The sequence below is a fragment of the Bubalus kerabau genome, chromosome 6 (assembly GCF_029407905.1).
Source record: "Bubalus kerabau isolate K-KA32 ecotype Philippines breed swamp buffalo chromosome 6, PCC_UOA_SB_1v2, whole genome shotgun sequence".
Taxonomy (NCBI): domain Eukaryota; kingdom Metazoa; phylum Chordata; class Mammalia; order Artiodactyla; family Bovidae; genus Bubalus; species Bubalus kerabau.
Window position 1 is genome coordinate 81,506,053 of NC_073629.1, and position 1,153,433 is coordinate 82,659,485.

A 1,153,433-nucleotide genomic window follows, 5' to 3' on the forward strand; every position below is an offset into this window, starting at 1 on the left:
AGAATACTGGAGTGGGTTGCCATGCCCTCCTCCAAGGTATCTTTCCAACTCAGGGACTGAACCCAAGTCTCCTGTGTCTTCTGCATTGCAGAGGGATTCTTTACTGCTGAGCCCATATGTATATGGGCTTCCCTGGTGGCTCTGATGGTAAAGAATCTGCCTGCAATGTAGGAGACCCAGGTTCAACCCCCTGGGTCAGGAAAGATCCCCTGGAAAAGGGAATAGCTACCCACTCTAGTATTCTTAAGACAGAGGAACCTGGAGGGCTACAGTCCACGGGGTCGCAAAAAGATGCACACGACTGAGTAGCTAACACTCACTCAGTGCTTACATATAGTATATAGTATGTATATACTTTTAAAAATCCTTCATGGTCCCACCATGAGGGACAAAGTTACAAGGTCTTGAAAAATGGAAGTTCAGAAAGAAAGGGAGTAAATTGTAGGAAGAATTTAAATGAGTTACCAGAAATTAGATTGAAAGTTTTAATTTGCTTTGATTACTAGAAGTCCAATCTGAGTTGCAGGGTGTTGTTTAGTTCTCACTCGTGGTACAATTTTAAAGTGAACCCAGAAGAATTGTGAAAAGAAATTGGTTTAGAATGCTGGAGCTGCAGCTACTAAGTCATTTTTCACTTGGATCACCTCTCTTTCTTTTAAATGTACTTCCTATGGTGTTGGAGGACTTTCCAGCTTTTCCTTCTAATGCACCAGTTCCTTTGAACTCAGGTACTAGGATTTCCAAATATACATATCTCACTCAAAACCTGATATAGTATTTGGCACATGGATTGTAGTAAGAGAACATTCAGGAAAAGTAGTAGTACACTGCTTCCTTATAAAAGTTTCCAAAATCTGTTTATAAATTCTTTGTAAAATATATATTTTTAATCTGATAATAGCATTTTCATATTACTTATGTTATTTCACCTTTTTTTCTCAAGTCTCTCTTTTCACATGTTGAGGTTTGCATTTGTTCCTTACATAGTAATTGATACGTCAGATAGTTATTTGTAACACTTTTATGTAATCTCTTTAAAAATTATTCTTTTGCTTTTTCCACAAATACTGGTTGACGATCTATGTTGTGCTTGGTCCTGTACCAGAGCCTGATAACAGTGAAAAAAATACAAGATAGGCTCCAGCCATCTAAGAAAAGAGAGACTATTGTTTAAAAAGTCATACAAGTAATGTACAACTATGACTTGTGCTTAGAGAGTTTTAAGTGAGAATTGAAGGGAGTTCCTCTTGTATGTCCCAGGTTTGGAATTCTAGATCTACTATTTCTAGCTTAGAAAATTATATTTTCAAAAAGCATGTACACAGACTGGCTTTTAAAAATAAAGGCATAACAGTGTTCTAGGAGGTCACAGATACTGGTATCCACATAGTTTTTAAAAATCTTTTCTATATTAATTCTTCTATTTATAGCCACTCAGTATGTAAAATGCAGCTGCCTGTGTATTCCTCCTAGTTGTAAATGACACAACAAAGTCTTAGCTTAATTAAAAGACTATAAAGAGAGGGAAAATCCCAGGTCCTTTCCCTTTTCTTCTGCTATCAATAGGATTAGGATATTTCTCCATCCAACTTTGCTTTCAGATGCCTATCACAGACATTCTCAGAACCACTAGTTAATGAGAGGTATTACCAAGTCAGAGGGAGGGAGAAAAAGGCTTATTTTCCAATTATGAATGTACTGATTCATTAACACTGACTTGAGCATTCATTTTAGATTGAGGTTGTCATGGACTTGCAATTTAACAATAGTGGAATGTGGATCTCTGTCATCTTTCATCAATCTTACATGAGATGCCATTTAAGAAGCAGAGTAAAGGGGGTTGAAAAGGAGTAAAATGTTCCTTGCCAAAGTCAAAATTATATAAACTTGCTGAAGAACCCTAAGTTGTTTTACTCATCTTTGGCCAATCTTAAAATGTATTACAATAATGGCTTATTATACAGACTTTAAAGTAGACACTAAGAAATCCAAAATAGAAACATCATTACTCATCCAAAACTTACTTAAAGTCCATGGAAAAGTTAATGGTAATGTTAGTAAAAACATTAAGTATAAGAGGTTAAATATTTACTCATTTATTTTTAATATTTATGAATGTACCAATATTTCTACAAGATACACCTCCTTAGAGATGCAGTACCAACCAAAAGTATAATCAATTTTAATAGAAAGCATCATATTACTTTAACTAATAGTATTGTTCAACTCACCATCTCAAACTACTTTTCTTAACCTAAATGTGCTGTGGTTTTAGGAGAATATTTTATACCTTTATTTGTCACATGAGCTGGAATTAAGAACTCTGAGAGAAATACCAACAACCCCAGATATGCAGATGATGCCACTTTAATGGCAGAAAGAGAAGATGATTTAAAGAGCCTCTTGATGAAGATGAAAGAGGAGACTGAAAAAGCTGGCTTAAAACTCAACATTCAAAAAATAAAGATCATGGCATCTAGTCCTGGTGGGGAAAATGTGGAAACAGCGTCAGATTTCATTTTATTGGGCTCCAAAATCACTGTGGACAGTGACGGCAGCCACAAAATTAAGACTCTTGCTCTTTGGAAGAATAGCTATGACAAACCTAGACAGTGTATTAAAAAGTAGAGACATCACTTTGCCAACAAAGGTCCATCTAATCAAAGCTATGGTTTCTCCAGTGGGTCATGTATGGATGTGAGAATTGGGCTATAAAGAAAACCGAACTCCAAAGAATTGATGCTTTTGAACAGTGGTGTTGGATAGGCTCTTGGACTTAAAGGAGATCAAACCAGTCATTCCTAAAGAAAACAAACCCTGAATATTCATTGGAAGGACTGGAGCTGAAGCTGAACTTCCAATACTTTGACCACCCAATGCGAAGAGCTGACTCATTGGAAAAGACCCTAATGCTGAGAAAGATTGAAGGCAAGAGGAGAATGGGGTGACAGAAGATGAGACAGTTGGATGGCATCACTGACTCAATGGACATGAGTTTGAGCAAACTCTGGGATATGGTGATGGACAGGGAAGCCTGGCATGCTGTAGTTCATGGGGTCGCAAAGAGTCAAACATGATGAAGTGACTGAACAACAAAATTTGTCACATATTAGTGGCTCAGATAACACTTTCAAAATTTTTTTCCATATCCAGGCAATGGTTTCACTCTAATTTCTTCATATTTTTGTTTAAATTGATGAATTTTAACTTAGCCTATCCTGAGTGATGAAGTACATAATTTCATATTAGTAATTGTGTCAGTCAGTTCATTTCAGTCACTCAGTCATGTCCAACTCTTTGCAACCCCATGAACTGCAGCATGCCAGGCCTCCCTGTCCATCACCAACTCCTGGAATTCACCCAAACTCATGTGCATTGAGTTGGTGATGCCATTCAGCCATCTCATCCTCTGTCATCCCCTTCTCCTCCTGCCCCCAATCCCTCCCAGCATCAGAGTCTTTTCCAATGAGTCAACTCTTCGCATGAGGTGGCCAAAGTATTGGAGTTTCAGCCTCAGCATCAGACCTTCCAATGAACACCCAGGACTGGTCTCCTTTAGGATGGACTGGTTGGATCTCCTTGCAGTCCAAGGGACTCTCAAGAGTCTTCTCCAACACCACAGTTCAAAAGCATCAATTCTTTGGCCCTCAGCTTTCTTCACAGTCCAACTCTCACATCCATACATGACCACTGGAAAAACCATAGCCTTGACTAGATGGACCTTTGTTGGCAAAGTAATGTCTCTGCTTTTGAATATGCTATCTAGGTTGGTCATAAGTTTCCTTCCAAAGAGTAAGCGTCTTTTAATTTCATGGCTGCAATCACCATCTACAGTGATTTTGGAGCCCCCCAAAATGAAGTCTGACACTGTTTCCACTGTTTCCCCAACTATTTCCCATGAAGTGATGGGACCAGATGCCACGATCTAAGTTTTCTGAATGTTGAGCTTTAAGCCAACTTTATCACTCTCCTCTTCTACTTTCATCAAGAGGCTTTTTAGTTCCTCTTCACTTTCTGCCATAAAGGTGGTGAACAGTATGAAAAGGCAAAATTATAGGATACTGAAAGGGGAACTCCCCAGGTTGGTAGGTGCCCAATATGCTACAGGATATCAGTGGAGAAATAACTCAGGAAAGAGTGAAGGGATGGAGCCAAAGCAAAAACAATACCCAGTTGTGGATGTGATTGGTGATAGAAGTAAGGTCTGATGCTGTAAAGAGCAATATTGCATAGGAACCTGGAATGTTAGGTCCATGAATCAAGGCAAATTGGAAGTGGTCAAACAGGAGATGGAAAGAGTGAACATTGACATTCTAGAAATCAGAGAACTAAAATGGACTGGAATGGATGAATTTAACTCAGATGACCATTATATCTACTACTGTGGGCAGGAATTCCTTAGAAGAAATGGAGTAGCCATCATGGTCAACAAAAGTCTCTGAAATGCAGTACTTGGATGCAATCTCAAAAACGACAGAATGATCTCTGTTCGTTTCCAAGGCAAACCATTCAATATCACGGTGATCCAAGCCTATGCCCCAACCAGTAACACTGAAGAAGCTGAAGTTGAATGGTACTATGAAGACCTTTTAGAACTAACACCCAAAGAAGATGTCCTTTTCATTATAGGGGACTGGAATGCAAAAGTAGGAAGTCAAGAAACACCTGGAGTAACAGGTAAATTTGGCCTTGGAATACAGAATGAAGCAGGGCAAAGGATATAGAGTTTTGCCAAGAGAATGCACTGGTCATAGCAAACACCCTCTTCCAAAAACACAAGAGAAGACTCACACATGGACATCACCAGATGGTCAACACCAAAATCAGATTGATTATATCCTTTGCAGCCAAAGATGGAGAAGCTCTATACAGTCAACAAAAACAAGACCGGGAGCTGACTGTGGCTCAGATCATGAACTCCTTATTGCCAAATTCAGACTTAAATTGAAGAAAATAGGGAAAACCACTAGACCATTCAGGTATGACCTAAATCAAATCCCTTATGATTATACAGTGGAAGTGAGAAATAGATTTAAGGGACTAGATCTGATAGACAGGGTGCCTGATGAACTATGGACGGAGGTTTGTGACATTGTACAGGAGACAGGGATCAAGACCATCCCCATGGAAAAGAAATGCAAAAAAGCAAAATGGCTGTCTGAGGAGGCCTTACAAATAGCTATGAAAAGAAGAGAGATGAAAGGCAAAAGAGAAAAGGAAAGCTATATCCATTTGAATTCAGAGTTCTGAAGAATAGCAAGGAGATATAAGAAAGCCTTCCTCAGTGATCAATGCAAAGAAATAGAGGAAACCAACAGAATGGGAAAGACCAGAGATCTCTTCAAGAAAATTAGAGATACCAAGGGAACATTTCATGCAAAGATGGGCTCAGTAAAGGACAGAAATGGTATGGACCTAACAGAAGCAGAAGATTAAGAAGAGGTGGCAAGAATACACAGAAGAACTGTACAAAAAAGATCTTCATGACCCAGATAATCACGATGGTGTGATCACTGACCTAGAGCCAGACATCCTGGAATGTGAAGTCAAGTGGGCCTTAGAAAGCATCACTAGAACAAAGCTAGTGGAGGTAATGGAATTCCAGTTGAGCTATTCCAAATCCTGAAAGATGATGCTGTGAAAGTGCTGCACTCAATATGCCAGCAAATTTGAAAAACTCAGCAGTAGCCACAGGACTGGAAAAGGTCAGTTTTCATTCCAATCCAAAAGAAAGGCAATGCTAAAGAATGTTTAAACTACTGCACAATTGCACTCATCTCACATGCTAGTAAAATAATGCTCAAAATTCTCCAGGCCAGGCTTCAACAATACGTGAACCATGAACTTTCAGATGTTCAATCTGGATTTAGAAAGGGCAGAGGAACCAGAGATCACATTGCCAACATCTGCTGGATCATCAAAAAAGCAAGAGAGTTCCAGAAAAACATCTATTTCTGCTTTATTGACTACGCCAAAGCCTTTGACTGTGTGGATCACAAGAAACTGTGGAAAATTCTGAAAGAGATGGGAATATCAGACCACCTGACCTGCCTCTTGAGAAACCTATACGCAGGTCAGGAAGCAACAGTTAGAACTGGACATGGAACAACAGACTGGTTCCAAATAGGAAAAGGAGTACATCAAGGCTGTATATTGTCACCCTGCTTATTTAACTTATATGCAGAGTACATCATGAGAAACACTGGGCTGGAAGAAGCACAAGCTGGAATCAAGATTGCTGGGAGAATATCAATAACCTGAGTAATTGTGTACCAGCTCTCAAATTTTGCATTTGAATTTCCCAAAATCCTTTAGTGATTGCAAAAGTACAAATACACAAAGTGAGAACCCCCAAAAAAGTGGCTAGGAGGAAGAGATTTTAGTAGCTGCATGGAGCTGGGGAGAAAGAGTTTAAAGTTCAAATTCTGCCAAGTTAGAAAGATTTATTAAACATCTTAGACTTTTCACGAATACCTCAGAAAAGCCATGTCTTATAAGTAAGCCCAGGACTAAGGACTCTACCTAGAACTGAATTCAAAATGAAAATAAATCCACTGTAACAAAACTTGAAACAAGTTTTCACTTATGATTAATACGATTCATATGCATGGTTACCAGAGGCAGAGTGGAGGGAAGAGGTATTGGAGCAAGGTGGTCAAAAGGTACAAATTTCTGGTAATAAGATAGACAAGTACAAGAGGTGTAATGTAGAACCAGATGATTATATTTAATACTGCTGTATGATATACAAGAAAGTTGTTAAGAGAGTAAATCATAAGAGTTCTCTTTCAAGAATAATTTTCCCCCCTTTCTTTATATTATATCTATATGAGATGATATTAACCTATTGTATTAATCATTTCACAATACATGTAAAGCAAACTATCATGATGTATGCCAACTTATCCAGTGATGTATGCCAATTTTTTCTCAATAAAACTGAAAAAAAAAAAGGTTAATGTGATGTACCAATATCTTAACTGTATGTTAGTACAAATTCAGCTGTCTTTCAAAAATACAGTATCTCTGTAATGTATCACCCACACTGTCCAGGGTAAAATAAATTATTAGACACTTGAAGAAACAGGAACATATAAACAATCAATCAAAGAGAAAATGTACTCAAGGCTTTTACATTAGCATTGAGACTGGGATTTTAAAACAACTTTTATAAATATATTAATGGATAAAAAAGAAAAGATGAGAAAAACTGGTGAGCAGACAGGGAATCCCCAAAAAGAAATGGAAACTATAAAATGACAAACTTGAAATTCTACAGCTGAAAATACAATATCAGAGAAGAAAAAATTACTGGATAGTATTTAAAAGATCAGATAATGCAGAAAAAGAACCAGCCAATTTAAAGACAAGTGAACAGGAATTTTCAAACTGAAAAAGAGAGGAAAAAAATAATTGAAAAAATTAGCCAAACTGCAGTGACTTGTGGGACAACAAGCTGACTGGATAATTGGAGTATCAGAAAAAAGGAGACAGTGTGGGGCAGAATTTTTTTCTTAAGCAGTGTGTTAAACATTTCCTTAACTTAGTGGAAATATTTCAATCCACAATTTCAAGTAGCTCAGAGAACTCTTAAAAGGAAAAACATGAAGAACACCACATCTATGCAAATGATAGTCCAATTGCTAAGACCAAAAGATAAAAAGAAAAATGTTTAAACAGAGAAAATATATAAGAATGATATCTTATTTTTATCAGAAAATAATGAAACTAAAATAAAACAGAATAACATCATTAAAGTGTTGAAATGAAAAGCTATCAACTTAGCATTCTATATCCAGTAAAAATATCCTTCGACAATGAAGAATAATAGAGATTTTTCAGATAAAAGAATGGTGAAAGGATTTATTTTATGCAGAAATTCTTGAAAAGACATATTAAAAGAAATTCTTGAGTCTGAAAGGAAATCGTGCCAGCTGGAAATATGAATCTATAGGAAGGACTTTGGAATAAATGGTAAATATGTAGATACATATAGTTTACTATTTTTCCTCTCTTAGTTTCTCTAAGGATGATTAAACTTTTAAAGCAAAGATAATAATGGTGTATTATGAAAGTTTATAATATATAAAAGCAAAATATATAACAATAAGTACACAAGCAATAATTGCACAGGAGGGGAAGTGAATGAGTTCATATTGTTGTAAGGTACATTATACAGGAAAAAATTTTATATGAATAGTTATAGTTAAAAAACTAATAAAGTAAAATAAAGATATTCAACCCAAAAAAAAAATGGAAAGGAGGAATAATTGAAACAGAAAGAATGAATAAAAAACAAATAGCAAGACTGAAGTCCAACAATATCATTAATTTCATTAAATGCAAATAGATTAACATTTGAGTTATAGAGATTGTCAGTTCAGATAAAAACTCAAAACTCAGTAATGTTTATAAGAGATGAAGTTTAAATATAAAGACATGGATAATCTGAAAGTAAAATGATGAAAAAAGATATATCATGAAAAGGTTAAGCCCAAGAAAGCTAGTGTGGCTATGTTAATAAACGAAAAAGCAGACTTCTAACTAAAAACTACTGGCAGAGATAAATAGAAATATTTTGTAATAATATAAAGGTAAATTCAGTTCTAAATATCTATATACTTTGCAATGGAGAGTGAAGCTATACAAAGCAAAATATGTCAGAATATAAGGAAAATAGATAAAAAGTCATAATCATAGCTGAAGCTGTTAATACCCTCACCCCTCTCAGTTCAGTTTAGTTCAGTTCAGTCGCTCAGTCGTGTCCGACTCTTTGCGACCCCATGAATTGCAGCACGCCAGGCCTCCCTGTCCATCACCAACTCCCGGAGTTTACCCAAACTCATGTCCATCAAGTTGGTGATGCTATCCAGCCATCTCATCCTCTGTCATCCCCTTCTCCTCCTGCCCCCAATCCCTCCCAGCATCAGGGTCTTTTCCAATGAGTCAACTCTTCTCACGAGGTGGCCAAAGTACTGGAGTTTCAGCTTTAGCATCATTCCTTCCAAAGAACACCCAGGGCTGATCTCCCTTAGGATGGACTGGTTGGACCTCCTTGCAGTCCAAGGGACTCTCAAGAGTTTTCTCCAACACCATAGTTCATCCCTCTCAATAACTGATAAAACAGGTAGTAGGAAAAAAATCAATAAGGGCTATGGTTAGACAACTAACATGACTTAACTGACTACTATAAATAAATAAATACTATAAATACTACTACTATAAATTTGCAGTGTACACATTTTTTTCAAGTACACATGAAACATTTATCAAGACAGACCATATTTTCACCTATTTTTTAAAAACTCAGTAGATTTCAAGAATTAGATATCCTACAGAGTATATAGTTTAACCACAATAGAATTAAATTAGAAATTAATAATGAAAAATATTGAGAACATTGTATATATTTAGAAATTGTGTAAAACATTTCTAAATAAATCATGGGTCAAGAAAAAGTCACAAAGAAAACAGAAAATCTTTGTAACTAAATGATAATCAAAACACAAGTTAAAAATTTTGTGGGATATAGCTAAAGATGTGATTAGAGGAAATTTTATAGTCCTACATGAACATCTTGAAAAAGAAGACAGATTTAAAAGCAATCATCTAAGATTTTTACATAAATGTTAGAAAAAGCTCAGCAGAGTAAACACAAAGTACATAGAGGAAGGAAATAGAAATGAGTGGAAATAAATGAGACAAGCAATAAAAAAGTAAAAAAGTTAATAGAGTCAATAGTTGATATTTTGAAGGATTAACAAAATGAATAAATCCTACTACCAATACTGGTGTATTAATATCTAGAGTGGAAAAGGAATCATAGCTTTAAAAATGAGGTGTCAGGCCCAAGGTGATGATAACAGGAAGACTGGAGCAGAAAGGTTGTCCCCTCCCAACTGCACAGTGACATGTCTGAAGGTCAGTGGCAGTGGATGACAGCTTTGTCCTGGTTCATATAGTTCTCCACTACCCCTTGCAACCCTGCTCGACCCACACCTGCAAAGGCAGTTGCCACACTGAGGGAACCAGCTCAGAACATCTGCTTCCCTTCTTGTCCTCCACAAAGAAATTTTGCATCAGCTCATGGCCAACTGCTATAACAGAGTATGCATCATACTGAAACGGAGCAGGACCCTAAGGTCCTTGCCTCCACCTCCACCCCCCATATCCTCAGTCTGCCTTCTGTCTGAGAAAAAAATTTAGCCCAAGAATAAGTTTAACCAGAGAAGTGAGGAAATGCAGAAATAAAGGAAAACAGTCAAAGGAGACCAAATAATAATAATGTACTCATTAAGCATAGTCAAGGACCTTTAGTTTTCTCTCAAGGGCTATAGATAATATCCTGAGCTATATCTTGTAATATATCTCATAGATACTGAAACCCCTACGAGGAGGAAGAAGTTAAGTACATGATGACCAGATGGCCCATGATGACCATACCCATGATATAAGCTGTCACAATTCTAAGAACTGGCTTCAAAGAAATGGAAACAAATTGACTCTGGAAATGAACATTAACTGTACCTAAAACAACCAAGAAGACACTGGGCAGATCACTGATGACACATTTGAAGATGACTGTCAGAGTTGACTATGCTGTTTCTGCATGTAGCCCTCTCCCTCTGTCTAGAAAGGCTCTTACTGATTGTCAGTGAGGAAGCAGGAAATCAGCCTCTGGACAAACATTGACCTTTTCCCGCCCCTGCCGCCCCCTCCATTGTTGGCATCTGAAATAACGCAAACTTCCCTTTCTACCAAAAAAAGAATGAAAAAGAAGGAATAATTTCAGATCTTAAAAACATTAAAAGGAAATAATAAGAGAATACTGCAGCCATGAAATAAAAAGATGCCTGCTCCTTGGAAGAAAATCTATGACAAACCTAGACAGTGAATTAAAAAGCAGAGACATTGCTTTGCCAACTAAAGTCTATACACTCTAATCTATGGTTTTTCCAGTAGTCATGTATGGATGTGAGAGTTGGAATAAAGGAAGCTGAGCACCAAAGAATTGATGCTTTCGAATTGAGCTGGAGAAGACTCTTGAGAGTCCCTTGGACAGAAAGGCTATCAAACCAATCAATCCTAAAGGAAATCAACCCTGAATATTCATTGGAAGGACTGCTGCTTAAGTTGAAACTCCAATACTATGGCCACCCGATGTGAATAACTAACTCACTGGGAAAAAACCCTGATGCTGGGAAAACTTGAGGGCGGGAAGAGAAAGGAGCAATAGAAGGTGAGATGGTGGGAAGGCATCACCAACTCAATGGACATGAGTTTGAGCAAGCTCTGGGATACGGTGATGGACAGGAAGGCCTGGTGTGCTGCAGTCCGTGGGGTCACAAAGAGTTGGACATGACTTAGCAACTGAACAACAACAACAACAACGTAGTAAATAATTAAAGCAATATGATATTGATGCAATGATAGATAACTGACCAGTAGAACAGAACAGAGTCCATCAGCAGAGCCACAATATGTGGTACCTACTTTATATAACAAATGAAACGCTACAGTGGAAAGGTATTTTTCTGCAAAAACCAGAATTGAGTGAATTGGAGATGTATATGAAAAAATTTTTACCTGGAAATGTTCCCAACACTACATTGGGCTATGTTAAAATTAATAGCATCTGTTCATCAAAATATCTTGAGTGAAAAAATAACCCAGATTAAGAGCAGATATTCACAATACATGTATTTGACAAAGGACTCCTATCAAACCTATGTAATAAACTCCTACAAAGTAATAAAGAGAAATAATTTATTTAGAAAAAAAAGGCAAAAACCTGAACAGTCACCTCATAAAGGAATGTATAAAACTGGTCAATAAACATGAAAAAGTTCTCAACTTCATTAGTCTTTAGGAAAAAGCAAATTAAAACCACCATGAGATACCACTGCTCCCATCTGAATAGCTACAATTAAAAGGTTAGGAGAATTCCAAGTGTTGATGTGATTGTGGAATAACAGAACCCATCTACTTATGTGAGTGAAAATTGATACAACTGTTTTTGCAATATCTCACCAAGCTGAATGCATGTATAGTCTATGGACCAGCAATTCTACTTCTGGGTATGTAACCAAAAATAAAGACATACTAGAACACATATAACATGTGTGCTTAGTCATGTCCTACTTCGTGACCCCATGGACTGTAGCCCACCAAGCTCCTCTGTCCATGGAACTTTCGAGGTGAGAACACTGGAGGGGATTGCCATTTTCTACTCTAGGGGCTCTTCCTGACCCAAGGAATGTACCTGTGTCTTTTGCATCTCCTGCATTTGCACTGAATTCTTTACTACTGTGCTACCTGGGAAGCCAAGAACATTTATAACAACACTATTTAAATGCCTATCTACAGAAGTAGGGGTAAATAAAGTGTGGTATAGCCACACAAAAGGATGCCACATATAGAAAAGAGAATAAAAACTCTGTGACAATACAGAACAGTACGGAGGAATCCCACACACAGAATGTTGACCAAAAGAAGTCACAAAAGGGCACACATTGTCTTTACAATGCTTGATTTTATTTACCTGCAGTACAAAAAGACCAAAAGTCATCTAGGCTGTTAGAAATCAGGACAGTGGTTACCCTGGGGGAGGAGTAGTGATTCAAAGGAAGCCCAGAGGGGTTTTCTGGCACTTTAGAGATTGATGTGTTCTGGGTACATGAATACACTCAACTTGTGAAGGTGTGTCAAGCTACACACTTATGAGAGATACGCTTTCCGTAAGTATATTATATTTTAATAACAAGCTTAAAAATAATCTTTTCCTTCTCTTCTCTCATGTCCTCAACTGGAAGAACTATAACTGCTTTTATTGAATGAACTGTCACCAGATAGATGCAAATAGACAGCAGCATTTTTCTCTCTCTCCTGTTGCTTGGTTTACACCCTCCCTGGATGACATAAATATTGGGCAGTTCCCATGGCTTTTCCAGTCATGCTTAGATAATGAATAAATAGTCCCTTTGTTTTGGCATTAAAAAAGTCCACTCTTGCCTCATAATCCCATAAGACTTCAGCCTGGTCCAGGATAACCATCGAAACTTCAAACTTTTATCCAATATAAAGTTTCTCCCTTCCTGCAGCAGAGTCCTGACCGGGGCCTGGAAGCCCACAGAGGAGGCAGGACATTCCTGTTTGGCTTCTTCATGGGTTCCCAGCCCCTCCTTCAGCTCACTCACTGCCGGCTTGCCTAAACCCTTAGAGTTGGGCCAAGGCAGAGGGGATTAGGGGAAATGGCACTGGTTTGTGGGGCCAGAGCAGCTGTGGTGACCTATCAGATCCCCCTGGATGCTGGCTCTCATGAAGTGCTTTTGTGGGTTCTCCAGAGAGTGTCCCAGTGAGACCTCAGATGGCAGTCTCGCCAGCATACACAATGCTTGTCCTCTGGAAGCTGCCGATGAGCTGATTCCTGTGATCAGCCCTGTGATTTCAAACACCCTACACAGACCCTCTCTGTTGGGACCCTTTCCCCAACTAGGGAATCTTCTTGAGTATGTCCTGTTTTGAGAAGACTCCATATCAGTTCCTTCTCAGGGAAACTACATCTTTCCTTCCAGGAAAACATGAACCTCTGTCCTGCTGTTTGTGGAACTGCAGCTTGCTCCCACCACATTCTCCTCTCTTCTGTCTGCTGATGGTAGTTGTTCACCAGTAAATGACCAGATTAGGTTAAGGCACACGTCCTCACATTCACCAAACTGCTTATTTATTTTATTTTTTGGTTGAAATGGGTCTTCATTCTGGTGTGTGGGCTTTCTCTAGTTGCAGCCAGAGGGGCTATTCTGGTTGCGGTGCGTAGGCTCCTTATTGTGGTGGCTTCTCTTGTTGTGGAGCTCGGGCTCTAGGGTGCAGGCTTCAGTATTTATGGAGCACAGGCTTAGCTGCTCCTCAGCTTGTGGAATCCTCCTGGACCAGGGATCGAACTCATGTTCCTTGCATTGGCAGGCAGATTCCCAACCACTGGATCACCAGGCAAGGTCCCCCCACAAACTTCTGATGTGCTGTTAGAACCCCTCCACTTGGCTTGAGGTGAAGGACAGCAACTCCTTTGTTCCCCAACGCCTTTTTTTTCTACCTGGAGGACCAGTGAGAGGGTAATACATAGGACACTGATCATTCTCTCCAAAGAAATACCCCAGCCTGCCCCTAGGCACATCATTCCCTCTATACCTTGACATGGGTCTCCTCCCAGCATGCCCTGTGTCAGTGGTCCTGCACCTTGCTCTAGGGCAGTGGCGTCACGGTGAGGAATTTGGCACCTATTGGGCTCTCAAAGTGAGACAGCAAAGTCTCATGTAACATCGTCTTACATAATTAATCTCCTTCCTCTTCTCATCTATCATAGTTCTTCCTCTGTTGGCTTTTGTCATTTTCAACCTTGTATTCCAGTTATTGATGTGCATATCAAATTCCCCCTTCCTGACTATAGGTTTTTGGAGAATAGGGGTCAAGTCTGACTTGACTTTGTATCTCCCACAAAACCTTGTGGAGTGTTGGTACATAGATGGGGCTTAATACAAATCCAGGGAATGAATGGTAAATAATTAGAGCTGCCCTCTACAGGACTGGTCACTCGGGGCAGGCATCAACCTGACCTTTTGTTAAATATCCTGGTATTTCCTGATTCTGTGCTGTGTGTTCAGTCATGTTTGACTCTTTGTTACCCCATGGACCATAGCCCACCAGGCTCCTCTGTCCATGGAGCTCTCCAGGCAAGAATACTGCAGTGGGTTGCCATTTCCTTCTCCAATTTCCTTCTCCTGATTCTGTAGCCAATGTTTAAAACTCAATCATTTGCTATTTACTCAAAAAATATTTTTTGAGAATTCATTATATGCCAGACACTGGGTAAATGATTAGAAAGAAAACAGACATAGCCTCTACCCTTTTGGAGTTTAGAATTGAACTGGTGTGAGTTTGACATTGAGAGATGAGTAATCTTTGGCTAAGTGGATAGGAAGAAGAAGAGCCAATCCCTGCAGGGAAATGACTGCCAAGTACTCTTGACTCAGAAGTGAGAATGTGTGGATGTATCCAGAGAGAGGGGGTAGATGTGCCAAGTTGTAACAGAGCAGCCTGGAGCAAGCACATGGTCCAGGCTAAAAGATCAGTGTTTTTGTGAAGGGTAAAGTGATTCTGAGGAACAGACAGGCTTGAGTGGACAAGAACAAGTGTCCTTGAGGGTGGCTCTGGAATCTGGTTTACTTTGGAAGTCATATTCCTTAAAAATATGATTTACAACCTCCTGTAAATCTTTTGTAAATGTACTCATCCCAATGAGTATGAAAATGCAAATAAACACCGTGGTATCTTTCTGAAGTTTGTGATGGTACCTGTCTCTCAATTGATAAAGAGCCTTGCCAATTTTCTAAGATATTTAAATGTTTTTGCCTCATGATGTCACTGAAAGAGGGGCTTGTAATCTCCTCTCAACTCCCCACCCCTCTCCACTCATGTACATGCTCATATATACTTCCTCCAAGAAACTGACACTATTTGGCTACTCTGAGGTCAGGTGCTTATTTATCTTTCATTAAACTGATTGACAAGGAATTTGAAAAGTGACCTTGGGGAAAGAATATGGGTTGTCCCAACTGAAACTTTAGCAAAACCATGCCAAGTTTGCCTGAGGGAACAAAAGAGTTCTGCAAAACAAGCTGAGTTGGGCACATTTTCTCACCATGAGAATATCATGCACAGTCATCTCAGCAGCAAAACTCAAAGCCACATGAACCAAGTGTGTGGTCGGGAATATTAACAATGCATTTTAATTTGAAGGCACTTCTGCCTGTAGGGCTTTGGGCACTTAAACAGAAAAAATAACTAAAAACAAAAGAAAATCAAGTAAAATGACAGGGCGATCATAATCTCTGGTCTATAAGCAGAAAACTGCCATGACTCCTAATAACATGTGAATTAGCAAGGTTTATGGAGTGTAACAGATAAAAGATACTAAGAATATAGAAGGAGAAAGTATGTATAACGCCATTGTTTATTGGTATAAAATGACTCTAAGATACCCACAGACTGAACCTATATAACTTGCAAACCACAGGGAACTCAAAACTGCCCAAACACTAACACTGAATCTTAGCTCTCAAGGTGTACTCCATCTGTGGCTTGATTGATCTTTTATCTGGCAAGAGAAAGCCTTCCAATATTTTATGATCCTGGCAAGCATCAGTAGTCAGGGTTACTATAGCTGAGGGTCAAGGACAGGGCTAGAATAAACTTCTACAGGGAAGCTGGAAAGGATGCATAGGGAAACAGAAGCAAGAGGCCACTAGTCGCTCAGTGTAAGTGGCTAGGAATGGGGGCATATTATTAGGACAAGAAGTGGAGTTCTCCCAAAATACAGTGCAGGATCTAAGTCTAACAGCCAGAAAGAGAATGGATTTTTGGAATTAACAGCAATCACCAGAGGCCAAGGCACAGAGTCCAGTGGAGATATCAAGTCATAAAGGTTGAAAGCCAAAGGAGGCAAGTGAGCACATAAGGGGTAGAGGCCAGGAACAAGGTTGGGTTGCAGTTGTCTTGGGAGACCAAGTGGGGAAGCCAGCAGGGAGGTCTGTGATTGCTCAGAGTGGTCAGATAAAAAAAACTCTGTGGCAAGGAACATCTCTTTCAGAGGACTGTGACAGAGCTATTCCAGCTGACTGATGAAAAATCAACACCAGATGGCTCAAAAAGAGATGCTTCTCTTGGATTTGCTGTTTTTTCTACCTTAGGAGGAAGAAAGTTGAGCGATAAAGCAATGTTTCCTCTTTAACAAGGTTTCAAGTCTATTTCATGGAACACATCTCGTAAGATGCTTAGCAACAAAGTACTCCGTGGTCAAATACATTTGGAAAAATGCCAGATATTATCTTCTTTATGATTTACAATGTACATTAATATATTAAAAGTTCTGAAAAGTCCTGTAGTAAAGAGACTTGTTTAACTTTGTTATCCTTGTTTAATGCAGTATTTCTCAAAATTGCTTGATTATGGAACCCTTTCCTTACATAACACATCTTAATTTCCCAAGGTACACTTATTATGAGCAGTGTGCTTTGAGAAATACTTTTCTAGAACTTTTGTTACATTTGTCCTGTGGACTCAATTATGACGACAAAATCCACCTTGATTCAATGCCAAGAAGATCATAGAAAACACTTGCCTTCATAGTACAAACGAATTAACGCCAGGTGTGGACACAATGCTTTCCAGAGAAGGTCTTTTTATTTATTTATTTTAAGTATCTATTTCCAAAAACGACTTGAAATGGTGCGTGTGTTGTGTATTGTCCTCTGAGCCTTGAGAGAGATGGCCAGGATAATTATTCAGTCACACTGACTTCTATTTCTGAAGTGTGAATGACATGAACAGTCATGATAAACCAGGCAACAGGTACAAAGTACTCTAAAGGTAACTATGTCATTCTTCAAGTCTGGCCATTAGGGGTTAGGGTAATGAGGCAACATAATGGTGGCTCATATAAAAGTAGATAGAATTTCTACCAGCAAATCCATCAGATTCAGCATCTGAGAAAGGAAATCATACTTGTGGTGTTATTGAAAACAACTGGTGAAGAGCTTGATTGTTTTGGCAGGGCTAGGTATGAAACAGTCCTTAAAGCCTTTTGCAGATGGAACTGACCTCAACACACAATGCTTAAGTCAATCAAAGGGGTCAGCATGGGATCTTGGCTAGGCTTTATGTAGGTTGGCATGTATTACATTCTTCCACAACTTTTCAATAATAGCATTTTCTGCTCAAAGCAGATAACTTACACTGATACAGAGGGCCACAGGACCCTTCCTTCTCCTGCTTCTGCAGAGAGAAGATCTACTTGGTGAACAAAGACCAGGAGCAATATTTCCTGACCTACCTCTTCCTCAAGATCAAGGTCATAGCCTTAGTGTGCATGCTAAGTATCTTCAGTCATGTCTGACTCTTTGTGACCCCGGGAACTGTAGCCTGCCAGGCTTCTCTGTCCATGAGATTTCCCAGGGAAGAATACTGGAATGGATTGCCATTTCCTCCTCCAGGAGATCTTCCCAACCCAGGGAAGGAACCCGCATCTCTCGTGTCTCTTGCACCGGCAGGTGGGTTCTTTACCACTAGCACCACCTGGGAAGCCCAACCTTAGCGTGAGTGTGCCTTTTCCAGTGAGGTACCAGGGTAGCCCTGAGAGCAAGATAGCTAATGACCTTGCTCAAGTCTGACTGAAGATTGAGCTTTTGCATTGTGATAGAACAAGATTTGGTTACTTCCAATTCCCTTTCTGGAGCTTTATAATTCCAATTATATTTAACTACAAGTGGATTTTTTTGTAACGCTACTGCAGGTTGTAAAGGATTTACTCTTTAGTATAGAAATAAAGGTAGAAAGGGATTAAGAGACGTGGAGGAGAGAAAAGTTCTAACTTCTCTAATTGGAGTTTCAGGAGGATAGAATAAAGAGAATGTGGAAGAAGCAATCGTTTAGGAGATAATGGTCAAAAGTTTCCAGAACTTAAAATTTAAAAAAAAAACAACTGATTTTCAGATTTGGAAATCCAAAAAGATCCTGCTGCTGCTGCTGCTGCTGCTGCTGCTAAGTCGTTTTAGTCGTGTCCGACTCTGTGCGACCCCAGAGATGGCAGCCCACCAGGCTTCCCCGTCCCTGGGATTCTCCAGGCAAGAACACTGGAGTGGGTTGCCATTTCCTTCTCCAATGCATGAAACTGAAAAGTGAAAGTGAAGTCGCTCAGTCGTGTCCGACTCTTAGCGACCCCATGGACTGCAGCCTACCAGGTTCCTCCGTCCATGGGATTTTCTAGGCAAAAGTACTGGAGTGGGGTGCCATTGCCTTCTCTGCCAAAAAGATCCTAGGCAAAAATTAAAAGAAATTCTCTTATAGATGTAAATCTTAGTGAAACTACAAAGCATCAAAGGCAAGGGAAAGACTTGCAAAACAAGTAGAGAGTCAAGACTTTCTACAAGACATCTCAAATAACCTAATGGAGTAATTTTTGTACAACAATGAAAACTAGAAGACAATGAACGGTATCTTTAAAGTGCTGAGTGAAAATAATTGTCAACCAACAATGAAATACATGGTGAAATGATCTTTCAAGGGAAGAGGGAAAGAATAACAAATGCATGCTACAAAAAAACAAGATAACAGAATTTACCACCAACAGATTCAGGTAAAAGTAATGCAAAGTGGAAAGTCTCACATGCAGAAAGGAATTACCCAGAAAGATTTCCATAGAAATATAGGTAAATCTAAACAAATATTGACTGTATAAAACAATAGCATTTATTTTGTCAAGTTAAAAAATACAAACCAAATACTGGACAACAATAACATATAATTCGAGAAGTTTGATTAGATCTGAAGCACTAGGGTCTTTGTTTTGGGGAACAAATAGAAAGATACTGATCAACATTTAATTTTTTAAAGCATGCATGTTAAAATACCTGGGGTAACTACTAAAAAAATGGATATGGAAAATATAACTTTAAAACTAATAGAAGACAAAAGAAAAAACGGTGGTGGGGATAAGCTAACAAGAGGTTAATCACAGTATAAGAGGCATTTACATTTTTTTAAAAGATATTTCAAATAAAATCCAGATCATTATGAGGAATTCTCTGCCATCATTTCTTCCAGATTTCCTCTGGTTCCTATTTTCATCATCCTGCATTCATCAGCAGCATCCCAAAGAGAAGATGACTCAGAGGCAGAACGTTAAAAGGACCATGGAAGTATGGAAGGTCTAAGGATGGGAGGCTGAGGGAAGGGATGCAGGGAGAAAGTCTATTCTGATGGAAGGGTTGGTCACATGCTATGATCTAAGAAAACACCTGTGTAATCACAGGTTCAAAGACATGGGACAGAGATTTCCTAAGACTGAAATGGCCTGAGAAAGTGTTTCAATGAAACGGGGATCTGTAGTGGTGAGAAAAATCAAGTTAATGCTGAAAATAGCTACCTGACCCATTGACAAAATAAACTCGAGCACCAGCACTGCAGGGAGGTGGCATGGATTAAGTCGATTTCCCCTTTATGTTTCCATTTAACTTTTCATTTTTTGCCAAGAAAGAGCCTATTCTATGTATAAAACCTCACTAGGCACAACATCGGAGAAGGCAATGGCACCCACTCTAGTCCTCTTGCCTGGAAAATCCCATGGACCGAGGAGCCTGGTGGCTGCAGTCCATGGGGTCGCTAAGAGTGGGACACGACTGAGCGTCTTCACTTCACTTTTCACTTTCATGCATTGGAGAAGGAAATGGCAACCCACTCCAGTGCTCTTGCCTGGAGAATCCCTGGGACGAGGGAGCCTCGTGGGCTGCTGTCTATGGGGTCACACAGAGTCGGACACGACTGAACGACTAAGCAGCAGCAGCAGGCACAACATTCCCATGATCATTTGACATAGCCTCTGCTCTCTTGAGGTGAGAAGATTCACATACATAGAGGAAGATAAGAGAGTGAAGGAAAGGGTATTAATAGAAAAGAAACGAGGTAGTTGGGATGGGCACAAATATTGAGTACAAGTTGCAGGTGGACCTGATCAGCTGCAAGTATACAAAGCTGACCACTGATGTTGACATTTTTAAAAATTGTGGTCTAGCAAGTTTAGAGTCAAAGATTGTAAAGATGCATCAATCACACACACACACACACACACACACAGACACACACACACATACATTACAGAGATCTCTGTGGGGTAACAGAACTTGTAGCTTCTGCGATAACCATGCAGTGGTCATTTGTCATTCTTTTTGGCCTCCTATTGTCTGAACCTCCTTCCTATGTTTTTGAATTTCTCACACTATAAGGCATAGCCCATATGCTCCAAATCACTCTTTGAACCTGTGATTACATCTATGTGTTCTTAGATCATAGCATGTGACCAATCCTTCAGTCAGAAGAGACTTTCTCCCTGGATACCTTCCCTCAGCCTCCCTCCCTTAGACCTTTCTTAGTTCCTTGGTCATTTTAATGCCTGCTCCTTTGCACCAGAATCCTGCCTCCTCCGGTGTCCTGCCTCTGAGTCATCTTCTCTTTGGGATACTGCTGATGAATACAGGAAGATGATGAAACCCCATATGCGATACACATTAGGATTGCAAACATTTTTCCCCAGCCTCCACTGTAGTTAGAGCCTTGGTCACTAACTGGGCTCTGCCAAACAGATTATTGAGTTGAAGGCTGGCGATGTGAAGATGTGGTGTCTGTCCAGAATCCATTCAGACAGCAGCAGTGGCCACGGGGCAGTGGGCATGGCCAAGGCAGTGAGAATGGGGTCCAGGGTGGTAACTGAGCAGTGGAGGCTCTGCAGGGAGCAGCGATGACGTGGCAGAGGCTGTCATGCAGCAGGTGCAGCTTTCCAGAGGCAGTGGGCGCAGTGGTTCTAGTGGTCCTAGTGTTGAGTGTCTAGTGGTGCTGGCAGCGCCAGCTGTGGCATTGAGTGCCCAGAGGTAGCGGCAGTTTTGCATTGTGATTTGGGCATTATAGCCTCCAAACTGGGTTCTCTAACTTTCTGGAAGACACTGCAAGCTATTCAATATCCTTTTCTGCTTAAATTAGCTTAGGTATGTTTCTGTTATTTAATGATCCTGCTTGATGCATAAAGCAAGGTCTGTGTCTTTAAAAAAAGGTGAGTAAAGAAAAAAAATGAAAAAAGGTGAGTATAATTCCACAAGATACCACTCCTGTGCACCAAGCCAGTAACACCTCGAAGTTAATTTTTTACTTATTCAGTAAATATTAATCGGTCTCTACTTTGTGCCAGACATTGGGGTAGACACTCTGGATACAGCAGGGACCAACACAGATACGGTCGTTGTCACTGTGGAACTTACAGCTTAGCGGAAAATACAGATATCACATCAATGATGAAACAGGTAGCGACAGAGTTCTATAAAATTGTAACGTACAGTTATGTGCTATGGGAAGCCTGACAGATTGGAAAGCTTAACCTAGTTTCAGGCCCCAGAAAGAGCAGACAGTGAGACATAAATGATTCGTAGGAGTTAGCAAGGTAAAGGAAAATAGAATGAGAGAAGGCATTTCAGATCTGGGAACGTGTTTCAAGACCCAGAGGTGAGGGACACAGTGGGAATTCTGAGAATCCAAAAGAACTCTTATATAAGTAGAGCAGAGAAAGTGAATAGGAGGAAAACTGAAAGAAGATGTCGAAGAAATTAGTGAAAGTTTATGAAGGGCTTTGTAAACCATGAGAATTAGATTTCTGAGACCCTCCATTCACTGCATAACTGCCATAATTTGTATTCATTTGCCCCAGAGAAAAGAGGGCATAAAGGAGTCCAAAGAAAATTTAGAAGACAACTAAGTTTCTAAATATGGGCTCCCCAGGTGGCTCAGTGGTAAAGAATTCTCCTGATAATGCAAGAAGCATAAGAGATGTGGGTTTGATCCCTGGATTGAAAGATCTCCTGGAGAAAGAAATGGCAATCTACTCCAGTAGTCTTGCCTGGGAAATCCCATGGACAGAAGAGACTGGTGGGCTACAGTCCATGGGGTCCCAAAGAGTCAGACACAACTGAACACACACACATGTTTCTAAATAGATTATTTTGTTTTGTGGGTTGAACTGTGTTCCCCTTCTGCACCATCCTCCCTGACACCTGCCAGATTCTTATATTAACATCCTAACCTCCAGTACATCAGAATGTAACTGTATTTGGAGATAGCACCTTGAAAAAGAATTAGGGTAAAATGAGATCGTTTGGGCGGGCCCTAATCCAATATGACTGGAATATTTATTTATAAGGAGAGGGAATTGAGACACAGATAACACCCAGACAAGAGAAGGCCACGTGAGGACACAGCAAGAGAGTGGCCGTCTGCCAATAAAGGAGAGAGGCCTCAGTAGGAGCCAACCCTGGTGACACCTTGATCTTGGACGTCTAGCATCCAGAACTGTCAGAAAATAAACTTTTGTTGTCTAGAAAATACCCAGTCTGTGGTATTTTCTTAGAGTAGTCCTAACTAAAATTAACACATTTTGCAACCCTAATGGAGGTACTAGTTTTGAAAATCAGAGGTTTTGAAGTGTAAGATCTGGGATTTTTGAAAGAGAAAAGATTTCCACATGCTCCGAGCCTGGTTTTGAAAATCCAGAGAAAAATTGTGTAAGAGTTAGAACATAAATTTAATACCATAAAGGAAGATGCTGGATTTTTCAAGATAATAACTATATCCCTGAGACAAAACAAATGTGTAGGAGGCAGCATTACAAGCCAGAATCAAGATTACCAGGAGGAAAACAACAACCTCAGATAATGCAGATGATGATAGTCTAGTGGCAGAAAGCAAAAAGGAGCTAAAGAGCCTCTCGGTGAAGGTGAAAGAGGAGAGTGAAAAAGTTGGCTTAACATGTAGAACTCAACATTCAAAAAACTAAGATTGTGACATCTGGTCCTATCACTTCATGGCAAATAGAAGGCGGAAAGGTAGAAGCAGTAACCGATTTTCTCTTTTGGGGCTCCAAAATCACTGTGGATGGTGACTGCCGCCATGCAAGTACAAATGCTTGCTTCTTGGAAGGAAAGTTATGACAAGCCCAGACAGCAAATGAAAAAGCAAAGACAACTTTGCCAACAAAAGTCTGCATAGTCAAAGCAATCGTTTTTCCAGTAGTCACGTACGGATGTGAAAGTTGGACCATAAAGAAGGCTGAACACCGAAGAACTGATGCTTTTGAATTGTGGTGCTAGAGAAGACTCTTGAGAGTCTGTTGGATAGCAAGGTGATCAAATCAGTCAATCCTAATGGAAATCAACCTGAATACATATTGGAAGGACTGATGCTGAAGCTGAAGCTTCAATACTTTGGCCTCTGATGCAAAGAACTGACTCATTGGAAAAGACGCTGATGCTGGGAAAGATTGAAGGCAATAGGAAAAGAAGGTGGCAGAAGATGAGATGGTTGGATGGCACCACCAATTCAATGGACATGAACTTGGGAGAAGTCTGGAAGATGGTAAGGGACAGGGAGGCTAGTGTGCTGCAGTCCTTGGGGTAGCAAAGAGTCAGACATGACTTGGCAACTGAACAACGATGACAACAGGAGGCAGTATAGATTAAACAGGAGACAGATGTCACAAACTGTCTCAGAGAACAGTTCTTGTGCTCCTATTCTGCTCTGGGCCACTGGAAACCCCAGAGATATTAGAGAGTAGTTCAGTAAACAGGGAAACTAATCTTCACCTCCTAGCATGTTGTTTGAAAAAGCCAGCTAAGCACTAGAGCAGCAGGGGCTGAGTGAAGCAGCTCTGCAGATGGGTCTAAGGGCAGTTTCATAGCACACAATGTGAAATGTGGATCAGCTCTATGCTGATGAAAGGGGTGTGGATCTTTCTAAAAGGGGCCAATAGACACAAAGGACCCTTGAGAGTGGGATAAAGAGTACAAGGACCTGCCAGTTGGAGGCCATGGTAACACAAAGATAATCTTATCAGATGCAGGTAGAAATAAGGACCAAAAAATGCTAGGGAAGAGATGCACCTTACCTGATACCAGCAGAAGACAAAGGGTGCCTAAGGACTAGCTACCTCCCCATATTAGAGCAACCAGACAAATGTAAGGCCTTCCAAACAGGCAGAAAAAAAGGGATAAAACAGAAAAGCAACACTGAATTTGAAGAAAGAAATAGTTTGACTCAAAGTCAACATTACACATTGAAATATATAAAATAAAGGAGATTTGCACAGATTGCAGAAGACTACAATCACTTATTTTAAGGATGTGATTTAATGGGAATGACTTCAATCCCATTTAGTTCTTTCACAGAGCCAATTAAATGATCAGCACTAGCTCTTTTCCATGCAGGAAGAACATGATATATATGGAGTAGCCATAGAAAGTTTTGAGAAACTGATTTGGTTGGATTAAACTATTACTTGTTACAAATATCTTGTATTTAGAAAGACAAATGTAAAAAATATTGATGCAATAACCTTGAAAGTTCTCAGTAGCCCTGAATTTACATTTCAAGTTTTTTCGACATGGATGTCTTTTTAAAAAGTATGATTTCTGTTCATCTTAAAAATATATATATATGTATGTATGTATGTATGGTTGTGCTGGGTCTTCATTGCTGTACGCATGCTTTCTCTAATTGTGGACAGTGGGGGCTGCTTTCTAGTTACAGTGCGTGGGCTTCTCATTGTGGAGGCTTCTCTTGTCGTGGAGCACAGGCTCTAGGGTGCATGGGCTTCAGTAGTTTCTCAGTAGTTACGGCTGACTGGCTCCAGAGTACAGGCTCAGTAGTTGTGCTGCATGGGCCTAGCTGCCCTGTCCCATGTGGGATCTTCCCAGACCAAGGACTGAATCAGTGTCCCTTGCACCTCAAGGTGGATTCTCAACCACTAGAATACCAGGGGAGTCCCGACATGGATATATGACTGCAAAACAATGTAGGAAGTTTTTCTGTGAGTTTATCTATTATTGATTCCTAGAACACAATATCCTAGAAACATAGAACTACACTGGGGAGTCTGGAAACAAAAATCTCCTCAATGCATTGTAAAAGTCCAGTATGATAACAGCTAAGAACTAAAAGGTAAAGAAGTTGGAACTCCCTTGGCACTTCAGTGGTTAAAATTCCACTACAGGGTGGGTGGGTTCCATGCCTGGCAGGGGAACTGATACCCTCCCTGCATGCTGCACTGCATGGCCAAAAAGTAGGAAAATAAAAAAGAGGCGAGGTGGTAATTTAAACATTGTGATGAATTGATAAGTTTGGACTTGGTCAAATTTTACAAAGCAATTTCAGTTAAGTTGCTGACTTGTAGCAAATACTGGAAGTAAGTTTCTTATTAATAGTTCTTCAGTGATTGCTCAAAAGTCTCTTCTCATTTCAGGATTACAGAATTGGCATGATTTTGTTTAAAATATTATGAACACTTAGGCTCTCCTTTGGAGAAGGCAATGGCAACTCACTCCAGTACTCTTGCCTGGAAAAATCCCAAGGACAAAGGAGCCTGGTAGGCTGCTGTGCATGGGATCACTAAGAGTTGGGCACGGCTGAGCGACTTCACTTTCACTTTTCACTTTCATGCATTGGAGAAGGAAATGGCAACCCACTCCAGTGTTCTTGCCTGGAGAATCCCAGGGACAGGGGAGCCTGGTGGGCTGCCGTCTATGGGGTCGCACAGAGTCGGACACGACTGAAGCGACTTAGCAGCAGCAGCAGCAGCAGCAGGCTCTCTGTTTTCTTTGGCCACAAAGGTAGATCTCAGTCTTTCAAGTATATTTGTGTCCAGAAAAGGACACTTGTTTCTTGGGAGAGACACAGACTACTATTAGGGTTTTGGGCTCAGATCTCTCTACTGGGTTTACTGGTATAGTCAACACCCTGTACAGCTTTCCATGGTGACTCTGTTTTGGGGGAATTTTGTTGATACTTTTAGTGATTTGGCAAACTAATGAGACGAAGACCTCACAGATTCCTAATGGTGTGGGTCACTTTCATCCTAGAGGCTTGTGATGGACAGTCCCCAATAATCCCCAATTCTTGATATTCATAAATTTATGTAGACTCTCCTTGCACTGAATAGGGCTGACTTTGTAACTAAGAAACTATTACAGGAATAACAGACTTCTAAGCCTAGGCCATGAAAGACATTGTAACTTCTTTCTTGCTCTCCTGGACCACAGGCTCACACTGGGGGAAGTAACTTGTCATGTCTTGGGGCCTCTTATGAAGCTCTGAAAAGGACTCCTACCAACAGTCGTGTGAGTGAGTCATCAGACAGAAGAACTTTTAGCCCCAGTCAAGCCTTCAGATGATTTCAGCTGTGACCTACATTTTGATTCACCCTCAGGAGATTTCTGAAGCCAGAAATACCGTTAAGCCACTTACCAAAGGCCTGACCCACAGAAACTATATAACTGATATACGCTTATTGTAAGCTGCTAAGTTTTGGGGTATTGCACAGTAATAGATAAATAATACAGTGCTTTTAGTATCTTATCTTTTACCTTTAGTAAAAGTCTGAGACCTACACGAGCTTGTGTTTGTGGTACTTTGGGGCGACTGAGGAATTACAGTCGTTTACAGTGTGGGTTTAAGTGGGCTTATGAGAGAATGACAAAAGCAGTAATGGAGAATGTCAGAAGTAGTCAACAGTGGACAGAGGGCTGCAGAGCATATTGGCAGGGGAACGTGAGCACCTTCGAAAAATTCAGGTTAAGGAGAACTTCCCCTATTATATAGAATGGAGACTTTCACATCTTATTTGGGTTTTTAAGAGTATTGAAATTATTCTTTTTGTAAAAGAGAGCAGTTATCTTTGGTATATAAGAATTAACTCCAAAACTTAGTAGCTTAAAGCAAAAACAATTTATTGTGTCTCAAAAGTCTGTGATTGACTAGAATCTTCTACTGTTTTTGCCTGGGCTCACTCACGCAACTGCACTCATCTGACAATTCAGCTGGGGTGAATTGGTCTAACATGGCCTCATGCACATGCCTAGGGCCTCATCTAGGATGGTTGAAATAACTAGGATTTCTGGGACTGTATCTTCATATGTTCTTACATCTTGGATTTCTTTTAAAAAAAAAATAATTTTATTCGAAGGGTAATTGCTTTACAATATTGTGTTGGCTTCTGCCATACATCAACATGACTCAGCCATAGAAACCTTCCTCCCACTTCGCATCACAGCATGCTTGTCTCAGGGTTCCAAGAGAATAAGCATGGAAATCTCAATATATGGTTTCTGTTGCGTCCCATTGGTCAATGCCAGCCAGAAGTCAGGCTCAAATAGCAAGGATGGGAGACAGACTCCATTTCCTGATGAGAAGTTTGGCAAAGAATTTGTGGTCAATTTAAACCCATTCCAGTGATGATGATCACTTCTTAAAAATTCAAGCACAACAGAGGAGTAAAAGAAAGCCTGAAAAATTTCACCATCCATAAATAAATAATGTTAACATTTGATGAACACCATTAGGAGTATGTCTATATGTAAGATAATGAACAGATGGAATGACGGACGGATGAACAGTGGATAGCCAGAAAGTAATAACCCCAAAGAGGTGAGAATCTCTTGTTTTTATACCTACACATTAACTTTAAACAAGATAGATTCACTACTTGTTAAGAAAGATGAGGAAATAAGCATTTTTAGAATTCTTCCCATCTCTCTTTCTTCACTTATAGAATTATTCTGATTTGGTCAGTCTATATATTTACTTTAGAATCCCTTGAACTGCAAGGAGATCCAACCAGTCCATTCTAAAGGAAATCAGTCCTGGGTGTTCATTGGAAGGACTGATGCTAAAGCTGAAACTCCAATTCTTTGGCCACGTCATGAGAGGAGTTGACTCATTGAAAAAGACTCTGATGCGAGGAGGGATTGGGGGCAGGAGGAGAAGGGGACAACAGAGGATGAGATGGCTGGATGGCATCACCGACTCGATGGACATGAGTTTGAGTGAACTCCGGGAGTTGGTGATGAACAGGGAGGCCTGGCGTGCTGCAATTCAAGGGGTCGCAAAGAGTCGGACACAACTGAGCGACTGAACTGAACTGATATATTTATTTATTTTGTAGTCATCATCCTTTTGGTTGTTTAAATGTAGTTCTACATTTAAAAGGATGAAGTGATCACAGGTGCTCCTTTTCCTGTGGCTCCTTCATTTTGGCAGATTGTTGAATAGTGTGAGATCTTCCCTGAGGACTTTCATGTTTTGGAATGTCTGTCACTTGCCTTTATCTTTGAATCATCATTTGAATGGATATAACATTTCTTCTTTCTCTCAGAAGATTAGAGACATTGTTCTGTTGTCTTCTGGCATTCAGCATTTTTAACAATGAGTGAAGAAGGAAAGTTATGACCAACCTAGATAACATATTCAAAAGCAGAGACATTACTTTGCCAACAAAGGTCCATCTAGTCAAGGCTATGGTTTTTCCAGTGGTCATGTATGGATGTGAGAGTTGGACTGTGAAGAAAGCTGAGCACTGAAGAATTGATGCTTTTGAACTGTGGTGTTGGAGAAGACTCTTGAGAGTCCCTTGGACTGCAAGGAGGTCCAACCAGTCCATCCTAAAAGAGATCAGTCCTGGGTGTTCATTGGAAGGACTGATGTTGAGGCTGAAAATACTTTGGCCACCTCATGTGAAGAGTTGCTTCACTGGAAAAGACCTTGATTCTGGGAGGGATTGGGGGCAGGAGGAGAAGGGGACGACAGAGGATGAGATGGCTGGATGGCATCACCGACTCGATGGACAGGAGTTTGGGTAAACTCTGGGAGTTGGTGATGGACAGGGAGGCCTGGTGTGCTGTGATTCACGGGGTCGCAAAGAGTCAGACACAACTGAACGACTGAACTGAACTGAAGATAATAATATCCTGATTTTTTTTCTCACTTTTTTTTTCTCTAGAATCTCAGGGAATTCTAGAATTTTAATGATTTCACCAGAAAATGTTTTTAATATAACTTGATTGTATCAGTTTCTTGGAATTCATTCTGTAAATGTAGTTATTCCTTTAGTTTAAGAAACATTTTTTGCATTATATCCCTGCATATTTTAATGCTTTATTTGATTGGTTCTATCATTATGATCCCAATTATTCTTATGTTGGATCTTCTTTATCTTTCACATCTATCATCTTGTTACCTTAATCTCTTTGCCTTTTTCTTCTGCATTCATGTTGATTATCTGAAGCTTTTTACTATTACATTGATTTTCTTTTTACTGTTTCTATTTTGAGTCTGAAATGGTTACTTTGGTTTCCTAATCTTGTTTACGTAGGTTTGCGTCTCATTTATTTTTTCTTATTGTGTGTTATATTGCCAATGAGCTCTTTCTTTATTGAACTGAGAACTTTATTTAATACTTTTCTGGCATAAAGCACTCATAAGACATATACTTATGTTGTTTATGTTATTTTTTAATGAATGCTACATTATTTTTTCTTTTTCTTGATATATCTTTTTCTTCTTAATTTAATCTTTTTTTTTTTTTTTTGGTAACATTACATATTTACATATTTACCACACCCTTTCTTTCCATTTGTTCTGTCACCTTTTCCGTCTTCTCTGATGTCACTTTGCCTTCATTTCTCTGAGCTGTAGTTTAAGGACGAGGTGTTGCTTTCTATCCTCTTTGCTAGGGCCAAAGGACTGAGGAGAATAGGGTACTGGATTTTAGTGAAGACTAAAGCCTCTCTGTGGTATCTCAGCATTCCTTTTCTTCGGGAATTCCCTTAATTATCCTGTAGTAGGGCCCCTCTTCTCTGCCGGAGATGTATCTATTTTTGGTGCCCTTTGGCTCAATTCCTCAAAGTTAGCATAGTCTCTGAAAGATAAAATCCCGATGGACTTGCCCAACCTATTAAGGACCCAATGTAATATTAAGATAGTGAAAGGAGAATAATATAAACCTCTATTTTGGAAGGATAATATGAAATCAAAAATAAAATGTCCCTCTTCAAGAATAAAATCAGCCTTAACTAAAGGAAAGCTCTGTAGCAAATCACATGAAAAATATTTGTAAAGGCACTATAATAAAATACCTTTGCTGCACTGATAAGAAAGCTCAAGAATATAGACTATTTAATATCCAAGTTGCTAAACAACTCAAATGCTGACTAGTCAGATCAAGGTAAAACTCTAAAGTAAGATTAAAATTGACTGTGCTTTTACTTTTATCACAAGTAAAAAAGACTCTCCATTGATTTTCTTGATATTCAATATAAAGTGATAAGGGCTTTTGTTGACAAGTTATTTTTCCATTGATCTCATTACTCAAATGACATGTAATCCTTTAGTCTCAATGTTTGAGTAGACTTCAATATTTTGAAATGTTTTAATAATTGCATGAAATCATAAAATATGGCTGGTGAAAAGGTAATGATGGTTCACAATATATATATAATTACTAATTTCAGACATAAATAAACTTGTAATGAATTCACCATACTTTGCTCTGCTTACTCTTTTTTCTGTAATTCTCTGAGTCTTTTGTTTTCAAACTCTATAATAATCATAGAGCATCTCCTTGTGTTGAGACACAATTCTCAGTTATAATTCTCACCTCAGCTGATTTTCTTGGATAGTGGTTTATAACAAGTTTGTTAAAAGTGTTTTGACAATTTCTTAACCTAACCCCAAAGTTAAGCCTAGATGGATCAAAACAGATGTAATATTTGAAGAGAGAGAGAATGTCACAAAAAAGATAACTTTGATTCTTCTACAATTAACTGATGCTGTGTGTGGTGTTAAACACACACTATCCTACCACAGGTTAAACTCTAGGCTGAAACTAAACTGATCTCTTGTGCTGCAAAATGAGTCAGAATCTATTATTTGAGAAAAAAGAAATACATAGCTGATATCAGTCACGGAATAATTTTGTGTCAACAAATAAACTCACCTGTTCGTGAGATAATTGAGTCATGTGAAATTTGTTCTCTCATAAAATATATGCGTATTCTCATAGAAATGGATTTTTAATCAAATTGAATTGTGTCTGAATAAGTACAGTCAGTGTGTGAATTCCCCACCTCATCCTTTTTCTGTGAAGTGAAGACAGTGAAGATTAGGTGTCAGTTACCGGGGGTTGTGTTCCTGCTAGGCAGTTATGAGTAGTATTATATCTTAGACAAGCTACTAACCTCTTTTGAGTGTTAGTGTTCTCTATTTTAAGATGGGATGTAGTGTGAAATAAAAAGGGAATATGTATAATTAAAATGCCTGAAACAATTTGTAATAGTGATTACTAATATACTAAGTTTTTAATTTCTAACACATTTTGAAGATTCAGGTAATGATTAGAATTTGACTAGACTCGGAGGGCTTCCCTGGGGGTTCAGTTGGTAAAGACTCTGCCTGCAATGCAGGAGACCCAGGTTTAACCCCTGAGTCAGGAAGATCTCCTGGAGGAGGAAATAGCAACCCACTCCAATATTCTTGCCTGGAGAACTCCATGGATAGAGGAGCCTGGGGAGCTGCAGTCCATGGGGTCACAAAGACTCAGAAATGACTAACACTTTCACTTTCATCCTAATGGATGTGGGGTGTATCTCTATCTCATTATAGACTACACATATAAAAATATAAGTATATACACACACACATATAAATATATACACATATAAATAGTCTACACATATAAATAAGTCACGGACTCTGCCTCAGTGAGTATACTATCTGAGAGGTAAGGAAAGGAATCCCCTGGAGGTCCAGTTGTTAGGACTCTACACTTCCACTGCAGGTGGTCAGATTTGATCCCTTGTTGGGGAACTAAGATCTTGCAAGGCACATGGTGCAGCCAAAACAAAACAAAAAAGCGAAAAAAAGAAAAAAAAAGCCAAGGGAACAGTGATGACTAACAGGCAGGAGAGCATGTGACTCTCAGTTAAAAATATATCAAACTTGTCTACCTGAATCAGTGGCCTCTACCTTTGACTAAAAATTCTGCCTAAAGTAATAAGGATTCCCTTTTCTATGAACGATTCACATAATGATAAAAGATTGCTAGAGATGACAGAATAGTAATACAGGAAGGTGAGCACGAAGAACAAATATGGATGGCCTTGTGTGTGGTAGAAAATGCCTAAATTTTGACATCCACTGAGTGAATCTCGACTTCACTCTTTACAGAATACATTTGTGAGACTTGGGGCAAATGGAATTCTCTTTAGAATGCAGCTTTCTAAAATAAAAACCACTCAAGTTTTATTAATGCTTATTATGTGCCAAGAACAGTGATGAGAATTTTCCATACATTAAAAAAAAAAAAAAAAGAACAGCTGCTCTATTTGGAAAGTACTATGATTTTCTTTATAACTGAGAAAACTGAGGTGCAGGAAGGTTAAGTAACTTGCCTAAGATCACACAGCCAGTAAATACTTTCACTGTTATTTTCATGGTAACGGCATGACTCTGGAATCTGTGCTCCTAATCCAAATAATAAAAACTTAAACATTTCTTTCCCTCTAAACTTCTTTTTTCTGAATAAAGTTAAAATGCAATTGACTCAAGGATTTTAATAGCAAAACTATTTGGAGAATTTTATTGACTAAGTTTGGGTCAACAACCATTCAGTCTAAACAGTGGAATATTCAAATAGAGCTCCTTCTCCTGACTTTTGTCCTCTTTAAACTTGAAACCACATTGTCAGGTTGGGATCTCAGCATAGGAAACTTTGCCCTCAGGTACTTTAAACAATGATATGTTGTAGTTATGCTCATCTGTATTCTCCTAGGCACTAAATTAGTCCCATAGGAAAAACTTACTTTCTCTTTAAGGTTATTGAATTACTCACTAGCTCCATGGCACAAAAAAGGCCTGATAACCCAGGTGACTTTCCAGTCATTTATTATTATTTTGCTCACCATTAATAAAATGTTTCCTCATAGACAGTATTTCAATAATCTTCAGAAAAGTCTCATTGATGTGGTAATGTTAATATCGTCCTTATTTTCAAATGAGGAAACTGAGGACCATGGGAGGTGCGTTGCAGAGATGACTAAAAACAGTCCCTCCCCAAGGAAATTTACATTTCATGAAAATATCTGTGTTGTCACTAGACTTTGAGTCAAGCTCTCTGCTTGCTCTTGCCATGACCCCTCACCACTGATGGTCGTATTCAGTGATAATGGAAGTACAGTTACATCTGTGATACCTTATTTGATAGCTTTTCCTTAAATGGGCAGGGAGTGTGTGCTGGTGATATTTAGTCACTAAGTCGTGTCTGACTCTCTGTGACGACTCTCTGTGACCCCATGGACTGTGTACCCTGCCAGGCTCCTCTCTCTGTCCATGGGATTTTCCAGGCAAAAATACTGGAGTGGGTTGCCATTTCCTTCTCCAGGGGATCTTCCCAGGGATTGAATCTGAAGGGAATGGGTTAAGTGATGCAGACTCCCACATGTGTCTACAACCAAAACAACAACAAAAAGGACATTTAGATGAGAAAGTAGGGAAAGTGAGTTAAGAAATTAATGAGGAAAAATAATTCAAACTATTCAACTCCCTGTAGGCCAAGTAGAAAAGGCAGTGGGTCAAACTATTTTCATCTTCAATTGGTTGCTCAGGACTTTTTATAGACAAGTAAAGTCTCATGAAAACATAAAATGAGTTTATTACACTTTTTTCAGTCTATCAGACTTCCTTCAGGCTCTAGGCACATGCTAATGATTGGGATAAAACCGAGTTTGAATGGAGTTCCTGCTAAACAAATGAATGGTGGAGACTGGAAAGTTACATGAAAGACAGCCAACTCTTCTGCAAAACCACACCACAATACACAAAGCCACAATGGTAACAATTGCATGCATCTGGGAAGAAGGTATAAACTAGCATGTTATGGGGAAATCAAGGGGGCTGGAGAAAGGGAGGAGGGTCACAGATGAAAAGAACTCAAAGGATGGAAGCAGAACCCTAAAGGAAACCAAAGAAAAAATAAAAGCAAATTCTAAACAGCTCCCCTTACAAATGACTTTCATATGCATGGTAAGACGTGAACTGAAAGAAAACAAATACCAAGAGATATAATAGACACATTATGTAACAAGGATTACTAAGGAGAGGCTAAAACCAGAAACAGATTTGGAATAATTTGGAGATGGAAAGTTTATATAAGAAAGAGACACAACAGGCTAGGGGGAATTATGCCAACATGGGTCAAGGAGGATATTGTGTCTGAAGGGAGAAAGAATGTCACATAATAAATAAGTTGGCAGTGGGACAAAATATATTTGGATGGAAATAAAAGATAAAAGGAATATAGAACTAATCATAGGAAATTACGATAGACCATCTGGGTCAGATAAAAAAAGGCAGCTCAGAATGTTTATGTAGATAAGGATGCCCAAGAAAAACAGGGTATGGTCTGGGATGGCTGATCTGGGATTGTAATACGACAGAGTGATGTGCTGGTTACATTCCTGAAGAAGACCATGGATTTGATTACAGGCCAGTTTTTGCATATTATTTGGAAGCCAAAAACCTATAAAACAGTGAATAGACAAGGATCCAGAATGATTTGGGACAGCCTATCACTCAACAGTTATCTATCCCTTCATTTGTAATATTTTGTAGTGTCCGTGAAGACTTGATGACCTTACCTTTCTTGTCACCCCACCACTCTGGAGATCTGCTATAATGTGACATTGTCTTTATGACCACCTTTCTTTGGGAAAGCATCCTTTGCTTTGGGAAAGCAATGCCAAAGAATGCTCAAACTACCGCACAATTGCACTCATCTCACATGCTAATAAAGTAATGCTCAAAATTCTCCAAGTCAGGCTTCAGCAATACGTGAACCATGAACTTCCAGATGTTCAAGCTGGTTTTAGAAAAGGCAGAGGAACCAGAGATCAAATTGTCAACATCCACTGGATCATGGAAAAAGCAAGAGAGTTCCAGAAAAACATCTATTTCTGATTTATTGACTATGCCAAAGCCTTTGACTGTGTGGATCACAAGAAACTGTGGAAAATCCTGAAAGAGATGGGAATACCAGACCACCTGACCTGCCTCTTGAGAAACCTGTATGCAGGTCAGGAAGCAACAGTTAGAACTGGACATGGAACAACAGACTGGTTCCAAATAGGAAAAGGAGTACATCAAGGCTGTATATTGTCATCTGCTTATTTAACTTATATGCAGAGTACATCATGAGAAACACTGGGCTGGAAGAAGCACAAGCTGGAATCCAGATTGCTGGGAGAAATATCAATAACCTTAGATATGCAGATGACACCACCCTTATGGCAGAAAGTGAAGAGGAACTAAAAAGTCTCTTGATGAAAGTGAAAGAGGAGAGTGAAAAAGTTCGTTTAAAGCTCAACATTCAGAAAATGAAGATCATGGCATCTGGTCCCATCACTTCATGGGAAATAGATAGGGAAACAGTGGAAACAGTGTCAGACTTTGTTTTTTTGGGCTCCAAAATCACTGCAGATGGTGACTGCAGCCATGAAATTAAAAGACACTTACTCCTTGGAAGGGAAGTTATGACCAACCTAGATAGCATATTCAAAAGCAGAGACATTACTTTGCCAACAAAGGTCCATCTAGTCAAGGCTATGGTTTTTCCTGTGGTCATGTATGGATGTGAGAGTTGGACTGTGAAGAAGGCTGAGTGCCGAAGAATTGATGCTTTTGAAATGTGGTGTTGGAGAAGACTCTTGAGAGTCCCTTGGACTGCAAGGAGATCCAACCAGTCCATCTTAAAGGAGATCAGTCCTGGGTATTCTTTGGAAGGACTGATGCTGAGGCTGAAACTCCAATACTTTGGCCACCTCATGGGAACAGCTGACTCATTGGAAAAGACCCTGATGCTGGGAGGGATTGGGGGCAGGAGGAGAGGGGACGACAGAAGATGAGATGGCTGGATGGCATCACCGACTCAATGCACATTCAGTTCAGTTCAGTCGCTCAGTCGTGTTTGACTCTTCTCGACCCCATGAATAGCAGCATGCCAGGCCTCCCTGTCCATCAACAACTCCCGGCGTTCACTCAGACTCACGTCCATCGAGTCAGTGATGTCATCCAGCCATCTCATCCTCTTTTGTCCCCTTCTCGTCCTACCCCCAATCGCTCCCAGCATCAGAGTCTTTTCCAATGAGTCAACTCTTTGCATGAGGTGGCCAAAGTACTGGAGTTTCAGCTTCAGCATCATTCGCTCCAAAGAAATCCCAGGGCTGATCTCCTTCAGAATGGACTGGTTGGATCTCCTTGCATTGCAAGGGACTCTCAAGAGTTTTCTCCAATACCACACTTCAAAAGCATCAATTCTTCAGCACTCAGCCTTCACAGTCCAAATCTCACATCCACACATGAGTACAGGAAAAACCATAGCCTTCACTAGACAGACCTTTGTTGGCAAATTAATGTCTCTGCTTTTCAATATGCTATCTAGGTTGGACATAACTTTCCTTCCAAGGAGTAAGCGTCTTTTAATTTCATGGTTGCAGTCACCATCTGCAGTAATTTTGGAGCCCAAAAAAATAAAGTCTGACACTGTTTCCACTGTTTCCCCATCTATTTCCCATGAAGTGATGGGACCAGATGCCATGATCTTTGTTTTCTGAATGTTGAGCTTTAAGCCAACTTTTTCACTCTCCACTTTCACTTTCATCAAGAGGCTTTTGAGTTCACATAAATTTGGGTAAACTGCAGGAGTTGGTGATGGACAGGGAGGCCTGGAAAGCTGCAATTCATGGGGTCCCAAAGAGTCAGACACGGCTGAGCGACTGAACTGAACTGAACTTTTGAATACCCTGCCCAGATCAGTCTCCTCTCAAACTTCCTGCTGTGGCTACACTTGTCCCAAGCCATTCAGGTGTCCAGTTCCTAAATTCATGCAGCTGAGTACCCTCATAAAAACGTAACTAGCCTATCCAAGTAGACTCTGACCATTTGTTCAGTCAGAGGGCTTTGGCCTGGGCATTGTAACCAGGCATCCCTGGAGAATAGAAACACAAAAAAGAGCCAACAGCTGGAATTCCAGCCCACTCACCCTCGAACCCTCTAACTGAAGTAACAACAGCACCCAGGAAATTGCGTTGCTTTGTGTGCTGTGATGACCCTGTTGACTTCCTGATGATATGGCCAAAATTTTAAGGACTTTAACAGCAAGGCTGAGAGATATATTTCACTTCATTCTGGGCTCCAAAGCCTATTCTCTGACAGCACATATTATGCTGTGTTATAGGTGAATATGGCTGCTTCCCACAATGTACTTGAAATTCCTGAGGTCAGAGACTGAATCTCTCATGTTCCACTTGCAGAGATTAGCATTCTGTCTAGTAATTCTGAGTGCTCACTTATCATGTAAAATGAATGAAATGATAAGAAGCGACTCAAAGGAATTAATCTGTAAGTAAAAGATTTTAGGCAGTTGTACTGGCCATAAGGAGGTAATTTGCCAAAGCGTTGGCTGGGTAGATAAGGATAAGAAAGGATGGTACCTACCTGGTGTCTTTAAGTTTGTTTCTCAATCTGGAATTCTCTGCTCACATGAAGACCAACCTTGGACATCCCTTTCTGATCTAAGAATTAAAAGTTCAGTTTATAAAGACTGGAAAGCTCAGTGATCTCAACATAGATGCTTCTTATGTATTTTTCTCATCACTTAGTTAAAAATGTCAACTTACTTATAAATCTACTCCTTTGGGTCCCTAGCAATACCTAATCATCTTGCCTAGAACTCTATAGAAAATTTACCTCTTGTAGAAAGTTAGTGTATATTTACAATATCTCATCTTTGTTAACAACATGTTGTAGCCTAGTAGCTCCCAAAAGTTTCATCAGGAGCACCAGAGGAATGTAAAAAATAGAAAAGGGACTTCCCTGATGGTCCAGTGGCTAAGACTCCTCTCTCCCACTGCAGGGGGTCTGGGTTCGATCCTGGTAATGGCACTAGATCCCACATGCTGCCAACCTTAGAGTCTACATGCTGCAACTAATACCTGGCACAGTCAAATCAATCAATCAATATTTTTTTAAAAAAGAAGAAAAAAAAAAAATCCCCAGATTCCTGGTTCCAGGCCTGGCCTCAAACTCCCTGTATGAGGTTATAAAAGAATCTGCATTTTCAACCCCCAAATGTTTATAAAACATAACTTGATTTGGGAATTACATCTTTGACCAAATGCATTTATTAAACAAATAAAAAGTCAATTAGTTGGTTTAAAAATATCCCTGGTTATTAATAACTTCTATACCATTTTTAGAGACACCAAAAAAAATCACTGGTGATAGGTAGAGTTTTAGTTTAGAGCAAGATACAATAACCTCTGTTCACTGAAACCTTCACCCCTGAAGGAGTAGTGAGACTAATTAGTAGCTATAGTTCTTTTAAATGATAATTTTGTCTCTTATGTGGGCAATTATCAAATGAAATTCATTAATATTTAGCTGTATCTTCATTCATCCTGAATAATGATAATGACCTATTAGCTCATTTTTCATTAGCGCCTATGGGTAGGGAGGGTGTGCATAGGACAGTACATAGAACAAATCACACTCAATAGTAACTGTCAATTTTTTATGCTGTCTGCTTATAGGATCTCTGAATGTGACTAGGCTGTGAATGAGCAAAGAGAGAAATGGAGGAAACAGAAGCACTGCATCAAGTTTCAGGGATGTTCAGAAAGGAGAAGATTATGGCCAACTTTGGAGTAGTTCTGACTGAGACCAATTGCCTACCATTGAGAAACCTTCACTGTATTTTATGAGTAAATAGCTGTGGTACAGAAAGGGAGGGGGCATTAAAAAAAAGGATTTAAAAATCTACAACTTTAAGGAGCTTTCTGTTTCTTCAGAAGGATAGTTATTAGCCATAATTTAAGGTAAAATACAGTTGGTGGTATAGTAGAGGTTGGGATTGACATATACACACTTCATACTATGTATAAAAGCGATAACTAATGAGAACCTATTGTAGTACAGGGAACTCCACTTTGGTGGAGTGGTGAACTAGGTGAGAAGGAAATACAAAAAAAGAGGGGATATATGTATACACATAGCTGATTCACTTTGTTGTACAGTAGAGATTAACACAACATTTTAAAGTAACTATACTTCAATTAAATTTTAAAAATCCAACCAACCAACCAACCAAAAAAAGACAAAACAGCAGCAACAACAAAAAGCAAAAGTATCCCCAAAAGATGAAATTAGCTTAAAACCATACAAAAAAGAATAATGACATAGACTTGATCCAGCAGATATTAAAACATATTATGAAATTATAGCAATTCACTATGTGTGATACAGGTGCAAAAATTAGACAGATAGAACAGAAAGAGAAAGCCCGGAAAAAGACTCTATCTGATATAATCATTTAACAGTAAAGGAGAGAAAGTAAATCAGTGGTGAAGAGACAGTGTACTCAACAAATAGTTCATAAAACATTGCCAAGAAAATTTGGATCAAAAGAAATTAGATCCTTCTCTCATCTCACCACTAAGATCAAGTTATTAAAAATGCTGTAAGACTATGGTGAGATGGATATGGTTTTATACAGCTATTAGGGCAATAAACTAGACCAATGTTTTTTGGAAAACATTTTGCAAATGAATTAAAGTTATTAAAATGTTCATTACATTCTGAATCAGTAATTTCACTTCTAAAAATGTAAGTGAAAGTGTTGGTCGCTCAGATCGTGTTCAACTCTTTGTGACCCCATGGACTGTAGCCTGCCAGATTCCTCTGTCCATGGCATTCTCCAGGCAAGAATACTGGAGTGAGTTGCCATTTCCTCTCAAAGGGATCTTCCAAACTGATGGATTGAACCTAAGTCTCCTGCATTTCAGGCAGATTCTTTACTATTTGAGCTACAAGGGATAATGACACATTTACTTTCACATACGCATACACACATACACATAGATATGTATATACACACACACATGTTTTTTCCCTACACACTTATGTTTAAGAATACAATTTGTTGTAAAATGTTTATTACAGTGTCATTTTTTAAAATAAGGGAACTGGAAAAATAGTGGTTAATTGGAAGATTATTAAGTAAACTATATCACAAATTATGTTACTTTTTTTTAACTTGACCTAATTGACATTTTTTGATAGAGCACTTTACCAAAGAACAGCAGAGTAAACATTTTCAAACATGCCACATCCATCAAAATAAATCATACATTTGAGCTGCAAAATGAGTCAATAAATTTTAAAAGATTCAAATATGTAGTATATTCTCTGACAACAGTAGAACTAACATAGAAATTAACAAGAGAGAGCTATCTGGGAAATCCCCAAATATTTGCACATTAAACAATGCACTTCTACTAAATAAGCATGTTGAAGAACGAATCACCAAAGAACTACAATTGAAAGAAAATGAAACCATCAAAATATCAAGATTTGTAAGATTTAGCCCAAACTGAACTTAGATAACAAATTATGTTACTTTAATGTAATGGAATAGAATGCATTTGTTAAAATATATTTGTTGGAAGTTTTTATTTTTAGGTAGTTTCTTCGTCTTTCATATGTTAGAGCAAAAAGTAGAGAGCTATTCATTTCAACTATATTAATACACAGAAAAAGGATTGGAAATATATATTCCAAAATGTTACTTTTGTTATTTTAGGATAATAATAGTATGGATATGTTCCTCCCTTTTAGTGTATTTTCTTTCCAAGTTTTCCACAATTGGTGCATTTTAGAGTAGATTCTTGACATGCATGGAGGACATATCCTAAAACAATAGCTAACCTTTAAAATGCAAAGAACTTCTCTTTCTTAGACTTCTTTAGTTTCTCTTTATTGCTATCATTAGCACTATCAGTTAGCTTTCTTCTCTCAAAGAATGTTTCTGTTGTGTCCCCAGAGTTACTATATACTTGATAATGAGAAGAGAACACAAAAGCTACATTGAGCTCTGGATTCTGGGTGGTCTGCTAGCAGTAATAGCAGTAAGAAGTAAACTCGCCTCTTTGTTTTCTAAAAATCCCATTCTAAGACACCCAATTAATAAAAGTAATAAAAATAATAGAGTTCTTTGATATGGACAACTATTTAACTTATATGCAGAGTACATCAAGAGAAACGCTGGACTGGAAGAAACACAAACTGGAATCAAGATTGCCGGGAGAAATCTCAATAACCTCAGATGTGCAGATGACACCACCCTTATGGCAGAAAGTGAAGAGGAACTCAAAAGCCTCTTGATGAAAGTGAAAGAGGAGAGTGAAAAAGTTGGCTTAAAGCTCAACATTCAGAAAACGAAGATCATGGCATCCGGTCCCACCACTTCATGGGAAATAGATGGGGAAACAGTGGAAACAGTGTCAGACTTTGTTTTTTTGGGCTCCAAAATCACTGCAGATGGTGACTGCAGCCATGAAATTAAAAGACACTTACTCCTTGGAAGGAAAGTTATGACCAACCTAGATAGCATATTCAAAAGCAGAGACATTACTTTGCCAACAAAGATTCGTCTAGTCAAGGCTGTGGTTTTTCCTGTGGTCATGTATGGATGTGACAGTTGGACTGTGAAGAAGGCTGAGCGCCGAAGAATTGATGCTTTTGAAGTGTGGTGTTGGAGAAGACTCTTGAGAGTCCCTTCGACTGCAAGGAGATCCAACCAGTCCATCTTAAAGGAGATCAGTCCTGGGTATTCTTTGGAAGGACTGATGCTGAGGCTGAAACTCCAGTACTTTGGCCACCTCATGCGAAGAGTTGACTCATTGGAAAAGACTCTGATGCTGGGAGGGATTGGGGGCAAGAGGAGAAGGGGATGACAGAGGATGAAATGGCTAGATGGCATCACTGACTCGATGGACGTGAGTCTGAGTGAACTCCGGGAGTTGGTGATGGACAGGGAGGCCTGGCGTGCTGCGATTCATGGGGTCGCAAAGAGTCGGACACAACTGAGCGACTGATCTGATCTGATGTTCTCTGATTCTCATAAAAAGAGTGAGAAAATGCATCTTTAGAAAGTGTTGCTATTTTCCTTGATCAAAGTTGAGGTCAAGTTGGCCAAGCAAACCCTTCAAGTAAATTGCAGACCCTAAGCACCTCTGAGAGTAAAATTTGGGATTTTGCTAGGCTTACTCACTAAGCCATTTTGGTCTCACACCATCTTCAAATCACTCATGATTAAAATTCACATCAGAGCAAAATGACCAACTACCAGGTCACAGAACCTGGATATTTTTCTTAAATGAATAAGCCCAGGAACAATGAAGTATCAAATGCCAAGACTATGTTTAAAATGGAGAGTGAGGGCAAGCTGTAGAAACAAAGAGATTGATTTGATGTAGAATGGAGGAAGTGTGATTTCCATTAAGTATTCACAGGTACCAAAGGCCATTGTCTTTATCGCTCTATGAAAGTAACAATATCCTCAGTCTCCCTCACCTCGTGCCCTACAAATTCCTTCATCTGACGGTAAAACTTTCAATATTATCAACTCAAGGTGTATATTTTCTATTGTTATGTAAAAAATCACCACGAATTTAGCAGGTTAAATCATCACACCTTTATTATCTCACAGTGTATGTGGGTCAGAAGTCTGGACATGGCTTAGCTGAGTCCTTAGCAGGCTATAGTCCAGGTTAGCCACAGCTTGGTTCTCATCTGGAGACTCAATTGGTGATGTATCTACTTAGGTTGGCAGCAGAATTAATTTTCTTGCAGTTGTAAGGCTGAGAATTTAAGTTGTAAACCATGACTTTAACTCTTTGTTCTTATTCAGACAATAAATTTAGTCTAGAGGTTTAATAATGGAATTCTGGAAGATAAAGAATTACTAAGAGGACAAAAACATGAGTCAATATATAAACATATCATCTCAATTTATAGTGGTTGACAATGACTTACTGAAGAGTTACTAATTCCGTAGGTGTTAAAGAGATGGGTATGATTTCAATACCTTATTTGAAACCCATCACAGTCACATTTTCTCTGCTTACTTTAACTTATTTTTCTTCATAGGACTTATTACTGCTTGATAAACTTGTATTATCTCTATTGTTTCTCTCTCCTAGTAAGGTGTAATGTATTATAGGCTCCATCCTCCAGTGTCTATAATAATGCCTGCCGTGTAAGTTCTCAATAAATGGATATTTAATAAATGAATAGATGTGCAATGAAAGATAAAATACATTCAAAGGGCAAGAAATATTATAAATAAAGACAGATAAAACCACAAGAAGACTGGTTTACTAAGAACGGAAATCAATGTAATTTCTCTCTGTGTTAAACAAAGCATGAACCACGTATACTTCCTAGCTCCTATGCTAGACAATACTGCTGTTGCTGCTGCTGCTAAGTTGCTTCAGTAGTGTCCGACTCTGTGCGACCCCATAGACGGCAGCCCAACAGGCTCCCCCGTCCCTGGGATTCTCCAGGCAAGAACACTGGAGTGGGTTGCCATTTCCTTCTCCAGTGCATGAAAGTGAAAAGTGAAAGGGGAAGTCGCTCAGTCGTGTCCGACTCTTAGCGACCCCATGGACTACAGCCTATCAGGCTCCTTCGTCCATGGGATTTTCCAGGCAAGAGTACTGGAGTGGGGTGCCATCGCCTTCTCCGTAGACAATGCTAGGATCAAGAAAATAAGTTGGCTACCTGTTCTGGAAAGTACTTGCTTCTGCAGTATAAAACTGTGAACTAACTAACGTCATTACTTTAAGTCCCTCCTCTCACTGTGGATTGAAATTTAAAGCTGTTACATTAAAAAGCCTGCCCAATCCCAACTAGCTTCCTATCTTAAAAGACTTTTTAAAATCACCTCATCCAGCTCTGAAAGCTTATAATGCTCTTCTATAACTTCCTCTCTGACATGTTACCAGGACCCTAGCAAGTGTTCACTCTTCTCGTAGTAAGTCTAATAAACTTAGTTTTGCTTCATCAAAGTCATCCACTGATGGTCTTTTTCAAGAGGTAGCATGCGACTCTGGAATTAGTAACTTTCAAGAGGCAGCAAGTGAGGAGGAAGCAGAATGTAACTGGAGCACACCTCAGGGTGGGAGGTAGTGTCTGATTCTAGTGGTAAGAAGCAGATAACTGGAAAAAATTTGTTGGGGTCTATATTAATAAAAGTCAAGAAAACAGAAACCTCTGTAGCTATTTCAAATAGAAGAAATTTTACATGGGGAATTGGTTACATGAGAAATGGTACAGCAGAGGAAGACACACACAGAGAGAATGCAAAGGGAATGGCTAGTAACCTACAGTTTAAGTAAATACATGAAGCAACTATGATCACTATGGCTGGTGACAAAAAGATGAAGATGATGTTACCAGAACCCAGATGTGTAGAGTAGAAGGGCTCTGTGGCTATGCTGGAACCACAGAGAAGAGGCTTTCTGGCCGATGTTGAGACTATGGAGAATGGAGGATTGCCTGAGGGATACAGCCACTTCCAGAGAAGGTTTTAGAAGCAGAGGAGGAGGGAAAATAACTTTTCCATTTTCTTGCTTTCTATATCCGGTCAGTGACGCCTTCTAGAAGAAAAATAACAAGAAGCCAGCTGTCAAAGAATCCTGGGAAAAGTAGTATGCAGACCCTCAGGTTCAAAAATTATACAGCTGAGTAGAGAAAAACAGATGTGGGCTGAAAGATGACAGGTAAACTAGGCACAGGACCAAACAGAAATGTAGATGAGGAACGTGGATTTTTAGAGAGGTTATAAGGATCTGTAATAAGTGTGATTATATGAACAAAGTATTGGGAAATAAGTAGGCTAGCTTTCTTAGTTCTACATGAAACTACTCCACCCCGTTCCACTCAACCCACCAAGCCATGAGCTTTCCTCTTTCTCTACACACCTGTATTGGAGAGAAGGTAGCTTTCTCCTACCTACCCCTATAACTCTCTCTGTGGTTAGAGGAGAAACCACAGGACTAGGAATAAGAAATTTTATCACACTACTATACATTGTCAGTGAATGTTAGAGAGATGTTAGAAAGATTTGTAATGGAATTTAGGACAGAGGTGGGAGTGGGGGTGGGGGGAAATACATCATTTTTAGCATACTAATGGCCAGAATTATTCTTTCACAGGATATAAGACCAGATATAAGATATAATATTGGGATGGTCCTCTTAATTCTGCCTTGAGTGTTATTACCAAAATTCTGGGATTAAGTGACTCTCTTTCCCTTTGTTCCTGGAAGGGCAGGAAGTTATTATGATGAATCACCTTGTTGACCTTTCTGGTCTCCACCTGTGGTTTTTTTTTCCCCAGAGAAGTTATTTACTGTTTTTTAAAATATGTATATACATTCCAGGAGTATAGCATTATAACTTGACATCTATATACACTATACAGCGATCATCACCACTAGTCTTGTTACCACCCATTACCGTACAGTTGAGCCCTTTCATCCATTTAGCTCACCTTTTGTTAGATATATGATTTACAAATACCTTCTCCTACTCAGTAGGCTGCCTTTTATTCTGATAATGGTTTCCTGCACTGTGAAAAAGCATTTTGGTTTGATGTTGTTCCATTTATTTTTGGTTTCATGTCCCTGTGTTTTGATTCAAATCCAAAAAATATGACTAAGACTGATACAAATGAGAATACTGCCTAGGTTTTCTTTTAGGAATTCAGTGGTTTCAGGTCTTACATTCAACTCGAATCCATTTTGAGTTACTTTTTTGTATGGTATAAGATAATAGTCTAGTTTCATTCTTTTGTATGAGGCTGTCCAGTTTTCCCAACACTGTCTATTGAAGACACTATCCTTTCTCATAAACAAGATTGCCAAACCTCTGTCCAGGCTCACCAATAAGAAAAGAGAAAACTCAAATAAATAAATAAGAAATGAAGTGGAGACATACCAACTGATACTGCAAAAATACAAAAAAAGCATAAAGAAATACTATGATCCATTATATGCCAGCAAATTCAACAACCTAGAAGAAATGGACAAGTTTCTAGAAACATACAGCCCACTAAGACTGAAACAAGAAGAAATAGATAATTTCAATAGACAAATTACTAGAAGTGAAATAGAATGTATAATTTACAAATTCTCTATAAACAAAAGTTCAGGACCAGATGGCTTCAAAGGTGAAGTCTACCAAACATACAAAGAAGAACTTCTACCAATTCTCCTCAAACTCTTCCAAAAATTTGAAGAGGAGGGAATACTCCTCAAAACATTCTATGAAGCCACCATCACCCTAATACAAAACCAGACAAAGAGGCCACCCAAAAAACATTATAGGCCAAGGTCATTGATGAATATAGATGTAAAAATTCTCAACAAAATATTAACAAACTGAATCCAACAACACATAATAAAGATCATACACCATGACTATGTGGGATTTCATCCCAAGTTCACAAGGATAGTGGATCTAAAATATGAACCTATCTACGAAACAGCATCATGAACACAGAGAACAAACTGGTGGTTGCCAAGGGGGAAGGCCTTAGGGGAGGGATGTAGTGGGAAGTTAGGTTTAGCAGATGTAAGCTTTCATATATAGAATGAATAAACAATAAAATCTTACTGTATAACCCAGAGAACTATATTCCATATCCTATGATAAACAATAGTGGAAAAGAACGTATTAAAAAAGAATGTACATATATACAGAGTCTTAACTACTCAGTTTAGTTCAGTTCAGTTGCTCAGTCTCATAACCTATTTTGCAGCTCTACTCAGTTTGGTATAGATTCTGAACTTTCTTGGTGCTCTTAAATTCCCCAATACACTGATGAAATGAGTTCTCAGAATGAAAACAACTAGAATGTGGATAACATGTGACTGATCTTCTATTTGGGCTCACTGAACATTGTTGTTGCTGTTGTTTAGTTGGCTCAGTTGTGTCTGACACTTTATGACCCCATGGACTGTATAGCCCACCAGGTTCCTCTGTCAATAGGATTTCCCAGGCAAGAATCCTCAAGTAGCTTATAATTTTCCTCTCCAGCAGATCTTCCAGGCCCAGGATCAAACCTGTGTCTCCTGTATCAGCAGGCAGATTCTTTACCAATGAGCCACCTGGGAAGCCCTCCTTGAACATTAAGGTATAGTGATCAGAGCCAACCCTTGAGACAAAACACAATATATGGCAGCATTGTGGGTGGAAGCCCAGCTCTGCACTCACTAGTTGTGTGTTCTCAGGCAAGTCAGGATCAATTCTCTCCTCTGCAAAACACACCTAATAATATTTGTCTCCAGAGGTCATTTTGAGGAATAAAGGAGTGAACATGGGCAATGGACAGTCCAAAAATACTAACCCCTTGCATTGCCCTGACCAATTAAATATTGTACTTTTGTTACTAAAAATTGTATTTGGTGGTTTACGTGTATTTCTCTCTTGGACAAAGTGCCTGATGGGTTCTGAAAGCAGCTGTCATCAAGCCTCAACCTGTTTGACATGAATGTTTAAAGATGCCTTATTTGGCTCCTGCTAACCTCCTCCAGTACATTTCCAGTGGGTGGCAAAGATGGCAAATAATACACTTTAATCCCTCTTATTTGAGGGGCAACGCCTTGTTATGGCACATTGGACTTGACATGTGGGTACATGGAAGGAGATTAGGGTGACTTGAACTCTCTCTAAAACTGTAACATCACTTAACTCTCTAAGGAATAGAATGTTATTTGAATGGTGTTGAATTCTGTTTTGTTCACCTGCATTGGGAGAACAGAATGATACACATTCCTCAGTTTCTCAGACTCAGGCTGCCTAAAGATTAAAATGGAACTTTTCTCAATGATATCGACTTGCCTGCAATTTTTAAAAAAACTTTTCTACAGGCCCAGATCTGCAATTTCTTACCTTTTTTTTTTCCTTCTCGCAAGCAATGATCAAGCTTAAAATGAACAGTAACTGAACTGTTCATTTGTCCTAAATCTACCTTCCTCTGACAGTCTCATTGAATTGTAATTTCAGACTCAGAGAGGACTCAGCCTGAGACCCAGAGGCTTTTGCCTCTTATCGTTCCACTACCCTGGTCCCCACCCCCCCACCCTCTGTCTAGTGCTCTTTGCACCTCACCCACTACAAACAGAAAGTATTTAGACAGAGCTCTACTGATGAAGACCCACTCCAGTGTTCTTGCCTGGAGAATCCCAGAGGCGGGGGAGCCTGGTGGGCTGCCATCTATAGGGTCGCAGAGAGTCGAACACGACTGAAGCGGCTTAGCAGCAGCAGCAGCAGCAGCTACTGATGAAGAGACTGATGCACCAGAGTTTTGCTTCTGAAAATCAAAGTAAGAGGTGACTTCTCATTACCACCATTGGCAACCACACCACCCTCAACCCCATCATTTCTCTCTTTTTTAAACGGAAAGTTTAAAAACATTTTCTTTTTGGCTGTGCCATGTGGCATGTGACTGCAGCCATTAAATGAAAAGATGCTTGCTCCTTGGAAGAAAAACTATGACAAACCTAGACAGTGTATTAAAAAAGCAAGACTCCACTTTTCTGACAAAGGCCCGTATAGTCAAAGCTATGCTTTTTCTAGTACGAATGTGAAAATTGGACCATAAAGAATGCTGAACACCAAAGAATTGATGCTTTCAAATTTTCATACAGAAGCCAGAGGAACATTAAAATGTCAGTTAAATCATGGCACTGCTGAGTTTAAAACCCTGTAATGACTCTCTATTTCATTCAGAGTAAAAGCCCAAATTTCTGCAGTGACTGATGGATCCTACATGTTCTCCTTGCCTTCCTTCACATACATTTTGTTCCAGATATGATGGTGTCTTTGCTGTTCCTTGAACAGTATGCTCCCAGTGCACTGAAACTCTTTCCTGTATTTGTTGGTTTATTCCTGTTGATCCTATAAGATTTACACAGCTATTACCTCCCTGAGACCTGCACTGACCACCAATTTTAAAGTTGCAAACCTATCCCCAGCACTGCCCCACTTTCTTTCTCTCCATGGCACTTGTCGCCACTGTTTCTGTTTCTAGTGAATTCTCTCTTCCTGGATGTAGATAGCTGCCTCTCCCTCTGTCCTCCCATGGGCTTTCCTGGGAGTTTGGACGTGGTGTGGGTGGGAGGACAGAGCATGTAAGATGACTAATCCTATTGGATCAGGTCTTACCCTTTTAACCTTTTTACTTCTTAGAGGCCCCATCTCCAAATTCAGCCACACTGGTAGTTGGGGCTTCAATATATTAATTTGGAGGGTGGGGGGCAGTACACCAGAATCAGGGCATGGATTTTTGTCTGTTCTGTTCACTGTCTACAAAAGTTCTTGGCATATAGTAGGTACTCAAAAATAATTGTTCAATGAAGGAATAAAATACCTAGCCCATAAGTGGTAGACAGCCTCTAAAATGGCTCCTGGTATCCACACCCTGGTGTAATCCCCTCCCCTTGGGTTATACCTAGAAACCCCCTTTTAGTGCATAACAATAGTACAGAAAAAGTTACAGAACTTCACTTCCTAGATTATGAAAGGACTCTGGCTTCTAGCTCTGTCCTCTCTTTCTCTCTCATTTGCTGATTCTGATAGAAACTAGTTGCCATGTGTGTGCCATGGACAGGCCCACATGTCAAGGAACTGAGGGAAGCCTGCAAAAAACTTAATCTTGCCGACAACCACAAAATTGGAAGAGCATGGAAGATCTTCCCTCAGTCAACTTGATTCAAACCCAAAGAAACTATGAAATAATGTTTGCTATTTTAAGCTGTAAGTTATGGGGTAAATTTTTAATGCAGCAAAGCATAACTTATATACCTAATAATACAGGAATGATGACCATGTCTAAAAAACCTGAACACCTTATCTGGGAATTATCATTTGAAAATCGGGCTGTCCTTATAGTTTGGTACCATTCAATTGCTACAGGCCTGTTGTTGTTCAGTTGCCAAGCCATGTTTGACTCTTTATGACCCCTTGGACTGCAGCACACCAGGCTTCCCTGTCCCTCACTATTTCCCAGAGTTTGCCCAAATTCATGTCCACTGAATCATTGATGCCATCCAACCATCTCATCCTCTGCCACCCTCTTCTCCTCCTGCCCTCAATCTTTCCCAGCATCAGGGTCTTTGCCAATGAGTTGGCTGTTTGCATCAGGTGGCCAAAGAATTGGAGCTTCAACTTCAGCATCAGTCCTTCTAATGAGTATTCAGGGTTGATTTCCATTAAGACTGACTAGTTTGATGCCCTTGCTGTTCAAGGGACTCTCAAGGATCTTCTCCAAGCACCACAATTCAAAAACATCAATTCTTTGGCACACTGCTTTCTTTACTGTCCAGCTCTCACATCCGTACATGACTAACAGAAAGACCATAGCCTTAACTATATGGACCTTGTCAGCAAAGCGATGTCTTTGCTTTTTAACACGCTGTCTAGGTTTGTCATAGCGTTCCTGCTGAGAAGCAATCGTCTTCCCATTTCACAGCTGCAGTCACTATCCACAGTGATTTTAGAGCCTAAGAAGAGGAAATCTGTCACTGCTTACACCTTTCCCCCTTCTATTTGTCATGAAGTGATGGGACTGAATGCCATGATCTTAGTTTTTTTAAATATTGAATTTTAAGCCGGTTTTTTCACTATCCTCCTTCACCCTCATCAAAAGGCTGTTTAGTTCCTCTTTGCTTTCTGCCATTAGAGTGGTATCATCCCCATATCTGAGGTTGTTCATATTTCACCCAGCAATCTTGATTCCAGCTTATAACTCACCCAGCCAGGCACTTTTCATGACATGCTCTGCATTTAAGTTAAATAAACAGAGTGACAATAAACAGCCTTGTCATACTCCTTTCTCAATCCCGAACCAGTCTGTTGTTACATACAAGATTATAACTGTCACTTCTTAACCCATACACAGATTTCTCAGGAGACATGTAAGATGGTCTGCTATTCCCATCTCTTTAAGTGTTTTCCACAGTTTGTTATGGTCCACACAGTCAAAGGCTTTAGTGTAGTCAATGAAAGAGAGGGAGATGTTGTTCTGGAATTCCCTTGCTTTCTCTATGGTCCAGCGAATGTTGGCAATTTGATCTCTGGTTCCTCTGCCTTTTCTGAACCCAACTTGAACATTTGGAAATTCTTGGTTCATGTATTGCTGAAGCCTGGCTTAGAGGATTTTGAGCATAACCTCATTAGCATGGGAGATGAGTGCAATTGTCCAGTAATTTGAAAATTCCTGAGTACTGGTCTTCTTCAGAATTAGGGTGAAGATTGACCTTTTCCAGTCTTGTGACCACTGCTGGGTTTTCCAAATTTGTTGGCATATTGAGTGCAGCACATAAATAGTATCATCTTTTAGGATTTTGAATAGCCCTGGCAATACAGGTGCTTTTTTCTTCCCATAGCACCCAGCTTGTAGGATCTCAGGTCCCCGACCAGGGATTGAATCTGGGGCCCTGCAGTGAAAACACTGAGTCCTAACCACTGGACCCATGGGGAATTCTCTTCGGGAACTTCCTGTCTATATTCAAGGCTCTAAAGTAGGAGTTAGCAAACTGTGGCCCACAGGCCAGCTGTCTGCTTTTGTAAATAAAATTTTATGGATCACAGACATACTCATTTACTTCATAGATTGTCTACTCCTACATTTGCAGAACTGAGTAGTGGCCACAGGGATCATCTGGCCAGCAAGCCTCAAATTTTTACTATCTAGCCCTTTAAGAAAAAGTTTGTGTACTCAGAGACAAAGACTAATAAAGAGATCTTGATATCTCTGTCTTTAATGCTTTCTAAGAAGTATACCTTTTGCTCTCTTTTCCCCAATCTTTAAAAGCCCAGTAAGAGGGTCAAATACCTCCCACCTACACATGGAGGCAGGACTACTGAGTGGTTTAGAGCAGCAATCTTTACATTTTTTGGTGATAATCCACAGTAAGAAGTCAATTTTATATCACTACCAAGGATACCAGGTACATATACATGTGTGTGTATATATACACACACATAAACATATACATATAATTTTAAAAATGTATCATAAACCAATACTTATCCTTCATATAAGATATCTTCTGTTATTTTCTATTTTATTTCATGTTACTGCAAGGTGCTGGATTCTCCCACTAAATTGATCTTCCTAATGGGACTGCTGAATGGATGTGACTTCCTGGATGACCATCCTTGGTCAGGGTTTGGTGTGATGTCAGGACAACCTGCCTTCTAATCTCAGCTCTGACTCTCACTAGCTGTGGAATCTTGGAGGCAGGGGCCCTGATGCTCTGAGCCTCACTCTTCTCACTGGCAAATGGGAGAGTTACTATCTTGGGGATCGCTGTGAGGGTAAACATGAGAAAGTCCATGTAAAGTGCTATGCCCTTGGCACATGGTAATACTTTCATAAAAATAACAACAAATCAATAAATGCCCTTGTCTCAGTTGCGTATTACATTATTTTCGTGTCCTTCCAACTTTGCTGAGCAATAGAGAAAACCTCCAAAGGGACTTCTAACAGAGGACTGACAAAGTCTATGGAATCATTGTTCCTTTTCTGAGACTCAGAAATGAGTTATGTTGGCAAACCAAAAGACTCTGTATCAACTGGCGTGAAATGCCTGCAGCCCTATAAACAGTGATCCTTTGCCAACTGGATTTAAGGAAACTCCCTTTTATTCAATCCCACAGCCATTATATTTGCTAAGCATTGAATTCCGCAGTAAGGTAAGTGTGCAACTCAAAAAGCAAACCACATGTAGATTATCCCAGGTAGAAAAAAAACAGTATTTCTCCTTACCCATCCTCTTTTAGGAAGGAAGATCTGGTCTTACTGTTCAAAGTCTTTCACATCTTTTTCCCAAGTTGCTTCTTATTCTCTCTCAGTGCCTCAGACTGCTGCTTTGTTTACATCTTAAAGGCTACTTCTCTCAAGAGAAGATTATAGGCACATTTTAGGAGGCAGGTGAGCCTGAATAAGGGCTTCCCTGCTAGATAAGTGGTAAAGAACCTGCCTGCCAATTCAGGAGACATGAGTTTGATTCCCAGGTCAGGAAGATCCCCTGGAGAAGGAAATGGCAACCAACTCCAGTATCCTTGTCTGGGAAATCCCATGGATAGAGGAGCCTGGCAGGCTACAGTCCATGGGGTCACAAAAGAGTTGGACATGACTTGGCAACTAAACAACAGCAACAAGCCTGAATAAAACAGAATTACGTTCAGAGTCTACTTTGCCCTGTTGTTGTCTCTCCCCCCATGACCTTCAACCCCGGTCCTTTAAATGAAGCTATGGCCTTGGTTTCAAATCCCCAAGGGTACCCTGAGAAAGCTTTATTAGGTTAGGGTTAAGCCTAATGTTAATTGTTGCACTAATTTTCATTCTGAATTACAGGGACCATAAACGCCAAATGGAGTTCAAAGGGAAAGGCTGGAGAAACAATCAGCTATAGCTCATTTGCTGCCAAACTGACTTTACTCCCTTACTTCACCATCAGTCCTCCCACTTTAGACTCTCTGGGGCTGGTGCAACAACAGCCTGGCACCTCTGCTTTCTCAGGAGCAACCTCACAGCCAGCCAGACCCCTCTCCTTCGTGACGTCTTATCCAATTCCCCGAGTCGATCCAAGTCCCATCCCAACAAATCATTTCGTTACCACACCCTCAGGCTCACCCTCTAGAGAGGGAGAAGGTTTTTGAGAAAGTGAATTGTTTCTGAAGAACTTTCTAGCCGTGAAAATTCCTAGCTGTGGACTAGAATGTGTAGGGAGGGAGATGGGTGCCCCTCTAGGGACTGCTGCTCTTATTGTGAAACCTTCGTTCTTTCCTCACTACCTAGTGGGACAGTTTCAAGAATCCCACAGTTTGAAGGTTTGTGGAAGGATCTTAGTTTTCCTCTTCTTTATCTCCTGCCCTCTCCCTGGAATAGGAGGAGGAACAGTAATATTCTGCTGTCTGTCCCTAGCTGTTCCCTTGTGAGCCTGTTTTCCCAGGCATAAGTGATCCACTCTAGAGATTCTTCTGTGTCTTTGCTGGGTTCCAGGACATTGTTAAATTCATGCAAAGCTTACATGATACAGAAGAAGACTTATCTGTCAGCCACTAAGTGACCTTGGGCTGGTCACCTTACCTTCGTGGGCCTCATAATGTAAGATGACAGATTAATTAGCTTAGGTAGGGAATCACTAGCAACTCCAGTTACTTGGTAGTGGCTGCTGGGAGACTAGTGTAGAAAACATCGGTGGGGCCACATTTAGGCTCTATAATTGATTAGTGATGCCTGCCACAGATGGGAGGTGAGGGAGAATTGCCTCTCCAATCATAGCAACCATCTTTAAGCTAAATGCTCTACTAATTATTCTCCATTTTTGATTCCTTTGATTCTAGATTCTGTTACTGAGATCTATCTCAGTTTAAGCTACATGTTTTAAGTGTTTGCCTCTGTGCCAATGAAATGAGGAGAAGGTACAGAAAAAATTTATCTTCTCGCCCTTTAAGTAATAAAGACCCAGAAATCTGATCTGCTTCTCTTTGAACCACAACACTTTAATTAGCTGCAGAAACTGGAGAAGATGGATTCTTTTGTTAGACACAGCCATTGTTTTCCTTGTCCTAAAATGGAGAAAATAACACTTAGATCCTTTTCATGCACCAGGCCATTATGGACAAAATTCTGACTTAATGAGTGAACTTCGAATATTAATTTAGTAAGAATGAAATTAGAGAACAATTTAAAAATTCTCATTTTGAACTGAGTACAAAGGAAAAATTAAAATTAAAGCAAGTAATATATTTCTGTACCTTTTTGAAATCGTGAAAAATAATAGTAAGACAGACCATGGAAACTTTTCAGCTTCAATGACATGTGTGCCTGAGGAGAGTGGCTGAGAGGGCTGAACACCTAAATAGAAATAAAATAAACACCCACCTACAAAAAGCAATAGAAAAAAGGGTAAACATCTGTTTGATAGTTAATATACATGTTATTCATGAATGACTAATGTTCAAAAATGTGGAATATGAGAGCATAATTGCCATAAAACTATTCAGAACAAGAGTTAATCTTGAGTTAATTTTGGTCTGGTGGTTTGAAGACACTCCAAAATTTTACAGTGCTGTGGATCCATCAAGTCATACACCAGTGATCCCCTGTAACAGAAGTATTGGTGTTTGCCCTGAATCTTCCCTGACTTCATATCTTGATATACTTTGGAAAAATAAGGGGCATTTTGCTTGTCATTTTTCAAAAAAGTATCAAGCAGAAAGAGGAAAAATTTTTACTGATTTGAAGTTATGTAGAAGCAAACTGTGGAAAATTCTTAAAGAGATGGGAATACCAGTCCACCTGACCTGCCTCCTGAGAAATCTGTATGCAGGTCAAGAAGCAACAGTTGGAACTGGACATGGAACAACAGACTGGTTCCAAATCGGGAAAGGAATACATCAAGGCTGTATATTGTCACCCTGCTTATTCAACTTATATGCAGAGTACATCATGAGAAATGTTGGACTGAATGAAGTGCAAGCTGGAATTACGATTTCTGGGAGAAATATCAATAACCTCAGATATGCAGATGACACCACACTTATGGCAGAAAGCGAAGAACTAAAGAGCCTCTTGATGAAAGTGAAAGAGGAGAGTGAAAATGTTGGTTTAAAACTCAACATTCAGGAAACTAAGGTCATGGCATCTCCCATCACTTCATGGGAAATAGATGGGGAAACAGTGGAAACAGTGAGAGACTTTATTTTTTGGGGCTCCAAAATCACTAGAGATGGTGACTGCAGCCATGAAATTAAAAGATGTTTGCTCCTTGGAAGAAAAGTTATGACCGATCTAAACAGCATATTAAAAAACAGAGACATTACTTTGCCAACAAAGGTCCATCTAGTCAAAGCTATTGTTTTTCCAGTAGTCATGTATGGATGTGAGAGTTGGACTGTAAAGAAAGCTGAGTGCGGAAGAATTGATGCTTTTGAACTGTGGTGTTGGAGAAGACTCTTGAGAGTCCTTTGGACAGCAAGGAGAGCCAACCAGTCCATCTTAAGGAAAATCAGATCTGAATATTCATTGGAAGGACAGATGCTGAAGCTGAAACTCCGATGCTTTGGCCACCTTATGCGAGGAACTGACTCACTGGAAAAGACCCTGATGCTGGGAAAGATTGAAGGCAGGAAGAAAAGGGGATGACAGAGGATGAGATGGTTGGATGGCATCATTAACCCAATGGACATGAGTCTGAGTAAGCTCCCGTAGTTGGGGATGGACATGGAAGCCTGGTGAGCTGCAGTCCATGGAGTTGCAAAGAGTCAGACACGACTAAACAACTGAACTGAACTGATTCCTTATAACAGGTTTACTGTAACTTTTATTAATAGAATATCCACATTTTCAATTTAATTTTTTCAGGAGTGTCCTTTATAAAAATCTATCATTGTGATGTAGAGGTGCATCACATCCAAACAATGAATGCATATTACATTGCCATGATGTGAACAAGATGTTTGCCCCATATCCCCTCACTAAAAAATGACCCACAAAGGCATAAATGTTCTCTAGGTGTGTACTGTAGGTTCAGAGAATGGAGCAGAATTAGCTTTACAGGGCCTGGAAGATGGGATCTTTCCCTGATGGGCTCTTTGTCACATAACTCATGGTCTACTTGCATTGACATCTTTAGCCTGAACCATTCTCTGAGTTCTAGAATTTCTTATCTACTCCATGATGATTTAACATAATTTTATATTATTGGTATTGTTTGGGCCAGAAAGTTTGTTTGGGTTTTTCCATAAGCTGTTATAGAAAAACCCAAACTTTCTAGCCAACCCAATATTTTGGAGCCTAGCACATGTCATCCCAGGGACGGGGGAGCCTGGTGAGCTGTCTATGGGGTCGCACAGAGTCAGACATGACTAAAGTGACTTAGCAGCAGCACATGTCAAGAATTAGGGGTGCCAAAATAAATAAGATAATGGATGAGATGGACATATAATTAGACAAGGAAACAAGTTGGTAAGAGGGAGGTAAACACACAGTATGGTAGGCAGCACAGAGGAGGGGTGGCCAATCTGTGTAGACTCCGCGTAATGTAACTATGTCTCAACTTGAATTCATTAATTCTGTCCCTATGGGGTTGCTAAGAGAGCGACTTCACTTTCACTTTTCACTTTCAGGCATTGGAGAAGGAAATGGCAACCCACTCCAGTGTTCTTGCCTGGAGAATCCCAGGAGCGTGGGAGTCTGGTGGGCTGATGTCTATGGAGTCGCACAGAGTCGGACATGACTGAAGTGACTTAGCAGCAGCAGCAGCAGCCAGTCATACTTTAAGAAACTAAAAGCCATTGACATGCAAACTATGGGGACCTGATAAGATCTGTGAGAACCCAAGTTCCTTCAAAGCAACCCATTATTATAAAGTCCCTGCAGGTGCCTCAGAAGGCCAGATGAAGAGGGAAAACTATGGAATAAGTTCAGAAAAACTGTAACTTTAGTTCTGACTCTGCCTGTAATCGTATAACCTAGGGCAAGTTACTTCACCTGTTTTTCTGTAAAATTACAACTTGGAAGGGAAAAAACGGGGCTTGGTCACCTAGGAAATAAAAGTATCTGAGGCAGACATTGGCAGTACTCAACCACTGTTTAGGAGAGGGCCTTCACCAAAGGGCATCTGGGAGATAGTCTCTAGACTTGTGATATATCAGCTTCCACTACCTCGGTGGTTCACAGCCTTGGCTGTACTTTAAAATCGCCCAGACAGTTTTTGAAGCTATACCTATGTTCAGGGTGAAACCAGAACAGTTAAACTCTCCAGGGCTTACAGCAGTGAGCGCTGAATACTTGACTTGTGACATCATGTTCACCAAGCAATCTTTTCTGATTAATATTTGGCTACCTACAAATATTTAACAGGGAGGAAAATGTGCTGGTCAAAATGGCTTTGGATATTTTTGGTCGTGTGGCATTTATAAATCTCACTGTGAATTCATGAACTGGCCTTTTTTTTTCCCTCTATTTCCATCCTGTGAATGGAGTTAATGTCAACTTCTGAGAACAGGCCTGCTGTCATTGTGGGAACACTTCACATGTCTAAGCTGGCAAGTCTGTGGCCAGAGACTGGCTCTTCCTGGAGATCATAGGAAGCTGATGAATGCCAAACAGTCCCCTCGGGAGGTGGGGGCTGCTACCTGTTCCCATGAGAAAAGTGTGTGTGTCTGTGAATTGCTTCATGTGTGGGCAAAGCTAGTGAATATGTGCTGCCCTTCCCATACCTTCAGGCACGGTTTCCCTTTTTATTCTTCTCTCTTATATAAATAACTAATCTTTTCTTTTAAAAAGAGAAGACTTGGACTATTTAATCTGTAAGATTGCCCCCCAGCAATCATCACCTGTGATTGGCTTTAGTATTTCTAAAGAGTATTCTCAACCACTCCTTTAAAGAATCTGATTTTCTGCAGAAGTTCCCAGTCACTTTATGATCCTCTTTGATAAACACTATATTTTTTAAAAAAGGGCTTCCCTGGCAGCTCAGCTGGTAAAGCATCCACCTGCAATGCAGGAGACCCTGCTTTGATTCCTGGGTTGGGAAGATCTGCTGGAGAAGGGATAGGCTTCTCTATCACTCTAACACTCCAGTATTCTTGTGCTTCCCTGGTGGCTCAGCTGGTAAAGAATCCGCCTGCAATGAGGGAGACCTGAATTCGACCCCTGGGTTGGGAAAATCCCATGGAGAAGGGAAAGGTTACCCACTCCAGTATTCTTGCCTGGAGAATTCCATGGACTGAACAGTCCATCGCTTTACAAACAGTTGATCATGACTGAGTGACTTTCACTTTTCATCTTTTTAAAAAGGAATACACTACCTTGTTCTCAACCTGGGCACTCATCATCCCGCCTGGTCAAAACAGAACTCATTAAATGCAGTTAAATTAATTTTGCAAAGGCATAATTCACATAATTGCCAAGGATAGATATATATGTGGAAATTGTTTCCCAAGATAAAATTCAAACATCACACTATTATCAGAATTTGTCCTTGTCCTAAAGTGATGATAGCCTGAGCAGGTTTTCCCTTCTAGATGATAAAGCTATCTTTTTAGAAAAAACTATGGTAAAACAGACACGCCACAGCTTTTAAGTCATTTTCAAGGATCCTGTTCAATGGCAGTAAGCACATTCACACTGTTTTGCAGTCATCACCAACAAAGCTCTTCACATTTTTCACCTTCCTGAACGGAAACTTTACACCCAATAACTTCCTTTTCCCGTGTTTCCACAGCCCCTGGCAATCGTCATTCTACTTTCTGTCTTTATGAATTTTACTAATTTAGGTCCTCATATAAGAGGAATCATACACTATTTGCCCTTTTGTGACTGGCTTATTTCACTTCACATCATGTCCTTAAGTTTCATCCATGTTGCAGCATTTGTCAGAATTTCCTTCCTGTTTAGAGCCAAGTAATAAATATTCTTGTATGTGTGTGTGTACATATCACATACTGTTTATTCATTCACCCATCAAAGGACATTTCAGTTGTTTCTACCCAATTTGGTTACTGAGAATAATGCTATATGGACATGGGTGTAAAAATTTTTTGCCTTCATTCCTTTTGGATGCATACTCAGAAGTAGAATTGCTGATCATATGGCAATTATATATTTAATTTTTCCAGAAACTACTGTATGGTTTTCCACAGTGGCTGCATCATTTTACATCCCCACCAGCAAAGCACAGAGTTCCAATCTCTCCACTTGCTTGCCAACAATTGTTATTTCCTGTTTTCTGGTCATAGCCATTTAAATAGGTGTGAAGCACTATCTTCTATTGGTTTGATTTGTGTTTTCCCTCCTGGTTAATGATGTAGAGCATCTTTTCATATGCTTGTTAGCCATTTGGATATCTTCTTTGGAGAAATGTCTATTCAAGTCCTTTGCCCATTTTTAAATCAAGCTATTTGGTTTTTTGCTGTTAAGTTGTAGTTCTTTGTATAGTCTGGATATCAATCCCTTATCAGACATGATTTGTAAATGTGTTTTCCCATTCTTGTGAGCAAGTTTTTCATTCTGTTGATAGTGTTCTTTGAGGCACAGTTTTTAATTTTGATGAAATACAATTTATCTATTTTTTTGTTGTTGTTACCTGTGCTTGGTGTCATATTTAAGTAATCATTGTCAAATCCAATATTATGAAGATTTTTCCTTACATTTTCTTCTTAGAAGATAGATAATTGATCTTGGCCAGGTTTCTAGATAGTTCTTTAAGCACAAGCTTTTATTTGATATTCATAACAATTGGTATCCGTGACTGTTAGGTGGGGCTCATCCTGGACTCCAGACTTTACTCCTACCAGACACAAGATTACACAAGTTTTTCATGTCTGGATACCTTAGTGGTTTTGGTTCTCAGTTTTGGATGTTTTTGCTGTTAAGATGGCAAGCCTTTCAAAGATCCCTGATTAGTTTTGCAGAGGGAAGTATGCACTATTACTACCTTTTCATGTCCTGTATTTCAAATACTCCCTTTAGCACAAGCTTGCCTGCCACACATCACAAAACATAATGTGAGTTACGAGTCCCCAGCTGAAAACTGGAGTGTGTAACTGCATCACGGTCCATTTCCAACCTGTAGATCCAATCTCCAAAGAGGCAACTGAAAAATGTCCCTATGGATTTCAATATAATATAGTGTTGATATTTTTTCCTCTTAGAGCTTACAGCAACTAAAGATTACATTGAAACTTTAAAGGAAGAGAGCAGTAAGAAATGGGCAGACAGTTCCCCAGCAGGTTTCTGACAGGACTTGGACTTAATTATTTCACAGTGACGGTAATGTAACCGAAGGAGGGGAGAGGGAAATTATTAAGTACAGATTTGAAGACCTTGGGGATGATACTACATGTAGGTAGTTTTAAAACTGACTTATGTCTATCACTCCGTTCCTTGGCAACATTGTTACCTAGATTATAAGTAATACCAATGAAATGTTAATAAATACTGGAGTGCCAGCTCATCTGGCAAAAAGGTGTCAGTTTAGTTTGGGCTTATCTGCATAACAAAAACTACAAAATGATTAACTCATATGACATCTTTTCTGTTCCTTCTGATTAAAAAAATTGTTTTATTATAGCACTAACTATATTTTAAGGAGTAAAAAATGATGGTTGGATTGATTAATTCTGAATACTGGATTTGTGACATAGTGTTACAAAATGACAGCTACTTGTGTATGTATATGTGTGAGTTTCTTGAGTTGTGAACCCTTTTTTTCATTCATCTTTATATGGCAGGACCTGGCATACAGTAAACACAAAATTAACTTATTTATTCAACAGGCTTTTTTTTTTTTTTTTTTTTGAGGCCCACTATATACCAGATGCTAATATGGAGATATTTATCCTGGAAAAGCTATGGTTAGTAGGAGTGACAAGCATCTATTATCAATCAACAATAAAAATAGTTTCAGTCATAAATGTTAAAATAATGAGCTGGTGTTGATGAATATAAGCATTAGAATGTGCAGTGGCTAGTGCAGGTTAGTTTACAATTCTTTGTGTTTGGAGATATGAGTGCCAGGCAGAAGTCAGATCTGTGTCTTCCCACTGGCAAACCAAGTTAGAAAGCTCACTGCGTCCTGTCCCTGAAAGAATTCCAGGAGAAAAGGCCCATGAACAGTTGGGCTTTGCAGTTTATGTGAAAGCCTTGCAGGCTGTGGGAAACGCTCAGGCAAGTCTCATCCTGACCTCTCGGATCTCCCCACAGTGGCTGAGGGACTGTGATGAGGTCTCCAGCTCCAGGAGTTTGCTTTGAAAAGTTTTGCTCTCTGCTCTCCTGCCAGCTTGCAAGCTGGAGATGTCTCCTGCTGAAAATAGAAGCAGGAGAAAGAGATGGGAAAGCAGAAGGTAGAAAGGGGCTGAAGGGGAGTTACTCCTAAGGGAGCCAAGATAGAGAGAGAGGGAGGAACTGAGAGCAGGAAGGAGGCACTCCCTTTGATTTGTGGTGTCCTTTCTCTGCTAGGAATTCCCATGCGCTGCTATTGATACCTCCTTTAATCATCCCCACGACGTTGTGAAGGTATCCACCATTATTTCCAATTTCACACAGACAATCATTCATTCATTAAATATTCATCCTCCTCTCTGTGAGATAGTGAAGGACAGGAGAGCCTGGTCTGCCGCAGTCCATGGAGTTGCAAACGACTCAGTGATAGAGCAACAACAATTTCTCTGTGAGGCCCTGTGGGCGGGAGGCCAGGAGACACTGTGCAGGTTCTGTTAGGGGAAACCGAGGCCCGGGGAGGCAGGTATGGAGCTCAGAGCTGCTGCTTCTTAGCGGGTTTTTCACATCGGGCCAGGTTGGCACTGGAGTAGTCCACTGGTGTGACTGGACAGCCTCCTCAACCGGTTCAGGCTAGGGGGTCACCAGGATGGCGGAAGTGGCAGGGTACTGACTTCACTCGCATCTACCAGGCTGGGCTGCTGGCTAGGGGCAGGCCCAGGCGCCCTGCAGGGAAGAATTTCTCTCCTACTTGTGAAATTACTCTGATTGAAGCCAGGGAGATTTACAACCTACTGAGATCTGGAGCTTGAATATCCAAGGAGGGGCATATGAAAAAGAACGGAAGTCCAACAGATTCTGTGAAATTTTATGATTTCATTTTCATTTCAAAGCTTTGAGAAGGGTTGGGTGGGGGAGAGGGCAGCAGTTCTCGGGAAGGCCCCTCCCCCGCTATCCAGCAGCAGGAAGTGAGCCCCGGGGGCGGGGGAGGGGGCTGGACCCAGAGAGAGGGGTGGGGGAGGTGTGACCCCCCGGGTTTTCTTTTGGAAACTGAATTGAAAAGACAAAACAAAATTGAACCCAACAGTTCTCGCCACTGTTGTTCCTAGAGTATTTGGCCATTGCTCTCCAGCTGGGATCAAATACTGTACTTTTGAGTATTATACACTTAAGCATTTTTTTTTAATAGTCGCTATATCCTGTCTGACTCTTTGCAACCCCGTGAACTGCAGCACGCCAGGCTTCCCTGTCCTTCACTATCTTCTGGAGTTTGCTCAAACTTCTGTCCATTGAGTCAGTGATGCCATTCAACCATCTCATCCTCTATCGTCCCTTGCTCCTCTTGCCCTCAATCTTTCCCAGCGTCAGGGTCTTTACAGTGAGTTGGCGCTGTACTGGTATTAAAAATGAGTAGGTATAGGCATAGGTAGAGAGGGTGGTAAAAAGGAATTAATAAAGAGCTGTTGGTGAATATGATAGGGGTTGAGTCTGGACTCAAAGATGAGATAGATACAATTCTGATACTTCTATAAAAGTTAGAACCTGTTTCCCATTGTAATGGGAATAATAATTCCCACCACAGAGGGTGTTTCATATATTTAAATGTCACTCTTTTGTTTGCCATTCTCTAAAACAAATTAGACCATGCCACTCATGCTTAAAGCTCTCAAACATTCCCTCATTATACTTGGGATTAAAAAAAAATGTTAATAAAGCTTAACAAGCCCTGACACCAATACAAATCACATGGATTCTCAGTAGTCTACCCACCACATGCTGCTTTTCTTTTCATAAAATTATCATTACTTGCGATTATACAGGTGTTCTCTTAGTTATTGTCTGCCTCTCCTATGGAAGTACAGTCTCTCGGAGAGTAGGGATTGCTGCTAATTTTGTTCTTTAATCCACCATATAATCACATAATACCTAGAACTTAAGTTCAAGAAATATGTTTTGAACAACTTAATGAATGGATGAATGAAATGTGTCTGGTACACAGTAAGCTGTCAATAAATGGCAGCATTTTCTATTCCTATTGTAGTGGTAATGAGAAGTGGGGAAGGTGAACTTCCTATACATGAAACAGCTGGAGTGTTAAGCAGCTTTACTGTCCAAAAGTGCTTTTGCAAGCAGTGTCTCATCGTCATCCTCACACCAATCTCAACAGGGAGGCAGGCCAGGTGTCCTAATCCACATTTACCAACAAGGAAACTGAACTAGAGAAAAAAATGTTCAGCTTCCAAGTCCCATAGCCAGCTAAGCAAGATCAAAGTGCAGATGCTTGAATGTTCCTGTTTATGTGGCCAGAAGGAACCCCAGAGCCACCTTCAGCACAATGCCAGGCAGAGCAATCACCCATCTCTGGGCCTTCCTTCTGATCTGGGGGAGAAGAGAGGTATGCCTTCAAGGTGACAGGGGATATTTAAGACTTAAGGAAGTATCCTTCTAGCCACCTTCTCTGTAAAAATGTTTAAAAAAAAAAATTCAAACACACTAAAGCAGGAATGCCAAATGCTGCCTGACAGTGTTCAAACTCCAGAGCCTCTGCCTAGAGACAGCTCAGAAGGACGCACAGACATGTTGTCAACAGAGGCAGCAGGTGAGCAGAGGTGGATGAAGACTTCCTGAAGTGGGATTGGAGTTGTGAAGCAAAGCCCTCTGTCCTGAGCCCCCAGATCCTCCCAGTCCATCGTCTGGGACCCTTTACAGTCCCCCTCCTCTTGAAGGCACCATCATTTGGTGGTATTGTTACTGTTCTATGGCTGCTATAGCAAATCACCACAAACTTGGAGACCTAAAATAACACATTTGTTCCTGCTCAGTTCTGGAGGGAAGAGGTCCATAATCAGTTGAGATCAAAGTGTTGGCAGGGCTGTGCTCCCTCTTGGAGGCTCTAAGAGAAAAATCTCTTCCTTGCCTCTTCTGGGTTCTGGTGGCTACATTCCTTGGGCTATAGCCACATCATCCCAATTTCTGCCTCTGTGATCACAGTAACTTATTTTCTGCAATCAAATCTCCCTCTGACTCTCTCTTATAAAGACACTTGACTCTGTTTAGAACCCACCTAGATAATCCAGTGTAATCTTCTCCTCTCAATCTCCTTAATTTAATCACAGCTACAAAGTTCCTTTTTCCATATAAGGTCATATTCACAGGTTCTAGAAGTTAGGATTTTTTGATCTTTGGGGAGAATTTTAGGTTAAAACAATACATTGGAAATCACTTTCTTAGCTAGGTTCCTCATTTGACAGGTGAAAAAACTGATACCCAGAGAGGAGAAAGTCCAAAGTCACAGGACAGGTCCAGAAAATGCTGTATTTAAGAAGCTGGGCCTTGGTATCTATCTATCTAATGGAATATTACTCAGCCATAAAAAGAATAAAATACTGCCATTTGCAGCAACATGGATGGAACTAGGTAAGATCATACTAAATGAAGTCAGAGAAAGACCAATTTTCTATGATATTACTTATATGTGGAATCTAAAAAAACAATACAATGAATCTCTACACAAAACAAACTCACAGACATAGAAAGCAAACTTATGGTTACCAAAGGGGAAAGAGGGTAGGGGGAAGGCTGAATTAGAAGTATAGGATTAACAGATACAAACTACTGTACATAAAATAAATACGCAATAAGGATTTTCTGTATAACACAGAAAACAACATTCAATATTTTATAATAACATAATGGAAAATATTGGAAAATAATATATATACACACACACATAACTGAATCATTTTGGTGTACACCTGAAACTAAGTATTATAAATCAGCTATACTTTAACTTTTTAATTAAATAAAAAGAAGGTGGGCTTTTCTCTATATCATACAATTGTGATTCTAGAAAAGCCATTTTAAAAGGAGGATTGGGAATAGCCTGATGTATATATCATATTATCCATTCATTTTGAAATTCTGTTTTATTTTTGAAGAGAGGTTGGACATTCCACTACTTACCCAGCATGCTCTCTGAAAATTTCCAAAGACAGGAAGATGTGTTAACCTATTTTTTCCCTGTGGTGGGTAATTAGTCTGGGCTCTTGAAATCCTATACAATGGCCTACTTTGGAGAAGCAGCTAAAAGCAGCTCTACCTCAAACCTACTCCCTGATTTTCAGTGTGAGTACATGTGTGCGGGCACCCGCGCAAATATGGAAGAAATGACGAGTCACAGAGAAAGTCACTGCTGTGTGTGCAGACAGAGCCCACCAGGTGGGAGGCAGCCAAGACGGAGGGAACGCAGAGCACCTGCACAGGCACCCCTCCCAGTGTAATCGCAGCTACATGTATATGCACAGCTCACAGGCCACACCAGAAACCCACTCCCTACACGCAGGCTTGGCGGGAACTCCCAGTTCTGTGGAAGAAAAGGCACTGAAATGTCTGTCCTGGCTCTATCATAGTCCATGTCGCCACAGCCCTCCCTGTCCTAGATCTCATCCCCAGCTGCACCCTCCCCATAAGAGCCGTAAAACCAACCAGACAGGAAGCCCTGCCTCTCCTCTCTCCTCAGGCATTTTGCCCAAGACCTCCTCCTCCTCTTTTATTTACTAGCCTGTCATCCTCATTTTTCTTGATTTTATATCCAGCCTCTTGATACCTGATTTTGGTCCTTTCTTGGCTTATGTCTTAGTTTGAGATTTTCCAGAAGGAGAGTTAAGCCTGTAGTTTAGGTGAGAGATGCAGGTGTCTTTGGTAGGAAGGGAAGACAGACAGCAAAGTGTGCCTGCTGAAGTTACACAATAAGGTAACTGGATCATTGTCCTGCAGGGTTGCTCTGGGAAAGAGTGCAGACCACACACCTCCCCAAGGAGAGAGGGAGCTGCAGTATTTATACACCAGTTCCAGATAGTCTTTGGTGAGGGCTATTTCTGGCGGCTGAGAATTTCCCAGAGCTCTTGTCTGCCTTTCACAGGCACAGAGCAGCTTTACGTGATGCTGGGAAACGAAGCCCTCAGGCACAGGGATGCAGATGCTGGCAGTTGGAAGGTGCAGGGTTTGGGAGATCTGGATGGGCACTGATAGTGTCTGCCACAGGTTGCCAGGTTTGGCTCCTTCCTCAGCTTTCTATTCCTGACTCAAGACAGTCCCATCACACAGCTTCTTTGATATTTTAGAACTTGGAAATGAAGAGGCAGAGTGAGTGTTAGTTCTCTGCTTCTGAGGAACACTATCTCCCACTGTTTGAATAAACCCAGGCTGCTATGGGAAAAAGGAGGCCAGCACACTAAGAGAAATAAACCCGAGTGGAGGAGAGCCTTCTGTTGAGTTCTAAACCACGATTCCAGTTGCCTTGAGATCCAGCTAAGTGCCCCTCTCTGAGCCTTTCAGGAATTCGCCTCTTCTGCTTAAGCTATTAGAGTTGGGTTTTTTCAAACTCAGATGAATTCTGACTAATGTACTCCTGAACGGTTTTGAATTGCTCTCCCCTGCCACTATCCACAAATAATAATAAAATGGTGATAATAATAAATATTGTACTGCTACTATGTGTCAGATATTTTCTAGACACTTGGGTATAAACGGGGAAGTGATTATTTTTTTCTTATGAACAAAATTTGCCTGCCCATGATCCTAGATATTCTTTCTTGGTTTTCTTTATCTTCTCTAATAGCCCTTCTTTGAGCACCCATACTTGCTGGACTATGTGTTTCATATGCCCAGTTCCTACCCAGCCCTTGATAGGGGCTCTCTCTTTAAGATATATTTCTTTTCTCAGCCAGTGTGAAATAACTGGTGCCCTCCCACTACATTTCTCTATTAAAAAAATAATTTCCATAGTACTTCTGAAATTTAATTTCTTTTAGCAAAGAGAATAGACATCCATTTAAAAAAAAAGTTGAAAAAATGTCATATATGGTAGTCAGGAGCCTTTCAGTTTCAAAAGGAGGATTTATTGACTCCTATAGGAAAAATATTAAGAGCAGTCAGCTTCAGGTATAGCTAGATCTAGGATTTCAAACAATGCCATTATTACTTAGTGCTGGCGTGTCTCTCTGTTTTCCTTGGTGCTAGCCTCATTCTTCAAGTGAGCATTAGCCACAGGGTAACCTCTTTCTTCATGCCCAGCAGTTTTAGGATGACATCCTATAGGCAAAATCCTAATGCTAATGTTTATTAGCTTTCATTGGCCAGGTCTTGTACCAGCTCCCTGACTTATCACTGTGGCCAAAAGCATGTGGTCCTCTTATTGGTCATGCCTGGGTAATGTGACCATATTTGAATTCACAGGGAAGAGTTAGGTTTCCCTGACCCATGTGGCCTGGCTTTGAGAAGGGAGTCTTTAATGGAAAACAGGAAAACTCTTTCCAGAGAAGTGGAATGGATGCAGGGCCCACAGAAATATTATACTGTGCAAATACCTAGCTGAGAGAACACTTTCATACGTGTGATTCTCAGGCACATTTTCTGCCAGTCAATAACGAACTGTAACGTTTAACCACAAATCCATAAGTTCTTCTCTGTTTTTCTGGAGAAAGAGGATGAAGAGAGCAAAAAGATAGAAGGACCTGAAGTGTGGTGAGAGTTTCCTGGTGTCAAGGAGAAAGAAGCATTTATAAAAGGGCGGCAAAGGATGCTCAGATGTGCTTCAAAGACAGAAGGATTCTGTCTTAGCTGGTTCTATTTTCCTTCAACTTGGTGGGTGATATGAGTGGTACTCAAAATATCTTGCATGTGTATGTGTGTCTTCTGGCTTTGTATAAAGGAGCTTTTCCTCTTGGGCCTTTTAATTGGAAGACTGCTCTCAAACACATTTGGCAAGATTCCATGGGAAGAACAAGTTAAGTAAGGGAGAGAGGGGGAACTTGGAGAGGCACTCTGCTCTTACCATCAGGAGACTTGAGTAGCATTGGATAGCCATTATCATTCTGCATTTTCCAGAGTTTGAAATTTTCATTATAGATTCTTGTTACTTTCCCAGAAGCACTATTGTATTAACTTTCTGTTTAATAATTCAGTTTGATCAAAGTATGGATTGTTTGTGGGAGGGAGACTAGCTGAGACTTCAAGCAACTCAAGATTCATTAAATCCTGGAGCAGGTCACTATGCAGATGTCAGGAGAAATTGTCTGCCTGAGATCAGAAGACTTACCATCCACAAAATAATGGCTAGCATTTACTGAGGCCTTACTAAGAGCTTACTAAATGAATATTAACTCATGTAATCCTCACGACAATTCTGCATGCTGGGTTCTATTAGCACCACTATTTTACAAATAACAAAACTAAGAATCCACAAATAAACAACTTTCCTAGGCTTGCAGAATGAGTAAAGTGGCAGAGTCGGGATTAGAACTCAACCTGTCTGCCTCCAAAGTCCACGTTCTAATTGTTAATCTGTCCTCCAGAATCAGCCTTGGCAGACTTTACCTTTGGAAGTCATATGCAGCATATCTAGTTCTACCTCTCATGAGCACAGGTACTTCTGATGGAGAAACTGCCATCCAACCTTACTTCTTGAATCCCTCCAGTGATGGGGTGCTCATTACTTGTCAAGGGGGCCATTTAGATTGTTGGTTAGCTATAATGATTTTTAAAAATTTATTTATTTTTAATTGAAGGATAATTACTTTACAACATTGTGTTGGCTTCTGCCATACATCATGAATCAGCTTTAGAGATGCATATGTCCCCTCCCTCTTGATCCTCCTTCCCACCTCCCACCCCATCCCACCCCTCTAGGTTGTCACAGAGCACTGAGTTTGGGTTCTCTGCATCATACAGCAAATTCCCACTGGCTATCTATTTTACACATGGTAATTATATATTTCAATGCTGCTGTCTCAATTCGTCCCACCATCTCCTTTCTCTACTGTGTCCACAAGTCTGTTCTGTCTGTGTTTCCTATGCTGTGCTATAATGATTAAGTTGCTTTTTCTTTCCCCTAAACTAAACTCCAACTACCCTCACTGTAGCTCTCATTCTTGATATGAGTGATGATGGCCCTGTAACAAACAAGTATTATGGGCCTGGTTCTGAGCTAAGCATTCTCTTATTACCTTCATTTTCAAACTCTCAACTACAAGTACAGGAGAAGAGACTCAGAGAAATTGGGTAACTTGCCCAGCATCACACAGATTAGAATCCTAGTCTGACTCCAAAATTATCCCCAAGGAAACAAATGTCTCCCAGGAGCAGAATCTTTGCCTTTGAAGTATTTTATTTGGTTACAATTCAGCTTTACTTACTGAGCCATAGTCTTGGTTTGGGGGCTTGGGGTGGGGGATACCAGGCTTTGAGGACTCATGCACAGATGTATGTGAGACAGAATGAGTAATTCCCAGGAATTCCCCATCTAAAAAATCACATAGATGAATATGTCTGTGGTCTGAGGCCCAGCTAGGATCTAACTTCACAGAGAGGATGCCTTCAGCTGGGGTCAGATGGAGCAGCTGAGAGAACCCTGTCTACTGACCGTCTCCTCTATGGGTATATCGTGGGCTGACCACAGGTATCTCCAAAGTGTTTTCTTGTTTCCGCCAAAGCCTTTTTTATCAGGATGCTTGTGCTCTGGGAGGAGGAGTGCTCCGTGAAGACCTGCTTCTGGCCTCAGTGCTGAAGGGTGGGAAAAGACCTGAATGAACAAGCTGAAGCAAGCACTGGGAGGGGCCAGTGCTAACGGCCTAGGGCACTGCGGAAAGCTGCCAGCAGCTAACATTTGAAGATAGTTATCTCTACTTTTCTATAATCCAGTACTGTGTTCTCCAAACCAAAAGCCACTGCAAGCTTCCCTGATGCCCTTAAGCAGGGTTAGTCACTTAGCATTCTGTACACACCCTGCTCTCTGGCTCACTTCAGCACATTGTATTATAATTGTGCTTACATTCCGTTCTCCTTCACTAGAATGACAGCTCCCAAGACTAGTCCTACCTTAAAATCTCTGCCCCATGTTGGAACATCACCTGGAAAGTGCTTTGCCAGGTACTTAGCACACCACACATTTCACTTATTTTTTTATCCATTGTCTTTCTCTCCTCCAACTGAAATACAAGATCTTTGAGTACAGGCACTTTATCTGTTTCACACAGAAATGTGACCTCAGCACCTAGGACAGTACCCAGTAAAGTGTCAGTTCTTGGTATTTGATAGGTAAATGACCTTCCCTGACTGAGAGTGGAGGGGAACAGGGTGGGGGTGGGGGCAAGAATCAGAAAAGGGCTTGGTTCACCCAGGTACCAGATGCTGGTTAGGTTCTGCTGCTGCTACTGCTGCTAAGTCGCTTCAGTCGTGTCCGACTCTGTGCGACCCCATAGATGGCAGCCCACCAGGCTCCACCATCCCTGGGATTCTCCAGGCAAGAACACTGGAGTGGGTGTTCTTCTCTAGTGCATGAAAGTGAAAAGTGAAAGTGAAGTCACTCAGTCGTGTCCGACTCCTAGGGACCCCACGGACTGCAGTCTACCAGGCTCCTCCGTCCATGGGATTCTTCAGGCAAGAGTACTGGAGTGGGTTGTCATTGCCTTCTCCAGGTTAGGTTCTAGTATCCTTTATTACTAGTAACCTTTATTGGGTTAGAATGTGAGTCATCTTCCTTCTTACTGTTGTTTTAAAGGTATCTGTTTAACAGTGTTTGAAACAATAACCTACTAGTTTGATGAAGCAATGAATTAGAAAATAGACCATAAGTACAATGCTGAAAAATTTTAAATACTACCCATTAAGAAAACCCACATCACTGTATATGTTAACAGGACGTTAAATGAGACTGCTTCTGTTTTCTTGTGAGTTGGAAAACCAGAAGGCAAAGAACACCTATACATCCTAAAGAAGCACTAGAAAGTTGTGCCTGACATGCTAAAGAGGTTTCTCCTAGCACTAGTTTATACCCCAGGCTGTAGGAAGGGTGATTTTGGAGAAAACTGTGGACATGCTAATTTTCTTCTTTCCCTTTATTTTGAGCCATGTGAAGAGAGGTTTGTGAGAATCATTCGGACAGGTTGACATGTGTTCCCTGGAATTTTGAGGACCCAGTGACTCTCAAGGGAGAAATCTAAAGGCTACTGCATGTGATCGAGTAAAATGCAGAAAGGGCTGTCCTTATTGCCTATGGTCAGTCAAGTGGACCAGATAAAGGCCTCATGGAAGGCCAGCTGGGGATCATCTTAAATGGGATCTTTCCCAAAGAAACTACCTGAAGTGATGACATGACTGGACAGGGAGGTGGACTACCCTATGACCAGCTGGAAGAGGCGATGCCTGTCCCAGGAGAAATTTAGGAAGGAGGTCCACTTGCAATCCCACTCCTGGGCATATATCCGGAGAAAAACATGATCTGAAAGGATACATGCACCCCAATGTTCATTGAGCACTGTTTACAACAGCCAAGACGTGGAAGCAACCTAAATGTCCATCAACAGAGGAATGGATAAAGAAGATGTGGTGCATATATACAGTGGAATATTATTCAGCCACTAAAAGAATGAAATAATGCCATTTGCAGCAAGATGACTGGACCTAGACAGTGTCATACTGAGTGAAATAAGTCAGACAGAGAAGGGGAAATATTGTATGGCATTCCTTATACGTGGAATCTAAAAAGAAATAATATAAATGAACTTACTTGCAAAACAGAAATAGACTCACAGTCTTAGAAAATGAACTTGTGGTTGCTGGGGGGAGGCATAGTTAGGGACTTTGGGAAGGTCATGTACTATTGCTATACGTAAAATGGATAACCAACAAGGGCCTATTGTATGGCACATGGAACTCTGTTCAATGTTATGTGCCAGCCAGGGTGAGAGCAGGGTTTAGGGGAGAATTGGATACATGTGTATGTACGGCTGATTCCCTTCACTCTCCACCTGAAACTACCACAACATTGTTAATTGGTTGTATCCCAAGACAAAATAAAAAGTTTAAAGTTTTGAAATAGAAAAGAAAGAAAAGGAGGTTTAGCAAGGAATCTCCAAGGGACCCATTAAAGTGCCCACAGGAGAAGAAGCCAGCGATTGTGCCTCTGGTGGATAAAGAGAGTCCAAAGCCAGGGCACAACTGTATTAGTAAAGTAAGACTCTTCTTATCCTTAACTTCTTTCTTCCTTCTTTCTGAGCCTTGAGGAGCCCAAAGCAGCCACCAACTGGAGGGGGAGGAAGTAGAGTGAGGGGAGAAGGAAGCAGCAGCCTTGCTCCTATCTCCTGAGCCAATACTTTAAAGTTCTGTGCCAATTATTCTGCTGTGACTTCCCTTAGTGGCCAGAATTCAGAGCCGGAAGGGACCTTCCACCTATGTGAATGCTTGTTAAGCACTACTCAACCTAGGAGGTCTTCAGTTGCAAGCAAGATGAAATCTAACTCAAGCCAATTTAACATTACATGGTACTTACAGGCCCACACAATTGAAAAACTTGTATGGAGGACCACTCAGCTGGCACTAGTGGTAAAAAACCCACCTGCCAATGTAGGAGACATAAGAACCAAGGGTTCCATCCCTGGGTCAGGAAGATTCCCTGGAGAAGGAAATGGCAACCCACTCCAGTATTCTTACCTGGAGAAACCCCATGGACAGAGGAACCTAGAGGGCTATGGTCTATAGGGTCACAAAGAGTAGGACATGACTGAAGTGACTTAGCACACGAAGGCTATTAGGTATGGTTTGTTCAGAGCTTTGGTTTCATTTCACTGTATCTTCCTCAACTCTGGGCTGGTCTTCATCCTCAAGCTTCCCTCATGGTATGAGGATGGCTTCAGGCATCTCCTGGAGCAATGTGGCTCCTTATCCACAGCCTGGGGAGAGAGATATTTTTACAAATAATCAAAGAAAAACCCAAGCTTCTCTCTGTTTGGAACAAGTTAGGCCCCATGTCTATTCCTGAACAAGAGTAGCTCCAAGGACCATGAGATGACTCTGGTGGCTTGGACCACTGGAGCTGGATGGGGTTAAATCCTTCCAAATAGCATGGCTGCAACACCTTGGGGGTATGTGTGGAATGGATGCTGTGGAGGCAAACACCTGTTCAGTATAGTAAGGTATTGAACCCAATCCTTCCCAGTGGCAGGTCCCTTCTGAACTAGCAGTAAGAAGGAAAAATCCTCAGGATCATGTTGTGAAATCCCTTGTCAAGCTGGAGGTACCTACTGAGAAATACCAAGTGTACTTCCCAATGGTTTGCTCTTAAGAACATATAAACCTCATGGATTCATAAGAAAAGACAACCTCCTCCTAGACTATGCAAGGAGTCAGGCAGTTTTTCCCCTAAAGCTTGCAGGGTTACAAAAGAAGAGTCTCACTGAAGTCTAAAGGGTCTCATACAGTTACCACATCATCTAAAGGGTTTCTTATGGCTAACGCTAGCCTGGAATTGCTGACCACAGGGTGTGTGTCCTTGGGTCCTGGGACTCGGTCACCCTAATGCTGAGGTGGCAGCAGGGAAAATTCCAGCTTGAACTCATTTCCTGAAATTTCCTTCAGCACACAATAAAGAAAAAGAGAGTCATCTTTTCAACTTGGGGCAATAATCCATCTCATATAATTACAATAAGATGGCTCCTCAAATGCTCTGTTCCCACCATCTCTTTGAAATGCATTATAGATATAAGACTAGAAGAAAGCTGAGTGCTGTCTGCAAAAAGCTTGTAAAAAGTTTCCGTTGTTATAAATGCAGAAAGGAAATATGCTAGACATTAGCTTTATGTCACAATGCAGCTCTTCTAAGAATTGTCTCCTTATAAAGAACTCTCACTCATCACGGACCACACTTTTATACTCTTTCATTCTCTGAGAAATTGCTGCTGAAGTCAATAATCGTATCTTAGGTTGATAACTTTCCCTAGAAACCTTTCCTGCTCAGGATTCATTCTTAATGTTACTAAAGTGGCCATGCATCTAAGTTTCTCTAGGACAGGTTATCCACGTTCTAGTTTAGCATTTATCTCAGACAAAAACATCCTGATTTTGACAACAAATTTTGTGGTCATTCTAGTGGTTATCCACTTGGTTTATGCTGCAAAGCATACTGGGAGATGGAGAAAAAGATGGAAACAGATGGGGCCAACCATAATATATCACTGCAATTTCTAGTATTTACTATGTGTCAGGTCCTGTATTAAGTGCTTCATGAGTTTATATCCCATTTAATCCTCATAACGATCCTTCAAAGGCAGTGGTACTACTGTGCTTATATGAAAAAACAGAAGTAAAATTAAACAAATGGCTCAAGCAACTTGGCCTGATTATTAAACGGAAGAGATGGAATTCAAACTCAGACTCCAGAACTAGAGAATTTAATTACTATATAATATTGATGCTGAGGTTAACAACCAGAAAGCATAGCAGTCCTTCTGCTAGACACAGTCTAGGGTCCAAATGACAGTGCACACCAATGCTGGGATCAGTTATCTCTATCACTGAAGACGCTTTTATCTTTGAGCAGCAGAAAAATCCAACTCAAAATGGTTTAAGCTGTATTAGCTCACAAAGGAGAAGCCTTGAGGCAGGGAGGCTTCAAGTTGGGTGGGTAAGAGTTTCAGTGGCCTTGGTGAGGACCCAGTGTACGCTCTTATGTCCACAGTGTTTGGCTTCACCACAGGCTGGGGTCCCTCTTCCTTGTACGGTTGGTGCACTAGCAGTCAAGGGTACATGCTTCCTTGTTTTCACCCAGTAGGAAAAAGAGGGTGGCTTCCTGTGATTTTTAAGATGGAAAAAATATTTTTCCCAAAACACCCAGTTAATATCTCATTGCTCAAAATGGCTTAGACCTGCACCTCCTTAGACCAGTCACTGGCAAGGAGGTTACTCTTACATGCTTAGAATGGAGTGGAATGGCCTTGGGGGCCTCAACTGCAGTGTCTATTCACACAACCAACGCAGAACTGGGAACCCAGAGACCCGAAATTCTGGCCAGTATTAACCTTTGGAGCCCTGGTTCTGGAGTTAGTGATATGGACTTAACACCCCATTTTTTCACTTTCCAGCAAAAACTTGAGCAATTTTCTTCATCTGTCTAAACTTTGATTTTCTCCACTGTAAAAAGAGGATCAATAATAGTATCTGCTACATTGGATTGCTCTGAGGATTACTTTAAACTATTTAAAATAGGTAAGAGCAGGGAGCTCAATGCTTGATCCATAGTAGGCTTTTATGAAACATAAATTCCATCCCCCTTTATGGCAGACTAGTAAAAAAGACCATCTCAACCCCCTACCACACCCCAGACTCTATAGTGTATATGTATATAGTACAACTTTTATATAACACTGATATTTCTGCCTTTTATTTAGATCTGTTTTTTTCTGTTGAGGATCTTGGTAACACCACTTCCTGTGGGTATATGAGGAGACATATTGTATATTAGTCTTAAGAGCTGGCTTAAGACTAAATATTAAAAAAAACAAAGATCATGGCATCCAGACCCATTACTGCATGGCAAATAGAAGGGGAAAAGATGGAAGTAGTGACAGATTTCCTCTTCTTGGGCTCCAAAATCACTGCAGACAGTGACCGCAGTCATGAAATCAGATGATTGCTTCTTGGCAAGAAAACAATGACAAACTAGATAGGGTGTTGAAAAGCAGAGACATTACTCTGCCAACAAAGATCCATATATTCAAGCCTATGGCCTTCCCAGTGGTCACGTATGGTTGTAAGAGCTGAACCATAAAGAAGACAGAATGTCAAAGAATTGATGCCTTTGAACTATGGTGCTGGAGAAGACTCCTGAAAGTCCCTTGGACAGCAAGGAGATCAAGCCAGTCAATCTTAAAGGAGATCAACCTTGAATATTCACTGGAAGAACTGATGCTGAAGCTGAAGCTCCAGTAATTTGGTCATCTGATGTGAACAGACAACTCATTGGAAAAGTCCCTGATACTGGGAAAGATTGAGGGCAGAAAGAGAAGAGGGGATCAGAGGATGACCTGGCTGGATGGCATCACTGATGCAATGAGTATGAACCTGGGCAGACTCTGGGAGATGGTGAGGGACAGGGAGGCCTGACATGCTACAGTCCATGGGGTCACAAAGAGTTGGACATGACTGAGTGATTGAAAAACAATAGCATCAATATCCTATATAATCTCAGGGTACAGACAGAGTGTGTCCAACTCTTTGCAACCCGATGGACTGTAGCCTGCTAGGCTTCTCTGTCCATGGAATTTTCCAGGCAAGAATCCTGGAGAGAGGATCCAGGATCCTCCAGGGCATTTTCTGCATCCAGGGCTCAAACTTACATCTCTTGCATTTCCTGCATTGGCAGGCAGATTCTTTACCACTAGCGCCACCTGGAAAGTCCCAAGAGACAAAACATGGCACAAGAAATCAGAACAAAGAAGGCAGAGCTTAAAGTAATTAGGAAGATAAGAAATGAGAGTAGTTGATTCTCTTTGGTTCTTATTCTCCAGGATCTGGATGTCAAAGAGTTTAGAAGTGGTGAGGGAGACAGGTGGTTTCTGCTCCAAGGAGCATTCTGAGAGCTGAGCAGCTGTGTTGTAGGGGACCTTAAGTGTGATGACTGGACCATGTGTTTTAAGCCAGGCTATAAGGCTGGCTATATGCCAGTCTCTGTTTTGATTTCTCTTTTATTCTTACCAGTCACAAGGAAAAGCGGGCTTGAATGTGCCAGTCTTTGCTAGTGAGACTTATGGGACAACTCCTACCTGGGCCCACATTTGAGCTGCAGTATCAAAGGAGCAACAGTACCCAATGTAGTCAACGTGGTGATGGCAGTGGTATTTAATAGAAAAATCTCAGAAGGAAAGAAGATTTTCCAACAGTGGTTAGTCTCCTCTACCTTTATGGAGAGCCTTCTTACATAACCAATCTTGGAGACACCAAGATATCATTAGGAATCAGAAGTGAAGTGAAAGTTGCTCAGTTGTGTCCAACTCCTTGCAACCCCATGGACTATACAGTTCATGGAATTCTCTAGACCAGAATACTGGAGTGGGTATTTTTCCCTTCTCCAGGGGATCTTCCCAACCCAGGGATTGAACACCCAGGTGTCCCACATTGCAGGCAGATTCTTTACCAGCTGAGCCACAAGGGAAGCCCAAGAACACTGGAGTGGGTTACCTAATCCCTTGTCCAGCAGATCTTCCTGACCCAGGGATCAAATTGGAGTCTCCTGCACTACAGGCGGATTCTTTACCAACTGAGCTATCAGAGAAGCACAGTGAAAGTTGCTCAATCATGTCTGACTCTTTGTGACACCATGGACTGTATAGTCCATGGAATTCTCCAGGCCAGAACTAGAGTGGGTAACCTTTCCCTTCTCCAGGGGATCTTCCCAACCAGGGATCAAACCCAGGTCTCCCACATTGCAGGCAGATTCTTTACCAGCTGAGCCACAAGGGAAGTCTATAAGAATCAGAGGGGTCTCTTATTTGTGATTAACAGTCTCTTTGTTAGAGCAGGCCCATGGCTGGAGAGCTCAGTATCCAGCAGGACACAAGCCAGAGAGCAGAGCTTGAGCAAATGGGCTAACGGTCAGTTTAGGACTCTAGTTCTAGGGGGCAGATGGTACACAAGCCACAAACCAGAGGGGAGAGGCACAGATCATTGGAAGTGGCAGATAGGATGGGGGGAAGGCTTCAATGCAACAGCTTCATTCAGAACATTCTAGAAAACCATTTGCCAATTCCAGACTCTACCTTCTAGTGAAAACAGGCTGATGGCTCCCCTCCACAGTCAGTGAAAGCTGCATGAGTTTCCTCCCTCCAACTCCTCCTTCTTAGTGTACTGAGAAGCTACATTTCAAAGGTGATATGGGGCAGTAGTTTTCTGAGACATGGAGCCTCTGAGAACTATGAACATATCTCTGGGATCGAGAATAGATGGGGATAAAGCTGGGAAGACAAACAAATAGGCAGATTTCAGGGATTCATCACCTTGACTCCAGGAAGTTCCACTTTCCACTGTTTTGATCAGTGCCTTGAAGATATTCTGGCATAAAATAGGTACTCAGTAAATCAGTGAATTCATGTTTCAGATATTGCAGCTCTCTGTAGATTTTCATTTGATGAAAGGATTCCACCAACAAAACTGTAAGCATGAAAGTTACTGCTTTAGAATATTTTTAGAAGATGCCTGTCCCATATAAGAAGGAATAAAGACTTGTTTGCAGGGATGGCTCTCCACTTAGGCTCAAAAGCCAACTTGGTTTTGAGTTTTAAAAGAAGTCATCAGATATACAGATGGTCAATAGGTGCATGAAAAAATGCTCAACATCACTAATTATTAGAGAAATGTAAATCAGAGCTACAATGAGGTACCACCTCACATCAGTCAGATGGCTATCATCTACAAATAACAAATGTTTGAGAGGGTGTGGAGAAAGGGAACCTTCCTATACTGTTGGTGGGAATGTAAATTGATGGAATCACTATGGAAAACAGTATGGTGTTTCCACAAGAAACTGAAAATAGAGTTGCCATATGATCCAGCAATCCTACTCCTGGGCATATTTACAGAGAAATCTCTAATATGAAAAGATACATGCATCCCAATATTCGTAGCTTTACTAGTTACAATAGCCAAGACATGGAAGCAACCTAAATGTCCATCAACAGATGAATGGATAAAGAAGATGTGGTATATATATACAAGGGAATACTACTGAACCATCCAAAGAACAAAATAATGCCATCTGCAACAATGTGAATGGATATAAAGCTTATAATACTAAGTGAAGCAAGTTAGAGAGAGAAAGACAAATACTATTAATATGAAAAAAATTAAAAAGTGAAACTGTTAGTTGCTCAGTTGTGTCCAACTGTTTGCAACCCCATGGACTAGCCTACCAGGCTCCTCTGTCCATGGAATTCTCCAGGCAAGAATACTAGCATGGGGAGCCATTCCCTTCTCCAGGGGATCTTCCTGACCCTGGTCTCCTGCATTACAGGCAGACTCTTTACCATCTGAGTCACCAGGGAAGCCCTACTATTAATTTATGATATCACATATGTGGAGTCTAACACATGACACAAATGAACTTATCTATGAAACAGAGACAGATGCACAGGCCCAGAAAACACATTTGTGCTTGCCAAAGGGGAAGTAGGGTGGAGGAGGGATGGATTGAGTATTTGGGATTAGCAGATGCAAGCTATTACATATAGAATGGATAAACAACACAGTCCTACTGTATAGCACTGGGAATGATATTTGATATCCTATAATAATCCATAATGGAAAAGAATTGCCCTTTCTAGACTGTGATGACAGCTGGATAAGAGCATGTTACCAGAGGGAGTGATTGGCATTCTTGGTATATTTTTTTTATTTTTTGGAGAAACTCAAGCTCTCTGATTCTTCCATAACAGTGTTCTTTATTTCCACAAAGGACAAGAATAAAAATACATTTGAAGTGGCTGCTGTGAGCAAGGTACCTTCACACCTTATATGCCATGTAATCACACAAGAACCTTCAGAGGTGGCTATTATTATTCTCCTCATTTTTAAAATGAGGCAGAAGAAGATAAAGTACCTTACCAGTGATCACACAAGGAGGCAAACCCAGGACTGCACTCACAGTTGCCTGACTCTAGTAGGCATACTCTTTTATATTGGTTTTCATGGTAGGAAGAGTGATTTTCAATATCTATGAGAGTAAATCATTTTTGAAGGGCTGCAGAGAACTGAGATCCATTAATAAAGCAGGTTACATAGTCCTCTCCTCTAATAATATTTCATTAAATAAATTGGATACTTACTTAACTGCTTATAGTGCTTAAAGGTGAAGCTGTCCTGGAGGTACAGGTGGAAATTGCTCATCTTTCTCCCCACTTATTCATTGGTAATTTTGTGGCAATGCACCTGGGGCCACACCCATGAGAAAATGTCAGGAGTGGGGAGACAGACAATATTCCAGTGGCATTTTTGAAGAAGTTAAAAAAACACTTCTAAAATTTATATGGAACTGCGAATGACCCTGAATAGATGAAGAAATCCTGAGAAAGGGGGACAAGGCAGGAGGCATCACACTTTCTAATTTCAAACTATACTATAAAGCTGTAGCCGTCAACACAGTATGGTACTGATATAAAAGCAAATACACCAGTGGAACAGAATCAAGAGCCCAGAAATAAATTCAAGCACAGAGAGTCAATTAATATTTGATAGAGGAGTCAAGAAAACTCACTGAAGAAATAACAGTCTCTTCAATAAATTGTGCTGGGATGATTGGGGATATTCATTTTAAATAATGAAATTAAACCTCTATCTCAAGGTTTACAAAAATTGAAATTGATGAAAATTTAAATGTAAGATCTAAAACCATGTAACTCCTAGAAAATAGCATAGGAATAAAGTTATTTGATGTGGGTCTTTGCAATGAATTTTTTGAAAATCTCACCTAAATCTCAAGCAACAAAAAAATAAACACGTGGAACGTCAAACTTAACAGCTTTTGTACAGCAAAAGAAACCATTAACCAAGTGAAGATATTTGCAAGCCATATAACTGATAAAAAGTAAGTCTTTGTTGCTCAGTTATGTCTGACTCTTTGTGACCCCCATGGATTATAACCCACCAGGCTCCTCTATCCATGGGATTTTCCAGGCAAGAATACTGGAGTGGGTTGCCATTTCCTTTTCCAGGGGATCTTCCCAACCCAGGGATCGAACCTGGGTCTCCCAAATTGCAGGCAGATTCTTAACTGTCTGAGCCACCAGGGAAGCCCTAACTCTTTGATAAAGGGTTAATATCCAAAATGTATAAAGAATTCATACAACTCAGTAGCAAAAAGCCAAATGACCCAATTAAAAATGGCATGGAACAGAACAGACATTTTTCCAAAAAAAGATATTCAAAAGTTTAACAGGTATATGAAAAGATTCTCAACATCACTAATCATTAGGAAAACACAGATTAAATCCATAATAAGATACCATTTCATGTCTATCAGGATGGCCATCATCAAAAAGACAAGAGATAATAAATGCTAGCCTAGATGTAGAGAAAAAGGAAACTTGTGCACTGTTGGTGAGATTCTAAGTTGGTATGCTGCTGCTGCTGCTGCTGCTGCTGCTGCTAAGTCGCTTCAGTCGTGTCCGACTCTGTGCGACCCCATAGACGGCGGCCCACCAGGCTCCCCCGTCCCTGGGATTCTCCAGGCAAGAACACTGGAGTGGGTTGCCATTTCCTTCTCCAAGTTGGTATTGCCACTATGAAAAACAGTACAGAGATTTCTCAGAAAATAAAAAAAGAACTATCATATGATCCAATATATGAAGGAAATGAAAACACTGTGTTGAAATGATAGTGAACCCTCATGTTCATAGCAGCATTATTTACAATAGCCAACACATGGAACCAACTTAAGTGCCCATGAACGGAAGAATGGATAAATATTATATAATACGCACACACACATACTACACACACACACACACACACACACACACTGGAATATTATTCAGCCCTAAAAAGGTGAGGAAATCCTACCATTTTCACCAACATGGCTACACCTTGAAGACATTATGCTAAGTAAAATAAATTAGACAGAGAAAGACAAATATTGTATGAGTTCACATATATGTAGAAACTGAAAAACAAAAACAAAAACAAAAACAAAAATACCCCAAACTCATAAAGAGATCAGATACGTGGTCATCAGAGGTGGAGGGTAGGGGAGAAGTAATTGGAGAAAGTTGGTCAAAAGGTATAAATTTCCGGTTACAGGATAAACGAGTACTAGGAATGTAATGTGCACTGAGCTGACTATAACACTGCTATATGGTACAGTACAGGAAAGTTAAGAGAGTAAATTCTAAGAGTTCTCATCACAAGGAGAAATTTTTCTTTTCCTTTTATTATATCTACATAAGATGATGGATATTAGCTGAACCTATCTTGATAATCATTTCACAATATATGTAAATCAAACCACTATGCTGTATACCTTTAACTTATACAGTAATGTATGCCAACTATTTCTCAATAAAACCGGAATAAAAAATTACCCAGTTAGAGGAAACAGGATATTCTTGGATACTCTGTTAAAAACAGTTTTCAATGAGAATTCCAGAGCAGCCATAATGTTAAACAGATGTATAATTGTCCAGACTTAATGTAAGAAAGAACAGTCATTGTATATAATACAGAATACTTTGTCTTTATATTATTTTCCCCAGCAACATGGATGAACCTAGAGATTGTCATACTGAGTAAAGTCAGTCAGTCAGAGAAAGACAAATGTCATACAATATCACTTACCTGTGAAATCTAAAAAGAATGCTACAAATGAACTTATATACAAAACAGCAATAGAGTCACAGATGTATAAAACAAACTAATGGTTACTGGGGAGAAGGAGGAGAGGGATAAATTGGGAGGTTGAGATTAACATATACACACTACTATATATAAAATAGATAACTAGTAAGGATCTATTGGGAGAAGGCAATGGCAACCCACTCCAGTACTCTTGCCTGGAAAATCCCATGGACAGAGGAGCCTGGTGGGCTGCAGTCCATGGGGTTGCTAGGAGTAGGACACGACTGAGTGACTTCACTTTATTTTTTCACTTTCATGCATTGGAGAAGGAAATGGCAACCCACTCCAGTGTTCTTGCCTGGAGAATCCCTGGGAGTGGGGAGCCTGGTGGGCTGCTGTCTATGGGGTCGCACAGAGTTGGACACGACTGAAGTGACTTAGCAGCAGCAGCAGCAGCAGCAAGGATCTATTGTATAGTACAAGGAAATCTATTCAATACTCTGTAATGACCTATCTGGGAAAAGAATCTAAAAAAGAATAAATATATGTATGTGTATATCTGATTCACTTTGCTACACACCTGAAGCTAACACAACATTGTAAATCAATCATACTGAAATAAAAAATCTTAATAAAAGAATGTATCACAAAATATTTGCTCATTCTTTTTTAGTAATTGACATTTGGGTTAGTTCAAGTGTGGGGTATTCTGAACAAAAACTTTTGAATATTTAAAAATATTGCTTTCCCAATAAAAATATAGAGATTTTTAAAAAAGAGTAGGGAGATAGGGAAACACATGGAACAGAAGAGCAAAAGCCAAGAAAATGGGCCACTGCCTCTGTTCCTTTGTCAAACATGAATGGCTGGCTCGGGAAATGCTGGATTTGAGGGCATAGAGAGGGTTTTCTGCCTTCCGAGACTCTTGATTTCCCACTGTTGAGTCAAATCCAGGGTGGACAGAGGAGATGACAGAGTTGAAATCCTAGCTCCCTTCAACCACGGACATCCTTACACAAATTACTTAATTTGTCCAAACATCAGTTTTATCTTCTACAAAATAGCAACAATTCCTCTTACAGTTATTATTGTATTATAGATATTATGATGATTGCGAAGCTTACAGAATATAATAAATTAACATAAGGGCATAAAATAAGTATTCTGCCAGTAGTTTTCTTTCTCTTTCCTTCCTTACTTTGTCCCTCTGAGTACCCCTCCCTACCACAATATCCACTTGAAATACTGATTATAAGGCTGCATCTAGCTCTATAATTTCAAGGTTTTAATTTCTAGAAAGCTGTCTGCAAGGGACCTTTCTGCATGCCCTCAGGAATGTTCACCTCTATACACAGGAAGCAGTGATCAAAATTTGAGTCAGCGCAAACCCAGGAAAAGTGGCAGAGAATCAAACCTAGAACTCCTTTAGATCAAAAAAAGGCATTGTGAAAGGGCCCGGGGGAGGGCTTTCGTAAATGACTGGTGGAAGAACTGATCAAATGACAACAAGAACAGAGATTTATCTGGATCTCAATCAAATGCTGTCAGGACTCTTGCCTTCCATATTTCATTTCTGTTTTTTGGAATACTGAATTACCTTCCCCTACACATGGGTTTCCTTTGCTTGGTGGAAATCCTGGCTATAGTTTCCAAATTTCATAACTTGTGGCTTCTTCTTACCATGTGGGAAAGACTGATTCACTCTCTCTCATTCATGTCAACAATAAAAATAGGGACTTCCCTGGTGGTCCAGTAGCTAAGACTCTATGTTCCCAAATGCAGGGGGCCTGAGTTCAATCCCTGGTCAGAGAACTAGATCCCACCTGCCACAGCTAATAATTCTCATCCTGCAACTAACCCCACATTCCAGCAACTAAAACTCAGCACAGCCAAACAAACAAATATTTTAAAAAACCCATGGGGCTCAGCATGAATGATTTGCTTACCCTTGGTCTATTCAATTGTGACTTGAAATGGCATTTCCAAGAATGTGGTGACACCCACTCAAGATAAATGGATGGAATTCAGATAAGAGGATTTCCCGGAAAAAAAGGGAATTTTGTTTCTAGACTAAAACAGAAGGGTGTCAGATAGGTAAAGCAATAGATGTCTTCTATAGGAAGTATAAATTCCACCAACAGTGTGCTTGACTGATTACAGTCAAGCTAGAATATCTCAAACCAGGAAATGACTACACTCTGCAGGTTAGATGTTCTACCATAATATTCCTGGGCTATCCCATGTGCATGCATGATAAGTTATTTCAGCCGTGTCTGACTCTTTGTGACCCCACGGACGGTACCACGCCAGGCTCCTCTGTCCATGGGATTCTTTAGACTAGACAAGAATACTGGAGTGGATTGCCATACCCTCCTCCAGAGGATCTTCCTGATCCAGAGATTGAACTCCTGTCTCCTGTGGCTCCTGCATTGGCAGGTGGATTCTTTACCACTAGCACCACCTTGGGCTATCCTATAGGCAAATCTAAATTCCTGGGGTGCAATGTTCTAGGAATGTGTGTTATTTCCATGGAGAGTGTTAGTCTAATTGAAGTGATGACTAAACTAGGCATCACTGAGACCGCCTACCCTGTGAAACACATGGTTTTCCCTCACCAAAGTTGAGGACCAAGGATGGTGAGCTGACCTGAGGCAGGGCAACCTGTTAGCTCATCAGTGGTCTGTGAATTCATTCATTCATCTATCCATCAGTTCAGCTCCCAGGAGACCCTCTGGATGTCCACCAGAATCGGCACTGGCTGATGCTGGCCCATGAGAGCTCCCAGGTGCGTCTCTTCCCAACTGACACTGTAGCTTGGAATTTGCCACAGTGGGAGTGTTGACAACATGGAAATTGGCAAACGCTACACAAGTTACCTTCATTGCTGCACTCGCATTACCCAACACAGAGTCTGGCACATAACAGCCTTGGCAAGTATTCGTACTTAGAATGTTTATATTTAATTATTGAATGATTTAATTGTTATCTGTAGATTACTCAGAGCTAATACCACAGGCTGTATGCTTATGTGCCAGGTATTATGTGAGGCACAATGGATACTCATCTTCTCATTTAATTCTGTAACAACCCTGTGAGGTACAACTACGATCCTCATTATACAGATAAGGATGCAGAGGCATAGAGAGGGCAAAGAAGATTTTGAAGGCCATGAGCTAGTCAGTGGCAAGACAGGGATGAATGAGTACAGTGAACCGTACGTATCTTGTAGGCAACCAACAAGCCAGACCAGTGGTGAATGATGAAGAAAGGGGTCACAGGACAGTGCATGGCTCTGGTTCTGTGTGTGTGTGATTCTAGCTGGGTCTGAGATTTCCTAAATTGGCAGCTCCAGGTAAGCCTGTCTGCCAGCACCTTGGGCAGGACCTTGGGCTGCCAGTTTTCTGAAGGGTCCGGATCCTCCCACCCTGGGGCTCTGTTACATTAGGATGCTGCTCATCAAAGAGTTGTTTTATTTTGGATGCAGCTGCAAAGGCATTTGCCAGGGCTGGCCTGAGGCCTGGCAAGGGATTGTATGTGGCCAGACTTGAAAGCTGAGAAAACCTCAAAAACCCAGTGGTTGGTAACCTCCTGAAACTGGCAGCTGTCAAGGACTTGGCAGCCAGGAAACCATCAGGTTGGGTCTGATGTGGGGCCCTAGCCCAGCAGAAGTCAGGAAAGGAGGCTTTCACCTCTGTTTCAGTAAATTCTCTCCCAGCAACCTGAGGCGCCACGGTCCTGACAATGCCCACATACCTGCCTTGTTTCCTAGCCCAGCAAGAAGGCAGCTGAGCCTGACAAGATGGGCAGTGTCCTCACGGGCCCAGACAGCTATGTGTAGACCCAGACCACACCGGGCAATATGGGGGTGGGGTGCAGACAGGATGGCACTGTTCTGAGCCAGGGCAAAGGCGATGGCACCTCTCAGTGTGCTGTGCTGGGCTTAGTTGCTCTGTCGTGTCTGACTCTGTGACCCCATGGACTGTAGCCTGCCAGGCTCCTCTGTCCATGGGGATTCTCCAGGCAAGAATACTGGAGTGGGTTGCCATGCCCTCTTCCAGGGGATCTTTCCAACCCAGGTATCGAACCCAGGTCTCCTGCGTTGCAGGCAAATTCTTTACCAGCTGAGTTAACAGGGAAGCCCTGCACAGGTTAAGCCTGAGTACAGATCTTACTAGCTGTGGGGTGACAGGCCCAGAACATAAGTCTCCAAGTCTCAGTCTCCCTTCCCCATGCCCCCACACTTATCTCCCAGTGTGACTGTGAAGGTACATGAGATGATACATCAGAACCATACAAGCTTTATTATTGTAAGAGATCAGTTTCCATCACAGATTAAGGTGTGGACTCTAATTTAGGAGGTCACAGACTCCTAGAGAGTAAGCATATTGTGGCATCTTGAAAGTAGTTCAGTCCAGCTTTCACATCTTACAGGAAAGGAAATTGAGGCCCAGAAAGGTTACACAACTTGTTAGATCAGCACTGCAGCTGGAATCTGGCAACCTGGGTTTTCTCACTGATCCAGGTATCATTCTCAATTGGTGGTAAGGCCTTAGCCGGGTCTGAGCATTTGTAGGCTGTGTAGAGGGTGCTAGTTTTTTATTGGGGTTGGGTAGGGAGTCTAGCGACCATCACCAAGATGCAGCTCCCCATCCATCCACATTCCTGGTGACAGAAGGGGCTCAGTATACAGTATATTGGTTTAATTGAATCAATAACTGTACATGCCCCTCAGAGGATGCACAGGTTTCAGCACAAAACACAGCAATGCTTCCAACCCAAAGTTCCTGCTTTCTTTTTCTTGGGCATGGCCCACAACTGAAGAAGGCAGCATGGAGAAATAGAAATGACACTAAACTGGGCCCAGATGATCCAGGTTCAAACAGTGGCTCTGTTACTTTCTAGCTGGTTGAAGTTAACTAAGTCATTGACTTCCTCTGAGCATCAATCTGCAAAGTGAACAATAATCCCTGCCTTGCCTACTCTGTAGGGAAGATTCCATGAGATTCCCTTATTCATAACCAGCATGATTGGCAACTAGTTTGTAGTGGGGACGAACCTAGACTAGGGCCAGACTCCCTGGCTTCAAATCTAGTCAAATGCTTACCAACTAGCTGTGAGACCTTGGGCGTTACTTGGTCTCTCTTGCCTCATTTTCCTCATCTGTAAAATGGGAATATTATTACCCTGTAAGATGATGACTGAAGACTACAAGAACTCATGTGATATGTTTAGAAAAGTACTCAAGAGTAAGTTTTTCATCAAATGCCAGTATTTTATGATTAGCTTAGAGGGTAAGTTTTTTCCAAACTAAATTCTCCTGTGCCCTTATTTGCAGGAGTCTGTTGTTTCCCTCATGGGTCCTTCCTAACTTATGCTCTCCCACCTGATTCTCAGTCCATTGCCCAGTGAGTTCAGAATGTCCCCAGACCAACTGCTTCCAAATGCCCAGCAGAGACAAGAAACAAGAGAATCCCATCAGGCCTCAGTGGCTCGTGCTTCTCACCCTCACCTTGCTGCCTAGTAGTACATTATCACCCAGATGCTCGCTCGCCCTGGTGACATCTTTGCCACTGGGACCCTTGACAAATACCAGCAGCACCCCTTCTTTTGGCACTCTCTCTATACCCTCTGATATCATACTTGCAACACTTCTTAAATCAGGACCTCTTGCTGGGAGGCTGGGTCCAAAGTTCTCCAACCTCAAGTCCACCTGGTGCCAGCTTGAGCTTTCCTGGTGAGAACACTCACTGCACCCTCCTACTGTGCTAACCTCCATCAGGCTCTCACTTCCATCCTCCACACTCTGTGATACTCAGGGATATAGGTTTGGGTTCATAGCAGCTTCCTTCCCCTCAACCCAGGAGCCAAAATCAGGCAGGGAGGGATGGCCTTGCTGTGCACTTCCCTGTGGCAAGAAGTGCCTTCTCCCCTTACTTCTGCTAGGCCAAGAAGCCCCAGTGGCTCCTGTCAGAGCAAAGGTGACCTGCCCTGAGGTCATACCTGGCGTGGTGGGTGAAATGGTAACCCATCCAACAAATACGCCCACCCAACATATATGTCTACCTGGCGCCTGTGAATATGTCCTTATTTGGAAAGGGATCCTTATAACCATAATTAAGACTTATTTTGAAAAGACATCACCCTATGTGGAGAAAAGGGAACCCTCTTACACTGTTGGTGGGAATGTAAACTAGTACAGCCACTATGGAGAACAGTGTGGAGATTCCTTAAAAAACTGGAAATAGAACTGCCTTATGATCCAGCAATCCCACTGCTGGGCATACTCACTGAGGAAACCAGAAAGGAAAGAGACACGTGTACCCCAATGTTCATCGCAGCAATGTTTATAATAGCCAGGACATGGAAGCAACCTAGATGTCCATCAGCAGACGAATGGATAAGAAAGCGGTTGTACATATACACAATGGAGTATTACTCAGCCATTAAAAAGAATTCATTTGAATCAGTTCTAATGAGATGGATGAAACTGGAGCCTATTATACAGAGTGAGGTAAGCCAGAAAGAAAAACACCAATACAGTATACTAACGTATATATATGGAATTTAGAAAGATGGTAACAATAACCCTGTATACGAGACAGCAGAAGAGACACTGATGTATAGAACAGTCTTATGGACTCTGTGGGAGAGGGAGAGGGTGGGAAGATTTGGGAGAATGGCATTGAAACATGTATACTATCATGTATGAAACGAGTTGCCAGTCCAGGTTCGATGCACGATACTGAATGCTTGGGGCTGGTGCACTGGGACGACCCAGAGGGATGGTATGGGGAGGGAGGAGGGAGGAGGGTTCTGGATGGGGAACACATGTATACCTGTGGCGGATTCATTTCGATATTTGGCAAAACCAATACAATATTGTAAAGTTTAAAAAAAAATTAAATTAAAAATAAATAAATAAAATGGCTTAAAAAAAAAAATAAAAAGCAGAAAAAAAACAAGAAAAGACATCACCCAAGATTACCCAAGTGGACCCTAAATCCAATGACAAGTGTTTTATAGGAGACAGACCAGAGGAATACGCAGACACTTGGAGGTGGTGGTCACGTGAAGATGGAGGCAGAGACTGGAGCATTGCTGCTGTAAGCCGAGAAACACCTGGAAGCCCCAGAAGGTGGGAGAGGTGAGGATGATTCTCCTCTAGAGCCTCTGGAGAAATGCTGGTCATGTGGGCACCTTGATTTCAGACTTCTGGCCTCCAGAACTGTGAGAGAATAATTTCTGTTGCTTTAAGCCACCTAGTTTGCAATAATTTATTGCACTCACCCTAGGACAGTAACACCTGGGGTCCACTCATGCTGAGAAAAGGCCGCAGCTTCCTACATCCTGTTCTGAGGACATTTATTAAAAGTCTGCTCCTCATGTGCTGGGGCTGGGCTGGGGACACTGGGAAAGGGCAAAGCATGCCTTGTGAAGCACAGGGTGCCCTACATACAAATGTACAGCGTTAGCTGCTCGGATGATTGATTTTATCGGATCTGACTCTTAAAGTTGGGTTGGGATTTTAAAAGTTGTCAGAGCTTAACCTTGAACTTCCCAAGTTCAGAGAGTGATAATACCTAGCTTTAAATTAAGCCTTTTGTGCCAGGCACTGGTCTCTTTGGTTTCCATGTGTTATTTCACGTAACTCTCATAACAATCAGAGGTGCCTACCACTAAGATCCCTATGTAGAGATGAGAAATTCAAGTGCTGGGAAATCAGATATCTTGATGCAGATTCCAAAGTAAGTGCAGGAACCAGGCATCAAAGCTGGGCCTGCTTGCCTAACCTTTGGCCCTCTGATCACGATGCCTCACCAGTCACTTAGCAAGAGCTTAGATATCAATATAGGAGTTAGGTGCTGGGGCCACAAAGATGAGTATAATGTATAGAATATAGTAGGAGAGATTAAAATGTTAACAAAGTATAGTAATAGGATTGTCCAAGTTCTGCTTGGAATAAAATTAAGAGATGAGTCTAGAAACTGGGAGAGACTGATGTGGGCAAGCATTAAGGAGTTTATTCTGTAGGCAGGGCTGGGCTACAGAAGGCTTTAGGCAGGGCTCTATAGGGTGCCCAGGGAAGGGGCCTTCAAGGAGAGGTGGGAGGAGAGAGCACAGAGGGAGACTTTTTGGACTTTACCTGATTTGGTTCATCAAGATGGTCAGGGGTTAATAACTCTTCTCTTCCTCCCTGACCTGTTTGCTCATACTCCTTCACTCTGAGCCTACAGAACACATTGGACTTTCTAGGGTCCTTCTGGTCTCCTAGCAAGTCCGTAACTGATCAGCTTTACTTTGAGCCAGCTCCTGAATTCGAGTCTTTTCTAACTGACCTGGTCTCTCAAATAACATTTTCTTTTATGACTCCCTTTACAATTTCTTCAACCTGGACCAAATTAGCATTCTTTCCAGTCTCCCATTTCCTATTCTCTTCTAATTCCTTGTAACTGATTCTCAGCTGCTCTGCAGCTGCACATAAGAAGTCATGAAATAGTTCATTGATTTTTATTGCCCACCATTGATGTGCAGGGCTCTGAACTACACACCACAGAGGATAAACAGATGTGGCTGTCTCCACCTGACTAGGACCTTATCTTCTTCTTGTGTTAGCGCAGCACCTGACTTTTGGAAGATGCTCCATATTTGTCAAATGAATGAAGAAATAGTTTCTGCCTTTTATAAGCTTGTAGTGTAGTTAGGCAGAGAGGTATAGTGATATCTTTCTCAGCTGACATCACTGGGGAATGAAAAACTCAAGATAAATGAATTTTCCAGGCAAATGAAGCATATTCCTTTGAATATCAAATTGTATTTATCTTAAACATTTTCGATGAGAAAATTTAACTTCCTTTCTTTTCTTCTTGTAGCATGTAGGATTCTTTATGTTGCCAGGATTATAATTAAAATTGGCTTCAACAACAAAGAAAGTGTTTTCTTATCTGAAAACCAGGGGTTACACTTTTAGGTGTGGCTTGATTCAGGGTGCAGACAACGTGATCAGTGTGCAGTTTTTTTTTCCCCCTCTCTCCATTTCTGGCCTCTGTCTCCTAAATGTTTGTTTCACTTTCAGATAGATTTTCTCTTTGAAGTACATGCGGGTGCCAGCAGCGCCCAGGGCTACACACTTCCTTATTCATTCATTCCTTGTTCTGTATTCATATCAATCAGGAAGAGAAAAGTACCTCTTATAGAAGGAGGTTCGTCTCTCTCTAAAGACTCAGAAAATGTCTGTGACTCAGCTATATACTCATCTCTGAACCCATTTGTAGCCAGGAAATTGGAATATTGTGATTTCTTTGGGTCAATGAGGCCTACTCTTTGGGGTGGGGTCAATCACATCCTGACACTGGGGTTGAGCAAGGGGAAGGCAATTCCCTCAAAGGACATCAGAGAAGTGGGAAATGGATGCTCTGAAGCAACCAGTCAATGTCTGCTATCTCCTACCCTTCTTTTCCTTCTCTTTCTTTCTCACCTTCTTTCCTTCTCTCTCCTACAGCAAATTTTGTGTCAAAGGCTACAAACATGAGAACATATTCCCTGTCCTTGAGGCCCTTCAGGGCAGGGAATGACAAATGAGATCAATAATTATAGCAACAGATAAATGTTAATAAGAGAGAGATGGGCACAGAGAGGAAGAAAGTGGGCAGTGTGGTTGGCCTGGGAAGGGCACAGCAGAGTCTCTAGACCAGTTGCAATTTGAGCTGATTTCATAGAGGTCACCAAAGAGTAAAGAAGAGACAGGGCATTCCTATCAGAGGAAACAGAAAATGCTAATGCAAACAGATGAAGGACTGAGGTGAACACAAAGTGGATCTGTGTGGCTTGAAGAGAAAAGAGGGAACTAAGATAGCCTGGGTGGTCTTTTGTCAATGTCATCCACTGAACCGGGCTTTATTTTTTGGGGCTCCAAAATCACTGCAGATGGTGATTGCAGCCATGAAATTAAAAGACATTTACTCCCTGGAAGGAAAGTTATGACCAATCTAGACAGCATTAAAAAGCAGAGACATTACTTTGTCAGCAAAGGTCCATGTAGTCAAGACTATGGTTTTTCCAGTAGTCATGTATGGATGTGAGAGTTGGACTATAAAGAAAGCTGAGCACTGAAGAATTGATGCTTTTGAACTGTGGTGTTGGAGAAGACTCTTGAGAGTCCCTTGGACTACAAGGAGATCCAACCAGTCCATCCTAAAGGAGATCAGTCTTGGGTGTTCATTGGAAGGACTGATGTTGAAGCTGTTACTCCAATACTTTGGCCACCTCATATGAAGAGTTGACTCATTTGAGAAGACCCTGATGCTGGGAAAGATTGAGGGCAGGAGGAGAAGGGGATGACAGAGGATGAGATGGTTGGATGGCATCACCAACACAATGGACATGGGTTTGGGTGGACTCTGGGAGTTGGTGATGGACAGGGAGGCCTGGTGTGCTGTGGTTCATGGGGTCACAAAGAGTTGGACATGACTGAGCGACTGAACTGAACCGAACTGGGCATAGCCCAATGCATTATGTGATGGGATAAACTTATTGACAGCCATCCCTTCTCTTTAGCCTGCTCACCATCCTTCTCCATTCCCTCTTCTCCTCATATCAGGATAGAAAAGATAAACATGGCAGAGACAGATTTTTTTAGGAGAAAAGCAATGAGAATAGGAGGAAGATTACTCCTGAGGGACTGTTCTCTGTAGGAGACAGGACATGTCAGGACCATGTTATACGGGGGTGGCTGTGATGAGGAGAAGTGGGAGGTAGGTATAACTTGATTGAACAGAGAAAGACAGTGAGAAGTTTCTGTTAAAGTAGAGGGTAAGAGACCCCCAGGAGTCTGGACCGCTAGAGGAGAGGAGAAGGCAAGGGGTTTAATGCATTTTGTGGGTGAATTTCTGGGCCCTGTATTAGTTATTGACTACTGTGTACCTTAACAAATAACCTCAAAACTTAGTGCTTAGGGACTTCCCTGGTGGCCCAGTGGTTACAAATCCACCTTCTAATGCAGGCGACATGAGTTCAATCCCTGGTTGGGGAACTAAGATCGCACATGCTGTGTGGCAACTAAGATCACATTCTGCAGATACTGAGCCTGCATGCTCTGGGGCTTTGAGCACCACAGCTAGAGAGAAGCCTCCGCTTGGCACCAAAAAGATCGCATGAGTTACAACTAAGACCTGATGCAGCAAATAAATGAGTATTTTTAAAAAAGAATATCCTTTTTATATGCTGAAGCTGCAACTCCAATACTTTGGCCACCTGATGTGAAGAACTGACCCATTTGAAAAGACCCTGATGCTGGGAAAGATTGAAGGCAGGAGGAGAAGGGGATGACAGAGGATGAGATGGTTGGATGGCATCACCGACTCAATGGACATGCATTGAGTAGACTCCGGGAGTTGGTGATGGATGGGAGGCCTGGTGTGCTGCAGTCCGTGGGGTCGCAAAGAGTCAGACAAGACTGAAAGACTAAACTGAACTGATTGATGAACTTTTAGGTTGCTTCTGTGCCTTGGCTATTGTAAACAGCACTACAATGAATATTGGGATTCTTGTGTCCCTTTAAACCATATATTCTCCAAATATATACCCAGGAGTGCATGATTATATGGTAGCTCTATTTTTAGTTTTTTAAGGACTCCATACTGTTCTCCCCTACTGGCTGCACCAATTTATGTTCCCACCAATAGTTTAAGAGAGTTTCCAAGAGCAACCAATTCTTGATGGCTATTGAACTAGGGTAATATTTTCCATTGGAAGGACTGATGCTCAAACTGAAGCTCCAATACTTTGGTCACCTGATGCAAACAGCCGACTCATTGGAAACGACACCGATGCTGGGAAAAACTGAAGGCAGAAGGAGAAGAGGGCAACAGAGGATGAGATAGTTAGGCATCATCAATTCAATGGACATGAACTTGGGCAAACTCCAGGAGAGAGTGAGGGACAGGGAGGCCTGGAGTGCTGCAGTCCGATGGGTTGTGAAAAGTCAGACATGACTGGGTGACTGAGCAACAACAAAACAGAAACAGGCTCAGAAACTTAAGAGAATGAACTTACAGTTACCAGCAGGAAAGAGTGGGCAGGAAGGGATAGATTTGGAGTTTGGGATTGACATGTTCACACTGCTATATTTAAAATAGATAACCAATAAAGGCTTACTGTATAGTACAGGGAACACAGCTTAATGTTCTATAATAACCTAAATGGGAAAATGATTTGAAAAAAATAGATACATTCATAAGTAATATTGAATCACTTTGCTGTATGCTGAAACTAACAACATTGTTAATCAACAATACTCCAATATAAAATGAAAATTATTTAAATTAAAAAAAAAGGGTTGGCTGCTCTATTCAAATCCCAAACCCATATTGCTTCTATGGGGTGAAACTAAAATGAGGAAAAGGTCCTAAGAGGCTCTGCACTGACAGTTAACAATTAAATAGTAAGTGGACTGCAGACCTAAGTGTACCTTACCCTCTAGTTCAAACCCATTCTATATCTATACTATTGTTTGTGTTTATTTTTCTTATTGTTTGTATTCATTTATTCAATGAATATTTACAAATATAAGAGCATAAATTCTTCAAGGGAAGTAACTATTTCTTATTAATGCTGTACCAACATCAAAAAACAATGATGAACATAGTAGGTAATCAATATATATTTATCGTTGCTTTACTAGTAACAATTCATTACCTATTAATGGTTATGAACAGGTAGGTGATGGCTGGTGGGAAGTATATTCTCAGGGTCTGTCAGGTAAACAGAAACTACTCTAGGTATTTCAGGTTGGAAAAGAATTTAATCTAGGGAGATAGAGGCCTACACAGCTATTGGAAGGGCTGGGGCAAGGATAGGGAAGGCTAGTGCTCACTGTCAAGGCATCTGTAAGAAAGTGTAGGAATTTGCACTTTCATGATCATGGCTGATCTTCAGGGGAACTTGCATTTGCTTACTATCATGCAATATTCTTTGAAGGGCTAAAAACTCAAGTGATGAGATAGATAAAGTTTGAAAAAGAATTACTAGTCTTACCTTCAATAACATTAACTCTTAGCAGTCATTGTTATCCATAGGGCTTCCCTGGTGGCTCAGAGGTTAAAGCATCTGCCTGGAATGCAGGAGACCTGGGTTTGATCCCTGGGTTGGGAAGATGGCAGAGTCATTCTGATTATAGGTTTCAGAATTCTAAAAACCTAGGTGTGAGAAGGAAATGGCAATCCACTGCAGTGTTCTTGCCTGGAGAATCCCAGGGACAGGGGAGCCTGGTGGGCTGCCGTCTATGGGGTCGCACAGAGTAGGACATGACTGAAGCGACTTAGCAGCAGCAGCAGGTGTGACTATCTGGTCTGTGACCTTGAGGAAGCTATTTAACTTTTCTACTTCTTAATTTCTCATCTGTAGGATGGGAATCATAGATTCTCTCTCATAGGCTGCTTGTGAAGATTAAATGAAGCTAAACATATAAAATACTCAGAAAAAGGCTGGGAATACTTAAGAAGTGGAAACTATTTGTATTCACTATTGTGTGTGTGTGTGTGCGTGTGAAGTTGCATATTTATCACCTGGGCAATTTAAAATTGCCATTTCCCTAACTACCCCTACTGTTTATTTCAGAGTGACATAAAAACTGGTGATTGGCCTAAACTGTATTATCTCTTAACTGCACATTATAGACCACAGTTGCCAAATAGAAAACACCAAACCATCTGTTGAGGAAAATGGAGGTCACCGATTTAAAGCCTTTTGGATCACTTCTTCACCAGGTAGTTGGTTCATTGCTGTCATCGTGGCAGGGGAGCCATCCAGCAGGTGATTAAGTCATCCCATTTTAGACTCTCTTCTCAGGAATGCTCTCAGTCGGTACAGTCTGCATTTTGATGGGCACTTCTTCAGGTCGGACACGACTGAAGCGACTTAGCAGCAGCAGCAGCAGCAGCAGATCCTCACGCCATTACCAGTTGTCAGATACTTTGAATATCAACCTCTAATTTCTACAAGCCCTGGCAGCACCAACCCAGTGCTCATAACAATACAGTCCCCTCTGGTTATGGTTCATGCAATCACTTCTTTAAAAATTGTTCTTCTAGAGACAGTTACCTTCAACAACGGTGTTCCCAAATGTACAGCACTTTTGCACGGCAAGGTTGTAATCAATGTCCTTCCCATCCTTATAGATGATGGCCAACTATCCTCAACCAGCTTCACTTGCCCCATGGTTCACCCCAGGAATTCCAGACAGTCCAGTTCTCAATCTTATTGCTGAACCCCACCCAGCCATGAAAATAATGTGGTTTACGTAGGCCTTGTCATAATATTGCCATTTTACCGAACAACTCAGGACACTGACTTCACAGGACACACCTGGTTACAAAGAGACATGGGATAAAGAGAAGAGAGAAGAGTGGGAGATGTGAGTTTGAGATAGGGTCCAGAAGGCAATAGGGATGCCCCAGAGGCAGGAACTAGAATCAAAGACCAGAGCGGGAGGGGGCTGGCTGGCTCCAGGGGGAGCACCCAACCGGAGCTGGCACACCCTGCATCTTGTCAATGGTCTCTCTTTGGTGATGGTTTAAACCAGAGGAGAGGAAATATAAGCAAGCACTAAGCATCTATAAAGGCTCTGAATGCTGACATCTGAATGACAACTATGGATTTAAGTACTTTTTGTGCCAAATATTAAAAAGAGAAAATGTAAACAGTAAAACTTTTCTTCTGCCCCACCTCCAGCTGCAGAGGGTTCTATGGCTCCACTTATAACTAATAGATGAAGGGCAGAAACTGCAGGCTTTTTTGGGCCCTTTGAAGTGAAGTGAAGTCGCTCAGTTGTGTCCGACTCTTTGTGACCCCATAGACTGTAGCCTACCAGGCTCCTCCTTCCATGGGATTCCCCAGGCAAGAGTACTGGAGTGGGTTGCCATTTCCTTCTCCAGGGGCCTTTAAGTTACTCTAATTATTTGGGGAATTAAAAAAAATATTCTCAGCTATTAATCACAGATTAACTATTTCAACTGATTTTATGATGTTTCCCTTTATTCCACAGGAAACAGGCTCAGCCATTCGCTGTTCCTGCCTTTTCCTTTGGAGACAGGAGCTGCATCTGGCACTTGTCAGGTGGGCTTGGAACATTGTGCTGCCCCAAGGAGAGCAGGGCTTCCCAGGTGGCGCTAGTGGTGAAGAATCTGCCTGCCAATGTGGAAGACATGAGATGCAGGTTCGAGGATCCCTGGGTCGGGAAGATCCCCTGGAGGAGGGCACGGCAACCAACTCCAGTATTCTTGCCTGGGGAATCCCACGGCCAGAGGAGCCTGGCAGGCTACAGTCCATGGAGTCGCAAAGTCGGACACAGCTGAAGCCACAGTACACACCCAAGGAGAGCAGGGATTCCTGGCCACGCTTCTGATGGAGCTATATCTGGGTCATCAGCACCCCAAAGCCACCACTGTGTGTGTCCTTAGTTTTGGATATGGGTATTTTATCTTTTCTCAGTCTTCTATAAAAATGACTCAGCATTTGTAGATTTTCTGTTTCCTATTTCTATTAACAGATAAAACATCTATTTTAAAGAAATGTGTTTGGTATATAAACTTACATTTAAATCAAGTTCACAAACTCTCTTTCATAGTTAGGCTACAACCCCTGACCCTAAATGAAAGTTGCAGAGCTTGGTGCTGTTAATCACAGCTCTGCTGCTTGTTAACTGTGTACTTCAGTTCTCTTGATTACTTCTGTCAAGCTCAGTTTCTTCTTCTGTCAGCATAGAATGTGCTGTGATATGCCATGTTTAGTTGCTCAGTCATGTCTCTTTGCAACCCCATGGACTGTAGCCCGCCAGGCTCCTTTGTCCATGGGGATTCTCCAGGCAAGAATACTGGAGTGGGCTGCCTTGCCTTCCTCCAGGGGATCTTCCCAACCCATGGATTGAACCCAGGTCTCCTGCATTGCAGGTGGATTCTTTATTGACTGAGCCACCAGGGAAACCCAAAAATATTGGAGTGGGTAGCCTATCCCTTCTCCAGAGTATCTTCCTGACACAGGAATTGAACAGGGGTCTCCTGAATTGCAGGCGGATTCTTTACAAGCATAGAATAACCACCCTTATTTCCTGGAGCTATTGTGAATATTAAATAGATCACATATAATGCACACAACATGGTATTGGGTACATTGTGAATGCTCAGTACATAATTTTTGTCATCATTAACGAGTATCAGTCCCAAGGGCATATTGTCAGTGAAAGGCAGAGTCAAGATTTGACCCGGAATAAGGTTAAAAAGTCCTCTGCCCTTTCCACTCTAGAACTCTGCCTCTCAGCTGAATACGAGTCAAGACGTGGTTATTCCATGACAGGACAAATAGGGAGATAGATAAACCATCAAAGAGAAAGGAGAAAAAAGTATGTGCTAAGTGGCCAAATAAGAACAGAAGATTCCCTGGTGGTCCAGTGGCTAAGACTCCATGTTTCCAATGAAGGGGGCCCAGGTTTGATCCCTAGTTGGGGAGTTAGATCCCACATACTGCAATCTGAGTTCTTATGCTGCAATCTGAGTTCTTATGCTGCAACAAAAAGATCCCTCATGCTGCAACAAAGAATGAAGATCCTGCATGCCAAACTAAGACCCAGAACAGCCAAATAAATAAATATTAAAAAAAAAAAAAGTAGAAGAAAGGAAGTACTGGAGGTGCAGAGATGAGGGAAGGCATTGGCTGAGTTTAAATTGAGATTTGACAAGCAGAGGAGGTTCATGAGGTCGCAAAGAGTCGGACAGGACTGAGCGACTGAACTGAACTGAAGCAGAGGAGGGAGAAGGGACTCTTGATTACATTTATTCTCTTGGTTGAATAACAGCCTGGAGTCAGATCTTCCTCTCAAATGACAAGTTCAGATTAATTTAAAATCCTGGCTTTACACCTATGTGAACTTGGGGACATCACCATGATCTTGGTCTTGGTCTCCCATTGTGTCAATTAAAGTCCTTAGACTGTAAAGCTCCTCTCAGTACCACTCAGTCCTGGGAGAATGCTCTGTTCTCAGGCGCCCAGGGCATTATGCATAGTGACCTTGTTTTATCTGGGCTTGTTGATTTTAAGTAAGAGAAACTCATTCAAAATCAATTTAGAGGGAAGATGGGAAGGTGGTGGTGGGTGTAAACAAGAATATTGTATTTTGCCCAAGAGGACTTCACTTTTACCCCAAAGGGGGAATGCATTCAGGCTTCATATCTGGAGATACTCAAAAGGAATGATCTCAGTCTCTCTCTCTTTCACCTTCTTTTTTGTCTCTTTTTCTTGTGACACATCTGCTCTTGTCTCTTCTCTTTGCAGACAAATTCTCTGCTTGCTCTTCAGCATATAAAGCCCCCCCAATATGCAGCCGCACCAAAATGCAAACCTTGGCTCCCCAGATAAGAGATTACGTAGGTGCAGCTCCTACAGCCCAGTTTGTGCCCAATTCCAAAATCTTGGGGCAGAAATCTGATTGGCTCAGCTATGGTCACATGTCCTCCTTGGTCTTACCAGCTGTAAGTAATGATTCTACAATGAAGGACAGTCCCTTTCCTAGGCAGGGGCATGATAAGGGCAGGATGGGAAAGCCACTCTGGTTGTCATCCTTTCTCATTGTAGTTTTTCCCACATGTGATCTCATTCAACCCTCTGGACAACTGTGAGCAATAAGTATTACTGTTATGCCCATTTTATGGCTGAGGAAAATGAGGCTAGCCCAAGGCCACATTGCTATTACTTGGTGGAATCAGGATTCAGATTTAAATAATCTGGCTTGAAATTTTAGCATCTAACTAAAGATTGCCAAGGATCCTTCTGGTCCTAATATTAACCAGTCCAAAGAGATTAATATATCTATGTTTTCAAACACTCTGCTTCTTGGTAATTATTTCCATCTCCTTCCTAGTTTTTGCTTTGTATCATGATATGGCAAATAAGACGCTGCACTTTCAAAGACCCACAATACGTAGGGTTTCATTCTATTCAGGGAAAATATATTTCAAGTGAAAGCAGGAAGAGTACAGAGAAACTGGGAATTTCACAATAAAAAGGGGAAGGCTATAAAATGCTGTCTGGCTGTGTTTTTAATGAGAAGCACTGGACCTTACTCTTTAGGCCATTTGAGAATCTAGCTGAGGTTTCCAGCATAATTTTAGTCACAGGCTGCTGCTGGCACCTGCATGAGTGGTCTTCTGTTGTTGAAATGTCAGGAATGCCTTTTATTTCTTTTACTGGCATAGGACATGCTTTTGGTGGACTTGCAAGTATTTGTGTACATCCTGACCTAAGCATTTAGCTTTCATCCCTGTGGAGCCATCCCCTAGGGAACTGACATCTTACAGGAGGCCTTCTTGGAAGAACAGTAATAAACACACTATCACTTACTGATTACCATACAGTGCAATAGGCAGGTAGTAAACAATTTACATAATAAGACCCATTTAATTCTCCCAACCATTGTATGAAATAGGTTATATGATCTTCATTTTATAGACAGGGCCACTGAGGCTCAGAAAAATAAAGCAAGATCCCACAGCAGAACTGGCATTGACCCCGGGGCTGGGGGTGCTGCAAAGTGCCTACTCTTAACCATTGGATTCAGGGTCTTCTAAGCCTGGGTTGGATGCTTAGTGGCAGATGCTCTATATGAATCCAATTTTGCCTTATTTCAAAGCCTGTGCTTCAAAGAGAATGCTCTGCTTCTATATATTTGGGCTCTAAGTAATACATTAATTTTTAAATCTCCAATACCAAAAATATAATAATAATCATGATAACTCTGATACTCTCTCACCTCCATTGTCATTCAGTGTGTGTGTGTGTGAGTCGCTCAGCCATGTCTGACTCTTTGTGACCCCATAGCCTGTAGGTCACCAGGCTCCTCTGTCCATGGGATTCTTCAGGCAAGAATATTGGAGTGGGTTGCCATTCCCTTTTCTGGAGGATCTTGCCAACCCAGGGATCAAACCCAGGTCTCCTGCATTACAGGCAGATTCTTTACCCTTTGAGCTGCCAAGGAAGCCCTCTGTTGTTCAAAACTTCCTTCAATTGCCTCTCACCCCCACACCCACCATTTCCCCAGCTCCTGGGCATCCAGCTAATCCACCTTCCCATACCATGTTTGTGTGGCCACGTCACTGAATTCTGGCCAACATACATATTTTCTATTATTTCACACTTAGACTCACCTTAAATTAAGTGTTTTGGAAGTCTTAAGAAAGACTCTTACAGCCATATTCTCAATTTGTTCTTTGCTTTGAGCCATTTCTTACTTTGAAACTCTTTAGCCCTCTAGAGAGACTAAAAATGTGAAACTTTTATTTTCTCATCCAGCAAGCCCTGGTTTCTCTAAATTTGTTTCAAATTCTTTCTTGGAGAATTCCATGGACAGAAGAGCCTGGTGGGCTAGTCTGTGGGGTCACAAAGAGTTGGACACAGCTAGTGACTAATACTTACTGCAGCTGAAAGCACCCAGCTTACACTTTCAATATCTATGTGGAGATCTCTTTAGTCAGATCTATTGATTAGTAATTTTCTATCTTTCAGGTAACTACAGGCAACACTTTGTCAATGGTTTTGCTGTGATGTAATGTGGGTTCATCCTTTTTCCAGCCTGCTATGCTAGTTCTTTCAATGGTTTTTCAGTCTCCACTAATGACGGGCTCATCATTTCCCCAGTTTTTGCTAACAGCCTCCTCCCCACATTTCCAGCTTCTCACTAGTCCGTTCCACTACCTATGCCTGACCTTGTTTTAGGTTTTTGTTATAGCTACATCCCTCCTCCAGTACCTGTTAGGCATCAGTTATCTATGGTAGTGTAACAAACCCAGAAAACCTACTGGCTTTAAAAAAATAATGCTTTAAAAAAGTTCTTAAGATTCTGTTGCTGGGCAGAGTGATTTTTCTGACCTGGGCTGAAACTGGACTGGGGCTGGGGAATCAGAAGCCCAATCACAAATTTGATGATGAGCTGGAACAACAGGGCATGAGCATCATCCAGCATGCTAGCCCAGGCTTCTCCACGTGGAGGCTGGGTTCCAAAAGCAGCAACATCATACTAATTATCAGAGACATGCAAATCAAGCTACAATAAGGTATCACCTCACACCAGTCAGATGGCAATCATCAAAAAGTCTATAAAGAATAAATGCTAGAGAGGATGTAGAGAAAAGGGAACGCTCCTACACTGTTGGTGGGAATGTAAATTGGTACAACCACTATGGAGAACAGTATGGAGGTTCCTTAAAAAACTAAAAATAGAACCACCATGTGGTCTAGCAATCCCACTCTTGGACATATATACAGAGAAAACCATAATTAGAAAACGTACATGCACCCTAGTGTTATTGAAGCACTATTTACAATAGCCAAGACATAGAAGCAACCTAAATGTCCATCGACAGAGGAATGGATAAAGAAGATACGATATATATCCATATATAGACTGGAATATTACTTGGCCATAAAAAAGAACAAAATAATGCCATTTGCAGCAACATGGATGAACCTGGAGATTATCATACTAAGTGAAGTAAGACAAAGACAAATTTCATATGATATCACTCATATGTGGAATCAATTTTTTAAAAGTGATACAAATGAACTTATTTACAAAGTAGAAACAGACTTACAGATATTGAAAATATCTGTAACATAGTTACCAAAGAGGAAATGTGGTGGGGAGGGATAAATCAGGATTTGGGATTAACATATATACACAGGACTATCTATAAGATAGATAACCAACAAGGACCTACTGTATGGCACAGGGAACTATAGTCAATATTCTGTAATAACCTTTATGAGAAAAGAATTGAGAAAAGTGCCCTAGTCCAGCTCCATCAGCCAGGGATTCAACCTGAAGGGATGAGTGGTGTCCGCGAGAAACTGAAGCAGCCTCTCATTTTTCCTGGACTGCCTGTTTATTTCAAGTTTATGATTCTCTTTTATACTTTTACAAAAGCATTAGGTCAGAGGTTTGATATTTTTAGTTTCCACAGACCCAGATTTATTTTTCTCCAAAAACCATTACTGCTGCTGCTAAGTCGCTTCAGTCATGTCCGACTCTGTGCAACCCCATAGACGGCAGCCCACCAGGCTCCCCCATCCCTGGGATTCTCCAGGCAAGAACACTGGAGTGGATTGCCATTTCCTTCTCCAATGCATGAAAGTGAAAAGTGAAAGTGAAGTCGCTCAGTCATGTCCGACCCTCAGCGACCCCATGGACTGCAGGCTTCCAGGCTCCTCCATCCATGGGATTTTCCAGGCAAGAGCACTGGGGCGGGGTGCCATTGCCTTCTCCAAAAATCACTGTTGCCCCTCAAAAGGAGTTCCTTCCTCAGTGATTCTCTTATCTACTTTTTCTCATGTGTCCTTGTGAATACACTGTAACTCATACTAATGTCTGGGCTGCATACCGCATTCCTCAGTTTATTTCTTATCTTTCTAAGTCCTGTTTGCCCCTAGTATTCTAAGCTCACTATTTCTTAGAAAGGGCTTCTAGCTAATAATATCTCTAAAGTCCCTAATTTCTATAAGCTATAGTAGAATATGCTAACATTACAGCAATCCTTAAATCTTTAGCTTTTAACTATTTTAATTATTCCTAAACCCTAAATTCAGCAAACTCCTTTGCCATAAACACTTTTCTCACAAATGGGCTTCAGATAGCAATCCCTCCCATGGTCTCAAGCTGCGGCCTGTGTACTCACCCTGGAACACTTTTTTGTAAAATCCTTGAATAAATGTCAGTGATTAACTTTATGAATTATTCTTTGAGCACAGCTGCAGAAGGCATAAAGCCTTCTCATGCTCCTCTCAAAAACAATAAGCACCTTAATATTCTCTTCAGTCAACTCAGCCGAGGAAAGGAAAAAACAAGTCAGAATCACAAAGCCTAACTCCTTCATCCCGGGTCCATGCCTACGGAACAAAGGGAGGGGGTTTAGGGCCATGCTTCCATTTTGTCAGTAATGCCTAACGTGGCTCCCGACAAGAAAGAATCTGAAAAAGAATGAATATGTGTATGTGTATAACTGAATCACTTTTCTGCACACCCAAAACTAACACAACATTGTAAATCAACTACACTCAAAAATAAAAAATAAAAAAAAAAAAGGCAGCAGAGGGCAAGCACTTTCCATTATCTGCAGTTCGTTTGTTAATTCCCAAATGGCCAAAACCAGTCATATAGCCAAACCCAGATTCAAGAAGTTCAGAAATGAAATTGATGGTAAGGTCTGCAAAATATGTGGCCATTCTAAAAGTGTATAATATAAGCATTGTTTTGTGGAACTTTTATTTCTTCCATGTTTGAAGGGATGCTGGTTGGCTAGTATGACAGATAATTTTATGTGTCAGCTTTACTGGGCCACAGAGTGGCCAGATATTTTGTTGAACAGTATTCTGGGTATGTCTGTGAGGTAGTTTCTGGATGAGATTAACATTTGAATGGCAAACTGAGTAAAGCAGATTCCCTTTCCCATTGTGGGTGGGTCTCATCCAATCAGTTGAAGATTTGAATAGAAAAAGAGGCTAAAAGGCCACCTGCCCTCATTATGGAACTTACATCATTGACTCTCCTGGGTCTCAGGCCTTCAGATTCAAACAGGAATTGCATTACCAGCTCTCAAGTACAGCCTCTGCAGATTTCCCCAAATCAGCCTTCATAAATGCGTGAACCAATTTTTAATAATTAATAAATATCCTTATAAATATGAATGTATCCCATTGGTTCTGTTTCTCTGGAGGACATAGACTAATGCATCTAGTATTCCTGGAGTAGTGGCCTGGGTATAGGGAATCATTGCAACACCGATCAGGTAATTGTTATGCCCTAGTTACTATTCTAAGTGCTTTACTTCTATTAACTCATTTAATTATCAACCCTATAAAGTAGGCATTTTTAATTTATCCATTTATGTAAAAAATGAACTGGAGATACAGATAAGGTAAGTAATTTACCCAAGGACACACAGCCACCAGCTCGTGTTTACCTACTAGATGCTGGTAGCATCCCCCTCAGTTGTGACAACCAAAAACTCTTCCAGATATTACCAGATGCTTCTGGAGGCAAAATTGTCCCAAACTGAGAGCCAGCAGTGCAGAGGTTAAAAGGGTGAACACTGCAGCCTGACCAACCTGGATTCAAGTACTGACACTGACCCTCACTTAATTAGGTAGCCACATGAAAGTTGTTTTTAACATATTTGGTGCTCAGTATTCTCATTTTTAGAATGCAGGAGGCTTTAATATTCTTTTAGTGGGAGAGCCTCTGTGAGGAGACAGCTAGCTTTCTAGACTGAGGCAGGAGCCAGGACTTTCTTGTCTCAATAAACAACATTTCTTCCCCCCTACCCCTGACTGGCCGGCCTGTTCCTTAAGCATGTTAGTGAGCTTGTCCTCAGGCATGACCCCTCAGAGGCAACTAAGACTCTGAAAACTTGATGACTGGCTTTTGCTGCTCCACATAACTTTATTTGCATCTTATTCCTCTCCTTGCTTCCCCTCCAGGAACTGGTGTTTGAGGTTCTGAAAATAGTAATTACTTATTAGTAAAGAAATCCAGAAAGCCTAAAGAACATAGAAATTCTTCACAATCCTAACACTCAGAAATAACCCCCACTCACTTTTTGGGTGAAAGTCTCTGAAACCTCTTCCTCTCTGTCTCTCACACACGCATGCTATAATTTAATGATCTCACCCTTGGAGCTGTTCTGTAAGCTGCTTTTTCATTTAATCACCTCTCCTGGACATGTTTTCACGTTGATCAACATGGACAGACCTGACTAGGCCCCCTCTTCTCCCTTCCTGATGGTTTTCCTGCTTCATTGGATCATGTCTGCCATCCTAGCCCAGCCAGCCCACAGGCTTCCTTCCCCAGACATCAATAATTGAACAAAAGCCTCTGCAGAGTTGGGGCTGGGTACCATGGTGGCTGCCCATGGCCCAGAGCCTCTCTGCCCTCCTCAGCCACAGTCTTCCTGCTGAGGCTTTGGAAGGAGCAGCTGCTGGAGAAACCACACTGAAGGAAAAGTGACAACACATTTCTTTTGGTTCCTGGCTGGATTGATTGTCTCTTTCCTTTTTTACAGAGTTCTTGGTTTTGCCTCTAATTATCTAGCACCTTAGAGCTTCAGAGCAAGGATGCAGCTGAGAGGAGGCCAAACTTCACACAATTTGTCAAGGGAGTTTAGGATCTTTGGCACCAAAGACACTATACAAAAAGGAATTAATTCAGCTTTGAAACACATAGACTTTTGCAAAATGAGAGTTATGGCTTCTCAGGCAACAGGAATAGTGCCTATAGGTGGGCCTGCCGTCAGCGTGCCCACAGGCATGTTTCTCCTGATGCAGCCCTGACCCCCCTCCTCCGCGGAAGTGAAAGTCGCTTAGTCGTGTCTGACTCTTTGCGAACCCATGGGCTATACAGTCCATGGAATTCTCCAGGGCAGAAGACTGGAGTGGGTAGACTTTCCTTTCTCCAGGGAATCTTCCCAACCCAGGGATTGAACCCATATCTCCCACATTGCATGAAGATTCGTTACTAGCTCGCGCCAAAAGGAAAGCCCAAGAATATTGGAGTGGGTAGCCTCTCTGTTTTCCTGACCCAGGAATCAAACTGGGGTCTCTTGCATTGCAGGCGGATTCTTTACCAAGTGGTCTATTAGGGAAAAAACAACAATCAAACCTTCTAAACATTCGCTTCATTTGGGAAGCTTTGTCTTTCCTCAATTGGTCAGTAGTGTGTATGCTTATTTGCGTTTGACTCCTTGCGACCCCATGGACTGTAGCTCACCAGACTCCTCTGTCCGTGGGATTTTCCAGGCAAGAGTACTGGAGTGGGTTGCCATTTCCTACTCCAAGAGATCTTCCCAACCCAGGGATTGAACCCAGTTCTCTTGCTTCTCCTGCTCTGGTAGGCAGATTCTTTACCACTGCGCCACCTGGGAGGCCCGTCTTCTCTCAAGTTGGAGACAGCAAATATAAAACATGGCTTCTCAACCTCTGCACTATAGACATTTGGGCTGGATAATGCTTTGTTATGAGGGACAGTTGCATGCAGGGTAGGACACTGAGACGCATCCCAGGTGTCTACCCACTAGATGCCGGCAGCATCCCCTTCAGTTGTGACAACGAAAAGCAGTTCCTGATATTACCAGGTGTTCCTGGAGGCAAAATTGCCCCAGATTGAGAATCACTGGTGCAGAGGTGAAAGGGTGAGTATTGTAGCCTGGCCAACCTGGCTTCAAATCCTGGCATTGACCCTCACTTAACTAGATAACCTCATGAAAATTATTTTTAGCATATCTGGTGCTTGGTCTTATCCTTAGGGTGTGAAAAACAACAGTACCTCCACTAGGAGTTAGTGAGATGATCACAGAATATGAAGGAAATATACTGGTTAATGAAGGGCTCAGTGAATTGTTTTTTCACAGTTATTCTTTAAGGTAGTTAATAGCAACAAACCCATTCTTCAGAAAAAAATTGAGACTAAGAGACATTGGGAAACTTCCTTGATTAATAAGTGACCTAGGCTGTTAATTCCTAGAGCAAAAGGACATCTCAGGCATGCCTGGAATAGTCTACTAATATGCTGAGATTCTAGTTCCCTTAAACCAGGGGCAGCAAGCAGTCTGGGCAGCCCAAACTCATGAACTAGTTGACTTTGTTTACCCCAATGTGCTTCACAGATGCCATCATTTTCTCTGTGTGCCAAGCTTTACATGAAAGCACTTTTGTAATTTCAAGCCGTTATACAAATGAAAGCTGTTATTATACAGAATGTATCCCTGTGAGGATATAAAGGCCTAAGGGAGAAGGTTATTTACTCTGTAGGAGTTGGACATCATTGACCTTTAAAATGTCTTTCACTGCTAAGATTTTATGGAGCACATACCTTATGAATGAAGATGCTGAGAACCAGTGTTAATGGTGAGAAAAATAGGAAAGAAAGTCTGAGAGTAGCTAGTGCTGAGGAGCTAGGGAGGGGATAAGACCCTAGGGGGGGAAAAAATGAACTTGTTAGTCACTCAGTCATGTCCAACTCTTTGGGACCCCATGGATGGTAGCCAGCCAGGCTCTACTGTCCATGGAATTCTCCAGGCAAGAATACTGGAGTGAGTAGCCATTCCCTTCTCCAGGGAATCTTCCTGACCCCTGGGATTGAACCTGGGTCTTCTGCATTGCAGGTGGATTCTTTACCATCTGAGCCACCAGGGAAGACCCTAGACATACAAGTAATCCAGGCAGATTGCATTGCATGGTTGAACTAGAAATTGCTTCCTCTCTGAGGGTAGCCTTCTCCTCTGCTCCATCCTGAACTTTCAGAATCAAGACTTAATCATGAGTGAATAGAAGGGTGAATAGATAACTGATAAGCAAGTAGAGGGCTTCCCATGTGGCACGAGTGATAAAGAATCTGCCTGCCAATGCAGGAGACACAAGAGATGTGGGTTTGATTCCTGGGTTGGGAAGATACCCTGGAGAAGGGCATGGTAACCCATTCCAGTATTCTTTCCTGGAGAATTCCACGGACAGAGGAGCCTGGCAGGCCAGCGTCCATAGGGTCACAAAGAATCAGACACACGGAAACAACTTTTTACAGCACACAAACAAGTAGAGCAAAATGTTAATGGTAGAATCTAGGGGTGGATGTTTGGGTGTTCATTGTAACATTATTTCGCTTTGCAGCAGGTTTCAAATTTTTCATGCACTTCTGTGTATGTGTGTGTTCAGTCAGTTCGGTTGTGTCTGACTCTTTGCGACTCTTTGGACTGTAGCCCACCAGGCCCCTCTGTCCAAGGAATTTTCCAGACAAGAATACTGGAGTGGGTTGCCATACCCTCATCCAAGGGATATTCCTGACTCAGGGATCAAATCTCTGTCTCCTGAGCTGCAGGCGGATTCTTTACCACTGCGCCACCTGGGAAGTAGCATTTATTCTCTGAAAGAATAAATGGAGTAAACAAGAGACACATCCTAAGGTCAGAGTTGCTGGCTGCAGATACAGCCGGGTTCAAGGCTTCCTCTTCTCATTCTGACCCATTGGAAGTCTCAGTTGAGAAAATGATATTGATTGTGGCCACCCCCATTTCAGCACAGTGTCTGCAGTCCTGTGGCTTGGGGATGTCTAGGTAGGGATATGAGAAGGCATAGACAGTGGCAAGACTCTGCGTCCACTCCCAAGGCTGCAGTTTGATTTCTGTGTCCCCTCATTTCTTCTTCCCCTGTCTGTCTCATACATGCAGAAGACGCTGGAAGAAGCAGCTGCCCTTGCCATGGTCCCCAGCTCTGGGGATCCTTCTTCACCTTTATCTGGGCTTTTCTTCACCTCTCACTTTATCTGTGGGCTCAAGACCCTCAGAGGCCCCACGGTGGCTTCTGACACGGACAGTGAGAACAGTGAGGTCTATTAGCAGTCCCCAGTTCCTGCTGGGGGTACCTATTACTCACTTCCCAAATACATTTACAGTTTTACCATGAGCCTAGTAGAGCAGATTTCTTTCCTTTGAACTTTAAACATTAAAATATCTTAAAAAGTTTTTTACTTAAAAAAAATGTTTTTAAAGCAAATGTTTTTAACATTTGAGTGGCACAGTGGTAAAGAACGTTTACCACAAAACATTTCCCATAACTCCTTTTTCTGTCCCCTTATTTTCCCATCAGACATAGTTATTGGTTGAGATCACAGCCTTAGAATAGGTACAGGATTAGATTCTAGCTCTGCCAGCTACATGACCATGGCCAATCTCACAGCCTCCATTAGCCTTATTTACCTCGCCTAACAGGTAACAGTTCTGCTTAATGTTGTTGTGAAAATGAGAATATGATATGTGTAAAGGTTTCTTTGTATGATGCCTGACACAGGTATGTTCTCAATTAATGGAAGCTATCAAATCCTGAAAGAGGATGGTGTGAAAGTGCTGCATTCAGTATGCCAGCAAATTTGGAAAACTCAGCAGCGGCCACAGGACTGGAAAAGGTCAGTTTTCACTCCAATCCCAAAGAAAGGCAATGCCAAAGAATGCTCAAACTACCGCACAATTGCACTCATCTCACACGCTAGTAAAGTAATGCTCAAAATTCTCCAAGCCAGGCTTCAGCAATACGTGAACTGTGAACTTCCAGATGTTCAAGCTGGTTTTAGAAAAGGCAGAGGAACCAGAGACCAAATTGCCAACATCCACTGGATCATCGAAAAAGCAAGAGAATTCCAGAAAAACATCTATTTCTGCTTTATTGACTATGCCAAAGCCTTTGACTGTCTGAATCACAATAAACTGTGGACAATTCTGAGAGATGGGAATACCAGACCACCTGACCTGCCTCTTGAGAAACCTGTATGCAGGTCAGGAAGCAACAGTTAGAACTGGACATGGAACAACAGATTGGTTCCAAAAAGGAAAAGGAGTATGTCAAGGCTATATATTGTCACCCTGCTTATTTAACTTATATGCAGAGTACATCATGAGAAATTCTGGGCTGGAAGAAGTACAAGCTGGAATCAAGATTGCTGAGAGAAATATCAATAACCTCAGATATGCAGATGACACCACCCTTATGGCAAAAAGTGAAGAGGAACTAAAAAGCCTCTTGATGAAAGTGAAAGAGGAGAGTGAAAAAGTTGGCTTAAAGCTCAACATTCAGAAAACAAAGATCATGGCATCTGGTCCCATCATTTCATGGGAAATAGACGGGGAAACAGTGTCAGACTTTATTTTTGGGGGGCTCTAAAATCACTGCAGATAGTGATTGCAACCATGAAATTAAAAGATGCTTACTCCTTGAAGGAAAATTATGACCAACCTAGATGGAATATTAAAAGCAGAGACATTACTTTGCCAACAAAGGTCCGTCTAGTCAAGGCTATGATTTTTCCAGTGGTCATGTATGGATGTGAGAGTTGGACTGTGAAGAAAGCTGAGCGCCAAAGAATTGATGCTTTTGAACTGTGGTGTTGGAGAAGACTCTTGAGAGTCCCCTGGACTACAAGGAGATCCAACCAGTCCATCCTAAAGGAGAGCAGTCCTTGGTGTTCATTGGAAGGACTGATGCTGAAACTCTAATACTTTGGTCACCTCATGCGAAGAGTTGACTCATTGGAGAAGACCCTGATGCTGGGAGGGATTGGGGGCAGGAGGAGAAGGGGACGACAGAGGATGAGATGGCTGGATGGCATCACTGACTTGATGGACATGAGTTTGAGTGAACTCTGGGAGTTGGTAATGCTGCGCCAGGGAGGCCTGGTGTGCTGCGATTCATGGAGTTGCAAAGAGTCAGACATGACTGTGCAACTGAACTGAACTGATTAGTACTCTTGTCATTATTATATTTCCCTGTTATCTTTTAGCTCTTGTTTGTGTGCCAAGTCACTTCAGTTGTGTTTGACTCTTTGAGAATCTATGGACTGTAGCCTGCCAGGCTCCTCTGTCCATGGGATTCTCCAGGCAAGAATACTGGAGTGGGTTGCCACGCCCTCCTCCGGGGAATCTTCCTGACCCAGAAATCAAAACTGTGTCTCCTATGTCTTCTTTATTAGCAGGCAGATTCTTTACCACTAGTGCTCCCTGGGAAGCCCTAGCTCTTATTTAAATAAGTGAGTGAGTGTTAGTTGCTCAGTCATGCTTGACTCTTTGCAACCTCATGGACTGCAGCCCACCAGGAGCCTGGTCCATGAGATTTTCCAGGCAAGGATACTGGAGTGGGTTGCCATTTCCTTCTCCCGGGGATCTTCCAGACCCAGGGATTGAACCTGGGTCTCCTGCACTGCAGCCAGATTCTTTACTGACTGAGCTACAAGGGAAGCCCATATTTACAGACATCCAAATGTTTATATTGTTGAAAAAGTAGTTTACTTACATATAGAATTTCTGACCAAATTTTTGACACCAAGAGGCACTGGTTACCTGGCTGCCAAGTACAAGGTTGGCATTATCAATCTCTCAGGAGCTGATTTATATTAATCAAATTCATAGACAGCTGAAATAATCCAAGTGTCAATGTCTTCATTTATTGAGAGAAATGTAACTGCCTTAATTTTTTTAAAGGAGAAATGAAGGGTTTAAGGTCTTTGCTAATAAATAAATATAAGACCTTACTTGACTTACGTAGTGATGGGTTGGTTTAGGGGCTTCCCAGGTACCGCTAGTGGTAAGGAACCTGCCTGCCTATGCAGTAGGCATCAGAGATGTGCGTTTGATCCCTGGGTCAGGAACGTCCCCTGGAGGAGGTCATGGCAACCCACTCCAGTATTCTTGCCTGGAGAATCTCATTTTGCCCACCAGGACAGAGGAGCCTGGTAGGCTACAGTTGATAGCAGAGTTGGACACGACTAAAGCGGCTTAGCACGCATGCATACATAGGCTGGTTGAACACGAAGTTGGATGGTAGATTTGCAGTTTAAGAAAACAAATTCTCTTTTCTACAACAAACATACTGGGGGTTAAATGAACAATAAGATATTTATAAGCTTTTGCAGTCAATCCATGTTTTACTGTTGGAGGTTACATTTCTGTGAGATTAAATAGAAACTCTGAATTGAATAGTCCCAGAAGAATTTCTAAAAATCTTAAATATCACAAGAACTTCTTGCTACTTCTCAATAACATAAAAAGACTTAAAAAAATCTGTATCTAAATGTATTATTTTTATCTATTATTTATTATGTAGATAGCAGAGGCATATGATTAAAAACTCAAAAAGCATAACGGTGTAATAGTGAAGAGCTTCCCCATCCACATCCCACAGTCTCCTACTTCCCCTCCTTAGGGAAAAGCACTATTGTTAGTTTCTTATCCTGTTCTTTCAGAGGTATTTTATGCATATGTGAGCAAATAGGATATGTTACAGTTAAATTGCCCTTTTTCCCACCTGTCTACACTCTTTGGTCCTTGTGCTTCTGAGGGAACAGAAATGTAAATGTTTTCAGCTTCCTTTCCTTATCTCATGAGGAAGGTAATGACTAGTCCAGTGCTTTGAAATGTCAAAGTCCTTATCAACAAGATTATTTCCTCTCAAAGACTTCAGATTAAATGCCATTGTGCTTTATGGTTTACATTTTAATTCTAATGAAGGCTGAAACAAAGATTTTTAAGTTTATAATTTCTGTTTCCATACACTGAACAGTAACAATGAAAGCATAACAGTATTGTGCTAACCATCGGAAATAAAACACTGCAGAGTATGGATCAGAATGCTTCCAATGGGCATGATGAGGCAATTTTTCTCTGTAGATAGACCACTTAGGAATATAGACATATTCTAAAGTTTCGCAGTAAGAAAGCACAAGGAACTAATAAATAACTATGACTAGAGAAAGAGAAAAATTTCCCTGTAAAAAACAAAAACACAAAACAAAAAATGAGTAAGATCAATAGGGAAAAGACAAACATAGGAAGGAGCTCCTTGGTGGTCCAGTGGCTAAGACTCTGCACTCCCAATGCAGGGGGCTCCAGTGCAATCACTGGCCAGGGAATTAGGTCCCATATGCCACCACTAAAGAAATCCCACGTGCCACAGCTGAAAGATTCTGTGTGCCAAAATGAAGATTGAAGGTCCCACAAGCCACAGTTAAGACCCAGCACAGCCAAACAAACAAACAAACAAATACATATGTATATATAATTTTAAATGAAAACACAGGAAAAGTTCTTGAAAAATAAATGGTAGAAAAATGATTAAGATTCTAATACTACACAATGAACATTTGCATTCACACTCATGACTGCCCAACATATTATTGTGAATAACTTTTTTACAATTGGGAAATTCTTAAGTTATGAGTCTAGCCTCCCCAGTGTTGAAGTCAAAGCTCAAATTCCCAGATTTCCTTGTAGCTAGATGTCAGATAGAGCAACATGACACTCTGATCTTGAAGAGAGCAAAGAAAAAAATCTTTCACAGAGCTTCCATTTTACTGATGCTAGGTCAAATTCCTAATAGAGAAGGAACAGTGATTGAGGACGTGCTGTCCTTAGAGTCTAATTATTAGGGGGTATAATTCTTTTTTAAAAAACAGTATGGCTTAGTTAATTCCAAATACTTCCTATATTATTTTTTTATTATTAACACACACTATAAATATTTTACTTAAATACAGTTTTAATGATGGAATGTCATGAACTCCGGTGGATTGTTGGGGAAAGCACTGGAGACAAGATGGAGGTAGCAGATTTCTGAAGATGGCCACAATATCGCCCATCCTTCATGCTATTGTACAAAGTGACCTTGCCATCGAGAGATTTCTCACTTTGAATCAGAGCTGGCCTTATGAGGCACTGACAGCCCCTAGAATGCAGCAGACATAAGTCTGTATAATTTCTGAGGCTAAGTCAGAAAATGTTCCACACCTTCTACCTGATTTTCTTAGATCTCTCCTTCAAAGGGAAGCCAGCCACCTTGAAAAGAGCCAGACTACTGTATGATTTCTGTGCTGGAAAGATAACATGTAAACACTCAATTAATAGACTCAGACAAGCCTACTCCTCCAGCTCTCCCCACTAAGACCCAGACATGTTAATGGAACAGTCGCAGACTCTCCAGTCTAGCCCATGTGCCAGCTGAGTACCACAAAGAGCAGAAGAGTCATCTGACCAAGTTCAACTGAAATTCTTTGCCCACAGAATCCATACATACATATATAAAATGGTTAGTGTTTTAATCCTCTGAGTTTTGAAATAACTTATTCCACAGCAATAGTAACTTGGACAAAGAGTTTTGGGGAACATTACAATTTAACAAAATAGTTAACTTGTGTCTTCCATGGGGAGGCACTGTATAAAGTTCTGGGGATTATAGCAAACAAGATTCCTATTTCAAGAAGCTTATAAATCACTTGATGGAAGTCAACTTGCAAATAAATATAAACACAATCAAGTGCTTTAGGTGCTATGATAGCACTAGGTGTGGAATAATATTGGGGCCATAACATAGGAATGGAAAATGGTTATGTCACTCATGATTCTAGAGGTGTTGCTATCTGCTCTCTCTTCTGAGCCTTTGCTTTTGACCTGATATTGTTGACTAGAAATAGGAATAGCAGATATCCACGATTCATTCTTAATCTCAGAGTAAAAACCTTAAATATTATAGAGGGTAGTTTTTGCTGTATTTTGCAAATACTACATCAGATTAAGCTGAGACATCACTCTGCTGACAGAGGGCCATATAGTCAAGGCTATGGTCTTCCGAGTGGTCATGCATGGTTTCGAGAGTTGGACTGTAAAGTAGGCGGAGTGCCAAAGAATTGATGCCTTCAAACTGTGGAGCTAGAGAAGACTTGTGAGACTCCCTTTGTCAGCAAGGAGATCAAACCAGTTAATCTTAAAGAAAATCAACCCTGAATACTCATTGGAAGGAGTGATACTGAAGCTGAAGCTCCAGTATTTTGGTCACCTGATGCAAACAGTCAATTTATTGAAAAAGTCCCTGATGCTGGGAAAGATTGAGGGTAGAAGGATAAGAGGGAGTTAGAGGATGAGATGGCTAGATGGCATCACCGATGCAATGGACATGAATTTGGGCAAACTCTGGCAGATAGTGAGGGGCAGGGAGGCCTGGTGTGCTGCAATCCATGGGGTCACAAAAAGTCGGACACCACTGGGCAGGTGAACAACAACAACATATCAGATTAAGGCTATTCCCTTCTATTCCCCTATATATATATATACATACTTAATCTTTAATGGATATGAAATTTTATCGAGTGCTTTTTAAAATTTATGGATACAATAGATTTCTTTACTCTGTTAATATAGTGAATTACATTGAATGATTCTCCATATTAAACTACCTTTGCAATCCTGGAATAAATAAAATTTGGTAATGATTTATAAATTTTTAAATATATTGCTAGATTTGATTTGCTAATACTTAAGATTTTTTTTTTTTGTATTTATGTTCATGGGAGAGATTAGCCTGAATTTTCATCTTATAGTGTAATATTCTTGTCAGTCTGTCTCAAGGCTATGCTAGCATTAAAGATATCTATCTATCTATGAGGGCTTGTGCAAGATTGATCTATTTCTTCTTAAATGATGAGAGAATTTACCAATGAAATCATGTAAGCCTGGAGATTTCCTTGTGGGAAAGTTCCTAGTTACAAAATTAATTGCATTTTAAAGAAAAAGACTATTTGGGTTTTTTATTTGCTCTTCCATCAGTGTGCTAAGTTGTGTGTTCAAACTTCTGTTCACTTTATTCATTTAAAAAAATTATTTGAAATCTATAGATGGCTTATTTTATTTTGCTTTTTGGCCACACTATGCAGCATGTGGGATCTTAGTTCCCTAGCCAGGCATCAAACCCATGCCACCTGCATTGTGAGTGCAGAGTCCCAACCCTTGGTTCACCAGGGAAGTCTCAGGTCACTTTATTTAAAATTTCAAATTTATTGGCATCACATTACTTATAAAATTCTATTAGCTTTTTAAAGTCTGTTCCTCAAGTCCTTGTGTCTGAGTAGGGCCTGTCTTTCTTTTTGGTAAAGCTTTTACCATGTGCCATATGTCTTCTAAGATCTTTTCTACATTTCCCACATTTTTTGCTATCTATGCTTCAGTCTGAATATTTTCTGTCGACCTATATATTCCAAGTCACTTGACTTTCTTTAACTCTGTCTCATCTGCTCTTAAACCCATCCATTCCGAACTCGGAGCTTGAACCCAGGTCTCCGGAATTGTAGGCAGGATTCTCTACAGCTGAGCCACCGGGGAAGTCCCATTGAGTTTTTAAATTTCACTTAATATATTTATCTGAAGTAGAAAAGCCATTTTATTTTTAAGATGGAACATATTTTGAAAATGAAAATTTATATCTTGTCATCAATTTCTCAGATCAAAATAATTAGCAATTTAAAAGTTTGTGCCTGTGAAGAAATTATGGCTGAAAACTTCCCAAATGTAAATAAGGAAACAGATATCCAGGGACAGGAAGCGTAGAGGGTTCCAAACAAGATGAACTCAAACAGACCTACACCATGATATATTTTAATTAAAATGGCAAATTTAAAGATAAAGAGAGGAATCTAATGCAGCTAGAGAAAAGCAAAGAGTTAATTGCAAGGGAATCCTCATAAGGCTAACAGCTGATTTCTCTACAGAAATATTGCAGGCCAGAAGTGAAGACAAGATACATTCGAAGTCCTGAAAGGGAAAAGCCTGCAATCTAGGATACTCTACCCAGCAAGATCATTATTTAGAATAGAAGACAAGAAAAAGAATTTCCCAGACAAGGAAAAACTAAAAGAATACAGCAATACTGAGCATATTCTAAAGGAAATATATATGAAAGGTCTTCTCTAAAAGGAGCAAGAATGTATAGGAAAGAGAAAATCACAGTTGGAAAGTAAATCACTTAAATAAGTCTCTGCAGGTTAAAAAAAATTAAAAAAAATTTTTGTGATAGTGATAACTACAATGAATAGCAAAAGGATAAACATGAAGCTATAAAAGAAGACATGAAAATCATAAAATGTTGGGGAGGAGAGTAAGAAAATACAAGAGTTTTTTCATAATGTGTTTAAGCCTATATGACTACCAGGCTAAAATAAATAGATATATTAATGGGTTAACATACTTGAAAAACAGTTCAGTTCAGTTCAGTCGCTCAGTCATGTCCGACTCTTTGCGACCCCATGAATTGCAGCACGCCATCACCAACTCCCGGAGTTCACTCAGGCTCATGTCCATCGAGTCAGTGATGGCCATCCAGCCATCTCATCCTCTGTCGTCCCCTTCTCCTCCTGCCCCCAATCCCTCCCAGCATCAGAGTCTTTTCCAATGAGTCAACTCTTCGCATGAGGTGGCCAAAGTACTGGAGTTTCAGCTTTAGCATCATTCCTTCCAAAGAACACCCAGGGCTGATCTCCTTCAGAATGGACTGGTTGGATCTCCTTGCAGTCCAAGGGACTCTCAAGAGTCTTCTCCAACACCACACTTCAAAAGCATCAATTCTTCGGCACTCAGCCTTCTTCACAGTCCAACTCTCACATTCATACATGACCACGGGAAAAACCATAGCCTTGACTAGACGAACCTTTGTTGGCAAAGTAATATCTCTGCTTTTGAATATGCTATCTAGGTTGGTCATAACTTTCCTTCCAAGGAGTAAGCGTCTTTTAATTTCATGGCTGCAGTCACCATCTGCAGTGATTTTGGAGCCCCAAAAAATAAAGTCTGACACTGTTTCCACTGTTTCCCCATCTGTTTCCCAAGAAGTGATGGGACCGGATGCCATGATCTTCTGGCATCTGGTTTTCTGAATGTTGAGCTTTAAGCCAACTTTTTCACTCTCCTCTTTCACTTTCATCAAGAGGCTGTTTAGTTTCTCTTCACTTTCTGCCATAAGGGTGGTGTCATCTGCATATCTGAGGTTATTGATATTTCTCCCAGCAATCTTGATTCCAGCTTGTGCTTCTTCCAGCCCAGCGTTTCTCATGATGTACTCTGCATAGAAGTTAAATAAGCAGGGTGACAATATACAGCCTTGACGTACTCCTTTTCCTATTTGGAACCAGTCTGTTGTTCCATGTCCAGTTCTAACTGTTGCTTCCTGACCTGCATACGAATTTCTCAAGAGGCAGATCAGGTGGTCTGGAATTCCTATCTCTTTCAGAATTTTCCACAGTTTCTTGTGATCCAGACAGTCAAAGGCTTTGGCATATTCAATAAAGCAGAAATAGATGTTTTTCTGGAACTCTCTTGCTTTTTCCATGATCCAGCGGATGTTGGCAATTTGATCTCTGGTTCCTCTGCCTTTTCTAAAACCAGCTTGAAGGAAGTTCACAGTTCACATATTGCTGAAACCTGGCTTGGAGAATTTTAAGCATGACTTTACTAGCGTGTGAGATGAGTGCAATTGTGCAGTAGTTTGAGCATTCTTTGGCATTGCCTTTCTTTGGGATTGGAATGAAAACTGACCATTTCCAGTCCTGTGGCCACTGCGGAGTTTTCCAAATTAGCTGGCATATTGAGTGCAGCACTTTCACAACATCATCCTTCAGGATTTGAAATAGCTCAACTGGAATTCCATCACCTCCACTAGCTTTGTTCGTAGTGATGATTTCTAAGGCCCACTTGACTTCACATTCCAGGATGTCTGGCTCTAGGTCAGTGATCACACCATCGTGATTATCTGGGTCATGATGATCTTTTTTGTACAGTTCTTCTGTGTATTCTTGCCACCTCTTCTTAATATCTTCTGCTTCTGTTAGGTCCATATCATTTCTGTCCTTTACCGAGCCCATTTTTGCATGAAATGTTCCCTTGGTATCTCTAATTTTCTTGAAAAGATCTCTAGTCTTTCCCATTCTGTTGTTTTCCTCTATTTGTTTGCATTGATCACTGAAGATGGCTTTCTTACCTCTTCTTGCTATTCTTTGGAACTCTGCATTCAGATGCTTATATCTTTCCTTTTCTCCTTTGCTTTTCCCTTCTCTGCTTTTCACAGCTATTTGTAAGGCCTCCCCAGACAGCCATTTTACTTTTTTGCATTTCTTTTCCATGGGGATGGTCTTGATCCCTGTCTCCTGTACAATGTCATGAACCTCATTCCATAGTTCATCAGGCACTCTATCTATCAGATCTAGGCCCTTAAATCTATTTCTCACTTCCACTGTATAATCATAAGAGATTTGATTTAGGTCATACCTGAATGGTCTAGTGGTTTTCCCTACTTCTTCAATTTAAGTCTGAATTTGGCAATAAGGAGTTCATGATCTGAGCCACAGTCAGCTCCTGGTCTTGTTTTTGTTGACAGTATAGAGCTTCTCCATCTTTGGCTGCAAAGAATATAATCAATCTGATTTCGGTGTTGACCATCTGGTGATGTCCATGTGTAGAGTCTTCTCTTGTGTTGTTGGAAGAGGTGTTTGTTATGACCAGTGCATTTTCTTGGCAAAACTCTATTAGTCTTTGCCTTGCTTCATTCTGTACTCCAAGGCCAAATTTGCCTGTTACTCCAGGTGTTTCTTGACTTCCTACTTTTGCATTCCAGTCCCCTATAATGAAAAGGACATCTTTTTTGGGTGTTAGTTCTAAAACGTCTTGTAGGTCTTCATAGAACCATTTAACTTCAGCTTCTTCAGCATTACTGGTTGGGGCATAGACTTGGATTACTGTGATATTGAATGGTTTGCCTTGGAAATGAACAGAGATCATTCTGTCATTTTTGAGGTTGCATCCAAGTACTGCATTTCGGACTCTTTTGTTGACCATGATGGCTACTCCACTTCTTCTGAGGGATTCCTGCCCGCAGTAGTAGATATAATGGTCATCTGAGTTAAATTCACCCATTCCAGTCCATTTCAGTTCGCTGATTCCTAGAATGTCGACATTCACTCTTGCCATCCCTTGTTTGATCACTTCCAATTTGCCTTGATTCATGGACCTGACATTCCAGGTTCCTATGCAATATTGCTCTTTACAGCATTGGACCTTGCTTCTATCACCAGTCACATCCACAGCTGGGTATTTTTTTTGCTTTGGCTCCATCCCTTCATTCTTTCTGGAGTTATTTCTCCACTGATCTCCAGTAGCATATTGGGCACCTACTGACCTGGGGAGTTCCTCTTTCAGTATCCTATCATTGTGCCTTTTCATACTGTTCATGGGTTTCTCAAGGCAAGAATACTTAAGTGGTTTGCCATTCCCTTCTCCAGTGGACCACATCATACAATAGATTCACAAAAACCAAAAAGTATACATAAAGCATAATATGAAAGAAAATCATCAAACCACAAAAGGAAAAACAGAAAGAAATAAAAAAAAGAAGAAATACAAAATCAGTTGGAAAACAGGTTTAAAATGGCAATAAAAACTCATGTCAATAATTTTGTTAAATGTCAATGGGATAAAAGCCCCAATAAAAAGACATAGAGTGGCAGATTGAACAACAACAAAAAAAGCCTACTATATGCTGTCTATGAGAGACTCATTTTAGGGTGAAGGACACTCATAGATTGGAAGTAGCGGATGAAAAGGGGTATTTCATGTCAAAGGAAATGACAAGAAAGTGGGGATTACAATACTCATATCAGACAAAATAGACTTTAAAACAAAGGCCACAAAGAAAGATAAAAAGGGAAAATGAATAATGATAAAAATGAGCAATACAAGAAGATATTATACTCTTTAACATGTATGTACCCAATATCAGATCAGATCAGATCAGTCGTTCAGTCGTGTCCTACTCTTTGTGACCCCATGAATCGCAGCACGCCAGACCTCCCTGTCCATCACCAACTCCTGGAGTTCACTCAGACTCACGTCCATCGAGTCAGCGATGCCATCCAGCCATCTCATCCTCTGTCGTCCCCTTCTCCTCCTGCCCTCAATCCCTCTCAGCATAAGAGGCTTTTCCAATGAGTCAACTCTTCGCACGAGGTGGCCAAAGTACTGGAGTTTCAGCTTTAGCATCATTCCTTCCAAAGAAATCCCAGGGCTGATCTCCTTCAGAATGGACTGGTTGGATCTTCTTGCAGTCCAAGGGACTCTCAAGAGTCTTCTCCAACACCACACTTCAAAAGCATCAATTCTTCGGCACTCAGCCTTCTTCACAGTCCAACTCTCACATCCATACATGACCACGGGAAAAACCATAGCCTTGACTAGACGAACCTTTATTGGCAAAGTAATGTCTCTGCTTTTGAATATGCTATCTAGGAGCATCTAAATATATAAAACAAATACTAAGAGACATAAAGGAGGAAACTCATGAGAATAGAACAATAGTAGAAGAATTTAACACCTCATTCACATCAATGAACAGATCTTCCAGATGGAAAATCAATAAAGCAACAGAGATCTTAAATGATACAATAGAACAATTAGAACCAATAGATTTTTTTTCAGGGCACTACATCCAAAAAGCCCAGAATACACTTTCTTTTCAAGCACATAGAACATTTTCTAGGGTTGACCACATACCAGAACACAAAATAAGCCTCAACGAATTCAAGAGGATAGATAGAAATCATTTTAAGCATCTTTTCTGATCACAATGGCTTGAAATTATAAATCAACCAAAGGAAGAGAAATGAGAAAAAATAATTATGTAGAGGTTAAGCAACAGGCTATTAAAAAAAAAAAAAACAATGGGCCAACAGTGAAATCAAAGAGGAAATTTAAAAATTTGAGAAAAATGACAATGAAAATACAACCACACAAAATCTATGAAATATAGCAAAAGCAGTTCTTAGAGGGAAGTTCTTAGTGATATATGCCTTCCTTAAAAACTAAGAAATGTCTCAAATAAACAACCTAACCCACCACCTAAAAGAATTAGAGAAAGAAAAATGAACAAAGCCTAAAGTGAGAAGGAGGAAGAAAATAATAAAGTTCAGAGAGGAAATAAATAAAATTGACATTAATAAGCAATAGGGGAGAGAAATCAATAAAACAAGAGCTGGCTCTTTGAAAGGATAAACAAAATCAACAAATCTTTAGCCAGGTTCATCAAGAAGAAAAGAGAAAGGACCCAAATACAATAAAAATGAAAGAGGAGAAATCATAGCCAATACAGTAGAAATACAAAAAGCCATTAGAGAACATTACGAACAATTATGTGCCCCAAAATTGGACAACGGCCATCCAAAAGGAATGGCCAAGTGTCTACAGAAATTGGTTGCTTTTCTTTACACTAACAATAAAATGGGGCTTCCCTGGTGACTGAGATCGTAAAGAATATGCCTGCAATGCAGGAGACCTGGGTTTGACCCCTGGGTTGGGAAGATCCCCCGGAGGTGGGAATGGCTACGCACTCCAGTATTATTAAGTTAAAAGAAAAATCCCTTTTGAAATCACATACAAAAAATACTCAAGAATAAACTTGAGCAAGGAGGTGAAAGACCTATATGTTGAGAACTAGAAAACATTGATAAAGGAAACTGAAGATGATTCAAAGAAATGGAAAGACCCACCGTGCTCTTAAATTAGAAGAGTTAATATTATTAAATGGCCATACTAGCCAAAGCAATCTATAGATTTAATATGACCACTATCAAATTACCCATGTCATTTTTTCACAGAACTGGAACAAGTAACTCCTAAATTTATATAGAACCATTAAAGACCCAGAATTTCCAAAGTAATCTTGAACAACAAGAACAAAGTTGGACATATAAGTTTCTCAGACATCAGGCAATACTACAAAGCTACAGTAATCAAAACAGTGAGGTACTGGCAAATAAACAGACATCTGGATCAACAGAATTGAACAGAGAGCCCCAAAATAAATCTATACACCTAGTCAATTATTCTTTAACAATGGAGGCAAGAATATAAAGTGGAGAAAAGACAATCTCTTCAGCAAGTGGTGGTGGGAAAGCTTATAACTGCATGTAAATCAATGAGGTTATAATACACTCTCATGCCATACACAAAAATAAACTCAAAATGGCTTAAAACTTTTAAATAAGATGTGACACCATAAAACTCCTACAAGAGCATAGTCAAAATATTCTCTGACATAAATCATACCAATGTTTTCTAGGGTCAGTCTCCTAAGGCAATAGATACAAAAGCAAAAAATTAAAAATGGGACTTAATTAAGCATAAACTTTTACACAGCAAAGGGAATCATAAACAAAAATGAACAGACAAATTCCAGACTGGGAGAAAATATTTGCAAGCAATATGATTGACAAGTGATTAATTTCCAAAACATACAAACAGCTCATATAACTCAATACAAACAGCTCATACAACTCATTAATAAAAAGCCAAACATCCCAACCAAAAAATGGGCAGAAGACCTAAATAGGCATTTCTCCAAAGAAGACATACAGGTCAACAGGACATGAGAAGATGCTCAACATCGCTAATTACTAGATAAATCAAATCAAAATTACAAGGTACCACTTCATACTGGAGAATGGTCATCATTAAAAAGTCTGTAACAAATACTAGAGGTGTGGAAAGAAGGGAATCCTCCTACACTGTTGGTGGTTATATACATTGCTACAGCCATTATGGAAAATAATAAGGAGGTTCCTTAAAAAACTTAAAATAGAGTTGCCATATGATCCAGTTATCCCATTCCTGGGCAAATATTCAGAGAAAACTCTTATTTGAAAAGAGTTCAATGTTCATACGTGTGTGCTTAGTCACTCAGTTGTGTCCAGACTCTTTGTGACTCCATTAACTGTAGCTGGTCAGGCTCCTCTGTCCATGGGATTATCCAGGCAAGAATACTGGAGTGGGCTGCCATTTCCTTCTTGATCAATGCTCATAGAAGCACTATTTATAACAACAAAGACATGGAAGCAACCTAAATGTCCATTGACAGATGAATGGATAAAGATATATGTGATATATATATATACACACACACACATATATATTTCTCAAAGTCAAATATATATATCAGTTCAGTTCAGGCAATCAGTTGTGTCCGACTCTTTGTGACACCATGAACTGCAGCACACCAGGCCTCCCTGTCCATCACCAACTCCAGGAGTTCACTAACCCATGTCCATTGAGTCGGTGATGCCATCCAACCATCTCATCCTCTGTTTTCCCCTTCTCCTCCTGCCCTCAATCTTTCCCAGCATCAGAGTCTTTTCAAATGAGTAAGCTCTTCTCATCAGGTGGCCAAAGTATTGGCGTTTCAGCTTCAAAATCACTCCTTCCAATGAACACCCAGGACTGATATCCTTTACGATGGACTGGCTGGATGTCCTTGCAGTCCAGGGGGCTCTCAAGAGTCTTCTCCAACACCACAGTTCAAAAGCATCAATTCTTCAGTGTGCAGCTTTCTTTATAGTCCAACTCTCACATCTATACGTGACCACTGGAAAAACCATAGCCTTTACTAGACGGACCTTTGTTGGCAAAGTAATGTCTTTGCTTTTTAATATGCTGTCTAGGTTGGTCAAAACTTTCCTTCCGAGGAGTAAGCATCTTTTAATTTCATGGCTGCAATCACCTTCTGTAGTGATTTTGGAGCCCCCCAAAATAAAGTCAACCACTGTTTCCCTATCTATTTGCCATGAAGTGATGGGACCAGATGCCATGTTCTTAGTTTTCTGAATGTTGAGCTTTAAGCCAACTTTTTCACTCTCCTCTTTCACTTTCATCAAGAGGCTCTTTAGTTCTTTTTCACTTTCTGCCATAAGGGTGGTGTCATCTGCATATCTGAGGTTATTGATATTTCTCCTGGCAATCTTGATTCCAGCTTGTGCTTCTTCCAGCCCAGAGTTTCTCATGATGTACTCTGCATAGAAGTTAAATAAACAGGGTGACAATATACAGCCTTGACATACTCCTTTTCCTATTTGTAACCAGTATGTTGTTCCACAGCCAGTTCTAACTGTTCCTTCCTGACCTGCATACAGGTTTCTCAAGAGGCAGGTCAGGTGGTCTGGTATTCCCATCTCTTTCAGAATTTTCCACAGTTTATTGTGATCCACACAGTCAAAGGCATTGGCGTAGTCAATAAAGCAGAAATAGATGTTTTTCTGGAACTCTCTTGCTTTTTCCATGATCCAGCAGATGTTGGCAATTTGATCTCTGGTTCCTCTGCCTTTTCTAAAACCAGCTTGAACATCTGGAAGTTCTTGATTCATATATTGCTGAAGCCTGGCTTGGAGGATTTTGAGCATTACTTTACTAGCGTGTGAGATGAGTGCAATTATGCGGTAGTTTGAGCATCCTTTGGCATTGCCTTTCTTTGGGATTGGAATGAAAACTGACCATTTCCAGTCCTGTGGCCACTGCGGAGTTTTCCAAATTAGCTGGCATATTGAGTGCAGCACTTTCACAGCATCATCTTTCAGGATTTGAAAGAGCTCAACTGGAATCCTATCACCTCCACTAGCTTTGTTCGTAGTGATGTTTTCTAAAGCCCACTTGATTTCACATTCCAGGATGTCTGGCTCTAGGTGAGTGATCACTCCATCATGATTATCTGGGTCATGAAGATCTTTTTTGTACAGTTCTTCTGTGTATTCTTACCACCTCTTCTTAATATCTTCTGCTTTTGTTAGGTCCATACCATTTCTGTCCTTTATTGAGCCCATCTTTGCATGAAATGTTCCCTTGGTATCTCATTTTCTTGAAGAGATCTCTCGTCTTTCCCATTGTATTGTTTTCCTCTATTTCTTTGCATTGATCACTGAGGAAGGCTTTCTTATCTCTCCTTGCCATTCTTTGGAACTCTGCATTCAGATGTTTATATCTTTCCTTTTCTCCTTTGCTTTTCACTTCTCTTTTCACAGCTATTTATAAGGCCTCCTCAGACAGCCATTTTGCCTTTTTGCATTACTTTTTCTAGGGGATGGTCTTGATCTCTGTCTCCTGTACAATGTCATGAACCACCATCCATAGTTCATCAGGCACTCTGTCTATCAGATTTAGTCCCTTTAATCTATTTCTCACTTTCACTGTATAGGGGATTTGATTTAGGTCATACCTGAATGGTCTAGTGGTTTTTCCTACTTTCTTCAATTTAAATCTGAATTTGGCAATAAGGAGTTCATGATCTGAGCCACAGTCAGCTCCCAGTCTTGTTTTTGCTGACTGTATAGAGCTTCTCCATCTTTGGCTGCAAAGAATATAATCTGATTTCTCCATCTTTGGCTGCAAGAAATATAATCTGATTTCAGTGTTGGCCATCTGGTGATGTCCATGTGTAGAGTCTTCTCTTGTGTTGTTGGAAGAGGGTGTTTGCTATGACCAGTGCATTCTCTTGGCAAAACTCTATTAGCCTTTGCCCTGCTTCATTTTGTACTCCAAGGCCAAATTTGCCTGTTCTGTTTTTGCCTGTTCTGTTCAAATTTTCCCAGTCTTTCTTGACTTCCTACTTTTGCATTTCAGTCCCCTATAATGAAAAGGACATCTTTTTGGGGTGTTACTTCTAGAAGGTCTTGTAGGTCTTCATAGAACCGTTCAATTTCATATATATACGTATATATATATATATGTGTGTGTGTATATATATATATATATATATATATATATACACACACACACACACACACAATGGAATACTACTCTAACATAAGAAATAATGAATTAATGTCATTTGCAGCAACTTGGACAGACATAGAGATTATCATACTAAATGAAGTCAGAAACAGAAAGACAAGTAATATATGATGTCATATATTTGGAACCTAAAGTATGACACAAATGAACTGATTTAGAAACAGTAACATTTCCTTCTCTCTAGTATCTTGATCCCTCACTTTCTAGCTGTCTCTCAATGGCTTCCTGCAGATTTTTTTTTTTTTTTTGCTTATTTTTGTTTTTCTTTTTAATCTAGATTTGTTACTTATCTGGTTGTTCTTTTGCTTTTTAATCTAAATTTTCTGCTTATTTGTTTGTTCTGATATTACTTTCTCCATCACAGCCACAGGTAATTTAATTTTAAATGTAGAAAGATCCCAAATATAGGTATCATACATTTTCTCATGAAGTCATGTATTAGTTCTGTTTTATAATAAACCCCCAATTATATACGTAAAAAATTGCACATTCTCAGGTTACTACAATAAACTTGGACATAACTACAGAAGCTCAGAAAACTAAGCCCCATAAATGGAAACTAAGATGGGAAGTCTATTGATGCTATAGCCTTAGAAATGACTGTTTTAATACATGTCTTTTAAAAATTCACAAGGAATAAAATTTTGAAAGAAAGAAAGAGTTAGTCACCCAGTCATGTCTGATTCTTTGTGACCCCATGGAACCTGCTAGGCTCCTCTGTCCATGGAATTTGCCAGGCAAAAATACTGGAGTGGGTTGCCATTTCCTTCTAGGGGATCTTCTTAACCCAGGGATAGAACTTGCATCTCCTGCATTGCAGGCAGATTCTTTACCATCTGAGCCACCAGGGAAGCCCACCTAAATTAAATTTCTCACTTTCCAGAGCAATAAGTGATAGAAAGAAAATTAACTCACTGCCTGACATGTGCGACTGATAATATTTATAAAATAAAGGAAAATGGGCTGAAACTGACAAGGTTGTAATGGGGATTCTGATACTAAAAAGTATCATGCTTGAATTCTGCTAAAATACAAAATAATAAGTTGATAAAAACTATGAAGATGTGGATTCTTTTGACTGAAGGGAGAAGCTACTTTGATCTTTCATGCAATGAATAATTGTATAGAAAGATGATCATATTACTTTATTTAGAAGGTCATGCAACTGAAACTATTTCTCTCCACATTCATGAGGAAAAAGAAAAATGTCTAGATAGCAACCAGATGGTAAGGAAAATAGATTTAACAAGTTTCAGGTTTGCACTTAACTTAGAATATAGGTTCAGTTGTTCTGACAGACCTAAAAGAGTATGCTTTCAATTATATAAATCAAGAGTCAGAAAACCATGGCCTTGGGGCCAAATCTGGCCCATTACCTGTCTTTATAAATAAAGTTTTATTAGAACATACGCACACTCATTTACTTACGAATCATCTGTGGCTGCTTTTGTGCTATGACAGCAGCATTAGTAGTCATGACACCAATCATGTGGCTTGCAAAGCCAAAATATTTACTGCATGATTCTTTACAAAAAAACTTTACCAGCACTGGGTATAGTCATTTTTTTTTTTTCTTTTTTGGTGTGTACGCGTATAAACAGTTTGTTGGCCTTTCTCTGTGAAGTTTTCTGGGGCTCAGAATCTTTCTATCTTGTCACTTGAGCTTCACTAAGTTGTTGATCCTGCCCAGAACAGAACAAAATGACTGACCATGGGGTCTATCTCACAGCCATGGGGAGGCAGTCATGTGAGTTCTAGTCAACCTATACCTACGCATAAGTGAACTGGTCCTTCATTTATATAATAATCTTTTACTTTTTAAAAAAGTTAATCTCCCTTCAGCATGTCCTGATTTTTAAGGTAGAAAAGCAATGTATTCTAGAATTATTTCCATTTAAGATTTTCTGTGCCTAAAGGGAAAACTTCAGTTATCTTGACACCTCTTTTCCCAAGCATGAGGGATAAATGAGCTATTTCAGTGTAGAAGCTGTATGGTGAAGTGGATGTTCTTTGAAGTCAGATAGATCAGACAGACTCTGTCCCTAACTAACTTGGGTGAGTTCTCTATCCCTCAGAGTCTCAGTTTCTTCACTGCAAAAATAGTTTGCTGAGCAAGCAGTTGTGAAGAATAAATAGATATATATATATATATACTATGCTGACAACTAGTAGGTGCTCTATAGCTGTTGGCTTGTTCTTCTTTCTGTGGATTTTTCCAGCTGTGTCAATAAAAGCTTGATAAGGAGACTGGAAGCTCATCGGTTCCCTTCCACAGAAATGTACCAGGCCCTACACACATTATTTATCTAACAACTTTGTGAAGTTAAGTCCCATTTATGTTGAAATAATTTGTGAAGAGCCTAGTAGAAACCACATATTCTTTCTCCAGATACTGATATTCAAGAGTCCTATGATCATTCTTGGGTAGTGGGGCATTTGAAGAACATCCCTTATATATTCTGCTTCTGAAGCCTACAGTTGAAGCCTTAAACTACAGTTCATAATTTAGCATGACAGAATTCCTTTGTGTTAATAAGTTACTCAATAATTTATTTCCTAGTTTTCTCACTGTAAATCATGATAAACGAATGCAGTTTTAATGAGGCTGTAATATGTTTTTCCAAGAGAATCCTGCAATGTTTTAACCATGTACAAGGCTTTTAAGGCACCATTGTCTCAAAAGTACAGCTCAATAACCAAAAAACGCCACTTTCAAGGTCCAGTGACAGGAAGTTCACCAAAACACTTTCTATACAGTTGCAGTAGAATCTGGAGATTAAATTGATCAACACTTGAAACAAAACAAATCTGAGGTTCTGGCATGAGATGAAATAATAGATTGTTTCCCTTCCCTGAAAACTACTGTCCACTATGGAAAAATTAAACAAATAAAAAAGAATCACTGATGCTTTCAGCACTAATGGTCTTAAACGCAGAAACTAACCCATTCCAGGTGCTTGATAATATTCATCTACTTTTTGAATTCCTTTGTTCATTTTAATGGGATTGATTTTGTTTTGATGTTCATGGTCCTTTAACATTTTGTTTAATCATGCGAGATGCTTCATACATTTTTAGAAGGAGGGAGAGCATTAATTCTAAACAGAAAGCCAAATAAACAAATGCATAAGACTTGTTTTCTCTAGAAACATCTGAGAACTGTTGTATATACTACTTAGACTTACCTTCCGATGCTCTAGGTGTTACATTATAACATTTAGCAACAAGGAAGATAAGTGACCACCACACTGATTCAATTAAATAATCATTATTTATGCATCTACATAGTCAATATAAAATAAGATGCAACACATTATGAGGGCATAAAGATGTATAAATGCTTCTAGGATCTCAAGGTAAAGACAAATGTATACACAAATAACACTGATATATAGAATTGCATGAAAAGTGTTATTAGGACTCCAGGAGTTGGTGATGGACAGGGAGGCCTGGCGTGCTGCAGTTCATGGGGTCGCAAAGAGTCGGACATGACTGAGCGACTGAAATGAACTGATAACAACTTTAATTTGAATTATAATATTACCACTTATAAAAGGCCTTTATGAACATTTTTGTTCATTTGGATCTCACAAAAATTCCATGAAGTACATGAAGATTATTATCCCAGTTTTACAGATGAGGAAACTGTGTTTCAGAGTTGTTAACTAGTGCAAGTTCATGTGGAAAATAGAAGAGGAATGAGGCTTCAAGTCCTTCACCTGATTTACAGTATTATTCTGCTTTTCTGATATAATACGAAAGGGCAGGACATCTTTAAATAATGTTAAGTCCAATAATATGTCAATTTGTCCTGTAGGTGAAGGCTGCCCACATTACAGGTAAATCCTTCCCTGGAATCCTAAGCCCTGGATGAAGTTCAAGCTCTTGGATCTAGTACAGGAGGCCTCCATCACTGTTGGTTCTTGCTGGAGTCCTTAGCCCATGGCTTGCCATTTTTGGCCTTGAACTCCAGCAACATCATCGCATGTATATTTCTGCATGTACTCTCTGTCGTTTCTTACCTCTACCCTAATTATCTCCTCTACCAGCAACGGACTTTCTTCCCATTTACCCGGACAATCTCCTCTCATCTTTATGACTTGGCTATTTCACTTCCATTGGAAGCGTTCCAAACTCTATCAGAATCGATTAGGTTTTCATTCTCTGTGTTTCTATAATATTTTAAATTGCATTTTCCTCATTTTATTATATTATGTTTTTAAGCTTGTCTCCTTTATTGAACTAGGACAGGGAACTAGGTCTTATTTTCCTCTGGTTCCTGACATATAAGAATGTGCTTAATAAAGGAGGGATGTGTGAAGATGGATTCATCTAAAATGTAACTGTCCCTGACATAAGGTTCAGGACAATATATGGCACGACTATAAGCACCTTCTCTCATAGTTTTTACAGGATGAAATTGGTTGATTAGTGGAGAAGCCAGTCCCTGGTCAGCATCAGCCTATCCCCTGTGCTTTTCAGCCTAGATTAGAAGCTGTATCAAAAGCAGAGTATAGTAAATTTTTCCTAGTAAAGAGGAGAAAATAAGTATAGACAATCCCCAAATAGTCATATTATAAAAAGTTTAATTCAAAGATGTCTAATTCTCATATACACAATACTATGTATAAAAGAGATAATTAATGAGAACCTACTGAAGAGCACAGGGAACTCTACTCAATTCTCTGTGGTGACAGAAACAGGAAGGAAATCCAAAAATGAGGGGATGCTTGTACATATATAGCTGATTCACTTTGCTGTACAGCAGAAACTAACACAACACTGTAAAGCAACTATACTCCAATAAAAATTAGGAAACAAACAAAAAAGATGTCTTATTCCTAGACGCAGAGGTACATGGAACCCAAGAATATCTAGGCCAGTCTTAATGTGTGATGGACGCGCACACACACACACGCAGCTGAACTTAGCTACTAAACAAACAATGCATGTGACCAAGAGCATTCTTACTACTACATCTCTCTTCTCCTGTTGCTCTTCCACTCTCCCAGATGGCAGTCGTACTGACAGTATCTGGAGCCCTGAGCTTCTTCAAGGGGCACTGGGAACCACCCATCCCAGCTAGCTCATCACCAGGCAACTCAGAGGGACCTTCTGGGGGTCATCTGCCTGGCCGGCTTGTTAGTCTCTTCATAGACTTACCATGACCAAAACTAAACTCTCAATTTCCCACCAACCCCAAACCTGTTCCTCTGGCAATTGACCCTATCTTAGGAAATGGCAATGATATTCTGTTGTTCAGCCCCCTAATCCTGGGGGCATTCTTGATATACCTGGTTTTCTCATATCCTATATTCAAAGCATCAGCAAATGCTGGAAGCTCAACATTCAAAATTATCTGATCCTTCTGCTTGCCTCCCCTGTTACCACCCTGGGCTAAGCTACCACCTCACTTCCCTTAGATTTTTGCATTGTCTCCTCACTCATCTCTTAGCTACCGCCCACCTTTGCCCCACCTTGCCTGGACGGTCTATTCACCACCCAGGAACAAGGGCAATCCTTTAAAATATGCCTTGCCTTGGCTTGAAACACTCTAAAGATTTTCTTTTCATTTGGAGTTAAAACCAAAGGCTTTTACATGACACCTCTCCACCCCTCCCCGACCTGCTCACTTGAGTACAGCCATAGCTCCTTTTCACTGCTCTCAAAGAGACCAGGTGGGTTCCTGTCCTGGGGCTTTTGGTAGCACTTTCTGTGCTCTGGACCAGGAAGATTCTTCCCTTAGCAAAGGCTTGAGTCAGTCCCTTATTTCATTCAGATGTCTGCTCAAGTATGAACAGGGCTTCTCTGTGCACACTCTACTAAATTCTAACCCTCCTTCCCTCACTCCTTATTACCATTATACAGTTATTTTTCTCCACAACACTTATTGCCACCTGACCTATCATATATCCAGTATATATTTGTTATTACATATATTACCCTTTCTATCTCTAAAACAGTTAATCTTTGTATGGATAGAGACTTTGTGTTTTACACTGAAGTATCTCCAGGAGCTAAAATTGTTTCTGTCACATGGTAGGCATTTGTGTTGATTGAATGAACGAAGAGTCAATGAATGAACACTTCACTTATCACACTAGAAAAATTTAAAAGATTAGTAATACTTAGTGGTGCTGAGATTATGGGATAATCACATTGTATTCTGTTGGTGTAATAATAAATTGAGACAAACACTTTAGAGAGCTATTCAGCACTTGGAAATATCCATACAAATAAAAGACAAATATTCCTTTTGATCCAGCAACTCAATTTCTAGGAATCTCCCCCATAATAGTACTAGTTCAAAAAGATACATGGCCAACAATAGTTAAAGAAATACTTTTTCACAGAATAAAATAAATCACAATGCACAGTACTAACTGCAAATCTAAAAAGAAAAGATACAAATGAACTTATTTACAAAACAGAAACAGACTCACAGACATAGCAAACAAACATAGTTATTCAAGGGCTGCTGCTAAGTCATGTCAGTCGTGTCCGACTCTGTGCGACCCCATACACGGCAGCCCACCAGGCTCCCCCGTCCCTGGGATTCTCCAGGCAAGAACACTGGAGTGGGTTGCCATTTCCTTCTCCAATGCATGCAAGTGAAAAGTGAAAGTGAAGTTGCTCAGTCTTCCTCGACTCTTAGCGACCCCATGAACTGCCGCCCACCAGGCTCCTCTGTCCATGGGATTTTCCAGGCAAGAGTGCTGGAGTGGGGTGCCATTGCAAGGGGATAAATCAGGAGTTTGGGATTAATATATACACTACTATTTATAAAGTATATAATCAACAAGGATCTACTATATGGCTCAGAGGACTAAATATTTTATAATAGCCTATAAGGGAAAAGAATTTTAAAAAAGAGTATATATCCATGTGTGTTTGCATAACTGAATCACCGTGCTACACATGAAACTAATATGATGTTGTAAATCAACTATATTTTAATAAAAAAAAGAATAAGATAAATCAAAACAACTTAAATGCTCATTAATAAGGAATTGGTTAAATACGTTTCTGTGCCTTGGAAAATAAATTTGAAGGTCAGCAGGCTGATCTATATGTAAAACTCCCTGGGATGCATTGTTTAGGGGAAATACAATAGGTTACGAATTGTATGACTAGAAGCAGACTTCTTACTTTTTCAAAGAAGACATGATGCAGATTCACATGTGCACATGCTTACCGGCACCAGACGGTGCCTAACAGGATGTTATCAAACTGGAGCAGTGATTTTCTCTGAGAGGAAGTAGGGAGGTAACTTTGCTTCCTGATTCAAGCACTTCTGTGCTATTTGAGTGTTTCCATCAATACCTACTTTATTTAAAAATTACTTTCAAATGCCATATTTCCCAGAAAGCTTAAAAGGGCAATGAAGATAGATATGAAGACCGGTTTGAATACTGACTCTGCAACTTACTAGCTTTGTGACCTTCAGCCACCAATGCGACCTCTCCAGAAATCAAACCTATTTCTTGGCAAGGAAGCAGGGCTCGTATGACTCCCACCTGGTTGTGGGATGGGGGACCTTCTTGGACACTGAACCACAGTAAGAAGCAGTAGATAATGCAGTAGACGGGATTCGGGGAGAGTGTTAGCGTAATGCTGCCGCATGTCATTGAATATGGCATTCACAGGCTCCATAAAGCTCTTCCCCTTTTACCCAGAAGGCTTTAAGTTTGCAGCAGTTAATTTTATCCATCCGGGCTTCCAATCAATGCTTTTACTTGGAAGATATTTATGTTTAGGATGCTGAAAAGCTTCCCTGACCCTCAGTCAGATCCCCAAGGCATTCTAATACCACTTTCTCGAGTTAAGTGCTGAGACCTTGGACCCTTGATGTGAGAAACAATAAATAATAAGGACTGCAGCACTTGGCAAATATAAAGCTTTGTGCAAAGTTTTAGAAAGAACACTCAAGCACTCAGAATAAACACATGAAACAGAATGTAATGCCCCTAGCTTTTGATCCTAGCAATTAGAAGTGAAAATAGCCACTATAATTTTTGAATGTTGGACTGTCCCCTTCCAAGCATTTTGTGCATCAACTCTCATTGCTTAAGAGGATGTGTCTGCTTTTCTTTTCAGCCCGTTTCCCTAATCTTCCGCTCCTCACCAAACTCATAGTGCTTACGGTTCTGTTTATCCTCCAAATACTGTAGTTAGCTCTCTCTCCCTAGACCCTCAGTGATGTTCATTTTCCATCTAATCCAGAATATTCAACTTTTCACAATGTAATTTTAACATGTCCATCTTCTGCTTGAATTCTTCCTATTATGGGCAGAATTAAGTCTTTCTTTTTTAAAATTAATTTTTATTGGAGTATAATTGATTTACAGTGTTGTGTTAGTTTCTGCTATAGAGCAAAGTAAATCAGTTATACCCACTCTTTTTTAGGTCCTATTTCCATGCAGGCCATTACACAGTATTGAGTAGAGTTCCCTGTACTATAGAGTAGGTTCTTATTAATTACCTATTGTATAAATAGTAGTTTGTATACATCAGTCTCAATCTCCCAGTATATCCCTCCCCTCCTTTCTCCTTTGGTAACGGTAAGTTTGTCTCTATATCTGTGACTCTATTTCTCTTTGTAAATGGGTTCATTTGTACCATGTTTTTAGATTCCACATATAAGTGATATCATACAATATCTGTCTTTCTCTGTAAGTCTAACTTTCTTAAATTAGCACTCAAGAACTGCTCTATAATCTGAATACCTCACTTTGGCCTAAGAGAAAGAATAGATTATGTGATAGTAAGAGACTTGGGTTCAAGTTAAAGCCAAGTAGCTTGTTTGGATTTCCTGACCTCTTTTAGCTTCAATTTTCTCATTTGTAAAAAGGGATTAATAATAACATCTACCTCTCAAGATCGTTGTGAGGAGCAAATGAATTCGTGCCGGCGAACGCGCTCCGTAAGCAGTAAACATTGTAAAATATAATGACATCTATGGAGTACTTGTATGAAATGCTAGGTAACATGGTGCTTCTCCCTATAGTTGCGTGCTATATACCTATGCTATAGTTGCTCAGTCATGTCTGATCTTTTGTGACCCCCCCATGGACTATAGCCCACCAAGCTCTTCTGTCCTTGAGATTTCCCAGACAAGAATACTGGAGTGGGTTGCCATTTCCTCCTCCAGGGGACCTTCCTGACTCAGGGACTGAACCTGCATCTCCTGCATTGGCAGGCAGATTCTTTACCGCTGAGCTGGTAGGTAGTATGCTGCTTCTGCTGCTAAGTCGCTTCAGTCATGTCCGACTCTGTGCGACCTCACAGACAGCAGCCCACCAGGCTCCCCCATCCCTGGGATTCTCCAGGCAAGAATATTGGAGTGGGTTGCATTTCCTTCTCCAATGCGTGAAAGTGAAAAGTGAAAGTGAAGTTGCTCAGTTGTGTCTGACTCTGCAACCTCATGGACTGCAGCCTACGAGGCTCCTCTGTCCATGGGATTCTCCAGGCAAGAGTACTGGAGTGGGGTGCCACTGCCTTTGCCTTCTCTGGGTAGGTAGCATACTTGCTCACTAAATGTCACTAATAGGTTGCCTATTGCTATTTCCATTTTACAGTAAGATAACCAGGTACCTGTGGGTTTTAGTATCTTAGCGACACAGCAGACAGTCCAACACAGGCTCTAATCCTCGAGCCCATACTTTGACCATCCTGCGGTTCTCCTATTAAATATGATGACTGCCCGTTCCTCACAAAGAGGCAGCCATGCCAGTGCTCACTTCTCCAAGTTTCAGAACAAGCCACACTCACCAGACCTTTGTCCATCTGACATCTTCCTTCTTTTCTGTAGAACCAAAAACTTCACAGTCCAGTTCAACTCTCATCCTTTTCAACAAATCTCCTTTGACCATAGTCCTTATAAAACCTCTGTTCACTCCTCACCCAGCCCTTCATAGCACCTCCCTTGTATTTGCCTTCTCTGTGGGCTTTGGCAGGCCGGAAGGATAGAATCCCTCTGTTTTCCTAGCATTCAGTGCAATAGAAGGTGCTCAATGAGTAGTTCTTGAAGAAGGAAGTATTAGCTAACTTGGTATTCTTCAAATTTACCTGTTTGTATAAATTACTTGGAGTAGTTGTTAGAAACAGGTATTTCTGTGCCCTGCGCCAGGGCTTCTGAATTAGCAGCTCCGGAGGTGGGTGGAACCAGGGAATCCAAACTCAAGAAGCAATTCAGGTGATTCTCATGATCAGGTAAGATTAGAAAGGGCTGCTCTAATTCAGCGGCTCATAACCAGGGTACACACCTGAACATCCTTGGGAAGATTTTCACCCCAGGGAAGCCCATTTTCATCTCAACCCATCTCAGAGATTCTGAGTCATGAGGTCTAGAATATGTTTTGTAAAAGTTTCTCACCTGATTCCTATGTTTTCGTTTCCCACTCGTGCCTCAGTTAACAATCCATTTCTCCTTGGGTTATGCACTGGATTGTGCAACCTTTACCCTCCCACCCCAAAAGAGACTAAAATATTGATGGTAAGTTTCAAGACCTATAATTTTGAATCTAATACAATGCCAAGGACATAATAGTGTTCAATGGGAAATTGGTTAGTAGAATTAAAATTTCTATTCCATTTCCTTACCCCTACTCCACTTCCCACCTAACTAGCTTTTGACCCTACCATGTATCCAAACCTATTCCTGGTTTAATTTACTTGTGTTTTTTTCACTTGCCTGCCTAGCTATCTCTCGACACTGGAATCCATAATAAGTAAGTGACTTAAAAATCTACCCTCGTTAGAATTCTACATCCTTTCAGTGAGTACATTCTGATTTTTTCAGACCGTTGTCATAAACCCTGCATCACATTCAAAGCATGCCCTGGCTGCCAGTAAGCCTCTGCCTTGCCCTTAGTAATGACACATACACAACAAGATCGATTCTACTGTAAATGAATCCTAGGTCTCCCTGTGATAGGCCTGATTGGACACAGCTAACTTCTCCCCAGCAGAACTGCCTGGGTGCCTAGAATTCCAATAGAACAACTATACACTTTCTTCCCTTCAGAACAATGCAAACACAACCTGGGGCATATTAACACCTATAAACACTCCCTAGTTTCTCTGGTTATTTTGGATGCAGGCTTTGAGGACAGAGCATGGAGCTAGTGAGTGTGAGAAATGGGAGAAGAGGAGGGTTAGTCTGTCTAGCACTTGAGGGCAGGGACTAGAACAGGATGCCCTGAAACGCTTGTCTTTGCGACCACCTGCGACAGGTCTAGAAAAGCGTAGAGATATTTAATAAAACTGGGAAAGGGAGGCCGAAAACATAGCTCACAGGTAGCACTTTTTCTGAGCACATAGGAATGAAGTAGGACACTTTCTAACCATTCAATTCACATCATGTCTAATTTCATGTTCTCCCTCAACCCAATAATTTTATTGTGCTGATACTTGTTACTCATTTGGTTTTTTCATCCTCTCCTTGGCCCTCTCAGACCCACTCTCATTTCTCTTCCTTGTCTCTAATATGCTTTAAACATGCTATTTTCCTTCAGGATTTGATTTATCACTCTTTCAGAAGACTCTTAAGAGTTCCTTGGACAACAAGGAGATCAAACCAGTAGGATATCAACCCTGAATATTCATTGGAAGGACTGGTGCTGAAGCTGAAGCTTCAATACTTTAGTCACTTGAGACAAAGGGTCAACTCATTGGAAAAGACCCTGATACTGGGAAAGATTGAAGTCAAGGGGGAGAGGGGATGACAAAGGATGAGATGGTTGGATGGCATCACTGACTCAATAGACAAGAGTTTGAACAAACTCTGGGAGATGGTAAAGGACAGGGAAGACTGACTTCCTGCAGACTGAAGTGCTGCAGTCCATAGGGTCACAAAGAGTTGGACATGAGTTAATGACAGAACAACAACTCTCCTTGGATATGAAATGTGTTGCAAAGAAGAAAAGGGAAAAGGCATCAACTTAGAATTCATCATTTGTCCCTTTCATAGTTGATATGTGTGTGAGAGAGACTAATTGATTCTATATTTTCCTTAAAGAGAATTGTGACTTCACTGTATTATGTAATTATATATGAGATTTGGACTTTTTTTTTTCTTTTACTTCTTTGCTTTCCTTCCCTCCCTTTGCCTTCAGTTGCTCTGGATCATAATAAATGCTAAACAATCTGCCATTGTATACAATTTGCACACAAGCTGCCAAGCTGACTGCCAGTTTTAAGTCCTGATGTGATCAAGAATGGTTGAGTTAAAAAGGCACTGAAAAACCGGTTTGCTACAAGAAACAGGAATTTATTAAAATCAGGCCTCCTCAAATGCCCTGGCTGTTAGGCTGGCGGCCTTCCAGATCAGCCCAGCTGAGAGAGGAGGAGGAGGCTGGCGGATTCGATCCGCCTGCCAGGCTGGGGGCACTGCAGGGGCAGGAGAGGCAGCTGTCATTGTGCAGATGAGAGAATCTCCCTGCAGCTTCTCCCAGGACAGCAGAACGATGGTTTCCTACTCTCTTTAATTCCCAGGTTTTCTAGGGAGTGCTGTTTGTGGATTCTAGCCATCTGTGGGCTCGCAACTGATATTTTAACTTATCTCTGATGTACCAATATTTTTTCCCCAATAGACTAAAAATGTTACTAAGAACCTCATGAAGTCTTGGGTTCTAATCCCAACAGTGTTCTTTAACTTCAAATACCTGCCCCATGAATTGTGAGCTGAAATGAAATAACACCCAGAAACCGACAAGTATTGCTGTGTCTATCATCCCAGTAGGGGGCACCCAGGACAACTGTTCTCTCTTATTACCCCTTGATTTGGACACCACTTCTGTTCAGGTGGCTCAGATGGTAAAGCGTCTGCCTGCAATGCGGGAAACCCGGGTTTGATCCGTGAGTCAGGAAGATCCCCTGGAGAAGGAAATGGCAACGCACTCTAGTACTCTTGCCTGGAAAATTCCATGGACAGAGGAGCCTGGTGAGCTACAGTCCATGGGGTCGCAAAGAGTTGGACACAACTGAGCGACTTCAATTCACTTCATTTCATTTCACTTTCCGTTCAGGACCTAAGGGCTTGAGAAGGCACCATCCTGGCTCGCTAGTCTTTCTGCTGCTGCTGTAATAATGGCTAACATTTTCTAAAGGTGTACTTGGACCAGCAATTGTTCTACTGGTTTTAAAAATATTGACTCGTTGACCCCCTCTGAAACTGAGGTCACAACAGGATTAAGTCACTTGACTTAACCAGTGGTCAGATGGGAATCTGGGAGGTTTGGTTTCAGAGCAGGCACCTAAGGGCAGTGCCATAGGACCTGAGCTCTTTCTTGTTGAAGGAAGGAAGTTGTTAATATATATATTTTCAGAATGCAGTGCTGGGAATTTGAGAAACAGATGAAAAGACAAATACTGAGGAACAAGTAGGGGCAGAGAGAAGCAGGTCAGAATGTGTTTCTGGGGCAGGGAGCAAATGCATCTCTGGTCAGCCTCTCACTGGGAAGAAGCATCTCAGGAGAGATGGGACAATGGTCTAGGGGCCCTAGTCTACTACATTTCCTCAGACCCTGTGTCTTCTCTTCCTCCCTAAGCTCCTGTCTAGTTTTAACTCCTGAATTTTCTGAACGGCATCTGGGTCTAATGTTCTTCCTTTCTCTTTCCACCACTTTGAACGCAGTAATTGTAGTTAGCATTTACTGAATGCAGCACTGTGAGAAGCACTTTATATATAGTTTAGTATTTGACTCCAACAGCAACACTGAAATATGATGAGGGAGACGAGGCTCAAAGAGGTTAAGTGATTTTCCCAAGGTCATATCTCATAGCCTGTAGGTGGTGGAGCAGTTTTGAGTCAAGTCTGTCTACCTCCAGAACCCAGATTAATTCATTTGCAATCAGGTTAAAATGGATATGAAGTCTGCCACTAAAAAGTGAGACAAACTGTGGGGATTAGTAGCAATATCCCATCCCAAATTTCTTACCCCTCACCTCAGTAAATGCCTCCGTATCCCTCAGGCCATCCAGACCCCTGACCCCTCTCTCCTAAAGTGTAATTCATCATCTACTCACATCAATTCAGCTTCCTATGTAACCCTTGAATCCATCCAGTTTTGCCTTCTCTGCTTTGCTATCTGGTTGCTATCACTTCTCACCTAGCCTGCAATTGTGTGCATGGTCCAACCCCTGTCTCTTTCTCTTGCCTCACTTTTGTTGCCTCTTGCCCATCTACTCTAAGAAACAGTTATAATTAAGTACTTTGAAGTCTTCTCAGGTGTTGTGTGCTGTTACCTGTCTCATGCAGATTACTAGACAAACTGTTCTGTCTGCCCATGCCATTTCCTACAATTCTCCTCATTGCCTAGTTAACTCTACTAATTCTTCAGGGCTCAGCTTAGATGTTACTTCCTCTGAGAAGTTTTAGCTTGTTCCTCAAGTCTCAGTTAAGGGTCCTTGTAACACCAACCCAGATTGAACTTCACTCATCATACCATGTCCATTTATTCATTTATACTCTCAATTATAAGCTCAGTGAGGGCAGGGTTCATAATTATCCCCAGCACTTAACTCGATAGATATATGCTGGATGAATGAATATGCATGAGTTTGAATATTTACATGTATTAGGGTTCTCTAGAGAAATAACCAATAGGATATACATAGAGAGAAATGCATTTATTATGAGCAATTGACTCACGTGATTATGGAGGCTGTCATGTCCCAAGATCTACAGGGTGAGTGAGCAAGCAGAAAATCCAAGAGAGCTTATGGTTTTATTCCAGTTGAAGGCCAACAGGCTCAAGATCCAGGAAGAGCTGATATCTCAATTCAAGTCCATGTATGTGGGAGAGCTCAGTTGCTTCAGTTGTGTCCAACTCTTTGCAGCCCCATGGACTATAGTCTGCCAGGGTCCTCTGTCCATGGAATTTTCCAGGCAAGAGTACTGGAGTGGGTTGCCATTTCCTTCTCCAGGAGATCTTCCCAACCCAGGGATCATACCTGACTCTGTTGCATCTCCTGCATTGGCAAGTGGATTCTTAACCATTAGCACCCCCTGGGAAGTCCATAAGATAGGAATAATTTTCTTACTCATGGAGTGGTCAGCCTTTTTGAGCTATTCAGGTCTTCAACTGATTGGATAAGGCCCACCACACTGGGGACCAAATGAATAATCAGACAGACCTCAACTAAGCTGGATGCTGTTGCAGGTACACATAACTGAGCCCCAAAGCTACCAGAAGAAATGAAAAGCTAAGTTCAACCCAAACTGCTAAAATAAAAAATTGTGAAATAAAAAAAATGGCTGCTGGTTTGAACCACAGAGTTTTAAGGTAGTTTCTTATATAGTACAAGCTAACTAATACACTATTTGATTCCTTCCTTTTGTGAGCAGCAAATCAACTATCACACCCTTGCAGATGTCAGGATAGAAATAATGGGGATACCATCTGTGTGCAAAAATAGATAACTCTGATCCTTAGAAAGATTGTACTAATGACTCGATTTTAGGACAAATGGAATTAATTTTGGCAAAATTACGAGCTGCTGTTTTAAAGTGCAGAAATTTTTTTCTCTAAATTCACTTCTCTCTTTTTAAATTGGAATTGGGAGACAAATTGAATTTGGAAGACTGTATCTATTTTGATCTAAATTTCCTAAGCTTTTTGATGAAATTCAGGCTTTTTTCCCATTCTCAAATCCTTTATTTTAAAAGTTGTTATGTTTATTTACTTATTTATTTTTACCAGTGATAGGATATCTTTTAGATGCTCTGATCAAAACAAGACAGTACATCCCGAGTTTCCTTCTGTGTAAGTAAAAGTTCACATCCATTTAGCTGTCTTGAGAATCTGAACATTCTTTAGATTTTCTATGATAAGATTCTCTTTTAATTTTTGGCCAAATTATATTCAATTCAAATTAAAGATAAAGAAGAATTCCTGAGCTCTTCTGGTTCTCCCTTGTACAAATCAGATTTTTAAAAATACAGAACAATTTCTCAGGACTTACTTGATCGCTGAAGGAATCAACTGAAGGCCTAAAGGCTGGAGAGGTTGAATACCTAAGTCTCAGAATGCTTTTATTTATAGAATGAAATCAGTTCTGCCTGTCAAAGTCTTAAATGCTGAATCCTACCCTCCCCTACACCTCCATCAATTCCCCATCTCCAGGACACTGTAGTTTATACTGTTATTAGACAATTATCTAAGTTTCGCTTGATCTCGAGTACATTGTTCTCCCTGGGAGCATCAGAGTCTCTTTGACTCTAGACTGCAGTTTACACTGGATGCTGACATGAAGCCATCTCTTTCTGGGGCCACCCTGGGTCTGACCATCCCTGACCGCTGCTGTGTATGTCGTAGTGCGCCAAGTTCTAAGCATACCCTAGTTTATGAGACTTTGGTGGACTGTCGACATCACTGAAGCCTACAAATTCTGAAATACAGAATGGGCCTAATCATCCTATGATCCCTTCTTTCCAAGCTATTTTATGACTGAGAAGAAATTACTTCAAGGAAGATCTGATATCAGGACTCTTTATATCCTTGCTTTTATATGAAATGTTAAAAGTCTTTGTCCTAGGCCACCCAGGATATTTGGTTACCTAACCAAGATATAAATGCCTAGAATTTCTGCAGTCTCAATTGCCTCTTATTTGCTTCAAAGGGAGTCAACGTTTTTGTAAGAACAAAAATATAAAAATAAAAAATACAACTTGAAATATAGAACCAACCATTTCCTTCCTTATCAATTCAAGCACTTTAAAATGTGGCAAAGGGTATTATAAACTAAGAACTGAATCAACCATGAATGAAAAAGTGAAGGTATGGATAAATTGTATTACTAACAGAACATATGTTAAATTTGCCAGCAGTTTTATTTTCTAGCATTGAAGACACTAAGTCATCTTGAGGTAGCCCTTTGCTCTGGAACAGAGGTAGCAACCAGCATCACTCCTCGTTCTTTTCCCCCTCCCTTCTTTCTCTGTTAAAGACAGAGGAGAAGTCTGAGCTGCAGCAGCCACCTTGTAATCATGAAACAGAAAGTATGAAGACAAATTCCAAAACTGTAAAAATGGCACAGTGGAAATATAGAAAAAGCTGGGTCTTAGATGGTATCATTGCACAACTAGCTGGACCACTGGCTTCAACTTTGAACCTTAGAATTCCTTGTTCTGTGAGAAAAGTGAACTCTATTTCTTTAATCCTCTGTTAGGTTTTCTGTTATTTGCATCTGAACAAAGGGAAACTTACTTCTGGTGGTAAAACAGTGTGAGAAATCAGTTATAATTTGAACATTTTTGGACATTAGAGTGGTACTGTCTTATTAATACCACTCGAGGGGCTTCCCTGGCAACTCAGACAGTAAAGCATCTGCCTGTAATGCAGGAGACTTGGTTTCAATCCCTGGGATGGGTAGATCCCCTGGAGGAGGAAATGGCAACCCACCCTAGTATTCTCTCCTGGAGAATTCCAGGGGCAGAGGAGCCTGGCAGGCCACAGTCTATGGGGTCGCAAAAGAGTCGGACATGACTGAGTGACTCACACACACACACACACACATCTTATTAATAGCTCTCAATGATGACATAGACTAAGGTTTTAGACATTAATTATACATACATTTAAGCAGAACAATACCTTAATTATGTAGTTTGACCTCAACATGTATAACAACTTGTGAACACATCTATTATATATGATTTTCTTCTCTACAGGAAACATTTTTCTCTATCAATAATGCATTGTTACTGAAGTGACTTAGCACCGCAGTGCATTGTTAACATGAGCTAGTTGCTGAGACATGCAAAAAAGTCTCAGGAGATCAGATTGGATGTTGTCATTATATTTGCTGAAACAGAATTCAACTCATAAATATAATTATCCTTGGTCATTAGAGCGAACACTTTTCATTTGAATTCTGGTCTGCTCTCTAGAACTTAAGAGGGAAATGAGGGGTCTGAGGCAGGATTTGGACATTCAGGTTATGACAAAAACCAAAAGGGGCTGGAGTTGGTTAGTAGATGACTACAGAGTATGGAACACTTAAAATTAGCCTTCACATCTATTAAGAAATATTGTTCAGAAAATGAGAGCCAGCTGTTCTCCAATTTTATGATGAAAACCCACTATGGAGTGGGCTTATATTTTTGCATCTGGAATTCAGAGAAGCCAAAAGAACTTCCTCCTGAAAGGTAAATATTGACTATTCCTCCTGGAACTGAATATTTAGGTAAGATTTAGATCTTATTCTCTGGAGATAGTGGGTTAAATTTAATTGAGTCTCAAACAAGCAAACAAACAACTAAACGCTGAGTCTCCTTGTCCTTTTTGTTAAGAAACAAAAAACGGATATGCATAAGGTAGGGTCTCCCATGACACCTCCACAGGCAGAGCTGCTGAGCATTTATTCTTTGGGGACACCCAGGGTCTACAAGTAAGAAACAAGGACACAGAGGCCATCTAGGTGGGACATAGGCCCTGAAGCCTTGTGGCTCTCTGCCAGCCATTAGAGAACTCCTCCTTCCCTCAGGTAGGAAGTAAAGCAGCTCTCAGTGAATGCACTGGTGTCTGGAAGTCATTACACAAAACCCTGAGCTTTTCTAGTTCTCTTTGTACTCATTCTCATCTGTGTGGTACTGCCTGAAGGCATTGGTCAGAACTGATGATTTCTCCAGGATGGTTCTATGATTTTATCAGTGTACATGATTTGTAAGCTCTGGATTTCTTTCTTCTTAGTAAACCCTTTCTAGTACTGAGTAAACATCTTTCTAGGGAAGAAAAGCAAAATATTCTCACTCTTAAATTATGTTTGCCTGCTTTGCATACCTTTGAAGTGGAAGAAGATTGTATACCTGGCTTCCGGGAGAAATGTCAGTGCACTTGACTCCAGTACATAAACTAGCAGCTGACTGGCGCCATCTGGAGGGCAAGAGGAGTCTGAACACTAAAGTAAATTTCAAAAATTTAATATGACATATAGGCATATTTCAGAGATATGGCAGGTTCCAGATCACCGCTATAAAGCAAATAATGCAATGCAGTGAGTCATATGAATTTTTTGGTTTCTCAGTGCATATAAAAGTTATGTTTATACTGTGGTCTCTTAAGTGTGCAATGTTTTAAAACATTATTATGTTTAAAAAATCATTATCCATAACTTATTTAAAAATATATTACCATGGTAACTAAACTTATGATAATTATTTTGAAATGTATAGAAATACTGAATCACTATATTGGGTACCAGGAACTAATATAGTGGTATAAATCAGTTATAGTAAACAAACACTCTCAGAAGAGACCAGATTTGTGGCCACCAGAGAAAGGGTGTGAGGGGAGGAGGAACTGGATGAAGATAGCCAAAAGGTACAGATTTCCAGTTATAAATAAGTACTGAGGATGAAATGTACAACATGATAAAGATAACACTGTATGTTATGTATGAAAGTTGTTAAGAGAGTAAATCCTAAGAGTTCTCATCACAGGGAAAAGTTTTTACCTATTTCTTTAACTTTGTATCTGTATGATATGATGGATGTTCATTAAACTTATTATGTTAATCATTTCATGACCTATGTAAGTCAAGTCACTATGCTATACACCTTAAACAGTATGACAATTATAATAAAACTAGAAGAAGAAAAATTTTTTATAAGAAAGAGAACCCAGAGATTAAAAAAAAAAATTGGTTCTAAAATATACTAATCATCATCTGACAAAGCAGGGTTGCCAAAAACCATCAATTTGTTTAAAAAAAATTGCAAAGTGTAATAAAGCAAAGTAGAATAAAATGAGGTATGCTTATGAATCCAAAAATTATAGAATTAATAGAATTTCCTGCTCCTTTTCTCCTCCCTTTCCTGACTGTGCCTGGGCCATTCACAAGGGACGCTGGGGGAATCCATTCAGTTCAGTTCAGTTGCTCAGTTGTGTCCGACTCCGTGACCCCATGGACCGCAGCACGCCAGACCTCCCTGCCCATCACCAACTCTCAGAGTTTACTCAAACTCATGTCCATTGAGTTGGTGATGCCATCCAACCATCTCATCCTCTGTCGTCCCCTTCTCTTCCTGCCTTCAATCTTTCCCAGCATCAGGGTCTTTTCAAATGAGTCAGCTCTTCGCATCAGGTGGCCAAAGTAGTGGAGTTTCAGCTTTAACATCAGTCCTTCCAATGAACACCCAGGACTGATCTCCTTTAGGATGGACTGGTTGGATTTCCTTACAGTCCAAGGGACTCTCAAGAGTCTTCTCCAACACCACAGTTCAAAACTATCAATTCTTCGGCTCTCAGCTTTCTTTATAGTCCAACTCTCACATTCACACATGACTACTGGAAAAACCATAGCCTTGACTAGATGGACCTTTGTTGGCAAAGTAATGTCTCTGCTTTTGAATATGCTGTCTAGGTTGGTCATAACTTTCCTTCCAAGGAGTAAGCGTCTTTTAATTTCATGACTGCAATCACCATCTGCAGTGATTCTGGAGCCCCTAAAATAAAGTCTGACACTGTTTCCACTGTTTCCCCATCTATTTCCCATGAAGTGATGGGACTGGATGCCATGATCTTAGTTTTCTGAATGTTGAGCTTTAAGCCAACTTTTTCACTCTCCTCAAGAGGACACCAGATTTCTCTCTCCAAATCAGGTTCTACACTCAGTTGTGGGGCTTTATCACATACTGTGACACTCCCATTACCAGCTGATACCACTTGTCATGCCCTGTACTCATGTTTGAAATGAATCGTGGAATTATATGGTCTCAAAGTGTCATCCTGTGATCACTTCCATCAGAATCACCTGGAATATTTAATATAACTATAGATTTATGAGCTTCAGTTTAGGCTTTCTGGATTTGATTTCTTTCATACCTTATTAGAACAATCAGTGGAAGCAAGTAAAGTTTATGTTTTCTTATTTATATGGTGGTTTAGTCACTAAGTTGTGTTCAACTCTTTGTAACCCCAGCTACAGCCCACCAGGCTCCTCTGTGGGAGGAGATTTTCCAGGCAAGAATACTGCAGTGGTTGCCAGAGCACTTATTATAGGTTGGCACTGTTCTGAGCACTTTACAAATATTAATGTATCAATGCATGAGGACTTCTCAATAACTGTAGGAACCTAGATGCCATTATTATTCATCCCTAACTGTTGAGAAAACCAAGATACTTGCCCAAGGTCCCACGGCTAGCTAGCACAGGATGATCCACCAGGCATTCTGGCTCCAGAGTCTGAGCTCCTAACTACTATCCCATGCTACACTGCTTAGGTTAAATAATAGGAAATATTCTCCTTCGGATTTTTTTTAAGCATTTCTACTTTGGCCTTGATATATTTTTAGTGTATTTTTCTATTTGTATCTAAAAGTAGAAAATATAAATAGAATTGTAGCCAAGTAATGAAAACATTCTGATATGTTAAGGAATGTTCTCACTGCCTTGAATATAGTGATAAGAAAGGCGGGGGTCGGGGGAGAGTGGGGTTGGGATAATCTGGGCAATTAGGATTGACATATACACTATAGATACTATGTATAAAATAGGTAACTAATGAGAACGTACTGTATAGCACAGGGAACTCTAGTCAGTGCTCTGTGGTGACCTAAAGTGAAAGTGAAAGTGAAGCCGCTCAGTCCTGTCCTCGACTCTTTGCAACCCCATGGACTGTAGCCTACCAGGCTTCTCCGTCCATTGGATTTTCAGGGGCAAGAATGCTGGAGTAGGGTGCCATTTCCTTAAGGGAAGGAAATTCAAAAACGATGGGACAGGTGTAAACATGTAACTGATTCACTCTGCTGAATAGCAGAAACTAACATAACATTGTAGAGAAACTACACTCCAATAAAAATTAATTTTTAAAAAGAATTACCTTATGAGCCAAAAAAAGTTAGAAAATAGTATGTACCATAATACCCTCTTACTAGAACCACTGTAAAATAAACAGTTATTTATTATTGTGGATTATTATGAGATAATACATGTAGCAAACTACCTAGCACAGTTAAAAAAGAGAGAAGATATAAGGCATGCAACCACAGAATTTACAGATATTAAAAGGACAATAAGGAAATATTATTAATTACTTCATACTAAAAAATTAGACCCCTTTGATGGAATGGATAAGCTACATGAAAGATGCAAACAAAAGTCACTCAAAAAGAAATGGATAAATAGCCATAAAGCTATTTTTAAAAAATTAATTGTAATTAAATGACATCCCAGAAAGAAAACTCCAAGCCAAAATGGCTACACTGGTGAATTATACGAAACATAAAGAAGAAATAACATGAATTCTGCAAAAACTCTTCCAGAAAATTAAAAAGAAGGGAATTCCTCCCAATTCATTCTATGAGACTAGCACTACTCTGATATCAAACCTAGACAAAGACATTTGAGGAAAACTATTGTTGATTTTCCTCATGAACATAGATATAAAAATTCTAAATAATACAATAGCAAATCAAATTAACAACATATAAAAGGATAACATACCATGATCAAGTGCAGTTCACCCTGGGAATGCAAAGTTGGTTTAATATTTTAAACAATAAATCAATGTAATTTACCATGTTAATAATCTAAAAATATCATATTTTTATCTCAGTGCTACTGCTAAGTCACTCTTTGCGATGCTACAGACTATAGCCTGCCACACTCCTCTGTCCATGGTATTCTCCAGGCTGGAATACTGGAGTGGGTTGCCATGCTCTCCTCCAGGGGATCTTCCCAACCCAGGGATCGAGCCCACATCTCTTTACATCTCCTACATTGGCAAATGGGTTCTTTACCACTAGTGCCACCTGGGAAGCCCAATAGACATAAGAATATCATCAGACAAAATCTAACTTCCATATTCTACACATGGACAATTGAAAATTAGAATTTTAAGAGATATTACAGAAGATCCAAATAAAGGAGAATTCATAAGTGAGATGACTCAGTATAGTTAATATGTCAATTCTTTCCAAATTGACCCATAGATACATTGCAATCCCAATAAAAATCTTCACATGACTTTTTTTTTGTAGAAATTGATAGGCTTCTCCTAAGATAATATAGAAATTATTTCTATACTTCTCATAGAGATGTAAAGAATCTAGAATAGCCAAAACAATTTTGAAATAAACTAACAAAACTAGAGGGCTAATATTAACTTATTTTAAAACAAGAAATTAAAACAATAGTATAATCAAGGCAATATGATATTGATGTAAAGACACACAGGTCAGTGGATCACAGAGTCTAGAAATAGACCCATACATATATGGATAACTGCTTTCTGACAAAAATCCTACAATAATACAGCCTAGAAAGGATAGTGTTTTGAACAAATGGAGAAAGAAAGAAAGGGAGGAATGAAGGAAAGGAGGTAGGGAGGGAAAGGAAGGAACACACACATAATTTTGATCCATTCCTTGTACCATATACAACTCAAAATGCCTCATAGAACCTAAATGTAAAACCTAAAGCTGTAAAATTTCTACAGAAAATAATAAGAGAAAATCTTGTTACCTTGGTTTAGGCAAGAGTTTTTCAGACACAATACACAATGTATAAAAGAAACAAAACATATGTAGGACTTTATCAGAATTAAAAACTTCTGCTCCTTGAAGATTCTGTTAAGATAATGAAAAATCAAGTGGCAGACTAGTTACTTGTTTGTAAATTATAAATCTGTAAGTCATTTATCTGATAAAGCACTTGTATCCAGAAAAAATAAAGAACCCTCAAAACTTAATAACAGGGAAAAAAACAATAAAAAATGGATAAAAGATTAGAACAGATGCTTCATCAGAGAAGACAAAAGGATGGCAAATAAGCACATGATGCTTATCATCACAGTCTTCAGGGAAACATAAATATAAACAATGATATACCAATACACACCTTTTGGAATGACTGACATTTGAAAGACTGAACATACCAAGTGTTGGCCAGGAAGTAGAGGAACTAGAACTCTCATGCACAGCTGGTGGGAAAGTGAAATAGCAAAATCCTTTTGAAAAATAGTTGGCCATTTCTTAAAAATATAAATACCATATGATCCAGCCATTTCAATTCTAGGTATTTACCCAAGAGAAAATAAAGCATGTGTCCATTCAAGAATGTTTACATAAGTGTTTCTATCAGCTGTTTCGATCTTCTATTTCTGCTTGACAAATTTCCCCAAATTTTAGCAGCTGAAAAAACACATACATTCATTGTCTCACAGTTTCCATGGGTCAGGAGTTCAGTCATGGCTTAGTAGGATGCTTAGGATCTCTAAACTGCATCCAAGGTATTGGCCACGCTACACTCCTTTCTGGAATTCAGGTTTTTTCCAGCTCACATGGTGACAGATTCAATTCCTTGTGGTTGTAGGGCCAAGGTCACGATTTTATTGCTGGATGTCACCCAGGGACTATTCTTAACTCCTAGAAGCCACAAGCAGTTCCTGGCCATGTGAGCTTCTTATACCATGACAGCTTACTTCCTGAAAACCAGCAGGACAATCTCTCTCCAATCTGCTAAGATGGAGTCTTATATAACAAAACATAATTGGCAGAAGTGAGTATCCAATCACCTTTGTCATATTCTATTGGCTAGAAAAAGTCACAGGTTCTGTTTATGCTCAAGGAGAAGGGATTCTACAAGAGCATGACTCACTGTGTCATCTTAGGGTGAATCCACCACAGCAACTTTTATAACAGTTATAACAGTTTTATAACAGTTTTTATAACTGTTACTTTTGTAACAGTTTCCAGTTTAAAACAACTCAAATACCCGTCAACAGGTGAATGGATAAACAAGCTGCAGTATTACTATACAGTGGAATACTACTTAGCACTAAAGATGAATGATATACACAAAACATGACTCAATCTCAAAACAATTGTGCTGAGTGAAAGAAGCTAGATAAAAACAAGTACTTACAGTATGATTCCATTTACATAAAACTCTGGAAAATTCACACTAATCTATAAGGACAGAAAGCAGATCAGGGATGGTCTGGGAATGAGAGTAAAGGGCAGGAAGTGCCGAGTCAGGAGAGAGACATTACAAAGAGGTAGGAGTAAAGTTTTGGGAGTGACAGATATGTTTACAATCTTAATGGTAGTGATGATTACATGGCTGTATCATAAACGTTTCAAGCTGCATACATTAAATAGTTCAATTAGTTGTATGTCAATCATACCTCACTGAAGCTGTTTTTGTTTTTTTAAACACAACATCTATTTTCAGAATCAACTTTGTTTAGATATTCCTGCTTGTTGAGGTCCTTTAATGGACCGGAACTTGGTGGTCCCAAGTCGACGATAAGAAAATAAAGGAGAGAAAGAGGCTGATATTCCTTGGTTTACACAGAAAGCCAATAAAGCCCCTGCTCGGGGCTTGCTCTGTTCACGAAGGCCTCAGGCACCCTCTCAATGGGGTGAAGGCGCAGAGCACCTTCTTGAGAGGGTCTTAGAAGCCTGAGCAGGAAAGTGAACTCAGAGTGCCTCTGTGCTCCAGGGGATCAAGCCTGAAAAAGAGAGGGAGACAGACAGACAGACAGACACGGGGACCAGAGCTCTGATGGAGCAAAGGTGTTTTAATCAACATGGTGTGTGCATATATACTGTCTTATAAAGTAGTTATTCTCAGCAAAGATAAAGATTAACATTCCAGACTTACAAAACATAGACGATCCATATTAAAGAGAGAGAGTTGTAAACAATCACTTTTACTGTATGGTTCACAAGAAGGAAGAGGGTACTATCACCATATAGAAACGCTAATGAAGGAAATGCCTGGATTCCTCAGTCCCGGGAGAGGCTTGCCTCTCCCCTTAATTCCTGAATATTCAGGAATTAATAAGGAGCAGAGAATTCCTATCAGATCCAAAACAGCACACAGGAAGTCTCCTGTTAAATGCTTCCTGACACTGCTTGTTAACGAAAGCTTCCCTTTTCATCACTTGAGTTTTTCAAATTTACTTTTTAGCAGATTCTAAGACAATGCATTGCAGGTAGATTCTTTACCACCTGAGCTATCAGGGAAGCCCCCAATGAAATAGTAGTTTTTTTTTTTTTTTTTTTTAAAGCCCCATTTACATATTTAGCTATTTGTTTTATATCCACTTTTTAAGAGTCTGTTCCAGTATAGATCATTACAGAGTACTGAGTAGAGTTCCCTGTGCTAAACAGTAGGCCCTATCAGTTATCTATTTTATATATAGGGGTGTGTATATGTCAGTCCCAATCTCCCAAATTATCACTCTCCTTGCTTTACCCCTTTGGTAACCTTGTTTTCTATGTCTGTGACTCTATTTCTGTTTTGTAAATAGGTTAATTTGTACCTTTTTTTTTTTAAGATTTCACCTATAAGTGCTATCATATGATATTTTTCTTTCTCCGAAACAGCAGCTTTTGTTTGAGGTGGAAAGAATTGTGGCAGCTGTTGGACTGTGGGTCCTACATGATGAGATCTCCTAAAGTGGATTTCTGTCTGGTTAGCTTATACTTTGAAGATTTAGTGGGAGAGTCAGATGGGCAAACATACAACAATATAACTGCACACACCTACACACACTCTATGGAGAGTCTGGGCTGGGTATGCGGTGTGCAGAGAAGATTTTGTGGAGATGATACGTGAATGAGTTTCAGGGGATGAAGAGGAGTTGATCAAGTGAGGATGGGAAAAGGCATTATGGGAAGAGAAAATAGCATAAGCAGAGGCAGGGAAACAGGAAAGAGTATGTTACACGTGGGAAAGCAGGAGTTCAGGCACAAGGTGGGGAATTGTGGTGGATGAGGATGAAGAGAGTGGGTGAGGGCTGACGTGATGCACATGGTGATATGGACCTTATCTTTCAGGCAGAGATTCTCAGAAGAATTTTATGTAGGTGAATGATGTTATCAAAAAAAACTATAATCTCATCTATTGATGAAAAGGCATTCAAAATATACAGTGACGGTGAGGACAGGAATGAGTAGATGGATTTAAGACATTGAATGGACAATATGCTAAATCTTGGGGATCAACAAGCCATAAATGAAAGAGTGAAGTCCATAGTAATTCCCAAGTTTTTATTTTGTGGTTATTCCTTAACTGAAAAAAGAAGCATAAGAGGCAGGAGGTAGTCTGCTGGGGGTGGGATGAAGAGGAGGAAATGAGTTTAAGTTGGGCTTGTTGAGTTGAGTTTTAGGTACACTGGAAAGTTAAAGCAAAGGTCTTTTAAGGCACGTAGAAAAAAGTCAGAGAATAAGAATACACATGGGTGGTGCAACTCTCATAGTGGCAAGATGTTCAAGAAAAATGTGTAGAGAGCAGCACTGGGTTACAGCCCAAAAGAACCTTCCACCAAGAGCTAGGAGTACAAGGAAAATGCATATTGAAGACCCAGAATGAATGGTCAGTGAAGGTAACTAAATTAACTATCCTGTTCTACTAACTAAAGTATCTATTACAAAAACTTGTTCTCTCCCCACTTCCCCCCACCACCCATTTTCACCCCCAGGTCTTCTGGTTGCAAGAAAGGAAAGTACCAAATGCAACTACTTTGCCCTAAAGAAAAGATTAGAAATAGACAGGATAAAATACACTATGAGACAGCTGATATCACAGAAACATTTTTGATTGACTGCCCTGTCCAGGACTTCTTGCTAACTGCTGTTTATCTGTTGACAATTCACATGTTTGTCCTCCTAGAGAACTACCAGAGAAGAGTCAGAGGCCCAGCCTCTGTTGTTGTGACCATCAGCAAAATGCACCTTTGAGCTACATTCTGTAGTTTCACTGAGGTATCGGGTAGGCCATGCAATATGGCTCTTTTACTAGATGTAGAAAGAACTGTAATTGCTATGGAGCTGGATGGGGGTTGTGAATTTGACTCTGACTGTACTTTAGCACTGATAAAATAAGGAGAGATCTGAGACAGCTGCTGGAATTGTTTGGTTCTGGTTGGGGAGGATAACAAGATCCAGCACTACAATGTTGAGAACTTATTTTATGAACTACCACAGGTAGACTTGGAAATATCTACTAGCCAGGGAAGTGCCCAGACATCAAAGTACGTAGACAGAGCTTTTGTCTGTTTTCATAGCAACTAAAATCAGTTTCTCTAGAAATAAGGGAGAGACCTATTTAATACCTAGACCCAAGGTAGGATAGATGGATGGATAGACAGACAGATAGGTGGGTAGATAGGAAGACACACAATTTGTGGTGTTTGAGGGAGAACTGTGTTGTGTAGGTAGGTAACCTACAAACTAAGTCTCTTTTTAAAGCAAGGCTGAAACAAGGGTTTCACAGGTGGCGCTAGTGGTAAAGAACCTGCTTTCTAATGCAGGAGACATAAGAGACATGGGTTCATTTCCAGGGTCAGGAAGATCCCCTGGAGGAGGAAATGGCAACCTACTCCAATATTTTTGCCTGGAAAATCCCATGGACAGAGGAGCCTGGTGGGCTACAGTCCACAGGATTGCAAAGAGTTGGACATGACTAAAGTGACTTTGCACTTAGCACATAAACATTAAAAAACACACAGAGAGAAAAGTGATCAATAATATCCAATATAGCCTAGAGGCCAGGTAAGATAAGGCATCTGTTGAATTTGGGAAATATGGAAGTTTTTGGTGATCATAGTGAATTTTAACCTAGCATAAGACAGATTTTATTGTGCATTGCATGCAAACATGAACTAAAGAAATACAGAGAGTCTGTGACGGATTACTATCAGGAAGTCTGAGAAAATATGAATGATATAGTATTGAGGGAAGTGAAAATGCAGGGTCAGAGGTGGAGATGTAGTTTAGGAGAGATTTCAGTGTATTTTCAGGTTGGGGTAACACAGCAAAAATAAAAAAAAAGAAGATAAAGAATAAAGATGAGAATATAAGGGGATGGTTAGTTAAGGTCAAAGAGAAAAGAGAGCATGTCCTCTAGGAGGAAACAGAACAGGAACACTGGTGAACTGGACAGATGACATCCTGTCCCTTGAATATGGAGGAAATAAGATGCTAAACCAGGCAGATGGAGATAAATGTATAGATCGTGTGTGTGTGTGTGTGTGTGTGTGTGTTAGTCACTCAGTCATGTCAGGCTCCTTGCAACCCCATGGACTCCTCTGTAGCTCACCAGGCTTCTCTGTCCATGGAATTCCCCAGGCAAGAATACTGAAGTGGGTAGCCATTCCCTTCTCCAGGGGATCTTCCCAACCCAGGGATTGGACCTAGGTCTCCAACACTGCAGGCAAATTCTTTACCATCTGAGCCCATGGATCCTCTACTTGGGTTAATGTCCAGCCTCTGAAGCTCCTGAGTACTCCTCTCCAATACTAGCCTCTTCCCGATCCAAATCCTGCCAGCAAAAATGTGTGTCTGGTCGTCTAACAACTCTGGATGTAATACCACTAATTGGAAAACCATAATGAATACTGCTGCTTGGCTAACTTGGGGTCAAACAATGAAAGAGAGCTCAAAAAAATCCAAAACAACATATTCACTGATTCACACTTATATTTCTAATTTGTTCTTGCAGTGAGAGGATGAGACAAATTTGAAAAAAAAAAAAAAAAAAGGGAAGCCAAGCTGTGAGAGTCTTCCAGAGTTGCTCCATGAAGCTGAGCTGTGGTTGAGGCTGTTCATTTTTTAAATCCTGCAGCTTAATCTTCCAAAGCATCTGTATCAAGGGAGTTGGTCCAGGCAACCAGATCATCCACTTCGTTTTCCCATGGCTCATTTATGCTAACTTCAACCGGCTTTCTCTTCCACCACTCCTTTTCTTTGTCCTTCTTTGTGACAGTATCTGTTTTAGTTTGTGAATCAGGAGAAGTTTGAACTAGAATGAGAAACACAAAAAACAGAAATTTAATAGACATGGCAGGAAAAACAGTAAAAGAAAGTGTCCCTGCATTTGTACCATAATGCCTAAGATCATCTAAGTGAATGCAAGTAAGCTTTTTAAAGTTTCTAAATTTTACAATTGCAATGAACTTATTTTTCATAAATCATTCTTTTCATTTTGGTTGATCTTCTTATGCTCATATATTTACTGAGCCCCTGCTAAGTGCCAGTAGGTGTACAAGGGAAAGGTGTCTGTGAGTGCTTCACATAGATGTGTGCACACGGATGGAATCACAGGATCTAGGGGAAAAGAGATGTGGGCTCTGAAACACAAGAAGTTTGCTGAAGAGAGGGGGGCAAAGGAGGGAGACAGGACTGCTTTAGATGGAGGACACAGCACAGACCACAGCACATAGGTATGAGAGAGAGAACTTGATGGGTTTGGAGGTAAACAGAGTTGATGCTTCAGTATTTATGCTCTGCCAGGTGCTATGCTAAGCATGGGCTACATGCAAAATATAATTTAACTTATACACAATGCTTATGATGGACAGGTATTATTATCTTTACTTTAAGGATGAGACAATTCAGACTAAGTACCGTGCAGTAACTTGTCCAAGGACATTCAGCTTATAATAGTTAATCATTGGTCCACTGGATCCCAAATCACGGTGTAACCGTGTGTAGACAGTTGAGTGGAGCTGGCTAGTTAGGCTGAGGCCAGGTTAGGAACACCTCATATATCAGGCAAAGAAGTCTCATCTTTCTTGTATCAGTCTCATAAACAGGGAAACAAATTGATTACATTTTAAAAGAATATAGATACAGTATCTTTATTTCTCAATATTTCTACTCAGTGAGGGGAACTTGCTTTCCAGGGATGAACCTAAGTTGGTGCTATTTATGTTCCGCTACCCCTACAATCCCACTGTATTTTCCTCTCTCTGTGTAACTGTTGCCACCTAATTCATTGCCCAGCACGTGAACCAGGACAAATTCTGTCTCATAATAGTTCTGTGTTTATCTCCCCAGTAACAAATCGAATGAACCTTGTCATATTCACTGTCTTCTTCTTGTGCTATAGTCAAGGATTATGAATGAATTGTTCTCTTGATTTCTTTGGTTATTGCAAAGATTTGCAGAGGATTTGAGTTTAGATAGCTACCATTATTCTATAAGAAGCCTGATGTCACCAATGATTGAGTTTTTATTTTTATATTTTAACATTAATCTCTAGATTTCATTAATTTAGAACTAAATTATCTTTTCCTTGAGAAAATCTTTAGGAACATATCATTGGTGGATTAACTATACTTTCTAGCCATGTTTGAGCTGTTCTGAGTTCATATGCTTTTGGTCACAAGAAATACTGTTCAAACCACTTTAAACAACAGAGAAGTGTCTCATCTCATAGAAGAGGAAGATCAGAGGAAGGGCAGGACTGAATGATACACTGGCTCAACGGTGTCATTTAGGACATTCTTTCCACAGCTTTGCTCTACCATGTCTGGTGTTGTCTTCATCTTCAGAGTCACAGTGAAGAGAGGTGTGGTCACTCTAGTACTCATATCAGACACAGCGATATCCAGAGGAAAAATGGAGGCTTTTCTCCAGGGTCTCATTTTTAAAAGTAGGAAAACTACCCCTGCAAGCTCCTAGTGTATTTCCTCTCAGGCTGGTTTGTGAACCTTGCTCCTAAGTGAGTCACTGGCAAGGAAAATGAGATTACTGTGATTGGCTAACAACAGTTGTTAAAGTGGAATGAATATTGGGAGTCAATGACCTTGATTATTTGCCCTCTTAGTTCCTACTCTGTTCTTTTTTTAAAATTAAAAAAAAAAACAAAAACACACTCCCAGGAAGCATAAAAAGAAATTCTGGCTAGATAGCAGAGCCTAATGCAAAACAAACATAAAAATGTTTCCTTGTGACACAGAAAAGGTAAATATTATTTTGAACTTTTTTCCTCCAGAAAATCTTAAGCATTATAAACCCCTCTGAGAAACCTTGGATTTACTGGTTGGAATGAACCAATAACTTTGTTACCACATTAAAATAAGTTACAGAAGCACAAATTCTCATTACCTTATGGTTTGTATGCCTTTCTTGGGATGGATCTTGAAAACTCTGCTTCTTAAAATTTTTTCTAGTCTTAAAATAATTTTGTCCGTGAAGAGACTAAATTTTGTTCTGATTGGTGGGCTCTGGTTTATTGCCCGATGGTTAATTTCCATTCACTTCTGTATCAGCCTCAGTTTAGTTAGAAAAGCAGAGCCCTTATAAGTAATACAAGAATGAAAGGTTTAAGATATAGAAACAGGGATTACACATGTGTGGAAAGACCTGGAACAGTGAAGTCTGGAAGGCCATAGCTGGAAGAACATCACTGCTTTATGTCAGTCTGATTCATTGACATGAGTGGAAAACACCAGGAGTGCAAGGGGAGCACAAGATGCTGCACACAGCTGACCACTCTACATGGGACAGACATTGTGAGCTCATGGAGGTTTCTATGAAGCCCTCACATCTGTAAAGTGAGAGTGTGTGAAGAGTTGCATGAAATTGCTGTCTGAGAAAACTTCCATGTATGATACACACAGCTCCTCAAGAATTATGGCCTCCTCTTTACTCCCACCTCCAAAATTTGAGATAAATTTTTTTCACATTAGCAAATCATGATATGCTAACCCTTCTCTGCAAAAGGGAAGCACAGAGTTCATTTCTTTTCTAGCTGAGTCATATTTCCCTTTGGTATCCTGGATAAGCTCACTCTTGCTACATTATAAACAATCACAGGATCCTAGTGGCATATGACAGCAAGCATTTGTTTAGGTTACACAACTACAGGTCAGCTGACTGTTGGCCTCTCTGAGTTGGGAATGGTTGGGAAGCTTGATTGGGAAGCTTGGTGACCAGAAGGCTAGTCCAGGCATGCTCTTGGGATGATGGCAGAGGTGAAAAAGAGCAAACCAAATTGCACAAACCCTTCCCAAACTCTGAGCACATCAGTTCAGTTGCTCAGTCATGTCCAACTCTTTGTGACCCCATGAATTGCAGCATGCCAGGCCTCCCTGTCCATCATCAATTCCCGGAGTTTACCTACACTCATGTCCATCAAGTCGGTGATGCCATCCAGCCATCTCATCCTCTGTCGTTCCCTTCTCCTCCTGCCCCCAATCCCTCCCAGCATCAGAGTCTTTTCCAATGAGTCAACTCTTCGCATGAGGTGGCCAAAGTATTGGAGTTTCAGCTTCAGCATCAGTCCTTCCAATGAACACCCAGGACTGATCTCTTTTAGGATGGACTGGTTGGATCATCTTGCAGTCCAAGGGACTCTCAAGAGTTTTCTCCAACACCACACTTCAAAAGAGTCAATTCTTCAGTGCTCAGCTTTCTTCACAGTCCAACTCTCACATCCATACATGACCACTGGAAAAACCATAGCCTTGACTAGACAGACCTTTGTTGGCAAAGTAACATCTCTGCTTTTGAATATGCTATCTAGGTTGGTCATAACTTTCATTCCAAGGAGTAAGTGTCTTTTAATTTCATGGCTGCAGTCACCATCTGCAGTGATTCTGGAGCCCAGAAAAATAAAGTCTGACACTGTTTCCACTGTTTCCCCATCTATTTGCCATGAAGTGATGGGACCAGATGCCATGATCTTAGTTTTCTGAATGTTGCGCTTTAAGCCAACTTTTTCACTCTCCTCTTTCACTTTCATCAGGAGGCTTTTTAGTTCCTCTTCACTTTCTGCCATAAGGGTGGTGTCATCTGCATATCTGAGGTTATTGATATTTCTCCCAGCAATCTTGATTCCAGCTTGTGCTTCTTCCAGCCCAGTGTTTTTCTGAGCACATCACACCCCAGTAAAATGCCATTGGTTAAAGCAAGTAGTATGGCAAAGCTCAAAGTCAAGGGTCAAGGGAGTATATTTTGCCCGTGGTGGTAGAACAAGATAGGGAGTGAAAATTCCTGAACAATAATCTAATTGGTCACAACCTCTTAGGTTTAGTATCTTAGCAATAAGATTAGACACAAAAGAGAGTCTACCTCAGTGTCAAAGTGGACATGGCTCAGCACTAAATTAAATGAAATTAAGTGAGTTTCTGGACATTCTTTAAAACATTCTCTCTCCCAGCTCACATTTCTTACTTTTTCTCATTCACCATGAGTTTATCCCCCCTTTCTCCAAAATCACAGGGCTGCTGAAACCATGACAACTCTACCCCATTCGATCATTCATTTGCTCATTTGTTTATGAGCTCTGAATGACTACTCCCTATCACTGCACAGAGAGGTCAGCAGCCCCTTCCCTCAAGGAAGTCATCTTCTATTGAATGAGACTGGCCATAAAGAGACCATTAAAACATGGCATGTATGGTGGACAGACTCTAAAGTGACTTGTTATGGTCTCCACATTCAGCTGTTAACACCTTTGTGTAATCCCCTCCCTTCTGAGTGTGGGTAGGATTTGCTACTTGCTTCTAATCAATGAAATATGCCAAAGGTAATGAAATCTCATTTCCATGATCATGTCACATTACATAAGATTCTACCTTGCTATGTGACTCTTTCTAGAGACTCTCCTTGCTGGGTGGATGAAGCAGGAGGCTGTGTTAGGAAAGCCCACATGGCAATGAACTGCAGGCAGCCTTAAAAACATAGGAAGGCCTCCAGCATACAGCCAGCAAGAAAATCCTCAGTAGTAAAGACAAAAGGGAGTGAATTCTGTCAACAGTTCTGTGTATTCACCTCAGTGAGCTTACAACAAGCAGATTCCCCACTCGAGCCTCCAGATGAGAATGCAGCCCAGCTGACACCTGGATCACAGTCTAATGAGATCCCAACCAGAGGTTCCTGCTACACTGTGCCTTATCTTTGAGCACACAGAAATTGAAATAAAAATATGTGTTGTTTTAAGCCATTAACTGTGGTAATTTGTTACATAGCAATAGAAAACTAACAGAGCATGATAAGGCATGATAGAAATGCTATGAGAGCCCACAGGGAAAGTTTCTTAGAGAAACCTGAGTTGAATCTCAAAGGATTAGGTACTAGAAAGGAAGGAAAAGGAAGCAATGGTCTTTGGGGGGGTATAAGAAAACGGTGCACCTCTCAAATTTTTTTGAAATGAAGACAGGAATAAACAACTATGACCTATTAAGTCAGTGTGGTGTTTATGGTATTAGTAAAACATCAATAAATGATATCACTGGAAAGGCCAACAGATATTAGAGTATTAAGGACTTTGCCTTATCAAAGGGTAGAAATTTTCTCCTGAAGGAAATGATAAACAAGAGGTTTTAGATATACTAAAAACATAAGCATATTTGAGCTATAGAAAGCAGTCTGAGAAAGCATGAACAGAAATTATTGTAATCATCAACTTAACTAGATAGATATGGAGCCTGGGAACAGAAAGTTAGAGACAGGGGAGTAGGACCTTGAAGAATCACTGATTGAAGGTTACTGCCTATGCCTGGGAATTAGATGCGGTTGTGTTTCAAGGACAGGCAACAGCAAAAGCAGTAACTAATAGTTTATAAGACTTCCCAGTTCACAAAGAATTTTTACCTATGTGGAGTCATTTACTCACAAGAATCCTGTGAGGCAGGGAAGGATTTTGGAAACAAATACATATTGGACATTTTCCATGTACCCAGCACTAGCTGAGGATGAAGAAACTGAAGCTCAGAGGTTAAGAGGCTGTCCTAAATTACACAGACCTGCTGGCTCCACCCAAATTCTCTGACCCCAAACATTTTGCTTTCCCTTCTATAGTAGCTGATTTCCGTGATAAATTACGAGCTCCCTCTTCTTGCTTAAGACCTGCCTCCAATCTGCTCCAAATGTTTCTTTGAAAAAACATTAATTCTTAAAAAAAAAAAATACCCAAAACATCTCAACTAACTTATTCCTTTCTTTTTAGCCATATTGCAGTTATCTCTAAATCTAAAATGAGCTCTAGGAGTCAGTTTAGTGTTTTGCTTATTTTTGCTACTTTTATACATTTTGAAATTTAGCCTTAGATTTTCAGTGTATTCACCTATTAAAGGCTACAAAAGCTTGAGAGTAAAACTAATCCTTTTTTTTTTTCAAAGCTCCAATTCTTATGTAAGTAGTTTACTGAATTTATTTTGTTAGTCAGAAAGAGTTAATAAAGCAACTTCAAAAGGAGAACAAAAGATTAGACCTCACATATTTCAACTTATTTGAACTAAACAAAAATTTAAATGCATTAATGCAACTAGTATCTTAGTTCTAAAAACAAAGGAAAACAAATAGATTGAACTCAGTTTACTTGGAGGTATGCAGACATAACTTCTTCCAGTTTGATAATTGGCTTTCTGAGGCTTTATATTTTCTCTAGTAATCCGAGATATGGCAGCAATATACCTAGAATAACAAAAAGAAGAAGCTGTCACTTATGAATATAAATGGAAAGGCCAAACACAATTTCTAGAAAAATAATATTTAAAAAATAACTGTTAACTTTTGATGTCAATGTGTTGAATAAGTTGGTGAGTTTTTTCCCCACTCTGTTTTCTGGAAGACTATGTATAAGGTTTGAGTGACCTATTCTTGAAACTTAAATTAAAAAAACCTATTAAAAACATCTGTACTTAGTTAAAAGAAGAAGAAAAAATTGTCTAATTTCTATGAATTTTGGGAAGTGTACATTACTTTTGAAAAAAATAAGGCCAACAAATCCGATGAACCCAAGGAGCAGAGCAATGAGTTTTGACTATGGTGCCATTCTGAGTATTGACTAATGCAGTGGTAAACTGAAATTACTCTGTATGCGTTTTACCGTCGAAGAGTATCTAGAAAAGTAAACAAATATGGTGTTAGAGTAATATTTTAAGAGTAATAAAGACATCATTTGGTATACCAAGGTATGTTAATTTCTTAGAGCAGCCATAACAAACTACTACAAACACGGTGACCTAAAATAACAGACATTTAATTTCTCATGGTTTTGGAGACTAAAGTCTACAAACAAGGTGTTGGCAGGACCAGGCTTCCCCCAAAGGCTTCAGGGAAGAATCCTTCTTTGCCTCTTCTTAGCTTCCGCTGGTTCCCAGCAATCCTTGAAAGAGCTGACTCATTTGAAAAGACCTGATGCTGGGAAAGATTGAAGGCGGGAGGACAAGGGGACGACAGAGGATGAGATGGTTGGATGGCATCACCGACTCAATGGACATGAGTTTGAGTAAACTCTGGGAGCTGGTGATGGACAGGGAGGCCTGGCGTGCTGCAGTCCATGGGGTCAGAAAGAGTCAGTCATGAGAAACTGAACTGAATTGAGCAACTGAACTGAACTATGAAACTCTAGGTTAATGGACAGTGATGGAGCTGGTGATGGACAGGGAGGCCTGGCGTGCTGCAGTCCATGGGGTCAGAAAGAGTAAGACATGAGAGACTGAACTGAATTGAGCAACTGAACTGAACTGATGAAACTCTAGGTTAATGGACAGTGATGGAGCTGGTGATGGACCGGGAGGCCGGGCGTGCTACAGTCCATGGGATCGGAAAGAGTCAGACATGACTTGAACAACTGAACTGAACTGATGAAACTCTAGGTTAACAATTTCTTTCTAACACTTTAAAACTGGCATCCATTATCTTTTGGCTTGGAAGTTTTCTGACAAGAAGTTATTGGTTGTTCTTATCTTTGTTCCTCTATATGCAGTGTGTATGTGTGTTTAACCTTCATTGCTTTTAAGATTTTCTCCTATCACTGAGTAATAGCAATCTGATTTTTATATGTCTTGGAATGGTTTCTTTATTCTTCTGCTTCTTGGGATTTGTTGAGCTTCTTCATCTCTGAGTTTGTATCTTTCATCAAATTTGGAAAATTTTCCGCTATAATTATTTCTTTGCATATTTTTTCTGTCAGTTTTTTTGGGGTACACCAACTACATGTATCTTACACCACTTAATAATATCCCATAGTGCATTGGGACTTTAAATCTTTTTTTCTCACTATGCTTACTTTCAAGAGTGTTTATTGCTACATTATCATCAATCATTTCTTCTTCAGTATCTAATTTGCTTCTTTCCATATAGTTTCTATTTAAAGTATTTTGCATTTATTTTATCTCTGGATGTTCCCTTAGTCTTTTGTATATCTTCCATTACTTTTCATTATATTCATGATTTTCTTCAGATCCTTGAGTATATTTTATAAGATGTATAAAAGCTGCATTAAGGTTCACACTTACTAATTCTATTATCTCTATCAGTTATGGATCTATCTATACTGATAGATTTTCTTTTGGCTATGAATTATATTTTCCTTCTTTTTTGTACAACTGATCATTTTTGATGGGATGATGGACGATGTAAATTTTATGTTGCCGGGTGCTGAATTTTGTTATTTTCCTTTATATATAGTTGTCCATTGCTGCGGCATGAAGTTCAGTATCTTACAAATCAGTTTAGTACTTCAAGGTTTGTGTTTAGGCGTCCACAGGGGTCCAGAATAGCCTTTACTTGGAGACAAGCTCAGTCCGTAAAGCATCTGTCTGCAGTGTGGGAGACCTGGGTTCAATTTCTGGATCAGGAAGTTCCCCTGGAGAAGGAAATGGCAACCCACTCCAGTATTTTTGCCTGGAGAATCCCATGGACAGAGGAGCCTGGCAGGCTACAGTTCATGGGATCTCAAGAGTCGGACATGACTTAGCCCTATCTTTTTTTATCTTTATAGCCCCATTCCTAATGTATGACCCTTCCGAAGCTTCCATCCAATGTCCTTTGAATTAAGAGTTCTAGCCACTCTAGCAAGAATGCACACCATTTCTAGCTCTGTAAGTCTTGTATGAATTCCAAAACAAAATCATTATAATCTTATTTTCCTCAAAGCAAACATGACTTCAGTTAGAAAACAGTATAACTTGATTTATACCTTTTCTCTCCCAGTGGTAAATCTTTGTCCTCAAAAACTATATAATATTTCCTCTTTCATTTAAACATTTGCCTTTATCTAACTGAAAATATAAATTATAAAAAATCTTGATTGTCACAATTTTAAAATTAAAAATGCAATTAAAGTGAATATAAGGGAAGGTATAATAATTATTAAGTTAAAAATAACAAAAACCCCTAATGCTTGTTCTTATTAAATTCTTCTATCATTTTGGTGGCTCTGTAAACTGTTACACATTCTTGAGAAGTTGCTCTACGTACATAACAAGTGTCATAAAACTTATTACATCCTTCCATCTAGTAACCTGACTTTCAGTAACAAGCTCTAAGAAACTTCTTGGCCTCCTTTTTATCCTTCCCTTCAGGTAAAATGTACACTAATAAGCCTTTGGGGAACCACAGCTGTCTTCAGTCTTACCTTGCTTAGACCAAGGCATAAGCAAATAAACTCTTGCAACATATTTCTGTGGCCTTGGGGAGTGGGGTAGGTTGTTGTAGGGGTAGGCAATGGGGAGAGGGAGAGAGAGAAAAAGAGAAAGAGAGACCACTCTCTCAGAAGTGTTATATGTGGGAGCAGAACCAAAGAAATGATTCCCTTTTTGGCAGGAGGCAGCCTAGTATGTTTCTGAATTGAAACCCCTCTTTCTGAAGAGAGATGGAAGAGGAAGCAGCCTTAAGCCACACTGTCTATAATACAGGAAGATCCATCAGATTCTGTGCTACAGCCAAAGATCCACGGTAAAATCTGGGGGCAACCTTCTGAGAGAAAAACTAATGAATCATATCCATAAGAGATAAACAATAAAGAGTAAAAAAATTCATAAAAAAAAAAACAGCTGAGAGAACTGGGTGTGTTTATTGTGAAAAAGAGAAAACTTAAGAGGAGGAAAGAGAAAGACATTATGACTCTTTCTGAGACTTAAAGGGCAAGTCCACAAAACAGAGGAGCCTTACCTGTGTTGCTTCAAAGGACAGCAGCAGTACTTTCTCATCTGTCACAACGTGCGTGCCTGCTAAATCTCTTCAGTCATGTCTGACTCTTTGCGATCCCATGGACTGTAGCCTGCCAGGCTCCTCTGTCCATGGGATTCTCCAGGCAAGAATACTGGAGTGGGTTGCCACGCCCTCCTCCAGGGCATCTTTCTGACCCAGGGATCGAACCCATCTCTTACGTTTCCTGACGTGGCAGGCAGGTTCTTTACCACTAGTACCACCTGGGAAGCCCCTTCTGCCACAGCAGTCTCCCCTGAATCATGCTTTCTACCCACATCCAAAGCCAAGATGCTTAGTGTCTGAGCTGATGCTCAATCTGATCAAATAAGGCATGCCTTGTAGCATCTGGTAGGTAGGCCTGGATTTGAATTCGGCTCTGTCGTTCACTGAGTGTCTAACCTTAGCAAATTCGTTTTTTGTTTTTTTTTTCTTTTTTTTCTGTTAAAATCTTCTTTATAAGATGGAAGCAATTTCTCATTTTCTGGATGGCTTTGCAGACACATATGTAAAAGTGCATAATAGGTGTTCAAGGAAAGTCTGTTAAATGAATGAAAGAAATTTGGAATAGCTGAATATCACAAGATGTTAGATTTAAGCTTGAAATAAGGAAGATTAGAGCTAATTGAATGTTCCTGAAGTACTGAGCTTCAAGTCTCTAAAAATATCTAAGCAGACACTAAGTAAAATTATTTTTTAAAAGAATTTTTCTCCTCTAATTTTTTCCATGTCTTTATTTTAAAAAGGACATTTGAAATACTCATTCTCTCTTTAACCACAAGATGGCACTCAAGGTTTAATCTTTGGGGAATAAAAAAGTATTTAATTCCTGCTTAAAAATGCATTAAATATATAATTATGTAAACCTACAAAAACAATGTTTAACTTCAATAATTCTGAAAGGATAACACAAGCATACATTAAGTTAACATACCCAGAATAGATACTTTCTATATAACTGGAGAAACTGGAATCAAACATGTTAAAGGATGATCACATATTTTTGTGAGTTAAAACTCACAGTCAAAAAATCAGACACTAAAGGAAATTAGAAACAATGAATATTAACTCCTTTATTTAAAATACAGTACAATTAAGAGTATATTTTACAAATATAAGAAAGTTTTATATTGGTATTTTGATATAACACATGACAATCCATTTTAAAATATGCTTCCTCCTTGGAAGAAAAGCTATGGCAAACCTAGAGAGCATATTAAAAAGCAGAGACATTATTTTGCCAACATAGGTCTGTATAGTCAAACCTATGGTTTTCCCAATAGTTGTATATGCATGTGAAAGCTGGACCATAAAGAAGGCTGAGTGTCAAAGAATTGATGTCTGAATTGTGGTGCTAGAGAAAACTCTTGAGAGTCTCTTGGACTGCAAGGAGATCAAACCAATCAATCCTAAAGGAAATCAACTCTGAATATTCATTGGAAGGATTGATGCTGAAGCTGAAACTCCAGTACTTTGGCCATCTGATGCAAAGAGCTGACTCATTTGAAAAGACCCTGATGCTGGGAAAGACTGAAGCCGGATGAGAAGGAAGTGACAGAGGATGAGGTGGTTCGATGGCATCACTGACAATGGACATGAGTTTGAGCAAACTCAAGAGTCGGTGAACAGCTGGGAAGCCTGGTGTGCTGCAGTCCACTGGGTTGCAAGGAGTTGGATATGACTCAGCAACTGAACAACAGAACCAACAATCCATTTTTATTAAAGGGCTTCCCTGGTGGCTCAGAGGTAAAGAATCCGCCTGCAATGCAGGGGATGCAGGTTCGATCCCTAGGTCGGAAAGATCCCCTGGAGCAGGAAATGGCAACCCACTCCAGTATTCTTGCTTGGAAAACTTCATGGATAGAGGAGCCTGGTGGACTACAGTCCAGGGGGTCACAAAGAGTCAGACATGACTGAGCACGCATGCACAACCCATTTTATACAGAAGAAAAAAGGAACTAATATTGTTTAATAATAGAATTAAAATCGATCCAAAACCACAAAACTTTTCCACAATAGCAGACTTGACTTATGTTAGTAATTGGGTAGGTAGTATTTTTACATGTACCTTAAAAATTTAAGCTTTTAATAAGCACATCTTCATAGGCAAATGGGAAATAAAGTTTCAGTATTCAAAAACAGTATGTGTTTATCAATAACTTTGGGCAAGTTGGTTAATCTCTTTGTGCCTCATTTTTTCATTCAGTTCAGTTCAGTCGCTCTGACTCAGTCAGAGCTCTGACTCAGTCGTGTCTGACTCTTTGCGACCCCATGAATCGCAGCATGCCAGGCCTCCCTGTCCATCACCAACTCCCGGAGTTCACCCAAACTCATGTCCATAGAGTCGGTGATGCCATCCAGCCATCTCATCCTCTGTCATCCCCTTCTCCTCCTGCCCCCAATCCCTCCCAGCATCAGAGTCTTTTCCAATGAGTCAACTCTTCGCATGAGGTGGCCAAAGTACTGGAGTTTCAGCTTTAGCATCCGTCCTTCCAATGAACACCCAGGACTGATCTCCTTTAGGATGGACTGGTTGGATCTCCTTGCAGTCCAAGGGACTCTCAAGAGTCTTATCCAACACCACAGTTTAAAAGCATCACTTCGGCGCTCTGCTTTCTTCACAGTCCAACTTTCACATCCATACATGACCACTGGAAAAACCACAGCCTTGACTGGACGGACCTTTGTTGGCAAAGTAATGTCTCTGCTTTTGAATATGCTATCTAGGTTGGTCACAACTTTCCTTCCAAGGGGTAAGTGTCTTTTAATTTCACAGCTACCTCTACATTTCCTCCACACTCCTGTCCAGAAACCCAGGAGTGACAATCCAGTTGAAGAGGGAAGCTAGGAACCTTGTCATGAGGCTGTGTCTGTATGACAAGTGAAGTGGTCTGACTTGGAGTGTAGGTTGATTTACTGTGGCTTTGAAGGTGGCTGATGGATATTCTTGTGGGTTACATCTACAGGCGTGTGCTTATGCTTGGAGGTGTAACTGTCCACCCCATAGTGTGGCCAGTGTTACATCAGGAAATGAAGAGAGAATGCATGGCATACAGTAGGTGTATCATGTTAGCTCCGGTTTCCTTTGTACTTCAAAGTATGGACAAGGGCAATATTCTTTTCCAAAGTCACACCGAATGTAAAACTTCTCCAGAATTGATAACTTTTATTTAGATAACTGGCTGGCTGACAAGGCTTAGATGACTGCCATAGTTCCTTCCATGACCAGATAAGCAATCACTAGGTATAGGGTATGATGTAAAAGTCATGTTACATGTGCTTAAGTAAGGATAGTCAAAAGAAAAGCTTGCACTGCTTTCCTAGTTTGTAGCTTTCCTTTTCTCTGGAGAAAATAAATATGAACTACTGATTAGATTCTAGGTTCATATTCTTTCCCATGTCTTGGTAGATATAAAGCCTTTTCATGAATAGCCAAAAGTCCGGCAAGAAAGAAAAAAGACCTTAGAAATGAACACCAAACCAAATGATTGGTTCATGAATATTTATGAGCTGTTTATAATGACAGTGAGTTCCTATTAATACTAACTAAAAGCATGTGTAAAACTTAAGAATTTGCATAAAATATTCATGAGAGTCATTTATATTTCCAGTTTTCAATCACTGCTCTATGACTATACCCTTAGAATACCCCAAATATAACCATAATCAGTACATTAGAATGGGCCCCAACATTTTACTTTTCCTAAAATTAACTGCCTTCACATTTAATCCTTTTATTAAGTGGGAAAACAGGGTACGTATGTATCATTCAACTTACACGAATCAAGTGCCTACTAGTTGCCAGGTACCAGGCTAAGTGCAGAGAATACAAAGCTACATGAACAGTCCTGCCCCGATCATTCTGCATGAACAGATGAATTTCCCTACTACAGGCACCGAAAGAGACAGGGACAGAGCGCTGCAGAAGGACAGGATGGGGGGACATGGGAGCCTGAAGCAGGGACCGTTCCACAAAACACACTTGAGTTGGATCTTCATGCCATCCTTGTGGGGCACTTTGCCAGGCTGAAGAGATAACAGGACAGAGAAGGGAAAAGAACCATGAGTAGAGTAGGATTGAAATACATGTGGCCTTGAAAGGTGTTGATTTTTGGTTTCTAGACTAAGAAAATTTCAACAATTTTACATGTTTCTATTTTTATTCTCTAAAAAGTTGGGGAACATGGGCTTTTGTCAGCCCCTCTCCTTGGGAACTAATATTTACTGAAGGTCCATATGCTAACACTATGTGGTTTTTATATGTACGATCTCATTCAAGAGATCAAATGCAAAACCACTTTGCAAAGTAGGTAATATCTCATATAACAGATAAGGAGATAAGCTCAGAGAGGGTAAGAATTTGCCCAAGATCCGTCTGACAATATAGCCCACCCCCTTACCTCATGCTGCCCAGAAAGGAAGAGTTTCCATGTGACAATTGATCTAGGGCCACAGTAAGGAAAAGATGAATAATAGTGAACCTCAAGTGGGGCGTACTTTACATGTACCAGATACTGTTTGAAGCGTTTTACATGCACGTATCAGTATATTTAATCCTCACAATCTCCTTGGGAGGTGGGTAGAGTTATTACTGCCATTTAATAGATAAGGAAACTGAGGGACAAAGCAGTCAGATAACATGCCCGAGGTCACAGAGTTGGTAACTGGCAGAGCCAGGATTCAGATGCAAAAAGTCTGGCTCCCACGTCCCTGCATTTAAATGCCTCACTTCCCACTTTTTAACTCAAACCAAATCCTAACTTGAGACTCTGCTGGGAAAGATAACCCAGGCAGAAAGCACAAAGTGGTGAAAAGATCCTATGTTCCCAAACAATAGGGAAGAAAAAAAAAAATTTAGGGTAGCTTACGAATCAGTCTTGATTGATGGGGGGATGGGAAGACAGTAGGGAGAGGGCCACGAGGCAGAAGGGATAAGTCTTTTTCCTGAACTTTGTAGATGAAAGACTCTCAATCTGCATTTTCTGGGTTTTTTCAAAGGGAAAATTTCCTTGTGAGGAAAGCAGTTTAAATATTAAAATATTAAATATTAAAAACATAGAGATGCATAAGGTATTATATTCCATGTACACATAGACCAACTACTCACTTGCATAAATTCCCAAAAATTTTACTTGAATTTCGTGAATTGACCACTTTATTATACCTTATATATTTTGATAAACAAGATTTTTATTAATTATTTTTAAAAATGGATTCCACCATACTTTATATTTTTGCATGCAATAAAATTATGTAGATAAATATATCTTTTAAACACTTTAAATATTGTTTAAATCAATGTTTTGTTATCATCTGATCTAAATATATTCTCATCAACCACCAGATGGCATAAGGTGTGAGAGTTTTATTCTGACAGGGTTAACCATGCACATGATAATCTGACCTATAATTTCAAAATAATGTATTTTGGAAAATGTTCTAGCACTCCAACAGCTCACAATTATTTCAGCCATATGGGAGAAGTGGGTGGATAAGGTGAAAATGACATTGTCCTACTCCTTCTACATTTTGAGTTCTCTGGGACTGGCCTTACATAATGAATCAATAATCAAACAAATACAACAAAGTAGTTCTGTCAGAGGAAATCGAAAAGGAAGTCATGTCAAAGCAAAATTAACCTTATATTCTACGTAGGTTTCTTTAAGCGAAACTTGAAACATGCCTTCCAGAAAAAAGCACAAAAACCATGCTCATACTTCTTCAACTTCTGCTCCGTAAAAACTTTTCTAATGCTTGCAATTTACCCTGAAAGCAGAAAAGTATCTATCTAATGTAAAAGCTTTTCTCCATTTTGTCTCGAAGGAAGGCTGATGCAGAAACTGAAAAAAGGTCTCCAACCGAAAAACTTGATCTGAACTATGATATCAAAGGACAGGAAAGTCTATTTTAAGAGCCTTGGTTTCTACACAAATTCATAATAAGCACACTATTTTTATTAATCCTGTATTTTCACCTAGTAAAGAGGTCACAATGCTAACAAGGAGCTAAAAAATGAAATAAATACAAAAAATAGGAACTGTAATTCCCCTAGCTTTGTGGTAGCACATTCACTGCATGCTTTGAAATGAACACATCAGAATAAATGATCACTACAACACAGCCAGTACCACAGAACGGAGATGGAATCTGTGCTCTAACATGATGAAGCAAAAAACCTGCCTTTGGAAGTCACAAGACCAAAGCTGAGATTAAGGTCCCTTCCTTGATGTGGTCTAAAAGTAATTCCAAAAGATACTGTCACAATTTAACATTGTATTTAATTACATACTTCCTCATTAATTTAATATACTTGGCTCCTGAGTGAATAATCCTTTTGTGAAAGAGGAAAAGGTATTTGAAACTATGAGAAAGATGAAATGCTAACTGGTGATCTATACAGATGTGAGAGTTGGACCATAAGGAAGGCTGAGCACTAAAGAATTGTTGTTTTTGAATTGTGATATTGGAGAAGTCTTCAGAGTCCCTTGGACTGCAAGGAGATCAAACCAATCAATTCTAAAGGAAATCAACCCTGAATATTCATTGGAAGGACTGATGCTGAAGCTGAAACTTCAATACTTTGGCCACTTGATGAGAAGAACTGACTCACTGGAAAAGATCCTGATGCTGGGAAAGATTGAAGGCAAAAGGAGAAGCAGGTGGCACAGGATGAGATGGTTAGATGGCATCACTGATTCAGTGGACATGAATTTGTGTAAACTCTGGGAGATAGTGGTGGACAAAGGAGCATGGTGTGCTGCAGTCCATGGAGTCACAAAGAGTTGGACACGACTTGGTGACTGAACAACAATGAGGATGGAAACAAGAAAATTAACAGGAAAAGTATTGTGAGATCCCTTCACGGTGGCTCAGGTCCTGTCTCCATCTTTGGAAGCCAGTAGATAGCAAAGATATTTCCCACCTGGGTTCATATGAAAGGACAAAATGATACTTAGTTTTGTTCAGGTTTTAAAGAAATTCAATGGGCTTCTTCTAATAGTTCAGTTAGCAGAAAGTGAATAATAGATATTTCAGGTGCACAGTAAAATATTCTAGGCACTTAAAATTACTTACCTTAAACTCCATTCTTTAGTATGTCTTAGATCATCTTTCCTCCAATTATAATACTGTTTAATGAAATTCGGATCTTTTAGAACTGAAATTGGAACAATTTAAAAAGGAGCTATGCATACATTCTTTAACAACAGTTCAAAGTTTAAAATAATTCATGTCTTAAGTTGGTATGAGGCAATAACACATACTATCATAGTTCAAGTCACATTACAATCCTCAGACACTTTCCAAATTCTTTTTACTTAAATTTCGTGATATTGGATGTTGTTTGAACAATCAGATTGTAACTTTGTAACTTATACAAACTCTTATACAAACACCATGTGGATCACAACAAACTGTGGAAAATTCTTAAAGAGATGGGAATACCAGATCACCTTACCTGTCTCCTGCGAAACCTGTATGCAGGTCAAGAAGCAACAGTTAGAACTGGACATGGAACAGCAGATTGGTTCCAAATTGGAAAAGGAGTATGTCAAGGGTGTATACTGTCATTCTGCTTATTTAACTTATATGCAGAGTACATCATGCGAAATGCCAGGCTGGATGAAGCACAAGCTGGAGTCAAGATTACCAGGAGAAATATCAATAACCTCAGATATGCAGATGACACCACCCTTATGGCAGAAAGTGAAGAGGAACTAAAGAACCTCTTGATTAAAATGAAAGAGGAGAGTGAAAACTCAACATTCAAAAACTAAGATCATGGCATCCGGTCCCATCACTTCATGGCAAAAAGATGGGGAAACAATGGGAACCAGTGACAGAATTTATTCTGGGGGGCTCCAAAATCACTGGAGATGGTGACTGCAGCCATGAAATTAAAAGACGCTTGCTTCTTGGAAAGAAGCTATGACCAAATAGACAGCATATTAAAAAGCAGACATTACTTTGCCAACAAAGGTCCATCTAGTCAAGGCTATGGTTTTTCCAGTAGTTATGTATGGATGTGAGAGCTGGACCATAAAGAAGGCTAAGTACCAAAGAATTGATGCTTTTGAATTGTGGTGTTGGAGAAGATGCTTGAGAGTCCCTTGGACTGCAAGGAGATCAAACCAGTCAATCCTAAGGGAAATCAGTCCTGAATATTCATTGGAAGGACTAAATCTGAAGCTGAAGCTCCGATACTTTGGCTACCTGATGCTAAGAACTGACTCACTGGAAGAGACCCTGATGCTGGGAAAGATTGAAGACAGAAGGAGAAGAGGAGGCCAGAGGATGAGATGGTTGGATGGCATCACCCACTCGATGGACATGAGTTTGAGCAACCTCCAGGAGCTGGTGATGGACAAGGAAGCCCGGTGTGCTGTAGTCCATGGGGTCGCAAAGAATTGGACATGACTGAGCAACTGAACTGAACTGACTGAACTTATCATTATACTGACAATTATTTATATATCACTTACAGAAATGAAGACAGTGTTAAAATAGCTCATATAGAAACTGACATCATTGTTTAATAAAATTCTAATTCAGCACTTGAAGTGAAAAAAATAAAACCTTGGAGGCTGATGTGACATTACAGATCATGATTTTCCATGAAGCAAGAATCTACAACAAATGATCATCCAGCCTCTAAATCCCTTGCCAATGACAGAAAATTCTCCTCTGTATTTTGAGACTGCCCATTCCATTGACAGTTATTTAGGTCACACGGTCCTTCCTTAATCTGAGGGCTTAATCTGAGTTTCCTCTGTTCATCCTTCTGACCTCCTCAGCAATACTGAATAAATATATCCCTCTCCCATGGGCAGGATCCCTCCAATATTTGAAGATAGCTCTCAAGGCAGGCTCAGTTCCTTCAACTTTTTCTTAAGTCATGATTTTCTAGAGACCTAACCATTCTCAGCCCGGCGGTGAACTTTGTTGATACTCCTATTAGAATTTTTATCCAGAACTGGCTCAGAATCTTGACTTCATACCAATAGCAAGATGCAGGTGGGATTGCTGTCTCCCTCAAAACAGACAGACCAATTTAGTTCAGATCTGCCTCGGCATTCTGGAAATCACATTACACCACTGGCTTATATGTCTGTGGTTAATTATAAGCCTTATGCCTTCAATCAGTTTCACATAAAGTTATTGAAAACCTACTAAGCTTAAGCACTGGTAGTTTTTACATGAAATACTATTAAGCCAGATCATTCACACACACACATATATATCCTTCCTTATCTCCCTTGTCCTCCCCCTGGCTTTCTGCCTCTTCCTCCTCTCCTCCCCTTCCCTTCTCCCGTATCCCCCACCTCTTTTTCTCTCTCTTTCTTCTAATTGTCCTGGGTTTACAGCCCTGAACTCTTTAACCAACCTGATGCTCCCTACCAGTCTTGTCCTTATCTGGAGCTTCCTTCTTAACAGTCATTAATTAATGCCTTTCAGCTTGATGAAATTTGTCATTGACACAAAAAACATTTAAACTTAGTCATTCTCCTTTTCTTCTATTAATGTTACATGATTTTCACTAGCAATGTTCCTATCTATACTTTAATGTATTTAATTCAAACACATACATACATATTCTTATAGACTTTGTTGATATTCTTTTTATTGTTATTTGGAATATATTCCTTCCTTCCTTCAAGGAAGCAAACCTGCACTCCCCAGAGTCCTTAGCAGGATTCATTATTACTTTTAGATGATTATAATAATTAACATTAATAGAATTCTTACTATGTATGGGGGTACTTGTAGATATGCAGCCTTACCATTATAATACCCACTTCACAGACAGACAGACACGGAAAAGTTGAGAAATGTCTTCTCAAATGTACTATTCATTACTCATTCGTTACTATTTGAATGATGTACTCTGCATATAGGTTAAATAAACAGGGTGACAATATACAGCCTTGACGTACTCCTTTCCCAATTTGGAACCAGTCTATTGTTCCATGTCTGGTTCTAACTGTTGCTTCTTGACCTGCATACAGGTTTCGCAGGAGGCAGGTAAGGTGACCTGGTATTCCCATCTCTTTAAGAATTTTTCACAGTTTCTTATGATCCACACAGTCAAAGACTTGAAACACACAAAAATTTTTTTTTGCCACACTAGCAGCTTGTGGCATCTCAGTTCCCTGACCAGGGATTGAACCTGGACCTTAGCAGTGAAGCAGCAGATATTAAGAGAACAGAAGCAGAAGATATTAAGAAGAGGTAACAAGAATAAACAGAAGAACTACCCAAAAAAGATCTTAATGACGTGGATAATCATGATGGTGTGATTACTCACCTAGAGCCAGACATTCTGAATTATGAAGTCAAATGGGCGTTAAGAAGCATCACTATGAACAAAGCTAGTAGAGGTGATGGAATTCTAGCTGAGCTAATTCAAATCTTAAAAGATGATGCTATTAAAGTGCTGCATTCATTATGCCAGCATATTTGAAAAACTCAGCAATGGCCACAGGACTGGAAAAGATTAATTTTCATTCCAATCCCAAAGAAAGGCAATGCCAAAAAATGTTCAAATTACCTCACAATTGCACTCATTTCACATGCTAGCAAGGTCATGCTCAAAATCCTCCAAGCTAGGCGTCAACGGTACATGAACCGTGAACTTCCAGATGTACAAGCTGGATTTAGAAAAGGCAGAGGGACCAGAGCTCAAATTGCCAACATCCACTAGGTTATAGAAAAAGCAAGAGAATTCCAGAAAAAACATCTACTTCTGCTTCACTGACTACTCCAAAGCCTTTGACTGTGTGTATCACAATAAACTGTGGAAAATTGTTAAAGAGATGGGAATACCAGATCACCTTATCTGCTTCCTGTGAAACTTTTATGCAGGTCAAGAAGCAACAGTTAGAACCGGACATGGAAGATCATGTGAAATGCCAGGCTGGATGAAGCACAAGTTGGAATCAAGATCACTGGGGGAGATATCAATAACCTCAGATATGCAGATGACACCACCCTTATGGCAGAAAGCAAAGAGGAACTAAAGAGCCTCTTGATGAAAGTGAAAAAACTGGCTTAAAATTCAACATTCAAAAAAATAAGATCATGGCATCTGGTCCCATCACTTCATGGCAAATAGATGGGGAAACAATGGAAACAGTGACAGACTATTTTCTTGGGCTCCAAAATCACTTCAGATGGTGACTGCAGCCATGAAATTAAAAGACGCTTGCTCATTGGAAGGAAAGTTATGACCAACTTAGACAGCGTATTAAAAAGCACAGACATTAATTTTCTGACAAGAGTCTGTCTAGTCAAAGCTATGATTTTTCCAGTAGTCATGTGTGGATGTAAGAGTTGGACTATAAAGAAAACTAAGTGCCAAAGAATTGATGCTTTTGAACTGTGGTGTTGGAGAAGATGCTTGAGAGTCCCTTGGACTGCAAGGAGATCAAACCAGTCCTGAATATTCATTGGAAGGACTAAAGCTGAAGCTCCAATATTTTGGCTACCTGATGTGAAGAGCTGACTCACTGGAAAAGACCCTGATGCTGGGAAAGATTGAAGGCAGGAGGAGAAGGGGACAACAGAAGATGACATGGTTGAATGGCATCACCCATTTGAAGGAAACGAGTTTGAGCAATCTCTGGGAGTTGGTGATAGACAGGGAATCCTGGTGTGCTGCAGTCCACGGGGTTGCAAAGGGTTGCACACGAATGAGCAACTGAACTGAACTGAACCACTGGGCCACCAGGGAACTCCCAAAATTTGATGTTTCCATTGAAGGATAATTCATCTTTCCTTAATTATTTGGAATTGCCTTTCCTACGTTTTCTACTTGAGTACGTATGGCACTCTCTTCCTTATATATTATGAAATCCAAAATGGCATGGTCACCTTTTCTGAATATGCCCATTATTCTTATATTATAGACTCATTTTCTCCACTGCTTTGTCTACTATCTGAGAGAGGACAGATGCCACCATATGTGTACAAACTTTTAACACAACATTGAAAAAACCAAGATCATGATATCCAGTCCCATCAATTCATGGCAATAAATGGGGAAAAAATGGAAACAGTGACAGATTTTATTTTCTTGGGACCTGGAATGTCAGGTCCATGAATCAAGGCAAAATGGAAGTGGTCAAACAAGAGATGGCAAGAGTGAATGTCGACATTCTAGGTATCAGCGAACTGAAATGGACTGGAATGGGTGAATTTAACTCAGATGACCATTATATCTACTACTGCGGGCAGGAATCCCTTAGAAGGAATGGAGTAGCCATCATGGTCAACAAGAGAGTTCGAAATGCAGTACTTGGATGCAATCTCAAAAACGACAGAATGATCTCTGTTCATTTCCAAGGCAAACCATTCAATATCACAGTAATCCAAGTCTATGCCCCAACCAGTAACACTGAAGAAGCTGAAGTTGAACGGTTCTATGAAGACCTACAAGACCTTTTAGAACTAACACCCAAAAAAGATGTCCGTTTCATTATAGTGGACTGGAGTGCAAAAGTAGGAAGTCAAGAAACACCTGGAGTAACAGGTAAATTTGGCCTTGGAATACGGAATGAAGCAGGATAAAGACTAATAGAGTTTTGCCAAGAAAATGCACTGGTCAGAGCAAACACTCTCTTCCAACAACACAAGAGAAGACTCTATACATGGACAGCACCAGAAATCAACACCGAAATCAGATTGATTATATTCTTTGCAGCCAAAGATGGAGAAGCTCTCTACAGTCAGCAAAAACAAGACTGGGAGCTGACTGTGGCTCAGACCATGAACTTCTTATTGCCAAATTCAGACTTAAATTGAAGAAAGGAGGGAAAACCACTAGACCATTCAGGTATGACCTAAATCAAATCTCTTATGATTATACAGTGGAAGTGAGAAATAGATTTAAAGGCCTAGATCTGATGGATAGAGTGCCTGATGAACTATGGAATGAGGTTCATGACATTGTACAGGAGACAGGGATCAAGACCATCCCCATGGAAAAGAAATGCAAAAAAGCAAAATGGCTGTCTGGGGAGGCCTTACAAATAGCTGTGAAAAGAAGAGAAGCGAAAAGCAGAGGAGAAAAGGAAAGATATAAGCATCTGAATGCAGAGTTCCAAAGAATAGCAAGAAGAGATAAGAAAGCCATCTTCAGTGATCAATGCAAACAAATAGAGGAAAACAAGAGAATGGGAAAGACTAGAGATCTCTTCAAGAAAATCAGAGACAGCAAAGGAACATTTCATGCAAAGATGGGCTCGATAAAGGACAGAAATGGTATGGACCTAACAGAAGCAGACGATATCAAGAAGAGGTGGCAAGAATACACAGAAGAACTGTACAAAAAAGATCTTCATGACCCAGATAATCACGATGGTGTGATCACTGACCTAGAGCCAGACATCCTGGAATGTGAAGTCAAGTGGGCCTTAGAAAGCATCACTACGAACAAAGCTAGTGGAGGTGATAGAATTCCAGTTGAGCTATTCCAAATCCTGAAAGATGACGCTGTGAAAGTGCTGCACTCAATATGCCAGCAAATTTGGAAAACTCCGCAGTGGCTACAGGACTGGAAAAGGTCAGTTTTCATTCCAATCCCAAAGAAAGGCAATGCCAAAGAATGCTCAAACTACCACACAATTGCACTCATCTCACACGCTAGTAAAGTCATGCTCAAAATTCTCCAAGCCAGGCTTCAGCAATATGTGAACTGTGAACTTCCTGATGTTCAAGCTGGTTTTAGAAAAGGCAGAGGAACCAGAGATCAAATTGCCAACATCCGCTGGATCATGGAAAAAGCAAGAGAGTTCCAGAAAAACATCTATTTCTGCTTTATTGACTATGCCAAAGCCTTTGACTGTGTGGATCACAATAAACTGTAGAAAATTCTGAGAGATGGGAATACCAGACCACCTGATCTGCCTCTTGAGAAATTTGTATGCAGGTCAGGAAGCAACAGTTAGAACTGGACATGGAACAACAGACTGGTTCCAAATAGGAAAAGGAGTACATCAAGGCGGTATATTGTCACCCTGTTTATTTAACTTATATGCAGAAACGCTGGACTGGAAGAAACAGAAGCTGGAATCAAGATTGCCGGGAGAAATATCAATAACCTCAGATATGCAGATGACACCACCCTTATGGCAGAAAGTGAAGAGGAACTCAAAAGCCTCTTGATGAAAGTGAAAGTGGAGAGTGAAAAAGTTGGCTTAAAGCTCAACATTCAGAAAACAAAGATCATGGCATCGGGTCCCATCACTTCATGGGAAATAGAAGGGGAAACAGTGGAAACAGTGTCAGACTTTATTTTTTGGGCTCCAAAATCACTGCAGATGCTGACTGCAGCCATGAAATTAAAAGACGCTTACTCCTTGGAAGGAAAGTTATGACCAACCTAGATAGCATATTCAAAAGCAGAGACATTACTTTGCCAACAAAGGTTCGTCTAGTCAGGGCTATGGTTTTTGCTGTGGTCATGTATGGATGTGAGAGTTGGACTGTGAAGAAGGCTGAGCGCCGAAGAATTGATGCTTTTGAACTGTGGTGTTGGAGAAGACTCTTGAGAGTCCCTTGGACTGCAGGGAGATCCAACCAGTCCATTCTGAAGGAGATCAGCCCTGGGATTTCTTTGGAAGGAATGATGCTAAAGCTGAAACTCCAGTACTTTGGCCACCTCATGTGAAGAGTTAACTCATTGGAAAAGACTCTGATGCTGGGAGGGATTGGGGGCAAGAGGAGAAGGGGATGACAGGGTATGAGATGGCTGGATGGCATCACTGACTTGATGGACATGAGTCTCAGTGAACTCCGGGAGTTGGTGATGGACAGGGAGGCCTGGCGTGCTGCGATTCATGGGGTCGCAAAGAGTCAGACATGCCTGAGTGACTGATCTGATCTGTGGTGCTAAAAAAGACTCTTGAGAGTCTCTTGGACAGCAAGGTGATCAACCCAGTCAATCCTAAATGAAATCCGCCCTGAACATTCATTGGAAGAACTGTTGCTAAAGCTGAAGCTCCAATACTTTGGCTACCTGATATGAAGAGCCGACTCATTGGAAAAGACCCTGATGCTGGGAAAGATTGAAGTCAGGGGGAGAAATGGGTGAGAGAGGATGAGATGGTTGAATGGAATCACTGACTTGATGACATGAGTTTGAGCAAACTCCAGGAGATAGTGAAGGACAGGGAAGCCTGGCATGCTTGCAGTCCATGGGGTTGCAAAGAGTCACACATGACTGAGTGACTTAAAAAATTTTATTCTCATAGTTTTTTCACTCATCTATCTCCTACCATCTAATGTTGCTGTTGCTGCTGCTAAGTCGATTCAGTTGTGTCCGACTCTGTGCGACCCCATAGACAGCAGCCCACCAGGCTCCCCATCCCTGGGACTCTCCAGGCAAGAATACTGGAGTGGGTTGCCATTTCCTTCTCCAATGCGTGAAAGTGAAAAGTGAAAGTGAAGTCGCTCAGTTGAGTCCGACTCTGTGCGACCCCATGGACTGCAGCCCACCAGGATCCCCCGTCCATGGGATTCTCCAGGCAAGAGTACTGGAGTGGGGTGCCATTGCCATCTAATGTTAAATGCCTCAAAAAGCTTATCATAATGCTTATCTTTTTGTCTTCAATACAACCTGCTGTCTAGACAGAGAATATGGTCAGCGGATGATGTTCAGAGGGGAATAATGAAGAAATGAGAACCGGTGAGATTTTGTCAGAAATTCTTCATTAATATCTCCCATTGCTACCAGAACTTGACACTGTGGCAATTTTGTAATCTTTGGTAGAAAGCATCCTCTATTGCCTCCATAGTATAGTTCTACCTGCCTTTACTTCTGAGGATTACTGGACATCACTTCTACTGTTTTCTTCCATGATACACCTATTGTCTAATATCTGTATAGGCTGATCTGAAAAATTTTTTTTCCACTCTGGGACTGTCATGTCCAAAGAAATATACAAGCACTAACTTACCTTAGTAAGTTCTATTTTCACACATACTACCTTATGCTAACCACAGAGGAACAACTTAGGATAGAATATTTTTGTCAATGAATAGAAATGAAAAATGAGATACAAAGAGTTAAATGACTAACCTAAATTCACTTAACTAGGAGTCTCTAATTTCTGACATCAGGCTTTTCCCATAAGGGCCTTTCCATTGATTGAATATTGTAACCACCTGGGGAGCTGTAGAAACTACTCCCCCCGGGTCCTGCACCCGAGACCCTACTATAATTGGTCTGGGGGTGCACCTTTAACATGGGAATTTTCACAAGCTCCTCTGGGGATTCTAATGAGTGGTCAAGACTGAGACCACTGCACTGGAATTTGATGATACTGCCTCTTGCATCTAAATGTATTTTTTGAGATACCTGCCCTCATCGCTAGTTCAAAGGCTCAAGGAATGAAAGTATCCCAAGGTGAAAGCAAGCGTTCCCACGATGCTTCAGGCTGTTTGGTCTGTCTTGTTGACAGCAAACAAATGCCAGGAAGCCTCCGCTCACTACCGCAGGGTACACTGGTCTGAAGGAATTCTTTCCCTGTAACATAAACATTTCCTTATGGGGATCGGATTTTGTCATTAAGGTGCTGTTGCCCACAACCAGATGTATTGGTTTGTTCTCTGCCAAACTTTTTATTTGCCATTCTATAGTGATGGACAGAGAACAGTGGATCATCAGTACATTTTCCCATGATTGTCTATGATTATGAATAAATAATTGTAATTATTGAAAATGTACCACACATACTTCAGAGTTTGAATTTAAATCTCAAGTTATAGAGAAAGAACAACTTTATATCATATTATGGAGGCAATGTAATATAAACAAAGAACAATGAATGTGGAATCCGAGGATTTGGTTCAGGTCTTTGGGCCCCAGCCTGACTGTACTATAAAGAGTAGCCACACTTACTGAGCACGCACTGCGCACTAGGCACTTTTAGGGAGTCTCAGTGTTATGAGGTGTGTTCTGTGATTATTCTCATCTCACAGAGGAGAGAACAGGGACACAAAGAGGTTAAGAAACTTACCCAAGGTCACACTACTAGTAAATTGCAGGGTCTTAGCAATATACATCCAGAATTTACACTGTTACCAATATCTCACATTCCATGTGTGATTTTAGGTAAATTACTTAGCTTCCCTTGGTCTTGGTTTTCTCATGTATAAAACAGAGTAATAACAACACCCAGCTCATTGGGTTCATATACAACTATGGATGACAAATTTGGTGTTCAGTAAATATTGGTTGATAAGTGAAAAAAGAACAATAATATTGAAATGATTAAAAAATACAGATTAAGAGGTACAAACAACTAAGCAGAAAATAAACAAACTACAAAAATATATTATACAACACAGGGAATTTAGCCAATAATTTATAATAACTATAAATGGAATATAACCTTTAAAAATTGTGACTATCATTGCATGCTTGAAACTTACGTAATATTGTACATCAACTATATCTCAATAAAAAATTAACAAAAAAACACCAATAGGGCATATACTTTGTAAACTATATTATACAGTTATTCTGTATCACACAAGAATAAACTTACTGTTTGTGGCACAAAGATATGCAATAGAGTTAAAACTTAAAATCATAATATAACCACTCATCACTACTCATAAAACAAAAAGCTCTTTAAAATATGCACAAGAGTTTAATAATCCTTCCAGTGATAAAAATATAACTGTAGAAATGAAGTTAATAGAAGTTTCTCTTTTATTTCTGAGTGGTTGAAGGAGCATTCTATAATCTGAAAGCTTCATCTTTATTATTGCCAGGAAATTAAGCCATTAAAAAGATAGTATTGGATCTGAGCCAGCTGAACTATCCAAAGACAAAATGGCCAGCAGAACATGTAAGGTTTACATTTAATTTTTTTTAATTAAGTGCTGGTTATTATTGAAGGAAAGCTTTTGAAACATTCTTATACAAATCTCTGTAGGAAAAAGAGACAGAGTGATTGTGAAATCTTGCACCAAGGGCTAGAATCAAAGTCTCAGAAATTCTTCTGGGCTAGAGGTAACCATTACCAGCTATTGCCTTCACAAAAAGGAATGAATTACATACTAGCTTAGTGACAGATGCAGAAACAAGAACCAAATTAAATATTTTGGTGTCAAACTCTTTTGAAGAAGAAATTTCATCCAGTGACACTGCATTATTTCTTCCATTTTAAAATTACTCTTTATTCTAAGAAATCATTTCCAATTTTAATTGGGCATGTGCTTCCATTATTTCCTTAGCAGCTTGGAGTTTTCTAGAGCCTCTATATATTTACACGTTATTCCATACAGCACCATCCTATAACAATCTGTTTGTTTTCTGGTTGAAGGAATCGGACACTGAATTGTTCCCTGAAGCATGGCAACTGCCTCTCGACACGTCTGTTAAGGGTTATCACCTCCTGGAACCCATCTGAGCTCCTCAGGGCCTCTTACATAACAAATACTCAAGATGCATTGCTGAATTAACTAAGAAGCAGTCAATCAAAATCTTAGAAATGAAGTCAATGCTCATGTATTTTGGTACCAAAATCAATAAAACTCTTTTATACTGATAGTGTTGCTAAAGACTATTTCTTAAAGTACCTTAAACAAATTATTTTTCTTAACCACTAATCCATGAATCAGTGAGGAAGATAATGTGTAATTACAAAATAACTAATAACCAACATCCTGAAAGAGCAAGTAATTTCTTAGAAATAATTTGATCTCACATTTTTATATTTATTATGTTTAGTACTTCTTTTTGCTCTTGTGTGCTAAGTTGCTTCAGTCATGTCCAATTCTTTGCGACCCCATGGACTGTAGCCTGCCAGGCTCCTCTGTCCATAGGATTCTCCAGGCAAGAATATTGGAGTGAGTTGCCATTTTCTCCTCCAGGGGATTTTCCCAACCCAGGGATCGAACCCACACCTCTTATGTCTCCTGCATTGGCAGGCGGGTTCTTTACCACTAGCGCCACCTGGGAAGTTCTTTTTGCTCTTATTTGTGCCTTAAAACTAGATATGATTTTTTGAGGGGTGATATTTTGTTCTCTTAAAACCAGACTATCACAAGGATGAGATGAAATATGATGAGATCACAAATTAAGGCAGTGGTCATAGAGGTGGAGTAGAGGGAAAACATTTGTAATGCTGCAGGAGATAAAATCAATAAGGCTTAATGAGGGAGATAAAGAGGACTAGGAAATGTACATGATTCTGGCTCGGCAAGTAAATGCAAGAATGGTGATCTACTACTGATCAAGAGAAATAATAAGGGAGGGAGAAGAGGTTTGGGGGCAACATAATGAGTTCATTTTGGTACATCTTAGATATGAGGTACCTCAGTGTCAGACTTTATTTTTTGGGGCTCCAAAATCACTGCAGATGGTGATTGCAGCCATGAAATTAAAAGACACTTACTCCTTGGAAGGAAAGTTATGACCAACCTAGATAGCATATTCAAAAGCAGAGACATTACTTTGCCAACAAAGGTCCATCTAGTCAAGGCTATGGTTTTTCCAGTGGTCATGTATGGATGTGAGAGTTGGACTGAAGAAAGCTGAGCACCGAAGAATTGATGCTTTTGAACTGTGGTGTTGGAGAATACTCTTGAGAGTCCCTTGGACTGCAAGGAGATCCAACCAGTCCATCCTAAAGGAGACCAGTCCTGGGTGTTCATTGGAAGGACTGATGCTAAAGCTGAAACTCCAATACTTTGGCCACCTCATGCGAAGAGTTGACTCATTGGAAAAGACTCTGATGCTGGGAGGGATTGGGGGCAGGAGGGAAAGGGGATGACAGAGGATGAGATGGCTGGATGGTATCATCGACTCAATGGACATGAGTTTGGGTAAGCTCTGGGAGTTGGTGATGGACAGGGAGGCCTGGCGTGCTGCGATTCATGGGGTCACAAAGAGTCAGACACGACTGAGCGACTGAACTGAACTGAACCTTATTACACAGCTGGAAATGTGCATTCAGAATTCAGAAGACAGTCTGGTTAGAGATGAGGCTTTAGGAATTATTGGCATGTGGGCTAATGAAAACCATAGTAATGGATGATGTCTACCAGAGAGAGCTGGGCAGCGAATACTGAATGAAGAAGTTATTGCTAAGGAAAGAGGCAGAGGAGCACTTGGAAAGGTAAGAGGAAAACCATGGAGTCATAAGGAGAGCATAGCCAATATGAGTTCAAGTAAGGTAAGGACTGAAAAAAGTAATCACTGAATCTGAGAATTCGGAAGTCATTGATAACTTTAGAATGTACCATTTCAGTTGGATAGCTTGAAAGTCACATGTGCAGACTGGATAACCTACTTTGATACAAATCAGAAAATAGCACTCTAAAGATTAGATTAAAAGGGACCAGAAAGTTGTCCAGCTCTCTCATTGCATCTTTTCAGCTCTTACTATATGATGGTAACAGATGATCTTTCACTAGACTGATATAATTGAGCAGCCCCAGGTTTTCTTGCTGTTCCTCTACTTAATATCTCTGGCTTTGAGAATAATTGTGTTTAGAATTAAAAAGTTTCCTCCTGCTCTGAAGGCTTCTTTCTGGGGTGAGGGAGTAAAGTAAATCTCAAAGAACTGAGAACTTTATCTTTTATTATTCCAACTGTCTATCCTTCCTTCTGGCTTTTCATCAGACTTTAGTCCAGAACTCTATATAAAAGAAGGACTAAATGAACAGTTATTGAATGATTAGTATATGGAGCCAACAAAGAAGCTTATCACCCTCAAATTCCAAATATGTGTCAATTAGTCTTTGAAGGCAAGACAAGCTAAGAATGTTCTGAGATTAATATACCACCCCACTCCCCACAAAATAAGACAAGGCTAGATCACCTTACATGGAGTTCTGTAATATTCTGTGGCTTTTGATGTGGCTATTCCAGACCATGTCTTGTAGTAATCACTAAATGAGACTGATTCAATTGATCTGAAAATACAAAATAAAATCGGGCAGTGAGTAGCATGCAAACTTGCTTTTTAAAATTATTTTTATCAGAGTGGACTCATTCAGTATTTTGTTATAAGCCATTAGTGTGTGTGTGTGTGTGTGTGTGTGCGTGCTCTAAGTCACTTCGATTGTGTCCGACTCTTTGCAACGCTATGGACTGTGGCACCCCACTTCAGTACTCTTGTCTGGAAAATCCCATAGATGGAGGAGCCTGGTAGGCTGCAGTCCATGGGGTCATGAAGAGTCGGACACGACTACGCAACTTCACTTTCACTTTTTACTTTCATGCATTGGAGAAGAAAATGGCAACCCACTCCAGTGTTCTTGCCTGGAGAATCCCAGAAACGGGGAAGCCTGGTGGGCTGCCATCTCTGGGGTCGCACAGAGTCAGACACGACTGAAGGGACTTAGCAGCAGCAGCAGCAGCAGTGTGTGTGCGCTAAGTCACTTCAATTGTGTCCGACTCTCTGCAAGTCTATGGACTGTAACCTGCCAGGCTCCTCTGCCCATGGGATTCTCCAGGCAAGAATATTGGAGTGGGCCGTCACGCCCTCCTCCATGGAATCTTCCCTACCCAGGAATTGAACCCACGCCTCTTTATGGGCACCACATGCCTGTACTGGCAGGTGGGTTCTTCACCACTAGTGCCACCTGGGAACCCCCCCAAACCATTAGGCTGATCTGCAAATTCTAGCATGGTTATTTCTAACAAATGAATCTAACATAATTTTCCACTAATACATGCAAATCACAAAAAAGAGCTGCCCAAACCAGTTTTCAAGAATAAGTATAAACGTGCATCCATGTGTATATTATAAAAAGAAAAAAATGTAGGTTTAAGATAACTGCCTTTCATGACTAACAGTAAAAAGAACTTAAAATAAAGCATCACAGCTGTATATTTTATCTTTCTACAATAAGCAACTTTCTTACATTTCTATGCTGAATTTTAATAAAATCACCTTTATTTCTTTTTTCTTACGAGGAGAAAAGAAACACCAGAATTGAGATTAGTTTAATTTTTATACAGAAATCTGACTACTTCCAAAGAGGGAAAATAAACAACTCTTGTCTAATATTACTGCCAGCACATTTCCTTCCTCTGTGCTAATGTTACCAAAGCCTAATGGAAGAGCAAAGACTGCTACAAAGTATTAAACAGGAATTATGCAACAGTCTCTTACTCTTAGACAACTGCATTTCTGATTTTGTTCCTACAAACATTTTGAATGCAGGGATTCTCAATACTCTATAAACAAAACACTACTTTCAGATAATTTTTAGATGTGTGAAATCATCAATTAACTGGCTTAAATGGATGCTTAAACATCAAATGTAAAAGACCTTATGTCTGTTTTAAATTCCTAGCTCTGGAGGAAGAAGCAAATTTTCCGTTACAATAGGTTATTAACATTAATTTTTATAGGTAAATCATAGGTGCTTAAGTATTTGACTCAATTTTGAAAGTAATAGGGCAATACCTGAATGTGTTAAATCATTCATTTATTTAAATAATAATTATGGACATCTAAAATTTGAGGCTAACATTTTTCAAGTGTGCTACTGCATCTGTAATCACACTTAAGTAGAAACCTGAAACTTGGTGAAGATAAATTAATCACTACTATTATTGCTTCCAGAGCTACACTCAGTGCTTTATACTACTAAATGATATACTAAACTAACATTAATTTGCCAACAAAATGTTTCGGCATTTGGCAACGGAGGTAACAAAATGAAAGACTGCATTATATCTCCTGCATGAGAAAGCTTGTGATCAATCTGCTGTCACAGATCATTTAGCAGACAACAATGACCCAAGAGGAAGGAAACTGTCAACATACTGTCTAGTGAAAAAAAATACACCATCTTCAGGCACAATCGTCTCCATTGTTTTCTGTCTGTTTGACGACGACCCATGACCCTCTCCCTTCCCAATGGTGTCCTGTTCAATTTCAAGCTGTTAGCCTTCAGGGGCTTTCTCTTCTTCCCCTAGAATAATTAAAAATATTACCCTAAAAGGTATAACTTTAGTATAGTGTGAATATACAAAACAGAATGCCTTGAACACTTGGGAATATCTGCACCTTCAACTCTATAAAGGAAATAACCCCTTAAAATAAGAGAACAATAATTATTTACTATTATTATTCAGATAAACTACTAATGGATAGATACAGCATAAAAATACCTGTGTTTATAGTTTCAACCAGTAATAGGAATTTATTGAGTATTATTTTTGGCACTAAGAATATGAAAAAGTAGAAGACATTATTTTAAAGTGAACACCAGGGTTTATTATCCTGTTGGGAAAATAAGATATATACCTGAACTATTAAGTAGAATAGCTTTATAGATTAACATAATAAATGTCACATCATTTAACAGACATTTGGAGACTATAGTGAAAAACGTGTCTTTGGCAGTGGCAATAAGGAAGCAAGTTGGAGGAGGGAGCTGTAACTATTTTGGAGCCACTTGGGAAAGAGTCACTTGGATATAGACCTGGGACAAAGGAAGGAGGCATTTTAGGCCAGGGAAACAGTATTAACAATAGCTTAGATGGCAAGGAGTGTGGTGTGTTCATGCCTACATAGAGAGGATGCTGGGGGAAGAGGTGATAGTAACAAGATAACTGGCCAGAGGGAAAAGTTCCAATTTCAGAGGAATTGGCATTTAATTAAGATAGGTGAAATGAGGCAATGATAGGTCTTCAAATTTAGGCAGAGAATGGATTAGAGTTGATTCAGTGATCTTGATTTATTAGGTGATAGAGAGTAATCAGAAGTTCTCAAATAAGGCAAGTAAACTAAGAAATCAGTGTTTGAGCAAGAGTTTTCTCTAGCACTAGCATGCAGAGTAGATTATATGAGAGATTAAATGCAAGGGGACCAGTTAGGAAATAAATTCAGTAACTGAGGCAAGAGATCCTGAGAGCCAATACTAGGGTGGGAGCAAAGATTATGAAGGGGAGGAGATGAATTTACGAGAATGCTAAAGAACTGACTGAATCAGCTGCCTGATAGAGTGTGAAAAGTAAAGGAATTTGAGGGTCACATATTCTCCTAAAACCCAGAAGGCCAGTTATTTTTGCTATTAATAGAAAGTGTCTAGAGAAACTGAAGTAAAATATGGGTTTAATTTTAAACATGGGTTGTAGGTGATGACCTCTAGGAGTGTGATTGAGAAATTGGGACTGGAAATAAGAGATTTAGGTCAAATCAACATAAAAGTTGATAGATGACACCATTAGGGAAAACAAACTCCAAAAGAATAAGTGTTTAGAAAAGAAAGGGCAGAAACTAATTCACAGTTAAGGGCCGGGGGGCGGGGAGTGAAGGAAACCAAAAGGATCATTAAAGGAAGAGAATCATGGTAGCCCTATTTCATGCAAGCAACACCCCAGCCATTGCCAAAGCCTAATGACTAGATCCTTAAATATCTCTGGATAGGGAATGGAAAAGGGTACAGCTTCTTTGTAAGATAGCATGGTGGTTTCTTACAAAACTAAACACACTCTTACCACACAATGCAGCAATAACAGGCCTTGGTATTTACCCAAAGGAGCTCTAAACTTATGTGCACACAGAATCTTATACACAGATGTTTAGAGCAGCTTTATTCATAATTGCCAAAATGCAGAAGCAACCAAGATGCCATCAATGGGTGAATGGATAAGTTAAGTGGTGTATATTCAGACAATGGAATATTCTTCAGCACTAAAAAGAAATTAGCTAATAAGCCATGAGGACTTCTCTGATGGCTCACTGATCAAGAACCTGCTTGCCAGTGTAAAAGATACCGGTTTGATCCCCGGGTCAGAAAGATCTCCTGGAGAAGGAAGTGGCAATCCACTCCAGTATTCCTGTCTGGGAAATCCCATGGACAGAGGAGCCTGGCAGGCTACAGTCCATGGGGTCGAAAAAGAGTCAGACACAACTAGCAACTACAACAACAACAACAACAACTACATCATGAAGACTCATGTAGTATCATGACTAAGAGCACAGGCTCCGGAATTAGCTGGCTTGGGTTAAAACACGATAGCACCATTATTGATTAGCTGTGTGACTCTGAACAAGCTACCTAACCTCTTCACGTCTTCAGAGACAGAATTTTCTCCAGTGGTGGTTGTGAGCATTCAATGCAAGCACGCATGAAAAGAGTCAAGGAGGGGTTTAGCACCCCTCAGTGCTCAGTGTCAGCTGGGCTTCTCATTGCCTTGGATAAGTGCCTCATCATTTTTCTCCTGCAAACTCCAGATAGCCTCCTAATTGTCATTCTGCCTTGTGCTCCAGTCATATCTGATTGCTCTACCTTGGTCTCTCCCTATTCCAGGGTATTATGTCTCTGCTTGAGAGCCACAGTAGGTTATCTACTTCCATAGGATGACATCTAACGACTTTTACATAGAATTCGAGGCGGTTCATCATCTGGCCATTTCCAACTTTTCTCCCATCATTCATCCTCACATGCAGAGGCTCCATCACATAGAACTGTTTCCTGACAATCCTAAGTGTACCACAATCTTACACATCCATGTCTGTACAAGCAGTTCTATTAGAAACTCTTTTGCCCCCTGTGCAAAGTCATACTCATTAAGATTCAGGTCCAGTTAAAAATAATACATACATGAAGGTTGTCACAGTGGATATTGTGGTTGTCTCTTCAATAGCTGTTCCACTCTTCTCCCATTCCATACATGCCCTGTGGTCTGCTGTGGGGACTGGATCTTACCCCAGCTCTAAATCAGGACCTCACTGATAACTGGTATAGGGACAGGAATCTGACCTAAATAGCTCCAATAATAGTACAATTGATTCTAGCTTACTAGTACGTCCTCGTCTCTGAGACTGTTGATCCTCTTTGTTCTTCTTCAAGACTGCTTTGTTATTTTAAACCTTTTGCATTTCTAGATCCATTTTAGACCACCTTATCAATTGCCAGAAAAAAAAATAAGGCTGCTGAGATTTTGACTGGGAATGAACTGAATCTACAATTTGGGAAGATTTGATACTGTAATAATATTGAGTCTTTCCTAAGTGGTAAACATTATATATCTCTATTTCTTTAGGTCTTGAAAAAAATCCTCCCATATATATTTTGTGATTTTCAGCATAAATGTCTTACTCATCTTTTGTTACATTTTGATGCTGTGGTAATGGTATTTTTAAAGTTTCATTTTTATGTTAATTGCTTATATATAAAAATAGTTAATTTGTGAATATTCATCTTCGAGCTAAGATTCTTGCTAGATTTACTTACTAATTTTCAAACTTTCAAATTTGTATATTCTTTTGGATTTAAATATATATATATATAATTGTGTTATCTGTGAATACCAATGGTTTACTGTCTTCTTTCCAAATTTTATAACTTTTTTCTTCCCTCATTGCACTGGCTAAGACTCCAGTACAATGTCAGATAGAAACGGTGATAATGTGGATACTTGCCTTGCTCCTAAACTCAGGAGAAAAGGATTAAACATTTCACATTTAAGTGTGAGGTTAGCTGTTAGATTTCTGTTCAATTCAGTTCAGTCACTCAGTCATGTCCGACACTTTGTGAAACCAGGCTTCCCTGTCCATCACCAACTCCTGGAGCTTACTCAAACTCACGTCCATCGAGTTGGTGATGCCATCCAACCACCTCGCCCTCTGTCGTCCCCTTCTCCTCCTGCCTTCAATCTTCAAAGCATCAGGGTCTTTTCCAATGAGTCAGTTCTTCACATCAGGTGGCCAAAGTATTGAAGCTTCAGCTTCGGCATCAGTCCTTCCAATGAATATTCAGGACTGATTTCCTTTAAGATTAGCTGGTTTGATTTCTGTAGATTCCCTTTATTGAAATAAGGAAATTCTCTTCTATTCCTAGTTTGGTGAAAATTTTTATCATGAACGAGTATTAATGATTTCTTCTAGATTAACAGAGATAATTCTATGTTTTTATTTTTCCTTTATTTGGTTAACTGAGTTACATGTATTGATTTTCAAATTTTAAACCAATCTGGCTTTCCTGAAACAAAGCTCACTTAGTCATCATGTACTATCCCTTCTTTATATATCAGTGGGGTTAATTTGCTAATATCTTGGTTAGGATTTATACATTTCAGGTTTATGAGAATACTGACCTATAATTTTCCTTTCTTGTAATGAATCAGAGTTTGGAAGTTTGGTGACATATTCACTGTCTCTATTTACTGGAAGAGTTTGAATGCCTTTTTAAAAAAGATTTTATTTGAAGTAACTTTAGATTTAGAAGAGTTGTAAAGTTAGTTGAATACCTTTAAAATTAGCTTTGTTAAAGTATAATTTACATTCAATAAAATGTACAAGTGTTAAGAGCACAGATTGATGAGTTTTGATAAAAGCATTCCCCTGCATAACCATAAGCCCAAACAAGTTACAGAATGTTTTCACTAGTCCTGAAAGTTCCCTACTTCCCCTTCCCAGTTAAGCTCCCTTGACACTTTGGGTTATCACTGATTCCGTTCTCTATCACCATAGATGAGTTTTGCCTGTCCTAGACTTCATACAAATTGAACTCTACAGCATGTACTCTTTCATTACTGAGTTTTTTTTTTCCCCTCAACATAATGCCTGTATTATTCCATGTTGTTGCATGTATCAACAATTTTATTGCTAAGAGTATTCAGTTTATAAATACAACACAATTTATTTATATATTCAACTGCTGAATATATAATATTGACTGTTGATGGAAATTTTAGTTGTTTTCAGTTTGGGATATTACAAATAATCTGCTATCAACATTTGTGTACAAGTCTTTTGTGAATATATACTTTTATTTCTTTTAGGTAAATACTTAGGAGTGGGTTAGAGGGCAGGTGAACCTTTGACATGACAAGAAACTGCTACACTGTGTTCTGAACTGGCTGTGGGCAGTCAATAGGCATAGCGACATAGGAGCGCTACAGTACAATCACATCCTCGTCAATAACTGGGATTGTTAGTTTAAGCCAGTAGTGTGATCTTCCAATCTCCCCCATTTTGGTAAGTCACTGGGGTATCCATCAGTTCAAACCACAATCTATTACTAATCCTTGATTCCACTTTCTCTCTTGCCCCAAAGAAGTCAAGCTAAAGCCTTGAATCCAACCATTTCATCCATTTATCTCCCACTCCACATTTATGCCCTTAGCCCTAGCCCAAACCACGCATCTTTCCCCTGGTCTACTAAAGTAACCAAATAATTCTTTTTGTTTCCAACTTAGATCCTTCACAGTTGATCCCCCAGGAGGCAGTTAAAGTGGTCCTTTTAAAATGTAAATCTGATTACATCTTTCTCTTCTTAAAAGCTGTCCAGTTGTGTCCCAATTCCTACTGCAAGATTAATAAAATGCCTATTCCTTACCTAGTTTATAAAGCCCTATCTACATCTCTTACTCCACCCCTACCTACCTGCCGGGAGCCAGCGTGAGGAATTCCGCCCGTGGCAAAGGTCATGAGGAAGGAGGCTCAGCATACGAAAAGGCGGGATCGAGCCTCAGGAGTCCCCCTGGAAATTCTCGAGCATCTACCCCAAAAACCAGAGTCTGCCTACTTTCTGCTTTGTGCTCTCACCTACACCTCTGACTTTAGGGGGGGCTGTCCCCCACCACCTCTCTCTGAAAAAAGAGTTAACTTACAGCTCTAGTTAATAAAGTTCCTGGGCATGACAAGAGTGTTTCAACCTACAAACTCCTTTGGAAGTCCTCTAGCCTGCCTGAATAGGTTCTTCCGGCCACATGTGATTGTTCACAGCCTCCCAACCGTGAGAGGCATGAGATGTTCTAAACTGTCTAAATACAGATTCCTTTGAGCAGTTAAAAGATTGATTAGAAATTGTATTGGTGAAGGGTTTTTCACTGGTTGGGCCAATGTTTGCTGCTAAATTTCCATATCCCTTACCTGCTGTGTCCCTTTAATGTTTGTAACCTTGGACCCTTGAGTTAATTCTTTTCTTGTTATAGCCCACCACACCTTTGCCCTACAGGAATGCAACTTTATCTAATGCTTTGGAGGGTGGCACCTGACTTTAGAATAATCACCTTTAGAGAAAAATAAGTTTTCTGAAGAAAGGATCTTAAAATGTTAACAGGCCTCTTGGCCAGAAGATGATGTAAATCACCTAAACTTTTGCATATGATAAGTTTGCAGGAAGAAAGCCTGGCTTACTGCTGACTCTACCCCTTCCCCCATTATCCTCTATGCACAACTTAAGGTATAAAACCTACTTTGGAAAATAAAGTGCGGGCCTTGTTCACCAAAACTTGGTCTCCCCATGTCGTTCTTTCTCTCACCTTCTGGCTGAATTTCCATCTGGGGCGTGGAGGCTTGTCAAGCCCACTAATTTTGCCTGGGCTTCTAAGATCTGACCGGGGAGGCCTTAGTGTCTCCTCTCCTTCGGGAGAACGGCAGGATGCCTGCGGCCTACGTAGGTGATGCAAATTCCTTATTTTGGAATTTTATTAGCTTTCCACGTAAACCAAGTTATTCTGCCTCTTTTCTCCACTGAATTTCCTCACTGAGCTATCCTTATTTAACCACTCTTTATATCCTTAATTAACGTTTAATTAAGCAGTTGTTTCCTGATCTTCGCCGACGCCGTCCCCGCTTCAAATTCAAATTCCCTGGATCCACCGGGGCTGGACCCTAGCACCTACCCATCTCTTCTTCCCTCTTGCTGTGTTCCAGCTGCAGTGGCCTTCTTTCCGATCCTATAACACATTTGTGCGCGTGCTCAGTCCCGACCAACTCTTGGCAACCCCATGGACTGTAGCAGGCCAGGCTCCTCTGTCCACAGGATTCTTTAGGCAAGAATACTCAAATGGGTTGCCATTTCCTCCTCAGGGGATCTTCCTGACCCAGAGATTGAACTGGTGTCTGCACCTCCTGCATTGTCAGTGGATCCTTTACCACTTGAGACACCTAAGAAGCCCTCCAACACACCTTGCTCACATCCAATACTCAATTAGTCAATACTCTAGCTATTCCCTCTGCCTAGAATCTCACAGTACTATAAGACATTATTCTCTCCCAACTTTTCACTTCTTTTTTTCCCTTTCAATGTCATATGAGTCTTGATTTTCCAAGAAAATACCAACTACAAGTTGATCTCACCATGGTTCTTGAGTCATTTCTGAATACAGTTCTAGTGAACTCTTTCTTCCAGGCTCCAGATTTTATAGTCCTGTGATCAGTGCTGGATCCTCATGGTGCTGTCTGGTTACCCTGCTGCCTGTCTGATGAGGGACTCAGTGCCCCAAAGAACCAAAGGGCCAAAGTTTCCTCCCTGTAACAGGGTCTCCCCTTCTTCCTGCTCCTGCCTGAGACAAATGCCACCATTGCTACTGGCTGGGCTTCATCTCAGTGCTGGGGGACAGACAAGGTCAATGTTCCTGCTGTCATGTTCCAGTTAACCATTTCATCAGTTGTTCTGGGTCTTCTTGTTCTGAGCTTCTAACACTTCCAGGCACAGAGCCCCTTGGTATAACACTGTCTCACATTCTGGGGGAGAAGGCAGTAGCAACCCACTCCAGTACTCTTGCCTGGACAATCCCATGGACAGAGGAGCCTGGTGGGCTGTGGTCCATGGGGTCACTATGAGTCGGGCACAACTGAGCGATTTCACTTTCACTTTTCACTTTCATACACTGGAGAAGGAAATGGCAACCCACTCCAGTGTTCTTGCCTGGAGAATCCCAGGGACAGGGGAGCCTGGTGGGCTGCCATCTATGGGGTCTCACAGAGTCAGACACGACTGAAGCGAGTTAGCAGCAGCAGCAGCACATTCTGGTACAAAGTCCGGATCTGAGCGTTCCTTTTGATTTCAGGCTTTTGGGAACATTTTACTATTATTAATCCACTAAGAGGATCCTTGTTTTGGAGATGTACAGTATAAAACCAAGATAGAATAAGTATTATTTCAGCACTAGTAGGTTGGCTATTTTCTACATCTGATTGACTACTGAAATTAGGCTGATGCAAATGTTAGAGAACCTAAAAGCTACAGAACCTACACCTGTCCAAGTGTTCAAGGTCACACTGTCAGGTGGTCTCCCAAGGGTACAATGGCTTCAACACTAACTCTCACCATTTTGCTCCAAGACTCATTCTTTTCCTAAACTGCTTGGAGATTTGTGATCTATAATGGTCGGGCTATAATGTAGACAAGGGTCTTTTTTTCCCTTTTCAGAAATAAAAAATAAAGGACTAGGCAACTAATATAGTTACATTTAATTTTAATTAAATAGTCTAGAAAGAACTCAAGATTTTGACATTCTTCCTGAAAAAGAATCATTTTTAAAAGGTATTGGAAGGGAAGATATATTTAAATGAAATAATTTTTCTAAGTCAAAAGATGAAAATACAATTATGATAGAAAATACAGTTTAAGTAAATAGTTCTTTTAGTGTATAAATTGGCATAGAACTGTATAAAGGAAAACTTACCTGTTAAGTTTATCTGGCTCTTTTGGTGACTCAGAACCATCATCTTTTGCTATAAGGAAAAATATGAAAAGATTCTGGTTTACTTAAGGAAGACTGAATATATGTCCCTATGTGCATTCTTTCCAAAGCCCCAATAAGATGGTAAGAAAGGAATAAAAATAAGGTGTATGGAGAAGGAAATGGCAACCCACTCCAGTATTCTTGCCTGGCGTATACCCTGGACAGAGGAGCGTGGCAGGCTAAAGTCCATGGGGTTGGGGAAAAAAAAAAGGTGTAAAACCTCAAGAAGAGCAAAAGAAAGATGGCAAGAAAAATGTTCAAGATAGAAAGCAGATGTCAAGTGGTAACCATCTTAACAAGTCATAGAAATGTGAAACCTAATGACATGATGAGAGAAGGCCAATAAAAAACACACAGATTTACACTTCAGAACTTGAGAAACAACTTAGGAATTGGAGGTACCAGATATCCCTGACAGGTGAAATGTATAGTGTGGATACCAAAGACATAGCCTTCATCCTATGCAACCAGACAACCACCACTGCCTAGGCAGGAGGGAAGATACCTTATTCTGGAGAGACTGAGCCAGAGAGATTCAGGGGACAGCAGAACAAGAGTATGGTAAGGGACTGATGACAGAGAATAAATCAAATAGATCATACTGAATAAGCAATATTCCTTACTCTCTCTCCTTATCCAGCTCCTAGAGTATAGGTAGTTAACCTTTCTCTCTTCAGACATATGACTGGAGGATTTATCTCAGAATAAACAGTTAAGCCTAGCTAATGGTAAGGTCAGATCCTCAGTGAATAATCCTATAATGAAACAAAACCATCAGCAAGTCTAGCCTGTATCCAAAATTTCCAGTCTTTTCAATGAATGATTGTCATTCATTATTTTCATTCATCATTCCATGATTTTCACATATCATACAGATGCACAGTTAAAGATGGGTAGATAATTGAGTAAAGTCCTTATTATGAATTATAACAATGAGAACAAATAAACAGGAAGAAAAAAGAAATGAGAAACATACTTTTCTGGATGTTTTCCAGAATAGAACAAAAAAACAGAGAGAAGGATAATTGGAGAAAATAGATTTTTAAAAATGTTTGCATAACAGATCAGTAGATCCTACATCCAAATCTTTGGAGATTTAGAAGAGAGAACAGGGAAACTGGAGGGGAAGGGAATGATAAAAGAAATCAAATGAGAAAAAAGCCCAAAACTAAAGAATTAGAGCTCGAGATTCAAACAGCCTATGAAATGCCCTACATGATGAATGAGGAGGAAAAAAAATGAAATTATATCAAGAAATATTATCAAGAAATTTCAGACCACTGGGAATAAAGAGAAGATTTTAAAAGTTTCCACTGAAAATAAATCACATGTGGAGAAGCAGACATCTGAATGAAAGCAGACTTCTTAAGGGTAATACTGGGAACTAGTCTTTACAATTCTGAAAGAAAACTATTTTCAAACTAAAGTGTAACCAAATTATGAACATATGAGAGTGGAGTGAATACATTTTTAGGCATGTGAAGTAATGAAAGATTTAGCTTTCCTGTCCTAGGAAGCTCCTGGCAGAAGTGTTTCAACAAAATGAAGGAGCAAACCAACCAGGAAGAAAAGGAGAGATCATGTAAGAGCTCCCATTCAGTAGGTGGGCAGAAAGGTCTTCCCAGGATTCCTGTGAGAGAACTGCCAGTTCAGAACTAGAAGAGGAGGATGAATGAGCGCCTAGCAAAGGAGTTTCCCAGGGGGAAAACCAAACAATACCAAAACTGTTCTTCACAGTTTTGTCAGAAAGTTTGGGAGAAGAATAAATGGTAGATATTCTTCCAAAACACAAACCAAAATAAATCCAAAAAACAAAACCAGGGGAATAAAAATACAGGCCATTTGTCCAAGAAAAGAAAAGTCAGTCAGGACTCATCTGTGAAGAATATTTACAAAGTCATATTAATGTAAATGAATGATACTAGGAGAATAGGGGAGAGAAAATGTGAGTGGAGATGGCATCATAAGATTTCAATCTTTATCTTTCAGAAGAAGCCCATGAGTCATATCTAAACTGAAAATCCTAGAATTTTAGTATGGAATACACTTAGAAATAGAGTGTTAATTCCAAAAGAAACAGCTAAATGTGCTGAAAGCTGTTGGTACCTTGTGGGGGGTGGGGGCAGCTTTTAGTTATGGATGGTGGGGGTTATAAATCTGCTGTATTTCCTTAAAAACTGATTTGGATTATTTGTCCTTTAAAGCTATGAATAAATACTTCTTTGATAGAAAATAAATACTTAAGATTTTTAGTAAAACTGCTTTAAAACTTAGCTTAAAAGCTATTAGACTCTCTGGTGCAATGAAGTACAAACAGAAAAAACGAGGTTTGTAACCCCAGCAAACAGATCCACACACACTATCCCTGTTAAAGTCACAATTTTTACATTGCCTGACACCTGTAGATATCAGATCTATCTGTGATAATACTGTAATCATCAACAACAAAATTATGGTTGAATGATGGTGCTAAAGCTCATGTTCCTTAATTAGTAAGTTATACTACTGGACTAAGTTCCTTTCTGCTGATATTCAGAAAGAATATTTTTCCAGAGGAAATGGAATTCTTATAGGAATACTCAACAACCAATACTCCCTTTGAAGAAAAAAAAACCTGAAATTCTGAGACATCATCTGCTTCAGCTGTAGAAACAAGTTTCTTTAAAACTTGTTTTATTGTAATGAGGACTTTAAAAAGAACAGTGAACAAATTGAGAACTTAAACTGAAGAAGAATCAAATGCTTATCACATCTTCCTCATTGTAAGCAGAATGGGATGTATTTGCGCAATCATTTTTTTTTAAGTACTACATAATGTGAATTAGTAGTATAATCTCCCTAATATTTCTATAATTCTTCTGTATTCTTGTATTTTGACTGTCAGTAATTAAATTATAGTTTATTTAGATAAGAATCTGAAACTTAGTAGAATGACTCTCCTTTAACAAAAGCTAAAGGAATATGCCTAGCTAAGAGAAAAATTATTACCTTAGGTTTGGCTACTATTATTTATTTTTATATTCTTATACATTTTGTTTCAACCAAAGATTTTTTTTTAATTATATGAACTCTATGCTTTGAATAGGGCTTCCCAGGTGGCTCAGTGGTAAAGAATGCACCTGCCAATGCAGGAGACACAGGAGATGCTGGTTTGATTCCTGCGTTGGGAAGATCCCCTCCCCTGGAGGAGCAAATAGCTACCCACTTCAGTATTCTTGCCTGGGAAATCCCATGAACAGAGAAGTCTGGTGGGTTATAGTCCACGGGGTTGTAAAGAATCAGACACAACTGAGTGACTGAGTATGCACGTGTGCATCCTTTAAATATCAAAATAAACATGATAACAAAAAACAATTTGACCATATTACCACACAGAAGTAAAAATTCACTTGGACAAACTGAAAATAAAAGATAAGATGTATGAGCTTACAGTAGTTTCTCATTATTGGCAGGAGATACCCTCCAAATCCCCCAGTTCAGTTCAGTTCAGTCGCTCAGTTGTGTCCGACTCTTTGCGACCCCATGAATCGCAGCATGCCAGGCCTCCCTGTCCATTACCAACTCCCGTAGTTCACTCAGACTCACGTCCATCGAGTCAGTGATGCCATCCAGCCATCTCATCCTCTGTCGTCCCCTTCTCCTCCTGCCCCCAATCCCTCCCAGCATCAGAGTCTTTTCCAATGAGTCAACTCTTCGCATGAGGTGGCCAAAGTACTGGAGTTTCAGCTTTAGCATCATTCCTTCCAAAGAAATCCCAGGGCTGATCTCCTTCAGAATGGACTGGTTGGATCTCCTTGCAGTCAAGTCCCCCAGTGGTGCTTAAAAACATGGACAGTATGAAACCCTATACACATTATGTTTTGTTCCCTATACAAACATACTTATTATGAAGTTTAATTTGTAACTTAGGCACAGTAAGAGGTTAACAAGAATAACTAATAATAAGACAGAACAATTGTAACAACATATTGCAAGAAAAGTTATGTGAATGTGGTCTCTTTCTCTCTCAAAATATCTTGGACAAGCTTAATATCTTATTTCCATCTTAACTAAGCACTTATACTTTGTGGCCATATCTTTTGCAGTTTGAGGTATGACAGCAAAATTAGCATGGATTTCTTTCTCCTTCACAATTTCATGGATAGAAGATTTGTTCTTACTGTAAATTGTAGCAACCTCAGATATGAGATTTTTTCTTACTAAGTCAAGAACTTTCACTTAAAGGAAGCCCTTTATGGCTTCTCTTGACATGTGTGAATGGCCAGCAGCACTACTCTTGTGTTTTGGGGTCATGATTAAGGGTCACTTGATCAGAAGCACTAAGATACCTCAGATTATCAGACAGTTCCTTTGATAACACAGATGGCTACTAAGTGACTAACAGGTGAGAGATGCTGAACAAAGAGATGATTCACATGCTGGGCAGGATGAAGCCGGATGGCAAGAGATTTCATCATGCTACTCAGAATGATGCACAATTGAAAACTCATGAATCATTTATTTCTGGAATTTTCCATTTAATACTTTTAGACCGCAATTGACTACAGATAGCTAAAAATGTAAAGTGAAATGGTAGATAAGTGGGGACCACTATATATGAAATCCCTTTGTAACAGAAAGTCTCTAATTTACTCAGAATCTAGGAGGCAACACAGTTATTTTATACATTGTGTCTTCCAGACCTCCAAGTTTTCATAAACAAATTGAAATATAACTAACTTGGGAGGTACTTGAAAAATCCCCTTGTCCAACTCCTGACACTGGGCAAAATATTCTTTGACAACATCCCTGAAAATCAAGTCATTAAGCTCTGCCAAATGAACAAAAGCTATGAAAGCATACGTTTGGTGATGGGGAGATTACCACCTGTCAACACTGTCTTGCCCGTTCGTAAGTGACTTGAATAGTTAGAAAATCTTTCCTTGTGTTTGGTCGGCTGGGACCTGCTGGATGGACTTTCCCCTGAGGGATGCTGCAAATGCAACATCTAGGAAGATCAGCTAACCCAATGACTGTAACTGACTGCCCAAACTGGAATGAAGGGAGTGAAGGGGGAGTGAAGGGGGAACTCAACATGATTACCCCAGGACTGCTCCAGGCAGTTTGGTATGTGTGAGCACCCAAACTATAAGTAAGGGGGTCAGAGCCCAGGTCACAAGGAGAAGAGGCTGCCGAGACATGGGAACGTCATTGGGATCTCCAAAAGTTGGGTTTGAGCTCACAGCTTCTGCATTCTTGTCAATCCAGCAAGGCAAAGACCTAGCTCTTCAGGCACACAGCAGATGGTAGGCAAACTTGGGGGAATGAGAGGCACTGGCATGTCTACATACCAAATGGGAGTCTTGGGCTTAGGATAACAAAATTAATTCCAGACCACTGATTATCAGAGAAAAAAAAAAAGTCCCTGGTGTATTCAAGTATGTTCTGACACAAAATAGGGTGAAACCTGTATATCATGGACATCAGTGGCTATAACCTCCCAGTTCTGGGGAAGATATGACTGACTTGTAGCTTTAATATTAGTCTGATGTTAGTATCCTGGAACGATGGAGAAGAAATTTCCCTTTTCTATAGGAAATCCCTTCAGATATTTGAAAACGGATTTTACAACTGCCTTTTAGCTTTCCTTCCATTAGCTAAGTGTACAGTTTCTTCAGCACAGGAAATGTGAGACTCCAAGTTGAGCATGCTTACATGAGGGCACAACAAACCAGAGTCAGGAAAGCTATCATCTTATACATGCTTGGTAAATTATTACTATTATTTATTAATTATTATTCACATTAGGCTTCTGTTCAAAGAGTTTTCTGATGGTTTTTCATAGACCAACGTTCTGCCATGAAGCCAGGTCTCTTCTGTACTTGGAAATTTAATTCTTTGATTCCAAATGGATGACTTTATGTTCATTGCATTAAATTGGAGGTTTTCATTGCATTACCCCATTGGAGGGGCAATGGGAATATCCAGGTTGGCTCTCTGGCCTTGTAGCTTAGCTCTGTGTGGCCTTGGGCTAATCCTTTCATCTTGATCCTCAGCTTCCTCACTGAGGAAGAGGCTGAGGATCAGGTGGATAAATGCACGTGAAAGCACTTTGTAAACTATGAAGTAAAATCAGGACCCAAGTTTATGTGTTTTTTATTCATTCAATCTACAAATGTTTATTCAATACCTATAGCCAGACACTGCTACTAGGCATTGACAACATTGTTGTAGCCTAAAATTAATGCCTACAGAGATGATACAGTTAGCTACCTCTTGAGTTTCTCATGTATGTAATTAATTATCTACTCCAGTTCTGTGTTATTTGAGAATGGGATGATAATTTCTTCTATGTACTTTCTGCTGCTGCTACTGCTACTGCTAAGTCGCTTCAGTCGTGTCCGACTCTGTGAGACCCCATAGATGGCAGCCCACCAGGCTCCCCCGTCCCTGGGATTCTCCAGGCAAGAACACTGGAGTGGGCTGCCATTTCCTTCTCCAATGCATGAAAGTGAAAAGTGAAAGTCAAGTCGTTCAGTCGTGTCCAACTCTTAGTGACCCCATGGACTGCAGCCCACCAGGCTCCTCCGTCCATGGGATTTTCCAGGCAAGAGTACTGGAGTGGGGTGCCATCGCCTTCTCTGATGTACTTTCTAGACCTCTTTATTAGTATATTAAATGAATATGAGATCTGATTCTTGCAGTAATGTAGCAGAGACCTTTTTTCCAAGTCATTAAAGTGAAAGTGGCTCAGTCATGTCTGAATCTTTGCGACCCCATGGTCTATACAGTTCATGGAATTCTCCAGGCCAGAATACTGGAGTGGGTAGCTGTTCCCTCCTCCAGGGGATCTTCCCAACCCAGGGATCAAACCGAGGTCTCCTACACTGCAGGCAGATTCTTTACCAGTTGAGCCATCAGGGAAGTCCAAGAATGCTAGAGTGGGGTAGACTATCCCTTCTCCAGTGGATCTTCCTGACCCAGGAACTGAACCAGGGTCTCCTGCATTGCAGGCAGATTTTTACCAGCTGAGCTACCAGGGAAGCCCAAGTCATTATAGGTAATTAATTCTCACTGGATGTTGTTTTTCTCAGAAATCCACATGGTACTATACAACCATCTAATTTAGAGTGAACATGGTTTTTTGCACTTTATTTTCCAGCATAGCAGCCGCTTCTGCTTCATTACAGCAGTCTTTCCCTATGAAGCTGCAGAAAATCATTTTCTTCCTGGCACTAAAGGTACTCCTCCAGTCCTGCTGTGAGGGCAGGCAAGCTGAAAACTATTCACTGTCTTGGATTTCCACATATTTCACCAACACACATAAAGCAAACAGTGAAAACCTGCCAAAGCACTATTTGCTTTGTCGCTCATTTGTTCGGTGATTTGGCAACCTGGACAGCTTTCCTGTCTGGGTTGATGGCAAAGCTGGAGGACTAAAAGGAATGAAGGGTGATACTGGCCTGAGAGAGAAGAAGAAAAGAAAAGGCCACCTTGTCCTCCAGTTTCTTCTCATCCTTCTCTTTCAGGCTAAAACCAAAATCTAATGCACAGAATCATTTATCATGAAAATTCTTTACAACCGGTTAAATTACCATTCACCAGAATATGAGGAATATAGCTTTGTATAGAATATTCTTGTGCAAGGATAGTACTGTAGGGCTTGATGAATGATTAAGAGATACGTATCATTCATTTGCTCATTCCACAAACATTTCCTGAGTGGAGAGGATACAGCAAGGGAATCCTACAGATTCTGGTTGGTCAGAAATATGATCATCTTCAAGAAGTACCATTCCTCTGTGGACACACCAGCCTTAAAATTGTCAAGAGAATTCTGAAGAACTCCGTGACAATCATGACATATTTGAAGATACTGAAAAAGATGCCTGATCAATACTGCATCAGATTCAGATGCTCTGTGGAAAAGCACTTGAACTTCATTGCAAATTGTATGCATTTAATGGACTGGCAGGTCCCAGAAAGGGAAAGAAGAAGAGACCATAGACATCTAGTGAAGAGAAAAAGCACAAGAGAGATCATTTTGGAAGAGTGAGCCTGAGCAGCAAGGCCTGCTGATTGGGGAGGTAACAATGCCAGTTACTGTGTGATGCTGTTGGGTACCGCTGAAAGGAAGGGCAGATTGTAAAGGAAAACGCTATGTCACCAGGAAACCCAACCCTCACCTGTGGCTAACCCCTCCGGGCAAGAGGAGCCAATAGCTTTGCTCTTCTCATTGTAGAGAAAGCAAAGGAGCGATGGAGATGATGGAGTTAAGAGTTAGGAAAGGGTTGTGGGTAAGAAGAGAGTGAAATGACCATGGGTATCAGAAAAACATTGGTCAACAGAACAGAAAGACTGCAAAGCCTCGGTCATTTCCACATAGATTCTTTGAAGGAAAACCTAGAAGGGGACCTCTCTAGAAAAAAAAAAAGTGCTGATGGTTTTCCTAGCCAAGGGGAAAGGAGTCTCAGATTAGTAAGATCTGGTGGTTACTGAGGGTGAAGTCTGAGAAATAGCTACTATAGATCAGAGAGTTAAAAATTGATGTCATATCCTTATGGCACCATTTGTCCATATGACCATGACATTTAAAGATACTAAGCTTACAATTTTTGATAATTAAAAAAAAAAGGATCACACTAAACCAAATGGAGAGAGACGAATATGATACTGCTTATATGTGGACTTTAAAAAAAGACAGAAATGAACCTATATACAATATAGCAATAGACCTACAGACATAGAAAACAAACTTGTGGTTACCAAAGGGGAAAGTGGGGGTAAATTAGGAGTTTGGGATTACCATATATACTCTACTATACATAAAATATATAATCAATAAGGACCTACTGTACAGCACAGGGAATTAAACTCAATATTTTATAATAACCTATAAAAGAAAAGAATCTGAAAAAACACATGTATAAAATGATAAATATGTATGTATAATTGAATCATTTTGCTGTACACCTGAAACCAACACAACGTTGTGTCAATTATACTTCAATTAGAAAAAGAAAGGACTACCCAGACGGATTTGACACAGGTACAACAGGAGAGATCTTAGTATGATTTCATCACTGAAAATGGATACAGAAAATATTGTTGTATGCAAGTTACTTGCTAGATCATTTACTTGCTATGAATAATTAATAACTGGCAAATAACAATAAGTAGTCACTTCTTACATGGCAACGGCCGGTGGAAAAGTCGTAGAATTATTAGTCTGTACAGAGTTTCATCTTTCATCAGTATATGGGCTGCTTCCAAATTCACTGGATTTTCTAGCACTGGATTAGAAAGCATAACCTATAGGAAAACATATAAAACACAGAATTTTTAAAGCGGCTTTTTCTTAGGGCAAAAAGACAAACCAGGACATACAACATTCAAGAAGCATTTATAAATGCCTACAATGTGTCCAGCTGGAGACAAAGACAAATGAGACATGGTCCTTATTATCAAGACACTCATGATCTATCTTGGTTTTATACTGTACATTCATAAGCCAAACATTAGGATCAAAGCAAGTTACAAGTTCCTCCCTGTAAATTATTCCTTCCTATCACATAACTTTAAATTGATTTATGTGTAAAGGGAACTAAACATTAGGAAACACTGAAACATTTCATTAAAAAATAATTACATTTTAACATGAGATATTTAGATCATGAATAAACAAACACATGTATTAAAAGCTTGCATGCAATTCAATAGCCCCACAGATTACCGAACGCTTAATTTGATATCACTAGTAGTTTTCTCTGATGGGAAACATTGAAGGGAGTTGGATGGCATCACCGACTCAATGGACATGAATTTAGGCAAACTCCAGGAGATAGTGAGAGACAGGGAGGCCTGGTGTGGTATAGTCCATTGGGTTGGAAAGTGTCAGACATGACTTAGAGGCTGAACAACAAAAACAAGTAGTTTTCTCAACATTCAAAAAATTAAGATCATGGCATGTACAGAGTTTCATCTTTCATCAGTATATGGGCTGCTTTCAAATTCACTGGATTTTCTAGCACTGGATTAGAAAGCATAGCTATAGGAAAACATATAGAACATAGAATTTTTAAAGCAGCTTTTTTCTTAGGGCAAAAAGACAAACCAGTACATACAACATTCAAGAAGCATTTATTAAATGCCTACAATGTGTCCACCTGGAGACAAAGACAAATGAGACATTGTCCTTTCTCTCAAGACACTCATGGTCCCATCCTTCATGGCAAATAAAAGGGGAAAAAGTAGAAGCAGTAACGAATTTTATTTTCCTGGACTCCAAAATCACTGCAGAGACTGCAGCCATGAAATTAAAAGATGCTTGCTCCTTGGAAGAAAAGCTATGACCAACCTAGATAGCATATTAAAAAGCAGAGACTTTACTTTGCCAACTAAGGTCCACATAGTCAAAGCTACGGTTTTTTCAGTAGTCATGTACAGATATGAGAGTTGGACCATAAAAAAGGCTGAGCACTGAAGAATTGATGTTTTTGAATTGTGGTGCTAGAGAAGACTCTTGAGAGTCCTTTGGGCTACAAGGAGATCAAACCAGTCAATCCTAAAGGAAATCAACCCTAAATATTCATTAGAAGGACTGATGCTGAAACTGAAGCTCTAATACTTTGGCCACCTGATGTGAAGAGCCGACTCATTGGAAAAGACCCTGATGCTGAGAAAGACTGAAGGCAAAAGGAGAAGAGGGTAGCAGAGGATGAGATGGTTGGATGACATCACTGACTCAATGGACATGAGTTTGAGCAAACTCTTGGAGATAGTGAAGGTCACGCAAGTGTGAATGCTGCAGTCCATGGGGCCACAAAGGGACATGACTTAGCAACTGAACAACCATAGTTTTCTACCACTGCTATAACAAATTACCACAAATTTAGCATCTAAATCAACACAAATTTATTCTCTCGTATTTCTACAGGTAGGAAACTGGGGTTGGTTGTACTGGCTTCTCAAGATTGCACAAGACTGAAATTAAGGTATCTGCTGGCTGGGCTCTTATTAGAGGTTCTGGGAAGAATGTGTCTCGCAGTTCATTCAAGTTTCTGTTCCTGAATGCAAAACTCCTTCTGCAAAATTTAGTTCGGTTACTCAGTTGTATCCAACTCTTTGCGGCCCCATGGACTGCAGCATGCCAGGTTTCCCTGTCCATCACCAACTCCCAGAGCTTGCTCAAACTCATATCCATTGAGTCGGTGATGCCATCTAACCATCTCATCCTCTGTCGTCCTCTTCTCCTCCTGCCTTCAATCTTTCCCAGCATCAGGGTCTTTTCAAATAAGTCAGTTCTTCACATCACGTGGCCAAAGTATTGGAGATTCAGCTTCAGCATGTCTTTCCAGTGAATATTCAGGACTGATCTCCTTTAGGATGGACTGGTTGGATCTTCTTGCAGTCCAAGGGACTCTCAAGAGTCTTCTCCAACACCACAGTTCAAAAGCATCAATTCTTCAGCACTCAGCTTTCTTTATAGTCCAACTCTCACATACATACATGGCTACTGGAAAAACCGTAGATTTGACTACTTTGTTGGCAAAGTAAAGTCTCTGCTTTTTAATATGCTATCTAGGTTGGTCATAGCTTTTCTTCCAAGGAGCAAGCATCTTTTAATTTCATGGTTGCAGTCACCATCTTCAGTGATTTTGGAGTCCCCAGAAATAAAGTCTGTCACTGTTTCCATTGTTTCCCCATCTGTTTGCCCTGAAATGATGGGACTGGATGCCATAATCTTAGCTTTCTGAATGTTGAGTTTTAAACCAGCTTTTTCATTCTCCCCTTTCACTTTTATCAAGAGGCTCTTTAGTTTCTCTTTGTTTTTTGCCATAAGGGTGGTGTCATCTGTGTGTATGAGCTTATTGATCTTTCTCCCTGCAATCTTGATTGCAGCTTGTGCTTCATCCATCCATTCATTCATTCATTTGCTTCATTCATTCAGCATTTCACATGATATACTCTATATATTTAAATAAGCAGGGTGACAATATACAACCCTGTCATACTCATTTCCCTATTTCCCAGTCTGTTGTTCCATGTCCGGTTCTAACTGTTGCTTCCTGACCTGAATACAGATTTCTCAGGAAGCAGGTAAGGTGGTCTGGTATTCCCATCTCTTTAAGAATTTTCCACAGTTTGTTGTAATCCACACAGTCAAAGGTTTTGGCATAGTCAATAAAGCAAAAGTAAAGGTTTTTCTGGAACTCTCCTGCTTTTTCGATAATCCAATGGATGTTGGCAATTTGATCTCTGGTTCCTCTGCCTTTTCTAATTCCAGCTTGAACATCTGGTAGTTCTCGGTTCATGTACTGTTGAAGCCTGGCTTGGAGAATTTGGAGCATTACTTTGCTAGCGTTTGAGATGAGTGCAATTGTGCGATAGTTTGAGCATTCTTTGGCATTGCCTTTCTTTGGGATTGGAATGAAAACTGACCTTTTCCACTCCTATGGTTGTCTGTTAGATAAATTCAGTTCCTGAATTCACCGTTTGTAGAACTGTTTCCTGTTTCTTTGCTGATGGTTAACTGGGGGCTGCCCTCAACCCTGAGACATCTCTTGCTGGTACTTACACTTGGACCTCTATGTCTCAGAGGCAAAAGTGTGGGGAAAAAAAACCTTCTTTTGCTTGGACCTCTCCTACCATTTCCTTTCCACCATCTTTACTCCATTTCTCTGAGAAACTCTTGTCTACCTCTTCTATTGGTGAGGGCTCATGTGATTATTTTGGTCATTACTCTACATAATTCAGGAAACCTTTCTATTTAAGGTAAGCTGATTAGTAATGGTAATTCCTTCTGCAAAATTCCTTCACACCTAGATTAGAGTTTGACTGAGTAACCAGACAGTGGGAGTCTTGGGGACATCTTCAAAATTCTGCCTATAATACTATCTGCACATCTGGATAACATAGTTGACCAGTAGGAACCAAAACATGGTAGTTCTGTTAGGCTATGATCTTATTTATCTGGAATCTCAAAATTAACACAAATTTGAAATATTTATTCAATAATTCAGTATGCTGAATGTTAGATTACAACAAACAAACTAGATAATAAAATACAGCCAAAATAATTCCAACCAGAATCTAGATAATAAAATATAGCCAGAATAATTACAACCAGAATGTCTAAGTGTAGATACAGTTCAGAGTAGATTATTGTGGCATAAGAGTCATGGAAATGATAGCAATCTTTCACTAATAAGACCAGTAATCTGACAGCTGATATTTCAAAAGCAACAAGAATATTCTTTTTTTTTTCATATTTGGAAAACACACTGGGCTATATTTTCAAGAATATTGCAACTGCTTAAACCAGGATTTGATGTGGATTGCACTGTATCTTTCAAAGTGGGTGGGAAGCAGATGAAACTTTTCTTCAAGAGTAAGCTTTTGCTCTTTGGTTAGAGAGAGAGGCTTACTCAGAGAGACACATTTGGTAGAGTTTATTCAATGGTCTTTGCATTCAGCACTATGCTTAAGAACTTGAATATACACACAAGCTACATTAAATGATTTTTTTTAAGAATTGGAATGAAAGGAATAATTAACATATACAAATCGGATACCCTGCAGAAATAGTATAAGTCCAGCTTCCAAAGTAGCCTTATGAAATAAGATAAAAAGCTATCCAGAGGATAAATAAATTTGAAGCATCAATAAACAACTATACCAGTTCAGTTTAGTCGCTTGGTGGTGTCAAACTCTTTGCAACCCCATGAAGTGCAGCACGCCAGGCCTCCCTATCCATCATCAACTCCCGGAGTCCACCTAAACCCATGTCCATTGTGTCAGTTATGCCATCAAACCATCTCATCTTCTGTCATCCCCTTCTCCTCCTGCCCTCAATCTTTCCCAGCATCAGGGTCTTTTCCAATGAGTCAGCTCTCCGCATCAGGTGGCCAAAGTATTGGAGTGTCAGATTCAACATCAGTCCCTCCAGTGAACACCCAGGACCGATCTCCTTTAGGTTGGATCTCCTTGCAGTCCAAGGGACTCTCAAGAATCTTCTCCAACATCACAGTTCAAAAGCATCAATTCTTCGGTGCTCAGCTTTCTTTATAGTCCAACTCTCACATCCATACATGACCACAGGAAAAACCGTAGCTTTGACTAGACGGACCTTTGTTGGCAAAGTAATGTCTCTGCTTTTGAATATGCTGTCTAGGTTGGTCATAACTTTCCTTCCAAGGAGCAAGTGTCTTTTAATTTCATGGCTGCAATCACCATCTGCAGTGATTTTGGAGCCCAGAAAAATAAAGTCCAGCCACTGTTTCCCCATCTATTTGCCATGAAGTGATGGGACCAGATGCCATGATCTTAGTTTTCTAAATGTTGAGCTTTAAGCCAACTTTTTCCACTCTCCCTCTTTCACTTTCATCAAGAGGCTCTTTAGTTCCTCTTCACTTTCTGCCATAAGGGTGGTGTCATCTGCATATCTAAAGTTATTGGTATTTCTCCCGGCAATCTTGATTCCAGCTTGTGCTTCTTCCAGCCCAGCATTTCTCACAATGTACTCTGCATGTAAGTTAAATAAGCAGGGACAATATACATCCTTGACAGACTCCTTTTCCTATTTGGAACCAGTCTGTTGTTCCATGTCCAGTTCTAACTGTTGCTTCCTGACCTGCATACAGGTTTCTCTGAAGGCAGATCAGGTGGTCTGGTATTCCCATCTCTTTCAGAAATGTCCACAGTTTATTGTGATCCACACAGTCAAAGGCTTTGGTATAGTCAATAAAACAGAAACAGATGTTGTTTTGGAACTCTCTTGCTTTTCTGATGATCCAACAGATGTTGACAATTTGATCTCTGGTTCCTCCGACTTTTCTAAAACCAGCTTGAACATCAGGAAGTTCATGGTTTACGTATTGCTGAAGCTTGGCTTGGAGAATTTTGAGCATTATTTTACTAGTGTGTGAGATGAGTGCAATTATGTGGTAGTTTGAGCATTCTTTGGCATTGCCTTTCTTTGGGATTGGAATGAAAACTGACCTTTTCCAGTCCTGTGGCGACTGCTGAGTTTTCCAAATTTGTTGGCATATTAAGTGCAACACTTTCAGAGCATTATCTTTTAGGATTTGAAATAGCTCAACTGGAATTCCATCACCTCCATTAGCTTTGTTTGTAGTGACGCTTCCTAAGGCCCACCTGACTTCACATTCCAGGATGTCCAGCTCTAGGTGAGTGTGAATGATCACACCTTCGTGATTATCTGGGTTGTGAAGATCTTTTTTGTATAGTTCTGTGTATTCTTGCCACCTCTTCTTAGTATCTTCTGCTTCTGTTAGGTCCATACCATTTCTGTCCTTTATTGAGCCCATCTTTGCATGAAATGTTCCCTTGGTATCTCTCATTTTCTTGAAGAGATCTCTAGTCTTTCCCATTCTATTGTTTTCCTCTATTTCTTTGAGCTGATTGCTGAGAAAGGCTTTCTTATCTCTCCTTGCTATTCTTCGGAACTCTGAATTCAAATGGGTATAGCCTTCCTTTTCTCCTTTGCCTTTCACCTCTCTTCTTTCCACAGCAATTTGTAAGGCCTCCTCAGACTGCCATTTTGCCTTTTTCCATTTCTTTTTCTTGGAGATGGTCTTGCTCCCTGTCTCCTGTACAATGTCATGAACCTCTGTCCATAGTTCTTCAGGCACTCTATCATATCTAGTCCCTTAAATCTAGTTCTCACTTCTACTGCATAAGGGATTTGATTTAGGTCATACCTGAATGATCTAGTGGTTTTCCCCACTTTCCTCAATTTAAGTCTGAATTTGGCAATAAGGAGTTCACGATCTGAGCCACAATCAGCTCCTCGTATTGTTTTTGCTGACTGTATAGAGCTTCTCCATCTTTGGCTGCAAAGGATATTATCAATCTGATTTTGGTGTTGACCATCTGGTGATGTCCAAGTATAGAGTCTTCTCTTGTGTTGTTGGACGAGGGTGTTTGCTATGACCAGTGCATTCTCTTGGATGCTGCATCTAAGTCGCTTCAGTCGTGTCCAACTCTGCATGACCCCATAGACAGCAGCCCACCAGGCTCCCCTGTCCCTGGGATTCTCCAGGCAAGAACACTGGAGTGGGTTGCCATTTCCTTCTCCAATGCAGGAAAGTGAAAAGTGAAAGTGAAGATCTCTTGGCAGAACTTTGTTAACCTTTGCCCTGTTTCATTCTGTACTCCAAGGTCAAACTTGCCTGTTACTCCGGGTGTCTCTCGACTTCCTACTTTTGCATTCCAGTCCCCTATCATGATACGGACATCTTTTTTGGGTGTTAGTTCTAGAAGATCTTGTAGGTCTTCATAGAACCGTTCAACTTCAGCTTCTTCAGCGTTACTGGTCGGGGCATAGACTTGGATTAGTGTGATACTGAATGGTTTGCCTTGGAAATGAACAGAGATCATTCTGTCATTTTTGAGATTATATCCTAGTACTGCATTTCAGACCTTTTTATTGACTATAATGGCTACTCCATTTCTTCTAAGGGACTTCTGCCCACAGTAGTAGATATAATTAATGGCCATCTGAGTTAAATTCACCCATTCCAGCCCATTTTAGTTTGGTGATTCCTAGAATGTCAATGTTCACTCTTGCCATCTCCTGGTGACCACTTCCAATTTGCCTTGATTCATGGACCTAACATTCCAGGTTCCTATGCAATATTACTCTTTACAGCATCGAATCTTGCTTCTATCACCAGTCCCATCCACAACTGTGTGTTGTTTTTGCTTTGGCTCCATCCCTTCATTCTTTCTGGAGTTATTTCTCCACTGATCTCCAGTAGCATATTGGGCACCTACTGACCTGGGGAGTTTATCTTTTAGTGTCCTATCTTTTTGCCTTGTCATACTGTTCACTGTACCAGTGAGTATATTTTATACTATCCAATTAGTTGAAGCCCATGAATTTGGAATTCCTTCTGTGGATGAGTGTTGATATTTACTTTTGCTTATATATGAAAGGACAAGTTTTCAAAGAAATCAAGATCGTAGAAATTTAGGAGCATATGATTAGCATATTTAGACTTGAAAATATTTTAAAAACCATTTCAAGTATCAACCCCATGGAAAACAGTGTGATAATTATAAATATGTATCACCTGTTATTCAAAAGGTTGTAATCAGAAAGTAATCTAAATTTAAATTATTAGTACTTAAATAAAATGAAAAACTCAGTCCCTCAGTTATAGGAGCCATATTCCAAGTGCTCAGTAGAACTAGAGACTATGGATTATATATTGAACAGCACAGATACTGAAAATTTCCATAAGTGCTTAAAGTTCTAGTGGACAGCACTGAACTCCAAAAAGCTATTAAATAAGCCATTAAAATATTAATTGTAGCAACCTGGAAATTATTTGAGTGAAATGTTAAGTGATAAAGTAATAAGCTATATAATTTGAACACATATACTATCATTGCAACTATGTAAAAACAGATTTGTTGCTTCAGTCATATTACTTAGAATCTACCACAGGAATTGGACTTGTTTCCTGACCTTCAGGGGCTTATAGTCTAATAGGGGAAGACAGATAAGGAAACAGTATTTGCATTATAGCATTATAGTTCTCTCACACACATTTACTTAGGCAACACTTCACAAAGAAAGCCCCCCTCCCCAAACCAAAGCCATTAATTTCACCTAGGAAAGGAAATCAGGAAAGGCATTTCACAGGAGGCATCTTTTGACCTGACTCTTAAAATGTGAGCAGCTGCTTGCCAAAAGGATGGAGAAAGAGGGAATAAAATGGGATGCTAGTCAGATGCAGAACTGGACTGAGCACTTCTTAAGGTCCAAGATTGACTTGGTTTGTAACTTTAGAGTTTAGAACTCTATAAATGCTTTTTGGCCTGAATTGAACCAAGCACTGTGAGTAAAAAAAAAAAAAAATAATAAAGATATAAATAAGAGCGGGATGCCACGGTGTGTTTCGGAGGGTTAAGGCCAAGGTGTGAGAAGTAGATCATTTGTCAGGCAACAGAATTTGGCCTTGACCTTGTAGGGAATATGGAACTGAAGATTTAAAACCAAAACACAAGAGAAAAGATCAGAAGAAAATGTTAATAACAACAGGGAAGGAATTTCTTTATGATTACCAGTGATTTTCTTTTCCTTTCTACTATCTTAAAAATGTTTTCTAATGTGGGCATATCTGTTTTATAAAACTGTTTGAAAAATAAAAGCAACTGTGTAATCTACTGGCTTTTCATGATATATTTGGGAACACTTTGTTGTCACTTTTTATTAGTGGTTAAAATTGAGAACAATAAAATATTAACCAGATTTTATTGAATTCTTTTCTTATACCACTCATGGTTCTAAGTACTTTACGTGTATTTAGTCCATACATTTAGTCCTCACAAGTTCTATGAGTTAGCTACTAACAGCCCCACTTTACTGATGAAGAAATGGAGGGAGTGATAAGTGGAGAAACTTGTTGCAAAAGTGCAAAGGTATTAAGTGGCAGAACCAAGAAGTGAAGCCAAGCAATCTAAACTCACAGTCCCCAATTTACCTTGATTAAATTATTCTGCAACTCAAGATGTTCACCATTTCAATCTGGTTTGCCCTCATGAGAACATTCACTTTTACTGTTTTTAAGGCTGTTTCTACTTAGGTGGAAGAGATAGGATGACTCAGTTTGAAAGAATCTGAAAGATCAACCACAAATCTCTGCACATCACGCTCGCTTACTTCCTCAAAGTTTTTGCTCCAATCTCTCTTCCAGAGCATGGCCTGGCACCAGTACATACACTCAACACACAGTTGTAGAATGAATGAATGATTAAATTCAACACTGAATTTTTAAAAATATTAAATTTTACTCAGCATACTAAGATGACTAGAAAGTTAACGATAGTTTTATTTTTGAAAACAAGACATAGGAGAGATGGAATTTTTATTATAATTCTATGTTACTGAGAAAATTCAATTAAGCCAGAACACTTTATTCTCCAGGTATTTTAGATAATCAAAATTTAATACTTTATCTCCAAATATTATTAATGATGAGTAGATAGAATTTTACCATGGATAAAATCTGGTGGATAGAATCTCACTGGGCCAGATGTAAGTGGTCAAAGCAAGTGACGCTCAAATCATTCAACATCTCAGGATGAGAAAGGAGGCTCTTTGAGGGTCAGGAATAACATAAAACACACAACAGAGAAGCATGCTTCTAAATACCATAGATTTCGGATGCAAAGGATACATTCCATAAACAGGGTTCTACTGAGCAGAGGAGGAAATTCCTGGTTTAATTGTTCACTGGGTTTGATATGAAAGCTTATCAAAGCAGTTCTCTAGTGCTGTCATAAATAAAGGGCAAAGCTGACTATTTTACATTGTAGTCACTTGTTCACCTCTCTGAGGAAGGCAAGGTTCATGAATGAAGAAAGATCTAAAAGGCCTGTTCAACACCACAAAGTGACGTTAGGAGCCAAAAGCAAGCCTAAGAGTATATTTCCAGAATTGAAACCATCCAAACAATTCTTTTCTTCTTTTATAAAATACATATTGTTTGGTTGGAAAGGGCATAAGCTATCAATTTCACTTTAAAAATAATAGTTTTTATCATTCAAGTTCCATTTTACAATTTTGATGTAGAAATATTATTGAGTCATATAAGCTTACTCAAATCCTTTAAATATTTAAATATACATTGTATATTTTATTCCTTATACTTTGAATAATTGGGTAATTAAATGTATTAAAGACATCATCGGGCTTCCCTGGTGGCTCAGAGGTAAAGAATCCACCTGCCAAACGCAGGAGACACAGGTTTGATCCCTGGGTCGGGAATATCCCCTGGAGAAGGAAATGGCAACCCACTCCAGTATTCTTGCCTGCGATATCTCATGGACAGAGGAGCCTGACGGGCAACAATCCATGGGTCCATGGGGGCACAAAAGAGTCTGATACAGCTGGGCAACTAAACAAAAACAACAAAGACAGCATTTTATTATTAATCTGTTCTTACCTGGAGGGTAAGTAAGATGCTGCTCAATGTATAGCTTCTATTCCATTTACGAGGGCTGTCCAAAAAATCTATACAGGGCTTGCCAGAATGTGGGTCTACTGTATTAAAATAACACATTAATATTTATACATAAAATTATCATTTAAAACTTATGAAGATCAACATATCATAGGCTAAGTTAGAAAACAAGTGACAAACTTTGCAATTAATGTGACGGTTAGTATAGACCGGTTGTTAGAGCATGGACTTTGGTGTCAGATACACATAAATTTGACGGTTAACTCCTCCACTTATTAGCAATGGACACTGAGCAATGAACTACCTCTCCAGGTCTCATTTGCCTAGTATGTGAAATGGGGAATATGATTGAAGTACCTACTTTCACTGAAGAGAGTCTAAAAAACAAAGTCCTTAATAAAGTACCTGGCATAGAGTAGATCCTCAAAAAATGATAGTTATCATTATTAAAAATACTTTTGTTAATGTATAAACAATTTTTATAAGAAAATAACAAAAATATTTATATCCAATGGAAAGATCTTGCAATCTTTAGGAAAGATCGGGGAAGAAAATGTTGAAAAGGTGAAAAGAGGGGTCTTTGGTTTGGGACATTGTATTTTTTTTTTTTCCACGTATCCTTTATTCCATGACCAACCACTGTGTTGCAAACACCACACAAATAGGCAGTCAACCGCAACCCAGCTGTACAACAATCGGAGGCTTACAGTACATTTAAGGCTTTTAAATTTGGAAAAAAAAAAAAAAGGTTTTTAAATAAAACCAAAGAACTCTCAAACCCAAATCCCCAACCAACAGAAGTAGTGTAATAATTTTAAGCATCTTACATTTCTGTTGGTGCAACCCCAGTGTCAAAACCCAAATAACTCCTAAATTAAAAAGATCAGTTTTGTGAAATTTTAATTACATAAATTTTCAAAGCATAAACTTGTCATTTTTTTGTCTTGGAAATGTTATAAAAAATTTAATAGCAAAACATAGGAATAAAAACATATTAACAAAATGTATTCAATCACTTACATTACAAACCTGCAGTCATTGCTGTGTCCTGACAGAAGAAAATTACGCAATAGGAATCTATGCACAATGTGATTGCAAATATGTACAGTACTTTAAAAAGCCTACAAAGAGGAAAGTTGGCTAGGTTCTTTGTTAGACCAACCAGACAATCCAAATATTAAAACTCTGTGGACTAATGTAATAAATTTACACTTTAAAAAAGTTTCATTTTGTTTAAGAATATTCCAGTTATATTTATATGGTTCCAGTTGATGAAGCCAATCACCATAGTTCCAGTAAATTACCCTTTAATTGATTTGTTCGGGGGAAAAGATTGGCATGGCAATAAAAATGAAGGAATTTTCATCACAATGGTTTCCAGTTAAACTAATCACAGCTTCACAAATAGACTGAACCCATGAATCCAGTGGCTGAAAGAGAGCTGCAGGTCAAATACTGAGAACAGGGGAGGAGAGAGGTTGAAAGTGAAAAAGTGAAGTCGCTCAGTCGTGTCCGACTCTTCGCGACCCTGTGGACTGTAGCCCTCCAGGCTCCTCTGTCCATGGGATTCTCCAGGCAAGAATACTAGAGTGGGGTGCCATGTCCTTCTCCAGGGACATTGTATTTTGAAACTACAATAATAGGTAACAGTGCAATGGACAAAAGATGTGAGTGAACAACGTGATAAAAAAAAGTATTTAGAAAAAAATTCTAGTTGGTATTAAAACTGTGGTAAGTGAAAACTGAAATTATGACTCAATGGTACAAAAGATGATCAAGAAACAACATGAAAAGTTTCAAGATCGTTACTCATGGTCCTCCAGTGTTTGTTCTTCCCTTCCTCCATTTCTTCTCTCAAGCCTGATGCCTGCCTCCCCCCGACCCCCCGTGTGGTTTTAGATGAATACATAGTCGCCCACATTTTCCCAGCCTTTCCTCTAACAAGATGTGGCCGTGTGACCAGTGTGACCAAGTCTTAACAGTGGGACATCAGCAGAAGTAAAGTGTGCACCTTTTGGATCCTATTTTCTTAAGGAAGCTGTTCTGCCCTCTTCTCTTTTTCTCTCCCCTTCCCACTGGCTGGAAATAGTGACAGAATAAATGTCTTAGGTCCAGAAATGGAACCCACAAGTTGAGGATGGTAAAACCTTCCTGCCAGCTTTGTTCTGTTATATGTACATTGGAAAGTCATTTGAAAAGGTTAGCCTATGTCCTAATACAGTCAATTAACTAAATTATTAATAGTATTTGGGAAAAAATACACACACACACTTTTGTGTATGTACTTATTGTGTTTTTAAAATTAATTGCATTTTATTCTTCAAAGTATTTTTCATTTAATATATTGTCAACACATTCTTGGACAAGTTTTTTCAAAAAATATTTGAACACCAACTCTATGCCAGGGAGTGAAGATTCTAGGGACATAACAATGACCAACGAGTAAAGTCTTCATATATCTTTCTTGTTATGTTTAAAAGCAATGTATATAGCTATAATACATTTTACTTAAAAATTCCTATATTTATGGACATTGTAGCTATTTATGGACATTTCCCTTTTCTGTATATCCAATACTGTTACTGGAAACAAATCTTTATTAATTATATATGAATAAGAATATTAAACATATTCTTTATATAGAACCTTAAAGTTTCCATCCCAAAGCTATTAGAATAAATGAATTCAGCAAAGCTGAAGGAAAAAAAATTAATATACAAAAATCTATTGTATTTCTATACACTAATGATGAAACAGTCAATCCTAAAGGAAATCAACCCTGAATAGTCAATGGAAGGACTAATGCTGAAGCTGAAGCTCCAACATTTTGGTAACCTGATACAAAGAGCCAACTCACTGAAAAAGGTCTTGATGCTGGGAAAGACTGAGGGCAGGAGAAGTGGGTGGCAGAGTTTGAGATGGTTAGATGGCATCATCAACTCAGTGAATATGAGTTTGAGCAAACTCCAGGAGATAGTGAAAAACAGGGAAGCCTGGTGTGCTGAAGTCCAAGGGGTTGCAAAGAGTCAGACACAACTTAGTGATTGAACAACAATGATGAAATATCATAAAGAGAAAGTAAAAAAAAAAATTCCCATTTAAAACAGCATAAAAAACCCTAGAAGTAAATTTAGCCGAGGAGGTGAAAGATCAATGCCCTGAAAACTATAAAACACTGATGAAGGACACTGAAGATGATTCAAAGAAATGGAACAATATCCCATATTCTTGGATTGGAAGAATTAATATTGTTAAAATGGCCATACTATTCAAAGCAATCAACAGATTTGATGCAACCCCTATCAAAATATCCTGAATATTTTTCACAGAACTAGAACAAATAATTCTAAAATTCATATGGAGGCACAGAGAAATCTTGAGAAAAAGGAATGAAGCTAGAGGTATAACCCTCTGAGAGTTTAGACTATGCTACAAAACTGCAGTTATCAAAACAACATGGTATTGCCATAAAAACAGGCACATATATCAATGGAACAGAACAGAGAGCCCAGAAATAAGTCCATGCGCTTGTGGTCAATTCAACTATAACAGAGGTGGCAAGAATATACCATGGAGAAAAGACAGTTTCTTCAACAAGTGGTGATGGGAAAACTGGATAGCTATATCAATAAGCCAAAACAATGAGAATAGAGCATTCCCTCAACCATATACAAATTAAATTCAAAACAGTTTAGAGACCTAAATGTAAGACCAGAAACCATAAAACTCCTAGAAGAAAACATACATGGAATACTCTTTGACATAAATTATAGCAATATTTTCCTGGCTCAAGTCTCCCAAGGCAAGCAAAAATAAACAAATGGGACCCAATTAAACTTAAAAGCTTTGCATAGCAAAGCAATTTCATTGACAAAATGAAAAGACAACCTATAGAATTGGAGAAAATATTTGCAAATGATGTTACCAACAAGGGGTTAATATCTAAAATATACAAACAGTTTACACAATTAATATTAAACCCTCAAATCAACCAAAAGTGGGCAGAATACCTGAAAAGACACCTTTCCAAAGAAGACATACAAATATCATTCATGTTCAAAATTATATTTTGAAGAATGTTTAACACTGCAGAAATAAATGTATTATGTCATTTTAAATAAAAATATATACATCTTTGTGTAATAACTCAACTATGGAGATAAAATACATACATAGAAGAAAGGAAATAAATCTCATTAAATGTTGAGAATAGTATCTGAGTTAGGATTCAGATGATAATTTTTTCCTGCTTTTTAATATTTTCCCCAATAAGTATGCTTACTTTATAATGTTAAAAATAAACATTATTGAACACTAATGAAGAATAACATTAATATGGACAGAATTTATGATAATAATTTTATTTGTTCCTTACCATTTGGATGAAAAGGAATTGTTCTGAATTTCACAACTGGAGGGACAAAATTATACTCTAATGTAAAATTTATTCTCAGTTGGAAGACTGCTCCTGTGATACAGAAATAAACATTTTTACTAAAGTGTCACATTAATGATTAACTGTAACCTAATATTGATGTTTATGCCTACAGTTTATCTTCCCCAAAGTCCCTAGAGTTTTACTATAATAAGTAAATTGGATTAGAGGATGCCCAGACACCTCTAGATGGTATAATAGACTCCTCACAATCTAACCCAGTGTTTTCAGCCACATTCTCACCAATCCTTTTCATCCACTAACTCTGTCCTTCTAATACCAGCCTATTCACTGGGTTTCTCATATTTACTCTCTGCTCCAGAATCCTCTCTCTTCAGGTCTCGCTAAGCTGTTTAGTCTACCTGCCCTTCCTTCTGATTCTAAACCTGGTGAATCCTCAGACATTCTTCAGTACCCAACTCAAGTGTCACTTCCTTGGGAAGCTGTTCCTGACTCTCCAAGGTAAAATTAACTAATCACTGCCTCCTCAGTATTCCATTCAAAATTCATAACAGGACATGTTATATTTTATTGTAATTATCCACTTACATGCTTTTCTCCCCTATCTCACTAAGCAAATGTATCTTGTTAATCTGCAACTCTAAAAGGGCATGGTCATTAAAGTTTATGGTTGCCTAGTCTTCTTGAGAACTTGACTTATGGACATCTGTGGGAAAATCATAGAGGAAAAAAAAAAAAGAGACATAATTGTGGGATTTTTCTGTCAGTAAGCATTTTGTTAGTTATTCTCTGAATTCATGAAAGACTATTAGATGATATTCTCAGTTGATATGTTTTCCTATGTCTGCTTCTTAAAAACATGATAACATTAAGACTGGGCATAAAGAAAAATTCAAACCTGAAATTTTCATCCATGTTGACAAATGGCAAAAAATTAAGCCATACAATGAAAAAATTAACATGTGAAAACTTTAGGGATTCTAGAAAATTTATACAGTGCAACCTTAAAGAAATTAGGCTAATAATATAAAGGCTTTAAAAAAAAATAAATTGGTTTTCAAAGCACAAACCATGCCAAATTGTACTCTGTAGACCTTCAATGTCAACATCCCATTGCATCATATCTTCACTTATAGGAAAGGCAGTAATACCCTAAACATCAAGAAAAATTAAAGCAGAAAAAAAGATTAAATATTTATTGCAGCTTGGGAAATCAGATATTAGGTTACAATGAATTCCAAAAGCTCTAAATTTTCTTTTATTGATAAAAATTTTTGATTTGAGAATGTGTTATATATTGTCTTATTACACACAGACGTTAAGGTAGATTCCAGAAAATACATGCAATAGTAAATTTTAAATAAATCATTAGTATGAAAATCACAAATGGGACAGGAAGGTCAAGAACGGAATATGTGACTTATGTAATTCTATAGGCAATTTAAGATTCAAATTCAAAAAGAAAGGAATAGTTGGAAAACATGTATTTCTTCATAGCTTTAAAAAAACCCCTACAGATGCTATATTAGGCATGAAGTAAGAAATTTTCATTAAGAAAAACTCAACTCTAAAATTATGCTCATATATAAAAATAAAATTTTCCTACACTTGAGGCATTATTCCAATGGAGGGACAAGAATGTATTACTGTGCAAAACAATGAAGACCCAGCACAAACCAAAAATAATAAAATTAAAAAAATAAAATTATAAGGGAAAGACATTTATGTGTTATATGTCACAGCAATTGGCAAAAAGTGCACTAGACAGGAAGAAACAGAACTCAAGACTTAAGAGCAAGAGATTTTGGAGTCAAAAAACCCTGTGATGGAATCTCGAGCCCAAATATTTACTGAAAGCTTTCTGAGGCTTAGGTTTCTGGTAGGTTAAAACAAAACACTACCTACTTATTTTACAATATTGTATTGATAATTGAGGGGCTTCCCAGGTGGTACAGAGGTAAAGAATCCACCTGCCAATGCAAGAGACCTCGGGTTACATCCCTGGGTGGGAAAGACCCCCTGGTGAAGGAAATGGCAACCCACTCCAGTATTCTTGCCTGGAAAAATCTCATGGACAGAGAAGCCCAGTGGGCTGCAGTGCGTGGGGTTGCAAAGAGTCCGACACAACTCAGCCACTGAACATGCATGCACAATTGATAATTAGTGAATGCAACCCTGCACCTACTAGTTATTTTCTACCTGATAGACTGTTACATTCAGGGATTAAAGTCCATAAATACTCAGCATAGTGTGCTCAATACTGTTAACTATTATTATGAAATACTAACAATTATTATGAAACATTATTATACTGAAATAGTTTCATTAAACAAGTCTGTAGAGCAAATTAGGTTTAACTAAATTATGCCCTGTGGAATAAACACAGATTAAACTGCTTTTAAAAACTCGTACCCCAAAGAAACACACCCTTCACGTCTCCAATACTCACCTCATAATTGTTGTTCTTCAACTCTTGGAATTCTCTTTTTAGCAAGATGTAAGCTCTGCTGTACATGATAAGGCAAAAAAGCCTCTGATCCTGTCCCCTCACTACTAGGGTTCCCTCTGAGGCAAGTGTCTGAGGTTATGGGTCACTCTCCTATACCTAGTTAGCTGACATAAATACTTGCTTTCTCGAGCTTCAGAATGCTGTATACTCCCAAGAGAGGTGGACCTATGTTGGGCACGTAGCAGCGACTTTCTTTTCTCCTTTGACTCTTCTAAAGGCGGACTTCAGAAGGAAGACTTGAGCACTTTCTCTACTGCGGTGTGTCCTTGCGGCGCCAGCCCACAGCCCAGCCTGAAGGTAAACGTGGATGAAACCCTGAGACCACTCGTGCTGCTTGTGCATGAAGTGGGCGTAAGAGGCGTTAAGTTTAGGGTGTTCTTAACCAGTCACCGTCTCCGCTTCACAGGTGTAACTAACTGTGTGCGGGTTGGGCAAGAGGATGCAAATCGGTTGCCAAGCAACAAGACTAAACGGAACTGTAGAGGAGGTGGGCACTTGGCCGCTCCTCATCCAATCAGCGATGTGGGGTGGCCTCTGGAAACCTCCACAGCCAATCGTCCAAAAGGTTCAGTTTGAAAGGCCAATGAGAAGCGTTGTTAAGGCCTCCTTGCCCACTCTATCTCCGCGCCCGGTGCGACTGCTACGTCCATCCATTTTGTTGGCGTAGGGGGAAAAGTCAGAGGGTCTGGCGTCTAAGTCTAAGTCAGAGAGGACTTCACTAGAAGTCCTCCGAAATCATCTTTTCTTTTTCTTTGAATATGAGAAACTATCAGGTAATATATGACCGACAGTACTGGTCTGCGGTTGTTTATAATTACTTACATGGCACTTCCCTTGTGGCTTAGCTGGTAAAGAATCCGCCTGCAATTAGGAAGACCTGGGTTAGATCCTTGGGTTGGGAAGATACCCTGGAGAAGGGAGAGACTACCTACTCCAGTATTGTGGCCTGGAGAATTCAATGGACTGTATAGTCCATGGGGTCACAAAGAGTTGGACACGACTCTGCGACTTTCACTTTCATATGGCACTTCAGCGGTCATGATATGTTCGCGTACATTATTATATCATCGAATCCTTCAGTTACTTTGGAAGAATGCTCTGCAACAGGACATTGCATCTCATCAAAAATTCTCATCTCTTGCTGACTTTTGCCACTTTCTGTTCGTTCTGTCTAGATACTTAACACGTTCATTTCATCCTTCTACCCCTCCATTTTTCCTTCACTCATCATTCAGATTTACCTTTGCCTACGAGTCCTTATGAAATCACCCAAGACAAGATTAGGCTCCTTTCTTGTGATCCTAGAGGACCATGTATTTACCTCCTTGTTAGCGTTTATTGGGCTTCCTCGGTGGCTCAACGGTTAAAAAAGAAAAATCCATTTGTAATGCAGGGGCCGCAGGAGACATGGGTTTGATTGTTGTGTTGGGAAGATGCCCTGGAGGAGGGCACGGAAATCCACTGGAGTATTCTTGCCTGGAAAATCCCATGGACAGAGGAGTCTAGCGGGCTACAGTCCATAGGGTCACAGAGTCGGACAAGACTGAAGAGACTTTAGCAGGCAGGTATAGCATTTATCAGGCTGTATCACAATTGCCCATTGCTTTCTTCAGCCAACTGTGAGCCTCTTAAAGGTGCTAATTTGCCCATGTCAACTACAGAAGCTGGCATCTTTTCTCAGAGTACTTTTTCTTACTGTTTACTAATTTTGTGGAAAACAGGACATCAGTTTAATTAGTTCATTCATTTCACAGATACTTATTTTGCACTTCTCATGTGCTGTACAATTCAGATGAAGTGACTACCTTTTTGGCACCAGTATTCAATAAATAAATATACAAAACAAAAACAAGTTTACAAAGCAAAAATCATAATTTCAGATCACACATAATATAGACAATAAAACAGTAATGTAATAAAAAGTAGCTAAGGGTTAGAAATGGTCAGGGAAGTCCTCTGTCAGGAGTGGGCAGTGAGATGATACATGATAGTTTGGACGAGAAGGAGCCCGTTATTTGAAATGTTGAGGGCAAAGAGTTCCAGGAAGAGGAAAAGACAATAGTTCTCAGTCAGGAAAAAGCTTGGCTTCAAATGGGAACTGGCAGGGCCTGAGAGAATATGGTGGAGATGTGATTAGGTTGGAGCTCTACGTGTAGGGAAGTTTGGGTTTTATTTGAATAGCAGTGGGAATCATTGGGAGAAGGAAATGGCAACCCAGTCCAGTGTTCTTGCCTGGAGAATCCCAGGGACGGGGGAGCCTCGTGGGCTGCTGTCTATGGGGTCTCACAGAGTCGGACACGACTGAAGTGACTTAGCAGTAGCAGCAGCAGGAAATCATTGAATGGCTTTAGGGATGAGAGTGTTATTCTCTACATTTACAAAATTACTCCAACTTCTTTGTGGAGAATGGATTGTAGGGGAGACCACTTAGCAGACTCCCATCGTCATTTTCATGTCCAGGTAGGGTAGTTGAGAAATTTCCAACAATATCTTCACTTTACTAACATTTGATACAATAGAATGATTTGATTTTGTTTTATAAAACTGAATATTAAGGAATTTTTCTTATGAAAACATCAACTAGGACCTGAAATTGAATTTTGGTGGGACTCTCCTTCAAAGCCTGACAGATTTTTCCCTTGCATTTATGGAACACTGGCAACATATGGTGGGAGCGAATAAAGAGCTGCTTCCATGAGAAAGGAGTGGGAACCAATTAGGGAATTTTAACCAGGTTTCTTTGATGATACTATGGTCTTTCATTCTGCTTTAACAGGAGAAATCTGTGATAGTAAATGCAGACTCTCTGCATAAAATTTTGTTCTAGGAGAAATTCAGTCCAGTTCAGTGGCTCAGTCCTGTCTGTCTCTTTGCAGCCCCATGGACTGCAGCACACCAGGCCTCCCTGTCCATCACCAGCTCCTGGAGTTTACTCAGACTCACGTCCATTGAGTAAGTGATGCCGTCCAACCATCTCATCCTCTATCGTCCCCTTCTCCTCTCACCTTCAATCTTTCCCAGCATCAGGGTCTTTTCAGATAAGTCAGTTCTTCGTATCCAGTGGCCAAAATATTGGAGTTTCAGCTTCAGCATCAGTCCTTCCAATGAATATTCAGGACTGATTTCCTTTAGGATGGACTGGTTGGATCTCCTTGCTGTCCAAAAGACTCTCAAGAGTCTTCTCCAACACCACAGTTCAAAAGCATCAATTCTTCAGCTCTCAGCTTTCTTTACAGTCCAACTCTCACATCCATCAGTTCAGTTCAGTTCAGTCGCTCAGTTGTGTCCGACTGTTTGCGAGCCCATGAATCGCAGCATGCCAGGCCTCCCTGTCCATCACCAACTCCCAGAGTTCACCCAAACTCATGTGCGTCGAGGTGGATCACATCCATACATGACTACTAAAAACCATAGCTTTGACTAGATGAACCTTTGTTGGCAAAGTAACGTCTCTGCTTTTTAATATGCTGTCTAGGTTGGCCATACTTTTCTTCCAAAGAGCAAGCGTCCTTTAATTTCATGGGTGCAGTCACCATCTGCAGTGATTTTGGAGCCCCCCAAAATAAACTCTGTCACTGTTTCCCCATCTATTTGCCATGAAGTGATGGGACCAGATGCCTCGATCTTAGTTTTCTGAATGTTGAGTTTTAAGCCAACTTTTTCACTCTTCTCTTTCACTTTCATCAAGAGGCTCTTTAGTTCTTCTTCACTTTCTGCCATAAGGGTGGTGTCATCTGCACATCTGAGGTTATTGATATTTCTCCCTGCAATCTTGATTTCAGCTTGTGTTTCATCCAGTCCAGCATTTCTCATGATGTACTCTGCATAGAAGTTAAATAACCATGGTGGCAATACACAACCTTGTGGTACTCCTTTCCCTATTTGGAACCAGACTGTTGTTCCGTGTCCAATTCTAACTGCTGCTTCTTGATCTGCATACAGATTTCTCAGAAGGCAGGTTAGGTGGTCTGGTATTCTCATCTCTTGAAGAGTTTTCCAGTTTGTTGTTATCCACACAAAGGCTTTGGTGTAGTCAACAAAGCAGAAATAGATGTTTTTCTGGAACTCTCTTGCTTTTTCAATGATCAATGATTGAACATCTGGATTGAATATCCAGATTCAATGTTCAACATCCAGCTTGAACATCTGGAAGTTCATGGTTCATGAACTGTTGAAGCCTGGCTTGGAGAATTTTGAGAATTACTTTGTTAGCGTGTGAGATGGGTGCAATTGTGCAGTAGCTTGAGTATTCTTTGGCATTGCTTTTCTTTGGGATTGGAATGAAAACTGATGTTTTCCAGTCCTGTGGCCACTAGTGAGTTTTCCAAATTAGCTGGCATACTGAGTGCAGCACTTTCACAGCATCATCTTTCAGGATTTGAAATAGCTCAACTGGAATTCCATCACCTCCACTAGTTTTGTTCAAAGTGATGCTTCGTAAGACCCCCTTGACTTCTCATTCCAAGATGTCTGGCTCTAGGTGAGTGATCATACCATCGTGATTATTTGGTTCATGAAGATCCTTTTTGTATAGTTCTTCTGTGTATTCCTGCCATCTCTTCTTAATATCTTCTGCTTCTGTTAGGTCCATACCATTTCTGTCCTTTATTAGGCCCATATTTGCATGAAATGTTCCCTTGGTATCTCTAATTTTCTTGAAGTGATCTCTAGTCTTTCCCATTCTATTGTTTTCCTCTGTTTCTTTGCACTGATCACTGAGGAAGGCTTTCTTATCTCCCCTTGCTATTTTTTGGAACTCTGCACTCAAATGGGTATATCTTTCCTTTTCTCCTTTGCCTTTCACTTCTCGTCTTTTCATAGCTATTTATAAGGCATCCTCAGACAACCATTTTTCATTTTTGCATTTCTTTTTCTTGGGGATGGTCTTGATCACTGCCTCATATACAATGTCATGAAACTCTGCCCATAGTTCTTCAGGCACTCTGTCTATCAGATCCAATCCTTTGAATCTATTTCTCACTTCCACTGTAGAATCATAAGGGATTTGATTTAGGTCATACATGAATGGTATAATGGTTTTTCCTACTTTATTCGATTTAAGTCTGAATTTGGCAATAAGGAGTTCATGATCTGAGCCCCGTCACCTCCTGGTCTTATTTTTGCTGATTGTATAGAGCTTCTCCATCTTTGGCTGCAAAGAATGTAGTCAATCTGATTTCAGTATTGACCATCCGGTGATGTCCATGTGTAGAGTCTTCTCTGGTGTTGTTGAAAGAGGGTAATTGCTATGACCAGTGCATTCTCTTAGCAAAACTCTATTAGCTTTTGCCCTGCTTCATTCTGTACTCCAAGGCTAAATTTGCCTGTTACTCCAGGTATTTCTTCTACTTTGCATTCCAGTCCCCTGTCATGAAAAGGACAACTATTTGGGGTGTTAGTTCTAGAAGGTCTTGTAGGTCTTCATAGCACTGTTCAACTTAAGCTTCTTCAGGGTTACTGGTCGGGGCATAGACTTGGATTACTGCAATATTGAATGGTTTGCCTTGGAAACCAACAGAGATCATTGTCATTTTTGAGATTGCGTCCAAGTACTGCATTTCAGACTCTTTTGCTGACTATGATGGCTACTCCATTTCTTCTAAGGGATTCTTGCTCACAGTAGTAGATATAATGATCCTCTGTGTTAAATTCACCCATTCCAGTCTATTTTAGTTCGCTGATTCCTAAAATGTTGATGTTCACTCTTACCATCTCCTGTGTGACCACTTCCAATCTGCCTTGATTCATGGACCTAACATTCTAGGTTCCTATGCAATATTGCTCTTTACAACATTGGACTTTACTTCTGTCACCAGTCACATCCACAACTGGGTGGTGTTTTTGCTTTGGCTGTGTCTCTTCATTCTTTCTGGAGTGATTTCTCTACTGATATTCAGTAGCATATTAGGCACCTACTGACCTGGGGAGTTCATCTTTCAGTGTCCTATCTTTTCACCTTTTCATACTGTTCATGAAAGTTCTCAAGGCAAGAATACTGAAGTGGTTTGCCATTCCCTTCTCCAGTGGACAATATTTTGCCCACTAGGAGAAATTATGATAAAGTAGAAGATAAAATTAAAGCATTCTCTGTTTTGAATTTTTAGAAATTGATATTTATATGGTACTTTAGTCTTGTGAGAATCAAATTTAGTATATTCTCATGTGCTAAGTTGCTTCAGTTGTGTCATTCTTTGAGACCCTATGGACTGTCGCCTTCCAGACTCCTCTGTCCATGGGGATTCTCCAGGCAAGAATACTGGAGTGAGTTGCATGCCTTCCTCCATGGGATCTTACGACCCAGTGATCAAACCCAAGTCTCCTGCATTGCAGAAGGATTCTTTACCATTGAACCTCCGGGAAGCCCCCATATATTCTCACACCTCAAATCTATTGCTAACCTTACCCTCTCCTTGGGACATGAGACTAGTGTCCCCAGCTGCCTAGTTCTCACCAAGCTGTCCCAAAGACATTTCAAACTCAAAATGTCCAAAAATAAATTCGATACTTTCCATTCTCTCAACCAGCCTTTTGTTCCATTTGTTTTACCCAGTTTCTCTAGCTGGAAACTTGAAGTTTGCTCTGACTCCACTTCCTCTTCATGACTCTAATTCAATCACTTACTAAAACCAGCTGCTTTTCTAGCTTCTCAAACATATCACCAGTTCCTGAGCTCACAGCCTTGCCATCGGTTGCCAAAGCACAGAACGTCTTTATACTGCATTCTTTGTCTCCAGACCTGCCTTTTATAAAACTTAACAGTAATTTAAGCTAACATGTCATTATGTAATTCTTTGCTTAAAATACTTCAAGGAATCCCCTTCATCACTCTAGCTTATTCTGCCTCCATCTACAGAGTTTTTATGTAGATCAACTTCTTGGGGTGTGGGTAGGGTGGCTGAAATTGTGGACAGTATGTTTGTGTATCTATGTGTATAAATCTGTGCATATAGACTTTTGTTAGAACAGGGACAATGGAATTCATTAATTTAATAATAGCCTCCTGTGATGTAAAAAGCATAAGAAACCATACACTATAGTACAAAGAATTGAAAAAAGAAATGTTGCACTGCATTTCTTATGGTAGGCAGAATTCTAAGATAACTGCCATATCTCCACCCCCTGCATAATCCTCAGGACTGTGAATATGATGCGTTTTTCTTCTGTGGTTAAGTCGACTTTTGATGCATAGTTGACTTTAAGAAAGGCAGATTATCCTCGGAGAGCCTGACCTAATTTGGTGAACCCTCAAATGGGACTGGGCTCTTCCCAAAGTCATTGAAAGCCTGAGAGGGACTCCATGTGAGAGAGATCCTCAGCTGACTCTTTTGAAAATGGAAGGTGACATATGGCCAGAAATGTGGGCAGCTTCTAGGACCTGAGAGTGGCTGCTACCTGACAGCTAGTAAGAGAATCAGGGCCTCAGTCCTACAACCATAAGCAACTCAATTGTGGGAAAAACACACAAGCTTGGAAGAGGACCTGAACTTCAAATCAGAACACAATCAATACTCATTAGACCCTGAGCAGACAATTTAGTCATGCTGTACCCAGATTTGACCAAAAGGGCTATGGGCTAATAAATGAGGATTGTTTTAAGATATTGAGTCTGTGGGCTTCCCAGGAGGCACTAGTGGTAAAGAACTCACCTGCCAGTGCATGAGATGCATAAGACATGGATTTAATCGCTGGGTCAAGAAGATCCTCTGGAATTGGAAAAGGCAACCCACTCAAGTATTCTTGCCTGGAAAATTCCATGGACAGAGGAGCCTGGCAGGCTACAGTCCATGGGGCTGCAAAGAGTTGGACACGACTGAGCAACTGAACATACATTAAGTCTGTAGTCTTTGTTTTGGAGCAACAGCTAACTTGTACAGCTTATTACCCAACATGCATCGCTATTGACCAAAATGAGTTATATGGCAAAAGATCAGTCACTTATTGAACTAAGTTTATCTGATTTAGTGTGAAAAAAACCAACTGATAGACATTAACATATGGCTTTAGACAGTGTTAGGGGATAACATGGGTATGGCACCCTGAAAAATGAAGTGAACCATGCCTCATGCACAAGTTTTCATAATCCTAGGTGACCAAGGCAACTGAGAGTCTATTTTATTAAACATTTGCAGAGTTACTGAGGCCATCTCCAGCTTTAACAACGAAGAATTCCTTCCCTCCCTTTTAAAAAACAATTCTTTCCCTAAGGAGTGGAACAGATGTTTTCATTTTACTTAAACTAAAAGACTGTTTTCCTCATCCACCAGGAATATGTACCAGTACAAAGTGTTAACCTCATTTGGATTTGAACCCCCATCCTCAAGAGCAAAAGAAGGCTGAGGATCGCCAAATGTCAGCTCAGCTGTGAGAAGTGTTTTAAATCATATTTTGACGTACGTTACGCTGTTAACTAGAAAATGAAGTGCAGCACACATGCTTCTAGTAACTCTGGTTTCAAATCATATGATCCCTTCTTTGTCTTGAAGACCTTTTGATGTGCGTTCCCAATATTGAGTTTCTCTGCTTTTAATAATCTTATATTCCTTCCTCAATATAAATGTCATGAAAAATACTGAATGCTAATCTTCAAAGATCAAACAGGAAGAAAGAGGTAGGCAGCATAGCTCAGTGACTTGAATTCCTGAAATTTCTCATTTAAATATTTTTATTTTAGCTTATAAAAGCCTAGGCTCAAAGAAATGCTTGGTTTTCCTTCGTAAAGTTGAAGTTGCAGGCACTCCCAAATTTCAGAGTTCTGTTAACTGTAAAATAATTAGGTCTCTCCTTGTCAAGGACCTGAGATGCAGGGATCTATTGATCTCTATATCTGTGTCTACCTAACAGAAGGGGACTCAGAATCAATATATGCTGACCCTTATGTCATCTTCTTTGCTTTGGCCTGGGTGACTCAAGGTCCAGCTTTGCCTGGGTCTGGGGGAATTCCTGGAGAAAAGGACTTTCAAAGAGCTAAAACTGTCATAATCACTGGTAAGCTGGCACCATTGGTCATCCTAGCTTGGGCATCAAGAACTTTTGCAGGGTGGGAGTTGTATGAAAAGAAAGTGAAGTCGCTAAATCGTGTCTGACTCTTTGCAACCCCATGGGCTGGGGCCTATCAGGCTCCTCCATTCATGGGATTTTCCAGGCAAGAATACTGGAGTGCATTGCCATTTCTTTCTCCAGGGGATCTTCCCGACCCAGGAATTGAACCTGGGTCTCCTGCATTGCAGGTAGACGCTTTACCGTCTGAGCCACCAGGGGAGTTGTATACACTGTTCTTTTTTGGAGGTTGGTGTTTAAAGATTGGTGTCAGTTTGTTTTTCATGCAGGCTGGTGCCCAAACCTTGTAATCAAAGTTCCGAAACATTTTAACCGACCACGACCTTAAAGAGCCTTTCCTGGACAGGCCTCCCTCCATATCCTCTGTTTTGGTGGTAGTTTAGACACTACGTTGTGTCTGACTCTTTGTGAACCCATGGACTGTAGCCTGCCAACCTCCTCTGTCCATGGGATTCTCCAGGCAAGAATACTGGAGTGGGTTGCCATTTCCTTCTCCAATATCCTCTGTTTTAGCTCCTCTCAGAAGTACCTAGATGATAGTATTTGATGCAAATTTCCTGAGTTGTTTTGCAGATGTGAACACCCCACCCCCACCCCAAAGGAGAAACTACTTGATGCCTATAAGCTCATAGCCCCAGGCCTCCTGGAGCCTCAAGTCTGATAAAGTTAACCCCCATGACCCCACCCTGTTGCCTCACCATCAGCCAATCAGAGAACTCTGCACACACTGATCACTATCCTGCGACCCCCCCCCACCCCCCACCTGCCCTTTAAAAATGCTTTGCTGAAACCCTTTGGGGAGCTTGAGGCTTCTCAGGGCATGAGCCAGTTTGTCTCTTTTCATGACCTTACAATAAACCTTTCTCTGCTCCAAACACATATGTTTCACTTTGGTCTCTGTGTGTGTAGTCGGATGCAGGAACTTGCATTAACAGCATAATCCCCAGAATCACATCAGGAGAGGATTTTAGGGTTGCCTATGATGGGGCGTCCCTGGTGGTTTACCAGTAAAGAATCTGCCTGCCAGTGCAGGAGACACAGGAGATGCCGGTTTGACCCCTGGGTTTGGAAGATCCTCTGGGGAACAAAATGGCAACCCATTCCAGTCTTCTTGCCTGGGAAATCCCATGGACAGAGGAGCCTGGTGGGTACAATCCATGGGATTGCAAAAAGCCAGACACAATTTAGTAACTGAACAACAACAATGATGATGAAGGAATGCAGTGTCTGCCTGGGTACTTTACTTGCACTGAAGTGTTTTAAGAAAATTTTGTCTCCTTTGTTCCCAACATGGGAACACCAATCACTGAGAGATAATGCAGTTTATAATATCTAAGTATGACTATGAATGACTATTATGTGTGTGTGTGTGTGTGTGTGTGTGTGTGTAAGGGGAGGGTACTGGTTAAAGGATATAATTATTCTAGGTTTCTTTCACATATGTATCTACAAAGAGGGATGAAGCATTTCATATACCTTCCCATAGTCTCTCAGTTGCCCCCAGGGGAGTTCCAGAATTTCAACATGGGAGGACCTTTGAGGTGGCAATTGGCTTGAAGGGGGTGTAAGGGGTGACATATGGTTTAGGGATGGCTTAGGGATGTGTCCTGAAGCTGTTTTTACTTAGTGTGTGTTTTATTAGGGGTGGTTTGAAGGGAGATGATGAAACTTATTGACAGGTTAAACCTACCCCCACTTCATTGGCACAGAACAGAGTGTTCTACATTATGGCATATGCATGAATAATTAAGTAGGATATTTGTGCTCTAAATATTTTGCCACATTAGAAAATAATGTATTCCTTTATGAAAATTGTTTAACACACATTGGAGAGTGACAGCAACGTTATCACTTTCTGAGCACCTCCTACGTGCCAGATACTTCTCATGTATGTGTATATGTTCTCATTAAATGCTTATATCAACTCAAAGACAGATATTAGAGAAAAAATATAAAATTGTATGCTGTGTGTGCTTAGCCGCTCAGTTGTGTCCGACCCCTTGTGACCCTGTGGACTATAGCCTGCCAGATTCCTCTGTCCATGGGGATTCTTCAGGCAAAAATACTGGATTGGGTTGCCATGCCCACCTCCAGCGGATTTTTCCAAACCAGGGATCAAACCCAGGTCTCCCACAGCTGATTCTTTACCATCAGAGCCACCAGGGAAGCCCAAGAATACTGGAGTGGGTAGCCTATCCCTTCTCCAGAGGATCTTCCTGACCCAGGAATCAAACCAGGGTCTGCTGCATTGCAGATGGATTCTTTACCATCTGAGTCACCAGGGAAGCCATAGACTATGTTTTTGAGAACTCTTGTGTCAGGCGCTCTTCTCTGCAACTCATGTTCCTCACCTTCAATTCTGTGAAGTGAATACTTTCTCGGGTGAAGAAACGGCAGTTCAGTAACTTGTGTAAACTCATATGATTACCAAAGGGTGAAGGGGAGGTTTAAGCCCAGGCAGTCTGACATCAGAACCTTTAATCTTAACCTCTATGCTACAGTTACACCATTTTGTGGATAAGGAAGTAGAGAGTGCCTTACTTATTCAAGGTCTTTCGGCTCATATGTGGGAGTAGTTGAAACGTACATGTGTCTGCTCCCTTCTCTTCATCCAGGGTCCATGAAGCGGGGGTGGGTGGACATACAGGGTTGGATTCTATGTCTGAGGAATGAATTTATAGATTGTAAGGTCACTTTTATGGCACATTCGGGGGTGGTCTTGAGAATTTAGGATTTTTAGAATCTCCCCAGACAATTGTCATAATGACAGGGTTTGGCAGCTATTACTCTATTGTGCAGCTTGCTAATGTTTCATTCCTGGTGCTATCTTTGGCTGATGAGTAGGTTATTTAGGGCAGTATGTCAAACCTAAGGCTAACTCTGAGCTCAGCTGGGAAGAGCACCAATTAGTGATTAGCTGCAAACACAGGAGACTAGTGCCCTGGGTTTGCTATACTGACTCTGTGCCCTCAGGGCTTCCACGGGCTGGGCTGCTATTGGTGTTCCTAACTAGGATTCACCCACTTCCCTGGAAGAAGATTCTCCATCCCTGCCCCTGACTGTGATGATGTGGCTAGTTGTGACTCTCAGTAGGTCAGGATTCATCATCCATGTCCTCTGATCAGGTTTGGGCTCAGAGTTGGTGTTGACCAAGAGGATGTGAGATGGGCACATAATATACAGCATGTCTGAGCGCAAGTTTTCTGAGTGATTGTGTTTCAGTTCTGCCCCTTGCTCTTTTCCCTTTGCCATGACCACAGCACATAGTACACTGTTCTAACCCTACATCACAGGACACAGCCTAACTCTACATCATACATCACAGGACACAACCTTTACAGTACCCTGTTCTAAATCTACATCACAGGACACAGACTAAATCTTAACCATTCGGCCACCATAGCCAACAATGTGTGCCCTAGGACTGGGAAACTGCTCCGCTTTGCCATAAACAAGGCTGCATTCAGCACTGGTGTCAACCAGGGCCATTACTCTGTACATTAGCCAGTGATCAGTGAACTGCAAGTTCTACATGGGACCTCCAGTTTCTGCTTGGGCTCTTTGGGCAGGCACCTTGGCCTGAGCTCTATTCAAAGCTGGAAAAGGGCATCTGAAGGAACATCCTTGGGTGCCATAAAATCTAACTGAACTGCCCGTATCTCTTGCTGTGGACACTTCTCACACTTGACTAACCGCTGCTCCTGTCTCAATTGCCTCCATAGCTCTAGGAGCAGAGCATTGGGCTATTTATCAATTTTATTTCTGGCAATTCCTGCTGCCAGAAAATTGGGCCACATTTGCATTCATGCCATCTGGATAGAGTCTTTCCCAGCTTGGCCTCCCTTCAGGGTCTTCACACTCCTAACACCTTTGCCCTGCCACTGCCCCTCTATTTCTCCCAGGCTAGCCACCATTGAGGTTATAGATGGGGTGCCCCAATCGGGTGCAAGAGTGGCAGTCAAGGATCCAAAAGTGGTGGATGAGGCATTGTTCAAAATGGCATCTTTCATGCCGCCAGTAAAATGCTTGTCATCTGGGTCTCAGGTATTTGGGTTAAACATTGATTATTTCACACCCAGTTCTCTCACAACTTGGGTCAACGCGGCATAGGTATACCATTTACTCACAGCATCCGGGAGCTCTCCCACGTTCACCCAAAGGGTGCAGATGGTGGCATTAATCCATTCCATCCAGGTGTGTGTTTGGTTAAGGACCCCCTGAATGAGTTGCCTAGTGTTCTGCAAACTTTGTCTTAAGGAGGGGTGAGGGGTTAAAGATGCCAACCATGCTCTGTTGTCCCCGAACAAATGATACCCTCCACCCCGTGTCCCAGAGTCTCAAAAGCCATGCTGCCATGGGTTCTCCTTGCTTTTGCTAAAATTGCTTACCCAACTCGACCAACTCCGCCTGAGTATACGGTCGATATATCATGAACTTAGTCACTTTGGGGGCCCCTTGAGGATGTCCCCGGGGGCCATGGACTGCTCATGTTCCACTTTCTGCTGTACAATGGGCCTGCTAACAAGCGAGGACCCATGGTCTCATGATGTTCATTGTCACTGACCCTCATTACCTCATAGTTCAAGGCGCTGGGTTCCTCAAGGCCAGGCATCTCTTGCTTCAGCATGTGCAGACGCTGCTCTAGCTCTTCCTTTGTCTCTGAAACTCGTGCACTTGTGCAGCATGATGGAGAGCACGATCCATATTAGCCTTCAAGGTAATCAAGGAAACCCACTCCACAGTGCCGGCAGCAGTACACGCCGCTTTGTTTGGCAAACAGGAACTCAGCACCTGGAATGCCTCTTTAATAGTATCCGGTGACCCATCCACCACCTCCCAGTCTTCCACTGGGACCCATGCCCGGATGACCGTGGCCACCGGCTAACACATGCTGCGTGGTGGCCCCCTGGCCTCCTCCTTCCATTGAAGCCTCAGGCTCCCCTACCTACTGGGTATCCTGCCTACGACACCAATTGTCTCGCTTCTCACACTGGCTTGCTGAACCCAGGGTGGCCAAGGCGTGAGTGGGGAAGCTGGGAGAAAACTCCAGGAGCCCTCAGAACGCCAGATATATTTATTCTCTAATGGCGGTGGAGCGGCAAAAGGGGTTTCTCAGGTGGGGCTTATATACAGTTTACAGAACAAAAGAGGCACGTGGCCAAGTGGGTACATCACGACGCGCATGCACAGTGCTATAAGTCATCTCAGCTGTTACATAATGATGTATTTGCAAAACATGGGGCGAGAGAGCCTGCCCATCGCCACCCTGGCTAATTTGCTCTTTCCCTACAGGGAGTTTCAGTTTCGGCTCCTTTCAAGTGATTTTAATGGACAGTGACCCAAAAGAAACCTTTCAGGTAATTGTGTTAGAATGGACCCCATCCTAATACCCAAGGACTATAGTGGCTTAGGAGGACTTGTCATCAAATGGAGCCTGATCTCCACTTATTTCTGATACAAGTGTCTCTAGGGCCAGGGAGAGCTTGAGCATTAATCTATGGCTTTGTGCTGTCAGTTCTGGTGTTTCACGTGTGTATTTGAATTTACATTTAATAACACAGGTCCATGAAGATTGTTTAGAACCACTTTGCTTCAAATTTAATATCCCCTCAATTATCTTTATTTCAGCATGTTGACCTCTTAAAATATTGACCTTCTAAAAAGTATAAGTACATAATATGCATGCATACTAAGTCACTTCAGTCTTGTCAACTCTTTGTGACCCCATGGACTGTAGTCTGCCAGGCTCCTCTGTCCATGGGGTTCTCCAGGCATGAATACTGGAGTGGGTTGCCATTTCCTCCTCCAGGGGATCTTCCTGAGCCTGGGATCGAACCCACATCTCTTATGTCTCCTGCATTGGCAGGTGGATTCTTTACCACTAGCACCACCTGGGAAGGCCTGTAAGTACACAATGCCCTATCCATTCTTAACGAGGGGCCTTTCTCCTAATTGAACCATTCTTGGATAAGAATAGCAAATAACCTGGTCACTTGGGTAAGGATCGGCATGATGTCAGGCCTGGTTAGTGAATGTCACAGTCCTTGTGTGAATAAGCAATTCATGGTGCCTAAGATTCAACTAGTCATAAATGTGTCAAATGACCTTCTTGTATGTCTCTATGTTTTTAAGCCTTCCCAGTCTAATTTCCCAGAGGATTACATTGATCTTGGGTGCTTTGATGGTTTGTAAGGCTTTTCTTCCTCTGCATTAACAGGGTCCTAATACTCTTGACATTTATGGTAACAAATTTTGGGAGCAGTCATCTTTTGACTGCAAAATTTTCCTCTTATCTGTGTGCTCCTTTGCTCCTTCTGCTCCTCTTATATAGCATTTCTGCTTTGGTGTTTGAACTATTGGTTGAAAAAGATGCTGTATAAATTAAGAAGAGTCTGAAAGTCACCTCTTGAACCTCCCTTGGCTCCTCTTTTCGGTCCTCCCCCAGAGTTCTTGGGCTCTAAAGGCAGTGGGGAGCACAGTGACACAGAAAAGTCCACAGGCCAGCCAGTGGGGACTGATAGACTGTAGATGGCAAAGGAACACAGCATAACCAGGCTCAGATGACTGCATCCAGCCAACTGGGTCAGGTTGTCATTGGAAGCTCAGGGGTGGCAGGGAGCCTCTGTAGTTGCTTTTGCTTGATGCTTACTTGAAGCTGGGCCTTCCATCCTTGCAAGAAAGACCAGCCTAACCTTGACCTCAAGTTGCAAAACAAAGGACAGTTACTTTAGTTGTGTTAATCATCAGTACAAGGAGCCAAAAAAGGGTACATTAAGAAACCAACTCTTTTGAGCCTGTTCATATGAAAGAAAAAGCTTTCAGTCACCATCCAACATTGTGGGCTTGCGTGAACTAGACAAGGAGTATATTTTTGGAAAAATCTAGGTACTGTTACTTCTCCATTCAAGTGAACAACTACAGAAAAATATAATCAATTGTCAAATGCTTAATCCAAACATTTTTAGCTTTGAATTTTATGTTGATGCCTTTTTAAAAATTAGAGTATAGTTGCTTTACAATGTGTTAGTTTCTGCTGTATATCAAAGTGAATCTGTTACATGTATACATATATCTGTTCTTTTTGGGATTTCCTTCCCATTTAGGTCAGCACAGAACATTGAGTAGAGTTCCCTGTGCTATACAGTAGGTTCTCATTAGTTATCTATTTTATACATAGTGTATATATATCAATCCCAATCTCCCAGTTTTTCCCATCCCTCTTTTCTCCCTTTGCTTTGCAAATAATAAGTTCATCTATACGATTTTTCTAGATTCCCACATGTAGGCATTAATATACAACATTTTGGTTTTCTCTCTTGAATTTTTGCTGAAGCAAAACTTGACTACCTTTAAGGGGACTAAAGTGTTTGAAATGCTATTAAATGTTTATATGCACATTACTGAGGATGTAATGAGCATCCTCGCACCTTCCACCTCTAGACTTCTAGGCTGGTTCTCTAATTCTCAATCTTTAGACAATAGAAGGGCTTGTTAAAGCACAATTTTGTGGAACATGCCCCAGAATTTCTGATTCATTACTTTGAAGTGGGGCCTGTCAATGTGCATTTCTAACAAGTTCCAAATCTGCTGGTCTGAGGACACTTTGAGAACCTTTGTGTTAAGTAACCATCTTTGTGTAGATAACAGAGCCCATCTTTAATTAGTATTGAGAGGTTTGTAGGAGGCATTATCTGAGGTAGTGCTGTGAGCCTGCAGATGTTGATAATTAGAGATTTAAGGGTAAGTCCCCCCATCCCAGAGTTGAAGGAATTGGGAATGGTGGGAGGGGAAGAGCCTGGAGACATAAGAAGGAAATGGGAGTGAAGGGCAGACTGAGGAATTCAACTGAGAGGGAAAAACCCAACCTGACACAGATCTCACTGCCATGTGAAGTGATTGCTTTATTGAGTTTGATCGCTGAGGTGGTGACAAGAGCTATACCTAAAACATATGGATAAGGCCCTGAAGGTTTTATTGTATCCCCTTCTGTATTAAATAGCAGAAATGGACAAGTTCTTTGAACTTTCATAATGATACTCATTTTCTTTGACAGTGTGTATTAATCGCCAGATGGGGAGTTCTTTCTTTTGGGCAAATAAGGTCATAAAGATAAGCTGTGACAATGAAATGGCCACATTTCTTTTATTTTATCAATATGGTTGGAATCTAAGTTGAACACGATAAGATGTACACAGCTTTTTCAGAGTTCTAAGATGAGTTTTGATGTCTCAGTTCATACGGAAACATCAAGGCAGAAAAAGATTCAACTTTAAAATCCAATTTTGACAATCCATTTAATTGTCAAGTAATTACTCAATATATTATTTTGATTTTAAAAATTTAAATCTTGCCATCTATAGGTGGGTGATATATGGTCATAAAAATCACTGGAATTCTTCCTTCCACTTGTGGTCACTAGCAGAAGAATGTTCAAGTCTATTATAACAGCTTACTTGAAAAAAAAAGCATTTCAATGAAATAGCAGTAAATAGAAATTATGACTCCTCTTTCTATGAAATGTCAAACATTAGGAGAAATAATATTAAAATTCCCAAATACCTCCATGATAGCAATATTCAGGAAATAGTTTATGGTAAACATTTTTAATAAACAGCAGCATAAAATAATCAGTGTTTAATATCTCTGGTGTGTGAAATACAAATGCATATATCCTCAATATAAAATAGGCTTCTTGTCATTACAATTTCATGCTTGTCTATTTGAAATGCCCATAATAACAAATCAAACATTAAGTAATACAGTGATTAAATGCATGCAGTGAAAATAAGGAAAGATAGGGCAAGATATCTGAGTAGTGCCATTATATATTCGGAAAAAAAAAAATCTATATCGAGTTAAAAACAAAGGAAACAAGGAAACAGACCAGATATAAAAATGCAGAGATATATTTCATTTCTGTGATACAAACCATAAACATAGTTTTGTGCAAAAAAAGGGAAAAGATCTGAAAATAAAGTCATCTTACAAAATGTTGTCCACAAAGCAAAAGATATTTTTCAGTCTATGAAAAAATACTATTTTAATACAAAAGGGACTGTGTTATGCAGTATCACAGTGCTTTATAAAATACATTATTACAAGTGGTTTTGAAATTTAGTTTGTTCACCTTAATGACTTCAGTAATTATAAAATGTTTAAAATAAATGTTATAGTTCTTTATAAAAAACTAACTTGAATTTATTTTTTACCCATAGTAATGTTTTTCCAGAGTAGATATTTTACTGGCTCATGGAATGCTAATTTCCCTTTAAGGGACTCCTAGAAAAACTCAGATTCACTGAAATTGTGTTTCCTTAAAATAATAAATATTCTTGGAAAACAATTGATTGTCATATGATATACAAAACTGTGGTTGAATCTTCATCATTAAACAGTTGCATAGCAACAAAAGGATACAAATATTCGCCTTTACCTAAAGTTAAAAAATGTAACTGCTGAGTCAGCTTATTTATGCCGTAAAATTGTATTAATTTATTTCCAAATAAATCTGAATATAGCCAATTTTTTATGTTCACAATACCTATAGGTCCATATTTGTTGTCTGAAGATTCATTGTTTGGGAAAATTGCCACACATTTTTGTAAACATATTTCTTTGATTTCTCATCTAAACTGAATTTGTTGTTTTACAAAATTGAAATGTCAATGTGCTTCTAATTATCCTACATTCTCTTTATCAAATATTATTGCCAGGAATTATTTTATATCCTGTAAGTCTCTTTGCAAGTCTCTTCAGCTGTAAAATTAAAAAAAAAAAAAAAGAGAGACTTTGAGACATTGTTCTTAGAATAAAGGAGTTTTTTGTTTGTTTGTTTAACAAGAGAAACATCAATCATAATATTCCTTTTTATACAAAACTTGAAACCCATAAGAACTCTAAGTTTGGCAAAAGATGTCTAGCAGGTAAGGCATGAGATGCACATTTGATACCTTCTTCTAACTAAGGCAAAAATGATCATTTTGCTTCTACTTACCAGCTTAAAAAATTCAGTTCATGGTAAATGTTTGCTGAGAACTCAGTACTTGGTTTTCAAAGATATGTAATATTTTGCAAATAGAATTTATAGTCTTTGGATTCCAACTAACTCTATGGATAAATTGTCATATAACTGTTGGTGCTGGAATAAAATCTGTGAACATTTCCAGATAAGAAAATAAAGTGTGAGAAACTTTAAATTAACTAGATATTGATAACAAAGAGTTCCTCCTGCCCCAGAGTCCACTGATGGTGTGCACTCCCATACCTCGGACAACTCATATGCAGGAGGAGGCAAGCACAGATGGTCTGGTCTGTAGCCACACCTCTATTCTTCAATGTTATTGGTCCAGGGAAGCTTCTGTGAGGCTGTCCCCACGGGAACCCTGTTCCCTTCCCACGGATGCTGATCTAGGCCAAGAGGCCACTTTTCTGGCTATGCTGCCTTTGGTGCCTCATTTCTAATGCAACACAGAGAACTATCAACCCACAATCAACTTCAGCATCCACATGTAGCCTTCTTACGATCTGATGCCCTAGTTATTTCAAGGGCTGGTGTAAACACACTGTGGAAAAGGCCTTCCTGATCAACAGAGGAGATTCACAGAGAAGCGTACTCTGCACCCTCCAAGAAGCCCCACTGTATAGAAGGCTTCGGAAACTTAACACTTGTCTTAGAAACTTACACTTGTCTTAGAAACTTACACTTGTCTTATGGCTCATTTCCATTTGGGATTTTAAGTTTGGCCTAAAGTTTCCTCATTGATTCTGAACATCACTTCCACACAAACATGCACAGAATCTAAATTGAATCAATGTAATTCCTGAACATCTGTCCTGAAGAAAAGACAGCAGGTAGACAAATTCTACGGTATATACATTTTGGAGAGAGAACAGTCATGGTGACCAAAGGTGAATACATAAAGCACCATTTGACTTTCCTTTTTGGTTTGATACTTAATCATAAGGTCCTTTTCCTCTTCACTGGCTTACAGTGTTCAGTACTTGAAACCAGATGTCCCAGTCCCAACGCCAGGGCGTACACCCTGATGGAGTGTTGATCCCACAAAGTTTCTTTTCTGGCTGGTGTCTGCCCTGGTTGGTAAGACACAGTTAAACTTCACAGAAGATACTTGTTGCAGTGTCTGCTAAATGAGAACCGTACTTTAATAAAAATATTTGAATATAAATCTTTTCTACGACTTTCTAGTTTCTCCTGTATACCACATTTACAAAAGTCGCACATTTTACAGTTCTGCAGAAATCATAGATTCGGTGTGTCCATGAATGTTGGAGTCTCCTAGCAAAGACGGTTGCTTTGAGTCTATTTTGTAGGGTTTTTGAGATTTGTTGCCAAAAACGGTGATACCCATCCCACTGGGATGATTTGGAATCGACATGTGTGGTAGTAAGGGAATATTTGCTTCCTGATTGGATCCTGATGAAGGCAAGCTGGTCACGTGACCAGTACTAGTTGACCCACTGGCACTGCTGGGGGACCGACTCTTGGGAGGTGGGCAGTGCTGAATCACTCTGGGAGGGCCTGTTGGCTGATAGTGGGCAGCTGGAAATGCAGCATATCCAGGAGGTATTGGGTATCCATTGATGGGGATGAATCGCTGGTTCTGAGGTATTGGTGGGCTGATGAAACCAGCAATCTGGCCCTGTGGTGTAATACCCTGGCTCGGGAACATATAATTGGGATATCTGGGATTACTGAGATTACTCACTGGGCTGGCACTAAGGGAGGTTGTCTGAGTGGTGGCATTTCCGCCGGAAGGAGTAGTAGAGCTGGTATGACTTGAGAGTCCCTCCCAGGACCGAAGTCGGACATGAATATCTTTAAATCTTGGTCTCCTGGAAGGAATCTCATTCCAACACTCTGTCATGAGGCTGTACATCCTGGGTGGGCAGTCTTCAGAGCATGGCAACAGCTGTCGTTTTCTCACCATTTCGATCACTTCCTGATTACTAAATCCATAATATGGCTGGAGTCCAAAACTGAAAATCTCCCATAAGACAACTCCAAAAGACCAGATATCTGAATCAGAAGAGAATTTGCCATACATGATGGCTTCAGGGGGCATCCAGCGAATGGGCAGCAAAGACTTACTCTGCACCCTGTAGTAATCAGCAGAATATATTTCTCTGGAAAGCCCAAGGTCTGAAATCTTCACGTGAAGTTGCTCTCCAATTAAAATATTGCGAGCTGCAAGATCCTTATGAACAAAGAAGTGACTAGACAGGTATTCCATGCCAGCTGCAATCTGAATTGCAATGTGTAGAAAATCTCCGTGATCCAGGCTGGATTTTACAGTCCCATCTTCATCACTGCTGCAGCCAACATCCGAATGTGGGGACCGCATGATGAGGAACTCATGGAGATCTCCCTGATTCATGTACTCAAAAAGCATACACACAGGTTGTTCCTGAGTGACAGCCCCTAGAAGGCAGACAATATTGGGATGGTGTAGTTCAGCCATCAGGGAGGCTTCCTGTTGAAATTCTGTCCATTGCTGGGGGTTGTTATAGTCTTTCAAGGTCTTTATAGCAACTAACTGAGCATGGTCCATGCCTGGGAGATAGAGATGGCCCTTATAGATCTTTCCAAAAGCACATTCACCCAATTCTTCCATAAAACGTACAGCGGAAAGAGGCAGCTCTTTAGCCTTGCTCTGTATGGAAAAGAAAAGAAAAAAATGTTGTTTAAAGCATTTCCTAAGGCAAGATATGCTGGCATCTGAAAGGAGGGATGGGTTATGTCGAGAAAAATTCTACATATCAAATTAAATACAACGTTGTACATCTAGAAGTCTTTAAAATTGTTGGCTGCAACTTAGCCATAGGCAAATTTCTGTCCATCACTCACCTATCCCTCCATCCACACCCCCTGCTCCTACAGTGCTTTATTGCTATTGCCTAGAATCTTCCTACTCAAAGGGTGGTCTTGGGAAGAACAATATCAGCACTACTTGAAACTCATGATAAATGCAGATTCTTGGGCCCACCTTAGACCTACAGAATTAGGATGTGCATTTAACAAGACCCCAGGTGATTTTGGTGAACACTGGAGTATGAGAAGCAGTGCTGCAGAGGATACAGCCTTCATCCTTAGCCTGGCACTTCAGAGTATCTGTGATTTGCTCTTACCCTTGCTACCCCTCTCCATGATGGCATCATTTAGCTGAATAGTTTCCTTATCATCCACATGCAAACACCATGCGTGTTCTTGCCTTACACTGTTGTTCTTCCAATGCTGTCCTATTTTTAAGGTGTATAGTGAGCTAAAAGCCAGAGAAACCAAAATAAAAGGCTGTTCTGAGGTGCCCATAGTAGAGATGGGGAGGTTTGGAAGGGGCTCCTCTCTACTTTTCGAATCCTTGCTCTGAATTCCCCCGACCACTCTGGTCTTTGCCTCTTCTACAATCCCTCTAGCTTTACAGTCCGAATGTTGCTACGTGCAGGATGCAGTGAGGTAACTGGTTACTTGCATGACCTCTGCAGACTTATAGTTCAAGTTGAAATTCTGCCCTCTCTACTCACCAGCTGTGTGACCCTGGGTACAATATTGCACCACTCTGTGCTTCAATTCTCTCATCTATAAAATGGGATGATAATCATTGTACTTATCTTGTAGGGTTTTTGCAAATTTGCATGATGTCTGGCACATGGTAAAGGCTGTTTAACTTTTAAATTATTATCTCGCTGTTGCTATTCTTTTAATGAAAGAAAAAGCAACATTTGTCCATTTTATATTTGTCCTTTCAATCAGATTTCAATGTTTTGAAGGGAGCCATTGCCTTCAAACCAACTGATTATCTCTACAGCTTTGCAAGTTAATTATTTACTGATTGACCTTAAAACAGGAGAAAGCAACTAACACACAATGAAAATAAGTATTAAGTTGTGACATTTAATCTTGAAAGTAAATGTCTATTATGTCATGTGTTTTTACTATTTTTGAAATTCACCTCCAATCTATCCTGAAGTTTAACCTAATTTGTTATGGGAAAAGTTTAAAAGCAATGTATTTGTACATAAACTGGTTTTTTAAAATAATCCCTTTAAATGGACTTTAATCCTTATTTTTTAGAAAAATACTGCTGAGAGTATCCCAATTGAAGTTGACAATTCTGCAAATACATATGGAATTCAGAGCTCTGTGCACAGTTTAACAGTTTGGAAAATTAAGTATAAAATTTCTCCAATTCAAACTCTGCTAATCTAGAATTCATGATGATTAGCTCCGTTCTAGGCTGATATTTTCCAGGGCAAAATGCCCATTAACCTAATGATAAGTGTAAATAAACCTGCAGCAAGATACCCACATAATTGAACAAAACAGAACTGAGGGTTTCCCTCAGAACTTTTCTTAATGATTTAAATGAATCCAATTTATGGAAAAGTCCCTTGAATGGCACGGAAGGTATTACTTTTGATCTAAACAGGATCCCCATGCTTTTGGTATTAGAGAAAGGTAACAGTGGGGTAATAAAGTACTTCTGAGGGAAACTGGGATGAGGAACTAAACCCAAGGAATATAAACTGATTAAGCTTCCCAGGTGGTGCTAGTGGTAAAAACCTTCCTGCAGCGCAGGAGACACAGATGCAGGTTCAGTCCTTGGGTTGGGAAGATCCCCTGCAGGAGGGCAGAGCAACCCACTCCAGTATTCTTGACTGGAGAACCCCATGGACAGAGGAGCCTGATGATCACAAAGAGTCAGACATGTCTGAAGCGACCTAGGATGCACATGCTCAATGAGGATTCAGGACTCCCCCACTGAAGCAAACCCATAGGCAGTGTGGGATAATTCAAACCATGGGACCTTTGGACTCATATCAACACGAATCTGAATTTGCACTTTGGATCTGCTGCTTTTCATTAATGATAGTTAATATTTATATAGCATTTACTATGCGCCAGACACTGTTCTGAGCACTTGACAAATATCCTGGTGGCTCAGATGGAAAAGAATCCACCTGTCATGCAGGAGATGTGCAGGGTTCCTTCCCTGGCTGGGGAAGATCCCCTGGAGAAGGGAATGGCTACCCACTCCAATATTCTTGCCTGGAGTATCCCATGGACAGAGGAGCCTGGTGGTCTATGGTCCATGGAGCTGCAAAGAGTTGGACACAACTGAGCAACTAACATGACTACAACAATCCTGTGGGATAAGTCCTATATTATACGTGACTGAACTTGGGTGACTTAACTTCTCTAAAACTCTATTTCCATATCTATAAGGTAATATAATATCTAGCCTCCATAATTACAGTAGGGATTAAATCCAACAATGTACAAAAGTAATTTCCACCTAATAAGTGGTCTTTAAATCAATTTTATTATCCATATTAGGGAAGTAATCCAAAAAGTTGAGTCATGCAAATGATTTAGATCCATTTACAGCCTTAAATAGGGCTTCCCTGGTAGCTCAGTTGGTAAAGAATCTGCCGGCATGCAAGAGACCCTGGTTCGATTCCTGGGTCGGCAAGATCCCCTGGAGAAGGGATAGGCTATCCACTCTATTATTGTTGGGCTTTCCTGGTGGTTCAGATGGTAAAGAATCTGCCTGCAATGTGAAAGACAAGGGTTCAGTCCCTGGTTTGGGAAGATCCCCTGGAGGAGGGCATGGCAAGCCACTCCAGTATTCTTGCCTGGAGAAACTCCATGGATAGAGGAGCCTGGTGGGCCACAGTCCATTAGGTTGCAAAGAGTCGGACATAACTGAGCAACTAAGCACAGCACAGCCCAGCCTCAAATAGCTCTAGATAGCCATATATGTTTAAAAAAAAAAAAGGAATGTTTAAGTTTCTTGTTAATCTTTCTTTGTTCTCCTGTAGTTTTTTTTTTTTTAATTCTTTAAAAATGACAGAGAGTCTGTCTTGGAACCTGCGGGTGGGTAAGAATTTGAGTGTCCTGTAGCTTTTTCCTCTGAGGATTCTGGAAGATGCAGATGGAGGCGGAGGGAGCAAAAAAACCCATGGGGAAGAGTAGATGGTGGCAGATGGGAAAGGAAGCAAGCAGGCCAAACTTATGTGGACGGGAAGAGAAGAGGAGGTGGACAGGACTTTGGCGCTGGCCTGACACATGGCCCCTGGGGCTTCATGGCTAAGGAGGCCAGCTGCATTCCCCTACACTGAGGTAAGCAAATTAGTTCTCTGGTATTCATCTATGGAAGAAGAACTCTTGCCATTTTATAGACAGAGAAAGAGGCTTAGAAAATTATCAAGAATTTTTAAGAGAGCCAAAACTGCTGTCCTTGTGTGTATAAGGCCTTCTGTTTGAAACCAGAGAAGCCCGCCGGCCAACAATCCCAGTTGGACACAGCATGTCTCTGTCAGCTCAGCCTGGGGCCTGACACCTCGTAGGGCTGTGAGGTCAGCTTTCGGTGTGTGGTCACTCTGTGGAATGATAATTGTTCTTCTTTCTCCCTGTTCAGACACATGAAAAAAGTTCGTTTTGACTCCAAGTGTGCCTTGTCATAATACCCAGTGGGCCAGAAGGCATATAGTCCATACCCTTCTCTAGCCGATAGAAGGAAGGAATACTTCACAAGAGATAGTCATAACCAAATTTGGGGATTTGCTTTGGAAAGAAACATGGAAAGTAAAACGACCAATTTCACAAAACCTTTTCTTGGAACACCTGTGCAGCAGCCGGCATAGAAATACCCAGGAAAAAAAATAAAAAACAAAACCAAAAAGCTGCTCAGAGCTTGGTTTCAGGGGAACAATTTACACAGTGATTTGCATTTTTTAAATGCTCAAGTTATTTGGTACAAATGAGTTTTAACTATAGACTCATTTTCAAATTTTACATAAATCCTGAACTAGTTAAAAAATCATAAAAATCCTTAAAGAAGCAGTCAGTAGACTGTATGGTGACGGCAGGAAATTAGCTGTATTGTTGAGGAACAGATGGTTTACATTATACAAACCCTTTAGGCTAAACTTGTTTAGGTCTGGCATATTGTAAATTATATTTTAGTAATGAAAGTGAAATGACCTCTGCTTGACCTCAAGTGGGGTTTGTCTGTTTGAACCAATGTAGTGGAAAACTATGAAAGAAAATGAAGTCATAAAGTTTTGGCAGTTCAATTTTGGCTCATTTCAAGTTAAAGGGTTATAAATCTGTTTAGTTTTTGTTTGACAAGTATTTGTCATACAGGGATGTACAAAATGTAAAGAAGTGTAAAATACACATGAGGCACGATGCCAAAGTAAACCAAGTACAAAGGAAAGCTGGAATGAATAGGGTCCTGGGCTCCTATCTCTTTATCACTCCCTCCATTAGTTGAATGACAAGATGGGCTCCGTTTATTATATGCTGTAAGGCAATTAAGTACCTTAAAACTGAAACAGGCTTTCAGTTTAAATGTTAACATTTTTACTTCTCAAAGTAAACACACATCTGCCTCAGTGTGGTTTAAAAAATTATATAATTTTGGCGGGGGAGAAAAATCAGAGTTGATGTAGAAGTTGATACATTATTCTAAAATCTGATTGTATTTCTTCCCCTTGAAATTTCTGAAGAGCAACTGTATTCAGGCTTCAGTGAGCTCTGACCAGAAAAAAAATGAAGAGAGAACATTTTTAGATGGTGAGTTGTTAGGTGTGAGTCCATATGAGTATTGTAGTCCTGTCTAAACAGCTGCTACAGAGGCCAGGCTTCTCTCACCTGAGTGAGAGAAGAAGTAAGTGAGGACATGTGCCCCTTTTACATCCATTAACTTGAAGTATGAAAGAAATGAACCATGGGTAGAGTTTTTTAAAAAACTGCAATTATGTAGATGGAAGATGGATAAGAGCGACAGACTCAGCAACTTTATCTCTCTCCACCTTTGGGAAGTTACACCTTAGGTGATAATACACCTCTGGGTGACACAGCTTGCGACTAACCTGCTATTTCCTGCTCACTTTTCCTAAATGATTACCGCAGGAAATGAGGTGAGGATTTTGTGATGGCCATCAACCTTGGCGTGCAGCACTGATTCCGCTGTGACCTTTCACCTCTAACCTGAACGGGGCATGATTGATGGCTTTACTTTGAGTCCAGAGTGACGTAGACACACAGATAGAAAGCAGAGCCCCAGGAAGGTGGTGTGAACTAGAAGCCGGGGTGGTGCTCCCGGACAGGAAGGTAGCTTCAGCAGCAGGTGCTGGGAAAGGACTGACGTCCATGTTCTTGCAATGGACAAACCTCCTCCTATAGTCCTTGAACCCCTTACACTGGTTCCTTTCCCATCCCTCATGCCCTACCACTGCTGCCCTTTCACAAATATCTTTCACTACTCACACACGCCGATTCTAGCTGGATCAAGTATCTGCAGGAGAGGTAGGTCCCACAAGCGGCATTTGTCCTCAGCTCTATTAGAGGAATAATGAAGCAGATCGTGGCCCTATTGAAATTGCAGGGGGAAGGGGGTGGTATTTGGGATAACAGGAGGATACGACCAGGTTTGCTTCTCTTTGGAGGCTTCTCTGAGAACTATATTCCTTGCAGACTTACTCTCTGAATCTCAAGTACTGACCAGCAGAGTCTACACCAGAGTAGGCACTGGAATCCCCCAGAGGGCTTGTTATAACACAGATTGCTAGGCCTCACTCCTAGAGTTTCTAATTCCGTAAGTCAGATTCTGCAGTTCTGACAGGTTCCCAGGTGATGAGGATGCTCTGGGACTGGAATAAATGAGAGAACCACTGGAATAAATGGAATATGACTTTCAAAAAGAAAGGAAAGAAAAGAATATGCCTTCCTGGATCAGACAGTTCACGAGTGTCTGGTCCCTGCTCCTGGCATGATGAATGACTACAGTCTCTCTGCAGAACCAATTTGAGCAATTTTGACTAATAGAGACAGAGACTGTAACACTCTGCTTTAGGAAGATGCTTTGGAAATGCCAGCAGAGAAAAATGTAAGAGCCATCAACTAGTGTTTTACTGGGTTATATTCTGCATGGCTCCTGTCTTAAGAGATTCAGGTTTTGAAATAGACATCACTTTATAGCTTGGGCCATGTCATCAGTTTATTCTATTTTCATGTGCAACCAATTGTATAGGATGTATTTTCATAGCTGGTTACCTCAGTCAACTGATACTATATATACTATATACCAAAGAGTATACACAGGGAATAGCATATGAGAAACCATTTAAGAATCACGAGGAGAGGGGACACAGCTCCCATTCTAGATGTTTGTAATCTGAGCTACCATGTACTGAATACTTGCCATGTGCCAGATGCTGAGATCATAATAATGGCTGCAAGTTGGGGCTGCGGGTGGAGTGTTTATGTGTCAGGCTATAAGTACTTTATACATATGAATTCCTTTCCTATCACAATAACCCTATGAAATTGGTCACTATGACTATTATCCCCGTTTCACAGATGCAGAACCTGAGGAACGGCAGATAAGTGACCGCACAACTAGTATTTAGGTTGTAAGTTCAGACTCCAGGGTCTGTCTTCCTCATGACTACACTATACTCCCTCATGGGCTCTCTCATTGTTTAATGCATCAATTTATTTAACCCTCATCACAAACCCATGAGATACATACTATGATTTCTCCACTTTATGGATCAAGAAATTAAGGCCTTTGGGGCTAGGTAGCTTGCCTGTGGAAGCACAACTATTAAGTAGTAATGCCAAGATTCAGCTCCACCTATGTCTGGCTTCAAAGATGGAGCACTTTTCTGGGAAAAAGAGGGTAGTTTTCATTTGATCCTCAGAGGGCTCCACAATTTTAGAAGCATGAGTCCCACTGGTGTAAAAGTGGAATGTCAAGGTGTAATTAATTACTCTCTGGTCTCTGATGACCTAGACTTTCTGGCTGATCCTTTGTTGCTAACATTAGTTGACTGGGACAAGTGAATAAAACCATTCAACAGCAGCCTTTACCTGAGTTGGGCATAAGAGCCCTGGATAGCATACAAGATTGAGAGTTTTTAGTATCTGAGAGGAATTCATTTGACTCTAAAGCTGGTTTTCCTTTCCTGTGCATTTTACTGGTTCTTAGGTAAACAGTGGTAGAACTGTGAAACAACTGACCCCACTCATAAATGGAAATGATTACATTCTAAAGCTTAAAGGCCACAACCATTTGATTTGGAGAGGTTATGGACATTTTCAAAGACTACAGCCAAACGAAGTGCCTTCCGGCTTAAGCAATCAAATCCTGGAGGGCATTCCAACCAATAGCTGGCCACATTTGCTCAGAGTTCAGCTACGCTTCTCTGGAAGTGATTTAACCTCAGAAACAGTTCTTTTCTCTATATGTAACTTTCTGATAGTTTGAATGTTTGGTGGTGACCAGGGTTGATTCTGTGGTGGGGTTACTTTATAGTGTCAGTGGGAGAGGGTCGATTCTGCCTGTAAAGAGGTAGAACAGAACGTCAGTAATTTGAATGTCTGCGTGAGCCACCGTGGGCTTGTAACTTGGGCTTGTGTATTTCAGCAGCCAGAAAATTAAGGACCACTGGGCTCCAGACCTGCTCACACCTGGGTTCGAGTTTTGGCTCTGCCACTCACCAGCTGAGTGACTTTGGGTAAAATCTTAATCTCAAGCCTCAGTTTTCTTACCTCCCAAAATCAGGCTCAAAATTAGTACCACCTTCAGAAGATTATTGTAAAGATTATATTGAGATAATGCATGTAAAGTACTTTAGCTTTTTCATAATATCCATTTATAATACTCATTCTTCCTAGAAGTAAAGCTTCTTCAGACATAGTCTAAAGCTAAGCTCTGAACTGGATGGCCCCCAGTCCTCACACCACCACAGGGTAGAGACTGTCCTCTCCATCCTGAGGGGTTTTATCCAGGGTGTGAACAGGAAGTGTGGCAGAAGATTTATGCTCACTGGATGGGCACAGGAATACCAGAGCTACCCAAAGAGTTACCACTATAATCTTGGCTCTGATCCCGTTGTCCCCACCCCAGTTAATGCTGTGGGCTGCTGAATCCTGTATCTTCCTCCCCCGCCCACAGAATCCTGTACACAGCATTTGATAGTTGACTAAAAGGTTTGTGACTGTTCATATTATTGCTGTAGCAAACAATAGTAAATTGTAAACTGTTGAGTACCTGTGAGGTGCCAGACACACTATCTTGAAGTGTCAGAAATATCTCTTTTAGAGAAGATTGGTGGCTACTAGTGGTGGGTGGGGGGAGGGCGGCTTTTTGGGTGGGAGGGACAAAACAGGTATAGAGAGTCAAATGGTACAAACTTTCAGTTATAAAATGTCATAGGCATGTAGAGCATAGTGAATATACTTCATAATACTGTACTGCACATTTGAAAATTGCTAAGGGAGTAAATTTTAGAAGTTCTCATCACAAGAAAAAAGCTGTTATAACTATGACAGATGTTAGCTAGGCCTGTTGTGGTGATCATTTTGCACTACTTAAAAATATCGAATCATTATGTTATATACCTGAAACTAATATCACAAGTGTCAATTATACCTCAATAAAAATAAATTTAAAAATCTCTTCTAAGCACTATTTGTATCCTTGTTTTACAAATGAGAAAACAGTGATCTCATGGCCAGTAAATAATGAAGCCAAGATATAGAATCATATCTCTCTGTCTCTAAATCCTTGATCTTTGAAGCATATCATACTACTTCCCAGAAATAAACCAAGAACAAATGTGGCTGGAAAGGTAAGTTAGGCCCAGAGAGACTCCTGGGTGCTGGGAGAAAGAACTCGATAACTTGAGATTAGGTCCTTCCAGATTGCTGAATCATGATGTCAACTGGGAGCTAAAGCAATGCCAGAGGATGAAATTAGCAGAGAGAAAGAAAGAGGAAAGAGAACTGACAAACGTCAGAGGAGGCGCTCCTTTAGGGAGTCAAAAGAACTGGTGAAGGAAACAGGAGGAGATAGGAGGAGAGCCAAGAGAAAAAGTATTTCAAGATGGTGGCTAAGAAGAATGCTCCAGAGAAATTAAGGAGGAAGAAGACTTAGGAAAGGTCACTGGATTAAATTACATCACTAGTGTTTCCCCAGAGGCCATGTGAAGAGCATGATGAGCTCAGAAGCCTTGGAGACAATGGCTTTAAAGAATGAGTGGAAAAGTTACTGAGGATGTTTTAGCAATAAGTGTAGTGACATTGGATAAGGACAGGGGTTCCCAAGGGTTCCCCCAACCACAGCAGGGCTTTTTAGATGGAAGCATGTTGCTAGCAAAAGGGACTGGTCCAGGGAATATAATCAAGTGTCAGTACATTCAGTAAAGCCTGAATACTTTGGCTGGAAAAGAAAAGGAGAGAGAAGTAGTCTGGAAGTGAAGAAACAGAAATGAGGGTTAGGTCAGAAATAAAATACATGCACTGCAATGTTCACTGCAGCACTGTTGACAATAGCCAAGATACAGAAACAACAGAAATGTCCACTGACAGAGGGATGCAGAAAGAGGATCCCTTTGTGTATACACACACACACACACACACACACACACTGGAATACTACTCAGCCATTAAAAAGAATGAAACAATGCCACTTGCGTCAACATGGATGGACCTAGAGATTGTCATACTAAATGAAGTAAGTCAGATAGAGAAGAAGAAATATTGTATGACATCCCTTCTATGTGGAATCTAAAAGGAAATGATGCAAATGAATTTATAAAACAGAAAGAGACTCACAGACTTAGAGAATGAATTGTGGTTGCTAGTGGGTGGGTGCGGGGAGAGGGGTAGTTAGGGAGTTTGGGATGTGTACACTGCTATATTTAAAATGGATAACCAACAAGGACCTACTGCACAGCACAGGGAACTCTGCTTAATGTTATGTGGCAGCGCGGATGAGAGGGGAGTTTGAGGAGAATGGATACATGTATATGCATGGCTGAGTCCCTTTGCTGTTCACCTGAAACTGTCCCAATATTATTAATTGGCTATATCCCAATATAAAATAAAAGTTTAAAAAATAAATAAAATAAAATACAGCCACCAGTTTTAGAAAGCTATAGGCAAACTTTGCTTTTCCCCAAATCTTCCTTATAATCAGCCAAGAGCTGCAGGAGTTTGACCCTGTAGCCCTCCCCCTAGTCTTCCTGCTCCTCATTTTCAAACTCCTCCACCCCTTAACCTCTCTGTGGATCTAAATCCCACGTAAGTGGGTCACATAGGGAAAGACAGAACTGGGTTAACCCTGAGCTTGAGGGGGAGGCTCTGCCCTTTTTCTAACTCCCCAGGAGGTGAGCTCCACACCGTTCCTCCCCCAGGAGACTACTCTGTGTTTCAGACATGACAGTTGGGGCAGGGTGGCAGGAGCTGGGGGGAGGCAAAGGGAAAGAAGCAGAGAGATGGGAAGTTAGGGTTTCCAGAATTCTTGGAGAAGTTTCATTTTCTGTAGCACTTAAAAAAAAAAAAAATCCTGCTCAGATTGTAAAATGTGTAATTCAAGATAGAATAACCCTCCTTAGTTTCTGCATCACCAGAGTACTGTCAGAGGATTTTTAAAGATGGAAAAGATAGGAGATGAACTTATCCAACAGAAAGGATTGAAATCTTGAGCTGAACAAAATAAAAGGAAAATAAACAAACGGTCCTTTGCATGAACACAGTTGACCTCTTTCTCTGAACAGCTGAGAAAATTGAGACACAGAGAGGCAAACTGGCTTCTCAGGGTCACAGGGCAGTTAGTGATGGGGCTGGGGGAGCACCTCTATTTCCTGACTCTTCAAGGCTCCGAGTTAAGATGCCTCTCTGGTCCACTGGCTTCCTTTCCCCACATATCTGAAGGAGACTCATGCCTCATCAAATTTTTAACTTCCAACTTTCCCGGCCACCTCTCTGGGGACTCAAGCCAGGTCCTATCGCCAGTCTGTCTGGGCTGCCTATTGTCTCCTCTGTGGGTATGGATTTCTAATCTCCCAGAGAAGCCTCTTCTTAATACAAACACTCAGTGTGGGGGAGTGGGGGCAGGGGTGGGTAAAATCAGCTCAGCAAGTGGAGAGAGTGGAAAGAGATAGTTTAAAACCTGAAGGGCACATTCATGTGGATAAATAAGTATGAGGCCAGGGCCGACCAGCTTCCATCCTTCATTCTTTTCTCGTCCCAGCCTTCAAATATCCTTTTGATTTTATTCTGGTAGGGTGTTTGTTTTCAGGACTCTTTTCCCCCCCTCTTTCTTTCTTATGCGTGTCCCTTCTTTTTAGATTTTATAGGTACATGTAATATTTATGTGTCGATGACCTTTCAAACCAGTTTTAGAGATCAACTGTTTACATTTAGGAATTTTCTTTAAGGTCGACAAAGTCCTTTGTGCTTTTTCCAGGAAAGGCACTCAGTAAGAACCAAAACAAACAGCTGAATAAGTCAAATTTGATTGGAGCCAAATCTCTTAGGAGAGAAAGAAAGAAAAAAAAAAACCTTAGCATTTGTTTTTGTTGTTCCCTCTCCCTCCTCAACCCAGTCACATATGCTCGAGCCATTCCTCCTTCCAGTCTGATTCAGAATTGCTGGTGAGCTGTTTAAGGCGAAACTCTACGCCTTGTGTTGGAAAAAATCTTGACACTGGGAGATTTTGCAAGGCATGCTGAGGAAATGGTCCAGAAATGATGAAAACAATGTTCTGCTTTACCAAGTCTCAGGAAAAAATGTATCCCAGTGTATGTTACATTTGTCTCCATGACCATGGAGGATGGAGGACTGTTATTTCTTTGGCCAAATTTCACATGTCTCTGGCAGGACTGGGGCTGTATAACTCAGGCTTACAACTGTTACCCAGGCCTCCTCGGGAGGTCATTCACAAGCCAGGTGATCCCTGTGGTTAGCGTTCAGCGCAAACTGACAAATGGAGTTGCATTTAGTTGTTCGTCTGGCCGCCTACTTCCCCTTCACAGCACGATTTCTTCAGTTAAAAAGAAGAAATCACTGTGTCAGGCAAGTTCAAGGGCTTTACCTAAAGCTGAAAAATCCTCTGCTGCTGCTGCTGCTAAGTTGCGTCAGTCGTGTCCGACTCTGTGTGACCCCATAGACGGCAGCCCACCAGGCTCCACCGTCCTGGGATTCTCCAGGCAAGAACACTGGAGTGGGTTGCCATTTCCTTCTCCAATGAGAAAAATCCTCTAGTCACATTTTATCTCTTCCAGTTACTAGCTCTTTGACCGTCCGTAAGTTACTTACCTCATCTGCAGTCTCAGTTACCCTGGTTGTACAATAGTGATTATAATACCCCCCTTATGTGATGGGTGTGAGGATTAAATGAGATAATGAACATAAAAGTTCCTAGAATAGTTTCTGAAAATTTGTATCACTGAACGTCTATTTGCTTTCTCTGCGACACCACAAGCTCTCTGAGATCTTTATCCGAAAGATGATATAAATCCCAAACATCATGCACGTTGGACATGTTGTGCTGCAAAAGAAACCTCCGATAACCATGGAATTAAGCTGCAGACTGAGGCTGACCTACAAAACTGATGATTTCTCCAAATGGAAATGACTCTTTCTATGACTCCTACCATAGCAACGAGGAGCCCACCTCCCCAGGATGGTGGTTGCTGCTCAGTGACTACTGGAACCAAACTGATCTGGGCCTCATTTTCACCCAGAGTTCTGGTGTTTGTAAGGATTCTCAGCATTTCATAACAGAAATGACAGGGAAAGATTCTTATAGAACAAAGACTATTGCATTACAAGTTTGAAGTCATGGGATATGTAAAAGGTCAACTAGGTATGCCTACATGAATGTGCACTAATATTAACCCTTCTATTTTCTTCTATTAATTGTAAGGATTAAGGGTGCTATGATGTAACACATTACAATATATGTAAATTGGCCAAAAGCAGCTAGGATATCAAGAGTTAAACCTCCCCCCACCCCCGACCCATTCCCCAGCCCACTGAGTGAACTCTGTGGTCTCCAGGGTCTGTGGGTTTTTTTCTGGTAAAAATTCACACTTAAGAGAACAGTGGTTTTGTTTGGGGCAGAATGCTTAATGATGAATTTTTTAGCATTTAAGAAACCCCATAACCCTACCAACAAGTATGACTCTGCAATAGAAAAATATTTTAAGTCTTTTAAAATTAAAAACAAGTATCCAACAGCAAAGCAAAGTAAGATCAAATGAGAGCTATGTGTCAGGCCCAATTATGCTACTTATTGGGTGAAAGGATTGATTTCAGTGTGAAGGCATTTTTTTTTTCTCTAAAACTGTATAAAAAAATGATGCATCTTCTCTTTATGAGGGTCAAAAGAATAATATAGTCTCTAACCCACAGAGAAGATAAATATTTGCTGAATGAATGTTCCTATGGAGTGGGAACATGAAGAAAAAGCAGGCTTCTGTGGATGCAAGAATCCTAAATTATTTAAATGAAATCTCTTTCCCGAGAGGCCTGAGATTGAGGTGCTAGTTTTCCGGAGAGAAAGCCTCTGTTGTATTTCAGCCCCAAGATGTGATGTGTGTTCCATTTAAGGGAAGGGCCAGTGACCCTGGTTTCCTTGCCAGGACCTTGAGCAACCCAAATGTTGAAAGACGTGGAGGAAAAACTAAAAGGAAGTGGATTGATTTAGCATGAGAGAGGAGAGAGCTAAGGGCTATCATAAAACAGCATTCAAAGACTGTAGGAAGGACAAAACTTCTCTTAAAATATATGGAAACCAAAGAGAAAGGGATTTAGGTTAGGCACGAAATAGATTTTTAAACTGTGGTAAAAAACACGTAACACAATTGACCATTTAAGTGTGTGGTACAGTAGTGTTAACACATGCACATTGTCGTGCAAGTAAAAGGATTTTTTGACAATAAAGTTAGTAAACAGTGTTCGATTTCTCTCTCTCTCTGTTCAGCTCTTTTCAGTTTAATTGGAAGAATATGGGATTTCCTTTTTGAAGATTTAGAAAAATAGCTCACACTCTGAGTCCTGCAGGGCTGGTAGAGATGATCTCATAAGGGTTCCTTCCATTGCAAACTCTATGCAAGGCAGTGAGGTGATCATCCAGCCCCAAAGTGGTCACACTGATGAAAGTATGCTCGAGCTGCCTGGGACAGTTAGAGATGCATGCTTATGCCGACAATGCACGCTAGTACTAATACAACTTCTGATTCTATATCATTTGATTTCTAAGCTCGGGAGGGTGGTAAGTTTTGCTTTAACTTGAAGTCTATAGAATAAGTGCAGCTCAGGACTGCTAGTTTTACCTTGGGTTTATACGCGTTCAACATTGACATCTCTACATTTTGACCTCTGACGTGTTTTGGTTGCCTCTGAACAGGTGGTGACGACGACTTCTGGTTATTGCGACAGACACAAATGAAGAAGAAGAGCAAAGCAATGGCCAGGGGGATGGCAACACTAGGCACCAGTATGTACAGGATTTCCATTTTATTCTTCTCCTTGGAGTCCTTTGAATCTGGGTGTAGAAATGGAAAAGAGCAAAAGTTATACTAGTTCAAATAACATAGATAATATTACATAGTAGAGCTTTAAAATGGTCTCCTATTCTTCAATACACACAAACCTTCCATGAGAAAAAAGAACCCTTGCTTATTACAATTTGTTTCTATCAAACCTTCAATGTAGTTTATTAAAGTTGAAAAGTTTAGAGTTCAAATGTTTAAAAATTGCAGAGGGACATTACGAAGACTTCGCATGTGTGTGGGTCACCTCTGTTTAGCAGCAGACCTGCATTTCTCCAACACCTTAAAAGTTAAACGCCACGTGGACGGACTGTATACATCCAGGAGTGTTAATGTGGACCACAGGGGTCTTCTTCCATTGGCCACCAGCCCACATCAACCACAATGTAGCATTCCAGGAATTGTGCCCTTGTCTTGGCTGGCGTGTCCTGCATCTTCCAGAATCAACATCACCAAATACTGGCCCCAGGGACCACAAAGCCCCTGGCCTGAGACTATGAGGACCAGAAGTCAAGGCTAGCTCCATCTCTGCTGAGCTGTGTGACCCCGAACAAATCATTCACCTCTCTGGGTCTCGCTTTTTCTCATCCACAGAAGTGAAGTATCTGTCTGTTTTGGATGGTGTCTACAATTCCCTCTTGCACAGCATCACTGTATAACTTGACACTGTTTTGAAAGCCAAGAATTCTTCTTAAAGAGTTTCATATGAACTCAGTAATTATGAGTGGTAACACTTTGAAGTATATTTTTGAAATCTGATACATTCACTGTTAGCATTGCTTGGAAAATAATGTAATATAAAAGAATATATATAAAATAATATGTACAGAAGGACACAAGGACACATATTTTTCTTTTTTTGGTTTGAGTCTGGCCGTTAAACTCAATGCCCTGAGTTTATACTAAAATTAATGAACGACCTGACTGGTAGGACAAATGCAAGCATTATGAGACAGTAATTAGAGGGGCTGCATAATGATGCACCCTGATCACCAACAACGTCATCAGCTATCTAGCTTTAAGAAAATCCAAAGTGTGAAAAGTCAGACTGACATAAAATTGAGAGTTGATTATTTACTTAAAAGAATCAACCATGCATCCATTCCCTCATCCTCCCATTTGCTCAGTTAGTCAATAAACAAAAGTTACTACTGGCAAGCACTCCACTAGGTACTGGGAAAATAAAATGAAATACAATGTGTGCTTTGCTCTCAAGGAGTTCATGATCTGGTAAGGAAAACAGAGACAAGATAATTACAATATGCTATTGGAAATGCTACAAGGGAAATATGGATAGAGGGGTGGAGAGACCATAAAATCCCTTTAAATAGTAAGCTTCCTCAATACATGTAAGTGAGAATATACTATACATAGCTTTTACTTGCACACACTTTCTTTGGGAACCTGCAGTTCAGTGAGATATGGCAGTAATTAGTCACACTTTCCATAGAAACAGACTCAACATGAGAAGTTAGGAAGGGGCCCTAAAGCCTGTCATCTGTGGGTTAACCCTCAGGGGAGCTGGCGGAAGGGTGAAATCTGCTTACTGAATATAATAAAAGTTATAGTTTTAATATTTATTGAGTGTTTTCTATCAGCAGAAAATCATGTTAGCTGTTATTATTAATATGGGCCAAGTATTGTTCCAAGCACTTTTCATAACTCATTCATTTTATCCTCACCACCAACCCCATGGGATAGGCACCATCCTCATCCTTGCTTTTACAAAGATGAGGAAGCTGAGGGGCAGGGTGGTTAATTTATTTGCCCAAGGACATGTAGCCAGTAGTTCAACAGCTCGGATTCCTCTCCAGTTGGTCTTGCTTCACACCTCCTGCTCTAGACTTCACACCTCCTACACTAGACTGCCAGTCATTTGAGAGTGGCTGTTGTTTTGCACCTATTTTCCTGGGGTAGGTTTTCTCTTGTTTCATGGAAGTAGGAAGGAAGGAGGCCTGAAAGGTGGGGAATAACACTGAAGCTTTGCCAGGTATGATGCTTTTGAACTCTCCACTTGTACACTGTGGCAGGTGAGCATAAACCCAGGCATCTCTGAAGGTTGTTCTAATCATACTAGTCGTTGGGAACTGGGTTTTGGACGTTGTAGTAACGCCTATGTCTGCATGTCTGCGGGTGAGTGGACAGACTGAGGGAAAGGGATGGCTATATCTCTTTATCTATCTATCCATCCACTTTACACAACAAAGGAGATTATGTTTTAGAGTGAGAAATCTCTGAAGACGGACTTTTTCATTATCTGTGTAACCTTGAGTAGGCACGTGGCTTCTCTGAGCAAACTCATCTGTAAAATACCTATATTTCAGAAAACTGTTATAAACCACAAGTGAAGAAACATGCAAAGTATCTATTCTAGTACCTGTTACAGCTCAATCTCACAATGTTTACCCTCCACCTTTAGAGTAGGAAGATTCAGGGAATAAAAGCTTTGGGCTGGAAATTCTAAATAACAGTAAGCCAGAAACCTCTCTCTAACCTCAGTTATTCAAGGGGATAATAAAACCTGCTCTGCCAACCTTGTTTAGTTCATATGAGAGAGGATAGTCAGCAAAGAGTCTGGGAAAACTGAAAACTGCTGAGTAGTTATTCAATGCTGTTATTATTATTATTTGGAAAAGGAAATGGCAACCCACTCCAGTATTCTTGCCTGGAAAATCCCATGGACAGAGGAGCCTGGTGAGCTACAGTCCATGGAGTCGCAAAGAGTTGGACATGACTTGAGCGACTAACACTTTTATTATTATTACTAATTTTTTTGGAGTATAATTTGCCTTATAATTTTTTGTTAATTTCTGCTGTAAAGCAATGGAACAGGATAGAAAGTCCAGAGATAAACCATTGCACCTATGATTATTATTAACATTATAAAACACTTTCAAGTTTCTCAGGCCCCTGGGGGGGAAGTGCCTCTTGTTATTCTTGGATTTTCAGTGAAATCATTTTGAGGGTAAGATTACAAAAGGAATGAGGTTAATTTAGCACGAATGTAAAGCTAGTCATTTTTCTGGCCACATTTTTAGCAACAAGAGAAACTAGGGCCCTCACCTGTCTGGCAAACAAAGGAGTCTATTCTGTACTCACTCCGTATCAGATTATTCATGGAACGCCTTTGACTGTAAACGGGAGGTCTGGGACAAATCCCCGTGTAGGTCTGCCGGAGAACAAACTTCAAGAAGCTAAATCCTTTAAAAATTGTCAAACTTGGCTCCCTCTGATTACACTGGAGGATATGCAAACGAGGACAGTGTCTTCTTGCCAAGTGAAATAATCAAGCAGAACACTACGTGGTCATGTTGGAAGTGACAGAAAACAAATTCAGGCCCATTGTAAGTCTTACTGACTACACGCTTCCTTTCCCACACGGCTCTCTGCACTTGGCCAGAAGGGGAGTCACCGTCTGGCTCAAAAAACTTCATATAAAAACATTCCACAGAACAACTAACCTTACTCATGGAAAATTAGAAAACTAACATTTGCCCAACTTCTTTCTAATGTCCTAGCATTTTTATTCCTCATTTTAACCCTGCACTTTGGATTATCTTGTTTTCTATTTTTTAAGTCTTTCTTGAACTTGTTACACTATTGCTTCTGTTTAATGTTTTGGCTTCTTGGCAGAGAGGCATGTGGGATCTTAGCTCCCTGACCAGGGGTTGAACCTGAATCCCTCACGTGGGAAGGCAAAGTCCTAACCACTGGACCAACAGGGAAGTCCAGGTTATCTTGATTTCACATACAGGGAAACTGAGGCTGAGAAAGGATAAATTTGCCAAAGCTTGAACTGTGGTGTTGGAGAAGACTCTTGAGAGTCCCTTGGACTGCAAGATCAAACCAGTCAATCCTAAAGGAAATCAACCCTGAATATTCATTGGAAGGACTGATGCTGTAGACGAAGCTCCAATACTTTGGCCACCTGATGCAAAGAGCTGACTCATTAAAAAAGACCCTGATACTGGAAAAGATTGAAGGCAGGAGGAGAAGGGGTCAACAGAGGACAAGATGGTTGGATGGCATCACCAACTCAATGGACATGAGTTTGAACAAGCTCTGGGAGATGATAAAGGACAGGGAGGCCTGGTGTGCTACAGTCCATGGGGTCGCAAAGAGCTGGACACCACTGAGCGACTGAACAACAACAAAGGAAGTGGTGGAGTCAGGGTTGGAATGTAAGTCTGTCTGTCTTCAATGCCTCTGTGCTTTTTAAATTACATGACTAATAAAAATTAAAACACTATATGGAATTGTTTTTCATCATTCTTGTTAAGATTCCAAGATTCCTTCTAAGGATAGACTAATATCTAGTGGGAGTTATACTATTAAAAAGAATCACATAAGAACAATGGACATTATTCTTACTATTCATTTTAAAGGGTAATAGACACCTCGGAGGCACTGCAAAGAAAATTGGCTGAAAATTAGAATGGGGAAGATTTTTAAAACTTTGGAATAACTGTTTAAAAGTTAAATGCACATATTAGTTACATCAAGTTAAATACTTGGGATTTTTGAAACCAACAATTTAGCCTGGACCACATGATTAATTTTCTTTTAAAAATCAACAATTTGGTATCACAGTTCACATCTGACATTCCTATTTTATTTTTACAATGATATTCAATACTTTGATTAGTAATTAAATATAATGGAGAAAATACTTCTTTCTTCTCTTGGGGCTTACAGCAAGGTAAACACGATTTCTCATTCAAGAGGTACTTTTATGAAGTGAAACATCATCTGGGATATTACTTTGAGTTAAAAAAAGAAAGTACTCAGATCTTAAATCTGGCAAAGGTGGGAAGAAGTCTTACAGAACCTTAGAATTCAAAGGAAATTAAACAAGTTGAATTACGATCTTGTCTGAAAAAATTTAAAAAACCATAGAAAACAAACAGAGGCGCCACCATTTATTATTTGAAAACTACAAAATAAGTGGGCCTGTGGCAGATGGGGGCCTGCACTGGTGATACTTAAGCATGTACCTGGAAACTGAAGCAGGAAAGGTGGCAAATAGGCCTTCAGTTGGCACACTGGGCCCAGTCACTTACTCTCTCGACTTAATGATAGAAATACTAAGGAGATGATCTATTGCCTTATGTATTCTCAAATGAATTCTTTAAAAGACTCTGAATAGCCCATATACAGTGATTAACATTTTTCTCCTTGGAAAATGTTTTAACCACATTAAGTTAGGGGCAGTAACTCATTTGTGAGTACTTGAGAAAAAACCTTAGTAACTGGAATCCACAGAAGTTCACTAAAAGTTTCTTGAAATCTTGGGGCCTACATTTTCTACAAAAGGAAAGAGTTGGGCTAATCTTTTAAATTAAAAATTTTTTCTTAAAAATCATGGTAATAAAAAACATGTAAGAAAATTTACCATCCTAACCATTTGGAAGTGTACATTTCGATAGTGTAAAGTATATTCATACTATTGTACAGATCTCCAGAATTTTTTCATTTTGAAAAACTGAAACTCTGTACTCATTGAACAACAATTCTCCATCTCCCCCTCCCGCCAGACCTTGGCAACCATTATTCTACCTTTTGTTTCTAGGAATTAGACTACTTTAGATATCTCATGTAAGTGGACTCATATGGTATTTGTCTTTCGGTTGGCTTGTTTTACTCGGAATAATGTCCTCAAGGTTTATCCATGTTGTTGCATGTGACAAGACTTTCTTCTTTCTCAAGGCTGAACCATGCTCCATTGTATGTAAGTACCACATTAAAATATTTTTTTTTTAACCCATTCATCTACTGGTTGGCATTGACTTGCTTTCTGCTTTTGATATATTGTGAATAGTGCTGCGATGAACATGGGTGTGTAAATATCTTTTTGAGATCTTGCTTTCAGTTCTTTTGGATGTATACTCAAAGTAGGATTGCTGGATCATATGGTTATTCTATTTTTAACTTTCTGAGAAATATCCATATGCTTTCTATAGTCGCTACTACAATATTTTGCCTTTCTATCTACAGTGTAAAATGGCCCTAATTTCTCCACATCTTTGCTAATATTTGCTATATTCTATTTTTTGATAGTGGCCATCTTAATGGATATGAGGTGAAATATCATTGTAGTTTTGATTTGCATTTCTTTAATTATTTTAATTATTAAGTAGAATGGGAAAGAATGGAGATCTCTTCAAGAAAATTAGAGATACCAAGGGAACATTTCATGCAAAGATGGGCTCGATAAAGGACAGAAATGGTATGGACCTAACAGAAGCAGAGGATATTAAGAAGAGCTGGCAAGAATACACAGAAGAACTGTACAAAAAAGATCTTCACGACCAAGATAATCATGATGGTGTGATCACTGACCTAGAGCCAGACATCCTGGAATGTGAAGTCAGGTGGGCCTTAGAAAGCATCACTACGAACAAAGCTAGTGGAAGTGATGGAATTCCAGTTGAGCTCTTTCAAATCCTGAAAGATGATGCTGTGAAAGTGCTGCACTCAATATGCCAGCAAATTTGGAAAACTCAGCAGTGGCCACAGGATTGGAAAAGGTCAGTTTTCATTCCAATCCCAAAGAAAGGCAATGCCAAAGAATGCTCAAACTACCACACAATTACACTGATCTCACACGCTAGTAAAGGGATGCTCAAAATTCTCCAAGCCAGGCTTCAGCAATACGTGAACCATGAACTTCCAGATGTTCAAGCTGGTTTTAGAAAAGTCAGAGTAACCAGAGATCAAATTGCCAACATCTGTTGGATCATCAGAAAAGCAAGAGAGTTCCAAAACAACATCTGTTTCTGCTTTATTGACTATGCCAAAGCCTTTGACTGTGTGGATCACAATAAACTGTGGAAAATTCTGAAAGAGATGGGAATACCAGACCACCTCACCTGCCTCTTGAGAAACCTATATGCAGGTCAGGAAGCAACAGTTAGAACTGGACATGGAACAACAGACTGGTTCCAAATAGGAAAAGGAGTACGTCAAGGCTGTATATTGTCACCCTGCTTATTTAACTTATATGCAGAGTACATCATGAGAAACGCTGGGCTGGAAGAAACACAAGCTGGAATCAAGATTGCCGGGAGAAATATCAATAACCTCAGATATGCAGATGACACCACCCTTATGGCAGAAAGTGAAGAGGAACTAAAAAGTCTCTTGATGAAAGTGAAAGAGGAGAGTGAAAAAGTTGGCTTAAAGCTCAACATTCAGAAAACAAAGATCATGGCATCCGGTCCCACCACTTCATGGGAAATAGATGGGGAAACAGTGGAAACAGTGTCAGACTTTATTTTTGGGGGCTCCAAAATCACTGCAGATGGTGAGTGCAGCCATGAAATTAAAAGACGCTTACTCCTTGGAAGGAAAGTTATGACCAACCTAGATAGCATATTCAAAAGCAGAGACATTACTTTGCCAACAAAGGTCTGTCTAGTCAAGGCTATGGTTTTTCTAGTGGTCATGTATGGATGTGAGAGTTGGACTGTGAAGAAAGCTGAGTGCCAAATAATTGATGCTTTTGAACTGTGGTGTTGGAGAAGACTCTTGAGAGTCCCTTGGACTGCAAGGAGATCCAACCAGTCCATTCTAAAGGAGATCAGTCCTGGGTGTTCATTGGAAGGACTGATGCTGAAGCTGAAACTCGAATACTTTGGCCACCTCATGCAAAGAGTTGACTCATTGGAAAAGACTCTGATGCTGGGAGGGATTGTGGGCAGGAGGAGGGGATGACAGAGAATGGATGGCTGGATGGCATCACTGACTCGATGGACATGAGTTTGAGTAAACTCTGGGAGTTGGTGATGGACAGGGAGGCCTGGTGTGCTGCGATTCATGGGGTCGCAAATAGTCGGACACGACTGAGCGATTGATCTGATCTGATCTGATCTGATCTGATGCTCTTTGGATCAAAGGGGGAAAAAAGCAAATGAAGGATGCAATAAAAGTCTTAAAATTTCAATAAGAGATGACACCAGATGTTCAAAACTAGTTCTGGTACACATACTTGTTCCTTACTAGCTTTTTATTTTCCCCCAATTTAAAGTAGTGGTTCACATTTAAGAAAAAAATGATGAAGAAAAAAAGATTCCAAAATCCAATAGGTTCTATAACATTGAATGTCTTTCATCTTTGATAGGATTATTTTGGAGTGATAGGACAAACATGTCTAAACTTTAGCAGAACATTTGATCAAGTGATTCATGATATCCTTATGGACAAAAGATGGAGGACTAGACAATAATATCAATAGACGGATTTGTTCTTCATCACATGGCTATACTCTAATAGTGTCAATCAGCAAACAACATCAAATTATAGAAGGCTATCCTTGAGAGGACCTGCCTGTTCAATACTGTCATCAACTACTTGATGATGACATGTTTATCAAACTTGAAATGGCCTGAATCTAAGAAAGATAATTAGTTGACTACAGAAATAAAATTTTAAAGGATGACACACAACAGGTTAGAATAATGACCCTCAAACCCACAGTGGAAATTTTATAATATGATAACTTGGAGTTAGGTTAAAGCCCTGCTTAGAGAAGTCCATGATTCAACAGATCTACTAAATAATTTTTGATATAACCAAACTAAAAACAAACAAACAAAAGAAGATTCATACATTTTAGTGAAGACTTGAAGGCTCAGTTGGATCCAGCAACAGCATGATGAAATTTCTGAAAAAAATTTTCATAGCTGGCACGGATAGCAATGAGACAGCCTTCATTGGCAGTACTGAGTCATCAAGAATCATGGTCCTCTTCTGGTCTGTTCTGGTTTAAAGATGTCAAAAATTGTTTCAACTCTAAGAGTCATGTTTTTTAAGAAGGATTCTGGAGGAGCAAGAAACACTCAGAGAGGAGGATCAGTAAGGAAAGGTGGGAGGAGCTATATGCTCTTTGGATCAAAGGAGAAAAAAAACTGAATGAAGGATGCAATAAAAGTCTCAAAATTTCAATAAAAGATGACACCAGATGTTAAAAACCAGTTATAGTATACACACTTGTTCCTTACTAGCTTTTTATTTCCCCCCAATTTAAAGTAGTGGCTCACATTTAAGGAAAAAAAAAACAAAAATCAGGAGATTTCACATACAAGTTTTAGCTTCTGGCATACAAAGGCAGATTTGAACAGGGGGAACCAGCACATAACTTTGGTTAGAGAGATAACCTTGTCTCTGCAGGTCTCTGGCATGTTCAAGCAGAGGTTGTTTGATTTCTATCTTCCTTTAAGATGCTCTGGTTTTATAAACGGAGTCGATGTACCTTACTGAGGCTCCCACTGAACTTGGACTCTCTTACGAAGCACCTGATTTAGAGCCAGTGATAAATACTTCCCCTAAGTGTCCCCAGCTCACCGGATCTAGTCTTAGTCATTTTCCATGCAGCTCTATGCTGAGGCTGATCTCTATGCCCAGGATTAATGGGACTCTGGCTTCCAGTTAGGTCCAGCTCTTGGGAGGCACTAGCATGATAAAAAGAACCCCAGGGCAAGAAGAGAGAGTACGGTTGGTGTGTTTATTCCTCTGGCTCCCTTCCTGCTGGGTTGCAGAGGCTTGCCTGCCTGCCTCTACCAAAGGCCACAGCACACGCTGGACAGCCCTCTCTTCTGCCTCGGCTGTACTCTATGGGGAGGGGTAATCCACTCTCCAGGCCTAGAATGGTATTGCTTCACTCCTGTTAGCCCCAGGTCCTGCACCTTATTGGTTTACCCTAATCCTGCCACACCTTTAAAAACCATATCTTTATAAAATTCTCCTTAGTCTATTTGCTTGTGCTTTTTGTTTCCTGCCAGAATCTTGACTGATGCAAAGCCAGTAACAACAATTGCCATGGTGTTACAGCAGAGTTCTGTCACTCAAAGTTCAAAATGACAAGGAGCACTTCCTATCGGCATGGGGGCGGGCCCAAAGAGTTAAGGGCCTCCAAAGCTTATTGCTAGAGTAGCTGACACACTAGGTGAGTGACTCAATATATACTGGAGACAATAAAATTAAAAAAAAAAAATCCTTTTAGAGAAAATTATTTTATGTTGACACGTTTGTGAAACATGACTCAGTTATAAGTTTTTGGTAACGATTGTTCTTTACTTTGCTGAAAATAGACAAAGACTGGAGACCAAAGTACATCTTGAAAATCCCTGGAGCACAAAAATAACTCTTCCGGAAAACTTCAAACTATACAAAACAGTGCTCTATTCCTTCCTCTGCTCCCCCTCCCCAACATCCAATCCACAGTAATGTTCAATTTTGGTTTGAAGAAATGGCTGAAAGACAAATTGCCTTACAACAGGTCTTCTATGAAATATGGGAGAAGGCTGCTGACAGAGTGAGTTAAAAACTGCAGTGTTCGCAATCTGGAAAACATCTGCCTTGCCCCAAACTGTAAACTACCACGTTGGAGAAAATGGTTTGTGACAAAGCAGAACCCAGGGTGGGTGTTTGTAAGGTGATGGGACAAGTCAGGGCTATTCAGGCACAGAATTGGGCAACGTGCCCTTTGGCAAACCGGTGCAAGCCAAGGACTTAAAAGGAAATACAAAAGCAACAGGCCAGGTATGAAAACTCCATATGGAGCCAAATGGCTCACTACTTTTCTTATCAATGGGTACTCTTCGGTGAAGCTGGTTTAAGAGTAAAAACAATACCACTGTTTGGAAGCTCTGGTTCTTTGGTGGATGAAGAAACCTTTATTTAGCAGTGATTCAAACACACTGGCCTGGATAGTAGAAGAATCAAGACTCATCTAGGTGGAAATAAAGGGCTGTTGCTGTTACTGTTGTTAAGTTGCTTCAGTTGTGTCCAACTCCGTGTGACCCCACAGACGGCTGCCCACCAGGCTTCCCCGTCCCTGAGATTCTCCAGGCAAGAATACTGGAGTGGGTTGCCATTTCCTTCTCCAAATAAAGGGCTAAGGTTTGAACATGAAAACATGAATGTAATCAAGGTTCTGCCTCCTCACTACAATTCAAAAAAAGAAACAAATAGGGGATCTTAATTAGTTGGGAAGACAGAAAATATGGACAAAGGGAAATGGTCAGATCAATGCAAAAGGAGCTCCCAGAGAAATAGACATTTTTCACAGTTTCCCTCTCAGAGCTGCATAAAACAGCAATGATAAGGGCTACAGTGAAACTGTGAGTTGGGAGGTGTGCCTAGGTGCCAGTTGGAAAGAACATAGGCAAATGTTTCTTTTTCGACTTCTTTTCCACCCAGTCCACAGTATTTGGCTTGGAAGGTGGCCACAGGGACTAGAGGTGAAAACGTAGCAAATGAAGGTTTGCAGGCAGGATCTCAGGGAAGATGGCCAACTCTGAGGACTGGGAACCCAGGGCTGCCAGGAAGGGAGGAGACTTAGGACTAAACGGGAAAAGGGCAAACGATGTGAGGCCTGGGTGGAGCTGTCAGGGGAACTAGTCCCTAAGAACACCCTGAACACCCTGGTCTCAGAGTAGATGTCTTATGGCTGGGGGCTCCATTCCTGCATCTGCGCAGCTTCAAGTAAGAAAATCAAAGATGTAGAGAGGAACTTTCCTGGTAACTTGGTGGATAAGAATCTACCTGCCAATGCAGGGGATAAGGGTTAGATCCCTAGTCCGGGAAGATTTCACATGCCATAGAGCAACTAAGATCGTGTGCCACAACTACGGAAGCCCGTATATCTAGAGCCTGTGCTCAGCAACAAGAGAAGCCAGCGCAATGAGAAGCCCGTCCCACGATTAGAGAGTAGCCCCCAGCTCACCGCAATTAGAGAAAAGCCCACACATTAACAAAGATCCAGCATGGACAAAAATAAATAAATAAACAAACAAAGATTAAGAAAAAAGATGACCTAGAGAGCTCATAAGGATCAAAGGGAAAAGGGAAATGATAAAGGAATGTTTATTCTTCTGAATAAGATAGAATTTGTTCTTTAAGTAGCTGTAGTGTGGTGGACACAGGCTGGACCTTGAATCCTGTGGACCCAATCTTATTTTTAGTAAAAACAACATTGTCTCAGCTTTTCCATCAGTAAAATGGAGGTGATAGCTTTAGCCTGTGGTTATTATGAGGGTTAACTCCACACATTTTATTAAGCATCAGCTAAGTCATAGGCCAGATGCTATTGTAAAGAACTTCACACAGTGTTCAACCAATAGCAAATATTAGCACACACAGAAAAGCAAGTTACAGCACACAGGAACACGGGGAACGATAGTGTTTAAAGTGATTTGTATTTCCCCCTCTGATTCTTCTACTAGATTGTAAGCTACAGGAGGGCACGGCTTGTTCATAAAATCTAAAGCATAGTAGAAGTTCAACATATATACATTGGTTTCAGTAAGTGAATGAATAAATAATAACTGTTCTAATTGCTGGATATCTGGGATAGGAAAGAAAAGACAGGGAAGATGAGAGCTCAAGTCTGGCGCAAACTTCTTTTGTTCTTTCCTCTTCTCCAGGCGCTGCCTGGGCTCATGCACACAGCCCTAGCTAAGCCAATTCCCAGAATTCACAGCAGACATATTTGGTTGTGTTTAATTTTATGTTCTGTCTTAGAGTAAAAGTTCACAGATAAAATGATCTGGGGCACACTGTTCTCAAATGCCTTTATTCTAGAAACTATAACAAATGCTCACATTCTGCATTTAATTAGGTCTATACTTCTTTCAGCCTTACTTAGTTGAAATGAAAACAAAAGATATCAGTAGGAAAATGAGAAACCCCATGGAGATTTTGAAACCTCTTTAACTTTGACTTAACTAAAGAATGCAGGAACATTCCCATGAGATTCCATCCCCTTGGAGAGGAAGGAGGAAAAGGACTCACTGCAAATACGCCCCACAAGCTTACACCTCATTATAAGATACAAAGTTATTCTCCATATCTCTATCACCAATCTATCAATCTATCTATCTATCCATCCATCTACCCACCTACCTATTTATATACACAGACACACACATACATAAATCATAGAATTTACAAGACAGGCTATAGCTTTGAATCCTGGGTCCACTTCTTATTAATCGTGTGGCCTTGGACAAGTTATTTAACTTCTCTAAGTCTCATTTTTCTCTTCCTGGGTAAAATAAAATGCAACTCATACAGTTATAGAGCTACTATACATGAGATAATGCTTTAAAAAGAAAAACCTTCACATAGTGACTCTTTGTGAGCAATCAATAAATGGTAACTGCTGTTTAATATTGTTATTCTATAGTTTAAATTATATAATTTATACAGTATATACAATATACTATATTCTATAGTCTAAATTGTGTAATTCTAATTCAGTCTCAGATTTTACCAAACCTGGCACTACTGGCATTTTGGGCTGGATAATTCTTTGTCTAAGCTGTTCTGTGCATTCTGGGGTGTTCAGCAGAATCCCTGGCCTCTGCACGATAGAAGCTAGTAACATTCCCCCAGGCTTCCCTAGTGAAGAATTAACCAGTCCTCAGAATTCTGCAGATTGATATTCAGAAAGAAATATCTTAGGGTTTCCAACATCACTGAACTGATTAATACTATAATAATATACTGAGAAGCACTGTGATGGATTTCTTCATTAGCAAGGGAACGTGCCTGCCAAAGCAGAAGGCACAGGTTCAATCCCTGGGTCAGGAAGATCCCCTGGAGAAGGAAATAGCGACCCACTCCAGTGTTCTCGCCTGGGAAATCCCATGGACAGAGGAGCCTGGTGGTGACATACAGTCCATGGGGTCGCAAAGTGTCAGACACAATTTAGTGACTGAACAGCAACAATAAGGCTTTCCCCAACCCCACTCAGTTGTGATGACCAAAATGCCTCCAGATATTGCCAAATGTTCTCTGGAAGGCAAAACTTCCCCTGTTTGAGAACCACTGGTATAGAACAAACAGTGAGTGGCCCCAGAGACAGGAGACCTGGTTTCTATTAACTCATTTATGTTCTTGGGTAGGTCCTACCACTTCCCTAGACCTTGGCTGTCTCATATGTTAAAATAGGGCAGGAAATTCCTACTTTAGCTTTCATGATTTTTCTAAGGATGAAATGAGAAAAAAAGCAAATGCTCTAAAGAAATGTTATAAAAGTAGGATTCTGTATGATTACTTTGTTAGAGGTGGGCTATTGACGGGCAATTACAAGAAGCCTCATCTTGGAACAACAGCTGATGCCGACCTACTCTCTTCTGTAATTCATACCCTAGGGAGCCGCTAGCCTCTCAGCAGCTGTTTATTGATCACATGTCAAGGATTCCCTGTTCCTTTAATGGATGTATTTGTGGCTTGGCCTGAAGAATCCAAAAGGAACTGTTTTCTTTCAAAATGAAATGAAAATGTTCTTTAAAAAAAAATTATTATTATAAGTGGTGAAAACTGGCTTGTCATCTGTAGATTTACCTTTCATCCAAATTTCTCTCTCACATGACTAGAATTAACCAGTCCTCAGAATTCTGCAGATTGATATTCAGAAAGAAATATCTTAGGGTTTCCAACATCACTGAACTGATTAATACTATAATAATATACTGAGAAGCACTGTGATGGATTTCTTCATTAGCAAGGGAACGTGTTTTGATGCCATATCATGTTATGGGAATCAGTGTCCTGAAATCCAGAGAGCCTATTGTCATCCCTTTATTTATTTCTGAAAGATCTTTCAGTGGGAAATAGCAGAGTGTCTGGGAAAAGAACACGAACTTCGAGTTTGGTCGGAGCTATATGCAAGTAGACAAGGGTTCAAGGTCCAGTGCTATGAGTTATCTCATTTAGACATATACCTTGGTAGGATATGTTAATAACATCTGTCCCACAGTGTGGTGATGAATTTTAGATGGAGATGAAGATGTAAAGCATGAAGCACCATGCAGGCTCATGGTAGAGAATATAGGTGGTCTTTCTCTCTCTGTCTAAGGTCTGAAAGACTGCTCAAGGCTTTCTTTCATGCCTCAGAGAGTGTTTTTGGTCTGATTGCCTAAAGAATGATGCTGAAATGAAAATCAATACTTTCTAGGTATCAGGTCTTGACTTAAACTAATTGTAATAAAGCTTGAACCCAATTATCAACAAACCTTCCAGCTCATGAGTAAATTATCTCCCTACTTCTTTTTTTATTTTTAAAAATTGTATTCCAGTATACTTGGTTTATAGTGTTGTGTTAATTTCTGCTGAGAGAAAGGGACTCAGTTAATACATGTGTCTCTTCTTTTCATTGGATACTGAACATAGTAACCTGTGCTATACAGTAGGACTTTGCTGTTTATCCAGCCAATATATACTAGTTTGCATCCACTAATCCCAAACTCCCAATCCTTACCTCCTATCTCCCTGTCCCCCTTGGCTACCACATATCTGTTCCCTATGTCTATGTATTTCCCTACTTCAGATGAGGATTGCAGTTGGAAATTCTGGGCCAAAAGTCACCCACAGGACAATGGTGTTCACCCAGAGTCAAGTGAACCATGCATTTTTTTCCCTTAAAATAATTCATTTGGTTTCCTTAAGGACACAGACCAGTCTCCTAAGACAGCACAATGGAGTAGCAGGAAGATGAGTCAGACAGACTAGTGGGGTAACTCTGTTGTTGTCTGAGCCTCAGTTTCATCATGAGCAGTATGTGCTGTGCTCAGACACTCAGTCGTGTCTGACTCTTTGCGACCCTATGGACTACAGACTGCCAGGCTCCTTTGTCCATGGGGATTCTCCAGGCAAGAATACGGGAGTGGGTCGCCATGCCCTCCTCCAGGGGATCTTCCCAACCCAGGGATCGAACCCAGGTTTCCCCCATTGCAGGCGGATTCTTTACCATCTGAGCCACCAGGGAAGGGTTAATAATACCATTCTCTGTCTCAGGGAGAGGGTGAGTATAAATAAAGCCTTGGAAACCCCAAGAATGATGCCTGGCACATGGGACTTGCTCAGTAATTGTTGCTATTATCCCTGGCTCTCTGGCAGATTTTCACACCTACCTGATGTAGGAGAAGGGATGGAGCAATTAAGTAAGTGATTATAACTCTCCTTTTCATGTTGAATATAGCATGTGGGAAAACCATAAATTTTAAGTGCTCATCATTTAAAAAATACAGAATAGTTTTCTTTGACATTTCCAATGGTGGCTCTGGAAGAGTTAATGTCATAATTTGTTCTTTATGCTGCATATGAAGGCATTTTAAAACCTAGTGGCTGGTTATCTCTCTTTCAAACTGAGCATGTTGAACCATCCCTAAAACCATTTTGCAAGGGAAGATGATATGGCATAACAGATAACATGTAAGAATGAAACTGTAGTATAATGGTTTCCCCAATTTTCATCACTGAGAATTCTTTCAATATTTTTTTTTTTTTACTTTTTTTTAAAATTTTATTTTATTTTTAAACTTTACATAACTGTATTAGTTTTGCCAAATATCAAAATGAATCCGCCACAGGTATACATGTGTTCCCCATCCTGAACCCTCCTCCCTCCTCCCTCCCCATTCCATCCCTCTGGGTCGTCCCAGTACTTTCCCTAATGATCGCTGTAGTATATTTCAGCTTCCTGTTCTTTGTTTCACAGCATTTGTGCTAACTTCTACTGTATCACACACACTGCATTGCGATTGTAATATGAATCACATTTTTTCCTTTTTCAGCCTCCCTACTCCACAACAGGCTCAAACAATATTTGCTGAAAACAAGCATTTCTCTATATGTGTAGTGAGTACGTGGGTGCTCAGTCTCTTCAGTCATGTCTGACTCTTTGAGACCCCATGGACTGTAGCCCGCCAGGCTCCTCTGTCCATGGGACTCTCCAGGCAACCATACTGGAGTGGGTTGCCATGCCCTCCTCCAGGGGATCTTCTCTACTCAGGGATCAAACCCAGGTCTCCTGCATTGCAGGCAGATTCATTACCGCTGAGCTACTGGGGAAGCCCTCTATATGTGTATATTACATACTAATTACAATTAGTTCCTCTTTATATATATATTGACTACATAAAAATTACACAATAAAATATTTATTAAACATTTACTGTCTTCCAGATATCATAGAGTTTTTCAGTTAACAACTTACTTATTCTCTTAAGAAACCTTGAATGTAAATCGTTATTATTTCCATTTTACTGGAGTGGCTTTCCTATGACATCCTGATGCTCCCCCTATGCCTGGGAAACTCAAGTGATGTTATTTATGAGAACTATAATCAGGAAGACAAATCATTAAAAAATCATCTGAAACTCCCAGTATCACCAACATTTTCATTCTCTCTCTCTTACCCTCCAAACATTTTCTAGAAAAAGAAACAAACTGATTCAGAAGTTTCATTTTCTTCCTATATTTTTGCAGTATAAAAGGATGAGGCAAAGGACACAGTTTATCCACAGGTTGCCCTGGATCCCTGAGTACTGGCTCTAGATTCATTCTCTCTTGTGGGTTTTCTCAAGGACACAGAAAAAACGGTTCTCTTTCTGCTTCCAATACACCTGTTGTGCTAAAAAAGGTACACTCGGACATGGACCATCGTGCATGACATCTCACTTCATGAATGACTGTGATAAGCTGCTTCTCCTGTACTTCCAGAGAGATGGTGCCTGTTATACCCACTAATACAAAGGCAGTTTCCTGCTTGAGAATGTGCTTTGGTACCCAAAAATTTTGCTCAGACAGCAAAATTTACCTATCTTAGAAACAGAGTTAGAGATCAAATAAACATTATCAACCTCCTTTGCCCCCTTATATGATTCTCCTAAGGGAAGGGGCATAGAGCTGGGATCTTTTAAAGCAGAGGTCCCCAGTCTCTGGGATCTAATGCCTGATACTCTGAGGAGAAGCTGATGTAATAAGAATATAAATAAAGTGCACAATAAATGCAATGCCCTTGAATCATCCCCAAACCATCCCCTCATCGCCTGGACTGTGGAAAAACTGTCTTCCACAAAACTGGTCCCTGGTGCCAAAAAGGTTGGGGACCACTGCTTCAAAGTGACTGAAGCCATGGAAGGCAGTGAGAGTATTTACCACATGCTGGGATGTCGCACAGGTCAAACTTATAGTTTTCATCCAAGGTAAAGCACCAGGGCGCTTCCTTCTGATTCCCCGGGTTGCGGCAGTAGGAGTGTCCTCCATTCAGCTCTGGGAAGCGGAGGGCGGTGAAGGTGTGCGTGTGGGGATACTGGGAATTCCAGGGCTGGCACTGGCGCCCCGATTTGGTCACACTGACGGTGCCCCGGTAGTCCACGCCTGTGCTATTGTAGCACTTGTGATCTGAAATACATGAAAGAAGAGCCCAAAGTGTGAGAAACAGAGACAATGCCAGAGCTCCTGGCCAGCAGTTTCTGGAGGGAAGATGTGCAGTTACCCTCACGGCCAAGGCTTCCCTGCCGGTCGGGGCCACGTGGCAGTCTCCCGCATGCTGGGCTGGGACACAGGGCAGACCTCGCAGTGACACTGTTGGGAGGATTTAGAGAGTATGCTTGAGGAAGGAAACCAGTCTCCACAATTCTTTTTTATATGGAACACAGAAAAAAATCAGAACCGGGGCAGGATCCGGGGGCACAGGAGCAATCGCCTAGTGAATGGTGCAGGGACTGTTCTTTCCATTTCTGCTTGGTGACCTTAGACATGAGATAGATGGATAGGTCATGGGATAAAGAATGTAGTCCTCAGAAGATGTTCCTTAGCAGCAGCGCACTAGGGGTTTCCGACAGGAGTTTGGCCATCGCTGTGCTGATACACTGGACATCTTCAAGAAGCAGGTCCTATTAAATCTTCCTTCTGGGAGCTGATGCTTGAAACCATGGCAAAAATCTATTAAGCTGAAATAAACTGAAATCTGGAGGGGTAATGATAAGATGAGAGTAATAATAGTAATAATGATGGTATTGCTATTATATGTTAAGCATAGTTCTAAGCATTTTAGGTGCACTAACTTATTTAACTAATAAAAGAGTTAACTGCCAAAAGGAAATGAAAACATTACTGGTAAAGTGTAATATAGATGGAGGGGAAATGCACAGAAAACAGTCTTTTGTTTGTTGGCAGTGAGAGGATGGAGGCAAACTCCCATATATATATAGATAGATAGATAGGTAGTGGTATAATACAATATAAGGCAATTTACCATTAATGTATTTAGAACATTCAAAATATTGTGCAACCTTAACTACTTATCTCATCCTAGAACACATACATCATCCCCAAAGGAAACCCTATTTCATTAAGCAGTCACTCCACACTCTCCCCTAGTCCCTACACCTGGCAATCTGCTTTCTATCTCCATGGAATTGTCCACTCTGGATATTGTATATAAATGAACTCATACAATGGTGTCTGACTTCTTTCTATAACAGTCTTTTTAAGGTTCAGCCATACTATAGCATGTAACAGGATTTTACTTTTTTTTTTTTGGATAAACAATATCTCATTGTGGAAGATCCCTTGGAGGAGGGCCTGGCAAACCACTCCAGTATTCTTGCTTGGAGAATCCCACAGACAGAGGAGCCTGGCAGTCTACAGTCCATGGGGTCCCACAGAGTCAGACACGACTGAAGTGACTTAGCATACAGCATGCAATATTTCGTTATGTGGATATGCCACAATATATTCATCTACTTACCCACTGATGGACATTTGGGTTGTTTACAACTTTTAGCTATGGTGAACAGAGCTATTATGAACCTTTCTGTACAAGTTTTTTTTTTTTGAACACCCGTTTTTAATTCTTTTGGGCATATATCCAGGAGTGGCATTACTGGGACATACAGTGATTCTATTTTTAAGTCATTAAGGAACCAGAAGCCATATTTTAAAATTATCTTCTTCATGTAACTTTCTGAAGAATGGCACTGCATCTTACCCACTGGAAGCTCAGCCCCCACATGGTATCTGGACAACTGGGAAGTAATCTGACTACCAACACAAAATTATTACTGAGGATCAAGGTCCAATTTTCCTGGGGCTGCTGGCCCCTGAGGCAGCACAGAAGGTCAGGGGCTACCACCTACTTTTATTGATGGGATCCGCCATGGGAATTCCAATCCGGATACAGTTTGCAGCTTCAGGACTCTCGGGCTGGGGGAGATCTTCACAGTTTGGCAGTTTCAGCCTCATCAGTATCATGGGATTTGATCTCGCAAAAATGTACTCTGTTTGACACAGGACATTTTCCAGGATTTCGCATTCATCGCGACACAAGTCCCGGGGCTTTGGGACCGACGAGGTTTCATCACAGTATGGGAAGGCGTAGTGGCACAGGGAAGGAATGGCGAACTGAGAACACTTATCAGATAAGTGACTGGAGGTGCCGATCATGGTGAAGGCGGCTGGAAAACAAACACAATTATTAACTCCCAGAGGCAGGGTTTATCTCCCCTGGTTATCCAGTCAACAGATATCAGATGTAAACACACATTGGAAGGAATCTGCTGTACTCAAACAGACAAGGCCAAGGGAAGGAGATTCATTTCAGATGTCTAAGCAGCTTACTTTCACTGGCTTGAAAAAAATAATTTTGACTACAAAGTTTAAAAAAACAGGATTAAGTTACATATGTACTGTTTCCTAATAAAAAGAATTAATTAGGTTAAAGTACAATATATTTTTCATTTTTACTACAAAGCAACAGAACTTTGTGTTTCTTCCGGTCCTTTTTATTAGTTTTGTGAGGCTTCTAAAACTTTTGACAGCTGCAGGGCAGAACGTGCTTTATACAGTGGCTGAGCCCAGTCATAGGATTTATTTAGTTCTGAGTCTTGCCTCTCAGTTCTTGGATGACCTTGGGTAACTGGTTTAATTTCCTTATAATTTGAAGACTTTTGATCCCATCTTCTGATCATGAGGCAACTCATTTGAAAGTTCTCAAAGAGCACAACTCAGTTGTCCAAGATATATTGTAGAATATTAGTGGTTGCTCTGCCTAATCTCTTATCCCCATACCAGCCTTTGCACATGTCTACTGACAAGGAGCTTATACTCACAAGGCAGCCTGTGAAGTCGTTGGTATACAGTTTCCCAAATCATGTTCCTCAGAACATTAATTATGTCGAATGTTAAAAGTGTCTGAGAAACTGGGGTTCCATAGCTAAACAAGTTTGGAAAAGTGCTGGGTTAATCAAAGTTAAATGGATTTTTTTTAAAAAAGAAAAAACTGTAACACTTTCTAGTAAGCTGGTATCCACTGAAAATGTCCAAGAGAAGATTACTATAAATGGGTGACCAAATATTTATATACTTATTTCAGAACTTCCATTTATTTTTGTGAATACTTAGTAAAAAGTATGTTCAAGTGATTTTTTTATTAAGTTGAAAGGTATCTTTTATAGCTTCTCCCTACCAGTCTTGCTTCTCTGGAATTTTACGGACTTTCCTCTTGAAAGCCTGAGAGATTTAGCACCTGGCAAATACGTCTTCCTATAGTTGCTTCTTCAGGTTAAATAATTCCCCTGGCTGCCTCTTGGTTCCCTCAAATTCCTCCTGGGACATAGTTTCTGGGCCTTTGGCTATGTGTCTTGGGTCTGTTCTTGCCTCTCTTAAATCATAGGGTTGCCAGCTAAACTACAGGGCATCTGAATTCCAGGTCAACATTTGGGACATATACTGAAATATATCAGATGCAATGGGGTGTCTTATATTTTCAGCGCTAATGTTGGAAACCTTATTAGAATTTCAGAACAGCCACTTTAATGTATTTAATGCACAGGACACCGAGACATAATAACCACACTAATGGGGGAGACACAGGCCGCTGTGACCATCCGAACAAGGTATACAGAATCGTGCACAGTGGCGGACACTACCTACCTTGTCTGTGCTAGGTAGTGCTTCAGCATTAGATTTCCATTAAAAAGATCCTTTCAATTCAGAAAAGTGAAGGGTAAATAGAGAAAGCTAGAGCAGGAATAGACCCATGATCGACTCGCCTCCTCACTCACTTCCCAGATGAAGAAAGAGATTTCCATGGAGAGTAAGATTTTCTCCAAAGTCACACTAATGGCAAATTGGGATTAGTATCCAGAATTCTAACTCTAAATTCATCCGCTTTCATTTGACACAATGTTATTTCCAAACAGTAAGCTCTGTGAGGGCAGAGACATACCTGGCTTATTCCCCACACCATCACATCGTCCATGCCCAGCCCAGGTCCTGGTATGCCAAAAGCACTCAATAATATTTATTGAGTGTTTGAATAAAAGTGAGACTTCTCAAAGCCTCCTTTTCCTCTAAGGGCAACCTTTAATAAATTATTCTAATGTAAATTTCAGAGCAGAGATTATATCTCTGGCTTCTTTATGGCCCCGTTCCTAACCCCTATGCCTTGACTAATCCTTTGTCAAGAGAAGGGCTCAATAAAACTTCTGGGGAGAAAAACTGTTATGCAAAGTATAAATATAATTTCATTGCTACCAACCTGTGATCTGATTTTCTATTTCCCCCTGCATGTGCAAAGACTCCATGTAGACAGTGCGGTTGCCAATAAATCTTGCACAGGCAATCCCTCTGTACGGCTGACAGAATCCATCTTCTTCATACTCATCTCTGAAAACAGAGCACATAAATAAGCTGGTTCAGGACACACACGCAGTTGGCGCTGACTGCGCGATGTCCCAGACAGTCACTAGGGGGCACAGTCGGGCACAGTATCCTAAAGACTGGGTTAAAGAATCTGGCTTCCTCCTCAGTTCCATCCATCGCTTAAAACATCTGTTGGTCACATTGGTCAAGTTTCCTTCACCTCTAGAAATATCATCCTGAAGCACAAAATCATCCTTAAATGTGGGAGAAAACACTTTTATTTTCGCAGCTGGTGGTGGGCTGGAGGATGATGTAGTTGTAAGAGTAAAGAGGAAATGAGTTGGAAATCTGGGCACATGTTCTACAGTTTTTTGTTTTTTTAAGCACAGATTATTTCTGTTTCATTTGCTACAAAGGGGTGGGCGCATCACCCCAAGACCTACTCGGACTGATATGTCAATTAGGAAGCTCCAAGGGGTGAGAAGCTGGGTGCTGCGGGAAGGAAAGCAGAGGGCAGTCCAGTTACATGGCTCCTACTTGAGACCCATCACCCCCACACTGCAGAGAGTGTCCATGGCAAACCGCAGACTGGGCAATCTCAGATCAGTCACTAAGTCCCAGGAAATCCAGAGAAAATATCAATTGTTCTTGCTTTCATAAGTTGCTAAAACAAAACAAAATCTTAAAAAAAAAAAATTTGTTGCCTCAAGTTATAATAATAAAAGGGAGGGCACAGATTGTATTCTGAAGATAAAGTGAAAGTTGCTCAGTTGTGTCCGACTATTTTCGACCCCATGGACTTAGTCCATGGGATTCTCCAGGCCAGAATACTGGAGTGGGTAGCCTTTCCCTTCTCCAGGGGGTCTTCCCAACCCAGGGATCAAACCCAGGTCTCCCGCATTGCAGGCAGATTCTTTACCAGTTCAGCCACAAGGGAAGCCTAAGAATACTGGAGTAGGTACCCTATCCCTTCTCCAGCAGATCTTTCTGACCCAGGAATTGAACCAGGGTCTCCTGCATCACAGGCGGTTTCTTTACCAACTAAGCAAATGAGGGAAGCCCCATTTTGAAGAAGGGGATTCCAGAAAGTGGTGTGATTAGTGACTGGAGCAAATGGCTGGAGATCCAAGGCTGGAGATTAGGACCCAAGATGGCAGGCTCAGCTTGAAAGGACAGAGGCCAAAATCTCCCACTTGGGCCTATGATAAGCATAAGACACCAGAGTACAAGACACCAATATGATTCTGAAAGGCAAACTACAGCCAAGCAGAAGGCTACCTGCCAGGCTTATGGTCTGACTTCTGCCGTGGATGCTCCTCCTCTGTTAACCTGGCTGGAAGCAACATCTTGCCTGAAAGAAGTATCATTTTTTTTCCTCTTTGGTTTCTTCTAAGTTAAAATACTTTAGAGCAAAAGTCAGGAGAACAAATTCTCCTGCTGGATTTAACATGTGCTTATCCTTAGGTGTGATTCCCTGGTGGCTATGGCAGTAAAGAATCTGCCTGCAGTACAGGAGACCTGGGTTCTATCCCTGAGTCAGGAAGATCCCCTGGAGGAGGAAATGGCAACCCACTCAGGATTCTTGCCTGGGAAATACCATGCACAGAGGAGCCTGGTGAGCTACAGTCTATGGGGTCACAAAGAGTGGGAGATCATTGAGCGACTAACACTTTCACTTTCTTATCCTTAGGCAACCTCTCAAATCCTCTGAGCTATGGTTTTCTTATCTAAAAGATGAAGATAATAATTGAACTCCCAACCCTATAGGTCAAAGTCATGTTGCTGTTTGTTGTTTAGTTGCTAAGCCATGTCCCTTTGCATCCCCGTAGACTAGCCTGCCAGACTCCTCTGTGCATGGTATTTCCCAGGCAAAAATACTGGAGTGGTTTGCCATTTCCTTACTCAGGGGATCTTTCTGACCCAGAGATAGAACCTGTGTCTCCTGCATTGGCAGGTGGATTCTTTACTGCTGAACCAAAGTCATGAGGATCCTATCAAACTGTGTAAAAGCTTTAAAAAAGTGCTACACAGAGGTAACATATAATTATTATTAAAGCCCTTACAGTTACCAAGAGGGCTTCCCTAGTGACTTAGAATCTGCCAATCTAGTGACTTAGAATGCAGGAGACCCAGGTTTGATCCTAGGTTGGGAAGATCCCTTGGAGAAGGGAATGGCTACCCACTCCAGTATTCTTGCCTGGAGAATTCCATGGACAGAGGAGTCTGGCGGGCTACAGTTGTCCATGGGGTTGCAAAGAGTCAGACATGACTGAATGACTAACACTAGCAGGTACTGAAGAAGATATTTAAAAGATAGTTATTTGCTAAGCTTCTGCTTTGTAAAACCAACTGTGTTCATAGCTCTGGCCCTGGACATCCACACCTGAGGGTTCAGGGAGGGAGTCTAGAAAGCCCGGTAGAATAGGAAACCATGTGAAAAAAATCTGATCGAGCTGATCCTTAAAAGACACTCATTTTCAGCTACTTTCTACTCCTTACTCACTAAAACAGTCAAGTTAAAGGTGGAGATGGGAGCAGTATCTCCAATTCAGTCTCCCAAATAGTTTGGAGTTCAAAGCTCTTAGAAACGTAACCTTAAAGTACACATACAAATGAATATATCATACACCTGACATAAAGACATTGAAATTTTAATGTTGCAAAATCCTGCAAGCACTCCACATGTTTACTTTCATAAATCCTAGAGTAATGTTGAAGCTTTTTTGGCTTAAATTTTACTTGGGTTGTAAAATTAACCCCACTTTTATTGGGTAACTAATACTATAAACCTATGGGGAGAAAGAAGTTTCTTGATGACCCAGCCTTGGATCTTGAAAACTGGAGTCCTGAGGCCAGAGAGTACCCCCACACCATCACCCCCCTGCTATTTTAGATGATGCTATTCTATCCCTAGGCATTAGCAGAGTCCTGGATTTTTAAGGTGTCATTATGAGAACACTTCTTCCTCCCCCACATTAAACTCTCAAGGCCTCAATTTATATCTCTTGGGAGGACAAAACCCTGGAATTACCCCAGATATAAATCCCTGACCTACTGGGAGTTCCCATATTTTATGTGTGAGGCTTAGGCTAAACTTCTTACCACCTTTCCAATTCGAGATTCTGAAAAGACCCTTTGAATACTGTTTTTCAGAATAAAATGGAATGCAATTCTTTGGCTGCCTATTTCTTATCGAGGGCTTTAGATCTGCAGGTGTATTACATTTTTTATTGTGCCCAGAATTCTTGATACTCTGACCAGTCCAGTCTCTTGGGGACAGATATAAAAAACCAAGCAAGCAAACAAACAAAAAGAGTATGCAATGTCATCTGCTTGGGAGTAGTTCTCAGTCTTGGCTGTGTATACCATCTCCTTAAGAAGCTTTCGAAAATTCCAATGTCCAAACCCCACCTTGGACCTATTAAATCACAGTCTCTGGGGATGCAGCTTAGGTATTCATGCGTTTTAAAAAGCTCTCAGGTGATTTGACTGTGGTCGAGAACCACAGCACTAGAAAAACAAACATGTATTAAGTGTCTGCTGCTCTCTGTGCTGAGTACTATGATAAGTGCTTTCTTCAAAGTAGCCCCTTGTGGCGTTATTATCCTTATTTATCTGAGTGAGAGACTCATGTTCAGAGAAGTTAAGTAACTGGCTCAGACTCACAAGGCCAGCAAGTGGAAGAGCTAGGGTTTAATCACAAAATTCAAGGTCAAGCTTGACTACCAGGCTATAATAATGTTCTGCTTTTCAATCCTACTGTAAAGTAAATCAGCCTAATAATAAATAAGAGGATTTATAATAAGCCTTTACTCTGTTTTAGGCATTGTTAAATTTCATTTACATATAAAGTCAATATTAAGTCATTTAATGCTGACAACAGTCTTATACAGAAGGTGAAGATGTAAGTGCTCCCATTTTACAGATGAGAAAACTGTAGAGTCAGAGAGAGCAAGAGAACTTGTCCACTGTGGCACAGTAAGCAGAAGAATTAGATTTGCCCCCAAACCTGTGCTTGTAACCTCGGTATACAACTTCCTTCCGAATAGTTGCATATGGGAGTTTTTCCATTGCTTACAGGGGCTCTCTACTGTGAAGATGTTTTCGTGTCTGCTGGACAGAGGAGCCTAGCGGGCTATAGTCCAAAGGGTCACAAAGAGTCAGACACAACTGAGCGACTGCACACACACACATGCACAGGTGGCGAAAAGTTTCCCTTTTAAAAGTCAAGTCACAATCTCCTTTCATCCTTCCCATTTTTCCTGCCAGCCGTGGCTGGAGGGGAACAAACGCTCCTCCAACATTAATCAACTTTATGCCTTTCTCCAGCTCACACTTCTTTCATCACTGATGTCTTCCATGGTTAGCAAATTAAAAACATGAAGAAGCAAGGCCGTGAGAGTGCAAGGGCACTTGCAGTGAGCATGCCCGAGGCTGCATTCTAGGGAGAAGAAACACTAGGAGAGGGCAGATGGAATTCTGGCCATCCATCACAGTACCTGGCATCAACATGCGCCAGCCACCTCGCCGTGATGTCAAGATGCTGGAGTGCTTTGTGATGGGCACTCATGATTCTTCTAAAGGTAATTTAGTTACTGGGTTGCCAGCCTCTACAACCTTCCAAATTCGCTGCCAGGTGATAGGGAAAAGCAAACACAGTTTGCCCCCCACCTCCAGGGTCTCCCCCTTCCCCAGAGCAAGGAGCTGATGAGGGGTGGTCACACAGGGTTGAGAGTGATGGCAACCAATGTGGCAGCAGTAGGAGTATCCACCCAAGAAGCACCGCAGACCAAGAATGGGGAGCATGCTGCCCAAGGGAGTTTGACAGCGACTGTGGGAGTCAATGGTTACACACTGCTGGCTGAACTTCTTGGGTCTGGAATAAGGCTCTCAAGCATTCTCCAAAAAAGAGGACAGTGCAGTGTATAGTATGGGGCCAGGGAAGCCCAAGATGTAGTTTTTTGAGAAAGGGGAGCAGGAAAGAAAAAGAAAGGATGGGTGGGTGGGTGGGTGAGGTAGGGGGACTGAAAGGATGCAGAATACCCCAAGTGGATGCCAAAATGGAGTTGTGCCAAGTCTGGACCATGAGAGTCCCACTGTGTGCTCAGTCCCTCAGTCATGTCCAACTCTTTGCGACCCCATGGACTGCAGCCCACCAGGCTCCTCTGTCCACCGGGATTCTCCAGGCAAGAATATTGGAGTGGGTTGCCATACCCTCCTCCAGGGGATCTTCCCAATTCAGGGACTGAACTCAGGTCTCCCACGTGGCAGGCAGATTCTTTACCCACTAAGCCACCAGAGAGGCCAGCTAGTACTCTCTTTAGTGCTTCCAGTGGGGGACGAGGTTTCTGGAGGGTGCCTCAGTTTAAGGGAGAAAAGAGAGCAAACGCAACTGTTGTCTTATACACATGATTTCAAAAGAAACCCTTAATATGTATAGAGAAACTGTGGAAATCTGAAGGAAGTCTATACATTACTTAGTAGTGAGCATGCCTGTGCATGCTCAGTCATGTCTGACTCTTTTGAGACCCCCTGGGCTGTAGCCTTGGAGAAGGCAGTGGCACCCCACTCCAGTACTCTTGCCTGGAAAATCCCACGGACTGAGGAGCCTAGTAGGCTGCAGTCCATGGAGTCGCTAAGAGTCGGACACAACTGAGTGATTTCACTTTCACTTTTCATTTTCATGCATTGGAAAAGGAAATGGCAACCCACTCCAGTGTTCTTGCCTGGAGAATCCCAGGGACGGGGGAGCCTGGTGGGCTGCCATCTATGGGGTCGCACAGAGTCAGACACGACTGAAGCGACTTAGCAGCAGCAGCAGCAGCAGGGCTGTAGCCTGCCAGGCTCCTCTGTCCATAGAATTTCCCTGGCAAGAATACTAGAGTGAGTTGCCATTTCCTTCTCCAGGGGATCTTCCCGACCCAGGGAAGGAGCCTGCAACTTTTGCATTTTCTGGATCAGCAGGCAGATTCTTTACCACTGTGCCTCCTGGGAAGGTAAGTAGTAGCACTCCAATGGTAATTTCTTACTTCTGATAATAGTACTATGTTGATGCAAGACATTAACATTAGGGGATAAGGGAATATGGAAATTCTGCATTACTTTTACAACTTTTCTTAAACATAAATATTTCAAAATAAAAAGTAAAAGAAAAAAGACAGATTTACACACATATCCCCTTCCTGTTGAGCCTCCATCCCCCCGCAGAAGGAGGGGATATAGGTATAATTGTGACTGATTTGAGTTGTTTTACAGCGGGGATCAGCACAGTATAGTAAGGTAATTATCCTCCAATTAAAACAAAAAAAAGAAAGAGTCTTAAAAGAAGGTGAGGAGATGCGAACCTTATTGTATATAAATGAACAGGAGATGCTATGGTGTGAGGGTGTCAGGAAGGCCTTCAGATGACCTCAATTATTCCTTAAAACAACTTTATAAGAATCCCTCTAGACCTATCCCTGGGTGGCTGAATTTTCATCATGAACAGTTCACTTATTTGTGATTGGCCTACTTCTAAATTCAAGTACTTCCAGGAGAAATGACCTACTTAGGAAGGGCCCAGTATTGATTGATTTTTATTAGCTGCTATGAGCACTTTCCTCTCTGTAGAAAGTTGTATACAAGGAGGGTAGGGCAACTGATGAAAGGTCCCTGTGTGAAGAAGAAGGCAATCTTCCTGACCTTGCACTTCAGTCCAGGGCTGTCTGAGGGCCGGTGAGATGACAGAGAAGGCAGGCCAGGATGGAGGGGGAGGGAGTCTGGTTCATCAGTTACTAGTTAGAAAGGGATCTTTTCAAAACACAGACTTGGAGCAGGTCATTTCCTGCCTAAAATTCATCCCAGTTTCCGACTCACCAGTTACTCGCTGCAGTACACAAAGCCTTTCCCTAGTTTCTGCCCATTTTTCCAGCCTCATTCCCAGACTGATAAGCCTGTGAACCTGATGATACCAGCCATGCTGCTGTTGACCTTGCTCGTCTCAAAACAGGGAATGCACTTTGCTGCCCCCCTGGCTTGGTCTATTCTCTTCCTGAGGCCTGGAGTGCTGTCCATCTGCTTTCTCACCTTGTGATTGCCTTTATTATCGGGTGCTCCCAACCCCTCCTTCCTGGGAAAGTCAGTCACTGCCTACCCCACACTCCCGCCCACCCAGCACCTTTACCACACCACTCCCACAGACTTCTGAATTCATATTATGTTTGTCTCTAAGGCAGGGACCATGTCCTGCTTGGCTTCACAACTCCAGGGCCCAGGACAGTGTACAATATCCAACTCAGCCAACAAGTGCTGAATGAGGGAGAGGGTGCTGCTGAGAGCTGTCCTCCCTGCTGCTCCACTGCGCACAGACTGACCAGCAGATCTGTAATAGACCTGAGAGATGCAGAGATGACCTAGCCTAGCTCATAGATATGGACCCTCTCCATACCAGAACGATGCTTCAAACTGGAAACCACTTTCTGCTGCACCAGATTTTACACTGGGGCATGGCAGGCCTTAGTCAGTTGAACAGATTCTTACTGATGAGTGAGGCCCTAAAATGTTCCCCTATGAGGTACTAAGACCAGTTAAAATGCATGTCTCTCCTTAGGGGGAAGAGAATAGACTTAAAGGCACTTTGCTAACTATAAAATCTCACTCAAAAGAATTTCAAACAAATACTTGTACACAAATGTGCATAGCAGCACTATTCAAAATAGCCTCAAAGTAGAAACAACCTCAAATGCTCATCAATAGATGAATGGATGGACAAAAGTGGTAGATACATACGGTGGAAAATTATTCAGCCATGAAAAAGGCACGAAGTACCAAAACATGCTACACTGTGGAAGAATCTTCAAAACATTATGATAAATGAAATTAACCAGATGAGAAAGGCCACAGAGTACATGATTCCATTTATATGAAATTTCCAGAATAAGTAAATCCATAAAGATAAAAAGCAGATTGATGGTTATCAGGAACAGGAGGAACGGAGGAATAGGGAATAACTACTCACTGGATGTAGAGTTTTACTTTGTTGTGATAAAAATGTTCTGGAATGAGAGATGGTGGTATATATATTAGCTGCTGTGGAATTGCTCACTTTTAAATGGTTAATTTTATGTGAATTTTATCTCAATTTTTTTAATTAAAAAATCTCATTTATATCCAAAGGACAAAGCAGAGGGAACAACAGTTGGAATTTTAAGCCTCAGAACTGGGGAGAGATTTTGGGGATTGTTTTTAAGCAAACTCACTGGCCAAAAGTGCTGGCAATTTACACAGTCCCAGCAGGTTTCTTTGTTCTGATTCTCTTGGTTCTTCAACTGGAATGCCAGAGACAGTGCTCTGCAAGCCCATAGCTTGGCAGGCTCAGGGGGGACTGACTGCCTTGAGTGAAATCATCCAACACTTCTGAATTTACCCCACTTGGCACCTCTTACAAGTCCTATTTTGAGCCATGGAGATGAAATCCCTTCAAGATGCCTGTCCCCAGAGCCCTGAATCTTGGTCTGAATGAAATCCATCACACAGTTCAAAGAGATGTAGTATTCCTAATTATGCTCATTTAGCAAAGCATGGTTTATTTTCTCTCATGTGGGAAGTAATTTCATTTTACCAATGCAAATATAACTGGTAAGCTGTATTTGTTTTCCCAAAGACCATCATGCTTCCCTGGTGGCTCAGATGGTAAAGAATCCACCTGAAATGCGGGAGACCTGGGTTTGATTCTGGGGTTGGGAAGATCCCCTGGAGAAGGGAAAGGTTACCCACTCCAGTATTCTTGTCTGGACAATTCCATGGACAGAGGAGCCTGGAAGGCTACAGTCCATGGGGCTACGTGGCTCAGATGTAAAGAATCTGCCTGCACTGTGGGAGATCTGGTTTTGACCCCTGGGTAGGGAAGATCCCCTGGAGGAAGGCATGGCAACCCACTCTGGTCTGGAGAATTCTTGTCTGGAGAATCCCCATGGACAGAGGAGCCTGGTGGGGTACAGTCCATAGGGTCGCAAAGTCGGACACAACTGAGTGACTAAGCATGGCACAGCACAAAGACCATTACGACCAAAAGTGGATGGGAGGTACCCCTTTTTAAATCTGTAAATCAGGCCACATCTTAGCTAATCTGGTTAGAGCATAGCCACGGCAGATCCACATCCACGCTGCTTCCCAGGAAAGGCACTAGTAAGCTTGGGGCTGAGTGCAAAGCCTCCCATTTCAGAGGCTGGGTTCTCTCTAGGGAGGCAAAGTTAGATCTCTTAAAGGGGAAAAATCAGGTCTATCTTTTCATTAAAAGGGGGGGATACAAGATAAAATTAAGAATCAATGTAAGGGATGCAGAATTCTCCAATATGGATAAAAGCTCAGAGATACAGAAACTTGAAGAATAGAATATAATCTGACGTGGTCTAAAAAAGTTGGTGTCTCTCCAAAATCACCTCCTTCCTTTTCCTGAGACAAGCTTAAGCCTTGAGGCATCCTTGGTTAACAGCCAACCAGGAGGAGAGAAAATAATTTAAGTCATATAAGCTTTAACTGCAAATACCTCAGAAGAGACGGCCCTTGGAGAAGAGGCATCAGGATAAATATAAGTGGAGACGTGGAAAGCGCTGGCTGGAGTGAAGGAGAGAAGGTGGTCTTGGAGGGAGAGCTATTGGGGCCACTGAAGGTATGCTTTGCCTCAGGCTGGCTGTGGTGGAGAGATTAGAGGTTAAATATGGGATCCCAATGTTATCTACCACACTCTGTTTTTAAAGATCCATCTGAAAGTGGGCATCAAAGAGGGTAACGTGTTAACATACTTGACCTTTAAGATCAGCTTTCAAAGTGAGCCAATCAAGGCACGTCAGCCCAGAGGGGTGACTCACAGAGAAGACTTCATCCTACAAGGCTGAGAGTTCAACCCACCCTAATAGCCCTTCTCTTACTGGGAATTCCTTTGTGAGCACGAGCAATTCTGAGGTGCCTGTGTCAAGTAACACGTCCTGTTGCCCACACCTGGACACTGATCATTGGTAACATTTATTTCCTTAGCAAAAGAGTCCCTTGCTCTTTCTCACACCACTTTTTTGTTTTAAAAAATTAAATAAAAAATTTTAAGTTTTTTTCCCCCCTTGGCCATGAACCATTAAAACAAACAGATGAATAACGCTCTGTCATAGTTTCCAGAGCAGCGCATAATAGTTACTTGTATCCAACTTAGAAATGGGAAGGTATTGGCTTTGCTTCATAGAGATGTTTAGAAATACAAGGGTTGCATTTCACTTTGGAGAAGGAGCAGAACTACCCAGGTTTGTATCTCACGAGTGTAATTTAAGGGAAAATTACATGTGTAATAGATTTTATTCCTATTTAAACACACATTTGAAACGATAAGACTATACAAGTACAGTATTTTTAAGAATATGGAAGGTCACTACTCAGAAGAATGAGTGACTTCTGCCCCCTCCTGATTGCTGAGGTTTTCGTGGTGGGGCAGCCTTGCACCTTCTAAGAAGCTCTAGGGTATTTGACTTTTCCTCTGATGTTGTTGTTTAGTCTCTAAGTTGTGTCTGACTCTTTTGTGACCCCATGGACTGTAGACCGCCAGGCTCCTCTGTGCATGGCACTTCCCAGGCAAGAATACTGGAGTGGGCTGTCATTTTCTTCTCAAAGGGATCTTCCCCACCCAGGGATCCAGCCCATATCTCCTGCATTGGCAGGTGGGTTCCTTACCACTGAGCCACATGCGAAGCCCAGCTTAGGGTGGTGCTGGGAGGGCAGAGATGAATCTTGGAGCCCCCAAGTTCTCACTAGAAACCTTTTGGATGTTCTTTGGCAGTTCTCCAAATGTTAGGTATTCAAACTACACTCTAAATTTGCCCGTTGAGAATAACGGAAGTTCAGAATAACATGACATGCACACATAGCAATCTGGTCAGGTTTTTAACCACAATGTTTCTAAGATTGCTTTGAAATTTTTTTTCATTTTCCTTTTATGCCTAAGGCCATGGATTGCAAAAAAAAAGAGAAGGTTTGTGGAAAGAGCGGTAAAGGGAACTTAGGGATTTCTTAGGAGGGTTTTGATTTCGTCTTACTACTCAGAAGTTGGGTGAAACTCAATCCCCCATTTTTGCTTTTGTTTTGTCTCAGCTTTGTTTCCCATTCCTTCTGCTGATGGCAGTTAGGAAAGAACACTAGCCTCCATAAAAAGCCGTGGTGACTATAATGCCTCCCCCAAAACAACACCAAATAATGCAGTATAGAGGTGCTCATGGTCAAACATAAAAAAATGTACGCATTAAAAAAATGTAAAGAGGCAGAAATTCACATGAACATAAAGCTTGACTTGTGATGCACTAAATGGGAACATGGTAACTGAACAAGTGGTATCTGTTGGACAAGGGGTCTCTGGGACAGAGTTGTGAAATCCAGTGGGTTCCCTAAGGAGAAATGAGGAAAGAGGGTGGATTTGTGGCAGTGTGGAGAGCAGAGTGGTCTATCCTTGGTGTTGAGATACCAACAATATCCCTGTTCACCAGGACTTTATAGCTTATGGGGGAGAAACATGAAGGTGATAAACATCACCTTCATTCCCCTTTACGTCCTTCTCTCTTTCTCTCTTTTCCACCAAGTTTGTTGTGGCCTTGTGCTGAAAATAAAAGAAAGGGTATCTAATTGAGGCTGGGAAGGCTTCTGGAGGAGGTGATAGCTTCAAAGAGGAATAACTCAACAGATCATGGATTAAATGGTATGCCACCAAGATAAGTGGAGTTGAAATCAGTGAGACTTCATGGGACTAATGGTGAGGTCAGGACAGGCCCAAGAGGATGGTCCTTAGCCGCAGTGTTCGGAGGAGGGATGAGGTTCAATATACCATTCGCTACTCTGTGGGCTCAGCCCTGCTCTCAAACTCCTTAAAAGTCCTTTTAACATTATCTTATTTCAGTCTGCTACCTCAAAATTCTAATAATAAGAAAAAATGGGGAGGGGATGGATTTTATAGGGAAGACAGGGGATGTCAGAAAGTGATGTGATTAGTGACAGGAGAGCAAGTGGTGGAGCTGGAGAGTTAAGGCTGGGGATCACGGCCTAAGATGGAAGGTTCAACTTGTTCACAACCTGCCACAAGCGCCATAAACCCAAGACACAGAGTAGAGAATCTCCAGCTGTTTCATGGAGAGTTGGCAAAAAATGGTAAGGGGTCTGCTGGCAGAGCTGGTATGTATAGAAGGGGCTGGTGAACTCGGGGCAGGCACCAAGTCTGTAGCTGTCCCTTGAGTCTGTTTGTTATCTAGGGGAGTCATTCAGTTGGAACGAGTCCTTTCCAGCTTCTAGTCCAACCCCATCTAAAGCAGAAGAGCTAACAGCTGTGTGACTTGACAAAGTTCACCAAGTAGCTGGATGGGCAGAGTGCAGTGCTGGGGTAAGACCTGGACTTTGGAGACCCACAGAACTGGGCGCAGTCCTGGCAGCTGCCTTCCGGCTGTGTGTGGCTTTGCGTTAAGTATGTCATCTCCTCATCTATAAAACTAGTATATTAAATAAGATCATGTATACAAACTTTTCATTCATGATAGTTGTTTATGAAGTATAAGTTCTCTTTTTGCTTTATTTATTCTAGAAATAGGTATACAGATTTACCTACTACTTGCCAGGTACTGTTGTAGGCACTGGAGAAAAGAAAGCAGACAAAAAATAACCACCCTGGTAGTACTGATCTTAGCTTAGATTTCTGGCTGGAAGCTCTTTCTTTCACTCCCTTTTTTATGCACCTTGCGGTTCCTTCTCATCAGACCAGAGATTACTCATACGTAAAATTATGCCTGTGTGTGAACTCTGGACATGTTTGGGACAGAAGTAGGGTCTGGCTTATGAATCAGAAAGGACATGACAGGGGTTAGCCTTTAAGAAGAGAAGTTTGATTAAACTACCCCTCCTTGGTCTGCTCCATGGACCCTGCCTCCTTTCTCTTGCTGGGAGTGGACCCTCTGTGCTCCATTCTAAGGTCCAACGACCATCAGCTCAAGCACACGAACCTCATCCCTCTCACCTATCCATGGGTATTGCTCTGGCAATTGTCTCTTTTCTCAGCTCTATTGCCATTTCCTCCTATCTCTATTGGATTATTCCCATCAATACCCCAATGTGCTACAATATCTCCCACCTTAAACACTCTGTGGCTCTGTTCAGCTACCTGCACATTTTCATGCTTCTTTCTATAGGACTGCTCCTCTCAAGGATGTCTGCACCTGCTTTCCCCAGTTCCCACACTGGCTCTTAGACCCACCCCAATCAGGCCTTTGCCTTGACATTCCACTGAAAGAGCTCTTGTCGAGGTCAGTGGTCTCCATGACTAAATCCGATAGGTCGTCTTTAATGTTACTGACCTAGCAGCAGCATCTGACACAACTCATCGCTCCTTGAAATACCTTTTTTCACTCAGCTTCTAGACACTGTTCTTTCTCGGTTTTCCTTCTCCTTCTCTGGCTGTGCTTTCTTAGTCTCCTTTGCTAGTTCAAGATTTTAGTCACTGACAGCCCTAGAGTTCAGCACTCAGACCTCTTCCTCATACTCTCTCTCTCTGCCTACCTGATCTTCCATCACCCAAGCTTGAAATGGCCATTTCTGTACTGAGGACTGTCACACTCTTATCTCCAGCTGAAATAACTCTCTGAACTTCAGCCTCCCTATCTCCCCTTGAGTATCTAAAAGGAATTCAAACTCAACATGTCTAAAATTGCAACCTTTATTTCCCTCCAAGACCATTCTGGAACTCTTCCTCCACCCCAGGAAATAACAATTCCTTCCTCCAACTACCCACAGCAAAAATTATGACATTCTCCTCGATTTTACATTCTCTTACAACCATCTCCAAACCATCAGCCCATGCTTCTACCTCCTCATTCAAAACCCATCCCAAACCTGCCTTTCCTGCTACCCTCTGGTTCAGGCCACCATTATCTCTGCATGAATTTTTTTCCAGAATACTCACAACTGGTCTTCCTACTCCCACTCTTGGCCACCCTCCCCAGCCTGTTCTGTCTCCCTCTTAGCAGCTGGAGGAATCCCTGTAGGACCTAAGTCAGTTTATGTCTCTCTCCTGCTCAAACTCCTCCAGAGACTTCCTTTCACATGCCAAGGACACACAGGAGTCCTTACAACGTCCTTACACAGGTGTCTGCTGCCCCTACTACTTCTCTGACCTTATGCCCACCACTGTCCTCTTGCCCTCATCTGATTATTACCTATTATGTTTAGTATCATCAGACATATTCTGTACTGATACATTTAATTGTGTATATAAACACTTCCTGGGAACAGCAACTGTGGTCTGGTCACTTGTGGTATGTCCCCATTGCCTAGAACAACACTGAGTGGCAAGTTGTTGACAGTGTCAACACAATAGATACAGACAAGCTTAATGAGTGAATTAAATCTCTCCCACTTTTAAAAAATACTTTAACTTCTATGTGGTGGCGACAGAGAGGAACCTGAGTTCATCTTGCAACCTGAAATGTACAATTTCTCCACTTCCCCACCCCAGCCACTCAACCTCCCCATGCACTTAGTTCTGCTGAATGGAAGACACAAAGAATGGAAGGAAGGGGGAATGGGCATCCTTTAAGAGAAGCAACAGTTTGACTGGAAAACTAAATTGGCTTCCAAAGCACTTCTTAAATTTGACCCCTCTCCTCCTTCCAGAGGGCTTCCCTGATAGCTCAGTTGGTAAAGAATCTGCCTGCAATGCAGGAGAACCTGGTTCAATTTCTGGGTTGGAAAGATCCACTGGAGAAGGGATAGGCTACCCACTCCAGTATTCTTGGACTTCCCTTGTGGCTCAGCTGGTAAGGAATCCACTTGCAATGCAGGAGTCCTGGGTTTGATCCTCCCTCTAGGCTCAGGCACCCACCACCCTTAAGCTGATGACGCCCCTAACTGGGAAACCAGCCTCTAGTCTTCTGCTCTTCCAAATCCACCCTCCATGAAGCTGCCAAAAGGCATCTAAAATGGAAATCTGTGTCCTCCCTTTGGCTGGCAGTTTTCATCAAGCACATGGCCATCCTCAGGTATACAATACTGGCTACTTCAATGTTAATGAGATTAGACACCCACAAACTTCTTAGCTAATTTAGTTTTCAAGTTAAAATGGTTCCCTCTTCTTTTTCTTCTTTCTTCCATTTACCTTCACAAGTTATCAAGACTGTACTTTTCCTTCAACAATATTCTCATCATTGAAGTGAACTGAAAAAAGAAGCATGATCTTTGACTTAGAGCTATGAGTATCATTTGTAACCATATCTAGGTGTTTATGAAAATAGTATATTGCCCCAAACCAGAAACAGCCAGAAAAAAGGCAGGATGGATGCTTTCTGTACAGGAACCATGTGCCAGAAACTCTCAAGTTGGCTGTATTTTCTAGTTGAAGAAACCAAGGTTCAGAGATTAAGTAAGTTTCTTGCCCAAAGCCTTAGGCTTCACTCTAAATTTCCTGCTGTTTCTACTATAAGAAATACTACAAAGCTAATACAAATATATGAAAATATGTGCACACAAGGTTTAATGAAAAAGAAACACCAAGCAGTATTTGCACAGATATGCTGCTATATAAGATGGTTATACGTATACAGACAAGGAAGGAGTTCAGATGGAAACAGTCACTCTTGATTTTATTGAACCATGTGTCCTCCAAATTGTCCCAGTGCTTAGCATTGAGATAGCCATTAGTTGAGAAACGTATTGAGAAATGTATTGAGGAAACAAGCTCAGGAAAAGGTGCTCAGCTGTGTGTATGCTTCTTGGACTTAGCAAAAGGGAGAGAATTTTGTAAACAGCAGTTGGTTTTCTGGAGGAGGAGAAGAAGGTGGCAAAGTTGAGGGAGATATTAGAAAGGAGGAAGATGAACAGAAAAGATTCCTCCCAGACAGTCTGGCTTGACACAGGGTCTCTCTATCCAGCAAACAGTGTTCTCACTTCCTAGAAATTGACAGGAAAAGTGCTGGCCAAGTAAGTTTCAAGTTTCTTTAGGGTATTACCTAACAAGCAGGATGCTGGGACTGATCTTGGCACAGATGAGTGGAAAAGTCACTGGGCTGGAAATCAGAAGACCAAGGTCCTTGGTCCTGATTTGGCTGCCAACAAGCTTTATTTCTATGTAACCTTGGAGAGGTCACTTACCCTCTTTTGTCCTAAGTTATTCTATTTGTATAATATAGAAGTTGAGCCATCTAATATGCTCTTTCCAATTCTAACCTTTTAAGGCTATTCTAGTCTAAGCTCTCATCATGTCCCATCAAGATGACTGCAGTAACCTCCTAATGTGTTTCTTGACCTCCATTCTTGACCCTGTAAATTGATCTTTCACACCACTGCAGAATGAGCTACCTGATAGCTAGATCAGATCATCTCTTTCTTACAACTACAGCCACTCTCCACTGCATAAAGTTCCCTGGTGACAGTCCATTAATGTGTTAATAGCATATTAATAGAGTTCATAAGACCCCTGAATGTCCAACCCATCCACCTGTCTAGTCCATTCCTGTCATTGCCCTCCTCAAACCCCAGGCCCCGATAACAAAGAACAGCTTGTAATTTCTGAAGGGGCTTCCCAGGTGGCTTAGTGGTAAAGAATCTGCCTGCCAAGGTAGGAGATGCAAGAGACTCGGGTTTGATCCCTGGGTCAGGAAGATCCCCTGGAGGAGGAAATGGCAACCCACTCTAGTATTCTTGCTTGGAAAATCCCATGAACAGAGGAGCCTGGTGGGCTACAGTTCATGGGATCTCAAAGAGTTGGACACAACTTAGTGACTGAGCACAACAACAATAACATGCTTTCTGAACACACCACACTATTAGTGACATTCGCACCTTGGGTGTTTCCTTCCAAGAAATGCGTGCTTACCTTTCTCCACCTGGCTCACTGTCCTTCATCCTTTCAGTTCTAGTTCAGGCTTAGCTCTTTTAAGATGCTTTCCTGAAACCCGTTGATTGGTCCATGAGCAGATTTGCTTTCTCCCACCTCCTACACTTAACATTACACTATGATTCTTTGTTTTGAGCTGTGTGTTCCTCTACCAGGCAGAATGTTCTTGAAGTGCAGTTGCTGTTCTTATTTTTCTTTATGGTCTTTGAGTGAGATCCCCAACCTCACATCCAGCAGAGCCCAGTCCATTTAACCTGGTTTGCAGAAGGCGCCCAATAAATGTTTATGAAATTGCATGCTATGCTTCCTAGCTGTGGCTGCACAGACTTCCTTCAGCCTGCAACACCAGCAGCCTTCAGCAAGCCCTCCTTGGAATGCAAGCCCAAAGGTGGACCAAGACAGGTTTGATCCCTATTTCTTAAGTGCTCTTAGTCAACTCCCCCAGAGTCCCGCCACCCCAGATTTGTGAGCTTCAGAGTTGGCAGGTCAAAGGCAGCCTCAGCACTCCCCACTCCCTCCCACCTTGTTTTCTCTAAGTAGAAACAAAAAAGCGTCCAAGTGCCAGAGATCCAGGTTGCTGTTCCACAGGACTTGCAGGACAGCATCATATCTGACTCCATGAGGGTATTATTTTAAGCATTACTAAACACCCCTAACCTATCAACTCCTGGCTTTGTAGTCATTTCCAGTTGGAATGTCTTTAGGCTGAAAAAAGACAGGTTTGTGAGAAGACATAAACATCTTTGGTGAGAGGTGACATATGTTTTCTCCTAGTGAAAGCAAGCCACTCCCGTAGACTCTGCAGTTTTTTGGACACTGCATAAAATACATCTCTTAGGCAATTAATTTCCTGGCAGGCTTTGAGTGAAGCAATTACTCCATGTTTTTCTTTGTCATTGTTCGAAAGTTTAACAGTGCATCTATCTCCTTTATTCGTGTCTGGAAGGCCAAAGACTACCTTGAAACCTCTGCAGCAAATGTATGTAAAAACACTTAGTGTTCACACGTTTGATTTAAATATTGACGAATTTTTTCATTAGTACATTAAACCCTCAGCTTTATTCATCTTAAATGCTTTCCAGGAGAGTGACTCCCCCATTAGCACGACTCCCGGTAACTCAATACAAACTTTGTAAGCGGGGTAACCACGGAACCTGGTAGTCTATTGTGCTCCTATTCTGCGGTGAGGCAGCTGTAACTGGTTAAGAACCAGTGCTGGAAATAGTGTTTGGAGCTTTCTTGGCAGATTTCTTACATCGTTATTCAATATGAACTGCAAATCATATGCTCGTAGTTATGAAAATGTCAGGAAACTCCTAGTGTTCATGCTTTGTTTGACAAAGCTATTTTCGAGTCGTTTTGGAAGGCAGGGGCATCCAGCATTTGGAATGGAGAGGGTTCGAGCAAGCGGCCCTGCCTCTACCTTCCCAGCAGTATTTGAGAAGTTGGTAATTCAGTGCTAGATGACAAGAGCTCAACTCTGCACTGAGAGACGGCCGTTTCGCACAGTCTCAATTAGTCCAGGATGTGTGTCAGGGCTACTAGAGGTCTGAAAGGAAATGCAAGAAACTTGTTCACTTCTTGCTCAGTTTGGATCAACTGAGGAGCTTCAGATCAGGGTCAGCAAGTGTTTGACTCTTACTCCGAGAGGCAGTGGAGCAATGCCCAGGGGACAGGAAGAGGAACAGAGAGCCTAGAGAGAAAGGGGAGAGTGAGAGGGAAGGAAAGTCAAGCATTTGGCAGAGAGAGGGAGGGAGAGAAAAGGGCAGGGGAGAGGACAAAAAGGAAATGTGAAAGAAATGCAAAATAGGAGATTAATATCACATCTCACACAAGGAACTACATTCCTATGACCTTTCAGCACAGAGAATAACTTTAGAGTCTTACCACATTCTTGTAAGATATGTAAGGGTACTCTTAATTTGAAAAAGCAAAGGTTGTTGTGGAAATTTTGAAAAATAGAAGCACAAAGAAGAAATTAAAATCACCAGACATCTGGGACCCACAGAAAATCACTCTTAACAAATATTTTTTATGCATACGTATAGACACAGAAATGAATTCTTTTTAAAATGTGGAATTATATGAGACATAATTTCTTCTTTTGACTGGAATATGTATTTTCCTCATCGTTATTCTTCTAAAATTGGTTTGTAGTGGTTGCAGTGAAACATTTTGGTTGTATCCAACTTTTTGTTATTTACAAAAATGTTGAGGTGAATATCCTTGTGTATGGATCTTTATACACATCTATGATTATTTCCCTAGGCTAAAAACAATGAGTGGAATTATTTTCTAGGTCGAAGGTATACAGATCTTTTAGCTTTTTTACATATATTTCCAAATAGTCCTCTATCATCTTGAGGTTATTTGATTCCTTATTTTAAAGATGAGGAAAGGGAGGAAGGGATAGTAAACGATGCAGGTAGGCTTGAATTCAGGTATTCTAGTCCCTGATATATGCTCTTGGACTCTATAGGCTCCAAGCTGCACTGTCTCTCAGCTATGATGATGAATAATCAGCAGTAGTTTTTAACGATTATTTCTACCATCAGTGTAGGACAGGGTCTATTTCTCTGCACTTGCTGCTAACAAGTACCTGCTAAGGTACCTACTAGGTATTATCCCTTTTTAAGCTCATATCTTGCTTTTTATCCATAGTGAAGTTAAACATCCTTTTCATGTACTTGCATGTTTGTGAAACATTTGTATTAGTTATGTAAACCATTTGCACATTTTATGCATCCTCTCTGTCTATTCTACTGTTGGTATCATTATTCTTATTAGATGAGGAGACTGAGGTTTTGAGAGACTGAACTACTTGTTCAAGATCATATAGTTAAGTGGCAAATTTGTGTTTTTAAGTTGGTTTCATGTCATGCCAGGCACAGTGTTCTTTTATAAATTCCAAGGATAATAATGTCCTAAATCCAACAGAGGAAAACCAAATCCCCTGAATACCTCAGTAAATAAAATCAAGAAAATCCACAATAGTACAAGGAGGTGTAGAGCCCCTCAAGAGAAGTATTGAATGTCTCTCTGGTCTTTAATTATAGCCACTGAATTGTGTGCTTAGAATATCTGCAGAGACAGCAACAGCCTAAGAACCATGTTTATAATGTGCTTTATTTGGGTGAACTCTTCCTTCTAGATTGGCAGACTTAATAAACCTGTAGGGAGAAATGTGAGGAGAGATGCTGAGGAAGGTGGTGGTGTATTGGTTCATATGGTGTATGTGGGGATGGTGTATTGGTTGATGGTCTATTTCACTGGTCAGAGAGGGAGGGAAGGTAGCTACCAAAAAAGCAGATTGATGGTAAGGGCACTTAGGACTAGGAGTGTGCTCTTTGAAATGAGGGAGGTGCCGTCTTGCTTTCCTCTCTACTGCTCAGTTTACTTGGAGTTATCAGGCCTTACTCTGAACACCAGAGTTCAAAAGGGCTCTACATTGGTGAACAGAACTAAAATCATGTCATAAGACCAGTGGCTGAAGGGGCTAGACAACAGGGAAGCCTGAAGAGGAGAAGACTTGAGGGAACATGACAACATTCTTCAGATTCATCAAACACACTCTGCATCCTTTCTTAGACATGTGTGTTCTTCATCTTCCCTCCTCATTGCCTCATCTCCACCATCCTGGCACATGGTGCTCAGTCAGAGAACGTGTTTATTGACAGCCTACTGGGCGCCAGGCACCGTTCCCACCCCTGGGTGTCCAGCAGTGGGCAGAGCCCAGACCTTAAAGGAGTATATCTCCTCAAGGTATCCAGTACAGGGCTGCTGAGGATGGGCAGACACATAGATGAATGAGTCAGAGATTGTACTCATCAGAATGGAGAGCAGAGGAGGAATATTTGCACTGAGATGGTAAACGAATGAGGATCTCTGAAGTGGCTGAAGACAACCAGGAACTGCCAGCGCCCTCAGAACTGAAGTCAGCGGTCTGAGAAGTAAAGGCCAACTAGTTCCCTCTTCTCCCTTCTTCCTCACATCACTAAATCTCATCTCCAATTAAAGATCCACCCAGGTAAACCATGTTGATGGTCCCCTGCTGCTTTTAGGATAAAGTGCAGATTCCTCAACCAGGTGCATAAGTTGTCTCACACACAGGAGCCCGTCTCTCTTTCTAGGCTTATCTTCTGCCGTTCTGACAGAAAGAAGAGAATCAGATAGAAAAGTCCTGCTCGAGAGCAGCTAAGTGCACGCTACGGGATGCCCAGGAAAGCAGCCTTCAGTGAACATTATTCATCCAACCAGCATCAGCTGAGCGCCTGGCCGGCTAGGGTGTGACAGCAGACGTAGGTTCTAGTGCTCAAGGAGCCCACGGTTTAAAGAGGAGCCAACTGTGGGCGATGTCATACGGACTACTCCCTGGCAGGGAGGAAATGGCAGGTGAGGAGGCAGCAGTAGCTCTATTCGTTCACTCCACAGATACCCAGTGTCTGCTACGTGCCCACAACTATTCTAGGTATCAGGGCTCAGTGGTGAACCAAGCACAGGGCAGGGGAGCAGCCTGCTTGGTGCAGCCAATACAGGGTTAAGGGTCTGTGGAGAATTTTCAAACAATCATAAAACCAAGTCTCAATTTAGTCTGCTGTTATTGCCACACTGTGCTTGTGATTCAAACAATGACATATAAAATATTTCTCTCCATCGGGGAGGTGCTCCCACTGTCCTGCCCTTCGTAGACCACCGCTGCAGCTAAGGCAGTAAACGAAACCTCCCCCACCCCCTGCCCTCACGAAGCTGGCGTTCCACTGGGGGAGGGTGGTGGCTCGTCCCTCCTGCAGCAGTAGAGCTGCCACGCCAGCTGGCCACTGGCTCGCCGAGCAGGAGACCTCAGTTAGAGGTGGCGTGAGACTACGCTCTGGCCGAAGGGATGCGAGCAGAGGTGACGCGACACGGGGCAGGGGGTGAGGACAGAAGGAAAGAAGGAAGAAGGGAAGGAAGGGAGGGAGAGGGAGGAAGACAGGGATGAAGAAAGGAGGAAGAGAGGGCTGAGTTTTACAAAAGAAAGGAAAGAATGTGCTCCTGACCGGCATGTGACTGTGAAGATGCTGAGGAAGCCGTCTAGGACAAGATGGATGCCACAGCTTGGGGCGGGCAGAGGAGCAATAGAGGGGCTCAGGGTGAGCGTGGGGAACAGAGCTCCCCTTCCAGCTCTGAGCAGCCTCCTTGGGACCGAGGAGAAATCAATTTCTGTCTTGATTAAGCCACTGTATCTTTATCCACCTTTCTTTCTTCCTTACTTCCTTTGTTTCTTCTCATTTATTACACCAACCTAGACCGTAGTGGCTCAGAGGTTAAAGCGTCTGCCTGCAATGCAGGAGACTTGGGTTCGATCCCTGGGTTGGGAAGATCCCCTGGAGAAGGAAATGGCAACCCACTCCAGTATTCTTGCCTGGAGAATCCCATGGATGGAGGAGCCTGGAGGGCTATAGTCCACAGGGTTGCAAAGAGTCAGACACGACTGAGCAAATTCAACCATTCAGCCAGACTGTATACTAACTACCACTGAGAGATACACTATAGACAAAGAAAGGAAATACAGTTTGTCTAGTGAAAACTTGTATGCAAAAAAATAAATCAGGGGTAGGAGAAAGTAAGGGCTGGCAGGTGGGAGAGGCTGCAATGTCTGTGTTGGGGTTAGATGCATCCCAACTCCCATGATCCAATACAATTCTCACTAGCCACTGGCACTTGAGTATGGCCAGCTGAGCCATGTAAAATATACTCTGGGTTTCAAAGACTTACTACAAAAAATACATGTAGAATAACTCATTAATATTTTCATATTAATTACATGTTGAATGATATTATTTTAGCTCTACTGGGCTAAATAAAACATATTGCTAAAATAATATGTTAAAATGTAAACATTAAAATTCATTTCACTGTTCTTACTTTTTAAAATGCAGCTCCTAGAAGATTTAAAATTACACATGTGGTTGGTGTCTGTGGCTCACATGGTACTTCTGCCTAATGGTGCTGCTTTACTCTCCCACTAGGTACTTCTCATGATCCTCCCACCAGTTCTCCCCTAAGCCTTCTGACTCCACTGTGTCACTGCCTCCCAGCTTTCCAGGGTCCTGATCACAGGGAGAGTCCTGATCTTTCGGTGTTAGGGTTTATCAAGAATTAGCATGATTATTCAGTTGACTCTTTTAAGACCCAGAAAAGGAGGCCCCTACATGTATGCAGAATACACACTTGCCTCATTGGAGAGCAGTTGAGAAGGACCAAAGGCTTGTTGCCTCTCAAAACACACATGTGTGCATGCTAAGTCACTTCAGTCGTGTCCCACATGTGCGACCCTATGGACGGCAGCCTGCCAGGCTCCTCTGTCCATAGATTCTTCAGGCAAAAATATAGGAGTGGGTTGCCATGTCCCCCTCCAGGGGATCTTCCCCACCCAGGGATCAAACCCGTCTCTTATGTCTACCTGCATTGGCAGGAGTGTTCTTTACCACTAGCGCCACCTGGGAAGCCCCTCAAAAAACACTTTTCCAACTGGACCACCACAATACACAAACTTCCCCCACGGAAGGTTTGCCTTTAAGTTCAAAGTGTTTGCTTCTAGAAGGACCTTGCTAAAGAAAGCGACATTCAAAAAACTTGAATGCCATCATATCCGAGGGCAAGGGCTTTGGAGTCAGACGAACTAGGTTTACAACCTAGCTCTTCCCTTCTGCAGCCTAGCAGCCTTTGAATAACTACTGAGCCGTTTCATGCATCCACTTAATCTCCAGTCAGGATACCATTCCCCACACCTCACACCATGGTTTCACCTCTAACACACGTGCCGTGGATTGAGGCCAACTCATGGACGATAGACCCCAGGCCCCCAGCCATCCCTTTTGAGAAGCTGTTCAGAATTAGGAAGAAGGATTAAAAAAACCAAAAAGCATGACTACAGGGGTATGAATCACCTTTGCTTCACTGCCTCATGGAAAAGTTCTGCCAACAGGGAGAGGGCTGGGAAAGGCAGTAAAAGGAGAACCACTTTCTCATTGAATGCACACGATAAAAGTAAAAATTCCCTTCATACACGTACAGTGTTCTACCTGGAGCTAAGGGGTCAGGACTATGCATGAAAAAATTAATTGAAGCAGTTCTTCACGAAGGAAGAAAAACAAGGCATCTTGGTGCATCCTGGGTGAAATGTCCTTTTCACACTGGCCCTCGGGTTACCTCAGCCAGAGATGGCCTGTCAAGGTGATGCTGGCTGACGCACGATGAAGTGTTTCATTAACACTGACAAGGCATAACAGCATTTACGGGTCCAAATGCTGCACCTTCATGTGTTGCTCACACATAAATCTGACCTTATTCACAGAGCTGGGAGCCATTGAAATACCAGCAGCTTTCTGCCCAGAGCCACATAGGGGAGGAAGTGTTTGATGCTCACTCTCCCTGCAAAGTACTGGGAGCTGGGTATTGTTAGCCCAAATTCTCTGAGGTTCAAAGAGGCTTCTCAATGTTTCTCTGATCCAGGAGGTGTCAGATGAGAGCTAGAATCAGTTTCAACTAATTATTTTTTAAAATATTTATTTATTTGGCTATTCTGGGTCATAGTTGCAGCATGTGGTATGTAGTTCCCTGATACCAGGAATTGAACCTGGGCCCCCTGCATAGGGAACGAGGAGTCTTAGTCACCAGACCACCAGGGAAGTCTCAGATTCAGCTAATTCTTAACCAAGTTGCCATGTTCTACCAAAATAGAAAGCACAGGAGCATGATGTTTATTCATTATGCAATATTAAATCGGATGGAATTTTACTTTGAATGTTCTAATCATTTTTATCAAGAAAAATGCTAGGAAACCAATCTCTCTGGCTAGGACACAGACCTAAATATGCTGATGATTGGAAAAGCCTTGCAAAGGATTTGTGCATAGCACAGCCTAGGTGATATTCTGAAAAGAGGACCGGATGGAGGAAGGCAAACCTTTGAGCCTCCTCTAGTGATGTGGAGGCATTTTGAAAGCCTCTTGGAGTCTCACTTTGCTTATTAATGAAATGGGAAGCTTACCCAAACCGCCTTCCTCCCCATCACCCATGGTCTGGATCACAGGAGTTTTGTACGACAAGGCATGTAAAAATGCTTTGTGAGCTACAAAACCCTTCATGAATGTACCAAACAAATCAATGGGTGCAGTGGATGACTTGGTGTGAGAAAAGGGCAAAGATTAGGGAGACTTTCCTTTATTATTTTGGAAAATGTGATTTTTATCATTTCTTCCCTTCCTCTTTGGTTTGAGGACAGAAAATTATCCATTTTTAAAATCCAAACCAAATTTTAAATTGAATTTAAATATAACATTGCAAAGTGGATCCTATTTCCAAAGTATTTTCCATTCATCCTCTCATTTGATTCTGAAGGTCACTCTATGAGGTGGATATTTTAAAGATGAGGCATATGAGATTGAAGAGATTGAGTAGCTTCTGTCTGACCCTTGGCTACTAATTGGAAAGATGGGGACTTGATACCAAGTCGGTTGATGCCAAATCTAATGTCCTTTCCTCTTCATTCAGTTTCCTCTGAGCCCAAATTCCATTCTACCATCTCCTTCTATTCTCTGCCAAATATGTTTAGCAGACTATAATTTAACATCACTGATGAATCACTCATCTTCTTAGTTAATCAGGTGTCAGGTGAGGAGAATATTTACTTTCCAGCACTGTCCTTTATCTCAGAGAGTTCAAAAGACATGGCCTCTACTCTCAGGGAGCATGTAATCTTTCTAAACAGATAAGATATCAAATGTTGAAACAACTAGAGAGACAAGTGTGTTAAATCATATAGTACAGAACCTCGGTGTAATAGATTTAGAGCAGGAAAATGCCACAGGAAGCTGGGTGGTCAGGGAAGGCTTCTTAGAGGTGGTGCAACTTGAGTTTCCTCTAAACGTCATGGCAGAACAGAGACCAGAGGCCAGATCCTGAGTCGTGGCCAAGTATTCTTCTTACTGTGGAGATTGGCATGAAAAGGAAGAGTAGATCTTACTTTTTCTTTATATCTTACATTTAAAAGATATCTTACATTTAAATACACTCATGTGTTACTTGGTTGGGGGACATACACATGGCGAGCAGATAGTTTATCTGTAGATGTTTGTCATCTAAGAGGTTGATTTATATGTTAGTCAAAATGACTGTCACAGTATCAGTAAAATCAATTGACGGCAGCGCTCAAAATGACATACTGCTTTTGTGAAAGAGCTATACTCTCCGAGGTAATACTCATAAAAGAAAAAGAAGGCATTCTTTCATGTGGCTTTCTCAAAAACGCAGCCTGGCAATCTAAAAGCCCATGCTGTAAAGCTGCCCTCTTTGAAACCTCTTTTATATCTACCATGTGCAGATCCACCAGGCATAACATTTAAAAAATTGTGACACAAAACACAAAATGGCTGCACCATCCTTTCAAGTTTGATACAGCCAGTTAAATATTCAGCATCACTGCTCATAGAAACACTTTTTGATCTGAGGAGATATGAAACCCAGCCATCCCGCAGCTGGAATGTGAAGATTCTGCAGAAGAGCGTGGATTAACTTGAAAGTACAGGGCAAATGGGATGGCCTCGTTTCCTTAGTGACCGAGAGTTCACAAGAAACTCCCTATTTGTTTCAACACATTGTAAATCTGTGTCCCCAGTGCCAAACTGTGTCTGGCACAGAATAAGTATGTAAGAAATAAATGTTGAATGAATGAAGAGATGCTTTCTTTGATGATTTTGTACTTTATAGCGCCTTGAGAGTCCTTGTTATAAACATCGTAACGTCAACCACTTGTAGGCACATGGACGGTTCAGCACTTTAGAAAGACAGTCTTATTCTCACCATATAACAATCAAAAGAGGCAGATATTACTTCTCTTATTTAGTAGACAGGAAACTGAGGCTTAGAGAAATGAAGCAGTTTGGCCAAGCTCACAGCCAGGCCCACATGATACCTAAGTGCATGATGCCAACCTTTGTTTACAAAGCCACTTACCCTTGATGCGTGCATCAGGGTAGGAACCGAAAGAGAGCCAAAGCAGAAAACAAAAGCAGTATTATTAAAATCAGCCAACATTTATTAATATCAAGTATATATACTTTGTAAGAGATCATGTTCTGTCTCTTCTAATTATCACTACAACCCTAAGAGGTCAGTTCTATTTATCCTACATATAGATGCGTAATCCCTGGGTTGTGAAGATGCCCTGGAAGAGGGCATGGCAACTCACTACAGTATTCTTGCCTGGAGAATCCCATGGACAGAGGAGCCTGGCGGGCTATGGTCCATGGGGTCATAGAGTCAGATGTGACTGAAGCAAATTAGCTTGCATGCATGCACAGATGAGTAAAACGAGACTATTCACCTAGTAAGTAATGGAGCAAAGTTCCAGATATGAAACCATACAGTACTTAAAATTACTTTTCTTAAAAAAAATTCCCAACCATCTTATTTTTGCCTAATTTACCCCTATTCAATGAAAGTTGGACCGTAACAAAATAAAAGGCAAACAATTCTTTTAAAATTTCTTTTTGTTTTTTGCTGAAATGTTCCTGTGAATGGGGAGTTTATCACCTATCCAATGAAGTCTTACTTGTGAAGAGAGGAGATGGATCAAGATAAAGACGGTTCATGGTCCCTGCCAGGAATTCCCAGGGCTGACACTCTGATCCTCTCATCGTTCATCACTTCTCAGTGGGACTGAAAGGCAGTTGATGGCCATTTGAATCTTGTCAGTCAGAAAAGGCAACATGCCAGTCTTGTTAATGCCACCTTAAACCACTTTTCAGTTGGTCTGTCAGCACTGTTGATAGCCCCGGCCCCTGTTGTACAGCAGAAATGTCTACCTAAGCTTGTCTCTCTCACCTTTTCTTTAAAGGAGCTGCAAGGCCATGGGGCCAGGCTTCCTTTTGGTACTAACCTTCCAAGGAACCAGCTTTGTGTTCACACCTGCCGGGGGCACATTCGCTCTCAATGCCTAGGCCCCTCCCCTCTTCAGTCACCCCTCTGGAAACCACTCTCTCTCCTTTTGGTTCTCAGCATTTCACAGGGAGTATCCAATAGGTGCACACCGACTAACAAGTGGCCTATTGAGGAACTCTGCTGGTCTGACTCAGCTCTGTGCTAGTCATTTGCAAGTTGAGGACGGCCTCAAGCTGCTAAAACATGGTGACAAATGAGCAAGAAGCAGCTGACATTTCCTAGCACCATCTTCTGTTTCAGTCCTTAGGTTAAGCTTTTCTTCTCTCTCCTTCCAGTAGGTGAGACTCATGTTGGGCCCAAGTTCACAAGTCAGGGTCTTACATGTAGAAAGAATTAAAGGCATGCATGCTCAGTTGCTCAGTCATGTTCAACTCTGCGACCCCATGGACTGTAGCCGGCCAGGTTCCTAAAGGCACAGATATGCAATTTCAGGGGAAGAGGAAGAGGACGGATTGGGTTCCCCATGCCAAGAGCTATGCCAAGCACCTTGAAATTTCCCCCTTTGAATCTGCATGTGTTCCCATGAGTCAGAGTGTTACTATCTTCATTTTATAGATGAATGGAGGAGGGTAACGATGAGGAGAAATTTGTTAAATGTTCAAGCTGGATCTCCAATCCAGATCTAATTTCAAAAGAGAAATCCTTGGATAGTTTTAGCTTCATGCTTTTCTTATTAGAGACTAAATCCTGGAACTCCCCAGGATAACCTGTACTTGGGTCTCCTCTGAAGTATACTCTTAGGAGCTTTATAAATAGGGGTTCTTAAAAGACATATGGAACTTGGGTGTGACATCCCAGGTACCAAGCTGGACACATGTGTGATTGTCTCCAGTGAAAGTTTTCCCCTCAAACTTCTCTTTTCTTTGTCCCTCATTTTCCCTGATGACATGGAGGAGAAAGTCATGATGAGGGGTTGATGTGTCTTCCAATTTAAAATATTAAGACCAGCTTGGAGACTTCCAACATCCTTACCTAGGATCTAGGTAAGATCCCAGAGCAGTACACAGGCAGGTTCTTTACCACTAGCACCACCTGGGAAGCCCTAGTATTACCACATTGACCTTTAACTTCTTTATCTGTAAAATGGGGCTGGTGACTCAACCACCTACCTTTTTAGTATACTGTGGAATTTCAGAAAGGTATATGTGAAAGCCCTCTGTCAACTGCAAAGGGCTAGATCCACTTTTACTAACAGACTCATTCTATCGGTAAATATTAAGTGCTTCGTCATGAAAAGCACATTATCAGGCTATTTGGTGGATACAAATGAATAAAATATGATTTCTGTCCTTAAAGTATGTACATTGTTGAAAAGAAAATATGTTTATGTGAATAACTGTAACACAATGTAGTATAAAAAATATTCACCAGAATAAAGAGAAACATAAGATGCTATAGCAGAGTAAGCAAGGGGGCTTTAGGAAAAGGGAAGAAGTCAGCATACTTAAGAGCAATCTGGGAGATAAAATCTATGAAACTTGACAACTGTCTCATTAAATTATGCATTCTTTCACCCACTAAACGTTTAGCAGAGGCTTATTATGTGCTGGTTACCATGTAAGTTATTAATACTAGGCCAGCAAGGGAATATTTCATGCAAAGATGGGCTCAATAAAGGACAGAAATGGTATGGACCTAACAGAAGCAGAGGATATTAAGAAGAGGTAGAAAGAATACACAGATGAACTGTACAAAAAAGATCTTTATGACCAAGATAATCATGATGGTGTGATCACTGACCTAGAGCCAGACATCCTGGAATGTGAAGGCAAGTGAGCCTTAGGAAGCATCACCACGAACAAAGCTAGTGGAGGTGATGGAATTCCAGTTGAGCTATTTCAAATCCTGAAAGATGATGCTGTGAAAGTGCTGCACTCAATATGCCAGCAAATTTGTAAAACTCAGCAGTGGCCACAGGACTGGAAAAGGTCCGTTTTCATTCCAATCCCAAAGAAAGACAATGCCAAAGAATGCTTAAACTACCACATGATTGCACTCATCTCACACGCTAGTAAAGGGATGCTCAAAATTCTCCAAGCCAGGCTTCAGCATTATGTGAACCATGAACTTCCAGATGTTTAAGCTGGATTTAGAAAAGGCAGAGGAACCAGAGATCAAATTATCAACATCTGCTGGATCATCAAAAAAGCAAAAGAGTTCCAGAAAAACATCTATTTCTGCTTTATTGACTATGCCAAAGACTTTGTGTGGATCACAATAAACTGTGGAAAATTCTAAAAGTGATGGGAATACCAGACCACCTGAACTGCCTCTTGAGAAATCTGTATGCAGGTCAGGAAGCAACAGTTAGAACTGGACATGGAACAACAGACTGGTTCCAAATAGGAAAAGGAGTACGTCATGGCTGTATATTGTCACCCTGCTTATTTAACTTCTATGCAGAGTACATCATGAGAAACGCTGGGCTGGAAGAAGCACAAGCTGGAATCAAGATTGCTGGGAGAAATATCAATAACCTCAGATAAGCAGATGACACTACCCTTATGGCAGAAAGTGAAGAGGAACTAAAGAGCCTCTTGATGAAAGTGAAAGAGGAGAGTGAAATTTTGGCTTAAAGCTCAACATTCAGAAAACTAAGATCTTGGCATCCGGTCCCATCACTTCATGGCAAATAGATGGAGAAACAGTGGAAACAGTGACTTTATTTTTATAAATTAAAAAAAATATATGCAAAGGCTGACTTTATTTTTTGGGGCTCCAAAATCACTGCAGATGGTGACTGCAGCCATGAAATTAAAAGATGCTTACTCCTTGGAAGGAAAGTTATGACCAACCTAGGCAGCATATTAAAAAGCAGAGACATTACTTTGCCAACAAAGGTCCGTCTAGTCAAGGCTATGGTTTTTCCAGTGGTCATGTATGGATGTGAGAGTTGGACTGTGAAGAAAGCTGAGGGCCGAAGACTTGATGCTTTTGAACTATGGTGTTGGAGAAGACTCTTGAGAGTCCCTTGGACTGCCAGGAGATCCAACCAGTCCATTCTAAAGGAGATCAGTCCTGGGTGTTCATTGGAAGTACTGATGTTGAAGCTGAAACTCCAGTACTTTGGCCACCTGATGCAAAGAGCTGACTCATTTGAAAAGACCCTGATGCTGGGAAAGATTGAGGGCAGGAGGAGAAGGGGACAACAGAAGATGAAATGGTTGGATGGCATCACCAACACAATGAACATGGGTTTGGGTAGACTCCGGCAGTTGGTGATGGATAGGGAGGCCTGGCGTGCTGCGGTTCATGGGGTCACAAAGAGTTGGACACAACTGAGTGACTGAGCTGAACTGAATCTACCAAGAAAGACCCATTTCTCAAAAGTTCATGGCTTTGGGACTTCCCCAGCAGACCAGTAAAGACTTCGCACTTTCACTGCAGGGGGCACGGGTTCAATTCCTGGTTAGGAACTAAGATCCCACATCCCCTGAGGTGTGGCCAAAAAGGGGGGTGTGGTGGGGAAAGAAAGTTTAAAAAAAAAAAAAAGCTCATGGCCTCTGAATGGAGAAGTCACAGATCGGGCCTCCACCCCACTGCCAAGCTGCTATTCATGCAGGACATCCACTGCTTTGTGATGGAACCCAAGCATCTGGGGTAGAATTCTTGGGAAGGCGCATCATGTAAACAACATCATTTTCTGGGACTGTTGTTGCCAAGCTGACCAGGGTTTGGAAACATAAGGACTTTCTATTGATGAGCTTTGGGTAAACCACTGTAAAAAAGTGTTAAAAACCATCACATTTGAGTGGCCTGTTCGTTGTGGAAAAGGAACCCAGGTCTAACACATGGTAACAAGGAAACAAAAATAACACAGGAAGATTTTGTTACTTTTAATCATATGTTTTTAGTCCACAGATTTTCTGTTAGAGGGTTCAAAGAATTTGATCAGCTTTTCCTTCTATGTGGCACCTCATCTGTCACCAACGTTTTACAGATGGAGGCACAGAAATGTAAAATGACTAGCCCAAGGGTCTCATCTCTTACCCACTCCCAGGTCCACCCTGCAGTGTGTCACTGTAGGGCCACAGACACGTTGCCATGGCATTGAGAGCATCACCAGCTTACAGAACATCTTCCTAAGGCTTTGAGAGAGACCAGAAGACAGTGGCCAGCATGTTGGGGACCCATGTTCCTGCGTGTTTTTGAGACATGTGTGAAGACTACTAAATCAGTTTGCAATCAGTTTAGATTGTGGAAATAGGAATCTGGGGAAGCCAAATTTACTTTCAAGTCAACTGGATTAACACTCAAGTAATTTTCTTCATGTAAACCCAAGTTTAGGGTAATGCATGAGCTAAGTTTGGAGCAGGGGGCCAAGACACAGATTTCCTGAGTTGTAGAGCTCTTGTAGATCTCAGCAGATAACACAGCTATTGTCCATGCAGAAATGGAAGCATCTTCAAATCCTGTCAGATGGCAGCACTGACAAAAATCACTACCAAGTGTATTTTTACACCGATTTGCTTTCTTGAGTCTGGCTCTTAAAAACAAAACATTCTCTTACAGGAATTTAGTAAAAACACAAGAATGCTGCTCTGAAGGAAATCTCTAGGGAATGCCAGGGACTAACAACAGAGGATTTCTGACAGAAGAAAGAGATGAGGATTTGGAACAAGTTTCTGAATGGCATCATTGTCCTTTCTTTTCTTTTTTCCCCCTCTGAGTTTCTTAGCACGCATTTTGGAGAAAAGGATTTGGATCAGAAACTCAGAAATTACCTGGACTTACAAAAGTATGGTGTGAAAGTGTGTGTGTGTGTATGTATGTGTGTATATATATATATTAATGGTTTCAGGTTAAAGGTCTTTATCCCACTTCTCCTAACATATTGTTATCTACTCTTGGCCCCCTCCAATGCTTTGTTGTATTCTGTTTCCAAGATATATAAGCCTTCTGAAGAGCTTGTGAGAGTGCTAAATTTATTTGCTTTCATTTGTCATCTGGTAAAATAAGGGAGCTTAACTCTCAAAAGGCGATGAAAGCATATGTAGCCAATGAGTATGTGATTTTTCATAAGATATTCTTGCACTATTAATATATTGAGTACCAACTTAGAGATCAAATCAGTCAATCCTAAAGGAAAACAATCCTGAATATTCATTGGAGGGACTGATGCTGAGGCTGAAACTCCAATACTTTGGCCACATGATGCAGAGAGTCAACTCATTTGGAAAGACCCTAACGCTGGGAAAGATTGAGGGCAGGAAGAGAAGGGGATGACAGATGATGAGATGGTTGGACAGCATCACTGACTCAATGGACATGAGTTTGAGCAAGCTCTGGGATATGGTCAAGGGCAGGGAAGTCTGGCTTGCTGCAGTCCATGGGGTCTGTAGGCCGACAAAAGTCGGACACAACTGAACGAATGAACAACAACAACCAACTTAGAAATTAAAGCCAAAAATAACCCTTATTCGCTATTCTGTTTTTCAGGCAGGAATCATATAGAATAAAGAGAACGGGAATCACAAGATCTGAGTTCTAATCCCAGCTGTGATACTCACTAGCTGTCTGTCCTTGAGGTGCTTTGAAGTTAGAGCGATTTGGATTATATTCCTAGCTCTACGCCTGACAGAGCGTGTGACCTGGGGGAAGTTACTTGCTGTCTCTGACCTTCACTTTCCTCAGTGTCGAATGGAGGGAGCAGTACTTGCCGCTAGTAGTGTCTCTTCCCAGATTACCATGTATTTACGTTCACAAAAATCTGGTTAGGGGTCACAGCATGTACTGTGGCTGGCTTTTAGAATGGGCATAGCAGAGTGGGCTGCCTTCCTGATCTTGGACATTAGAATGATCTACCCACTGATTCTAGTTCTACTTGCTCATTCACTCATTCCACAAATATTTAACTGTTTGTGGATGTTATCCAGATGGAGAATGGACAGACAGTCCCCGGTGGAGCGGACATGAGCTCCAACGGGAGCCTGGGGAGAACTGTGGTGGGCATGTGACCTTGTACTGGGGGCTTCATCGTGGCTTCCCAGAGAAAGTGAGGTCTAAACAGGGCTGAAGGGGGAAAAGCAGGAGTGAGAATACTCCAGGGGTGAAGAACAGAACATGCAGATAGCATTGAGTAAGAAAGCACTAAGAGTCTCAGTTCAGGATTAGTGTAGAGAGAGATTGCTGCTGCTAAGTCACTTCAGTCGTGTCCAACTCTGCATGACCCCATAGACGGCAGCCCACAGGCTCCTCTGTCCCTGGGATTCTCCAGGCAAGAATACTGGAGTGGGTTGCCATTTACTTCTTCGATGCATGCGTGCCTGCTAAATCACTTCAGTCGTGTTTGGCTCTGTGTAACGCCATGGACAGCAGCCCACCAGGCTCCTCTGTCCACGGAATGCTCCAGGCAAGAGTACTGGAGTGGGTTGCTATTTCCTTCTCCACTAGAGAGATTAGCGAGGGGCATTAGGGCTAGAAGAGGCTAGAGTGACAGAGGACAGAGCAAATTAGGAATGGCCTTCTAATTCAAGGAAAGGAGTCTGTACTTTATCCTGAGGGCAAAAGAAAAACATAGGAAGACTCTTTAAAAAAATTTTTTTGGCCAGGCTTCACAGCATGTGGGATCTTAGTTCCCCGACCAGGTATCAAACCCGTGCTCCCTGCAGTGGAATGTGGAGTCTTAACCACTGTACTGCCAGAGCAGTCCCTGCACACACAGGAAGATTTTAAACATGATCATTTTGCAGCTGAGAGTCACTTTAAGCTCTATAGTTCATGGCAACTGGCTTGATCTCTCTTCTCAACCCAAGGGCAACCTATAGAATGCAGGTCTGTAATGATTATGATCCCATAACAGAAGGGAACTAGGTGTCTTGGTATAATATGTCTCAAACATACAAGTGATAAGTAAGTGCTTATAATAATTACTTTCTGTGCTTAAAATTTTACAAAGTCTTCTGAGTCTTTGGCCCTGCCCAGCTCAAAGGCACTAACAATTTGCTCATTGCTGCCCGTATTCTAAATGCCATTCAGAGATATTATTTAGCAGGTGGAAACATGTTTCAAGTATGTCCATGTGAGAGATCTGTAGGGTTATCTCTGGTCTGAGTTATATCTGCTTGAAGGCCAGAGTAAGACCTTGGATGTCAAAAGCCCCCAAAGACAACATATTCCTTGCCCATCCCACCCCATTATAGAATGAATGAATGAATGGGAAGGAGGGAGGAAAGGAATGCCAGCAAGTTCCACAAAGCTCTATTTTCTCCCATGATGACCACTGGAGTATTTTTAAAATATCACATTCTTTCCCAATGATTCTCTTTAATGTTCTTGTACTCCTAGTTCCCTAAGGAATTACTTTGTCTATTGGTAAACCTGGGACCAGTGGCAGAGATTCTGGGTGGTAAGAAGTCTCCGTCTTTAGAAATCACTTTCATTCAACACCATGCATCCCCAAAGCTTAAACAGTCTACTCTCCAGTACAGGGTCAGTCTTAGTGACCATTATATGCCTGGGCTCTACAACAGCGCTTGGCACACAGCGGGTGCTGCAAAATATTGATTGTCACCTGAATGGAATATTCTAGTTTATTATATTTCCTAGCAGGAACTGAAAGTTTTGTAGAACCCTTTAGGTTGAATTTTTTTTTCTAAAACGTTTAAGTCTACTTTCTACTTGACTGTCACCTCCTTGAGGACAGGAAATAATGTCTCTTCATCAGTGTTGGGGCCCTTCCTGAACCTCTTATTCCTGCTTTAGCACAATGCATGGCATAAAGGGAAGAATGAAATCTGTCACTCTATCAATAATAGATTTTTCTTCTTGCTTTGGTAACAGTGCCATTGAATGTAACAGAATCATCCTTTGCTAGCTGTGAATCATATAGAACCTATGACTGTGTTTCTGCATTGGCAGTAAGAATCAGATGTCATGCCAATACCAAATTTATCAACGGTACAACCATAGAACCCTGAATAAAGAACTTAATCTCTTAGTGACACCATCTTATTATTTTAAGTGGGGATAGTATCTGCTATGCCTGTAAGATATTTTCAATAGCTTGAAGGAAATCCTGTGTGTGAAAATGCAGAATAAGCATTGTGTACAAAGTCATTAATGTAGGAATGGAGCTTAGGACATGAGTCAAAAAGATGTGTAGAGTCCAAACTTGGCCACTGCTCAGAATGTGTGATAACCCTAGAGAAGTCACTTACACTCTCTGAACCTCATTTTCTTCACACATAATTCCAGGTACAGCAGCCTCTTAGGACTTTCAGGACCAAAAGAAATAGAAAGTGTGAAAATACTGTGTAGACTGTAATGTAAGCTGTTTTTGAATCAATATTGCTCCTTGGAGCTGATCTACAGAGAATAGGAGTTTTGGCTGTCTCTGTCCTGATAAAACTCAGAACAATTCTTGGTGCGGTGTTATTCAAACTGGGTGTCCATAAGATGTACCTAAGAGGGTAAACCAAAGACGCAGACAGCCAAGAACACCCCTGGAGGTCTGATTCAATAGGGATCCAGAAATGTGTGTTCTTAACAAGCTATGTGTGGACTTCCCACTAGACATTGAGAGAGATTAGGCTAGGGCTAGAGGAATTCTCCCAAACAGAGTTAAGGAAGAGAGGGACCCTGAGGTTCCTCTAAAGCAGGAGTTAATATCAGAATTAACTGTGGAGCTTCATCCACATTCCTGTGTCTTGGCCTCAGCCTTGGAGAGTCTGATCAGTAGGTCTAGAGTGGGTCCCAGGTACCTGAGGCCCTTAAAAAAAATTAATCTCCCCTAGTTCTTCTAGATTGGGATTAGTAGGACTTCTAAACCTGCCTCTTGAGAAATCTGTATGCAGGTCAGGAAGCAACAGTTAGAACTGGACATGGAATAACAGACTGGTTCCAAATAGGAAAAGCAGTATGTCAAGGCTGTATATTGTCACCCTACTTATTTAACTTATATGCAGAGTACATCATGAGAAATGCTGGGCTGGGGGAAGCACAGCTGGAATCAACATTGCCGAGAGAAATATCAGTAACCTCAGATGTGCAGATGATACCACCCTTATGGCAGAAAGTGAAGAGGAACTAAAGAGCCTCTTGATGAAAGTGAAAGAGGAGAGTGAAAAAGTTGACTTAAAGCTCAACATTCAGAAAACGAAGATCATGGCAGCTGGTCCCATCCCTTCATGGCAAATAGATGGGGAAACAGTGAGTGACTTTATTTTATTGGGCTTCAAAATCACTGCAGATGGTGACTGCAGCCATGAAATTAAAAGACGCTTACTCCTTGGAAGGAAAGTTATGACCAACCTAGATAGCATATTCAAAAGCAGAGACATTGCTTTGCCAACAAAGGTCTGTCTAGTCAAGGCTATGGTTTTTCCAGTGGTCATGTATGGATGTGAGAGTTGGACTGTGAAGAAAGCTGAGCACTGAAGAATTGATGCTTTTGAACTGTGGTGTTGGAGAAGACTCTTGAGAGTCCCTTGGACTGCCAGGAGATCCAACCAGTCCATCCTAAAGGAGATCAGATTGTTCATTGGAAAGACTGATGTTGAAGCTGAAACTCCAATACTTTGGCCACCTCATGCAAAGAGCTGACTCACTGGAAAAGACGATGATGTTGGGAAAGATTGAGGGCAGGAGGAGAAGGGGATGACAGAGGATGAGATAGTTGGATGGCATCACTGACTCAATGGACATGGGTTTGGGTGGACTCCATGAGTTGGTGATGGACAGGGAGGCCTGGCATGCTGTGGTTCATGGGGTCACAGAGAGTCGGACATGACTGAGCAACTGAACTGAACTGAAACATTATTTTTAACAATTCCCCCAAGGGATACTCAGGATCCTGTAACAGTGACCCATATAACAGAAGCTTGTTGACACTAGTTGCCAAACCACTTCCTCCCATCCTTCTCTGTGCATAAACCCTAGGACACAGGACATCTCTTGGGGACTTCTTCTCTCTGATTCTTGCCTCCAAAACTGTCATTAGTGATCAATGCCACTAATTTCACTAATATTCACTGTTTTGTTTTAAAATGTGTGTGTGTTTGTGTGTGTGTGTGTGTGGTGGGTACAGTGGAGGCTCGTGAAACATAACTTGTCCAGGCTCAGGAGCCCCATAGAAATCCCATTGCTGGCTTCTGCCCACATCACTTGTCTCTTCATCTTAGAAGTGGAGAGCTGCAAATAGGGAGTTATTTGAAATTTTGCTAGTCTGCAGTCACCTCATGTTTTGTGATTTAGTACTTACAGCTAAAAAGTGACTGTGTGTGTGTGTGTGTGCTCGCTCAGTCGTGTCCAACTCCTTGCAACCCCATGGACTGCAGGCTGCCAGGCTCCTCTGTCCATGGAATTTTCCAGGCAAGAATACTGGAGAGGGTTGACAGAGGATTTTCTACACCAGGGTATCTTCCCGACACAGGGATCAAACCCGCGTCTCTTGTGTCTCCTGCGTTGGCAGGTGAATTCTTTACCACTGTGCCATGCAGGAAGCCCCCCAAAAGTGATTAAAAAAGAAAAAAAGAAAAACAGACAGCAAAAATGTGACACTCAAGTCAACCCCTCTCCCAATTTATACAACTGTATAATACAATGAAACGTCATTTATTTGCCATTAAAATGATTATGATTTAGCACAAAGCCAAATTTTGGCCACCGATGTTGAATATTTATGGCTGGCTCCCTCAGGAAATAGAAGGGGCTACAGAAATGTGCTCTTTCTCTACACTACCTCCACTTGATGAATGATTATTTTACTTGGTAATATAGTGAGACCAAATTTGCAAATACCTCAGAGGTGGGTGAGGCTCAGTACAATTACATTTTTAAATAAGGGTTATTGTAATCAGCTCTGAGTGCAGGGCTTAAAATAGAAATCTAAAAAGCAAACTGATGAAAAAAAAATGATACAACTCAAGAATGGTATTTAATTTGCTGGCATTTTGAAATGTGTTTTGAAAATTTATTCACAAAGCCAGATTTTTTTTTAAAGACCTCTTGTTTCCTTATTTAAAGTTGGGAAAATACAAAAGTGAAATATAATAGGCACCTTACAAAGATCATCTCAGTGATAAAACTGGAAGAGGAATTGGTTATGATGGCTCCATTGAGACCCGCTGGCACACGCAGTGGCTGTCTAATCACCTGAACTAGTTATCAGTGCCATAACAATTCTCACCTCTGTTTAAGCCCTTGACAGAGGGCTTTGTGGTTGAGAGAGCCTAAGCCTTACAACCAGACATCTCAAGTTCAAATGTTGGCTGTGCTGTCTACTCATGGTATGTGCACAAGCAAACTACACAACCTCTCTGTGCTTCAACTCGATTTGTAGAGGTTATTCTAAAAATTAAATGAGGTAATGCATGTAAAGCCCTTAATATAATACCTGGTACATAACATGCATGTAATAAAGGACTCTTCTGATTATTATTATCATTCTCACACAATCATTTCAACAACCACGTGAGAAAAGTATTATTGTTCCTATTTCAGATGAGAAAACTGAAATTCATTAGATAGCATGATCTGTCAATTGCATGCTCCTTCTCCATGGCAGGAAGGGACTCTGGGAAGATGGACTGATGCAGGGCAAAGCCTTCCAAACTTTTGGCACATGCACAAAAGTGAGAAGCAGAAAAAAATGGCACATCTAGAAAACAATAGAAGACAAAGTGGAACAAAGGACCACAATTCTGCACCAAGAATAGATTATCTAGGAGGGAATAAGACATATGGAACTATGTTGCCTAGCACAGCACTGGGCACAAAAATCTGTGATTTTCTTTTCTGACATATCAGTGTCCTCCTTGCAAAGTCCCACCACACATGGTTTTCAGTAGAAATCATAATCATAATACATTAAAACCTACCTATAGGAAGGCAGCTGGCTAGAGCAGCGATGACTGACCAGAGGAGATGAAACCTGACTCCTGTATTTATCAGTTTTAGGCTCTTGAGCAAGTTGCATCATCCCTCTCAGCCTCGGGTTCTTCATCTACAATATGGAGTTAATAACTCAAAGGATGTTGTAAGTAATGGTAGAAGGATTATATGAGATAATATGGGTAACTAATCTAGGGTTTCTCAACGTCAGTGCTATTGATGCTATGGGCTGGATAATTCTTGCGGGGGGCTGTCCTTTACATTGTAAGGAGCTGGCAGCATCCCTTGCCTCCACCCACTAGAGTCCTGCAGCACCCCTCCAGTTGTGATAACCAAAAATGTCTCTAGACATTACCAAATGTCCCCCAGAGGGCAAAATCACCCCTGGTTGAGAACCACCAGCCTAGTCCAGCATCTGGTATATAATAGGTGCTCAATAAATGTAAAATTTCCCCTCCTTTTAGATGAAACCTCATATTTTTTTGGTGAGGTGAGTCCCAACTAATTTGGAATCTGTGTTAATTTAAATAATGGCAGGACCGAAAGTCCATACTTACAGTAACATGAAAAAAATTAACAGTGTCCATAACAATCCAGAGGACATTGGTTTCACTTGTGAAACCATACTATTTATAAACATTCATGGGAAAGTCATTTACATTCAATTTTTGTACTAAGTACAAACAATTTTAAACATTTACCAAAGCTCAAACCAACATTTACTATCAACCATTTTCAAGCAAATTTAAACTGCTAACTCTACTTCAAAGAACTGAAATGGCAATATTTTTAGAAACAGCTTATTTTCTGACTGTCCTCGAAGGCAGACTAATCTTTCCTTTTAATAAGCAGGTTAATAAGGCTTTGTTTCACGCACATACCCAAAGTGGAAGATATTTTATAACTATCACATTAAGGTTTTCCAAGTTCTTACTGACTTTGAAAGCAAGGAATTCTTTTGCATAGCTAACCTAACATCTTCCTGCTGCCTTTTCAGCCTGTTTTCCATTGTTCAAGTTTCAGCGGAACATGAGACCAGCTGTTTGCGAGAAGAGCTTCATTCTTTTATACCTGGAGATTCTAAGTCACATCAGGCCTGGGCTAGGACTTCCACAGCTGTGTCAGTGGTTCTTAACACGGGCCAAGTTTGCACGGGAGGGAACAGATGGCAGTGACTGGAGATATTTTTGAGTTTTATTGCAACTGGGGGCCAAGGGCCTACTGGCATCTAGTGGATAGAGGCCAAAGATACTGATAAACAACCTATAATGCCCAACGTAGCACCCTGGAACAAAGAATTATCCAGCACCGATGTCAGTAATGTCAAAGTTGAGAAATCCCATTCTTGACCATATCTCTTAGATGATTTTAGCAGATGAAAGTGAAAGTGAAGTTGCTCAGTTGTGTCCAACTCTTTGCGACCCCATGAACTATAGCCAACCAGGCTCCTCCATCCATGGGATTTTCCAGGCAAGAATACTGGAGTGGGTTGCCATTTCCTTCTCCAGGGGATCTTCCTGACCCAGGGATTGAACCCGGGTCTCTCACATTGTAGGCAGACGCTTTACCGCCTGAGCCACCAGGGAAGTCCTTTTAGCAGATGAGCAATGAATCAACTGTTAGAAACAAAGTCAATCAAATCCTGCTTGTCTGGCTTTGAGATACATGTTGCCCTCTTCAGGATGCCTTTTCTAGTCTGATATCTGAAGCCCTTCTCTGGACAACCATGGCCTGTGTAAGTCCCCCATCAGAGCACTTAGCACAATGCAGGCTGATGGTGGACATGTAATAAACGACAGCTGTGTAAATGCACAGCTATGGGATCCAACAATGGGTCCTTGAGTTCTTGGGGCTCTCGGAGTTTCCCAGACATCCCCTCTGGACACATCTAATGTAAGCTCTGAGGGCCTTGGGGGGCTGCTCCTGGAAGCACGAAGTGGGAGAGGGTGTGAAGGAGCTGGGTGTGCTCATGTCACTCTTCCTTGTCTACACCGAACTGGAGTTTATTTTCCTTCTCCTCCTCACACTGACAGGAATATAGATTTGGTTTCATTTAGCATTTCACTTAATCGTCTGAAATGTAAAAACTGAACAAACAGATCTGATTCCACACTTTCCACACTCCTTCTTGTGGTGCTGCTAAAGTAGAGCTGTTAAAACAAACAGGAGGAATGTGGGGGTCAGGGTTCTGCTACTTGAAGCCTAGTAGCCATTTATGCCTCAGTCTCATATTTTCCCCCAACCTCGCCCCAGGCCCATGCAGATTCTCAAGGGCAGTGTCTTCTCCTCCTCATTGCCTGGATTTTGGAGGTGCTGCAGTTATTAATGGGCTCCAGCTCTTTTTGTCTAATAACTATACAGCAGACAGAAGTTTCCAACGGGCTGATAAAAAGATGACAGCTGTATTCAATCAACTTTAAGATTCTTTGCTACTTTTTGATTAGGCCAAGCATGCTTCTATCAAGAAGCCTTTACACTGGGTGTCTGCTTTGTCTGGAATACTCTTCTTGCAAACAGACTAGCAGCTCACTCCTTCATTCATACATTTGCCCAAAGGTCACCTTATCAGAAAGGCCTTTCCTAGCCAACATAAATCAGGTAGCCACTCTCGACTACATCACTTATTTCCTCTACTTTCTATTTCTTCTTAAACAGCCATCCCTCCCTGGCCTCATTGGCTTCACCCTCAAGAATGTAAGCTCCATCTAACAATCAGTATAGCATTTTGACACAGAAGGTCCCTGTCCAGTGATGGAATGAAAAGATGGATGGATAAATGGACTCTCATTACATACCATGTTCACTGTTGTACAAACAAGAATACTAAAGATGATTAAAATGAAAGAAAAAAAAAAAAAAAGAAGAACGTAAGCTCCGTAAGAGACAGAGCAGAATCCCTGCCTATTTCTTTCACTGTTTTATCCTTAGTTCCTAGAACAGTCACTGGCTCATAGCAGGTGCTCAACAAATATCTGTGGATTAGGAGAAAATCTCAGCCAGTTTTGGTCAGGAACTTGTACCATGACCTCTTCTACCCCCCCCTCCCTTAACTCTACCAGCACATGAGGGGTTATTAAGTGCATTAGTTAAACCCTCTCAATCAGTTCCACACATTCCATCTGGTTATTACTTAATGTTGATCAAATCAGCCTAACTAAGAGCTCCTGAAGACTCCTTGGGAAGCAGGCAGATTCATGGTGAAGAGACTCCCTATTCCCTGCACCCACCCCCACCCCCCAAGGCACCGACACACTCTCCAATTCCTCAGGCACAGAGTCCCTTGAAGTTCCGGTTTTCAGGTCTTTGTCATACTCTGGGCATATCTTAGAACTCTTTTCCACTTTTTGTACTCAGAGCAGCTGAACTGTTTTTCTCAGAATCATCATAGAATGTAAAAATAAAGGAGGATTTCTACCCATAAAACTGTAAAACACTCTCATGGTTTCATCTGTGACCCTGAACCTTTCTTTTTTTCCAACCCTCTTTTATTTTTGTAAAAGAATGCACTATGTGCAGGCATCTGGCTTGTAAAAATAAATACAGTGACTGGTTTTCCCAAATAACTTGGCCTAATCACCGAGTGCCCCTGAAAAGACTTGTCTCCTGAGATGTGGCAGTCTTATGAAGCCATCTAATTCACGGTGCAGGCACAGAGAGGGCACCTACCTAGGTTGAATTACAGGCCCCAGGGTGTCTGGATTTTGACTCTGGACTAACTCTGGACTCCATAGAATTAGATGTTTTCTTGCGGAGGGTGAACCACTAGCTTCACGATACCCTTCCAACAGATTTGTTTTGAATTAGATATGTGTAGTCTTGATCACTTGAGGGCATACACCAGCAGGGATTTTGATATGAGTCCAGCTTTATTTTACAACTGGACTTAAAAATAGAATGGGTGTTTTTAGAGTATTTATTTATTAAAATTAAGTGAGGCTGATATGAAATCATTGGTGAGCAACAACCTCTAAACCAATGTATCAGTATTTGGAGATATTATTCATAGACATTTTAAAAAAATCACTTTTAATCATTTTCAAAAACCAAAAGAGTCAATTGAATTCAATTTAGTTCAAGATATGATTATTAAGTATCTATTGTGGTAACATTTAAAAAAGTTTTTCAGAAATCTTTTTCCCATTTTTAAAATATTCAGTTCACTAAATACCTAATTTATTTGCCACAATAAACCCATAAACTTCTTTTAGCAAAAATGAGCATGTGCTGCTTGAAATTTTTATTATCTTCATTACTTAATTCAGGGGAAAAACTATTAGCCAATGTGTAAACTCTAAAACACTGGGCCAGCCAATTCATTTGTTTTTATCATTATTTCTCGATTTATGATCCACTAGAAAATACAAAGGGTTTTCCCAATGGCTCAGTGCTAAAAGAATCTGCCTGCAATTCAGCAGACACAGGAGACTTGGGTTTGATCCCTGGGTTGGGAAGATCCCCTGGAGGAGAAAATGACAACCTATTCCAGTATTCTTGGCCTGAAAAATCCCATGGACAGAGAAGTCTGGCAGGCTACTATCCAAAGAGTTGCACAGAGTCAGACATGACTGAGTGACTGAGCACACACACAGAGAAAATATAAACATTTTATTTCTGCTTTTATAGCTTTCAGTTAGAATGCAAACACTCTGGAGCAGAATGTACCTTCAGTGGCCTCTGATGAGTTCAGATACTCAAATGAGTTTCCCCACCCTTCTCATGCTACACTAACAATTATAACTATAATAGCCACAGACATCGACTGAGCACTTAGTAGCCATTAATGCCTACAGCGCTTGGCCCATTGGCTTCCTAAGGGCCAAGTACTGTGTGTTCCAACAAGCCAATGCACTAGACGGACCACTGGGATTTAAGGCAGATCCCAGCACGCAAGTGTGTGGGGCTTTGGCAAGACGCATAACCACTCTAAGCTTCAGTTTCTTCATCCTTGGGAAGAGGGTAAAAGACCCCGCCTGCCTTATGGAGTTATCTGCAGTTACATACACTGTGAATGAAACATAGCTTAGTGCTGGAGGTGTGCTCTTATATTTAAGATCACAAGTTCATTCCTCAGCAAACTCACTGTATAATTCCAGAAGTGTATAAACCTCCTGTGAGCACAAGCTATGCCTCACTTCCTGATGTAGCCACAGCACTGGGGCCCCGCCTATAAACATTTCTTGATTAAGTGGATAATATATGTGAAAGTGCTTTAGGAACAGCAAAAAATCCTACAAGATTCCATTATTATTATTTATAACATTAATTCTGTTCCGTAACTTACTTCACCCAGAGCCCTAATGTTTATTTCTCATGGTTCTTGAGGAAATGATTTATTTATGACTAAAAGAAAATTATTCCAGGCTGATGAAGTCCTGAAGTCAAACAGGGTCTGCTTTAGCTCTGTAACAACCTTACAAAACTTATGCTGCCCCATATACAGCTGGGATAAAAGAATCTCTGTGAACAGAGATCCCCTCTGGCTGGACTTGGCAGGATGGGAACTGAAGAATCATGGAACCTGAGATGACATCCTCATGGGCATGGAGGGGTGATCGCTGGGAAGAAACCTGAACAAGTTACCCAGAGAGTGATGACAAAGTCAGGCCTGCACCTAGCAAAGAGTTTTCACCTCTGGCTGGGCTGTTTTTGTTTAGCCTGGGGTCCCAGTTTGTGGCACACAGCTCCCAGAGAATGCTGTCCTCTGGAGCAATGGGAGAAGTAAGACAGCATCATCTCTGTAAGAGAACTTGGGCTGAGAGACGGGTCAGAAACACTCCTTTTCTGTTTATCCCTGAGAGAGTGAAGACCTTGAGTTGCTTGACCTGCATAAACTGACCCATTCTTACACCATTTCAGAGGGAGTTTGTGAGGGTGCCATGACTGAGGGGTGTGAGCTGGCAGGGAGGCTGCCTCTGGACAGAGGTACGGCCCATTTAAAAACCCAAATGCTTGTGCTAATGGTCTTTCTCCCAGACCATGCTGCATGGACTTCACATGCACTATGCATACCTCTCGGTCCAGTTAACTGGCAGTTTTCAATTAATTTCAGCACTTCCTTGGGGCCTCCCCAAATTACCTGGAACAAATTTATAAGAGCTGAAGTTCTTCTAGAGCCAGTGAAATGTTGCTTCCTCCCCCACCCCCCAATTTTTTTTTGGTGGGGGAGGATATGGAACATTTTTTAAAGTCTTTATTGAATTTGTTACAATATTGCTTCTGTTGTTCATGTTCTGGTTTTTTGGCCATGAGGCATGTGGGATCTTAGCTTCTCAACCCAAGATTGAATCCACACTGGAAGGTTGCAACCACTGGACTGCCTGGGAAGTCCTGAGAAATGTGGCTTTGTGATAAGCACGTGACTGGGGCTGAGGGTTAAATATAAAAGACAGTGAGGCAGATGTTAAGCCTTGTAGATGAGTAGCAATTGTGTAAAGATTGAATGAAAATGTCAGTTCTTTCTGAAGATTTGTCCATCGATAGCAATTAGTAGTTAAACTAAGATCATGGCATCTGGTCCCATCACTTCATGTCAAATAGATGGTTTAACAGTGGAATCAGTGTCAGACTTTATTTTTTTGGGCTCCAAAATCACTGCAGATGGTGACTGCAGTGATTGCAGATGAAATTAAAAGACACTTACTCCTTGGAAGGAAAGTTATGGCCAACCTAGATAGCATATTCAAAAGCAGAGACATTACTTTGCCAACAAAGGTCCGTCTAGTCAAGGCTATGGTTTTTCCAGTGGTCATGTATGGATGTGAGTTGGACTATGAAGAAAGGTGAGTACTGAAGAATTAATGCTTTTGAACTGTGGTGTTGGAGAAGACTCTTGAGAGTCCCTTGGACTGCAAGGAGATCCAACCAGTCCATTCTAAAGGAGATCAGTCCTGGGTGTTTACTGGAAGGACTGATGTAGAAGCTGAAACTCCAATACTTTGGCCACCTCATGTGAAGAGTTGACTCATTGGAAAAGACTCTGATGCTGGGAGGGATTGGGGGCAGGAGGAGAAGGGGACGAGAGAGGATGAGATGGCTGGATGGCATCACTGACTCGATGGACATGAGTTTGGGTGAACTCTGGGAGTTGGGGATGGACAGGGAGGCCTGGCCTGCTGCAATTCATGGGGTCGCAAAGAGTCGGACACGACTGAGTGACTGAACTGAGCCGAACTGAAGTAGTCTTTACATCTTTAATGCTTCAAACTGTCCACCATGACTTAAGAGGTTTTAGAGCTTAAAGTTGCCAAGAGCTGGCTGCTGACAAGGACCACTTATCACTGAATAAGGACAGTTTGGAAATCTGGCTGATTCTGGCTTAACCAGATGCAGAAATGTACGCAATTCACTTCACTTCTCTATTTTTCTTGATAAAATGAGAATAATTGTACCCAGAGTAGAATAACTTTGTTGTAGTCAAGACATTGTTTTGAAGCTTAAAAAAGAAAAAGAAAAAGAAAAAAAAAAAAAACATGTGTTTGGAAAATACACAAATACAATTCTACTTGGACTTCCTTAGTGGCTCGGACGGTAGTGTCTACCTACAATGCGGGAGACCCAGGTTCAATCCCTGGGTTGGGAAGATCCTCTGGAGAAGGAAATGGCAACCCACTCCAGTACTCTTGCCTGGAAAATCCCATGGACAGAGGAGTGTGGTAGGCTACAGTCCATGGGCTCACAAAGAGTCGGACATGACTGAATGACTTCATTTTGTGGTAGACAGAATAACAGCTCCCAAAGATATTCATGTTCTAATCCCCAGGACCTTTGAATACATTAGGTTACAGGGCAAGGGAGAATTAAGGTTGCAGATGGAATTAAGATCAGTGCTCAGCTGACCTTAGAAGAAAGAAACTATCCTGGATTATCTGGGTGGGTCCACTGTAGTCATAAACATCCTTTAAATGTATAAGAAAGAGGCAGAGAAGTCAGTGTTAGGGTAATAAAATGTAAGAAAGATTCTACTGCCTATTCCAGGGTTTGGCAATGCATGGGACCAGAAGCCAAGGAGGACAGACAGCCTCTGAAAGCTGGAAAGGCAAAGAAATAGATTCTCCTTTACAGCCTCTAGAAGAAACCTTGATTTTCAGCCCAGTGAGACTTCAGACTTCTGACCTCCAGAACTGCAAGGTTGTTTAAGTCATCAATTTTGTGGACATTTGTTGTAGCAACAAGTAGGAAAATAAGTGAGCACATTAGGAAATGAATACACCACCCAAGTGTAAGACAATATTCTTGTCATTATTGTTGACATTGTCATCATCCTTGACATCATCAAGACTTTATTTCAAATATGAGCCCAGGGATGAGGTTTCGAGACAGATGTAAATTTGCCAAAATTCTCAGAAACTAAACCTGATGGCTATGTCATGAGGGGGTTGCAGAGGGAATGAATCTTTAGGAATGCTCTCACACTGTTTCCATGCAAACACTGATAGCATTGTTCACACTATTTACTCATCTTACAAACACTTTCTTGAGAATACAAAAAGTACACTTTAGAGTGAATTGATTTTTAGCATATTATTCTTTAAGAGGTTTATTTGGAATATCTTTGCTAACATAGCTAAAGGATGTAAGCCTTAAATTTGGCTCTGCCAATTATAAGCTGCAAAATTTATGGCATATCACTTCACTTCTTTGGCCCTAGTCCCTCTTTTTGTAAAATATTCATGATTGAACTAAGTTACTCTTTCTTAGATCTCTTCCAGGTTTAAGAATGTTGAGTCTAATTTCTATTTTATATAATGTGAGACCAAGACCTAACAGAGTAAGTTTTGTGCTTAATTTCCAGTAATTTAGACTTTTGTGGGATAAGCATTTAAAGCTGAAGTATAATATATATACAGAAAACCTGAACAAATCATAAATATAGAGCTTAGTGAATTTTTACAAAGCAAGCACACACATATAACTACCATCTAAATATAGATATAGAACGTTGTATGCTTAGTCACTCAGTTGCACCCAACTCTTTGTGACCCCACAGGCTTTTCCGTCCATGGGATTTTCCAGGCAAGAATTCTGGAGTGCGTTTCCATTTCTTCCTCCAAGATATAGAACATTACAGAACCCAGAAACTTTCTGTATAGCTCTCTTAGTCATTCCTCACAGAAGTAGCCATTGTTCTGACTTCTATCACCTTATGTTAGTTTTTTATCTTTTTGAACTTCAGAGCAACTTAATTAAATAACTTATATTTCTTTTTACTTGACTTTCTTGAAACCTATCTGTGGAAATCACCCGTGTTGATGCCCATAGCTGTCACTTGTTGCTTTTTGCTGCTATGCAGTATTTTTCTTTTTGTTGCTATCCAATATGCTATGACTATATCATACCATAATATATTTATTCTAATGTTCATGGAAAGTTAGGGTATTTTCATTTGAACACTATAATAACTTAGATTCTGCTTCTCAAATTAATCTGTTTATAAAATAGAAAGCAGTTTACTTAATTTAGCTTTGTATTCCTAGCTTAATGATTTTGTACATACATATTTTACAAATTCTGGATAGGAGGGAGACCTGTAATCAAGTCAACAGGCCCAGAGAAAGATCCACTTTCTCTGGATATTGTACCTTATCTGTGTGAAGAGGGGTTTTGCACACTGACATGTTTCTGTATAGACAAAGAGGAACTGTTGAGGCCTCTAATAATGTCAGCACAGGATGGCTTGTACGCACAATAAGCATGACTGCAATTGGAAGGTAGTCTGACCCACCTGAAGAATCTTCAGAACCCTGAATTTGATGATACAGGACTGTTCTGTTTTGCATAATAGAAACCACAGCTTAAGAAAGAAAAGACAGACTGTATTACACGGTGAAAAGGGTGTCTCACTGAACTGAAGGACAGGAATAAAACCTATGAGCAAGACATCACAGGATGTCTCTCCATGTCTATCTCTAGTTCTCTTTTCAATGTTCAATATATTTGGGGAGTAAGCCTCTTGATCTTCTGTGTTGACTCTCTCCTGATCCTCATTCCTAGTTTGGTCCACTTAAGACCTGACTTGAATCAAACATGAAAACGATGGCTTCTGGAAGTCCCAATTTCTGGATGGTGTGAGGAGTAGGAGAAACAGGCAAAGTTCCTAGAGGAGAGGTGTAGTGGGCTAAGGTTTGGGAAAATAGTCTCCAAGTGCTTACAAAAGATATACAAACTTTGGAGAGGGGCAGCTGGACAGTAGTTATTTAAGAAGAGCTACAAAGTATCTCATGAAATCAGAGTCCAGCTTTATTACCTAAAGTTGACACTTTAAGAAAGGGCTTTATCCCCCACCAAGCCCTAGTCTGTATTCTTTGTCCCTTGGTGTAGGAGAAAGAGCAGCTTTTGAAATTGGATGGGACTAGTTTTCCATCTAAGTTTACCACTTCTGACTGAGTTTCACTGGACAAATGACTTAACCTCTTTTGGTCCATGTCCTGTATGTGTAAAATGTGAATAATAATAATGCCCAGCACATAAATTTGCTCTGAGAATTAAAGACATGTAACTCCAGGAGTTGGTGATGGACAGGGAGGCCTGGCGTGCTGTGATTCATGGGGTCGCAGAGAGTCAGACATGACTGAGCGACTGATCTGATCTGATAAGTATCAAGCACACTGCATGGTCCACAACTCTTTTTTCCTACTTTTTTCCAATGTTAAAAGTGAGGTGGCATATAGTTAAGTTGAGGCAGTGGTAGGAACTGAGGCAGGGAGGCTGAACTAGAATCAGAAGCTTTGCAATCTGACCCTGCATCTACAGCTGTGGGGTCTTCGACCAGCCATTAAAACTCCCTGTGTCTCATTTTCTTGACAAACAAAACAGGGGTTCAGGACAGGACTGTATCAGTGAGGTTATAACTGTTTCTGGAAGTCAGAGGTTTCCCCGTAAGTAGGTGTTGCTGAGCGTGGGGGAGGGCAAATAGCAAGGGAAGGGAAGTTTGGTAGAATTCCCCTACTTCCATCCCCTTCTATTATCTGTTTTATAAATTGAAGTTTTGCATCAGCCTTGTTTGGGGGTGGGGAAAGCATGCTGCTTAAAAAATTTAAAAGCATCTTGAAAAACACCAGATGACATGCCCTCTGGAGTCTTTCCTGTTCTAAAACATGAGGCTCTGCTAAATGCCTTCCATTGTTGGAGCCCGGCTACCTCCAGAGCCAGAAACAGCCTGGACATTTTCAGCAACCCATTAAGGTGTCTGTCCCGGGACAGTAGGAAAAACAAACCCTAAAAAGGGCCGTGGCTGAAACAGAGAGAGACTCATCCAACTTGTCCAGAAAACAAACCAAACACACCCTCTCCAAATGCATTATTAATATAGTAGAGGACATGTCAGCAGGACCATAAAGATGTCTCTTTCAAAGTGGATCAGCAACCTGGGCCCTGCTTTGATGATGGCTTGTGACTTCCTGGTGAACAGAGGACAGCTCAAGAGCACAAAGCTGTCCTACGTGGTCATTCTTACCAAAACAGTTGGCCCCGGGTGGCAACTGTGAAAACATACATGTCTTTCATAGCTCCACCACTCACAGATGTGTCTACACAGAAGATATTCACAGGGGATAACGGGTCGGCTTGTGTATTTTGTACTGTATTGAGCCAGGTAGAAAGTGGATGAAAAGGAGATTATTTTTGTGATAAGAAATTCATTCTTAGAGCAACAGCCACACAAGGAAAAGAAAGCCTCCATTCTTTCTGTGAATGAAGATCACAAGCAGATAATTTATATATTGAAATCAGATATGCCAAAAGGCACTTTAAAGATAATTTACTCCAGTAGTTTTCAAACTCTTTTGGAATAGATTACCAAGCAGAAGCTCAAAAATGTGACAGAGTTTAAAAAACAGTTTAACAAGAACATTTATTCTTTTTTGGGGGCCACATTGAGAGGTATGCAGAACTTCCCCAACCAGGGATTGAACCATGTCCCCTGCATTGGCAGGTGGATTGCTAAACACTGGACCACCAGGGAAGTCCAAGAACATTTATTCTGATTGAAGCAGAGATGGCAGAGGGATAAGTCAGCCTATTCTTAGAACCATTTCCATCTCCCAGCAACCCTCTTGGGGCAGATCCTAAGGCAGCACCATGAATACTTGAGTGGTCCCAGGAACAGACTGAAAATCACTCACTAGTCCCACCTTGCCCATTTATTGATGACAAAACCAGGCACAGAGAGGCCAAGGGACTTGCCCAGAATTCAGGGCATAATGAAAGGGAAGACCAGGGTTAAAGCCAGGCCTCCTGATGTCCAGTCCAGTGTTCATGCCATTATAAAACATGGAGTCATTCTAACAGTTCATTTCTTAGAAGTCACATGATCAGATACCATTGGTTTATAAAGTCTCAATGAAGTTTTTTTTTCTTTGCTTGTCTAAAGGATATTTGGAAGGAAAGAAGGGGGAGAGAGCAGAGGAGGGAGGGAAGGGAGAATTAAATTTCAACATAAAAAGCAAGGGCAACTCCCCGACCCTTTCTAGAGTCATACTCAAAACTGTGGATAAGTAATTTGAAAGGGGGGGAAAATATGATATCAAAATGATTACAGGCTTACTAAATTCAATGACTTCAATGAGTCTTGAAGGAACTAAATGATCCAAGGCCCCACACCTCCACTGACTCATTCATCCAACTCATTAGACTCTTTAAGGAGATATAATTTGCTGCTGAGGTATGGGAGTGAATGACCCCAGACCTCAAGAAACTAAGTTTTGAGGAGAAAAGGCATGGCTTGGTGCTACATCTTATGATGGGAATAGGTTGAGCAAAAGAAAGAGATGCAGAGGAAGGGAGAGAAGGACAGGGGACTGGAGAAGAGGAGAGGGGAGAATATTACAGTGGTCAGTGGTTGAGATGAGAAGGAAGAATACCAGGTAGGTATGTGTGGGAGGACAGAACCTGAAAGAGTTTTTCCGGGACACCCCCAGCCCAGAATGGGACATGTGCCCTGGATGATCAAAGACTAGAGACCAGCAGGCTGAGAAGATGCTCTTTGAGATCCTAGGACACAAAGGGATAAATCTGTGATTTTCTTTTCCTCCCCAGCAGCAACCTCATCTATAAAACGTGCTTAAAATATGCTGAATTTTAATACATTAAAAGGAGTTTACTTATCTTCTCACAGTCTATAAGGCTAGTATTTTGGTCTGTGTTCAGCTATCTAGGGGTGCTGATGCAAAGTGCGAAATAGCACGGCTCTAGTTTTGTTTGGTTGGCTGGACCCAATCTGTATTTTGAACTTTAGTGAGACCTTTTACAAACTTGTTTAGTGGCTAAGTCGTGTCCGACTCTTTAGTGGTCCCATGAACTGGAGCCTACCAGGATCCTCTGTCCATGGGATTTCCCGGGCGAGAATACTGGAGTGGGTTGTCATTTCCTTCTCCAAGGGGATTGAAACTGGGTTTCCTGCATTGGCTAAAGTGCACCTGTCTGGAGTGTGGAGGAAGCACCCACAGTTCATTAATTTTTTAAGCATTTTTGGGTCAGAAGTGGCAATACCACATGTTTTGGGAGTGAACTGCATATTGCAATGGGTTTAGTGGTAGGACATGGGCTTCAGTGATCAATGTCCTCAGTGATCAATGCAAAGAAATAGCGGAAAACAATAGAATGGGAAAGACCAGAAATCTCTTCAAGAAAATTAGAGATACCAAGGGAACATTTCATGCAAAGATGGGCTCGATAAAGGATAGAAGTGGTAGAGACCTAACAGAAGCAGAGGATATTAAGAAGAGGTGGAAAGAATACACAGAAGAACTATACAAAAAAGATCTTCATAACCCAGATAATCACAATGGTATGATTACTCACCTAGAGCCAGACATCCTGGAATGTGAAGGCAAGTGGGTCTTAGGAAGCATCACTTTGAACAAAGCTAGTGGAGGTGATGGAATTCTAGTTGAGCTATTTCAAATCCTGAAAGATGATGCTGTGAAAGTGCTGCACTCAATATGCCAGCAAATTTGGAAAACTCAGCAGTGGCCACAGGACTGGAAAAGGTCAGTTTTTATTTCAATCCAAAATAAAGGCAATGCCCCCAAAATGTTGAAACTACTGCACAATTGCACTCATCTCACATGCTAGCAAAGTAATGTTCAAAATTCTCCAAGCCAGGCTTCAACAGTTTGTGAACCATGAACTTCCAGATGTTTAAGCTGGATTTAGAAAAGGCAGAGGAACCAGAGATCAAATTGCCAACATCCACTGGATCATCAAAAAAGCAAGAAAGTTCCAGAAAAACATCTATTTCTGCTTTGTTGACTATGCCAGAGCCTTTAACTGTGTGGATCACAATAAACTGTGGAAAATTCTGAAAGAGATGGGAGTACCAGACCACCTGACCTGCCTCTTGAGAAACCTGTATGCAGGTCAGGAAGCAACAGTTAGAACTGGATATGGAACAACAGAGGTTCCAAATAGGAAAAGGAGTACGTCAAGGCTGTATATTGTCACCCTGCTTATTTAACTTCTATGCAGAGTACATCATGAGAAACGCTGGACTGGATGAAGCACAAGCTGGAATCAAGATTGCCAGGAGAAATATCAATAACCTCAGATAAGCAGATGACACCAGCCTTATGGCAGAAAGTGAAGAAGAACTAAAGAGCCTCTTGAAGAAAGTGAAAGAGGAGAGTGAAAAAGTTGGCTTAAAGCTCAACATTCAGAAAATGAAGATCATGGCATCTGGTCCCATCACTTCATGGAAAATAGATGGGGAAACAGTGGAAACAGTGACTGACTTTATTTTTCTGGGCTCCAAAATCACTGCAGATGGTGACTGCTCCCATGAAATTAAAGGATGCTTGCTCCTTGGAAGAAAAGGTGTTACCAACCTAGATAGCATATTCAAAAGCAGAGACATTGCTAACAAAGGTCCATCTAGTCAAAGCTATGGTTTTTCCAGCAGCCATGTATGGATGTGAAAGTTGGACTGTAAAGAAACCTGAGAGCTGAAGAATTGATGCTTTTGAACTGTGGTGTTGGAGAAGACTCTTGAGAGTCCCTTGGATGGCAAGGAGATCCAACCAGTCCATCCTAAAGGAAATCAGACCTGAATATTCATTGGCAAGACTGATAATGAAGCTAAAACTCCAATACTTTGGCCACCTGATACAAATAACTGATTCATTGGAAAAGACCCTGATGCTAGGAAAGATTGAAGGCAGGAGGAGAAGGGGATGAGAGAGAATGAGATGGTTGGATGGCATCACCGACTCGATGAACATGAGTCTGAGTAAACTCTGGGAGCTGGTGATAGACAGGGAGGCCTGGTGTGCTGCAGTCCATGGGGTCGCAAAGAGTTGGACATGACTGAGTGACTGAAATGAACTAAACTGATGGGCTTCAGACTCAGACAGATTGCTATTCAAGTCCTAGCTGTCTCTAACCACCTACAGGATCTTTGAACAAGCATTTAACTTTACTGAGTCTCCAATGGGGATGAGAAGAAATGTATAAGACTATCAGGGTTGCTTTGAAGATTGCTTGAATTAATACATAAAATGGCCATTATTATAATAGGCCCATATCAGTGTGAGAAGTTGAGATTAGAGTCCGTGCATAGAATTAAGCCATGCAATCAGAAAAAAAGATGCTCACCAGGGGAAATAGGGAAACTTGAACGATATTTGTGAGCTAAAGAGTATCCCTTCTCCCACTCCCTCAGCATTTTCTTGGCCTCGGAGTAAAACTTCACATTGATTTTCACTGAGGAAAACCACCCCAGCCATTTGCTTCACACCATAAAAACGTATTTTTTCTTTCTTACTCTGTGTAGTCAAGTGCAAACAGAATCCAGATTTTAGTCTGTAACAATGGCCATATGGAGGAGGAACTGATTTCCTCTTAGAAAACACTTAATTCTAGAACACCGAGCTCTTGGGTCATTTCCTTGCACTCTGATGACATCATATCCCAACTTGCTTATTTGCTCATCTTTATTTGTTGCTCTATGTACATTTAACAATTGGAAGTACTTATGTACTGACTAAACAGAGTATCAGAGAGTTTTTATACTATGGCAGCTTAGGGTTCTTGAAATATTTGACATAATTAACATTTCAATGAATCAGCTAAAGTTCACCCAAATGTGACTCCTGAGATCCTTTGCTCTTTTGAATAGATATTTATGAACATGGTTTTGTTTCTCTCCAAAGGCCTGTCATGTGACCCTCTGGGTATTCTTTGAATGACCCATGAGACATACCTAAATGTGGGATAAATGCAATTGATCTGGACGTGGAGAACTCAATAGGCACTTCCTTTTCAATGTGCAAGAGAGTTGTTACATTTCCCTTGTTCCACTGTGAATATCAAATATTTTCTTCCCTCCAAAAACTGTAAGTTGTGGCCAGGTTTTGACATATTCTTTTCTCATTTATGAAAAGTCTAGATATAGACACAGAAATGTACCCTACTTATTGTTAACATTTTCAAAAAAGAAAAAAAAGTGAGCTTGATGTGTACATTCCAGTCTGTTTATTCTCTGGTTAATATCCCTCAACAGAGCCTGTCCATACTCACACTTTTTAACCAACTGGTTTGATTATTTAGCTATTATCAAGCCAGCTAAAATGGTAAGCACTCACTTGGGAAATAAAACAGTATAACAAAGATGAAATGTATCAGAATTTTCAATATAATAATTTATGTTCATTTTCAGAGTAATCCTCCTGAAAAAGGCCAACAGTTATATTTAGTCGCAATGGAAATATATTTTAAAACATAGTTTAAAAATGTTCTTAAAAACCTGTATCCAGAACAAACTAGATATGTCATTTTTAAGCTCTGCTCTCAGTTCTACAGAAAACATTGTAGAGATTGGTTCTCTGACAAAATTTATATTCTGCAGCCTGTATTTCACCTCAAAGATTTCAAACTAGCCCTTAATGTCCTGAAGTGTACTGTCTTTTGCATTTGCATCCTCCTTATTTCATTTAAAGTAAGGCTTGCCTAAATGCTTTTCCCAACTACCAAGTTATAAGGATCACATTTCTCTGGGGCTGATCTTTCTAATCAGACCTGTATCACTCAGGTCTCTTGGTTGCAAATGACAGAATCATGACTTGAAAAAAAAAAGTAGTTTAAAGTAGTTTAAGCACTAAAAGAATATTTACTGGATCACTAGCCAATGTCTGGGAAAAGTGGGGGTGGAGTGGTTCAGGCAAGACTGGATCCAGGGAATCAGGTACTCCTATCAGTCTCTCATCTCAGCTTCCTGGTTTTATAGCCACAGCAAATCCCGATTTATACTGCAATAACACATCTAGAAACACAAGAGAGCTTTATTGTTAGCTCCATACTAGAAAAATTTTGTGGAAGGATGGAGATTGGTCTGACTTATATCATCTGCTCATCCTTGGACAAGTCTCTGTGCTCTGAGAGTTTAGCATTCTGGTGGCTATGCCCATAAGACTCATACAGTTGGGTGGAAGGGACCTATCTCCTCCAAAGTTAGAAGAGCTATTCATATTTGGGACACACAGAATAATACTAGATCATTCCCTTCTGAATCATTCCTTATAGTGTCTCACACCCAGTAATATTGAGAAGCAATAATTACAGTCATATTCTTTTAATGAGACTGAATTGAACTGTGTCAATATGAAAAGACCGCAGGTTTTAAGTTGGATGCACAAATTTTAACTCGTTATCTTAAAACCACAACTGGCAAAAATGCAGCTTGGCAAGGTCTCACTCTTCCAGCAAGCCCCAGTGAAAGCAGTAGCCTTTCATTAAATAAACACAAGCATTCACAGGAGACCCAGGGTCCTAGTTGCTGCTCTGTGACCATCCTCACCAATGGAGTCATTACCCACATGCAGGAACCAACCAAAACCCAGCTACACATGTAACTCATTTGTTATCCAAATCTTCACATCCAGAAATTATCAGTTACTTGTTGACAGACTGATTGATAAAAAGTTCCAAAAGGACTAGCATTCTTTTCTTTCAGGTTTTTTTGGTTTTGTTTTTATTTTAATAAATTCTGTCATGCAGCAGGTCTCTCCTCACTACATTTTTGTGCCTTTACATCCAGACCCTGGAAACTGCAAGCAGTTTCAGGGAGCCCTGCTTTACATCATTACCGCTTATCACGAGACAATAATAAATACATTTCTGTGTAGATCGGAGAATGTAAATGAAGATTAAGCCCACATTACTTAAGGTGGAAACTATGCCATCAAAACTGAAAAGAAAGGGTCAGCCTCCACCTCGTGTCCAGGACCCCTGGTGGCTCCAGCTGGGTTCTGTCTCACAGCAGTTGGCTCATGCTTTCGCTTTGTCCCACCATCTTTTCTCCGAATGGATGCCAACTGCTAATGTACCATGGTGGTTCAGACCCCAATCCATCATGCTAATATTAATCTTTTTATTGAGTCAGTTATCATAAGCAGGTATGAACCTACCATTTCCTTCCTGACTTTGGCCAGTCTCTGATTTGTCACTTCTCTAAGAACACAGAGATTTCTTCATAAATTACTCTATTGAAAAAGGGTGCTGTTATGGGCTGCATGTTTGTGTCTACCCAAGATTCATATGTTGAAACTCTAACCTCTAGTGGGAGGTGCTGCTTTTGGGAGAGGATTAAAGTTAGATTAGATCATGAAGCTGTGACCCTCAGATGGGATTAGTGCCCTCTTTTTATAACCAGAAGAGGAGACTAGGGATATTCCTAGTTATGTGCACTCAATAAAAAGGTCACATAAAGACATAACCCTGGAGGAGGATGTGGCAACCCACTCCAGTCCATGGGGAATGCCATAGACAGAGGTGCCCTGGGGGCTACAGTCCATAGGATCGCAGAGAGTCAGACACCACTGAAGCGACTTAGCACACGGCATAAAGACATAACCAGGAGGAGAGACCTTACCAAGAACCCGATCGTGCTAGCACCCTGATCTTGGACTTCCAAACTTTACACTGTGAGATATAAGTTTCTGTTGTTTCAGTCACCCACTCCATTGCATTCCATTAGAGGACCTGAACGTAGATGACATTTTAAGAGGATCACAAAATAGAGAGTAGGGAAGGGAGCCAAGATACAAAATGATTCTTGTATCTGGATGAATGAATGTCTGGTAGTGTTAAAGTGACCCAAGTTTTAAATTCATCCTATTTTAAATTCTGCATATCATACAAAAGAATGTTTTGACGTTTTCTCTGTGTTTCAGGTGGGCAAAGATTCTCTCATGGCTCAGGCAGGCCCTAGTACATGGTGGAAAGAAATTGGACTTTTGAGTCAGAGCAATACCAGCATCCCAGCTCTGCTTCTTACTGACAATGAAAACTTGAGCAACTTTCTTAGTCTCCATAAGCCACAATTTCCTCAGTTGAAAATGGTACATATAGCTGTTACAGCATTAATGAGACGGTGTAGGTATAACATTTAGCAAAGTGTTCAGTCATCGAAGTGGCAATAGTTAAGCCCGAAACAAACCTTAAATGATATTAAGATGAGAACAATGAGGCTTTTCTGCAGCAGAGAACCAGCCAGATGCCCTTCATCTAGTGGGTTGTGCAGGATGCAGTGTGAAAAAGAGAAGCATTAGATAATAGTGCTGCCCTCAGGGGACTTATTGTCTAGCTGGAGGGAACCAAAGGGTACACACACACACACACACACACACACAAAATAGCAACAAAACAATACTCAATAGCAAAATAAAGTATCAGATTACAGATGATGACTGTGTATGTGAAAGTAGTTTAGAACAGAGGGTGGGTCTTGAAAGCTGGGATAATGGCTTCTAAAATATAGATCTGCAGTGGCACAGATGCTGTCAGCTTTATCCATTTTCCTATCCACAGAATGTAGACCAGCTTCTGGCTCTCAATGGGTGGTCAATAAATGTCTACTGAGTGAACAGATCAATGAATTGTTTGCATAATTAGTGGAAAAGCTCTGGACTTGGAATACAAAGACTTGGTTGGGACCTGCTCAAAAACTCTGTACCACTAGAAAACTTTCTTAGCCTCTCTGAACCTCAGTTGCCTCATCTGTAAAATGGCTATCTAATCCCTGTCCACTGCATGGATTTGTTACACAGATAAATACACATTTTCTGTGAAAGGCACTGATCCACAGCAGGCACCTCAAAATTGGCCATAAAAATGTAATTGTAAGGAGGAATAGGGGAACTTCCTAGGTGGCTCAGTGGTAAAAAAATCTGCCTGTCAATACAGGAGATGCAGATTCTATCCCTGGGTTGGGATGGTGCCCTGGAGAAGAAATAGCAATCCACTCCAGTATTCTTGTCTGGGAAATCCCATGGACAGAGGAGCATGGTGGGCTACACTCCATGGGGCATCAAAGAGTTGGATACGACTTAGCGATTGAGCACACGTGCAAGGAGGAACTGGAACCATAAGGATGGGGCACAAATTCAGGTAAGTGCAAAATAAGCAATTTTAATGCTGCATTTACCATGACGTCCTTTAACTTGGGCTCCAAGATCAGGAAGGGTGTCCATGGAATAACAGGATGGAAGGCTGTTTTTCTTTCCCTCCATGGTAACCAATGGCACATGCTTCGTTGCTGTTAACAAGATCAATAAACTTGCCACATTCAGAAATCGACAATTAACCCCTTTTACAACACTTAAAGTCACAGGCCTCTCTATGTTATACAGCCAAGCAGGCTGCTGAGCACATGGTTTTTATTATTGCCCTCCCCCTCTAAAAAGAGAGAAAAAAATCTACTACTAATAATTTAACACCTTATAGAGCCTGTCCTTCTCTTAATGATTTTGCAGGGGAGTCCTGTGCATTGCAGCTGTCTTTGCAAGGGCCACCTCCAGGTCCATACTGCTTGGGGGAACTATATTATCTTTGGTCCGGCTTACCTTTCTAAATGTTTTATGGTTTACAGCTGTGGTGAAAAGCATTTTGGGGTCGGCAGAGATTTATTCCCCTTTTTAATGTTTTTACTAGGCTGAATAAACACATTCTCGAGGAATGAAACCTCTGGCCATGTTGGGAATATGGAAACCTGGGCTCCACTCCGTAATGGCAGCTCTTTCGTGATGGACGCTCGCTTGTAACAATGGGTGCCATTGTCAGCTTTGAATAGTCCAGCAGTCAGGAGCCCTAAGTGGGTTCCAGAGCACCCAGCCCACGAGCCCCCATGTTACAACACTATCTGACGTTGCCTTCCTTGCTGCAGCATCCCATTAACACCTGGACGAAAATGCTGTGTTTTAAGGGCTCTGGAGAGTCGGGGAAGTTGGGAATGCATAATCGATACTATTTCTTTGGTGCTTTAACATCCACCATGTGCTCACTTAAATACTTTTGGCAAAGGAGCCTAGATAAAGCAAGTCTTTTTCCCAGATTCAAATGAACCCTTAATTTTTATGAGGTTTGTAAAACTTCAGCAAAACAATTTCTTTAAAAGGGAAAAGAAAGTATTTCCTTAAGCTTGCTCATTCCGTTGATTTTGGCTGAGACAGCTCACAGAATGACTTGTATGCTATAAGAAATATTATTCATATAGTGATTTGGAATTGGGTGGAATCAGAAAGTACTATAAATCTCTTCACTTGACATTCCTGCAAACTCCGCCAGGCTGAGACTGAAATAGGCTTGGAAGCCAAGAGGCAGCACCTGTACAGCCCACTACATGGCAAAAGCTGGCCTATCACTAGACCTTCTCAAGGTGTCTCCAAGCGCGGCTTCAAAGTCAGACGAATAGAGAGCTTTGTCGTGTTGCAGGGCTTTGGGGGGTAATTAGCAAGTGTAAGTCATCCTTGCAGACACACCAGTTGGCAGCTTTTGAGAAACTGACATGCCTGGCTCATTTCTTCATACTGCAGTTAGTACTTTTCTCTTCATAAGAACAGTGTAAAGGCTTCTCCATGGACTGGCTCTTAGAGCCCATCTGGCTCATCATATTAACAAGAGTTGCTGCAGATGCTGATATTCAGATGATTTCAGGCTACTGTTCTGGGCTCTGCTCTAAATGTACAGTCATGTCCTAAGACATCACAAGTTTGCAGATGTTAGATGATTGAAACAATTATTTCAATAGGAAAATTACTTTTGGGCTTCTCAGGTGGCTCAGTGGTAAAGAATCCACCTGCCAACGCAGGAGATTTATGTTCTATCCCTGGTCCAGGAAGATCCTCTGAAGAAGAAAATGGCAACCCACTTTAATATTCTTGCCTGGGAAATCCATGGACAGAGGAGCCTGGTGGGCTACATACAGTCCATGGGGTCGCAGAGTCGGACACAACTGAGTGACTGAGCATGCATGCAGGTACTTTCATACTTAATAATAGTGACTTTCCCCCTGCTTGCTCCTTGGAAGGAAATCTATGACAAACCTTGACAGCATATTAGAAAGCAAAGACATCAGTTTACCAACAAAGATCAGTATAGTCAAAGCTGTGACAGGATGAGATGGCTGGATGGCATCACAGACTCGATGGACATGGGTTTGGGTGAACTCTGGGAGTTGGTGATGGACAGGGAGGACTGGTGTGCTGCAATTCATGGGGTCGCAAAGAGTCAGACACGACTGAGCAACTGAACTGAACTGATAGTCTAGTAGTCATGTATAGATGTAAGAGTTAGACCATAATGAAGGCTAAGTGCTAAAGAATGGATGCTTTCAAATTGGAAAGGCTCTTGAGAGTCCCTTGGACTGCAAGGAGATCAAACCAGTCAATCCTAAAGGAAATCAACCCTGAATATTCATTGGATGCACTGATGCTGAAGCTCCAGTACTTTGGCCACCTGATGTGAAGAGAAAAAGACCTTATGGTGGGGATGACTGAGGGCAATAGAAGAAGAGGGTGGCAGGGGATGAGATGGTTAGATAGCATCACCGACTCAATGGACCTGAATTTGAGCAAACTCCGGGAGATAGTGAAGGACAGGGAAGCCTGGTGTGCTGCAGTCCGTGGGGTTGCAAGGAGTAGGACACGACTAGGCGACTGGACAACAACAGGAATGTCAATAATAAAGGTTTCCTTTATAGCCAAAGGAGTTCAGGGACCAGGATAAAGCTATAAAGCTTAAATACTATGTATATCCAGACTGATGATATAGAGCTTTTGCTCAGGAGACCAACACTTCTTGTTTGATCTTACCAGGTCTCACATAGAACATGGTGATTCTCTGTTATTCTCATCATCTTTATCATCCATTGTAATGACGAATACAATACAATACCATCCAAACACAGCAAATGTGTCCCTACACACTAGCTCCTTTCCTAAGCATGTTGATAATTACAGTAGCAGATCTCACAGTTTAAGATCCTTTCCCTGAACACTCAGGTTACCTCCTAGCTGGGAACACTCAAACTCTAAGAGAAATGTCAGTATTTATTTGTCCTTCCTTGCCAATTAGACTCACAGTCCTTTGGTTCAGTATTTTTACAGACACCCAACTTCATGTATTTAAGGCAAGAATTTCCTCTGGGAATTCCCTGGCGCTCCAGTGGTTAGGATCTCTAGTTGGGGAACTAAGATCCCACAGACAGTGTGGCACAGCCAGAAAGAAACAAAACAAAACAAAACAATTTCCTTCACCCTATCACATTTCTTAAGGGATAAATTATTGAGTTTGCACATTAGCTATTCCTGACCTTCCCCTCATCATTAAATAGTTTCTCAACCCATCCTCTTAATTTCAAAGGCTTTCCTGGTCATTTTAGTTACTGGAAAACTTGAGTAAGAAGTTCCTCATTCTCACCCATTATTCTCATCCTTCTCTGTGTCATTCCAACCATGTTCTTGTTCTTCCCTCCAAGTTCCAGGGAAGAGGTTTCTCTCTCCCTGTTGATATCTAACCACCTGGCCTGAGTAGCTTTTCTCTTCCCACTACCTCTAGGATTTTAACCCCACAATGGTTGTTTTTTCTCCTTAGCATCTTCAAAGATCTCTTCCAGAAATGGTCATCTTACTTCTCTCTTAGCCCAATTTCTCTCCTTTCATTCACAAACATTTTAAATCATTACCTCCAGCAGCTTTTCTTTCTCTTCCTTCCTTCTTTCCATCTTCCTTTTTTCTTTCCTTCCTTCCTTTTGTCTTTCTTTTTATTTTGAGCACAACACAAAGCTTGGGGGATCTCAGTTCCTCCACCAGGGACTGAACCTAGGCCATGGCAGTGAACGCCCAGAATCCTAACCACTAGACCATCAGGCATTCCGGGTGTTTATTGCTGATTACCGTACATAAGGCACCATTCTTTCCCTGAAGCAATCTCTCAATGTCAACCATAATTTCAGTCTCTAAATGCAAGATCTTAGACCTCACTCAGATTTTCCTTTGAAAAATTTGATCTGTTTATCGCCTACTCCCCAAAAGCTCTCTCTGTCCTCCATGGTTTCTACAATCTTGTGCTTACCTGGTTTCCCTTCTAAATCTCCAGTAACTTTCCTCCTCCCATAATGAATTTCCTTTCTCCTCTACCCCCTTCCAATGATGAGCGTCACTTAGGGCTCAAACCTTGGTCCTCCACTCCTCCCTCTGATTGTGATGTTGGGAAGGCCCTTGGAATTCAGTTCTCTCTCAATTCTGGTTGTCTTTAAGGCTCGTCCTGTTTTCCCTTCAACATATTTGCATTTGTGGATATACAACCACCACCTGGGTCAGTTCCAGTCTTCAGGAGGCAAACGCTAAGATGGAGTTAAAAGAACAAGAGATTTATTAGGGGGTGATGTTTGTGGATGAAGAGTGGAAGAGTAAAATATAGTCCTAGAATCTGAGAAACGAGAAGGGAAGGAAGGAGGACTGGGAAGGAAGAGAACCAGATGGATGTGCAGCGGAGTCTGGGCCAGCCTAGTGGAGCGCCCCAGGGCACTGACTACCCATCAGAGGGGCCAATGTGGGACAGAAAGGCTCAGCTCTTTTATCCCTTTGGAGATTAGTCACTGGTTGATTCTGAGCTGCCTGGGGAGAGTGTGACCTGCTTGCCTGCTATGGCTGATCCCCAAGGTGCTGCAGCTGGAGGCTGTCAGCTAAGTGCCTTTCTTACAGCAGGCTCTCTCTCAAAAGGAAATCTCAGACATAATCCATGCAAAACTAAGCTTTTCCTTCCTTCTCTCCCACAATATATGCTTCCGTTTTAAAGGATCCCATCTCTGCTTTGGTATCAGCCTTCTTTAATCTTCCAAACTAGATAATGTCAAGTGATCTTTGGCTTTTCCACTTATCACTTATATGCAATTTGGAATATACTTCTTTTAAAATATTTCTCACCTCTATCATTCTATCTTTCTTTTCAATGCCACTATTTTAATCCATAAAAATTATTATTGTATACTGATTAAAGTTGCTTATTTTTTTCCCCTGGCTTATCTTTCTCACTCACTCCCTAAATGCTGTGATTTCCCAGGATTCAATCTTTAACTTTTGTCTCCTCTCACACAACAGGCTCATCCTAGATGATTTTATCCATTGATCAATCTCTACTGAAATGCCCATGACTCTAAAAATTTTATCTCCAGCCCCAGTTTTATCCAGAACTAAATCAATGTTTCTCATACTCAAGTGTTATATGCTCTGCTTTCAAAAGGAAAGAAAAAAAAATGCATACCCTAGCATTATTCTATTAAATGTTATATATGTACTAACAAAAAACTAAGTATAAACTTTTGGTACTAGCTTGGTTTCCTTCCAGACTTTTTTCTTTACATATTTTATATAGTTGCAATCTATGTGTATTTATGTGAATGCTGTATCTTGTTTCTGCTTCTTGACATTGGCGCACAAGCATTTTCTTAGTCAATAAAACTCTTCACACATAATTTTTTTCATTGGCACGTTTGGTTCTGTAGATGTGTTGCAATGAATCTATCATGATGATGTCTAATGTTAAACAATAAAGCAATTAATCACTCTGTATGTAAAGTCTCATCCAAATTAAAGAGTATTTTCTCAGAATGGACTTCCAGAAATGGGAAGGTAGATATCTTCATTTCAGTGATGAGAAAATGTAGCTTCTAGGAATCGGAATGATTTCCCCAAGGCCATCCAGCCTGTAAAAGGTAAGGGGTGAAAACCAAAATATCAGCCCTGATTTGTTTTTGTTGGGTTCAGGCTACCCCTGTAGGGTCATGAAAGGATGCTGGCCTAGGATTCTTTAGTGGGTAGAAGGCCTGGAATCTACAAAGGGATAACTTATCATCTAACACCCTGAAAACTGTGGCGTGATTTGGGATTCAGATGTGTAGGTATAGGTAGCATGAGTGGTATGGGGCCTATCTGATAATTAGAAGGGGAGGAGTGACCTAGTCAAGTACTATATTCTTAGTGTGTACTTGTGCTGAAGTCACATTTGCATCAGTATTAATGTCCTGGTCTTGTCTGGGCTTAGAAAATCGGCAGGGGTCCTTCATGGCTAAGCTCTAATACCCAGTCTTTTAAAAAGGATATGAGCCCTTAGTTAAAGTTAAAAGGTGCCATGCAGCTGTATCTGTAGCTTTTCCTCCATCCATACCCTTGGCACAGAGCTGTTGCCGCGAAGAGATATCCAATTCTGGTACCCTGAAAGTTATGGCATCACTGCCTTTATTCAGGGAGAGATCTGTTTCTTGTTTGGACCCCCATCAAGAAATGACTTTTCTAGCCAAAGAGAGCTAAAAATGTCCCTCTTATGGCTACAGCATGAAGAAAGGAATGGGTGGAGTGTGCAGTTCACAGAGACGGAGCATTCAGCCATGCAACAATTCCTATATTAGAAAATAAAAGCAGGCATCTAGGGTTTTTACAGAATGTGATGAAAGCAAGTGATTTAGAAGATTTAAAAATAGACCAGGTTTTCTCAGCCTCAGCACTACTGACATTTTGAGCTGGATAATTCTTTATTGTGGGGGCTGTTCCATGCATTGTGGTGGTTTAACAGCATTCCTGCACTCTACCCACCAGATGCCACGGGCACCCCTCTCCAGGCACGACAGTCAAAACTGCCTCCGGACAATGTCAATGTCCTCTGAAGGTCAAAATCAGCCCTATTAATAATCACTGAGATAGACTAATGGTTTCCAAAAAAGAAAGCAGCTGATCCTGATGGGGGCGGGGGGCGGCGGGAAGTGCAAATGAAAAGAAAGTTCTTTGACATGGAAGATGTATAAAACATCTTTTGAGAATAGGACTTCAAACCAGATACAGGTCCTCCTTTAGTCACCCCAGGTAAGGGTCTTCTCTAGAGCGTGGTTTCTGCTAGTCTTGACAAAAATCCTACTGGAGTTAACAAAAATTCCAAGATTGTTTCTACAATGACTGAACTCCATAAACCCCACTGAACATCACAATCAAGGTTTTCTTTTTTTTTTTTTTTTTTTTTATTTTTTTTTTTTAAATTTTATTTTATTTTTAAACTTTACATAACTGTATTAGATTTGCCAAATATCAAAATGAATCCGCCACAGGTATACATGTGTTCCCCATCCTGAACCCTCCTCCCTCCTCCCTCCCCATTCCATCCCTCTGGGTCGTCCCAGTGCACCAGCCCCAAGCATCCAGTATCGTGCATCGAACCTGGACTGGCATCTCATTTCATACATGATATTTTACATGTTTCAATGCCATTCTCCCAAATCTTCCCACCCTCTCCCTCTCCCACAGAGTCCATAAGACTGTTCTATACATCAGTGTCTCTTTTGCTGTCTCGTACACAAGGTTATTGTTACCATCTTTCTAAATTCCATATATATGCGTCAAGGTTTTCATGCTCAACAAGCAGACCAACCTGCAAGAATGTTGAAACTGGCTACCCTCTATTTTAATATTTTACTTGTTACAGAACCATAAAATCTTAGTATGAAAAGGATCTAAGAAGCTGTTTAATTAAGCTTACCAAATTTCCTGTATAAGATCCTTGACAGATGATTAGAACCTTTCACAAGGTAGATTATTCCGTCATTGGAGAACACTGCCTACTTATCAGTTTTTATGTTGGAGCTACAATCTGCCTCTGAGTAATGACCATTTCTTGGCATAAATCCACTCCCTCATTTAGATGTCTGAAAGTAGATGCTGAAGTCACCTATGAAGTCTTTTCTACAGCATCTCTTCTCCACTCCACTCAACCATTCCAATACATTCAAGAGTTTTTCACATGCCATCAACCATCTCCCCACCAGTCACTCTCTTCTTCCTCCTTTGAACACTGATTGTTTCTTCAAGATCCAGAGGGCTCTCATTAGCATCTTGTAATTGCACGTAACAACGATGCTGAACCCTCACTCCTGTTATCAAGGCCCTAACATACTCCTTTACCTCTCATCCCCCTCAGAAGACTTCTCTCTAACCTCACAGACAGAGCAGGCAGCAGACACATACAACTCTCAAGATCATGCCTTTTCCTTCTGCCTCCTCCTGTCTGGGTCCTCCCTCCCAGACTTATTCTTACAAACTTACCTACGTCTTGAGGTCTCTTCTTATCTTTCCTCTAATCTGAGGAGGATGAAGACCTGTCTCCATTCATCATTCTTCCTATTCTGTTTTTCAGTTTTTCCCTCTCATTCTCCCCTTCTCACAGCCTACCTATAGGAGTAGACTCTCCATCTCAAAACCAACCAACAAAGGCAGCCATTCCTCCCTAACCAGAGCACCACAGTACTGAGTCTCCTTCCTCCACATCTTAGTTCCGCTAAGAGCCATCCATATCTGAAACCTTATCTCATTTATTTCCTACTTCACTACAATCAACATCCTTACATCAGAACACTCCCCATATACTCCCTTTGCTCCACACATACTGGGGATCTGAAGGTCTCCAGACAGACCAATTTGTTTTCTGTGCCTGGAACAATCTCTCCCCTTGTCCAGTCAGCAATTTTTTAAGACCCTCAGAGGTCATCTGCCTTGCATGACCTTCCCTAAAGAGGTAGAAAGATCATCAGACCATCAGATAATCAGTTTTATAGGTGCATTTAAAGAATTAAATAAAATAATATACACCAAGTGTTTGGTGTAGTGATGGACACAGGACAAATGCTTGATAAGTTGCAGTTATTATTATTCTTAGCCTCTTAGGCAGACTCCATTTCCTTTTCTCAGGGGGTCCCTTACCATCTCTAGAACATTACCTTGTGTTTGTCTAAGCAGGTGACAAGTTCTCCACCAATTCACAAATATAAGGGCAGGGACACCATTTTTTCACCTTTATGTCCCAAACACTGAGCATAATGCCTAGTACTTAGTAGGAATTCAATTAATATTTGATGAATGAGTGAATGACAATTCACCTGCATGAGTACAAGGAAATTATTATGTTTTACAATTAACAAGGGTATACCCGTTCTGTGCTGATGGTTCTGGCCTTTTCAACAATGATATTACATTTCAAACCTCCAGTTTACATCCATGAAATCTGGAATGGGTTTGAATGCCAAAAAGAGAGTCAGCATTCCCTGAGACTGGTTCCTCGGTGGGGAGAACCACCATGCCGGATCCTGGAGGCAGAATGAACTTTTGGTTCTGGCCGCTGCCGTCTGTCCTTGGTGGATCAGGTTAGCCGTAACAGCCAGCCTCTCTAGGTTCAACTGTGGGCCAGCCGCTGAAGGTGGAACAAAAGCAGTATTGATGCCACCCCTCAAAGCAGGCCCCTGGGCGAGGATCAGAGAACTTGCCTGTCAGCTTCTCTCTTCCCAGACACAGCATTCAGCTCCACCTCTGCCTTCAGGAACTGGGGTAATGTCAGCCACCAACACACAGGGAGAGAGGTATGTTATGCCAGGTGTGAAAGCGCTCAAAGGAATGCTGCCTGGTAGCTACCAAGTGGAGATCAATTTTAGTGGACATTTCATTCTCATTATGGTGTTGCTAATTGTTTTATTTAAGTAGCCAACACCAGTCAGAGCGAAAAGGCTGTTTGCTAGCTAACTTTTTCACCACTGTAAGAATCCTTAAATTTTACATCCACCTTCCCCCTAAGATCTAAGCTTTAAATATTTTTGTCAAATATACATATTTACAGTTTTTACAGGGAAAATACCTACATATTGAACCCTTACAGTGTGCCAGGTATTTTGTTGCTGTACTACTCTTTGCGTATTGTCTTTTATTCCTTATAGCAAACCTATGCGGAGAGTCTATGACTTTTTTTTATAAAGGAGAAAAATGAGTCTCAGATAGTTTAAGTAACTTGTTTAGGACCACACACCTTATAAAAGATCTTATTCGTAGTCAATCAATTTGTCCAAAGTCACACAGCTTTTTAAATAATCTCAATTAACTAACAGCTAATTCAGTTCAGTTCAGGTCAGTCGCTCAGTTGTGTCCGACTTTTTGCGACCCCATGAATCACAGCACGCCAGGCCTCCCGGTCCATCACCAACTCCCGGAGTTCACTCAAACTCACGTCCATCGAGTGGGTGATGCCATCCGGCCATCTCATCCTCTATCGTCCCCTTCTCCTCCTGCCCCCAATCCCTCCCAGCATCAGGGTCTTTTCCAATGAGGCAACTCTTCGCATGAGGTGGCCAAAGTATTGGAGCTAATTAGGTAAAAGTAATTGTTCCCCTTATTTTTACTAAAATAAGCATCTTTGTAAACTTAAAAAATAATTAACCAAACTTATTAAATATAACATATACAGTAAATATATTAAAACACCACTGTCAATTAAATCCTCTAATTAGCATAATAAGAATGCAAATATTTTTTCATTTAGTTGATACAATTTGAAACAAATTTCTGGTATTAGTGATCCTGTACTGTTGAAAAATAAAATGATAATAATAATAATATGCAGTTATCAATAGGAGTTTTGAAATTTCATAAATAGTTCTTAGACTTTTACTATTTATCCCAAGTGTCTATGGGGTCTGAGACTTCCAGGATGCTGTCACTACTCTAGAGAATTGTTCTCTGTTGCTTATCCTTTGAAAACTGTTTCTCAATGTACTGCATACATGCTGAATGCCATTTTTCTTCTTGGTGGACTTTTCTAAACTCAGGCAAAATTCTGTCCATTGTGAAGGCACGCAAAGGTCTTTCCTTTGACCTAAATGCTTATCTGGAGAAAACACAATTTTAGGATTTCCTCAAGCTATTTGCATGATCCCTGAAGGTACAGATCATAAAGATTTCAAAGGAATTTTAGGACTTGGGGAAGAAATGCAAAGCTCACCTTTGCCCTTAGTTTTGTGTGTCCATCAGCCTAGGGATCTGTGGGCAGGGCTTACTGGTGACTCCAGGTGTAAGTAGAAGGGTCTGATTTCAAAGTACTTTAGGAAATTCTTACTGGGACCCAAATAAGGGGTTAAGGCTTTGATTTGCAACAGACAGACAGACTCAAATTGTTCTGCCGCAGAGTCCATCTGCCTCCAAGAAACAAGACTCAGAGAGACCAGGGTAACAACTTCCAGCTAAAAGATGCCAGTATTCCTCTTGCTCTGTCAGCAAGAAGGACAGAGAAACTGAGCTGACACTCAGACCCAAAATAAAATCTGCTTAAAGATGAGGCATGGAATATCACACCAAAGGGAATTCACTGATGGAAAAATAATGACAATCATAGCTTCTGGTGGCAGCCCATCAAGCCAGCATAATCCACAATTTATAAAAGGTCTTTGCTAACTTAGATGTGACTTACCACTTTCTGAAAAGGTGTAGACAGAATCATAGTCTGAGCTTAAAGAAACAGTGAATCAGTAGATTGAGACCTAAACCTTTACAAAGAGCCACGTGTGTTAAGGATGTGAAATGCAACATTATTTAGAAATGACTGATTTTAGTCAGGAGAACATACACATTAGTGATGAGAGATAGGGAGATCAAGTCACTGTTTGGAAAATATTTAAGGTACAATGTTAAGTGTTTAAAAAATGAAAGCAATTGTACATACATGTCTATTGCAATCACATGCCATTGCATGGCTATTGCAATTGTGAAAGATAAATGGGGAAAATGATTCAAAGGTATTGATATCATTTACTGAGTGTGTATTATGTGCCAGGTGTGCAATAAAGCATCAATAATCTCATTTCATCCTTACCAAAAATTTCTATGAGGAAGCTTCTATCAAGATATATCTTGATAGGATGAGAAAACAGGCTGAGAGAAGTTAAAGTAACTTGCCTAAGATTGCACTGTGGTTAACTGTCAGAAGCAGATACTCTTAACCCCTATTAGGAAGTTATGACTTTATTGCAGGAATGCATATATTGCTTATATGATACTATATACCTGCCTAAACTGGAAGCCCAAACAATGGCACCCCACTCCAGTACTTTTGCCTAGAAAATCCCATGGATGGAGGAGCCTGGTAGGCTGCAGTCCGTGGGGTCGCTAGAGTAGGACATGACTGAGCGATTTCACTTTCACTTTTCACTTTCATGCATTGGAGAAGGAAATGGCAACCCACTCCAGTGTTCTTGCCTGGAGAATCCCAGGGACGAGGAAGCCTGGTGGGCTGCCGTTTATGGGGTCGCACAGAGTCGGACACGACTAAAGTGATGCAGCAGCAGCAGCAGCAGCAGCAAACAAGTGTGGATCTTCCCTACAACAGAACTATCTGGGTAAATTCAGACTTTCCATCCTGCGATTCCAAGTCCTCTGGTATCTGCCCTCACTACATGTTAGAACCACTTTTCTTTTCTTGCCTGCAAAGGATCTTGCTTCTGAGTTCTCCCAGGGCCTCCTGCAGGGCACCGCATTCTCTGGGTCTCAACTAATCCTCTCTATCCTTTAGGACCCAGCTCAAGTTCAACCTCTGCCAGGAAGCCCACATACCCACACCAATTTCTGCCTCTCGACTTCCCACAGAACATATTTTCTGTAATTTAATTATGCTGCATAGTGTTCAATCCTTTAGTTGATATACCTAAGACTTGACTCTTTGAAGTTGGTGGTTCCTAAGAGTAAGATAACTTTATATATGCTTCTTTGCTATTCTTTCAGAATGCCTAGTATAGTACAAGCTCCTTTAATATTTGTATTACTCAGAATTCTTAGCCGCAAATAACAGAAAACTCCACCTGGAGAAGCTAAAAGCAAAAAAAGTTAGGGTAGAGGGAAGAGGTGTTTATGGGCTCATGTAACTGACAAGTCCTGTGGCTTGGTGCATGGTTGAATTCTCCAATACACCAACTTAGCTGGCTTGGGCATGTGGTCATTCTAGCTTGGGAATTGGATCAGCTCCATCCAGACTGAGAGTGGACATTAAACAGTATTCCCCAAAGGAATAGCAAGCTGCTCTTGTCAGAAAGGATGAATGGATACCGGGCAAGCAAGAACAACAAATGTCTCTTACCTTATTGTATCAAATTCCTGAGTCCTTTAATACCAATAATAATAACGGTTCTTCTCTGGTCAGGCACCAGACTGTAACCCCATTAGGAACTGCCAGGCAGCGACAGAGCTCTTATTAACCTGATCTCAACTGAAGTGAGCCAGGCCTAGGGGCAGAGCTACAAAGGAGAGCTTACAAATCTCTGACACAGCATTTTAATACCACAGGGGATTTTTTTCCTTTCCCACAAATTGTGTTAACCCTTCGGGAACAGGGGGGAAACCCTGTGTAGAGCTCATTAGTGGCTTTCCTTTAGAGCTCTTCAAAGAGGCCCTGTCATTTGCCAATGTGATTTTTCTTAATATTGTGCAGACGGCAGGCTAATCCATCTTCAAATGATCTAATTGACTCTAACTTTCTCTTAAGAAAGGCTGTGTGGAGTTGCAAAGTCTTAATTGTGGGGTGTATGCTGAATGTCTCCAAGATTACAGAGCCAAGCGCTCAAACCAAAGCTGGGGAATTTCCAGTGGAAACTTTCAGGGGAAGAAAATGAAAGGTGCAGCGTGGCAAACTGGGGAGCTTCATCACGTCCACTTCTGGGGCCTGAGTGTTCTTAAAACTGAAGAGATTCTCAACTTACTGCCTAAGAATTTCCACTCAGGAGGTTCCCCTCGTGACATCAAAACCTCCTGCCTTCATTTATGATGGAGGAAATGGGGAAAATAAAGGGGCAGGCAGAGGAGTAGCTGGCATATTCCGGTTGGCTGCACAAGTATAAGGACCCCAAGTGGCCAATATTTCCTTAGAGGTTGCCCTGGCCTTCCGCTTTCTTAGCCCAGCAAACTTTACACATTTTGCAGTGGGCTTAATGAAATAAAACAGATTTACAGAGAGGAGGTGAGCTAAACAGAGTGGGGGAAGGGAGGGAGGAGGAGGCTGGAGCTGGAGCCAGGAATTGCACACTTCCTGTGGTGGAGGGAGGTGGACACACAGAGCAGGTGAGTTTAATGCAGAGGCTCTTTTTAATTGAGCACTCCTTTTAAATTTTGTGGACCTTATTCATCCGCAAATGAATAAGTAGTTGTTTATTCATCACAACTACTCTGTGGGGGTTCATTTGTTTTCTGAATTTAATCAGAGAGAACTGTGGCTCCCAGTTGAGTTCTTGGCTGCAGAAGGGGCCTGGCAGAGCTGGGACCAAGACTTCTGACTCCAAGGTGGACACCATTTGCTGAGCACCCTCCCACAAACATGCCAGGAGGGTTATTGCAGGGGGATGGATCAGAGTCACATGCAGGTTGCCCCTCCTATCCCTTAAGGTTCCTGGCATGTGTAGGTATAGATATTCTAGCCCTCCCATTCTCTGGCAGGCCTGGGGGAACTATCATTTTTATTAGGATGAAGTAATATATTAACAGTAAAATGGTTTCTGTCAACATCAGGCCCTCAGGCCTTTGTTCTGCCCTCCCCCCAAAATATATTTATATTGGCCCCAGTGTGCAATATCCCACTTTCCATTTGCATTTGCAATCCCTTCTGTCTCATCTGGTAGACGATCTGCAGGAAATCAGGCTGTAAAGGAACTGGCGGTAAACCTAAGGCACTTTATTAATTCCACTTTCATGTCCCCTGGGATGTTGAAAATAGGGGAGCACTCAGGCTCCTGAACTGGAGCCCCTCTTCTCTAGAGATGTATTCATATTCCCCCACTTAATCCAGGGCCCCAAAAGGAGTCTCCCTGGGCCATCTATTTCTAACGACCCTAAAGAAGAAGCCACGGAAAGCAGACCCCTAATAACTGGAATAATAGCAAACTTCCATTGAGGGCTTGTTACACGCCAGGCGCTGTGCGAAATGAGTCACACACATTATCACACTTAATCCGCACAATCCTTTGAGTAGATGCTGTTATGATCACCATTTTTACAGAAGAGAAAACCTCACAGGTTATTCTGCAGCCCCAGAAGTTTTATACTCTGAGCCAGGCTGCATTGGAGTGTCCATGACTCATTCATTTACTGTTCAGATATTAATCAAGTGCCAGGGGTAGAGAACACAAAGATGATTTTCCCACAAAAATCAGAGACATATCCATGTCCCTCTCCCTGTAGTCCCTACTCATCCCTGATGATGGAAAAATCTGGGTGAGGATGAGACCAATAATATGCTTTACCAAAGCCCAAGGTTTATGAGTACGTGCACAGGGGCTGTGAAGGTGGGATGGAAGAGGGGGCATGAGTTAAATACCAGCTCTGTCCTTAGGCACTGTTTGGTATTTTGCATGTATTTTCTCATTTGATTTCATATGTTCTGTTTACTTCTATTTATTGAACATAAGCTATTACACTTGCCTCCTCTCCAGGCCATCTCAGATCTTAATTCTTTGCAACTTACCTACTCCCATCTTAGACTAAGTCACCAAACCACCTATTTTTTTTCCCACTGGGACTAATACAACAGCCTCCTTACTAGCCTTCTGGCTTCTGTTCATGCAGCCTCCACACAGCTGCCAGGGTTCTTGTCTGTACGTTACAAAAGGACATTCCTTCAGCTAAAGCCTCCCACGGCTTCCACCACTCTTGGCTTTAGATGTCCACATCACACCTGCTTATCTTTCCAACTTCATGCCGCTCCTTCCAGCCCTGCTCACCCAATTTCAGCCACCTTGGCTTACTTTCCATTCTGTGATTGTGCCAAACCCCCTCCCACTTCAGGAACTTTGCTCGAGTTGTTCTTTTGCTTAGAACAGTCTCTCTTCTCCCAGCTCTTCAAAAGGCTGGCTCATTTCCGTCTTCACATGTCAGTTCAAATGTCAACTCCTTGGTAGAAAACTTTTGCTCACCAAGCTATGAAAGCAGCCCCTTTCCTACCCCCATCCCCAAATTACACATTACCCAATATTCTTCCTATTTGTACCTGTATTTGTTGTCTGTGTTTGTTCTTTAGTGTCCTGATTCCCACTAGAATCAAGGTCCATAAGGGCAAAGAATTTGCCTGGTGCTGTCTGTCAATGCATTCCCAAAGCCTTGGCCTGGCACGCAGTGGTTGCCCCATTAATATTTACTAAATTAGCAATATTAACAAGGGAACCTTCCCAAAGACTCTGAGGTGGACACCTCCGACATTTTTATTTTGTAGTTTAAGAAACCAGCCTGGGATCCAAACCCAGGTCTGTACAGTTCCTATGCCAGGCCTCTTGTTTTATGCCAGGTATTCTCCTAAGGCCATCAAAATACAAGGAAGATGCAGGCTACAGCATGGAGGAACCTTGAAAACATGCTTCAGTGAAAGAAGCCAGACACAAAAGACTGTATCCTGCATGATTCCATTTATATAAAATGTCCAGAAGAGGCAAACTCAGGGAGACAGAAAGCAGATTAGTGGTTGTCAGAGGCTGAGGGCGGGGCTTGGGGGATGGGGAGTGACTGCTTAATGGGTACAGAGTTTCTCTTTGGGGTGATGAAAATGTTTTGCAATTAGGTAGGAGTGATGATTGTACAACAATTGTAGCAGCGACTATACTAAGCACGGAACTGTCCACTTAAAAATAGTTAGAGTGGTAAATTTTATGTTACGTAGCTTTGCCATCATTATCATTGTCATTGTCGTCATCATCATAAAAGCAAGGAAGATTCCCCAGAAGAGCCAGGTACCCACAGCCATTTGGAAGCTGAGCCAGGGACCCACTCACAGCCATGGTCCCCTCGCCCCTTGCTGGCTGCAGATGTGGGAGCTGCCTCCTCCCATTGTCCTGACCCTCTGCAGGATCCGCCTGCCAGCCTCGTGGACTGTTTCACAATTAACCCTAATCTAAAAGAATAACATTTTACTTTGCAACTTCACAGTGTTTCTCTTTGTAATTTACCCTCTCTCTTTAATCAGGATGATCACCCAAACAGTCATTTACGTATATAATTTTTTTTTTTTTAACTCCAGGAGGAAACATAGCCTGTTGAATGTGGCGTTGAAATCCTGTCCAACTGCCGCTCCGTTTTTGAATTTCTATTTTTAGCCCAACACAGAAAACCGATTCAAACAAATATATTCTGCAGAAGGAGTGAGTTCTATAGTATTTTTTTACCAAGGAAAGTCTCTCTCAACAAAATGGAGAGGGGATGTACTGAGGATTGGGGTGGAGCACTGTGCTGGAAGATGCCTCACATACCTGCCCAACACCAAAGCTAGAACATCATCCAGTCTCCAAGTTTAACAGAATGCTTCTCATTTTGTCCCCAAGTATCAAATCTCCTCCCTGTGCTCTAATCATTAGAGTGCTTTATCAGGGTTACAAATCTTGACTTAATTTATTTTTCCTGAATTCAATGAAATAGGCTGGACAACACTAGTGAGAGGGTGCTTTCAGGAGTGTTTGGCATGAGGCCATGATGTGATTGTTCACTGTCCTTCTGGGTCAGAGTGGCTCACTGAGGGGCCGTGGCTGCCTGGGTTCAGGTCACTGGCAAATGAATGAGCAGGTGGCACATCATCCAATTAGTGCTTCAGTAAAGTCCTACTAAGTGCCAGATACTGTGCTAAAGGCATTACTTCATTTTAATGGAACAATTACTCAGCCCCTACTGTGCACTGGGAATAAAGCATGAACAAGTGAGCAAGATTGCTGCCGCCACTGAATTGACGATCTAATAGATTCTAGAGCTGTGCTGTTGAATATGGTGGCCACAAAACACATATGTCCACTGAACATTTATTTGGTGGCTAATTCATTGAGAAAATGATTTTTTTTTTCAATTTTAGTTAATTTAAATTAAAAACTGAGGCAGTATAAAATACTTTTCTGCTAAAAACAACTTTATTGTTCTGGTAGGACTACATTTTACTTTAATTGCTGTATCACCTAAGATTTTACTATACTTCACATACCAAGCAAGCGCATTGCTTCCAACTTTACATGTTAACACATCACCAATCTATAAGGTATAAATAGACTGATTTATATCACTGATTATAAATCACTGACTATATAATCACTGATTATAAATTACTGATTATATAATCACTGATTAAATTCAGTGATTCTTTTCTGTACACCAGGTAACATTGTTTTGTGCTTATTTGAGTATTTTACACATACAGCATGAATTATGGTGAAACCTATGTGAATCATATTTGGTAATTAAATTGAAATACTATTATTTTCATTATTACAGAGTTAGTTAACTTTTCTAGCTAAAAATAACTATGGATGAACTTTGAAATTTAAAATGATGGCACAGTCAGTTCAGTTCAGTTGCTCAGTCATGTCTGACTTTGCGATCTCATGGACTGCAGCCCGCCAGGCCTCCTTGTCGATCACCATCTCCCAGAGCTTGCTCAAACTCATGTCCATAGAGTCTGTGATGCCATCCAACCATCTCATCCTCCATCATCCCCTTCTCCTCCTGCCTTCAAACTTTCCCACCATCAGGGTCTTTTCAAATGAGTCAGTTCTTCGTATCATGTGGCCAAAGTTTTGGAGCTTCAGCTTCAGCATCAGTCCTTCCAATGAATATTCAGGACTGATTTCCTTTAGGATTGACTGGTTTAATCTACTTGCAGTCCAAGGGATTCTCAAGAATCTTCTCCAACACCACAGTTTAAAAGCATCAATTCTTTAGCGCTCAGCTTTCTTTATGGTCCAACTCACATCCATACATGACTACTAGAAAAACCATAGCTCTGACTAGATGGACCAAATGGCATACTGCTGCTGCTGCTGCTAAGTCGCTTCAGTCATGTCCAACTCTGTACAACCCCACAGACGGCAGCCCACCAGGCTCCTCTGTCCCTGGGATTCTCCAGGCAAGAATACTAGAGTGGGTTGCCATTTCCTTTTCCAAAATGGCATACTACTAATGGAGAAATTAGAAGCAATTTAGAAGAGAGTACTAAGATCAGAACAGTGATAGGAAAATGAGACTAGAATAAAGTATGCTGCAAATTTCATGATGAATGTCAATTGGGCAGAGTCAAACAAAAAGTTGTTTGTTTATTGTGCTGAGTTAAAGATAATAAAGTAGACAATATTGATGATGCATTTTCAGCAAATACACAGTGATTTTGATTTAAAAATTTGTCCCTATCAACAGTCAAAAAAGTATCAATGAAATGGGTCATCTGAAATCAGAGTTAAATGCTGTACAAATAAAGGTTTTTTTTTTTTTTTTTTAACACTTTAACCAAATCTGAATGTGTTACTTAGACCTAGTGTAAAACTGCTTTGAGATGGAAAGATGGTAATAGAAATTATTGTTTTAGTTATAGATAGACTGTAGAATGTAAAACTTCTTTAACAAAGTCAAAGACCAACTGATTCATAATTTGAAAAATTGTAGGAACTTATATTTTGTTTTAGATGAGATGAAAGTTACACAAGAAATTGGCCAATTAATACTTTGGGTGTATTTTACTTTAAATGACTTCCAAATTCACAAAGAAAATGTCAATTCATAGCGCATAAAATCGAACTCCTGGAGTAGATTTTAATCTTTTACATTCGTCAAATAATTTCATCTAGGTATGAAAAAATTAGTTTCTATCACAATGAATGGTATTCCAACTGTTAGGTCAAAAATTTAGACAGTGGAATCTTAAAACAAGACTGATAGTTTCTTTATTGCTTAGTTCTGTATAATACATATTGAAAATATGTGTGTTCAGTTTTATTAAGCAGACACTATGAAAGTGTCATGCATACAGTTGTTAAAATTGTTTCATATATACACACAAATGGAATCATTGCCAGTTTACAGAAATGGTGAAAGAAATCAAAGGCAATCAATGTCATGATCTTGTGTTCACTGCCAGTGCTTGTTGACAGAATTATGGAAGAGTTTAACAAAGATATACTTTGCTGTTGACTCTGACTACACATTTTCTTGAAATAGAATGAATGCTTGCCAAATACTCAATAATGAAAAACAAAAAGAAAAAATGGCAGAATGATTTATATTTTTCATTGATGTTGCAATGGATGTGAACATGTTAAACTTGCAGCTCCAAGGAAAGGAAAAGCTTACTGTAAGCTAACTAGTCCAAGAGATGCAGATTCGATCCCTGGTTCGGGAAGATCACCTGGGGTAGGAAATGGCAACCCACTCCAGTATTCTTGCTTAGAAAATTCCACGACAGAAAAGCCTGGCAGGCTACAGTCCATGGGGTGGCAGAGTTGGACATGACCGAATGACTATGTTCACATGCAACCTAACTGGTCAGGTATGAGAATGCATGTTGTGAATGAGACTTCACAATACAAATCAACAATCATAATTTTTATATATTTAACATGAATTGATATGCAAAAGATTTTAATTATAATTGACAGAGTTTTATAAATTTACTGTAAAAATTAGAAGAAAAAAATCGAAGAATGCTTTGTTGGTATTTATAAATTTCAGTTCAGTTCAGTTCAGTCACTCAGTCATGTCTAACTCTTTGTGACCCCATGAAGTGCAGCACGCCAGTCCTCCCTGTCCATCACCAACTCCCGGAGTTCACTTAAACTCATGCCCATTGAGTCAGTGATGCCATCCAGCCATCTCATCCTCCTTTGTCCCCTTCTCCTCCTGCCCTCAATCCCTCCCAGCATCAGAGTCTTTTCCAATGAGTTAACTCTTCACATGAGGTGGCCAAAGTATTGGAGTTTCAGCTTTAGCATCAGTACTTCCAATGAACACCCAGGACTGATCTCCTTTAGAATGGACTGGTTGGATCTCCTTGCAGTCCAAGGGACTCTCAAGAGTCTTCTCCAACACCACAGTTCAAAAGCATCAATTCTTCAGTGCTCAGCCTTCTTCACAGTCCAACTCTTACATCCATACATGACCAGAGGAAAAACCATAGCCTTGACTAGATGGACCTTTGTTGGCAAAGTAATGTCTCTGCTTTTCAATATGCTATCTAGGTTGGTCATAACTTTCCTTCCAAGGAGTAAGCGTCTTTTAATTTCATGGCTGCAGTCACTATCTGCAGTGATTTTGGAGCCCAGAAAAATAAAGTCAGCCACTGATTCCACTGTTTCCCCATCTATTTGCCATGAAGTGATGGGACCAGATGCCATGATCTTCGTTTTCTGAATGTTGAGCTTTAAGCCAACTTTTTCACTCTCCACTTTCACTTTCATCAAGAGGCTCTTTAGTTCCTCTTCACTTTCTGCCATAAGGGTGGTGTCATCTGCATATCTGAAGTTATTGATATTTCTCCCAGTAATCTTGATTCCAGCTTGTGCTTCATCCAGTCCAGCGTTTCTCATGATGTACTCTGCATATAAGTTAAATAAGCAGGGTGACAATATACAGCCTTGACGTACTCCTTTTCCTATTTGGAATCAGTCTGTTGTTCCATGTCCAATTGCTTCCTGACCTGCATACAGGTTTCTCAAGAGACAGGTCAGGTGGTCTGGTAGTCCCATCTGTTTCAGAATTTTCCACAGTTTATTGTGATCCACACAAAGGCTTTGGCATAGTCCGTAAAGCAGAAATAGGTGTTTTTCTGGAACTCTCTTGCTTTTTCGATGATCCAATAGATGTTGGCAATTTGATCTCTGGTTCCTCTGCCTTTTTTAAAACCAGCTCCAATATCTGGAAGTTCACGGTTCACGTATTGTTGAAGCCTGGCTTGGAGAATTTTAAGCATTGCTTTACTAGCATGTGAGATGAGTGCAATTGTGCAATAGTTTGAGCATTCTTTGGCATTGCCTTTCTTTGGGATTGGAATGAAAACTGACCTTTCCCAGTCCTGTGGCCATTGCTGAGTTTTCCAAATTTGCTGGCATATTGAGTGCAGCACTTTCACAGCATCATCTTTCAGGATTTGAAATAGCTCAACTGGAATTCCATCACCCCCACTAGCTTTGTTCGTAGTGACGCTTCCTACGGCCCGTTTGACTTCACATTCCAGGATGTCTGGCTCTAGGTGAGTGATCACACTATCGTGATTATCTGGGTCATGAAGATCTTTTATGTACAGTTTTTCTGTGTATTCTTGCCACCTCTTCTTAATATCTTCTGCTTCTGTTAGGGTTAGGGTACTGTTAAGTTCAAAATTGCATATATAACTTTCATTAAGTTTCTAATGGGCAACATTGTTCCAGAGACATGGGTAAATATCACAGCACTCATCATATTATATTCTAAGGACCTTGAGAAAAAAGTGGGTTTTATGTGAGCATACAGAATGGTTACCCAGTACAATCTTAGAGTACCTAGTAGAGTGTAGGGACATTAGAAATTGGTGGTGGTTCAGTGGGTAAAGAACCTGCCTGTAATGTAGGAGACACAGGAGAGGCAGGTTTGATCCCTGGGTCAGAAATATCCCCTGGAGAAAGAAATGGCAACCCACTCTGGTATTCTTGCCTGGAGAATCCCATGGACAGAGAAGCCTGCTGGGTTACAGTCCATGGCATCACAAAGAGTCAGACATGACTGAGGTGACCGAGCATGCATGCATGCAAGGAAATACTAGGCCATCTGTTTAAGTAACATATGTTGTGATAACGGAAACAATAATTTTTCCATTCTCTATAGAATATTTCCCATCCCAATGGCAAGCATTTGCATTTAGGTTACTTCACCATTGTCCAAGTTCTAGGAGGAGGTTCCTGACTTACACACTAAGCAAAATCAAGAGCATGGTCTGAATTGACCCCAGACTAATCTTCTAATGTTACCAATTGCTGGCAGTGACTACGGAATGCATTTACTAAAGATAAATATTTTGTAACCATGAGTTCAACTTGGCTAGGGCAGGATATATTGGCCTGTCAGCATCATTTAGTAATAATAATTGGATTTATGCTTTGCACCTGGTTTCAGTGGAGTCTTGGGGTTTCATCAGTTGAGATGTGTCCTGTGGCTGGAATGTGCCTATGTGATCAGTTCACTAACAAATGGCCTCCAAGATGAGCTGACTTTGGACTTCTTGGTACCCAGATGTTTCACATGCAGGCCAGTGGAGGTTTGAGACCTGCTGACAAAGGGTATTCTCTGCAATCAGCTGTAAGACAAAGTTTGCACCTGAGATCTCTGGACCCCTTGCATTGCATATCCATGTCTTACTGTTGCTGTACTGTATCCCTTGCCTGTAATAAAACTGTTCCATGAGGATAAACTAAGTATTGTGAGTCCCTTCAGCAGTTGAACACATTAGGTAACTAATGTAAGAGTTCAACAATGGATCTTCTCCCCCCCCAGAGGAGGCAAGTAGCTGACTAGCTAAAGCCTGAGCCCTGGAGTCTGTGTGTCTTGGATCAGGTCAAGGCTTCACCCTTTGCTAATAGATTCTCTCTCTCTCTCTTTTTTAAAAAAATTTATTAGAGTTGGTGGCTAATTACTTTACAATATTGTGGTGGTTTTTTCCATACATTGAAATGAATCAGCCATGGGTATACATGTGTCCCCCTATCCTGAACCCCCTTTCCATCCCTCTGGGTTGTCCCAGTGCACTCTCTTTGAGTGCCCTGTTTTATGCATCAAACTTGGATTGGTCATCTATTTCACATATGGTAATATACATGTTTCAATGCTATTCTCTCAAATCATCCCACCCTCACGTTTTCCCAGAGTCCAAAAGTCTGTGTCTCTTTTGCTGTCTCGCATATAGGGTCATGGTTACCATCTCCCTAAATTCCATATATATGCATTAATATACTGTGTTGGTGTTTTTCTTTCTGATTTACTTCACTCTGTATAATAGGCTCGTTTCATCCACCTCATTAGAATTGACTCAAATGTGTTCTTTTCTACAGCTGAGTAATATTCCATTGTGTATATGTACCACAGCTTTCTTATCCATTTGTCTGCTGATGGAGATCTAGTTTGCTTTCATGTCCTAAGCTTTTGCAAACAGTGCTGCGATGAACATTGGGGTACACGTGTCTCTTTCAATTCTGGTTTCCTCGGTGTGTATGCCCAGCAGTGGGATGGCTGGGTCGTATGGCAGTTCTATTTCCAATTTTTTAAAGAATCTCCATACTGTTCTCCATAGTGGCTGTACTAGTTTGCACTCCCACCAACAGTGTAAGAGGGTTCCCTTTCCTCCACACCCTTTCCAGCATTTATTGTTTGTAGACTTTTTGATGGCAGTCATTCTGACTGACATGAGATGGTACCTCGTTGTGGTTTTGATTTGCATTTCTCTGATAATGAGTGATGTTGAGCATCTTTTCATATGTTTGTTAGCCATCTATATGTTTTTTTTGGAGAAATATCTGTTTAGTTCTTTTGCCCATTTTTTGATCAGGTTGTTTATTTTTCTGGTATTGAGGTGCATGTATATTTTGGAGATTCATTCTTTGTCGGTTCATGTTTTGAAACCTAGTATGATGGTATAAGAAGGTGAGAGGTAATTAAGTCATAAGGGTGAAGCCCTCATAAATAGGTTTAGTGCCTTTATAAAAGGGACCCCAGAGAGCTCTTTCCCTTTTCCCACCATATGAAGATACAATGAGAAAACAGAAGTCTAAAATCTGGAAGAGAGTTCTTACAGGAACCCAACCATGATCTTGGACTTCAGCCTCCAGAATTGTAAGAAACCAATTTCTGTTGTTCATAAACCACTCAGTCTATAGTTTTTGCTACAGCAGCCTGGACTGACTAAGACACGTCACTTAATCTGCCTGAGGAGTTAATGATGCCTACCCTGAAAGATTCGATGAGCCCGTCCTCATCGTGCAGGGCCCATGCCTGGCACCGTCCTCATCGTGCAGGGCCCATGCCTGGCACAGAAGAGCACGCAGTTCATGTTTACCACGTTTAGCAAATTCTGTCTATAGAATCCCAAGAAGCAAATTTCTAGCAGCTTTCTGTCCTTGTTTTAGCCTCCAAGAGTTAATAAATATTGAGATCTAGACTCTGAGCACCTCTGAGCACTCTCTACACAGTTTGAAAGAACTAATGATGATAAGAAAGAACATAGACATGATCATCAATTTTTCTATTTTTCTAGTTAGGAAGGTAGAGTGCCAGGCTATGCTGTGAAAGCTACTGGATAGTTGTAAGATCAAAAGACATAAGAAAAATGTTCTGAAAATTAGTCATACAGACATAAGAGGTCTTCTTATTCTTGTTCCTTTCTACAATCTCTCTTGGGAATTTTACCCCCTGTGAAGCTCTGTCCATTGACTTAGATAAAATGACTATTGTGACTACCGCTACAGTCCTGATCTCCGTCTCAGGTCCCAGTTCTACAATCTAAACTGTCCGCTGATGGTTTCACCTGAACACCCGGCAGGAATAGCAGCTTTGAATGTGCTCTCTTTGACTCATAATTTGCTCCTACCTTGCCTCTACCCCAGCTTTCTAGTGGCATGGAAATCAATCTGGGGTATTAATTCAGGTGCTGTGTGGCCGTGGATTCACTCCTCACCCTTGCCCTGCTTCGCTCAGCATCCACAAGGAGGCGGGCCCTGCAGGCTGTTAGTCACAGGCTTCCTGTGCCAGCTGACTTCTTGTAGAGTTCCCCTGATGGGAGGCACTGGCTGGTGTTTAGTAGTGGGGAGGAGGGCAGAAGCCAAATTGTTTCCCCCCTTCTTTCTGCCCTGGGTAATCAATGGGAGCACCTTCTCATGGCCTCAGTGCCCACAGGACAGGCTTGTCACCATCTCAACCTCCACAGATGACCCTACACTTGGGTTCTGGTAAAACCACATCTTCTTTTTGCCCTGCCAGTCTAGGCATGGCTGCGGCTTCTACCTGTTTCTGCCCTTTGAGTAGCATCGCCCACTTTCTAGCATAGTCAAGATTATTCGTAACATTTCATTTTTTGTGTTTGTTGTAAGATTCGGTTGTTTCTCTTGTAAAGCTGTGGGTGGTGGTGGTTTAGTCACTAAGTTGTGTCTGACTCTTGTGACCCCATGGACTGTAGCCCACCAGACTCCTCCGTCCATGGAATTTCCCAGGCAAGAATACTGAGTGAGTTGCCATGTCCTTCTCCTGGGGATATTACCAATCCAGGGATCGAACCAGGTCTCCTGCATCTCCAGGGTCTCTATTTACCAACTGAGACACCAGGGAAGACTCTTGTAAAACTGTATGAGTGCACAAATCAGTAATGAACCTCTATTCACAAGTCACACATGCAAACTAGTGTCCTCATTTTCCTATAAGCCTTCAGGGCCTGCCAGTCAGAAAACAAAACAAATTATTTTATTTTATTTTTTATTTTTATTTTTTTTAATTTTATTTTATTTTTAAACTTTACATAACTGTATTAGTTTTGCCAAATATCAAAATGAATCCGCCACAGGTATACATGTGTTCCCCATCCTGAACCCTCCTCCCTCCTCCCTCCCCATTCCATCCCTCTGGGTCGTCCCAGTGCACCAGCCCCAAGCATCCAGTATCGTGCATCGAACCTGGACTGGCAACTCGTTTCATACATGATATTTTACATGTTTCAATGCCATTCTCCCAAATCATCCCACCCTCTCCCTCTCCCACAGAGTCCATAAGACTGTTCTATACATCAGTGTCTCTTTTGCTGTCTCCTACACAGGGTTATTGTTACCATCTTTCTAAATTCCATATATATGCGTTAGTATACTGTATTGGTGTTTTTCTTTCTGGCTTACTTCACTCTGTATAATAGGCTCCAGTTTCATCCACCTCATTAGAACTGATTCAAATGTATTCTTTTTAATGGCTGAATAATACTCCATTGTGTATATGTACCACAGCTTGCTTATCCATTCATCTGCTGATGGACATCTAGGTTGCTTCCATGTCCTGGCTATTATAAACAGTGCTGCGAAGAACATTGGGGTACACGTGTTTCTTTCCCTTCTGGTTTCCTCAGTGTGTATGCCCAGCAGTGGGATGGCTGGATCATAAGGCAGGTCTATTTCCAGTTTTTTAAGGAATCTCCACACTGTTCTCCATAGTGGCTGTACTAGTTTGCATTCCCACCAACAGTGTAAGAGGGTTCCTTTTTCTCCACACCCTCTCCAGCATTTATTACTTGTAGACTTTTGTTTTTTTTTTTTGTTTTTTTTTGAAGACAAATCTTTAATTGATAAAGATATCTTTTGCAGTATTTTCTCAGGAGAATCTTTGCCAAAGTTGTTTAGCTACTTGTAGACTTTTGGATAGCAGCCATTCTGACTGGTGTGAAATGGTACCTCATAGTGGTTTTGATTTGCATTTCTCTGATAATGAGTGATGTTGAGCATCTTTTCATGTGTTTGTTAGCCATCTGTATGTCTTCTTTGGAGAAATGTCTATTTAGTTCTTTGGCCCATTTTTTGATTGGGTCATTTATTTTTCTGGAGTTGAGCTGTAGGAGTTGCTTGTATATTCTCAAGATTAGTTGTTTGTCAGTTGCTTCATTTGCTATTATCTTCTCCCATTCTGAAGGCTGTCTTTTCACCTTGCTAATAGTTTCCTTTGATGTGCAGAAGCTTTTAAGGTTAATTAGGTCCCATTTGTTTATTTTTGCTTTTATTTCCAATATTCTGGGAGGTGGGTCATAGAGGATCCTGCTGTGATGTATGTCAGAGAGTGTTTTGCCTATGTTCTCCTCTAGGAGTTTTATAGTTTCTGGTCTTATGTTGAGATCTTTAATCCATTTTGAGTTTATTTTTGTGTATGGTGTTAGAAAGTGTTCTAGTTTCATTCTTTTACAAGTGGTTGACCAGATTTCCCAGCACCACTTGTTAAAGAGATGGTCTTTAATCCATTGTATATTCTTGCCTCCTTTGTCAAAGATAAGGTGTCCATATGTGCGTGGATTTATCTCTGGGCTTTCTATTTTGTTCCATTGATCTATATTTCTGTCTTTGTGCCAGTACCATACTGTCTTGATAACTGTGGCTTTGTAGTAGAGCCTGAAGTCAGGTAAGTTGATTCCTCCAGTTCCATTCTTCTTTCTCAAGATCGCTTTGGCTATTCGAGGTTTTTTGTATTTCCATACAAATTGTGAAATTATTTGTTCTAGCTCTGTGAAGAATGCTATTGGTAGGTTGATAGGGATTGCATTGAATCTATAGATTGCTTTGGGTAGTATACTCATTTTCACTATATTGATTCTTCCAATCCATGAACATGGTATATTTCTCCATCTGTTAGTGTCCTCTTTGATTTCTTTCACCAGTGTTTTATAGTTTTCTATATATAGGTCTTTAGTTTCTTTAGGTAGAAATATTCCTAAGTATTTTATTCTTTCCGTTGCAATGGTGAATGGAATTGTTTCCTTAATTTCTCTTTCTGTTTTCTCATTATTAGTGTATAGGAATGCAAGGGATTTCTGTGTGTTGATTTTATATCCTGCAACTTTACTATAGTCATTGATTAGTTCTAGTAATTTTCTGGTGGAGTGTTTAGGGTTTTCTATGTAGAGGATCATATCATCTGCAAACAGTGAGAGCTTTACTTCTTCTTTTCCAATTTGGATTCCTTTTATTTCTTTTTCTGTTCTGATTGCTGTGGCCAAAACTTCCAAAACTATGTTGAATAGTAATGGTGAAAGTGGGCACCCTTGTCTTGTTCCTGACTTTAGAGGAAATGCTTTCAATTTTTCACCATTGAGGATAATGTTTGCTGTGGGTTTGTCATATATAGCTTTGATTATGTTGAGGTATGTTCCTTCTATTCCTGCTTTCTGGAGAGTTTTTATCATAAATGGATGTTGAATTTTGTCAAAGGCTTTCTCTGCATCTATTGAGATAATCATATGGTTTTTATTTTTCAATTTGTTAATGTGGTGTATTACATTGATTGATTTGCGGATATTGAAGAATCCTTGCATCCCTGGGATAAAGCCCACTTGGTCATGGTGTATGATCTTTTTAATGTGTTGTTGGATTCTGATTGCTAGAATTTTGTTAAGGATTTTTGCATCTATGTTCATCAGTGATATTGGCCTGTAGTTTTCTTTTTTTGTGGGATCTTTGTCAGGTTTTGGTATTAGGGTGATGGTGGCCTCATAGAATGAGTTTGGAAGTTTACCATCCTCTGCAATTTTCTGGAAGAGTTTGAGCAGGATAGGTGTTAGCTCTTCTCTAAATTTTTGGTAGAATTCAGCTGTGAAGCCGTCTGGACCTGGGCTTTTGTTTGCTGGAAGATTTTTGATTACAGTTTCAATTTCCGTGCTTGTGATGGGTCTGTTAAGATTTTCTATTTCTTCCTGGTCGAGTTTTGGAAAGTTGTACTTTTCTAAGAATTTGTCCATTTCTTCCTCGTTGTCCATTTTATTGGCATATAATTGTTGATAGTAGTCTCTTATGATCCTTTGTATTTCTGTGTTGTCTGTTGTGATCTCTCCATTTTCATTTCTAATTTTATTGATTTGATTTTTCTCCCTTTGTTTCTTGATGAGTCTGGCTAATGGTTTGTCAATTTTATTTATCCTTTCAAAGAACCAGCTTTTGGTTTTGTTGATTTTTGCTATGGTCTCTTTTGTTTCTTTTGCATTTATTTCTGCTCTAAGTTTTAAGATTTCTTTCCTTCTACTAACCCTGGGGTTCTTCATTTCTTCCTTTTCTAGTTGCTTTAGGTGTAGAGTTAGGTTATTTATTTGACTTTTTTCTTGTTTCTTGAGGTGTGCCTGTATTGCTATGAACTTTCCCCTTAGGACTGCTTTTACCGAGTCCCACAGGTTTTGGGTTGTTGTGTTTTCATTTTCATTCGTTTCTATGCAAATTTTGATTTCTTTTTTGATTTCTTCTGTGATTTGTTGGTTATTCAGCAGCGTGTTGTTCAGCCTCCATATGTTGGATTTTTTAATAGTTTTTCTCCTGTAATTGAGATCTAATCTTACTGCATTGTGGTCAGAAAAGATGCTTGGAATGATTTCTATTTTTTTTGAATTTACCAAGGCTAGCTTTATGGCCCAGGATGTGATCTATCCTGGAGAAGGTTCCATGTGCGCTTGAGAAGAAGGTGAAATTCACTCTTTTGGGATGAAATGTCCTATAGATATCAATTAGGTCTAACTGGTCTATTGTATCGTTTAAAGTTTGTGTTTCCTTGTTAATTTTCTGTTTAGTTGATCTATCCATAGGTGTGAGTGGGGTATTAAAGTCTCCCACTATTATTGTGTTATTGTTAATTTCTCCTTTCATACTTGTTAGCATTTGTCTTACATACTGCAGTGCTCCCATGTTGGGTGCATATATATTTATAATTGTTATATCTTCTTCTTGGATTGATCCTTTGATCATTATGTAGTGACCATCTTTGTCTCTTTTCACAGTCTTTGTTTTAAAGTCTATTTTATCTGATATGAGTATTGCTACTCCTGCTTTCTTTTGGTCCCTATTTGCATGGAAAATCTTTTTCCAGCCCTTCACTTTCAGTCTGTATGTGTCCCCTGTTTTGAGGTGGGTCTCTTGTAGACAACATATGCAGGGGTCTTGTTTTTGTATCCATTCAGCCAGTCTTTGTCTTTTGGTTGGGGCATTCAACCCATTTACGTTTAAGGTAATTACTGATAAGTATGACCCCGTTACCATTTACTTTATTGTTTTGGGTTCGAATTTATACACCGTTTTTGTGTTTCCTGTCTAGAGAATATCCTTTAGTATTTGTTGGAGGGCTGGATTGGTGGTGCAGAATTCTCTCTGCTTTTGCTTGTCTGAAAAGTTTTTGATTTCTCCTTCATACTTGAATGAGATCCTTGCTGGGTACAATAATCTGGGCTGTAGGTTATTTTCTTTCATCCTTTTAAGTATGTCTTGCCATTCCCTCCTGGCTTGAAGAGTTTCTATTGAAAGATCAGCTGTTATCCTTATGGGTATTCCCTTGTGTGTTATTTGTTGTTTTTCCCTCGCTGCTTTTAATATTTGTTCTTTGTGTTTGATCTTTGTTAATTTGATTAATATGTGTCTTGGGGTGTTTCGCCTTGGGTTTATCCTGTTTGGGACTCTCTGGGTTTCTTGGACTTGGGTGATTATTTCCTTCCCCATTTTAGGGAAGTTTTCAACTATTATCTCCTCAAGTATTTTCTCATGGTCTTTCTTTTTGTCTTCTTCTTCTGGGACCCCTATGATTCGAATGTTGTAGCGTTTAATATTGTCCTGGAGGTCTCTGAGATTGTCCTCATTTCTTTTAATTTGTTTTTCTTTTGTCCTCTCTGATTCATTTATTTCTACCATTCTATCTTCTAATTCACTAATCCTATCTTCTGCCTCTGTTATTCTACTATTTGTTGCCTCCAGAGTGTTTTTAATTTCACTTATTGCATTATTCATTATATATTGACTCTCTTTTATTTCTTCTAAGTCCTTGTTAAACCTTTCTTGCATCTTCTCAATCCTTGCCTCCAGGCTATTTATCTGTGATTCCATTTTAATTTCAAGATTTTGGATCAATTTCACTATCATTATTCGGAATTCTTTATCAGGTAGATTCCCTATCTCTTCCTCTTTTGTTTGGTTTGGTGGGCATTTATCCTGTTCCTTTATCTGCTGGGTATTCCTCTGTCTCTTCATCTTGTTTAAATTGCTGAGTTTGGGGTATCCTTTCTGTATTCTGGCAGTTTGTGGAGTTCTCTTTATTGTGGCGTTTCCTCGCTGTGTGTGGGTTTGTACAGGTGGCTTGTCAAGGTTTCCTGGTTAGGGAAGCTTGTGTCGATGTTCTGGTGGATGGAGCTGTATTTCTTCTCTCTCCTTTCGAAGAGTTGGGCTGCTTTTCTGGGTGCCTGATGTCCTCTGCCGGCATTCAGAAGTTGTTTTGTGGAATTTACTTGATGTTTAAATGCTCTTTTGATGAATTTGTGGGGGAGAAAGTGTTCTCCCCGTCCTACTCCTCTGCCATCTTGGCTCCTCCCTCAAAACAAATTATTTAAAAATTTTTGTTTTGTTTTGGTCACATGGCCAGAATTAGTTCTCCAACCAGGAATGGAACCCATGTCCCCTGCAGTGGAATCACAGAGTCCCAATCACTGGACTGCCAGGGGATGGTTCTTTAAAAACATCTACATAAAGAGGGCTGTCTTCAATACCACCTCCTGCTGTGATCCCTTTGCTTAATTTCAAACAGAGGTACTCTACGCTCAGGAGCCCCATGAAGAAATATGGAAGGAAAATGTTGCTCTATTTAACATGAGGTGAGCAGAACCTGCTACTGACCAGCAGAATGAATGGTTATTTCCTTTTCATCCAGAAGGGCACAAAACCACACAACTGCAGAACCTGGCGGTGGTGATGGGGAGGGTTGCTATGTGGTAGTTCTCTGCAAAATCATTCTCACTGATTGATCTAACTACATACCACCATGCTTGGAATGGGCAGGAGGGATGCACAGGACAGATAAAAGAGAACAATTAACACCTCAAAGAAGAGAAAGGGAACCCAAGAGTAAATTACATGAAATTCAGAACTTGAAAAGATCTTAAAGGAAATAACAAATTGAGTCATAAAAGTATGATATAGAAGAACTCCTAGATCACACTGAACTCAAGTTCTTCAGTTTGAAAATAAAGAAACTGAGGCCCAAAGAAGGTAAGCATCCTGTGTAGGGTCACTGGCTAGTGAATGACACAGAAAGGACTAGAATTCTGACAAGTGCCTTTTCTGTAGACCCTTGCTTCTCTAAGTATGTGGACGAGCATCACCAGAGCCTGTACCTGCTGGGAGCCTGTTAGAAATGCAGAGCCTCAGGCTCCACCCCAGACCTACACCTCTGAATCTGCATTTTAGCAACAGTTTGACTGACTTCCATGCAATTACAATTGAGAAGCAGTGCTCAAACTCACACTCTCATATCTCTGGGCTTTCTGTTCACTCAAAGCCAGAATTGGAGTAGAAATGTTCTCCATTTCTTGAAAAGTACTTTCTCTGTAACTTACAGTGAAAGCTTATATTAGGGCTCATAAATACAGGAAAGAAAAGTTTAAATGATGTTGAATGAGGGTTTTTGGATTGGCTTTGCTGTCTGGCACTCACTGTATAACTTAAAAACAGTTTCTAAGAACCAGAAGCCTGGAACACAGAAGGAACTTGATAAAAATGTGTTAAGCATATAATAAAACTTTGTTATATGTGGAGAAAAGATTTCAGGACAGACGTTCAATTTAACACACATTCGATGAGCACCAACTTATGTGCTAGGTGCTGTGTTAGGTGTGGCAATATTTTATGACTAACACACAGACTGAGAACCTCATAGCACAACATGTGCTCCTCGAAAACAAGGACTTATCTTCCTTCTTCTCCTTTTAAATGTGCTCTGCACACACGACACACTTTGCCAATATTCACAAGTATAGTTCTAATTGGAAGCTTTCCACACCCTATTCATACAGTGGGAATTGCTGAGTGATGGAGGTGGATTGGGATGTAAGAGCTTGGCTTCTCAACCTTCTATACTTTTGGAACCATCTCCCAGTGGGGTTGGTAAATCCTTCTTATCTAATCTCTCCACATTCCCTCCCTCTGCCCCTTCTCTGCAGAGAACTGAGTCTCAAGGGGTTTGATGAAGAGATGGAGGTCAGCTACTTCACTGGAGCTGTGGCCCCCTGTGTTCTGGGCCAGCTGCTGAGTGACTTACCCGTCTCCTCTCTACAGGGCACCTCCACCCCTGAACTGCCTGAGTAGCTGTGTTGAAAGTTATCCTTGAGTTTATCTTGAATTGAAAATTACATTATCACTTCCTGGGCTGGGCTAATGCCCAGCTACACTTCTTCACTGTGGCTGAGCCTTGGAAGCAGATAAGAAAAGGAAAGAATTCATCAAAAGCTGGTCACTTTATCTTTCTGCAGAAAGGGACTAAAGCCAAAGGCCAATGAGAGGAAAGGAAATAGAGACTTCAAGGCCTCTGGTTGGGGTTCACATCTAGATATGTTGTCCAGAAGGACTCTACCCGGAAAGAAGGATAGCCTTTTTGCTGAAACAGCGATGATTATGATGGTGACGTTAGTCAACATTATGAAGCTCCTGATGTGCGCCAGGCACAGTGCTACCCACATTATAGGCATCACCTTATATTTTACCTTTACAACAAGCCTATGAGATACTTTTTCTTAACCATGGTCTTTCTCAGACTGATTCTTCAGGAGACCTCATAAGATGAAAGAAAAGAAATATGACTTAAAAATCACTGAACTTTAATTATCTACCAGGCCCCATGCCAGGACTTTTCATGTGTCATAAGACAGTGGAATAGTTCAGTCAGTCAGTCAACAAATACTGTTTCATTCATTGGAGGCATACTTACTGAATTCTATGAGGTATTAAGTACTCCATATTCATAGTCTCATCACTGCCAATGACAATTCTATAAGATAGGTACTATTATCGCCATCTCAAGTGAAAGTTACTCAGTGGTGTCCAATTCTTTGTGACCCCATGGACTATACAGTCCATGGAATTCTCCAGGCCAGAATACTGGAGTGGGTAGCCGTTCCCTCCTCCAGGGCATCTTCCCAACCCAGGCATTGAACCTAGGTCTCCCACATTGCAGACAGATTCTTTTCCAGCTGAGCCACAAGGGAAGTTAGATGTTGTCTTTCTCCCTCCCTTCCTCCCATCCCCCTATTCTCCTTTTTTTAAATGAATATTTACTGAATGTTGGCTATGTTCTAGGACTGGGATAGAATGATATATGAAGCAGATAATGCTCTGACCTCATGAAACTTATTTTGCAGACAAATAAAGGCATAAAAAAGAAAATGTTAGGTGGTGACCATACTCTGATATCAACGAAGCATGTTATAGGATAGAAAGTGCCTGGGGCTACTTTAGATTCAGGGATTATTTCTGAGGAGGTGACATTTTAGGTGGGCACTAAATGACAAGAAAAGAGTGACTCATGCTAAGATCTCAGAACAAAGCCTTTCAAGCAGAGAGAACGGCTAGCTCAGGAATCCTATGACCTGCAAAACGAGCCTGGAGAGTCCAAGGAACAGAACCTCCACCAGCGTGGCTGGAGTTGAATGATGGTGGTGGGAGGCCAGAGGGAGGCAGGGAGTCTTACACATCAGGGCAAGGAGTCGGAAATCTATTCCAAATGGGAAGTCCAGGGGAGTGAGGGGCCTAAGAGGGCAGAAAATATTTTTAAAAGCTCACTCTGGTTTCTGCAATGAGAAATTGCTTATAGGAGACAAGGGTGGAAGAAGGGAAAGCAGTGCTAAGGTGGTTACAGAATTTCAAATAGGAGAGTGGTAGAGAGGAGGGTCACAGGGGAGATGAAAAAGAGGAGGTGGAGGGTCAGAAGCACTTGCTGATGAAGTGAAAGGCCTGTTCTTTCAGGCCCCAGCACACTGGGTCAGCAGTTGGAGGGCAAAGAGTAGTCTCTGTAGTTTCCACAGAGTTTGGCCAAAAGCTTGGCATTTCGTAGGTGATTGATAAGTATTTGTTGGACTGAACTGAGGCTTAGTGTTTGCTGTACTGGATCTGTTTGCCTGTTAGAAATATACCAGGAGGTATATTTCTCAAGAGATATACCAGGAGGCCTAGGCAAGCATGAGTGATGTAGTATTGGGACTCCCCTGTTCTCACAGGGTCCAATCCATCAATTTAATAATCCCTAAAGATTAAAACTGAAGAAGTTGAATATGAACTAGGTCCAGTTAAAGCCATTTAGCTTTTGTGAGCCTGTTAACTAATACAGGGATCAAAACATCTTCCCTGGAGAGCTGTTTTGGAGCAGAGAGGTGATATATGTGAGAAGTCCCAACCATTGCCTTATTTGGGGGAAGAAATTCAACAAAGGGAAGCTGTCATCATATGGAACAATACCTGGGGCCTCAGAGGCCTCCTAAGATAGTACCAAACCTGCAGTGTCTGTAGACATCAACAACATGCCCTGGTGGAGGTGGGGAATATGGAATGACAGACAAAGGACCTCTAAAAATCTGTACATCCATAAAAGCAGCAATACTGGGGGAAAAACGTGAAAATCATCCTTTTCAGAATTCTGGAAATTGGCCAAAGTCTTGCAACACTCTGAGAATTTATTCAAGAAAAGATCAGAGTCCTATGGAATTTCAACTTGCTCTATTCTCATCTGCCCCTCCTGAGTTCGGCAGTAACCTTGAAAACTGGCAGCTATGAAAGCCAGCAGCAGAGCGCTCACTGGAGGAGGCAAAGAGGGTTGCAGGGCTTCAAAATCCTGTTTGCAGAGAACTGGCCTGATTTCACCTGTTGAGCAGGACTCTGGAAAAGCCCCACTCACAGGGCTTGATTTTTTTTTTTTTTTTTAATTGGACTTGGAGCTTCTGGGTGGGAAAAGCCTCAGCCCCAGGCCATTTGTTAAAAAACAAAACAAAACAAACAACAACCTCATAGTTGCCTGGGCTAACAGTATCAGCTGGGGAAAAACGGAGCCTGGCCAAAAAAAAGCTCAAAAGCTCTCAAAGGGAGGATCTAAGGAATGAGACAGTCATAAGGGACTTTGAAAACCTCTGACATACTTCTGAGGATGTGGAAGGATGCACTTACATGATGTCATGTGAGGGGCTGTGTGCATACGTAGGAAAGATCCGAGAAAGCCTTAATCTCTCACTTCTGGCTAACTTTGAGGTCATGCTCAAGCAGGAAATGAAAGCAAAGATAGAATTATAAACTGGAGTGCTAAGGGGATTCCTCCAAAACATACATGGAACCCTTCAGCAAAGGGTGGGAGACTTATTGGTTTAAAGTAATTTCTGTCCAATTGTTAGCTGATCTCTGAGCTGAGCATAGACTTCAATAGCATACGTGATAGGGAATATAGACTATTCAGAATTATTCCAGACAAGTCACTAAACAAACAGGAACAACAAAACACAGCAACATCAGAAAGGAAGTGATCTGATTTCTAGAATTACCACAATACATTATTTAAATGCTCAGTTTTCAAAAAACGGTAAGTTCTTTGAAAAGACTGACAAAATTGACAAATCTTTAGTTAGACTAGCTAGTTTTACCAAGAAAAAAAAAAAAACAAGTTACTAAAATCAGATATGAAAGAAGAAACATCACAACTGATATTATAGACATTTTAAAAATCATAAGGTAAACTCTTAACAACAATATATCAGCAACTTAGATAATCTAGACGAAATGGACAAATTCCTAGAGAGACACAAAACTTGACTCATAAACAGAAAGCCTGAATAGATCTATAACAAGTGAAGAAGTTGAATCACTAATTTTGAAACTTTCCACAAAGAACAGTTCAGGCCCAAATAGCTTTACTGGTGAATTTTAAACATTTTGAAACATTCAAAGAAGAAATTTTCACAAACCCTTCCTCAAAAATAGAAGAAACTACTTCCCAGATCATTCTAAGAGGTCAGTATTATCCTGACATCAGAATTAAACAAAGACATTACACACAAAGAAAACTACAGAGCAATACCTTTTATAAACACAGATGCAAAACTCCCCCCAAAAAACACACACTAGTGAACTAAATTCAGCAACATATGTAAATCATCTGCCTGCAATGCAGGAGACCCGGGTTCAATTCCTGGGTCAGGAAGATCCCCTGGAGAAAGAAATGGCAACCTACTCCAGTATTCTTGCCTGGAGAATCCCATGGACAGAGGAGCCTGGTGGGCTGCTGTCTATGGGGTCACACAGAGTCGGACACAACTGAAGTGACTTAGCAGCAGCAGCAGCAACACCCTTTTATAGTAAAAAATATTCAACAAAGTAGGAATAGGACAGAACTAAAGGGTATCTGCAAAAAAACAACTGCTAGCATCATAAAGTTTTTCCCTTAAGATCAGGGAAAAGACGATGTCTGTACTCACTACTTCTATTTAACGCTGTACAGGAGGCTCTAGACCAGAAATAAAAAGCACATATATTGAAAAGAAAGAAGTAAAGTGGTTTCTATTTGTAGATAACATGATCATATGATAGAAAATACTAAGGAATAGGAATGGCAACCCACTCCATTATGCTTGCTTGGGAAATCCCATGGACAGAGGAGCCTGGTGGGCTACAGTCTATGGGGTCACAGGAGTCGAACATGACTTAACAACTAAACTACCAGCTACATATATACACACACATACATACATACATATATTGAGCTTCCCTGGTGGCTCAGATGGTAAAGAATCCACCTGCAATGCGGCAGACCTGGGTTGGATCCCTGGAGAAGGGAACAGCTACCCACTGCAGTATTCTGGCCTGGAGAATTCCATGCACAGAGGAGCCTGGCAGGCCACAGTCCATGAGGTCACAGAGTTGGACACAACTGAGCGAATTTCATTCACACACATACATGCAGAGCTAATAAATGAGTTTAGCAAGGGTATAAAATTAAATTGGAGAAGGAAACATCAACCCACTCCAATATTCTTGCCTGGGAAATCACATGGACTGAGAAGCCTGATAGGCTACAGTCCTTGGGGTCGCAAAGAGTTGGACATGACTTAGCAAAGACATAAAACTGACATACAAAAATCAGTTGTGTCTCTATAGAGTAGCAGTGAATAATCTGAAAATAAAGAAAACGATTTCATATACAATAGCAAGAAAAATAATAAAATATTTAGGAATAAATTTAACATAAAGGAGTAAAATTATACACTGAAACCTATGAAACATAATTGAAAGAAATTAAATAGAAAGACATCTCATATTCATGCACTGGAAGATTTAATGTTTGGATGGCAACACTCTCCAAGTTCATTGATAGAGCCAATGCCATTCATATAAAAAACCTGGCTGGCCTCTTGGCACAGATTAACAAGCTGCCCCTAAAATTCATATGGAAATAAAAGGAAACTCAGAATAGGTGAAAAAAAGTCTTTAAAAAGAAGAATAATTTTGGAGGATGGAATGATCAGCTTTATGCGTCAACTTGGCGAGGTACAGTTCCCAGTTTTGCAAACACTTGTCCACTTGCAGCTGTGAAAATACTTTTTAGATGTGATTAACATCTGTAGTCAGCTAACTGTAGGAAATCATCCTCAATAAATGAGTGAGTTTGAGTCAATCAGTTGAAAGGCTTTTAGTGCAGAAGTAAGGTTTTCTTGATGAAGATGAAATTCTACCTGTGGACAGCAGCATGAGTACCTGGTGAGGAGTGTCTAGCCTGCCCCTCCTGACACTCTATCCTGTGGATTTCAGACTTGGCTAGCTAGCCCACACAATCATGTAAGCCAATTCTTTGAAATAAATCTCTTCACTTATACATACTTATAACATTTTACTGGCTCTGTTTTTTTTTTTTCAGTAGAACACTGACTGAAAGTGAAGACTCACATTTCCTGATTTCAAAACTTACTACAAACTACAGCAATCAAGACTGTGTGGGGACCCGGCCCGAGGAAACTCACATAGATGGGTGGAGCAGAATTGAGAGTCCAGAAACAAACACATACATTTATAGTTAATTGGTTCTTCACAGAGTGCCAAGACAATAGGTAAAGAATAGTCTTTTCCACATACTGTGTTGGGAAGACTGGATTTCCATGTGCAAAAGAATGAATCTGGATTTCCTACCTCACATCACAGGCAAAATTTAACTCAACATGGACCAAAAGCCTAAACAAAAGAACTAAAATTATAAAAGTAAGAAGGAAAGATAGGAGCAAACCTTTGTGACCTTGTTTCAGGCAATGGTTTCTCAAAGGCACAAATAGCCAACCAAAAAATAACAATAAATTGCACTTCATCAAAATGAAAAACCTTTTTGTTTCAAAGAACATTATTAAGAAAATGAATATTTTTCTCCCACAGAGTGGGAGAAAATACTTGCAAGTCATATATCTGATAAGAGTACAGTATCCAAAATATGTGAATAACTCTTAAAACTAAAGAATAAAAAGACACACACACACAAAACCAATTTAAAAATAGGCAAAGGATTCAGACATTTCTCCAAAGAAGAAGTACAAGTACCTAATGACCATATGAAAAGATGTTCAACATCATTAGGCATTAGGAAAATGCAAATTAAAACTACAATTGAACAAAATCACAACTTCACATCCACTAGGATGGTCATAATAATTAAAAATAAATAAAAGGAAAATAAGAGAAGTTGTAACCCTCATACATTCCTTACAGGAGTGTAAAATGGCACAGCCCCTTTGGGAAACAATTTTGTAGTTCCTCAAAAGTTAAATACAGAATAACCATATATCCATGGAATTTCATTTCTAGGTAGACATTCAATAAAACAGAAAACACACACCCCACAAAAACTTGTACATGAACAGTGCAGCATTATTCAGAATAAGTGAAGGTGGCAGTAATACAAAAGTCCACCAATAAACGAATGGATAAAGAAAATGCAGAATACAATGGAATACTATTCAGCCATAAAAAATGATGAAGTAGTTACACATGCTATAAAGTGGACAAAGCTTGAAACCATTATGCTAAGTGAAAGAAGCCAGACACAAAAGGACAAATACCGTATGATTCTATTTACATGATATACCCAAAACAGGTAAATCCAAAGAGACAGAAAGTAGAGGAGAGGTTATCAGAGGAGAAGATTCTTTATGAAGTGATGAAAATGTTTTAAAATAAGGTAATAGTGAAAGTTATACAACACTGAATATACTAGAAACACTTTACAAAGGTGAATTTTACGGCATATGAAGTATATCTCAGTAAAACTGTTATTAAAAAGAGTAAAAAAAGAAGGCCCCTGTCCTGAGCCTACGTACCAAAAATACACAGAAAATAAAGTGAATGAGAGTGAAGAGTACACAGGGGATTCTCTGCTTCTAGGGTTGTGCCACTGAGTGCTGGCTCAGTGACCCAAACCTTAAACATCCATGTCCATGATTTAACACTGCTCCAGTCCCAGATGCTTCTCTGCATCTCTCATCCTATGTCTTTGAAACAGAAGACAACTGTGATTCTATCCTGTGAAGGTTTGTGTCATTGCCAGGGGGAGTGATGGACATGGCTTGGCGCATAGGAAAGACTGCAGTGGCAAAAGCACTGCAGTAAGAGACAAATCAATCAACTTGTCAACTTCTTTTCAGTTTGAATGCAATAGACTCGCATACAATAAACTATCATTCCAAATATAACCAAGCATTCATTTTCATGTATTTCAATCATTGCCTCTGAAAAGTTCTCACAAATAAGGGTAATATTTGCAAGAGTTTCACATGGTTGAGATAAATTTTTTAATATTAAGCATTATAAGTTGAATCGTTTCTGCCCCCACGAAATTAACATGTTGAAGTCCTAATGTCCAGTAGCTCAGAACGTGGTCGTATTTGGAAACAGGGTAACTTGATTACAGAGGTCAGTTGTTACCCTGTACCCGAGTTAAAACAGGGTCACTGGGATGGACCCAAATACAATATGACCGGTATCTTTATGAAAGAGGAAATTTAGTGACGCACACAAAGGGAGAATGCTGTGAGAATATCAAAGCGGAAAATAGGGTGATGCATCTACAAGCCAAAGAATGTCAAAAGAATACACACTATTTGAAAATCCCATGGAAAACAACATAGGTATTCATTTTGCTGAAATGAAGGCAATAAAAGAAGTTTTAATGGAACTAATATATAACAATCTATGAATTACTTATAATATCTCTGGCTCATGAACAGAACATGTAGACATGAAGAAGAATCATTAAAGTGGTTAGTTTTGACAGTTCCTGGCTTCTAGTCATACAAATTTTGCATGTATTTTTAAATTTGGTCATTATGAAAGTATATTTGTCAACGTGGGAGGACAGAACATATTTCACTGAACAGTTTGCTAGCTTGATTTACAACATTTAAATATGTAGACGTGTGGTATGTGAGCCTCCACTTGCGTTTATGCCCCAGGCTCCGATAATTGTTAGAGGTGGGCCAGGACCCAGCAATGACAGAAGACAGCTAGCCCGCAGCTATGAACAGAAGCCAAACCAATGTTTCAAACTTCCTCTTACTACAACCTAAAATGCCATCCTGGAAGCTTCATGTGAAGACCTGATGCAGTCCCTAGGAGTGGCAAGTGCCTCACATGCTTTGTCTTTCTGGGCCATAATCCCAAGGGCCCTACAAGCCTGTCCCAGTCTAGGGATGTGCTGTGGCCTCAACTGGTGCCCAGCTCTCGCCAGGTTACATACATCTAATACATCTCACTGCTCCAAACATCAGGGTGTGTCATGCACTTGCATTTGATTTCCTTGCAGTAACTCTTACGGTGCCACCTTCAAGTGACAAGAACACTCTTATAACCGCACTTCACTCCTGCCTTGGGAAAAGACTGTGCGGTCTGACAAAAGGCTTTCAGAGCGCTCCTGTGTGGTGATATCCTCCACGGCTATTATTTTGTTGCATTCTGCCTGTCCCCTTGTAGGGAGGTTTGGCATCTTGTTGAGGATAGGGAAGGGGACTAGCATTCCATTTGGGAGTTAGTCTTATGAAGAGAGGAACTCTTGGAGATAGGGTAAGTGGTGGCAACTGAGGAAGGAGAAAAAAGCAGGCTCTATTGCCAGTTTCTAAGGGAATGAAAGAAAAGGGTACCAAAATGCCAACCAGCAATGCCAAAATGGGGATGAAAATTGAGCTGCAGAAGGCCCTGCGGGATTTCCAACTTTGATTGTATTTTATTGCAGCTCCCTTCAAGCAAACATGGCAACTGTACAGCTCATGTTACCGCAGACTAACATGATAGATAAATGAGCAGCTCACATAAAACAGAGTGCCTGACATCAAAGGATACTTTGAGCTATCACTGAGAATCTTTAAGGAACTTCAATAACCTTTCCATAGATATCAGCTCACAAAAGTGGTGTCCTATCTTTGTAAGAAATTAAAAGTCATGAGAAAATAGACTGGGTTCATCAGAAAGGCAGTAGGAAAGAAAGAATGAAAACTTCAAGAAGCAAAGACATAAAAAGGTTTAAAAATACTTTTGATACTAAAAAAAAGGAACTCTGATACAAATACAACAGGTAGAAAATCAACAGCCCAGTGTTTAAGAACAAAGGCAGATTAGTGAACCACATTAATCAAACTAGGACAGAGATTATCAGCTGCATTTGAAACTCAGATTAACAGGAACAAACAAGGTACCAGAGTGAGAACCATTTTTACAGCCGGTAACAGAAGTTTTCATCTTTGTTTAAATAAGACTTCAAAAGGATTCCATATATCAACAAATAAGTGAGTTCATTTAAAAAAAAGATTAACTTCAAGAAATGCAAGGCAGAATGACCACACTTCTGACCTGCTTTAAGATCAATCAACATTTTCTACCTGGGCAAGTAGAATGCAATTAGCACATGGGTAATTTTAAAGACTCTTTAACAGTCCCCTTTAACTGGCTGATGAAATAGCAGAACAGTGTGGCTGAAAGCCAGTGTTTATTTTTACCCATTACCTGTTTTATTAATGGGATTGTGGGCCATTGGACCTCCAGGCACACACAAATATATTAAAATATCCCGCACTGTAATTAAGAGGCACAGAGGGGATTAGAGCAAATTAAGCGGTTGTTGTATTTGCCATTGGTTTAGTCTAGGTCAGGCATTTGGATGCTCTCATGGCAGAGCCCAGTGAGTTTTACTTAAGAAATCCACAGAATATGAAATACATTTTCTTGCAGAGCAAGGATTTTAATAAGCAGGTCATCCCCCACCCCTGCCCAAATAAAAATATACATAAAGAAAAATGCCCCAAGTGAATGCTCCTAGAATGAAAGAAGAGATTCCCTCAAACAGAAAAGGAAAAATGCATCAACAATAGGGTCAGTGAAAGAAACTGGATTTTGAGACTCAAAATGAAACAAACATAACTCTCATCCAGACACAGGGCTTTCTTTTCCTCGGCAAGTCAAAACTTCTGCCTCTGAGTTCTTTTTTTTTTTTTTAATTTTTTTTAAAATTTTATTTTATTTTTAAACTTTACATAACTGTATTAGTTTTGCCAAATATCAAAATGAATCCACCACAGGTATACATGTGTTCCCCATCCTGAACCCTCCTCCCTCCTCCCTCCCCATTCCATCCCTCTGGGTCGTCCCAGTGCACCAGCCCCAAGCATCCAGTATCGTGCATCAAACCTGGACTGGCAACTCGTTTCATACATGATATTTTACATGTTTCAATGCCATTCTCCCAAATCTTCCCACCCTCTCCCTCTCTCACAGAGTCCATAAGACTGTTCTATACATCAGTGTCTCTTTTGCTGTCTCCTACACAGGGTTATTGTTACCATCTTTCTAAATTCCATATATATGCGTTAGTATACTGTATTGGTGTTTTTCTTTCTGGCTTACTGCCTCTGAGTTCTTTAAAGGGAATAAGAATAAAGTGATCACCTACCAGATGACCTGCTCAATAAGTAAAGCATCAGGAATGAAGTACAGACCCTTTGAGGCAAAGGCTACAGTATAGGTTCCTAAGCCAGCACCGTTTCATTTTTTGGTTTGATTTTACCAAATCTATTGTAACTAAATGTTAGTTTAATTTGGAAAATAATACATGTAAGTAGATTCTTTGCTTTGATTGTTCAGAATCAACATTACCACAATTGAGATTACTGCCAGTGCTGGTCTCCTGTGAATCTTCATATCAAAGAAAAAGCAAAACGCAATGAGGGCGGGGCAAAATGGAATGAAATCTGGGAACACAGTGTTTTGACCCAAGCAGAGGACAAAATGGCCTTTGCCCTAGCAACCTTGGCAGAAACCCTTGAAAATGACACGAAAGAAGATGCAAGTACTTACGAAGATCCTGGACTTGCGGTGGGAGGGGGACCTGAAGAAATGAGAGAAAAACAAAGGAAACAGTCAGCCTGGGTTACTGGAAGGTAAGCTTCAGTACAGTCAAACCATTACAATCTAAGGTTCTCAACCACCCCAAGGTGATATTTATTTTTCTGGAATTTATCATTTTGCTCCAGCTCCCCCAGCCACCTCTAGGAAAAAACATACCAATGAGATTATCCCACGGTTTAGAGCCTGAAAAATGCTAAGACCAGGGTTGAAAAATGAGTCAATAGAGTAGGCATTATCGTGAGATGCAGGGAGTTTCAGTGGGAGGCTGAATGAGCACAAGGACATTGATGCAACCACAGGCAGGGGTCTTTGATGCCAGCTGGATCAAAAAGGGGCACGTGTGCTGGAAATCTTCCCAACTTCTCTGGACAAGGAACATCCTTGCTGAGAAGAATTCACTGGTGCGGTGATTTAGAATTGCAGCTGAGGTTAGACCGATCTGGACCCTGCTCTTGCTCTGCTGTTGACTGGCTGGGTGACCTTGAATGTGGTACTTAACTGCTGGTTTATTTATTTCTAAAATGGGTACAAGTGTTCCAGCTTCTGTGTTGCTAGGCACACCCAGTACATGCTCATTTCTCCATCCCTCCTCACCCCCATGGAGGCTGAGAGTCAAAGGTCATCCCCGGTAGGAAGCTGCTTACCGAACTTGACAAATAAGACTCCGGTGGTAGAAACCACCTTCTTGCCATTTGTCGCCACACACTGGAAGTAGCCTGTGTCTGTGGTGTCAAGGTTTCTAATCCGCAGTCGAGAGCCATAGTTGGTTGCCCGAAAGGAGATCCTCCGGGGCTCCTGGACCACAGGGGCATCGTTTTTGAACCAGCGGATGGTGGGAGGCGGATTCCCCGAGACTTTGCAGTGCAGTTCAGCCGTCTGCCCCAGGGACGTGGTGATGTTATTCATCGGCTCATCGAGGGTCAGGTAAGAATCTGTGCGTACAGGGAGAAGCAGGCAGATGAGAGGGGCAGACCACCTCCAAGAGACCCAAATTCACTCTGTGTGTCCCAGACCACAGAGAGACTTAACAGGAGCAGCATGGTGGAGACAGACGAGGCATGAAGTTAGCTCTTTATCAAGACCCACGACTGCTAAAGAACCACCCACCGATCCTGCTGCTTGGAAGGAAATGTGTCACTAACTGTGGAATAAAACCCGGTTTTCAAATGATTATGTAGTACCCATGGATAAATGGACTTTCCAGGCCAATACAAAATGAACTTTTGTATTTCAGAGTAATAAAAAAACTACATGCTCCTTGTTACAAGTGCAAATGATATAGTGAAGAAGAAAAAGAAGCAAAATTCACCTCAAATCTCCTCACCCCAAAATATATCCTTCTTAACATCCTGGCAAAGATCCTACCAGCTTGTCCACTTTTGATAAAAGAGAAAGCATGAAATGCTGGAAAAGTAGGAGCAATATATTTATGTCTACATGGCCCAAGATCAGGAAGGATGCTGAAGATCTTCCTGCCAGTGATGATATAACAAGGGTTATGAAGGCCAGGTTGCTAGCAGACAAAATGATGAGGGAATGAAACTATTTCCATAATGTTACCCATGTCAACTGCAACACATTATAAAAAATAATTTCATGCATTCAATTTTTAATTGACATATAATTTACATTCTATGAACTGTATCAATCTTAATTACACAGCTCCTCTAGTATCAACAAATGCATGTGCCTGTGTAACCAATGTCCCTATCAAGGTATAGAACAACAGAACATTATCAATATCCCAGAAAGTACCCCCAAGATCCTTAATAGTCAATCACTCCTCCTACTTACAACCCCTCCCCCATGCCAGGCAACTATAGCTCTGATTTCTACCATCAGAGATTAATTTGCCTGTTCTAGAATTCACATAAATGGAATCATACTGTTTTGCATTTGGCTTATTCTGAGATTTATTACATTAAACATTTTAATATTGAATAAATTTTAAGGTTATTCTTCAATAATATTTTAAATATCATAGTTATGGAATCCAGTTGCAGAGTAAATAATTGGCTAAATTTTTAAAAACTAAGTACAACAAAGTTTAAAAATTGGTCAGTTACTCAATAACATAGATGGAGTTTTCTTTGACTTCATTTTTCTTGACCATACCTCCCATTGCCCTCTGTCCTTCCCCCACTACAACCTGGGATGGCTTGCTAAGCAGCTGTCTTCACTGCTCGACAGTAAGCCCTTAGGAGCAGGCAGAATGTTTTGGTCATTACTGCATCCTCAGAGTATCCTACCATCTGGCAGCATTATCCAGCAGCACTTTCTGATATAATGGACATGTTCTGTAATCTGCATTGTCTAACTGGTAGCTAGTAGTCACAAGTCGACCTATTTAGCAGATGAAATATGACTATAGTGACTAAAGAACTGAGGTCTTTTTTTTTTTTTAATGTGGACCATTTTTAAAGTCTTCATTGAATTTGTGACAAAATTGTTTCTGCTTTTTGCATTTTGGTTTTTTGACAATGAGGCAGGTGGGATCTTAGCTCCCTGACCAGGGATCAAACCTGAATACCCTGCATGGAAGGCAAAGTCTTAACCACTTGAATGCAACAGAAGTCCCAGCAACTGAATTTTAAAATTTAAGTTAAATAGCCACAAGTGCCTAAGTGTGTGGCAGCATAGGCAGAGCACAGTAAACTTGTTGAATTTAATAGAATTTTATTGACAACTTGTTTTTGAGATATCTAACTGGCTAATTTATGCTAAAGCCTTTGACTGTGTGGATCACAATGAACTGTGGAATATTCTTAATGAGATGGGAATACCAGACCACATTACCTGCCTCCTGAGAGACCTGTATGCAGGACAAGAAGCAATAGTTACAACTCGACATGGAACAATGGACTGGTTCACAACTGGGAAAGAAGTATGTCAAGGCTGCATATTGTCACCCTGCTTATATAACATATATATAGAGTACAGCCTGCGAAATGCCCAACTGGATGAAGCACAAGCTGGAATCAAGACTGTCTGGGAGAAATATCAACAACCTCAGATATGGAGATGATAACACTTTAACAGCAGAAAGTGAAGAGGATCTAAAGAGTCTCTTCTTGAAGGTGATAGAGGAGAGTGAAAAAGCTGGCTTAGAATTCAACATTCAAAAACCGAAGATCATGGCATCTGGTCCTATCTCTTCATGGCAAATAGATGGGGAAAATGTGAAAACAGTGTCAGATTTCATTTTCCTGGGCTCCAAAATCACTGCAGATGGTGACTGCAATCATGAAATTAAAAAATTATGACAAACCTAGACAGTGTATTAAAAAGCAAAGACATCTCTTTGTTGACAAAGGTCCGTATAGTCAAAGCTATTGTTTTTCCAGTAGTCATGTATGGATATGAGAGTTGGACCATAAAGAAGGCTGAGCACTGAAGAACTGAAGCTTTCAAACTGTGGTGCTGGAGAAGACTCTTGAGAGTCCCGTGGACTGCAAGGAGATCAAATCAGCCAATCCTAAAGGAAATCAACCCTGAATATTCATTGGAAGGACTGATGTTAAAGCTGAAGCTCTAACACTTTGGCCACTTGATGTGAAGAACTTATTCATTAGAAAAGACCCTGATGCTGGGAATGATTGAGGGCAAGAGGAGAAGAGGGCGACAGAGGATGAGATGGTTGGATGGCATCATTGACTCAATGGGCATGACTTTGAGCAAGCTCTGGGATATGGTGATGGACAGGGAGGCCTGGCATGCTGCAGTCCATGGCATTGCAAAGAGTTGGACAAGACTTAGTGACTGAACAACAACAACTGGCTAATTTAACCACGCAGATGACTGCAAATGCTTTCATAAAGGCCAACAATAAATCATTCACTATTTGCTTTAATTTTCCACAAAAAATTGGGTAGAGAGGTTGTCAAAGTCTGGGCAGCTCCACAGGAATGAGTCATGCATTTGAATGGCATTTATCATGTGTTCCTAATGTGTGAGGTGTGGTCAGAGAGTAGAAACTAGTTTACAGGTGGTTTTCTGGAGCTATTGGAATGGCTTTGCAGTTCTATTGGGAACCTAAAGAATGGATAACTATGCACTCTCTGTAGAAAAGAAACATAGAAATAGCTGTCACACAACAATGCCAATATAAGCATAGCTATTAATACTTCATTGGGCAGATTCTGGAATTTGATTGCGTTGGAATCCAGTGTCTGTCCCCACTATCCTGGGTGACTTTGGGCAAGTTACTTAACTTTTTCTATACCTCAGTTTAACCAACTAAAAAACAGAAATAATAAAGAAAACTCTACCTGACAAAACTGTGAGAGGATTAAAATTAAATCAGGAGAGACTTGGAAGATATTTAAACTAGCTATGGCAAAGATGAAAGTGAAAGTGTTAGTCACTCAGTCATGTCCGACTCTCCATGGACTGTAGCCTGCCAGGCTCCTCTGTCCATGGAATTCTCAAGGCAAGAATACTGGAGCAGGTTGCCATTCCCTTCTCCAGGGGATCTTTCTGACACAGGGACTGAACCCCCATCTCCCACATTTCAGGCAGATTCTTTACCATCTGAGCCACCAGGGAAGCCCCATGGCAAAAGGTAAGCACTCAAAAATGTTAACCAATGGTCTATTATTTTTATTTTTCTTAAATTTCTTTTAAGATTTTTTTTTAATGTGGACCATTTTTACAGTCTTTATTGAATTTGTTACAGTATTGCTTCTCTTTTGTTTTGTTTTTTTTGGCACAAGGCATGTGAGATCGCAGCTCCACAACCAGGGATGAAACCTGCACCCCCTGCAGTGGAAGACATAGATTTAGCCACTGGACTGCCAGGGAAGTCCCTCTGTTATTTTTATAATAACTTCTGTATAATGTTTTACCTTGTCTCCTGTTAGCCTCTAACAATCCCGCAAAGTAGGAAATGCACAGAAATCACAATGCCTGGCTGCAGATAAGGAGCTGTCTCGGAGATTAGCTGGTTGGCCCTGTGGTCACACAGTAAGTTGTACACTATACCCCAAGCTTCCAACACTAACAGCTTTGGGTCCTCAGGCTCAGCCAAGCAGCTAGACAAAGTCCAACTGTGCCAGCTGGTTAGTTCAGTAGTAAGAACAAACAGACTCTAAGTCCTGCCATATGCCAGGGGCTTTACCTTAATATTTACCTGTCCAATAACCCTGCAAAGGAGGAACTGTTATAGCCACTCGACAATGAGGAGACACAGGACCACAGAGGCTAAGTGACTTGTCAAGGTCTGGTTCAGCTTTCCCTGGTTCCAAAACCCAGCACTTTCCACTCCATCAGATGGCTTTGGTAGCTTGAGCTCCACTGAGGAGTGGGGATAGAATTCAAATTTCTTCCTTAAAGAAGAGCTGGGCTTTACACATTTCCACATACAGCCAGGGTTGTGATTTTACCCTACCTCCGGCCAGGATTATCCGATGAATGGGTCTAAGATTTTACCACGTGTTCTGACTGGTGTTATGGTTTCCCTCCCAAAGCCAAGTACCTCACTTGACCTGATATGCCCTGAAGGCCCTTCTCTTTGAAGCTACATCCTGTTTCCTGTCTTTTCAGCACGCCTCCAGCTTTGAGTTGAAGGGGTGTCTTCAGTGGCAAGAGGTGTACCAGCTCCCAGGTACTCCCACAGCTTGGTTCTCCCTCCCAGATTTCTACCTACTTTAAATATCAAAGCCAGCCAATATCAACCTTACTCCCCAGAGGCCAGAACAACAGTTTTTGGGTGCCAGGCATCTCAGTGGTGAGACATCATCACTGAGGCATCTCATGACTGCTGAGTTTTAGTCAAGAAAAAAAAGCCATTTCTACTTTATTTCTTTGTCCCCGCCTCCCCTCCCCCGCCACCCACCCACCCAGAGGCAGTTGCCTAAACTCTCAGCAAGCTTCTTGGCCCCCATAGCATAAAATATAAAAGGGTGAACAGGAACTTAACAACTTCTTTTGCTCCCAAAGCCCAGTTACTTCGCATGATACAGTCACAGACACACAGTTCTTCAATTTTTTTCTTCTAGGAACACAGATCAGCCCAGAGACAGAGAGTACTGTCGCTGGGTAGAGTATTTCAACCATTCTCTGAAAAGTGAAAGTGCTGATCACTCAGTCGTGTCCAACTCTTTGTGACCCCATGGACTGTAGCCCATCAAGCTCCTCTGTCCATGGGATTCTCCAAGCAAACCCATCCTGACCCAGGAATCAAACAGGTCTCCTATACTATAATCAGTCTGAGCCATCAGGGAAGCCAGTATTCTCTGAAGCTGTACTCAAATTTATTGAAAACAATTTACTATGGGCTGATCCAACTTCCAGATGTTCAAGCTGGTTTTAGAAAAGGCAGAGGAACTAGAGATCAAATTGCCAACATCTGCTGGACCATTGAAAAAGTAAGACAGTTCCAGAAAAATATCTATTTCTGCTTTATTGACTATGCCAAAGCCTTTGACTGTGTGGATCACAAGAAACTGTGGAAAATTCTGAAAGAGATGGGAATACCAGACCACCTGACCTGCCTCTTGAGAAACCTGTTTGCAGGTCAGGAAGCAACAGTTAGAACTGGACATGGAACAACAGACTGGTTCCAAATAGGAAAAGGAGTACATCAAGGCTGTATATGGTCACCCTGCTTATTTAACTTATATGCAGAGGACATCATGAGAAATGCTGGACTGGAAGAAACACAAGCTGGAATCAAGATTGCCAGGAGAAATATCAATAACCTCAGATGATACCACCCATATGGCAGAAAGTGAAGAGGAACTAAAAAGCCTCTTGATGAAGGTGAAAGAGGAGAGTGAAAAAGCTGACTTAAAGCTCAACATTCAGAAAACGAAGATCATGGCATCTGGTCCCATCACTTCATGGCAAATAGATGGGGAAACAGTGGAAACAGTGTCAGACTTTATTTTTCTGGGCTCCAAAATCACTGCATATGGTGACTGCAGCCATGAAATTAAAAGACACTTACTCCTTGGAAGGAAAGTTATGACCAACCTAGATAGTATATTCAAGAGCAGAGACATTACTTTGCCAACAAAGGTCCATCTAGTCAAGGCTATGGTTTTTCCAGTGGTCATGTATGGATGTGAGAGTTGGACTGTGAAGAAAGCTGACGGCCAAAGAATTGGTGCTTTTGAACTGTGGTGTTGGAGAAGACTCTTGAGAGTCCCTTGGACTGCAGGGAGATCCAACCAGTCCATTCTGAAGGAGATCAGCCCTGGGATTTCTTTGGAAGGAATGCCGCTAAAGCTGAAACTCCAGTACTTTGGCCACCTCATGCGAAGAGTTGACTCATTGGAAAAGACTCTGATGCTGGGAGGGACTGCGGGCAGAAGGAGAAGGGGTCAACAGAGGATGAGATGGCTGGATGGCATCACTGACTCTATGGACGTGAGTCCGGGAGTTGGTGATGGACAGGAAGGCCTGGCGTGCTGCGGTTCATGGGGTCACAAAGAGTCAGACATGACTGAGTGACTGAACTGAACTGAACTGAATTGATCCACCAGATAAATCAACCCTCACAGGCTCTGAAACTGGAATGCCTACATTTACATCCTGGTTCTGATGCTTATCAGCTGTGTGACTTTGGGCAAGTTATTTAACTTCTCTGTTCTTCAAGTTTTGTTATCTGTGAAATTAGGACAATAATTTTATCATCCTCATAGGATTACTGCGAGGATTAAATTAATTATACACAGTGTTTTGAACAGGGTCTGGCACACAGCAAGCAGCACATTAACGTTTCTGTTATTGTCAGGTTTTTTTTTTTTTTCATTTTCTCACGAACAACTTATACTTAAAAATGAGGGATGATTATCCATCCAAGTGATTAGTTTCCTGGCTGAGTTCAGTCCTGAGTTTACAGAACAGGAGATCTGAGAGGTAAGGCCACCTGCCTGAAGTCACATAACTAGCACATTGCGGGCAAGAGTAGTTAATTTGTCTGTGCAGCTCTAAATCATATTTACCTAAAAACAAAAACAAGGGTTATAAGGCATCTTGAAATCAGTGTAGTAGCTGGTTCAAGCAGCATGTTTCCAGGAAGAACAAAGGAAATGTCAACAAATCTTTGTGTTCACTTAACAAAGGAGCCTTGTCATAAACACAGGGAATTTCGTTTTAACTTTTTACTAATAAAGAATAATGTTCGTTTTATTTGCCATCTGTAGCTGCTCACTTAGTAAGTAAAACAAGCAAATGGTCTGGTCCTCAGTTTGGCAAAGACTGGAAGCTTCAGAACAACATTTGGCTGAAACAACACAAAAGCATTTTGTGACCTGAAGAAAATAAAATAAAAATGCATGTCTAAATCATTGCTATCACCCGTGTTGTTAACAAGCCCCTGGCTGTAATCCATCATCTTCCCAGAACTAGCTGGATCCTCCTGGAGCAAGCTCATGGGCCATGCAAAGGGACCCAACTCTCTGGTCTACACCAGCACTGGAGGCTACTGCAGGCTTTAGACTAGTCATTTCTTTCCGAGAACACTTGAGCCTCCCAGTGAAAGCAGCCCAGGGCAGAGGAAATCTGTAAACCGGGCCTGATATCAGTTCTGCTGCTAGCTATCTGTCAGGCAGTCCCTCACCTCCCTGGCTTTGATGTCATGATCTACCACATGGGCTTTCGAGGTCTGTACCTCCTGGAATAGTGTCTGCTTCCATAAGGGCAGCTACAGAAGCATTCGATGGCAGTGTGGACTAAGAATGTCACCGGCCATAACAGTAAACAAAAGATGTGTGGCCATCAAGCCAACAGCCACTGCAGCCACCAACAGCACACTCTAAGGAGATTCAGGATGGAGATAAAAACAAAATGCTGGCCCTAATAGTTAAGGTGCATACCAAAGGAATACCTTCATTAAGCCCAGACTCTTGCACCTTCTCATATACAAAAAAGCACTAAATTCATTAACTTGATATATCTGCTACTGCTAAGTCACTTCAGTCGTGTCCGACTCTGTGCAACCCCATAGACAGCAGCCCACCAGGCTCCCCCGTCCCTGGGATTCTCCAGGCAAGAACACGGGAGTGGGCTGCCATTTCCTTCTCCAATGCGTGAAAGTGAAGAGTGAAAGTGAAGTCGCTCAGTCGTGTCTGACTCTTAGCAACCCCATGGACTGCAGACTACTAGGCTCCTCCATCCATGGGATTTTCCAGGCAAGAGTACTGGAGTGGGGTGCCATTACCTTCTCCTTGATATATCTAATCTTTCTTTAATTAGCAGTAATCTTTTGATGTTCTCTTACTACCTGGTCTTTTTTGTTCATTTGGTTTTGGGGGACTTTTAAAAAATAAGTAATTGGATTTTATTTTATTTATTTTTTTGTTGTGCCATGTGGCATGTGGAATCTTAGTTCATCAACAGGGGATTAAACTTGCATCCCCTGTATTGTAAGCACACGGTCTCAATCACTGGACCACCAGGGTAGTCCCATGGGCTTTTTTTGGTAAAGCTTCTATATATCCTGGCCCCTCCCATATCTCTTCAGAACTGTCCCCAGAGCTATCTAAGAGGCTATATCCCAGGCTTAAGTCCTTAGTAAGTCAACCAAATATAATTCTCAATTTTTAGGGTGTTCATTTTTTTCAGTTGACAGCAGACAGCTGATACTGACTGAATTTGAATGCCAAAGAAATTTGGCTTCTACATTTAAACCTGGCTATTAATACTGTTAAAAAAGAGAAAATAGGTCCAAAGTGTAGTCACCTGAAGTAAGTCCATGTCACCAAACCTAGACTTTACACCTAATTACAGTTTTGACCTCTTCCAGGAGTAGACTTTTTTTATTTAAAAAATTTTTTATTGGAGTACAGTTGATTTAAAATGTGTTAGTTTCAGCTGTACAGAAAAGTGAATCAGCTATACATATACATATATCCACTCTTTTTTAGATTCTTTTCTCATATAGGCCATTACAGAGTATTGATTAGAGTTCCTGATGGTCTACAGTAGATCTTAATTAGTTATCTATTTTATTTATAGTATGCGTATATGTCAATCCCAATCTCCCAGTTTATCCCTTCCTCTTACCTGCTCTGGTAATCATGTTTGCTTTCTACATCTGTGACTCTTTCTCTTCTGTATAAGTTCATTTGCACCATTCTTTTTTAGATTCCATGTATAAGCAATATCACATGACATTTATCTTTCTCTGTCTGACTTGCTTCAGTCAGTATGACAGTCTCTAGGTCCATCCATGTTGCTGAAAAATGGCATTATTTTGCTCTTTTTATGGCTGAGTAATATTCAATATTCCATTGTATATATGTACCACACCTTCTTGGTATCAGAATGGCCATCACCAAAAAAATCTATAAACAATAAGTGTTGGAGAGAGTATGGAGAAAAGGGAAGCTCCCCGTACACTGTGAGTGGGAATATAAATTGGTGTAGCCACTATGGAAAACAATATGGAGATTTCTTTAAAAAACTGAAAACAGAGCTTTTAAGTTGTACATTTTTTTCAGTCTTTCACTCTTGGGCATATATCTGAGGAAAACCTTAATTCAAAAAGATACATGCACCCCAGTGTTCAATGAAGCACTGTTTAAATTGCCAAGACATGGAAGCAATCTAAAGCATCAACAGGAGTGGATTCTTAAACCAGTCAGTCTGAAATTAGCTGGTTAGCACTAATGAGGTAATCTGCCTGATAGACCTTTGCTGTCCCCTAAAGGAAAGTGACTTTGCAATAAACAATCTACTCTGCTAGGAACAACCTTGTCCTGCCCCTTTCTACCTGTAAAAGTCTTGCATTTTGAACAGTTCTTCGAAACTCCTTTCTATCTGCTAGATGGGATGCTGCCGATTTATGAACTGTTGAATAAAGCCGATAAGATTTTTAAAATGTGTCCATTTCAATTTTGTTTTCTAACACATATGTTTTTTTAGTGGCTTGATTCAATATCTGTGACAATATGTGTTTGAACTATAGAAGCTTTCTCATCCTTCTTTCCCTTCTTTTGTAGATGACAAAGGCTGAAATGGCAGAGTGATGAGTGGGAGATAGGATATAATCTGGTTTGAGAGAGAAAAAAATTCCAGTTCTGCTGAGTCCACCTCCAGCTCTGTGCCTCTGAATGAACTGTGTCTCCCAGTGTGGTACGAGTAATAATGACCATGGTGACAATGATTCAGTAATAATGACGATCATAGCTAACGTCTAAAGGGTAATTATTACCACGGCAGGCGTTGTTACAAATCACTGTTATTGTTCTCATCTTACACATAAGATATCTGAGGCATGGGGATGGTAAAAAAAAAAAAAAAGCCATCCACAGTGACAAAGCAAGTAGAAGTAAGATTTAAAATAAACATTGATTCAGTGCAATCCCAACCTAAATCTCGGCAAGTTATTTTGTGGATATTGACATACTGATTCTAAAGTTTATATTAGAAGCAAAAGACCCAGAATAGCCAACATAATACTGTAGGAGAAGAACAAAGTTGGGGGACTGACACTACGCAACTTCAAGACTTGCTGTAAAGCTACAGTAATCAAGTCACTGTGGTATCAGTGAAAGAATAGACATTATAGACCCACGAAAGAAAAGAGAGACCAGAAATAGAGCCCAGTTGACTCCTATGTGTAGTTAACTGATCTTTGACAAAGAAGCAAAGTCACTACAAAGGAGCAAGGATAGTTTTTTCAACAAATAGTGCTGAAACAACTGGACATTCACAAGCAAAAAATGAATCTAGACACAGATTTTACACCATTCACAAAAATTAACTCAAAATGGATCATGGGTCCAAGCATAAAAAGCAAAATTACAACATTCCTGGAAGGTAACATACAAGAAAACCCAGATGATCTGATCTTGAGTATAGAAATGACTTTTTAGATATGACAAAAAAGACATGATCTGTGAAATAAATAATTTATACATGAGACTTTATTAAAATTAAAAATGTCTGTTCTGCAAAAGACAATATCAATAGAATGAGAAGACAAGCCACAGACGAAGAAAATATTTGCAAAAAGCACATCTGATAAAATACTATTATCCAAAATATACAAAGAACTCTTAAAATGAGTGGTAAGAAAGCAACCCCAATAAAACATGGACCAAGATTTTTAAGGGGCTTCTCTGGCAGTTCAGTTGGTTAAAGAATCCACCTGCAATGCACAAGACCCAGGTTCAATCTCTAGATTAGGAAAATATCCTGGAGAAGGAAATGGCAACCCACTCTAGTATTCTTGCCTGGGAAATCCCATGGACAGGACAGAGTAGCCTGGCGGGCTATCGTCCATGGGGTTGCAAGAGTTGGACATGACTTAGCGGGTCAACCACAACCACCACCAAGACTTTAAAAGACACCTCACCAAAGAAGAAAAATTGCAAATAAGCATATGAAAAGATGTTCCACATAATATATCTTCAGGGAAATGCAAATTAAAACAAGAAGATATCACTACACAGCCTTTGTATGTGTGTCTGACTCTTTGCGACCCCACCGACTGTAGCCCTTCATGTAGCTCCTCTGTCTATGGGATTTTCCCAGCAAGAATACTGGAATGGGCTGCCATTTCTTCCTCCAGCAGATCTTCCCAGCAAAGAGATCAAACTCAAGTTTCTTGCATCTCCTGCATTGGCAGGCAGATTCTTTACCAATGAGCCACCTGAGTTTGTCCCTAATTATATTGTTGTTGATCTACTATTTGGCTTAAGAGCAGACAGCTGGATTCTCCTCTTGCTGGATTCAATCTGTTGTAATATATTGTTCTGGTTGAAGTATATGAGGAAAAGCTGGCTTCATACAGTTGGAGAAGAGAGGTACTTTTATAGCTTCTCAGATAATTTCAGTTCAGTTCAGTTCAGTCACTCAGTCATGTCCGACTCTTTGTGACCCCATGAACCACAGCATTCCAGGCCTCCCTGTCCATCACCAACTCCTGGAGTCCACCCAAACCCATGTCCATTGAGTCGGTGATGCCATCCAAACATCTCATCCTCTGTTGTCCCCTTCCCTCCTGCCCCCAATCCCTCCAAGCATCAGAGTCTTTTCAAATGAGTCAGCTCTTCGCATCAGGTGGCCAAAGTATTGGAGTTTCAGCTTCAGCATAAGTCCTTCCAATGAACACCCAGGACTGATATCTTTTAGGATGGACTGGTTGGATCTCCTTGCAGTCCAAGGGACTCTCAAGAGTCTTCTCCAACACCACAGTTCAAAAGCATCAATTCTTCAGTGCTCAGCCTTCTTCACAGTCCAACTCTCACACCTATACATGACTACTGGAAAAACCATAACCTTGACTAGACAGACCTTTGTTGGCAAAGTAATGTCTCTGCTTTTTAATATGCTGTCTAGGTTGGTCATAACTTTCCTTCAAAGGAGTAAGTGTCTTTTAATTTCATGGCTGCAATCACCATCTGCAGTGATTCTGGAGCCCAAAAAATAAAGTCTGACTCTGTTTCCACTGTTTCCCCATCTATTTCCCATGAAGTGATGGGACCGGATGCCATGATCTTTGTTTTCTGAATGTTGAGCTTTAAGCCAACTTTTTCACTCTCCTCTTTCACTTTCATCAAGAGGCTCTTTAGTTCTTCACTTTCTGCCATAAGGGTGGTGTCATCTGTACATCTGAGGTTATTGATATTTCCCCCTGCAATCTTGATTCCAGCTTGTGCTTCTTCCAGCTCAGTGTTTCTCATGATGTACTCTGCATACAAGTTAAATAAGCAGGGTGCCAATATACAGCCTTTACATACTCCTTTTCCTATTTGGTACCAATCTGTTGTTCCATGTCCAGTTCTAACTGTTGCTTCCTGACCTGCATACAGGTTTCTCAAGAGGTAGATCAGGTGGTCTGGTATTCCCATCTCTTTCAGAATTTTCCACAGTTTCTTGTGATCCACACAGTCAAAGGCTTTGGCATAGTCAATAAAGCAGAAATAGATGTTTTTCTGGAACTCTCTTGCTTTTTTGATGATCCAGTGGATGTTGGTAATTTAATCTCTAGTTCCTCTGCCTTTTCTAAAACCAGCTTGAACATCTGGAAGTTCATGGTCACGTATTGCTGAAGCCTGGCTTGGAGAATTTTGAGCATTACTTTACTAGCGTGTGAGATGAGTGCAATTGTGCGGTAGTTAGAGCATTCTTTGGCATTGCCTTTCTTTGGGATTGGAATGAAAACTGACCTTTTCCAGCCCTGTGGCCACTGCTGAGTTTTCCAAATTTGCTGGCATATTGAGTGCAGCACTTTCACAGCATCATCTTTTAGGATTTGAAATAACTCAACTGGAATCTTATCACCTCCACTAGCTTTGTTCATAGTGATGCTTCCTACGGCCCATTTGACTTCACATTCCAGGATGTCTAGTTCTAGGTGAGTGATCACACCATCATGATTATCTGGGTCATGAAGATCTTTTTTGTACAGTTCTTCTGTGTATTCTTGCCAGCTCTTCTTAATATCTTCTACTTCTGTTAGGTCCATACCATTTCTGCCCTTTATCGAGCCCATCTTTGCATGAAATGTTCCCTTGGTATCTCTAATTTTCTTGAAGAGATCTCTAGTCTTTCCCATTCTATTGTTTTCCTCTATTTCTTTGCATTGATCACTGAGGAAGGTTTTCTTATCTCTCTTTGCTATTCTTTGGAACTCTGCATTCAAATGGGTATAGCTTTCCTTTTCTCCTTTGCTTTCGCTTCCCTTCTTTTCACAGCTATTTGTAAGGCCTCCTCAGACAGCCATTTTGCTTTTTTTTGCATTTCTTTTTCTTGGGGATGGTCTTGATTCCTGTCTCCTGTACAATGTCATGAACCTCCATCCACAGTTCATCAGGCAGTCTGTCTATCAGATCTAGTCCCTTAAATCTATTTCTCACTTCCATTGTATAGTCATAGGGGGTTTGATTTATTTAGTATTGTTCCAAAATTTGACACATGGTAGCTGTTTTTTGACATGGTTTTAATTGAAGTATAGTTAACTTACAATGGTTCAGTATACAGCAAAGAGATTCAGTTATATATATTCTTTTCAGTTTTTTCTATTTAGGTTATTACAAAATATTGAATATAGTGTGTTGTGCTTGTAGTAAGTCTGTGTTGTTTATCTATTTTATGTATAGTAATGTGTATATGTTAATACTAAACTTCTAATTTATCCCTCCTTCCTTTTGGTAACCATTAGTTTGTTTTCAGGGAGAAGGCAATGCACCCCACTCCAGTACTCTTGCCTGGAAAACCCCATGGATGGAGGAGCCTGGAAGGCTGCAGTCCATGGGGTTGCTAAGAGTCAGACACGACTGAGCGACTTCACTTTCACTTTTCACTTTCATGCACTGAAGAAGGAAATGGCAACCCACTCCAGTGTTCTTGCCTAGAGAGTCCCAGGGACGGGGGAGCCTGGTGGGCTGCCATCTATGGGGTCACACAGATTCGGACACAACTGAAGCAACTTAGGAGCAGCAGCAGTTTGTTTTCTATGTCTGTGAGTCTATTTCTGTTTCATAAATAAGTTTTTTTTTTTTTTTAGGTTCCACATACAAGTGATGTCGTATGAAATTTGTCTTTCTCTGTTTGGCTTACTTCACTTAGCATGATAATCTCTAGATTCATCCATGTTGCTGCAAATGGCATTATTTCTTTCCTTTTTATGGATAAGTAATATTTCACTGTATGTATATACTACATCTTTATCCATTCACCTGTCAGTGGACATTTAAGTTGTTTCCGTGTCTTGGCTACTGTAAATAGCACTGCTATAAATATTGAGGTACATGTGTCTTTCTGAATTAGAGTGTTCATTTTGTTTGAATATAGGCCCAGGAGTGGAACTGCTGGATTATATGGTAACTCTAGTTTTTTTAAGGAACCTTCATACTGTTTTCCATAGTGGTTGCACTATGGCATACTTTCCCAACAGTGTAGAAGGGTTCCCTTTTCTCTACATCCTCTCCAGCAGACAAATCGGAGTTTCTTAAAGATTAGTTGTAATGTGAAATCTAAAACCATACCAATGAACTTTTCATAATCTGTTATATTAGAGTGGATTGATTTATCTTGCAAATTTAATAGATATTTTATCCACTTATGATTTTGCAACACCATGCATTGTTCATTTAGAAAACATTGGTTCTCTGAGTTATATAGATCTTCCAGATATGAACACATTTATCAAGTAATATAAAAACATCACATCTATTAATATCACCATCTATCTCATTAGTAAAAACTGCCAAGCTCAAGGTAGTAGCTAAAATTTTTCCTAATTTTAAATTTTTGCTGGAAAGCTCAAATTTTATTATTGGCAACTAATACTATCTTCGAGTAGTCATGTATGGATGTGAGAGTTGGACCAGAAAGAAAGCTGAGCATCGAAGAATTGATGTTTTTGAACTGTGGTGTTGGAGAAGACTCTTGAGAGTCTCTTGGACTGCATGGAGATCAAATCAGTCCATCCTAAAGGAAAACAGTCCTGACTATTCATTGGAAGGACTGATGCTGAAGCTGAAACTCCAATACTTTGGCCACCTGATGTGAAGAACTGACTCATTAGAAAAGACCCTGATGCTGGGAAAGACTGAAGGCAGGAAGAGAAGGGGATGACAGAGGATGAGATAGTTGGATAGCATCACCAATTCGATGGACATGAGTTTGAGCAAGCTCTGGGAGTTGGTGATGGACAGGGAAGCCTGGCGTGCTGCAGTCCATGGGGTCACAAAGAGTCAAACACGACTGAGTGGCTGAACTGAACTGAATACTATCTTATGTTTCCTTCAAGTGTTAGACTTGTTTTGTTTATTGTCAAGAATAACTAATAGTTATTAGTTTCATTATCAATCATTCTTTCAAGTAATAAAATGCTTTTCTCTGTGTCAACCACAGTACTTCACCAGTCAGCACGAGTGCTAACAACTACTTCCCATTTCACCATACAGAATATTAAAAAAGATACATACTTCATGGGTCAAGAATTAATAACTTTTGCTGTTTCATCAAAGATATTCTTAAGTATGATTGGCTTTCTTTTTTTAAGTTGAAGTACAGATGATGTACAACATTATGTAAGTTGCAGGTATACAATACAGTGATTCACAATTTTGGCTTTTCTTTAAAAAAAAAAAAAACTACACATGTACGGTGGGAGAGAATACAGTACCTTCTAGTACAATTTGGTACAGTGTATTACCACTGTTTCAATTCATGCTAAGCCCCCAGAAATTTTATTTACTGTGATTTTTACACAATCAGGATGGGTAAGCTGCAGTTCAATGAACTTAAAGACATATCCTAGACCTATCCCAGGTAATAAAAGGTAAAGCCAGAGTTTAGACTCTAAGCTTGGTGTTCTTTCCAGTCCACTTCACAGCTACCCTCTGCCGCTTTTCTGGGTCTTGAACCAGTGTGAGGCTCTCAGAATAAAATGGTTTAGTTTAGTCCCCTAATGCTATAAGCTAGGCTTGTATGGTCTGCTTTCTATTTCTGAATAAGCAGCTTGGGATTTGGGGGCAACCCTAAGTGATTTTGGGCTTCCCTGGTGGCTCAGAAGGTAAAGAATCCACCTTCAATGCAGAAGACCTGGGTTTGATCCCTGGGTCGGGAAGATCCCCTGGAGAAGGGAATGACTACCCACTCTAGTATTGCCTGGAGAATTCCATAGACAGAGGAACCTGGAGGGCTGCAGTCCATAGGGTCGCAAAGAGTTGGACACAACTGATTGACTAACACACAGATACACACACTAAGTGATTTTGGTAGATCTGGGCAAAAGTTGGGGAATCTGAATTTAAAAAGGATATTTATATTTTTTATAATATAAGCAAAGAAAATGCCAGTATTCTTTCAGTGCCACCATTTCCTCCATTACCCACAGAAGGTGATGATCACAGCTAACATTTTTCTGAGCATTTACAAGGTGCCAGGTACCATTCTCAGCACCTTGTACATATTAACTTACTTAGTCTTGAAAACAGTCCTGAGGTAGACCCTATTCTTACTTTTTTTTTTTTTTTTCAGAGATAAGGAAACAAGATACAGAGAGGCTCAGTAATTACCAAGAGTCTTGCAGCTAGAAAGTGGCAGAGCCAGGACCCAAACCCAGACCTTTGGACACAAGAGACCATACTATTAGCCAATGTACCACTTCCCAATAATTTCAGACTGTAGTCTTTCATTGTCTCGTATCACCCCTGATCAGGACTGTGGAAAATTGTTGCCCTTTTTGAGTCCATCCAGAAGGAGAAAATACCCACTAGTACTGAGAACAACTAATCACTACTAGTTACTTATGACGTAACTAGAAGTTATCATGGAGAAGGAGCTTTTTAAATAAACCATAGGCACCGTTCATCTTGATGCTTAATCAACTTAAAAAGCGAACTGTGAGAAAAAAGAAGATAGTTTATGAGCTCTCTGGGAACTGAGACTCTTATTTCCTCCTTTTTGTATTCCCCCCAGCACTCCATGTGTTATATGGTGAACTTCGTAGGCATTTAATAAATGCTGGTTGATTAAGTAAATGGAAGGCTCAAGTGTATTCCAGGCAAATGAGCTTTGGAGACACCCCATTTATTACTTACCCGCTTGACAATACGTCACATCCACAAATCCCTCCCAACATTTATTACTTAATTTTCAAAGTGCCCTCCCATTCTCCCTAGGGAGGGAGGCAGGGCCAAGAGTTATATTACCATTTTGACAGGTGAGAGAAACCCAAATACAGAAAGTTTAAGAGCCCTTTGCCATGGCAACCCAGCCAGCCAGCCAGGGAGCCAGTGAGAATTAGGCTCAGGGCCTGAGTCTCAGTACCAAAGAGGCACATGCCAAATCCTAGCTCCCTACAGGACCGATCCTTTTCAGAAGAGGAAGGAGGTTCCCAACATGAAATAAAATGCTTAGCTAAACATAAAGGAAGGCTGCCAAACACAGTTAGGTCATCACATTCGACTTTGAGAGAACATTCTGTTCATGCTATCAACCTGCACTCACTTTCAGCACACTTCACCATAAATATTTCTGACTCACTATCTCAGGAAATATTTTTTATCTTAATAAACTCAATGCAAAACATAATCTAAATCGGCTTGCACATTCTTGAGTCGGAGCCACAAGCTGCATTTAATAAAAATCAGTGGAAATAGCAAGGGACTTCTGAATAACCACAGTTCGTTATCTGACGAGGGGCTGCTGGGAAGTTCCCAACACAAGGGAAGCAGGAGGTCGGTAAGCTGAAGCTATGGAGAGAGCCCGAGACCACTGGATGACCCCACTTGCTGGATCTTAGTTTCCACTGAAGAAAAAAATCTTACCTGCTACTTTGGAGGTGCTATTCATGATAATGAACTGTGGCGTGGTAATAAGAATGTGGCTCTGATGGTGGACTGCAAGTCCCCGTGTCTGAGTACTTCCTCTCACCTGCTGTTGTTTAACCTCTCTGAGTCTCAGTTTCCTCAACTGTAAAATGGGGCTAATAACTTTTGTTACCCTAAAGTGTTGTGGGATTTAAATGAGATCATCCTTCTTTGGAACATGAAAAGCTTTCATTATAGGGGGCTAAAGCCAAAGATTCTCAACCCTCCAGAACATCACTATCGCCTGAGGAATAATAATAAAAGAAATTCCATGGCACCTGGGTCTCAGCCCTAGCAATTCACATTTAGTTGATCCTGGGTGGAGTCCACATTTATGCGTTTTTTGCATGCTACTCAAATGATTCTCCTCAGCAGTGAACGTAGAACACTTGGCTAGAGTAGTTACAGCTATCTGACTACTGATCCTTGCTGGGCTTCCTGCTAAGCCCTGTTTTTACGGATCAAAAGATCTCCAGAAAGATTCTCTACTATTGATACATTGTTCCAAAGAAAGCAGCCCTGAGCCGCTAAACATGTTGCCTAAGGTCATGTTATTGATCAAGAGTTAAACCACAGCTCCAAATAAGACATCTGTCTTGAACTGGCCAGTCTTCAAGCCTGTCTCCAGTCAAGTACAGAGATGACTCAATGAAGATAAAGATTTTCTGGCTGAACCAGGCTGCTGAAGAACACGGGACATGATGGCTAAACAAAAACAAAAAAACAAAAAAAGTCCCCACAAACCCAACACTCTGGCCTAACACTCACATTTTCTTAAAAGTTAAAGTACTAATGCTTCAGGCTAAGCTCAGGCTTGTGACCTCTGAGGGGGTTTAAAGAGTGTCTGTAGCTACAGTTAACCAGGTACCTTTAAAAAGCAAAAGCAGTAGGTGGGGGCATTATCTCAGAATAAAAAAGAGTAGTCTAAGTGAAATAAGTTAAACTTATAATAAACAAAAAGAGTATCCATAGCACCAAAGATAACAAGCAGTCAATGAAGGGGGAGGAAACTCACAGACATCAGAAATGGTTCTGCAAATGTGTACTTACAGCAAACCTCCTATAAATCTGGACTAACGGAAAAGATGCCGTCTTTATAGGTCCTTCCTTAGGAAGCACAGAAAGTGCACCTAGCAATTCAAGAAAGTTTAAAAAAACTGTGCCATCACCAAAAGGTTTGTTTTAAAGAATAGGTCTTTTTTTTTACAAGTAGGCCAATTGTATGTAAATGGACTCTTAAAAGCTCAGGAAAACTACTTTTTCCTCTGAAGTAGTTAAGATCTACAAAGAATGAGTGGCTGGCCTCCAGCCTTGAGATGACTTTGTGTTCCGGCTATAATTAATAAAGGTAGGAGGAGAGGGGAATAAACATATGTTGAACACAGATTCTATCAGGCCTTTACATACATTACCGTATTTTATCCTTTCCAGACCCCTGTCATATCTACAGGTTTTTCTAGCCTCATCCTAAGGAAGACACCCAAGGCTTACAGAGGTTTTAGCATAACTAGGTCAATGCTGTCTGTGACTGGACTCTGTTGTATCCTGACTCTTCCTTCTACCCCTACTCCCAACCTGCCCCATCTCAATTTACTGTTTTATACCCTAGTGTCACTGGGCTTCCCTGGTGGCTAATACGGTAAAGAATCTGCCTGCAATGCAGGAAATTCAGGTTCGATCCCTGGGTAGGGAAGATCCCCTGGAGAAGGAAATGGCTACCTGCTCCAGTATTCTTGCCTGGAGAATTTCATAGACAGAGGAGACTGGCAAGCTACAGTCCATGGGGTCGCAAAGAGCAACACACACACACATACACCCTAGTGTCACCAAGAACTTCTTCCATTAATACCTCACTTGAATCCATCTGGATGGTACCCCCTTGTCTGGCAAAGATGCTGTGGTCTTCACCTGCCCTTACTGTTACTTGGAGCAAGGATAACCCAGGAGCAGGATAACCCTCTGGAGCAGGTTATCTACTGAGATCACTGGCCACTGCTAACAGGGTTACTCTAGTGACTTTTTTCCTAGTTGTAGACTTCTGTGGATTTCGGTGATTTATTGGACCACCCGTTCTATTTTACCACAATGTCTGTCATTTTATCACTTGAAGGTATCGTTTTTACTTCACATTGACCCTGTGTGCATATTGTGTTCACATTTAGAAATAATAACAACACTTTGAAATGATGAACAGAAACACACTTAACCATCAGGACAATGACTTGATTTTTGACATGATCAATCTCTTTGAACTGAAATTCACCAGGACACAAGGTTTCTGGCTTAGGGAATGGTCTCTGCTTCTTAGAGAAATATTCCTAATCTTGTTCCTGACTCCCTAGGTCTCTGTCCATCCCAACTTTAAAATGGTGGGAAAAAAAATTTAACTACTCTGCTCCCACCCCACCCCCACCCCTATTTTCAGCTGAATGCTAGGATGTTAAATAAATTCATGGGCCTAAGAATTCTTCAGGTACAGGGTAGATCTACATTTTAAGACATTACTAGCAGCTTTTCCCCAATCCTACAAAATCAAACCAAGTAATACCAGCAAAACCATGAGCTATACCTTGCTTCATTATAACATTATAACATCACTCTTGTTGTTTAGTTGCTCAGTTCTGTCCAACTCTTTGTGACCCCATGGATGATAGCGCGCCAGGCCCCTTTGTCCAAGGGATTTCCCAGGCAAGAATATTGGAGTGGGTTGCCATTTCCTCCTCAGGGGATCTTCTCAACCCAGGGATCAAACCCAGGTCCCTTGCATTGGCAGGCAGATTCTTTACCACTGAGGGAAGCCCAAGGCTCTAACTTAGAAACAACACTCCTGGACTCGGGCCCTGCATGCCACACTGAAAGCTGAAAACTGCCTTGTCTCCCTTTATGGTTGAACTATGAACCTTAGTAAAATGCTGACGGACCTTTGCTAGAGCAGCACAGGATGAGAGGGTCCACATAATGAACTTTAAAATGACTGGAGATAGTATCTAGAAGGCCAGGCCCGAGATACGTTTCTGGTTTGGACTGTGGCCAACACAAACAGAACACATCATAAGTCATCTCTGCGATTTCAATACCGTGGCTAAGAGACGCCTCAGCATCAGCAGGATGTGTGATGCTTGCTATGGAAGCCTGTAGATGCTTCTATATCAGGCACAAGCAACGGCTGTGCGTTCAGCCCTGCTAGGGAGCTCTGTGTGAGGAAGAACCAAGCCATGTTAAGCACCTTCTGAGATCAAGTCCTTGTGTATGTTCACTGCACAGGCCTAATTCTGTAACAAGCAGTTTGGCCAGTCAAGAGAAATTCTCAAGCATTCAATGGTTCTAAGTGGAGCCTGAGTGGTTTTCCAAATAAAAGTTTGCCATTCTGGCCAAGGAATTTCTTTTCCTATAGGGACCACACAGCTATACCCTCTCAGTCTCCTAAAGCCACATCTTGACTGAGCAGGACTCGAATCCCTTTCTGTGTCAATCCCAGCCTTCTAGCTCCACTCCATGAAGGCCAAAACCCCCATCTCAAGCTATCCCAGAAAATAAACTTTAGGGAACATGAAAGGGCACACAAAACATTCTTCTCCCATCTCCATTCACTGTCCAGGATTTGCACTTCAAATTTTGAAGGCATCTTTTGACATGACCACATCTCAGGTCTCCTGTTAGCAGGGCAATGCATCAAGGAAGTTCTTGTCACCCAAATATTCTCTGTCCTGAATGGGATGGTTTTGCCCTTAAAGTTGGAACCACATTCCTCAACAATTAGAGATTATTGGCTCCACTGCTTTTTAAAGAAACCAGAAAAGTACTAAGCCATCTAGAATGATAACTGCAGTGGGTAATATTTTCTTAATACTAACTGCAAGCAGCAACAATCAAACACGCAAGATTGAACATCGGGGGTTGAACCAGGCTCTTTTCAGTGTTACAAGCAACTTAAATCTAGCACAGGTTTGCTCTAAATAGATGCAGAAAATGCTTGATGACTAAATGAACCAAGGGACTTAGGTACCTGTGTTCAAAGATCTCTCCTGCTGGCTATAGAGTCAAACAGTGAAAGAAACAATCATGATCTGAGTATGTTCGTGGTGACAGAGGACCCCAGAAGGGGGAAACTTAACCTGCTTTTTGGGCCAGAGGAGTCAGAGAAGGGCTTCCTAAGGAGATGACATTGAGTAGCAGGTAAGATTTTTTTAAAAAGGAAGAGATATGGCTTCTGTCCTTCTGGAGCCTCTTAAGATCCTGAAGGAAAGAAAAGGGATCTCACTTGAAAGTACAAGTCAGAGTGAGCATAAAAGTTAAGCATGTGGTCAAGAGAGTGAGTGTTGAAGGCATCAGGAGAGAGGGGAGGTGAGATTAATATGAGCTGGCTGGGGGGCTGTGTGGCAATGGCAGAGGGGCCCCGCAGCCCCCTGCCTTTTGTCAGGCAGAATGTACAAGAGCCAGAGCAGAGTGGATGGGAGAGAAACCCCAGATTTCCTGTCCTCTTGCTGGAAATGTGCAGGCATTTAGAGGAGGGAAGGAGTCCAGAGAAGGAGAAAACAGAAGAAAAATAAGCAAACACCTATTAAACATCTGTGTAGGCACTGGGGCGGTACTTGTCCCATCTTTTCTGGAATTCACAGAGTACTGATGGAAAAGAAACTGATAAAAATAATCAGAAGGGGAAGATGCAAGAAAAAAATGTTTCTGTTCTGGAGGGGGTGAGCACATCTAGCCATATAAGTCAGGGAAGGCTTGAGAGAGGAGGGAGTCACGCTCGAGCTGGGCCTTGATGGAGAGCAGAGGCTGGGAGCCAGAGAAAGCAAGGCTGTGGAGAGAGGGAGGGAGTGAGGGCAGCGGGCAAGAGCCATACAGCTGTTGGGGACACGCAAGACACCAGCACTGATGCCCCTCCCAGCATATCCCACACACATCTGCTGCGACAGCGTAGTTCCTTCAGCTTCCTCACTTCCTGTGTTCCTTAGTGGGGTCATCACGGAGGCAGGAAGTTCCTCCTTCTGCAGGATTGCCCTGCACATGACACGGTGATTACCAACATAGGCCCTTGCCCAGTAAATGTCAGCTGCATCCCCTAATCATCAGGACAACGAAAAACAGCACCCTCATACCCAACCACGCTGAGGGTGCTTGAAGCATCTTTACATTATGCTATACATTGCTATACATATGCTATACATATAGATATATATATATCTATACATTAGGACTTCATAACTATCATGTTAACAGATACCTCTCCAAGTCCCTCCTCCTCTGATACTCCTACAGCTCAGCTTAAGGGGAAAATCTGTGTTCAGAGCTGGGCTTCCTGAAGTATGAGCTGACCCAGCAGGGCAGGGAACATAAGTCAGTGAGGAGCTGGGATGGGGAGGGGGTGGTTTCCTGGGGTTCCAATTTTGTATCCCTATTTCTTCCTCCATAAATAGATACCACCTCAGATCTAGGAAAAAGCAGACACAAGATGATGGACTTCCATCACAGATGGATGGGAAGGATGACCCCAGTAGTTGAGTATTTAGCTGGCAGAAAGTGAAGAGGAACTAAAAAGCCTCTTGATGAAAGTGAAAGTGGAGAGTGAAAAAGTTGGCTTAAAGCTCAACATTCAGAAAACGAAGATCATGGCATCCGGTCCCACCACTTCATGGGAAATAGATGGGGAAACAGTGGAAACAGTGTCAGACTTTATTTTTCTGGGCTCCAAAATCACTGCAGATGGTGACTGCAGCCATGAAATTAAAAGACGCTTACTCCTTGGAAGGAAAGTTATGACCAACCTAGATGGCATATTCAAAAGCAGACATTACTTTGCCAACAAAGGTCCGTCTAGTCAAGGCTATGGTTTTTCCTGTGGTCATGTATGGATGTGAGAGTTGGACTGTGAAGAAGGCTGAGCACCGAAAAATTGATGCTTTTGAACTGTGGTGTTGGAGAAGACTCTTGAAAGTCCCTTGGACTGCAAGGAGATCCAGCCAGTCCATTCTGAAGGAGATCAGCCCTGGGATTTCTTTGGAAGGAATGATGCTAAAGCTGAAACTCCAGTACTTTGGCCACCTCATGCGAAGAGTTGACTCATTGGAAAAGACTCTGATGCTGGGAGGGATTGGGGGCAAGAAGAGAAGGGGACGACAGAGGATGAGTGGCTGGATGGTATCATTGACTCGATGGACGTGAGTCTGAGTGAACTCCAGGAGTTGGTGATGGACAGGGAGGCCTGGCATGCTGCGATTCATGGGGTCGCAAAGAGTCGGACACGACTGAGCGACTGATCTGATTTGATCTGATATATTTCTTTACTTTAAAAAATAAGGCTTCAGTGTACACCTTTTGCTTAAATATTTTCCTCCTTTTGTATTATTTCCTTAAGTTACACTTCTAGAAATGTCCATTCTTTTTTGGTAGGGCCCAAATGTGAGTTTTCTGTCTATTCCTCCAGAGTGCCTAACAGGACCCAGCAATAAGAATATCATCATCAAATGACAGCCGCACCCTGCCAACTTGCTCAGACTAGTTTCTAGGCCACACATTCATAATTACTAGACACTGTGGGTGACTGTGACTAGGAGTGGCAAAGCAGATGGAAAGGATGTAACTGTCAGAGGGGCAGAAGCCAGAGGTTGCCAGGCAACCATGGCTCCCAACTCAAACGCAAGCTCCTTGAGGCCAGGGATAAATGATTGATTTTCTTTTCACCTCTCCTATATGTGAAGAAGTAGAAGGCAGAGATTCAAAAATGTCTGCAAATCCACTAACACTCCTCTCATTAAAAGGCAGTGTCTGTGTCTCCATTCCTTGTTCCTAGAGGGGCCTCTGTGACTGTTCTGATGAACAGGTTGTTGCACAAATGTCACATGTGAGCGACTTCTGAGGCTAGATTAGAAAAGGCTACATAGCCTCTGCTAGTCTCTCTTGGCACAGTTCCTCTTCGAGCCTTCAAGCACTATGTAAGAAGTCCAGTTTCTCTGAGGCCATCATGTAGAGAGTCCATGGAGAGAGAGAAAGAGTCGCTCTTAGAACCCCAGCTGTTTCAACCACCAGCTGTCTGAATGCTCTCAGACCAGACTCTAGATATGTGAATGACAAAGCCTTCAAGATAACCCCAACCCCAGCTACATGTGACTGCAACCACATGAGACCCTGAGCAAGAACCAGAGATAGAGTCCAGTCAATTTGCAGAATCGTTATTAATAAGAGATGATTGTTTGAAGCCATTAAGTTTGGGTTGGTTTGTTACCCAGCAATAGATGACTGATAAATAGTCTCACTTGAAATTCTAAGGAGTGAAATAAATTCTCTAGAATAGCAGATATTGATGGAAGACATGCCTTGTGATAGAGTCTGGGTTAGGAAGAGCAGGTAATGATTCATCCACAGCTCCTGCTTTCAAGGGGCTTCCAAGGGAGATAAGAGATGGACATAGATGATTAGTGATATTTAAGAAGAGAACAAGAGAGGCACAGAGAACAGTATACTCTGAGAGAATTCTGGATGAATTTGCTCTGATGATGGACTAGCAAAGGTAGCCAGGTGTCCTTCAGATGGGAAACCCCATGGAATGAAGTGAAAATAAGCATAAGAATTTTAATTCTACCACACAGTTGTTATTGAACATAGAAAGCATGACTCCATGACTTGCCATAGAACAGGAGCTTTTGAAATATGTATTTGTTGGCTGGATATATATGGACAGTACTAGGGGGCCAGCTAGAATGGATGGAAGGCATTAGGGAGCCAGCCTAGAAAGAGTACTGGCTGGTTTAAGAACTAGAGGTCCAGGGATCAAGTACTGGCTGTGTGACCTTGGGCAAATCACTTCACATCTATAGTTTTCAGTTTCCCCATCTGTCTAATGAGAGGATAAGACTAAGAGATCTCCGAGGTTTGTTCCCAATTCAAAGCTTCCAGCGGGCACAAAAGAGGAAGTACGAACATTCACCTATTTGTTCACTAGGTCATCTCTGTAATCAAACATACACACATGCTTGAGAGAGTCAACCTATGTCTGTTAAGACTCTGCATGTAGCAGAAGCTAGCTCAAGCTAATCTAAGAGGGTGAGGAGGGACTGATGATGTGGATGGGGAATTTAACATAGGCTGCAAGGGTTTTCATGGCATTATGGCAAAGCATCCAGAGGAACAGGAACCAGAACTGGAAAGCTGCTGGGAATCAGGTCAAGACTCTCCCTCCCACCCCCGATCTCTGATTTTCTCTATGAGTCTACTTAAATCTCCTCTTTTTTGCAAACCAGCTTGCTTGGCTTTTCGACACACAACACAGATCCATTGCATGGCCCCCACGTTCATCTCAGGGCACTAACAGCAACTCAAAAACACTGACTGTTTGTCTCTGAATTCCAATTCCAAATTTTCAGGAAAGAGACTCTGGCTGGCTCAGTGTGGTTAGGGCATATCCTTCCTAATCCAATCAACTCTCCCCAGAGAGGTAGGGTTATATAACATAAGCATGACTGTTGAAGACCCATCTCAGTGGGTCCAGGGAGCAGTTAACAGATAATGGGGCAGTTACTGTAAAGTAGGCAGGCTCCTTCAGAGCTTTCTATTACAAAATTCAAGAAAATGAAAGAACTATTTTGTAGATTATCAATAAGGATGAAAATTCTCTAACTTGAGCTCCTTCTTCATGCGCACTGAGAATCCTTTCCAAAACCACTTCAGAAACTGACCAATTTCATGGAAAAACAGTTACTTTCCGCTCTCACCCAGACCCTGTATAATTATCCTTGTTTTCTAGCACATTTAGGATGAACCCTGTGAACATTAAAGCAATGCCAGCTCACAAGGAGACCTTCAAACTCGGGGTTGCCAGGGCCTCTTTCTTGCCACTTTATCAAATGAAGTGACTTGAAAACCATAAACAAACACCTCCTCTGAACTCCGCACCAATTACTACAAGCTATTGAGGGGTTTGGGTGTCACTTTAGAAGCCACTCTGTTTGTGGACAGTCCAGCAAGAGAATTAAGTCAAACCATTAGGGCGATTCTACAGAAAGGTAGCTGCCTCAAGATTAATGCTTTTGAAAAAAGGAAAAGCAGTTATTTTTTGACATTTTGACAATCACTTTCAGATCTGGTTCTTATTAGTCCCATTTTTGCCTTTAAAAGGTTTTCTTTTTTTTTTTTTTTCTTCTTCCTTACTGAAAATATCAGGAAATTTAGAACAGAAACTTACAATAAAACATGTCCCCTGACCCTCTGATCTATCAATCTTTTATATAAACAAAAATACTTAGAGAAGCCTGGAAGAAGGCATTTCTTGGGAGTTACCTGATGTTAGTTGCTGTATTGATCATTACCTTGCAATTGCTTTGGGGGAAATGTAGAACAGAGAGAACAGGAGAAGGCAGAGAATGAGTGTGCAAGAGTATATGTACATGTGTACGTGGCTGTGTGCAAAAGAGAGAAAAGAGAACTCAATAACTCACTTTGGCTATAAATGCTTTAAAATCTTACAGATGCCAACAGGACACCCTCTTGCATAGTTTTTCTCCAATCCTTCCATTTTTGTAAGCTATGCTATTCACAAATGAGATATTCAAGAAACACCAGTTCTGAAATAAAAACGTGCATACCACCAGTGGAAAAGCAAACAAAAGCAGCTAATGTACTGTAGCTAAAAAAATTTTCAAACAAAGTGGCAGTAATTTACTGCCCTTGCTCTTAGCTGGACCCCATGAACATAATCAGAACCTCCAGGACTGATGGGAAAGTATGATTTACAGTAAGTCTCAAGATAATAAAAGAAAATGAAAAAGCAAATTGTGCATGAACATGAAAGCTGTATTTCTTCTACTTTCAGCAACTGAATCAAATTTCCAGCCAGAATTTCAGAGTGAAATTTAGAAGTTCCTCAAGAAGCAAACTATGAGCCAAGCAGCACCCATACTCGGACACTGCCCCAGCATGCCTGGATGACCTAATTAATATGTGGAGATGACAGTGATTGGGAAGATGCACACCACACCATGGGCCTGAGTAGCTGGAAAGAGGTAGGCAGCCCTGGGTTTCAGTTCTGACTGTGTCGCTTGCTGTCAAATGTCCCTAGGCAAATGTACCTCCCAGCTCTATTAATACCTGCTGCCTCACTTTGTTATGTGGATTAAATGATATAAAGTATATAAAGCTCTTGGGAGAGTGTTCAGCACATGTTAGTTTCAATAAATTCTGTTATAAATTATAACTACTACCCTTTGTTAAATGAGTTAGTATAGTGAAAGAGCTTAGTACCTGATACATAATAAAAGTATTTATATACGTAAGTGCCAATATTTATTACTATACAATAAAACCTCAGTGAATCAGCATGTTTAGATAATGGGGTAACAAAGTTAATTTATTTTCATCTTAAAAACCTCCTCTTCAGTGTTCCAAGTTGTTGAAAATCCTTTTGAAATGTATTAGTCTACTTTCCAGGGTTAGTAAATATAATGGGTTAAGTATCCATTTAAAACTTTTTACACTGGATCTTGCATGACTCCAGGAACATACATCAGAAACTTTGGATTCCAGTACCAACTCTTATGTCTGTCAGCTGTGTAAGTTTAGGCCTCAGTTCATTCATCTGTACGTGAGGATGAGGATATCTGTCAAGCTTTTCCCTTGATAGTTTTGATGACTACAAAATTTGTTATTACTGCTCTTTAGGACAGCCTGTTTAGGACATCTAGGGATGCATACACATAAGGGTGTAAAGATTCTAGATTGGACCAAGGATGTTGTTATTTAATTGTGGTAAAATATATGTAACATAAAATTTACCATTTTAACCATTTTTAAGTGTACAATTCTGGAGAAGGAAATGGCAACCCACTCCAGTGTTCTTGCCTGGAGAATCCCAGGGACGGGGGAGCCTGGTGGGCTGCCATCTATGGGGTCCCACAGAGTTGGACACGACTGAAGCAATTTAGCAGTAGCAGCAGCAAATGTACAATTCAGTGGCATTAAGTACATTAATATTAGTGCAACCATCATCACCATCCACCCAAAGAACATTTTTCATATTCCCCAACTAAGACTTAGTTCCCATTAAACAACAATTCCCATTCTTCCTGCTTCCCCACCCTGGAAACCATCATTCTACTTTCTCTATCAATTTGACTACTCTAGGTGTCTCATATGAGGGCCTCCCTGGTAGCTCAGCTGGTAAAGAATATGCCTGCAATGCAAGTGTCTCATATAAGTGGAAAAATACAAGATATTGCTTTTTCAATAATCCCTTATTTATTTTCTTACTTTTCCCATCTTTGTCTTTAAAGGTTGAGTGCAGAATACAATGTCACTTAATTGCAGATTTCATTTTGTGGGTTCTAATTCTTGAGATTTTCAACCAAACTGTGATTTAGGAGTAAAGACACACTGCCCTGATAGCAAGATGTGGCCAATGACTCAGTCTGATCTCAAATACAAGTTTGGAAGACTTCTCAGAGGCTATGCAATGAGGGCAAGGGAATGGATCTGGTCCCACCTCCACCACACAAGTACTGTTTGATTAAATATTTCTCCTCTCTGAGTCATGTCTGTTAAACTTGAGGCTGACTAGGTTAAATGATCCCAAAGTAGTGTCAACTTCATAGTCAGATGTTTTGATGACATTCTTCCCTTCAGTTCAGTTCAGTTCAGTTTAGTTGCTTAGTCATGTCTGACTCTTTGCAACCCCATAGACTGCAGCACGCTAGGCTTCCCTGTCCATCACCAACTCCCAGAGCTTGCTCAAACTCATATCCATTGAGTCAGTGATGCCATTCAACCATCATATCCTCTGTCATCCCCTTCTCTTCCTGCCTTCAATCTTTCTCAGCATCAGGGTTTTTTCCAATGAGTCAGTTCTTTGCATCAGGTGGCCAAAGTGTTGGAGTTTCAGCTTCAACATCAGCCCTTCCAGTGAATATTCAGGACTGATTTCCTTTAGGATTGACTGGTTTGATCTCCTTGCAGTCAGATTGACTGGTGTGATTCTTGCCTTGGAATTTACTAAAAAATATCATTCTCTCTCTCCACCTCCATCAAGGAACCCGTATTTTGTATAAAACAAATGGAACAAGAGGAGGATTTCTGTGATATTTTCCCTGGGAAAATAAATCAGAAGCAAAGAAAAAAAAAACAGCAACAATAAAAAATTGAACTTCTTTTAGATGTTCCTGGCACTTCATTCAATGTTGTCGTCTCTCCCCTGACCAGGGTGAAGTGGGGGTGTGGTGGGGCAAAAGACAGAATAGACAGGATTCTTCATAGTACATGCCAAAATGAAAAAAAAAAAAAAATACATATACGTACACCCCCACACAAGTGAAGGCCTTGCTCAAATTCAAGACTATGACTTCATACAGGAAAGAGAACATTGAGTTAAACTATCTGAATTGAGAAGATAGAGATATACAATCATTTAAAAATTATTTCTAAACTTACACTAACAGGATTCTAAGGTCTAATATTGTTGAGTACAGAAAGCAGGGTAGCCAAATATAAGATATCACAGACCAAAACAGCTGCATATTTGGAGTGAACAACTATCCTTATCATTCATAAACTTTCCAAACTTGGATGCATTTGTATGAGGAGACATTTCTGGTCTGATAAGAGCCTGACTCTAGAAGAAGAACAAGACCCAAATTCTTATGGAGGAGACATGTTCACACATGAATCACCCTGAAAAATGGTGGCTGCTTCAGAACACTGGCTGTGTGCAGCAGAAGCTGGCAGTGAAGGGGCTCAGTGTATGGGCCCCCACTTTCAGCATGGAATGTAATCAGGATAGCAAAACTAAGTACCTTATCCATCTGACTTCTTATATATTTTGTCATTTTCCCCCCAGATGAAATAGCCCTTGTTTGAAAACTGTTGCCATTATCTAGGTTAGGCTAGAAAACCGTTGCCACCATCTAGCCTCAGTTCAGTTCAGTTGTTCAGTCGTGTCTGACTCTTTGTGACCCCATGGAATGCAGCATGCCAGGCTTCCCTGTCCATCACCAACTCCGGGAACTTGCTCAAACTCATGTCCATTGAGTTGGTGATGCCATCTAACCATCTCATCCTCTGTTGTTCCCTTCTCCTCCTGCCTTCAATCTTTCCCAGCATCAGGGTCTTATCCAATGAGTCAGTTCTTCACATCAGGTGGCCAAAGTATTGGAGCTTCAGCTTCAGCATCAGTCCTTCCAATGATTATTCAGGACTGATTTCCTTTGGGATTGACTAGTTTGATCTCCTTGCAGTCCAAGGGACTCTCAAGAGTCTTCTCCAACACCACAGTTTAAAAGCATCAATTCTTCAGCGCTCAGCTTTAAGGTCCAACTCACACCCATACATGACTACTGGAAAAATTATAGCTTTGATTGACAGACCTTTGTCGGCAAAGTCATGTCTTTGCTTTTTAATATGCTGTCTAGGTTGGTCATAGCTTTTCTTCCAAGGAACAAGCATCTTTTAATTTCATGACTGCAGTCACCATCTGCAGTGATTTTGGAGCCCAAGAAATTTTGTTAGTATGGGTATTTCCAAAGCTGTTTCCACCAGACAGCTTCATAAATATGAATTAAAGGAACCACTAACACATGAAATACTTTAATGATGATTTGCAATAATTTTAATGAGTTTTATAATGTATCTTTTCTGAAAAAGAATGACAGAAGATAGGTTTTATAGGTCTATTCCCATTAAATCAATGTCAGGGATTGAGAATCCCTGAGTTATAGCATTTTAGAAATAGAAAAGACTTAATTATATCAATTTCCCCAAAGCATTCCTTCATGACTCCCTCCCTGGGATGGGTCTCTGTCCCTAACTCTTTTGTCTCTTTTTACCTCTTTTATATTTTGTCCTACTTCCTTTCGAAGAGAATGGGCTGCCTTTCTGGGTGCCTGGTGTCCTCTGCCAGTGTTCAGAAGTTGTTTTGTGGAAGTTGCTCAGCATTCAAATGACCTTTTGATGAATTTGTAGGGGAGAAAGTGGTCTCCTCGTCCTATTCCTCTGCCATCTTAGGACTGCCCCCTCCCCCAAAGCATTCCTGATATAGCATTTCTAAAAAATGTTCACATAGTCTGCTTAAATACATTTAGGGGGAGGGAGATTGATTCTTCATGAAGGAATGAGTGAAGGAGACTAACTCATGAGATTATACTACGTCTTTAGACTTTTGGAACTTTAGTTTTATCATCTATAAAAGAAGAGAACTATTTTATAAGGCTATGTGAGAGGAGAAATAATGTGTTAAGACCAACTCTTGAGCTCTTGGTTATCAATGAACATCAATTTTCTTCCCTTTTCCATTTTTTTTAAATTAAAAAGGTCTTTCATATACTGCACTGAAATTTACTTCTTTGTAACTTTAATCTGGTAGTCTCAATTCAAAACTGTCAGGGAACACAGAACCATTTTCTCTCTCCCCTCTGTGAGGCACCACGTCCAACATTTGAAGAGAGTCATGAGGCTTCCTGTAGTCTTCTCTTCTTCAGCCTGAACCTACCTAACTCCTTAGAACCAATGAATAACTCAAGTCATATCCTTAAGGAGTACCAATAGAATTAGGGGTAGGTCAGTTGAGAGAATATCAAGGCAGAGTCTCTGCTTTCAAGAGGCCTGAATATATAATGTAGTCTGGGTAAAAGAGGGACTAAATAAAAGTGTTATTATTGTGTAAGAAAAGGAACAACTAAATTTGATGGGAAAATCAAAGAAGCCGTCATGGGAAGTGACACTTGAGTTGGATACTCAAGAACTGAAAGGATTTTGGAAGGCAGAAAGCTTATGCTGGGGGAATAACATAAGCAAAAGCATGGAGAAGTGAAAATGTAAGAGATGTTTAAAGAAGGCTGCTATGGACTGAATTGTATCCTCCTAAAATTCATATGTTGAAGCCTTTACTCCCAATGAGACTGTATTTGGTGATAGGGCTTTCAGGATATAAGCAAGGTTAAATGAGGTCTTGAGTGAGGACCTCATTAGATAGGACTGGTGGCCTTATATGGAGCAGAATCTCTGTCTCCCTCCTCCTTTTCCTCTCTCTCTGCTCTTTGTTGGCACAGTGAAAAGGCAACCTTTGCAAGTTAAGAAGAACATCATCACCAGAAACAGATCCCTCATGGACCTCAGTCTCAGTCTTTCCAGTCTCTAGACCTGTGAGAGGATAAATTTCCGCTGTTCAAGCCACACAGTCTATGATATTTATTACAGCAGCCCCCGCAGACTAATACAAAGGGCAACTACTGAGGCGAATCAACGAGTAAGGACCTAAGAGAAGAGTGGATGGGTATACTGACCAACTGGCAAGAGGAGCTGTAAATGGCCAGGCTTTGGAGACAGAGAGCCTGATGCTCAAATCTTGGTTTTGCTGCTTTATTAATTGTTTGACCTTAGGCTAGTTTCTCAACCTCTTTGAACTTATGCCTCTTCTTTGTTAATAGTAGAAAGAGATAATATATAATACATGTAAGCACTACTTATGATATATATTATTCTTGATAATATATGTAAGCACTACTGCCTGGCATATGGAAGGTACTTCATAAATGCTAAAAATTATTATGTTATTGTAATTACTGTTACCATAAAACTGGCACTGAGGTAAGACATTAGAGAGATAAGAGATGTTCAGTGATCTGAATACACCTTAAAAGTATCCACTAGCTCAAAGACGATGCATGTTCTCTATTCTTAATGATCCTGAATGGTGGTCACATCTCCTAGAATGCCAGTAATAGAATCTAGTTCTGAACAAGGAATTGTTGTTTGCAGAACAGCAGGAACTATGGGAGAAAATGAACATGCAATTTTGGCATTCATGTGGTTTAAGGAAAGAAATCTGGGGCATGGCAAGATGTATCCTTGATATGCTTTCTGCTATGCAAACTTCCATGCGTTCTGTAACACCCAGTTCAAATGCCACCACCTCCATAAAGCCTTATCCACAACTCACTCATATTTTCTATTTTTACCCTCTCCTTTTAGTCTGTTTCTCCCATGAGACTGTGAGCCTCTTGAAGACAGGCACATATTACCACAGTTTCTGGTACATAAAGTTCAGCAAACACTTTTCAAATGCATTAATGGGACAAATAGGAATGCTGAGTTTAAAAAGTTCAGAGAAACAGAAAGAAGCTCAAAAACATGATCCTCAATTATATACAAGTGTAAGAGAGATAGCTCTCCATACTGGCAATAAGAAAAGATATAATCGGGTTGGGGGCTCTGTCTAAATCCTTTCCCAGCCAACAGTCATATCAATGTCTTAGACGAGGACCAAATGAATAAGATACAAAGTTGGAAGGTTTTAAGTATGCTAAATGATAACATCAAATGATATGATAAATGAAGTATATTGAAATAAAATATGAATACTGGGTCAGTCAGTTCAGTCAATAATAAGATGATGCTACCCAAAGGCTTAGAATCTTGGCTGAAAGAATAAAAATGCAAAAGGAGGAGATGGTGCTGCTGCATCTTATGTGGTCCAGGTCTACCAGGAATACTGTGTGCTCACTCCAGGAGGCTACCTCTTATGGGGGAAGGATCTAGAAAACAAGTTAGGAGGAAAAATAATGAAAAGAACAGTAACTGTTTAGCCTGAGAAAGAGAAGATTCTGTGGGCAATAACATGATAACGATAATGCACTACCAGTCACGTATGTTCTCCCCTAATCCTTAAGGTCATCTCAAGACGTCTAGGTGTCCATTTGCCAGATCCTCTACCTAAGAACAGAAAAGACCCCCAGAGACTATCTGTCATTTTATTCCAAAGTTCAAAGCAATACTGGAACTAATGAAGACATCTATGTAACAAAAAGTTTCATAACAGATTATGAAATCATTATTTAATGGCATTGATTTTGACCCTTGCTTCTCTTCAGTGTACTTACAAACTTATCAGGAGATGTACTATGCCTTTCTTTATTAATCATAGGTTATAAAACACTGTTTCAAACAGTACACACACATCTTAGAACCTTAGAACTAAAGAAATCTTGAGTCATAATTAGGTCATAAATGACAACCCACAACTGCTCAGCTTGTTAAGTGCTCACAGTTAGAATGTATAATAATAGGAATTTTTGAATCCTTGTTTTATAGATGATAAAAAATTAGGCTCCAAGAGGTTAAGTAATTTCCTGAAGACCATACAGCTACTGAGCACCCACGTGGAAACAAGGCCAATATGACTATGAAGAGCAGCTTTCATCCACTTTCTGACAAGGTGTAGACACGGTAGGAAGTGTGAAAATGAAGGCCAATTGGTTCAGCATAAGAAAGACCATCCTAACCTTAGAACTTCTCAAAAGGAAGAGTAGAGTAGGCTTCTATAATGTCACTAAAGAAAGTGTTCATGTAAAAGCTTTCTAATCAGAAAGTGTTCATACAGAAGGTCAGTGTGGAATCATGTATGAGGCTTTTAGAAGAGAGTTAGGAATCAACTAGAAGATTGGATTATATGACTTGTTCAGTCACTAAGTCCTGTCTGATACTTTGCAACCCGATGAACAGCAGAGCACCAGGCTCCTCTGTCCTCCACTGTGTCCTGGAGTTTGCTCAAACTCATGTCCATTGAGTCGGTGATCCTATCTAACCACCTCATCTTCTGCTGCCCACTTCTCCTTTTGCTTTCAATTTTTCCCAGCATCAGGGTCTTTTCCAATGAGTCAGTTCTTCGCATCAGGTTGCCAAAGTATTGGAACTTCAGCTTCAGCATCAGTCCTTCCAATGAATATTCAGGGTTGATTTCCTTTAAGAGTGACTGTTTTAATCTCCTTGCAGTCCAAAGGACTCACAAGAGTCTTCTCTAGCACAATTCAAAAGCATTGGTTCTTTGGCGCTCAGCCTTCTTTATAGTTCAACTCTCACACCCAAACAGGACTACTGGAAAAATTATGTAGCTTTGCCTATATGGACCTTGCTCAGCAAGGTGTTGTCTCTGTTTTTTAATGTGCTGGATAGGTTTGTCACAGTTTTCCTTCAAGGAGCAAGCGTCTTTTAATTTCATGGTTGCAGTCACTGTCTACAGTGATTTTGGAACACAAGAAAATAAAAATCTGTCACTGCTTCCACTTTTCCCCTTCTATTTGCCATGAAGCAATGGGACCAGATGCAATGATCTTAGTTTTTTGAACGTTGAGTTTTAAGCCAGCTTTTTCACTCTCCTCTTTCACCCTCATCAAGAGGCTCTTTAGTACCTCTTTGCTTTTTGCCATTAAAGTGGTATCATCTGCATATCTGAGGCTGTTGATATTTTTCTGGCAATCTTGATTCCAGCCTGTGATTCATCCAGCCCAGTATTTTGCATGATGTACTTTGCATATAAATTAAGGAAGCAGGGTAACAGCCTTGACGTACTCCTTTCCCAATTTTGAACCAGTCAATTTTTCCATGTCCGGTTCTAACTGTTGCTTCTTGACCCATATTCAGGTTTCTCAGGAGACAGGTAAGCTGGTCTGATACTCCCATCTTTTTAAGAATTTTCCACAGCTTGCTGTGCATCTAAGGGGCAGTTCATCTGGGAGGTACTGTGTGACCAAGCTGTGGAGATACAGTTGACTCTGGCACTAGATTAATTTGTTGCTCTTTCTAGGGCTGGAAATATTATTCAACTTGATCCAGATTTTGAAAAGGAAGTGTTTACTTATATCTTCAAGAAAATATAAATCCTTCTATAACCCTGGGGAAGGAAAGGCCTTCCTAGCCATGACATCAAAGTAAAAAATCATGAAGGAAAGGATTGCTAGATTTGCTTTTGTAAGGTTAAAAGTTATCTATATGAAAAAGGTACACATACCACAGCAAAATTAAAAGCTAGTTTTAAAGATGCAGATTTCAAAGCAGTAAAAAAGATAAATACATTAATAAAGTGAGAAAAAGGAATGGATATTCATTGAAGGAAAAAATGCCACTGAATGGAGAAAAAAATTCAACCTTAGTTATCAAAGAAATGAAAGTTAAAATAACAATGACATTCCATTTTTGCTTTTAAAATTGACAATGACTAAGAAAATGACAATACCTAGCTCAAGTGAAAATAAATAGAATGGTGCATTCTCCTACACTGTTGCTGCTGCTGCTGCTAAGTTGCTTCAGTCGTGTTCGACTCTGTGTGACCCCATAGACGGAAGCCCACCAGGCTCCCCCGTCCCTGGGATTCTCCAGGCAAGAACACTGGAGTGGGTTGCCATTTCCTTCTCCAATGCATGAAAGTGAAAAATGAAAGTGAAGTCGATGAGTCTTGTCCGACTCTTCGCGACCCCGTGGACTGCAGCCTACCAGGCTCCTCCATCCATGGGATTTTCCAGGCAAGAGTACTGGAGTGAGGTGCCATTGCCTTCTCTGACACTGTTGCTAGGGACTGTAAATATGCAGATAGATTTTAAAAAATTAAAATATAGTTGATTTACAATGTTGTGTTAGTTTCAGGTATATAGCAAAGTGATTCAGCTACATACACACACAAATACACACACATCTATATATAAATTCTTTTTCAGATTCTTTTTCCTTATGTGTGTGTGCTGCTCAGTTGCTCAGTCCTGTCCAACTCTGTAGCCTATCCATGGGATTTTTCCAGGCAAGAATACTGGAGTGGGTTGCCATTTCCTCCTCTAGGGGAATTTCCTAACCCAGTGATCAAACTCACGTCTCCTGTGTCTCCTGCATTGGCAGGCAGATTCTTTACCACTGAGCCACCAGGGAAGCATACAAAATACTGAGAATATTTTCCTATGCTATACAGTAGGTCATTGGTCATTTTATATATAGTAGTTTGCATATGTTAATCCCAAATTCCTGATTTATCTCTCTCCTTCCCCTTTCTTCTTTGGTAACCATAATTTTTTTTTTTTATGTTTGTGAGTCTGTTTCTATTTTGTATATAATTTCATCTGTATCATTGTTTTTTTTTTTAGATTCCACATATAAGCAATATCATATGATATTTGTCTTTGACTTACTTCACTTAGTATGATAATTTCTAGGTCCATCTATGTTGCTGCTGCTGCTGCTGCTAAGTTGCTTCAGTCGTGTCTGACTCTGTGCAACCCCATAGATGGCAGCCCACCAGGCTCCCCTGTCCCTGGGATTCTCCAGGCAAGAACACTGGAGTGGGTTGCCATTTCCTTCTCCAATGCATGAAAGTGAAAAGTGAAAGTGAAGTCACTCAGTCGTGTCTGACTCTTAGCGACCCCATGGACCGCAGCCTACCAGGCTCCTCCGCCCATGGGATTTTCCAGGCAAGAGTACTGGAGTGGGGTGCCATTGCCTTCTCCAATGGCATTATTTTATTCTTTTTTATAGATGAGTAACATTACAGTGTGCGTATGGATACACACACACACACACATATATACTGGATATACATACATATATGCACGTATATCACACCACATCTTTATTCATTCATCTGTAATGGACATTTAGATTGCTTTCATGTCTTGGCCATTGCAAATAATGTTGCAATGAACATTGGGGTACATGTATCCTGTTCTCTAAACCTCACCTTCTCCCCATCCCCAGCCAAAATATTTGTATTTACCTGAATAGACTTTATCACAAAGGCAAGAACAAAACACCCACAAATAAAAAACAACAATGTCAACAACAACAAAAAGCATTAGAATCTGCCTGTGATGCAGGAGACCCAGCTTCAATCCCTGGGTTGGGAAGATCCCCTGGAAAAGGAGATGGAAACCCACTCCAGTATTCTTGCCTGGGAAATTCCATGGACAGAGGAGCCTGGTGCACTACAGTCCGTGGGGTCACAAAAAGTCAGACGTAACTGAAGTGACTAACACACACACTTCAATATACACACGTTACCAAGATTTCACCACTTACTTTTGTTTTCATGATTGTTTTAACACACATACTTGATAAGCAGTTGGAGATGATTTCTAATAACTTAGTCGTTCTTTTTTTTTTTTTTGGCCACACCACATGGCATGTGGGATCTTAAACCCCTAACCAGGGATCAAACCCATGCCCCTACCATGGAAATATGGAATCTTAACCACTGGACTGACAGGTAAGTCCCTACTTAGTGGTTCTTGATGTAAAAACAAAGCCTGGGGGAATTAATGTAAGTCACTTTACAGTTTGCAGAGCACAACATTATCTTATTAGGATCTGATAATGATCTCAGTGGGCATTATTCTGTGTGACTGCTGAGAGCACTAAGTTCCAAGAGGTTAAGTGACTGGCCCAAGTTACTTTAGTTAGAGGCCAGGCCAAGACTCTTACTTGGATTAGGGGCTGCAACACTAAATAAAAACAGCCCTGGCGTGGAGATTTCAAATTTATTTTTATAGCACACAGTACCAGCAGTAAAGAACAGCAGGATAAAAGTATATCAATGTCTCTTTTACTTATTTTGAATTTTCTTATTTTTATTTAGGCAAAATTCAAATAATGTGAAAGGAACCATTTTAAAGTGAATTACAAAATTCAGTGTCATTTAGTATATTTGTTGTGTTACACTACCACCACTTCTATCTACTTCCAAAATATGCCCCTCATCTGAAAAAGAAACCCCAGACTTGTTAAGCAGTTCTTATTCTCCCTCATCCCAGCCCCTGGCAACAACCTAATCATTTTCAATCTCTAGGCACTGAAGTATTCTGCATATTTTTTTTACATGAATGGAACATGGAACTTTTTGCATCTGACTTCTTTCACTTAGTGTAACATTTTTGCGGTCCATCCACTCTGAACCTGCATCAGTATTCCACTCATGTTTATGGCTGAATGATATTCTATTGTGTGCATACCACAATTTGTCGGTGTAGTCATCCACTAATGGACATCGACTGAGCGGCTGAACTGAATGGACATCTGGACTGTTTCTATCTTCTGGCTATCATTAACAGTGTTACTATGAACGTGCAAGTCCATGTATTTGAGTACTTGTTTTTTATTTTCTTATGTATTCTACTTATATTTTATCTGACTACAAGAGTACAGGATATTTATTGAAGAAAATGTGGAAATTAGAGGAGAAACACATATTAGAAAAATCACCTAAGGGTAATTAAGAATACCCTCTTCCAGAAAGGATTTTCATAAGCTTATAATGCCATTATTTTTTACCTTCCAATAAACATGGATTATTACTTTAGAACTAGGTAGTCATGGGCAGTATGGACTTTGAGGTCAGAAAGATCTGGATTTGACTCTTGGCTCTGCCATTTATGAGCTGAGTCACTCTACTTCTCTAAGCTTATTTTCCTGCCTAGAAAAATGGACATAATACTACCTACCTCACAGGGTTTTGATGGCACATTAAATGGGATGGTATTGTGAGTAAAATGTCTAATACAGTGCCGGGGACAGAGAGGGAATTCAAGAAGGATTAGCTGGAACAGAACTTTCCACACAGGAATTTGCTAATACCACCAGCAAGTGAAGCTCACGAGAGAAATTTTGTGTTTTCACCACTCTGTTTTACTACAATCCCTGGCACACAGCTAGCACTCTATAAAAACCTGCTGAAGGAATAAGTGAATATAAGAGTTGGGGGAAAGGATTGAAATGAGAGACCTGGGAAGGATCTCCAGGAAAATACAGCTTTCTGATTTCAGAGGATAAGTAAAGGCCATGGATACAGAATTCTTGCAAATCAACTGGTATTCTACACAACTGTACTGCAAAGCCTGGAGTGGATCAGGGTTGATGTAGGGCTCCCAAAATGAAATCATTTGCAGAAAATGGTCAGAAAATAAGTTAGTCTTAGTTGCAGCGATCAGGGTCAGAGCTAGGAGCCCTCTGAGGCATGCGGCGAGTTGAACTTCCTAAGCTGCTGGGCCAGCTGAGGCTCGGGGCATTTTTTCAAAGCAAATGAAGCATTTGATGGAATAAACCCAAGCAAAGAGATATTAAAGCATGGGGCCTTGACAGGAACTGCCCTGAAGTAATATCACTTGGAACTAAAGAGATGATTAGTGAGCTTCTCAGGGCTCTACAGGAAATCTTGCCTGGCACAGGAATGCAAAAATTTCCAACCTTGTCTAAAAGCAGTTCCCCACACTCCACTGCCTCAGAATGATGTCTGTAATGGGTTGCAGAGCTCACTGGCTGCTGAAGGCCTTACTGCCTTCCTCCTATTGTGTGCCTTATCCCAAGCAAGAGACTTGCCTTGTATCTGGACTGGCTTCTCCTGAAGTGCAGGAGGACTAAAATGAAGTTGTAGACGTGTTACCTCTCAGGAAACAGGCCAGAAGAGCTGCAGAGCAACCCTGATCTCAGGTGGCTATTAGCTGGGCCTAGACAAGGAGGATGTACCCTTTGTTCCAGGGTTACAGTCTGTTTTTATACAACTATGCTTTCATAATTCTCCTTTAAATCATCTATTACGGCTCCAATTAAATTATTTTTAGTATAGCACATGTGTAAATTAATTGTTAAAATGTCTCTTGAATTTAGAGTGTATGTGTGCTTAGTCCCTCAGTCCTGTCCAACTCTTTGCAACCCCATGGACCATAGCTCGCCAGGCTCCTCTGATCATGGAATTTTCTAGGCAAGAATACTGGGGTGGGTTAACATTTCCTTCTCCAGGGGATCTTCCCAACCCAGGGATCGAACCACGTCTCCTGCATCTCCTGCATTGCAGGCAGATTCTTTACCATTGAGCCACCTGGGAAGCCCTTTAAGAGTTTCTGAAGGCAAGACCATTTCTGTTTTGTTCATTATTGCATCTTCAGACCCTACAAAAGGCCTTGTCCATGGTAGGCATGCAATATACATTTGTCGAGCAAATGAATCTAAGATATTCTAGTACAAATTCCAATTCAGTTTGGAGGCATTAGACTATATTGGGGTAAGGACATGGGTTTGAATTCTAGTTTCACAGCTTGTGATATTAGGCAAATTGTTGAAATTGCTTTTATTAGTTTCCTGATTTTGCTGTAACAAATTACTACAAACTTGGTGGCTTAAAACAGCAGAAATTTATTCTGTCACAATTCTGGAGACTGCAAGTCCAAAATCAGGCAGAACCCTGCTCCCTCTGGGGACCATATTCATTCTTGCCTCTTTTCATTTTCTGGGGCATTGCTGGGCTGTGGCTCCATCACTCCAATCTCTACAGCCTACCCTGTGGGTCTGTAGGAAATCTCCCTCTGCCACTAGCTTATATAAAGACACTTGTAGACAGTTAGGGCCCATCTCGACATGCAGGATGATCTCCTCTCAAGGTCCTTTCCTTAATTTAATTACATCACCAACAACTTTTTATAAATAATAAAAATTTAATAGGATCTGGGGATTAGGACATAGACATATATTTTGGGGGGGGCACTATTCAGTGAATTACATTTGTCTATGGCTCAGTTTGCTTATCCATAAAATGGACATAGTATCTCTTAGAATTATCATGAGGATTAGATGTAATAATACATGTAAATCACTTTATGTGTTTACAGTACATTAAAAAACTCTCAGTATATGGTAACTGTGGTGTTCCTTTATAAGGCAGGAAAATATTATTCCCTAGGGCCACATAAAATAAGCGATGGAGTTATGCCAACTCATTCAGACATCTTCAAAAGTATGTTGTCAATATCAGTGTCAATCTATCTCTATATTTATTTATTAATGGTCAGGTCTGGGACCTAGCTCAGCCCTCTTACCTTTGTCATCACATTTGTACTCAAGACAACCCTGGCAGTCTGGTGTTCTCTCCCATTTTACAGATTAAAAAAGGCAGAAAAGAAAAAAAACCCCTCAAAAGTAAAGCACAATTTTCAAGAAATTGAGTTAGCCACAGAGCTCAAATATAAACCAAGGACTTCTCACTCCAAGCCCAGTTCTTCTCTGTATTACCTCAGAAAATTAAGGACAGAAATGGAGAAAGTTCCAAGCATCTGTACCTGACTAAATCACTTGTTAGAACACTATGGTAAGATCTGTAGGTTAGCCTAGAATTCTATACCAGTGGTTCTCCAGCTTCGCTGCACATTAGAATCACCCAGAGAGCTTTTAAACTCCTCAAATCAGACTGTGTATGAGAAAAGTGAAATGAGAACGAGGGTGGGAAACAGACCTAGGCATTGAATGTTAGTCACTCGGTCTTTGAGACCCCATGGACTGTAGCCCACCAGGCTCCTTTGTTCATGGAATTCTCCAGACAAGGATACTGGAATGGGTAGCCATTCCCTCTCCAGGAGACCTTCCTGACCCAGGAATCGAACATGGGTCTCCTGCATTACAGGCAGATTCTTTACCATCTAAGCCACCATGGAAGCCCAGACCTAGGTATTAACAACTTTTTAAATCATCCCAATCACAGCGGGGGTTAAGACCTACAGCTCTATCAGTGGACCTCAAACTTTGATGAGAATCAGAATCACCTGGGAAGCTGATTTAATTATAGAGACTTAGGGTCTGGTCTGCTTCAGTGAGCCAGGTGATTCTGAGACTAGCAGTGTTAGAGGACAATGACTCTAAAGTACCTTTCAATTCTGATGTTCTGATTTTCACCACTCATTTATTTATCTATTCAAATATCTGTACCAATTCGATGGACATGAGTTTCAGCAAGCTCCGGGAGTTGGTGATGAACAGGGAAGCCCGGTGTGCTGCAGTCCATGGGGTCGCAGAGTCGGACACGACTGAGCGCCTGAACTGAACTGACTAGAGTTAGAGCTACAGGGACGCAGAAATAACACCTAACTTCTGATGTCAAGGGGTTCACAGCCTGGCAAGCTACTCTTGTGGCTCTGAAAGCACTTTCCATAGTGCCCTTCCTGACTGACCCTCCTACTAGAATGGCTGGGCCATGAGGGCTTTCTTTGACATGGAAAAGATGCTTAATGCATATTCCTTGCACGAGAGAGGAAGGAGAAAGAAAATGAAAATATATACGTGGAATCAGCACTCCCCAGCAGTGCAATGGGGCACAACCACTTCCCCTACAGAGTAAGATGTGATTTTCTGTGGGGGATGGTGGGGTCAGGAAAGATTTATTCCAAGTGATGAATCTGTACAGGGTATTTAAGGGTGGCAAATGGGTGGGAGGGTACTCTTACCATAGCGAATAGCAGAGTTTTCACAGTGGCTTGAAATAGGATGGGGAACCATGAGTGACTGGTTCCAGAACACAGCAAGAAGGAGTGGAGGGGGTGGAGCGACAGATGTTGGGGCAGGAGCCTCATGGCATTTTGTAGAGTCTCTTCTCCCTCCCTTGTCAAGCAAGAAGCCTCTAAGTCCAAATGTCCTTTCAAGTCCTCAAACAAAGGTTGACCAGTCCTGTCGGCCCAGGACTACAACTGCTGCCGCTGCTAAGTCGCTTCAGTCGTGTCCGACTCTGTGCGACCCCTGAGATGGCAGCCCACCAGGCTCTGCCATCCCTGGGATTCTCCAGGCAAGAACACTGGAGCGGGTTGCCATTTCCTTCTCCAATGCATGAAAGTGAAAAGTGAAAGTGAAGTCGCTCAGTTGTGTCTGACTCTTCGCGACCCCATGGACTGCAGCCTACCAGGCTCCTCCATCCATGGGATTTTCCAGGCAAGAGTACTGGAGTGGGGTGCCACTACAAAGGCCTCCTATAATCCCTGTGAGTAGGACTCTAGTCCACAAGTTTCTAGAAGCAGCTTGAGGCCAAATTCCAAAGCCATTTCTGAAGTGGGTGCTCAGGAAGGTCTCTACGTAGGCAGGTTTAAATCTAGTTGAAGACATCAGACAAAGACAAAGCTTGCCTGGGAGTATCAAGAAATGTTCTCTCTGCTGCTTCCTGATTATTTATCAATGCAAGACTGTGATTTGTCTTTGTGAGGAATGGACTTCCCAGGTGGCACTAGTGGTAAAGAACCCGCCTGCCAATACAGGAGATGTAAGAGATGCAGGTTCAACCCCTGGGTTGGGAAGATCCCCTGGAGGAGGGCATGGCAACCACTGCAGTATTCTTGCCTGGAGAATCCCATAGACAGAGGAGCCTCATGGGCTGCAGTCCATAGGGTCACAAAGAGTCAGACATGACTGAAACGGCTTAGCATACACGCACGTACACACTGAAAATAGTACCAAGCGAGTAAGGAATCTGAGACCCATGGTAGGAGGTAAATTAACCTCTATCCTGATTCTAAATGGTAAGCACAGGAGCATAAACATCTCCAGGCTTGTTCAATTGCTGCTCTGTCTCAACTGGGCTGTAGTTGCTGGGGGAGCTCTGAGCCTCTCACACAGCCATGCTGGCCAAACACCCGAGAGCCCCAGGCCTCTCAGCTGAAAGCCCCACTGACAGCAGCACACCAGGGAAGGGAGAGAAGGCTAATGGAAGGGAGTGGTGCTGAGAGCTGGTGCTAGAGCTGGAATGATGGCTGGACAGAGTACTGAATGGGAGGCTGACTCCTTCTGCCCCAGGGGTGGTGTCCAGTGGCCAACTTCTCCCCTTGGAGCAGGCTTTGAAGGATCAAGATTATCCATAAAGGGTCCTTTCTGTTCTATTTTATGACAAAATCCCACAGTTCTCATCTTGGAGGTTCCCTTCCCTAAAGTGAAAGGACTTGTCAAGTAAAGAGGATTAACAAGAGTCCTGGACAGAGGAGCTTGGTTGAAGAGGAAATGATTTCCATGTCACATGCTTCCATGCTGGGTTCCAGGCAAAGGGACTGAAAGCTTGTATTGAGTCAGTGAGGGGTAAAGCAGATGCAGTAGAGTTAGCAAGAAGCTCCCTTGCTTCCTTATCAAGAAGGGGTTCGTCTCACTGCTTCCAAACCTAGATCAGATTTCCCCCTACTTTTTAAAATCATTATAAAGGAAAAGGAAACTATGGATGACGAGGAAAAGCTTATCTGAGGAGATGACAATTAGGTCAAGACACAAAGGAGGGAGAAAGCGGATTCTGGACAGTGCCGTTGGTGAGGAAAGCGCTTTGTTTGTTAGAGGAAACTAAAGGAAGCCAGTGGAGCAGAGACAGCAAGACAGAACAGTGCAGAGTGAAGTCAGAGAGTCAGAGGCAATGCTGGATCATCAGAGCACTGTTTGAATATGCCCAACATCTGCCTGACCTGGGGTTTCCTCACTTGTTCTGGGGTCCCATTGCTGTCCTTCATGTAACCATTACACTTTGGACTTCTCACCTATAAAGTTTTTCTCCACAGGAGGGAGATTATTTAAAATATAGCCTTTCTTTGAGCGTTAATGATCAGATTATAATCAATAATGCTTATCCATTACACATAAAGTACTTGACATATTTTTAAGCATTATACACACACAAAATTGGGGCTTCCCAGGTGGCACTGGAGAAGGCAATGGCACCCCACTCCAGTACTCTTGCCTGGCAAGTCCCATGGACGGAGGAGCCTGGTAGGCTGCAGTCCATGGGGTCGCGAAGAGTCGGACACGACTTCACTTTCACTTTCACTTTCATGCATTGGACAAGGAAATGGCAACCCACTCCAGTGTTCTTGCCTAGAATCCCAGGGACGGGGGAGCCTGGTGGGCTGCCGTCTATGGGGTCAAACAGAGTCGGACACGACTGAAGTGACTTAGCAGCAGCAGCAGCACCAAGTGGCACTAATAGTAAAGAACACGTCTGCCAAACAGGAGATGTAGGAGATGCAGATTCAATCCCTAGGTCTGGAAGATCCCCTGGAAGAGGAAATGGCAACCCATTCCAGTATTCTTGGAGAAATCCATGGACAGAGCCTGGCAGGCTACAGTCCATGGGGTCGCAAGGAGTCAGACAGGACTGAAGCAACTGCAGCGCGCACACACACACACACACGCGCACACACACACACACACACGCACACGCACATGTGCGCACACACACACACAAAATCAGTTTTCAAAAAATTTCTTTTAATAAAACCAGTTCCTAGAACATTAAATCTTGTATAGATATAAGAACATTTCCTCATGTTGCAAGGAGAAAACATAGGTTAGGAGATTCATCTGAGGTTCTAGCTGTTGGTTCACTAGAACAGCAGCTTTGAACAGAATTATAATGCAAGTGATATGTGTAATTATTCATTGTTTAGTAGCCACATTAAAAAAGATCAGGTAATTTAAAAAATATATATACATATATAGTTGCTGCTGCTTCTTTTTTAAATTTATTTTTATTTGGAGAATAATTGCTTTATAATGTTGTGCTGTTTTCTGCCATACAACAACGTGAATCAGTCATAAGCATACATATATCCCCTCCCTCTTGAACCTCCCTTCCACTCCACTATCCCACATAGCTAGGTCATAACAGAGCACCAGGCTCAGTTTCCCTGTGTATTTCACTAAATTTGATATATGAGAAATGATAGTTTTAATGATTGGACTTCTATAACTGTTTAAGTGATTGATTTATATAGTCAATTAAAAAGTTACTAATAAGGTATTTTAAGTCTTTTTCCAATGAGATAAGCCATTGAAATCTGGTTTAGGTTTTATAGTCACACTAATCTCATTCTGGACTGGCCATATTTTAAGTACTCAACAGCTACAGGTGGCTAGTGGCTATCATACTGGACCCTATAGCATTGAAGCCTTATAGAAGAAGGATTGATAACTCTCTTTTTATAGGTGTGAACATTGACGCCTAAAGCTTAATTGACAAGTCACTGAACTGGTTGTGGATTTGAGCTGTGAGTAGATTCTAAGTTTTTTATCAAGTGTTCATTCAAAGGATCATACTACCCTCCCCTTGGGAATAAGAAGGGGTGGGGGCAATAGCATTACCTGCAATGAGTAGATATTTGTTCTAGAGACTATGGTGGGACTGTGCGTGTGTGCATGCTTAGTTGCTCAGGCCTGTCCAACTCTTCGTGATCCCATGGACTGTAGCCTGCCAGGCTCCTCTGTCCATGGGATTCTCCAGGCAATAATACTGGAGTGGGTGCATGCGTGCATGCTCAGTCACTTCAGTCATGTCTGACTCTGTGTGACCCCATGGACCACAGCCCGCTAGGCTCCCCTGTCCATGGAGTTTTCCAGGCAAGAATACTGGAGTGGGTAGCCATTCCTTTTTCCAGGGATTGAACCCGGGTCTCCTGCATTGCAAGCAGATTCTTTACCATTTGAGCCACCTGGGTGGGGCTTTAGACTCTATGTAAACCTTTGGAGTGAGACTACTTCTCCCATTTTCTATATAAGGGTTATATAGCCTCCAGGTGCTTTTGTAGTGGCAGGACGATATCAGTCTTTCAAAGGAAACAGTGCTATCAATATTTAGAAGACAATGCATAAGGTTAAAGCCTGTTGAACTTGGGTGGTTTAGAATACCACACGGATATCCCCAGAAATTCCTTTGACAAGCTACTAGTCCTAGGAAGACTATACATTAGCTTGCTAAGTACCAAGGCTCCTGATCCAGTTCATCCATCTCTGGCCCCTTCACCCACTGCCCCTGCTCCAGAAACATATAATTAGAAGACAAAGAAAGGACTCAATTGCCCCGGGAGGTCTAGCTGTGAACCAAGCTCCAATGTCATTTAAATAGACTCTTTATGTACCAAGGACAAATCTAGTAACAGCGGGGACAAGAGGAAGCAACCATTCCCTGAGTCAAGGCCACAGCCCTTGACAGTGAGCTAAGGGGCTGAGGCCAGCATGTATCTGTCTACTGCAACCACGCAAGCAGGTATCCTAGGGCACAACCCAAGAGTGACCCACAGATGTGTTAGTTGGCCAGGAAAACAATCTCAGCTGGTAGAGACCAAGGCCTCTGCTCCACAGGTGAGCAAAAGGAAGCTCAGAGTCATAGGAACTCCAGAGTTCATGCTTGTAAGAACTTTGCTGTATGCCTCCCTGCCATGTGTAAAGCTCCGAGCTGGTAGAGAAAGCCAGCTCTTAAAAAAGCAAAGCAGGACAAAATACCCCCAAATCTAGTCTGTCAGCACAGAGAACTATTGGCAGTTGGAATCAGGCCTCAGTATTTTTTTTTAAGCTGAGGCTCCCTCCCTTTCTGTTACCTACGGGTGCAATTTCCAGTGCTTTCTCCAAAAGAAACATTTGGCTTTCTATAGAGAACCTCTGAGACCTCACGTGACTGAAAATGGAAGAGGGGAAAGAGGCCCTCCTCACGCCCCACCCCAAAACCCCCATGGGGAAGCTGAGGTTAGGCCCCTGTAGATCGATTTATTTTAGGAGGCACTTGGTTCTGAAGCATTTGTTTCAGAAATTACCCCTGTGCCCCATCAATAGTAGCTTTCAACAGCTCTTCCTGGGTGGCCTTGTCTCTTTTAAATTTCATTTCCTGTTGGAAAGGATAAACAGGTAACTGTTTAATGCCACTGACTGGACTCATTTAACAGAAAACCAGGATCAGCATGAAGCTGGGGAACCAGAGTGGGACTGATGGGTGAAACAGAGCTGAGAAGCCAATCTGGGATTACAAGTGAATAGAGCAGGTCGATGAACAGAAAGGCATTAGAGAATACAAAGTGACAGACTTTTATTTTACTTCTTCTCCATGTAAGGGCAATTGTCCCACTGGAGGAGGGAATATGAATGCAAGGGAGATAGCGTAATCAGCTGCCATTTTGGGCATGGCTCCCTGGACTTGGCCTGGAGGCCTTGGTGGGAATCCTGGCACTACCACTCATCAGCTTTGCCCTTCAGCCAAGTTCTTTAACCCCCCTTGAGCCTCAGATGCCTGTCTGTTCTACTGCATAGGATGCTGTGAATTCAAATGATGCCTTCACATGCTTGGCAAGCACCCCACCCCTAGTAGGAATTCACACATAATAACTATAAATTGGCACAGATGGTGTTGGAACCCATACAATTTAACACATGTTTTCCACTACACACCAGGCACTGTGTTGGGCAATAAGAGCTGCCAAAGGATAAGAGAGCCCTGACTTTAAAAGAGATGGGCACAGAATTGATGATGTCAATACAGCCTGGTAAGGATTTGCAGCAAAACAGATATGGGGCGATGTGGTACCCCACATTAAATGTTTTGAGGTATTGTTGATAGCATGGTCAATGGGGTCAATGAAAGGACTCATAATTGTCTATTTCTCCCTCTAGAAGGCAAAGTCCACCAAGGCCGGAATGTTGTCTTAGTGTCTGTCTAAGCACTGTGGGGAAAAGTGGGTGAGGGAATAGCTAAGGTGATGTTCTAATCTCTGAACTACCATATTATCTTGAATCTATCTTTCAGTTCACCACTTCTCTCTACAGCTGAGTACATCTACTGTTTAACCCATTTTATGAATTTTTAATTTCTATAACTCTATTTTTAAATTACAGAATTTCTATTTAATTCATGTAAAATGTCTACTTTTCGGTCATCTTACCCTGTACTTGCCCTATGGTTTCTATTTCCTCTTTTACCAGAAAACATGTTAAACATACTTACTGTCTCAAATTGATCTATTGCTTGTAGTTTCTAAGATAGGAACTTCTCCATGTCTTTTGTCTGACTCTCACTAATGGTGGCTTTTTTCCTCTCTTCTACACACTAAAATATTTAAAAGTACACTTAACATCAGGAGTTTTGTTGTTTTGTGGTTTTGAGTTTTTAAATTTTGTTTTTTGTGGTAAACCCATGCAACATAAAAATGTTGAGACATTTTTATGACTTGGCTTTAGGCTGCCCTTCTCAGGATCTCATAGTTTAATCAATTCCAGACACAGTTTTTACATTATCTTCTTGGTTTGTGGCTTGTGCACTATAAGAGAAGTATCCCAACCCCATACCCATGTAGAGCATAGGCTGGGGTTTTAATTTTTTTGAGGGTGATCCCAGCGGCCCAGCATATTTGACAGACTTCCCTATTCAATCTTCGGCAGAAATTCCCTTATTTCATGTTAAGGCCCTTCATTCTTCATTGACAGCCTTGGTAAGGAGTTTGTTTCCTATTGCCTCAGCTCTCATCCCCATAGGATTCTGAAATGCTAGCCCCCTAAGAATCATACATATTTCCCATGTTTTCACAGGACCTTTTGTTTCATTCCTTCCCACTGATCACTGCTTGCTCTTCATTTCAGGCACCTGGGGATTTCTCCTTTCTGCACACCAGCCTGGTGATGGATTTTTTCCCCCTTGTATATTTACACTAACATCTCTCTGTGATTGGAAGGAATGTCCCTTGACAACTCTATCCGACTAGAAAGATTTTATTATGCCTTTAGATACTAGTCTTTCTCTCTCAGCCCTGAGATGGACAGAAACCTTGGTCTGATTCATCTTTTGATCCTGATTCTTCAGACTATGCCCAGATCAGAGTAGGAAGCAGTACAGATTTCATCATTCAATGAACAAACGAATCAATCGTCTTTCACTTACACTCTCAATGGGAAGTAGAGATCATACACTAAATATCTTCTAGAGAAAGAAGACATCAAGAAGCCCTGGAAAGTCATTCATGCTCTCTGGGAGGCCATGCTAACTAATCAAAGGAGTTCGGCCACTGCCTTAGTTTCACCCTTTGACCAGTAGGTTCTCTACTCTTGATAGTACTTCTTTCTTGAAGGGCTGTTGCTGCTACTGCTGCTGCTGCTAAGTTGCTTCAGTCGTGTCTGACTCTGTGCAACCCCATAGATGGCAGCCCACCAGGCTCCCCTGTCCCTGGGATTCTCCAGGCAAGAACACTGGAGTGGATTGCCATTTCCTTCTCCAACGCATGAAAGTGAAAAGTGAAAGTGAAGCCGCTCAGTCGTGTCTGACTCTTAGTGACCTCATGGACTGCAGCCTACCAGGCTCCTCCGTCCATGGGATTTTCCAGGCAAGAGTACTGGAATGGGGTGCCATTGCCTTCTCTGAATTATAGTGCTAGTCTGCTAGAAATTCATAGTCTGGAAGGCTAGGTTCTTACTGGTAGCTTTGTTGCCTTTTTAGCACATACTGATGTCCTTCTGGGGCTTCCCAGGTAGCTCAGTGGTAAAGAATCCACCTGCCAATGCAGAAGATGCAAGAGACATGGGTTCGATTCCTGGGTCAGGAAGATCCTCCGGAGCAGGAAATGGCAACTCACTCCAATATTCTTGCCTGGAAATTTTCATGGACAAGGAGCCTGGCAGGCTACTGTGCATGGGGTTGCAAAGAGTCAGACACGACTGAGCACACACACATTATGTCCTTCTAGAGCCATAACTGGAACTTGATCAGCAACATGTAATGTGCAAAGATATATACTCTTTTCTGTTGGTTCCATAAAGAGCTTGCCAAGTAAATTCACATACTCAAAAGCCCCTGGCATAGTGCTTAGCACGGAGTAGGCACATTTAGTGCACTTATTTCTTCTTTTCCATTAAAAATATCCACAAATATTTGTTGAAAATCTATTGCCGCCTAAGCACTATGCTTGGTGCTGAAGATGGAGAGGTGTAACATATTTTACACCTCTGTTTTAATTCTTACTTAGAAAAAGAATGTCCAGGGACTTCCTTGGTGATCCTATGGTTAAGAATCTGCCTTGCAATGCAGGGGATGTGTGTTTGATTCCTGGTCAGGGAACTAAAATCCCACATGCCATGAAGCAACTAAGCCCATTCATCACAACTAAGGAGCCAGTGTGTCATAACTAAGACCTGACACAGCCAAATAAATAAATATTTTTTAAAAGAAAAAGAATGTCCGCATCAAATTTGACAATAAAAATTACCCCAAATGTCCTCTGATCTAAGGTGAAAAGACATCTCATCTCATCCTGCCACTCTAAAATGCCTAAAAAGTATAACCAGCAAACTAAATTTGCCTATTATTGTTTTATAAAGTAACAGTCTCTTTCCTTAGGGAGGAAATCCAACTCCCATTGAATACATGAGCAGACAAAGGAGAACTGATCATAAAAGGCAATTTTTGACAGTGACTTTTGAGCTCCTTTCATCACTATAATTCCAGAACCTAGAATCACACCTGAATTAAATTAGAAACTTGATAAGACTGTTAAATGTGAGTATTCTTGCACATATATATGGATATAGCCCATCCATATATTTGACTCTAGATATAGTAAGACTCACTCATCATTCCACACATATTTATTGAGAATTTCTTATGAATGAGAGTATGTACTAGATTTTTTTATAGAGACAGGAGAAAGAAAAAAAAGAACAAAATAGATATCCTACCTACAAGGAATTTCCAGGTGTAAGGGCAAGATTGACAATTATGTAAATCACCATGATATAACACAGAAAATGCTAAGAGATGAACATAAGAAAAGACTATGGGGTTCCAGTACTCTTGCCTGGAAAATCCCATGGATGGAGGAGCCTGGAAGCCTGCAGTCCATGGGGTTGCTGAGGGTTGGACAGCAACTTCACTTTCACTTTTCACTTTCATGCATTGGAGAAAGAAATGGCAACCCGCTCCAGTGTTCTTGCCTGGAGAATCCCAGGGATGGGCGAGCCTGGTGGGCTACCGTCTATGGGGTTGCACAGAGTCGGACACAACTGACGTGACAGCAGCAGCAGCAGCAGCATGGGGTTCCTTCCAGAACGGTTACTTCCTGCTGAGGGATTAGATAGGACTGTGGCTACACGCTCAAACTTAAGTAATGTATTACCTGGTGGCTCAGATGGTAAAGAATCCATCTGCAATGTGGGAGACCTGGGTTCGATCCCTGGGTTGGGAAGATCCCTGGAGGAGGGCATGGTGACCCTATCCAGTATTCTTGCCCAGAGAATCCCTAAGGACAGAAGAGCCTGGTGGGCTACAGTCTATGGGATCACAAAGAGTTGGATATGACTGAGCGACTAAGCCCAGTAGAGGGAGAGAGTGGGGACTGGCAAGGAAGGAAGGGCAACTCAGATGGAAAGAACAGCTTAGACAAAAGGCAGAAGCAGAAAAGCACAGGATATAGACAATGAAACAGAAAGTTGGCTGGAGATGCATAAAAGAGCAGTCTAAAGAGAAATAAGCTAGAAAGGTAGGATGAGCCAATTGCAGGGGGTTTGAACATGGCCTGATTTATCTTCCAGGACATAGGATCTCTATAGAGTAGCCAGTGCTTAGCATATGGTGGGGCTTAATTAATGCTACAACAGCCGCATAGCAGGAGCCTGTTCTCCAGCTGCACACAGGAAGTGGCCATCTGTACACACAGGCAATTACAAACCTTCCAGATACTCTGCCCTGAACCCTGCAAGCACATCAAATACTCACTGTAAAAGGTCACCCAACAAACATCTCTGATCAATCCTGGCTCAGGCAGAATCAAATCCTCTAAATAAGATCCACTGGATGCAGTGTCAGGAAGGTCAGAAACTACCCTTTTTCACATCTTGAAGCATTTTTACCATGTGGAACTCTTTAGAAGAAGAAGGGAAAGGAAAGAGAGAGGCAAAAAAAAACCTCTCCAGAAATAATAGAATTCCAAGTAATTAAATGTTAACTGATCACAAAGTTAACAGGGGATTTATTTTGGCCCCTGCCTCCTCCTGGTGATCTAAAAAGCAGTTGATTTCAAGGACAGCCATGCCAGGATTAAACCTGGCGTTTCACGCCTCCCCTCCTCCCCTTCCGCCCTGCATGTCCCCACTGTGTACCTTTGTCGAGCTCACTTGAAATGTTCCATGATGAGGTAGGCACTAACTCAGCAGTGACTGACAACTCTGTTTCTGAAAAGAAAGAGAAGGGAGGGGAGAAAGACAAGGGCAATATTAAATATAGTAACTTATGGGCTGTTAGAAGCATTACAGGAGATTTCCAAAGGCCCTGCCTTCCGAGAGAGACCACGCAGTCCCATAGCTTATTAAACTTAAATGTCTGCTCAGCCTGCCAGGCAGAGGCGCCTGTATTATAGAGGCTATCCAGACAAACATACTGGAGGCCAGATTTGAGGATTTTTTCCTTTAAAACACAGGCTTGAAAATTAAATACAAATATTTCATTGACAAAAAACCAAACCTGCAGAAATGACCAAACATGATCAAATACAAACTCTTCCTTTTCTTGTTGAAAGACCAGTCTTACGTTAATAAAGTCAACAGTCTTTCCATGAAACATGAGATCAACATTGCTCCTGATGCTGGTTTCATTTGTGTTTGTGAATTCATAGCATTTCTCTTAATAGACAAATTGGTTTCTTTATATTGAAACCTTCAGTCAAGACAAATGGAAGCTAAGGATTTGAATATGGAGAGTAATTTGTGGTAACCAAAATTCAAAGATAACTTTAAAGACCACCATAAATTAAAGCAAACATGCAAATCCAAAATATTAAGGACATGATACACTATGAAAATTTTAAAACTCTTTATGATATCCTGTAGTACACAAACAATGCTTTTATTTTTGAATATTTAACCCATGACACATCCTACTAGCACATTTTAATAGGATTGCATTAATCTCCCCTTAGGCCATGTACACACACACACACACACACACGTATTACAGAGCTTTTGTGCTAGGCAGGATCTCAGAGAGCCCAGAGACTGGGTCATTAGATCTACGGCACCCATGCTATCACATCCCCTTTCCTCAGATATCATTGATCAATTATGGATCCTTTTGCCTATAAACCTGGGATCTGCCTTACAGCCTTTCAACGTGGTTCTTTTAGGTGGCCGCTGAAAATGGATCTGTGTTAGATTGCAAGGCAGAGGAAGAACTAGTATGTAGACCTAGGTCTGGCTGGCTCTACCAGCCACACACCTCCTGGCAGCGCAGGCTGCCCAGTTGTCAAGTCTGAAACCTGACTTGTTCTTCACCTTACTTCTCTCTGGCTTTACCCTTTCACCAAGATAAGCACACTTCTACATTTCCTTATTTGCTGATGGAGGCCATCTGCCACATGGCCATAGAGGCCGCATGCCGTCATCAGTGAGCTTTGCCAAGGACAGGATGTTTACCCACGGAGACCTTGCAGAGGCCACTTCTAGCTTGTCTACTGAGTCTCTAATCAACCTGCCGTGCACAGCAGAGACAAAGGGGTTGTTTGGTTTGTACACACCTTCTTGGCTTTCTTCTTCCCCTGTCCAGGTGGGAAAGAAAACAGGTGGGAAAGAAAGTAGACAAGTCACACAAAACCTACCCACCCCAAAAGGCCCCGGTCACCTCCCACATCCTGAGCCAACAACAGCATGCATTCTTTTCAGGGGAACCGAAGTCAGATGGGCAGTATGGCTGGGATCTCACAGCAAACAGAATTCCAAAATATGAAGCCAAAAAGGAAAATTTGCCCAAGTAAGAAAACTGCGTAACAGAAAACCACAGGGGAAGGCAGTTCTCCTGTTATCAACCACTTGTCCTAGAAATGGGTGTTTCATGCAGGTGATTTTACCAGGAAGTGCTAATTGTCTACATTCTAGAGCCCTCCACGTGTGACTCCAACCACAACTCCACTCTGAGCCCCCTGCTGCTGCCACCCACTTTGGCTCTTTGAATAAAGGCCCCTTGTTTGCAGTATTTTGGACTATTGTGGTTCCTCTTATAAAAAGGCTCATCAAGCACTCCAGTACCCAGACTTCAGGGAGCTTGGGAATAGAAGCATGGCAGCCACGGCGGCCACTCAGGCAAAGCAGCAAAGGGTGGGGAAGTGGTGGGATTAAGACAGATCTTGACAGCATTTACATTCAATATTTTCATAGCTTCATCTTACTGCTGCTCACAGCTAAATTGCCAGAAACATAGGTTTCATTTTACAGTATTAATTTTATAGAAAGTTAGCTATATGTCATTTGGTTTTTCTAGCCTGAATTTGAATTGCTGATTGAATATAATTTGAGACTGATGACAAATGAATAGATTCTTGGCACTGCTAACAGTAAAACTGTTCCCCCACGTGTCCCTGGACACTAATTACCACTCAGTTCTTGCGCTACAGAAAAGATAATTTCAATTCATAACCTCATTAATTGATTGTGATGATTCTGAGGAATTTTGTCCTCAGCTTCAAGATCTATTCCTTGAGATAACCACATGTTCAGCTCTTCAGATAAAATGATAATAAAAACAGATAAAATAGTTTTAAATACGAATATTCTCCCTGACAAATTTATCTTCTTAGGCTAGTTTTTTTTTTTTTAAAGTAAGGCTGGATTATTTAATGTGAAAAGTTTAATGTTAGTAATTGTCCCTCACAAAAATGATGTTTAATAAGCTTCCCCCTCACCTCCTGAAAAGAAGACTGAATCTTAAGTGAGAAAAATTGAGCACATCTTGATTTAAGCAGCCTCGATTCCAAGGTCAGCAGCAGCCTTAGAGAGAAGTGACCACCAGTCTTGACCCTACGGGACCTCCAGTGATGGATTCAGTTCCTCTCTTACTCTCTTTACTGTGGCAAAAGGATGAGATATTTAATACCAGACTAGCAGCCTCTCTTTGCGTAACATCACTGTGATAATAGCAAATTTGTCCATGCCAACGAGGAGACAGTAGAATTTTTAATGCAAATGCACACCTACATTAAAATGCTAATTTCTGCCACTTATTAATGTTGTGATCAGGACCAAGTTACTTAACATCTTTTGACCACTATTTCCTCATCTGGAAAATGGGGACAATACAAGCCATCTCATAGGAAATGTGGTAAGGACTAGAGTAGATTATCAACCAAAAGGGTCCTGAACCCAAGAGGGTGTCCAGCATAGAGTGGATATTTAAGATCTTTTGTGCCTTTCCCTCTGTCTAGAAAGGCAGATGAACATACTCTGCATGGATATACTCCAGTTTAGTGGCTGTGTCACTGTCTCAGTTTGAAATAACACATTTGCTGTACTTTAAGAAAGACTCTATTTTGCATGCCTTGCTAATCCAAGATGATCTTTTCATTTTGTGAGGTTTTCCTGAATCAGTCACCAGTTCTCTTAGAACATAAGTGTTTTTATGTGGTTTTATCCAATTTAGGCAAATCCAGCATGTTTGAGAAAACTCCAACCCTTATCTTTCCTGACCTCTGCAGGAGGGCAAGCCATTCTTCTCCAGAGTTGATCAATAGGAGCTATTATCTTTGCAGTTTCACTGATGAGTGACTTTTTGGCACTGATTCTGCAAACCATAAGGTTTTGGTATTTAAGCCTGAACAGTGGGAGTGTTATTTGGAGCAAAGGAAAAAAAAAATAAGCCTTGAATCCTTCTCATTGATAAAAGCCTGTGCTCTCCACAAGGATTACTGGTTCATCTCAGCAGTTGGCAGGGAGCGACCCCATGTTCACAGGATGCACAAGCTCTTCCAAGAAGCCCCCAGCCATGCCACATCCTGTATCCTGATCCAGTGACAAGTTGAGGTTACACAGGCACAAACCAGCATTCTCATGAGACTGGTGGCCAGCCCAGTGGTCACAAAGGCCAAGAGTGAGGGAACAAGTGGCTATCCAAGGGCTTTTTCTGGCCAGTAACACTGAGTTTACAATATGATAGCTGGGTGGGCCTTAGAGGCCAAAGACTTATTTAGCAAGCTATGTGTTTTGTTTCTTGCAGGTTTTTTGCTGCTTGTGTGTCACACTTTAATAACCAACCACTCTGGGGCTTCCCCCTGCCCAGAGTTAACAAATTTATAACTTTTTGAAAGGGGTACACATTTTAATGTGACAATCCATATGTGGGTCCTTCTCTCCTTAGATATAAAACTGAAGTGTCATGCAGTGTTATTTTCAGTATTCTAATTTCTTACAAGTTCAACTAGGTCATGACTCAAGCCTAAGGATTTCTGGAAGTATCCTTACAGGGAACCTTGGAGGATTTGCAGTTACAAAGACAAGAGACCCAGGCAATAGCTCCATCTTCAACAGGAACAATTGCACATTTCTCTGCGTTACATATTCAGGTGTATGGAAAAGGCACCAATGCTTTAAACAAAAGATATTTTAATCCTCTTATCTGATACAACTTCCTCATCTGACAGATGAAGCAAATTAGGCCCATAGCAGTCTAGAGACTTGGCCAAAATCACAGTTCTAAGACAGATACAGCCTTAGAAATGGCTTGGGAATAAATGCATGCTTCAATAAAATAAATTTTAAAAACAGAAATAAATGCATACTGCCTTCTCATTGCTCTCCATCTTCCCTTGACTGTGCCTGTAAGAATGATAAGTCTCCTTAAAAACTGAGTTTAGAGAGATGCACAGGTCACACAAAAGGGGCACGCTGTCTTCTGCGGTAAAAGAAGGCTTCTGTTTGTGATCATTTGGGGGAAAAAGGTGGGAAGGAGACCTCAAAATCTCTGGTATGAAGTGCCAGTTTACACACAACATTCTTGGCCTTGATTGCTTCCTCCCACCAGCGCCTCAGTGGAGAAGCCCACAGCCAGGTGTGTCAGCTTCACCAAAGGAAAGTCACAATCTGCTCTCCTCAGAAGGGCAGGCAGGCCACATCCCCCAACAGCTCCGGGGGTTAGTCAGCCTGAGCATTACTCCAGCCCTCAGTTCACAATCATCCCGCATCTAGGGTCCTGCACGAGGGGCCCCTCCACTCTGGGAGAGGAAAGTCAGAGTCTCCCTCACCCAGTGTGGGATACGCAGGGGTGGAGAGCTACTATGCTCAGTGTCTACAATGACCTAATCCTCAGTGACCTTAAATTTGGATGTCTAATGCAATCTTCAAAACAAGTTACCAGTACAGTCACAAAGAAAGAAGGCACAATCCTGCAGCCTTAAACTGTTCCAATACCCATCGATACCATCTACACATTTTTAATAAAATCTATAAAAACCTCGTAAACGGCACAATTATGGCTCGTGTGGCAGTCATTAATCTGTTGAAGAGAAATTTAAAATATACCAAATTCTGTAGTATTATTCATATTTTTATACATAGAGAATTTCAAAAACAAAAAAAAGTTGTCCAGGACAGTTGTCCACTGTCCTCTCTGTCTGAGAAGCTGACATTCAAGAGATCTTCTCAACAATTCCATAAGGTAGGCACCGTTATGAACTTCATTCCAAGATTGGAAAGCCTGAGGTAGAAAATCAGGGCACCTGTCTACTCAGGGTGCTGGGGAGGGGTGGGAATTGTGGTCAAACCCAGGAAGTCTGACGGCAGAGCTAGCGTCTCCAATTATGCCAAAACAGGGGGCAGGTAATGCCAAAAGACATAACCGCTTGCTCTCTAGCTTAAGCCTTCTTCTGCTCCAGAGGACCACTGTGAACTCTAAGTTCATTAGAACTTAGTTTGACAAGCAGTACCAGAGGCCACACTCCTCCCCATCAATGCTTGGCTGCCTAATTCTAAAACCCCCCAAGGTGGTGAGAGACACAGAGGGAAGAGAGAAGATACTTTCTGAGTCACACTTAAATGCCTTTTTTCCTTTGGAAATATTATTTCCTTCTTTAAATCTGTTGAATTAATACTATGGATCATATGTAGTTCTTGTATTTAAAGGAATTATGTTACACAAAGCACCATAATGATACACATCTTCTTCAAAATGAATTCACATATTTTTGAAAATTACCTTACTTAAAAACTACCATAGTTGGGGTCTCTTCCATGGAACTCTAGAGATTCATTCACTCATTCATCCATTCATTCAATACAAGTAACACTTTCTAGGTATAAGAACCGGAATTTAAAAGCTTGACCTGGTCCATAGCATTTTTCAAACTTACAGTCTATTGGGAGGGAAGTGCTGTATGCTAAGTCATTTCAGTCATGTCCGACTCTTCATGACCACATGGACTGTAGCCCACCAGGCTCATCTTTCTATGGGATTCTCCAGGCAAGAATACTGGAGTGGGTGGCCATTTCCTTCTCTGGGGATCCTACTGACCCAGGGATCGAACCTGCACCTCTTACATCTCCTGAACTGGCAGGCATGTTCTTTACCACAGAAATGGACAGATAGGGACTCCTCTTCCCACAAGTCATTACCCACACCCCCAGTACAACTAAAAACTGAAGAGTACTGAGTAAAATACCACAAGAAAAAATATAATGTACAGCTGATAACTGAAAGGAAGGGACATTCTCAGGTGTCAAAAAAGAAGAAAACAGTTCAGTAGAAGCTGATGGAGAAGATACCTATAAACACAGGTCCCTCAGGCTAGGGGCTGCATTAGCAATACTCATTGTCCAACCTGTGGCCAGAGGGAGATCTGTGTTCTTGCCTAAAGCCTTTATGAGAGCCTGGGAGATCTCCCCACTCTGAGGGAGGGGCTTGAAATACTTCTACCAATAGCCAGAGAAGTTGCTAGGGCACTTGAGTCCACCTGGGACTTGGCTAGGATAGGGAAAAATGTCCCCACAAGAAATCAAATGGGTGTGTAAAGACCAAAGAGGTCACATGTACCTTTTACCCAGTTTCTCTCCAATTAAACTTATGTATTCTGTTCAGTTCAGTTCTGTTTAGTCACTCAGTCATGTCTAATTCTGTGACCCCATGGACTGCAGCATGCCAGGCTTCCCTGTCCATCACCAACTCCCGGAGCTTACTCAAATACATGTCCATTGAGTCAGTGATACCATCCAATCATCTCATCCTCTGTCATAACCTTCTCCTCCTGCCTTCAATCTTTCCCAGCATCAGGGTCTTTTCCAATGAGCCAGTTCTTCACATCAGGTGGCTAAAGGATTGGAGTTTCAGTTTCAGCATCAGTCCTTCCAATGAATATTAAGGACTGATTTCCTTTAGGATGGACTGGTTGGATCTCCTTGCAGTCAAAGGGACTCTCAAGAGTCTTCTCCAACAGCACAATTCAACAGCATAAATTCTTTGGTGCTCAGCTTTCTTTATAGTTCTACTCTCACATCCTTACATGACAACTGGGGAAACCACAGCCTTGACTAGATGGACCTTTGTTGGCAAAGTAATATCTATGCTTTTTAATATGCTGTCTAGGTTGGTCATAACTTTTCTTCCAAGGAGCAAGCCTCTTTTAATTTCACGGCTGCAGTCACCATCCTCAGTGATTTTGGAGCCCCGAAAGATAAAGTCTGTCACTGTTTCCATTGTTTCCCCATCCATTTACCATGAAGTGATGGGACTGGAGGCCATGATCTTAGTTTTCTGAATGTTTAGTTTTAAGCCAACGTTTTCACTCTCCCCTTTCAATTTTATCAAGAGGGTCTTTAGTTCTTCTTCATTTTCTGCCATAAGGGTGGTGTTATCTGCATATCTGAGGTTACTGATATTTCTCCCTGCCATCTTGATTCCAGCTTGTGCTTCATCCAGCTCAGCGTTTCTCATGATGTACTCTGCATATAAGTTAAATAAGCAGGGTGACAATATACAGCCTTGATGTACTGCTTTCCCTATTTGGAACCAGTCTGTCGCTCCATGTCCAGTTCTAACTGTTGCTTCTTGACCTGAATACAGATTTCTCAGGAGGCAGGTAAGGTGGTCTGGTATTCCCATCTCTTGAAGAGTTTCCCACAGTTTGTTGTGATCTACACAGTCAAAGGATTTGGTATAGTCAATAAAGCAGAAGTAGATGTTTCTCTGGAACTCTCTTCTTTTTTGATGATTCAATGGATGTTGGCAATTTGATCTCTGGTTCCTCTGCCTTTTCTAAATTCAGTTTGAACATCTGGAAGTTCATGGTTCACATACTTTTGAAGCCTGGCTTGGAGAATTTTGAGCATTACTTTGCCTGCGTGGGAGATGAGTGCAATTGTGTGGTAGTTAGAACATTCTTTGGCATTGCCTTTCTTTGGGATTGGAATGAAAACTGACCTTTTCCAGTCCTGTGGCCACTGCTGAGTTTTCCAAATTTCCTGGCATATTGAGTGTAGCACTTTCACAGCATCGTCTTTTAGGATTTGAAATAGTTCAACTGGAATTCCATCACCTCCACTAACTTTGTTCATAGTGATGCTTCCTAAGGCCCATTTGACTTCACATTCCAGGATGTCTGGCTCTAGGTGAATGACCACAACATAGTGATTATCTGGGTCATGAAGATCTTTTTTGTACAGTTCTTCTGTGTATTCTTGCCACCTCTTCTTAATATCTTCTGCTTCTGTTAGGTCCATACCATTTCTGTCCTTTATTGAGCCCATCTTTGCATGAAATGTTCCCTTGGTATCTCTAATTTTCTTGAAGAGATCACTAGTCTTTTCCATTCTATTGTTTTCCTCCATTTCTTTGCATTGATCACTGAGGAAGGCTTTCTTATCTCTCCTTGCTATTCTTTGGAACTCTGCATTCAGATAGGTATATCTTTCCTTTTCTCCTTTGCCTTTCACATCTTTTTTCAGCTATTTGTAAGTCCTCCTTGGACAGCCATTTTGTCCCTCTTCATTTCTTTTTCTTGGGGATGGTCTTGATTGCTGCCTCCTGTACAATGTCACAAACCTCTGTTCATAGTTCTTCAGGCACTCTATCAGATGTAATCCCTTGAATATATTTGTCATTTCTACTGTATAATCATAAGGGATTTGATTTAGGTTATACCTGAATGGTCTAGTGGTTTTCCCTATTTTCTTCAATTTCAGTCTGAATTTGGCAATAAGGAGTTCATAATCTGAGCCACAGTCAGCTCCTGGTCTTGTTTTTGCTGACTGTATAGAGCTTTTCTATCTTTGGCTGCAAAGAATATAATCAGTCTGATTTCTGTATTGACCATCTGGTGATGTCCATGTGTAGAGTCTTCTCTTGTGTTGTTGGAAGAGGGTGTTTGCCATGACCAGTGCATTCTCTTGGCAAAACTCTGTTAGCCTTTGCCCTGCTTCATTTTGTACTCCAAGGCCAAATTTGCCTGTTAATCCAGGTATCTCAACTTCCTACTTTTGCATTCCAGTCTCCTATAATGAAAAGGACATCTCTTTTGGGTATTAGTTCTAGAAGGTCCTGTAGGTCTTCTTAGAACCATTCAACTTCAGCCTCTTCAGCATTACTGGGCAGCATCATAAACTTGGATTGCTGTGAAATGAATGGTTTGCCTTGGAAACGAACAGAGATCATTCTGTCGTTTTTGAGATTGCATCCAAGTACTGCATTTCAGACTCTCTTGTTGACTGTGATGGTTACTCCATTTCTTCTAAGGGATTCCTGCCCACAGTAGTAGATATAATGATCCTCTGAGTTAAATTCACCCATTCCAGTCCATTTTAGTTTGCTGATTCCTAAAATGTTGACATTCACTCTTGCAATCTCCTGTTTGACCACTTCCAATTTGCCTTGATTCATGGACCTAACATTCCAGGTTCCTAAGCAATATTGCTCTCTACAGCATCAGACTTTACCTCCATCACCAGTTACATCCACAACTGGGTGTTGTTTTTTCTTTGGCTTCTTCTCTTCATTCTTTCGGTGTTATTTCTCCACTGATCTCCCGTAGCATATTGGGCACCTACCAAACTGGGGAGTTCATCTTTCAATGTCCTATCTTTTTGCCTTTTCATACTGTTCACGGGTTCTAAAGGCTAGAATACTGAAGTGGTTTGCTGTTCCCTTCTCCAGTGAACCACGTTTTATGTATTCATGTTTTCAAAACTTAGAATTTGGAACTTCCCTGGTGATCCAGTGGTTAAGACTCTTCACAGGGCCTGGGTTCAATCCCTAGTCAGGGAACTAGATCACAGATGACGAAACTGGAAAAAAAAGATTCTGCATGCCACAACTCAAAAGGTCATGCATGCCGCAATGAAGATCAAAGATCCTGTGTGACACAACTAAGACCCAGCATGGCCAAATAAGAAAAATAACTAAACATTTAAAAAATAAATTAAAAAACCTGGAATTTGACATTGTTACAATGTATGTGTACAGTGCTGTGTAAGTTCATTACAACTACAGACTTGTATAACTATCACTGCAATCAAGATGAAGAGCTATGTCATTACTGCAAAGATCTCCCTCGTGCTACCCCTTTAAGAGTCACCCCCCTCCCTCACTCCTAACCATTTCTAATCCCTGGCAACCACTAATCTGGTCTCCATCTCTATAATTCCTTTGTTTCAAGAATGTGATATAAACAGACTCACACAAGGCCTTGAGAGCCACCCAGTTTCTTGTGTGTATCAGTGGAGTATCCTTTTTATACTGCTGAGTAGTATTCCACAGCTCAGGTATACTACCACACTGTAACCATTCACCTTGGACATTTAGTTGTTGCCATTTTCTTCCTGTTAAAAATAAAACTGTTTCAAACACACTTGTAGCCTTTTGTGCTATTTTTTTTGCATTTTAGTAAGAGCTGGAAGAAATATCAATAACCTCAGATATGCAGATGACACCACCCTTATAGCAGAAAGTGAAAAGGAACTCAAAAGCCTCTTGATGAAACTGAAAGAGGAGAGTGAAAAAGTTGGCTTAAAGCTCAACATTCAGAAAATGAAGATCATGGCATCTGGTCCCATCACTTCATGGGAAATAGATGGGGAAACAGTGGAAACAGTGGCTGACTTTATTTTTGGGGGCTCCAAAATCACTGCAGATGGTGACTGCAGCCATGAAATTAAAAGACGCTTACTCCTTGGAAGGAAAGTTATGACCAACCTAGATAGCATATTCAAAGCAGAGACATTACTTTGCCAACAAAGGTCCATCTAGTCAAGGCTATGGTTCTTCCAGTAGTCATGTATGGATGTGAGAGTTGGACTGTGAAGAAGGCTGAGCGCCGAAGAATTGATGCTTTTGAAGTGTGGTGTTGGAGAAGACTCTTGAGAGTCCCTTGGACTGCAGGGAGATCCAACCAGTCCATTCTGAAGGAGATCGGTCCTGGGTGTTCTTTGGAAGGAATGATGCTAAAGCTGAAACTCCAGTACTTTGGCCACCTCATGAGAAGAGTTGACTCATTGGAAAAGACTCTGATGCTGGGAGGGATTGGGGGCAGGAGGAGAAGGGGACAACAGAGGATGAGATGGCTGGATGGCATCACCAACTGGATGGACGTGAGTTTGAGTGAACTCCACGAGTTGGTGATGGACAGGGAGGCCTGGCATGCTGCGATTCATGGGGTCACAAAGAGTTGGACATGACTGAACTGAACTGAACTGAAGAGGAAAATTGGATTTAGAACAAAGGGGTTGCATGCAAGAGGCAATAATAAGCAAACAAGTTAGAAAATGTGTTAAATAAGTTTGACTTAGCTCTAAACATAAATCTGTGATGAGAGGTACGATAGGGGTCATCAGAGGGTTCCAAGGCAGCAGTGAGGAATAGTACAACCTCCAGGTTGGGGACAGAAACCTGAAAAGGTCAGAATTTGTGAAAGACTATTACAGTCTGAGAGGAGGCCTGCATATTAGAAATATTACAGTACACTAAGGGACCGGCACATAAATCAACAATGTTCACTCTCAGTTGTCAAGAAGCAGCTTTCTTCAAGAAGGAAACAAATAGTGATGTCAAAATCCAAGGGCTTCTAGGTTTGTTTGTTTGTTTGCTTTCTGTAAAGAAAAAAGGAAACATCTCAACTAATCACTAGGAAGGCAGGTTCTTCCTGGGGCTAGTACAAAGTTATAAGAGAAACTTCCAGATGGCTCAAACCTTAATCTTCCCCAATGAGGAGTTCAAATGCACAGACCCAAAGTTAGCACTCCCTCATCCACCCATGGTGCCACTAGACTTCATGGATGCTTAGTGCAACAAAAGAGCTACTTTATTTCTGGCTTCAGAACAAGCTGGCAAAGACAGTTAAAAAAAAGAAGGAAGCATGTTGAAAAATGTTTAGCTTAGAAATTGGTCTTATCTTCCTAGAGAGGTTTTATTTCATTTCCTTTTGGGTGCTGCAAACACCTCAGATTTCGAATGACATCAACAAACCTCACTCTTTTCTTCTTGTTTCTACTTGACTGCTCTTCCTTATAGGCTTTTCTCCTCAAAAGCACCTCCTGGCAGTTTTTCCTTCTTATCATCCTGCTGTGTCATCTGTCTTTGACTTTTGGGGTTTGCCATTTATTTCCCCCCTTTGTATGGCCCACACACACTTTCATTTCATATTCCATCATCCTTTCTGTAATAGAAGTCTATTACTCTATAATTGTTCCTGGTCAATTCAGTCACCCACATCTCAAAAGAAACAAGGGATCCAAGGAAGATGCTTTCCTAGCTGCAATTCCATGACAGCCTGAGAATTTCATTTTTTTTTTTTTGCAAAACAAAGGAAGTCTTGGTTAAGTCCTATACGCAATGGGAAGAAAATTAAGTTGCACCGGGTGTTCCCTAAAGCCATAGTGTCAGTCAGTTCAGCCGCTCAGTCGTGTCCAACTCTTTGCGACCCCATGAATCGCAGCATGCCAGGCCTCCCTGTCCATCACCAACTCGTGGAGTTCACTCAGACTCATGTCCATCGAGTCAGTGATGCCATCCAGCCATCTCATCCTCTGTCGTCCTCTTCTCCTCCTGCCCCCAATCCCTCCCAGCATCACAGTCTTTTCCAATGAGTCAACTCTTCGCATGAGGTGGCCAAAGTACTGGAGTTTCAGCTTTAGCATCATACCTTCCAAAGAAATCCCAGGGCTGATCTCCTTCAGAATGGACTGGTTGGATCTCCTTGCAGTCCAAGGGACTCTCAAGAGTCTTCTCCAACACCACACTTCAAAAGCATCAATTCTTCGGCGCTCAGCCTTCTTCACAGTCCAACTCTCACATCCATACATGACTACTGGAAAAACAATAGCTTTGACTAGACGGACCTTTGTTGGCAAAGTAATGTCTCTGTTTTTGAATATGCTATCTAGGTTGGTCATAACTTTCCTTCCAAGGAGTAAGCATCTTTTCATTTCATGGCTGCAGTCACCATCTGCAGTGATTTTGGAGCCCCCAAAAATAAAGTCTGACACTGTTTCCCCATCTATTTCCCATGAAGTGATGGGACTAGATGCCATGATCTTCGTTTTCTGAATGTTGAGCTTTAAGCCAACTTTTTCACTCTCTACTTTCACTTACATCAAGAGGCTTTTTAGTTCCTCTTCACTTTCTGCCATAAGGGTAGTGTCATTTGCATATCTGAGGTTATTGATATTTCTCCCAGCAATCTTGATTCCAGCTTGTGTTTCTTCCAGTCCAGCATTTCTCATGATGTACTCTGCATAGAAGTTAAATAAACAGGGTGACAATATACAGCCTTAACGTACTCCTTTTCCTATTTGGAACCAGTCTGTTGCTCCATGTCCAGTTCTAACTGTTGCTTCCTGACCTGCATACAGATTTCTCAAGAGGCAGATCAGGTGGTCTGGTATTCCCATCTCTTTCAGAATTTCCCACAGTTTATTGTGATCCACACAGTCAAAGGCTTTGGCATAGTCAATAAAGCAGAAATAGATGTTTTTCTGGAACTCTCTTGCTTTTTCCATGATCCAGCGGATGTTGGCAATTTGATCTCTGGTTCCTCTGCCTTTTCTAAAACCAGCTTGAGCATCAGCATATGAACATTAGCATACAATTTAGAAAACTAGATGGCTGCAAAGGATTTCTTTAAAAACTCCTTACTTTCACCTTGAGTTTAATGTGATCATATTCACTTGTTCATTAATTCATCCATCCATTCATTCACTTGACAAATATTTACGGAGTAACTACTCTGTACCTGACCAGTCAAGTCCTATCTAGGTGCTGGAACATACTAGTGAACAAAATCGACTTGTTTTCTTCATGGAAATCACTGTGTGGTAGGGACACAGAGAAGTAAATAAAGAATTAAAACACCATATGATAAACACTATGTATGGGATGGAGATTGGCAGTGGGGAAGGGAGTTAATGAGGGTGGGGGAGGTAAAGGGGCTTGGCACAGTCTCAGAAGACCTTGTCCTGACCAAAGATTTTGGTGATGCAATTTATGGATGTGGTTTATGGAGAGCCAGATGCTTAATGGACACAAGGAGCCTGAATAATCTAATTTCCTCCTTTTAATTGAACAGGATTGACTTCTGCAAAAAGTGAACAAAGATTGAGACCTCTGCAGTGGGTATGTCTTCACTTGCCATAGTCACGTAACTGCCCTTGCCTGCAGAACTTGGCTACTAACATGAGTCTCCTATTAGAAACAGGGAACGTCTCTTCCAGCTTTAGTGATTTACCTCCAGCACTGTGCACTTCCTAAATCGATTTTTCAACCAGGAGTGGGTCTTTATCTCCTTAGCAACGTAAGTATCTGCTAGCAATGGAGGGCTAGTGTAACCTAAGAGTTTCCAAATTTCTAGTTCCTTTTACCTTTCTGCTTTATACTTGGCTCTAGAAAGAGAGAAAATAATTGTCCATTCAACATAATACTACACACAAGCTAAATAACTTCTGCTTTAGCCAGACCAATAAAAAATGGAATATATAAAACAGAATACTTGATGCGCAAATTTCATCTCCTTGAAATAGTGTAGTGCTGACGTCAATAAAATCTTTCTCATGTTTGAAGTTCAAATAAGATACCTCTGTTTCCTACCTTAAGCTATTTTAAATCACAGCAAAACAACATGCAGTTTATAGGAAAATATAATAAATCTGCTAACTCAGTGATATTCAGCTTTCTATTGAAGACAAAGACTGCAGTTTTCTTCTGATTTTCTACTTTGCAGTTTGCCCTAAATTCTACGATCTATGTGTCCTTCAGTCATCATTAAGGGTTCTTCCTTTCACTCTGATTACCTGGTAAACATCTTGAGGGCAAAGATCATGTCTCATGCTTCCTTTGTGTCCTACCTGGTTCTGACATGATCATGTAACATGCTAGATGAGAAGCACCATGGCAGAGGAACGAATGAAAGGGTTATATTGACTTCAGAATCAGACATGTTCAAATACTGAGTCTGTCCCACACTAACTTACAACCTCAGGCAAATTACTTCATACTTCTAAACCTCAGTCCTTCATATATAAAATAGGCATACTAGTAGTGAGCTTGCAGGACTGCGATGAGGATTAACTAGGAAAATATTCGAAGATGAGTTCAGTGCCCTGCAGAGTAGCAGCTATCACTGATTAGTAAAGACTATTTTATTTACCATAGATACAACTTGAGGGGTATTTAATGCAGCAATTCCCAAACCCAGCTGGGGAGCATATTAGACAAACACAGATTCTTGGACCTCCTATCCCTAAACTATTAAATCTCCCAAAGTGGGTCTTATATAACCAGTCTAGCATCGGTTCTCTACAGCCCACCAGTGTGGGGAAACTCATATAATGATATGCCTGCCAAAAAATCCAAACAACACAAAAAAGTTTAACTGAACTGAGAAGTTTAATGTAATTTAAGAATCTAAGGTAAAGGGAGTTGGCTGATTTAAACTTAATTCTTGTTTTTGTCATAAAATCTCAAAGTAGTCAGAAATCTCATCAATACTGAGAGAGCCCAGTGAATATTAACCATGGACAAAATTGGTACCACTTGAAAGTCTTTCAAAGCAAAATATTTATGTTTAATTAGAAGGTCCTCTTAATTGGTTGACCAACAATTTGGCCAACTGGACTCTTGGGAGGAAAATTATCATCCTGTGAAGAGCAGGGCAGTTTTATCTCCACCAGTATCTCCATTACATGGATCTCAATGGCTGGGCTTTTTATGTTTGTGAAGCTCTTCACCAAATAGGAAACTGGACACACTCTAAAAATGAGCAGTCCTCTGACTCTAGGCATACAACGTGGGAGGAACAAAACCCTTTTCAGCTTTGATTCTCATCCACTTAAAGCATTTACAAAGAGAAGGCCACTTTGGACACAGTTGAAAAAGCTATTAAGATTTCAAGGACCTCACAGTAATACAAGTACCTTGTATTTAGGTAGCACTTTTCCTTTCAAGAAAGCCTGTACACAGAACAGACATTAGCTCATGACTCCACATGTGAAGGATCAAGGCCCGAGATAATCATACCCTGGTTGGAGCTGAAGAAACCCAGACTCGGCCAGAGAACTAGCCTAACGTCCCCTGGCGTGCCATCAAGTGCCAAGAGAACGTAAGCACCATCTTCCTCACCCAAACCTGGCTCCACACAAGTGGTTACCCTGCTGGTGAAATCTCATCTCCAGTATTAAGGTTTGGGTTTTCTCTAATCCCCTCTAGCACACTGTTAATTCAGTCATTTCAAAGTTCCAAAGAGTGGGGAGTAAACATTTTTTTAAAAAATATTTTCAGAAAAAATCTAGTGAACGTATAATTTGTATTTTCTGCCTGTCCCTGGAAACCAACTGTTTAAGTTAATGGGATTGAGGGGTGCCTGGATTAGTGGAAATTATTTTAATCAGAGGTAAATTTAGGAGGATTACTATTATCCTACAAGATAGTAAGATGCTTTTGCTCCAGCCACATTAGCCTGGGCGTGTTGGATCTAAATGGCTGGCAATTTTCAAATACTTAATTTGCCTCAAATTGCTCCAGTTTAAAATGCTTTGCCCGTCTGCACTGGGTTTCCTGCACCATGTCGTTATTGATAGCCTGGGGAGATCAATAATTAAAATTAAATAGAGGGAAACATTAAGCAGAGCATAAGTTGGGGCCAGAATCTCTTCCCAGTGCCTCTTAATCTCTCCCTCTTCTTAGATCACATATTGTTTTATCAGTTCCTCTCTTAAGACACTTTACACTTTGTAAGGTGACCTACAATTGCTTCAGTGTTCTTTACTAAGATTTGAAGGCTTTATAGAGGCTGGAGACGAGGTCTGACTTAACTCTACATCATGCACAGCAGGAGCTGTTGACTTGTACACAATAGCAGGCACTCAACAAATGTCTTCTGAATGTGTAAGTGATATAATAGCTGCACTCCTCATACGTTATCACATTTATATGTATGAAGTAGTGGGTAGATGGAAATGGCCGCAATTCATTCCTCCCTGTACCTGCACCTTTCTGCAGTTTTTCCCATGAAGAGATACAGCCTACTTCCCCTGCTTGAATCTGAGCTGAACTTGGTGACTTGCTTTGGCTTACAAGAAGGTGTTGAGACCAGCCTGGCCCAGTTCAGACCAAAGAACCATCCAGCCAACACACTGACTCATGAGATAAATAAATGCTTGTTGCTTCTGGTCACTAAATTGGGGGATGGTTTGACTTCCCTGGTGGCTCAGATGGTAAAAGCATCTGCCTACAATGCGGGAGACCTGGGTTTGATCCCTGGGTTGGGAAGATCCCCTGGAGAAGGAAATGGCAGCCCACTCCAGTATTGTTGCCTGGAAAATCCCATGGATAGAGGAGCCTGGCAGGCTGCAGTCCATGGGGTCGCAAAGAGTCGGACACGACTGAGGGACTTCACTTTCACTTTCACTTTGTCATGTGCATTACTTGTGGGTTAGTTATAGATACCCATTTACAGATGAGAACACTGAGGCTCAATGAGGTTAAGAACTAAAGTCATAGAATGGAAAAGTCAGGATTTGAATCCAGTCTTTCTGATTCCAAAGCCCAGTCTTTCCACTAAATAAACTGACCAAATTTGAAATATTCTCATGCATCAGAAATAAGTTTGAGAAACTAAAGGCAAGAGACAAATGGGGCAGGAGTCTCCTTTCCTTGCTGTGAAGCAGGATGGAGTGCCACCCACCAAGGTAAACCTCCCTCGTCAGATAGGGTTGTGTGTGGACCCCTCATTTGATTAGACTAAAGAGATGCAAAAGTACAGGATCCTTTTACACAACAATCTACAAGGAATGATATTCACCCATTTGTAAACACAGACTCAGAGCAATTGCGATTCAAAGAATACTGACTTGGTCACTTGGTCATTCCCCTTGTGCAATATTCTTTCCTTCATTCTTTTATCAGAAAGAAAAGTAACTTTGCATGTAGTTAATTTTGTTACTCTTCTCTTCCACCATAATCTGCCATGTCTCTTTTGGTTTTCAAACCTGATGGAAATAGTTGGAATTGGTTCCCAGGTGTTGATATCTGTATCTGAAATGTAGTTCTACCTGCAGCCTTTAAGCAGCTGGGTATTTGTGGCTGCAGGCATGGGAACTTTCCACAACAGTGCAAGAGTATGCTTTGGATTTGCCAAAGAGGCCCTCTTATATGAAAAGGGAGGGCTCTCCCTCCTCCCAGAGCTGTCAAACAGCAGCATTTCAGGAGGCCTTCCTGGTCACTGGCAGTGAACAGGAACGACCAGTGCTACTGTGGACGTGATGGATGGGGTGGCCTGTTCGCTCATGTGTGTCACCTACCATGATGGGCTACTTGATCCCCTGCTGATAAGACAATGTTCTCAATAGCTGCTTTGCTCAGGCAAGGTGTATACCTTCCCCATGGAATGGAATGTGGGCATCCATTTTCAGTCAGGGAAGTCCAAGGTATTTGGGGGGATTTGTTGCAGCTGGTGGAACTGCATGGGAGAAGGAAGTGAGCTGATGGGTCCTGTTACGCTGCCTCCCCCCGAGGTCACGGTGGAGGTCCCATAGCTGTCATCAGCCCCAGAGTCCTCCCTCTTCTCAGGCCTCCCCTACAAGCCTTCTATGCTGCCCTCATCTTTCCTGACCTGCTGCCTTAAGGTCCCCATCAAGCAAGTGTATCCTTAGCACACAGATTATTTTACTTAGCAGTCTTGGAGTGAAAAGGGCTTTTCAAAGTTTGAACTCAAAGTTTGACACAAATCTAAAAGCTATAAAAAGAAAGATGATACATCGGATTGCATTTAAAATATTCAATAAGGAAAAAAGAAGAAACTAGGAAGAAACAATTAATGCAACTCAAAAGGCAAAGGCCAGCAGTCATAAAAGTAAACAAAACCTCTTACAGATAAGCAAGGGGAAAAAAAACCAAGAATGAAATAGATAAGAGGCCAAATGGAATGAATAGACAACTTACAAATAAGAAAACATGTGGTTCTCACACATATGAAACCATACTAAGATCACTTGATAATGTAAGAAATGTAAATTAAAATGTCAATGTGATATGATTTTCCCCCAATCAGATTAGGAATTTAAGAAATGCTTGATATTTCTCTATACTGGGAGGGATATAAGGAAATAGGGACCCTTATATTGATAGGTAGGAGCATAAATTGGTACAACTTGGCAACATCTATGAAAATTTTAAATGCAAATACCTTGTCAATAGCAATTCTACTTTTAGGAATTTATCTTACACATACTCTGAAATATGTATGAAATGATATTTATACAATATTCTCAAAGTAGTATTGTTTATAACAGAAAAAGATTAGAAACAACCTGCTCATCCAGCTATATGGTTACTGGTTAAATAAATTATGGCCTATCCAATATTTGCAGTGGAACACAAGTTAAAAAGAATAAAGAAGCTCTGTGTGTATTCATTAGGAAAAAATCACCAAAATATATCCTTAAGTTACATTTTCTAAAAAGAGCAAAGTACTGATCATGTATATAGAAAAATATCATTTGTATAAAAAGGAAAAAAATGTCTGTACTTTTATATTTGTGGCTATATATATATAATTCTGGCAATATATATAATGTTTGTGCATATATATACTGTATATTCATATATATATATATATATAGTAGCTATAAAATGGATACACAAAAATTGAGAAATGTCTACATCTGAGAAGGGGACCTGAGGTGCTACAAGTCAGGGGTAAGAAGAACTCACTCTTACCATATATCCTTCTGTACTTAAAGTTTTTTATACCATGTGCAAAATGGGGGAGTTTTTTACAACACACACTCAAAATGATTCCTCCTTCAGATAAGTGTTTCCCTTTGGGTATGCCAGCATGTTATGGGACCCCAGAGGAGGAGCACCTGATCAGAGCCAGTGGGCAAGGAATAGAAATGACCACCACAGCTTGCCAAGAGACATTGACTCTGAAGCCTTCAAGGACAAGTAGACATTAGCTGGGCAAACCAAAGGCTCTTCTGCCCCTGGGAGATGAGTAAATTTGGGGAACTACACATAGTTCATTATACATTGCTGCATGTTCTTTTTGTTTTGTTTTGAGCACTCATCTTCATATCCTCTGGTGCCAGGCGCTTACTAGGGACCTAATATTTGCTGAATCTCACTGACTGGTAGGTAAAGAGGACATGGGTCAACAGAGGCAGGACCTTCCCCAGTGTCTCTCACACTGGGGCACACAGAGTCTCATTGCTGAGACTCCAGCAATGAGCAGGAGAGGAAGAGTGGAGTGGGGCGAGGACTACAGCACCTACAACACTAACTGGCACAACAGCCCGACCAGAAGAATCCACGCATCAACGACAGTTTGAAAAGAACATGCATACATGCTTTCATAACATTTACTGAAGTGTTACCATCCCCTTTTGTGGGGCAGTGTTGCTATCCCACAAAAACCAAGGATGAGAGAGTGAAGTGCCAAAAGTCACTGCTGAAAAGGGGCCAATTAAGACTTGAACCCTTGGTTCTGTCTCCTACTTTACAGTGGCCTCTGTTTACACCACCACTAATTAATTCTTTTTGCTAGAATGTATGAAATAGTCCATCTCTTTAAACACAAATATCCTGAGCTGAAGTCTATATGACATAATCAACCTATTGTATATATTAACCTATTGTCCATTGTCTGCTTTTGAATATGCTATCTAGGTTGGTCATAACTTTTCTTCCAAGGAGTAAGTGTCTTTTCATTTCATGGCTGCAGTCACCATCTGCAGTGATTTTGGAGCCCAGAAAAATTAAGTCTGACACTGTTTCCCCATCTATTTCCCATGAAGTGATGGGACCGGATGCCATGATCTTCGTTTTCTGAATGTTGAGCTTTACGTCAACTTTTTCCCTCCCACTTTCACTTTCATCAAGAGGCTTTTTAGTTCCTCTTCACTTTCTGCCACAAGGGTGGTGTCATCTGCATATCTGAGGTTATTGATATTTCTCCCGGCAATCTTGATTCCAGCTTGAGCTCCGAAGAATTGATGCTTTTGAACTGTGGTGTTGGAGAAGACTCTTGAGAGTCCCTTGGACTGCAAGGAGATCTAACCAGTCCATTCTGAAGGAGATCAGCCCTGGGATTTCTTTGGAAGGAATGATGCTAAAGCTGAAACTCCAGTACTTTGGCCACCTCATGTGAAGAGTTGACTCACTGGAAAAGACTCTGATGCTGGGAGGGATTGGGGCAGGAGGAGAAGGGGACGACAGAGGATGAGATGGCTGGATGGCATCACTGACTCGATGGACGTGAGTCTCAGTGAAATCCAGGAGTTGGTGTTGGACAGGGAGGCCTGGCGTGCTGTGATTCATGGGGTCACAAAGAGTCAGACACGACTGAGCGACTGATCTGATCTGATCTGATTGTCCATTCTCTGGCATTTAATGCACCATCTACTACTTACAGGGCTTCCCTGGTGGCTCAGACGGTAAAGCGTCTGCCTGCAATGCAGGAGACCTGGGTTCGATTCCTGGGTAGGGAAGATCCCCTGTAGAAGGAAATGGCAATCCACTCTAGCACTCTTGCCTGGAAAATCCCATGGACTGAGGAGCCTGATAGGCTACAGTCCATGGGGTCACAAAGAGTCAGACACGACTGAGCGACTTCACTTTGTATCTACTACTTACATTATAAATTCTGTTTGAAATTTACAAGGGTTGTGGGGGTTTTTTTAAGTTCACAAAATAAAACAATATGACAAAGGAAATTCTGCCTCAAAGTTATAATGTTAAAATAAAACGTCAGGGAATTTGGGTCACACTGAGAGACCCAATCTTTTACATCATCTTTTACATTTTCCTCTCCTATTGCCATGTCATGTGCTCCACACTGAAATGGGAACCATGAAAGGCAGTCAGTCAAGCAAGAAAGGTGATCCAGAGGAGAGAAGGGTCATCACATTCCATGACAACCATGTTGGTGATGGTAGACTGGCTTCTGTAATATGCTTAGAGGTTAACAGCTACCAATTGGGTATCCCTTCTTTGCACAGATATTTCTAAGTCTTCCATTCTTTACCTTAAATAAACTCAGAAGCACTAACTCCCAATGCCTGCAAACTTCAAGGTAGCAGATCTTAATGGATACAGCAACTAAATCACAAAGTAACCAAAGTGACACTGTGCTGCACTGGATACACCAACTTGACGTGCTCAGTCGTGTCCGACTCTTTGCAACCCCATGGACTATAGCCCGCCAGGCTTCTCTGTCCGTGGGGTTCCCCAGGCAAGAATACTGGAGTGGGTTGCCATTTCCTTAGCCAAGGGATCTTCCCAATCCAGGGATCGAACCCACATCTCTTATATAGCCTGCATTGGCAGGTGGATTCTTTACCACTGTGCAACCAACACAGCCCAAATTAGACATGGGGGACAATAGTGATCAAAATGATGAAGAAGAGCTGACGCTCCCTACTCTTCACTGGTGGCTGGCTGGTTTGCTACAATGCCAGGTGTGGAATGCCTCTGCTGGGATGCTCATCACCAGGCATGGATGACATCACCCCAAAGGCATTTATGGCAAACAGGCTAATTAAGAAGTGACCACATGGATTTGATTTTGCAAAATAAGGCCCTATTTAGCTGGATGTCAGCAATTTGGCAGCTGTAAATATTTGAAAAATGGCTACAACTTTGGATATTTTTTTTAATGTTCCGAGTGGCTAAAGAAGTTATAAAACCCATGCCATAAAGCTCATGTACATCAATTGTAAGTGAAACTACTAGTCCTTCCCTAAAGCCAGGGTTTGAGTTTACACATAGTTTTAACATACCTTTCAACTAGAATAGTGCCTTATGTTGGGAGTACTCTGAGTACTCTATTAAAATGCCAAGAAAGTGAGTTGTTATCCCTTCCCCTTCACCACTTTTGTTTTTATAGAAAGGAAAAAACTCTGGCTTTTACCTTTTTAAAAATATAAACATATGACATGTGATTTGGAGGATGATACCTGAGGAACTGGGTTTTCAAACACACAGCTGAGTTGCCAAGAGAGAATACCATTCAATTATTTTATCCTACATAAAAATACAACTTCCCCTCTCTTGAAAAGAGATTTAAGATTTTTGTCCTTAAGAGTAAAAGGTTCATAATAAAACTGAAAAGTCTTCTTGCATGTCAGAGCTTATAAGAAAAAATATTTAGATAAATCAGGCATATAAATCAGAAAAATGCAGGATACATTCGACTACTCGGGAACTTTCAGAAACAGCACTGGTATTTTTCAGAGAAAAAAACCAAGTGGAGAATATGTGAAATGATGCAAGACTGATCCTAAACTGAATAAAAGCAAGTGCTACAGTCCTCGGGCATTCTGAGCAATGAAAAAGAAATGTTGGGAAGGAATGAGGGGAAGCTTAGTCTATTGAACTGATTCATCAACATCCACAGATCCATTCTTCCTTATGGACATCACTGTTAGGGAATAAACTCAAAAGAATGTTGGGGGGGGGGGGTGGTGTGAAATTTCCAGTCACTTTATTCCTTTATTCTACCAGACAAACTATGGTACAGAACTGGTTGAGCCACATGATGAGAGATCTAGAAACCACATTACTTAAGAAACAGTAGAAGAAACCCAGAATGCTTGGCCAAAGCAGAAGACCAGTGAATGACTGATGGCTGTTTTCAAATATCAGACAAATGATACACAGAAGGAAGATATGGTTTATTCTGTGAGGCTGTAAAGAGCAGAAACAGGACTGATGGATTGAAGGTAACCATTACACAAGTTACAGAAGTTACACCAAAGCAGATTTTAATTGAAAATAAAGAAGATAATTTAACAATAAGATTCCTTCCCCCACCCCCGCAGATCAAATGATCTAATCAATTGCCACCAAAAACCCAGAAGCCAATATCCACTGATAGCCTATAATTTTTAGATATCAAAATGTGTTTTAAATGAATTGTCTCATTCCTCCTCATAATTTAATAAGGTTATTATTATCAACATCTCCTCTACTAATCATATTTTACAAAAAATACAAACTGAATAAAAAAAATGAGAGTGATTAAATAGTCTACACTCGCACAGCAAATACGTGATTGAGCCAAGTTTCAAAGCCAGAGCACAAGATATTACAGTTATATTACATTGTTTTAAAAGGAGTTTAAACAACAGAAAATAACAAGTATTGGTGAGAATGTAGAGAAATTGGAACTCTTGTGCATTGTTAGTGGGAATGTAAAATGGTCCAATTGTTGTGGAAAATGGTGTAGTATTTCCTAAAAAAAATTAAACATAGAATCACCATATGATTCAGCAATTCTATTTCTGGGTATATACTCAAAATAACTGAAAACAGGAACTTAACCATATATTTGTTCACACACGATCAAAGCAGCATTATTTATAATAGTCAAAAGTGGATGCAAGCCAAGTGCCCATGTTCAGATGAATGGATAAATAAAATGTGGTATATATGTACAATGGAAGGAAATTCTGACACATGGCTAAACTCTGAAGACATTATGCCAAGTAAAATGAGCCAGTCACAAAAGGACAAATACTATGGTTCCAATCATGTGAAGTATCTAGAGTCATCAAATTTATGGACATAGAAAGTAGAGTGGTGGTTGCCAGAGGTTGAGGAGGAGGAAGGAATGGAGCATTCTCATCTAATGGGTACAGAGTTTCAATTTGGAAAATCAAAGAAGCTCTGCAGATGGAGAGTGATGACAGTCACCGAACAACTGAACTGAACGCCACTGAAATGTACACATAAGGATGGTTAAAATGGCTAATTTTATGTTATGTATATCTAACCACGGTATTTTTTAAAAGGAGTGAGATGGAAGTGTTCAAGTGGAGACAAGATGTCCATATGTCAGGGATGCTGGGGAAGGGATTATTATTCCAGGAAGGGACTGGGTTAAGTGAACTCTGAGATTCCTTACAACTCTAAAATTCTCTGACAAGATAAGCACTTCATCCATTACAGAAGTAATAAATTGTTTTAGTTTTCCCCCCAAATACAGACTACCTTTTATCCTGGAGCTTCCCAGCCTGAACTCTGGGACAGCTGGGCCCTGGAATTGATTTACAATGAGATTCTCTCATTTTTGTAAAGCATGTTACCAGCAAACCATTTCCAGCTCCATTTTAATGAGGACCAATTTGTTATTTTTTTGAAAACCCCTGACTTCCATTGTTATAGAAAAGATACAAGAAAAGAAAGTGTAGGTCTTGCAGTTCAAGAATTAATGAAGGCCCTGAAACAATTATGCCTTAAATATACAGAGGTCTCCTTAATGTAAATAGACTGTATTTCACAGCAAATCTTCTTAGAACAAGGGATTCATTTCAGCATGACAGAGTGTGCGATGTAGCAGGGCTATAGTCTGTACTCAATTTTCGATTTTACTTCCGTTGACGTTGACTAATGTACAAATAGCCTGGCTTAAAGGATCTGGGAAACACTAGGTCACAGTGTGAAATATATGCTAATATAACACAATTTATATAAAAATAGAGGAATGTAAATAGCTAACTGAAGCCAGAGGTAGTGGCTCCAGCCAAGTGGAGACTGAGGAACATTGATAATGCAAAGAGAATGCTGTTCTCATTAAAACCTCCAGGAACACTACCCTGAGGTTTTCTTCCAGTTTAAATGCCATGATAAATTAAAACTGAATATCCACTGCTCTCTGAAAGCAGGCGTGTGTCTCTGCGTGACTGAATGAGGGTATGACATGTTAAACAACCTAAATTAAAAGTCAGTATGATACAAAGATTAACACCCTCAGCCCCCATGGCTGAAGAACTGACAGAATAGTGGGGAAAAGCTGAAAGTGTGTAACATTGCCAGATGCATGACAAAGTAGAACAAGCACAGTTGAAAACAACTGTTGTTTATTTAGTGTTTATGCGTCAGGCATGAGAATTTCACACTCATTATCTCATTTAGTCCTCGTGATGTAGATTAAAATCCAGTATAATATTTATTTATATAATACATTTTCTGCTGAAATCATTCCACAGCAAAACCAAGGGTGACTCATCTATGAGCCATTCCCAGAGTCAGGCAGGCTCTCAGACCTCCTACATGTTCTGACTGCTTGGGTCCGTGCAAAAGCATCAAGGGGTAAAAACAGTACAGGCAGGAACAACAGAAAAGCCATTCATGGATTCTAGGGAACTGAGGAAGAAAACCCAGAATTTAAGGCCTAAAGGTGAAGTTCAAAATTATACATGATTCATTAGATGGTATGGGTTTGGTTCTCTTCTGCTACTGTCTGTTTTCCATGCCATAATCCACACAGCATATGGTTACACTTTTCTAAGAATCCCTTGGTTAGAACCTTCACTGGGCATTGACTGTGCATGAGATAAAGTTTAAAGCCCTCAGGAGAGCATGCAAAGTCATCTATAATCTAGTTTCTCATTATTCCAGCTATGCTAAATTACAGCTCACCATTCCAAAGACACTTCACCTTTCATGCCTTGGTTATCTCTGCTGGGATGTCATTTCTATCCCTCTGCCATCCCCCAATTCTTTCTCCAATATTCACATTAGAACAGGAATCATCATTTACTACTGTAATTTCAGTGCAAGGAATAGAGTTGGTGCTAAGTGAATGTTTATTGAATGTAAGAATGAGGGAGTTAAAGAAAGATGTAAATGAAATAAAGGAGGGAGATACAGAGGAGCAAATTTTCTCTTATCCTTCAGTCTTCCAAGCAGACATCATGCCCTTCTCTGAGCTATACAAGAACCTAGTCAGACACCCCTTTATACTGTTCTCCAATTTCCTCTATTGCTGTGTTTCTTCCCCATCTATACTCTCAGCTATACTATCCTAAAGGCAAGGACTGTGTTTTTCTAGATAGCCAATGCTTAGCTGAGTGCCTAGCAGTAAACAAGAAATGATTGAATGAATCCTTTTGAAGTTCTTATAAATCCCACTTAAAGGAACTCCTTCAGCTAGTAGTAACTTGGAGGTCTCAGTTAACATTTGGATTGGGTCCTGGGATTCAAGTTGGGCAGATCGGGTAAATAAACATCTGACAAAATATGGTCCAAGTAAGGGCTCTTTCTGTTTTTGTGAGCCAACCTAGATTTAAGCACTGAAGCTCATCCTCCTTAGAAAATTCTAAATGTCTTCACTCAGAAGCTGTTTATACACACTTTTCATAAACTTAGTTATCAGATTTCTCAGCCGAGAGTTGACTAGACACAACAAACGGAGAGCAGGAAAGGAGATGGAGGTAGATAAACTAGAAAGTACTCTGAGGAGAAAGAGAGGGGACCCAAGGACTCAAAAAGCCTAACAATTTGGGGCAATGAGTCTAGAGTTCAACAGACAGTGGGTCTGCATGCTGTGGCAGCAGTATGCAATAACTCACAATGATGATGGGCATTACTGTGAAAAGGTAGCCCTCTTCACAACGACAGAGGTGTGTGGGCAGTCCCTTAAGGAAGATTTCCATCAAACAGCAAACCATTTGGCATTCAACAGGGAATGCTTTTATTAGTTGGAAAATTCACTTAGGCAGAGCAGCTAATGAGCTGACAATGCCAGATATGAAATGTGCTACTATAGAAACCCAAGAGGCTTCATGTTGTGCATCTGTCCATTTCCAGCTACCCAACACACAAAAAAAAAGGACCAAGAGAAACATCAGCATGAAAATACACATTGAATGAAGATCCTAAATGCAATTCCAGGAGAGGCTATATTCCCAGTCAATCCCAAACCAACTACACAGCCTTAAATGGCCCTCTGCACAGAAACTCTTTCAGGAGCTTATGTTTGATACAAAGAAAGTCAACATGAAGTCAACAGCTAGCTCCAACACGCAAATGACATTTACAGGATTAGCATCCAGTGCAGAACTAGCCAGGGATAATTCTCTGAGCCACAAAGCAATCACTAGGCACTGAATTTAACCCTATGCCATGAACCACCCTTTCAAGGATGGACAAATAGCAAACTTTAAATGTAACAGGCTGTGGTCTGGCTTCAGGGAGAGAGAGGGGCAAATACTTTGGTGGGTGAGGGAGGTGGCAGCAGTATACAGGTTCCATAAGTCTGTTCTTTCATTGACCATTCCCCTTCTTTCCATTTCCCTCTCCCCTCTAGAGGCTTCCCTGAGTCTGAGGTTCAATCTGGGACCCCTTGAAAGGAAACATTCTCAATATCCCTGTCTCCTCCTATTCAGCCACCCTCATTCACTCCACATTATTTAGACCATTCTTGCCCAGGCAATTAAGCAAGGCAATTTCACATAAATGACCTCATTTCTGTAACGAATTTGAAAATGACATGTTTCAACTTGGTCTTTATGAACTATAGGTCACGCAGTAAGAGTACATTAATACATAGGCTGAGGTCTGTTTAGAAAAGCTTACATGCGCTTTGCTAAAAGAAAGAACAGGAACTACTATTCAGTAATCAACTACTGTGAGCCACATGGAGTGGGGTACTTTGCCTCCCATTGTTTCTTGTTTAATCTTTACAATAACTTGGCAAGGAAGTATTATATAGTAAATGAGGAAACTGGCTCTGAGAAATTATTCTCAGCTCAAAATCCTGCAGCTAGTTGATGATTCTAGCTAGAGCCAGAATTCAGACTTGGGTCTGTTGGATCTTGAAGGTGTAACATACTTCACTCTACCATGCTTATTAAAGAATCAAAACATTTTCCCTTTGGACAGTTCAGTTGCTCAGTCATGTCCAACTGTTTGTGACCCCATGTACTGCAGCATGCTAGACTTCCTTGTACATCACCAACTCCCAGAGCTTGCTCAAACTCATGTCGATGGAGTCGGTGATGCCATCCAACCATCACATGCTCTGTGTCCCCTTCTCCTCCTGCCTTCCATCTTTCCCAGCATCAGGGTCTTTTCCAATAGGTCATATCTTTGCATCAGGTGGCCAAAGTACTGGAGTTTCAGTTTCAGCATCAGTCCTACCAATGAATATTCAGGACTGATTTCCTTTAGGATGGACTGATTGGATCTCCTTGCAGTTTAAGGGACTCGCAAGAGTCTTCTCTAATACCACTGTTCAAAAGCATCAATTCTTCTGTGCTCAGCTTTCTTTTTAGTCCAATTCTCACATCCATACATGACTACTGGAAAAACCATAGCCTTGACTAGACGGACCTTTGTTGGCAAGGTAACGTCTCTGCTTTTTAACATACTGTTAAGGTTTGTCATAGTTCTTCTTCCAAGGAACAAGCATCTTTTAATTACAGGGCTTCAGTCACCATCTGCAGTGATTTTGGAGCCCAAGAAAATCAAGTCTGCCACTGTTTCCATTGTTTCCCCATCTATTTGCCATGACGTGATGGGACCAGATGCCATGATCTTAGATTTCTGAATGTTGAGTTTTAAGCCAGCTTTTTCACTCTCCTCTTTCACTTTCATCAAGAGGCTCTCCAGTTCCTCTTCACTTTCTGCCATAAGGATGTTGTCATCTGCATATCTGAGATTATTGATATTTCTCCTGGCAATCTTGATTCCAGCTTGTGCTTCATCCAGTTCAGTGTTTCTCATAATGCACTCTGCAGAGAATTTAAATAAGCAGTGTGACAATATACAGCCTTGACTTACTCCTTCCCCAGATTGGTAAGGTGGTCTGGTATTCCCATCTCTTTAAGAATTTTCTACAGTTTGTTGTGATCCACACAGTCAAAGGCTTTGGCATAGTCAATAAAGCAGAAGTAGCTGTATTTTTGGAACTCTCTTGTTTTTTCTATGATCTGATGGATGTTGGCAGTTTGATCTCTGGTTCCTCTGCCTTTCCTAAATCCAGCTTGAACATCTGGAAGTTCTTGATTCGCATACTGTTCAAGCCTCACTTGGAGAATTTTGAGCATTACTTTGTTAGCATGTGAGAAGAGTGCAATTGTGCAGTAGTTTGAACATTCTTTGACATTCCCTTTCTTTGGGATTGGAATGAAAACTGACCTTTTCCAGTCCTGTGGCCACTGCTGAGTTTTCCAAACTTGTTGGCATATTGATGGCATATTAAATTTGCCCATTGCAGCCCATTTTAGTTCACTGATTCCTAAAATGTCGATGTTCACTCTTGCCATCTCCTGTTTGACCACTTCCAATTTACCTTGATTCATGGACCTAACATATCAGGTTCCTATGCAATATTGTTCTTTACAGCATCGGATTTTACTTCCATCACCAGCCACATCCACAACAGGGTGTTGTTTTCACTTTGGCTCCATCTCTTCATCCTTTCTGGAGTTATTTTTCCACTCTTCCCCAGTAGCATAGTGGGCACTACCGACCCGGAAAGTTCATCTTTCATTGTCATATCTTTTTGCCTTTTCATCCTGTTCATGGTGTGCTCAAGGACTTGTCTAACTTGAAGAAACTATGAGCCATGTCGTGTAGGGCCACCTAAGATGGATGGGCCATGGTGGAGAGTTCTGACAAAACATGGTCCACTGGAGAAAGGAATGGCAAACTACTTCAGTATTCTTGCCTTGTGAATCCCTTTGGACAAAGGGGAGCTAAAGGAATTTTAACGCTGTGGTCTGGCGTGAAAGGGGCTTCCTGGGTGGCTCAGTGGTAAAGAATCCGCCTGCTAATGCAGGACACTCAGGTTCACCCCCTGGGTCGGGAAGATCCCCTGGAAATGGCAACCCACTCCACTATTCTTGCCTGGGAAATTCCATGGATAGAGGGCCCTGATGACCCTGTGACCATAGGGTCACAGAAGAGTCAGACATGACTTAGCGACTAAGCAACAACTGATGTGATATTACTCTAAATCAACCCAGCTGGAAATCCTGAGGGACTACAAGGTACCAGTCCCATACACCTGTCTTACTGAATATTTCTAAAGCCTTAAAATCAGGTTCAAAGCAGCTTCAAGGATAGTTCTATTTGGGGAATGTAATCAGAACTGCAAAACCCTGAAAAGGTATGGAAAGGCCACTTTAACTTTCTTAGCCATCGCTTCCAGAAAGGTCTTCCTTCTTGTTGCCCATTTCTCACCAGTGTGAGAAGAGAGGTTAGGACACTACACAATCTTTTTCTCCAATCTCAGTATCAACCAATATCATCAATACCAAGCAGAGGACTTGCTACCAGATGCCAGGTGTTGATAGTCTGGGGAAGTGGTAAAGAAAAAAGAAATTTAAGAGAGCAATTCAGACTACCACACAGTATTCTCTGGGCCTTAGTTTCCAAATCTGTAAAATGTAAGAAGGTGATAAAATTTCTTTCTGATGTTGTCATAACAATCAAAGAGATGATACATATAAAGTATGCTGCTGCTGCTGCTGCTAAGTCACTTCAGTCATGTCCGACTCTGTGCGACCCCATAGACGGCAGCCCACCAGGCTCCCCCGTCCCTGGGATTCTCCAGGCAAGAATACTAGAGTGGGTTGCCATTTCCTTCTCCAGTGCATTAAAGTGAAAAGTGAAAGGGAAGTCGCTCAGTCATGTCTGACTCTTAGCGACCCCATGGACTGCAGCCTACTAGGCTCCTCCATCCATGGGATTTTCCAGGCAAGAGTACTGGAGTGGGGTGCCATTGCCTTCTCCGCATATAAAGTATAGATAGATCATAATACCTGGCACATTATAAGCTCTTAATCATTACAGCTGAATATATAATAGTGCCTTTAACATTCTCTTCTTGTGTTGTTCATAAATATTTTGTGAGCTTAGTAAGTCACAATAACAGCTCAAGGTAATATTTACTGAGTGCTTTGTATGTGCCAGTCACTGTTTCAATTTTTTATTTAATCATTACAATACCATTAAAAGGTAGGCACTACTATTATTCCCATTTTACCAGTAAGAACACCAAGGCACCCATAGAGATCCTCCTCCAATGCAGGAGACACAAGTGATACAGGTTCAATCCGTGGGTCAGGAAGATCCCCTGGAGAAAGAAATGGCAACCCACTCCAGTACTCTTGCCTGGGAAATCCCATGGGCAGCGGAGCTTGGCAGGCTACAGTCCATGGGGTCACAAAGAGTGGGACACAACTGAGCGCACACACACACACACGCATATGTATTATCAAGTTAACCGGGGAGTCTGATTGGATGTCCCACTGCTCCACTTGTTGTAATTACTTTTACTATTACCTTGTATAATTATCATAGCTCCCATTGGTCCCAAGGGAATTCTCATTTAACTCCTTGAAAGCAATTCCTAGGAATACTCTAATTCATCAAAATCGTATATTTTAAACTCCCAGAGTTTGAAAGGACATTCAATTCTCTGATACTTAATGCAGTCTCTTCAGTTTAACTTCCTGGCTATTTAAAGATGTCTTGAGCTTGCTCCAAGTTTACTGAGTCTCCCCAGAAAACAAGATCTTCTTAATGGCTTTGGTTTCGTGGACTCCGTAAACATTCTGAGAATGATAAAAGGATCACATGTGGTGTTATCTTATTGAATAATGGTCTGGTGTGTCTTCTCCTAAATGAAATGTTGGAGTAATGTTTTTGTACGCCAGTGATACATTAGAATAATACCATATATTTATACAGTGCTTTGCAATTTTCAAAGTGCTTTCCCAATTACTGTCTCATTTGATCCTCACCGCAGGCTTGCAAAGCAAGCAGGGCCACTGTTATTACCAGCCCCATTTTATAGGCAGTGTGGTCAAGCAGAGAGTATCCCGGGTTTTGAAGGAAAACAGAATAGGGTTCTGTTCCCTGCTCCTCAATATTCTAGCTGTGTGATCTTGAACTAGTTTCCTAAACTCACCAAGCTTTAGTCTCTTCATCTGCGAATTGGGCAGAATAATTTACAAGGTCATACAGAGGATCAAATGAGGTCATCAATGTAAAGCAATTAGAACAGTTGTCATTCAGTTGCTCAGTCCTGTCTGACTCTTTATGACCCCCATGGACTGCACCATGCCAGGCCTCCCTGTCCTTCACCATCTCCCGGGGCTTGCACAAACTTATGTCCATTAAGTCAGTGATGCCATCCAATCATCTCATCCTCTGCTGTCCCCTTCTCCTTCTGCCTTCAATCTTTCCTAGCACGAACAGTGCCGATCACTAATTATTTTACTATCATTATTATTAATTATTGTTAGTATTTGTTACTGGACAAAGTATCATTAAAAAGAGAAAACCAAAAAGGAGGCAGTGAGAGCAAAGTCCTAAAAATGAATTGGGCAAAGTGGGCTTTTATACCCTTTCAGGCCACTGGTTGCCAAGGAAGGGAGGGTGTGACTCCAAGTGGGCGAGCCATGAAAAGATCCAGAGGAAGGGAAATGAATGGACTGCCCCCATTTCTGGGCAAGGCACCATTGCTCTCTCAGAGCAAACCTGAAACCCTGGGCCATGCCCACCCTCCCCTGCCTTCCATCCATCTTCCCAGTGGCCAGGACCAGGTGGAGGCTCCCAGCCAGAGAAATCCAGGACCCCAGACTCTCAAGACACCATGAAGGACTCATGCATCAGCCCAGTCTACATCAGGATCTGCATCTTGATTGAGTCATTGGATGAACTCCCTTCTTATCAGAGTTGCCTTTCAGAAGATAACAAAGGAACTCTCTCTAGGCGGGGAGAGGAAAGCACAGTGTCAACAAGCAAACTCTGCCTTGAAGACAACATCAATCCTAGCTTCTGGGAGGTCTCACTTAGCCCCACTTGGGATGCTTCTAACTTCTCTGGGCTTCCAGCCCCACCCCACCCTATCCTGTCCCAGGACAGACTAGACTCCTAAGGTTGGGGCCAAATGTCTATGAGGCAGGAGCAGAGACAGGGGAGCTTGTGAGACCTGAATCCTCTTCTGGCTCCATTCTGGGCTCAGCAGGCTATGTAGTCTATTGGACCTCAGAGTCTCCATAAGTAAAAAAAAAAAAAAAAAAAAAAAATCACAAGAATGAAATGAGACTATAGATGTCAGCCCTAAGCACCATGCCTCCTATTTCTCAGTAGTTAAGTCATGTCCAACCCTTTGCAATCCCATGAACTATAGCACGCCAGGCTTCCTATGCCTCCTATGAAGTGAAGTGAAGTCGTTCAGTCATGTCTGACTCTTTGCGACCCCATGGTCTGTAGCCTACCAGGATCCTCCATCTATGGGATTTTTCAGGCAAGAGTACTGGAGTGGGATGCCATTTCCTTCTCCAGGGGATCCTCCTGACCCAGGGATTGAACCCATCCTTTGGAGGGGCAAGTGTTCCTTGGCCCCCTTACACAGAGCCCCAGAGTAGCTAAGGCCATCCCCACTTCCCTCCCTCCCAGAGCCGGGCAGCAGGTCTCCAGTATTGTAGGCAGACACTTTACCATCTGAGCCACCAGGGAAGTCCTATAGAATAGATGCCTCCTATAGAGTAGATGAAAAAATAAATGATGGTGGTCAATTTTATAGTTATTGTCACTGCTATTATTGTTATTAATTACACCAAAGTGATTTCAGGTTTCTCTGGTCTGGCAACATGAGTGATCCAGACAAGTGTGTATTTTTTCTTCTGCTAACTCCCAAAATCAAAAGCCTCGTCTATCCTCCTTTCACAATCTGCTAATGTGATCACGACAGCTTCCTGGGCCCATTCCTGTAATTGACCTCTCCTGATAACCCACCCTGGCGAGCTATCCAGTGGAGAGGATTTTGTTTGTGGGCAGATAGCACTCTGGCCCCTGAGACAAGCATCCTTTGGAGGGGCAAGTGTTCCTTGGCCCCCTTACACAGAGCCCCAGAGTAGCTAAGGCCATCCCCACTTCCCTCCCTCCCAGAGCCGGGCAGCTGAAGCCAACCATGCCTTCCAGCTAAACCCAAACCCCATTTTCTAAGCTTAACATAAACCAAGTGAGACGTCTGTTGACAGATGGTAAAGGGCAAGAGATTGAAAGTGACCTTGTAGATAACAGCTGAGGTCTGTGTCTGCCCAGGCCCAACCTGACAATTACCTTGCCTCCCAAATGATACCATTTATAGAAGCTTTGGCTAATCATAGGTGTAAAGCCAATGGTGGTACTTTTCTAAAGTAAATTCTCAAACAAAAGTGGGACCTTAGTATTTGGAGAAATTACTCACTGGTCAGCAGGAAGGAGCACAAAAAAGGAACAGCAGTGATACGAGGTCACACCGGTGCTGACTCATTGTATTACGTGGATTGACTGTCTCATGGAGGTAGGGCCATGGCAGTGTGACTTAAGAGAACAGTCTGCATCAAGGATTCTCCTGGCCTCTCATTTCTGGGAGGGATCTCCCACCACCTTCACAACCTTGGGCTGTTTCTTCACATTCCTCAGGTCCTAGCTGCTTCATTCTTATATCATTCTTATATCTTATATCATTCTTATATCAGAGAAATTAATACCAACTCTATTTTTTCTTTTAGTAAAAATGTTGGATCCTTGATGCAAAGGGTTGAGTTAATCCCTTTCCTTATTCCTTGTTCATTATCAACACTGGTCCAGGAAAAACCCCTCTCATTTATTTTTCTGTTGATTCCCTTTAATCCATAGTCTTCTCCCCTAGCCCACGCAGCCACCCCAGTGTTTGATGTGTAATCTACCAGTTCCCAAACATTCTTGCAAATGAGCATTGTCATTCTGTGTGTATGTAGTTTTAATTTTTGTACCTGGAGTTGAGTTTTAGATCTCTTTCTGTTACTTATCATTTTTACCCAGCATTGTACTTTCAAATTCATCTATGTCATTATCAGCATATCTACATCATTACTTCTAACAGCTGCATCCTATTTAAGCTGGTCGTTTGTCCTTGGCTCTTTCTGGGCCATTCGATCATTCTTTCTGTAGCTCTAGACCCCCGAGGCTGACCTCTTCTACCTTGAACTGCATAGTTCTAGCCTTCTGGCTCACTCTGCAGACCTGAGACTGCTCAGCTTCCAGGAGTCTACGAGTCAATTTCTTAAAATACAGCTATAATTATATAGTTGATCGGTTCTGTTCCTCAGGAGAATGCTGACTTATAAAGATGTGCACCTATATTGTCTCCAATTTCCTGCTACCATCAACAGTGCTGTGATGAAGACTCTTTACATGTTCCCTTATAGGAGTGTATGAGAATTTCTTTGGTTTGTATACCCAGAGGTAAAATTTCTGGGTCATGGAATGTATCAACTGTGTAGTGTTTTGAAGTATAATACTATAACAAAACTAAAACATTTTACAATTATTTACAGAGTGTTTACCATGCGCCAGACACCATGTGTGTGAACTAGAGACGGAATAATCTGCAAAATAATCCTTGTCCCTACTGAACTTTCAACAACAAAGTATATAAGTGATCTGGCACACTGTTTTTGCCTAAGAAGTGTGTAATTATCATTGAGACCAAAATTATCTATACCGCACAGTTTATTGTCCACATTAACATGACTTTACTGTTCCATTAATCTTCATCAGCTTGATTTTACCATTCCAGGAAATTCTTGGCCAGGAAGATAAGGGTTGCAAATAACTTCCTGAAAACTCCATTTAATAAACATCAAACTGATCAACTTTTCCATAGATAGCATGAAATGACTGTTTATCATTCTGAGAGTGGTGTTCACTAATTCTAAACTATTACATCTTGATCCGTACACAATTCAATCAAGTCTCTACATTCAAAGAACCGTCTTAACTCAAATCCCCAAACATCATAAATATCACAGCTTTTCCTTTTCTTCTCTTTCAAGGTAGTGTACTCCCTTATCACAATAATAAATGCAGCTTTGGCCTTTCAACAGGTCATTAGGATGGTTCTTTCAGGAAGCCAACATCAACTACCACTATAAAGCATGTCTTGTACTTCCTCTTTCCCTCCCTGAATGCAAAAATAAAAGAGGTGGTTTGGGATTAAAGTCAAGATCCTCCAATTATAATCTTAGCTGGACTGATCATAACCCCCAGTGTACACCCACCACAGATGGACAAAAAAACTTCTGCAACATCAATAAAAAGGGAGGGCAATGGTTGATGATCTCTAAGGCACTCCCAACACAAACTGGTATGAAAATCTATTCAGGGAAATCATCAGCAAGAAAAATGTCAGTTTCTTAGGAGATTGAACTTAAGCACCCTTGCTAGGAAATGGCAACCCACTCCAGTGTTCTTGCCTGGAAAACCCTATGGACAGAGGTGCCTGGTAGGCTACAGTCCATGGGGTCACAAAGAGTCAGACACAACTGAATGACTGAGCACTCCTTGAGGGCAAAACCTCTACCATATATTTTGCTGTTGAAACCGTATAAAATACATGTTTCTTTTTTTTCTAATTCCACATCACTATTAGCCCAGTGGATGATCAAAAATAATTTCCAAGTGGAGAAATGTCATTTCCAAGTCATGATTTACGTTCAGCCAATTAAATACTATCCAGTTTAGCAATTGTCAGCATAAATTTTGGAAGATGGCAAGACACTGCATGTGGGCTGAAATAATGGTGGCCTCTTCTCTGATTCCATTCACAGGTCCCTGATACAGATAAGATATCACCACCAGGGAAATGTCTGGTGGAATACTGTCTCAGCAAATTACACAGCATCAACTTTGTGTGATCTCAAAGCCAGAGAGAAATTATATAATGCCCAGAAATGTGCTTTGGCACAGGGTGGGGGCACTGTGGCACCACTTCGTGTGTGTTCAGCAGTTTCAGCATCCCATGATTTTTCTATTTCATACTTCCAGGCACAGAATAGAAAGAATTCTGCATAACTGCTTAACTGGTAGATTTGTTGTTGTTGTTTTAGTGGCTAAATTGTGTCTGACTCTTTGCGACCCCATGGACTGTAGCCCACCAGGCCCCTCTGTCCATGGGATTTCCCAGGAGATAGCTGAGCCCAAAATAGTTGGTTTCAGAGAAATCACTCCGGCAGTTAATTATGGTATCTTAGTTATTAACTCACTTTTTAAAAAACTGATCTTCCACTTTAAAAATCCAGATTATTGCTATTTCTAAGGCAGGAAGACACAGAGAGGCACAGCTGAATGATGGGATACTCTCAAGTCTAATGCTAGCATGATTCATTGACAAGCTACAGTATTGTCAAACTACACTATAAACATATAATCAACTTTTATTCATTTGGGAGATATTTCTAGCTTGTGAAGAATCTAGAGTCTTTGCTCCAGCATCATCTTTTTTCCTCTTCCTTCTGCCAGCTATTTGGTTTTAATGTTCACTCCCCCAAAGGAATGTGAAAAACAAAAAACTAGGAAATCAGGCTTCTGGAGAGCAGTTTTAGCAAATCTGGGCTAAAATGATATTTGATCTGTGCTCTGACTGTTCTCCATTTGTTCCAGATAATAAAGAAGTAGCTTTGATGCAAATTGAATGCCAGGATTGGGAGAAACCTTGGAAGCCATCGCAAATCCATTTTGTAGATTATAAGACTGAGGTTCAATGGGGTAAAACGCTTTGCTGGAGGTCACGTAAGTAGCCAGAGGCAGGGCTGAGATGAGAACTCAAATCCTAAAACTCAGTTCAGTGATTTCCCTTTAAATGTTTTAGTAAGTATGGTAAAGACATAGGCTGGGAAAAAGACATGAAAAAATAAAAGTTTATATATCTAACACATTCTCAGGAAGATTCAAGTAACGTCCACATGGGAGACATATTCAATTAACATTTTACGAAAATTCAAGTAATATTGATGTTTGACAATATTTCTTCACCATCTATTATGTACTCTTTTATTTATGTTTTCTCATTTACTCTTCAGCACAGCCTAGTAAAGTTGGTTTCCATTTTGCTGAAAATGAAACTAAGGCTCAGAGAGGCAAAAAGACTTGCTCAAGGGCACACAGCTAGAAAGGATTTAATTCTAGATTTTAAATCCAAGTCCTCTGGGTCAGTACAGAGCTTTCTTATACATTTCAGTGCTGCACAAACTTCAAGTTGTAACATTCTACTTCCCCAGTATTTTGTTACCAGAGCTACTTGTTGCTGTTTAGTTGCCAAGTCATGTTTAACTCTTTAGCAACCCTGTGGACTGTACCTCTCACCAGGCTCCTCTGTCCATGGGATTTTCAAGGCGAAATACTGGAGTGGGTTGTCACTTCCTTCTCCAGGGGATCTTCCTGACTCAGGGATCAAACCCGTGTCTCCTTCACTGAAAGGCAGATTTATCACTGAGCCATCAGGGAAGACCAACCAGAGCTATTACTGACATAGTATTTCCTTAGTTGATACACTGTTTTTACTCAAATAAATTTAGCCTTCATTTAAGATACAATCGGAGAAGGCAATGGCAACCCACTCTAGTACTCTTGCCTGAAGAATCCCATGGAGGGAGGAGCCTGGTAGGTTGCAGTCCATGGGGTCGGTCGGATAGGACTGAGCGACTTGACTCTCACTTTTCAATTTTCTGCATTGGAGAAGGATATGGGAACCCACTCCAGTGTTCTTAACTGGAGAATCCCAGGGACAGGGGAGCCTGGTGGGCTTCCGTCTATGGGGTCGCACAGAGTTTGACACGACTGAAGAGACTTAGCAGCAGCAAGATACAATACATATGAAATTATGAGTTTAGTTGGTTAAATACATGAATTATATAAGTTAAGCATAAAACTTAAATTTTTTGAAAAAGTTTATCTATTTGTCATCTGAAATTTCAACTGCAAACTACTCCATAACTTCGAGAAATAGGTACCTCATAGGCAAGTTGTAACACGTAGGGCTCTGTGGTCATTGTTTCATTTTCACCATTAGTCAAAGCTTCTTAATCTTTGCAACCACAAGACCCTTCTGAGATATATTTTTTTTAATGCATATTCCCAGACCCTGTTTCTGGATCTGGGATGAAGGCCAGGGACTGACATTTTAAACAAACATCCGGAATGTCTGTTGCTGACGCTTAAGTCATATGTCGGAAAATCTTGTGCCATGATACTGGAGACTATATGATTTACCAAACCAGGAGTCCCTTAGCATAACTTCCTTCATCAACACTTGAAACAAACACTGATGTTACTTTGGAGTCATCAGATCAGAAACCTGAAGTATCTCCATAGGTCTCTTAATGTAGACTCTATTTCTATAAAGTGCTCCAGCCACAGAAAATCCCCAACAGGTTGTTATCAACTTTGTTTTCAGAGGTCCTCCTTTGGCAGCCCCTGTGCAAATCTCTCTTTTCCCACTGGGACAGAGGAGCAGTATCTGGAGGGTAGAAGTTCACTCTCTGTAAGCCTCGCATTTTCATGGGTGGAACTTCCCAAAGAACAAAGTCATAAATATGCTCTCAGCAGCCCAGGGGGAGCGTTTGATCTTCTGCCCAGTGATCTCTGTTTGTCATCTGCTCAGCCTCATTCATCACACTAAAGACAAGGAGCTAAATGGGAGAGCAAGATCCAGTGTCAGGGATCGCCGCAGAGGAGACAGGACAGCCGTCACCCTGGAAGAGGCCAAGGGAGCAGGGGGCACAGAGGTGGAGTGATTGTGGCAAAGCCAGGTGGGCCAGCAGGTGAGTGAGACCAAGAGAAGAGGGACCCAGCTCATCCTCAGCACTGGCTCCCTGCCTCTGAATGCCGGCACTGTAGACTGCATAGTCAACTCAATACTCAGCATTTTGAGGCAGAAAGTGGTAACCATCAGCCATGTATTGTTTAGATCTTCAGTCTTTGGTAAAAAATTAAATTAACTGCCAACACTGAATAAAAAGGAAATTGTACAAGCCTGGATTTCCAGTTTTTCTGAACAAATGGAAAATCTCATAACACTAGGCCTATAACCCAATGTGTCAACAGTTTGATAGTTATACAGTGACCATTTCCATTATATAGAATATTGATATCCAGTTGTGATGTCCACATCACTCTTCAAAATATTACATCCAGTCTGCTTCACCCAACCACCTACCTGCCCTTTTGGCAGTGAAGTTGGGAAACCATATGAAACCCAACTTGTATTTTACTTGTATTTTACTAAGTGAAATACAAATGCGCCTATCACATCATCTTCTTTCCTTCCCCAAACCTCTGTAGTTATGAAATGCCAGGGCCCAAGGCCTAACTAATACCTCATAGGTTCAGTAAGCATGAGTTGAATGAATAAAGAAATTTATTGAGCCTAAAGCTATGCTAGGCATCTCAGGGGGTGATATAAAAGTAAGCAAGCCTTGCATAGGATATCAAAGACAGAGTCTGGGGCAGAAAAAAGAGCGTCAGAGTTGGTCTGACTTTGCTTTATGTCTTTGGGCAAATCACTTAACCTTTCTGATCTTTGGGTTTCTCATCAAAAAAGTAAACATGATTAGGCCTCACAAGTTTGTTTTAATGGTTAAACAAAAGAATGTATTAATATTTGAGAGCCAGGGCTAGAGGGAAATTTCCTATAAGTACACAAAAGTTAGGAATTGAAATATACATCAGAGAAAGGGGTGTAGGGCAAAGAAGGAAAAGTGTACGGTAGGTTGAGGACCTCAGAAAATGCTCCAAGAAGAAAATGGGTTTTAATCAGGACCTTGAGACACATACAGGATCAGGTCTTATTGAGAGATGAGTGAGAAAATTCTAGGCAGGAGAAAGAGTAAGAGTAGAAGAATATAGAGTAGATGGTAGGTTTGATCAGGATGTCAAGGATGGCCCATGAGTGCCATGTTAAGCACTACAAACTTGGTACCACACAGTCTGCGTGTGTGCCTGCTAAGTCGCTTCAATCGTGTCCGACTCTTCGCAACCCTATGGACTGTAGCCCTTCTGTCCATGGGATTCTCCAGGCAAGAATACTGGAGTGGGTCGCCATGCCCTCCTCCAGGGGATCTTCCAGACCCAGGGATCGAACTCACATTTCTTAAGTCTCTTGAATTGGCAGGCAGATTCTTTACCACTAGCACCACCTGGGAAGCCCATCACACAGTCTACTACCTACCATCATGGGTGTGACCATAACTGAAAACAAGGTTTTCTCATCTGCAGGCTCTCCTTGAGCCTGAGCTAACTCTTCTTACTCACACCCACTCACACCAATCAGGTATATAAAAGGCCCTGATTCCAGTGACCACACAGAGACACACACCCTCCTAGCCAGACTCACACGCATCAAGTAGATAAAAGGCCATGATTCCAGTGACCACACACACACACACACACACACACACACACACAGAGCTAGCCAGACTGCTCCAGATCCTCCCTTTATAAGCACCGCTATTAGAATGCTCACAATGAAGGGCTTTAAATCAAGCTAAGCAGCGAACTTTAAACTTGGCCCAACTTTTACAAGATTTATGAAAACCTTTCATGTGAGGTTTTGCACATGATTTATTTTTATCTTCCTGGGTAATATATATTTTTAAAGCCCATAATGAGATGAAAGAAACTGGTAGATTTCTACATCACAAACAGTAGTAGAGCTACCCTGGTATTTAACAAAGCATCCTAATACCAGTTGGAGTAAATATTAATGAGATTATTTAAATTATGAAAGTGCTAATGCAGACTTATTGCTTATTATGTGCCAAACCCTGTTTTAAGTGCATTACATATATTAACTCCCTTAATCTTCACAACAGCCTATGGGTTATACAAGATCAGAATTATCCTCATTTTATAGACGAGGAAAGCAAGGCATAGAAAGGTTAAATAATTTGCCCAAGGTCATATACCTAATAGATGACAGAGCTGTGGTTTGAGCCCAGAGTCCACTCTTGAACCAAAATGCCACTCTGTTTTGAAGAATATGAGCATATATGCAGGAGGTAAGGAAAGGGCCACAGAGGGCTTTAAGAGAAGGACTGACTCCATCTGGGTTGTCTGGGTTCAAGAGCAACCTCGGACAGTGTTTGAGGAAGATGAAGACCCTTAACAGAGAATGTCTTATTGCTGACAGACATCAGAGAAACATAGAAAATCAGAGCTAAAGCCCTTTACACCTCAGCTAGGAAAGCGGTAAGTGTAGTGGCTAAGAGCGAGGGCCCTGGAATCAGACAGCCTGAGCTGGTTCCATGCCTCTGCTTTGTGTCCTTAGGCAGGTTACTTAACTTCTCTGGACCTCAATTTTATCATCTGTTCAATGGGAATAATTCTACTTACCTCATGGAATTGTTGAGAAGATCAAAATTATTCATACAAGCAGTTAGAATGATGACTGGCATATGAGAAGCTCTCAATCAATGTTAGCTATTATTCTAATGTTGGCGTTCCCCTCTTTCTGATCAGAATCTAACAAGGCAGCTCCATGTATAGTTAGGTTTATTTCATTTTTAAGTGCGCTGATCTTAGGATTTAGTCACATCCATGTAGGGCCTATGAGCTCATGGAGTGTACCATCTAGTCAGTTTTGCCCCCTGAGGGCATTAAACTTCATGAGGGCAGGTTCTCCATCTCATTCCATATTTTTGTTCCCAGCACCTGGCACAGAGCCTGGCAGAAAGCAGCAACTCAGTAAATATTTCTTGAATGAAGTAAACGGTCTATCCCACACAACCAGAAAGCGGCACAGCCACAGTAGTTGGGATGACTCCAAACAGGATTTCACTCTCTGTGGGCTGAAAGAATCCAGGATAAAGGGATAAGGAAGGTTCCCCAATAGCTCTATAACTCTAGGATTCCAAGGATGGTCTTGCTTAGTACACCTCATCACAGAACACTCAATAAAAACTTATTCATTCATTTTGTCATTTCCTGGGTCTGTACCACCTTCTGCACCTCCTTGTGCCGAGTGAACTCCTGCAGACGTGAATGGTTGTGCTGTTGTGGTCACTGGCAGAAGGGTTTACACAGGACCTTCTTTTTCTGCCAGGGCAGTGGACACGGATCTCAGCCAGGCAGTTCACTGGATGCCACTCTCAGAACCTTTCAGAAAAGGGCCTGCTGCCAAGCATGAACCTAGTGGGTGTGTACAATCAACTTCAGAGTAGGATAGCTTGATTCATCTCACTCTTTTCTGGTATGGTATTTCCCATGCTTCCAAGAAATTGGCACTGATATTCTTAGTGTTCTTTAATATCTGTATTTTAGGTAAGGTTCTATATTTAGATAAAGCTTATCTAAATATATAAATAAGTTCCAAATATCTAAATTTAAATACCCCAATAAATTTAGATATTTGCATAGGTTTCTATATTTTATATTTCTCTTAAGAAAATATTAGTCATTGCTATAAAAAACAGAGAGAAATGTCAACAGGAGAATAAAAATATTTCATAATCTTTTTATCCAGAAATAATCGTTATTATCATTTGGGGTTATTCCCACTCCATTTCTACACGCTATTTTTAAATAGTTGAGATTGAATAAAATATGAGTATATTTCTTAATATTATATTCTATTTTATGTATATACTAAATTTATAAAATCATTCTCCTCTTGCTGAGCATTTTTCTATTTTTTTAATACTGAAAAATTGCTATTAATAACTTTGTCCATAAATTATCTATGTGTGTGTGTTAGTTGCTCAGTCATGTCCGACTCTTTGCAACCCCATTGGACTGTAGCCTGCCAGGTTCCTCTGTCCATGGAATTCTCCAGGCAAGAATACTGGAATGGGTTGCCATTTCCTTCTCCAAAATTATCTATATTCTATACCATTTCTCTAGAACAGATTCCTAAAAGTGAAGTACTAGGTAATTAATGTAATTATTATTTAACTTTCTTGATCTGGCAGAAAAACTTCTTACCATTTACCTGTAAATTATTAACAGATGCACAAGTATATTATACTTAAAGATACACTCATGCAGTCATACACACATATACTGCTGCTGCTGCTGCTGCTAAGTCGCTTCATCCGTGTCCGACTTTGTGTGACCCCATAGACGGCAGCCCATCAGGCTCCACCGTCCCTGGGATTCTCCAGGCAAGAACACTGGAGTGGGTTGCCATTTCCTTCTCCACGTATACCGCTACCAATCTCTAAAGGCCTAAATAGTACAAAACATCATGAGGAATTATGTATCAGTTGTAAAAGGAGCTTCTTAAACAGATCTTGACCTAATCCATTGTCCAGGATTTAAAAAAAAAAAAAAAATGCTTGCACAAAACGACCTCACTTTCACATGAATAGTCAGTCACTCATAACATGTCCTAGCACACCACTGGCCACAGGAACCCAAATGCCACAGAGGACCGTGAGGTGTCAGGGCCAGAGGGAACTAAAATATCCTCTAGTCCAGACTCCCTCTTCCACTGCATGAATGAGGAAGCTAAACCCCAGAGAGAAAGGCTGATTTCATCATCCACTTTCATGACAAAGTCACACAAATAAAATAGCAAATGAAATAATGAGCATGAGAGCAGGGGGCTTTAGGTCACTTCAATGCTTATGAACTTCTTGCCCATGCCAGGCACTGTATTAAGTGTGGAAATACAGACGTGACTACAGCAGGGTCGATGATGGTGGTAGACGATAGAAAGAGGAGAAGAGAGGCGTTATCAGAGGGAACAGTGTTTATTTTCCCCTGCAGGACCGTATCTTTACCGTTTCACCTTCCATTTTATGCAGGAATTGTTTTTCCTCAAGTTACTCAATAACCTAATGATGTTATTTCTTAAGAAGGAATAGAAACTTCTTATACTCATTTCAAGAACTGGATACAGGACATAAATAATTATATGCACTGGGGTTTATAAAATATTAGACTAATAACAATCACTTCTAAAACTGCTATGATTTATTGAGTAGTTACTATGTGCCAAACTCTGATCTAAGCCCTTCAATTACAATACAGTTGACCCTTGATCTACATGGCGAGTAGGGGCACTGACCTTCCAAGCATTTGAAAATACATTTATAATTTATAGTCAGCCCTCTATATTCATGGCTCCTCAGTATCTGAGGTTCTGTATCCTCAGATTAAGCAACCATGGATCCTGTAGTTCTGTGGTATTTATTACTGATGAAGATCAACATCAAAGTGGACCTACATGGCCCAAATCTATATTGTTCAAGGGTCAACTGTAATTCATTTAGGCTGAGCCTCTACTAAACCATAGCAAGTCTCCTTAGGAACTCATCTGAGAAAATCCCAAACCTGAAGAGGCCAAATAAATTAAATTCCATAGAACTTAGAGAATTCCATCTGATAACACAGCACAGAATCAAAGTGGAATGTAAGTGGGGAAAATACGGGTCACTGAAAAACAGGATGTCATGGCCACCTGCAAAGGTGGTATTGACCGGCCCAGGAATTGATCTGAAGTAAGAATCTTTTAGACCAACTGGTTCAATGTGTGTTCAGGTTCCAGTTAAGGAGATTAGCCTCACAATAGGTAATGCCAGTTCCCTCAGTCGAAGTGGAAACTAAAATTTGACTAACCTGAAACAATACTATTCCAGTTTTCAATTATATGGAAGTGTTTGCATAGGTGTGCGCTCAGTCCCTCAGTTGTGTCTGACTCTTTGTGACTCCATGTACTGCAGCCCACCAGGAATTTTGTCTATGGAATTTTCCTGGCAAGAATACTGGAGTGGGTTGCCATTTCCTCCTCCAGGGGATCTTCCCAACCCAGGGATCAAATCTGTATCTTTTGAGTCTCCTGCATCAGCATGCAGATTCTTTACCACTGTGCCAGCTGGGAAGCTGGGAGGTTTTAAGAGGCAGTCAAATAATTAGAAAGTGTAACTAATTACAAAAAAAGAGAAAAAGAGGCTCTCAATGAGGACTGCTGGGTTGAGATGGGCAGGAAGTGTCATTCAGATGGAGGAGTGGGGTTTGGGCAGGACACCCTAAGAGACTCATTCAGACTCTCCTTGCTGCTGCGGCTGCCGCTAAGTCACTTCAGTCGTGTCCAACTGTGTGCAGCCCATCAGGCTCCCCCGTCCCTGGGATTCTCCAGGCAAGAACACTGGAGTGGGTTGCCATTTCCTTCTCCAATGCATGAAAGTGAAAAGTGAAAGTGAAGTCGCTCAGTTGTGTCCGACTCTTAGTGACCCCATGGACTGCAGCCTACCAGGCTCCTCCATCCATGGGATTTTCCAGGCAAGAGTACTGGAGTGGGATGCCATTGCCTTCTCCGCAGACTCTCCTTAGCTTCTTCCCATCTAAAAACTCACCTCAGACTAGGTAAATTTTTGAAGCCCTCAGATAGATCATACCTACCAGGTTACCTAGCAGGAAATTTTACAAACCTAGGCATCTGTTTGTCCCTGTGCAAATCTCAAAGACTTCAGGCTAAAACAGACTGTTCTCATGAAAAGCCAAGGTAGTGACTCTGTCAACATGCTGAGCTCGGGTGTGTCCCACCGTCCATGGGGAGCTACAGGCATGAGACCCAGGGGGCGTATCTTGACATGCACAGCTGACATTCAATGAAGGGGATTCCAGCTGTCACTTTGACAGTTCTGGGTAACTGAACCAACAGAGAAGTGACTCCAACGTGCTTTATGACTATCTTCTTGTTTGGCAACGTTCAAAGAAGCTAACTGGTTTTTATCACATCTGAGACGTTACATGATAGAGCATGAAGATCAGAACGATAACTGATTGTGGGTGACAGATATTCAGTGTTTGTCCTGTGTCAGGCACTGGACCCACATGCTGCCTCCAACATAGAATTCTGCCAGTAATAGTCCTGTGCCCACTTTAAAGAGGAATAAACTAAGGCTGTGAGGTTTAGTGACTTGCCCAAGATCACGGTTCATTTCACTCAGTCGTGCCCAACTCTTTGCAACTCCGTGGACTGCAGCATGCCAGGTTTCCCTGTCACAGAGTTGGATAATAATGAAGATGAAATTAGAATCCAGATCTGTCTGTGGTATGCATTTCTAAAATCGCTGCTTCCCATACTTAGTTTAGGAGCACTGCAAGCTTAATTAATTATTTTGTCAACTAATCTGAAACCCAAGTCTCCAAAAAGGAACTATCCTCTTCATATGCAAGTGATATAATAAAAACTTAGGGCTTCCCAGGTGGCACAGTGGTAAAGAATCCACCAGCCAATGCAGGAGACTCAAAAGAGGTGGGTTTACTCACTGGGTCAGGAAGATTCCCTGGAGAAGGAAATGGCAACCTGATCCAGTATTCTTGCCTGGAAAATTCCATGGACAGAGGAGCCTGGAGGGCTACAGTCCATGGGATTGCAGAGTCAGACACAGCCAGGCACGTGCACACACATGCATGTAAGAGAAACTTAATCCCCAGACACAGGAAGCAGAACTCTACATGCCACACACTGAATATTTGTGTCCTCCTAAAATTCATATGTTAAAAGCTAATGCCTGATAAGATGGTATTAAGGGGCAGGATCTTTGGCGTGATTAAGTCATGAAGGTCTTTATGATTGGAATTAGTGTCCTTTTAAGGGGGACCCCAGAGAGCTAGCTAGCCCCTTTCACAACGGGAAGTTACAGAGAAAAGACAGTCATCTGTGAACCAGGAAGGAAGTCCTCCCCATCCAGTGAAACTGTTAGTGCCTTGACCTTGGACTTTCAGTCTCCAGAATTGTGATGAATAAAATTTGGTTGTTTATAAGCCCCCCAGTCTATGGTATCTTGTTATAGCCATGGAAAAAACTAAGACCTTGGGATTATATTGAATGAGGCAACAACAGCACAATAGTACAAAATAATCTAAGCACCTTATGACTCTCCTTGGCAATGACTTTCAACTGTGCAAGTCCTGGGGAAGGAGTCCTCACATTGCCCTAATGGGCCTTTGGAAACTCAGGGTTCAGTTTTTCTTCTTTTAAAGAAAATATTACAAGTTGTGGTCAGTTTGCTCCAATACATTTAACAAGCTGGGTGTTAAAAAATGTAATTCTAGGAAAATGTTAAGTATAGAAACACAGTTATTGGTTGCCAATGACAACACTATTTATGATAATAAGCAGCCAGTAATAGCCACGCTTTCCATAACTGACTGCTGACCAACCAGGTGGTCTAAGCTTTCCTGTCCAGCCTCAGCAGGAAATGAGTGTAAGTGTAGCATCTAAAGTCACCGAGGAAGGACGGAGAGTTCATTGGGGAGCTTTGGAATCATATGGGCCTGACATTTCTTTTTTCTAATTGGAATATAGTCGCTTTACAATGTTGTGTTAGTTCCTGCTGTACAGCAAAGTGAATCAGCCACACACACACACGTGCTCAGTCACTTCAGTCATGTCTGACTCTTTCCAACCCCATTAACCATAGCCCGCCAGGCTCCTCTGTCCCCGGGATTTTCCTGGCAAGAATATTGGAGTGGGTTGCCATGCCTTCCTCCAGGAGATCTTCCCAACCCAGGGATGAAACCAGGCTCTCCTGCATTGCAGGCAGATTCTTTACTGCTGAGCCACTGGGGAAGCCCACATATATACATAGGTCCCCTTAGATATGGGATTTCTTAATGTCTCCAAGCCTCAGTTTCTTTATCTGGAAAATATAAATAATGATTCTTCTTCATGCAGTTGTTAGAATGAAATAACTGATGATACCTACAGTGCACGGTATATTAAAAAAATGTTCAATAAACAGTAGCAATTAATACTAGATTATTTTCTATTTCCTGTTATCTGTTAGGACATAAAGACTATGGGGAAATTTAAATACAAAGTTAACACCTAAGGGCACATTTAATGAACCTGTTCCTTTGGTTTTCAACTGTGAGCCTCTTCATGCCTAGCTAAGAAACTCATCCTCAGTTTTATTTATTTTTTATTAACTTTTTATTATATTTTGTGGTATAACCAATTGACAATGTTGTGATAGTTTCAAAAGAACAGCAAAGGGACTCAGCCATACATATACATGTATCCATTCTCCCCCTCAAATTCCTCTCCCATTCAGGCTGCCACATAAGGTTGAGCAGAATTCCATGTGCTATACAGTACATACAGTACATATGTGCTGTACAGTAAACAGTACATAACCTTGTTGGTTATGCATTTTAAATATAGCAGTGTGTACATGTTCCTCCCAAACTCCCTATAATCCTCAGTTTTAAAAAGAGCTTCAAGTCATGCCTCTAGCCCACCATCCAGATGCTCAGACACAGAAGGTTGGAGTACATGAGCACACATTCAGAAATCAGGAGTCACCGCTGATTTCAGACCACCACGTGTTACTAACACTGCTTGGGTGAGCAGTCAAAAGTGCCCCACTGCTGAGGGTGCAAGCTTCCTGTGAATTAGCACAACTAATTTCACACACACTGATGAAATCCACAAGTTGGTTTGTATCACCTCAGAAATTAGGAAGGGAATGTTTCCTTCAGAACTTTTGAAGATCAACTATAAGTCCCTTATGGGACAAGAAATGTGATTTTTAAAAAAATGTCCCTGTTCCTGGCACAGCACTAGACATCCAATAAGACTCATAAATATTTGATCAAGAATGGCTCAATGAAAAATTGAATCAGACTGTAATGTCAGTTTTTATAGAAGGGACCCAGATTCCATCTATCTTACTGCTCTACCATCCTTAGAAAGATGGATACGGGTACTCCAGGCACTGAATCTGCATTCTAGATAACTGAAAGGAAAAAGCAGATAGTAGAAAGAAAGGAGTCAAGGGTGCTTCCTCCTCTTAGAAGCCATCCTTGAAGTTCCAAGTGGCACTTATCTTTGGATCTCATTGGCTAGGAATTAGTCACATGACCACACCTAGCCATAAAGGCAACTGGGAAATGCAGACTTTTAGCTGGGAGGCAATGTATGAAGCCACAAAGCAGAGTTCTTTTTCTAAAAAAGAAACAGATCCTGGGAGGCAACTAGCACTTTTCGAAATATATGGTAGGTAGGTTACTATAATTAGATAATTAATTAAATCATTCATTAAACAAACATTATTGAAATTTAAACTTTCCTAGATACCAGATACTGATCTAGGTATTAAGTGTATAAAGATAACACATGGCATCTATTATTGAGAAACTCACTGTCTAGTACATAAGGCACTGTTATTAAGTTGATTAGGCAGCAAGTTCTAATATTTCTCAAATCCATGCCCTCCCTTCATCCTGTACCATATCCAAGTTTCAGCCTTCATCTGGTTCTACTGAGCCATCTTATTCTGGTCCAGTAAACAACTTCTGAATTTTCTTTTTCTCCTTAAAGGCATCCTTAAAGCTTCCTGCTTTCAATTCATCATGTGGCCCATCACATCTAGATAGAACCTGCATTCTTTCACTTGCCACATATTGTGTGGCTCACTGACCTCTCCAAGCACCATGACCCACCACCCCTGCCCTGAACTTGCCCACAGATAACACAGAGATAGTTTGGGAGCACAGCCAGTGTCAAGATGCTCTCACCTCCACATCTTTCATCCTTCTTGTTTCCACCTAACACACTCTCTCCATGCACCTATCAGATTATCACCTGATCATTATTCAAGACACAGCTAAGTAATCATCAACTCTAGGAGGCCTTGCTGCCCCCATCTCCTTACTCCATCCATAGCTAGGCCCTAGCTTTCTGCTTCCTTAGCAGCCCCCATGTATATATCTCCATATACTTATATCTCCACATTGCACTGATCTGTGTTACTTTTCCATTCTCAGTTCTGTCTTTTTAGTATTCCCAGTGCTTGCACATTTTGGCATCCATTCCTTCCTTCCTTCCTTCAAGAGGACCTCTGTCAACAAGTCAGATCAATCTCCTACTCTGTGAACTCTTTGCGAGCCCATGGACTGTAGACCACCAGGCTCCTCTGTCCATGAGATTTCCCAGGCAAGAACACCAGAGTGGGTTGCCATTTACTTCACCAGGGGATCTTCCTAACCCAGTGACTGAACCTGCATCTCCTGCTTAACAGGTGGATTCTTTACCACTGAGCCACCTGGAAAGCCCATGTTAGCATCCACTCCTTCCTTCCTTAAGAAGACCCCTACTGACAAGTTTAGATCAATCTCCTACTCTCATGGACCTTATAATTTTAAAGGCACTTAATAGGAGTTACAAGAAAAGAAGGAATGAAGAAAGGGAAGGATTGAGGGAAGAAAGGAGAGAGGGAGGCAGAAAAGAAGAAAGGAAAAGGAGAGAGGAAGAAAGACGAAAAGGAAGAAAGAAAAGAGGGAGGTAATTAAACGTTAAGTCAGCCCTCTAGTGCACCAAATCCGTGCCTCCAGACAGTGCCTAAAATATTTGAATGCTGTTGTCACGTTCACCTTAATTCTTCTCTTTCCCTAACTTAAAAAAGTACTTTTGGACTTAGTCCCCCAACACTTTCTCTAATACCACTTTTACGCTTAGCTCTTCATTTTGAAATTGCCCCACTTTCCAAGCTTGATTCTCCTAATAATAAACATTTTTCCTAGAAGATCTAATCTTTCTTGCATTTTTTAGAAAAATGAAACTTAAGCATATCAGTAATTGGCAAATAAATGGCAAGACTGGAAGTTCAAAGGTTTAAATCAGTCTTTTGAGGGGTTCTCTAACACAAGCCCCTTCTAAGGAACCTAGACAGGAATGTTAATTACTTAAGCAAAGTCATGCGTGACACACACTGACACCAAGTGTCTGGTCAAACTTTAACAACAAATGTAACTTGAGGTCGCCGGCTCATCTTTCTGCTAAACAGGGTTCCAGGATTCAAACAGGATTAGTGCCACAGACCTGTTCCTACTCAAAAATAAACCATTACAGAAAGCCCAGCATTTTATTCAAGTGGCCGATGGAGTTTCATGAATCCCTTCAGCTGCACAAACTATGACCTTCTCCCTTGATGCTCTTGACCGTAGGGCCACCACTAAGAAGTTTAATAGAGCACCCATTCCAGGCACACCTTTTGCTTTGATGAAGCAGGAAGATACCTTCATCATGATGTGGCTGTGTGAAGATCTCCCATCAACAAAAGATCTCTCCATGAAGGAAATTCACACTTTCTCTCTGGATCAAAGTACTGAATGTTGCTATTTATTCATTCGACAAACAGCAACAAAGATCCTCCTTGACATAAGACGGAGGTGGTAAAATCCCTGCCCTGCTGTCAAGGAGCTCAGCATCTGGTGGGGGAAGGCAGTCAGCATTAGCAATGATGACTCGGTCTGATAAACTGACAGCAAGGCACTTGAGGGACTGTGAGCTTAGATGGGAGACACTAATGGCAAAGAACTAGAAAAGGCTTCTTGCGGGAGTGGTGCTTGAACTGGGTCATTTAAAATGGGCACTGTATGCTAGAGATGGGGCCAGAGAAGACATATGCAGATGGGGAGGACACTTCAGGCAGAAGGGGCTGCCCGTGCAAGTGTCTGGACTCATTAAGGGATACAATGAATCCAAGGAAGGGGACTCAGGGCTGTTGGAAGGTAAGCAGTGGGGAACGTAAGGAAGGCATTGGGAACTGGCACTGGGGTGGTAAACCACTGATTCCGAGTTCCTTAGATAACATTGCTTCACTTGGTAAACATACTGCCTAGCTGTGCCCAGCAAAGAGAAGACAGAACATGCAAGCTCCTAAGGGGAGTGTGGGGAAAAGAAACTCGGAATGTGTGATATGCTTCTACATTATGACCAAGAACTACACCAAGAGTTCTCTGATCATTCAGGAAGGAACAGTTTGTGATGAGATCCTCAGGAGGAAGGAGGCAGAAACCCAGATGATGGGAAAGAGCAAAGAAATAAATTTAAGCTACTTCACATCTCCGCTCTGAGCAGCAACTACTATTCCATATGTGTCAGCACTTGGTGAAATGAGAAATCCAAGCCATGGATCAAACCACATGAGACAGAGACAGTGGGCTGCCTATCTGGAATCAACTCTTTGCTTATTCCTTACTAACAGAACTCCAGTGCAGCTAGATACAGCCATATGACAATTTCCGGCCAATAAGATATAAATGCAAGTGTTACGTGGGAGATAGTGAAACTCCTATGAAAGGAGACAACTGACATGTGCCTCATTTGTCCTTTTCCTTCTACTTTTCCCTGCCTGGAACATGATGCGATGAAGGAAACTCCAGCAGCCACCTTGTGAACCTGAGGATGGAAACCACGTGCTGTGGATACAGCAGATACAGATGGAGCAGAAAGTCCTGATAATGTCATGGAGCCTCCATATGAACCACGGATCGCCACCTACTTTCAGACTTCTCCTAGGTAAGAGAATACAACTTCAGATTGTAAAAGCGTCTATACTCAGGTTTATCCTAACTGATCAGCTATGTAATTCTACTCTCTTTTCTTTTCTCTGGGCAAAGAAGAAATGCTGATCCTTTCTGAAAATGTACTTCTCTTACTTGGGACTAAGAATATGCACTTACTGAAAAAATGTGCACTTGGGGATTGGAACACTCATTTGCCATTGCTGCTGCTCCTTCCCCTGAAACCAGTCACATGCTTCTGTTGTCGAAAGTGTCAAGCAAAGGCTAAGTATAAAGGAAGAATGGGCAGCACTTCGCAGCAGAGGGCCTCACAAGGAAAGAGAAGCTCTTGCCCGGTGTACTGTTGCTTGTGTACTAGGTGACAAGTAAAGGAATTTGCAAAGGAAGGGGAAAAAAATCAGAGTAGAGAGCATAAAATGTCTTTCAGATGTAGTTGCATAATCATAAACAATTCTATGCTAATCAACAAGAAAAGGAGTAAATAAACCTTGATGGAGCAATATGACAGAATTCTGAACAGCTGTTAGAGGGATGATGTCGGTTCTCTTTTAAGTGCTGCATGGGAAAGATCATCAAGGGATATTGATCAGTGAAAAAGCAAGTTCAAACAGTCCTAGAGAAAAGTGAAATGAATGAATGAGTGGTTAGAATGACTGACAGATAAACTGACTCATGCAGCGGATACAGTGTTTTGAAAATATGCTTTTTATTTCCTTCTCAGCAGCTGTCTCACGACTATGACTGCAGGAGACAGGGGGGTAGGGTAGGAGAAGGGAATGTAAGGGAAGCCCCCACACTGCTGCCTTGGGGAAGTATGGGGAGAAAGAAGAGGCTTGTTGGCATCATGGGCCTTCATCCCTAGCAATGGGCTGGAATTCCACAAAGGTGAAGGAGGACAGAGTTAGGCACTTTAGGGAGAAAGTAAAAGCCGCTCAGAGAAGGTATTACACTTCTCACCAGGAACTCTTGGAAGGCAGGGGAACATACACACCCAGAGGCCCTGTCATGATATGAAATTGCAACAGCCCAGTAACACTGGCACCTCTGAGCTGCAGGAGGGCGTTCCAAGTTGTCAGTGACTCTCAGGAAGATGTTGCAGGAGGCAGCAATAGGCAGTAGACAGGTGATAGTATGTGTGTTATGATTTTTAAACTAAGTAACATTTCCACCAAGAACTGCTTACAAGTTCACCAATCACAGACTTCTTCAATAAACAGCAGCCCACGACTGGACCAGCCAAACCCAAAGCAGAGGACGTGGAGAAGCCAGGGCTTGAATCCAAGTCTATTTCCCCCTCCAGGAAAGAGGCAAGGCTGAGCAAGATGAGCTAATTAATAAAAAAAGAGATTACAATTTCTTAGCACACCAGAGTGCAGTGTTTTTAACTCCATTACATTTGCATATGCATTCTTGAAAGTTCTGGAAGGATGGCCAAGAAAATGGTACCCATTTGACCTATAAGAAATGGGACTGGGGAATCAGGGGCAGAGTGGGAGGAGCCTTCTTTCTTAGATTTATACATTTCACAGATTTGAATTCTTTTACCACTGCCTTCTATTAATTTTTAAATGTTTGAAAATGAGTTTTGAAACTGTATTTCTCTGTGGAGTTGGTTCCACAAGCTTTTTCCACAAAGTACCAAGATGTTGACAAGCAATTCATAAAGTAAATACAGGACAGTGATATATGACCCCTCAGATACACTGAATTAGTGGGAGTTAAGAGAATTGGGGTGGAATTCGGGCCACTGCCTTGAGCCTGTCTGATAATAAACAACAGCCAATGTTACTGAATCCTTACTAATGTACTAGGTGCCACATTAAACATCTCACCTATATTAATTTGTCTACTTTCTCAACTACCTAACGAATTAGATTCAGGGACTCTGGGTACAGATCTGGGAGTATTTGTTCTTGGGTCCCTTTTAACTTCCTGAGGATCATGCTCTGTTGATCAGTGATACTCTTTTCTCCTTAGGAATAAATTTTGCCTTTCTGATGTTGGCAGTGATCAGGTTGATGAGGACCAGGTCTCCCACCAGAACGATGCAGAAAGAACTTATCTAGAGATGAATTCATGCTGGGCCTGGGTCTAGATGCCCTCTTCATGCCTTCAAAATATTGGTGAGAGTTCCTTTTCCTTCAGTAATTATCTCATCCAAGCTCCGGACTGAACATGCCCTAGGATGGCTGGCATTACCAGTATTAAAACTACCATCAGGAGCCAGGGTGCCCACAGAGCCAGGACAGCAGAGTGCATGTCACAGGGATGCAAGGACAGCTGGACCTGCCCTTCTGCCTTCTCTCATGATACAAGTACTCAATGACCAAAGTACACCATCCTAGGATTCAGTTCAGTTCAGTTCAGTCGCTCAGTCGTGTCGGAATCTTTGCAACCCCATGAATCGCAGCATGCCAGGCCTCCCTGTCCATCACCGACTCCCAGAGTCTACCCAAACTCATGTCCATTGAGTCGGTGATGCCATCCAACCATCTCATCCTCTGTTGTCCCCTTCTCTTCCTGCCCTCAATCTTTCCCAGCATCAGGGTCTTTTCAAATGAGTCAGCTCTTCGCATGAGGTGGTCAAAGTAGTGGAGTTTCAGTTTCAACATCAGTGCTTCCAATGAACACCCAGGACTGATCTCCTTTAGGATGGACTAGTTGGATCTCCTTGCAGTCTAAGGGACTCTCAAGAGTCTTCTCCAACACCACAGTTCAAAAGCATCAATTCTTCAGCGCTCAGCTTTCTTTATGGTCCAACTCTCACAGCCAAACATGACTACTGATGTCCTTCAAAACCGGGCTTGGCTGCTTTTCTAGCTGAGAGGTCCCTAAGTCACAGTTCCTTTATCGCTGAACTTGGGACAACAGCAGGAAGTGAGGCTGTCATGAGAAAGTGTTGATATGGAAGCCTGTAATGCACACAGTGATGCACAGTGTAACATACATAGGCGCATGCAGGCAGAAGGAAGTACAATTGCTGTAGCTGTTATAAGTATGTATGACCCGCTTGTCTCAGAGCCGCAAATGCTAAGCTGCTCCTCTAGATCAGATACAGCAGAGGGGAGGGATGGAGAGGGTGGAGGAAAGAGCGTGAGAAGACCACACCATTCCCCACTTTATTCCAGGTCTGTTAAGGATGTAACATGCACGAAGCTTTCTTCTGGTCCTGAGGGAAAGATGGAATTTTGGCATTTTTTGTTTCCCTCCAAAAAAAGAAAAAGAAACAGAAAAACAGGAAGCCAGCTGAATCTATTCCTCCTCCTTTGATTTACGCCCCCCTTTTTTAGCTCACAATCATTGTTTTTCAATTAATAATTTAACTGTCTCTCTTGAGAAAAAGGAGGGATAACATCTATTTTTAAAAAGAAAATAAGTCCAAAGGGTAAAGAATCTGCCCTCATTGAAATAATTCTCTTTAGAAAAGCTATAAATAAGATTTCTGATTCAAAATTGAGATAAGATTATCTGAAGGAGATGGGAGGGAAAAAAAAGCTGCCAAAGAAAAAAATTTATGCCTACATTAGCAAACTCCCTAAAAGGATTAGTTCTTTTCAGTTAAGAGGATTTTTTCTTTCTTTAAAAGGCCTCTTCTTAATTTAAAAAAAAAAAAAAAGGTAAAATTAATATCTGTAAATGCTTTCAGACATGTGAATTTCATTTCACTTAACCTGACTGGCCCCTGAGGTTCCAATCTCTTCCGAGGTCCTTCTAACTGCCTGCCAAACCTCTCCAGGGTGACCCACACTCACTGTCCTCGCTTGTCCCAGCCTCACCCTCTGCAGACCAGCCTCTGCTCACTCCCATCCCTCACCACTGAGAGCCTTCGCCATGATAATGAATCACCAATCCATTCCCCTTGGACCATCAGGACCTGACACAGCTGTCTACTGTCCCATCCCTCAACATATATCAGCCCCGTTTGCCTCCTGGTCTGTGTGTGTTCAGTCGCTAAGTCGTGTCCAACTCTTTGCAGCCCCATGGACTGCAGCATACCAGGCTTTCCCGTCCTTCACCATCCCCCAGAGTTTGCTCAGATTCATGTCCATTGAGGCAGTGATGTCATCTAACCACCTCAGGCTCTGCTGTCCCCTCCTCCTCCTGCCCTCAATCTTTCCCAGCATCACAGTCTTTTCCAATGAGTCAGCTCTTTGTATCAAGTGGCTAAAGTATCAGAGCTTCAGCTTCAGCATCAGTCCTTCCAGGGAATATTCAGGGTTGATTTCCTTTAGGGCTGACTGATTATCTTAGATCTGCTGGTCTAACTTCCATGTTTTTTCCTTAACTTCTTAAATCCTCCCGTTGCCATAACAGAGAGGCTTACTAAAGTATGAAAGTCCAACTCTGAAGCCCCATCTTAAACTTCTTCTCCATGATCTCACCCATCCTCAGGACTTTATTTAATACTACCTTGGCAGAGACTGATAGCTGGCCTGAACACTTCATCCAAAATAATAGAACTGTACCTAGGAATCTGGCTTCTCAGAAGAAAGCTACATTTCCCAGTCTCCCTTGTAACTATCTGTGACTCTATGACCGAGTTTGGCCAATGGAATGTAAGAAGTGGGTATGCCCACTTTTGTCCCCATCTCCCCTTCCCTCTGAATGGGATGCAAGCATGCAGATAAACCATCCTGGACCATGAGAATGAAGACTACAAATTAGTAAAGGTGGAGAAACAACATAAGAGACTGGAAAGCCCCAAATGGCTTCTGTTCTGACTTCTCTTACATAAGCCACTATTACTTGGGGTCTTTGCTATAGCAACCCAATCATGACTAGTACTCTGTCACAATGATAGTTATACTAAACTCAAGTGTTTAGTTCAGTCTCACTCCTGGGATCCACTTTATCTTCCCCAGTTTAGAGACTCTCTCTATTCGGCTACTACCACAGATTCAATGAAGTCACTTCTTATCTATGATTTCTTATCCAGTCCACTTTCTTCCCAGTTCTTTTTTTGAGGGAGGGAGGGGCAGAATATTTCCCTATTTTCTGTTCTGAAAACCTTCAGGTTATCTTTGAATGCACTCTCTCCTTCTGGTCCCTATTTCTATTTAAGGTGGTCTTCAAAGCCCCTCAAAGCTACCCTCTGCTCTACAAAACCCCACCCTCACTCTAAGGAGAAGGCGATGGCACCCCACTCCAGTACTTTTGCCTGGAGAATCCCATGGATGGAGGAGCCTGGTGGGCTACAGTCCATGGGGTCGCGAAGAGCCGGACACGACTGAGCGACTTCACTTTCACTTTTCACTCTCATGCAGTGGAGAAGGAAATGGCAACCTACTCCAGTATTCTTGCCTGGAGAATCCCAGGGACGGCGGAGCCTGATGGGCTGCTGTCTCTGGCGTCGCACAGAGGTGGACACGACTGAAGCGACTTAGCAGCAGCAGCAGCAGCCTAAGGAAGGCCCTTGAGGCAAATCTCTGCTGCCACAGTAAGCACTCCCTGCCTCCAGTGTCCCATCTACTGCAACTCAGCACGAGTTATCATCTATTGAGCACCTGATACTAGGTGCCAAGCACTGGGTTGGGCAGTGTGTACCTGTTATCTCTAATTACAGCAACTGCTAAGGTACATACTGTTATTGATACTTTATAGATAAGGAAACTGAGGTTCTAAGACATTAAATAAAACCTGTCCAAGGTCACACAGCTAGTAAGTGGTACGATAGGATCTGAACTCAGGGATATCCAAGTTTCATTTTGCCGCTTGGCACATTGGAGCATTCAAAAATTAATCACTGAATAGATGGATGAATGAATGACTGTCTTGTCAAACTTCCTAAGTCACAGATTTCATCATTTAATTTTCATTCTCCCAATACAGAGCTAAGGATTTGTTGTTTTGGTGTTCAGTTGCCCAGTCGTGTCTGACTCTTTGCGACCCCATGGACTGCAGCATGCCAGGCCTCCCTGTCCCTCACCATCTCCCGGAGTTTGCCCAAGTTCATGCCATCCAACCATCTCATCCTCTGATGCCCTTTTCTCCTCTGACCTTGATCTTTCCCAGCATCAGGGACTTTTTCAATGAGTTGTCTGTGCACACCAGATGACCAAAATACTGGAGCTTCAGCTTCAGCATCAGTCCTTCCAGTGAATATTCAGGGTTGAATACCCATAATTTTCATTGCTCCCACCCCTTAATAACTCGAAACACCATGCAAGAAAGAACAGGGTGGTTGCTATGCATTGTAGCTTTAGCGCAAGATTTCAAAGCTTGACCACCACCCTCCCCAAAGCCACCCTCAAGTAAATGCACAATCTAAGTACAGACTCTTACTTGCCAGTGCTAAGACACATCTTCTGTCCCCTCCATCATTGTCTCCAACCAGGGAGCCATCCCCAGAACATTCCTGGACAGAAACTTTGGAGTCATCACAGTTCTATTTGTGGCATCCTGGAATTTACATACTGAATATTAAATTCACTGGCCTGGTTGCAAAGCTCTCCCATGATTCAGGCAAATCAGCCCCAGCACTCTCCCAGAGTAGAACTCTAGCTCTTGTCAGTGCTCACCTGTCACCTGGCCCTCAAAAGAGTCTGCTTTCAAGCTCCTCACCTGGGCTTCTGCTGGGGCTCCTGCTAGGTCTTCTCTTAATGCTAAGCTCCGCCTAACCTACTGGATCCCTACAGACCCAATCTGAAGTCAGTGTGAGCCTTTGATACCCAATATTCTCTCCTTCCCTAGACTCCTAAAGCACTTTCCATCCAAAGACTACCCACTGCTCTTAGAAGGAAATGCAGATTCCTTACCAAGGGTCTCCATTACCTAGTCCTGCTCTCTTCCATCTCTAGCACCTCTCTCAGGAAGACCAGGCATGTTCCTGCTTTGGGGTCTTTGTATTTGCTGTTTCACTACCTGGAATATTCCTCCTCCATATGGCCCACTCTCTTGCCTCCTCTACATGTCAGTTCAAATGGAAAATGTGAGAGAGGCCTTCCTTCCTCACCCCTGATAAAACAGCAAATGCTCCCACCTCCTCCCACCCCGACCCCGCACACATACACTCTGTGCCCCCCTTGGCTGATTACTTTTCACCACCTGACACATTATATATATATTTCTTCATTTTCTGTTCTTTTCCACTGGAATGGAAGCTCTACTGGAACAGGGACTCAATTTCTTTTTTGGTTGTTAGTGCACGTTAATCAATGAATTAATATTGAATGAATGAACCAATGCATGAATGAATGAATCTAGCACCACACTCCCCTTTGAGCCTAGCTTTTCATACTAATTTTCATTTCTCCTTTAGGTTCTTCTGAGTTCCTCTGTACTACAGCACATTTGTACTCTATGTTGCCAGGAACAGATCTAGGCTTCGTGGAGCCTGAAGCTTATATAAACAGGGGTGGGTAGGTATGTGGTATGTGTCTTAAAAAGAAAAACAGGCCGAAATATCATCAAATCTGTGAATTTAGTTAGAGGAGATCACCACTCATCATGGAAAAGGATGATAAAAATATAGTAAAGAGCCTTCATCAAACAAACAATGAACATCATTAAATTTACTGGAAAGTCCTAGCATCTCTAAAGACAGTCTGTGGAATAAAGCCCTAGGACAGAGCCAAGAGCATCATCTGCATCACTTCCACAGAGATCCTTCTCCACGCAGTCCCTTAACCTGCATCACTCTCTCCAATCTTCAAATGGCACTGGCCTGGATACTCCCTTTAGGGAAGTGTTCTCTTCAGTCCCCACCATCACCCTGCTACGTCTTCTTCATGTTCCTCCTCATTCACTGATGTGATCTTTATTTTCACATGATCTTTATTAATATGTCTTCTATTCATTTCTTGCCTGTCTTTCCCACAAGAATGTCAGCACATTAGAGACTCTGTCTAGCTCAACAGTGCATGGGGCCTGGAACAAGGTTTGCCACACAGGCATGCTCTGAAAAGATTTCCTGCATAATAAAATGGACCCAACAGCCAACTACATTCTTTAAACACCCAAATGATAAATAGGATCAGGGCAAGGAAACCAGGTGGTTAACTGTCCTCTTTTCCATGGCTTCTTCTCTCAGAAGGTGGGTCATGACCATTCTATGGCTAATGACAAAGACAACAAAAACTTAGTGCCTCTCACTGGGTCCCTTCTATTTCTAACCTTTAAAAGTTCAGCAGAATACTCAGAGAGAAGTTCTTGCTCAGAAAGGATGCAAAGTTTGGGACTTTATTTCATATACTAACTTTTTAATGACATTTACTGTTTGCTTGATGAAGGCTTTTAGCCGAATTTTCATCATCCATGATGAACAGTGATTCCCCCCAACTAAATGTAAGGCTTTGATGAAATCTCAGTGCCATTTTCTGCTTCCTTCGGTCTGACTTAGGAATAGTTTAGCCCCTATGGGGCATCCCTCATTAATTCCTTGGAAAGTGTAGGGGATAGCTCACTAGTTTCAGTCTACCCTCGAGTTCACCTCTGATGTTTGCAATTACATTTGAGAGGCTTGGCTTAGACTTATTTAACCAGAATCTCCAGAGGCTGGCAAAGCATTCTGTGTGTTTAACAAGTAGGCCAGATGAATCTGATGGATAGCCAAGTTTGGAAACTGCCATGCACATATTAAGAGATTAAGCTAGATGAAGGTATCTTCAAGATAGTCATAGGACAAAGGTCAAAACAACTGGATCAACTCAGGAAAAATGAATGTTTTTGTGAAAAGTGAATGTCATAAGTGTGACAACACTTATGAATGTTGTCTAATAAAAAGCAAAAATATCCATCACCACTGCCCCCACACACACACACACAATTTCCCTTGGTCTGTACAAGTTGGGCACTGGTTGGACTGGGGTACTGAAGGAGGAGAATATTACTAGGGTCCTCAAATTCCCAGGTTATCCCCTTTAAGAAACTTAAGCACTTCTAGAAATGATATGAAGTCTTTCCATTTTTAAGAGAATGGAACAGACCACTGAAGGAGTGAACCACTAAGCCCTTAACCCCTAGAAGAATTCTAGCAGTAGCAAAGATTCCAGACAGGTCCTGGGAAGGCTGTCTAGGCCATACTAGAGTGCAACAAAAGAGAATAGCACTGCAAACAGAATTCCTGCTGTGTTAATGTGGGCAAGCTGTTTCACCATTCCAAGCTTCAATTTTTCTTCCTGTATAAAATGGGCGTAAAACCAGGCTATCTCACAGAATAAAATAAGTTCAGGTTTGTACACTAGACACTATTCAAATGTATCTGTTTCTTCTCCTCACCAATCCAAAGCCAGGCTCAAATCTTACCTCCTTGCTGGAACCTCCCCTCTTTACCTCAGCTCACACAAAAAACTTCTTTTCTCTGTGGACATTGTGGGCACCAGGAAAGCAGTTCCTCAGGGGGCAGGCAAAGAGCAATTGTTGATCAGTGAAAATCACTGCATGAAACTGAATCTGGATTTGATTTTACTTATTTTGGCTTTCCCCTCCTTCATGCTCTTGACTCATCATAAGCCCTTTCTCTACTAAATTCCCCACTCCTGCCTTTGTCATGTGGAAAGGTTCATATTTGTGCAAGGGTTGATGGAATCATATACATTTCCCTGCAATTCTGCATCAAACACTGAGTTCTGCATTTAGTGAAGGATAATTCATTCACACACCATGTGATGTCACAGAACATGTCATGTGTTATAGTGCAACAGTAATAATTTCTTCATTGTGTGTGTTCATCTGTATTCCCAGACTTCATGGGCACCTTTTACCTTGAATGTCTACCAGGCATTAGGTCTAGTACTGACCATATGGCAGTGAACAAATCAGACAAAAATGTCTACCTTTAAGGAGCTTACATCCTCTGAAAGTATCAGTTTTCCCATGATGTTATCACTATCAGTTACTTATCAGGAAAATAAATCTTCCTCTCAGCTGCACTCAGAGGTTAAATCTATGCGTGCTCAGTTGCTCAGTCACATCCAACTCTTTACAACCCTATGGACTATAGCCCACCAGACTTCTCTGTTCATGGGATTTCCCAGGGAAAAATACAGGAGTGGGTTGCCATTTCCTACTCCAGGAAATCTTTCTAACCCAATGCAAAAGGCATGGGTTTGATCCCTGGGTCAGGAAGATCCCCTGGGGAAGGAAATGGCAACCCTCTCCAGTATTCTTGCTTGAGAAATGCCATGGACAGAGGAGCCTGGTGGTCTACTGTCCATGGGGTCGCAAAAGAGCCAGATATGACTTAGCGACTAAAACAACAACAAATAAAACATACAAAAAACAGAAAAGAGTAAAGGATGAGCTGAGCTAAAATGTAAGTATAAATATAAGTTTTAATACTTCTTTTTTATGGTTTGTTTTTTCCTTTTGTTATCCCAGTCAACCATCTTGCACAAGTCTAGGAAATGATTTTCAAATTCCAGGTCAGTCACTGACTACCTGTGTGAACTTGAACAATTTCCGTGCTTCAGTTTTCCCTGAAAATTGAAAAGCAAAATTTGGAGTGAGAGCAATATCTATCTTGTCATGCTACTGAAAGGGTTAAAATAAGATTATTTAGTTAAGAGACTTATTCCTGGCATATTATAAACACTCATAATAATAGCAAGTGTTATCAGTACATTATTATTATTTCTAAGTGGTCTCTGTTCATAAGCACAATTTTGCAAGACAATGTGTCTCCTAACACAAGACTGTAAAGGGTGAAGGACACGCTTCTCAGCCATTGTATCAAGTGTCAGAAGGGCCAAGGGTTCAAGACCCAACTGGGATCAGATTCTTCATTGTAACAGATGCAGGGAGATCATTATGGTACACAGTATTTATTCCCACTGTAAATCTTCTTGGTTTGACCCCCAGGAAGGATTTCTGGCTGATGCCAGTTCACACAGGTCTCAGCTGTCACCTTCAGCCTACTACCCCATCTCCTCCACAGGCTGCCTCGGTCCATGGGGAGCCTGCACTGGAGCTGGCTGGTACACACATTACAGCTTATTAAAGGACATGGAAAAGTGCTCAGGCCCCATTGCAGATCCAAGAGTCATTTTCAAATATCCCTGTATGGATGGGAATGCTTTAAAACTGAAATATGTTTTCCTTGGCAGAAGTACCCCCCATTAGATGCAATTTCTTCCTGACATTTCACAAATTGTTTTATGTCTGTGTTCTCTATAAGGACTGTCCATGGAGGTCAGAACGGAAATTACATTTCTAAGAACGCTCACATTAGCATACAGGGTAACGTTCAAGGCCCAAGCTAAATATCTCCATCCTGGCCAGCCTGCCAGTGCAATGATTAACAGGTCGGGCTGCCACACAGGGGACTGGACTGGGAGTGCTCCCGGGATGGCTGCTCCTCGGGCCAACGCAGGCAATGTGTGTTTAGTCTATCAGAGTATTTACTCAGGACGCCTATCACCGTGGAACCGAGACAGCCGTCTGAGAGAAGGCTGCCTGCATCCCCTGCAGGGCAAGGGTGGGGCGAGATGGATCTATTTTTTCACTGGCTTTCATTCCCAGCCTAACTCGGCGTCCATTGCCAGGAAAGATTTGGTACACTGGTCAATCGTGGTAGCCTCAGGCAAGCCTGATCCCCAAAAGTAAATCTTGCTTAGTCATGTCTGACTCTTTGTGATCCCATGGACGATAGCCTGCCAGGCTCCTCTGTCCATGGAATTCTCCAGGCAAGAATACTGGAGTAGGTTGCCCTTCCCTTCTCCAGGGGATCTTTCTGACCCAGAGATCAAACCTGGGTCTCCTGCATTACAGGCAGATTCTTTACTGTCCAAGCTGACAGAGAAGCTCCAGAAGGGTGACAGGTCTGTTGAAGGCCAACTACCAACTCTGGGAACCAGGCATATAGTGGGACTTATCACCTCAACTCATGCCAAGATCATGCCTGGCATCAGGGCACCCCTTCTACCAGTCTTTCTGTCTTGGGTCACACATGTCTTGAGGGAGCAAGGACTGCCTGTGAGAGATACACAGAACCCTCATGTGGAAGACAGGGGTCATGACTTAGGCTCTAGACCTGGGTTCGAATCCCACCTCTTGACACTTAATAGCCGTACAAGTCACTGCAATGCTCTGAGCCTGAGCCTGTTAGCCCCTTGGCATGCTTAGTTGCTCAGTCATGTCTAACTCTTTGCGACACCATGGACCATAGCTCACCAAGTGCCTCTGTCCAGGGGATTTCCCAGGGAAGATTACTGGAATGGGCTGCCATTTCCTTCTCCAGTTAGCCCCTATACACAGTGGAAACTATAACATCTTTTGTCAACGACTGCTTCAGACATTAAGTGAGAATAACACATGTTAATATGCTCAATTATATGTTGAAAAGTTTGAATGCATTTGATTTTGTGCTATTGTCAAACAAAGTCTGAGGCAATATAACACAAATTAAGCAGAGCACCCCCAGCCACTCCCCAAAAAGGTAAACAGACACTGGGAAAAAGAACTGGGAAAAAATTTTAGAGATAGTTATACCTGGAAGAGGTCTCGTCCTGCCCAATTCTCCCTTCCAGACCCCATGGTGATAAAGCAGAGAGAACGAACCAGTAGGCAACTGATCGCTATTGTTGTTTAGTCGCTAAGTCATGTCCAACTCTGAGACCCCATGGACTGCAGCATGCCAGGCTTCCCTGTCCTTGACTTTTTGCTCAATTCATTAGTTTGCTCAATTTCATTTTTCTCAATTCATTAGCTGGTGTTTGCTCAAATTCATTAGCTAGTATGTTCTGGGAGAGAACCTGAACTTCAAGTGCCTGCCCACACTGCACACTGGTAGAAATGCCATCAGAAGCCTGAGCTAATGACATGTGATAGAGGCTGACTCTGGGCTGTGACAGATCATCTGCTAAAGAACACAGAGAAATAAGCTGAGGATTTTCTGTAGCTGAAGCAAACCTACTTAGAACAGCAGGATACACAGAGGAGGAGAAGGAAGCCTGAGGAAAACAGGGTCTGGGCAGAACAAGAGGGAGATAGTTTTGTTCACTCCAGGTGACCTAGGGTGCTTCCCAGTTCCCTAGAGAAACTGGAATTATCATCAGCACCACATTGTAGCTAGAGCTACCTATTAACTGTAACTTCTTGTATTTATGCTAAGGAAGCTCTTTATCAAACTACATAAAAAATTCAATTGACAATGTGGGTTGGATTTGTTTCTCAAATTTTAGGTGAGGTACAAAGTAATTTTTAATGCAGAAGGTCTACCATTTCAGGGATTAGAATGTAGAAAGAGAAAGCAAAGCTCCAAGTCACACAATTCAGGGCTCAATATGTTTAGGACCAGGACAGTCCTCGTGGGTATGTTTGAAGTAACAAGTAAAGGTGGAGATGGGAGGGAGAGCAGGGAAGGGGAGCTGAGCACGAGTGTCAGCCTGGAACTAGAGGGACTAAGCATCAAAGAGCAGATGAGCCTGCTTACCAGAAACACTCCCTCTCTTTATTGCTGCTTGTCAAACTACAAGTCCGCGCTCATGAGCAGATCATTAAAGCAATTCTGTGGCTTTCTACCAGCATAAAAAGAAAAAAAGAAAACAGTAGTGTATACTTCAATAGAATAGAAAAGAAGAAAAACAAATATTAGATTGAATCACACATAGGAAAGGAAAGCACTGTCCCCTGAAAATTGTGTTTATATGCAACTGAGTATATTTATGTATTAGTTTGCTATTTTTACTGGGACTTGATTTTTTTAAGGTTATGGTCCAAAAAGTTTGAAATTCACTGATTTACAAGCCCTTAAGTGGTCTCCAGGTGACACCACTTGAACATTGCCCCAGTTCAGTCGCTCAATCCTGTCCAATTCTTTGCAACCCCATGGACTGCAGAACACCAGGCTTCCCTGTCCATCGCCAACTCCTGGAGCTTGCTCAAACTCATGTCCATCAAGTCAGTGATGCCATCCAACCATCTCATCCTCTGTCATCCCCTTCTCTTCCTGCCTTCAATCTTTCCCAGCATCAGGGTCTTTTCCAAGAAGTCAGTTCTTTGCATCAGATGTTCAAAGTATTGGAGTTTCCACTTCAGCATTAGTCTTTCCAATGAATATTCAGGATTGATTTCCTTTAGGATGCACTGGTTGGATCTCCTTGCAGTCCAAGGGACGCTCAAGAGTCTTCTCCAACACCACAGTTCAAAAGCATCAATTCTTCAGCTCTCAACTTTCTTTATAGTCCAACTCTCACAACCATACATGACCCCTGGAAAAACCGTAGCTCTGACTAGATGCACCTTTGTTGGCAAAGTACTACCTGTGCTTTTTAATATGGTGTCTAGGTTTGTCATAGCTTTTCTTCCAAGGAGTAAGCGACTTTTAATTTCATGGATGCAGTCAACATCTGCAGAGATTTTGGAGTCCAAATATAAAGTCTCTGTTTCCATTGTTTCCCCATCTACTTGCCATGAAGTGATGGGACTGGATTCCATGATCTTAGTTTTCTCAATGTTGAGTTTTAGGCCAACTTTTCACTCTCCTCTTTCACTTTCATCAAGAGGCTTTTGAGTTGTTCTTCACTTTCTGCCATAAGGGTGGTGTCATCTGCATATCTGCAGTTATTGCTATTTCTCCTGGCAAACTTGATTCCAGCTTGTGCTTCATCCAGCCCAGCATTTCTCATGATGTACTCTGCATAGAAGTTAAATAAGCAGGGTGACAATATACAGCCTTGACGTACTCCTTTCCCAATGTGGAACCAGTCTGTTGTTCCATGTCCACTTCTAACTGTTGCTTCTTGACCTGCATACAGGTTTCTCAAGAGGCTGGTAAGGTGGTCTGGTATTCCCATCTCTTTAAGAATTTTCCACAGTTTGTTGTGATCTACACAGTCAAAGGCTTTGGCATAGTCAATAAAGCAGAAGTAGATGTTTTAAAATTAGTAGATGAAGTTTAAAAGACGCTTGCTCCTTGGAAGAAAAGCTATGACAAACCTAGACAGCATATTAAAAAGCAGAGACATTACTTTGCCAACAAAGGTCCATCTAGTCAAAGCTTTGGTTTTTCCAGTAGTCATGTATGGATATGAGAGTTGGACTATAAAGAAAGCTGAGCACCTAAGAATTGATGCTTTTGAACTGTGGTGTTGGAGAAGACTCTCGAGAGTCCCTTGGACTACAAAGAGATCAAACCAGTCAATCCTAAAGGAACACTGCCTAGCACCACACTAAAGTGGATGGTTTTAATATTTTCTTTTGCCTTATAGTCTCAGGCCTTCCAATATGTTTTCTCCTTGATTTCAATGGTTTTCAACCCTGATTCCACAGTAGCTCTCTTGGGATATAAAAAATTAACAATGCCCAGGGTCTACACCCAGCATTGTCTGATCTAATCAGTTGGGTGGGACCTAGCAAAGTATATTTCTCACAACCTCCCCAGGTCATTCTGACATGCAACTGAGGTTGCGAGCCACTGGATTAGGTCATTTCACCCTTACAACATCCCTGAGAAAAAAGCAGAGAAGAGTCAATTATCCCTATTTGAAGGATGATGAAATTAAAATTCAAGGCCATTAGGTGATTTAGCCAAGACTATATACATATGTCAGTGTCAGAGCTGAGAAGCCAAGGCTCCTGACCGAGGGTCCAGAGTGCCTTCTTCCCGGTGTCCCACACTCACCACTTAACCCAACATCTTCTTAGTCTATCAATGAGAGGACAAGCAAAAGCAATTCAAATCTCAGAATTTCTTTGCACAATCTTTCTCGGAAATGCATCAACAAATACAAGTCCCTCCTTACTGGAATAACGAAACAGACCACTTAAGTAAATCAAGCCATTTGATAGAGGCCAAGAGAGCTATTGATACTAGTTTGCCTGTCTCCAAGGAACAAAACACTGAAAGGCAAGGGCTTAGAAATGAATGAAAATGTATCCAATGTACAATCAAATGAAAATGTTGTGGGCCCGTGGCCAGGGATTATCTGCCAATTGGATCTCTTTCAGCGCCCTAAATTTAACCAGCTGGGATTCTTTTTTTTTTTTTCTGCCCTCTTTTTTTGTAAGTCTCATCTTTTTTAACCTTCTGAAAAGAAGAGATTTCCTTTTAATGGGAAATCTGTATTTCATCATAAAGATGGAACACAACGTGCTTGGTTTAGCCAGTCTCCTGGGAAGTAGGTTCTTTGGTTAGCATACGCTTGGCATAAAAGAAAGACTTACATTCCAGCAAGTTTATTTCAGGCATGATGGACTAGAAACTTATATCTGTGGAACTTAAGGTATAATCTCACCTCCATTCCTAACATATTAATAATACTTTATGTTTGTAGATCACTCGATCGCTTTTACAAATCAGTATAATCTCTAAATTTCCAACCTGTTCCAAAATACAATGTAGGTGAAGCTATGCTGTGTGTGTGTGTGTGTGTGTGTGTGTTGCAGGGAAAGAATAAGAAAGGGGGAAATTGGAAGAGTAAACCTGGGTATTTACGGTGGTTATGGCTGAGTGGGGTTATGAGTTTTTTTTTTTTTTCTCTTTTTCTTTGTCTGTATTATCATGTGTGTGTTAGTCGCTCAGTCGTGTCTGACTCTTTGTGACCCCATGGACTGCAGCCCACCAGGCTCCACTGTCCATGGAGCTGGTCAGTAATAAAATGCTTTTTTTTGTTGTTTAGTCACTAAGTCATGTCTGATTCTTTTGCATCCCAACAGACTGCAGCCTGCCAGGCTCCTCTGTCCATGACATTTCCCAGGCAAGAATACTGGAGTGGATTGCCATTTCCTTCTCCAGGGGAATCTTCCTGATCCAGGGATCAATCCACCAGCATTGCCAGGTGGATTCTTTACCACTGAGTTACCAGGAAATCCCATGGACAGAGGAGCCTGGTGGGCTACAGTCCATGGGGTTGCAATAGAGTCAGACATGACATAGGGACTAAACAACAACAAATAAATACTTAAGCACTTTGCTATCTTAAAACAAAACTATTTTAACTGAGAAAGAATAATCATAAATCACATGTAAAAAGGAGAAATGACCCTACCTGTAATCAAATGACATGGTCAAGGGTCTCACTGCAAATGTGACCCACCAGCTCAGGTCAATTAACCACAGGGCTCCAGCCTGTTGAGTGAAGCTCTTACCTGGCACCCGCAGTGCCAATGCTTGCAATTAGCCAAATGAAGTTCTTTCCCATCCTGCACTTAGTGACCACACTGGGGAATGGCAGGGGAAACCTGTTCCTCTGTGCACATGTTAAAGTCTGCAAAGGCCAGGAGTCCAGCCCTGAGCCACGTCCATGCAGAGACCATCTCTTGTGACCTGGGAGGGGCAATTTGGGATTGGATACTAGTACCTCGATCTGGATTTGGGCCTCCATTGGGCTTCTTCTGCTCAAAAGCTGTGACAGAGGAGCAACCATCTTCACAGTTAGACTCCAAAGAATGTAAGGAAGGGCAAAATCCTTTGGCAGCATCATTTCATGTGACAAGTCTAACTAGGAAGATAATGGTTGGGCTCTGGGGTTGGTGTAAAGCAGCCATGGAATCACTTCTCTGGTTGAGTCATGGCTGAGAGGGGAAAGGACTCCAGGAGGGGATATGTCACCTGTTTGCCTATTCATTCAACAAGCATTTCTGAGTAGCCCTCAGGAATGGCTGTTGCAGACAGTCACTACTTTGTGGACCACACAAAGGCCCCAGGAGCAGGGAGAGTGGGAAGTGAAATATAGCTCCATTCACCAGTCTGTGCTTCCAGCAGGGGACTGTGGTCTTCCAAGGAAAGGTGGTCTTTTCTTCATATGAAAGCTGCCCAAGTCTCATGCTTGCAGAGCTGCACCTGGCCAGAGGGAGGGCCTTTTCTAAATTTCACAAATGTGTGACAGGAGCTGGCAATGGCTCTGCTTTCAGGGCCATGCACGGGGCTGGACAATGATGATACAAAAATGAAAACAGCATGACTGTTTGCCCTTAGAAAATCAATCTAATTGAAGACAGAAAGTGAATAGCACAATGAGGCTCACAATTAGTATAAAAATGGTATGCAAAAATCATAATAGAAGCAAGAGAGAAAGAATGCCTATTTAAAAGCAACATTGATGCTGTTCACAGTGAAAGGTTCAGAAAGGAGGAGGAAAAACAGGGGGAGGAGGAAGGAGAAGGAGGAAAAAGAGAAAAAGAAGAAGGTAAAGGAGAAGAAGGAAGAGGAGAATGGTGACTATTAAGTGCATCATCCCCTATGTGAAGACTGTTCTTACCAAACACGGGACCTGAGGCTCAAAAAAGCTGAGTGTAGCTGGTAAAAGGAGAGTGAAGATTCTAAGATTCTGAGTCAGGTCCTTCCATTTCCAAAGCCTTGTACTTTCCAAATCATTCTGCTCCCCACTGTTCATTCCATAGACTCATATGGGTCTGTGCCATGCTGAGTCAGGAAGGATGCTGGGCACAGGAGATACAGATTTCAGAAGCAGTGAAGAGGAACTAAAAAGCCTCTTGATGAAAGTGAAAGAGGAGAGTGAAACAGTTGGCTTAAAGCTCAACATTCAGAAAACGAAGATCATGGCATCTGGTCCCACCACTTCATGGCAAATAGATGGGGAAACAGTGGAAACAGTGTCAGACTTTATTTTTGGGGGCTCCAAAATTACTGCAGATAATGATTGCAGCCATGAAATTAAAGGACACTTACTCCTTGGAAGGAAAGTTATGACCAACCTAGACAGCATATTCAAAAGCAGAGATATTACTTTGTCAACAAAGGTCTGTCTAGTCAAGGCTATGGTTTTTCCAGTGGTCATGTATGGATGTGAGAGTTGGACTGTGAAGATAGCTGAGCACTGAAGAATTGATGCTTTTGAACTGTGGTGTTGGAGAAGACTCTTGAGAGTCCTTTGGACTGCAAGGAGATCCAACCAGTCCATCCTAAAGGAGACCAGTCCTGGGTGTTCATTGGAAGGACTGATGCTGAGGTTGAAACTCCAATACTTTGGCCACCTCATGCAAAGAGTTGACTCATTGGAAAAGACCCTGATGCTGGGAGGGACTGGGGCCAGGAGGAGAAGGGGATGACAGAGGATAAGATGGCTAGATGGCATCACTGACTCGATGCACATGAGTTTGGGTGAACTCCGGGAGTTGGTGATGGACAGAGAGGCCTGGTGTGCTGCAATTCATGGGGTCGCAAAGTGTCGGACACGACTGAGTGACTGAACTGAACTGAACTGAGAGGGTCCTAGCTGAGAGCAGAAACTGAGGATAGACTGCCTGGGTTTGAATCCCAGGCCACTGAATCCCCTATCACACTTTCGGGAAAGTATAGGAAAAAACACTCTCTTTGGTCAGGTGCAGCTCTGGGTTCAAATCCTAGCTTTGCTCCTCACTTGCCTCAGTTTCCTCTTCTGTAAAATGGAGATAACATGACCTACCTACTAGAGTATTGGTGAAGATTACATGAGATAATACAGGCAAAGTAATTGGAAGAGTGCCAGGCACACAGAAAGCACTAGACAAGCTGTAGAGAACTGCACAAGCATTAGATATTAGCAGTATTATTAGCGGTCACCATACCATTATCTCATAGGTTAGGGAGGGAGGGGGTATGTTTTAAACACAAGCAGCTGGTATACGGGACTTCCCAGGTGGCACTAGTGGTAAAGAATCTGCCTGCCATGTAGGAGACATAAGAGACTGGGGTTTGACCCCTGGGTTGGGAATATCCCCTGGGGAGGCGGCAAGGCAACCCACTCCAGTATTCTTTCCTGGAGGATCCCATGGACAGAGGAGCCTGGTGGGCTACAGTCCATAGAGTCGCACAGAGTTGGGCACGACTGAAGCGAATTAGGCATGCATGCAGCTGATATATAGAGCAGAAGGAGCCAAAGACTTGAGATCAACCCAGAGCCCTGGAAGTGAGGAAGTATGTAGATTAAAATATACCCAAATTTGCCTACAGCTCTTTGCAATTAGAAGGCCTTTCACACACACAATGCAAAAAGGACTGTGACTATGTTATCCCCATTTGAAAGGCAAGGAGACTGAGGCTCAGAGATGACAAATGACTTGCCTGGACTAAGACACTTCAGCAGAGGCAGATGGCTGGGCTCCACTTGTTGACTTTACTGCAAATACTTTTCCTAGAGGACTCCCTCACGCCCTTTTTTAACCCAATGGGTCAATTTTCAGCATCTCACCACAGCTGCTCTATTGTGGGTGTACTTATTTGTTTCTGAACTACTGAAGAGTATTTGCATACATCATGCCCGTTCACCCCTTCATACTTGAGGATGTATTTTTTAATAATAAGAATACTCCTGAAATTAAAAGGTGTCTAAGTTCTGAAGCTCTAATGCACAGCATGTGATGACAGTCAACAGTACTGTATTATATACTTTGAAGGTGCTAAGAGATGAGATTTTAAATGTTCTACCACAAAGAAATAATAATATGTGACATCCTTTGATGATTCTTGCTTCAACAATTCTGGGGTTGCAAAATAGTGACTTTCCCAATTCTACTACTTTCCCTACATTTATCAGTAGGCATTACACTATAAGGAAGAGCCCTTTCTTTTTCCCCTGATATCTATTTATGTCCCTATCCTCCATCTTCCTATCACAGAACTGACTCATTGATTTTATGCAATGGTTTACAATCTGTTACTGTCCTTATTTATTTTATCACTCAAATTGTTCCAGATTGGACCAGCTAAATCCCCTTCAAACTGGTTCTTGTATCTTCTTGACATCACCGATTAGTTTGCTTACTTACTGGAACAAAACAGAATGTTCCAGGCTTAATGTGTACCTTCCTAGCTTCAGCAAATGGAATCAGCCTTTTTCTTTTTTTTTCCTTAAGAATCCCTGGTTCTTTATGCGGGGCGGGGGTGGTGGTGGGGGGGTGGTGGACAGTATAAGCTGCCACTTCTAATTTTAGTCTGGTATGTAGTCATTGAATGAATGATTGAATGAATGAAAATCTGCCTTTCCTGCAGGACTCATGAATCACTGCAGGATCAGAAAATCATCATCAGACTCTTCCTGAAAGATGGATCTATCAAAACAGAGCCTCTAATCCAATTCTTTCTGTAGGACACACAAGTCTAGCTCCTAAGAGCTTCCCTTCTCACTCATGCTTTCACCCTTCACAATAAGATGGGTGTAGAAACCCACAGAATGGTCCTTGGTAATTGAGAAAGCACTTAGGTAAGTGAATCTTTCTAAATCTCAGGGATTCTTGGAGATGTGTTACAAGTGAAAGGTTTAGGAAAGAGAGCTGAGTCCACTGACTCAAAACATACAGGAAAGGGAATGAGAAATGGAGTCAATGTTTGGCACCAGATCCTCTAAGGACACTTAGAGTATTTGTAATTTCCCCCCTATGCTAGGTATTTTCATCTCTGTTTTTGTATATGCAGCTCAGAGCAGTGTAATGTTGCCTCTTTAAGATCACAAAGCTGGTGAGTTGTAAAATCAGAACTCAAATCCAGGACCACCCGATGCCAGAGGATATGTTTTGAAATACAATACAAAAGCCCATTTGATAGACATTCCTTTCATTTGTATCTTTACTTTTAACCTACATTATTTTTTGGGGGGAAATAATAATTTCTGATTTCTGACAAATAACTTTATATCTGGATGTTTTCTCTCTCATGAAAATAAAATGCAGAATGTATTCCCCCAAATTGTTTATTTGATCTTTGTTTCTCTGGATTTCAGGTAAAAAAAGGAGTTTTCCCTCCTTAGACCACCTTTATAAAAATAACAACAAAAAACCCCTATACACTGGGATATCCTAACTCCGAGACACAATGGGATCTCCTAGGATCTTTAAAAATGTTGACATTCATGTCCCCAGGTGTCTGCTTTAATTAGTCTGAAGCTGAGCTGGGTATCGGGAATTTTAAAAGATCCCCAGATGATTCTAATATGCTGCAAAGTTAGAGAACCATTGGCAGACACAAGGAAAATAAAGAAAGGTAATCACTTCTCCAAGGCATTCTGGAAATCAACTCCTTTCCCTTCAGGCTATGATGATCCAAGATATTTTAGGAAATGAAATTAAGGCCAAAATTTATTTCTTCATAGAATTATAAACTTTAAAAATAAGATGAAAATTAACAATGTACAAAACCTTAAAGCCTAGCTTAGTGAAAGAAGTGATTAAAATTATGGGCAAAATTGATTCATGGAACAACAATTCAATTTTTATGGAGCAGGTCAGAGCAGGGGCACTGGGAATACAGTGGAGAGCAGGTGGACACACTCAGCATAAATGGAGTCTCCAGAGAAAGTCACCAAGAGGAGTGCTGGGGGGCCCGAGGAGTATGAAGTCAGGTATATGCCCCATGGGATACCATGGAAGGCTTCTTTGAGGAGGTGAAAATCCCAGTTTAGCCTGGGAAGAGAAGAAGGAGTTAAGTCTGGGAGGAGAGAGGAATAGAAGCTGATGGTAGTATCTGAGCATGAGAGTACTGTATGTGCATGTGTGTGCTCACTCACTTCAGTCATGTCGGAGTCTTTGTGACCCCCTGGACTGTAGTCTGCCAGGCTCCTCTATCCATGGATTCTGCAGGCAAGTATACTGGAGTGGGTTGTCATGCCCCCTTTCCAGGGGATCTTCCTGGCCCAGGGATCAAACCCACTTCTCCTGCACTGCAGGTGGATTTTTTACTGCTGAGCGACTGGGGAAGCCCCAGAAGAGCATTGTAGGGAAGCAGTTATGACCCTTTTGGATGTCTGAGCCACACTCTACCTGTCTCAATGAATCTAAAGTAAGAGAAATGACTTACTCACTGGAAGAAGCAACCAGTCAAAATAAACAGCCCAAACAGGTTCTTTTGTAATCTGTGTCATATGAACATTAAAAACAGGCCAAAAGAATACTAGCTGCCTCCTCTGTCATAGTTCTCTCCTCTGAGATCAGGTATCCCTCACTTTCCAAGGGCACCACAGGACCATGACTTAACAACTGTATTGCCAATGGGGCCTCTCCCCCTCCCCAGTCAGGAGTAGGATTACTTGCTTCTCTCGGTAAGATGCCTAAGATGTCCATCTGAGATAGCCTGTGTTAGAGGGTGAGAAGTGTCACTGCACGTGCATAGGTGAATTTTTTTAAAAAAAAACTTTGATAACATCTGAAGTTAGAAAGTGTCTGGGCTCTTGAATGAGCAATTAGTGATTATGTAACACAAGCATATTAAAAAAGAGAGACACTACTTTGCCAACAAAGGTCGGTCTAGTCAAAGCTATGGTTTTTCCAGTAATGTATTGATGTGAGAGTTGGACTATAAGGAAAGCTGAGTGCCGAAGAATTGATGCTTTTGAACTGTGGTGTTGGAGAAGACTCTTGAGAGTCCCTTGGACTGTAAGGAGATCCAACCAGTCCATCCTAAAAGAAATCAGTCCTGAATATTCATTGGAAGGATTGATGCTGAAGCTGAAACTCCAACTTTGACCACCTGATGCAAAGAACTGATTCTTTGGAAAAGACCCTGATACTGGGAAAGATTGAAGGCGGGAGGAGAAGGGGATGACAGAGGATGAAATGGTTGGATGGCATCACTGACTCAATGGACAAGAGTTTGAGCAGGCTCTGGGAGTTGGTGATGGACAGGGAAGCCTGGCATGCTGCAGTCCATGGGGTTGCAAAGAGTTAGACACAACTGAGCGACTGAACTGAACAACCAGGGTGCAGAATGTGGAAGGTCTACCTAGAACAGTGTTGACACATGACAACGATATTCCTGGAGTGGGAGAAGCTGAAACCCACAAGCCTGCCAAGGTTCTGTACTAGCTTCAAATCTCAATCCAGAGCAGGTAGTGGGAACAAGGCTGAGACGGCGACAACGGATAGCCCAGGGCCAACAGAAATTCCATCCAGTAAACATTTCTTGCTCACTGACAAATGCAAAACATTGTGTTAAGCCTCACTGGCTGAGAGCTAGAAAGACAAATGACACCTGTCCCTCACTCTCCAGAAGCCCATAGTCAAGTGAAGGGAGCTGAAAATTAATAACATCCTCACCCATTTCCTTGGCCAATTCTGAGGCATCTTCTAATTCAGAGACTACATCCTTTGCTCCTAGCTAAAAGTGTCAACTGAAGGTTCAGACATGGAACACACTGGGCATGTAATAAAAACTGGGCCACTGATGAGATAACCCAGTGACTGATTGCCTCGTTTATTCATCAAAGGGCCCTGCACTTGGTAAAGGGGATATAAAGGGGCCTAAATTAGAAACAATCCCTGCCCTCAGGGAGTTTACTTTCATCACAGTACATCTGCTTGGTACATTACAAGTAGGCAGAGAACACGTAATGAGAATTACATTGATCCTGATAAGAACATTAGTGAGAACTTAGAGTAGGTGCTTATCAGTCTCTGGGGCTCAGAAGGGCTATAGCACTTTCCCCAGATATCTAGCTGGAAGTGACACTGGCAGGATGTGCTATTCCAAGGCCAGTTCTCAGGTCATTATCTCCCCTTCTGTGTGGCTTGCATGTACACCAGCAGACAAGAAAGGAAAGAAGAAGTATTTTGTACTGAATAGAGCTAGATATATTTTTTTCTTTGTAATTAATTTCTGTTTTTCCAGCACTCCTACATGTGTAGAAAAACAATTCCTGACTTAGTCATATAACCTCCAAAAAGCTAAAATTGCAGCATTTGAGGTAAGGGTATTTAAAATATAGAATCATTCCCCCCAAAGCATGTACTCTATTGCTAAATACAACAATGAACACTCTGTAGGGGAGAAAAAAAAAAAGAAAGACTTCAGAAAGCAGCTGAATCTGAGGTGTCTACTTTTTTTTTTTAAACTTTAGAGCACCCTCTTTCTTTTTAGTTTGATAAGTCAAAGCAGGAACCTAATAGATTATAAATGCTTTGTGATGATGTCCTTGGAACCAATTGATTTTTCTCACTTATTTCTAGACAATACTAGATCAGCTGGAAAACACCAGTAGAGTTTTCCATAGTAACTCATGACACAAAAGACATCCAATGGGAAGGCTCAAGGCATTAATCCTTTCTCCATGATGGTCACTTACATTTCTTTGGACTGTCACTTTCAATCAGCAGGTAATGCCAATGGAATTCCAGTGAGAACTTAAATGGACTTTCCCATTTTACTCCTGGCTAATCTCCCTTTCACCCTCTCAGAAATCTCAGCAAGATTCAACTGGGGTTTGTTACCAAAGTCTTCATAATTTACAGGACTTTTTTTTTTTTTTTTCCTCTTACATTTGAAACCTTAGCTACCTCATAAATAATTCCTTTTATCACAAGTGTAGATGTTCCTGTAATGCTCCCTGCAACTTGTCAAATGTTTCAAAAGTTATCTCATGTGCTAGACAGAAACTGCTTCTGACCTCTGGGTTAACCACAGTTAACCAACAAATCTGACTGCTTTCAAGGCTGCCTCCTGCTCCACTTGCTGATTCAGGCTGTAAATTACTGCCACTCAGGGCAGTGACAAGACAGGGTACCAGGACCTTTACTGACACTGTACAGTTTGTGATTAAATATGGTCTTGGCTTCCTTTCTCAGGAATCAAGTGTGTGGACATTATATAATATATAATTCTGAGAAGAAGCCTTCTCAATAACCAAATCATAGAATGGAAAAAAAAAAAAAAAAAAAAAACACATGGTAAATGATTAGGTTTTAACAATTTTGGAAGTTTTAGTTGGAGAAACTTAATTTTTCTCTAGTCCAATATACCTAGGCCTGATTGTGCCTCCCTCTACAATAGTGGCTCAGTGGTAAAGACTTTGCTTGCCGATGCAGGAGATGTGGTTTGATCCATGGGTCAGGAAGATCCCCTAGAGGAGGAAATCGCAACCCACTCTAGTGTGGCTGCCTGGAGAATCCCATGGAAAGAGGAGCCTGGCAGACTACAGTCCATGGGGGTCACAGAGAGTCATGACTTAGTGACTAAACAATAACGACAACGAAGCTGCTTCCCTGTGTCCCCCACCCCACCCTAGTGTGCCACAACTTTCCCTTAACTGTGACAACTTACATCAGCTGTGTCTTCTACTGGCAAAGCCTTCACTGCCCTTCCTCAGCAGTGGGAACTTCTATTTACCCAGTCTCTATTTACCCAGTGGGAACTTCTATTTACCCCAGTCTCAGCTCCCGGCGAAGGCAATGGCACCCCACTCCAGTACTCTTGCCTGGAAAATCCCATGGATGGAGGAGCCTGGAAGGCTGCAGTCCATGGGGTCGCTGAGGGTCGGAGACAACTGAGCGACTTCACTTTCACTTTTCACTTTCATGCATTGGAGAAGGAAATGGCAACGTACTCCAGTGTTCTTGCCTGGAGAATCCCAGGGACAGGGGAGCCTGGTGGGCTGCTGTCTCTGGGGTTGCACAGAGTCGGACACGACTGAAGTGACTTAGCAGCAGCAGCAGACTCAGCTCCAGCAGAACTTCCTCTACGAGACCACGCCCAGCATTCTAGGCAAACCAGAGTCTCCCTCATCCATGTTCCCAAAGCAACTGGGACACTACTGCTTCAACACACACACTACAGCATACTCTAGTGATCTTCATACACATCTGCTTTAATCCTGCAGAGTGCAGTATCCTGGTTTCAAGCATAGTCTTTGAGAAGGCAGATGCAGGGCTGAATGCAAGCTCATCTACTTGTTCTCTTTGGAGACTTGATCAAGTTGCTTAATATCAGGGAACTTTCCTTACTGTATTTGTTAAATGAGGTTTAAAAGAGCCTCCTTCAAGCAGGCATTTGCTGTTCTGAGATGATTAAATGAGAAGAGATGCAGAAAGTGACTGGCACAGATGTTGTGTGAATGGCAGCTGCTGCTACTGCAACTTCTCCTCTTCCTCCATCATCATCATCAATATTATAAGTTCTAAGGCCCCATCAAGAACTATGTCACCTATTCACCATTCCACTTTTATCCCCTAGAACTGTGAGAATATAGGTACTCAACTATCTGTGCTGAGCTTTGAAGACAAAGATCATTTTACCAGTAGACAACAGAGCCTGGACTTCAGAAGTGGCAGAATCTTAGTCCACCTGATGCCAGCAAATGATCTCCTGGACTGGTAAAGCTAAGTTATAAGCATGAAGCTTCCCTCCATTCTGTTTCCCTAACCAATGGCTGAAAATTAACTTCTGCTGTCAAGAAACATGTATGACTGGACTCAGTTGGTCCACTGCTTGAGGTGCATGGCCAGTGAACACACCAAAGTTCTTTCAATCAAAGCAGAAGCATTTATTACCTATGACAAATAAGGAGACAGGGAACATTTATTACTCATGACAAGTAAGGAGACAAAGAGATAGCTCTCCAAGCCCAGTTTTCTCAAACTGCTGGACCAAGGAAGTTCACGCCTAGGAAACATGCATATTCATGAGAGGGTAGGCATGATTATTATAATGAGGTGACACTTACTCTGGGTAGCCAAAAATCTGCAAGCCAGTGGGTACTTGGTTGGTTGTCTGCACTGGGGTAGCTTGTTGAGTGGAATGCACTGTAACATTTTCAAAACATCCCAGGTTTGGAACTTTCTGCTATTCAATGGTTAGTTTCTTTCAAAGAACACATTGGTATAACCAGATCTCTTCCCTCCTGCAGTCTAGCTAACACATGGACAATAGTTTTCGTAGTAGGAGGGTGCGGGCAGTCGGGTGGATTACTGAAATTTTTATTTTACATTTCAGTGAAAAAAACAAACAGGTTCCTCTTAACCATTTGGTTTACAGAAATTCTCCCCAAATCACACAGAGCTGGAGAAGGATGGCAGATTGCTAAATTCTGACCCAGTTAAAATGTAAGAGGATCATGACAAATTGCTTCTTGGCTCTCTTGTTTTTCCTTTGAAAAAATAATTTACAATGTGGGATGGGTTAACTCCCCTTTACATCATCTAAACCCTCAGAAAATCTATGACAGGCTCTGTCTGAAAGGCCAGTTTGACCCGACGGACCTGAGTCCTACTACATTTTCTCAGCCCCAGACATTAGACACAGGCTGTCCATCACTCAAGACCCTGACGTCGCAAAAACAAAAATTTTTAAATAAACTTTTTCGAAAAGGAAACCCTGCCAAGGTCGACCCACATGTTTTCTTTCTGTGAAATTTAAATATCTGTTAAATTGGATTCTGCCCAGCAGTTCTAAATTTAGGTCAGAGGCTAAGAATTCAGTAAACAGCTTTATTCTTCAAAATCACCCCATGAGTTCTATCCAGGAAATAAGTAAAGTTCAGGGTAGAATGTGGCCTTTCAACAATGATCATACTTAACATTTCTTTATATGCTTACTAGAGCCAGATACTGCGCTGAAAATTGTAAACAGTATATGACAAGGCAATGAGGTTGGTATAATCAGCATCACGCCCATTATACAGATGAGCAGACTGGGCTTTGATTAAGGTCACACAGTGAGTATTAGGGTTAGATTCAGATCAGGATGGTGGAGCTCAGAGTTAGGATCTTCAATGCAAAGTCCCAGGGCCCCCTGCTCCATGGCAGCCACCTGGTCCATATCACTGTAAGTCACCCATGGGCTCTTAAATTTGTCCTTATCATTGAATCCCTTATACTCGCCATCACTGCCTCATTGTCTCTGTGACATTCAGTTCAGTTCAGTCAGTCATGTCTGACTCTTTGCAACCCCATGAACCACAGCACACCAGGCCTCCCTGTCCATCACCAACTCCCAGAGTTCACTCAAACTTATGTCCATTGAGTCGGTGATGCCATCCAGCCATCTCATCCTCTGTCATCCCCTTCTCCTCCTGCCCTCAATCTTTCCCAGGATCAGGATCTTTTCAAATGAGTCAGCTCTTCACATCAAGTGGCCAAAGTGTCAGAGTTTCAGCTTCAACATCAGTCCTTCCAATGAACACCCAGGACTGATCTCCTTTAGGATGGACTGGTTGGATCTCCTTGCAGTCCAAGGGACTCTCAAGAGTCTTCTTTAACACCACAATTCAAAAGCATCAATTCTTCAGTGCTCAACTTTCTTTATAGTCCAACTCTCACATCCATTGGTGACTACTGGAAAAACCATAGCCTTAAGTAGACAGACCTTTGTTGACAAAGTAATGTCTCTGCTTTTTAATACGCTGTCTAGGTTGCTCATAACTTTTCTTCCAAGAAGTAAGCGTCTTTTAATTTCATGGCTGCAATCACCATCTGCAGTGATTTTGGAGCCCAAAAAATTAGTCAGTCACATTTCCCCATCTATTTGCCATGAAGTGATGGGACAAGATGCCATGATCTTAGTTTTCTGAATGTTGAGCTTTAAGCCAACTTTTTCATTCTCCTCTTTCACTTTCATCAAGAGGCTCTTTAGTTCTTCACTTTCTGCCATAAGGGTAGTGTCATCTGCATGTCTGAGGTTATTGATATTTCTCCCAGCAATCTTGATTCCAGCTTGTGCTTCTTCCAGCCCAGCGTTTCTCATGATGTACTCTTCATATAAGTTAAATAAGCAGGGTGACAATATACAGCCTTGATGTACTCCTTTTCCTATTTGGAACCAGTCTGTTGTTCCATGTCCAGTTCTAACGGTTGCTTCCTGACCTGCAAACAGGTTTCTCAAGAGGCCGGTCAGGTGGTCTGGTATTCCCATCTCTTGAAGAATTTTCCATAGTTTATTGTGATCCCCACAGTCAAAGGCTTTGGCATAGTCCATAAAGCAGAAATAGATGTTTTTCTGGAACTCTCTCGCTTTTTCAATGATCCAGCGGATGTTAGCAATTTGATCTCTGGTTTCTCTGCCTTTTCTAAAACATAGGAACCAGAGATCAAATTGCCAACATATTACTCACTAACAGTCTGAGCCCACACTGAATCCTGTGTTTCCCAAGCCAGAGACCGAACAGAGGATGGAGCTGAGATAAGGCCCAGCTCCCGAGCACTTTGGGCACCAATCAGTCCTCATCCTGCTTCTCTCTACTTCTTCATTCATAGCAGCTCATTATACAGAAGCCATAACTATCCCATGCCCAGATGTTAAGATGTGGAACTTGTTCCGCATCTCGTATGTTCAGTTCAAGCAGATGGCATGTCTCACATGAGATATGTAGGCTCAACACGCTCATGAGCTTGGTGGGTGGGTGATCTGTGGCCAGCTATGGATACGATTCCAGCCCCTCCATGGAGGTCTGTGACTTTGGCTTTCTCACTGAACTTCTCAGAGTCCTAATTTCTCCACATAAAAATATGTATAATAAAGCTTTTCAAGACTGTTGTAATTAAATAACACTGAAAGCACTTGGTTGTAGCTGGTGTCCAATAAATGTTACTATCTTTGCCCTTAAAAGGTAACATCTTTTAATGACTTCCTAACCCTTCTGTTATCTAGCTAAAAGCCTGGAAAGAGAGCAAAGCAACCATATTCATCATTCAACCAATATTTACTGAGCACCTATGATGTGCCAGATATGTGAATGAGGATTTAAAACCACACTAGGCTATCAAGGCTCATTTCTGGGCATGTTAAGGAATATTGATTAAGTTCCTGCCTAGAAGTAGGCACTTAAACAGAGAATTTCACTGACCCTCACAACCATTTGAGGTCAATGTTATTAACTCTGTTTTACACATTAAAAAAATGAGGGTTCACTCTGAAAGGCCCAGAAGCTTGACCATGGTCCCACAGCTATAAGAGGCAGCACAAGTCACCACTACAATGAACCCTTTCTCAGGACTGTTGGTTGTTTCCTGTCAACTCGTCCTTCCACAGTGCTTAATTTAGAGAAAATTAAAGGGAAGAGAAGTTCTTGTAATTTTCAACACAGAATCAATTAAGTCTGGCATGATCCCTGGTCTTGCTACTAGGCAGGCAAAGGGCATCTTTGGGGACTCCTGGTGATTACTGTAGAGATGCAGAGATAAAGGGTTTCAGGACAGGTAGCCACAGAAGACAGAACTGCTGCCCACTCCACCAGTTCTTTCTGGTCCCACAACCTAATCCTCCAACCCTCACGTCCAGTCTTCAAGCTTCAGGGAAAAATTGGTGGAATAAATACCCAGCAGATGACCAGATTTCCCTGAGGCAGCTGGGAAACGCCCACTTACAGCAGCCCTTCAACATCAAGAGCCATAGCGTCAGCTGGACACAGGTTCAAATCCTGTCTGACCTCTAAGCCCACCTCTTCCCACTATTCTAAACAACTTCTGTGTGAGGCTGTCACCTTATCAGTGACTTACTTGAAAGCCCTGCAATACTGATGATGAGATGGACATATTTGCTTCTAAGTTATCTTTTGTCTTCCTCTGAGGGATGAAGGGTTAACATTTATATCACTTAAACAAAGGTCTTTATTCTATGGGGAGCTGTTATTAACATTTCAAGTGCCCTAACTAGGAATTCACACTGAGATGTAATTAGAATGTAAAGGAAGCAACTGTAATCACTTCAAATATTGTCTAAGTCTGCTTAGTGTTATAGGTTAATCAGGGCTTCCCTGATGGCTCAGTGGGTAAAGAATCCGCCTGCAATGCAGGAGACACAGGAGATGCAGGTTTGATCCCTGGATTGGGAAGATCACTTGGAGAAGGAAATGGCAACCCACTACAGTATTCTTGCCTAGAAAATCCTATGGACAGAGGAGCCTGGCTGGGTACAGTCCTAATGGTCACAAAGAGTCAGACACGACTAACTGTGCAGGTACAGCATAGTATTAATCACTTAGTTGGGTCTGACTCTTTGCAACGCCATGGACTAGTCGTAGCCCACCAGACTCCTCTGTCCATAAAATTCTCCAGGCAAGAATACTGGAGTGGATAGCCCTTCCTTTCTCCAGGGGATCTTACCGACTCAGGGATTGAACCTGGGTCTTCTGCACTGCAAGCAGATTCTTTACCATCTGAGCCACCAGTCATCGATGAACATTAATTACTAAGGAGTACTAGAAAAAATTTACATTGGTAAAGTGAGCAACACTCAAGAAATGTGATTGGCTTACAGCATAGTAAGGGCATCTCTATTCCAGCAAAAAGACTTAGGAGTAACACATGGATCAAGAATTCTATAAGCTCTGTGTGCTCAACACAGGGAGTCTACCTCCCGACATGGCTAGAAGACTAGCCAACTCTGACATTAGAATATTATAGCGCTGGTCTCAGCCTGAACTTTTTATGCAAGAATGGTTGGTGGACCTCCAGGGCAGAGAGAAGGGACTTCATGGAGCCTTAAAGGAAAGAGATTTATGAGGATTTTTATGCTGACTGGCTAAAAAATGCTAATACGTGTGGAAGATTTCGTCTATGACTTGCTTTCATTGTAGCATAGGTTACTGGGGAGGAGATACAGTTCCCAAACTAACCAAAAAGAACCTGACCTCTGTTGAATGGATAAGTTGAACTGGCTCAGTTGGCAACAGAATCCAATAAGCCAGAATCCCTGCCTTTAGAGTGAGAGAGAGGAAGACCCATAAAAAATTCTAAAACTCTCTCAAGTCTTTCAAGGCAGTCTAGTGTAGCTGTTAAGAGGCCAGTTTCTGGGTCAGACTGTTGGGTATGAATTCCAGCATGAGTTCCCAAACAGCTATGTGCCTCTGTCTCTTCACCTATAAAATGGCAATGCTAATTATACTTCCTCTTAAGGCAGGCAGGATGATCAAATAAGTTTCTGTAGGAAAAGTACAAAAAACTAAAGGAAGTCCTCAGTAAATGTAAGCTACCATTACAGTGGAGAGGAACTAAGAATTGCTTTTCAACACACAAGCGGTAAGTGTTGGCTTTTATTTTCTTATTTACCATTTACATTCGTTTACCATCTCATTCAACAAACATATACTGCATGCTTCTCTGATGGCTCAGATGGTAAAGAATCTGCCTGTGGTATGGTAGACCTGGGTTCGATTCCTGAGTTGGGAAGATCCTCTGCAGAAGGAACTGGCACCCCACTCCAGGATTCTTGCCTGAAGAATCTTCCATGGACAGAGCAGCCTGGCAGACCACGGGATCACAAAGAGTCAGACATGACTGAGTGACAAGATGACCATCTCATTCAGCAAACATATGCTGCATACCTAAGTACTGGAGGATACAGAGATAGATAAGGATTACACAACATCCCTCTGGATGGCTTCCAGTCTAATACCCAAGTCAAACAAGCAGACACAATGTTAATAAGATTAAAGTCAAAGTTTTGTGAAAGTGAAATCACTCAGTCGTGTCTGACTCTTTGCGACCCCGTGGACTGTAGCCCACCAGGCTCCTCTGCCCATGGGATTCTCCAGGCAAGAATACTGGAGTGGGTTGCCATTTCCTTCTCCAGGGGATCTTCCCAACCCAGGGATAGAACCCAGGTCTCCCGCATTGCAGGCAAATGCTTTAACCTCTGTTATGGAGGCCACCAAAAAAGAGAAGAAGAAAGAAAATAGCTAACAGTACAAGGAGAATTCTGGGAAGGCTTCCTAGTGGAAGTGATATTTAAGACAGGCTTTAAGGAACGAATGGAATCTGGTCAGGGTAAATGTGCTCACACATAAAACCATACGTTTTGACATTTCAAAACTTCCCCAGGTTAGGAACCATGACTTTCTTATCACAGCAATTCACATGATAGATGCCCAATATTCAGTCCTTACTGACAGATGTAGGAAGTAAAAATTATATTAAATAAGAAAGAGGAAGAAAGAAAACATAGGAGGGATTAGAAGACTGGAAAGGGTCAGGTCACAACCCTGCACCCCTGAGGCAGGAAATGTCAACTGGCCTATTTGTGTGTTTGCCTGTATAAATTGGAATGGGTCTTTATAAACATATCCTTTTCATCTGGGATGCCCAGCTGTGTTAAATTTCCAAACCCTTCCCTCTGATTTTTATGAGCTTTGGTCTTTCACCAGGACTGATCTGGGGGTACACTGTGTCCTTTCATTGTTTAGTTCAGTTCAGTTCAGTCACTCAGTCGTGTCCGACTTTGCGACCCCATGAATCGCAGCACGCCAGGCCTCCCTGTCCATCACAAACTCCTGGAGTTCACTCAGACTCACGTCCATCGAGTCAGTGATGCCATCCAGCCATCTCATCCTCTGTCGTCCCCTTTTCCTCCTGCCCTCAATCCCTCCCAGCATCAGGGTCTTTTCCAATGAATCAACTCTTCACATGAGGTGGCCAAAGTATTGGAGTTTCAGCTTCAGCATCAGTCCTTCCAATGAACACCCAAGACTGATCTTCAGAATGGACTGGTTGGATCTCCTTGCAGTCCAAGGGACTCTTAAGAATCTTCTCCAACACCACAGGCTAGAGAATGGTAAAGAGTAGAGGGCCACACAGCTCAGACTCCCAAGGAGTCCCAAGGAATCTATCTCTTTAAGGCCTCTGAGAAGCTGAGAGGTGCAATATTGAGGTTTAACTTCAGCTTAATAACAATGAGAGCCAATCATCACTGAGCACTCACCAAGTGCCAGATACTGTTCTAAGTGCTTTACCTGTATTAACTTGCTTATTCCATAGAACAGCTAGATAGATGTCATTAGCATCCCAATTTTACAGATAAGAACAGAGAGGTTAGTCTTGTAATCACAAAGTCACAGAGCTATTAATAGTGAAAGGTAGAAATGGGATGCAAATACCACATCATGTGATCTAGGAGAGACTGACAGCAAGTATTTCTAGAAGCAAGTCTCTACAATATTCCCAACCTTTTTGGCACCAGGGACTGGTTTTATGGAAGACAATTTTTCCACAGACCAGAGTCAGGGGGGATGGTTTCAGAATGATTCAAGCACATTAACTGTGCACTTTATTTCTATTATTATTACACCAGATCATCAGGTGTTATATCCCAGAGGTTGGGGACCCCTGCTCTACACCAAGTCTTCCCACCACAAGAGTGAAAGGCGTATTCTGTCCATACTTTGGGAGTTCTGTGGGATGCCAGCCATATCTGCTCCTCTTACCCGCAGAGCCACATTTGCATCTTGAGTCTGCATATGAGGCACTTCTGCCTCGCTTGCTATAAAATGACTAAGTTGCTAATAAAAGCAATGTTCTCACTGTGACTGGTGCCAACCCCAGTCTCTATGTGCCAATGGCCTGTTGGCTTTTCCCACTAACTTTTCTGGATGTCTCTATGCAGACAAACCACCCAGACTGCAGCAAATGTTACTTGGAGAAGAGCACGTGCCAGGAGCAACAGGAAAGAGGGGCCCACCCTCATTGCAGATAGAGCTTTCCTAAGTAAATTCATCCTCCAAAATAAGTTAATTATTATTACCAAGAATTCTTATGAAGCTCGCCATTGCCAAGTACTTCAAGATCAATTTCATGAGCATTTCCCTGACCAGCTCTATAAGATTGTATTGGCCACTTTACAGAAAGTATCAGTGACTTGCATGAGGGTGGGGATGCAGGTACTCAGAGGCAGCCTGAAGGTTCAAAACCACTCAGTCTCAGTGTGCCAAATTATTAGGATGGCTGGCACAAAAAAAAAAAAAAAAGTTGGGGGGGCGCCTACTTGCATTTTGGTATCTCACTTGTCAAGATATCTCAAAGGGCTGTGAACATTGAGACATTTTGTTAGTACTGAAACAGACATCAGCCAATTTTTTAACTCTTAAAAATCCAGAATAGGCCAAGTGGTTGGGGCAACAAAACCAACAAGATCTTAAACTGCTCATGATCACAAAGGGGCAGATAAACCTAAAGTTGTCTAAAGGAGTGTAGGGCTTGGAATACATGAAACTGTGTGCTTAATCCACTATTTACCAGGGACATGGACTGGACCAATTCCCCTACTCCACTGAGACTCAGCTTCCTCATACATAATGAAGATATCAACATCCTTACAAGGCTGCTGCTAATATTTACACACAGGTTAATTTATAAAGAGAGAAACAGGTGTCCTTTATCTCTTTGGGATAAAAGGATTCCAAAAGAAGCATCCCCTTTGCTGGCCTGACCTACACAACTGGGTGCCTTCCTCAAGGGCTAATGATAAGACGTTCAAGAGAAAACATGGACAAAGTGAAGCATCCTTCCTATTTGGTTTAAACATCACTCCTTTAGGGAGGCCTTCCTAGTTCTCCAGGACAGGCTCTCCTACAAAATGCTCCCAGGCTCCCTGCTCTCTTCTCCTTGTTAAATGTCTGTTTAATCTGAAAATGCCTGTGCTCAATGCCAGTCTCCTCTGCAAACTCTAATCTCAGTGAAGGTGGAGACTAGGTCTCTCGTGGTTAGTTGCTTGAAGCCCAGAGTTCAGCACAGAGTCTAGAAGGCAGCAAGTTCTTGCTAAATAACTGAATACAAACAAAAGTGTTTGGAAGCAATGGGCTGAAAGAGGTGGCCTCTTATCAAGCAATGCTTTGAGGATGCTGATCTGTCTGCTGCTGCTGCTGCTAAGTCGCTTCAGTCGTGTCCTACTCTGTGAGACCCCATAGACAGCCTCCCACCAGGCTCCTCTGTCCCTGGGATTCTCCAGGCAAGAACACTAGAGTGGGTTGCCATTTCCTTCTCCAATGCATGAAAGTAAAAAGTGAAAGTAAAGTCACTCAGTCGTGTCCAACTCTTAGCGACCCCATGGACTATAGCCTACCAAGTTCCTCCGTCCATGGGATTCTCCAGGCAAGAGTACTGGAGTGGGGTGCCATTGCCTTCCCTGTTGATCTGTCTACTCACTACTATTTCACATTAGGTCTATCCATGATCACTGGATCCTAAGCTTCAGGTTGAAGACAAATATTGAATGTCTTCCTCTTATTTTTCTTATATTTATTTGAAATTTACAATAAAGATCACATTTATTCATTCAACCAATAAATGTTTGCTGAGTGCCTCACATATGCCAACCCTTTCTAGGAACTAGACATGTGATCATGAGTAAAGTCAGGAAACTGACCTTCCAGTGAAAGGACATAAACTGCAAATTATTAAACAAATGAGCAAGAAAATTTCAGGCTATGATGAGTACATGAGGAAAACTAAAACAGAGTAACATGTTAGAGAAATTGGAGGAGTGGACCTGGTGATTTTCTCCTGAGAAATTGGGAGATGTCTCTAAATGACATTTCCAGCCATGCAAAGATCTTGAGGAACAGCATGCAGGCAGAGGAACAAAGAGCAAGCCCAAAGGTCCACAGGCCACCAGGCTTGGCACATCCATGGAACAGAAAGAAGGTCACCATGACTGAAGCACACAGTCAGCCTGGGGATGAGGGCCATGAGGTAAAGGTGAGGCAGTGGGCAGAGACCAGATCAGGTAACAACTTGTAGGCCAGAGGGTATAGATTGTTCCAGCACACAATGGAAAACCACCAGAGGGCTTTAAGGAAAGCAGTGAATGATCCTATTTATACTTTAATAAAATCACTCTGGATGCTCTGCACAGTAGGAGTATAAGCAGGGGACCAGGTAGGTGGTAGGTAGCTATTATAGTACTATATTATAGAATGAATAGTATAGTATTATAGTAATCTACACCAGAGCTGAGGCTAGTCTGGACTAAGGTGGTTCAGTTCAGTTCAGTTGCTCAGTCATGTCCGACTCTTTGCTACCCCATGAATCGCAGCACGCCAGGCCTCCCTGTCCATCACCAACTCCCAGAGTTCACTCAAACTCACGTCTATTGAGTCAGTGATGCCATCCAGCCATCTCATCCTCTGTCGTCCCCTTCTCCTCCCGCCCCCAATCCCTCCCGACATCAGAGTCTTTCCCAGTGAGTCAACTCTTCATATGAGGTGGCCAAAGTACTGGAGTTTCAGCTTTAGCATCATTCCTTCCAAAGAACACCCAGGACTGATCTCCTTCAGAATGGACTGGTTGGATCTCCTTGCAGTCCAAGAGACTCTCAAGAGTCTTCTCCAACACCACAGTTCAAAAGCATCAATTCTTCGGCGCTCAGCTTTCTTTACAGTCCAACTCTCACATCCATACATGACCACTGGCAAAACCATAGCCTGACTAGACAGACCTTTGTTGGCAAAGTAATGTCTAAGGTGAGTAAGCACTAAGGTGGTAGCTAGGCACAAAAAACAGATTCAAGACAGTGTGCTGATGGATTATAGATGAGAAGACAGGGAAAGAGAAAAATCTAAGATGATGCGATCCAGAAGTCAAGCTACAATGATCCTCTCTGACTGTGTACCTATCAACAATCTGGCCACACTGGCTCAATCAGCTCTCATACCTTTGAGGGAAGTGCTATCATTATTCCCATTTACCAGATGAGAAAACTGGGCTTTGCAGAGATTAAGTATCTACTTCAAATGGACAGGACTTTGTGCCTCCAATAATTTGTGCCTTTCAAAATTCCTCAGTGTCTAGAATCTTGTCCCAGTAGAAGATACACCATCTGTAGGAAGCCCTTTCAGGGATCCAAGCGCTCCACTGGTATGCTAAGTATTCCGAAAGCACTAAGCAGGGCTGAAGCACCATGCCGGGAAATCCAAGGGTAGGTATCACATGCCACCTGCTGTACATCAGTCACTCAGGGTTATTTCAGCTCTGTGATCTATATGCCCTGTGACAAGATGTATTATGGCCATCAGAGGATACCCCACAGAAGCATAGCAAGCTGGCAGTTGGCATTATTATTGGCATTATTATTAATAGTTTCAAGAAGCTTGTTTCCACTGAGAGCCACTCCCCATTTCTGAACCTGGATGGTCAACAACAGAAGTTAATCCATTCAATATGGCGGTATGAGCATTAGAGTCCAAAAAACCAGGACTGAAGTCCAGGCTGATCTGCCTTGAGAGGCACAAGGCCTTGTAAAAGTTTCTTAATTTTCTAAGTCTCCAGTTTCTTCTTCTCTAAAACATGGATAACAAAACAGCCAGCTTCATAGGGCTACTGGGTGTTTAACACAAAATTCTTGGCTTCACCCTAAACTCATGATATCGACCCTTGGAATAACATGCCTAAGGTGAACTGTTAACCAGATCCCAGAGCTTGAGAACTTTTATAGTCTTGCAAAAGTGATGTAATCACATCTTGAGGGCTACAAAGTTAAAAAGGCTTCTCTTTTAATATGAAGAACAAAATGAAACCCCAAGCAAATGAGCCCGCCTGAGCTTTAGGTGTCTCATCTGTGAATCTGCAATAAGACCCTCCTCCGAGAAGCATTGTGAGGATTAAATAAAATAACTTGCAAAAAAAAAAAAAAAAAAAAAAAAAAAAATAACTTGCATCAATTGCTCAACAAATATTACCTTCCATCCACTGCTCAGGGTAGGAAAGGACAAGCAGTGATAGTCTGGAGGTTTCTATCCATCAAGCAGAGGCTGAGAGGCCTGTTCTCAAACCAAAGGTAGCCTCCCAGGAGGCCTACATGTCTAGTGAATACAGAATAATCTGAGAGTCATTTAAAAACAAACAAACAAAGAAAACAGAGAGATATAAACCAGAGTAGGAGCCCATGATACAGCTCCTCTTTTCCCACCGACTGCTGAGGACTCTGTAATTTTTAGTTGTGAAAATGCATACTTGGAATACTCCTTTGGTTTTTCCATGAGCTTTTTCATATCCTACATCATCTACTAATGTCCACCCCGGGGTTCAAATCCACCCTGGGGTTCACAGGGTAGATGCCATTAGTCTGTTTTACAGATGGGGAAACCAAGTCACAGAAAGGCCTGGTGACTCAACTAGGGCCATACTGCAAGTTTGTAAATGAGCTCTCAAGAGAACATAGGTCTCCTGGCTTCCAGTCCACCATGTTCTCTACCATAACTTATAAATTGTGTCCCTAAGAAGAAGAGCTCACGTTGCTCCTTTAACTTTAATGTGAGTTAGGAGTTATAAACTGAGATACTGGGCCTTGAGGGTCCAATCTCCTAGATTCCTGCAGGTGCACAAGAATCTAATGATAATGACAATGACAATCAAGGTAAGTGCTCTGCTAGGATATGTGGGCCAAAACCCAGACTTGCTGCCCCTTCTGGTGTGAAAGTGACATGTTCCTGCCTTTACTTTTCTTGTGTTCCCTCTTCCATTTATTCGAGTCTCAAACACCTTGCTACTTAAAGAGCAAGCAAGACAGGCAGCATTACTATCTCCCAGGAGCTTGCTGGAAATACAGACTCTCAGGTTCCATCATGAAGCTTTCAAATCAGAATCTGCATTTTAACAGGACTCCCAGGTGATTTGTATGCACATGAAGGCATAAATAAGTACCGCTCTCAAAAACTCAAAATACGTTCAATAAACAGTCAATGCAGAATGCGGGTTGCTAATAAAATACCATACTAGCAGTTAGAATGCAATTACTAACTTACTTCAACCTTAAATTGTTTATTCATTCATTTCACCAGCAGTGAATCACAGTGCCTGGCACATAACAGACCCTATATTAATATCTATAGAACTAACTGAAGATTATTTAATCAGTCCATGTACAACTTCTGCCCTTCTTCCTTTTCTCCTACTGCTCTCCATTCTAGAGAATTAAATGAATGAGTACATGTAAAGGACTTAGAACAGTGCTTGGCACATAGCAAATGCTCAACAAGCATCAGACATTATTATTAACAGGACTTGGAGGTAACTGCTTTCATAACTCATCCACTGGGGCTCTGAGAAGAAATGCATGACACGGGCCACCTCAGAACATTAGGGGAATATCACTTGAAGGAATATAAATTTATCTTAAAAAGCAGACACTCAGAAACATGTGTGGTAAAGCATAGAAGAATTATTTCGGTAGACTCCAGGGAAATGATTAAGTGTCCAGGAGAGGTGGGCTGACGGATTATCAGTGTTGGTATGTAAACTATGTTGGCACAGGAGTGAAAAGCAAAGTACTTCCTCATATCTGTATCTGCCTTCCGCCTTTTGATATGAAAATAAGATACCCTGAGGTAGTGAACCCTGGTGGTAGAGAATGGCTGGATGGACAGGTCTACTCAATCCAGTCAGTCAGACAGACACTTCAGGTTCAAAGGTAGCCTTAAATGTTAATGAGTTTTCACTTTTTAACCACATCCCGTCCCTCATGCCCTGCTCTTTCCCACTTTACTGACTTTTCTCTTGCCATGAACCCATAATGAACCCATACCTCTAAGAAGCCTTCTCTCTTCTCTCTATGTCCTATCCTGTAAAAATCAGCTGAAATCCATTCCTCATTCCACTACCAATGCTTCAGCCTGGGGGGGGTCTTTCCTTCCTCAATTACTTAGGAGCTAGGTGATTTTTTATTTATTTTTTAACTTTCTGAGTTACACTAAATATTCCACCAAGGTAGGAAAGGCACCTTACATTTCTCTGCACTATCTTATATGCCTAACACTGTCCCTTGCACTCAACAGGTACCCTGTTTCTGGATCGCCCCAGCTGTCTTTACAGATATAAGAAGGACAGGAGGTTTTGGATGGACTTCCTATCACTTTTAATAAGGTAACTGCAATTCTATAACATTCAAGAAAGAAAATCAGCTTTCAATATTTTAAGCTACATGGATTTTGCCTGTGCTAAATTTACACTCGGTAGTTTTTCTATATAGTCGAAACATCATATTTTCTGCTCGATCCTATTGTTGTCAAATCATAAGAAGGCCTTCTCTGAGGCAATGTTTTAAGTTATATATAGCTGTGCATCAGTAATATCTTGTGATTATCACTAAGTGTCAAGGCCATGCCAAATGCTTTAGGTGCATTAATCATCACAACGATGTTTTGATGTTGGCACTGTTATGACCCCCAAATGAAAGTAGAAACAGGCTCTAGGAGGGTAATTCACTCAAGGTCACAGAATTAGGAACTTATGAGGTCAGTGGAACCTGTATTTTGTCTCCCATAGGAACCCATAATGGTTACCCATAATGCTCTGCTATCTCTGCTTAAGTTTCCTTTTATCTTCAGAAACATTGAAAGGGTTATCTAATAAGTTGATACTGGCTTGTTATCTAATGCAAAAAAAAGAGTCATTTAAGTGAAGGCTGCTCACAGGAAAACTCTACCTGTAGGGCAATTCAGCTCAGGCTATAAAACATACTTTCTGGGCTGATTTTTGGCATAAAATGTCAAGGACAAAATAAATTTTTTGCTGATTAAAAGAAAAAACTCTCTGTGGCAGCTATTAAATTTTGTAGCTGAAGAAAGGGGGCATTCATCAGAGTTGGCTCTTTTTTGGTCTTTAATCATAATGCCTAGGCTCTTATTAGTTTTAGAAAAACAAAAAGTAACTTTTTTTCTCAATGTGTCAATAGAATGTAGTCCTTCCCCAAAACAATGTTAAATAAAAATGCGGCATTTTAAAAATTGCTTGACGAGAACCAGTTCTATCTTTTGACCCTGTGCATTGAACCATCATTTCAAAGATATTTCAAAGCATTTTTGTACAGTTATTTACTCTCTAGCTATTCTGTCTTTTGTAGGAAGTGTCAGGTTTTTTTTTTTTTTTAAATCAACATATGCACTGGCATTAGTTAATATTGATCTTTTGAGACTAACTGGTTTTATTTCCTTGGCAGCTTTATCTGTTTTAACATCAATGGTGAAAGATATTTGCTCACACTGGTCTTGGTCTCCTGGCTGGCTGGAGTTGAGGCACCCATTGAACAATGCCCACAGAGCTCCTGATGACACTGTGTGTCCACAGATCTGCAGACCAGGATGAAGCCTCAGATACTCCACGGAGTCCTGGGCTAACTGTGAAACTCTTCTGCACATGCAGCCTCGAGCCTCACTACTTGTGTGGGCAGCATTTGGCCCGCTCTCTATTTACACAAACTCCCTAACGGTCTCTGGCACCACTGACGTCTCAGAGGGAGGCACAGAACATAGAGTGTTTCACATGAAAATCTTTAAACAAAAGGAATTAAAGAAAATCCCTGTTTAATAGTAAGTTTTTACCAAGCTCCTAAATTCTCGAGAGCATGTGAAATATTAACTTTCCCCAAATGGGAGCACAGAGCTTGCCTTGTTTCAATTCATACAGTTGGGTTACAAATGCTCTAGAGAGTAATAGGCCTCATGCTTAAGAACCTACTGAGATTCTTCAAAAATAGGGGTTGGAAAAGCACAGGGTCTGGAGTCAAACACACCTATGTTCAATTTCTGGTTCTGACACTCTCCAAGTCTCAGGTACTTAGTCTACAAACGGGGGGTAACAGTGGTAACTACCTCATGAGATTGTGGTGAGATTTATGTAGCATAATATGTCTACTCATGATAAGCATTCCAAGGGTGGTGGTTGAAATATAGTCAGCTTTCTACTATCCTGACTCTCAGAGGGACTCTTCCACAGAAAGTGCAAAATGGTGAATCTTGCATATAAATTCCTGAAACCTCTTCCTGCTCACAGTCACTCAAAACCAACCTGAGTCTGGCTTGGCTTACCAGAGGCACCAAGGCACCCGAGTCAGGGTTAACAACAAGGGCAGCCACTAGGGGCGCTAGACAAGAGTCAGAGAGATGAATGGTGGTGCTGATTCCCGGCTTTGAAACAACAGCCCTCTCCCCAGGACCAGGTATCTCATCCTTTTCTTACCCAGCATTGGGCTAGGAAAGCACCACTAAGGGATTCTCTCCTCACCCCCAGTCACCAACCCATCAGCCCTAGAAGCCCCCAGATAAGCTCAAAGCATCCATTTTGCTTGCCCACATCGCTAAGCCAGCAAAGATCCTGCCATAACACAGGATCTTTCTCACAACAATGTGCCTTCCACCAGGAGCAGGTGGTTACTCCTAACAGCCCCACCACTTTCCTCTCCACCAACCACAGCCATTTCCTGTGGCCAGGGCTCTCCCCATGCGTCTAGAGTTCCATCTGCCACATGCCTCCATCTTCCCAGACAGTCAGTCCTAATTTCATATTATATACTCCTTTTGGATAAAGTAAAATGTTGATTAGATGAGTAAACATGATACAACTTTTACATTATTTTTGATCAGTTTCCAAGAAGCACAGATCATACCATCAATTTGGGTCTAACAATAAGAGATTAATTAAATAAAATGATGGTAAACTAATTAAATTTCATAGACATTTCATCCTGTTTACAATATTATTAAGTGAAAACTCAATATATTATTTTAAAAATGAGAAATCAGAAAAGGTGTATGACCAAAATTTGAAAGTGCTTTTTCTTTGATTACAGGAGTATCACTGCTTTTTATAGTCTTTCTTCTATTCTGCATTTTTGCATTTTCCAATTTATTTGTAACACTGTCAAAGATTCCTTCATCAAAAAAATACTGATTGAGTACCTTCCACATGTCTGGTGCTGGGTGCCAGAATTATTATGGAGAACAAAGCAGATTTACCCTCACGGAACCCACAGTCCAGTGCAAGAGGGCAATATTAATCAAGTAATCATACAAACATATAATTATAAATTGGTACAAGAGTCATTAAAGTAAAGTATAGGGCACCATGACCAAATGTAAGAGGGGGCCCGATCTCTTCTGGTGTGTGTGCGTTTGGGGCAGGGAGGTGGGCTCAGGGAAAGCAGCCCTAAAGAAGAGCTATCTAATGCTGACTTGTGAAAACAAGACTTAAACGGGGAAAAAAGAGGAGGAGGGAGAGCACTGCAGAGGGAGAGCCAGCAAAGGCCCTGAGGCTGGATGCTGCACAGAAAACGGTTCAAGGACTAAAAGCAGGTCTGATCACTGGAGTCAAAAGACTGAGGAGAATACGGTGAGACTGGAGGCAAGAAGCAGGCAGGGTCTTTGTAGGAGAGATTGACAATTTTAGTCTTTATCCTTAACACAGTGGGAGACTTTGGAGGGTAAAATGATCTGCTCTGGCACTGAGCACAGATGACCCCTGGCCGCCTGTCTCCTTGTCTCTCTGCTCTATCAGCAGCGCAGCAGTCTAAGACAAAGGCCCAGGCAGAAGCAGAGGTGACTGAGGGAAATAGCAGGAGGTGAGACCTTCGAGCTGGCCAGAGCAATATTTTGTCTCTAGAGACTGTTTGGGAACAAAGTGTACAGCCAGTGCAGGGGCAAAATCAAGTTACACTGGCACAGTGTTCAAAACTCTATTTTATCTTAAAACCTGTAACCAGCGCTTCAGAGACCAAAGGGCAGGTGTATTTACATTAAACATGAAACTCATTCAATCCTGTGTTTGTGAGGCACTGGGCTCCTTTATTCCTGGCTTCACTGGGGTTTTGTAGTCTGTTGTCTCTTATTACCATGTTATTGGGGTTTTCCTCAATCCCTACCACTCCCCCAGCCCTACTCCTTTCATACTTTCTCCACAAGTATGTGCCACTTGGGTTTCTACTTTGATGAGCCCTTGCTGAGAAGTGCCTGGCCCAATGAATGCTCTTTTCATCCTCTTCCCCGCCACAATGGTAGCCAGATCGGATGGATCATTTTGCAGTTATTGTTCATGCTAAGAGGGAGGCTATGAAAACCTACCACAGCAGCCTTTTCCTTAGTCTCAGCTGCAAGAGGATATGGCAGGAGGAGAAAAACAGGGCAAGAAACTGTATTTTCAGCTATAAGCTGTGGAAGCAGTATAAATAGCAGGTCCTGGAGGTTAGGTATGGAATGGGGATAAAACCAGAGCATGCTAGTGTATGTGAAAGGGGAGGGATGCCAGGAACAGAATCAGGCTTCCCAGAGGGACACTACAGTGGCCGGGGCAGGGTTGAGGGGGGGGCAGTCTACACATGTACACTTCGAGAGAGATCCCCTCATTCTGTGGGAGATACTGGTGGCCTTAGGGGAGGGAGAATTCTTCCTTGGGCAGGACTGATCCATCTGTTGCAAGATATTTAGCATATGTGGTTCACGGGGCACCAAGTGCCAATAGAAGCACATTGCTTCACATGCAACCAACACACCCCACCCCCTGCCAATCATTGTGACAATCAAAAGTGTTTCCAAGCCCAGGGCAGCAGTACCACCTCACAAGAGAACTACTGGAAGAGCGGCTATTCCTACATGCTGGGTACCAACCATCTTCTGTCTTGACAAAGGGAGCTGAGGAGGGATGGAAATGTTATGAGCCCGGAGTCCTCAACAAGTGATAAAGACAGCCTCATTCTTAGGCTCCCCATCATACACACACACACACACACACACACTCCTCCCAAGCCTTTATTCATGCAATTTCTTCCATTCCCTATTCTCGAACTCTGCTGTAAAAACCCTACCCATCGGTCAAGGTGCAGGGCAAATGAGCAGTCTCCACAAAGCCTCTTTTTTCCCCCTGAAGACCAACTCAAATCTCCAAACACTTCACATTCACCTTCCTAGAACTCTTATCCCATCCAACACTGTACCCCAGCTGGCAGGGACTGGCTTACTTCTCCACCTGGACGTGGAAGCTTTGACAGCAAACACATGTCTCCTCCTATCTGAGTTCCCCACAGGCCCTTGTCGTGGGTCAAGACTATGGAGTCAGAACTGGATTTAAATTCCAACTTAGACGCTTTCATTTACGGGGCCTCAGGCAGGCCACTTAACCTCTCTGAGACTCAGTTTCTTCATCTCTAAAAGGAAGGTGATGCTAATACCTACTTTCCAGTAATTATTGTGAGGATTTAACGAGAAAACACCAAGCATAATCTACTCATTAAAGGGCAGTGATGATAACCCTGGCACATTAGTGCTTTACAACTAACAAATAATGTTTGCACATATCATCTCATGAGAGCCTGTTCCTGGAGAAGCTCTCCCAGACCCCATCTGCTCCCCCATGCTGTGACTGTCAGTTCTCACAGTGTTCATGAGCCAGGCCACGTGGAAGCAACACAGAAGAGCAATTGATTCTGCCCTGAAGAAGGATGGAGCAGTGATGAAGAGAAATAAGGGAGCAGATGCAAACCAAATTTTAAAAATGGCTCAGTGATCACCCGAACTCATACTTGAAGGAGGATTTGGAGTTTGCCAGGCAGACAAGAGGAGTCTGAGGGTCAAGTTATACACAAAACATTTGCTACTAGGACAGGTTAATAGAACAATCTGGGAAGGATCAGACTATTAAAAGCTTTGTGCATGCTCAGTCATGTCTGACTCTTTTGCAAACCCCATGGACTAGCCTGCCAGGCTCCTCTGTCTGTGAGATTTGCTAGGCAAGAATACTGGAATGGGTTGCCATTTCTGTCTTTAGGGGATCCTCCAAGCCCAGGGATCAAACCTGTATCTCCTGAATTGCAGGCGGATTCTTTACTACTAAGCCACCTGGGAAGCTCATTAAAAGTCCCTTAAGAGTCATCAATGGAGAAGGCAATGGCACCCCACTCCAGGACTCTTGCCTGGAAAATCCCATGGATGGAGGAGCCTGGTAGGCTGCAGTCCATGGGGCCGCTAAGAGTCGGACACGACTGAGCGACTTCACTTTCACTTTTCACTTTCATGCATTGGAGAAGGAATGGCAACCCACTCCAGTGTTCTTGCCTGGAGAATCCCAGGGGCAGGAGAGCCTGGTGGGCTGACGTCTATGGGGTCACACAGAGTCGGACACGACTGAAGTGACTTAGCAGTAGCAGTAGCAAGAGTCATCAAAGGGATCTGGACTGTTTTCTACCTCAACTAAAAGATTCTCAGCTTTGCCTAACAGACCTCTCTTTCAATCTCTCTCGCTCTCCCTTCTCCTGAAAAGTCTTCTGACCCCGGCAGGAACTCAGACACCAGGGATGGTCACAGCCTGAATGCTGTGTGCCTCTTTCTCTCTCCTCCTGCCTACCTCTCCCGCAGGAAGCAAAACCACACAACAGTCCGAGCAGGGCAGGCTTCCCCTTCTGACCACACTTGAACATGCTTGAAGCCATCACAGCCTTGTGGGTCTCTACCTGAAATTTCACATACAATTTGTCACAACCAAAAAGCCTGTTTCTAATAAAACATTTCCCTCTGTGCTTGACCTTCCTGAATACTCTGGTTCATTTCAGGGTTCTGGTTATTCAGCTGGTGCTGGAAAAGAAAAAGTGGGAACTAGCAATGTGTACTCATTTTTTTTTAATCTTAAAGCTTTGTTTCAATATACAATTTTAAAAACACACAGCACAACTTCTAAAACTTAGCCATCGCTTCTGCACACCTAACCTACAGTTCCAGACACAGGCAAGGAGATCCCTGATATTGATGCTTGCTCTCAGAAGAAAGAACAAGACCCTTGCCTTGAACTTGAGGCTGCTGGGCTCCAGAAGGCTCCCCAGGGGAAGCTGGCATTTACAGGGGGGTGGTCGTTTGACAACAGTGTTGTGAAGTGCAGACAAGAAAGTACTCAGGACTTCCCTGGTGGTTCAGTGGTTAAGGATCCATCTGCCAATGCAGAAGACACAAGTTCGATCCCTGGTCAGGGAACTAAGATCCCACATGCCCTGGAGCAACTAAGCCCACTCACTGCAGCTACTGAACTGGCAGTCATCACCGTGTGCCACAACAAAAGATTACACATGACACAACAAAGATCCTGCATGCCACAGCTAAGACCTGATGCAGCCAAATAAATACAAATAAATTTTTTAAAATGCCAGGTTCTTGTTATGTTTGGCAGAAACCAACACAATACTGTAAAGCAATTATCCTTCAATTAAAAATAGTTCAGTTAAATAGTTAAATAAATTTATATATATTTTTATATTAAATATATATATATTTAACAGTTCAGTTAAATAGTTAAAAAAAATTTAGTTTTTTAAGAAATGCCAACACAATACTGTAAAGCAATTATCCTTCAATCAAAAATAGTTCAGTTCAGTTAAATAGTTAAGTAAATTTATATTTATTTATATATTATATATATATATATATTTAACAGTTCAGTTAAATAGTTAAAAAATTTTAATTAAAAAAAAAAATGCCAGGTTCTTACACTGGTAGTCTAATCACTAAAAAGAAATAATAATAAGCATAAAAAAGAAAGAAAGAAAGAAAATGCTCATTGTATGAGAAAAAACATTAAAATCTGTCCATATGAACCACCTTGGCCGTGCCATCCTCTTGACTTTATTATTGTCTTTGCTCTTCTCAAAACAAGCTGGACAATCTGTTCATGAAGGGCTCTGGAGCAGCCCCTCACAGCATGAGAGGATGACAGAATCACAGGGCATGGTGGCCACCTGGAGCCCAGCTAAGAAAATCTCAAGGAAAGGCAGGGAGATAGGCCAGGGACGGGCCTTTGGTCTAAAATAAGTCTGCCCAGTAAGGTGAGTTGGTGGCTGAGTGGCTGTTAAACACACACTGAATAATGAAAGAACCTTCGAAATCTTCACCAACAGCCCAGTAAAAGGTATCAACAGGACAGAAGCCAAACTCTTTCCAAAACACACAGCTTCCCCCTAATTCTATCCTTCCTCCTCCCAAGAAATTTGTTTTTGTTTCTGAGGCTGAGTACAGGGATTACATTGAGAACTTTTGTTAAAAATATTTAAGATTTATTTGCTCTCCAAAAAAAAAAAAAAGTGGAAAATATAGAAGAAAATTATGTAACCCAAAGGGCAATTTATATTATATATGCATATATAGTTTCCTTTATAAATCTGAGATCAAGTTGGAGATAGAGTCTTATAACCTACATTTACACACTATGCCCTTTATCAAGAATAGAAAAATCCAGAAGCTAAATTTCCCTCACTTCTTACCAGAAGTAAAACCACACTGCATTCCTGAAGATGGAGCTTTTTTTTTTTTTAACTAGAAATACAACAGTTTTTAAAGAGAGGGATAAAATAAAAGTACATGGCCCAGCCAAGTGAAATTAAGGAAGATTTGGTGTCACTATCAGCGTCGCCAACAGAGTTTGTCCATTTCTTATTTGAAGGGCTTCTCCTCACACCAATGTTAATTTGTTTTGTTAATATCAACCAAGATAGAGAATATCTGTGTCTTCCCAGGACTGCCAGAAGATTCCTCCTCCTCTGCCCTTAGTGGCAGCATTCCAACTCAGAAGATAGGGAGAAGTACAAGCATCAGATGAGAAATGCCCACATCATTTCCTTCCTTAAAAAGGTCCCTGGCCTCCCCCGAACTAAAAAGAGAAGCAATTCATCTCCTTAGACTGCAACGTCAAGGATACATCTTCAGCCTCACAACCCACTAAACCCTCTCTCCCATCTCTAACATGGGATAAACCAGCACAACCATGTCCTAGGTCTTTTGTGTCTCTCTGCCTTTGTACATGTGACCTGTCCTTTCTAGAATGTTCTCCCCTTCTGGTGAACTCTTATTCATCCTTCAAGACACAACCTAAATGGGAAGAGGTCTGGCTTTCTCCAGATCCCTCAGACAGACCCCTGTGCTCCCTCAGCACTTTGTGAATACCATATTTAAACAGTCTTCTTGCATTATAAAAATCTTTATCTTTCCCACTAGATGAGATCAAGATCATGTCTTAATTTACCTCTGAATACCCCCATGATGATGCTAAGTTGCTTCAGTCGTGTCTGACTCTTTTTGACCCCATGGACTGTAGCCCACCAGGCTCTGCTGCCCATTGAATTTTCCAGGCAAAAACAGTGGAGTGGGTTGTCATTTCCTTCTCCAGGGAAATCTGCCCAACCCAGGAATTGAACCCACATCTCTTATGTCTTCTGCATTGCCAGGTGGGTTCTTTATCACTGGCACCACCTGGGAAACCCACCCAAATAACCCCATGAAACCCCCACACACATAGTATATGGTAGGAGTTCAAGAAATGTTGCCTGAATGAATTTAAATATCCAATCTCATCCCCTTGGCCAATACCCAGCACTGACAGCTTGAGCTGGAATTCCTTACCCAGTTTCCTCAGCATCTCTCTTGGATGGGTCAAAATGCTACTTTTACTATGTTGAGGTACCTTCCCTCTATACCCAGTTTGTTGAGAGTTTTTCTCTTGAATGAATGTTAAATCTTGTCAAGTGCTTTTTCAGCATCTATTGAGATGATTACGAATTTTGTTAATATGATGTGTCATGTTGATTCAGTTGCAGATGTCAAACCATCTCTGCATCCCTAGAATAAATTCCACTTGATCAAGGTGTATGACTCTATTAATGTATTGTTGAATTCAGTTTCCTAATGTTTTGTTGAAGATGTTTGCATCTGAGTTCATCAGGGATATTGGAATTTTCTTTTCTTGCAGTATCTACCTGATTTTGGTATCAGGATAATGCCGCTGCTGCTGCTGCTAAGTCACTTCAGTTGTGTCCAACTCTGTGCAATCCCATAGACGGCAGCCCACCAGGCTCCCTTGTCCCTGGGATTCTCCAGGCAAGAACACTGGAGTGGGTTGCCATTTCCTTCTCCAATGCATGAAAGTGAAAAGTGAAAGTGAAGTAGCTCAGTCGTGTCCGACTCTCAGCGACCCCATGGACTGCAGCCTACCAGGCTCCTCCATCCATGGGATTCTCCAGACAAGAGTACTGGAGTGGGTTGCCATTGCCTTCTCCATTCCTCTTTCATTACTGATTTTATTTGTGCCCTCTCTTTTTTTTTCCCTTAGTGAGTCTAGCTAAAGGTTTGTCAATTCTGTTTATCATTTCAAAGAGCCAGCTTTTAGTTTCATTGATCTTTTTTATTGTCTTGTTCATCTCTATTTCATTCATTTCCACTCCATTCTTTATTTCCTTCCTTCTACTAACTTTGGGCTTCATTTGTTCTTTTTCTAGTCCCTTGATGTGAAATGTTAGGTTGCCTGTATGAAATTTTCTTGTTTCAAAGTGTTCCTTTCAATACTTTATGGCTTCAACTTTTACTCATGCAGTTTGTTTCCTCCTTTCCCTAACCTTAATGATTTTACCAGTTCAAACAAGATAAAGATACAACACTACAACTAACAGTATCTACTAATAGACAGGATGTCATTCTAATAAATAGAACAATGACTCTAAGCTAACGTGCAAGCAAGTCAAGGTTTAAACCCAAGTCTGTTTAGTTCTAGAAGCTAGACCATGGGCTTCCTCAGTTAAAAAGGCCACAGGTGTTTGAAACATCACAGTGAGGAAGGGGCTTGAAGAATCTATCGCTTGTTTGATTTCTGTCCCCTCAGACATCTGAGGTAATAATCCATGTAATGAGTAAGTAATCCCCTTGGAGTCCCAAGTTGCAGGTGCTGACAAATTTTACACACACATGCACACGCATGCACATGCACACACACACAATAACAATGGCTTACACAAGAGCTTTATTTCCCTCTGACACAAAAATCCAGAAGCTTGCAGCCCAGGGCTGGTATACCAGCTCTGCTCCACACAGGGATGCTGGCCCTGTCAACTCACTGCTCTCCATCCTTTGGTAGGACTCCTGCTTTCATGGTCCAAAATGGTAGCACCTCATTCCAGGCAGACAGAGGAAGAAAAATGAAGAAGAAGGGGCAAAGGGCACCTACCAGCTGTCTTATTAGCAAAGTTCCCAGAAGCTACTTCATAACATTTCCACTTACAGCTTGCCAGAACATGAATGCATAGCCATATCCAGCTGCAAAGGAAGGCCAGCCAAAGAAAAGAAGAACAAATGTTGGGAAATAACTGACAACCTCTGTCACAAATAGGACTGTGAGGAAGAGTGGAAGTATGTTCTAGAACTACCTCTGCTCTTACCGGCAGAGGTAACTTTGGACAACAGGAGAAGGAGGAAGGAAAAGGGAATTAACACTGAATGGAAGACTACAATGTGTCTGTTGCTCTGCTGGGCACTGGGGGTCTCACCAGGAACAAGACAGACATAGTCTCTACCCTTGAGGAATTTATGGTTAGCTCGGAGTAGAACTGAAATTCCAGACTAATCCAATAGAGACCTGGGTTCAATCCCTGGGTCAGGAAGATCCCCTAGAGAAGTGAAAGGCTACCCACTCCAGTACTCTTGCCTGGAGAATCCCATGGACAGAACAGCCTGGATGTCTACAGTCCATGGGGTCTCAAAGAGTCGGACATGACTGAGTGACTAATACTTTCAGGAATAGAATCAAAATTCCAGGCCAGTCCACATAATATTAGTTTCCTAGGGCTTCCATAACAAATAATCATAAACTTGGTGGCTTAAAACAGCAGAAGTTTATTCTGTCTCACTTCCGGATGCCAGAAGTCTGAAAGCAAGGTGTCACCTGGGTCACAGTTCCTCCCAAGTTTCCAGAGGAGATTCCTTCCCTGCCTCTCCCAGCACTGGGTGGCTCCAGTCACTCCTCAGCCCATGGCTGCAACATTCCAATCCCTGTCTGTCTTTCCATGGCCTTCTCTTCTGTCTTTTCCTTTTCTGTCTCTTGTAAAGACAGAGCATTGGTTTTATGGCTACTCAGGTAATTCAGGATAATCTATCTTGTCTTGAGATCCTTAATTATACCTGCAAAGGCCCTTTTTCTAAATGAGATCACAATCATTTAGAGAAAGATTGTGAAATTATTGTCCTAACGCCTGGAATTAGGGGTTAGGACATGGCATCCACCGTTTAACTCACTATAACTAGTAAACTAATAGACCAAAATCACCATCCATTGTGGTATCAAGGTATCATTCAGCATCGTCACTCATCAGTTCCACTGATACTAAGTGCAATTAATTATTTCATTGGAAACCATTCAAAATAAGCATCACTAAGGTTAACTGCCATTGAGAAAAGGTCCAGAGGCACAAACTCTCAACTCATGTTTGTAAGATCCTTTTTCTAAATAAAGTCATATTCACAGATTCCAGGATGTGGACACATCTTTTTATGATCCATTATTCAACTCACTACACAACTAAAGGCCTGCATGGGATGTGTATCCTTAGCATTCTGAAACCTGGGATTGGTAAGCCTGCTTTATACAGGCATTTGTGCAGTGGCCTGAGTGGTAAGCACTATGCTAGACACTCTGAGGGTCAAATGGATGAGTCAGAAAGAATCCAAACCGTCTTTAACAACCTAGTGGAAGGTACCACACAAGACCACAAATAGCCATCCAGAAGCAGAGCTAAGAGAAAGGTGGTCCCAACACGGCACTCTGAGGTCACAGGAGGTTAGGTATCTGATTCAAGGATCAGGAAAAGCTTCATGGAGGAAGATTCAGATTTCAAGAGGCAAGACTGGATCTCAGAATTCTGAATCCGTAAGTCCACTGCTTCCTCCTTGAGGCCCTTGAGACCTTGGCACACAAACCTCACCATTCCTGACTTCACATACCTCTCTCTACATTTCTGCCTGAACCAGACAAATGAGCCCTTTCTGTGAATACAGCCAAAGAGCTGTCTGAAAACAGTACATTGTGCAAACAAATACACTGTCTTGTTCACTAATTGTTCACATTAAATTATGTTTCTAACATTTGCTCTTTGAAACACGGGCATATTGTGCAAATCACCATTATTTACTCATCCGATGGGAAAATTCACTGTCCACCTTATGATTCAAGGAGTTTAAGCAGTGCCTGTTAGGTGTCAGCATCGGGGAGGAACATGAAAACACGTAAGACAGAATCCCTGCCTTCGAGAAACAAAGGGGAGCCCAGTGAAGACTGCTTAATAGATTAAACACATTGAATCAGGTATCAGAGTAAAGAAGTATCTTATTAAGAGAGCTTGAATCAGCACACAAGAGGCTCTTTCCCTGGAGACTAGCTCCCCCTTACTCGTCAGCACACTTCCAAACCAGGAAGCACAGGACAAAAGTTCTTTCCTATTAGAGAATAGACCACATTTTTTTTTTTTTTTTTTTGCAGCATGCCAAACACTCTTCAGGATTGCTGAAACTCTTTGAATACGCTTAAAAATAAGCCCAGGAAGTAAAACTGAGGAGAATAAACAACTGCAGATCATTTTCTAGCATTTCCAACATATTTATTCCATTTTCTTCATGGTTTCATGTAGCAGTTACTCACACTGACTTTTAAAAAAAGAGAGGAAAGAAAACTGGAATAAAGTTGACCCAGATGTGTACAGCGCCTCGCTCTGGGAAAATGCATGCAGGCCGAGAGACTTCACACACTTGAAAGGCTTCTGCGGTGGAGGCTGCATGGGCTGAGGTTTATGGCTCAGAGTCTTCCACTGCAGCAAGAAGGTCAAGTGAAGGGTAAAATGGCTGTGATGACCTAAGTCTCACTTAAAAATCCCGCCATGGCTTTCGGACCTTCTTGGGAACAATGGGGTTGGGAGAGGCATGCAGAGGTCCTTTAATCCACCCATCACCAAACAGTACCTGAAGACAATTTCACCATACTACTTTTCTTCAAATACAAACAGATTCTGTTGTCATTAATAAAAATGGTATCTACTAAAAGTGCCTGAATTGGGGGTATTTTTTTCATATGCACTTACTGAACAGAGAGATACTATAAATGTAATGACCATCATCTCAGTTCAGTGTTCCAGATAAAAGAAAAAAAAGGACCTGGACATCCCTAGTGGTCCAGTGGCTAAGACTTTGCACTCCCAATGCAGCAGGCCCAGGTTTGATCCCTGGTCAGGGAAGTAGATCCCACATGCTGCAACTAAGAGTGTGCATACCACAACTAAAAGATCCCACAAGCCGCCAACTAAGACCTGGTGTAGCCAAAGACATTAATCAATCAATAAAAAAATTTTAAAGGAACCTGAGGAAAAGTATCCATGCTAAAGCTTTACGGAGGGAGGACAGTGTAATCCCAGGGTGGAAGGCAAGAGGGAATAAGGGAAGTGAGGTACAAAAGGAGATAAAGCAGATTCAAAGTGACACATTCACTAGCTACCAAGGTGTCAGAAACACGGGAAGCCCAGGTGGCTCAGTGGTAAAGAATTCGTCTGCCAAGGCAGGAGATGCAGGTTTGATCCCTGGGTTGGAAGGTCTCATAGAGGAGGAAATGGCAGCCCACTTCGGTATTCTTTCCTGGGAAATCCCATGGAGAGAGAAGCATGGTGGGCTAGAGTCCACGGGGTCACAGAGTCAGACACGACTAAGAATGCGTGCACTCAAGCATTACTGGAGTATGAATGCTTTTTATTATCCTTTCATTCATCTGTATTTTACTTATCTAATTAAATAATAAATTTCCTTTTACAATAGGAAAATGAGTCCTCCTGTAAAAAGATGCTGGGAGCCAAAGGCCTAAACTTGTGAGTCATGAAGAAGGAGTCAGCATTTCTGTGTAGGATTTCCAGTTGTGACCTCATTCATTTCTTTGCCTCTCTCCTTCATGTCAACAAAAGGCTTCAGCACCTTATAAGGGAGCCCAATTGAGTGGCAGAAACATGCTTCTGCAGTAAAAAGACTGGAGTAAGTACTACATATCTGCCAATTCTTGGCTATGTGATCTCGGCAAGTACAGACCTCAGTTTCCTCATCTGTAAATTGGAGGTAATAATAAGTCTGTCCCGTGGAATTGTTCTGAGGAGCCGGTGTCATAACATAAATCAAAATAGTGTAGAAGAAGCAATGCACTACTTGTGCATTAGATGTTATCTTAAAGTACTAAGGAAGATCAGGAGAGTCGGAGATGCAGGAGAATGCAGATTTTGAATATGGGAGGATTTTTAAATTCATAGTAAGATTAAGGAGCAGTAAGAATATATTTCTTACTCTTGCTCTTGAAATATATTTCTTTTTCTTTGCCTTGCTACCAGGATAAAGAGAACTGCCTGACACTTAAGTTCTAGTTACCGGCAAGAACATAACCTGAACTTTGGCAACTCTGCCTACAGCTAAACACAGAAAATACTGTTAGAATTTACCAAGGTTCAGGAGGGAATTCAAAGATTCACAAAATTTTAGAACCAGAGGCATTATAGCTTAAAATTTCACATTTTATAGACTCATAGATAAGAAAAGCAAAGTTCAGGCATCTACACAGCAACTTACCCAGGGTCACATATCTGTGGCAGAAGTGTCTTTTGTAATCATAAAACAATGACAATCACGAGTGTTTTTAACACTGGCTGTGAGTATCCTAGCTCATTCCTAAGGGTGACTTAGATTGCTGTTTGCTCATAAATACCTACCTTTATATAGTTAGAATGTAGGCACTAAATACTTGACATAGTTGGTTTCATCTCATTATTAAAAGAAGTCTATGAGGGAAGCATCAATGGCCCCTTTTCAGAGAGAGAAACTGAGATTTAAAAAGCTTAAGTAACTTGACTGAGGTTGTACAACAGACCCAACAGTAGGCCACCAAAATCTAAGTTCTTCACCCATGAGACTCCACATCCAGGGGTCTCCTTACATCCCTGTCCAACATGCTTCTACTGTGTCATGGTTCTGGGTGAGGCCATAGCCACCCTCTACCTAGAACATCCCACACCTAACACATGACCTTGTTTCCAGCATAAATGAGACCCAAGACATCTGGAGAGAGCTGCTCAGAACCTGATCAATTTAACATGTGTTTGTTTGTTTGTTTGTTTTAAATAGCTCTTATTTTCTCTTTTCCCAAAATCCAGGCAAGGAAAAGCGCTACATAATCATTTCTGGGAAGTCATTTTGGTTTCCTCCTGGCTCCCCCAAATTCAATTTTCACACCTTTTCTCTTCTGCTTTTGGCTCTGAATAAAGTAATATTACAGTATTCACTTTAGTTTTAATTTGGGGAAATGTATGGTTTTTCTTTTGACAAAACAATTTTAAAAAATAAAATTTTATATGTAACCAAAATAGGATTTTCTTTTCTGTGCACATGCCTCAGTGGTGAGCAAAATGGAGAATGTTATTTCAGAACCTTAAAATCAAACTAAAGCACATATGTTCTGTAAAAAAGCACTGTTTGACAAGATCAAGTTACCTCCAGAGAGGGAAGCGATTTCACTAACCATGCATCTCCTGAACATCTGAATCTCCCCTGTGACTCTGGCAGGAGGGTGGGGGTACAAGGGGTTAAACCCCACCCAGGTGCATCTGGGTAATTATGCTCCGGACACTCACTAAAGAGCTGCCTGCAACGCTTAACCCTGAGCAGGTACAGGACAGGTTAAGGGAACTGACACAGCTGGATTTGCATTTAAGAGAAATCCGTGGAACAGGCCTGAATATTCACAGTCTGTGTGCAATTCTTGGAAAGGTCACTCAAGGCATACATAAAATGTCTTTTACCAACACACACACAGAGATCTTGATAGCACATGTGCTCCTGAGGGGAAACCATATGTTTCCAAAATGATCCTGGCTTTCTACAAAACAAGACACTGAAAGAGTGGTCATCCCTGTAATCAATGTCAAAGAAGAGGTCTCAGGTTGTCAGAATCTGTATATATGAGGACAGGCGCATGCTCCAATTGAAATGTACACAGAGATGGATGAATCTCTATTACCATTTTGTTTTGCTTAGGGACTTAGGAAAAGGCCTCAAAGCAAAACCATTTGCTGAGATCTGTTCTTCCCCATACTGTAAGGGTGTTATATTTTACCCAAGTTTCCCAAAGGTATAGGAAATGACAAGAATCTAGATTATCAAAGGGCATTTTAAATGGAGGGTCGCAGAGTCAGACACTACTTGATGACTAAGTCTAGCCTAGTTTAAGTGAAAGTCATTCAGTCGTGTTCGACTCTTACCGACCCCATGGACTATACAACCATGGAATTCCCCAGGCCAGAATACTGCAGTGGGTAGCCTTTCCCTTCTCCAGGGGATCTTCCCAACCCAGGGATCGAACCCAGGTCTCCCACATTGCAGGTGGTTTCTTTACCAGCTGAGCCACCAGGGAAGCCCAAGAATACTAGAATGGTTAGCCTATCCCTTCTCCGGTGGATCTTCCTGATCCAGGAGTCAAACCAGGGTCTCCTGCATTGCAGACAGATTCTTTACCAACTGAACTACCCCCAAGGAAGCCCCCATCTAAGTTAAAACTATACAGTCCATGGAATTCTCCAGGCCAGAATACTGGAGTGGGTAACCATTCCCTTCTCCAGGGGATCTTCCCAACCCAAGGATCACACTCAGGTCTCCCACATTGCAGGCGGATTCTTTACCAGCTGAGCCACCAGGGAAGCCCAACAGTACTGGAGTAGGTAGCCTATACCTTCTCCAGGGGATCTTCCCAATCCAGGAATCAAACCAGGGTCTCCTGCACTGCAGACAGATCCTTTACCAGCTGGGCTACCAGGGAAGCCCGAGTGAGTAATTGTTATAATACTCTCCTATCTGCATAGACCCACTATTTCAAGTGAATTATTTCATTTTGATCATTAGTAACTTAAATAACAGCAGCTTAATTACTTGGGGGATTAGGCTATAAATTACAGTGAAATTTTCTCATTTTTCTTGTGAGACTAGTTGGCTATGTCTACATTAATAGTTTCTGAATCTAGTTCCATTTTCTAACTTTAAATTACACTCTCATCTTCACCTTCTTCTCCCCAAGTACAATTGAGGCCAAGTCAGAATGTCAACAGAATGAATTTTTCCATGATGGTGGGAGTCCATTATCACATGTGCTTTGCTGTGCTGTGCCGTGCCGTGCCAAGTCACTTCAGTCGTGTCCAACTCTTTTCAACCCTATGGACTGTAGCCCACCAGGTTTCTCTGTCCATGATCTAATGAACAAATCATGAATAGACATCTCATGACAGCTTTTTCCATCTTCATCTTGACTAATATGCCCATATTTGTTTTTAGATCTATATTGCCTTCTATACTCTAGATGTCAATAAATGTAAGATTGTATACACTTTCTTGCTTTACCATTTGTGTTAGAAAGAGTAATTTATAAAATATGAAATATTTATGACATCAAGAGCTTTATACTTCCCAACCCTACAACTATTCTCATTACCCATTCATTTAGAAATATGTTGTCTTCTTTTGGAGCTCCTTGAAATCAAGAAATATTTTTTAATTCACCTATCATTTACTGTTGTTTGGCTCTAATACAGTATTAGAATTTTTTCACCTTTATGATCCATACTTCCCCATAAAGTCACATACATCTATTAAGAAAACTGAAAATATAGAAAGGCCTGAAGAAGAATATTAAAACAACTCATAATTCTACCATCTCATTTTAAGATCTTAGTATCCTTGTGCATTAAAGTCTGTAGTGAGGCAGGGCATTTGGGGGGATAAAAAGTTTTTAATGAAAAACATATAATTTAGAAAATACCTTTAAATCCCTAAGTATGCATTTAAAACCAACAAATAGTTTTTTCCCATATTACTTAGAGAATCTAGCAGCTAGAAATGGCCAGACTGCCGCATCCTTGAGGCCCAGAAGGTTAAGGCTTTGCTGGCCATGAATAGCTCTGGGAGGCTCCTGACCTGCACTCTGCTCTTCTCTGCACTACAGTGAACTCCCCTCCATTATTCCTTTGCCTTTGAAGAAGGTGACTGAGTGGGTGATGTAAGACAGAGTCCAGTGAGCACTCAGCAATAGGAAAGCTTAGGAGCTACAACCACCAGGAGCTAAGACATCATAGACTGGCATGAGACCCCACCAGCTGCCCCAAAGAGTAGGTTAAGGCTGTATCTTAGTTTACTCAGGCTGCCCAAACAAAGTACCTTAGACTGGGGAGCATCAAAACATCAAAAACATATTTTCTCACACTGCTGAAAGCTTAAAAGGTCCAGATCAGGGTGTCATTAGGGTTGGTTTCTTCAAGGTCTGTCTCCTTAGCTGGCAGACAGCCATCTTTTCCCTGTATCTTCACTTGGTCCTTTCTCTGTGCAGATCTGTGTCTCAGTCTCCTCTTCTTCCAAGGACACCAGTCATACTGGAATGGGACTCTCTCAAGCGACCTCGTTTTAATTTCTTCTTTAAAAGCCCTATTCCCAAATACAGCCATATTCTGAGGCAAAGGGGGTTAGGACTTCAATATATGAATTTTGAAAGGGGACACAATTCAGCCCATAACAGGTTGGTTTAAGTTTGCTATTATTCTGGTTGAATTTTGAGATTTGTGATTAAATGAACTGAAAGGTGCAAACCAAGCTGGCAAAGGAAAAATTACCCAGCTCTGAGAGGAACAGGGCTGCTTTGTGTTCATTTTGAAATCTTAGATACCGAGGAAGAGATTATGGGACTGTGAGTCAAGATCATGGCTATTTCCAATACCGCCACTATCTGGCTGTGAGACTAGGTTGCTGCTGCTGCTGCTGCTGCTAAGTCTCCTCAGTCGTGTCCAATTCTGTGTGGCCCCATAGATGGCAGCCTACCAGGCTCCGCCGTCCCTGGGATTCTCCAGGCAAGAACACTGGAATGGGTTGCCATTTCCTTCTCCAATGCGTGAAAGTGAAGGCGCTCAGTCGTGTCCGACTCTGTGTGACCCCATAGATGGCAGCCCACCAGGTTCCCCCATCCATGGGATTTTCCAGGCAAGAGTACTGGAGTGGGGTGCCATTGCCTTCTCCGGTGAGACTAGGTTAAGTCCCCTTATTTCTTAAGGCCTCAGTTTCTTCCTCTACAACAGGTGGCCACAGTGTCAGTTTAAACTGAATTGACAGATGATCTCTAAATTCTCTATGAAGCTCATAAATGAAGAAAAACACACAGCACTCTTCCTGGCTACATCAACCATTCTTAAGACCCTGCTTGAATGCAGCTTCCTTCATAAACCTTTCCTAAGAAGATTAGGTCTCTCCCTCTATGGTTTGGTTTCACCTCTCTTACTGAACATTTGTCATTCTCCCTGGCCTCACTAATATTTAATTTCTTACAACTATCTACAGAAAATAGTTGTATAGACTCTCAAGTACAAAAGACAACTACAGTATCTTGCTTCTTATAGTACAGAAAATGGGAAAACACATATGTGCCCGCACGCTGGTGCAAAAATTCAGGGAGGTTAAACCAGAAACTAATGACATTGATGCCTAGGGGAGGTGGTAAGTAGATATGAAGTGGACATGATGGGAAGGTGGGAGTGGAGTATAAGCAGGGTTAGGAGGAACTTGTTTTCAATTTTTCTGTATAATTCTGACTCTTAAAACCATATTCATGGTTCACATATAAACAAACACATGAGTAAATAAAATCAATAAGGATGGATAAATATAAACCCGAAGCAGAATGCAAACTAACCAATGAAATCACTTCAAATTCAAATAAATGACGTCACCAAGAGGGAGAAAAGAAAGTTGGCATTCCAACTCCAATTTCAACCAAAGAAAATACACTTTTACCTGGATCTGAACTGGATCTATGAAGACTTAAAGATGAAAAGGGGAGGACGGTGCATTTAAAAAAAAAAAAAAAGTTAGTTAACCACTGATTGAGTTCATTTACTTCATAGTTGATATGACAGAAATTTTTAGATTTCTACTCACTATCCAGTTACCCTTTTCCCCTTTTATAATAGAACCTTGATTTCATTGGAAGCAGCATTGGGATCATCTGAGGATGTCTTGCTAGCTTCCCTTGCAGCTAGCTGAGGGTAGTCACATGATACGGGTTTGGCCAATGAGATGAACTTGGACATAACTGGGGTGGGGGCAGCAGAGGTTCTGAGCAAGTTTCAAAGGAGGCTGCCTCAGCTGGTGCCTGTCCCCTTCTTGCCATCTAGAACACGAACATGAGGCAGAGGGTAGATCTGCTACCATATGACCACAAAATGATGAGCAGATGCTAAGGATAACTGAGGGAAAGAGAAAACGTATCTGGGCCCCAGAAGACACTGTGGGATGGAAATGTCAGTTCTCTACTGCGCAGCTCATCTTTTCATGACATGAGAAAATTAAGCAAGGTATTTCTCCATAACATTTTAAGCCAGTATTTTTCAGGTCTCTGTCACGCAGCTGAATGAAGACTCTGACCTGGCTGACAGTAGTGACAGAGCCAGATTTAGACTCCACACCTCTTAACTCCCAGCTCAGGGTATTTTCAACCACATCTGCCACTTACAAGTAATCCCTAAGCTCCTGTTACATCTCCAGCACTGCACAGATTCAGCCCTCCTATTTATCCAAAAAAACAAAAGTCTCTATTATTGCATGCTCAAGTCCGATTAAGCTGGGGTTGGAAAGTTTCCCTGTTGCTATTGATTCCATTAATTCATATGAAACTCTCTGAATTACTTTTAAAACTGTGCACATAACAACTCTTCTTTCTTTTCCTTTTAACTAGGTAATAGACAAAGGATTTTTTTAAGCTAAGGATAAGCTCTTTTCTTATACTTACAGACTCAGACTGACTAAATTTAGGAAACTCTTAAAATCTAAACCTTGAAAGTATCACTTGAATATACCATGGTTTGGATGTTTTGGTAGTATCACACTATAAAGAAGTCTTTTCTTTTCCCAGTTTCACACTCACCTTGCCCCTCTGTACTTTCCTCAGTGTTTAAAATACCATGTTGCTATTCTTCCTTATGTATCTGCCTTCCTCATTAGATTGTTAGCTTTTTCTACTGTCCAGCACAACTTACACCTCATGAGAGCTGTTTTCATTAATAAATGGATGGAAAGAAGAATGAATTATTCTGGACCTCAGAAAAGCAAAATAACTAACTTTATTTCGTTTTGCTTTACTGCACTTTATAGATGTTGCATTTTTTTCACATTGAATGGTCTTCAACAACCCAGTGTCAAGCAAGTCTATTGTAATCATTTTTCCAATTGCATTTTATTACTTCATGTCTCTGTGTAACATTTTGGTAATTCTAAGCATGTTTCAAATTTTTCATTATTATTATATTCATTATGGTGATCTGTAATCAGTGACTACTACAAACTCACTGAAACTCAGAGGATAGCATTTTTTAGAAATAAAATATTTAATTAGGTATATAATAGTAAGTGCACAATTAATTAATAAAGTATATAATTAGTATATACACTTTTTTTATAATAATGCTATTGCACACTAAATAGACTACAGTATAATGTAAACATAACTTTCATATGCACTGGGAAACCAAAAAAATTCACTCATTTCATTGCAATGTTTGCTTTATTGTGGTGGTCTGAAACCAAACCAACAATATCTTTAAGGTTATGTTTGTAACTGCTGCTGCTGCTAAGTCGCTTCAGTCATGTCCGACTCTGTGAGATCCCATAGACGGCAGCCCACCAGGCTCCTCCATCCATGGGACTTTCCAAGCAAGAGTACTGGAGTGGGATGCCATTGCCTTCTCCGATGCTTGTAACTAGTAAGCTTAATTGTGTGCCTTTCAGAAAAAAAAAAAATTGATAAATTGTATTCAAAAATCAAGAGAGTGTATTTGGAAGCTTTTTTGGAATTAGGAAATTCATTTGGAATCAGATTCTGTTTACTATTTAAGATAGAATTTTCTCACTGAAATATTAAAAGAGATTATTTCAGTATCTGAAAAGTGGGATTCATTTTTGCTGAGTCCATTTGCCTAGCTAGAAACCCCCAAATACGTCAAGAAGTGCCACAGGCCCTTAAGCATACAGGCATTATATTCCTTTATCACAGCTACTGACTTAGTAAAGAAGTAAACTAGGAATCAAGAAGAGCCAACCAACACCCAAGGCCAAAGGTAGAGATGCAGTGTCACAGTTCTGTAAACCTGTAGGTGATCAGCTGTTGGCTCAGAATCCTTGTTGACTGTCATAGAACCATGGGTAAGTAATTCACACATCAGCTATGAATCAGGACCTCTCCCCAAATTCTCATTCACCAAATCAGTCTTCTAATCACCAACACTCATTCAACACTCAAGGTTACTAGCTTACTGCAGGCCAAGAGCTGTACTGGGTCCCAGGAGACAGAGAAGTCATAATCCATGGGGTGCCTGTTCTGGCTCTGTCCCTTCCTATCTATACAATCCTGCATGCTGTGTAACCCCACTGTACCTCAGCATTCTCATCTGTAAAATGGGGGTAATAATACTAATACTATCTCATACAGTTGCTGTAAGGATGAAATGAGTTCCTGTTTGCAATGTGTATTGGCACACAGAGAGACAGTTTGAAATGTTAGTTATTATCAATAGTGAATAAATGCCTCTTGAGAAATTTGTATGCAGGTCAGGAAGCAACAGTTAGAACTGGACATGGAACAACAGACTGGTTCCAAATAGGAAAAGGAGTTCGTCAAGGCTGTATACTGTCACCCTGTTTATTTAACTTATATGCAGAGTACATCATGAGAAACGCTGGACTGGAAGAAACACAAGCTGGAATCAAGATTGCCGGGAGAAATATCAATAACCTCAGATATGCAGATGACACCACCCTTATGGCAGAAAGGGAAGAGGAACTAAAAAGCCTCTTGATGAAAGTGAAAGTGGAGAGTGAAAAAGTTGGCTTAAAGCTCAACATTCAGAAAACAAAGATCATGGCATCTGGTCCCATCACTTCATGGGAAATAGATGGGGAAACAGTGGAAACAGTGTCAGACTTTATTTTTCTGGGCTCTAAAATCACTGCAGATGGTGACTGCAGCCATGAAATTAAAAGACGCTTACTCCTTGGAAGGAAAGTTATGACCAACCTAGATAGCATATTCAAAAGCAGAGACATTACTTTGCCAACAAAGGTTCGTCTAGTCAAGGCTATGGTTTTTCCTGTGGTCATGTATGGATGTGAGAGTTGGACTGTGAAGAAGGCTGAGCGCTGAAGAACTGATGCTTTTGAACTGTGGTGTTGGAGAAGACTCTTGAGAGTCCCTTGGACTCCAAGGAGATCCAACCAGTCCATTCTGAAGGAGATCAGCCCTGGGATTTCTTTGGAAGGAATGATGCTAAAGCTGAAACTCCAGTACTTTGGCCACCTCATTCGAAGAGTTGACTCATTGGAAAAGACTCTGATGCTGGGAGGGATTGGGGGCAGGAGGAGAAGGGGACGACAGAGGATGAGATGGCTGGATGGCATCACTGACTCGATGGACGTGAGTCTGAGTGAACTCCAGGAGCTGGTGATGGACAGGGAGGCCTGGCGTGCTGCGATTCATGGGGTCACAAAGAGTCGGACATGACTGAGCGACTGATCTGATGTGATCTGATCTGAATAAATGAAGAGATGGTAACGTGAATAAATATTTATAATATATTTAAATTTTAAAATGACATTTCAAAACAGATATATACAGTAAGATGTCAAATTAATATATAATGTGTATGAAGATAAAACACTCTGCTGGAAGATAAAAATATTCATAGTGGTTTCCTCTTACATGTGGAATTACAGGTTGCTTTGTTTTGTATCTTTTTCCTGTATAGTTTTATATATAACTTTTATCATAAGAGAAGCAATGGTTTCCTTCATTTTATTATTTTTTAATATAAAACAATGCTTTTTAAAAAAAATTTTTGGCCACACCCTACATCATGTGGGACCTTAGTTCCCCAATCAGGGATTGAACCCATGTTCCCTGAACTGGAAGGGGGTGGCTCTTAACCACTAGGCTGCCAGGGAAGTGTATTTCATTCACTTTAATAACACAGGCCTCAGTTTCCTGATCCCTGGGATGGAGGCAGCTCAGCTCTCACCGTCCACTGCTTCACACTCTGATACATGGTTATCAGATGCTCAGCCAAAGAAAATGATATCACTCATGGTTACTTTTCCTTTCCATAATGGTAAGAATGGCTTCCTGGAATATCTCTCTTCAAACCAAATCAGAGTCAATGGTAAGCATGGAAATTAGTATAAAGAGTAAACAACCTTGTCTTACAAAGTTAATTTCAGCACCACCGGTCTCACTAAATCCTAAACCCCTCGAAACTTCTCCTAGGCTGGATTATGTGGTGACGGACGGACACTTTCTTTAAAGAAAAAAAGAAAAAACTACCATATGGTGTCCATTCTGCTATTTAAATGATTTTCCCTCCTCTAACATTGAGAAGTCTCTCCAGCCCTTCACCTGGTTTGATATTTAAAACCAAGAGTGACCATTTACGGTTTTAGCAATTTTACAGCAGTACCAAATATTCTGTAAAGTCATACATGGAAATTAGAAGAATTTTCTAAAACCCAAGTCAGCAGAAGGTATCTATTCAGAGAACAAAGAACATTGCTTTTCCAACTCTCAAAGTTAAATTCACTCTTAGACTCCGGTCATCCAAACACATTTCCATGAATGCCCTTCAGAGCTGAGGACTACATCTGTGACAGCAAGACCATGCATCGTTCGTTGTTGTAAAGAGGCTTGGCTGAAGGCTCTGAACAAGGCGGAGTGATGTCAGGCACCATGGATAAGATGCTGAACCCTTCTGGGTCTCAGTTTCCTCATCTATAGACAAGTATATGAACATCACCTTGGAAGAACACTGCAAAAGCGCATGTGATAGCACCTTGTAAAATGTATCATACTCCATGAATGTGCAAATTCAGGAGGCAAAAAGAGGCGAAAATGTTAAAGGCACAAAAGAAACAAAGGCAAACACGTCAGTGCATGCATGTACCTGGTAAGGCTGCAGTAACAGCCCTGGGTTTGTGGTCCAGGACTCGGCCAGGCATCTGAGCACCATACACCTGCGCCTGCGTGTGCGGCTGCCATCAATCACATCCCCAAACTTCTCAATGTGGGTCTTGTGGGGAAACTCAATGAGCCAGAAGCAAGAGAGACTGATTAGAGAGGCAAAATAAACACAGTATTCTCAGGCCCTTGGAGGCCAGTGGCTCCACGCCCCAGATCTGTACCCTTCAACCTGCAGGTGGGAAGTGTGCTGGGGCGCCTGTGACTGAGCACTCTGCCTCTCCTGGTGCTTCTCCGTGGGTGGCGGGGGTACTTTATGTACCGTCTCCATAGAGAAGCACAAACTTGCCAGGAGATTTATGAACTTCATTTCCCCATCACAGGACAGGGAGATATTTCTGACCTGTGTTAGGGTGGGCAGATCATAAAGTCACAGAAGTTAAGCAGGGAGACCTGGATGGGCTGAAGCCAAGGAGCAAGACTGCTCTGGGCAGCCTTCCTTGACCTCCCAGCTGGGGAAATCCTTCTCTTTATTGAGGATCAGGCCTCAGAGCTCACCTCTCAGGAACCTGCTGTGTTCTCTTTCTTTCCTCCTTCCTCCTCCTCCTCCCACCTTCCTCTCCTTCTCTTTTTCCCCTCTTGCACTTTTCTCTCTCTCTCCTTCTCCCGTTCATGCCAGGCCCCTTCTTCTCTCCTTCCCTCCTCTCTCACCCCTCCTGTCTTATCTCTCCTTCCTACTCTCTCCTTCCTTCTCCTCTCTTTTTCTCTATTCCCCTCCTTTTTCTAATAATTCTTTATTAAATACTTACCATATTAGCACCAGGTAACAGACTTGGCACACTTTTATTGTAGCAAATGGCTTCTTATGCCTTTATTCTTTCCTTTTTAAAATTCTTTCAACAAAAATTGACTGCAGATGGTGACTGCAGCCATGCAATCAAAAGATGCTTGCTCCTTGAAAGAAAAGTTATGACCAACCTAGGCAGCATATTAAAAAGCAGAGACATGGCTTTGCCAACAAAGGTCCATCTAGTCAAAGCTATGGTTTTTCCAGTAGTCATGTATGGATGTGAGAATTGGAGTATATAGAAAGCTGAGTGCCGAAGAATTGATGCTTTTGAACTGTGGTGTTGGAGAAGACTCTTGAGAGTCCCTGAACTGCAAGGAGATCCAACCAGTCCATCCTAAAGGAAATCAGTCCTGAGTATTCATTGGAAGGACTAATGCTGAAGCTGAAACTCCAATCCTTTGGCAATCTGATGCAAAGGACTGACTTATTTGAAAAGATCCTGATGCTGGGAAAGATTGAAGGCAGGAAGAGAAGGGGATGAAGAGGATAAGATGGTTGGATGGCATCACCGACTCAATGCACATGAGTTTGAGTAAACTCCGGGAGTTGGTGATGGACAGGGAGGCCTGGTGTGCTGCAGTCTGTGGGATCGCAAAGGGTTGGACATGACCGAGCAACTGAACTGAACTGAACTGATTATGGTGCCAGGTACCCAACAGAAAAACTACTGATTTCAATTCAGAAAATATTTTTGAACTATCACAGTGTGCTGAGAACTAGGGATAGAGTAGATAAGATGGATCCTTTGCCCCAAAGGAGCTCCCAGGTTATGGGAGACCCACATGTCAACAGGAGACAAAGAGTGTCTTATTTATAAGGCAGAGATGGCCAGGTGTCCAAGAATTGTGAGTCCCTTTCACGACGCAGAGTTATTGACAGGAAGTGGCCAAGAAAGATCTACACGTTTTGTCCCCCAGCCCCACACCAGTCATCTAAATGCGCTAAGGTAATGAAGTGAGCTCTGGCCCAAAACACCCTCCTTGTAACCATTCACATTCTCCCTCTCCTGTCTGCTGGCTGGAGATTGGTGATGTGTTAATATAATTGTAGAAGCCACAAGCTGAGGATGGCAGAACCTCCATCAACTTGGTCCTTGAATGACTGTATGGAGCAGTCTCCCAATCCACTACAAATATTCATATTTTGGTTATATGAAGCCATTGAATTTTTAAGGATTCAGTTATGACAGCTAGTACTAGCTGAACTAATGCAATGTGACAGTTTATTTGACAAATATTTATTAATATTACATTAACACATTAATATATATCATTTTATATATTACATTCTTGAGATTATTCTAGGGATATATCAGTGAACAAGAGAAATAAAGACCTGTGCCCTCCTGGATCTGACATTATATTGGTAATGGTAAGTGCTCAAAAAAACGTTTATTGAAGGTATAGCTCCAAGACTCACTGAGTTCATATATTAGAAAAGAATGGGAGAACTGAGAAACAAGAAAACAAACCTCCAAAATAATTTAAAATAGCAAATGACTTAGCCTAGGGGGCTTCCCAGCTGGCGCCAGCAGTAAAGAATCCGCCTCCCAATGCAGGAAATGTAAGAGACATGGGTTTGATCCCTAGGCAGGGAAGATCCCTTGTAGGAGGGCATGGCAACCCATTCCAGTGTTCTTGCCTGGAGAATCCCTGGATATAGAAGTCTGGTGCGCTACAGTCCGTAGGGTCGCAAAGAGTTAGACACCACTGAAACAACTCAGCACTAACAATCTAGAATAAGAACACTTTCAGAATGTAGCTGAATCTCACCAGGTAGAAAAGCCTCTCTCCCTCTTTGTCTGTGCATTCAATACAAACCCTGCCCTCTGCCCCACAACCCCAGGTAGGGAGTTATTTTCTGACAGAGACTGGCTTATTTGTCTGGATATTCCTAAGACAGGGCACAATGTCAAGCATTTCATAAGCAGTCAATAAATGTTGACTAATACATGTTTTTTTTTTTTTAATTTAGCTGGGAACTCAGCTAAACAATCCATCTGCCCATGCAGGAGATGCAGGTTAGATCCCTGGGTTGGGAAGATCCCCTGGAGAAGGAAATGGCAACCCACTCCACTCTTCTTGCCTGGAAAATTCCATGGACAGAGGAGCTTGGCAAGCTACAGTTCATGGGGTCGCAGAGTCAGACAGGACTTAGCAACTAAACCACAAAACATTGTTTTATTCTTTAAAACGTATATATGCTAGGCATACGGTTTATTCTTTTATTTTATCAAAGGATATTTTATATTCTAAAAATAGCACAAAATTAACTTTAAAATATTAGAACTACAGACTTGCCAGACAGACTAGTTCTACCCTGGGGATGGGTTAACTAGCATCATAGATGGGTAGATAAAAGGGTCAAAGGGCAGTAGCAACAGCGAGTGCAGACAAAGGCAAAAACCTGAGAGCTGAAGTGGTCAGGAAAATTTTACTGAAAATACCATTAATAATAACAGCATGCCTTTTGTATGACCTTGTAGAACTCACAAAGCATTTCCACACCTATGACTTCATTTGACACATTAACCTTTAAGAGATTAAGGAATTTACCCAAGCTCAACAGCTAGTAATTAATAGAAAGTCAGAATTCGAACTCCAGTCCTTTTATTTGGCATCTTGAAATAAGGCTCCAAGGTGAAGTGGGAATGTGGAAGGCATATTTAAGAGGCTTTACAGACAGCAGCTTCCATGGAGCAGAGGGTTAAATGTGGTCACATACCACTCAACATTTCTGTGACTGGCTCACCCCTGCTTGTAAGAAATTTCAAGTTGTCTCATAAAAGAATCAGGGACTAGTCAGTTTCCGCCCAGCATTCTGCCAGTGAGTTCCAGTGCTTTGCCAACATCACCATCTTACCCTGATTTCATTACTAGGGAACAGAAACCAGTTCCTTGATTAGATGAGGAAGGATCATGCCAGTGATTTTTAAGTCAACTTAAAATGAAGAGGAAGAAAGAAGAAGCATTCTTAAGTGTTGAGGAAGTCATTCAGAGTAAAAGAGGAACCAGTATATATTGGAGCAGGTTTCAGATAGCATAGCATTGAAGTTATTGAACATAAACCAATGTTGGAGGGCTCCTGCTCACAGTCCCAGAAATGCCACCACAATTCAAGCAAAGCTCAGGTGATTCAGGTGCTAAAGAAATTTTAAAATTCTACCTGCTATCAAAACAACTTTAGAAAGTGCACATGTGTTATTTACTTGTATGTTTCTTTGATAATATGGTAGAATTATTGAATGAAAAGGACATAATATGAAACTTGTTTAATAATGGGCTTGGCTGTTTTGGTTAAAGAGGAAGCATACTGTGAATGAAGGATCAAGGAATTAACCAATCTAGAACACTGTGGATGGAAGAATGCATCAGGCCCGAGGTTGGATGTCATGACCCCTAAGTCCCTCTAGAGACCCTGTGATCAGCTGTGCTGAACAGAGGCCATCTTGGACCCAGTCATAGCTCTAATTTCATAGAGGCCATCTCCATGACATCCATGGGTGTCATTTTCTGAGCAGAAACCACACCCAGTCTCAAAGAAAATAAGAGAAGATAAAATAAAAGGAAAATCATAGTGAATCTAGACTCAAGATAAAAAGAAAAAAATTCTAAAAATTCCCAACTATGTTCGAAAGAAAAAGTCGATTTAATAGCTAAGTCTTCAGGGCCAGTGATTCCTTCTTTCTGAGCCTCGATCCCTTATGGTAAATCTAGAGGGGGAAGAGACTGACAAAGTACCTTGCAATTTTCTATCAACTGAGTCTGTGACTCAGTGACTTTAGAAAGAAACTAACAGCACATTGAGATGCTATGCTATGCTAAGTCGCTTCAGTCGTGTCCGACTCTGTGCGACCCCATAGACGGCAGCCTACCAGGCTCCATTGTCCCTGGGATTCTCCAGGCAAGAATACTGGAGTGGGTTGCCATTTTCTTCTCCAATGTATGAAAAGAGAAAAGTGAAAGTGAAGTCAGCTCAGTCGTGTACGACTCTTAGCGACCCCATGGACTGCAACCTACCAGGCTCCTCCGTCCATGGGATTTTCCAGGCAAGAGTACTGGAGTGGGGTGCCATTGCCTTCTCCAACATTGAGATGAGTGGTTATCAATTCTTGGTTGTTACATTTTCCATAGGGGAACCACAGAATCTTAGTCTGACTCCATCTGTCCCAACTCTAAACTCCACCTTGGTAAATATGGATGGTCCTCTTTCTAAGGTCTAATCATCTTTTTAATGAGACCAAGATACAGGGCTTATTTGTGTGTGGTGGATGTTAGCCTTTACTCACAGTGTCAAGTCCAAAAATGTAGCCAACTTAAAGACAAAATTATACCCACTACCTAACCAGAGACAATGAAGAAGAATGTGGAGAACTATTATGTACATTTCTAAATCTGAGTAATAAGACCTATGTTCAAAGAACACAAACCTATGACAAGAATGCTACACTCTGTTCATTCTGTCCAAGGATCTCCATCAGCCATCTACCATGCTATTGGTTGGTTGCCATCTCTACCTTGAGGGATTATAAGATTTTTTCTAAAATGTGCTATAATTTTTCCCAAACTCTCATCAAATCACATGCTTATATAAAAAATACTGTAAGAGTTTATTAATGCTGTAAGAGTTTATTAATGTTATATGTCCTTCAAATACTTATTTTTTAAAGGTAGTCAAAGCTGGCTTAAATAACATGACCTAAAAATCTCGTATAATTCATGTCCAAGAGTCTTCTGGACCAAGGAAAAACAAGTATTGTAGGATTTCCCACACTCCCGTCAAGGATTTCAAGGACCTTAGTCTATTTGACAAAATAAAGAAAATATGTTTAAGATGTAATGCGCTTGCCAGAGAAAGGGTTTTGACCTTCTGGCCAAACAGATTCCAACCTAATGGCCAACTCAAATGAAAACCAGCTTTTATTCTACAATTTGCACAATATTTGTAACTACCATTTCCGTCTTCCCCACTTTGCCAACTCACTAATCCGTTGCCCTGAAGGAGGGATTATGCATAGGGCAGTGGCAGTGGTTTCTGTGTGTAAACAATGAAGAATCAGATCCTTTTTGCTCCTCCTGCATTTTTTTTTTTTTTTTAAACCCAGCTAGCCCAGAAATCTCCCCTGTGCTAAAGAATCCCATGAATAAGCACAATAGGAATAAACACCACACATTTAATTGTACAAATGTAACATGTGTGTGATGTGTGCAGGGGGTGAGAGGTTATATGTAAACGAATGAACGAATGAATGAGAATGGTTACTGCAGAGAGCAACATACTGGCCGTTTACCAATACCATCAAAGTGTTTTCTCTTATAAACTTTTAGAACATGAATGTCGACCCACTTGCATAGCACTACCAGAGATTACTAATACTTTGGATTTTATTAATTGAAAGAAAAGATTGCTATTTCTCTTATTTCCTAGAAACACTGAAGTCTATAAATCTAAAGAAGGGGAGTCCCTACCTAGTCAGTAAACAAAACAAAGACACATACACACAAAACCCAAAACTCTTTTATGTAGATGTCATAGAGATATATTTGAAATAAAAAAGCCAAAAATCAGCTTCCCTTCACCTGACATATAAGCTGTCAGAAACAAGAGAATAATTATCTTCAAGGCCAAAGTTAACACATCCTTTTTTCCCTCTCTCAGCCCCCCCTTTATGTGTACCCTCCTAGAAATTAGATTTTCCTGTGCCGCCTCCTCCTCTTGCCACACCGTGGAAGCAGAACTTGAGAAATCGGGACCAGAACTGGGAACAGCATGCCTCTGACATCACTTTGGTAGCAGGAAGTACCACAGAAGTCTGAGGTTTCACGCCTCACTGCCCTCTCAATACAAAATCCTCCCAGCGACACTGTGCCCAGATGTTTACTGCCTTAACACACAGTCGACCGCCCCTTAAAGAAACGCCCCTCCCACTGTACACCGTATCCACCACTGTTAAGCCAGGGAAACCGTACCCTCTGTGGCTGACGCCATTAAAATGAATCCATTCTGAAATATGCCATCCTGCTTTTTGCTTTCTTCTGCCATTTGGTCCTTGGCAAAGGCAAGTGATGAACCCAAACACAGTGGTTTCATAGCACCTGGGCAGGAGGGAGGGCCTGTGCCTTTGGGCAACCAAGCTTGCCACAAAGCTAGTCTTTGTGACAGCAGCTGATAGTCTCTCCTGTCACCCCCCACCCTCACCCCCCAGCTGTCTTCCTGGTTCTGTTTCTAGGAATCTCAGCTGGGGGTGGGGGCAGGGGTTCTCAAATCCTACTCTCTCCATCCTACAGATGAGACACCAAAAGTTTAGAGAACTATGGCAACTTTTCCAAGTTCATGGGGCTCATTAGTGGTGGCAGAGCTGGGCCAAACCCAGGACTGCTGGTTCGAGTCCAATAGAGACTTGCACAAGCATGGGTTTTACAGTAAGAAAAAGAATGTGGGGTTTCAGGCTTGGAGTCACTGCTTAGTGACCTTGGGGAAATAACATTTCCTCAACCATGCCTTCTCAGGCTTTCTCATCTGTGAAATAGACAATAAACATAGCTATAGCTCACAAGGTAGATGTTCATCTCTGATATTATACTTAAAGGTGCTCATAGGAATATAAACTGTTATGGCTCTTGACAAACCATTCTTCATAAACCACAGTAGGTTTATTTCTTGTGTTTAAAGACGCTTAGGCCACTGGGTCAGATGGATTTTTCCTCATCTTTTCAGACTCAACTTGCTGTCATCTTCTCCAGAGCCTCCTCTGTCCTCCCAGATGTAGTGAGGGATGAAGCTCTCCCCTGCACACATTCATCTTTGCCCTGAATCCTCATGATTCTTTGTACTTCTTCACCCATTAGACTCTGAGAGTCTCAAGAAAATGGACCATGTCTTAATCATCTTTGCATCTTTAGCACCTAGCACAATTCTTGGCCCATTAAAAAGTAAAATCATTTATTATTTTTAAAATAATAAAAAGAAAAAAAAAATCACTAATGGCAAAGTGACTTAAACAAACTCAAGGTGACAGTATCTTTTTTCTTTGACTTGCAAATTCTGAAATGAAAGTCCTAGGCAACCTGCAAGTCTTCCTATGAGGTGTTTCTCAGGTAAGCCACATGCATGAGCTCACTGTCACCACCACCCTCCACCCACTTTATTTGTAATAATTTTTCCAAAGTATCTTTATATGTATCACTCTTTGACAGTCTCTGAGGTATTTCTAACCCACCACACACAAAAAAGCTTTTTATGTTGCTATTTTTAACAGGGCCCTCATGATGCAGAGATGGAAATGTTTATGTTATAAATCAAACACAGAACTTTTTCCCAAACTGGACCCTGTGACTGCTGCAAATCTGCAGAACATTGAGAGAATGAGCATTTGGTGCGGCTGATTACCAGGAAGCAGTGGGCTACAAGATACTCATGGTGAACCCATAATGTGTCCTAGATGTCTGTTCCCAAGGGCCATGATGAATACCAAGCAGAAAATGCAGTTTTAAAATATTATCAGTCATGGTGTTAAAAATAATAATATTAATATAAGCTATCATCATTTCTGAGCTCTTTACTACATACTGTATCTCTTGGGGTAAATGCATGTTTGTATTTGGAACAGTTCTAGAGAAATATAATATTCTGCCATCTCTGTGGAAGATAGAGTCGTCAGTTAAGGTCTAGACAATTTGTTATTCCCAAGTAGGCCATTCTGCCTCTCACTTTTGGGTCTTTATGAATGATTCCCTCTGCCTGGAATTCCTCCATCACTATCCTCATCTTCCATTTTCCTGTCATTGCTTCTTCTTTTAGCTAACTCTTCCTTATTACCTCTGGGAAACCTTCCAGCATCTCCTATCCAGAATAAAGAAGCTTCCCCTGTGATTTATAATAAATGAAAAATAACCTTGGGTTGATTTCCTCTTCGTGAGAATCTCCCTTTGGACTGTGAGCACCCTGAAGGCAGGAAATTTACCTTTTTCATCTTAATTCTCATCTATTATGGAATTTTATACCTATTACTTCTAGCACAGAGTAAGTATAAAATAAATGTTAAATGAATGAGTAGACTGAATAAAGAGTTCCCTTGAAGTAGTAGGACAATTTGGCAAATTAATAATAAGATGAAGGAAAAAAAAATAATAAGATGAAGGAATTGGTGAACAACACAAGACAGGTGACATCTTCCTGTTTCTGTAAGATACTCTGAGCTCTCCAAAGCAAAGGAGCTTGAGAAGTATGCACAACTTTTATTATTTGCTCTAACGTACATTAAATAGTGCCTAAATATTTACAGTTTAATGGGCCAGCTAGAGACCATATAATCTCTCTGAATTCTTTCCCTAAAATGAAATTTCCTTAAGTAGGTCATGACAGGGAAATTTATCCCAGTGGTCAGGTCCTGTTGCAGAGGAGGCAACTATAAAAATGTCCTTTTCTGGATGTGGTAAGCCAGCGTGGCTTGGGATGGTCTGCAAAAACATCATCTACACACCAATCCTCTAGAATCGCAAACATGACTGGACTTTCACGTAGTTTATTAGTGTCCTCCACGGATCTCAAAATATTTTAAAATGGTACTACACCTACCCTAGAAGAGAAAAGCAAAAATCTTCCCTTGCTGGTAGCTTCATTCATACGCAAGCAGAACACTACTGGTGTACTCCTATATCAGAACATTTACTTTAACACCAAAACAGATTAAAGACTTAAACATAAGACTTGAAATCATAAAACATTTAGAAGAAAACATAGGTAGTATGCTCTTTAACATAAGCCTGAGCAGTATTTTTTCGGATATGTGTTTGCAGGCAAGGAAAACAAAAATAAACAGATGGAACTATATCAAACAAGAAAATTCTTGCCCAGAAAAGGAAGTTACAAACAAAATGAAAAAGTCATCTACTGAATGGGAGAAGATTTGCAAATGGTATATCTAACACAAGGTTAATATCCAAAATAAACAAAGAACTTATAACAAGTCAACATCCAAAAAAGGAAACCTAATTGAAAAATAGGCAGACGAACTGAAGAGATATTTTTCCAAAAAGACATACAGACAGCCAACAGGCACATGAAAGATGTTTGACATCACTAGTTACCATGGAAATGCAAACCAAAACCACAATGGGATATCACCTCACACTTGTCAGAATGGCTATTATCAAAAAGACAACAAATAATAAGTGTTGGCAAGGATGTGGGGAAAAGGTACCCTCATGCACTGTTGATGGGAATGTAAACTGGTGTAGTCACTATGGAAAACAGTATAGAGATTCCTCAGAAAATTAAAAATAAAACTACCATATGATCCAGCAATTCCATTCCTGGGTATTTATTCAAAAATAATAAAAACACTACTTTGAAAAGATATAGGCACCCCTATGTTCACTGCAATACTATTTTCAATAGCTAAGATATGGAAGCAAAGTGCCTAAGAGTGTGTGTGTGTGTGTGCGCGCGCGCGCGCGCAGTGGAATATTACTTGGCCATAAAAAAGAATGAAATTTTGCCATTTGTAATAACATGGATGAACCTAGAGGGCATTATGGTAAAATGAAATAAATCAGACAGAGAAAGACAAAAACCATATGACTTCACTTATATGTGGAATCTAAAAAGCAAAACAAATGAAGAAACATAACTAAACAGAAACAGAGTCTAGATATACAGAACAGGTGGTGGCCAGATGGGAGGTGGGTGAGGGAAGGAGAGAAATCAGTGAGGGAGATGAAGAGGTATAAACCTCCAGTTATAAAATAAATGAGTCATGGGAATGAAATGTACTATGAGGAAGATAGTAATTATGTGATATTTCATATCATGACAGATGACAACTATGCTTATCATGGTCATCATTTCAAAATGTATAGAAATATAGAATCACTATGTTGTGTACAAGGAAATAACATAGCTTGTAGGTCAATTACACTTCAAAAACAAACTCATAGAAAAAGAGATCAAATTTGTTCTACCAGAGGCAAGAGATGAAGGGATGGGAAATTAGGTAAAGGTGGTCAAAATGTACAAACATCTAGTTTGAAGATAAATAACTACCAGGGAAATAATGTACAGCCTAAGTACAATTAACACTACTGGATTTTATATATGAAAGCTATTAGAAGAGTAATTCCTAAGAGCTTCAGTTCAGTTCAGTCGCTCAGACATGTCCAACTCTGCGACCCCATGAATTGCAGCACGCCAGGCCTCCCTGTCCATCACCAACTCCCGGAGTTCACTCAAACTCATGTCCATAGAGTCGGTGATGCCATCCAGCCATCTCATCCTCTGTCGTCCCCTTCTCTTCCTGCCCCCAATCCCTCCCAGCATCAGGGTCTTTTCCAATGAGTCAACTCTTCGCATGAGGTGACCAAAGGACTGGAGTTTCAGCTTTAGTATCAGTCCTTCCAATGAACACCCAGGACTGATCTCCTTTAGAATGGACTAGTTGGACCTCCTTGCAGTCCAAGGGACTCTTCAAGAGTCTTCTCCAACACCACAGTTCAAAAGCATCAATTCTTCTGCACTCAGCTTTCTTTATAGTCCAACTCTCACATCTATACATGACCACTGGAAAAACCATAACCTTGACTAGACAGACCTTTGTTGGCAAAGTAATGTCTCTACTTTTGAATATACTATCTAGGTTGGTCATAACTTTCCTTCCAAGGAGTAAGTGTCTTTTAATTTCATGGCTGCAGTCACCATCTGCAGTGATTTTGGAGCCCCAAAAATAAAGTCTGACACTGTTTCCACTGTTTCCCCATCTATTTCCCATGAAGTGATGGGACTGGATGCCATGATCTTCGTTTTCTGAATGTTGAGCTCTAAGTGAACTTTTTCACTCTCTTCTTTTACTTTCACCAACAGGCTTTTGAGTTCCTCTTCACTTTCTGCCATAAGGGTGGTGTCATCTGCATTTCTGAGGTTACTGATATTTCTCCCAGCAATCTTGATTCCAGCTTGTGCTTCTTCCAGCCCAGCGTTTCTTATGTTTCAATATACAGCCTGGATGGACTCCTTTTCCTATTTGGAACCATTCTGTTGTTCCATGTCCAGTTCTAATGGTTGCTTCCTGACCTGCATACAGGTTTCTCAAGAGGCAGGCCAGGTGGTCTGGTATTCCCATCTCTTTCAGAATTTTCCAGTTTATTGTGATCCACAATATTGTGATATATTGTCACCCTGCTTATTTAACTTATATGCAAAGTATATCATGAGAAACACTGGGAGAGAAGAACACAAGCTGGAATCAAGATTGCTGGGAGAAATATCAGTAATCTCAGATATGCAGATGACACCACTTTTATGGCAGAAAGTGAAGAAGAACTAAAGAGCCTCTTGATGAAAATGAAATAAGAGAGTGAAAAAGTTGGCTTAAAGCTCAACATTCAGAAAACTAAGATCACAGCATCCAGTCCCATGACTTCATGGCAAATAGATGGGGAAACAGTGGCTGACTTTTTTTTCTGGGCTCCAAAATCACTGCGGATGGTGATTGCAGTCATGAAATTATAAGATGCTCATTCCTAGGAAGGAAAGTTATGGCCAACCTAGATAACTTATTCAAAAGCAGAGACATTACTTTGCCAACAAAGGTCCATGTTGTCAAGGCTATGGTTTTTCCAGTAGTCATGTATGGATGTGAGAGTTGGACTATTAAGAAAGCTGAGTGCAGAAGAATTGATGCTTTTGAAGTGTGGTGTTGGAGAAGACTCTTGAGAGTCCCTTGGACTGCAAGGAGATCCAGCCAGTGCATTCTGAAGGAGATCAGCCCTGGGATTTCTTTGGAAGGAATGATGCTAAAGCTGAAACTCCAATACTTTGGCCACCTGATGTGAAGAGCTGACTCATTTGAAAAGATCCTGATGCTGGGAAAGATTGAGGGCAGGAGGAGAAGGGGACGACAGAGGATGAGATAGTTGGATGGCATCACCAACACAATGGACATGGGTTTGGGGGACCCTGTGAGTTGGTGATGGACAGGAAGGCCTGGCATGCTGTGGTTCACGGGGTTGCAAAGAGTTGAACACGACTGAGTGACTGAACTGAACTAAAAATAATAAATATAGATTGATCATACTGTTTTTCTATGGGAAAGAAACTAGTAAAAGGGTTCAACAATACTAATGCTATTTTTTTCCATATTTTCTTTAATTTAATTTAGGTTTAATTTAGCAGCTACAGTTCTAAATTACAAATAACCACTGATGTAGCTTGAAGAGCTACAGAATTTTTTAATGCAAATATTTAAATGAAAAGAAAATAGGAAGACTGTACTATTTGACTAATAGATACTTCCTTTAAACTAATAGTATCTTCTGCTTGGCTGTTACATTAGTTAAGAAGAGTCCTTTCTTCATAGATCTGCTGTGGGTTAAAGCCCTGGACACACAGGCTTCTGACTTCAAACCATCACTAAGGAAGTTACCTCATCTCTTTGAGCTTCAGTTTTGTCACGTGTAAAATAGGGAAATTAGTACTTATCTCAGGGTGTTGCCGTGATGATTAAATAAGATAATGAATTGCAGTGTTTATAAGAGTGCCTGGCACATAGTCAGTGGTTGATAAATGTGTGCTATTACTCTTTCCACTTTCTGCTGTGTGGTAGGAATTATTATGATCATACTCATTTTAGAGATGAGGTCATCAAGGCCCAGCATATCAAAGGATTTGCACACAGGAAGAGGAAAGCTTCTCCTAACTCCACCTTGTGATTTTTGAAGGCAAAGTGTTGAATAAAATGTAACCTTTCCTGTATTTATACAGGTTGCAGTGAGTACATGTGTTTTTAAAAATGGCTCTCTCTCTCTTTGGTGACCTAAATAGGAAGGAAATCCAAAAAAAAGAGGGGTTACATGTATACATATGAATGAGTCATTTTGCTGCACAGCAGAAATGGACACGGTAGTGTAAAGCAAGTGTATTCCAATTAAAAGAAAAACAGCCCTGAGAGTAATCATTGATAGCAGAAGTCAAAAAGTGATTGCCTCTAGGTGGGAGGATGGGAATAGAGACAGGGGACAGGACTGACAAGAAAGGGATCCAGGGAATTTTCTGGAATGATGAAATGTTCTATCACTTCGTTAAAACAAACGGAACTGAACACATGAAATTCATCTATGTTAATTATACTTCAATAAGAATGATAAAAGTAAACAATAAAAACTCTACCTTATGTATACAAAGCTTTGGTTCCCTGTCATGGCCTCAAGCCTACTCTCCTCTTCCTCCTTTTGCGTATTAGTTACAGAAGAAAGGAAAGCACCTCAGAGTGGACAGGTATGGCCTGCCACCTTCTCCACTCTCACACCACTGAGGGCCCTTAGACAACCCCGTCTCTCAGAGACATGCCCCAAGCCACCCACCTGGGCCACTGCTCGACCTGCCCAGGTGGACACAGAAGCCCTCCGTCTCCCTCGCTATCAGTCTACCCCCTCGAGTAAACAAGAAATTCATTTGGGAGAAGGGAGTGTAGAAGGTCAGGATCCTTCCATCCTTCTTTATACAGCGTAGAAAAACATCATATATCAAGGTAGCTACAATAATTCAAAGTTGCCCAAACTTCAACTCTGGCTCCATCCCACCTGCCTGGTGGTGATACAGCAGGGCTTGGGTAGCCCAGTGTTCCACATTTCAGCAGGATCTGTGCTAGGGTGGAGGTAAGTGGTTGAGTATGTGATGCTTTTCTCTAAGATTTAAAATAAAAGTCTCTTTTGGAGAAGAAAGAAACATGAGCCCTAGGAGGAAACATTTTCCTTCTCTAAATCCAAGGAGAAATGGTGCTGCAGCTGGACTTCAACATTGTGCAGGAGAAGACCAGAGCCCTCTTCACCTCCCAGTTTAGGAATGCCAGGAATGGACGAGTGGAGACTGGGTGGTCAGCAAAGCAACGTTTACTTTGCTTTGACCCATTCTCATCACACCCTTGCCCCAGCAAAACTGCAATGACCACGTGTCATAGACCTTTCCAGATTCCTGGCAAGTTGTGAAAACAATGTGGGTAAAATTAATAATGCCCAAGGATGAGACTGTTAGAGCCAGAAGGAACTTTAGAAACTGTCTACCCTGACCACTTCGCTTTCCAAAAGAGAAAATAGCCCATAAAGAGACGTTCTTTCTAACACACAGGAGGGTTCATATCCAGAAGAATCAAGTCTGCTCTGCTGCATTGAATCTGTATCCATGAGCATCTCTGTGTAGCTGTCTTTGGGAAGGAAATGCTTTAAGGCAATAAACAAATAGTTTAGGCAAGGACTAGGAACTGGGGCCAGATGACAACATTCTAAGCTTCTGCTTTCTTCCTTCTTTCCCCCACTGCCCTATGCAGTGTCTCTCCAGGGCACAGAATCTATGGGCACGTTCGTTTCCACCTCTGGAAGGAAGCTCCTTCAAATCAAGGGCCATGCTCAGAACCATTGCTGACCCCTCCAAGCCTCAGATACTGCCAATAGCCCTGCTTGTTCAACTGAATGATGCTCACCCCTCTGTGGCCTCAACATCAACAAAACCATGCAGATGGGGAATTACAGCCTTCAGAATCCCTTGTTCCCCAAATCTCTTTTTGTTTACTTCCTCCACATGGCACCTAGCACTTCCAACCCACAAGCCTGGTTCCCCTCTGAACAGCCCCAGTGGAAACCACCAGTTCTCTGTGGCACTCATATTAACATTTCTGGGTCTTTGGTCACCAATGAAATGCGCAGTCTGTCCCATTTCTCAGCACACTACCACTTGAATACAGCTTTTGTCAACAATAATAGCTAACATATGGGATTTACTCTATTCTAATAAACTTTTAAAGTGCTTTGCAAGTATTAATGCAGTAATAATCCTGCAATAACCCTAGGAGACAAGTACTCCCATTTTCCAGAGTGGAAAACTGAGGCATACAGAAATGAGGCAACTTAGCCAAGGTTACTCAGTGAGTAAGTAGCAGTCTGGATTCCTGTGCAGGTAGTCTGGGTCTAGAGTCAGCCTCTTAGTTACTACTGTACTATATTATCTCTCTAGATTATCTTGGTGCCTTTTCCTTCCCTCCCTCACCCCCAAATTCAGTGAGGCATTTCCCCCTCTATGTTCTCACAGCATTTTGCTAGCACTTTCCACACTGAGTCAAAACTGTCTGTGTTTAAGTGCTTGTCTTCTCCCCTACTCTACAAGTAGCTTGTGGAGACAGGCTTTATTCATCTCTGTCACACTTCAATAAATATTTGCTGAATCTCTGAATAAATAAATGAATGAATATGTCCATTTCGAAAGAGGCAATGCTTTATTCTGAGAGAGGATAAAGATCTCTGGATCCGAAATAAACCCAGGCATTTATGGTCAACTAATATTTGACAGAGGAGCCAAGAATATTCAATGGAGAATAGACAGTCTCTTTAAAAAGTCGTGCTGGAAAAACTGGATATTAGCACATAAAAGAAAAAAACAAGATCCCTATCTTACATCACTTACAAAAATTAACTGGAAACCATGACACCCTAGAAGAAAACATAGAGGAAAAGCCCCTTGACACGGCACTTGGCAATGATGTTTTGAATAAAACACCTAAAGTGCAAGCAACAAAATGAAAAACAAACAAGTGGGACGCCATCAAACTAAAAACCTTCTGCACAGCAAAAGAAACTGTCAATAAAGTGAAAAGACAACCTATGGAATTAGGAAAAATATTTGCAAACCATATATCTGATAAGAGGTTAATATCAAAAAACTAAAAAGAACTCATACAACTCAATAGTAAAAAAAAAAAAAAAAAAAATCCAAATAATCCAATTTTAAAATGAGCAAAGGCCCTGAAGAGACGTTTTTCCAAAGAAGTTATACAAATGGTCACATGGAAAAAACTGCTCAACGTCACTAGTTATTAGGGAAAAGTGAATTAAAACCACAATTAAATATTGCCCCATGCCTCTTAGAATCAGATCAGATCAGTCACTCAGTCGTGTCCGACTCTTTGTGACCCCATGAATCACAGCACGCCAGGCCTCCCTGTCCATCACCAACTCCCAGAGTTCACTCAGACTCACGTCCATTGAGTCAGTGATGCCATCCAGCCATCTCATCCTCTGTTGTCCCCTTCTCCTCTTGCCCCCAATCCCTCCCAGCATCAGGGTCTTTTCCAATGAGTCAACTTTTCGCATGAGGGGGCCAAAGTACTGGAGTTTCAGCTTTAGCATCATTCCTTCCAAAGAAATCCCAGGGCTGATTTCCTTCAGAATGGACTGGTTGGATCTCCTTGCAGTCCAAGGGACCCTCAAGAGTCTTCTCCAACACCACAGTTCAAAAGCATCAATTCTTCGGCGCTCAGCCTTCTTCACAGTCCAACTCTCACATCCATACATGACCACAGGAAAAACCATAGCCTTGACTAGACGAACCTTTGTTGGCAAAGTAATGTTTCTGCTTTTGAATATGCTATCTAGGTTGGTCATAACTTTCCTTCCAAGGAGTAAGCGTCTTTTGGTTATTATCAAAAGAAAAAAAAGATGCCAATGCTGGCATGGAGAAAAGGGAACCCTTGTGTGCTACTGATGAGATTGTAAACTGGTGCAACCACTATGGAAAGCAGGAGGGAGGATCCTCAAAACATTAAAAATAGAAATACCATATGATCCAGCTTTGGGGAGTACACCTAAAGGTAACAAAAACACTAATTCAAAACCATAATCTTTGCTCCCATGTTCGTAGCAGTATTACTTACAATAGCCAAGACACGGAAACAGTCTAAGTGTCCATTGATGGGTGAATGGATAAAGACAATGTGATTACATCTGTGTCTGAATATTATTTTAAAAAGAAGGAAATCTTGTCATTTGTGGTAACATGGATGAACTTCTGTGAGGGCGTTGGTGCTTTGGTGGTTTAGTTGCTCAGTGGTGTCTGATTCTTTGCAATCCCATGAACTGTAGCCCACCAGGCTCCTTTGTCCATGGGATTTCCTAGGCAGGGATCCTGGAGAAGCTTGCCATTTCCTTCTCCAGGGGATCTTCCTGATCCAGGGATCGAACCTGGGTCTCCTGCATTGCAGGCAGTCTCTTGCATTGCAGGCAGATTCTTTACCAACTGAGTCACAGGGAAGCCCCGTGAGAGCATTATGCTCAGTGAAATAAGTCAAACAGAGAGAGACACTATGATCTCACTTATACATGGAATCTAAAAACAAACCAAATTCACAGAAAAAGAGATCAGACATGTGATTGCCAGAAGAGGAGGTTAGGAGGTTAGGGGAGAGGGGAACTGGAAGAAGGGACATACTTCCAGTTACAAGATAAATGAGTACTAGGTGTTAAAGAATCAGCCTGCCAGTGCAGGGGATGCAGGTGATGTGGGTTCAGGCTCTGAGTCAGGAAGATCCCCCGCAACCTACTCCAGTATACTTGCCTTGGATATCCCATGGACAGAAAATTCTGGTGGTCGCAAAAGAGTTGGACACAACTCAGCAACTAAACGACAGCAAAGTACTAGAATGTAAAGTACAACCTGACAACTAGAGTTAACCTTGCTGTACGGTATACAGGGAAATTGTTGGGAGATTAAAAACCTAGGGGTTCTTGTCACAAGGAGAAAAAATTTTTTTCTTGTATTATCGCTTTTTTATTGCATCAATATGAGATATTAGGTGTGAACTAAACCTACTGTGGTTATTATTTCACAGTTTATATAAAGCGAACCATTATATTGTAACACCTTAAACTTACCTACTTGCTTTTGCTGTGTTGGTCAGTTGCTAAGTCACGTCTGACTCTTTGTGACTTCATAGACTGCAGCACTGTCTATGTCCTTCCTTCTATGTCTATGTCCCTGTCCTTCACTATCTCCCAGAGTTTACTCAAATTCATATTCATTGAGTCAGCAGTGCTGTCTAACCATCTCTTCCTCTGCCACTCTCTCCTCCTTTTGCCTTCAATCTTTCCCAGCATCAGGGTCTTTTCCAATGGGTTAGCTCTCCATATCAGGTGACCAAAGTATTGAAGCTTCAGCTTCAGCATCCATCTTTCCAAGGAATATTCAGGGTTGATTTCCTTTAGGATTGACTGGTTTGATTTGCTTGCTGTCCAAGGGACTCTCAAGAGTCTTCTCTAGCATCACAATTCAAAAGCAATTCTTTGGAGCTCAACCTACTTTATTGTCCAACTCTCACATCTGTATGGAAAAATCATAGCCTTAACTATAGGGACATTTGTTGGCAAAGTGATGTCTCTGCCTTTTAACACACTAGGTTTGTCATAGCTTTCCTTACAAGGAGCAAGTGTCTTTTAATTTCAAGGCTGCAGTCACCATCCACAGTGATATTGGAGCCCAAGAAAATAAAATCCACTTTTTCCCCTGCTTCCACTTTTTCCCCTTCTACTTACCATGAAGTAATGGGACCAGATGCCACGATCTTAGTTTTTTTGAATGTTGAGTTTTAAACCAGCTTTTTCACTCTCCTCATTCACCCTCATCAGGAGGCTCTTTAGTTCCTCTTCACTTTCTGCCATTAGAGTGGTATCATCTGCATATTTGAGGTTATTGATATTTCTCCTAGCAATCTTGATTCCAGCTTGTGCTTCATCCAGCCTGGCATTTCACATGATGTACTCTACATAGAAGTTAAATAAGCAGGGGGATAATATACAGCCTTGTTGTTCTCCTTTCCCAATTTTGAACCAGTCAGTTGTTCTGTGTCTGGTTCTAACTGTTGTTACTTGACCTGCATACAGATTTCTCAGGAGTCAGGTAAGGTAGTCTGGTATTCCCATCTCTTTAAGAATTTTCTACAGTTTGTTGTGATCCACAGTCAAAGGCTTTAGTGTGGTCAATGAAGCAGAAGTAGACTTTTCCTGGAATTTCCTTGCTTCCTCTATGATTCAACAAATGTTGACAATGTGATCTCTGGTTCCTCTGCCACATCTGGAAGTTCTCACTTCATGTACTGTTAAGGTCTAGCTTGATATGTGTCAATTATAACATAATAAAACTGGAAAAAAATATAGGTTATTTTCTTTAGTATTTCAATTCATATATACACATAGTATATATAATATATATGATTCAATTATATATATATATGCATAAAATGGAAACTTTTTAAAGTTAAAAAAAAAAATCCCTGAACTGTGAGTCAAGAGATCAAAGTTTCAGGTCCCATTACCAACTAGCTGTGTGACCTTGAGCAACTTCCTTTACCTGTCTGGTTCCCAGTTTCTTCATTGCCAAAAATGAATGGGTTAGGCTTAGGGACCTCTGAATTCCCTTTCAACTGAAGCATCCTAGGACTGTGGCATCAGGGCAAGCCATGGAGAGAAGAGACTAGAGATAAGTTAGTCATCATGAGTCCCTCATGTTATACACAGAAATGCATGGAGAGAAGAGGCTAGAGACAAGTTAGTCTTTGTGAGTCCCTCACATTATATACAGAAGTGCAACTCCACCAGTCTGACTTTACAGACAGTCACCAGGACAGCAGGCAGGAATGCTAACGGAGAAGGGATGAGGCAAAAGACGGCACCAAGCCCAGTGGCACCGCTCCCCATGTGGGAACCACTACATGGGGACAGTCAAGGGGTCAAAGAGTCCGGCTGCCTTCTGGGAGCCATTAGTGCAGAAAGAATGAGAGAAGCCACTCAGTCTGCATTAAAGTCACCAAAATGCCTGGAACTCAGGAAGGGATTACTCCACTTGAGCACAACTTGTGATGTTCCTTTCACTGCTTTTCCCCCTGTTATCATTACCCAGTCAAGCATTCTTGGCAGTGTAAACAGGTGATTAACAGGCAGAGTTTGGAAGAAACTGGGAGCAGGAGCTGGATGGGTGCACAGCATATATATTCTTTGCTTCCCCCCACCCTACCCGCACTTCCCCTCATCCATAATGGCTACAGATCCCATGGATGAAGACTTCTCCTAGAGGAGGGGGAAAGAGTATCTTGATGGTGGGAACCTCATTTATTCAGCAGCAAGATGAACCTGGCATGAGAAATCAGACTCAGAACTGAAGCTGGCAAAACTTCTGACAGGGTGTTGGCCAGCAGAGACAACATGAGTTTTGTGGAGCTGCAAACAGCAGGAATGTCTGCCAGTCATCAAAAGGACTCCCTCGTGTTGTCTGGCCTTCTCTCTGGGGCCAGCTCATTTCACCCCGTCATAACACCAGTTTTAACAAAAGCTCAGAGCTAGTTAATGGGGCATTTTGTATCTTGTCTTCCAAGTTATAGGTATGTATTTTTATAGAATGGTGCCTCTTTTTTCTGGGGATATATTTTATGGAGTGTCATGAGTGTCCCCAAAAGCAAGACAAAGAAAAGTTTTGTTTTTGTTTTTTTTCAAAGAGGTTGGAGAATCTAAGACTGGAACAGGGAAGGACTGGATGAGGAGCAGAAAAGCTTTGCTGTGTTCATAGCTGATCAAGAAACCTTCCCCAACAAGAAGTCAATTCCACCAAGAGAGTCCACTCAAAGGTTGGACTCAGATTTATGGATGTTCATTTTCTGGCTTCAGTAAAGACAGTACCATGTTGGGATCTTTTTTCCCTCTAGAATAAAAAAAATCTCGGAGTTGAAAGCATCTAAGAGTCCAGACCCCTACCTAACATAGAAATCGCTTTGATAGTATCTCCAGCAAGTGCTAATACATACTCTGAATCATCACTTCTGGGAGAGGAAACTATTTGTCCTTCCTACTTCGGAGATCTTGTCATTGGACGCTTCATCCAGAAACTGAACTGAAATTTGCCTTTCATTAATGCCTACCCCCTTTTTTTAATCATCCCACGTGCCATAAACCCAATTCTTATGCCTTCAATACATTCAAAAAATTTGAGGACAGTTCCTGTGCTTTCTCTTTCCAGGTTTAGCAACCTCTAAATCATCAGCCAAAATACCTGTCTCCAGCTTTGTTGCTTTCCTCTGAACATGAGCCAGCTGACTTTTATCTTTATATTCTTTACAAAAATGAACATTCCTTCTATGATTTGAACATGAGAGAAGAGGACAGGGCTGTTATTCCTCTTTGAACACTCCTTGCCCATGTGTGGCCATATCACACTGTGAACTAGTAATGTTTGCAACCCAAATTTGACCCTTTTCCTGTATATTACCTCCAGGTCAAGCATTCCTCCATCCTTTTCTTGTACAATTGGCTGTTTGAACCAAAGTACAGATTTTTTTTTTCCCCTATTAAGTATTTTCTGGTTAGAGTCATTCAAGCTGTTTGAGACATATAGCATCACATTAAGTCAGATTCACAGACCTTCCAAATATTAGGTTTTCTACTAATATGACCAGTGTGTATGTCATCTTTGTCTAATCAACTCACTGATATAAAAGTTGAACAGAAAAGGACAGAGGCCAGAGCTCAAACAGATGCCACTAGAGCCTTCATTCCAGATTAATATTTATCAAGGGCTCAGCATTCCTTGGTGCTGTCTCACTGTTCTCCTGGCCTGGGACATCTAAACTACTCCGTGTGACCTGGCCTTTGCAAAGCTCTTCATTCTCCCTGTTGCACAGAATAATTTGCCTTTCCCCAAACACATCTTCTATCCCTTTACCTCCTTTGCCTAGGGTACCTAGTCTCTGCTTGTTCACCTGGTCAACTATTAATTTTTCAAGTCTCAGCTCTAAGTGTCACCCACCTACGAAGTCATTCTTTGCTTCACAGGCAGAGTTAGGTGTTCCCAGAGCATCCCATACAGTCCTCAACTAAAGTACCCAACATACCAACTTACATTTGCCTGTGTCTCCCAGAAGACCAGGGATAGCAAATGGGTGGCACATGGGCCATGGTCCCTCTCCTACCCTCATGGAATATGGTGTTAATTAATCACCGAGTCCAGAGGAAGCCTCAAAATTCTTTCCAACACAACCCTCCAGGCTGTCACTACTAACTGATTGGATCTGAAACTCAAGTTGAAATCCTATACTATTTTCTAATTTCCTTGAGGGCAGAAATCTCGCCTCTTTCACCTCTGTATTGCTAGACCTAGGGCAAAGTAACTGGCTTAAATTAATTCAATAAATGCCTGCTGTATAATGACTTTGTTTACCAGTGAGTTAGAACTTAAAAAATAAATTTTCTCATGTTCATATAAGAGCCTTATAAACAATATAATTCTGGTAGTAGCAAGAGCTGATCATTTGCGTCAACTGTAATTAACATTACAGAATAATAATTGGTCACTACTTAAGAACTTTTTCCACCTGATTCTGCACAGAGCTCCCCAAGAAGGCAGACCTGATTGGTCTTGGTATTCACAGACCCCATCTGATATACATACATGTATGGCCTTCAAGGCCTGGAACCAATTTGACTGCCTTCCCAGCTTTCTATCTTCTAAATACCCATGAGCTGATAGTAATTTTAGGAGGTCTAAATGCCAGGGTTGAAAACAGGTCTGCCAAAGTTTTATCTACAAGAAATCCGTATTATGAAGATTGCTTCCCCATGGAACACTCTTTAGAGACAGCCACTTGAACCAAAAAGAAAAAATCCCTAAAGAGACTTATTAACACACCAGGTTTCTTAAAGATAGTCCCTGGGACAAGTCCAGGGGGAGCTGCACTTACGTAAACGTCAAATTAGGGCCAGCATCATCACTTAATTATTTATTAATTAGCTTTTCTTTGTGTATCTCTATCAAATGGATATTTCAGATCTTAAACTTCATTTAATATTACTCTTGCAAAGTCATAATATGCACAGAACAGAACCTGTAGAAGGTAAGAAAGTTAAGATAGACCAATGTCTCCTTTGTTTCCATAGGTAATGTTCAGTGACCTCTTTGGAATTCCTAGCATTAAATTAGAACCACATTCTGGGGCTTTGTGAAATAAAAGTGGCTAGTAGTACTTGGCTGGTGGTAGGTGATCAATAAAATGTTTATTAGATGGATGGATGTTTGGATGGTTGAATAGTTGGATGGATGAATGGTTGGATAGTTGGATGAATGAATGGATGGATGGATGGATGGATGGCATTCAGTTTTATCTATTGAGTAGCTAGAAAATAAGACATCCTATCTCTTGATTCAATTTCCTAGAAACCAGAAAGAATCTGGTATAATCAACAAGAGAGCCAACATGTCAAAGAAAGCTCCAGTTATGTAACAAGTAAACTTACTAGGCTCAAAGTCTTTTCCAGGGAAAGTATCTTTTAAAGATACAATTCAAAAGACTATCAAGGAAGATTTAGATTCAGTCACCAGGGCTAATTATGATTACAGATTTGGATGAACTTGCAGATAGCATGACATCCACAGCAGTACTGTAGGACCAAATAGTACAGTCCTCTCTGCTTATCGTGGAACCCAGGGTTTTCCCAGCTGGGAAGCCAGTACCCCTATCAGCTTCTAAAAATACTGTCACTCAGTCAAGCTAGAAAAGGCACAGTGAGAAGAATAAATTTGGCTATTAGAAGTTTCTACATTTCATACCAAATAAAGGACTTGCTAATTCCTTGGCATCATTTAACCAACAAGACTCATAACAATGGCCAATATTTATGAAGTTATCACTTTGAGCCAGGTACTGCTCTCAGTGTTACACAAGCTTCATTACTTTTAACTCATAGAAGAACAGATAAGAAGTAGGGATCCAGATGTTAGGTTATTTCCTGTTTTACCCACCTGAGATGTGGTAGAGTCTGAATTCACACCAGCAACTTGTCTAGAGCCTTCTGTGAAATAAGTGTGCTCCTCATCACCTTCATAAAGGGAAGACCCTCAAACCCTAGTCTTTACGAGCTAGGCATTCCCACCACCCTCACCACTGCAATTTTTTTAAATCCTTTTAAACTTCCTTCTCAACAAAGTAGAAAATTTACCTCATCTCACATGCTGGTTCTTCTTTCTCCCCTCAATTCCTAAACTAACATTTCCCCAGGTCTACTCTGAGTTAATTTCCATACTAATGTTTTCTGTGGTCAAGTAAGTTTGAAAATGCTGGATTAAGCAGCTAAACAAAACTTCCCTGATGCAAGACATCTCAAGGTCTTTATTTGTTGAAAGTTAAATGAAAGTAGCTCAGTCGTGTCTGACTCTTTGCAACCCCCTGGACTATACAGTCCATGGAATTCTGCAGGAATACTGGAGTGGGTAGCCTTTCCCTTCTCCAGGGGATCTTCTCAACCCAGGGATTGAACCCAGGTCTCCCACATTGCAGGTGGATTCTTCACCAGCTGAGGTACAAGGGAAGCCCAAGAATACTGGAATAGTTAGCCTATCCCTTTTCCAGCTGCTCTTCCTGACCCAGGAATTGAACCAGGATCTCCGGCACTGCAGGTGGATTCTTTACCAACTTTATTTGCTGGTGTGTAGCAAACAGCTTCAAAAGAAGGCCAGGATATTGTGTGTAGCATTTTGTAAATGTCCCTGACTAAAGGACACTGTTTGTCCCCACAGAATCCCTTAAGGTCCCACAGAATACACACAAGAAATGGTACCAGAAAGGGTGATGTCCCCCGACCATCACACCACAGACTGTCTCTCTAGCAGTATAAAGTTCTCTCTGAATTATACACAGGCTTAAATGTCTACCTCATCTTGCCTCACTCCCTCTCACAAAACCTGTCCCTTTGGCAAAACCACAAGAGAAGACATCATCCATGATAGGAACAATAATGGGTTTTTTCTTTTTTCTCCTTTACAGATTCAGACTCATCTTATAGTCTGCAGGTCAAATTTAATGCCAGGAAACCATTATCACCAGATAAGCCTCTTTTCACCAGATAATAAGAAGGAAGTAATCTGTTTGGGTTTCCTTTTTTGCCTTCCTTCTTAACTAAAGATAATTAACTACTTAATTAAGAAAATAAAAGATAAATAAATAACATTCTGCTCAAAGCTATGTTCCTGCTCAACTGTAAGCCCTGACTTATTTCAAATTCCTATGGCTTCTATTTCTCCCTCACCTGATGGTTTATTTCCTTCTAAATTAAATTATCCTTTCAGTATAAGTTTTAATATTTTAGGTTATCAGCCTCTTTAGAGAAGGAAGGAGGGAAGGAAGGAGAGAATTTATTCAACAAATGAATGCTGAGCACCTGAGATGTGCCAGGTTTCCGATACAATGGGAACTAAACACAATATGTTCTCCACCCTCATGGAGTTTACAGCCTTTTTTATTTTCCTATTTTTTAATTGAAATATAGTTGATGTACAATATCATGATAGTTTCAAGTGTGCTACATAGTGATTTGACACTTGCATACATTATGAAATGATCACAATGAGTCTAGCAACCATGTCTCCAAACAAAGTTATTAAAATATTATTAACAATGTTCCTTATGCTGTCGGTTACATCCCTGTGGCTTATTTATTGATATTTTCTAACTGGAGGCTTCTCTCTCTTAATCCCCTTCACCTATTTGCTTTCACATTACCCTCCCCTCTGGCAACCACCCATTTGTTCTCTGTATCTGAGTCTGTTTTCATTTTGGCTTGTTTATTTACTTGTTTTGTTTTCTAGATTCCACATGTAAGTGAGATCATATGGTATTGGCCTTTCTCTGACATTTCACTAAGCATAATACTCTCTAGAACCATTCATATTGTCACAATGTCAAGATTTCAATTTTTAATGATGAGTAATATTACATTCAATCTATGGCTGATATACACACACACACACACACATACATATAAGACATATACACACCTCTTCTTTACCCATTCATCTATCAATGGACACTTGGATTGTTTCCGTATCTCGGCTATTGTAAAATAGCTGCAATAACTTTGGGGTACATATATATTTTTGAAATAGTGTTCTTGTTTTCTTCAGGTAAGTACCCAGAAGTGAAATTGCTGGATCATATGGCAGTTCTATATCTAGGTTTTTCAGGACCCTCCATACTATTGTTCTATTGTAGCTGCATCAATTTACAATCCCACCAACAGTACACAAGCTTTCTCTTTTCTTCACATCCTCATCAACTCTTGCTATGTGCTTTCTTCTTTAGGTTACAGTCTTATAGAAGACAGTAATAAGAAATAAAGACACAACTACACAATGATAACAAAGCTTAATAGTGCTTACAAAAAGAATGCTAGGAGTGAGAAGAACCAGGGTGAGGACTGGGGGAGGTGCTCCACATTTAGATGAAGTGTTCTGGAGGAAGAAAGAACAAAGAATGAAAAAAGGCTGATGCTAACAAGCAACGTAGACAGAGGCCAGACCCACAGAGTACCGTAAGCCAAGCCACAGTAAGGATTTCAGCCCTTAGCCAATAAAGAAATGGCAGCCATTAAAGAGTTTTAAACAAGGGAGGCTCATGATCAGATTTCTGTTTTTGAAAAAAAAAAATCATTCCAGCTACCATGTGGAGAATAGATTAGAAGGGCACATAGAAATGTGCAGAGACAGCCGGGAGGCTGCTACAAGCTGCATGGCTTGAAACTCTTAAGTAAATAACAATTAGGTTTATTTCCAATTGTTCCTCATTGCCAAGGAATGGAAATGGTGTTGTGAAAGCAAAAGGGAAATGCAAGAACCTAATGCTTGAGAATGCTGAGGTGTGTTTGGAAATCAAGCCTTTGCAGGCATTCCACACTGAGTCCTATAAAAGTACTATAAAAAGCCCCCCTTCCTCTCCCTGGTTCCCTGCAAGTGAACCCTCCTTGTTGGCAGAGAAGGGTAGTAAGGGTGTTCCGGTGTCCCAGGGGCTGTCACACCATCTGCCCACCCTCTCTCTGGCTGTGTGCCAAAGCAAAGCAAGGAGGCAGATGCAAAGGGAAAAAGGATGGCACGAAACTCAGCGAGATACTGAAGAGTCCTTAGAGGTAAGCACTTGGCAAGCATTCTGCTTTCCATCTTGGGAGGGGACTTTCCAAGGTGAAAATCCAGGCTCCAGGGTGAAAAAGGCTTTACGCTCACCCCAAAGCAGGCTGGAGAGCTGGACCTGCACACAGCCTCCAGCATCTCCACAAGGAGTCTGTTTTATGTGACATGCTCATACCAAATTCACCAGATAGTTTATCAACTTTGACAGCACATATCAGAGGGCCCCCATCTCATTCGTTTAATGCTTCCCTGCTGAGGCCACAAAAAAATTAGAACAAATTGTTTCTTTAAGAGATAATTTTCCTCTTCAAACTGGAAGTATAAATCTTCCCTAAAAATCAATATCCCCTAAATACTCTCTAGAAATTGCAGAGAAAAATACTGAAGTCTCCCCTGGCCTGCAGTAAGAGGAAAGGCTACGTATAGAGGCTCCAGACAAGGAATACTAGGAATTTCTCCTCTCTTCCTCGCATTCCCACTCCATGTTTCCAAAAACATGTTTCCTCACCCTACTCACTCCAAAATCAGTCTTCTCAGCATAACCTCACAAATGAAGGAAGAATAAAAAATTACATGTTATAATGTCCTTTCCTCTTTCCATGCGCCACACTCTACACCCCTGACTCACATATTGGTACACCGTCACTAAATTTCCTTACAAACAGCTGAGAAGAGAAGAGAAGAGAAGAGAGGTGGAAGGCACAAGAGAAAAGGAAGGCTATTCCCATCTGAATGCAGACTTCCAAAGAACAGCAAGGAGAGACAAGAAAGCCCTCCTCAGTGAACAGTGCAAAGAAAAAGAGGAAAACAACAGAATGGGTAAGAATAGAGATCTCTTCAAGAAAATTAGAGATACCAAGGGAACATTTCATTCAAAGATGGGCACAATAAGGGACAGAAACAGTATGGGCCTAACAGAAGCAGAAGATATTAAGAAGAGGTGGCAAGAAAACACGGAAGAACTATGACCCAGATAACCACAATGGTGTGATCACTCACCTAGAGCCAGACATCCTGGAATACAAAGCCAAGTGGGCCTTAGGAAGCATCACTACAAACAAAGCTAGTGGAGGTGATGGAATTCCAGTTGAGCCATTTCAAATCCTAAAAAATGATGCTGTGAAAGTGCTGTACTAGATATGCCAGCAAATTTGGAAAACTCAGCAGTGGCCACAGGACTGGAAAAAGTCAGTTTTCACTCCAATCCCAAAGAAAAGCAATGCCAAAGAATGTTCACACTACCACACAATTACATTTATTTCACATGCTAACAAAGCAATGCTCAAAATTCTCCAACCTAGGCTTCAACAGTATGTAAACCGAGAATTTCCAGATTTTCAAGATAGATTTAGAAAAGGCAGAGGAACCAGAGATCAAATGGCCAACATCTGTTGGATCATAGAAAAAGCAAGTGAATTCCAGAGATACATCTACTTCTGCTTTATTGACTACACCAAAGCCCTTGACTGTGTGGATCACAACAAAATGTGGAAAATTCTTAAAGAGATGGGAATACCAAACCACCTGACCTGGCTCCTGAGAAATCTGTATGCAGGTCAAGAAGCATTAGTTAGAACCGGACATGGAACAACAGACTGGTTCCAAATTGGGAAAGGAGTATGTCAGGGCTGTATATTGTCACCCTGCTTATTTAACATATGCAGAGTATATCATGCAAAATGCTGGGCTGGAAGAAGCACAAGCTGGAGTCAATATTGCTGGGAGAAATATCAATAACCTCAGATATGCAGATGACACCACCCTTATGGCAGAAAGTGAAGAAGAACAAAGAGCCTCTTGATGAAAGTGAAAGAGGAGAGTGAAAAAGCTGGCTTAAAACTTAACATTCAAAAAACTAAGATCATGGCATCTGCTCCCATTACTTCATGGCAAATAGATGGGGAAAGGATGGAAACAGTGACAGACTTTATTTTCTTGGGTTCCAAAATCACTGCAGATGGTGACTGCAGCCACGAAATTAAAAGTCGCTTGGTCCTTGGAAGAAAAGTTATGACAAATATAGACAGCATATTAAAAAGCAGAAACATTACTTTGCCTGCAAAGGCTTATATAGTCAAAGCTATGGTTTTTCCAGAAGTCATGCATGGATGTGAGAGTTGGAGCATAAAGAAAGCTGAGTGCCAAAGAACTGGTGCTTTTGAACTGTGGTATTGGAGAAGAGTCTTGAGAGTGCCTTGGACTGCAAGGAGATCCAATCAGTCTATCCTAAAGGAAACCAGTCCTGAATATTCATTGGAAGGACTGATGTTGAAGTTGAAGCTCCAATACTTTGACCGCCTGATGCGAAGAACCGACTCTTTGGGAAAGACCCTGATACTGGGAAAGATTGAAGGCAGGAGGACAAGGGGATGACAGAGGATGAGATGGTTGGGTGGTATCTCTGACTCAATGGACAGGAGTTTGAGCAAGCTCTGGGAGTCAGTGATGGACAGGGAAGCCTGGTATACTGCAGTCCATGGGGTCACAAGAAGCCTGTCATGACTGAGCGACTGAACTGTCACTAAATTAGGGATATACCATCAGGTGGTGTGCACTATTATACCCATCCTACAGATGAGAAAATTGAGACTTAGGTTAAGCAATGTGCCCTACTTGCACACCGAGTGGCAGAGCAAGAATCAAAATCCATGTCACTCTAGTTCCAAAGGTCAGATTTGTAACCATTCTGGATTTCCAGCCAGAAGAATTTAACTCCCCTCCCAGAGGAATTTTCCTTTCAACTTTGGGCAGACCTATTAGCTCTTTAGATCTTGATGGCTGAATGGGAACAGAACTGGACACCACTGCTCTTTCCACTACATCAAGCATCCAAAGGGAAATGACCCAGCTTCACCAGAAAATCAAAAAGCTGGACATCCAAATGAGACCAGTCAGCACTAATCCTTGCATACTCTCATTTTCTAAGAAAACTTCAGAAGGAAAAAAAACAATGCTATTTTCATTGCAGAAAAAAGCCGTTGCTTTCTTAGCCAAAGCTAGCTATTTTCTTTTTTTCTGGGAATCTCATGGACAAGTAAGAGGGCAATACATGAGATTCTCATTGGTTGAGCTATGCAGAGACTTCCATTGGTGTATTTTGGTTTAGAGGGTGAGTCGGCACAGTACAACCTCATTTCTGTACAGCCAACCTAAAATATAGCCTTGAGACTGCAAAAAGAGGAGGAGAGAGAGAAAAAAAATCAGCAGTTTCTTTCATTCTCTCTCTCTTTCATGGAAACTATTGCATAATTGCATTGAGTCATCTAGGCTAACAATCAGACCATTTCTCAAATCCACCTTACATACAGAATGATGAGGCATTTAAGGAAATGTTCCTCCTCCCCATATAATCTATTTCTCTTTGAGTTAGTTGGATGGAGGTGGCTTGAGAGAGGTGGAAGCAGAAATTTGGGAAACCATAGCTGATGAATTGCAAACATGTACAAGTGATGCACAGGGTGGGAGGAAGTGAAAAGTGAAATTCCTGTGAAAATAATGCACATGTCCCAGGGAAATGAGCCACACATTTTTTATGAATCAAGAGACCAGAGCTTTCTTTATATGTGCGCCAAACAGCATTCCTGAGTAACCGTTCCATATCTCACGAGGTGTAAGCCACTTCACTCCATCTTATTAGAAACATTCAAAACAAGGCAAGTATTTTGAAACCCATAAAATTTATGGAATTCTAAGCACACCAAAGACAGAATGGACGAGGGACTCCTCTGTTTAACTGGTTTTAATTTATATTCACTTTAGCAGTTTAACCCACCTTTAAAATCCAACCAAGATTTGAAAACATTAATAACTATAAACCATTTTTTCTAAACTGTCTCCCACTTTCTCAGCAACCATAGCAGTCACTTGCTTAAAGCTTCAAAGACTCAAGAAAAATGGATCCCAGAGTCCCTAGAAAATTGGTTATAACCTTTGTCACTCACCTGATTAGTTACCCACCTCACAGGCCATTTGAAAAGCAAGAAAGGCTACCAGCTGGTGAGCAATGCAGCTACCAGCCTAAATATTCCCTAGAAATTCTAGATGGCAATTAAAGAGGAGAGAAGTGATCAAGCAAGTCTATTTATACTGAAGCCCAAGTAAATGAGACAGTGCAAGGTGGCAAAGAGAATACATTCTTCAGAACAACCAAACAGCACCATAAACTGAGCATACAGTTTTAAGTAACTTAGAAGAATTTCACTGCTTCTACTTATGCAAGGTAAGACCCAAAGGGAACATTCAATTTAAATATTTACTCTTTTAATTCAGTGGTGCTTATATACATGGTATATCAGGTAGAGCTTCAAAAAAGAAAAGCAAAGTGTAAACCAGGCCCACTGTGCTCAATAACCTTAATTAAGGCTTAAAAGCTCAAATGACAATATTAGCAAATCTTTCCAGGGCACTTACAATGTGTCAAGCACTATGTGTTGTATTTCATTTAATCTTCCTAATGATCTTACATGGAAGACACTATTTTAATCTTTGTATACTCAGTTTGCAGATGAGGAAACAGAAGCTTAGGAAGTCAAGTAACTTACCCAAGGACACAGAGTAACAACAGAGCTAGGAATTAAACAAAGCCTGTCTAATTCTAAAGCCTCATTGAGGAAAGTTAATTGCACTTCGGATAGCAAGACCTGGAGGCTTTCCATTGTTCAATAAAAACCAAATAGCTTATCTTGTTCCAGGAATTACTGTAAGCACTTGGCATAAATTAATTCATTTGCTCTTTACAATAACCCTATGAAGTAAGTACTAAGATTATCCCCAATTTTATAGATGAGGAAACTGAGGTACAGAGAGAGGCTGAGCAACTTGTCCAGGGCCACACCTTGCATAAGCAGCAAAGTCTGAATTTAAACCTGGCTGCTGGCTCCAGGCTGCTCCCTTTGACACTCTACTATCCATCTGTCTAAGCATGGTGACCCCGAGAAGTCCAAGAGATTCTGGCTCCTTTAATGATAATAACAGAGTCCAGAACCAAAAGAGAAATGTTTCATTATTCCCTATGTTCATCTGACTTTATGTGGGGCATTTCATTCAATTGTTTTCACACTTTAAGAAACACATTGACAGATTGGAATTGTCCAGCAGAGAGCAAGAAGGGAAGAATATAGTATAAAATGTAGGCTTAAAACTATGGAGTAATTGGGGCTATTTGGCCTAGAAAGGAAATTTCAAAAGTACCCATATGTACCATTTTCACAAATTGTCAAGAGGGCCCTAACTACCCTAAGATGTGGGAAGCAGCTCTAGGACATAACTGATTCATCATTCATTTGCTTACCAATTTTTACCAAGTAGCCAACAGGTATCAAATAGAGGAAATGTTCCCTAACTTAATATATTACTCTTGCATTTCAGAAGTGGAAGATCTGTTCACTCATTAGTAAAAGTCACCAGAGGTGACTCAGAGAGCAGAGATGGTCCCTGTACCACATGGAACACTGGACATGTGACCTCCAATCCATTTATCCTGTCTTGCACTACCATTATCAAAAACTGCCATAAAAGTCCTTACAAATGACAACCTTTAATCATCTTTAAGAGGCCCAAAGAAGCACTCCCCTGCCCCTGAAAAAAAAGGAAGAAAAAATGTTTCCAGTGGGCTTTACATTGAGAATCTGACAAGTTTGAACAAAGGTAAAACATACCACTCTTAGAAAATAAGCCAAAAACACTATTGCATTCTAAAGCAAGAGAGTAATTATTATTTTTTTTTAATGTCATTTCTCTTCTCCACTTCCTTCTTCCCAAATTCCTCTTTGGTTAATGAGTATATTAGCATATCTCATTAATAGTTGTCTTTTCCTAGGGTGTGTCTGGTCTGTTTTTCATGTTTCTACCCTGAGTAGGAAACCATGGCCTCAGCCTTCAGGGTCTCCCTGGACCACAGAACCATCTCCTAACATGTCAGCCCTAGACCTAGGTATAGCAGCAGTGGGCACTCGTTGTTGGTCCCTCCAGCAAAATGTCTTCCAGTTTCTGACTCAGGAGAAGCATAGAGGTCAAGATCTATAAACACACTCCAGAATATGAGCACTTCCCAGCAAAAAAAGCCAATCAGAACCATGGCAATAGTTTTAAATGTAAGTCAGACGATAGTTTCCATGAATGACTGCATTCTTTGTTAAAATGAAGATGTGTACGTATTTTCACTACTACTATTAGTATGATTTTTTAAAGCTTTTTTTTTCCTATTGAACAATGTATTATTTGATAAAAGACATAAAAGGCCTAAAAATTTTATGTTGCTTCAAGAGAAGATGGTGAATTTTCCACAGAAAAAGAATACTTTTTCCAAATCAATTCTGAGAGGTTTTAATGATATTAAATACTTTTTTTCTTTTTCATCTCCATCAGTGTGAGCCTAAATTGTTTTCAGTCTAAAACACTGAAATAAGCCAATCACAAGGTGGGCAACAGAATTCTACCATTTATCAGGAAAAGGTTTTGACCTAGGCTGCTCACTCCTCCAGGATGTTTTCTCAGTATAGGGTTTTGTTTGCTTTGTTTTGTTTTTTAAAGAATGGTTTGGAGGGGTGAAAACGGAGAATAGACTAAGAAGAGAAACAAGATCTCCCAACAAAAAAATATCTTACTCTATATTTTGTGATACAATTTGAAACAGAAACACCATTCAGCAGGAGCTACGATCACTCAAACAAGCATCCGAAGTCCACCTTGAAAGTAGGAGCAAAGGTATCAGTGGAGGGCAAGTCTCCATAGAGCACCAGTGACCTCAGAACTAGGTGCAAAGAGAAATTGTAGCAGGATTTGATGAAAGCAGTTCAGAGTGCATATCTCCCATCACTTACCATCTTCTCTGATTCCAACTGAAAGAGAGAGAGAAAAGTTCTCTATAGGAACAATGTCTCCATAAAGAACAAAAATCATAAATATACCCTCATTACCCTCGGGAATGGAAACTTCTCAGGTCATCTTCTACCCTCTCGTTGGCTTTCTCTGGGTTTGGGAAGCCAAAAGAGATCATAAAAACACAACATATTTTCAATATTTGGGATTTGGAGAGACCAAAAGATTATGACTAACAAAGTAAAAAGGTAATTATGTTTCCATTAGCACCACTAATGAAGAGAAGAAGTGAAAGAAATAACGGGCAGTCTAAAAACCATTTACATTTGACCCTGCAGGAAGATAGGTGGATTCTCTTGCAATAGACTTGCCTTAATTATTTTCCTCCCTACAAACCAATGATGAAATCACTTTGCCTCCAAGAACATACACTAACTGATAATGGGAGAGAAGGCCAAGAAAGTCTGGGTAGCCTTGGACAAACCTGGGAAGAACTCAATAGGGTAACATGTGTGTGTTTCTATCTACCCTTAAGTGAGCACAAGCATGTGAGGTGCTACGTTGTCTACCTGAATCACCTTTACTAAACCTTTCAACAGCAATGCCCTATAAATGTTACCATCCCATGCTGCATGTGAGAAAACACGAGACAAAAGGAGGTTAAGACATTTATGTAGCCACACAACTGGAAAAAAAGGGACCTGGGCCTATGTGTATTTGAGTCTAACACCTATGTTCACTCTATTCTGCCTTGCTGCTTCCCTTTTTTAAGAGACACTTCTTACAGTGGATGATTCACAGACAAGATCATCAAAAGCTGATGGGAACAAGATTTCACACCAGATGCGTCAGTATGCAAATTGAGGGAAGGGTGATATTTAGCTGTTTACTGATGAGACCTACTGTAGACCACCCTGTTATAATATAAAACATATTTACCATGAGTTTCTTCCCAGATGTGTATGCTGACAGTTTCTGTTGAAACCAGGCAGTTTGTTTGTTTCTATTTCTCCACAAGTTTAATACAAAGGATTTTGCAAAGCCACATCTCAGGTTTAGATCTTACACTTTGGCAAACACAGTATAAGACTGGTGTTTAATCTTGACAGCATCTCATTAGTGTAAATTAGTGACTCAGTATTAAAACTAGAAAACAAGTGGTTAACAGACCCCAGCTAAGACAAGTTTCATTAAAACAATAATGACTTAATGCACACTGTGCCCAGTTTCAAAAAGCTTCAAGCTCCCTAATCATTTTCTGGATGGTTTCCATTCCAGCCAGTTTCCATGTTGGTGTAAATCCATCAATCTCCAGTAAGGATGTGCATGGGAAAATGAACATAATGTTAAGTCTACAGAGACCTTATTGCAATGTCAAAATCAAGTGATGTCAGTTTAAATTACAGCTTTAAAAAAAAGGCACTGTAAAGACAACTGTCTCCTGGAGCCTGTCTGGTTGCCTAGAGCAAATGCTCTACCCACTTGGGTAGAGAAACCGGTTTCCATTTGCCTAGCAGTTTTCTCAGTGCTTCCAGTTTCCAAGAAGACACTTGGCAGAGAGAGCATGTTCAACAAGCCAGTTAACACGACTGAGCAATGGGGACTCTGGAGACTTCTGATACTCTACAGAGATGATCCTTCGTACCAATCAATCAAGGCCTTGGACATATTATCCCCTATTTACTCCCAGGAGTGCTGGAAAACCACAAGCTTCCATTAAAGAACTTGCTAACATTCTGAGTCAGAAGCCCCAGCTTTTTCAACACCACAGATCTCTTTGGTATTCTTCCCCCAAGGGTGCCATGTTTCAAAAAACTCTCCTGTGTCCTTTTTACAATGAGCAAAACTGTCTACTTCCCTCAGACTCTGAAATACCAAAAATGACTTACAAACCCTATTGCTACCTTAGTCGAGAGATACCAGTTTGGAAAGCAATAAGATGAAACAGGAAATAACAATAGTAATAATGCTTTCCATTCACTGATTGCTTACTATTTATACCAGGCATTGTACATTATTTATATTATCCAATTTAATCTCCATCACAACTTTAGTTGTGATGCTCAGTAATTATCTTCTTCATAGAAGGATTTAGAAACATTAAGAAATTTGTCCAAGGCCACCAAACTAGTGCCAGAGCAAAGATCTGAACCCCTGCTGTCTGACTTCAAAGCCACTGCTCTTCTCTGCTCCACTGGTTCCACTCTCTCTCACCCTCAACTTCATTTCTAACCCCTAGCACTCCCTTTGGAAAACATCATATGCACTGTGCCCACTTTTGGAACTTTTGGAAAGTTGCAAGTTATCTTACTCCCCTGAAATCCCTACCATCTATCTCCAAAGTGATGCTGCATATTCTTAGAGGAGAGAGAAAGAGAGGCAGAAAAAGACAGGACACCTACAGCATCATAGGGATTGAAACCCAAGTGCAAAAGCACTTCCAAGTAAGCCAAGGTACTGGTTCTTTTAGTCACCATTTACCCGCACCTAACTTCTCCACTCAAAGTGATAATGTAGGAACCTATCTCCAGAATGTCCCAGAGTCCCTCAAATATTCCCTTCTAAAGTCTCCTCTTTGCTTTTTTTTAACTTTTTCTTTTGTCCTGAGGTATAGTAGATTAACAATGTTGTGATAGTTTCAGGTGAACAGCGAAGGAACTCAGTCATACAAACACAAATATCCATTCTCCCCAAACTCCCCTCCCACCCAAGCTGCCATGTAACACTGAGCAGAGTTCCCTGTACTACACAGTAGGTCCTGGCTGGTTACCCGTCTTATATACAGCATTGGGTACACATCCCAAACTCCCTAACTATCCCTTCCCCTTTCTCTTTCTCCCGGCAACCATAAGTTCATTCTCTAAGTCTGTGAGTCTCTTTCTGTTTTGTAAGTACATTTGTATCATTTCTCTTTAGATTCCATAAGGGATGACATACAATATTTCTCCTTCTCTGTCTGTAAAGTCTATTCTTTACAGGTTTCACTCTGACAGATGATGCCTCTAGGTTTCTGATGAAAGCACCAAAGACGGCCTTGGACAATGAACTCTGGGCAGTACCCTCCTGCCACCACACCTAACTCCCCCTCTCACTGCAAAAAGAAAACAAAATGCCTGGGTGAGGTGGGAGTGGGAGCTTCCTTTAGATGCCCAGAGCTTAAACCACAGGTTCTATAAGAAAAACTAAATGTCTACATGGAGATATATTGATACTTATTTTTGAAAGCATATGTGAATAACATAATGATGTGTGTGGAGTGGGGAGCTGGAAACAGCAGAACACCCCAGGATAGGATATCTACCATATGGTTCTAACCATACTGTTAATGGATACATAGACAGGGACTAGTAAGGAACCCAAAAATATATTAAAAGTTTGATTTCTACAAGTAATGCAACCACACACACTTCTCCTTGGGTTTTGAGTTCAGTTTCTGTTATAATACTTATGTGCAATAAATAATCATTCAATTACATATTATATACAGAGTAAACACAAGCTGGAATCAAGATTGCTGGGAGAAATATCAATAACCTCAGATATGCAGATGACACCACCCTTATGGCAGAAAGTGAAGAGGAACTCAAAAGCCTCTTGATGAAAGTGAAAGTGGAGAGTGAAAAAGTTGGCTTAAAGCTCAACATTCAGAAAATGAAGATCATGGCATCTGGTCCCATCACTTCATGGGAAATAGATGGGGAAACAGTGGAAACAGTGTCAGACTTTATTTTTCGGGGCTCCAAAATCACTGCAGATGGTGACTGCAGCCATGAAATTAAAAGATGCTTACTCCTTGGAAGGAAAGTTATGACCAACCTAGATAGCATATTCAAACTTTGCCAACAAAGGTTCGTCTAGTCAAGGCTATGGTTTTTCCTGTGGTCATGTATGGATGTGAGAGTTGGACTGTGAAGAAGGCTGAGCGCCGAAGAATTGACGCTTTTGAACTGTGGTGTTGGAGAAGACTCTTGAGAGTCCCTTGGACTGCAAGGAGATCCAACCAGTCCATTCTGAAGGAGATCAGCCCTGGGATTTCTTTGGAAGGAATGATGCTAAAGCTGAAACTCCAGTACTTTGGCCACCTCATGCGAAGAGTTGACTCATTGGAAAAGACTCTGATGCTGGGAGGGATTGGGGGCAGGAGGAGAAGCGGACGACAGAGGACAAGATGGCTGGATGGCATCACTGACTCGATGGACGTGAGTCTGAGTGAACTCCGGGAGTTTGTGATGGACAGGGAGGCCTGGCGTGCTGCGATTCATGGGGTCGCAAAGAGTCGGACACGACTGAGCAACTGATCTGATCTGATCTAATTATGTGATACATAAATAAACTAATTCGCTTTATAACATATTAGCCAAGCATCAACCATTTAGAAAATTCTGAGTTAGGAGGCCTATCTGGGGTTACTTACTTACCTCTCTCACCTCACAGGGAACTATGTCAAGTTGCAAGCTTCCTTTTAATCATACCCTATGTCTCTAGGCCCAGATCTTATGGACAGTATACTACCTCTTTGGGGAGTCTAACAAGCATTCTAGAATAATAGAATGAGGTATTCCACAAGTACTGCTTTCCTACTCTGAGACGAAAAACAGAAAAATTACAACTACAGTGAACAAACACTGGATTCCTAACAACCCAACACCACAGAGCTAAGCCGTGTACCAGAATAATAACAACAGTCATTAATACTATTATTCTAAAAAATATGTGGGGAAGAGCAAGATGAAGCTCACCGCATACAAAAAGAAGAGAGCACTGTGAATCAGATACTTTTCCTGTAGTACACAAGCCCCTTTCTTAGCAGGCCTAACAAGAGATAGTACAGCATACTTTATCTCAAGGACGTGGCAGGCTGGCACAGAGGCCAGGAACATAGACACACAGACTGGGCAGAAAGGCCAAAGCTGGCCCAAAGTGAGCTGCGGACCAGCATGGAAGAACACTGGGATAAGGGCAGCGTATTCAGATTCACCAAAGAGTGACGTGTCCTTCACAAATTAAAATTCTGGATTGTTAGAAGTTCCAAATAATTAGTAATAACCACAATCATCATTATCATGGTCAAGGTTTTGCCATGCATGAGCCCACAGGTTATGATCCTGCTCTAATATCTCTAGGTTTTCACTGTTCTAAGAAACAACTAGAACTTAGGAGCTGAGCATCTTTTCTAAAACACCTGTGACGGTACAGTGGCTTCAGAGGGACATTCCTACTAACGCAGACGTTTCAACACAGCCAGGACATGAGCCTCGGCAATCATTCAATAGACACTGTTTATAGAGGGTGCTGGGGGACAACAAAAGAAAACAGAAGAAACACATGATTCTTGGCACTGGGATTCATGGTAAGGTTTCAGTAACATGATGATTTGATTCACATACTGCAAATAAAAATGATGGAAAGTGAGTGCTTATTTGCTGAAAACAAACAAAAATGTGTAAAAATACATAACAAGTCTTGAACACTGTTTCTTCTCTGTTCCTCTCACCACATGTCCAAATCCTACTCATCTTCCCAAGCTCAGCTCAGATGTCTGTCCCCCATGAAACTCCAGGTCCCTTCTCTGACACTCTCACTCCTCTTCCCACCATCCAATGGGTGACAATCACCTCCTCCAAGCTCACATATCTGTACCTGGTCTATTATAATTAGGTAATAAGAGCTGCCATTCATCAAGTGTCTAATTTACACCAAGCCCCCTTTGTAGCTTTTATTTTTTCCTTCAAGTCCTAAAGCAATCCTTCCAGGAATGGAATGTATTATTCACAATTTAAAGGCTGAAAAACCAAACTTGAACCAGGCTGAGTAACTTTGCCTCAAGTGTCAAAAGAGCTAAACAGTGGTAGATCTTGAACCTGAAATCAAGACTATCGAATTCCAAAGCCTGTTGTTCTGCATCTTGCCATATCTTATGACCTGATTACTCTCTGTCTCATATTTATCTCCCTTCCTAGGTGACAAGAATCTTGAGGAACAGACCCATGTTTGAGTCATCACGCACTCATTCATGAGCCATTTAAGTAATCCCTTAAATAGACAGCAAACAGAATAAAGAGTAGATATCTAACAAATACTTGTTGAATGAGTGATGAAAATACAAAAATCCCATGGGAATAGGTAGAAAGGGCAATTGTCGTAGTGTCGGCAACAAAATGAAAGTGATAGTCGCTCAGTCATGTCCCATGGACTATACAGTCCATGGAATTCTCCAGGTCAGAATACTGGAGTGGGTAGCTTTTCCCTTCTCCAGGGGATTTTCCCAACCCAGGGACTGAACCCAGGTCTCTCCCATAGCAGGCAGATTCTTTACAAACTGAGCCACAAAGGAAGCCAAAAAAAAAAAAAAAAGTGATGGTCCCTCAGTCGAAAAAGTTGACTTAAAACTCAACATTTAGAAAACTAAGATCATGGCATCCAGTCCCATCACTTCATGGCAAATAGATGGGGAAACAATGGAAACAGTGACAGACTATTTTTCTGGGCTCCAAAATCACTGCAGATGGTGACTGCAGCCATGAAATTAAAAGATGCTTGCTCCTTGGAAGAAAAGCATAGGCAGCATATTAAAGAAAAACCTAGGCAGCATATTAAAAAGCAGAGACATTACATTGCCAACAAAGGTCCGTCTAGTCAAAGCTACGGCTTTTCCAGTAGTCATGCATGGATGTGAGAGTTGGACTCTAAAGAAAGCTGAGCGCCAAAGAACTGATGCTTTTGAACTGTGGTGTTGGAGAAGACTCTTGAGAGTCTCCTGGACTGCAAGGAGATCCAAGCGGTCTATCCTAAAGGAAATCAGTCCTGAATATTCACTGGAAAGACTGATTCTAACGCTCAAGCTCCAATACTTTGGCCACCTGATGTGAAGAACTGACTCATTGGAAAAGACCCTGATGCTGGGAAAGATTGAAGGTGGGAGGAGAAGGGGAAGACAGAGGACGAGATGGTTGGATGGCATCACCGACTCGATGGACATGAGTTTAAGTAAGCTCCAGGAGCTGATGATGGATAGGGAAGCCTGGCATGCTACAGTCCATGGGGTCGCAAAGAGTCAGACATGACTGAGCGACTGAACTGAACTGGCAACAAAAGATACCACTAACAGACATTCTGGACCGTTAGTTACAGAATGTCTTCCTTCTCATTTGTCCTGACAGGCCTCAGCTACTCTTCCATCAGCCTCAACTCAGCCCAACCTGTGTGGTGCCTGAGAACGAGAGCAGCAGCTAATGTTTGTACAGAGAACTAATTACATTACCATTCTCTGCAGCAGCCTTCACCTCATAAGCTTCGATATCCCCCCCAACAGCCATAATCAGGAAAATATGGGAAAACCAAGAAAAGTAGACTATTTGGCCCCTGACCACCATTTACACGGTCCAACAGTAACCTATGAATCTTAATCTAGATTTATTTTTTTCTATGAAAGCATAAAGGACAAGTGGTCAAGAGCAGGTCCATAAATTTGCTCTGACTTTTATTAGATGGGGAATATTTTCATCTGAGAGGTCAGCATAACTTGGAGGAAAAGACAAAAAGCTCTCTGAAAAGTGAATCACCATGTTACCCCTGACATAACACAGGACCACTGTCTACCGACAAGGGAGCTGCTTGCTAGTTAGAACTCCTTAAAAGTCATCAGAATAGGTTAATCTTTCCCATTTGACGTTATCATTTCATGTATTTCACGTTTCATTCAGATTCTTTGGGGAAAGGAACATGACTCGGACTATTAAGTAATGTAGCTGAATTCCTTAATGAGGAAAGAAAACCAGATTCACTACGTAAACCATCCCTAGAAAAAGCATAGACAGAAGGTGAAAATGAGGTTGAATATATAAGAGGAAGCCTCATAAACTCACTCTATGGCTTTATTTTGTCCAACCACCTGGTCTAACATTCAAGTTTTATAAAAACATCTTACTTATTCATTCATTGTTAAAAAGCATTAATTATGTGTCTAATGAGATGCTGGGAACTAGGAATACAATGATGAATAAGGCTTTGTCCACTTTCTCTAGAAGTTTCCAGTCTAGCAGGAGTGAGAGTATCTAAGAAAAGAGTTCCCATCAGTCTGATAAGTGCAGGAGTGGAAAAGCTGCCCAACTTTAATGTCACACCATTCAAATCCAGCTGTCCAACAAAATGCATTAAACTAATGACTTTCTCTATGCATACCCGGTGATTTCACCTATGTTATCTGATTTCATCCTCAATTAATCCATCACAAGAAAATATTCTTCTTAGGGAAAACCCTGAACTGACTAACAACTCTTTTCCTTTCAAGTCTATGCAAAAGAACACCTGGAATTTCACAGAAAATAAATTTTGGTACAGAAAGGAAACGGTTTATGACACATTCAGATATTGCATGAGATAAACCATAACTTCCCCATAAAGGCTTCTTAATAAAATAGTTTCCAGCCACTGAACAGGCCAAGTCTAAAAGAACAGACTCTGTGGCTAATGATATTCTCTGATTTTGGAAGGAAACTTGAAAGAATTAGAAAACTAAACACTAAACTGAAAACAAAAATGAAGGCCTCTAGAACTCAAGGGAAGGAGAAAGTTCCCCTGTCTCAGATTTGACTGACAAGAGGAAATGCAACCAGTTCTCATCCATACTTGATGTAGGAAACATGGCGCTCTGATTTTCAAAAGAAACCACTGATTCGAGATGATCAAGTGGAAGTAACGTTCTCAGTCCCTGGGGGAGCTGTCTCAGACACCTCGGTGGATTCTGCACAGAGCCACCACATTCTCAGTGCCCAGATTTGTTCATGTTTGATACTTGGATTACCCCAGCAGGAAACGAGCAGTCTTTGAATGGAGGGTTTTGTTCAGGATTCTAATAGCTTCCAGCATTTGCCCCAGACCACAAGGAGTACACCAAATTCACTTAGACATCCAGGCCAGAGTGAAGCATTTCTCTGTCAGATCTAGTCAGCTCCACCAATTTAACATTTTGGCTTCTCGTGGGCAAAGAGAAGTCTGCCAAACAGCATTGGTGGCTGGGGGCAATCTGGTGACACGTGGCAGTTCTGGAAAGAAAATTAATGAACACAACCAGCAACCTTTCTGCCCCACTCCACTCTCCTCGTTCAAGGGAGAGAAGCAAAGTGTCAGCCTCTGGGGTGATAAACAACCGCTGCTCCTAGAAACAGCCTCGAAGGTGGTTGTATCTTTTCCCCACCTAATTTGCCACATTTCATTGTTTGCTTTCAAGATCACCTCACTATGAAGTTTGTGGATGTTAAAGGTAGAGACATGATTTGTTTCCTTCAACAATTTCATCCTAGCTAATCTAGTAAATAAAGTGGGACACTAGCCACCTCTGATTCAGTTACCAAAGCTAACTATGTCCAATCAGAGTCAATAAAATATTTGTCTAGTGCCTACTATGTGCCAGGCAATATGCCAGGCATATATATATATATGTGTGTGTGTGTGTGTGTGTGTGTATATATATATATATATAACAATGAATAATGATAATATATTACAATATATTATTATAATGACATCAACAACAATAATAATAATCAACCAATCAACAAGAGTCATCTAGCAAGTGCTTACTGTGTGAAAAGTTATGATAAATGTATAGGGTTATATCACTCCTCACAAACCTTTGAGCAACATATAACTATTACTTTCCCCTTTTGCTGCTGCTGCTCCCCTTTTACAGGTGCAGAAAATAGGGTTCCAAGAGATAAAATAAACTTGTTCAAAGTAGCACAGCTTGTAAATGACAGAGCTGGGATCTGAATGCAAAGCCTGTCTGTAAAGGCAATGCCTTTAACGTCATTAAAGGAAGTCCCACCGAAACAACATTAAAACTTTGTTGTAATGCAAAAGAATGAGATAGATGGTAAAGTTTGCCAGATTACAGCAAAATAGATAGACTAGTTTTATTACTCATCTGAACCAAAACAAAACTACTTTGTAGTAGAATATTGTCAGCTCTCTAATATCTAGACCAGCATAATATGTGTGGCCCATTTTCACCCCAAAAAAGAACTACATAACCAGCCATAATCAGAGATTAGGACAGAATAAGGACTAGAAAATAACACAACAATAAAATGATAACATCTTTCCATTTTTTCCATAAGAGATACACTTAATTTCTGTAAACTGAAGCTAAACTGCCTATGGGAATACATGTGTGTATGTGTGTGTTTCCTGTCAGATTTTCTAGTTTTACCACTCCACTCTTACGTTAGTATATGGTAAAACATTCTTTACAAGGTTTTGAAAGGACTCATCTTAACAAAGAAAACATTCATAAAAGTTAAATGGGAAACTGAACTCATGGATTGGATAAGTAATAAAAAGCTTATAAACATCTGATTTCCGCACAAAGCCAGTAAGGAAGAAGTAAAATAATATAAAACAAAAAAAATCTCAAAACCTTCTGAGAAGGTTCCACACTTCTGAGAAGAAAGAAAAAAAAAATGAAAATTTTGGAGGACTTCAAGGACAGAAAAGGGCACTGTCCGATTGCATCCTGGCAACACAGCTCTGAGGGACAGGGGGGATTTTGGAAAGTCTTGTTCTCCTAGGTTCCCACAGTCACTCAAATTGTTCAGTGGATAGTTATGCCCAAGTTTTTAGCCCTAGAATATTCATTCAGATTTAGGGCTGCCGAGGACCTGTCAGCTAGAATTGTGCCAGTGACAGAGTAGGAGTAATGTGCAGGAAATCATCAAGCAGTCTACCCCAACTAACACCAAAACAACACACATGGACTCATAAATACAATTTGTACATAATTCCCAAAGGTTCATGAGTCACATGAGACAAAGAATCCAGACTGAGAACCCTGGAACAAAGTAAGAGCCCTTACACTTGAGGATCTGGCCAAGTTTAGAGCCACAGATAAGATGCTTCAAGTGCCTTCTTATTTTGTGGCTTCGTAACAGATGAATTTCTCCAGTTTCTCTGACATGAATTGAGGGCAAGCGGCTTTCATCAGACAATGGTCCAGTCATGAAAACAGTGATGGCTAGAGACCAATTGCCCAAGTTTCAATCCTGCCTCTGTCTCTTCACAGCAGTGTAATCTTGAACTTATTCCTTAATAAAAGTTACTTAAAAATAAGTAACTTTTATTTATTCCTCTGTACCTCTGTTCCCTTCTCTCTAAGACAGGGATTGATAATAACACCAGCTTCAAAATGTGGTAAAGATTAAATGAGTCTTCATAAAGAAAGCACTTAGGACATCTACCTAACACATAGACAAACACAAAATAAATGTAAGCTATTATTATTCTATGGTCCTTTCTAGGAAAAACAGGGAGATGACCTAATATAATAAAGGTTCCTATCAGAAAAGCACTAGAGGACTGCAGAGAATAGTAGAGAATGCATTAATTAATTCATGAATGTCCTTTATTAAATCATTATTGGATGTTCATGTCTGCTATTTTGCAAAGTTGACATTTGGTTAACCAAACAAGTATCACCATCTATGTCTCAATACAAAGGCAGTGTTAGGTATTAGAAAATGTAGATAGCCTGTGAACTCTATCATAAATAATGATTTAAAAAATATGCCATCAGGTTAATAGCTTTCCTTTATTTCAGTTTGTGAAGATTCAGCCAGAGTACAGTTTTGCAGTCCCAGAGACCCATAGGCGGTGACAAATTAGAAGAGGCCTCAATGAGCATGACAGTCTTGTACATATAGTCCAGTACTCTCACTGGGCAGGTGGAAAACCTGAACCCAGAGACCTTCATGACTTGCCCAGATAGACCTTGCAAGTAAGTAGCAGAGCCAAGAACTAAGATTCTTGGATGTTTATTTGTTCACCTGCCTCCTTCCACTAGACTGTCAATCCCTGGAGGCCAGAGCCTAGTCAAACATGTCTTCCTACCTTCATGACAGCCCAGGACATGTAGACAAAGAAGGCAACAATAAATAAGGGTTAAAAAGGACCACCGTGATGCGGTATTCTTTGCTACTTCTAAGGTACTATTTTAACCCTGCAAAAGAGATAGTTACCTCATTCACTGAAAAGATGACACAGATGATAAGGCAAAGCAGAAATCAAATCTAAGCATTCTGCTGGTCTGTGAGTCAGGAGACCTGAGCTTTTGTCTTATTCTACCATAACTTGCTTTGTGACATTCAATGAACATTTAACTTTTCTGAAAAGAAGACAACAATACAGCCTTGATAGAGCTGAAGGGAGTCCAGTTGTATGAGATCACAAAATAGAATGAAATAATAAAGGCCATAATAAATTGTATGTCATAAAGGCTATAATTAATCGCATGTCACTTTCCCTGGTGGCTGAGATGATAAAGAATCTGCCTGCAATGCAGGACATCCAGGTTTGATCTCTTGGTCAGAAAGATCCCTTGAAGAAGGAAATGGCAACCCACTCCGGTATTCCTACCTAGAGAATTTCATGAACAGAGGAGCCTAGTGGGTTGTAAACCACTAGGTTACAGCCATGGGGTCACAAAGAGTCAGACATGACAGAGCGATTAACACTTTATGTTTATATTACACTTAATAATTCTCAAAAGGCTTCTTTGTATATTACCACTTAAGCTTCATGATAACCATGGAGAAGGTCAAGAAATATGTTCTAGCCCCATTTTACAGATAATGACACGAAGGTACAGAGGGACCACATGTTTATATCAGGAAGGATGACATGTTTATATTAGATTAAATGAGAAATATCATCTCTGCCAAAGGACAGAATCCACAGTAAGAAAGAAAAACGTACACTTAGATCAAGGACCTAAAAAGAGACAGCACATAGCTTCCAGCTGGAATTAACAATGAGCCAAAGAGCCTTGTCATCAATCCCTAACTGCTAGCTTTCTTCACTCAAAATTCTACTTTCAAAGATATGTCTCTCCTGCAGTCACAGAAAGATCACATGGGTTATGGAGATATAAAGTCAAGACATTTGGCATATGGATCAGACACAGAGCAGAAGAAAGCCTCTTAAAATATATCGTGTCTATAATAAAGCAAAATATATTTCTAAGCATTTTATTGAAACTTCACAGGAAGAAAAACCCTAAAATGTGAAAAATGATAGCAAAGAGAAATTATATGATACTCTATGTTTTACTTCATCTGAAATAAAAGGTCATTAACATTCACTTTCTTTATAGGATGTGTCATTTAGAATTTTTATTTTAACAAACTTTAGCAAATACAAGAAATCAATCCTACACTTGTCAGAAAGGGCCGCTCCACCCCCAAGCCCCATGTTACCACAGAAAGCCCAGGACTGACTTTCTGACCGACTGGAGTGAACATCAGTCTTTTGAAATTGCCTCAAGTCATTTGAACACTTTCTCAGCATTCTGATAGTTTGCCACTTTATTGATGAAGGCCATTATTTCAATGCAGAATCCAAGAAAATTATATTTCCAGGTGTCACACAGCAAAGCAATCATAAGTCCTTCTGCAAAACACGGATGCTGAAAAAGAAGTCAAGGGAAGCAGAAACTACTTCCTGGGAAATAATCTTCCAGTAAGCCTGCTGGTGCAGTGGGGGCTGTGGTGAAGCTTCTGGTATCTTCCTGAGCACAGTCAGCCCAAGGTGCTGGATAGAGGGCAGATGTATTTTCTCTAGAGCTATGCATGTGCGCGAAGTCGCTTCAGTCACGTCTGACTCTCTGCAACCCTGTGGACTGTAGTCCGTGGATGAGCTCCTCTGCCCATGGGATTCTCCAAGCAAGAATACTTGAGTGGATTGCCATACCCTTTTCCAGGGGTTCTTCCCAACTCAGGGAGGAAACCCCTGTCTCATGTCTCCAGAACTGGGAGGCGGGTTCTTTACCACTAGTGCCACCTGGGAAGCCCCATTTAGAGCTGTCTTGGAGTGTAAATGGGCATCACCGCAGTTGGCTATCTGGCCCTGAAGATTCAATACTCATGCAGGCTGCAACAGAGCAATAACAACAGGAGAGAGAAAGGGCTGAAATCCAAAAGAAAACCAAACGACAGACTATTACCAAAGTGGGAAATGCTGCTCTCAATTTGCATACATAGCAGCATTCATTTGTCTCTAACACAAGAGGACCACAAAAAACATTCTGGCAGCCACGTCTCAGTTTGCAGCTTTGTCTCCTCACAAAGCTTTAAAAATGTCCTCGTTCTGCCTGTGAAGCACTGGGAGGAGGTATGGGAAGAAGGGAGTTCCTGGTCTCTACCAGATTCCTCCTGTTTAGCTATGCTTCTCCCCGGAATAAAGCTCCCCTCCAAAGACAGAAAATCTTTAATTTTCTGGTCCAGTCATCTTTAAGAAAATTTAACCTAACCCCCTCATCAGACAAAATAGAATCGTTTGGTCATGACAAGCTTTGTGTCAAGGTAAGGGAAGAGATTGCAGGACAAATTCTCTTTTAAACCTTAAAGACTGTGCCCCACCTCCTCTCTGTTATTATTATAAGGAAGAACCATGTAACTGACTCATCTCTATTTCTTTCGCTCAGAACACTATCTGCTGGCCAGAATATTTTCAAATGTTGTCAACCACCAGATTGTACCCTTCAATTCTTTTTAGCTTCTTTCCAACTTTCCAATACAGAATCTCATTAACTGGTTTGCCTTTCTGGCTGCTGTACTTCGTTGTTAACTTTTCCCATTTTAAGATATTTTCCTATGAAGATTTCTCTTTAGAGATGGCAGTTAGCCACCTCCCCACACACAAAATGCAGAACCAATTAAACTCAATAAAGTTTTATTGAATAGCTATGATGTATAGCTGTGAAATCCAGAGAAGGCAATGGCACCCCACTCTAGTACTCTTGCTTGGAAAATCCCAAGGACGGAGGAGCCTGTTAGGCTGCAGTCCATGGGGTCGCTAAGAGTCGGACACGACTGAGTGACTTCACTTTCACTTTTCACTTTCATGCATTGGAGAAGGAAATGGCAACCCACTCCAGTGTTCTTGCCTGGAGAATCCCAGGGGAAGGGGAGCCTGGTGGGTTGCCGTCTATGGGGTCGCACAGAGTCGGACACGACTGAAGTGACTTAACATAGCTGTGAAAAGAAGAGAAACGAAAAGCAAAGGAGAAAAAGAAAGATATAAGCATCTGAATGCAGAGTTCCAAAGAATAGCAAAGAGAGATAAGAAAGCCTTCCTCAGCGATCAATGCAAAGAAATAGAGGAAAACAACAGAATGAGAAAGACTAGAGATCTCTTCAAGAAAATTAGAGATACCAAGGGAACATTTCATGCAAAGATGGGCTTGATAAAGGATAGAAATGGTATGGACCTAACAGAAGCAGAAGATATTAAGAAGAGGTGGCAAGAATACACAGAAGAACTGTACAAAAAAGAGCTTCACGACCAAAATAATCATGATGGTGTGATCACTCACCTAGAACCAGACATCCTGGAATGTGAAGTCAAGTGGGCCTTAGAAAGCATCACTACGAACAAAGCTAGTGGAGGTGATGGAATTCCAGTTGAGCTATTCCAAATCCTAAAAGATGATGCTGTGAAAGTGCTGCACTCAACATGCCAACAAATTTGGAAAACTCAGCAGTGGCCACAGGACTGGAAAAGGTCAGTTTTCATTCCAATCCCAAAGAAAGGCAATGCCAAAGAATGCTCAAACTACTGCACAATTGCACTCATCTCACATGCTAGTAAAGTAATGCTCAAAATTCTCCAAGCCAGGCTTCAGCAATACGTGAACCGCGAACTTCCAGATGTTCAATCTGGTTTTAGAAAAGGCAGAGGAACCAGAGATCAAATTGCCAATATCTGCTGGATCATCAAAGAAACAAGAGAGTTCCAGAAAAACATCTATTTCTGCTTTATTGACTATGCCAAAGCCTTTGACTGTGTGGATCACAATAAACTGTGGAAAATTCTGAAAGAGATGGGAATATCAGACCACCTGACCTACCTGTTGAGAAACCTATATGCAGGTAAGGAACCAACAGTTAGAACTGGACATGGAACAACAGACTGGTTCCAAATAGGAAAAGGAGTTCGTCAAGGCTGTATATTGTCACCCTGCTTATTTAACTTATATGCAGAGTACATTATGAGAAACGCTGGGCTGGAAGAAGCACAAACTGGAATCAAGGTTGCTGGGAGAAATATCAATAACCTCAGATATGCAGATGACACCACCCTTATGGCAGAAAGTGAAGAGGAACTCAAAAGCCTCTTGATGAAAGTGAAAGAGGAGAGTGAAAAAGTTGGCTTAAAGCTCAACATTCAGAAAACTAAGATCATGGCATCTGGCCCCATCACTTCATGGGAAATAGATGGGGAAACAGTGGAAACAGTGTCAGACTTTATTTTTTGGGCTCCAAAATCACTACAAATGGTGATTGCAGCCATGAAATTAAAAGACGCTTACTCCTTGGAAGGAAAGTTATGACCAACCTAGATAGCATATTGAAAAGCAGAGATATTGCTTTGCCAACAAAGGTCCGTCTAGTCAAGACTATGGTTTTTCCAGTGGTCACGTATGGATGTGAGAGTTGGACTGTGAAGAAAGCTGAGTGCCAAAGAATTGATGCTTTTGAACTGTGGTGTTGGAGAAGACTCTTGAGAGTCCCTTGGACTGCAAGGAGATCCAACCAGTCCATTCTGAAGGAGATCAGTCCTGGGTGTTCATTGGAAGGACTGATGCTGAAGCTGAAACTCCAATACTTTGGCCACCTCATGCGAAGAGTTGACTCACTGGAAAAGACCCTGATGCTTGGAGGGATTGGGGGCAGGAGGAGAAGGGGATGACAGAGGATGAGATGGCTGGATGGCATCACCAACTCAATGGACATGAGTTTGAGTGAACTCTGGGAGGTGGTGATGGACAGGGAGGCCTGGCATGCTGTGATTCATGGGGTCACAAAGAGTCAGACATGACTGAGTGACTGAACTGAAGTGAACTGAATACTACTTGGTGGCAGTGCAGGAAAGAAAGGCCAAAATTTATGAACAATAATAGTGACAATAATAATAGCTAGTTACTCTGACCTTGTGTACAGGGGATCTTAACACATGATGCAGTATGATGCTACATGATGATGAGAATGTGGCTTCTGCTCTCTGACACACCTAGGTTCAACTCATAGCTCCTCCATGCATGTCATTTTCTTAACCTTTATGTGTCCCAGGTTCCTCATCTGTAAAATAAAGTTATTAACAAGATATATCTCATAGGGATATTTTGAAGATTCCATCCAATCACAAGGGTAAAGCACTTAGCCCAGAATCTAGCTCATAATGACATGTAGCACGTATTCTCCCCATTTTAAGAGGTAGAAACAATGTCAGAAGTAATATATCCATCCAGTGTGAAGGCTTTATTTCTACTGCCTTGTGTGACCAGAACATTGGAGGAAGTCATGTTAGAAGCCTAGAGTATGACGATTGGGAGAGACTTGAAGAGACCATCCCAGCTCCTATGATGGCGTCTCTCTCCAAGAACTGCAGACCATCACCCCTGCTTTAGCACCCAAATCTGTAAATCTCACCCATTTCTGAATCCCGAGACCTGGAGTAGCACCTGCAGAGGGCACATCTGTTTTTTGAATGAACGAATGAATGAATGGCTAAAAGTGATTCAAATAGAGTAAAAACCATAGTTACATATTGAGCATAAACTGTATGTAAGGTCTCGATCTAAGGAGTTAATCTGAACTAACATTGATTATATATTTAGCATTTAATATTTAATTTAATCAATCAAATAGGCTTTGAAAAATGATCCAGGGGGTCAGGAAGAGGGAATGATATATCCTCATGGAAGAACAGCTACCCAAAGTGGGCTTTTTATTGTTGTTGTTCAGTGCCTAAGTTGTGTCCAACTTTTTGTGACCCCCATGGGATGCAGCACACCAGGCTTCGCTGTCCTTCACCATCTCCTGGAGTTTGCTCAAACTCATGTCCATTGAGTTGGTGATGCTAAAAAGAACAGAAAGGATTCTACAGAATGTGTAGGGGCAGTGGAGGGCATCCAGGCAAAGGGAGCCACATGGGCTATGATCACGAGGTGTGAGCCTGTTGGCATCAATGGCCTGAGAAGAAGTGTCTATAGAAGAACAGAAAAAAGTCAATTCAATGGCTAGAGTAAGCCCAGGACAGCAGAAACTAACATAATATTATAAATCAGTTATATTCTAGTAAAAAATAAAAATAAAATAGAGTAAGGCCAGGACAAGCGGGACCTCAAACACCAGCATGGGTGTTTGGCCTTGATTCCACCAAAATGGGAGAAACTAAAGAAGAAGCTAGTGGTCATAAGTCACATTGACAACAGTATTTGGTACCAAGCCTTCAATAGAACAAAAGCTGCAGAGAAATAGATTTTAAAGTTGGAGAGGCAGAGAAGCAGCACAAAGAGTCCCAAAGACAGAACAGAGCGGGGTGGGAGAATCTTCATCTTCCTGGCGCCTGCTCTTCAAGGGGACATTGCCTAGGATAACAGTAACTGCCCTCATGAAGACCACTCAACACCAACACATCCAGCAGTGCAGATGGCCACCCAACCCAGGGAGCAGGTGGGGACAGAAGTCCATCCAGGTCTCTTCCAGCCACACTAAGCATCATGACATGACGACAGGCAAACACTGAAATGGACACATTTTCTAATCTGTACATAGGCACTCAAAGGCCCATGGCCATCCTAACACAGTCTAATTTCTTATTCAATCATCCCACCTCCCATCTAAGACTGTATATGTTTAAACCAGTAAGCTGGGAGCTTTTAAACCAATAACAATATAAACATACATATTTATTCACTCACACACCCACATTCAAACTTTCTTTTGTGTACAGAGAACCACGCTCATTGTAGTGAGAGATAACACAGTTTACCATCTAACCAACCTAATTACAAGTATCATAAACATAGACAAAAGAAAATAAGTATCTTAATTAGCATTCTTGACAGCATCAAGAAACATGCCTAGGTCACCGTCAGGGCAGATGTACCAGCCCAGCAAAGAAAGGAATCCAAAGCCCTCATCTAAACAAGACAAAAGGAAAAACAAGTCTATCATCAGATTTAAATACAAAGTACACTTGAAAGCTAAACTCAACTCATAGTTTTGGAGGCAACATAGCTTACCCGTTAAAGCAAAAAGTCAGATTTTTAGAACTAGCAAGGTCTAATCTTGGTTTAGCCACAGAATCACTATGCCATTCTAGGAAAATATGCAAAATACACCCAGTCTTCATTTGTACATCATGGAGAGATTTAATCAATAACTGAGAAATACAATGAGAAATTGCTTAGCTAATGCAGAATGTTCCTGTTAATTAAAGCCACCCCCTGCCTTGGCCATGGATTAGAAGGAGGAAGGACAAAGATGGCTTTAAACAATTCGATCACCAGGCGAAAGCAGTGAAAACAAAGAAACGCAGAAGACTGTTTTAAGTCAAGAAAACACCATTTTAGGAAAATAAGTATTTGGCGTAAAAGCAAAGGAACACACATAAAACCTTAAAGGAAAAGCTGGTGAGTGAGAGATACACGCAGAATAACTTCATGTGTCTGTTGGTAACCAGTCAGTATAGTTCAATTTCAGGGGCAGGTAGCTACCTTTTAAATTAAGTTGGGGGGAGTGGGAGGGGGTTCCTGTGTGCCTGGAAGTATGATAGACAACTTGCGTTTATTACTTCATTTAATCCTCACTGCAGTCTGCCAAATCAGATCTCACCATCTCTAATGCACAGAAAAAAAAAGAAAAACACTAAGTCTAGAAACACAAGCCTGAAGCCACTTCCATCATGTCAACTGTGAAATGGGGATAAAAGAATAGGAAGACTCCAAAGGCACCTTTGCTAACCAAGAGGTGCTGAGGAAACAGAACAAGATAGTCTTAAGAGGCTTACCAAATATAGTTCACTCTAGGGACTCTAAAAGACCCAAATATAGTATGGACTTGCACTTGACCATGGCCCCAGTGGCACATATCCACTGACAATTGTCTCCAGTTGATAAGAACACACAGACTCACAGCTATTTGCAGACCAGCTGCACTCTACTTAGATAACAGATATCCAAGTACATCGAACATGGAAAAGCCACTTGAGATAAGAACACCACCCCAGTAAATAAATCTCAGACTTGGGATGCACCATAACCATAAAGTGGGTTACTGAAAAGTTAATATTCATTGTCTTTGTCTATAAAATATAGTTAATCTATTCTTAGGTCCTTTACTTTCATATTTTACTTCAAGCATTAATTAGGTGGCTTTTATTAACCACCTCTTAATGAGAGGCAACAGAAAATAAACAGATTAAAAGCTAGGTTTAAGCCATCATAAACAACTGATTATCTGGAAATTTTAAAGTCTTAAACTACATATATAAAACACAGTTAATCTCATTCCTATTTTTTTTAACTTTAAACTTTTTATTTTGTATTGGGGTATAGCCGACAGTTTCAGGTGAACTGTGAAGAGACTCAGCCATACATTACATGTATCCATTCCCGTTTTGTTTTGTTTTTAAATAAAAAAGCTCCTGAAAGTTATTCAGAAACTGATGTTTTGTAAACTGAATCTTATTTGTTCATTTATTCATTCCACAAAGGCTTATGAGTAACTGTTAAATGCCTGGGACTACATTAAGTGTTGAAAATCCAGATGTAAAAGATATTTCCTGCCCTTAAGAAAAGAAGATCTAATAAAGAAAGAGCAAAAACGGCGATAACAATGTGGGGAGATGAGTGCTTGCTAAGCTACTATAGGCACAGGGATGATGGGGACACGGTGGGAAGGCTCCTGACCCAGTCTCATGAGCTCAGGGATGGCGCACTTTGGAAGTTGGGAATGAAAGATCATTCTAGACAGGAAGAATAAAAGGATCGCTTCCACTCCCGGCCCAGATGGAGAAAGAGGGACAGTTGTCAAGACCTGGATACCAGTCCACCAAGGGCAATGATCTCTGAGAGAAGGGAAACAAAACAAGTGAGCCCTGCAGATCCCCCAGTTTACTACCTGAGAGAGACTCCAGGCCAAGGTGTGTGGGAGCAGGGGAAACTCAAGTGGACTTCCTGAGGTGAGTAAATGGAGTTAACAGTCCAGGGAGCCCAAGGCAACTAGAATCTGTACGAAAAAGTACCTCAGCCAAATATTTGGAGAGACTGCATTGATTTAAGAGACGGATTTTTATATCCTACCAAAAAATAAAAGCGTTAATTGTTAAAAAAAAAAAAAACAGAGAGAGACAGAATACCAGAGAGAGGAGACAGCTTCACAGAGAGTGAATTTCGAGAAGAATATCGATCAGTGCATGTGTGTGAGGCAGTTACCCAAGGAATTGGGGGTGGGGGGATTCCAAAAGGATGTTTCCAATTGGATCCATGAAAAAACTTCATGATTCCTAGGCATTGGGAGAGCACATAGAAAAGGTCTCGCCTCTGTCTTGGGGAATAATTGGCCCTAGATCAAGTACTATTCCAGTCCTAATAATCCTAGTAGCAAGACTCAAAAGAATCAAACTACTTCTAAACAACTTAACTACATTCCAGAACAAAGAATATTTTTAGGAATACAAAAACATTCAGCATTCAATAATGAAAAATTCACAATGTCTGGCATGCAATCAAAAATTACCCAGTATGCAAAAAGCATGAAAATATGACCTCTGATGAGGAGAAAAATCAATCAAAGATGACCCAGAACTGACACAAGAAGTTAGAATTAGCAGACAAGAATATTAAAACTATTCTTATAACTATATTCCATATGTTCAAAAATTGAGTGGAGACATTGAAGACATTAAAAAAAGACCCAAATCAAACTTCTAGAGTTGAAATCTACAATGTTTGAAATGAAAACTAAACTGGATCAGATTAACATCAGACTAGATATATCAGATTAGATATTATAGAAGATAAAGATTAGTGAACTTGACAACACAAATATCAGGACTATTCAAATGAAACACAGAGAAAACATAATTTTTAAAATTAACAGATAAATATTATAATTGTATTATTAAATATAATTATTTTATTATATTGTTAATACCTTGTTATACTAATAAATATTAATATTTGATATCTATCCCTACCTTCAAATAACTTATAACCTTTATATAGAGACAGATTGTGATTAAAAAAAGAAAATACAATCATAAAATATTTGAAAACAACAAATATTATGAGAACAGAAAAAATGTCCTGAGACACTACATAGTTATTTACCAAACAAATGGCACTCAAAACTGTTTTGAGGAGAGAAGCAAATTATTTTATGCTCAGGAGATCAGGTTAAGAATGGTCAAAGAGGAAACATTCGAATTGTCTGTTTCACAAATGGATATTTTCATGTAACTTAAAGCATTGCTCATTAGTATATATTTAGAAATGCAACTCTTCTTCTACCTTATTTACTCATTCGCCTTTTACTGAGCAGCATCTTTTCACTCATTCACCTTTTACTGAGCAGCATCTTCGTGTCAGATACCATCTAAGCACAGACATGTTCTGTCTCTATTTCTGATGGATTTATAATGCACAGCAGGCAAAAAAGAGAAAAAGACTATTGACCATCCTGCTCTATAAAAAGTGTGTTCAAGTGTTTTGTGAAGGAGGAAGTTAACTTAGCAAGGGGAAAAGAAACAAGCAGAGAAGAAATTCACGAGACAGATGACTGTCACCTATGGCTAATATCTCCATTCCATCCTGCTTTCAGATTTGGCTTTCAAAAACTGCTGCTGGAAAATAAGTGGCAAAGTCCTCAAAGGAAAGGAGAAGGAAGCCAAACAGATTTTCACTGTACTAATCCATGTGAGAAAGAAGTCAGGAAACTTCTCCTTCCAAGCAATCAACCACACCTAAATGGTGCTAAGATTTAGATAAGCCCTGACAAGTTAGTTGGAGAATGACTTAAATAGATGGGCAGCAGGATAGTAATATGTCATATATTTTCAGAATAAAGCCTCAGTGAGTAAAAAATTCAAAGCAAGAGTTTGGCTTGAGGTTGGTTATTTTCATTAAAGAACAAAGGCATTTTATTTTTTCTGAAGTTAGCAGGCATTTCACACTAGGCATGGCTGTTTGGCTGTTGTTTAAGGCATGTCCAACTCTTTTGTGACCCCATGGACTGTTGCCCGCCTGTCTCCTCTGCCCATGTGATTTTCCAGATAGGAATACTGGAGTAAGTTGCCATTTCCTTCTCTAAGGGATCTTCCCAAGACAGGGATCGAACCCATGTCTCCTGTACTGCATTCGGATTCTTTACCTCTGAGCCACCAGAGAAACACACACTATGCATGGTTGTGTTGTTCAGTCACTCAGCCGTGTGCAAACCTTTGTGACCCCATGGACTACAGCACACCAGGCTCCCTGTCCTTCATTATCTCCTGGAGTTTGCTCAAACTCATCCCCATTGTGCCGATGATGCCATCCAACCATCTCATCCTCTGTCACCCCCTTCTCCTTCTGCCCTCAATCCTTACCAGCAACAGGGTCTTTTCCAATGAGTCGGTTCTTCACATCAGGTGGCCAAAGTATTAGAGCTTCAGCATCAGTCCTTCCAATGAATATTTATGGCTGATTTCCTTTAGGATTGACTGGTTTGATCTCCTTGCTGTCCAAGGGACTCTCAAGAGTCTTCTCCAGCACCACAATTTGGCAGAATCAATTCTTCAGTGCTCAACCTTCTTTGTAGTCCAACTCTCACATCCACACATGACTACTGGAAAAAACCATAGCTTTGATGACATGAATCTTTGTTGGCAAAATGATATCTCTGCTTTTTAATACACTAAGTCTGTCAACACTGCTTCCAAGGAGCAGTCTTAGTCGCCCTGCTGCTGCTAAGTCGCTTCAGTCGTGTCCGACTCTGTGAGACCCCATAGACGGCAGCCCACCAGGCTCCCCCGTCCCTGGGATTCTCCGGGCAGGAACACTGGGGTGGGTTGCCATTTCCTTCTCCAATGCATGAAAGTGAAAAGTGAAAGTGAAGTCGCTCAGTCGTGTCCGACTCTTAGCGGCCCCGTGGACTGCAGCCTACCAGGCTCCTCCATCCATGGGATTTTCCAGGCAAGAGTACTGGAGTGGGGTGCCATCGCCTTCTCCGCTTAGTCGCCCAGTTGTGTTCAACTCTTTGTGAGTCCATGGCCTGCAGCCCACCAGGCTCCTCAGTCCCTGGAATTCTCCAGGCAAGAATATTGGAGTGAGTTGCCATTTCCTTCTCCAGGGCATCTTCCCTACCCAGGAATTGAGCTTGGGTCTCCTGCATTGTAGGCAGAGTCTTTACTGTCTAAGTGACCAGGGAGCAAGCATCTTTTAATTTTATGACTGCAATCACCATCTGCAGTGATTTTGGATCCCAAGAAAATAAAGTCTGTCACTGTTTCCATTGTTCCCCATCTATTTGCCATGAAGCGATGAGACAGGATGCCATGATGTTAGTTTTTTGAATGCTGAGTTTTAAGCCAGCTTTTTCACTTTCCTCTTTAACCCTCATAATAGGCTTTTTAGTTCCTCTTTGCTTTCTGCCATTAGAGTGGTATCATCTGCATACCTGAGGTTGTTGATACTTCTCTGAGCAATCTTGATTCCAGCTTGTGATTCATCCACCCTGGCATTTTGCATGATGTGCTCTGCATATAAGTGAAATAAGCAGGGTAACAATACACAGCCTTGACAAACTCCTTTCTCAATTTTGAGCCAGTCCATTGTTCTATATTGGGTTCTCAATGTTTCTTCCTGACCTGCATACAGGTTTCTCAGGAGACAGGTAAGGTATTTCCATCTCTAAGAATTTTCCACATTATGCATCATGTGAAGCTAAAAGCAAGTTTCACAATCAGAGTGCAACACTCCCATTTTGCAGATGGGAACACTGAGAACTCAAGACTGAGTATGAGACTGGACCAAGGCCCCAGAGACGGTTACAGGCAGAACTAGTTAAAATTCAAGTCATTTCACCTCTCTGAGAAGCTGGCGATCTTTACATCAAATCATGTTGCCTTTATGCATCGTTTAGAGTGATCTAATCTGTGCTGTGGTTTTAATAGGGAATTACACTAATATACAAAAGGTATATTTGGATGTGGAATTGGAAGGTTTAATTTTAGTTTTACCAAGAATGAGTGTGTCACTATGAAAACCTCATACTGGGAGATTTTCCTTTGTGTTTCATTTATAATGAAAGATTTTTTTAATGTGTCTCCAGTGCATTGTTTAATGTTCAACTTATAGTCTATTTTGCTAAGAAAAGAAACAAGGTATAGGAGTAAAGTATCAGCTAGGACTCTCAATCTGCTCCACACAAGATATGTGAACTTGGGCAAGATACTTAACCTCTCTGTTTTCTCATCTGCAAAATGAGAGTAACAATAGGATTAACCTCCAAGTTTTGAGAATTCAGTGAGATATCTAATACAAAGCACACTGCCAGGCACATCATTAGAAGCAGCTGTTGCTGTAGATGGTGACAGTGAGGGTGGGGGTAAAGGGTTCGTGATTATTATTTAGATCTTGAGGCTCTTCCATTCTAGATACCTTTTTTCATTCTGGCGCATGAAGAGAGCTCAGTTGCATATATAACAATGTTACAACATTCTCTCCTTAAAAGTTTGTGCTTTTCATTTAAACTTTACTCAATATTGTTACAATTATCTTGCAATAATATTAATAATAGTTACTCTGCTAAACCTGAGAGGCACTAAGTTCTTTGCCACCAGGCTATAAACACCGGGCTATAGAGCTTGATAATAAAATATGAGACTATCACACTTTCTCCATCTCTGCAATGTCTTCACGTAAAATCTGGGCTCTATTGCAAGTGTCAGCCTGAGTTTCCCATGGCTAAACTCTGTGGTAATACTGAACCGTCACCCTACAGATTTGTCCTAAACGTAGGATGCGAATTCAACGACACTCTCCCAGTGAAAGCGATCTGGTTCATTTTTTAAAATTTTTTCCTTTCCATCTACACCCAAAGGCACTGGTTTGCATTAGTGAGTAAGTGCCTACAAAGGTTTCTTCCTCTTCTGGACAATTAATTTATATAGTATAAGACAAATATTGGCACATCTGGACAAACTCAGCATGAGTCTAAAAACCATGAAATTTCCGAAGGCATCTGTGAATAAAAACACCTCTCCAAGCTTCTCAGAAATGACAGACTGAGGTAGGGGATGGGGGAACAGCAGGGGTAATAGCAAAATGGACATGATAACCCTTGTCAATGGTCTAAAGGGCTGTCACGTGAAAGAGGGAGCAGATTTTTGAGGCTGAGAGCTCTGGAAGAGAGAATGAAGGAACATGTGGAAGAGCTGCAGGGAGCAGCTTTCAGCTCTAAACAAGGAAGGAGAAGCTCCCAGGGCAAGAGCATGCCTCCGCAGGGTGAAACACTGGGGCAAATCCAGGCTGCACCACTGATTAGCTCCTCACATGGGGCAGGTTTCTTAAGCTATCTGAACCCTCAACTATCAATCAGAACAGCTATTCCTACATTCCAGGGTCTTCCCAGAATTGAAAGATCACGTACATATTTGACACTCCATATGCAGTTGGCATTATGATTATTTTCACTCTTAAGTTTACCTCTGATGGACAGCGTGGATTTGCCAGACATCTTTGGAACAGGATAATCTACATGACCCAATGGTTAAAATTTCTCTAGTTCAGCTTTTCACTTTCTCTTTTGATCTTAACCTATTCAGGGAAGCTCAAATGGTTCTACGCTCAGCTTTGCCATGGCTTTTATGTTAAGACACCAATCTAGTGGCCTTCTATCTTCGCTGGATCCTTCCAGCAGCAGTACATAAAGAAAGACACTTATCATCCACCAACTTTAACCTGGGGAAGGATTACAGGAATTACCTAAGAAATTATTACAAATCATTTTTCATATACAGGTGTTCCCCCTTTGCCCAACACATGTTTTGTGTAAATCACATTCTTTTTTCCTACCAAATGAGCTTATAATTGTTTGCATATGTTTATTATTTTATTCCAAGAATATTACTCTATGACCATTAAAGAAAATCTGGAAAACAGGAAAATGGGGCAGTGAGGGGAATAATCACTCACAGTCTGTACATTATTATTTCTTCTCTATCGCCTTTTGCACGGCTCTTTCTCTACACAATTTTAATTTAGGTTGCAATTTCAAAGGGGACTTTTTAGCAATTTTAACTGCTCTTCCCTGAGTTATGGCTCCTGCATTAAGTTCCTCTCATCTCAAGAAAAACTGAGTAGCAATGATTCAAAACCATCTTAAAGTACCAAGGGACATTACTATTGAGAAATATGGAATTCTGGAACCAAAAAGAATCATCACTTGAAGAAAGAATGAGCAATCCAACTTCTTGTTTTATGGATGAGGACGCATAAGCCAGAGACAAGCTGGAAGCAGCCTCTGCTAGAGCATGGACCAGGGTGCTTTACCTCAAATCCACTGTAAATCAGGCCATAGTGCCCACTGCTTCCCACCCAAACACAACTTCTATCACTTTGGATTGTAGATCTTTCACTTTCCTTAGAAAGATCCATAAGAATATGTTCTGTGTATAATGGATACATGTGCTCCATCGTGTCCAACTCTTTGTGACCCTATGGGCTGAATCTCACCATGTTCCTCTGTCTATGGGATTTCCCAGCCAAGGATACTGGAGTGGGTTGCTATTTCCTCCTCCAGGGGATCTTCCCAACCCAGGGATCATACCTGTATCTCCTGCATCTCCTCACATTGGCAGGCAAGTTTTTTAACCACTGAGCCACCTGGGACAACTGGAGAGCAACATGTAAAAGAATAGTCGGGGACTTGCCTGATGGTCCAGTGGTTAAAACTCTGTGCTTCCACTGCAGCACAGCACCCTGATTAAGGGCCACACCGGCTTTGATGAGGGTGCCCCTCCCCAGCCACAAACTCAAATCTGCCCTACAACAGAATTCAAACGGGAAGGAAAGGAAAGCCTTCAGTCTTTGCTGGATGTATTTATTCAACTTTTGGCATATCTTTATACATCCAAATTGTGATAGTTTATTTCATACCCATCAAATAAGAGACAACTAAAAATACTTCCAATGCCCAGAGTTGGGAAAGGTGAGAATAGGAACTCGTATGCTGTAGGTGAGAATTCACACTGGAACAAAGCACTTGGGGTGGAATTCAGCAACTAGGTATGCTGAAGACATGTATACTCTTATCATGTGCCTAGGTATAGAGCCTAAAGAAATTTTCTCACATGTTCACAGAAATAATGGTCAAAATTTTTCACAGCAGTATTGCTTATAATACTGAAAAAAAGGAAAACAGAAGAATGAATACTTGATAATTGTGAAAAGGTTATAGAATAGTTACTGCACAGCACCTAAAATAACTTCCTAGCTTAATATGCCTTCCTAAATTAACAAGATTAAAATTTTTAAAAGTATAATATTGAACAAAAAGAGGCGGCTATGGAGAATCAGGTACAGTAAGTTATTATTTATATAAGGCTTAAAATTGGGCAAAGCAATACCATGCATTATTACTGGACTTATACATCCATAACAAAGCATAGAAACATGCATGAAAATTTAAAAAAAAACAAAAACATTATATTTAGTTGAGAGATTATCTCTGAAAAAGAAAAGAAAGAGGATTTAGGAAGGAGTATTCTATTTTATTTCTTTAAAAAATCTGAAGGAAGTATGGTAAAGTGAAAAGGAATTTGTCTTTTTTTTTATGTATACTTAAGATATTTCAAAATTTAAAAAAGAAGACAAACAAAGCATGATGGATTGGCCATGTAGTGATATTTGTGTATCCTGGAGTCCAAAGGTAGAAAAAACAATGGTCCAGCCATGATTTGGGCATTTTAACAAGTCTAATGGCCATCACAAACTCCTTTGTTTCCCCTTGCCCAAGCACAGTGCTTAGTCAAAAATAAATGTAGATAAAATGTTAATGAATGTATAAGCCAACAGACTGACAAATAAATGACCAAATGAACTAAATGGGTTCTTATACATGCCTTTGATTAATAAAAATTGGAAAATATTATTGTTAATAATTTGAAATTCAAACTATTTCTACATATGGGTCCATGGTAAATTCTTAAAGGCATCATTAGTGGAAAAAAAATGAAAACCAGTGGACAAAGTAACCTTTGAAGATATTTCAGTCCCTAGAATTCAGTACTTTTCTGTATCTCAGAGTCAACCACTACATACTCATCACATTCTATTCATTAAATGGAACAGAAATTCATTGTCAAAACAGATCCCAGGATGTGACCAACAGTCTGAAAGATATATAAATCATAGGGTAAATAAATTGATTAAAGCACTCTTTGGAGCTTTATGAAAGAATTCCCTGATTTCTTGGCCCTGTTACCCAGGTGCATTAGGACTCTAAATCATGCTGTCTTCATGATTGGAAGTAGTTCCCAAACTGTCCTCACATAGAATGTAACAAAAAAATTGCCAGTATAATCACCGTGATTTCAAATTCCTGACCATTATATTTCCCTATAATGGTCAGGAATGTGAAATCATGGGCTTCCCTAGTGGTTCAGATGGTGAAGAATCCACCTGCAATGTGGGACACCTGGGTTCGATTCCTGGGCTGGGAAGATCCCCTGGAGGATGGCATGGCAACCCACTCCAGTATTCTTGCCTGGAGAATCCTCATGGACAGAGGAGCCTGGTGGGCTACAGTCCATGGGGTCGCAAAGAGTCAGACACGACTGAGTGACTAAGTACAGTACATAAGGAAATATACAGACTCAGTGATACCAAACAGAAATTTGCTACCATAAATTTTCACCGTTGTTTTCATAAAAATTCAGTTGACTTTAAAAAAAAAAAAACAAAATATGATACTTGATATATTCACCCAAATCTAGTAATTAGATCCAAAAAAGCAGTTTAAAATAATGTAAGCAAAGAGAATAATTTTAGAAAATACCACAGACCTCCAGTCTCTGAAATGAGATGGATGTTTTCTACTTTCTTCTTTATGTTATTAAAACATTAATTTACTTTTAAATATAATCCTGGAGCTTCCTTCAAAATACCTTTTCCACGAAGCAGGGGCATGTATTTATAGTGTCCCTTTAAAGTTTAACAAAGGAAGGATTCAAATGGAGTTACCTCCACCCTGCAAACGTCTTTTTTCAAATGTGTAACAGGATCTTACTGCAGTCTCTAGGTCTGCTCTCCACACAAAGAAAGGCTGGAAAACATTTGTGTTATGCTTCTGTAGTTAAAAATGAAGAAGCCTTTTCCTTTCCATCAGTTCTTTTTTTATTAATAAGGTGGCCACACTAAGCCAGAAATTATAACCATCTGCTTTAGCCATTAAATGCAGATTCAAAGACCTAATGATAAAGTGACCTCTTTATTAATAGCAGAAAGCGACAACTGGCCATTTTCTCCGAGTATGCAAGGAAAGAAATCAATCCATTTAGTTCAGGTTGATGGTCCACCTCAGCAGTATTGCCTCATTCTTATTTCTCTTCTTTTTGGCCTTCATACTTGTAATTGTCAGGAAAACAAAACAGGAGCTCCGAAAGCACCTTGTCTGTGAGTTTTGTTTATCTCTGTTCTTGATGAGATACCACGTACCACCTCACCTAATTTGAAGACTATCTTTTATTTCTCCCCATCACAAAAGCCTCATCGCGCTTATGGCCGAACCAATGAACAGACACATGGGACTTATTTCCTGTGGTGATTAAGCCTGAATCAAGGCTTGAAACAAAGAAGGTGTGTGAGAAAGCCACAGATTTTCATGAGAAACAATAGCAGAGTCACTGCAGCTGGATTTCAGTGATTCAGTAACGGAGCTTTTTCTTTAATTCTTATTCTAGAAGTTTAATTATCAAGTTGCAAAATGATGGTGGCTTTCCACTGAAGTGGCTTTTACCGACCTAACCTTGCAGGGCAGACAGAAGTTCTTTGTTGCCTTGCCAGAGGTGTGGAGACATTGGCATGGCAGCCTCCGCGCCCTCTGCCTCAGATCCTTCTGGCAGGAATCCTCCACCACCACCTAGACGCTGGGGGATGAATCTCCCTGGCTCTTATCCAAGGGGCTTTAGTACTGGAAGGACCAGAAAGACCTCTTTACAAACCTCATCTTTCTCCTAACTCAAGCCATAGGCTTGAACCCTAAAAAGCAGCAAAAGAATGAACCAGTATAACTAAGCTAGGTCATGAAGGGAGAGTAGGAGGTCTTGGGTCTGGACGCTTTGTACAGGATGTGGAAGATACACCTCACCCACCATGGAGGGGATTCTGCAAGTACTATCTTCACTGCAAAGCTGGAATTCTCTAAAAACCCATAACCCCACTGCAAGCAGCCAGCACCTCTGAGCCACCAGCAACCCCTGCCCCACTCCCTGGCTTCTTCTCTCCTGGGTTTCCCCTCACTGGATCCCTTGCTCCTGACACACTGGAGAAGGCAGTCCCAACTGTGTAGATAGAAAAAGACCTCCATGGGACAGAGGGACAGAGGCAAGAACACAGGACTGAGAGTCCAGCCAGACACCCTTGGGAGTCAACCTGAAGGAGACGTCAAGGAACTCCACCTGTTTATGTGCGTTCATGCTAAGTTGCTTCAGAGTAGTTCGACTTTTTGTGACCCTTTGAACTATAGCCCACCAGGCTCCTCGGTCCATGATTTTCTCGAGCGGGTTTCCATGCCCTCTTCCAGGGGATCTTCCTGACCCACAGATAGAACCTGCATCTCTTACATCTCCTGCATCAGCAGGTAGGTTCTCCACCAATAGTGCCACCTGGGAAGCCCCCACCTGTCTATACCCTCACTGCAGAAGGAACTCCTCTCTCTCCAACCAGAACTCAACATGCACAAGAAACATGAGAGCGGGAGCACTCCTGCACCAGCCAAATGCCACAGATGCACCCAGGTAAATGATGGACACAGGTTTGGCTCCAGGTCACCCCTCCTGGGCCTGAAGTCAGGAACGGAGGAGAGTCCTTGCTCTGTTGCAACAAGTTGTGTGACCTGAGGAGTGTGACTAAATTTCTCACTGCTGCTGCTGCTGCTGTCACTTCAGTCGTGTCCGATTCTGTGTGACCCCATAGACAGCAGCCCACGAGGCTCCCCCGTCCCTGGGATTCTCCAGGCAAGAACACTGGAGTGGGTTTCCATTTCCTTCTCCAATGCGTGAAAGTGAAAAGTGAAAGGAAAGTCGCTCAGTCGTGTCCAACTCTTCGCAACCCCATGGACTGCAGCCCACCAGGCTCCCCCGTCCCTGGGATTCTCATGGCAAGAACACTGGAGTGGGTTGCCATTTCCTTCTCCAATGCATAAAAGTGAAAAGTGAAAGGGAAGTTGCTCAGTCGTGTCCGACTCTTCGTGACCCCATGGACTGCAGCCCACCAGGCTCCTCCACCCATGGGATTTTCCAGGCAAAAGTACTAGAGCGGGGTGCCATTGCCTACTCCTAAATTTCTCACTAGCCTTCCCCAAAGGAAAAGATAGCAAGGCTCAGTCGTGTCATAAGTCCCTGGCAGCCTGAGCCATTCATAATCTTCAATCTCTTCCTTTAGCTGTTGCCTCAGTTTCCTCAAGTATAAAATCACACCGTTGGAGTAGATGGTTTCAAGGTCCTCTCCAATACTGAGGCTCTATGATTCAGCTGATGAATCTGGATCACAAGCAAGGATTACTCTATTAATCTCAGTGGCCCTTCTTCTGCCAAATAACGACAGGAATGTGCTTCAGCTCAAAGCCCCCACCCCAGCTACCCAGCTACCATCTGGTTGGGAAACATACAGCTACTTCTATCTGCCTGCTTGCCAACACAGAAATCTTCAAACAGGGAAGGGATGATTAATAGCATCTTTAATAGGGACCCCACCTTGACATTAAATCTCGAGCTGAGGTTATCAAAAACAGCAAATACACAAAGAACTTACTCACAGCCTGGAGAGCAAGGCAGAGAGAAAGCAGGAGATTGTGCAGGTGGCTGGGAGGAAAACTGACATGAATTACAAAGAAAAGGTGCCTTGAGTTAATAGAATATAACTCTGGTACTGGGGCTAGGGGCTGAAAACAGATGTGGGGGCAGTCTGTCTCAGAACTATGAGGAATAAAAGCAAGAGCCACAACATTTCTCAAACACACACACACACACACACACACACACATTCTTTCCAGTAAAGCTTATAACATCCACTATGTTGGTCCAGGGATGTGGGTTGTAGTATCCTTGGAGGGAAATTTAAAGCCAAAATCTGATTGGACACAGCTCCTAAAATCCAGTTTTCCAACTAAGGAAAGTTCAAGTTTAAAGCTAAGTAAGTAGCGTGAAGGAGGGTGGCAATTAGATTAAGTTGTACCTTGGTGACCCTTAATAGTTATTAAATCCCTAAACCAAATGCCTCATCTATAAAATGAAACATTACTAATATTCAGTCTATCAGAAAACAGATTTTTTAAAAGTGTGTACAACACATGTAGTATTTGGGACACAGCAGAGACTTCAAAAAATGGGAACTTATCACTAAGACGCATGCAGGTATCAAACAGCAGAACACAACAGCTTGTCAATCCAGAGAGACAAAAAGAAGTCAGACAAGGACAGTCAGTGACAAGGCAACGTGGTGGGCCAAGGGCCGAAACAGCAGCTACGAGAACGTCTTCAACACCATCACTTCTATAAATATCTACTGAAGTTAGGAGGCAGTAAGCAGACTGCCCAATGAATGGTAAAATAAGACCCCTTGTATGCTGAGAGAGAGAGAGAGAAATAATAATGTAAAGCAAAGGAAGAGAGACATATCATAAATACTAAAAGTCGTTGTCAGGAGGTTTGGGTATTGGCTGTTTCAGGGGGGTTTGTTTGTTTATCACTATTTTCCAAATAGTTTTCTATAAATATCAGCTTTCCTTATTTCAAAATTAATAAAAATTATAAATTAGACATTTATAACGTTCATTGAGAAGCTGCTATCATGAGGAACTGGAGGCTTTAGAGAAGACAGTTAACATTCTGAGATTAAGGCTGTGTTCTAACTATTCAAGAGTGGTTATCACATATATGGAGAATCCCAGCCTCATGTATGTGGAGAGCCTTCTCAATTCAAAGGCATGCCGTTAACTATGTCAGGGAAAATTAATAAATTCTCAGTCTCATTAGGGAATTGGACATGCCCACATAAAATGATAACTCAAAATGCGGAGTGCACCAGTGGGACAGCAAATTCAAGGAGGGTGATTGGAGCCAGGCCTTGAAGACCTGGGGGACTTCAGAAGGAGGGATAAGGTCACACACTTTCTGTGGCAGAGACAATTTTATTAAAAAGAAGTTCCATTCCACCCGCTCTGCCAGGTAACAGAGAATTCATTGTATTCTGAGGAACTGAAAATCTTACAAGAAGGCAGATTGCATGACCTTCCATTTGCAATAGCTTCTTTCAGGAAAGGGAATAATTAGAATCAAACAGAAGGGGCCGCTTTCATTCAATAGATAACTTTAAACAGGCTTCCAAGCCCCACGAACAAGCAAACTTCCCGCACTAGACTCCTACAGGGCTTAATTCTCACCTCAGCCCAACACTTCCTCAGATCCCCTTCACTGTTATCAGGCTGCTTAACTGCCTTCCAGGCCTCCTCCCCAGCCTCCAATCACCCCAGTAGAACGTGAATTGCTTTTACTCCTTCATTTATCCATTCAACAATTTTCCAACACATGCTCTATGCCAGCAAGGCAAAGATAAATAAGACAGCCCCATCCTCTCCAAGACCATAGTCCAGTGGCAATAACTGACGCATTAAAGGATACCTCCAGCTCAACAGCTGAGACTTGCCCAGTGTGTCCAAGAGGAAGGAGAAAGGATGTATCTCACCAGCCTGAACCCAGGCACTAAGGACTAGGGGGAGAGGGCAGCAGAGGCCCTCCCTGTGGCGAAAAGCGAGACAGAAAAGCATGTGGTCAGATCTTATAGCATGAGGCAGAGTGGAAAACCCAATCAAGAGGCAACATGGATGGAGGCTGCGTGTGAGGCTGACATAATCCTCACAATAACCCCATAAGGGAGGTCCCATCACCCTAATGTCACAGATGAAGAAACTGAGGCCATGCAGGTAAAGTAACTTGAGCAGAAAAGGAGGTAACCCCTCTGATATGCTGCCCTTCCCTGAGGCTGCACTGACCCGCAGGGGCTGCTTGGAGAACTCCATAGTGTCACACTAAGGAGCTTGGGTTTTCACCACAGACAGTGAGCAGGCAGTGAATAGGTTTAAGCAGGGGGTGACCCAGTCAGATCTGGTGCACAGGGCTAGTCCAGCAAGGTGTGGGAGACTGACTTGAAGGACTGGGAAGACCAGATAAGAAGCTGTTGCAATATAGCCTGTGAGCAATGGGGTGGCCTGATCTAACGCTGTAAGGAAAGAGAAGAGGGAACAGATGCGAAACATACTTGTAGGGAGACAATTCTCTGTGGGTTTCTAGAATTTCTATACAAATCATGAGCAAAGCACTGGCTGCCTTTGGCCCCAGATTATCCTTTCAAAGATGTTTATATGGACAACAGCCTTGGAAGACATCATCTTCCTCTGGATCAAATGAAAAACATGTCTACTATCCAATATAAAAGGTTTAGGTTTCTTAAATGCAGGGTTCCTGCATATGTAAGTGTCATCTGGACCTCTTCATGACACCCCATCGGAATTGTTGCCCCAAAATGCTGACACTCTGGCTACCACTATAGTTAAAAACAATAAATTCCTTTGTCTCTAACCCAGAAGTCTCTGGTCTTCTGCCAATGTCCAAGAAACCGGCTAACTCATTCATTTGCAAATAGGGCAAAATCTAAAATCTCTCATAGCTGAGGATTTATTTTGGAGGGAAAATCAGGAAAATTGGTAACTAGCTAAATGCAAAAGGTGAGAGAGAAAAATGAATCAAAGATTACTTTGAGTGTTTTAGTTTGGATGAAGGGGAGGACAGTGGTACCACCAATTAAGATAAAATATATAACAAGTACAAGGTTGGGGTACAGGGGGCCTAGAGACTCAAGGATAAATTCAGTTTGGAGGCCTCTGAGACCTCTTTGTGGACATAGCAAGCAAACAGCTGATTGAGTCAAAAGAGGAGGGGCTCTGTTAAAGATATAGGTATACAGGCCATTCGCCAAAACCATGGGAGTGCATAATGTCCTCTATCCAACATATAAAAAGACTGCTGGATTCTCCAGGAGCCTAGGCAGAGCATTCAAAGGAACCATCATAATTCATCCTTAAACTCCTAGTGCCCAGCAGAGGGCTTGACCCAGTGTATTTGTTAAATAAATGTCTGTTAACCAAATGGCCAAACTAGACCTAGAATTAGCTACAGCCTTTGTGTAAATTGGGTTTCCCTTGTGGCTCAGCTGCTAAAGAATCCACCTGCGATGTGGGAGACCTGGGTTCGATCCCTGGGTTAGGAAGATCCTTGGAGACCGGAAAGGCTACCCACTCCAGTATTATGGCCTGAAGAATTCCCTGGACTGTATAGTCCATGGGGTCGCAAAGAGCAACTTTCACTTCACTTTGTTTAAATTAAAGTTGCTGCAACAATTATCTATGTAATGCTAGATTTTCTCAAATCAGGATCTCACATACAGAGTGTCTAAATTTGTTTCACATGAAATACAACCAGTGTCATATGCAAATAATTACAAATCTATCATTCTCTCATGGGCAATGTTCTGTTCAGAAGCAGAACATAATTCTAAGACTAATAATTTCACGGCTGTTAAAAAGCAGTACCATTGGTTTTCTTACTAGATAAGAGTTCCAAGTTCTCTTATCTGCGATTTCACTTTTTCATTCATTCATTTTTAAAAAAATACTGACTAAAGATCTACCATGTTTGTTCAAAGAACTGCACTGAAAACTGTAAGCAGGGACTTCCCTGGTGGTCTAGTGGTTAAGATGTCACACTACAATGCAGTGGGTATAGGTTCAATCCCTGGTCAGGGAACTAAGATCTCACAATGCCTCACAGCCAAAAAACAAACAAAAAAAAAACCAGAAGCAATATCATAACAAATTCAATAAAGACCTTAAATGGTCCATATCAAAAAATCTTTTAAAAAAATAAATAAATAAAAGCGGTAACAGATTTTAAAAGTTCCCTCCTTAGAGGAATTTACAAAAGCCTTGTGGTGGCAAATAAGCCAGACCAGAATTTAGTTTCTAGACCTATATTTAGCAATTTTATGACCTTGAGCAAGTTACTTACCCTTTACATCCTTTCGTTTCCTCACCTGTGAAAACGGAATAATACACTTCATAATACATATAATACAGAGCACCTGGCACGTAGTACTCCCTCTAAGTGGTAGCTGAAATTATTACGATTATCATAAACCAGTTGGGGAAGAAGTGCTCAGAGAAAAGCCCCTCACTGTGGGATGCTGAAGAACATTACAAATGCACAGAAGTGATCTAAAGCACTAGAAATGCACAACTTTAGGAGCCTGGGGAAAACAATAATAATTAACCCTACTGAGTGCCTATTGTGTTTAACTTGTTTAAACCATTCCAACACACCTATGAATGAGTAGTATTATCCCCATTTTCCAGATGAGAAAACTGGAAGCTTGCTCACCTACACAAGTTCAGATAACTCGCCTAAGGTCACCCAGCAGACAGTGGTGGAACAGGAAGTCAGTCCAGGCTGCCTCTGGCTCCAGAGTCCAAAGCCAAATTGCCTCCTCAGGGAGAAAAGGAATGCACTTTTTACAACTTATATTTTTAAAGAAAAGCACAGGGATCTTTGGAAGCATTTACCTTCAATCTACAACTACAAATAGTCTTCTACCCAGTATTGAAAGATCATTCATAAATACCTAAACAGACAAGTAGACTTTTACAGGCCGGCTGGAGTCCTATTTCACAGATTCTGAAAATTCAGTAAGGAGAATTTGATGTCTCACACTGAACTCCGTGTAAGGCAAGATCACGGTGCATCATGTACTGACCCCTGAAATCTAAACTGACTGAAAATCGAGGGGAGTGGGGCTTAAAGCTCTGAGGTACCTTTATGAAATAAAATGACTCCATTTACCAACCCTCATTTCTTACTGATTTGTTGGCTGTTCATAAACACTTCCTTGGTTAGTTTCATGTACACTTCTCACGGATGAAGAGGGGTTTCCCCTCACTTCCATGTGAATAACACAGCAGGCAGATAAGACGTACAGCCACAGTGTTGGACCATCATGGAATTCAAGTTTAATGTTGTTTTGTTGTTACTGGTGTTTCATTTTCACAGACAGTGGAGGTGAGAGACATTCCTGGCAGTCAGTGGTTAAACCTCCATGCTTCAACTGCAGGGGGCATGGGTTTGATCCCTGGTCTGGGAACTAAGATCCCACATGCCATGCAGCACGGCCAAAAAAAGATAGTGTAGGTGAAATACCCAATATTCAACCATCAAGTGATGGCTCAATAAACTATGTAGACTGTACCCACTGTGGGTAACAGACATGAAAGAAAATATTTATATAGATTTGGAAAAATATTTTCACATTAAGTGAAAAAAGCTTGATACAGAATAGTGTGTGATCACAAGAGGATCACACTTATGGAACTTTTAAACATGGATGCATAGGGCAAAAGAGGCTAGAAGGAAATATACCAAAATGTTAAAAGTGATTATGTTTGAGCCTAAGGGAGACTGAACAGTTTTTCACTTTCTCAATATTCTATTTCTTTAATGGACATAAGTTATTTATAAAATTTTAATTGCAGTAAATCAAACTGAAGGAGGAGGAGGAGAATGGAGAGATGGAAGAGACCAGACAGTTAGTACTCTGTCACTGCTTGATCTCTTTGCTGAAAGTATTAATCTCTTTCAAGATTTATACTACTCCTTATATTTGTTAAGTGAGTGGGATGTTTGCTTTACAGAGAGATTAATGGATAGATAGAAATATAGATAAATAGAGAAATGATTTAGAGACAAACATTATTTTACCAAAATCATTCCAGAATGGCTCCTCTTAGAAAAGACCTGACTTCCCTGTCCACCTAGACTCTCTCTTCTTTATAAACTAATCAACTGACTTTTTAAGGCAAGGGAAACTTACAAACATTCTAGAGGTATAGATTCAATCTTTGAAATTCTGAATAGATGTTACAGGTAACCAATTAATGTATGAACTAGTCACCATACAAACGACATAAAGAGTAACTTGGTCCACGCACAATTAGATACACCCTTTCTTTTGGCAGTCACAAACAATTAATTATCAACATAAACATGAAGATGACAAAACTAATGCTTTTCAGAAAAGCTTATGCAAACAACTTTTTTGAAAGAAAAAAACCTACTCTGCTAGCCGGAAATGACTAAATTGAGCCTGGTGAAATGAGTAGAACAGTTATACAAACTAGATAATGAATTTAGCGGCTGTTTACATCTGGGAATGTGTATCACATACACACTACCCAATATGCAACCGGTGATCCTCTAACCACTTTCCAAACACCAGTCATAACACAACCCAAAAAAGAATAATAGAATGTACGTTTTTAAAAGAATACAATTATTGAAAGAGCTTTGGGAAATTAACATAGCCCTACTTTGGAGGTGAAATTCACATGTAGTTTAAAAGGAAAACAAATCTGACATACTGAACATTTGTCATATGGCTCTCACTGACAGAGCAAGCAGAATTTCAAAGCAGAATGGAAATTGGAGTTCAGTGGGGAGTACAGATGCTTGACTACCTTTTTTAAGGGGAGCAGAAACATTCCATTAGAACCCCGCTGCTTTGGCCAAGTGAAGCCTGGTCTCCCCTGCCACTCACCCAGGACAGAGCCCCAGTGTCTTTGATGCTGGTTAACAGAAAATTCAAACATGCTCACACACTTCATCACTGTAAGACGTACCTCTATGTGGTTGTCAGCCTTTAGCATTATCAACTCAACAGGCCCATGAGCTTTATATAAAATAAACGTGAGTTAATTGGAAGACAAGGAGGAGGGGGTGGGGACATTCTTAAAAGGTGGAAAGTCAATTGCATTAGTGGTCACAAAGGAGCCAGGGGGTGTTTTTGTTTGGCTGTGGAACAGTCATCTTCAGAATTTTAAGCTCTTTAAATAAGGCATCAGTGATTTTAAGAATTTAGGTTTGATCTGTGCCAAGTACAGAAATTCTGCAGAGGTCTTTTTATATTCATTTGCTCAGAATTACCCCTCTGATTATGAAATCTTAAGAAACTGGATGTAAGAGAACGTTTTAAGTATTTATTTTTGGCTGCATCGGGACCTTCCTTGTGATGCACGGGCTTCTCTCTAGTTGTGGCACACAGGCTCCGGAGCTCATAACTCTGTAGCTGTGGCAAGCGGGCTTAGTTGCCCCCATAGTATGTGGAATTTTAGTTCCCCCATTAGGGTGTCAAATCAGTGTCCCCTGCATTGGAAGGCAGATTCTTAACCACTGGACCACTAGGAAAGTCCCAGGGGAACTTTTTTGATGATAACTTTTTTCCTGTTTATGTTTGGCCACACTTAGCAAACAGATACCTATAGACTCTTTTTATTGTTCATAAATTTAGCTTTCCCAGTGGTTTAAATAAGCAAGTCCTAAAAAACAATTCATGGCATTGTCTTTTTTTTTCACACACAGTCCCCAAAGCTTATAACAGCCTACTGATACTTCAATGAGGATGAATCATCGATAGTTATGGGATAGAGGCTAAGGGCTGGGACCCTGGAATCAGATAGACCTAAGTTCAAATCCTGACTCTTTCAAGTTGTGCAACCTTGAGCAAGTTCCCTAAATTCATAATGGTCCTAATCCCAGCAGAGCTGTTGGGAAATTGGAACGGGATAGTTTACAAAAGGTGAAGAGCACATCTGCTACTGATAACAATGGGATCAAAAAAAGGAGTGGGTTCAACCACAGATAAAAGCTGCTGGAGGCCGGACTCAGCTTAACTTTTCCTTGAAATGTGTGATATATGAACCACTCCTGGGCTGTTTCCTCAGCTGCAAAATGAGAACATATTTCCTCAGTGAAGCCCTGAGTTTCCAGATCTAAATATTTGGGAAAATGCAACTTATTTTGCTGTGTGCAGTCAGTGTTACTCAGCAAAGCAAGTGCCTTTTATCAACCAGATCACGTTAATTTTCATCTGTTTTTCCCACCAATAGGAGTTTTTTACTGCATTGTGAGCTTCTCCAAGGAAGGAGCTAACCTACATGCTTTTTCTACCCCGAGTGTTTGTAACACTATCTGGCACACAACAGACAACCTATAAACGTGGACTAAATTAGTAATGGAGTCATCTTAGTATCTTCCCCAAGGCTATACGGTTTTGCACACAGTAGGTGTCAAAATACATTTGTTAAATGAATGGATCTAAGTAAAGCTGGGAGTGCCTTCCTAGACATTCTCCTTTCTTTCTCCTCTCAGAAGACCCTGGACCTAGGACCGAGCCTGGCACAAAGAAGAAAGTAGGATCAACTAATTCTGTCGCTCTGCAGGCATGTCAACTGGGATTAAAGTAATTGGCCTACTCATAAAAAAGTAAGTGGTAAAGTTTGAGTGGATTCCAGTTCCGGAAGGCCTTCTGTGTGCCTGGCACTGTGTTGGACACTGTACATATTATCTCAATAGCTCTGCTAGGGAGAGATGATTGATACTATTCTTAAAATGAATAAGCAAAGGCTTAGAAGAGATTAAGTCACTTGCCTAAAATTGCAAAGTCAAAAAATAACAGAACTTGGATTTAAACCCAAGCTTCTGGAGCCCATGCTCTTTCTATTATGCAAGACTAAGGAAGGCAGAAATCCACCAAAATAGACAGGACCAAGGTATTTGAAGTTGTATGGTTTTATGGAAGGAAGGAGGTGAAAACAACTGGTAAATCAGGCTTCAGGAAGGAGGTTGACCAGATGGGGCCACCTGCCCCAGCCAATGATTGACCTATGTGCTTGCCATGGCATCCATGTTCAGCAGAGCTAGAAATGTTGATTAGAGTCATTTGCCAAGTAGGATCCTTTATCTAGGTTTGTGGCTGGGGAAAACAGCAGTGCTAGCCAGCTCCTTCTGGACATTATCTACAAGTCCAGACCAGCCCATCAGATTGCCTCACACAGATTGATCTCAACACAGCAGTCCATTTCCCATGTATTCTTACAGCCAATACACAGAGCTCAGAAACTCCCATGTGCAAAGACCATCCACATTTTCAGAGAGCTAGAAAGGGAGGAGAACAGATCTCAGAGGAAGAAATGTAATAATCCTTGGCTTTAGGAAAATCAACTTAACAGCAAGCCTAAACCCCACGTACTCTTCATAGAAAAAAACTGAAAAAGACGACATCATTTTCAAAGCACTGGAGTAAGAGTGTTGCCATAAAAGAATACTGCACTTTAAGTTTCTTTATAGTTTTGTTAAGATTTGGCATGTTAATATCGGTACCCCTTCTACGATTAAAGGGAAAACTAATTTAACAAAATTGAATATATTTGAAACACCTTCTACCTAGAATCTGATATATAAGTATATAGACAGACTGCTCAAAATTTAATTTTTAATTTATCTGGAGGTCCTAAAATAATTCTCCTAGTGATATTATACTAAGGCCTCTGGTTTGCAGGCTCCAAGTATCCCATTTTAAATACTTGATGCAGACTCTGCTAACTCTCAACTCAAATGCCCTGGCACTTCTCCCCCTTTGCTTGACTCAGAACATCCAAGATGAAGGTGACATCTTGCTATTCCAAGAGTCTTACTATTCCAAGAGTTTAACAGCCTGGCCAGAGTGGAAAGGACAAAACCAAACAGAATGTTAGAGAGAAATTAAATCCAGATCAGAAACGAATTGCACTTTCTCCTTAAGTTGAAAAAAAAAATCAACAAAAACAAACAAACAAAACCCCCAAAATAAAATAAAAAAGAAGAAGAAAAAAAGAGCTCTGGATGGAAAAGGTACCAATGTGATTTCACTTTTCCAAAGCATGCCAGGAGCCATAAATAAAGCGGGGTCTTTATATTTCCAGTCCAAGGGCATGACTAAAGAAATCACGTATAAATATGTCCATGTGCAAGCTATTCTTTTAGACCACTAAAAAAAGGTAAGCAGAAGTTTTGCTGGAAAACTCTGGCTTGTTTTTGTGTAAAATTAACCCTGGTATGCCTTGTAGTTATCTGTTTTTACACATTATTATTAGTTTTTTAAAAAGGAACTTCAAAGGTAGAATCTCCAAGCCCATGCCTCACTTCTCTTGACTCCTCACCCACAGCAGCCACTGCCCCCTGTGCAGAGCAGAGCCCTGAGCTTTATAAGTGACAAGTTGCTCACAAGCCCTGGAATCTTACAATACAAAGCAACCCTTCTTCCCCAGGGCAGTGCTCTACATTGTTTAATGAACATTTGTTTAATGACCATGTCTTCACTCTTCCCAGCTTGCTCTTTTCTTGACATACTTGGTTTGTCACCAACAACATCCCAATAGTGGTCTGTCTACCACTACACACTCGGAAAAACACAAAGGCAACAAAACCCTTCCAACCCAGCTGTTCCATTTCACTCACAATCAAGCAATTAAATACTCCAACTATTAATACTTATCCTTGCCACAATCCAACATCATATTTAAGGAGATCAATATTGATAGTAGTAAAAGTGCTATCTTTTCCTAAGTGTCCATAGTCTGCCAGGAGTTGCATTAGATGATTTAGATAGAGACAGGTCTGCTATAACAGCAAATACAAATTCCAAAAAATCACTACACTGTAATAAAAACCACACAGCTTATGAGAAAATAGGATTGGGGCACACCATCCAAAAACTTTATTAGTGACACAGAATAAAAGATAGGGATCCAATAAACACCATAGCATAGTATTGCATGTTAAAGGGTTTAGATGTACATTAATAATGAACATTACAGTTTATCTTGGAAAAGACCTGAAGTTTGCTTGTAGAAGTGGGTGCTGGAAGGGTTGCAGCTTGTGGATTACTGAGAAGTGGTGGGCAGAGGATTACTGGAAATCAGAAATTTGTAACACCAGGTGTGGATGGGTGTGGCTCATAACACACACGAACTGCAGGAGCCCATAGATATCTGAGATGCATGTTCTGCAGCTCACTTCTGCTGGGTACAGTTTTCTGAGTTCACCTAGCATTTCTCACAGATAAAGTCCATCATAAACAAACATGAAATCCATATTACCCTCAAATTGTTCTCTATTATATCAATCAGATTGGAACAAATTTGTGTTTTTAAAATAAATGCTATAGCAGAGCTGACTGTACTTTATCTTACTGAATCCTAACAAATTTGAAAGACAGATAGCCTTAACTCCATTTTCAGGAAAAAGAAACTGAGGCTCAAAGAGGTTAAGTGGTTCCTAAAGCCACATCATAATAGATAAGTTGCAAGGACAGGACCAAAATCTGCCTGCTATCTCCACCACCTTATGCCCTAAAGGTGCAACCTTGTTTTTTTCATTTGGCAATTGGTGCTCAGTAGGAGGAACCCTCACACCTTATGGGTCTAAATGTTAAGATTAGAAACTTCTCTGTTTCCTCATTCTTGCTATATTTGTCTACCCCACTGTGATGTGAAGTTCAATGGGAGTTTCTATGTCTGTAGCAATACCATGTCCCCTAACTTAAGCTGTGAGCTATGCACCCAAAGATAATTAAGCTTCTTAAGCATTTGTATGTGTGTTTGGGAGGGGTGGGCAGAATCCTTAAATTTATTGCTGTGAAACTCACCAGTCAGATTCAACAGAATTTCAGCAGAATTCACGGAGTCTAAAGATTCACTTTCTGGCTTTTTTGTTTTCATAATCTTCCTTTTTGGAGAAGGAAATGGCAACCCACTCCAGTATTCTTACCTGGAAAACCCCATGGATGGAGAAGCCTGGTGGGCTACAGTCCATGGAGTCACAAAGAGTCAGACACGACTGAGCGACTTCACTTTCAATCTTCCTTTTAGAGAATTTATATTCAAGTTTCTTATCAAGGGAGAAAAAACTGTCTTACTCCATAAAATGACTGTTGTGTCTGACAAGACAGTCCTGTCCTTGAAACCATTCCATGGATCCACAATACCCTTAGATCCACAAACCCAAGCTCCCCATATGGCCTGCTAGGCTCTCCCTAATCTGTCCCCAGACTACATCTCAAGCCACACCTTTGTCTACTTGCCACCAGCACATGTGTGCCCCAGATAGACTGGATGACTTTCAGCCTTCCCCATACTTCATGGTCCCTCACTTCCAGACTCTACACATTATCCTTCCTGCCTGCAATACTTTTCACACCACCTAGAGCATCACCCTGACTCTGCCTGCTCAACACCAATTCCATCTCTAGATCTCAGCTTCAATGTCCCTTCCTCGTGGAAGCCTTCCCTGGTTTTATCTGGGTTAGGAGTCCCTCAGAGGTGCTCCCACAGCTCATCACACCTTCCCTATCAGGGCTGCTAGCCCAGTTTACTAGGATCATTCACGCATTTGTCCAAATCCCCCATAAGACTAAGCTCTATGAAGGCGGGATTGGGGTCTGGCTTGTTAAAGGAAAGACACAAATGAAGGCATTTGCATGACAGAGCATGAATGCACTTTTATATGACCTATACATGCCATTTTATGGAACAATGGAGAATCAGACAAAGGAATCAAACAAATCAAAATTTGTTTGTTCCAAGAGAACAAACAAATCACCACTGCCACGTAACTAGCAAGTAGTGGAACATTCACTCGTTCAAGTTGTAGCAACTCTTATGTTTCCGGCACTGGGTGCACAGCAATGGCCAAATCGGACAGAAACCCTTGCCCAGGAGCTCACATTCTAGTAGTGGCAGGACAAACAATAAGCCAAATAAATAAACAGGATATACAGTCTATCAGCAAATCAGTTTATCCGATGGTGGTGATACCAAAATCACTGCAGATGGCGACTGCAGCCATGAAATTAAAAGACACTTGCTCCTTAGAAGAAAAGCTATGACCAACCTAGACAGCATATTAAAAAGCAGAGACACTACTTTATCGACAAAGGTCCATCTAGTCAAAATTATGGTTTATCCAGTAGTCATGTATGGATGAGAGAGCTGGACCATAAAGAAAGCTGAGCACTGAAGAACTGATGCTTTTGAACTGTGGTGTTGGAGAAGACTCTTGAGAGTCCCTTGGACTGCAAGGAAATCAAACCAGTTAATCCTAAAGGACATCAGTCCTGAATATTCACTGGAAGGACTGATGCTAAAGCTGAAGCTCCAATACTTTGGCCACCTGATGCAAAGAACTAAATCATTGGAAAAGACCCTGATGCTGGGAAAGATTGAAGGTAGGAGGAGAAGGGGACAAAAGAGGGTGAGATGGTTGGATGGCATCACCAACTCGATGGACATGAATTTGAACAAGCTCCCGCAGTTGGTGATGGACAGGGAAGCCTAGTGTGCTGCAGTTATTGGGGTTGCAAAGAGTTGGACACAACTGAATAACTGAACTGAACTGGTGATACTATGGAAAAAAAAAAAAAAAACAAAGAAAGAAAATAGGTAGAGTGTCCCTGAGATGGTGTCTTTTCAACAAAGACCTGGAAAAGGTGAGGGAGTGATTCAGGCTGGTATCTGGCCTTCAGGCACAGGCAACTGAAAATGGCAAGATACTAAAGCAGGAGTTTGCTGGCAAGTTCAAGGAGAAGCATGAGAACAATGGTGCAGCTGGGAGGAGTAAAATTGCATCTTAAATCTGGAGGCTAAGAATACAAAGAGATATTATTTCCTGAGCACCACCAGGACAACATAACCCCTGTCCTTGAAGAATTTACAGTCTGATCACATAAGTTTGAATATGTTAGAATCAAATCACATCCTCTGAAATAGGGCAACACCAATACCCATGCTAGCAAGGAAATGCTCAAAATCCTTCAAGGGAGGCTTCAACAGCACGTGAACCAAAAAATTCCATATGTACAAGCTGGATTTAAAAAAGGCAGAGGAACCAGAGATCAAATTGCCAACATTGGATGGATCATAGAAAAAGCAAGGGAATTCCAGAAAAACATCTACTTCTGCTTCATTTACTACACTAAAGCCTTTGACTGTGGGTCACAAAAAATTGTGGAAAATTCTTAGAGATGGGAATATCAGAACTCCTTCCCTGTCTCTTGAGAAACCTGTATGCAGATCAAGAAGCAACAGGTTAGAATCGGACAAGAACAATGAACTGGTTCAAAATTGAAAAAGGAGTATGCCAAGGCTGTACATTGTCACCCTGCTTATTTAACTTATATGCAGAGTTCAGTTCAGTTCAGTTGCTCAGTTGTGTCCAACTCTTTGCCATCCCATGGACTGCAGTACACTAGGCCTCCCTGTCCATCACCAACTCCCAGAGCTTGCTCAAATTCATGTCCATCGTGTTGGTGATGCCATCCAACCACCTCATTCTCTGTTGTCCCCTTCTCCCACCTTCAATCTTTCCCAGCATCAGGGTCTTTTCCAATGAGTCCGTTCTTCACATCAGGTGGCCAAAGTGTTGGAGCTTCAGCTTCCGCATCAGTCCTTCCAATGAATATTCAGGACTGATTTTCTGGTTTGATCTCCTTGCAGTCCATGGGACTCTCAGGAGTCTTCTCCAACACCACATGATGTATATGCAGAGTATATCATGTAAAATGTAAAATGTAAAAAATCACAAGCTGGAATCAAGATTTCCAGGAAAAATATCAATAACCTCAGATATGCAGATGATACCACTAATGGCAGAAAGCAAAGAGGAAACTAAAGAGCCTCTTGATGAAGGTGAAAGAGGAGAGTGAAAAGGCTGGGTTAAAAATCAGCTTCACAAAACTAAGATCATGGCATCCCGTCCTATCACCTCATGGTAGATAGATGGGGGAAAAGTGGAAACAATGGAAGATTTGATTTTCTTGGGCTCCAAAATCACTGCAGACAGTGACTGAAGCCATGAAATTAAAAGGCACTTGCTTCTTGGAAGAAAAACTATGACAAACCTAGACAGCATTTTGAAAAGCAGAGACATCACTTTGCTGACAAAGATGCATATAGTCCAAGCTATGGTTTTTCCAGTAGTCATGTACAGATGTAAGAGTTGGAACATAAAGAAGACTGAGCACAGAAGAACTGATGCTTTCAAACTGTGGTGCTGGAGAAGTCTCTTGAGAGTCCCTTAGATAGAAAGGAGATCAAACCAGTCAATCCTAAAGGAAATCAATCCTGAATATTCATTGGAAGGACAGATGCTGAAGCTGAAGCACCAGTACCTTGGTCACCTGATATGAAGAGCCAACTCACTGGAAAAGACCCAGATGCTTGGCCAGATTGAGGGCAGGAGAAAAGACTGAAGGGAGGAGAAGAAGGGGGCGACAGAGGATGAGATGGTTGGATGGCATCACCAATTCAATGGACATGAGTTTGAGCAAACTCCGAGCGATGGTGAAGGACAGAGAAGCCTGCATGCTGCAGTCCATGGGGTTACAAAGAGATGGCCACAACTTGGCGACTGAACAATACACAGGTCAGTTTACTCCCTGCCTAGCAGAAGGATCCTTTGAAAACTGCTTTGTCAGACCTTCTACTGAAAGAAGAAACAGGTGATGAATGTTGCCCCCATCCGTAATTTTTAGTGTTGGCTGCCTAGGGATGAACAAGAAATCTTCTGTACATAAACAGTGCCAGCAGCCACATCCCGGGGTTATGAACTGTGGCTTTCTGATCAAACATATGAAATTAACTCAAAAAATGTTTTAAAATGTATTATTGCTAAGGAAATTATGTAATAAAGACAAAAGCTTCCCTATTACTTAAAGTAATGAAAACAAAAATAAGGATTTATAAGCTTCCCAGCTCTGACCTAAATTTGCTGTGCATTATTTTTCTACATCTCTTTCTACTTTAGAAAAACCACTACTAATTGCATTCACATTACACTGTATCAACCAAACCTGGATTTGGGTTTCTTCCAAGACCACCAACAGGCTCAAGTTACAGCAAGTTTATTAAATGTTTTTTTCCTCCTCTCTCTTTTAAGCAAAAACTTAGAATGTTGTTACCTTTTGGAAGGACTAAATAGATAAATGCTTGATAACATTTTAAGAAGATCCCAAGTACATGAATAAAGGGAAAAAAGTTTTTTAAAAAAATTCACAAAATAATAAAGGATTTTTAAAAGCAGAGAGTTTATTGGTGGCTGGGAGCCTGGAGCTAATGAAAAAAACATTTACAAGTTAGGTTTCCACCGCTTTTCCTTTGTATTCTCTGGTTCAGATGCTGCTCGCCGTGCTCTAGGAAAACCTGGAATTCGGCTAGAGATGAGAAACACAAGGAATCGGTGACCAGTTCAATCTCAACCAGTTTCAGCTGTCCCTTGGAAAGCAAACATGGTAAGCTATTATTTCACAGCTATGTTTCTAAACTCTTGACTGTACAAGTATTTCTAACTTCGGTATTCCTATGATGAGCTCTATGGTTCCCTCTGGGAACACAAAACCTAGGTATTAACAGTTCCCAGTGACCGAATCGCTCCAATGGTGCTCCAACCCGTGGCAGAAGCTGAGGCCAAGTAGAACCCTCCAGTTTCTACAGCAGATGCCACCCCAACTCCTGGTCCAATTTCTTATTCTCCTCAGTAGAGATCACCTGCCTCGGGACCCTGTGGTTCCCAATGACCTCCTCCCAGCACCAGAAAGCAGGAGAAGAGCAAATGTGGAGATAGAGGGTCAGTAATAGTTTCTGGCCTCAGACTTCTCAGGAAATCAGTCTTGCATATTACCATCACTCCTAAGTTTTCTGTTTCCTTTCTCCACCCTCTTAGGCCCAGTTACTTCCTGGTGCCCACTTTTCTTATCGATTTTACAGACAAGAGGACTCAGGTCCACTCTGCTGGAGGCAGAATTGAGACCATACTAAGTTCCTTGCCCACTGAATTAGGAGTCATTCTACTCAGTCAGTCTTGTTTACGTTCAGTGGCTCCAATCTAACCTACTGATTATGGATTTTAGCTAAAGAGAAAATAAACTCTGAACATTTCTTCCAAGTTACACAGAATAAAGAAACTGAATACTCACACAATGGAATATGATGCCATTAAAAATTGAGTTTTCAGGACTTCTCTGGCAGTCCAGTGGTTAAGACTCTGTGCTCCCAATGCAGCGGGTGCTAGCTTGTTCCCTGGCAGGGTAACTAAGAACCCATATGCTGTGTAGCGTGGCCAAAAAATAAATAAAATTTTAATTAAAAAATTTTTTTCAATTGTTTTCAAAGAATATTTTTAACAGTTTTATTGAGGTATAATTTACATGTCACACAGTCCACCCACTGAAAGCATGTTGTCCAGTGGTTTTTAGTAAATGCTCCTAGCTGAGCAATCCTCACCACATTCAACTTTTAGAACATATGCATCACCCCCAAGAGTTTTGCTGTTCCTCTGACCTTCCGCTCCAACTCCAGCCTCAGGCAAAAATTACCCTGCTTTCTGTCTAGATTTTTGCCTTTTTTGGAAATATCATATAAATATAATCATATAATAAAAGTTCTTTTGTGTCTGGCTTCTTTCACTTAGCATAATATGTCTGAAATTTATCCGTGTTGTAATCTGTATCACTATTTTGCTCCTTTTTATTGTTAAACAGTATTCTATGGACATACCGTATTTTGTTTATCCATTCATCAGTTGATGAACATTTGGGTTGTTTCCACTTTTTGGCCATTATAAATAATGCTTCATTGAACATCTGCATACATGTTTTCCCATAGACATATGGCTTCATTTCTCTTGGATAAGTTACTGTGGGTGGTTTTTTGGGTTTTTTTTTTTTTACTATTATTATAGCCATTCTGTGTGTAGTGGTATCTTACTGTGGATTTAGTTTACACTAAAATATTTAACAGCACTGAAAAATATTCCCATATAATATGATTGGAAACAAAGCAGGATATAAGAGTTTATAGAGAATGACATCACACATATATGAGTGTATACATTTATGAAGACTAAAAAGAAATACACCAAAATATGTCTTATATCCTTGAGAAAGGATATGGGAGATTTTTATTCTATTATACTTAACTGTGGACTTTTTGTATGAGTAAATATATAATTAAAATACATTTTGAAAATTTAAATATTGCTAAAACACTAAAAGCTACACAATGCTCATCACTAAGAGTCAGGATATTCCCCAGCCCCAGCTAAACTCAACTTTATTATCCTTCATGAATTGTGGGCGTTGTTCATGGCAAATTTGCAACAGCAGAATGGCTCCTCTCTGCCTTACAGTATGCTACTCCAGGGGTTAGGAAACTACAAACCCAGGCCAAATCCAGCTCACTTACTGTTTTCATAGGACGTATAGGCTAAGAAAAGTTTTTATATTCTTCCATAATTGAAAAAAATTAAATAAAAAGAATATTTTGTGACATGTGAAAGTTATATGAAATTCAAATTTCAGTGGCTATAAATAAACTTTTTATTGGAACATAGCGAGGCTCATTTGTCTATGGTTCCTTTTTTTTTTTAACTCTCAGAGCAGAGCTGAGTAGTTTTCAGAGAGACTACACGACCAAAAATATTTACTATCTGGCCCTTTACAGAAAAACTTTCTTGATCTCTGTCTACCTACCCTTGATGGGTGCTTAGAAAAAACAAGCTGGCTCAGTTTTATTATCTTAAAGAAAATTCATTAGGGAAAAAACTTTTCGAGTAGCCACTCACTGTATCAATTTATATTAAAGTCTTTCCTAAAAATATAAGCTTTGTTTTTTAGAGCAACAATATCAGAAACATTCAAAGCACTGTTTTAAATTATAACCCTCTATTTTTCTGCCTGGTACCTAGCAGGTCTTTAGTACTTGTTGAATAAATCAACAAATAAAGAGATGGGTAGATGAATGATGGATGGGTGGATGGGTAGATGGGTGGGTGAAATCAATGGCTCTTGAGGTGTAACTGTGAGATAAATGCCACAGCAAGTCCCACTGTGGGTCGTGAGGATCCCAGAAAAGATCTGTCCTCATGAATCTCTGAGTAAGATGATGGTAACTCACAAAAGAATAAACACAAATGACCAAAAACATATGAGGAAGATTTTTAACATCATTAGCAAATCAAAAGTATGTGAACATCAATGACAATATTCACTTTTTTAACCTAGGAGACAGTCAAGTATTTTAACATGACAATGCACGATGTCGGTATAGGTAAAGGAAAAAGCACTTTCTTTCAGTAGAGAGGGTTATGCATTTTCCCAATCTTCATGGTGAGCAACATGATTATATTCAATATGTATCAAAAGCCTCTGACCTTTGATCCAGTAATTCCACTCCTAAGAATTATTGCCAAGAAAATAATCATGGTTATGTGGAAAAGTTGACAGACAAGCAGTGCATTGTTCAAACTAGAAAGAGAGAAGAGAGAGAAAGGGGAGTGGAAAACCTACTGTCCCACAATAGGACTTCAGAAAATTGTGATACAACCACATATATACTAAATATTGCAATGATTAAAAGTTGATTATTTGAGTGCTATGTTTTGATATAGAAAGTTGCTCACAGTAACACTGATAAGTAGGGGGAAAAGCAAGTCATAAAATCAACTTAAAAATGTTTACATAGAAAAAGCTTTCAAGGATATAAGCTTAAATGAAAATAACTATTATCTCCTCATTATTTTTCTTTTTACTTATCTGCTTTTTTCTCATTTTCTATAATAAACACACCACTGTTTTAATAAACATTAATTAATTATATGATGCAAACAAACTAGGGTGTAAGCTCTTACAGGCAGAGACCTATACTCACTCATTCAACAAATGTCATATTAGCATCTACTATATGCCAGACACTTCCAAATATTAAGACTTCATGAATAAACAAAATAGATCCCTGCTTTCATGGGGCTTCCATTCTAGTGTTTTACATGTCTCATCTCTGTGTTTACCATATCAGCAAGCACAGTTCTAGACATATGCAAAAGCCCTTATTTAGAAATCAGTGTTGGTTAATTCTTTTTTTTTTTTTTCAGTATAAACATTCAAGTTACTGCTAAAAAGTTGCATAGAATATTTTTCATGTATCTATAGTTATATTATCTCTTGAATTCCTAACATTATTTTTGTCTCCTCTTTTTTTTTCTTTTTTAATTTAAATTTATATATTTTTAATTGGAGGATAACTGCTTTACAATATTGTATTGGTTTCTGTCATAATCAACATGAATCAGCCATCAGTATTTGTATGCCCCCTCCCTCTTGAACTTCCCTCCCACCTCCCACCCCATCTCACCCCTCTAGGTTGTCACAGAGCACAGGATTTGAGCTCCCTACACCATACTGCAAATTTCCACTGGCTATCTAATTTTATATATGGTAATGTATATGTTTCAATGCTACTCTCTCAATTCGCCCCACCCTCTCCTTCCTGTCCTGTGTCCACAAGTCTGTTTGCTATATATGAGTCTCCATTGCTGCCCTGCAGATAGTTCATCAGTACCATCTTTCTAGATTCCATACATGTGTTAATATATGATATTTCTGTCTCTTTCTGACTTACTCCACTCTGTATAATAGGCTCTAGGTTCACCACAGAAAGCCTGCCAGTACATTTATTAAATGCTTTTATGTTCACACACACACACACACACACACAAAGGTTTGATCTAAATACTACAGCTTTTCTTGAAACTACCTAGCCTATAATACCAAAATGAGAACACAGGTTCCTGGAGCAATTCTGCTTCAGTCCCCAGCCACTTGGGGAGGGGGAGGCTGTCAGATAATATTTCATGAATAGTGGGGCTTAAGTTACTTGGACCAGCTGGGGCTTTTCTTAAGCTACATTTTCCTCTGGCCAGAATATTCTCATGGCTGAAGCAGCCTGTTCAGTATCACTCCACAGAGAAATGGGTCTTTCTGTTTTCCTCATAACTGCAGATGCTGCTTCTTTTTCAGGCTAGGGAAACCCATGGACCTGGTATTCAGCTTATGTAATAACTGGCTCCCTGCTGGGGTAAGCCACTAAGAGACCTGCACTCAATTTCAGAAGACAGATATTTCTCCTTTTGGGCCAGAGCCGTTAGTAACGTATTGACTCAAAATAAGTACACACGGGTGTTTTCAGTTTCCCAGAAGTCTTGAATCATGAACACGTCAACTCACTGTTATTTTCTTCCAAATCTAGCAGTGAAAAGTTTCGGCAGTTTCCAATGGTTACCAAATATATCAACCATGCAACAATTTTAAAAGGTCTTCAAAATTAAAGCCATAAGCACCATCATGTGATTGTCAGGCAAAAGTCATTAAAAACTGCATAGGGAGGCAAGATGGTGTTCCCAAAACCTGTGTTCAAATCTTAACACCAGCATGTTCTCCTGGGAGAATTTGGGAAAAAGGTACTTGTTTTTTTTGAAGCTCATCAATACAATAAGAATAATGATAACCTGGTTCAAGGTGAGAATTATGCAAAGCACCTTGCTTAGTGCCTTGATTCAGGCACAAAAAGAATATTTAACACATGGTAGCTCTGGTACTTCTTTTCTCATTATAACCTTGAGCATAAAAAGGCTTAGTTGCAATGAACACACTATAAAGCAATTTTCCTCCATGTATCAACCTAGAGGGGTGAGAAGGGGAGGGAGATGGGAGGGAGTTCCAAAAGGGGGATATATGTATACCTGTGGCCGATTCATGTTGAGGTTTGACAGAAAACAGCAAAATCCTGTAAAGCAATTATCCTTCAATAAAAAATAAATAAATATTTAAAAATACTGAAAAAAATATAAACAAAAAACAAACGGGCTTAGTTGGATGAAAAGTGAATACAAAGAATTCCTCTTTTCCCTTTCTCTGCTCTCAGGGGTTCCTCACAAAGCAGAAACAAGAATTACTTGCTATAGGAGAGAAGCCTGTAGCGGAGTGTATTCCACCCAGACTCAGAGGAAGGGCTTGGAGTCAGAGAACTAGGTTCAAATCCCAGGTCATTCCTAGCTGTATCACCTCACACAAGTTATTCTCTCATCTGTGTCCCCTGTGTCTCCAGCTGTATAATAGCAATAAAAACAATACCTGTCAAGAAATTAACAAAGGACTTAATAACACTGAAAAATAATACCTATCTTACAACAAAGGGTTGTTAGAAAGATTATATGAGAAAATGTTTATATTTTAATACTACCACTACAGAACCACTCCAAGAAAGTGACACATTTAGAACTTTCATTTGACTTTTGAACTTTACTGTCAACTCCTGATATGTTTTAAGTTCTTTATCCACACATTCCTCAAGGCCATAAAAGAACTAATCTCAGCGAAACTCAAAATTCACATCAAACCTTAATCTGCACACAGAGGAAATGACCGCAAGGTAGGATAGAAGAAAGGGAAGAAAAAATTCACTCAGAGTGCTAGACCAGGATTTCAGTTCTTCTGGGGCAATTTTCCCTCCTCCTGACCTCCCAACTAAAAACAAAACAAAATACCGAAAAGAAAAAAAAATGCAATAATGCAATTATAGCCTCAATTGCCAACGTGATTCTTACTGAACACTGGTTCTTTGTGCTTGTTGCAGTATGGAAAGATAGATTTCATTAAATAATCTAACAGGTGTGTAGAAAATTACAATAGATTTCAGGGGCTGTGATGAGGGTGGGAGGGGAAGAACCCCCAATTGCCTGACATGTTGACATCTTACCAATGACATTTTACCAAACAAGCAAACAAATTTAAATAAAACAAACATGCCTTATTAAGAGAAGGAAGAGTTTGGAATTTCAAATATGCTTCTTGATGATATGGTGATTTCTAAAATACTTTCAGGACTGGGTCATTTCATACACCCAAATCCTGTTCTGGTATCAAGACCTGCCTCAGTTCCCCCATTTCCTACTCATAAGAGATATCTTTTAATTGCCAGCTACTATGAGATGGTTGGCTTTCCTAGTGGCTCAGTGCTAAAGAATCTCCTGCAATGCAGGAGACACGGGTTCAATCCCTGGGTTGGGAAGGTCCTCTGGAGAAGGGAATGGCAACCCCACTTTAGTATTCCTGCCTGGGAAATCCCATGGACACAGGAGCCTGGCGGGCTACAGTTCATGGGGCTGCAAAAGAGTTGGACACGACTTTGTGGCTGAACAACAATAGCAACAAGAACTATTATGTTAGGAGCTCTACATATGTTATGTAAGCTTAATCCTAGCAATGATACCATGATACAGGTGTTATTAACTGCATTTTATGATGAAAACTTGAAGACCAATGAGTCTAAAATTACACACCTATTGAATGACAGCACTGAGATTTGAACCCAAGTTTAAGCCCCAGGTACTTTCTCTTCCTCCCCTCAACTATGCCAGCCAAATTACTTCTCTCTTCACTGCCTTTCTAGAGCAATTCCTGTCTGTTGCTATGCCCTCCCTCTTCAGCGGTATCTTTTTCATGAATATATGTCTTGCCTCCTTAAGATTAAATTTTCTGATGGAAGGAACTCTACCTGTACCTTTTCTCTATCCTCCTGACAATGATGACTGTTCCAGGGAGGCCCAGAGTTTAAGAAGCTGTGTGACTTGCTACAGCCCCATGGACTGTAGTCGGCCAGCCTGCTCTGTCCATGGAATTCTCCAGGCAAGAATACTAGAGTGGGTAGCCATTCCCTTCTCCAGGGGGATCTTCCCAACCCAGGGATTGAACCTGGGTCTCCTGCATTGCAGGCAAATTCTTTACAATGTGGGCTACCACGGAAGTCCTGACTTGCTCAAGGTCATATTCAATCAGTAATGAAGCAGATTCAAACATGCAGATGCTGAAAAGCACCAATTATCATTCATGCTTAGTCCCCTACAAAAATCATATACACTCTGATACCTGCTCCCATGAGCCAGTGCCTACAAATAACCACCTTCTGTCCCAGGAAAGGAAGATGTCCTATCAATAGGTCCGAAGAAGCCACAGATGATCCCACTATCAAAAAAAAAAATTAACACTCTGATGACCCAAGGTAGAGTTTGGATTTTTTTAACATGTGAAAGGAAGATGTGAGTCAATCGTTTAAAAAAAAAAAAAAAAACTCCAAGGCTACTCTGGGGAGAGCAGAACTACTGCCCCTTCCCTGGAGAAAGTCCGACAAAGGTGCTCAAGGAAATTACATCTTGCCCCAGAGATTCTTTAGAAGCTTCTGGGAGCCTTCAATTTCTGGGGCTTTAGCAATTTTGCCTTATTAGTAACCTTCGAAGACCTTCCATCTAGACCCTGCTTTTCTAAATAATATGATATTGAAAAAGAACAGAAACACCAAGAATTCATTGAAATGCAGAGAAATGCCACAGCACGGTCTCCACGCACCAGGTTCAAATCCCAGCGGTGCAATTTACTAATTAGAGAAACAAGAAGTTCACCTCTCTGTGGAAGAGTCTGCTCATCTATAAATTGGGAATGCTGAAAGAATAAACGAGATAAGGTGAATAAAGCAGTTAGCATGGTGTCTGGTACAGAGAAGAGAGGAAGAATTGGCAGAACTTAAGAATTTACCATCATCAACTTCCATGTTTGACATTTTTCATGATGCAGTGTTTGGAGGGGGGAAAATACATCTCTGTGCTGATTCTATAAGGAGCCAACACTGAAGGATCCTTGCCAACTAAAGACAAGGCTAACATGGTAAGAAGCATCTAGAAATAATCCTCCAAGCTCCAAATTTTCAAGCTTCTCACCCTTCCCTCCAAAATCTCAAGCCTTTTCTTTCTTCAGAACCCTGCTAGGGTCCAGATACAACACATGGAAAGAGGAAGAACCTTTCAGAGAAATCACACTGGGTTCAAACCCCAACTCAAATACTCACTGGCTGCAGATGACTTAATCTCATTGCACAGTCTCAGCAATAATAATTCATATCTCAAAGTGCCTCACCCATTTCAGAGCCTCAGTAAGTAAATACCGGCTCTACCGCATGCAGTTACTACAGTGGGTTCTGTGGAGACACTCTATGTTTCTCCCCCAGGGCACTCTGGAGATGGGTGGCTCCCGGGAGCAATACATCCAGAGAAGAAGAGGGAGTTGAGAAGCCTTAATGAGGGTATGGCACAGACCTGGCCAGTCTCAGCCTCCCAGACTCTCCCAGGGTCTAGAGAAAAATAACCCAAACAAATGAAATCAAGACAAGGAAACAGAGCTCTGCCCTTCTTCTAACCCTTTTCATGAGTGAATCCCAGTCACTGCACTTTGGTTTTGATTAGAAAGTTCGGTTATGCTCCCCCATGCCCTTGCAGTCCCCCAAGCCCCATCCTAAACAGGGATGGCCTCTTATTAAAGACAATCGTGCTTTAATCTATACACCAGAGCAGACTAATGATACTGTACTGGCTTTTGGTCCTTTGCCAAAGAGTGAACAGTGCCAACATTTGTAGACTTCCAACAGGAAATTAAATAACTGCCCTGCTGGAAATATGAACCAATTTACGGTGGTCAAACCTGAATCTTCCAAGACATGGGCATAGTTTATGCGTATCAAGCACCAGGAATGTTTGAGGAAGGAGATGGGGAGAAATTCAAGATAAAGCTCAACAAAGTTCTTCAAAGGGGACTTTGAAAATGGTCCTTTCCCCCCACTCTGCCCTGGGTATATCCTTCTAGTAAGTACAGACCACGGGGCATTTACATCATGCTGCCCTGGGAAATATTAACTGCCGAAACCTCAGGCAGGGCAGCATTAGAGCCACACACTGAAAAGCACAAGCAAGCAGGAAATGCAAAACTCCAGTTACCTCCCAATAGACACGTTCCACACTCTACCCGCTATGTTATGAAATACACATTTAGAAGCCACCCTACTACATCTGAGTTTCCCTGGTGGCTCAGATGGTAAAGCGTCTGCCTGCAATGTGGGAGACCTGGGTTCGATCCCTGGGTTGGGAAGATCTCCTGGAGAAGGAAATGGCAACCCACTCCGGTACTCTTGCCTGGAGAATCCCACGGATGGAGGAGCCTGGTAGGCTACAGTCCATGGGGTCGTAAAGAGTCAAACACGACTAAGCAACTTCACTTTCACTTTAACTACTACATTAAAGCTTTCCTCTTATACACACAGAGAAGAGTAATGCTTTGACAACTTTCTCTTTAGAGTCTTCTCATTGTTACACTCAATGAGGTCAGGAACCATATCCATCTTTTTCTCCCCACGTATGCCCAATGCCCAGTACAATGGCTGGAACTCAATAAAATCACTCAATAAAAGGGAACTCTTTCTACCATTATTAAAATTATCATTACAGGAATGAAGGACATTAGGTAGACCCTCTCAGGATGATAGCTGTCCAAAACAGATTCCTGCCATCCTCAGAGTCATGTAATACAAAGTAGCAAGGAAGATACCTACCATGGATTAAATATCTGCCATGTACCAAGCAGAAAGTAAGGTGTTTTTCTTACTGTACCGCATATAGTCCTCACAACAAGCCCAGGAGGTGCACATTCTTATCCTCATCTTGAAAATGAAGACAAGGCTACTCAGGGAGGCTAAGGAAGGTTTCATGGAACAGAGGCAGCACCTGAGCCCATGTCACTCTTATTTCTTCCCCAGTCCATAGCATTATGGACTCTCTACTTCTTTCCCAGTCCTATAAGGTGCATAGCATTAGCTCCATACTATGAACCAAGAAGCCGAGGTTCAATAAACCCTTACTGGTGAAAATCCATCAAAGCACTCTCCTCAGATCCTATCTCTTGAATCCAGCTGAAGGCTCGTTTTCTTTCAAGGGGCTGCTAACACATTTCTCTGGTGACAGAACTGGTTTAAATGGTTACATGAGACAGGACCCTCTATGAACAGTCACTGGGCACAAGGCAAATATTCAAAGCTTCAAAGAATTAATAGAGTTCTGCCTGTGACCAGGCTCCAAGAGTGATTGCTGTTGTGGGTTCTACATAATCTCCAGATGAGTAGTTGCTCTTCTTGGCTTCCAGTCACAGATGGCATGGTGTCCCCACTCTCCCCACACCATGACAGAGGATCACAATCCCTGGAGGGGTCCAGCAGAGGGAGTGGGCTGATGCAGTGCCTCTTAATCACCCAGGAAGCTTTTTCCAAATAAGCAGGTCTCTCCTCCCTCTGTACTGCCTGTGTCTGTAGGTCCTGGGCAGGAGCTATGCATGGATGATGTATAGCGGGGCCCCAGGTGATTCTGTACTTTCCTCCAATTAAGAACCTCTGGGATGGAATCTCTCAAACTCACCTGAACAGTCAGATAAGCTCTCACAAACCCATCATCACTGTAGAGAAAGTAGCTGAAATCACTGTTTTGACTGAGAAAAATACGTTTATAAAAGGAATTATGCTTTGAAAGTTAAAAGTCTCTCACCTTGATGATGCTATCATTATTATTAGTTATTAGTTTCATCTTCATACACAAAGTAGTATATTATTAGACCCACACATCCCCCTAGCTTCCTTTCATGAACACTCCAAAAAAAATCATGCACACATACACACAAAAGAAAACAAGAAATAAGTCAGTCCTATTTCCACAGCAAGTCAGCAGAGAAGGATTAGGTATTTTTCCTTTAATACAAAATTACAGGCCACCACCCAAGAAACAAAAAGACAACCACACTTCAAAAACAACAGAATTGCTTATCCAAAAATGCATAATATTTGAAGATTTAATGCTCTCAGATTAGCATAATTACTGGTATTCCCTTGGCTCTGCTTTTTTCCACATCCAAAAAGTCATCATCACTTCGAGACTCTCACCAACATCAATGAAAACAAAAATGGGTAAAGCTAATTTTTCTCCCATAAAGTAACCTGTAAGAATGAGGACTGCTGAGGGTCAGGTGATATCAGGCTGGCCAAAAGACCAACCACCAATTATACTGTATTTGCAAAAATAAACAAACAGAGGCCAGTAATAATACTCCAGTGCCCTGGTGCTTTTTCTCCAAAGAGATCAAAGCTGTAGACAGAAACAAATTAAATGAGAGGAAAAAGGCTGGTGGAGAGGGGAACAGGGCAAAGTAGATCCAAACTCCTAGCTGAGGGAAATAGAGACATTTCAATAAAACACAGAAGTAGTCAGAGGCTGCAAAAAGTCACTGCTCTGATCCTTTAAGCAACCTGAAGAGCTGCATTTGTCTTTTAAAGGAGTTGTCTAAAATCATAGGCAACTACAAGCAAGAAAACAAGTATGTCAGAAAGCTGGGGAACCTGTTTCTAAGGGGTCATACCAGGCTAAGGTTGTGATGCATGATTTTGCCTGCTTGTTGAAGGGCACAGAAGATACCTGTGTCTGCCCAGAGCTCCAGGACGGCTTCTTCCATGGAAACAAAAGCAGATGAGCATTTCTGACCCGGAGCTGACTGAAACAGGTCTCAGGGCAGCTGCCTGACTTCCCAAAGCTAAAATGGTCACAGGAACTGTTCCAGGTGTTGCCACCTCAGCAATCCAAAACAGTATGCAAAATGAGTGGTTGTGTGTAGAGCACAAAAGAGATAAACTACTCAGCAACAGAAGGGACGGATGGGGGAAAAGTCCTGATTAAGGTCACATATATTATAAAAGCTTCATTTAAAAGTTAAATACAGGATTTTCCTTGGTGGCTCCGTGGTAAAGAATCTGCCTGCCAATGCAGAAGACACGGGTTCAATCCCTAGTCCGGGAAGATCCCACATGCCTCAAGGCAATTAAGCCTACGCACCACAACTAGTGAGCCTGTGTGCCGCAACTACTGAAGCTCAAAACCTCGGGAGTCTGGGCTCTGCAACAAGAGAAGCCACTGCAATGAGAAGCCTGTGCATCGCAATTAGAGAGTAGCTCCTGCTCCCTGCAACTAGACAAAAGCTCGCACAGCAATGAAAACCAGGCATAGCCAAATAAATAAAATTATAAAAAATAAAATAAATAAAAGTCAAGTATCTGTGTTAAACAAACCCACAAACTGGCAACTAAGTAAAGGGGGGAGCGGAAATAGCAAGCTCAATGACCTTTCCTGAATATATTTTCCAGAATAAAAGAAACAAATATGCTTTCTATCTAAAGCAACAAATACTTTTCTGTCTTTGTTTACTGGACTTCTCACCCTCAATGTAATTGTGGGTTTAAATCATTCCTCTGCTACAGAGAGAAATCCATCTCATCTTCACATTAGTTTCTGACATGTCATTCCCTCAGTCCACAAAGCTTTGGCACATAGACTGCCCATCAATTTAATGCCAGAAATGTTTATTAAGCATCTATTTAGTGTTGGGCCCTGTGGTAGGTAGGTTCTGCAGTGGTAAAAGGATGTGGCAAGGGCACTGGTACTTACTCTGTAATAAGTAAGGACATACTCACACACACATTCAATTATACTGGAAGGCTGTGTGTATGAAGTGCTGGAAGGCATTTATTCATTCAATCAATCAGTCAGTGTTTATTGATTGTCTGCTATACGCTGGGCACATGGTTCTGAGAGAGGCCCTTTCAAATGGGGCAAAAGGTTTCTAGAACAAGGCAGCATTTAAACGCATCTTACCACTACACACAACGTTGCTAAACAAATGAAAAGTTTCCAAATCCCTAAAACTTAACCAAGATTCATCTTTCCAAGGGAAAAACATGATTTTTACTTACCTTTCTCTATATAACATAACTGAGCAGAATTTTTAGGAGGAGTGTTTTCTAGAGTGTGCTTTTGATGATGAGTAACCTCATTGTTGTCTACATTATTTAAAAGGTTAAAAATTTTAAAACCAATTTTTGAGAAACCACCATACTGTTTTCCACAGTGACTGCATCAATTTACATTCCACCAACAGTGTACAAGGGTTCCCTTTTCTCCACACCTTCACCAACATTTATTAGATGTGCTCTTTTTAATGACAGCCATTCTGACAGGTGTGAGGTAATAGCTGACTGTGGTTTTGATTTGCATTTTCCTGATGACTAATGGTATTGAGCATCTTTTCATGTGCCTTTTGGCCATCAGCGTGTCCTCTTTGGAAAAATATCTATTTAGGTCTTCTATGCATTTTTAAATCAGGCTGTTTTGTTTTGTTTTTTGATGTTGAATTGCATGAGCTATTTATATATGTTGAATATTAACCACTTATTGGTCATATCATTTGCAAATATTTTCTTCCATTCAGTAGGTTGTCTTCTCATTCTGTCAATGGTTTCCTTTGTTGTGCAAAAGCTTTTATGTTTAATTGGTCTCATTTGTTTATTTTTATTTTTATTTTCTCTGCGTTAGGAGACAGATCCAAAAAAATATTGCTATGATTTACGTCAAAGAGTGTTCTGTGTTTTCTACTAGGAGCTTTACAGTTTTTGATTTTACATTTAGGTCTCGAATCCACTTTGAGTTTATTTTTGTATACGCCATTAGAGAATGTTCTAATTTCATTTTTTTAGATCTAGCTACCCAGTTTTTCCAGCACCTCTTACTGAAGAGACTGTTTTTTTTTTCCCCTAGTATATTCTTGCCTACCTTGTCACAGACTGACCATGAGTGTGTGGGTTTACGTCTGGGCTCTATTCTGTCCCATTGATCTATGTGTCTGGGTTTGTGCCAGTACCATACTGTTTTGATGACTGTAGCTTTGTAGTATAATCTGAAGTCAGGTAGCATGTGGTATACATAAACACACACACACACACACACACACACACACAATGAAATACTACTCATCCATAGAAAATAATGAAACGTGGAACATTGCCACTTGTAACCTTGTGACAACATGGATGGACTTTGAGTGTATTATGCTAAGTGAAATAAGTCAGACAGAGACAAACAAATAGCATATGATATCACGTACATATGGAATCTAAAAATTACAACAAACTAGAGAATATAATTAAAAAAGAAACAGACTTGCATATATATAGAACAAATTAATGGTCATCAGTGAGGAGAGGGAAGGAGGTAGAGGCAATACAGGGGAAAGGAATTAAGCAGTACAAACTATTATGTAGAAAATAAACCACAAGGATATATTGTACAACACAAGGAATATAACCAAGATTTTATAATAACTATAAATGAAGTATAACCTCTAAAATTTGCAAATCACTATATGGTACACCTATAACATATACAATAAATTGTACATTAACTAAACTTCAATTTTTTAAAAAAAGGAAAAAATAAAAAACCAATCTTTTTCTTTTTCATTTTACTATTCCATGTCTTGAGACCCCCAAGACCAATATTTGCTTCTCTTATTTCAAAAAGGAGAAGGAGCACTTAACAACATTCAGAGGCAGTGGGACTTGGTGGAAATGCTTCAGAACAAGTCACGCTGGAGTTAGATACAGCTCAATCCCTTCCCAGCTGTGTGACCTTGGCAGATGACTTTGCCTCTCTGGGCTGAATTCCTCCATTTATAAATTGGGGTCAATAATTCCTCCCTCATAGTAAGTGGTATGAGAATTAAATGAGGCAATAAAAATAAAGCCCTTAATAGAGCGCTCAACACATATAAAGCTTAATAGATGGTAGTTATATTTTTAATGGCATTTAAACACTCAAAGTTGTATTATAGGAAATAATCCTCCTAAATTCTGCCTATTTCATAAGTATTCCTGTTCTTATTTTATTTAAAGGGAAACTGGGACCTGAAGTGTCACAAAAAGTTCATTGTCAAGTTATGTACTTAATAAATTCAGAATTTCTCTCCATTTATCCATTCATTTATTCATTCAACCAAAACATAGTGAGTCTATGCTATGTTTCCAGCCCTCCTGGACCTTATAATCTAAAATAGGAATTAGCAAAATGTTTCTATAAAGAGCCACATAGTAAGTATTTGAGCCACTTGCAGACCGTACAGGACTGATGCTGAAGCTGAAACTCCAATACTTTGGCCACCTGATACGAAGAACTGATTCATTTGAAAAGACCCTGATGCTGGGAAAGATTGAAGGTGGGAGGAGAAGGGGATGACAGAGAATGAGATGGTTCGATGGCATCACCAACTCGATGGACATGAGTTTGAGTAAGCTTCAGGAGCTAGTGATAGACAGGGAAGCCTGGCATGCTGCAGTCCATGGGGTCTCAAGAGTTGGACACTACTGAGTGACTGAACTGAATTGACTGAGGCCATGCAGTCCCTGTTACAACTACTCAACTCCAGCATTGTTACACAGAAACCCCCATAGACAATGTATAAATGAATGTGTATGGGTATGTTCCAATAAAACTTTATTTACAAAAATAAGCCACAGGCCACATTTGATCTGGAGGCTTTAGGTTACCAACTCTAACCTAAAAGAGAGCTTCCCAGGTGACTCAGTGGTAAAGAATCCATCTGCCAATGCAGGAGATGCAAGAGACATGAATTTCATCCCTGGGTCGGGAAATTTCATCCCTTAGAGTAGGAAATGGCAATCCACTCCAGTATTCTTGCCTGGAAAATTTCATGGACAGAGGAGCCTTGAAGGCTAGAGTCCACGGGGTCACAAACAGTCAGGCATGACTGAGCATACACACAATCTGAAAGAGTTTTGTTTTACTTCCTGAAAGCTTTTACCTATTGGAATTGATTGCAACTTGGACCTGAGGCTCCCTGTTGGCCTAGTGGCTAGGATTTGGTGCTTTCTCCGCCGCGGCCCAGGTTTGATTCCTGGTCAGGGAAAACTTTCTTTCTTCCAGTGTCTGCACTCACAGGTATGTTCCTCTTCCTGCTCAGATCAGGCTTGTATTGGGCTTCCCTGGTGGCTCAGATGGTAAAGAATCTGCCTTTATGGCAGGAGATCTATCCCTGAGTCAGGAAGACCCCTTGGAGAGGGAGGGAATGGCAACCCACTCCAGTATTCTTGCCTAGAGAATTCCATGGACAGAGGAGTCTGGCAGGCTACAATCCATGGGGTCACAAAGAGTCGCTCATGACTGAGCGACTAACACTACTAGTACTGGACCTGAGGAAGCAGAGCCAAAGGTAAGGCAATTCTTCTTCCCAGGCCAACTACCTGAGCCATCCAGACTTCTGGATGGCTTTGCCCCTCAATGAGTACAGGGAACTCATTTAGTTTAGATTTAAACTCAAGTTTAGATTTCTCAGGCTAGGATATTGTGAGTGTTAAGTTGCTTCAGTCATGTCCGACTCTGTGACCCTATGGACGATAGTCCACCAGGCTCCTCTGTCCATGGAATTCTCCAGGCATGAATACTGGAGTGGGATGCCATGCCATCCAGGGATCGAACCCACATCTCTTGCATCTCCTATGTAGGCAGGCAGGTTCTTTACCACTGGACCACCTTGGTAGCCCTGTAGTCCGGCATCACTTCCCAAAACACCCTCCACAGGCTTCCCCAAACCCTTCCTCCAACTAAATGAACCACCAGCCATTCCCCCAAGGGTGCCATCTATTTTACACCTCTATGCCTTTGCACAGGCTGATTCCTCCACCCAGTTGTCCTTTCCTATCTCTTTTTCCTGAAAATCACCTTCAAGACCCTTTAACATCCAACTTAAATTCCATCTTCTCTATGACATCCTCAAGACAACTAGTCCTCCAAAATCAGAACACTAATACCATTTATTGCTATATTACATTATTTACACTATATGTGTGTGTGCCCACCCCACTTTAAAGACTGGAACTGTGCCTTTTCATCTCCAGAACTCAGCACTGGTTCTGGACATAGTTAAGTAAAGAAATGAAGCATACCTTCTATTTCTGTGTGATTTCCTAATACACAGGAGAGGTTCAGGACCAGACTACTAGGATGTACTCAGCTCCTCAGTCACGTCCAGCTCTTTGCAACCCCATGGACTGTATCCCACCAGGCTCCTCTGTCCATGGGGTTTCCCAGGCAAGAATACTGGAGTGGGTTGGCATTTCCCACTCCAAGACAACTAGGAAGCCATCAACAAAAAGGAGAATAGAAAATGTGCCCAAAACATCTCTCGACTCCTCTGGCCATTTCCCAAGAAGCAACATTCTTCCTCCAAATCAACCCAAAGGCTTTGTGACCAAATCCATTCACCTGCTAATAATTTCCCAGCGCACCTATAAAACGAACATATGTACTAAATTCTCAAAATGGGCTTCTCTTGTCTTAATTGAATACATTTTTCCTGAATAAATTTTGGATGTTTTCCTCCCCCTACACAAACACCTGGTTTTAAGCTCCACGGAACCTGGGCAAGTTGCCTGCATCCAGTCTGTTTGCGACATTGGAATCCAAGAGTTGGTGAATTAAACTGCTGATGAGTTTTCTTCATTTTCTGAAATTGCCTCTGCTAAAATGAGTTAACCAGCATTGAGCTCTCTATACCTTCTTTGTCAGCATATCAGAGGACCTTCTTTGATCTTCCTGTGTGCCTTGCTTTAAGAAAATCTTTTAAGTGTAAATCGCTAAATGTCTAATATAGCCTTGCCTATGGAAAGGTATAAGGAGACAGTTTTAGTTTATCAAGATTTTCTTACACAGATACTTTCCGGATTCCATAGCCACCACCTAAAGTGAAGGATACCCAGGAGCAACTTTCTCTCTTTAGTTAAAAGAAGAAAAACTCATTTGATGAAACTTGGCCTTCCAGGATCCCACTGCCTAAGAGTCAGACTGGAAGTGGTCTCAGGTTTTCCGAAGTGCCTAATTTAGCCACAAAGAGGGGCAGTGCCTCAATTCAAGACTTCTTTGAAACATTCCCCACAGAGTAACAAGTACAATGCACATGTGACACACAAGATGCTAATTCAAACACAATTTGGAAGCAGACCAGGTATATGAGGTCCACTGTTTCTGAGTCTCTTGTGCACTGAAATAGAGATGTTTCAGCTCCAGGTACCTCTTGCTGCTCTTTCTGGAAGACTCTCTGTCTTGCTTTGCTCCCAGTATGTAGACATCCCATACACAGCCTTCGTTACACTGTGGTCATCAGTTTGTCTTTCCGTCTCCCTCTTGATGGCAGAGAGCATGTTTCTGGGTCCCTATCACCCAGTTAGGCTAGTAAGTGGAAGTGCTTAGTAAGTATCTGCTGAATAATTTTGATGGCCCTGACACTAGCTTTTCCAGATCGCCTGCAGACTCTGCACTGTCAGATCCAGGACTGGCTATGGCTCCAAAGAAAGCATTTAAGACACTGAATACAACAGGTGGCCTTGGCATCAATATCCCTTTGTAGTCAGTTCCAGGTGGCCATGGATCAAGTTGTATGACAGGATGACCACATCTAGCCCCAGGGTCCCTACTGATAATTACCTGTGTTCTTTTGAAGACATCTTATCTTCCTAGAATCCGGTTCATCTGGGATAAGAACTATATCTCTTCCTGGCAATACTCAAATGATGTGGCTTATATACTTCTTTAAAAAAAAAAAAATTAAGTCCTGTACTTCTAAACAGTATAAGTCAAAGCTATGTGACTGAGAGGCACTATAGATTGCTTTACTGATTACTCCCCTCTCTTACACCCTTTTTAGCCTCTTTATCTATAGAGACTAGAAAATGAAACTCAAATTTACAGCCTCCTCTGCATCTGACACAGTTCTGGCCAGTGAAATGTAGGTGAAAGTCACATGAGAGACTTTCTTTCCCAACATAAACGTGTGCACTGGACTGCTACTAAAACTATATGGTAATAAAGGTAAGGCAAGTATTCATTCATTCATTCATTGATGCAACAGCCATTTACTAAACACCAAATTACTGAATTAATTAGAATACAATTACTGAATTAATTAGAATACAACTATTAATTACTGAATTAACTAGAATTCAAAATAGACTGCTATACCAAGAAACCCAAAGTTACAAAAACTTAAACAAGGAATAAGTTTCTTTCTCATATACACATTCTTCTTGAAATAAAAAGTCCAGTTATTCAGTCCAGGGGGCTTCTTAGGTAGCTCAGTGGTAAAGAACCCACTTGCAACGCAGGAGAAGCAGGTTCAACCTCTGAGCTGGGAAGATCCTCTGCAACAGGAATCTGCAACTCACTCCAGTATTCTTGACTGGAAAATCTCATGGACAGAGGAGCCTGGAGGGCTACAGTCCATGAGGTCACAAAGAGTCAGACATGACTGAGCGACTAAACAACAGCATTCAGTCCTGGATTGTTAGACTTTCACCTTCCTCAGGGTTATTTCTTAAGGTTGGATGTTCTCAAAAGTCCCTCCTAATTGTAAGATTCTGAGAACCTAAACTGGACTCCTGAGATCTGAAACTTCTTAGGATAAAACTAAGGAACACCTCAAACAAACAAAGAAGTTGTTTATGCAAAGGTCCCAGTACAGTGTCTGACAAATAACTGTGTTTATTTTTAACACTTTTTTTTTAAACAGTGTTTACTCTTCAGACAACTCAGGGGTGACGAGGACCCAGGATCCTTCCATCTCATTGCTCTGCCATTCTGAAAGTGTCACCTTTACTCATACAATTGAAGATTGTTCACACACATTCCAGCCCAAGAAGTAAAAACAGTAAGAGATGGCTCACTTGTCTGCTTCTAAGAGCACAACTCAGAAGTTAAAACATATTACCTCTGTTCACATTCACATTCCTTTGGCCAAAACCTGGTCACAGGACCATATTCAGCTGCAAGGAGAGCTGGCAAATGTGTCCAGAGAAAGCTCCTATTACTATAGATGGAGGAGGAGAGGAAAGAGGGAGGGAGGGAGGAGGGAAAAGAGAACAGCAACCACAGCAACAGCCACGAACACTGGGAGGAACACGTAGCAGCCTCTGCACACGTCTATACACCAGGCACTGTGCTGGGTACCAGAGGCAGAGATGAATGAATCCTAGTCCTTCCCCTCAAAGAGCTCAGAGTTATTACTATAACCTGAAAAGTGTCCCTGCGCATTTGTATTACCAGAGACCAGCAAAGAGCCCTGCATTCTGCTCATGTTTAGACACTATGGACTGACCTCAATCAGTAGGAGCAGCAAATATCCCCACCCAGGATCAATATGTACTGGACTTGAGAAACAACCGTGGCTATGGCATCATCCCTGCCCTCAGGAGGGTCCAGGCTAGTCAAGGAGACAAGAGGACACAAACGCATCTAAAGGTGAGGCAGTTAGGAACTGCAAAGCCCAGTGCCAAATGTGGAAAAGCTCTCTGAAGCCTAAGACAGCCAGAAATGGCTCTGGAGGAGGAAGAAGAACATCAGTTGCCTCCTGCCCACAGGACAGATTTTGAATGAGATGTTGGGCTGTGAAGGCAGGAGAACTGAAAGACATATATTGGCACCAGCTCAGTACATGAGAGAGCCCTGCAAAGCCCAGCTGGGTGGAGGAAGACCCTACCCTCTTCTTTCAGCAAGCAGAAATCCTCCTAGATAATCCGAGCATGCAGCAGCGGCTCCCCCAGAGAGGCAGCCATTGAATCTCCATATTCCAAATACAAGCCACCAAAACCCCACCTTTCCTATCATTAATGATTTCATGGTCCCAGTTAAAACTGCATTTCCCTAAAGCAATTTTCTCAGAAGTGGCAGAAGGGCAGAGATTAGCTGCAGGTTGCCATGGAGAGCCTCAGAAGACCATCTGCCCTGGATGGTTAGACTTTCACCTCCCTCAGGGTTATTTCTTAAGGTTGGATGCTCTCAAAAGTCCCTCATAATTGTAAGATTCTGAGAATCTAAATTGGACTCCTGATATCTGAAACTTCCTAGGATAAAAGTAAGGAACACTGCGATCAAATAAAGAAGTTGTTTATGCAAAGGACCCAATACAGTGCCTTACAAATAACTGTGTTTGTTTTTAACACTATTTTTTTTAAGTGTTTACTATTCAGTAAAGACTAATTAGTGTCATTTTTAGATTATTTATATTAATTTGCAGTAGTTTGTTGTTTCTTTATATTCATAGCCCATCTTACCCAGAAAAAAATTTAAAGTTGCTTACAATATAACAAATAAGATAATAACCAGCATTTTAAGTCAGAGCCCATAAATATATCAATAAGACAAGGAAATAAACCAGGAAAATATAGTACAAAAATAAGAAGGTCACAATATTCTAAAATGGAAGTTATGAATTTTCTCTGAGTTTCCTTGAAACCAAAGTACAGAAAGAAAAACTAAATTATTTACAAAATGTATAACATATGAAAGGCACAAACAAGCTAACCCCCGAAGAACTCATTTCAAAGTACTGCTGAGCTGAATGCTAGTCCAGGGTACTTAATCCAGGTACATAAAATCTTAAAAGAAAGTCATGGGGCAGGAAGGGGATCTGCTGGTAATACACTAAGGAATTACTGGACTAAACAAAGTCAAACAGGTTTTTCTGATGCAGGGCCTCAGAACCTTTACTATGTTCTAAGTCTCCAAAGAGCAGCACAGTGTGCCTTACTTATAAGCCAAGGACACAAGCATTTTATATGAGGAAAAATGCCCCTATAGATGGATGAACAACCACTACTATAATTTTATTATGATCATTAAAAGACAAGACAGGTTACTAATCTTCACCAAGAAATCATCTTTTTTGCTTTGTTTTTTCTTTAAAAAACAAGAACAAGTATTATCTCATCTTTCCTCTCTTAAACTGTCTTGGCAGTTTCATTCCAGGTAGTGCATTATCTGCATAAAAGATTACACTGTAGGGCATCTTCAACTTGGCAGTGGACTTCCCCTTTCCTCTTTCTGTTATCTACACATTTCTGGAGGTTTTGTTATTGTTCAGTCCCTAAGTCCTGTCCAATTCTTTGCGATCCCATGGACTGTAGCACCCCCGGCTTCCCTTTCTTGACTATCTCCCGGAGTTCACTCAAATTCATGTTCATTGAACTGGTGATGCTTTCTAACCCCTTCTCCTCCATGCTCTGCAGCCCCTTCTCCTTTTGCCTTCAGTCCTTCCCAGCATCAGGGTCTGGACGTAGAAAGGATCTATATTCTCATCCCCATTTTAAAAGGAAGAAAAAAAGAATCCCACAGAAACTGAGCTTCAAGGTCACACATAGTCAGTGACCGGAGCTGGTCCTAGAGCACAGGCCTCCCAACTCTGTACTGCAATCCTCTCCCTCTGGGGGTCCTTCCCCTCCCTGATCAGGTGCTCTTTTATCTTATTGTGTGTCTGCAGGTGGGTGGCAATGCTGCTGACTTCTTTCTGGCTCCATTTGGGCCCTTTTCTTTCATCCATTAATTAAATCATGCACTTTCCTTATGGGGGAACAGAATCTTCAAAAGAGGAACAAGAACCCTCCCTTTTGGAGCATTCAGGGATTAAAGTTCATCTGGCTATGGAATGTTCCCCAGGGACTAACCGCATTACTGAGAGGAAACTGCTCGAAGCCGGTGACACATTAAAGACACATTAATATGAAAACGTGAAGAGCGAGCTGAGACCCTAGGACAAGGTCTCAGGCTGCCTAGACTGTGTCTCCAGCATTCCCAAGGAGGGGCCACCTCAGGGGACATTCAGGTCCAGGGGACTACTTAGGATGCCTTCAGATGAGCACTCAGTTGTAGCACTGCCCACTGTAGTGACCTCGAGAGATAGCCTTGGGGAGTGATAGATAATAGTGGCACCTCCTTACAAGAGGAGAATGTGTGGCTGGGCCATGACCACTCCCCTCTCAGAGGAGAGTCCTGCCCCAGGGGCATGGAAAAGGCAGTCCTGAACAAAGGTCTGTGTACTTCATTTACTCAGCTTCACCAGGCTTCTTCACTAGTCCTGGGCAGGATGCTTTCCAAACCCAGGCAACCTCGGGGATACAGCAGGTTGGGTCCAGATTCCACAATAAAGGGAATATTGCAATAAAGCGAGTCACATGGATTTTTCAGTTTCCCAATGTCTAGAGTACTGTACCTAAAAAACCAATGTGCATACTTTAATTGAAAAATACTTTACGGCTAAAAAACTGCTTATCATCACCTGAGCCTTCAGCGAATTGTAGTTTCTGCAATAGTAACATCAAAGATCCCTGATCATAGATCACCATAACAAATAATAAAGAAAAGTTCTGAAATATTACAAGAATTACCAAAAATGAGACACAGATAGGAAGTAAACACATGCTGTTGGAAAGCTGACATTGATAGACATGCTCAGCACAGGGTTGCCACAAACCTTCAATTTGTTAAAAACAAAAACAAAAAAAACCTACCTGCAAAATATAATAAAGTAAAGCACAATATGCCTGTAAACATCCATTCAAGCACCATACTTTTTTATTTAAAATAATCATAGATGTAGAGGAAGCTGCAGAAATAGAACTCATGTTCTCCACCCCACCCCCAGTTTCCACGGTGGTGACATCCTACATAACTATAACATAAAAGTCAGGAAATTGACTTCAGGATATCCCTAGGCTTTAATCAGATTTTTCCAGTTTTATGTGTGCCCGGTTGTGACTGTGTATTATAGTCTATGCAGTTTCTTCATGTGTAAATTCATATACCCACATCGCAATCAAGATGCAGAGTAAGGTCCTCATGCTACCATTTTATAATCCCATTTATCCCCTCGCTGCTGCTGCTGCTGCTGCTAAGTCGCTTCAGTTGTGCCCGACTCTTAGCGACCCCATGGACTGCAGCCCACCAGGCTCCTCCATCCATGGGATTGTCCAGGCAAGAGTACTGGAGTGGGGTGCCATTGCCTTCTCCGTATCCCCTCGCAGTATCCCCGAACCCAGTCCCCAGTGCCGGGTAACCATTAACCTGTTCTCCATCTCTAAAATTTTGTTATTTTGAGAATGTTATATGCACATATTTTTTAAGATTAGTTTTTGTTCGTTCAGAATAACTCCCATGAAACCTCTCCTAGTTGCTGCACATGACACTGTTCACATCTTTTTATCGCTGAGTTGTGTTTCATGATATGGAGGTACCACACTTTAACCATTCACCCATTAAAGGACATCTGAATTGTTTCCAAATGTTGACTATTACAAATAATGCTATTATAGACAAGCATGCACAGGCTTTCATAGGGATGCAAGTTTTCATACATCTGGGACAAAGGTTTATCAGTACAATTGCTGGGTTGTAGGTCAAAGCTTTTTTCAAAAAAGTTTTGATGGAGTTTTCTGGAAGTGTATATTTCACATAGTAGTCTGAGGTTCAGAAGCTATGGATTCTTTAAGGCCATTCATTTATTCATCCAAAAGGCAAAATTAATGCAAAATTACATTTCAGTAATGATAGCACAACAATTATCCATTCATAATAAATGGTTGAATGGTTTGCACTAGGGTTCATATAAAATAACCTGATAAAATATATAAAAAATAGAGTCAGATAAAAAATTGTATCAGCAAGTAATATTTATTAAGATCCTGCTATAAGCTAAGAGCATTACATTATTTCACTTAACTTACACAAAAGGGGCTTCCCTGGTGGTCTAGTGGTTAAGAATCTGCCTACCAATGCAGGGGATACAAGTTTGATCCCTGGTCTGGGAAGATCCCAAGTGCCGCAGCACAACCAAGGCCCTGCATCACAGCTACTGAGCCTGTGCACCGCAACTACTGAAGCCCAGGTTCCTAGAGCCCATGCTCTGCAACAACAGAAGCGACCACAACGAGAAGCCTGGGCGCTGCAACAAGACACAACTAGAGAAAGCCTGTGCGCAGCAACGAAGACCCAGTGCAGCCAGAAATAAAATAAATCTTTTTCAAAAATACATTAAAAATTAACAAAACATATCATTGATGAAAAAAATTAAGATTAAGAAGGGTCACGTAATACCTCCATGGTGGCAGTTCTGGTATTTAAGACAGTTCTGGGATCAGGGATTATGCTACATTCTAGAATTCCCAAAAGCCAATCAAACTTCGAGGACGAGAAAGACTTTCTCAGCAGAGCAGTGCTTCTAAAATGTTAATGTGCATACGGATCATCTGGGAATCTTGGTAAAATGCAGAGTCTGATTTAATAAGAGAAGATGGGGTGAGTGGGGGAGGGGTGGTGGGAGGAGTAGCATTTGAGACTCTGCCTTTCCTAACAAGCAATGCTGATGTTGCTGGTCCTCAAACCACACCGAGCAGCAGTGTCCTGTCCTTGAGCACACCCACTCACTCACTGTCCTTCTCAGAGGGCCCGAATTTCTCCAGGTTGCAGAGATCATTTAGAACATCATTGTACTCCTTGCCTCCCTAAATCCAGGTCCTCATCAGCTTCTTACACCCAGGTCAAGACCCACCCTGCAGATAATATGTGGGAAAGAGCTCCAGGCATCCCATTTATTAAAGGCCCAACCCAGGAGCACCAAGAAGAACAAGAAAAAAGACCCACACCTCTTGGGATTTTGAACATCAAATTCAGAACATACTCCTGCAAAACCTGCCATTTTAAGTTCACAAACAAATGGTAATCTTATAGGTAACAGTGCAAACATCTTAAGCAGTTGGCAATGTCTTTGGAGTATCTTAAAGGAAGTAATGCCTCTCAAATTTTCAACATCCCTGAGGAGAAACACAAACAAAGATGGATCCAGGGTAACCCCAGGACCCAGTCCTCCTAATGTCAAACCTTCTTATCTGTCTGCATAGCATCCCTGTCTCTGGGCCTGGCTGCCTGCCCATCTGGGCTAAGGAAAGGAAAATACTCGCGATCCTGCCTTCATTACAAGGGGAAATGTTAGCCTCTGCTTTTAATTAAGCATTTTATACTGATTTTCTTCTTTGACCAAAAAAGATAGCCAACTGTGTATTTTCTAAATGATCCATTCAGATCTAATAAACAATGTTTTTTCTAGTAAAAAAAGAAGGCTCCCACTATCTCCCTTGTCTGCCATAAAAATTTGAGCTGTCCAATATTCATTGATCTGACAAATATTTAATGAATGTCTCTTTCATTTGTGCCAGACCCCACATGCTGGGCATTGAAGATATAAAAGTGAATTAAACACCATTCCTCCCTACTCAGAGCTCACAGCTCAGAAGGGGAGTCAAACATGTAAACAAACAATCCCAGTAGAGATTGACGGTGGCTGTTTAAAAAAAAACAAAAACAGGAGATGAAGGATGGATGTTTTTTCCTACTCCTGATTCAAATGCAAAATCATAATCCATTTCCAATTTGAAGGAGCTAAGAGGTATAAACAGATGGAAAACAAGCAGAGTCACAGTACATTCCTGAAATACATTGCGGTCAGCAGTCAACAACCACACAGACACTATATGCCCAGCACTCTCCTGGGTGCTGGAGAGATGACACAGAATTCCAGACCAAGGAGTTCTCATATTCTAGAAGTTCTTCAAATACTAACGGGGAAAGTTAGGCATTGCAGACTGCAGCTAAATTATGCAGTGCCTTGCCCCTCCATGGCCATGGAAAGAGGGGGCCACTGAAGATTTTTTTTTTTCACTGAAGATTTTTTTGAGGAGAGCAAGTACATGATGAAAACTGTTTGCGTATCATTCATACATTATATATAAATATATATAAGAAGAAGAAAAACTACTCTTAACTGACCACATATTATGTGCCAGTCACTATTATTCCTAGGGCTTTACACTATACTATCTCCAGACTCCCTAAAAGCCTTAACGGCAGACATGATCATGTTTTTTCATAGAGATGAGGGAATTGAGACTTAGAAACCTTTAATAAATGTATCTAAGGTCATTTGTCTACTGGTGCTGGATCTGGGAAAGGTCATCTAGCTAGAAGGATTAATATAAGGAAGAGATCACCAGCAGGGAAATTAATGTAAGGCCCCCGATTCATCCAAACATGAGGTATGGTGATAACACTGAAAATAGAAAAGCTTATAATGCAATTCACACAAAGTGCTTCAATCTATTTTTTCAAAGTTTATCTACCAAAACGGTGCACGATAGGGCAGCAGTAACCAGCCACAAAGTATTAGTACCTACTGTGGGCTAAGTACTATGTGTGACTGGGACACAAAGGAGACTTGCAGAGAGGCTAGTGACTTATCTATCACCACAAGGCAAAGTGATGGGACAGTGAGAGATCCACCCTGCCCTCCTTCCCGACCTCAGGCTGTCTGTCAAGCACACAAACCTGTATACCACCACAAGAGGTCAGGCCTCCTCCTCACCCTCCAGCTCTTCCCAAAAGGCTGCAGTCTCGACTGACTTGCTCCTCAGGGGCTCTTGGTCCTGATTCTGAATTATTCTAACCAAGACCAGTTACATAATTTGCAAGGCTCAGTGCAAAATGAAAAAGGCAAGTCCCCTTATTCAAAATAATAAGAATTTCAGGACTGCAACAGCAGAGCATTAAAGCCCCTGTGCAGGCAGAGGGCAGGGGCCCAGTTCAGGTGCACAGGTTGCATGCCCACAAAGCTGATCCTGATTCTAACCTAGTTTCCACTTTGCTAGATCAGTAAAAATGGTACTGCTTGACACCTTCCTGGACAATGATTCTTCTATTCTTATTTTCCGAGGATCGGGAGACCTACGGCTTAGCAGACAGCTTCTCTGTTCAATGAGAGTCTTCGTTGTGGGTATAAGATGGATGAAGTTGCCCCAACGGCCAGCACTGCCTTTGTCCCTTTTATGCTATATGTTTTCCAATGATCACGTGGTACTATTTTCAGTGAATAAGAATTTGGTAGTCTGCCCTCCCAAAGGTCATCATTTAGATAGAGACCATGATGGGAAAATTTAAGGCTGTAATCAGTTCCAGTTTAAAAAAAAAAAAAAACTGCTACTAAATTTTGCATATAGGGCTTGATTAAAAAATAATAATAGACTAAAAATTATTGTTATTACAATAATTTGAGTGCTTATAATTACCAGTGACTACTTTAAATCCCTTTAAAAGATACATAATCTTCACAAGATACAATATCATAAAACATATTCACCTGGTTTCACTTACCCAATGCTCTTGTGAAAAAGTTTATCTGTAAAGAGCTAACTTGCAGATAAGAGGGAGAACTAAACCCAACTACTTGTGTGACCTTGGACAAGAACCTTTCCCTCGCTGGGCCAGGTGCGCTCACCTGTAAATACAGTGAGTATCCCGGATGCCACGAGGCCCTCCAGACTCTGCCAGTCTTTGACTATCACAGCAGGAACACAGGAAAATTTGCAGCTCTCTACTCAACAGTCTGCACATTCTACCACTAGACCAACAAGCCACAAAGTCTAGCACAGCAGATATAAACCTGGCCGATAGCCAGAACACCTGAATTCTGGTCCTATATCTATTCATCACTACCTCAAGGTAGGAATGAATCAATCACCATGCCACTCTGAGCCTCAGTTTCCTTATCCATAAATTTATTAGCAGATACCTAAGCTCCTTTCTTATGTAAGGCACAATGCCTGGTATCGAGAAAGTTCTCAGTGTTAGTCATTTTCATCATCTTGTTATCAACTATTATTCCCTATTCCAGTAGTTCCCACTGGTTTCAAGCAAGAAGACTCCTTTTAATGCAAAAAATTATGGAGACTCCCTCTCCCATCTAGTAGATCAATTAATTAGGCTTCCCTGGTGGCTCAGACGGTAAAGAATCTGCCTGCAATGCGGGAGACCCAGGTTCAATCCCTGGGTCAGGAAGATTCCCTGGAGAAGGGAATGGCTACTCACTCCAGTATTCTTGCTTGGAGAATTCCACGGACAGAGGAGCCTAGTTGGCTACAGTCCATAGGGTCACAAGAGTTGGACATGACCAAGCGGACACGACTGAGAGACTGACTGATCAATTAATTAGGAAAACATAGAATATCAGAAAGTCACTGATATTCATCAGGATATGAATTTATTTTCAGTTCATCAAAGCAACATACATATATATTTGAAAATATGAAATATTATTTTGCAATCATTGATGGTGCTTGGTCCTCAGAACCTTCTGATGATTCTGAGGACCTGAGCTGAGAACTGTGCCACCTGCCAGCTCAGAAGGCCCAGGCCATTGCCAACCCCACCTTCAATCACCTTGGCTTCCCAGTTCCTCTTCCCCTCTCTCACTGCTCTTACCATACTGCCAACATCTAAAACACAAGGCAAAAGAGAAACATGTATATATAGCTTTGGTAGCTGAATACATAGCTATTTGCCCATGTTTCTGCCTTTAAATCTTTTTAATAGAGTACACTTTTGCAGGGCAAAAGTGCCTGGCTCAGTCCTGAATAAATTCTTCATAAGTGCGTTTTACTACATATTAGGAAAAAACACAAAATACTAGAATATTAGAGTAGGGATCATTCTTTAAAGCAATGCTTTAAACTTTAATTTTCATATAGATCACCTGAAGGTCTTATTAGAATGCAGATTCTGATGAAACATTTGGTGAGGAGCCTTAGGCTCTCCATTCCTACCGAACCAGCTCCAAGGTGATGGAGATGCTGCTGGCCTACAGTCCCATTGCTCTGCAGAAAAGAACTTGAGAATCAGAAAAGGCAAAGGTCTTATCTGCTGTCACACAGCTTGTTAAAGGCAGGGTTAGGAGATGAGTGCAAGGTTGTTGACTTTTAGGCCAGAGTTCTTCAGCTATGCCCTAATATCATCCTTTCTCTCTCCTCAAAACAAAGTTTCTGGGAAAAAAAAAAAAAAACTCATCTTCTTTTCCCATGAAACACAACACACACACATATATAAATAAATACACACACACACCCCTAGAGGACAGAAGCTAAATTGTAGTCTCTCCCTCAGTTTCTAGCACAAGGTCTTACAAAGATACTCAAAATCATGTGTCAGTGGATTAATCTCAGGGGAGGTGTGGGGGGAGGGCATATTCTAATTAGAGTAATGTTTTACCTTTTTTCCCCATTTTTGATTTCTATAAGCAGACACATCTCCAAAATTGTCTGTACCTATATGGTAAGTTTTCCCTAGAGGTACTTTTCTAAATTAAAAATTAATTTGCTGGGAGAAAGTTCAAAACAAGCTATTATTCTAAATCAATATTTAGGGAGGAAAAAGGGGTTTTTATCCCATTACCAGCAGGGATTTATGTTCCTGAATATCCTTTACACTGGACCATTGAAGACACGTGAAGTGTTTGAAGAGTTGCACTTAGCAGCCTAAGTGTTCAAATAGGATGGCTTCAAAGCCTCCCTTGCCCTCCCACCATTCAGAAATCACTCCCAAGTCTTCTGGGGTTTTCAACTGTATTTTAACAATCTTAAGAGCTCAAGGAAGCTCGCTCCATGAAATTAGTTAGCAGAGGCCCAAGTACATAGTAGGTCCACGAAAGTGTCATGTCCCCCACCTAGAGTCACACGTTCGCCAGGTTTTCAACAGAACTTTGTCTAAAAGGACAGAAAACAACCTCAAAGGAAGAAAAATTGGCAGCATTTCAGCTGTCTCACATTCTGATTATATTCTACCACTTGGTTAAAATTAACAACTTTAGTGCAAATACTTAGGAGAAGGCAATGGCACCCCACTCCAGTACTCTTGCCTGGAAAATCCCATGGACGGAGGAGCCTGGTAGGCTGCAGTCCATGGGGTCACTAAGAGTCAGACACGACTGAGTGACTTCACTTTCTCTTTTCACTTTCATGCATTGGAGAAGGAAATGGCAACCCACTTCAGTGTTCTTGCCTGGAGAATCCCAGGGACGGGGGAGCCTGGTGGGCTGCCGTCTATGGGGTTGCACAGAGTCAGACACGACTGAAGCGACTTAGCATAGCATACTGCAAATACTTTGGGTTTGGGTCTTGCCACACTTCGGAAACCAAGAGGACAGAAAGGTAACACTGAAAGATATAACTCACGTTCCCCTTTGCAAGAGGAGACATCAGCAAGTTCTAGAGCTGAGAGAGCCCCTCTCAGTGGAGTTTCTGATGGTTTCTAACTAGAGGAATGTAATTCATCAGCCCCCTGGGGCTCTGGGCTGGGTGCCGCCCCTCCCACTCAACCTTCCTGAACCTGCCCTTTCAACCACAATCTCCCCTTCCCCACATGCAGGGCTCTGGCTCCCATTCACTGTACCACATCCAGTCATTCCCTGTGTGCTGATGGTTCTGCACGCAAACAGGCAGCCACATGACAGCAAATGACAGCCTCTTCTACGGCCCACCACACAACGTTCATATTTCTCTTAAGGCAAAGATCAACACAGATTCTCATTTATTTGCATGTCTTTCTGCATCTCTGCTACCCAGCTGATCCCACTGTTCAGGAGCCCCTAGAAAACAGATCATGTTTTTGTTCGATGTATCCCTGGTGGCCAGCACAATCCCTGATATGTGGTCAGTTCAGTTCAGTCAATCAGTCCTATCCAACTCTTGCCGACCCCATGGACTGCAGCACACCAGGCCTCCCTGTCCATCACCAACTCCCGGAGTTGACACAAACTCAAGTCCATTCAGTCCGTGATGCCATCCAGCAATCTCATCCCCTGGCGTCCCCTTCTCCTCCTGCCCTCAATCTTTCCCAGCATCAGGGTCTTTTCAAATGAGTCAGCTCTTCACATCAGGTGGCCAAAGTATTGGAGTTTCAGCTTTAGCATCAGTCCTTCCAATGAATATTCAGGGATAATTTCCTTTAGGATGGACTGGTTTGATCTCCTTGCAGTCCAAGGGACTCTCAAGAGTCTTCTCCAACACCACAGTTCACAAGTATCAATTCTTTGGCACTCAGCTTTCTTCAGGGTCCAGCTCTCACATCCATATATGACTACTGGAAAAACCATAGCTTTGGCTGACGAACCTTTGTCAGCAAAGTAATATCTCTGCTTTTTAATACACTTCTAGTTTGGTTATAACTTTTCTTCGAAGGAGTAAGTGTCTTTTAATTTCACAGCTGCAGTCAACATCTGCAGTGATTTTGGAGCTAAAGAAAATAAAGTCTGCCACTGTTTACATTATTACCCCATCTATATGCCATGAAGTAATGGGACCAGATGCCATGATCTTTGTTTCCTGAATGTTGAGTTTTAAGCCAGCTTTTTCACTCTCTCCTTGCACTTTCATCAAGAGGCTCTTTAGTTCTTCTTCTCTTTCTGCCATAAGGGTGGTATCATCTGCATATCTGAGGTTATTGCTATTTCACCCGGCAATCTTGATTCCAGCTTGTGCTTATCCAGTGTGGCATTTCACATGATGTACTCTGCATTTAAGTTAAATAAGCATGGTGACAATATGCAACCTTGACATACTCCTTTCCTGATTTGGAACCAATCTGTTGTTCCATGTCCCGCTCTAGCTGTTGCTTCTTGTCCTGCATACAGATTCCTCAGGAGGCAGGTCAGGTGGTCTGGTATTCCCATCTCTTGAAGAATTTTCCACAGTTTATTGTGATCCACACAGTCAAAGGCTTTGATGTAGTCAATAAAGCAGAAGTAGATGTTTTTCTGGAACTCTCGTGCTTTTTCAAAGTTCCAACGGATGTTGGCAATTTGATTTCTGGTTCCTCTGCCTTTTCTAAATCCAGCTCAAACATCTGGAAGTTCATGGTTCATGTACTGTTGAAGCCAAGCTTGGAGAATTTTGAGCATTACTTTTCTAACGTGTGAGATGAGTGCAATTGTGCGGTAGTCTGAATATTCGTTGGCATTGCCTTTCTTTGGGACTGGAGTGAAAACTGACCTTTTCCAGTCCTGTGGCCACTGCTGAGTTTCCCACATTTGCTGGCATATTAAGTGGAGCACTTTCACAGCATCATCTTTTAGGATTTGAAATAGCTCAACTGGAATTCCATCACCTTGACTAGCTTTGTTTGTAGTGATGCTTCCTAAGACCCACTTGACTTTGCATTCCAGGATGTCTGTCTCTAGGTGAGTGTTCACACCATCATGGTTATCTGGGTCATGAAGATCTTTTTTGTATAGTTCTTCCATGTTTTCTTGCCACCTCTTCTTAATATTTTCTGCTTCTGTTAGGTCCATACCATTTCTGTCCTTTATTGTGCCCATATTTGCATGAAGTGTTCCCTTGGTCCTCTAATTTTCTTGAAGAGATCTCTAGTCTTTCCCATTCTATTTTTTTCATCTATTTCCTAGCACTGATCACTGAGGAAGGCTTTCTTATCTCTCCTTGCTATTCTTTGGAATTCTGCATTCAGATGGGTATATCTTTCCTTTTCTCCTTTGTCTTTCACTTCTTTTCTCAGCTATTTGTGAAGCCTCCTCAGACAACCATTTTGCCTTTTTGCACTTCTTTTTCTTAGGGATGATCTTGATCACTGCCTCCTGTACAATGTCATGAACCTCTGTCCATAGTTCTTCAGGCACCCTATCAGATCTAATCCCTTGAATCTGTTTGTCATTTCCACTTTTAGGTCATACCTAAATGGTCTAGTGGTTTTCCCTACTTTCTTCATTTCAGTCTGAATTTAGCAATAAGGAGTTCATGATCTGAGCCACAGTCAGCTCCTGGTCTTGTTTTTGCTGACTGTATAGAGCTTCTCCATCTTTGGCTGCAAAGAATATAATCAATCTGATTTCGGTATTCACCATCTGGTGATGTCCATGTGTAGAGTCTTCTCTTGTGTTGTTGGAAGAGGGTGTTTGCTATGACCAGTGCATTCTCTTAGCAAAACTCTGTTAGCCTTTGACCTGCTTTGTTTTATACTCCAAGGCCAAATTTGCCTGTTACTCCAGGTATCTCTTGACTTCCTACTTTTGCATTCCAGTCCCGTATAATGAAAAGGACATCTTTTTGGGGTGTTAGTTCTAAAAGGTCTTGTAGGTCTTCATAGAACCATTTAACTTCAGCTTCTTCAGCGTTACTGGTTGGGGCATAGACTTGGATTACCATGATATTGAATGGTTTGCCTTGGAAACAAACAGAGATCATTCTGTCGTTTTTGAGACTGCATCCAAGTACTGCATTTTGGACTCTTTTGTTGACTATGATGGCTACTCCATTTCTTCTGAGGGATTTCTGCCCACAGTAGTAGATATAAGGGTCATCTGAGTTAAATTCAACCATTCCAGTCCATTTTAGTTTGCTGATTACTAAAATGTCGATGTTCACTCTTGCCATCTCCTGTTGACTACTTCTAATTCGCCTTGATTCATGGACCTGACATCCCAGGTTCCTATGCAATATTGCTCTTTACAGCATCAGACTTTACTTCCATCACCAGTCACATCCACAACTGGTGTGTAGTCAGGATTTAGAAAATGCTAGTCTTTTATCAGATAATATTGGTATGTTTCCTCCACTTCTTCCTTCTGGTTCTCTGCTTCCTCCACCAGGTTTCTTAAAAAAAAATTGGAGCTGGAAGGGCCAGTCAAGTGTTAGTCACTCAGCTGTGGCCAAATCTGAGACCACATGGACTATAGCCTGCCAGGCTCCTCTGTCCATGGAATTCTCCAGGCAAGAACACTGGAGTGGGTTGCCATTACCTTCTCCAGGGGATCTTCCCAACCCAGGGGTCAAACCCCAGGCTCCCCCATTGCAGGCAGATTCTTTACTGTCTGAGCCACCAGGGAAGCCCAGCCACCTTATTTTATAGATAAGGAAATTCAGTTTGACCTTCAAGTGATGTGGTGCCCAGTTAGTGGTCCAGATGGACAAAGCACCTCTAGACTCTGACATCTGTTGCAGACCTACCCCAGTTCCTCCTCATCCTCTGCCTCCAATCCAGGCCAAACAGGACTCGCAGGCCACCACCCCCATCCGGCATAGAAGGAGACTGATTCATTCGTGGCCCAGTGCTAGAGGCAGGGGAAGCCAAGTTCCACTCCAGACTCCTGCACTGAGGAATATAAGGAGTTCATTCTGACCAATGTCAGTGGGGGAGGCCTCAGGCTCCTCACCTGTAACATGGCAACCTGGCCTCAGTTATTGTGTGTTCAGTATCTGCCAGGGGTCTGGGAGCTTTATCCTAGTTCATCTTCACCAAAGGTAATGAGGTAGATATCATTACCACCCCAAGTTTACAGATGGGGAAACTGGGGCTTTGAGGTTTGTCCAAGGTTCGTCAGCTAAGCTGGTTTACCAGACTTCTAGGTCAGTATTTTGACTCGGTGTCATTTCACTTTCTCAGGGGCCCCTTCAACTGTAAGAAGCTGTGACAGGGAGTAAGGCCTTCTTGGGGGCACACAGGAAGCTCAACCCCATGAATCCTGTCCCAGCGATCAGCCTTCGCCCTCACCTAATAGTGTTAGCAGCAGGCAGCTCCGCCTAATCCTCGATGCACATACTGAGAGACAGCATTCTTTCCCTGGGGGCTCCGCCTCTCCTAAGATTAAACACCATCCCCAGAAGGCTGTTATCCCAACCGCAGGGAAGGACACATCCCAGCCAAGATGGAGCTTATCGCAGGAAGCCACCGCCACGCTGGGGAAACAAAACACAGACCCAATGGCTCGGGTCTGATCACAGGCACTGGGTGTTGTGCCAGATAGATGGGCACATGCCTGCCAGTTGTCAGCAGGTGACGATGAAGCAGCCACAACCTTGGCATTTTCTGGAGGTGCCAGGGGGTGCAGCAACCAGCACTCAGATTAGAGATCACGTCCTGAGCACGTCCTAAAAGCATTCCCGAGAACAAACACTACTGTTTCCCCACAATCCTGCACTGTGCCTGGAGCAGCATAGGTATTCCATCGGTTGACAGACAAATGAACTTACTGTCCCACCACCACCAGAGTGGAAGAAAAGCAGTCCTCTCCAGAAATAAAACTGAGCTCACCAGCAATTATTCGATAAGTCCCTTTACCTCAGTTATCCATTCTACTGTTGTTGTTCAGTCACTCAGTCATGTCCAACTCTTCTGCGACCCCATGGACCTTAGGCTGCCAGGTTCCTCTGTCCATGGGATTTCCCAGGCAAAAATACCAGAGTGTGTTGCCATTTCCTTCTCCAGGGGTCTTCAGATGCAGGTATCACACCCTAGTGTGACAGGGTGTGTCTATCCTGTGTCTCCTAAATTAGAGTCAGATTCTTTACTGCTGAGCCACTGGGGAAGCCCTGTTCTATAGCCCCAAATAATAATACTCATTTCTCCAAATCCACTGGGGCTTACTCATTCATCCCACAGGACTCTCTAACAAAGGCACAGAGTAATTTTTAAAGGTACAGTTATTTCAATTCAGTTCAGTTGTGTCCAACTCTTTGTGATCCCATGGACTGCAGCATAACAGACCTCCCTGTCCATCACCAACTCCCAGAGTTGACACAAACTCATGTCCATTGAGTCGGTGATGCCATCCAACCACCTCATCCACTGTCGTCCCCTTCTCCTCCTGCCTTCAATCTTTCCCAGGATCAGGGTCTTTTCCAATGAATCAGCTCTTCCATCAGGTGGCCACAGAGTATTGGAGTTTTAGCCTAAGCATCAGTCCTTCCAATGAATATTCAGGACTGATTTCCTTTAGGATGGACTGGATTGATCTCCTTGCAGTCCAAGGGACTCTCCAGAGTCTTCTCCAACACCATAGTTTAAAAGCATCAATTCTTTGGTGTTCAGCTTTCTTTATAGTCCAACTCTCACATCCATAGATAATTACGGAAAATCCATAGCTTTGATTAGATGGACCTTAGTCAGCAAAGTAATGTCTCTGCTTTTTAATATGCTATCTATGTTGGTCATAGCTTTTCTTCCAAGGAGCAAATGTCTTTTAATTTCATGGCTGCAGTCACCAACTGCAGTGATTTTGGAGCCCAAGAAAATAAAGCTTGTCACTGTTTCCATTGTTTCACTATTTGCCATGAAGTGATGGGACCAGATGCCATGATCTTCATTTTCTGAATGTTGAGTTTTAAGCCAGCTTTTCACTCTCCCCTTTCACTTTCATCAAAAGGCTCTTTAGTTCCTCTTCACTTTCTGCCGTAAGGGTGGTATCATCTGCATATCTGAGGTTATTGCTGTTTCACCCAGCAATCTTGATTCCAGCTTGTGCTTCTTCCAGCGTGGCATTTCACATGATGTTCTCTACATATAAGTTATATAAGCAGGGTGACAACATACAGCCTTGACGGACTCCTTTTCCTCTTTGGAACCAGTCTGTTGTTCCATGTCCAGTTCTAACTATTGCTTCTTGACCTGAATACAGATTTCTCAGGAGGCAGGTTAGGTAGTCTGGTATTCCCATCCCCTTAAGAATTTTCCACAGTTTCTTGTGATCTACACAGTCAAAGGCTTTGGCGTAATCAATAAAGCAGAAGTAGATGTTTTCCTGGAGCTCTCTTGCTTTTTCTATGATCCAACAGATATTGGCAATTTGATCTCTGGTTCCTCTGCCTTTTCTAAACCCAGCTTGAACATCTGGAAGTTCATGGTTCACGTACTGTTGAAGCCAAGCTTGGAGAATTTTGAGCATTACTTTGCTAATGTGTGAGATGAATGCAATTGTGCAGTAGTTTGAACATTCTTTGGCATTGTCTTTCTTTGGGATTGGAATGAAAACTGACCTTCCCCAGTCCTGTGGCCATGGCTGAGTTTTCCAAATTTGCTGGCATAGGGAATGCAGCACTTTAACAGCATCATCTTTAGGATTTGAAATAGCTTAACTGGAATTCTATCACTTCCACTAGCTTTGTTCTTAGTGATCCTTCCTAAGGCCCATGTAGTGATTCTTCCTAAGGCCCACAGTTATTTAAGGTGACTTATTTAAAACTTCGGAGAAGGCAATGGCACCCCACTCCAGTACTCTTGCCTGGAAAATCCCATGGGCAGAGGAGCCTGGTAGACTGCAGTCCATGGGGTCGCTAAGAGTCGGACACGACTGAGCGACTTCACTTTCACTTTTCACTTTCATGCATTGGAGAAGGAATGGCAACCCACTCCAGTATTCTTGCCTGGAGAATCCCAGGGACGGGGGAGCCTGGTGGGCTGCCATCTATGGGGTCGCACAGAGTCGGACACGACTGAAGTGACTTAGCAGTAGCAGCAGCATTTAAAACTTATTGAGCACCTACTATCTACACAATGCAAAATTAGAGAAAACTTTCAGAAAATTCTAGGCTTGGGGATGACACAGAGCCTAGTATTATGGAAGAGAGTGGATCGGGAGTTCTAAGACCTCAGACAATTTCTTTAGAACAAAGAGGTGAGAAGCCTCACCACCAACTTCACTACATACATCCTTAATCTTTCAGAAAAAAGTGAAAGTCTCTCAGTCCTGTCCAACTCTTCGTAACCCCATGTACTATACATTTCATGGGATTCTCCAGGCCAGAATACTGAAGTAGGTAGCTGTTCCCTTCTCCAGGGGATGTTCCTAACCCAGGGATCAAACTCAGGTCTCCTGCATTGCAGGCGGATTCCTTACCAGCTGAGCTACCAGGATGTTCATTGGAAGGACTGATGTTGAAGCTGAAACTCCAATACTTTGGCCACCTGATGCGAAGAGCTGACTCATTTGAAAAGACCCTGATGCTGGGAAAGATTGAGGGCAGGAGGAGAAGGGGACGACAGAGGATGAGACAGTTGGATGGCATCACCGACTCAATGGATATGGGTTTGGGGGAACTCCGGGAGTTGGTGATGGACAGGGAGGCCTGGCGTGCTGCGGTTCATGGGGTCACAAAGAGTCAGACGTGAGTGAGCAACTGAAGTGAACTGAACTAAACCAGGGAATCCCTAATCTTTCAGAAAAATGCCTGTGAATTTTACTTGGTACTGTAATTGATTCACCATCAAAGACATCAGCAGAAAATATTTCAGGAAAAGAACAGGGGAAATTATGTAACTTGCAAACTTCCATTTCTCTCTCATTCACTCTCTTTTCAAGAGACAAGGAAGGAGAATTGGCATTCTGATAATAATAATAATAATAATAATAAAGGAACATTTTCATGGTGCTTTGCAATTCACAACATCCTTTCACCTGGATTTCTCAATATATATATATATATAACAATCCTCTGGGATTTTATCAGCCCATCATACAGATCAGGAAATTGAGGCCCAGAGAGGTTAGGGAACTTGCCCAAGATTGCACAGCAGATGAGTGGCAGGCCAGGCTCAAATCCAGACTTTTTCTCTCCACACCATGCAGTCTTCCCTCTGTGCAGGGCTGTTTCATACACTTTCATATAAAAGAGAGCTATTTCTTCTCCCCCGGTTATCTGAATGCTTGAGTTGTAAATGATGCTTTAGTTTTCTCATCTATGTAATGGGTATAACAATAAGGCATTCCTAATGCGGTCCTTGTGAGGATTAAGTGATACTTGACTATTGCCTAGCACACAAATGTTACTAGTAGTAATACATGCAGTTGCTGTTAGATTGTAAAATGAGAGCATATTTCCATTTCAAGGCTTTTATACTCTCCTTTATACTTGGTCCCCTCCTGGAGGACATCCCCTCCCCCACATACAGAGCCACAGTGCTCAGTCCTTCACCTCCTGCAGGACTCTGCCCAAGAGACACTTTATCACAGAGCCCTCCCTACCACCCTACACAACAGAGCGCACTCCACCCCATCGTTCTCTGCATCACAAGTTCTTTTACTCTGATTCATTTTTCTGATACTCTCATTCATTTCTTTATTTTCAGAACTCCTCCCTGAGTAGGGTCTTTGTTTTACTCTCTGCTTTACCTCTGGCATCTAAAACAATGTGAGTCACATAAATATCTGTTGTGTGAATAAAGGAAGCCTGCTGGATCCATTGCCAAGAAACAGAGATCAACTCTTGCTTGCTATCTGACTCTTCAATCTCAGATAAGACTGTAAAGTTTACAAAATATTTTTACATCCTTCATCTCCTTTAATCTTCCATAATCTTCAGGGAAGGAGTTATAATCCCCACTGCAGAGATGAAGAAACTGAGACCCCAGATCTCAGAGCAGAGCAACCCCCTGGAGACGCAGAGTCCTGAACTGGCTCCGGAACCCTATCGCCACCAGGCACTCAGATGTCGGGGGTCACAGCCTCCCTCTGAGTTGTTTTGGCCCTGATAGAGCAGCTGAGGTTCCCAGGGAAGCGCTGGCTTAGAGAGAGAGAGGGGCCTCGGAAATGGTCTTTATCCCTTAGTCAAGCACCAGATATCACAGAAGGTAGATTTTTGTGAACACATTTGTCAAAATAAACCCACCCGTTATTATCAATAGTATAAAAAATGTCTTATGGGTTATTGTTTTAAGGCCTCCCGGGCACACGTTTTCCAGGGGAGCACCCCCCACCGAGACATCTTTCCTGATTCTCTAACAATCCAGCCCGGTGCTTTGCTTCACTGCTCTGTCCTCCACACTTGCAGGACTTGTGCCTGGACCTCACTGCACAGCATCACCTTGCTCGTGCTTCCGCAAGGTCAGCTCCCCGCAAGTGCCTTTCGAGGCCTGGGGACCACCTACCCCCCAGAGTGCCACCAACAGAGCAAGACAAAAAACAGCCCCTCTTCTTCACCACTGCCTCAAGCCCTAAGAACTCAACTAAATTTGTTAAGCTCTCTGTTCTCTCTCCTGCTCCTAGCCTGAAGCACATGGTCGTAGGGATTTTTAAAAAAGGTGCTATGGGAAAATGCAAAGACACACAGGCCTTTCTGGCCACATTTGCATACAAATTGCTTGTGAGTTCAAAATTCAGAGAATTTTTTCTCCCTCTGCTTGCTAAGAGGAAGCAAGAGGTCCCTGGAGATATTTCCCTAGGAATGAGAACTTCCAAATTTCCTGAAGAAAGAAAGGGGAGAGCAGAAGGACAAGAAAAGGGACTAGGGCAGGAGAAGGATGCTCAGAATCACTGGTGGCCCTCCCGGCCCTGACCTACCTGGGGCCTCAATGGTGCCCTCTCCCCTGCGGCAGGGCACCAGTATTTCCACATCTTCTCTCAAACAGAATAGACAGGAAAGAAGAGAAAGAGGAGGACCTGAAGGGAGATTTTAATTTGCTGCCAATTACGGGCAGAGTGACCCTAATTTATAGCAGCAGAACTCAGAGTTATCACAGATTTTCCATCTTGGGAAAACAGCTCCGCTCTCAGCTGCTCTCTGCTCCCCTGCAAATAGAGCCCACAGCACGTTTAATTGAGTCCAGATTGGCTTTTTACGGGGGTGAGATTCCTCTTTTGGAAAAGATAGCCTTGAGATTTTCAGATGTTCAAAGATGCGTTTTCAAATTTTCAGAGAGTAACAGCAAAGCCAACTGGAATGATCCCAGTCTCTAGGAAGGAAGGACAAAGCTGAGTAAAAGTAAGGAGAGTTGTTCAGTTGGCTACCGGGCATTGTGCTGCCTGTGATCCAGACTCAAGCCTTATTCTAAGGTGCATCCAACCCAGTGAAATAGGAGATGCCACAAAATAATAATTGCACAAATATATGTGTGTGCATGCTAAGTTGCTTCAGTTGTGTCCAACTTTGTGCGACCCTATGGACTGCAACCTGCCAGGCTCCTCTGTCCATGGGATTCTCCAGGCCAGAATACCGGAGTGGGTTGTCATGCCCTCCTCCAGGGGATCTCCCCCACCCAGGGATCAAACCCGTGTCTCTTACATCTAACCTGCACTGGCAGGCGAGTTCTTTACTACTAGCACCACCTGGGAAGTCTGCACAAATAAATATTTAATTACAAACCATAATCGTGAGTATTTTTAAATACAGGGTGCTATGAAAGCCAGTAGGTGGGAACCCAACGTAGTCTGGCCAGTCAGGGAAGTGACATTTAAGTCAAACCAAAGGACTGGGAGCTGATAGGCTGAGGAAGGATGTACCCATGGGAGGGAACAGCCATGGAAAAGTCACTGTGTACAAAGGTGAGACCTGAGATGGGGCAGCACGCAGACTGGGAAGGCCTGCCTGAAAGTCCCATCAGAGCCTCCCTGATCACAGTTTTGGTGATGTCTCCACTTCATTCCCTTCCCCACTTTAAGTCAATCTTTAGGTCTTACTTTCCTATTGCCCCAAGAACTCTGAATTTCCTTCTGAACACCATATATCTCTTCCACTGGCCCCCTTTGCCATGGACACACTTTCACTTTGACCTTGTGCATTTTCAGAAATGCTCAGAGGTTATCAGTATGCCTTGGGTGGTGCCCAACCCCAGCAGAGGAAAGTGTGTGGGGACCGCTGGCTTGGACCACTCAAGACACAGCATACTGGAGAAAAACAAATTAATATCGGCTCTCCATCTCAGATGCCACCTCCTTTAGAAACCTCTGCCAATAATTCCAAACAATTCATACCTCTCTCCTCCTTGATCTACAAAACTTACATGTGCACGTTCCTCAAGGCACTTAATTACATTGAATTTTGCATTCACTCAACACATATTTGGTGATTTTCTATCAAGAATATGCTCAACTAGATGGTTGTTAACCAAGACTGACTCCCTGATCACAGAGAAGTAGGTAGAATGGAAAGCGGCTCTCGTTATATGACAATGGGGAAGTTCTTTAACATCTCTGAGACTCAGTTTTCTCTTGGGAATAAAAAGACTGACCTCCTTTTATGAATATACACATATGGAAAACACTATAAGAAGCTATCTCTGAGGGATAAGAGTATGGGGAATTTTGTCTTCACATTGCATTTCTGATTTTGTTTTTAGTGGACATAATTTCTCATGAGGAAAAAAGCATTCAAACCGCTTTTCTTTTAGGTTAAGAAAACAATACCACTTCATTTTGTTGTGAGAATTAGTGAGGTATGATATGTGCATGGTCAGGACACACTAACCTCCCCCGGAGCAGTGTCTATGGGCTATGAACAGAAACTGGGGAGAGATGGAGGAGAGACTGGATCCTTGCCACACCTCTCAGTAGTACCTACTCCAGAGATCAAAGTCATTCTCTCCTACACACCAGCTTCTTTCTGGAGCAGAGACATGGCCAAGGGCATCTCTCAGCTTCCCTGCCCTAAAGTGGCGGCCCCTATATCCCAGAATGGCCTATAATTAGCCCATCATAGTGAGACTGGGGGCAGGGTTATGACTGGCAGTCTCCCCATAACAAGGCTGGAGAGTGGACAAAGTTTCTTTTCCCAGTAGATAAAGCGGGCAGAAGGAGGAAGCTTAATTCAGGGCAACACTTTTGTAAAGACGAAACAATAGGATTCCACTACAAAATACAAAACGCCTTGCCAGCTGTGTCACCCCATAGTAGATGCTCAATAAATGACGGTGTCTATTATTACACCATTAACATGGAGGCTTGGGCTAAATCGGAATAAATGAGTATGACTTAGGAGAGCTGTGTGGGAACGCTGGCTGAACGTGAGATCACCGGGGAAAGAAAGACAGAAAAGTGAATTCCTGAATGTGGGAGCACTGGGGGTTGAAGAACAAGATTTCAGCGGGGGAGAGATGAAGAAAGGAAAGAACTTGAGCCGGATGCGGGGAGGGGTGGTGTTAACTACACAGATTCTAGAGGCTGCATGACAGAGAAACCACTCTACACAAAGATCAGGACAGTGAGGTTTGATTCAATGAGTTAGTCTCAAACCATGTGGGGATATCAATCTTGCCTAACAAAAACAGTAAACTTCCTACTGAAGAGGATCTTGTCATATATTTCTCCTGTATCCGCTTTAGTTGCTAAACAAATATTTATCCAAATGGAATCGCCTGTGACTTCCTGGGAGTTTATATAGGACGTGTCACTTGGAGGGTAAGGAGCTGTGGCTCCCAGATCCCTTCTGTCCTTCTGTCCTCTACATCAACACTTAGCAGACAGACCACTGGCCTGTTGATTTGATCCTGTGAGTCTGGGGGAATCTACTTTCACTAACATCCCAGACTGGTTAAGAAACTTTCTAAACTTGAGTCCTGAGGCTGAGAGCTGGGAGAGTTATTGATAAAACATTTTGATCATTTCATCCGTATATGTATATATGTGTGTGTATACACACGCACACACACACATATATAGTTTTAATCCCAACACAAAGATAAAATCTGACAAGTACTCCTTAAATAAAAAATCAAGTTGCAGCCAGTGTAAGGGCGCAATGCCTTACTTTCATCTTGGGAAGGGAAACCAAGCAGTGTTGGAAGTGCTGGACTCTCTCCGCCCCTTAACTGACTACTTGCAGAGCAGTAGGATACGGTGCCTTGCTGACAGCTGGGGAGAACAAACTGGGCGCGCTTAGCTCAACTCAGCTCCTCCCTTGCTCAGTAGCAGGGAGAGATGCCGTTTATCAGTGGCCCTTGGGAAGCCCCCATTGCAGGTTCTGACACTCTGAAGACTATCTGGCCACAGACAAAGCACTCCATTCCTTGGCTCAGGGACACTGGATGTGAGTGGGCAGAGCATGCTGTGAGCAGCATAGAGAAAGAGAGGGTAACTCACCGGTAGATTGAGAACATCATCAAAAATTGTTGCTGTTTATTGTCAGTCAGCCTACTGCTAATCTCAAACAGGCAATATTTTGCGACTAAAAGTTCCTATATAACACCCAGCAATTCTCTGAAGGGAGGCGATAAAGAGCCACCATGGAACTAAGCACCACTTTCTTAAGGCACAGGTCTCAGAGGAGTCCGTATGAGAAGAGCTAACTTCCATCACACTGAACATTCGGGGGGGGGGAAGAAAAACAACCAATCCTCTGCAGGGAGTATGAACATTCTGTACAAACTATGACCACATTGGTGTGAAATTCAAGAGGTGAGGATATAATAATCTCTCTTGTGGAGAAAAAGTAAAATAGTTGTCTTGATGGATGCCTAATCCCATCAGGAAACGATGTCAGTTTCCCTGGAAGAACAGATAGGAGCCTTTCCAGGAACTTTAGGATTTCAGGCAACAGGCTTTGTTCTTACCTTAGGATGTTCAACCTTCACAAGGCTTAAGAAAGTCCCTGTCCTTGAGTAATATTAATATAGCTATAACCTAAAAGTTCTAGGTGCTAGGAAGGTCTGCCCCAGAGATGGTTATATTATAAAAGAAAGGTTCTGAGGTTTAGAAATTTTGCTCTATCACATCCTGGGGAAATCTCAATGGAAGCAGTGCACTCTCATTCTCTCCATTTAATTCATGGGAGTAACTACAAACACATACTAAACACCACCCAGGCACTGTACGTGCACTTCCAGTGATCCTCCCCACCCTGTGCAGGTGGGCACCCTTATGCTTCCCATATTGTAGGTGAGCAAGTTGAGTCTCGGGGAGGTCAAGTCATTTGCTGACCTGGCAGAAAAGTGTTGAGCCTAGTTTCACAAGACGTTCTGATGCCAAATCCCTTCTGTTACTGGCTCCACTGCATGCTGCAATCGCCAACCACTTAGGAAATTCCTTCTTTTTAAGTAACTTCTCTGTCTATTTGCAAGTGAACTTTCTTAAATTACAGGGATCTTAGCTCAAGGCTCCACCTACAAATGACTCACAATTATTTCCAAAATGAATAGCTGATTTGCAAAGAATCAAGCAAATGCATTTACTGATGAAACTGCAGTGACAATAGACCAACATCAGTCTCATAGGGTCACAAATTCCAGTCTCTTAATTTTTGGTCACACCATGCAGCTCTCTAGTTCCCCCAACCAGGGATCAAACTCAAGCTCTTGGTAGTAAAAGCTCAGGACTAGGACTAGGACTGCCAAGAAATTCCCCCAGTCACTGAGGGCATAAACCACTAAAAGCCCAAAGTTAAAAAGCCTGGGTTTCAGGCATGATCCATCAGCTGTAGTGACCTCAGCGCCAACCTCATAGGCCTAATTTTAAAAGGGAGAGAGAAAGATAGAAAGCTAAAGAAAGAAATCTTGTTTTATTAGATTATTTGAAAATTTAATGGTAATATATAGGAAATAGTTTTGTAAGCTTCAAAGCCCTATACACATGGAAGATTCAATTCTGATTATTTTGACGCAGCTATTTGGCTGGATCTTACAGAGAATCTGAATTATCAGAGTTTTTTTTAACAATGAGGTGCAAAATGGCATAATGATCAAGGACCAAGCCCCAGACTCAGGATAACTATTCTCAAATCCTGGCTCTCCCACTTAACTTGCTATTTGATCTTGATCAAATTGCTTACCTTCTCTGTACCTCAGTTTTCTCATCTGGAAAATGGAGCTAATAATTACTGCCTATCTCACAGAGTTGCCCTGAAGACAATACAAGTTAAAATACTTAAAGAACTTAAAATAGCTCTTGGTACACAGGATGTTTGATGTATAATACTCTACTAGTATGATGTTTATCACACAGACAAGAGGTAGACTAGGGTTTAAAAGCCTTCATTACAAAACAAAACTGCTGCAGCAGAGGCACTAAGATACAGGATACTTTTGACCAGCAACCCAGCAATGTACTGGATTTTTAACTCTCTGGGATGCCCTTTTATAGAGAAAAATAAGTCATCAGGCTCCCAGTAAAACCCTGCTTCTTCCTCCCTTCCCCTGCTGGCTTCCTACACAAACAAACATAAAGGCACCACTCAAAGCCCTCTTTCCTCTTCCTTACTCTTCCATCCCTGAAGATCAGCTTCATCCCAGGGTGAAGGCCCAGTTGAAGAAGTCTGGACAGCCTGGGCAAGTCCCTGGAGACCAGGGCAGTGGCAGAATGTCCAGCATTTCTCCTCCACTCTCCATCTCAATCCTTCCATCCTTCCTGGCTCATATCACACCCCATTTCCTCCCAAAAGACTTCTCGGCACTCTGCATCTGTAATTGCCAATTCTGTATTTGCTGGCTGCATAATTATTACACAAGTGCCTATTTTATTGCTCCTAAAAGATAACCTCCCCAAGGGCTAGTCATAGTTCTTCTAGAATCCCCACAGTGTTGAGTATGGTGCTCCAGACAGACATCGTATGTATGCCATAAATAATTGGGGAAGGGGTTGAATTCACTGGAAGGAGCCCAGACTCCCTGCTAAGGGGTCAGATGCAAACCAGGTCTGAGCCTTTACTCCTCTTCCCAAGCTCATGGGAGACGCTGCCATCAGATCACAGCATTCCCTCCCAGAGACCCTGGAAGAAACCACAACATCCTCTTCAACACTGCACCACAGGCCACCAATACAAATTGACTGGAAAGATTAGCCCTTTTTGCCTTCTCTGCTTCCTAGGCATTTCCTTAACCGAGATAGCACTGGGACCTCACCACTATTACCATAGCCACCATACTCTATTGTACAGAGCTATTGACCTGTCTGCCTCCGGTAGACCAGGCTTTCAAACTTTTAATCACGAGAGCTCAATAATAACCCAAATTAGCATGTACCAAACTGAAGCTAAAATTTCTCCAAACAATATTCATCTGATTAATGTAATGCACTCTGATATATCCCTATTATAGTCCTATCTAAAATACTGATTCAGACTTACAAAATTCATCTCATGGTGCACTACGGTTTACAACTCTATTCATATGATAGATACACTGTGCTTAGCCACTCAGTCATGTCTGACTCTTTGTGAGCCTGTGGATTGTAGCCTGCCAGGATCCTCTATTCACGGGGATTCTCCAGGCAAGAATAATGCAGTGGGTAGCCATTTCCTCCTCCAGGTGATCTTCTCAACCCAGGGACAGAACCCAGGTCTACCACATTGCAAGCTGATTCTTTACCATCTGAGCCACCAGGGGAGCCTGATATGATAGATACATATAAAATATTAGTTCTATAAATAATGTTCCTTAAGATAACATTGTGCTGTGCTGTGCTTAGTTGTTCAGTTGTGTCTGACTCTTAGTGACCCCATGGATTGTAGCCCGCCAGGTACTTCTGTCCATGGGGATTTTCCAGGAAAGAATTCTAGAGCGGGTTGCCATGCCCTCCTCCAGGGGATCTTCCTAGCCCAGGTATTGAACCCAGGTCTCCTGCATTGCCGGTGGATTCATTACCAGTTGAGCTACCAGGGAAGCACAACTGTAACTAATAATCCCTAACATCTTAGCCTTCATTCAACAGAAGTTCATTTCTTGCTCACCTAAACAGGTGCAGACTAATGGGTAGCTTGCACTGGGCAGTCATTAAGGATGGATTCCAAGCCATTTGCATCTTGCGGTATCTTCAACATATGACTCCTGGAGTTCCCACGTTCAAGATCATAGCAATCCTGCCTGGGAAGCTTTTTGTGTGTCAGGTGTACAAGTGACACTCATTGCCTTCAATCTCTTTCCGTTGGCTAATATTTAGTCACATGGCCTTACAATTGCAAGGGACCTGAGAAAGTAGTCTAGCCATGTGCCCGGGAAGAGATGAAACAGATCTGATGACTAGCTAGAAATCTCTGCCAAAGACCTGCCGTCTGAAAAATTCTCCAAGGGAAGGACCTAGCCTTACTCCCATTTATATCTCTAGTGACCAGCAAAATATTCGGCTCAGAGTAAGTGCATAGAAAATGTATGGTCAGAGAATGAATGGAGAACACAGTAGGTCCTGGCCAGAGCTCCAGAACTGTTATGGTTCATGATTAGGCGTCACAATTCTCTCCAAGCTCACACCTGTGCAAATCCCCTCCCCTGCCCAAAGCAGACTTGAATCTGAAAATCTGGATTAAGGCAGGTGGGGAAGATATCAGAGAAACTGTCTTGGTGTTTTCCCATCTATTTGTGGGCTACACAGAGACTTACTCTTCCTACAACCACATGCCTGCTGAAAAGGAGCACAGCAGAACAACTATGAGCACACAGGCTTTTGAGGCAGATAAATCCTGACCAGGCCTGTCTCTGGTTACAGAACTACAGCTGAGCATTCAGGATTCTGAGCATCGTCTATGAATTATCTCATTGCATCCTCACAATAAGCCCCTGAAGGACATGGGTTTCTCCCTCTGACCCTCCAGTTCCCTGAGTGAGAATTATCTACCCCTATGTCCCCAGAGCACTTTTTCCACAATTCTTTCCTATAGTAAGTCCCTCACAACAAATGAGTTTCATTCTGAGAGCACATTCATAAGTCCAATTTGTTCCTAAATCCAATAAAGCTAGCCTAGGTACCCAAATAACACAATCAGCTGTAGAGTACTGTACATAACTGTCTTATAGTACTTTTCACACAAAGAGCACATAAAAAACAAACACAAAAAATAAAACACTTATAATCTTGCAGGACAGTACCTTGAAAAAAACAGTAGTACAGTACAACAGCTGGCATATAGGGGCACATTCTTTGAAAGTTTGCAACTTGAAGGTACATATGTAGGGGAGTTACTATAATGCATGAATGGGGGAGCTAGTTGACATGTGGAAGCCCGTATCTATTCATCCTGCCTCTCCAATTACACTTCAAGGATGGGTCAAAATACCTAGCATCAAATGCCAAACCCAACTTAAGAGTTGTGTGAGGCTAGCTAAGACACTTACCACAATATTTGAGCCTTGACTTCCTTATCTGAGAAATGGGGTCAGAAGTCCAGCATCAAAGGGATGCTGGAACATATAAACCCAATACCAATAAAGAACTATGCCTAGCACATAGTAGGTTCTTTAAAAAGTAAGACTGTCCCTCTTTCTTCTCTCCTTGACAGCAAGGATAAAGTTTTATTCCTGAGCACTAACACTGTATCTTGCACATAATAAATATATAACAAATGTTAGTTGAAATGCACTGAATGACCAGCCCTTTACTGTTGAAAAATACAAATAAAACACACAAACCCGGTGTGAATCTTTAGAAATCCTTTTATCTCCCCTCCCCCTTCCCACACATTTCTTTACTCTTTTCTCTTTAGGAAACGTGAACTTCTTTTTCTTGTACTTAGAAATTTTAAATGGCTAACAGAGCACCTCAGGATTCTTTCCTCTGGCCATTATCCTTCTCTTTCAAGTTGTGCTCAGCAAGATTATTTGGATATTGGAGCTAAAAACGGTCAGATTACAAGTAGAGGGCCCTGAAATGTAACATTCCCCATTGCAGGATTCTGGAATTACACCAAGCACCAGGGAGGGCTTGCTCTTCCCCAAAGAGCTCACTGTTTTGAAAAAAGTCTTTGTTTTAAGGCTTTGCGAAGCTGCCCTGCGGCATCTCCTCTGGGATCCCCGGCACTAGTGTGGGACTGCTCACATCTAGAGTATCTACATGCTCCCTGTAAAACTGAACATTCAAGCGTTCTACCGTCTTGTAAAAACTGCTGCTGAGTCTTGGTTTATCTCACAGCATAATGATCATTGTTTTGGAACCACTTGTTCTGATTTCTCCAGCAAGCCCCTGCTAATGATAACAGCTAACACAGGTTTACTAGGCTCTGTATCAATTATCTCCTTTAATGCTCACAAAAAGCCTACAAGGTGGATATTACTCTTATCCCCATTTTGCAGAGAAAGAAACCGAGACTTAGAAGGTCAAAGAACTTTGCCCAAGTTCACAGAGCCAGCAAGCAGCAAAGCCCCAATTCAAACCCTAGTCTCTCAGGTTCCAACCCCATTCCTTTTCTGCTACTCCACACCACCTCTTTAAATGGCTATAAAAGAAGGTCCTTTCTGTATAGAAATACTTGAAAAAATAAACAGTTTGGACTGGTTGATCTTTAGGTCCCTTCCCCCTCTTAAAAAAGAAATCTATGGTTCTATGGAGAGAAGGAAAAAAAAAAAAAGGAAATGTAAGGAGGCCAAACATTATGAGGCTTGGCTTATCAGTATTTAATAACAGCTTTTGGATCAAAACTCTACAGAACCTTATTTATGGTCAGACAGTTACTGTTAAGCAGAACCTTTTTATACAACCTTTTCATCTGAGGATATTGTAGCCTTCTACTGCCTTTCTATTAGTGAGAGATGGGGTGTGAAATTTGCTGGCCCTGCCAACATTATCCCATTAAATTATCTGCCCTCTTTCAATGTAATTCACTCAGGGGCACCAGTTGGAGCCTCAGGCCCTGTGGCTGTCCGTGCCTGGGCGTTCTGAGGGGGAGGTGTGAAGGAAAAGGCTCAGGTGGTAGCAGCACCCCATGACATAACATCAGTCCACGTTTCACTGCTCTACCAAAATAAAGTGGATGCCACAATTATACCATTCCTAAACAAACTGAAAACCCCAACCAAGCTTACTGCAACAAAGAGAGAGCCTTTTTACTGCTGTTTATTTTTATTTTGTATTCGTTAGCTTTTTAGATATTCCTGGCATGCAAGTCAGGCTCCGTGTAACAAGCAGCTGCATTTAGTTAAGGATTTCGAAGAGTTCCCCCCACCCCATTATCCTCCCCCCACCGCCCACTTAAACTCCAGAGAAATTTCTCAGACTCAAAGAAGGCTATTCCTTTCTCTTCGTCTGTCTACAGAACAGTCTCTCCCGACACACCTCGGGGATTAGGTAAGGCCAGGCTGAGGCTCTTGTGTCAAGAAAGAGACCTCGGAGACTTGAGTGTTTCCCAGCTGGGGCTGGATTTGCAAGGGTCTAATTCACATCGGGAACTTGGAGCAAGCAAGCCAGCTCTCCCACCAGAGAACATTCTAATAAATCACCCCTGTTCAGCCTACACCCCAAGTTGTACACCACGATGCAAATACAGGCACTTCATCAAAATACATCTCATCGCTGGTTGGAAGGAATTGCCAGACACACTCCTCAAACCGCATCCAAGTTGCAGTTCATTACAATGATATAATTCCTCTTGATCAGAGGTGCAGACCATCCGAGGCCCTTCCGGCCTATCTCTGAATTACAGCAGGTCTGGCTTGGCGAACTCCAGCACAGGAAGGAAAACTGAAATTGGCTGTCTCCAATCATTTCTTATGGGCTTCTCTGATGGCTCAGCAGATAAAGAATCTGCCTGCAATGCGGGAGACACAGGAGACATAGGTTTGATTCCTGGGTGAGGAAGATCCCCTGGAGGAACAAATGTCAGCCCCCTCCAGTATTCTTGCCTGGAAAATACCACGGGCAGAGGAGCCTGGTGGGCTACAGCACATGGGGTTGTAAAGAGTCGGGCACAAGTACAATCATTTCTTATAACTCCTAGATACAGCTAAAAAAAATGTTCCTTTGCTACTCTCAGAATACCTTGGGGAATGGCCCCTTTGGCAACTATATAACATAAAAGGAGTGTAAATTTTAAGACTTAAAGCAGGAAAGACTGTCCAGGGCAGCAGTTAGATAAGAGCATGAACTCTTAAGGTCTGTAAGGCCAGCAAGGCCATTTCCTAGCCATGTGACCTTAACAAAGCAATTTAACCTCTCTATGCCTAAATCAAAATGAGCTGATTACACCATCTTCCTCATGGGGCTGTTGTGAGGATTCAGTGAGTTAATACTTGCAAAATGCTTAGAATGGTGACTGGCCTATTGTAAGGATTATACAAGTGTTTGTTAAATAAATTGTATAAACAGAGGCATCTTGGAATGCTTGGGTTCAGGCAAATACATTCCTAGTTGAGGTCAAAGGATTTGGCACCATTCATCAGCTTCTCTCAGGCCCAATAACAGCCGGCCTGGTGGGAGAGAAAGCAGAAAGTGAGACAAGATAGAGGCCCCATGGATTGTGCAGATGTGGGATAAGGCCCAGGAGCCCCGGCAATCCCTGGCAACCTATCCAGGAAGGCAACTCATTGCCCCAGGCATCAAACACTCCAAATCAACGCTCCTATCTTTGGGGGATTATAGTTTTCTTTAAAAGTCAGATTATAGCTAGAAACATACAACCATAAAAATTCACGTTAACTTTTGTGTATTATTTCTGGGGGCTTGCATAGCCTTAATTTCAGGTACCCCAATTTAAGACCCTCTAGTCTGGGTGCCCTTCTCCAGTACTTGCCATACAGGGTTTCACTTAGATCTCATATACTCAGGTAGGGCTCAGAAAAACTGATCACCATACCCAGTAAGCATAAGAGAAAAGATTCAAACCCATTCTGGTTCTGTTAACTCCAACACCTGTGCTTATAACTATTAACTGTTAAGTTCTACCACACTCTCTTCACATTAGAAGATGAGAAAAGAGAGGGAAAAATCCTTGAAAATATACCATGTTGAGTTTTTACTAGGAAAAGCAAATTATACCACTTTAAAATTACACAACTTTATATATGCCCAAGGAGATTATTCTCCATTCAACAAAAATCTATGGCCCACCCTTACTATATATGTATATATGTCATTTATATAGATATACATATATGTATGTGTGTGTGTGTGTATATATATACACACAGATGGCTATTCCAGGTGGCTCAGTGGTAAAGAATCCGCCTGCCAATGCAGGAGACGCAGGAGACATGGGTTCAATCCCTGGGTCGGAAAGATGCCATGGAGAAGGGAATGGCTACCCACTCTAGTATTCACGCCTAGAAAAACCCCTGGACAGTGGCGCCTGGCAGGCTACAGTCCATGGGGTTGCAATGAGTTGGACACGACTGAGTGACTGAGCACACACATATATATACATATAGTCTACAAAGCCCTCCATTCTCCATAGGATGCTGGGTAAAATTTTCAGAAATATTTTAAATAGGGTATGTGGTCACCACCAAACCACAGCCAATTTGGACACTAATGGATGCAAGTGACACACCATTTAGAAACTTTCAAGTATAATTTGAGGCCTATGCTCGCCATGTAGGAGACGGAGAGGAAAATACAGACCAAAGTTTAGTCTGTAAAAGGACTCCTAACCAAATATCAGGACGATAACCCCAGGTATCAGAATAGCAGTACAGCCATAAGGAAACTGAATTGATATTAGAAATTAAATATTCCCAACACACTGCCAGAGGCAGTGGGACCACACTGTTTGTCAACTGGGCCTCAACGTGGCTCCCCCAGGGAGATCTTCAGGTGTCTCCAATAATGATGGGGCTGAATAGCTTGGTCCCCGGTGTTTTCACTAGAAAGCTAACAGTCTTATTGCCCTCAAAAAACTCTGATTCTATAAGCAGACAGAACAGGCACCTATTAAAACAGCTTTGTAAAGTTTACAAAATGACAGCAAACAGTAGCAGGCCACCACCCTCTGACTCCAAGCAGCCAAACCACAGAATCTATAAGACTCTGAGAGGCTAGAGTGGGTTCTAAATGCCCTGAACTCTGGGTACAATTATCAAGGCTTCAATTTCTTAGAGAGTTTTAGCTCTGGATTGGTAAGAGGTCGATGGGGAGAAAACAATGAACAGACAGAAAAAAATAAATGTAAAGGTTTGCTACTTCTGGCTAACAAAAGAGAGAAGTGGTGGGAGAAACGCTGAGCATTTTTTAAAATAAATAAATGAAACATATCTCCCTTTAGGCTGATTTCCTGAGTCTCTGGCTGAGTTACCTTGAGAATCTTGGATCAGACAAGAATAAATCTGAGTTCCAGTAGATCTGTCCCCAGAGAAAAGATCAAACATTCACAGAAATGGAAAGGGATTTATTAGACAATAAATAAGACAGTAATAACGGATTTTAGCTCATTATTGAAGAGTTCAGGATAGGCAATACTCTTTTAAAAGAAAAGATAAACTTTAATGGGAGAAAAAGAAACAATTTTAATTCATACAAATGGAGGTTCCACAGAAATGGGACCTAAGACATGGCCAAAGAAGTGGCAACTTCTATACTTTTTAAACAAAGAAACAATAAATTTGTAAGAAATTTTAAGTTTTTTAAGCTTGTAGACAGTTAAGATAGAATTTGGGAGACTGCTTAAGATAGAATTTGGGAGACTGCTTACAATTTTGTTACAATGATTACAGTGTCTACATTACAATTGTCTACAATGATTACAAAATGATTTTCTGGACATTTACTTAAAGGCAGATTAAGAAGGAAAGGTACACTGGACCCCCATGTCCTCTCCTTGGTTCTTCCCCTTCCCCATGATCTAAAAGCATCAATTGCCGAAAGGTTATACAGAAGGAAAGGAGTAGACAGAGAATATAACTGAAATTGTCAAGGCCCCAAACTAGAAGCCTTGCCTTCGCTAGAATCACCCTGGTTATCTCCACCTCAATTCGCCCTGCAACCTGACATCACGACTGTTTACAATGTTGTAGGCAGTATGGCCCATTTTTTATTTTTCACCCAGGTGTGTGGCATGGAACCAGATGTTTGGCATCAAGGAAGCAAACATCCACGTGACCAAGCTGTTTACATTTCATTAGGATTTTTCATCAGGGAGGTGCACTCCCTGCTGATGTACATCTTAATTACAATTAGGAGCTGTATTTACCCCGGAGGAGTCTCCAGATTAGCACAACCACACTATAGGATCAGTTTCAGAATCATCCTCGGAAAATGTGGTTCCCACTTCCCCAAAGTCATCTCTAAGAAATCAAAATTCACACAAAACTTCCTTCCAGAGTGTGTTTTTCTACCACGAAAAAATATTAGCTAGATTTTAGTCCAAACTAATTCTGCAGTCATAGTCCATGTAGGGAACAGATCTCTTCCCCTCAACTGCTAAATAGCCCAGAGCCTTTTTTCTCCCTAAAAGCACAGCGTTAACTTAAAAATGAAAGATGCATGATAAAAGAGCATAGGTTGGGGCTGGGAGGGAGGGAGGGAAGAATTCAGGGGCTCCAGTACTCCCTCAAGGGATGCATGTTAAAAGTGAGGCCCAAGACCCTGGAGACTTTAATCAACTTTCCCCCTCTAACCTCCAAAGAATGAATCGGTTGTCTCCACAGGCGCAGCCCGGCTCTTCCCTCTCATTGTGTACCGGCTCAGACTCAGCAAGGATCCCAGCTTCCCGCAGCGAACTAAGACGCCGGAGCTTTCGGTGAAGTCTTTCTCTAACTGTTGCGATTGTCTTTGGAGATTACCAAAATCAAGTATGCATTAGCTGGCTTTTCCCCTCTTGTTCGTAACACACACACACACACACACACACGTGCACTTAGGAGCGGCAGGCCGCCTCTGACAGCACATTTTGCACAAAGTGGCGGCGCCGGCAGCACACACGTTGTGGCCTCCATCGTGACCCTCCAGAAGCCCGGCGAGTCGGGCACCGTGGAGATGCGAGGCCGCCCGAGCCCCAGGAGGACAGAGCTTTTGTTTGGGTCGGCCTGCGGACGACACAGACTCTCGCAGGCACCCCTGAAAATACAAACTCCCTTCTGGACCACGCTCTCCAGGACCGCTGCGATTTGGGAGCAGGATGGACTTGAACAAAGTTGAAGCTCATTTAGGGGTCCAACGAGAGATGGGGAGACGAAAAGCATCCCATTGCCCCACGAACCCCAACCCCTCCACGCTTCCTGTCAGCGCTGACAACTGAGGCTGGGCGCCGGAAAAAAGTCCCGGGCGCACCTCCGGCCCGCATCGAGGTTCGCGGGTGAATCCTCGCCTGTCTCCCCGGCGCCTGAGGTCGCGCTGGAGAGTCACCCGACGGGACGCCGGCCGCCCCCCGAGGCGCGCGCGGAGCTTCCCGTCTACCCAGTGCCGGACAAACCGGCTGGAGGTTGGGCGGGGCCGGACGGGCCCGCAAACTGGCCGATGCGCCTCTTACCTTGGGCAGTGGCCCCACGCGCCGCCAGCAGCAGCGCGGCCAACAGCGCCAGGAGCGGCGGGCGCGCCCCGCGGCGGCGCGGCCGGTGCATTCCTCCTCTCGCGGCGGCGGCGGCGGCGGCGGCTCCCAGGCCGCGCGCAGAACATCCACGGGTTCTGCCCGGGGTCCCAGCCACCTCGTCCCGGTCGCTCTCCCCGGAGGATGCCAGGGGCGTCTGCGAAGTTCTTTGTCCGTCTAACCTGCTCCTTCGCCTTCGCCCGGCCGCTCAGGACCCTGTAAGCGCGGTCCCTCCCCAGCCCTCTGGCTGCAGCCTCGCCGCGGCTGGACAGTCAGTTCAGTCGCGGGTTGTCGGGGTTGCACTCGCGAAGGGCGAGTCTCGCCCGCGCGGACTCTGAGAACAGCGCGCCCTGCGCCCGGGGGCTGCCGTCCCGGGGCTCCTTCCGTGGCGGCCGCGGCGGCTCCTCCCGCTCTGCGCGCTGGCTCTCTTGCTCTCAGCCTCCCTCAACTTGTCACTTTCCACCAACTCTCCAGCCCAGCGCCTGGGCCCCGACCAATGGCAGAGGCGGACCCAGGCCGGCGACCCAGCGCCCTCTGCTGCCGCCTTTCAACACCCGCACCCTGAGGACGTCCCGAGAGTTGTTGTTCCCGCGCCTCTAGCAAGCTCCCCTCCCCTCCCCCACGACACCTCAAACCTGCAGCCCGAATTGAGCAGCGGGGGGGACCTCGGGGCCACTTGACAAAGGGAAACCGAGGCTCAGGGAGGTTTATCTGGCTCGCAAACCTGTAGCTAAATGACTTAGTTAGGAGTCCCAGATAGCAGCGATCTCAGCTTTTCCTCTCTTAGCTGTGTAACCCTGGGTAATAGAACATTTAGTGATACCATGCAATTTCCCTTTTGAGATTCTCTTTGACCCATAAAGTGATTTATGGTTTCTCATTTTTGTCTTCAATTTCTAGTTTCACTGCATTGAAATCAAAGTCATCAGTACCATTTCCTTTTGGAGACTTATTAAAGATTTCTCTGTAGTCAGTTTCTGTCAGTGTCCCCTTGGTCTCTTCAAAGAAGGTGTTTTTCTGTCTTCAGAATTGGAGATAGGTGATGATCTCAGTTTGACCTGGTGTTTATTATGTTACTTAGGCCTTCTGTGGAGAAGGCAATGGCACCCCACTCCAGTTCTCTTGCCTGGAAAATCCTATGGACGGAGGAGCCTGGTAGGCTGCAGTCCATGGGGTCGCTGAGGGTCAGACACGACTGAGCGAATTCACTTTCACTTTTCACTTTCATGCGTTGGAGAAGGAAATGGCAACCCACTCCAGTGTTCTTACCTGGAGAATCCCAGGGACTGGGGAGCCAGGTGGGCTGCCGTCTATGGGGTCGCACAGAGTCCTATACAACTGAAGTGACTTAGCAGTAGCAGCAGGCCTTCTGTGCCTTTGCTTTTTTTTTTTTTTAGCTGCTTGGCCAAAGGGATCATTAAAGTCTCCTACTAACAGTATGTTTTTGTCCATTTCTCCTAATTAAACACTATGAATTTTGTGATGCATAAATGCTCATAACCTTGTGGAGAGGGCCTTTGATCATGTAGAGTGTTGAGCACCTGCTGTGTTCCAGGCCCTGCTTTAGGCTATGAGTATGCAAGAGCAAAAAAGGGACACCCGCCAGTGTTGGCCTAGAGGAACATGGAGAAACCCACAGTATAAATAATCACGTACTGAATACATCTTTGCCTAGTGCTTTGTGTGCATTTGTTCCTGCATCTTCCATTGGCACTTAACAGTCATCACAAGTTTTTATGTCTCTTTGCACTTTTACATAGATTATCATCATAATACAGTTTTAGAGACTTAAATGAAAGAAAAAAAAAAAAAGAGTAAGTGACTTCCCCATAGTCACACAGATAATGGATGGCCCTCAGTCTCTTGGGACTTCCCTGGCGGTCCAGTGGCTAAGATTCCACATTCCCAGTGCAGGGGGCCTGGGTTTGATCCTTGGTCAGAGAATTATTAATAGATCCCACAATCAACAATGAAGATCCTGCATGACATAAGGAACATCAAAGATCCCATGTTACAACTAAGACTAGATACAGCCAAATAAATAAGAGTATTAAAAAAAAAAGACTCAGTCTCTTTACCATAATGGGCCTAAAAGCTCTTGGCCAGAGCCTGGCATATAATAAGCACTTGATGATGGTCAGTAGGCATAATTGGTGCAGCATTAGCCTCTAAGAACCTAGTTTTAGGATTTTATAATGAGCAGTCACCTCCTTGAAGGCAAGGACTTGGTAGCCCAAATTATGTCCCAGCAGATCCTAGACTGTAGGCTTGAGGCCCTCTGCCCTCAGGCAGGTGAATGACTAACCCATGTGGGACAGTCACTTATTCTTCTCAGGACTTCAGAGCAAGAGTGTCTCCAGCTGCCCTGGTAGCCTCCGCCCTGTCTATCACTCTGACCTGAGGTCAAGGAATGATGGACAGAGAGACCTCTTGGGTCAACCAGTTTATCACCCAGATAGGTCTGTCCCTAAGTTTCTCTGCCTGAGACCCATTCAACCCTATCTCAATTATCTCCTGTCACTTGCCTGAGGAACTTACTGCACAAGGTTCTCTTGTTAGAAAACTGTCTTTGATGGTCGGCCTCAATACACCATGGCCCAGAAATCAGAGGAATCTCAGGACACTGAGAATCCTGGCTTGCTATACAGTCTTCCATCATCTACAGAACACACTCAGTTGTCAGACAAGGAGCCTTTCCTGTCCACACACCCTGCCCCCAAACCGCACCCATAACAGCTCAGCCCAGGTATCTCAGGTAACAGACGGCTGCCAGTGCTGAGTATACAGAACTTAATGGCACTTTTATCAGTACTTGAGCTTTTCAGGAACTTAATCACAGAATCATAGATGTGAGGAATGTGACAGCTGGAAAGGGCCCTGGAAATTATCCCTCTTAACATTTTATACAGGAGAAACCTGGGAGTCAGGAAGGTGAAACTCCCTTGTCCAAGGTCCCACAGCTGGCTGCAGCCAAAACTGGAACCTGCATCAACCAGTCCAGAGTAAGCACTCCCTCAGTTATCCCAGATCCCTGGAAATTTAGCTATAATATTTTGTTGTTGTTGTTTAGTCGCTAAATTGTGTCTGGCTCTTTTATGAATCTCTCTCTGCAACAACTTTTCAAAATATGGCTCTTTTAGCCCACCAGGCGCCTCTGTCCATGGAATTTTCCAGGCAAGAGTACTAGAGTAAGTTGCCATTTCCTACTCCAGGGGATCTTCCGGGTCTGAATCCGGGTCTCCTGCATCTCCTGCATTTTTAGGCAGACTGTTGGCCACTGCGCCACCTAGGAAACCCCTGAGCTTACTTTCAGTTCAGTTCAGTCGCTTAGTTGTGTTCGACTCTTTGCGACCCCATGAATCGCAGCACGCCAGGCCTCCCTGTCCATCACCAACTCCCGGAGTTCACTCAGACTCACGTCCATCGAGTCAGTGATGCCATCCAGCCATCTCATCCTCTGTCTTCCCCTTCTCCTCCTGCCTGCAATCCCTCCCAGCATCAGAGTCTTTTCCAATGAGTCAACTCTTTGCATGAGGTGGCCAAAGTACTGGAGTTTCAGCTTTAGCATCAGTCCTTCCAAAGAAATCCCAGGGCTGATCTCCTTCAGGATGGACTGTGAGCTTACTTAGACCATCAAAATTCCTATGAGGTCAGTGTTATCTTTATTTTTCACAAAGAAACTAAAGTAAAGCAAGGTGAAGATATTTGCCCCAGGGTTGCTTAATTTCTTTCATTAGTTAAAAGAAAATACAAATATGTACTTCACAGAATGGGAAATTTCAGTTAAATAAAAAATGTGAAGTGTTTAGCACAGGGCTTGATACTGAGCATTTGCTTAACAAATGTTTTTTTTATCACTCTTAACAACAACAACAAAAAAAGTTGCCCAAAACCAAAAAAACAAGGCAAAAAGGTAGAACTCAAGCCTAAGTCAAATCTGTCTCTACATTACACCCAAGTAGTGGGATGTGTTAAAAAAGATACAAGCAATAGAAATGCTCATCTTGCAGACCTCCTATGGCCCTGCCCTCTCCCTTAACCTCTCCAGTCATTGATGCAAATGGATCAGATAATCCAGGAGGAGCCACTGTCTTCAGAGTCGTGGCTGCAGCTATGAGGTACCTGCTGAGGTTTTGCTGCTAGGGAGACCACCACCCACCATTACCTCTCCCAGGAGCACACTCATGGCTCTGTGTATTATTACTATGGACACTTGGAAGGCACAACTGTGGTAAGTCACAGTGGGAAGGTGGAAAAGGTGCAGGATAGTGACAAATCAATGGGGTCAAGTACAAAGGAGAGCACAGAAAAAACTACCTTATATTTTGGAAAGTTGTTGCAGAGAGAGATTCATATGGGGCATTTGCTTGACTTACCAACAAATACAGCCATTAATTTTTCATCTTGGAGAAACCAAGTAGAATGATGGTTACATGTGAGGACTCAGGAGCCAGATAACATGGATTCAAATCCTAGGTTTGTGCCTAATAGCTGCGAGAGCTTGAATCTCTGTAATATTCACCATCTAACTTTGTTCTAAAGATTAAATTAGTTAACACTTGTAAAGGGTTTAGCCAAGTGCTTATCACACAGTAAGCAACCAATATTTATGAGATATTATAATTAGTGATTAAGAACAGAGGCCCTAGCACTAGACAAACCTGGCTAGATGACCTGAACAAATCATTTTACTTCTTTATTGTATAATATTCTCATCAGAAAAAATAGACATAATAATAGATCCAATCCTACAAAGTTATTTTAAATATAAAAGTATATATTACATACCTTGACTATAAAATCTCAACACAGTGTATAGCATGGTACCTATTCAATAAATTGCTTATTATTTTTTTCTCCAAACTTCTATATTATGTGGTGAGAGAAGGGCATAAATATGGTGATCACACAGGTTGTATTTCTAGCATAATCTTGATTTTGTATATTTTGTTCCAGTAGCTTCACAGGTCTGTTTGTATAGGGGTAAAAAACTGATAAAAAGACACATGTGCTCCTTGTTGCACCCCAATGTTATGTCTTCTTGTCCATGCTATACCTCTGAGATACTGTGTGTGTTTAACATCGCCTAATTTTAGTATCTCCATCAGTTCATTAACAAGAAATTCAAGAACAGTAAGGGACTGTAACTAGTACCAAGATGTTATACCCTATAAAACTTCTGAAAGAAAATATAGGAGAAAATCTTAGCAGTCTTGGGTTTGGTGAAGGTTTATTAAAGAAGACACAAAAGCCATGAACTGTAAAAGAAAATAATGATGTTATATTTCTTCAAAATTAAAAGCTTTTGCTTTCTGAAAGACATTGCTGTGAAAATAAAAAGGTAAACCATCATCTAGAATAAAATATTAGCAAAGCATATATCTGACTAGGGACTTGCATATGAGTGAATGAGTGAATGAAGTCGCTCAGTCGTGTCCGACTCTTTGCAGCCCCATTGACTGTAGCCTACCAGGATCCTCTGTCCATGGGATTTTCCAGGCAAGAGTACTGGAGTGGGTTGCCATTTCCTTCTCCAGGGGATCTTCCCAACCCAGGGATCGAACCCAGGTCTCCTGCATTGCAGGCAGATGCTTTACCCTCTAAGCCACTCTTGATGTGATGTGAAGTCACTCAGTCGTGTCCTACTGTTTGTGACCACATGAACTATAGCCTACCACACTCCTCCGTCCATGGGATTTTCCAGGCAAGAGTACTGGAGTGGGTTCAACTCAGTAAATCTTTAATCCAATTTTCTGTTGATGAGTGGAGCTGTGTTCCCTCCCTGCTATTTACCTGGGGCCAAACTACAGTGGAGGTAATGAAGATAATGGCGACCTCCTTCGAAAGGTCCCATGCATGCACTGCTACTCTCAGTGCCCCCAACTCTCCAGCAGGCCACCACTGACCCACGCCTCTGCTGGAGACTCCTGGACACTCACAGACAAATCTGGGTCAGTCTCTTGTGGGGTCACTGCTCCTTTCTTCTGGGTCCTGGTGCACAAGGTTCTGTTGTGCCCTCCAAGAGTCTATTTCCCACTCCTATGTAAGTTCTGGCAGCTGTATGGTGGGGTTAATGGCGACCTCCTCCAAGAGGGCTTATTCCATACCCAAGTCGGCTGCACCCCGAGCCCCTGTCCCTTTAGCAGTCCACTGCTGACCCATACCTCCACAGGAGATGCTCAAACACAGTTCTGTCTCAGTCTTTGTGGGTCCCTGGGTCATGGTGCGCACAAGGTTTGTTTGAGCCCTCTGAGAGCTTCTGGCGGGAATGGGGTTTGATTCTAAACTCGAAATTCACCCCTCCTACCATCTTGCTGGGGTTTGTCCTTTGCCTTTGGACGTGGGGTATCTCCTCATAGCCTGCCCAGCGCTGCGCAGCTGCCTTGCACCACTATGCCGACCTTATCTTCACAACCCAGATAATCATGATGGTGTGATCACTCACCTAGAGCCAGAAATCCTGGAATGTGAAGTCAAGTGGGCCTTAGGAAGCATCACTACAAACAAAGCTAGTGGAGGTGATGGAATTCCAGTGGAGCTATTTCAAATCCTAAAAGATGATGCTGTGAAAGTGCTGCACTGAATATGCCAGCAAATGTGGAAAACTCAGCAGTGGCCACAGGACTGGAAAAGGTCAGTTTTCATTCCAATCCCAAAGAAAGGCAATGCCAAAGAATGTTCAAACTACCACACAATTGCACTCATCTCACACACTAGTATAAAGTAATGCTCAAAATTCTCCAAGCCAGGCTTCAACAATATGGGAACCGTGAACTTTTAGATGTTCAAGCTGGATTTAGAAAAGGCAGAGGAACAAGAGATCAAATTGCCAAAATCTGCTGGATCATGGAAAAAGCAAGTGAGTTCCTGAAACACATCTATTTCTGCTTTATTGACTATGCCAAAGCCTTTGACTGTGTGGATCACAATAAACTGGAAAATTCTAAAAAAGGTGGGAATACCAGACCACCTGATCTGCCTCTTGAGAAACCTGTATGCAGGTCAGGAAGCAACAGTTAGAACTGGACATGGAACAACAGACTGGTTCCAAATAGGAAAAGGAGTACGTCAAGGCTGTATACTGTCACCCTGCTTATTTAACTTATATATAGAGTACACCATGAGAAATGCTGGGCTGGATGAAGCACAAGCTGGAATCAAGATTGCCAGGAGAAATATCAGTAACCTCAGATATGCAGATGACACCACCCTTATGGCAGAAAGTGAAGAAGAACTAAAGAGCTTCTTGATGAAAGTGAAAAAGGAGAATGAAAAATTTGGCTTAAAGCTCAACATTCAGAAAATGAAGATCATGGCATCCAGTCCCATCACTTCATGGCAAGTAGATGTGGAAACAGTGGAAACAGTGACAGACTTTATTTGAGGGGGGGCTCCAAAATCACTGTGGATGGTGACTGCAGCCATGAACTTAAAAGATGCTTACTCCTTGGAAGGAAAGTTATGACTAACCTAGACAGTATATTAAAACGCAGAGACATTACTTTGCCAACAAAGGCCCATCTAGTCAGAGCTATGGTTTTTCCTATGGCTTTTGAACTGTGGTGTTGGAGAAGACTCTCGAGAGTCCCTTGAACTGCAAGGAGATTCAACCAGTCCATCCTAAAGGAGATCAGTCCTGAGTGTTCACTGGAAGGACTAATGTTGAAGCTGAAACTCCAATACTTTGGCCACCTGATGCGAAGAGCTGACTCATTTGAAACGACCCTGATGCTGGGAAAGATTGAAGGCAGGAGGAAAAGGGGATGACAGAGGATGAGATAGTTGGATGGCATCACCGACTCAATGGACATGAGTTTGGATAAACTCCGGGAGTTGTGATGGACAGAGAGGCCTGGCTTGCTGCAGTTCACAGGGTGGCAAGGAGTCGGACACGACTGAGAGACTGAACTGAACTGAACTTACAACTCAATGATGAGAAGAGAAACAAACTAATTCTAAAAATGGGCAAAATATATGAACAAAAACCACCAAAGAAGATATATAGATGACAAAGAAACATATGAAAAGATGTTCAGCATCATTACTAATCAAGGAAATTCAAAGCAAAACCATGTTGAAATAATACTACCTACCCACTAGAGTGGCTAAAGGTAAAAAGATGAACCATAATATCAAGTGCTGGCAAGGATGAGGCGCAATTAAAGTTTTCATATATTGTTGATGGGGATGTAAAATGGTACAATCACTTTGGAAAACAGTTTTCCAGTTAAGAGCTAATTTTAATCTACCACTTGATCCCACTGTTCCACTTCTAGGTATTTTTCCAAGACAAATGAAAACATTTGCCCAAAGACTCTCACACAAAACTTCAGAGCGGCTTTATTTTTTCATTGCCAATAATTGGAAACAACCCAAATGTCCATCAACAGGTGAAAGGATAGACTAGCTCTGGTGTCCAAACAATGAAATATTAATACTATTCATCAGTAAAAAGCAATAAATTATTAACACATAAAATAACATGGATGAATATAAAAATAATTATGCTGAGTGGAAGAAGCTAGATTTTTTAAAAATAATATATACAACATGATACAATTTATATAAAACTCTAGAAAATGCAAACTAATCTGTGATGACAAAAAAACAAATCATTGTTTTCCTGGGGACAGAGAAACGGAAGGATGGATGACAAACAGGCATAAGGACACTTTGGGGAGTGATTGATATGTTTACTACCTTGATTGTGGTTATGGTTTTACAGTATATACATGTGTCAAAACTCACTGCAGCAGTCTGGATCCAATCAGGTGATAGAAACCACACCATAGACTAAGCAGAGGAAGTTTAATTCTAATTCTGCTGCTAAGTCACTTCAGTCGTGTCCGACTCTGTGTGACCCCATAGATGTCAGCCCACCAGGCTCTCCCACCCCTGGGATTCTCCAGGCAAGAACACTGGAGTGGGTTGCCATTTCCTTCTCCAAATTCTAATTCTAAGATTTTTTAATTGTTAACTATGTTAAAAGAGTAACCATAAGACTTAAGGAAACTATATACGTTATCCTGCTGCTGCTGCTGAGTCGCTAGGGGTGCTGAAACTCCAGTACTTCGGCCACCTGATGTGAAGAGCTGACTCATTTGAAAAGACCCTGATGTTGGGAAAGATTGAAGGCAGGAGAAGAAGGGGATGACAGAGGATGAGATGGTTGGATGGCATCACCGACTCAATGGACATGAATTTGGGTGGACTCTGGGAGTTGGTGATAGACAGGGAGGCCTGGCATGCTTATGTTCATGGGGCCACAAAGAGTCAGACACGACTGAGTGACTGAACTGAACTGAACTGAAGGAAAGTACTTGAAGGAAGATAAACTTAGAAGAACTTCAGACCTCACTGAAGAAGGTATGGTTCAGCCCACCAGGCAGCAGCAAAGGTATTGTATTGGCCAGACTAAAGCAAGCAATAGGGCCCCTCTTAAAAGCAACTAATGACATAAGCATGCAGTGGGAGTCTGGGTACAGGTGTGGACAAGAGGCTTTTAGAACATGTGGGCAGTGTGGGGTTTGCAGAGGGAGCTGCAGTGTTGTGTGTAGCCCTTTACACCTTGGAGCCACAGGTGGGATGTGGGGACTTACAGTAGGAACATCTTCTCGGTGTGTGACCACAGGTAACTGCATGCACGCCACATTCTAGCTTTGGTTTCTATGTTGAGAAGGCTGTGAAAAAGATTATCACCAGGCCAAGGCTAGAGGTAGATTCTTGGCACCTCCACCTGGGTTGTCATACCCACCCCACCTGGCCCATGCTGGAAACTGCAAGAAGCCTCTTCCTCACTATACATGAAATAGATAAACAAGGATTTACTGTATAGCACATGAAACCATATTCAATATCTTGTAATAACCTGATATTGGAAATGGAAAAATTGATAATGATATTGATAATGGAAAAGAATCTGATGGAGTACACCTGAAGCTAATACTACATGGTAAATCAACTACAGCTTAATAAACTAAAATGTTTTAAATTGTATACTTTAAATATATTCAGTTTAAAGTATATATGCAGTGATGCCTCGATAAACTTTCAGAGTAATATATGCTGACATCACCATTCAGAGAAAGGTTTTAAACATAAGAGATAAAAATAAATAAGAAAAAAGTAACTTGGAAGAAATGGAATACGAAGAAGAAAATTCACACACACATTCTGTTGTTCACACATTCAGGGAGATAAATGAAGAAGCTGCTTTTATGGAATAAGAACAGGATTCAGGGGATGAGAAGAGGAAGATGTGAAAACAACGATAGTCTTGGAAATTAAAAATAATTATTATGTCTGAAACAAAAATAAAAGGCTTGGACAAATGCTTTCAAAATTCTGAAGGTAAATTATTTTTTACTTAGAATGCTACACTCCACTAAACTATCATTTGGAGTGAGAGAAGAACATCTGCTGACATGCAGATCCTCAAAAGCATTTTCCATATATATACATTGCGTTAGTTTCCTCTGGGCTCAGTAAGAAATTACCACAAACTTCGTGGTTTAAAACAATACCAATGTATTATCTTAGTTTGGTAGTCCAGAAATGCAAAGTCAGTTTTATTAGGCTAAAACCAAGGTGTCAACTGGACGGGCTCCTTCTGGAGGCTCTAGAAGAGAATATGGTTATCCAGCTTTGAGAGCTGTGTTCCTTGGGTCATGACAATCTTCTAAGCCAGCCGTGTAGCATCTTCAAATCACTCTCCACTTCATCTTTACATCTTCACTCTTATAAAGACCTTTGTGATTACATAGGATGCACTTGGATAACCCAGGATAATCTCCTCATCACAAAATCCTTAGTCACATCTGCAAAGTCTCTTTTGCTATGTAAAGAAGTGAATTTGCTATGTAAAGAACAGGTTCTGGAGATTAGGACAAGAGGATCTTTAGGAAGTCTTTAGTCTCTCATATACACTGTCCAAGGATACTATCAGAGGATATATGGCAACTATTCAGAAAGTAAACAAACAAACGAACAAACAAAAATGAATACTTAGAATCTAGGTAAAAGAGGAGAGGAATTTCCAGGATGATAAAGAATGTGTATTGCAGGAAGGAAACTGAATAGTTGATCAGGGAGAATTATCCAAGATTGGAACAGATCTGAAGACTTTAGGAGAAAAATTACCATCTGATAGCTTCTTAGATGAATTTAGGCCTAAGAGAAACTTTTGCTTTTTAGGAAAAGTTTTGGGAGAAGTTGATGATAAGCATGTAGAAAACTAAACAAATATAAACAATGATTAACTCCATGGAGTACAAAAAAATGGTTGTACAAAAAAGGAAAAATAAATAAAGTATGTTACATGGTTTAGCTGTAGCTAGAAATTACATAGAAACATCATACAGCAAACACTGAATCCAACCAAAATTACAATCAATATGAGAGAGTGGAAGAATGGGAAGTATAGTGCTGTGTGCGGGGGTGGGTGATTGTGAAAGAGAGGTCATAATTCATATGGAAAGTTGAATAGATAATGACTAAAAACAAGGTCCTATTGTATAGCACAGAGTTCTATATTCAATATCCTATGATAAATCATAATAGAAAAGAATATTTTTAAAAAGAATGTCTATATATATATATGTGTGTGTGTGTGTGTAACTTAATCACTTTGTTGTACAGCAGAAATTAACATGACAATGTAAATCAACTATACTTCAATTAAATAGAAAATAAATAGATCATGACTAAAACTGATCAAGATGTGGCTGTATGTTATTTATTTGAGATCATGAAGAGAAATATTGAAAGAAAGGATTAAAATAATTCTAAATCAAGGAGTAGGTGTGGGAAAGAGGGGGAGATGACAGGAGGACACCAGAATGACTGAGATGCTCAGTAGTGGCCCTCCTCTGTAGGCCAGAACAGATGTTAAGAGATGCTGTTAGAATATGGATTGTTGATAGTAATAAGGATGATAATATCCCAAAATAAAGGCCAGGTGGAAATGCTTAACCAAAGACACAACGTGGACACAATTATTGTGATGAGTAGTGGGGTTGGAGGGGCAGTCAGGGAAGCCTGGCTCACAGAGTTATGGAGATGTTTAATAGAACACAGCATCCCAAGGAGGAAAATACGTGGGCAGGCAACAAGGGCATTGTTCAAACAATTCAGCCAAAATTAATCAAGGATGGATGATCAGTAGGTGGAAAGCAGTTTCTCCAATTTAAAAAAAAATCATGGTACTTTATCAGGTTTCAGGCCAGGACCAGTTTCTTGACCAGAACTCAGCTGGCTGAGGGAGAGGCATATCCTTAAGAAGAAGGTCCCTATCACAAATATATAAAAGAAAAAGCTCTTCCCCAAGTGGAGTGCAAGTGGTCCTGCTGCTTGGGCCCATGTGACCAGTGTTGTGCTTAGTTGCTCAGTCATGTCCAACTCTTTGGGACCCCAGGGGTTGCAGCCCACCAGGCTCCTTTGTCCAGGGGGATTTTCCAGGCAAGAATACTAGAGTGGGTTGCCATGCCCTTCTCCAGGGGAGCTTCCCAACCCAGGGATCGAATCCAGATCTCCCACATTGCAGGCGGATTCTTTACCATCTGATCTATGAGAGAAGCCCAAGAATACTGGAGGGGGTAGCCTATCGCTTCTCCAGGGGAACTTCCTGACCCAAGGATCGAACCAGGGTCTCCTGTATTGCAGGTGGGTTCTTTGAGCTACCAGGGAAGCCAATCCTATATTATTAGAGGTATCTGTAATGGGAAAAATCATATGGAATTAACTGCAACCTTTAGTAGAAGAATCACAGGATAGACCTCTAGGGTTTTGCGTGGCCATGCCATGTATAATAAATTGTGACACATTATTCAAAATAAGCATCCTTATGATAATCTCTAAGTCCATCCATGTTTCTGCAAATGATGTTATTTCATTCTTTTTTATATCCAAATAATATTCCATTGTATATATGTACCACATCGTCTTTAACCAACCCTCTGTTGATGGACATTTAGGTTGTTTCCATGTTTTTACTATTAGACTATCATACTAAGTAAAATAGAGACAGACAAATATCATATATCACTTATACGTGAAATGCTTTAAAATGATACAAATGAACTATTTACAGAGCAGAAAGAGACTCAGATTTCAAAAACATATGGTTACCAAAGGAGAAAAGTGGGATGCCGGGATAAATTAGGAATTTGAGATTAACATATACCTCCTACTACTACATTTAAAATTGATAATCAACAAGGACTTACTGTATAGTACAAGGAACTTTACTCCATATTCTGTAATAACATATAGGAAAAGAATCTGAAAAAATAGATATATGTGTATGTATAACTGAATCACTTTGCTGTATACCTGAAACTAATATAATATTATAAATCAACTATACTTCAATATAAAATAAAAATTAAACTAAAAAAATAGCTTTCTTTTCCTGATAATCAGGGCCAGTTATTCCCACCAGGATGGTAACTCCTTTACTGACATACTGGCCCTTCGGCATGAGGAATCCAAAGTAACCAGAAAGTAGCTTAAAGTTTAATGGAACTCTTATTGTAAGTTTTGTGGAAGAGTTCCTTCTGTGGAGACCAACTCCAGGGTTATGAGGAAGGGAAATGCAAATTTCATATTTGCTATATTCAAGAGATACACACAGTTGACATATAAAAATAGAGGCTGAAAGCAAAACCAAAAAAAGTACACCACACCAATAAGAAAATTAGGGTAGCTTTACTATTGTTTGACAAAACAGTCTTCAAAACAGAGTATTGTTAGAAACGAACAGGGATTTCAAATGCTAAGAATCAATAATACATAAGAATTCTAAATTTTATGTTTATGTGTATATGTCCCTAAATGTGTGTGTTCCTATTAATGGAGCTTAAAAGTATATGTATGGGAAGCAAAAATTGATAAAGCCAAATATATAACAGAAAATGAACAATCATAATTGGAGACTTGAATACTTCTTAGTAATTACTAGTAAGGATATAAAAAACTTGAACACTATTAATCAACTTGATTTAGTAGATGTTTATGGAATGCTATATCCAAAAACTAATGCATGCATATTCTTTTCAAGCATTTACAAAACATTCATCAAGAAGGACTATGAAGTGAAGTGAAATGAAGTCACTCAGTCATGTCCGACTCTTTGCGACACTATGGACTGTAACTCTCCTCTGTCCATGGGATTCTCCAGGCAAGAGTACCGGAGTGGGTTGCCATTTCCTTCTCCAGGAGATCTTCTCAACCCAGGGATCGAACCCGGGTCTCCCGCATTCCAGAAAGACGCTTTAACCTCTGAGCCACCAGGGAAGTCCCAAGAAGGACTGTATGCTAAGCGATATTGATCACTAAAAATAAGTAAAATTGATCAATAAAAATAAGAGGAAAGACCCCACAAATTACCAACATCAAGAATGAAAGAGAGGGAATTCCCTGGCAGTCCAGCAGTTAGGACTCAGTACTCTAATTGCCAGGAACCTGGGTTTGATTCATTCCATCCACAGTAGGGGAACTAAGGTCCTACAAGCTGCGGCATGGCCAAAAAAAAAAAAAGCAAACAAGATAGACAGTAAAGGGCTATTATGAACAACTTCATCAACATATTAAACAATGTAAATGAAATAGACAAATTCATTGAAAAACACAACTTCCAACTGATAAAAGGCTTAAATAGCTGTGTAACTATGAAACAAAACTGAATTCTTAATTTAAAACCTCTCCACAAAGAAACCCCCTAGTCTAGATGACTTTACAAGTGAATTCTATTAAACGCTTAAGGAAGAAATAACACCAATATTACACAAACTCTTTTTAAAAATAGAGGAGAAGAAAATACTTCTTAAGTCATTTTATAAGCTACCATGATCCTAACACCAAAACCTGATAAAGGATAGTTCAAGGAAAAGAAATATTCAAAGCAATATCTCTCATGAACTATATATAAAACTCTTTAACAAAATATTGGTAAAATAAGATAAAAAGGATGCTATATTGTGACCAAGTTGTGGTATATCCCAGTAATACAAGGTTGTTTTGACATTCTAAAACAATGTAATTCACAAATCTAATCAATGCAATTAACAGGTTTGATGATAAAATCATCTAAATAGTTCAATAGTTAAAAAAAAAAAAAAAAAGAAGCCCTTGAAAAAAATCTGGCACCCATTTGTTATTTAAAAAAAAAAAAAAAATCCCATAAAACTAGATGTAAAAGAGAACCTTCTCAATCTGATGAAGTGAAGTGAAGTGAAAGTCACTCAGTCATGTCCAACTCTTTATGACCCCCATGGACTGTAGCCTGCCAGGCTCCTCTGTCCATGGAATTTTCCAGGCCAGAATACTGAAGTGGGTTGCCCTTGCCTTCTCCAGGAGATCTTCCCAACCCAGGGATCAAACCCAGTCTCCCACATTGCAGGCAGATTCTTTACGGTCTGAGCCACCAGGGAAGTCCCCTCAATCTGATAAGAGGTATCTAAGGAAAACATTATGGCTAATGAAGAAATATTGGACATGTTCCTTTTAATGTGAGGGACAAGCCAAGGATGTGCACTCTCACCATTTCTATTTAATATCACATTAAAGTACTTGCCAATGACAAGATAAGAAAGGGAATACAAGGTATTAATATTGGGGAAAAAGAAAATAAAACGGTCTTTATTTGGAGGTAATGTGATTTTGGACATAGAAACATAAAAGAGTTAGCAACTATAATTTAAAAATCCTACTAATAAATTGGATAAGTTAATTTAGAAAGTATACATGATCATATAAAATGTCCATTGAATATCTATTATATTAGTAAGAAACAACTAGAAGTAAGATTTTAAGATGAATTCCATTGGTAAGAGCACCAAAATACATACCTATGAATAAACTTCATGAAGGAAATAAAGAGACTTCTATATTAAAAAACTGGCTTCCCAAGTGATTCAGTGGTAAAGAATCTACCTGCCGGGCAGGAGATGCAGGTTTGATCCCTAGGTTGGGAAGATCTCCTAAGAAGGAAATGGCAACCCATTCCAGTATTCTTGCCTGGAAAATCTCATGGACAGAGAAGCCTGGTGGGCTACAGTCCATGCGGTCGCAAAGAATCAGACACGACTTAGCAACCAAACAGCAGCTGCAACACTAAAAAACTACAAAATATTATAGGGAGAAAATACAGAAAACCTAAACAGAGGGAGAGCTATATCATGCTCATGAAGTGAAAAGCTCAATAATATAAATATGTCATAAAGGCAGAAAAATATACCAATGAAACAGAACAGAGAATCCAGTAATAGGTTCTCACAAATATTTAATAACAATTGATTTTTCTTTTCTTTTTACAAAGGCACCAACATAATTCAATTGAAAAAAGGAGTCTAAAACATGTGCTATACCAACTGGAGAAAAAGTGAACCTTGATCTGCACTTTACACCATAAAGAAAAAATAATTTGAATTGAATCAAGGCTTTCATATAAATTAAAACTGTAAATCTCCTAGAATAAAATATACATGAGTATCTTTGTAAAAATAGGCTAGGCAGAGATTTCTTAGGACATAGAAAGCAGTAATTGTGAAAGAGAAAACTGTTAAGTTAGAATTTAGCTAAAGTCAAAGCATCTGCTCATGAAAAAAACACCATTAACTAAATGGTCGATAAACTGATAGAAAAAGTGATCAACATCATTATTTAACAGGGAAATGCAAATTAAAATCACAATGAACTACCATTTCACATTCATGAGAATGGCAAAGATTAAAGAGACGAAAATGCCAAATTTTGAGAGAATGGAGAGCCACTGAGTTTCTCATCAATTCCTGGTGAGAGTGAAAAATGTTATAAGCACTGTAGCAAACTTTTAAAAGTATCTTGTAAAGATAAAAATACCCCTACCTAATGATCCAACAATTTCACTCTGAGATATTTACCCAAAAGGAAATAAAACTCTATGTACACAAGTTGTACAGCAATGCTCATTGCAGCTTTATTCATAAAAGCAAGACACTGGAAACAATCAAATGTCCACCAACACAAAAATAAATACATAAAAAACGAGGCATATTTGTTCTATGGAATATGATCACTAATTCAAAGGAACAAACTACTGGTGGATATAATGACATGGACGGATCTCAAAAAATACTATGTTCAGAGAAAGAAGACAGGCACAAAAGAGTACTTACTATAGGGTTCAATTTTTATGAATTTCAAGAACAGAGATGATTCAGCTATAGTAGATATTATATTAGTGGCTGACTCTAGAGGGGGAGCTTGCATTCCTCTCTCTCTCCCGCAGATAGACTGGAGAGGGGCAGAAGGGAAATTCTCAGAGATGAGAATGCTGCATGTCATAATTGGAGTGGTAGTTATAGTTTTGAAAATTCATCAAACTGCACATATTAAAATGTATGCACTTTATGGAATATACTTACATATATAAACTATTTTAATATACAGCAGAAAGCAAATGAGAAGGTCAGATATAGGCATAGGCAAATGTCCAAAGCTGAGTCCAATTACAGCTTTCAGACTTAACCTATGTTTAAAATTTCCCCAGATTGTTAAAGATAGTACAGTGATTCTTCCAGAATCTCCAAGTTGATTCCAGATCCATTGCAGAGTAATTCACTCACTTAACCTCTAGAAGCAGGCTCATATGCAATAATAAAAGGAAGATTTACAGAAATCTTTAAAGTTTAAAGCTGCAAATGGTGGTAGAGGGCACCAAGCCATGGTGGTACTTCAGTGCGCTCACAGTCGCAAGGCTGGGAATGCAAAGGTGTGAAGCCAGTGCAATGGGATCTCGGTAGACTGGATCATTTCAATCCAGTGAAGCACCATCCTTGGGAATGCAGGCCAGTATACCCAACTCTTCCCTTCTTAAAGAAACTGGAAATTCAAGTATCTTAAATAAAATCTTCCAACTTTGAAATGTTGGCAAATAATTTTCAAATTATATAAAATTAAGTAAGTAGAAAAATCATGTAGAAGATTTAGGAGAAAATCTTTGTGATCTTGGAGTAGGCAAGTATTTTTAAATTAATGACCAAAAGCACAATTCATAAACATAACTGAGCAACCGAGCAATCAGTTCAGTTCAGTTCAGTTCAGCCGCTCAGTCATGTCCGACTCTTTGCGACCCCATGAATCGCAGCACGCCAGGCCTCCCTGTCCATCACCAACTCCCGGAGTTTACTTAAACTCATGTCCATTGAGTCGGTGATGCCATCCAGCCATCTCATCCTCTGTCATCCCCTTCTCCTCCTGCCCCCAATCCCTCCCATCATCAGTCTTTTCCAATGAGTCAACTCTTCGCATGAGGTGGCCAAAGTACTGGAGTTTCAGCTTTAGCATCAGTCCTTCCAATGAACACCCAGGACTGATCTTTAGAATGGACTGGTTGGATCTCCTTGCAGTCCAAGGTACTCTCAAGAGTCTTCTCCAACACCACAGCTCAAAAGCATCAATTCTTCAGTGCTCAGCTTTCTTCACAGTCCAACTCTCACATCCATACATGACCACTGGAAAAACCATAGCCTTGACTAGATGGACCTTTGTTGGCAAAGTAATGTCTCTGCTTTTGAATATGCTATCTAGGTTGGTCATAACTTTCCTTCCAAGGAGTAATGCAAGCACGCATATACATATTAGAATGAAAACTTGAAAGACCGCTCATCTAAGTGTTGACAAGGATGAGGAGAAACTGGAACTCTCATACACTGCTGGTGGGTGTGTCAAATGATACAACTTTACAAAGCAATTTGGAAATTTCTTAAAAGTTTAACACATACTACATAGGACCTGCCATACAACTCCTAGGCTTTTAACCCAGAAAAATGAAAGCATATGTTCATATAAATTATACATGGTTGGACAGGGCAGGTATATTTGTAGTAGCCCCAATTTGGAACAGCCCAAATATCTATCAACAGTTGAATAATAAAACAAACCATGGTATTCCCATACAAAGGAAGGAAACAAAGACCCAAATGAATGAAAGAAGACAGACCCCCAAAACAGTATATTCTTTTTATATAAAATTCTAGGAAATACAAACAAATGTGAAAGGAAGCAGGTCGTTGTTTCAGGACAGGGAGTGGATAGATTAAACAAGGGAAATGAGGAAAGTTTTGGGGTGATGAATATGCTCATTATCTTGATTTTGTGACAGTTTTCATGGTTGTGTTCATATATCAAAATTTATCAAATCATATACTTTATAGGTGCTCTTTATTTTATGTCATTTGTATTACCTCAATAATAGGTTTTTTAAAAAACATAAAAAGTTATTTAGGCCCACCTGAAGATATCTCTCAGAGAAGGCAATGGCACCGCACTCCAGTACTCTTGCCTGGAAAATCCCATGGATGGAGGAGCGTGGTAGGCTACAGTCCATGGAGTCGCTGAGGGTCAGACACGACTGAGCTACTTCACTTTCACTTTTCACTTTCATACATTGGAGAAGGAAGTGGCAACCCACTCCAGTGTTCTTGCCTGGAGAATCCCAGGGGCAGGGGAGCCTGGTGGGCTGCCGTCTCTGGGGTCACACAGAGTCGGACACGACTGAAGAGACTTAGCAGAAGATATCTCTGGGCTAAATATAGCCCTTGAAATACACCTTCTAAGTGAATTTTCACCTCCTAAGTCTTACTTCCCCCACTTAAGAGTTAAGAAAATTGAGACCAAGAGATACAGTAACTTGCCCAGATAAGATTCTACTTGTAAACTCTGTGTCTAGGGGCTAGATAAGAAAACATCATAATAATGTTGTCGATTAAGATGATGATTTAAATGAATTATGGTTCCTTATCTAGTTTAAGAATTGCTCTCCTCATGGAAAGTAGAGTTTAATATGAGATTTGGTCTGAATCTCCACTCCATCACTAATTAGCTTCATGACCTTGAGCAGTTTCCTTAAAATTTGCAGAATCTCAGTTTCCTTACCTCTGCATTCATATTAAGTATATGTACCTCATAAGTCCTTCTTGAGAAATAAATAAAATAGGATATGCACAAGTAAATTTTCAATAAATATTAGCTGGGTGAATTTAACCTGTGAGTCAGATAAGTGTGTGTAATATGAATTGATACATTTTAAAGCTGAAGATGAGCAAAGCTAAGTGTTTGCCCTTGATCTTGCAGTTGGGAAAAATAGGCTTAGCTTACCCAGTCTCTCAATTCACAGTCCAGTGTTCTTTTGTAAAAAGGGATACCTCTGAAGTTACTGGAAAAACAGTTTCTAGATGGAGAGCAGAGAAGCTCTGCTCAAAGTGTCACTTAATTCAGAGATCTCAAAATGGTAGCCTGGCAGCCATATTTGGTCTTCTGAAATGTTTAGAGTCTAACTGTATAGTGTTTTAAGAAACTTAAGTCAACATTTAAAGTTTGAGAGATTTTTACCTAAAAAATCTGAATTTACTGCTTGGCTTGAAAAATGTTAGCAGATATGGCAACACTGAGCATTCATTGAGGGAGAGTAGTGGGGAGCCTTCAGGTCTTCATGGTCTCCACCATCTCTCAGACCCTGACACCAGGCCTGCCTCATTTATTATAATATAAAGCTGGACCCATACATGTTTGTATGTACAACCCGTTTTCCACTATTCCACCTTAACTGGTTAACACAGTTAACTGCCATGTCCAGAGGGCCAATTGTGTTTATGATTTGTCATCTAGAAATGATGATGAGCTGTGTTGACATTCAGACAGTCATTCAACAGAACTGACTCCCTGGAGGCTGCATGTGTAAGCAGTTTTCACACACACACACACACACACACACACACCAATTGAAGCAGAGATCTGGTAATCTTCCAGCATGTTTGAGCAATGTAGATATTCAATCTGGACTTTTTTTGGACACCAAAGTGGATCGACTTTGAAGGTTCTGAATCTCAAATGATCCAACCTGATATCCTACCTTGGTCAGATGTGCCTGCAAGTGCCCTGTCTCCATAGAGCTGGGCTCCAAGAGCCACAACTTTAAGCAATTTTATGGCCACATTAAGTTTCCCAAGGAAACCGATGGGTGTAAAAGCCAGTGCTGCCTGGGATATAGAGACAGCTCCACATTAAACCCGAAATGAGCCCATGAAGTAAACACACAAAATATATTCAGAATAAAAAAGGTGAAAATCAACAGATAACACACAAAAAACGTTATTTTTCTATGTAAAAACTCCAAAACTGCCTACAGTTGGTGAATAGAAATCACTTCTTGGCGCTGAGATAGTTCTTCACGGCACACAAACGTAAGTTAAAACGTATGCTTGAGACCTTGATGTACATCTGCTCTTGATCTTCTATCAATACAAAATATTTTTCCTCTTTCAACCTAAACACGGAATCAGGAAGCCTGCAACAAACTAAATAGTACTAGTCCATCTAAAAACATTTTTGAAAACCAAAGCCTAGAAATAGATACATCTTCTCATTTGTCTTTCTTAATTACAAAATATCGACACAAAGAATACCTTGAAGTTTTCAGTATTCTGATTACAGTGCATGTCGCCACCATGAAACACAGGTCACCACGAGGATAATTGCCTTAGACAGTCAGATAGAGCTCTGGAAGAGCCCCCCACGGGAGGAGAATCCACTGACCTTCTGCGTGTCTATGGTTTGTTTTGTTTTGCTATTTCAAACAGTGAAAACGTCGCTGGTCAATACTTTCGTGGTTTCATTCCCTAGAGAAAATACATGACACACAACCCATTTTCTATGATTGTTTTTCAATAATAGAATTAAAGATCTATTGCCTGGTGTGATTTGTAAACACCATCAACCAAGAGAAGAGCACTCCAAAAACTAACAATCATTGTAAGGCAATATGTTAAATATTCTGAATAATAAACCGGGTGCCCCCAGACCCAAGACAGAAGTTGGTATCACAGCACAGAAACATTTCTGTTTTCTTGTCTTACTCAGAGAATACCCTTTTCTCCAGACTTCCTTATCTCTCTAATAAATGCCAGATTTTATTGACACATTTCATCTGCTTCTTGCCATAGACACCAAGAGCTCTGGAATGTGCCGTCTCTTTTTGGGCCCCATTATCTCCACACATTTGCAGAGACAGCACCATTTTAATTCCCCCAGGCTCTTGACTATGTTTTTAAACACAGTCCCATCACACACACAGGGCATCTGTTTTCCTCTCAGAAGAGAAGCATGCCTGATTACTTGCCTTTTCCCCTCAGAGAAATGTACTACACACAGATGACACAAATCTTTTGATCAACAAGTTTCCAAAGAGATACGGATTTGTTCTTCACAATCAGCAAGGAAGCTGCACTCAATTTTTTTCCTTCACTACAGTTAAAAGAGAAATAAGGGGTGGGGGGATGTGACAGCCTATAAAACTATGACGGACAGGGCTGTCTTTAGGGAAAAGAGAAAAACATTTGCAAGGTCACCCCAGGAAGTTGCACAGAAATTGATCCCTAAAAGTTATGCACAAAATACCCCCATTTGAGCAGAGAGCACTTTGGGGTTTTCCTCTTGGATGTTAGGTCTTTTTTTTTTTTTTTTTTTTTAATCTCACTAAACTCTGAGCTCTAGACTCATAATAATGTTAGGTGTGTATCATCACTACGGGGTTTTTCATCTCTGTGTAATTTTACAGACTAGCTCAGAGAATCCCTGGGCTAGAGGGAATAATTTGGATTCCTGTTTTACAGCTGAAGAAACTGAAGAAAAGAACCAAAGAGTTTCCCACTGAGACACAGAAAGAGCTTGTTTGAGGGGCTCAGTCTTCAAGGTTTCAGAGTTCAAACGCCTACTCAGAACACTACAACAGGGAAACAAGACAGCCTTCCAAATCTAGCATGAAATGCTGGATTTTGTTATTCTCTCTATATAGCGCACTAGAGCATATTTGTGTAGGTGGGGATGGCAGCAACAGAAAAAAAATGTGATCAAATGGCAGCTATATCCAATATAGTCTATCCACAAAATTGGATATGACTTAAGAAATATAGTCATTCTTTCCTGCTACAAACATCAGTTAAACCCTTGATGCCAGATACATCTAAATCCTTCCATTTTATTGTGTGTTTGATAATAGCTTATCCTCACAATTTTAAAAAGAAATCATTGGGGTACAGTTGAACTACATACCAAAATTCCTCTTAGAAGATGTAACTTTTGGTATAGGAAGCAAAAGCATTTGGTTCACTAAAAAGAACAATGCCTCCTGTGCAAGTAAGTTTATAAAAATTTCTGGGTATATATGGAGACTTTATTTCATGTGCAGAAAAGTCCCCTCATGGTGATTCACAAATCCTGCTGGAGGCAGTGAGAGGTGGGTAAAAAGCCAGGATAACCTGTCTCTAGTCTTGGTGAATAATAAAAATGCATGTGTGCAAAGTCATTTCCATTGTGTTCGACTCTTTGCAACCCTACGGACTGCAGCCCACCAGGTTCCTCTGTCCATGGGATTCTCCAGGCAAAAATATTGGAGTGGGTTGCCATTTCCTCCTCCAGGGGATCTTCCCGACCCAGGGATCAAACCCATGTCACCTGCATTGGCACACAAATTCTTCACCACTAGTACCACCAGGGAAACCCTAAGTCGTCTGTACCCAAAGTTCATCATTAAATCATACAGGTATTTTAAGAATCAAATGAGATGTGGCGGACTTCCTGGTGGTCCAGTGGCTAAGACTCCATGATCCTAATGCAGGGGACTCAGGTTCAATACCTGGTCAGGGAACTAGATCCCTCATGCCACAACTAAGGGTTCACATGCCACAACTAAAGATCTTGCGTGCCACAACTAAGACCTGGTTCAGTGAAATAAACAGAATGAGTTGTGAATGCTCTTTCAGAAACAGGTAAAGGAGTCTGCACATTTAAGTGCTAGGTATGCTTATGGATATGAATATAGATGGCATAAATATACTTCATCTAATCCAACGCTCTTATTTTACAACTGAGACTATGAGGCGTTACAGAGGGTTAGTGACTTGTCCAAGAGCACAGAGCCAAGAGTCAAGATGAAAACTCAAGTCCTTGACACTTAGCCAAATGGAAGGTCTTACTTTAGGATCCCCGAGAAGCAGGCTCTGGGACAAGGATTCTAGTGCAAGTGGTTTACTTGGGAAGTCATTCTAGGGACCACTGGCTGGGCAATGGGAAATGAGATAGGGACAGGAAGGAACCAGTCAAGCAGGTTTCGGTCACAGACAACTGGAGTGTCATCCTGCTGGGGGAACTCAGGGAATCAGCATAGATCTTGCAGCTATCTGAGAGATAAGAGGACTGGGGTTGTGTCCCATCAGTCACTCGGTGACAGCTGCAGGGGAGTGTCAGTTCCCCCTTCATTCCTAGCATGCATCTGTGACTGGCATCTTGGCGGCCCCCTAGTCTGATGTACCAGAGATTGGTACAATTCCCCCTACCACTATATTCCATTGCAATGTAAATCCACAAGGACAAGTTCTCTGTTGGTCTGCTTTGTTCATTGTTGAACCCCCAGTCTTAAATCAGTGATGACACACTATGGCTATTCATTAAACATTGATTGAATGAATGAAAAACATCCCTGACCACTGGCCCGTCTGCTGCTGCTGCTGCTAAGTCGCTTCAGTCATGTCCGACTCTCTGCGACCCTAGAGACGGCAGCCCACCAGGCTCCCCCATCCCTGGGATTCTCCAGGCAAGAACACTGGAGTGGGTTGCCATTTGCTTCTCCAATGCATGAAAGTGAAAACTGAAAGTGAAGTCGCTCAGTCGTGTCCAGCTCTTAGCAATCCCGTGGACTGCAGCCTACCAGGCTCCTCCATCCATGGGATTTTCCAGTCAAGAGTACTGGAGTGGGGTGCCATTGCCTTCTCTGATGGGCCCGTCTACTTCTCCTTAAATGCTCCTCCAGTGAGGAGGTTCTCTAGATGAGTTAAGGCAGGTGGGTCCTTTGTCAAGCCATCCTCTAATAGGAAGTTCTCTCTAACATCAGCTTCCTATGTAACACTTCTCTGGGGATAAATCTAATTCACTGTTCCACTCAAAAGTCCTCTAAACATTTTGCATAGTTGTGTCTGCCAGATTCTACAGCTGTCTCTTATGACAAAGTCTTTAAAACTTTCTTACAGTGAGAACAACATGGGTTAGAAGAAACCTCTGCTACTTTCAAGAGGAGTGAGCATGGGCAAGATTCTTCTTCCAAGAAATATGACATTAATAAATCTACATTTCAAGGATGATGTGAAGTTTAACTGAAACTATGTAGGTAAAGCCCTAGTGTCTGATTCCCTCTTCCCACAGCTCCACACCTGCCTCTGCAGCAGATAAGACTACCCTAAAGAAATATTCCATGCCTTCCATGTCTCCCAATCATCATTAGATGGCACATTCTCCAAAGAGAAGCAGGAGACAGGAAAGATGGAAACCCCTCTACCAATTTTACTACTTCTCAGCTGCTATTTTAAAACTCCTACATGAGGAAGGAAACAGAAGCTGTTAACCAACAAGATGGTTGAGGAGAATGTGTATTTGCCTTGTCCAAACTCTCTTTGATCTTTAATTCCACAAATACAGAAGTGGTAGTTTAGTGAATGGATGAAATTAGAGGAGAATCCTAAAATTCAAGCTTGAGGAAATGTCAGAAAATCAGCCTGTGAAAGTAGCCAAAGTGCTGGACTGGAGGTTGAAGAGTTGTTTTCAATTCCTGACTCTGCCACAAACCAGCTGAAGGATCTGAGTCCTTTTTAACCTCTCTTGGATTCAGTTTTCTCATCTAATTTGGGCTAAAATATAACCACTTAATAAATGAACTGTGGCAGTCCAGACAATGGAATATTATTCAGCACTGAAAAAGAGCTATTAAGCCATGAATAAAACATGGCGGGAACTTAAATGCATAACTGAAGGGAAAGAAGCCAACCTGAAAAGGCTACATACTGTATCATCCCAACTATAGGATATTCTGGAAAAGGTGAAACTATGCAGAGAGTAAAAAGATCAGTAGCTGCAGGGTTGGGTGAGGGAGGGATAAATAGGCAGAACACAGAGGGGCTTTAGGGAAACGATTCTTTATGATGCTGTAATGGTAGATATGGGTCATTATATACTGGTCAAAATCCTTAGTATATATAACACCAAGAGTGAACTCTAATGTGAAAACAAAAACAAGCCCACTTCCTGTGTGTTAAATAATAACAGTACCACGTGTCTTATCACTCGAGGTCCACGTGCAGGCTCTGCCATTACCTCCATTTTGCAAATGAGGGAACTGAGCAACACTGTGACGTGGTCACCAAAGGTGGGATTTGAACCTCGATCTGCTGACCACAAGCTTGGGGTTCTTTGCTTTTCACCATATTGCCTAACTCCCAGACCTCAAATCCTCTAAAAATTTCTTGGAAGTGCATGCGTACCTGTCTAGAGTCCAGAATACAGAGGAGTGTCTCTGCAAAATCCTTGCATTTGTTTTGTGCTGTCTACAGTTTATGCAGTTTACAGGAAGGCAGCAAAATAGAATGGGCTTTCAAGTCATTTATTAGCTGCGTAACCTCAAGCAAGTTCACTTCTCTGAGTCTCAGATTCCTCATTTAGAAAATGGAACTGATGACAGCATTTTCTCTCCAGGAATGTTGTAAGGACTGTGGAGAACAGTGCAAGTCATGCATTCAGCAATTGCTTGCCATAAAGAAGACTAAAGAAGATTCTGTCACTCTTTCACTGGGTATGTAGTACAGGCAGTGAGAGGTACCACCACGTGGTGTTAAAAGTGTGGCTTCAAATCCCAGCTTTGCCATATTCTAGCTGTTTATCCTGGGCAAGTTGCTTACCCTCTACCTGTGAAAGGGGGTGAGTGCAGTAGTACCTCCCTTGCATGACTTGTTGAGAAGCTGCTGCTGCTGCTGCTGCTAAGTCACTTCAGTCGTGTCCGACTCTGTGCGACCCCAGAGACGGCAGCCCACCAGGCTCCCCCGTCCCTGGGATTCTCCAGGCAAGAACACTGGAGTGGGTTGCCATTTCCTTCTCCAATGCATGAAAGTGAAAAGTGAAAGGGAAGTCGCTCAGTCGTGTCCAACTCTTAGCAACCCCATGGACTGCAGCCCACCAGGCTCCTCCATCCATGGGATTTTCCAGGCAAGAGTACTGGAGTGGGATGCCATTGCCTTCTCCACTTGTTGAGAAGACACTGAGCTAATTCACTGACGATACTTGGATCCACATGTAGCACATAGGAAGCCCTGGTCCATACTGACTATTGAGATCACATTCCGTCTCTTTCCTTCAGTAAATCTCAACTCCATGGTTGTAACCAATTACAAGAGCACTTTGAAATATATTCCTCTTTGTTTCAAACACACACCAAAGGAACCAGCTCTCAGGATGGTCCCCCCACTTCTGACTTGGGGTTGCATTCCATCTGCCCTGATGAGAGTGCTGAAATCCCCATCTGTATGAACTGCCAGCCCCTGGAGTCCTCTTTGGAGAGAACAGTCCACTAGCAAGGGCTCTGGAACAGGCAGCACAGGTTGGCAAAGCTAGCTGGAGCTGCCGATTCCCTTAGAATCGGAGGTACAGTTTAGGGACCCCTGACCTCCCGCATGGGAGTGGAGGAGGGTACACCCGGCTGACAGTAGAACCCTCTTCAAGGCTCCGTCAAGACAGCTGCTAGAGCAGGCTGTAAGGTACTGCAGAGAGAGACAATTTTGAGGCCCTGAATCTTGGGTTTATATTCTTCAGCTGAGCCCCCCACAGCTGGTCCCTTGGCTCTGTGTGCTCCCTGCTCTTAGTTCTCTCCTAGGGTGCATGTTTTCTGCTCTGCACATGCACTCACTCAGTGCATCTGATAATGCCGGAAACTTCACTCCTTCAGCCGTTTAGACGCTGAACATACCTTACAAACATGTGTCTTTTCACTGTCAAAGAATGCAGGGTGGAATGTTTTGGCCAGATGCTTGAAAGGAAGCCCCAGTCAACAATGCCAATTTTAAAAAAGAAAAATTCTTACTGAGATAGGGGCTAAATTGAAGCATTCCTTCAGGTGCCCGCTGTGGTTATCAGCATGTGTGTTACATACTCACCTGGCACTCTGGTTGGCAGCATCTAGAACTGGTACCACATATCCCTAAAGTTACCAGGTGTTATGGAGAAGGAAATGGCAACCCACTCCAGTATTCTTGCCTGGGAAATCCCATGGATAGAGGAGCCTACAATCCATGGGGTTGCAAGAGTCGGACACAACGTAGTGACTAAACCACCACTACCAGCAGGGGTTAAGCAAAGCCATCTTCCTGAGACGTCTATTTGCTCTGATGAAAGCTAAAATTAAAACCTTACTTTTATATTAAGAATATAAGATCTGTTTAATATAAACAACATAATTAATCATAATTCATAAGTTTGAGAGAATTTTTTTGGACCAAAAAACAGGACCTGGTAGTAATTTTGTTCATTCCTCTCTGCCGTAAAGGATGTTTCTCTGGGAAAGCTTTACCCGTGTCAGGCCTCAGTCGTGGTGTGAAATGCAAGAGAGAAGACAGCCTCAGACACAGAGGATGGAGCACCGCGTGTGCAGCCCTGAGACCAGTGTGCAGGCCAAGACTCTGTCACCCTCTCACTGGGCGACCTCATGGTCAGACAGGGTTGTGAAACCTTGTCCCGTCTGCCTCCCAGGGCTGCTGTGCCAATCCAATGAGACAATGCGTGTGAAAGAGCTTTGGAAGCTAAGCGTCCCACAAATGAAGTTAGTATGATTCAGCCTTGTTGTTTTTGGAAAGCTTGTTTCATTTTATATATCACATGTATCCTCCACCCCACCGCCTTCCCCCACAGGCAGATGGGAAAACAGGAATCTCTGAGCTGACAGAAAGAAAGTCACCAGGCTTGCTCCTCTCTCCCAGTTTTGCAGCGAGGCCATGGGAGAAGCACGCTCCCATGCAAGGCTGGCAGCCTCGGGCTCGTCCCCCCGTTCGGAGGGGCAGGCAGACAGAGCGCGGCATTCACCGCAGTCTGAATTTCATTATGCGGGTCTCCAGACAAGCAGAGGGGAAAAGTGCAGAGGAGCGGGTCAGCGTCTGAAATGTGAGAGGGGCAGCAGTCTCTGAAGTGTATGGGAATGGGAGGAAACCTAATCCTGCTTCCGAGGGGAGAAGGAGCATTGCCTCGTGTGAAAATCACTGAAAGCGGTCAGCAGAGCTCGGGGCAGGGCGGGACTTGTCCACTGACCCACCTGTAGGAGGGCCCGGACTCTGCTCTGTCCCACCTCAGAGTGAAGGTGCAGTGGTCACACTAGGCCATCTGTGTGGGTGTTCACAGCGACTAGAGACTGGACTCGGGTCCCGGGGAGTCCACAGAAGTACTGGTTCCATGGGAGAATTGTTGGGGGTGGAGCAGGCAGTATGAACCCAGACTAGAGTTAGGAATTGGAGAGAATGGGGTTGGAAAATCAACCAAAGAGTCAAAACTACTGTTTACTGAGCATTTATACGTCCCTAATATGTCACTTGCTGTTGTTCGTTGTTGTTCAGTCGCTCAGTCATGTTCAACCCTTTGCGACCCCATGGACTGCAGCACCCTAGGCTTCTCTGTCCTTCACTATCTCCCAGAGTTGCTCAAACTCATGTTACTCAATACTCACAATAACTCTATAGGTATATTTATTATTCCCATTTTTATGCACAAAGAAACTGAGGTTCAATGAGTTAAGGGACTTTGCCAAGGGTGCATAGTCAGTTAATATCTAAGCCAGAGTTTGAATCCAGATTTGTGCAATTCCATGTTTCTTGATTCTGAACTCTGTTATACTTCTCTCTAAATGGGAAGTGGAGCCATGGTTGGAAATTAAATGGAGATGATTAAAGTACAAGCTTGATGGAAACAAGGGAGCAAGGTCTAGATGTTTTATACGTTGGTGACCTGGTTTTCTAAGCTGGCAGAGCATGAATATATACACTTGTAATCTAAGAGTTGGTCACCTTTCCCAAGTAGGTAATTCATGACCTGACTTCTTTTTTTCTATGGGCCTCGGTGAGGATGGGACTATAACCACTATTGGAAGCAAATGCCAAACAAGCCAGCAAGGACACAGGAAAGAGGGCGTGATGAAGGGGAACAGATGTCCTGTCACTGAAGAGATTTGCCCTTGGTGCTTTTATCAATTATCTGTTGCCATAACAATGCTGCATAACAAACAAGCCCAACATTAAGTGACTTAAAACCACAACTGGACTTCCCTGGTAGTCTAGTGGTTAAGATTCTGCACTTCCACTGCAGGAGGCGTGGGTCCCATCCTTGGTCAGAGAAACTAAGATCCCACCTGCCCATGAGGTATGGCCAACAAAAAGAAACCTAACAGCAAAAACAACAACAACAACAAACCCACAACCATTTATTACTTCTCATGCATTTAGGGACTGGCAAAGTAACTCTACTTCTAAGGGAATGGACTCAGATGACGTCAGCTCGGCTTGCTCATGTGTCTTCCACAGGGTGGAAGGTCTGATGAATTGGCTCTACCCCATGCAGGATCTCATCACCCAGCAGGCTAGTTCGGGATCATTCTTGTGGTGAACAAGAGGAACAAGAGAGAGTAGACATGTGCAAGACCTCAGACATGCCATCTCTTCTGCCACATCCTACTGGCAAGACAGTCAAAAGGCAGACCCCAGATTCAAGGGTTGGGGAAACAGATTCCATCTCCTGGTGGCTGACAGAGCCACACTGCAAAGTGTTTAGAGAAACTGCAGACATTTTTTGCAGTCAGTCTCCCACAGGATTCAACCCCACTCCCAAAAGCAGATGAAAGGCAGTAACATTTTCTAATATCCTGAATCACACCCACTTCCTTGCCATTTCTCCACTACATGCCATTTCTGTGCCCAAGCCTTCTGTGTCTTATTGACTGGGAAGATACAATGGCTCTAGAATTGAGCAGATAGAAGAATGCCTTCTTTTGGGGTGGGGGGGGATACTAAAATTCACACTGCTTGTCCACTGACTTCATCTCTATAACTTTTATAAGAAGGCTGCATTAGAAAATAAACTTTCAAAAAAATAAAATTAAATTAAATTAAAAAAAAAAAAAAGAAAATAAACTTTCTCAGTGAGCCATCCCAACCTAGCCATACGTGTGGGAATGCCGTCAAATTCCAGGAAACAGATGTTCATGTAAGAAGATGAATTTTTACTAGTGCTTCTACCACACTGCTAATCCTATGGTTGTGATCTGAATTTAAGACAATAAACTCCAGCAACTTATTTCCTACAATGTGGCTGAGATCATAGGTTCCCCAGAGGTACACGTTTGAAATCTTTACATATGAAAAAATTGGACTGAGAGTTGACATTTGCATGCCAAGAACTGGCTGTTACAATGTATTTGAAAGAGCAATGGGCTTGGAAGTAGAAGACTTGGCTGGTAATGAACTCAAAGGCGCATCATGCTTAGGCACCTGCTCTGATGTGAGACTGCCTGGAACTGAATTCCAGCACCGTCATGTCTGGGGCTTCCCTGGTGGTGTATATAATTTGTAACCTTAAACATATTACTTAAACTCTCAATATCTCCATTTCCCTACCTATAGAATGGAGATAATACAAGTGCCAACATCACAAGGATGATATAATCAAATAAGACATTGAGAACAAGGAAATGAAATCACTATCTCAAAAAGCTATCCACACCCCCACTTTTATAGCAGCACTATTTACAACAGCCAAGACATGGAGACAACTTAAGGATTCATCAACAAATAAATAGATAAAGAAGCTGTGGCATTTGTATACAGTGGAATATTATTCAGCCATAAAAAGAAGGAAATCCTGCCATTTGTGACAACAGAGATAGACCTTCAGATTGTTATGCTACATGAAATAAGTCACAGGACGACAAATACTGCATGATCTCACTTATATACGGAATCTTAAAAAAAAAGCAACAACTCCTAGATACAGAGAACAGACTGTTGGCTGCCAGAGGCAGGGGGCTGGGGGAGGGGAAATGAGTGAAGGTGGTCAAAAGGTATAAACTTCTAGTTCAGTTCAGTTCAGTCACTCAGTCGTGTCTGACTTCTTGAGACCCCATGAACCGCAGCAAGCCAGGCCTCCCTGTCCGTCACCAACTCCTGGAGTTTACCCAAACTCATGTCCACTGAGCTGGTGATGCCACCCAACCATCTCATCCTCTGTCATCCCCTTCTCCTCCTGCCCTCAATCTTTCCCACCATCAGGGTCTTTTCCAATGAGTCAGCTCTTCACATGAGGTGGCCAAAGTATTGGAGTTTCAGCTTCAATATCAGTCCTTCCAATGAACACCCAGGACTGATCTCCTTCAGAATGGACTGGTTGAACCTCCTTGCAGTCCAAGGGACTCTCAAGAGTCTTCTCCAACACCACAGTTCAAAAGCATCAATTCTTCTGCGCTCAACTTTCTTTATAGTCCAACTCTCACATCCATACATGACCACTGGAAAAACCATAGCCTTGACTAGACGGACCTTTGTTGGCAAAGTAATGTCTCTGCTTTTTAATATGCTATCTAGGTTGGTCATAACTTTCCTTCCAAGGAGTAAGCATCTTTTAATTTCATGGCTGCAGTCACCATCTGCAGTGATTTTGGAGCCCCAAAAAATAAAGTCTGCCACTGTTTCCACTGTTTCCCCATCTAGTTATGAGAGACCAATTCCTGGAGATGTAATGTACAGCACAATGACTATAGTTAACAATATTGTATATCTGAAAGTTGCTAAGAGAATAAATCTTAACAGTTGTCACGAGAAAAGCAACTTAAAAATATATACAGATATCAGATAATTATGCTTTATACCTTGGAGTAATATAATGTTATATGCCAATTATATGTCAATAAAACTGGAAAGGATAAAAAAGATATTGAGAACAATGCCTGCGCTGGGTTCCCACCACCACTATGTTAGCTATCATTATTGACTCTGACCCTTGCTGCCTGAAGAACCATAACCTCTCTGGCCTGAATATCATCATCTATAAAACGGGAGCAATATTTTCTGTCAAATCTACAGGACTTACCTTATTGGCTCTTTCAACTTCAGACTTCAGATGGGCTTTCCTGAGAGCCCCTGGGAACCACGGCTTGTCTCAGGCTGATCCACAAAGACAGGGCATCGGTAAGAGTGAGAGAGGAATTTAGTCATTCTTCTACCAGTCTTATTTCCTCAGCCATCTCACTAATTCGGTGTCAGCAGTACCCTTCCATGTTCATGCTAGGTGCTAACGCAGCTCATTTGCTTTGCTCCAGGGAAGCTGGTGGAAGTGCATGGAAGGACCCCTTCTTGCTCTATCAGGCACCACCTGAAAAGACAGAACATTTGCCCCAATTGACCTCACTCTGCTCCTGAGCATGTAAGAAAAAGCCAAGTTGTACACAGCTGCTCTGTCCTTATTTCTTTGAACTTGGGCCTGGGGAGACTAAGAAACAACTTGGGGGTGAGGCCCTCAAAATACAGCAATACACATTCTGGTTTGAGGACTGGGAAACAATAATGAGCCTAATTGCTCAAACTAGAAATTTTGATTCAGCTGTGACTCATCGCTTATAAGCCCCCTACCAAGTCCTGGCAACCCTAATTAATGGACATTACTCATAGCAGCACAGTCTGCCCCACTGCCACTGCTCTTTGCTTAGTTCTGGTCTTATCGTGAGTCACTTGGAATATGGCAAATGTCCCTTTCTCTTCCATCCTCTTCCTCAATGCCAGAGAAAGCTCGCTAATGACTTAGCCATTTTTCAGGGGTTCCCTGGCCCCTACAGGATAATCAAAACCTTGCACTTAACACCGTTAAAACTTCAGCTATGGCTTTCTTCCAATCCCTGTGCCATGTCACTTTCCCACACACAAGACTTGCAGCAACCAAACTAACCCCTCTCCATGCTGCTAATACACCATGCCCTCTTCTGTGAAATGTCTCTTCATCCTCTCTTCTAACCAAGCTCAGCCTTTGAATAGCATCTTAAATGTCACCTTCTCCAGGAAGCTTCCCCAGCTGTCCCAAGATTAGTTGTTGAACTCCACAGCAGTTTGCACCTACTTCCAGCAGCACACTCGCTACTTCACATGTAGTTGTGTGTCTATACAGGCGATCCAGATCTTAATCCCCTAGAGCTGGAAAAGTTCCATTAAATTCCAACAATTCTATGACCCATGGAAGTCCAAAGCCTTTCATACAGCCTTTGTAATACCCAGGGGGTCTATATTTCCTTATCCCCCTCCTGCAGCTCCTGCTTCTACCCCTTCTGCCTCTAGTCAGCGTAATGTTGACCCAGGCCTGACCAAGCTCATCATATAGCCCTATACAGATCACGCTCTGCTCAAGGGCATCAAACTAAGGGGACAGGGAGATCTGGAAACCCCGCCTCACCTGAAGGTGAGCCTGCTTACTTCAGCATCCACCTAGAAGAGGTTTGATTTACTAATTTGTGAAAATGTACAGCATGGACTATTGGTGGTCCTGGGCTTTTCCTAAATTTCCAAATCCCTCCCCATAACAAGGGTTTATGATTCAGATGAGCACTTGAATTCGGGGTAGGGGGGGAGTGGGGGTGGGGGTGGATGGGGAGGTCATGGCATTTCTATTTTTTTAATTAATTTATTTAGTTTAATTGGTGGTTAATTACATTACCATATTGTGGTTTTTGCCATATATCAACATGAATCAACCGCGGTATACATGTGTCCCCTCATCCTGAACCTCCCTCCCCACCCCATCTCTCTGGGTTGTCCCAGGGCACCGGCTTTAAGTGCCCTGCTTCATGCATCAAACTTGCACTGGTCATCTATTTCACATATGGTAATGTACATGTTTCAATGCTATTCTCACAAATCATCCCACCCTTGCCTTCTCCCACATAGTCCAAAAGTCTGTTCTTTATATCTGTATCTCTTTTGCTGTCTTTTATATAGGGTTGTTGTTACCGTCTTTCTAAATCCCTTATATGTGTGTTAATATACTGTACTGATGTTTTTCTTTCTGACTTCACTCTGTATAATAGGCTCCAGTTTCATCCATCTCATTAGAACTGACTCAAGGCATTTCTATTCTTAAACTGTGGTTTAGTATCCTCTTTTTAACAGGGAAATTTTAGTGCCATTTCTTCTTACATAATCCCCAATCTCACATCAGCTCACAGAATTCTTTCATCCCTCCATCTCCCTTCCTCTTCCTCCTATTTCCTTTCTTCTTCTTCCTTCTTCAACTTCTTCTCCTCTCACTTTCCCTTGCCCTCCCTCCCTTCTCTCACTTTTCCATGAACAGTATGACCATTTTATTTGTTATTTTTCTGCCAACACACAAAGTTTCATCAATAATTTATTAAGACACTTTTGTAAACAAAGAATGTTCATTCCCTAAAAGAATGTCAACTGAGATCTACTGTTAAGATAATATACATGTCATCTTAACACATACATCTGTTTCTCTTCCCCCATTTGCCTATTGTTTTCTTAAGAGTTGAGGTTGTAGTTCCACAGTGCCCATTAGAGAAGCTGTCCAGTCACTATTCAATAAAGGAAGAACTGAGATCACCTGGGACTGATCAAGACCAGGCTCAAGTTCTCACTCTGCCACTTATTAGCTGAGGACTTTAGACAATTAACCTCTTAGAGCCTCAGCTCCTTCATCTATAAAAAAGCATCAGGATGAGGGTGAGGTAAGTGAGGAATGTTTGCATGGCAAAGTTTGTACACTCATGGAAAAGTTTAAGGATCCTGAGAGTGCCTCCTTCAATGTATACCCCGGGAAATGGACTTGCCTCACCCTAGTCCTGACCCAGATCTAGAAAATAGGGATCATAATGGTATCTAGCACATGATAATAAAGATTGCAGTAGAGAGTATTTGAAATGAAGCATGCAATACTAAGCATGTCATCTAGCATATTTCTTAGTATTGGGTTGACCGAAAAGTTTGTTCGAGTTTTTCCCTTAACACTGTATGGAAAAATCTGAATGAATTTTTTTGCCGATCCAATATTAGGAGGGGTTTTACCTTAACAAGTGTAGTCCTTATTATCATTTCAAGCTGTATTATATGAAATTGCCCAGGTGCATCATTGTTTAATAGAACTTATTCAAAAATTAATGTATAGAGTCATAATAATTGGAAAAGATCTTTAATAATTTTCCACTTTGTAAAAAAATGTTTTCGTACATTTTCCTATGGATTGGAGTGTACAGAAACACATCTTCATGTCTCACTGCAAATCATCCTCAATGTAGAGTTGTCGTGGGAGAGGCACCTTCATTGTTCTATCGTGGAGTATCTGCCCAGAGGAATTTAGGGTTAAGCTTCATATTGGAAACCACTGTGGATTTATATTCTTAGCTGCTTAACCCAGTGGCCTGTCTCTCCCAATTGGCATCAAAGATGATTCTCTTTATACCTCAGTTTCACTGCTCTGAAGGATGAACACCTGTCAACGTGGGTATTTCAACATTCCCAGGTTGGATGTCTGCCCCAGGTGCCCTTGGACCACTGCCATGAGACTGCTCATTGCATGTCTCCGCTGGATTTCAAACATCTATCCCATTCGACTGACATGTTAGGTTCTTTTAAAGTTCTCTTTTTAAAAAATTCTTCTGGACATTGAATTAACATTGACTTTGGAGAGCATTAGGTCAGGTATAATTTGTTACATATACCCACTGGGAAAAATATTATTTTGAAATATATTGAACACACCCATAAAATGATGACAAACTTTTGAAAATATAAATGTCTGAACTGAACTCAGTGAAATCTTCGGAATGAAGTGGTCCAGTAACTCCCTCTGGGAAGAAACCAAAAGGCTGAGGCCCCCCTCCACTCGAGGCTTCCTGCGGTGAAAGTTTTGTGTTATGCAGCTCATATTTGAAGTAAGACCATCCTCAAATACCTGTCAAACTGGGTGAAACTCCATCCAGCTGTTTTAACACAATGTGATGCCAAAGAAACAGACAGGAACTTAACCATGTGTATGGAGCTGGTGGTGGTGATGGACATGTGAGAATGTCAGACTGGCTTAGACATACTGAGTAGCAGCAGACAGTGCCTGGCGCAGAGCAAGGCTTCCATAAATGCTATTATCTGTTAAGTGAAAGATGGAGAACAAAAACGTACACACCCCATCATTATATCTATGAGAAACAAATGAAGAAACATGCCAGAGAGGACATGAAAGTGTCAATAATAGCTGTGTTTGGACAGCCAGGAATTCTTACCCTTTCTTCTTTTCAATATTTTCTTATTTTTCTTTAATGAACGTGCATTGTTTATCACGGAAATAACATAAGAGTGTCATTAAGTTTTGAAACATATTTTTGGGAAGCTCTATTTTGTCTCCTCTCAGCCTTTACAAATCAAATACTTTCCAGACCTCTGAAATGTTCTGAAAGGACATGAGAAAGACTTTATGGGAACTGACAGGGAGTTCGTCCTTGGCAAGGAGGCTAATCATTCTTTTTCTTTTTTCTCTTTCTCTTTCCTTTTTCCTTCGCTCTCACTAAGTAGAGCTGATCAATGATTTGCAGCTGCAAGAGCTGCCACATTTGTTTCTTTAATGATTTTTTTCTGCAAATCTCCCTATTGCCAACACTGCCTGGGCAAATTAAAAATATATAAACATTTAGAAGTCTGTTGTAACTTTTTAAGCAAAACAGTGAATTTTTCCCAAAACCAACTAGACTGTGTAGGTCAACTTATCTTTTTAGTTCCTTTTTTGATACCAGTAGATTTAGTAGCCAGAAAACTGCTGTAGTCTCTTTGCAGAATCCAAGCAACATAAAGGCGTTGACCTCACTTAAACTCCTGACCAGCCCAGCTAGTGAATAAAGTAAACAAAAATCCCACAACTAAAGCTTGATTTTATGCCCCAGCTGTGGGACAGGATGTGGATATTTTAAAACAAACAAACCAACAACAAAATGCAACCACTGTCACTAACTCCCAAGCATCAGGGTGTGGCCCCATCACCCCAGGCAGCACAAGTCCTTCCCAAAGAGCTCTTGCAATTAATCTTGGATGAAGCATGACTCAGAGCTCCTGGACTGTTAGAGCCGAACCCGAGTTCACCTCACTTTAAAGTTCTGATTCAGGTGTTCTATGTGGAGGGACTCAGCATAGGTTGCTGCAGCAGCTGACAGTGCTAAGTGCATTCGGTGCTGTCCTAATTCTTTGCAGAGAAAGAAAAAAGGACGAGAGTTAAAATAATTGAGCACTTCCCACTGGTCAGGCCCTCTAACCTACTTTATTTCATCTGTATAACAAAGCTATGAGAGGAAGATTATTGTACCCATTTTACAGATGGGAAAACTGAGGCCCAAAGAAGCAAAGTGACTTGAGAGGCATCATCCAGTAAGATAAGAGCAGATCCAGGAATAAAACACAGATCCCTGTGGCAATTGCCCAACAAGGATGGAATGGGAATTCCCTGATACAGAGAATGCATTCTAGGAATCTCCCTAGATGAGGAATTCTCAGACCTATTCCTTAGTCAAAAGTTCAAGTACTTCAACCTGGCCCTGTGACTAAGATGGTTTCTGAGTAGTTTAAGGAAAAGTGATGAGTTCTTTTTTAAATGCCACTTTGCTCATGCTGTGCCTATGTCAGCCAGAGTGATCGTGTCTCCTTGGTGACCAGGCCTTAGGAAAAAGAGAGGACAATCCCATCTGGTCTCTGAATCTTGTCACCCGATAGCACAGGAGCCAGGCTCTTCTGGTCTAATCCTAAAACAGCCACAGCTCCCTCAGCAGGCTTGATTTTAGCCCACAGGGCTAAAATCCACTGTGGATTAGAAGATAATGAGGAAATATTTCAGAACCAGCTCCTCATAAAAGAACAGGGAGAGGCCTAGGAGAGGATTTCCCCAAATCTAGCCTGTCCCTCCTTGGATAATAGTCGATCTATGTCCTGTGGACTGAGCCAGTTCACAGTAAAAGGACGGTTTATGGAAAATTTTATCTAGTTCTAACCCCATGCTAAAATCAGGAGAAAATGCTTTTTGAAAAAATATATACCTTGAGTTGTTGTTTTGTTTTTTTCACAGTAGAATTTAAGGCACGCAAATCATTTGTCTACTCTAAAGCATTGTGTCTTTTTTTTTAGCTTCACTAGGTCTTCACTGTTTCGAAAGGACTCTCTCTAGCTGCAGTGTGCGGGCTTCTCATTGCAATGGCTTCTCTTATTATGGAGCACAGGCTCTAGGACACTTGGGCTTCGGTAGTTGTGGCACATGGGCTGAGCTGCCCTGTGGCATGTGGGATCTTAGTTCCCCCACCAGGGATCGAACCCATGTCCCCTGCATTGCAAGGCAGATTCTTAACCACTGGTCACCAGGGAAGTCCCAATTCTCATGTCTTAATCAACAACTACAAAATCTTGCCTCTGCAACACTGGCAGTATTTTAGACTAGGAAATAATTAACTGGAGGAGAAGGGGATTGGTTTGCATTCCTCTGCGGTAAGGAGAGATTTAGTACTTCTCATGAGGAGAAAGAGCTCACAATGAGAAAGAGTTGAGGTGAAATCGATGTAGAAATGCATTTCTCCTCAGCAGGCCTTGGTTCCCACAACTGAACTGTGGATCATCTACAGACAGGCTTCTGCTTCATATGAAAATGACCCCCTCAGTTTTGCTCTGGTTTCCTCTTGGTCATAATTACCTGCTATTATAATATTCTCATTAAGTTCAGTTCAGTTCAGTTCATTTCAGTTGCTCAGTCGTGTCCGACACTTTGCGATGAATTGTAGCACGCCAGGCCTCCCTGTCCATCACCAGTTCCCGGAGTTCACTCAAACTCATGTCCAATAAGTTGGTGATGTCATCCAGCCATCTCATCCTCTGTTGTCCCCTTCTCCTCCTGCCCCCAATCCCTCCCAGCATCAGGGTCTTTTCCAATGAGTCAACTCTTAGCATGAGGTGGCCAAAGTATTGGAGTTTCAGCTTCAGCCTCAGTCCTTCCAATGAACACCCAGGACACAAAACTCTAGCTGCTACTGCTGCTAAGTCGCTTCAGCCGTGTCTGACTCTGTGCGACCCCATAGACGGCAGCCCATCAGGCTCCCCCATCCCCAGGATTCTCCAGGCAAGAACACTGGAGTGGGTTGCCATTTCCTTCTCCAATGCATGAAAGTGAAAAGTGAAAGTGAAGTCGCTCAGTCGTGTCTGACTCTTCGCGACCCCATGGACTGCAGCCTACCAGGCTCCTCTGTCCATGGGATTTTCCAGGCAAGAGTAAACTCTAGAGGACACAGCAAATATAAAAATCACCACTAATCCTATCACCAACCAGTAACAGTTTCAAGGATTCTTTTCCTCTTGCAAGCCGTTTTCTCTCTGTATGAGCCTTATTCGGCCATCAACAAACATTTATTGAGCAACTTCTTCTAGGTGTCGAACGCTCTCTTCTTTTCCATTGTTGTTGTCATCCAGGTAAACACAATCTTTTGCCTTGTTTCCACTGAATAATACCAGCAGCTTGTATCTCTAGCATCAGAAAAGAAAAATGCAACAAAAACTCCTCAAAGTTCAGCTCCCTCTTTGAAGCCTGAGGTGGTGTCCTGGGAAGGTCTCGGGATAGGCTCAATGTGGGAAGCAACTCGGGGTCCAAAGTCTGGTAGTTTCTCACTCATTTGTGCCCAGGGGATGGGGCTGCCTTAGCTGCTCTGAGAGCACTGGTAATCACTTATCTCTAGGCAGGCCCATCAGGCCCCATCACACGTGGGAAGGAGGAGACCTTCCATTCCACACCTCCTGCACCTTCTCACCTCTACTGACCAGAGGCTTGGGTGACCTGAAGGCCTTGGACGCTTTGCCCCGAGGAAAGAGCACAAAACTGCTAGACAGTCTGCTCTGCCCCTCAGGCCCCCAGAAGAAAAAAGATGGCATCCCCCAGTTGGTCACTCTTGCCCGCTGTGATGATCAGCCTGGAACTTCACTCCCTCCAAGCCCCCTGTGCCTCCCGCACTGGAATGTAAGTACAGAAGCCACCAAACTTCTTGGGATCCAATGAGCAGTGTGTCTCCTCCACCTGCCCAGCACTCTCCTGACCCTCCCTTCCATTCTCCCTTCCCTTCCCTCCCCACTTCCCTTCCCTCCCCTCCCCTCCCATCCTCTCCCCCACTTCAGGGCCCTGAGCTGCTCTCCTCACTATTCATCAGTTTCTTCACCCAAATCACACAAGCGGACTTGAGCCGATAGAAAATGAGGTGGCATTTGGTCTAGCTGACTTCTGAGAGGCCTCCTCATTATACAGATGGGCTTATTGAATATGAAGGTCCCTAAGGAAATGGGGTGTTCACCTCCTTCCCATCTGTTACTCACCACAGCTCCCATCATCATCCTTGTTCTCAGAGCAAAAGCAGCATACATGCAGACTAAAAAACAAAATAGTAACAATGCTATGCTAAGTCACTTCAGTCATGTCCGACTCTGTGTGACCCCATAGATGGCAGCCACCAGGGTCCCCCGTCCCTGGGATTCTCCAGGCAAGAATACTGGAGTGGGTTGCCATTTCCTTCTCCAATGCATGAAAGTGAAAAGTGAAAGCAAAGTCGCTCAGTCGTGTCCGACTCTTAGCGACCCCACGGACTGCAGCCCACCAGGCTCCTCCATCCATGGGATTTTCCAGGCAAAAGTACTGGAGTGGGGTGCCATTGCCTTCTCCGGATAGTAACAATAGCAGCAATCTAAATTTCCTGATGATGACAATGAGCCAGATCCTTTATGCTGTGCTAGGTCCTGTATGAGGATCATCTCATTTAATCCTTGGAACAAGTTAGTTATTATCCCCATTTTATGTATGAGGGAAGGTAGGCTCAGAGAGGTTATGTGACTTACCCAAGGTCATACAGCTGTTAGGTGGCAGAGGGAGGATTTGGACCAGAGCAGCGTTCCTAATCAGTCTTGCCCGGTGACTCAGCAGGTAAGAATCTGCCTGCAATGCAGGAGCCACAGGAGACAGGAGTTCAATCCCTGGGTCAGGAACAACCCCTGGAGGAGGGCATGACAACCCACTCCAGCATTCTTACCTGGAGAATCCCCATGGACAGAGGAGCCTTGAGGGCTACAGTCCATAGGGTCACAAAAAGTTGGACACGACTGAAGCGACTTGGCATGCACGCACACAGAGTTCCTAATCACCATCCCAAACTACCTCCCATGCCATTTATTCATACCTACTGTGTGCCAGGGGCCTCCCAGGTAGCTCAGTGGTAAAGAATCTGCCTGCCAATACAGGAGACACAGGTTCAACCCCTGGATTCGGAAGATCCCCTGGATGAGGAAGTGGCAACCCACTCCAGTATTCTTGCCTGGAGAATCCCATGGACGGAGGAGCCTGGTGGGCTATAGTCCATTGGATTGCAGACGCGGACACGACTGAGCACCCAGCACACATCACAACTTCACTGTAAAGGTTTAGCAAGTTGGGCACATGGTGTGTTAGAAGAAAATTTAGCAATATTTCATCCAATGCCCCTCATTTACAGGGCAGACGTGATATGATGGTCTTGCTGCCTGCCAACTTGCTACTTAAAGCACTTTGAGTCATCTTGACCATTCATAAAATGAGGACAATAATGTATGTGTTCAATTACCTGAACAACATGCTTCCCAATACTCCTCCCTTCTTTCCCTTCCTAATTCCCACAGAACAACAACAAAAAAGCCATTTTATCTATAGAGGTACTCTTTATGCAAATCTAAGGGATATTTGCGTTAAAAGTAAGTGTAAAATTTCACAAATTTGGACATAGTGGGAACATTTTGAACTGTGGGTGGTAGCAATGGAAAAAATGTTTTTCATTCACATCTGACCCTACATATGAATCAGTTTGGTTCGAGAAGTAGCTCTAAATATAGCACAAAGAAGAGGATATCAAGCCTGGCATCAACACCTGCTTTGAGATTGAGCTTTGTCAACTCCTGGCTCTTTGATGCTGGGCAATTCTGAGCCTCAGTTTTCCTATTTGTAAAATGGGGAGAAGTAACACCAAACTTCTAGAGCTGTTGGGAGGATAAATAAAATAAAGGACAGGAAAGCAATTTGAAATCCCTGGATATCCACAGAGACATGAGATGTTATTGTGGATTGTAATAATTAAAATTGGAATTGTTGCTGTTAACAGAAAGATTAACAGTGCCCTCAATTTGTGTTTATTTTCTGGTGAAAAGCACTTCCTAGAATGACATCCAGCCTTGGTCTGTGGTTGTAGAGTTTACTAGTAAATATTTGTGCACGGGTGGCAAGTGACTTCCCCAGATGTGTCTAAGCCAACAGTAATACCACACGACCATCATTCCAAACTTGTCCCTTCTCTCTGAAACACTTTGTCCTGTTTGCAGAACATGCCCGCACTCAGCACATTTGAAGAATGGCAAGGAAGCCAGTGGCTGCAGCAGACTGTGCAGGGACAAAGGTGGTGGGCAATGGGCTCAGAGAAGCAGTGAGAGAAAGGACCTGGGAGGTCATTGAGAGGGGGAAACCCTGGAAAGCTGTGGGCAGAGAAGGGTGTGATCTAACTCAGGTTCTAACTGGATCATTTGGGGCCAGGGAGGCCGGTAAGCAAACTTTAACTCTGATGAGGAGCCTGGTGGCTTGGACCAGGGAGTTAGTGGTAGATCTGGTGAGTGTTGACTGGCTGCTGGACATGAGAAAGGACATGTAGGAGACTGTGATGTCCAGGAGGATCCAAGATTTGGGCTTGAGCACCTGGAAAGAAGATAGTACAGTAGATATTGGGGAGACCAGGAGTTCTGCTGTAAGAAATACTATTTATTTAGTTATTGGCTGCTCTGGGTCTTCATTGCTACACACAGACTTTCTCTAGTTGCTGTGAGCGAAGGCTCTCTCTAGTTGCAGGGCAAAGGCTTCTCATTGCAGTGGCTTCTGTTGCAGAGCACAGGGTCTCGGGCGTGCAGGCTTCAGTAATTGTGGTACATGGGCTTAGTTTCCCTGAAGCATTTGGAATCTTCCCAGACCAGGAATTGAACCCATGTCCCCAGCATTGGCAAGTGGATTCTTAATCACTGGGCCACCAAGGAACTCCAAGAAATATTTTAATCAATTACAAATGGGAATTTTATTAAGTCATTTGTCTATATGTGAGTTTTTGAAAAGGCATACATATCCATAACACATATTGTACTTTTCAAAGCAATTTCTTGTCCCTCATCTCATTTGATCCCTAAAGTAGTCTTGTGAGGTTACTGCTATTTTCCCCATTGAGTCAGTTAGGATTTGAGCAGAGAAGTGAAATCACTCTGGTTTGATATAGAATAAGGGATTTATCATAGAAATTAGACCTTCTACAATGGGTAAGCTTCTGGAGAAAAGTCTGTGTCAAATGTTGTGCCTACAGCTGAAACCAGAAGTCGGGAAGGAAAGCTGAACAGGATGCCATGGAAAGTAAGGACACACTGGAATCTGAATGGAAAACAGGGACTCTTGAACATGAACCAGAGCCTGTGTCCGTCTCCTACCACCTTCAACCCTAATGACACCTCACCACAGTGAAGGAGAAGCTGTGCCCTTCATGTACAACTGCACACACTCTGGCCCAAGACTTGAAAAGGCTGCAGGATAATGTAACAGGAGCTAAAGGAGCTGTGGGTCGAGGTGCAGTGCCACACAAATGAGCTGAGCTAACAGATCTGCAACAATGCGTGTGTGTGTGCACGTGTGTGCACATGAGCACACGCTGTCACAGTGCCTGCTACACTAAAATGGTTCCCACTTCACTGCAGCCTTCCAAAATAGCACAGATTTCTCTTGTAGCCACTTTGAAATGGGATCCATACAGGGAAGGAAATTCTGGGGGAAATGATTTCAACTTAGTTGACATGGTATAAAGCCACCACACCCACCTTACAGATGAAGAAAATTAAGACCCAGAGAAATGAACTGACTTGCCCAAAGCCTTGCAGAACTTTTGTAGCAGAGGTTTTATCTGAAGCCAGCTTTGCTGACCCTCAGCCCATGGGCTTTAGTTCACATTTTGGAACTTGCTGCATGCTAGACACTGAAGCATGGCACCCAGTGCTCATCCCCACTCTAGAGAGGAGGCATTATTATCCCCAGTTTCTAGATGAACACACCAAGGCTCAAGTTAGTGAAGTCAAAGACCCAGAGTAACATAACCCTGGAAAGGGAAAGCTTAGATTCAAACACAAGTTAGTCAGACCTTAAGCTCCACGTTCTCAGCCTCCTAGCGTGTGGTCTTTTCCCCCACTAGCCCCATGTCCCCCCCTGTTTCCCAGGGTGAAGTGTCAGAAGATGGCTCACACGAAGAGAGGTCCTGACACCCTGCTTTCTCCTCTGTGGTGCTGTCCTGAGGCCAGTTCCCTCCCACCCCAGGGACAGTGTAAACACACGGTGGGAAATGCCTTGGTTAGTACAACTAGGAGTTGCACTGAAGGATACACATATTCCAAGCCCAACGGGGCAAAAGCACCAGAGTGCAGGCTTGGATGGGGAGGAAGTCCACCTTCCCTCAGCCACAGGAACCAGAAGCATAAAATTCCAGCAAGTGCCTCCTGGATACTGAGAAACTTCCTATGATTCCATAGATCTGGGTGAAGACAGGGGAAGGTCTATTGCTTTAGAAATGAAACCTAAGATTTATGGCCTTAAAATTATCAAAGAACTTGACATTCAGTTATTTCTCTTGATAATAGAAATAATAATAGTAATATAATAGCTATTATTACGTATTACAGTTAACTGCTTATTTTTGTGCCAGGCATTCTTCTAAGCATTTTACATGAATTAACCCAGTTAATCCTCACAGTAGCATATAGGGTAGGAAGTACTATTGTCCCCATTATATAGATTGGGAAACTGAGGCATGGAAAAGTTATAACTTGTCAGGGAGCCAGGATGTCTGCCACCAGAGCCTAATCATTCAACATTTATACTATATTAAATTGCCTCTCAACAAACCTGCGAGTGATCGAGACAGGAAAGGAGGGTGGCAGGATTATAGTTTCATTTTGCACATGAGGAAACTGAGGCTTGGAGGGTTGAATGAGGTGCCTAAAACCTCCCAGACAAACCCAAATTTAAAGCCAGAGCTGTTGAGCTGCAAAGCTCATGCTCTTTCCACTCAGACACTCAGTCCTGTTCGATTAGTGGCACATTCAGGATTTGAAACCAAGTCTTTCAATGTCTAACTCAAACCCAGCACCAGTTGCTTACAATTTGCTAGAAAGACTTACTGCTTTGAATACTCAAGTGTGCAATTTGGCTTCCAAAGTCAGTCTGGAGGCCAAAAGCCATCTACTTGGTGAACAGAAGGGTCCTCTCACATTTTCAGTCAGGAAAGGACCAATATTGACTTTCCCACCTTGGAAATGTTGCCTCACACCTTGGAAACAGAAGAACAAAAATAATCTGAGTTTTAAGGATTGGGAGACCCCAGCCCGAGCCTATGGCCATAACTGTAGTGTATGAAATTATGATTATAACTTCAATGTTCAGTCCCTTGGAGGCATAATAGCATAATCATTCCCCATAATTCGACAAAATTCACTTACCGAGCACAGGCTTACTAGGCATCCCCTTCATATACACACTAAGGAGTGGGATGTACATAAGGGAGCTCACACATGGTCTCTGCCTTCAGTGACTTTATTGAGTCACTGAGCAAACTCCAATTCCCTGCCCATCCCCTCGCTCCACATACCTAAATAACATCAAGAAACATGACCACAGGAACCAGCGGAAGCTAGTAGAAAAACGGCTGATAAAAAATTCTTTCACCATTCACTCAGTTAAAAGGTAAATATGCATTGAGTTTCCCCCTATTTGTCAGGTCCTGTTCGAGGCACTTTGAATGTGAATGGTAGGTACTAGTATCTTTATTTTACAGATAAAGGGAAACACATGGAAGAAAGATGATTTGCTCAAGATCAGCCTGTGAGATAGTGTTCATAATTCTAGAACCCAGATCATCTGAATCCAGTTCACAGTTCTTTTAATCTCATCACCCTATAAAGGGAGTTACACGATCCTGGAGTAAAACACAGGAGCAAAGTAAGCCAAGAAACAGGAGTGAGATGGGCAAATCAGTGGGAAGGTCATTACAGATTTTTTTACCTATTCATGGAAAGCAGAAATGGCTAAGGCAGCTAGTTGTCCAGAAAGCATGGTGTATGCACTCCACCGTGGAGCCACACAGCTGGAAGTGACTGCCAAGCCAAGCCCCACTTCACCCTTGTATCTCGACATGACTGTGGGACTTGTTCTCACTGATGGGAGGAGAACAGAAGTCCTCTATGTCACCTTGGGTCAGTGTGTTTAAGAAGTGGTTGTTTCTTCTCTATTCCTACTCCTCCCATCCACTGGTAGAAAGCAGAGGGTCCCATCACAGGCCCTCCCAGACCTCCCTGCTGGGAGAAGAGCAGCTTGCTAAAAAGAAGCTCACATTTGGGCTGAGAGTGAGCAAGAAATGATTTTCTGTTCTACTGGTCCAACATACTTGGGGGTTTACTTGTTACAACGTCTAGCATTACCCTAACTAAATATGGCAGCTGAGTGCTAGGGTTTGAGCTGTTGTAGAAGATAATTTACTCTACATCTCATGCAGGCAATGAATCAATAAGGTATATATAGTTTAGCCAGCCTTTCTGAGGACGAGAATGGCCTTTGGCCAGAGGTGCAACTGTCATTGGACTGAGTTCCTCAGGGCTGAGGCCCGTCTCGCTGCTCTCTCCTTCCCGAGTCTAGCACAGCTCCTGGCTCACAGGACACGTTCAGCGTTCGTTTTACGAATAGATCACCTCTCAGGTCCTCACGATCAGAACAGAGTGAACAGTCACGAAACTGAAACTTGAAGGCAAATATCTTGAAACCCTAAAAAAAAGAGCATTTCTAAAATGTCTAGAAAAGAATCTAAAAAAAAAAAAAAGAAAAGAATCTGATCGAAGCTTTGAGCCTCTCTCAGCCAAACACCACAGCAGATGCACTAAGGAAATATTTTGGACTTGAACAACGTCACACATATACCAACACTAAAGAAGAAATCTCTCAATAAAAAACCCTTGTGAGGAAATTTGCCCCACCCCCCACCTCGGTTACCCCAGGGAAGGTTTCTTAAGTCATAAACTGAAATGTTCCCATCCTTCTCCTAATGCATACCCATCTTTATATTCCCAGAGGATTTTCCTGCTTAGGAAGTTTTATGGGGAGAGCCTTGAAATACCCTAGAGGAGAGTTTATGGTAAATGTTTTAACAGGCTACAGTAGCCATAATATGATAGCTGATGTAGAAGGAAACCCAGATAGTAGCTGTGATGTCAGGAAATGCAATTTTCTATTTTATCTGGGGACAAGCTTTTCCCCGAATTCCAGAACCTATAGTAATCTGGCCTCGTAGATGGTCGATTTGAAACCTCAACACAAAAGGATCTTTTCCTACTCATTAGGGAAGGAGCAGGCAACCACTTGGAGAAGGCCATGGCACCCCACTCCAGTACTCTTGCCTGGAAAATCCCATGGACGGAGGAGCCTGGTGGGCTGCAGTCCATGGTGTCGCTAAGAGTCGGACACGACTGAGAGACTTCACTTTCCCTTTTCACTTTCATGCATTAGAGAAGGAAATGGCAACCCACTCCAGTGTTCTTGCCTGGAGAATCCCAGGGACGGGGGAGCCTGGTGGGCTGCCGTCTATGGGGTCGCACAGAGTCGGACACGACTGGAGCGACTTAGCAGCAGCAGGCAGCCACTGCATCTGGGACCACTCAGCAACTGGACTAGCTCCCTTTAACTAAGTTGCAGCAGAATTCACATTCGTTAGCTAAGAAAAAAATGTATTTATTTGAAGGTCCACAGGCTGATGAACACTAAGGATAAAAGCCTATATTAGATGACAAGTGCTCTGCAGCTATTACTCCTTTACCACGGGTACTAACTTCATGACAACTTCAAAAAGCAGGCATCATTACTACCACCTTACAAACTTACTGACTGGGGCATGCCAGCAAGCCAGGAAATGGCAAGGTCTGGCTCCAAGTCCAAGTCTAGATGATACCAAAACCCACTGTATGCTACAGACGCCCCTTGGCTTAGACCCCTCCTGACTCCAGATCCATTGTGCTTCCCAACAACATCACTGCTGTCTAGAGGAAAGGGAGAGATATCCTTGCCTTAAATTCCTCACGGTGCCTCTACATTGAGATTTTGCTTTGCTGAAGAGAAAAGGCCAGAATACCTAAAACTTAAATGGTCAGGAGACATCACAAGTTCAAGATCTCTTAGGAAGCCTCCTGGCCCCTCGCTTTGGTGCCTAATTAATTCATCTGCCAACACCACTGAAGGCAATAGCGTAGATTTCTCCTCTCTTGTGTCAGTTCTTATGAGCTCAGTCCTAACTGTTGTTCTGTAACTTTCTTTTATGATGAGGTGTCTGAAATAGAACACTCTCAGCAGTTTAGAGCCCAAAACTGATTTTAATACATTATAGTACCCCTGGGGGTTGAAACCCCATGGAAGCAGGTCAAATACAGGTACTGAGCTTTGCTGTAGAATTCAGCTAGCTGAACTGGACACATAAAGCTGCCTCTGCATTCCAACCTGTTGTACCTCTAAGCCCAGCTAGTCGATTTCCCCAAGCTCCAGGGCTGGGGAGTGTCAAGCCCATTCTGGCCAGAAACCAAGAACAGTCTCTCGAGTTCAGCCCAAATTGTTCTCTCCAGAACCCCCTGACATGCCTGTGTCAGCTGCTCCTTTCCTACGCTTTCCCTGAATTCCCTTCTCTCCAGGCCAGACATGCTTGCTCTTCGCCCAAACCCTCCTCAAGAGGTTTTTCTTCTTTTTCCATCTTTGTTCTGTAGTATAATTCTTTTTAAAGTTTTCACATCCCTTGGGCATTTAAAACTGCCTATTCATCACAAAAGACTTCCCTGATGGCTCAGTGGTAAAGAATCCGCCTGCAGTGCAAGATTCAGACCTTGGGTTGGGAAGATCCCCTGGAGGAGGAAATGGCAACCCACTCCAGTATTTTTGCCTGGAGAATCCCATGGACAGAGGAGCCTGATGGGCTACAGTCCATGGGGTCACAAGAGTTGGACATGCCTGAGAGACTGAGCAGGCATGCACGCATTCATCACAAAAGTATGATGAGATGCATCATCCAGAATCCTACTGCTTTTTCCCATCCCTAGTTTATCTCCAGACACAATAGCTAAAGAGTTTATATAATCATATCACAGATGCATTTTTGGCAGTTATTATATTCCTTTATGACTGGGGATGACAAATGGGTCTCCTTTCTTGCCCTGAATCTGGTCAATCTGCCCAGCGTACAAGCTTGAGAAGCTCCTAGGCTCAGCAGGTAAGTCTGCTTAGGAGCAATTAGTGATTTTGGCTCAAGTTGGGAGGACAGTGTGGGAGCACATAGACATGTCTGCTTTACTGTATTGTTAACGCTTGTGGTAGACTGTCTGAAAAAAGGGCCTCCAGCAATTCCTTCCAGCCCTGGACAGGAAGTAGGTCAAGTTTGTTTCCCCTCCTCTTGAATCTGGGCTGACTTTTTGATCAGTTTTGATTAACAGAATGCAGTGGAAAAGACACTGTGACTTTCAGCCCCTAAGAGGCCTTGCAGCCTCTGTTCACCCTCTTGGGATCCAGCCGCCATGTAAAGAAGTTCAGATGAAAGATCTCACAGAGAGAGAGAAAGAGGAAGGGAGGCCTAGTCAGCCACAGATGTTCCAGTCCCTCAGTAAGGCACCAGACATGAAAATGAAGCCACCCTGGACATCAGCCCATGCCAAGGCTCCCAGCTGAATGCATCCACACGAATGACCTGGTCAGGACTACATGTGCCAGAAAAACTGTCCTGTAGAGTCCAGCCAATGCACAGAATCATGAAAAAGAATGAAATATTGTGGTTTAAGCCACAATTTGGGGGCATTTTGTTACACAGCAGTAGATAATGCATACAACGCTTTCATCTTAACAGCTGATTTTCCTAATTCCCACTTTAGACCATCAAGTCCCCTCTCGCATAACATTTTTCTTGACCTTTCTCTATGCAAATGGAAACTGCAGTTCTCAATTTTGTGTCTCCTCTGACGCCCTACTTCTTTTTAAAAAATTATTTGTGTATTTTATTTTTGGCTATACCAGGTCTTCATTCGGAGAAGGCGATGGCACCCCACTCCAGTACTCTTGCCTGGAAAATCCCATGGACGGAGGAGCCTGGTGGGCTGCAGTCCATGGGGTCGCTAAGAGTCGGACACGACTGAGCGACTTCACTTTCACTTTTCACTTTCATGCATTAGAGAAGGAAATGGCAACCCACTCCAGTGTTCTTGCCTGGAGAATCCCAGGGATAGGGGAGCCTGGTGGGCTGCTGTCTATGGGGTCGCACAGAGTCGGACACGACTGAAGTAACTTAACAGCAGCAGCAGTGGGTCTTCATTGCTATGCGTAGGCTTTCTCTAGTTGCAGTGAGTTGGAGCTATGCTCTAGTTGTAGTACACAGGCTTCTCATTGTGGTAGCTTCTCTTTTTGTGGATCAGGGGCTCTAGAAATGAGGGTTCAGTATTTGTAGCACTCAGGGTTAGTTGCCCTGTGGAATGAGGAATCTTCCTGGACCAGGGATCGAACCTGTGTCCCTGAATTGGCAGGCAGATTTTTTACCACTGGGCCATCAGGAAAGCCCCCACCTTACTTCTCATTGTACTTGTTTGCAAATCCATCTGCCCTACTGGACTGGACTGCTGGAGGCCACTGTCTGGGTTTCATTCATATTTAAATCACCAGCTCTCTAAGAAAGGGCCTGGCTTAGTGAGGAGAGCTCAATAAATGTTTGCTAAATGAATGATCTAGATGAAGGAACTGACCATGGCATTGAATCTTACTTCTGCCCATAATACTGCCTCCCCTCCCTCCATGTACTGGTTTGTCCCCCTCACTTCACCAAATCTCTTAGCAACAAAAACTTCCTCTAACACTGCATCCCAAACAGCAACTTCCTCCATCTCTCTATAGCCTTTTATTCTTTTTTATTTTCTTTTATAGCACATATAACCCTCTGAGAGTTTATATGCCTATTTGGATGTCTCTCTCCATTAGAATGTAAGCTCGTAATGTCGGAGACTTTGTCTTACTCACTGCTATGCTCCAGTTCATAGAAAAATGCTTAACATCTAGGAGGTGCTTAATTAGTAATTGTTGAATGAATAAATAAATGACTGGATGAATCAAAACAAGAACATAAATTATGGTAGTTTTCTCACTTTTAATTCAGGCTGCCCTACATTTTAGCTTGGTGGGTATGATTAGAGGGCTTTCCTGGTGGCTCAGTGGTAAAGAATCCTCCTGCCAGTGCAGGACATGCAGGAGACACAGGATAGATCCCTGGGTCAGGACGATCCCCTGGGGAAAGAAATGGCAATCTACTCCAGTATTCTTGCCTGGAAAATCCCATAGACAGAGGAGCCTGGCAGGCTGTAGTCAAAAGGATCGCAGAGTCGGACATGACTTAGCTAAACAACAACAAATCAAGGTACAATTAGTACACATCAGTATCCAGGTCTCCCCCGTCCTGGGCACACAGAAAACCACTCATCCTAACAAGTGTGCGGTTAGGTAGGTGTGGCTGCAGGAGTAGATCTGGCCCCTTGGCTCTGAGGGGATGTAACACTTGCATAACTGGGCCGAGACACAGCCGAGAAAGTGTGTGGAGTGTGTGCTGTCCACGAGCGCCTGCCCTTCCCCGGCTGAGATGATGGAGACTCCAAATCACAGGAGTCTGGGCTTGCTGAGCTGCTGTATGCAGAGCAGCTGTTCTGGAGAGCTGCCCAGAACCACAGGGAACTTTGCATGAGTCAGAAATTAACTTGTGTTAAGTTACTGAGATTTTAAAGTAGGCTGTTACTGCAACACAGGCTAGCCCATCCTGGTCCCCCCAAAGACTACTTGGTTCAAAATCCTTTACATCTGAGAAATAGATGAGACAAATGTATGGGAAAGAAGGAAAGAATGAAGTGTTTCCATCACCCAAATGCTTATCTACAGTAAGAGTTACAAAAGGGTCCACCGTGAGCCAAGCTTGGTGTCAGGTCCTAAGCTGGGCTGTGAGGGAACTGGGATGAACCTGAATCAATCCCTCTTCACACAGAGCTCACAGACCAGTGAGAGAGACAGGCATGTTGTCAAAATATAATGGGATGCTGCAAGATTATAGTTCTATTATGTGCAAGGTGTTCAGAGCACACTCAGAGTGGTATGCTTCATCTTACCAGTTCTTATGTTGGCGTGCTGTGATTCATGGGGTCGCAAAGAGTCGGACACGACTGAGCAACTGATCTGATCTGATGTTAAGGTCCCTCCTGGCTCAGCCAAACAGGGGCCACTTCTAGAACACACACAGGAGCCAGACCAGCTCAGACTGTCTCTGGCAGTTAAAGAGGGCAAACAAGGCGAGGGGCAAAGTTTCCCGTTCTTCCTGTGGTGCCTGCTCTTGGCTTCTGTAGGTGGGCTCCTCCTTCCTGGTGTGGAAGGCCTCCCCTGGCTCTGCAGGTCCTCCTCTGGGCCTGTCCTCTAAAATCTGAGCCCCAAATATTGTACTAGACAGGATTCTTCAGAGAAAGAGAACTAGATATGTTTTCTTTATTAATTATAAGGGCTTGGCTCACACAGTGATAGTGGCTGAGAAGTTCCAAGATTGTCAGTCAAGAGGTTGGAGATGAAGGATTGCCCATGATGTGGTCCTAGTCCAAGTCCAAAGGCCTGAGAATCAGGAGAGACAATGGAGCAAATTCCGAAAGCCTGCAAACTGGAGACCCAAGAAGAGAGATGTTCCAGTTTGAGTCTAAAGAAAGGAAAAGACTGATGTCCCGGTTCAAGCCAATAAAACAACAATAGTCCCCTCTTACTCAGCCTTTTTGTTCTACATAGATTGTTGTTTGATTGGATGAGGCCAACCACATCAGGGAAGGCATCTGCTTTGCACAGATTACTGGTTCAAATGTTAGTCCTCATCCAGAAACAGCCTCACAGATATATCTAGAACAACATCCGACCAAATGTCTGGGCACCCTGTGGCCCAGTCAACTTGACACATAACATAAACCATCACACATGGTAACACTTGTCCTGCCCGATTTCCTATTGATTCACAGCCAGTTCAGCTTTGGAAGCAAGAAGGGCAGGAAGGGAATCCAACAGACAAAAGTATATTGATGATGGACATATTTCTCATTCATTAAATGGCTACTGCTAGCCAGACATTCTCTCCAGAGCCAGAACTCTGCAACGTGGGAGAATTAGCCCCATCTACAGATAAGGAATCTCAAGATGAGAGAGATGAAATTCCCTGAGAGGAAGTCACTGTATCTGCGGGTGGCTCTCAGAGGGATCTGTACAGCACAGCCTCCCCTTCTAATTCCTTCCCTGTAACCCAAGCTCCTGACTTTTGTACCTAAGCTATTCTTCCTGCTCCTGGGCCTTCCAGCTATTGTTTCTTTCCTATGTTTTTGTCATAGCCAAGAAAAATAAAAAAGTCCCAACTGCCTGTCACTTAATAAAAATATTAATTTTTAAAACTATTTATTTTTGGCTGCACTGGGTCTTTGTTGCTGCTGGCAGGCTTTCTCCACTTGCAGTGAGCAGGGGCTGCTCTTCATTGCTGGAAGCAGGCCTCTCATTGTAATGGCTTTTTTTTTTGTGGAGCACAGACTTCAGGTATGTGGGTTTCGGTAGTTGTGGAGCACAGGCTTAGTTGTTCCTTGGCAAGTGGGATATCCCTGGACCTGGGAATCGAACCCATGTCTCCCACATTGGCAGGTGGATTCTTAACCACTGGACCACCAGGAAAGTCCTCAAAATATTACTTTTAACTCAAAGAATATGGTCATGACACCAGGAAAGAAGCAGGGCAGGAAATCAGTTCATTGTAAGGCTCTTACAATCCCAAGTCCCTTATCTTTTCCTACCACCTCATCTTGCTACAAAAGGCAACCCCCTCCAGTATTCTTGCCTGGGAAATCCCATGGACAGAGGAGCCTGGGGCTATAGTCCACAGGGTCACAAAGAGTCAGACATGACTTAGCGACTTAACGACAGTACCAATATCTTGCTACTTCTGCAAAGTCATTAAATAACTTGCCTCTGGCTCTGAAGAGTACCGAAAAAAGACAATTCAGAAGCTGGTCTGATGGCAAGGTGTCCTGTGGGTCTATTGCCCTTGAGCTTGGAGATATCTACCATTTCTCTGCCTGGGTTAGCTTCAAGATTTCTTTAGGTCAAGGAGGCTGCTACTTCAAAATGGTCCCTTGCCCTTTATTCATTGGTCAGCTCATGCATGTGATCCAACTGCTTCTCCCATCAGGAGCATTTAAGCAGGAGGTGGTGAAGTCAGTCAGCTGGACTGTAGGTGCCGAGTCTCAGGAAGAGTCCAAAGGACTGCTGTTGTTGCAGCTATTGCTGACAGGTGCCCTAGTGGAGAACAAGGAGTAAAACCAAAAACATCAGCCAATGTCTTAGCTTGTTCGGGTGGCTGCAGTAAGTACCATAGACTGGGTGGCTTATCATCATCCATCCGTCATGTGCTCAGTCATGTCCATTTCTCTGTGACCCCATGGACTGTAGCCCACCAGGTTCCTCTGTTCGTGGTATTTTCTAGGCAAGAATACCAGGAGTGACTTGCCATTTCCTCCTCCAGGAGATCTTCCCAACCCAGGGACTGAACCTTATGGAAACAGAATTCTGTTTCTCAGAGTTCTAGAGGATGGAATGTCCAAGCTCATGGTGCTGGCATATTCGGTGTCTGGTGAGAGCCTATTTCTTGGTTCCTAGATGGCCATCTTCTCACTAAGTCCTCATATGGCTGAAGGAAAGGAAAGAGTTCGGTGAAGTCTCTTTATTAAGGGCACTAATCCCATTCAAGATTGCCGGGAGAAATATCAATAACCTCAGATATGCAGATGACACCACCCTTATGGCAGAAAGTGAAGAGGAACTCAAAAGCCTCTTGATGAAAGTGAAAGAGAAGAGTGAAAAAGTTGGCTTAAATCTCAACATTCAGAAAACGAAGATCATGGCATCTGGTCCCATCACTTCATGGGAAATAGATGGGGAAACAGTGGAAACAGTGTCAGACTTTATTTTGGGGGGCTCCCAAATCACTGCAGATGGTGACTGCAGCCATGAAATTAAAAGAGGCTTACTCCTTGGAAGGAAAGTTATGACCAACCTAGATAGCATATTCAAAAGCAGAGACATTACTTTGCCAACAAAGGTTCATCTAGTCAAGGCTATGGTTTTTCCTGTGGTCATGTATGGATGTGAGAGTTGGACTGTGAAGAAGGCTGAGCGCCGAAGAATTGATGCTTTTGAACTGTGGTGTTGGAGAAGACTCTTGAGAGTCCCTTGGACTGCAAGGAGATCCAACCAGTCCATTCTGAAGGAGATCAGCCCTGGGATTTCTTTGGAGGGAATGATGCTGAAGCTGAAACTCCAGTACTTTGGCCACCTCATGCGAAGAGTTGACTCATTGGAAAAGACCCTGATGCTGGGAGGGATTGGGGGCAGGAGGAGAAGGGGACGACAGAGGATGAGATGGCTGGATGGCATCACTGACTCGATGGACATGAGTCTGGGTGAACTCCGGGAGTTGGTGATGGACAGGAAGGCCTGGCATGCTGCGATTCATGGAGTCGCAAAGATCTGGACATGACTGAGCAACCGAACTGAACTGAATCCCATTCAGGAGAGCTCTGCTCTCATGACCTAACTACTTCCCAAAGGCCCCACCTCCAAATACTATCACATTGGGGATTAGGTTTCAACACCTGAATTTGGAGGGGACAGTAATACTTAATCTATAGCTATGGCATCCCACTCCAGTACTCTTGCCTGGAAAATTCCATGGACGGAGGAGCCTAGTGAGCTGCAGTCCATGGGGTCGCTAAGAGTCAGACACAACTGAGCAACTTCACTTTCACGTCTCACTTTCATGCATTGGAGAAGGAAATGGCAACCCACTCCAGTGTTCTTGCCTGGAGAATCCCAGGGACGGGGGATCCTGGTGGGCTACCATCTTTGGGGTTGCACAGAGTCGGACATGACTGAAGTGACTTAGCAGCAGTAGCAGCAGCTACCAAAAAACAGAAAACCTTTAAGAAACAAAGTATCTCTGATCCTTATCTTTTGCTGAGACATCTTTCGGCCCAAGAACTAGGATATTTCCTTGGTTACAATATTCAGCTTTATTAAAGAGCAAGATAAACAAGCAGGTCTAAGAATTTCTATGGACAAGCCAAAGCGGTGTGTGCATGTGTTTACACGTGTATAAAATAGATCTTACAATTATAGCTGGGTCAAGACTTGAACCAAAATTATCCTTACTCCAAAATCCACACAAATACCAAGGTATGCTTTATTTTATACAATGTCACCTGCTCGTGTTTAAAATAAGAGGATGCTTATTCCTCCCACATGAGATACAAGCTCCTGGGGTTTCACAGGAACCTTTTGAAGACCGTGCTTTCACCAGTGGTTTTTACTCGTCTTTTTTGGCTCCAAACAAACCGAAAATAAATATTCATGCTTCCACCGGGAGCAGTAGCTCACTATGGTATAGGGTTTCAGTGCAGGGTCAGAGGCAGAGACAAGAGAGCCTGTGTGGGCTGGACAAGCCCTCAGATGATATAGATACTTCATGGGGAGATAACCAGTGCTGGCTTCTACACTACAGGGATCCTAATAGGGGGTGCCTAGTCAAGCTATGTTCAGGCTAGTCTTCCTGGGACAGATCTCATTTTAGTCCTTTGTTTATTTCTAACTTAAATTTAAACAATTTTTCATTAATAGGACAATTAAAAATAAACTCTAATATCCTTGGATCACTCTATGTTTCCTTTACATAGTTGCCAGAAAATTAGACACAGCTGGGAGCTGCCTTCTCAGGAGGATATGGACTTGAATTAGAGAGACCCAGTCTCCACTTCTAGTTCTTCTCCAGGAAGGAAGGGCACTAAACCCCTTGATTCCATTTCACCCACCCCTTGAGCCTCAGTTTCCTTGTCCTCAGAACCAGATGATCCTATCTCACTTCAGGATTTAGAAGGTCTTGCATGGAACAGATAAGATTTTCCAGTCTGCTGCCTGTCACTGAATGTTAAGTTTACAAGTTCATTTCTAAGAATTGGCTTAGTGTGTATATTTGTCATTGAAACAGCTATAGAGTATTTATTGTGATAATGTGTTACAATTTGCTCTGTCATTTCCCCAGTGGTGGTAATATGAATTGTCTCCAGTCTTCTTTTCTTATGGGCTTCCCTGGTGGCTCAGATGGTAAAGAATCTGCTTGCAATACAGGAGACCTGGGTTCAATTCCTGGGCTGAGAAGATTCCCTGGAGAAGGAACTAGCAACCCACTCCAGTATTCTTGCCTGGAGAATCCCCATGGATAGAGGATCCTGGCGGGCTACAGTCCATGGGGTCACAAAGAGTTGGACATGACTGAGCAGTTTATGAATTGGACTGATTCTTTTCTTATGAATTGGACTGCTTTGAACATCTTTACACAGATGACTTTTTCCTCTGCTGAAGTTATTTCCTTGGAGTAAATTCCCAGAGGTAGAATTACTGGATTGAAGAGTAGAATCTGCTTTGTAGCCCTTGATATTTATTGCCAGATGGATTCTCATTGTCTAAGAAAGCTTTCAACTGAGAGAGCCCAGCATGTGCGGTAGATACTATGGGTGGTTTCTGTCTGCCTCTGCTACTCCTGTCAAAAGCCCTACTTAGAGAAGCCATTCTCAGACTCTCATCCTGCAACTGCTACAAACTGGTAGAAAACAAGGACTAAACTGAGAAGGAAGATGAAGATCTGAAATGTGTAGGGATGCAGGGCTGGGAAATTGAAGGATGATAAAGCTCTCTGCATTTAAGGATTAGGATCTGACTTGGCTAAGCACTGTGGTCTAGAGAGAAAGGATGCTGGAAGAAAACTCTTGAAGTAAGTTAATATTTGTTGTACATTTATGAGCCCTTCCCCAACATGTGCCAACATTTATGTGGTATCTGAACCTGCCCACCTATTCATTTTGTAATGTAAGAAAGGCAAGGGGTCAAAGTCTGGTCCTGCCCATCCGGGACTTCTCCCAGCTAAGACACTAGAAGAAAGAACCTGCTTAAGAATCTGGGAAAGCCAAATGAGGGTAGAGCCTCAAACCAGAGGCAAACAACATGCTGAGGCACAGAACAAGGAATCAAGAATGTCCCTGAGATAAGCAAATGAAACGGTCCAGAGCAAGAGTAATGGGAGTGCACATGGAGTGAAGAACTCTGTGCAGGGAGGGAGGGTAATATGAACAAGGACAATTTCCTAAAAGGTTTTTTAACTGTGTTGTTCAAATCTTAAATATCTTTGCCAATGTTTTTTTCTGCTTCATCTATCAATAACCAAGAACACTGTATTAAAATAGTGAAGAATTTGTGAATAACTCTTTATAGATCTAAATATGTATATAATGTACAGTTTTGAAGCTATGCTATTGCACACATGCATGCTCAGCTGCTCAGTTATGTCTGACTCTTTGTAGCCCTCCAGGCTCCTCCTCTGGAGAAGGCAATGGCACCCCACTCCAGTACTTTTGCCTAGAAAATCCCATGGACGGAAGAGCCTGGTGGGCTGCAGTCCATGGGGTCGCTAGAGTCGGACACAACTGAGCAACTTCACTTTCCCTTTTCACTTTCATGCATTGGAGAAGGAAATGGCAACCCACTCCAGTGTTCTTGCCTGGAGGATCCCAGGGATGGGGGAGCCTGGTGGGCTGCCATCTTTGGGGTTGCACAGAGTCGGACATGACTGAAGTGACTTAGCAGCAGCAGCAGCAGCAGGCTCCTCCTCTGTCCAAGGAATTTTCCAAGCAAAAACACTGAAGTGGTTTGCTTTTTCCTTCTCCAGGGGATCTTCCCAACCTAGTGAATATGTTTTCTACGGTGACCTTCCTGATAAGCTGAACCTCTCAGCATTGTGCTGTGATTCTCCTTATCTTTCTTAAAGCTTTTTTCCTCAAAGTCAATATTCTTTTGCATTGATTTGATTACAGCTGCTTTTTTTGGTTAACATTTTCCTCCATTATTTTCCTAGCCTTCAACTTTAAATTTTTCTGTATTCATGTATTATATTTGAAATTATGTAAGTTCCTTTTTATATAGGCTGAGTCTTTGTGTTTTAACAGGAGAGTTTAATCCACTTATATATATTGTGATCACTGATTGATTTGAATTATTTCCACCCTCTTGTTTCTGTCTTTTCTATTCTTTCTCTCTCTACTGTTTTATACCCACTCATTATATTATTTGGACTGACTGCATTCTTCCTCTTCTTCATGCTACTTTTCCCTGTACTTGTTTGGAAATTAAATGCTCCAAGTCTATTCTTTTCAACAAAGTACAAACAGTATCTTTATTTTTTCTCAGAAAATACCACGACCTTAGAATGACTTAAGTCTGATCATTTACAACACACTATTTTTGTCCATGTTTAAGTTCTTGTCTTTTTGCCCCCAGAGACTAGATATTATCATTATATCAGTTTTCTCAGTTTTATCTACAAATTTACCAAAATCTTCACTAATCTTATATCCTTGCACATTTCAGCCATTTTTCTCAATAAGTATCTGCTGTTTGTAAACTTTTTCACTATTAATTTCTCTGAAAATTTCTGTATTTTACTCTTATTCTCGATTGATAATTTTCCTGAGTATGGAATTATGGGTCATTTTATTTTAGCACATTGAAGATATCAATTCACCATTTCTGGCTTCCATATTTTCTCAGCTGCTGCTGCTGTTAAGTTACTTCAGTCGTGTCCAACTCTGTGCGACCCCATAGACGGCAGCCCACCAGGCTCCCCCGTCCCTGGGATTCTCCAGGCAAGAACACTGGAGTGGGTTGCCGTTTCCTTCTCCAGTGCATGAAAGTGAAAAGTGAAAGTGAAGTCGCTCAGTCATGTCTGACTCTTAGCGACCCCATGGACTGCAGCCGACCAGGGTCCTCCATCCATGGGATTTTCCAGGCAAGAGTGCTGGAGTGGGGTGCCATTGAGAAATGCAAATCACACTACACTGAGTTACTATCTCAGTCAGAATGGTCATCATTTAAAAGTCTACAAATGACAAATGCTGGAGAGGGGATGGAGAAAAGAGAGCCCTCCTATACCACTGGTGAGAGTGTAAGTTGGTGCAGCCACTATGGAAAACAGTATGGAGGTTCCTCAAGAAATTGAAAATAGACTTGCCATCAGATCAGATCAGATCAGTCGCTCAGTCATGTCCGACTCTTTGTGACCCCATGAATCGCAGCACGCCAGGCCTCCCTGTCCATTACCAACTCCCGGAGTTCACTCAGACTCACGTCCATCGAGTCAGTGATGCCATCCAGCCATCTCATCCTCTGTCATCCCCTTCTCCTCCTGCCCCCAATCCCTCCCAGCATCAGGGTCTTTTCCAATGAGTCAACTCTTCGCATGAGGTGGCCAAAGCACTGGAGTTTCAGCTTTAGCATCATACCTTCCAAAGAAATCCCAGGGCTGATCTCCTTCAGAATGGACTGGTTGGATCTTCTTTGCCATATGACCCTGCAATCCCACTCTTGGGTATATATCCAGAGAGGACTATAATTTGAAAAGATGCATGCACCCCTGTGTTCACTGCAACACTATTTACAATAACCAAGACACCAAAGCAACCTAAATGCCCATTTACAGATGAATGGATAAAGAAGGTATAGTACATATATACAATGAAATAATTCTCTGTCATAAAAAAGAGTGACATAATGCCATTTGCAGCAACATGGAGGGGCCTAGTGATGATCATACTAAGTGAAGTAAGTCAGAAAGACAAATATCGTATGATATAACTCATATGTGGAATCTAAAATATGATACAAATGAGCCTGTCTACAAAACAGAACTAGCTCGCAGACACAGAGAACAGACCTGTGGTTGTCAAGGGGGAGGGGGTCGGGGAGGGATGGATTGGGAGCTTGAGATTCACAGACGCAAACTACTATACAGAGAATGAGTAAACAACAAAGTCCTACTGCATAGCACAGGGAACTATATTCAATATCCTGTGATAAACCATCATGGAAAAGAATATAAAAAAGAATGTATACTTAATACTCTGCAAAGGCATATATCGGAAAAGAATCGTAAAAAGTTTTGATATATGCATATATATATATATATATATATATATATATATAATTGATTCACTTTGCTGTACACCTGAAACTAGCATACCATTGTAAATCAACTATACTTCAACAAATTAAAATAAAAAGAAAGAAAAGTAATTTACATGTACGAAAAGCTGAATCACTTCACTGTATAGCAGAAATTAAACAACATTGCAAGTCAACTATGCTGTCATTGCTGTTTAGTCACTAAGTCATGTCTGACTCTTTGAGACCCCATGGATTGTAGCCCTCGGGGCTCCTCTGCCCATGGGATTTCCCAGGCAAGAATACTCAAGTGGGTTGCCATTTCCTTCTCCAAGGGATCTTCCTGACTTGGGGATTGAACCCATGTCTCCTGCTTGGCAGGCAGATTCTTTATGAATGAGCCACCTGGGAAGCCCTGCAAATCAAACCTACTTCAATTTTTTTAAAAAGAAGAGACACCAGAGTGCTTGTCCTTTCTCTGTGTCATGTAAAGACATAGTCAGAAGGTGGCTGTCCACAAGCCATGGAGAGAGCTCTCACCAGAACTTAACCATGTTGGCACCCTGAGCTTAGACTTCCCTACTCCAGAACTGAGAAAAAATGTTCTGCTGTTTAAGTCACCCAGTCTGTGTTATTTTGTTATGGTAGCCTGAGGAGATGCCATATAAAAAAATGAGATAATACAGTAAAATATATGTACATTCTTCTCTAGAGAAGTCAGTCATCAGACACATTGCTGATCTTTTGAGAGAAGTCTTATCTTTCTTTCTGACTTTTCTTCTCTTTCTTCCTACCTCCAAACATCTTTTTTTTTTTTTTCTAATTTTCTGGAGTTTACTGTTATTTGCGTGTGTGTGTGTGTGTGTGTGTGTGATCTGTTGTTCTTTTGGGTCAGAGAATTGGTTTTTCTTATCTGCCTTATTCTCCGGAAAACAGACTCTGAGTAAAAAATTAGCATTCACAAAGAATTTTGGAGATGGCTTCCAGGATCAAGGTCTATGAAATAAAGGAGTAGGGTTGGAACAGGATGAAGCTGGGTGGTCATGCAGTCACAAAAATAGCACCATCAGCCCATCCTTTGGGGAAATCTGGCACTTGGATGGTCCCAACTTGGGGCAATGTGGCTGAGCCTTTATAATTCACAGCAATGACTCATTGGACTGATGCCACCCTCAAGACAGGTGTGCGACGCTGGGCAAGGTGACCCTCTTCAGCTGTACCCCCTGTCCATTGCCAGCACTCGTAGTAGTTGGTCCTGATGGAGGTAGGGAAGAGAATTGGGCAGGTATACCGGAGCATTCACTACAGTCCACCCCTCATGATATTCGGATCTATTTGTTGGTATATGTCCTGGAAGGAGATCTTTCAGGACTCCAGTGGACTCTTCTGAAAAAACTTAAAATTAAGATTAATGGTATGAACTACTGCACTGACTGCCACAGGACACAATAGATACTCATCATCTTTGTCCTCTACTATCCTGACCCCTCATCCTCAACGAGTGCCTCTGAAGGTTTAGATAACTAACCTGGAGGGGTGAGCCAGGCTCTCATTTCTGAGGTCACCCTGGCCTTCTCAGGCAATAACTATTGCACTTAATCTATTTATCATCAAAATTAGGTAAACAAGTATCAAGAAACACTCAAATGAATCTCTTGGGTACCAAACATAGTCTTCCTCGCCCCCACCGTGTACCAGCAGCTCCACCTCTTCCTGACTGTTGTTCAGTTGCTTCAGTTCAGTCAGTTCAGTCGCTCAGTCGTGTCCGACTCTTTGTGACCCCATGAACCGCAGCACGCCAGGCCTCCCTGTCCATCACCAACTCCTGGAGTCCACCCAAACCCATGTCCATCGAATCAGTGATGCCATCCAACCATCTCATCCTCTGTCGTCCCCTTCTCCTCCTGCCCCCAATCCCTCCCAGCATCAGAGTCTTTTCCAATGAGTCAGCTGTTCGTATCAGGTGGCCAAAGTATTGGAGTTTCAGCCTCAACATCAGTCCTTCCAATGAACACCCAGGACTGATCTCCTTTAGGATGGACTGGTTGGATTTCCTTGCAGTCCAAGGGACTCTCAAGAGTCTTCTCCAACACCACAGTTCAAAAGCATCAATTCTTTGGTGCTCAGCGTTCTTTATAGTCCAACTCTCACATCCGTACATGACCACTGGAAAAACCACAGCCTTGACTAGACAAACCTTTGTTGGCAAAGTAATGTCTCTGCTTTTGAATATGCTATCTAGGTTGGTCATAAATTTCCTTTCAAGGAGTAAGCATCTTTTAATTTCATGGCTGCAATCGCCATCTGCAGTGATTTTGGAGCCCAGAAAAATAAAACCAGCCACTGTTTCCACTGTTTCCCCATCTATCTGCCATGAAGTGATGGGACCAGATGCTATGATCTTAGTTTTCTGAATGTTGAGCTTTAAGCCAACTTTTTCACTCTCCTCTTTCACTTTCATCAAGAGGCTCTTTAGTTCTCCTCTTTCTGCCATAAGGGTGGTGTCATTTGCATATCTGAGGTTATTGATATTTCGAGAGAGCAAGAGGTAGCTGAAAAGTTCATGGAATTCTTTCTGGAAACACTTCCTTTTCTGTAAGTAAACTTATGGAGAGCCCAGAGTCATGGGGATGAAGCACAAATTCCCCAAGTGGATAACTAGGAATGATGGCAAGGAGGCTACTCCTATAGAAACTCTGTGGTTTCCAGATCCGTGTATTCAATCTACTAGGAATACAGCTTTCTATAGATCAGGCTCGATTTTCTGCCTTGAGGATCATTATGACAGTGGCAACTACCTTGATTCTGGCAGTCAATGCTGAAATCTCACCTCTATTTGGGGGATCATGTCATCTCCGTTGTTATCAGGAGCCCAATTCTGCTATCATGAGCTCTGGTCTACAGGGAACAGCCATCACCGAGCTTCTCAATGATGCTGATCTTCCTCTGGTCAGTATGTTCTTTATTGCTTTGGCAAGTAAGGTGTCTTCTGGGCCCACCTGTGCAATAGATCCTTTTGGTAGATTTCCAGCCTTATATAGTTAATCCATTCTAATCTGCACAGCTCTCTGAGCCATTTTATCGCTGCTTCCAACATCTTCCACAGCAACTATGGTATTTCAGCTTCATTAACTGTGGGTGATAAGCATCTCCAAACATTTAAGAGTCATCCTGAAAGTGTGTTCAGCACTGTCTCCCAGGATCCTAGTCAGGGAGAGAACTGCCATATGTTTAAACTTTTCCTTATCCAGTTTTATGGTCTTGGTACATGTTGGTTCTGTCCTGCAGCTCCTCTGGGTTATAGTCCTCTCTTCCTTTACCAGGCCTAGCACTTCCCTAGCTGGAATATGTTATCATGAATCCTATTTTTTTCTAGTGACAAAAGGGAGGCAAATAGATGTGTTATGTGTTAGCTTGTGAAGCAAAGGCTCTGCATTGTCTTCAAGAGAAGGGGAGGTTCTAGCCTTTAGCGGGGAGTGGTGGGCTATTGCCGGAGACTTAGAAGATTCCAAGCAATCTAGAGACATAAGATATTCAAATTACATAAAGCCATACATCCTCCGGCCACATCTCAGGGTCCTATTCCTTTTCAATTAGGGCTCCACATTGGTGGAGTAACCCTGCCTGAGTTTAGAACCCTACTCTTATGATGAAATCCTGGGTCAGCTCAGATCTCTCTGTTTCAGACTCCAGGAGATGGGGAGTCTCCACATATGCTGCCGAATATTTACCCTCACTATCTCATTATCTGTCTCCAAAATATCAATTGCTCCCTGCCACACTCATCCAATTCCATTCTCCTTGTAGCATATTACCTCTGTTTTACCTAAACACCTAACCCACGGCTGTATGGAAATACACCTGCATACCTTCCCAGTTCACCATGGGGAAAATTGTAGCCATTTCACTGCTACCTTGTGCCTGGAATCATCTTCCTCGACCAGTGATAACAATCTCACTGCCAGCAACCAGTGCAAAAGTTTTATATTAACATCTGCATCCTTAGACACTTCAGGAACCAACTACTGCAGGTCAGATTTCCTGGGAAGTGGATCCTGGGATGGACATTTACATATGGCAAACTCTGGGGAGAATAGTCTCAGAATAAACACCTTGAAGGACATGAAGGGACAGTTTGAACAGAAGGAGAAGGTAGGGTATGGAAGCCCTCACAGCAGTTCTCAGCTAATCCAAGGTGGACCGCTGCAACTTGGACAGAGTTGAAGAATAATCCTGAATCTAGGTGAGGAGGCTGACTTGATTCCTATGCATTCACCCCTCACTGGAGGCTGACCGCCCTCAGGAAGGTGGGTGGGGGTGAACTTGGATGAGAGCAATTGTTCACAAAAGTTCCAAGTCAAGGAGAAGGACAGAAATGAAGCCACTGCTTGAAGACATGATATGGTCAAGGAAAGAGTTCCTTAAATGAAAAAAGATGTTAGCACTCTTGCTGCTGCTAAGTCGCTTCAGTCATGTCCGACTCTGTGCGACCCCATAGATGGCAGCCACCAGGCTCCCCCGTCCCTGGGATTCTCCAGGCAAGAACACTGGAGTGGGTTGCCATTACCTTCTCCAATGCATGAAAGTGAAAAGTGAAAGTGAAGTCGCTCAGTTGTGTCCGACTCTTAGCGACCCCATGGACTGCAGCCTACCAGGCTCCTCCGTCCATGGGATTTTACAGGCAAGAGTACTGGAGTGGGGTGCCATTGCCTTCTCCAGTTAGCACTCTTAGGCTAAAAGAAAGGAACTATAGGAAAGGGAATGTTTCTGCCATCGGGGGGAGGTCTGTGACCTGGTGGTAGGTGGGATGCAGGGAAGATTATAAAGGAGATTATAAAGGAGAAGAGAAGGAAGTCTCCTCCCTTTGCTGAGAACTGAAGACACTGTGAAAGAAGCCACCCTGAAAGCTATGGACCATTTGGGAAAATAGTTCCATGTACGAGGGCAGATGTGTGTGTTTAAAAGCTACTCATTAAACAATCATGAGAATGGAGAGGTATGCCTGAAACTCACACAGATGGGGAGAGCTTGAAGGGAACCAGACCTGGAAGAGAATCTGGGCTTGGAGAAAATTTTCAATTAAAAAAATCTGTTGACCTTATTGAATCAGTGTTTCCCAAATTTATATGACCATGGAAGTTTCTGATGTGTCTCAGAACACTCCTCAAAACACAGCTAGGAAATGCTGAACCAAGTAATAACTTGAAGATTTTAATCAGTCTTCTAATGGCCGATTCATCATCAGGGAATGAATGAGAGAAATTTCATTCCAAGAGAAATGAAATAAAAATGAAGAATGGTTGAACTTTATTATTCAATAATATTTCCATTTGGAACACATTTACAGAGCATCTACTGTCTGGTGGGCTTCCCTGGTAGCTCAGAAGGTAAAGAATCTGCCTACAATGCAGGAGATCCCTGAGTCAGGAAGATCCCCTGGGAATGGCTACCCACTGCAGTATTCTTGCCTGGAGAATCTTATGGACAGGGGAGCCTGGCAGGCTACAGTCCATGGGGTCACAAAGAGTTGGACACGACTGAGCGACTAAGTGCACACTCCACACAAACACTGTCCACTAGATGCTGTTCTGGGCCCTAAGGACACAGAGATGACCAAGGTAAAGCCCCAGCTCTCAAGGAGCTGGCAGCCTGTGAGGGGACTCAGGTCTTAAGTAGATGTTATACTGAGTATATGTCCCTTGTCGGGGGAGACCCTTGGTGATCAGCCAGGAGACTGTGCTTGTCCAGACAGGGCCTAGACACCTTTTCTTCATGAGAATGGCCATGAAGGAAGAGGAAGACGGGAGCTGGGCCTGGGTGAGGAGACTTGAAGAGGGACCAAGAAGGGAAAGGGAAGGCCAGGATTTGGGGTAAGTACCTACCTGGTCTGCCTCTGCCATTATCTGGTCATGTAATCTTCGGCCTGCCCCATCTTTTACTGTCCTGGAGCTTCTGTCTCATTTGCAAAAGTAGGGATAGTAATAACCCACATCTCACCGGGTCTCCGCAACGATCAAAAAGGAAAAAAGGGATGTGAAAAAATTACGTAAATCGTAAGGCACTCCACAAAGAGGGATCTTATGACTTACTTATTCCTTCACAAAGTGCATTTCAAAGAAAGCTAAACAAACTCCCCCAAACTTTCCACTCTCAGGGCTATTTTTATTTTGTGATTTTCCAAGCCTCAAAATGAAATTGAAAAGAAAAAAAAAAAAGCCTTCAGCGGCTGCTTTTTATATGATAGTTTATGAGTCAGGATGAAATAGAAATCATGATAGCACAAGGCCCCAAGTTTACATTCTCAGGGAGGCCATGGGCTGGGAGCGCCGAGGACTTTCGGGAGGGCAGTTGAAATCACCAACACCAGCCTGGCTCTAACTAGCCTGTGTAGTTTTAAGTGGTCTAATCAGCCCTGCTTTTCACAAACACAAATAAATAAAAATTGACATTACATCGGGCAACAATATGGCATGCCCTGTGCAATGAGAACCAGCTGAGTTTATGCTCCCCACGGTTTACGGAGAAGGCGGCCATGCACCGTGTTCTGGGGACAGATGGCTATGTGGCTTCTTAACACACATGTTCCAGGACAGCAGTTCCCAGCCCCTTGGGGGGATGCAGACTTCTTTCAGATGGTTCTAGAGATTCATGTTACAGCAGCCGTGTCAATAGACTGGCAAAATACTGGCTCCCACATATACGTAGGCAGAATTTTTAAGTGTGCCTGCATTTCCAGAGGCTTTGTTCTTGAGGAATTTTCTCAATTAACAGATACTAAAAGCATAACAACTGTGCCATGAGGGCGAAGCCTTTCATGTTAACAAAGGGTCCTCTCTCTCAAAAGGGTTGGATCCCATTGTTCTAATGTGACAGAAGCCCCAGAATTCATTAAAATCCAATTGTAGAATGCTGTGGCGCCTGGAGAAAAGGAACCACAGGGGTCTGAGAAAAGACAGGAACCAATGCTCTTTCTAGGAGCTCCAAAGCCTGGACCTGCTCTTGGAAGCAACAGATTCTCACATGCTGCGATTCCTCTTACCCAGTGTCTGGTCCTCCAGCCTCGCCCGCCTCGGGAAGGGGCTCCTCACTGCAGTGGAAGTGAGCTTTCCAAAATGGAAATCTCAACTTGATGCTCTCCAACTCCAGGAACCTGCCACTGCCCTGGGCACAAAATCCAAACTCTTTCCGGAGGCTAGTGAAACTTGAGGCAAGATCCACCCCCTTTCCTCTCAGACTGCATCTCCTGCCCCTCCCATCACTCAACATTCCAGCCCCTGGGCTTCCTGCCTTATTTAAAATACAACCCCACAGGGCCATCCCTAGCAGTCTGGTGGTTAAGATTCTTCCCTGCTACCGCAGGGGGCGTGGGTTCAATCCCTGGTCCAGGAACCAAGATCCTGCATGCCATATAGTGTGGCCAAGAAATAAAAATAAAAAATAAAAACAACCCCACCATCACAGCCGCACACACACTCCACTCCCACCCTCGCCTCTGCATTTACATACATTTACACTCTCAGACACTTCTTCCCTCCTTACCTTAGCCTAAATAACTTCTTAGGCATCATTTACTTTGGGAAGGTTTGCTAGAATCTTCCCCCTAGGGACAGGTCTGAGTTAGTTAGCCCTACTATGGATACAGCTTCTGTAGTGTGTCCTGGGAACATGCAATGTGCCTGGTTTGTTAGTCATCAGTCCGTCACCAGATCTGAAGCTTCATGAGCTTTGTGCCCTGGCATGTCCTGGTGGCAGAAGGTCAATAAATAGGCTCTGAATGAATGTGTGCAGATGTGCAATGAACGTCTTTCCCCTTGTGGGATTGGAGAGTAATGTTTCTGACAGAGGACCCATGCAGCCCCAGCCCCATCACCCTGTACAGTCAACTACTAATTCCCCAAGCCAGATGGGCCTGGGAGCAGGTGCTAGCTCTCGTTCAAGAGCAGAGCAAAATCCTGCAGAAGGTTCTGGTGTTGGCTACAAACTGTTGGGAAGACAGATGCTTGTATTGTTGCAGGAAGGGGGACCCCTTCCAGGGCCCGAAACTGGGCTCTTGTCTGACACTCAGAAATGAATTGTCCGAGGAGACACATGTGCTGACAAAGCAAGAGGTTTTATTGGGAAAGGGCACCTGGGTGGAGAGCAGTAGGGTAAGGGAACCCAGGAGAACTGCTCTGTCACATGGCTTGCATTCTTGGGTTTTATGGTGATGGTATTAGTTTCTGGGTTGTCTTTAGCCAGTCATTCTGACCCAGAGTCCTTCCTGGTGGTGCACACCTTGTTCAGCCAAGATGGACACCAGAGAGAAGGATTCTGGGAGGTGATTGGACAGGTGGTGTCTCCTTTTGACCTTTCCCGAACTCTTCTAGTTGGTGGCTTATTATTTCTGTTCCTTACCAGGACCTCCTGTTGTAAAACAACTCATGCAAATAGTTACTATGGTGCCTGGCCAGGGTGGGCGGTTTCAATCAGTGTGCTTCCCCTAACAGTATCAGGGAAAAAATGAAGAAAACAATTGATTCCATGGAAAAAACAGAAGACAGAGACAGCTAAAGTACACAGAACCCTCTCTCTCTTTCCCTCCCACCTTCCCTCCCTCTGTCATCTCAGTATTTTGCTGATCAGAAAACTATTGGTATTTTCTCTTGAAGTTATAGGATCCTGCTAAGGGCAAAGGGTCCAGAGAGGGTAATATGTGGCCTAGATTCACCGACCAAGAGAGGGGCAGAGCTCAAAGGAGAATCCAGGTCTCCCAATACCGCGTTGCCTCCCCTTTTCAGAACACCGTGATGCTTAGGCCTGTGTGCACACTTCTCGGGAGAAATTGTGCCAAATCCCAGAAGTAGCTAGCATATGTGCCCTTCGGCCAGAGACTGCCTCAGTAAATACATATTGCTTCTTGGCTTGCAAAGCAAATATTTACTCAAAACCCACATAGCATGGCACATAAGTTCCTGACAGCCCTGGGCAGTTTCTATCTCACTTATCATTTATTTTTAATTTGTTTTTTAGTGCGTATATTTTCTGCATTAGACCTGGAATAAACAGAGTTCAGAGTAGAGGATTGGTGAACTAAAAGTTGATTTTATTAAAAAACCCTAGTCTCTGCCTGTCACCTCTAGATTCCAGTCTCTGACAAGTCCACGAGAACAAAAATCAGTCAAGCTTAAATGGAGTCACTGCTCCATTCAAAGGTAGTCTTTAAGACAAGGCATAATGTCCTCCTTTAGTAAATGGGTGTTAATGAGACACATGTGATTCTCAGCCAGTGCCTCAGATCAAGCCTTGGAATACCTGGATTCTGGTCCTGACCTTGCCTCCAACTAGCTGGTGACCTTAAGCAAGTCACTTAACCTCTCTGAACTTCAGTTTCCTAATGATATCTTTCTACCTAATTCACTATATTGACAACAGACCAACTGAAGATCAAGTCCAAAATCTCTCCACCAAGTAAAGACCTACTAGGAGCCTGGCTGTCCTAGGAATTGAGAAGACAGCAGTAAACAAAGTGAAAACCTGTCTTTGTGGAGCTTGCATTCCAGTGGGGAGCAGACAGATGATAAATAAAGCATAAGAAGTCTGACGCTAAGTTCTAAGGGGAAAAAAGTTGTCATAATAAGGAAAGGATGACAGAGGTTCATTTCAGTTCAGTCACTCAGTTGTGTCCAACTCTTTGCGACCCCATGGACTGCAGCATGCCAGGCTTCCCTGTCCTTCACCATCTCCCGGATCTTGCTCAAACTCATGTCCTGGAGTCGGTGATGCCATCCAACCATCTCATCCTCTGTTGATGACAGAGGTGGGTTGCCTTTTTCTAAAGGGTAGTCATTAAGAGGCTCTCTGATGAGTCCTGGAGGAAGTGAAGAAGAAGGGTCGCAGGCAGGAAGAAGAGTGGGAACAAGGCTCCAGGTGGGAAAGCTTGGAGTAGGAGTTCAAGTAGGATGAGCAGGGTGGCTGAAGCAGAGTGAGAGAGAGACAGGAGACAAGGTCAAGGAGGAAGGATAGGGTTTCCCAAATTTAGTGTGTGTAAGCATTCCCAGAGGTGACAGGAAAAGTGATCCAGAGATGCTCCTGTGCAATAAACACTAGCTTAGAGTCATGCATATGCGAAGGGTTCTCTAGACCATAATAAACACCATTGCAACCTCATTCAAGAACACAGAATACCCCATGGTTGCCCATGAACATGTTCCCCTTTAAACCAGCTCAACTTATGAAATTACATGGTATAAATGTGCCTGACCTTCAACCCTCCTTGAGGTCAAGCCACTGTGTTTTAGAAGATTTCACTGCAAGTCTGGACATTGGTGTGGACATTGTTAGATGTAGACATGAGGGACTGGGCAGCCCAACCACTGCTGCCTGTATTTATGAGGCTGACTGTGGTTTGTGAAGCCTGGAAGAGGTTCTCAACCTTGAGCCTTTGCCTGCTAGACTCTTGCCTACTATTTTCCAAGAAACAGAGAAATATAAGTGTGTTGGGTCTGGATCTTGATCGCAGCCTGGGAACAGTTGGAACCACCAGGCTGGAGGTTGGCTGGAGCCATCAGTAGGCCCATGTGGGCCAGGGGCAGGGTGGGCACTGTAGGAAGGATGCAATGAGGTGGTCCAGGGCTGCACTGTGGCTTCAGCCTAGCCCAGAGTAAGGCTTGAAGAGAAGGGAGGGGACATTATTAAGCACTCTGTGTTTTCTAGGCAGGGGGTTCGGCTCTTTTCATGCACAATAACATGAAATCCTTGCTAACCTGCAGAATAGAATTACTTTCTATAAAAGAGGAAACTGGGGTCCAGAGAAGCTGAATAAACTGCCCAAGGCCACACAGCTATGAAGAGGTAATTGGGAGCATTAGAATACACTGATCCAAAGACCGGCCTCTGCATGACACCACGCCACAGTTGTTTTGAAATGAGTTACATTGTCATGAGCAGCTCAGTACAGTCCTGTTGAGGTGGGTGGTTGAGATGTCACCCTCCCTGCCATCTCAGCAGTCTGAAGAGATGGCCAGATTCTCTAGACACTGGAGTTCCAGTGGAAGGGAACAGTCCATATTCCCTAAGGGCTCCACGATGCCCATCTCCTCATCATCAGGCCCCTCATGCTTGTGGTCCCCTCAGCCTAGGCAGGGCCTCTGACACTGGGCACCCTATCCCCCTTTGCATGACCCAGCACTCAGCTACACAGACCCACCTTTGCGGCCCTGGCCAGGCTCCCTAAGTCAGAGATGTCAGCGCTGATCTACGTGTATCCCTAGGTCTGAAACACTGACTTGTTTTATAACTGTCTGCCTCTGCTTCTTTCTTCCTTCTTGGGCTCGTTGGCACTCGCTCTCATTCGCGGGCACCCTTGTTCATGAAATGTCATCTGCAAATATGGGAATCTCTGCACCAGGCCCACATTGTTGATATCTCTGGAGTTGTTTATAAAAATATCCCTGGTATTCCCTACTTGACGCGGTTCCACGTCATGCTCCACTTGCAGGCAAGCTTTACCAGCCCGATAAGGAGTACTTCATTTGTCCTTTAGGGAAGCTATGACTCACATCGCTGGTTTTCCTTCTCTTTCTAGAGCTTGTGTTATCCATAAAAAGGGCCATTATAAAGGCCATGGGGAAGACTAATCCCAGTCCTGGGTTTTAAACATTTCCTCTAGGATGCAGTTGAATCAGTGATAACTTGTGACCAATAAGTTTGAAAAGGAACTAGTTAGCTTAACCAGAGGATGGTTATCTCAGCAATTTGTCTATTCATCTTGGGACTGGCTGGTTCAGATAGGATCTGGCTAGAAATATCATGGGCTGGGTTGGAAATTGTAGCTCAGGGGTTGTTTTAATATATTTTTCTGACGGATTAGCTCAAATTGTTATAGCACTAGGCTTTAAAAAAAAGACCTTGATCTTTATCTCCCTGAAAGCAAGTCAGCATCACTCTGCCAAGTTCACCTAATATCAAGTAACTGACGTACAGGTACAGAAAGTATGAGGGATCCCTGAAACACAGCAGCATCACAGGACCAAGCCCAACCTTTCGCTCAGATCTAGGACGCTAGGTCTCTGCCCATATAGAAAAGTTATGAGGAGCAAATGAGGTAATGTTCATTTATTCAGCCATGCTCACTGAGACCCACTCTAGTCTGGCACTGCCAGGCACTGGGCATGCAGGCAGGACAGGATGGTACACATGCTTTGATGGTATTTCCCAGCCTCCCTTGCAGTTAGGAGTAGGTTTGGCTAGTGGAACACACACTTCCAGGAGTGGCCTCTGAAGTCTCCCACACAAACCTCCACAATCTTTCTCTTTTCCTGTGTTGCCAGCTGAGCAGAAGTTCCAGGAAAAGACTCTGAGATCCTAGAGGAGCCATAAAATGTACAGAGGCCGAGTCCCTGATCACTGCACACTTTGAACCCCATGCTCACTGGACTTGATGGGCAGAGAAATACGCTTTCGTTGTGTGAAGCCACTAAAACTCAGGGCTCATTTGTCGTAGCACATAACCTATCCTGACTACTGCACAGCCCTTCACCTTTCCCTCATTGTACATTTGGCAGGACTTGCCTCTTTCTGTTCCAAGAAAGACAAACCATCCAGAGAGTCCTCCAACTTCCTTCTGCTACACCCCTCAATTGCCTATGTGTCTTCACCCTTTCTTTTCCCATCCCACCACCCCCTCAGCGAATCCCTCCACCTGGGTGCTTTATCCTGACCCCTATCTGTTTTACACCTGTGTTCTGTCGACCGTCCTCTGCCTAAAACAATACATTCAACTCTCCTCTTTCCTTAAATGAAAAAAAAAAAAAATCCCATCTAGAAGTTGGATATTTAAAGCAAATCTTCCTCCTTGTCATCCTAGGCATCTGGAGAGATTGACAGATTTTCCAGATTTAGGGTGCAGGTGTGGCAGAGGGTCCATACACGTTCCCTGAGAGCTCCAATGATCTGGTCCTTTGAAAAGGATGCCTATCTCCTGAAATAAAGTCCGAGAAAGAGAGCTGTTTATCCATCCTGCATCCCCCTAGAGCAACCAACATATTTGTCTCCGACCCTTCATCTCTTAATTTCTGATGAATAAGCCAGAGTTGCTATTTCTGCTTATCCCTCATTGATTTCTTAACCCACAGAAACCTAGTTTTCTCTCCCACTGCTAGTCTGATACTTTTCATTCAAAGACCAGGGACGACCTCTAACTGTCAAATTCAGGGGATTTTTCTCAGGCTCTTCCAGCTTAGTTTCTCAGAAGTGCTTGACATTCATCCAGTTTCTCCTCTAACTCACTCTGTTAATGTTTGCAGCTCTCCACTCCCCTGGTTCCTTCTAAATGGAGGAAGGCCCCCATGCTCTGCTATTTGCCAACTCTTTTTTCTCAAAATTCTCTTTTATTTGGCAAATAAAGCTACTCCTACTTAATAATAACAATAACATGTACCGAATACAAGTGTGAGACAAATGCCAAGCCCATCACATGTGTTATCCCACCTCACCCAAACAAAAGCCCTCTAAGGCTGGCAGCGTTATGGCCCCATTCTACAGATGAGAAAGTCAAGGCAAAAGCAGAGGTAAGGAACTTATGCCAGGCCACAGCTAGCAAGGGGTAGAGCCAGACAAGGCCACTGCTTGCCTCAAGGATGTCTTTTGTTTACATTTGGAAAAGTCAGACACATGACCATTCCAGAGTGCTTGGCTTGGCAAGTGGAGGTTGCAGCTGGCCCCTCTTCTCCCCTAGGCAAGCTCCTCATGCAGAACATAGAGTGCAGGAGTTTGCAGGCACTCAGGGAGCCAGAATTCAAACCCTGGCCTCTCTGACTCCAGAGTTGTTGTGCCCTCACCTCCCAGGGCAGTGTGAGGATTAAAACTAAACAGAGCACATATGGGATATAAAGCTCTTGGCTCAGCATTCAGCATGTAAGAAATATATGATATAGTTACTATTATTGTCTTTATTATGCATATCACCATTCTCATCCACTTTCAATGTTTCAACAAGTGAATTCATCAAACATTTAATCACCTCTCATGTGCCAAGTGGTAGGCTAGATATTAAGGTTACAGAGATGAAGAAAACACTGCTCCTGAAGTTAAAAGTCTACCAGGAGAGAAAGCTACAAAAACAAGGAACTAACTTAAAAGGTGACAAGCTCAGTAACAGAGCTGGTGTAAAGCACTGTGTGAGCACTGAGGGAAGAGCAATATGCCAGCATAGGGCAGGGATGGGAACCAAGATAAGTCTGGGGGCAGCTTCGGAGAGGAAGGGACATTTCAGAGCATCTGGACCATGAGGATGGATAACCCAGATAGAGAAACGGGGTGAACAGAAACATGCAGGTGGGCAAGAACATGGTGTGCGTGGCCCGCAGTTTGCAATTGGCAATGGGAAGTCACTGAAAGCAGAAGGGCTGTGTCTGGTCAGATCTTGGTTTTAGAAAGAAAGCCCTGACATCTTAAAGTGTTTTGCACATAGTAAGGGCTCAGCAAACATCTGATGGACAAAGAGTTGAACGGAGGAATGAAAGGATGAATGAAGAACTTGAAGCATTTTTCCTGGGTCAGCATTGAGACATCACAAGTGAATGTCAAAGTCCTCCGGGGCTGTGTAAACATGTATGTTTATGTTTATGTATCTATTAGAATCCACTGTGGGACAGTTTGACTTAAAGAACGTTAGCACTGCAAGAATCCGTGATGACGAATCATTCCTGTTCAAGTCAACCAGCCCAAAAGCTGAGGCCTTGAGAAGGAAGTTGCTTGTGGAAGGGCTTGTCTCAGGGCCCAGCCACAGTTTTGGCCACTGCAGTGTGGCTCTCCTTGAGTCTAGCAGCCTAAGTTTCTGATTCGATCAGGCGCTCTATTCAGGAGCTCTACCTTCTACTGAGCACATCCTTCACATTCCCACATCCATTCTTTGCTTGTGTGTCAGTACCCCTGCCTGAATGTCCCATCCTGTATCCTTTCCAAAGAGCATCCATTCTTCAAGGCTCTTTTCCTTCAGGAATCCTCCCCTGACTATCCTGGCATGAATTGATCTTTCCTAACACCTATAGTGGTTCTTGAATACTTCTCTGTGCTGAGAATTCTGCTGGGCAATTTATATCCTTTGTTACACTTAATCCTTACAACAACCCTATGAAATTATGGGTCATTGTTATCACCCATTTTCAGAAAAGGAAGCTGTGAAGTGAGTGAAGTCTCTCAGTTGTGTCCGGCTCTTTGGGACCCCATTGACTGTAGCCTGCCAGGCTCCTCAACCCATGGGATTTTCCAGGCAAGAGTATTGGAGTGGGTTGCTATTTCCTTCTCTAGGGGATCTTCCTGACCCAGGGATAGAACCTGGGTCTCTTGCACTGCAGGCAGACTCTTTACAGTCTGAGCCACCGGGGAAGTCAAAGGAAGCTGAGGTACCATCAATATACTAAAAGCCAACAATATACCAGACAGTCAGCTAAATACTTTTCATTGATTACCTAGATTATCTACAAACAACTCCAGAAGTGGCACTGTTACTATAATCTCCACTTGACTGATGAGAAAATAGGCTCAGAGAGCTGAACTTGTCCAAGTTCCCAGAGTTGAGGGGCTGGTTCTAGAATCAAACCCAGCATTCTGTCCCTGGAGCCCCACTGGCTTCCCAGTGACGTGAAGACTTGCCCAGGGTCATCCCAGCACAGGAAGAGCCAGGTGCCAGCTGACAGGAAGCCCACACTCCATCCCCTGTGCTGGACAGTCCTCTGTCACTCCAACTGTCCAATCAAATCACCCATTTGGCTCTTTGCATTGTTATTAAATGGCACATTTGTTCCCATGTTTTAGTTATCTAACCGAATTACAAGTGCCCTCTGCACAGAGAACATGTGTTTGTGACCTCCATATCCCTCAGGACCCCAACAAAGTGCCACCAGCTCATGTGTGTTTATGATCAATTAGTAAAACAACTCAATGATGAAAGTCATTGATGGATGAAAGTCACCTTGCATTTTCTCAAAGACAGAGAGGTTTGTGGAAGCCAGTAGCCCAAATTTATTGCAGAAGTAGCAGCTGCAGATTCCATTTACCTTCCAAACCTTATAAAGTGGATCTCAGGAAAAAAATGCTAATCTCATTATCATGTGCTCAATTAAAAAGATATTGAAATTTATATTCCTCTTGAAGGTGTGTGGCCTTCTTTGAATTCCTTTCTTCTAGGGAGAACCACCAAGTAGCTGCCCTGTAAATACTTCTGATCAACTGGGCCATAAGGCCACACTATATCTTAACACTGAGGAATATTCTTGTTAGGTTTTTTTGGTCCCCTAGACTCTTGATGAAGGTGAAAGAGGAGAGTGAAAAAGTTGGCTTAAAGCTCAACATTCAGAAAACAAAGATCATGGCATCCGGTCCCATCACTTCATGGGAAATAAATAGGGAAACAGTGGAAACAGTGTCAGACTTCATTTTTTGGGGCTCCAAAATCACTGCAGATGGTGACTGCAGCCATGAAATTAAAAGACTCTTACTCCTTAGAAGGAAAGTTATGACCAACCTAGATAGCATATTCAAAAGCAGAGACATTACTTTGCCAACAAAGGTTCATCTAGTCAAGGCTGTGGTTTTTCCTGTGGTCATTTATGGATGTGAGAGTTGGACTGTGAAGAAGGCTGAGCGCTGAAGAATTGATGCTTTTGAACTGTGGTGTTGGAGAAGACTCTTGAGAGTCCTTTGGACTGCAAGGAGATCCAACCAGTCCATTCTGAAGGAGATCAGTCCTGGGATTTCTTTGGAGGGAATGATGCTGAAGCTGAAACTCCAGTCCTTTGGCCACCTCATGCGAAGAGTTGACTCATTGGAAAAGACTCTGATGCTGGGAGGGATTGGGGGCAAGAGGAGAAGGGGACAACAGAGGATGAGATGGCTGGATGGCATCACTGACTCAATGGACATGAGTCTGAGTGAACTCCGGGAGTTGGTGATGGACAGGGAGGCCTGGCGTGCTGCAATTCATGGGGTCGCAAAGAGTCGGAGACAACTGAGCGACTGAACTGAACTGAACTGAGACTCTTGCAATTATAACTTAAATAACCTAAAGCCCATTGATTTTATACTGCACCTGATTTCTTTATGGGAATTTCCTCCCTTGCTAACCTAAGGACCTACTCCCTGAGAATAGACTGCAAAGTTTTAAAACAGCTTTCTACACACACACACACACACACACACACACAGAGACGCTGTGCTGTGCTCAGTCGCTCCGGCATGTCCGACTCTGTGTGACCCCATGGACTGCAGCCCTCCAGGCTCCTCTGTCCATGCGGATTTTCCAGGCAAGAATACTGGAGTGGGTTGCCATGCCCTTCTCCAGGGGATCTTCCCAACCGAGGGATTGAACCCAGGTCTGCCCCATTACAGGCTGATTCTTTACCAGTTGAGTTACCAGGGAATATATATATATAAACTACCACACTTTATATACCCACATTCTGAATAAAGAGGTTAGATGTATTCTGTAGATTTCCTCCCCCAAGGTCCAACTTTAATCCACTGTGTTGTCGCCCCCTACTGGTAACAAATAGAGGGTGACTTTGTTCACTTAGGGCTGAAAGCTTCCTGCCTTGAGAACATCCACAGGCCTTTGCAGCTAAGAATGTTTTGTTTTCAATAATGAATCTGCCAGCCAGAGGTAGACATGTTACACTCATCTAAATAAAAAGCGTTCCCCAATTCTCAGAACCCTCCAGGACTGATTGTACAATTAACAATGACTTTCATTCTTTTCAAACACATATCTACAAACTCATTCCCTCAGGGCTGCTCCTGAGAATTCTGTTTTGTTCATCTTTCCCCCTCTATACCTAGCACAGGTCTTGAGACATAGTAAGTACTCAATAAAAGTTCATTAAAAAACATGTATGGGGGTTTCCCTGATGTTCCAGTGGTTGGGAATCTGTCTGCCAATGCAGGGGACACATGTTCGATCCCTGGTTCGGGAAGATCCCACATGCCAGGTAGCAACTAAGCTTGCAAGCAGCAGTTACTGAAGCTTGTGCACCCAGAGCCCATGCTCCCCAATAAGAAAAGCCACTGCAATGAGAAGCCTGCGCACCAAAACTAAAGAGTAGTCCCTGCGCTCCATACTACAGAAAGTCCAAGCACAGCAATGAGGACTCAGTGCAGCCAGGAGTAAATAAATCAGATCAGATCAGATCAGTCACTCAGTCATGTCCGACTCTTTGCGACCCCATGAATCGCAGCATGCCAGGCCTCCCTGTCCATCACCAACTCCCGGAGTTCACTCAGACTCACGTCCATCGAGTTAGTGATGCCATCCAGCCATCACATCCTCTGTCATCCCCTTTTCCTCCTGCCCCCAATCCCTCCCAGCATCAGAGTCTTTTCCAATGAGTCAACTCTTCACATGAGGTGGCCAAAGTACTGGAGTTTCAGCTTTAGCATCATTCCTTCCAAAGAAATCCCAGGGCCGACCTCCTTCAGAATGGACTGGTTGGATCTCCTTGCAGTCCAAGGGACTCTCAAGAGTCTTCTCCAACACCACAGTTCAAAAGCATCAATTCTTCGGTGCTCAGCCTTCTTCACAGTCCAACTCTCACATCCATACATGACCACAGGAAAAACCATAGCCTTGACTAGACAAACCTTTGTTGGCAAAGTAATGTCTCTGCTTTTGAATATGCTATCTAGGTTGGTCATAACTTTCTGTCCAAGGAGTAAGCGTCTTTTAATTTCATGGCTGCAGTCACCATCTGTAGTGATTTTGGAGCCCAGAAAAATAAAGTCTGACACTGTTTCCACTGTTTCCCCATCTATTTCCCATGAAGTGGTGGGACTGGATGCCATCATCTTCATTTTCTGAATGTTGAGCTTTAAGCCAACTTTTTCACTCTCCACTTTCACTTTCATCAAGAGGCTTTTGAGTTCCTCTTCACTTTCTGCCATAAGGGTGGTGTCATCTGCATATCTGAGGTTCTTGATATTTCTCCCAGCAATCTTGATTCCAACTTGTGTTTCTCCCAGTCCAGCATTTCTCATGATGTACTCTGCATATAAGTTAAATAAACAAGGTGACAATATACAGCCTTGACGTACTCCTTTTCCTATTTGGAAACAGTCTGTTGTTCCATGTCCAGTTCTAACTGTTGCTTCCTGACCTGCATACAAATTTCTCAAGAGGCAGATCAGGTGGTCTGGTATTTCCACCTCTTTCAGAATTTCCCACAGTTTATTGTGATCCACACAGTCAAAGGCTTTGGCATAGTCAATAAAGCAGAAATAGATGTTTTTCTGGAACTCTCTTGCTTTTTCCATGATCCAGCAGATGTTGGCAATTTGATCTCTGGTTCCTCTGCCTTTTCTAAAACCAGCTTGAACATCAGGAAGTTCATGGTTCACATATTGCTGAAGCCTGGCTTGGAGAATTTTGAGCATTACTTTACTAGCATGTGAGATGAGTGCAATTGTGCGGTAGTTTGAGCATTCTTTGGCATTGCCTTTCTTTGGGATTGGAATGAAAACGGACCTTTTCCAGTCCTGTGGCCACTGCTGAGTTTTCCACATTTGCTGGCATATTGAGTGCAGCACTTTCACAGCATCATCTTTCAGGATTTGAAATAACTCAACTGGAATTCCATCACCTCCGCTAGCTTTGTTCATAGTGATGCTTTCTAAGGCCCACTTGACTTCACATTCCAGGATGTCTGGCTCTAGATGAGTGATCACACCATCGTGATTATCTAGGTCATGAAGATCTTTTTTGTACAGTTCTTCTGTGTATTCTTGCCATCTCTTCTTAATATCTTCTGCTTCTGTTAGGTCCATACCATTTCTGTCCTTTATCGAGCTCATCTTTGCATGAAATGTTCCTTTGGTATCTCTTATTTTCCGAAATGCAGTACTTGGATGTAATCTCAAAAACGACAGAATGATCTCTGTTCGTTTCCAAGGCAAACCATTCAATATCACAGTAATCCAAGCCTATGCCCCAACCAGTAATGCTGAAGAAGCTGAAGTTGAACGGTTCTATGAAGACCTACAAGACCTTTTAGAACTAACACCCAAAAAAGATGTCCTTTTCATTATAGGGGACTGGAATGCAAAAGTAGGAAGTCAAGAAACACCTGGAGTAACAGGCAAATTTGGCCTTGGAATACGGAATGAAGCAGGGCAAAGACTAATAGAGTTTTGCCAAGAAAATGCACTGGTCATAGCAAACACCCTCTTCCAACAACACAAGAGAAGACTCTATACATGGATATCACCAGATGGTCAACACCGAAATCAGATTGATTATATTCTTGGCAGCCAAAGATGGAGAAGCTCTATACAGTCAGCAAAAACAAGACCAGGAGCTGACTGTGGCTCAGACCATGAACTCCTTATTGCCAAATTCAGACTTAAATTGAAGAAAGTAGGGAAAACCACTAGGCCATTCAGGTATGACCTAAATCAAATCCCTTATGATTATACAGTGGAAGTGAGAAATAGATTTAAGGGCCTAGATCTGATAGATAGAGTGCCTGATGAACTATGGACTGAGGTTCGTGACATTGTACAGGAGACAGGGATCAAGACCATTCCCATAGAAAAGAAATGCAAAAAAGCAAAATGGCTGTCTGGGGAGGACTTACAAATAGCTGTGAAAAGAAGAGAAGCGAAAAGCAAAGGAGAAAAGGAAAGATATAAACATCTGAATGCAGAGTTCCAAAGAATAGCAAGAAGAGATAAGAAAGCCTTCTTCAGCGATCAATGCAAAGAAATAGAGGAAAACAACAGAATAAATAAATATGTATGCACAATATTGGAAGCCTGAGAGGATGGGAGAGGGGGAGGGGGGAAGGACCAAGGAAAGACATTTTCTACAAGCCCCTCAGCTAATGGCAAACTACAGAGAGTCACACTGGGCTCACAGAATCATTTAATTAACAATGACTTCAGAACTTTCACCAGCAGATTCTAAAATCAGGATAAAAACTTTTTCTTTTCTCCCTTTCTCCTGTAGCCGAGCAGACAAAAGCCTGGTGTTGTTTAAACTGTGGTCATTAGACTCTCAGACTCACAGGCTGTACTTTTCACTTTTTTCCTTGAGGTTCTCAGTAATTACAGGGCAGCTGAGGTATTTTCCCTTTTCTGGAAGGGAGGCTAAAGAGACTAGTCCTGCACAGCTGTGGTGAACATCTGCAGGTTGGGCCATCCGGTATCAATCCCACTTTCTATTAGGAAATGCCTCCGGGGGCAGCCTGGGAGGGGCAGGGCCTTGCCTCCTGATCTCCTGGCAGCTATGGTCATGGCATAGAAGCCCAGATCAGACAGTTGAACACCCGTGTCCTGGGCTTGGACTCCTGAAGGGATGGTGGAAAACGGAAGGTCATTAAAATTTGTTTATCGTAGTAGTTATGGTGGTGGGCAGAAGGGCATCTATGCCTGGGGTGGCTGTGTCTGCACCAGGAAGCCCTGTCTCAGCCACAGTTCTCTCTAGGAAACAGGCTGACTTCCTGGCCCTCTGGAGCCGTCCCTGTTCTAGCCTGTTAGAAGTATGGTCCTCCAGACTTTCTGAAGCTCCTATGAGCCCACACAGTCTTCCAATCAACTCTTGTTTTGACTCAGTGAAACCAGAGTCAGTTTCTGTTATTTGCATCTGAAAAAAATTTAACTAGTACAGTAGGAATCAAAGTTAAAAGAGAGAGAAGCAGAAACTGAAAGAGAAAAAGGAAGGAAGGAAAGAAAGGAGGAAAGGAGGGAGAGAAGGAAGGAAGGAAGAAGGAGAGCCCTCTACAGCTTGGAAAATGGGTGTCTAGCACCTGCTCAATGCATAATAGGCACTCAGTGAACATTCAAGGAAAGTCCATTTATAAACATCAATATAGTTTAAGATGTTTGTTAAGTAGTCTCCTTACATGATCCTCATCTCAGCTCTAGGGGTCCTCTAGGGATCAGGCAAGTCTGATTTTTCATCTGTGTTGAAAAGCAGAGATATTACTCTGCCAACAAAGGTCCAAGTCAAGGCTATGGTATTCCCAGTGGTCACGTACGGTTGTGAGAACTGGACCATAAAGAAGGCAGAACACCAAAGAATTGATGCCTTCAAATTATGGTGCTGGAGAAAACTCCTGAGAGTCCCTTGAAGAGCAAGGAGATCAAACCCGTCAATTTTAAGGGAAATCAACCTTGAATACTGGTTGGAAGGACAGATTCTGAAGTTGAAACTCCAGTATTTTGATCATCTGATGCGAACAGCTGACTCATTGAAAAAGTCCCCGATGCTGGAAAAGACTGAGGGCAGAAGGAGAAGAGGGCATCAGAGAATGAGATGGCTGGATGGCATCACCAATAACAGAAATTTGGGCAAACATAGGGAGATGGTGAGGGACAGAGAGGCCTAGCATGCTGCAATCCATGGAGTCCCAAGAGTCGGACACGAATGGGCGACTGAACAACAAGAATAACAATACCCATGTATAGAAGTATATTAAATTGTCAATATTTAACCATTTTGACCTACAGAAATGGGTTCCAAAGGGTTCAATGGAATACTTAGGATTAAATAAAGTTATTCACAGAAACTGCTTTCCACAATGCCTTGTACAAGGTAAGATCAGTAAATCTGTCCCCAACTTAAGTTCTAACAGCAGAATTTTTTCAAATTTCACACACTCAGGACATTGGAAGTAAACTTCAACAATTCTTGGAAAGAAAGCAGAGAGTTAATGAATTAACAGACATAGGAAGAATGCAAGTGATTATTTCAATTAGCATTATTTCTCAAGCAACTGCTCTGGGCCAGTCACTCTGTGAGCTACTGGGGATCCAGAGGAGAGCTGGACAGACAGGGGCCTGGGACAGAAACATCAGCCATATATTCAGCACAGTTTCCGGCAAACATGGCAAAAAGTCACTTACCTGTGTTCTTTCATTTTATTCTCATAGAACCACAAGGTGGGGATTAGCTCTGTATGTAAATGAATGAACTAGGCTGAGAGTCTAGCAAATGTCCAAAATCAACAGCTGCTGCTGCTGCTGCTAAGTCACTTCAGTCATGTTCGACTCTGTGTGACCCCATAGACGGCAGCCCACCAGGCTTCCCCGTCCCTGGGATTCTCCAGGCAAGAACACTGGAGTGGGTTGCCATTTCCTTCTCCAATGCATGAAAGTGAAAAGTGAAAGTGAAGTGGCTCAGTAAGTATCCGACTCTTCGTGACCCCATGGACTGCAGCCTACCAGGCTCCTCCATCCATGGGATTTTCCAGGCAAGAGTACTGGAGTGGGGTGCCATTGCCTTCTCTGAAACCAACAGCTAACAGGTGATAAAACTAGATTTAGAATCCAGGTACGCTAACCAGCACGCTCAGTGGTCACAATATGTCAGTGTGGTGGACTAGACCCTTTCCTCGGGGCCACCCAAGCTTTGAGGCTTCCATCCCAACCCCCTTGCATCTCCTGGCCCCACCCCCACTGTATCTCTTTCATCATCCAATTCTGATTTTATAAAACATTGCCTCCCACATCAAGCGGTTTGGTTCCTAAGTCAGAGACCACTTCTAGTTCTGGGTCTAGGATACAACACAACACCTGTCTGCCAGCATTTCCTGGAGACCTGTGGGAAGCACCTTGGCCCTAGGAATCCTTTGCTCCTCCCGCTTGAGCTGTTTTAGAATTTTCAAGTCCTCTCTTCATCTCCACCACAATGGAGGACCAAGTCCTCCAATCAAAGTCTTCTTATAGTTGTACCAAATGCCTGAGGTGCAGAGAAGTTACTGCACCTGGGTGCCCTGCCATTGCCTGCTACGCCTGCGGGTTGCCTCTTCAGCCTTTGCTGTGGTCTTTCTCAAATGGGTGCAGCTGCGGATTCATAAATTAATTTAGTGGGAAAATACTGAGTGTCAGCTATGGCCAGGCACCACCTGAGGTCTGGCAACACCTCGGGGCAGCGGTCCCCAACCTTTGTGACACCAAGGACCAGTCTTGTGGAAGGCAATTTTTCTATGGACTGGGGGTGGAGGGTTGGTTTCAGGATGATTCAAGCACATTACTCTTATTGTGCACTTTATTTCTAACCTAACGCCGCCACTAATCTGACAGGAGGTACCGGTCCGCAGCCCAGAGGCTGGGAACCCCTGCCTTAGGGTGACAGATGCTGCCGTTGTCCACCTATATCTCCTCAGGCCTTCCCATCTCAGAGTGAGCAGCCCCACAGACACTCAACATTTGCATCTTTTTGCCTTTAGGGTTTTTTCTTGGTTCGTTTGCTTTTTAACGGAGGAAAACTGCTCTGCATGTTACAAGGCAGGACAGACAAGGTAGAATCCAACCTTCAACAGGCCAGCACTCTACTGGTGAATTGTGACAGTTGGTGTATAAATACTCCAGTTCCCGGGCCACTGGGACAGGAACCCAAAGGCAGGTATTCTACACTGACTCCCAGAGTCCCCAGTCAGGTCAGGCTTCAGTTTTCCACAATGGTAAGGTGATTGAAAACACATTCCTCCTTCATTTTCTTTCCTTCCCTATCTCATTTCCCCCAACTCCACCCCACCCCTAAATAAACTGTCTACACTTTCCCGGTCTTGGAGTCGGCCTCTGAGGAAACCCCGGTCAGGGCCAGGTGTACACAAAACTCACATCCCTTCCTCGGGGACACATTCAGGCAGCAGTCACTTGCTGCGCCTTCAAATCTCTCTTCTCTGATTATTTATTCAGCAGTTATTAAGTGAAGCTTGCGACTTCCTATGGATACATGTTATGAATAAATACTAATTTCCTACGAAAAAACACTATTTACAGATACAACTTAATTGCTAGTTCTTGTCGACTGGCTGAAGCAGAATCAACCTTGAGGAAAACTTGGACAAAAATTCCCACCTTTCAGAATCCTGGTTCTGTCTCCAGTTTTCTTTGCTGACTTCCCAAAGTAGACTTCTTAAGGAGCCACTTTAGAGGATTTTTAAATTTAGATGATAGAATGAGTCATACACTCCCAGTAAAGAGCATGAACCACGCATTCATTCTATGGTTTTTAGAACTGCATCAGAGTGTCACCAACTGTGAGTTTCACAAAAATTCCAGAGATTGGCTGGGGCTAAGAGAGAGTACTTTTCATTCCCAGTGATAGAAGCCATCTCCTTCCGGGAGAGCAGGGGCTTCTCTGGTGGCTCAGACAGTAAAAAATCTGCCTGCAATGCAAGAGACCCAGGTTTGATCCCTGGGTTGGGAAGATCCTCTAGGGAAGGAATCCCATGGACAGAGGAGCCTGATGGGCTACAGTCCAAAAGAGTTGGACACGACTGAGTGACTAACATGTTTGCTTTTCACTTTCAGGGGTAGCAGGACCAATTTATTTATTTATTTTAAATTAATTTTTATTGGAGTATAGTTGCTTTACATTGCTATGTTAATTTCTACTGTACAGCAAAATGAATCAGCCATACATATACATATATACCCTCCCTTTTGGACTTCCTTCCCATTCAGGTCACCGTAGTGCATTAAGTAGAATTATTTGTGCTCTACAGTTTGTACTTATTATCTATTTTATGTTATCAATAGTGTATATGTGTCAGGACCAGTTTATATTTTGCCAAATTAGTTCAGTCACATCTTAGAACTCTGTGTAGATAAGCATTCTGGCTGGCCACTGTCTGGCCTGCCCTTTCATTCACCTCCATCCACCCCCACTGTCTGCACTGTCTTCCCCTTGGCACCCTTGTGCTGCGCTGTGCTTAGTCGCTCAGTCATGTCTAACTCTTTGAGACCCCTTTGGCGCCCTTATCTCCCAGCATTAAGAGCCCATTTGGCAAAAGTTTGGTGGCGCCAGGGCCAGAAGAAAAGACGAGCCCTATTTCATGTCACTGAGTCTTAGGACACGGCTTCTGCAGCTGCCTTCCTCTCCACCCTGTCCATACTCCTTCCACACCCTGGGTGAGAGCAGTCTGGAAGTCACAGTAAGGGAGAGAAGCCCAAGATGTGAACAGTCTTACTGGGGCTACAGTGCAAGTAGGCTCATGGGAGCCCTGGCCTGCAGTAGGCTCTTGAGGACTTCCTGAGTGTTCCTGATTGACAACTGAGAGAAGTGGGTGAAACATTAACTCAGTTTGACCTGATAGTTTTTAATGGAGCATCTACTATGCCCCTAGCACCATATGAAACCACATGCAGGGGAAGGATGCTGAAGATATCCAAGATGTGGTCTAAGTGCTGGAGGAAATTTATAGGTGTCTTACCAAGGAAATGATTCAAATGCATTAAACAACTAATTTAAAACTAATTAAATTAATTAGAATTTAATTAAATTAATTATACTCAATGATGGCCTGAATCTGATGGCTGTCGTACAATCCATTGGTCCAATTTTTGGAGTAGGAGGGGCAACGTGGCTATGAGAAGAAAAAACATATTCAGTTCAGTTCAGTTCAGTTCACTCAGTCGTGTCCGACTCTTTGCGACCCCATGAATCACAGTGCACCAGGCCTCCCTGTCCATCACCAACTCCCAGAATTCACCCAGACTCATGTCCATCGAGTCAGTGATGCCATCCAGCCATCTCATCCTCTGTCGTCCCCTTCTCCTCCTGCCCCCAATCCCTCCCAGCATCAGAGTCTTTTCCAATGAGTCAACTCTTCACATGAGGTGGCCAAAGTACTGGAGTTTCAGCTTTAGCATCATTCCTTCCAAAGAAATCCCAGGGCTGATCTGCTTTAGAATGGACTGGTTGGATCTCCTTGCAGACCAAGGGACTCTCAAGAGTCTTCTCCAACACCACAATTCAAAAGCATCAATTTTTTGGTGCTCAGCCTTCTTGACAGTTCAACTCTCGCATCCATACATGACCACTTGAAAAACCGTAGCTTTGACTAGACGGACCTTTGTTGGCAAAGTAATGTCTCTGCTTTTGAATTTGACATCTAGGTTGGTCATAACTTTCCTTCCAAGGAGTAAGCCTCTTTTAATTTCATGGCTGTGGTCACCATCTGCAGTGATTTTGGAGCCCAGAAAAATAAAGTCTGACACTGTTTCCACTGTTTCCCCATCTATTTCCCATGAAGTGATGGGACCGGATGCCATGATCTTTGTTTTCTGAATGTTGAGCTTTAAGCCAACTTTTTCACTCTCCTCTTTCACTTTCATCAAGAGGCTTTTTAGTTCCTCTTCACTTTCTGCCATAAGGGTGGTGTCATCTGCATATCTGAGGTTCTTGATATTTCTCCCAGCAATCTTGATTCCAACTTGTGTTTCTTCCAGCCCAGTGTTTCTCATGATGTACTCTGCATATAAGTTAAATAAACAGGGTGACAATATACAGCCTTGACGAACTCCTTTTCCTATTTGGAACCAGTCTGTTGTTCCATGTCCAGTTCTAACTGTTGCTTCCTGACCTGCATACAGGTTTCTCAAGAGGCAGATCAGGTGGTCTGGTATTTCCACCTCTTTCAGAATTTCCCACAGTTTATTGTGATCCACACAGTCAAAGGCTTTGGCATAGTCAATAAAGCAGAAATAGATGTTTTTCTGGAACTCTTGTTTTTTCCATGATCCAGCAGATGTTGGCAATTTGATCTCTGGTTCCTCTGCCTTTTCTAAAACCAGCTTGAACATCAGGAAGTTCATGGTTCACATATTGCTGAAGCCTGGCTTGGAGAATTTTGAGCATTACTTTACTAGCATGTGAGATGAGTGCAATTGTGCGGTAGTTTGAGCATTCTTTGGCATTGCCTTTCTTTGGGATTGGAATGAAAACGGACCTTTTCCAGTCCTGTGGCCACTGCTGAGTTTTCCACATTTGCTGGCATATTGAGTGCAGCACTTTCACAGCATCATCTTTCAGGATTTGGAATAGCTCAACTGGAATTCCATCACCTCCACTAGCTTTGTTCGTAGTGATGCTTTCTAAGGCCCACTTGACTTCACATTCCAGGATGTCTGGCTCTAGGTCAGTGATCACACCATCGTGATTATCTAGGTCGTGAAGATTTTTTTGTACAGTTCTTCTGTGTATTCTTGCCATCTCTTCTTAATATCTTATGCTTCTGTTAGGTCCATACCATTTCTGTCCTTTATTGAGCCCATCTTTGCAAGAAATGTTCCCTTGGTATCTCTAATTTTCTTGAAGAGATCTCTAGTCTTTCCCATTCTGTTGTTTTCCTCTATTTCTTTGCACTGATTGCTGAGGAAGGCTTTCTTATCTCGTCTTGCTATTTTTTGGAACTCTGCATTCAGATGCTTATATCTTTCCTTTTCTCCTTTGCTTTTCACTTCTCTTCTTTTCACAGCTATTTGTAAGTCCTCCCCAGACAGCCATTTTGCTTTTTTGCATTTCTTTTCCATGGGGATGGTCTTGATCTCTGTCTCCTGTACAATGTCACGAACCTCAGTCCATAGTTCATCAGGCACTCTATCTATCAGATCTAGGCCCTTAAATCTATTTCTCACTTCCACTGTATAATCATAAGGGATTTGATTTAGGTCATACCTGAATGATATAGTGGTTTTCCCTACTTTCCTTAATTTAAGTCTGAATTTGGTAATAAGGAATTCATGATCTGAACCACAGTCAGCTCCTGGTCTTGTTTTTGTTGACTGTATAGAGCCTCTCCATCTTTGGCTGCAAAGAACCATAATCAATCTGATTTCGGTGTTGACGATCTGGTGACTTCCATATGTAGAGTCTTCTCTTGTGTTGTTGGAAGAGGGTGTTTGCTATGACCAATACTATATAATTTACATTCAGTTTCTCAGTTAATCATCCAACAAACTTATGAGGTAGATATTATCATTATTACTATTCTTATTATCATTATTTCCATTTCACAAACAAGAAAGCCATAGGCTCAAAAAGAACAATTTGGTTCCATAGCTATGGAGGGGGCAGAGCTGGGATTTCAGTCCATGTCTGTCAAATTCTAGGTCTTGTGTTCTTTGATATTAGATGCAATTGAAAGTTAGACTGAGTTCATGTGGATGAGTGTAGTGAGTGCAGCCTTTAAGGGAGATGAAGGATTTGAATTGGATATGAGAGCTGGGCTGCATTTGGATGGGCTGAGAGGAAGAGGGAAGTCACTTTGAGCATGGGAAACAATATGGAGGTGATGTGTCAGGGGGTGTTCAGCATCTAGAATAGAGTCTGCTATGTGGAAAGCTATAGGATGAACGGATGGATAGATGGGTAGATGGATGGATGGATGGATGGAGGGGTACGTAGATGAGTAAATGGGTAGGTGGATGAGTGGATGAACAGGTGGGTCAGAAGGTGGGTGGTTAAAGGAAGGGAAGCATGGAAAGGTGAGCGAATGGGCACGTGAAAGAATGGATGGATGACATTACATGTAAGACATGATAGTCCCTTATAAAACATAAATACAGAGATAGGAATGATTTTTAATATGCATACGAAGATTTCAATTTGAAAACCAATGTTGTCTCTCAAATGGGTCAGCTCAGAGAGTCTGTAAACATATTACCAGGAGGGTTTCATGTGTCTTAAGAATTAAGAGTTAAGATCAAAGGTAGTTAATGTAGATAAGATCAAAGACCTTAATTTCAATTTGTATTTCACTATTTCCTAGTTGTGTGACTTTGGTAGTTTCTTAACTTTTCTGGGCCTTGGTTTCTTCATCTATATAATAAGAATAAATACCTTATATTATTCTTCAAAAGGATAAATGAACCAGTCCATGTAAAGCTCTTAACATCGTGCCTGGCATTCAATAAAAGGTAAGGAAACTTTCAAAATGAGTAAATACGATGGGGCTGATTAACCTGGGGCTTTTTGGTGTGGCCAGGAGCCTACCTAACAAGCAAGACCTATTATTTATCAAAATCATTTTCAGGGAGACCGAAGTAGTCTAAATTGACGCATGCTAATTAAAACTTCTAAACAAACATATGACAGTCCAGAGACCAGAATTTGGAACCACCAAGCTTCTCAAATTTGAAAGATAGTTTAACAGAGCAGGGACCTCAAAACTAGAGACTTCAGAGATAGAGTCACTTTGAAATCTGAACACAGCTGTTGTTTACTTAATGAAAAATCAGAGGATTAGGAATGGGAAAGAATCACATCTATCCACAAGGTCCCCATAGGCTGCGGTCATTGCAACCAGAGTTGACCGCAGTGTGGGGGCACAAGTGGATTTACTCAGAGCACAGGATGCGGACAGTGGCTGAGCCCTGCAGACGCCCCTGCAGTCTCCACTGGTGTGAGATCAGAACAGGGGCTCCCACAATGTCAATGACCCACAGTGCTGGGAGGGCTGCTGCCCTGGTTTCCAATTTCCCACTGGAGGACTCGAGTCTCAGGGAAGAGCAATCCTTGTGCTGGGGGAGGTACAATGTGGCCAACGTGTCCTTGCTTCTCTTACCTTCTCATGCCCTCTGTCTTAGTCTCTGGGGTGCAGGTGGGTACTTAAACCTCACCCTCGTGTTCTAGGATGTCCTGCTCTTGAATAGATGTAACTTATTCCTTGGGGGGAGAAGGCAATGGCACCCCACTCCAGTACTCTTGCCTGGAAAATCCCATGGATGGAGGAGCCTGGTGGACTGCAGTCCATGGGGTCGCGAAGAGTCAGACACAACTGAGTGACTTCACTTTCAGTTTTCACTTTCATGCATTGGAGAAGGAAATGGCAACCCACTCCAGTGTTCTTGCCTGGAGAATCCCAGGGACTGGGGAGCCTGATGGGCTGCCATCTATGTGGTTGCAGAGTCGGACACGACTGAAGTGACTTAGTAGCTTAGCAGCATTCCTGGGCGGGGGGGTGGGTGGGAAGCTAGGTCAGGATCAACCTGTGTCTGCTTCCTGGCGACCTCACCCTTCCCTCCATGCCTTTCTTCTCCCCTAGCCCCAGGCCTCCTTCACTGAACTGTAATTGTCCTTCTTTCTCCCTCCCCAAACTGAGCTTCCTCACAGATGGAGACCACGTCCTTCCTTGCTCACCACTACATCCTTGATTGGCACGTACATATTTGATGACCTAAGAGGAAGGAAAGGAGGAAAGAAGGAGGGAAAAAAAGTCAGTTGATTTCTCAGTGACCTTTAAGAAAGGATTATCTAGAAAAACAGGGATCAGCTGGTGTTCAGCGGTCTGAGTGCATTCCACGTATCCCAAATACAGCAAGGAGCACATCGCAGCCACTCAATAATTGCTAATAATAATAACTGTAATATAATAATAGTAATAAAATAATAATAACTGTGATAATAATAATTACCTCTCCTTGCCAGTTAAGATCATTAGAATGCCTAGGTCTCCATGTAAGACCAAGACTTAAGATTTCCCATAAAGATGGTTTTGGAATCAGCTATGGTGATACTTCTTCCGGAAGCACCTCTGCATCAGCCTGTGGGGAGAGGAGTAATGGAAGATGTTGCAGCTGGGTCCCACAGAGGCTCTGGAGCCAAACCCACAGACATGCATCCTCAAGCTCCCTAACAAGAGTGGCCTGAACTCAGTGTCGGGAGCTGGGGTCTCTGGAACCACAGGGGTCAGAAAGACAGGAAGAAGAACAAGTGACAGGGGGTGGGTCTCTATGAGGCAGGAGAGGAAGCCTGAATGGACTTCCCCCAGCGGGATCTGTAAGGGCTTCTGACAGTACCTCTAGCTGTGCCCAAAGCCTGCAAAGGTCAGAGTGAAAGTCAGGCAATGCTGGGGTGATGATGGCCACTCTGACTGGTGGGAGGTGATGGCTCAGTGTAGTTTTGATTTGCATTGCTCTAAGAATTAGTGATGTTGAGCATCTTTTCATGTGTTTTTTGGCCATCTGTATGCCTTCTTTCTAGGTATGCCTTGAGAAACTATCTGGGCCAAATAATTTGGGGAAACAAGTGAGCAAAATAAAGTTCTTCAAGCTTTCCTACTTTCAGGACTTCTTGCCTGCTCACATGCCTTGTGACTCTAGGAGAGACTGATATAAGTAGTGGTTCTCAAATTTATTTAGTCACAGGATCTGTGTTCCCATATATGTCAAAGACTAGGATTCCGTAATGTATACCTCAGGAAATGCTTCTTTGGGAAACCAGTTGTCATATCTTACTTTCAGCCCAAGACTCCAGGAAGAGTTTTTTAATTTCTTTTTAATTGGAGGGTAATTGCTTTACAATGTTGTGTTGGATTCTGCCATACAACGACATGAATCAGCCATAAGTATACATATACCCCCTCCCTCTTGAAACTTCCTCACTGACTCGATGGACGTGAGTCTCAGTGAACTCTGGGAGTTGGTGATGGACAGGGAGGCCTGGCGTGCTGCAATTCATGGGGTCGCAAAGAGTCGGACACGACTGAGTGACTGCTCTGATCTGATGCCCCACCCAGCCCTCTCGGTCATCATAGAGTCCTGGGCTGAGCGTCCTGTGCTATACAGCAACTTCCCACTAGCTATCTGTTTTACATATGGTAATGCCTATATTCCAATGCTACTCTCTCAGTTTGTCCCACCCTCTCTTCCCCTGCTGGGTCCACAAGTCCTTTCTCTGTGTCTTCATCTCAGGCCTGTCCTGCAAATAGCTTCATCAGTAGCATTTTTTCTAGAGTTTTTAACAATGGAAACGGGCAGGAAACTATGTTCTTGGCTTCAGAGCTAAGCTCTCCCTTCAGACAAAGACTTACACAAGAGAGATTAGCAGCTCTTAAGACTAAAGAGTGTGTAAAGTGTAGTGGTTGGAGTAACACAACCTTACGTTTGAGTCCTTGCTCCACAGTTCCCTAACTAAGACTTTAAGTCCGTCATCCTCTCCGAACCTTGGTTTCCTAATCTATAAAATGGGGATACTAATCTATTCCTATTTTATAGGGTTATGGTGAGAAATAAATGAGTGGAATGCACGTAGAGGATGCAGTATGTTGCCTACTACATAGTTAAATGCTCAATAGATGCTTTTATTATTACAATGATACAAAAATGTCACAGCATTTCATATGCGCCCCATTTTTTACTCCAGTTTTTTATTTTAAGAGAGAGAAAAAGGAGACAGGGAGAGAGAGAGAGGGAAAGTGCAAACATTCTGACTTGGAAGGGAACTTATGCTTTGAAGCTGACAAGTATAATTTGTCTTGAGACTGCCAAGCTCTTGGGTTGAGCCTTCATATTAGAAAAAAGAAAAAAGAGACAAGTGAGATTAATCTGGGGCCTTCATTACTTACTCCATCTGGCCTGGCTTGGCACAGCCCCTTTCCTCTACAAACCGATTACTCCTTCAAAAGCCTCAGCAAAGTGGCCTCTAATGGGTTCTGACATGGCAGGAATGGCGCTCGCACAGCGTGGAGATAAGGGCCCCACCATCAGGGCCAAAACACTTCCAGCGCTATGGCCCAGATGCTCCACCACAAAAGAAAGAAATGAACTGAAAGGGAGCCAAGGCCTCTGGGCCAGCATGGATCTCAGGATTCCCAGGAGCACCTGGTTTCCTACGGCAGCGAGCAGCAGAAGCAAGGCTCACCTGGATAGGACCAGTGATATGAATTATCTGACAGGGGCATGTTCCAGTGTCCAGGGGTACTTACTAATCTGACTTTACTGTCACATTGGGGATAGGTAGGTGCTTGGGGGGAAGTCAAGAAGCTTGGTGTTTTTAGACATTTGCCAGTAAAAACCTGCTGAGGAGGCCTTCTCGCCTTTTATTCCGGCGCACATGGCCACCCCATGGTGATGCGACTGGGAGGCAGAGGAGGAGAAAGAAGAGGAACTGATGTTCACTGACCACTGACTATGCTCCAGGCAGTCCCCACACTGCTGGCTCCGTCACCCGCACAAGCCTGAGAAGGAGACATTACTACTGTCTCCTTGAGAGAAGGCGATGTGTGTGTCCTGTGTCACCCAATAAGTGAACAGAGGACTGTCCACCTGTGGGTCCATGTTGGTAGCTGGGTTATTTCGCTCCTTCAGTAGCAGCCTCTGGAATTGAGAGAAATTAGGAGAAGGCAATGGCTCCTCACTCCAGTACTCTTGCCTGGAAAATCCCATGGACGGAGGAGCCTGGTGGGCTGCAGTCCATGGGGTCGCTAAGAGTTGGACACGACTGAGCGACTTCACTTTCAGTTTTCACTTTCATGCATTGGAGAAGGAAATGGCAACCCACTCCAGTGTTCTTGCCTGGAGAATCCCAGGGACTGGAGAGCCTGGTGGGCTGCCGTCTCTGGGGTCACACAGTCAGGCACGACTGAAGTGACTTAGCAGTAGCAGCAGGAGAAGGGAGAATCTTTCGCAGCCTCAAGAGGTACCGACTCTGTGACCTGAGATTGTGGAACATAAAGGCAGCCTTAGAGCCACTCTGAGAAAGATGGATTCTTGAACAGAGGACACAAACCAGATCAGTGGATCCATCAGGGATTGTTTATTTTGAATCGGGAGACTGCCAGTTACTGAAACAAAGGCTCTGCTTCTGAGTTGCTTTCAAAGGCTCAGGAACTTCGGCTTCTGGGGCAGAAGGTGTCAAGGCCAAGCTTGGTGGCTCCCAGGGCCTCAGAGAAGTGAGTTTGGGAGGCTTGGTGAGTCAGAGACTGTACAATACTGCCATCTCCTGGGAGTCCATCTGGTCTGGCCAGGCAGAAATCCAGCTCAGAATACCTGACTAAATTATACGTTAGTTTCTCTGCTTCCCCAGGGAGACTTCTGTGGTCACATTACAAATCTGGACTGCCAATGTTTATTTATTAGTTCATAAAGCCCACAGAGATGGAAAGTATGTGCTTCCAAGTCAAAAGCTGGCCCATTTGTTTCATTTTTTAAAAATTCAACAAATCTTTGAGTGAGTGAAAGTTGCTCAGTCTTGTCTGACTCTCTGTGACCCCATGGAATTCTCCAGGCCAGAATACTGGAGTGGGTAGCCATTCCCTTCTCCAGGGAATCTTCCCAACCCAGGGATCGAACCCAGGTCTCCCACATTGCAGGTGGATTCTTTACCAGCTGAGCCACCAGGGAAGCCAAACAAATATTTAGTGTCCCTAATTTGTGCCAAGCATTGTGGTTGGCCCTGAATACGTAATCAGTGTATCAAGGCAAATGGTCCCTAACTTCATGAATTTTATAGTTTAGTGGAGAAGGCAGAGCTATAAACAAGGAATTGTCCTACTGTAAGTGAGGAATTTATACATTATTACTGTGATGAGTGTTTAGAAGGAAAAGCACAGGATGCTGTAGGAGTATACAGTGTAGAAGGGGAGAGGAGGACTCTGGCCTGGTCAATTAGTCAGGAAAGCCTTGCCTAAGGATATAATCTATATGCAGACACCTGAAGGATCTGTAGGAATTAGCCAGCAAAGTGATTTGGGAGAACATGTGTGAAGACCCTGACACAGGGAGAAGCCTGGTACATTTGAAGAACTAGAAGCTCGGTACTGATGGAGAGAGAGAGAGAGAGAGAGAGAGAAAGAAAGTGGTGTGAAGTGAGATTGCAGACAGGAATAGGCAACAACCAAATCACACAGGGCCCTAGGATGTCATGAGAAGGATTTGGCTTTATATTGGCCAAATCTCTTTTTGTTACATATGACAAAGACTTAATGCAAATTAGTTTAAGCTGAAAAGGCAACTTTTTGGTTCATATATTTGGGAAGTCTGGCATTAAAGCTTCAGGTATGGCTGGATCCAGGAATTCAAATAGTATTATCAAGACTTTCTTTTCAATGAGTTCATTGTCTTTGCTTGTTTCTGCATTTCTTGCTAGTTGGCCTAATTTTCTCCTGCAGTGACATATTCTGTCAATCTGGTAGGAAAATAGTAACTGATATTCACCATACCTACCTATATCTTTATAACTTACAATCCAAAAGGAAGAGAAAGTTATCCCTCCATCTCCATTTTGAAAAGAAAAATCAGGGAAAGACAGTTGGCTCAGCTTTGCTCACACGCCAGACCACTGGATGCATTAGACCTATCACTATGTCCCCTGGGAGGCAGGGCAATGATTAGCCACCTGGGTCACATTTCTACCACTGTAGCTAAAATGAGGGTGGAGGGTGAAGAAAGGAGAAAGGGAGGCATCATCACTGATAGCCTTGGAGCTATATGGAATATGGGAGGAGACTCCCCCAAGAAAATGGTACTGCTTATAGAAGAAAAGTGGGGGAAAATGGGGGATATATAAAAACATTGACACAATACCATCATAATTAACAAAAAGCTGTAAGAAACCACTGATAGGCTGTATGCAAGTGAAAAACAAGATAAGACTTATTTCTTAAAAGGCCACACTGGCTATTACAAGACTGAAATGGAAATAAAGGGGTAGAAGCAGAAAGGACTTCAGATTCTAGGCAAACTAAAACGTCTCCCTACAATGTAGAAATTATCTAGAAATGCTCAATAAACCATAGCAAAGATCATTTTTTTTTTAAATATGTATTTTCTTTTCATTTATTTATTTGACTGAGCTGGGTCTTAGTTTCAATGAAAGCTCATTAGATGTGGGATCTAGTTCCCTGGGCAGGGATCAAACCTAGGGCCCATGCATTGGGAGCACAGAGTCTTAGCCACTGGACCACCAGGGAAGTCCCGCAAAGATCCTTTCATACACAGAGTAGAACTTGTGAGCAAGTATGAGAAAATCTTTAGGAGGCAAAGACAAGGAGGAAATTGAAGAATGGAGCATCACGTAGATGCAGCTACTTTCCCTTGGAAGTTCTTCCAGTCTTAGGTAACCAAGAAACTTACATTTTAACAGCCCTAAAAGGAGAGAGAGTCTTAGGTCTAAATGAGATGGGCTTAGAACTGAGAACTTTCCTACCCCTGCCCACACACCACATAAAGTTGGGAATCTCAGTAAATCGTGAAATAATGGACCAGGGGCAAAATTGTACAAATCATCAAGGAGAGATAATAAGAAAGCATTTGTGTCTTGATTTGCCTCTAGCTAGAAAAAAAGCCGTCACCTTCAAGAGTATATAGATATGAGTCTTCTCATGGGTTTGGGGTTGAAATTCATTCTGTGTGCATGGTCCTGAAATCTTCAACTTTAAAGCAATTCCAAACAACTCAAACCTTGGGGAGTACCTGAAGAAAACAAACACGCACTTTTCTAGAGATCCTTAATCTAGGATGCACTTAGAGAAAATTTCTGCCGAGTATGTGTTTGTTCACAGTCCCTTGCTGACGTTTTCAGCCATCTTTTTCCCTGTGATGACCACATGGACCTTTAGCTGACCGGTGGCCACCAGGGCATTCCTGACCCCTTCCTGACCTCTTCCCCATCTGCTTCTGGCCTTCCTAACTTCTGTCCTCATGATTCTTCTTCCTACCTATTGCTGAACCGAACCCACCATAGCCTTGATATTTGCATCATTTCTCAGACTTGGAACTCCAGTCTCCTTCTCAATCTAGCTTGGGGTTTCCTATAGTTATGCTGCCCCCCAGAGACAATTTTTCTCCATCTTTTAGGCCCAGCCTGGCTTTGAGAGCCTATGTTCTGGCATGACCCCACATCCACTATGCCTTCTCAGTTTGCCCTGACCCTGCATTCCTGGACCAGGACAGAGGGAACAGGAGAAAAGGAGACGAGAACCAGGACAGGCTCTGGGTTGGTCTTCATCCCAGTCTGTGACATCTCATGGGGAGGTGATGTGGCCTGTGAAGACTGGGTGCCTCCTAACACAGAGCCCCTGTGCCCTCTTGCTGACCAGGCCCGAGTCAGAGAGTAGGAGTGGGAGGCCCTCCTGACTCCATCCAAAATTGAGACGTGCATGAGAGGGCTCCAGAAACCTGAATTCCTTCCCACACCATGGCCCGGGGCAGTGAGGCTGGCAACATAGAATGGTAGTGCTGAGTTCTGAGAGTGTTTGTTAACTGGTCATGTCGACTCTTTGCAACCCACCAGGCTCCTCTGTCCATGGACTTCTCCAGGCAAGAATACTGGAGTGGGTAGCCATTCCCTTCATCAGGGGATTTTGCTGACCCAGGGATTGAACCTGGGTCTCCTGCATTACAGGCAAATTCTTTACTGTCTGAGCCACCAGGAAGTCCTTCAAATAATTATCTGACTTAGAGAAACAGGTCCAACACAGCATCTCTGTGAAGGAAATAAAACCACTAGCAGTCCAGAAACACTAGGGGAGTGAGCAGACAAATTTGCCCTTTGCTACATACCCATCTGCTGTCCTGAGAGACAAAGGCAGGACCTTGACAGCCCTGACAGACAGGAGAATAACCACAGCCATGGCACCCTTCCGAGCCAGACACTCAAGGTGTCATGGAGGGAGACAGTGGGCCCCGTGAGCTCACATATGGAGATGTGTTTTGCTAACAGCTCTGGGTGGAAGCTGATTCTGGCCCTGGGCTGTGTGCCATGTGCAGGCACCCTGGACCCACCATTCCCACAGCTCTCCATGCATATATACCTTCCCCTAGTGCCCATCATGGGGAACTGTCATTGTTGGTTTAATGACTTTGTTCTTGACTAGCACGTGATCTCTAGTATAGAGCGGTGGCTGGCACATAGCATGGGCTCAATATAGCTATTAAATGCATTACATCTGTGTGTGCTAAGTTGCTTCAGTTGTGTCTGACTCTTTGCAATCCCATGGACTGTAGCCCGCCAGGCTCTTCTGTCCCTGGAATTCTCCAGGCAAGAATACTGGAGTGGGTACCCATTCCCTTCTCCAGGGGATCTTCCCAATCCAGGGATCAAACCCAGATCTCCCGTATTATAGGCAGATTCTTTACTGTCTGACCCACCAGGGAAGCCCTACAAAAGCTAGAGCTAATAATAAACGCTCACCTTTAGGATTCTGATAAGGATTCAATGACATGGCATATATAAAGTGATTAAATGGTATCTGGTACTGAAAAGGTAGTCAAAATATATAAGTAGTAGTGACTTACACAATTTGAGGAAATAATCTGATTGCTATATGTCATGTTTACTGCAAATCTACCTATTTGACAATACTGTTGTGGAGTCAGATTCAGAAGACTCCTACAGGTGAGGCCTCAAAGTGGCAGATGGAAAAAAAAAAAGTGGCAGATGGGAAAGAAAAGTGGCAGATGGAAAAAGCCAAAGTGTAGAAAATAGCTGGGACCATGATCTTAAATTAGTGAAATCAAACTTTAATTCACTACTGAGTTTAAAAAACATCAGCACAATTATTTTACTAATATGTTTTGCAGTCATGATTTTGGAGTAGTCTCATTCAGGAGTAACTACTAATTTTCTCCATATTGGGCGTCAATTGACAGATTGACTGGTCTATATTCAAAAAGGCTTTCATACCCACACATGTTAGTTAAACATTTGTATACTCCTCAGAAGTAGCGAATAAGTTTTCATTGACATTCTCACTACTACTGATAAATATTTCTTGTCCAGTGCATTGTATTGAGGTGTCTGGGGCCCTATCTGGACTTAGTAGAAATAGTACTGCAGTTGATTAGATGTACAATGTGTCTGTCATGGGCCTAGGAACATGAAACAATAGCACATGTCTATACTTGGAAAATTGACAAATGGATGCTCTCAGCAAAAATAATTTCAAGATTAAATTCATTCTCCTGCCCCTCTGACTCAGAATGGTATTTTTAGTGGGGGAAAATACTAATCCCAGCATTGTGACAGACTGTGTTTTCCAGAAGATAGCTATAGCGCTTCCAGCCACATGCAATATGACCTTGCCCCTCCTCCAAGAAGAGGTAGGTGTGATGCCCCATCCCTAGAATCTGGGCTGGCCTGAGTGAGTGGGTCATCACCAATTGGATGTAGCAGAAGTGATGCTGCCTGACTCCTGAAGCTGGGTACGAAAGGAGACCCAGCTTCTGCCCGACTCTCGTGACACATCTGCTCTCCAGCAGCTTCCTCTGGAAACCAGCACCAGATTGCGAGGAAAGCAAGCTATACAGAGATGGTGTGTAGGCCAAGCTGCTGACATTCCCAGCTGAACCCAGACTTCAAGTCTGAGAGGCTCTGGATGATTCCTGCCCCTGGCCCATGAGTCATTCCTAGCTGTTCCAGCCTCCCTGGGTGAGGGCTCAGACTCGGTGGAGCAGAGATAAACTATCTCCTCTGTACCCTGTCTGCTTTCCTGACCCCCAGAATCTGTGAGCCTTTGTTGTTGTTCCATCACTAAGTCATATGCAACTCTTTGTGACGCTATGAACTGTAGTACACCAGGCTCCCCTGTTCTTCACTATCTCCCAGTGTTTGCTCAAATTCATGTCCATTGAGTCAGTGATGCTATCTGATCATCTCATCCTCTGTGGCCCCTTCTCCTTTTGCCTTCAATGTTTCCCAGCATCAGGGTCTTTTCCAATGAGTTGGCTCTTTGTATCAGGTGGCCAAAGTATTGCAGCTTCAGCTTCAGCAACAGTTCTTTCATTGAATATTCAGGGTCGATTTCCTTTCAGATTGACTGGTTTGATCTCCTTGCTGTCCATGCAAGTTTAACACCACTAGCTTTGGGGTGCTTTGTTACACAGCAATGGTAAACCAAAGAAAGCATCCCAAACACCAAGGGTGGGTGGAGATGGTGGACCAGCTTTCTCCTTCATTGTGATTGTGAGACTCTGCACAGGACAGGAGAACTCTCAAAGTTTCCATTTCTTTATCTGGAATAATAATAGCTCTCTATTAAAGTACAGAAATGAAGTCAGAAACCAATGGAGACCAAGATTTTATGAGACAGAGTGTTTATGAAACAATGCTGCCATGAAAAGCAAATGATTGGTACTCTTGACTAGCCCTTCTGTCAACTGGAGAGTGGCACTCTGAATCATGAAAGACATGCTTTGGGAAAAATAGTTATTATCCTTCACCCACAAATCCAACTTAATGTATTTAGGTACAGTTTTCACATTTGGTAAAAACAGAGCCAAAGCCCTCAAAACTTCCCACAGGACCAACAGACAGACATGAGACATACTCTTGCTGGCAGTAACCTCCCTTCTTTTGGATAATGACACATCAAGTTTGTGGGACTGCTTCTTGCTTCTCATAATAGAAATGGAGGAGAGTCACTCAGTCTCCCAGAAGTACACGCTGTGTGCCCACCAGCGTGAGGCCCAGGGCCAGCCGTGTGCCTGTTCCCATCATGGCTTCCCTTCCAAGAACTTGCTGGGAGGTTGGGGGAGTTGGGTCTTGAGTCTGCCTTTGTCAAGTCTACTCCTTAAAGAAAAATGACTCCTTTCTATTTTCAGGCTAAATTGGCATTAATAGAACCCTCCTTCAGTTACACCTGCAATTAACTTTTTTAAAGAAAATGTATTTGGCTACACCAGGTCTTTGCTGCCGCAGGTGGAATCTAGCTCCCTGATCAGGGACTGAATCCAGGTCCCTGAATCAGGAGTGCAGCATCTTATAAGTCCCCATAACTAACTTTTGTAGCAATGGAGATAAAATACTTTTAACATATAAATCTGTGTGTGTGATGTCACTTTGGTCATGTCTGACTCTTCGTGAACCCATGACTGTAGCCTGCCAGGCTCCTCTGTCCTTTGGATTTTCCAGGCAGGAATACTGGAGTGAGTTGCTATTTCCTTCTCCAAAACATGTAAATCTAGTTTTATTCAAAGTGACCATGATACATTTCCCATCCCCTACCAGGGTCCATCCTGACCCTCTGTCCTGGGTACTTCTCACCTGCAGCCTCTAAAGCTTTATGAGTTCTTGGTGAGCCAGTCACTAACTGTCAAAGTTGGTCAACTCACCAACTTTGTAGCCCGCCAGGCTCCTCTGTCCATGGGATCCTCCAGACAAGAATGCTGTTGTGGGTAGCCATTCCCATCTCCAGTGGATCTTCCTGACCCAGGGATCGAACCTGGGTCTCCCACATGGCAGGCAGATTCTCTATCATTTGGGCTGAACACTGGTGAAAAAGGCAGTCCCTGCCTTCTGGGGTTTCCAGGACAGTAGGAGAAATGGAAGGTATACAGGCTATTAGCATAGGGTATGATAAGTGCCACGAAGAGGGTGCTGCTGCAGGAACACTAGAAAAAGCTCCCAAGCCCCAGAAAAACTTCTTGAAGAAGATGGTATTTAAATTGAGGCCTGAGGAAGGAGTAGAAGGTGGGGAATATAGGGGAGGGGAGGGTGGCAGAGGAAGATGATGCAGGCAGAAAAGAGCAGGTCTGAAGGCCTGGAGGCAAGACAGCACAGCATTTCCAGAGAACAGCAGGTGGTTTCATTCCTGAAGCGTCCAATATCAGGAAGAAGTCAAATGAAGGGTGGGGGGTCGAGGGGTAAGTGGCAGGCAGGTTTGCATAATCTTGTAGGCCACTCAAATGCACTGGGACTTCAGCATTTGAAAAACATTTAATGGTGATGAAAATGCTGGATGAGAAGGGACAAGATGAAGGCAAGAGGCCATGAGGGGTCCTCTGTTGTAACCCAGGTAGGATACAATGACTCTGTGCATGATAGCTGCTGTCTCTCATATCCATTTCCTCTTGCTGCAGGTTCAGAACATACAAACATGAGGGGTATATCTCTCATACATTATGTTTTCTGGAAGATTCTTATACAGTGGGCCAATTTCTGTCTGATAAGTCAACAGGAAATGCAGCAGAAGCAGCATGGATGAACTCTGGGTCCGAGGAGGCAGAGGGACCCAGGCCCCAGAGCTGGCCTTGCTGGCACTGCCAGGAACTCGGCCTTTGCTGTCATTCTCCAGGAGGCAGGGCCCGCCCCCTGAAAGCCTGGCCATTTCCTGGGCCTGAGGAACATCTCTGAACAGGAATCTGCTTTTCTGAGATGAGAGCTGAATGTCAAGAGGGAGGGGAAAAGTGAAATTTCAGAGTTGGGCCCCAGACAGTTCAAACCCAGTTTTCTCACTGCAATCCTCACCATGCCCCAGAGAAAACACGCCTGACTCACAGGCCGCATTGGCCCTGGGGGCGGGGAAGCTTGGCTGGGCGCTGCTGCCCAGTCTCTCAGGGCTCCGTCTCTTGGCACTCCTGGGGGCACAGGTGTGGGGGTGTCTCTCTGGAAGCCACAGAGGGAGGAAGGGCAGCCCATATCGCTGCCCACCCCCACTGCCTCATGGCCCCGGCCACCTCCCTCTTTCCCCCTTAAGCCATCAGCTCCCAAAGCTGCAGCCAAGTGGATTAGGGAAAGCAGCTAAATTATGATCAAGGATGAGGAAGAAATTCTTGAAACTGTTCCAGGGGCCACAGGCCTGAACTGTCTGCAGCTGATTCAACAGATGGGGAGGCAAAAAAGGCTCATGGAAAGCAAGCAAGACTCGGGGTCAATATTCCACTTCTGCCACATGGTATCTGAAAACCTGGGGCAGATTACTTAAGCTTCCGTTGAGCTACAGTTGCCTCAGCTCTAAAGGGGGCACAAGCATGTCTCACTTGGAGGGTTACTAGAAAGCATCTAGCCCAGTGTCTAGGCACTTGGAAACTTTGGTTCCAAACCAGCACTTGGAAACTTTGGTTCTAACAGCCTGTGTTGCCTACACAATCCCTAAGGCACTTATCCTACACAGCCTTCTCTGTGTGGGACTTCATTCCCCCAGCCTGTCTCCAAGGCAGCTGGAGGGCAGTAACTATGTGTCACACATCCTTTCCTTGGGAAGGAAAGGATCTCACACTCAGTGGGGCAGTGTGTGTTTCCTGGCTGACTGATACACTCACGTATCAAGATCGGGGGGCAGGGGTGCTAGGCAACACCACCAAAACGAACAGTCTCTGGCACCCAAGGCACACAGTGAAACCTTTTAATAAGTAAAACATGGGGGCATTTGCATGCTTTTCTTCCACCTGTTAGAAGTAGTTCAGAAGTAGCCAGTCAGTACCAGAGGCTTCCCTGCCTGGGACCATGCCATGCTTCTCCAGTGGTGTGAGCTTGGACAACAGCTGAACCTCACCTGTAAAGTGGGAAAATTCAAAGCACTTACATCGTAGGGTTATTGGCAGCACTTAGAGAGTATATGGAAAGCACTGAGTACAGTGCCTGGAGTAGGATTAATTGATGTTCAATAAGTACTCCTCTCCATCTCATCGTTATCAAAGCTCAGTTCTGTTTGCTGGGCTGGACACCCTTGTTAAATGGTAACACTGGAAATCTCACCCCAGGTAAAGGCCCTGCCGCCTGGGATGGGGATTCCACTCTGGGTGGGGGAGAGGTGCAGAGCTGGGCTGTCTCTCTTGCTCTCCATACAGCAAGGTGGCTTTGCGAGAAGTGCCTTCCAGACCACAAAATGCATTTCAAATATTTCGATTATAGTTTATGTTTTCCCTATACTTTAAAGTCTAGAAAGAATATTGTAGGCACAATGCTAGTTCCCACTTGTTAGACAACCTACTGTGAATGAGACACGCTGCCCCAGCTTTTCACAGATCCACTGTTTATGTTCTCAGTGGCCTGCAAAGTTAGAATTAGGTTTCAAGCCCATTTTAAAGATAAGGAGAATGATACTCAAAGGTCATTCAAGGTTTCAAGTGAGATTCAAACTCAGGTCTGTTGGCTCCCAAAACTATGCTTTTAACTACTGAGTTGCACTCAGGGGCTGAATGTAGATGTTCTAAGAGGAATAAGATGCCAATGAGCTCAAGATTTCCAGCCAAATGCTGGTAATCCTGCTCTGAGATTCCGAGAGTTCTGCCTGTCCCCTCAACAGGCAGCGTGGCATCTCTGCACCCAGGGCACAAGGCAGTCTTTGCTATTTAAGATCTCCTGAACCCTCTCTTCCTTCCCCTTGTTCCAAGTTAACCATGTTGAGCTTAATTTATCCACCACGGAAGGATTCAGGGTTTGGTTGACCCTGCTAAGATTTGAAATTACAGTTCTTGAGTCTAATTTTAGACCTAGCGCAGAGAACATTTTTTTCCTAGCTAGGACATCCAAACAAAATACAATACCACCCTCCCCCTCTTAAAAAAAAATCTGGTTTCTTTCTGAAATCAAAAGAGCATTTTGTAAGAAAAAAGAGACACCAAGACATGGTACCTTATTTTGCTTTAATATCCCAAAATACTTGTGTGAATGGGACTATGCTGCAAAATGAGAGAAATCTGTAGACTAGTACGTCTCACTCTGAAGAAAGAACTGATTGGAGAGAAGGCACCAGAAACTGCGTTTTGCTAGATGACATGTAAACATTAAATAAGGGAAAGGCTCACCAAGGAGAAAGGAATTCTCACTGTCATATCATGGGCAGATCCTAAGGATGGACATTGGCCTCATAAACTGATGCTCAACCTCCATCTTCCAGTGTAGTGTGAACAGGACCCGGTGCTAAGGAGACAAACACCCACACAGCAGCAGCGCACAAGGGCACGAAAAAGGACTGATAGTAGCATAAGCGCCTGGGTTCTTTCCTTTCTCTTCCCCACATGGCTTCTGCAGGCATATCAATTGGCAGAGCCTTGGAATAGTACCATTTGTCAACAACTGGTTAGTGGAAAAACCAAATCCTAAAAAGCCTGGGTGAATACACTTTGTTTCTGTCTGTGCTCTTCAATCAGATGACTCGGAGGGCCTGGGGTGGAGGGACGTACCACGTCTGGCCTGTCTTCTTAGGTGATGACAGTGGGTGCGGTGCGTCCCGTCTTTTCCTGGAGCTGGGACACCTTCAGGGCAATGGAAATCAGGGGGGCCAACATGACCTGGGGGAGACACAAAGAGAACAGTCTTTGCCACCACTTTCTCTAGAGACAGATCCAGAGCTCCAGCCCTGACTTGGCCTCTGAGCTCCAAACCCTTATCTGTGTACTCTGATATCCCCAAGGCTCCTCAAACTCTCTAAGTCTAAAAACAACCTAGTTCCAGCACTCCCTGTTTCAACAATGTGACACCACAGTCTATCATATTTAGCAAATAAACTTTTAAGAGTTGATCTTGACACCTCTTTCTCTCATATTCCCATTGTTCAACCCCCAGCATCCTAAGTGACCAACCTTCTAGGTCACCCAGTTCTCCCAATCCCAGTGCCAGAGCTCTCGCTAAACCAAGCCCTCCCTTTTACCTGGAACAACGGTGCTTCCACATCAGCTTCTGCATCCTCCAATTTGTTTCCCACACTCTACCCAAAAATATCGTTTCAAAACACAACAACATCACCACCCCCTACCTACTTCTCACTTGAAAAAAAAAAGTGAAAGTTAGTCGCTTGGTCATGTCCAACTCTTTGCGACCCTGAGGACTGTAGCCCGCCAGGCTTCTCTGTCCATGGAATTCTCCAGGCAAGAGTACTGGAGTGGGTTGCCATTTCCTTCTCCAACTTCTCACTTAAGTAAAAAAAAAAAATGAATTCTGCTGTTGCTTAGATAAATAAATATTTTTAATATGAGAAAAGAAAACTATGTATCTAGTTGAACTGCCCATTTTATAGATGAGGAAACTGATACCCAAAGAAGTGAAGTGAGTTGACCTGGTGATTCAAGGGCAGAGCCAAGAGTAGTTCATGTTCTATTGCCCACTTTTGCTTTCCCTCACCTAAATCTCCACCAACTCATTATACCTGCAAGAAAGTTGGAGAACCACTGCACAGGCTAACACACCACTTGCCACTCCCCTGGGGGCTCTAACAGCCCCAGTGAAGTGCTGAGGCTGAGTACCAGCAGCTCCAGAGCAGGAGAAGGCAAGTCCCCACCTGGAAAGAAGGTACCCCTGGGCATGTGGGCACCCTACATCCTTCAATGCCCTCCCATCTCCTAAGGACTACAGTTTAGATGAAACATCTTTCATTCATTCTTTGTATCTGCCATGTGTCAGGTATTAAGACAGAGAAGCACAACTTCCTTTCTTGCTCTTGCTGTATTATTCTGTGGGTCTACAAGATAGATACCATTGTTTTTGATTTTAGTTTTAGGGATGTCTCAATACCACAGGGATGTGGCAATAACCGAAACTGGTGCCTGGCCACTGGAAAATCTGAGAAAGTGAAGGATCCTTCCATTTCTCTCTTTTTGTAGTAAAAACAACTGTAAGAGCCACTTTTTCTCAAAAGCTAATCCCATATGTCAGCCACAATATTCTGAACTTTGCATTCATTGTCTCCTTAAATTCCTGTAACATTGAGGTAAGTTGCATTCTGCCATTTTACAGACAAAGAAACCAAAGCTCAGAACATTAAAAAGACTTACCCAAGGACACACAGGTATTAAGGGGCAGGAACTGAATTTAAAACAAGATCTAATTACAAAATGGATGCTCAAAAGCACTATGCCAGGGGTTTTCAAATGAGTTTCACAGGATTCTAATCAGGTGTTAGACGGAAAAAGCTTTGTGGGAAAACAGGCGTGGCGAACACTATTTAAACAGGCATCTGTACTACAAGTCCACTCAGAGCTTTAAGGCACAGTGTGTGTTGTGAGCTGCCAAGGGGCTAACCCACCTCTATACTTCCTAAACTGGTTTTGGCTTTGGAACTCTGGTTGGGGAGCAGCTCCTAAGACAAGGAACAAGGATGATGACTGTCCTCCAAGTCATTATCCCTGGCTCCCAGGGTCCCTCCTCACTCTGACATACTCCTGGAGACACTCTGGGTGGGGCTGGGAACCCAAAACACAAGTTGAAAGTCCACTCTCCCATAAAGACCTTTCTTTCTGGGTCATAAAACAGTCTCTCCCTCCCTAATCCCTACTCCAGCCTTCCCTACCCCCTAACCCAGCCCTCCCTACCCTGTACCAATTCTGGAATCAATGTGTGTTCTTCCAGGGAAGGTGACGAGACCTAGCAAAGTGGTAAATAATCACTGACAGATCAGAGCACCAGACTGGGGCTGATTGAAAGATTAGTTCACTTGAATCTGCCACTTACCAGGCGTGTGAACCAATTAACTATTGCTTAACCTTTCTGAGCCTCTGTTGCCTTATCTGTAGTAGGGATATTAATAGATAAGAGATTTGAGAATGAAATGAATATACCAATTTGGATAATGGCTTTTGAACAAAGCTTGACAAATATAAAATGCTCAGATAATTGTTAGCTATTTTTGTTTTCTGACCTATTGAAGGAGACATGAAGGAGAGCCCCCCGGCCCCGCCCCGTTGGATCATTTGAAAGATGAGCTGTGAAGATGCAGGTGAAATGGAACCATTATCCCCCCCTCCAACGGAAAGAACCAGCCAGGGCTCAGGGCTCGGGCATTACCTGGGGGTCCTGGTAAATCTTGGCGAGATCCTTCTCATAGCTGTCGATGTACAGTCGGATAGTGGCGCCTGCGCTCCCAGTGCCGCTCAGTCGAAAGATGATGCGAGAACCATCTGCAAAAAGGAGCCGCAAGCCCTGGGAAAGATAACAGCGTTAGAAGGGAGAGTGAAGGCTGGAAGATTTTGAGGGCTCCACTTGGAGATCTAACATCATCCATACTTGATCAACCGTAGGATCTTGAGAAACAGCCTCAGTTGAGCCCCATGAGCCTGCCTTTGGTCAGCCTGTCACTGCATCCAGCCAATGGGGGCTGGCTTATGGAGGAGAAGCATCTCCAGGGTCAGGTGGGAGACCAGATCCTGGGGAGGCTGGCGGACACAATACCAGCCTTCTCATCCCACTGCCCTGTGATTTATGGGCTAGCCATTCCAGTTTGAAGCTTAATAAATAAGTAAATAAATAAATAAGCTGTGGTAGATGGAGAGGGTGGGACGAATTGAAAGAGTAGCATGGAAACATATACATTACCATATGTAAAATTAGATAGCCAGTGGGAATTTGCTGTATGGTGCAGGGAGCTCAAACCTGCTGCTCTGTGACAAACTAAAGGAGTGGTATGGAGTGGGAGATGAGAGGGAGGCTTAAGAGGGAGTGGACATGTGTATACCTATGGATGATTCATATTAATGTATGGCAGAAACCAACACAACATTGTAAAGCAATTATCTTCCAACTGAAAAATAAATAAATTTATAAAAAGAAAAAAGAAAACAAACAAGCTGCTAGATACAGAGAGTCAATGTCCAGATCAGGAGGGAAACATGATCAGAATGGGCTGAAACCAGAGCAGATGAAGTTTCAAGTGGACCAGAGGATGGGCTCTTTGCAAAATCCTCATAGAGAGCCTCAAAAAGAGGTCAGGGAGCCAGGTGCCCCAAATAGTAGAGGCCAGCTATTCCAACCTATTGAGCAGGATCCAGTGGTCAGTCTCCACCAACACCTGGTGATTCAAAGCAGGGTTCACGTGGGTGCAATGCCAAGCCCAGTCTCTCTCTCCCCAGACCTCTCTCTTCCCTCTCTGGCCACATCTCTTGTCCTCAACAATCTTGATTCAGGGGAAAAAGGATGGGGACTCTTGAGGTAAGAAGGCTGGGTGAGACAGTTACTTGAAGACCCTTCAGTCTCGCTAAGTATGTCAGTTCTTCCACAGAAAGAAGTTTGTATGAAGCTGATGATCAACCAAAAGGAAAGATACTACCTCTCATCTCCTATTTGTCACCCAATCCCATCCAGTGTTTCATTGTGCCACTCAGCAGTGGAGATGGCAGGTGAAAACCCCAGAGGACATTCCCAGTTAGTCAATGTGGGAAGGACACAGTTAATATCCATTTACCATTTCTTGCTTTCTAGGCATATACCAGAGTTGGTCTCCTTCCCCACAGCCTCAACCTGAAGCTTCTATGTTCTTTCCACTTGATTGTAGATGCTGTATCTACTTCAGAAGATTTTCCCTCCTCCCTGGTTTTTCTGCTTATAGATCGTGGAGCTGCTGACTTCCTTAGAGCGCAGAGAGCAGGGACTGTGCCCACGCGATGGCCCTCCCACGCACACCTCACTCCTGGCAGATGTGGGATGCAGTGCAGAGTTGGGGGTTACTTCTCCTAAAGGTCTGTTCTCTCTTTGAAGGCTTCACCACAAAAACTGCTCTGCTCTGCCGTGCCCTGGGCTCCACCCTCCCCTTTCCTACACCCCCATCCCAGGCCTCTCTTTTTCTAATTAGCTCAGACATCATTTACAATCATCCAGACTGGACCCAAAGTTCTCCCAGATGGTGAAAAGGCATAAGGAAAAAGAGCCACGGGGCCAACATTTTGAGAAAGGGATACTCCAGGCACCAAGGGTCACTGTGGCCAGGCTTCATCCACCCATCCACTACCTGCTCTCCAAAGAGAGACTTCAAATAAACCCTGCAGCCCAACTCCTTCAAAGCGTGCTGGATGCCTTGAGAAGGACCAGGCCAAAAATCTGGATCAGAAAAAAAAGCTAATTGGAAAGCTATAGCAGAGTCTTATCTCCCTCTTCATCATCTCTGTTTCTATCTTTTTTTTGAATTTTTTTTTAATGTGGACCATTTTTAAAGTCTTTATTGAATTTGTTACAATATTGTTCCTGTTTTATGTTTTTTGGCCACAAGGCATGTGGGATCTTATTGAATCTGCATCCCTTGCATTGGAAGGTTAAGTCTTAACCACTGGACCACCAGGGAAGTCCCTCTGTTTCTAAATTCTGAGTCCATTCTGTGACAACAGCAACAGAACCAAAGAGAGAGGAGCCTGGGCCCAGGTGTTTGTGAGAAGCCTGGAGAAGAGCTGACAAGGCCGCACCCTGGGTGCCCAGCACCCAGTGAGGGAAGCCCTAACAACTCTGTCTCCATCCGGATATTTTCGGGGTCTCCACTGTGATGCACACTGCTATGTTAGGGTCAGCTTCAAGTCATGTGCTACAGGTGATAACAGTGAATGTTTCTAAGTTCACAAATGGTTTGTCTGGGTTTTTTCTTCTTTTTTAGAAATTAGAATAGATCACAGAAATGTCTATAAAGAGATCACCCTCATGCCATGCTGGCATTCTGCTACAGTCTCTTGAGAGAGAGGGAGGAGGTTGAGATCGAAGGCAGCAGCTCTGCATCTTTTTAAGATTCTAGGGCTCTTTTCTGTGCACACATTCGACGTGACCTCTTACATAGAATTCTGGAGAATGTAAAAGTCCTTCTGGAGTCTAGAGTAAGCATCCTAGAATGAGGGCATAGGGGTGAGCGTAGAATTAGGGCAGAAACCATTTTACCTACAAGTACCCGTGCAAATCATCTGTGACTCAGCAGAAAGTCACTTGAGAAAACAGGGCAGCAAAAGACAAATGACCAAGAAAACTTTTTCTTTTTTCTCTTGAGATTTCAGAGACCAAGCTCCAAGGACTCTCTCCTACGTACACATACATCTGTTCCTACCTGATTTCTTGAAATGCTTCCATCCACCGGATCGCTGTACTCAAAGTTATCAATTTTCTCCACGGTGTAAACTTTGTCACCCACTGGAAACTGTTTCCCCACGAAGGAGCGATCAGAAATCAGGGCCTCCAACTCCTTCATCATTTTGTTTGCGCCCTCGGCTTCCACCTCCTCATAATCATACCTGGGAGAAATCACAAAGTTGAGGCTGACTTCAAATCACACCAACGGATATCAGCACTTTTTGCATCATTTGTTTGGCCCTCCCCCCAAACATCTAACTTCAGAAGAAGCTGGCAAAAATATGAGCGTGTCATTCTCTGGGGATGGAGCAGGCCAGGGATGAAAGGAAGCGTTTGGAAGGTTTCAGGAAAGGGTTAGGGGCTTCTGAATGAGCAGAAAACTCCCATTTGGGCTTTTCTACAGAATAAAGCTCTTAGCAGCTTCAAAGGCTTTTGAGAGATGCAATCTAACATTTAATCACCACCTCCGGAGGCCGTAGAAACAAAAGCAGTGTTATCTCTAAAGAAGGCTGCATGAAGGCACACATGACCCAGGCACTGCTCTTCCAAACAGCTGGAGCTTCTTTGGGATCCATGCTGGAAGGCTCCCAGTCTGGGACCTGCCTGAGGCTGCTGAGATGTTGGCTAAAGAGAGTTCCAGTCTCCACAGGAGCTTCCACGAGTAAGGCCAAGTTTTCACTGACCAAATGAAGGAGCCAAGCCCTAACTCATTCTTTTTTAAAGCCCTAACTCTTTACACCTGGAACGCCTCCCTCCTCTCAGTGAGAGTGGATTCTGATCCACAGTGTTCACCCTGACACAGCAGCCTGGTGTGGATACAAATGGGCCAAGAGAAAAATAAAAGCATATTACAAATGAAATGCTATGACCGTTATTTTTCCTCTGAGAATTGTTCTTGACTTCTTTCTTGTGAGGTTAAAGATTCTTACAGGTGTCTTTCCTTGTCCTGGTGGCACACACCCTCTTGAGAGAGTTATTTTTTAGAGGCTCAAGATAGCACAGTCTATATTTATTTGCAATAGAGAAACAAATATATATGTGCAAGATGACACCTCTGAGACATGAGAAATACCAGGGAATTAAGGCCAACTATTCTGGCTCCAGGATTCTATGAATCAAGGACAGCAGTCCCCTTAATCCTGAAGTCAGCTCTTTGCCCCAGTTAAAATGATAAACAGCACAAAATTACAACCAGGTGTTTGTGCTTTACATCTGTGACCTTTGGGTGTTTGAGGGAAATGTTCTATAAATCCTAGGCACAGAGGGGTATTATAATGGAAAGAATTTGGGCTCTGGAATCAGACAGAAGGAGCTATGAATTCAGCCTTTATTGGTTACTAACTGTCCAACTATGGGCAAGTTGCCTCATTTCTCAGAATCTCAGTTGCCTAATTGATAACTGTTTTGAGGCTGATGTGAAACAAGGCATGCAAAGAACACTTTTGTTAAATGAATGGAGGGTAGAATGGAGTCTTAACTAACCAGAGATTCAGGTTCTAAGGACTTTGTAATACTTGGTTAGCAGTTATTTAAGATTAATAAAAATACGTTGATAGTTTTTAGATGGAGGCTTCTAACTGATTCAAGAGTGACCCTCTCTTTGAACTAACTGTTCTAATCTTAGTCCATTCTATCTACTGTTCACTTGTTAACTCATTTATCTATTCAAAGCATATTTATACCATGTCACTATGAATTAGGTGTTTGGTGATACCATGGAGCACAAAAACAGACATGATCCTGCCTTCGTGATCCTCTGGGCTCTAGAGAGTTCATGCCTGCTATTCTGAATTACCAGATTTTTCTGGTTCTTAGAAAGTAGAGATTCTTGCTGTATTTGCCAGGGCTACTGTGTGGCAGATATTACTTATACCTTCCACCAAAGACTAACCTGAGGGAGGAAGATAGCAACGAACTTGTCCAAAGTTGAAAAAAGTTTTCTGATTAAGAAGACCAAGTTGCTTAAGGGTGAATTCTTTCTCGACTATCCAAAGATCATGGACCATTGAATCTGTGATAGAGTTTTTAAATTCTGTAGTCTCAACTCACCTATTTTTATAGAGACAGGAACTGAAGTTCAGAGAAATTATATCTTTACATTTATTATAGATAAGTAATTTATCTAATATCCTTGCTCTCATTTTTCTTTTCCATAATTAGAATAGTGAGATCCAGGGGAAAAAATCTGTTATTTTTATACTTACTAGGGGAAAGGCAAATTGAAATTAGTGAAAAGCACACTGGAAAAAATGTTAATGCATCTTAAAAATAGAAATATGTATGGTAAAGAAGACTTACTAACTATTCTAAGTATTTTGTCCACTGAGAAGCCCCAGTGCCTGGCAGAAAGTAGGTACACAGTATTTATTGAATCAATGAATGAGGCATTGACAACTACACAGCCTTTGGGGACCTATTTTAATGAGTCAGAAAAGTTGATTTACTAAGCATAATTGTTTCCATAATTTCAGAAAAAGTTTCCATATTTTCAGTGTCTCAGAGTTTATAAAACACTTTCAGACTCATATTTCATTTAATCCATTCAATAGCTAGACTGCTATTTCCATTTCTACGAATGAGAAAACTGAGTACAGAAAGAGGTTAAATGACTTCCCAATCTACTAGGGGGCAGAAATAAAATTCTAATCCATTTTTCTGAATCCAAATCCAATGCTATTATCATGCCCATCTGATAGGTACATTTAAAAGGCTGACAAAACATTCATTCTTTTGAATAAGTTAACTAAAAATTTTAAGCCTTGTTCTTTATAGCTAACATAAAAGTTGACTTCATTTCAACCCCAACTGAATTGTTTTAAAAATCCCCAATAGATTTAAAGATCCCCAATAGATAGAAGTGAATGAACTGAGGTTTTATTAACACTTAAGACAGGAAAGAATTTGTATGCGTGAGATTTCTCTCTGCTCACTTCCCCGCACCACCTCTGTTCCTGGCCAGGCTGTGGCTTACCTGGTGAAGAAATTCCGCCCATACTTTTGCCAGTGATCTTTAAGAATGTCCTCCACACTCTGTTTGCGGGTGGCTAGGATGGAGAGCCAAGCGAGGACAGCCCAGAGACCATCTTTCTCACGGATGTGGTCAGAACCTGGTGGGGGACAGCAAGCAGCTGTGAGAAGTGTGACTTCTCTAAAATACTTGAGAATAAACTCAATGGTAAACATGATCCAACCAAAAGTCATAAAATTTTACTGAGAAACCTGAATACACAGAAGGAACCACTTACTGAATAAAGCCACAAACTACTGAAAAAAAGTTCATGCTTTCCTAAGTAATTTAGAAGTTTAAGGCAAATGCCAATAAAAATGTCAGTGGAATAACTTGGTAGAATGTGATATATCAATTATGAAGTATGAATTTGAGGGGGAAAAAAGCAAAAGAACATGACCATTGTGAATTTTTAATAATTAAAATAATTAATTATTGTTCATGCAACAAAAGAGAGTACCCGGAAAGAGACCAAACACATATGAGACCTGAATAAATGATAAAGGTGTCACTTCAATGCTGTAAGAAAGAATGGATTACTTTTTAAGTAGTTTTTGTATAACTAGTTAAACAGTTGGGAAAAAATCAGTTTTTTCCCTATAAAATACCATGCCAAAAAGAATTCCAGATGAGTTATACATTAAACACCATGCCCAAAAGAATTCCAGATGAATTATACATTCAAATATAAAAACTGAAAACCTTTGAATACTAGGATATATACATATATCCTATACACACACACATATACAACTGTTTTTAATCTTAGAGATGGCAAACACATATAAATTCAAAATTCATAAAGTAAAAAGTCTCTCTAGTTGTCTACTTAAAAATTAGCATTTCTATCAGCAAAACTATTATGGATAAAATTAAAAGGCCACTGACCAACTAAAAAAAAAATTTAAACATTTGCAAATAAAGTAGATGTTTAAAACAATATAGAAAAAGCTCTTCTATATTAATAAGGAAAAAGCAAAGCCTCAACAGAAATATAGGCCACAAGAATATAAATAGGCAATTCATCAAAAAAATGAATACAGGTACCTGATTAATATAATATTTATATATATAATAATATAATATTATTTTTAAGAAGACAAATTTAAGTTAAAACCATGATAAGAAACTGCTACTTGTTTGACAAATGGCCACAGATTTAAAAATGAGAACACCTAATATTAGGGAAGGTATGAGGAAAATGGGATTCCAACATGCTGTTTCCACGAGGGTTACAGTCCTTTTAGAGAGCAATTTGGCAAATATGAAAGCCTTAAAAATTGACCTGCTTGTGGATCCAGGAACTCCAGTTCTAGGACATCTTTCTTTAACCAAAAAGGATTTAGTTAAACAAACCATGGCACATCTGTCTCTTGCTGAGGTCCTTGCTAAAATCTTGACTGAAAAAAACAAAATAGCGCATTTGGATGTACTTATATGCATGGAGGGGTCTTGCCAGGTGGCACAGTGGTAAAGAATCCGCCTGCCAATGCAGGAAAAACAAGAGACGTGGGTTCAATTCCTGGGTCAAGAAGATCCCCTGGAGGAGGAAATGGCAACCTGCTCCAGTATTCTTGACTGGTGAATCCTATGGACAAAGGAGCCTGGTGGGCTACAGCCATGGGGTCGTAAGAGTCTGACATGACTGAGCAACTGAGCACATACACACACACACACACACACACACTTATGCATGGAACCCTTTTCCAATAACCTGATCTGGAACAGAACTCTCATTTTTTCCCTTTAACATCCTTATTCTAAAAAAAAAGCAAATGATATTGAGCTCCACTTTCTGATTTCTGAATAGGATTCAATACAATCCCTCTAATAATGTTTTGCATATGATCATGCCTTGAATTCTTCATGGGTCTCTCTGTCCTTCTTGACTTCTCACTGGGTCTTATTTTCCTTAGAATTGTGAGAGTAGCACAATGCTGGCAATGAGGCATGAAGTAAGTTTGTTTCCTTCCTCTCTTCATCCTTTTAGACCCAGCTCAAAGATCTTCTCCAATCTAGCTCCCAGCTTCCCTAGGCGGTTATGAGCTACTTGCTACCTACTCCAGTACTCTTGCCTGGCAAATCCCATGGACGGAGGAGCCTGGTAGGCTGCAGTCCATGGGGTCGCAAAGAGCGAGTGGGACACGACTGAGCAACTTCACTTTCACTTTTCACTTTCATGCATTGGAGAAGGAAATGGCAACCCACTCCAGTGTTCTTGCCTGGAGAATCCCAGGCACGGGGGAGCCTGGTGGGCCGCCGTCTATGGGGTCGCACAGGGTCGGACACGACTAAAGCGACTTAGCAGCAGCAGCAGCAGCTCTTCTTATATAGCAAGATTGCTTAAACCTGTGGTGCAGCACCATGCTTGCTCCTTAAGCCTCAGTAATTCATTTATGAGCATTTCACACCTCAACCATGTATTTCTCGGAGGCATCTCTTATTTACCCTTACATGGAATATATTAAATAACAGATTGTGAAGGAGCACAAGAATGAATTAATCAATTAATTAATCTACTGCAACATCTTCTCTCTTTTTTGGTTCATAAAAATACACAATTTTTTCCTCCCCAAAAGAGTCTTTCTAAGACACCACTTTTAGAGACAGTGGTTCTCAAAACCTGTATGCTGGCAAAACTACAGATATTAAGTAATACTTTTAGCACATTAAACAAGAAAGTTACAAGTGTTTACCTAATTTTATTAGCTATGGACTTTTATTTGCCTTTACTGCTCTTTCAAGCAACAGAGTTGGCTCTCTGGCTTCTACGGCTTTTGCAGATGATGATATGCTTTGGCAACGGTTTACCCTCAGCAGTAAGACCCTGGCAGCTACTTCTGTATATGAGAATTCATGACAGAAGTGTATAGCTTGGAATTATTTGTCTGTGAACCCCTAAGTTCGTTTTTCTTTATTCTGTCCTTCCTTCCTTTTTGTTTTCTTTTTTCTATTTTGGGGAGAGGGGGAGACTAGCTGAAAGCATAGTGGGCAGTATTCCTTTGTGCTTTTCCTGTTCTAAGAATTAGCTTTTTATGTAGACATGAAAATAAAATCTAAAAATCTTACCCAACTTTAACCTAGTTACTCGGAGATAACTAAATCACACACCTAATATTTTTAAACAAAATATCTGCCTTGTATAACATAAATAAATATTATCTTCCATTTACACAATCTCCAGTCTCTTTTGAAAATTCTCATTAATCTCACTAATCACCTTGGATATATAAAAATGCTGGGTAACTCTGACTAATACTTAAGAAGTCTGGGTAAATTTCATTTTCTTTAGAGTTCTAATGAATGATGACAAGTTACTAGTGAAAAAAAGGCAATGGTGTGTAGATGTGTTTCTCAAGCTACTATTGTTTTTGCAGGTGTGGCAGTTTTGGGTCAGTGAAAAATGCTTTATATTTAAGAATCAGAAAACCTGAATCTGAAACTTACTTATAAGCTGCTTGAATTTGGACAAATCACCTAACTTTTCTGAGCCTCATTTCTGAGCCTCATACAGTTCCTTCAACTGTAAAATGGGGGTAATGCCACCTTTCTCACACAATTTTAAGACTCTTCTGTGAGAGAGGATGAAAATCTTTTATAAACTGTTAAGTACCATGCAAAGTAGGCAAATTCTTTACTGTCTGTGCCACCAGGGAAGCCCGAGTACCATATACCAGTTGAAACCAATATAAGGTACCATTATGAATAAGGGAAAAATAAACTTTTAGGGAAAATTAATACTCTCCACTATCTCATTAAGCTTTCAAAAATAATGTCCCTTAACTATACATACTGGGGAAGAAAATGGAATATAACCTAATATGCTCTTTTTTTCTGTGCAATGGGATTACAGTGTTTTTCTCTTCTTCCCCAATTTTTATATTATATGAATTACTGGTATCATTTTTTAATTTAAAAAAAAGAAGACGCCAAGTCCACTTAAGTATAAGGAAGGGGAGACACTATCGGCAAGCACCGCTAGTCCTAACTGCAAGCTTTGCTTCACGTCTCTTCAAACTTGGTCCAGTTCAGGGACCAGCCCATGGGGATTCTGCCCTTTCAGCATCTTCAAACACCTGTCACTCGACTTTGGCCTAATCAGCACCTTGTGATATGTATAAACTCTGCTCAGTCAGAGCACACTCTGGGTCCTAGCCAAGAAAAATGTCAACCTTTGCTGAGGGAGCCAAGAGCCAACAGTTCAGGGCTTAGGTTTCATTTACTGATACGAACACCTCAGGAGAGCCCAGGCTCCTGCTGTTGCCAGGCCACGGTCTGTGGATGGGCCATGACAGCTGAAAAAGAGCTCCACAGAGTTCTCTGGAAACCTGAGCATCTGCCTGTCTCTTTCTCTGACCATCTCTATTTCTCCTTCCATCCCCTAAACATGCTGTTTTCTCTGCCTGGAAATTTCTGCCCCACATATAACTATTAGCCTGGCTAACATCTGTAACTACTTGCAACTTCCATCTTATCCAGGATGCCTTCCTTGTTATCCTCCGTGTTTACCTCTGTTCTATCGCACCCTGTCTGTTCTTACCCCACCCTACACTATGAGTTGAACCTGGTTCATGCTTGGTGTGCAGTCAGCTCTCAGGAAGGGTTTGCCCAAAGAACGACCAGACCCCAGCTGACTGACCGGTGGTCCAGCAGACCTGCTCTGTCCTCTTTGGCTTCTACTGCACAGATGACTTCCCTCTGAAAGGGCAGGAAAGAGCCTCAGAAAGCCTTTTCCACACCACTCCCGCCTTCAAGGGGAAGCTCCCCCTCGGCAACCTTCAAACTTTCCACTTAGCTATTTATCCTGCACTGCCTCATAACTGCCCCTAGAATTTCTGTTTCCTTTGGAGGAAATTGGTAAGTACTTGACAGGCAGAAAATGTGTCTTAACCCAAACTCCATTTTACACTCAATAAGTATGAGTCAGTGTCTACCATGTTCTAAGGTAACCCAAACTCCATTTTACACTCAACAAGTATGAGTCAGTGTCTACCATGTTCTAAGGATATGAGAAAACACTGGGATGAGTGAGACACGTTCCTTGCCCTCACAGATGGGCAAGACAGAGAGCTAGACATGCAGGTAACAGTTTAACGGAGTTAGTTATAATTAGGGCATCAGCCCAGTGCTGTTGGGAATAGTCTGTCTAGGAAATTTCCCAGAGACAGGATGTTCTAACCTTCCTGTGGGGAGATTTACCTACAGGAAAATGTACTCGAAGGTATGCAAATTAGAACAGGCAGAGAACTAGATAGAAAAAACTAATCCCCTCACCACAAAACCAGGTTAGGTGCCCTGAGTATACAGTTCCTGGCACATTCTGTACTTCAGATTCTATTGCTTTGCACACTTGAGATAACCTGGCCAGGGTCTGACTTCCTTCCTCAAATGTGGCCTCCATGGAGCCCCCCACAGGAAAGCTGTGCTTACCACTGTGTTCCCAGAACCTAATTCAGTATCTGGGACAGAGCCAAAGCTCAACACACATTTGAGGAATGAGCTGATGAAGTATTAATATGAAGGGTTTTTCATAAGAAATTAAAATTAAAGGAAATTTGCAAAGCATGAATGCTGTACTTCTTTAAGAGACCACTCCCATATAATATATATCATCTCTAGAACCTTTCCAAGATGAGACGGGAGAAAAATATTGCTAACCTCTAGACTGGGCCAGATCAGAATTTACTGGCCTATTTCCATATGATACCAAGTTACTCCTCAACCTGGTTTCCTGTCCCTCTATTCCATGCCCCCTCCCTCCTTTTCCCAAGGAAGAATTTCAAAAGCAGTGACATTCTAGTTTATTCAGTGACTTCACGTTTCTTCCCGTTTTCCCAAGAATTCAAGATTTCCCTCTACCATTGCGTATAAACACGTGCATCATCACCCACAATTCGGGAGGAAAGTAACCGCACCATGAGGTCAACCAAAAGTAGGAAGTTCACCCTGTCCCGTTCTGGTATCATAACAAAAACACCTTCCTCCCTGGCATTTGTGCCACTGACGTCTGAGGAGTGTCGTAGCCTTGGTGGCCACAATAATCACTTGACAGTCGCTGTTTTTCCACCATGAACAGACTACCATGTACTTGGTAAGAGTAATCTTACAGCTTGTGCATTTAAATGCTAGTGATGTATTTTATTCGATGAGCCAGTTCTGGTGAAGTCTGACTCTTTTGCACCTCTTTGCAAGTAAATTTCTCCTTTTCTTTTATAAAAGGTCATCTTGTCTTGCAAAGACCGTGGGTCCTCAGCTCTGTACTATGGAGTAGAGTGGTGCTGAGTCCCAGCAAGAGTCCCAGATTCTGCCAGAGGTGAGTGTTTAAGCCGAAGAGCACCGACTAGACACTCATGACTCCATCAAAACACAGGAAACTACACTGGATAATGTTTGAAGTCCTTTCCTTTCCTACACCAGGGCTCTGGTTTGTCTGAATGGGGGGTGCCAAGTGAATAGCGTGTTCTCTCATTCATTCAACAAGTGTTTGCTGAACACCTATTATATTCTGGGATTTATACCAGGCTCTGAGGATATGGTGGAGAACAAGACAAATATGACTCCTGTCCTCATGGAGCTTACAGTATAGTGGAACCAACAGACATTAATCAAATAATTATAAATACTTGTAAAATTACAGCTGTACTATGTTCAAGGAAGGAGAGGTGTGTGGTGCTGTGAGATCTAATAATAAGGGGATTTGACCCACTCTGGAAAGTTAGGGAGGCTTTCCTGAGAAACTGCCTCTACTCTAACTTAGAAAAGCACATAAATAAATGACCTGGCACTCAATTAAGCTATAGAATTCAAATACTTCAAAGCTTGTAGGATCACTAATGTCCATCCTGAGATGCTCGGTAAAGGAACTGTTGAAAACATTTGCCAACAAGGGACATAGCAGGTGGAATCTAACTCCTCTCTAAACAAGTAGATCAGAAGTTCAGTTAAGTAAGTTCAGCTGCGCTCACTCAGCAGTGGTGCTCCATGGCTATGAGCCTGGCTTTGTAAATGTTTTTCTCATAAATATTATGGAACAATTGTCTTTTTTTCAAAGAGAGAGAGAACAAGTTTGTGGATTTTTCTCAGGATGAATCCTTTCTTTTGATATAAAAGATATCAAAGGGAAGATAAAACCATGGTTGGCACTTAGTATTTGATGATGGGTTAGTAAATAAATAAACAAGAACAAGCCTTAACAAGGAATAATTAAAGTCTAATGCCTGGGTTCAAAGAAATCAGTTCCACAAATGTAATCTGGGGACTTTTCTTGGCAAATGCTACTGAGTAAAAGCTTAAAGGGGTATAATTATCTACAACATTAAATGAGCTAAACAGTATTATGAAATGTCCAAAAAGCTAACATAAATGAAAGTCATATCAAGAAATGTACAGGGTCCAGTTCTCTAGAAATAGTCATCCATCTACTCTCTACTTGTCAAGTCAACCCTGGAGGATTTGGGCTCAGTTCTAGACATGATCTTCTATGAGGGGCACTGGTGAACGGGGAAACATTTAGAAACCAGTGCTAGGTATATAAACAATATGAAGTGAGGGATGACTGGAGGACTAGGCATGGGTGATCAGGAGAAGAGAGGACCTGAGAACTGCCCTCCGGTATCTGAAGGCCTGTCACGCGAGGCAGGAGCAGCCTGTGCACCCTGTCTTCAATCCTGTTCCCAGCCAGTCAACACCTAGAAGGTTACTTGGCCCTAGGACCCTGATTCGCCTTGCCCAATGCTATCCACATGGGTCTGAGGGGCAATGTGTTACTAAACATACCACAAAAAGATATATTACAGTTAACAATGTTTACATAAAACCGTGCAAACTGGATTCCTTATGGCAGAATGTTTTGGAATCTTCAAATGATAATACCATCATGAATGTCCAAGACAGAGAGGGGTATTCCAAGTTTTCTGATCTTCATGGAACTAGTATCTTTCCACACATCCAAACACCCAGGAAGACCTTGTTCTAGACTTTTCTCTTTTCATTAGGCTCAGCACTGGAATAGGTACACGAAGTCAGGAAACCAAAGGTTTAGACACGGTACCTGCCTTCAGTGACAGCTTCACCCATAGGGAAGAACGACTGATCCCAAGCCTGCACTGGATAACACTGGGGGGATTTCATGGGCAGAGACCACCTCACAGGTCCAGTGGGTAGTCATCTGGCATCCCGTGGAGTAATATGGCACCATCCACATTTTATGAGGTAGGACAGAACTAAGCAGTAGCCTTGATATCTCTGACCAAAGACCTAGACCTTGGGAAATCATGTAGCCTCTTTTGTAGACATTGTTCAACCTCCAAACTCATTCCAAACTCATTCTTGCTGCTGCTGCAGTCATGTCCGACTCTGTGCGACCACATAGATGGCAACCCACCAGGCTCCCCTGTCCCTGGGATTCTCCAGGCAAGAACACTGGAGTGGGTTGCCAATTCCTTCTCCAATGCATGAAAGTGAAAAGTGAAAGTGAAGTCACTCAGCCTTGTGCGACTCTCAGCTACCCCATGGACTGCAGCCTACCAGGCTCCTCCATCCTGGGATTTTCCAGGCAAGAGTACTGGAGTGGGGTGCCATTGCCTTCTCTGAAACTCATTCTTGCTGCTGCTGCTGCTAAGTCGCTTCAGTCGTGTCTGACTCTGTGCGACCCCATAGACGGCAGCCCACTAGGCTCCCCCGTCCCTGGGATTCTCCAGGCAAGAACACTGGAGTGGGTTGCCATTTCCTTCTCCAATGCATGAAAGTGAAAAGTGAAAGTGAAGTCGCTCAGTGAAGTCATGTTCGACCCTTAGTGACCCCATGGATTGCTTGCTTGGCCTTAGGACCATGGGATTTTCCAGGCAAGAGTACTGGAGTGGGATGCCAGTGCCTTCTCCAAAACTCATTCTTAATACCCTACAATTCCATAAGCCAATTCATTACCAAGAAGTAACATCACTTCCTCAAGGGTATTAAATTGCTTAGAACTTTGTCACTGGGCATCTCAAATTTCATTCTACCCACTCCTTTTATACAGTTCATGAGGTTCTCATGGCAAGTATACTGGGGTGGTTTGCCATTTCTTCCTCCAGCAGATGCTGAAGAGATCAAGAAGAGATGGAAAGAATACCTAGAAGAACTGTATAAAAAAGATTTTAATGAACCAGATTACTATGATGGTGTGGTTAGTCACCCAGAGCCAGACATTCTGAAGTGTGAAGTCCAGTGGGCCTTAAGAAGCACTGCTGTTAATAAAGCTAGTGGATGTGATGAAATGCCAACAGAACTATTCAAATCCCTAAAAGAGGATGCCATCAAGGTTTTGCATTCATTATGTCAGCAAATCAGGAAGATCCAGCAGGATACAGGACTGAAAAAGGTCAATTTTCATCCCAGTTCCCAAGAAAGGTAGTACCAAAGAGTGTGCTAACCATTGGACAATTGCACTCATCTCCCATGCCAGTAAGGTCATGCTTAAAATCTTGTATGCTAGGCTTCAGCATTATGTGAACAAAGAACTTCCAGATGTCCAAGCTGGGTTTAGAAAAGAAAGAGGAACTAGAGATCAAATTGTTAACATTTGAGGGATTATATAGAAAAAGCAAGGGAATTTCAGAAAAACATCTATCTCTGTTTCATTGACTACGCTAAAGCTTTTGACTCTGTACATCATGACAGACTGTGGAAAGCTCTTTTAGAGATGATAATATCAGACCATCTTACCTGTCTCCTGAGAAACCTGTATGTGGGTCAAGAAGCAACAGTTAGAACCCTGTATGGAACAAATGATTGGTTCAAGATCGAGAAAGGAGTACGACAGGGCTGTCTGCTGTCACCTGTTTGTTTAACCTATACACTGAGCACATCATGAGAAACGCCAGGCTGGATGAGTTCCAGGCTCGAATCAAGACAGGTGGGAGAAACATTAACAACCTCAGATATGTGGATGATACCACTCTAAAGGCAGAAAGCAAAGAGGAAACTAAAGAGCCTCTTGATGAGGGTGAAGGAGAAGAGTCAAAGAGCCAGCTTAAGACTAAATATTAAAAAATCTAAAACCATGGCATCCAGGCCCATTACTGCATGGCAAATAGAAGGGGCGAAGGTGGAAGTAGTGACAGATTTCCTCTTCTTGGGCTCCAAAATCACTGCTGACAGTGACTGCAACCATGAAATCAGAAGCTGTTTGTTTCTTGGCAGGAAAGCAATGACAAACCTAGACAGTGTGTTGAAAAGCAGAGACATTACTCTGCCAGCAAAGGTCTGTATAGTCAAGGCTATGGTCTTCCCAGTAGTCACGTATGGTTGTGAGAGCTGAATAAAGCAGAATGCCAAAGAATTGATGCCTTCAACTATGGTGCTGGAGAAGAAAGTCCCTTGGACAGCAAGGAGATCAAACCAATTTTAAGAGAGATCAACCCTGAATATTCACTGGAAGGACTGATGATGAAGCTGAAGCTCTAGTATTTTGGTCATCTGATGCAAACAGACAACTTGTTGGAAAAGTCCCTGATGTTGGGAAAGATCAAGGGCAGAAGGAGAAGAGGGTATCAGAGAATGAGATGGCTGGATGGTATCACTGATGCAATAAACATGAACTTGGGCAAACTCTGGGAGATGGTGAGGGACAGGGAAGCCTGACATCCTACAGTCCACGGGGTCACAAAGAGTTGGACACGACCGGGCGACTGAACAACAACAACATCCACCCCACCCTAGGATTTATAGAAAAAGAAATCAGCCTTTTATTTTGTTTAACCAGCATGAATTGCAACTCAATGGCAAGGCTGATAGATTTTGATTTTTTCTTTGACAAAGGATGGAAGAATAGTACTGAGGATCAAGAAGATTGGTTCTTTTACTTCAAAATATTGGGTAGAGGCAATAGGAAGAGAGAAAATATGGCCACTGAAGTACTTTGCAACCTGGCTGCTGGAGACAACCCTGGGGAAAGGGCCACAAGCCTGAATGAATGTTTAGAAAAGAGAGAGACTGATGTAGGATGGGGTCATTGGGAAGGTCATGGAAGTGGGACTTCAAGTCCGTACTGGAAAGGCATAGAAAAGGAGGGAAAGCATGTGTTGTATGGCAGAAACCAATACAACATTGAAAGCAATTACCCTCTAATTAAAAATAAATTAAACTTTTAAAAACTTACAAAAAAGAAGGGAGAACATGGAAAGTGGGGTCTAAGGATTGTGGGACATCCCCTAAGCATACCATGTTCTACTCTTTCATTGCACCACAATTTACATATAGAGCTTCATGGTCAATTTCTTGATTACCTAGCAATGCAGTTCCACCCTAATGGTCTCCCTCTACATAACCTTAATAAATTACAACCTGTTGCTACAGAAAACATACGCCTATTAAAGAAGAAGATTTAACACTGTGGTGAAAACTTCTCTTAAATAAAAACGAAAAACTGACTCACTCCACCATATTTCTTCCTAGAAATAAAAACATTTATAAAGGTTTCCTTGACCACTGAGGGGAGAAAAATGTGTTTATCATTCTGTTTAATCCCCACAGACTCAATGGCCACGCTGCCCAAACTTCCTGCCTTGGTAGATGTGATCCTCTGAAAGTAAAATTAACCCTCCCCGGTGGAACGTGCTCGCTGCTTTTTCAAATGTGTACACTCCATCAGGGTTGTTATAAATAAGCTGTATCTTGATTTAGGACATATCAGCTACCGTTGCTATTTCAGTGCTGCTTTAGCAGTCTAAGCTTTCACTGCAAGTAGCATTTACAGGGAAAAAAACCGCTCAGGGCTGCATACTTACCAGTCCCGAAGCTCTCCTCCCCACAAAGGGACAGTTTGCTTGCGTCCATCAGATTCCCAAAAAACTTCCAGCCAGTTGGGGTCTCATACAAAGCGATCTTTGTAGCATTAGCCACCCTTCAAAGGCATGAAATCAAAGTTACATCACAGCAGGACTGCTAGGGTAGCCATGTGAGGGATGGAAAATAGCAACCGTTATTGTAATCAAGGGTTCCACTTAGCATTGCTCAGAGGTACACATAATTCTAAGACTGGTGGAAAATCGTATGAGAAAACTTTGCACAATGGGCTATTATATGTGGAGTCAGAGGAGGGGGAGCAGAGTACGAAGAAAGAATTAATTCAGGTCACTGAATTTAATATTTTAGAAGAAGTAACAGTGGCAAAATGGACAAAACTGTTTGGGGGCCTATTTAAACCCATGTGTTTTGGATACAGACAGCATTTATAACCATTCCATAATGAACAAAAGAATCATGTTTTGATGCACCTACAATTATAGAGCCAGAAGATATTGGGTCTGGGAGGTCAGTATTTCACAGAGAAAGAAACAGGACCCAGAATGTTACATGTCTCAGTCCAAGGTCACACAGCCAGGATGACCACTGCCTGCGATCCGGTCAGTGCTCCTTTCATTCCCTGGAAGGTCCCGCAAGGACAAGTCCCGGGGGGGACTCCCGTCAGCTCTAGCTGCATCCACACCAATCCATGGTCCCCTGTCCCCTGCAACACATCTTTTACTTCTCCCTATATTATCCTTAGTCTATTTGAAACTTTTGATTCCTTTCCCTTTGAACAGGAAAAGTTACCTACACTTCATTCACCCTCTTAGTCAGATTTGCTTCCCAAAATGCTTATCACTAGCAAAACAGTATCATATTTCAATTCTAATATTTGAGGAAAATTAAATTATGATTTTTAAAGCTGTGAAAATAAAATACAGTTTCTTTCTGGGTAATGCAGTATTTTCCGTTGTGATTCTATATGTGGATTATCACATATAATCCACATAAATTGGAATTAGACTATTTTTGGCTTACACAGAAGCTATTTCAGGACCTGATCAGTCTAATGGACAATAGTGTGGCCACAAACCAGCTCACAGCTTTGGAGGGAGGATGTGGAGGCAGAAGGACCAGGGTCTAATTCTAGCTCTGATGTAGCTGTGGAGTCCTGGGAATGACTGCTAACTACTCTTCTGGCTGACAGATGAATGGATAAAGAAGATGTGGTACAAATACCATATAAATGGAATATTCCTCAGCCATAAAAAAGAACAAAATAATGCCATTTGCAGTAATATGGATGGACCTAGAGATAGCCATAATGAGTGAAGTAAGTCAGCCAGAGAATACAAATATCATATGATATCACTTACATGTGGAAACTTAAAAAAAAAATGGTAAAAATGAACTTATTTACAAAATAGAAATAGAGTCACAGATGGGAAAACAAACTTATGGTTACCAAGGGGAAAAAGAGTTGGGGAGGGATAAATTGAGAGATTGGAACAGACATATACACACTGCTGCTGCTGCTAAGTCACTTCAGTCGTGTCCGACTCTGTGTGACCCCGTAGACGGAGCCCACCAGGCTCCATCCCTGGGATTCTCCAGGCAAGAACACTGGAGTGGGTTGCCATTTCCTTCTCCAGTGCATGAAAGTGAAAAGTGAAAGTGAAGTCGCTCAGTCGTGTCCAACTCTTAGTGACCCCATGAACTGCAGCCTACCAGGCTCCTCCGTCCATGGGATTTTCCAGGCAAGAGTACTGGAGCGGGGTGCCATTGCCTTCTCCGATATACACACTACTATATATAAAATAGATAACTCATAAGGACTTACTCTATAGTACAGAGAATTCTCCTCAATACTCTGTGATGACCTTTACGGGAAAAGAATCTAAAAAAGACTGGCTGTATCTAATTATAGCTGATTCACTTTGCTGTAAAGCAGAAACTAACACAACATTGTAAATCAACTATACTCCAAAACAAGTAAAAAAATAAAATAAGGACTGCTATGAGGATCAATTGAGACAGTGAATGTAAAAAAAACCAGTGTCAACTACGAATTACTATATGATATTAGTCATTACTTTGTTAGCTGAAGTGAAGTCAGCACTAGTTCACACACACACACACACACACACACACACACACACACACACACCAGAAAACTACTGCACTGCACATCCCAGTGTTTGGGAGCAAAGGTTCTGGGTTCAAATCCTGCTCTGTCATTTACTAGCTGGGTGACCTTGGGCAAATTAGTTAACTTCTTTTTCCTTTTGTTTTCCCATCTGTAAAGAGGAGTTAAATACAGTATTTACTTCATGGGGCCAATCTGAGAATTAAATGACTTAAAATATATGCTTAGTGTCTAGCATAAGGTAATGTTTAATGAGTAATAGTTATGATTGTAAGAACCAAGTATATACACTCTTCTTCCTCCCTAGCCTCAGCCTTTCATTCATTCACTTGTTCTTTACCCATTCATCCAGGAACTATTTATTGGACACCTAACATGATGTAGTCAATATCTCTGGTTTGTGCTCATTTATGACGTCCATTTTTCAGATGTTTTAAATGTGATCTCATAAGCTAACCTAAAGCCTTTTCAAATGAGATGATATACAATAAATAAACAAGCAAGTCAAAGATACCAACTGTTTACTGTCACTGGGTCCCTTGTTTCTCCAAAACTGAATGTATTTTTTTAAACTATTTTAGCTTTATGTTTATTCAGATTTTGGATAAATGAACATTTACTATGCTTGTGTGTATGGGCATCTGATGGGGGCTGGATGGGGAACATTTTTTTGAAAGTTCTGTTGAAACACTGATCTTACATCAGTCTCTCACCCCCACTCTTTGCACACTGCCCAGAGAAAGTGAGTCTCTAGAATGATGTCTTGACTACAGCAGAAGTGCCATCCATTCATTTATTCATTAACATTCAATCATTCATTTTTTAAAATGAGGCGTGTGCGTGTGTGTGTGTGTGTGTGTGTACCAGGCACACCATGATCAGTCAGAGTTTAGCACAGTGACAAAGACAATCTTTTTTCTGTATTAGTTTCGAGTTCAAAAGGGCAGATAGTCAAGTCCACAGAGTATCAGCACACAGTGTGAGAAGAGCCAGGATGGGAGAAACGCAGAGTGCTAAAGCAGCCCAGTGGGGCACATCCAATCCAGAAAGAAGGACACCATCCCTTCATAAAGAAAACCCTTAGATAACACGCTATGTATGCATCAGATGTCTGAGCTGAAAGGGGTGGAAGGGTGCTCCCAGCGCTGTGAGGGCCTGCTTGGGAAGCAAGGGAGGGGAGAGACCTACCGGTCCAGGGCACCACTGGTGGGCATGCTGCGTGCGAAGCCACGGACCCCGGTTTGCTGGAAGTATGGAATGCTGAAGATGTTGGCAGCAATGACAGCCACAGAGTCTGAAGGGTTCACGAAGAACCCGTGCTTACCCAGAATCATGTTCCGATCCTTTGGGAGAAGGGGGATTCAAAGGGAGAACTTTTAATCAAAGTGCTGAAGAAACCAAACGATCTTACATGGAGGTTTTGTAAAATTTAAAGCTGATAGATTTATTCATACTGGGTTCTAGACACTGGACTTTATTCCTAATTGATCTGTACAGTACCACTGGGCCAATGGCACCTCCATGCCAAAGAGCTAAAACAGTTTTGAGTAAAAGTGCAAACTCCTTCCAGGCTGAATTCTCTGTTCTCCCTCCAGAGGCCAGCTGAATGTAACCTCCCTGACCTTCTCCAAACTCTGGAACCAAACACCTCTCTTCTCTCCCAGAAGAGAGCAGAGATCACAGTGAGAGTTAATGTGGGCTGTTTAAAGCTTGCTAGGTCTACCAGGCATTCTCCAAGGAAAAAGCAGATTTCCACAAGGAAAGGCTCCTAAATCTTGGCACCTCCATTTGGTGCAGGACCCAACAACATATGGTGTCACCTCACTGTTCTCCTGGTGCCTGATACACAGGAAGTACTCAAGTAACTGAGAGTAAAGAGGAAACCCAGGATGTACTGCAACAGAAAGACGCACTGAAAATAATGTCTGCTCGTTCATTTGTTTAGTGACTGAGTCGTGTCCGACTCTTTTGAGACCCCATGGACTGTAGCCCACCAGGCTCCTCTGTCCATGGGATTTTCCAGGCAAGAATATCGGAGTGGGTTGCCATTCCCTTCTCCAGGGAATCTTCCCTACTCAGGGATCGAACCTGCATCTCCTACACTGGCAGGTGGATTCTTTACCAACTGAGCCACCAGGGAATGTCCCAACCTCTGCTATTTCCCAAATATTAATATTCCCCAAATATTACTATTGGAAAGCCTATTTTATAGGAAACAATGAATTCTAGCTGATGTTAAAGAACAATAACAACCACCAAAATATATTTTTAAGCAAGTAAATATGTGCAGTGTTCACTATCTCTAAGAAACTGTCCCTCCTTGTCTGTTAAATATTCACCAGTGCAAATAAAAGAGCATGTTTATTTCAAATATTAATGGTAGCTAAAGAATAAACTGTTAATTCTCTCATTATAGTTTCATCTTTCAGCTAATGTGAATGAATAGATGGGTATATCATATGGCCAAAACCCTTTCCAGAGACTGAACAAGGATCCAGCTGCTGGCTAAGAGCAAAAATCTACCTAAGGATGGAGATAAAGAACCCAGTCAGCTCATGGAGCACCAGTCATGACATGATAACCAGGCCCCAAGCACCCTGCCCTTCTCAGCAAACACTAGACACATGGTTCCACTTCAAGTCATTCTGTCAAGAGGGTCTTCTAATAATTGAGCCCTGACTCCAGGTCCAATGAGGGAGCTTAACTGCGCTCCAGGCTGCAGGGCTTGCTTTTCCCCCATTTAGCACATTAGGGCTGGCCTGCATCAGAGTTCACTTAAATGCACTGGTACCCACCCCATCTCCATCAAAGGCAGCCCCAAAATCATGCTCTCCTGTCTTCATAGTCTCCACCAGGTCAGCTGCGTAGGTGAGGTTGGGGTCAGGGTGGTGGCCTCCAAAGTCCTCCAGGGGAACACAGTTCACTGCCGAGTTCGCGGGGGCGCCGAGTTCTTCACAGAGGATTTTTTTCACATATGGTCCCACGACTACGCAGAGCATGATAGAAAGAACCAGAGATGAAACTGATTACAGAAGGTGAGGACTGGGGACTAGGTAGAGGCAATCTAGGGAGAATGGCACAAACGGCAGAGAGCGTGCAAACTGTATTCAAGGGCTTGTGGGCAGATGAGTCTGGAGTGGAAAGTTCTACAAGTAGGAATAATGAGGGATTAGGAAAGAGTGGGAGAAGGGAAGGAAGAGAACCTTTATGAAGATCCTGCTATACAGGTGCTTCTTAAACATTTTCTCAGTCCTTCAAAAAGGCCCATGAGGTGCTACAACTTAGTGCTTTAAGAACCTGGACTCTGGAATCAGAGTGTCTGGGTTCAGATCTCAGCTGTCAATTATTGGCTGTACCATTTTGGGGAAAGTTATTTAAGCTATTTAATCTCTCTGCTGGGCTTCCATCTATGCCCACTGCAAAATGAGGATAATAATAGTAAAGCTACCTTTACAGGGTAGATGTGAGAATTAAATGAGTTAATAGATATGAGGCACTGAGAACAAGCAACAGACCATATTTTATAAAGGCTTGTATATTATGATTACCACCTCCAATTTATGATAAGAAAACTGAGGTTCTGAGAGGAGGCTATTTGCCCAAACTTACACAGATAGTAGGAGTGAGAGCTAGGATTCAGAGTCCTAATCTTTCTCCTCTATCAAGCTATCCAACAAGCTGATTAAAAGGATACAGACAAACAAAAACACAGTAACAACACACAACAGGGCAAACCCATCACATACTTCACAGTGACACTTAGCGCTACGATCAAGAACGTTCATCTCTAAATGCTTTCAACCAAGGAAGGTTCCAACACCAATATATGTGGTAGAGGTCAGGACGGTATAGAGTACGTGTCTCCCACTGGGGGCGTGCTAAGGAGGCTACTGACACACCCCAGAATTTGGACAAGGCAGCCAGAGCTGTGAGGGGCATAGAAACTGAGACTCTTGCGGAACAACTGAAAGGCTTGCAGAAAGACGTCAGCCTGGAGACCAGCTTCTCCTAGGAAATACACTATCACAAGCCCCATACTTGAGCCAGCCAAGGCTTTTGTTCATTCCCCTAATGTGACATCTCCTTTTCATCTTTTATGCATTGGCTGCAGCCACTGCCTCAGCTGGGTATAACCATCACTGGAGTTTCCACCACCTTACATCTTTCTTTCATAAAAGCTTGAGTTGGTTGCCACTTCTTCCAGAAAACCTCTCTTGATACCTTCAGTCAAACTGCGCCTTCCTCCACACCCCAAGGAGAATACTTGAAATTTTATATAACCCTCATTTTGTTGGCCTGGCAGTGGTTGGTTTCTTAGCCACTTCATCTCCCCAAGCATCACAAGCTCTTTGAAGGAAGTGTCTGCTGCTGCTGCTGCTGCTAAGTCGCTTCAGTTGTGTCCGACTCTGTGCGACCCCATAGACGGAAGCCCACCAGGCTCCCCCGTCCCTGGGATTCTCCAGGCAAGAACACTGGAGTGGGTTGCCATTTCCTTCTCCAGTGCATGAAAGTGAAAAGTGAAAGTTAAGGCGCTCAGTTGTGTCCGACTCTTCGAGACCCCATGGACGGCAGTCCACCAGGCTCCTCTGTCCATGGGATTTTCCAGGCAAGAGTACTGGAGTGGGGTGCCATTGTCTACAGAATCCCTGACTACACCCACACCCCCAAGCATACATGTAGTAGCTACTCAATGCATGGCTACTGAATGTTCTGAAAAGTCAGAATGGCCTTTGTCTGAATAAAGGAGGCCCATTCTGTGAGATTCCAGAGGCAAGTTAGGACCCAAGGAAGAAGTTCCAGAGATAGACCATTTCAGGCCACCAGGAGAAGTTTTCTAACAAATTTTGCAGTGTAACAGAAGGACCTGGACAGGATCATAGGAAGGGTTCAAGCACAGGCAGAAAGTCTTCCCCAACTAGGCAGGCAGATGGATTCCGGCACCAGGGGAAATCGTTGCCACTCAAAGATTCTAAAATTCTAGGGACATCCCTGGTGGTCCAGTGGTTAAGAATTCACCTTCCAATGCAGGGGACGTGGGTTTGGTCCCTGGTCGAGGAACCAGGATCCCATATGTGGCGGGGCAACTAAGCCCACATGCCATCACTACTGAGCCCGCACACCTCAACTAGAGCACCTCCCGCCATGACTAGAGAGAAACCTGTGTGCCACAAGGAAGGACCCGACGTGCTGCAACTAAGACCTGATTCAGTCAACAATAAGAAACAAATAAATATATCTTTAAGAAAAAGATCCTAAACTTCCAAATTATCACAAAACAAATAAACAAGCCAAGGGCTCAGGAATTCCCATATTCCTACATCAAGAGAACCTCACGGCTCTGATTCGGTGACGGCTGCCACCTCTACTGATCTGGCCACAAAACCCACAGAGGAAGAAGAGGGAGAGACATACATCCTGTTGCTCCTGACTTGAACCCTCGGCGTGCTCTGGTCAGCTTCTAAGAAAAGGCGCGTGTGGGAACAGGAAACTGGGGTGTGCGGCTCAGGAGCACATTTATCAGATCTAGCAAACCATGGCTCCCCTTGGGAATAGATGGGGGCGTTCAGGAAGAATCTAAGGCATCTTCTGAGGGGGAGGGAGAGTCCACAAAAATAGCTGCATGTTACTCAAAACCTGCTGCTTAATGTGGAAACACTGACCGTCACACTACCTTACCATGAGGAATTTTTGCTGCATACAGTTCAGATTTTATCTGTGAATATTACTCTGAAATGATTGGAAAGTAATGGTGTAAACGCTGCCAGAGACAGCCTTAAGAAAAGGCTTGTTAAGGCATCGTGATACACAAAGTTGAGAGCTGCTTCATAGCTTTGAGAGAAAAGAAGAGAAAGGGCTCCATACCTCCGTGCATGGCGTCTATACGGATCTTTAGTCGGTTTGGACCAGAAAGTAGTTGTTTCAGCGCGTTAAAATCAAAGATGTTTCTCAGCATCGTAGCATAAGCTTCCACCGAATCCACAATTTCCACTGTGAGAACAAGCAACATTAAAAGATGGAGGAACTAAACACTTTTTGAAATATTATCCTCTGAAATGATTACATGGCTGTAAACATACAATTGCTACCTTAAAAGGACATTTATGGAGCAGCTCCAATGTGCCAGGGCTGTTACATGATCTCTTATTCAAAACTAACACAAATTTCCTGAGTGGTAAATGTTATCAGTTCTATTTTATAGACAAGCAAGTTCAACTTCTGAAAGTTTAAGTAACTTGCCCACACAGCTGGGACGCGGCACACTGAGGAATTTTGACAGAGGATTGCCTGATGGTAAACTGCTCTACTGCCATGTTGATTCATCTCCAGGAAGTGCATTTTAGTGTCAAAAAATAACAGAAAAGGTAACACCTACTTTACTTTTTCCAGGCCCATTGCCATGAAGACTTAATGGTAAAAAGCAGAGAAAAAATTTTTTTAATGAATCACTTTTTACATGCACTGCTAAAGGAATAAAACAAACATAAGAACTAAGTCTTCTTGAATTTTCAGGGGTCTGAACATTTTCAAAACATGAAATGTTTAAGAAATTCTCTACTGGTATTTTCTAAACCCTAATAATGTCTTCAAGATATACCAAAGCACCCCTTCGTCTTCCTTGGGATGCAATTGTCTGTCCTTCTGGGTAGGTTCAAACACAAAATGCATCCCACAAACTTGCAGTCCAGATGAAAGAGTACATGTGAGAGCAAAGTTGAAACACAAGTCACGCTGTTAACCATCTCATCCTCGCATTAATATGAATAACTTTGTAAACATTTATTTCATACATTATCATTCAACAATAAAATGTTTATCACAGCTGCTATACAGGGAGTTTAAATTTAGCCCCCAAAATGGTCTAAGTTGATTTTACTGAAAATGAAGTCAAGGGCCAGGCTTTGGAATCTCTCACACCTGTATTTGAGCCCTGGTTTGCCACTCACTGGCTATGTGCATTCACACCTGCATTTGAACCCTGGTTTACCACTCACTGATGATGTGACCCTGAGTCTGTTCCTTAAGTTCTCTCTGCCTTTGTTTCCTCATCTGGAAAAAGCGAATAGTAACAGTGCTGCCCTCACAGGGCTAATGTAAGAATCCAATGAGATAATGCATCTCAAGAGCCTGGCACATAATAAAAGCTCAATAAAAGACAGCTGTGAACATGATGTCACAGGTCTTCTCGTCAAGGCTGTACGTTTCATAGGTATGAAAACTGAAGCTGAGAGATTTAGAATTGACTCACCCAAGGTCCCTCAGCTGATCCCCAGCAGAGCCCAGACAGCCCAGGTCTCTAGACTCCCAGACCCAATTCCAGACCTGCTAATTTATGCATGCAATGCTTGGTGACCACAATCTTTCCAGAGATAAAGACCCACTTTATTAAAACCTTGAAAGGCAAATCCTTCAAGTTGGAGCTAGAAGGGGGCAAGAGAGGAGGAGAGTGAACATGCCTGTGAAGGGTTTGAACTTGTTTTCCAGGTCAAACTGCTGCTTTCCCAGAACCCCAAGGTCTACGTGCAGGTCAGGGCAAATTGCATATTCTTCGATTGTCTTGCTGATTTGGAAAATTTTATCAGTTATTGCTTCCGGGGCAGGACCTGGAAACCGAACAGCAAACAGTAGGTCATTTTGTATAGCTGACATGGAAATACAAAGAACACAAAGCTCATCGACTAATTCTTCTTCACTAGTGCATCTGCCATGCCATCATGCAAGCAGCAAAGTATCAGAATTTTCTAAAAGAAAATATGTTAATGATCATTCATGCAGAGCATCTCATATTCAGGTATGGCAAAATGAGAAGCATGTCATTTTCACCAAAAGGAAACAAAAAACTCTCTTGCTAAGGACGAGAACCAGAATCCTGACCTTCCAAGGCCTCGGTTATCGGTTTGTCCTAAAGAACATAACATTGGCTGTACTTAAAATGACAGCAAACTCACCTCCATTGGAAATATTGAACTTGATTCCAAAATCTCCATTGGGTCCTCCTGGGTTGTGGCTGGCTGTCAGAATGATCCCACCAATGGCTTTGATCTTTCTAATGATGCATGATACAGCAGGTGTGGAGAGGATTCCATTCTGTCCAATAACCAAGCGACCAATCTAGGAGAAGAAAGCCAGAATACACACTTTAACATCAATAAATCCAGAGCCACCACACAGTGACACCAGAACAGCTAGATGGACAAAGAAATATTCTACTGGACCCAAAATGATGCCCTTTAATGAACGTCTAACAGCTTGGGTTATTAGTATTATTATATTGAAGTATTTTATAGTCACTGTTGAGTAATACTATTACTGAAATAGAATCAGCATTGCTGAACAAAAGCCATTTCTTCAGATAGTTTTGGGGGACTTTATAGTGTATGATCTGGGAGTGCTATAAGGTTCTGGCAAGAAAAGAAAACAGGGCTTTCCAAATTGGGTTCATAATTTGGATACCTTATAAATCTGTGGGAAAACCCACATTTTTATCCACTTCAATCATACTTTCAATCCAAATTGGAAAAGAGACTATAAATTTGACTAGTTAAAGGAATTCTAACCCAAAGAGGAGGCTTTTGTAAACTAAAATATCTAAAAAAGTAAAAGGGGCAAACTTTGTATGAAGAAATGTTATAAAATGTATCTCACAAATTTATTGCCATTCAAGCTTGGATTTTTCTTTAATCGGAGTATAATTGCTTCCCAGTGCTGTGTTAGTTTCTGCTGTACAATGAAGTGAATCAGCTCTATGCATACATATACCCCCTCTCTCTTGGAGCTCCCCCCACCATCCCACCCCTCTAGGTCATCACAGGGCACTGAGCTGAGCTCCCTGAGCAGCTTCCCACTAGCTATTTCACACATGGTTGTGTATACATGTCACACCTAATACAATGGGTTCCTCAAAGTAGAACACACCTATCCACACTAGGGTGTATCTGGGCTTCCTCCTGGGCCTGAGGCAGGGAATGCTGGGACTGTTACTGGGTAAACCAGCCAGGACCACCTACATGAAGGAGCTACAGGCTGGTTCTTAACTCACCTGCCCATATCTTTCACAGACGGTATCTATAAGCACAGCTCCTTACTGAAATGATTGTAATTTATATCTGTTTCAACATGATGCAAGTCGGAAAAGAAGGGAATTCCGTCAGTGCCTCTGACTAGAAATGTGACTGCTTCATGAAAAGATTTTAAAAAGGAGGAGTTTGTGCCCTTCCTCCACCCTCCCCTCTGAAGACACAGGGATGTATTTAAGTTTTCCAGTTGCTATTTCTTCTTGCCCCACCCAAGATAAATGCAGTTGAAGAAATGACTTGATGGTGGAAGATGCGTTTCTAATACTGAAGATGCCAATAAGATACCTGGATTCCCTGGGGAGGTTTTTCTGGGATTGTTAGCTTTGCCACCTTCCTGTAGGTCACTAACAGCTTGACTGGCTTATAATTAAATCTCTCCATTATCAACCACCTCCCAGGAAGCAGCCACTTCATTCCAGGCCCCTTTTGGCTCCTGTATGTCTATCCCTGAACAATTTCTGTTATTCTAATATATTTCTTATGTCCTGCCTCCCTCAGGAAGTGGTAACTCCCTGACTCAATACAGTGGAAATGGTAACATCTCACGCTTCCGGCAGTTTCTGGGTGCCGTTCTGATGAAAACTGCTCTGTGGTTGAGCGGTTCCATAATTTTGATGAGAGGAGCTTAGAGATGGCGATTTAAGCAGCCACAGTGACTGGTGGAGTAATATGAAAACTGTGTTTGTGCATCAAGCACACTGACTTCTACTTCGATCTCGTATGTGCTTAACATAGAAGGGGAAGCTGATAAATGAATATTAAGCCACGCCACACAGGTGACCCCATAATTCTACCATTCCTTATGGTGAAATCTGCAGTCAGTAATGGTCCAAGACTGAGAGAATTATACCAGGAAGTAAGAGTAGGAAAATCAGGAGAAGCAAGGGAAGCCCACGGTAGGTTCTTTCTCTTGAGCCCAAGAACAGGTATAGCTGACCTTCCAGAGCAGACTCTTTCCCATGAATTCTGCTCAAGAATATTCATCTTCAACTTGATATTTGGGAGATATTACTCTATTGTCCTCCTCCCCTTAAGGATGTCTGGAGCACTGTTAAGCTCCTGACTCAATCTCCCCTGCCTCTCTCCCACCTGCACCTCCTTTGCTCTATCTCACTGAATCTATCTGACCTACCAGGCCCACCTAGTTCAGCTTTCTAGACCATAGTTCTAACTGTGTTCCTCCCCTGTTCAAAAACCTTCCCTATACCACATGATCCAGAAGGTGCACATCTAGGTATAGACACAAAAAGAAAGCAATGACTCAAACAGGTATTTGCACCCCTATGTTCACAGAAGCATTATTCACAATAACCAGAAGTGGAAACAACCCAAACGTCCATTGAAAGATGAATGGATAAACAAAATGTGGTATATACATACAATGGAATATTACTTGGCCTTTAAAAGGAAGGAAATTCTGATACATGTTCCAACATGGGTGAACCTCGAGAAAATCACACTAAGTAATATAAGCCAGACAGAAAAGGACAAGTATTGGATGGTTCCATTTATATGAAGGACACAGAAGAGGCAAATTCATAGAAAGAAGAACCAAAGTTGGCAGGGGATGGGGGGAAGAAGAGAATGGGGACTAACTGTTTAGTGGGTACAGAGTTTTAGATGAGATGATGAGAAGGTTCTGGAAACAGTGGTGATGGTTGCAGAACATTATAAATGTAATGAATACCACTGAACTGCATACTTAAATATGGTTAAAACAGCAAATTTTGTGTTAGATATACCTTACAACGAGGTTCCCAGGTGACTCAGTGGTAAAGAATCGGCTTGCAATGCAAGAGACCCGGGTTCAATCCCTCGGTAGGGAAGATCCCCTGGAGGAAGAAATGGCAACCTACTCCAGTATGCTTGCCTGGGAAATCCCATGGCCAGAGGAGCTGGGCAGGCTACAGTCTATGGGGTCACAAAGAGTTGGATACGACTGAGTGACTAACACACAAATGCACTTTAACACAAAAAAGGGGAAAAAAAAAAAAAACCTTCCCTGGGTCCCAAATGTCTACCAACTTAGAGACACCCCCTCAGCCCTCAGCCCTGCACTGAGAGTCCTTCACCAAAAAGTGTTTCCTGCCCTTACTCTTGCCCACCACTCCCTTCTGTGTAACTCAAGTCCTGCTGCTAAACTGGATACCTCCTTCTCCCTCAACATTTTATAGTTAACCATGACAGGGAGCAAACATTAAAATATTCCTTTCAATTGAAACTAGGGCTTGGTGTTTGCTTATGTTTCCCCAAAACACAAAACAAACAAACAAAAGGTTCCATTTTCTTTGCTCTGCCAGTCATACATACAGGTTCTATTCTCATTTCTAAAATTATCTCAAGGATAAATCTCTGGGGACTGAATGAGATACCAGTACCATAAATGAGACCCTACCAATGTTTTATTTTGTACATTAAAATCGCCTGTAACTGTAGACAGCTCTGTGCAAATAAAAGGAAAGGCAAAGTGTATTCTACTATCCATAAACGTACCAGATAAAAGTGTACTAAAGGGAAAAAATGAAATTATTTCCATGTAGCTCGCCAGGCTGAAAAGCTCTCTTAGAATCGGCTCATGGGTATAGTGGGTATTGACAAAACTGAGGAAAGAACCCTGACTTCTATTAATACCAAAATCTGTGGCAATAAATTATCTTTCCTTTAGATTGCCTCCCTAAATTCTGCCCACAATCAAAGGGATGTTAAAATAGAACTTAGGGTATGTTAGAAAAAGAAATCAAACTAAATAGGATTTGATAGGTTTCATCAGATGAAAGTGCTTTATCGGTCCACTAAACGTTTTACGTAATTCAGCTGCGTAGCACAAGTGCTTCAAATGCAACACTATTTTTAATAAGGAATGTCCTTGAAAAGACTTGAAAATATTGCTTGGGCTGCCACAGCTCTAACAAATAGGCAGTTACCATATTTAGTCAATTATTAGCACTTAAATGCATTATTTAGCAAACCTTCAGATCGTAAATCTGAGAAAGTCTGCAGGGTCTGCCTGAATTACACATTCCAACCACCCCTTCCACATCCTTCTGCTTTGCACAAAAATGAAATGGAGCCAAATATATCACAGCAAAGGGGACAGTGTACCAGATCCACTCAACAATCTAGATATACGCAGAGAAATAATGTTTCATTCATTCTCTCCCAAAAGATTAAAAGCATCTTAATACCATTGCCTTTGCAGCTCTCCTCAAAGATGAAATTTACAGCATGTCACACTTTATCTTAAAAATGTGTATGCATCATAATTTCATATTTGAGTGCTTTATCAGCAAATTTTACATGAGAAGCATTCAGATTCTGAAACTGGGTACAAAGGGAATCTCACATTAATAACAATAGGATGTACAAACTCTTCTAAATAGAATTTGGTAACTAACATATGCTTTTTATTTTTTTAAATTTGACTTTTGCAATTACACCTGCTTAGTGTATTGTTAAAATACACTGAAAATAAATGCCTAATGCACTTGGTTATAATGCTAAATTTTATGTTCTCAGAATCACTTCGAGAAAGGAAATAAAACAAAGTTTTAAAGTTTATAAGTACTGAAGGACTATGTGCTCCAAATTATTGCTAAGTGTAATCTAAAACACTAAAAATGTACTTTTGGTCCCACGGAGGAATTTGCAGAGCAAAAACAGCAATGTTCTGATGCCTGCCTTCCTGTAAATCAGTGAGACTGTGCAAATTGTTAGATTATCAAGATCAATGCTTCCTGGTGCAAGATTCCTTCCGATTTGGTTAATTCAGCCAACACAGTTTTTCACAATGCAGAGCTTTAGCAGAGCCTCCTTATATTATAGGCTCACAGAAGTTATTATCTCTACCCTGCTGCACAAATTCACCACACACAGGACTTCTTTGTATCCAAGGTCATTATAAGTGGGTTCCCCTCTAACAGGTCCTCTTGGAAGGCTCACACCTAACATTTTCCAGTTCTCTCCCAGCATTTCTGCACGACTACCAGGATCCACAAATAACAGCATGCCCTGGCTTTTGTTTTCCTGTTTGACAAGTGACTGAACTTCAACAAGGAAGCCATTGAAAGAAAACAAAATCTCCCTCTCTCCGTGGCTCCTAAGAGCCTCCTACGCAGGACAGAGTGCCCCTCAAAACTGGTTAGAATGTAGATAAGACAGCTTAAGGCTGGGGTGAGCTTTAAATGTCTAAAAGCAACAGGTACATTTTCAAGCAACAGGCACAGAGCATAAGAAACTGAGTTTACATTCCCAAATCCCAATGCGACAAGTGTAATTTCAGGGGTAATATCACAATATACAATCTCTGAAGTCACAATCAAACTTAATTGGATGTTAGTAGCATTGAGGTGTATACAACATACAAATCTTTGTACTTGGGTATATTTTTGCAGAATTAAGAGGTTATACGGAGAGCCAGAAACATAGCAATACTTATCGTATACCAACCCCATTGGCAGCTGCCATCTGCACTATTGTCTCTATTGCCGATTTATTAAAATACCGCCCATCTCCACCAACCACCAGTGAGGCTCCCTGGCGGTCTTTTAGGTCTATGGAAAAGAATATACTCTGGATGAAATTCTCCAGATAGCATGGTTTTTCCTCGAAATAGTAGGTTTTCTTCCGTAATCCACTAGTTCCTGGTTTCTGGTCATAGTAGGGAGCCGTAGTAAAAGTCAACAGAGGGAGAGGACCTTCTTCCATTTTTCTGTATTTCCCAGAAATCCATTCATCAAAATCACTCATCTTTCATTTCCACCACTTGGCTCAGCGAGGGTGTCCAGAAAGCAATCAAGGGTCCCCAAAATAGTCTGTCCAACCTGAAGCTGCTACAGTGTCACCCGAGTAACTAAAACAGAGATCTTGCCTGGATGATCCCTCTCAGTGAGGAAGCGGGGTTAATTCCTGTTGTCGTCGCCCCATGTGAAAAAGTGAATGACCAAACACCCACCCACACCCACACTCAAAGCAGATCTTCAGTGTTGTTTTGATGAGGACATTCTGCCCACAACCACGCCAAATACCCTTCAATTATTTTTGCCTCATTCCCCTGTTAGGGTGGAGATAGGTCCAGAGGGTGCTGTGTGCAGCAGACTTCAGTTACAAACACCAGGTGGCTTCCAGACTCCCCTCCCAGAGCCAGGCAAAGGCGGAGCAAGTGCAGTCCTGAGGAGCAGGTTCGTGAACAAGACGCCCTGGTGTGGCTCCCGCTGCCACTGACACCCTTAAACCAGAGCCTCGCTGGCAGTCATCTCTGATAAGGCCATCTGCAGCTAAAGTTGTTTCATGCCATCTCGCAAATTAAAGGTCAGTCTTAAAATGGAAATGACGGATCTCAGTTACCTCTGGTTTCCTTTCATCACCGTCATTTTGATACTCAAATATCTGATACTCAAGTGATTTTTTTTTTTTTACTTTCCACATGCAATCCCAGTTAGAAGGGAGAAAAGGCATCAAACAGAATAGATTTATTCATTGGCCACCAAAGATTTAACTAAATAGTATTCAATTTGAGAAGAATAGAGACTCACAGACATGCCCTGAATGATCAACAACTGGTCATTCCTGTGAATTCATAGAAAAGTAGGGATGAACAGGGCTTCCCTGGTGGCTCACATGGTAAGGAATCCGCCTGCAATGCGGAAGACCTGGGTTCGATCCCTGGGTTGTGGAGATCCCCTGGAGGAGGGCATGGCAATCCACTCCAGTATTCTTGCCTGGAGAATCCCATGGACAGAGGAGCCTAGCAGACCATGGGGTCACAAAGAGTCGGACAGGACTGAGCAACTGAACAACACATTGTCAAGGTTTGGGTGAACCTGTTAAGGAGACTTGGAAAGTAAATGGAGACTAGTTATGCCACATGTCTGGGGAGTTTGATGTGCGCATAAAAGTCAGGTTTTCAAGGGAAAAGTAGTAATCCCTCGAAAAACAAAAATCTGGGTATTGTCCTACTAACTTGTCCAGCCAGGTCCAAAAGCAGACAGGCCCTGGGAGCAGCAGACAGCCTTCTATGAGGCAAGAATGTCTCTTTGTTCCAGGTGCTGTTCACACAGGACCAAGAACTAATAAGCCATAAGCAGAAAGCACCCCACTACCAAGGGAGCCTTGGTCTCCTTCATATGGCAAATGGAGCTGGCCCATCTGCAAGCAGGACCTCAAGACATAACATTAACACAATTCACAAGACACATCTATTAAGCTGAAAACCAGTCAGTCAAAAGACAATTATATTTTATAGCTTATTTTTGCCCCTTATTGCATTTTTAAAATTAAAACTCTTGTGAAGTAAGCTTGCTTTAGTAGTCTACACACCCAGTGTTTTTCAACTTACTACAAATGCACTTTTTAAATTCATATTTTTACAGTTCGGTGGCCAGTTTTCTCTTGTTTTTGATAGGTTCACAAATTACACCAGTATATATGTCTTGACATATTTAATAATAGAGCCATATTTCTGAAATATCAACTCAACAGTTTTTTCATTGAGAATAACACAGAGCAATCAACCAAGTAACTGGTAGTTTCCTTAACGAGGTCTTGAAACCCCAGCAAAGATTCAGGAACGCTTGGTTGTAAGGGGCTCCAACATCCCCACTAAAGCTTCTCTGCTCACACATTTCAGCATGTTCTCTGCTGGTGGTTGACCACTCTCTCTCGAAGCTCTTTCTGAATCCAGAGCTAGGGAGAGTACTGTTCTCTTATGGGCTTTTCCCATACATTTACTTATTTTATTTACAGTTTATGGTCAGTGCAAATAAATTCCATAAAACGAGAAATCATAAAGACTCAAGGCACAATTATGAAAATTCAAAATAGATGTTCAACACACACACCAAAAAAACCCCACAAGCATCAGAGTGAGTTTATTTGTAGCATAAGATCTGACGGGTGTTATTTCAAAGCATGGCAATGCTTGTTTTGTTTTTTGAAGACAGTGACCAATCAGATACTAGAACACCTCCGCTTATCGGTGTGTTTTTGTACCAACCAAAATTTGTTTCTAAAAATATTGCTTCACATCGAAACAGTTGTAAAAGCCATACTTCTCCAGAAATAAGCCTATTCTTAGGCCTTGTGCAGGTTTATCACCACCTAAAAACTGACTGATACAGAAAGTATTCCAGATGTAACTCCTCTGACTCTAAAATAGTTTAAAAGAATCACTGCAAACTTCATAATGCTGCTGCTCTTCCAGCCCTATCTCTCCAAACAGCTGATATGCCACTTCAGGGTTCATTATTTGATGGTCTCTCACTTTGAAGCCTTTTAAATATTCCTCTCCAGCAGAGCATCTTCATATTTAAAACATTATTTAACACTAATGGAAATAGACCGTAGCGTTTGAGCATTGAGAAGTCCTATGTATGAAACCTGGGGAATCGGGTCACTAGGCGAACCCAGACCCCCTCTAGGATGGAATGTCCTTATGGACACATACACTTTTCTTTACTTCACTGCATGTGAGCCAGCTTCACAGTGAGGCATGGACTGGAAAGACTCTCATCTCTCATGGCTCCTGCACGTGCCAATGAATACCTAGCAATTCAAGTGCACATCAAGCCTAAGGCTCCAAAGGAGAGAGTTTGGTACCTCAAAGCAAAGAGCAATGTTTTACCAACTACATGTGTTGGCATGGTGTTTGTCAGCATGCAAAACTAAACCAAAAAGATATAATACTTGCCCTAAAAAAGCTTCTATTCTAAAAATGGGCCTGAGTCATAATTTTATGGACACTATAGAACTCAACCCCATATAAAAATATTACCAGAAGCAGCAATGTTAGATGGACTGTGAAGTGTGGTAAAAAAGGAGAAGCATTAAAAACATTAAGCTTCCGAAGACGCTCAGACTAAGTGGGACAGCTATTAAGAAACTCATTTGTTTGAGCTCTCCAGCAAAGGTTGAACTTCATCTTCAGAAATGTTACTGTCGAGCATAGCGAACCCAATTTGGCCTAATGAATTCGCCTGCCTCGCCAGTACTCCTTCACAATGACACAAATTACATTTAAACCATATGGGGGATTTAAGGATTATTCCCTTCAGACAAGAAACTTTCATATTGGTCTTGGGTCCAATCAATTTCACAATGGCAGAGTTATGAACCCCTTTGCTCCCAGCCTCGCAAAGACTCCAGTTTCCACTCTGATCAGCAGTGATGCCTTCCTAGTAGAAAACAGCAGAAACAGAAGACTTGCCAATACTTTATTCATTCTATCCTTCTTTTTTTCCACTGACAAATGTTTACTGGATCGCTAACTGCCATGTCCCAGGGCTCATGGGAGAGTGGGACCCAAGGCCTGAAAAGATTCACCTCTTCACATCAAGAATTATTCTTTAGTAAATGCCACAGGAATGGGCACATTATTTAGAACTGGTAACCTGTCTTTCAGCAGAAGCACTAGAAAGTAAACTACTAACTGGGCTGAAAGCAGCAGGGATCATCAGACCCCCACCCCCAGGCCAAAACCCTATGCTTATGATGCTGCAGGTGCCTGCCCGAGTGTTGGGGTCAATTATCCTCCAATTAAAAAAATATATATTGGTTTCGAAAATGTATGAGAGGTATAATCCTGAGCAATTCTCTTAACTGACCCAAGTCTGTAAGTTAGGGATCACAGTGAAGGTTGTTCTGAGCGCTGAATTGGACAACATGTACGAAAACACTTATGATCTGTGATTCCAGGGACAGGAATCACAAGCTGGGAAAAGTCATTCATTTCTCCAACCAACAGTAAGTAAGCTTGCACTGAATGCCTGCCACAGAGGAGACACTGCAGGATAATGCAAAGACCACAGGTTCAGGAGCCAGACACAACCAGGGCTCAAATCTTGGACTCTAAACAGACCTGTGGACACAGTAGGGGAGGGAGAGGGCAACACTGAAACATATACATTACCATATGTAAAATAGCCAGCCAGTGGGAATTTGCTGCCTGACACAAGGAGCTCAAACCCAGTGCTCTGTGACAACCCAGAGGGGTGGGATGGACTGGGAGGTTGGAGGGAGGTTCAAGAGGGAGGGGACATATGTATACCTATGGCTGGTTCATGTTGATGTGGAGCAGAAATCAACACAACATTGTAAAGCAATTATCCTTCATTTAAAAAATATATATATTGGTTTCTAAAATATATGAGAGGTACAATATTGAGCAATTCACTTAACTGACCTGAATCTGTAAGCTAGGGATCACAATGAAGGTTGTTCTCAGTACTGAATCGGGCAACATGTATGAAAACACTTATGACCTGTGTCTGGCATCCAGTAGATTATCAGTAAATGTTAGCCCCTCACCCTTCCATCCTCAATGCCCTGAGGATGAAAACAGGATGATGATAACCTGCCTCACAACGACTGTCTATGTCCCAGCGGTGCCTGGACAGGACTGTGGCTCTCAAGAGGCTGCAGCGATGGGGTGAGGCTGGAGAAGTAGCTGGGACAAGGTTACACAGTCTCATGAACCACAGTGAGGTTTATTTTGTAGGCACCGGAAGCTATGGATATTTTTAAGCAGAAGGAATACAAACTGCTTTTTTTTTTTTCAAAGTTGACTGGCTGCCAGTAATGTATCAAATGGTTTAGAGAAGGAGAGACTGGAAAAAGATTAACCAAGGCTTGCAAAAAGGAGTCCCTCTGCAGCTGAGGTGGATCTGAGGATCCTGGCCTCTGCGACCCTGTCCAGAGCTGCTCCTCTTGCATAAGACTTCTTCAACTCTGAGTCCTTGGCCAGTTTGGGCTCTGTAGGTTACTCTCCTCCAACATGAAGACACTATCCAAACAACCTCTTTTTCCTCTGACCCCTTCTGCTCACTCTCTTCTCTAAGAACTGGCCCTGACCCCACCCCACAAAGGTGGACTCCTAGGGCCATGTTTCTACTGTGGGACTCAGGCCATGATCATCAAGGGCAGACAACTGACCAAAGATGGATCACTCATATTTTCTCCTCTAGGAATATAGAATTAGGACTCAAAAGTGTACCAGTCAGATTTAGTTAGTCTTTGAACTGGGAAGACAGATAAACTCAGAAGCTGCGGGGCAGGGACCTCATGTCATGAGAATATCTATAGAACTGTAACTGGCAGACATGAGAATACATGGGAACACGAGAGAGCTATTATGCAGATCCGTCTCTGGATCACTGAGGCACATCTAAGAGCTGGGAATCTGATACACAGAATTGGAAAAGAATTCAGAGTAGTTTCAGGCAGAATATCAGTTAGATGGATCTTCTCAAGAGAGTAAGGACTGCAGACTCATGAGACATGAGAACTGGGGAAAGTGGTCTGTGAACACAAGCCACTTGAGACCCCGCTGTTGGCATGAGTTCTGGACTGGGGCAGTTCCACTGTTAGATTTCCAGTCAATGTCACTCCCAATTCCAGTGGAAGTGTGTGTTAGTCACTCAGTCGTGTCTGACTCTTTGCGACCCCATGGACTATATCCCGCCAGGCTCCTCTGTCCTTCAGGCAAGAATACTAGAGTGAGTAGCCATTTCCTTCTCCAAGGGATCTTCCTGACCCAGGGATCGAACCTGGGTCTTTTGCATGGCAGGCAGATTCTTTACCATCTGAACCACCAGGGAAGGCCAATTGCTTGGAATAAGAGAATGGTTTTTGAATTGGACACTTTTTAACTTAAAAAGATTTAGAATTAAGTATTGATGTGAGGCAAACTCATAGTAGAAAGATAATCAAATAAACCAAACATAGTACTACTGTTTTGTAATAAGTCTTGGAGAAAATCTATATTTTAAGTACATTAAGAGAATCTGGGATATTAGTTTACCTAACAGGTCATCAGCCCTGTGATACCAATTTACAATGTATAGTTGAGTAACGTATTTTGGCTTATGATTTTAAGATAATTTTATAAAAGTTATAAACATTACTGGAAAAGTCAAGAAAACTTTGAATATACCATATTTTTATATTTAAATCATCAGATGCAGACAGCTAACTGCAGTGTTTCAAGGAATGGATTTTAGGGCTAGATCGATGGAGCTGGAACCCAGTTCTGCCAGTCATTGGCTGTGTGACCTCAGACAAGTTACTTAACCTCTCTGGGCTTCCACTGCCCCATCTGAAAAACTGAGAACAACAGTCCCCCACCCCATGTGTTGCCACACTCACCACTGAATGAACTAATATACAGGAAATTCTAAAACCAATGCTGGTGTAGGGCACCCTGCACAAGCGTCTGCCATTATCATTATTAGATTACATGAGAACAATGGGAATATTTCCACACTTTTGCTTGTTAGACAAAGGCTTCAAAAAGTAAACAAACATATTTGATTTCTAAACTTGTAATATTCATAGGAGTTTGAGTAAATGAATTTATAACTAAGATATCATCCACACACATACAGACACAGATACTCACAAACCCCAACTTACACTGACGATTGAGTCAGCAGAGAGAGAGGAAAATGAAGCAAACTGCTAAGATAAACAGAGGAGCGTCCAAGGCTAACTGCCCGGGCTCCTCCTGCTTCAGATTCTTTTAAGGCGCATGTGCCCACCCTGCCCCTGGCTTTCAGGAGATCCTCTGGCCTTAAGATACAGTCCTCTTAGAGGCTCCCTCTAGCAGACTGGGTTTCTATTACTTGCTACACCTACTGCTCCTCACTGTGTTGAATGGGGCTCTGCAAAGCATGGCTCTACTCGCCAGGTATGAGGCAGGCTCCACCTGCTATCCCATCCTGGCAAGAAGGGGGAAAAAAAGACTGCCTTCACAGTCTCAGATCCTCAGCCAACCACAAGGAGCTCTTAAGCAAAGTACTTAACCTGTCAGTGCCCACATTTTCTCATCTTTGAAGTGGGGATTGAACATCACACCTCCTTAGACTTAACTGTGGTGATCATTTGACAACACTGCAATATTGAATCATTAGACTGTACACCTGAAACTAATACAATGTTATATGTCACTTACTCCTCAATTAGTCTTTAAAAATGCATCTTTTAAAGAGAGTTTTAAAAAAGCAAAGTAACAGTACCTACTGCACAGGTGTGTTGTATAAAGATACAATGAGTTAACAAATGAAAAAAGCTTAGCACTGGCTGGTTCTAGTGCCCTGTGAACCCTACATTAGAGTTAGCTTTTATGACTGCCTTCAGTCGATTTGAAAATATACAGCTGCATTTAATACCTATCTATGAGTATATCTGTTTTAATAGAGTTAGGAAATGTCTTTTAAAGAAAAGGAGAATCTACATTAAGCTCTAAAGGTACAATGCCAGAAGAATTATGAGGACCAGATGGTTTGCTTAGAGCTGTACAGAATCTCAGGTTCAAAAAATACTCCTGGGCTTCCTTGGTGGCTCAGTGGTAAAGAATCTGCCTGCCAAAGTGAGGGACATGAGTTTGATCCCTGATCTGGGAAGATCCCACATGCCTGGGAACAACTAAGCCCGTGCACCACAACTATTGAGGCTGTGCTCTAGAGCCTGAGAGCCCCAACTACTGAAGCCTGAGTGTACTAAAGCCCGTGCTCCAGAACAAGAGAAGCCCCCACAATGAGAAGCCCACACTGCAACTAGAGGGAAGCCCCCTGCTTGCCGTAACTAGAGAAAAGCCCATGTGCACTAACAAAGATCTAGTGCAGCCAAAAATAAACAAAATTATTTTTTAAAAACCACCCTCCTAAAGCATATTTTGATGTTAAAAACAAACAGAACTGCTGCCTGGAAGCGTGAACATCCTTTAGCATCCGTCACTCTGCTGTCCCCCTGCTGACCCACACGTGTCCAACGGTTACTATGTAAACTGACTTTCTCCAGTGATATCATCAGGCACGGTGGACCACCAGAAGATGACAGATTCAAGTTGTTGAACTTCTGGTCTAAACGGAGAGATAAATAGGTTAACAAGTCATTTCAAAAAGAAGTAAACTCTGAGAGCTTGTAAGTGTGCTCTGAGTGCTCAGAGGAAAGAGAAAATTTTTAGAAGGTGTTTTCCACTCCACAAGTGCCTTTCTTCATTTGCGTGGTTAAATCTAAAAACAGTCTCCCCACCGTGAAGATGCTCAAGGTTTAGGAATTAACTTTCATACAAAAAGTACATGTCAGTGCTCGCTTCGGCAGCACATATACTAAAATTGGAACGATACAGAGAAGATTAGCATGGCCCCTGCGCAAGGATGACACGCAAATTCATGAAGCATTCCATATTTTTTCAAAAGCAAGTAGAGCAGGCAGCAAGGAAGGTGCTGAACACCTTAATTTTATGGCAGGCTTTGGCCAGTGAACAAAACCTAACTCTGAAGCCAGACCCACTGCTTTGAAATGGGTTTTTTTTTAATCCCAATATCATGGAAAATGATTCACTTTTAACTTATTTCTGTTGTCTCTTATTTACCATTCATTTATCCTCTACAAACCCTTTATTTCTGGATTTTTGTATAACATAATGATGGACAATAAAATCTTCAAGGTGAAAAAAAACAAAACAGAACAAAACAAAAAGTACATGTCAAGAGGACTCCTGTCTAATAAGAAATCACCAATATTTAATCATTCTGACCTAATAGAACAGTCTTATGAACTCTGTGGGAGAGGGAGAGGGTGGGAAGATTTGGGAGAATGGCATTGAAACATGTAAAATATCATGTATGAAACGAGTTGCCAGTCCAGGTTCGATGCACGATACTGGATGCTTGGGGCTAGTGCACTGGGACGACCCAGAGGGATGGTATGGGGAGGGAGGAGGGAGGAGGGTTCAGGATGGGGAACACATGTATACCTGTGGCGGATTCATTTTGATATTTGGCAAAACTAATACAATTATGTAAAGTTCAAAAATAAAATTAAAAAAAAAAACAATGTATATAGTTCATATAAAATTTTTATATGTATTTTTATCTTATTTGCTCTTGAAGCATCCTCAAATTTTTTTTCATTTAAATTCCTGAAGAATATTCATTTGGAGCTAATAGACTATTTTCCCATATTCTGTCTAATTACCAGGAATTATGTATCAAAATCCTTTGGTAAAAAGTGTGTGTTAGTCACTCAGTCGTGTCCAACTCTTTGTGACCCCATGGACTGTAGCCCACCAGGTTTCCCTGTCCATGGAATTTTCCGGGCAAGAATACTGGAGTGGATTGCCATTCCCTTCTCCAAAGGAACTTCCCAACCCAGGGATCAAACTCTGGTCTCCTGCATCGCAGGCAGATTTTTTACCATTTGAGCTAATGTCGCCTTGTCTAGGTGACCACGGCATGGCACCCAGTGCTCTCAGACACACTCCCGCAGCCTGCTTCCTCATGGGCAGTCCTCGTATGACCTAGGAATGTGTTTACAAGGCTCAGAAAGTGCAGGGAGATACAGTGCCCTCACTCTGGAAGTTAGGTCATCTGGGCACACCTGGAGGTCTCACGTCTTAGAAGCTACACAGTTCCTGACAGACAGAGGCCTGAAAACACACTCTCTGTTGATGCCTATGCGTCCTTGAAGGAACACAGCTTTCCAGCATTCTGTGTACTAAGAGTCACACACTGCTTGAAAACGCTTGCTTGGAAGTCATTTTTCAGTAGCAATTTCATCTGACGGTGTGACCATAGGGAAGGCCCCCGGTCTCACAGGGAAAGGCAAACCAACATCCAAACGTCTCTTCCATCACATTTTCTCTGTAGCGGAGATCCAGAGGGCCTAGGTCTGTCTGGAAAATTCTTGGATACTGTGGGGACACACCCTGAGTGTGAACCTGGATACCAGACCTTGGTGGCAAAATTCACATTTTACTCTCGGTTGGCCCCACAACGGTGTGGCCTAACAACTGCTTGAAAATCCAGCCAATTGCTGTTTTCTTACTGTGACGGTAATAGCTTTGGTCCACCCACTGGGATTTCTGAACCAAGCGGGCGGCTCGCAACTCCTAGCCACAGGACCACTTCCAGTGGAATGTCACCTCGACTAGGTAACCACAGTATGGCACTCACCACTCTTAGTAAAAAGAGGGCTATCTAAAGAATGGCTTTATTTTCAAATCATTTATAGTTGTACGTTTCCCTCTTGTGGTAGAAAATGGAAACACAAGCAAGATCTCCTGTGTCCTTAGAGTTTTGTGGTAGTCAGTGATTGACCCTCTATCAAATAGTAAAAATGTGGTGGATTTATTGACTTTTAAGAAGAACAGAGTAACAGTGATGTTATGTTTTCTATCTCATTACTAAGCATGTTTCCAATTACATGGCTTAGCCAAACTAGGATGTGCAGCTGTAAAGAAACGGAAAGGAAGGACATCTTTTTCTATGGGATCTTTTTGAGCCGGAATGTCTGTAAAATGGGGATAGAAAAATTTCCTTTAAAGGTTCTGACATCAATGAAGAAAGGCATGTAAAGTCCTCATCACCATGCCTGGCTATAGACTAGCCACTCAGTAACTGTTACCTACACAACCAAAACAGAAATATTGGCAAGACTTATTCCATCTTTCTAACACATGCCTTGATCTCTAGAGCAGAAGGCCCAGGCAGGAGTGGATCAATGCTATGTGTCAGTCAAAGTAGACACCCACAATAGGGAAGGAAAAGGTAAAGGAAGGGGTCAGACAGTCTTGGGTCTGAATCCTGCCTTTGCCAGCTTCTGGCTGTGTATGGCCTTTCTGGTTTCAGTTTTCTTATTTGTAAAACAGGGAAAATGACACTGCTTTAAAGGCTGTGTACAGTAGGGGATCATTGCAATAGGTCTCGATGTGCTGGGCAGTATCCCAAGAGTTTTACAAGCATTAACTCAATCTTCACAACAACCCTACAAGATCAATACCATTATTCTCAGCCCCTACCTTAGGATACAGAGGTTATGTCGTCCGCCCAAGGTCAGGTAGCTGGGAAAGTGTGGAGACAGGTTTTGAACACAGGCAATCTGGCCCCAGAGCCTACACTCCTACTATAACAGGTGGCCACGTGAATGGCAAGTACTCAACAAGAAATAGCTTTTAAAACAGCGATCTAAAGAAATGTGATCATTTTTTCTACTCTACATCATTTATGGGAATTCCTGGGATGAACAGCAGCTCAAGTGGGCAGAGGTAGGCCCACTCTCACTGGGCCTTAAGATTTAAGTGAGAACAAGGCTTCAGGAAAATCAAATGTTATACCACAACACAAAAGATTTGGGAATAGAGTTCTAGATAACTCTATTACAATGAATTTCCTTGAAGAATTCAGCACAGTGAAATCTGGGTTTGAATCCCTACTCCTGGTAATTTGTAGTATCTTGGTGATCTTGAACAAATCAGCGATCCTCTATTTCTTCATCTGTGAAACAGAGATCTAAATACCAACTTCTTAAGAGTTGATAAGATTAAAGGAGATCATATAAAGGGCTTATCATAGGACTACATGCAGGTTCTCATGCAAGTAACATGCAAATAACAACACTGTGATACAGATATCTTCATCATCCCCATTTTACAGATGAGGAAACTGAGGCTTAGAGAATAAATGATATGCTCTGCTAAGTCGCTTCAGTCGTGTCCGACTCTGTGCGACCCCATAGACCGCAGCCCACCAGGCTCCGCTGTCCCTGGGATTCTCCAGGCAAGAACACTGGAGTGGGTTGTCATTTCCTTCTCCAATGCATGAAAGTGAAAAGTGAAAGTCAAGTCGCTCAGTCGTGTCCGACTCTTAGCGACCCCATGGACTGCAGCCTACCAGGCTCCTCCGTCCGTGGGATTTTCCAGGCAAGAGTACTGGAGTAGGGTGCTATTGCCTTCTCCAATGATATGCTCAGAGTCTCAAATAATATATTGGAAGGCAGGCTTTCGTGCCAGTTTTAATGCCAAAGCTCATGAATAGGCTGTATGGCTCCTTTGGATAATCAAGTGCATCTTAACTTGGAGAAAATTAAGAGGAAATAGATTCCAGGTGAACTCTCAAATCGATATTGTCCAAGTGGAAAGTATGAGTTTTGGTGCCTGTACAACCCACTGCACTTGGACTTGTCAGCCTCCAGAACTGTGAGAGGGTAAGTTTCTGTCGTTCTAAGCCACTCACTTTTTGGTACTGTGTGTTACAGCAGCCCCAGGAAACTAATACAATAAATGGTTAAAAAAAGAGAGAGAGAAAAAGCCCAACTCCAGTAACAGCTGATTCCTTCGCAGCTGGGTGGCTGGTGTGAGAGACCCATGGGTGGACCCCCCACACACACACCTCTTTCCTTTGCCCCAGAGTATTGGTTCTTATCACTAAATAACAGGGTGCATATACAAACAAGTGTCCTTCCTTGCTCAATGATGAGGAGAAAGACAGAACTTGTTCCTCTGTAACCTCAGTGCCTGGAATGAAGTATGGTGGATAGTTAACAAATGTCTGAGTGGCTAAGTTGTCAGTAGTGAGAGTTAAAGGACCTCAGTGAATAGGGTACCTGATGAACAAAGATGAGTTTTTCCAGGCAGTAGTCAAGGAAGCAGTCCTCATGCTAAGACCAACTTCAACTGTAAAATTCCTCCCACCATCATAGAGGGCTTTCCAAAGTACAACAGAGAACCTCTGCCTGAGATCTGACATTTCGGGTAGTTTCTATAGGACAAAGACTTGTGCAGTAACAAAAAGGAACAGAATTAGAAGTAACAATAGTGAAGGAGGTAGAGCTGGTTAGTCTGTGTGTTTGAGGCCAAAAGCTTGTGCTGCTTCCCAGAGAAGCACTGGGTAACTGCCGGTAGAGAAAGAGAGGTTTTCAAGGTGCTCATTCCAGAAGATGAGCTTCAGTGTGGGGTAGAAAAGTGACGAGACAAAGTTAGAGTGACAGACACTAAAGTAACAAGACAAAAAAAAGGTCATAGACGACCCCAACCCCTTCGCTGAGATCTAGGGGAAACAGCACAGCTGCGCTGTACCTCTCTCCCATCATAGTCAACAAGAGTTCAAAATGCAGTACTTGGATCCAACCTCAAAAATGATAGAATGATCTCTGTTCATTTCCAAGGCAAACCATTCAATATCACAGTAATCCAAGTCCATGCCCTGACCAGTAATGCTGAAGAAATTGAAGTTGAACGGTTCTATTAAGACCTATAAGGCCTTCTAGAACTAACACCCAAAAAAGGAGTCTTCTTCATTATAGAGGACTGAAATGCAAAAGTAGGAAGTCAAGAGCTACCTGGAGTAACAGACAAACTTGACCTTGGAGTATAAAACGAAGCAGGTCAAAGGCTAACAACTTTTGTCAATAGAATGCACGGGTCATAGCAAACACCCTCTTCCAACAACACAAGAGAAGACTCTACACATGGACATCACCACATGGTCAATTCGGAAATCAGATTGACTATATTCTTTGCAGCCAAAGATGGAGAAGCTCTACACAGTCAGCAAAAACAAGACTGGGAGCCGACTGTGGCTCAGATCATGAACTCATTACTGCCAAATTCAGACTTAAATTGAAGAAAGTAGGGAAAACCACTAGACCATTTAGGTATGACATAAATCTAATCCCTTACAATTATACAGTGGAAGTGACAAATAGATTCAAGGGATTAGATCTGATAGGGTGCCTGAAGAACTGTGGATGGAGGTTTGTGACATTGTACAGGAAGCAGTGATCAAGATCATCCCCAAGAAAAAGAAATGCAAAAAGGCAAAATGGTTGTCTAACAAGGCCTTACAAATAGCTTAGAAAAGAAGAGATGCTAAAGGCAAAGGAGAAAAGGAAAGCTATACTCATTTGAATGCAGAGTTCCAAAGAATAGCAAGGAGAGATAAGAAAGCCTTCCTCAGTGATCAGTGCAAGGAAATAGAGGAAAACAACAGAATGGGAAAGACTAGAGATCTCTTCCAGAAAATTAGAGATACCAAGGGGACATTTCATGCAAAGATGGGCTCAATAAAGAACAGAAATGATATGGACCTAACAGAAGCAGAAGATATCAAGAAGAAGTAGCAAGAATACACAGAAGAACTATACAAAAAAGATCTTCACGACCCAGATAACCACGATGGTGTGATTACTCACCTAGAGCCAGACATCCTGGAATGTGAAGTCAAGTGGGCCTTAGGAAGCCTCACTACGAACAAAGCTAGTGGAGGTGATGGAATTCCAGTTGAGCTACTTCAAATCCTAAAAGATGATGCTGTGAAAGTGCTACACTCAATATGCCAGCAAATGTGGAAAACTCAGCAGTGGCCACAGGACTGGAAAAGATCAGTTTTCATTCCAGTCCCAAAGAAAGGCAATGCGAAAGAATGCTCAAACTACCGCACAATTGCACTCATCTCACATGCTAGCCGGAGAAGGCAATGGCAACCCACTCCAGTACTCTTGCCTGGAAAATCCCATGGATGGAGGAGCCTGGTAGGCTGCACTTCATGGGGTCGCTACAAGTCAGACACGACTGAGCGACTTCACTTTCACTTTTCACTTTCATGCATTGGAGAAGGAAATGGCAACCCACTCCAGTGTTCTTGTCTGGAGAATCCCAGGGACGGGGGAGCCTGGTAGGCTGCCGTCTATGGGGTCGCACAGAGTCGGACATGACTGAAGCAACTTAGCAGCAGCAGCAGCACATGCTAGCAAAGTAATGCTCAAAATTCTCCAAGCCAGGCTTCAAGAGTACGTGAACCATGAACTTCCAGATGTTCAAGCTGGATTTAGAAAAGGCAGAGGAACTAGAGATCAAATTTCAACATCTGCTGGAGCACTGAAAAAGCAAGAGAGTTCCAGAAAAACATCTACTTCTGCTTTATTGACTATGCCAAAGCCTTTGACTGTGTGGATCACAACAAACTGGAAAATTCTGAAAGAGATGGAAATACCAGACCACCTGACCTGCCTCCTGAGAAATCTGTATGCAGGTCAAGAAGCAACAGTTAGAACTGGACATGGAACAACAGACTGGCTCCAAATCGGGAAAGGAGTACATTAGGGCTGTATATTGTCACTCTGCTTATTTAATGTATATGCAGAGTACATCATGAGAAACACTGGACTGGAGGAAGCACAAGCTGGAATCAAGATTGCCAGGAGAAATATCAATAACCTCAGATATGCAGATGACACCACCCTTATGGCAGAAAGCAAAGAACTAAAGAGCCTCTTGATGAAAGTGAAAGAGGAGAGTGAAAAAAGTTGGCTTAAAACTCAACATTCAGAAAACAAAGATCATGGCATCTGGTCCCATCACTTCGTGGCAAATGCATGGGGAAACAATGAAAACAGTGAGAGACTTTTATTTGGGGGGCTCCAAAATCACTGCAGATGGTGACTGCAGCCAAGAAATTAAAAGACGCTTGCTCCTTGGAAGAAAAGCTATGACTAACCTAGACAACATATTAAAAAGCAGAGATGTTACTTTGCCAACAAAGGTCCATCTAGTCAAAGCTATGGTTTTCCCAGTAGTCGTGTATGGATGTGAGAGTTGGACTATAAAGAAAACTGAGCGCAGAAGAATTGATGCTTTTGAACTGTGGTGTTGGAGAAGACTCTTGAGAGTACCTTGGATTGCAAGGAGATCCAACCAGTCAATCCTAAAGGAAATCAGTTCTGAATATTCATTTGAAAGACTGATGCTGAAGCTGAAACTCCAATACTTTGACCATCTGATGCAAAGGAATGACTCATTGGAAAAGACCCTGATGCTGGGAAACATTGAAGGCAGGAGGAGAAGGGGACGAGAGAGGATGAGATGGTTAGATGGCATCACCGATGCAATGGATATGAGTTTGAGTAGGCCCTGGGAGTTTGTGTTGGACAGGGAAGCCTGGCATGCTGCAGTCCATGGGGTCACAAAGATTCGGACACGACTTAGTGACTAAACTGAGGGGAAACAGTACAGCTGCAGTGTATGTTTCTCTCTTTTTGTTAAATAAACGTGTGATCTAGCTTAGTGAACTGTGCATCATTCATTCTACAATATGGATTCAGATCAACCAACCCAAGTTTTAAAACTCGCCCTGATGAAAACATCAGGTCATATACAGATGGTTACATGCCATATAATCTGCTGGTTAAAGCCAGACAGGCTTAGCAAATTGATAGAGCCTTCATGTGTTACTGGACAAATACTCTAGCCCCCTGTAAATAGCTTTCTACATTTGTTGACTTATGTCTCTAAGATTCCTGATTCCCACTGGGATCATAAGATAATCCTCAGACTTTGTCTCAGGCTGGCCTGTGTGTAACAGAAAGCCTTGACGTTAAGGACCTGTGTGGTGATAACTCATCTCAGGTTGCCCTGCCATTCTCCTCCCTCTCTGCTATGGAGTTCCATTTAAAGTTGAAGCCTATGGGCTTGCTTTCCACAATGGCCTCCTTGTTTTGCCACTGCCTCTACATGGAATGTCTCCACTTTTTCCAGGCTTCCTTTTCATCATCCTTTAGGACTTGTTTCAGACACATCTCCCCTGGAAGCTTCTGACTGCCTCTCCAATGCCCCCCTCCCTGGACTCCCAGTGACAATCTACGGAGGCACTGCTGCACCGTCCTGCGATGCCCACTGTATGACAAGCTCCACAGGGAGCCGGAGACCACTTATACATTTGTGTGTGCCCCAAACACACAGTCCAATACTGAGCAACAAGAAAATGCTCTGCACATATTGGCACATAAAATCACCCCTCAAATGTTGTTCAGGAGAAGTTGCTGGAGCAAGCAGACCCAACCAACTTATACTAGAACCACTACCCTAAAACCCTAATGAGTAGACCTGGTGTGCAAATACCAAACACTGTGATTAGTACTGAGCCGTTTGGGGACAATTTTGCTGATTTGGGGGCTTGGTGCTATATTCTTTTGAGATAACTTATGATCAGGCTGATCATATATTTCAGAAACCTAAAATTATGTAGAGCAGGTCCCTCACCCTACCCCAGGATTTGTGCATGAAACACTCTCTCTGTAAGAAAGACATTTCTGTTCTGAAATTTATAGGCTAATAGGTTTGGAGCATCTTGATAGGTTACTGGCCAACTGGAAGAAAAGAAGAGAAACTGAGAAGGTGGGAGCTGCCTGGAGGACTATAAGCAAAGTAAAGTTAAAAGTGTCGTATTTCTCATCAAAATCCCTACTACCCAGTGTAGCAACCTACTCATTATAACTACGTGTGAGGTGCTGTGCAAGGTAACTTCTTACACGTTATCTTCTTATTTTCTAAAGACATATTATTTTAATTTTACAAATGAGTAAAGAAAAAAAAGTTCAGACAGTTTGCTCAAGATTAAACAGGTAATAAATAGCATATCTAGGAATCAAACTTATGTCTGTCTGAAATCAAAAGTTACACTGAAGTTTCCCAGCTGTGGGCCCTCGGAGGAGGCCTTTCGGCCACAGCCATGGCGCCCAGCTGGAATGGCATGATCCTGAAGCCCCATTTCCACAAGGACTGGCAGCGGTGCGTGGCCACGTGGTTCAACCAGCCGGCTCGCAAGATCCTAGGCACAAGGCCCGGCAGGCCAAGGCGTGCCACATTGCCCCGCGCCCCGCATCCTATCCTCTCTGGCCGGTGGTGAGATGCCCGATGGTCAGGTACCACAGGAAGGTGCGTGCTGGCAGGGGCTTCAGCCTGGAGGAGCTTAGGGTGGCCGGCATTCACAAGAAGGTGGCCCAGACCATTGGGATCTCGGTGGACCCTAGGTGGCGGAGCAAGTGCACAGAATCCCTGCAGGCCAATGTGCAGCGGTTCAAGGAGTACCGCTCCAAGCTTATCCTGTTCCCCAGGAAGACCTCGGCCCCCAAGAAGGGAGACAGCGCTGCTGAAGAGCTCAAACTGGCCACTCAGCTGACCGGACCCATTATGCCCATACGGAATGTCTATAAGAAGGAGAAAGCCAGAGTCACCAAGGAGGAGAACTTTAAGGCATTTGCCAGTCTCCACATGGACCACGCCAACGCCCGGCTCTTTGGCATCTGGGCAAAAAGGGCCAAGGAAGCCGCAGAACAGGATGTTGAAAAGAAAAAATAAAGTGCTGTTGGCAACTTATGATAAACCTGCAATATCCATGTGACCTTCGTTGTGTAAGGAGCCAGGGCCTGGTGGGGGTCTCCTTGAGGGGGACCTGGGGTGTGTCTGACATTTGTCCCAACAGAGCTGTGAGGGAAGCAGCTTTGGTACCTGGGAGGCTTGTGCTTAGTGAGTGTTCTTGTCTAGACCCTCCAGCCCAGGAGGTGGTGTGTGTTCCTGTTACTGACTATTAAAATACTATTTTCACATCTTAAAAAAAAAAAAAAAGTTATACTGAAACAAAATTCTAATGTAAAAGGGGTAATATGAATATACCAGTAAGATCCTCAAAATGGCATGATATATTTATTTACTTTTTGGTTATTCTTTAGCACATCTGAGTTTTGGACTTTGAAAGATGATAGATAAAATTGGATGTTGAGATTTGTTTTGGCAGGAAGTTTAAGTCAAAAGTCACCATGATTGAGATCCCTGAGTCAGACAGGCTGAAGGATGGGATAGGGAGGAAGATGGGAGGAAGGTTTGGGAGGAAGGGGACATGGGTATACCTATGGCTGATTCCTGTTGACGTATGACAGAAAACCACAAAATTCTGTAAAGCAATTATCCTTCTATTAAAAAATTAAAAAAAAAAAAAAGTCACCATGGTGTGACTCTCCTAAAGCCACAGTGAAACTCTCATTTGAGTTGCACTTTCAGTTCAGTTCAGTTCAGTCGCTCAGTCATGTCCGACTCTTTGCGACCCTATGAATAGCAGCACGCTGGGCCTCCCTGTCCATCACCAATTCCTGGAGATCACGCAAACTCACGTCCATTGAGTCAGTGATGCCATCCAGCCATCTCATCCTCTGTCATCCCCTTCTCCTCCTGCCCCCAATCCCTCTCAGCATCAGAGTCTTTTCCAATGAGTCAACTCTTCACATAAGGTGGCCAAAGTATTGGAGTTTCAGCTTTAGCATCAGTCCTTCCAATGAACAATCAGGACTGATCTCCTTTAGAATGGACTGGTTGGATCTCCTTGCAGTCCAAGGGACTCTCAAGAGTCTTCTCCAACACCACAGTTCAAAAGCATCAATTCTTTGGCACTCAGCTTTCTTCACAGTCCAACTTTCACATCCATACATGACCACTGGAAAAACCACACGGACTTTTGTTGGAAAAGTAAAGTCTCTGCTTTTGAATACGCTATCTAGGTTGGTAATAACTTTCCTTCCAAGGAGTAAGCATCTTTTAGTTTCATGGCTGCAGTCACCATCTGCAGTGATTTTGGAGCCCAAAAAAATAAAGTCTGACACTGTTTCCCCATCTATTTCCCATTAAGTGATGCATTTTACAGTTCCCCAAAATTTGGTATGCTCATTATTTAAACTAATAATCATAAAACTCCCCAATAGAATAGATACTAGAACTGATTCCATTTTACAAGTGCAAAAACTGAGCTTTAGTTAAGCAGAATACATGATGAAAAATTTGAAAGTGTTAATCGTTCAGTCGGGTCCAACTCTTTGCGATCCCATGTTCTGCTAGGCTCTTCTGTCCATGGAATTCTCCAGGCAGGAATACTGGAATGAGTAGCGATTTTCTTCTCCAGGGGATCTTCCAACCCAGGGGTTGAAACCCTGTCTCCTGCAGCGCAGGCAGATTCTTTACCATCTGAGCACCAGGGAAGCCCAGAATACATGATATTGTACAATAAACTGTACAACTGAGATTTGAATCAAAATCTTCCATTCCAATCCATCACTGTGAACTAAAATTATTTGGTAAGGAGCCACCAAATGGCCTGTCTTCCATTTGACATTGTCAGGAGTCTACAGAAGCACTGTGGATAAGGAGCTCTGGAATCTTCTTGTCTGGAATCTTGTCAGTCATTACTGTTAGCATACTTTAAATAGGACAGCATTGGTATTAGGTATCAGGTATATACACGTTAAACCAGTGATTGTACCCTGCCTCCATCCTCACTTCACTTTCAGCTAAGTTCTCCCTGATTCCTCTTTATCATCTGTACTTGCTCAGAAATTACCTTGCCTGGGAAGAGAAGACATCCTCGGTCTTCCCTTCCCCTTCGAGGTGGGGTTGAGTGGCTCTGTGTTCCTTTGATTCCCTGAACTTCTCCCTTGGAAATTCAGCGAGAGTGTAACCCTACCAACACCTTGATTTCAGACTTCTGGTCTCCAGAACGGTGAGAAAATACATTTCTGTTTTAAGTTTTAAGCCACCCAGTTTCGAGTCATTTGTCATGGCAGCAACAGGAAGCTAATACACTAGTATTAGAACCATATTTTTATAACTGCTTATAAATTCTCCTCTACTGGCATGAATCCTGAGAACAAAGACTTTGTCTTATTCATTTTTATACCTACAACCATCTCACACTGCCTGGTACATAAAGAGTACTCCGTAATGCTTACTGAATGAGAAAATCCATGTAGTCCAGGAGGTTCACAGCAATGCCAGCATACATCTCTTGCAGCTTCTGGTCTACAGCATGACATTGGCATGGGTCAGCTAGCCATCCCTCAGATCCATCCTGAGATACCCATCTTCCAGTACCCATTGCTAGCTCACGGCTCCAATGAGGTGACGGCCTCAGATCAACGGGCTCGTGACTGACACAGCAACTGTGAAGATCAAATTCAAGGGATAATGTACAGACAGAGATGGAATGGGAGGTGCTGGCAGGCGCAGAAGACCATCCCCTCCCCCTCCCCTGGCTTCAGAGTTTGGAAGAACCATAAACATTATTAGAATCATTAGAATCTTTTATTTACTAAACACTTATGTCAGGCACTATGATAAATACTCCCCAAATTTTACTTCATCTCCTTATATGAATTTTTAAGGCAGGCATTATTTACTCTCATCATTACTTACAGGGTGACTGGCTATGCTGAACTGTGTGATGAGAGTATTTCTCATGGATTTGACCTCAGAGGGCTTGGCATCAACTGCATGGCCCAACACAGAGAGGCAGCTGGCTTCTGTGATGGGAGCCAACCTTATTCCTGATCCCCTCTGAGCTTTCTACATTTATTTCCCTTTTGCTTCATTTTTAAGTGGATTTCATTTTGCTCCACAAAATGTATTTTCCAAAGTCCTCATGGGAGCAGTGTAACATAATAGTTTTCTTACTAAAGCAAAAGGTCCTTCCCTATCCCCACCCACTTACAGCATCCCAGCTCCATTTTCTGGCCTCCTTGCAATCCGGGGATGATCTCTCAGAGCTAAGGTGGGTACAGGCTAAACATCTAGGTTTTTGTTTCTTGTGGCTTTGAGCTGATAGGATTCCTTTCCAGGCTCAGGGTCATTCTGTCTACTTGGGTTTTCACAAACCTTCCTACTGTGCACAATTTCTAAATGCACTGAAACATGTTGAGATGTTTATCGGGATGGAAGAGAACTGAATTCCCAGGCCTCTGTGGTAAACTGTAGAAGGTAAGCAGCATGCCAGAATCTCCCTCATCATGATCTGTCTTCTAAATTCTTCTTTTCAATGTGCTTGAACAGTACAAAATGTAACTCATTTTCAACAGTTACGTGAGAGTATTTTCATCGAAATTAATATTTTCTCCTTCAAGACAAGCACCCTGGGAAGCAGCGCATGTATTCAATGTTGACACTGCACTAACATTTCTGGAACTCTTTTTCAGCAACTGTCTTTACAGTCTGTGGCACTTTTCTTTGAAAGTCTTCAGTCATGACAAATTTCATCCTCTGAGAATAGATGTGAACTTTGGAAAGAGATGAAAATTGGTTGGAGCCACATCTAATGAATAAAGTGGGTGATCAAATCTTGTTATATCGTTTTAGGTGAAAAATGAGGCATGACTATAAAATAATGTGACTGGTTTCCCTCGGTGACCCGTAAACCGACTGGCTGAAAAATAACTCCCATAGAGGAGTTTCAAAATGCTTTCAGCACTAGACGCATCACTGGAATAAGTGTACGGTTCCCAGAGTGGTGATTTGGCAGGGAACAATACTAATTTGGATATATAAGTTCAAATATATCTGTTAAAAAAAAAAGAAATCTGACTGCTTACACTTGAAAATGAAGAAGCTGTTCTCCTGGAGAAACTTCTTTTTTTTTGACAGCCTGGTTGGCTTTGGACAAAGAGTCTACTGAGAAAAGTAGGCTCATCTCCTGCAGAAAGCCTTCATTGAACACACTATCCCCTCCCACACTCATTCCCATCCCAAGCTGGGGCAGGCGTCCCTGCCCGGTGTCCACAGCAATCTCTTCAAGTATTAGCTCTTATAAAATTTAATGGTGATCGTCTGCTTTTGTGTCAGTCTCCTTCCTGCAACTGGAGGCCCCCTGAGAATGAGGACCTTTGTGTATCAATAACGCTCAGACAGTGTGCACAGAAGCACAGGACACTAACTCCTATTCTTGATGTGGACCCTTTGCCTTTGTTTCTCGCATTCCTAGGGCTTTACCTGCCAAATGTGTGGCAACCAAAACTGAATATTCAGTCTGTGTAAAATCCACCTATACAAATTTATAGAGGACTCAGGTACAGTACAGCCTTCCCTGGTGGCACAGTAGTAAAGAATCCACCTCCCAATGCAGTAGACGGAAGAGGTGCAGGTTCAATCCCTGGCTTGGAGTAGGAAATGACAACCTATTCCAGTATTCTTGCCTGGGAAACCCCAGGGACAGAGGAGCCTGGTGGGCTACGGTCCACAGGATTGCAGAGTCCAACATGACTGAGTGACCGAGCACACATCCAGAACAAGGTACAGTAGTGGTTGCTTATGATGAAGGGGTAGGGGAGCAAGAGGGATTGATTGCTAATGCACAGGGCTTCTATTAAGGTGATGGAAATATGTTAAAATTACATTGTGGTGATGGCTGTATAATGCTATAAATGCACTAAAAAAAACACTGAGTCATATACTTTAAATGGATAAATTGTGTGGTGTGTGAATTATATCTCAATAAAGCTGTTTTATTTAAAAAGTCCTCCATAATGGGAATGATTGTGGCTAGGTTCCTTTCTAGGCCTGTAGTTGGAATAAGTGATAGTCAAGGTCTTTTCAAATAATCTAGTTATCAATATAAAATTAAGTTTCTGTGTTCTCTCTGTAACTCTATCACTTGAAAATGACTGAGTGGTTTTCACTAAATTTGGAAAGCATGTTTAGGATAATGAGGGCTGTGGGGTCTTCCGTGATATCAATTCTCCCTTTCATTTAGACTGACACCCCAGTATTTAGCCTAACACATAGCACTCAGCATAGCGTTGGTATAGGCATACGTCAGGGAGTGTGCAGGTTCCGTTCCAAACCACTGCAATAAAGTGAGTACTGCAGTAAAGCAAGTCACATAAATTTTTTGGTTTCTCAGTGTATAAAAATGATGTTTATATTATTCCATGGTCTATTTAGTGTTCATTAGCGTTATGTCTAAAAAAACATATATACTTTAATTTCAAAGTACTTTATTGGTTAAAAAAATGCTAATCATCATCTGAGCCTTCAACAAGTTATCATCTTTTTGCAAAGTAACTTCAAAAATCATTGATCATGTAACAAATACAATAATGATTTACAAAATCCTGAAATATTGCAAGAATTACCAAAATTTGACACAGAGACATAAAATGAGCAAATGTTATAGGAAAAAAGTCATCGCAGGATTGCCACAAATCTTCAATTTGCAAAAAATTTAGTATCTGAGAAGCACAATAAAGCAAAGTGCAACAGAATGAGGTATGCCTGTATTTCCCAGCATCCCTTGCAGCTAGAGGAGGCCTTAGCCTAAGTTTCAGCCAATGGGACAAGAATGAAATTGATTACATGCAGTATCTGAGAAAGGTGTGCCTTCCTTCCCTTTTCTCCCCTTCCTGTTAGTTAAAATGACCATAGGGTGGTGGGCAACCATGTTGGACCATGCAGATAAGGGCAACTCACTAGGGGAGGCCGATCAACAAGAGAGAAGAAAGATGCACCTTCTGACACAATGGGGCCACCACACCAGCCCGGACTCCCCACACCCAGTCTGTTACAAAGGGTTCTATTACTACAAACTTTTATTTTATTTAAGTAACTTATTTTAGAACTCTACTATAGCAGCCAAAACCTACGTTTTAACTAACATAAAATTTGGTGTTCTGTACCAAAACAGAATCTAAATATGCAGCATTAGCATAATTTTTATGGCCATGGCAAAAGTTTTACCACTGCTATCTTGGAAGACAGCCCATGGGCCAACCAAAGGTGTAGCTCTAGGCAGATGGTTAGGAGAGTTCAGAAGAGGAATGTTTGTTGGCTGCTTCTTGCCACAATGCAGAGAGAAGCTCAGACAAAGACTAGCCAGTCTGCAAGCAGAAATGGAGATTATGATTCTGCCAAGGGAAGTTTTCTTTGGTTGTGGCTTGTACACCATGTTGCCCAAGCCTAGTGATTTGTGCACTGCAGAGCTGAGATGAAGACCATTTGTGTACCCAAGCTAAAACAGCTATCCATGAAGCAGGAGATGAAGCAGAAAAGGCTGTGGCCTCAAGTCTTTCCTAGGATTCTCTGCCAGATGGTGGGAGCTAGCCTACCAGCAGATAACCCATTAAGGACATTGACTTCTTATCCAACCTAGCTTTTCCTGTCTTAAAGTGACCATCAGTGATGGAGAAATCAGGGGAGGGACAAAGCATAGAGACCAAAAGGGAAAAGCTAACATTTTCGGCTTCAAAATTCTATCTAGATGAGCACTTTCACTGTGGTTATCAGTGTTGGGAAAACAAATGACTTTTCAAAAAGATACCTGGGGCTTTAAAACAATGGGGAAGCAATATTATAATTTTGTGATAATGTCTGTTTAGGTGTGGTGCTGAGTCAATTTTCCCTGGTTTCCAGAAACCCTCTCCCAGGGAGGGGATTTATGACAGTTGAGAAGACTCTGCTTTTATGCAGACAAAGAAGTTCAGAAAAATGTCTATTTGCAAATGCCTTCAGTTCAAAATAGCTTTTATACCACAGTGACATATTTTGGACCCCTTCAGACTTTAGAAGAGCTTTTAGAAGAATGATCTGAGTGGGCTACACCTCTAAGAAAGTTAAGCAGGTAAGTTTCAATGGTCTATTCATTCTCCCTTAAATTTCCCTGAACTTGATGCAGACATACCTAGTCATTCTGCGGCCTTTGGAGCTGTGCTCAAAGTTGGAAATCACCTTTTAAAAATGGCTACTGAGTGTGCCAAGTAATTGAGGGCTTATTTTCACTTTTAGTTGGGAGAACTTTGAGAAGACTTTTCTTACCTGGTGTCCTCAAAGGGAATAGACCACTGAGGGCTAACCCTAGGGGCTTGTTTGGAAAGGGTGGAAAGGGGGTGCCTTTGCCTTGGGGATTTGTTGCTTTTATAACTTCAACTGTTGGAAATCCCCCTTCCCAGTGCTTCTCCCAATCACCACTCACATGAATCCCTGAGACACAAGGTAGAAAAGGTGAAAGAAGCCCTGAGTAAACACAGTGAGGACTGCCAATCAAATCCGGCCAATGAAGATTTAGCCATGAGTCTGAAACACTTTGAACATTATGTTTTCATATTGGGAACAATTTCTTTCTTCTTTCCTTTTTATGACTTTCTTCTTTCCTCTTTAAAACCCAAAGTGTTTCTGAAAAGAAGAAATGCAATAGGTAGGTGGTGGTACAGGAAGATTTGGTTGACTTGGCCAACCTGTTAGAAATGGTAGAGTTGGAACCTGGTCTCTGGTCTTCTGATATTTCATCCAGTTGATCTTTTCCATAAATAAATATATCCCAAAGCAAGTAGTTTCACGGATGGTTATAATATTCTGGTTAAAAGTTTGGGAAAACTGGATTGGGCAATGTTAAGTAGAATTTTCAGAGCTTTTAAAACACAAATGAGTCATGTGAGTTTGCAAGAAGACCTGAGAAGAATTTTGGGGAATACTAATTTCCACCACCCCAGGGCTGATAGACTTATCCATATGTTACAAGAATTTCCCCAGAATTAAATTTGGCTTTTTCCAAACTTAGATAATCTGAGAAAATGGCATGCAGGGAAGGTGAGATCCATTTTTCCTATAGATTCTACTACATGCCTTATTTTGGTAACTGATACATGAATTTGTTTTTGCCTGATGTTGAGTGTGATTGAGTCCACCCATGAAGTACTTTCCTCCCAGGTATGATTTGCAGGTAAGGATTTTAATTCTGAATAAATATTAGTCTCTTATTCTGAACTCTAATATGTCTAAAACATCTGTGTTGCTAAAAGGTAAGTTGAAATGGTCATTACATTGTGTGAGTCCAAGGGGCTTAATCACCACGGTAAGGAGACATTTGGGAGTCAAACCAACCAGTGTGAGGATCACAAACACTGGTGAGGAGCTCAAGATGAACTTGTGGTTAATCTGAAAGGTCTCCTGGGATAAAGCAGAAACCAAGACAAGCCCCGTCTTCATCTCTTGGGGCTTACAGTCAAAAAGGTTTGTGTTGGAAGCCAAGTGGGTTACAGACGAGCAAATCAACAACTGCTATAAGATGCACTCAGTGCTATTATGGGGGTGAGCAAAACAGGCTATGAGAGCAGAAAAGAGGTGCACCTGATTCAGGGATTAGGAGCAGGGAAGTGTCAACTAAACCCAGATCTAAGGTTGAAGAGGAGAGAAGAATGTTCCAGGCGGAACCAGACGTGAGAGAGTAAAGTGTGTTGAGGACGTAGGTTGGAGACAACCCCACCCTCCGACTCTGTTGTTTCACACTCTACAGGAAACAAACACACTAAAACACACCTCACGTTTTATACTTTACAAGATACTTCTGCATGTATTGCTTTATTTTTTCACTGCAGCAAACTTTTCAGATGTCCCTGGCCCATGCCACACAGTCAGGAAAAGAGACAAGGAACTGTCCCCTCTGTTCCTGGGATGCAAGAGATATTATAGTAGGAAACACGGATACTCCAGAACTGTCTTCCAAATGCTAGATTCCCACTGGGAATGGTTGAGGACGCTGTCTATCTGGCTGAAGATTTAAGCAGGAAATGAGCATTTGGAAGGCACCCCAAATTCTTTCTTTTCTCGCTTGGGCTAAACTGCTGTCACTTGTACCCTATTGGGATCTAAGAAGGCATCCCTCTAGTTTGGTTGGGGTCATTAAGTGTAGAGGAAGGTAGGAGACAAAACTGAGATCTATGGCAGGGGCTGGGTGGGTGGGTGGAGGTTAATATCTGCACCAGGTTGGGTATGATTAACTCAGTGTCCCCATATTAGCAAAGCATTCATCACAGGAAGTCCTGCCCTCAAACTCATCTTGAGGTTTCCCTACAGGTGTCATTCAGTTTCCAGGTGAGAGAGGGCTACCAGGTACTTTTAAATATGTTGCTTCATTTAATCGTCACAAGAGCCTCTCTGGATATGTATTGTCATTTCCAGTTTTCACAAACAAGGAGGGGCAAAGGATCAGAAACTGAATAATTTGCCCAAGGAAACTGTCCCCAACTCCTATGGTATTTATTCTGCCTAGAATTGCTCCCCTGACAAATGCACCTTAGAAACTTCAATTCATCCTTTAAGCCTCAAATCCACTACCACGCCTCAGCGAAGACTTTCTCACTGTACCTTCCACTCTCAAGTACAGCCTGCCATGCTCTTGCGCCTTCAGTACCTGGCACATTACTCCCTCACAACACCGAACACACTGTGGTAGTGTTTTAGTCTCTCGGTCGTGTCCGATTCCTGTGACCCCATGGACTGTAGCCCGCCAGGCTGCTCTGTCCATGGGATTTCGCGGGCAAGAATACTGGAGTGGGGTTCCCACATCCTTCTCCAGGGGATCTTCCTGACTCAGGGATCAAACCCTGGACTCCTGCATTGCAAGTGGATTCTTTACCTCTGAGCCACCGGGGAAGCCTAGTTTGTCTGCTTATTCCTGTCCACTTCCACTTCTAGACTATTTCCTGAGGTCAGGAATAAATTATGTCCCAAGTACTTATAGCACAAGGATTGATAAGAGAAGTGAGCACATAATAGATGTTTAATGATAATAAATGTATTGGCAATAAACTATGGCTTTAAGTTAAACGCTGGAATATACTTGAAGTATTTTCCATACACTTCACAATTCATAATTTCGGGCACTAGAACAAAGACTCATTGGAAGTTGCATTGTCCTAGTTACAAAGGAGTGTCACACGTAAACAGAAGTGTGAATAGAAGTAAATAGAAGAAGATACTTCTATTCTAGAAGTATCTATGGGGAAAGATCACTTAAGGGGGGAGAGTGGCAGAGAGAGGCTGCTGGGGAAAGTTTTCTGAAGACGCTATCTGAATTGCACCAGAGGGAAAATAGTAACATACTTAAATCCCTGGTGAGGAAAGATAGGAAGAAAAAAATCAGAGGGCAGTGAGTTGAGACCAGAAACTCAGAGAATAGGATAGGCTATAGGTAGGGTAAGCAGTCCATGTAGGAACTCTCAAAAAGTGTGAGTAGAATCAGGAGAGAGTGATCAAGACAAGGGAGTAAGAACTTTAAAAGAGTATGAAGTCAGCAATGCCAGATTAAACAGGAAGGTCACATAAGATAAGGCCTAAACAGTGTTGAATGGATTTAGTAACCAGAAAGTCTTCAGTAGGCTTGGCAAGAGCAATGTCAGTGAATTGGTGAAAGAAACAGAAGCCAGACTACAGTGAGATGGTGAGTGAATGGGAGGAGAGGAATCTGTGATGGTGAATGTAGACAACTTTTACAAAGATTGACTAAAAGGGGTGGGGGAAGCAATAGGGCAGTAGCAAAAGGGTGATGAGGTTTTTTATTCTTACTAAAATAAAAATCTTAACTTTTTAGTCTTAACTAATTCTTTCCCTTCCATCCCACACTACTCTCAAATGCACAGTTTTCAAATTGGACCCGTTAAATTCCCACTATGCTGTAAGTTTCTTAAGAAAAAGTCTGGTTGCTGAATCACCTTTTTATTCCACACATTTCTCTGTACATAATATAGATTCAGTATATTTCCTAAAGAAATGAATGAAATGCAAGTTCAACACAAGTGATGATGGAAATGAACACGAGCCGCACTAGGATACAGCTTTTGTTCATTCTTCGTTCTTCTTTCAAGGGAATTTGAGGTTGCCTGAAAACTCAGGACCATAAAGAAAATAGATCCAGACAGTCAGCTCTCTCAGATGCTGATAAATTATTTGACCCAGAGAGGCAAATGTACATTGTTCCCAGTTTAGATTTGAGAGACCACTGAAAAATAGATCCTCAGACTCCAGGGTCTCTCCATGCCCAGAAATTGTTCAAGTTCTTGGAATCAGCAGGTCTGTACTAGATTCTAAGTGCTGCCATTAGCTGCTAAACCTGCCTAAGCTTCAGTTTTCTCACTGGCATCTTCAAGATGCCCATAATAGCATCTACCTCACCGGGCTGTGTGTGTGTGTGTGTGTGTGTGTGTGTGTGTGTGTGTGTGTTAGTCGCTCAGTCCTGTCCAGCTCTTTGTGACTCCCAGGCTCCTCTGTCCATGGAATTCGCCAAGCAAGGGCATCTTCCCCACCCAGGGATGGAACCCTTGTCTCCTGCATTGGCAGGCGGATTCTTTCAGAGCCTCCAAGGAAGCCCACCTCCTAGGGCTAGAGGAGGATGGATGAGATACCGCAAGTGAAATGCTTTTCACAGGGCTTGGCAAAAAGGCCCATGGGCGGAGAAGCCTGGTGGGCTGCAGCCCATGGGGTCGCTAAGAGTCGGACACGACTGAGCGACTTCACTTTCACTTTTCACTTTCATGCATTGGAGAAGGAAATGGCAACCTACTCCAGTGTTCTTGCCTGGAGAATCCCAGGGATGGGGGAACCTGGTGGGCTGCCATCTATGGGGTCGCAGAGAGTCGGGCACGACTGAAGTGACTTAGCAGCAGCATATTAATAAGAGGAAAAAAAGTACTGCTAAAATGAATAAAAATATTACTAAAGGGAATGAGTTCCAGAAGGGGGGAGTATGGCCAAATCTTATGTTAATTATAGAAAGAAAACTTAAAAAAAAAAAACTCGTTAGAAAACTTTTTTATAAGAGTGAGGCAACAATCAGCCTCAGTTGTGGTTTATAAATCCACATTTTCGCAGAAGAACCCGGTTTACTGAAGAATCTAGTTCAAAATCTCACGTTAGTGGACCTGCCCATTCTTAGTCGGTTAACGTTCCTTGGCTTGGGGGTGGAACCAAGGTGTTGTGTTAACTTCCTGGCCTGCCACGACTGCTTACATATGAGCGAGCTTGAGTAGGTAGGTTCTGTTCTAATGAAAATTCAGTTCCAGCAATCTCGGTGGAACAGATCCAGAAGCAACACCGGGCAAAGACTAGCCGTTTCAAAAGCCTGAGCCCCAGCAACCAGGCGGCACCAGGGCAGAGGGCAGAGGCTCTGTCCCAGCAAACTAGGGGATGGGGAACGAGCCCTGGCGCACCGTACCACCAGAGGGGAGGGTGCCCAAAGCCTGGGGCTCGCAGCCAGCGGGCAGCGCCAGTCCCAGACGGGAATAGCAGGCAACCCAGCGGGATGCAAGGAGGGTTCTGAGCAAGGCGGCGGCCTTTAACCTTTCAGGGTTAAGGTGACTGCGCTCGGCTCGGTAACTGTATCTTCACAGGCAAAAAAAGTTAATGTAAATGTCAGAGGCCCGGACGACGGCAGGGGTAGGGAAAGAGCGGAGAGGAGGAGAGAGAAGGGTGGGGTAGGAGGCAGAGGGCCCGGCCTCCCAAGGTCAAGCCCTGCCCCCCGCCTCGCGCCTCCCAACCCAGCCAGGGCGGGGTGGGGGTTGGCGAGGGATGGCAGGAGCGGTCAGAAGAGCAGTTATGCTGCTCCCCTTGGCCACTCTCCCGCCCGGGGCTACCCACGCCCGGCCGCAGGCTAGGAAGAGAGAGCGCCGAGGAACTGGGGGTGGAGACTCGGCGGCCGCGCGCGCGGAAGTGGCCCCGCGGGAGCGCGCGCGGCAGGAGGAGAACTGGCAACTGGGGCGACCGTGGAGCGGGCACGTCCCTTACCCCGTTGGCGGCGGCGATGCGGACGATGAGCTGGATGGCCTCCTTCATGTAGAACCTGCCGTCCCCGCCCACGACCAGGGTGGCCTCCTGCCGCTGCGCCGGCTCCACGGTGGAGATGATACTCTGGATGAAATTCTCGGCATAGTTGGCGCTGCTCTGAAACACCTTCACCCGCTTCCGCAGCCCGCTCGTGCCCGGCTTCTGGTCTTGGTACGCCTTGGTCTTAACGGTCACGATCTTCACCATGGTGGCGACTTGCTTCCTGGGGCCCAGCGGACTCTGCCAAGCGAGGGGCGGCCGGAGCTGTGGCTGCAGCTGCTCTGGGATGAGGGCGCGGACGGGGTCGGGGCCACGCCGGTTGTGCTCGTCCCTCCTCCTTAAAGGGACAGGGGATGGGCCCTCCGCGGCCAGCCCACCTCCTTGCAGGTCCTAGAGGGAGGGGAATGGGGAGCGCCCACCCCCAGCCTCCTGAGAGATGGGTGGAGCCTCTCTGATTCACCCTCTCTTGTCGACCAATCCACAGTAAAATGAAATCCACAACTCCTCCCCTAAGTGGAAGAGCTGAGGTGGGGTAGGGACTGGGTCACAGGGCAAGGACTTAAGGCAAAGTGGGAAAAATACAGAGCAGGGACAGGCGGATTTTGAAGACTTGGGAAGGTTCCACTTAGGATTTTTCCACTTTTTGATGGTGTGAAAGCAATAAGTAGACTACTTATTGCTTCTAATGCCATACCTCTAATTTTGATCTTTTACCGGGCCAGCAATATGCAGTAGGTACTCTCTGCTCTGGTGATGTTGCGCTGTGCGAATCCAGCTGAGCGAACCCAGCTCCTGCTCCCAGTCAGCCACCTGATCAGGAGGGTGAACAAGCAATACACGTAGAACCTTTCTGTACCCATACAACCATTCTGTTTTTCATTTTCAGCACAGTATTAAATAACATGAGATATTCATGTAATGAACAGGCTTTCTGTTAGACGAATTTGTCCACCTTCAGACTAAAGTATTTTGAGCACGTTTAAGGTAAGCTAGGCTAAGCTACAGTATTTGATGGATTCGGTGTACTAAATGCATTTTTCCCCTCATGATCATATTTTCAACTTCCAGTGGGTTTATCAGGAGGTAGCCCCATTGTGAGTGGAGGAAGATCTCTACAACATTTCCTGTGGTTGAGCTGGAGTTTCATGCATAAATAACTTTCTGGAAGCACATTCTGAGCAAGGGAAGTGTCAGCCTTAACTAGATTTTGACTTCTTAATCTTTCTATTCTCTCTCTAAACATTAGGGTATTTGTGATATCCCCCTGCCAATGCAGGAGACGCAGGAGAGGAGGGTTTGATCCCTAGGTGGTGAAGATTCTCTGGAGGAGAAAATTGCAACCCGCTCCAGTATTCTTGCCTGGAGAATCCCATGGACAGAGGAACCTGGCGGGCTACAGTCCATGGGGTCACAAAGAGTTGGGCATGATTGAGTGACTGAACACCCCCCCATGTTAGAAAAAGGAGTCAACTCCAAAGGTCTAATTCAACTTACTGCCTTCCACCTATTTACTGGTTGGCCACACACTACTTCTACTGGTTAGGGTGGCTACAATAATAGGTAATATTTATTGAATATAATGTTTCTAAAGTATAGGTTTTATTATTTTCACAATTTTATACTCACAAAGCTGAGATTTAAAAAGTAAAATGACTAGTCAAGACCACAGAGATAAGTACATGCAGGAGGCCAACACAGGTGGGTGTGGCTCCCAAACCAGAGCTCTTACAGTGATTTGCTTGCATGTCACCAGGAAGAACTAGGAAATGTACAAGAAGGCTTGAGAAATGTATGTACAAACACAGAGTGATGTTGGTGTATTATTACCACCAAAATACATCAGTTATTCACATAGTAGAAAATTGGTGAAGAGATCAAGAACTGAGGTGGTCATAAAGGGTTGGAGGATACACAGTTGGTGAAAGTCTCGATTGTTAAGTAGGAATCATCAGTCTTTCTTTTAGGCTCAGCATCTCCCTTGATTTAGTGAGAGTGACTGTCTCCTCTGCTTGAGAAATGTGTCATTTACAAGATGTGTTAACTGGGGAAAGCTCAATATCTGTGGGCATCTGCTTCTTTACTATAAAATAGAGACAAACCCTATCTTAGAATTTCTACAAGAATTAATGTTGTTTTGTATGTCAGTAGTTCTCAATCATGGATCACAGTAGACTCACCTGAGACACTTTAGAAACTACCTATGTTCTGGTTCAACTCATAAATGGACCAGATTCAGTCATCATCAACTGGTGTAAGTAAATCAGGTGGCATGGTGCCTGAAACACAGAGGCCCAAACATAGAGGTCAAAAAATATTAACTTCCTTTCCACAATTCCAAAACCAAAGCTTATTGTTAACCTGTGAAATTGATTATACTCATGGCCATTTAATGGTTAATTGGTATAGCTTGATCCAGGAGGGAGGCTGAATGATGCAAATAGTTGCTGACTCTAAGCAATCAAGTGTTCATATACAGGTTGATATAGGTGTCATGTGGATATAGATATGGGTTTTAATGCAGCCACTACAGATAAATTTCAGGGATAAATAACATGTGAAAACTAAATTCTGGACAACTGATATTGATTTCTAATATTTACACAGAAGTTCACAAAGTTTACAGAGTTGTTGTTCAGTAGCTAAATCATGTCCGACTCTCTGCAACCCCGTAACTGCAGCACCCCAGGCTTCCCTGCCCTTCACAGTCTCCTGGAGTTTGCTCACACTCATGTCCATTGAGTTGGTGGTGTCATCCAACCATCTCGTCCTCTGTCTCCCCCATCCTCTCCCTCAACCTTTTCTAGCATTAGGGTGTTTTCCAATGAGCTGGCTTTTCGCATCAGGTGGCCAGATTATTGGAGCTTCAATTTCAGCATCAGTACATCATTCAGTGTAGTATCATCTTGTGAATTAAGTAGTATAATCAACCCCATTTTATAGGCTAGTGCATTGAGAATAGAATTGTTGGCTGTAATCAAGTTTACTTGATTCCACAAAATGAAAATATAACATAGAATCACTGAGTCTTAGAAATACCTATCTCTCAGAGTTGTATGGATTAACTGACATACTGAATATAGAGCTGTTTGCACAGTACTAATACCTGCTCAATAAGTGGTCACTCATTATTATAAAACAATGAACTCAACTTCACATCACATGCTCTTTCTCTATTCTTCCCTATCTTTGGAACTAGGATGGGGATTTTCATTTACAAGGAATTGTCCCATATTTCTCTCACCTCACAAGATGTAATAATTTAATAATTGGCTTTAGCTACATAACAAATCACTCTTGAATGTAGATGGTCACCATTTATTATTATTATTATTGCCTGTGGTTTTATGAGTTAACTGGCTGGTTCTGCTGACCTGGGCAAGACTCTGCTGTCCTTGACTGTGCTCCTGTGCCACAGTCTCCAATCTCTGTGCCTTCTGGTAACTTCACCTTGATGTAATCCCCTCATGTTACTTTTCTTACTGTGTAACACATCACCACAGAGGCAGTGACTTAAAACAATGCCCACTTATTATCACAGTTCTATAGGTCAGATGTCTGGGTGGGTTTTGCTGGACTGAATGTTCACAGGCCGTATAAAACAAGGCTGAAATCAGGATATTGGTAAGCCTGGGCTCTTATCTGGAGGTTCTGGGATGAATCTGCTTCCAAGTTCATTCATGTTGTTGGCAGGATCCATTTCCTTGCAGTTGTAACTCAGAGGTCCTTGTTTCTTTGCTGGCTATGAGCCAGGCTCCTCTCTCTATTCCTAGAGGCTGCCTACAGTGAGCGAGTCCTCCTCATGGCTGCATTCTCTGCCTGCTTCTTCCACCAAAAGCCAGAGAAAATACCTGTTTTGTAAAGGGCTTGTATAATTAGATCAGATATACCTGGATAATCTCCCTTTTGCCATGTAACAACAATTGTGGAAGTTATATCCCATCATATTCACATGTTCTGCACTCAGAAATTGACCTACAGACATTTCCAAGTTGTAGTATTGACAAAAGCAGTGGAATGATTCTTATTCCCTCCTGGGTGACAACTGAAGAAGGAAAGGAAGCCACTGGACCTGAACTACCCATATAAACAGAAATGAGAATTCTCGGCAGTGTGGACCAGAGGCCAAGAGTTAGACAGGATGATTGTGTGCCTCCAGAGACACTGGGTATCAGATGCCAGGTACTCTTCTTCCCCTACGTTTGGCACTATATAAGCTAACTGTACCTGGTGACAGTCCCAGATGGATTATTTCAGGCAAATGAAATAGAAATCAAGATGAATTCTAGAAAAAGAAATATTATTTCCTGAACACCTAACGTTGGACTGAGATTTGTGTCTGCTCAAAGAAATCTGATACATATACACAATGGACTATCACTCAGCCAGTAAAAGGCATGAAATAGTGCCATTTGCAGAGATATGGATGGGCCTAGAGATTGTCATACAGTGAAGTAAGAAAAAGAAAAGCAAATATCATATAATATTGCTTATGTGTGGAATCTAGAAAAATGATACAGATGAACTTATTTGCTTGCAAATCAGAAATAGAGTCACAGATGTACAGAACAAACATAATTATCAAGTGGGGGGGGGTGGGATGAGTTGAGAGATTGGGATTGACATATATGCACTATTATGTATGAAATAGATAGCTAATGAGAACCTACTGTATGGCATCGGGAACTCTATTCAATGTTCTATGGTTACCTAAATGGGAAGGAAATCTAAAAGAGTGGATATATGTTCCCTCATAGCTCAGTTGGTAAAGAATCCACCTGCAATGCAGGAGAGCCTGTTCAATTCCTGGGTTGGGAAGATCCCCTGGAGAAGGAAATGACAACCCACTCCAGTATTCTTGCCTGGAGAATCCCATGGACAGAGGAGCCTGGCAGGCTACAGTCCGTGGGGTCGCAAGAGTCGGACACGACTTAGTGACTAAAGAGAGAAAGATAATTGATTTACTCTGCTGTACAGCAGAAACTAACACAACAGTGTAAAGCAACTATACTCCAATAAAAATTAATTAGAAAATAAACTGATTAAATAAACTACAATTTATCCATTATTGTATATATAATATTATCCTACTTGAGCAATTTAATTTCTTTCTTTTAGAAACACATTCAAAGGACTAGAAGAAAATAGATCAACATATATAATTACTTTTGAGCTGTGGGATAGAATAATTCTTCTATTTTTCTCTGTGCTTTATCTGGATCTTCCATGCTTTGTATACAGAATTTATATTGTTTCTATAGTAATAAAAATACATTTTTTTCTTTTTATTACCTCTTTCAAGTGGTAATTCTCATGTTATTTCATTAATGAGTCATCCTTTAGATGGCATCCATTCATTGATTCACTCACTCCACAGATGAATCTTTGAGCTGGTACTAAGCACCAGCTCTAAGATGTGGAAGCACTGCAATTACTGAAACCTGTGCACCCTAGAGCCTGTGCTTTGCAACGAGAAGCCATCACTATGAGAAGCTTACACAAGTAGCCGCTGCTCATCACAACGAGAGAAAGCCCCCACCCAGCACAAAAGACCCAGTGCAACCAAAAATAAATAAATCTTGAAAAAAAGAAAAAAGGTGAACAGGTCAGAATAGTCCCTGGTCCCAGAGAGCTCGCAATATGTTAAAGGAGACAAATACTAAATAACAAATCAGAATTAGGATAAATGCTACAAATACCTAGAGGTGATTTAAAATGTAAACAGGAGGATCTATCATTGGAGGGAGTCAGGGAAAGTATCCTGGAGGAGGTGATGTATAAGCTGAGGACTGGAAGGATGAGCAGTAGTTGGTCAGGTGAAAAAGGAGGAAAGAACACTTCATTCCATGAAAGGGAATGTTAAGGGGGCAGGTTTGAAGTAAGAAGGAAATTCTGTCATCAGAGATTTAAACTGCAAATCAGTGTAGCTGTGTTTACACAGTAAGTGTGTAAAGTGCAATCAATGTAACTGTTTACACACTGTAAGTGTGTAAAGTGCAATTAGTGTAACTGTAACATAGAAACTGAGGGATAGAGGGCCTGATCATGTCTGGCCTTCTAGATGGTGTCAAACATTGGAATCTTTATCCTAATAACAACAAGCAACCAAAAAGGTTTTTTTTTTTTTTTTAATTGGAGGGTAATTGCTTTACAATGTTATGTTGGTTTCTGCCATATAACAATGTGAATCAGCCACAAGTATACAAATATCCCCTCCCTTAATATACATAATATAAAAATCATTACTTTAACCATTTTTAAGCACATTCAGTAGCACTGAGTACTTTAATTGCACAACCATTACCACGATCTCCAGAACCTTTTCATCATCCCAAACTGAAACATTTTACCCATTAAATAATAATATCTCATTCCTCCCTCCCAACCCTTGGGAACCATCATTCTACTTTGTGTCTATGAATTTGGTTATTCCATTCTCATATAAGGGAGATCATACCATACTTCTTCTTTTGTGTCTGGCTTATTTAACATAGCAAAATGCCTTCAAGTGTCATCCCTGTTGTAGCATGTCAAAAGTGTTTTAGGCAGAGAAATACTATGATCATAATAGCATTTTTAAGAGATCCCTCTGTCTGTTGTGTGGATGAGTAAAAGAATGTGGATGAAGTTAAACCAGATTGGCAAGTTGAAAACCGTAGTGGGTGGATTATACTAGATGGAAGTCAATGGAGATGTATAGAAGTGAATAGATTCAAGAGATTTTCAGAAAGTAGAGTCAACAGAACTTACTAATAAACCATATGAATAGGGTATACACCTAGTGAAAAGTAGTGTCTCCTGGCAATCTGGGGCTGGAACCACTATAAAAAATGTGGGGTTGGAGGGTAGTATGGCATAGTCATGAATTCTGTTTTAGATATGCAGGGTCTGAGGTGCCTGTCATGCCTCCAAGAGGAGTAATAGAGTAAGGTTTTAGACATAGAGGTCTAGAGTTTAGAAATGAGACCTGGTGAAGGGATATGAATTTATATCCCATTAGCATATAGATAACATTTGAAAACATGAGATGAATGAGGTCACCTAGGGAGAGAATATGGGGGGGGTGGGGAAGAGTCCAACACCAAGCTCTGAGATACTCCAACACTTATAGGCCAAGAACTGCAGTGTGAAAAAGTCTTTTCTTAACTTTGAAAGAGAACTTTAGGAACATCAATCCAGCAGGAAGATTCAGACGTGTTTCTTCTGTATGCCATCCATATACCTGAATTCAGACCTATTAGGTTAATTCAAAGGCAAGGAAGGTTTACTCCTTTTTTAAAAAATATAATTTTATTTATTTTTGGCTGTGTTGAGTGCTTCAGTAGTTGCAGCACATGGGCTCAATAGTTGAGGCTCCCAGGCTCTGGAGCACAGGCTCAGTCGTTGTTGTGCATGGGCTTAGTTGCTCCGCAGCAACTAAGATCAGGGATCAAACCCTTGTCTTCTGCACTGGCAGGTGGATTCTTTACCAATGAGCCACCAGGGAAGCCTGAAGATTTGCTTCTTAAGTAAGTTATTAACATGCCATTTAGAAACCTTCCTAAACCAAATTATCTTGAATTTTGTTAGGTTTGATCTAGGTCAAGGAACAAGCAGTTGGCGATTCTGTGAAAGAGTTGAATGATATCTCTGTTTACATATACATGTGCATATAAATAGGAAGTTGGTTAAATTGTTGCTAAATAAGTGTACAATACTTGGTCAAATTCCATTTCCAAATACAGCGTTCATTAAGGCAGCTTTACCTTCACCTTTCACAAATCATCGTTTGCATTCCAACTATAATGATTTAAAGAAATATGTTTGCTATAGGATAGCAATCTTTGATGACGTCAACAAATTGCAAATAGTATGCATATGGAATATATAATGAAAAAGACATGTATAGAATTTATAGTGGAAACACTGGATAGTGAAGTGGGTGATTAGTGGCACTAGCCATTTAACATGTATATGACTTATACATAAACTGATTATAAAAATAAAAAATACTGAAAAGTAATCCATTAACAACACATAGACAAGGCCTTGGAGAAGGCAATGGCATCCCACTCCAGTACTCTTGCCTGGAAAATCCCATGGATGGAGGAGCCTGGTAGGCTGCAGTCCATGGGGTCGCTAAGAGTTGAACACAACTGAGCAACTTCACTTTGACTTTTCACTTTCATGCATTGGAGAAGGAAATGGAAACCCACTCCAGTATTCTTGCCTAGAGAATCCCAGGGATGGGGGAGCCTGGTGGGCTGCCATCTATGGGGTCGCAGAGTTGGACACGACTGAAGCGACTTAGCAGCAGCAGCAGCAGACAAGGCCTTAGAAACTAGCACCTATATGGCATACAATAAAAATATGTATCATACTGTTGTTTAAAAACAAAACACAACCCTTTGTGTACACTCAACTTCCTATCTGGTGGTGTCAAGTAATGGTGTAACACTATGTATTGAGGAATATTGGGCTGGTCTCCAGTTTAGGCCTAGAATGGTGACCCAAATCTCTCTCCTACCTAAGAGTTCTTCCTGGCCTGTAAGGCAGTCCCTCAACGATGAGAAATCTGATGAAATAGGTACGTTGTAGATAATCTTCTACAAGAATTTTCAATTATTTGTAGCTGTCAGGTAACTATTAACAATTGATGATTCCACATCCCCAAGCAAATTAATACTGAACAACACGGCAAATATCATGTTTGTTCTTTTGTTAAACCTAAATCATAGATTCGTTATGGCCGTAGAATTAGTTCATTATGTTAAATTTTGATCTACTTATAATTTGCTAAAATAACTTGTTCCTACATGTGTCAGTAATAGAAAACCATTTAAAATTTACTCTGTTTACACCTGTAAATTATTTAAGTGCTTAAAATTTATTTGAATAAAAGTTAAAGTCATCTGTAGTCAATGATTCTGAAATTGTTTTTGTTGTTGTTGTTTACTCACTATATCATGTTTGACTCCCTTGCAACCCATGTATTGTTGCCTGCCAGGCTCCTCTGTCAGTGGGATTTCCCAGGCATGAATACTAGATTAAGTTGCTATTTCCAGGGCATCTTCCCAACCCAGGGATCAAACCCGCATCTCCTTCATTTCAGGTGGATTCTTTACCTCTGAGCTGCCAGGGAAGCCTAGGCAACAGCTTAGTCTTGACACCAAATGCATGATCCATTAAAGGAAAAACAGATTAATTGAACTTCGTCAAACACTTGCTCTCCATATGACACAATATGAATGAAAAGGCAAACTATGGACTAGGAGAAAATATTTGCAAATCACATATCCAACAAAAACTGTATCCAGAGTTTATAAAGGATCCCCAAAACTCAATGGTAAGAAAACAACTCAATTTAAAATAGGTAAAGACTTAGGAGATACTTCATTAAAGAGGATTTACACAGATAGTAAAGAAGCATATGAAAAGTTGTTCAATATCATTGGCCATTAGGGAAATGCAAATTTAAACTACTGTGAAATAACACCACACATCTATTAGAATGACTGAAATAAAAAATACAAACTAAGTGGTAATGAGGTTGCAGAACAACTGGAACTCTCATACAGACCTGGTAGAAATGCAAACTAGTAGAGCCAGTCTGGAAAACACTTTGCCAGTTTCTTTAAAAAGTCAAACATACACTTAAACATATGATAAAGTAATCTAACCTCCAGGTATTTACCCTAGAGAAATGAAAACTTAATTCACGGAAGAACCTATTCCTGAATGTTTACAGCAGCTCTGTTAATATTGCCGAAAACTGGAAATAACCTAGCAGATGAATGAGGAAACTATGGTACGCCTTTATGATGAAAAACTACTCACCAATAAAAGGAACAAACTACTGATAAACCAACTTGGATAATTCTCAAAAGCATTATGCTGAATGAAAAAAATTCAGTCTCAGAAGGTTACCTAATACACAATCCCATATGACAGTCTCAAAAAGAGAAAACCATAGCGATGGAAAACAATCAGTGATTGCCAGGAACTGGGAGAAAAGAGCTGGGAGGAGAGCAGGATGTGACAATAAGGGATAGTACAAGGGAGTTTTTGGTGCTGAAACTACCCTGTGTCCTGACTGTGGTGGTGGTTAAATGAAGCTATACATGTGCTAAATTAATAGACATGTATAACCTCACTCTTCCCCCCACAAAAGGTCAAATTTATTGTACAATAATTACTTTAATACAGAATTAAAACTTTATAGAAAAAAATATTAGTGTTAAAATAGAAGTGTAAGAAGTATAATAATTTCTTCTTGATTGAGGAAAGATTTTAAGGGCTTCATGAAGAATGAAACATTTTAAAAAATGTATGTTAAAGGCCCAGTGGGTAATATTTGTTCACAATCTATCTTCTCTGATAGACTATCTAATGAGAGCAGGAACAAAGTCTAGCTTGTTCACCTCTGTATATGTAGTAAATAAAGCAATGCTCTATACATATTAGGCAATCAATAACTATATGACTATGGACTTACTGCCTATGATATTACTAGGCAGAGATACAATACAGGAAATTCTAGGAAAAGTGAAAAACATGAGAAAATGCCTGAAATTTCCTTCACCCTCCTCCCCCCACCCCCAACTTCTGAATCCCTCTTATCCTTTCAAGGTCGAAATTCATTTCCCTAAATCTTCCAGCCACACTAATCTTTCTAACTTGTCCAAACTGTTTCTATGAAACAATCTCATTTTAGTACAGTACTTCACAATAAAGTCTATGACTCATTTCCTTTAATAGTTATTAAAAGGTGCCTTTTCCCATTATTTAATTTTAAAAATATTATATTGCATGACTGAAAACAAATCAAAGCACTACTTGGCTTCAAACCACAGTTCTTTCATTCCTTCAAGCCTCCAAGAGAATCTTATTGTACTTCTCCCCTCAGATTGAGCATGTCTTCCCTTCCCTCTTCAGTTTCCATACCCTACCTCATCACTCAGTTCAGTCGCTCAGTCGTGTCCGACTCTTTGCGACCCTATGAATCGCAGCATGCCAGGCCTCCCTGTCCATCACCAACTCCCGGAGTTCACTGAGACTCAGGTCCATTGAGTCAGTGATGCCATCCAGCCATCTCATCCTCTGACGTCCCCTTCTCCTCCTGTCCCCAATCCCTCCCAGCATCAGAGTCTTTTCCAATGAGTCAACTCTTCGCATGAGGTGGCCAAAGTACTGGAGTTTCAGCTTTAGCATCATTCCTTCCAAAGAAATCCCAGGGCTGATCTCCTTTAGAATGGACTGGTTGGATCTCCTTGCAGTCCAAGGGACTCTCAAGAGTCTTCTCCAACACCACAGTTCAAAAGCATCAATTCTTCAGCGCTCAGCCTTCACAGTCCTTCTCCACAGTGACCTCATCACTAGTTTATGCTTAATGATCAGTGTATACTAATTTAAGATTTAATATTACTCTTAATAAGATAACACGCAATTCATTTCCTCAGCTCTTTCTTCTCCTGAAGACAGAGATCATGTCTACTACTTCTATATTGTAAATAATACGTGTGCTAGATACTTGCTAATTGTATTAATAAGTCCTTGTATACCAGTCACCAGTCTACTTGACTTCCAAAACAGTTACTGCTTTGCTAGGAAGAAAACAATTCTTTTTAAGAAGCTAAATCCAAACAATTTCTGCAACAGATGTTTATAAAAGACACAGAGATATGTACTTTTTAGTAATGCTGCCTATTTGTATCTGCAATTACCAAAAAGGTTACAATGCTGGTATTCTGTAATTGGCACTATTGTATTTATATTATATGCTGACACTAACCTCATACAGTTAATTGAAATTAAGCTGGCCTTGAATTTAAGTTAAATTGTAAAATAAAGAATAAAGTTAAGAATATGTATAAAATATTGATTGTTTACCAATTGTTTCTAAAAGAAAATTTTAAATACTATTTTTAAATTTTGGGGAATGTAACCATACTTCTAACCAATTTATAATATGTTGGTCTTCTTTTTAACATCTATGTATACCTTTAGAAATGTATTTTTTTTTCTCTCCATTTGTGAATCACACATCTTGGGACCACACGCTGCATACCAGTGTTCTAATCCATTTGAGTGAAATACTAATTTCATTATGTCTGGGGTGACTGTATAATTTGTTGTTCAAACTGGGTAACTTTGAACAATGAAAAGGAGGATATTAATAACTGTTATAATTACTCCTGCTGGGTGGTATAAACTAGGACTGTGGTAGGCGCAGTGGGAGGTAGGGTCATCTGAGTCATTTCACTCCCATCTGTAACCTCAATGCCTTCCATCCCCAATGAATAGAACTAAATTTTTAACTTGCCATCCAGGAACTTCATATCAACCCTTTGTGTTTCTCTGATGGGTGTACTCACCGATCTCCTCACATCCTTTACTTAAACTTTTCTACCCTTGCACCTTTGCTTACATTATTCCCTCTCCTTAAATGTTGGAATGCAAGGAGATCCAACCAGTCCATTCTGAAGGAGATCAGCCCTGGGATTTCTTTGGAAGGAATGATGCTAAAGCTGAAACTCCAGTACTTTGGCCACCTCGTGCGAAGAGTTGATTCATTGGAAAAGACCCTGATGCTGGGAGGGATTGGGGGCAGGAGGAAAAGGGGATGGCAGAGGATGAGATGGCTGGATGGCATCACTGACTCGATGGACCTGAGTCTCAGTGAACTCCAGGAGTTGGTGATGGACAGGGAGGCCTGGCATGCTGCGATTCATGGGGTGGCAAAGAGTCGGACACGACTGAGCGACTGATCTGATCTGATCTGATACCATTTCACCAATCTAGTCCCTGTACAAATTTTAAAGTAGAATTTCTCTCTATTTCCTGTAAAACTCCCCTACTTTAGTCTACTGGGATTACTTTCTCTTCTCTCTGAACTCCTAAGCACAGATTGATCACTTGACTTACACTTGTAAGCTTGCGTTGATAACATTTTAATTATCTGGTAACTCTCAGATGGATTTCAGATTCCCCAAAGACACCTTTCCTATCTTAAACTCCCTTTTGGTACTTCATTCTTTCTCTCACTCTTATTATCTAGATAAGAAACTCTGGAGGTGATGTCAAAATGAAGGAAGGGATTCTAGAAGCCAAAGATTACAAGAAGTAATCTCCACTGAGGTGGGTCCTGGTACCTGGGTGGACCTGAGGTGACTGGAGAGATAGACAATGTGGCAAACTGCATGGCTGCACCAATAGTTATTAAAAAGGGAGTTTGGGTGAACTGTCATATAAAAGTGGGTCATGCAGAAGAGAGTAAGTAGGCTGGGAACAAATCACGGGAAAATTTGGGAGGAACGTGGCTGTAGAATTCTAAATATTGTCTAGTCCTGGATATTTGCTATTTAAAATGTTCCACAGTCCAGAAGTACTTGTATCACTGAGAGCTTACTAGAAACACATACTCACAGGCTTTGTTCCACATCCGAGTCAGAATCTTTGTATTAATGAGACCACTACACAATTCCTTTGGGACACACTGGCTTAGGAAATCTGTTCATCTTTGATGTAGCTTTTATGGTTAAGTTGGGACCTGGCACATGGGTGGATCTCCCTGAGTTGACTGTTCAAGGATGATCCTCCAGATATCCAGTAATAAGGGTGGGTTTGTTAAATGCTGAAATCATTTTAATTCCCCATTGGTTCCTGAGTACTTCAAATGATGGTGTAGGTCTTATACAGGCTTTTACAAAGGTAGGGAGGGAGGAGATTTGAGCTCTATGTGTGTTAGAATGATATTTTTCAGATAATAAACTGTGACTTAATAAGACTTAGGTGGAGAAAAATGGAAATAATCTAATTATGGATGAATCAGAGTTTACAAGTGTGTTCATGTCATTAGGATCTGTAAGATTTTGACCTCAAGTATATTCTTACTAGTTTTAAGTGCTTCAGGACAGGAAAACAGTTTGCCATCCAGTTTTACTAAACACTTCCTTATGTACAAATATAAGATGCACTACTTGAAGAAGCTAGAATTGCATTGTGGGAAGAATTTAGGATATTTCTCTATTAGCTGTGTATAGATAATGTATTTAATCAGAGTTGGAGCTACATATAGCCACTTACCCACCTTTTTCCCTTTGTAGAATAGAAAACTTTGCTATCCAAATCTTTAAGTACATTTGGTTACATTTTTCTTTTTGCTTTCATTATTAAATTAGAAATGACACTTAACTAGTTAAAATTTACTTAACAAGAAAAAAAAAATGAAGCCACAGGTTGAAAAAGACTAATGATAAATTTCTGATGAAACATTAGTTGTATTGAACTATCGGAAAAAAGCAACATATAGAACATAACAAAAGTCAGTGTATGGTGTTAAAACACATTGTTTTCACTACAGATATAACAAACTCAGAAACATGGAAACCTTTCAACATTATTAATTTTACTCTTAAATAAATCTTTTCCCTCCTATGAGTTGATCTAACTAGTTTTCAGCAGACTTTCTTTTTTCCAGTGATCCCTATACAATTTGTCATAAGATTTTTTTAATGAAAAAAAAAAAAAGAGTAACTTTTTTTAAAGTACAAATCAACAGGGTTGAATATCACAAATATATGCAGCTTGTGAATTATTCATAAGAATTGAGAATGTCTATTCTTCTTCTTCTTCCTCAGATAACAATTAACCATAGTTAATATGTATACACTTCAATCAAAACCCTTTACCCTTTAGATTTTCAGCAACCATTCCTAGTTCCTGGCCCCTAAATTGTGTCTCTGCATGAATCTCATCTACCTTCCCTAAATCAATTCCATTATTTGCCTCTTTTTTATTCAAATCCTTATTTAGTTCTTATTTTTTCCAGAAAGTAAACTAGCCTGAGTAGCAAAAATAAGCTTTATAATCCCATGTAAAGCTAGCAGGGCTATCTCTTTATGTCCTTATACTGTAACTTCATGAAGAAGTGAAAGAGCTGAAGATTTAGTATCCAGTTTACAAACCAGAAATAATCTTTTATCCGTTCTCTAAAAAGAATGGGTGTATATGTATATGATACAATTGATTTCCCCAAAGCCATCTTAGATGTCATAAAGGATTTAACCCATTGCTGAGAAATATCAGTCAGCTCTGTCTCTGTATCTCTCTCTCTCTCCGGCATATGTGTGTACTAATGAATAAGGAAATAATATGTTCACCCTCTGGTGGTCAAAACCAGAAATACATTCCCACTTTTCTGGATTATATCCAAAATACGATCAGTGTGGTGGATTAAGTTTCTGCTTCATATTTAACCTACACCAAAAATAGATCTTAAAAAAGGTCACTGGCTTAAAAAAATAGGTCACTACAAATGTAATGGAAAAATCAATAAATTATTAAATATAGTAATTTAAGAATTACTTATGGCAGCATTTGATATTTAACACTTATTTGGTTTTAAAATATTGGAACTGTAGAATTTTGGAGTAGGAAGGAATTACAGTGAGTTAAGAGAGGATGTGGAATTTGGGAGAAGGTACAGAAGTATGGTCGGAAAGAAGCTTGAAAAGGAATGGTCAGAGGTTGGAAGAAAATCTGGAAAGCATGGTGTCAGAGAGATCAACAATGTCTTAACACTGGAAAGAAGACTTAAAAATATCCACCGGATTTAATAAGGAAGTTACTGATGTCCTTGGTGGAACAATCACTAGTAGAATTAACTGGAAAGAATGGGAGTCAAGAAAGTGAATGTAGACAATTCTTTCAAGTCATTTCCGTGTGAAGGGGAGGACAGAATAATGATAGAGATAGATGGGGAATGAGAGCTTTCTTAAAGATGAAAAGTCAAGAACATGTATAAATAATAATGGGAAAGAAAGCCAATTTTGAGGAAGTGTTTACTGTAGATAAAATTCATCATGGAGACCTTTAATGTAGATACTATGGAGATAGCCAGGGATGGGACTGAGAGCAAAGGAGAGACTTGGGGAACTTAGATGGTCTTTTTTGTAAGTTGAATCCTTGTGATTTTAAAATTAAACAACATGCAAAGTTACCTCTAAAAATAATAGTCAATGTGTACAGAACTACCTTCAAAAAAGGAAGCACCTTTTAAGAAAACATTCTTACATGTTAATCAACAATATTTTGGTTGAATAAAGAATCACTATCAACCTGTGAGTCTGGTATTTCAGGACTTGAATTAAACTTTTCTGGATATTTTAGTACCACAGTACTGAAGTAATCCTTTAAAAAAATCATTTACTTCCAAAAAGGGAAAAGTTACATTCATTAACTAGCTGATACCCTTGGATTTTCATTCACTTGGAAGAAAGATTAACTTGAAACAAAATACCTTTCAACTGAATAACTGAAGATAGAACCATGATACCTGGATTTTTTTCCCCCTCTAATAAGAGTGAAAGGCTTGGTATGTCTAAGTGGTAACAGTGGTGGAAGATAATGTTTAAGTGCTCACTATTCTTTCCTGGGCCTCCATCTTCCAATGTTACCTATCATCCTGTTATAAAAAGTCTTTTTAAAACTGGGAGTAAAGATAGCAACTTTATCACATACTTTTGGTAGCACAGCCAATTTATTTCCTGCAACTCAATACTTTGTGAAACAGAATATAGGGCCACATTTATTTGACTTATAAGGCATTTGGCAATTAATAAAATGTGTTTTGAATTGTATTCCTTATTTTTTTGGCCATGCCCTGCGGCATGCAGGATCTTAGTTCCTCCAACCAGGGATTGAACCCATGCTCCTTGCAGGGGAAGCATGGAGTCTTAAACCCTACCCTGCCAGGGAAGTCCTACATTACTTTTTAAGATATCACTCGAAGAACTCAAACTGCTAGGTAATGACAACCCATTTTACAGACATCCAATGAAGGGCCAAAAATCCAAGTGACATTTAAACTATGTGCTGGCATGTGCTGGGTAAAAATAATACACTGGTATTCATATTTCAAAAGTTGACATTTACTAGCCAAGTATTCTGTTACTGATATGGCTACACAGCTTTTAATTGCTTAATATAGTTTTTCATGCACTGTACTACTTCATTAAACGCTCTTCAGATTTAATGCCTATTATTTCAAAATAATTTCATTAAAAATAATTCACAAGTAAATCCATTAAAGAATTTACCATCAGAACAAAATATTCCCACTGTTGTGATTAGATTTTGACTTCTTTAATACCAAAGGAATTTCTCCAAATTTTGCTTTTATTATATTTTCATTGGAAAACTACAGTATATAATGGCTATTTCTGCATTCACATTTTTTCCTTTTAGTGATTTTTAGTGTGGTCACAAGTTTGACAGCCACAATACACTGATAACATAGCTGAATACAATATTTGAAATAAGTAAGTTACAAAAGTGTGGCAAGTTTTAAAATGCCAGCTCTGAGTGATGGTGCATTTCTCGTGTATTTGCATCTGTACCCCCAATCAAAACCCAGTGTGTTTATCCTCACTGAGTTAAGATGTATGCCTCACCTAGGTCAGGGTAGGAGCTACTGGGCCTTTTTGCAGACCCTGATTTTCGAGAGCAAGGGGTGAACTCAGGCATTCCATGCAGCATGTTGGCAACACAGGGTTTTGCTTTGGTTCGGGTAAAAATGTAATTACTGACAATCACTTATGTGAGCCACCTGATCTCCCAGGGCATGGGCTAGCACAAGGGGTATTTTAATATCCCTGCATGACATCAGCAGGCAGTTTCTGTACACGTTTCCTTGGACAGGGGGTTGCGGGGCGCCTAGAAATGACGTGCAGTCTTTCAACACACTGTCAGGGTCAGAGATGGAACCAAGATGAAACTCATGGTAACTTTTTTCATCAAAGATATTAACAGTCCAAGCAACAACCTGAATGCCTTTAAGTTGACCACTTCTTCAAGTAGTCTGGGGATACAAAATTCTTTTGCAGGAGGAAACCTGAAATTCCACACAGATACCATAAAGATATTACATTTGCTTTAGGCAAATGAAATGTCCATTACCACAAACATGCATTGTGTCCACAGAGTATCACAGTCCAATCTCCTGCATGGCTAAGGTTCCAAGGTTTGTAAATTAATAGCCATGACTACACTGTGATCTGTTTGTTTCATCTTATAGATAACTTCTGGCAAGAAAAAGCAAATGATACTATTATTGTTAGTTGAAGAAATTCCATACACATTTTCTTTAGTACATCAGTAGCAGTATTTGCATGGCTTTTGACATCAAGAAAGACTGTGAGATTATGGCTCAGGCACTCTGCCCCAGCTTTCCTGAGGGTAGAGGTCTTCTCATTAGGGAAATTATTTCTGGATCTGTAATCTCCTGTAGGGTTACACTTTCTAATTTGTTCAAAGGTCAAATCACATTGACCAGTCCCATCAGTCCTATCTGCTTATGCTCTTGTACATTAAAACAGTGATCTCATTAGAAGTAAACATAACGTCCAACTGTTCTCAGACTCACTGGGACTGCCGCAACCAACAGCAGAAACTTGGTCCTGGGGCTTTAGCACTGGCAGAGCCCTGTGGGAGGGCACATGCTCAAGGCTGTGAAGAGGTGCATCAGGAGATAGAGGCTGCTGGTGAAGAAGCAAGTGGTGAAGGGGCTGCAGGTCACCAGCCAATCAGAGGCAGCAGGAAGGAAAGGGGGCCCTGGAGCTCCCCTGGTCCTCTCACAGTCACATGCCCCTAAGTATACGGTGAGGATGGGAGTCCTGGATCCACTGTGCTCCTTGGACAGGCCGGAGTACAGGGATAAAGCACAAGGCACTGGCTACAACTGGGCCATTTATATTTTATTTCAGGATTTTTTTTGATGAATACATCAAGAATGTATAGGATTTTATAGAATTCATTGAGTGTTACTTTTTAAAAGCTTACCTGTAATTTAATTTCAAATTATTAGTCACAAATGAAATATGCCAAGTATCACATTAAATTAATAAGAAGGCCACACATTAAAAATTATTTCTATTTTAATAATACAGTATATAATAAGGACATGAAATCCAAATGCATACAAATTAAATAGATTATTATGTACATCAGTTAAATTGATTACCTGTAGTGATCAACAAATAACAAACCAAACTTGAAATAATTCTTCTTAGTTTGACAGTCTCAAGCACAGTAATTTCTAAAAAATAATGTTTAAGATATAAGGGAATACACACAGTAATATATCCATTCTTGTTGTTCATTCAGTGGCATTACATGTTGACAAACCTGCACATAAAAACAGAAAGCCTTTACTTTCCTTTTATATACAATAATTTTGGGCTAATTTTTCAATAGGACATTTCTAGAACCTATATAAAAAATATCTCTGTGCAGATAAAATTCTTTAATATTTGTACTTAGCAAGGACCTGCAATCTACAATTTGATTTCCAACAGACTAATCCAGCCTAATTGTACTGTAATACAGTAACTGATGGTTGGTATTTGTGAAGGTGGGTAAAGAGGGGTGGCAGAAAGGGAAGTAAGTATTATTTCTTCTCTAAGCCTAGAGCATTTTTAAAAATCCTCACTGGAATAACAGCAAAAATAAATTCTCTTTATCCTGTTCTAGAATGTTTTAGGATTTCGTAGACAGTACAGAGAGGAAGAGGGTAAGAACAGAAAGCTTCTTCCTTTTTCCCTTCACTAGACAGTGTTCTTGCCTGGAGAATCCCAGGGACAGGGGAGCCTGGTGGGCTGCCGTCTATGGGGTCACACAGAGTCGGACACGACTGAAGCGACTTAGCAGCAGCAGCAGACTAGTTTCAGGGTTTACTGATCTCTCCCTGCCTTTGAACTCCTGGCTAAATCAGACGCCTAGAGTTCTGCTAACACAGAACTTCAGCTACTCAGCTCCTGACTTAGTTGGCTATCTAACACTCAGAGGCATTTTCTCTTTTAGGTTACCTTAGAAAATCAATAATGGAGACAAAAATATTCTGAATTATCAAAAGTCCAATTACTATTAATATTACTTTGTAGTTCTAAATAATATTCAATACTGTTTTTCACATGTATCACTTTATCTTTACATTAACTTTGTGAAGTACCTAAAACTGGTGATATCACATTAATTTTATGCTTATAGAGACCGCAGCAGAGAGGTTAAATGAATGCCCCATAATCACTGAACCCAATAGTGAGAACTGGATTAGAACCAGTTTCCTACCTTCTTGTACAGGATGGTAATAATACAAATATCACACAATTTTCCACTTTACTTCATACCTACAAATTTATTCATAGCATTAACTGCAATTTTTTCAAACTGATAAAACGAAAGCCCTTAATTAAAAGCGAAGCATTACCATTGTAGAGTTTGGTGCCACTTCTACTGCAAATACGCCGAGGCCTCTGTTGTTTACACAGTTTTCACTCAGCTCATTGTTGACGTGAATAATCACCTTATCGTCTGACTATAAAAAAAGATGTCATAAGTTGCTAGTCCTTTCTTTACTGAATATATACAAACAAAGTGATCATTACAAAACACTTTGCAAGTCTTGGGATAAGAGATTTTCACAGGGTTCTATAGAAACACAGAAACAAGACAGAATATCATGGAAGAGGTTATATTTGAGATGACAGACCATTGATAATAGACAGCCTCTAGGTTGGAGAGAAAACAGAATGAAGCTGATAAATGAGAGAAATGTACAAATTAAAGTAGTACCCTGTTAAAGAACCTGCAGTCACTCCCTGATGACTACACAGGGGCAATGCAACATTATAGACTACTTAGATTCATCTCTCAGCTCTTCTATTATTTAGCTGTGTGACCTTTTGCAAGTTATTTAACATCCCTGTGCTTCAGTTTCCTTGTGTATAAAATGTGGATAGTACTTACCTCACTGGGTTGTGAGAAGCAAATGCGTTAAAGTGCTTGGCACATGTTAAGCTCTAAAATGTTATTACCTCATTTTGGTGGAAAAATTTAATTTTCCTTGAGGAAAAAGAAGGAGATGGAGGGTTGAGAACTGAAGGTAATAGAAGTGCAGAGGAACTGAGGTAAGGTAGTGGCTCTCTTCCACTCTTTTAATCCTAATAAAACAGAGAGGGCATGTGCGCACGCGCGCGCACACACACACACACATATCCACATAATCAAAAACAAACAAAAAACACAGAGGGCAGAAACAGAAACATGCAGGATCTTAGGAATCGCTTTCCAAAGTGTTATGATCCATTTGAAGATAGCAATCTACTGGATGGGAATCTATCTTATTTCCTCAAGTCTAGACTCCTCTATCTTGTTTTCAATATAACATACATAATCTGGATCCATTCAGCCTGTATTATTTACCTTTCAAATGCTTCTCCAAATAAAGCTCTCTGCTTCTGCAAAGGAGATATTCCCATTCTTTCATTTATAGTTCACATTAAGGCTTACTCATATTTCTCCTTCAGAGAAGGCAATGGCACCCCACTCCAGTATTTTTGCCTGGAGGCTCTTGCCTGGAGAATTCCAGGGACAGAGGAGCCTGGTGGGCTGCAGTCCACGGGGGTCGCTAAGAGTCGGGCACGACTGAGCGACTTCACTTTCACTTTTCACTTTCATGCATTGGAGAAGGAAATGGCAACCCACTCCAGTGTTCTTGCCTGGAGAATCCCAGAGACGGGGGAGCCTGGTGGGCTGCCATCTGTGGTCACACAGAGTTGGACACGACTGAAGCGACTTAGCAGCAGCAGCAGCATATTTCTCCTTACACTGTTTCCTCTGCTTCTAAGGGCCGGCCCTCTGCCTATCTAAATCCTAGTTACCCTTCAAATCCTATACCACATGCTCAAATTACACATCACAATTCTGTTCCTCCCTAATCACAAATCCTTCCCCAACTTCTACAGTCCCAACTAACATCAACTACAAGAGATACAGATACAGTATAATTCCTATTGCACATACAAACAGTACTATATAACTATTCTTTGATCTCTTTTGAGAGTATTAATTTTGCCTTTACAAATAGCCCCTAAACTCCTTGAAAGCAGTCTCATGGTACACGTTCTAGTGGCCTGTCTTATGACTAGGAGAGTTAGTTACATAATATATACTCACAATACTCGGCCAAATCTTAAGCACTTAAAGAAATTTATGACAGGCATAAAAATAATGTAAATCTCATCCAGGAACAAAGACAAATAAACCAATAGTTCTAAAAGCCTAGCTGTCTTGAGTAAGATTTATGAAAATATACAGTTTTTAGAAAACTAGGTGTCTCTGACTTAAAGAATTTATGTGAGCATCCTCTTGACATGCAATATCAATAGTATTCATAGCACAGAAGATGGACAAAGCTAGAAATAACTGGCTTGATAAAAACAGATCCTAGACAGTAGAATATATTTAATTAGATAACATGATGATAATCTGTAGGATTTTTGATACTGCAAAGTCTGGGTTAAAAAGCTGGGCTAATAAAAAGGAATGAATTTGAGTCAGTTCTAGGAAGGTGGTGAACCTAGAACCTCTTATACAGAGTGAAGTTAGAAAAAGAAAAACAAGTATCGTATATTAGCACATATATATGGAATCTAGAAAAATGGTACTGAGGAACCTAGTAGAGAAAGGACTTGTGGACACAGTGGGAGAAGGTGAGGGTGGGACGAATTGAGAAAGTAGCACTGACATATACACACTATCATGTGTAAAATACTTAGTGAGAACTTGCTACATGGCACAGGGAGCCCAGCCTAGCACTCTGTGATGACTCAGAGGAGTCAGATGGGGGGAGGGGAAGGAGGCTCAGGAGGGAAGGGGGATATATATATATATATGTGTGTGTGTGTGTGTGTATATATATATATATATGTATAATTATGACTGATTTGCTTTGTTGTATGGCAGAAACCAACATAACATTGTAAAGCAATTTTCCACCAATTAAAAAATAAAAGAAAAAAAAGTTGGGCTAAATTCTTTACTTTGTTTATATTTCTTTAAAACATGATGTCTGCTGTTTAAAATAGCTATGTATGTGTGAAGACATTTAGTAACAAACTAAATAAAATACTTTGCACCCAGATTATGCTCTATCTTCACAGATCTCCAAATATTTAATTTTCATATTTTAAGAGAAAACTATCTCAAAAAGAAACACAGAAATGAGCATCTCAGAAATAAATATACTTTAAAAATATATAAAAATTATCATGCCCAGTTTGAGTTAGAAACCTGATTAGAAAAAGAAACTGATTATTATAGATATTACTAATGTAATGGGGTTATTTAATTGCTATGTAAGGATAGGGTAAGAAAGAAGATGGAATGTATTAACCATTGCAGTTATGAGAACCACCTCATAACTGATACCTTGTTTTCAATAACTGATGTTATCCAGGTGTCACGCTTGTAAGTATATATAATTATATTTTCATAGCCATCCATCACTTTGGCATTGCCTTTGTTAAGAACAGATTTACAAACGGCCTTCTCAAGTTGTCCACTGCATGCCTCCATATGGACAGCTTTAATTCTTGGCTTGCATTTGTCTGCGTAGATATCAATGACAAATGGGCATGCCTGAAATGAAAAAAAGCACACTCTGTTTTAGTCTTCTGATATAATTTAAATTATTTATTATTGTATGTTTATCTTATGATTTGGGCTTCCCTGGTGGCTCAGATGGTAAAAATCTGCCTGCGGTGCGGGAGACTGGGGTTCGATCTCTGGGTCAGGAAGATCCCTTGGAGAAGGGAATGGCAACCCACTCCAGTATTTCTGCCTGGAGAATTCCATGGACAGAGGAGTCTGGTGGGATACAGTTCATGAAGTCACAAAGAGTCAGATATGACTGAGTGACTAACACAAACAACAAAATCATATGATTTAAGAAGACATACTATACTTTCTAGCTTATTCCTCTGATACACATTTAAGAATTAAGTTTAAGTACAATGAGTTGAGTAATAAAAAAAGCATGAAATCATGGTTTTTTGGTTGCATATTAACTGATAATGTCCATAGAAAAGGAAAAAACCTCCTTTACCCAGACCCCTCAATTTGCTCTAAAGCTAACTCATGTCATGTTAGTTACTTAATTTCCTTTCTTAACTTTAAGGTTACAGAAAGAATTAATCTGTAACCTTAAAGAAATAATGGTTATAATTGAAACAGTAGGTGAATATAGAACACCAAAAATAGCGAAATGTAGAAAAATTCTCACAGTTTAAAGTTAGTGTAAAAGTAACTATGAAAATCTAAGATCCAAAGAGATTTTCTGCATTTGGAAATAGATTTTTCTAATGTCTACTCTTTAGTTTTTACCATAGCCTAAAAGATGCTGCATAAGGTAACCTTTGGCTCTCTATACAACCCAGTCTCCTGCCTTAATGCGCTCTAGTTACTCTGACCTTTCAGACCCTAGAAAAAATAAAACCCTTTCCAGTGTTGGATTTCATAGGTAGTGTTCTCTCAGCTTGGAAGAGTCACATCTTTTCAGTATGTACCTCATCCTCCTCCTTCAAGATTAAGCTTACGTGTCACTTCTGCAGAGAGAGCTGCTCTGGTCCCCCAGTCTCCTTCACTACCTGACTCTTCTCTATTTTGACCACTGGTTTGTTTCCTTCAAAACACTTTTAAATGATTTTTATTAATTCTGCATTTAATTAGCCATCCTTCTTCATGGAATATCTAAGAGGTTAGAATTTTTGACTTATTCATAACTGTAACCTAAGTGCCTCTTTATTGTAAGCTTACTGTATATAGGCATTACAATGTAATTGTTGAGGAAATGAATGAATTCATACACATTGATGATCAACTTTTTATTTGGGGGACAAAAGATAAAAGTCTGAAGTTAGTAGAACAATATAGATTTTTATCTTTTAAACAAGTTTTAAAATAGTTAATGACTCCAACCTTTGGCAAGAATAAAGTCACCTTTTATAAAAGATGACAGACTAAAAAATCTTGGACTAGAAAGTGGAAGATCTGAGTTTGTAACTGAGTTTTGCCATTTACTAGCTACATGATCTAGGGAAGTCACTTAACTTCTTTGAGGCTTGATTTCTTCACAGAGAAAGTGGGGATAAACACTGTATTTTCTGCCAAGAGTTGCTGGAGATATCTGATACGTAATATGTGTCAAAAAGGGAAAAAGAGAAAGCTAAGTTGCTTCTGTCGTTTCCGACTCTTTGCAACCCTATGGACTGTAGCCCAACAGGCTCCTCAGTCCATGGGATTCTCCAGGCAGGAATATTGGAGTAGGTTGCCATTTCCTCCTCCAGGGGTCTCCTCAACCCAGGAATTGAACCTGTGTCTCCTGCATTTCAGGCAGATTCTTTACTGCTAAGCTACTTGGGAAGCTCAATATGTATCAAAATATTTCACAATATAGAATTCTAAAAAAATTATAATGACTGTTGTTGGTTTAAAAAGCTGGCTTAAAACTCAACATTCAAAAACCTAAGATCATGGCATCTGGTCCCATCACTTCATGGCAAATAGATGGGGGAATAATGGATACAGTGAGAGACTATTTTTTGGGCTCCAAAATGACTGCAGCCATGAAATTAAAAGACACTTGCTCCTTGGAATAAAAGCTATGACCAACCTAGACAACATATTAAAAAGCAGAGACATTACTTTACCAACAAAGGTCCATCTAGTCAAAGCTGTGGTTTTTTCTAGTAGTCATGTATGGATGTGAGAGCTGGACCATAAAGAAAGCTGAAGGCCAAAGAATTGATACTTTTGAACTGTGGTGTTGGATAAGACTCTTAAGAGTCCCTTGGACTGCAAGGAGATCCAACCAGTCAATCCTAAAGGAAATCAGTCCTGAATATTCATTGGAAGGACTGATGCTGAAGCTGAAACTCCAATACTTTGGCTACCTGATGCGAAGACCTGACTCATTTGAAGGGACCCTGATGCTGGGAAAGACTGAAGGCAGGAGAAGAACAGGATGACAGAGAATGAGATGGTTGGATGGCATCACCGATTCGACGGACATGAGTCTGAGCAAGCTCCAGGAGTTGGTGATGGACAGGGAAGCCTGGTGTGCTTCAGCCCATGGGGTCGCAAAGAGTTGGACACAACTGAGTGACTGAACTGATTGATGATTGTTGCATTTTAAAGTACTGAATTTTCAGTACTGAATAGATTCTGGTATTATTTTAACCATTTTCCAAGTCTTAGTTATCTGTTTTACTTGATCAAAGAGTATCAATATTAAGTTTACCTGTTACTGAACATAAACATCTTAAAAGGTCTTTGTTAAAGATGCATTCCCTGAAATTTTTAAATAAAATCTTATCTACATAAAAAAGGTGCCCTTTGTATCTTTTTTTTTTTTTTTTCCTGTTCATGGGTTTAACCTTCTATTTACTCATCTTTTTTTTTTTTTTTTTTTTACCATATTAAGTTAAATAGGAAGCATACAACAAGGAAGAAAACTGTTCATTATAAATTGTTAATTGTAAAAATATTAACAATATATAAAAAGGAAGATCAGGAAGACAGGAATAAGAAAACCTAGATTAGGACATGCTACTTAAGTTTTGCACAAAATGTGGCTCTTAGCTACATGTTAGCAAAGATAAAAGTGACACAGAAAATATTACATAGCTCTCAAAATCTAAAGAAAATGAAGTAAAAATTTTCCCAGTTCTGAATTCTAAAAAGATTTTATTCATGAAATTCTTTTTTAAAAAAAGAAGCAAAAACAAGGGAAAAAAAAAACCCAGACATATATTTATTCATCAACATTCAATAAAAAAGCAAATTATTGTTATGGTGATATAAGAGCAATGTACTTGCAGGAGGAACAATAAAGAAGTTGTGCTGTTCACATGGAATTCTGCTCAGTGTTATGTGGCAGCCTGGATGGGAGGGGAGTTTGGAGGAGAACAGATACACGTATGTGTGTGGCTGAGTCCCTTTGCTGTCCACCTGAAACCATCACAACATTGTTCATCAGCTCTACGTCAATCAAAATAAAAAGTTGGAAAAAAACAACAAAAAAGAAGTTATACTGCACTTTGAAAGAGGTTCTGCCTTTATAAATTGATAGAGGGAATGGATAATCTATAATTTTAAAACTAAATTAGGGGATTTAATTAAAAAAATAAGGTAGGAAAAGGTAAGACAAACTGAGAGTGTATAGTAACTTGCATGCGTGTGTGCTAAGTCGCTTCAGTCATGTCTGACTCTTTGCGACCCTATGTATGGACTGTTGCCCGCCAGGCTCTTCTGTCCACAGGATTCTCCAAGCAAGAATACTGGAGTGGGTTGTCATGCCTTCCTCCAGGGGAATGTGCCCGACTCAGGGATCGAACCTGTGTCTCCTGCTGCTTCTACTTTGCAGGCAGATTCTTTACTACTGAGTCACCAGAGAAGCTGGTATAGTAACCTAAAGAATGCTTAACATAAAATAAATCTTGGTTTATTAAAATGATTCAATTAATGAGATTTAACAAACAATCCTAAGCTGTTTCCTAAATCCTAACTTATAACTGATACTTTGGTTAGTCTTTGTGACATAATACCTACTAATTTAATAGGTGGGGTCAAAATATAGCTCATCTAGATATTAGATTACTTACATAATATATAATTCAGGAAACTGCCAAAGAAATAGCTATGGTTCCAGAAACCTTATGGGCAAAATCCTCTACAGACATATTCAAACCAATTAGAACACAGCTCATAAGATTATAAATGGATTCTTCCTAGATTATCATAAAGCTTTCTTTTTTTGTTTTTACAAATATGAAAATGTTAGGTCATGCTCTAGGTATATTAACTCAATAACATAGCACATATCAAAGAATCACTGCCCATCAAAGGCAATACCTTAATTGAATAGCCTCATTGTCTCAGAGTACTTCCAGATATCAGTCAAAACTAAATTAGTCAAAATACCTTTAGGTTTTGTATTAATCCTTTAAATAAAATGTTACATGTGTATATCCCCATCATTAATGGAAACATTCAACATTTTTATACCAATTAATTAATTATGAATTATTAGTCTCACTGAATTACCATTTGCTGGTATAATATTTTCAATCTAACAACTCTATAACCCTTATTGAATAAGAATTTCCTCATTATGATTCTATAAATCAGGAAGTACCCATACTCAGAACAAAATTTTTTGACACTTCAATACCAAATCCTGACATAGTATTATTTGTTGATGGGATTATATTAAAAAAATAAAAAGGATAATATAGGCTTGACATACAATAAGTAGCCTAGTCTCCTTGTAAAAATCTACTTCCTTACAATGAAATAGTTTAGCTCAAATGATTAAATTATGGCTCTCTCTAAGGCTATCAAATTACTAGGAGAGTAAAATATATATAAAATAACGTCTAGTATGCTCTTAGAATAACTGACCCTTCTTAGGACTGCTTTTGTTGCATCCTATAGATTTTGCTGCATTCTATAAAGAAAGCTGAGCACTGAAGAATTGATGTTTTTGAATTGTGGTGTTGGAGAAGACTCTTGAGAGTCCCTTGGACTGCAAGGAGATCAAACCAGTCCATCCTAAAGGAAATCAGTCCTGAATATTCATTGGAAGGACTCATGTTGAAGCTGAAACTCAATAATTCTTTGGCCACCTGATGCAAAGAACTGACTCATTTGAAGGGACCTTGATGCTGGGAAAGATTGAAGGCAGGAGAAGGGGACGGCAGAGGATGAGATGGTTGGATGGCATCACCAACTCAATGGACATGAGTTTGAGCAAGCTCTGGGAGTTGGTGATGGACAGGGAAGCCTGATGTGCTGCAGTCCATGAGGTCACAAAGTGGGACATGATTGAGCGACTGAACTGAACAGAGTTTGTGTGGCTGTCATTTGTCTCAAGGTACTTTTAAAATTCCCTCTTTGATTTCATTATTGACCCACTTTGTAGTGTGTTGTTTAATCTCCATGTAATCATTTTTTCTCATTTCTCTTTCTGTGGTTGACTTCCAGTTTCATGGTATTGTGGGTCAGAATAGATGCTTGAAATAATTTCTGTCCTCTTAAATTTGCTGAGGCTTGTTTTGTATCCCTGCATGTGGTCGAGCCTAAAGAATATTCAATGTGCATTTGAAAAGAATGTGCTTTTTTTTTTTTTTTTTTGATGCAAGGTCATGAAAATAGCAATTAAGTCTAACTGATCGTTTATGTCATTTAGGATCTCTGTTGTCTTACTGAAGTTCTGTCTGGAATATCTGTCCATTGATGTCAGTGGGGTGTTAAAGTCTCCTACAATTATTGTATTCTCAATTCTCCCTTTATATGTCAATATTTTTTTTTTTTAATGCATTTAGGTGCTTCTATACTGGGTGCACATATGTTAATGGGTATTATGTTCTCTTCTTGTATTGATCCTTTTATCATTATATAGTGTCCTTTATCTTTTTTATGGCCTTTAAAGTCTATTTTGTCTGATATCAGTACTGCCACCTACCCCTGATTTCTTGTCATTTCCATTTGCATGAAATATCTTTTTCCATCCTCTCACTTTTGATCTGTGTGTGTCCTTCACCCTTAGTGGGTTTCTTGCAGGCAGCATATTGTAGGCTCGTTTTATTATCCAACTGCCACTCTATGTCTTTTGATTGGAGCATTCAGTCCATTGACATTTAAGTTATTGATAAATATGTATTTATTTTCATTTAAATCTTGTTTTTTCCAATTGATTTTGCATTTCTTCTTTGTTCTTCTTTTTGTTTTTCCTTTTGTGGTTTTATGGTTTTCTTCTGCATTATGCTTGAGCTTTCTTGGTTTTGTTTTCTGTGAATCTACTGAATGCTTTTGATTTGTGGTTACCTTATTTTTCAAGTATGTTAACCTGTTACTATATCTGGAAGTCATATAGGCTCAAACACACTCTAAAAAATGTACATTTTCTTACTCCCTTCCCCCACATTTTATTTTGATGTCCTTTTTTACATCTTCACATTTACCTTTTTGCTGTTTATTGTGGTTATCATCACTTTCACAAATTTTTTTTTATATATACTGCCTTATTTGTGATTTTTCTCTTTTCTGTAGATTCTTATTTCTTTTCTATTTATAGAATAACTTTCAGTATTTCTTTTAGTATAGGTTTAGTATTGCTGCTGCTGCTACTGCTAAGTCGCTTCAGTCGTGTCCAACTCTGTGCGACCCCAGAGATGGCAGCCCACCAGGCTCCCCTGTCCCTGGGATTCTCCAGGCAAGAACACTGGAGTGGGTTGCCATTTCCTTCTCCAATGCGTGAAAGTGAAAAGTGAAAGTGAAGTTGCTCAGTCGTGACTGACTCGTAACGACCCCATGAACTGCAGCCTACCAGGCTCCGCTGTCCCTGGGATTCTCCAGGCAAGAACACTGGAGTGGGGTGCCATTACCTTCTCCAATGCGTGAAAGTGAAAAGTGAAAGTGAGTCGCTCAGTCGTGTCCGACTCTTAGCAACCCCATGGACTGCGGCCTACCAGGCTCCTCCGTACATGGGATTTTCCAGGCAAGAGTACTGGAGTGGGTTGCCATTAAATACTAAAAAGAATTTAGTATTCTTTTAGCTTTTGCTTACTGAAAAATTTATCTCCCCTTTCTATTCTAAATAATACTCTTGCTGGGTAGATTATCCTAGATGCCAGTTTTCCCCTTTCAGGACTTGCTCCTCTCTTCTGGCCTGCAATGTTTCTGTAGAACCTCATCTAGGGAAGGTTGCCTACAACCTCATCTCAGCCTGGGAATCCGGCAGTCAACCTGGATGTTGCTTAGGCACCGTGTTCATGGAGCCACCAGTGCAGGACCCTTGTGCAGTTTCACTGAAGCCAGGCACTGGGACCCACCATAGTCACATAGTTGTGCTCTGAACACAACTATATGTGTGCACTAGGGAATCAGGGCACACCCCAGTGCTATCTCTACATGTGTACACCCACAAAACCTGCAGCTGCTAACTCCAGACCTGCCCCAGATGTGGAAGCACCAGTAAATCCATGCAGATATTCCACAGGCACTGAGATTATAAAGGTCCTGGCAACATACATCCATCAAAGTTGCAAAGCCGCAGGACAAGGCTGATTCCAGCCCAGCTTCTGAAATCAAGCAGTCCTGGGGATCAGCTCAGATTTCAGCTCTGCCTCTACATGTGGGCAACTGCAGCACTTACATGCTCCAAGAGCTTGTGGAGGCAGAGCTGTACCCACTGTGAGGTCACTGGAGAATAAGGCTGCTAGGATAGGGCCCCTGCCCCTCCCTTTGCTTGCATAACAACAGAACTTCTATAGTGGACTCGGGCTTTGTTCTGTGCACACTCCCAGTCGCAGCCTGGACCACACTCTAGTCCCTTCAAGCTGTTTCCATGTAGTCAACTTTAGTCCTATACCCAGGGCTGTCTGCTGAAGTCTGAGTTTCACCACCGAACCACTGTGCACACCAGCAGATGCGACCCTCAGGCTGGGGTATGCAGTGAGGTGGCCAAGACCATTAATGCTGGTCTCAATCTGTTCTGCCTGCTCCAAGCCAGCTGCTGACTCTCCGCTGAGCCTCTGAATCTCCCCTTCTGCCCAGCTGATCTCCCAGTTGGTGAAGGGGGTTCCCAGGGTGAGGGAATCTTTTCTCTTTCACAGATCCCTCCCAGGGGTACAGCTCTGTCCCATTCTGATTCCTTTTTTTCGCCCTACCCATACATGGTGATCTTTCTTGTAGTTTTGGTTGTATATGAGGTTTGCTAGTGTCCAGCAGGTAATCTGTGAGAATTACTCCACATGTAGATGTATTTTTGATACATTTGTGGGAAGAGGTGAACTCCACGTCCATTTATTCTGCCACCTTGATCTCTCGCCCCAGAACTTGTTTCAAATATGTTCAACTGATTTGCAACAACTCACCTCAATAAACATACTTCTGTAAGTCAGCTAGGGTTGGCTCTTCACTTTTGAAAGTCAAGCAATCACAGACAGACTCAAAGTAAATAAATATATCACTGAGTATATCAATCAACCAACAGTCTCATCTGAATAACCATGCTTCCCCAATGCCCTTTATAAATAAGATGAACATTCTGCTTTGTGCCTGACCAGCATAGCTCTCCCTTGCAGTAAGCAATCAATTCAGTTTTGTCTTTTTATTTCAGCTATTGAGTGGTGGTCTCATTATCCTTTGACATTTTCACTGTATATATATATATATATATAAATAAATTTTTTACTTTTGGAACTTCAAACAATGGAACCTATTACCTATTAAATACATTTAAAACATTTTAAAAAAAGATCTTTATCTCAGAAATCCTTCTTACTTGTGATTTCAAAAGTCAATGATATCAGCAAACGCTATTATCTGCTCTTAACTTAAATCTTACTGTAACTTAATCTTAAATGCTATATCTTCTCTTAACTTAAAATGTCACAATCATCTCTTAACTAACTCCTCTGTTAAATGGAAGCATGTGTAGCAGACACAATATTATTCACAGATTAGGTGCTGATTTTCACCATGCTTAAAGATGTAAGATTCACTAAATGTTAAAGTAGAATGTAAAAAGTTACTGTAACTATTCACCTCTTATTAATAAAAATGGCAAAAAAATATAGTGAACTTCTCAGAAAACAAATTTTTGAGGAATTTTAAATGATGTCAAAACTAGGAACTAAACCAAAATCTCAGTACACCCCAAACTTAAAATTTGTTTCTGGTAGTGTTACCCTCCTAGGTTGATGTATTTATAGAAAGGACAGATACTATTTTTAAATTATAAACAAATGTACTGTTATCTAATTTGTGTGGCCTAAAACTCTTAAATCCTTTATTTTAAACTTTATTAAAGGACACAAAAATATAAAATTTAAGAAATAGGCCTAATTTTTATTATTCCTCTGGTTTATTAAAGTCTTATTCAACTTTTATACCTTACATGTTAATAAATAATAATAATCATAGCTAATACATACATAGTGCTTTATAAAAGCCAAGCACTGCTTCAAGTGTTTTAAAAATATTAACCCAAGGAGTACCCGTGTGAAAAGATCAGAATTCCAGTTCTCATACAGACATATTCTCCTTATTATAGGAGGGCTTTTATTCTATTAGGACAAAGAGTCTCTGAAGTCTCGGAATGGAAGCAACTGTCGAAATTTTAGCAACTCAGACAGCCATCACCAATTAAGAAATGTAACTTTTCACATTACCAATCTTTTTCCTGCATATCATAGGCTCAAACTACTTTTGTTCCTGAATTATTAAGACGTTGTGAGCAATTAAATTTCATATAAGAGTTTGCATAAACTAGCAGAAACATACTGTTGCACCCAGGATTCATTTGTATATTGAAGTTCAAGGATTTGAGAGCCCAATTCAAAAGTCCTGTGTCAAGAAAATGTTTGTGGGGAAAAATATTATGTACATTACACCCACAGCAAACTTTAAGACTGCTTTACCTCCGTCAGTTCCAGAGCCTTATTGTAGCCCATTGAGTGCAGAGTTACCCAGAGATCACGAGGATCTCCTTCTCGGTCGTTGGCTTCCATCAGATTCAGATCCATAAAGCCCTGTCTTGTTAGTTCATTTTTCTTGGTATCAAAATTCTCTGTCAAAACAACCAAAAGTTTCTTCCTTACATATTTTGTTTAAGCTCATACATTTACTAAAATGGCTATATTATTATTCATAAATATTTACTTTGAAGGAGGCCTTAAGAATCTGTGAGCACTATCAAAGTGAAATAAGAATGGCTCAAGGACTTTCCTGGTGGTCCAGCGGTTAACAATGCCCTGCCAGTGCAGAGGACACAGGTTCGATCTCTGGCCTGGGAAGATTCCATATGCTGTAGGGCGACTAAGTCTGTGTGACACAACTACTGAGCCTGTGCCCTAGAGCACGCGCGCCACCTCTTCTGAGCCCACGCGCTGCAACTAGACAACAGACCCCACTCACTGGGACTAGAGAAAGCCTGCGCACAGCAACGAAGACCCAGCACAGCCAAAAATAAATTAATTAATAAATAAACAAAGACCATGTTTAAAAAAAAAAGAATGGTTCGAAACACGTTTGAGAGATACTGTTCTAATTTCCCACAACTCAGCATAAGCACTATCACAGTGTATGATTTAGTTTTTCAACAAGAGCTAAAGTCATAAATAGTACAAATATATTTCAAAATTAGAGGAAGTCTTAATTTTTCTGGGTAAATTCCAAGCTGCCAGTTATCAGAGTACATACTACCATGTATTTCAATATTAGGGTATATACTGGTGAAGCCAGTACTGTATTTCAAAAATTAAAATACTTACTTGCCACTTAAATCCAAATGAATTTGATGTAATATCCCCCAAACTACTGGTATTTCAAAAGGGAAAAGTGAATGGTGCCAGATTCTAGGAGACTATTATATGCTTAACTGCTTTAATTTTAACAGAATTGTCCCCTGGTCCTTAAAAACTGTTAGATAATAGGGAACACTTTGAGTCCATGAATGTCCCACACAAATCTAAGTATGCCCATTTTAACACTGTTTATAAGCAAAAATTCATGTAGAAATATCCATATATAATTCTTGAATGTGACTATGAAATAGATAAAAAACAGCTACTCATTTTGGATTATATTCTGTTAACTGCCCTACAACAAAGAAAGATTTTATTTTCCAACTCCCATCTATAATATGCCCAAGGAAAATGGGTACTCTTATTTGAGACATCTCTTTATTACATGTTACTGTGAGAAAAGAGGCAGAGACATAGCTGTTTAAAACTGGTTGACTCATTTAATAGTTTAAAATGCTTAGAGTTTGGAAAGTGATTCATAACTTTTGTAAACACAAAAAAGGAAATGTAGATTAAATTAGATCATAGAGAGATACAGTAACCACTAAAATGGAAGCTGGAGCTACTAAGTAGAAGAGCAAGATGAAAACATTAATATTTGATATATAATACAAAGAAATAATAACTTTTAAGAATAATGTATCTAGATACAATGCTATACAGACTATCAATAACTAATCTACTTTTAAAACTTAAAATAATCAATTCTCCATTAATTTCTTAAAGTTTGTTAATACCCAACTTCAAGACTTCCTTTAAAGCTACAGTAATCAGGAAAAGTGTGGTATTGGTGAAAGATGAGACAAATAGTTCAGTGAAATAGAACAGAGAACTCAGAAATACCCATACAAATATGACGAAGAGAAAGAGAATCAAAATATTATATCAATAAAGTTACAAGATGATTGCATCTTCCTACAACTAATACTCTATTATGTGTTATCAATCTTGTTAATCAAAATTTAAAATTATAAATCAATATGTATTTCTTGTTATTGATTACACTACATAAAACTTCAGTTAAAAACACTGTTAATCAGCTATACCCTAATACAAATTAAAAAGTTAATAAAAGATTTAAAAAAAAACTTTATATTAATAATACTTCTACTTTACTCGCTCTTTAGAAAAATAGATTGATCAGATTCCTCCCTAGCTCACTGACTGCCAAGACCATTTCAAGAACCAGAGGATTAGGACACATCACTACTCCAGTGACAGCAACATGTGAGTTAATCTCTCTCTTGACTACATTCCAACCTTCTCAGACTTCTTGTTCTATGATTTACAGTTGGCTATGGTTTTCTGGCTTTCTCCTTTGACCTTTTAGTCCTTAGATATAGCCAGTCTTTTTTAGATTCTTTTCCCATAAAGGTCATCACAGAGTATTGAGGAGAATTCTCTGTACTATAGAGTAAGTTCTTATGAGTTATCTATTTTATATATATAGTAGCGTGTATATTTTGGAGAAGGCAATGGCACCCCACTCCAGTACTCTTGCCTGGAAAACCCCATGGACGGAGGAGCCTGGTAGGCTGCAGTCCATGGGGTCACTAAGAGTCGGACACGACTGAGTGACTTCACTTTAACTTTCACTAAATACACAAGCTCTATCCTCTTTTCAGTCTTCTCCAAAGTAACAACAGACTTTGCCTCACTCTCATTTTTCTTTGCCCATTTTAGTATTTTTGGCTTCTCCAATGGGACCCCACTCCAGTACTCTTGCCTGGAAAATCCCATGGATGGAGGAGCCTGGTAGGCTGCAGTCCATGGGGTCGCTGAGAGTCGGACATGACTGAGCGACTTCACTTTCCCTTTTCACTTTCATGCATTGGAGAAGGAAATGGAAACCCACTCCATAATGTTCTTGCCTGGAGAATCCCAGGGATGGGGGAGCCTGGTGGGCTGCCGTCTATGGGGTCACACAGAGTTGGACATGACTGAAGTGACTTAGCAGCAGCATACATCCATGGGTGGCCTTTTTTAATTCAACTCAAATACAAAAAACAAAACAATTCTTAACATACATAAACAACTTCCTGGAAACCTCTTAATTTGGAGAATCCCATGGACGGAGGAGCCTTGTAGGCTACAGTCCATGAGGTCGCGAAGAGTCGGACACGACTGAGCGACTCACTTTCATTTTTCACTTTCATGCATTGGAGAAGGAAATGGCAACCCACTCCAGTGTTCTTGCCTGGAGAATCCCAGGGACGGGGGAGCCTGGTGGGCTGCCGTCTATGGGGTCACACAGAGTCGGACACAACTGAAGTGACTTAGCAAGCAGCAGCAGCAGCAGCAGTCTGTTAGCTATTTGCTGCCCTCTCCTGGGCACAGTTTGGGTCTCTTCACCACTTCAGTCTTTACTATCAGAGCTAAGACAAAGTTTTTTATATTCTAAGCTCCAAAGAACACAGTAATTATGAGTAATTTACATTTTCTTTTAACTTGAGTACTATACCAACTACCAATTTAAGAAAAATAAATGTTTAATTTGTTATGATCTACAAACAATGCTACTATTTTTAAACTGTCCTAACTGCTATAACAGAGAAAGCAATGGCATCCCACTCCACTACTCTTGCCTGGAAAATCCCAGAGGAGCCATCAACAGCGGAGCCTGGTAGGCTGCAGTCCATGGGGTCGCTAAGAGTCGGAGAGGACTGAGCGACTTCCCTTTCACTTTTCACTTTCATGCAGTGGAGAAGGAAATGGCAACCCACTCCAGTGTTCTTGCCTGGAGAATCCCAAGGACGTGGGAGTCTGGTGGGCTGCCGTCTATGGGGTCGCACAGAGTCGGACATGACTGACGCGACTTAGCAGCAGCAACTGCTATAATATTCAATGGAGAAATTTGATATTTCATTTCTTAAGGATGAAAGGGTATATATATGAATATAACACACCCATTAAGAAAAAATGCTTACCTCTGCAGACAGCCCAAGCATCTTCATCACATTTCTCACCACTTGTTCTCAATTCAAAAAAATTATATTCTTCAAGACTAAGAAGACCATTTCCATCTAAATCAATTACTTCAAATATATCTGATAAAGTTGACCTAAATTAAAAAAAAAAGCAAATTATTTGTCTCTAAGGCAACTAGACTGAAGAAGGTTTCGATGAGGATAACTTTCAAAAGGAAGTTATATCAAGGCATTAAACAATATTTGTGATGAATTCATCTATGAAACAGAAACAGACTCACAGACACGGAGAATAAACTTGCGGCTGCCAAAGGGGAGGGAGAGCTGGGGGGGGCTAGACTGGGAGTTTGGAATTGATAAACAACAAGGTCCTATTGTATAGCACAGGGAACTATACTCAATATCTTGTAATAAACCATACTGGAAAAGAATAAAATAAAAACAGTATTTGTGAATGATAGAGTTAATGTATCCAAATATACATTCTACTTTGTCTAGCATTACATGACATAATCAAGCTTCTAAAGCAACCGCAGTATCTCAACATGTAGCAGGAACTCAAACAGAAGTTCCCCTTTTCTTTTCACCTATCTCCATCTTTCTTCCTCTCTACTGGTAGCTAGATCTCACTTGCATATTTAGAATATGGGAGAACTACCCTATTTGGATTTCATATTAGACAGTTATCTCAGACAATAGTACAATTAGCAGGACCTATCTGTAGTGGAGGAGAAATCAGTAAATTTGTAACTAAAGTTGACTTGCCAACTATACAGAATCCAGAAATAAATGGTAATCCCAGACCTATGAATAGAAGGTCACAGTCAGATGCCTAGTGGATGAGTTGAGCTACTGATTAGAAACTGGGGCTGGGGTTTGCAGCTAGCTAAAGGAAAGGATGGAAAGCAGGCTACTGATCCACATCCAGCCTAGTGTTATACATCTAACTTTAATAAACAAAACTTACCTAAATTCCTTTGTAAGAAATAATTCCCCTATTTCATCTCTGTATACAAGTTGGGCTTCTTCTTTTACTGGTTTTATTTCTTTTCTTAGCCTGCAGCCAGTTGTGGCAGGAACTAACCAGTAAATTCCAGGTCCTAGTTCACCAGTCCACCCAAACGTCTTTTCTCAAAAGAATTTTTAAAACAAACAAACACCATGAGTCTTAATGACTTTTAATCATTCTTACGAAAGAGAAGCATTAGAAACAGTTTTTTTTTAACCAATATTCACCAATTCTGTTATGGTTCTATCATTGTTTTACAGGTTTCAAACTCTTTTTGTTGAATGCTAAATCTAGTAATATTAGATGTAGTTCTTTATATGTTTATAAAATAACTAAAATTCTAATAGGTTAGAAGTTATATAACTTCTAAATCTTCCCAATATTCTTCAAACATGCCAGTGATGCACTTAAGGGGAATAGTTTTAATTTTTTTGGCTGTTTTTAAAATGGGATGTTGGATAATCTTGCTTCCCATACTCTTTCATACTGAATGATTATAGCATGAAAGATTAACGTGTATTTGGAAAAGATCTGCTATATTTTATGCAAATTTCTGGTATATTTTATGTAAAGTTACATAGTTTATATAAAATAAATGAATATTAATTTAATATACTCACTTGAAGGTAGTGGACTTTGAAGCACATTGTGATTCTATAAAATTTTCTAGAATTTAAAGTATTTTCAACATTTAATAGCATTAAGGGAATTCACTAAGTCCTAACTAAAGTTTCTAAAATATAATACTATGTACTTTATCCCTTAGTATTAACAACTAGTTATGAAATATTTGTTATATTGAAAATGATCTTAAAATACTATTTTGAGTTTTGACTGTGATGCAAATATTTCAACAGGAAACAAAGAGAAAAAACTTTAAGTAATTTTTCTGGGTTATAGTTGCCTAATATGATTCATATTCCATTCAATATCACGATAATCCAAGTCTATGCTCCGACCTGTAATACTGAAGAAGTTGAACAGTTCTATGAAGACCTACAAGACCTTCTAGAAGTAAAACCCCAAAAAGATATCCTTTTCATTATAGGGGACTGGAATACAAAAGTAGGAACTCAAGAGATACCTGGAGTAACAGGCAAATTTTGCCTTGAGGTACAAAATGAAGCAGGTCAAAGGCCAACAGAGTTTTCCCAAGAGAACGCACTGGTCATAGAGAACACCTTCTTCCAACAACACAAGAGAAGACTCTACACATGGACATCACCACATGGTCAATATCAAAATCAGATTGATTATATTCTTTGCAGCCAAAGATGGAGAAGCTCTATACAGTCAACAAAAACAAGACTGGGAGCTGACTATGGCTCAGATCATGAACTCCTTATTGCCAAATTCAGACTGAAATTGAAGAAAGTAGGGAAAACCACTAGACCATTCTGGCATGACCTAAATCAAATCTCTTACGATTATACAGTGGAAGTGACAAATAGATTCAAGGGATTAGATCTGATAGACAGAGTGCCTGAAGAACTATGGACGGAGGTTCATGACATTGTACAGGAGGCAGTGATCAAGATCATCCCCAAGAAAAAGAAATCCAAAAAGGTAAAATCATTGTCTGATGAGGCCTTACAAATAGCTGAGAAAAGAAGAGAAGCTGAAGGCAAAGAAGAAAAGAAAAGATATACCCATTTGAAAGCAGAGTTCCAAAGAATAATAAGGAGATAAGAAAGCCTTCCTCACTGATCAATGCAAATACAGGAAAACAATAGAACGGGAAAGACTAAAGATCTCTTCAAGAAAATTAGAGATACCAAGGGAACATTTGGTGTTGGAGAAGCCTCTTGAGAGTCCCTTGGACAGCAAGAAGATGCAACCAGACCATCCTAAAGGAAATCATTGAATATTCAGGAAGTCCTGAATATTCATTGGAAGGACTGATGCCAAAGCTAAAACTCCAATAACTTTGGCCACCTGATGCAAAGACCTGACTCATTTGAAAAGACCCTGATGCTGGGAAAGACTGAAGGCAGGAGGAGAAGGGGACGACAGAGAATGAGATGGTTGGATGGCATCATCAACTCAATGGAAATGAGTCTGAGTAAACTCCGGGAGTTGGTGATGGACAGCGAGGCCTGGCGCGCTGCAGACCATGGGGTTGCAAAGAGTTGGACATGACTGAGCACGACTGAGTGACTGAACTGAACTGAAGGGAACATTTCATGCAAAGATAGGCACAATTAAGGACAGAAATGGTATGGACTGAACAGAAGCAGAAGATACTAACAAGAGGTGGCAAGGATACACAGAAGAACTATACAAAAAAGATCTTCATGACCCAGATAACCACGATGCTGTGATCACTCACCTAGAGCCAGACATCCTGGAATGCGAAGTCAAGTGGGCCTTAGGAAGCATCACTACGAACAAAGCTAGTCGAGGTGATGGAATTCCAGTTGAGCTACTTCAAATCCTAAAAGACGATGCTGTAAAAGTGTTGCACTCAATATGCCAGCAAATGTGGAAAACTCAGCAGTGGCCAGAGGACTGGAAAAGGTAAGTTTTCCTTCCAATCCCAAAGAAAAGCAATGTCAAAGAATGTTCAAACTACTATGCAATTGCACTCATCTCACACGCTAGCAAAATAATGCTCAAAATTCTCCAACAGTACGTGAACTGTGAACTTCCAGATGTTCAGGCTGGATTTAGAAAAGGCAGAGGAACTAGAGATCAAATTGCCAACATCCGTTGGATCATCGAAAAGTAAGCGAGTTCCAAAAAAGCATCTACTTCTGCTTTATTGACTACACCAAAGCCTTTGACTGTGTGGATCACAACAAACTGTGGAAAATTCTTTAAGAGACAGAAATACCAGACCATCTGACGTACCTCCTGAGAAATCTGTACGCAGGCCAAAAAGCAACAGTTAGAACTGACATGGAACAACAGACTGGTTCCAAATCGGGAAAGGAGTAGGTCAAGGTTGTATATTGTCACCCTGCTTATTTAACTTACATGCAGAGTACATTATTTGAAATGCAAGGATGGATAAAGTACAAGCTGGAATCAAGACTGCCAGGAGAAATAGCAATAACCTCAGATATGCAGATGACACACCCTTATGGCAGAAAGTGAAGAAGAACTAAAGAGCCTCTTGATGAAAGTGAAAGAGGAGAGTGAAAAGTTGCCTTGAAACTCAATAATCAGAAAACTTAAGATCATGGTATCCGGTCCCATCACTTCATGGCAAATAGATGGGGAAATAATGAGAGACTTTATTTGGGGGGGCTCCAAAATCACTGCAGATGATGACTGCAGCCATGAAATTAAGACACTTGCTCCTTGGAAGAAAAGCTATGACCAACTAGACAGCATATTAAAAAGCAGAGACACTACTTTGTCAACAAAAGTCCGTCTGGTCAAAGCTATGGTTTTTCCAGTAGTCATGTGTGGATGTGAGAGTTGGACTAATAAGAAAGCTGAGTGCTGAAGAATAGATGCTTTTGACTTCAAGGAGATCAAACCAGTCAATCCTGAAGGAAATCAGTCCCGAATATTTATTGGAAGACTGATGCTATAGCTGAAGCTCCAATACTTTGGCCACCTGATGCGAAGAACTAACTTTTGGAAAAGACCTTGATGCTGGGAATGATTGAAGGTGGGAGGAGAAGGGGACAACAGAGGATGAGATGGTTGGACGGCATCACCAACTCGATGGACATGAGTTTGAGCAAGCTCCGGGAGTTGGTGATGGACTGGGAAGCCTGGTGTGCTACAGTCCATACGGTGGCAAAGAGTTGGACACGACTGAGTGACTGAACTGAACTGAATATGATTCAAATATAAATATATGATTTGTAATTCAGATTTCATTGACAGAAAATAAAAGTTTAATACAGTTTAAAAGTATTCACTATTTGTATGAATTAGCCATATTTGTAAAAATCCAATGTGAACAAAAACAGTGGAATTTTACTATTATTTATGTAATATGTACTCTAAAACAAGATGGTAGAATCCCAGATAAACCTACCTTATACAAATTCTTTTCCATCATAGGATATTTATAATTAGTGCCAAGACATTTGTATAGGAAAACATTTTATTTTCCTGTTGTATGAAAGAAAGCAAAATGACATCCCTACGTACCTTCTATGGAGAAGGCAATGGCACCCCACTCCAGCACTCTTGCCTGGAAAATCCCATGGACGGAGGAGCCTGGTGGGCTGCCGTCTATGGGGTCGCACAGAGTCGGACACAACTGAAGCAACTTAGCAGCATGTACCTTCTAGGTGCTTTCTGGAGCCCAATGGCTTCCTATAAAACCTAGTTGTCTCTGTCAAATATATTAAACCTAAGAACTGAAGCATTTTCTAGTCGTGTATAAAGTAAAAGTGAGTCAGTCAGTTGTGTCTGACTCTTTGCGACCCCATGGACAATACAGTCCATGGAATTCTTCAGGCCAGAATACTGGAGTGGGTAGCCAGGGGATCTTCCCAACACAGGGATGAACCCAAATCTCCCACATTGCAGGCAGATTCTTTACTAGCTGAGCCACAGAGGAAGCCCATATCTAAGCAAATAGGTATTTCTGCTTCAGCACAGAATTTATTGTTGGTTAGTGGCTAAGTCATATCCAACTCTTTTGTGACCCCATGGATTGTAGCCCACCAGACTCCTCTGTTCATGGGATTTTCCAGGCAAGAATACTGTAGTGGCTTGCCATTTCCTTTTCCAGAGGATCTTTCTGATCCAGGGATCAAATCTGTGTCTCCTGCACTGCAGGCAGATTCTTCACCACTAAGCCACTTGGGAAGCCCTCAAATGCAAAACAAAGTTGCTCATCCAAATTCTTGATTCAGCCCTATTTCTGCCCTCACAAGTCAGAGGAATGATAATCATCCTAAAGTGACCATGTCCTATGCTGGATTATAAGAAACAACCCAATATAAGTGAGGGCTATTTTGAAAATTAAACATTCACCAAACTCATCTTTTGGAAATCATAATCTTTTAGATTGGCCAGATGTAAACTGATATCCATGTGTGAAAAACAATTCTTGCTGTTTCCTAATTATACGTTCTCTGATGAACCTCCTTGTCTCCACGTATAAACTTGAATTGCCATAGTTGGCAAATGGAAAGTCTTTCATGGGCACAAAACTCTTCTTAAAGAAAATAACTGTGAAACTAAAAGTACAAATCCTTTGTAAATATGACATATTACAGATAAACAGAGGAGTAAACAGTAAAGAGGTAAATAGAAACTCATTCAAATTTTACTATAGGCTTGCTATGTACTAAGATTTTTATATATGCAATATCATAAGAAAGTAATTTTAAACAAAACAAAGTAGGAAAGCCATTGTTTTAGACAATGTTTTTTATCTTGAACTTAACTATGTAGTAAGTTTTGAAGACGAGTTTAGTCAAAACATTAACTTTTGTCATTTTGTTTGTTTCTTGCCTATAACTATTCTTGTCTGTTAGGAAGCCAACAATAAAGACTTTTATATAACATTCCATCAGGGAAATGTTTGTCTGTCGCTGGGCCTATATAAAGATTAAATATGATATTGCAGTAAGCTCTTGAATAGTGTTATTCATGCTACTGTGTAGCAGATGTATTTTGTATTCCTCATAAAATAAATAGCCACATTTATGTATCTGCCTCACATATTTGGCCTCTGAGTAAATATATAATTAGAAAAGATCAGAACAACCCCATGGGCAACATACAAAATCATTTGAAAGCATTTCTTCAGATCAATCTATTTTTAGACCCTCTAATATGAGGAAAGCCTGAGGATATGAAGTTTTTCTTTTTTGCAGTAGTACTAAAAGTAAGACAAACATCTACAGGAACTTTTTCAAAGTTGAACTGCTTGAATTTAGGGGAAAAAATTCCCTGGCAACAATCATTTTTATTGAGTATAAGAAAAAAAATGTTCACATGTGGGGGGCATCAGGGTATTAGAAAAGATGAAAGTGAATTATAATGTCACACACAACGTATAAATTATAAAGTCAAGGCTGCCAATAAATCCTCAATTTTTAAATCTCAGCAAATTAAAATCCTTCACAATTAATAAAAACATATGAATAATGATAAGAATTGTATTTACCTTAATTGAAAGGGAAGAAGAAAAGGTTAAAGATATATAGAAAAACTATTATTTTCCCCAAACTTAAGATCATATTATACTTTTAACTATACATTAGAAAATAAACATGTATACTTCTCTATTTCGTAGTTCGGTAAAATACAGAAGTTGTAGATTTGCTTGACTTTCATTTTCCTTAAGAATATACAAGGCAGTATCAACTGACAACCAAGGGGATGGTTTTCCTATAAACAAAAAACCCCAAACATCTTAAAATAAGCAATCACTACTTAGATCTTTCCTATTTTAAAAAGAAGTTAATGGTTTCTTTCCCCTTTGAATTATTTTTTTTAAATTCACATCCATTTTTATATGTAAACATCAAAAGACATTTTCAATAAGACATATAACTATACAAAGTGATCTTGTTAGAAACATTCTCTATATATACACCACTAAAAATCATAAATTTTTAAAACTCATTGGAGAGCTAAGGTTGCAACGCAACCAAGTAGACCGAAATCCAAGGAAAAACAACCCTTTCAGGAAGTGACAAGATGCAAGTACTGGCTCACCTGTAAAGGAGCAATAGGAGGAAAAGATGTTAGACATCATCTATATGATTTTAACTCTAAAATTCATATCCCCTGATAGACTTTTCCTGGGAACATTAGACTCATATATCCAACTGCCTATTTGACACTTCTACTTGGATTTCTATGTCTAAAACTGTCCAAACACCTGAAGAAAAAACTGTCCATCTATAGTCTTCTCTATCTCAGGTAAGAGACAGAGAAGAGTATCTCAAACCAGTTGCTCAACCCCCCAAATCCTGGAATCATCTTTAACTTCTTCCGTCCCTCATGTGTCATAAACAAGCTTCAGGAAATGCTATGGTTTGACCTTCAAGATACATCCAGAATCTTCTACTTCTTATCTCCTTTGCACCTCCATTCAAAGCAAAAGCATTCTTTGCTTTCTCCTGAGTACCCTTCAATCTATTTTCAATATACAACCTGACTGCTCTTGCTAAAATGTCAGAAAATGTTCCATCTCTACTCAAAATCCTCTAATAGAGTTGAAAGTTGGAAGAAAGCTGCTCCCACCCTAACAATAGGAAAAAAATGCACAAACTACAAAACATAGCATTTCTTAAACCCATCAGATATGAGGTCACAGGATAACCATGCAGTCTGAAATCCAACGAAAGAGAGACCCTTCTAAAGAGGGATGAGATGCAAGCATGACTGATCTGTGGGGGCACAGAGGAGAACAAGATGTCAGGCATGGAAGTGGAAGAGAGAGTGCAGAAGAAACAAAGATTCAACATTTTCTAAAAACAATAACCAACGTAAATGCAAGAAACTCAGGGCTTTCTAATAGGATAAATACCAAAAAAATAAACACAAACAAACAATAACTTAAAAAATAAACCTCTCCAAAATTCAAAAACAGCATCAACAAGAAAAACAAAAAACATCAAGACACATATTCAAATTATTGAAAATCAAAGATGAAGAGAAAATCTTGATGGCAGCCTCCTAAGGGTTTTTCATTTCTATTTCTTTCAGAGTAAAAGTCCAAGTTATGGACTTTTACAACATTATGGCAAAAAAGAAAACTCTACTTGGTTTTGTCCTTATTTCTCCCTTGTCTTCATCTCTTACCACTCTCTCCTTCCCTACTTCATTATAGCCACTCTAGCCACCTTGTTCTAACACCAGGTGCACTCTACACCTCAGAGCCTCTGAACAGAGGATTCCCTCTACCTGCCCCTTGCTCCACTCTTCATCCATCCCTTCCGCCACCCCTACATCCACTAAACTTGCTCCCTTGCTTCCTGTGGAACACAGCAAAAAATGGCTGCTCCTGTCTGCATCCACAGCCCTTTGCAATGTGATTTTGCAGCTCTTTCATCAAGAGATCAAATCTATTTCTCCACCTTATAAATCTGTACTTGCCTTGTGATTTGCTGTGAACAACAGAGAGTAACAGAAGTAATGTGCCGGTTCTGAGCCCAGGCCTATGCTGCTTCTGCTTCCTCCCTCAGATTCCTGTTATACCATAAGAACAAGTCCAGGCTAACTTACTAGAGGATAAGAGACTGCTGCTACTGCTGCTAAGTCACGTCAGTCGTGTCTGACTCTGTGCGACCCCATAGATGGCAGCCCACCAGGCTCCCCCTTCCCTGGGATTCTCCAGGCAAGAACACTGGAGTGGGTTGCCATTGCCTTCTCCAATGCATGAAAGTGAAAAGTGAAAGTGAAGTCGCTCAGTCGTGTCTGACTTTTAGCGACTCCATGGACTGCAGCCCATCAGGCTCCTCCGTCCACGGGATTTTCCAGGCAAGAGTACTGGAGTGGGTCGCCAGTACCCTCTCTGAGAGGATAAGAGACTACACAAGGCAAAACCAAGTTGTCTCAGCTGAGGCCCACACAAAGAAAAGAGCCCAATCAAGATCAATTAAAGCCAGCCACCAGCTATCCTGCAGCTGATCACAGCGGTATGGGTGAGCTCCACAGAAAAAAGCCAAGCCCAGTTCAGACCAAAAAACTGTTCAATAGACCTGCTCATGAGCAAACAAATGTTTAATTATTTTAAGCCACTGAGTTTTGGGGGTAGTTTATTACATAGCTGCTGCTAAGTCGCTTCAGTCGTATCCGACTCTGTGCGACCCCATAGACGGCAGCCCACCAGGCTCCCTCGTCCCTGGGATTCTCCAGGCAAGAACACTGGAGTGGGTTGCCATTTCCTTCTCCAATGCAGGAAAGTGAAAAGTGAAAGCGAAGTCGCTCAGTTGTGTCTGACTCTTTGCGACCCCATGGACTGCAGCCTACCAGGCTCCTCCGTCCATGGGATTTTCCAGGCAAGAGTACTGGAGTGGGGTGCCAGTGCCTTCTCTGTATTACATAGCAGTTGATAATTAATATACCTCTTTCAAAGTTTGCTCAAATGTCAACTTCTAACGAAGCATACACTAACTACTCTTTCAATGGCAACCCATATTCCCTCAGCATTCACAATGCCCCTTATCCTCTCTGTTTTTCCCACAGCATTTATCACCTTCTAACACACTATGTGACTTACTATTTATTATATTTATTATTTATTGTCTATTTCCTCTATTAGAATGTAAGTTCATGAGGTCACACTGTCGTGTATCTTAAGCACCTAAAGTGATACTTGGTTTATGAGGTCCTCAAAAAATAATTGACAAATAAATGAATGAAAAATATTTATAACAATACAGAGAATTAACAACTACATTAACTTTGTAGATTTGATACATTTATCTGAAAAATTATTATTGTAATTATCATCTAAAAGTATCAACTACCAAATGTTCTCAGTGTCCTATAAGATACACAGTGAAAACTTTCAGTATCTTTACTATAGGAGGGAAAAATAATGTTAAGTGGGGAAGAATCCTCTAGTAAGTAGATGTTTATATGTAAACATAATAAGAGGAAAATAAAGATTGATATTTAGAATAGTGAACATTAAAAGGATACCTAGGGAAAGTGCACATACAAGCCATTTTTCACTAAAATTTATGTAATAACGACTGTAGACATTGCTGCTGCTGCTAAGTCGCATCAGTCAAGTCCGACTCTGTGCAAACCCACAGACGGCAGCCCACCAGGCTCCTCTGTCCCTGGGATTCTCCAGGCAAGAACACTGGAGTGGGTTGCCATTTCCTTCTCCAGAGCATGAAAGTGAAAAGTGAAAGTGAAGTCGCTCAGTCGTGTCCGCCTATTCGCGACCCCATGGACTGTAGCCTCCCAGGCCCCTCTGTCCATGGGATTTCCCAGGCAAGAGTACTGGAGTGGGGTGCCATTGCCTTCTCCGACTGTAGACACTAGGAAATTATTAATTTTTATCTATCATTGGTGTACAGAAAAGTATTACCATGGATACAAAAATTATTAAATAAGGACTAAGTCATATGACATAGGACTTTGACGGTATTCAAAAATACTTGCAGCTCTTATTTGTCCCAAATTATGCTCCTACTGAAGTTCTCTAATGTATATTCATTTAAAAAATTGATAAATGGAAAAAGCTAAGGATTAATTAGTGGATAAAAAGTTAATTCTATGTCAAGAGGAAACCAGGTAACATTTTGTTCTTTGCATAATATGACAACACAGTCAACGTATAAACGACTTTCTTTCTTCAAATGTATGTAACCACATGTCTCTTACTTTGCATAATGTGACGACATAGTGTATAAACAACTTTCTTTAAAAGTACATAACCACGTTTCTTAGGCAAATCCATTTTCTTCACTAACTAGAACCATCAAATACGTAAGTATTTTTAAAGCTGGCAATAAAGTGATGTTTTTGTTAAATATAGAAAATTTAAACTTGCCTTCAGCTTGACTCAGGCTTAATGGCTTAATTGTTATATAAACCAGGGATCTCTGAGCGATTTGCATCTTATACTGATGACTAATGATTTCACCATCTTCTTCTAAGAAAAAGCAACCTTTTGATTGTACACTTTGCCACTCCTGGAATAAAGGAAAAATTTTTTTCAAAGAATATTCCTTACAAGTTTTCAGCATGAAGAGCAATGAAGAAAAACCTAGGGAAGATATAAAAAGAAATGTCAACTAGAGCCAATGCCATCCAGGAATTTGCGACATCTTTAAGAGGCAGTATTTAGATAACAAAAAATTAGGAAAAGATATAATACAGAGGAGAAATATGAAAAATACAGTTCATGAGAGTTGGAGAAGTACTGAAACAAAGTAATAAACATGCTGCTGCAATCAATCAGGGTGAGGTTAGTGCTTAGAGCATACTAAGAATGAAGAACTAAGGATTGTTAAAACTGATATGTTGAGAGAAAAAGCAATAGGATTTTATATTTAGAAGATAAAGTATGTGACAACCAAAATACTTGTTTCAAGTCTAGGTAACTAAAACACTAAACTCACTTCACAGCTACAGCAAAATGCTGATAAATACTAGTTTTGAGAAAGACCTCTCTAAATTAGCTCTAGAAGGATGGGATGCTTGGAAGGTGGGAGGGAGATTCAAGAGGGAGGGGCTGTATGTATACCTATGGTTGACTCATGCTGATGTATGGCAGAAACCAACACAATATTGCAAAGAATTATCCTCCAACTAAAAAAATAAAAATTTTAAAAAAGAAAATATATTTAGGGTAGTAAATTCAAAGTTTTTATAACACAGTGAAGTTCAAAGCGGGCTTCAGTCAAAAGTACAACTATTAATGATGAGTAAGAGTATGTATAGACTTTCAACTAAACTCCTTGTATTTACATTTACCCAACTGGAATGATAAAGGATATTAATTTAGAATTACAGAATATTAAAGGTAGAAATCTAAAAAGCAACTCAGTAGAGACTTCTCTTTTAACTGATTAATGTCTGAAAAATAAAGTGATACGCTTAACTCACAATTCTCATTGATTGTAAAACTATATCTGAATCTAGGTGGTCTTGCTTTCTCTCTGAACTACCAGCTATATTCAAAATTCTTTTTTCCTGCACTTACTATCTGCCATGATTTTTAATCTAATATTTAATATTTTAATGATTTAAAACCTCATATTTATGAAATTATTGTTAAGTATGATAATGCATTATTCAGAATTATACATATATTGATGTATAAATATAATTATTTGTTTTTTTTACTAAAAAAACAGATTTTAGTAGCTAAAAAATTTTTAATTGTGTTAGAATTATGGGTATAGCTGCCTCCTGCTACTGCTGCTGCTGCTAAGTCGCGTCAGTCATGTCTGACTCTGTGCGACCCCATAGATGGCAGCCCACCAGGCTCCGCCGTCCCTGGGATTCTCTAGGCAAGAACACTGGAGTGGGCTGCCATTTCCTTCTCCAATGCATGAAAGTGAAAAGGGAAAGTGAAGTTGCTCAGTCGTGTCCAACTCTTAGCGACCCCATGGACTGCAGCCTACCAGGCTCCTCCGTCCATGGGATTTTCCAGGCAAGAGTACTGAGTGGGTTACCATTGCTTTCTCCGATAGCTGCCTCCTATCCCTAGGTTAAAAAAATGTTTAAATGAAACTAAAAAGCAATGCACCTTGCCTGGTACACTGGTCCCATCGTTTCATGGCAAATAGATGGGGAAACAATGGAAACAGTGACAGACTATTTTCTTGGACTCCAAAATCACTGAGGACAGTGACTACAGCCATGATATTAAAAGATGCTTACTCCTTGGAACAAAAGGTATGACAAACCTATACAGTGTGTTAAAAAGCAGAGACATTACTTCGCTGACAAAGCTCTGTATAGCCAGAGCTATGGTTTTTCCAGTAGCCATGTACGGATGTGAGAGTTGGGCCATAAAGAAGGCTGAGTGTGAAGAATTGATACTTTCATTCCAAGTGTCATGCTAGAGAAGTCCCTTGGACAGCAAGGAGATCAAACCAGCAAATCCTAAAGGATATCAACCCTGAAAATTTATTGGAAGGACTGATGCCGAATCTGAAGCTCCAATACTGTGGCCACCTGATACAAAGAGGCAACTCACTGGAAAAGACCCTGATGCTGGGAAAGATTGAGGGCAGAAGAAGGGGAAGACAGAGGACAAGTTGGCTGGATGACAAATGTGGCATTTGGGAAACTCAAAGACAAAGAATTTCTCCATGTGCTTATGATATTTCTGGCTGACAGGAGATGTTTTTATAAAATTATAAAATTTGACTGAGGAATGAGTTAAAATTTTTATTAGAAGTCTTTCCAAAATTCTAATTTTAGAAAAGCTATAAGTAGAAGAGTATTTATAAGTTTCTTTGAAAGACATCAAATATAATACATGGTTAAGAAGGCTAGAAAATGCTAAGACAATAGCTATTATAAAATAGAAGAAAGCAAAATGCCATACTATATAAATCAACCAAACTTCAATATGATAATCATATTATTTTGAATAGTAAATAACACCATTAGGAGAATTTGTATCTCTCTTGTTTCAAGGGAAGAATTCAAATTCTTTAAATCTATCAGAGTTATTAAACACGCAATGCTTATTCAACCCCAAATTTCCTTTAAAACAAATAGACTTTCAATCACACAAAGCTTTTTCTCTAGGACCTATACTAAAATGTTATAAATTAAAAGGAAAAAAGTACTGACAAAATATCTGGCTCTTTCAAATAAATTAATTTGAAAGGATTATAGATTAAGTTGACAGTTTGAGTGTTATGAGAAAAATGAAGGAAGGTTCAGTTTAAAAAATAAAATCTTAGCATGCTAGAGTAAGAAATTCCATGTATAATTTTTGACAATATAAAGCAGAAATAAAACAGTAGCTTGTAATTCTTACACAGGGCATAAGGTGGTGCTATATTCTACCAATTCAAGTAAATTCATATAAAAGGAAAAAAATTCATTTGTCATACACAATTATTCCATTCACAATGTACAAGGAAATGCTTAAAAGCATAAATTAAAAATAGTAAAGTTGAAAATTCTAGCTATCAAAAACTTAAATTTATCAGTAAAATTATATTTTTCCTGGAACACTGTAGAGAATTTAATTTGTTTTGACATATAATTCTGCATTATTAAAGGTTTAGGTGAGGCAGAATTTAAGCAGTCAGTCTGCCATGTCTGCATGCACGCTAAGTCGCTTTAGTCATGTCCGATTTTTTGCAACCCCATGGACTGTAGCCTGCCATGCTCCTCTGTCCATGGATTTTCCAGGCAAGAACACTGGAGTGGGTTGCCAAGCTCTCCTCCAGGGGATCTTCCTGAATAGGCATCAAACCCACATCTCATATGTCTCCTGCATTGGCAGGCAGGTTCTTCACTACTAGCGCCCCCTGGGAAGCCCTTCATCTGCTATGGACTTGGTCAAAGAGGAACTTGCATGTCATCATCACCATCACCAACATCACTGTTGTTTCTTATAAAGATTACCTTCTATTACACTATTAGAAGGCTATTTGCTGTCTGTTAAGAAAAGTAAGTAAACAGACTGCTGTTGAACTTTTTTTGTTATTAAAGAATCATAAACTGTACATACTTAAAAACAAGAGGTTAAACAGATGATTTATAAGGGAAAAATTTGATATGGATTGCCAACCTAATCAACAAGTTGAATTGATCAACATTTTGAAAATATGAGACTTTTATAAGAAAATTATTATCTGGAGCTTTCATAAAAATTAAGTTAGACAACCATTTCAAGAATAAAATATTTATATTTTTATTGTTTTACATATATATACATATATAACTTACATGTTATACATATATTATACCCTCTCTCTCTATATATATATATATATATATATATGCAAAATGAGCTTTCCTGGTGGCTCAGATGGTAAAGAATCTGCCTGTAGTGCAGGAGACCTGGGTTTGACCCCTGGGTTGGGAAGATGCCCTGGAGAAGGGCATGGCAACCCACTCCAGTAGTCTTTCCTGGAGAATCCCATGGACAGAGAAGCCTGGTGGACTACAATCCATGGGGTCGCAAAGAGTCAGACACAACTTAGCGACCAAGCACACGGCACATATATGTAAAATAGATGTAGGCATTTCTAACTAGGGGTCTGGATATAATACTGAATCTCCGGAATTTATAATTCATGACTTCCTCTAATTTTAGCCATGACTGTCAACTGAAGCTATTCTCTCAAAGAAAAATTTCTGACATTCCCTGTACATGATAAAATCTAAAGTAAATATTTAGATAGAATTGAGGGCTGAGAAAAGAACAGTGATACAGTACCTATGTATAGCATACAGAAAGTAATACATGTATAGTTCCTGTAAAGGTTATATTTTCCTCTTCCTTGAAGGGTATAATTCAAGTCTTTTACCATTTGTGTGGATTTATGGTTTACAATCTGGCTTATAAGTACCCCATTACAATAATTTTCTAATTTCTGAAAAGACCCTTCTTATCTGTCCCAATTCCATACTTCTCCACTGCACATAAAATTGAGGTACTAAACTTGTTTAAAATAGATTTAAAGTACTTGAAGAAAATTTAGTAATTCTCTTAGTAATTTTTTTCTACCAATCTCAATTAAAACAAATTATACAATAACTATATTCCTAACCAAGTACTTTTTAGAGTTGTTGTGAAACTTAAGAAACATGTAAAATTTAAGAAAAATTTAAAAGTAACCTCAAAGTAAAATGCAAACAAAGAACTAAATTTTGCTGAATAACAAAAGGATCACAGATTTTTTAAAAAATCATTTCTGCTCATGTAAGAAGTATTAGAGAATACAAAACAGTAGGCAATATCAAGATCAGGAAAAGGACAAGAAAATGTCAGGTAAGAAATATGAAAGCTATGAAGTATTTCCAAAAGACATTAGATTTTATATGAAAGTCACAGAATTTACAAGTTGACAGTATGCCTTCTTCATTCAATCATTAAATTCTCCTACTACCTCTCACCTAATTCCTAGTACCTAAATACCTTTCCTTGTTGTTGATGTCATTAGATGCAAAGATTTAGTCTTCTGTTACACAATCACTATGGCCTACAGATTAATTTTGGCCTTGTCTATTACAGGAGTCCCCAGCCCCCAGGCTGCACAGCAAGAGGTGAGTAGCAGGAGAGGGAGCAAAGTTTCATCTGTATTTACAGTGCTTCCCATCGCCTGCATTCCTGCCTGAGCTCTGCCTCCTGTCAGATCAGCAGCAGCATGAGATTCTCATAGGAGAGCAAATCCTAACCCAAAGGTCAAGGTGGAATATCCTGAGATAGCCAAAGAGTAGAAATAAAGTGCACAATAAATGTAATGCACTTGAATCATCCCCAAACCATTCCCCACCTGGCCTGGTCCATGGAAAAACTGTTTTCCACGAAATGGGTCCCTGATGCCAAAAAGGTTGGGGACCATCGGTCTATTAGATCTGTCCCTTCCTTACTATGTTCAGGTACTACTCTTGGCCTAGCTGTCCTCTATCACCCTCTCAACAGTCTCCCTAATTTGAAGTCTCCATACATAATACAATAGTAGAATAACTTTTCTTAAATTATCTTTCATCATGTCATTCCCATATTAAGACCTGCAGTAATTTCTTTGTTCCATAATAATACTGGGCTTCCCTGATAGCTCAGTTGGTAAAGAATCCACCTGCAATGCAGGAGACCCCTGTTCGATTCCTGGGTTAGGAAGATCCACTGGGGAAGGGATAGGCTACCCACTCCAGTATTTTTGGGCTCAGCTGGTAAAGAATCCATCTGTAATGTTATTCCAGTATTCTGGCCTGGAGAATTCCATGGACTGTATAGTCCATGGGGTTGCAAAGAGTCGGACGCAACTGAGCAACTTCACTTTGGACTGCCCTGGTGGCTCAGACCGTAAAGCATCTGCCTGCAATGCGGGAGACCTGGGTTTGATCCCTGGATCGGGAAGATCCCCTGGAGAAGGCAATGGCAACCCACTCCAGTACTCTTGCCTGGAAAATCTCATGGATGGAGGAGCTTGATAAGCTACAGTCCATGGGGTTGCAAAGAGTTGGACATGACTGAGCGACTTCACTTTCTTATAATAATAACGACAATATTATTTATTAAAGTAAAACTATTAATATATCCTTGGCACTGTCATAAATGGTTTATATATGTTAGGTGTTTAAATCTTTAAAAAACACACTAAATATAACTACTTCCAACTTATAGATAAGGAAACTAAAATTCAGAAGGGCTGCTGACCACCTTATCAAAGGTCACACAGTTATTAAGTGACAAAGCTAAAATTTAAACACAGGTCTGTCCATTCTAAGGTTTTAACCAGCACCTTAGGACAATGCTTGGCACAAAATAGTCATTCAATAAATATTTGTTGTCCTGGGAATTCCCTAGCAGTCCAGTGGTTAAGACTCCATGTTTTCACAGCTGAGGACTTGCGTTCAATTCCTGATCAGGGAACTAAGATCTCACAAGCTGTGTGGCAAGGCATAAATAAATATTTGTTGAATAAATGAATTAATAAATGAAATATTATGCTATACTAACTTGGTATATTATTAATAATGAGACAGAAATCTTCATTTTTTTATTCAGTGCCCACTACACTAAAAATAGTTTGCATTGCTACCTTTTTAATGAATATTTGTTGAGCAGAACTAAATTAAAGGAATGGTATTGGTATGGGCCCAATAAATAACAGCATGAAGCACAGAAATAGTTGGCCCTAATATAACCCACATTAATATTTAAATACTTTACCCTCAGAGCCACATGGATAGAATAAATTTTTATTTATACTGGCTAAAATTATATTTATGTATATAATTATACCAGGTAAACAACAAATATTTAACTAAGTTGATTTCATTAGCATTTAATTTAGTTGCAAAATACAGAAAGCTTCCATTGGTGGAAAATAATATTGTTGGAACACTAAATATTGTGTGTGAACATGTTGGACATGCACATCAAATTGCTTAGGGTGTACAGATTCCTAAACAGTCTGAACAAAATTCCTTTGAGATAATGTTTTAAATTTTTAATATAGAACAAATGTCACTGTCTAGCAATTTAAAGATATAAGGGACTTCAGAGTTCAATAACAAATACAGAGTTGTTATTTGAAACAAAAATGTAGCTCTTGAGAACAATCAGTTCAGTTTTCTAACAGCAGTTATAGTATGTGGTCATAACCATTTTCCCCCCTTTTACAGAGGTCCCTAGATACACATTTTTAATGTATCCTAGCAGTTTCCAGTTAATGTTTTATATTTCTGTAGCTATTATTTTCTGGTGAAAGAAAACTAGTAAAGGTTGAGTCTAGAAAGGGAAAACAAAGGAAGAAGATCAATATTAACACTCTACAAATATTGACTTAGCAAAGTGACTTTGCTGTCTTTCTCTCAAAGGAACTTGATATTGAATGAATGATTTATTTATAAGAAGCACCTATTAAAAGTATTTGTTAAAACCAAAAAACTGCTTGGCAAAGTACATGCATAATCTCCTCATCAAGTTCAAAAATTGAAGAATCATTATTTTTAAACTGAAGTCCTTTTAATATTCCTATTCATCATTAAACTTATTAGGACTGGCTTATAGGTAGAAATGCTGCGATCCCCAAAAATCCTCAAAGAATTACTTCATAAACTTTACCTATTCTCTGTAAACATTAAATAGTCATTAATAAATTTAATGTCAAATTTGTTTTCAGAAAAAGTTGTATCCATTCATTTAAAATACTATACCTTTATTGAGTGTGGCTCAATTAACTTTGAGTTTTGATTGCTATCAGCACCCATGGTAACTGTGAAGGAAACAGATGTTTTGAACTGTCTAGCTGTTGCCAGTGAAGAATTCCTGGTGTCACCTGTAAGAAATAATAGTTATTTAGTCTTACATTATGAAAAGCTGTTAATAAGAAGTCTGTTTCTAAACACAGTGTAGTATGAAAGGACTATATATTAATTTCATTCTCTTTGTTCTTCCTATTGAAATAAACTCAAAATACTTTATATTTATAAGGCTTTAATGGCTCTTTATGATTTTAATTTATGATCTACTAATAAGATTTATTTAATTTAGAATTTATGACCTACTAAGATTCTTTATTTAAATATGTCATTTTTTGGCCTGAAAATTTAGTTTTAATAAAACATAATAAGCATAGCCTAGTTCCATAATAAAATTTTACTTTACTAGATTTTTATAGTTAAGTGAGTCCAGAAACAGTAGCTATCAAAAGTTGGGTTTTCATTTATCACTGATAAGCTAAGACAGAAGGAAAAATTTATCTGACTACAATCCTTAATTCTTAACAGAAAAGTAAATACCTTTATTTGAGAATGATTCCTGATCAGCTTTTCTTATGATTTTAGGTGATGCTTTTGGTACTGGTGATGGGGCCCTTTCAGGGGACCCTTCCATGTGGCTTCCAAACTGTTGACGCCTCAGTTTACTGTCAACCTCCAATTTTTCTAGAGTCGTTTTGAGACACTGTTCATTGGTTGCCATATATAATTTACAAAACTACAGGAAACAAAAAAGTATTCCAGTGGATAAAACATTCAATCATACATTTGGGAGGAGAAAATGTACATTAGTAGGCAAGACTGATAGATGGAATATATTTCCTATTGAACTAGGTTACTCATTTTATTTTCTTGAATCAGATTGACCACCCTCAAGTGCCCTAGTGAAATGCAGCCATAATTCAATGAGGAGGCCATACCCTGAATGAAAATAAAATGTTACACAAAGAGAGGTGATTTATTTTTTTTTTTACAAGACATGTGTAGACTTGTATTTGTTCTAAATAATTTTTATGATTCTTCCACTCTCAAAAAGGCATATTTCAGAGAAGAGTGTGTGTGTTCATGTGTGTATGCACATGCATGTACTTTAAGTTGATAATATTATTTTTAATGTAGTCATCAGATTACAATTGGACTGGAGAGACTAAATTTCAAGTAAAATTAGTACATATATATATATCATTGTCAATATTTAAATGATATGCCTCTTTAAAAATACCTCTTCTATCCAGTAAGCAAATTTACATCAGAATGAGCTTATGTACCTTGATATAGTCAAATTTGCCATCTGCATTTACATCAGCCAAATTTATTATGGCATTTACTTCTTCTCGAGTCATCTTTTCACCTTTCTGGAAGAAAAAAGTATTTAAAGCAACATGACGATTACTTTGTCATGTATGGGGAGAATGGAAATTTTAATCTTTTCTGTAGGTAAGTTTGAATATATGTTTCATTAAAAATCTCAGAATGAGTATAATGTCAAGCAAGAATGAACCTGTTACATAAAATAAAATTTCACAATTTTATTAAATTTTATAAAGTGTATAAAAACTGAATTTCAGTTTACTAAATTTCAAATATATATATCATAGATTCAATAATAACTACTATTAAATTTAGAGTAAGAATACTTTCTCATGTTGTACCAAGAAACAATGGTTTCTGAATCTCATTTATACTTTAGTTCTCTTTTACTTATCACATATGAACTTATCACTGATTTACAAATTGTTCTGGCAGGAAAGAATTGCAAAGGAGCACAACATAGGCTCAATTTTATACTTTCTCTTTTTAGAGCATACTTCATACAGAAGGATCCTTAAGTACTTTACAAACAATATATAAGTGATTCATTTCACCTGCCAGTGAAACAGTTCTTTCTTATGTGGACTTTGGTAGTCAAAGCTAGATTCCAAGTTGTTTTGCAAAATAGGCATATTATAAAACTGTTTGACAGATCTTACCTTTGTTAGAAGTTTATAAAGATCAGTGTGTAAAATACAGCCATTATCATTTACATCTAATTGCTTAAATGATTTTAGCAATTCTGCTTTTGAGGTTGGTTTTTCCTTTCTTAAAATTATACAAAAATCATCAAAATTCAGTTTGGCAGTTTGAGGAGTCCAATACTTATTAATGGTCTTTTGGGATGGATTTCTTCCTGCATGCTGAAGAGCTGCCCAATAAAACAAGTATTATTTGTTACAGTAACATCTGGAATTAGTATTTTAAGTGTATTTTTTCTTTAAATCATTATACACTATAATGTTATATAAAAGTACACACATACCAATATATTAACTTTGGTGTTGATAGTCTAGTGAAATCAATACATGCCTTCCAAATATGAAAATATACATATATGTTATTATACAAGCTACAAATTCTCAATGTATTAATGCCAGAATTAAATAGGTTCTTCCCATTCTGACATTATTCCCAACTTACATAGTTTGATTAATTGATAATATCTGATTTACCGCATAAGAATACCTGGAGAAAAAAAACAGATTAAAAACAATCATTCACTTAATTGTTTTGAGGACATAAGAATAAAGAAAATGAATAATTTATTATTTTTATGGTTCAACAAATATCTTAATTATGAGGAAATCATTAGTTTGAGAATATTACTGTCAATATCATGATGTCTAAAATGTTCATCGTTGTTGTTTGGTCACTAAGTCTCATCCAACTCCTCGCGATGCTATGGACAGCAGCACACCAGGCCTCCCTGTCCTTCACTATCTCCTGGAGCTTGCCCAAGTTCATGTCCATTGAACTTGTGATGCTATCAAAACATCTCATCTTCTGTCACTCTCTTCTCTTTTTGCCTTCAATCTTTCCCAGCATAAGGGTCTCTTCCAATAAGTCAGCTCTTCGCATCAGGTGGCCAAACTACTGGAGCTTCATCTTCAGCATCTGTCCTTCCAATGCATATTCACAGTTGATTTCCTTTAGGATTGACTGGTTTGATCTCCTTGCTGTCCAAGGGACTCTCAAGAGTCTTCTCCAGCACCACAGTTCAAATCAAAGTATCAATTCTTAAGCACTCAGCTTTCTTTAAGGTCCAACTCTCACATCTGTACATGACTACTGGAAAGACTACAGCTTTGACTATATGGACATTTGTCGGCAAAGTGATGTCTTTGCTTTTTAATATGCTATCTAGGTTTGCCATAGCTTTCCTTTCAAGAAGCAAGTGTCTTCTAATTTCATGGCTGCAGTCACCACCCACAGTTATTTTGGAGCCCAAGAAGAGAAAAATCTGTCACTACTTCCACTGTTTCCCCTTCTACTCATTATGAAATGATGGAACCAGATGTCATGATCTTTGTTTTTTGAATGTTGAGTTTTAAGCCAGCTTTTTCACGCTCCTCTTTCACCCTCATCAAGAGGCTCTTTATTTCCTCTTTACTTTCTGCCATTATGGTGGTATCATCTGCATATCTGAGGTTATTGATATTTCTCCTGGCAATCTTGATTCCAGTTTGAACTTCCTCTAGCCTGGCAATTCACATGATGTATTCTGCATAAAAGTTAAACAAGAGAGTGACAATATACAGCCTTGTACTTCTTTCTGAATTTTAAACCAGTCAGTTATTCCATATAAGGTTCTAACTGTTGTTTCTTGACTTGCATACAGATTTTTCAGGAGGCAGGTAAGGTGGTCTGGTATTACCATCTCTTTAAGAATTTTTCAAAATTTGTTGGGATCCACACAAAGGTTTTTGTGTAGTCAAAGAAACAGCAGTAGGTGTTTTTCTGGAATTCCCTTGCTTTCTCTATAATCCAATAGATGTTGGCAATTTGATCTCTGGTTCCTCTGCCTTTTCTAAACCTAGCCTGTACATCTTGAAGTTTTCAATTCAAGTACTGCTGAAGTAGCTTGAAGGATTTTGAAAATAACCTTACCAGCATGGGAAGTGAATGCGATTGTTTGATAGTCTGAACATTCTTTAGCACTGCCCTTCTTTGGAATTGGGATGAAAACTGACCTTTTCCAGTCCTCTGGCCACTGCTGAGTTTTCCAAATTTGCTGACATATTGAGTGTGGCACTTTAACAGCATCATCTTTAAGGATTTGAAACAGCTCAGCTGGAATTCCATCAACTCTACTAGCTTTGTTGGTAGTAATCTTCCTAAGGCACACTTAAGACTCCAGGATGTCTGGCTCTAGGTGACTGACCAAACCATCATGGTTATGGTGGGTCATTAAGACCTTTTTTGTACAGTTCTGTGTATTCTTGCCATCTCTTCTTAATCTGTTCTGCCTCTGTTAGGTCCTTTACGTTTCTGTCCTTTATCATGCCCCTCCTTGCACGAAATGTTCCTTTGAGATTTCCAATTTTCTTGAAGAGATGACTAGTTTTTCCTGTTCTATTATTTTCCTCTATTTCTTTGCACTGTTCATTTAAGAAGCCCTTCTTCTCTCTCCTTGCTATTCTCTGGAGTTCTGCAATCAGTTGGGTATACCCTCCCCTTTCTCCTTTGCATATCACTTCTCTTCTTTTCCCAGCCATTTCCTCAGACAAACAGTTTGCCTTCTTACATTTCTTTGGGATGGTTTTGGTCACTGTCTCCTGTACAATGTTACAAACCTCCATCCATAGTTCTTTAAGCACTCCGTCTACCAGATCTAACCCCTTGAATCTATTCACCACCTCTACTGTATAATAATAAGGGATTTGATTTAGGTCATACCTGAAGGACCCAGTGGTTTTCCTCACTGTCTTTAGTTTAAGCCTGAATTTTGCTATAAGGAGCTGATGATTTGAGACACAGTCAGCTCCAGGTCTTGTTTTTGTTAACTGTATAGTTTCCCGTCTTTGGCTGCAAACAATGTAACCAATCTGATTTTGGTATTGACCATTTGGTGATGTCCATGCAGGTCAGGAAGCAACAGTTAGAACTGGACATGGAACAACAGACTGGTTCCAAATAGGAAAAGGAGTACGTCAAGGCTGTATATTATCACCCTGCTTATTTAACTTATATGCAGAGTACATCGTGAGAAACGCTGGCCTGGAAGAAGCACAAGCTGGAATCCAGATTGCCGGGAGAAATATCAATAACCTCAGATATGCAGATGACACCACCCTTATGGCAGAAGGTGAAGAGGAACTCAAAAGCCTCTTGATGAAAGTGAAAGAGGAGAGTGAAAAAGTTGGCTTAAAGCTCAGCATTCAGAAAACGAAGATTATGGCATCTGGTCCCATCACTTCATGGGAAATAGAAGGGGAAACAGTGGAAACAGTGTCAGACTTTATTTCTGGGGGCTCCAAAATCACTGCAGATGGTGACTGCAGCCATGAAATTAAAAGATGCTTACTCCTTGGAAGGAAAGTTATGACCAACCTAGATAGCATATTCAAAAGCAGAGACATTACTTTGCCAACAAAGGTCCATCTAGTCAAGGCTATGGTTTTTCCTGTGGTCATGTATGGATGTGAGAGTTGGACTGTGAAGAAAGCTGAGCACCGAAGAATTGATGCTTTTGAACTGTGATGTTGGAGAAGACTCTTGAGAGTCCCTTGGACTGCAAGGAGATCAGCCCTGGGTGTTCTTTGGAAGGAATGATGCTAAAGCTGAAACTCCAGTACTTTGGCCACCTCATGTGAAGAGTTGACTCACTGGAAAAGACTCTGAGGCTGGGAGGGATTGGGGGCAGGAGGAAAAGGGGACGGCAGAGGATGAGATGGCTGGATGGTATTACTGACTCAATGGACGTGAGTTTGAGTGAACTCCGGGAGATGGTGATGGACAGGGAGGCCTGATGTGCTGCAATTCATGGGGTGGCAAAGAGTCGGACACTACTGAGCGACTGAACTGAACTGATGTGTAGAGTTGTCTCTTGTGTTGTTGGAAAAGGGTGTTTTTTCTGTCCAGCTCTGTGAAAATGGATGTATAACTCTTTCCCACAAGTGGCAGCTCAAATGCTTATTGCTATCTTCAATAATAAAATACTTTTTAAATGTACTAAGTTGTTTAAAAGAACAACTTTTTCAGAATAAAATTATGCCAAAATATGCAGTAGTTATACATTTCCATATCTAAGAAATAGGTAAAATTTAGTAAATACTAATCTAACTTTAGTCTTTAGTTTTAGAATTGGAGCTCACTGTTAAGTCCAATAACAATGAAAAGGAGAAGGGAGTGGCAGAGGATGACGGTTGGATAGCATCACCGACTCAATGGACATGAATGTGAGCAAACTCCAGGAGACAGAAGAGGACAGAGGAGCCTGGCATGCTGCAGTCCACAAGGTCCCCAAGAGTTGTACACAACTTAGCTACTGAACAACAACAATGACAACAAACAGTGAAAAAACTGTGTAACTGTAGATGGTTAAAGGTTTACACCAAAATACTGACCTTTTGCCAGGGTTTATTTTAAGCTTTGACGTGAATTTATAATACCTATATTACTGGTAAGTTGGGGGGACAAAAAGAAACTTTGGGGAAAGAAAAAGAAACTGCTTTATCCTATTTTGAAATGGAATGTCAAAGCATATGGTATGTACATAAGAGATGGACGGATACCAATGAAAAGCACAATAGTTAAGAAAGAGACATCACTGGTTCACAAAACCAGTTTGTTAAAATCTAGATTATCTGAAAGCTATCATTGCAATTTTACAAAGACTATTCTACAATAAAACCAAAAGCTGAAAAGGTAAGCATTGCATTATTATCCTCCCAGGTAGTTCTGTACGACTGATAGCACCTGAGTAATACATACTCATTGATTTATTAATACAAACTAGATGCCACAGTAGCAGAAGGCATGTTAAACCTTTAAACTGAGTAAATTCATGATCTCAACCAACTTTCAAAAGCACAGACAAAACTCAAATTACAATTAAAATAAAATATAAATTGCAATGATTTGAAATTTTATATTTCCTCAAATAGAAATCTTATTGCATACAAATCTAAGACCTTGTTGCAAAAATATGTCAGATTTTTATTTCAGGAAACTGCTTCTGAAGTTGATAAAATAACTCAGTTTCTCTACTCCTAAAGTTATTTGCCTTGATGGAACTGACATGAATATAATATTATCTGGTATTTCTGTTTACCACCCTCTCAAGACTAAAGACCACCAAGTCATTTGACACACCTAGTAAGGACCAATTTCACTGGTTTGTGAGATATCTGCCACCAGAAGAGTTTAAAATATAATGGAAAACTCAACCATACAAAATCATGGGATGCATAAAAAGCAGTTATCAGATAAAACTAAAAGCTGGTTCTTTGAGAAGATAAACAAAATTGACAAACCTTTAGCCAGACTTATCAAGAAAAAAGAGAGAAGAATCCAATCAACAAAATTAGAAATGAAAAAGAAGAGGTTACAACAGACAATGCAGAAGTACAAAGGATTATAAGAGACTATTATGAACAACTCTATGGCAATAAAATGGATAACCTGGAAGAAATGGACAGATTCTTAGAAAAGTTTAATCTTCCAAGACTGAACCAGGAAGAAACAGAAGTTATGAACAACCCAAATGCACTGAAATGAAAGCTGTGATAAAAAATCTCCCAAAAAATAAAAGCCCAGGACCAGGTGGCTTCACAGGAGAATTCTATCAAACATTTAGAGAAGAGCTAATGCCTATCCTTCTAAAACTCTTTCAAAAAATTGCAGAGGAAGGAACACTTTCAAACTCATTCTACGAGGCCACCTTCACCCTGATACCAAAACCAGACAAAGACAACACACAAAAAGAAAACTACAGGCCAATATCACTGACGAACATAGATGCAAAAATCCTCAACAAAATTTTAGCACACAGAATTCAGCAACACATCAAAAAGCTCATACACCATGATCAGTTCAGTTTAGTTCAGTCGCTCAGTCGTGTCCGACTCTTTGCGACCCCATGAATCGCAGCACGCCAGGCCTCCCTGTCCATCACCAGCTCCCAGAGTTCACTCAGACTTACATCCATCGAGTCAGTGATGCCATCCAGCCATCTCATCCTCTGTCGTCCCCTTCTCCTCCTGCCCCCAATCCCTTCCAGCATCAGAGTCTTTTCCAATGAGTCAACTCTTTACATGAGGTGGCCAAAGTACTGGAGTTTCAGCTTTAGCATCATTTCTTCCAAAGAAATCCCAGGGCAGATCTCCTTTAGAATGGACTGGTTAGATCTCCTTGCACTCCAAGGGACTCTCAAGAGTCTTCTCCAACATCACAGTTCAAAAGCATCAATTCTTCGGCGCTCAGCTTTCTTCACAGTCCAACTCTTACATCCATACATGACACTGGAAAAACCATAGCCTTGACTAAACGGACCTTTGTTGGTAAAGTAATGTCTCTGCTTTCAATATCAAGTTGGGTTTATTCCAGGGATGCAAGGATTCTTCAATATACACAAACCAATCAATGTGATACACCATATTAACAAATTGAAAGATAAAAAACATATGTAATCTCAATAGATGCAAAAAGCCTTTGACAAAATTCAGCACCCATTTATGATTAAAATTCTTCAAAAAATGGGCATAGAAGGAACCTACCTCAACACAGTAAAGGCCATATATGATAAGCTACAGCAAACATTATTTTCAATGGTGAAAAACTGAAAGCATTCCCCCTAAGATCAGAAACAAGACAAGGGTGTCCACTTTCACCACTATTATTCAACCTAGTTCTAGAAGTCCTAGCTACCGCAATCAGAGAAGAAAAAGAAATAAAAGGAATCCAGATCGGAAAAGAAGTAGTAAAGCTCTCACTGTTTGCAGATGACATGATACTGTACATAGAAAACCCTAAAGATAGTATCAGAAAATTACTAGAGCTAATCAGTGAATTTAGCAAAGTTGCAAGATACAAAATCAATTCACATATATCACTTGCATTTCTATATACTAACAATGAAAAATCAGAAAGAGAAATAAGGAATCAATCCCATCCACCATTGCAACAAAAAGAATAAAATATCTAGGAATAAACTTACCTAAGGAGACAACAGAACTGTACACAGAAAATTGTAAGACACTAATGAAAGAAAACAAAGACGATATAAACAGATGTAGGGATAGTCCATGTTTCTGGGTAGAAGAATCAATACTGTGAAAATGACTTTACTACCAAATACAATCTACAGATTCAGTGTGATCCTTATCAAATTACCAATGGCATTTTTCACAGAGCTAGAACAAAAAATTTCACAATTCATATGGAAACAAAAAAGACCCCGAATAGCCAAAGCAGTCTTGAGAAAGAAGAATGGAGCTGGAGGAATCAAGCTTCCTGACTTCAGATTACACTACAAAGCTACAGTGATCAAGACAGTATGGTACTTGCAGAAAAGCAGAAATATAGACCAAGGGAACAAGATAGAAAGCCCAGAAATAAACCCATGCGCCTATGGGTACCTTATTTTTGACAAAGGAGGCAAGAATATACAATGGGGCAAAGGCAGTCTCTTCAATATATAGTGCTGGGAAAACCGGACAGCTACATGTAAAAGAATGAAATTAGAACATTTCCTAACAGCATACACAAAGATAAACTCAAGTGGATTAAAGACCTAAATGTAAGACAAGAAACTATAAAACTCTTAGAGGAAAACATAGGCAGAACACTCGATGACATAAATCAAAGCAAGATCCTCTATGACACACCTTCTGGAGTAACGGAAATAAAAGCAAAAGTAAACAAGTGGGACCTGATTAAACTTAAAAGCTTTTGCACAGCAAAGAAAACTATAAGCAAGGTGAAAAGACAACCCTCAGAATGGGAGAAAATAATTGCAAATGAAACAACTGACAAAGGATTAATTTCCAAAATATACAAATAGCTCATACAACTTAACACCAGAAAAACAAACAACCTAATCAAAAACTGGGAAAAAGACCTAAACAGACATTTCTCCAAAGACGACATAGAGATGGCTAACAAACGCATGAAAAGATGCTCAACATCTCCCATTATTAGAGAAATGCAAATCAAAACTACAATGAGGTATCACCTCACACCAGTCAGAATGGCCCCCATCAAAAAGTTGACAAACAATAAATGCTGGGGAGGGTGTGGAGAAAAGACCTGTTGCACTGTTGGTGGGAATGTAAACTGATACAGCCACTATGGAAGACGGTATGGAGATTCCTTAAAAAGCTAGGAATAAAACCACGACATCACCCAGCAATCCCACTCCTAGGCATATACCCTGAGGAAACCAAAATTGAAAAAGACACATGTATCCCATTGTTCATTGTAGCACTATTTACAATAGGTAGAACATGGAAGCAACCTAGATGTCCATCGACAGAGGAATGGATAAAGAAATTGTGGTACATATACACAATGGAATATTACTCAGTCATAAAAAGGAACACATCTGAGTCAGTTCTAATGAGATGGACAAACCTAGAACCTATTATACAGAGTGAAGTAAGTCAGAAAGAAAGATAAATATTGTATTCTAATGCATATATATGGAATCTAGAAAAATGGTACTGAAGAATTTATTTACAGGGCAGCAATGACTTTTCACTTTCATGCATTGGAGAAGGAAATGGCAACCCACTCCGGTGTTCTTGCCTGGAGAATCCCAGGGATGGTGGAGCCTGGTGGGCTGCTGTCTATGGGGTCGCACAGAGTTGGACACGACTGAAGTGACTTAGCAGCAGCAGCAGCAGCAATGAAGAAACAGACATAGAGAATAGACTTATGGACATGGGGAGAGGGGAGGAGAGGGTGAGATGTATGGAGAGAGTAACATGGAAACTTACATTACCATATGTAAAATAGATAGCCAAAGGGAATTTGCTGTATGGCATAGGAAACTCAAACAGGGGCTCTGTATCAACCTAGAGGGGTGGGATGGGGAGGGAGATGGGAGGGAGGTTCAAAAGGGAGGGGATATATGTAAACCTATGGCTGATTCATGTTGAGGTTCGACAGAAAACAACAAAATTCTGTAAAGCAATTACCCTTCAATTAAAATATCAATAAATTAAAAAAAAACAGTTATTAGAGGGAAATTCATATGAAGGAAGCAATATGACCTTCCTCACAAAACAAGAAGAATCTCAAATAAATAACCTAGCCTAACACTTAAAAGAATTAGAAAAAGAAAAACAAACAATACCTGAAGTCAGCAAAAAGAAGAAAGTAATAGACATCAGAAAGGAAATAAAATAGAGATTAAAAAAAAATAGAAAAAGTAAAAGAAAACAAAACAAAATCTGGTTCTTTGAATGGATAAACAAGATTGACAAACCTCTGGCCACGCTCACCAAGAAGAAGAGAGAACACTAATAAATAAAATAAGAAATGAAAAAAAGAGACATAACTGATAACTCACCATAAGGGAATAATCATATGAAAACAAATTTGATAACCAAAAAGATATGGGCAAGTTTCTTGTCCTAGAAACCTGTATGTTTACTGAAAACAAACAGCCACCAAAATTGAACCACAAGGAAATAGATTTTTTTAAAAAAGAAGAAATATATAATTTGAACAATTTGAAAAGATGGATCACTAGAATTGAAATAGATTTTGTAATTTAAAGGGGGCTATCCTTGTGGCTCAGCTGGTACAGAATCTGCCTGCAAGGTGGGAGACCTGGGTTCGATCCCTGGGTTGGAAAGATCCCCTGGAGAAGGAAAAGGCTACTCACTCCACTATTCTGGCCTAGAGAATTCCATGGACTGTATAGTCTGTGTGGTCGCAAACAGTCAGACAGGACTCACCAACTTTCACTTTCACTTTGTAATTTAAAAAGTCCCCACAAACAAAAGTCTATAGGACCAGATGGCTTTACAGGTGAATTCTACCAAACATACAAACAAGGACTTATACTGACCCTTCTCAAACTCTTCAAAAAAGTTAAAGAGGAGGAACACTTCCAAGGACATTTGATGACGCCACCATCACTCTGCTACCAAAACCAGACAAAGACACCATCAAAAAAGAAAACTAGGCCAATATCTCTGATGAGTACAGATTCAAAAATTCTCAACAGAATGTTAGTACACCAAATCCAACAACATATAAGAAAGATCATACACCATGACCTACTGGGATTCATTCCAAGTTCACAAGGATGGTTCAACACATGCAAATCAGTCAATTTTGTTTCTGATACATCATATAAACAAAAGTCAAAAACCACAAGATCATCTCAGTAGATGCAGAAAAAGCATTTGAAAAAATTCAACATTCATTCATGATAAAAACTCTTACCAAAGTGGGTATAGAGGGGACATATCTCAAAATAGTACATGCTATTTATGACAAGCCCACAGTTCATATAATACTCAATGGTGAAAAGTTGAAAGCCTTTCTGCTAAAATCTGGAACACGACAAGGATGTCCACTCTCACCATTTCTCTTCAACATAGTATTTGAAGTCCTAGCCAGAGCAATCAAACAAGAAAAAGAAACAAAAGGTAGCTAAGTTGTAAGAGAAGAGGTAAAATTGTCATTACATGCCAATGATATGATACTATATACAGACAATCCTAAAGACACCATACAAAAACTACAAGAAATGATAAATGAATTCAGCAAGGTAGCAGGATACAAGATTAACATACAGAAACTGGTTGCTTTCTGTACATCAATGATGAAGTATCAGAAAGGGAATGAAAAAAACAATACCTTTTAAAATCACAACCCCCAAAATAAAATACTTAGGAATAAACCTCACCAAGGAAGTGAAAAACATGTATGCTAAAAACTATAAAACATTAATAAAGGAAACTGAAGATGATTTAAAGAAATGGAAAGATATCCCATGCTCTTAGACTGTAAGAATACTGTTAAAATAGCCATACTACCCAAAGCAATCTACAGATTCAATGCAATCCCTATCAAATTACTCATGACAATTTTCACAGAATTAGAACAAATAATCCTAAAATTCATATGGAACCATAAAAGACCCAGAATTGCCAAAGCAATCCTGAAGAAAAAGAACAAAGCAGGAAGCACAACCATCCCAGAGTTGAGGAAATACTACAAAACTATAGTAGTCAAAACAATGTGGTATTGGTACAAATACAGACTATGGGCCAATGGAACTGAACAGACAACCCAGAAGTAAACCCACACACCTACTGTCAGTGAACCTTCAACAAAGGTAGCGAGACTATACAGTGTGAAAAAGACCATCTCTTCAGCAAGTGGTTTTGAGAAAACTGGATAGCTGCATGTAAATCAATGAAGTTAGAACATACCCTCACATTATACCCCAAAATAAACTCAAAATGGCTTAAGGACTCAAACATAAGACATGACTCTCCTACAAGAGAACATAGACAAAATATTCTCTGACATAAATCATACCAATGTTTTCTTAGGTCAGTCTCCCAAGGCAATAGAAATAAAAACAAAAATAAACAAATGGGACTTAAAGTTACAATCTTTTGCACAGCAAAGGAAACCACAAACGAAATGAAAAAATAACCAACAGAATGGGAGAAAGTATTGGCAAACAACATGACTGATAAGGGCTTAATTTCCAAATTATACAAATAGCTCATAGAACTCAACAACAACAAAAAAAACAAACAACCCAATTGAAAAATGGGTAGAAGATCTAAAGAGACATTTCTCCAAAGAAGACATACAGATGGCCAAAAGGCACAAGAAAAGATCCTCAACATTGCCAATTATTAGTGATCTGCAAATCAAAACTACAATGAGGTACCACCTCATACTGGTCAGAATGGCCATCATTAGAAAATTTACAAACAACAAATGCTGAGATGGTGTGGAGAATAAGGAACCTTCCTACACTGTTGGTGGGAATGTAACATTGGTACAGCCACCATGGAGGTTCCTCAGAAAATTAAAACAGAATAACCATATGACCCAGCAAGCCCACTTCTGGGCGTATAGCCAGACAAAACTATAATTCAAAATGATACATGCATCCCTATGCTTACAACACCACTATTCACAATAGCGAAGATACAGAAACAACCTAAATGTCCATCGACATATGAATGGATAAAAAAGACGTGATACATAAATACAATGGAATACTACTCAGCCATAAAAAAGAACAAAATAATGCCATTCGCAGCAACATCAATGCAATTAGAGATTATCATACTAAGAGAAGTCAGAAGAATAAAGGCAAATACCATATAATATTACTTATATGTAGAATCTAAAATACAATTGAACCTATCTATAAAACAGAAACAGAATCATAGACATAGAGAATAGACTGGTGGTTGCCAAGGTGAAGAAGGGTGGGAGGGGTTGGATTTGGAGTCTGAGACTAGTAAATGCAAACTGGTATATATACAATGATAAACAACAAAGGCCTACTGTATAGCATAGGGAACTAAATTCAGTATCCTGTTATAAATCATAATGGAAAAGAATATGAAAAAAGAATGTATAGATAGACAGATAGATACAGATATGCTAATGCTAAGTCATTTCAGTCGTGTCTGACTCTGTGTGACCCCATAGAACTGGCAGCCCACCAGGCTCCCCTGTCCCTGGGATTATCCTGGCAAGAACACTGGAGTGGGTTGCCATTTCCTTCTCCAATGCATGAAAGTGAAAAGTGAAAGTGAAGTAGCTCAGTCGTGTCCAACCCTCAGTGACCCCGTGGACTGCAGCCTTCCAGGCTCCTCTGCCCATAGGATTTTCTAGGCAAGAGTACTGGAGTAGGGTGCCATTGCCTTCTTCAAGATACAGATATAGATATCTGTATAATTGAGTCATTTTGTTGTACAGCAGTAATTAACATTGTAATTCAACCATACTTCAATTAAAAAATTAACAATAAAATATAATGAAAACAGAAGACCAACTCTCTGAAACCCTCATCCCTAAAAAACAGAACAAAACCTCAAATTCTTTTCTTTTAAAATTTTACTTATTTTTTAATACTGACCTTTTACAATCATTCAATACACACCCACGTGGATATATGTGTACAAATATATAAATACATACATATCCTTAACATTTTCTCCAGTGTAGGTCAAATTTAGACTAATGATTCAATTGTCAAAAGCATTTTAATCTATTATCATAAATCTTAAAATACCAATATAAGAATTTAAAAAACATTTTAAAGCAAATAATTGGTGTAAGCTTTAAAAAAAAAAAGAAAACTAAGATTATGGCATACAGTCCCATCACTTCATGGCAAATAGATGAGGAAACAATGGAAACAGTGACAGACTTTATATTTTGGGCTCCAAAATTACTGCAAATGGTGACTGCAGCCAAGAAATTAAAAGATGGTTGCTCCTTGGGAAAAAAGCTTTGACAAACCTAGACAACATATTAAAAAGCAGAGACATTACTTTGTCAACAAAGGTCTGTCTAGTCAAAGCTATGGTTTTTCCAGCAGTCATGTATGGATGTGAGAGTTGGACTATAAAGAAAGCTGGGTGCCAAAGAGCTGATGCTTTTGAACTGTGGTGTTGGAGAAGACTCTTGAGAGTCCATTGGACTGCAAGAAGATCATACCAGTCAATCCTAAAGGAAATCAGTCCTGAATATTCATTGGAAGGACTGATGTTGAGGCTGAAACTCCAATACTTTGGCCACCTGATGCAAAGTACTGACTCACTGGAAAAGACAGAGGATGGGATGGTTGGATGACATCACTGACTTGATGGACATGGGTTTGAGGAAGCTCCGGGAGTTGGTGATGGACAGGGAAGCCTGGCGTGCTGCAGTCCATGGGGCTGCAAAGAGTTGGACATGACTGAGCGACTGAACTGAGCTGAACTGAATCCATACAAACACTGAAAGTTTTATTTTGAAGCTCCTGGATTATGTGAGGGCTTCCCTGGTAGCTCAGATGGTAAAGCGTCTGCCTGCAATGCAGGAGACCCGGGTTTGATCCTTGGGTCAGGAAGATCCCCTGGAAAAGGAAATGGCAACCCACTCCAGTATTTTTGCTGGGAAAATTACATGTATGGAGGAGCCTGGTAGGCTACATCTAACCATTAAACCTCGATTATGTAGCTATATAAAATGACATAATATGGGCTTCCTTGGTGGCTCAGTGGTAAAGAATTTGCCTGCCAATACAGGAGACATGGGTTCAATTCCTGGTCCAGGAAGATCCCATATGCTACCTGGCAACTAAATCCATGTGCCACAACTATTGAGCCTGTGCTGCAGAGCCCAGGAACCACAACACTGAAGTCCTGCACCCTACAGCCCATGCTCTGCAACAAGAGAAGCCACTGCAGTGAGAAGCCCATGCACTCCAACTAGAGAGTATCTCCATCTCATCACTAGAGAAAGCCTGTGCAGAGCAAGGAAGACCCAGTGCAGCCAAAAATAAATAAATAAATAAAATTAGAACGGCACAATAGCATAATGTACTTCTACCACTCAAGCTTAACTAAGTAACTGGAATGATTTAACAATGTAATTTTAATTGGAGTCTTTCTGATCTATTAACTTTCAGCAAATAAGGAAAACTACGTAGTCAAAAAAATTACCTAAGTAAAGTTGATCTTTAGAAATAATGTTATCTAAACTGCTTTTGAAAACAGTTAAGTAGGCAGCTCTACAATTCATATAAAATATCTCCTCTTCAGTTAGCAGAAATTTCTTTGATCGAGGACTCTCTGAATGCGTTGGTTTCTGACCCGAGAAAGCTGCATCACTTCCTGGACTGATGGCCATTCTATTAAAAAATAATTTAAAATTTTGTTTTAGTCACTGTTAGTCCTAAAATGAAAACGTCACTTTGGCTTTCAAATGGTGGTGGTGGGTGGCGGAGGAGAATAAAGACATGAAGGTTTTTATATGTGGAAAAATGATGTACATTATAATACACATATGGTTATATTATCATATGTTAAACTACAATAAGTTTTTGGCAGTTGATTTCTAAATATATTATATATATATATATATATATATATATATATACACACACACACACACACACACACTATATATATACATGAGAACCCAAAGAATAAAGCTAAAACAAAGATGTAACATAAACACAAAAGAAGACTCATAGGGCAAAGGAAAAGCACGCATTTATTCTCTCAAAATTAGAGGACAGTCAGTTGAGACTCTTCCTAGGATTGTCATGAGGATTAATTAAACTAACACATTTGAAGCATACAGAACAGTGCCAGGCATATAATAAATGCTAAATAAACTACAGAGTGAAACTCCAGCATAATGATAATTTGAATATAATGTGATTGGCAGTTGGCATTCATCTCCATAGCAGCATCAACCACATCATTTCACTAACATCTCAATACTGCAGCCCCACATTTAAAATGACTGAATTTTTAAAATCCCATGTATAGCATTATCTTGCGGTTTTACTGCATTCTATTACCACCAATAATAATGTTAATAATAACAATAATTTGGGGGTTTATACAGCACCTCGGCTCATAAGAGTTTAAAGAACTGTCATACATCTTGATACATACCTACTACAGTGGTCAGGTACTTTCTGAACATGGGTTCAGAAAATTGAGAGACAGAGATCTCACCCAGCTAAGAATAAGCAGCAAAAGCATGTAAATTTCGGTAACAGTTTCTTTTTTAATGTGATAAAAGGTTTCTTGTGCAACAGTTACTATAAGGCACTAAATCGTGCTGGTGGTCTAACAGCTTCCAACATTATTTTACCCAGCTTTGACTTCTAAAAATACATTTCAACCTAATAAATTGAATATTTCTAGTTCAACAATAAGACGACACAGGTAGGGTCCCCTTCAGGACTCATTGGATTCTTACTCAGGAGGCCTAAATTACTAACACCTTCTTGAATTATATAGGTCTTTTACACTTGGGAAAGAAAGATAATAATCGCTTATCATGGATGAAGTACCCTATTTATAATACACAGACCGCTTGCCTGACACTTTCATCTTACACCAGATTTAGAAGGACCCCACAGGGATGTGGTGTCACAGTCTGGTTACTGCAAATTGGTATAACTATAATTAAGCATCACAGTTTTTAAACACATATGCGTGCACGCGTATCTTCACAAATGTGAAAGAAATCTGTTCCAATAAGGAAAGGAGAATGAACGTTCATTTTGAAGCCAGAAACTTAGAAATTTAAGGTTTTGTGTGTGTTTCAGATTGTCCTCAACTGTTCTTTCCAAATAAACTGACGCCCTCAAATGGAAATCCCACGGCAAAAATATTGCAGAATTCTTCACGCCCCCCCCCCCGCCCCCCGCTCTGTAACATGAGATTAAACTGAAGCATAATTAAATATATAATTCAGCCCCTCAGGCTTGGAAACCTCCAGCATTTAAAACTCCTGCCTGAGACCAAGACAGGGGCCTAGAGAGTACATTGCAGCAAATGCTCCATAAATAACCAGCCACACAATAGCAAGAAAAATAAAACTGTTAACAAGCGCCTAAGGCTTCTAGAGGGCCAAGTGAAAGCAGAGAGTCATCTAGTCACCGTCCCTACACTGTAAAATAGGTTCAGGGCTGATCTCGGGCAACATCTCTCTATTTTTTGTATTACTCTGGGAATAAAATCGCATTTATATGCACATTTTAAGTACAGACATGGAGCAAGGCTACGTATGACAAAGTAGTAAAAGATGCGGGTGAAGAAAAGGAAGCCTAACAGTGAGGGACGGAGCGGGCAAAGAGAGAGACAGCGAGTTGCTTGCTACCTAACTGCAGGTCACAAACGGGGGAGCGTAGTCAATTCTCCTCAAAGCCTCCGCAATCCTCTCACTGCAGCAGTACAGTCCTCGGCCTTCTTTTAATTACCATGGAAACTGCCCCTCTCCGCCACCGGAAACAAGATGCGGAGCACCTCCCTAAATGGTCCGGCTAGAAATCTGCGGATACTTATTCCAGAGTGAACAGAGATGACTCTGTTTTTTCAGGGAGCCTTCTTGTCAGAATCCTGAGAGAGGGCCCTGCGTTGCCCTGGCAGGGGCTGAGTGCTGTCTATGTGTTGACTCTCCTCCCCTCTTACTGGCGTACACTGGGATCCCTTGTCGCTGGCGGAATGTTTCTGGCGGGCTTCTTTGAGTGTAGCACAGCGTCGAGTGACTGTTAGCCCGCGTTTTTCAGGCTTCAGTGTCTCTCCTAGAAGGTTCTCTGTTTACGGAAGGAGTTGCTTAGGGATTTTATCTGGCGACGGAGGTGCATTCCTGAAAGTTGAAATGCCGTAAGTATCTCTTCCTTCGGGTGTTGCTGTGTTTGGGTACCTCTGTGAGCAAGACGAGTAGATATTTTGTGGCCCAGTAACCTTTTAATTGTCCTTTTCAGAGAGTAAATTTGTCTCTTTCTCCGACAGTTCCTGGTGCTTGGTGCCCCAACCCAACTCTGCTTCTCTTCCTTCCAGTTTTATTTATCTAGTAGTATTTCTTCACTTTAATTCTGATTCTCCAAGGCTTTTGATAGATTTTATAAGCTGTGGGCTATATTTAGTGATGTATTGCTTGAAATAATTTCAAATATGTTTAACATACCGAGAATACGACAGAGTACATTGCCAAACGCCGTATAATTTGATAAAGCCCCTTAATTTCTAGATTAGTGTGGTTAAGTTCCTATAAACTTGTAGCAGAGCTCATGAACCGGGTCCCAAGAGAACTAAATTTCATCTTTCAAAAGAGGACGCGTAGCCAGTTCTGAAAAGAGCTGACCAACGTTGAGTGAATCACTTGACTTCAGGCTTTAGTTTTCTTGCTTATGATCATTGCCCTGTAGACTTTTGTTGTTGTTGTTCAAAGCTCTTTTTCTTTGGGGTATGAGTGGACATAATATATCAGTTCAGTTCAGTTCAGTTGCTCAGTCGTGTCCGACTCTTTGCGACCCAGTGGACTGCAGCACGCCAGGCTTACCTGTCCATCACCAACTCCCGGAGTTTACCCACACTTATGTTCATTCAGTCGGTGATGCCATCCAACCGTCTCATCCTCTGTCGTCCGCTTCTCCCACCTTCAATCTTTCCCAGCATCAGGGTCTCTTCAGATGAGTCCGTTCTTCCTATCAGGTGGCCAAAGTATTGGAGTTTCAGCCTCAGCATCACTCCTTCCAATAAACATTCGGGACTGATCTCCTTAAGGATGGACTGGTTGGATCTCCTTGCAGTTCAAGGGGCTCTCAAGAGTCTTGTCCAACACCACAGCTCAAAAGCATCAATTCTTTTGCGCTCAGCTTTCTTTATAGTCCAACTGTCACATCCATACCTGACTACTGGAAAAACCATAGCTTTGACTAGATGGACCTTTGTTGGAAAAGTAATGCCTCTGCTTTTTATATGCTGTCTAGGTTGGTCATAACTTTTCTTCAAGGAGTAAGTGTCTTTTAATTTCTTGGCTGCAGTCACCATCTGCAGTGATTTTGGAGCCCAAAAAATAAAGTGTCACTGTTTCTGCTATTTCCCTATCTGTTTGCCATGAAGTGATGCCATGATCTTAAGTTTTCTGAATGTTGAGCTTTAAGCCAACTTTTTCACTCCTCTTTCACTTTCATCAAGAAGCTCTTTTGTTCTTCACTTTCTGCCATAAGGGTGGTGTCATCCTCCTATCTGAGGTTATTGATATTTCTCCCAGCAATCTTGATTCCAGCTTGTGCTTCTTCCAGCCCAGCATTTCTCATAATGTACTCTGAATATAAGTTAAATAAGCAGGGTGACAATATACATCCTTGACGTACTCCTTTCCTGATTTGGAACCAGTCTGTTGTTCCATGTCCAGTTCTAACTTGCATCCTGTCCTACATACAGATTTCTCAAGAGGCAGGTCAGGTGGTCTGATATTCCCATCTCTTTCAGAATTTTCCACGGTTTATTGTGATCCACACAGTCAAAGGCTTTGGCATAGTCGGTAAAGCAGAAGTAGATGTTTTTCTGGAACTCTCTTGCTTTTTCAATGATCCAGCAGATGTTGGCAATTTGATCTCTGGTTCCTCTGCCTTTTCTAAAACCGGTTTGAATGTCTGGAAGTTCACGGTTCATGTATTATTGAAGCCTGGCTTGGAGAATTTTGAGCGTTACTTTACTAGCATGTGAGATGAGTGCAATTGTGCGGTAGTTTGAACATTCTTTGGGATTGGAATGAAAACTGACCTTTTCTAGTCCTGTGGCCACTGCTGAGTTTTCCACATTTGCTGGCATATTGAGTGCAGCACTTTCACAGCATCATCTTTTAGAATTTGAAATAGCTCAACTGGAATTCCATCACCTCCACTAGCTTTGTTCGTAGCGATGCTTCCTCAGACCCACTTGACTTCACATTCCAGGATGTCTGGCTCTAGGTGAGTGATCACACCATCCTGATCATCTGGATTGTGAAAATCTTTTCTGTACAGTTCTTCTCTGTATTCTTGCCACCTGTTCTTAATATCTTCTGCTTCTGTTTGGTCCATACCATTTCTGTCCTTTATTGTGCCCCTCTTTGCATGAAATGTTCTTTTGGTATCTCTAATTTTCCTGAAGAGATCTCTAGTCTTTCCCATTCTGTTGTTTTCCTCTATTTCTTTGAGGAGTGCTTTCTTATCTCTCCTTGCTATTCTTTGGAACTCTGCATTCAAATGGGTATAGCTTTCCTTTTCTCCTTTGTTTTTCGCTTCTCTTCTTTTCATAGCTTTTTGTAAGGCCTCCTCAGAGAGCCATTTTGCTTTTTTGCATTTCCTTTTCTCAGGGATGATCTTGATCCCTGTCTCCTGTACAATGTCACAAACCTCCGTCCATAGTTCTTCAGGCACTATGTCCATCAGATCTAGTCCCTTAAATCTATTTGTCACTTTTGCTGTATAGTTGTAAGGGATTTGATTTAGGTCATACATGAATGGTCTAGTGGTTTTCCCTACTTTCTTCAATTTCAGTCTGAATTTGGCAATAAGGAGTTCATAATCTGAGCCAGTCAGCTCCCGGTCTTGTTTTTGCTGACTGTATAGAGCTTCTCTATCTTTGGTTGCAAAGAATATAATCAGTCTGATTTCGGTGTTGGCCATCTGGTGATGTCCATGTGTAGAGTCTTCTCTTGTGTTGTTGGAAGAGGGTGTTTTCTATGATCAGTGCGGAGATAATATGTAATACATGAAGTTCTCTGGCTGCCTCTTGTCCCCAGGCTGATTTAGGTACCCTCCTCCTGTGCACTTCTAGAGTAACTTTTCTCCATTATTTTCAGTTCAGTTCAGTCGCACAGTCACGTCCAACTCTTTGTAACCCAATGGACTATAGCACGCCAAGCTTCCCTGTCCATCACCAACTCCCAGAGCTTGCTCGGATTCATGTCCATCGAGTTGGTGATGCCATCCAACCATCTCATCCTCCGTCCTCCTCTTCTCCTGTCTTCAGTCTTTCCCAGCATCAGGGTCTTTTCCAGTGAGTCTGTTCTTCGGGTCAGGTGGCCAAAGACTTGGAGCTTCAGCTTCAGCATCAGTCCTTCCAATCAATATTCAGGACTGATTTCCTTTAGAATGGACTGGTTTGATCTGGCAGTCCAAGGGACTCTCAAAAGTCTTCTCCAACACCAGAGTTCAAAAGCATCAGCTCTTCAGCACTCAGCTTTCTTTATAGTCCAACTCTCACATCCGTATATGACTACTGGAAAAAGCGTAGTTTTGACTAGATGGACCTTTGAAGGTAAAGAAATGTCTCTGCTTTTTAATATGCTCTCTAGGTTTGTCAGGGTTTCCCTCATAGCTCAGTAGGTAAAGAATGCTCCTGGGATGCAGAAAACCCCTTTTCAATTCCTGGGTCGGGAAGATCTCCTGGAGAAGCGATAAGCCTCTCACTCTAGTATTCTTGGGCTTCCCTGGTGGCTCAGCTGGTAAAGAATCCACCTGCAATGCCCAAGACCTGGGTTCGATCCCTGGGTTGGGAAGATTCCCCTGGAAAAGGGAAAGGCTACCTGCTTCAGTATTTTGGCCTGGAGAATTCCATGGACTGTGCAATCCATGGAGTCACAAAAAGGCGGACACGACTGAGCAACTTTCACTTCGCTTCACTTCCCGTCACATTTGTCATAGCTTTTCTTCCAAGGAGCAAGCATCTTTTAATGTCATGTCTGCAGTCACCATCTGCAGTGATTTTGGAGCCCAAGAAAATACAGTCTGTCACTGTTTCAATTGTTTCCCCATATATTTGCCAAATGCAAAGTAACACAAGGTGGGAGGAGGAACATCTGAAGCAAATAGAATTGATGTGAAAGTGGGAAGATTTACAGAAATAATAACCTACATTTATTGAATATGTAATTATGATTTGGATACAGTAATTAACTGTTTACCTACATTTTTTGATTGAATCCTAAAAAAGACCTTGGGAGGTAGATGCTGCTGTTATCTCTACTTTCTAGATAAGAGAGCTTAGCACCTAATACAGAGAAGGCAATGGCACCCCACTCCAGTACTTTTGCCTGGAAAATCCCATTGACAGAGGAGCCTGGTAGGCTGCAGTCCATGGGGTCACTAAGAGTCAGACACAACTGAGCGATTTCACTTTCACTTTTCACTTTCATGCACTAGAAAAGGAAATGGCAACCCAGTCCAGTGTTCTTGCCTGGAGAATCCCAGGGACGGGGAGCCTGGTGGGCTGCCATCTATGGGGTTGCACAGAGTCAGACACGACTGAAATGACTTAGCAGCAGCAGCACCTAATAAGGTATCCTACACACAGGTACCAATAAATACATTTCACTTATACCTTTAGAAGTTATGGATTATTAAAGAGGTTTTCCTTTCCCCAGAATGAAGCAAAAAGACTTGCCTCTGTACTCTTGCACTAGAAAAAGAACCCAGTTAGCACTTATACAAAACTATGAGGATAACATTGCAAATTCCCTGTCAAATAGGAAATCAGTGGAATCTGGTTTGTGTTTGCATGGTAAGTAGTGATACTTCCTGAGGTATGCTCCTGTTCTGCTGAAGATAGTGCTGCTAAGTCACTTCAGTCGTGTCCGACTCTGTGCGACCCCATAGACGGAAGCCCACCAGGCTCCCCTGTCCTTGGGATTCTCCAGGCAAGAACACTGGAGTGGGTTGTTATTTCCTTCTCCAATGCATGAAAGTGAAAAGTGAAAGTGAAGTCACTCAATCATGTCCGACTCTTAGCGACCCCTGGACTGCAGCCTACCGGCTCCTCCGTCCATGGGATTTTCCAGGCAAGAGTACTGGAGTGGGGTGCCATTGTCTTCTCTGTAGATAGTAGGGAACCCCTAAAAACTGTTAAATGTGGACCTTTTGGACACCTGTTTTCTTAACATATTAACTGGTACATGTTATCTTAGGAGAGTCTGCAATAATTATATTCTGACAATAAATACATAACCTTAAAGTTGTGTAGCAGCTTTATATGTATATATATAAAGTTGATATATAGCAGCTTCACTGAGTTAATTTTGGCAAAGTGATTCAAGATGAAATTAATGGTTATGTAATGCAAAAGTACTTCAGTAGAGGATCTCCATAATTGTTAGGAAACTTTTAGTTTTCAACGTGGTTAAACTGCAGGGTCACAAATAATGGTGCAAAAAGTTATCTTGGCAAGTTATATGTGAAAGTGATATGGCTTTTAAGTGATGTTGAGATGATAACTTTTTGATATGAACTTGGCATTTTTGGCATGGGATTGTGTGACCTATCTCCTTTCTAATTTATTTGAACCTTGACATGGAAAAAATATAACAAGTAATTTTGGAATATGCTGCTGCTGCTAAGTCACTTCAGTTGTGTCCAACTCTGTGCGACCCCATAGATGGCAGCCTACCAGGCTCCCCCATCCCTGGGATTCTCCAGGCAAGAATTCTGGAGTGGGTTGCCATTTCCTTCTCCAATGCATGAAAGTGAAAAATAAAGTGAAGTCGCTCAGTCGTGTCCGACTCCCAGCGACCCCATGGACTGCAGCCCACCAGGCCCTTCTGTCCATGGGATTTTCCAGGCAAGAGTACTGGAGTGGGGTGCCATTGCCTTCTCCGTTGGAATATGCATGGCCTAAATTAATGTAAAGTAAGTAAAATAGTAACGTCCCATAACAATAGAGTGGATGGATGAATCTTAAAAACATACTGGATGAAAGAGCCAATTTGTAGAAAATTAAAAATGGCATAGTACCTTTATAAAGCATGAAAGTGAAAGTCGCTGAGTTGTATCCAACTCTTTGTGACCCCATGGACTGTACAGTCTGTGGAATTCTCCAGGCCAGAATACTAGAGTGCGTAGCCTGTCACTTCTCCAGGGAATCTTCCCAACCCAGGCATAGAACCCAGGTCTTGGGCTTTGCAGGTGGATTCTTTACCAGCTGAGCCACAAGGGAAGCCCTTATAAAGCTTAAGAACAAGCAAAAAACTATAGTTGAGGATTCTGTATGTTTATGATAAGTTTATTTAGGGAAGAAAAACAGAGGAATGATAAATACAAAATTTAGTTTAATGGTAGCCTTTCTGGGGAAAGCAGACGGATTAGAGAAAGCACATATAGGTGTACCCATCCATATTGGCAATGGTCTAGTTCTTAAGTTGTGTGGTGAATTTATGGGTGTTTATTTTCACATTATGCTTCATAAACTAATCATTCTATATGTATTCTTTAGTGTCAAATACTACTCAAAATGTTTTTTAAAGATTTAGAAATTAATTATCTTGAATTACAGTCTCAATAACTATAGTTTTCTCTGTCTTCTCTTTGGTCATATAAGGCAGATGCTGTCTTGGAATTGGGAAAACAAATGCATTGGATAAATGCTGATCCTGATTCCATTAGGCTAATCATCATCCCTTTCAACTTTGCTTCTCTCCTGTGTACATTATAAAATTAGTGGCATCATTATTTCTCCATCTAGGTTGCAACCTTAATTTTTTTTTTATTCTTGGATTTGAAGACTTTGAAGTAAGACAGACCAGGGTTTGAATCTTGGTTCTGCTACTTTACCAATTGTGACACTTAGATTGTTACTCATTGATCTCACGGATTAGTATAGTTATTCAATAAATATTAATTGAATGATTAAGTTGCTGCTTTAAAGAGATGTCATCTTTTGTAGACAAATTTCAAGCAATGTTTACATTTGCATAATTCAATTCAGTTGCTCAGTTGTGTCCGACTTTTTGCGACCCCATGAACCACAGTATGCCAGGCCTCCCTGTCCATCACCAACTCCCAGAATCCACCCAAACCCATGTCCATTGTGTCGGTGATGCCATCCAACCATCTCACCCTCTGTCGTCCGCTTCTCCTCCTGCCCTCAATCTTTCCCAGCATCAGGGTCTTGTCAAATAGTCACCTCTCTGCACCAGGTGGCCAGAGTATTGGGGTTTCAGCTTCAACATCAGTCCCTCCAATGAACACCCAGGACTAATCTCCTTTAGGATGGACTGGTTGGATCTCCTTGCAGTCCAAGGGGCTCTCAAGAGTCTTCTCCAACACCACAGTTCAAAAGCATCAATTCTTCAGCACTCAGCTTTCTTCACAGTCCAACTCTCACATCCATACATGACCACTGGAAAAACCATAGCCTTGATTGGATGGACCTTTGTTGGCAATGTAATGTCTCTGCTTTTTTATATGCTCTCTAGGTTGCTCATAACTTTCCTTCCAAGGAGCAAGTGTCTTTTAATTTCACGACTGCAATCACCATCCACAATGATTTTGGAGCCCAGAAAAATAAAGTCAGCCACTGCTTCCTCTGTTTCCCCATCTATTTGCCATGAAGTGATGGGACCAGATGCCATGATCTTAGTTTTCTGAATGTTAAGCTTTAAGCCAACTTTTTCACTTTCCTCTTTCACTTTCATCAAGAGGCTTTTTAGTTCCTCTTCATTTTCTGCCATAAGGGTGGTGTCATCTGCATATCTGAGGTTATTGATATTTCTCCCGTCAATCTTGATTCCAGCTTGTGCTTCATCCAGCCCAGGGTTTCTCATGATGTACTCTGCATATAAGTTAGATAAGCAGGGTGACAAGATAGAGCCTTGACGTACTCCTTTTCCTATTTGGAACCAGTCTGTTGTTCCATGTCCAGTTCTGACTGTTGCTTCCTGACCTGCATACGGGTTTCTCAAGAGGCAGGTTAGGTGGTCTGATATTCCCATCTCTTTCAGAATTTTCCATAATTTGCATAATACTAAAAGTCAGATTATTATTTGCATAATACTAAAAGTCATTTCATCTTTGGGATAGATGAAAATGGGAAATATTTCCTTCTGTTCCAAAGGAAAGATCTTTGGAGTACACGTTAGATATGTTAAGATTGAAAGAGCAATGGTCCCTGAGTGGCTCACAGTCTGGCAGTCAGAAGCGCTTTACAAGGAGAGGCACACTCTGATAATGAACATGCCCAGGGGACTCCCTTGGACTTGAGGCATCCAATTCTAATTTCCCCTTACAGGAGAACTGGAGAAGGAGACAGCGACCTACTCCAGTATTCTTGCCTGGAGAATTTCATGGACAAAGGACCCTGGCGGGCTACATGGGATCACAAAGAGTCAGACATGACTGAGTGACTAACACACTTTAAAGTCAAACATAGTTTTGTAATAGTTCTTTCTATAAATAATCAAATCTCCTTTTAAGTGCTTCCCCTGCCCCATTATATCTTTTCCTTTTTAAAGATTCCTAGTATTACTTGCTTAGTATTTCTAATTAGTGTGGATTATTATACTAACTCAGACAAGGACATTCCATCTGTTCCTGTGAGAGTTAATTTTATTCTGTTCCAAGCTGTAGACTGAGTTAAGGTTATAGTTGGAATACTTTTAGTATTGGAGGAAACTATTTTAAACAATATTTCTTTGGGGTCCATTCTGATGACATATTCATGAAAATCGATGAGTTTCTCTGAGAGAACGTTAAAATATGCTTTATATTCCTTGATAAAGAAGATTGATTCCAGGAAGCCCCACATGTACCCAAATCTGTGTATGCTCAAATCCCTTATATTAAATGGCTTAGTAAAATGAAAACAGTTGGCCCTCTGTATCCAAGGGTTTTCTAGGCACAAATTCAACCAACCATGGGTGAAAATCTTGACCACAGATGTGAAACCCATTAATATGGAGGGTTGACTGTATATTTATTGAAAAAAATCTGTATAAGTAGACTAGCACAGTTCAAACCCATGTTATTCAAGGGTCAACTGTATATATTTTTTGCTTATAACTTCTTGAATAGAGACAAGTGTTTAAAGCAAGAATTATAATACTTATTGTGAGTTTTATAACGTTTATATGTTTAACAGTATAACACAAAGGACAGAGTGAGTGGACAGTAACACTGTAAGAGTCTTACATTTTTGTAAAGTTGTATTAACTCTAAATGAACTGTGATGTGTTTAAAAGGTATATTATAGTTCCCAAAGTAACTAATAAAAATTACAAAGAAAGATAATAAATAACCAAAAAGTACAAAAAAAACAGTAGAAGAATTGAAGTCGTATGCTAAAAATATCTAATCAAAAGAAGGCAGCAAAGGAGGATCAGAGGGAAAAAACAAGAGACAGAAAACAGGTAGCAAAATGTAGACCCAACTGTAAAATAATTCCATTAAGTCTAAGTACAGTAAAGACACCAATGAAAAGATTGAGAATATCAGACTAGATTTAAAGAGATACATACATCCCAAGTCATTTAATCCTAGTAACACAGATACCACCCCCATCAGAAACCAAAGTACAAAAAAAGAATTGTAAGAAAATTGCTGGCTGATGTATTCTTTTTCATGAATGTAGAATCAACTCAAAATTTAAGACTTGAAGGTAATACCTAGGATCATAAAACTCTTGAAGAAAACATAGGCCATAAACTCCATAACATTGGTCTTGGCAATGATCTTTTGGATCTGACACTGAAAGCAAAGGCATTAACAGCAAAAATAAGTGGGACAACATCATAATAAAAAGTTTCTGCACAGAAAAAGCTTCTTCATCAACAAAATGAAAAGGCAATCTGCAGAAAGGAGAAAGTATTTGCATATTATGTATCTGATAAGGGATTAAAATCCAAAATATACAAAGAACTCCTATAACTCAATAGCAAAAAAAGAAAATGAAAACCAATCAGATTAAAAAATGGGCAGAGGGTCTGAGGAAACATGTTTTCTGGAGAGGACATACAGATAGCCAGCAGGTACATGAAAAGGTGTTCAGCATCACTAATCAAAATGCAAAGCAAAACCACAATAAGATATAACCTCATACCTAATAGAATGGCTCTTATCAGAAAAATAAGAGATAACAAGTGCTGATGAGAATGTGGAGAAAGGGGAACATGGGCACTGCTAGTGGGAATCTAAATTGGTGCAGCCACTTGGAAAGCAATAAGGAGTTTCCTCAAAATATAGAACTCTTATGTGATCCAGCAACTCCATTTCTGAGTGTTTATCTGAAGGAAATCAAAACACTAACCCAGAAAGATACATGTACCCCCATGTTCATTACAGCATTATTTACAATAGCCAAGTATCCATCAGTGGTTGAATGGATAAAGAAAATCTGGTGTGTATATTATATGTGTGTGTGTGTGTGTATATATATTATTCAACAATAACAAAAAAGAAAATCCTGCCACTTGCAATAGGGATGGCATCTTGAGGCCTTATGCTAAACAAAATATCAAAAAGAAAGGTTAATACCATATAATCTCAGTTCTATTCAGAATCTTTAAAAAGAACAAACTCATGGAAAAAGAGGTAAGATTTGTGTTTACTAGAGATGGGGGATGGGGAGGGAAGAATTGAAGGAAGGTGGTCAAAAGGTACAGACTTCTAGTTATGAAATACATTAAGTACTGGGGATGTAATGTACAGTGTGGTTACTATAGTTAATAATACTATATTGTATGTTTGAAAGTTGCTAAGAGAGAGTCAAGTGGGCCTTAGAAAGCGAAGTTGATTGGGCCTTAGGAAACATCACTACAAAGCTAGTGGAGATAATGGAATTTCAGTTGAGCTGTTTCAACTAAAAGATGATGCTGTTAAAGTACTGCACTCAATATGCCAGCAAGTTTGGAAAACTCAGCAGTGGTCACAGGACTGGAAAAGATCAGTTTTCATTCCAATCCCAAAGAAAGTCAATATCAAAGAAAGTTCAAACTACCACACAGTTGCAGTTATCTCACATGCTAGCAAAGTAATGCTCAAAATTCTCCAAGCCAGGCTTCAACAGTATGTGAACCGAGAACTTCCAGATGTTCAAGCTGAATTTAGAAAAGGCAGAGAAGCCAGAGATAAAATTGCTAGCATCCATTGGATCATCAAAAAAGCAAGAGAGTTCCAGAAAAACATCTACTTCTGCTTTATTGACTATGCCAAAGCCTTTGACTGTGTGGATCACAGCAGACTGTGGGAAATTCTTCAAGAGTTGGGAACACCAGACCACCTTACCTCCCTCCTGAGAAATCTGTATGCAGGTCAAGAAGCAACAGTTAGAAACAGATATGGAACAAAAGACTGGTTCCAAATTGGGAAAGGAGTATGTCAAGGCTGCATATTGTCACCCTGCTTATTTAACTTATATGCAGAGTACATCATGCAGAATGCCAGGCTGGATGAAGCACAAGCTGGAATCAAGATTGCTGGGGGAATATCAATAACCTCAGATATGCAGATGACACCATCCTTACGGCAGAAAGTGAAGAACTAAAGAGCCTCTTGAAAGTGAAAGAGGAGAGTGAAAAAGTTGGCTTAAAGCTCAACATTCAGAGAACGAAGATCATGGCATCCGGTCCCATCACTTCATGGCAAATAGATGGGGAAATGGTGGAAACAGTGACAGACTTTATTTTGGGGGGCTCCAAAATCACTGCCAATGGTGACTGCAGCCAAGAAATTAAAAGACACTCCTTGGAAGAAAAGTTAGGAGCAACCTAGACAGCATATTAAAAAGCAGAGAACAAAGGTCTGTCTAGTCAAGGCTATGGTTTTTCCAGTGGTCATGTATGGATGTGAGAGTTGAACTATAAAGAAAGCTGAGCACAGAAGAATTGATGCTTTTGAACTGTGGTGTTGGAGAAGACACTTGAGAGTCCCTTTGACTGCAAGGAGATCCAACCAGTCCATCCTAAAGGAGATCAGTCCTGGGTGTTCATTGGAGGGACTGATGTTGAAGCTGAAACTCCAATACTTTGGCCACCGGATGTGGAGAGCTGACTCATTTGAAAAGACCCTGATGCTGGGAAAGATTGAAGGCAGGAGGAGAAGGGGATGACACAGGGTGAGATGGTTGGATGGTATTACCGACTTGATGGACCTGAGTTTGAGTAAACTCCGTGAGTTGGTGACGGATAGGGAGGCCTGGCATGCGCAATCCATGGGGTCGCAAAGAGTTGGACCCGACTGAGTGACTGAACTGAACTGAACTGAAGCTCCCAGGGTTGGTGGTGGATGGGGAAGCCTGGCATTCTGCAGTCCATGGAGTCGCCAAGTTGGACACACCTGAGTGAGTTAACTGAATTGAAGAGAGTAGCCCTCAAAGTTTTCATCACAAGAAAAAAAATTATAAATGTGTGTGGTGATGGATTTTAACTAGACTTACTATGATGATCATTTCACAATATATACATACATTGAATCATTTTGTTGTGTATCTGAAATTAATGTATTTCAATTGTTGAAATATTGTTCAATTATTGAAATTAATTGTATTTCAATCAAAGAAATTTCCTGACTTTGATGAGTGTATTGTGATTATGTAAGAGAATACTCTTGTTCTTAGAAAAACACACAAATATTTTTGGATAAAGGTATGCTGCTAAGTTACTTCAGTAGTGTCCAACTCTGTGCGACCCCATAGACGGCCTCCTACCAGGCTCCTCTGTCCCTGGGATTCTCCAGGCAAGAACACTGGAGTGGGTTGCCATTTTCTTCTCCAGTGCGTGAAAGTGAAGTTGCTCAGTCGTGTCCGACCCTCAGCGACCCCATGGACTGCAGCCTTCAGGCTCCTCCATGGAATTTTCCAGGCAAGAGTACTGGAGTAGGGTGCTATTGCCTTCTCCGGGATAAAGGTATACACGGTCTCTAACATTTTCAGTAGATCATAAAAAAAAAATTTGTATATGTATATATTTGTGTTTGTTTATATAGAGAATGGTAAAGCCACTGGGACAAAATGTAATAAGTATTAAAGTCTGGGTCAAGGATAACAAAAACTGTTATTCCTAATTTTTTTTTTTTGAGTGCTTAGGTCTATAGCATTAGATTATATGGACTGATTGGATTAGATGATTCCCTTCTTTCTAGTCTGCCTGCAATGCGGGAGACCCAGGTTCAATCCCTGGGTTGGAAAGATCCCCTGGAGAAGGAAATGGCAGCCCACTCCAATATTCTGCCTGGAAAATCCCATGGACGGAGGAGCCTGGCAGGCTACAGTCCATTGGGTCACAAAGAGTCAGATGTGACTAACAACTTTTACTTTCATAGTTGTTTTACAATATTGCGTTGGTTCCTGTTGTACAACAAAGTAAATCAGCTCTGTGTATACATATTCGCCTCCCTCTTGGGCCTCCCACCCACCCGCACTCCGTCCCACCCACTTGGCATCACTGTAGAGCATCAGGCTGAGCTCCCTGTGCTGTACTGCAGGTTTCTGGTACAGATGAACCTAGGATGTTTTTAACTTTAAAATATATAAAAATTAAGTTACCCCTCAAACTACTCATCAAATTGTTTTTTAACTTGCTCTGTAACAAGAGAAGCCACTGCAATAAGAAGCCCTCTTGACACAACTAGAGAAAGTCCGTGAGCATCAATGAAGACCCAGTGTAGCCATAAACAAATAAATAGAAATAAGCATTTAAAAATGCTAATGGATGGGTTAAACAGTAAATTAGACACAATTAAAGAAAGAATTGTAAACTAGAAGATTGACCTGAAGAAACTGCCCAAAAAGTAGCATAGAGATTAATGATAAGAAATAGATGTTTAGAGATATGAAAAGTGGAATAGAAAATCTAAGATTTCTTCTAGAGGGAGTCCCAGAAAGGTAGAATCAAGGAGAACCAGTATTTGGAGAGAATATGGCTTAGATTTTTCCAGAACTGATAAGATACAAATCCACATTAGAGACTGCTTTAGATACAAACCGACATGGTTGTGTGCTTAGTCGCTCAGTCATATATGACTCTTTTTGACCCTTTGGACTATAGCCCTCCAGGCTCCTCTGTCCATGGGATTTTTCAGGAAAGAATACTGGAGCAGGTTGCCATTTTTCTTCTCCAGGAGATTTTCCCAACGCAGGGATCAAACTCGCGTCTCCTGTGTCTCCTCCATTGCGGGTAGATTCTTCACCCTGGGAGCTATTCGGGGAAGCCCAATTCTCTATCAATCTTTTGATAAAGAAGCTTTTGACACCATAAGCATGTTTCCCAATAACTGGTCATGGTTTGGGCCAGTTTTATCATGAAGAATAGCAAGATTAATCATTAGTTACTTTCACATGGTAACCATATTTCTATGTGCATTGAAGTGATAGTCCCACTTACCCATACTGTGATAGTGAATTATTATATGACCTCTGTAAATGTTGAACACAAAAGAGCATAAATTTGAATGAAAGGGAGAATGCAAAAGAGATGGGAGATTCTTATTCCTTTGCTCATTCCTATACGTAGAATGAAAAACACATCATTTTAGATTTCTTAATTTATATCTTAAGAGTCACATGGGATGTGAATTTGGCCATTGCCTTTAATCAAAGGATTTCTAAGGGTCTCGTAAGCATATTGCATAATCTTCTAAGCACTCTTCATGTAGTTGTATCTGGCAGTAATATCTCCATTATAGAGAGGAGTAAATGGAAGCACTGTATACCAAATGATATTTTTATATCCATCAGAAATGTCTTACTGGTTTACAGGCCAGTATTACTATCAACTTTATGAAGCTTAGTGAGATTATGTGATTTGCCCAACCTTAGAGAAAGAATTTGGCATAACATCAAGGCTGCCTGAGTCTTATCTGCCTTACTAATTTTATCTCCTCCCCACACATACACACAGTTAGCCTCAGCTCTGCTACTCAAATCATATTTAATCCAATGTTTTAAAAGTCCTGTAAGGGATGATGGATTACTGTTAGTCACAATTGTGGTTACTTATGCGGGAGAAAAAAGGCTGAACAGGATGGGGCAAAAGAAAGGTTTGGGGGGGTAGATGAAACACATCTCCCATCCAAGTTCTAACCAGCTCGGACCCTGATTAGCCTCTGAGGTCAGATGAGATTGGGTGCATTCAGGGTGGTATGGCCATAGACAGATGGCAAACTTAAATATTTGTTCAGTGATGGTTACAAGTGTGGTTGCCTTATAATAATCCATTAAGCAATATATTTGCTTAATGTTAAAAAAGAAAAAGCCCTGTAAGGGAACCTTAAGTCGTATAGCTTCATGAATCTTTGAAGTATCATTCCTGGTTCTTAATTAAAAGTCAAATGATAGTTTATTTTTTTCTAGAACAACTTCTAAAAAAATATTGTAACTGCTATTACTAATGTTGTATACTAAAACTCATGCATTTGTTCTGTTCTGATGAATTGTTCTTGTTATTCATTTGTGAAGTCATGTCTGATTCTTTGCGCCCTCATGAACTGTAGCCTAGCAGGCTCCTCTGTTCATGAGATTTTCCAGGCAAGAATACTGGAGTGAATTACTATTTCCTTCTCCACGGGGTCTTCCTGAATCAGGGATCCAATCCATGTCTCCTGCATTGAAAGGCAGATTCTTTACTACTGAACTAGCAGAGAAACCCTCTGATGAGTTAGAGAATCCTAGTCAGGATATTACCATGTGGTAAGCTAAATAACGGAGAAGGCAGTGGCACCCCACTCCAGTACTTTTGCCTGGAAAATCCCATGGACGGAGGAACCTGGTGGGCTGCAGTCCATGGGGTCGCTAAGAGTCAGACACGACTGAGCGACTTCACTTTCACTTTTTACTTTCATGTATTGGAGAAGGAAATGGCAACCCACTCCAGTGTTCTTGCCTGGGGAATCCCAGGGACAGGGCAGCCTGGTGGGCTGCCATCTATGGGGTCGCACAGAGTTGGACACGACTGAAGCGACTTAGCAGCAGCAGCAGCAAGCTAAATAAAATAGTGGAAGATGGTTTTAAAGAGTAATATAGCTAATTCTATATAGTTACTCTCTTTGCCTGTTGATATAAAACCATATATCTTTATCTTAAATTCTCACCAGCAGTAATGCTGGTAGCAAACAGAATTTTGATCCCAGTGAATCTAAACCTAGTACACCTGAAGCTGGACTACATTCAAATTGTGGGCATAGGTGTAGCTTTGAGTTAAGGTGGAAATGAAAAAAAAAAACCTGTAGAATTTAAAGAGTTACCCATAAGAAGGGTGTAATTAGGAAATAATAGGTGGGATATAATTAATATATAGTAAGGCTTCCCTGAGGCTTCCCTGGTGGCTCAGACAGTAAAGCGTCTGCCTGCAATGCGGGAGACCCGGATTTGATTCCTGGGTCAGGAAGATGCCCTGGAGAAGGAAATGGCAATCCACTCCAGCACTCTTGCCTGGAAAATCCCATGGACGGAGGAGCCTGGTAGGATACAGTCCATGGGGTCGCAAAGAGTCGGACACGACTGAGTGACTTCGCCTTCACCTTCACCTTCCCTGGAGACTCAGCGGTAAAGAATCTGCCTGCCAATGCAGGAGACACGTATTCAGTCCCTGGGTTGAGAATATACTCAAGAAGGAAATGTCAACCCACTCCAGTATTCTTGCCTGGGAAGTCCTATGGACAGAGGAGCCTGGGAGGCTACAGTTCATGGGCTCACAAAAGAGTCAGACATGACTTAGTTAAAGTGTAGTTCTGTAAAGTACGGGTAACCCTTGAGTAATTTGGGGATTAAGAACACCAGTTACAGTCCACTTACAGCTTTATAATCAGCATTGCATATCCCTTGTTCCACATCCACGGATTCAACCAGCTATGGTTTGTGTAGTACTCCAGTATGTATTTGTTGGAAAAATAAAACTCAAGTATAGGTGGATCCTCGAAGTTCAAACTCATGTTGTTCAAGGATCAGCTGTATATTCACATAGTTGTATAGCTGTCACCATCATTAATTTCCAAAACTTTTTTTTATCTTGCAGAACTGAAATTTTCTGTCTGTTGAACAGTAACTCCCTCTTCACCTCTCCTCCCAGCCCCTGGTGACTACCTTTCTATTTTCTGTCTTTATGAATTTGACTGCTTTAAGCACCTCACTTGGATGGAATTATATAGTATTTGTCCCTTTTTGATTGGCTTATTTCACTAGCATAATGTCTTCAAGGTTCATCCGTGTTGTAGCATGTGGAATTTCTTTCCCTTTAAGACTGAATAATATTCCCTTGTGTGTGGTGTGTGTGTGATTGTGTGTGTGTGTGTATGTGTGTGTATATTTATATATATATGCCAAGTTTGTTTTACGTATTCCTCTGTCCACAGACACTTGCACTGCTTTCAGCTTTTGGCTGTTGTCAGTAATGCTGTTATGAACATGAATGTACAGATGTGTCCCTACTTTTAGTTCTTTTGGGTATATGTTCAGAATTGGGATTGCTGGATTACATGTTAATTCTATGTTTAATTTTTTGAGGAACTGCCAAACTATTTCCATAGCAGCTGTACCATTTTACAGTCCTATCAGCATAAGAGTTCCAGTTCTGCATCCTGGCAAACCCCTGTTTACTGAGGGGTTTTTGGGGGGTGGGGTGGGGTTGATGGTAGTCATCCTAATGATTTGTGGTGTTATCTTGTGGTTCTGATTTGCATTTCCCTAATATTATTGATGTTGATCATCCTTTCTTGTGTTTTCCAGCCACTTGTATATCTTTTTTGGAGAAATGTCTGTTTGAGTTCTTTGCCTGTTTTGACATGCCCCTTTTTTAAAACCAGTGAAAGTGAAAGTCGCTCTATCGTGTCTGACTTTTTGCGACTATACAGTCCATGGAATTCTCTAGGCCAGAATACTGGAGTGGGTAGCCTTTCCCTTCTCCAGGGGATCTTCCCAACCCAGGAATCAATCTGGGGTCTCCTGCATTGCAGGCAGATTCTTTACCAACTGAGCTATTAGGGAAGCCCTGATAAAACCAGGTTCAATTCCTGGATCGGGAAGATCTGCTGGAGGAGTGGTAGGCTACCCACTCCAGTATTCTTTGGCTTCCCTTGTGGCTCAGCTGGTAAAGAATCTGCCTGCAATGTGGGAGACCTGAGTTCAATCCCTGGATTGGGAAGATCCCCTGGAGAAGGGAAAGGCTACCCACTCCAGTATTCTGGCCTGGAGAATTCCGTGGCCTGTATAGTCCATGGGGTCACAAAGAGTTGGACACGACTGAGCGACTTAAATTTTTTTAAAACCAAGGTAGTAACCACAAGAGATACTTATTTATTACTTTATAGAATTAGATAGATCACTTTTAATTGCTAATTAATACTGGTAGCAGATGAGTAAATACTTTTGGAAAATATTTGTATATATAAACATATAATCAAGTTTGCCTGTCCTTTGTGCATTCCATCCATCTCTTTCTCTGTTTCTGTTAACACAGTCCTAATCCATTTAACATCATCTCATGTTTGTGCTACTGTTGGTTGTTTTTTCAAAAAGGTAAAAGCATTTAGTGGGTGCTTAATTTGATAATTTATATCTTGACACTGGGCCCAGTTCTAACAGAATGGTAAAAATAGATGTTCATAAATTCCTCTAGTAGTTTGCTCTTCTTTACCTCTTCTTTAGCACCTTCCCCTCAATTCAACAAGGATTTATTGGGATGTGAAATCTGAGTTTCCCTGAGATTGTGTGATAGTGGATAAATCACACCAAGTCTTCCCTAGATGAACCAAGTAATCTCTTAGGTCCCTCCTAGTCTTGTCTGGTAAATGTCTTTTTTTGTAAATATTACCAGCTTTTGGTCATTAGATGCCTGAATTATCTGAAAACCACGTTACCCATAATAAACCATGTTTTTAGATTCTCACTGAAGAGAGGGGAAGATAACAGTCTAACTCATATTACTTTCTTATTTACTATCATATATCTCCTTGGGCTTCTTAGATCAATCTCAGACCTAACTAGAAACCTTTTAAATACAAGCATTTAGTTTTCTAAGAATTAGCCATCACTCATAAAGCAATATAGTATTTTGAGCAGTTAATGTCAGGGTGGGGTTTGTTTACTTCTGAAAAGTCGTATTGCATCCTAATAGCATGTAAAAATAAAGGCTAAAACTGTACAGTGTACTTTGAGTTTTTGATTTCTACTTTTGAAGTTTATGGGCTTCCCTTGTGGCTCAGCTGGTAAAGAATCTGCCTGCAATGCCAGGGACCTGGGTTCGATCCCTGGATTGGGAAGATCCCCTAGAAAAGGGAAAGGCTACCCACTCCAGTATTCTAGCCTGGAGAATTCCACGGACTGTATAGTCCATGGGATCGCAAAGAGTTGGACACAACTGAGCAACTTTCATTTTCACTTTCACTTTGAAGTTTTATAAATACAAAAACGCCTCACACACCTGAATAGGGTAATATATAGTCCAAAACTAAATATGTGTACTTTTTTGAATTAGATGCCATTTTTATTTGTTCATACCTCTGTTCTCTTGCTTTATTGAGAATTCACATTAAATTGATTTCAGGTGGACTTCTAAAATATATGAGTAATTCTTCAAACCAATTTAGTTAATCTTAAGAAATAATGTTATATGTTAGGCTAATGTAAATATAATAGCAAAATTAAATGAGCTATTCTAGATAAACTTTTGTATTTAACATTTATTGCTGAGTAATTTTTATAAATTGTCTATTTCTTCTATTTTTGCTCCTGTCACTTGTTCAAAATTCAGTAGTCAGTTATTTACGAATAGTCATTTTTTAGGATCTATGAATTTTGTTTTGTTTTCTGTAATATAAGCTATAATAAACTTTTTTCTTTATGCTCAAATTCTCTAATATTTTAAGTAATTTAATTTCTTTTTCTCAGAGATTAAGAAGATACTTTAATGCTGCATTTGTCACTGGGAAAACTAGTTTTAATTTATATTGACCTTTTTCTCCTTTGAGCATTTAGTCTGCTTTCAATAAAATGTTGATGACTGCTCTTTAGAAGACAGCTGTACGAAATAAAGTATTATAAATATTCAGCTTTCCTTTCTAAGCTTTGTCACCAACAGCTGGGCATCCAGTTTAGCAGAACAGATTTTGCACAGAGAGAGCCTGGCATGTTCCTGAATCAGTATAGTGAAGGAGACAAAAAAGTAGTTTCTTATGGATTGGGGACTTATAAAGACATAGAGCATCTGTTCCTCAGTTAAGTCATAGTCTGGTTGCACTGAATCATGTTTAAAGCTAGAATAATGTGTAAAACTTTTTCACCTTGCTCGTACCTTTATTTTAATATCTAGTGTATTATTTTTGCAAATAAAATGCTTTGAACATCTCCATTGAAGGTATGTAAATGATTTTGCTCTTATCTATAATTTTTCGTTAGTGATATTTTAAAACACAAAGATACTAATTTTTTACTAAGATTATTTTATTATATAACTTTAATGTTTGAATTGTATGATAGTGCATATATATACAACTCACATATGAAAATCCATTTAAATATTTAATTATGATTTCATCTTGATATATGCTATTAAACAGTTTCCTCATTGTGAAAATTGCTTTCTTCATAGGTATTCTACTTTAGTTGGTGAAAGTAACTTAAAATGGAATCTTTGTTTATACAGATTACTCTTAAATACTTGGCTACTTTAAGCATATTAAGTCTAAGATGTCTTTAAATATTTTGTTTGCAGTGTTAAAAGATCACTGAAATTGGATGGTATGTTAAAAGCAAATGTAAGTATTTACTTGTGAGTTTGTAGTTGCATAATAACATAATAAGATTGTATTTTTATTTTTTTAACAGCTAATTTTCTCTTATACTAAATGTAAGAAGTATCAGAAACTCCTGTGACATAATTGTTATTGGCACACCATTTTCTACATATAAAGTTTGTAATATATGGAAATTCCTTGCAGGCTTGATATTTTTATTTAAGCGACAAATTATTTAGAAGCCTTAATGAAATAATTGAGTAGAAAAAAATGCTTTGCAACTTAAATGCAGACAAATAAAGATGGAACAGTGACAGTGCTTTAATCTACATTCTGTAATCTGCTAAATTGAAATAAAACATTAACAACATTTTTATATCAAAAAGATACCTACCCCCTCACCTTGCTGACATGATTAAACATAAAATACTAGCACTGTAAAAACTTTCACCATGGTTATCACAATAAGAATAAAATTGTACTGTTGCTGTTACTTTTTATAAATCTTGTCGTAGCACATTCCCAATACCAGCATATCATGACATATGCTAGTTTACTATCTGTTTATTATCTTTTCATACCAACAGTGGATCTAGATACAAACACTAATACTAGGATACTTATAGCCTTAGTAATTTTAAATGCAAATAAATTGGTGAGAAAGTAAATTAAAATAAATAGCTAGTCAATAAATGGGCTCCTATATGAGATCCCATATGAGAATGCCATTTCAAGAAATGGGTTTTGTATGGAATTTCTCTTCAGAAGACTCACTGGCATTCAACAATTTACCATTTTTAAAACTTCCTAGATGCTTTTCTAAAAAATTTAAATAAAGGTGGCAAAATACTGCATTGCCACTAAAAAAATCATTAGCAGTGTAATTAGCAATTTAAAACACCATTATCCAACTTGTTCTGTACAGAATGCAGCTGTGACTGTAATTTTGCATCTGTTTCTTTGGTCAGAATGTGTTTTGGTAGATGAGTAGTCCAGCTTGAAATGAAATACAGTTCTTCTCTGCCCCAAGACTGTTCTTTGGGAGATGGTAACACCATTTGAATGAAAGAGAATGGCCATTTAGGAATTCATCCTTTTCATAAAGCACAGTTGTCATGGATAGCTTTCTATCTAGTTTCTCTCCAGATTAGGATGTATCAAGGTAGCCAGTGAAACAGTGAATATCCTGTATTAGAAAAATACATTGTTATGTTTGGCCCAGTTCTGTACCTTTAAACCAGTTGATAGTACCACATGGCCACCGACTGCTAAATGCAGGTTCCTTAAATCCTAGGCAGGGCCTTCAACATTTCTATTTTCTAACCTATTTCTAATATTTATTATTATTTCTGATATTTTCAGCTTTTGTACTTTTGTCTCATCATTTATTTGCAGCTCTGTCTTAGATCTCACAACTTTTGCTCTGGCGCTACATCTAGGCTTCTCTCCTTAGCTATATTTATGCATCTGTCTATTCCAGTAATAATTTAGCCCTGAAGCAGCCTGGTTCCCAAGAATCTACCTATATGCCAGTGATTCCACTGAGGCTGCCTTAGCCCATGCAAAGGAAAATCAGACATTTAAAACACCGCCTATAAGTCGTCTACTACTACGACGACGACGACGACGTCGCTTCAGTCGTGTCTGACTCCGTGCAACCCCATAGATGGCAGCCCACCAGGCTCCCCGTCCCTGGGATTCTCCAGGCAAGAACACTGGACTGGGTTGCCATTTCCTTCTTCAGTGAATGAAGGTGAAAAGTGAAAGGGAAGTCGCTCAGTCATGCCTGACTCTTAGCGACCCCATGGACTGCAGCCCACCAGGCTCCTCCGTCCATGGGATTTTCCAGGCAAGAGTACTGGAGTGAGGTGCCATTGCCTTCTCCGACCTATAAGCACCTAATTGCTTTGAAGCTACAGAGGAACTTGTAGTAACTCTGTGGTCATTTTGCCTTACCAGCATGATGCTGAAAGAAGACAACTGTGGTGTTGAAGGAAAGGAGATGGCTCTTAAATGCTAGTTGGTTGAAGTGTAGTCTGTTCATCTTAAACATCTAGTGTTTCCTCTCCCAGAGATGTTTGGAACTAGCAAATCCCAGTGTTCCCAATGTGGCTATGGACCTTCATGAAGATAATGCTCCATGATGTTAGGGCAAGTCTGCAAAAGTAATTTTCCTTATGATTCCCCTAATAGGAGAAATAGAGGTATGGCTCATCCCCTGTGATCCTCCATTTCATATATAGTGTGTATACTATAAGTACCACTATTTGCTAGTCCTCCCAAATTGTTGAGGGTAGTGAGGAGTGATAAAGATTTTGATTTCTCATTACCTACAGTATTGGGGTTGCTCAAGTTACTACCCTTCAAACACTGTTTTTAGATGAATTTTCAAAGACGAAGTTGAATTATTTATTACAAGTAATTTGACAGTTATTCATTACAAATAACTACCAGTGGCAGTTCAGATGAATTTGTAGGAACAGCTGTAACCTGGTCATATACCTAGCCAGCTTGACCTAATCTCTTTCAGGCTACCTCAGAGAAGGAACTGGAGAACAGACGCTGCAGATGGGAAGGCAAGAAGCATACTTCCTACCAAGGCCAACTTAATAGGCATTCTGCCAGAGGAATGGCAGTGCAGATTTAGGGGAAGTTTGCTGATTGGGACATGCATACCCAGTCGAAATTACTGCATTACCATTAGTAGGATACTGCTAAGTCTGATTATTCCCATTATCTTATCTTTCTGAGACAAAGCTTTTCCTGACTCCTGAAATTAGAAAGAACATTGGATTTCAGGGCTTTAGAAAATATGACAGCTCACATTCTGTAGGCTCACTTATTGGTCTGGCTCATGTCTGCTCCTTTCTCCTCTCCTTCCCTCCTCTTCCCCTGCTTTTTTCCTTACCTTTTTATTATGGAAATTTTTGAACATACACTAAAGTAGAGACAATAATACAATGAGGTACCATGTAACCATCACCCATCTTCCAAAAGTATTAACATTTTGCTAATTTTGCTTCATCTATCTCTATATATGTATGTATATATTTATATATGTGCGTATGTATCTGTATATTTTTCCCTGGAATTTTACAAATTTCACACATGTTATTTCATTAGAATATTCTTCAGTATGAATTTTTAACAGATAATGACTTTTTTCATAACTGTAGTGCCACTATCATAACTTATAAAATAAGAAGTAACTCCTTAATAATATCTTTTACCCAGTCCATATTCGCATTTCTATGGTTGTTTCAAAATGTCCTTTTTTTATTAAAATCAGGATCCAAACAAGATTTCCACATTGTAATGGTTTTTATGTATCATAAGTCTTTTTTTTGCACCAAGTCTTTTAAAATCTCATTCTTTTTCTTATAATTTATCTTTTGGAAAAAAACTGAAATATTTTTTCCATAAGTGTGTCTCACATTCTAGATTTTATTGTTTTCTTGTGTTCTTTAGAAAAGTGATTTCTCTATTCACATCTCTCTATTTCACAATTCACATTTCTTCACATTTCATATAAAATGTCATTAAAGCTAGAGACTGGATTAGATTCTGGTTCATATTTTTGCTAAGAATGCCTCATAGGTAGTCTATGTATTTCGTGTTGCATCACCTCCACAAGTACAAAGTGGTCTTGGTTTGAAGTGTTACCAGCCTGATTCACCCATAGTAAAATTCTCAGTCAATCTTTCTCCTAATGTTTTTTTTAATTCATTAATGATTATTTTATAGTTCCTTTTTTCACTACAGTTACCAAATACTGATCCCTTTTTTGCCTTTTGATTTTGGAGAATTTTGATTATAGAGAATGCAGTGCCTACTATCAGATCAGATCAGATCAAATCAGTCGCCCAGTCGTGTCCAACTCTTTGCAACCCCATGAATTGCAGCACGCCAGGCCTCCCTGTCCATCACCAACTCCCAGAGTTCACTCAGACTCACGTCCATTGAGTCAGTGATGCCATCCAGCCATCTCATCCTCTGTCGTCCCCTTCTCCTCTTGCCCCCAATCCCTCCCAGCATCAGAGTCTTTTCCAATGAATCAACTCTTCGCATGAGGTGGCCAAAGTACTGGAGTTTCAGCTTTAGCATCATTCCTTCCAAAGAAATCCCAGGGCTGATCTCCTTCAGAATGGACTGGTTGGATCTCCTTGCAGTCCAAGGGACTCTCAAGAGCCTTCTCCAACACCACAGTTCAAAAGCATCAGTTCTTTGGCGCTCAGCCTTCTTCACAGTCCAACTCTCACATCCATATATGACCGCAGGAAAAACCATAGCCTTGACTAGATGAACCTGCTTAAGTAATTATCAACACAAGGCTAATATTGTTTCATATATGCTCCCATGCATACTTCAGTATCCCCTGTACTAGATTATTTGAAGCAAATCTCAAACATCATCCATATCATCCATAAATACTCCAGTAATCATTTTAAAAAGATAGACTTTAAAAAACATATAATAGTATTATACCCCACTCCCAACCTCTGCTATGATCTCTGCAAAAAAATCTCTCTGAAAATTAATTCCTTAAGTGGACATCTTTGCTCAGATTCTCCCAATTATCTCATATACCTTTTGACAGTTCATTTCTTTTTAAATTTTAGCATTGTTTATTGACATTCATATAATATAAAATTCATAATTTAAAAAGTATACACCAGTGATTTATTATATACTCATTACATTGTGCAGTCATCTCTACTATCTGATTTCAGAACATTTCCACCACCCCAAAAACAAATCCATACCTATTAGCAGTTAGTTTCAATTCCCTCCTCCTCTCATTCCCTGGCAACTACTAATTTATTTGCTGTTTCTGTGGATTTGCCTATTCTGGCCATATTATATAAATGGAATCATACAATATGTGGCCTTTGGTGACTGACTTCTTTCATTTAGCATAACATTTTCAAGTTTTATCCAAGGTTTATCACATGAACGGTACTTTATTCCTTTTTATGGCTCAATCTTACTCTTTTGTATGGGTATATCACCTTTTGTTTATCTGTTCCTCAGCTGAAGAATGGACTTCCATTCTTCAGTGCTGCTAGTGGTGAAGAAACCCCCTGCCAATGCAGGAGACACAGGTTCCATCTCTGGGTCAGGAAGATCCCCTGGAGGAGAGCATGGCAACCCACTTCAGTATTCCGCCTGGAGAATCTCATAGAGGAGCCTGGCAGGCTTTGGTCCATAGGGTTGCGAAGAGTCAGACATGACTGAAGTGACGTAGCACACACATACAGCTGAAGGACCTTTGAGTTGTTCCCACTTTTTTACTATTACAAATAATGTATATAACATTCTTGTACAGCATTTTGTATGAGTATGTTTTCAGTTTTCTTATATACCTGGGGTGGAATTGTTGAGTCATATGGTGATTCTGACTTTTTACAAAATTGCTAAAGTCTTTTCTACAGCATTTTACATCCCCACTAACAGTATGTAAGGGTTCCAGTTTATCCACATCCTCCTCAACATTTGTTATTATCTGACTTTTTGATTCTAGCCATCCTACTGGGTGTGAAGTCATATCCTGCTGTGGTTTTAATTTGCATTTCCCTGGTAATGTTGAACATCTTTTCATGTGCTAATTGGCCATCTGTATATTTTCTTTGGAGAAATATCTTCAAATCTTTGCCCATTTTTTAATTGGGTTGTCTTTTTACTGTTGAGTTGTAAGAATTCTTTATATATTCTCAACTGTTACCTTATCAGATATATGATTTGCACGTACTTTCATCAGTTCTGTGGATTGTCTTTCTTGATAGACTCCTTTGATACACAAAGTTTAAAATTTTGATGAAGTCCAACTTATTTTTTTCTTTGATGGTTTGTGTAACCTATGGTAGTGCAAACTTCCACTATGTTTCTTTCTAGAGTTTTATCGTGTTTAGCACATATGTTAAAAATCTAATAGATAATAGAGTTCATTTTTGACATGGTATGATATTAGGGGCATGTAGTTTATTTGTCGTAGCAATGTTTGTTAAAAAGCTATTACTTCCCCCATTGAATGGCCTTAGAACTCTTATTGAAGATTAGTTGACTATAAATATATGAATTTATTTCTGGACTCTCGTCTATTCCATTTGTCAACAGATCTGACCTTATGCCACCACCATGCTGTGTTTCAAAATAAAAAGTTTTTTAATTACTATAAATTTGAAATTAGGAAATATGAGTCTTCTAACTTTGTTCTCTCTGTTGCAGAGATTGGGCTGTAGTTTTCTTTTAAGGTATTCATCTGGTTTAGCTATCAGAGTAATGCTGGTCTCATAGAATGAGTTAGAAAGTGTTCCCTGCTTTTTTATAGAATTTGAGAAGAATTGGTGTCACTTCTTTAAATGCTGGTAGAATTCACCAGTGAAGCTCTCTGGCTTTACAGTTTTCTTTTTCACAAGTTTTCTGAATTAATCGAATCTCTTTACTTGCTTTTAATGTGTTCCAGTTTTCCATTTCTCCATGATTCAATCCTGGTGTGCTGTGTATTTTGGGGAATTTGTCCACTTCATCTAGATTAGCTAATCTGTTGGCATACAATTGTTCATAGTATCCCCTTATAATCCCTTTTATTTCTCCAAGGTTGGATGTAATATCTGCCCCCTCATTCCTGATTTTAGTAATTTGAGTCTTATTTCTTTCTTGGTCAGTCTAGATAAAGGTTTGTTGGTTTTGTTTTTTTTTTTCACCCAAAGAACTAACTTGTGAATTCATTGATCTTCTCTTTTTTCTTATTTTCCATTTCATTTGCTTTCTCCTTAATATTAATATTTTTTTTTCTTCTAGTGTCTTTGGGTTTAGTTTATTCCTTTTCTAATTTCTTAAGTTGGAAGCTTAGGTTATTGATTTGAGAACTTTCTTCTTTTTTTAATGTAAGTGTTTAAATTTTTCTCTGAGTACTACTTTCCATCCCATAAGTTTTTATATATGTTATGGTTCATTTTCATTCTCCTCAATATGTTTTCTAATTTCCTTTTTGATTGGTTGTCTAGGAGTATGTTATTTAATTTCTATAAATTTATTTTCCAAATGTCTTTATGTTTTTAATTTGTAATTTTATTCTGTTGTGATTAGAAACTGTTCTTTATGTGAGTCTAATTTTTTTCACATTTACTGAGTGGTTTTTTTTTTTTTGTTTTGTTTTTTTTTTGCTGCTTAACATATCTTCTGTCCTGCCTAATATTACATGTGCACTTGAGAAGAATGTGTATTCTGCTCTTGTTGGATGGAGGGCTCGATAGATATGTGTTAGGTCTAACTGGTGTATAGTATTGTTCAACTCTTCTGTTTCCATGCTGATTTTTTGTCTAGTTGGTCTATCTATTATTGAAAATGGGGCATTGAAGTTTCCAGCTATTATTTTTCTTTTTCTTTTTCTTCCTTCAGTTCTGTCAGTTTTTGCTCCTTGTATTTTGGGGCTGTCTTGTCAGATGTGTGTGTGTTTATAATTTTTTTATCCTCTTTTCTTTCAGTATCAGTACATCTTTATCCATTGAGTTTTCTTGGCGAGAAGAGGAAAGGGAAAAAGGATCAGCATATAGCAGAAACATATAGTAAACATATTGCAGAAAGGAAAGAAAGTATCCAGTACAACCAAGAACACACACTGCTGATAGAGTCACCAAAGGTCAAGGGAGCTCAGTTTTCTCTAGTTCAGGAATGAGAAGAAGGAATCAGGGAAAGAACAGAGGATCAGGCTGTCCTTCCTTCCCTATAAATTCAAGATCTGGCACAAAGCTTTGGTGTCTAGTAGTAAAACATGGAGTTGTTAATTTGTCCATCTCTTATTAAACATAAATTTCAACGGAAGTTTTTTGTATCTGCATAAAAGCTCCTGAGTGACTTAAATATACATTCATCTTCCTCTCTTGGTTTCCCACCCCTTCTTTCTACATGAAAGCCTCCCATTTCTCCTCTCAATAGGAAATTAAGTAAATTTGGTTCATTCATATGCCAATGTAAGTTTTGGCATGAATCATATCAAGGAGTAGTCTTGACTCACAAGGTTTGGCGCAAGGAATGACATTCCTAACGTCCTCAGGTTATTTTACACAAATCATTCAAAAGTTACAGAGACGCTCAAGAATTACATGAGTATGTCTGTGTAAGGTAGGCGTCAAGCTTTTAGGAAAAATCTGGTTTAAAACAGGAAATAGGGAAAGGAGAAAAAAAGGATGACCCAAGGCTTTCACTTTTTTCCTCTTTGTTGTTATTGTTTAGTTGCTAAGTCGTGTCTGACTCTTTGTGACCCCTTGGACTATAGCCCGCCGGACTTCTCTGACCATGAAATTTCCCAGGGAAAAATATTGGAGTGAGTTGCCATTTCCGTCTCCATTTCTTCAACTTTAGTGAGAAATAATTAATCAAAATGTAAGATATTTGAAGTGTACAATGTGATGATTTGATTTATAGATTGTGAACATGTATATTCATTGTGTGTACATATATGTGTGTGTGTCTTTTTTATACACACAGATTGTAAAAGGATTGTTCCCATCAATTAATCCATCTATAACTTCAACTTTTTCTTTTTCTTTTTTGGTAAGAACATTTAAGTTCTACCCTTCTAGCAGATTTCAGTTACTATATAATAGTGTTATTAGTTATAGTCACCATGCTATCCATTAGATCCTCAGACCTTATTTATCTTACAATGAAAGTTTGTACCCTCTGTTCCTCCATCTCCCAGTGACTAAAAACCGCTTTCCTACTGTCTGTTTCTGTGAATTAGACCTTTTTTTTCCCTCACATATAAGTGAGACCGTGAAGTGGTTTGTCATTCTCTCTCGTTGCATTTCACTTAGCATAATGTTCTCCAGGTTCATTCATGTTGTCACTAATATCAGAATTTCCCACTTTAAGAAAAGCAGCCTTAAGATGATGTTTCAGATCCCTTTGGCTGCTGAACAATCCTCTGAAAGATACTTCATATTTTTTCTTTTGATACAAAAGAAATTTGTATACAATTAAAACCCAAAAGCACATTTGGAACGATCAGTACATTACATTTACATAGTCTGAGTCACATAACAGTCACCAAATCATTAGCTGTCAAGCTTTACAAATCTCAGACAGATATTTAAATGGAAAATTGGCAAATGAAAAAATATTCAGTGTTATTCATCATTGAAAATACAAATTAAAACCACAAAGTGATAACCATTCCCTCTGACTAGAATAGCTAAGTTCAGTTCAGTCACTCAGTCGTGCGTGACTCTTTGCGACGCCATGGACAGGAGCACGCCAGGCTTCAATGTCCATCACCAACTCCCAGAGCTTGCTCACACTCATGTCCATCGAGTTGGTGATGCTATCCAGCTATCTCATCCTCTATCGTCCCCATCTCCTCCTCCCTTCAATCTTTCCCAACATCAGGGTCTTTTCAGATGAGTCACTTCTTCACATCAGGTGGCCAAAAGTTTCGGCTTCAGGTTCAGTTCTTCCAATGAATATTCAGGACTGATTTCCTTTAGGATTGACTGATTTGATCTCCTTGTAGTTCGAGGGACTCTTAAGAGTTTTCTCCAACACCACATTTCAAAAGCATCAATTCTTTGGTGCTCAGCTTTCTATATGGTCCAACTTTCACATCCATACATGGAAAAACCAATGGCTTTGTCTAGACAGAACTTTGTTGGCAAAGTAATGGCTCTGCTTTCTAATATGCTGTCTAGGTTGTCATAGCTTTTCTTCCAAGAAGCAAATGTCTTTTAATTTCACGGCTGCAGTCACCATCTGCAGTGATTTTGGAGCCCAAGAAAATAAAGTCTCTCACTGTTTCCCCATCTATTTGTCATAAAGTGATGAGACCAGATGCCATGATCTTAGTTTTTTGAATGTTGAGTTTTAAGCCAGCTTTTGGAGTGTCAGATCACTTCAGTATTTTTGCCATGAGAATCTCATGAACAGTATGAAAAGAATAGCTAAATAACAATATCAAAACAGAATGACTTTAAAAAGCAACACAGGAACACCTAAAACAATCTAAAGGTTGGTGAGGATGTGTGGGATTCAGAGCTCTCATTTATTGATAGCAATTTAAAATGATATAAACACTGTGGGAAAGGAGTACATCGAGGCTGTATATTGTCACCCTGCTTATTTAACTTATATGCAGAGCGCATCTTGTGAAATGCAGGGCTGGATGAAGCACAAGCTGGAATCAAGATTGCCGGGAGAAATATCAATAACCTCAGATATGCAGATGACACCACCCTTATGGCAGAAAGCAAAGAGGAACTAAAGAGTTTCTTAATGGAAGACGAGAGTGGAAAAGCTGGCTTAAAATTCAACATTCAGAAAACTAAGATCATGGCATCTGGTCCAGTCACTTCATGGCAAATAGATGGGGAAACAATGGAAACAGTGAGAGTCTTTATTTTCTTGGGCTCCAAAATCACTGCAGTTGGTGACTACAGCCATGAAATTAAAAGACACTTGCTCCTTGGAAGAAAAGCCATGACAAACCTAGACAGCATATTAGAAAGCAGAGCCATTACGTTGCTAACAAAGGTCCGTCTAGTCAAAGCTATGGTTTTCCCAGTAGTCGTGTATGTGAGAGTTGGACTATAAAGAAAGCTGAACACCGAAAAATTGATGCTTTGAACTGTGATGTTGTGAGAAGACTCTTGAGAGTCCCTTGGACTTCAAGGCGATCCAACCAGTCCATCCTAAAGGAAATCAGTCCTGAATATTCATTGGAAGGACTGATGCTAAAGCCGAAACTCCAATACTTTGGCCACCTGAAGTGAAGAACTGACTCATTTGAAAAGACCCTGATGCTGGGAAAGATTGAAGGCAGGAGAAGGGGATGACAGAGGATGAGATGGTTAGATGGCATCACCAACTAGATGGACATGAGTGTGAGCCAGCTCTGGGAGCTGTTGATGGACAGGGAAGCCTGGCGAGCTGCAGTCCACAGTGTCACAAAGAGTCGGACACAATTGAGTGACTGAACTAAACTGAAACACTTTGGAGAACTATTGAGCCTTTATTTTATGTATACAAAATAAATCTACAGCCATCCTATAGCCTGGCAATTTTACTCCTGGACTTTCCAAATAAATAAAATCATATAGCCACAAAAAGACATACAAGAATGTTCTTGGCATCTTAATTCATAATAGCCTCTAACTGAAAACAGTTGATATTTAGGACTCTTTTAGGAACCTTAGGCCTAAATTGTGAAAAATCCCTGAGACAGCTGGTATTTTAAATTTTCTAATGTAATTCCATAAGTACTAGTGATGCATAGTATCTTAGGTGCATCATTCCAATAACTGGGTTAGCCAGTATAAGGTTATAAAGAATTGTCTCTATTAGCTACCCTAGTTTTTCTTTTGCTTCTGGTTGTTCAAATACCTACAGTACCTGTATTTTAAACATTTCAGTGATAGCATAGGCTAATATTTCACAATAATAGTAGCAGACCCATTATATCCCATATTTCATCCTGAAAGAACCCTAAGTTGGTACTTTTAAGACTGTTTATAATAGGTAAAAATCAATAACTTTTTGGTAGAATATGCTTTAAACAAGGTGACGAAGCAGGCTACAATTTGTGAAAGAACTTGAGAAAGGATGTCACATATATTTGAAATTATGGAGAGAACATTCATTTCTTTTGTTCTGGGCAGAAAAATCAATGCTCAAATTTTAGTTTTGCTAATATACAAGGTTTGACCTCCTTACAAAAAGTACAGTAACATTTGGACTAAGTAGGCCACGTCCTTCAATGTTTGCAGTTTGGCAAAATGGAAATTCTTAAATGGATTCTAGGATCATCTTCAGAGTTTAAGAAGAAGGCTGAGCGCCAAAGAATTGATGCTTTTGAACTGTGGTGTTGGAGAAGACTCTTGAGAGTCCCTTGGACTGCAAGGAGATCCAACCAGTCCATTCTGAAGGAGATCAGCCCTGGGATTTCTTTGGAAGGAGTGATGCTAAAGCTGAAGCTCCAGTACTTTGGCCACCTCATGCGAAGAGTTGACTCATTAGAAAAGACTCTGATGCTGGGAGGGATTGGGGGCAAGAGGAGAAGGGGACGACAGAGGATGAGATGGCTGGATGGCATCACTGACTCGATGGACGTGAGTCTGGGTGAACTCCGGGAGTTGGTGATGGACAGGGAGGCCTGGCATGCTGCGATTCATGGGGTTGCAAAGAGTCAGACACGACTGAGCGACTGATCTGATCTGATCTGATCAGAGTTTAAAAATTAGGTTAAACTTTGAGAGAAATAGAACTTAAAGAAGTATGATTCTGGAGTTCCCCTGTGGCTCAGTGGTAAAGAATCCACTTGCCAATGCAGGAGACACAGGCTTGACCCCTGGTCTAGGAAGGTCTCACATGCTGTGGAGCAAGTAAACCCGTGCACCACAACTATTGAGCATGTGCACTAGAGCCTGGGAACCACAACTACTGAAGCCTGTGTGCCTAGATCTGGTGCTCCACAGCAAGAGAAGCCACTGCAATGAGAAGGCTTCACTGCAATGAAGAGTAGCTCCCACTTGCTACAACTAGAGGAAAGTCCACTCAGCAACAAAGACCCAGCACAGCCAATAAATAAAAATAAAGAAATAAAATTATAAAAAAGAAGATGATACATTTTTGTCTCTAAGTAGACAGATACATATAAATATGCAGAATATTTAGTGGGATAGTAGAGAAAGGTAGATTATCTTTTTTCCAAGTATATTACCATTATATGGGCTTCCCAGATAGCGCTAGTGGTAAAGAACCTGCCTGCCAATGCAGGAAGTACAAAAGACTCGGATTCAATCCCTGGGTTGGGACGATCTGGATTAGGAAACAGCAACCTGCTCCAGTATTCTTGCCTGGAAAATTCCATGGGCAGAAATCTGGCGGGCTACAGCCCAGGGGGCCGCAAAGAGTTAGACGTGACTAAGCACACACACACACTCACACACACACATATTACAATTGTGGACAGACATTTTCCCTTGTAATCAACATATCACACACAAAGCAAAGGAGAAGCCTTAGTATTTTTAAGGTGAGGGCAAAATTTTTATATATACACACGCATGTGCACACACATGTAGACACACAAAGACCTATTTTGCGAAAGCTAGAAAATTATTTTCAAGGAGAAATATATGATCTACAGTTGCAATGCTTAGATATTTGGCAATTGGAAAAATAATTTTTGGTGAAAATAGGAAAACAGATTGACATCAATGTACATTAGCGTAGTGACTTTCATTTCTTGTACATACACTGTGAAATAGTTCTGGGCAATAAATTCTTAGAAAAGTGGGGTTGGATTGGATAAATGTCATAGTTTATGACTGAATACATATAAACAGGTGAAAACTCAAGGTAGAGAGGTAATAATAGCCACCTGATAAAGAGACTTAAAACCCTTTCACCTTATGAAAAAGATTGCTTTAGAGCTATAACTTGATATTATAGTTTGATTTTTTTTTTAAAGTATTGGTTACATTTGTGGCTACTGTGGATACAGAAAATAAAGAATGAAATACCTTTTGTTCCCCCAATACAAAGAAGTATCTATCATTTAAAATCTTAACTGTAAAAAAATAATTGATGCTATAGATTCTGGAACTAATACCAAAATTATTGGAAAAGGTAACATAGCTACTATTTCTGCCATGGTGTCTTAAAAATAAAGAAGAGTTGACAGTAGAGAGTTATGTAACTATTTCAAGTCAGCAACCAAGCTAAAGTGTAATTCTACAATGTTTGCAACATATCATGACCCTTCAGACATTTCCTTTATCCCCCAAATCCACCCTTTGCTGTCCATTTCATCTCTACATTTCAGGTTTTTCATACCTTTTGTTTTCACTCATCTAAGCCTCACGCTTCCTTCTCACAGGAATCCTGTGAGATTACTGCAGACTATTTTGATTTTCCCTCTTCAAATTTCTATAGCACACATACTACCTTTAGACCTGTTCTCTGCTGTTTATGAGGCCAGAACAATTTGTTTCATTCCTGTATGTACATTAGTTAGCCAGATGCTGGGTGGTAGGTAAGTATTATAGAAAACAAGTTTAAAGGGAATTCAGAACAGGAAACAATAGTGTGATGATGAGTATTTGGAGAAAGTGGATTATGAATGAGGTCCCAAACAGTGAAAGATAAGCTGAGGCCCAAATGAAAAAGATGGCTTAAAACTCAACATTCAGAAAACTAAGATCATGGCATCTGGTCCAATCACTTCATGGCAAATAGATGGGGAAACAATGGAAACAGTGAGAGACTTTATTTTGGGAGCTCCAAAATGACTGCAGATGATGACTGCAGCCATGAAATAAAAAGATGCTTGCTCCTTAGAAGGAAAGCCATGATCACCCTAGACAACATATTAAAAATCAGAGACATTACTTTGCCAACAAAGATCCATCTGGTCAAAGCCATGGTTTTTCCAGTAGTCATGTATGGATTTGGGAGTTGGGACCATAAAGAAAGCTGAGCACCAAAGAATTGATGCTTTTGAACTGTGGTGTTGCAGAAGACTTTTGAGAGTCCCTTGGACTGCAGGGAGATCCAACCAGTCCATCCTAATGGAAATCAGTCCTGAATATTCATTGGAAGGACTGATACTGAAGCTGAAACTCCAATACTTTGTCCACCTGACAAAGAACTGACTCTTTAGAAAAGACCCGGATTCTGGGAAAGATTGAAGGCAGGAGAAGGAGATGACAGGATGAGATGGTTCAGTGGCATCACTAACTCGGACATGAGTTTGCGTAAGCTCCAGGAGTTAGTGATGGACAGGAAAGCCTGGCATGCTGCAGTCCGTGGGCTTTTGAAAAGTTGGATACAACTGAGTGACTGAACTGAACTGAACTGAAATGTGAATAGCCTAAGTGACTGGGACTATGTCATTTAATAATGGATGAATGAACAAATGAATATATTTTGAGTGGAATCATGAGGCTAAGTTTATTGGAATGTTCCTTTTGAATCATCTGTTCATCATACATTTTTTAGTTCTAGACTACAAAGATGAAATAATTTATTTTCAGAAACGTAAATTTTAGTGGAGTATACAGAAATGTAAAGAATTATTAGAATTCACTAACTCCAGTAAGAGGTATACTCGAGGTCTATGTAAACACAGAGCAGGAAGCTGTAGAGAGGATTTATTTAGAATAGGTAAAATTCTCAAAGGCCTTATATGCAATACTCAATTGTCTGAACATTATTTTGGTCATCATTAGGACGTGTGTCAGAGCAACTTTGTGAAGTTGAAGGACACCACTAACTCTTCCTAGGATTTCCCTGTGGGTCTTACTGAGAGAACTGCTGAGCATTTCTCTTGCCTAGCCCTGTAATTATCGTTCAAGTTCAGCTCAGTTCAGTCGCTCAGTCGTGTCTGACTCTGCAACGCCATGAACCACAGCACGCCAGGCCTCCTTGTCCGTCACCAACTCCCAGAGTCCACCCAAGTCATGTCCATTGTGTCGGTGATGCCATCCAACCATCTCATCCTCTGTCATCCCCTTCTCCTCCTGCCCTCAATCTTTCCGAGCATCAGGGTCTTGTCACATGAGTCAGCTCCTCTCCCCATTAGGTGGCCAAAGTATTGGAGTTTCACCTTCAACATCAGTCCCTCCAATGAACACTCAGGACTAATCTCCTTTAGGATGGACTGGTTGAATCTCCTTGCAGTCCAAGGGACTCTCAAGAGTCTTCTCCAACACCACAGGTCAAAAGCATCAATTCTTCAGTGCTCAGCATTCTTCACAGTCCAACTCTCACATGCATAAATGACCACTGGAGAAACCATAGCCTTGACTAGACGGACCTTTGCTTTTGAATATGCTGTCTAGGTTGGTCGTAACTTTCCTTCCAAAGAGCAAGTGTCTTTTAATTTCATGGCTGCAATCACCATCTACAGTGATTTTGGAGCCCCCCAAAATAAAGTCTGACACCGTTTCCACTGTTTCCCCATCTATTTGCCATGAAGTGATGGGACCGGATGCCATGATCTTCGTTTTCTGAATGTTGAGCTTTAAGCCAACTTTTTCACTCTCTTCTTTCACTTGCATCAAGAGGCTCTTTTGTTCTTCTTCACTTTCTGCCATAAGGGTGGTATCATCTGCATATCTGAGGTTATTGATACTTCTCTCGGCAATCTTGATTCCAGCTTGTGCTTCTTCCAGCCCAGTGTTTCTCATGATGTACTCTGCATATAAGTTAAATAAGCAGGGTGGCAATAGACAGCCTTGACATACTCCTTTTCCTATTTGGAACCAGTCTGTTGTTCCACGTCCAGTTCTAACTGTTGCTTCCTGACCTGTATACAGGTTTCTCAAGAGGCAGATCAGGTGGTCTGATATTCCCATCTCTTTCAGAATTTTCTAGTTTATTGTGATCCACACAGTCAAAGGCTTTGGCATAGTCAATAAAGCAGAAATAGATGTTTTTCTGGAACTCTCTTGCTTTTTCAATGATCCAGCAGATGTTGGCTATTTGATGTCTTGTTCCTCTGCCTTTTCTAAAACCAGCTTGAACATCTGGAAGTTCATGGTTGACATATTGCTGAAGCCTGACTTGGAGAATTTTGAGCATTACTTTACTAGTGTGTGAGATAAGTGCAATTGTGCGGTAGTTTAAGCATTCTTTGGCATTACTTTTCTTTGGGATTGGAATGAAAACTGACCTTTTCCAGTCCTGTGGCTACTGCTGAGTTTTCCACATTTGCTGGCATATTGAGTGCATCACTTTCACAGCATCATGTTTTAGAATTTGAAATAGCTCAACTGGAATTCCATCACCTCCACTAGCTTTGTGTGTAGTGATTCTTCCCAAGGCACACCTGACTTCACATTCCAGGATGTCCTGCTCTAGGTGTGTGTGAGTGATCACACCTTCGTGATTATCTGGGTCATGAAGATCTTTTTTGTACAGTTCTTCTGTGTATTCTTGCCACCTCTTCTTCATATCTTCTGCTTCTGTTAGGTCCATACCATTTCTGTCCTTTATTTTGCCCATGTTTTCATGAAATGTTCCCTTGGTATCTCTAATTTTCTTGAAGAGGTCTCTAGTCTTTCCCATTCTGTTGTTTTCCTCTATTTGTTTGCATTGATTGCTGAGGACAGATCTTTCTTATCTGTCCAAAAAAGAACATCTTTTTTGGGTGTTAGTTCTAGCAGGTCTTGTAGGTCTTCATAGAACCGTTTAACTTCAGCTTCTTCAGCATTACTGGTCAGGGCATAGACTTGGATTACCATGATATTGAATGGTTTGCCTTGGAAACAAACAGAGATCATTCTGTTGTTAAAACTGCATCCAAGTACTGCATTTCAGACTCTTGTTGACTGTGATGGCTGCTCCGTTTTTTCTAAGGGATTCCTGCCCACAGTAGTAGATATAATGGTCATCTGAGTTAAATTCACCCATTCCAGTCCTTCTTAGTTCGCTGATTCCTAGAATGTCAATGTTCACTCTTGCCATCTGTTTGACCACTTCCAATTTGCCTTGATGCATGGACCTAGCATTCCAGGTTCCTAAGCAATATTGCTCTTTACAGCATCAGACCTTCCTTCTATCACCAGTCCCATCCACAACTGGGTTGTTTTGCTTTCGCTCCATCCCTTCATTCTTTCTGGAGTATTTCTCCACTGATCTCCAGTAGCATATTGGGCACCTACTGACCTGGAGAGTTCCTCTTTCAATGTCCTATCTTTTTGCCTTTTCATACTGTTCATGGGATTCTCGAGGCACGAATACTGAAGTGGTTTGCCATTCCCTCCTCCAGTGGACCACATTCTGTTAGACCTTTCCACCATGACCCGCCTGTCTTGGGTGGCCCCTTAGGGCATGGCTTAGTTTCATTGAGTTAGACAAGGCTGTGGTCCATGTGATCAGATTGGCTAGTTTTCTGTGATTGTGGTTTCAGTCTGTCTGCCCTCTGATGCCCTCTCTCAGCACCTACTGTCTTACTTGGGTTTCTCTTACCTTGGATGTGGGGTATCTCTTCACGGCTGCTCCAGCAAAGCTCAGCCGCCGCTCCTTACCTTGGACGTGGGGTAACTCCTCTCGGCCGCTGCCCCTGACCTTGGACGTGGGGTAGCTCCTCTCAGCCGCGCTCATGTGCCGTCGCAGCCGCCGTGCTTGTGCTGACAGCAAATGTCTGATGTAACTGGGAGAGTTGGTTGTCTCTACTTGCTTGGAAATACCATCTCAGAAGGTAGCAACCCTTCAGTGTTAAAACTTCATAAACATCAGATTGAGATACCCTAATTAGTATGGAGACCTGAAAAATGTGCATACCTTGAAATAACAGTGTTCACTTCGAAGATAGTAATGGTGTATATTTAAATCCAAAAAGAAAGAGCAAAGAAAAGAATATTTGTTTGAATTTTGTGAATTTTTCAAATGTATTTCCAAAGGTCTATAACTAAACATAATATATTTGTCCCAAATTAATATTTATTTCTAGTCATTTGGTTCTCCTAAAATCACAAGGAAGAAAAGTGCTGCAGACTATTCTCCAACAACTGGAACCTGTCAAATGAGCCCAATTGCTTCTCCCACAAGCTCAAAAGAACAAGAAAACAGAAATGGACCATCAAATGGTTAGTTGAACATTCTTTTCTGCTTATTGTGAGATTTTTTTCTAGGTGTTGGTTAAATCGGAATTTTGATTTAATAATATGTGAATCCTGCAGCAGCTGATTTTTGTCTTTTTTAAAGAATTCAACATAGAAAAGACTAGAATATAGGTAATACGTTGGACATAAATGTAAACTCTAGGCAGTTACATTAAAATGCTGCTGCAGACTTTGTTACCTTACTTTCCCATCCATTAAATAGAAATTATGGCGTGACTGCCTTCAGCCACTATCAATTATAATAGTTTAGCCCCTTAACAAGTTAACAAGCTATCCATCAGGTGCATAAATTAAAGGGCACTTAATTCAGGTAATGCACTACACTTTAATACTTCTAAATGTTATTTTTATTCATATTGTCCATTGAGTTTTATCCACATTTCCTGTGTCTTTATAGCTTGTTTTATTTATTGTATTTCATTCTCTTCTGTTACTACTTTAAGTGCACTTGCAAAAGGTTTGTATAATTACTGTTAGAGAATAATCTAATTTTAATATGAAATTCTTTATTTTAAATTATTGTTAGTTTAATTTTGACCACATATATTTCTTATCCTCTGGTAGTTTATTGCTAAAATATTCATTTAAAAGATGCAGGAATCTAGATTTCATAGGCTTAATTTTTAATATTGTAAAAAAGTCATGAATCAGTGACCTGTCAAGTTTCTATAATATGAAATATTAAGTAGGCTTAAATTGAAAAGAATATATTTTAGATATACTGTGATTAGCCTGATTCATATTTATTGTAAAACATTTGAGTGCTAAGTATATACTGGAAGCTACAGAGAAACAAAGAAGTCTCCTCATTTTACCTAATTTGTTGTAATGAAACCTATAATGAGATCTTAACTTTTGAATGACTTTAATCAGGTGCTTCTTAATCTTAAAGCTATCACTGTTAAGTTTGCTTTCACAAAAATACATGAAGATGTATATGTCTTCTTCAAGCTCTATAGTTCTGGGTTGTTGTTTTTTCTTTAATTCACTTGATACACCTTTTGTTTAAAATTAAAAATTAGTGCCTTAGATATGGAACATCTCTATACTGAAATGTGAATAGATTTTAAGTGGATACGTACTTAATTTCCATATTGAAATTAAATATGGACTTAAGGGAACATTTCCTTTGCCCATAAAAAGATTGGTCACATGATCTCAGTTGACATTTAAGTGGATAATTATCACTGGTTATAGTACTTGGTAAGCTCTTTTTTGAAAAGTCATATAGCAAGAGTTCCTAGGGTGCTGGTAATATTCTATTTCTATATGATGGCTATGCTGGCTCACTCTATAATTATTCATTAAACTGTACATATGTGTTCTATGTATTCTTTGATATATAGTTCTCACACAAGTCTCAAAATAGAATTCTGCCTAGGATCTTGTAGCAGATTATGTCATTTGTAATCATTATATTGATTTTCCTAATACTTCATCTTATTGTATTTTAAAAATAGAAAAGCTTGAGTCTTACAACTTAAGTTCTAAATGAAATTATAACTTCTGTTAACAGCGTTGCTTTTTAAGTATTGTACAAAACACAAGGTACAATTTAAATAAGCACTTCTGCTTAAAGCACATTTTCAAAGACATTTTAGGTGCTCATCTGTCTCATTTATTCTCCTGCCCTTCCCATGTTTACAGTACTTCAGCCACCCTTACTTTCTGGCTATTTGTCAATCATGCTGAGCCTGTTGCCTCCACAAGAACTGCACTTGCACTTCTTTCAACCTGGAATATTCTTCCTCCAGGTATTTATATGTGCTTTCTATGTTCAGTTGAATTACATACTATGTGAACAGGTGGCAATATTAAATTTAAATTTATTTACAATTATAAAAGGAAAAAAATCTAGATCTAAGTCTTCCCTCTACTTAAATTCTACATAGCCCTCAAATGGAGTGACTGCTTCCAGTTTATACAGTGAAGATATACCTACACACACACTCTCCCTCTCTCTCATTTGTCATTGTGTATATTGATTACATTTATGTATGGTTGTGTGTGTGTCGTTATACTGCCCTGCCCCTTAGTAGGAGTCATCCCCGTTCCTGCTGCTGCTGCTAAGTCGCTTCAGTCATGTCTGACTCTGTGTGACTCCATAGATGGCAGTCCACCAGGCTCCCCCATCACTGGGATATTCCAGGCAAGAACACTGGAGTGGGTTGCCATTTCCTTCTCCAATGCATGAAAGTGAAAAGTGAAAGTGAAGTCGCTCAGTCATGTCCAACTCTTAGCAACCCCATGGACTGCAGCCTACCAGGCTCCTCCAGCCATGGGATTTTCTAGGCAAGAGTGCTAGAGTGGGCTGCCATTGCCTTCTCCTATCCCCGTCCCTACCATTTGGCAAATTTTTCCAAAGTAGTATCCTTTTTAGAGGAGAGAAAAGATGGTAAAATTTTGTGTTCCTTTACTCCTAAGAATGCTCCTGTTTTTTAATAGTTGGGGTGGAAGGATAAACACCAAATTTGACAGTCAAAGAGAGTACTTGTAAAATAGACAATAGATGTGTAGAAATCACCCCAGATTGTAGCAGTGTTAACAGCATAGACAGATAAACAGATGGAGTATATGATAAAACAGTAAAGAAAAGTAATGGATAGAATAAACTCCAACATATGTCAAATAGGAGTTCCACAATAAAGAAGAAAAAAAGGAACAGAGGCAGTAGTCTAAGATATATGGACTATCAGGTTTTCGTAGTTGAGGAAAGATGGAAATTTCCAGATTAGAATAACATGCTTTGTCTGAGCAAGATGAATTAAAACAAACACACACCTAATCATATCATGATAAAACTGCAGAACATCAAAAACAAAGAGAAAATTTTAGCGACAGGCCGACATTACACTTCTCATCAGCATCTATAGTCTCCGGAAGGAAATGGAATAATACCAACTGAAAATCACATCTGAAGTTTTCATTCAGGAAGTAAGAATGAAGTAAAAGTATTTTCATTCAGTCTGAGAGAATTAACCATTCACAAATACTCCTTGAAAGATTATTAAAGAATATTCTTCTGTGAGTACATGCTCATAGTTCAGTTCAGTTCAGTCGCTCAGTCGTGTCCGACCTTTTGCGACCCCGTGAATCGCAGCACGCCAGGCCTCCCTGTCCATCACCAACTCCCGGAGTTCACTCAGACTCACGTCCATCGAGTCAGTGATGCCATCCGGCCAACTCATCCTCTGTCATCCCCTTCTCCTCCTGCCCCCAATCCCTCCCAGCATCATAACTGAGCCTCAAATAAAGGAATGGAATGCAAAGAGCAGTGGTAAAATAATAAATTAGCAAGCATGTTGGTAAATCTATAAACCTAGTTATAAAAATGTGATTACCAATTCTGCTGACTATAAAGCAAAAGAGTGGGTTAAAAACAAGTACTAATAGACCATAAGAGCTTGGAAGATATATGTGGAAGCAGGAAGGAATTACAAGTTTAAGGTCCTTGTAATCTTCAGGAAGCAGATGGAATATCTGTCAGTTGAACTTTTAATTGTGTTTTTGTTTACTTGCCTTTAAAATGGGGAAAATAACATCTACCTCAGGATTGTTCTAAGAATTAAAAGAATTAACATACAAAAAGTACTTAGAACAGTGACTGGCATATAGTAAGTGTTTAATACATATTTTCAGTTCAGTTCAGTCACTCTGTTGTGTCCAACTCTTTGTGACCCATGGATTGCAGCATGCCAGGCTTCCCTGTCCATCACCAACTCCCAAAGCTTACTCAAACTCATGTCCATTGAGTTGGTGATGCTATCCAACCATCTCATCCTCTGTTGTCCCCTTCTCCAACCCACTTCATTCTTTCCCAGCATCAGGGTCTTTTCCAGGGTTAGTTCTTTGCATCAGGTGGCCAAATATTGGAGTTTCAGCTTCATCATCAGTCCTTCCAATCAATATTCAGGACTGATCTCCTTTAGGATGGACTGGTTGGACCTCATTTCAGTCCAAGGGACTCTCAAGAATCTTCTCCACCACCACAGGTCAAAAGCATCAATTCTTTGGTACTCAGCTTTCTTTATACTCCAACTTTCACATGCATACCTGACTACTGGAAAAACCATAGCTTTGACTAGATGGACCTTTGTTGGCAAAGTAATGTCTCTGCTTTTTAATATGCTATCTAGGTTGATCATAGCTTTTCTTCCAAGGAGCAAGCATCTTTTAATTTCATGGCTACAGTCACCATCTACAGTGATTTTGGAGCCCCCCAAAATAAAGTCTTTCACTGTTTCCATTGTTTCCCCATCTATTTGCCATAAAATGATGGGACCGGATGCCATGATCTTAGTTTTCTGAATGTTGAGTTTTAAGCCAGCTTTTTCACTCCTCTTTGACTTTCATCAAGAGGCTCATTAGTTCCTCTTTGCTTTCTGCCATAAGGGTGGTGTCATCTGCATATCTGAGGTTATTGATATTTCTCCTGGCAATCTTGATTCCAGCTTGTGCTTTATCAAGCCTGGCATTTCACATGATGTACTCTGTATATAAGTTAAATAAACAGGGTGACCATATACGGCCTTGATATGCTTCTCTCCTGATTTGGAACCAGTCCATTTTTCCATGTCTGGTTCTAACTCTTGCTTCTTGACCTGCATACAGTTTTCTCAGGAGGCAGGAAAGGTGGTCTGGTATTCCCATCTCCTGAAGAATTTTCCAGTTTATTGTGATCCACACAGTCAAAGGCTTTGGTGTAGTCAATAAAGCAGAAGTAGATGTTTTTCTGGAGCTCTCTTGCTTTTTCAATGATCCAACAGATCTTGGCAATTTGATCTCTTGTTCCTCTGCCTTTTCTAAATCCATCTTGAACATCTGGAAGCTCTTGGTTCACATATTGTTGAAGTGTGGCTTGTAGAATTTTGAACATTACTTTGCTAGAGTGTAAGATGAGTGCAGTTGTGCAGTAGTTTGAATATTCTTTGGCATTGCCTTTCTTTGGGATTGGAATGAAAACTGATCTTTTCCAGTCCTGTGGCCACTGCTGAGGTTTCCAAATTTGCTGGCATACTGAGTGCAACACTTTTACAGCATCTTCTTTTAGGATTTGAAATAGGTCAACTGGAATTCCATTACCTCCACTAGCTTTGTTAGTAGTGATGCCTCCTAAGACCCATTTGACTTCATATCCCAGGATGTCTGGCTCCCAGTGAATGATCATGCCATCATGATTATCTGGGTCATGAAGGTTTTTTTTGTATAGTTCTTCTGTGTATTCTATCCACCTCTTCTTAATATCTTCTGCTTCTGTTAGGTCCATACCATTTTCATTTTTTATTGTGCCCATGTTTGCATGAAATGTTCCCTTGGTATCTCTAATTTTCTTGAAGAGATCTCTAGTCTTTCCCATTCTCTTGTTTTCCTCTATTTCTTTGCTTTGATCACTGAGGAAGGCTTTCTTATCTTTCCTTGCTATTCTTTGGAAATCAGCATTCAAATGGGTATATCTTTCCTTTTCTCCTTTGCCCTTAGCTTCTCTTCTTTTCTCAGCTATTTCTAAGGCCTCATCAGACAACCATTTCGCCTTTTTACATTTCTTTTTCTTGGGGATGGTCTTAATCCCTCCCTCCTGTACAGTGTCACGAACCTCTGTCCATAATTCTTCAGGCACTCTGTCTATCATATCTAATCCCTTGAATCTGTTTATCACTTACACTGTATAATCGTAAGGGATTTGATTTAGGTCATACCTGAATCGTCTAGTGGTTTTTCTTACTCTCTTCAATTTAAGTCTGAATTTTTCAATAAGGAAATACATATTTTAGCTATTTTTATGAATATTATTATCAAAGACATCATATGAGTTATTATAAAGGGGTAGAAAGAACAGTAAATATAGCTTCTTAAAAAACTAAGAGTTGGTATAAGAATATTAATATTAATATAGACCAAAATAGTTATGACAAAAGGGCTTTATTGCAAATAATAGAACTTCTTCCCGTAATGAAAGAATGAAAGATTCAGTACCAGGAAAGGAATCCTGAACCTATGTGCATGAAAAATAAAAACTCAGGCAAGACGTGACAAAATAGGACAGTATTATAAGGAGAAACTCACAAGTCCTTAATCATAGTAGGCTATTTTTTCAGAAACTGATAAAATAGATTTAAAAAGTTAGGAATGATAGAGATAGTTTATGTGTTTGTTTTTATTGTCATTCAAACCATACATTTTCTTTCAGTTTTATTGAACTAATAATTGACATATTGTTTAAGATGTTCAACATAATGATTTGACTTACATACATCATGAAATGATTATCCCAGTAAGTTTAGTGAACATCCATCACCCATTTCACTTTTCTGCTGTTGTTCTTTAGTCTCTCAGTTGTGTCCTACTGTTTGCTACCCCATGGACTGCAGCATGCAGGCTTCCCTGTCCTTCACCATCTCCCAGAGCTTACTCATTTCACATAGATATAAATAAAAGGAAAAAATTTTTCCCTGTGATGGGAGTGTTAGCTTTCTCTCTTAACAGCTTTCATATATAACATACCACAGTATTAATTATATTCATCATGTTGTATGTTACATACCTAGTACTTATTTGTCTTATGACTAAGGTTTGTACCTTTTGACTACCTTCGTCTCATTCCTCCTTCCCACTACTATGTGCCTCTAGTTGTATTCCATAGTGGCTGCACTAATTGATATTCCCACTAGTAGTGCGTAACGATTCTCTTTTCTCCATATCTTTGTCAACACTTGTTGATTCTTCTCTTTTTGATAATAGCCATTCTGACCACATATGAGGTTTGGTTTGTATTTCCCCGATTATTAGTCATTTGAGCATCTTTTCATGTGCCTGCTGGCTATCTGTATATCTTCGTTGGAAAAATATCTGTTGAGACCCTCTGCCCATCTTATAATCAGGTTGTTTGGTTTTTTGATGTTAAAGTATTTACGTTCTTTGTATATTTGGGATATTAACTCCTTACTAGACATATCATTTTGAAATATCATTTCCATTCAGTAGACAGTAGTTTCCTTTACTATGCAAAACTTTTTTAGTTTGATATATTTCCATTTATTTATTTTTGCTTTTGTTTCCCTTGCCTGAGAAGATAATATAAAAAAAATATATTACTAAGTCCAATGTCAAAGATCTTACTGCCTATGCTTTCTTCTAGAAGTTGTATGGTTTCAGGTCTTACATTGGAATCAGAGTGTGAACTCTAGTTTTGTTCTTTCTCAAGACTGTTTGGCTATTTGAGTATCTTGTTTGTTATAAAGTATAAAATATTTAGAATTGAGTGATAATAAAAACATGTCAGCACTTAGAGGAAAAAATTTATACCTAAACATGGCATGATAATGAAAGCATTCATAGTGGGTTCACATTTATCAGTGCATATATTTTAAAAAGATGACTGAAAACTAAAAAGCTGAACATTCAACTAGAAAGATAGAAAAAGAACAATAGAACAAACCATAAAAAGTAGAAGAAAATAGGAAAAATATAAACAGAAAAATATTACATAGAAATTGTTCAATTAAAAGAATAATAGGCTCTCATTCACCTCTTAGCCTACAGACTCCAACTTGATCTGCAATAACTCTTTTAGAAAAAAAAATTTAGTATGTGACACCTCAGACAAGTAATTTTAAACCTCTCTGGGTCAAGGTTTTCCTCAATTCTTAATTTCTGGTTTGGGACCAAAAGATCCCTGAGATGTGCCAAGTGTAAAGTATATTTATCAAGAAGCAGCATGATACTGGCCTAAACCTGCTTGAACTTTAAATTAATTTATTAGTAAATAATCAGCATCTTGGCTAATAGAATAATCTTTTTAGCTAAATGGCTGGATTCAGATCCTGACTATACCACTTACTAGCATTAGAGCTTCAGATAAATTTTATGACCATTCTGTGCATTTGTTGTCTCATCTGCAAAATGGGAATAAGAATGACTATCTCAGAGGTGTGCAGATTAACTAGTTAATATAATATAACATTTAAAACAGTGCCTGGCCCTAAAGGCACTTTTTTAACTGTTAGCCATCATCATCACCATTGTTGATTATACTTCTAAACATTATTATCATTATTATCTATCGAAAGATATCCTCATTAGTTCAAGAAAGGGCTTCTGGGAGCCTTACCAGAAAGTCCAAATACAATTTTTAAAGCAGTCCCGATTCAGTGATATTACATTTATCACCAGTGTTTTGTGAAACTACATTTAAAGGGAATCAAGTACACAATTATTGGAGAAGGAAATGGCAACCCACTCCAATGTTCTTGCCTGGTGAATCCCAGGGACAGGGGAGCCTGGTGGGCTGCCGTCTGTGGGGTCGCACAGAGTCAGATACAACTGAAGCGACTTAGCAGCAGCAGCAGCAAGTACACAATTATTAATCATATATAGCGTAGCAAGGAAGAGTACGTAGAATCCACAGTACTTTAGTGTATGTTAATTGCTAATAAAATGGAATGAAATAAGGAAAAGTGATTATTAAATAAGTGGAAAACTCTTGGTGTGATAGGGTCCACTCAGTACTCTTTGATAACTGATCCAAATGTTATTCTTTGAGACATTAAAATTCCTCCTATTTAACAATTGAAACGTCTATTATTTAAAAGCATAAATCCTGGGTGCTTCTCTGATGGCTCAATGGTAAGTAATCTGCCTACCAATGCAGGATACCCGGGTTTAATCCCTGATCTGGGAAAATCTCACATGCCTCAGAACAACTAAACCTGCACCACAACTTTTTTTTTTTTTTAATTTATTTATTAATTGGAAGATAATTGCTTTGCAGAATCTTATTGGTTTCTGCCAAACATCAACATGAATCAGCCACAGATAGATATATGTCCCTTCCCTCTTGAACCTCCCTCTCATCTCCCTCCCCATCCTACCCCTCTAAGTTGTTACAGAGCCCTGGCTTGAGTTCGAGTCATAACAGCAAATTCCCATTGGCTATCTATTTTACATATAGTACTGTAAGTTTCCATGTAACTGTCTCCATACATCCCATCCTCTCCACCCTCACCCCTGTCCCGTGTCCATAAGGCTGTTCTCTATGTCTGTGTTTCCACTGCTGCCCTGCAAATAATTTCATCAACTTTTGCACCTGTACTCTGGAGTTCAGGAACTGCAACTACTAAGCCCTCGACCCGTAACTACTGAAGCCTGTGTGCCCTAGAGCCCATGCTTCGCAGCAGGGGAAGCCACCACAATGAGAAGCCCTCGCACAACTAGAGTAGCCCCAGTAACTGCAACTAAAGAAAAGCCTGCAGAGCAACAAAGACCCAGCACAGCCAAACGTAAATAAATTATATATATATAAAAGAAAAACAAAACATAAGTCCTTCCATGAGAAGATTGAAATTAATGCTATTAGTTATGTTTTATAGTTAGTGATATCTGACTAATCCCCTTATAATAATCATAATGTTTAGAAAGGCCTAAAACACCTGGTGAAAATTCAAATAAAGCAGTCTTTTGCTGTTTCTCACCTAGCACTACTGACTGCTTGTTCTAAAAATGTGAAAAATAATTACAGGTTAAAAGAACAAAGTAATATGGTGGAGCTTTATTGAATGGAAATAGCTTAATTCAAAATTCAGGAAGTTAGTATTAATCTTTAGGCAAAGATTAATACTGTTTTAAGAAATAAAAGTATGTAGTGTAGTTTTCATTTGTGGTTTTTCTATTAAAAATACTTTTTTTGAGAGACAGATTTTAATGAACTTACTTACTTCCCCAAAGTTCTCCAAAATCATAAGTAAAATATTGTTACTCTTTTCCCCATTCATCTTTTATTAAATAAACTCTTAACCATATTGACTTATTCTATTTGGAATTTAAGGATACCAATAAATCAAATAATGAAAAGTTAATAACAAGAGAGGTAACTAGGACTTCAGCAAAATTTCTAGACCACAAGTTTTTCTGTTTTGGGCATTAAAGACTATTATGAGATAAAAATTTAGTTATGACATAGTTTTTTTTGAGAGAAGGCATAAGTTCCAAAGTAACAACGAGAGAAATTATTGTTAGTTTCTAAACCACCTCGGTCAATGAAATTGTAAATTTCCTCAAGAAATAGAAGCAAATGAGAGTAATGGAGTACAAATTAAATGAAGAAAAAAATGTAAACCAGCAATGGATAGTCTGTTCCAGACAATATATTTTTTAATGTGTTAATAAATCACACTTAAATTTTAAAGAAGTTGCCTTCATGTTATCTGCGTATTTGATTTCATCTGGAAGTATTGGATCCTCCTGCAGTATTATCTAGAACTATGCCATCCAGTACATGTACATGTTGAACATGTAGAGTGGGACTGATCTGATTGAAATGTGCTATAAGAATACACACCAGGTATTAAAATCTTAGTTTGCAAAAAATGATATATATATTAATAATTTATATAGATTGTGTGTTAATATAAGAATATTTGGGTATATTGGGTTAAATCAAATATTCAAATTTGACTCTTTTTCCTTTTATAAAAATTTTGTTAGTAGATTTTAAATTAATGAGTGACTCTTATTATATTTCTTTTGGAGAGTGTGAGCTTGTTTTTCATGGTGCATTGTACCAAACAATTTTTTAGAAAAGTAGTAACTGCCAGTTGTTGAGCAAGTGGAGCTATATTAAAATGTGTAGTGAGAGAAGGTGCCAATGTTTGTATTATAAAAAGTGAATTTTCTTCACTGATTTTCATTAGTAGTAATGAGTTTGGATTATTCATTCATTTGCTTCTTTATTCATTCAGTAAAAGGCCAGTACATGTAAAACAGAATCTCTAACTATGCTAATGTGTCCTCAAGTATGAGGACTAAGTCAATATGCACTTTTAAATTGAAGTTTAAAAGTTGATTTACAATATTGTGATTTACAGCATAGTGATTCAGTATTTTTGCAGATTATATTCCATTGCAATTTATTAGAAGATAATAGGTATCATTCCCTATGCTATACAGTGTATCTCACTGTCTTATATATAATTATCTGTGTCTGTACATCCTAAACCACTAATTTGTCCCTCCCCTTTTCGCTTTCCCCTTTGGTAACCACAAGTTTGTTTTATCTGTGAGTCTGTTTCAGTTTTGTATATACATTCATTTATTATCTTTTAAATTCCACTTATAAATGACACCATGCAGTATTTGAAATATCTTCAAAGGCATTAAAGGTATTTCCAAGAGTTTACTAAATCATTTAGCATTTAAGCAGTCAGGTACTTTTGTCCCTAAAATTATATTTGATTTACTGTGCTATCATGAGGAGCTCACTATTGTCTAGATATTAGTATCAACAATTCCTTGTTGTTAACTGTGAGACAAAAAAATAGGAGTTAAATAATATAAACTGGAAACTTTAATAATTTTTATTAAAATATTTGATGAAAGCATCCTTTATAAAGTAAAGTTTATATTATCCAGTTGGGTTTATCTAGTTTTTCTTTTTAATATACCAAGCCCCAATAGAAATTTTATTCAAAAGATTGTTTCTTCTGTATAATATAATCCATGAATAAAAAATTAGAATGGAAAAAAAATAAAAATAAAAAATTAGAATGGGAAATAAAAAAAGAAACAAAGTACCTATTGCAAAGTTCTTCACAATATTGCAAAAATTTTCCCATACCAAATTTCAGGATACTTTTTCATTAACTACTGTTCTTTCATTTGTCTACCCTTTTATTTTTTATTTAAAATTTGGTGATCTAAATTCTATTTAAAGTTTGACAATTTTGCTTTAACTTTATGTTCCTTTTATTGCACACATAGGAAAGAGGAAAAACTTGAATCACCTCAGTATAAACAAAAGAATGGAATCTACTATGCAAGACAATGAGTAAGTTTGTTTTTGCTGAAATAATATACATGTGTCTTAAAAAGATCATATTTGTTAAAGTGATGTTTATAGAAATGTTTATAGTTTATAGAAATGAATAAAAAGTTTGTAGAACTATTTTTTCTTAAAGAAGTAACATACTTTATTTATGATTGTTTTAACAGTGTTCATATGATGGTGATATGCATGCATGCTAAGTCGCTTCAGTCATGTCCCAACTCTGTGCAACTCTATGGATAGCAGCCCACCAGGCTTTTCTGTCCGCAGGATTCTCTAAGCAAGAATACTAGAGTGGGTTGCCATTTCCGTCTCCATTGATGGTGATATATGATACCTTAATTTTAATACCCATTTATTCCAGTTCTCCCAGTCTATGCTTAAGAAACTAGCTTAGAGTAAAACTGAGGAAAACACCCTCTTTGGATGGAGAAGTAATATATTAATTTACAACATGAGACCATAAGCCCCCAATGGATAGATGCCTCATTTTCCTCATCTTTACCCATCCATCACATTGTATGGCACAAAGAAGATACAGCTGGAAAAGTAATGGATGGATGGAGAAGTAATATTTTAGAACATAATGCCTAAAAAATAACTGGTTCAGGAGCTAGGAACATAGTGAAGCCAGCAGAATGAGGAATCTAGAGGAACCTAGAAGGCTTATTGGCCATCAGTCAACAATTTTCATATTGGCCTGTCAATAGTGCCTTGAATGAAATAGTTTTGTGTAGAAAGCTACTGCCTGTGGATTCTGGAAAGAATATTTATATCTGTTCACTAAGACTTGAAAAATTGAAATAAGCAGAACAGGGAGTTGAATTTTCATAGTAGTTCATGTGTTCAGCTCATTTACTTTTCTAGCTGTATCTTCTTTGTGCCATACAATGTGATAGATGGGTAAAGATGAGGAAAATGAAGTATCTACCCATTGGGGGCTTATGGACTCATGTTGTAAATTAATACACCTTCCCTGACTTAGAAGTGGGTTATAGGTTATGGTTTAAAATCTTATTTATTTATTTAAATTGAAGTACAATTGATTTACAGTCTTGTATTAGTTTCAGATGTACAGCACAGTGATTTAGTTTTTTATATGTGTGTGTGTGTTCTTTTCAGATTCTTTTCCATTATAGGTTATTACAAGATATTGAATATAGTTCCCTATGCTATACAGTAGGCCCTTGTTGTTTATCTGTTTTATATATAGTAGTGTATATCTGTTAATCCCAAACTGCTTATTTATCCCTGCCTTCCTCCCCCACTTTTCCCTTGATAACCATAGGTTTATTTTCTATGTGAATGTGTTTCTGTTTTGTAAATAAGTTTGTGTCGTTTTTTTTAAATTCCACATATAAGTGATATCATATGACATTTGTATTTCTCTGACTTGACTTCAGTTAGTATCTCTAGGTCCATCCAATTTAAAGGGCATTATTTCATTCTTTTTATGGCTGACTGATACTCCATTGGGTTATGCCACATGTTGTTTATCCATTCATCTGTCAGTGGACACTTAGATTGCTTCCATGTCTTGGCTATTGTAAATAACGCTGCTATGAACATTGGGGTGCATGCATCTTTTTGAAATAGAGTCCTTTCCAGATATATGCCCAGGAGTGGGATTGCTGAATGATACAGTAACTATTTTTAGTTTTTTAAGGTGCCTTCCTACTGTTTTGCATAGTGGCTACACCAGTTTACCTTCCCACCAACAGTGTAGGAGGATTTCCTTTTCTCCACACCCCCTCCAGCATTTGTTATATGTGGACTTTTTGATGATGATCATTCTGAGCAATGTAAGGTGATATGCACTGTAGTTTTGATTTTGCAGTTCTCTAATTAGCAATGTTAAATGTCTTTTCACGTGCCTGTTGGCCATCTGTATGTCTTCTTTGGAGAAATGTCTATGTAGGTCTTCTGCCCAGTTTTTGATTGAGTTGTTTGTTTTTTTGTTAGCAACTTGTATGAATTGTTTCTGTAATTTGGAAATTAAGCTCATTGGTTCCCTCATTTGCAAATGTTTTCTCCCAGTCTGTAGGTTGTCTTCTCATTTCATTTATGGTTTCCTTTCCAGTGGAAAAATGTGTAATTTTAATTATAGCACATTTGTTTATTTTTGCTTTTATTTCCATTACTCTAGGAGACAGATCCAAAAAAAATATTGCTGTGATTTATGTCGAAGAGTGTTCTTCTGCGTATGTTTTCCTCTAAGAGTTTTATAGTATTGAGTCTTATATTTAGGCCTTTAATACATTTTATTTTTGTATATGGTGTTAGATAATGTTCTAGTTTCTTTTTTTTACATGTAGCCGTTCAATTTTCCCAGCACCACTCATTAAAGAGACTGTCTTTTCTCCATTGTATATTCTTGCCCTCTTTATTGTAAATTAATTGACCATAACTGCATGGGTTTATTTCTTGGCTTCCTATCTTTTTCCATTGATCTATGTGTCTGTTTTTGTTCCAGTACTTTACTGTTTTGATGAGTGTAGCTTTGTAGTATAGTCAGAAGTCAGGGAGCCTAATTCCTCCAGCTCTGTTCTTTCTTAAAATTGCTTTGGCTATTGGGGGTCTTTTGTGTTTCCATACAAATTTTTAAAATTATTTGTTATAGTTCTGGAAAAAATGCTATCGGTAATATGATACAGATTGCATTTAAGCTGTAGATTGCCTTGGTTAAGTATAGTCATTTTGACAACATCAGTTCTTCCAGTCCAGAAACATAGTATGTCTTTCTGTCTGTTTATGTTGTCTTCAATTTCTTTGAATTCAGCATCTTATAATTTTTGAAGTAAATCTTTAGGTAGGTTTATTCCTAGGTATTTTATTCTTCTTGAGATGATGGTAGATGGGATTATTTCTTTAATTTCTCTGTCTTTTGTTCTTAGTACATAGAAATGCAACTGATTTCTATATTTTAATTTTGTATCCTACAGCTTTACCAACTCCTTGATGAGCTCTAGTAGTTTTCTTGTGGTGTCTTTAGGATTTTTTGTATACAGTATCATGTCATCTGCAAACATTGACAGTTTTATTTCTTCACTTCCAGTTTGGATTCCTTTTATTTCTTTTTCTTCTCCAATTGCTGGACTAGAACTTCCAAAACTATGTTGAATAAAAGTGGCAAGGGTGTGTGGTTACTGATCTTAGAGGAAATGCTTTTAGCTTTTCACTATTGAGTATGATATTAGCTGTGGATTTGTCATATATAGTCTTTATTATGTTGAGATATGTTCCCCTGTGCCAACTTTCTAGAGAGTTTTTATCGTAAATGGATGTTGAATTTCATCAAAACCTTTTTCTGCATCTATTGAAATAAATGAAATTTATTATTCAGTTTGTTAATGTGTGGTGTATCACATTGATTTGCTGGTATTGAAAAATCTTTGCATCTCTGGGATAAATCCCATTTGATTATGAGGTATGACCCTTTTAATGTATTGTTGGATTCAGTTTGCTCGTATTTTGTTGAGGATTTTTTCACATATGGTATTTCAACAGTGGTATTGGCCTGTCATTTTCTTTTTGTGTGATATCTCTGTCTAGTTTTGGTATCAAGGTCTTGTTGGCTTCACAGAATGAGTTTGGGAGTGTTCCTTCCTCTGCAGGTTTTTTAAAATAGTTTCAGAAGAACAGGTTTTAAATGTTTGATAGAATTCACTTGTGAAACCGTCTAGTCCTAGACTTTTGGTTTTGGGCAGTTTTTAAATTACTAATTCAATTTCTGTACTTATGATTGGTCTGTTCATATTTTCTATCTTTTTCTGGTTCAGTCTTGGGTCTGAATAATTTTTAAACCATTTGAATGAATCTTAGAATGCATTTTCCATACAAATTGTGTTGTAATTTGTGGTTAAGACCTCATTTCAGGCTACATGTATATTTTTTTCATAATGTAGGTAATGTATAGTATTAATCAGTGGTAGTCTGGGTAAAAAAAAAAATATGAAGAATGCCACATAGAGTATAATAGGGACAAAAATAAGAGTTTATCAAAGAGGTCTCCTAGTTTGACATCTGTATATATCACCTGTACCCCTTTATCTTTTTATAGCTGCTTTCCCTAGTCATACTCCCCCCAGTCCAAATATTTTTATGTGCTCTATCCCACAAATAGTTTTGTTATAAATTACTACTCCTCCTTCCTTTAACCAAACTTCTAGCTTCCTTGGTGAAACAAATTTCAGCTAGATATTAAGATAAAAACATTATTTTTTAACTCACTTAATATATTTTAAAATAGACAATAGATGTATATAATAGAAACTCAAATTGTCCAAAAGGATATATAGAAATCAAGTGGCAAGCAATGATTTTTGAATCACGTATATTCTTAGATTTCCTTTATTATTTTATAAAACCATTCAAAAGACTTATATCTTTTAAATCTGACTTATATCTTTTAAATCTGAAATTAAACTATTTCATGCTTTTAGATAAGTTTTAAGTGATTATAACATTTTATGATTTGTTTTGGCAGTTGTATTAGATTACAGTTTTCCAGAGAAAGAGAAAGAATAGCAGATGTGCATACATATAGTAATGTAATAATGAGAATGAAATATAGTGTGATATAATAATTATTGATTAATAATGAATTGTATATAATTACATATATAGATAGACTTACTGTGAAGAATTGACTCATGCAAATCTGGAGGCTAAGTCCTACAATGTACCGTCAGCAAGCTGGAGACCCAGCAAAGCCAGTGGTGTGATTCCAGTCCAAGTCTAAAGGCCTAACCATCAGGAGATCCAGTGGTGTGAATCTCAGTTCAGGGACACAGAGCAATGTCCCAGCATGAGCAGACAGGCAGCAAACTCAACCTCCCATCCTCTACTTTTTCTTCTGTTCAGACCCTCAGTGGATTGGATGATACCCATTCACATTTGGGAGGACAATTTACTGAGCCAGTAAACAAAGACACAGGAGCCTGGTGGGCTGCATGCCATGGGATCGCAAAGAGTCGGGCACGACTGAGTGACTAACACTTACTAAACTAAGACAGTTACATAGCAGTGATTTTCTAACTCCATCATCCTATTAATTGGCCTTTTTTTAATTCATGAATTCTCTTTGTATATGTATTTCATTATATGCAATTTTATCACATCTACCACCACAGTCAAGACATAGAATAGTCCTCTTTGCTATATAAAGTGTATTTTCAATCACTGGCTTATTCTCTTTTAGGCAGAAGAGTAACTTATTTCTATACTTATCCAAATAAAGCCTTTTTAATAGTAATGTTATGCTAGAATCAGGTTCTGTTTTTTTTGTTTTTTATCTATACAATTTAATTGTGACAATTAACCACATTTCAGAACTCTGATTTTCTCTTTACTGTATTTTAAGTGTTTGATCATATGTAAGAATACTGACTTATGTATCACTTTCTGCTTAAATGAAGGTCTCTGGGTAACTTAGTAGAAAACATTTATTGAAAACATAGGATGAAGGTATAATTATGCTTCCATTCTGTAGGTAATCAAAGACTAAGAGGGAGACAAGTATTTACTTTTATTTTCAACTGTTTAAAATTCTTGACAGAAAAAAAATGGAAACTTTCTTCCAAACATCAGTATTAAGATAAGCATGCTCACTTTCACCACTAGTATTCAATATTTTACTGGAAATTCTAGCCATAGCAATTAGATAAGAAAAAAGAGTAAAAGGCATCCAATTGAAAAAGAAGAAATAAAACCATCTCTATTTGCAGATAACTTGATCTTCTTGATCCTACATAGAGAGACTCCTGAAGAATGCACAAGAAGCTGTTAGTACTAATAAACAAAGTCAGCAAAATTACAAGGTATAAGATCAGTACACAAAAATCCATTGTGTTTCTATACACCTGCTGTAAATAGTTTGAAAGAATTGAAGGAGGCAATTCTGTTTATAGTAGGATTTAGAAGAATAAATCCTTCCTGGTTTCCTTGATGGCTCAGAGGGTAAAGCATCTGCCTGCAATGCTGGAGACCCGGGTTCAATCCCTGGGTCAGGAAGATCCCCTGGAAAAGAAAATGGTAACCCACTCCAGTACTCTTGCCTGGAAAATCCCGTGGACGGAGAAGCCTGTTAGGCTACAGTCCATGGGGTCACAAAGAGTTGGACACGACTGAGTGACTTCACTTCACTTCACTTAGAAGAATAAAATATCTAGGAATAAATTTAACCACAGAGGTGAAAGAGTTTGTACACTGGAAATTGCAAAGTATTGCTGAGAGAAATTGAAGAAGACCTAAATAAATGGAAAAACAATCTGCTTTCATGGGCAGAAGATTTAATATTGTTAAGGTATCTGTACCTCTACCCAAAGTGATCTACACACTTAATGTAATGCCTATCAAAATTCCACACCGTGTAAAAAACTATTCAGGCATAAAAATGATTGAGGTTCTGATACATGCTGTATAGCATGATGAACCTTGAAAACATGGTAAGTGAAATAAGCCAAATACAAAAGGACGAATGTTATACAATTTCAGTTATGTGCAATATCTAGAGTAGGCAACTTTAAAGAGACAGAAAGTATATCAGAGATTACCAGAGGCTAAGGGCTATTGTTTAATGTTATGGAGTTTCTGTTTGTGGTAATGGTGCTGGTTTAGTTACTAAGTCGTGTCTGACTCTTGCGACCTCATGGACTATAGCCTGCCAGGCTCCTCTGTCCCTGGGATTCTCCAGTCAAGAATACTGGAGTGGGTTGCCATTTCCTTCTCCAGCAGATCTTCCTGACCCAGGAATCGAACCCAGGTCTCCTGCATTGCAGGCAGATTCTTTACCAACTGAGCTACAAGGGAAGCCTGAAATAGTTCATTGTATTTGTTTTAGTCTGTGGTAATAGAATGATTTTGAAAATAGATAGTGTTGATGGTTGTAAAGCTTTGTGAATGTAATTAATACCACTGAAGTGTACACTTTAAAACGGTAAAATGACAACTTTTATATTTTTTATATACACACACGCACACTACAATAAGAAAAAATTTTGAATTGAAAAACAACTACAGGGACAACATGAATATGCATTGTTTAACAAGATGGTAACTCAGTCCTTAAAGTGAGCTCAGTCCTTACAAAAACATTAAAATCACAGCTCAGTTCAGTTCAGTTCAGTCGCTCAGTTGTGTCCAACTCTTTGCAACCCCATGAATCGCAGCACGCCAGGCCTCCCTGTCCATCACCAACTCCCGGAGTTCACTCAGACTCATGTCCATCGAGTCAGTGATGCCATCCAGCCATCTCATCCTCTGTCGTCCCTTTCTCCTCCTGCCCCCAATCCCTCCCAGCATCAGAGTCTTTTCCAATGAGTCAACTCTTCACATGAGGTGGCCAAAGTACTGGAGTTTCAGCTTTAGCATCATTCCTTCCAAAGAAATCCCAGGGCTGATCTCCTTCCGAATGGACTGGTTGGATCTCCTTGCAGTCCAAGGGACTCTCAAGAGTCTTCTCCAACACCACAGTTCAGAAGCATCAGTTCTTCGGCGCTCAGCCTTCTTCACAGTCCAACTCTCACATCCATACATGACCACAGGAAAAACCATAGCCTTGACTAGAAGGACCTTTGTTGGCAAAGTAATGTCTCTGCTTTTGAATATGCTACCTAGGTTGGTCATAACCTTCCTTCCAAGGAGTAAGCGTCTTTTAATTTCATGGCTGCAGTCACCACCTGCAGTGATTTGGGAGCCCCAAAAAATAAAGTCTGACACTGTTTCCACTGTTTCCCCATCTATTTCCCATGAAGTGATGGGACCGGATGCCATGATCTTCGTTTTCTGAATGTTGAGCTTTAAGCCAACTTTTTCACTCTCCACTTTCACTTTCATCAAGAGGCTTTTTAGTTCCTCTTCACTTTCTGCTATAAGGGTGGTGTCATCTGCATCCTGCTGATAAAAAACAATGGAACCTACCAAAAAAGATACTCTATAACCCAAGACAAAGAATAAGCCACAATGCAATGGTAGGAGGAACACAGTTGTAATAAGCTAGGCAATCCACAAACTGGAAAATAATTCTATCACAGAAGTGAAAGTCCTGGACCCCACATCAGGCTTCCCAGACTGGGGGGTCTGTTAACAGGACAAAGATCCCCCAGAGAATCTGGCTTTGAAGGCCAGTGGGTTTTGACTGGAATTTCACGGGACTAGGGGAAACAGATTTTACTCATAGGGTACACACAAAGTCTCGTGCACCAGCTCCTAGGGGAAAAGCTTAAGAGACTGGATCACACCTACCTGCTAGTATTGGAGGGTCTCTTGCCAAGGTGGGAGGCAGGTGTTGCTCACTGTGGGGAAGAAGACACTGACAGTGGCAGTTCTGGCAAGTACTCATTAAGATGAGCTCTCCTGGAGGTCGCCATTTTCTCCCCAAGGCCTAGCCCCACCCAACAGCCTGTAAGCTCCAGTGCTGAGACACCTCAGGCTAAGCAATCAACAGGACAGGAATACAGCCCCACCCATCAGCAGACAGGCTGCTTAACATCTTCCTGAGCATGGCCCTGCCCACCAGGGGGCAGACCCAGCACCCACCAGTGGACAGGAACCAGTTCCTCCCACCAGGAAGCCTGCGTAAGTATCTTAGCCTCATCTACCCGATTTCAAATCATAAAAGCAAGAATGATTGCAGCCTGTGGAATAGAAACTGCAATCACAGAAAGTTAGACAAAATGAGATGGGAAAGGAATGCATCCCAGATGAAGGAACAAGATAAAACCCCAGAAGAACAACTAAGTGAAGTGGAGATAGACAATCGAATGGAAAAAGAATTCAGAGTAATGATGTGAAAATGATCCAAGATTTTGGGGAAAAATGGGAGGCATATGTTGAGAAGATACATGAAATGTTTAAAAAAGATCTAGAAGAACTAAAGAACAAACAGAAAAGAACAATGCAGTGACTGAAATGAAAGATAACATTACAAGGAATCAATAGCAGAGCAACTGAGGAAGAACAGATAATTGGCTTGGAAGACAGGATGGTGAAGATCACTCCCAGGAAACAAAAAAGAATGAAAAGAAATGAAGACCGTCTAAGAGACCTCTGGGACAGCAACTTGAGAAAATACTTGAAGCAATAATAGCTAAAAACTTCCCTAGCAAGGAAAGGAATTAGTCGCCGAAGTCCAGGAAGTGCAGAGAGTCCTAGGCAGGATAAACCGAAGGAGAAACACATGAGACACATAGATTTCAAACTGATGAAAATTAAATTAAAATTTTAAAAAATATTAAAAGCAACAAGGGAAAAGCAACAAAAAAACATACAGGGGAACTCCCATAACATTATTAGCTGATTTCTCATCAGAAACTCTGCAGCTCAGAAGAGAGAAGCATGATGTATTTAAAGTAATGAGAGGGAGAACTCTACAACCAAGAACACTCTACCCAGCAAGGCTGTCATATGGATCGACAGAAAAATCAAAAGCTTGATAGACAGGCAAAAAATATTAGAATTCAGTACCATCAGACCAGCTTTGCAACAAATACTAAAGGAACTTTTCCAAGCGGAAAAGGCCACTACTAGAAACAAGAAAATTACATATGGAAAAGCTCACCAGTAAAGGCAAACATGCAGTAAAGGTAGGAAATCATCCGCACACAAACATGATATGGAAACCAGCAGTTGTGAGAAAGGAGAGCTCTTTGAAATGAATTCAAATTTGAAATTAAAAGATCAGCAACTTGAAACAATCTTGTTTATATATAGACTGCTATATTAAAACCTCATGGTAACCACAAACTGAAAATCTACAGTAGATATACACAAAGAAAGAAAAATCTAGACACAACACTAAAGTTCATCATCAAGTCACAAGAGAAGAGAACAAAATAGGGAAGAAAAAAGGCTTACAAAAACAAATCTTAAACAATTTAAAAAATAGCAGTACAACCATACATATTGATATTTATATCAATGGATTAAATGCTCCAACCAAAAGTCATAGACTCTCTGGAATGGATGCAAAAACGAGACCCATATATATGCTGTCTACAACAGTCCCACTTTAGATCAGGGGACACATACAGACTGAAAGTGAGAAGATAAAGATATTCCATCTTTCTTGCAAATGGAAATGAAAAGAAAGCTAAAGTAGCAGTACTCATATCAGACAAAATAGACTGTAAAATAAAGACTGTTGCAAGAGACAGAGGTCCAACAGTCCAAGACAATCCGAGAAGATAACAATTGTAATTATATATGCACTCAACATAGGAGAACTCCAATATATAAGGCAAATACTAATAACATGAAAGGAGAAATCAATAGTAACACAATAATAGGGGGGACTGTGACACCCCACTTAAACATCAGTGGACAGATCATCCTGATACAATCAACAAGGAAACACAGACCTTAAATGTTACTTTAGACCAGATCAGTTCAGTTCAGTTCAGTCGCTCAGACCAGATAGACTTAATTAAGTATTTATGGAGCATTCTATCCAAAACCAGCAGAATACACATTCTTCTATAGTGCATATGGAACATTCTTAAGGATTGATTATATGCTGGCCACAAAGCAAGTCTTGGTAAATTTTAAAAAATTGAAAGCATAATCAAGCATCTTTTTCAACCTAAATGCTATGAGCTTAGGAGAAACTACAAGAAAAAAAACTTTAAAAAACCACTTTGAGGCTAAACAGTATGCTACTAAGCAACCCCATGGATCACTGAGGAAATAAAAAAATACCTAGAGATAAATGATAATAAAAGCATGATGATCCAAAATCTATGGGATGCAGTAAAAATGGTTTTAAGAGGGATGTTTATAGCAATAAAATCTTACCTCAGGAAACAAAATCACCTAATCTTACACCTAAAGCAACTAGAGAAAGAAGAATAAACAAAATCAAAAGTTAGTAGAAGGAAAGAGATCAGAAAGATGAGAGCAGAAATAGAGATGAAAACAATAGAAAAGACCAATGAACCTAAAAGCTGGTTTTCTTTGAAAAGATAAACAAAATTGATAAAACTTATCAGACTCATCAGAAAAAAATGAAAGAGGGCTAGAATCAATAAAATTAGAAATGAAAAAGAAATTACAACAGACACCACAGAAATACAAAGGATCATAAGAGACTGCTACAAGCAACTATATGCTAATAAAATGGACAATTAGAAGAAATAGACAAATTCTTAAAAATGTGTAGTCTCCCAAGACTAAACCAGGAAGAAATAGAAAATATGAACAGACCAAGCGCAAGTACTGAAATTGAAACTGTGATTAAAAAATTAAACAAGGAAAAGTCCAGGATCGGATGACATCACAGGTGAATTATATAAAACATTTACACAAGAGTTAACAGAGTTAACATCTGCCCTTCTGAAACTAGCCTCAAAAATTGTGGAGGAAAGAACACGCCCCAACTCATTTGTGAGGCCACCATCACTCTGATACCAAAACCAGACAAAGATACCACACACAGAGAAAAGAAAATTAAGGCCAATATCACTGAAGAACACAGACACAAAAATGCTCAACAATACACTAGCAGTCTGAAACCAACAAAATATTATTAAAAGAATCAAATGCCATAATCAAGTGGGATTTATCCCAGGGATGTAAGAATTTTCAGTATCTGCAAGTCAATCAGTGTGATGTACCACATTAACAAGTTAAAGAATAAAAAACATACAGTCCTCTCAATAGATACAAAAAAAGCTTTTGACAAAATTCAGTGTTCATTTATGACCAACTTAGACAGCATATTAAAAAGCAGAGACATTACTTTGCCAACAAAGGTCCATCTAGTCAAAGCTATGGTTTTTCCAGTAGTCATGATGGATGTGAGAGTTGGATTATAAAGAAAGCTGAGTGCTGAACAATTGATGTTTTTGAACTGTGGTGTTGGAGAAGACTCTTGAGAGTCCCTTGGACTGCAAGGAAATCCAACCAGTCCATTCTAAAGGAAATCAGTCCTGAATGTTCATTGGAAGGACTGATGCTGAAGCTGAAACTCCAATACTTTGGCTACCTGATCCAAAGAACGGACTCATTGGAAAAGACCCTGATGCTGGGAGGGATTGGGAGCAGGAGGAGAAGGGGACGACAGAGGATGAGATGGCTGGACGGCATACTGACTCAGTGGACATGAGTTTGAGTGAACTCCGGGAGTTGGTGATGGACAGGGAGGCCTGGCATGCTGCGATTCATGGGGTCGCAAAGAGTCGGACACGACTGAGTGACTGAACTGAACTGAACTGAACTGAACAGAGACAAAAGACCTGTACTCCAAAAGCTGTAAGACACTGATGAAAGAAATCAAAGATGACACAAACAGATGGAAATATATACCATATTCTTGAATTGGAAGAATTGATATTGTCAAAATGACTATACCACCCAAGGCAACCAACAGATTCGGTGTGATTCCTATCAAATTACCAATGTATTTTTCACAACTAGAACAAAAAAGTCTTAAAGTTTGTGTGGAGACACAAAAGGTCCAGAATAACCAAAGCAGTCTTGAGAAAGGGAGCCTGATTTATCCAGCTCCGTTTTTCTGACTTCAGACTATACTCAAAGCTTCAGTCATCAAAACAGTATGGTACTAAAACAAAAACAGAAATATACATCAATAGAACAGGATAGAAAGCCTAGAAATAAACCCTCACACCTAAGATCAATTAATCTACAACAAAGAAGGCAAAACTATGTAATGGAAGACAGACAGTCTCTTCAATAAATGGTGCTGTAAAGACTGTACAGCTACATGTAAAAAGATGAAATTAGAACATTGTTTAACATCATAAAAATAAACTCAAAATGGATTAGAGACTTAAACGTAAAACAAGATACTATAAAACTTAGAGGAAAACATAGGCAGAACACTCTTTGACATAAATTGCAGCAGTATCTTCTTCAAGCTGTCTCCTAGAATAGTGAAAATAAAGACAAAATGAAACCTATTTAAAATTAAAAGCTTTTTCACAGCAAAGGAAATCATAAACAAAATGGATAGACCATACAAAAAAGGAGCAGATGACCTAAATAGACATTTCTCCAAAGAAGACATACAGACGACCCAGAGGCACATGAAAATACACTCAGCATCACTAATTATTAGAGAAATGGAAATCAAAACTACAATGTCACCTCACACCAGTCAGAATGTTCATTATAAAAAAAAAATCTATACAATAGAAACAATAAATGCTGGAGAGGGTTGGAGAAAAGGGAGCCTCCTTCTTCACTATTGGTGGGAATGTAGATTGGTACAGTCACTATAGAGAACAGTATGGAGGTTCCTTAAAAAACTAAAAGTAGAGCTACCGTGTGATCCAGCAATCGCACTCCTGGGGATATATTCAGAGAAAAACATGGTTTGAAAGGATGCATGTACCCCAGTGTTCATTGCAGCACTGTTTACGATAGCCAGGACATGGAAGCAACCTAAATATCCATTGACAGATTAATGGATAAAGATGTGGTACATGTACACAATGGAATACTCCTCAGTCATTAAAAATATTGAAATAATGCCACTTGCACCAATATGGATGGACATGGAGATTATCATACTAAGGGAAGTCAAAGAGAAGGACAAATACAGTATTGTGTGGAAAGTAAAAAAAAAAAAAATACACAAATGAACTTATTTATAGAACAGAAACGGACTCACAGACTTAGAGAATGTAGTTATGGCTATCAGAGGGGAAATGTGGGAGGGAGGGATAGATTGACCTTTGAGAGTATATAGTGTTAGTAGAGTAGTAAGGGAGAAATCTGAATATTAGAATTTAATTTCAATATGGAGGAAGTGGACATTGGCTTAAATCATTGTTTTGAGCAGTAGTTTGTGGTGGAGAGAATATTCTTTAAGTAAAAGGAGAGTTAAACAGAGTGAATAAAACAAATAGGTAGAAAATCCAGGATTACACATTAGAAAGATACGTGTATAGCAGAAGGTTAGGGGACTGGGAAAATTAGCTTTCTTTTTAAAAAAATTTTTCCAGCTTAATTGAAGTATAACTGAAAAATAAAATATGTATATTTAAAGTATATAATGTGATATGTATTCACTAAAATAATTATGACAGTTTGGTTAATTAACATATCTCACATTGTTACCTTTTTCTCTTGGTGAGAATGTTTAAGATGTACTCTCTTTATCAATTTGAAGTATCACTTACTGTCTCCAGCACTTTTAGTCGCTCAGTTGTGTCCTACTTGTGACCCCATGGACTGTAGCCTGCTAGGCTCCTCTGTCTGTGGAATTCTCCAGGCAAGAATACTGGAGTAGGTTGCCATTTCCTTCTCTTAAGGGATCTTCTCAACCCAGGGGTCGAATCCAAGCCTCCTGCATTACAGGCAGATTCTTTACCATCTGAGCCACCAAAGTATACAATGTAGGATTTATAACTATGGCTACCATGCTATGCATGGAATAGCTACCATCAGATCAGATCAGTTGCTCAGTCGTGTCCAACCCTTTGTGACCCCATGAACCGTAGCATGCCAGGCCTCCCTGTCCATCACCAACTCCCGGAGTTCACTCAGACTCATGTCCATTGAGTCAGTGATGCCATCCAGCCATCTCATCCTCTGTCGTCCCTTTCTCCTCCTGTCCCCAATCCCTCCCAGCATCAGAGTCTTTTCCAATGAGTCAACTCTTTGCATGAGGTGGCCGAAGTACTGGAGTTTCAGCTTTAGCATCATTCCTTCCAAAGAAATCCCAGGGCTGATCTCCTTCCGAATGGACTGGTTGGATCTCCTTGCAGTCCAAGGGACTCTCAAGAGTCTTCTCCAACACCACAGTTCAAAAGCATCGATTCTTTGGCACTCAGCCTTCTTCACAGTCCAACTCTCACATCCATACATGACCATAGGAAAAACCATAGCCTTGACTAGACGAACCTTTGTTGGCAAAGTAATGTCTCTGCTTTTGAATATGCTATCTAGGTTGGTCATAACTTTCCTTCCAAGGAGTAAGCGTCTTTTAATTTCATGGCTGCAGTCACCATCTGCAGTGATTTTGGAGCCCAGAAAAATAAAGTCTGACACTGTTTCCACTGTTTCCCCATCTGTTTCCCAAGAAGTGATGGGACCGGATGCCATGATCTTCGTTTTCTGAGTGTTGAGCTTTAAGCCAACTTTTTCACTCTTCACTTTCACCTTCATCAAGAGGCTTTTTAGTTCCTCTTCACTTTCTGCCATAAGGGTGGTATCATCTGCATATCCATGCTATGCATGAAATCCCCAGAACTGATTCATCGTACATATGAAGGATTGTACCCTTTGACCAGCATCTCCCTGTTTCCCCCACCCAGCTTTCTCAGTGAGATAACAAACTAATGAACTTTGAAGTCTGTACAGGAGACAGGGATCAACACGATCCCCATGGGAAAGAAATGCAAAAAAGCAAAATGGCTGTCTGAGGAGGCCTTACAAATAGCTGTGAAAAGAAGAGAAGCTAAAAGCATAGGAGAAAAGGAAAGATATAAGCATCTGAATGCAAAGTTTCAAAGAATAGCAAGGAGACATAAGAAAGCCTTCCTCAGCGATCATTGCAAAGAAATAAAGGAAAACAATAGAATGGGAAAGACTAGAGATCTCTTCAAGAAAATTAGAGATACCAAGGGAACATTTCATGCAAAGATGAGCTCTATAAAGGATAGAAATGGTATGGACCTAACAGAAGCAGAAGATATTAAGAAAAGGTGGCAAGAATACACAGAAGAACTGTACAAAAAAGATCTTCACGACCCAGATAATCATGATGGTGTGATCACTCACCTAGAGCCAGACATCCTGGAATGTGAAGTCAAGTGGGCCTTAGAAAGCATCACTACGAACAAAGCTAGTGGAGGTGATGGAATTCCAGTTGAGCTATTTCAAATCCTGAAACGTGGTGCTGTGAAAGTGCTGCATTCAATATGTCAGCAAATGTGGAGAACTCAGCAGTGGCCACAGGACTGGAAAAGGTCAGTTTTCATTCCAATCCCAAAGAAAGGCAATGCCAAAGAATGCTCAAACTACCACACAATTGCACTCATCTCACATGCTAGTAAAGTAATGCTAAAAATTCTCGAAGCCAGGCTTCAGCAATACATGAACTAACTGGACATGGAACAACAGACTGGTTCCAAATAGGAAAAGGAGTACGTCAAGGCTGTATATTGTCACCCTGCTTATTTAACTTATATGCAGAGTACATCATGAGAAACGCTGGGCTGGAAGAAGCACAAGCTGGAATCAAGATTGCTGGGAGAAAATCAATAACCTCAGATATGCAGATAATACCACCCTTATGGCAGAAAGTGAAGAGGAACTAAAAAGCCTCTTGTTGAAAGTGAAAGAGGAGAGTGAAGAAGTTGGCTTAAAGCTCAACATTCAGAAAACTAAGATCATGGCATCTGGTCCCATCACTTCATGGGAAATAGATGGGGAAGCAGTGGAAACAGGGTCAGACTTTATTTGGGGGGGGCTCCAAAATCACTGCGGATGGTGATTGCAGCCATGAAATTAAAAGACGCTTACTCCTTGGAAGGAAAGTTAGGACCAACCTAGATAGCATATTGAAAAGCAGAGACATTACTTTGCCAACAAAAGTCTGTCTAATCAAAGCTATGGTTTCTCCAATAGTCATGTATGGATGTGAGAGTTGGACTGTGAAGAAAGCTGAGCGCCAGCTAATTGATGCTTTCGAGCTGTGGTGTTGGAGAAGACTCTTGAGAGTCCCTTGGACTGCAAGGAGATCCAACCAGTCCATTCTAAAGCAGATCAGTCCTGGGTGTTCACTGGAAGGACTGATGCTGAAGCTGAAACTCCAATACTTTGGCCACCTCATGCGAAGAGTTGGCTCATTGGAAAAGACCCTGATGCTGGGAGGGATTGGGGGCAGGAGGAAAAGGGGACGACAGAGGATGAGATGGCTGGATGGCATCACCAACTCAATGGACATGAGTTTGGGTAAACTCTGGGAGTTGGTGGACAGGGAGGCCTGGCGTGCTGCGAATCATGGGGTTGCAAAGAGTCAGACACAACTGAGCGACTGAACTGAACTGAAAAAGAACAATAAAATGAAAGATGAGCATATTTCACTTGGATCTAGGAATGAATGTTCACTGGATTAGGTCTTTTATATTTTATTCATTGTTCCATCAAGTAATATCTACCATACTATAGACACCATGCTAGGTAGGTTGGTTTATAACATAAACAAGGTAGACACTGTCCTTGCCTTCATGGAACTTATGATCTAATGAGGAAGAAAAGTGCCAAACAGTTGGAAGTTACAGAAAAGGGTAAATTAGTATCTTTACAGGGCATTATGGCTTTTAGAGGTTTCACATCTTACTCCACTACATCCACATTGCCTGCACAGTCAGTATAGTAGGCACCATAGGTTGCATGCCAGGGAATCTTGAAGAAATTGATGACCTCCCTTCCACATTTGTGATGGCATAGCAGCAGCTGAGTTAATGCTTGCTAATCACCTGTATCATCAATTTTCAGTTAGATTCACCAATTTAAGGATAACTTCTCCTTGTTCTTTTAGTTCTTTGCTCAGAATATATCTGAGGAGCTTTATGGAGAAAAGGAAAATAACAAAGTTAAATTTGAAGTTAAGAATGGAAAATAATTGAAAGTAGTCAAGATGGGAAAAAAGCAGAATTGAAGCAGAATGATACTTTTAAAAGCTATCACTTGCTTGAGACTGAGGAAATCACGATGGAAGAAATTTAATGCATAATTAATGGATACATCCCTCTATGTATTTTATATGAGCAAAGCCTCTAATTTCAGTTGTTCTTCAGAATAATAACACTTTCTCTTTGGGGAAAATGAGAAAACTGAATTTTACAGTGAGACTTTTTTAGGCAAATTGGAAAATACATCAAAACCCCTGAATTTGGGGCATGTGGCTTTCTCAAGAGAAAAATGGACATTCATAGTGAACATACCATAAGAATCTGCTCTGAGGAAAGGCAGTCTGGCAAAAAATGTCAAAACACTTGAACAGCTTTCTCTTCTGCCAGACCAACTGGATCATAGTTTATTTTTAAAAACAGAGTACTAGACACTTTAAAAAACTAGTTACTAAAAAAAGATGTTGCTGAATTTTTACACTGCTGAAACAAAAAAACGATTCATTCAAGAAAGACCAAGATTTCATATTTCTCAAGTTGTACAACAGTGGAATTTGGGCATAATATAGGATTTGATCAAATTTTGTAAGGATGTCATGAAACAGGCAGCAGTCACTGGATATCTGGATGCAGTACCCATCAACATCTGCATAGTTTGCAGTGGTCGTTATAAGATGAAGGATTTGACCCAGTTTAGTTCAGCCAGAGGCAAATCTATTTAAGAAAGGAATAGTGTTTTATAAAATATGATGGCACTCACTGATGATACTTTCACTTACCAACTTGAATAAAAGGGGCAGCAATAACTTGGAAACTTTGTAACAGAAATGTATTCTGTAGGCAGGTATAAAAGATTGTTGGTTTTCAGAAACAACTAAATTAGTGAAGGCACATAGAGATAATATTAAAGCAAACAATAATGCTGTCTTAGGACAGCAAAGTATAGTTGAAACTATCCTTTGAAAATACAGAAAATGCTATCACTGGCAATAAAAATTCAGCTTCCAGCACATGAGATTAAATATTGCCATTTTGTCTAGGATGAAGACAGTGGCAACCATTCTGCCAAAAGCTGCCCAGCAAGTTGTTTATCTCCAAAGATTATGATGTCTTGTCTACCATCTTGTCAGAAGATGTAGAAATGGAGAACACTTCCTGAATTTCTCAAAATGTAGCAGTTGGATGACAGTTTAAAAGCCATTCCATGAATTTGCTTACCATTGAGATGAGGAAAAGAATTTCACCTAGCAAGAAGTATAATGAGGAGGAGAGGAAAGGAAGTTAAAAATGGCGAGAGTGATGGAATGTCCACCACTCTAATTGGTCCTGCAGTGCAGGCAAGTTTAGGCGTGTGAAGGATATCTTGATAATTGGGGAACTGATCCTCAGTCCAAAAACTCCGAGGCTGTTGAACAGGTTGGTTAGCTGCTGGATAACTTAGGAGAAAGATTTACTAATAGATTCATTGGGTACACTTACGTACCACAGTTCTTGGGGGTGCCATTCACTTCTCGCTCTTTCTGAACAGAGCTTTTTGGAGTCATTCACGATGGCAACACTGCAGGACTTAGCCCTTCCCACACAACTCCCTGGGGGTAGACAGGGAACAACAGCATCAGTTCCTTAAAAAATGGTAAGACCATGTGAAGAGGCTCTGCCACTCCAATCCTCCCAGGAAAGGGATGCCGGCAAAAGAGCCCCCAGGACTCCTTCTCATAGCAAAGGAGCTTAATTGCCTCAGCTTTGTATTTCTGAGGTACTTAGTGGGCTTAGGAATAATGTAGGGGAAGCTGGAGGTTCCCAGCCTTGAGTGGGAGTCACTGAAGTCCTTCTGCTCCTTCAGGCTTTTGGAGCTTAATTGGAGGAGCCAGAATTCCTTTATGATAGTCTCCTCATATGGAGGTAATCTGTCTCATATGGAGGTAGTGTCTCTCATATGGAGGTGGTCTGTCTCATATGGAGGTAGTCTGTCTCATATGGAGGTTCCAGTGGTAAGCAGCTGGGACCTCAGACAGACAGACAACTTCTAATTTAAAATGTGTAATAATGAAGGAAAATGTTAAGGAAAAAAATATCACTTGGAATTCCACCATGTTCACATAATTTTTAGCTTTTGCATATCGCTTTCTTTCCATTCTTTGCTCACATACTTATATACATATTTTACTTAGTTGAAACATACTGTTCATATTCATTGTGTATGAACATTTAATGTCACATTTGTCTTATTTTTATAGCACACACAAATGTTAATGGATAACACTGATGTGATTTTGAAAAGCATTTAAATAGAATTTCTAGTTTCTCTCATAAAATTGGTAGGACAGATTTGTGCTCTCTGAAACAGTAGTCACTAGCCAGACACACATGGCTAATGAGCTTTTAAAATGTGACTATTCTGAAATGAGATATGCTATGAATATAAAGGTACACTGAATTTTGAAAAAAAGTATAAAATATCTCATGGATAATTTTTATATTGATTACATGTTGAAATGGTAATAGTTTGCGGGGGGCGGGGGTGGGTGGGCCGGGGGCGGAGCGCTGCCCCTCGCGGGGCGGCGGGAAAGGGGCAGAGAGGACAGCTCTGAGGGATGGTGGCAGAACCTGCGGGCTAGTTGGGAAGCTCACCCTCTGGGAGGAAGGGAAGCGGAGACCTCCTCTGCCAAGGAGCGAGGAGACGCCTGGAGGCCGAGGGTCAGGCCGCCGCTACCTCCTCCAGCAGCGGACACCGCAGAGATCACGCAGCCCGCGAGCACACTGGCCACCGACAGCGACCCTTCACCCTTCGCGCAGGTGGCAGTATAGAAGCCAAGACAGGAGCTTCCAGAAGTACTTTCAGAAAAATAACAGTGGACCTCAGTACGCAAACACAGGGATCTGAAAAATCACAGTTGAAGGATTTATTTAGCCCCTGCCAATGAGATGTAAGACAAAGTCAGATGCTGTTCTTGAAGAGAATAATATCAAATCGGACATTTACCAGTAGAAAGCAAACTGGGACCTCTGACTTGAAAAGTATAAATTGAAGACTGAAAGATTGTTTGCTGGAAAGATCCCATGGGTGTGGAGTGGCTTGACAAGAGCTCTCAGACAGTTAGGAACACATAAATTTGCACTGTGTGGGACTTAGATTCATTATCTGACTCTGTAAACTGGGAAGTAACTAATCATTGATCAATTTGGCTAAGAAGAATGAGATCTAATCTTCTAAGAAAGGAAAGGAGCAAAGATGAGATATTACACCTTTCTGGAATTATAGCATTCTCAATATAGAGACATCAGGTGCTTTAAAGATGTGCCCAGGAAGAGCACTGCTTTGAAAATACTGTATTTTATTTTTGAGGTATAACATGGGACTTCCCAGGTGGTGGTAGTGGTAAAGAATCCACCTGCCAATGCAGGAGACATAAGGGATGCGGGTTTGAACCCAGGGTCTGGAAGATTCCCTGGAGTAGGGAAGATTCCCTAGAGTAGGAAATGGCAGCCTACTCCAGTATTCTTGCCTGGAACATTCTATGGGGAGAGGAGCCTGGCAGTCTACAGTCCGTGGGGCTCCAAAGAGTCACACAACTGAGCCACTGAGTACATGCATAAAATAGTGTGTACAATGCATTAATCTGAAGTGTATTGCTCTATGAACTTTTATATGTGTATATGCTCATGGGACTACCACCCAGGTCAAGAATACAACTTTTCCAGTACCCCAAAAGATTTCCTCCTCCTTCCCCTTCTGGTCAGTTTTTATCCTATTTCTAATCTGAAGATAACTACATTATGATTTTGTTTCCACACTGTAGTATTTTTTAAACTCCATCCATTCCTTTGTTGGTTGTTAAGCTCCATGTAAATAGAGTCATATAGAAGGGACTTGTGTGTGTGTGTCTTCTTTCACATAACATAATGCCTTTGTGGGGGCTTCCCCATTAGCTCAGTGGTAAAGAATCCGCCTGCAATGCAGGAGATTCGGGAGATGCAGATTTGACCCCTGGGTTGGGAAGATCCCCTGGAGGAGGGCATGGCAACCCACTCCAGTATTCTTTCCTGGAGAATCCCATGGACAGAGGAGCCTGGCGGGCTACAGTCCAGAGGGTCGCAAAGAGTCGGACATGACTGAGCGACTGAGCACACACGCACAATGTCTTTGTGATTTATCTATGTTGCTGTGTTAGTAGTTCATTCTAATCGGTTGAGTAGTAATTTATGTTGTATGGATATACCACAATTTGTTTATCCATTCTCCTGTTGGATCTTTGGATTGTTTCTACTGTGTGACTAATTTGAATAAAGCAGCTGTGAATATTCTGGAAAAAAAAAAAGGAAAGGTTATACTTTGGATATATTGAGTTAAATAAAATATATTATTAAAATTAAGTTCACCTAATTCTTTTTACTTTCAATGTGGCTATTCAAAAATTTTTAATTATATATATGGCTTGCATTATATTTCTGTTAAACTGCACCAGTATAGATTATCGTATACAAACTGTGAGATCTTAAAATACGAAAAGAAACTAAAGTTGCAGCCATAAGGAAATAGTTAAATCATCTTTGGTATATTTACTAGGTCCAATATTGTGCAGCTTTTAAAAGTATAGACACATGAATGTGGCCAAACATATCTTTCGTTGTCTTCAAATTTAAAAGAGTACCTTGGTGTATTTGTCATTGGAATATATTAAGCTAAAAAACGTATTTTTTAATTTAAAAAAAATTTCTGGGTAACACTGATTCATAGGCTTCAGTTCAGTTCAGTCGCTCAGTCGTGTCCGACTCTTTGCGACCCCATGAATCACGGTGCGCCAGGCCTCCCTGTCCATCACCAACTCCCGGAGTTCACTCAGACTCACGTCCATTGAGTCGGTGATGCCATCCAGCAATCTCATCCTCTATCGTCCCCTTCTCCTCCTGCCCCCAATCCCTCCCAGCATCAGAGTCTTTTCTAATGAGTCAACTCTGCATGAGGTGGCCAAAGTACTAGAGTTTCAGCTTTAGCATCATTCCTTCCAAAGAACACCCAGGACTGATCTGCTTTAGAATGGACTGGTTGGATCTCCTTGCAGTCCAAGGGACTCTCAAGAGTCTTCTCCAACACCACAGCTCAAAAGCATCAATTCTTCAGCTCTCAGCTTTCTTCACAGTCTAACTCTCACATCCATACATGACTACTGGAAAAACCATAGCCAGACGGACCTTTGTTGGCAAAGTAATATCTCTGCTTTTTAATATGCTATCTAGGTTGGTCATAACTTTCCTTCCAAGGAGTAAGCATCTTTTAATTTCATGGCTGCAGTCACCATCTGCAGTGATTTTGGAGCCCCAAAAAATAAAGTATGACACTGTTTCCGCTGTTTGCCCATCTATCTGCCATGAAGTGATGGGACCAGATGCCATGATCTTCGTTTTCTGAATGTTGAGCTTTAAGCCAACTTTTTCACTCTCTTCTTTCACTTTTGACAAGAGGCTTTTTAGTCCTCTTCACTTTCTGCCTAGTAAATAAGGTGATGGTGGTGTATTTGTTCTTTCAATATGGTATGAAGGAGAAAGGACAAGCCAACTATATATCTCTTCTTTCCCATTGCTCAGTGATGAGAAAGTGAAATGCCAAAGGATAGGATGTTTGGTAAAATATATTGTTTGTAAAGGAGTGAAAGCTGAAAGAGGAGCATTTACATCTTTTACCACTTTGAAAAATGCAAAGAAAATGATAAAAACTGAATATAAGATTCTTTTAAAAAAAATTAAAGCTTTGAAAATGACTTGCCGTGTTCAACTGCTTGATCTTACTGAATATTTTTGTGTTTTTTTCATTCACAGATTCATGGTGTTGCTATCTAAAGTTGAAAAATCATCAGAAGAATTCATGGAAATAATGCAAAATTTAAGTAGTATACAGGTTTGCTTTTTTTGGCATATAATTTTTCATACTTCTGTTACCCCATTAGGAAAAGAGTAGGAGAATCCAATCCTGGAAAGAGTTTACAGAAGATATATTCATTTTACTTTTCATAAGAATTTCTTACATGAACATTAATTAACCATAATATTTTAGTAATACCTGACTTCACATTGAAAAGTATATTTATCATTATGTTTTGTCTTTGTAGTTAATAGATTGGTTTTATTCAGATATTTTAAGGCTTTAGTTAACCTACCAGAAAAAGTTAAATTTCATTATCACAGAGTTTAAGTTTTTCAGAGAAAGGAAGCAGTGTACTGTATTTTCACTAGAGTTGTCAGTAGTCTTATATTTATAGAGAACTTAACTCATTTAAAATGCCTTTCTTTTAGGCTTTGAAGGGCAGTAAAGAGCTTGAAAATCTCATTGGTATCCCCCATGCATCATGTGTCTTTAAAAGAGAAATGCAGAAAACAAAAAAACTAAGTAAGAGAAATTTTTGAGTTTGTGGTTTTTTTTTGTCCCCCCACCCCTAATTTATGAGTTGTTAATGAGTTTCTCTCTATTGCTTGTTTGTAAACTTAGAACAGGAAACCACATATCTTTTGCTAGGATGTGTTGTTTCAGAGATTCCTCCTGAATGTGAGGGAAAGAGTGTTCCTTGGTAACTCGTATTAGGCTTAATTTATGTAGTTCTCATTCTTTACATGAGATATAAGGTATTGCATTTTGTACTTGATACTTATAAAAATATGTATTTTTTTAAGTTGTTTCTTCCAAATTGAGAAATTATTAATATCCCATATTAATTTTTTTCATTTAGTGACTAACGTAATAAAGCAAAAACTATTTAAAAAGAAGAATTCAGGACTTCCCAACAAAGGTAAAGAGTTCTGTCTTAGTTTATTGTATAGAGATCCTTTCATCTCATTTTACCATTTCAGCCAATTGTCATGAGCCCTTTTCTAGTGTATTCTTTTAAAAGACCACCAATCTCATTTTTTTTTTATTTTATTTTTAAACTTTACATAACTGTATTAGTTTTGCCACCAATCTCATTTGAAAAACATTATCCTGCATTTAGCAGAAGACCATGTCCAGTAAGATCAATTTTCCTGATGATTGAACTTTTGAAATACAGTTTTTAGGTTAAGTTATAGTTATTTCTTCTATTAAAAGTTCTTTTTGAAAATACAGATAGATGGGGCAATAATGCATTATATATGGCAGATTTTAATGGTGATATAGAAAGATACACAAAACATAAAAAGTTACTTTGTAGGCAGTGTTGTGAGATTTTTAATAACATGTGCTCTACTGTGAACTCTTACACCTCTGAGCATTTCACACTATGGGAAACTAAATTAGGAGACTTTAAGTTCCCAGAACACATGCACAGTCACACCTAAGTAAGCAAAATAATCACAGACTATAAAATACTAAAGCCACTAGACCAACTTGAGGGATCATTTTAATATTACTGACAGGAATGCCATTTGGCAATCTCTGCAAACGGAGGTAGGCCTTGAAGTGGGTAGCCATGTGTTAGTCTACCATTTTTGAGTACCAGTGACTTGCCTCTGTTGAGGACTAATAATTACTATGTTCTCAACACTAGGATCAGCAGATCTATACAACCCTGCAAGATAGCTGTCATTGTCATTATGTTGAGTAGTTTGCCAAAAGACACTGCTGCCTATGTCAGAGCAGGGATTCCAACTGAAAACCAGTCTCATGTCAAAAAGTTTGGTCTTTATATTTTTCTGTGTTGTGTCTTCCTAAAACAATGAAAGCATCCAGCCATCCCAGCTCTCAGGTTCAAACATAAGACATAACTCAACCAATTTAGTCTGTGTTTAGGATCTTTAACAAAGTTAGCGATGAGTTTGTAGGAGGAAAAGCTGAGATTCCCTGCTGGTCAGTTCCAGAGGCCAACTGGGTCATGGCAGGGTAGCAGTCATGGAAAAACTCCTCCAAAACTCATGTGGGAAGATATCTGAGCAGGCTTCCTGAGCCCTTTGCTTGGACACCTACCTCCCATTAGGATCCATAGAATTTAAGTACATAAGCAGCTCTTCCCTAGAAAAGGATTGAGATCATTTCTCTCCAGTACAGTGTATCTTGATTATAATGTGTAACTAGCTTTCAATCGGAGAAGGCAATGGCACCCCACTCCAGTACTCTTGCCTGGAAAATCCCGTGGATGGAGGAGCCTGGTAGGCTGCAGTCCATGGGGTCGCTGAGAGTCGGACACGACTGAGCGACTTCACTTTCACTTTTCACTTTCATGCACTGGAGAAGGAAATGGCAACCCACTCCAGTGTTCTTGCCTGGAGAATCCCAGGGACTGGGGAGCCTGGTGGGCTGCCAGATGTCTATGGGGTCGCACAGAGTCGGACACAACTGAAGCGACTTAGCAGCAGCAGCTTTCAATGATTTTAATCTCTACTGACTTGACAAGTTTTAGAGAATAAGAATATTTATTATTTCTCAACTAGAGAAAATCTTTCTTTTATGTATACAATAGCAATGATGTAATTTTTTTTAATCTGTTAATTTCCTAGAGCTAATTAGAATTAGGCTTTACATTAGGCTTTTGCCAACAGTTTTGAAGAATGAGGAAGGGAAAATTATAGAACAGATAGATGAACTGTCACTGCTAATAGTTAATGGGAAAAAATTTCCCCAAAGTATTATTTCCTTCCGTAAACATGTATTAAGACATTAAAGTTATGTTCACGTGTTAAAACAGTCACCCCCTTTCAGTTATCCAATACATAGGGATTCTTTGTATGTTTCTGCATGAATCAGCCTTAAATCTATTTTCTAGTATTTTAGGCATTAAAACTGACTTGCCCATTACCAGGTTTTCCCTGAGAGCTGAGTGTTTCTTCATGCATAGAGGAGATTGTGTCACTAAATCATGTTTTAAAGGTTCTGATAAGCATTGTTTATTTGTTGTGGTTTAAATATAAACAGCTAACTGAGCTAAGATACATTAAATATATAATATCTACATAATATAAACTATATGATAATATGTATTATACATATGAGAATATAGAAGTCATTTTCCATTTTGTTTCTTGGCAAGAGCTATATTGACTGTTTATACTTACTGAGGTATTCAAATCTTCATTAGTTTTTAATCTTATTTTTTATATTAATATTGCCTGGAAAATAGATTGAAGCTTTTTTTTCTAATTTGAATTTGAGCTAAAATTCAAAAGCATTTTACAGAATGCTTTTCCCTATTTTTTCCTCCAGTTCCTAATATATATATATATTTTTAATTTTGGTGGGGTTTTTTTGGTTTTTTTTTGGTTAAAGATGATGCACACCAACACATACACATTATATGTAAATTTCTTTGCCAAGTTAACTTTCACCCCTTCTATTCATACATTCATTTTAACAGGACTTTGTTAGTTTTTTGACAGTCCAAACTAATATGCTTTACATATTCCTTATTTGGGGATCTAGCCATCAGCTTTTTACAGAAATTTCTACTTTACTTTTCTTTTACTATGCTGTTATCCAGAATTATTTAAATTTTAAAATATTCTGAGAATCTCCATAATATTATAAATTATATAGTTAGAAATGACATAATATAAAAATCAGCTAATATGTTTTTATATGTTTTAGATTTGTTGTATTAGGTAATTAGTGAAAATGAGAGTAAACACATTATTTATTTCACTATCAGAAGAATGTCCTTCAGATTTTTTTTCCTTCATATTCTTGTCAAATTTTCCTAGAATAGTTAAAATAGACAATACCAGGAGAATTCCAGCATTTATTTTGTCATTGTGCCTTTGAATTAATCCTTTAGTTTTATTTTTTCATTTTACTGCTAATTTGTTTAGCAGCAGTTGTAGTTTTTATTACAGTCAGAGAAGTATAATTGTAAAGATAAGACTCTAGTGTTTTAAATAGACATCTGAGACACATTCTAAGGCTTTGTATAACCTATTCCATGGAAATTTAAAATATCCACATTAACATTAAAAGTACAATGAGATTTTCATAATTTTCAGAACTGGACCTTGCAAATTAGGGAATGACTTGATAAAGCATGTGAATAAAGAAGACCTCCTTTACAGAATACAGATTTCTTAAGCAAAAGAAGGCTTCTTTCTTTTTTCAGTTACTTAGGAAGTAAGCTTGTCTTCACTTTCCTTAATAATATTGGCTTTATGACTGTTAGAAAAATAATGAAATGAAAGGTTTTTTTCTGTTATATTTGGATGTGAATTTTCAAAATTATTTTTAATTTGTTATGCTGAAGATTTAAAACATATGACCATTCATTGGGTTGATACAGAAGGACTGTCACATTATCATCACATGAGAAGGCATGAAATTTATTTACTTTACATAGTCAACCTCTGCATAAAACAACTTGATACAAATATTCCTGAGACAATAGGTGGCATTATGTGGTACTGAGTATTTTCATTTTTTCTGGAGATATTAGAAAATACCATCATTGTTTGTCCATGACTAGTACTTCCAGTAAACAAAATGTTTTTTAAAAGAATGTAAGCAAATTGTAGAGCATTTGCCAAGATATGAAATCTAGACACTTAGCTTCAGTCCAAAACATATTTTATCTGTTTTGAGAATAATTGTGTAGGTTGAAATATGCATATTTTAAAAGAAATGTAACCATCTGAACTTTACATTGTTCAAAAAAGTTGATTGTTTCAGCTGTCTGTAATACTAAATATTTCAAAATTTCTAGCTCTGGCCTTAAAAAGAAAAAAATGCCAACTATAAATGTTCTGATTTTCTTTAACTAGATTACTGTCTTCTTGCATTGTAAAATTAATTTTGGTTATAGGATTTTTGAGGTTTTCAAATTCTTGGTCCAAAGGACAAATTTTAAACTCCTTCTGTTTTAAGACTATATAAATAGTTTGATATTGCCTTTTCATTCTAACCACCCACTGAAGTATTTTTTAACTTAAAAATATGTTGTTCTTTCCCCTACTCAGTCTTGAAAAAGTATTCGTCATATCAGCTAAATACTTTTACTCCTAGAAAACTGCTTCCCTTTTATTTTTTTCTGTTATAGCTTAACATGAAGCAGTATCTTTTTTCAGACAAATACTCCAGTATTAAAAACACAGGTTTGAAGTTTAGACATGAATTTCAGAAGAAACAACAAAAATTCCACTATGCTTTTAACATTCTTAGTTTATTTAGAGCTAAAAAATAGAGATGTTAATTTTGGTAACACAAATACACATTAATGTACAACTGTAGTCCTCAGCTCTTTATACGAATTCAGTTGTCACTTATCCTGTATGTGGGTCATACCTTTTCCTCTTATTAATGTTAATGCTTGTGCTTTACACTGTTCATCACTGTTTGGGGCTATATTTCAACTGCTTACTTGAGATGTGTCTAGGATTTAAGGAAACACAAACTGGTTGATTACTTTTCAAAGCCTTTTAAATAATTTCTCCTATGATTTAATTTTTTTATACATTACTAAAAGTATGGTGCTTTTATCTTTTAAATAATCAGTTAAACTTTTTACACCGTAGATTTTAACTCACTTAATAGCAATTATGTGTTTAAGAGGTGTAAATAACTTGCTATCAGACATTACAAATATCCAGGTGCTCTGTATGTGCTGATGACAACAAAATTGAAACGGAAGACTGTAATAATTCTGACTGGTTTTCTCTGCAGAAGATATTGATTATTTGTGTGTGGTGAGAGATTTGGAAAATTCAATTAAAGGAGTTGTGCAAAGGTTTCATAAATTTTCCTTCTACAGCGTGTACACAGACATTGTTGCGTATTAAATCAATGCAGCACTTCACAATATATTTTCTTTGAAACATAAAAATAAATAACATTTAAACAGTTCTGCTTACTACAGAAACAAATTTTATTTTCTGTGAAGCATTTAGTCATGTGCTATCACTGACTCATACACATTTGCCAGCTGTAACAAATTTTATAGACATTTTCTCCAGAGACATATCTCACATACTATGAATTTTTAAATGAGCAAATGGTGAAGAAGGGATGTCAGCAATATAAAAATTGATCAGTTAAAAGATAAAAGCATAAGTAAAGAGATTTGTATGGTAGTCTTAATAGGTTTTATTAAATAAAAATACTATAAAAAGACAGTAATGAACAGACTGAAGACTAACTGTTCTTGAGGTGGAGAAAAATTATTCTGGCACATTTAGTAGAAATTGGTTTTATGTCACCTGACAGATGAACATTTTTTTTCCACTTTAACTCTTAGAGTAGTTAGAAAAGCTCCTCAAAGTGTTAGATAAAATCTCTAAGTGGTTTATGTATTTTAAACACCTCTACATAATCATAAAGCAGATATTTATAGTGTTATATAATTAATTATATAGTTAAAAGCAGGACTTTGGCAATCAGTAGACGATTTTTTTCCTCTACCTCAGACTTCACATAGGAAGAAAGGAGTCTTCTTCCTTCACACTCTTTATATCATATGGTTTAGTCCTCTGGAATCTCTCCTTCAGGACTCCAGGCTTCTCTATGACCTCCCTTTCTACCTGGACTACACTTTCTTCCTTCTCTGTCTAGCAAACTCCTGCTCATTCCTTAAGGTCAGCCTTCAACATCACATTCTTTGAAACTCGCCCCAGATAACCTAGGTAAAAAAGAAATTGCTTCATCTTCTAGGCTTCTACAGCACTTGTCTGAATGTTTATAAATGTACCATGTTGTAGTGTATTATAATTGTCTGGTTCCACGGCTCTCTCTGGACTTCTCTCCTTGGCAAACAGTCTTATCTCTATACTGTAATATTGAACCTGGATGGAAGCTCCATAATACATGTTCAGTGAATGAACAAAAATGAATGGCCACTCTAAGAATTTTTTTTAAGGAATTATCTAGATATTTTCAAATAGGTATAAATGGCTATTTCCTTACATACCTCATTCATTTAATATTTATTGAATGCCTACTAGGAGCCAGGCACTGTTCTAGCATTGTGGATACACTAATTAAGGAGACAGACATAGTCCTGCTCTCAGGATTATAGAATCTAGCATAAAAGATGAATGATTATAATAAAACATAACCACACATTATAATGAGTTTCTTGGTAGTTTTCATCCTAAATTCTTAAATGTGCATTCTGAAACAGAATCAGGCAAATCTGTAGGATGTTGAAGCAAGAATTTATAGCCCCAAAGCTTTTATTTATAATGTAAAATAAAACTTTATGTTTAGGCTCTTTATTTTAATTTCATTTTGATTAAGCATTTATTCTGCATCATATACTATGACAACTTACTTTACACTGTTTTCTGGAAAAAAATCTTTTTTCTTTCATATAGAATTATATGATTTTGACAGCTGTGAATTCCTTAAAACCATTTTAAACTTAGGTAGTTTCACCTTTATAATTAAGGTTACCCTTGTTATATTTCACTGTTTTTTCTTTCAGTTCAAAACATTTTAATTGTATTATCAAATTTGGTATTGTCTGTAAAGAAAATAGGAACATGAGCTTTGATGCATTAATTATATTTAATCTATTCTTATAAATAATAGGAAGATAATCTGACAAGATCTATGAGTTAGAGGCCAATTGAAAGACAACACTATTGAGCTTGCCAGGCTAGCTTTCAAAGAGGGCATATTTTTAGTGAGTATAAAGAAGGCCCTTAATTGAGTAAAAACAGCTAACTTAACAGTGACAGGTAGGTTATAGTTTCTGTAGGGCACATCAGACTGAACAAGATACAAACAAGTCAGTGGATTTGGAAATGTGCTGAATTGATTAAGTGAATAATTGCATATTAATTCATTAATTAGTGTGCTAATTAATTGCCCACTACACGGTAGGAATCAGTGAATGTCAGGTTTCATAATTGGTCAAAGGTTTTAGATTCTATTATGTATACAATATATATACAAATACACACAATCATTCACTGTAAGGTTAAGTGTTTTATAAAATTTCTGACCCATATACTATGGGTTCTGACCCATATACTATGGAAATCCATCAAACTATTGGATGGTGATCATAAATACACAGTTGATACATAAATATTCACAGTTATACATTTGGCAGATGAATATACACATTTAATATAGGACAGTCTCATTAATGAATGATTTGGGGGAATCTTAAGAATACTGAGAATAGCTTTGTGTTCATGGATTCTAGTAAAGATCATCATATGTTAGGGGTGTTTTTCTGAGTCTTTGAGTAGTACTTTCAAAAGACTTAAAAGAATTAAGGTTAACCTACAGAGAAATAACAGTTGAATGTATTTGACTACCTTGTAAACATTTCCCTGGATTTTTTTAAAATTCTTATTTATTTCTGCTGCACTGGGTCCTCGTTGCTGCGTCCAGGCTTTCTCTACTTGCAGCGAGTGGGGCCTGCTCTCTAGTTGTGCTGTGTGGGCTTCTCACTGTGGTGGCTTCTCCTTTTGGAACACGGGCTCTAGGTACATAGGCTCAGTAGTTGTGATGCATGGGCTTAGTTGCCCCACAGCATGTGGGATCTTTCTGGACCAGGGAATGAGCCCGTGTCCCCTGCATCGGCTTGTGGATTCTTAACCATGGCCCACCAGGAGAGTCCTCCCTAGGTTCTTTTGATATTGTTTTCTCTCACCTTGGACTCTTTCTTCATGACCTCATCCATTCCTTGACTTTTGTTCTCACCTTTGTGTATATGGTTTCCAAATCTATTTTTCACCTTCCTCCTGAGCTATAAACAATCTCAGCTGCTATACATTATTCCCCAAATATACTGACTTCACCCTCCCCCCCCCATATTGTCCCTCATTGTACCTTTTTAGGGATTACATTCATCCAGTGATAGAGCTGAAAACTACAATTCTGTCTCTCTTTTTGTCCCCACATCCAAACTGATACCAAGTTGTATCACTTCCCAGAACATTACTTCTCCTTTCCATGTACACTGCGCTGGTTTATTCCTTCATTAGTTCTCATCCAGATTATTTGCATCCTCATTGTAACCTGCCTTTGTGCTCTTTGTTCTTGTTTCCCTACAGCCTGTCCTGCTACTGAATGAATTATGATTTCAAAAGTATCACTCCACCATATATGTCGTAAAATCCATATACCATTGTTTAGAATTCTCCCTGATCTGACCACAACTTACCTTTCTAATTTGTGTGTCTCAGTTACTCCAGATTATTTGCCATTCATTCCTGAACACATTCCTTAGAACATCCCTTTCTCGTTTCCTTACTTTTGTTCTTGTCTCCTCCACTTGACATACCTTTTCCCCCCATCATCAAAATTTTACTAATCTTTCAGAACCTGCTTATGAGTTTCCTTACACTAGGCTTCCTTAGATCCTTCTCTTCCATGTTCTTCTTTTATGGATTTGTCACAGCTGCCCAACTGGTATAACTAAGAGAGGATATTAAACTTCCTGACCTTGTCCTATGCCCTAGAAACCTCTGATAGTTGTGATACCCCTAACACCACTGTGTGACCAAATTCCCGGTCTACACATCAGCTTCTGCCCTATTACACTTCAGTAATTATTCCTCCTGACCGATTTTGTTTAGTGAGCATAAGCACCCCATATTAATTCACTCTCAAAGCCTTTAAAAAGTGAAGCCTTTATAAAACAATGTTAGAATAAGGGAGACAGCAACCCATAGGCCATAGACAGTATGAAGACCAGCAAAGTGTTAGTTGCTCAGTCATGTCTGATTGTTTGTAACCCAATGAACTGTAGCCCTCCAGGCCCCTCTGTCCATGGTATTCTCTAGACAAGAATACTGGAGTGGGTAGCCATTCCCTTCTCCGGGGGATCTTCCTGATCTAGGGATCGAACCCAGTCTCCTGCATTTGCAGGCAGATTCTTTACCATCTGAGCCACCAGGGAAGCCTCTGAGAAAGCATGATTTTGGCTAATGTTAACTAGGAATACTACAGGGGATGCTGAGATAAATCTTCTAGAAACAGTGTAAATCACTTGGTTAGCAAAAGTGTGAGGCTTAGTATAAACAAAGCCCTTTGCATACTGCCCATCTAGTATTCAAACTGAGGATGTAAGGTTTATATACATGAAATGATAATCAAATAAGGCAAGCGATAACAAGTTCAGACTCGTCTTTCCAGGATTCTGGCCTGTAGCAAGTATAAAAAAGGATTATGAATTCATTGAGGATCAAAGAATCAACTTGACTAGTAGAGGACTTAATAACCCCCAATATGGCAGGCCCTCTGGTAGAAGCTCGGAGTACTAATGTGGACTAAGGCAGAAGTGGAACCTTCTCTCTCCCATAGATGGAAGAAATGCTGCTGGATAGAAGTGCTCAGTCATGTCTGACTCTTTGTGACGCCATGGACTGTAGCCCACCAAGGTCCCTCTGTTCATGGGATTTTCCAGGCAAGAATACTGGACTGGGTTGCCATTTCCTTCTCCAGGGGATCTTCCAGACCCAGGGATCAAACCTGCCTCCTGCATTGCAGACAAATTCTTTACTGCTGAACCATCAGGGAAGCCCTCCCTCTCTTCCGTATTGAATGCAAATCTTAAAATCTATGTGCTCTCCTGACCTGAGGAGAAAGCTGGATCTTTAAATAGATCCATGTCCATGGGCCTCTATAACTGCAGATGTGCCTTATATGCTTGGTTGCAGAAAAGAGAATGAATGGGCTGCTCTCCTTACAACATGAAATTAAGAAGAGCAAAGGGCCACTGGATTTGAGAGTAGACGGTGAAAGGGAAACTAAATAGTGGGGCACAGGAGTGCTGTGTAAGAATACTGACTGAATATGACTTGTAAAATGTGGTCTGCTATTCTGGATGTCAGTCAGTCAAATTTGTCACTTTTCTGTGGGCTACTGGAAGCAGAAGAGTTGACAGAAGTTTCTTCCTCTTCAGACTGAGAAGTGTAAAAATTCTTCCCTACTCTAAGTAACAAATGAAGAGTAAGCAGTATGGAAATACACAAAATGGGCCACCTCAGGATGGAGTGATTAGGTCATTATTTAAGGGTTCATGATTTTAAAATCAGTTCTAGTTATTCCACTCTGCATAATCTCTAACAGAGGGCCCTCCAAGCCCTCGTAATGGAAGCTTTGTGTTTTAGTAGGAAGCTGGAATTTGAAAAATGGGTAATTTTGATGGGCTGTGTAAACATTCTAGGCAGAGAGAACACTGAACAGAAAAGGCAGAGAAGCAGAGCGACTGAACAGTAGATTCCAGACACATCACTGACAGTTATGATCACCAGGCTAATAAGTCCAGACTTTATTCTTTAGGCAGAAATGAACCCATGAAGATTATTAAAGAAGTAACAATCTAAAATATGTTTTAGAAAGAATAAAATATAATTGCTATGTGAAAGATGAATTCTGTCAAAATACTGCTCATGAACTGCATCACGGTATCTAAATTTCTTTCCATTTGTGTTCTGAGATCTTCATCTCTATAACCAGTATGGCCGTGTAGAGATAACAGACATACTGCTGCTCCCTGCTCCTGTGCTATGATATGTATCACATTGATCAAAGTGTTGATTTTTGCTGGACCCTGAATTTGGCCTCAGAATCTTTCTCGACACAGCTGTCTTGGCATCCATGATCAACTGATGACGCTTCTTTGCAAGGCCTGACATTGTAACAGAGAATGGGATTTGGATTAGATGTCCAGCACTAGCTCTACCACCTACTTAGCTGTGTGGCCTTAAACAAGGCACTCGGTTTCCCAAAACCTTAGTTGTAAAATGGGACTGGTGATATTTACCTTGTGGATTATATACAAGAATTAGCTTGAGGAATTCCCTGGAAGTCCAGTGGTTAGGACTCAGTGCTTTCACTGCCAGGGCCTAGGTTCAGTCCCTTGTCAGGGAACTAAGATCCTGCAAGCCATGCAGTGTGGCCAAAAATTTAAAAATTAAATAAAATAATTAGCTTAATTACTACCTTTCCCATTCACTGTTGTTTAGTCACTAAGTTGTATCTGACCCCATGGGCTTTCCACCAGACTCCTCTGTCCATGGGATTTTCCAGGCAAGAATATTGGAGTGGGTTGCTATTTCCTTCTCCAGATCTTCCCAGCGTAGGGGTTGAACCTGCAACTTCTGCATTGCAGGTGGATTCTTTACTACTGAGCCATCGGGGCGGCCCACCTTTCCCATAGTAATTATTTAATAAATGGCAGTCTTCCTTTCTTCCAGAGTATTAGCTTTAGTTCTGGTAACCATATCAAAAACCTATAATAATATTAGGGGAGCACTGGCATGCTTAAAGTCTGTAGGTATTCTGACCAGACTCAAATGAGTTGGCAAACTATCTTCTTGTAGGACAGGAAGAATGTATGTGGACCATCATGCTGCCACTGCTGTAAGTCACTTCAGTCGTGTCCGACTCTGTGCGACCCCATAAACGGAAGCCCACCAGGCTCCCCGTCCCTGAGATTCTCCAGGCAAGAACACTGGAGTGGGTTAGGGGCTCACCATATATGACTTATTTATAGCTGCCAGTATAAACAAGGAAGGGATATTTCAGGAAGTAAGGGGTCCACATGCCCTGTGGGGATACATGCCATCTGTTGCCATTGGGTGTTTTTTCCAAAGGCTTCATCTCACAAGGATCCTAAAACCAGACAGACAAGAACTTCTATCACCACTAGGAGTCCCCAGAGTGACATACCCTGAATAGGAATGCCAGTAAAGATGGTCTCTTTTTTGGGGGGGCAGCTGTTGGAGGAAACACCTGCTGAAAGGCCCTGAAGGCTTATAGACAAAGGCATGTAAGATTTGGTGTTTTCATTAGGTCATGTTGGAGTTCTAGAACTCTCTCAGAAGTATCTCAAATCCATCTTCATAAAATGAAGTGTGCCACATCAGAGTAGGCATAGTGACAATTATTTGTGAAGGTGAATCTTGCTTTGAAGATTCAAAAATAAGCAAATAAGATATTACCAATACCTAACTAAATTAGGTACCAAATTACATAGTAAATGGGTGTTGAACTCATTTCTCAGGTCATGTATGAGATGCATGTTAATTTGGAAACTAATTCTTGATGATTTAATAATCACCTTTTATATCCCACAGGCGTTTAGAAGAAACACACTCACTATGAACGCCAACTTCTGTATCTGCCTGATCATATTTAAAGGAACAGAAGAAATGTTTGTAATTAATCTGTGCAGTGAATACCAGATCATAGCATAGGCAGGTGTGTGTCTAGATAAAATTTCTTGAAGCTAATTTAAACTTTCTACACACACCAGTAGATAATCTCAACATAAATAATACATTTCTTCTTGACCCTTTAAAGTAAGCCAACATATAGAAGAAGATCCTGACTTATATTATGTATCTGGTACACTTCTGTATACGTTTATCATTTGTGGATAGACTTATAGCTTGTATGAAAATGGCACCTTTGGTAGAGCTCTATATCTTAAAACTCAGATTAAACCCAATAGTAATTGGAAGTAGGTCCTGATTTTCCAATTTAAAGCCCTAGATTTGTACTAATTTGATTCTTTTAAAAGCTTTTAAAATTGTAAGTTTACTTTAGCTTCTACTTCATAGATGTTTTTGTTCTAGCTATGCCTATGCTTGTAGAGAAAAAATATTTTCAAAGTTTTAAAATTCTTACATCTTTTATAAAATGCTGGAATGCATTTTTCAGTGCAGATATTTAAATGTGAGGTTGTTTTTAAACTGAACTACACAGAATCTCCTGAATATAAAGAAAAGACCTCATCTCATGGGACAACATGTGATTCCCTCCACATTTTGAAGCATCAAATTTTTAATTTTCTACAGTGTTGTTTTGTATTATCTATTTGTGCTGTCACAAAATAAAGGGGAAGAGTGAATCACAGTGTTATAACTTGATAGCATTTTTTTTTTTTCATACTTATGCACCTTTCTTTGACCATTTCCATAGGGGGAAAAATGCTGTTCCTTTGGTATTCACCCTAAGCCTTGGCAAAATTTGTACATTACCATGTCATTTAATTCACTGTATCATGAAAATAAAAATACTATGTGAAAAATGTGAAACAAAATTTAACAAATTGAAGTTGAAACTATCCATTTAGAGAATTTCAGATTTGCCTCTTAAAATGAAAATGAATTATTTTTTAAAACTATTAATTGAAATAACTAAATAGTAACTCAATTTATAAAACTAATTGCCTTCACTAGTAATTTTATTGGGACAATCTAAATAAGGTTTTTAACCTGCTAAATATTAAGAATACTTTGTGATATAGTCCTTATAATGAGTACCTAAAATATACCAAAAAGGTTAATTTGTTTGTGTGTTCCAGCATTGAAAACTAACCTCAGAATGTAAAGCAAAACATATAAAGACACCTACATTAGTCAGGAAATGAAGGGTTAAGAAGTAAGATTGGTTTCATATGTAATTCAAGTTATGTAGCTATGTGCTTAATGCTATTAAATCAGTTACTGTATGTTTGACCTCTTGATATACCAAGCTTTTGCCTTTCAGAACAGCTGGGTCGGCTAAGAATCATTTCCCAGTTCTTTTCATTGTAGATCAGATGACTCTCGCTTTATCACCCTTGGAGGCCACATGAAGGACAAAGCAGAAAGATCCACACACAAAACTAATGTTTATATGGAGGCAGTGTGGGGGGAGGAAGGCAAAAGGTGGGGGATACACTTGGCCCTGATCTTCCAATGAATATAACAGAAGGACCAATTGAGACTTGAAACTGTTGTGTTACACCAACCATTATTTAGTTACATCCTATCCATCTCTTACTCTCTTTGTATTGAACAGAGAGGCTCCTTTGGCTGCCTTGACTTTTGTAGATGTTTCACTCACTTAGTTGTGGTTTATCATTTGGACAGAATGCTACATTGGGGATTTTTCTCCCCTCCCTAAGGCTTCAAGGCAAAATGACTTCTGTTGCCTCATATCTGATACATGAACATACACTGTATTCTCTTCATTTTAAGAATCAAACCTAAGTTTATGGCAACAGAGAAAACTCCATTTTTCAGAAACAGCTTTTCCCTATAAAAGAACTTGAAAATAACTTTCCTAAGATCATTTTTTGACAGGTATATTAATGAATAAAGGGAGGCATCTTTAATAATTTTTATATAAGTAAATGTCTTTATAAAAAAATATCCCTATTGTTTCTATTGTTTTTTTTGGTACTTAATTGCTCAAAGTGGACTCTTCTTAAATTGGTTTCTAATAGATATGAGATACTTATAATTGCTTCAAGTCTCCAGTAAAGCTACAGTGTAACTCTATATAACTAGTCTAGAAATGTATTTTTATTTAGAATTTACCTGTAAGATACCTTGAATATAAGTGTATTCTATTTTACTGTTTATATATACTTTCATTTTCAAATAATATTTGTTTCAACTATTTAGAAGTTAGAACTTTCTCATCGATTTAAATCAACATCCTGTATTAAATGCAAGTATTCTATTACAAAAAATAAGACTACACCAGCCAGCCAAGATGCTGACATTTGGGCATGGTGATAAAAATGGTGACCATGGACAGCGATGTTCCTGCTGATTCGGCAGCGATTCAAGGCTGCTTTTTCTGTGCCGACCTACCCTTTGAGTCTTTATGCACATTTGCTTTGAGAAAGAAATACTTCTTGATTTTTTGCTTTGTCTAAACCTACTTCCTTTACCGGACTTAAAAACCTATACCTTGTTGCATCAGCTGTCCATGTCTAGAACCAAATTCTCTTATGTGTGTATATGTGTTTGACTTGCATTGTTTTAAAATATACCACTTAGTTAATATGCTTTAATGGCTATCTTATTAAAGAAATATATTCATTAAAAACATAAGTTGTTAGGGAAGTGATTATTTTTTCTTAGGGACTAAAGAAAACGTATCTTTACATGAGAAACTACATGGTTATAAATTATTTTTTCCAATTGAATACTATAGTAAAGATGTGCTTTTTCTAATATAGAGTCATACAGTATTAATAGGACTAAGTTAATATGAAGTATGATATGGATCAATGCTTATGGCATTGGTAACCTTGAACCATGTCATAACAAAGAACAGGATGAACCCCTCCCTGGATAAGGCCATTTAAACAGAATGAACCTGAAAGTTTAGAGCCAATGATCATGAAAGACTTCATTCAAACCACTTAAATTCAGGAAAATTCTTTGTTTAATGGCATTCAAATAAATCATAGTTCTTAGAAATAAATAACACAGTTTAGTCTTTCTGCCTTTCTAAAAAAATTCAAGTTTACACATGGTAATAAGGCGTGTTCAAGCTTTAAACAGTTTAAATTGCCTTCTCACAGTAATTTAAAAGATTATCACAAATTTAATCCCTGAGATATAATTTATAAAACATTCTAAAATATAAGAAAAACTAAATCTGAATACCAAAATTAGTGATTTCCTTCAAAAATAAGGGACTAAATTCTCCGATTAAGCTCACTGTATCTGCAGATTTTTTTCAAGACAACAAATTATAGAGTACATTTCTTAAGTAAACACTGATTAAGGACACGTTTCTCTTCTTTTCCCACGTGAATAACTGAACATAATAAAACTATAATATGTCTTGGTCAGTAGTTAGAAAATAAAAGCCTTCATTGCTTTGGTGCCATATAGATTTATTTTGGGTAGACAACAATAACTTTTCACCATTTCCTTTCCTATTTCCAAGATTCTCAAAATGCTTCTTTTATTTATACATAGCAAAAAGTTTACAAAACCTTGTGGCACTAACATTTTCACATTTCTTTGGAGATATAGCTAGTTGATTTTCTTCTGACTTCTTCCATTTTTGGAATCCCACATGATTATAATATTAAAGTATACCAAGAAGAATAGGAAATGTAAGCAGGATACAAAACACACCAATACAGCAAATAAGTCTGGTAGTTTCTGAGGAGGATCCAGTGTGACAGTCATCATTGTCAGAAGGATCATAGTGATTACTGACGTAAGAAACTATAAGAAGGGGGGAGAAAAGTGTTACTGCATAGTATAAAAGGTAACAGTTGAATGTACTGGTAACACTGGTTTATAGTTGTAAATGAGCAGAACTGAAGGGGACAGCTAGGGGTTCAATCTCCTCTACTAATGGATCTCAACCTAGTTTGTATGTAAGAGTCATTTGGGGTTTAAAAAAAAAATCAACTCTCAGACCACATCCCAGACCAATTAAATTAGAATCTCTGGGGAAGGCTCTCCAAGTGATCCCCATGTGTAGCCAAAGCCTGAGAACCCCTTTAGATTTCGTATCACCCAAGCACTAAAACAAAGGTACCTGGAATAGATAATATTGCTAGTCAGGGTTAAATTCATGGCATGCTCCAAGGGTCTATGGGATATACAATTCTAAGTTAATCCAAGAATTCATCTATGAAGTTTTCCACAGCAAATGAAATATTACATTTCATATTCACTGAATACTTTCAATGAGCTAGTTCTATAGTAGAGCATCGTGGGACACATGAAAGAAAATGTCCTCTGGCCTCAAAGAGCTTCCAATTTAGGGGACTACATGAACTTGTTAAATAAAATCACAAAGTCACATCTTATTAAATGCCAAAATGTGTAGTAGACATAACTGCATTTATTGTAATTGTGCACCAGTCAGTTTCCTTTTTCAGACCATACCACAGAACTTTCTGCAATGTTCTAAATGTGTATTCCCAAAAAGTAGCTGCTAACCATATATGGCTACTGAGCATTTGAAATGTACCTGCTGTGACTGAGGGGCTGAATTTTTAATTTAACCACATGTGTCTAGTGTCTACTGTATTGAACAATATAGCTATAGACTTTGAGACAAGGACACAGAAGCTGCTTAAGTAAATGTAGAAAACAAGAAGTGAGAAACAGAAGTCAGTGACTTTCATGATGAAAGGGGGACATAATGGAACCCTGAAAGATTCTTTAATGGCTAGATTATGACAGAACTGATGGGACCTGAAAAAACTGTAATGCAGTGATCATTCTAGACAGAAGCCCAAAAGACTAAAAGAGTAACCTATCACTTGCTGTGTCTACTCTCCCATTCATTAGTGAACCCACACCAATTAGGCTTTCACTCCATTCTCCAATGAAACTGCCTTGGTAAAGATCTATAATGACCTCCACTAAACTAATCCCAGTAGTCAGTTCTTACTACCTTAATGGATCTCTCAGCAGCATTCAAAATAACACATCACTGGTATCTTGAAACCCTTCCTTGGCTTCCATGACATCATTCTCTCCTGGTTTCCTCCCACATCACTAGTTAATCTTTCTCAGAACTTTGCTGGTTCCTTCTCAATCTATAATCACACCTTTGGTGAGCTCACTCATCCAGGGACATGACTTTAATTACTATCTATATACTGAAGACTCAAATTACTGTGTCCAACTTGGACCTCTCCCCTAAACTCTAGGCTCATATATTCAAGTTTTCCTTAAAATCTCTACTTGGGTATCTAAGAAGTACCTAAAACTATACATAAACTATCCTCAGTAAGATTAACATTTGACTTCTCATTAGGAAATATGGAGGCCACAAGACAATGGGATGGATGATGTTCGAAGAGCAAAAATACCCTTCAAAAATGAAGGCGAAATAAACAAAGTCAATAGATTTGAAAATACTGACATAATACAAGGTCTGTTCTTCAAATACATTAGAATTGGAATAGAAAAATGGGAAGTAGTCAAGGAAATCCCCAAATATTTGTAAACTGAACAACAGATGCCTAAATAATTCATAAACCAAAGAAAAAAATGGATTATAAAAAATGGACTATATTTTTAACTAAATTAAAAAACATTTCAAAGTTTATGGAATACTGCTTAAAAATGGGGGTTTTATATGGGTTTGAATAACTATATAAAAATGGAAGAAGGGTCTCAAATCAACAACCTCTAACTTGAACTTTAAGAAACTAAAGAGTACACCAAACCCAAACATGGAAAAGGGTATAACAAAATTAGAACCAAAATCAATGACATAGAAAACAAACAATAGAGAAGATCAATAACCAAAAGTAGGTTGTGTAAAAATATTTATAAATGAAACCACCAAACATTAGCTAGACTGACCATGGGCAAAAGAGAAGGTACAAATTCCCCAAGTTGGGAATGAAAAAGTAACATCACTCCTTACCATATATAAAAATAAAAAAGGATGGTATGGGAATATAATAAATAAATAACTGTTTGCCAACAAATTAGATAACAGACAAAGTGGACAAATTCTTAGACACACTACTGAAATTATGTCAAGAAATACAGAAAATCTCAATAGACCTATTAACAAGAGATTGAATTAATCATATTTTTTTAATTGAAGTATAGTTGATGTACAATATTATGTTAGTTTCAGGTGTACAGCAAAGTGATTCCGTTATATATATATTTTCAGATTCTTTTCCATTATAGGTTATTAAAAGATACTGAAAGTTGTTCCCTGTGCTATACAGTGAAAAACCCTTGTTGCTTACCTATTTTATGTAGTTTGTTAATCCCATACTCCTATTTTATCCCTCCCTCCTGAATCAGTCATCTTTAAGATCCCATGAAGAAAAGATCCAGGAACGGATGGCTTCACTGGTGAATTAAACCCAAAGTTTCTAGAAGAATTAATACCAGTCTTTCACAGCTCTTCCACAAAGTAGAAAAAGAACCCTTCCTAACTCATTCCATGAGGCAACATTAAGCTTGATTCCAAAATGATACAGATACCACAAAAAAGAAAACTACAGACCAATATCCCTTATGAATATAAAGTGCAAAAGTCTTCTACAAAATACTGACAAACCCAAGAAAGTGACATATAAGAGATTATACACCATGATCAAGTAGAATTTATCCCAAGAATGCAAGGATAGTTCAATATATAAAAATCAGTCAATGTAATATACCATATTGATAAATGAGAAAAAAACACATTATAATATCATTAGACACAGGAAAAGCATTAGACAAAATCCAACACCTTTTAGTGATTAAAAAAAAATTCAAACTAGGAATAGAAGAGAACTTTCTAACCAAATAAAGGCCATATATAAAAACCCCACAACTACCATCATAGTTAACGTTAAAGGACTGGATGATTTCCCCCTAAAATCTGGAAGAAAACAAGATGTCCACACTTGTCACATGTGTTCAGCAAACTGTACTGGAGCTGACCAGCCAGGTAATTAGGCAAGGAAAAGAAAGAAAAGGCATCTAGATTTAAAGAGAAGACATAAAACTATCATAATTTACAGATGACATGATCTTGTATATAGAAAATCATAAGGAATTCACTAAAAACTTAATACTAGTTCAATATTTTAAAAATCAATCGTATTTTTATGCAGTACCAATGAACATTATGAAAACGAAATTAAGAAAACAATACCACTTACAAAAGCATCATAAAGAATAAAATACTTACAAATGAATTTAACAAAAAAAAAAAGTGCAAAACCTGCACACTGAAAACTTCAGGCACTATTGAAGGACGTTAAAGAATAAATAAACGGAAATACATCCTATGTTCACAGGTTTGGAAGACTAAATCGTGCTAAGATGGTAATGCTCCACAAATTTAAATACGCACTTAAAGTAATCCCTATAAAAATCTCAGCTGGGGTTTTAGAGAAATTAATGAGCTGATCCTAAAAAGAATACGGAAATACAACGGATGTAGAACAGCTAAAATGATCCTGAAAATGAACAAAATTGGAGGACTCACATTTTCAGTTTTTGAAAACTAACTACAAAACCACAGTAATCAAAACAGTGTGGAAACAGCACAAAGATAATACAGATCAGTGAAACAGAATTGAGAGTCCAGAAATAAACCATTACGTTTAAGATCTGTTGATTTTCTACAAGGGTGCCAATACAATTAGTGCTGGAACAACTGAATAAAGTTGGACTTAGACCTCACACCATACACAAAAATTAATTCAAAATGAATCAATGTCCTAAAGATAACTAAAATTATAAAACACTTCAAGAAAACATCAATCTTCATGACCTTTGGTTATACACAGTTTCTGAAGTATGACATCAAAAGCACAAACAACAAAAGAAACTGCTATTAGACTTAATAAAAATGAAAACTCTTATGCTACAAACAATACCATCAAGAAAATCAAAAAGCAACCCACAGAATGGGAGAAAATATTTGCAATTTAGTAAGAGACCTGCATTAAGAATGTATAGAGAACTCAAAAATACAGAAACAACTGAATTAAAACTGGGCAGTGTATGGGAATTCCCTGGTGGAATTCCATGCTTTCACTGCCAACAGCCTGGGTTCAATCCCTCGTCAGGAAGCAAAGATCCCACAAGCCACTCAATGCAGCCAAAAAAAAAAAAAAAAAGGGAAAGGATTTGAATAGGCATTTCTCCAAAGAAATTATTTTTTAAAATACTCAACATTATTAGTCACTAGGGAAATGGAAAAAGTACAATGAGATACCACTTCACATCCATTTGGTGTGGCTATAATAAAAGATAATAACGAGTGCTGTCAAGGATGTGAAGAAACTGGAACACTCATAAACTGCTGGTGGGAATGCAGAATCATGCAGCCCTCTGGAAGATAGCTTGGCAGTCTCTCAAAATGTTAACACAGAATTACCACTCCTAGGTATATACTTTTGGAAATGGAAACACATGTGTACCAGTAAACTTAGACACAAATCTTCACAGCAGCATTATTCATAATAGCCAAAAAGTGGAAGCAACCTAATGTGCATCTACTGAAGACTAGATAGATAAAATGTGGTATATCCATATAATGAAATTGGCAGTAAAAAGGAAGGAAGTATTGATACATGCTGCTGCTGCTGCTAAGTCGCTTCAGTTGTGTCTGACTCTGTGTGACCCCATAGACAGCTACAACACAGTTAAAAATCAAAAACACACTAAGTGAAAGAAACCAGTCACCAAAGACCACATTTTGTATGATTCCATGTTACAGAATGTATGTCCCCACAAAATTCATATGTTGAAGCCCTAAGCCCCAATGTGACTGCATTTGGAGATGAGCCGAAATTAAGATTAAATAAATCATATGGGTGGGGCCTTAATCTTATAGGACTGATGGCATTATAAGAAGAGGAAAAGACACCAAAGAATTCTCTGTCTACACAGATACACACACCAAGAGGCCACATGCGGAGACAGCAAGGTCACCTACAAACCGGGAAAAGAGAAACCAAAAGAAACCAATGCTGATGTCACACTAATTTTGGCCTTCCAGCCTTGTGAAAAAATAAGTTTCTGTTGTTTAAGCTACCTGGTGTGGTGTTCTATTATAGGCGCCCTAAGGGACTAATACATTCCATTTATATGAAATGTCCAGATAGGCAAATCTATAGAGACTGAAAGTAGATCAGTGGATGTCCAAGGCTGGATCTGGGGTGAGGGTGGAATGGAGAATGACTGCTACAGGGCACAGGGTTTCTTTTTGGGGTGATGGAAATCTAAACTTAGGTAGTGTGATGATTGTAAAACTCTGTGTATATATTTAAAACACAAGTTGCATGATTTAAGTGGGTACATTTTATGAGTGAATTTATGGGAATTATATCTCAAAAATGCTAGAAAGAAAAACAACTTACCAAGTGTTGTATAATTCTGGGAAGAAATGTAAAACATGTAAAATATTTCCTAACAGAAGTGGAAAAACATTTCAGTTGCAATTCTTCTTCAGAAGTCTTCTCCAATATTGAAAAGGAAGTTGCACAAGCTATAAAAAATGCCATCACTGTTACAGCTGAAGGCATCAGGAGTCCATCTTTTAACAGAAGAGGTAGCATACTATACAGGAAGAGCAGAAGAGAATTGTCAATTCAAACCACACTCACTTTGTAAAAAAGTTTTAAATGAGTTTATAAGTACTATACTGAACGTATTATATTGGAAATTGGTTTGACTCACCTAAATGTTGACACAAGTAAAAACCAAGTAGACATAAAAGGAATTTCGCTTAAAACTAAGCAGACTGGTCTAAAATAACAGAGAAAAATATTTTAGAGAATATAATTTCAATGCTTACATGTAAAAATGTGAACACATTTTATCTGATTTTTGACATAGCTAAAACAACACAAAAATCACAAAACACAGCCAGCAAGGTCTCCATAGGGGCTACTGATTTCATTTTTTAAAATAACTATCAATCCAAACTAAGTGAATCTAGACAGAGAGATGGAATCAGCTTGTCATAATAATTGGAAAACTGCTTCTTCCAGTATCATTAATGAAACTTTTTTTTCCTGTCATACAAACAGTAGCTTAAAGAAAGGATAAACAACTGAACATTCAGAGAAACAAGCTTTTCCATATATTCCATCCAAGTTGGTAAATATGAATACCCTACTTGGTATGAAAGTTTTCAAACTTCTTTTTTATGCTCTTCCGTGTGACCTAATACTCAGCTAAGTTAAAAGCTAAGACAGGATCATCACTGGCCACTGAATAGAGGCCAACAGAAGCAAAGAAAAATGATAAAGGGTTGATGATGGTAGAATAAAAGGAAAAAATGAGTAGGACAAGGCTACATGGAAAGAGAAACAGTATAGGAAGAGGAAGATAACACCAACAGATGGACCAACTGGCTTTATTAAAGAGCTGATTAGGGTCACGGGTCCAACATTTGTGACCTCCTGAGCACCAAGCACCCCCGGTTGTTATTACCTTCTGGATTCACCTGTGGCTGTGTTCATGAAGAAGGGGGCTAGTCAGAAGACCTAAGTCCGAGCCTCATTCCTGACACTTACTTATGACCTTGAACAAATGATTAGTTTAACCTTTTTCTTATGTATATATGGAAACAATAATAATAACTTGGATTGCCGAGTAGTTGAAAGAACTCTTCCAAGTATTACCTAGTGTTTATTTTTCAGTAAAAAAAAATAACTTTACTAGTGATGGTAGTTGTTGAATTATATTTTGTTGTTGTTGTTATTTTTATTAGGGGTCTCCTTATTTTAAAAGGTTTTTGTATTCTCATTTCTTAAAAAGGATGACTTCTCATGGCAACTAGCATATGAGACGTGACGCCTGGGATTATAACTGACTGAAAATTACTGCACTAAAAGAAAATACTACAGGACTTTCATTGCTTGATGCTTTTAAAATCAGTATGTATTTCTGTTAATTACAAGCATTTAGTAGGTGCTCAATAAACATTATTTTCTCTTTCTGGGTCAGAATCCTTTGCTATTTAATCACTTGATATTCATTTATTGAAAATGTATTATGTAAAGTGTTAGTCACTCAGTCGTGTCTAACTCTTTGTGGCCTCGTGGACTGTGGCCTGCCAGGCTCCTCTGTCCATGGAATTCTCCAAGCAAGAATACTGGAGTGGGTAGTCATTCCCTTCTACAGGGGATTTTCCCAACCCAGGATTGAACCCAGGTCTCCTGCATTGCAGGCAGATTCTTTACCATCTAAGCCACGGAGAGAAGGGGACAACAGAGAATGAGACAGTTGGATGGCACAACCAAATCAATGGACATAAGTCTAAGCAAACTCCAGGAGATAGTGAAGGACAGGGAAGCCTGGCATGCTACAGTCCATGGGGTCACAAAGAGCTGGACACAACGTAGCAACTGAACAACAACGCTTATGTAAAAGTGTTGCTCTGAAAGGGATGCAGTGAGAAGACAGAACTCAGCCCTTAGCTTCAAGGCACTTAATATTTATAACTAAGCAGCAAAATCCTCAACATCCTCAACCTCTTCTTTCACTACCTTGTTCAAAACAAATTCTGGTTCTCTCCCCCCGAGGAAGAAAATGCTGCCCCTCTGCCTTCTCAGTTGTGCCTGTTTTATTGTTCTTGTTTCCCCAGTCTTCAAACAGTTTGGCCCAGAGGAGAGAAAGAACCTCCTTGATTTTCATCATGACTTCCATACCAGCTCTCCCTTCTCCCTGCCCTAACAAGCTCCAGCTTTGAATCTCTTGTCATCAGGCTTTATTCCCTATTATTCCTCATCTTTGTTATCATCCACCAGCCTCAAGAATCACTTCCCTCATTACTCAATAATTTCAACTCTTTACACACCATCTACAAAAAAAATACATGATTTTCAAGTGTCCAGCAGTCACTTAATATTTCCCTAGTCTGTTCCTACTCTGTGTCTCTTTAGAAAAATAGTTCACACTTTCTCCTCTCTCCTCATATTCCCAACATTTCCAACCTACTCTGACCTAATGACTTTGCCTTCCATTTCAATAAGAAATTTGAAGCAATGAAAAGAGAACTTTCACAGACATCACCATCACATTTGCTCTCTTCCTTAGCATCTGTACTGATAACAGCATGCTCTTTTATTAAGATGAACCATGCATGCACCTGTCCATAGCCAATCCTTCCATTTACGCTCTAGATACCACTCCGGCTCCCTCTTTGAAGGACACTGCTCCTGCAACTCTTCTCTCTCCTGTATCACTGCTGCTGCTGCTGCTGCTACGTCGCCTCAGTCATGTCTGACTCTGTGCGACCACATAGAGGGCAGCCCACTAGGCTCCTCTGTCCCTGGGATTCTCCAGGCAAGAGCACTGGAGTGGGTTGCCATTTCCTTCTCCAATGCATGAAAGTGAAAAGTGAAAGTGAAGTCGCTCAGTCGTGCCTGACTCTTTCCCTTTCAAGTGACCATCTTCTGGCATTATATCTTCTATCTTAAATAACAAACCTCTTTGTCCCCAACTTCTCTGCCAGTTTTTGCAGAATTTCTTTGCTCCCCTTTTCAGCAAAACTCATTTAAAGAACTGCCAACCTGTCCCACACCATATACAAAAATTAACTCAAAATGGATCAAAGACCTAAATGTAATTCTTAGAAGAAATATGAGGATAAATATTACCTTGGATTTGGCAATGGTCTGTAAGATACATCATCAAAGGCAAACACAATGAAGGAAAAGATAAACTGGATCTCATCAAAATTAAAAATGTTCATGAAAGAACATTATCAAGAAGGGGAAAATTCAAAGAATGGAAAAAAGTATCTGCTTATCATATATGTGATAAAGGTTTAATATTCAGAATATACAAAGAACTTCTAAAACTCAACAAGAAAAAGATAAACAACCACTTTAAAGCTGGGCAAAGGATTTAAATAACAGGCATTTCTCTGAAGAAGATACACATATTGCCTGATAAGGACATAAAAAAGATGCTCAACATCACTAGTCATTAAGAAATGCAAATCAGAAGCACAGTGATATACCATTCCATACCTACTAGGATGGCAAAAATAAAAACAGACAATAACAAATGCTGACAAGGTTGCAGAGAAATCAGAACCCTCATACATTACTGCTGCTGCTGCTGCTAAGTCGCTTCAGTCGTGTCCAACTCTGTGCGACCCCATAGACAGCAGCCAACCAGGTTCCCCCATCCCTGGGATTCTCAAGGCAAGAACACTGGAGTGGGTTGCCATTTCCTTCTCCAATGCATGAAAGTAAAATGTGAAAGTGAAGTCGCTCAGTCATGTCCGACTTTTAGCAACCCCATGGACTGCAGCCTACCAGGCTCCTCTGTCCATGGGATTTTCCAGGCAAGAGTACTGGAGTGGGGTGCCATTGCCTTCTCCCATACATTACTGGTGTCATGTAAAATGGTATAACTTCTGTGGAAATTAATCTGGTGATTCCTCAGTAAGTTTATAGAATTACTATGAGACCCAGAAATTCCACTCCTAGGTATAAACCCAAGAGAACTGAAAATACATGTGTTTAAGTGGCACTATTCCCAATAGCCAAAAGGTGAAAACAACTCAAAATGTCCATCAACTGATGCACAGACAAACAAAATGTAGCATATCCATCCATGCAATATTATTCAGGCACAAAAATGAATGAAGGCCTAATACATGGTACAACAGGGATGAACTCTGAAAATATTATGCTAAGTGAAAGAGGTTGTCTGACAAAATGCCACGTATTTTATGACTGCATTTATATGAAATACCCAAAATAGGCAAATTCACAGAGAAAGCAGATCAGTGGTTACAAGCATTAAGGGAAGGGGAGAATGGGGAATGACTGCTTAATGTGTACAAGATTTCCTTTTTGGAGATGAAAATATTCTGTGAGTAGACAGTGGTGATGGTCACACAACACTGTGGATGTACTAATGGTGTGTTTCACCGTATGTCTGTAACTGTCCTGGTAGCTCAGAGGCTGAAGCGTCTGCCTGCAGTGCAGGAGACAGGGTTCAATCCCTGGATCAGGAAGATCCCCGGGAGAAGGGAATGGCAACCCACTGCAGTATTCTTGCCTGGAGAATTCCATGGACAGAGGAGCCTGGTGCGCTACAATCCATGGGATCACAAAGAGTTGGGCATGACTGAGTGACTAACACTTTGACTTTCTTTTCACTTTCATATATCTTTAAAAAAAGATCTATACTTGTCTTCAATTCTTCTCTTCTTGTTATGTCTTAAACCCACTCTACTCAGGCTTTTCCCTGCATCACTCTATCAACACTAGCCATTTCAAAGTCACCAGTGACTTCCACTTCAGTACAACAGTCTATTCCTAACCCTCGTTTTATTTGACCTATTCACAGCATCTGATGCAACTGATCACCTCATTCTATTGTTCCCTGAATATATCAGGCATACTACCATCTTAGGGCTTTGGCACTGGCTGTCTAGGATGTTACTCACCCAGATATCCATTGGGCTAACCCTCATCTCATCCAGTCCACTCAAATATCTCAACAAGGTCTACTTCAACATCCTCATAAAACTGCAACCTGCACTTGCTCCTTCACCCCACCTCCAATAACTCTCAACTTCTCTTAATCTCTTTTATGTATCCTTTATGGCCTTTTTTACCTTCTAACACTTTAATTTCTTATTTTTATTTAATTATTAGTGTCTGTCCTTGAGAATCAAACCTAAGAAAGTAGCAATTCTGTTATGTTTTGTTCACAGATATATCCCAAGTGCACAGAAGAGTACCTGGTAATAGTAGGACCTCAATAAATATTTATTGAATGAAATATTCATTTAATGATAGATTAGCTGGAACCAGATCGAGAAGAACTTTTAATGTTAACTTTAAAATATTTGATCAAAATTAAAGTCACTTACTGTTATAAATAATCAAAATACAGTTGTAGAGTCTGAACTCCCAGAAATTCAGGGACCACAAGCTAACCTGAATGGTCAGATTACAGGTCATCGATCAAAGACATCTCTACAGAGTAGAAATACTGGGGGAAATTATACATGTTTGAAAGCAGCACCTCTCCATAATTTCATCCCCTGGCACTTGGGATTTGTGTAGGGTCAGCCGAGGCTTACACAACAGGGCTCAGATCTAACTCAAGTTTAGACTTTGGGGGGTGAAATTATTCTGCCCTCTCGGTCTACAATTGTACAAGACTATTTTGTTCAGAGGAAAGAGGCCTGCCCCATAGGCCGGCTTACTCTAAAGCTCTACACTGAGGTTTTAGTCCAAAGCTCCACCTAATAAAAGCAATACTTCCTTCCACTAGTCATTGGTCATTTCATACATGTATCTTTCACAGGAACCTAGCAAACAGGGTGAGGTGGGACTGAGCTAGGACAGGATTCAAGTATTCCACGGTGTTCTGGGCATTATTTTAATAGTGGGATAATATACCCGCAACTGCCACCCAACTTCTATGAAATCCAAAAAAAAATTAATGCTTCTAGATTTACAGACTACCAGTAGAGTCTAAACAAAAGTCTTGACAGAAGAACTAGAAAGGAGGCAACATATAAAAAAACCCCTAAAGAGGTTAACAGAGAGAACCAGGCTATTGAATAGTAACGGAAATGAATGAAATGAAAAAGGCAAAGAGGACAAACAGGCTTCCACCAGAGTACAGCGTCTTTAGAAGACCATTTTTATTAGCAAATTCAAAATGAAAAAACAGGAAGAAATAATAAGTATGTCAGAAATGATTCTATAAAATTTTACCAGTTTAAAGAAGTAAAATTGTAACAGGTCATCATTCTAAAAAAATGTGATTTTATGAAATAATTTTATGCAACTATGTTACATTTGTATAGTTTTGATTTGCACTTAGGTGGTTATATGCAAGTATTAGATTCATGTATATATCATAAGCACATAATAATAAATAAAACACATACTTGAAACCGTTTTACTTACAATGATACCAAAAGAATGGACTTTTCATGCACTTGGAAAGAAAATAAAAAGAATGATAGTGCACAGCTAACCTTTAAGGAAAAAGGACAGAAAATCAGATGCAAAAACTTACAACAGCAACTTAGTATAAGTCAGATTAAAAGCATTTCAAGTAACATTTTAAAGTTTAATATAGCTTCTAGCTAAAAGGAAAATTATATACAATTGTAAGAGGCATAATATTCTATTCAAATTTAATTATCAAAATATTTTGAAAATTAACTATTGTAATACTTAACCATCTAAAACAAGTTCACTGAGTCTTAGTTATTAATAAACAAAACTACTAAATACTTCAGACACAATAATCATACCTTCATCCTCCCTTAGAATCTCTGACAATTTAAAAAGTATGAAGTCAAGAAGGTCAAAATATGAAAGTGACAAAATAAATCTATTTGAGTGTTTTTAAAACAGGCACGTCAGTAAAATATATACAATGTTTTATAAAGTAATCATTTGCTATCTGGGGTTTTAAATTAAAACTTAACTCTATCTTCAGGAGTTTATATTCTGCATATTAGACATCTCTCTATATACACCCAATCCAGTTGCTCAAGCAAAAAACCTGGCTCACTATCTTGTACATGCTTCACATCCAATCCATCAGCAAATTCTACCTACACCATCTCCTAATACAATATTCACCCCACTTCTTTCCATTCCACCCTGCTGATGGTGGCAGAGGAGTGGTCTTAGCCACCCCCATCTTCCTCTTGGACCACTACAGTGACCTCCTAAGTGGTAATGCTCTTGTCCCCTATAAATCCATTCTCCATTTAGCCACAATATCAGATCATGTAATTTCCCTGGTTAATATCTTCCAATAGCTTCCCATTACACTTAGAATTAAAATCTAAACTTCTACATAATCTGGGTCCTGCCTTCCTCTTCCAATCTATTTCTTAATGTCTCCCTCACTCATTTCACATCAGTCATTTCACACTTGTCCCTTTAACGTCTCGAACATGCCAAACATGTTCTTGCCTTAAGGAAAAAAAATTTACTTTTTATCAAGTCAGAGCCCAGATCTCTTGTAATTGGTTACTTCTGACCAGTCATTGAGTTCAAGGCTCAAATGTCACTTCCCTAGAGAAGCCTTCTTTTATTTAACCTAAAGTAGTGCAACCCTAACCAAACCCCACCAGTCCTCTTTTCACATAAGACTACTTTCTTCAGTCTTCATTACACCCAGATATTTTCCTATTAACTGATTCATTTTACTTACTGTCCTTGTGCCAACTAGCATGAGTGTCCCCATTAAGAAAGCAGGGATAATGAGCTGTCACTCATTGGCATGCCAGCACCGAGGAGAGGACCCGGCACGCTACAGGGCACTTAAAAAATGCGCCTTGAAAATAACAGGTAAAAATCACTTGGCCACTACAGATTTATTAGTATTCGTACTACCAATTACCTCAGTTATAGACCTATATTAAGAAATAATTCAATCTAGACTGAAAGGAAAACACTTTAAAATTATAATGGGAAATGTTTTTAAAGCTAGTCCAGAAGAATTTAAAACATCAACAAAAGCAACTCACTAAGTTTATTTTTTAAACACAGTGGTTGGTATTAAAACACAACAAACAAAATTAGAAAATTAAGAGAAAGAAAATGTTTTTTTTTCTGCTTTTAATCCTAAAAGTAGTCATCTCTAACATTGCTACAGTTACCGACACACTGAGATTCCATTTCAGCACCTTTGAAATATATAGTTATTTAGCATGGAATAACAATTTTACATAAGCTTGCAAATATTTCAAGTTAGGCCTACTGCAGACGCCAGAATATTACTAACCACATCCCTCCTATTCTAATCATCCAACAGAGTATTAACTAGGGATGACTTACTGTGCTTAGAGTTCATCCTCCTATTCTAAACATCCAATAGAACATTAACTATAAATGACTTACTATGCTCAGAGTTCATTCACAGAAACAACGGAAATCATCAATAAGAAGGTAATTTTTTAAAAAAGAGGAACATGAAACTATGCTTTTTGGACTATGGAACTGATAGGCACTTCTGAAATTCCTGACTAATACGCTCTGCTTTGGCTTGCTTTTAGAATGCAGTGTAAATAAGTGGCAGTCCCAGAATTGAAACCCTAATTTCTAAAATGTTGTCCCTTTAGAGAATTCCCTGGCAGTTCAATGGTTAAGACTCCACACTTTCACAGCCGAGGGTATAGGTTTGCTGTCTGGTTGAGGAACTAAGATCCTGCAAGCCACGTGGCATGGCCAAAAATTAGAAAAATAAAAAATAAAACGTTGTCCCTTTAGAAGTCCACTAAGACTATTTTCATAAACTAAATTTTCTTGATATTTTAAAAAGATAGTCTTTAAATGTCATTTTATAGACCAAGGTACATGGAAGCAATTTTAAACACCACAGAAATACAACCAGGAGGAATTTATAAACCCACTCAGAGAAACCCCAAATGTAGAATATATACCCAGTCTATGTTCCAACTGACACAAGTCATCTTCCTAAAAGGGTGATCTGTCCCCTTTCCTCCAAAATCTTTTTTGCTCCTCTTGCACACAAATCAAACTCCAAATTATTCAAGCCAATATACAAGGTCTTACACAATTTGATCCTTTCTGACTCTTCTCTCTCCCTATATACTCTCCTAACCTCGACACACACACCCCTACATCAGTCACACAAATCTCACTGGCTAACAGTTGTTCCCACATGATTCCTTATCCTTTCCCACATCTGTACCTTCAAGGTCTTCCTCCTGTCTTAACCACCTAGTCCAAATCTTGCTCAGTTGTCAAAATTTGGCTCCAATCCCACTTGCTTTAAGAAACTGTCTAAAATCTGCCCTCAAAGTAATGTCTCCTTTTCCCACACTATCATAGCACTCATTGTACCTGACAGAACTTAATACCCCAGCTTTAAAGCATAACAATTTAAACATGTCCATCACCACTGTTTTCTTCTTTGCATTCCCTTACTGACCAACACAAGGAAATTAAATAGTTGTTGAATTAAACTGAAAGATTCTGATTGCTCAGCCTGCTCCAAAACAGCACCTAAGTGTGTCAAATGCTCAATAAATGTTTGCCAAATAAATGAATGTCTTATATCTCAATCCAATAAATCCTGTTCAAAGCAGGAATATAATTTTTTTATTTATATAATAATATTATTTTATATAAAATAAAATAATATAAATATAATAAATATATAAATATATATAAATATATTTTATATATAATATAAATATATAATATATATTATATATAAATATAAAATATAAATATATAAAAATATAAATAAACATATAAATATAATAAAATAAAATAATAAAATTTTAAATATTATTTTATATAAAAATAATTTATATTTTTAAAAACTCAATTGCAGCAAGAATTAAGTATCTAAACTAATGAGCAACTTACCAGAGTAAATCTGAATCCTTTAGGAGAGGGATGAAGTGTCAATTTTATACATGCAGGAAGCAGGCTCAAAAATGTAAAACAAAAGCTAAAAAAGTAACAAAAATCAAACATTTATTTTCTCTATAGAAATATACAACTAAAGCAAAGAAACATTTTTTAAAATGTAAGGATCACATTACTTATCAACTTAAATTGATTTCTAGTTAAAGTTTATGTATTAAATAATAAATTCAAGACCAAATAACATTTAAATAAAACCCAGACACTGAAATATGTACACGCTTTAATATATATGTGATTATATAATACAGAACAAAACACTGTAGAATTAAATATTGCTTATGTTATTTTAGTATTTAGTATCTATTCTGGGAAAGATACAAAGATAGACAGCTAAAAGTCAATCAGCAAACACTCAAAACAGATATCATGGACTCAGTGAACATGACTGAGCAAACTTCAGGAGAGTGAAGGACAAGGAAGCCTGGTGTGCTGCAGTCCACGGGATCGCAGAGAGTCAGACACAACTTAGTGTCTGAACAACAACAAAACAAGAAAATAAAAGCAGGTATAAAGAAACAATTCTGTATTTGTTACGCAAACATTCATAAAATTTACTCACAAGAGAACCTCATTAGCCCTCATTTCACAAAAGTTGATTATCTGATTTTCAACCCATGGTAAATGATAAAGAACAAGCTGGAAAGGGAGTGGGAAGGTGCCAGAGCTTCTCCTTGTAATGACTGATGGGCAAGGAGGAAAAAGAACTCAGCAATAAGCACAGTTGGAGCCACTTAGGACCAAGGCAAACAGCCTTTGAAAGCCCTGAAAACAGTAGTTATAAGGCAAAATAATAACTGACTTTCCCACTTGAGGTAGCTTTGTGGCTCGTCAGCTTTACTCGTCTGCCTCCTGTTAAGGTGGGCTACAAAGGATATTCTCCAAAAGAATGGGAGGAAAGAGGCAGGGGACACACACACACACACACACACCTCCCAGTCATTCAAACACTAATGATGGTGCTGCAGGAAAGAGATCTGCAGATTAATTAAAGTCCCTTTTCAACTGATTTTAAGTTAATCAAAAGGGTGCTATCTTGGGCCTGAATCACTTGGAAGCCTTTAAAAGAAGGCTTAGCGGACTTCCCTGGTGATCCACGGGTTAAGAAACTGCCTGCCAATGCAGCAGACATGGGTTCAATCTTTGGTCCATGAAGATTCCACAAGCCGCACAGCAACAAAGCCCTTGTGTCACAACTACTGAACCTGTGCTCTAGAGCCCATGTTCCGCAATAAGAGAAGCCACCTCAGTGAGAAGCCCATGAGAAGCCCCGCTCTTCACAACTAGAGAAAGGCCACATGCAGCAACAAGGACCCGGCACAGCCGAAAGTAAGTAATAAATAAATTAAAAACTTCAATGCTTTATTAAAAAAATTACAAAGAGGGCTTAGGCCTTCCCTGAGCTCAGACTCCAAACAGCAGTGGGCGGGGGGCAGGGGAAGGGGGAAGGGGGAAGAGGAGGATTGGAGGGATTGGTACAGCTCTCCCTTCCCCAGAGACCCTCTCCTGAATGCCTGCCTTGCGGACTTCCAGTTTGCTTAGCCAGCTCCCACAACTGTATAAGCCAATTCCTCGTAATAAATTCACACACACACACACACACACACACACACACAGGGACCTACTACTCATTTTACTTCTCACCCAGACTGATACACCACTGAAACTCATGCATCTTCAAGGTCATGGTAAATCATGTTTAGTATACTATGTTTAAGGAAGAGGGAAGTAGTAACAATAACTTTCACATAAAATGTTTCAAATAAAAGACTTCTGTTATACAGCAGCATAAGTTTACGTTATGTGGACTATTCACTAATGAAGTGGAGAAGGAAATGGCAACCCACTCCAGGTATTCTTGCCTAGAGAATCCCGCGGACAGAGGAGCCTGGTAGGCTGCTGTCCATGGGGTCGTACAGAGTCAGACGCGACTGAAGCGACTTAGGATGCATGCATGCATTGGAGAAGGAACTGGCAACCACTCCAGTATTGCCTGGAGAATCCCAGGGACGGAGGAGCTTGGTGGGCTGCCATCTATGGGGTCGCACAGAGTCGGACACAACTGAAGCGACTTAGCAGCAGCACTAATGAAGAGTACCTTACTCCTACGATGCCAGATAAGTGAGGTATTGCCATGACACTTTAAGAGTAGCTTATAAAACACTATATACAAATTTCATGTCTCTTACCTGATCATTATCTGGATGTGATGTGGCAAAATATCCCTGATCTTGAAAAAGACACTGAGGCTGCACCAAATATTGGCTACTTTATCCTTAAAAGAAATTTGTTAGTTTTACCTTCTAGTATGATTAAAAGAAATATTAAACTCCACAAAGTCCTAAATCTCTAAAGAGATAAACTTTTGGGTCATAGGAAGTGTTTGCTCACGATTTCATAACTAAGCTGATTAAACTCTCCAAAGAACACACACACACTCAAACAATGGGAACTTTCATTTTTTCCATGGGAGGTGACCTAAATCACTACTCAATCATAATTTAGGTGCTCCCAAAAAATACTTAATATTTTTCAAAGAGCAGCCCATTATCCCTAAATACTGTTATTCATCTTTGGAAATTTATCTAAGAAATCTTTACTTTTTGTATTCTGATTTGTAGAATACATGTTGTTTGACCCATTTACCACATGCCTACTAGCTACTAGCAACGATAAGATAATGACTACTAGCTACTAGCAATGCTAAGAGTCAACTGTTAATGAATCAACAAGCTTAAAGACATTAGCAGCTGCGCTAGAATCACTTTCAAAATCATACTTGTAACTACAGTTCTCTGATCACGAAACCCATCCTCTGCAGAGCTGCTTAACTCACAGCTATGTAGGCATAACATCAAGAAAGTAACTGACAACTGTACCATCCTACTTCCCTCTGTTGGGCCAGTGACACTGCTCTTCAGATTTTGAGGGCAACAAGTGAATGAAGGTGACCAACACCATAAAAATGCATGACATTTACCATGATAAACACCATTTCTGAAATAGAAGCAAAGGCAAATAACCAGGCAGCTTACATGGAGGATTAAACTTTTCTATAAGTGCTAAGGTTAGAGAATATATAAAGAAGTTAGGAACACAATTCTGAGTTCAAACTACAGCTCTGCCATGCACTAGCTATATGAACCTCTGACCTCGGTTTTCTGATCTGTAAGAATGGGTATATATAGCTATCTCATCGCTATGGCTAAGGATCAAATAAAATTACATGTGAAGTGTCTGGTACCTAGTAAGTGGTGGTGATGGCAATAATGATTGTTTATGATTCTCAGTACGGTCACCATCATTATCCCAAGTGACATACAAGGCATACATTTCTGTTCCTTCACAACACCAAATTCTCTTAGTCTCTTTCTCTTCCATCCTCCCACAGACTGACTGAAAGATATTCTATAGAAAGATACATATGCTTGTCTAATTCTTTTTAAAAGAAATGTTTATTCAAAAGCAAATTATCTATAAATATGTTGTCTCTAACTTTATTAAAAGACCTTTTTGTTTCAGAAAAATGGTTTAATTTAATTACTGACTCTAAATCAAATTATCCATGCAATAAAAGTTTAACAACAGTGATTAAGCTAGCATTAAATGAAATGAATGATTCTCATTAAAAATTACTATGGATGAAGGTTATATATCTCATAAGGAATTATGAGATATTTCTGAACCAAACATGATTATTAGTTTAATAATTTCCTAGGACTAAAAAGAGAATATAACCCCCCCCCCCAAAAAAAATCACAAAACTGTTAACTTTGTAGCTGCAACTTGTAATGCTGTCTTTCATTATGGACTCTATTTCATTAGAAAAATGTGTAACTGAATTATGGATCTCATGGAGGCATAAATACTACCTACTCATGTAATGTACGTTCTAGAACATGCCAGCTGAGCTAGAGGTTGTGCACAGATTAAACAACTGGCAAGGAATGACTGCAGGAAGAGAGCAGCTGAAGTCACTATTCCTTTTGAGTCTTCTACATGAAATCCCCAGAGGTCACAGAGAAAGGCCTGTAACAGAAAGGAGTGAGATAAAAGTCTTTAAACATGCCTCAAATAACCCACGATCAACTGGAAAGAGTCTTCTTAGAACTTGCAAGGTTTGCTCCCTCTCTGTAAAGAATGGCAGCCAGCAGAGAACGAAGGAAGCCACGACAGTACAAGCCAGCTTAATTAACAACACCAACCTGGAACACAAACAGAGGGAAACAGTAAGATAAAGAGAGGTCAGTAATTCTGAGAAATCAGTCTGTGGCTCACTAACTATAATAAATGCAAATGTACAGTAATGATAAATCTATGCCACCAACACAGGTTTAAGATGAATGAGAGTCTACTTAAATCACGGTTAAGAAATTTACAACTATTAATATGTGCAACTCCCCAACAAAAAGACTATCACCATCCTTATTAACATTTAACTTAGATGCCACTCCTAGGCAGCCATGAAGAAAAATGGCAAATTGGGATGTCTTTCTAGTAAGTATACAACATGCTCTAAAGGGATGAAATCCTACAGCAATGTTCTACCAAGCCAATGCACATTACCTCCAGTAAATATACATATTTTAAAATATTTATTTATTGGCCACAATGCATAGCAAGCGGGATCTTAGTTCCCCAACCAGGGATCAAACCTGCAAACTTCCCTTACAGTGGAAGTGCAGAGTTTTAACCCCTGGACCACCGGGGAAGTCCCCATAAATATTCATTGATCAAAATATTTTTCTCATTAGGAAGATTTAAAATAAAATAGTATAGAACATAACAATCTCTCTTTCCATTCACCCCACAGCCACCAACACATTAATAAGAAATCACCAAGAGGCAAAGACCACCTTCCTCCAAGGTAAGTATGCCAAATAAATTAGCTGATGTTTTGAATTCTGCTATTTAAAAGCTACTCACCCCTTTCCTTTGAGGCCTTTTTTAAAACACTTGCCAAGTAAAAAACAAAAAAATGGCAAGGAGTGGTAAAGTTCCATCTGCTTATAGTTTACAGCTAAGCAAAATGCCAGGGACCCTAGCAGGTCCCAATCATAAGATACTCCAAGAATACCCCACAAAGCAAAGCCGAGACTCACAGAATTATATATGTTCTCATGTCAAGGAAATTATCTCAATAATTAAAAGAGAGTTTGCATTTTAAAGAACATTTTACTTATGTGATTCTGTAATAATATGTATAATCAAAACAATTTCTAAATAAAAGCTGAAAGTATTGAATTGATAAGCAAATTTGAAATTATATATAGTGGTCTCAAATATATTAAATCTACTACTAAACAGAGCAACTGATTTGTTTAGGTTTAAAGAACTCTAAATAAATAACACATAGCTTTGTTTCTGCTGGGTTATTTTACCATATTACTGTAACAATGTACCAAAATCAATGCTCCAAAAGTTAAAAATACACAAAAACACTGAACTTACTAATATCACTATCCTTCCTCTATAATATGCATCAATAATATAAATTAATACATGTGCTTGATTGGAAATTAACAACACTGCTATGTGAAAACAGTATCACAACTAGATTTTCATTTGAAAATGGGGAGCTGAGCACTCATGTTTACCTCCTCTCCTTCCTGAGACCCCCTTAAAATGGGGAATTTTTAAAAGTATACATCTACAGCCATAAGGCAATGGCACCCCACTCTAGTACTCTTGCCTGGAAAATCCCAAGGACAAAGGAGCCTGGTAGGCTGCAGTCCATGGGGTCGCTAAGAGTCAGACACGACTAAGCAACTTGACTTGCACTTTTCACTTTCATGCATTGGAGAAGGAAATGGCAACCCACTCCAGTGTTCTTGCCTGGAGAATCCCAGGGACAGGGGAGCCTGGTGGGCTGCCATCTATGGGGTCGCGCAGAGTTGGACATGACTGAAGCGACTTAGCAGCAGTAGCAGCTACAGCCATAAAGAAAACAGGGGTCGGTTATAACAGATAAAGATTTTAACACATCTGTAGAAGACAGAAAGAGGACAGAGAAGTGGCAACCAACAAAATAGACTAAAAGAAGCCATAGCTTAGTGAACACACAGAGGAAGTTCAGGCTAGCAAGGAGCCTATCCGCCCTGCACACCCTCTGAGAACTCTGGAAACAAGTAGGTTGGAGTACTTGAGGATGTTAAAAAGAAAACAAGGATTAACTGAAAATTCCAAATGGAGAAGGCACATCCCACCTCATGCCTCTGCAAAGATTATCTAGGAGCCAAAGCATTTACTGCTGGGCAAGGAAAGAAGGAATATTTCTCTCCCCCAAAATGGAATAAACTATCCAAGCAACTAGTGCAGAAGTTAACACTATGTTGCAAATTCCTCTGCACTGTGACATTTAAGGATCCCACAGTGTTGGCCAGAACCCTACCACGCACCCCACAGTGGACTAAAAGTATAGAGGGCTCACATGCAGCTTTCTCTTCTGCCTTATTCTTAGAATAAACACACCAGGATCAAATAGACATTTAAGGAACACCTATGACAGAAAAGGGCTTCCCTGGTAGCTCAGTTGGTAAAGAATCCACCTGCAATGCAGGAGACCCTGGGTCGGGAAGATCTGCTGGAGAAGGAATAGGCTACCCAGTCCAGTATTCTTGGGCATCCCTGGTGGCTTAGATCGTAAAGAATCCACCTGCAATGCGGGAGACCTGGGTTCGATCCCTAGGTTGGGAAGATCCCCTGAAGAAGGGAACGGCTACCCACTCCAGCATTCTCGCCTGGAGAAGTCCATGGACTGTATAGTCCACGGGGTTGCAAAGAGTCGGACACGACTGAGGGACTTGCACTACTACTACGAGAGAAAAGGGACCAAAGTGAAAAGGAGAAAAGAATGACCCAGGAGAATAGAAATAATTCACAGAACAGTGAGGGGAAGAAAGTAAATTGAAATTTAAAATATGCTTAACAAATGAAACTTAATACAAGTGTTAGACATAAAGCAAGATAATCTTCAAAAATATAAAACAAAGACAGATGCTCAAGATGGAGATGAAAGATCTAATATCTGTCTAACAAGCTTCAGAGAAAAGGGAGAGAATTATAAAAAAATATCATTCATGAGAATTTCCCAGAACTGAAGAACATGAGTCTTCAAAACGAATGATCCAGTGTCCAAAACAACTGTCAAAAATGCCTCTGCCCAAACTAATATCAAATTTCAGAGCCCAAAAATTAAAAAACAGTAATAACAGAAGCAGTAGCAACAATACAAATAATAAGAGCAGTAAATACTTACATGATATTTAGCACCTCCCAAGTAGGATTTTAAATGTTTAACAAATGTGAATTCATTTAATTCTCAAGAAGCTTAAAAAGTAGGGTTCTTATCATCTCCATTTTACAAATGAGGAAAGTAAAGTAAATAGTATTTTAAAAAAATGTGTTCCTATAAAATGACATAATCCCAAAAGTTTTAAGGGTTTGATTCAAGTCACAGAGAAGATGCCACTACAAATTTACCAGAATGGTTAAAAGGAAAATAACTGACAATTGTTGAGGATGAGCACCTATACCATTGCTCACAGGAGTGTTACTTGGTAGATTATGCTTAAAAACCATATGAGAATACTTAAACATGTGCATACCCTATAATTCAGCAATTCCACTCATAAGAAATATATTTACATGTGTACAAAGAGACCCTTACAAGAAAGTTCAAAGCAGCATAGTTTCATCATAGCCAAAACCTGGAAACACTCCAAATGTCTATCAGTAATAAAATCACGTGTACTCACGCAGTGGAATCTTACAAAGCAGTGAGAAAGAGAAGAAACCACAACTACATAGACCTGCGCGGATAACTCTCACAAAGACAATGCTGCACCAAAAACACCTAACGCAAAGGAACACCTCCTGTGCTGTCTCTCTTATGTTAAATTCAAAGAAGGGGGAGAACCAAACTATAGTGCTCCAGTCAGTATGTGGCTGTCTTTGAGAAAGGAGGAGGGAGCAGTGCCAGGGCCGTGCACAGGGTCATTTTGGATACTAGCAATGTTCTATTTCTTGACATGGGTAACAGCCGATTCATTTATGCTTTACGTATTTTTCTGAATGAGTGTTAACATTTCAAAGTAAATAAAATTTTAAAAAATCTTATAAACAACTTCATGTTTCCTTTCTTTATCTTGGTGTTCCTGTTAGACTATCTGAAAGCCATGATTCTACAAAGCCAAAAAAAAAAGAGCTCAGTTAGGAAAGTGGACAGAATAAAAAACATGGTGGAAGCAACTACATATCTGAATATCTTTCACAAACCTTTTGACATATATGTATTTTAATTTTTTTACTAAAATAGACTAGAGACAAAAGGAAAAACTATTAATTAAGTAATCATGGTATGGATTTTTTTTCCTTTGGGATTGATGGAGACAGACAGCAATAATTAATGCATTAGAAGACAAACTGGAGAGCCATGTACAGATTTTATCAACTTTCCTCTACAATTTGTTTACTTGAATGTTGCTTATTTTAGGTATCAAAAATTAAACACACCAAATCCACACAGATTTAATCATTAAATTTTAGTTTCCTGAAGCTTCCAGTTACCACTATTTGTTAGAAAAACATTTTGTTTTAAAACTCAAAAACTGGAAGTCTTTTTGTCAGTGTCAGATAACGTTTACAAAAGATAGAAGATGTTTTACCTTTTTAGTATTAGGACAGCATCACTGTACTTGGCATTCTTTTTCTAACTTTCCAGAAGAGCTAATCAGTTACCAGTGCTCTATTCCCAAGCCAAATGGGTGTGAAAAAGCATTTCTATTTTTAATAAATCTGAACTTTACCCATCAAGTAAACACCTGGTGAAGAGATACTTTTATCATTTTTAAAAGGTTTATATAAGCAAGAACCCTAGTAAATAAGACATTGTAGATGACAACATTATACAAACAGAGCCTAGATTTCATGATGTGCATCTGACTTCATTTCTAAATCAGTAAAGGATACTGAAAATGTCCATAGTCGATAAGAATAAGGCCTGGGTATAGCAATATGCATAATGCAGTAGCAATCTGTAAAGAAAATTATTATGAAATAATAATCTGTTACTTGAATCAAACAAGGTAAATGCATAGTTCAACACAGTAGCAAATATTCCATTCTTACCTTCTATTTATCAAAATATTTCATTTTTATAAAACAACTCTTTAAACACTGAAGTTTTCATGGACGTGACATAGCATACTCCAGTAAAAATGAAAAAAAAATCACTAAAAGGTATTTGTTAGAGAAAGCACTTTTAAACATACAAATCAGATAAATTAATCTAATAATTAATCTATATAAAATGACCAAAGAGAATATTCATTAACTGTGAATATGAGAATATATAGCAACTTTTCAAAATGCCTTTCAGTTGTCATTCTCCCAAGCCAACCCAACATTCAAATTTACCAGTTAAGCAATAAATTTAGGATTCTGTGTAACTCAGAAGTATATAACTTCTAAAATTCAGTGCCTCTTATTACTACAGTTGGGCATTAAAATAATTACTCTAAGATAAGTTAATGTTTCTAAATGAAAATTAATTGACAGAAGATATACTGTTCCCTATTATCTATTCCCAAAAGCATAGCTTCCTTAAGCTCTACACTTAATAGCTAAGTTAATAAAACATTTCAGAGATGAAACGTCAGGTTACTTCAAAACCTACCTTTTTCTTAGTTGAGATTTCTTTTAAACAACAACAGTACAGAACCACTGCAGGTATGTATATCAACAAATCAGCAATTAACACTGAAAAAACAAACATGATTTTAAGCGAGAATCCATCAAGATTTACTATAACCTATTAGTCACCTCCCTCCAACCTTGAGTGGGAATTCTATTAACACAAGGTTGCTACCCACTCTGGACGAGTCCTTTCCACATGGAGCCCTTTCCATTCCCTTCACCTGTGCCTAATTTCAACTGCTATAGGACTAGAGAGTGTCTTAATTTCCTCTAATAAATTCACACATTAAATTAATTAAATGTATCCAATTCTCTCTTTGCCCTGACCTGGATTTAAAAATTAAGAATACTCAAAGCAAGGGAAGTAAACTTTTATTTTCCCCTCAATATCTATATGCTCCAAATTTCCTGATGCGAACAATACCTCAAATGTGGAGACGCATAGGAGAATCTTTTTAAATGTGAATATTTATAAAAATTCATAAAGTTTTGCTAATTAATGCATACAAAGACCTTGAGAGGCCGAGGTGAAGAAGAAACTGAAAAAAAGTGGGGAAAAAATAAAGCAATTCATAATTCCGAATGTTCAGTCCTTTCAGAACAAAGAAAAACTAATATATTAAGTTCTTCAACAATACAACATAGCTATCCAAAGAGCCTATTTTTTTCTTGTACCAGAAAACATATATTTAAGTTCAAGAGTAAGGTAAACAATAGTAAACTATCAGTGTTAGATACATGCAATCTATTTTCATCCCCAGATTCTACATTTAAGATGACACTGAAAAGCTGGAACATATTCAAAGGAGCGCAACCAAAGGCCTCAAAACCATGATTACATTCAAGAAACTGGTCATCTAATAAGAGCTGAAGTATCTAAGAATGTTTAACCTGGAGAGGAGATAACTTCATATGGCTGTAAGGTGTTAGGTATAAAAAGGACCAGACTTGTTCTATGTGGCCCAAGGAAACAGAACTTCATATGACTTGTGAAGGTTCAATATAAGAAGGAAATTTCTACTAATTGGAGCTCTTTGAAAATAGAACAGACTGTGTCTAAAAGTTGTGAGTTTCCTCCAGATACAGGTACTGGCTCAGAAGCTAAATATCATGAGGTGAGTATGCAGTTCAGATGGGATTAAAGCATTGGAGGCGGGGGCGGGGAGGGAGTGGTGTGGGAGAGGGAGGAGCAATGCAGGTTCTCTCTTGGACCTGAGAGTCTATCATGGCGTGAATGGTAAAGAAAACAAATCTGACTAGACTTAGAGTAATTAAGGAAAAGACCCATAAAAGCCTCAGTCTTGTAAAGGTTTAAAAAAAATGTAAGCTCATTACTTGCAACTCTTAGCATACAATAAATGCTCAATAAACATTTGTTATAAAGATTAGTTTAGCAACACTACACAGCAACACAACGTATGATATACAACTGTTGTTGTTTAGTTGCAGTCATGTCCAACTCTTTTACAATCCCATGGACTGGAGCCCACCAGGCTCCTCTGTCCATGGGATTTCCCAGGCAAGAATACTGACGTGGGTTGCCACTTGCTTCTCCAAGGGATCTTCCCAACCCAAAGACTGAACCTGCATTTCCTGCACTGGCAGGTGGGCTGTTTACCACTGAGCCAGTGGGGAAGCCCATACAACTGTAATTTACTTTAAAAGTGAAAGGGATTTATCAAAGCAAAGGCCTAAACAACTAAAACTTTAATTCAGAGCTAACCAAGTTCAGGTGAGCTAGTAAGAGTACCCTCACTTCACTGGGCCTCAGTTTCTCAGCTTAAGAATAACAGTATTTTACCTCATGTGGGTGTCCATATTATTAAGTGAGATAATAACAAATGTAAAGCACCCAGAGTTATTCATTTCTACTGTTGTGTGTTTTAGTTCACATACACATTTGCTCAAACAGTATACATATATATGCATATGTATAGTTACACAACTGTAAAAGTCAGTAAGGACAATAATAGAACCAGTTCAAAAAAAAATTTAATTCAATGTTACATTCAACATCTACTGCTCTTTTACCTGTTGCACGCATGAAGAGCTTATGTGCCTGACTCTCATATCCACGTGATGTATGGAGAGCAATCCAGTCTGGATTTATAAACTTTGCCCTGCAAATCAAAGCATATATACATGCACTTTATGCCGCATCACTTTTAGCAATAAGGACACCTGAGGACAGATCAATCTATGTTGAGAAGTGGCCATTGCTTTTATAAAGCAATAGAGTTAAGGCTTAACTCTTTGTATTTAACCATGTGAAACTGACTAAAGCTAGAAAACCAAATCCACCTTGCTCATCTTCCAACAAACTCATGTAACATTTTAACTAAAAGCCTTACCTTCATGATACTTTCAGTGTGAAAACAATCTAATGTGTCACCTTTCATTTACTAAACACGTACTTTGTAAACAGCAATATACTAGGACTGAGGATCACAGCTTTATAATTTATAATCTTTTCAGTTATCATAATAGGCTACAAAAAATAGCTGTTAATCATAAATCATTGCATAAAACTGAACATAATTATTAAAGATACATTAAATTTTCAATCGTATTACATTTTCCAGAACACTGAAAAGTACAACTAGTTACCATGAAGTTTGGAGACATATTTTTAGTCCAGGAAGCTAATTTTTTAAAAATATGAAATGGTAAAATTAATAAGTTCAGAAGATACTGTGAAGAAGTTCCGCAAATTTCTACTGACACACTGCAGGTCTGAAATGGAATACCACTACAGAGTAGAACTGGGTCTCTACTAAACAGAAGTGCCTTATCGTCTATAAACCATTCCATGCCTGTAAAAGAAGGAATTCCAATCCGATCTTAAATCATAAGTGAAACACTACAGTACTTCTAGTTTCTCACTTGACTGGTTAATCACAATACCATTTAGACCTTTATTTTTCATTTACTTTGGGCCATTCCAGGAAAAAAGCTTTCCTATGCACAACTAACCGTATTAGATATATTTCTCAGTAAACCATGCATAATTGGTAACATTTCTACTTCAAAACAGAGCTAGATTTTTTGCATCTCTTTCTAGCATTTCCACCAAAAAGATTACACAAATATTAAAACTCTGATAGTTAACTTTCCCACAAACCAATTATAAAGGCATGGTGCTCTACAAACCATAATACAATAATAGCTACAAACGATCTCTCCTCTAATCAACAAACTGTTCCTTACCGCATCTGCTAAGGGCATAAATATGTAGTTAAGGAAGAAAAACTTACACATATGCACATAAAAAACTATGATAAGCTGTAAGAGGTGGATAGTCCAGTCCCCAATATTGTAAATTGTTATCACTGCTGTTAAAATACCTGGAAAAAAAGGAAAAAGAAAGCACCACTCCATCAATCAATATTCAAGAAATAGACTTGTATTCAATATATCATGTCATTTAACTTGAAAAAACATATAAGGTAAAAAAAAATCATCTACATTTTTTCTTTTCCTCTTCTCTCAAAAACTTTTGTGAACTCACAATTAAAGTTGTTAATGAGTAGTGTGACTAAATTATTATCTAAACCGAAGTACTCTTAAGAGTCAAAGAGGAAGCTATTATAATTAAGCCATAACAACAGAGGTAAACCAAGATTGTCACAGGCAAATTGGAACCTGTTGTCATTCTACTATTAGTAAACTTAAACAATGACTAATACTTATACAAAAGAAAATATGCAACAAAAAAGAGAATTTGCTTCTGACAGTCTAAAAATTACAGAAACAATGTGAAATCACAATTTTAAAAAGTAAAAAATGAATGTTAAAATCATATAAAGATTTGGTTTGCAAAGAAAGAAATACTGCGTGAAACAGGTAGACTTATTAATATCACTTTGAACACAATTCAACCAACATTTAATGAGAGCCTATTACATGCAAAATTCTGTGAATTAAGAAAAAACACTGTATGTAAAGTTCATAAATTAATAGTCGGTTAAACTATTTAATTCATAATTTAATAGTTGGTTAAACTATTTAAAATAACTGGTTAGCCAATTAACCAGTTGGTTAGAACGGGAAGAAACTACATATGAATACTGTGACTCAAGAAATGAAAATTTACATAGACTACATAGACTATAATAATTTACATAGACTCCTAAACTATAATCTTTATAACTAGACAGCTTCTTCTATCCAATTAATTTTCTCAATCATTACAAGAATTTATAATAATAGACACCAAACTATATACAATATAAATAACCACTATCCCTAAGCCTGTTTCAGTCAGTTCAGTTGCTCAGTCATGTCCGACTCTGCGACCCCATGGACTGCAGCACACCAGGCCTCCCTGTCCATCGACAATTCCCAGAGTTTACTCAAACTCATGTCCATTGAGTCGGTGATGCCATCCAACCATCTCATCCTCTGTCATCCCCTTCTCCTCCCGCCTTCAATCTTTCCCAGCATCAGGGTCTTTTCCAATGAGTCAGTTCTTCGCATCAGGTGGCCAAAGTATTGGAGTTTCAGCCTCAACATCAGTCCTTCCAATGAATATTCAGGACTGATTTCCTTTAGGATGGACTGGTTAGATCTCCTTGTAGTCCAAGGGACTCTCAAGAGTCTTCAACACCACAGTTCGAAATCATCAATTCTTTGGCACTCAACTTTCTATACAGTCCAACTGTCACATCCATACATGACTACTGGAAAAACCATAGCTTTCTAGCCAGACCTTTGTTGGTAAAGTGATGTCTCTGCTTTTTAATATTCTGTCTAGGTTGGTCGTAACTGTTCCTTCAAGGAGCAAGCATCTTTTAATTTCATGGCTGCAGTCAACATCTGCAGTGATTTTGGAGCCCAAAAAATAAAGTCTCTCACTGTTTCCACTGTTTCCCCATCTATTTGCCATGAAGTGACGGGACCGGATGCCATGATCTTAGTTTTCTGAATGTTGAATTTTAAGCCAACTTTTTCACTCTCCTCTTTCACTTTCATCAAGAGGCTTTTTAGCTCCTCTTCACTTTCTGCCATAAGGGTGGTGTCATCTGCATATCTGAAGTTATTGATATTTCTCCCAGCAATCTTGATTCCAGCTTGTGCTTCATCCAGCCCACCATTTCTCATGATGTACTCTGCATATAAGTTAAATAAGCAGGGTGACAATATACAGCCTTGATGTACTCCTTTCCCTATTTGGAACCAGTCTGTCATTCCATGTTCAGTACTAACTGTTGCTTCCTGACCTGCATATAGATTTTTCAAGAGGTAGGTCAGGTGGTCTGGTATTCCCATCTCTTGAAGAATCTTCCACAGTTTGTTGTGTTCCACATAGTCAAAGGCTTTGGCATAGTCAATAAAGCAGATGTTTTTCTGGAACTCTCTAGATTTTTCGATGATCCAACAGATGTTGGCAATTTGATCTCTGTAGGGCCACCCAAGACAGACGGGTCATGGTGGAGAGTTCTGACAAAATGTGGTCTGCTGGAGAAGGGAATGGTAAACCACTTAAGCAGTCTTGCCTTGAGAACCCCATGAACAGTATGAAAAAGCAAAAAAAAAAAAATCCTGTTTCAAATGGGTCACAATTTTTTGACATCACAATCCCTTACTCTGAGATTGAAAAAAAAAAAAAGTTTTAAGTTGGCATTTATCATGATCCAGTTAAATAACCTACTACAGTTGACCCTGAACAACATGGGGATTAGGGGCACTGACTCTCCATGCGGTTGAAAATCCAAGTATAATTTACAGTCAGCCATCTCTCTCCGAGGTTCCTCTGGATCTAGGTTCCACAACCTCGGATTCAACCAACCATGGTTTCTGTAGTACAGCATTTACTATTGAAAGAAATCCACGTATAAAGGGGGCCTGCACAGTTCAAACCCATGTTGTTCAAGGATCAACTGTATTCATCTTCAAAAGGTCTACTTTCTTAGTGTCTGATACACAATATGTAGGTTTGTATGCAGGGAGTGAGGATTAATAAAATGATCAAGGCATGCTAGACAGCCATGGGCACAGTACAGCATGGTATCTTCTGGTGACAGTTATCTATCGCAGCAGCAACATCCATGTGAACAATCCTGGGTCCTGTATCTGTCTGGCTGGAACTCAAAATCAAGATACAGTGAACCCAAGACTCCATATAAGTCAGAGTCCCTTTCAACAGGTTGAAACTGGGAAGCTGGGCCAGGCCAACAGTGGAGACCAGAGGACCCACTTCTCTAAACAGGGTTACCTGAACACAGGTACCAAACTGTGTTATTTCCAAATTCACGTAATGACAGGGTGCATTAGCACAAGGTTTTATTGTATTTACCCCACAGAGTTGTTGAAGGACTGAATTAAACATGTAAAACTGTGAAGCAACTGCCTGACACAAAGTGAGTGTGCAACAGTAGTTCTAATTGGTCATTAGCGACAAAACCACTGGGATGGATACAGTTGTGGAGAAGCATCAAATAATTCAAAAATCACATTTTGAACAATATAATTTGATTTGTTTTTCAGCTTCTTCTAAGGCAAAAGCTATTTTTCATTTACTTTAACATTGAGGTCCACTGGAGATAGCAAAGGAGACATGGATGGTAAGTATGCAAAGGTATACACTAACAGTAAAACCACTGGTTGGCCTGGGAAGAAGGAATAATAGAGCCAACTGTGCTACCTATCTTTATGGAAATGCGTAAGTAAGAAGAGAGAAATTCGTGGAAGAAGATAGCTTAAAATTGTTTCAAGTAAAGCTTCAAAATCTACCGGTAGAAACAAAGCAAATAGTTAATTCTCCTGCTTTATATGTATCAGATCCACCTGAAAAGTTGGATAAATACCACTGGAATGGAATGTCCTTTCCCACTGAATTCCCATGTAATCTCAGTAGATGTTTTATCAGAAAAAACTCTAGCTGCCACAGCAAACTACAAAATTACTCCAAGTGTGTTATCATTAACTTCAAAATGTAATTTTTTCTAATATATTGTGGCTATTTTTGCTTTGTACAAAAATATATTCTATTTTAAAACAGTTCCAAACTTAAAGAAGTTTCAAGAACAGTTCAAAGAATGTCTAAATATCAAATGTAAAAATTTATTAAAAAACACCTTAAGAAAAATTCAAAGATAAGAACAGAAAGAAGGTATTTTATACATATACACACACCAAAACAAATGATTAAAATGCAGAATACTATTATACACTGCCAAATACTATGGCAGACAGACTTTAAAATCATCCCTATGAACCCATCTCCTGGTATTCCTGCCATGTGTCTGTATAATCAATTCCCTCTCCTTGAGTGTGGACAAGACATGTGACTTGCTAGTAAATAACCAAGTACAAAAAAAGTGACAGGATGATCATTCTTATGCTTATGTTTTACATATACGTAAGATTCCGTCTTGCTGGCTAAGCTACAGAGTACTCCCTTTCACTGACTTGGAAGAAGAAAACTGTCATGTTTCAGTAAGTGGGCATAATGGAGAAGTCACATAGCAAGAAACTGCAGGGAGACTCTAGAAGATAAAGGTAGCTTCCAACAAGAAACCAAAGCCCTTAGTTTTACAGATGCAAAGAAATTAATTCTGCCAATAACTTGAGGGAACTTGGAAATGGTTCTTTCCCCAGCTGAGCCTCTCTGATAAGACTGCAGTCTCAGATGACAACTGGATTGCAGCCTCCGGAGACTCTGATCATAATACTGAAATAAGCTGTGCCCAGACTTCTATAATACATGTGTGTTTTGGACTTCGCTGGAGGTACAGTGGTTAAGAATCCTCCTGCCAATGGAGGGGACACAGGTTCGATCCCTGGTCCAGGTAGATTCCACATGCTGTGGGGCAACTGAGCCTGTGAACCAGAACTACCGAAGCCTGTGCACCTGCAGCCCACGCTCCTCAACAAGAGAAGTCACTGCGGTGAGAAGCCAGCACCACAAGCAGAGAGCAGCTCCCACCTGCCGCAACTAGAGAAGGCCCGGCACACCAATGAGGAACACAGGGCAACCAAAAATGAAAAACAAGTGTGTGTTTAAGTAATTACCATTTTTGTGGTCATTTGTTACACAGGAGAGAAAGTTAATGTAATTTTTTATCTTAAAATCACACAAATCATTACAAAAAAGATCAGCAATTCATCAGTAACATGGGGGAAATATATAAATATGCAAATTTGAGAAAAATATGATGATCAGTAAATACACCAGGGGCTTCCCAGGTAACACCGTGGCAAAGAATCTGCCTGTCAATGCAGAGACACAAGAGACGTGGGTTTGATCCCTGGGTTGGGAAGATCCCCTGGAGCAGGAAATGGCAACCCACTACAGTATTCTTGCCTGGAAAATTCCATGGACAGAGGAGCCTGGTGGGCTATATAGTCCATGGGGTCACAAAGAGTCGGACACGAAGGAAAATCGACATCACATGTACTCAAGGAAATGGAAATTTTAGAAGTCTGGCACTGTTATTATTAAATATTGGTAAGGGTAAGAGATATTCTGGTATTGGTATCTATTATAACTGGCTACTTTAGAGATTCCGCTTCTAGGAATCTACCTAGAAAAAAAATGTACACATGCATATAGGAGAAATGTACTTTAGTTAATCATTCCCCTACCAAAATATATTTAGGCTTCTCATAGTTATAACAATGCTGAAATAAACAGTGGTTCCCACAATTCCTCACTTATAAAACTGTGATCTTGTTTTAAAAAGCAACATACTCAGGGTAGGTGGACACTTCTCCTACCCTAGGTGATAAACCATGCCTGCACTGAGCCAGGCATTTCTATTAATGATTGCTTTAAGGGTGGAAAAGATTTTGCTCCATAACAAAAAGAGACGTAAAAAATAAGGTATTTTTATTATTCCTGCCTTGAATATGGTTGTACAAAGTCACAGTGCTGGTAGCCTTGGCAGTCATCTGATCTTGAGGCAAAAAGCCTCAGGATGAAAAGCCAACATGCCAAGAAGAAAGGAAAGGAAGAAAATGGAAAAGCCTGAGTTTTTTAACTGCTATCATTGAGCTACTTTACCAGCCCTGCAAAGACCTACTTATGGAGATAATTATTTTATTGCTTAAACTACTATTAGGTTTTCTACTGCTGCTAAGTCACTTCAGTCGTGTCCGACTCTGTGCAACCCCATAGACGGCCTCCCACCAGGCTCCCCATCCCTGGGATTCTCCAGGCAAGAACACTGGAGTGGGTTGCCATTTCCTTCTCCAATGCATGTGAGTGAAGGGTGAAAGTGAAGTCGCTCAGTCATGTCTGACTCAGCGACCTCATGGACTGCAGCCCACCAGGCTCCTCCGTTCATGGGATTTTCCAGGCAAGAGTACTGGAGTGGGGTGCCATTGCCTTCTCCAAGGTTTTCTACTACTTAATGCCAAAAGTGCTTCTGACATCACACATTAAGGAATTGTCATTATAAAAATTATAAAAATTGCCATTTAAAGAAAAAAGTTGCTTGCATCTATCACTTTCAACTATGTATAATGAAATGGAATAAATCAGTTTTTAAATCTAGAATTATAAAAGTGACATTTTAAAACTTTACCTGATAGATTCTGATTTCATATTTCAGACAACTATATCACTTTAAAGTTTTGACTATAACTAACTTTCTAGATGAACACAGAAATACTTCACACTTGGGAAACTGAAGTTAAAAAATAAGAAACCATTCTTCAGTCACATTGCTAGGTAACAAAAATGGCAAACTAATCAAATTTGACAAAATTAGACAATTCAAAATATTTGAAATGTTATTTCCAATACAGATTTATACCCACTGTTGAAAATAGTGAACCTGTCCCAAGTATATATTTTCTGTTTTGTAAACTATGCCATTGAGATATATCTTTTTCAATGACAGTCATTATGAATGATATAACAATAAACTTCAAACTACGAAAAAAAAAAGAAATCACACCATTTAAACATTAGAACTTGGTGCTTTCACTGCCATGGCCTCTGATTCAATCCCTGGTCAGGGAAATAAGATCCTACAAGCTGTGCAGTGAGGTCAAAAACAACCAAAAAACAAATATGCACACATCTATTAAAAAAAAAAAAAACAAGAATATCAAATATTTAGCTGATCTCTATTATAAATACTCCAAATTTGGAGTAGGTAGAGCCAACCTGTTAATAGAAAGTTCAGTGTGAAATTCTTATATATAACTCTCTTTCATAAAGGAGTTAAATAAAAGCAGTGACCAAAGCAATCAAGAGAATGATAAAAACAGTTTGTACAACCAGGTTTAATCAAATAATCTACCAGGCACATAATAAGTAAAAAAAGAATACTGTCATCAATTATCAGAACATGTTCAACAAAAATGGCAATGCACAGATTTTTTGAAGACATAACTACAGCTAACATTTATTAAGAGCTCATTACACTTCAGGCAACTGGTGTAAGTGCTTTAAGTGAATCATTTTATTCAGTCTTCACAATAGCCCAGTGAAATATGTATTCTATTATTTCTATTCTATGAGTGATAAAACTGTGGCAGAGACAGTTAAATAACTTGCCAAAGCTCACACTGCCAGTAAAGAATACAGGCTCCATCTGAACACTAACACACACACATACACAGGCAGCCTGAGTCAAACATCTACATTCTTCATCACTAAGCTACTTCTTCTTTACATCTCATATGTTCCTAACAGAGAAATTTTGAGAAACCGCCAAAAGAAATATTCTAAGCCCATAAACTTTCACAGTTTATATTCTGAGGAGCTTTCATGGCATACAGTGTCCTATCCTTAAAGTTCTAGTTTTGTATCATATTCCAGCTGGTAGCTGAGTATATGGTAACTTTCAGGAGGATAAAATTTCAAAATGAGCTGACAATATACAGGGTAACATATGTGACTTCAATAAATAGGAAGAGAGGATGCTAAAGATGAAGAAACAGTGTATTTTCCTTCTAAGTAACTTCACATAATCTACATTAACTGACTGATAAACAATAAAATCAAGTTAAAATTATCCATACCATTGTTTGATGGGTAAATTAAAAGTAATCTCTTGCCAGTGTCTCTGAGCTTCATAATCACCAAACATAGGGGGCTTTCCAGCACCTAAAATAATAAGGAAAACAAAGCAAAATAAATTTATACTTCAATTATCATTGTCTTACAGCGATCACATTCAAGGAATGAGGAAGGGCAGATACTGAGGTGACAACTGGGATAATGTTAGGGGAGCACACGAAGCTGAGTGGGAACCAAGAGATGTTCACTGCAGAGCACTTACCTTATGAGCTCCACTGCCTTCCTTTGCCCTAATAAACAGAACAGAACTTCCTGTCCCACTGTCAGCTACATAAGCTTTTTAAATTAGCATTTTCTGTTTACAAGAAAGCCAATTTTTGTTTATGTTCAACTCCCCTCCCCAGTATTTAGAGTATATAAGTACCTCCCTTAACACAATCAATATAAATTTCCCAAAGTTGCTTGTAAATTGGAATTTTGTAACTCCAGTTCACTGAAAGACTCAGTATTTTTCTTAAATGGCAAAAAATTCTATAAAGCAAAGAATCTTAAAAAAAAAAAAAATATATATATATATACTTTAGTATACTAGTGATTTTATTTCCTCATGAAAATGTTCTAAACTATAAAGATAGTATAGATGGAAGAAAAGGACACAGAAGGGACTTCAAAAGTCAGAGATGAGGTCTGGATTGTGGCCCTGCTAGCACACTGAGTGACACTGTGACCTGGAGCGAATGACCTTAGCTCTCTAAGCCTCAGCACATTAAAAACAGAATCAATACTATCACACCTAAAGGACTGCTGGAATAAAGAAGATAATGAACATAAAATGCTCTGTGTAGTACCTGGTACACATAAACATTCAATAAATATTAATACTAATTAGGTTTCTCTTATTTTTATTTTTTTTGGCCATGCAGTGCAGCATGTAGGATCTTAGTTCTCTGACCAGGGATGGAACCCACACCCTATGGGCTAGAAACACCCAGTCTTGACCACCAGACCACCAGGGAAATCCTTTACTTAGTTTTTAATTAACCAGTTGATAATACTAATCACAAGATATCCAAGTTTATTTTTACTTCATGAGAAACACTGTAAACTATGCTGTCCAATAAGTATCATAAAACAATTGTAATAACATATGTCTATATTTTACAAAGAGCTTTTACAAACTATAAATAACTTAAGGTCAAGTATAGAACCAAAAACCAAAGACATTGATTAGGTCAGGGTTTGATGTCAAATGAATTATATTAAAAACTGCCAGTTCATAGTTAACTTCTAAATTGCAAATAAGGGATAATAGATCTTTAATAACTATCAATAGACAGTGTCTACTACATGCCAAATACAACAATGAAGTAGGGATTATTATCATCCCCAGTTCATAGCTGGCAAACTGGAAACAGGGTCACCGAGGTAATGAGTAGCACAGTCTGGCCTGGAACCCAGGCAGACCGGCTCCGTAATTCATGTTCCTAGCTCCTATTGTGTATTGCCTCACAACTTGGTTAAGTTGTTGCCTCAACAACTAGGTTGTTAATCCTAAATCATTTTACATGACATAAAGGTAATTCCACTTAGTAAATAGTAAACAAACCACTCTTTAGCTAGCAGTTGATTACAAAATTTTATGAGAAAGCCCGAATAGGTACAGTACAGACACAGGTTTCTCAATCAGCAAGTAAAAAAATCACATGTAGTCATATATTCATTAATCCATTGTAAAGGTGTACCACACTGGTGAAGGACATATTATCACTCTTTACTCTAACCCAGATGTTCTCTAGCTTTGAAACACAACATTAAGTAGATTTTTTGCATTTTAACAGCCATATTATACCACTATTCCTTAAATGCTAACATCTCCACCAAGGAGATACTCCCTTTAATCATGGGGAAAGCAGATTAACATCTCCAAAGGGTATACACAGTGAGTGACTGCCACAAAGAATTGCCCACAGTACAGACACATGGATACACACACACAAACCTACCCCTGTCTCTCTCTTGCAAAGTACTATGTCTTGTTCATTTTTGCTTTCTCCGGATGTAATTGCACCTAGCAGATTCTCTGTGAATGATGATGTAGCAAGGATGTCATATTATCAATATGATATAACAAGGATTTTAAGTTAAAAAAGATTTGAAATTTTGAGTCTCTGATTTTCCACTTACTAAATGTGCAACACTAAGCAGTTTGTGACGGACCAATTAATTATGCCAAGGCTACTTTAACACAATGCCCATACATTGGTTCCTGCCTCAAAACATCTTTAAAAGTTACTATCTGACATTTTGAAATTCCAAGCCTCTGTTCATGCTGCTTACTCCCTCTCCCTATTCATATAACTCTTGTATCAACTCATATCCAATGTTTAAGAACCATCTCAACTGCCAAATTCGCCACAAAACCTCCCCATATAAATTAAAAGCACACTGATCATTAATTATTGATTTCTCAGAAGGGCAAACTATAGACATCATACTTATGTAGATATATAATATGGTTAGATAGCACCACTGACTCAATAGACATGAATTTAAGCAAACTCCAGGACAGAGTGAAGGACAGGGAGGCCTGGAGTGCTGCAGTCCATGGGGTCGCAGAGTTGGACATGACTTAGTGACTGAACAACAACAATATATTTTAAGCATTACTCATCAAACCTCTATATTATTGTTTTATTATTCAAACAAGTGGTGAAATACTTATTTTCCTTACATGGGGCCAGGGATTCTCAGTGTGATTACGGAAAAAGAATTATTAGCAACTTCAGTAGTGAAAACATTTCTAAGTACTTAAGAGCAAAATAAACTGCCAAGAACTTTAGATGTAATTCATTTGATCCTCAACCTATGATTTTATCAGCATTTTACTGATGAAGAGACTAAAACTCTAAAATTTTAAAATAACTTGTGCACCGTCACACAGTCAGTAAGACACAGTAACATTCAAACTCACAGGCGTTTAATCTCAGTGCCTGAGACCATGTCAGAGCAGAAATGATTTGAATATATATAGAACCATGAGTTGAATAAGAAATAGAAGACAAGAGACATTACAAAAAATTAACACCAAAGGAAATGAAAACCTGTTACCACAATATCTCAGAGCAGTATCTCCTCCTTTTGTTTAACAAACAGCATATAAAAAAAGCAGAAATCAAAATAGGTAAGTAAAGCAGGTTTTTAAAAAGGAAAAAAATTGACTTCTCATGATACTTATGTTTTCAGTATCATATATTTGGTCACATGATTATACTATTTTCTAATAGCTACCTAAATGAGAATTTTAGTTCCAATGGACACAGAATATGATTTTTCCAGAGTTCAAAGGAAACATATTGTGAGACATACAGTATATACTTTCAATTAAAACTTGCTCCATTAACTGAACAGAATGGGAAATTAACCTACAATTTTTTTAAAAAAGGAAAATAATTCCCCAATGAATTAACTGCATCCTTGCATGTGCATTTTATAGATGTACGTATGTACGCTGGTGGGTATGCTTCTCTTTTTAAGCATACAGCTACTGTCTATAGGAAGATAGGAATTGACTTTTATTGTCTGTTTTTCTTTGTTTTTTGGTCCACTGGGATAATAAAAGTCATAGAGAATCTTAAGTAATTTCCTATACCTGAAAAAATCCAACTATCTAGATTTTCTGAAATTGCTCTAGACTTGTAGTCAATGTGGAGGAATTTACTACCATTCTCTAACAAATAGAAGAATGGATAATGACTCTCTTTAGGGTTGAGAAACAAGTTTCTATCCAGAGTCTGACCTACTTCAATAAATTCAGCTGACACTGGCTATGAAATTAGTACTTAAGTTTTTAAAACTGCTAAAGTGCCCTTAAAGCAACCCAGAAGGACAACCCAACTGCACCTAAGGGAGCTTCACTTGAGAAGGGCAAAAAGGATTCCTTCTACTGTGATTAATTCTACAAATTCATTTACATGAAATTCAGAATTACATAAAGAAAACATATTAATGTACATTTACAAAGCTCCAATTTTGTCTCATTCTTAGGAAAATGAGCTTAAGCACCACTTAAATGTTCATTTTATTAATTGCTGAATTGTTCAGAATTATGTTAGAATTTAAAAAACAAGTAGTTTCTTTGATAACAATATGTACTAATTGCCTTTACATTGAAATTTTAAACATTCTAAGAGAAGAGAATATGGCTAAAATTTTCCCTAATAATTCCCCTTTTATATGTTCCCAGTGAGTAAGAAGAAACATCACAAATAACAATGGGTAAGCGGAGAGAAAGTATACAGTATGTGCATCTCCAAAGAAGAAATAATGGACGAATACTAAGCAAGCTCACCTGAGCTTCCGCACTCCAGGGTTTCCTAATTACGATCTGAAGCAAAACGAAAAGCAAACTAAAATAAGCACGTTAAAAACAAACTATAATCAAAAAAGATTTCAATTATAGAGGGAAAAAAAATCTCAACAGAATCACAGACGTTACACTCTAAGTAATCTTCCCAATCTCCGATGATACAGAAGTTTGTCACATGCGAATGTTGTTAACACTTTTTATGACAGAGTTGGGAACTCTGACAGAATAACCATTTGGGCATTTCTATTTTTCTCATCTGAAAAATGATTTAAAAAAAATGTAACAACCACCTACAAAAGATGCTACAAATATTTCCATGTACAGTAACAATACTCTTCTTACAGAGTGGTCCCAAAGTACTCTTGTCCTGTTGACTTTCTCAGAAGACAGTTTAAGAGTAAGGTTTAACTTTTTTGAAGTACAGTTGATTTACAATGTTGTGCTAGTTTCAGGTGTACAACAAAGAGATTCAGTTATACATACATATATATCTACTTTTCCAGATTCTTTTTCCTTATAGATTATTCAAGATATTGAATATAGTTTCCTGTGCTATAAAGTATGGCCTTATTGATTATCTATTTTATATATAGTAGTATATATATGTTATTCCCAACCTTCTGAGTATCCCTCCCACCTTTTCCCCTTTGGTAACTGTAAGTTTGTTTTCTGTGTCTGCGAGTCTGTAAGTTTTTAAATAAGTTCATTTTGATTCCACATATATATGATATCACATGATATTTGTCTTACATATTTCCAAAGACAACTTTTAATTGGGTTTTTCCTTAGCCCTCCATAACCCATTCCAGCTACCAAGTAACTCCCTCCTTCCATTCATTAACAAAGTTCCTAAAAGTTGCTGTCTACTTATGAACTCCCACTTAGTCATTTATGGTCTGATAATTAGGACGCTCATAATGGCCTCCTAGTGATCCTCTATTTTAAATTTTCATTGTATTTGACATGTCTAGAATTTGACAGTTGCTTACTTGCTAAGTCGCTTCAGTCGTGTCCGACTCTGTGCGACCCCACAGACAGCAGCCCACCAGGCTCCCCTGTCCCTGGGATTCTCCAAGCAAGAACACTGGAGTGGGTTGCCATTTCCTTCTCCAAGAATTTGACAGTTAGCTAGTCCTTATTTTTTAAAATTCCCTGATTTCCTGGCTTCCAGGATAGTTAACTTCTCTAGGCTCTAATCCTACATCGTTTCTTCTCAGTCACCTTTTATCATTTCCCTTTCTCCATGGTTAAATCTTGTTTTCTCAGTGGTTAAATCTGTTTTCCTTTTACAATACAGACACTCCCAACTCTGTGGCTTCAACCATCATCTGTATCAACCTTTTGTAAACATCAAAATAACCTGTGGATCTTTAAAAAATACCGATGAAACTAGTTTCCTGCAACATGGCAGACACAGAAAATCAGAAAAACATCTCCAGTACAGGAAAAGTACATATTTTTTAATTATTTATTTTATATGTTATACATATACAATTTTAATGTATGGCTGAATTAGCAGCAAAATAATAAAATTCTTTAGAGTCCAGAAACAAACAAACCAAAAAAAGGATAGACCCAGAAGAGTAAGCATTTGTCCTGAGGGTATCCAAACATCTTTAAGTGGCCACTACCCAAGGTACTGACCAGCTCAATGCCATGAGTAAGGAGGTAAAGCTTTGTACTAGAACAGACAGGAATTCAGTGTCAGAATAATCTCTACTAGAATCAACCTTTGACAAGATAGTGAAGATAATATTTATCTCTAGGTTGGCTCTTAGTAGTACATGAAAAAAGAAGTCTCCCCAAAATTCCTAACCATATGCCGACACTCACCCTGTTTGGGACCTGAATTCATGTGAAGTATATGCCAAAGAAATCTTGAGATGAAAATCTGGTTTGACTTTTGCTAAAAGTGCCCAGGTACCTGGCAGGAGGCAACACAAACCCTCTGTGAAAAAATACACAGTAAACTCAGGCCTCAAAGAATTTCCACAAGATGTAAGTATTAGGTAATATGAGCTCACAATTCAAAAAAATCACTAACCTCATGAAGAAACAAAATACTATAAGCAAGAGTCATCAGAAACAAACTATGAAATCAGACGGCAGATATCAGAATTTTCTGGTAGGTAATATAAAATAAGCATGGTTAGTCTATTTAAAGACAAAACAGAACACACTGAGAGTATGCTGAGGAACAAGAGATGATTAGAAAGATCAAGAAGATCCAAACAGGAAACAAGCAGAAGTTGTGGAAATTAAAAATATAATAGCTGAAATCTGAAAACTCAATAGACAAGTAAAAAAACAGATCAAACACAATTAGAAAAGTAATGAACAGGAAGACAGATCTGATGATTATAAAGAAAGCAGTGTGAAGACACTGTAAGATGCAAAATAAAAGCAATTATAAAGTAGAGGAAAGAATGAAAAGACCCAACATATATCTAATAAGACTTTGCACAGGGAGATTAGAAATGAGAAAGAAGTATTTGAAGAGATAACAAAATTATTCTCTGCTATACCACCTACACTTGGCACAAAGTGAATGTCCAACGCATATCTGTTGAATGATTAAAAGAACAAAGATATAACATATTTCTACCAGAGTTCTACAAGAAAGAAAAAGAATGAGAAGGGACAATGGCTGAGCATTTTCTCAAGAAACAGAAGGTACAATTCCCTAGAGACAGAAATCAAAAATCCTAAGAGGATAAATTTTTTAATATTCACATGTAGATATACCACAGTGCAACTGCAGCAAGAAAGAAAAGACGTATCATCTACTAAGGAAAGACAAAGTGACAGCTGATGTCTGAACGTCAGCAACAGAAACTAGAAAACAATGAAAGAAGATTTTTGAAGTATTGATATTAAGAGAAAATAACTGTCAATACAGAATCCAATACCCATAAAAACTTCACAACAAAGAGGAAAATAAAGGTATTTTCAGTCAAAAATGGAGTTTGCCAACAACAGACTCTCAAAAAAACTCTTCTGAAGATGTACTTCAGGAACAAAGAAAAGGATCTCAAAGAAAGATATACTATGTAAGATGGACAAATAAAGAAAATGAGGGTAAACCTAAGTAAATATTAATTATATAAAGCACCAGTGACTAACACCTAAAATCATGAAAGAAATAAAATCTTAGGCAATAATACCATTTTAATTTGAGGCAGGAAGTAAAGATTTATAACTATAGTTAAAATGTTTCTAAGGCCCTAGCATTGTTCGTGGAGAAGGCAATGGCACCCCACTCCAGTACTCTTGCCTGGAAAATCCCATGGACGGAGGAGTCCATGGGGTCACTAGGAGTCGGACATGACTGAGTGACTTCACTTTGACTTTTCACTTTCATGCATTGGAGAAGGAAAGGGCAACCCACTCCAGTGTTCTTGCCTGGAGAATCCCAGGGACGGGGGAGGCTGGTAGGCTGCCGTCTCTGGGGTCACACAAAAGTCAGACACGACTGAAGCGACTTAGCAGTAGCAGCATTGTTCAAGACAGCATTATAGATTTTGTTAGGCTAAATATGTATATGAAAAATACTGAGTAAGTCCTGAAAGGACAAAATAAAGTATACCCTGCAAGTCAGGAAGAGAGACAAAATGGAATTAGGGAGGGGAATTGGTTAGACAGATTTCAATCACAGGGATTCAGAGGTAGAGGGTAAAAGAATAGAAAAAGATGTATCAACCAAAAAATAAGCTAAAGAAAACTAGTAAAGCAGTATTAATTTTAGATAAAACAGACTTTAAGACAAAAAGCATTACTGTAAATAAACAAGGACATGACAGTGATGTCATAAAATTCAACTCACAAGGAAAAAAATTTTAAATCACCTAATTATACTGATTCAAAATATTCAAAAGGAATTGACAAAAACAAACTGCCACTCTGTCAATAACTGGTAGATCAATTTGGCAAGAATCAGTAAGAATATAAAAAAACTGCATCAGAACAATTGACATTGAGTAAATGGATATATGCAGATTATTGAACTGGAGAATATATACATATTAAGCACACACAGAGCATTTTAAAAAACTGATCACATACTAGCCCGAGTTTTAACACATTTCAAAGAATTAGTCCCATACATAAAGACTCTCTTTCTGTTGTTATTTTCTACTATACAATTAAATTTAAAATATCAAAGAGATCATTGTTAAAGCCTAAATATTTAAAAATTTTTAAATATACTTTCAAATTATTCATGAGTCAAAGCAAAATCACAATAGAAAGTAGAAAATATTACCTGTAGGGTGGTACTTGATAGAAAATGTGTAGCCTAAATGACTTAATTAGAAAGAAATGACTGAAACTTAATAAGTTAAAGCATGTGCTGAACAGCTAATGTAAGAATAAAGCCAAGCATACTACTGAGAGGATAAGAAAAGCTCAAATTAATTTTGAAAACACTAATAAAATCAATAAATGTCTAGTAAGGCTGATTTTTTAAAATGAATCAACATAAACCATATCTGAAATGAAAGAGGAACCATAACTAGTTATACAGCAAAGATATAAAAGGCAAGAAAACATGATAATTTATGTCACTACATTTTATTTTTTATTTTAATTTTTATTGGAGTATAGTTGATTTACCATGTTACTACTTTCTGTTGTTACTTTCTGTTGCATAGCAGAGTGAGTCAGTTATACATATACATATATATATGTGTATATATATGTATGTATATGTATATATATATATGTATATACATATATATACACCCACTCTTTTTTCCATATAGGTTATTACAGAGTATTGAATAGAGTTCCCTAAGCTATACAGTAGGTCCTCAATAGTTCTCTCTTTTATATATAGTAGAGTGTATATGTCAACCCCAGTCTCCCAATTTATCCCTCTCCGTCTAGTCAAGGCTATGGTTTTCCCAGTGGTCATGTACAGAAGTGAGAGTTGGACCATAAAGCTGAGCGCAGAATTAATGCTTTTGAACTGTGGTGTTGGAGAAGACTCTTGAGAGTCCCTTGGACTGCAAGGAGATCCAACCAGCCCATCCTAAAGGAGATCAGTCCTGGGTGTTCATTGGAGGGACTGACGTTGAAGCTGAAACTCCAATACTTTGGCCACCTGATGTGGAGAGCTGACTCATTTGAAAAGACCCTGATGCTGGGAAAGATTGAGGGCAGGAGGAGAAGGGGATGACAGAGGATGAGATGGTTGGATGGCATCACCGACACAATGGACATGGGTTTGGGCGGACTCCAGGAATTGGTGATGGACAGGGAGGTCTGGTGTGCTGCGGTTCATGGGGTCACAAAGAGTCAGACACAACTGAGTGACTGAACTGAACTGAACGATACATTTTGGGGCTTCCCTGATAGCTCAGTTGGTAAAGAATCCGCCTGCAATGCAGGAGACCCCAGTTCAATTCCTAGTTCAGGAAGATCCCCTAGAGAAGGAACAGGCTACCCACTCTAGTATTTTTGGGCTTCCCTTGTGGCTCAGCTGGTAAAGAATCACCTGCAATGCATGAGACCGGGGTTCAATCCCTGGATTGGGAAGATCCCCTGGAAAAGGGAAAGGCCATCCACTCCAGTAGTCCATGGGATCACAAAGAATCAGACACCACTGAGCGACTTTCACAACACATTTTAAAACTCAGTTGAAATGGGCAAATTCTTAGAAAAATATAAATTATAAAATAAATCAAGAAGAAACAGAAAGCCCAAATGTTCTATAACCATTAAGGAATTTAAATCACTGAATATTTTCCCACAAAGAGAATTTTAGACCCAAATAGTTTTGTTAGCAAGTTCTAGCCAAGCATTTAAACTACAGACAATTCCATGGGACTTCCCTGGTGTTTCCACAGGACTGCGCTTCCACTGCAGCGGGGCACAGGTTCAATCCCTGGTCAGGAAACTAGGATCCTACAAGCCATATGGCATAGCCAAAAAAATAATAAATGAATCACAAACAATTTCAATTCTGAATACTATTCCAGATTATAGGAAAAGAGGGTATGCGCCCTAATTCATTTTATGTGGCTAGCATATCCTTGATAAATTTGACAAAGGAATTTCAAAAAGTAAAACTGCAAGCCAATTTTATTTGTGAGCATGGATGATAAAATCATACATAATTAATAAGCCAATCTGCAATATACTTTTTAAAAAAGGTACTATATCACAAATAGAGTTATGCCAGCAAAGCAAGGTTGGTTCAATGCTAGAAAGAACAAAAACATACTCAATGATAAATTAAAAGCACCTGTTAAATTTAAGAACAAGATAAAGATGCCTGAATCATTACTTCAACACTGTAATAAACTACTAGAATTAAGAAGACAAGAAAAAAGAAAGAAAAAGGATAGGGAGTAAAAAAGAGGAAATAATACTCTAATTCACAGATCAGGAAATAATACTCTAATTCACAGATCACTTTTTTTTACACAGAAGTTTCAAAACATGGGCTTCCCTTGTGGCTCAGCTGGTAAAGAATCCACCTGCAATGTGGGAGTCCTGGGTTCAATCCCTGGGTTGGGACAATCCCCTGGAGAAGGGAAAGGCTACCCACTCCAGTATTCTGGCTTAGAGAATTTCAGGGACTGTATAGTCCACGGGGTCACAAAGAGTCAGACATGATTGAGCAACTTTCACTTCACTTCAAAACATACTCCAGATAAATTATCATTTTTGGAAGGTTGCCAAATATTAACAAATCAACCACATTTTCATTCCCCCGGAACAGGCATTTAGATAAGCAATTTTTTTAATGATATCATCTACAATGGGGAGGGAAAAAATATATAGGATATCTAGCAATACACCTAAGAAAAGGTGGGTAAAACTTTCATGTAGAAAACTATAAAATTTTGTTGAAAAACATTAAAGATTTAAATAAATGGAGAAACATACCATCTTAATGAATTAGAAGCCTTACTATGCTAATGATTGCCAATTCACCCAAATTAATCAATGGTATAGAATATAACTCCAATTAAAATCCAAACAGAGTTTTCATACAACTTTAACAATCTGATTTTTTAAAAAGACATATATGAGGAATTCCCTGATGGTCCAGTGATTAAGACTTGGCACTTTCACTGCTGTGGCTCAGGTTCAATCCCTGGTATTAGGGAACTAAGACCCCATAGAGCAGAGTCAAAGCACTGACTAAGGAATAAAATATATTTGAGTTACAGTTGTCATTTATCAGTTGTCTCATTTTCCATTTGTAAATTAGAAATAATACCTATCTTCAGTGGTTGTGATACTAAGGAAAGTACTCAATGTCTAGCATTTGGTAAATACTTATAAAACAGTAACTCTACCTCTATTATTATGATTGTCTCATTTGTCTCTTTACATCCAACTTTCTTCCTACAATCATTTTTCATAATAATAAAATAGTAAAAAATAAGTTATTTTTATAAAACACAGCTAACTACACAGCCAAATCTCCAGCCATGCCTCCCTATCCTTTCTTTCCTTCTTTTTATGCTGTCTAATACCAAATACTTACAACCATGCTCTCATGCCACCTACCATATCTCTGCACATGTTCTACTGTCTAGAATACATTCCCCATTTTATTTGCATAGCAAATTCCAACTTATCTTTCAAACCTTGAATTCAAACGCCATCCTGTGAAAAGTCTTCTGCAATGCATCCTGATCATTTTCTATGTTAACATTGAAACTCACACTTCAACATTTAATTATCACATTGTATTGTGACTCAAAATTCTCCAAGCCAGGCTTCAACAATACATGAACTGTAAACTTCCAAATGGTCAAGCTGGTTTTAGAAAAGGCAGAGGAATCAGAGATCAAATTGCCAACATCTGATGGATCATCAAAAAAGCAAGAATATTCCAGAAAAACATCTACTTCTGCTTTATTGACTATGCCAAAGCCTTTGACTGTGTGGATGACAAGAAACTGGAAAATTCTTAAACAGATGGGAATACCAGACCATCTGGTATTCCTCTTGGTCTGCCTCTTGAGAAACCTGTATGCAGGTCAGGAAGCAACAGTTAGAACTGGACATGGAACAACAGACTGGTTCCAAATAGGAAAAGGAGTATGTAAAGGCTGTATACTGTCACCTTGCTTATTTAAGTCATATGCAGAGTACATCATGAGAAATGCTGGACTGGATGAAGCACAAGCTGGAATCAAGATTGCTGGGAGAAATATCAATAACCTCAGATATTCAGATGACACCACCCTTATGGCAGAAAGCAAAGAAGAACTAAAGAGCTTCTTGATGAAAGTGAAAGAGGAGAGAGAAAAAGTTGGCTTAAAGTTCAACATTCAGAAAACTAAGATCATGGCATCCAGTCCCATCATTTCATGGCAAATAGATGGGGAAACAGTGGAAACAGTGACAGACTTTATTTTGGGGGGCTCTAAAATCACTGCAGGTGGTAACTGCAGCCGTGAAATTAAAAGACGCTTGATCCTTGAAAAAGCAGTTATGACCAACCTAGACAGAATATTAAAAAGCAGAGACATTACTTTGCCAACAAAGGTCGGGCTAGTCAAGGCTACAGTTTTTTCAGTAGTCATGTATGGATGTGAAAGTTGGACTATAAAGAAAGCTGAGTGCCAAAGAATTGATACTTTTGAACTGTGGTGTTGGAGAAGACTCTTGAGAGTCCCTTGGACTACAAGGAGATCATACCAGTCCATCCCAAAGGAAATCAGTCCTGAATATTCATTGGAAGGACTGATGCTAAAGCTGAAACTCTAATACTTTGGCCACCTGATGCGAAGAACTGACTCATTTGAAAAGACCCTGATGCTGCAAAAGATTGAAGGCAGGAGGAGAAGGGGACGACAGAGGATGAGATGGTGTGGATGCATCACCGACTCAATGGACATGAGTTTGAGTAAACTCCGGGAGTTGGTGATGGACAGGGAGGCCTGGTGTGCTGCAGTCCACTATGGGGTCGCAAAGAGTCGGACACAACTGAGCAACTGAACTGAACTGATTGTGACTACTTATCTACTAAAATGGAGACCCCTTTAAGTATTAGATATTCACCTTAAATTTCTAGCCCTTAGCACAGTGCCTGGAATAGGAGAGGTATTAAGTAAATACTCACAAGGTTAAATTTAATCCCACCCCCAATCTCCAGGACCAGACTCCATCCCCACCCCCACTCCATTTCTTTCATATCATTCCCAATCTTATTCTCCACTGCTGTCTTCCTTTCAAGGTAGTAATATGCCTTCTCTACCCTGGGCTTTCCAGGTGGCATTAGTGGTAAAGAACCTGCCTGCCAATGCAGGAGACATAACAGACTCAGGTTTGATCCCTGGGTCGGGAAGATCCCCTGGACGAGGACATGGCAACCTTTTCCAGTATCTTTGTCTGGAGTATCCAATGGACAGAGGAGCCTGGCAGGCTACAGTCTATAGCATTGCAAAGAGTCGGACACAAGTGAAGGAACTTAGCATGCATACAAAAGCCTTCTCTACCCTAAACAAAAAAACCTTCTTTGATTCCGCTCCCCCTCTGAAGTACTAGCTCATTTCTCTCTTCAACAGCTAAGAGATAACTGTTTATCAATTTGTCATCTTCCCAGTTAGAATACATCTTTCTTTTCTCATATTACAAAGCCTGTGCTTCTATTTAGCTCTTATACAAATTCTATTTATTAGCCTTAGATGTTTAAGTGCCTTTTCTTGACTACACTAATAAAACCTGAAATTCTTCTCTGTCTCGGTCAGAAAACTATAAACTATTACCCAAAACAAAAAACCTCAAAAAGCAGACAAAAAGATTCAAAAAAATTCACATATTAAATGAAAAATGTGTTACCTGAGTAAGAATTAAGAGAAACTGTCCACCGTACTGTCAGTCCTAGTAAGACTGCAGCTGTCAGCAAGTACCATTTCTCCATATTTTTTCTTCGAATTCAGGAAGAGGAAAAAAATACTAATACAGGAATACTTTTAACATGCAGTCAATCACTTCTTTTCTTGATCAGAGAAATATTATCAATTATTTGGAATTAGGAGTTTGAGAGGATTTTAATTGATGCTTCGTTTCCAGTTAAATATTGATTTTTATCTCTAGGAAGAAGTAACCTGCAGGGAAAACAAAAAAGATATCAAGATTTAGCTGAGCATAGTGCCCAAACAACAAACATTAAACCAAAGAGAAAGATGGAGAAATGGGGGAAGGAGACAGTCAAGGAAAGCGGATAATTTTAAGTTCCTTATTCCTAGTCCTCCAGTCAGGAAATGAACCTCAAAATGTTAGCTCTCCAGGACTTTCCAGGTGGTCCAGTGGTTAAGAGTCCTTGCTCCCAATGCAGGGAATTCGAGTTTGATCCCTGGTCCTTGGGGAACTAAGATTCCATGTGCCAATCAGTGAGGCCAAAAATAAAATAAAGGAAATTTAGAGAAACGAGGACTTGCTAGATTGGAAAATAAAACAGTTTCATACTCAAAAGATTAATCAATTAATTAATTCAGGGAATTCCTGAATTCCCTTGAGGGCTCCATGCTTTCATTGCCAAGGATACAGGTTCAATCCCTGGTCAGTGAACTAAGAACCCACAAGCTATGCAGTGCTAAATTTTAGGGGAAAATTGGCACATTTAACCTATAGGTCAAAAAAGTATTTTTCTTACTTAAAAATAGCAAAGAACAACTCTAGAATTAATAAGTCTAGCATCTCAAAAAGTTAGAATGACTCGAAGCATTTAATAAGGCTATGTGAATGTATTATTCAAATTTTATTTATACAAATTCCCTTTTACTTTCCTCCCTCTTACTGCATCCACCTTTGATCATTTCATTGATCACAAGATATTCTACCAGAGGCAAGGGAGGAGGAAAAATTAAAATAAATCAGTTTCTCACATTGATTCCAGGTTTGACACAGTTTATGGGCCATTATAAACTTTTCAAATCCTTTTCTAATCCAACTCAAAAAGCCCCTTTTAACGTGTTGCACTATATATTCCAGAATTGCAACACAACACTCTATTTTCTGCAGAGATATCAAGTTTAAAATTGATTTTACAAATGCTAAGTCCTGGATTTAAAAATCCATAACTTAACTGATATTCCACTGTGGAAATTTTAATCAGTAATACAACCAAGTTAAATGAATTATCCACAGTTCTAAATGATCATATTTAAATAACAAAAATAAGAAAAAATCAATGACCCTTAATAATCATAATGAACTTTAAAAAAAGAATAACAATGCTTAACTAATAATACGCTGATCAAGTTTTTTGTTTGTTTGCTTTCTGGCCTCACCAAAGGGCTTGTGGGATCTCAGTTCCCCAACCAGGGACTGAACCCAGGCAATGGCAATGAAAGCCCGAAATCCTAACCATTAGGCCACCAGGGACCTCCCTGATCAAGTTTGTTAAAAACACAATGGCGGAACTGCTGACAGATGAAAGGATCATATCCAAAAAGATTTAGACAACATCTATGATGGGCCAAATCTAACTCCAGAAATCATTGCAGGGATAATAAATTCAAAGTTCTGCACTTAAACGTCAAAACAAACAAACAAAAAACTGCTTGAGTACTGAAAGGGAGGCAACACATAACAGATCAGCTCTTGATGGACCCAGATGACCCTGATGACCAGTGTTAGATTAAATGTTAGGAAAACTTTTCTAACTAGAGTTGTCCAAAAATTAAATGAGCTTCTTCTTAAGAAAGGAGTTACTCTTTAAAAGGTTCACACAAGGACTTCCCTGGTGGTCCAGTGGCTAAGACTCTGCACTCCAGATGCAAGTGACCCAGATTCGATCCCTGGTCAAGGAACTAGATCCCACATGTTGCTTCCTGATTTAAGTGGTTGTTAAAAGATGTGTTTACTTAATGATAAATCAGTTAGTTACAATTTATGGTTTGTGGACAGTATTTTCTTTTTACATGTTATAATAAAAGTTACAAAGGAAATAACATTTATTTGTCAACTAGAATATAAGCTCCAAGCAAGCTGGGATCCTCCTATCTTAGCCGCTGCCCAGTTCCCTGCTCATAGAACAAGGCTGGCACAGAGCAGGTAACTCAAAAGTATCTGCTGAATGGAGATCTTCGGGTGAAGAAGGGAGGTACCCAATTGCACTGAGTCCTTTGTGGTTTAAAGATATTATCATATGAAATTCTTAACCGATCTGTTCTCCTAGAACAGTAAAAAGGGTTGTTTTTGTTTTCTGTTTTATTTTACTATTTTTCCTTTCTGTACAACAAAAAGTACAGTAGCTTCCTAACCCATTCTCGCGGGCAGCAGAGAATTCTTCTGTCCCACTTCTGTCTCAGCAGAAAAAATGTCTGTCGTCCACGTCCCAGGGCCAAACTTGTTCCTTTCGGTCCGAAAAGGTCCCTCCCCCAGGTGAACAGCACAACCAGGGAGTGTTGCTATCCCAGGCGAGGACATCTCGCCAAAGAGCCCCCTCTTGGTGTGTCTGCCCCCCTCAGGACCGCAGGAACAAGGGTGCCAAGCTTTCCAGTCCAGGATATCCCCCATGATCACCGCATCCCCCACCCGGCCCCCAATCGAGCCTGCGGGCGGGACTGAGGAGGCTTCGCTTCCCCAGAGCGGAGCAGAGCCGGGAGCCAGCCAGCCAAGCCCCAGGCCCTCCCCCCTCCCTTCAAGCGCCCCAGAATTCCAGGGACCCGGCCTCTTACCCCACCGCTCTCCGAACGTAGGGAATCGCGCCGCAGCAGGTTTCAGGAAGGCGCCTGCGCGCTCGCCCCCGCGGCGAAGAGTCCTGCCGGCCTGCCTTCCGCGTCCGCGTACTCGCGCACCGTCCGCGTGCCCGGAGCGGGAGCGAGCCCGTCGAGCGTGTGGGGAGGGGCGGGGAAAAGGCGCGGAGTGGAGAAGGCGGGCTTCGGCTGCAAAGCACGAGCCGCTGGAATCCGAGAGGCCTGGTGTCCGGGTGAGGCTTGGGGCAGGTGGAAAGCCCCTTGCTCTTCTTTCCTGGGATCGTGGCCAAGGCCTGAGCGGCTGCTTAGTCCACGGATTCCTGTTAGGGGAGCGTCCTGGCGCGCTTCACACAGTGGACAGCCCATGGCTAGTCCTCACCAACGAGCAGGCGATCTTCCTCTGGACCTATGCCCTTGAGGAGCCAGAAAGCCAGTGGGCTTTACTTTCTTCAGGCTGCATGCCTGCAGAGAAGTAGGTATTAAGCTGGGAAGCCACTTCATGGAGGAAATAGTATTGAACTCCAGGCATCTTCAAGAAACTGTGGGGGATGCTAAAGAACAGCCTTGCCCTCCAGTAGGCATCACACCTTCCCCATCAAGCAGGTTGGACTGCATATTCCCAAACTTGCAAATAATAACCACATTCCTTTACTTTGGTCAGGGAATGCCCTCATATCCCCCTTCTGAATCCTGCCATTCTGTAAAGTCAGTCCCGCTATAATCCCTGAAAGTAACCACACACCATGAACATGAAAGTGTTAGTTGCTCAGTCGGGTCCGACTCTTTGCAACCCCATCAACTATAGCCTGCCAGCCTCCTCTATACATGGAATTCTCTAAGCAAGAACACTGGAGTAGGTAGCCATTCCCTTCTCCAGGAGATCTTGTGGACCCAGAGCTTGAACCTGGGTCTCTGCACTGCAGGCAGATTCTTTACAGTGTGAGCCACTAGGGAAGCCCAGTATCCACAAATATTTGGCTTTTTGTTCTTCAGTAACTAAGGTTAAGTCATATCCAACTCTTTGCGACTCCATGGACTGCAGCACGCCAGGCTTCCCTGTCCTTCACTATCTTCTGGAGTTTGCTCAAACTCATGTCCATTGAGTCAGTGATGCCATCCAACCATCCTGTTCTTTGTTGCCCCCTTCTCCTCCTGCTCTCAATCTTTCCCAGCATCAGGGTCTTTCCCAATGAGTCAGCTCTTTGCCAGGTGGCCAAAGTATTGGAGCTTCAGCTTTGGCTTTGGCTATGGCTTTATACTGGGGCCACTCACCAATGGAGGAGATGGAGGTTCAGTCCCTGGGTTGGGAAGATCCCCTGGAGAAGGAAATGGCAACCCACTCCAATATTCTTGCCTGGGAAAATCCTATGGACAGAGGAGCCTGGCGGTCTATAATCCATGGGGCTGCAAATATTCGGACACAGCAGCAACTAAGCAACAACATGGCTTTATAACAAAGTGGCTCTGAACAACTCTCTAGATCATGCTTTCTTCACCTGTGAAATGAGTGAGTGGGCTAGATAAACTTCCAGACCTAAAATTTTATCCTACTATATTTTAAAGACCATCAGCCCTGGAAATATGAAAAAATATGGCCAAGTGTCTGCCTTCAAAAAATTGTAATTCTCATTGGAAAAGCATAAAAGGATAGAACAGATGCTAAATGTCAGATTACTAGTATATGCATTAAGTACTGTAGGAGTTCAGAGAAGAACATTCATGTAAACTAAAAATTATCAAGAAACACTTTCCCTAGAGAAGTCAGCTGAGCTTTGAAAGAAAGCCTGGGCCAGGAGAATGGGAGTAAGACTCTTGACAAAGGAATGGTTCAAGCCAAAATTGTGGCAGTTGGGACTTCCTTGTCGACTCTGCACTTCTAATGCAGGGGCCTAGGGTTTGATCACATATTGATATTTCAGAAATATCAATATATTATAAAAGATATATCTTCAAATAATGACAATTGGTATCAGTCTCTTCTTTCTTCCTCCCAACCTGATAGCTTCTGATATAGTATTCAGAGCAAAGTTGGTGCTTAAAATGTTCATTGAATAAATTGTGGAAGGAACTTCAAAACCTCTAATTCACAGCTGAACTGCCCCACCAATGCATCTATATACCTACTCCTGCTCTTTCCCTCCACTAGGTACAAGTTGGTGATATAGTGCTGAGCATAACTGTCTTCCTCCACTAGGTACTGTCACTCTCTGAATGTCCAGTGTCTATACGTAACACTCAGTAAATGAGTTTGGGATGAGGTCATTAGGATTCACTGTCACTGGTATCTTAAAAGATGAGGAAATTTGGCAATGGACATGCCCACATGCAGAGGATAATGTGAAGACATGGAGAAGATAGAAGTGTACAAGCCAAGGAGAGAAGTCTCAAAAGACACCAACGCTGCTGACACCATGATCTCAGACTTCTAGCCTCCAGAGTATGAGAATACACATGTCTGTTGTTTAGGCCACCCAGACTGTGGTTTTCTCTATGGCAGCCCTAACAAACTAGTACATACCTTATCAACAGTACTGTGAATACTCGGAGTAGGCAAATTCCCTCACACAAGTCATACTTTTATAGTAATTTTCTAGTCCCTTCCCTAGATCACTTCCACCTACTAAGAAAACAAGCCCTTTTCTATATCAGGACCAGGACTTCCCTCTTCTGTATCAGGCCCAGAACTTCCCTGATTCTAGGTGAAAATCATTCACCTGATCATAGCTGTTCAGGTGGCACTAGTGAAGAACCCACCTGCAATGCAGGAGACACAGGAGATTTGGGTTCGATCCCTGGGACAGGAAGATCCCCTGGAGGAGGGTGCATCAACTCACTTCAGTATTCTTGCCTGGGGAATCCCATAAACAGAGGAACCTGGCAGCTGCAGTCCATGTGGTTGCAAAGAGTTGGACACCACTGAAGCAACTTAGCACTCACGCACGTTGTTGGAAATAGATTTTTTTTTTTTCTATCTGTATATCTTCCTCAATTGACCCTTAAATGTCATTTTCCATTCATCTGAAATCTCCAACATTCATCATACCTTTGTCTCCTCCAGGGATAAGTTCACCTGAGTAGCATAGAGTTAGAGTGACTCTCCAAATTTCCATCTAGCTATTGGCAAAATAGTCTCCTCCTTCATATGCTAAAAGTTGTTCATACCCAATTCACTTCATCATCACAATAACCCTGAAAGAATATTAGAAAGGTATTATTATCCCCTTTGGACACACAAGAAAACTTGACAGCAACATTTCACAAAGTATGTCATTCAGTGGGATAACTACTGTCCAAAAAAAAAAAAAAAATGTGAAAAAAGTATGAGAGAACTTCCCTAGGGGTTCAGTGGTTAAGCCTTCATCCTTCCACTGCAGGGGGCGTGGGTTCCATCCCTGGTCAGGAAACTAAGATCCCACATGCAGTGCAACATGCCCAAGAGGTAATAATAATAATTTTTAATAGCATGAGGATGATCTCTTGATACAGAGATAAGTTTGAAAACAATGGGTTACACAAATCTAAAAAGAATTCTTTACTTCAGGTTTTCTCAGAGGCTTTTGTGTGTTATTACATATCAGTGTAAAGGAAATCAGTCCTGAATACTACTCATTGGAAGGGCTGAAGCTGAAGCTCCAATACTTTGGCCACCTGATATGAAGAATTGACTCATTGGAAAAGATCCTGATGCTGGGAAAGACTGAAGGCAGGAGGAGAAGGGGATGACAGAGGATGAGGCGGTTGGATGGCATCACCAATTCAATGGACATGAGTTTGAACAAGCTTTGGGAGTTGGTGATGGACCCGGAAGCCTGGCATGCTACAGTCCATGGGGTCACAAAGAGTCGGAAACGACTGAGCAACTGAACTGACTGATACGTCAATGTTACTATACATCATGACCCTCCAAAAGAATATAGAATTTCAGCTTTTCTGGTGGTCCAGTGGTTGAGAATCTGCCTTGCAATGTAAGGGACACTGTTTCGGTCCCTGATCCAGGAAGATACCACATGCTGCAGGGCAACTAAGCCCATGCACCACAACTACTGAGCCCTGGCTCTAGAGCCCCTGATCTGCAATAAGAGAAGCCACTGCAATGAGAAGCCCTCACACAGCAATTAGAAAGTAGCCTCTGATTGCACAACTAAAGAAAGCCCGGGTGCAGCAACGAAGACCCAATGTAGCCAAAAATAAATAAATAAAAATTAAAAAATAAAAAGTTATCACTAAACTTAAAAAATATAGAGTTTTCAGACATTAACCATGAAATTATATCACCACACTCCATCCCAAATCTAACATTACATCCTACAGAGTGGTTCATGAATCACACTTGGAAATTCTGGTTAGTGACTTTTGCCTAATACATGTCTTCCGGGTCCATCACCAACTCCCAGAGCTTGTTCGAACTCATGTCCATTGAGTTGGTGGTGCCATCCAACCGTCTTATCCTCTGTCATCCCCTTCTCCTGCCTTCAATACAAGAAATAGATGTCAGGACTATACAAACATGAATTTTAGTTACTTTCATTCATTTTCATTTTTTGCACCCCTTAAAAAAAAGACAAAATATTGACATGATGATTGTCCTTAGTATGACTATGAACTTTGAAAATTAAGTTAATTATAAAACAAAATTAAATGGGAAAAAATAAATCCCTTAAAACCAGAAATAGAATGAAACAAAAGAACTTAGATGGGTATCCAACTGGTGGCTCAACTACACAGAGATTAACTGTTCCAAATGACTTTTTTGGCCATGCCCCATGGCTTGCCAAATCTTAGTTACCTGACCACGGATTGAACCTGATGCCCAGCAGTGGAAGCTCTGAGTCCTAACCACTGGACCACCAGAGAATTCCCTCAAATCACTTTAAAACCCAATAATTTAATGATGTATCCCAAGTGCAATATGCCCTAAGAAAAAAAGATCTGTTAAAAAAATATAAAATGATTGCTGTGTTGTTGGCATTAGGATTAGTATTATTATTTTAAAAAATGCATGTGTGCTAAGTCACTTCAGCTGTGTCAGACTATTTTTGACGCTAAGGACTGTAGCCTCCCAGGCTCCTCTGTCCACAGGATTCTTCAGGCAGGAGTATTGGAATGGACTGCCATGCCCTCCTCCAGGGGATCTTCTGGACCCATGAATCTAATCTGGCGTCTTCTATGTCTCCTGCATTGGCAGGCAGGTTTTTTGGTTTTTTTTTTTTAACCACTGCTGTATGTGTAAAGTGGGATAAAGAAAATAAAGATTTATGTGATACTCAGATTCTATCATCCCAGTATTTTGATACTAGGATTCTTGGTGTGGGGAAAAGGAGTAAAAGGCATAAGATAGAAATATCCATATGAATTTATGATTTATTTTACTTAATTATTGAAAGGAAAAATGGGAGGGAGAAAGAAGGGGAGGAAGGGAAAAAGTGAGTCAGAGAAAGGGAGCAAGGAAATATTTCCTAGCTCTTAAGAAAGGCAATACCAAAGAATGCTTAAACTACCACACAATGGTACTCATCTCACACGCTAGTAAAGTAATGCTCAAAATTCTCCAAGCCAGGCTTCAGCAATACATGAACCGTGAACTTCCAGATGTTGAAGCTGGTTTTAGAAAAGACAGAGGAACCAGAGATCAAATTGCCAACATCCTCTGGATCATGGAAAAAGCAAGAGAGTTCCAGAAGAACATATTTATGCTTTATTGACTATGCCAAAGCCTTTGACTGTGTGGATCACAATAAACTGTGGAAAATTCTGAAAGAGATGGGAATACCAGACCACCTGACCTGCCTCTTGAGAAACCTGTATGCAGGCCAGGAAGCAACAGTTAGAACTGGACATGGAACAACAGACTGGTTCCAAATAGGAAAAGGAGTATATCAAGGCTGTCTATTGTCACCCTGCTTATTTAACTTATATGCAGAGTACATCATGAAAAACACTGGGCTGGAAGAAGCACAAGGTGGAATCAAGACTGCCGGGAGAAATATCAATAACCTCAGATATGAAGATGACACCACCCTTATGGCAGAAAGTGAAGAGGAACTAAAAAGCCTCTTGTTGAAAGTGAAAGAGGAGAGTGAAGAAGTTGGCTTAAAGCTCAACATTCAGAAAACGAAGATCATGGCATCAGGTCCCATCACTTCATGGCAAATAGATGGGGAAACAGTGGAAACAGTGTCAGACTTTATTTTTTCTGGGCTCCAAAATCACTGCAGATGGTGACTGCAGCCATGAAATTAAAAGACGCTTACTCCTTGGAAGGAAAGTTATGACCAACCTAGATAGCATATTCAAAAGCAGAGACATCACTTTGCCAGCAAAGGTCCGTCTAGTCAAGGCTATGGTTTTTCCTGTGGTCATGTATGGATGTGAGAGTTGGACTGTGAAGAAAGCTGAGTGCTGAAGAATTGATGCTTTTGAACTGTGGTGTTGGAGAAGACTCTTGAGAGTCCCTTGGACTGCAAGGAGATCCAACCAGTCTATCCTAAAGGAGATCAGTCCTGGGTGTTCATTGGAAAGAATGATGCTGAGGCTGAAACTCCAATACTTTGGCCACCTCATGCGAAGAGTTGACTCATTGGAAAAGATTCTGATGCTGGGAGGGATTGAGGGCAGGAGGAGAAGGGGATGACAGAGGATGAGATGGCTGGATGGCATCATCGACTCGATGGACATGAATTTGGGTAAACTCCGCCGGGAGTTGGTGATGGACAGGGAGGCCTGGCATGCTGTGATTCATGGGGTCACAAAGAGTCAGACACAACTGAGCAACTGAACTGAACAAGCAACAAGATGGGTAGCTAATTTCAGGTTTGGAAAAGAAATATATAAATCTGGAACATTTTGTTCTACCAGATATCAAGGAAACTATCAAACACTACTAGAGTCAATGTCAGAAAGACTCCAAAGCCACCTTGAAGAGACTCCTATGGGCCACGGATGGGACACACGGAGCATTAGTAAGCATAATAACTACAAAGAATAGAAACACGTCAAACGTGAATTGTTTGTCTCATTGTCCTTGAACTTGTAAAGATACTTTAAAAAAAGAAAAAGTCACCAATGGAGGAAGCTAGCAAATCACTCATTATTTTGAAAACTGGTAAATAAAAAAAATTAAGTAGTTATTCTCCGTTTGTTATATAAATTATTCCAGTGAGAACCCAAGAGGGAAAGATTCTCTTTATAGAGTATTTAACTTACCTTTCTTGTCCCTCTTCTCCTCCTTCCTCTCCTTTCCCTTCCGTCTCTCTCTTTACACACACATCAAATAGCCTTACAGATGAAATGAACTGCTTTGGGAACTTCAGAAACTAACCCCTTATGTGAATGGGACCAAAGTGGAATCACCCTAAATTGCATTATCTATTGTGAATTAGAATTATTTAAATTTCTTTATTGCTTAAATGAATCTAGTCAAGTTTATTTATAATTACTTATGGATATATTCATTTATTCAACAAATAGTTATTCAATAAATAACCTGCCCTTAAGGTGTTTATGCTGCTGCTAAGTTGCTTCAGTTGTGTCCGACTCTGTGCGACCCCACAGACGGAAGCCCACCAGGCTCCCCCATCCCTGGGATTCTCCAGGCAAGAACACTGGAGTGGGTTGCCATTTCCTTCTCCAATGCATGAAAGTGAAAAGTGAAAGGGAAGTCGCTCAGTCATGTCCTACTCTTAGCGACCCCATGGACTGCAGCCCACCAGGCTCCTCCATCCATGGGATTTTCCAGGCAAGAGCATTGGAGTGGGGTGCCATTGCCTTCTAGACCCATATTATATATAGCCCAGAAGAATAGAAATCATTATTTTTACCCTCAATTTCAGATGCCACTTGGAATTATTCTCATATAAATACAGATTTTTCAACAGTATATATGTACATAATCACACATATAATGTCATCGATTTGGACCATAAAAGAAATAGTACATGTTCCTGCCACTTAGTTCAAATAGTGTTATTGTAACAGAGTCTAGGAACAATCCTAAGAACATCATTTTTATATCTTTATTTATATCCAAATATAAAAAAGACAGAAGGAATGTAAATATATAACAGTCCACAGATATAATTTGGTGTGGGAGTCTGAGCTTCATAAATGCAGAAGATTTTTAAAAATTCTGTTTTTAAAAGTTATTAAAATATAGGATGGTGCTTATATCATTACAGATATAAAGAGATCTTTAATGTGGCAATGTAATGTATTCATTGGTTCATGGACCCAAAACCTCCAAGGAGTGTCACAAATCTACATCTCTCTCAGCCCAGGACTTTGAATTTAAACTTAAATATGTGATATATGATATAACTTAGACCAATATATTTTGGAGAATTATAAACATCTATAGTTTCCAATAATGAGTAACACCATGGGTCAATGTTAAAGTAGATTTGTAAAGCCAATGGGATAACACAAATGCTACTTTATTACTTTATCGCCAGTGTCTTTCACAACTGAGTGGATTGTCACACTCTATTATGTGGTACACAGATCCATGGGCTAGAGCTATCATGGCACTTGTCTAAAGCAGTCTTTGAAAATGAAAATTTGGGCTAAGTATAAAGGAGGCAACCTGCCAGTAAGAACTATTCAAACCAAAAAGTGTTCCCGAGGGAAATGATAAGCCCTCCATTTTAAAATCATATAAATCAAGATGGCAGTAGGTTCTAACTTGTAAATTTTACAGTAAATACATCAAGATTTAAAGTCTGATTTTTAAGTAAATTTTTATTTGTAGTAAAAAATGAAAGTCCCTACCAGAGAAAAAGGATAATTCAAAAAATAAAGCCTTTGCTTCCTACTTGGTTTTCTGCTTTTGCTCACCAATTTTTAAAAAAGATTGCCAAACTAAAAAAGAGTGCTGAGAAGAGGGGTGGGACACAAAATATGTAGGGTGTGATTTTTTATCACCCTTTTATTTTACAGTGGGTTTGGGGTTCGGTTTTAATGAGAAGGGAGATGGCAGATATTGTCAATAGTAGCACTCTGCCTCTAGGAACATGGATTTAAAAATCTAAATGAGATACCACATGTGCCCAATAATAGTAGCTACCACATATCACCTGAATGATTCTCATAAAATGAAGGTAAGAACCTAGGTGCTTTGATCGTGTGAAGGAAAATAATCCTTCCTGGATATGCACTGAAGATAGGTTTGGAAAAAACTATCTATAAAAATTTATTTTCTATAATTGATGGAGTTAGTTTTCTGGAATAAGAGCTGAACTGAACAGAACTAAACTATTATTGAATCTACAGTAGTTCATAACCTCTAGGTGCCCTTCCTCCTCCATGATTTCTTTCAGGATCTGGAGAAGAGGGCTAGCAAAAGGAAAACATCCTCTGCCTTCCACTGACACTTATATCTGCCACCCAAGAATATATGACAAGGAAAAATTAAAAACAAACAAACAAAAACAACGAACAAGTTTTTCCCCAAACCCTATCCAAAGCTATAGTGGAGTATCATTGCGTTTACTTTTCAAATACTGGAACTCCTGTTCTTTATAGTAGTTCTTGGAAAGGAGTGGAACTATGGTATTACCCTAGGTACACATTTGAGTGGATTATGAGGGTGGGGCCAGAGAGTACTAAATCCTATTTAAATAAATGTGCGGGTCTGAAAAAGAAAAGTGTGAACAGTTATTCTTCAGAATAGACCCCAGTGAACTGCAATTACGATTTATCAGATAACCCTGCATTTTCCTCTCCACAGAATTCTACAGAACATTGTGGTTTAAAGGAAATGCACCACGGCTGGTATCTAGTTACATTAAGCCCCAATTTGACTACTTGGTTTGTTCTCTGCTGGAAGCTGTATACTTCTCTTCCCAAACGAATGTTCCCTAGAGGCATCAGAGAAGTGGCAAGTTTTTCTCTGGAGACTCCTTTTCTAGTTTTTGCCTCTTACTTTCTGTAAAACACTTAGTTCCTTTAAGCCATTTCACAGTGTGAAATTTAATTACATTCTGGGTTGCTTTTTTTCTGGTCCCTCCTTGGTGTTACTGATTTGATCAAATCCACCAAATAGACATTTTATTGAGTCTTAAAACCTAAGATACCCAGATCAAATTTTGGAAAACCTTGTGGTCTTAATAAAGTTCTCTACTTTCTCAGCACGCTTATTTTACATTGAATTAATAAAGTTTTGGTAGTTGTTTCAATAGATTAAATGTCGCACTTTCAATAGAAAGAGAAGGCTCTACCTAACTGACCTATTTTTCATCTGTGATTTAGAAAAAGGCGAGATTAGCATGGATATTGCATTTTCAAGGACCTCACCACTATTAAATAGACTGTTAAGTGCATTTTATGGCTGAAGAGTCTGTTCCCAGTTCAGTCTACAAGACGTGCTAAGTTCATCTCTACCTGCTACATTGAACATTCACTGACTAAAATACTTTCTGTGGATGTAATACCTATGCTCTGTATCTTTTAAGTACATAACTCTAAATATTTAAAGACTAGTAAAACATAACTCAATAAAAGTCCCAAGAATATGTGTTGTCCCTCAAGAAAAATAGTGTTCTTATTTATCCAATGATATACATCCTGTGCTCTATTAGCAGCTGCATATCATAAGGTAACCAGATGTTGAGAAATAACACAGGCACTCATAAAATGAGATTCCAAGTCTTATTTAAACCAAAAAAGCAACAGTAACTGGTTAAAACTCCATCCTCACATCAACTCAACTTGTTCTCAGGGTTTCAGGGCTCTGAAAGGAGTAGTTTATAGGCTTCTAATGAACAGAAATATTTAACCATTCATTATTACTGCAACATGGGCCAACTTGAGCCAACTTGAGCATTTTTCTCTTGTCCTTTAAGGAAGTTCTGCCTGTCTGCTTACCTTTTCATTTAGGTGATCTTTGAACACAAAAGAAAATGCCAGTGAATGAACATGAGATAAATTTTAATATGAAAAGTAAAGATACTTACATAAATTAAGAAATTATCTCCCTATGTCTCCCTCTCTTTCATCAGAGTATATAAGCATTGTACTCTTGCCAGGAAAATCCCATGGGCAGAGGAGCCTGGTAGGCTGCAGTCCATGGGATCGCTAAGAGTCGGACACTACTGAGCGACTTCACTTTCACTTTTCACTTTCACGCATTGGAGAAGGAAATGGCAACCCACTCCAGTGTTCTTGCCTGGAGAATCCCAGGGACAGGGGAGCTTGGTGGGCTTCCGTCTATGGGGTCGCACAGAGTCGGACACAACTGAAGCAACTTAACAGCAACAGCAGCAAACCCCGAAAGAAGAAAGTCTCTGTTAATGGAGAATTCTGTTCTAAAGGCTACTTATACATGCTTTTGCTTCCTTGGCACACCAGAATTTGTTTTAAATTGATCAGTAGTCTCCATCTAATCCAGATATCCATACATGATGGTAATTACAGGGATTCTTCCATTCAGAATTTTATGTACCCAAAAGATCCCGTTTTAGGGAAAAAGTGACTATCTGTTCCAAGGGTTCCCAATACCGCAGACATGCATCTTTAGCATTTAAGCCTTTTAAATTCCCCAATTTTAACTTTCTGTGACAAAAATCTGTTAACCACTCTATATGTAGAAAAAATTTCTTCTGGTTCTTCTTCCTTCTGCCACAAATGATTTAGCCTTTCCCACTCCGCCCAGCTGGAATGACTACAATTGTTCTTCTATATTCTTATTCCACTTTGCTAATATCTCCCTTACAGCATCTAATTCATTTCTCTTTGTGTTGTAGTTAGTTATATATATGTTTGCCTGCAAAAAGATGTTAAGCTTCTTAAGAGAATAAATTCTATTATCAATTTTCAGCACAATATTTTGAATTGGTGGGTTCACAATAAACATTTGCTGAATTAATTAAAAAATTCATTAACCAACCAATTAATCAACAAGTTTACATTAATCAAAAGATGAAGACCTATTAGCGAACTTCTAATTTCCCAGTGGGACCAACAAGAATAACTTGAATATACTTTACACTTGTTTTTAAAAATATCCCAAAATGGAAAAGAAAAATATCCCAAAACAAAAAATCATCTAGACCCATTTTATATGACAATTGTAACCAAATTTTTTATGACTTGGTAAATGATTTATTCTACAGCTACACTAGACTATATTTCCTTAAAAAAAAAAAGAATGAAGCACTGACAGTAGATAACCTGGATAATTCAAATTCCCTTTTTTTTGTTTGTTTTAGACAATAGTCTTTATCTTTTACACAAAGCAGTACAAAATGGGGCAGTTCCCCAAAGAGTGACTTGGAGCTGGAAAATCCATTACTGTTAGTCGCTCAGTCATGTTCGACCCTTTGCAACCCCATGGACTATAGCCTGCCAGGCTCCTCTGTCCATAGGATTTCCCAGGCAAGAATACTGGAGTGAGTTGCCATTTCCTTCTCCATCAAATTCCCATTTTACTTTTCTCAGAATTGCTTGGATTCTTTTTCTAGTCTTTTCCTTTGCCTGCCTGAGCTATAACCTTTAAAGTTCTTAAGAGCAATAGGGCTATGTTGTCAGGTTCTCTAGATCAAAGATCATTAATAAGCTTTATTTGCAAAAGGAACTCCTATTGGGGAATTAAGAGAACAAAACTGGGAGGCAGAAGACCTGGTGCAGGATTCTGTTATTATGTCATCTTAATCCAAAACACTTTCCCTTTCTGACTTCAGTTTCCTTATTTATGCAACCAGATGGTTTTTATACTAATCTCCAAATTTCCACCAAACTCTTAAAATCCTATGAATTCATTAAAAATAGCATTGGTACTTATTTTTTTATTGAAGTATAGTTGATTTACAATATTGTGTTAGTTTCAGGTTTACAGCAGTGATTTGGTTACACAAATACATACACATACACACATATACACACACTTTTTTTTCAATTCTTTTCCATTATAGGTTATCACAAAATGTTGAATACAGTTCCCTGTGCTATACAGTGGATCCTTGTTGTTTATCTATTTCATATATGACACTGTGTATCTGTTAACCCTAGACTCCTAATTCATCCCTCCCTCCCCTACTTTCCCCTTGGTAACTCTGTGAGTCTCTGTTTTATAAATAAGTTCATTTCGACTATTTTTTAGACTCCACATATAAGTGATATCATATGATACTTGTCTTTCTCCCTCTGAGTTACTTCACTTACTATGATAATTTCTAGGTCCATCCATATTGCTGCAAATGGTGTTACTTCATTATTTTTATGGCTGAGTAACATTCCATTGTATTTATATACCACATCTTCTTTATCCATTCACATGTTAATGGACACTTAGGTTGCTTCCCTGTCTTGGTTATTGTAAGTGCTGCTATGAAACTTGGGGTGCATATATGCTTTTGAATTAGAGTTTTTTCCAAATATATGGTCAGAAGTAAGATTACTAGATCATATGGTAACTCTATTTTTAGGTTTTTAAGAAATGTCAATACAGTTTTCCATAATGGCTGCACCAATTTACATTTCCACCTCACTTAGGAGGAGTCCCTTTCTCCACATCTTCTACAGTATTTATTATTTGTAGACTTTTTGATGGTGACCATTCTGAGTGGTATGAGTTGATACCTCATTGTAGTTTTTGATTTCCATTTCTCTAATGATTAGCAATGTTGAATATCTTTTCATGTGTTTATTGGCTGTCTGTATGTCTTCTTTGGAAAAGAGTCTGTTTTTGTTTTTTTCTTTTTTTGGTCACACCATGCAGCTTCATTCATTCATTCATTTCAGTCGCTCAGTCGTGTCCAACTCTTTGCGACCCCATGAACTGCAGCACGCCAGGCCTCCCTGTCAATCACCAACTCCCAGAGTTTACCCAAACTCATGTCCATCGAGTCAGTGATGCCATCCAGCCATCTCATCCTCTGTCGTCCCTTTCTCCTCCTGCCCTCAATCCCTCCCAGCATCCTGCCCTCAATCCCTCCCAGCATCAGAATCTTTTCCAATGAGTCAACTCTTCGCATGAGGTGGCCAAAGTATTGGAGTTTCAGCCTCAGCATCATTCCTTCCAATGAACACCCAGGACTGATCTCCTTTAGGATGGACTGGTTGGATCTCCTTGCAGTCCAAGGGACTCTCAAGAGTCTTCTCCAACACCACAGTTCAAAAGCATCAATTCTTTGGTGCTCAGCTTTCTTCACAGTCCAACTCTCACACCCATACATGACCACTGGAAAAACCATAGCCTTGACTAGACGGACCTTTGCTGGCAAAGTAATGTCTCTGCTTTTAAATGTGCTATCTAGGTTGGTCATAACTTCCCTTCCAAGGAGTAAGCGTCTTTTAATTTCATGGCTGCAGTCACCATCTGCAGTGATTTTGGAGCCCAGAAAATAAAGTCTGACACTGTTTCCACTGTTTCCCCATCTATTTCCCATGAAGTGATGGGACCTGATGCCATGATCTTCGTTTTCTGAATGTTGAGCTTTAAGCCAACTTTTTCACTCTCCTCTTTCACTTTCATCAAGAGGCTTTTTAGCTCCTCTTCACTTTCTGCCATAAGGGTGGTGTCATCTGCATATCTGAGGTTACTGATATTTCTCCCAGCAATCTTGATTCCAGCTTGTGCTTCTTCCAGCCCAGCGTTTCTCATGATGTCCTCTGCATAGAAGTTAAATAAGCAGGGTGACAATAGACAGCCTTGATGTACTCCTTTTCCTATTTGGAACCAGTCTGTTGTTCCATGTCCAGTTCTAACTGTTGCTTCCTGACCTGCATACAGGTTTCTCAAGAGGCAGGTCAGGTGGTCTGGTATTCCCATCTCTTTCAGAATTTTCCACAGTTTATTGTGATGCACACAGTCAAAGGCTCTGGCATAGTCAATAAAGCAGAAATTGATGTTTTTCTGGAACTCTCTTGCTTTTTCGATGATCCAGAGGATGTTGGCAATTTGATCTCTGGTTCCTCTGTCTTTTCTAAAACCAGCTTGAACATCTGGAGGTTCACGGTTCATGTATTGCTGAAGCCTGACTTGGAAAATTTTGAGCATTACTAGCGTGTGAGATGAGTGCAACTGTGCAGTAGTTTGTGCATTCTTTGGCATTGCCTTGCAGGATCTTAATTCTCCCATCAGAGATCAAACCCAGGCCCCTAGCAGTGGAAGCACGGAGTCCTAACACTGAACCACCAGGGAATACTCCCATTTTTTGACTGGGAGTATTTTTTGATATTAAGGTTTTTTGATATGAAGTTACATAAGCTCTTTGTATATTTTGGAAATTAATCCCTTGTCAGTCACATCATTTGCAATTATTTTTTCCCAATCTGTAGGTCATCTTTCATTTTGTTAATGGTTTCCTTTGCTGTACAAAACTTTGTATATTTGATCAGGCCCCACTTGTTTAGATATGTATTTCTTTAACTAGTTTCTTATTGGAAAAAGTAATATGTGTATATGATAGATTAAAGTGAACGTGAAGTCACTCAGTCGTGTCCGACTCTTTGCGACCCCATGGACACCAGGCTCCTCTGTCCATGGGATTTTCTAGGCAAGGGTACTGGAGTGGGTTGCCATTTCCTTCTCCAGGGAGTCTTGATAGATTAAAACTGGCCACAAATTCTTTGACATTCCTCCCTGTAAGAGATAGAGTCTATTTCCTCAGTCCTTGAATCTGGGCTGAGCCATGTAACTTTCTTTGACAGAAATATGGCAGAAATGTTGTGTGAGTTCCTCTGAGTCTAGGCCTCAAAAGGCCTTGAAACTTCAGCTCTTGTTCTCCTTGAATGCAGGCATCGTGTCAATAGGCTGAGGCTGACCTGCTGGAGACAGATGGCATATATGACAGCCAGCATCCATGGCCAGACACCTAAGTGAGTCCGTGACAGATTGTCCAGCTCTTGTCCAGTCACCAGACAACTAACTGCAGCCCATGACCAAGAGAAGACCAGGAGAACTATCCGGTGAGCCCAGCCCTAACTGCTGATCCTTATACTTGTAACCAAAGAAAATAGTTGGTTAGCCACTAAGTTTTGAGGTGATTTATTACATATACCAATAGATAACTGGTAAAAAAAATTCAGAACAAGCAAAAGTATGTCTTTCTTCCTCCTAAACACGAGTCCCATCCGCAAAGACAATAGTCCCCACAGTGGGAGTATATTCCACACACTGCTCTGAATCTTGCTTGATTACTTTAATATAATATGGAATTTATATCAGCCATACATAAATGGCCTTAGAGCATTCCATTACATGGATAATATAGCATAATTTATTTAATCAGTCTCTATCAGATAGACTTTTAGGCTGTTCCACTTGTTTTGTTATTTACAAACATTGATATAATAATCATCTTTGCACATAGATAGTTATGCATGCATATATACATATATACATATATATATATATATATATATATATATATATATGAAATAGGGATGGGAATTAAGGATGGTGCTCTCTCACTCAAATATGTGGAGTATCCACCCCAGCAAACAAACTTCTATCCAACAGCTAGGACTAGTAAGGCAGTCTTATTGTCCAGTCAGTGCCAATGAGGGTGATCCCTACAAAATGCAACTTTGTATAGGCAGAATGGGGTAAGAAAACTTGGGTGTTTCTTCACCCTTACAACCTCATTTATTTCCAGAGACCTTATCTCCAAACACAGTCATTTGGAGGTTAGAATTTCAACACATGACTGTTGAATGGGACACAGTGTAGTCCATAGCATGGCCTCATTAAAAGCTAAGAAAAAAAAAAAGTGTCATCTCAGAAAATGTCTTCACCTGCTTTCCCAACTCTTAGTGAAGTCTTAATTATGAAAATAATTAGCTATAAATAAACTCTTAAGTTTTCTTTTAATAGGGCAAAATAACTTGCAAATCACCTAACAATCCTTGAGTGCCTACTGTGTGCCAGGCACTGTTACAAAGACTTTACATGTATTAACTAAATTCATCTTCACACCATCTTATTAGGTAGATACTATTTCAGTTCCCATTTTGCAGATCAAGAAATGGAACCTGACCAATATTACACAGCTGGTAAGGGGTAAGGCTAGGATTCAAACGCAGATAATCTGGCTCTGAGCCTGTGTTCTTAATTATAACTCCACATAGCTTATACTTATAGTCATTTCCAATTTATTTATGTTGTAAATAAACATGGTTATACAAAATAATTGGAAAGTAATATGTATGAATTATACTTGTATAGCTTACTCATGTACAGTGCTTAGAAATATCATTCTAAATTAAAAGGAACAATAAAAGTAATAGAAAATTATAGCCAACTCAAGGCAGTAATGCACAAATAAAACATCTCTCCTAAAATTTTGGGGAGTTCCAGCTATCTACTTATGTCATATATAATGGGAACACTGAAATATTGCCAAGTCTTGTCTTTATTAGTAGAATACTAAATTAGAATCCTCAATATACCCTCAGTTCACTTCAGTTTAGTTCAGTCACTCAGTCATGTCCGACTCTTTGGGACCCCATGAATCGCAGCACACCAGGCCTCCCTGTCCATCACCAACTCCTGGAGTTCACTCAAACTCATGTCCATCAAGGTGGTGATGCCATCCAGCTATCTCATCCTCTGTCATCCCCTTCTCCTCCTGCCCTCAATCCCTCTCACCATTAGGGTCTTTTCCAGTGAGTCAACTGTTCGCATGAAGTGGCCAAAGTACTGGAGTTTCAGCCTCAGCATCAGTCCTTCCAATGAACACGCAGCACTGATCTCCTTTAGGATGGACTGGTTGGATCTCCTTGCAGTCCAAGGGACTCTCAAGAGTCTTCCCCAACGCCACAGTTCAAAAGCATCAATTCTTTGGCGCTCAGCTTTCTTCACAGTCCAACTCTCACATCCATACATGACCCCTGGAAAAACCATAGCCTTGACTAGACGGACCTTTGTTGGCAACGTAATGTCTCTGCTTTTCAATATACTATCTAGGTTCCAAGGAGTAAGCGTCTTTTATTTTCACAGCTGCAATCACCATCTGCAGTGATTTTGGAGCCCCCAAAAATAAAGTCTGACACTGTTTCCACTGTTTCCCCATCTATTTGCCATGAAGTGATGGGACCTGATGCCATGATCTTCGTTTTCTGAATGTTGAGCTTTAAGCCAACTTTTTCACTCTCCACTTTCACTTTCATCAAGAGACTTTTTAGTTCCTCTTCACTTTCTGCCATAAGGGTGGTGTCATCTTCATATCTGAGGTGATTGATATTTATCCCGGCAATCTTGATTCCAGCTTGTGTTTCTTCCAGCCCAGTGTTTCTCATGATGTCCTCTGCATAGAAGTTAAATAAGCAGGGTGACAATAGACAGCCTTGACATACTCCTTTTCCTATTTGGAACCAGTCTGTTGTTCCATGTCCAGTTCTAACTGTTGCTTCCTGACCTGCATACAGGTTTCTCAAGAGGCAGGTCAGGTGGTCTGGTATTCCCATCTCTTTCAGAATTTTCCACAATTTATTGTGATCCACACAGTCAAAGGCTTTGGCATAGTCAATAAAGCAGAAATAGATGTTTTTCTGGAACTCTCTTGCTTTTTCGATGATCCAGTGGATGTTGGCAATTTGATCTCTGGTTCCTCTGCCTTTTCTAAAACCAGCTTGAACATCTGGAAGTTCATGATTCATATATTGCTGAAGCCTGGCTTGGAGAATTTTGAGCATTACTTTACTAGCGTGTGAGATGAGTGCAATTGTGTGGTAGTTTGTGCATTCTTTGGCATTGCCTTTCTTTGGGATTGGAATGAAAACTGACCTTTTCCAGTCCTGTGGCCATTGCTGAGTTTTCCAAATTTGCTGACATATTGAGTGCAGCACTTTCACAGCATCATCTTTTAGAAATTGAAATAGCTCAACTGGAATTCCATCACCTCCACTAGCTTTGTTTGTAGTGACGCTTTCTAAGGCCCACTTGACTTCACTTTCCAGGATGTTTGGCTCTAGGTGAGTGATCACACCACCGTGATTATCTGGGTCATGAAGATCTTTTTTGTACAGTTCTTCTGTGTATTCTTGCCACTTCTTCTTAATATCTTCTGCTTCTGTTAAGTCCATACCATTTCTGTCCTTTATCGAGCCTATCTTTCCATGAAATGTTCCTTTGGTATCTCTAATTTTCTTGAAGAGATCTCATCTTTCCCATTCTGTTGTTTTCCTCTATTTCTTTGCATTGATCGCTGAGGAAGGCTTTCTTATCTCTCCTTGCTATTCTTTGGAACTCTGCATTCAGATGCTTATATCTTTCCTTTTCTCCTTTGCTTTTCGCTTCTCTCCTTTTCACAGCTATTTGTAAGCCCTCCTCAGACAGTCATTTTGCTTTTTTGCATTTCTTTTCCATGGGGATGGTCTTGATCCTGTCTCCTTACAATGTCACAAACCTCCGTCCATAGTTCATCAGGCACTCTGTCTATCAGATTTAGTCCCTTAAATCTATTTCTCACTTCCACTGTATAATCATAAGGGATTTGATTTAGGTCATATCTGAATGGTCTAGTGGTTTTCCCCACTTTCTTTAAGTCTGAATCTGGCAATAAGGAGTTCACGATCTGAGCCACAGTCAGCTCCCGGTCTTGTATTTGCTGACTGTATAGAGCTCCATCTTTGGCTGCAGAGAATATAATCAATCTGATTTCGGTGTTGACCATCTGGTGATGTCCATGTGTAGAGTCTTCTTTTGTGTTGTTGGAAGAGAGTGTTTGTTATGACCAGTGCATCATATATATATATATATATATATATATATATATATATATATACACACACACACACACATACATATACGCTAACAACATATACCCTAACAACACTTAAATTTTTTTGGTAAATATCAAGTATAATTTGGAGAAGGCAATGGCACCCCACTCCAGTACTCTTCCCTGGAAAATCCCATGGACGGAGGAGCCTGGTAGGCTGCAGTCCATGGGGTCACTGAGGGTCAGACACGACTGAGTGACTTCACTTTCACTTTTCACTTTCACGCATCGGAGAAGGAAATGGCAACCCACTCCAGTGTTCTTGCCTAGAGAATCCCAGGGACGGGGGAGCCTGATGGGCTGTCATCTATGGGGTCACACAGAATCGGACATGACTGAAATGACTTAGCAGTAGCATCAAGTATAATTGGAAGCAGAAGACCACCCCCAACTAGCATGACCAACTTTTCCCAGTCTGTTTGGGCCTGTCCTTGAGTTTTCTTCTCCTGCATTGAAGGCAGATTCTTGACTGCTTGGCAAACTCAGAAGCCCCTTGAGTTTTCTTCTAGTCCAGAAAATTTGTATCTCCTCTAGAACCAGAAACAACTGTACTCATCAAAACATGTTTTTGTTTTTCCATGTCTCTGGGTTTTGGTGCTCAAAAGCTAAATACTTAACATTTTCTTTCTTATGGTTTCCTTTTTCTAAGGCAGTGGATAATGTCCTAGTCTGAACTGAAGAGATGGATGGGATTAAAAAAAAAGATTACATCGTTAGAGTCCAAAAAATATTAGCAGGAAGCAAAATTCTCTGCTATCAAATTCCGAAGTTCATCCACAGGGACATTTATCCCAGCTCTGGGAATCAGCCTGGCTTGGGGAAGGTCCCATTTACCTTCATTAGCTTCTCTCTGGTTTCTGCTCCTCTCTCCTCTCCAAGGCTAAGAAAGTTTATACAATTTGGCCAGCTGCGAGTCTTTATCTGTTGTTTCGAAATCAATTGTTAATGATGCAATCTTCAGTGTTTGACAAACAGCTCAGTTTCTTTCTAAAAACCTTTATTCCTTTTTGCTATCAACTTCAAAATGTCTGGTTTAAAACTCAAAACTAAGCAGACACTTTTTCCCTCTGAATTTCTGCTATAACAAATAATAATAGCTAACATAGGCTAGGCTAGTCTAGATTAAATCGCTTCAGTTATGTTCAACTCTTTGTGACCCTATGGACCATAGCCCGCCAGGCTCCTCTGTCCATGGGGTTCTCCAGGCAAGAATACTGGAGTGGGTTGCCAGGCCCTCCTCCAGGGGATCTTCCCAACTCAGGGATCGAACCTGCATCTCTTGTCTCCTGCATTGGCAGGTGGGTTCTTTACCACTAGCACCACCTGGGAAGCCCAATAGCTAATATGCAATATATTTAATAATAATGGTATTACCCCCATGGTGTTTAGGTGTTACCCAAATGAAAGAGAATTAAACACAGACATTGTCTAACATGAGATGGTACTCTGCAAGTGTTTGCTGGCCAAGCACTGTTGTAAGCACTTGATGTGTATTCTCACAGCAAGTTCAAGAGGTAGGTACTATTATTAATCTCTTGTTACAAATGAAGACAGTAAATAACAGTAAGGTTACACAGTCACATGACTAGTAAGTGGCAGAACTGGATTTCAAGAAGTCAGGCTTCAGACCCATTCTCTAAGCTACGCTACTTCTGCCTCTGAGAGGAAATTGAGGAATTATACGAAATTTCAAGGAACAAATCAAAGGTTAGCATTTCAGAATATTACAGCAACACACTACTTTGAAATGCCTAAGAAAAGTAAGATGGAATGATGGATGGATCAAGGATGAATGACTGGATCAATTACATGATAGAGCAAGTGTACTAAAATGTTACTGGTAAGATGATGAGTATACAGGTGTCTATTGCAAAAGTCTTTCAACTTTTCTGTATGTTTGAAATTTTCCATGACAAAATATTGAACATTCCCCCCCAAATATAACTGCAGCATATTTGTATCCTAAGAACAGCAACTCAGGTGTTTCTGTCTTTTTTTTTTTAATTTCTACTCTATCTAGCACCCCATTACATATGACAGCATATATTTTATTGCTAAATTACATAGAATTAGCAGAGTGGTTCTGAAATAAGAGTGAGCACAACAGACTAGCATGAAGACCTCATGAAAGAAGTCTAAAAGTGTCCCTGGGACATTCCTGGTGGTCTAGTGATTAAGAATCTGCCTTGCAGTGCAGGGAATGCGGGTTCGATCCCTGATTGTGGAACTAAGATTCCACCTGCCACAGAGAAACCAAACCTGTGCACCTCAAATACATAGAGTACATAAGCTTCAATGAAAGATCTGCATGACATAATGACGATCCTGAGTGCTGCAACTAAGACCTGACACAGCCAAATAAATAAATAAAAATTTTAAAAACTGCCCCTAAGGAATGTCACTGTGAATCCCATTTCTATCGATTGTGACAAGTAGAGAAGAAAGACTAAATTACTATGTTTAGCACAGAGAATTAACCAGGAGAAAGCCCCTGTGATGACAATCAGAAAATCAACATCTTTTAAGGAGGGAAGTTAGAAGCTGAATGCAAATTATTTGCAAATATTCAGGTTGTATCTTTGGGTTATTACTATTAATAATAAGAAAAGCTAACATTTGTTGCATGCTTACTGTATGAAGAAGTGAAGTGAAGTCGCTCAGTCGAGTCCGACTCTTTGCAACCCCATGGACTGTAGCCCGCCAGACTCCTCTGTCCATGGGATTCTCTAGGCAAGAATACTGGAGTGGGTTACCATTTCCTTCTCCAGGGAATCTTCCCGACCCAGGGATCAAACCTGGGTCTCCTGCATTGGAGGCAGATACTTTAACCTCTGAGCGACCAGGGAAGCCTGTATACCAAGGACTATTCTAACCACTTTACATGTATTAATTTATTTAATCCTCTCATCAACTTTATGAGGGTAGATACTATTATTGTCCCCGATTCACAAATAAGGTAACTAAGACAGAGAGTTTAACCTGCACAAGGTAACACAGCTGAAAAGTAATGCAGCTGGAATTTGAAATCTGGCAATCTCCTTTCCACACCTGTGCTCTTAACCACTCACTCCCTTATACTGTTAGGGTTTTAAGTAGCTAATTCATAACTCTTCTCTTCCCTATCCACCTAGATTTAGAAATAGTTAAGAAGTAGACACAGGTATCAGAGTTAAGTATTAGCTTTATTTCTAATGAAAGCTACATTAAATGATGTGCAACTAGGGTCTTCCCTGTTGGTCCAGTGATTAGGAATCTGCCATGCAATGCAGGGGACACCAGTTCAGTCCTTGGTCCAGGAAGATCCCACATGCTGTGGGGCAACTAAGCCTGTGCACCCCAACTACTGAGCCTATGCACTGCAACAGCTGAAGCCCACGTGCCTAGAACCTGTGCTCTGCAACAAGCAAAGCCACTGCAATGAGAAACCCATGTACCTCAATGAAGAGTAGCTCCCACTCTCTGCAACTAGAGAAAGCCCTCGCACAGCAACAAAGACCCACCACAGCCAAGAAATAAATAAATAATCTTTTTTTAAAAAATTATACTCAACCAGGTGAACTTGCTTATAGTTTAGGAACTAGTCAGACTTACCTACCCTATCATATGCATCACTAAACAGATGCAGACCTCAACCACAAGTACAGCGCATGTTCTGCTAAGGTCTTGGCATGGAAGACACTGAAAGCCAGAAGGCAATGGCACCCCACTCCAGTACTCTTGCCTGGAAAATCCCAAGGACAAAGGAGCCTGGTAGACTGCAGTCCATGGGGTCGCTAAGAGTCGGACACGACTGAGCGACTTCACTTTCACTTTTCACTTTCATGCATTGGAGAAGGAAATGGCAACCCACTCCAGTGTTCTTGCCTGGAGAATCCCAGGGATGGGGGAGCCTGGTGGGCTGCCGTCTATGGGGTTGCACAGAGTCGGACACGACTGAAGTGACTTAGCAGTAGCAGTGAGCAGTCAAGTCCAAAATGTGCAGGAATGGCTGGTCCACAAATGCCTGGTCCTTTTTTCTAAACTCACCATTTAGATGTCATCCTCCTCCCTCATGAGAGGAATAACAGAGAAAGGCTCACATGTCCTCTAGCAAAATTCCTTCACATGGAAACACACTGAGTTAGGAAATAAGTATTTTTCTCACCTAGCACTTCTCAGTTATTAAATTCAGCAATATACAAAGGGGAAACACACACACACACACAAGTAATGCGGAGGCATCCCAGAAAGTGTACGTGATATTTGAATTTGGAATGTCTTAAGAGAGCCAATGGCACCCCACTCCAGCACTCTTGCCTGGAAAATCCCATGGACGGAGGAGCCTGGTAGGCTGCAGTCCATGGGGTCGCTAAGAGTCGGACACGACTGAGCGACTTCACTTTCACTTTTTACTTTCATGCATTGGAGAAGGAAATGGCAACCCACTCCAGTGTTCTTGCCTGGAGAATCCCAGGGACAGGAGAGCTTGGTGGGCTGCTGTGTCTGGGGTCGCACAGAGTCGGACACGACTGAAGCGATTTAGCAGCAGCAGCAGCAGCAAGAGAGTCTAGAAGGATAGAAACCTAAGAGGAAAAACTCGTCCCAAAGCACTCTCTAATTGAGATAATCTGCTTGAAGCATGAAACACATTTCCTGGCAGGTACTATGTAGTCAATTTATCTTCTTAGCTCCTATCCTTATTATTATTATTATTGTGCTTACCATTCTGTGTTCAATCACAATTCATTTTCTGTGTGGAAACACAGAATAAAACCTTTTAAATGGATTTCTGGCCAAGTCTTGTCCAGAGGACAGAAACATTTTATAGCACTGTGTATTTTGCAAAGCACTTTAACATATATTATCTCATTTGATTCCAAGAACAGCTCTGGTAAGGCAGATAGTATAGTGGAAATTGCATTTTGTGCAGAAACTAGATTTTAAAGTAACATGTAAGGTAAAAACAAAATCAAATATAATAAAAATAAGTCACAAAAATCCCTTAAATTCGCCCTTACAATATACAAGCATATCATCACTTTCTGGATCTAATTATCAGCATTTCCACTGTTGGAACAGGTTGATACCTCTTTGGTTGAACTCTAGATGAAAGAGTTGTTTTGCATTTAGGGTCCATGCTGTACAAAAATATAAGGACAATATATTTAACCATCAAGATATACAATTTTCTGAAGCAAGATGCTTACATTGTAAAATGCATAAGTGAATAGAGACTAACCAGAACTAGCAACTTCACGCCATCCTTGCTGCATTTCCCTCTGTTCCATGCCCACTAAATAGAATTCATGACAACTTCACATTTATTTTATTTTATTTTCAACTTCACATTTAAATGGTTTTCCATTCTCTCTTTTGTCTTTTTTCTATCTCTCTCATACTTTTAAAAATGTTTCATTTATTTACTTATTTATTTTCGGCTGTGGCGGGTCTTCACCGCTGTGTGGGCTTTCTCTAGTTGCACTGAGCATGAACTACTCAGTGTAGTTGAGTGTACCAGCTTCTCATTGTGGTGACTTCTTTTGTTGCAGAACCTGGGCTTTAGGGAGCACGGGCTTTAGTAGTTTCGGCTTGTGGGTTTCAGCAGTTGCAGCTCCCAGGCTCTAGGGCACAAGCTCAATAGTTGGGGCACATGTCTGCTGCATAGTCTGCTGCATGTAGACTCTTCCCAGACCAGGGATCGAACCCATGTCTCCTGCACTGGCAGGTGGATTCTTTACCACTGAGCCACCAGGGAAGACACTTTCATAAAAAGTAATGTTGGGTTTAATTCAAGCTAAATAGACACAGACCGTCCCCAGTAGAGTATCATAATTTGAGGTTAACAGCTTCAAATAACTTAGCCCGCTTCAAGTAACTTAGCCAAAATCATCAGGCTGCAAAACCGTATCAGCTGACTTCTGTCCCAGCTTTCTTTAACTGTACAACATCACATACTCCCATTAACCAGATAATATAACTGAGGTAGTCTTTATAAGCTCAAAATTAGGCATTTCCCCGATCAGATACAATGCCGACAGTGAGTAACTTCTTTTAGTATAATTGTAGTGTAGATCTAGAAAAATGTTAAAATTAGTCCACCTAGACCCAGAGACCAGCAAAGACATAAGGCACATGTCCTTGTTCTTGTGAAAGTGCTATCATGTCTTTAACGACTATTGTCAAGACCTCTCATCCACAAGACTGAAAAATACTCTGAAAGTGAAAAAGTGATTTACCAAGTGGCACTACAGAGTAAATTGTTTCACATTTGTTAGGTTGTGAGAACACAAAAATGATACCTAGTTCAAACAGATGGAAGGGACAGTGGCATCATCAATATCATTTTAAAATACGAAATGTGACAACCTTGGTTATATAATATCAGAGGGAAACAAAAGGTAGCTTCATGAAAATATGACTGCTATTAAATCAGCAAAAACTGTAAAGTAATAATAGCCACCATTATTGAGCACTCCAAATGCATTATCATAGTAAATCTTCATATTGTGGTTCCATTCCCATTTCATAGATAAAAAAATTGAGATTCAGAGAACCCAAATGCCTTTGATCAAAATCACATTTTGGAAATGACAGGCCCAGAATTTGATTGACCGTAGGAAACAGATCCAAAATCCATGCTCTTTCTAGACACTCATTCCGCATCTCAAACCCTCCCCAGAAAGGGAATCAATTTTGAAAATACAGTACAGCTATCTCTTACACAGTAAGTTTTTAGCTCTTATAATTTAATAAAGTTTTTTTCTCACACTTCATCTCATTTATAAAAGGATATTTAAAGCAACAGATAAATGAATGTAACCCATTAAGACGTCCCTGGTGGTCCAATGGTTAAGACTCCACAAAGGGCATTTCCTTAGTCAGGGAATCAAGATCCCGCATATAGTGAGGAGTGGAAAAAAATATTTTTTTAAGTAACCCACTACATATGTGTGTACGTATACACACATATGTAGTGGGTTACTTTATTTTGTATATATATATGTATATATATAATACATTTTATATATATATATATTTATATATATATATATATTCTGTACTAGAATGATGGCTCCCAACATACCTCAGTCGGTAAAGCATCTGCCTGCAATGCAGGAGACTTGGATTCAATTCCTGGGTTGGGAAGTTCCCCTGGAGAAGGAAATGGCAACCCACTCCAGTATTCTTGCCCGGAGAATCCCATGGATAGAGGACCCTGGCAGGCTACAGTTCATGGGATCGCAAGAGTCAGACATGACTTAGCACTATCTGTCTTTCTTTTCCCAAAGTAAAGAGCAGATTTGTTCAGTTTCCTGTGGGGCTTCCTCACTTTATTCATGTGACCCCCATGGGTGGTGGTGGTAGAGGCGGGTGATCCAGTCTCCTCCCCTGAACTATCATATATACTACCAATATCAGAGTGAAGGAGTCATCAAACTACTGGAGATTTGAACAGCAGATATCTTGATATAACAGATACCTTAAATCAAGACAAAAGTGAAATTAAGGTTTAAAAAAAATCTCTAAATTTTTAAACAGTTACTCAAAAAGATCTGTTGCCTGAATCGTTAAAATGATAGTTATAATACTAAATTTCTCTCTTCTCTTTCAGCTACATTTTCAATAGTGGTCTTTACAGAGAAAGACAATTACTGAATGATAGCACTTATATGTGGAATCTAAAAAATACAACAAACTAGTGAATATAACAAAACAGAAACAGACTCACAGATATAGAGAAAAAAATAGTGGTTACCAGTGGGGAGAGAGAAGGGAGGAGGCAATATAGGATTAGAGGATTAAGTACAAACTATTATGTATAAAATACACTACAAAGATATATTGTATAACACAGGGAACATAGCCAATATTCTATAATAAAAAAAATTGTGGTCTTTATGTGGGCAAATATAGAGTCCATCAGATACTTCTAAGTTCAATGTCAGGCCTAGGACTAAGAATTACTCTTGTCTTTTAATCCAATCTATTAACTCTTGTACTCGATTCCCTCCAGCAGCAAGAGCAACTTTATCATAAAGTCATAATTCCTGATGTATGTGGAAAGGTGATGCTGTTGAAGTACCATCAATAAAGCAGATGTTTCACAGTGGTTGTGATTAATTTGTGCTGATCTTGATACCACCTTGTTCTTGTAACCAACATTTACATTTGCAAGATGGTAGAATTTGAGAGATGGCTTACTGGTATAATCTGTAACAATAGCAAAGAAAGAAGCTAACTGAGCTATATAAAGGCTAAATCAGTAAATCAAGTATACATCAGTAACTAAAAAAAAAACAACCCTAAATCAATAGGGACTACACAAACTAGATATAAGTTTGCAACAACAACAAAAAAATCCATTAAGTGTATAACACTAAAGAACATAGTATCTTGATCTCAATTGGAAGGCAATGGCCAAATAACCTAAGATTTTCTTTCTTCTTCTCTATATTAAATAGTAGAATCTGTATGAATTCTACATGTAGGGACGCCATCTAAGTTCCTAGTTTCGTATGGTGAATGGGTTGGATAACTGACAGTTAAGAGATTAACATTTATGCCAATGTTCACAGCAATGAAAGAGAAATTAAATAATTTAACTTTTTAAAACTAGGTTTTTTTTCTGGTTTAAAAACAAACAAACAAACAAAAAACCCCACGAGATCCTAACAACCATCCAACAAAACTTTTACCACCAGTATAGTCTGAACTCAACCCTGGGGGAGGTGGTAAACAACGTGAGCTCTCAAAATAGATCTCAGAACAGACCCCATACAGGCCTGGAACATGTATACACGATACAGAACACCTTCTCAAAGCTTTAGCTGTTGCTCAGTTTTCTCCACAAACACAGAGGTCAAACCACGGTGAATTCTTTGGGCTTCAAGATAGAGAAACCCAACACATGACAATATAACATCTTCAGTATTGACAACTAAGCAAATGAGTCTCAAATTCTCTAAGGAAATAAAAGGTCTACAAAAGAAAGGCACTCTAAAAAATAAAGCTGTCTGTATGTGCAATGGATATTTCGTGAGGTAGTGAATCCTCTTCTACTGAAAGAACTGAGGGACTGAAAATCCCAAGGTACTCTAATGGAGCTTTCTTCCTTAGGAGGGAGGTGGAACTGTCTGTAGGTATATTTTAGGCTAGGCCAAGAAGTTTTCAACTAATTTCACAATGGCAGAAAAAATATTGCATAAAATCCAATTATTTTATGAACATTGACATGTTATACTTTTTAGATCTCTAATAAGCACTCTTTAAAATTCCTTTAACATGGTGTTTATAAAAGCATTTATTATAGAAAAAAAGGGGGGGGAGGGAGACTGAAGGAAAGGAATGGGAAGAAAACCGCCCCCAATCTCGAAAAAACCTTATTCGTTCAATTAACAGCCTTCAAGATTCCTCATCCCCATTCCCATGGTCCTAGTTTGTCTTTTATTAGACAAATACTTTTGATCGTTCCCTTTGTGCTCAGCAATATTAGATAGTAACGACATCACAGGGCAACGTAGGCAACGATTCATTAGTTGGCACGGTGAACTCCAAGAAGGCGCAACTGACCTGAGCTGGGAGGCTCAAGAAGGCTTCCCGGAGGAGGCGGTGCCTCCCAGGTGGCGCTTGAAAGCAAACAGAAAAGTTAAGGTTTGGGGTTGCTAGCCCGCTGCGTTCCTCTGCATGCGCCCCTTGCAGATAAGTGTAACTGGCAAAAATGTGTTCTTGGTCTTTTGGAGAAAACAGTCTCGCTCACCATCTGCAGAGAAGACAGAGTGGAGGGCGGAAGAGAACTCCCCTCTTCGATAAGGCGTGCACTTCAGCTCCTGTTGCAGGATCTCGCGAAGGAGGATCTCGAGAAGGAGCATCCCAAACTCCCATTCCGCTGAAGCGGGAGCAAGGGGCGCGGATGGCGGAGAAGAGACCTCTTGCCACGCGTTGGCGGCCGGACAAACAGGCCCAGGTCGAGGGGCACTCCAGTCCTAAGATCCTGGCCTTGTTGCCCGACTTCTCACAATCCTCCTTACGACTCCTAGGATTGCGCCCTAACTTGTACCTAGTACCTATTACCCCGGGTTCCCTGGAGATCCTGGGCTGGGGCGTTGCGGCCGCCCGGGTGCACACCGCAGAGATTTGTCCTCGTCACGAGCTTCCCAGGCGCGGGCCAGTGGGGCGCCGCAGGAGCGGGTGTCTTTTTAAGGATGGGTTTCCTCCCTAATCAATTCAAATTCTCCTCTCCCCCCAACCCCCGCCCTCGCCCCCTCCAGTCCAGGGGAGCTGGAGTCCCTCAGGCCAAGCCCTAGTGGCTGGCGCCAAGGTGGACCCGGCGTGGGAGGGGCTGGGGACACCCGTGGGGACCAACTCGTGGGGACCTGAGCGATATGGCTGGACCTCTGACCTCTGAGCTTCGGGCCTGGAGTTTCCGCCTTCGTCCTTCCCTTCCCAAATCACGAGGCCGGGAGATCGAGGCGTAGGTCACCGCAGAACCGCCTGGCTCTGGGCGAGAGGCGCAGCGCGGCGCGGATGGGTCTGGGCGTAGCGGACCTCCGAGGCCGCGCGGGGCGGCACCGGGTCTAGGTCTTGGCCATTGCAGAACTGAGTTCAGCTCGGCCCAGTGTTTCTCTGCGTTTGTCTTTTTTTCTTTCTCTCTGCCCCCCTCCCCGCACCCCCAGTCTTCCCAAACTTCTTTGTGCCACTGTTCGCTTTTTTCCTTTCCTCAAGTGGGGCGTCTTTCCAGGATAGAGAACAATTTTTCCTCTGCTGAGCATTTCTAAGGCTTATCCTTGGGCTACCCAGTGACCTTGGGAAAGTCACAGAACTTTCAGGGCCTGTGTAGAAAGAAGAGAGGGTGTTCTTTAGGGCTGTTTTTTCTGAAGATGCCTCTGAAATTTAGACCCAGAGGACTCAGACAAGGGAATGAACACCTCCCCATCTCAACTGACAGGACCGAGCTGTGTGCTTTAAGCACAAAATCATCTGAAGAAGGAGGAAGGGAGGTGACTAATTTCCTTCTTATTTTGAAAAATTCGGATATATAAGACACCCTCTCGAGAAATAAAAATAAGATAATGCTTTCTACGACTCCTCCGATGATTTTGCAACATTTTTTTTTTTTACAAATTTTGTTCTGCGTACCCGCCCTTCTTGGCTGGTGTTGCCCGCGGGGAGCAAAGAATGGCTAGTACATTCCTAAGAGGGCAAGGGGAGGGGGTGGTGATGATTAAGAGAGAGAAGTTGGCTCTGGGTGTATCTCTGCCAACTGTCGGAGGCAGGCAAAGGGAGGGTGGTCTTTCACGTGGGTCTGAGATCTGGTTACCTTTAATTCTCCCTGAGGCTGCGCGTTGCGTTAATGGGCGTCTGTCAGCGGAGGGCTCAGGTTTCCCCACTTGCCTCGGACAGTGAAGCAAAGGGGCAAAGAGCAAAGTAGACGACTCAACAGAAAGAAATAGGCCAGGCCTCTAGAGCTGGGACTGCGGACTGAGAGCAGGTGGGCATCTGGGCCTTGTCCTCAAGCCCAGGGCGGGGTCGAAGGACTCTAGACCAGGACGAGACCCCTCCTTTGAAAAGCCCATTCTGACTAGCCTCTCTTTTGCTCCATCCTTTCAGACAGCGGGGGTGGGGGGCGGGGGGAGGGCTGAACTGCTCATCTTTTACACCTAAAATCTAGTGGTTCAAAACCCAGCCCAACACTGCAAGTGTTTGTAACAGAGTTGTTTGTCTTTCTGTCGGTTGGTGATTTAGTAGCTAAGTGGTGTCGGAACACTTCCTATGCTCATGGGATTTCCCAGGTAATAATACTGGAGTGGGTAGCCATTTCCTTCTCCAGCGGATCTTCCTGACCCAGGGATGGAACCCAGGTCTCCTATATTGCAGGCGAATTCTTTATTGACTTTATGCAGCCACCAGGGAAGTCCGTTTGTCTTTCTAGAAGCCACTAACAAACCACCTTACATACCCTTAGGTCTTTACAGTTTACAAAACACCACCCCTCCGCCTCCCACTGACACCAACTCACCTAATCCTGCAAGCCCAAGCTACAAGTATCATTCTCTCTCTCGTTGTAGAGACAAGGGAATGGACAGACTCAAAGAAACCAAGCAGTTTGTCCAAGGTCACAGTCAGTAAATACCTATGTCCCGATTGGGATGGTCTCTTCCCTCTGGAAGACCTCTCTCTTTCCACTGCTTCCTATCATTCCCTCCCATGAAATAGACACACACACACACTCTACCTGGGCACTCTGAGATCTTCCAACCTCCCATCCACCTCTCAGAGAGGAGTTTATTCACTAATGATGCTGCAACTTGCCACCATCACGGACACGAGTGCAGTCTGATAGACATGGCTCTGGAACTGGCTTTCTTTCAGATCATAGTCTCTTCAGGACAGTTCTTCAAGGAACCTGCGTTAAAACATGCATGCGCGCGTGCGCACACACACCAGCCTTTCATGGTCCTTTCACTGCCAAGACTCTTTCTATAAACCGTATAAAATAAATAACCTCAAATATAACTCTTAATTGCTTCCAAGTCTATGTTTCCTCATCAGTAAACTTTATTGCTTCCCAATCTTTAGGGCAAATTCCCCTCGGGACTCTGTCCCTTCCAAGAGAATGATCGAGAAAAACAGCTTTTCTGAGATTCGACCTGGGTGTCCCAGGCCGGGAGGATGAAAAGCGTAAGAGGGTCAGGGTGCTCGGAGCCTGGAAGGGAAGGTCTCTCAGGTTTGGGTCTGGGACCCTCGGAGACAAAACTGGGAAGTTTTGCATCTGCTCATCGCCCCCTACAGGCCACGTCCGCCATCGCAGCAAGAGCCCTGAAAAGAGCGTGCATATATTGTAGCCTTGCTTCGCTTTTCCCTGGACCTCCGAATTCACCCTCCATTCCCGGAGCAGTGACTAAGTACCGGGACCCCCTCAGGGACTCCATCCAGGGGATGTTCTAAGGGCCACAGCCCTCGGAACTGGATGGACTTTTTAGAAATAAGTGCCAGAGGAAGTGGAAACCAGTTTAAATTGGTGTGTAGCCGAAAGCTAAAATCCGCCCCCCGCCCCCAAAAAATCCGCTTCCTCTTTTTATTACAAATAAATCTGCCTAAGTGAAATAAAAAGCTGGTATCAGTCGTGTTGCCTTTAAATCTCAGTGTAAGGGGATTTTCAGTGCCTTTCGACGCCGGTGGTCGCATTCGCTCATATAAAATGTGGGTTTCAGGCCCTCCCTTGAAGCCCAAGTGCTTGTGTTCATTATATATGATATTTGCATTTTCTTCTGCTGCTCTAAGGCTTCGTGGTCTAACAAGCTTAAACCAAAAAGAGCTTTTCGGGGGGAATGGCCAGGCCTATATCCCTGGCATCTGCCTGGACTTTAAGAGTCGCTAGTCGGTTTGAGGTCTGGGGCTAAGAGTCTCCTACCCACCCAGAAATAAAGAAAAGGGTCATCTTTAGGCTCTAGTTCAAGGCTAGAAAGTGTCTGGAAGGAAAGTTGCCCGCGGATCTCTCCTCTACACTCCATCGCCGAATATATCAGGGGGGAAAAATGCTCCGCGGATCTCAAGCGGCGGCTTGTGGCCGAGTGTCACGCCGCGGGCGCAGGCTCGGCCGGTATTGCTGCTATGCGCGGAAATATGAGCGAGTAATTTTATAAGTAACAAAGGATCAGGGATGGAATGAGGCCCCTGTTATCCAATGTCATTTAGAAGCCTTGGATCAGCAGCTTCTTGAGGCTAAAAGTGAATTCAAGAAGCCCGGCCTTTCCCTTTTCCCAGGGGTGTAAGCTAAATTTAGAAATAACCTCTATGTGTTTGCACAAATCATGTACCATTTGCTGTTTGTGTAAAAACCGATTAGCCAGACACAACTGTGAAACAACTTGTTACTTTTATAGCTGCAACACACAAACAAATTTAGATCCGTTTAGTTTTCCTTGTAAAAAGAGATTAGAAGGGACCCGCCCATAGACTGTGTGGTCCATAATCTCTTCTTCGTGAAGGTTACTGTAGCTCCTCTCGGTGGCGGTTGATTATCAAGTTCTTGTTTATCAAGTTAAACGATCTCACCCCCGGCAGCTTGTTTTATTTTAGGACTCTGATCCAGAAGGAATGTTTACTCAGGACACAATAATGTTTACTGTTTACCAGGAAGACAAATTCGGTATTTGCGAGGAAGTGTCATTTAAAGTGACGCCCTAGCCCACGCCGACAGCAGAGAAATAAGGCTCGGATCAGCAGCCGGGAGGCATCTCCGCGACGAGGGAGGCGAGGTGGACGTCAGCGCCGGGGACTGACGGTGTTTTGCAAACAGCACCCGCATAGGGCCGAGCTGACAGTACTGCTACCCGCTCCAGTTTTAAAAAGCAATTTCGCATACGTAATTGCAACAGCTAAATTAATTACGAAATAATTAGAATTGATGTCATTTGAGGATGTGTTGGTGGTGATGGGAACTGAATTTCCGCATCTGGATGTTTCATTTCTACGTTAATACTTAGGGTTGCAACAGCTGAAATGCACATTAAAAATAATCCACAAGGACATTTCTCCATTCCTGCTTTGTGATCTCCCATTTCATACTAAACTAGCCTAAGGTATTTTTTTAAGTTTAAGAAACGGGGTGAGGTGCATCTGTTTTAAAAGGATATTAAAGGTTTATTTCTTGGCCTTTGGAAAAGCTGCGGGTTGGTAAGAAAGGAAACATTTACAGGAACCCTTCAGATATCGAAATTATGTTGTGGATTTATTATTGCCATAGAAAAGAGGCATCTTATTTGAAAATATTATGAAAAAACAAAACAACTATGTATCATCTATGAAGTTCATATAGGTAATACAATTTCACTACAAAATTTAAAATGCTATTACATATGTTTAAAAAGTTAACTGGGTTTATTACCACTTCCACTTAGGGTATGAAAATAGTTTGAAAAAAATCAAGGCTTTAAATGCTAAGATGGGGGAAATGTTTGGAATTAACATTCTTTTGAAAGGTTAATTGAAATGATTAAGAACTCTCATTTGGAAAGTTTCCATTGTGAAAGATGAAGTCTAATGTTTAAAAATAATTAAAATTGTGCTGAAGTTTAGAATTAGGTTGGTTTTTTAAATGGCAGCTTACTTTATCTTCAGAAATATCTAGTCATTTAGATGTAATGTATTGATAGGAAGAAAATCACCACCTACACACCCATGTTATGTGAAAACTAAAAGAAAATATTAGTACAATTTAAATTAGGCATATTTTTCCAATTAAATTTTTCTTACACTCAAATTATGAATTAGCAAAGTTTGAAAAGGTCATTCCTTGAAACTCATCTGGGAAGAATAAAATGCAAATATTATTTTAAAATCTTGTCATTTACCTCAGACACCTAAATGAAACATTAAGCTGAGCCTTTAAAAATTTTATTTACAAAGTTGTGTACAACACGATGGAATAACATTTAGAATACCATATATATTCATTATATATAAACAGACTTTTATATAGAATGACTTTCGTCTTCTGAAAACTTTATATTTAAAATCTCCCAACGTCTCTATACATTTTTTCTCACATAAAACTGCGGAGAGTGAACCTTCAGAAAAAATGAAAGTTCAGAGCTCTAAATCTACTGAATTTTTTTTTCTTAAAAAAATAAAAACCCCAAAAGGAAAGTCAATAATTTTTATACAAATATGTACAAAGAATTTCCCTCTCATCCCCCAGGTACTGAGAGCAGGCGCCGTCCGGGTACAGTTTTGGCAAAATCGGTTTTCGGTTTTACCTGTACGGAAAGATATTCCCCGCGGGCGCGCAGTGAGAGTTTGCTCCGCCAGCCTAGGTGTGCAGGACTGGGTGGAGGCCGCCGAAGGTCGGTGTTGAGGGGTCGGGGGGGAGGAAATGGAAGAGAGGCAGAGTCCAGGATTGGGCAGGGGGGCCAGGAGCGGGGCGGGGCGCGCAGCTTGCAAATTGCAGCCGACAATCCAGGCCGCTGCCAGGCCCCGCATCCCGGCCACCGGCGCGTCCCTATTGAGCGGGCCACTTGGCTTGAGCAGCGGCGGCGGCAGCAGCGGCAGCCGAGGCTGCAGGCTGCAGAAACTGTCCAGAGAGCGGTACGCTCAGAATCGGCGCGATGGTCGCCGTCGTCCGACTCAGTGAAAGAGGCTGGTGCGTGGCCATGAGCGCTGCCGACTGCACGGTCCCGGGCGGCCGCAGGAAGGACTGCGCGGCGCCACCGCCTCCGCTACCCGCGGTGCCCCCAGTTACCCCGGCGCCCCCAGCGCCCGCGGCCGAGCCCCCGGGCGCCGCGGGGCCCCCTCCGATGATATTCTCGATGCTGAACGACGGTCGCGCGCTCGGCTCGGACTTAATGAGCGACGCCGTGGTGCCCGCGGCGCCCGCCGTGCCTGCGGCGGCCGCGGCGGCTCCTAAGCTGTTGAGCTGCAACTGCAGGCCCGGGCCGAGTTGCGAGCCGAAGGCGGCCGCTTTGCGGCCCAGCTCACCCGAGGGCAGCAGCGGCACGGCGGGCGGCAGCACGGGGGCCACAGGCGGCAGCGCGTACGGGTACTGGAGCGCCGCGGCCGCCGCCGCAGCTGCCGCGGCCGCCGGGTGCGAGTAAGCGCCGGCCGCGGCCGCAGGGTGCAGGCCGTAGGGGCGGCCGTAGGGCCCCGCGGCACCGGCCGCCGCCGCCAGGCTGTAGGCGCCGAAGCTCTGCATCATGAGCGCCGTCTGCTCACGCAGGTGCTCCTGCTGGTGGCGCTTGAAGCGTTTCCGGCGCCGCAGGAAGCTGCCGTTGTCGAACATGTCCTCGGACTGAGGGTCCAGGGTCCAGTAGTTGCCCTTGCCCGGGTTGCCCGGTTCACGGGGGATCTTGACGAAGCAGTCGTTGAGCGAGAGGTTGTGGCGGATGCTGTTCTGCCAGGCGGGGAACTTCTCCCGATAGTAGGGGAAGCGGTTGCTGATGAACTCGCAGATGCCGCTCAGAGTTAGCTTCTTCTGCGGGCTCTGCAGGATAGCCATGGTGATGAGCGCGATGTACGAATAGGGCGGCTTCACCAGGCTGTTCTTGGGCTTGCTCGGGGCCAGGCCGCCCGCCGCACCGCCGCCGGAGCCCGGCCCGCCACCGCTCCCGCCGCCCTCCTCGCCGCCAGCGCCGCTCTTGCAGCCGTCGGCCTCGGATGCTCCCGCCTCACTCCCTGGCCCGGCCCCGGCTCCAGCCACTTCTTTGGGCAGTGCCAGGGGCTGCTGGTGCGGCGGCTGAGGCTGCCCGTGGTGGGGTGCCACCGGCGTCACCTCGTCCGCCTCGTCCAGGCGCAGCTCGGGCGGCCCCGCGGGACTGTCGCAGCCCCCATCGCTGTCTTTCTCTTCCAACGCGTCGTCGCCCTCGCCCACCACATCGATGTCCACGTCCTCGGCCGTCAGCACCGTCTGGCCGGACATGTCGCTGGCGCTGCCGCCACCGGAGAGGGTCATCCCTCCTCGGGGTTGGTGGCGGCGGAGGGGAAGGAGCGGCGCGCGATGGGCGTCTTCAGGGGCTGCCGCCAACCTCAGGAAAGGGGTTTGGGGAGCCCCCGAAAGACAGGGGATTAGGAGAGGGGAGGGGGGCGTAGGTGGTCCGGGGCCCTCCCGGTTTGGCTCACAGTCTGCGGCCGGGCATCGCACGACTCGGGCTGTGCCGTCCGCCCCCCGTGGCAGCGCTCCGCAAACTCCAGCTGTCCCTGGCGCTCGGTACTAGGCGCTCCCTGCTGCTCCCGGCAGCGGCCCCGGACCCGGCCCGGGCCCGGCAGCTTCTCCACGCCGCGCCCCCTCACTTCGCCTGCCTTCCTCTGCCTCCGGCCCGGGCGTGGGGAGCAGGAGCGGTGCAGGCGGGCGCGGGACGCGGGGCGCCGAGCAGCTCAGGAGGGCGCGGGCAGGGGCAACCGGGGGAGGGGGTGTCAGGGACGCCGAAGCCCCCGCAGTCGAAAGTCCCGTTTTAAGGACTGGCCTGATAGATTACTTTCTACTTAAAGATCCAACGGGAGGCGGGGCCACGTGACCGTGCGTGACGTCAGGGCCGCCGCGGAGCCGGCCAAACTCAAGTTGGTCGAGAGAATTGTCAACAAAGGGACAAGGGACGCTCAACTCCGCGCCGCACCGTGCGCCAGCATCCCGCGGGGCCCAAGGGCGCCTGGGACCGCCCTGGGACCCCACCCTGGGCTGGAGCCCGGCGAGGGGGTCGAGGGAGCCTGTGGGTGTGAGTGCGGGTGGGTGCGTGTGAGCTAGGGAGGGTGTGGGCCCGGGAGCCCCCGCCGGATCCGCGGCTCTGATTCCCTGACATACCCGCCCCCTCTCCCTTCCCCGCCCCCCCTCTTGCCACCCGCCCTTTGCCAAAGCTCCCTAGGCATAGAATGTAGGACAAGATTCACATCCTTTTTTTTTTTTTTTAAGAAAAACTTGGTAGTCTCGGTTTTGTTTTTTTGATTCTTTTTAGCTCTAAAGATTAAGGGCAGCGCCCCGGCTCTGTCTTGCTAATTAGACTTAAGAGCCCCTCCTGCCTCAGTGCTTAGTCGGCGGAGACACCTGCTGAGGGGAGGCGCTCCTCCTCCCGCTAAAGTCAAACCACAGGGTCCTGTCTTCGGTTTCCTGGCTCGATGTGGGCGTGTTTATATGTATGTATGTGTAATAATATATTCCCACCCCCCACCCCCGCTCGGCCACAGCAGCATCAGTTGGGATATCCGAAGGTCAGAAAATGGCTATTGATTAATCTATCAGAATAGTTGCAGAGAGAAATAAAAAGGACGTAAAATAACGGAGAACCTATAAATAAAGCCGCAACTAGCTGCTCGGAGTTGTTAAACGACTTAGCATGTGAAAAAGTCGGAAATGAGGCGCTGGGGAAGGAGCCGGCATTGGCAGCGGCCTGGGTAAGTCGAGTGGGGACGGGAAGAGGCTTCGGGCCTTTAGATTAGACGCCGCGCCCTGTTTGGGATGGCTGACCTCAGGGGGAGCGGGCGGTGTGATTTCTCAGGCTTCTGGGCCCAGCCTCCTGGGAGCGAGCTTGTTGGCGGCCTAGACTCTCCTTGCGGCTAACTAACATGGATTCTTTCCCCTTAGGGTATAGACAAACCCTCCAAGATTTTAGTTCCTCAGAGACCGGCAGCAGAGGAGGTGGAGGAGGAGGCGAGGATATGGCCAATGCACACCGAGTTGCTTTGGCAAGGAAAGTCAGTGATGGTAGGAAAGACTATCGGCATTTAACTGGGATGGAGGGTTGGGGGCGCAAACCGACCCCGGATGCGTGACATTGCTGGGGCGCGTGGACCGCGCACTTCGGAATAGTGCTCCTGACCCGGTGAGGCCGCGATGCGTTGCTTTTTTTCCTCCTGCTTTTTTAGGCAGCCTCCTTGCGAGCCGCGAGTGCCTGCCGGGTGTTAAGGGCTCCTGGAACCCAAGCTCAGTCTGGCCACTGAGGCCTGAGAAGGGAGTGCAGGCCTTAGCAGAGGAAGGAGCACAAGGGGATATAGTCTGAGAAGAAATAGTGAAATTAAGTATTTACAGATGATACTAAGAAACTGATGTATTTCCTGGAGGACAGTAGTACTTACGATTCCCTGTGTCTCTCTCACCTACCACCTCTCTCATTGCTTAGCCTAGACACACACGTAAACTTGCTTCACTTACAGGCAGTGCGACACACAGATTGACTTCAATTTTCATTAGATAATTTCCCAGATAAAACACTAGCACATTGGATCCCCCCACTTCGCAGGATGTTTCTGGTTGAAACCAGGGCGGTTCCTCCATCTTGAGACGCCCAGGAAACTCCACGATTTTTCTGTATCTAAATGATATCCCGGTTGCACTTGACCCTAAAATGCATCTGAGTTCATTCCCGCAGCTGCACCGCTTTGTCGCCCGCAGGCTCCGAACCATTTACGATACCTTCTAGACAGCTTCCTGCAAAACCGACTGCAGCGGCGAACTGGCTGCCCGCTGTCCCTCGGCAGCGGAGGTCCCGGTGAAACTGTCTCAAAACCCAATAATTACAAAAAGAACGTCCGAGGGGCACGGAAAAGAAACTGAATCCACAAATTCCCTTTGCTCAGCTTCGGTTGTCCAGCCCCAGAGGCAGGCGCGGGCCGGCAGGAGCCCCACCGCAGCCTAGGAGGCTGGGCCCGCGTGGACGCGTTGCACGTGTATGTGTACGCGCGGAAGGTTAGCGGCTTCCGGGGATGCCCTCCGCAGTCTTCTTGAAGCATCCTCCAAATGAGCCTAATTTCAATTCCTCGGCCCGCCAGGGCTGGCTCTCAGCACTCCCTCGGCGCCGCTGTTTACTGCCTCTGAGCCTCCCTCGGCCAAGACCTGGCCCGATCCGTCCATTCCCCCGTGTCTCTTTGGGACCTCCCTGGGGAAAGGGGTGGGGGTGAACAACTCCCAGCCGCCAGTTCCATTTGTTGCGCTTTTTTCTTTCGACACAATAAAAGTCAAATTAATTGATTCATACCATTAATTACGGCACGTAGCGTGAAAAGCAACGCTTCCCCTCGGTTAGAGATCTATTGTGCTAATCTCTTGTTCAATCAGTGTTACCATCTGATGCCGGGTCTGGCCCTTACAGAAACTTTTCGACTCGATTAGCTAAATGATGAGACGTGCGGGACCTACTGGCTGAGCCCCCGACGTCCTGCGCCGGTGCCGGCCGAAGGGCTTAATATCGATTTCCGGCGGAGACGGCGGATTTTTCCCAACAGCTCTAGGCTGGGCAGCCCGTCGCCCTTTTCCTTCTTCTGGGCGGACAGTAGCGCCGCGCAACCTGCCGTGGCGGGAAGGAGGCTAAGCGGCAGCCCAGGTGGGAGGCAGGAAGGTTCCCGCTGCCATCACTGCGGGACACCGCCAGGGCGGAAGGGCGCGAGCCCGACATGGTGCAGGGTCCTGTCCTAGGCCAACTAGATTCCGGGTTTAGTAAATCCTGTTTGCCTCATGATCCCAGTTAGCGGCTAAAAGTCCACGGGTCGTCAGTTACCGCCAACTTTTGGAACAGAGATGGAAGAAGCGAGACAGATACACAGCGACAGTGACACACTTGTGGGTGGGGGGGGGGGGGAGAAAGATGTGATAGAGGGAACGGAAATATTGGGGGTGGGGGTGGGAAGGAGAGAGAAATGTGGATAAAACATCTTCTGAATCTCGGTTACTGGGGAGATAGTAAGAGGGAGAATGAAAAACACAGGCACAAACAATTAATATGAATGAGAGTGATTATTTGGGTCACAACAATCGAACTTCCCAGGAGGGATTTAAAGAAGATGGCAGCCAGCTGTCTCACCTGTTCAAATGTTTGGAACGTTTCAGCCAAAAGTGAATGTAATGAGGCTCCCTCCGTTTCTCCTGGGGTGGGCAGAATCCGTGGTACCCAGCTGCAGAAACCACCAGGACAGGGTCCGTTGGGGGCGGGGATTGGTAGTGGTGGTGGAGGGGACCGTGGTTCTAGCAACAGGAAACAAGAAAAGTGGAGTTCGGATCGATAGGAAGGAAATTGAGACGTCTCGGGGGAGGGGAGATTTAGTGTGTGTGTCCTGGGGGGTGAGATGGGGATGGGGGAGACAAGAAGAGGATGAAACAATTTATGACGGAGAAGGGGAAATTAATTACAACTCAATTTGGGTTCTTAAGTGGTCAACACAGGAGGAGGGGCACGGTCAGCGTGTTCGGAAAACTGGAATGGCCCACCTACCCCTCGTCAGGCGCGGGAGAAACCAGGTGCCCTCTTCCTCGCCCTTTAAGTCAGAAACTATGCCCGTGGTTGAATAAATCGTTGGCCGGAGGTGAGATAGAATCGTTACGGCCAGGCGCGGGTGCACTTTTCTTATTATACGGGGAGAAAGGACCATGTCGCGCAGTGAGGGGCACGACCCCCACAGACAGCAGCCACCCTTCCTCTAATGCAGGGGAAACTAAACGTGGGCGGAGTCCATCCGGAATATACCCCTCTCCCCACCCCCCAAAAAACAAAGTTGGCTCTTTATTGACAGTCTTCACCGATATGTTAAACTATTATCAGCCTCTGCCTGGATGACGGCCACCGAGGGAGGTGGGAAGGGCTGAAAGGACATCCCGGGCCCCCACCCCTCCTGAGTTATTTCTGTTTCCAAGAGGGTGGGATTTTCAACTCATTTCCCACCACCCTTGTATACCCAGATCTCTTTGGTGGGCGGGGTGGGGGGGGGTAATTTAATGTTCACGTTTGGATTTGCATCTCAAAACTTCATTTATTTTTAAGGTGTCCGCCACTCAGGGCCCATGCGAAGAAGTGCCTTCTAATGGCGAGAGACCAAAGGAAGAGGAAGAGAGACAGAGAGAGAGAGGGAGAGAGACAGAGAGAGAGAGGGAGAGAGGATGGCTTCGAATTTATTTATATTGGAAATGTATAAACATCCATTCTGTAAAAGGCAACACGTTTAATTAACGATGAGAGAGCAGTTAGGGGCAGAAAGCTAGTAAAATTGTGTGATAAATTTATGGCATTGTTAGCGTGCTTTTAATTATGGCTATTATGTTAATTATTTCACATTAGCATGGAGTTATCAGCAGCATGTCAGATTTAATCAAAACGAGCCTTTCTCTCGAAAATTGTTCTTTTCATCCGCGAGGAGAAAGGTCCTGGGCAGGATCGGGGCTTAAAAATGACTTGGCATTGAAAGCTCGAGTCTTCCCGACATGGTTTGGTGCGATGCGGCGGGGCCCGGCTGTCCGCGGGTCGCTCCAGGCTACCGGCAGCTCTCGGAGGAGCCGAGGGCTGGGTTTTTAGGAATTCACCATTTTCACCCCCTTCGGAGCCGACACTTCATCATATGGGATCATTCTGTCAAACAATATGATGCTGCTCATTTTTATCTGTCCCGCTTTACAAAACCCCCATTCAGCCCGCCGAGGAGCAACAAAAGCCTCGGAGCTGTTCGGCGGCTGCTGCCGGCCACGGCCTCCCCCGCGCGCAAAAGAGGCGGCGAGAGGGGCCGAGGAGCGCGGGCGGCGGGCGCGCGCCCCTCGCTGCCCGAGGGAACGCGGCCTGGCGGGGCCCGCGCGCCCAGGTTGCGGGTCCTCGGGTGTGGCCCCCTCGGGACACGCCTCTCCCAGGCCTGCACCCGCCCTCTGCCTCCCCGCGAGCTCAGGGCAGAGGCGCCTTTCCCTCCCCGAGAGCGACGTCGCCCACCCAGGCCACATCGATTTCTTAATCACTGCGGATCGATTTATTGGGAGCAAATAAATAGCCCGTTTTGGAAACGTTTCAATTGTGGGCTTCATGGTTGGGGCGCTGACGCGGGAGGGTGCGCAGGGCCGGGGCGCGCAGGGGCGCGCGCCGGGAGGGGCTTGTGGATGAGTGTGGGGCGCTAAGGCCGAGCACCAGTCGCTGCGGGAGCCTCGAGTGTGCACGCGCGGCCACTGCCGCACGACCCCCGCTCTCGGATCCCCGGCGACGCCGCGGCCTTCTCGAGGGTTCGGCTTCCCCCGCTTGCCCTCAGCTCCCTCTGGCGGCGGGGCGAGCAGGAGTTCAGCTCTCAGCCCTTCTGCCTTGTCACGTCCAGGCAAGTTCTCCCAGTGTTCTGAGTCTTTCAAAAGATGCCTCTCGGGCCACCGAGCGACGCTGACTCCAGTCCCTGGGACCCGCACCTGGCTGCTCGCGCCCATCCGGCTGGCCTTCCGTCCCAGGCCCGCGGACGCTGCTGCCTCCTCGTCCCCGCGCCCGGAGCGGCCTTCCTGCACAAGACCACTCAGGCCCCCGCCCTTCCCGGGACCGGGCTGTGGACCGGCCAGCTGTTGCCTTATTTTTAGCGCTATTCCATTCGCGCGGTTATATTTAACTCGATCCACTCCTCAGAGGAGGTCGCTGGGACATCGAATTCTCTACATCGCAGCTTGGGCCCGCCCGCCTAGCTTCAGGGGCAAGTTGGAAAACCCCAGCTTAAGAATCTTTGACATCTCCGGAGCTTGGCTAGGAGAGGGAAGGTTGAGAGGACTGGTCCGAGAAGCAGTGGCCACCGTGCCTGCACACACAGAGTAGACGGTCAGTCCTGAGTGGGGGAGGGGAGTGTAGAGGAGGATTCAGTCCCTAGGGGAGAATTCACTGCGGGAAGTATTGGGTCCATTTCCTACTTATGCATGACCCAGAGCACCCAGATGACCTGGAAGACCTTTTACAACTCCGCCCTTCAGAAAGGTAATGATTTTTGTATTCATGCAGAAATCCCCTTTCCTCCCTACTCCTGAACACAGGGCAACAGGATACTTAAGTTTGAAGCGGCTTCTCAGTTTCAGCCTAGTCTTTCTCGTCAAAAATCTCCAGAAGACCATGCCACTGGCTCAGTCACATCCCAAGGAAAGGACCTATTTGGATAACATATAGACACACTGCCATAATACATACTTTTTCTCTCAGACTGAATTTACACACACACACAAAAGCAAAAGTCACATATTAAAAGTACACAGACAGATGTGACAAGACCTGGGATACACTTGTAAAATTTTAATTCTTCTCCTAACGCTTTTAAAGAAAGGACTTTCTTAGCCTTGGGTCCAAAGCAGTTATTTCTGTCTGCCTCTTTTTCTAGGTCTCCCTACAATGTATAGGAGAAGGATGAAAGTCATACAGCTGAATTCAGGGAGGGAAAAAAAGTGAAGTCGCTCAGTCGTGTCTGACTCTTTGTGACCCCATGGACTATAGCCTGCCAGGCTCCTCAACCCATGGGATTTTCCAGGCAAGAATACTGGAGTGGATTGCTATTTCTTTCTCCAGGGGATCTTCCTGATCCAGGGATCAAACCCAAGTCTCCTGCACTGCGGAGAGACTCTTTACCATCTGAGCCACCAGGGGAACCCTGGAATTCAGGACTAGAGGATGTTCTAACCAAGCATTCTCTGGGTGACTAGGGGAGGAGTGGGGAACCGGCTGGCAACATTCAATAAATATTGGTTCAGTAACTGAATCAGTAAGACACAGCATCACTGATGTGTAACTTATTGAAGAATGTAGTTAAAATGGGATATAATTAATTGTATAAATATTTATCATAAAACATTAGAGGATCTCAGAGTAGACATACCTAACTCTGCCTGGAAAAGAGGTATGTGGAGGAAGGTTTCCCAAAGGAAATAAAGCCTGAGCTCTCTTGAATGATGAGTAACTGCTGTTAAGTCGATGCAGGGAGGAACCTTGTTCTAGGCAGAGAAGACAGACTTATGCAAGACAAGAGGAGGAGCTTATAGTTTAATTGGACTGAAACAAGAGAGAGCAGGTAGTTGGAGCTGATACAGTGGAAGCAGACAAGAGTGAAACCATAAAGATTCCTGAATATTGTGTTAAAGAGCCTAAATTGATAAAGAGCCACTGAAGGCTTTTAACTTTATTCTTGGCAGTTCAGTTCAGTAGCTCAGTCCTCCGACTCTTTACAACCCCATGGACTGCAGCATGCCAGGCTTCCCTGTCCATCACCAACTTCCTGAAGCTGCTCAAACTCATGTCCATCCAGTCGGTGATGCCATCCAACCATCTCATCCTCTGTCGGTCCCCTTCTCCTCCTGCCTTCAATCTTTCCCAGCATCAGTGTCTTTTCCAGTGAGTCAGTTCTTCGCATCAGGTGACCAAAGTATTGAAGCTTCAGCTTCAGCATCAGTCCTTCCAGTGAGAGTAAAATTTTGCAACAATGTTTTAGGGCCATGTGAAAAATAAGCTAAAGGAGTAAGACTGGAGGTAGTAGAGTCTATTTCCATTGTCTCAGTAAGAGGTGATAAAGATGTGACTTCAGTGCAGTGGGACTGGAGAAGAGGGGGTGAATTGAAGAAAGATTTTGAAGGTAAAATTGATAAAACTAGGTGTCTGATAAGAGAGGAGGAGTTCACAGTAACTCTCACATAGAAAACTTGGGTGTCTGGAGGAAGAATACAGATGGAGGAACACTCTAGTCTCTTGCTCCTCATCCACATGACTACCCAAGTTACCTCCTTAAATATCAGTCAGAGTATGCCAATCACATCCCAGATCAAAACCCTCATTGTTTATAGAGGAAAATCCAAACTCTTTAGGAAAGCATTTCAGGTATGTTGTAATCTGGCTCCAACTTATCTTCTAGTTTCATTTGTACTCCATGCAATAGGCCCATGAGAATATACTCCCTTCCAGGACATACCATGAACTCCATTATATACCAGTTGTGTGACCTTGAGCATATCCCTTACACTTCTTTGTGCCTTATTTCCTGTAAATAAGGAAATAATTTATCTGTAAAATGGGGATAATAGTACCTTCTTTTTGGGATTATTGTAAGGATTAAGAATACCCAGAACACTTAGAACCAGGTTTGACACATAGTTTTAAGAATCACTGGAAAAAAAATTTTTTTTCAATGAATTGTGTTTTTGCGATACCTTTTTCTGTTTTCTGGTTGAGACTCATAGTATAGTCCCATCTTTCTTAGAGTTTTCAGTCTAGTTGTAAAAAGTGAGAGAGGAGACATTGTAAACCCTTGAAGGTAGAGATTGAGAGGCTTAGATTATTATTTCGTTTAATCCTAAAAGTGATTATTGTAGAATTTTGAGCAGGGAAGTGGTGTGACTGGATGTGTGGTTTAGCAGTATCACTCTATTATTGAGATAGAGAATAGACTGAACACAGAAGTTGATGAGTTCTGTTGTTGCAGATACTAAATTTGAGGTGCTGGTGGAATTTCAGAGTTGAAATAATTAGTAGGAGATAAGGCTCTAGAGCACTGATGTCTAATGGAAATAATATGTGAGCTACAAATGTGAATTGTGTATGTACTTTTATCTGTTAGGCATGTCTAATAGTCACTTTTTAAAAAGTAAACAAAAATAAAAAAATAAACAGAAACAGGTAAGTCAATTTCAATGATAAATTTCATTTACCCCAAGGTATCTGAAAATATTGTTATTTAAGCATACAATATATATAAAAATATAAAAATTACTGAGATATTTTCTATTCATTTTTTTCCTGATGAAGTCTTTGAAGTACAGTGGGTATTTTATCCTTATAGCCATCTTACTATGAACTAGTCACATTTCAGGTGCTCCATGGCAATAAGTAGCTAATGGCTGTCATATTGGATAGTGCAGGTCTAGATCTTAAGAGAAGTTGGGACTACAAATACTTAGGAATCATCAGTATTTAAACGTGATAGTTCAGGTAATGAGAGTTTGTAAGCTTAGAAAATGGGAGTGGGTGCAATGAGAAAAAGACCAAGGGAATATTAGAGCGGGAAGAAGGAAGAAGAACCCATAAAAGAAAGAGAGAAAAGAAATAGAGCATAATTGGAAGCAAGTACCACCGTGGGAAGCAAGGAAGAGGGACTTTTTTGTTTAATTGAAGGATAATTGCTTTACAATATTGTATTGGTTTCATTGATAAAACAACTCGAATCAGCCATAAATAAATAAATAAATATATATATATATATATATATATCCTCTTCCTGTTGAGCCTCTCTCCGCGCATCCCACCCCTCTAGGTTGTCAGTGTTAATATACAATATTTGTTTGTCTCTTTCTGATAACAGGCTCTAGGCTCATCCACCTCAGTTCAACTGACTCAGATTTCTTTTTATGGCTAATGTACGATTGTATTTAATATATATATACTATAACGTCATTTAAACTAAACTCATTTAATTTTGTGGATCTTGGATGTTAAGCTTTTAATTTTAATTTTTTGTTTCAGCCCCTCTTGAAGATGGCAAACAATGGGCTGAAACAAAAAATTAAGGTTGAGAGCTTGATGTTTAAAATTTACAAAACTTAATGAGTTTGGAGGAAATTCAAGTGGACTCTCAGGTGATGTTTTATAAGTTTGTAGCATTTATACTTCTACAAGTATCAGAGCTTCGAATTGCACAAAGACTTCAGGAGGATATCTTGTATCTTTATAGACTTGGCCACCTCTTTTTAAAATAGTCCTTTGCCTGGCTGGGCTGTTTATCTGCTTGAGCACCGAAGTTTCTTTTTTCTAGATTTGGTAAAGGAATTATGAACAATAGCATTAATTCTCCTGTAATAAATTGAAAGGAATTGGACCCTAATATTACTCTTGCCTGGAAAATCCCAGGGACGGAGGAGCCTGGTAGGCTGCAGTCCTTGGGGTCGCAAAGAGTCGGACACGACTGAAGCGACTTAGCAGCAGCAGCAGCATAATGTCTTTATCAATTCATCTGTCAATGGATGTCTAGGTTGCTTCCATGTCCTAACTATTGTAAATAGTGCTGCAATGAACACTGGGGTACATGTGTCTTTTTAAAAATATTTATTTATTTTTGGCTGGCGCTGAGTCTTCATTTCTGTGAGAGGGCTTTCTCTAGTTATGGAGAATAGAGGCTACTCTGTAGTTGCAATATGTGGACTTCTCTCACTGCAGTGGTTTCTCTTGTTGCAGAGCACGAGCTCTACGGTGCATGGGCTTCAGTAGTTGTGGCGCATGGGCTTAGTTGCCGCCCACACGTGGGATCTTCCTGGACCAGGAATGGAATCAAGGCAGATTCTTAACCTCTGGACCACCAGGGAAGCCTCATGTGTCTTTTTGAATTATGATTTTCTCAGGTTATATGTGCAGTAGTGGGATTGCTGGGTCATATGGTAGTTCTATTTTTAGTTTTTTAGAGAACTTAGTGATCTCTATAGTGTCTGTTCTCCACAGTGTATCAATTTACATTCCCACTAACAGTACAAGAGTGTTCCTTTTCTCTGCATCCTCTCCAGCATTTATTTTTTGTCGATTTTTGATGATGGCCATTCTGACTGGTGTGAGGTGATGCTTCATTGTAGTTTTGATTTACATTTCTCTAATAATGAGTGATGTTGAGCATCTTTTCATATATTTGTTGGCCATCTGCATGTCTTCTTTGGAGAAATGTCTGTTAAGGTAGGAAGAGGGACTTTTGAGAAGATAACAGGTGTCAACAAGGTCAGGTGTTTCTGAGATGTATTTTTATTATGTGTAATTGTTATATTGTTATAAGGGTTTGGCCATCTCTGAAAGGAATTATTGAAATTCTGGCAAAGCAGTTATTAAAGTAGATACCATTTCTTTATTCTGTGCATAGATGGCAAACTTGTTGGATTTCATTAAAATATGCATGTTGCCTCTATGAACTTGAGCCACAGTCACGATGACCAAAATGTTCATTACTCCTTGTCTGGAAGAGTTTCGGTTTAAGCCTATTTTTCACATATAATTATATCTAGAGCCTATTTTATTCTCAGAAGTGTCCCAGTCTATTTGTGCACTCCAAGAGCAGAGTCTGCGTTTCCCCCAGACCTGTGGACGTCTGGTAATCAAATCCTGCTGACCTTCAAAGTCAGATTCCCTGGGGATTCCTAGTCCCTTTGCCGGATCCCCAGCTGGGGAAGACTGATGTGATTCTCAGAGCCTTCACAACAGTGCAAGAATTTCTTTGGTATTGTTCTCCAGTTTGTGGGTCACCCACCTGGTGGGTATGGGATTTGATTTTTTATCATGATTGTGCCCCTTCTACCGTCTTCTTGTAGCTTCTCCCTTGTCCTTGGATGTGGGGTATCTGTTTTTGGTGGGTCCCAGTGTCCTCCTTTTGATGGTTCAACAGTTAGTTGCAATTTTGGTGCTCACACAAGGAGAAGATGAGCGCATATCTTTCTACTCTGTCATCTTGAACCAATCTAGAAGTGTCCAAGTTTGTATAATAAATTATTTGGGTCACTCCATACATTGTAGATGTAGCTTTCAATACTAAGAACCTATTCAATCTGCTTTTCTACTGATGGATAGAGAAGTGCTTAACACAAACATAGGTGCCACTACATTGGAAGGACTGATATTGAAGCTGAAACTCCAATATTTTGGCCACCTGATGCAAAGAGCTGACTCATTTGAAAAGACCCTGATCCTGGGAAAAATTGAAGGCAGGAGGAGAAGGAGACAACAGAGGATGAGATGGTTAGATGGCATCACCAACTCAATGGACATGAATTTGGGTAAACTCTGGGAGTTGGTGATGGATACGGAGGCCTGATGTACTGTGGTTCATGGGGTTGCAAAGAGTCGGACATGACTGAGCAAATGAACTGAACTATAGTTTTAATTGCCTCCCAGTTAGATTAGGGCTTCTCTTTGCACTCTGCTGAGGTTTTCTGAAGGGAAATTAAAGCAGCATAACCTGCCAGGTAAGTAAGACTGTGACTGAATCTTCTTTGTAACTCAAAATACATCTGTCCATTTCCATTCCATCCACATCTCCAGGATGATGTAAGTGATTTTATTAAGTACATAGTATGTTCTGGGTGCTCTCTTGTGTACTCTACATGTATTTAATCTTTATAACAATCTCTTGAGGAAGGGACTGTAATTATTCCCATTTTACAAATGAGGAAGTTCACTCAGTCAGAATTTGAAGGCAGTTTGGCTCTTAACCACTACACTGCACTACCCTTTAATAGCATCTTTCTTTTCATCTGCCTATTTTTTCCCTTCCTCATTCCCAATGGCTTTCTCACTGCCACCCACAACTGAATTAAACCTTTCAGTGTGGGCATATTGATTAAATGCCTCTATAATTTTAATATTAATTATGTTAATTTTGGAAGATGATGCACAAAGAACAGAGCGCTTTACTGTCTAATTATTACTGTAGAGTTTGATATTTTGCTCTTTTCTGGGATGAAGATATGTGTCAACCATTTTGTTCTATTTTCTTTTAAGAGGGACTCTAATACTTTTGTTTAGTTAGTTTGTTTTTGTCTTTACCATTTGGCATGTGGGATGTTAGTTCCCCAATCAGACACCAAACCAGCCCCCTGCATTGGGAGCTGAAGTCTTAACCCCTGGACCACCAGGGTTGTCCCCCTAATACTTTTTCAATAACTGGTTTGAGAGTCTTTCTGAACAGGCTGTCTTTAGGGAAAAAATATTATAGAGCTTTTAAGTAACAGCAACTTAAATTGTTATTTATCTCTGCATTATCCCCAAATTTAGAAATTTAAAATATTAAATACTTATTTTCTCATAGTTTCTATGGATCAGGCATCCTCAGGGCGTAGCTTGGTTATTCTTACCCTGTATCTCCCTTGAGTCTGCAAATAAGCTGTTGATGGGGGCTGAATTCGTGAGAATACTTGACTGGAATGTACTCACATGACTGAAGAAGGCCTCAGTTCCTTGCCATGGAGACCTCTCCATAGGACTGCTTAAGTGTCCTTATTTCATGGTAGCTGGGTCCCCTAAGATAAAAAGAAAGGCAGAAGCCACAGTGTCTTTTATGATCTAGTCTCATCACATGCTGTCACTTCTGCAAATCTATTGGCCACGCAGAACAATGCTGATACAATGTAGGAATGCACTGTGTAAGGATGTGAATACCAGAATATGGCGATCTTTGAGGGCCATCTCGGAGGCTGGTTACCACAATCCACTCTCTGCTCCCTGGTTCCTGTTGTTCCTATGTGTACAGTGTACTTTTTTCTTTCCAAAGTCCCTGAAAGTTTCATTCCATTACAGCATCTCCTCAGAGTTCAGAATCTTCTCATGTAAGTCAAGTATAGACAAAACTTCTCAGATGAAGTTCCATAAAACGTAGAGCTCCTTGAGTACAGTTTCTCTTGCTCTGAAAACTTGTGAACTAAAGA

General features: G+C 40.9%; 8 protein-coding genes, 6 long non-coding RNA genes, 2 other non-coding genes and 2 pseudogenes across 61 annotated transcripts; 9 read left to right on the forward strand and 9 right to left on the reverse strand.

The window, feature by feature from the left end:
- Nucleotides 1-27,612: 27,612 nt before the first annotated feature.
- On the reverse strand, nt 27,613-139,121 carry LOC129655324 (craniofacial development protein 2-like). Of its 20 annotated transcripts, none has more exons than XR_008715886.1 (5): nt 138,018-138,146; nt 96,295-96,399; nt 44,761-44,963; nt 37,963-38,039; nt 27,613-27,820 (listed from the first exon to the last, which is right to left on the reverse strand). XR_008715886.1 is itself a non-coding variant. In XM_055585598.1 (4 exons), exons 1-4 carry the CDS (start codon nt 138,116-138,118, stop codon nt 43,124-43,126), a joined length of 477 nt encoding a protein of 158 aa, XP_055441573.1. In that variant the 5' UTR covers nt 138,119-138,409; the 3' UTR covers nt 42,987-43,123. The 20 variants fall into 20 exon arrangements, 5 of the variants coding, with proteins under 5 accessions (XP_055441573.1, XP_055441574.1, XP_055441572.1 ...); XR_008715883.1 differs by lacking the exon at nt 44,761-44,963 and adding an exon at nt 48,530-48,681; XR_008715884.1 differs by lacking the exon at nt 27,613-27,820 and adding an exon at nt 30,016-30,334.
- Nucleotides 139,122-157,025: 17,904 nt separating this feature from the next.
- On the reverse strand, nt 157,026-240,400 carry UBE2U (ubiquitin conjugating enzyme E2 U). 20 transcript variants are annotated; one of them, XM_055585612.1, is made up of 11 exons: nt 226,203-226,259; nt 224,824-224,905; nt 224,342-224,459; nt 223,733-223,825; nt 219,340-219,437; nt 208,555-208,675; nt 199,325-199,373; nt 188,765-188,853; nt 175,003-175,084; nt 164,312-164,406; nt 157,026-158,002 (listed from the first exon to the last, which is right to left on the reverse strand). In XM_055585612.1, the coding sequence occupies exons 6-11, from the start codon at nt 208,670-208,672 to the stop codon at nt 157,827-157,829; spliced, it is 609 nt and encodes a 202-aa protein (XP_055441587.1). In that variant the 5' UTR covers nt 208,673-208,675; nt 219,340-219,437; nt 223,733-223,825; nt 224,342-224,459; nt 224,824-224,905; nt 226,203-226,259; the 3' UTR covers nt 157,026-157,826. The 20 variants fall into 20 exon arrangements, 18 of the variants coding, with proteins under 18 accessions (XP_055441587.1, XP_055441588.1, XP_055441586.1 ...); XM_055585613.1 differs by lacking the exon at nt 224,824-224,905 and having other exon boundaries at nt 219,340-219,434; nt 226,203-226,661; XM_055585611.1 differs by lacking the exon at nt 224,824-224,905 and having other exon boundaries at nt 226,203-226,661.
- Nucleotides 226,834-234,882, forward strand: LOC129655328 (uncharacterized). The gene is made up of 3 exons (XR_008715899.1): nt 226,834-227,035; nt 229,139-229,214; nt 234,527-234,882. It is a non-coding gene; the product is annotated as an uncharacterized LOC129655328 (long non-coding RNA).
- Nucleotides 240,401-242,993: 2,593 nt separating the features above from the next.
- ROR1 (receptor tyrosine kinase like orphan receptor 1) lies at nt 242,994-709,625 on the reverse strand. Its single transcript, XM_055585619.1, has 9 exons — nt 706,546-709,625; nt 445,305-445,376; nt 390,261-390,548; nt 389,566-389,596; nt 285,025-285,152; nt 282,623-282,940; nt 280,638-280,883; nt 262,473-262,684; nt 242,994-247,990 (listed from the first exon to the last, which is right to left on the reverse strand). The coding sequence occupies exons 1-9, from the start codon at nt 706,634-706,636 to the stop codon at nt 246,563-246,565; spliced, it is 2,814 nt and encodes a 937-aa protein (XP_055441594.1). The 5' UTR covers nt 706,637-709,625; the 3' UTR covers nt 242,994-246,562.
- TRNAC-GCA (transfer RNA cysteine (anticodon GCA)) lies at nt 466,848-466,919 on the forward strand. Its single transcript has one exon. It is a non-coding gene; the product is annotated as a tRNA-Cys (tRNA).
- On the reverse strand, nt 649,538-691,325 carry LOC129655330 (uncharacterized). Its single transcript, XR_008715900.1, has 3 exons — nt 691,020-691,325; nt 650,637-650,766; nt 649,538-649,874 (listed from the first exon to the last, which is right to left on the reverse strand). It is a non-coding gene; the product is annotated as an uncharacterized LOC129655330 (long non-coding RNA).
- Nucleotides 704,087-705,914, forward strand: LOC129655331 (uncharacterized). The gene is made up of 2 exons (XR_008715901.1): nt 704,087-704,197; nt 705,725-705,914. It is a non-coding gene; the product is annotated as an uncharacterized LOC129655331 (long non-coding RNA).
- Nucleotides 709,626-812,304: 102,679 nt separating the features above from the next.
- On the reverse strand, nt 812,305-882,041 carry PGM1 (phosphoglucomutase 1). 2 transcript variants are annotated; one of them, XM_055585620.1, is made up of 12 exons: nt 850,170-850,867; nt 844,596-844,758; nt 844,104-844,250; nt 842,512-842,637; nt 839,445-839,635; nt 837,838-837,992; nt 834,503-834,618; nt 822,699-822,834; nt 819,705-819,888; nt 816,698-816,832; nt 814,102-814,209; nt 812,305-812,468 (listed from the first exon to the last, which is right to left on the reverse strand). In XM_055585620.1, the coding sequence occupies exons 1-11, from the start codon at nt 850,467-850,469 to the stop codon at nt 814,120-814,122; spliced, it is 1,743 nt and encodes a 580-aa protein (XP_055441595.1). In that variant the 5' UTR covers nt 850,470-850,867; the 3' UTR covers nt 812,305-812,468; nt 814,102-814,119. The 2 variants fall into 2 exon arrangements, with proteins under 2 accessions (XP_055441595.1, XP_055441596.1); XM_055585621.1 differs by lacking the exons at nt 812,305-812,468; nt 850,170-850,867 and adding an exon at nt 881,632-882,041 and having other exon boundaries at nt 813,548-814,209.
- Nucleotides 858,800-858,906, forward strand: LOC129656751 (U6 spliceosomal RNA). Its single transcript, XR_008716530.1, has one exon. It is a non-coding gene; the product is annotated as a U6 spliceosomal RNA (small nuclear RNA).
- On the forward strand, nt 868,001-868,629 carry LOC129655333 (60S ribosomal protein L13-like; annotated as a pseudogene).
- Nucleotides 882,042-899,086: 17,045 nt separating the features above from the next.
- Nucleotides 899,087-900,609, reverse strand: LOC129656461 (glycerophosphodiester phosphodiesterase 1-like; annotated as a pseudogene).
- On the reverse strand, nt 900,543-956,895 carry EFCAB7 (EF-hand calcium binding domain 7). 3 transcript variants are annotated; one of them, XM_055585624.1, is made up of 14 exons: nt 956,750-956,894; nt 954,566-954,753; nt 940,079-940,290; nt 939,377-939,463; nt 938,631-938,826; nt 938,046-938,167; nt 930,229-930,370; nt 925,990-926,099; nt 919,749-919,906; nt 918,782-918,915; nt 914,970-915,118; nt 904,915-905,124; nt 901,913-902,020; nt 900,545-900,831 (listed from the first exon to the last, which is right to left on the reverse strand). In XM_055585624.1, exons 2-14 carry the CDS (start codon nt 954,750-954,752, stop codon nt 900,757-900,759), a joined length of 1,890 nt encoding a protein of 629 aa, XP_055441599.1. In that variant the 5' UTR covers nt 954,753; nt 956,750-956,894; the 3' UTR covers nt 900,545-900,756. The 3 variants fall into 3 exon arrangements, with proteins under 3 accessions (XP_055441600.1, XP_055441599.1, XP_055441598.1); XM_055585623.1 differs by having other exon boundaries at nt 900,546-900,831; nt 956,745-956,894; XM_055585625.1 differs by lacking the exons at nt 925,990-926,099; nt 930,229-930,370 and having other exon boundaries at nt 900,543-900,831; nt 956,745-956,895.
- Nucleotides 956,896-956,943: 48 nt separating this feature from the next.
- ITGB3BP (integrin subunit beta 3 binding protein) lies at nt 956,944-1,055,906 on the forward strand. 5 transcript variants are annotated; one of them, XM_055585627.1, is made up of 9 exons: nt 956,944-957,250; nt 977,826-977,868; nt 996,299-996,434; nt 1,008,222-1,008,288; nt 1,031,700-1,031,763; nt 1,032,174-1,032,267; nt 1,032,605-1,032,664; nt 1,044,102-1,044,141; nt 1,044,858-1,045,638. In XM_055585627.1, the coding sequence occupies exons 1-9, from the start codon at nt 957,246-957,248 to the stop codon at nt 1,044,883-1,044,885; spliced, it is 537 nt and encodes a 178-aa protein (XP_055441602.1). In that variant the 5' UTR covers nt 956,944-957,245; the 3' UTR covers nt 1,044,886-1,045,638. The 5 variants fall into 5 exon arrangements, with proteins under 5 accessions (XP_055441602.1, XP_055441601.1, XP_055441603.1 ...); XM_055585626.1 differs by having other exon boundaries at nt 956,989-957,250; nt 1,031,700-1,031,778; XM_055585628.1 differs by having other exon boundaries at nt 956,992-957,250; nt 977,826-977,851; nt 1,031,700-1,031,778.
- Nucleotides 1,047,931-1,102,243, reverse strand: ALG6 (ALG6 alpha-1,3-glucosyltransferase). Its single transcript, XM_055585631.1, is given in 15 exon segments — nt 1,047,931-1,048,745; nt 1,054,373-1,054,571; nt 1,054,692-1,054,760; nt 1,060,910-1,060,980; nt 1,064,363-1,064,447; nt 1,066,612-1,066,697; nt 1,068,492-1,068,627; nt 1,069,349-1,069,558; nt 1,073,393-1,073,457; nt 1,074,099-1,074,181; nt 1,076,150-1,076,238; nt 1,077,373-1,077,462; nt 1,085,093-1,085,177; nt 1,099,261-1,099,529; nt 1,102,107-1,102,243. Coding segments are annotated over 14 exon segments (1,548 nt in total). The 5' UTR covers nt 1,099,343-1,099,529; nt 1,102,107-1,102,243; the 3' UTR covers nt 1,047,931-1,048,547.
- LOC129655338 (uncharacterized) lies at nt 1,065,344-1,075,016 on the forward strand. The gene is made up of 3 exons (XR_008715902.1): nt 1,065,344-1,065,751; nt 1,069,236-1,069,289; nt 1,074,880-1,075,016. It is a non-coding gene; the product is annotated as an uncharacterized LOC129655338 (long non-coding RNA).
- Nucleotides 1,075,013-1,081,854, forward strand: LOC129655339 (uncharacterized). Its single transcript, XR_008715903.1, has 3 exons — nt 1,075,013-1,075,233; nt 1,080,605-1,080,681; nt 1,081,718-1,081,854. It is a non-coding gene; the product is annotated as an uncharacterized LOC129655339 (long non-coding RNA).
- Nucleotides 1,102,244-1,133,081: 30,838 nt separating the features above from the next.
- On the forward strand, nt 1,133,082-1,134,893 carry LOC129656201 (uncharacterized). The gene is made up of 3 exons (XR_008716263.1): nt 1,133,082-1,133,306; nt 1,134,395-1,134,496; nt 1,134,608-1,134,893. It is a non-coding gene; the product is annotated as an uncharacterized LOC129656201 (long non-coding RNA).
- Nucleotides 1,134,894-1,137,201: 2,308 nt separating this feature from the next.
- On the reverse strand, nt 1,137,202-1,139,778 carry FOXD3 (forkhead box D3). The gene has a single exon (XM_055586931.1). It carries the CDS (start codon nt 1,139,262-1,139,264, stop codon nt 1,137,819-1,137,821), a length of 1,446 nt encoding a protein of 481 aa, XP_055442906.1. The 5' UTR covers nt 1,139,265-1,139,778; the 3' UTR covers nt 1,137,202-1,137,818.
- Between the last annotated feature and the right edge of the window lie 13,655 nt (nt 1,139,779-1,153,433).

Bases quoted from the DNA above. Each gene is read 5' to 3' on its own strand.
- LOC129655324 (XM_055585597.1), bottom strand. From the start codon at position 121,934: ATGATGTGGTCCACTGGAGAAGGGAATGGCAAACCACTTAAGTATTCT.
- UBE2U (XM_055585600.1), bottom strand. From the start codon at position 226,268: ATGTACAGCAGAGCTTACATCTTGCTAAAAAGAGAATTCCAAGAGTTG. The intron at 164,407-175,002 runs GTAAGTAATTTT...TTGTTATTCTAG, and splicing joins ACTAAAGAATGGAGTTTAAG to GTATATTGCTGCCATATCTC. The intron at 158,003-164,311 runs GTAAACTGAGTT...TTCTCATTCTAG, and splicing joins TTATGTCTGCATACCTCCAA to TTCAAACTTCTCCTGATTCA.
- ROR1 (XM_055585619.1), bottom strand. From the start codon at position 706,636: ATGCACCGGCCGCGCCGCCGCGGGGCGCGCCCGCCGCTCCTGGCGCTG. The intron at 282,941-285,024 runs GTTGGTAGCAAT...TTTGTTTTCCAG, and splicing joins AATAGAAAATCAGATCACAG to CCGCCTTCACCATGATCGGC. The intron at 280,884-282,622 runs GTAGGTGGTAGC...CATGTATTTCAG, and splicing joins GGCGGATCCCATCAATAAAA to ATCACAAGTGCTACAATAGC.
- PGM1 (XM_055585620.1), bottom strand. From the start codon at position 850,469: ATGAGTGATTTTGATGAATGGATTTCTGGGAAATACAGAAAAATGGAA. The intron at 837,993-839,444 runs GTGGGTACCAGT...CTTCTCCCAAAG, and splicing joins CTGCCTTTGATGGAGATGGG to GATCGGAACATGATTCTGGG. The intron at 819,889-822,698 runs GTAAGCCACAGC...GATTTCTCCCAG, and splicing joins GGGCGGAATTTCTTCACCAG to GTATGATTATGAGGAGGTGG.
- EFCAB7 (XM_055585624.1), bottom strand. From the start codon at position 954,752: ATGGCCATCAGTCCAGGAAGTGATGCAGCTTTCTCGGGTCAGAAACCA. The intron at 940,291-954,565 runs GTAATTTTTTTG...TTTATTGGGCAG, and splicing joins TAAAGATCAACTTTACTTAG to CTCTTCAGCATGCAGGAAGA. The intron at 919,907-925,989 runs GTATACATGTTT...TTTTGAGAAAAG, and splicing joins CCGAACTACGAAATAGAGAA to ACGTTTGGGTGGACTGGTGA.
- ITGB3BP (XM_055585626.1), top strand. The intron at 1,032,268-1,032,604 runs GTAAGAGAAATT...TTTTTCATTTAG, and splicing joins GCAGAAAACAAAAAAACTAA to TGACTAACGTAATAAAGCAA. The intron at 1,044,142-1,044,857 runs GTAAGTCACTTC...TATATCCCACAG, and splicing joins ACCATCATGCTGCCACTGCT to GCGTTTAGAAGAAACACACT.
- FOXD3 (XM_055586931.1), bottom strand. From the start codon at position 1,139,264: ATGACCCTCTCCGGTGGCGGCAGCGCCAGCGACATGTCCGGCCAGACG.